Source organism: Anabrus simplex, chromosome 4 (genome assembly GCF_040414725.1).
Source record: "Anabrus simplex isolate iqAnaSimp1 chromosome 4, ASM4041472v1, whole genome shotgun sequence".
NCBI classification, from domain to species: Eukaryota; Metazoa; Arthropoda; class Insecta; order Orthoptera; family Tettigoniidae; genus Anabrus; species Anabrus simplex.
The window spans coordinates 86,667,558-87,820,990 of record NC_090268.1 but is presented as its reverse complement, the minus strand read 5'-3'; the positions used below and the strand labels follow the sequence as shown (position 1 = coordinate 87,820,990).

The window sequence follows — 1,153,433 nt, the reverse complement described above, 5'->3', positions numbered from 1 at the left end:
GAATGACTATGCCCTCTCGCCACTGAGACGGAAAATCACCCTCTATGCAGATTCGGTTGAACAAGCGAAGGAGATAAAATAAACTATCATCACTAAGGTGTTTCAACATCTGGTTATGGATGCTGTCCGGTCCAGGAGACGTGTCCTTGCAAAGCGCTAAAGCGCTGCGGAGTTCCCACTCCGTAAAGGGCACGTTGTAGTCCTCTGAAACTTGGGTGGCAAAACAAAGGTGATAAAGTTCTGTCTCCCGCTTCAGAGCGAGGAAATCAGGATGGTAATTCCCGGAGCCAGATACATCCGCGAAATGACTAGGTAGATGGTCAGCAATCGCGAGAGGGTCAGTGGCGACACTGCCTGCAATGGAAATTGCCGGTACAGCAGATGATTCTTGGATACCCGAAATCCCTCGAAGCTTAGTCCACACTTGGGATGATGGAGTATGTGACGTCATAGACGACACATATCTCTCCCATGAAGCCTTCTTACTTTGTCGAATAAGAACTCGCGCCTTAGCGCGGAGTTTCTTAAATGATACCAAGTTGGCCACAGTAGGCCGTCTACGGTAATGGTTATGAGCGCGACGGCGTTCTTTGATGGCTGCTGCTATTTCATCGTTCCACCAAGGATCGAGTTTTCGGTGAGGAGTCCCAGAGAAAATAGGAACGGACTCCTCAGCAGCAGCAAGAATAACTTGGGTGACGTAAGTTATTTCCTCGCCAACGCTCCGCCTGCTATCGTCATTAAAGACAAAGTAAGGATGATGGGAAAATGGTCAATGTCACAGAGATCATCGTGTGTATGCCACCGAAACATTGGAACCAACGTTCGGCGAGAATATGTGCCGTAACGCACACTAAAGTGAGTTGGTTCCCCCGTGTTCAAAATACATAAATCCAGCTCTGTTACTAATGTTACCAGCTCTCTCCCCCTGGGGCAAGGCGTCTAGGAGCCCCATATAGGGTGACGGGCGTTAAAATTTCCCAATAAGAGGAAGGGAGGTGGAAGCTGATCTATAAGATCAGTGACATCAGTTATGTTAAGAGATTGACCTGGTGGAAAATAAACATTACACACTGTTGTTATGACAGGCAGCGGAACGCGAACAGCTACAGCCTCGAGAGGAGTTCTTAATGGAACCTCTTCGCTGTAGGTATCAGAACGTACAAAAATTCGAACACCACCGGAAGCCCGGTGAGCATAGTACCGTTCTGTCGAGTATAGTCTGAAATTTCTCAAGACCGTATGATGACCAGGTCTGAAGTTGGTCTCCTGAATACAGACTATACTCGCTGCGTACTCACTAATTAGCTGACGTAACTCAGCAAGATGCCTGGCATAACCGTTACAATTCCACTGTAACAGTGCCATAGTGTGGACTATAAAAGGAGTGTTAGGTTATGAGCGACAAAAAGCTCGTAAGCTAAAACACTATCTAGTAGATGTAGAGGACAGCGCGACATCCATCCCGTCATCAAAAGATGGCAGGGGTGCCGCCCAGAACTTCGACGCTTTTCTGGGGCGAGTTGGTCCCCTACGAGGAGAGCGCGCAGGTTTGGGAGCAGGAGTGCCTCCTGGCGCAGACTCATACCCCCCAGATGGGGGCATGACTTCTCCTTCGCAGGGGAAGTCCGAGAGCGCTCAGCACGGGCGCTCTTCATCGCCTCCTTTTTTCTCTAGTTTAGACGGGCTGGGAGATGGTTTCCCAGCCCTGCTCGACGATGCCGCCTCCGCCGGCTGGGGCACGGCTTTCGCCGACCTCCTAGGAGGGGGGGGAGACTTACTCTTCCCCCCTTGCTGTGCCGGCTGGGAACTGCCAGCCTGCACAGACCTTTGGTTGGTGGAAGGAGGGGTGGCCCCCCCTTCGAGCTTTGACTATTTGCGACGTTGCTGGGAGCAGCAACAGTCGCCTTGGGCGCAGCGGTCTGGACAGGTGTCGAGGTTGTAAATGACGAACCTGGAAGACTCTGAGCTATCAAGCTATAGTCGAGTGTACGGGCAGGTGTATTCGTAGAATTAAATTTACGGCGCGCTTCCTGGTAGGAAAGACCATCCAGGGTCTTGATCTCCTGGATCTTCTTCTCACTCAGGTATGTCGGACAATTCCGATCCCGAGGAGAATGAAAACCGGAGCAGTTAGTGCACTTGTATGGAGTTGTGCACTCCTCCGCGCCGTGAGCTACTCGTCCACATGTACCACATACAGCCTGATTCGAACAGCGAGATACCATATGTCCGAATCGCTGGCATTGATAGCATCGCATAGGAGGCGGGATGTACGGCCTCACATCGCAACGATAAGTTGTTACCTTGACTTTCTCTGGTAACACTGACAACTTGAAAGAGACAATGAAGGCACCAGTGGCAACGTCTTCACATTTGACCTTGCGCGTAATGCGCCGGACGTGTGTCACGCCACGGTTCTTCATGTCTTCCATCAACTCGTCGTCAGTGTTCAAAATAAGTTCGCGGTGAAAGATGACTCCGCGGACCAGGTTCAAGGACTTATGCTCCTCCACTTTGACGGGGATTTCGCCAAAGTGCTCGCACTTAAGCAACTGATCAGCTTGCAGTGCTGTACGAGTCTTTAGAAGCAAACTACCGTTGCGCATTATCTTAAGTTCCTCCAGTTCGCCGTAGACGCCTTAGATGTGCCTACTAAAAAGGATCGACTTCACCAGCTTAAAATCGTGCCCATCGGTTCTGGTAGCGACCAGAAACCTAGGGAAGCTCGATCCCATTCCTTCACGCTGCGCATGTTCCCAGGGAGTTTAACCTCTCAGGGAAGCAAATGTTAAAGACTTAGGTGGGGGACCACCTTGAGAGAGCCGACTTCGTTTGGAAGCCATGCCCGAAAGCTTCCTCCCCGAATGCCACCCACTCCGATGAGGGGTCTCTGTAGCCGAACCAAGCAGCCAAGGCAATACCCACCTGGTCGTAGCAGGTACTGCCCGGGGTCCGATGTTGGACGATGCCTAATACGGGATGACTGAGGCAATGAGCACTTGGGCTCCCTTCCTCCAGTCACCCACAATAGCATGTACCCCATAGCGTGTACAGAGCACCAGAAATAAGAAAAATAAATAAAAATAATTAATAATAATATGTCCTTCTGGCATTCGGCTGTGCGGGGACCTGCGTTTTCAGGCGGATATTACTGCCCGGGTACATGACACTCCCACCCGCCGCGTCCTGGGTGGTTGCTGGCACGGGCTTTTGAGCGTAGTCTCACACATAGGAGCTCCATCGCCGAGCAGCACGCACATCAAAATTTTGAATGGTCTACATCTGACCCTCGGAAAAATAATAAAAAGTAACGAGGGGACCATGGCCACATGGCCCTTTAAGTCGCCTTCTACGACAGGCAGGGATTACCTATGGTTGTATTCAGCCTCTCCCATCCGCAGGAGGTCCATCACATTACACCAAACCGCAATCCATGTCCGCGCCCAGGTCGCCCCTTGTAGTCGCCTCTTACGACAGCCAGGGGATACGCGGGTGTATTCTACATGTGCGTCCCCCACCCGCATGGGTAGTGTGTTTGGTCCGTGAGAGGTATTTTATTTCCCTCAAGTCCGCCGGCAAGCCGGTTAGGATCCCCCTATCCGCCACCTGGGACGCGCCACGTGGGAGTATCACCTCTCCCTGTGCTACGCCATCGTAGTAGGTTCGTGGTGTTATTAATTTGGTTGACTTTCCGCGTAACATCACTTCTTTGGATAACTTAAGGTAGCACTTCACATGTATATTTCACGAAAATATAAAATGGCACTTCTCAAACAAAACGTTATTTGAATTACTTACATATGATATACTTATCTTTTCCTCCTGTTTCCCTCGTCGCTATTACATGTCCAACTGGCTAGGACATGCTGTATTTGCGTTCACGACATCGTATCAGCCTCTGGGGAATATCTGAGAAGGTCTTTGGTCTTCTACGGTCATCAGGGAATTGATTTGTCGGCTCGTGTCCCTATAATGCAGGTAGTCTCGGCCTCAGCCTACTTAGCACATGACGTAGCTGGTTTCTTGCGCAGTTGAAACAGAAATACACATTGATGTGGTCATTTTAGTTATCTTATGATTACAAGGCCTGCTATGATCTAATAATATGCTGCGACTAATGCTTCTTATAATGGTATGTTATCAGAATTCTATATGTAATCAGTATGGCCATTAAAGCTTCAATCGGAATGTTATTTAATTTCCTATAGCTTGCTCTACAAGTTATTATTCCTCTCTAGTTTCTTGAATTCTGTCGCTGGGCACGTCGCCTTGTCGGTATATCGTGACGTAGTAATTACGTAATATGCTGACCCAACTGTACTGCTCTATTTTATGAAGCTGTCTAAATTCTGTAGCGCCGATGTCTTGCAGGGTTCTTGCCGACAACTACTCTTATTTTATCTTTTAATTTAAATCTTCTTTTACACGTTCAGCCTCCTTCTTGAATTAATTTGCTGGAGCAATCTGCTTGTAGCTCCTTTCCGAATCGAATAATTTTTCCAATAACAAATTTTTAACAATAATCCGTCTTATTTCTTTTTCACCGCGTTCTATATTTCATTTCCTAACTTGTACCTGGTGAAAGCATCATTTTTTGATTTTTATAAATATGTTAACGTGTTATTTCCGACGTTCTCGCGGCATAGCGACAATTTTTTCTCCAAAAAACTTCACTGCTAATAGTGAAATGGCACAATATATATAAAAGCTAACGTGTGTGTTTCACAAAACTTAAGCTCTTAAACCAGAGGGCGTGAAAAGGTGGGATTTGTACCAAAATCTTCCAAATTGCATCAATAGTATAGGGAAAATATTGCATTTCTTGAAAAGTCGACGGAAATATATTTATTTGATGTAATTCTCTTAATTACAAAGCCGCACCAAGATTTGGATCGACCTTGTTGGATAGAATGTCGCTAAGCGCCAGCAACTTTCTCCGTAAAATATTAGTCGGGTAGGAAATGCAGTATATAGGAGGATGGGAACACGCCGCCATGTTTTATGAAGTACTTTTCTTGCTAGGAGGTTCATGTAACTAGGGAACTCATTGCCTGTTATTTGGAAATAGCAATTCAACATGCCCTGTTCGAGATGTACTTTCATGTAACTAGGCTGCTCATTGCCAAGGAATCTGTTCACTTTGGCACCAGGTGGAGAAACAAAGAATGTCACATGTCCACTAGCGTTGCAAGGAACGTTATACATCATGCAAATAAATCGCCAATTATGTAAGCAAATATAAATAATTTGATCAAATTAATAGAGATGGATTCTATCAAATAGAACAAACATAGAGTAATTGTTTGTTTTGTAAGTGATATTATGTAAATGAAATAAGAAACATGTAAATAAAAAACAACCTAAACTAATGAAGGAAACTATTAACAATAATTACACAAATTCGAATTAATTAAAAACACCTTTTATTTATTGAGGCGTAGCAGCACACGCTGGGTATCAATTAGTAATTAATATGTATTCCGTTTTGAAATGTGCATGTGTGGAAACGAAAAGCAATCGGTGAATTATTTATTATTTAAATGTGTTAAATACATAGAGAAAGACAAATCTTTAGGAATGTTTTGATAAATAAATATGAAAAATGGGCATTCGATAAATTGAAACTTATGCACAATTTTATTATTCACCGGAATTAATATTATATTTCCATGCAATTAATTTAGACGATCTCTAGAGTTATAAAGCAGAATATCAAATATTTGTGTAAATAATATAAATCAAAATATTTTATAGCTTTAAATAGGTTCCAGGAGTAATACAATAGAATGCTATCTTAAATAGTATAAAATTAAACATTATTAAATACAAGACTGGCAATGGCTACCAGCCAGGGACGTAGACTGCCAGCGAAAAGTAAAAATAATTCTACATCTAGCCTAATGTCAGTCTGCACGGAAATGATCCGGGCGATTTTGTAGAATCGGTCGAAATAGTTTGTTTCTTTACAATGAGTTCGTAGAGGAATTGCCACTTGGTTGCATCTAGCAGTAATGTAATGTATTGTATGAGTGTAATACAGCACAGATGTAAAGACATTTTTGCCCTTGCCGTCACTCGGAACACCGCGACACATTTCTGAGGAAACACCTGGAACAAATTAAATAATTACAGCAATTATACCCAATTATCCTATTTTACTTACAAACCCCCTGTGGGTGGGGGCAATAGAATAACACACATTGTATCCGCTGCTTGTCGTAAGTGACGACTAAAGGGGCTCTAGGGAATCTGAACTTTGGAGTGTGGATTGGCGACCACGGGGCACTTAGCTCAGTCCTGGCATTGTTTCCACTTACTTGTGCCAGGCACCTCACTTTCATCTTTCCTGTCAGATCTCCCTTGCTCAACTCTTGTTCTTTTCCGACCCTGACGGTCTTAGAGCACTCGAGGTCAAGGGGGTCTTTCATTTTCACGCCCTTTGTGGCCTTTGTCTTTCATTGGCCGATACCTTCATTTTTCGAAGTGTTCGATCCTTTCCATTTTTTTCTTTCTGATTATTCTTACATATAGAGGATGGTTGCCTAGATGTACTTCCTCTTAAAACAATAATTACCAAATAAACCACACCAAACCCCTTGGCACTACAGCCCTGAAGGGCCTTGGACTACCAAGCGACCGCTGCTCAGCCCGAAGGCCTGCAGATTACGAGGTGTCGTGTGGTCAACACGACGGTTATTCTCGGCCGTTATTCTTGGCTTTCTAGACCAGGACCGCTATCTCACCATCAGTTAGCTCCTCAATTCTAATCACTTAGCCGAGTGGACCTTGAACCAGCCGTCAGGTCCAAGTAAAAATCCCTGCCCTGGCCGGGAATCGAACTCGGGGCATCCGGGTAAGAGGCAGGCACGCTACACCACGGGGCCGACGCAATAATCACCACCACCACTTTTACTTACAAAATGATACTTTCTTGCTGTAGAAAATAATGCACGTGAATTAGTATTATGCACAAACTTGGCACAGCATTTAACAGCTGCCACACATTTATTCGACAACAGTGTCAATAAGAATTTGGTGTAGTGAAAATCAGTCGTCTTAGTTTCGAACGAGCTCCCTTCCTTGAAGTTAATTATGGCTTATCAGTTTTAGGTTTGATATTTTTAAGCAATATTTGAGCAATTTTTGATTTAAGTTTGTTCGTAAATTATAAATTTCTGAGCTGTAATCGAATGAATTGTAATTACCGAGACTTCGGAGTCGGTTACTGAGTATAGTTCTTCTGTAGTTACTGAAAAATGAAACCAATTAAAGTAATTACAGTTAAGTACGAACATCTAAATAGTGTATGGTTGGCAGTCCAGCAGTTTAGCCATTAAACTACCAAGGTAGTCAAGTAAAACATATTAAAATTTATTTAGTAATAATCATAAATATATAGATTAATCCCTTTGTTCATTCAACTTGACAATACATGGCGTTAATTTAACCTGATGTAATTGAATTTAGATTAAGCTATTCATAGGTTTTACGTTTAATTTATAGGGGAGGGCGAATTTGTATTTTGGCATGTGGTATCATGACGTTCGTTGCATCCCGGCCCCCAGCCATAGATTAATAATTAATATGTGTGTAATTTGTGGATATTTAAGTGTAGCAATTTGTATATAAAGCATGTAGTTTAACTTTCATTGTAATGGAACATGCTATAATTAGGCCTAATGTAATTTTAAAATGCCCCAGCATTCCAATCCCCAGTTCCTCAATTTACTAACATATATTTGACAGCTGATTGGACTCGCGATATCTTATTCACAAGTGGGAAGCAGCAGACATGAAACTAGTGAGGATGATTGCTGATACCAACATATGGCAGGAGTGTACTCGAAATGAGGATATGAAGGCTATGTTAGGATTTAGTTCGATGTATGTAGCTGAATGTACAAACTTGCTTCGGTGGTGGTGTCATGTCAGACGAATGGAGTAAGATAGAGTAATGCCAAATTCCTTTAACATTGTCACCGTATATATGAAGAACGATCGATACTCTAGGTAAGTTATAACTCACACTAAAAAGAGGTATGTATGCCAGGCCTATTGTGAACACTAGTTGCAGAGGAATGTTTTATGGTCCGAACTCTGTGCTAACGATGTCATCACTGATTCATTGCTTCTGCTATCCGAGTATATACAAGGCCGGGTGGAGGAATGGTGTGATAAAACGAATGAGTCTGAAGTACGCTTAGAATTGTATGTGATGATGCAGGATTTAGAATTGCTTGTTGTACTCTTGTTTTTGTAGTAGTTGTTCTTGTTGTTGGGTAATTGTGTTTTAAATTTACTTTATTATTGCATTACTGTAAATGACCATTGTCACCGGGATACTTCCCAATTGTGATGTATTTGTTAATAATAATAATAATAATAATAATAATAATAATAATAATAATAATAATAATAATTAAACTACTGAAAATGTGCCGGCTCCAGGAAATTGCCCCGTCATCCGGATTCACCAAATTTAACGGAAATCCTTCACCGAAAGTTGATAACTTGACAATGGAGAGGAAGAGAGTAGAGTGAAACTAAGGTGATTATAGTTAGACTTTGTCTTTCAAGATTAAATTATAAGAAGTTTGGAACTAAAGGAGGCCACAAGGATAGTGTGGAGGTGTTCCATTTATTCACAAAGGCTTCGAAACTTAACGCTGAATGGCATAACAGTTTATAATGAAGATGAATGTATATACCGCAGTTTCTTTTCTATGTAGCCCATTTTAGCTTGCATGAATACTTGTCCCTACCTACTGTATTTAAAAAGGCTTTTCTAGTTGACTGTCTAACGAGAAAATTAAGATCCAACCCTGTAGCTAGTCTCAGATTTCTCTTAACTTCAGCGATGACATAATGCCTGGTAGCTTGATACTTTGGGCAAAATAAGGATTTCTTCGAACTAATAAAGAGTTGGCAAATGTCCACTTTGTCCGTGCAGGGCGTGGGACATCGCCACCAAGTATAGGCTAGCTGGAATAACTGGACAATAACTGGTATGTCTTAATCACCATCCTCTATATCGGTTCTTTGAACAATACATGTTAAATTCCGTCCAGTTAAATCAGAACACACACGTAGTACTTTCTGACTGAGAAATAATTTATTACCCAAAATTTGCCACTTATTTTGCCGCAACTACCAGGGAAACCTATTATATAGAGAGAAACTAAGCATGTCCTTAATGCCAATGGCTGTAAGTTCCGTGGAAATTGAAAATATTGAAGAAATAAAAAGGACTGAGGAACGAAACATTCCCTTAATCCCTAGAAAATGAGATTTTAGAGGCTTAGGAGGGCCAAGTAAATCAGAAAGAAAATAAACAGAGAACACAGCGCTTGTTTCATTGTCATCGGGGAAGGAGAGAAAGCACCAAATTCTAGCACTTAACAACTTTTCAACTTCGCTAGCCACGAGATCCTGTGGGTGCAGTCTTATTTATTTATTTATTTATTTATTTATTTATTTATTTATTTATTTATTTATTTATTTATTTATTTATTTATTTATTTATTTATTTATTTATTTCTAACTAAACACATCTTCCCTGCATTCCAGGTTATCATGAAGGTCCATAAGGATAAATACCTTCACGATTTATTATTACTGGTAAGTCGTCCGGCTCCATGGCTAAATTGTTAGCGTACTAACATTTGGTCACAGAGGTCCCGGGTTCGATTCGTGGCAGGGTCAGGAATTTTAACCATCATTGGTTCATTTCTCTGGCACGGGCACTGGGTGTATGTGTTGTCTTCATCACTATTGCATCCTCATCACGAAGCGCAGCCTACGGGAGTCAAATCGCAAGACCTGCACCTGGGAAGCCGAACACGTTCTCGGACATTCCAGGCACAAAAAGCCATACGTCATTTCATTTTTTACTGGTAAGTTACATAAAAATTTTAACTGGAAATTGCCATACAAAGGATTTTGTATTATGTGAACTGAACCTTTTGAAACGTCTCTCTATATTTAGGCCTGTACTAGATTTCATTTGAGTAGCACCAAATTCCTTTAATATCGATACTCCAGTATGCATGGCCTATCGAGTTTAATAACGCAGTAAGATACACAGGGAACTGTACGCTGACGATGTAATCATTTCTCCTACTATTGGAGAATATATATAGGGCGAGTGGATCCATGGTGTGAACAAATGGATCGGTCTGAAGTACGCTTAAATCTAGCGAAAATACCTTAGAAAAGTATCCTATAATCCGGCTTCAAAAATGTAATGGAAATACTTCACTGAAGGCTGATAACCACCAATACGGAGGATTTTCTGTCCAGGAAGAGGAATGCGTAAATATGTATCTACGGTTGAGGATCAGCTCAACATGGGTTTTCTACAAGAAATGTAGAAAACTACGTCTTGGTTGGCTTACACAAGTACGCAAGGACTTAGCAGAAGTGGGTGTCAAGGAGGAAGAGATACAGGGCAGAACAGCATGTACGAAAAAAATTTCGGGAGTGAGGAATGCACCCAAAAAGCCATTGGCAAAGCCACGGAACATCTTGGCGGAAGAACGAGAAGAGAGGAGCCGAAGACATAACAATATCTGGCGAGAGTAAAAAGGGAAGGGTGTTAGGCTACCTGACATAACGGCAAGTAAATTTTGAAAACGTGACCCACAGATGGCCGTGTCGATATATGAATGAACGAATAATAATAATAATAATAATAATAATAATAATAATAATAATAATAATAATAATAATAATATCAAACCTGAGCCGTATTAACTGCCGTGCGTGATATTGAAACAAAATCATAAATGTTTTCCCCTCTTTTCATAATTGAAATTACAATAACAATTATTATTATGGCTATTAGTGATCATGACGATGATGATGCTTGTTATTTAAACGGGCCTAACATCATGGTCATCGGTCACTGTTGGTACGAAATGTACTGACAACTTAAAAGTCCAAAATTCGTCCACCGACCAGAATTCAATACGTGATGATGAAGAATGAATGGATGATTATGATTTTAAAATAATAAACGGATACACCTCACAATATTGAAAGTTTAAAATAATTCCAAAATCAATCCAGTGACTAGAATTCAAAAAGACGGCGATGAACAATGATTATGAACTGAAAACCATCAGTGAATCCGACCCGCAGTGCCCCACCTTCCGAGAAACTGTCTTAAAGCAATAGTATATACTGACCAAAGGGCTGCTTCCAAAGCACAATCCTGAATCGATGATACTTGTTGTCTCAATAGGGTCCAAAATCCAGGTCAACGGCCCATCATAATGGTACTTATTGCTATTGAAGTAGAACCAATGGTATTTCCCATGTAACGGTACTAGTCACAAATAACATGAACTCACGGTGTTCCACATATTGTGATACAACTCACAGGTAATGTACTGCGCACAGGTAACGCAGACCTATGGTGTTTCACACATAATGGCGTCATTCGTAGGCAATGCAGACCCAAGACCCTCACATACGTGTACTAACCACAGGGACCGGAACAATCCTGTGGTGTTATTCACATAGTGGGTACTAATCACAGGAAATGCCAACCAACCGCGTCGCTCATATAGTGGTACTAATCACGGGTAATGTAAACGCATAGTAATCCACCCATTGTTGCTACTAATCACAAACCTTACACAGTGGTACTACCCGCACGTAAAGGAGACCCATGGTGTTCCTCTCGTTATGGTACTAATCACAAGTACTCACGATTCTAATTCAATCATATCTTGGCCGCCCTTTTTTGTCGCCTTTTACGAGAGACAGGGGATACCGTGGGTGTACTTTCATCTGCGTCTGCTACCCACAGGGGGTTTTAGAGAGAGAAAAGAGAGGGAAGGATCCGACCCTACGAAAAATGAAGAACCAGGCAAAGAAAGGTAAGGTCTACGAAGGGCGTGAAAATGATAGATTTCCTAGAATTTGAATGCTCTAATACATTTGGGGTTGGAAAAGAACAAGATATGACCAAAGGAGGTCGGACAGGATAAACGCGAGGAGGCTGCCACAAGTAAGTGGAAGCAACGACAGGTTTCAACTAAGGGCCCCGTAGTCGCTAAAGCACGATCCCAATTTAAGAGCCCCTGAGGCCCCTTGGAGTCGCAGGGTTTACCGTGCGTGAATTCTTCTTCTGCATCCTCCACACACAGGGGAAAAATGTAATCGTTTTCCCCTCTTTTCATAATTGAAACGAGAATTTTTATTTTTGTTATTATTGCAGCCGTACCGATGATGATGATGCTTGTTGTTTAAAGGGGCCTAACATCGAGGTCATCGGCCCCTAATGGTACGAAATGAAATAACAAAAAATGCAAATTCATCCAGTGACCAAAATAAAATAAAAATGTCATGAAGAATGAATGGATGGACATGAACCCAACAAAAAAAAAAAAAAAACAGTAGATCAGACACAAAAAAAGATCGTGAATAATAGTATTACTGACCAAGGGACGACTTATAAAGCACAATGATGCTTGATGTCTACAGGCGTGCAAAATCCACGAATAAGGCCCCACACAATGGTACATATCGCGAGTAAAGTAGAACCATGGTATTTGTCATGTTGGGGTACTAATCAAAAGTAGCGAAGACTCACGGTGTTCCACAAAAGATGGTACTACTCACAAGTATTGTACTTCGTACAGGTAACGCAGACCTATGGTGTTTCTCACACAATGGCGCCACTTATAGCCAACGCAAACCGATGAGTTTCCTCACCTAAGTGTACTAGGCACGGGTGCCGGTCCCACGGGTCCCGTGGTGTTCCTCACATAGTGGGTACTAATCACAGGCAACGCAGACCCACGGTGTCGCTCACATGGGTACGACGCACGGGTACTGGAAACCCACAGGGGAACCACTCTCTGCTGTTCCTAATCACAAACCTATTTCGTAGCGAATATAGTGGTACAACTCGCAAGTACAGGCAACCCATTGTGTTCCCCGTGCGATGGTACGAATCAAAAGTAGTTTCATGGTTCCAATTCAATCATCCCTTGGTCGCCCCTTTTAGTCGCCTCTCACGACAGGCAGGGGATACCGTGGGTGTATTATTCATCTGCGTCCCCTACCCTCAGGGGGTAAAGAGAGAGAGAAAAGACGAAGAAAGAAGGGATCCGTCACTTCGAAAGATGAAGTAACGGACGAAAAAAGGCAAGGGCCACGAAGGGCGTGAAAATGAAAGACTCCCTAGGCCTCGAATGCTCTAATACCGTCGGGGTCGGAAAAGAACAAGAGTTGACCAAAGGAGGTCGGACAGGATAGACGAAAGTGAGGAGCCTGGCACAAGTAAGTGGAAGCAATGCCAAGACTGAGCTAAGGGCCCCGTGGTCGCCAATCCACACTCCCAAGTTGAGAGCCCCTTTGGGCCCCTGTTAGTCGCCTCTTACGACAGGCAGGGGATTCATTCTACATGTGCGTCCCCCACCCGCAGAGGGTACAGCAGTACCAATAAACAAATAATATTATATTTAGCACGTAAGATCAAAACACAAACGTAAATACCGTACAATTTGCTTTACTTCGCGCTGACACAGTTCTTATGGTGACGATGGGATAGGAAAGAGCTAGGAGCGGGACGGAAGTGACCGTGGCCTTAATTAAGGTACAGCCGCTGCATTTGCCCGGAGTAAAAATGGGAAACCATCTTCAGGGTTGCCGACTGCGGCGTTCGAATCAAAATAAATAAATTATAATTACTTCAGTATGACTATTTAACGGACTAATATCCACAGGCTGATGCAGTGTCAGTCTCCACTCACTACCATCTTACAACTCGCGTGGCTGACGTTCAAGCTCAGAGCACGGAGAGCCTGTCACCTCAGTGCGGGAGTGGTGGTGGTGGTGATTATTAATTTAAGAGGAAGTGCAACTTGGCAACCATCCTCTATAGCTATAACACTAATCAAGGAGAAAAACATGGAAGGGTTTCGACACTTCGAGAAATGAAGATATCGGCCATAGAAAGACCAGGGCCACGAAGGGCGTGAAATGAAAGACTCCCTAGACCTCTGGAACCTACTGTAGTATCGTTGGGGTCGGAAAAGGAAAAGAGTTGACGTGGGAGGTCGGATAGGATAGATGAAAGTGAGGAGCCAAGCACAACTAAGTAGAAGCAATGTAGGACTCAGGTAAGCGTCCCGGAACCCATGTTGAGAGACCCTGGCGCCTCATTTAGTCGCCTCTTGCGACAAGCAGGAGGCACCGTGGGTGTTATTCTACCGCCATCAACCACAAGGGTAGGCCTCAAAGAAAGTAGCCCGCAGTAATCACGTGGAAGCTACACAAGACAGTATCAAGATCAAATGTCCCTACAGATGTGAGTTTTGCGGGGCAGATATACATTGAGATTTAGAAAGGCGTGATTAGTTACGAGAATGGATGTTAACATCCCGTGAAGGAATAATTAGCACAACTGGAAATAAGGAATATAAATTTGAAGTCGGTTATAATCAGCTTGGCGATTTATCTTCTAAGGATTGAACGGGTAGTTACGTATTCAACTGAAAATTAAATCCTGGAAACATGTTGAATAGCACAGCCATCATTAATCACTCCTTTGTAATTCAGTTTGAATGTGGTTGTAAGTCTAACAGACGACATTACCTAGAATCAATCCTGTCTTCTGTGTCAATGACGCAACGACTTGATAAATGTGGGTAGCGAATGAGGAAGAGAACGACTGAATGAGCAAGCCGATGAGATCCTGGGGTAGATCTATGTGCTGCCAATAACATTACCAGTGTGAAATCTATTTCCTGTTCTACGCTTGCTAATATTCGTTGTTTGCCTATGTACATTTCTGAGTCTGGTCGAGTTGTTCATGATGCTTGTTGTTTAAAGCTAGGTCATCGACCCCTAATGGTATGAAATGATAAGAAATCTATTGACTATTTAAAAGTCCAAAATTCATCTGTTGACCAGAATTCAAAATGTGGTGATGAAGAGTGAATGGAATAATATAAATTTAAAATAATCAGCGGATCCAACTCAGAACACTGAAAGTTAAAAATTATTAAAAAGTCGACTGACTGACAAGAATTAAAAAGGACGATGATGAACAACGATTATGAACTTAAAACAATCAGTGGATCCGACACGTAATGCCCCACCTTCTCAGAAACTGCCTTGAAACAATAGTATGATGATGATGATGATGCTTGTTGTTTAAAGGGGCCTAACATCGAGGTCATCGGCCCCTAATGGTACGAAATGAAATAACAAAACATGCAAATTCATCCACTGACCAAAATAAAATAAAAACTGTCATGAAGAATGAATGGATGGACATGAACCCTATAAAAAACAAAAAAACATTGAATCAGACACAAAAAAAAGATCGTGAATAATAGTATTACTGACCAAGGGACCACTTAGAAAGCACAATGATGCTTGATGTCTAAAGGGGTGCAAAATCCACGACTAAGGCCCCACAGAATGGTACATGTCGCGAGTAAAGTAGAACCATGGTATTTTTCGTGATGGGTTACTAATCAAACGTAGCGAAAACTCACGGTGTTCCACACAAGATGGTACTACTCACAAGTGTTGTACTTCGTACAGGTAACGCAGACCTATGGTGTTTCTCACACAATGGCGCCACTCAGAGCCAGCGCAAACCGATGAGTTTCCTCACCTAGGTGTACTAGTCTCGCGTGCCGGTCCAACGGGTCCCGTGGTGTTCCTCACGTAGTGGGTACTAATCACAGGCAACGCAGACCCAAGGTGTCGCTCATACAGTGGTACAGCTCACAGGCAACGCCCAGACCCGCGGTGTTGCTCACATGGGTACGACGCACGGGTACTGGAAAACCCCTGGCCAGGCTCTATGCTGCTACTAATCTCAAACCTATTTCGTACTTAATATAGTGGTAGTACTCGCAAATACAGGCAACCTATGGTGTTCCCCGCGTGATGGTACGAATCAAAAGTAGTGTCATGGTTCTAATTCAATCATCCCTTGGTCGCCCCTTTTAGTCGCCTCTCACGACAGGCAGGGGATACCGTGGGTGTATTATTCGCCTGCGTCCCCCACCCACAGGGGGTAATGAGAGAGAGAAAAGAAGAAGAAGGGATCCGTCTCTTCGAATGATGAACTAACGGACGAAGAAAGGCAAGGCCCACGAAGGGCGTGAAAATGAAAGACTCCCTAGGCGTCGAATGCTCTAAAACCGTCGGGGTCGGAAAAGAACAATAGTTGACCAAGGGAGGTCGGACAGGATGGACGAAAGTGAGGAGCCTGGCACAAGTAACTGGAAGCAATGCCAAGGCTCAGCTAAGGGCCTCGTCGTCGACAATCCACACTCCCAAGTTGGGAGCCCTTTGGGCCCCTTTTAGTCGCCTCTTACGACAGGCAGGGGATGCCGTGGGTGTATTCTTCATCTGCACCCCCACCCACAGGGGGTGAAACAATAGTACATACTGACCAAGGGGGTGTTACCAAATCACAATCCTGAATCGATGATGCTTGTTGTCTAAAGGGGTACAAAATCAAGGTCAATGGCCCCTCATAATCGCACTTATCGCTAGTGAAGTAAAGTACTAAGGTTGCGGTACTAATCAAAAGTAGCCTAAACTTACGATGTTCCACACATTATATTCATAAGTATTGTACAGTCCCTCCCATGGAGAAGTTTATTTCTTATACTGACGCTCTCTAGCCGGCATTAATCCACTTGCAGATTTAGCGACACTGCCTCGCAAAGCCCATCTGAAGTCGCCCACGAAGCCATCTGATTGGTTAAATTCAGTAGCTGATAAAATTAAATTGGCACGAGATATTAATTTTTTTAAATAATTTATCAGTATGACCAACCCTCTAACCCACATATACCCGGTTCATGTTGTTTCTGACCACTCTCTACAATGCATTCCCAAGGGATTCAATTGCACATTTCCTCCCAATGAGTGACTGAGTTATCGCATGGAAGCATTTTTGTTATAAATTTGTCTTCAACTCATTTCTGTATGTTTATTGCGTTTTTATAGATTTCCAGCAATGACATATGCCAGAACGTGCAGGTAAACCCATTCATCATGTTCCTTTATTTCTGCTTAAAGTACAACTATTCCAAATCGTCGGTGGGATTCGAAGTGTTCTGTATCTCAATCCTCCTCGCCGGCTGGGTTAGAGTTGAACAGGAGCTCCTCATATCCCATATCCACAGCGTTTTATTAGTTTCCCGCCTGTGTTTCAAGAAACCATACCCTATTTACAAGGTACCTTGAAGGAAAGGGAAATATTCTACGATATGACAGTACTGCTCATTGAGATAAAAAATGTTCATATGAATACCGGGTCAGTACGGACAGTTGTTGAGATAACCCTGTTGAATGTAATTGATAACTTGGGAAAATATGTTCACTGTTTTCATTGCATTTATGTTTCTCATTTTTTCCATGACAGTAATAACAAGATCACGATTTACGACCTTTTTTTTATGTCACATCATTTTGTGATCCAGCGACACTGATTTCACAGTAACTTCCCAAAGATCCCACCACTGACCTCAATGTATTTTTCACCTCGTTGAAGAATATGACGTGCTGTCTTTCGAAGATCACTGTGATGTTCCCGTACGCCAGTAAGACCATCCATTATGCGAGAGAGCAGTTCGTCTCGTGTATTAACTTTTCTTCTGTAGACTTCACTATTCACCAACCCCAGAAACAATACCCTTAGGGGTTGAGTTCGGGAGACCTGGGTGGTCAGGAATGGCCCAGCCGGTCATACAAAGACAAATACAACAATAGATTTGATATAACAGGTTATCAATATTTACAAATAGGGCTATCTTAACAACAATCTCATATTGACACAAAGTTCTTATGAACTTTCTTTTTCACAATCACATCCTATAATAATGCCCTTTTCTCCATACCTCCGTTGCTCCTTTTATCGCTCTCAGGTTATTTAGAAGTGGAATGGTCTGCCACTCCATCCCCCAATGGGAAATAACCAGATGTCTCAGCTGAGTGCGAATATCACTTGCTGGAATCTTGTAAGGTAACGGGTGCAGTGTAACTGCCTCCTTGGTAGCCTTATCTGCTAATTAATTGCCGTCTACACCCATGTGGCTTGGGAGCCACAGAAACTTGATTCTGGTGTCGGCATCCACACACCTGGACCCGCTGCACCAGAGGATGCCGAGGGAAACAGGTATCAATAGACTGTAGCGAGCTCAGGAGTCAGTACACAGAAGAATGTGTCGGCGCTCATGGGACAGTGCGTACCGCAGAGCTTCACAGATAGCATAGAGCTCTGCTGTGTACACACTATAGGTTTCCGTAAGAACAAAAAGAAACCTACCATTGTCGACAACGAACGCACAGCCCACCTTCGTATCTGTCCTTGAACCATTGGTGTAAACGACTACTGAACCTGGATATCAGCATACAATGGACAGGAAGAGCCTCCGATAAATCGAATGGTCCGTGTTTTCCTTCGGGCCAGTGTGCAGATCCAGCATTATTTCAGGTCGTCGTACTACCCACGGAGGTACCCCATTTGGTTGTCTGACAAGGCAAGGAACCGAAGGTACGTGAAATAATCTGCAACTGCTATCCAGGCGTATTCCAACCGGCCGCAGCAAGAATAACTTAGGTCATGTAAGTTATTTCCTTGTCGACGGTCCGCCAGATATCGTCGTTAAGGACAGCTAGTGGTGTGTACTTTGGCCAATCAACATGTTTAACAATCCATCGAGGGGGAGCCTCGACGGAGTTCTGTTTCAACAAAGTACGAATGATGGGAAAATGGTCACTGTCACAGAAATCACCGTGTGTATTCCACCGAAACAGCGGACCCAAGGTTCGGCTGCATAGACTTATGTCTATGCGAGAATATGTGCCGTAACGTACACGAAAGTGAGTTGGTTCCCCTGTGTTCAAAATACATAAATCCAGCTCTCTTCCCCGGGAGCAAGGCGTCTCAGAGCCCCATATGGGGTGATGGGCGTTAAAAGTACTCAACAAGAGGAAGGGAGGTGGAAGCTGATCTATAAGATCAGTGACATCATTTAAGAGGCTGGCCTGGAGGGAAAAAAACATTACACACTGTTGCTATGACGGGCAGTGGAACGCGAACTGCCACAGCCTCCAGTGGTGTTCCTAGTGGAATCTCTTTGCTGTGGGTATCAGAACGGACAAAAATACCAACGCCACCGGTAGCACGGTTAGCATAATATCGTTCTGTCGAGTATAGTCGAAAATTTCTCAAGACCGTATGATGACCTGGTCGGAAATATGTTTCCTGAATACAGACTATACTCGCCGAATACTCGTTAATAAGCTTGCGTAGCTCAGCAGGATGCCTATCATATCCATTACAATTCCACCTTAACAGTGCCATAATGTGGGTGTGGACTTCTGAGGTTGTTAGAAGCAGCGTAATGCTACCTAACTTACACTGACATCCTCATCCGAAGATGGAGATAAATGCTCCATGTCCATCACCTCGTCACCAGACGAGGTGATGTATGCGTTGAATTTCTTCGACGTAGTCCGGGGGCGGAGTTTCTTCCTACGAGGGGAGCGCGCAGGTTTTTCAGGAGGAAAACCCGCTGGCGCAGAATCAGACCCTTCTGGTGGAGGGCGTGAGGCCCCATCTGTAGGAAAAGTGGCCCCATTTGTAGGAGAAGTGGAAGAACTCCTGGTAAGGGCGCACTTCTTCCCCGACATCAATTTTGTTTAGACGGGTTGGGAGGTGATTTCCCGGCCATGGTCGACGATGCCGCCTCCGCTGGCTCAGGCGCGGCTTTTACCGAACTTATAAGGGGAGGAGACGTTGCATTTTTCTCCTGCTCTGCCGGCGTAGGTTTCTTAGCCGGCACAGGCTTATTGATGGTCGAAGGCTGGGATTGACCCGCCTTCGAGCTCGTTCTCTTTGCGGCGTTGCCCAAAGGAGCAACCGTCGCCTTGGGCGCAGCGATCTTCTGGAAAGGTGTTCCAGTTGAAAATGAGGAACCTGGGAGAGACTGTGCTACAATGCTGAAGTCTAGTGTCTTGGCAGGTGCATTCAGAGAATTAAATTTACAGCGCGCTAACTTTTAGGACAGACCATCCAGGGTCATGATCTCCTGGATTTTCTTCTCACTCAGATAGGTCGGAAGGTCCGACGTAGAGGAGAATGAAGACCAGAGCAGTAAGTGCATTTGTACGGAGTTGTGCACTCCTCCGCGCCGTGAGCTACTCTTCCACATGTACCACAAACAGACTGATTCGAACAACGAGTTACCATGTGTCGGAATCTCTGGCATTGATAGTATTGCTTAGGAGGCGGGATGTACGGTCTCACATCGCAACGATAGGTTGTTACCTTGTTTTTCTCTGGCAACACTGACCCGTGGCAACGTTTTCACCGTTGACTTTTCGTGTGATACGCCGGACGTGGGTCACGTCACGGTGCTGCATGTCATCCATCAATTCATCACCAGTGTTCAGAACGAGATTACGGTGCAAAATAACTCCACGAACCAAATTCAAGTTTTTGTGCTCTTCCACTTTGACGGTGATGTCGCCAATGTGGTCGCACTTAAGCAACCGATCTGCTTAGAGCGCAAACCACCATTGCGCATTTTCTTAAGATCCTCAAGTTCACCGTTTACACCTTCAATGTGTCGACTGAAAAGAATCGATTACACCAATTTGAAATCGTGCCCATCGGTTCTGGTAGCAACTAGGAACCTAAGAAAGCTGGAACGCAGACTAATACGCTGCGCACGTTCCCAAGGGGTTGCCGCCTTTGGAAATTCAAAAGTTAAAGTCTTGGGTAGCAAACAAACCGAGGAGGCAGGCGGAAGTGGTTTCGACGCCATGCCCGAAATCATGCACCCCCAATGCCTCCCACTCCATTCAGGGGTCTCTGTAGCCGAACCAAGAAGCCAAGGCAATACACACCTGGTCGTAGCAGGTACTGCCCGGGGTCCGATGTTGGACGATGCCTAATACGGGATGACTGAGGCAATGAGTGCTAGGACTCCCTTCCCTCAGTCACCCGCAATAGCATATAATCCAAGCGTGTACAGAGCACTAAATATAAATAAATATAAATAAAAATAATTAATAAGAATGTGTCCTTCTGGCATTCGGCTGTGCAGGGACCTGTGTTGTCAGGCGGATACTACTGCCCAGGTACATGACACTCCCACCCACCGCTTCCTGGGTGTTTACCGACACGGGCTTTCGAGCGTTGTCGCGCACAGAGGATGTCCATCTCCGAGCAGCACGCACATCAAAATTTTGAAATGGTCTACAACTGACCTTCGGGAAACAATAAAAAATAAACAGGGGACAATTGCCACATGACAGTTTTAGTCGCCTTCTACGACAGGCAGGGATTACCTGTGGATGTATGCAGCCTCTCCCACCCGTAGGGGGTCCGACACATTATAACCAACAGCAATTCATGTCCGCGCCTAGGTCTCCCCACTTTGTCACCTCTTACGAGAGGCAGGGGATACCGCAAGTGCATTCTACATGTGCATTCCCTACCCGCAAGGAGTGTTGTTTAAAGAAGCCCAATAGCTGGGTTATCGGCCCCTAATTGTACGAAATGAAATGACCAACAAAAAGGTCAAAATCACTCACTGACCAAAAATTTAAAAAAAATTAAAAATGTCATGAAGAATGAATGGATGGACATGAACCAAAAAAAAAGCAGTGCATCCGCCTCAACATAAAATAATAGTGTTACTGACCAAGGGACCACGTATAAAGCAACATCCTGAATCGAGGATGCTTGATGTCCAAAGGGGTCCGCAATCCACGTCAAAGGCCCCTCAGTATTGTACTTATCGCTAGTAAAGCAGAACCATGGTATTTGTCATGTAGGGGTACTACCAAAGGCAGCGAAGGCTCACGGTGTTCCACACATTATGGTACTATTCACAGTATTGAACGTCGTGCAGGTAACGCAGACCTATGGTGTTTCTCACACAATGGCGCCACTCATAGCCAACGCAAACCGATGAGTTTCCTCACCTTGGTGTACTAGTCACGGGTGCCGGTATTCCCGTGGTGTTCCTCACATAGTGGGTACTAATAACAGGCAACGAAAACCCACGGTGTCGCTCATATAGTGGTACAACTCACAGGCAACGCCCAGACCCGCGGTGTTGCTCACATGGGAACGACTCATGGGTATTAGAAACCCACAGACCAGCCTCTTTACTGGTACTAATCACAAACCTATTTCGTACCTAACATAGTGGTACTACTCGCAAGTAAAAGTGACCGATGGTGTTTCCCGCGTGATGGTACTAATCAAGAGTAGTTTCATGGTTCTAAGACAATCATCCCTTGGTCGCCCCTTTTAGTCGCCTCTCACGACAGGCAGGGGATACCGTAGGTGTATTTTCAGTCCGCGTCCCCCAGCCACAGGGGGTAGAGAGAGAAAAATTAGAAAGAAGGGATCCGTCACTTCGAAAAATGAAGTAACGGATGAAGAAAGACAAGGGCCACGAAGGGCGTGAAAATGAAAGACTCCCTAGGCCTCGAATGCTCTAATACCGTCGTCGTCGGTAAAGAACAACAGTTGACCAAGGAAGGTCGGACAGGATAGACAAAAGTGAGGAGCCTGGCGCTAGTAAGTGGAAGTAATGCCAAGACTCAGCTAATGGCCCCGTGGTCGCCAATCCACACTCCCAAGTTGAGAGCCCCTTGGGCCCCTTTTAGTCGCCTCTTACGTCAGGCAGAGGATATCGCGTGTGTATTCTACATGTGCGTCCCCCACCCGCTGGGGGTAGTGTGTTTGATCCCCGAGAGGTGTTTTATTTCCCTCAAGTCCGCCGGCAAGCTGGTTAGGACCCCCCTATCCGCCACCTGGGACCCGCCACGTGGGAGTATCACCTCTCCCCCTGCTACGCCAGCGTAGTAGCTTCGTGGGATCCAAAACAATCAGTGGATCAAATTCGCAATGCCTTATTTCCTGGGATGATGCTTGCTGTGCTAAGGGGTCCAAAATCCAGGTCACCAGCCTCACATAATAGTAATAATCAGAGGTAAAACAAAACCATGATATTTCTCCAACAGTAGTATTAATCACATATAACGAAGTATTATAATGTTCCTCGCATGATAGTTCTAATCACAGCTAATGTAAACCGATGGTATGTCACACATAATGACACTACTCACTGGCAACCCAGGCCCATGGTGTTCCTCACATACGGATACTACTCACAAGCAACGCAGACCGATAAGATTCTTCACTTAGGGCACGGACGCCGTCTAGATGCGTGTTTTCGTCATATAGTGGTACTAATCACAGGCCGCGTGTACTCATGATGTTGCTCGCACAGTGGTACTAATCATAGGCAATGTAGACCCACGGTGTGTCACACATTATATCACCACCCTGTAACTGTTCGTCCCTAAGCTTCTCACTAGAGGAGACGAAAGTTAATACCTGGGACACATGAATATCAAATAAACTATATGTGGCTTGCCCGCAAATTGCCACGCAAATAGAAACAATTAACATTCCATGGTTTCCCATTTCTCTATGTGATGTATGGGCACCAGCGTTACAGTTTAAAAAAAACTGTAAAGCAAAATTTATATTTACTAGCATAGAGACTTATACTTAAATCACAGGGGTAGGATTTTAAATAATTAACCATTAAGTATCGTTTGTGAAAGAAAATTAACGCAATATAAAATACAAATTAATTTATTATACAAAAAAAATGAGATGAACCGGAAAAGTTCCTTAAAGCGTGCAGGGATTTAGAATTTACGTTACTCAAATAACTATTGCTTGCTTTATCTAATTGAAGCTCGCCAATTGCAGTTTCCGTTGAAGTCATCTGGTTTCCGTGGTTACTCGTTCTCTTCTTCTCGATGTAGAATTGACTCCATGGACATCCTTCCTTCTCTGATGTGGTACGGGCTATCTGGAGTAGCATTCCCTAATTGCCTAGTCTTTAAATTAGACATTGGCCCTATACTTGTAAAATCTGATCAGCGTTGATCGTATGAGGAGAAAATTCAGAGATATGAATTTTTCCATGTTAGTAGAAATCTCAGTCCAACTGAGCTATACTATTTATACGGTACAGACTTGTACCAAATTCCATAGACTTGAACTAAACATAGTTCTTCGTCCAGAATATTCACTGAATATAACACAAGCCGTAAGCTTGTTTCGTCTCACGTAGATCCGATAACATTACCGCAGCTGAGTAAAGTGTTGAAGCGACAACACACTGTCTCCAAAATCAATAAACAAGTTGACGTTCTCGTAGCGATGTGAGTGAGTATCGTCACTCCGTAAGTCCGTAACTCCGTCAATCGAGGAATGCTCCGCGCTACATAATATATCACCGGGCTCTCCCCACTCTTGATAATAGCTCAATACCAATTCTCTATATAACGAAGCCTCTGATTCTTAGATCGCATTATCATCTCCCTCTTCTTTCTTCCTGACAAGACCAGTAGGCGTGGCGATGATGTAGTCTGCTGGTATGCAAGCCTCGCGCGCGGGTCGCTGTTTACTGCCTTGGCTCGTGAGTTTAACCCAATGACTCTTGTAATTTTCCCCCGCTATAAGAATAACCTTTTCCGTATACACAAGTATGAGCTGAAATGACAACAACTATGTCTCAACATATTGACCATATTTACAGTACAAAATGAATTCCTATCCTACCTAATATAATAATTTAAATAATAAATGATGTTATAACTATATAATATGATTCCATGTTTACAAATGATTGACGTTGAATAAATATGGTATTACGAATAATTGCCGATGGCGGATAAACTTGATATCGAGTGATATCGCGTAAAATGATAGTATATTAAATTAGTCTGGCTGGAGAAGCCTGGACGGTTACAACCCACAGGCAATGCAGACCCATAGTGCTTTTCATATAATGGTACTGCTCCCATAATAATTTTCACCCAATGATACAAATCACTGGGGCCAAGATTTGATGACCTACAAATGTTTAGAAAATTATCTATAAAATGACGGCAATAATCTAGTAAAATTATCCGAAAACTTTTAAAAATGACATGAATTTTAAATGAAATTTTAAAATCAGTTTACCAAATGAGTTAGTATAGCCTGTATTTATGTTATAGACATTATAATAAGCCTTGGTCCTTATGCATGTCAGAAATACAAGGTCAAGTTCTTTACGTTTCGCAGAGAACTTTGCCCAGCGTCTTCAGAAGGAAATCTCGTCTATTCACGAGCAAGACTTCTCCAATTGAGGTGTCTCTCCTGGAATGTGGACATTTCCAAGAAGTAAGTGGTGGAGAAAATTTCTCTAGTGCCCAGATTGGCAAAGCGTTGTGAAGATTCTGAAGTCTCAGTATTCATCCTCATTTAAAGTTGCGATATTTCCAATACCACACGCGTGAATGTTTCAAAATCCTCAAGCATGTAGGAAATTACTCAGAAATACAGAATAGTCTAATAAATACCAAAAAAAAAAACAAATAATGACGTATAATTTTAGAAAATAATCTCGAAATTCAAAATAGAAAAAATTACAAAAGTGACGTAATAAATTAGCATTTGTACAATGTGGGAACTATGATCAGGATTTCTGTACACGTTAGCAATATCTGTTGTGAACCAATTAAAAGACATGCCATCGAAATCCTAGGCCTGCTAATCACAGACCCAGCTGGAAGCAGTAGCAGTACATGTTCCTCAGGTAGTGGTGATTATTGCTCTAAGAGATGACACAACCAGGCACATGAAATAGTACTAATCGCGGTCATGGTACTAATGACAGATTGTTTCATGGTTCTTAAGGTGTCATCCCTTGGTCACCCCTTTTTATTCGCCTCTTACAACAGGTAGGGTGGTATCGGTGCCGTGGGTGCATTCTTCGTCTGCGTCCCCCACCCTCAGGGGGTAAAAAAAGAACGAATCGACACTTCGAAGAATGAATCACCGGACAAGGGAAGACACGAACCACGAAGGGCATGTGAAAGAAACATTTCCTAGGCCCCAAATGCTTTAATACCGTCGGGGTCGTAAACGAACAATAGTTGACCAAGGGAGATCGGGCAGGATAGATTAAAATGAGTGGCCTGGCACAAGTAAGTTGAAGCAATGCCAGGACTCAGCTAATGCCCGGTGGTTGCCAACCCACGCTCCAAAGATGTGAGCCCATGGGGCCGCTTTTAGTTGCCTCTTACGACAGGCAGAGGATATCGTGGATGCATTATTCCTCTGCGTCTCTCACGCACTGGAGGTGGTTATTTACAAACGTATCATTTTGTAATTCTATTATCACAGATGAAATCGTTGAAAAGGAATGGGTACCGACACAATACAGTTTCAATGGTACTATTTCAATGGTTATGCAATACAACTTTTGCTGACGAAGGATTACGGTAATATATTCTGTTACGCATTGTGAGCACTACAGTTTCCGGCAGTGCTTGTAGCGAGAGATTCAATTTTCCGCATGAAAAATACATGGAGATATCTACTTATTACCGCAATATATGCTTGGTGGTGGGCAGTTTGCCCGCTAGAGAAGTTCGTTCTGATTTTAGACAGTCGACTCTCTGAATATGTAACTATTTACATTGCGATATTTATTCGTACCTGTGGTCACAAATATTCATGCACGAAGTCCGACGTATGCCGCAAGAGATATTCACGTGTTATTTGAGTTGCCTGATATTCGTGTTTGCCAGTCGAGATTCGATTAAAATGACAACCGCAAAACATTTCCTGACAATACAGCATATCTTCCAGTAAAAGTAGCTTCGAACCAATGGTGTAGTCACACTGAAACAATGAATCACGTGAGTTGGCAATAGTTGTCTTAACAAGCCAAATTTGGAGGTCATCGGAAGCAAATAACATGAAACGAAACACTTCTGCCTGTCCTTGTCTTAACAAGCCAACTTTCGAGGTCATCGGAAGCAAATAACATGAAACGAAACACTTCTGCCTGTCCTCCAACTTCTTCTTTTCCTTCTTCTTCTCCTCATGTTGATGATGATGATGCTTGTTGTTTAGTGGGGCCTAACATCTAGGTCATCGCCCCCTAATGGTACGAAATGAGACGAAATGCAATGACAAGTTAAAAGTACAAAATTCATCCACTGACCAAAATTTAAAACATGTTGATGAAGAATGAATGAATGAATGAATGAATGAATATGAATTTAAAACAATCAGTGGATCCGACCCGCAATGCCTCACCTGACCAGAAACAATATTACGGACCAAGGGACTGTTTCCAAAGCAAAATCCTGAATCGATTATGCTTGTTGTCTAAAGGAGTTCAATATCCATTTCAACGGTCCCTCATAAAGACACATATCACTAATAAAGGAGAACCATGGTATTTGACAGGTTGCGACACTAATCACAGGTAGCTTAAACTCACGTTATTCCAAACATTATGGTACAACTGACAAGTATTGTACGTCGCTACAGGTAATGCAGACCTCTGGCGTTTCGCACATAATGGCGAATCTTATAGGCAAAGCAAACCCATAGTGTTCCTCACCTAGGTGTACTGATCACGGGCGCCGTTATTCCCGTGGTGTTTCGCATATAGTGGGTACTAATCATAGGCAACGAAAACCCACGGTGTCGCTGCTGTTGTGTTACTAACCACAGGCAACTTGCAGACCCGTGGTCTTTCTCACTTAATTGTACTAAACATGGGCAACGTAAGACCGTGGTGTTCCGCATTTAGTGGTACTAATCACAGGTACTGGAAACCCACAGTGAACCCCGCTCTACTGCTACAAATCACAAAACTATTGAGTACCTAACAGAGTGGTAATACACGCAAGTAAAGGCGATCCACGGTGTTACGCGCATGATGGTACTAATCACAAGTAGTTTCATGGTTCACCGGGCGAGTTGGCCGTGCGCGTAGAGGCGCGCGGCTGTGAGCTTGCATCCGGGAGATAGTAGGTTCGAATCCCACTATCGGCAGCCCTGAAGATGGTCTTTCGTGGTTTCCCATTTTCACACCAGGCAAATGCTGGGGCTGTACATTAATTAAGGCCACGGCCGCTTCCTTCCAACTCCTAGGCCTTTCCCATCCCATCGTCGCCATAAGACCTATCTGTGTCGGTGCGACGTAAAGCCCCTAGCAAAAAAAAAAAAGTTTCATGGTTCTGATGCAATCATCCCCTAGTCGCCTCTTTTAGTCTCCTCTTACAACAGGCAGGGTATACCATTGGTGTATTCTTCGTATGCGTCCCCCACCCACCGGGGGAGACAAAGAGAACAAAGAAGAAAAATGCAGGGATCCGTCACTTCGAAAAATGAAGTAAAGGACGAAGGCAAGGGCCACGAAGGGCGTGAAAATGAAAGAATCCCGAGGCCTGGAATGCTCTAATACCGTCGGGGTCGGAAAAGAACAAGAGTTGACGAAGGAAGGCGGACACGATAGATGAAAGTGAGGAGCCTGGCACAAGTAAGTGGAAGCAATGCCAGAGCTCAGCTAAGGGCCCCGTGGTCGCCAACCAATGCCCCCCCAAGTTGAAATCCCCTAGGGCCGCACTTAGTCTCCTCTTACGACAGGCAGGGGATACCGTGTGTGTATTCTTCATCTGCGTCCCCCACCCAGAGGGGCTCTTCTCCTTATGTAACATTCTCTTCGGAGGTGAGCTGATATCAGAGCGATCTGGCGTTTGTTTTCAGCAGCTCGGAATGAGGTAGAAGTGCTGATTCCATACCAGTCACGCAGTTTTTTTAACGAGGATGCTCGTTTACATCTGTGGCCTTTTCTTCATATATGATAGTTTGAAATAGTTGTTAATTGTTGTTCTGTGAAATGAAATGAAATGAAATGTCGTATGGCTTTTAGTGCCGGGATATCCCAGGACGGATTCGGCTCGCCAGGTGCAGGTCTTTCTACCTGACTCCCGTAGGCGACCTGCGCGTCATGATTAGGATGAAATGATGATGAAGACAACACATACACCCAGCCCCCGCGCCATAGGAATTTATCAATTAAGGTCAAAATCCCCGACCCGGCCGGGAATCGAACCCGGGACCCTCTAAACGGAAGGTCAGTACGCTGACCGTTCAGCCAACGAGTCGGACTCTTGTTCTGTATCTGAATACCTTTTTTGTGGTTCTCGAGAGTCCATTCGTCGTGAGGTGCCTGAGATGTACAGAAATGAGAAATGGTACCTTCTCCATCACAAAGCATCTCGGAGTTTCTCACCAAGTATGGAACTTCTGTGTGGAACATCCCGGCATTTCACTCGATTTACCTCCTTGCAACTTTTAATTTTCTCTGAGAAAGAAGCAACATCTGAAAAGATATCATTTTTCATCAACATATAAGGTTAACTCATCGTAGGATGTATTGCGAGAGATTGCAAAAGGAGGCTTCTAGAAATTTTAATGACACCAACAAAAGTACTTTGTCACCGAAGGTTATTATCTTGAAAGTTTTCATGCACCAATGGCTTAAAGCATTCGTGTGAAGGAGCTATACACCTAATCCTCGTACTTTTGAATCCTGTTTCGTAAAAGTGAATGTGAAACTGTCTACATGAATCATATTCAATTCAATTTTCAATAAAAAATTGGAAATTCCGTAACCTTGACTGACTAAAATAGAGTACAGTAAGGATACTTTAGGGGGAGTGTAATCCGATTGCAAATTAAAATGTTTTGAATAAAATAATTTGCTATATTTTAATTAATTATCGCTTTTCACGAAAACCATACAGATAAAATAGTTTCCTTATAAAAACCGTAACCCAATTCTTTAGTCAAAAAGAATGCATCCTGTAACTACAAGAAGTGGATCCTTCATCAGAACCAGAGACAGTAATGAAAATTACACGCCATACTTTTAAGAGAGAACATCACATCTAATTACTTTGTACAATGACTCTCTCTGACTGCGACTGTAAACCCTTGTTGTTTTAGAACTTTCCTTAATGAGAATCAGATAACACAGCTAGGTCAGTCGCTTGTTTAACGGCCACTGTTCCACTACCATTACACTGTGGAAATCACCATCCGAGTCTTACAAGAAACATTCACGAAGTGTCTGACTGAAAATGGTTTAAAATCGAATACGACGGAAAGTTCAACTGTAATCAAAGCTTATTGTACGAATTTTAGTAGTGAGAAAAGAGGAGAGCTGGGACAGGGGCTAATGCGCAAGATGGCTGCTATACATGGGCTCTTATGGGACTAACTCCCGGGGAGCTGGTCTAGGGCTAATGCGCAAGATGGCGGCCGCGCGTAACTACGTTTGATACTCTGATGCAATAGCTGTACGAGTGCTTTTGCTTATTTTAGGCGTTGGCTTACTTAGCGACTGCTGCTCAGCCCGATTGCTTGCAGATGATGGGATGATTTGTGGTTAGCGCCGTTGAGAATTAAACGTTTTCTCGGTTTTTTTTTTACAGTGTGAGGGTTACAAGCTAACTAGGATGTCAGAAGGTAGAAACCGCTATTAACACCACTGCGAGGGTTGTAATCTCGTCTTACCGAGGTGTAGCCAGTACTCTACTCCTTCTGTGAAGGCACTAACATCAACTAGTTAAGCTTGGAGGTATGCAGGTGTCAGGTTTACAAGCCAACCAGGATGTTAGAAGGTAGAAACCGCCATTAACACCACTGCGAGGGTTGTAATCTCGTCTTACCGAGGTGTAGCCAGTACTCTACTCCCTCTGTGAGGGCACTAACATCAACTAGTCAAGCTTGGAGGTATGCAGGTGTCAGGTTTACAAGCCAACCAGGATGTTAGAAGGTCGAAACCGCCATTAACACCACTGCGAGGGTTGTAATCTCGTCTTACCGAGGTGTAGCCAGTACTCTACTCCCTCTGTGAGGGCACTAACATCAACTAGTCAAGCTTGGAGGTATGCAGGTGTCAGGTTTACAAGCCAACCAGGATGTTAGAAGGTCGAAACCGCCATTAACACCACTGCGAGGGTTGTAATCTCGTCTTACCGAGGTGTAGCCAGTACTCTACTCCCTCTGTGAGGGCTCTAACATCAACTAGTCAAAACTTGGACGTATGCAGGTATTAGGGATTGATCCTTATAGAGTGTTCAGAACAGTGAGTGTTAGGGTCAAGGTGTTTGGAACATAGAACAGGGTGCCTCTCCTCTTTTATCCGGGCTGGAGACTGGCACTAGGCATTGTCCTAGAGGCAGAGTTAACACCTCTCTACTACAGGTGGTTTTGGTGTTATGGTAGAACTAATAAAGTACTAGAAAAACATGTTTGTGGCATACAGAGAATATATGGTTATACTAGAGGCTTGACACTTACTGGTATACGGAGGGAGTTCCGTTGCAATGTCCATAGGCATACGTAGCAATACCATCAGCACCAATTACCCTTTTATCATCATGAGGTGAGAGAGCAATCTTATTTAGTTCGACTGATGACACTTGATGATGCTTCGATGTGATTATATTCATAGGAGTCCTCTTCAATTGCTTGTTAATTAAACAATTCTTGTAGTCTTCGAACGTGATGCACTTAGTAACAACATTCTTCTTAATTCCCTTAATTTTTTTGTGTTCGGATCCATCAATGTCCAAAGCATACATTTTCGCTCGAAGTCCTATAAACCGCCTAATAGTACGAGCACAAGCCTCATCTTTAAATTTGCCTAGAACTTTTTTGTTTTTAGTGGAGTGGCATGGATGGTTGGTTGGGTAATCAGATGTATCAAGATGCTCTATAAACTGCAATTTGTCTTGATATATGTCTACAGTTTTTACTAAATAGATGAAGGAATCAGTATCCATGTACATAAGTTTTAAATTTTTTAAGCCGTAGTGAGGAAGCAAAACATCATAATGATAAGAATACATAAGAGTTTTGGAAATGTCTAGTACAGACAAACCGACATAAATAGGTTTGTTGAAGATAATTCTTTGTTTTGCCATGTGAACTGCTACTAGGTTAGGACTATATATTGTACGGTCAACAAATGTTGGTTTAGCTACAAGTTTCTCTAGCAACTTACTATCGGTTACTAGTCGAATATCAATCCTTTTACGTAAATTTTCCATTGTTTTTCCAAATATTGCATTATTAAACAGCTTATAGAGATCCTTCTCAAAATCGTTATTAGCTTGCTTTCTTAGTTCATTGTTAAATTCTATATAACTCTTTAGCCAGCACGACTGACGAAATCTCAACACTCGGTGAATTTTAATTAGCTGCAATCCATGATTTAGCGCTTGTTTAAGTGCTATGTAGTGAACTACGTAGTGACGTCTGTTTCCAAGATGAGGAATTAACTTCTTAGCCGACACCTGAGTTGGTTTCGTACATTCAGGCAGGAACGGTAAATCGTTGTGGAGTTTGTGAAGCTCGGGTGGATAATCAACATCTACTTCCAAAAAAACCCCGAAGGGGTCGTCTTCTTTTAGGTTTGACAGATCAATCATGTTTGGAGAGACCCATTCAAATCCTCCATAGGGAAGAGGGTGACACATAGCCCAGCCGTATTGGTTGTTGGCGTCTTCATACGTGATGAACTGTGATGGCTTCTCCGGATCGAACTCGGGCATATACTTGTTATTTGCTTCACCATAGCGATGTGATACCTGGCATATTCCTCCTCGTATTCCTGCTTCTACCATTAGAAACTGATCGTAATCTTGAAGTAATTCCAACTCAATCTTGGTGTAAAGTAGCATAGCATCCCATGTAAGTCCTGGTGCGGTGAAGTAATGTGCAGGATCTACTTTGTGTGTTTCTATGGTTGTATTTCTAAAAGTTTCAAAGACGTCTGCTAGTAGGAGCGTATCAGTTACTAGATATAGATCACTATATTCGCCTAAATTTTTAATATTAAAATGGTTCCATATGTTCCTGGCGTGCTGATAATCTTCTTCGCTGATGTTTTCTTGGTTGAGCTTACTAAAGAATGCTTCTTTAGGAGGTAGAGATGTTTCGCTTAATTTTTCCCATGAGTCTACGTAATCATAGGGAAAGATTCCTTTTCGGCTCATTAGTTCTAAATTTTCTTTCCCAAAGTACTTGTTTATTTCTGGGAACGAAGTAAGGTTTTGTGCCAGTTTTTCTAAACTGCTTGCCATGAATCGGAATGTGTCTACAAATCTTAGTTTTACGTCCCCAACGTACTTGGTGAAAGAGATATAATTCTCTTCTGAATTAGGGATAACTTCAACTTTTTCTGGTGTAAATCCTAGCTCGTTTACAATGAAATGTGCATCGTATCCGCTCAAATTATGGATAAATACCGGGATGTAGTTACATGTTTTGTATTGTAAATTACAGCTATTATGCGCGCATCCTCGATATTCTGCTGTGATGTGACAGTGATCACGCACTTTCCAGTCTTTTTCGGTGAATTCTTTATGGCACAGATAGCATACATCTGATAACTGAAATTCTTTTTCTTGTTCTTCTGTCAAGGCTTTTGGATTATTTAGGCTGTATATACGGCTGACTTCATTAGCTATAGATGTTACATATTCTATGAACTTCTTTGCTGCGTCAGGACCACGATACACGAAGGGTTCCTTTGGAAGTTTGGTTTCTACGTGTTCGACAGATGATGAAGGCTTGATATATACAGCAAAACTCAGTGGCTCATGGGTCTGGTACACAGTAGTATAACTCATCTCGCAGTTAGGTTGACATGTAGCATGTGGAAGTAGTATAGATTCAAAGTCCGCATAAATAACGTAGGGTAATCTCAGTAGTTTCTGTACATTTATAAATTTTACAATGGATTTTTTCTGCGTAGGCATTTGAATCCTAGCAATATCATGGTGCAGGCATAATCTTCTATGGTCCTCCAACTTTTCTAGTCCACTCTTCCCATACCGATTATCAAAATGTGTAAAACAACGCTTACAGGTATATATTTTGCCATTATATTTGGTTACTTGGTAATGCACAAGCTTATCAAAGTCCTTTATGAACACATAGTGACTACGTCCAGAGTCGTTACTTAACAGAAGTAAATCACGGTGGTCGGGTAGTTCTTTGTCAGCAACTTTCAGTGGAAACAGTTTGTTATCTTCTTCTAATCCAAACACATTGATAGATATACTGTTTTTCTTTTCAAATTTTGATATGTCCGAGAGAGGTGTAGGAAACGCAATACCCGAAAAATCATATTTGTTCTTCAGATCTTTATACTTGCTTATACGTTCAGGGTGCTTCCCTTTAATGAATTTTGCAAGAATAGCGTAGAGGAAGCATCTTTCGTCTTTAAAATTCTGAGGATTAACACAGGCTTTTTTAGCTTCAATACAAGCAGGGAGTGGAATGTAGGTGCTACCACGTAAGGGGTTGTACTTGTTGATCCTCAACCGAATACCATCAACTGCTAGTAAGGCCCAATTACTTCCTTTCAGCTGCGATTCTTCCATTTCTGTAGTTAATTTTTGGAATTGGTCCTCAACAAAGGTATTTAAATCTGTTTCCATGAACACAGCACTGTTGCGGGTTTTGAAGGCTCGATCTACAGTTTCTTCGGCAGTGTTTATAAACTGACACTCTACCATTAAGTTGACTTTCAAAGATCTGTGGATAGCAAGTTCTTTGCGTATAGCTTGAATAATTTGCTGTTTGCTTTCTTTTAGATATGTATTTAAATCAATGCATGTATCACATCTTATAAAGTATGACTTTAATCTACCATTGAACGAGGTCTCGTACGCGATTACACCGTTATTGTCAGGTGTTGCAGACAATAATTGCGATTTAGTAGGCTCAGCTTTAAGCCTTTTGGCTTGTGAAGCCATACCACAAACATCTTCATGACGTTGCCCATTGTAGGTATTGTTGAAGCCGCATCCACATTTTTTACATTGATAGTAAGAGCCACATGATACTTCGTGACGTTTCCGGTCGTAGTTACGAAGAAATGATTTCCTACACTCTTTGCAAACGTAACTTGGGATAGATTGCTCCATCATAGACAGTTGTTTTTCTAGATTAAATCCTGTGAAAGGAGAGATGGATAGAATTACCTAAACAATTCATCACAAGCTTTCATTGATGTTCCTTAAGATAAATACTTACTGGTTGAAAAATGACAATTTATCACCCAAGCTGATACGATCAAGCTGAAATGGGTCGCCCGCTATAAGGAAACCGGATCGCTAAGCAACTATAAGTGTTAAGACCTATGTATTATCAGCAAAAATACCTACTTATATAAGAGAGAGAACTACCCTCAATGACTAAGCGATGGAGACCTGAACTGTGAACAAGCGTTGAACAAGTGTCCTGAGCAGAGTTACCTAGCAGTATGGTGGTTGGTTCTTTTTTACGTCTCTTCTCCTATCACAGTTAGCACAGGCCAGAATAAAGTGAAGCTTCTACGGACGTCCCAGTCTCATCCATGGCTGTGACAATATAGAAGCTGCTGAGGTATGGGTGCTGCTGAGTAATGACATTCAGAGCACGACCTGTGCATCAGAGTGTTATGAAACGTCTTGCTCATAGGGTCAGTCGTGCTGCAATAGCACTTTCTGGCCCAGGAGGGGAAAGCAATAGCAAACTATCTCACTCCTCCACTTGCCTAGTACGCCTCATTTTGGTCGCTATTTTTTCCCTATTTCCTTACAAGTGCATAGCCTTTGGTGGTGCTATTTGAGGATCCAACCATCGTCTGGGCTGATGACCTGACAGACAGACAATTACGTTTTGAGATGATGTCTAAAGGTGGGTTGAAAGTATAAGGGGCTGATGACTGTAATGTTGGTATAGAAGCACAAAGAACTGATAACCGTAACCGGGTGTATTGGGAGTATATAGAGATGAAGACCGTAATGATAGTACAGAAATATAACGTGCTGATAACCGTAACAGAAATCAGGTTATATGAACATTTATTACTACGAATATAAATTTTGAGATGATATCTAAAGGTGGGTTGGAAGTATAAGGGGCTGATGACTGTAATGATATGATAGAAGCACCAGAGGCTGATAACCTTAACAGAAATCACGTTATATGAACATTTATTACTACGAATATAAGTTTTGAGATGATATCCAGAGGTGTGTTTAAGAGCAAGAGGATCGATGACTAATAACTTTACAGAGATTAGCGTTTGCAAGTAGAAGCTGCAGCAAGCTCTCGAGGTCTCAAGTTTAAATTTTAGAACAAAATGTAGCTATCCTGAGTGCGGTTTCTCGGTTTTTTTTTATATACACTTCTTTTAGGCAAATGCAGGGCTGGTACTGCGTTTTAAGACCTGGCGCGCTTTTAGAGGTGTCCTGGAAGTAGATTGCTGTAGCTTCCCTACTTCTACTCCAAGCAAATGCTGGGATATTTCCTAGCTACTATTTCAAATACACAGACTAGTACAGACAATGTCTGACTCATTAGCTGAATAGTCAGCGTTGAAGCCTTCGGTTCAGAGGGTCCCGGGTTCGATTCCTGGCCGCTTTCGAGGATTTTAATCGCGTCTGATTAATTCTTCTCACCCGGGGACTGGGTGTTTGTGTTTCTCCCAACACTTTCCTATTCATATTCAGCCAACACACTACACTACTAACCATCACAGAAACACGCAATAGTAATTACATCCCTACATATAGGGTTGGTGTCAAGAAGGGCATCTGGCCGTAAAAACAGGGCCAAATCCACATGTGCAACGCAGTTCACACCCGCGACCCCACAGATGTAGGAAAAGCGGTAGAAGCAGAATAAGAAGAAGTACGGACACTGCATTCACGCAGGTTATTACCTAAATTCTACACGCAACTGAGTGCACGAGACTACATGACGCCAATTTCGCAATGTTTATAATAAATTAACAACAACTTTAAAGAACTATTGTTAATTAGAGAGAGAATATGAAGCGTATTGTTAATAATACACGTAGGCCTACCTGTTCTCTCTCTGTACTAGTTTTCTGTATTAACGAGAAAGTGCATTTCTCAGACGAGGTCATTTATGCGGTGGGAGATTGCCTAACGGTTTTTAGTTACAAGTAGCATCAGCTTCGAGATTTGTCGGCGTTTAAACTTACGTTTTTTAATAATAATGCTGGGTTGAGTAGTTCAGACAGTAGATCGTAAGATGAGAGTTTCTATCTCAGCTCAAATACACCAGTCCGTCGGATGGAGACGTAAAGCTTTGAGCAGACCCGTTGGTGCTATTTGACAGGAGTAGGCTATGTGCTGGCACCAGGTTTCACTCTCCCCCTACCTCATTACCATAATCGTCCTATATTTAGACACGCAGGTTGCTCATGGGCGTCAAACATGTCCTCGGACAGCCCTGCACTAAAAGACATACGATAATTGAATAATTAAAAAAAGTAGTACTAATAATTTTATTGTTTTTTACGTCCTACTAACAACTCTTCTGACGGTTTTCGGAGACAGTGAGGTGCCAGAATTTTGTTCTACAGGAATTCTCTTACGTGTCTCTAAATCTACTGACATGAGGCTGACGTATTTGAACACCTTATAATACTATTAGACTAAGCGAGGATCGAACTTGCCAAGTTGGAGTCAGAAGGCCAGCACCTCAACCGTCTGAGCTACTCAGCCAGTGATAATAATAATAATAATAATAATAATAATAATAATAATAATAATAATAATAATAATAATAATACTGTAATAATAATGTATGTTGGGTATTCAGCCCGAAGGCTGGTTGAATCCTCAATAGCTCCGCTATTAGCTGTCATAGATAGCCTAGGCATCACTGAAGAGGCGTACTAGGGAAATGAAGAGTGAGGTCGTTTCCTGTTGCTTTCCTCACCGAGCTAGAAGTTACATATCAGTCTGCCAAGCCCACTGAAATGCATGCACCAACCGACCCTATGAGCAACATTTTCACACCATTCGTAACAGGAACTGGCTGCATAAGGAGTGGCATTGCTAGCTTCGCTCATACCTCAGTCACTTTCATATTGTCAAAGTCAAGGATGAGACTGAGACAAGTCAATGAAAGTAACAAATTTATTCTAGCCCACACCAGAAGACATAGTGCACTATGTTAGCATGCTTTTGAAAATTATTCTATGTCTCCAGTAATGTATGTAGAGGACAGGTTGTACTTCCTCTTAAAAACAATCACTACTACCAGGAAGCAGTCACCGTGTTAGCATGCATTATAAATAAGCTGATACTACTTACCCTTTAGAGTCCTCCTTGTTGACCAGGCGAGTCCAGTGAAGAGACTGACATTAGTACCGGCTAGTGCTCATCCTTTTATAGTCTACAGGCCTCGCAAAAAAGGTGGTCCTCCAAGGTTACATCCAACACGACGAGCTACCGGTGAACTGCTCTTTTTATGCTAGAAGTTTGCCGCCAAGATGTAATGTTGGCCGTGAGGTTTGAACTACTTCCTATTCTATGCACGTGAACAAGTACTGGCAGGCTACAGGCGCAGCGGGGATGAGACCAATTTCAAGGTTTGTAGCAGTAGCCTAGAGCAGTTATGTAACCAGCTGCAGGTCCTCTTATTAGCTAGGAGGCTGAATGATCTTCAAATTAGTCTCATTCCCCCGCTGCACTTGCAGCCTGCTAGTACTTGTTCACAAACTAGATACCTGCGTATCTTTCCTCTTCATGAGGTTTCTTAACAGGTGCCAAGATTTTAGCAACTTTGTTACATCTAAACTTCTACAGACCACCCTCAAAACCTCCCTCTATATACTTTATCCCTACTACACTACGACAAGATCCTCACCCAGCCCATAAGAATCCTCTGTGGTGTCACAGAACTTAAAACAAGGATCCGCTGTGGTGTCACAGAACTTAAAACAAGGACTCGCTGTGGTGTCACAGAACTTAAAACAAGGGCCCGCTGTGGTGTCACAGAACTTAAAACAAGGACCCGCTGTGGTGTCACAGAACTTAAAACAAGGACCCGCTGTGGTGTCACAGAACTTAAAACAAGGGCCCGCTGTGGTGTCACAGTACTTAAAACAAGGACCCAATGTGGTGTTACAGAAGTTACGAGAAGCCAGTAAGGAGTTATAGGTAGTTATTGAGTGTCTCATGTTTCTATATAAAGACACAGCATAATCCTGGGAGTATTAGTGTGTGAAGTGTGCTGCAAGCAGAAGGAAATAAGCCTATATAGAGAGAATAACGTGAATAAAGTGTGTATTTAAATCCTGTTGTTCAACTCGCTTCCTTTTTCTTTCTTCACAACGTTTTAGTTCAACAGCGCTATGAAACAAATATATAAAACACTACCTTCATCGAGAAAATGCTACGCTTGCTCGCGTGAACGTGACAAGATAATGCATTCACGAAGAAATATTCCCCTACTCCGACAACGATCTAAACCCACTACTAAGTCTTATGTCAGTAAGCAGCAATCTTACCAAGAGAAAAAAGAAGGAGAAGAAGACATCTTTCCACCAGCAAACTCTAGAGACAAATTCATACATGCAGCCCCCTCACCGCAAAAGATGTTTAAATCTATGCCTAACCCTGCTACATCATCATTTATTACCAATCAAACGTCTTATTTTCAAAACCTCCTAAATAATTGTGAAGAGGAAAACGAAGAGAATACGAAGGACGTATTTAAAAACAATGTAAATAATAAAGAGGAGGAAGGAAAAGGAAACATATATTTATCAGAAAAGCCAAGGGTTTCAGCTATGAACACTGCTAGAAAAACGCTACACCAGCTATCACCTTCTTTGTTGTTTTCTGGTAGCCCTGTAGAAGAACAAAAATTTCACCGCTTAGAAGATGTAGGAAGACAGAGAAGACAGAGGTGCTGTGAGTGTTACAAAAATATTAAACGTGAATACGGCAGGCAATGTGCTATAATCAAAACTCCGCGCTCTAAACTCAAATGCCTCGCTTGTAATAAAATCTACTGCTTGAATTGTTTCTTTAATGTGCACAGAAATCAAACTGTGTAGGTAACAGAAATTCTTGATCCCCAGCCTTATTTACGAACATATAAGGGAGTCGGAGTTGATTAAACCTTCAGCAGGATGTTAACCTTGATTACTGACTCCTATCTCCGAAAGTTTAGACTATATAAGAGTTTATAGTGTCTGTATACAAGCAAACATAAAACAAATATTTGTATTCTGTGTGTAGACATATATTTGAATGCCTTGTGTATAAATTAATAAAAACTTTTTATACAAGCATAATTGAGTTTGTTAATTGCATTTCTACCCCACTCTTAATTCAATGAACTATGTCTATTCATCTTAGTCTATCTTCAGTAGCTGAAAAAATCGCAACTAATAAATAGTTCTTTTCTAGCTCTTATAGTCTGGTGCAGCATGTAAGGTAAGTAATAGAAAACAATGCTAGAGACAATTACACGTCCTGGAGATTACCACGCATGCTCAGAAGGCTCGAGCCCTATAAAAGCAATGCAATCCGAGTAATTGAAGACAACGTCAGACCCAGTTAGACGTCCCTGTGATCTGCACGTATGCGCAGCTATGCTTCAAGTGCTCACTCGTCCCAGGAAGTATTACAGAGGCAATAATAATAATAATAATAATAATAATAATAATAATAATAATAATAATAATAATAATAATAATAATAATAATAATAATAATAATCACTCAGTCATTACGCTGCTATGTTAGCGGATTCCAATCTGTATAAGCTCGCTGTCGTTTAAGAGTGTTTAATTGCAAAAAATCCCTGTTTTGCTGCTATCCAGAGCGATATAAAATACGTATATAAAAACAAAATTCTGAAACAGCGCCTGTAGGTAGAGCTCTGTAGCTATTATAAACTTCCTAGCAGTTATTTGCAGACACCATAAACAACTTTAAACTTATCACTTATTTTATTCACCTCTAAATACTGCACAGGAGCTGCCTGGCCGAGGCGGTAAAGGCGTGCTTGGTTCGCCCGGAAGGACGTGGGTTCGAATCCCCCGTCAGGAAGTCGTAAAATTTAAGGAACGAGATTTCCACTTCCGGAGGTGCACATGGCCCTGAGGTTCACTCAGCCTACACCAAACAAATGAGTACCAGGTTAATTCCTGGGAGCAAAGGCGGCCGGGCGTAGAGCTGACCACTCTACCCCACCGAGTGCCGAGATTACGGATAGTAGAAGCCTTTACCTTCTACCCCTCCAAGACCTTCATGGCCTGTACGGAGATGAAATACTGCACAATATCACGCACGCTTGAAGAAATAGTTTGAACTTTAAACATTGTAAAATTTTCACATATTGATCTTGTGTGATTACAATTTTACTAGAAAAATGTATTATATCGATATATCCTTTGTAAGCAGCAATCTAATATGCTATGCACAACATGTTATATTTTAAAAAAACGTCTTAACTTCAGAGAACCGTTACTACAGAGATTAATCAAATCTTTTTAAAATGCAGGTTAGTAAAGCATTAAATTAGTTACAAGGCTTACCTTCTGCTTCACTGCACACTGGCAATGCAAGTAAGTTCATGCTTATATACTGCATTTTTCAAGGTTCAACTTGACCGTTAGCGAAGAGTAGAGAAATATACTCAAATGATGCAAGGTTACACGTAGTTGGCGCTAAAACCCCACTGTATAGCAACATGTTATGCAATATATCGCTTAGCGGCTCGGATGTGCTTCTACACTAATTTCTCTTGTTGCTACTTTTTCTACAAAGAGCTTCAAAAGTTCTTTGATAGAGATAAAATAAAGAATTTAAAAGGGAGAAGGGCTAAATGAAGGTAGATGTAGGCTATCCTCTCACTGAAATCCTTCTTACGTTCTTCTGTCCAGGTTTTATGCGATCTAGCTTTTAGTTCCGCGAAACAATTATTATTAATCAGTGTTCTGAAGGCAGATCGGTTCTTCACAGTTTCCTGGTTGATGTTGATGTCCTGAAGATCTGATTCTATTTCATTTAGCTAGTTGTTCTTGACTTTCAGTGTGAGAGCAAGATTTAGAATTCTTTTTGGTCAGTCTACCATTGTACATTCTGAGAATGTGACCGTAGAATTTCATTTTCATCCAAACTCCCTCTGTGCAGACTGGGCCGAAAATTTCTGTAAAATTTTCTTGCTTTTCTACATCTTTTATGAGTGATCTACCGCCAATAATCAAGGTTTACGATACGTATAATGCTTCAGGTTTTATTACTGTATTATAATGTCTTAGTGTCCGGATCCATGGCTAAATAGTTAGCGTGCTGACCTTTAGTCCAGAGGGTCCCGGGTTCGATTCCTGGCCGGGTCGGGGATTTTAACTTTAATTAGCTCGGGGTCTGGGTGTATGTGCCGTTTTAGACATTAGAATTCATCATAAGTAGGGCCCCATCCTCATAGACGCGCAGGTCGCCTATACGGCGTCAACTCGGAAGACCTGCACCAGGCCTCTTCGGAGGCTACACACTATTCATGTCTTAGTTTTTTTTCCGAGATAATGATTTTTTAGTTATATGTGTTCTAAGTGATTCGATATGCTTTCTGTAATTTAGTAATTCTCTCATTATTATTATTATTATTATTATTATTATTATCATCATCATCATCATCATCTCAGCTGTTACATCACGCCCTGTATTGCCAATAAATTAAAAAAACCAGTGAAAGAAATATTATTTCAAAGTCGCTTCCTGCTATAATAAAACATATAACTACGAATACCACTCGAGCCTGTCAACATTGCTTATATCCGGCTCCGTAGCTGAGTAGCTAACGCACTCCCTTCGGTTCAGAGGGTCCCGGGTTCGATTCCTGGCCGCTTTCGAGGATTTTAATAGTTCATTTCTAAGGCTCGGAAACTAGGTGTTGTGGCGTCCTCAATACACATTCCCGCATTATCACTACAATACAGTAGGCCTACTCCACTACACTAACACGCAGCTTCACAAAGTAAAAGCAGGTATCTCTCAGATAAAGATCTGCCTGTATAAGCTGAAACAAACTTGAGATAGCCACACACATTATTATTAACCTTGCTTATAATAAAATATTTACACAAGCTGTAATGTTTTTGAGTACAACAGAGAAACAGTTACGTACAGACACCGTTACATACTTTCGCTTGCCAAGCAAAAGTGAAAGTATCTCGACAGAACGTGACCTTCTTCAGTAGAGCGCTTGCAATTACATTGAAACCAGTAGGTTACTAAACGCAAGTTCACGGCTTCACGTTCCAGTGCAGATAGTTGCGGCGAAAACTTGAATATAAATAGGCCTATCAGTAGATATCCCCGTTCAGGGCAAGAAATAAAGAATTCACTACCTGCTGCCTCTAAACTAATTCTAAATTATTCAAACCCGTAGTACACCCACTTTATATATACCCTTAAAATTTTACAAGTACAGTGAAAAACTAAAATAGCTTACAATAATGCAAAAATAACTCTCTGTAAAAGTACAAACCTATAGTTTCTACTCGTTGTTATTATTGAAATACACCTCTTACAAACATCTCCTGAGGCTACAAGCTCTAGAGCTAATTGAGGGCGCCAAGTCACGTTCGCTGACTAGCAGCACAAACTAATTCTTGTTAACTTAAAAAAGGAGGTAGAGATATCTATTGCAAATTACCCTCATTCGAAAGCCCCGAGTTCAAAGCCCCTAGCCCAAAATCTGAAATTAAGTAAACACCAGGGCAATATTTAGCATAGTTATGCCTTTCAGCATTCATGCCTCTAAAATCCCCTGCAGCTAACCCCATAACTTCAAATTTGAGTTTACCCACATCCCTCTAAAATCTATGCTCTTTGGCATTCAAGCAATCTGCAGCAATTTTCCTCGAAAAAAAAAAAAAAAAACCAAGAGTCTAGCCTATGCCTGAGCCATAAAAAGTGCCATGCCTAAAAAAATCCAATTAGAGTTTTTTAACCCACCTGTTCCAAAATAGTCAATGTAGTTATACCCTTTAGCATTCAACCCCCTCCTTAAAAACCTACAGCCAGCTACAACTAAACCATAAGCAATGCCCACGCCCTCACAGAAAGTCGTAGGTTACCCTTTACAACCCTCGCTGTAGTGTTAATAGCGGTTTCTACCTTCTGACATCCTAGTTAGCTTGTAACCCTCACACTGTAAAAAAAAAAACCGAGAAAACGTTTAATTCTCAACGGCGCTAACCACAAATCATCCCATCATCTGCAAGCAATCGGGCTGAGCAGCAGTCGCTAAGTAAGCCAACGCCTAAAATAAGCAAAAGCACTCGTACAGCTATTGCATCAGAGTATCAAACGTAGTTACGCGCGGCCGCCATCTTGCGCATTAGCCCTAGACCAGCTCCCCGGGAGTTAGTCCCATAAGAGCCCATGTATAGCAGCCATCTTGCGCATTAGCCCCTGTCCCAGCTCTCCTCTTTTCTCACTACTAATTTTACATTCTCATAGCGGTGATTATATATGTTTATTACCCTAGACAGAAGTTGTTATAACAGTAAATACAGGACACTCAGCTATAAGTAACTCATCAGTTAAGCACAAATTAATGTAAGCGACAATTATCACATAGGATGAATGATGTTTGTTGCTTAAAGGGCCCTAACATCTAGGTCATCGGCCCCTTATGATACGAGGTGCAACGAAATGAAACTATAAATAAAACTTAAAAATGCACCCACTGACTAGAATTAAAAACGAATAATGATGAAAAAATTACAATGAATCCAAAACAATCAGTGGATCCGATCCTCAATGCCTTATTTTCTGGGATGATATTTGTAGTCCAAAGGAGTCCAAAATTCATGTTACCAGCCCCTCATAATAGTACTAATCACTCGTTAAACAAAACCATGGTGCTTCTCCTATAGTTTAGTTTAGTAATGTTTTATTTTACCTGGCAAGATTAAGGCCTTCAGGTCTTCTCTTCCATCTAACCAGGAACTGAAATACGCATATATTACATTGTATTACTTACAGTAACTAGATCTAATACAAATTAAATTAATAATAATACAAGGATGGTGAGATTACATTAAGTTGAAATAAATCAGATATCATAAAAGGATAAATTCTTACAACTAATATCCTGCATGTAAAAAAAGAGGCAATACATAAATTTGATTTTAAAAACAAGTCGGATAAGAATTTTAGACTCTCTACCAGGACATCCATAACAATAGAATGGTTGCAAGTAGCAGCATCAAGTTTACAGATGATCCTTACTGGTGCATTAAATGTCTCCAAAGTGCTTCCTTGAAAGTGCGAATAGAGCACTAGTAGTACTAATAGTAGTACTAATCACACGTAACGAAGAATCATGGTGTTCATCGCATGGTGATAATAATCACGGGTAATACACACCCAGGCTATGTCACATATAACTGCACTACTCACTAGCAACACAGACCCAGGATGTTCCTCACATAAGGACACTACTCAGAAGTCACTTAGACCCATGTTGTTCCTTACACAGAAGTAGTAATCAAGGGCGCTGGCTAGATCCCTAATGGTCCTTATAGAGTGGTATTCATCAAATGTACGTATACTCATGACGTTGGTCACATAGTGGTACTAATCATAGGCAATGTAGACCCACGGTGTTTCACATCATGGCACCAAGCACAGGCAACACATACCCCTGGTGTTCTTCATATAATAGTATTACTCCCATAGTAAACCACCCCCGATGCTACTAATCACAGACCCCGCTGGAGGCAGTAGCGGTACGAGTTGCTCAGGTGGTAGTGATTTTTATTCTAAAAGAGAGCACAACCAGGCACATACAGCAGTACTGATCACAATTAAAGTCGACCCATGGCGTTCATCGCGTAATTGTACGAATCACAGATTGTCTTGTGGTTCCAAATGTATCATTCCTTGGTTGCCCCATTCATTCGCCTCTTACGACAGGCAGAGGATAACATGGGTGTATTCTTCATCTGCGTCCCATGCCAACAACGAGTAAGATGATGATGATGATGAAGATCCTTGTTGTTTAGAGGGGCCTAACATCAAGGTCATCGGCCCCTAATGGTACGAAACGAGACGAAATGCAATGACAATTTTGAGGTACAAAATTCATCCACTGACCAGAATTCGAAACGTGATGATGAATGAAGGAATGAATATGAATTTAAAACAATCAGTGGATCCGACCCGCAATGCCTCACCTGACCAGAAACAATATTACGGACCAAGGGACTGTCTCCAAAGCACAATCCTGAATCGATGATGTTTGTTGCCTAAGGAGTTCAATATCCATTTCAACGGTTCCTCATAAAGACACATATCACTAGTAAAGGAGAACCATGGTATTTGACAGGTTGCGACACTAATCACAGGTAGCTTAAAATCACGTTGTTCCAAACATTATGGTCCTACTCACATGTATTGTACGTCGTACAGGTAACGCAGACCTCGGGTGTTTCTCACATAATGGCGAATCTCATAGGCAACGCAAACACATAGTGTTCCTCACCTAGGTGTACTTTGTACTAATCACGGGCGCCGGTATTCCCGTGGTGTTCCATATAGTGGGTACTAATCATAGGCAACGCAGACCCACGGTGTCGCTTATATTGCGTTACTAACCACAGGCAACGCCCAGACCCGTGGTGTTTCTCGCTTAATGGTACTAATCACAGGTAATGGAAACCCACAGTGAACCCCGCTCTACTGCTACGAATCACAAAACTATTGAGTACCTAAAAGTGTGGTACTAATCGCATGGAAAGGCGACCCATGGTGTTCCCCGCATGATGGTACTAATCGCAAGTAGTTTCATGGTTATGATGCAATCATCCCTTGGTCACCCCTTTTAGTCTCCTCTTACGACAGGCAGGGTATACCGTGGGTGTATTCTTCATCTGTGTCCCCCACACACAGGGGGTCAAGTGGTAAGAAAGAAAGAGGATCCGACATTTCGAAACATTAAGTACCGTACAAAGAAAGACAAGGGTCATGAAAGGCGTGAAAATTGAAGACTCCCTAGGATTCGAATGCTCTAATACCGTCGGGGTCGGAAATGAACAAGAGTTGATCAATGGAGATCGGACAGAAAACATCAGAGTGAGGACCCTGCCACAAGTGAAAGCAATGCCAGGACTCGGGTAAGGACCCCCTGGTCGCCAACCAACGCTCCCAAGTTGTGAGTCCCTGGGGCTCCTTTTAGTCTCCTCTTACGACAGGCATGAGTACCGTGGGTGTATTCCTCATCCGTGTCCGCCAGCCACAGAGGGTGAGTGAAAATGGAAGTGTCAGCACGGGTAGCTTGAACTTACGTTACAGCCATGTAGTTGATTATTTATATTTGTTTACAAAGGACGAGATCAATACCCACCAGGCAATACGGAAATATTACTTGTTAGAGTTAGTGGAGTAGCTTCTTTGCTGGGAGACCGCGTTTCGATTCTCTGCCTTTTTTATTTTTATTTTATTTTGCTATTTGCTTTACGTCGCACCGATACAGATATGTCCAAGGGCGACAATGGGATGGGATAGGAAAGGCCTAGGAATTGGAAGGAAGCGGCCGTGGCCTTAATTAAGGTACAGCCCCGGCATTTGCCTGGTGTGAAAATGGGAAACCACGGAAAACTATCTTCAGGGCTGCTGACAGTGGGGCTCGAACCCACTATCTCCCGATTACTGGATACTGGCCGCACTTAAGCGACTGCAGCTATCGAGCTCGGTGAATCGTTTCTCTATTATGCCTGGAGTTTCAGATTAGTTTGAGAGAATGCAGTTTGTAGGATATGTGGGGTAAGATTCATATTCCTGCCTTCTTACGGACGGTTTCATGCAGATCGCCACACCAACTCTGGGTGAATCGCGGGGTATACTTACACTAGAAGTCACGGCTGCTTCCATTTCCAGTCTGTACCTAGACACATGTCCAGTTACCGGTAAAGACTCGTCGCTAACACAGGTTATATATTGCTTTAAGGTACATTGTAAGAACAAGACTGATGATCATTGGGTCCCAAACTGCGGAAATTAATCAACAAGACTCATGTTTTCTCATGATTTTTATCAAAACAACTTTATCTATTCGCAAAACGCCAATGAGTATACAACCCGTGAAACAACAATGTATTTAGGATTGCATATTATGTTATGCTGATGATCAAGGAAAACACCACTCAGGAAATCATCACGTTTAGACATGGCTCGATAGCAATCATTTTGGCGGGCCATCGCTCTACCTGGGATGAATTAGAAATGATTTATTTTCCGTGATTCAAATTTGTCCCCCACGAGATATAGAGGTGTATTTGTCCGTCATTCCCGTTATTTTGATAGCCTTATGATTGAGAGATAACCTGCTCTTACCCGAAGATTCCGATTTGATTCCCATTCAAATTTACTGTTATAACTTTTGTTTAATTAGTGTATAGTTTACGAATTCAACATGTGTTGCCTTGATCGTAACATAATATGGCAAATATGTGTAATAATCGTTAATGAACAAAAATATGTACAAAAATCAGGAGGCTAAGCACATGGTTGTCAGTAGAACACCGGTACAGCCAGGATTTCTTATGACTGATAACCAGGATATTGATGTCATTTCCTTTTCTCCTAACGTTAAAAGGAACTGGGACCACTCAGTCGAGATTAAGTGCAGAATTGAAAGAGCTATAGGAACGTTTATAAGGATATCTTCTTGACTTGCCTAGCCTAGACTTAAAAAAGAGGATCGTGAAATGCTACGTATTCTCCACTTCCTCATACAGCTTTGAAGCCTGGACGATATCATCAACAATGGAGAGAGGAGTTCAAGCTTTCAAGTCGGTTGTATTTTGGAGAATGAATGTACTGGAGAGGAAGTCCTCTAAATAATGGATTGTGATATAGAACGCATAGAAGTGATGAATAATAGAAGGAATACTTCGGTCACATAATGAGCAGTGAGTGTAAGTACCTCCTTCTTCCAGAAATCACACGCGAGAAGGTAGTTCAGTGAAAGGGAGATGCCTGAATAATAATTTCTAGGATCACCAATCTAAGGAGGTGGTTGACTCTCAGCTGCAATAAACTCTTCCGCTGAAAGTCACATATCCTAGATCAGTGGCGTTCAAACTGTGTTACGCGTACCACTTGGGTCACACTTGGTCGTCTCCAGGGTGTTACGATCTCCGCTAATACTACGTATATTTCCTACCTTCGCCCGCAGTTTTTCTCCGATCATGCCGCCGCTGCTTCACTCATTCTTCTGCTTTGCTCACCGGTCGTCTGCCTACTCTGTTCATCACGTGACTCTGACGTCATCTTCTTCTCCACGCACCGCCTTCTCCGCCTCTGTGTGTGCTTGTGCTTACCTCAGTTGGACACATGATTATGCCGTTTCTGGAAAATGCTGGCTTTCAACTTCTCTATTCTTCTCGACGTTTCTGTACTGCTATATAATCTCACTCCACCGCTCTAAAAATTGAGTCTGCCCTCGTTTCGGAGTGGTGGAGCACTCAAACAACTGTGCTACGTTCTATATTGTCATTACCATATGGACTGTTATTTCTTCAGCTTATCTGGTGAGCAAGATTTATCATAATGTTATTTTGACATTAAATTCTTCATTGGGCTATCTGCCCCAGTTGATCTTTACTTTCGCCAGCTTATTACGGCATCAAAAACTATAAATGCAAGACTTTTTCTACTAATACTTTTCAACCATGAACTGTACTATGCACAATGGAATTTTGAATATCACACTATCTGCTTCCTTGGACTAATGCTACTTTTTGCAATAATAATAATAATAATAATAATAATAATAATAATAATAATAATAATAATAATAATAATAATAATAATAATAATAACACATTCTGCAGCGTAGCTACACCCGGCGAAGAGAATCCCTTCCCCAGTTCGATCCCCACTTCCTTTCCCCTTTCCCTTCTTTTCGCATCTCCTTTCAGGTTGCTTCCTTTATTTCGACTTTTATTACTCTTCATTGTACGCTTAATACTTATACGGTTTTTGATGTATTTCTAAATATCTATATTGTAAAAGGGGCACATTTTCCTTGTCTTCCGAAGCTTCTTCTATATATTTCACTGTCTAGCAAACTCTTATCTGCGATTTACCAAACTTGTTGAGAAATATTTACTATTTTATTATTTGTTAAATATATATCTAATTTATTTTGTTAAGTTTGAGACCTCCAGAGACAAAGCAGGTCAGACAGCTAACCTGGAAGCTCCCAAGATTATAGGGGGTAGACAATTGCCTGCTATGAGGCAACCTCGCCCAAGAGAGCCGGTTAGGTCCATGTCTGGGACTCCCCTGCTGGTGCCGGTCGTTTCCCAAGGGAACACTGTCAACGCTAATATACCCTTGCCAGATCGCTCGGTCTGGTCTGTTTTACCACATCGAGGGTTAAATCCAAATGATCTTCCAATATCAGAGTTCACCAGAGAACAATTAACAATCATTGTGGATAATTTAATTTGTTCATTGATTGATTTCCCATTATCTTTTCAATCATGCCAATCTCATCAACTTCAGGATGATTTTTGCATTCAGACGAAAGCTTTGCTTTCTGACCCTTCCTATCGCGGTCCTTTTGTGTTTTCCAAAGGTTTACTTCTTTTTAAACCCACCCCCAAATCTTCTGCCAGAGTCGTTGTCCCTTCTACTCTTCAACTCATGATACTGTCTTATTATCAGTCTTCTCCTGTGGGAGGGCATTTTGACTTTGCCAAAACTTATGCTCGCATTGCTTCTCTTTATTTCTGGCCTAACATGCGTAAAAATATTCGTCAGTATGTTTCTACTTGCCAAACTTGTCAGTTAGCTAAACCTCTTAATTCTAGATCTGCCGGCCTACATTCCGCTCTTCCTCCCACCTTTCCAGCTCAAATTTTTTTTATTGATCTGGTTGGACCTCTTGTTCTTTCATCACATGGCAACACCTATGTTTTCACCTTATTGGATGGTTTTTCTAAATATTTGGTACTTCGCCCTTTACGCAAAATTTCTTCTTCCATTATTATAAATCTTCTCTCCGACGTCATATTTCCCCTTATTGGCTTGCCTTCTAATTTAGTTTCCGATAATGTCTCTATTTTTACTTCTAAAGCTTTCTTTCATATGTGTTTCGAACTGGGGATTAAGAAGATAAATACCTCTCCATACTATCCCCAGGCTAACAACGTCGAACATCACCGAAACCTTAAAATCGCTCTCTCTATTTTTCACATCTCCTACCATAACGATTGGGATCTAAATCCTTCTGCTTTAGTCCTTGCTTTCAATTCGAGCATAAATTCTTCTACCCAACAAACCCCTGCTAAACTGTTTTTGGGCCGCGATCTTCATACTCCTTTATCACTTACATGGGATCTTCACACCCTTTTAGATTCTGACGATTCTAAATCTATTCTATCTCTTTGGACCGAAGCTCTTTCTACCTTCGTGCTGCTCAACTCCTTTCCAAGAAAACACATGATTCCTGTCAAGGGGTACGCAAATTTACCGTAGTAGGTAGCGGGCCTGCCTCTTACCTGGACTCCTCGGGTTCGATTCCCGGCCAGGTGAGGGATTTTTACCTTAATCCGAGGGTTGGTTTGAGGTCAACCCAGCCTACGTTGTTAGAATTGAGGAGATATCTGGCGGTGAGATAGCGGCAGATGATGATAATGCTTGTTGTTTAAATGGGCCTAACAGCGAGGTCATCGGCCCCTAATGGTACGAAATGAGATGAAATGGAATGACAAATTAAAAGCCCAAAATTCTCCACTGACCAGAATTCAAAACATGAGGACGAAGAATGAATGGATGGATATGAAGTTAAAACAATCAGTGGATCCGACCCGCAATGCTCCATATTACCAGAGACTAGCGTCAAGGAATGGTGTGACTGACCAAGGGACTGCTTCTAAAGCACAATACTGAATCGACGATGCTTGTAGTCTAAACGGGTCCAAAATCCAGATCATAGGCCCCTCATATCGGTACTTATTGCTAGAAAAATAGAACTACTGTATTTGTCATGTTGCGGTACTAATCAAAAGTAGCGTAGACTCGCAGTATTCCACACATTATGGTACTACGCACAGGTAATGAAATTCGCAAATGTAATATAGACCTATGGTGTTTCCCACATCGTGTCGCTATTTACAGACAACGCAAACCTATGTTATTCTTCACGTAAGTGGACTAACCATATCGACTCGCATCATCCTGTGAAGTTCCTCACATAGTGGGTACTAATCATAGGCAAGCAGAACTATGGTGTGGCTCATATAGTGGTACGAATCACAGGTACTGTAAAATGCATCCTGAGCCACACACTGTCGCTACAACAGTAATCACAAACATATTGTGTACCTAACATAGTGCTACTACGTGCACGTTCCTCGCGCGATGGTGCAAATCACAAATAGTCTCATGGTTCTAATTCAATCATTCCTTGGTCTCCTCCTTTAGTCACCTCTTACGACAGGCATGGGATACCGTGGGTGTATACTTCATCCGCGTCCCCCACCCACAGTGGGTCGAAGAGAGAAGAAAGGAAGGCATCAGGCACTTCGAAAATTGAAGTACCGGACAAAGAAAGACAAGGGCCAGGAAGGGCGTGATAATGAAATACTCCCTAGTCCTCGAATGCTCTAAACCCGTACGGGTCGGAGAAGAGCAAGAGTTGACCAAGGGGGATCGGACAGGATAGTTGGAAATGAGGAACCTGGCACAAGTAAGTGGAAGCAATACCAAGACTCAGTTAATGGCCCCGCAGTCGCCAACTCACGCGCCCCTGGGGCCCATTTTGATGATGATGATGATGATGATGATGATGATGATGATGATGATGATGATGATGATGATGCTTGTTGTTTAAAGGGGCCTAACATCGAGGTCATAGGCCCCTAATGGTACGAAATGAAATGACAAAAAATTCAAATTCATCCACTGACTAAAATAAAATAAAAAATTTCATAAAGAAAGAATGGATGGACATGAACCCTACAAAAACAAAAACAAACAAACAAGCAAACAAACAAACAAACAAACAAAAACAGTGGATCAGACTCAAAAAGAAGGTAGTTAATTAGAGTATTACTGACCAAGGGACCATTTCTAAAGCACAATGATGCTTAATGTCTGAAGGGGTGCTAAATTCACGTCTAAGGCCCTACAGACTGGTACATGTCGCGAGTAAAGTAGAACCATGGTATTTGTCATTTTGGGGTACTGATCAAAAGTAGCAAAGACTCACGGTGGTTCACACAAGATGGTACTACTCACAAGTATTGCAATTCGTACAGGGAACGCAGACCTATGGTGTTTCTCACACAATGGCGCCACTCATAGCCAACGCAAACCTGTAAGGCTCCTCACCTAGGTGTACTAGTCACGGGCGCCGGTATTCCCGTGGTGTGCCTCACATAGTGGGTACAAATCACAGGCAACGCTGACCCACGGTGCCGCTCATATAGCAGTACAACTCACAGGCTACGCCCAGATCCGCGGTGTTGCTCACATGTGTACAACGCACGGGTACTGGAATCCACCAGGCCAGGCTTTTTACTGCAACTAATCACAAACCTATTTCGTACCAATTTAGTGATACTACTCGCAAGTACATGCAACCCATGGTGCTCCCCACATGATGGTACGAATCAAGAGTAGTTTCATGGTTCTAATTCAACCATACCTTGGACGCCCCTTGTAGACGCCTTTTACGACAGGCAGGGGATACCGCGGGTGTATTCTACATGTGCGTCCCCCACCCACAGGGGGTAGTGTGTTTGGTCCGCGACAGGTATTTTATTTCCCTCAAGTCCGCCGGCAAGCCGGTTAGGACCCCCCTATCCGCCACCTGGGACGCGCCACGAGGGAGTATCACCTCTCCCCTGCTACGCCAGCGTAGTAGGTTCGTGGGGGGCCCATTTTAGTCGCCTCTTACGACGCGTAGGAGATACCGTGTGTATATCCTTCGTCTGCGTCCCTCACCCATAGGAGGTTGGGAATGATGCGACCGTGACCTTAATTATGATTGATTCTCAGAATATATACCTCGTGCGAAATGATATACCATGGATAACCACTTTCAGGCCTTCCAGCTTTGGGATGCGATCTTGCCATACCCCAAAGGCAAGCTCATAGCTACGTGTAGCGAAATTCACAGGCGATTCTCTCGGTGTAAGTGAATGGCTTCTATCGTTAACTTGGTGTAGGAAAACAAGGTACAGCATCCTCCTCCTTTGCCATCTACATTTAGCAGAAAAATCATGACAACAGCGAGTCGATTCCATTCATGTTGGTGAAAGAGGAGTTAAATTGTCATACACTCTTTCTAAACACATCTGTTTCACTTCCTAGTTTTATGTATCCTTCTCTTGGAGTAAGCTCTACAAACCTGCACTCGAAAATCATAAGTATTATGAAGCTAGCGAACCACACATCCGTAGTCGTGAAAATAAATGCAAAATATCAAAGGAATTGTTTATCTCGTGTTCCCGTTCTGTTACAGTTTGGTTTTCATTCCTCTTGGTACTTTATATTTAGCTCCTTTTTCCCTCTTTACTTTGAGGTGAAAGGGTAAACTCTCTGAGGATTTCTTTTATGTATTAACACATCTGAATCCTATTGATGAATCTGAAGTCACTGAATCTCCTTCAGTAGAATTTCACATTTCCTCAAACAGCGTGATAATTCTAAATGTTGGTTAAATTGTAGATAACTAGCTAATACCACATTGCCAACGTCCAGTGTGTGCCTCAAACAACCTCCTAAGCTACGTGATTAAATTCAGTGCAATAAATCATTCACATCTGTCTGCTAGGCATTTAAATGCCTCCCGTATCTGCTAGATTTAAAGGGATTGGTCTCTCATCATCATCAATCACCACTGATCTGCGTTTCCGACAATCACCCAGATGGCATATTCCACATCAGTTATTTATCCAAAATTTTCTTAAATAATTTCAAAAAATTTGGAAATTTATTGAACACCTCCCTTTGTAAATTATTCCAATTCATAAATCCACTTCCTCTAAACGAACTTTTGCCCCTAATTGTCCTCTTAAATTCTACCATTTTTCTTCGTTTTTCCTAATTTTAAAAGTACCACTCAAACTTATTCGTCTATTAATGACATTCCACGCCATTTCCCCACTTTGTCGAGCAGCTCGTCTCCTTTCTCAAAAGTCTTTCCAGCACAAACTTCGCAACATTTTGGTAACGCTACTCTCTCGCCGGAAATCACCCACGAAAGTCGGGCTAGAAGAGGGAAGGGAGCGACCGTAGCCTTAACTAAGGTACAGCCCCTGGTGTGGAAATTGGAAACCACGGAAAACCACATTCAGGACTGCCGACAATGAGGATCAAACCCTCTATATCCCGAATGGAAGATAACAGCTGCGCTCCCCTAACCACATGGCCAACTCGCTCTGTCAAATTTCCTAAGATAATTTCTGTGCCTGGTATGAACATTTGCAATAACTCTTGAGAATTCTCAAGAGGCATTTACAGAGACAATGGAATATTTCTAATAAAGCTTCTTCTGAGAGTTCTTTTTCAATGTGTCCTGAATAAAAATAATTAGTTCAAGGGAATATTTCACAATATCAGTAACGCTATATTGAACAGGAGGAATTAACTCTACACTTTATACCCTATGTACTGCTTCGTCCACCCCTCGTAGGGACTTTTAAAGTATCCAGTACCGGAGCAGTTTTTGCAACTATGTTAACTTGGTCATGCGGAATACGGTGATCTCTCAGGCTTCGTCTCCTCTGCAGTCGGAGCTGTGTTCGGAGCGCTGTTCAAAGTGTCCGTACTTTTGTTGGCAAACAAATGGCCAAATACGAGTAGAATAAATATGATAAACGAAACATTTTTTCAGCGCAGTTTCATTATTTATACTGACTGTTAATTTTACCGAATATTAACAGAAGAAAAGGATAAACCTATGTAATGTATTGAACCATTGAAAACAGATGGTAAGGTGACTACTTGACAGAAAGATAATGTCGTTCGTTTCGTTTCCTGCAATTGAAATATGTCTGACATCTATTAAAAAAAGGAGGAATATTACTTTGGATAAAACATCAAGGTCATCGACCCCTAATGGTACGAAATGAAATAACAAAAAGTTCAAATTCATCCACTGACCAAAATAAAATAAAAAATGTCATGAAGAATAAATAGATGGACATGAACCCAACAAAAACCAAAGAAAACAAACAAAAAACAGTGGATCAGACTCAACAAAAGATCGTAAATAATAGTATCACTGACCAAGGGACCACTTATAAAGCACAATGATGCTTGATGTCTAAAAGGGTGCTAAATCCACGTCTAAGGCCCCGCAGAATGGTACACGTCGCGAGTGAAGTACAACCATGGTATTTGTCCTGTTGGAGTACTAATCAGAAGTAGCGAAGACTCACGGTGTTCCACACAAGATGGTACTTCTCACAAATATTGTACTTCGTACAGGGAACGCAGACCTACGGTGTTTCTCACACAATGGCGCCACTCATAGCCAACGCAAACCGATAAGGTTCCTCACCTGGGTGTACTAACCACAGGGACTCGCACTATCCCGTGGTGTTCCTCACATAGTCGGCACCAATCACAGGCAACGCAGACCCACGGTGTCGCTCATATAGCGGTACAACACACAGGCTACGCCCAGACCCGCGGTGTTGCTCACAGGGGTACGACGCACGGGTACTGGAAACCCCCAAACCAGCCTCTTTACTACTACTAATCATAAACCTATTTCGTACCTAATTTAGTGGTACTACTCGCAAGTACAGGCAACCAATGGTGTTCCCCGCGTGATGGTGAGCATCAAAAGTAGTTTCAATGTCCTAATTCAATCATCCATTGGTCGCGCCTTTTAGTCGCCTCTCAAGACAAGGAGGGGATACCGCGGGTGTATTTTCCATCTGCGTCACCCACCCACAGGGGGTTTATAGAGAGAAAAAAAGAAGAAGAAGGGATCCGTCACTTCGAAAAATGAAGTAACGGATAAAGAAAGGCAAGGGCTGCGAAGGGCGTGAAAATGAAAGACTCCCTAGTCCTCGAATGCTCTAATACCGTCGGGGTCGGAAAAGAACAAGAGTTGACCAACGGAGGTCGGACAGGATAGACGAAAGTGAGGAGCCTGGCACAAGTAAGTGGAAGCAATGCCAAGACTCAGCTAAGGGACCCGTGGTCGCCAATCCACACTCCCAATTTGAGAGCCCCTTGGGCCACTTTTAGTCGCCTCTTACGTCAGGCAGGGGATACCGCGGGTGTATTCTACATGTGCGTCCCCCACCCGCAGGGGGTAGTGTGTTTGGTCCGCGAGAAGTATTTTATTTCCCTCAAGTCCGCCGGCAAGCCGGTTAGGACCCCCTTATCCGCCACCTGGGAGTGCCACGTGGGGGTATCACCTCTCCCCCTGCTACGCCAGCGTAGTAGGATCGTGGACCAGAGCAGGCAGCCTTGAGAGAAAAATTCTGCTGCCGCAAACAAATTTTAGTACTGACATCTTTTATAGAATTTGAATTCTACAGTAGAAGGGACTACAAATATCTCTATCTTTTTTTACTCCAGTGCTATCTATGCCTTTGCTGGCGGGACTTTGTGTTTTTCAGAGCACTGCTTCTTCTGTATAGGCTAGAGCAATTTTGTTACTTTCATTGATCTGTCTCTGTCTTATCCTTGGCTTTGATAATATGAAAGTGACTGAGGTATGAGCTATGCTAGTAATGCCATTTCTTATGCAGCCAGTCCCTGTTATGAATGGTGTGAAAATGTTGCTCATAGAGTTGGTTGGTGCATGCATCTCAGTGGGCTTGACAGACTGATATGTAATAGCAACTTCTGGCTGGGTGAGGAAAGCAGAGGGAAACTACCTCACTCCTTATTTCCCTAGTACGCCTCTTCATTGATGCCTGGGCCATCTATGACAGCTGATGGTGGAGCTGTTGAGGATCCAACCAGCCTTAGGGCTAAGGACCAAACATACATACATGACACTGTATGGTTAGATAGATTAATGCTAAAGTTGAAATGGGTATCATTACCCAGTAAAAGGTTCAGTGCCCTGCTATCCACCATGTTGAGAAATCGAATCCTTACAATCTGTGTTGATGATGATGCTTGTTGTTTAATGACCTAACATCTAAGGTTATCGGCCCACAATCTGTGTGGGTGACAAGGTGAGCGAGTCATTTAGTACGTTTACATGGGTATTGAGATCGATTTGAGTATACTTACCGTATTGAATCCGCCAGGCAACATCGCCATATACGAACGATGCAGAATTGTAGTAAACTCGATATCACCTACATTCTTTGATCGATATAACTAATCGTGATGTGATCGATTGTATTGTTTATATTTTCATACGTACTGAAGTTGTGAAGTATAAAATTAAGGTCAATTATTACGAATGGACGTAATAAAAGTTCTGTGGATTTCAGCAATTGCACATTCAGATTTGTGCATACCTACGGTCAACTCTGAAAGCTAAAACACGTAGATAGAAATGCTGTTGGGTTAAGGAGAAAAGTCATGAGTGGTGGGAACGCGATGTGAAAAACAAATTCACTGAACAGGACTGGCCAGAAAATTTTAGGATGAGTTATGGAACATTTCAGTATATATACAGTATGTCAACGTCTTCAACCATATATTAAACCCAGTGAATTTTGTGTAACACATTTTAGTTGAAAAGAAAGTTGCCATTGCCTTATACAAACTAACATCGTGTGCAGAATATCGCATGGTTGCAAACCAGTTTGGGACACAAGTCAGTTGTACACAAATGTGTGTACGACGTATGTGAAGCATTATACATTGAATTTAAAAACGCCAAATGCAGTACAAGCCCAGGAGATAACTTTGAGTTTTGAAAGCATGTGTGGTATTCCAAATGTAGTTGGTGCAATAGGTGGAACGCACATTCCAATTTGACCCCCAACAGAAGGTTATCGTGATTTTGTTAATCGCAAGGGCTGGCCGTCTTAAAATGCGATGACAGTTGTTGATCATTTATACAGGTAAATATATTTACTGGCTTATTATATTTATTATTTCGACAGAACAAACGTGGAGTGTGTGCGCAGTCGTTTTCAACACGATGTCAGTACTATCCGCTTTTACATGAAACTCAATTCGAACCGAGTACGATACGATTTCAGATTTTACCGTATCGACCTTGAGACTCAATCCGAACTGAGTCCCCGTTTACATGGCGTTCTAAATACGGTAAGTGTACAGAGATAGATATGAATCCAGCATGTAAACGTACTAATACACCGTCAAGAACGGAATCCCACAAGGATCTGTCCCATTCAATGTGTACGCAAGTGATATTCCAGAAAACTGTGTACCGAAAATTTTGCTATGCTGATGACACTGCCACAGCTCTACAAGCCAAATGCCTAGAAGATGGAGAACGAACCTCGACACAGGATCAGAACGAACTTGATTGTTATTTTAGACTGGGAAAACTTTGCCCAAACCCATCAAAAGCAGATTTACCTGTTTCCCACCTCAGAAACCAGCAAGTAAGACAATAGATAGATTTTATTTCTTTGACTACAGATTAAAACTTAAATCACACCCCAAACATCTCACGAAGGTTATTTAATATCGAACATTTCTTATGACGGATTGTGATGATGATGATGATGATGCTTGTTGCTTAAAGGGGCCTAACATCGAGGTCATCGGCCCCTAATGGTACGAAATGAAATGACAAATAAAGAGTTCAAAATCATCCACTGACCAAAATAAAAAAAAGAAAATGTCATGAAGAATGAATGGATGGACATGAACAAAAAAAAAAAAAAAAAAAAAAACAGTGGATCCAACTCAAAAAATATCATGAATAATAGTATTACTGACTGTACCGGGCGGTACAACTCTACGACGCAAGTTCAAATCTTGCGCCAATTGAAACTCCTCTACAGGAGAAACCCTGAACTGTAACAACTGAATCAACTCTCCTGTTTATCAGAAGATTTCACTGGGTGTTTTTGATTTGCTTTTGTTGATCAAGAAGTGTGGACATACTCTAACAGATGTCTCTACAAAAAAAATATGATAATGCACTCTGGTGCGAAGGAATTAACTTTCTCGGAGAAATTTTGTATTCACAAGTTTTGTCTTTACTAAATTTTGTTTTCATTTGTGTGTTGGCTTGTGTTAAGCTTTCTTTCCGCCTGTTTTGAATTTAACCAATCCTATATTTCTGTAATTAATTTCCCACCAATAAGGCGTTTCCTCATCGATTTGTGTGTAACTTTTGCTGTTAACCAACAAACGTTTGTGGGCGGGTCTTAATCATTCATGAAAGGTCTCGAATTTTCCGCGAGGGTATAAAAACTGCTGATTTTCTTGTCTCCGCGCCACTTCAATAACACATAGCTTAGCGTGTGAATATGTAGCAGGGAGCAGGAAGCGCCTCTTTCTTCGGGCAACAGATCTTCAACAAGTTAATGGCCATTTAACATCTTTTCTTGCTAGCTCAGCAGTTTAACTCGCGGGGAAGGTTCGAAACATTTAATATCTAACCAACCCTTTTTAAATGTAAATCCCATTTCTGTTTATGTAAAAACTACAAATTTCTTTAACTGTAAATTGGGGATAGAGAGTGCTTTACCCTCTCGAGCTCCCCTTCATTTTTAAGTTGAGGTGACATTTTCAAAACTGAGTTTCTACTCTTCCTTAAAGTGTTAAAGTTTTCCCTATACGAGTCACCTCCCTAGCTTGGGATTAGCCCCTGTGTAATTGGCCTAGCGCCACTTAGGTATTTTACAAGCGTTCATGTAGGAGTGCAAGTCTTGCCTCCTTGTTTTTGGGCCATTTATAATTAATCATATATATTTCTTGTAAGGCCCTGTAGGTTGGGTACAAGATACCCCTGCTTCCTTGTAAGTGTGCCTTGAGGGAAGTCAGAAGTAAGGTTTGTTGTGGCCTTTGATAGGCTTGTAAAATTGAGAGCGGGTCTTCCTTGTATTTTGATGTGTGCCTCTAGGAGGTCTGACAGTGCTAGGTAGGAGCAAATGCTCCATGTATTAGGGGATTTCTGCCCTTATGTAAAATTATCACTTCCAAATTTGAGCTAGGAGCTCAGGATATGTAAAGTGAAGGGCTCGAAGCCCAAGAACTGTAAGTTTTACTAGAATTGTATTTACTTAACTTGTTTCTCGGCTACTTGGTACTTGTTATTCTGTTACTTGTTGATTTTGAAAAGAAAATATAACCTTGTTAAAGTTTTAAAAACAATTTTTGGATTTGTAGTTAGACCCATTCCAACCCGCACCTTCTTTCACCAAACACGGTAACACTGACCAAGGGAACACTTATAATGCACAATCCTGAATCGAGGATGCTTGATGTCTAAAGGGGTCAAATCCAGGTCAAAGGCACCTGAGAATGGTACTTATCGCTTGTAAAGTAGAACCATGGTATTTGTCATGTTGGGGTACTAATCAAAAGTAGCGAAGACTCACGGTGTTCCACACATGATGGCACTACTCACAAGTATTGTACGTCGTACAGGTAACGCAGACCTATGGTGTTTCTCACACAATGGCGCCACTCATAGCCAACGCAAACCGATGGTGTTCCTCACCTAGGTGTTCTAGTCACGGGCGCCGGTATTCCCGTGGTGTTCCTCACATAGTGGGTACTAATCACAGGCAACGCAGACCCACGGTGTCGCTCATATAGTGGTATAACTCACAGGCAACGCCCAGACTCGCGGTGTTGCTCACATGGGTACGACTCACGGGTACTGGAAACCCACAGGGGAACCACTCTCTGCTGCTACTAATCACAAACCTATTTCGTACCTAATATAGTGGTACTACTCGCAAGTAAAGGCGACCCATGGTGTTCCCCGCGTGATGGTACTAATCAAAAGTAGTTTCATGGTTCTAAGACAATCATCCCTTGGTTACCCCTTTTAGTCGCCTCTCACGACAGGCAGGGGATACCGTGGGTGTATTTTTCGTCTGCGTCCCCCACACACAGGGGGGTAGAGGGAGAGAAAAAATAAGAAAGAAGGGATCCGTCACTTCGGAAAATGAAATAACGGACGAAGAAAGGCAAGGGCCACGAAGGGCGTGAAAATAAAAGACTCATTAGGCATCGAATGTTCTAATACCGTCGGGGTCAGAAAAGAACAAGAGTTGACCAAGGGAGGTCGGACAGGATAGACGAAAGTAAGGAGCTTGGCACAAGCAACGCCAAGGCTCAGCTAAGGGTCCCGTGGTCACCAATCCACACGCCCAAGTTGAGATCTCCTTGGGGCCCTTTTAGTCACCTCTTACAACAGGCAGGGGATACCGCGGGTGTATTCTACATGTGCGTCCCCCACCCGAAGGGGGTAGTGTGTTTGGTCCGCGAGAGGTATTTTATTTCCCTCAAGTCTGCCGGCAAGCCGATTAGGACCCCCCTATCCGCCACCTGGGACGCGCCACGTGGGAGTCTCACCTCCCCCCCTGCTACGCCAGCGTAGTAGGTTCGTGGTGACTGATTGTGGGTATCATAATATTCTTTGAACACTGGAAAATGAAGTGAAGTTCTAAATTCTCGAAAAATGCGGTTAATATTTTATTAAATCAGACATATTCAAGGACAGGATATTTTAAGGAAGATTTGTTTGCTATTTGTTTTACGACGCTCGGACACAGACTGGCCTTATGACAACAATGGAATACGAACAGGTTTGTAATTGGAAGGAAGCGACCGCTGCCTTAATTAAGGTATATCTCCAGATTTTTTATTGTACGAAATTGGGAAAACAATGGAAAATGATATTGTAGGCTGCCCACGGTGTGGTTCAAACCCTCTGGCTCCTGAATGCAAGCCGACCGTTACCGGACCCAAACCGCGCACACCAATTGGCCTAGTTCTTAATAGAGATTTTGGCAGTCTGTTCGATGGCAATCCTGCAAACGCATCTTATTCCGAATGAACAGAACTTGGCAGGAGGATAATGGATCCCGCACATAAAAGAGAGGAGTAAGTCTTAACTACTGAATGAAGAGGTATATGACTCATTCATCTTATCATCCTTACTATACCGAGCGATTTGGCCGTGAGGTTAAGGGCGCGCAGCTGTGAGTTGCATTTGGGAGGTAGTAGGTTCATACCTCACAGTTGGCAGCCCTGAAGATGGTTCTCCGTGTTTTCCCATTTTCATACCAGGAAATTACTGGGGCTGTACCTTAATTAAGGCCACGGTTACTCCCTTCCCACGCCTAGCCCTTTCGTATTCCATCGTCGCCGTAAGACCTATCGGTGCGACGTAAAGCAACTTGTAAAAACATCCTTACACATGTTTTTAAAACCATCAACCGTTTGTTGCGACAGGGATTGGATGTAATGAAATATTTCCTATATTTCATCATGATCTTAAAAATGTCCTCCTCGTTGGCTGAATTATCAGCGTAATGGCCTTCCGTTGAGAGGGTCTCGGGTTCGATTCCCGGCCGGGTCGGGGAATTTTACCTTCATTGGTTAATTCCAATGGCTCGAGGGCTGGGTGTTTATGGTGTCCCCAACATCCTTGCAACTCACACACCACACATAACACTATCCTCAATCACAATAACACGCAGTTGCCTACACATGGAAGATGCCGCCCACCCTCATCGGAGGGTCTGCCTCACAAGGGCTGCACTCGGCTAGAAATAGCCACACGAAATTATTATCTTAGAAATTGGAATCGAATATGATTGGCATAAACTATGTTATTCTGAGCTCATCTAGAAATGAAAACGTACTTTTATCCGTAATAATCCAATTTATGTAAATATTTGATATCCATTGTAACAGCCGTTGTCCGAATGATTGGCTGAATGGTCAGCGTTGAGGCCTTCGGTTTAGAGGGTTCGGGTTCGATTCCCGGCCGGGTCGGGGATTTTAATCTCATCTGATTGATTCTTCTGGCCCGGGGACTGGGTATTTGTGTTTGTCCTAACACTTTCCTCTTCATATTCAGACATCAGTCTACACTACCATCCACCACAGAAACACGCAATAGTGATTACATCCCTCCATATGGAGTTGACGTCAGGAAGGGCATCCGGCCATAAAACAGGGCCAAATCTACATGTGCGACACAGTTTGCACCCGCAATCCCACAGGTGTGGGAAAAACTGTAGAAAAATAAGAAAATCCATTTTAATAGCTGTTGTATTTCCCAGGGGGGTCGTCCTTACCCATTCCAAAGAAATGTTATATGATATTATCCTTCATTTAGACTATGAGGCGGATCATTCTGATGTATGTTGTTTACTTTCAGGTTTGCAGCCACCTGCTGATGGTGTTCGTGGTAAGTTTGATGTTTCTCATAAGTCCGTCCTTGACGACATGAATTATATTGTTATCTGTAGTCTTACTAAGGACTTCCAGGAAAATGTAACTTTAGGTATCGGATGTGTGTGTGTATGCATTTCTTTGCACATCTTCCTATATAGGGTGTTTTTAAACTTTCTTCGTTTTTCACGTTACATAACGCGATTTGACACAAGCTCTGAGTACACATCTATACGTTCATATACCAGCATATGAAGCCCACATCGAACAAAGACAGCAAAAGCTTTCAGCAATAGATCCAGACTTCTATGAAACTCCAGCAATGAACACAGATGTATGGAAAGAGTCCAACTTTGAACTTCGACATGTCTTCACGCGGACTGCAGCGCATGGCTTTCAGCACAGAATTTGTCACCAACGAGGTTACCATCATGCTTCAACCCAGTGTTCCTGTACGCACTGCGGCTTGTATTGCCCTCAGTACCACTTGATCGATTGTAAGGAGAGGATAAATTCCTTGAATTTCTATGCAAACGATGATAACTTTCAAGGGACCTTATAACCATTATTTGTTAAAAGTACACAGTGTGTTTAATAAATCTGTATAAAATATACCGGTACGTGATAAACAAAAACCCTCCAATTACAGATTTTATTAGGCACAGCTATGGAGAAAAATCAAAGGCCTATCGGACGCGTCTGAAAATGAAGGTGGCTGAATGTCGTGGGACGAGTTCAGCGACCGGGCAAGTCGGCCGTGCCGTTAGGGGAGCGCAGCTGTCAGCTTGCATCCGGGAGAGAGAGGGTTTTCAATGGTTTCCCATTTTTACACCACGCAAATGCTAGTGTTGTTCCTTAATGAAGACTACGGCCACTCCCGTCCCACTCCTAGGCCTTTCCTCTCCCATCGTCGACATAAAACCTATCTGTATCGGTGCAACGTAAAGCAAATTGTTAAAAAGAAAAGAAAAACTGAGTTCCGCGCAACTGGAATTCCAGCTGAGCACATTTACTGCCCCAGTGGTGAAAAGATGAAAACCCTAACTCTGTCCTTCAAGTTGACAATAACTATTCTACATCAGCACAACCCCTTTCATGTTTTATTATTTTTTTCAGTGGAGAAATATTTCGTTAGTTAGCAAAATTTTCTTGTACCTGCCAAAGTCCTCAGGTGAAATGGAGCAAGTCTGTTAATAGTAACCATGTTGTTGCGTTGAAGTTCAACTAAGTGCTGCTTTTTTGTTGTTTTTGTTGTTTTTTACGACGCGCCAACACAGGTAGGTTTTATGGCGACGATGAGACGGGAAACGGATAGAAGTGCGAAGGAATCGACCGTGACCTTGATTAAGGTACTGCGTGGTGTGAAAATGGGAAATCACCGAGACCATCTTCAGGCCTGCCGACAGTGGGGCTCGAACCCATTATCTCCCGAATGCAATATGACAGCTACGTGACCAAAACCGTGCAGCCACTCACTCGGTAGAACTTTTCTATTATTTTCGAAGACGCCGAGGTGTTCGGAATATTGATCCTGTCAGAGTTATTCTACGTGTCAATAAATCTACAGACATAAGGATGGCGTGTTTGAACACGTTCAAGTATCACCAGATTGAGACAGAATCGAAGTCGTCAACATTGACTCTGTCACACCAGTCACACAGGCGGTCGGTTTGTTCTATTGAACACTTTTATTTGCTGTGCCTACGCGACACGTAATTTAAAGGCCATCTCTCCTTGAGGCTTAGAGTAATTTTGCTATAATGCTAGATTTATGCTACGCTTTTAGAGAATCGTACTCATTGAAGAAATGTATTGCGTTTCCCAAGCGAACTCAAAAGTAGAACATGAGTTAATAAAAGTATATTAACAATACCAATCTTCGTACAGAACAATTACTGTTAAATACACGAGCCGCCAATGCATAGAAAACGGAAGATTAAGTACGACCAACATGATGCGTCGCACTCCTTTACCTGTCTTGGAAAACGTGTACCCGTACCGTAATTGGATTAGTTTCATAGTTCAACACGTGGCGCTGTCCGCCAAGGATTGTGCAGTAAAAACAAATACTCCTCCGTGGAAAAGGTTTTGGTATTGATTGTCGATTTTCTACATTTTATATGAAGAGCGGCTGTCGACACAATGCTGGAAAAAAATTTCAGGGACGTACCGAAGTCAGACTTGAAGAAATGCCACATCAACACCACTAACTGGGAAACAATAGCAGCTAACCGCCTGGTATGGCGTCGTCTTACTCACGAAGGTTGTAAGAACTTCGAACAACAACGCTGGAGATTTGAAACTGAGAAGAGATTTGCTCCGAAAGAGTGGGCGTCCCTCAGGATTAATAACCGTCAACAACTGGATCTCAAAGCTGGCAATGTTTGCCACCACGTGGAAGAATTTGAGGCTCGAATTTTGGCCTCCACAGTCACCTAAGAACTCGCAGACTCAACAGCAACATCTGGGGAAGATAATCATACTCGTCAGCAAGTGATAGCCTATCAATCAATCAATCAATCAATCAATCAATCAATCAATCAATCAATCAATCAATCAATCAATCAATAGAGCTTAATATTTAAAATATGCTAATTTAAATGATATTTGCCAAAATAATGGCATGTCAGTTTGCTAACAGATCGGGACTATGGTAGTCTGGCTGACGTTCCTTAACTGTGAGTGATAATGCCAATCACTTCTGTTATCTATATTAGGTATTTAGATAAATAGCAGAATTTTCTGCAAGAATTTTTTTCATTACGGTGGACTTCTGATGTTATAACAGCCTTAATCTTGAGGTTGAACGTCACTTTTCAATTAGAGTTTTAAATTACGGAATCTAAGTTCTGAAGTTCATTAAACGTTTCCAGATTTCTTTTTATATTCGTTCTACAGAACTCGGATAAAATAATGTTGTTTACACTTAGTGACGTTTCGCCTTAAATCTGAGACTGTAGTTAGAGCAGATCTCTCTGTTCGTAGAGCCTGTGTTGCTCAGATGGCAGTGCGCCGGTCTCTCACCGCTGGGTTCCGTTGTTCAAATTCCGCTCAGTCCATGTGTGATTTATCCTAGAAAAAGCGGAGGCAGGACAGAATTTTCTCCGAGTACTCCGGTATTCCCTGTCATATTTCATTCCAGCAACAGTCTCCAATATCATTTCATTTCATCTATAATTCATGAATCATTGCCGCAGAGGAGTGTGACAGGCTTTGGCAGCCGGCACAATTCCTATCATCGCCGCTAGAAGGGGGCTTCATTCATTCCATTCCTGACCCGGTCTAATGACTAGAAAAAGGATGTAAATTTCCATTTCGTTTTTCTCTGTTCGTCGTACAGCGTTGGCCACCGGGTCGCGAGATCGTGGGTTCAAACGCGGGAGATGTAGTCTGATTTTTGAAGGGAGGATGCGATACCGGCATGTGAAATATCTCTGGTGATACGTTTATTGTTCAGCTGAAAAAGATAATTATAACAGCCACAGATCGCCCAAGAATGTTCTGATTTATTTTGCCATTCGTTAGAGTAAACACGAGCAACTAAATTGACGCACAGGCAGTGGAGGCATCAAATAAATATGCCTGCACAACTATTAATAGTAGTTATAGTATACATTAATGAAAATGAATTGTAATTCTTTTTCTCAAACTCTAAGGACTCTCCTGCTAAGTGGTTTGTATGCAATATATTTTGACGCCATTAACGTTTCAGTCACAATTTCGTATATTGATCAAAAGTGATCTGACAAATTTCTCAACAAAAATCCTCACTAGTCACTCCTGACTGAATGTGTCACAGATTGAACACTGTGGGAATCTAGCAAACCCAAGGACAATGTAGGAACATGTGGTATGCAACACATTTTGGCTTGGAGGATTCGGCACTGTATTTTCTACAAAACGTTTAGGAATAGGTAAAAACAGTGCCAGACATAGGTTTAGACAAGTGTAGAATTCCTGTCTCAATTTCAAACAGAACTCATTAAAGAGAAACTTTCGGAGTTCTCGGAAATACAACTCAAACATTCCATACAGTTAACTTTTCCTTCTAGCACCCACATTATGAAACCACACTGGCAGGCTTCCTGACTGTCAATGGGGATGCTGAAAATTATACAAAACAACTATTGAAGTTATTATAACTTAACTAGCTGATCTACCCGTGCTTCGCTACGGAATTCTCAGAAAGACTGTTTTTGTGGTTGTTCCAACTGAAGTCAACATACAGTAGATCATCATAATGGTGTCAGTATGAATGTAGCGAATGAAAGCAATGCTGTCATATGAAATACTCGATCAAATGAAAAACAGCCCTTTTTGTCTCTTTTAACGAACAGTACTACGTTGCCGATCTAACAATCCAACAGTCTAACACTGCTGGAATGACCAGGCCGCAGACAGCCGCGAACAATCCTCTACCATTATTTCGTTAAGTGTGCACACTGTTCATTCCTATCAGCGCCTCAGAGTAGAGATTGAATAACTGTAATGCTATAATGAACCAGTGTGTTATGTACCAGTAGTATCAGAAAATTTGTGAACCAGAGGAATGGTATGCTAAAAAAGAGAGAGATCTAAGTCCTCAGCTAATTCCCGTCAATATTCAGGCATGCTGTTATATTCGGTACGCATCATTAATCCCATCTATCGGAGATGAGTGGCAGCAGAAGATGCAAAGTATATCACAACAAACAATGATCAATGTGATGTTATTGTTTATCAACTTTGTGAGCTTTCAGTACTGTAGACATTCCCATTAAGTTTCCTTCCGACCGTGTGGTATTAGGGCATCTTATAAAATTATTTAGAGCGTAGACTGTAGTTCCTTATTCCCCAACTTTACATATCGACTTTCATTAAAAACTGTCTACCCATTTTCTCGTGACTCGGCGCTGATATGGACTTAGCAACAATAATCCAAAATCATGAATATCTCTCTTATCATAGCCGGTACGGTAAAAATATATAAGATATAAATGATCTGAAATTTAATACTATATAACTTTAGTTGTGTAGTATTTATCGATAGGACTACTAATAACATAAATATTTGAGAATTCCATTTTAAGTTTTCCCCTAAACTACAATTTTACTCAACGTGAATAAAATTATTTATAGCCTAAATTGTAGCGACTTATTTCCCGACTTTACATACCGATTTTCATTGAATTCTCTTCAGCCATTTTCTCGTGATACGCGTATACACATACATACAGAGAGACAGAAATTACGGAAAATTAGAAGTGCATTACTTGTTAGTGGATATGCCCGATACAGAAATAGGCCTACCATTATTTTTAAATTCTATGCAATGCAGAGACAAAACTCTTATTATATATATATATATATATATAGATAGATAGATAGATAGATATTATAAAGTTATGTTAATATATGAATATTTTGATGTACCAGTTACTGTTAGCATTTCAGCGACAGTTGTAGTTGTCACTGAAACTTGGGTTATCATTTTGTATTTCCGTTATGAGGCGAGAGTTTACCCTAGCTGCTTTATTCTTGGCGGCCTGTGCCCTAGCGGCTTTATAGAGAAGCTCTCTAGCTCTATAATGTGTTTCACAAGCAATGTTCTCATAACGGGATAAGGACCTTAGTGTCAGTCTATTGTAGTTAGCCGCGGATCAAGGATCCTCAGTCCGTTCCGAATCTACTATATCCTGAATGCAAGCTCACAGCAATGTGACTCCAATCCTGCTGATTGATTGATGTTTGTTGTTTAAAGGGGCCAAACAACGAGGTCATCGGCTCCTAATGGTACGAAATGAGACGAAATGAAATGACAACATAAAATTCCAAAATCCTCCACTGACCAGAATTCAAAGCATGAGGACGAAGAAAGAATGGCTGGAGATGAATTTACAACGATCAGTGGATCCGACCCACAGTGCCTCACAAGCACAGAAGCTGACACAAATCAAATCCTTTTACCGACCAAGGAACTGCTTCTATAGAACGATGCTGAATCGATTGTGCGAATAGTCGAAACGGGTCCAAAATTCAAGTCATTAGCCCCTCATAACAGTATTCATCCCTAAGAAAGTAGAACCATGCTATGTGTAATGTTGCGGTACTAATCAAAAGTAGCGGAGACTCGCGGTATTCCACACATTATGGTACTATTCACAGGTAGTGTAGTGCGCACATGTAACACAGACCTATGGTGTTTCGCACATTGCGGCGCTATTTGCAGGCAACGCAAACCTATAAAGGCAAAGCAAACCTATGGCATTTCTCACATAAGTGGACTAACCACAGGGACCCGTACTATCCCGTGGAATTCCTCACATAGTGGGAACTGAGCATAGGAAAGGCAGAACCATAGTGTCGCTAATCCCATGGTGTCGCTCATATAGGGGTACGAATCACAGGTACTGCAGGACCCCCATCCTGATTCACACCCGGTCGCTACTAATCACAAACCTATTGCGTACCTAACATAGTGGTACTACGCGCAAGTAAGTGCAACCCATGATGTTCCCTGTGTGATGGTACTAATTACAAGTAGTTTCATGGTTCTAATTGGATCATCTCTTGGTCGCCCCTTTTAGTCGCCTCTTACGACGGACAGGGGATACCATGGATGAATTATTCGTCTGCCTCCCCAACCCACAGGGGGGGAGGGTTGTTTGGTCCGCGAGAGGTATTTTATTTCCCTCAAGTCCGCTGGCAAGCCGGTTAGGACCCCCCTATCCGCCACCTGGGACGCGCCACGTGGGAGTATCACCTCTCCCACTGCTACGCCTGCGTAGCAGGTTCGTGGACTCCAATCCTGTAGCCAGTTCGCTCTGTACACACACGATTACCGTATTCCGTGTTACCTAATATTCCTTCCACTAAATTGCTAAAGGCACATCTCTTTAACTATATTTAAATTTTAAAATCAAGCTAGTAACTTCACGTGTTTGTTAGAATCGTGATCGTACCCATGGGATCTTCAGTTTTATATGGAATATGAATCACAGTGGCATCACGTTTTCTTTCCAAAATTCCACATGCACTAGCCGGGGTTTGAATCGTGGCCATCATCGTAAAGTGTCAGTGATGACGCCATTCGGCAATCATATCCTTCTGGTTAACTGTTTAACTAGCAGTTCCATCGGCTCCACTCTCACTGAAGTCACGATAAATAATCGGATTTGAACACTGTTCATTACAGCAGTGAACAGTCCAATACTAACTTCAGCCTTTACAGTGGTTGGCTTGTCATTTCTCGTAGTGAGGGAGAATTATTTGTGTTTCTAAAAGCTTATGCACTGTGTTCTTTTTAAGATCACAGGCATATATTTCTTCAGCTTATTCCACATGTTTTTCTTCCATAATTTCTCCCAGGAAAAGTATAACGATTGTTGGACTTGCATCTCTGATGGATACCAATAACTATTTTCACCCTCAATCAAACAGCTGTAGCACGACCGACATGCGAGCACTCCGGGCCGTATGCTCCTTTAACACATCTTGCTCCTGAATTTCTCCCCAAATTGGCTCAGCACGTAATGTGGATTTTCCACACTTTTATGGTCGGACGCCCTTCCTTGACGCCAACGCCATGGGGGAGAGGAGTGCGTGTTTCGGTGGTGTGTTGTATGTTTATGAAGAGAAGTGTGTTGGTACATGCACAAATACCAAGCCCTCAAGACAGAAGAATCAACAAGACTCGATCAAAATCCCGGAAATGGTCGGAAATTGACACCGGGGACCCTTGGAATATAGGTCAGCATGATAAAAATTTATCCAACAATTTTGTAGGGAAGGTAATTTGAAATCCTGCATTATAATCCGTATTTCATACAACAAACATTCTTGTATACATAGAATAAGCCGGAGTAGCTCAGGCGGTTGAGACGCTGGCCTTCTGATCACAACTTGGTGTTCGATCCTGGCTCAATCCGGTGTGGTATTTGAAGGTGCTCAGATACGTCAACCCCGTGTCAGTAGATTTATTGGCATGTAAAACAACTCCCGAAGGTCGAAATTCTGGCATCTCGGCGTCTCTCATAAGCGTAAAAGTATTTAGCAGGACATGAACCAATATTATTATTATTATTATTATTATTATTATTATTATTATTATTATTATTATATTAAAACACAAGTAAGCATTTCTAGCGAAAAACTGCCTGAGTTTGGAAGAAAATGCACATCAACTACTTATAGAAAATTGCATTCTTATAGGAATGGACGTGCTCCATTCTTGAGAGGACTGACTGACCAGGCAACGTATTCTCTTTTATGGGTCATGGGCGCATAATTCTTCGAGCTCAACTTTTGCTAAACTAATTACACACCCGATAACATACCATATGGTTGTAACAAAGTACCGCCAAACTTTCACGACATATATCTCATACGTAGAAGAAGGAAAACATGTTATATGGAGTCTGGGAACGCGTTGATGACGACGATGATGATGATGATGATGTTTGTTAATTAAAGGGACTAACATCTAGGTCATCGGCCCCTAACGGTACGAAATGAGACGAAGTGCAATGACAATTTAAAAGTCCAGAATTCATCCACTGACTAGAATTTAAAACGTGATGATGAAGAATGAAATGATATTGAAAGTTAAAAGTAATTTCAAAATCGATCCATTGGCTAGAATTCAAAAAGATGACGATGAACAATGATTATGAACTTAAATCAGTCAGTAGACCAGACTCCATACCTGCCAACTTTACAAAACAAAAAATCAGGAGACTTTGATATGAAAATCAGGAGAAATCAGGAGATACAATTGGTCAAAACTGCTTATTCTACATGTCTTGCGCAATACAGAAGTACTATTGTATATGTTATAATACATATTGTCTCAAAACCTGACTGTTGCTCTACGAAGCTACAAGTCTAAAAATTGCGTATTTCTATTCCCTCATAGGAAGTATGTGAGTGAGATGATCGGTCTCTGATAAATCTTCCGAATATGGTATGAACTCATGCTCCACACGTTTGAATCAGTCATGCAGCTAGATTGCTTTACTTAGCAAATGCATAGATTAATACATTGTTATCACGCGCCCGCGCAATTATGTGAAGCGCAATGCTATTTTTATCAAGTATTAAATTAAAATTCACCAGAATTATCTCCGAATGGCTCCTTAAATCTCTAGAAAATACACTAGGCGCTATCTCGGAAATTCTGTCACTAAATAATAAAAAAGACTTCGAACCTACGGAATAGTTTCTAGAATCGACTAGACTGATGTGAACGAACACGAACATTGAACGCGAGAACGAGAGATTGACAATCAATACACGCGTCGCGATATAAAGGTTTCAATAAACGGTGAAAATTCGCGCGCATTTCTCGTATTAATAATGATTGATGCTTGTTTTTTAAAGGGGCCTAACATCTAGGTCATCGGCCCCTAATGGTGCGAATCGAAACGAAATAAAATGACAAATTAAGAACCCAAAGTCCTCCACTGACCACAATTCAAAACTAGAGACGAAGAATGAATGGATGAATGGATATGAATTTAAAGCGATTAGTGGAACCAACCCACAGTGCCTCACATGCACAGAAGCTGGCACAAAACAATCGTATTACCGACCAAGGGACTGCTTCTATAGTACGATCGAGATCGATTGTGCGTATAGTACAAACGGGTCCAAAATCCAGGTCATCAGCCCCTCATAATGGTATTTATCGCTCGGAAAGTAGAATCATGCAATATGTAATGTTGCGGTACTAACCAAAAGTAGCGGAGATTCACGGTATGCCAAAAATTATGGTATTATTAACAGGTAGTGTAATGCGCACATGTAACACGGACCTATGGTGTTTCGCACATTGCGGCGCCATTTGCAGGCAACGCACACCTATGGCGTTCCTCACATAAGTGGACTAACCACAGGGACCCGTACTATCCAGTGGAATTCCTCACATAGGGGGAACTGGGCATAGTTAAGGCAGAACCATGGTATCGCTAATCCCATAGTGTCGCTCATATAGGGGTACGAATCACAGGTACTGCAGGACCCCCATCCTGATTCACACACTGTCGCTACTAATCACAAACCTATTGCGTACCTAACATAGTGGTACTACGCGAAAGTAAATGCAACTCACGGTGTTCCCAGCGTGATGGTACTAATTAGAAGTAGTTTCATGGTTCTAATTGGATCATCCCTCGGTCGCCCCTTTTAGTCGCCTCTTACGACAGGCAGGGGATACCATGGGTGACTTCTTCGTCTGCCTCCCCCACCCACAAGGGGTGTGTGTTTGGTCCGCGAGAGGTATTTTATTTCCCTCAAGTCCGCCGGCAAGCCGGTTAGAACCCCCTTATCCGCCACCTGGGACGCGCCACGTGGGAGTATCACCTCTCCCCCCTGCTACGCCTGCGTAGTAGGTTCGTGGTATCACACTACTGTGAGTGATCATTGTCACCAGGTTATTACCCAGTTGCGATGTTTGGGTGTTATTAATAATAATAATAATAATAATAATAATAATAATAATAATAATAATATGCGGGTAATAATTGTTGAACATACAAATTGAACGTGATAATTTTCATATTTGAGCCCGTATTGTCATTAAGTTTTAACTTGTGAAATCATTACAACAATAATATTCCACCTTCATAATGTTCATGTTCGTCTTATTTTTAAGACTAAATACTTGACAAGACGCCTACACGGCGCGCCTTATATGCATAGACTTTTTATCTAATGGTTTTTCGCATCCTAAACATATCTGTAACGCTTTTCCTTTGTGACTGAAGATGTCTCTAAAGCGGAGCGATGCATGTATCACCAAGCTCGATAGTTGCATTCGCTTAAGTGCGGCCAGTATCCAGTAATCGGGAGATAGTGGGTTCGAGCCCCACTGTCGCCAGCCCTGAAGATGGTCTTCCGTGGTTTCCCATTTTTCACACCAGGCAAATGCCGGGGCTGTACATTAATTTAGGCCACGGCCGCTTCCTTCCAATTCCTAGGCTTTTCATATCCCATGTGTCGGTGCGACGTAAGGCAAAAAAAGAAACCCAGATGCATGTATCATTAATATATGTTAATGTAGCCTTATCAATAGAGACGATTTATAGTATTGTAAAGGTGGAATATTTGTTGTAATGATTCCACAAGGTAACTACATATAAAGCTCTACAGAAAATCCACGATAACATACATCTAATTACACTTAGGCAACACAGTATTTTTACATTACTGTTTGCAGTAACACAAGTCAAATTTAAAACATACTTTAAAAATTAATTGGTTAAACCATATCAAAATAATTTATTCCCCTCAAATAACAAATGTACATACATACATACATACATACATACATACATACATACATACATACATACATACATACATACATACATACATACATACATTATAGAACGTCATGCCTTTAAGCATTCAGTATGCAGGTCTCTGTGAATTTACTAAATGTCGCCACAATCCTCTATTTGCAATTAGTACTGTGGTCTCATTTAGTTACATACCTCTTATCATAAAATCTTAAGGCCGCAACCGCTACCTTCCGAGTCCTAGCCCTTTCCCGTCCTTCCGTCACCGAAAATCTTTAAACCACTAGGAAAATGTACTGGAGGTGTAAGGGAGTACTTCATCGAGCACCAGTGAAGCTACTGTTCCTTCTGTACTAAAAATGAAAGAGTTATCTTCATCATAACTTTTTTCGTTTCTGCTTCCATGTGATATATATCTATTAGTAGAATGTAACGATTACAATTTTATTTCAAGAAGGAAATTATTATTATTATTATTATTATTATTATTATTATTATTATTATTAATGAAAATGGAAACTTATAACCTGTTTTCCAGTCAGTGACTGGGTCAGGGATGGAACGAAAGAAGCCCCCAACTTGCGGCGAGGATAGGAAATGTGCCGGCAGCCGAAGCCCATCGCACTCCTCTGGGGCAATGATTTATGACTGACAAATGAAATGAAATGATATTGGAGAGTGTTGCTGGACTGAAAGATGACAGGGTAAACCGGAACACCTGGTGAAAAACCTGTCCCGCCTCCGCATTGTCCAGCACAAATCTCAAATGGGGTGACGGGGATTTGAACCATGGAAAACCTCGTCGAGTATGGCTGAGGTGGGAATCGAACCCGGGCCTCCAGGAATGGCAGCTAATCACACTAACCACTACACCACAGAGTCGGATTTCACACGTAGTTAACAGGCAATACACCCCCTACTTCTAACTTCCAATCGCCGCTACTGCGTCAGCGTGCCGAAATCCGTGACAGTAATGAAGGGGGGCATTAAACCAATAACATTATTATTACTGTAATTTGGCAGTGAAATGACGAGGTAAAATTTAAATATTTTGTTTGGAGATAAATCTAATCCTTTGTTATTTGTTATGTTTCATCATGCAATTTCTGAACTGTCATTGTGCCATTGTCATTTGAAGTTATAATAAAATATGGATGGTGTCGTTCCAAACTAGGCGTTTGTAAACAAACGAATGAACGTGTGTTTTACAACTATATTCTATCGTCCAGATCTAAATTCAACCTCACCCAATGAAAACATCTGTCACGGTTCGTCCCGCCACACTTGTTTGTCGCAAATATTGAACCATCCATGAACTGAATGTGGTCATTAAGGTCGTCACTGGAATTTGTGTACAAATTAATATTCAAATGAGTCGAACAGTTTACTTGTAACAAGCTTTTCCTGTCATGTTTCGCAATCAACATAGCTCAATCAAATAGACAGTAGTTGCCATTCGACTGCGATTGTTCTGGGTATTAAACCATGAAGGTAGCCGCCACTTCCATGTGTGCCTTTCCGGGCCGACCTCCTCATCACGCATACTATTAGCTATGCGTCCGTGGCTCCCAAGCCACATGCATGTAAGTGGAAACGAGTAATCTGAAATGAAATGGTGTCGGAGGACATGCTCGGCTCGCTAGATGCAAGTCTTTTGATTTTTGACGCCCGTAGGCGTCCTGCGCGTCATGATGAGTATGAAATGGTGATGAAGAAGGCACACACACCCAGCCCCCGCGCCAAGGAAATTTAAGGTTAAAATTCCCGAGAGTAATCTGATAAGGCTGCCAAAGAAGCTCCTACTTTGCCTCCGTTGCTTTACAAGATTCCAGGCAGTGATATTCGCTCTCAGCTTAGACATTTTTTTTATATCCTATTGGACGATGGAGTGGCAGGTCATCCCTGTAGCAAATAAGCTAAGAGAGATCAAAGTAACTACGAAGGTATAGAAGACTTCCCTTCTTACTTCTCGGAGGGAAACCGTGGTATTATGCCGTCTTCAGAATGGGCACGGCATAGTAACCGGTGTGCACTCCTTACAGAGTGCGTGGACCTGGTCGATCTGCGCCGTAGCCTGATACTCCAGAGTATCATCTCCCTAATCTTGCGAGAGGACCAGCAGTCAGCAGACCGCATCATCCATTTTATGAGGGACAGCGTCCTTTTATTTCGTGTATAAAGGCGCCTTTTCTATTACTGTTTATTCTTTCGTTAACTATGCTTTTATTCTATTGACTCTATTTTAGTCCGCTTCTGTGGTGTAGTGGTTAGCGTGATTAGCTGCCACCCCCGGAGGTCCGGGTTCGATTCCCGGCTCTGCCACGAAAATTTGAAAATTGGTACGAGGGCTGGAACGGGGTCCACTCAGCCTCGGGAGGTCAACTGAGTAGCGGTGGGTTCGATTCCCACCTCAGCCATCCTCGAAGCGGTTTTCCGTGGTTTCCCACTTATCCTCCAGGCGAATGCCGCTTCCTTCCCTCTTCCTTGTCTATCCCTTCCAATCTTCCCATCCCTCCACAAGGCCCCTGTTCAGCATAGCATGTGAGGCCGCCTGGGCGAGGTACTGGTCATTCTCCCCAGTTGTATCCCCCGACCAAGAGTCTGAAGCTGCAGGACACTGTCCTTGAGGCGGTAGAGGTGGGATCCCTCGCTGAGTCCGAGGGAAAAGCCGAACCTGGAGGGTAAACAGATGATGATGATGATGATGATGATGACTCTATTTTAGTTTGTGTATGTGTATTTTAATGTGTTATTTTAACTTCTGAATGATATACAGTGTGATTGAACAGCCCGTTCCAATATCGGTTGCTGCAGCCAACTAACGTCACCATGGTTATAGGGGTGCTGTTCCCCTGCAGGCGTACTCTTTGGTACTAATGTTCAGTAGGCACATTTTGCACACGATTCTGAACCCTAGCGAAATGTTATATCATCTGTTCGCAAAACATGGCACCCTCACATCATGTAGCAACGCTTCGTTAACATGTCACTTATGTCGTGCCTCGTGATCGGGTGTAACGAAGAGGAGAATCAATGCATAAAACTAGGTAGCAGTGCAGTAATAAATGCCTTAAACACCGAACCGGATGGCGTATGCGCTCTGGTGTTGTCGTACTACCAACATGTTTCTGGCAGTGTAGCGTAGCGGGTGTGGTTAGACGTTCGCCTAGCCATCGACGGAATGTGCCAGCGGCGGTTCGAATCCTGTATCGTTCGAATATTTTTGCATCGGTATGATGTTTGAATACGTAAACGCAGGCCCAGGTTTGCCTCATTCAAACAGTAGAATGACGCTTTTATTCATCTTGTACCCTGCGCTTACTCCGCTGGTTAGGGCCTGAATGTGCTGTAAAATCTGCTGTCATTCGGTATGTTTTCCACAGAGGAATACGTTGACATGCTCCTCATTTATGGGGAAGAAGAAAAAACGCGTGCGAGGCACTATGTCTGTACCAGGAACGGTATCCCGACAGACAACACCCGGCTGCTACGACATTCCACCGTGTTGAAAGACGCCTAAGGACAACAGGCCCGTTATATCGGGTGAAATAGAAGAGGCCGTTCTGGAGGAAGCTCATAATAATCCACACATCAATACAAGGGCGATTACACGACAGGTAAACACCAGCCAGCCGCCCGTCTGGAGAACACTGCATGAACATAAATTTCACCCATACCATGCTGTGCTACACTAAGAGCTCCATGAGCGCAATTTCGAAGCTCGAATGGAGTTCTGTCGTTGGATATTAGGCAGGCTGGACAATGATGCACCATTCGTATCGCATATATTGTTCTTGGACGAATCGCTCTTCCACAATAACGGGAAAGTCAATCGCCACAACATGCACTATTGGAGTCCGGACAAACCTCACTGGTTGCGACAGGCGGCCCAATACGTACGATGGGGGAGTGAATGTTTGGTGTAGAATCTTGGGGGATCGCCTAATTGAACCTTATTTCTTTGAGGGCATTGTACGGCCCCACGCTACCTGCATTTTCTGCGTCAGGAACTCCCACTGCTGCTGGAGGATGTGCCCTTGCACGGTCGTTTGACGATGTGGTTGCAACAGGATGGAGCTCCACCACATTCGACTTCGCCCGTTCGTAACGATCTGAACGAGGAACTGCTAGGGAAATGGATAGAACGAGGAGGCCCTGTTTCTAGGCCCCGCAGATCACCGGATTTAATGCCGTTAGACTTCTTCTTGTGGGGACATTTGAAGCACGTCATTTACACTCAAGCGCCGGAAAATCCCGACCAGCTCCGGCAGCTCATCACGGACGCCTGCCGAGCAATTACACCCAGAATGCTTCGGCGCATTTCGCACGATATAAATTAATTTTTTTTTCTAGATAGAAAGGCACTTTGAAATTTATGGGGATTTATGTTGGTACAACCGAGAGCGCAGAACCCGCTATAACATATTGAGAACCATTATTGTGCCAGTGTACGTCTCTGAATGTGAAGATATTACGCCTGCTATGGCAAATCGAGGTTGGTAAGTAATATCTTCGTTACGGTATTTCTCTTAATTCTACACTTATAAGTTTTAGTTTGTAGTTTATAGTCTTGACTTTACGTATTAAAACAAGTACAGTTTAATAATATTTGGTACCTTGGGATTAATTGACTTATATAGGTGTCCTGTTAAAAGGACAGTGGGCACTGGAGGGGCCAGTATCTTTTATTTTACAAAACACAATAAAAATTAATTACTTTGGTCTTCAGTCATCTGTAATTAGTGTAATCGGAAGATGACATAACCTCAATATTGAAAACATGCTGATATTGTTAGTGGTGATATTTTCATATCGCCACCTGAAAATCTTCCGTTAAGCGATGAAGGCAGTGGTGATGAGAAAGAGGGCCCTGTTATCGTTAACAATTTAACGGGGTACCAACTACGGTATCCAGCAGAAATTGGAGCAACGAGGATTTCGCCGGATTTTTGGACTGGAGAAAGTTGAAATTTGCACTGGTAGCGACGCTGGGTGTGTACTTCAAGACTGTGTTAGTCCAGGTCCATCAGGTTCAAAAAGTCTCAAACTAAATTATATTCCTCAGTATCGGTAAGTGATAATGTTACCGGTTGAGAGGTGAATAAATTCAGTGGATGTAAGGTGAAGGACAGGGAAAAAGACAGAGATTGGTCAAAACCCGATTTATGTTCTTCAGAATGGAGATGGCGCGACGAACTGGAAACTACAATATCTCCGAAATTATAGACACATTATGTAAATTACATGTTATTGTACCCGTTAGAGGAGAGATCCTCACTTGGACTATGTGTAAGTAGGGTAGCATCCTGCTTCATGAATTTACCGAGCTCAGAACATTTTAAGATAGCCTCGAACCTATAGGAGTAACGGAGTCCCACTCCCATTTGACAGTCGAGGGCTCCTTGGAAACAACTTGGCGAACGAAATGGAATTTGATGGGAAGTTATCATTATTAATGAGTCTTATGGAAGAAAGAATTGGCTGAGTCAGCAAATAGGATGCATCTAGATGTGCTAGGAGTAAGTGATATTCGGGTAAGGAGAGTTAACGAGGAAGAGATAGGAGATTATAAAGTGTACTTGACGGGTGTTTAAAAGGGATGCGCAGAGTTGGGGTAGGGCTGTTTATGAGGAATAAAATTGCACGCAACATACTTTATGTTAGGCACGTAAACAGCGAATGATGTGGATAGATTTGGCAGTTGGAGGGACTAGGACGAGGATTGTCCCAGAGTGTCAACCGTGTGAGGGTGCAGATGAGGATAAAATTGACAAGTTTTATGAATCAATGAGTGACGTCGTAGTCAGGGTCAACAGCAAGGATAGGATAGTGCTAATGGGCGATTTAAATGCGAGAGTTGCAAATAGAATTGAAGGATACGAAAGCGTGATCGGTAAATTTGGGGAAGATATGGAAGCTAATAGGAATGGGAATAGTCTGCTGGACTTCTGTGCTAGTTACGAATACATTATTTAAGCATACGGCTATCAGATCAATAAAAGACTATATCTTAACCGACTTCGAATTCAGGAAATCTATTAGGAATGCACAGGTTTTCCTTGGATTTTTTGATGAAGCAGAACACTATCTGATCTGCAGTGAAATAAGTATCTCTAGGCCTGGGATAGAGAAAGTAAAATCTGTCTGCAAACGAATAAAGGTAGGAAATCTCCCGGACGAGGAAATTAGACAGAAGTACGTGGATATAATGAGTGAGAAGTTCCGAACAGTGGACAGTAAGCAAGTTCAGGATACAGAAAGAGAATGGGTGGTATAGAGGGATGCTGCAGTAACAACAGCCAAGAAATTCCTAAAAAACTGTGTATAAAGATGGGAAAATCGAACATTCTGGTGGAACGATGAAGTGAGAACAGCTTGTAAACTTAAAAAATGGCTGTCAGAATGGTTCCAAACAAGGGCTGATGCAGGCAGGGAAATGTACATAGATGAAAAAACAGATCGAAACAAATCGTTTCTAAATCCAAAACGAAGTCGTGGGAAGGTTTTTGTAATAACCCGGAAAGGCCACGTTGAGCAGCAAGGAAACCTTTCTGGACAGTAATAAAGAATCTTAGGAAGGGAAGGAAAAAGGAAATGAACAGTATTTAGAGTAATTCTGGTGAACTCATAATAGATCCCAGTGAATCACTGGACAGGTCGTGGGAATATTTTGAAAATGTTCTCAACGTAAAAGGAAATCTTCACGGTGGTGTCGCGAACAACGGAGCTCATAGGGAGGAGGAAAATGATGTTGGTGAAATTACGCTCGAGGAAGTGGAAAGGATGGTAAATACTCTCCATTTTCATATAGCAGCAGGAATATATGAAACTAGACCTGAAATGGTGAAGTATAGTGCGAATGCAGGGATGATATGGCTTCATAGAGTAGTAAGATTAGCATGGAGTGTTGGTAAGGTACTTTCAGATTGGACAAAAGCAGTAATTGCACCTATCTACAAGCAAGGGAACAGGAAGAATTGCAACAACTGTCGAGGTATCGCATTGATTAGTATACCAGGCAAAGTATTCACTGGCATCTTGGAAGGGAGTGTGTGATCAGTGGTTGCGAGGAAGTTGCATGAAAACCAGTGTGGTTTCAGACCATAGAGGGTCTTTCAGGATCCGATTTTCAGTATGCGCCTGATAAATGAAAAATGCTACGAGAGTAATGGACAGTTGTGTTTATGTTTCCTAGATCTAGAGAAAGCATATGACAGGGTACCGAGGGAGAAGTTGTTCACCATACCGGGGGCTATGGGATCAAAGGTAGATTATTAAAATCCATCAGAGGTATTCATGTTGACAATTTGGCTGCAGTGAGAATTGATTGTAGAATTAGTTCTTGGTTCAGGATGCTTACAGCGGCTAGACAGGGCTGTAATCTTTCACCTTTGTTGTTCGTAGTTTACATGGATCATCTGCTGAAAGGTATAAAGTGGGAGGGAGGGATTCAGTTAGGTGGAAATGTAGTAAGCAGTCTGGCCTATGCTGACAACTTGGTCTTAGTGGCAGATTGTGCCGAAAGCCTGCAGTCTAATATCGTGGAACTTGAAAATAGGTGCAATGTGTATGGTATGAAAATTAGCATTTCGAAGACTAAATTGATGTCAGTAGGTAAGGAATTCAAGAGAATTGAATATCAGACTGGTGATACGAAGGTAGAACAGGTACATGATCTCACGTATTTAGGATGTGTGTTCTCCAATGATGGTAATATAGTAAGCGAGATTGAATCAACGTACAGTAGAGCTAATGCAGTGAGTTCGCAGCTGCGATCAACAGTATTCTGTAAGAAGTAAGTCAGCTCCCGTGCAAAACTATCTTTTCATCGGTCTGTTTTCAGACCAAATTTGATTTACGGGAATGAAAGCTGGGTGGGCGCAGGATATCTTATTCATAAGTGAGAAGTAACAGACATGAAAGTAGCAAGAATGATTGCTGGTACGAACAGGTGGGAACAATGGCAGGATGGTATTCGGAATGAGGTGATAAAGGATAAATTAGGAATGACCTCGATGAATGAAGCTGTACGCATTAACCTGCTTTGGTGGTGGTGTCATGTGAGGCGAATGGAGGCAGATAGGTTTACCTACGAATAAAATGGACTTTGTTATGGAGGGTAAAAGAAGTAGAGTGAGACCAAGACGACGATGGTTAGACTCAGATGGGAGAATGGTAAACCACGGAAAAGCATCTTCAGGGCTGCCGGCGGGTGGATTCGAACCTCACCATCTCCCGAGTGCAAGCTCACAGCACCTCGACCCTAACCGCATGGCCATCTAGCACGGTTCCTGTGTTTCATTCGTGGTTGGTAGTGAAATGTGTTTTTAGAATATGAAAAGAAGTGCGTTGGGGGGCAAACAAACTCCGAAGCCCCGAGATAGACGAATTACCCAGACTCGATTCAAATCCGTGACCTGGCCGGGAATCGAACCTGGGACCCTCCGAATTGAAGGCTTCAATGCGGTCCATTCAGTCACGGAGTCAGATCTAACAAACTGACATCCATTTATAAAATGTCGTTTTGACATAACACATTTGGATATCACCTTTCTTGCGTTAATTATTGTCGATTTATTTTAGGACACAATCCCTTCATGGTCGTTCGATAAATTGATAGATATGGCGAGTTGGCCGTGCGGTTAAGGGCGCGCAGCTGTGAGCGGCCATGGCCTTAATTAAGGTACAGCCCTAGCAATTGCCTAGTGTGAAAATGGAAAAAACGGAAAAACCATCTTTAGGGCTGTCGGCAGTGTGGTTCGAACCCACTATCCCCCGAATGCAAGCTCACAGCTGCGCGCCCCTAAACGCACGGCCAGCTCGTTCGTTCGATAGATTTACCGGTAAGTATAAGAACTTTTGCAGGACATAATTATGGTACGTCCATAGCTTTGAATGCCGTCAAAATAGTTAGTGGAACGTAAGACCAATGGCGTTATTGTTAAGTAAGTCAGTCAGTTCATTTGTTTAGTATTGTAATGGTCATACCAGGAGTATGCATAATTATTTTACGGTTTCACTAAGAGATGGCGTCAGCGAACAGTACACAGTAAATGAATTTGACATTAACCTACCAACACACACAAGCTGAGTCCGCCAGCCACTAGCGTCTGCGTTGTATCAATCAGCGATCATGTTGACGTTTGTGCATGAAAAAGATCATTTGCGGCACGCATTGCTTTTCATATTTAATCAAAAGGAAAAGCCTACGAGAAGTCATCATTTGTTGGTACAAATATGTTTTGAACACGGTCCATCGATTAGAACATGTGAGACACGGTTTCGACAAACCTCTTCGGCAAGAAGACCGTGCTATGTGTATTATAAATTCTGGAAGCCCGGAGAAACCATTAGTGCACAAAGATATCGCCAACAAATGATTAATTTAAATCACGCATTGATCGAAGTTCGAGCGGAATGGGCCTGAAGACATGGCAAAGTGATTTTGTTACACGACAATGCCCCGTCTCAAAGAAACCTGTGAAAGGCACCTTGATATCACTTAATGGGACATCCTTCCACACCCGCCGTTTTCTCCCGACCTTTGCGCCGTCTGACTATCACATCTTTAAACCAATGGGGCACTCGCTCGCAGAGTAGCACCTCAGTAATTTCGAGGAAGTTGGAAAATGGCTCGACGAATGGTTTGGCGTAAAAGATAAGCGTAGCAGAGAGAGAGGTGATACTCCCACGTGGCGCGTCCCAGGTGGCGGATAGGGCGGACCTGAGGGAAATAAAATACCTCTCGCGGACCAAACACACAACCCTCTGCGGGTGGGGGATGCAGACGAAGAATACACTCACGGTATCCCCTGCCTGTCGAAAGAGGCGACTCAAAGGGGCGACCAACGGATGATCAAATTAGAATCATGAAACTACTTGTGATTAGTACCACCACGCGGGGAACGCCATGGAACGCTTTTACTTGCGCGTGGTACCAATACGTTGGGTACCAAATAGGTCTGTGATTAGTAGCAAACGAGGGCTCGACGGCTTTTACAGTACCTGCGATTAGTAGCACTATATGAGCAACACCATGGGATAGTACGAGTCCCTGTGATTAGTACCCTTATGCGATGAACACCATAGGTTTGAGTTGCCTGTAAATGGCGCCGCAATGTGCGAAACACAGTAGGCCTATAATACATGTGCGAATTTCATTACCTGTGAGTAGTACCATAATGTGTGGAATACCGCGAGTCTACGCTACTATTGATCAGTACCGCAACATGATAAATACCATGGTTCTACTTTCCTAGCGATAAGTACCAGTGTGAGGGACCGCTAAATTGGATTTTGGACCCATTTTGACTACAAGTATCATCGATTCAGAGAAGAAGTCTCTTGGTCTGTAATACTATTGTTCTACGCCAGCTTCTGTGCATGTGAGGCACTGTGGGTCTGTTCCACTGATCGTTTTAAATTCATATCCATCCATCCATTCATTCCTCGTCCTCACGTTTTGAATTGTGGTCAGTGGATGTTTTTGGGCTTTTAATTTGTCAATTCATTTCGTCTCATTTCGTACCATTAGGGGCCGGTGACCTCGATGTTAGGCCCCTTTATACAACAATCATCATCATCATCATCATCATCATCATCAAAAGACAAGCAGTTTTTCTGGCATGTTATTCACAGCTTACCTAAAAGATGGGCGAAGTGTGTAGAAGCCGTTGGCCAATATTGTTAATGAACAAAAAAAAATATTTCGCTTGAAAATTACGTGTTTTCTTTACCACAAAAATGCGACAGTAACTTATGCATGCACCTGGTGTCGGAACTTTCTATTTATTAAGGACTTTTTTAACGTAGGCCTATTTTAATGAACTTGATGATGATGATGATGATGATGATGCTTGTTGTTTAAAGGGGCCTAACATCGAGGTCATCGGCCCCTAATGGTACGAAATGAGATGAAATGGAATGACAAATTAAAAGCCCAAAATTTTCCACTGACCAGAATTCAAAACTTAAGGACGAAGAATGAATGTATGGATATGAATTTAAAACAATCAGTGGATGCCACCCGCAATATCATACATTCATGGAAACTGACGGAAAAGCAATAGGATTACTGACCAAGGGACTGCTGCTAGAGCATAATACTGAATCGAGGATGCTTGCAGTCTGAAGGGGGTCCAAAATCCAAGTTATCGGACCCTCATAACGGTACTTATCGCTAGGAAAGTAGAACCATGGCATTTGTCATGCTGCGGTACTAATCAAAAGTAGCAGAGACTCGCGGTATTCCAGACATTATGGTAGTACTCACAGTAATGAAATTCGACATATAATACAGACCTATGGTTTTTCTCACATTGCGGCGCCATTTACAGGCAACGCAACCCTATGGTGTTCATCATATAAGAGTGCTAACCTCCGGGACCTTTCGCTATCCCGTGGTGTTCCTCATATAGTGGGTACTAATCATAGGCAAGGCAGAACCATGGTAGCTATCATCTGATGGTCCTGCTCATATGGTGGTACTAATCACAGGTACTGCAAAAGCCGAACGCACGGTGCTGCTGTGTGCTACTATCCACAAGCCTATTTGGTACCTAACATAGTGGTACTACGCGCAAGTAAAAGCGACCCATGATGTTCTCCCCGTGGTGGTACTAGTCACAAGTAGTTTCATGGTTGCAAGACAATCTTCCCTTGGTCGCCCTTTTTAGTCGCCTCTTACGACAGGCAGGGGATATCGCGGGTGTATTCTTTCTCTGCGTCCCCCACTCACAGGGGGTTGTGTGTTTGGTCCGCGAGTGGTATTTTATTTCCCTCAAGTCCGCCGGCAAGCCGATTAGGACCCACGTACCCGCCAACTGGGACGCGCCACGTTGGAGTATCACCTCTCCCCCTGCTACGCCAGCGCAGTAGGTTCGTGGAATATAGTAGTATTACGCGCAAGTAAAAGCGAACCTTGGTGTTCTCCGCGTGGTGGTACTAATCACCAGTAGTTTCATAGTTGTAATACAATCATCCCTTGGTCGCCCCTTTTAGTCGCCTCTCCCGACAGGCAGGGGATACCGTGGGTGTATTATTCGTCTGCCTACCCCACCCACAGGGGGTGTGTGTTTGGTCCGCGAGAGGTAACTTATTTTATTTCCCTCAAGTCCGCTGGCAAGCCGGTTAGGACCCCCCTATCCGCTACCTGGTACGCGCCACGTGGTAGTATCACCTCTCCCCCTGCTACGCCTGCGTAGCAGGTTCGTGGTAATAAAATTGGACGGGATAGTAACTACCCTCACTTGCCACCGATCTCAGCTGTAATCCAGCCCATTTCGTTGGAAAAAGAAGACTGATATCTAAGGTCAGAATACCACAACAATTGAGAAACGAATGCATGACTATGAAACTGGGAATATTGATTGATTGATTGATTGATTGATTGATTGATTGATTGATTGATTGATTGATTGATTGATTGATTGATTGATTGATTGATTGATTGATTGATTGATTGATTGATTGATTGATTGATTGATTGATTGATGTTGTTCAAAGGGGCCTAAATTCCAAAATCATCCATTGACCAGAATTCAAAGTATGAGGACGAAGAATGGATGGACGGATATGAACTTAAAACGATCAGTGTGTCCGACCCACAGTGCCTCACATGCACAGAAGCTGGCACAAAACAATCGTATTACCGACCAATGGACTGCTTCTATAGCACGGTGCTGAATCGATAATGAGTATAGTTGAAACGGGTCCAAAATCAAGGTCGTCAGCCCCTCATAATGGTATTTATCGCTAGGAGAGTAGAACCATGCTATGTGTAATGTTGCGGTACTAATCAAAAGTAGTGGAGACTCGCGGTATTCCACACATTATGGTACTATTCACAAGTAGTGCAATGCGCACATGTAACACAGACCTATGGTGGTACGCCTATTGCGGCGCTGTTTACAGGCAACGCAAACCTATAAATGCAACGCAAATCTATGGCGTTCCTTACATAAGTGGTTGATGATGATCCTTGTTGTTTTAAGGGGCCTAACATCTAGGTCATCGGCTCCTCATAGTACGAAATGATACAAAATGCAATGACAAAATAAAAATCCAAAATCCTCCTCTGACCAGAATTAAAAGAGTGAGGACGAAGAATGAACGGATGGATATGTTGAAACAATCAGTGGAGCCGACCCGCAATGCCGCGGTCTCAGGAATAGACGGAAAATAATTGTAATAATCAATCAAGCAATCAAGCAAGCAAGCAAGCAAGGGACTACTTCTTCAGCTCAATACTGAATCGATGATGCTTGCAAGCTAAAGGGGTCCAAAGTATAGGTCATTGGCCCCTCATAATGGTACTTATCGCTTTGAAAGTAGAAGCATGGTATTTGACATGGCGCAGTACTAATCAAAAGTATCGTAGACTCGCGGTATTCCACACATTATGGTACTACTCACAGGTAATGAAATTCGCACATGTATTACAGGCCTACTGTGTTTCGCACATTGCGGCGCCATTTACAGGCAACTCAAACCTATGGTGTTCATCACCTAAGCGTACTAACCACAGGGATTCGTACTATCCCGTGGTGTTCGTGATATAGTGGGTACTAATCATAGGCAAGCCAGAACCCTGGTGTCGCTCATATTGTGCTACTAATAACAGGTACCGTAAAAGCCTGACCGCACGGTGCTCCTGATTGCTACTAATCACAAACCTATTTGGTACCTAATATAGTGGTACTACGCGCAAGTAATATTGACCCATGGTGTTCCCCGCGTGGTGGTTCTAATCACAAGTAGTTTCATGGTTCTAATCCAATCACCTCTTGGTCGCCCCTTTTAGTCGCCTCTTACGACAGGCAGGGGATACCGTGGGTGTATTCTTCGTCTGCGTCCCCCACCCACAGGGGGTTATGTGTTTGGTCCGCGAGAGGTATTTTTTCCCTCAAGTCCGCCGGCAAGCCGGTTAGGACCCCACACCTGGGACGTGCCACGTGGGAGTATCACCTCTCCCCTTGCTACGCCTGCGTAATAGGTTCGTGGTCACATAAGTGGACTAACCACAGGGACCCACACTATCCTGTGGAATTCCTCACAGAGTGGGAACTGAGTAGGCCTATAGGTAAGGCAGAACCATGGTGTCGCTCATCCCATGGTGTCGCTCATATAGGGGTACGAATCACAGGTACTGTAGGACCCACATCCTGATTCACAAACTGTCGCTACTAATCACAAACCTATTGCTTACCTAACATAGTGGTACTACGTTCAAGCAAATGCAACCTGTGGTGTTCCCTGCGTGATGGTACTAATTACAAGTAACAGGTTCGTGGAAACTGGGAATATAACTGATTTTTGCAATAAAGTCACTTAGGTAAATCGAAAGGTGTTCATTAATTCCGTGAGTTTAAAATTTAAACGCGCATCTGGCGTAGTGTTGCTATTTGCGTATAGTATCGTATAATTAATATATCCAGTAGCTGTATTTCAATTGCGGCCAATAAATCAGGCAACAATTGTGAATTGCATTAGTTAATTACGTCTCAATTCGCTGATTAATGTAAAACTAGTTACGATATTTTCATTTTCCTAATCAATGTGGAGCCAAATCATCTTGTTATGATTTTACTCGATTACGTAATTAAAATGTAGTTATGTGCCAACATAGAAATTACATGAGTGGATGCTGGGGTTATCTCATTACGCCATATTTGAAAAATGTTTGATGACTAGGCAATTATTTTATACAGGCCAGTTTCTCCCCAAACAACGATGTCACAAATCGGCAACATATTTAAATGTTCGCTTTCCTAAGGACAGAGACTTCCCGAGCTCTCACCGGAGAGATGGCGTGGTATAAGCTAGAGCGGAGCTTTTAAAAGTAGACTAGATTATCATATGAAGATGAAGTTCGATTTCAAGAGGAAAAATTGGGGGAATACTCATTTAAAGGACGACTAGTAAGGGATTGGAACGTATTATCAAGGGAATGTTCGATAAATGTTGAAGTCCTTTGAAAACCTTTAAGAAAAAGCTAGGTGAAATAATTGGTAGGGAATCTGCCACCTGGATGATAGCCCGAAATGCAGATTGTACCGGCTGGTACACCTCTACGCCGCACATTTGAATTTTCCGCTTTAAACTACTCCTCTACAGGAGAAACTATGAACGTAAAACTGGATCTACTTTAACTATTGCTCTGAAGATGTCACTGTGTTAATTTCGACATATTTTTGTTTACTATTTATCAAGAAGTTTGGACATTGTCTCATAGATGTCTCTCCCAGAAAACTATGATCATGCACCCTGGTACGAAGTGAGGGAACTTTCTTGAAGATATTTTGTACTCATAAGTTATCATACTTTTATTTTTCCATTTCTGTTCATGTCTATTTTGCTGTGTATGTATTTTCAATTTTATCAGAGAAATTGTATATTTTGTATAAACTACAACCCTAACATACCTTATGGTAAAATAAGTTTCACAGCACTTTGGGGATTAACAAAAAAGTTTTCTTATTACTAAATTTCGTTCTTTCATCTGTGGGTTGGCAATATTAATCTCTTCTTTCCGCCAGTTTTGAAGTTAGCCAATCAATTACTTATGTAATTAATTTTTGACCAATCGTGTCTTTCTTCTTCGATTTTGTGTGTAACTGTGTACTGTAGCCAATAAACGCCTGTGGGTGTGTCTTAATTATTCTTGAAAGGTCTCGAATCTTCCCCGAGGGTATAAAAACTGCTGATTTTCTTGTCTCTCGGCCACATCATCTACATCTAACTTAGTGTAGGAACGTTTAGCAGGAGGCGGGAAACGCCTCTTTCTTCAGGCAGCAGTTCTTCAGTAAGTAATAGCCGCTTAACATCTTTATTTCTTTCTAGCTCAGCAGTTTAAACCGCGGGGAAGGTTCGAAACCTTTACCATGTAACCTATCTGTTTATGTAAAAACTTAATTTATCTTTAACTGTAAATCGGGGATAGAGAGTGCTTTACCCTCTCGAGCTCCCCTTCATTTCGATTTGAGTTGACGACGTTTTCGTAACCGATTTTCTACTCTTCCTTCATGCGTTAAATTTATTATGTATACGAGGCACCTCCATAGTTTGGGAATAGCCCCTGTTTCATCGGCCTAGTGCCTCTTAGGTTTTAAGAAGCTTCATGTAGGAGTGCAAGCTCACGCCTCCATTCATTTTGCATTTTGGGCCATTTACTTAACCCATTATTTTTCTAGTAAGGCCCATTAGGCTGGGTACAAGATACCCCCGTTTCATTTTGTAAGTTGTGCCTTGATGGCAATTTAGTGTAAAGCCGGGTATTGCTTTTAATAGGCTTGGAAAACTGAGAGCGGGTCAGCTCATTTAAGTTTTTGGATATGTGCCTCTAGAAGGCCTGACATTGCTAGGTGGGAGCAAGTGCTCCATATTATTAGGGGTTTTCTGCCCTTTGGTAAATACTGTATGTGGTTGTGAGCGGAGAGCTCAGAAATTGTTAAAAGTGGGGCTTGAAGCCTAGATGGTTAAATTTTCTCTAAATCTTGGCTTTCCTGATCTTCTACCTGATTGTTGGTTATTTGACTTGTTGTTATCTGTTAAATTTTTGAAATTTTATGTGAAATTGTTAAATTTTGCTATTTTCGATAATATAAACTTTAATGCAATTTTAATTCATATCTCGGCCTTGTAGTTAGACCCATTCACCCCGGCACCTTCTTTCACCTCTGGTAATGCACCAAACCACGGTAACACAGATCATTGATTGATTGATTGATTGATTGATTGATTGATTGATTGATTGATTGATTGAGGTCGGGGCATCGTTCCATTTTTATGGTGAAACGCGACATTTCCACAATCGTACTGTGCCACGAAAATGGATAGGACGCGTGGGAGATGATGATCTTAAGCTACTCCCTTGGCCAGCCAGATTACCCGATATCACAGCGTGACTTCATCTTGTGGGGCTTCGTGAAGGACCATAATAACGTTAGTGGAGGTGGTTATTGTTTTAAGAGGAATTACAATTGGGAAACCATCTTCTGTTGACAATAATCGGAGAGAAAGTCGGAAAATGACAAATGACATGACATGACAAATACCATGGTTCTACTTTACTCGCGACATGTACCATTCTGTGGGGCCTTAGACGTGAATGTTGCACCCCTTTAGATATCAAGCATCATTGTGTTTTATAAGTCGTCCCTTAGTCAGTACTACTATTATTTACGATCTTTTTTTAATCTGATCCACTGTCTTTTGTTCCTTTGGTTTTTTGTTTTTGGTTGTGTTCATGTCCATCCATTCATTCTTCATGACATTTTTCATTTTATTTTGGTCAGTGGATGAATTTGTTTGGGCCCTTTAAACAACAAGCATCATCATCATCATCATCATCATCATCATCATCATCATCATCATCATCATCAATATTTTCTTATTGTATAAATTAACTTTTGTTGGATATACACGTATAATTTTTGCTTGCAATAGAATAGAAAATACTGTATCTTCTAAGTGAGACACACGTGGAACGATACCCTGTAACTATCACAAATCTTAACATGAAATTATTCACAATGTCAAAATACTACTGAAAACAATCTTATCTAAATAGTAGGCAAAAATATACAATTATGAGATAAAACTAGCAGTTTAAATAACAATAGCCATGTGTTCCAGTGCGCAATATTCAGCTTTACTACATCAAATACAGAAAAATAGCAGTAACGTATAACGAGAAAAATCACAATTAAACAAATTTCAGACGGTTTTTTATCCCCTTCTTAATCGCAGGCTCTACGACTGCTATAGACAATGTCTTCCAATTTTTAGGACCACAATTTATGAATGTATATTTGTCATTTTTTATGTGTATCATTTTATCTTATATTAATCATCAGTCCTACTTGAGTAGTAAGGCCTTTGATCCCTCCGTTAAACTGCCCTCATGCTGACTCCGACATATACGATTGGTGAATAGTATGGCATCGATCTGAATTGCTTCTAATCATAGCAAATTTTCATCCTCATTCACTGTTTTTGTTACGTTACTTTTAGCCACTTTTCACTGTACCTTCGCCAGTTTACAAATTTCATTTCTTTTTGCAATGAATGTTTGCAATGCAGATGTTTAATATTCCAGGACTGATCTCGTGAGTGATTACCCGATTCCTTATTCTTTGTACTACTGTCCTTAGTACCCTCATGGCAAAATGTAATGATCGCTGCAAGCAATTGCCACAAACCGAAATTAAGGAAAACCTGTCTTAACGCAGGTATTTTGTGATTCCAAGAAGAGCGACTGTAGTCATCATTGAACAAAACCATTCGTGATTATTCTGTAGTTAAAGGTATTTCTCCATTAAATACGAGGTTTGGATCATATGTCTCGGCCACTATTTTTTCTCACATTTGCACGGTGGATACTAGCATATCCTGGAAAGCATGACATTCATCTTACAGCAACACAGCACGAGATGGCTGTGCGTTGGAAAGTTACAATGCACTGGGCGATTAGACTGAAATAGTGCAGAATGGATGTGACGAGGCAAGAACTGCGTGTTTACAGCAAATTGGCCATTCCCCAGGGTCACAATACCAAAGAATATAATAGAAAGCTTGTGGAAGCTATCGAAGCTCCCAGCATTTCAACACGGAGGGGAAATAAGTAATGACGTGCACGGTTCGGAAGATATTTCAGTGTCCGGATTTAGGTGATGATGATGATGATGATGAAGATGATGATGATGATGATGATGATGATGATGATGATGATGTTTTTTGTTTAAAAGGGCCTAACATCTAGCTCATCGGCCCCTAATGGCACGAAATGGGACGAAATATAATGACGATTAAAAAGTTCAAATCATCCACTGACCAGAATAAAAAACGTGGTGATGAAGAATGACTGAAGGATATGAATTAAAAACAATCAGTGGATCCGGCCAGCAATGCCCCACCTTCCCAGAAACTATCACAAATAATAGTATTACCGACCAAAGGACTGCCTCTAAAGCACAATCCTGATTCGAGGATGCTCGCTGTCTAAAGGGGTACAAAAGCCGGGTCAACGGCCCCACTTAACGGTACTTATCTCTAGTAAAGTAGAACCATGGTATTCTCACGTATTTTTTTCAATCACTACTGATCTGCATTTAGGGCAGTCGCCCAGGTGGCAGATTCCCTATCTGTTGTTTTCCTAGCCTTTCCTTAAATGATTGCAAAGAAATTGGAAATTTATTGAACATCTCCCTTGGTAAGTGATTCCAATAATTCCTTCCTATAAACGAATATTTGCCCCAATTTGTCCTCTTGAATTCCAACTTTATCTTCATATTGTGATCTTTCCTACTTTTAAAGACACCATCCGAACTTACTCGTCTACCGATGTCCTCCACCGCCATCTCTCCACTGACAGCTCGGAACATACCACTTAGTCGAGCAGCTCGTCTCATTTCTCCCAAGTCTTCCCAGCCCAAACTTTGCAACATTCTTGTAACGCTACTCTATTGTCGTAAATCGCCCATAACAAGTCGAGCTGCTTTTCTTTGGATTTTTTCCAGTTCCTGAATCAAGTAATCCTGGTAAGGGTCCCATACACTGGAACCATACTCAAGTTGAGATCTCACCAGAGACAAATATGCTCTCTCCTTTACATCCTTACTACAACCCCTAAATACTCTCATAACTATGTGCAGAGATCTGTACCCTTTTTTTACAATCATATTTATGTGATTTCCGCAATGAAGGTTTTTCCTTATATTTATACCTAGGTATTTACAATGATCCGCAAAGGGAACTTTCACCCCATCAACGCAGTAATTAAAACTTAGAGGACTTTTCCTATTTGTGAAACTCACAACCTGACTTTTATCCCCGTTTATCATCATACCATTGCCTACTGTCCATCTCACAACATTATCGAGGTCATTCTGCAGTTGCTCACAATCTTGTAACTTATTTATTACTCTGTACAGAATAACATCATCTGCAAAAAGCCTTATCTCTGATTCCACTTCTTTACACGTATCATTGATACATATAAGAAAACATAAAGGTCCAATAATACTGCCTTGAGGAATTCCCCACTTAATTTTTACAGGGACAGATAAAGCTTCACCTACTCTAAATCTCTGAGTTCTATTTTCTAGAAACAGAGCCACCCGTTCAGTCACTCTTTTGTCAAGTCCAATTGCACTCATTTTTGCCAGTAATCTCCCATGATCTACCCTATCAAATGCCTTAGATAAGTCAATCGCAATACAGTCCAATTGACCTCCTGAATCCAGGATATCTGCTATATCTTGCTGGAATCCTACAAATTGGGCTTCAGTGGAATAACCTTTCCTAAACCCAAACTGCCTTCTGTCAAACCATTTATTAATTTTGCAAACATGTCTTATATAATCAGAAAGAATGTTTTCCCAAAGCTTACATACAATGCATGTCAAACTGACTGGCCTGTAATTTTCGGCTTTATGCCTATCACCCTTTCCTTTATATACAGGGGCTACTATAGCAACTCTCCATTCATTTGGTAAAGTTCCTTCATGCAAACAAAAATCAAACAAGTACTTCAGATATGGTGCTATATCCAACCCCATTGTCTTTAGTATATCCCCCGAAACCTTATCAATTCCAGCTGCTTTTCTACTTTTCAACTTTTGTATCTTACTGTAAATGTCATTGCTGTCATAGGTAAATTGTAATACTGCTTTAGTATTAGTCACCTCCTGTATCTGGGCATTATCCTTGTAACCAACAATCTTTACATACTGCTGACTGAATACTTCTGCCTTTTGAAGATCCTCGCATACACACTCCCCTTGTTCATTAATTATTCCTGGAATGTCCTTCTTGGAACCTGTTTCCGCCTTAAAGTACCCATACATACTCTTCCATTTATCACTAATTAGTATGGCCACCAATTATGCTTGCCATCATGTTAACATTTAATTTTTTTTGCTAGGGGCTTTACGTCGCACCGACACAGATAGGTCTTATGGCGACGATGGGATAGGAAAGGCCTAGGAGTTGGAAGGAAGTGGCCGTGGCCTTAATTAAGGTACAGCCCCAGCATTTGCCTGGTGTGAAAATGGGAAACCACGGAAAACCATCTTCAGGGCTGCCAATAGTGGGGTTCGAACCTACTATCTCCCGGATGCAAGCTCACAGCCGCGCGCCTCTACGCGCACATGTTAACCTTAGCTGACTTCTTTGCTAGATTCAATTTTCTAGTAAGTTCCTTCAACTTCTCCTTACTTCCACAGACATTACTAACTCTATTTCTTTCCAACCTGCACCTCCTTCTTAGTCTCTTTACTTCCCTGTTATAGTATAGTGGATCTTTACTACTCCTTACCACCTTTAAAGACAAACCTATTTTCACATTCCTCAACAATTGCTTTAAAACCATCCCAGGGTCTGATTACATTTTTATATACCGTTTTCCACCGATCATATTTGCTTATTAAAAACAACCTCATGCCTGTTTTATCAGCCATATGGTACTGCCTAACAGTCCTAATTTTAATCTCTTCCTTTCTTTCACATTTACCACAAAAACAGCTTCGTGATCACTAATACTATCTATTACTTCGGTTTCTCTATAGAGCTCATCTGGTTTAACCAGCACCACATCCAGAATATTCTTCCCTCTAGTTGGTTCCATCACTTTCTGAATCAGGTGCCCTTTCCATATTAACTTATTTGCCATTTGTTGGTCATGCTTCCTGTCGTTCGCATTACCTTCCCAATTGACATTTGGTAAATTGACATCACCCGCTATGATCACGTTCCTTTCCTTATCGTTTCCAACATAGCTGATTATCTTATCAAATAATTCTGAATCAGCATTTGCGCTATCCTTTCCTGGTCTGTACACTCCAAAGGCATCTAGTTGCCTATTATCTTTAGAAATGAACCTTGCCCCTAGAATTTCGTGCTTGTCATCTTTAACTTTTTCGTAGCTTACAAATTCTTCTTTCACGAGAATGAATACTCCCCCTCCTACCTTTCCTATCCTATCTCTACGATACACCCTCCAGTTCCGTGAGAAATATTCTGCATCCATTATACTGTATCATTTCTCAGCCATGATTCTCAACTCCTATTACAATATCTGGTAAGTATATATCTATTAAATTACTTAATTCTATTCCTTTCTTTACAATACTTGTACAGTTCAGCACTAACAGTTTTATGTCATCCCTACTTGATTTCCAATTCCGTGTTCCCTTAACAGCGATACTAATCACAAGTAAGCCCGTGGTGCTACGCATATAGTAGTACTAAACACGGGTACTGTAAACCCAGTGTGATCCACCCACTGTTGTTGCTAATCACAAACTTTTTTGTTGCTATTTGCTTTACGTCGCACCGACACAGATAGGTCTTATGGCGACGATGGGAAAGGAAAGGCTTAGGAATGGGAAGGAAGCGGCCCTGGCCTCAATTAAGGTACAGCCCCAGCATTTGCCTAGTTTGAAAATAGGAAACCACGGAAAACCATCTTCAGGGCTGCCAACAGTGGGGTTCGAACCCACTATCTTTCGGATGCAAGCTCACAGCTGCGCGCTCCTAACCGCACGGCCAACTCTCCCGGTCACAAACAATTTGTGTACCTCAAATATGGTACTACTCGTAAGTAAAGGTGACTCATAGTGTTCCTCGCGTGTTAGTACTAATTAAAAGACGTAATCTCATGTTTCTAATTCAACCATCCCCTGGTCGCCCATTTTAGTCGCCTCTTACGACAGGCAGGGTATACCGTGACTGTATCCATCGTCAGCGCCCCCGACCCACAGGGGGCTGTGATGATGATGATGGTGATTTTGTCCCTTTACGTGGCCTAACAGCTAGGTCATTGGCCCCTAATGGCACGAGATGCAACGAAACGATATGATAATTAAAATTGTAAGTGATTATTTAATGACTAGTGTTTGAAATAAATTATGATGAAAAATGATTATGAGATTAAAATAAACAGTGGATCTAATACGCAATGCCTTATTTTCTAATAAAATTATAGAAAATACAGATTGCCTTGAAGTACAGACGTATACAACTATGTGATGAAAAGTATCCGGACACCTGGCTCAACATGACGTACAACTTCGTGGTGCCCTCCGTCGGTAATGCTGGAATTCAATATGGTGTTGGCCCACCCTTAGCCTTGATGACAGCTTCTACTCTCGCAGGCATACGTTCAATCAGGTGCTGGAAGTTGGCTTACGGAATGGCAGCCCATTCTTCACGGAGCGCTACACTGAGGAGACGTGGCGGTGTCGGTCGGTGAGGCCTGGCACGAAGTCGTCGTTCGAAAACATTCCAGAGGTTTTCTATAGAATTCAGGTCGGGACTCTGTGCAGGCCAGTCCATTAGAGGGATGTTATTGTCGTGTAACCACTCCGCCACAGGCCGTGCATTATGAACAGGTGCTCGATCGTCTTGAAAGATGCAATCGCTCTTCAACAGTGGTAAGCAAGAAGGTGCTTTAAACATCAATGTAGGCATGTGCTGTGATAGTGCCACGCAAAACAACAAGGGCTGCAAGCCCCCTCCATGAACAGCACGACCACACCATAACACCACCGCCTCCGAAATTTACTGTTGGCACTACGCACGCTGACAGATGACGTTCACCGGGCAGTCGCCATACCCACACCCTGCCATCGGATCGCCACATTGTGTACCGTGATTCGTCACTCCACACAACGTTTTTCCCACTGTTCAATCGTTTAATGTTTACGCTCCTTACACAAGCGAGGCGTCGTTTGGCATTGACCTGCGTGATGTGTGGCTTATGGGTAGCCGCTCGACCATGAAATCCAAGTTTTCTCACCTCCCGCCGAACTGTCATAGCACTTGGAGTGCATCCTGATGCAGTTAGAAATTCCTGTATGATGGACTGGATAGATGCCTGCCTATTACACTTGACGATCCTCTTCAACTGTCGGCGGTCGCTGGCAGTCAAGAGACGAGGTCGGCCTGTACGCTTTCGTGCTGTACGTGTCCCTTCACGTTTCCACTTCACTATCACATCAGAAACAATGGACCTAGGGATATTTAGGAGTGTGGTAATCTCGCGTACAGACTTCTGAGACGAGTGGCACCCAATCACCTGACCACGTTCGAAGTACGTGAGTTCCGCGGAGCGCCCCATTCTGCTCTCTCACGATGTCGAAAACTATTGAGGAAAACAAATGAAGTGTGCTTTTTACAACAAATGATATTTTAAGATTTTATATACAAAACTGGTATTTTCCAAGAACATCAACAGGAGAAATATGGACAATTTGACTGTTTTACGTGTATGACTTACAATTTTAACAAAATTTGAAGATCTTATTTTAAATTGTCAAAAATTTTAATGTGTCTTTCCAATTTTAATATTTATAACTGATTTATTAATTTTAATTTGTTATTAGCTGATGATGTCCCTTAGGGGACGAAACATGTCCTAGATATTAATAAATTATATATTCTATTGAATAGACGGACCTCTCAATTATAATATTTAAGTTTATCTTGAATATTAATTGACTGATTTTAGTCAATACAGGATTAGTATTACTTGAAATGAAGCTGATAAAGCTGATCACTTGTAATGTAGATGCTAGCCAAGCATACGAATACGCTCACATATATCAGAATTTAAAGATCAAGATTGGAAAAATTGGTAAAGACATAACCTTTTTAAAACAATGCCTAACTCACAATCTCACCCCCAAACTTTTTGAGACATAGGAAGATGAAATTCAAAAAACCTGAAAGAATTCTCAAAACTCAAAAGAAAACTAATGAAATTTGGATTAAATGTGAAATCAAATTTCTCTATAAGAAAAAAGCTCATTTAAACTCAAAGCTTTATGAGGCACACCTCAAAGCCTCATTATTATTGGGCCCGATTGAATGGGATTCTTACCAAAAACATTTAAATATTAAACTCAACCTTATTTTGAATTTAAAACAAAGTAATTTGTATAAGAAATTAAGAGCATTATTTAAACAATGTGAAGGCTCTCCCGATATTTCCCCTAAACCAAGGGAGGACATAATAATAGAAACACAATTCCATCCACCCATCAAGAATTTATCTGATATATCCTTCAGTACAACAGAAGAAGCTATCCTTAGTAACGGACCTAAATATAATTGGCCCCACTCTAATAAATTAAAAGATAAGATAGATACAGTTGCAGAAATAGAACACTCAATACAAAAATTACCCTTAGATCAACAAGAAGAAACACGATATGAAATCAAAAAGAAACTAAAGGATATTTTAGTCAATCCTGATAGCAAAATTGTACCTAAACATACTAATAATAGACAATTGAAAGAACTTAAACAAAAGATTCAAGATAATAATCTTATAATTATAAAAGCCGATAAAGGTAATGTTACAGTCATTATGGACAAAACTCAATATGTTGAAAAAACTGAACTATTCTTCACAGAAAGCAATATTACAATAGTTAAGAAAGATCCCACTAATGGACTCCAAAAAAAGTTAAAACAAATTTTGAAAAATAACATTTGTCTGATGAATGAACAAGAATCTAAGAAACTGCTTAATATGAATCCGAGACTTCCCACTGCTAGAGCGATGCCAAAAATACATAAACCTGGGGCACCCATCAGACCTATTATTAATTACAGGACTAGCCCAACATATAAAATTTCACAATATGCACATAAATTTCTTCAAACACATTTCAAATTTCACAACAATAAATCCTTAAAGAACTCTATCGAATTCTGTAACGCTACCAAAAATTTAGAATTAAATTCTAATCACACAATACACTCGTATGATATTAAAAATATGTATCCTATTATTCCAATAAAAGAAACCATCAACATTATTAAAGAGAATTTGATCCAATTTAGCCACTTGAGCCAACAAGAAATAAGTGAATTTTTAATAGTCCTAGATTTTGTCTTAAACAATAACTATTTTATGTTTAACAACAAACTCTACCAACAAAAAGGTCTTGGATGGGCGCCCCAGCATCAGGCATCCTAGCCGAAATTTATATTTATCACATGGAAAAAACTAAAATTATCAACAAACTTGATGGTTTGTAGCATTGGTCTAGATTTGTAGATGACACCTTTGTAATACTAGATGAAAGAATTACTAATGGCCAGACTTTTTTAAACCAACTTAACTCCCTGGATCCATATATCAAATTCACACTTGACTCTGAAGTAAATAACCCTTTAAATTATTTAGACTTGAAAGTTACTAGAAATAGTCAAATCCTTTCCTTTAACATCTTCAGAAAACCAACACAGAGTGTCAACATGATCAAAAATGATTCTTTACACCCGGGATCTCATAAAAGAGCCGGCTTGTTTAGCATGATTTACAGAGCTTTTAATAAACCGCTTTCAACCCATGATTTAAAACAAGAAATTAATACTATATACCATTTAGCATACAAGAATGGCTATAATAAAGAGTTTGTAAACAGGATTATAAATAAAGTAAAAAAGTAAGCCTAAGACAACGTTAATACAAGAACAAAAAAAAGAGAATAAGAAATTTTCCGTATTTACATATAATAGCAGTAAAATATATAGTATTACGAATCTATTCAAAAAACGTAATTTAAGAATCGCTTTTAGGACTAACAACACAAACTCGAAATTGTTTTATAACACTCATATCGTTAATAATAATAATAATAATAATAATAATAATAATAATAATAATAATAATAATAAATTCAGGTGTTTATAAACTGAAATGTGCTAGTTGTTTAAAAAGTTACATGGGACAAACAAGTAGGAACTTCATTATAAGATATCAGGAACACACCAGAGCCAAGAAATACAACAGATACTCAACCATGAGCGAACACATGACCGACTCCAATCACATGTTTACAAACAGATAATGACCTCAAAATACTGAAAACCGTAAAGAAAGGCCATTTATTAAACATATATGAGGAAATCTACATTTATCTGGACCAGAGAAACAATCCAACAAATAATATCAATGAGCTTTCTGAGAAGTATAACATTTTATATGCAGAACTATTAAAAGCGAAAGTTAGGAAGAAACGCCAGACTCTAACACGTCACACGCTCGGTGACACTCAGGTTATTCGACTTAGGACACACTCCCCGCTCAGCGTAGCAACTACCAGTACTTGTTTTAAAGCAGATGCACACTTACCTCGGTAGAAGTGAGTCCTTCTCCGCACATCGGGGCCAATAATAAGGAGTAAGTAATACGATTTTATTACATTACATTGTTTTTATTTCATCTTCCATTTCACGTTACTTACACTTATATTATTTTCTCATTTTATTTCAGATAAAGTTATATATCCATTACCACACAGAACTTTACCATCACGACCCCGATCTGACTTTAAATTCTGAAGCACTTAAATTTTAGTATATCATCTAAGGAATGCTTATTAAGTTTTAACAAATCTTCCACCAAGGAATACAAATCAAGTGTGCTTTTTACAACAAATGATATTTTAAGATTTTATAAGCAAAACTGGTATTTTCCAAGAACATCAACAAGAGAAATATGGACAATTTGTCTGTTTTACCTGTCTTATGACTTACAATTTTAACAAAATTTGAAGATCTTATTTTAAATTGTCAAAACTTTTAATGTGTCTTTCCAATTTAAATATTTATTACTGATATATTAATGTTAATTTGTTATTAGCTGATGATGTCCCTTAGGGGACAAACATGTCCTAGATATTAGTAAATTATATATTGTATTGAATAGGCGGACCGCTCAATTATAATATTTACGTTTATCTCGAATATTCATTGATTGATTATAGTCAATACGGGATTAGTATTACTTGAAATGAAGCTGTTAAAGCTGATCACTTGTAAGAGCGTAGTTAAGAACCAAAATACACTAATACAAAATACATTCTTACACACAATAAACAATCCCACAATCCCCCATTCAACGGATGACGAGGTCTGCTGACCGCTCGTCACCTCGTAGGATGAGGGAAATGGCATTCGGGAGTTGCAGACTACGGCGCATTCGTTCATGTCCGAGCACACCGTAAGGATGTGTACCACGGTTAGATGACCGTCGCAAGACACACCGGGAGGGGGGTTGGCGGCGTTCACCCTTCAGTAGGTAGAAGTAAGTTACCACACCATGGCCAATTCGAAGACGACATAATACCAATGCTTCTCTCCGAGAAGCCCGAAGCGAAGTCTTCCATACCTCCGTAGTTTTATTTACCGCTCTCAGCTTATTTGGGAGAGTGGTGGCCTGCCACTCCATCTCCCAATGGAACATACAAAGACGTCCGTGCTGAATGTCACTGGCAGGAATCATGTAAGGCAACGAGGGCAAGGTAACAGTGTCATTGGCAGCCTTGTCTGCTAACTCATTTCCGTCTACATCCAAGTGGCCATATTTTGTGAGATATAATGCACAACATAATCGTCTACATATAGTGACGGTATTACTTCTCAATCAGCAGCAGCGACAATACTACTTTTGCCAATCGCGAACTGAGAGACAATAAGAACTCATCGCTGTGATACTCCATTTTCCTGAACGTAGTATTGCGAATATGCCCTTCCTACTCGGACACGGAATACGCGCAGGCACAAAAAATTCGCAATAAATTCCGGCAGGTTATCTCGGAAATTTCATTGATGCATGACTGAAAGGATGCCGTATCGCCATGTGGTATCATAGGCCTTTTCTAAGTCAAAGAAAACAATCACCTAATGCTGTCCCGGATAGAACTCTCCAGGCTTACCAAGCGTCAGTGGTCGAGCGAGTGGCTCGAAAACAACATTGGCATTCGGAAAAAAGTCCTCTTTTCTCCAGGCACCACAAAATTTGGTGCTTCACCATCCACTCATAAAGCTTACACAAGAAGTTTGTAAGACAAATAGGTCTGTAACTTCCTGTATATTTAGATTTTTGTCAGATTTGAGGACAGGATTGACTATGCCCTCTCGCCAATGTGATGGGAACTCACCCTCTACCCAGATTCGGTTGAACACAAGAAGCAAATATAAAAGACTATCCTCACTAAGGTGCTTTAACATCTGGTTGTGGACATTATCTGGTCCGGGGGACGTGTCCTTCCAAAGCGTCATGACGCTGCGGATTTCCCACTCCGTAAAGGGCGCGTTATAGTTCTCTGAAGCTTGAGTGGCAAAACTGAGTTGATGATGTTCTGCCTCCCGCTTCAGAGCGAGGACATGACGATGGTAATTCCCGAAATCAGACATGTCCGCGAAATGACTGCCTAGGTGATTAGCAATAGAAGGTAAATCTGTGACGACACTAACTGTAATGGAAATTCCCGGTACTATAGATGGTCCTTTATACCCGAAATACGTCGATGTTTAGTCCACACTTGAGATGTCGGTATGCGTGACGTCATTGACGACACACCTCTCTCCTACGAAGCTTTCTTACTCTTATTTTGTCGAATAAGAACTCGCGCCTTAGCGCGGAATTTTTTAAATGTTACCAAGTTGGCCAAAGTAGGCTGGCTACGATACGTTCATGAGCGCGACGGCGTTCATTTATAGCTGCTGCCATTCCTTCGTTCAACCAAGGAACGAGTTTTCGGCGAGGAGTCCCTAGAAAGAATGGAATGGACTCATCATCAGCAGCAAGAATAACTTGTGTTATGTAAGTTATATCACCGTTTACTCTCCGGCCAATTGCGTCGGTAAAGTAGCGGGTGTTGTGATCTTTGGTCAATCAGCGCGTTTAAGTATCCATCGAGGAGGAGCGTCGATAGACGTTTGTTTATACGGAGCAAGAATAATACGGAAATGGTCACTGTCACAGTTATCAGAGTGTGCATTCCACCGAAGCAAAGGAACCAGCCCTCGGTCTATGCGAGAGTATGTGCCGTAACGTGCGCTGAAATGATTTGGTTCACCTGTATACAAAATACATAAATCCATCTCTCGTAGTAATATTTAGAACTCCCCTTCCCTGGGGCAAGGCGTTTCAGTGCCCCATGTAGGGTGACGGGCGTTGAAATCTCCCAATAAGAGGAATGGAGATCAGCTACATCATTCATATTAAGGGGCTGTCTTGGTGGAAAATTAACATTACGCAGTTGCTATGACCGGCAGCGGTACCCGCACCGCAACTGCTTCCAGTGGGGTTCTTAGAGGAACCTCTTCGCTCTAAGTATCGAAAGGAACAAAAATACCAACGCCACCGGACGCCCGGTGAGCATAAGATCGTTCTTTCGAGTATAGTCTGAAATTTGTGTAGACCGAATAATGATCTGGTCAAATTTGTTTTCCTGAATACAGACTATACTCGCCTCGTATCACTAATGAGTTGGTGCAGCTCAGCAAGATGCCTGTCATAACCGTTACAATTCCACTGTAACAGTGCCATAGTGTGGACTAAAAGAGAGAGAGTTAGGTTATGATCGACAAGATGTTCTTAGACCTGAACATCCGTAGATGTAGATGACAGATCGACGTCCATCACGTCATCAATAGACGATGGAACTGATGCTAGAACTTCGACGTATTCTGCTGGTGGGATTTCGTTCTACGAGGGGAGGGCACAGGTTTAGGAGCAGGCATACATGCTGGCACTGATTCATACCCTCCAAATGGAGGGAATGGTATCCCCTTCGCAGGGAAATTACGGGAGTGCCTGGTAAGGGCTCTCCGCTTCTCCGCCTACTTTTTTCTGCTTAGACAGGCTGGGATATATTTTCCCAGCCCTGGACGAGAATGCGGCTCCGCCGGCGTGGGAGCCGGTTTCGCCGACCCCTTTGTGGGGGAGACTTAGCCGTCCAACCTGCTGCGCTGGCTTAGATGTCTCAGCCAGCACAGGATTCTCTGTGGTCGAAGGAGGGGTGGTCTCTCCCTTCGAGTTTTTACTCTTTGCGACTTTGCTCTCAGGAGCAAAAGCCACCTTGGGCGCAGCGTTCGAAACAGGTTTAGAAGATATAAACGACGAACCTGGAAGACAGTGCTATCTCCTTGTAGTCTAACGTCTTGACAGGTGCATTCATAGATTTGAACGTACGGCACGCTTCCCGGTAGGAAAGACCATCCAGGATTTTGATCTCATGGATCTTATTCTCGAAGAGTTATACCGGACAGTTCCGAACTCGGGGCGAATGAAGGCCAAGGCAGTTGGTGCACCTGTAAGGAGTCTTGCACTCTTCCGTGCCACATGTACCACATACCGACCGATTCGAGCAACGAGATATCAAGTGCCGGAGCCTCTGGCATTGATAGCAGCGCATGGGAGGCGGAATGTACGGCCTAACATCGCAGCGATATGTTGTTACCTTGACTTTTCCGATAACACTGATTATTTGAAGGAGACAATGAACGCACCCATGGCAACGTCTTCGCCGTTGACCTTGCACCTAATGCGCCGAACGTGTGTCACGCCACGGTGCTTCGTGTCTTCTATCAACTCATCGTCATTGTTAAAGATGAGATCGCGGCGGAAGATAACTCCACGAACCAGATTCAAGGTATTGTGCTCCTCCACATTGACGGGAATATCGCCAAAGTGGTCACACTTGAGCAACCGATCAGCTTGCACGGCAGTGTGCGTCTTTATCAATAAACTACCGTTGCATATTTTCTTCAGATCTTTCAGTTCGTCGTAGAAGACAGATTCTATGTGCCTACTGTACAAAATCGACTTTACCAGCTTTAAGTCACTCCCATCATTTCTGGTAGCAACCAGGAACCTAGAGAAGCTGGACCCCATTCCTTCACGCTGCGCTTTTTCCCAGCGGGTTGAACCCCTCAAGAATAAAAAAATAAAGACTTCAGTGGGGTACCACCTTGGGCAGGTTGAAGACGTCTCGAAGCCATGCCCAAAATCAGCCTGCCCGAATGCCTACCCCTCCGATCAAGGGTCTCTGTAAGCGAACCAAGCAGCCAAGGTAATACCCACCTGGTCATAGAAGGTATTGCCCGGGGTCCGATGTTGGACGGTGCCCAATACGGAATGCTTGAGGCAATGAGCATTGGGACTCCCTTCCTCCAATCACCCACAATGGCATGTACCCCATAGCCTGTACAGAGTAATAAATATAGAGAAAAATGAATAGTATGTCCTTCTGGCATTCGGCTGTGCGGAAACCTGTGTTGTCAGGCGGATACTACTGCACGGATATATTTCGCTCCCACCCGCAGGTTTCCTGGGCGGTCACGAGCGGGTTTTTGGGCGTATTCGCACACGTAAGAGGCCCATCTCCGAACAGCACGTACATCAAGAATTTTGAATCGGTCTACAACTAACCCTAAAAAAGTTAAAAATGAAGAAGGGACCGATGGCCATATGACTATTTTAGTCGCCTTCTACGACAGGCAGTGACTACCTGTGAATGTATTCAGCCCCTCCTGTCCACAGGGAATCCAACACATGCTACCAAGCCGCAATCCATGTCCGCGCCTTTCTCGCCCCTTTTAGTCGCCTCTTATGACAGGCAGGGGTACCGGTTCTGTATTCTACATTTGCGTACCCCACCCGCAAGGGGTAGGTGGTTGTGTGTTTGGTCTGCGAGAGCTATTCTATTTCGCTCAAGTCCGCTACAATTCACAGGGATCCGAACTATCCCGTAGTGTTTCTCACTTATTGGGTATCACGGGCAACGGAGACACACTGTGTCGCTCACATAGTAATACTAATTACAGGCGACGCCCAGACGCGTGGTCTTTCTCACATAATGGTACTAATCACAGGCAATGTACGCCCATGGTGTTCCGCATATAGTAATAATAAACACGGCTACTGTAAACCCATTATGATCCAACCACTTGTGTCTACTAATCACAAAACTTTTGTGTACCTCACATATGGTACTACTCGCAAATAAAGGCGACTCATGGTGTTCCTCATGTGATGGCACTAATTACAAATAATCTCATGTTTCTAATTAAATGATCCCTTGGTCACCCCTTTTAGTCGCCTCTTATGACAGGCAGGATATACCGTGAGTGTATTCTTCGCCTGTGTTCCCCACCCACAGCGGGTTGTGTTTTTCGTCCGCGAGAGCTATTTTATTTCGCTCAAGTCCGCCGACAAGCCGGTTAGTACCCCCTATCCGGCACCTGGGACGCGACACGTGCGAATATCTCCTCTCCCCCTGCTGCGCCAGCGTAGTAGGATCGTGGTAATGTAGTTTTTTGCACATTGTGCGCGTTAAATAAATTATACTGTATATTAACGTATAGGTCAATCCCTCACCTTTATCTACCGGGAACAGTTATACAACTAACAGTGACATGTTTCAAGTAATCGAAGCTAATACAGAATGCGCGGGAACATTTTAATAAAGCGTGGAATCCCTGCTTAGCTCTTAAGGTTTACTTCAGATCATCGTGCCAAAGTATTTCTTTACCCTGTGTTTTCTTCGTATGGCACAGGCAAGAAGTGCCTGCGTGGATGATATTGTGCTGATAAAATAACTGTACAGACTCCCTTGTGGGAATGTAAAATATCTTGAGAGAGAGTCAGCTTTCAGTATTTACCATAAATGAATATGAACTATCCACCGAAGAAAGAGCACAGAGCACGGAAAAAAGAGCTCCTTTGAAAGCGAAGTGAACTGTTGCAGTCAGTTGAGAACAATATTGAATAGAAAAATTCTCTGTGAGAGGAAATTAAACATACACCAGTGATGAAGTGCAATAATGTTGAAATATAATCTAAAGGCTTTAAAAGTCGTATGAATATGAACTATAGAAACCAGCTGCGTATCAGACCACCGTCGTGAAGGTAAAGATATTAGATTTATGGAATAAAAAAAGAAATGGCGTGTGGCTTATAGTGCCGGGAGTGTCCGAGGACAAGTTCACCTCGCCAGATGCAGGTCTTTCTATTTGACGCCTGTAGGCGACCTGTGTGTCGTGATGAGGATGAAATGATGATGAAGACGACACATGCACCCAGTCCCCGTGTCAGCGAAATTAACCAATTTTGGTTAAAATTTCTGACCCTGCCGGGAATCGAACCCGGGTCCCCTGTCACAAAAGGCCAGCACGTTAACCATTTAGGCATAGAGCCGGACAGATTTATGGAATGATGATGATTATCGTGGCAAAGGGAATTGAAGAAGAAGAAGAATGTATGGAGAAAAGTTCTGCTTCAGAAAGCGATGTGAAGGAGAAAATTCTAAGGCGTATATAAAAAATGTAGATTAGAAGAATCAACGACAATCACAATGTCAGTTTAATAGCTATTGCTATAAGGTCTAGAGCACCAGCAGTGCCCCGACGTCTGGCTTTCCTGGAAATGAAAAGGCAGACATCATTGCACAAGCAGTCTCCTCATCCAACATAGAAATCACCTACCATAAATCACCTCCAAGCTATGCAAAAGTCCACATCAGGACATTGGAATAACCTCTGGACATCAAGTACAAGAGGGTCTGTCACAAGATAATTATTTTCTCCCGACATATATAGCCGACTCCAGTGCAAAACATTAGAACCCGAATCCATTCCTTCTCAGTTTCTCTCCGGCCATGGGAAGATTAAGAGCTACTTTGAACGCTTCAAAATTAACACTGCAGGTGATTTACTTGAGATTTTGTGGATCTTCACAAATGGTGCACCATTTACTGTTCGACTGTGCCATGCTTCGGAGGACAAGTTTCGAACTGAACTGTCACCTAAAGAATTGTAATGTGGAAACTTCAAAGCCATTCTACCACCTGTTTAGGAAATCCTGCTGCTACAAACAGTCCCTGGAGTTTGTTTACCACATCTTCAATAATTTAGTTTCCTAATTTTGTGTCAAGGACCAATAATTTAAAAACTGATCAGAACTATAACCCTAATGTACTCCTGTAGATCTACAATAGGGTTCAAACTGATGATGTTTGGCGATGTTTGTTATTTAAAGGGAACTGACAACTGGGTCATCGACCCCCAAAGGTACGAGGTGAACGAAATGAAAATTAAAGCTTCAAAACGTATCCACTGACTAGAATCTAAAACGAATGGTGAAAAATGATCGGGAGGGAAAAAACAATCAGTGGATCCAACTCACAATGCCTTAAGTACTGCGATGATACTTATCAAAAGGAGTCCAAAATCAAGGTCAGCCGCCCCTAATAATGGTACTAATCACCAGTAAGCAGAACCATTGTGTCTCTCGTATAGTAATTCTAATCACAGGTAACATAGGGTCATGGTGTTTCTCGCATGATAGTACTAATCACAGGTAATGGTAGACCCTTGGTAGTCACACACCATGGCACCACTCAGCGGTAACACAAATATATGCTGTTTCACATATAAGGGTACTACTCACAAGCAACAAAGACCCATGGTTTCGCTCACATAGTGGTACTAATCATAGGCAATGTAGACCCACGGTGTATCACACATTATGGCAATGCCAACAGGCAACACAGGCCCATGGTGTTCCTGACATAGTCGTACGACTCTCAGGCAACGCAGACACGTGTGTTTACTCACATAATGGCACTATTCACAGCCAGCGTAGACCCATGATATTTATAATAATGTGGTATTACTAATAGGTAACGCATGCCCATTTTGAACAAGTGGAACGGACCAGTGGATTATACACGATAACACAACGCCCATATCCGTAGTGTTACTCATATAATAGTACTGCTCCTATATAACGTAGACACACGGTTTTCCTCGCAAGGTGGTACTAGTCACAAGTAACGTCGACCCATGGTTTTCCGCACGTAGTTGTACTTGTCCCGGGGGTACAACTCCCCCGGCCAGTAAAACTGCGCGCCTTCTATAAGGCCATCTACGTAAACGAACTTGAATTGGTGTAGTAAAAGATACTTTGGTCTTCAACTGTTAGATGTCTCCATCATCGGTTTAATTGCTCACTCTAGCGGGATGAACTCTAATTATTTCACAAAAGAATGTTTATTTTTCAGTTGGCAAACCTTAGGTCCTGAGGATTGTTTTGTTTATGTATCAAAGTTGTCAACACTTCAGCTGGTTCCATTTTCAATAGTAATCAACCAATCAGAAACTTGTAAATATCTTCTCTAGGCAATTATGATTTCGGGTGTGTACTGGAATCCAGCCTATCAGGAAAGAGTTCTAGGGGCTTCCCCCTAAAAGTACTAAAATGCTGGGCGCTTTAGGGCCATATGATCTGAATTGTTCCAGTGTGAGGAGGGTGAATCGACGTGAACCCGGAGGCAGGGGCGCGGACTGTGTCAGGAAGGCCCAGCGAGGCCCAGCGACTCAGGATAATGACAGAATTTCCTTAATCATGTGATAACTCCTGAGGATGGTTTGAAGGGTGGTTTCAACCTCTTTTATTTAATGTAAATTCCTAATTTGATGGTTTAAATGAAGAATTTTCGGCCAGTCTGAGGACTCTGTTTTATTCCCTACTGGGAAATATGTAATGTAATGGAATAAAGAGTGACTACCCTCTGATGATTCCCATTCAACTTGAAATGGAGTGACTAAATTTTGTAAACCTCTACATTGCTTAATACTTATTTGGCATTAACGTTTCTCATTTAGTTACCCCCGGTGTAATATAGGACTAGCCCCCGTATTTTTGGGCCATAAGCCCATTCAGGATTTTAACTATTTCTAGAAGGAGTGCATGTGTTTCGCCTCCTTGCATTTTGCTTATGACCGGTTATAACCAACATTTTTCTTTTGTCATTAAGGCCACTTAGTATGGGCAACCACGCTCCTGTTTAACCAGTAAGTGTTTCTGGTGCTAGTTCCCCTTGGTAACAGTAAATTATATAACTGTTGAGCAATGGATAAGCTAACATCGGGGCAAATGTACGTAAATACTGTAATGGAAGACAACCGATAGGTTGTCATGTGGAACTTATGTGCGCCATATGAAATTGATGCCTCTGCGAGGCTGGAATATATTTGGAGCGCAGACTCCCCTGTATTGTAAATGATAGGAGAAAATCGTGCTCTTGTAAATTTTGTACCTGCCAAAGGCAATTCAGCTCTTTTCTGTGTAAATTAATATTTGTAAATCTTCAAGTTCTTGTTCCTGATATTCGGTCTTCTAAGTCCACCATATTGTTAGAGTTGACGAGCCCATTATATGGTCGTTATTCATTCAGACTTCCTATTTGTACAATCTTCAACTCAAAAGAATATGGGAGGAATTAAAATTCTAAAATTTGTTGTGTTAAGTTCTGCTCTAGTTAATTCCTTGTCCAGCCATTCAACCCAGTCGTTTCTTATCCCTCTATGATTCATGGAAATCCCTGAACAGCACTAATCACACGTAGTCTCATGGTTCTAATATCATCCCTTGGTTGCCGCTTTTAGTCGCCTCTTACGGCAGGCAACGGATACCGAGGGTGTATTCTTCTTCTGCGTCCACCATCCACCGGTGTTTTTATAAGGTAAGATTTCATATAAAATTGTATACACGCTTAAAGCACGGCGGCCGCGCGCGACGAAAATTCGGCTGAGGCAGCTGCCATATCGCAGAGTACAAACCCCGCGCGTTCGTTCCCAATTTGTATGAGATACCCTGAATAGTATACGGAAATGTATGGAATTGTTATGAATTTCAAAGACCAACATTGTGTTTGTCAATGCCGCTCTCCTAGAATAATATGTGTTCAGCTCATAAGTATTAATTTTATAGTTTATGAAGAATAACTTCGTATAGATAAATAAACATCAATTTATCAAACAGTGTATCATTAAAATCACATTCCCTCGTAGAATAAGGTAAGTGTGTTCATTTCATATAATATATTATTTATATTGCACACAAAGAATAACTATGATTGGATAGAGTATACTTCAATTTAACATGTAAACTACGTTACAACTTCTTTTTATTGCAAACGGTATTCTTTGTCTTACGTCAATCGCAGTGGCAGAAATAAATTTAAATAAATATGCGTTTATCCTTTAGGGCACCTTTCATCATGCACATACGTTTTCCTTTACGACTTTCGCCGCCACAGATAGGTCTTAGGGCGACGATGAGATGGGAAAGGCCCGGGAGTTGGAAGGAATCGCCCGTGGCCTTAATTGAGGTACAGCCCCAGCATTTGCCTGGAGTGAAAATGGGAAACGACGCATAACCATCTTCAGGACTGCCGACCATGGGGCTCGAACCCACTATCTCTCGGAAGCAAGCTCACAGCTGCGTGACCCTAACCGCACGGCCAACTCGCCCGGTGTACACATAAGAAAGACATTCTTCATAAAGATGTACGGATAGTTAAGTGAGGCATGGTGATTTTCCTTCACATCGACTGTGCGCAACCAGTCAAAATATCAGCCATCAGCAGATCTGTAGAGTATTTCGAGACAATCTCTGTACAGGCAGTGCTTGGACATGCTTCATTAACTGTGTTAGCTCTCATGACACCTAGTTCATTGTCTCAGAGTCATTAATTTCTATTACATAAAACATACTAAACAATACCAACGTAGTGTCTGTCCACACAATCGCTCTTTGTTTGGATTATGAAAGAGTTGATAGCATACACGACACAACGACGATATTAATTATTTCTGGAAATTGTCTGTCGCTCTGTTTGAATTGAATGAACAAAACAATTTCTAACCAGATTTTAATGAAACTTCCTAGTGTTAAAGTAGAGATATCCAAACGTTCTCTGAACTTACCTTTTTCTCAAAACATTACCTGGATGCTCAGGATATTAGTTTTAAATATCGGGAATACCAACTCTCAGCCAGTAGAGGGAAAGACGAGCGAACGAAGGTAACAGCAACTTACCCACGAGTTCGTCGATGATAAGCGCAGACCTTCTCTGATAATATCTTTAATAGGATCATTGGAATTTAATTTCCGTACACCCGTACCCACATACGTCTAAAAACGCATATAATTTGAAATTTTAGTTTTTGTGGTGTATCACTTCGAGGCGCCAGTTATGATGTTCCATACTAAAGTGTGAATATTCTCCTTTCCTGAATAGCTATTTCAACTTTGAACTGACAGTTGACAGTCCTTCGCCGATCCTGGTTTTAGGTGCTTATTCTCTGTATTTTGACTTGGTTTATATGACATGTTTGTAATATAGTTCGTAAAACGATCTGCTCTCTACGCCTCCGAGTGTCTGGGGATGACCAAGAAAGACCCTCTCAGGAAACTAAAACTCATAGAAAGGAAGTTCCTGAGGAAAATAACTTACTGGGACCTGTAAGCGAAGAGGGAGGCACACACATAATTAGGCACAGCGATGAGCCAGCCAAACATCAGAAAGACATCGTTACTTGTATAAGAAAACGGCGCCTGATCTTCCAAGGTCTCCTAACACGCAAGAACTCCTGCAGACTTACCAACAGGATGTTCGCAGTGGCAGGTAGAGGGAAGGCATCCAGGAACATGTGGATCTCTTCGGCGAAGTCAGATTTGGAACAAATGGGGATCCCGCATGAGTCCATATATGACCGCCCACTGTTTCGGCAAGCCAATCAGCGGGGAACTTTTCCAACGTCACTTACGAGTAGGAGGAACACAAGAACCAGAAGACATATCTGGACGGAAGAAATAAAGTTGGCTTACAGCCAGAAAATGAAGGAATACTGGAAGAGGAGAAATCAGAAGTCCCAAGTGACGAGAAGATACGAGCCCCGTGGTCTTCAGAAGACCCAACCGAAAAAAATAAGAAGGATAGAAAAGTTCGTATCACACAATTGAAAATCCATTTTCGACGATAAAACGTCTAAATTAGCTTTCGTTTTCGTTTGGCTATTGGTAGCCTGGTGCACCTCTTAGCCTATTAGGCAGACACTCCGACGAGAGTGGACGACATCTGCTGTGTATAGAAAACTGCATTGGGCTCCCTGAACTGAAAGCCACTACGCTAACCATTCAACTAAGGAGCCAGACCTCACTTCAATGGTCCGTTTCCACAGAAAATTGGCGTTACGAAAATCGGGCTGTTTATGAAAGGCTGTTTCTGGCAAACTTTAAGTGATATATTCCACTGGATAATCTAAGGCCTCAGCTAAGTCCCATAGTACATTTAGCGCAATGATGGATTCTCTCCCCGCGCGGGCCTCTTGGTTTTAGTGCTCAATTACGCACTCTTCGTGCACTTCGAAGCAGCGGGAGTGTCCCTATCCTGTACCCACCCGTACTTGTTACAAAACTTGTGAGTTGTTGATTCGCAGATGAAAAAATGAAATTCCACAGCCTGTCTCACGTCATTTGACCGGGTCAGGAATTGAATGAATGAAGCCCCTTCTAGCCGCGAGGATGGGAATTGTGTCCGCTGCCGAAGCCTCTCGCACTTCTCTGGGGCAATTATTAATGAACTAGCAAATGTACCCGTGCTTCGCTACCGTATTCTACATTGTATACGGATTTCTCCGTAAATTACTGAAAATGCAGTGAGTAAGACTATATTAAATTGCACCTACAAACGGACTTCACCATCAGATGACTCGTACAGTGTTCTACATGGTTGGTCCTGTGACATTTTCCCGTATCTCCTATATTTATGGGTCAGATTAAGTTATTCATTGAATGGGGTGAACTTTTGTACAATTTTCACATACTACTTCATTTTTTTGATACTCATGTGACCCTGGAATCATAAAGTTTGCGAACAGATGGCCACTGGTCATGTCAATGTACCTGCCCAATGTCCTGATTGCATCATTCCTATAAGTGTAACAAGCAATAACATACACGTGTAAAACGTACAACATTAAATTGAACTCAAGAAATGCAGTACTATTTAACGAATAAGGGATAGAGATATGACAAAATGTCATAGGCACAAAATTGCAGATCTCTCCAAATTGAAACGCGATCTTTTGTGATACGACTTACGGCTTAGCCACCAATTATTCCGAAAGGAAGGTCTGCACCGTCGTTAAAATTGCATCCATATTTCGATATTTTCCGGGGCCGAAAGTTATACATTTGCATGGCCTGGAAGATGTATTTCCTCCAAGATAAGATTGGCCAGGTTTCGGGATTAGCACTCGCATACATACGGAGTAATTAAGGAAGAAAGTAATACAGTTGGGAAAGTTGAAATTAACAGAAAATAGGATTATAACCGAGGACAGCAGATGAGTACAAATATGTAAATTCTAAGTGAATGTATTGGAAAATCAAATGCCCCTCAATAAATTATGCTGGTATGAGTTATGGATATAAGCGGTAACAGAGGAGAAATTTAGGCGCAGGGTTCCTTAGGTAAACAGATAAGAAGATGACTATTGGTGTTATTACTTGAGCTGTTCGGAGAGGGTTATAGAATTTGATGATGCTGATGTTGTAACCGTCCAGGCTTCTCCAGCCATATTAAATTAGTGTACAAGCCTTTTACGCGATATCACTCGATATCAAGATTATCCGCCATCGGAAATTATTCATAATGAGATATTAATTTAACTCCATGTGTAAATAAGGCTTTTGGAATCATATTGTATATATTAGAACATCATTTTTTAAATTATTATATTATGTAGGATAGGAATTCATTATGTACTGTATATATGGTAAATGTTGAGACAGACTTGGTGTCATTTCATCTCATACTTGTGTACACGGAAAAGTATTCTTGAAGCGGAAAAGTTGGGTGACTCACGGGTTTAACTCAAGAGCAAAGGTAGTATACAGCCACCCGCGCGCGAGGCTAACAAGCTAGGCATCTATATCATCGCCACGCCTACTGGTTACTTGTGAAGAATGAAGAGAGGGCGATGATAATGCGATCTACGAATCAGATGTTTCGTTGTACTGAGATTTGGTATTGAGCTGCTACCAAGAGTTGGAGAGCCCGGGGATGTATTATCTAGCGCGGAGCAACCCTCGACACACTACCGGAACCACAACTACTTTATTTGTTTTTGAGACAGTGAGTGGTCGCTTCGAGATATGGTTATTTTTCGTACAGTGAGTTGTCGCTTCGACACAGTACTTAGCTGCTGTGATGCTGTCGGATCAGGGTGAGACGAAACAAGCTTACGGCTTGTGATATATTCAGTAATTATTCGGGACGAAGGACTACGTTTAGTTCAAGTCCACGGAATTTGGTACAAGTCTGTATTGTATCAGTAGAATAGCTAAGTTGGATTGAGATTTCTGATAACATGGAAAAATTCATATCTCTGAATTTTCTCCTCCTACGATCAACGCTGATCAATTTTCACAAGTACAGGGCCAATATCTAATATAAAGACTAGGCAATTAGGGAGTGCTGGTCCAGATAGCCCAAACCATATCACAGAAGGAAGGAAGGATGTCCATGGAGTCAATTCTACAACGAGAAGAGCGGAACGAGAAACCACGGAATCCAGATGACCTCAACGGAAGCTGTAATTGGTGCGCCTCAATTAGATAAAGCAAGAAACAGTTAATTTCAGTAACGTAAATTCTAAAATCCCTCCATGCTTTAAGGAACTTTTCATTTTCATCTCATTTTTGTATAATTTTATATTGCGTTAAATTTCTTTCTCAAGCGATACTTAATTGTTAATTATTTAAAATCCTACCCCTGTGATTTAAGTATAAGTCTCTATGCTAGTAAATATAAGTTTTGGTTTACAGTTTTGTTTCAAACTGTAACACTGACGCCCAAACATTACATAGAGAAATGGGAAACCATGGAATGATAATTGATTCTATTTGCGTGGCAATTTGCGGGCAAGCCACATATAGTTTATATTTATATTCATGTGTTCCCAGGTATTAACTTTCGTCTCCCCAAGTGTTAAGATGAGGAGAGCGAACAGTTACAATGTTTGTTGTTTAAAGGGGCCTAACATCGAGGTCATCTGACCCTAATGGTACGAAATGAAATGGCAACAAAAAATTCAAAATCATCCACTGACCAAAATAAGAAAATGTCATGATGAATGAATGGATGGACATGAACCCAAAAACAAAACAAAAAAACAAAAACAGTGGATCTGACTCAAAAAGGATCGTAAATAATAGTATTACTGACCAAGTGACCACTTATAAAGCATAATCCTGAATCGAGGATGCTTGATATCTAAAGGGGTCCAAAATCGAAATCAAAGGCCCCTAAGAATGGTACATGTCGCGAGTAGAGTAAAACCATGGTATTTGTCATGTTGGGGTACTAATCAAAAGTAGCGAAGACTCACGGTGTTCCACATAAGATGGTACTACTCACAAGTATTGTACTTGGTATAGGTAACGCTAACCTATGGTGTTTCTCACACAATGGCTTCACTCATAGCCAAAGCAAACCGATGAGGTTCCTCACCTAGGTGCACTAGACACGGGTGCCGGTATTCCCGTGGTGTTCCTCACATAGTGGGTACTAATCACAGGCAACGCCCAGACCCGCGGTGTTGCTCACATGAGTACGACGCATGGGTACTGGAAACCCACAGGAGAACGTAATCTTTGCTGCAACTAATCACAAACCTATTTCGCACCAAATATAGTGGTACTACTCGATGATGATGATGATGCTTGTTGTTTAAAGGGCCTAACATCGAGGTCATCGGCCCCTAATATTACGAAATGAAATGACGAAAGGAAGTTAAAAAAATCCACTGACCAAAATAAATTAAAATGTTATGAATAATGAATGGATGGACATGGACCCAAACCAACAAAAACAAACAAGAAACAAACAAACAAAAAAACAGTGGATCCGACACAAAAACGGTCGTAAATAATAGTATTACTGATCAAGGGACCACTTATTAAGCACAGTCCTGAATCGATTATGCTTGATGTCTAAAGGGGTCCAAAAACCAGGTCTAAGGTCCCTCTGTATGGTACATGTCGCGAGTAAAGTAGAACCATGATATTTGTCAAGCTGCGGTACTAATCAAAGGTAGCGTAAACTCACGGTGTTCCAAACATTAAGGTAGTACTCACAAGTATTGTTCCTCGTACAGGTAACGCAGACCTATGGTGTTTCGCACGAAAAGACGCCACTCATAGCCAACGCAAACCGATGAGGTTCCTCTCCTAGGTGTACAAATCACGGGCGCCGGTATTCCCGTGGTGTTCCTCACATACTGGGTACTAATCACAGGCAGCGCAGACCCACGGTGTCGCTCATATAGTGGTACAACTCACAGGCAACGCCCAGACCCGTGGTGTTGCTTACATGGGTACGACTCACGGGTACTGGAAACCCACACTGAACCCCGCTTGAGTGCTACGAATCACAAAACTATTGAGTACCTAACAGGATGGTACTACTCGCAAGTAGATACGTGTTGCCCTCGTGATGGTACGAAACAAAAGTAGTTTCATAGTTCTAATTCAATCATCCCTTGGTCGCCCCTTTTAGTCGCCTCTCGCGACAGGCAGGGGATACCGTGGGTGTATTATTCGGCTGCGTCCCCCACCCACAGGGGGTAAAGAGAGATAAAAAATAAGAAAGGAGAGAAAAGTCACTTCGAAGGATGAAAAAACGGACGAAGAAAGGCAAGGGCCATGAAGGGCTAGAAATTGAAAGACGCCCTAGGCCTCAAATCCTCTCATACAGTCGGGGTAGGAAAAGAACAAGAGTTGACCAAGGGAGGTCAGACAGAATAGACGAAAGTGAGGAGCCTGGCACAAGTAAGTGGAAGCAATGCCAAGGCACGGCTAAGGGCACGGTGGTCGCCAATCCACACTCCCAAGTTGAGAGCCTCTTACGACAGGCAAGGGATACCGCCGGTGTATTCTACATGTGCGTCCCGCACCCGCAGGATGTAGTGTGTTTGGCCCGCGAGGAGTATTTTATTTCCCTAAAGTCTGCCGGCAAGCCGGTTAGGACCCTCCTATCCGCCACCTGGGTCGCGCCACGTGGGAGTATCACCTCTCCCCCTGATACGCCAGCGTATTAGGTTCGTGGAGGACGGGTATAACCTCCAACGATATTCCGCCAATATCCCGCAGAATGTCCAATTGACCCCTCTCTTGCCTTCTACTCAAGGAACAACCACGAATTTGAGTGTTCAAAAATTTTAATATGGTACGCATATCGAAACCTTCGTCGGGATGAGTATAATCTCAATATGAAGTATGCTGAGATCTACCCAGCCGTTTCGCCGTGATGGTGGAACAGACAGACAGACAAACAGACAAACAAACGGATGCGAAAAATAAAAACCACCGAGTCGGTCTTGAGTTGACCTAAAACGGATAAATATCTGGAAAATTGGAGAAAACAAACGAAATTACAGACAGCGGGCCCCCTACAACTTTATTTATATAGATGATTAGTTAAATGATATGATATTGGAGAGTGTTGCTGGAATGAAAGATGACAGAGAAAACCGGAGTACCCGGAGAAAAATCTGTCCCGCCTCCGCTGTGTCCAGCACAAGTCGCACATGGAATGACCGGAATTTGAACCGCGGAACCCAATGGTGAGAGGCCCGGCGCACTGCCGCCTGATCCACGGAGGCTCGATGATTCGCAGATCGTTGAATTAAATTAAAGCCGCAAATAATTTCTGCGCCGTGCATTTTATTTTGAAACTTAGTGGTCTACCACCTCTAGCGGCGTATAGTAACATTCCATCCTAAAACATAGGCAATATCACATTAACTAATTGTGTGCTTCAATTCCTAAACAAGAATAAAATATTAGTTCGCCATCATCTAGCCAATCCCTATGTTACGGATCTATTCTCAGTGTTTTTCTTTGGTGATAGCATGTATCATTTACAGGTAGCCTCAAGCGTTTACAATAATTTACTAAACAATTCCAGTTACAATCAGTTCTACACACAATCAATTAACTCTAGGAATGCCAATCTATTTTTTTCAATTTATACCAACCACCGGGTGGGTGGGGGGGTAGGGGGGCGTTATTTTGTGACCACCACTTAATGTCCAGTTTCTGGGAATCTGTGATGTTTATGTTGGAGATATTTATACAAACATCACTTAACAACTTATTTTACTTGACAGAGCTTATTTCAACTTGGTCATGTAATCACGCGTCAACCTTTCAACGCCTTGACTACATCTGCTTGAGGTAAGGTAAGGGGTATACTGCCCGAAGGCAGGTCCGAACCTCCGCAGAGGTGTTCCTGAGCCGGAGTTTACTTGCGGTAGGGTAGCCAGTTCCTTTCCGCTCCTCCATTCCCTTACCCTCCACCAGCAGCGCGTGGCAACCCATCCAACTCCTGACCACGCCCAATGTTGCTTTACTTCGGAGATGTCACGGAATCCGGTGTTTCAACACGGCTACGGCCGTCGGCACTCATCTGCTTGAAAATATTGTTAAAATGTAAATAATTATTTTCACTGTTCTACTTTCAGTCTAGTGTCACTCGAGATGGATCTGTAGAATGAACTTTACCATTTTCATCACATACCTAAGCTGAGATATGTCACTGTCTGAAGAACGGTCATTCTCATCTGAATTTGTATCTCCACTTTCCGAGTAGGAACTATCAGTTTCTGTCATCATTCACGCAATTAATATCCTCAGTCCTGTCTTCATATTCACTTAGATAAATATCGCTGTATTTATCTTCACACCAATTAGCTAGCTCGGGGAGTAATTTAGTATACGTCAGTTGCAAATGTCTAATTGATAATGTTCTTGGGGTAAACACAGCAGTATGTGCTTTATATCCAGTTTATATTGCCTATTAGCAGACAAATATTCCTTTGCTAGCATGATGTAGTGTTTATAGTGCACTATGTCTTCTGGTGTGAGCTAGAACAAATTTGTTACCTTTATTGACCTGCCTCAGTCTCATCCTTGGCTTTGACAATACGAACGTAACCGGGATATGAGCGACGCTAGTGATGATGATGATCATGAAGATAATTGTTGTTTAAAGAGACCTAAAATCTAGGTCATTGGCCCCTAATGGTACGAAAGGAAACGAAATTTAGTAACAAATTAAAATTCCAAAATCCTCCACTGAACTGAATTCAAAACGTGAGGACAAAGAATAAATGGATGGATATGAATTTAAAACAATCAGTGGATCCGACCCGCAATTCCTCACATTCAGTGAAACTGACGTAAAACAACTGACCAAGGGACTGTTTCTATAGCATAATACTGAATCAATTATGCTTGTATCCAAGTCATCGGCCCACCATAATGGTACTTTTCGCTAGGAAAGTAGAACCATGGTATTTGTCATGTTGCGGTACTAATCAAAAGTAGCGTAGACTCGCGGCATTCCACACATGGTACTACTCACAGGTAAAGGAAGTCGCACATGTAATAGAGACCTATGGTGTTTAGCACTTTGCAGTGGCATTTACAGGCAATGCAAACCTATGGTGTCCATCACATACGTGTACTAACCACAGGGACTCACACTAGCCCGTGGTGTTCCTCATACAATGGGTACTAATCATAGGCAAGGCAGAACCGTGGTGTCGCTCACCCATGGTGTCGCTCCTAAAGTGGTACAAATCACAGGTACTTAGTTGCCTCTTACGACAGGCAGGGGATACCGTGGGTGTATTCTTCGTCTGCGTCCCCCAGCCACAGAGAGTTGTGAGCTTGGTCCGCTTGAGGTATTTTATTTCCTTCAAGTCCGCCGGCAAGCCGGATAGGACCCACCTATCCGACATCTGGGACGTGCCACGTGGGAGTATCACCTCTCCTCTTGCTTCGCCAGCGTAGTAGGTTCGTGGTATGACAGCTTTTGGCGGAGTTGTGGAGTATCAAATCAGCCTTCGGGATGAATACCCAACATACAACATACAGCAGACAACACGGGGTTCAACAATAAAGAAACGATTTAGTTTGTACTCTGTGTAACTAACAATCCTGTAAGTAAAGAAAAGGCCTGCCAATCTTATAAATAACTCTGTCCGCTGTCTGTAATTCCTTTTGTTTTGCCAAATTTTCAAATATTTATCCGTTTTAGGTCAACTCAAGACCGAATCGGTGGTTTTTACTTTTCGTGTCTGTTTGTTTGTCTGTTTGTCTGTTCCACCATCACGTCGAAATGACTGGATAGATCTCAACCAAACTTTATATTTAGAGGATACTCATCCCGGGGAAGGTTTCGATATGCATATCATTTTAAAATCTTTGAAAAGACAGGGATTTTATAGGAAAACCACAACGGTTTTCCTCCATTTTCTCTTATACTATTGATTTTCTGTACACTCTGTGGACCGTATGTGAAAGGTCTCCTCATTATAAACAACTTTCGTTATGTTCATAATTTACCTTACTCTTCAAATGACGGAGAAATTTACTATTTTCTGACGATACCATGCTCTGCATTGAGTGACCGAGAGACCGAAAACGAATATATGGGTTACAATGGCAACGTCTCTGACTGCTAGCCAGCAGGGAAGTAACGTATTGCCATTTTTCTCATCATTCCTTTAAATTCGAGGTTGTTCCCCTTGAGTAAAAAGCAAGAGAGTCGTCAATCGGCCATTCTGCGGGATATTGGCGGAATATCATTGGAGGTTATAACCGTCCTCGAATAGCTTAAGTAATAACACAAATATTCATCTTCTTATCTGATTACCTAAGAATCCCTACGCCTAAATTTCTCTCCGATTACCGCTTTCTTATATCCATAACTTACACCGGCATAAATTTATTTAGGAGCATTTGATTTTCCAATACATTCACTTGGTATTTACATGTTTGTCGTCATCCGGATGTCCTCAGTTATAATCCATTTTCTATTAACTTCAACTTACTAAACTGTATTATTTTCTTCCTTAATTACCACTTATGTATGCGAGTGCTAATCCCGAATGCTGGACACTCTTTTCTTCGAGGAAATATTCGAAGCTATGCAAATGTATAACTTTTGGCCCAGGAAAAATCCGAAATATGGATGCAATTTTAACGACAGTGCAGACCTTCGTTTCGGGGTAATTGGTGGCTAATCAGTAAGTCGTATCACAAGTCAGAAAGCAAATGGCGTTTTATTTTGGAGAGATCTACAACTTTTGTCCTATGACTTTTCATCGTATTTCTATCCCTAATACGTTATATAAAATTGTATTTCTCGATTTCAAGTTGATTTTGTACTTTTACACGTATATGTTATCATTTGGCACACTTATAGGAAAGGTAGAATCATGACATTCGGCACGCACATTGACATGATCATTGGTCGTCCTATGACTTTTCGTCGTATTTCTATCCCTAATACGTTATATACAATTGTATTTCTCGATTTCAAGTTGATTTTGTACTTTTACACGTATATTTTATCATTTGGCACACTTATAGGAAAGGTAGAATCATGACATTCGGCACGCACATTGACATGATCATTGGCCATGTTATAGCCAAATTTTATGATTCTAGCTGTCACATGAGTATCAAAAATATAAAGTAGTATGTGAAAACGGTACAAAACTTCACCCCATTCAATGACTCTAACTCAATCTAACCCATAAATATAGAAGATACGAGAAGATGTCATAGGACCAACCATGTAGAGCACCGAAAGGGGCGTCTGATGGTGAAGTCCGTTTGTAGATACGTCGTACAGTTTCAAAGCAGTAACTATCGAAATAAAGGTCTGCATTTCTAGAGAGTGTCTGTACATTGATATTTTGGCGAAATTTCCGTACAGTTATCCGTTTCAGGTGTAATAATGACCATCTGCATATATTCAGTTTTGGTGCCTGTCTGTTTGTTTGTTTGTCTGTTTGTCTATAATTTGGAAACTACCGGATATATTTCCACCAAACTTGATATTTAGAATCCACCTGTCCTTTGGTAGGTATTAGGGCAAATATTGTTCCTAAATCCCTGAATTGACTGGGGGATGATACGAAACCGTGATTTTGCATTCCCTCAAAATATACACAACCAAACTTAATGTAAATTTACCTGCCTTAATGGAAATTAATTTCTAAGCCTTTTTCCTCATGTGCATCATTTCAGTACGAGGATTAATAAGGGAGTTATCATTTACGGACCGTTTCCCGGTACAAGTACCACCGGACTTACCTCAATAGCGGGTGCGTGTAAAGCGTATTTTTTACAACTTGAAAACTACTGAAGATATTTGAGTCAAACTTTCCATTAACATCCACCTGTCAAACGGTAGGTGTTAATCGTCAATAACATTTCATGTTCCCGGAATGGACTGGCGGTTTTTGTAGGGAACCGAAATGGTGATTTTACTCTTACACAATATATACAGTACAAGACCAACCTGGCTGGAAATCGACCAAACTTGAAGGAAATCCATTTCTAAAAATATTTCATGAGCATTTTTTCGACAGGAGGATTAATAAGGGAGATATCATAAACGGTCCGTTTTTCAGGTTAAGCCAAGCGGATATAGCCCAAAAGGTGTTGTATGTGGAGCAGGTTCTTTATCTATCTATGTAAATAAAATCGTAACGACTATTTTGGTGAAATTTTCGTACAGCTACACGTTTAAGGGGTAATAATGACCATCTGCCTATTTTTCGGTTTAGTTTCTTAAAAGTCCTAATTTTTACACTCCTTACCGAAAACCCAGATTGCGGCATAATCTGCCAGTCGAAGAAGGATATTGAAATTTCGCAAAATTATACGTTTTAGCCTGTAACGGACGGAAAACTTCCAAGATTTTTAAATTTTTCCCTTTTTATCCCGAAGAATATCGAAATATGGAGGCAATTTTAATGATGGTGCAGACCTTCGGGAAGTATTATCACATAACGGATGGCTCAATCCCCGTTCAATTTGGAGTGATCTACAACCTTGGTCTTACGACTTTTGGTCGTATTTCTATCCCTTTTACGTTCGATTTTTCTCTATTTCTCGATGTTAATTAAATTTGGACTTTTCACATACATAATTCATACCTTCCATCACTTATAGGAAAGATAGAATCATCAAACTCTACACGAAAATTGGTCCACCCAGTAGCCATATATGAGCCAAATGCTATGTATGTAGCCACGAACCTGCTACGCAGGCGTAGCAGGGGGAGAGGTGATACTCCCACGTGGCGCGTCCCAGGTGGCGGATAGGGGGGTCCTAACCGGCTTGCCGGCGGACTTGAGGGAAATAAAATACCTCTCGCGGACCAAACACACACCCCCTGTGGGTGGGGGAGGCTGACGAATAATACACCCACGGTATCCCCTGCCTGTCGTGCGAGGCGACTAAAAGGGGCGACCAAGGGATGAATGAATTAGAACCATGAAACGACTCTTGATTCGTACCATCATGCGGGGAACACCATGGGTTGCATGTACTTGCGAGTAGTATCACCAACATGGTACGAAGTATGTTTGTGATTCGTTGCAGTAAAAAGCCTGGCCTGGTGGATTCCAGTACCCGTGCGTTGTACCCATGTGGGCAACACCGCGGGTCTGGGCGTAGCCTGTGAGTTGTACCACTATATGAGCGGCATCGTGGGTCTGCGTTGCCTGTGATTAGTACTCACTATGTGCGGAACACCACGGGGCCCTTGGGACCGGCACCCGTGACTAGTACCCTAGGTGAGGAAACTCATCGGTTTGCGTTGGCTGTGGGTGGCGCCATTGTGTGCGAAACACCATAGGTCTGCGTTACCTGTACGAAGTACAATCCTTGTGAGTAGTACCATCTTTTGTGGAACACCGTGAGTCCTCGCTACTTCTGATTAATACCCCAACGTGACACATACCCTGGTTCTATTTTACTCGCGACATGTACCATTCTGTGGGGCCTTAGACATGGATTTTGCACCCCCTTTAGACCCCAAGCATCATTGTGCTTTATGAGTGGTTCCTTGGTCGGTAATAATGTTATTTTCTTTCGCTGTTGAATCCGATCCACTGGTTTTTGTTTTTGTTTGTTTGTTTTGTGTTTTGTTGGGTTCCTGTCCATCCATTCATTCTTCATGACATTTTTTATTTTTATTTTGAACAGTGGATGCCTTTGTAATTTTTGTTCTTTCATTTCGTACCATTAGGGGCCGATGACCTTCGATGTTAGGCCCCTTAAAACAACAAGCATCATCATCATCAACTATGTATGTAGCTGTCACTTAATTATCCGAAAAGCAATGCAATATGAGATAATCTATCACAAATTTTACCCTACTCCACGTTTATATCTCAATCTGACCCATGAATAGATGAGATATCATAAGACCAGCAATTTAGACTGCTAAATCCGGCGTCTTATGGTACAATCCTTTCTCGATATGATGTACCGTTTAGCAGCAGTTAATCTGTAAATGAAGGTCTGCAATATTGTAAACAAGCACATACTTTCGTATGTCGAACTATATATATTCACTGATGTCGAATTTGTAGCGATCGAGAAAGGGTGTGTCTGCTATTGTAATCAGTACTTCCCACACCGACTTTGACTGGCAGTAGGAATGGGGTCCTTCTCCTATTCCTGTGTAACTGGCATTAATAAGGCAGGCCTACCATTGTAATGAATAATTCACTTCTCGATTTGACTTGCAGAAGGCAAGGGAGCATGCAGTTTTGTTCAAAACTCCCCTTACCCGATTGTGTTTGGCTGTAGGCAAGCGTTCCCGCAGTTATAAACAGATGTACCCATCTAAAATGTGACTGGCATTAGGCATACTGGCCTGCTATTTTGATGGAAACTCACCAGCTTGGTGTGACTGGCAGTAAGCTGGCTGGCAGTTGGAAAAGGGGCCTGTCATTATAATGATAACTGCACAACTCAGTTTTGACTGGTTGTAGGGAAGTTTTCTGCCATTATAATAAAAACTCCTCAATTTTTAATATGTCTGGAAGTAGGAAAGTGGGCTGCCATTGTAACGGAAACTCCCCATATCGATTGTGACCGCGCAAATGTAAACTTCGCAACTCGATTGCGAATGGCAGTAGGCAAGTGAGCCTGCCGTTATCATCACAAATCCGTAACAAGCACTTTACATTGGAAACAACGTATAGGGACCTCTCCATGCTGTTTCTCGGATATCGCTAAGAGACATGCTATTTTAAAACTATCTTATTTACTGCATGTACAGTATTTACTTCAATATTCGTATACAATGCAGAATACCGTAGCGAAGCACGGGTACATTTGCTAGTACAAAATAAGACATTTGCTACGTCAAATATCGTCAAATGCCTAGTCGTATTTGAATGCCTCTGTAATGCCTTCACACGGAAACAATTAGCTCACCGACAACACAGTTTGGCGTCATTGTTAGTAACAATAAATACATCTTAAAGCCCTTTAGTTCAAATGTTAAAAGAATATAGGGGAAGAAATAGCAGGTTATGGGTACGAAGTATCACCCCCAACCATTCCTAGGGTTAACACTTGTTCGAAGCAGTGAGCAAAAGCTGCTACGTACTGTATATGTATTTCCTTCGCTAATCTGTGCAAAATTGTAATCATCTAATGACATAATCCTACTGCCTATGATCAGAGGATCTCTGAACTATTTTTGTACAAAGCTATACCATCCCTTTAGGCAACAACGTTGAGTACTGAGATATGAAAAGTTAAACCGTATATCAAACATCAAAGGACAGAGGGAACGATATGGAGAGTTGCGAACATTTGACAAGTACTCGTATATGCCAGCACCGCACCAGGGTAATCTGTAGTATTTGCACAAACTGAGATGGTATTTACTACAAAAAATAAAACGATAGAAATAAGTCTGGGAGTATAAGGCAAGCGAAAGAGTAACTTCTACAATGACTTGTTTCTAAAGGGTGCATAACAAACCTTATTTGCATCTAATAATTATGACATATTAGAACACTGGACGAGGTAACTAAACATCATTCAGTCAGTCACTATTGATCTGCATTCAAGGCAGGTGGCAGATTTCGTGTCTGTTGTTTTCCTAGCCTTTTCTTAAATGACTGCAAAGAAATTGGTGTATAGAAACGTACACTATATATACTGGACAACACGCACTGTATCAGAAAGTCAGTATACTGACAATAGTTTGAGAAAATCTATACAAGTAATGCCACGATGTATTCGTTTAACTGTTAAACATACTGGGTCACCATTTTATTCGGACCCACTCACAGCTGCACCGTGGCCTCCGGCACGCACCTGTTACCCTGCCCGCTTCCAGTCCCTTCGGCGCGCACACAGTGCCATGCATCACCATGAAGCAAGACAGTACACAAGGCCGCCTTAGAAACATTTTACCCAGTATGTCCTAGTAGAACTTTGAAGTACCTTCTAAAATTTAGCCATATATAAAATCGCTGAAAGTATATAGGCTGAATAGTAAAGTTGAGTCCTGGTGGTACTCTGCAGTGGCACTGGAAACACTTCGATAGCGTGATTCATAAATATGACAGTAGAAAATAGCACTAACATCACATGTGTTACTCAAACATGTACCTGCTTTCCAGGCATCTTTTGTTTTATTTTGACTGACAATAGCCTCAAAATCATAACTGCCTTTGCCACTGATATCTTCATACGGAGAATGTTCAGATGAATTTAAACCAGTTGCTACGTAGTATCTATTTTCACGGAGCAAGTGGCTGAGAGGTTTGGGTCACTTGATGATGATGATGATGATGATGATGCTTGTTGTTTAAAGGGTCCTAACATCCAGGTCATCGGCCCTTTATGGTACGAAATGAGACGAAATCAAATAACAAAAGTACAAAATCATCCACTGACCAGAATTAAAAAACGTGACGATGAAGAATGCATGGATGAAAACGAATTGAAGATAATCAGTGGATCCGACCTGCAATGCCTCGCATTCCCAGAAAATATCGCAAAGCAATAGTATAACTGACCAAGGGACAGATTCTAAAGCACAATCCTGAATCGATGATATCTGTTGTCTAGATGATGATGATGATGATGATGATGCTTGTTGTTTAGAGGGGCCTAACATCTAGGTTATCGGCCCCTATGGTACGAAATGAGACGAAATGCGATTATAATTAATAAAATAATAATAAAATCATCCACTGACCAGAATTCATAACGTGAGAACGAAGAATGAATGGATGGACATGAATTTAAAACAATCTGTGGATGCGACCCGCAATGCTCTACGTTCACACAAAATGAAGTAAAAGAATTGGATTACTGACCAAGGGACTGCTGCCAAAGCATAAAATTGAAATGGTGATGCTTGCAGTCTAAAGAGGGTCCAAAATCCAAGTTATCGGCCCCTCATAACGGTATTGATCGCTAGGAACGTAGAACCATGGTATTTGCCCTGTTGCGGTACTAATCAAAAGTAGCAGAGACTTGCGGTATTCCATACATTATTGTACTACTCAGAGGTTATGAAATTCGACATATAATACAGGCCTATGTTTTTCTCATTTTGTGGCGCCATTTACAGGCAACGCAAACCTATGGTGTTCATCACATAAGAGTACTAAGCACAGGGACCTTCCCCTATCCCTTGGTATTCCTCATATACTGGGTACTAATCACAGGCAAGGCAGAACCATGGTAGCTATCATCACATGGTCCCGCTCATATGGTGGTACTAATCACAGGTACTGCAAAAGGCGACCACACGGCGCTACTGTGTGCTACTAATCACACACCTACTTGGTACCTAATATAGTGGTACCACGCGCAAGTAAAAGCGAACCATGATGCTCTCCGCGTGGTGGTACTATCACAAGCAGTCTCATGGTTCCAAGACAATCATCCCTTAATCGCCCCTTTCAGTCGCCTCTTACGATAGGTAGGGGATACCGTTTGTGTATTCTTCGTCGGTGTCCCCCACCCACAGGGGGTAAAATATCTGTTGTCTAAAGCGGTACAAAATCCAGGTCATCGTCCCCTCAGTATGGTACTTACCGCTAATAAATTAGAACCATGGTATTTGTTATGTTGCGGTACTACTCAAAAGTAGCGTGAACTCACGGTGTTGCACACATTATGGTACTATTCACAGGTAATGTAATACGCGCATGTACCGCAGACCTATGGTGTTTCTCACTACGCGGCGCCACTTACAGGCAACGCAAAAACCTATGGTGTTCCTCACATAGGTGTACTAACCACAGGGACTCGTACTATCCCATGATGTTCCTCACATAGTGGGTACTCTCATAGGCAAGGCGGAACCATGGTGTCGCTCAGATGGTGGTACTAATCACTGGCAACGCCCAGACCCGTGGTGTTTCTCACATAATGGTACTAAGTACAGGAAACGTAAGCCCACGATGTTCCGCATGTAGTGGTACTAATCGCGGGTACTGCAAATCCCACCCTGATTCACACTCTGTTGCTACTAATCACATACCTATTGTGTACCTAACATAGTGGTACTACTCGCAAGTAAAGGCGACCCAGGTTTTTCCCACGAAATGGTACAAATTGCAAGTAGTGATGGTTCTAATTCGATCATCACTTGGTCACCCCCTTTAGTCGCCTCTTACGACAGGCAGGGCATACCGAGGGTGTATTCTTCATCTGTGTCCACCACCAGGGGGATTGTGTTTTTTCCCAGCGAGAGCTATTTTATTTCGCTCAAGTACGCTGGCAAGTCGGTTAGGACCCACCTATCGAACACCTTCGATACGCCACGTCGTAGTATCAGCTCTCCCCCCTTCTACGCCAGCGTAGTAGTTTCGTGGGTTTGGGTAACATAGCTGTCAGCATGCTTTCGGGAAATAGTGGGTTTGAATCCCACTGGCGACAGCACTGAATATGGTTTTCCGTGGTTTCCCATTTTCACACCTTAATTAAGTCCACTCTCTCATCCTTCCCACTTCTAGCCCTTTCGTATCCCATAAGACCTATCTATGTCGGTGCGACGTGAAACAGTATGTGCAAAAAGAACATACTTCCTTCTATTCCTTCAAATATAACTGGTAATTCTAAGTACCTCCAGAACTGATTGATGATTGATGCTTGTTGTTTAAAGGGGCCTAACATCTAGGTCATCGGCCCCTAAACCTCCAGAACACCGGGCGAGTTGGCCGTGCGCGTAGAGGCGCGCGGCTGTGAGCTTGCATTCGGGAGATATTAGGTTCGAATCCCACTATGGGCAGCCCTGAAGATGGTTTTCCGTGGTTTCCCATTTTCACACCAGGCAAATGCTGGGGTTGTACCTTAATTAAGGCCACGGCCGCTTCCTTCAAACTCCTAGGCCTTTCCTATCTGTGTCGGTGCGACGTAAAGCCCCTAGCAAAAAAAACCCTCCAGAACTACTGGCGTTTAAGCTTTATGTTCTGATGATGATGATGATGACGATGCTTGTTGTTTAAAGGGGCCTAACATCGAGGTCATCAGCCCCTAATGGCACGAAATGAAATAACGAAAAGTTCAAATTCATCCACTGACCAAAATAAAATTTTAAAAATGTCATGAAGAATGAATGGATGGACATTAACCAAAAAAGAACAACAAAAAACAAAGGAAAAACAGTGGATATGACGCAAAAAAGATCGGAAATAATAATATTATAGACCAAGGGACCACTTAGAAAGCACAATGATGCTTGATGACTAAAGGGGTGCAAAATCCACGTCTAAGGCCGCACAGAATGGTACATGTCGCGAGTAAAGTAGAACCATGGTATTTGCTTTGTTGGGGTACTAATCAAAAGTAGCGAAGACTCACGGTGTTCCACACAAGATGGTACTACTCACAAGTATTGTGCGTCGTACAAGTAACCCAGACCTATGGTGTTCCTAACACAATGGCGCCACTCATAGCCAACGCAAACCGATGAGGTTCCTCACCGAGTGTACTAACCACAGGGACTCACACTATCCCGTGGTGTTCCTCAACATAGTGGGGACCAATCGCAGGCAACGCTGACCCACGGCGCTGCTCAGAGCCAACGCAGGCTGAGAAGGCTCCTCACCAAGTGTACTAACCACACTATCCCGTGGTGTTCCTCAGCATAGTGCGACCAGTCACAGGCAACGCTAACCCACGTTGCTGCTCATATAGCGGTACAACTCACAGGCTACGCCCAGATCCGCGGTTTTGTTCACACGGGCACGACACACGGGTACTGGAATCCACCCGGCCAGGCTCTTTACTGCTACCAATCACAAACCTACTTCGTACCTAAGTTAGTGGTACTACTCGCAAGTACAGGCAACCCATGGTGTTCCCCGTATGATGGTACCAATCAGAATTAGTTTCATGGTTCTAAGTCAATCATCCCTTGGTCGCCCCTTTTTAGTCGCTCCTCACGACAGGCAGAGGATACCGTGGGTGTATTATTCGTCCGGGCTAGAAGACAAGCAGGAATTGTGAGAGCCACAGTTCATTATGGGTACCTCGAATGAACCCGTGAAACGAGTACAGGTACGCAGAACACTTACTTTAAAACAGGAGGTGGACGCACAGACCGGCAGCACGGCACAGTATAGGCTGGGAAGTGGGTGCCGCAGGTCAAGTGTCGCGGTAGCTCACATGGCAAGCGGGTAGGGAGATATGTGTTAGTGGATAGTGCTTGCGGTAGGAGGTTTGAATCCCACATAACAATTTTTTTCAGAAGCCACTTACCTGGGATGTGGTAAGGTTGCACACTTTATAGTTTCCAAGGACTGATTTGTTTATTAGACCCTGTGAAAGACCGTATGTATTGTTGCATTCGGTATGGTGCTGGGTTGAACGAGGATGAAGATATTATGGTCTCTGGCCAGTTAGCTACGTCGTACATGTTCCAAGCTTCGTAGACCATAGGTAGGGCAAAGTATATCCCATTAGAGCGATAACAACATGCGATGGCAAGTAGGTAACGGTAGCTACGTGAACTTCCCTCCCTCGAAGTAATTCACAACACAAAGTTTATTCACTGCCCCGAGATGTATTCTAGCGACAAATATGTGTATATGTTACTTATTTATGGAGAATCTAGGCAGAATAAATACCTGGCACAACGCCTACACCAAGAACGCTATCCAGATAGACGACAACCGACGGGCATGTCATTTCGGAGTGTGGAAAGATGCGTGCGGGATACTGCATCCCTGGTAACGACACGGCCTCTTCGAGATCATCCCGTGATATCTGCTGACAATGAAGAGTTCGTGTTATTACGCTATCCGGCGTAACCCGCATACTAACACTCGGACCATTGCACAGGAGACGAACATCAGCCGAGCGTCTGTTATGCGTATATTGCATACCCACCGCTGTCACCCGTGCCATCTGCACTTACACCAGGATCTCCACGGTCATGATTTCAATGGCCGGGTAACGTTCTCTCAATGGATCCACCAGCATGCGGCACTGATCCTGATTTTCTAGTTACCCCCTTATTTACTGATGAAGCACGATTCCACAACAATGGAACCGTTAATCGCCATAATATGCATTACTGGACTGTGAAATCAAATAATCCTCATTGGTTGCGACAGACAGATATTCAGGTACAGTGGGGGCGTGAATGTATGCTGTAGAACCATGGCATCACCTCATCGGTCCCCATTTCTTTGAAGGTCAACTGACAAGCCATCGCTACCTGCGGTTCCTCCAAGATGAACTGCCACCGTTTTCGGAACATATGCCACTCGCTGCCCGCTGCAGGATGTGGTTTCAATATAACAGAGCACCACCACACACGGAGGTGGTCGTACGGAAACATCTCCATACGACGTATCCTGATAAATGGATAGGGAAGTAGGACCTGTCCCCTGGCCCGCTTCATCGCCCGATCTTACGCCCCTGGATTTTTTCTGTGGGGCCATGTGAAACAACTGGAGTATGCACAGTAGCCGGCCAGTCTTTGTCACCTTACACAGCTCGTCATCGAGGCATGATGATCCGTTTCGCCAGAGATGTTGCAATGGGCCACATATCGCGCGCAGCTCTGTATCGACCACGGAGGTCGTCAGCCCGAACAGGTGCTGCGTTAAACGATAATCCTGCTACATGTTTCCTAGCATCTATCAACCAAGCTCCATACCTACGGACATTTTTGGGGCCAAATAAACAAATTAGTCTGTGAAAAATACCGGCATTAAGTATACAACCTTACCACATTCCAGGCAACTGGCTTTAAACAATATTGCATTGGACTTGAACCTTCTAACCCTCGAGCACTCTCAACTATCACACATCACACCGCGCGCTAGCCATGTGAGCTACTGCGACACTTGACCTACGGCATCCACTTCCCAGCCTATACTGGCTCCAGGCCATCATCTCCACATACTCGTCCAACCCAGCACCATACCAAATGCGTAATCTACAAGATGTTCGAAAGAATGATAACCGTGTCCGGGAAGCAATAGAAAGAGTCAATTCCAGTTGAACAAGGAGGTTTCAGAATGAATCGCAGTTGTTGTGAACAGGTGTAAACACTGACAACACAGACTAAAGCAGAATTACAGAAAAGACTGAAGACTACTGCAGCTTTTGTCAACCTTACATCAGCCTATGACACGGTCTGCAGAGAGGGACTGTTGCTCAAGTTTGCTCAAGTCATCCCCTGACAAAAGCTAGCATGCTTAACAACATGTTATCCAGCCGTCGACTTGCTGTGTTTCTGAACGATAAAGAAGCAGGTCTCTAAATAATGGTTTACCTCAAGAGTCAGTATTATCTCCCATTCTATTCAATATTTACATCCATGACCTGACAAGAACAACTTCAAGGAAGATATAGTTTGCAGACGATCTAGCTTTAATAACCCAGAGTACGGATTTGGCACAGTGTGAGGATGTACTTACAGAGTACCTAGTACCATGCGTGACTATTTTCAGAAATGGAGACTCCAGATAAATCCCAGTAAAACGGAAGTAACAGCATTCCACTTCCTTAACATGGAAGCTAATTGGAAGCTGCATATGGTTTCTAATGGAACAGAAGTCTCCAACAACTTCTTCCTTAATATATCTGGGTATCACACTGGATCGATCCTTATCGTTAAAACAGCATTGCCTGAATCTGTCATAGAAGCTGAGTATAAGAGTAAATCTGCTGCATAAACTATCGGGCAGCGATTGGGATGCAGATGCAAACACTGTTCGCACTGCTTCACTTTCCCCAGCATACTCGGCTGGTGTGTACTATGCTCCTGTGTGGTAAAACAGCGTACATTCGAGCAAGATTGACGTACAGCTCAATGAAACCATGAGATGTGTTACTAGTACAGTGAGGTCCACTCCTACTCAGAGGCTGCCCATTTTATCAAACATTGATCCTACAGATCTGAGGAGAAAAGCAGCGAAAGTACAGTTGCTCCAGAAGACCGTAGCACTTAGCACACAGGAACTCACTTTTGTTCAGTGCCTTACAAGATCCACCTGTGATGATGTTAAAATCCCGGAATCCACTCTGGACTAATCTACACTCCAATGAAAAATTCAGTTAACAGCAGATTGGGTACAGCTATGAAAACAATGTCCACCCACCAACGCTTTTCGGATTAAAGACCCAACGAAGAAAGTGACAGGTATCTGTCTTCTCCGACATAAGTGGTCAAAACTCAACCGCTTCAGAACAGGCTAGGGCAGGTGCCGATATAGGATGAAAACGTGGGGATATTGTGGAAGTGCTGTGTGTGGGTGTGTGTGTGTGGTGCTCAAAAGCAGGCATTGCTTCATTTTGTTGAGAGCTGCCCACTGCCAGCCTTTAAGGACGGTTTACGGGCTCTGCATGAATTGACCCCAAGTGCAGTGGACTGGTTGTCGACGCTGGACATTCTAGTTTAATTATTTCTATATTTTAATTTATATGTTCAATGTATACTTTCACACATTATGCTTTTAAATTGCATACGATAATAATAATAATAATAATAATAATAATAATAATAATAATAATAATAATAATAATAATAATAATGTCCGCCTCTGTGGTGTAGTGGTTAGCGTGATTAGCTGCCACCCCCGGAGGTCCGGGTTCGATTCCCGGCTCTGCCACGAAATTTGAAAAGTGGTACGAGGGCTGGAGCGGGGTCCACTCAGCCTCGGGAGGTCAACTGAGTAGAGGTGGGTTCGATTCCCACCTCAGCCATCCTCGAAGTGGTTTTCCGTGGTTTCCCACTTCACCTCTAGGCGAATGCCGGGATGGTACCTAACTTAAGGCCACGGCCGCTTCCTTTCCTAATCCTTGCCTGTCCCTTCCAATCTTCCCATCCCCCTACAAGGCCCCTGTTCACCATAGCAGGTGAGGCCGCCTGGGCGAGGTACTGGTCATACTCCCCAGTTGTATCCCCCGACCAAGAGTCTGAAGCTCCAGGACACTGTCCTTGAGGCGGTAGAGGTGGAATCCCTCGCTGAGTCCGAGGGAAAAACCGAACCTGGAGGGTAAACAGATGATGATGATGATGATGATGATAATAATAATAATAATAATAATAATAATAATAATAATAATAATAATAATAATAAACCCAATGCAACGATGCAACGACAAATAAACAAATCAGTCCTTTGAAGCTATCAAGTATGCAACCTTACATCATCCCAGGCAACTCACAGTTAAAAAAATTCGTATGTGGGATTCGAACCTCCTACCTGGAGCACTGTCCACTCTCATATATCTACACGCCCACCTTCCATGTGAGCTACTGTAACACTTAACCTATAGCGCCCACTTCCCAGCCTATACAGTACCGTGCTTCCGGTCTCTGCGTCCACCTCATCTTTTAAAGTACGTGTTCTGCATATGTGTTCATTCGAGGTACCCATAATGAATTAGTAGTGGCGCTCACAATTCCTGCTTGTCTTCTAGCCCACAAACACATATCACGTTATAATACCCCGATGGGACCGATGTCTTTCAGAAATGTGAAGGATGCATAAAAGTGGATCGCAAGAGGCTGGTGAACCATCCGGTATACTTACCGTTAGAGGTGTGTAGACACCATAGCGCTGGCTCAACGATAGAATTAGGACGCCGTCTGTACATAGCAATGTCATAGGTTAGGCATTTTCGCGAATCGAATTGAACGATGTTAGTGTCTGTAGTCTTGGATACAGGTACGGAAGATATTAGCAGGTTCTATTTAGGCCATGTTTCGGCATAATCGTTACTAGCTGTAATGTGCTCCATAACAGCGTTGCATCAGTAATGGCATAAATGTAAGGGTTGTCTCACGTGGAAACCTGGCTAATAAAAACTGACCCCTACTATTTAGCCGCGTACGTTCTAGTTCGATTAACTTTCGTTTCCATTTGTTACTTTTTCTTTACTCATCATCATTATCATCATCATCTGTTTATCCTCCAGGTTCGGTTTTTCCTTCAGACTTAGCGAGGGATCCCACCTCTACCGCCTCAAGGGCACTGTCCTGGAGCTTCAGACTCTTGGTTGGGGGATACAACTGGGGAGTATGACCAGTACCTCGCCCAGGCGGCCTCACCTGCTGTGCTGAACAGGGGCCTTGTGGAGGGATGGGAAGATTGGAAGGGATAGGCAAGGAAGAGGGAAGGAAGCGGCCGTGGCCTTAAGTTAGGTACCATCCCGGCATTCGCCTGGAGGAGAAGTGGGAAACCACGGAAAACCACTTCCAGGATGGCTGAGGTGGGAATCGAACCCACCTCTACTCAGTTGACCTCCCGAGGCTGAGTGGACCCCGTTCCAGCCCTCGTACCACTTTTCAAATTTCGTGGCAGAGCCGGGAATCTAACCCGGACCTCCGGGGGTGGCAGCTAATCACGCTAACCACTACACCACACTTTTTCTTTACTTCGAGATTTATTGTTCGAGTGTACGGTATGTTATGATAGTGCAGTGCGTTCACACTTAGTTAATTTTTTTGTAAGATTTACACTACAAATGCAGTTTCGATTCGTCAGCTGTTATTATATTTAATTTTTTTTACGTTATTCATATTATTTAGGTGAGACTTTGATCTACCGATCACCTGTAGGTTGTATTAAGGGTACAAGTGTAGGTAGACATATTTGTGTTTGTAGTTATGTAGAATTGGAAAGGTTTCATGTTGTTTGTTTTATATTGTGGACTTGTACTTTAGCATACCCTGAAAGTTTGTTTAGTAAGGAAATTTTTCGAGTGATTTATCACCTTTATTTTCAGGGTTTGGCGTTTCTTCTAAATTAATTTTTCCCCTGCATTTCGCAGTTCTGTTCCTTCAGAACGATGTAACATAAGATCCCCTCGGATCAAGTGTTGTTGGTTCATTCTGAAAATATGTTTAGGGTGATGCATATCTCAGCATCGGGATTCCTCTATAACTTAAGGGTGTCACGAGATGACACTACCTGATGGAATTGTAGAATTGTATTTTAGATTGTGACAGTTGCTGTTAACTTGTAATAAACACCATGATTTCAAGTAATATTTCACAATCTATACAGCAGCTGATAGTCAATTTGGTTCGATTAAGGATCCATTCGGGGAATGTTCCAATATCCGAGAGGATAATCGACTGGTGGATAAAGTTAATTGAATGTAAATCTGGAATTCTACTTGTTGAAGGTCAGATTTTCCACGGATCGTGTGGGTTAACTGTCAGTTATCGCTTGGGTTAATGTTGCCCGATTTTCGGGTTTTCCATTCTTTTCCTGGTTTTCCTGTCGACAAATCTTATATTGCGTTTTCACACTTTGAAAGCCCTAGACATTGTGACTGTGTTACATCATATAGTGACAAATTTAACTGATATTTCTGGGTTCTTCAATAAATATAATTATCGTGATTTCATTGAATAAAATGTCAGTAAGCACATTTTTGCTCCTCATTTGAAGTTATGCTCTCCTCTGACCCCTGTCAATCGGACAATGAAGTGATTGAAAAGAACCCGAAGCGACTCCAAGATCTAAGAATCGATATTGTTCTATCAAAGTAGCCGAGGCAGACGACCGACGATGGAACGGTAAGTTCAAGGGTTCAACATATCAGTGACTGCAAATAACGGTGACTTGGTGGTGACCGCAAATCTCTCCCGCCTCGACCGATCCAACCCGGGTACAAACACAATCTCAGTGACCGTAAATATCCGTGATTGTATGGTGACCGCAAATGTTCGGACACCTTCCGAAATTGCTGGATTAAAATAGTAAAAAATAGGTGGTGGGGGAAACCTTCAGGAATACTCTTTAATGAGAACGGCCCCTTCCTGTGGGTGATTGTCCATGGTGAACAGCTTTACTGGACTAAGGGACTGGGAGCAATTTTCACACATTTTAAGCTAGTGACACTCGCGGCGATTGACAGGATACCGGCACGCGAGCTGTCCACTGAAGTAAAAGGAAAGGCAATGCATCCTTGTGTTGAGAGCCAAGATATAAAATAATTTTGAGAGGATTTGTATAGAATTGACTGAATATTGCATTCCGTGTTTGAACAGATAAGATTTTTCTTTTCAGCAGGACTATACCTGATCCGTTGCAAGAGCTAGATATTATATAACCACAAGCTGGAAAAAATAAGCTGCACTGTTAATATCGTGAGTATAGCCACCAGAAATATATATTTATGTTGAATACATATGATAGGAACGTGACATTTGTTTTTACAGATTCCACTCATATGTGGACAAACTGTCGATCCGCACGACACTACTCCGATAAGGTATATATTTCCATTCTCCTCCCATCTACCGGACCGTTTCTCAATTACAGCATGCGGACGGGTTCGCAATTATCATGTATTTTGTTTTGATGAGAAATGTTTCCTTTGATTAGAGGTTTTTACTCGTTTGACTTCGATTCGTTACCCCCTGTTTCCATTGCCGTGTAATACCAGTCTAGTGTAAAAATATTGGGTCACACGAGAGTTGGAGTCTGACGTTTACCGCGAACAGCGAGGAAATCCTGACTAACGCTGCTCGAAAATTGTCTGTTTCCATGGTAACGAAACAAACATTGCCAGAGTTTAACGATGCTATCACTTGACCAGCTCTCGGTCGCTTTTGTGGTATCATTTGTAGTGATACTGTGCTAGTATCAATGCTTTACATATTTGTTTTCCAAATACAGTCTTCTTTCTGTTGTGAGTTCCTCTTTGTTACTTGAACACTGGCTAGTTTACAATTTTTCAAGTTTCATTTTTGAAGTGCACTGTTATCAATTGGCGTTAAGTAATACCACTGCCTTCATGATGTGCACGGCGTACCCTAGCTCGGATGACGTCACGCAAAGAGGCGAACAGTTCTCTCAGTTTCCGCGCAATGCAAGTACATGGTAAGTCTGTGCCTTGTAGTTAAGGAATATTCATTGATGATTGATGATTGTTGTTGAAAGGGCCTAACATCTAGGTCATCGGCCCCTAAGGGTACAAAATGAGACGAAATGAAATGACAAATTAAAAACCCAAAATCCCTCACTGACCACAATTCAAAACGTGAGGGCGAAGAATGAATGGATGGATGGATATGAATGTAAAACCATCAGTGGAACCGACCCACAGTGCCTCACATGCACAGAAGCTGGCGTAAAACAATAGTATTACTGACCAACGGACTGCTTCTATAGCACGATGCTGAATCGATAATGCTTGTAGTCGAAAGGAGTCCAAAATCCAAGTTATCAGCCCCCCATAATGATACTTATCGCTAGAAAAGTAGAACCATGATATTTGTCATGTAACGGTACTAATCAAGAGTAGCGTAGACTCGCGGTATTCCACATATTATGGTACTACTCACAGGTAATGAAATTCGTACATGTATTACAGACCTACTGTGTTTCGCACATTGCAGTGCCATTGACAGGCAACGCAAACCTATGGTGTTCATCACCTAAGTGTACTAACCACAGGGACTCGTACTATCCCATGGTGTTCCTCATATAGTGGGTACTAATCATAGGCAGGCCAGAACCATGGGTTCCGTCATCCCATGGTGTCGCTCATACAGTGCTACTAATCGCAGGTACTGTAAAAGCCGCACGCTCTCGTTTGCTACTAATCACAAACCTATTTGGTACCCAACATAGTGGTACTGCGCGCAAGTAAAAGCGACCCATGGTGCTCCCCGCGTGGTGGTACTATTCGCAAGTAGTTTCATGGTTCTAATTTGATCATCCCTTGGTCGCCCCTTTTAGTCCCCTCTTACGATAGGCAGGGGATACCGTGGGTGTATTCTTCGTCTGCGTCCTCCACCCAAGTGAGATCATTAACACCTGTAATTGTTTGATATCTCAAGTTAAGTCTTTGCAATTTTAGGAGAAGACGACTTGAAATTGATCAAAGTGGGCAAATCATTCCCCGATTACTCGTCCATGTACCCAACCAATTATAATTATTGTGTATTAATAAAAACATGGAGACAAAGAACGCACACAAATAAAAAATAAGGCTTTGCCATAAAATCTCTAAATGATCATAAATACAGTGCAGATTTTCTTGGTTTCTTTTCTTCGAACACCGGGCTGAGTGGCTCAGGCGGTTGAGGGGTAGGCTTTCTGACCCCAACTTGACAGGTTCCATCCTGGTTCAGCCCGGTCTTATTTGAATGTGCTCAAATACATCAGCCTCGTGTCGGGAGATTTACTGGCACGTAAAAAAAAACTGAGGGACAACATTACGACACCTCGGCGTCTCCTGAAACCGTAAAAAGTAGTTGGTGGGACGTAAAGCAAGTAACATAAATTGTTATTATTTTCGCCCGTTCCCCTGCCTCGGTGGAATGCATACGATGGTACTTAGCCGAAGCAACTCCAGACCCATGGTGTTCCTCACTTAATGGTACTAATCGAAAAGTAATCTCACGATTTCAGTTCCATCATGCCTTGCTTGCCCCTTTTAGTGGCCTCTTATGACAGGGGATTAATTGGACTGGAGAGGGTTCCTTCTTCTCTGCACAAAAAACGTAGAACTGTGAAGCCGAACCTACCAAACCATTCGTCCAGGAAAACTGGGTTATGGATCTGGTTGTTGATACTCGTGCACGTCAAGAATCGCAAAGGGGACTTCTATAAACTACCGATAAAGAACGACACTCGGATTGGAAGCCAGAGCATAAATTAGACGGTCTTGTGTCTTGGATAAACTGGAGACTGGGTAAAGGTATGAGATGAGTTTCATGTGTGACACATGTGACCTAAAGCCCAGTTTCCACATTGGCGAATGGTTTAAGAACTGCGATACATTGGTAAGTAAAGTAAACTCGTCTCTTCATCCTGAGGTGGTGCAGCTCTTTTCAGGCACATTCCAGATGAAGGTGAGTTTCATGTACCAATTTAACATAACATCCCTCCAGCCATTGTTAAATATTTGGAAGTACAGGGAATCGAACCCAGACCTCCGAGGACTGAACACATTGATCAAATATAACGTGTAAGTACTGAGAAACAGTCTGTGTAATATAAAGTATTTTAAATGTGCAGATAAAATATTCTTGTAGAATAATGGTAGTAATATAGGACGTAATTTTCTCCAAAATAAATCAGACTAGAATTGAAGTGGACACGTTTAAACATTGCACATGTGTAGGCTGGAATTGGAATAATGGCCGCTTTACTAGTAAGTTAGTGTGAATATCTCGCGGCTATCACACACACCTCAAAATTCAATGAAATGTATGGAAGATCCCTCGTGCAAGAGAATGAATAGAAATACTGATTCAATAAATCGTAACAGTAAAGTACACTCACTGACCAAAATATTAAGCACCTGGAAATGGTCCGATGTTGACATGATTCTGTACACGTGAATTTCAATCATCTGTGACAGGTATAACGGCCACCAGAGTGCGTTAGATTTGTAACCAAATGACCGTCTTATTAGGCCTGATGGGGTATATAAGGGTGTGCGCAGAGTCAGATGGTTAGTGAGGAATGTGAAGGACCACGGAGAATACCGCGTGCTCGAGTGAGACAACGTTACCAGCACTTGACAGATTTTGAAACGGGCTTCAAATGGGCCTCATTGTGGGTGCATGTGGCCAGCTAGCCTAATCGTGTAATTTCCAGGTAGGTAGGACATTCCGATGTGATATTGGCCCGATGATGGACCGAATGAAACGTGAGGAAAACCACGCGCGTCGTCGAGTTTCTGGTCGACTAAGTCTGACCACTTCAAGGGAGGATCGCTCTATTGTGCGCCAAGCACATCGTAACCCCTTTGTATCTGCGCCTGCCATTCAAGTGCAAATAATGGACTCGCTACAGCACCCTGTGCCATCCCGCACGATTGGTCGGAGACTAGTACTTGCCGGACAACTGAATCGCCATCCTACAAATAAGCTGCCGTTATCACCACAACATACACAGCTATACAGCTGCGTTTGGAGAGGTGTCGTACCCAGGAAACATGGATTGCTGAGGAATGGCGTCGTGTCTTGTTCAGTGATGAATCTCACTTCTGCGAGTATGGGGTGCCAAGACAAGAGGACACATTCTGCCGATGTTTTGGAGAGACGTACCGGTGTTACACCTGCCGTCATGGTATTGAGAAGCATCGAGTAAGACTTCTAGTCAATTCCGGTGGTCATTCAGGGAACACGGATGGCTCAACGGTACGTCATGCAGATGACGATGATGCTAGTTGTTTAAACGGGCCTAACATCTAGGTCATCGCTCACTAATGGTACGAAAAGAGACGAAATGGAATGACAAATTAAAAGTCCAAAATCCTCCACTGACCAGAATTCAAAGCATGAGGACGAAGAATGAATAGGTGGATATGAATTTAAAACAATCAGTGGATCCGACCCGCAATGTCTCATTCACAGAAACTGACGTGAAACAATAGTATTAATGACCGAAGAAATGCGTCTATAGCAGAATATGGAATCGATGATGCTTGTAGTCGAAAGGAGTCCAATGTCAAAAACATCGGCCCTTCATAATGGTACTTATCGCTAGAAAAGTAGAACCATGGTATTTGTCATGGTGCAGTACTAATCAAGAGTAGCGTAGAATCGCGGTATTCCACATATTATGGTACTACTCACAGGCAATGAAATTCGCACATGGAATACAGACCTACGGTGGTTCGCACACTGCGGCGCTATTTACAGGCAACACAGACCTATACAGTCAACAAAAACCTATGACGTTCCTCACAAAAGTGGACTAACCACAGGGAGGAGCACTATCCCGGGGTGTTCCTCACATAGTGGGTACTAAGCATAGGCAAGGCAGAACCATAGTGGCGCTCATCCCATGGTGTTGCTCATAAAGGGGTACGAACCACAGGTGCTGTAGAAGCCGCCACCGTACTCTATTGCTGCTAATCACAAACCTGTTTGGTACCTAACATAGTGGTACTACGCGCAAGTGAAAGGGACCCATGGTGTATCCCGCGTGGTGGTACTAATCACAAGTAGTCTCATGGTTCTAATTCGATGATCCCTTGGTCGCCCCTTTTAGTCGCCACTTACGACAGGCAGGGGATACCGTGGGTGTATTCACAGGGGTTGCGTGTTTGGTCCGCGAGAGGTATTTTATTTCCCTCAAGTCCGTCGGTAAGCCGGTTAGGACCCGTATCACCTCTCTCACCTGCTACGCCAGCATAGTAGGTTTGTGGCAACGGCACGTCAGGGACATTCTGCGACCTAATGTGTTACCTCTCATGAGAAAGTATCCTGGTACAATCTTTGAACAGGGCACATATCTCTATGAACTACCTGCATGAAGTTGAAGTTCCTCTTGGCCACCAAGAGCGCTGACCTTCCCCCTATAGAAGTCGGACGTCACCTCCTTCCCAGTGCCAATATTCAAGACTGGGGTGGGTGAACTTGCCTCAGGGAAGGATAACCCACCTGCATGAAAACCTTCCCTACCGAATCACTGCACGCATCCAGACCATCAGTGTGCTTATACTGCCAACGTCGTTGTACGTTTCACTTGATTTTGTAACCAAACCAGACCTCTTGGCGCAACAGGCCCAAAGGGCCATCCACTAACAAGGGACAGCTGCTCAGCCGAAGGCCTGCAGATTATGTGGTCAGCACGACGAATCCCTACGGCCGTTATTGTTGGCTTTTGTTGTGTGTCCTTCGCGATCTCAGCTCTGCGCCTGATAGCACCGCAACCCGCCGCAGACTGGATCTTTCCAGACTCTACGAGGTACTGCAGTGCGCTAGCTTGTGATGTCAGCCAGCGCTATAAAAGGAGCAGCATTCCGCTACTTCCCAGGACTCCCCAGTGTCCAACGCCAGATTACACTGCAAGTCGAGCACGGAGGTTATCCCTCTTAAACAGGTGGACTGAATTAAGGTTGTGAGGTTTCACCTCTAGACACATCCTCACCTCCCGCTTCCTGTAGCCACGTCAGTCTTCTACTCATCCCACAGTCCTCACTTATGCTCCGACATCAACATTAGTATTCTACTAATTGTGAATATTTACGTCAGTTCCTGACAAGCCTACGGCAATTACTAGCATTCCGTTATTACGAACTTTCATGGCAAGTTACGCTAGTAATTCTACAAGGCAGATAGTTTTCGACTATCTAGAACTCTCCTTTATTTGACAGACTATCTCCTCAAGATAGATTCGTGTGTATGTAGAACTCTAATGTGTATAAGTGTATATTTCAACAGACCCTCAGTGTACTGTTATATCATCATTAATTGCGTGTAAGTTCATCCAGCTTAAAGAGAAGTTTAGTTATATTTATGTACATATTGCATAAAAAAACTTATTGAAGCAATAAATTTATGTTGCTTTTCTGTATACCGAATCCTTGTATACACCAGCTTTCTAGACCGGAGATTTTGCAGTCACTGATATAAAATCTACTCTATCAACATGTGAATATTTATTTCATTTCTTGCACTCTCTGTAGGTGCTGAACTATTTTTGTCAGTGAGTCCCTGCTTGAAGGTTTCATTTTAATTTTTATTCATTTTTCCCAATAGCTCTATAAAAATATACTTTATTTTATTACATGCACGTTTCATTTAATAATTACTAAACAAGAGAGTGCAGGATTGTTCCCACTCATTGTGAATTCCATTCAATATTTCATTTTTATTCTGCTTTAATTGTATCGGGGCTGACAGTTCTGTTCGCTTTTATAAAGTATTTATACAATTGTGATATTGCACGACAAGTTTCATTTAACATATTCATACCAAGATAAATGAATCTTTTGTTAAACTGATGACCTCAAACAGCTACACGTTTCGTTCTGATGCGAACAATAGAGCCCCCACACATGGTTCATTACAGTGTACTAAAATCAAAACACCTACGTTTCCTCCGTAACTTTTATTTCCGTACGGTGGGTGCATTCGGCATTATGAAGAAATGATTGATGTTGCAGTGCGATTTAGCCATATTTATACATTTCAGGACAACTAGATGTATCAGTTATTTACCGAAATATCCATTTTTCAATACATGGGTCCAACCGGATACAGAGTATGTAATCGAATAAAGGAAAAAGGCCACGAATCATATGCTTGATGCTCATGATGATGCTTGTTCTTTAAAGGGCCTAACATCTAGATCATCGGACCCTAACAGTACGCCACGAACCTACTACGCAGGCGTAGCAGGGGGAGAGGTGATACTCCCACGTGGCGCGTCCCAGGTGGCGGATAGGGGGGTCCTAACCGGCTTGCCGACGGACTTGAGGGAAATAAAATACCTCTCGCGGACCAAACACACATCCCCCCCTGTGGGTTGGGGACGCAGACGAAGAATACACCCACGGTATCCCCTGCCTGTCGTAAGAGGCGACTAAAAGGGGCGACCAAGGGATGATTGGATAAGAACCATGAAACTACTTGTAATTAATACCATCACGCAGGGAACACTATGGGTTGAATTTACTTGCGCGTAGTACCACTCTGTTAGGTACGCAATAGGTTTGTGATTAGTAGCGACAGTTTGTGAATCAGGATGGGGGTCCTACAGTACCTGTGATTCGTAGCACTATATGAGCGACACCAAGGTTCTGGCTTGCCTATGATTAGTACACACTATACACGGAACACCACGGGATAGTACGAGTCCCTGTGGTTAGTAAACTTAAATGATGAAAACCATAGGTTTGCGTTGCCTGTAACTGGCGCCGCCATGTGCGAAACACCATAGGTCGGTATTCATGTGTGAATTTCATTACCTGTGAGTAGTACCATAATGTGTGGAATACCGCGAGTCTATGATACTTTTGATTAGTACCGCACCATAAAAATTCCATAGTTCTACTTTCCAAGCGATAAGTACCATTATGAGATGCTGATGACCTATATTTTAGACCCCTTTAGCTTGCAAGCATCATCGATTCAGTATTGAGATATAGAAGCAGTCCCTTGGTCAGTATTACTATTGTTTTCCGCCTGTTTCTGAGACTGAGGCATTGCGGGTCGACTCCACTGATTGCTTTAAATTCATATTCATCCGTACATTTTTCGTCCTCACGCTTTGAATTCTGGTCAGTGGAGAATTTTTTATTTTGTCACTGCATTTTGTCTCAATTCGTACCATCAGGGGCCGATGGCCTAGATGTTAGGGCCCCTTAAAACAACAAGCATCATCATCATCAACCTAATAGTACGAAATGAGACGAAATATATTGACAATTTAAAATTACAAAATTCATCACCGACTAGAATTCAACATTTTATGATGAAGGATGAATGGATGGATATAAATTTAGAGTAATCAGCGGATCCAACTCTCAATATAGAAAGTTGAAAATTATTCCAAAATCAATTCACTGACTAGAATTCAAAAGGACGACGATGAATAATGTTTATGAACTTACAACCATCAGTGGATCTGACCTGCAATGCACGTTATTGCAAGAAATTTATAAGAAGGGGCTGCTTCCAAAGCACTTTCCTGAATCGACGATGCTTGTGTTCCAAAGGGGTCCAAAATCTAGGTCAATTACCCCGCATAATGGTACTTATCACTAGTAAAGTAGAAGCATGAAACTTTTCATGTAATGGTACTAATCACAAGTAACGTAGATTCACGGTGTTCCTCATATTATGGCCCTAATCAGAGGTAATACACTGCGCACAGGAAACGCAGACCTTTGGTGTTCCTCACATAGGTGTACTAACTGCTAGGACCCGTTCTATCCCGTGGTGTTCCTCAGACAGTAAGTGCTAAACACAAGCAATGCAAATCACGGTGTCGTTCATATGGTGGTACTATTCACAGGCAACGAACAAACCTATGGTGTTTCTCACATAATGGTACTTGTAACGCGAGGGTACACCCACCCCGTTCATTTAAATCAAGCGCCTTGTGAAATGATATCTTACACTGAAAACTTGAACAACTAGAGCAGGAAGTTTGGACTTGGTCAACAGATGTAGCTACTAATGTAATAAAGTAATTTTGTATTCCTAGCTTTAGTACACTGAATTGATTATCTTTTGTTTTTGGGATGTTAAAGTGATGATGATGATGCTTGTTGTTTAAAGGGGCCTAACATCGAGGTCATCGGCCCCTAATGGTACGAAATGAAATAACAATATATTCAAATTCATCCACTGACCGAAATAAAATAAAAAATGTCATGAAGAATGAATGGATGGACATGAAGCCAACAAAAAACAAACAAACAAACAAAAAACAGTGGATCAGACTCAAAAAATATCTTAAATAATAGTATTACTGACCAAGGGACCACTTATAAAGCACAATGCTGCTTGATGTCTAAAGGGGTGCAAAATCCATGTCTAAGGCCCCACAGAATGGTACATGTCGCAAGTAAAGTAGAACCATGGTATATGTCATGTTGGGGTGCTAATCAAAAGTAGCGAAGACTCACGGTGCTCCACACAAGATGGTACTACTCACAGCCAACGCAAATCGATGAGGCTCCACACCTACGTGTACTAATCACGGGCGCCGGTATTTCCGTGGTGTTCCTCACATGGTGGGTACCAATCACAGGGAACGCCCAGAACCGCGGTATTGCTCACATGGGTACGACGCACGGGTACTGGAAACCTCCAGGCCAGCCTCTTTACTGCTACTAATCACAAACCTATTTCGTACCTAATTTAGTGCAACTACTCGCAAGTACAGGCATCCTATGGTGTTCCCCGCATGATGGTACGAATCAAAAGTAGTTTCATGGTTCTAATTCAATCATCCCTTGGTCGCCCCTTTTAGTCGCCTCTCACGACAGGCAGGGGATACCGTGTGTGTATTTTTCGTCTGCGTCCCCACCTACAGGGGGTAAAGATAGAGAAGAGAGAGGAAAGAAAGGATCCGTCACCCGCAGGGGGTAGTGTGTTTGGTCCGCGAGAGGTATTTTATTTTCCTCAAGTCCGCCGGCAAGCCGGTTAGGACCCCCCTATCCGCCACCTGGGATGCGCCATGGTGTTCCTCGCGTTATGGTACTAATCACAAGTAGTTCCGTGGTTCCATTTCAATAACCTCCTGGTCGCCTTTTTTAGTCGGCTCTTACGGCAGGTAGGTTATACCGTGTGTTTATTCTCCATCTGTGTCTCCCACCCACTCCGGTGAATCCTATGCTGAAATAATATCAACCATGAAAATAGCAGCAAAACTCCACGCTGGCTTTTAAAACTCCACTAACATCGCAGAATTTATCAAGAGAATATAAAATATGACGAAGTACTCTAAAACGCCATTTACTCGCAATAAAATATAAACTACTCGTTAACAGTACAGCACCAATAATGCATTAAGTAAATTTTCATTCAGTTAAGAAAGGAGATTATCTGAAATAGCTGGAATATTTAGGATTAATTTGAAAAATTGTTATGCAGTAACACAATAAAATTTATCCTTTATTTATTGATTAAGAAATAAACCATAAATGAAGTAATAATACTTTATTTCGCTTAGAACTCAAAATTGAAAGGTTTGTATGAAGTTTCAGACGCATAGCAGATTCTGGCATACCTTCCATCTGCTGCTATCGTAACTGACGTAATTACTCTTCTCAAAAATTACTTTCGAATCAGGCGACGTCTCAAGATTGTTTTTTTATTTTATTTTTGCTTTACGTCGCACCGACACAGATAGGTCTTATGGTGACGATGGGATAGGAAAGGCTAGGAGTGGGAAAGAAGTGGCCGTGGTCTTAATTAAGGTACAGCCCCAGCATTTGCCTGATGTGAAAATGGGAAACCACGGAAAAACATTTTCAGGGCTCCCGACAGTGGGGTTCGAACCTACTGATGATGATGCTTGTTGTTTTAAGGGGCCTAACATCGAAGGTCATCGGCACCTAATGGAACGAAATGAATGACATGAGACATGGAGTTAAAATTTTAAAAAGTATCCACTGACTAGAGTTAAAAAAGAATGGTGATGAAGAAAAATGAGGGTGAGATTAAAACATTCAGTGGATCTAATACGCAATGCCTTATGTTCTATTAAAATAAGAGAAAATACAGGAAAACGAATAAATAAGGCATTGCCCAGCAGTACAGATATTAACACATAATTTACGTTAGACGTTAAAATAACACATTAAAATGCGCAACACAAACTAAAATGAAGTCAATGAGATAAAAGCGCAACTGACATAAACAACACTAGGACAAAGGACATCATCACACACGATAAAACAGACCGCTATCCCTCACAAAGCGGATGACGAGGTCTGCTGACTGCTCGTCATCGCGCAAGATAAGGGAGATTGTACTCGGAAGGTTAAGACTACGACGCAGATCGACCAGGTCCACACACTCCGTAAGGATGTGTACCACGGTAAGATGGTCGCCGCAATACACACCGGAGGGGGTTCTCCTTTCAGTAGATGGGAGTGCGTCAAGATACCGTGGCCGATCCGAAGGCGACATAATACCACGGCTTCCCTCCGCGAAGCCCGAAGGGAAGTCCTCCATACCTTCGTTGTTCCTTTTATCGCTCGCAGCTTATTGGGAAGTGGGATGGCCTGCCACTCCATCTCCCAATGAGACATAACCAGATGTCTCAGCTGAGAGCGAATATCACTTGCTGGAACCTTGAAAGGCAACGGGGGCAGTGTAACTGCCTCCTTGGCAGCCTGATCTGCTAACTCGTTTCCCTCTATGCCCATGTGGCTGGGGAGCCACACAAACGTAATTCTGGTGCCGGCATCCGAATACCCAGCCAGCAGGTCCTGGATCCGCTGCACCAGAGGGTGCCGAGGGAAACAGGTATCAATAGACTGGGGCGAGCTCAAGGAGTCAGTACACACGAGAAAGTGTCGGCGTTCATTGTACAGTGCGTACCGCAGAGCTCCACATAGAGCATAAAGCTCCGCGATGTACACACTACAGGTTTCCGGGAGAGCAAAAAGAAACCGATCATTTCCGACAACGAACGTACAGCCCACCTTCGTATCTGTCCTTGAACCATCCGTGTAAACGACGACTGAACCTGGATAGCGGCCAACAACGGACAGGTAGAGCCTCCGATAAATCGAAGTGTCCGTGTCTCCTTTCGGGCCAGTGTGCAAATCCAGGATGATTTCAGGTCGTCGTACAACCCACGGAGGTACCCCACTTGGTTGTCTGACAAGGCAAGGAACCGAAGGTACGTTAAACAACCTGTAACAGCTCTCCAAGCGTATGCCAACCGGCCGCGTTGCCCGAGGACAAGCAGCGTATAGAAAACGGTTGCCATTGTTGAATACGCAAGGATAGCTGGGATGAAGTGGCATCTGTCGCAAATTAGCAGCATACAAAAGAAGCATTTGCTGGCGCCGCAGGTGTACAGGCGGCACACCGGACTCAGCGATCAGGCTAGCTATGGGGCTTGTACGAAAAGCTCCCGTCGCCAACCTAACCCCACTGTGGTGGATTCTGTTGAGCGTCGCAAGAACGCTTGGTCTTGCTGAGCCATATGCTGCATTGCCGTAGTCTAGTCGAGATAAAATATGTGCCCTATAGAATCGCAGGAGCACCACGCGGTCAGCTCCCCAATTAGTGCTGCTAAGAAACATCAAGAGGTTAAGCCTCTTGGTGCATTGCACTTTTAACTGCCGCACGTGTGGCTCCCACGATAATTTACTGTCAAAAAGGAGCCCAAGAAATCGGTAAGTGTCAACAACTGGAAGAACGACATTGCCTAAATAAAGGTCAGGATGGGGGTGAAGAGTACGTTGACGACAGAAGTGGACAACAGAGGTCTTTGCGGCAGAAAACCGAAAGCCATGTTCTAAGGTCCACTGCTCCACCCTCCTGATAGCTTACTGTAACTGTCGCTCTGCGACTGCCATACTGCACGAGCTATAGTGCAGAGCAAAATCGTCCACATATAGGGACGGTATTACTGCTGGACCAGCAGCAGCAACAATACCGTTTATGGCAATCGCGAACAGAGTGACACTTAGAACCGATCCCTGTGGGACTCCATTTTCTTGAACGTAGTATTGCGAATAGGTCCTCCCTACTCGGACACGGAATAGACGGAGGGACAAAAAATTCACAATAAATACCGGCAAGTTACCTCGGAATATCCATTGATGCAGGACTGAAAGGATGCCATATCGCCAGGTGGTGTCGTTGGGCTTCTCTAAGTCAAAGAAAACAGCTACCAAGTGCTGTTTGCGGAGAAACGCATCCTGGATAGAACTCTCCAGGCGTACCAAGTGGTCACTAGTCGAGCGAGCGGCTCGAAAACCACATTGGTACTCGGACAAGAGTCCTTGTTTCTCCAGACACCACACGAGTCGGCGATTTACCATCCTCTCAAATAGCTTACACAGGCAGTTTGTAAGACAAATTAGTCTGTAACTTGCTGCATACTTAGGATCCTTGTCAGGCTTGAGGACAGGAATGACTATGCCCTCTCGCCACTGAGACGGAAAATCACCCTCTATCCAGATTCGGTTGAACACACGAAGGAGATATAGGAGACTATCATCACTAAGGTGTTTCAACATCTGGTTATGGATGTTGTCCGGTCCAGGAGACGTGTCCTTGCAAAGCGCTTAGGCGCTACGGAGTTCCTACGCCGTAAAGGGCACGTTGTAGTCATCTGAAGCTTGGGTGGCAATACTAAGGTGATGACGTTCTGCCTCCCGCTTCAGAACGAGGAATTCAGGACGGTAATTCCCGGAGCCTCAGACATCCGCGAAATGACTAGCGAGATGGTTAGCAATCGCAAGAGGGTCAGTGGCGACACTGCCTGCAATGGAAATTCCCGGTACAGCAGATGATCCGTGAATAGCCGAAATCCGTCGAAGCTTCCTCCACACTTGGGATGATGGAGTATGTGACGTCATGGACGACACATATCTCTCCCATGAAGCCTTCTTACTTTGTCGAATAAGAACTCGCGCCTTAGCGCGGAGTTTCTTAAATGTTACCAAGTTGGCCACAGTAGGCTGTCTACGGTAACGTTTATGAGCGCGACGGCGTTCTGTGATGGCTGCTGCTATTTCATCGTTCCAACAGGGAACGAGTTTTCGGCGAGGAGTCCCCGAGAAGAACGGAATGGACTCCAGAGCAGCAGCAAGAATAACTTGGGTCACATAAGTTATTTCCTCACCGACAGTCCGCCTGATATCGTCATTAAAGACAGCTAGTGATGAGTACTTTGCCCAATCAGCACGTTTAAGAATCCATCGAGGGGGAGCCTCGACGGATTTATGCTTCAACAAAGTAAGGATAATGGGAAAATGGTCACTGTCACAGAGATCATCGTGTGTATTCCACCGAAACAGTGGAACCAACGTTCGGCTGCATAGACTTAGGTCGATGCGAGAATACGTGCCATAACGTACATTAAAGTGAGTTGGTTCCCCTGTGTTCAAAATACATAAATCCAGCTCTGTTGCTAATGTTTCCAGCTCTCTTCCCCGGGGGCAAGGCGCCTCGGAGCCCCACATGGGGTGATGGGCGTTAAAATGACCCAATAAAAGGAAGGGAGGTGGAAGCTGATCTATGAGATCAACGACATCAGTTATATTAAGATGCTGGCCTGGTGGAAAATAAACATTACACACTGTTGCTATGACAGGCAGTGAAACGCGAACAGCTACAGCCTCGAGCGGGGTTCTTAATGGAACCTCTTCGCTGTAGGTATCAGAACGTACAAAAATGCCAACGCCACCGGAAACCCGGTGAGCATAGTATCGTTCTGTAGAGTATAGCCTAAAATTTCTCAAGACCGTACGATGACCAGGTCTGAAGTTGGTCTCCTGAATACAGACTATACTCGCTGCATACTCACTAATGAGCTGACGTAACTCAGCAAGATGCCTGTCATAACCATTACAATTCCACTGTAACAGTGCCATAGTGTGGACGATATAAGTAGTGTTAGGTTATGAGAGATAAAATGCTCACAAACCTTACGACTATCAACATCTACATCCGTAGATGTAGTGGACAGCGCGACATCCATCTCGTCGTCAACAGACGGCGGGGATGCCGCCCAGAACTTCGACGTTTTTCGGGGGCGAAGTGGTCCCCTACGAGGAGAGCGCGCAGGTTTGGGAGCAGGAGTACCTCCCGGCGCAGACTCATACCCCTCAGGTGGGGAGCATGACATCTCCTTCGCAGGGGAATTCCGAGAGCGCTCAGGACGGGCACTCTTCTTACCCTTCTTTTTTCTAGTTTAGACGGGCTGGGAGATGGTTTCCCAGCCCTGGTCGACGATGCCGCCTCCGCCGGCTGGGGTACGACTTTCGTCGACCTCCTAGTGGGGGCGGGGGAGACTTAGTCTTTCCCCTGTGCTGTGCCGGCTGGGAACTGCCAGCCTGCACAGACTTCTGGTTGGTCGAAGGTGGGGTGGTCCCCCCTTCGAGCTTTTACTCTTTGCGACGTGGCTGGGAGCAGCAACAGTCGCATTGGGCGCAGCGATCAGCACAGGTGACGATGTTGAAAATGACGAACCTGGAAGACTCTGAGCTATCATGCTGTAGTCGAGTGTACGGGCAGGTGTATTCGTGGAATTATACTTACGGCGCGCTTCCTGGTAGGAAAGACCATCCAGGGTCTTGATCTCCTGGATCTTCTTCTCATTCAGGTATGTCGGACAGTTCCGATCCCGAGGAGAATGAAAACCGGAGCAGTTAGTGCACTTGTACGGAGTTGTGCACTCCTCCGCGCCGTGATCTACTCGTCCACATGTACCACATAAAGCCTGATTCGAACAGCGAGAGACCATATGTCCGAATCGCTGGCATTGATAGCATCGCATAGGAGGCGGGATGTACGGCCTCACATCGCAAGGATAAGTTGTTACCTTGACTTTCGCTGGTAACACTGACAACTTAAAAGAGACAATGAAGGCACCAGTGGCAACGTCTTCACCGTTGACCTTGCGCGTAATGCGCCGGACGTGTGTCACGCCACGGTTCTTCATGTCTTCCATCAACTCGTCGTCAGTGTTCAAAAGAAGGTCGCGGTGAAAGATGACTCCGCGAACCAGGTTCAAGGGCTTATGCTCCTCCAATTTGACGGGGATTTCGCCAAAGTGCTCGCACTTAAGCAACTGATCAGCTTGCAGTGCTGTACGAGTCTTTAGAAGCAAACTACCGTTGCGCATTTTTTTAAGTTCCTCCAGTTCGCCGTACACGCCTTCGATGTGCCTATTAAACAGGATCGACTTCAGAAGCTTAAAATCGTGCCCATCGGTTCTGGTAGCGACCAGAAACCTAGGGAAGCTGGATCCCATTCCTTCACGCTGCGCATGTTCCCAGGGAGTTGAACCTCTCAGGGAAGCAAAAGTTAAAGACTTATGTGGGGGACCGCCTTGAGAGAGCCAACTTCGTTTGGAAGCCATGCCCGATAGCTTCCTCCCCGAATGCCACACACTCCGATCAGGGGTCTCTGTAGCCGAACCAAGCAGCCAAGGCAATACCCACCTGGTCATAGCAGGTACTGCCCGGGGTCCGATGTTGGACGATGCCTAATACGGGATGACTGAGGCAATGAGCACTAAGACTCCCTTCCTCCAGTCACACGCAATAGCATGTACCCCATAGCGTGTACAGAGCACTAAATATAGACAAAATAAATAAAAATAATTAATAATAATATGTCCTTCAGGCATTCGGCTGTGCGGGGACCTGCGTTGTCAGGCGGATACTACTGCCCGGGTACATGACACTCCCACCCGCCGCGTCCTGAGTGGTTGCTGGCACGGGCTTTCGAGCGTAGTCGCACACATAGGAGCTCCATCGCCGAGCAGCACGCACATCAAAATTTTGAAATGGTCTACATCTGACCCTCGGAAAAATAATAATAAAAGAAAAAGGGGACCATGGCCACATGACCCTTTAAGTCGCCTTCTACGACAGGCAGGGATTACCTGTGAATGTACTCGACCCCTCCCATCCACAGGAGGTCCAACACATTATACCAAACCGCAATCCATGTCCGCGCCTAGGTCGCCCCTTTTAGTCGACTCATACGACAGGCAGGGGATACCGCGGGTGTATTCTACATGTGCGTCTCCCACCCGCAGGTGGTAGTGTGTTTGGTCCACGAGAGGTATTTTATTTCCCTCAAGTCCACCGGCAAGCCGGTTAGGACCCCGCTATCCGCCACCTGAGACGCGCCACGTGGGAGTATCACCTCTCCCCCTGCTACGCCTTCGTAGCAGGTTCGTGGGTTCGAACCTACTATCTCCCGAATACTGGATACTGGCCGCACTTAAGCGACTGCAGCTATCGAGCTCGGTCATGATTGTTATTTGAAGAGTTTCTTTTGTATTTCCGTCCACCTTAGCTTTACATTTCTTTGGCCTATATTATTTTTGTAATAATATTTATTCCATCTATGTGTTTTGCACAATGTTAGATTTATCGACGACGATGGAAAGCAAAGGTTAGGACAGGAAAGAAAGCAGCCATGGCCATATTTAAGCTGCAGCCACCCAGTATTTTCCGGGAGTGATAAAGATAAAGCACGGAATATCATAGTCAGGACTCCTGTTGTTGGGGACCGAACTAACCATCTTCTGAGTGTGGCTTACAACTAAACGGTCCATAATACACAGCCACATTTCTTGCTATATACAACAATTATAATAATACTGTGCGAAGCTGGTCATGATCGTTAAGACGTCAAGCCTAAACGGTCTGACACCGTGGTTAGCCGGTTCGAGTCCCGTTCCTCGAGAAACATTTCACCATGAGAATGTTGGCCGGCAGGGTAGCACATATAGTGCTATAGGCGAGGTGGTGATATACAATATCTAACCACTAGATTGCGTGCCAAAAGCCTGGATACAATTCCAAACCTCTCCACTGTATTGATGATGGTGATGCTTGTTGTTTAAAGGGGCCTAACATCCAGGTCACCGGCTCCTAATGGTACGAAATGAGAACAAATGTAGTGACAATTTAAAAATCCATAATCCTCCACTGACCAGAATACGAAAACGCGAGGACGAAGAATGAATGGATGGATATGAAGTTAAAACAATCTGTGGATCCGACCCGCAATGCCTCGAATTCACAGAGACCAGCGTTAAACAATAGTGTTATTAACCAAGGGACTGCTTCTAAAGCACAGTACTGAAGCGATGATGCTTGTAGTCAAAACGGGTTCAAAATCCAGGTCATCGGCCCCACAGTATCAAACTTATCGCTAGGAAAGAAGAACCATGGCATTTTTCACGTTGTGGTACTAATAAAAAGTAGCGTAGACTCGCGGTATTCCACGCGTTATGGTACTACTCACAGATAATGTAATGCGCACATGTAACACAGACCTATGGTGTTTCGCACATTGCGGCGCCATTTACAGGCAACGCAAACCTATGGCATTCCTCACATACGTGGACTAACCACACGGACTCACACTATCCCGTGGTATTCCTCACCTAGTGGGTACTAAGCATAGGCACGGATGAACCGTAGTGTCGCTCACCCATGGTGTCGCTCATATAGGTGTACGAATCATAAAATGTATCCTGAGCACACACTGTCGCTACTAATCACAAACCTATTTGGTACCTGACATAGGGGTACTACGCGCAAGTAAAGGCTACACATGGTGTTCCCTGCGTGATGGTAGTAATTACAAGTCGTCTTATGGTTCTAATTTGATCATCCCTTTATGATAATGATAATGATGATACTTGTTGTTTTAGGGGCCCTAACATCTAGGTCATCGGCCTCTGACTGTACGAAATGAAATGACAAATTAAAAGTTTTAAATCGTCCACTGACCAAAAGAAAAAATGGCATGAAGAATGGATGGATATGAATTTAAAACAATCAGTGTATCCTAGCCAAAAACTACCATAAAAATAGTATAACTGACCAAGAGACCACTTCTAAAGCACAATCCTGAATCGAGGATGCTGGTTGTATATAGGATCCAAAATACAGGTCAACGGCCCCGCATAATGGTACTTATCGCTAGTAAAGGACAACCATGGTATTTGTCGTTTTGGGGTACTAATCAAAAGTAGCGTAGACTCGCGGTGCTCCACACATGATGGTATTACTCACAAGTATTGTACGTCGTACAGGTAACGCAGACCTGTGGTGTTTCTCACATAATGGCGCCACACATAGGCAACGCAAACCGATGGTGTTTCTCACCTAGGTGTACTAATCACGGGCGACGGTATTCCCGTGGTGTTCCTCACATAGTGGGTACTAATCACAGGCAACGCCCAGACCCGTGGTGTTGCTCACAAGGGTACGACTCACGGGTACTGGAAACCCACAGTGAGCCACTCTCTGCTGCTACTAATCATAAACCTATTTCGTACCTAATATAGTGGCAAGGCACTCTTGCATATTTCATTGCTGCGCAATAACTATAATATGTCTCTTAATCGACCTATGTTATCACAGGGCTTGAACAAATGTGTATCCCATAAGGTTAGTGATCTCTGCACACAATTTTTCTCAGCTCTTTCCACTCTTGCCTTATCTTTGCTGTTCTAGTCCATTGTTTTCCTCCCCATCTCGCAAACCAGTCTGCCCATCTAGTTCTTTGCCTTCCCACGTTCCGTCTTCCTTCTCTGGGATCCCACATTGTCATTTTGTAAGTCCATCGATTTTGCTCCATTCTCGCTACGTGTCCTCCCCATTTCCACTTTAGCTGGTCGGCTGTCGTCAGAGCGTCTTTCATGCCGGTTCTCCTTCGTATATCTTCATTCCGTATTCTATCTGTCAATGAGACCTGGAGTATTTTTCTTTCCATTTTTCCCTGGCATATCTGAATCATTTTCTTTTGTTTTAGTTTTAATGCCCAGGTTTGGCATCCATAGAGTAGTACTGGTATCATACATATTTGTAGGACTTCATATTTATGGGTGAGTTTCTGAGTCATGTCTGTCAGTATGAACTTTGTAGAGACCAGAACCTCTTCCATGCTTGTCCTATTCGCTGTTTGACCTCTTTTTCTGAACAGTTTGAGAATGATATGTTCTGGCCAAGGTATACACATTCCTCTACGTATTCCAGTATTTCTCCATTTACGCTAACTGGAGTTTCCAATGCATTGGTCATCAACTTTGTTTTTCTTCGGTTCATTGTCAGCCCCGCTTCTTTCCTGGTGTTTTCTAATTCTATTATAATTTGCTCTAGCTACGTTGCCGACTCTGCCACCAATACGATGTCGTCTGCAAACCGTAAGTGCATTAGTCTTTCTCCATCTATTTTGATGCCGTATTTGTTTTCCCAATATAGTTTTATGAACTGATTTTCCAGTAAGCATGTGAATAATTTTGGTGAGAGAGGGTCATTTTGCTTAACTCCTTTTTCTATCTTGATGTTCGTTCCTTCTCTTTCTGTTTTTATTCTGGCCTCGCTGCCTTCGTAGAGTTTATCCAGGAGTATGAAGTATTTGTTCTAAATACCTTGTTTGCTCAGTGCTTCTAAAATGTATTCCCGTTCCACGGAGTCTAATACTTTATTGTAGTCCACAAAAGCTATATAGACATCCATATTGAATTCTTGTGTTTTCTCGATCAGTTGATTCACTGCTTGTAGGTGGTCTGATGTACTGTAATTTGTTCTAAATCCTGCTCGTGTCCCTGGTTGTTTCCGTCTAGTGTCTTCGTCATTCTCTTAGTTAGGATCTTCATGAAGAGTTTGTAAAAATTTACAATTAGATTGATAGGTCTGTAGTTATTTATATCGCTTTTAGCTCGTTTTTTGTGCAGAAGTATGGTGATGCTTTGTTTCAACTTCCTTGGTATGTCTTCTGATTCGAGTATCCTGTTAAATAGCGTAGTGATGAGTGGGGTTATGTAGATTCCATCTTCCTCAGGGGAATTTGCATTTTTTGCTTCCTTTATGGCTGCTCTTACTTCACTGGGTAGAATGTCCTCGTTTGGCGTCTTGTGACACTGTGTGCCATTTTGGGAGTTACTTGTATATAATTTTCTGTAGAATTCTGTCGCTTGTGTCACTATCTGTTCCCTCGTGGCTTGTCTTTTACTATTACTGTCTTTCACTCGCAGTATCCAATGTTTGTCCGGAATTAGTTCCTTCCGAATCTTCTATAATCTATCAGCTTCATTGTCCGTATTGATGAATTAAGAATGCAAGTATGAAGAATGAGATTTCCACCTAATCAATACTTTATTACAAAATGTTTGAAGTTGTCTACATTGAAACAGTACCGGTTTCGACCTGTAAAAAGGTCATCATCAGCTGTTGGTGAACCTGCTTAACAGCGATAGTACGTAAAACATTACTAAAACTAATTTAACAAGAATGCCTTATTCTAATATAATATTACTTAAGGTATATACATATGGTACAATATGGGGCTTAGACTCATTGGAGTTCCATTCAAAAATCTGTGCTGTTGCCAACATTATGTCAAACAATATACATATGTACATATGGTGCAATGGGCTTGGCTTGCTGGAGTCCCTTGAATGCCACACACTCCAAAACTTGTATAACAGAGGTTGTAATAAAGTATTGATTAGGTGGAAATCTCATTCTTCATACTTGCATTCCGAATCTTCTTTATTGATTTTGTATTTTCCATTTTTTCTTTGACTACTTCCGTATTGTGGTCTCTGATGTCTTTTCGGATTTCCTTTTTTCGTTTGTTTATTGATTTTTGTATATTCCAGCTTTGTGCGTTCATTTTCTTTTGCTTGTGATTTCAGACGTTCTCATTCTTCGATCAGTCTTTTAGTGCTATCTTTTAGTTTTATTCTATTTCTTTTTCTGTTTCCCGGTGTAGAGGATTGCTTGACTGAGAGGGATAGGCTGTTTACGAGCTCTGTATAATATTTTTATGCCTTCAGGTCTGTTTGTTGACTGAGCCCTTGGAGGTTGTGTTGTAGTGCTTTTGTGTATTCTGTTCGATCTGTATTTTCGGAGTTTGTGGTCATCGTCTTGAAGTAGTGCCCCTTTTCCTTCTATATTCTCATTTTCATTCGGACCATTCTGTGGTTTATATCGAATTTTAGACCATTGATTACTTGGATGTCATTTACCACTTCTAGGCTATCAGCTAGGATGCAGTCTATTTCATTTTTGGTTTCTCCATTCGGAGCGATCCAGGTCCATTTAAGGAGCGATCCACATCCATTTACTTTCCGGGTGTTTTTTGAAGAAGGTGTTGACAATTTTTAATGTTTGCCCCAGTGCAAAACTGCATGAGTCTGTCTCCCCTTTCATTTCTTGTTCCTTATCCATATAGTCCCATGGGTTCTTCATCTTCATATTCCTTTTTCCCTACTTTGCTGTTGAAGTCACCAATTACGAATGTTCTGTGTGCTTTGTAGTCGGTTAGCGTGTCTTCTAGGAGCGAGTAGAATTCTTCGATCTCTTCTTCTGTCCTTGTTTCCGTGGGTGCGTATACCTGCATTATTGTGATTTTGATGGTTTTTTAATTTTTAGGGATAATACCATGATCCTCTCTGAGATTCCTCTTATTTCCTGAATATTCTGTTTTAAATGGCTTTAATTAAGAAACCTACGCGTTTTTGTCCTCTTGTTTCCCCTATGTAGCTAAAAATGTTGCCATTTTCCTTTTCTATTCTATAATATTCGCCGTGTTGTCTGACTTCGCTGAGGCCTAGTACATCGAATTTTATGTTCTTGAGCGCATTTTTGAGTTCCAGTTCCTTGTCTTCCGTTCTTAGGGTTCTAACGTTCAATTCGTCGTGGTTGCGTGTTGACTGTTTGTGCTCTGAGGTTTGCCATTTTTCTATCCTCCGTTTTTTTTAATACTCATGTCATTCTAGTGTATCCATTGGCCATTCAGCATTATTTTCTGGTAACCCGCTCTCCCATCATTGTTACCCTTGTCCCTTTCTTCCTTAGCTTTCTGTCTGAGTGATGCTTGGATTGCTCTCTCATTTCTGGTGAGGTCATCGTCATGTAGATACCTTGTCCCCTTAGTCTGTGTTCGTTTCTGACAATTTTCAATTTGTCAGAGAAGTGTTCAAAACTGACTTTCACAATCACTCTATTGTTTTTGTCCTTGCCTACGTAGGTTGTATTACTTGCTGTCACTCCTGCTTCTACTCTGTCTATTATTTAATTGATTTTGTCCTTCAGTTCATCTTTCCTGTCTTCTTCATAAGATAGGTATTTGCTATTGATCACTGTATTGTTTCTCTTTTTTCTTTTGCCCTCTGTTCTCATTCTTCTAGGATATTTATTCTTTCGGTTAGTTTGTTTATATTTTCTTGTGTTCTCTTGTTTGCATTGGTGATTTTCTGTTCTAAAGCATCGTTTACTTTTGTCATAGTATTCGTCTCTTTTTCCGATTTCGTTCTTTATGCGTAAAATTTTTCTCTTGTTTCTTGTACAATATGCGGTAATACGTTATCACGAAACAAACTAGAGATTAACCAACATAATAATGCTCTTCAGGACCTGCTCACCTGATGAGTTAAACTGAGCACTATCCCTGCATTGCAGAAGGCCATAACCTTTAGGGTATTCACACGGCTAATTTATTTATCTATATATTTATTTATTTATTTATTTATTTATTTATTTAATTAATTATTTATTTATTTATAGTGGTAATACTCGCAAGTACAGGCAACCCATGGTGTTCCACGCGTGATGATACTAATCAAAAGATGATGATGGTGATAATGCTTATAGTTTAAATGGGCCTAACATCGAGATCATCGGCCCATAATAGTACGAAATGGAATGACAAAGTTAAAGTTCAAAATCATCCACGGACCAAAATAAAAAATGTCTTGAAGGATGAATGGATGGACATGAATTTAAAACAATCAGTGGATCCGACTCAAAAACTATCATAAAAATAGTATTACTGACCAAGGGACCACTTCCAAAGCACAATCCTGAATCGAGGATGCTTGATGTATAAAGGGGTCCACAATTCAGGTCAAAGGGCCCTCAGAACGGTACTTATCGCTAGTAAAGTAGAACCATGGTATTTGTCATGTTGCGGTACTAATCAAAAGGAGCGAAGTCTCACGGTGTTCCACACACGATGGTACTACTCACAAGTATTGTACGTCGTACAGGTAACGCTGACTTATGGCATTTCTCACACAATGGCGCCACTCATAGCCAACCCAAACCGATGAGGTTCCTCACCTAGGTGTACTAATCACGCCTGGACACCCTTCCAGCCAGCGACTAATCTTGAAACTACCCTAGCAGAATTTTGGGCCGAGTTCGACCCTGATAGTCAAGACGAGGACCAGCAGATGCCTCCTGATATCACACCATTGAGCTCCATGTATCCAGTTCAGGAGCTCCGTCAGAGGTCGGCGCCGTGGGATATTCTCTTAGACCACGGTTCCGGTCCAGGCTCCCGTTCGGGCAGCCCCGAGCGGTCGGGATCGCCGCAGCGCGAAGACGGTGCCAGTAGCACCCCCGACGACCAAGACGATGAAGACGACTTCGTAGATTACGGCAGTTATATGCGGCCAATGCCTAGGACAACGCACGTCCACGATCCGTTGCAGCCCACAATTCTCCCACCTCGGCCAGTGCCCACGGAGTATATTTCCGTAGCGGTTCCGGCAGCGCACCCTATACCCTACCTTCCGACTCCCTTGGGCAATTATGCAACCCGGATTATGAAGGAAGGGGTTCATCTTCCTAGACCGGAACATGCCCCCACAGTGTTCCGTAAGACAAGACCATCGCCGTTGATGACTACCGTTATCCAGGATCTCCTCCAGCACCGTATCATCACAGAAGCTGAACCGACGTCCGCATTTCCACTCTTCCTGGTGCCGAAGGATGATGGCTCCGCGCGACTCATCTACGACTTAAGTCCCTGGACGGCTTACATCAAGAAACCTTCCTTTAGCCTTCAAGGCCCAGCTCAAGCGTTGCAGAAGATTCCAGCTGAAGCGGCAGCCATGAAAATAGACCTCCGCAGCGGGTTCTATCATATCCCCTTCAAGCCAGGAACTCAACATCCGTGGGGCATTCGTTATCAAGGGAAAAGCTACACCTGGACACGTCTTCCCATGGGCCACGCCTTGGCCCCTTCCATCATGCAAAGGTGGGGCCAGGCGATTGCAGAACTCCTCGAAAGTGAATTCCCAGTGCGAGTGATTGTGTATCTCGATGAGTGGCTCATCTATAGTACTCAGTGGACCCCCACCATGCCTGAGGAGATAGAGCTATACCTCACCGTGGTCATTGGAGTGACGATCAATAGACGTAAGTCTATCCTGGAGCCCCAATCGCTTTTAACTTATCTTGGGGTCACCATTGATATCCCAGGGCAGCAACTGTCGTTGCACCACTCCACACAGGAGCGTACGCAGAAACTCATCCAACCCATTCCGTCTGCAGACGAAACTGGCCGCCAACAAATTGCGGGATACCTGTCCTGGCTCGCCTACGTGATGGGGTGGCCATATTTCATCACCAAACATGCTCTATCAAGAGAACCCTTTTGGATCCGGCGCTTGCTGACTCCGGAGTTTGTGGCCACCCCACACTAGACAGGGCTACACCATTGGCCGTTGCCAGTCTACTCCGACGCTACCCCACATTGTCATTTTGTAAGTCCATCGAGCTTGCTCCATTCTCGCTACATGTCCTCCCCATTTCCACTTTAGCTGGTCGGCTGTCGTCAGAGCGTCTTTCATGCCGGTTCTTCTTCGTATATCTTCGTTCCGTATTCTATCTGTCAATGAGACCCGGAGCGTTTTTCTTTCCATTTTGCCCAGGTTTGGCATCCATGTAGTAGTACTGATATCATACATTTTTCTAGGACTTCAGATTTATGGGTTAGTTCTGAGTCTTGTCTGTCAGTATGAACTTTATAGAGACCAGAACCTCTTCCATGCTTGTCCTATTCGCCGTTTGACCTCTGTTTCTGAACAGTTTGAGAATAATATGTTCTGGCCAAGGTATACACATTCATCTACGTATTCCAGTATTTCTCCATTTACGCTAACTAGAGTTTCCAATGCATTGGTCATCAACTTTGTTTTTCTTGGGTTCATTGTCAGGCCCGCTTCTTTCCTGGTGTTGTCTAATTCTATTATAATTTGCTCTAGCTCCGTTACCGACTCTACCACCAATACGATGTCGTCTGCAAACAGTAAGTGCGTTAATCTTGCTCCATCTGTTTTGATGCCGTATTTGTTTTCCCAATGTAGTTTTATGAACTGATTTTCCAGTAAGCACGTGAATAATTTTGGTGAGAGAGGGTCACTTTGTTTAACTCCTTTTTCTATATTGATGCACGTTCCTTCTCTTTCTGTTTTTATTCTGGCCTCGCTGCCTTCGTAGAGTTTATCCAGGAGTCTGAAGTATTTGTTCTGGATACCTTGTTTGCTCAGAGCTTCTAAAATGTATTCCCGTTCCACGGAGTCGAATACTTTATTGTAGTCCACAAAAGCTATATAGACATCCATATTGAATTCTTGTGTTTTCTCGATCAGTTGATTCACTGCTTGTAGGTGGTCTGATGTACTGTAATTTGTTCTAAATCTTGCTCGTGTCCCTGGTTAATTCCGTCTAGTGTCTTCGTCATTCTCTTAGTTAGGATCTTCATGAAGAGTTTGTAAAAATTTACAATTAGGTTGATAGGTCTGTAGTTATTTATATCGCCTTTAGCTCGTTTTTTGTGCAGAAGTATGGTGATGCTTTGTTTCAAATTCCTTGGTGTATCTTCATATTCGAGTATCCTGTTAAATAGCGTAGTGATGAGTGGGGTTATGTAGATTCCATCTTCCTCGGGGGAATTTGCATTTTTCGCTTCCCTTATGGCTGCTCTTACTTCACTGGGTAGAATGTCCTCGTTTGGCGTCTTGTGACACTGTGTGCCATTTTGGGAGTTACTTGTATATAATTTTCTGTAGAATTCGGTCGCTTGTGTCACTACCTGTTCCCTCGTGGCTTGTCTTTTACTGTCTTTCACTCGCAGTATCCAATGTTTGTCCGGAATTAGTTCCTTCCGAATCTTCTTTATTGATTTTGTATTTTCCATTTTTTCTTTGACTACTTCCGTGTTGTGGTCTCTGATGTTTTCTCGGATTTCCCTTTTCGTTTGTTTATTGATTTTCGTATATTCCAGCTTTGTGCGTTCATTTTCGTTTGCTTGTGATTTCAGACGTTCTCATTCTTCGATCAGTCTTTTAGTGCTATCCTTTAGTTTTATTCTATTTCTTCTTCTGTTTCCCGGTGTAGAGGATTGCTTGACTGAGAGGGATAGGCAGTTTACTAGCTCTGTATAATATTTTTGTGCCTTCAGGTCTGTTTGTTGACTGAGCCCTTGGAGGTTGTGTTGTAGTGCTTTTGTGTATTCTGTTCGATCTGTACTTTCGGAGTTTGGGGTCATCGTCTTGAAGTAGTGCCCCTTTTCCTTCTATATTCTCATTTTCAGTCGGACCATTCTGTGGTCTATATCGAATTTTAGACCATTGATTACTTGGATGTCTTTTACCACTTCTAGGCTATCAGCAAGGATGCAGTCTATTTCATTTTTGGTTTCTCCATTCGGAGCGATCCACGTCCATTTAAGGAGCGATCCACATCCATTTACTTTCCGGGTGTTTTTTGAAGAAGGTGTTTACAATTTTTAATGTTTGCCCCAGTGCAAAACTGCATGAGTCTGTCTCCCCTTTCATTTCTTGTTCCTTATCCATATAGTCCCATGGGTTCTTCATCTTCATATTCCTTTTTCCATACTTTGCTGTTGAAGTCACCAATTACGAATGTTCTGTGTGCTTTGTAGTCGGTTAGCGTGTCTTCTAGGAGCGAGTAGAATTCTTCGATCTCTTCTTCTATCCTTGTTTCTGTGGGTGCGTATACCTGCATTATTGTGATTTTGATGGTTTTTTTAATTTTTAGGGATAATACCATGATACTCTCTGAGATTCCTCTTATTTCCTGAATATTCTGTTTTAAATGGCTTTAATTAAGAAACCTACGCGTTTTTGTCCTCTTGTTTCCCCTATGTAGCTAAAAATGTTGCCATTTTCCTTTTCTATTCTATAATATTCGCCGTGTTGTCTGACTTCGCTGAGGCCTAGTACATCGAATTTTATGTTCTTGAGCGCATTTTTGAGTTCCAGTTCCTTGTCTTCCGTTCTTAGGGTTCTAACGTTCAATTCGTCGTGGTTGCGTGTTGACTGTTTGTGCTCTGAGGTTTGCCATTTTTCTATCCTCCGTTTTTTTTAATACTCATGTCATTCTAGTGTATCCATTGGCCATTCAGCATTATTTTCTGGTAACCCGCTCTCCCATCATTGTTACCCTTGTCCCTTTCTTCCTTAGCTTTCTGTCTGAGTGATGCTTGGATTGCTCTCTCATTTCTGGTGAGGTCATCGTCATGTAGATACCTTGTCCCCTTAGTCTGTGTTCGTTTCTGACAATTTTCAATTTGTCAGAGAAGTGTTCAAAACTGACTTTCACAATCCCTCTATTGTTTTTGTCCTTGCATACGTAGGTTGTATTACTTGCTGTCACTCCTGCTTCTACTCTGTCTATTATTTAATTGATTTTGTCCTTCAGTTCATCTTTCCTGTCTTCTTCATAAGATAGGTATTTGCTTTTGATCACTGTATTGTTTCTCTTTTTTCTTTTGCCCTCTGTTCTCGTTCTTCTAGGATATTTATTCTTTCGGTTAGTTTGTTTATATTTTCTTGTGTTTTCTTGTTTGCATTGGTGATTTTCTGTTCTAAGGCATCGTTTACTTTTATCATAGTATTCGTCTCTTTTTCCGATTTCGTTCTTTATGCGTAAAATTTTCTCTTGTTTCTTGTACAATATGCGGTAATACGTTATCGTGAAACAACTAGAGATTAACCAACATAATAATGCTCTTCAGGACCTGCTCACCTGATGAGTTAAACTGAGCACTGTCCCTGCATTGCAGGAGGCCATCACCTTTAGGGGATTCACACGGCTAATTTATTTATTTATTTATTTATTTATTTATTTATAGTGGTAATACTCGCAAGTACAGGCAACCCATGGTGTTCCACGCGTGATGATACTAATCAAAAGATGATGATGGTGATAATGCTTATAGTTTAAAGGGGCCTAACATCGAGATCATCGGCCCATAATAGTACGAAATGGAATGACAAAGTTAAAGTTCAAAATCATCCACGGACCAAAATAAAAAATGTCTTGAAGGATGAATGGATGGACATGAATTTAAAACAATCAGTGGATCCGACTCAAAAACTATCATAAAAATAGTATTACTGACCAAGGGACCACTTCCAAAGCACAATCCTGAATCGAGGATGCTTGATGTATAAAGGGGTCCACAATTCAGGTCAAAGGGCCCTCAGAACGGTACTTATCGCTAGTAAAATAGAACCATGGTATTTGTCATGTTGCGGTACTAATCCAAAGGAGCGAAGTCTCACGGTGTTCCACACATGATGGTACTACTCACAAGTATTGTACGTCGTACAGGTAACGCTGACTTATGGCATTTCTCACACAATGGCGCCACTCATAGCCAACCCAAACCGATGAGGTTCCTCACCTAGGTGTACTAATCACGCCTGGACACCCTTCCAGCCAGCGACTAATCTTGAAACTACCCTAGCAGAATTTTGGGCCGAGTTCAACCCTGATAGTCAAGACGAGGACCAGCAGATGCCTCCTGATATCACACCATTGAGCTCCATGTATCCAGTTCAGGAGCTCCGTCAGAGGTCGGCGCCGTGGGATATTCTCTCAGACCACGGTTCCGGTCCAGGCTCCCGTTCGGGCAGCCCCGAGCGGTCGGGATCGCCGCAGCGCGAAGACGGTGCCAGTAGCACCCCCGACGACCAAGACGAAGATGAAGACGACTTCGTAGATTACGGCCGTTATATACGGCCAATGCCTAGGACAACGCACGTCCACGATCCGTTGCAGCCCACAATTCTCCCACCTCGGCCAGTGCCCACGGAGTATATTTCCGTAGCGGTTCCGGCAGCGCACCCTATACCCTACATTCCGACTCCCTTGGGCAATTATGCAACCCGGATTATGAAGGAAGGGGTTCATCTTCCTAGACCGGAACATGCCCCCACAGTGTTCCGTAAGACAAGACCATCGCCGTTGATGACTACCATTATCCAGGATGTCCTCCAGCACCGTATCATCACAGAAGCTGAACCGACGTCCGCATTTCCACTCTTCCTGGTGCCGAAGGATGATGGCTCCGCGCGACTCATCTACGACTTAAGTCCCTGGACGGCTTACATCAAGAAACCTTCCTTTAGCTTTCAAGGCCCAGCTCAAGCGTTGCAGAAGATTCCAGCCGAAGCGGCAGCCATGAAAATAGACCTCCGCAGCGGGTTCTATCATATCCCCATCAAGCCAGGAACTCAACATCCGTGGGGCATTCGTTATCAAGGGAAAAGCTACACCTGGACACGTCTTCTCATGGGCCACGCCTTGGCCCCTTCCATCATGCAAAGGTGGGGCCGGGCGATTGCAGAACTCCTCGAAAGTGAATTCCCAGTGCGAGTGATTGTGTATCTCGATGAGTGGCTCATCTATAGTACTCAGTGGACCCCCACCATGCCTGAGGAGATAGAGCTATACCTCACCGTGGTCATTGGAGTGACGATCAATAGACGTAAGTCTATCCTGGAGCTCCAATCGGTTTTAACTTATCTTGGGGTCACCATTGAAATCCCAGGGCAGCAACTGTCGTTGCACCACTCTACACAGGAGCGTACGCAGAAACTCATCCAACTCATCCCGTCTGCAGACGAAACTGGCCGCCAACAAATTGCGGGATACCTGGCCTGGCTCGCCTACGTGATGGGGTGGCCATATTTCATCACCAAACATGCTCTATCAGGAGAACCCTTTTGGATCCGGCGCTTGCTGACTCCGGAGTTTGTGGCCACCCCACGCCAGACAGGGCTACACCATTGGCCGTTGCCAGTCTACTCCGACGCTATCCCATGGTCCATCGCAGCAGTGGCACCGGATTACAACCAAGGATGGGCTCAAGCCTTCAGACACCCGGCTCGAATCCATGCGGCAGAGACAGCAGCGGCCATCACGGCCGCCCTGTGGGCCCTAAGGGACCTTCCACCGGGCCACGGTCAGATAACTGTGTTTACGGACAACTCCATTGCTCTGTGGTCATTACGTACGGGCAGAGGCCCGGTGTTACATAATACCTTGTACATTCTTGTATTGTTTATAGCATTAATAAAGGAAGCTACAGAGAGGGGTGTATCCCTCTCGTGGTGCCCCATATCCTCCGCGGCCAACCCGGCTGACGTTCCTTCTCGGGAAGTGCTGAATTATCTCCACAAGCACCCGGACCTTATATAAAGGCGGGGCGTCCCGAGGAGGACCGTCAGTCTGAATAGTGCTGCGGAGGCGATGAGACATCACAACCATATTCCCGTATTCCCGTGGTGTTCCTCACATAGTGGGTAATAATCACAGGCAACGCTGACCCACGGTGTCGCTCATATAGTGGTACTAATCACAGGCAACGTCCAGACCCGTGGTGTTGCTCACAAGGGTACGACTCACGGGTACTGAAATGATGATGATGCTTGTTGTTTAAAGGGGCCTAACATCGAGGTCATCGGCCCCTAATGGTGCGAAATGAAACGACAAAGTAAAAGTTCAAAATTATCCACTGACCAAAATAAAAAATGTCATGAAGAATGAATGAACGAATGAATGAATGAACATGAATTTAAAACAATCAGTGGATCCGACTCAAAAAACAATCATTATTACTGACCAAGGGACCACTTCCAAAGCAAATCGAGGATGCTTGGTGTCTAAATGGGTCCAAACTACAAGTCAAAGGCCCCTCAGAATGATACTTATCGCTAGTAATGTAGAACAATGGTACCTGTCCTGTTGCGGTACTAATCAATGGTAGCAGAGACTTGCGGTATTCCACACATCATTGTACTACTCAAAGCTTATGAAATTCGACATTAATACAGACCTATGTTATTCTCACTCTGCGGCGCCATTCACAGGCAACGCAAACCTATGATGTTCATCACATAAGAGTACTAACCACAGGGACCTCTCCCTATCCCGTGGTGTTCCTCATATAGTGGGTACTAATCACAGGTAAGGCAGGTCCATGGTAGCTATCATCCCATGGTCCCGCTCATATGGTGGTACTAAACACAGATACTGCAAAAGCCGACCGCGCGGTGCTCCTGTGTGCTACTAATCACAAACCTATTTCGTACCTAAGATAGTGGTACTACGCACAAGTAAAATCGACCCTTGGTGTTCTCCGCGTGGTGGCACTAATCACAGGTAGTTGCATGGTTCGAATACAACCATCCCTTGGTCGCCCCTTTTAGTCGGCTCTCACGACAGGCAGGGGATACCGTGGGTGTATTATTCGTCTGCCTCCCCCACCCACAGGGGGTGTGTGTTTGGTCCGCGAGAGGTATTTTATTTCCCTCAAGTCCGCCGGCAAGCCGGTTAGGACTCCCCTATCCGCCACCTGGGACGCGCCACGTGGGAGTATCACCTCTCCCCCTGCTATGCCTGCGTAGCAGGTTCGTGGACGGGTACTGAAAATGTCCAGTCCACACCCACTGCTGCTACTAAGCACAAACCTGTTTCGTACCTAATATAGTGGTACTACTCGCAAGTAAAGGCGACCCATGGTGTTCCCCGCGTGATGGTACTAATCAAAAGTAGTTTCGTGGTTCTAAGACAATCATCCCTTGGTCGCCCCTTTTAGTCGCCTCCCACGACAGGCAAGGGATACAATGGGTGTATTTTCCTTCTGTGTCCCCAACCCATAGGCGGTAGAGAGAGAGAAAAAAGATGATGACGATAATGATGATTGCTGTTTAAAGGGGCCGAACGTCGAAGGTCATCGTCGGGCCTCCGGGGGTGGCAGATAAGCACACTAACCACTACACCACAAACGTGGTCTGTTCCCACTCAAATACCAGTGCTGTTCATTCCTTCGCTCTGTATTTTTCCTAAGCCTACATTGATTATGTTCCTAATTTAAAGCGAATCAATAGCGAACGCACTACAAGCACAACGCATTTACCAAGAGAGATTTCCACACAGTTGTTAACCAGCCGCAGTTACTGTTAATACTGTGGAACGCCGTTTGCGTACAATAGGGTCACTCTTCCGACTGCCTCCAGTTAGAGAGGCTTCTTGAGCTAATGCAGAGGTTGTGTGAACCATGTCCGACCTCACACAGGCCGGAGTGTACGATATGTGCCAACAGAGAGTTGAGGGCCGATTATAGATAGTGAAATTTGTTGTTCGGGTAGAACTTGTGTTCATCTGTGCTTTGCATTTAATCTCCTTAAGGAATACTTACAATTTTGCTGCGTTGATACTTGATTCTGGCATGGATATGTCCAACGATACGAGGATATTAACACAATTGTTTCAATTTACAGCCTGCTTGAATTCTCGTCCGTTATCAAGAATCAGTGATGATCCATCAGATTCTTCCTACCTTACTCCATGTTATTGTTTAAATGGTGAACCAAATACCGCTTTAACAGACCATGACCTCACTCACCATCTCGCCAATAGACTTCCAAAATGGCAACACTTACAAAAGATGACACAACACTTTTGGCAGGAATGGCAAAAGGAATATCTTCATACTGTTCAACAACGATATAAGTGGACTGATGAGCAATGCAATCCGGCCCAGAGGACGAAAATGAACATGAATGTTATTTACTAGTAGTCATTATTACAAAATACAGTCGCTTAATACATACTGACCGGGCGAGTTGGCCGTGCGTGTAGAGGCGCGCGGCTGTGAGCTTGCATCCGGGAGATAGTAGGTTCGAATCCCACTATCGGCAGCCCTGAAAATGGTTTTCCGTGGTTTCCCATTTTCATACCAGGCAAATGCTGGGGCTGTACCTTAATTAAGGCCACGGCCGCTTCCTTCCAACTCCTAGGCCTTTCCTATCCCATCGTCGCCATAAGACCTATCTCTGTCGGTGCGACGTAAAGCCCATAGCAAAAAAAATACATACTGACAACTACATAAAGAAAACTGATTGATGATGGTGATGATGATGATAATGATGATGGTGATGTTTGTTGTTTAAAGATGCCTAAGAGCCAAATCATCTGCCTCTAACGGTACTAGGTGCAACGAAATGAAAATTAAAACTTCAAAATATGTCTACTGACTAGAAACTAAAAGGAATGATGTTGAAGAAAAGATCGTGAAACGGAAAACATCGGTGGATCCAATAATTATTCACAATGCCGTAAGTACTGGGTTGATGCGAATCTAAAGGGGTCCAAAATCCAGGTCACCGGTCCCTCATAATGGCACCAATCACTGGTAAAGCACAACCATATTGTTCCTCCTATAGTGGTACTAATCACTGGTAACGTAGACTCGTGGTGTATTTCGCATGCTGGTACTAATCACAGGTAATGTAGGCCGATGGAATGTCACACACAATGGCACCACTCAGAGGTAACACAAACCCATGGTGTTTCGCACGCAAGAGTACTACTCACAAGTAACACAGACCCATGGTGTTCCTCACATAGTGAGACTAATCACGGGCACCGGTATTCCCGTGGTGTTCCTCACTTAGTGGAATTAATCACAGGCCATGTATACTCATGGTGTTACTCACAAAGTGGTACTAATAATAGACAATGTAGACCCACGGAGTATCACGCATTATGGTACACCCACAGGCAACACAAACCCATGATGTTATTCATATAATGGTATTACTGCCAGGCAACGCAGATCCACAGTTTTCATCACAAAGTGGTACTTATCACGGGCACCAGCCAAACCCTTGGTTTTTCGCACATATTTGTGTCAATCATAGGCAACGTAGACCCGCGATGTTTCTCAAAAGGTAGTACTAGTCATAGATAACGCCGACCCATTCTGAACACAGTGGAACCGACTTATGGAATACACATGATGATACTTACCACAAGCAACGTCCAGACCCGTAGTGTTCCTCACAAAATGGTACTGGTCATATGTAAGGAAGATCCATGGTCTTCCTTGCAAGGTGGTACTAATCGCAAGAAACGTCAACCCATGGTATTTCTCACGTATATGAACCGATATATAGTAGTTTCATGGTTCAAAAATCACCATCCCTTGGTCGCCCCTTTTATTCGGGTCTTACGACCGGCGGGCGACACCGTGGGTGTATTCTTCGTCTGCGTTCCCCACCCACAGGGGGTAAATCAGAGGAAAATTCTTGTGTAGCCTACATAGTAGATAGATAGATACTTTATTATTTTTCTCTAGATCTACAGTGATAATACCCATTTGATCCTTTAAATGAGAAAAATAACATGTTCAGCCCATGCCAAAATTCACTCTTTCAAACTACAGAAAAAAGAAAAGAAAAAGAAAACACGCAGAGAACAAAAATGAGCAAACAAAACAATATTAATAAGAAAGAAAAAACAATCAAACGTACTCCATGGACATGCCATGAAATTCCTCAGATACTCCGGAAACGTAACCCCCAAAGTGGGGGTCACCACGGTAGTCATCCTCGGCCCTTTCATGCCACGTCCATCGTCTTTGCTGAATATTCCTGTTGTCTTCCCAGAATGTGAAGTTTAAATAAACATAATTAAAGGACATAATAAAGTTGAAATAAAATCAGCAGTATTAAGAATGTCAAAGACCTTCATGCCTCTCTTAACTAGACATGCAAACTCTTGCACATTCCATTCCTCCTACCTTATTTTACTTGACCCACTCTAGGTTGCTGAGTCCAGACTTACGTTACATTCTGCCATTGCGTATTCATGCTCACGTATGCTCACGTTGCAAGTTTATCTTTGTCAGCCATGCTTAATCGATTTAAATACCAAGCCATACTCCACCTGAAATTTGTCATCACGTCCACCAAACCAAAGTTTACAAACAAACACCAATTCTCAATTCTCATCCCTCTCAACACTTAAATTCAATATAGCAATAATTAAACGTCCACCATCCATTTGTCATCACGTCCACCAAACCATAGTTTACAAACAAACACCAATTCTCTATTCACATCCCTCTCAACACTTAAACAAACACCACTTCTCAGTTCTCGTCCCTCTCAACACTTAAAATCTGCCATTGAAAAGTACCACCACTTCTCCATACTCATCCTATTACCCATCATAACAAACCATAAACACACTTAATTACCTACCGAAAACTCCATCTTCCACCAAACCAAAATTTACAAATAGCCAAATTACATTATTACATCTTCATACTTTTCCAACACCACATTTCAACATCTACAAATACCACCCACTCATATACCATCACATTAAATACAACTTACTCATGAGTGCACCACCACTTCTCCATACCTTTCCAACACCACATTTCAACATATACCACCTCTACTTCCAACACCACATTTCAGCCCTAGCACACACTCGTCTACCATCAAATAAATCTCCATCTACAAATACCACACACTCATTCACCATCACAACCTTCAAAATATCACTTCATCTTCACCTACAAATACCAAACACTCATTCCTCAACACTACATTCTTGCATCTAACAATCTTTATTTTCACTACTCCCTATACTATTGTTCTTTTTACTTCTAGTGACTACACCCTTCTCATTTCTCCCTGAATCCCACATGTCTGTCAGTTTTCTATACCTTCCTGTTTCTCTTCCACCTCTTTTGGCCGCCACTTCATCACCATCTTCACTCTGTTGTGTTCTTTTGCCACCACCTTCAGCTCCCATCATCTCCGTTAATCTTCTGCCCTTGCCTCTTTCCCAGCTCCTATTGAGACATCCTCCGGTTGCCTCTGACGTCACCTTTTTACCCGTCACTTCCCTTACTTCACTGCTTTCACTCCCCTGCCTTTCTTCTTCACTGCTTATGGTCACCCTTTCACATGTCGCCTCTTCCTGAATTTCTTCACTGTTAATGATTACATTTTCACTTGGCGCCTCTCTCTGACCCTCTTCACACATTACACTGTTACTGTTATCTCTCCTCACTTCCCCACCTCTCGTTGCACTGCTCATTTTTTCTTCGTATTTTTTAATCTTCATTTCTAAGTCCAGCAGTCTATTCACAGACCAGTTCCTCTTCCAATTTCTGCCTGATACCACTAGCTCTTGTCCTTTAATAGTAGCTCTCAGTCCTTGATTTATCGCACGTATCTTGTGTTTTCTGAGTATTTTCTCATTCCTAATAGCCTCCCATCCCACGTCTCTCTTGATCCATATTTTTTCTCTGTGCATGTTACTCGCATTGCCTATCACAGCATCAGCCATCAACGTAGAAAACAGTTCTACTTTGATAGGCCTGTTGCCCCTAGTTCTTCCCACTCTCTGTACGTCATCTACGTCCACTTCGCTAAAGTTAAGTTTCAATTTCCCCTGTAATAAGTCGACTACTTTGTAAATTGTACGTACTTTGTCTTCTCTCACCTCCTCAGGCACCCCATAAATAAATAAGCACTTCTTCCTGCGATTCCATGTATTGGCATTCACTTCCGCTTTCAATTTCAACGTCTCCTCTTCCAGTCGTCCTATTCTTTCTCTTAACATTGCCACTTCCTCGTCGTTCTTTCTCACTTGTGATGTTATATCGTCCGTCATTTCTCGCAGCCATAACTTCATTTTTCCAAACTCCCTGGTTTGTTCTTGGATCATATTCTTAATTTGCTCGAAGGGGCACACTTCTACCACCGTCTCTTTTACCCATTTTTTGAATTCTTCTATGTCTTCCCATCCCTCATTTCCACTAGATGTCGGGCCTGGGTTCGGCTCTACACCTCCAATCAGTAGCAACATTATAACCACCGCCGCTGTTAACACTACTTCTCCTTTGATTACCAAATCCACTTTACACCCACCTGATTTTACTTCTTCTTTCTTGATTCTCCTCTGCCATCCTCCAATAGCCGCCCTGTATTGATCTACTCCAATCATTGTTGTCAAACTCCTCACAAGCTTCCTGCACTCAGCACTCAACCTTACTCCCACTCCCGAGCTCTCTACTCATGCGTCCGCTCTCCTTCGTGGCTTAAGCTGAACTGCCTACATAGTAACTTAATAGGTACATTCATAAGTATTTTGACTTGTGACTACTTAAAGAGTAATATTTTAAACGAACCAGGTTTGTTGTGCATTTGCGGTAGTGTAGCAAAAAAACGTGCCTTCATCATTACATTTTGCCTCTTGTGTTTTATTTGTGAGAGGACAGGTTGAAAACTCAAATTAATGTTTCATCATCTTGATTACGGGAGAACTCACACTAATCTCTGAATTTGTAATTGAGATAGGCACGTACATATTTTCTACTATGCAGATGTTACAGTAATATTTGTTTAATATGAGCTTTTTTTTCTTTTTTTCAAACATTTTGTTTAGTTAAGAAACTCCTCGTCCGCGCCTGTGATGTTGTGGTTAGTGTAATTAGCTGCCTCTCCCGGAGTCCCGCGTTCGATCCCCGATTCTTCCAAGAAATTTTAAAAGTGGTACGAGGACTGGAACTGGGGCTATTCAGCTTCAAGAGGTCAAGTGAGTAGAGGGAGGTTCAATTCCCACCTCAGCCATCCTCCAAGGAATTACCGTGGTTTCCCACTTCTACTCCAGGCATATGGCGGGATGGTACCTAACATAACGCTACGGCTGCTTCTTTCTTCCTAATGGATCCCTTCAACTCTTCCCATCCTCCCACAAGGCTCTTTTTCAGCATAGCAGTTGCATCCACGACCCAAAGTCTCTTATGTTTACGGTTTACAGTTACTGCCAACTTTTCCTTCCGCAAGGTTATCACACATAGTCCATACACGTTTTACACACACCTTCTTTGTGCACTCCAGGCACATCATCTTTATACACATTTGACAGATGTACACTGTCTTTCTCCTCTGCCACCGGTCACAAATGTTTTTCAAGCTTTCCATCTTTCGGCATGGCGAGATTGCTAAGAATTCCTGAACTCTTCTTATGCACCCCCCAGACTTCTTGGCTAACTCTGGGTGTTTCACCCTGCACTGTATGTGTATTCTCACAAGCTGTGCTGAAAAGGTCGTCATAAAATCTACGCTTTAAATTACAGTATTTCCTTTATCGGAGCTGAACAGAATGAAGGCATTTATAAAACGTATACCCAGAATTCGAAAGGAAAACGCCATTGACCTCCTCCTACTCGCACTTCTGCGACATATCAAGTGAGTCTGCACCCCCTTCATGCCAGTGTAGTAGGATATCATCGATGGTTTGTCACTTTCATCATGTATAGACTTATCATGATTCATTGATGAAATTAAAATTCCTTGCATTTTTGTAGCATAGAATACGATTAATGCGCCTTCCATGAAACCGAAAAACAAGGTACGTTCTTTTCACGATTTATTGGGCAAAAACTCATTAGGTTTTTCAAGATTATTTCAAGATCCCTACGTATGTTAACCCTCTGCCTTTCAGTGTCATCAATTCAATTTAACTGAATCAATTGTCAGCTGTGAAGTTTCTATTTCTTCCTTGTATAGGAGGTGAAAGATACAGCACTGCTTGCGTTGGCTTTCCTAGCTTTTTTACTTCGGGTGAGAGTGTAGTTTTATCCAAACCATTCCAAACATAAATGTACTCATTGATAAAATAGTTGTTGCAAACATCGGTAAGGCACATAACTTTCAGTCCGTGCTTATTTGGCTTGCTGGCATGTAAACCTTGAACCTGCAGTGGCCACGAAAAGCCACAAGCATCTCATATACACAGTCACCAGTCCCAGTGGTATAAACATTCTGAGAGTTTTGAACAAACTAATGGAACTCCTGAGTAGCTCCTTTCGCACGGTTCGATCACGAGGGTTGTCATAGCGTAGAAAAGAAAGCAGTATAGTACAATTCATACCAAACAGAGATGTCACATCCTGTACAATCAGTGTTGCCATCTTAGCGGATTTTCCGCTAAATTTGGCGGAATTAGAAGACTGTCGGCGGATAAATACATAATTTAGCGGACAGCGGATTTTTTAGCAGAATTCTAGATTTGTTATAGCGGAATTTAGTGTTTTATTCATTTTACGTTTTTTTAAATTTATACTGCAGCCTGTCTCCGAGCTATTCCGTATTTCGTGTCAGGAGCTAGCAGTCACATGAGGAAAACATGTTATTTGGATTTGATATTATGAGATCATGGTATCATCAATTTATAATGCGTGTGGAAAGGGTTCTTATCTCTTCGTTGACGAATGACGACAGATAATGCAACTGTGAGAGAGCAGCATTTATATTTATGCTATGAAAGAAGACCGTTAAATGAACTGGCCTGTTCTGTGTGTGGCCCTTGAGGTAGGGGATTCACCTAGTTTGCACCCGGCAGTAAAACGCCTACAAGTTTTAGCTCGCCTGCTCGCAGGCAGGGGGTTAATCCCAGTGAAACTCACAGATCAGGTGAGTGCAGACATTTACTTATTATTATTATTATTATTATTATTATTATTATTATTATTATTATTATTATTATTATTATTATTATTATTATTATTATTATTATTATTATTATTATTATTATTATTGCTCATTTTTATTACTCATTATTTGAGATCGAATTTCTTGGCGGAATTTTAGCGGATTTTTAGTAGTATTTAGCGGATCTTGAAAATATAAGTTGGCAACACTGTGTACAATCAATAGCAAATAGAGATCGGATATCCCCATGATAAGATTAGAATATTGCAGAATATAGAAGCAAACCTATGAAAGCTTTTATCTCAATTAAACTAACATCAGCCGTATCACAAAGTAATGGTGATGATGATCATAATATTGATGATGGTTATGCTTCTTGTTTAAAATAGCGTAACATGTAGGTAATCGTCCCCTAATGGTACAAGGGGGAAAGAAATGTAATGATGATTAAAATTTAAAACTGTATTCACTGACTAAAATTGAAACCAAATCATGATGTAAAATGACGATGAATTTAAAATAATCAGTAAATCTAAATTGGAATGCCTTATTTTCCTACTAATTATAGAGAAAGTAGATTAAGGCAGAATAAGGCATTGCCTTATATCATTCAAGTCGAAAGTAAAAGTTAAAAACATATTAAAATACAAAAAAAATATAACACAGAGTCAACATAATAAAACGAGGTTAACAATAAAACAAATTGAAACCAGGCAGAAAATCCACTTTCATACACCCACGAACCCTCAATCCGCCACCTGGCACACACCACGTGGGAGTATCACCCCTATCACCTACGCCTGCGTTTTCCAGTACCCGAAATTAGTACAAATGTATGCGGAACACCACGGGCTTACGTTGACTGTGATTGGTACCATTGTGAGAAACACCACGGGTCGGGGCGTTGCTTTTGATTAGTGCCCACTATGTGAGGAACACCACGGGATATTACGAGTCCCTGTGATTAGTACACCAATTTAGGAACGCCATGGGATTGCGATGCCTATGAGTGCCGCCATTATGGGAGAAACACCATCGGTCTGCGTTACCTGTGCACATTACCTGTGAGTAGTAACACAGTGTGTGGAAGACCGTAAGTCTACGTTACTCATGATTAGGACCGCTAGATGAGAAATACCACGGTTCTCATTTTCCTAGCGATAAGTACCATCATGAGGGACCTTAACCTAACCTAAGGCCACGGCTGCTTCTTTCTTCCCATCCTCCCACAACACCCTTTTTCAGCATAGCAGTTGCATCCCCGACCCAAAGTCTCTTATGTTTACGGTTTACAGTTACTGCCAACTTTTCGCAAAATTGGAAGTTAAAAAAAAAGATAATTGTTCGTGGAGTCGACCTCTGCAGATCTTTTGCCACTACTTTACCATATGATAGGAGCCTGCGTGTAAGTGTAATTGCGGAAGTGTAGAGAGATGAATGTGAGGAAAGGAACGTTAAGGACGACACAAACACCCTGTCCCCAGGCAAGGGATATTGATCATTTACAATTAAAAACCCCTGACCCGGCCGGGAATCGAAGCGGGGGCGGCCGGGTGACAGACGGACGCGTTGCCCCCTACAGCGTGGGGCCGGACAAAAACTGAAAATTAAAAATCATTCCAAATTTAACCCACTGTCTAGAATTGAAGAAGGCGAAGATGGATAATGATTATGAACATAAAACAAACAGTGGATTCGACCCGCAATACCCCACCTTCCCAGAAACTATGAATAGCATGCTGGCCTTAATTTAAGAGGTTCCGGGTTCGATTCTCGGCCTGTGTTGATAATTTTAACTTTCATTAGTTAATTCATCTGGTTCTAGGACTGGGTGTATGTGCCGTTTCCAGCTTTATAATTTACCTTATCTGGGGCCCCATCCTCACCAACGCTCAGTCATCTATACAGCGCTAACTCGGAAGGACTGCACCAAGCATTTCTGGAGGCCACACGTCATTAATTACCACTCGATTGTGGTTTCTTTGACCTCAGATTTTGTGCCGCTACTTTACATTTCAGAGAGAATAACATTTGAAGCAGGGCAAAGTCAATAGTTCAGAAAACCATCGATAATTTAAGTGGAGTTCCGGCTTGGCGGATTGAAAATGCAACATTGAATACGCTGAGCTTTAGTCAAGCCAAGAGTTGAACGTGTTCTGCTGCTACTCTAAACTTCGACTTAAATACAGTTGAGAAACTTGCTTCGCCTTGCTGACGTCACCAAAGTAATTAAGCACTTGGACGGTCGAAGTACTTGCCGATAATTGCCTAACTTTCTATGGCGTTACAAATGTATCCATGCATGTGGGGCAGCTCTGACAGCAAACTTCTATCAAATAAATGTTAAATCAATTATATTTTAGCTACGCTGTGGATCTTATAACGTGCTGGCCTTCAGATCCAAAGTTTGGTAAGATATTCTATTTTTAAATATGCTTTACGCCACGCCGACACATATAGAGCTTATGGTGACGATGGAACAAGAAAGGCTAGGAGTGGGAAGGAAACAATCGTGGCCTTGATTAAGTTACGGCCTGGAGTGAAAATGGGAAACAACGGAAAACTGCTTTCATGGCTGCCGTCAGTGGGGTTCGAACCTACTATCTCCCGAGTACAAGCTGACGTGACGCAAACCGTGCACTCACTCGCTCGGTATCGGTAGGATACTACAGTAGGATCATTGAAGAGCGGATTGAAGTCAATTCGGTAACCCATGTCGTGCGAGTTGGGCAAGTAAATCATCTCTGACGACAAATTTGGTGGTAACCGGATAAAATTGCTAAAGATTCGCCCAACAGTTCCTCTGTCATCTCGCCGAATCAAAAGGAAAATCGAAATTAACCTGAAGACTGCCTAAATGGAGTCCAATCAGGCAGTCTACACACAGTAGCCAACAACATTCTATTATTTATGTACCGGGTGGTACACCTCCACGCCGCTAATTCAAACTTTGCGCCAGTTGAAACTCCTCTTCTGGAGGAAGTCTGAACTTTATCTACTGTGTTAATTCTCAAGTTTCTCAGAAGATGTCCCAACTTGTAAATTTTGAAGTTTCTGAACTGGGTCGTTTTCGATGTATTTTTGTTTTGCCTGTAGTAAGAAGTGTGGACATTCTCTTCCAGATGGCACTACTGAAGGACTACAATTATGCACCCTAGTGCGAAGTGAAATAACTGTGTTTTTTGGAGAAATTTTGAATTCATAAGTTTGTTCTTTGTTAAATTTATTTCAGTTATTGTTTAAGTTGCCAATATTAACCCTTTCTTTCCGCCAGTTTTGAATTTGACCAATAAGGAATTTCTGTAATTAATTTTCCACCAATAATGTGTTTCTTCTTCATCTAGTGTAGGGGTTTTCGTTGTTAGCCAATAAAATTCTTGTGGGAGGGTGTTCTCATTCCTGAAACGCCTCGAACCTTCCACGAGGGTATATAAACTGCTGATTTTCGGGTCTCCGCGCCACGTCAGTAACATCTATCAGTGTGTAAAGTACGTAGCAGGGGGCGGGAAGCGCCTCTTTCTTCGGGCAGCAGTTCAACCACCAGGTAATGGCCGTTTAATAACTTCTTTTCTTGCTAGCTCAGCAGTTTAACTCTCGGGGCAGGTCCGAAGCCTTTTTTACCATGTAACTTTCCCTAAAATGTAAAGACACTTGGTACCAGTTCTATCTTTTTAAACTACATATTGGGATAGAGAGTGCTTAACCCTCTCGAGCTCCCACCCATATTGCGTTGAGGTGAACTTATTTTCACAACCGTTTCTTCCTTAACGTAATGTAAATTGTCTCCTTCTATAAGTCACCTCTTTAGTATGGGATTAGCCCTTGCATTTGAGGCCTAGCGCCAAGTAGGTTTTAAATAAAGTGTAGTAGGAGTGCAAGAACGCCTCCTCTCAAGTTGGTATTTTTAGAGGCCATGTAATTGACCTGTTTCTTTACTTAATAGGCCTCAGTAGGTTGGGTACTTTTACCCCTGTTTTCATGTACTTGGAGGACAGCTTGAAAGTGGAGTTTGGTGTGGCCTTTGATAGGCTTGAACTTAAGAGCCGGTTGCTCTTTCTTAAAATTTGTTTCTGCGTGCCTCGAGGAGGCTTTACTGTGTAATTGGGAGCAAGAGCTCCAGGGCATGATTGGGGTCTTCTGCCCCGTTGTTGAATCTTGTATATAGTAAAGTTGAGCTAATTGCTCAAGAATTACGTGTCTGGCTCTCGGAGCCCAAATCCTGTAACACTGTAATTGTACATTTTTGCTTGGTTGCTTTGCTACTCTGTACCTGCCACTCTTGTTATTTCTTGATTTTGCAAAGAAAATATAACCTTGTTAAATTAACTTTAATTTCGTATTTTGAGACCTGTTCACCCCAGCACCTTCTTTCACCTCTGCACATCCACAATACTCCGTGACAATTGATATTTAATTTATTTCTATCATATTTAAAACGTAATATTCAATATCCAATTTAACATACTTAAAATAACAATATCAGAGCTTGAGTCCATCAAAATTTGCCAGTTCACGGACTACGTAGTGCATAACAACAGCGAACTTTGGAAACATAATGCTTGTTATTTCAAAGAAGAATTCACAACTACCGCTCAACAGTTGTACAATGTGAATATTTGGATAAAATAATGGGGGTTGTCGTATATCCTACTCCAAAACTTTGCATACATCCCATAACAAAACCGTTGTTCGGTAAGACGATACTTGAGAGTTCTTTACATTCAAACTTATTACTGCGTGAAATTTCTTGTTCTAATGAGATATCAAGATTTGAAATTCTAAGAAATAATGTCTACATTCCCTATTAATTACGAACTGTTTGCGAAAGCTTTCATCTTGTGTACGTACTCATTGTAAGCCTAATTATCCAATTACAAACACAAGTTCTTCGGTATAAAAAGTCAAGATAATAACCTACGAATAACGAAGCAGTTATATCAAATTAAATGGGCGTTTTATAGACGAGTGACGTTCTGATTGGTTTTTCACCAAATGGGCCGTGGTTCGTATCTTGGTCATTGCATATGTTTTATTTCAAATTAAATTCAAGTGTCTAGAGACATTATTATCATTATTGTACCGGGCGGTACACCCCTACGCCGCAGTTTTAAATCTTGGTGGACAGAGGTGAAAGAGAAACTCAGAACTTTAAAATCTGGATCAACTCATAAGTTTCTCAGAAGATGTCAATACCGAAAATTTTGTTATTATGAAGTTCTCAATACTGTGTGGATTTCAACTTGTTTTGTTTTCCATTGATCAAGAAGTGTGGATGTCTCTACTAAAAACCTGTGATCATGCACCCTGGTGCGAAGTGAAGGAACGTTTTAGAAGAAATTTTGTATTCATAAGTTTCCTTATTACTAAATTTCGTTCTTTCATTTGTGGGTTGGCAATATTTATATTTTCTTTCCGCTAGTTTCGAATTGAGCCAATCCAGAATTTCTGTAATTAATTTTTGACCAATCGTGTCTTTCTTCTTCGATGTTGATGTGTAACTTTAGCTAGCCAATTAAAAGCCTGTGGGTGTGGCTGTTTTATTCATGAAAGGTCTCGAATTTTCCTCGAAGGTATAAAAACTGCTGAGATTCTTGTCTCTCGGCCACAACATCAACAGTTAACTTAGTGTCTGGACGTGTAGCAGGAGGCGGGAAGCGCCTCGTTCTTCAGGCAGCAGTCTTCAGTCAGGTAATGGCCGCTTAACATCTTTATTTCTTGCTAGCTCAGCAGTTTAACCCGCGGGTTACCTTACCAAGTAACCTATCTCTTAAACATGTAGAATTCTGTAAAAACTTCATATATCTCTAACTGTAAATCGGGGATAGAGAGTGCTTTACCCTCTCGAGCTCCCCTTCATTTTAGATCTGAGGTGACTACGTTTTCGTAACCGTTTTTCTAGTCTTCCTTAATGTGTTAAATTTATTCTGTATACGAATCAGCTCCATACTTTGGGAATAGCCCCTGTTTCATCGGCTTAGTGCCTCGTAGGTTTTAAGAAGTTTCATGTAGGAGTGCAAATTCTCGCCTCCATTCATTTTGCATCCTGGGCCATTAACATAACCCGTTATTTTTCTACTAAGGCCAAGTAGGTTGGGTACAAGATACCCCTGTTTCTTTGTAAGTGTGCCTTGAGGGCAGTTAATGGTAAAGTCTGTTATGGCCTTTGATAGGCTCAGGACATTGAGAGCGGGTCAGCTCTTTTATTTGTGGTGAAAGTGCCTCAGAGGCGCTTGATATTCAAAGTTTCGAGCAAGTGCTCCATGTTATTAGGGGTTTTCTGCCCTTTGGTAAATATGTGGTTGTGAGCTGAGAGCTCAGAAATTGTAAAAATTAGGGCTTGAGGCCCAGATTGTTAAATTGTCTCTAAATCTTGGCTTTCTTGGTCTTGTACCTGATTTGACTTGTTGTTATTTGTTGAAATTTTATGTGAAAATTGTTAAGTTTTGCTATTTTCGAAAATATAACCTTTAATGCAATTTTAATTCATATCTCGGCTTTGTGGATAGACCCATTCCAGCTCGCACCTTCTTTCACCCCTGCATTCCACGGGTATCCCCGTAACAATTATGATTATTCTTACGGAGATACCGTGGTTGACAGAGGGGAAAGAAGGAGCGGGCATGAATGGGTCGATCTAAGACAATCAAAAGATTAATTAAAAACTTCAAAATTATAGTTATATTTCTTTTCTCGGTTAACTTTTGGTTCAAAGTCAAACTTTATAGATCAGGTACAAAAGTTCATAAAATAGGCTAAAATGTCAGAATGTCGAATAACAATTAATTAAATATAACAACTTTGAGCTCGAAGCTCCCTAATTATACATTCTCCATGAGCGTTGCTGCTCCTTTCAATAAACAGTCAAGGAGGAGAATCTCCCAATTTCTTTTGCAAAGTATTCGAAGTATACAATAGTTCAAGAGCGCCTTTTGCTTCACAAAATTATCTGGGAGTCTAGGAGACTATTCTCCGAACTTTACATCATTACAGCCTTCTAAAGGCATCCTTCAATATTTAGATTAACACCAAGAGCGTCTTCGCTGTATAAAATATTTTCAACAAAATGTCCAGGCCTATCAAAGGCACAACCTACATTTTACAATTCCAACAGTACTTACTGTCTTAGGTGCTCAACAGTCTAACATATTTACACAGGATGAAATAGAATTTCACAGGGGTATCGAATACTCAATCTACTGGGCCTTTGTGAAAAAAAAAAGATTAAAGTTACTGGCCCAAAAAAAAAAAAAGTGAAAGGGAGGTGGGCTCTTGCACTCCTTGAAATTTGAAATTGAAAGATTAAAACCCTATCTGGGCTTCTGGCTCGAAGTTACAGAGGCTAAGCCTATAATACTGAGGTGAATAGATGGAGATGATTTAAGTTACCAAAGCTACAAAGAGAAAACGGTTACAAAGTCATAGTCACCTCAAAGTCAAGTTGATAGGGAACGCAAGAGGGTGTCACACTCTCTCTATTCCCGAATTTCGGCTAAGTTTCTTAGGCTTGTTTGAAATTTACATAATACGATTGAAATTTACATCTTATGAAAATTGAAATTACATAATTAAGTTTTGGAAACTTCCTCTCGAGCTAGCTGTCAAAGACTGGTAATTAAGCCAGAACTGCCATTAAATTGATCGAGTGAACATCTCGACGACGAAAGCGGCAATCCACGCCTCCCCTCACAACCACACACTAGACTGGAGCGATAAATAACCCATCCTGGTCGAAAAATGTGCCAGCTTTTATACCCGAGGGAAAGGATCCAGAAAACTCCGGGTTAAGGCCCGACACACCCCGAATTTCCATTGGGTAATTACATAGGTACAAGATGTATGTTATTGATGGAAAAATACATATACAAAATTTCCTATTGGTCAATATTCGAAGTGTTGTAAACTTTAACATACCAAAAACAAGGAATGAACGATTCACCGTAGTAAACCTTAAAATAACAAATTACTTTGCAATCTTAATAGTTCCTCTTCACACTAGAGGGCATAATATAAGTTTTTAGTAGAGACATCTGTTGACAAAAGTTCAAATTCCTAGCACAAGTTGTTGCAAGTTTTATATTGAAGATGGCATTCTCCGAGGCAGTTCGTTTATATGAACGGAGAGGGGTGGTGTACCTTCCGGTACAATTATTATTATTATTATTATTATTATTATTATTATTATTATTATTATTATTATTATTATTATTATTATTATTATTATTATTATTATTACTTCAAGGTACCTACAGGTTCGTATTTCTCAGTCCTATATTGATGAAACGTGTATAATTTCTTTACACATTCACCAAGAACAGAGGTGCTACGTTGTTTGTAAATATAAATTAATTTATTCATTATTTGATTCATATTATTGATTTTCAATCCCATTAACATCTTTTACAATGTTCAGTTCCCTTAGATTCCAATAAATCTAACGACACAACATGGTACATTTAAAAACTTCAAATACCATTGCACTGAGCAGGAGTCGAACCTATCACTTTGAGCTCAGGAAACCAGAGCTCAACTTCCTGAGTCTCTCAGTCTGGTGGTCACAAAGGTTTTAAAATACCGGGCTACCTCGGCGTCGTCAACGTGATATCGTCGGGTCCGAGTTGAAGCAAGATTTGAACAAGGGGCCTGGAATAGTAAAGTAAAAAAAAAAAAATAGAACATATTGAAAAATGGTAGCGAAGTGCCACAAAATGTTATAATAATAATAATAATAATAATAATAATAATAATAATAATAATAATAATAATAATAATAATAATTGGTAGAAAACTTAAGAGAGAGAGATTTGTTAAACAAATAATAAACCGTCCACCTTCAACGATGAGGGCGACCATTCAGATTCAGAATGCGATCAGGTTACAATTTCAACAGAATTTACAAACATCAAATAGTTGAAATATATAATTTATTGTTAATGCTTTTGTTATTTGCTTGGTAAAAGTAAGTAGAACCAATGCCAGATCAGTGGTCGCCACATCATGCGGTCAAGTTGAAAGCCTGAAGGAGGCGATGGATGAGGGAATATAACTCCAGTACTGTACTTAGAGGAATGATATAACACCCCCTCTCCTGGCACTACAGCCCTTGAAGGACCTTGGCCTACCAAGCGACCGCTGTTCAGCCCGAAGGCCTGCAGATTACGAGGTGTCGTGCGGTCAGCACGACGAATCCTTTCGGCCGTTATTCTTGGCTTTCTAGACCGGGGCCGCTATCTCACCGTCAGACAACTCCTCAATTCTAATCACGTAGGCGGAGTGGACCTCGAACCAGCCATCAGGTCCAGGTAAAAATCCCTGACCTGGCCGGGAATCGAACCCGTGGCCTCCGGGTAAGAGGCAGGCACGCTACCCCTACACCACGGGGCCGGCAAAAGAATGCTATAAACAAAATTCAAATCCGTACATATCTGACTGGAAGTGAACGAACCCTTCGAAAACGAAATGATACTGAAGGAAGGATGGTATATACACTGTAGAGTTTCAAAATAGTTTGTCAGTTCTATGATAGAAACCGTTCCAAAAGTTACGACACAAAATAAATGATGGATAAATAGAAGTCAAACACGTGTCTCGGTCAATCGAGTGGTCATCTTTAGGTTGAGTATGGATTGAATCGCAGCCGCGCACTCACACCTTCACTCAGCTCATAAATGTCGAGTGACGTAGGACGTGACAAATGGGAACCAATATTTCTCACAAGAAAAGATTAATTGAATAGATAGACTTCCGTGCGTTGCTCCTGTGAAATTAGTTTCGTGAACTATATTACTTACAGGTCATATACGTCAGATTTTCTTTGATGGATAGCGGAATAACGTGAAAATTCGAAACGTGGATACAGGGGATTTTCTCTGCACTGGATCAGAACCGCACCCAGGGTGGCGAGTTAGAGAGGTTCAAAATACCCGAAATAAAACATGATTGGAAAAATTTAAACGACACATACGGGTTACAAAAATTCAACCCATTAAATCAAAACTTGTTATGAAATCAAGAATTTGAAAAACAAAAAAATTGAATATGACCTATAAAAATCTTTAAATGTTTCTCTATGAATGAATATACCGGTAGATAACAAATGTTCTGACGAAATCAGTCAACATTTAAATTTTAGTGAAATTTACTTGTTTTGAATAAATGTTGGTATCTCATTCAATGATTTACACTCCATACAAATGTATTCTTTTCCAAAATATTTGTCTTGGGCATTTTGTTAGCTTCGTGTAAATACAGGGAAATGAAAACATAATGTATATTGTCTTGAGTGTTTAAATACCTCTCTATTTGAATGGCCTAGAAACTTATGATAGTCTTCACTTTTTGATATATTTCTTATCAGTTCAAGGGGACAATTAAATCCTGTTTTATAGATGCTGGGTGTCCTACCTGGTGGTGGGGGTGGTGATAATTTTGTTTCAAGAGGAAGTACAAATTGGTGACAATGATCTTCCTAAGGCCACCCTTATGTAGGGTATTTATTTCCTATTGCGTCTTCCTGTGGTGGTTAGTAGTGTGATATGTTGTGTGTAGGGGAAGGTGTAAGGCGATTACAAACACCAGGCCTCCGAGTTGGAAGAATTAACCAAACGCGGTTAATATCGTCGTCCCGTCTTTGAAATCGACCCAGGACTCTACGCCAATATGCTGACAATTTATCTTGGTAGCCGAACTTGCAGATATACGTAAGAGCCTGAAATAAACATTCTTTGGAGAATTTTCGATTAAACTTATAACAAATAATTCAAATAGGAGAGTGATATTTTATTAACAAAATACCCTTTGTCTCAAATTTTCTATTGTCCTACTAGATTTCGTCCAGAATAACTTTCGTCCAATCATGCTTATAAGTACATGTACCGGGCGGTACACCTCCACGCCGCTTGTTCAAATATTGCGCCAATTGAAACTCCTCTACAGGAAAAAGCCTGAACCTTGAAAAACTGTATTAACTCAACAGTTTCTCCGAAGATGGCTCTGTGTGAATTTTGATGTGTTTTTGTTTATCATTGATCAAGAAGTGTGTACGTTCTCTACCAGATGTCTCTACAAAGAAAAACTATGATCATGCACTCTGGTGCAAAGGAATGAACCTTCTTGAAGAAATTTTGTATTCAAAAGTTGTTGTCTTTACTAAATTTTGTTCTTTTATTTTTGGGTTGGCAATATTAATCCTTCCTTCCGCCAGGTTTGAAATTAGCCAATCCCGAATTTCTTTAATTAATTCTCAGCCAATCATGTATGTCTTCTTCGATATGGATATGTAGCTCTAAGCTATCTAATAAAGTTGAGGGGGTGTGTCTACTCATTCTTGAAAGGTCTCGAATTTTCCACGAGGGTATAAAAACTGCTGATTTTCTTGTCTCCGGGCCACTAGTATAACATCTAACTCAGTGTGTGGATATGTAGCAGGGGGCGGGAAGCGCCTCTTTCTTCAAGCAGCAGCTCTTCAACAAGGTAATGGCCTTTTAACATCTTTATTTCTTGCTAGCTCAGCAGTTTAACTCTCGGGGAGGGTGCAAAACCTTTAATATGTAACCTACCACTTTAAAATGTGAATTCCTCTTCCGTTTATATGAAAACTACAAATCTCCTTCACTGTAAAGCGGGGATAGAGAGTGCTTTACCCTCTCGAACTCCCCTTCATTTTGAAATTGAGGTGACTACGTTTTCATAACCGTTTCTTCTCTTCCTTAATGTATTAAAGTTTTCTCACACGGGTCACCTCCCTAGCTTGGGATTAGCCCCTGTGTATCAGCCTAGAGCCACTTAGGTTTTATAAGGTGTATTTTGGAGTGCAAGTTCACTCCTCCAGTTCTTTCTGTACTTTGGGCCAGTAACTCATCCTGATGTTTTGTTTTCTTCATGCAAAGGCCCTGTAGGTTGGGTATTAGATACCCCTGTTTCACTGTATGTGTGCCTTGAGGGCAGTTAGAAGTAAAGTTTCTTGTGGCCTTGGATAGGCTTATAAAATTGAGAGCAGGTCCGCTCTTTCTGGTATTACGGAAAGTGCCTCTAGGAGGCTTAACATTGTAATTAGGAGCAAATGCTCCTTGGCATGACGGGGTTTTCTGCCCCTTTGTTCAATTTTGTACCTTGGTAAAGTTGGGCTAATAGCTCAAGGATTGTGACGGCGGGGCTCGAAGCCCAAAACCTTGTAAAAAAACCCCTGAACGGGTAAAATTATTTTGTACCTGTCTTTCGTTGTTATTTCACCTAGTGGAAATTCTTAAATGTTCTAATCCGTTATTTGTTGAGTCTGAAAAGAAAATATAACCTTTGTTAAAGTTTTAAAATTAACTTTAATTTTGTAGTTGAGACCTATTCCAGCCCGCACCTTCTTACACCTCTGCTGTTCCACAGATACCTCGGAACAGTACAAATTAATTATTCTTAAACAGTTTGTGATGGTCACTGAACAATTCACAATTTCGAATTTTCCTTCGAATAATTGTATTTTGTAAAACCCTTACACATGTAGGCCGATGAACAAAAGATCAATGACTGACTCGGATGCAAGGAAAGAAATGTTCGCAAAGGGAACATCTAGCCTAAAGAAAACCCATCAAGTGTAGTATAGATTCAGACCTACAGAACTCGGAGAAAAAACCCAATGATGTAGGCCACCCTCTTCCTAGTATACATGCTTTAGTTACTTTTGTCCTAAAGGGTCACCTTTGCAGTAAATAAATTCAGAAATGGACAGAAGTTAATTAAAAATCGTATTCGGACATCACAAATCATATCATCGTAGCCTGCCGTTAATGACTGTCAGTCAGCATGTTTGTAGTTTTATTTTGATCGTGTTCACGCGAGTTACTTATTCTAACTTTACAACTCACCCGCCAGTTTTATGGAAATGTACTAGAAACTGTATAAATTGCTATAACAAAAAAGTTACCATTATTTAAAATTTGCGTGAAGTGTTACGGTTTACTGGAGTGTGAAGGTGAATTAATTTGGAACTGATCCTACGCAACAAAATACATATGTAAGCAGATGTAATAAAATAATTAAATTTGTTGAATAATCATATTTATACATTTATTTGTCCACACGATTGATGAAATAATAACGTTTTTCTTACCTGTCGAGTTGGCCGTGAGGTTAGGGGCACGCAGATGTGAGCTTGCATCCGGGATATTGTGGATTCGAACCCTACTGCTGGCAGCTCTGAAGATGCTGCTGCTGCTGCTGCTGCTGCTGATGATGATGATGATGATGCTTGTTGTTTAAAGGGGCCTAACATCGAGGTCCTCGGTCGCTAATGGTACGAAATGAAATAACAAAAATTCAAATTCATCCACTGACCAAAATAAAATAAAAAAATGCCATGAAAAATAAATGGATGGACATGAACCCAACAAAAACATGATGATGATGATGATGATGATGATGATGATGATGATGATGATGATGATGATGATGATGATTGTAGTTAAAGGGGCCTAACATCGAGGTCATCGGCCGCTTATGGTACAAAATAAATACTAACAAAAATTCGAAAATATCCACTGACCAAAATAAGAAAATGTCATGAAGGATGAATGGATGGACATGAACAAAAAAAACCAGTGGATCCGACGCAAAAAAAAAAGATCATAAATAATATTATTATTGACTAAGGGACCATTTATAAAGCACTATCCTGAATCGAGGATGTTTGATGTCTAAAGGAGTCCAAAATCCATGTCTAAGGCCCCACAGAACTGTACATGTCGCGAGTAAAGTAGAACCATGGTATTTGTCATGTTGGGGCACCAATCAAAAGTAGCAAAGACTCACGGTGTTCCACACAAGATGGTACTACTCACAAGAATTTGACGTCGTACAGGTAACGCTGGCCTATGGTGTTTCTCACACAATGGCGCCACTCATAGCCAACGCAAACCGATGAGGTTCCTCACCTACGTGTACTAACTACACTATCCACTATTTTCACAACAGGCAAATGTTCGGGCTGTTTCCTAATTAACGCCACGGCCGCTTCCTTCCCATTGCCAGCCCTCCCAGCCCTTCCCTATACAATCGTCACCTTAAGACCTATCTGTGTCGATGCGACGTAAAACAAATTGTAAACGAACAAACAAACAAACAAACAAACATTTTTCTTACCGATTTATCTTTCATACGAACAGAAAGTATAATATTTCCCATTTAAAAGAGTGGGCCCTACCTATTAGAGAATATATTCATACTAAAATCTCAAAATTGGTATAGAGAAATCATTGCTTACAACATTTTGTCAAACGAATATGATGATGATGATGATGATGATGATGATGATGCTTGTTGTTTAAAGGGGCCTAACATCGAGGTCATCGGCCCCTAATGGTACGAAATGAGACGAAATGGCAAGGCAAATTAAAAGTCCAAAATTATCCACTGACCAGGATTCAAAACATGAGGACGAAAAATGAATGGATGGATATGAATATAAAACAATCAGTGGGTGCCACCCGCAATGCCTTACATTCATGGAAACTAACGGAAAAACAATAGGATTACTGACCAAGGGACTGCTGCTATAACATAATACTGAATCAAGGATGCTTGCAGTCTAAAGGGGGTCCAAAATCCAAGTTATCGGCCCCTCATAACGGTACTTATCGCTAGGAAAGTAGAACCATGGTATTTGTCATTTTGCGGTACTAATCCAAAGTAGCAGAAACTCACGGTATTCCACACATTATGGTACTACTCACAGGTTATGAAATTCGCCATATAATACAGACCTATGGTTTTTCTCACATTACGGCGCCATTTATAGGCAACGCAACCCTATGGTGTTCATCACATAAGAGTACTAACCACAGGGACCTTCCCCTATCCCGTGGTGTTCCTCATATAGTGGGCACTAATCATAGGCAAGGCGGCACCATGGTAGCTATCATCCCATGGTCCCGCTCATATGGTGGTACTAATCACAGGTACTGCAAAAGCCGACCGCACGGTGCTCCTGTGTGCTGCTAACCACAAACCTATTTCGTACCTAATATAGGGGTACTACGCGCAAGTAAAGGCGACCTTAGGTGTTCTCCGCGTGGTGGTTCTAATCACAAGTAGTCTCATGGTTCTAATACAATCATCCATTGGTCGCCCCTTTTAGTTGCCTCGCACGACAGGCAGGGTATACCGTGGGAGTATTATTCGTCTGCCTCCCCCACCCACGCGGGGGTTGTGTTTGGTCCGCGAGAGGTATTTTATTTCCCTCAAGTCCCCCGGCAAGCCGGTTAGGATCCCCCTATCCGCCACCTGGGATGCGCCACGTGGGAGTATCACCTCTCCCCCTGCTACGCCTGTTTAGCAGGTTCGTGGGTTAAACGAATAAATTGGTACTTACGAAAAATGGCTCTCATGCACACATGTTTTGAAAAAGTAATTCGTTACAGACATACTTGAGAAACGAAGTGAAAATATTAATATAAATCAGTCAAAATATGTAAACTGGACCCCCACTTCAAAATATTACTCAAATGCAAGAAAAAGTAATAACATTAAATTAAATCTATTTTGGATATAGGTAACTATGCATATTCAATATATTATCCAAAATATATTTGTATGCAGTATTTAAAAATTGGATAAGTTCATGTTGTAAATTAAATTCACGCATAATATATAAAACATAAAGAACTAATACATATGACAAACGGGTGGCATTAAAAAAAAAGATACAAACATATATTGTAGATACGGACATGCACTGGTCGCTTTCGAGAGAGTATGAATGTTAATAAATAAGAAAGTTATTGGCTTTACCTCCTACTAAGTCCTTTTTCGGTTATCGGAGACGCCGTGTTGCCTGAATTTTGATGATGATGATGATGATGATGATGATGATGATGATGCTTGTTGTTTAAAGGGGCCTAACATCTATGGTATCGGCCCTTAGTGGTACGAAATGAGACGAAATGAAGTGACAATTTACAAAATACAACCAATGACCAAAATTCAAAACGTGATGATAAAGAATGAATGGATGAGTATGAATTTAAACCAATCAGCGGATCCGACCTGCAATGTCTTCCCAGAAACTATATGGCAGACCAAGAGACTGCTTATAGAGCACAATCCTGAATCGATGGTGCTTGCTCTCTAAAAGGGATTCAATATCCAGGTCAACGGTCCCTCATAATGGCACTTATCGCTAGTAAAGCAGAAGCGTGGTATTTATCAAGTTGCGGTACTAATCAAAGGTAGCGTAAACTCACGGGGTTCCAAACATTATGGTACTACTCACAAGTATTGTACGTCGTACAGGTAACGCAGACCTGTGGTTTTTCTTACATAATGGTGCCACTCGTGGGCAACGGAAACCCATGGTGCACCTCACATAGGTGTACTAATCACAGGGACTCGTACTTTTCCGTAGTGTTCCTCACATAGTGGGTAAAAATCACAGGCAACGCCCAGACACGTGGTGTTTCTCACTTAATGGTACAAATCACAGGCAACGAAAGACCGTGATGTTCCGCGTATAGTGGTACTAATCACAGGTACTGGAAACCCACAATGAACCTCTCTCGGCTGCTAATAATCACAAACCTATTGTGTACCTAATGTAGTTGTACTACTCGGAAGTAAAGGCGACCCATAGCTTTCCCCACGTGATGGTACTGATCACAAGTAGTTTCATGGTCTAATTCAATCATCCCTTGGTTGCCCATTTTAGTCGCCTGTTACGACAGGCAGGGGATACCGTGGAATATTCTTCATCCGCTTCTCCCAACCACACGGGAGTAAGCCTGAATTTTGTTAAGTAGGAGTTCTTTTACGTAACCAGTAAATCTACCAACAGGTGGCTTACGTATTTGAGCAACTTCAAATACCACTGGACTGAGCCAGGATCGAACCTGCCAAGTTGGGTTCAAAAGACCAGCGCCTGAACCGTCTGAGCCACTCAGCCCGGCTATATATGAATGTTAAGTGTAGTTGCTACAGCTGGTATTATCGATTGACCGTTACTAATGCTGATCCACATTAAAATAAGTTGTTGTCACTATCTTGATTACTCAGCCATATCAGTCAAGGTGTTCGATTCTCTGTCTTATATCCTCAGGGACACTGGCTCGATTCCAAATATGGTGGGGTGATTTTATTGTAAACAGTTCATTTTCTTAGCTCGGGGATGTTTGGTTTGGGATGTCCACAATATTCCTGCATCACCGTTGTCTTGCACACTGATAAGCTATTTGCTATTCACGACAAATGTCACCCAAAACCTTACAACGGCTTCAATCAGACAGTGATATTATTCTTTCTATAGGTATATACAGTTTCCGCATTTTGTTTTTAGACCGAAGCAATGCGGAAGTAAATACAACTCATGGACCTACTCATTCCCAAAGGAAATTAAGTAGAGTAGACATTTCTTGTAACTTGGGAGTGTAATTGAAGTGTTTCTGGTAAAAGTAACCAGTGTCAAAAATATATACTTTCTATGAGAAATAATAAACTATCTAAATGTCATTCTGTGCTGCAGTAAACAGGCCTAAGAAGAAGAAGAAGAAGATTTTTTTTTACTCACACTAATTCTGACAGTCTTCGGAGCCGCTAAGGTGGCGGGATTTTGTCCCACAGGAGTTCTTTTACGTGCAAGTGAATGCACCAATATGAGGCAGAAGTATTTGCGCACCTTCAAATACCACCGGACTGAGCCAATATCGAAGCTGAAAAGGTGGGATCTGAAGATTTACGATGAAACCAGGCAAAATTTGTATACATTTGTTCACAAGAAAGAAACAGTTTGTTGAAATTTTTGATGTTCAAAAGTTAAAAATTGAAAAATATCCTGACATTGGATGCTTTTGCCTGAAATAGTCATAAAAAGAAGATATTCTTTATATTGAGCTGTTAATGCAGCTGAAAGATTCCTTACACATGTATGGTGGAGTGATTTTATTGTAAACAGTTAGTTTTCTTAGCCAGTGGAAATATTATCACAGATTATTGAACACAATTTTATGATAGTATATGTGCTATCGATTTTTTGTAGTTTTTCCTACTTGTTTTACATCACATGGTATTGAAGACGGATTAAGGAAACAACACAGTAAATAACAGTAGAAAGTTTCCACACGGTGCATCGATCACTATTTTCATCTACAACAATATCAAAATCAGCAGTAAACGCTGCGCATTCATCCAATTGTGTGTAGAAAAGCCTATTTTCTGGATTCTCTAGGAATGCAACTTTTGGTGAAGAGGAATGGGACTCCCATGCAACGATGTTAGTGGCCATGCTACACAGCAATTAGGGCCCCTCTCAACTTTCAATATAATGCAACAGTAACAGCAGATAGGCTGAACAAATGATGGCGGAATATGTTATGGCTTCCAAGAAAAGACAAACTAAGCCATTTAACTATGGTCATTTTTTCTGCAAACCCAGTCTACATTGGTCGTATTTACAGCAGTACCAATATTCCATGGCCGTTTAATCGGTGACTATAACTGATTTAGAAAAATATGATGATGATGATGATGATAATGATGATGATGATGATGATGATGATGCTTGTATTTAAAGGGGTCTAACAACTCAGTCATCGGCTCCAAATGGCACGAAATGATGATGATGATGATGATGATGATGATAATGCGTGTTTGAAGGGGCCTAATATCGAAGGTCATCGGCCCCTAAAGGTACGAGATGGACGAAATGATTTGAAAAAATAAATTTTGAAAAGTAACCACTGACTAGAGTTTAAAATAAATGGTGATGAGAAATGATTTTGAGATTAAAACAATCAGTGGATCTAATTCGCGTTGCCTTACTTTCTAGTAAAATTATAGAAAATAGAGGTGAAAATGGAATAAAACATGGCCTGGAAGTACAGATATATAATTCATGTTAGAAGTTAAAATAACACGTTAAAATACGCAAACACGAACTAAAATAGAGTCAATGGGATAAAAGCGCAGTTAACAAAATACGCTAAGACAAAGGACAATATTACACACGATAATAAATACTGGTATCCCTCATAAAACGGATGACGAGGTCTGCTGACTGCTCGTCATCTTGCAGGATGAGGGGAATGGTATTCGGTAGTGTTAGCCCACGGCGCAGGTCTACACACTCCGTAAGGATGTGTACCATGGGATCGCCGCAAATACACACCAGAGGGGCTCTCCTTTCAATAAATGGGAGTGCGTTAATATAGCGTGGCCGATCCGAAGACGACATAATACCACTGCTTCCCTCCGAGAAGCCACAAGGGAAGTCCTCCATATATTCCATGTATCTTTGATCGCTCTCAGCTTATTTGGAAGTGGTGTGGCCTGCCACTCCATGTCCCAATGGAACATAAACAAATGTTGTCTCAGCTGATTAGTTGATTGATGTTTGTTGTTTAAAGGGGTCTAACATCGAGGTCATCGTCCCCTAATGGTACGAAATAAGACGAAATGAGAAGACAACCTAAAAGTCCAATATCCTTCACTGACCAGTATTCGAAGCGTGAGGACGAAGAATTAATGGATGGATGAATATTAATTTAAAACGATCAGTGGATCCGACCCACAGTGCCTCACATGCACAGAAGCTGGCACAAAACAAATACTATTACGGAAAAGGACTGCTTCTATAGAACAGTGCTGAATCGATTATGCTTGTTGTCAAAACGGCTCCAAAATCCAGATCATCGGCCCCTCAAAATGGTATTTATCACTAGAAAAGTAGAACCATGGTATATGTCATGTTGCGGTACTAATCAAGAGTAGCGTAGACTCGCGGTCTTCCACACATTACGGTACTACTCACAGGTAATGAAATTCGCACATGCATTACAAACCTAGGGCATTTCGCACATTGCGGTGCCATTGACAGGTAACGCAAACCTATGATGTTCATCACCTAAGTTTATTAGCTACAGGGACTTGTACTAACCCGTGGTGTTCCTCATATAGTGGGTACTAATCATAGGCAAGCTGGAACCATGGGCTCCTTCATCCCATTGTGTCGGTTATATAGTGCTACTAATCACAAACCTATTTGTTACCCAACATAGTGGTACTACGCACAAGTAAAAGCGACAAATGGTGTTTCCCGCGAGGTGGTAATAACCACAAGTAGTTTCATGGTTCTAATTTGATCCTCCCGTGTCGCCCCTTTTAGCCGCCTCTCACGACAGGCAGGGGATACGGTGGGTGTATTCTTCGTTTGCATCCCCCACCCAAAGGGGGTGCACAGAGAGAAAAAGGAGAAGAAGAATGGATCCGTCACTTCGAAAAAGGAAGTAACTTAAGGGACGAAGAAATGCAAGGGCCGCGAAGGGCGTGAAAATGAAAGACTCGATAGGCCTCGAATGCTGTAATACCGTCGGGGTCGCAAAACGATTATGATAATGATGATGATGATGATGATGATGATGATTGTTGTTTAAAGGGGCCTAGCATCAAGGTCATCGGCCCCTATGGTACGAAATGAGACGAAATTAAATGACAAATGAAAAGTCTAAAATTCTCCACTGACCAGAATTCAAAGCGAGAGAACGAAGAATGAATGGATGGACATGAATTTAAAACAATCAGTGGATGCGACCCACAATGCTTTACATTCCCACAAACAACGTAAAAGTATAGGATTACGGACCAAGGGACTGCTGCTATAGTATAACACTGAAACGATAACGCTTGCAGTCTAAAACGGGTCCAAAATCAAAGTTATCGGCCCCTCATAACGGTACTGATCGCTAGGGAAGTAGAACCATGGTATTTGTCATGTTGCGGTACCAATCAAAAGTAGCAGAGACTTGCGGTATTCCACACATTATTGTACTACTCAGAGGTTATGAAATTCGACATATAATACAGGCCTATGTTTTTCTCACTTTTGCGGCGCCATTTACAGGCAACGCAAACCTATGGTGTTCATCACATAAGAGTACTATTCACAGGGACCTTCCACTATCGCATGGTGTTCCTCATATAGTGGGTACTAATCATAGGCAAGGCAGAACCATGGTAGCTATCATCCCATGGTCCTGCTCATATAGTGGTACTAATCACAAAACTATTTGGTACCTAATATAGTGGTACTACGCGCAAGTAAAAGCGACCCATGATGTTCTCCACGTGGTGATACTAATCACAAATAGTTTCATGGTTCCAGGACAATCATCCCTCTGTCGCCTCTTACGACAGGCAGGGGATACCGTGGGTGTATTCTTCGCCGGCGTCCCCCCCACAGGGGGTTGTCTCAACTGAGAGCTAAACTTGTAAGACTGTCGTGACACAGGCTTTGCCACGACGAGAAATGATGAATAATCAGATTGACTTCCTCCGAGCGGTAATGAGGGGTTGTTCAATGGGTCTGGGAGATTTGCTACGTGTGAAGAGACGAAGTCCTCTGTTTCCCAAAACCTTTCTTTAATAGTAGACTGATAAGTATGTATAATTATATACAGTATTTACAATCTCTCTTCCAACTTCAAATATCGCTAACATAGAAGACTTGGCGTGGTCGAAGTACTGAAGTGAATACTGTAAGTCCACACTTGGACCTTATTATTATTATCGGAGACCTGACTGACAGGGCTTCCGCCCACACTCCTAGTAGACTTGTTCCAAAAAAGCCTCGACCAGGGTGTGTACCCCTGTTTTATACCTTCACTAACTTTCGCCTCCCTTCGAGAAGGCCATCGAAGTTCTCATCCTATGGAGACTGTCCTCAGACACACAAAAACGGAATTGCCTCCTTCCGTTCACTCTCTACCCACCTTTTCTGAAGACATACTACGCACCTTTAGCAGGGTGCAACATGTGATTCACCTACTTCGACCAAGCCTTACTTCTAATTACACAACTTGTTGCTTACAGCTTTTGGTGTGCCTTCAAACTCTTAAATCTTATATGATTCTTAATTTACTTATATCCTTCTCCCAGCATTATAATTATGATTCCTTGGCCTTACTGCCATTACATAATCATTACTATTAGCTTATAATTTCCCCCATAATATCAATGTATGTCTCAGCGACACCATTCCTCCTACGTTCCCGGTCAAGGGTTCGATCCTCGGAAGAATGAGTCCTGAGCTCCAACTGGAGTCGACACGACAAGACAAAGGGGGCAGTGTAACTGCCTCCATGGAAGCCTTATCGGCTAACTCGTTTCCCTCTACACCCACGTGGCTTGAGAGCCATATAAATATGGTGCTGGTGCCGGCATCCGAACACCCGACCAGCAGGTCCTGGATCCGCTTCATCAGGGGGTGCTGAGGGAAAGAGGTATCAATAGACTGTAATGAGCTCAAGGAGTCAGTACACAGAAGAAAGTGTCGGCGCTAATCGGACAATGCATACCGCAGAGCAAAACGAAACCTATCATTGTTGACAACGAGCGTACAGCTCACCTTCACGTCTGTTCTTGAACCATCCGTGTAAACGACTGAACCTGGATACCGGCCAACAACGGACAGAAAGAGCCTCGGATAAATCGAAGGGTCCGTGTTCTCCTTCGGGCCAGTGTGCACATCCAGGGTTATATCAGGTCGTCGTATTATCCTGGAGGTACCCCAATTGGATGCCTGACAAGGCAACGAACCAAAGGTACATCAAAAAATCTTTGACTGCTATCGAAACGTATTCCAACCGATAGTGTGGTTCGAGGTCAAGCAGCATATTGCCGATGGTGTCCATGGTTGAGTACGCAAGGATATCTTGGGTGAAGTGGCATCTCCCGCAAAATTGCGGCATACGGCAGAAACATTTGCTGGCGCCACAAGTGTAGAAGCGGCACACCAGATTCATCGAGCAGGCTGGCAATGGGGCTTGTTCGAAAATTTCCCGTCCCCAACTGAACTCCGTTTTGGTGCATGCTGTTCAGTTTCGCAAGGACGCCTTGCCTTGCTGAGCCATATGCTGCACTGCCGTAGTCTAACCTGGATAAAATATATGCCCGTTAAAATCGTAGGAGCACCGTGCGGTCAGCCACCCAATTAGTGCTGCTATGAAAATTCAAGGTATTCATTTTCTTTGTGCATTGCACTTTTAACTGCCGCACGAGTGGCTCTCACGAAAATTTGCTATCGAAAAGGAGCCCAAGAAATCTGTAAGTGTCAACTACGGGAAGAGAGACATTTCCTGAATAATGCTCAGCGTGCGAGTGAAGAGTGCAACAGTGCATAACAGAGACCTTAGGGGTTGAGAGCCATGTTCAACTCTCCTAATAGTTTGCTGTAATTGTAATTTTGCGACTGCCATATTATGTGAGCTATAATGAAGAGTAAAATCATCCACCAGCAGTGACAATACCGTTTATGGCAATCGCGAACAGAGTGATATAAATCGATCCCCGTGGTACTCCTTTTCCTTGAACGTAAATATCCCCTCCTTCCTCGGACACGGATTAGACGGAGGGACAAAATATTAGCAATAAATACCGGCAAGTTACCTCGGAATCTCCATTGATGCAGGACTGAAAGGATCGACAGATGGCGGTACTTACGCCAGGAATTTCGACGTTTTCCGGGGGCGGGATGCCCCCTACGAGGGGAGCGCGCAGGTTTTGGAGCAGGCGTACCTGCTGGCGTAGACATACCCTCCAGATGTAGGGCATGATTTCCTCTTCGCAGGAGAAATGCGGGAGGAACGGTAAGGGCGCTCAACTTCTCCGCCTTCTTTTCGTGTTTAGACAGTCTGGGAGATAATTTTTCAGCCCTGGTAGACGATGCTGCCACCGCGGGCTTGGGAACGGCTTGCGCCGACCTCTTAGGGGTGGGACTTGGACATCCCTCTGCTGTGCCGGCTTAGGACTGCCAGCCGGGACGGACTTCCTGTTGGTCCAAGGTTGGGTGGTTCCCCCCCCCCCCCTTGAGCTTTTTCTCTTCGCTTTGGGCGCAATGATCTTCACGGGTAATGACGTCGTGGTTGAAGAACCTGGGAGACTCTGAACTATCATGCCATAGTCTAGTGTACTGGCTGTTTTATTCGTGGAATTAAACTTACTTCCTGGTTGGAAAGGCCATCCAGTGTTGATCTCCTAGATCTTTTTCTCACTCAGATATGTCGGACAGATCTGATCTCGAGGTGTTTGAAGACCAGAGTAGTTAGTGCACCTGTACGGAGTTGTGCACTCCTCCGCGACGTGAACAACTCTCCCATATGTACCACACACATACTGATTCGAACAACGACATACCATATGTCCGACTCTTTGGCATTGATAGCAACGCGTAGGAGACCCGATATACGGGCTCAAATAGCAGCGATAAATTTTACCTTGACTTTGTCTGGTAATATTGACAACTTGACCCACTCCTTAATACGATATAAACAACATATCAGAATACAAACTGATATATAGAACTTTCCAATGGACACTTTGCTTGTCAATATCAACTTGCAGTGACAACTAATCCATTGGTTATATTGGGCAATATATTAAAAATCTTCATTTGTTAAGTCCAAGTTGCAGCCCCATTAGAATAATTTTACTTTTTAATGTGCACTTATTCATATGGAACACTCTGACTAAATGTTTGTTCACTTCTTTTAATATGTCAAACATCGCCATAAAGCCTTATAAAATGAATCCGACTGTTCAACAGATAGAAGCAACATAGATCAAAGCTGACAATTGTTTTTTGCTACAAGTAGAATTAATTTCTTTTAACTAGTCATTCTTTTAATTAGCAATACTAAGGTGTACGCCCTACATAAAAGCAACCATTTTTATCTCACTGACAATAAGTTTGTATATATAAATATAATTTTAGCTTTATCATGTACATTTCTAGACCTATTATTGTGATATTACTATGGCAGTCATGATTAATATATTTTGTCTTTGTGTAATTGTTCTTGGCTGATGATGACATGGAATCTTGTCGAAACCGGTACCAGATGTACAAAAAACGTGATGATTTAACAAAAATGTAACATTTTCACGTAATATACAGTATTGAAAAGGTGGACATTATCTTTTTCTTTCTTTATAATAAAATTCTTAACGTTAAATAATATATCCAACCAGGCAAAGAGTAAAGCTCATTATTATATGAGCCTAAGAATTAAAATAGGAAAATTAATCAAAGACATAGACTTTATTAAGAAATGCATTGCCCACAATCTGACTCCAAATTTTCTAAAGAACAACAACAATAGACACGTCTTACCACGTCAATATAAAGTCCACTATAAAACTAACAAATTATGGCTTAAAAATGAACTGTAATTTCTACATAAGAAAAAAATCACTCTTAAACAACCGATTAGATGAAACTCACCTCGAAGTTGCCACGTTGTTATCAGACTCAAAATGGAATATTTTCCAAGAGAAAGTCTACAGTAAACTATCCACTTTACTTGCTCAAAAACAGCCTACATTAAACAATGAGTTTCAAACCCTTCTTAACAAATCTTCCACAACCAACAAAATACCCAATAACTCGATCAGCTCGAATACCGCTAGTCACTCCCTAAACGAGTTTCATCCCCCATTCATCAACCTATCTAACGCAACATTTGATGACGAAGAGATCGCTATTTTGTCAAAGGGCCCTAAGCATAACTGGCCTAATTATAATCTTTCAAATGTTGCTAAAAACTAATAATAGAAACAGAAACAGCAATTAAAAAGATGCCTTCTGACATACAGGATGAGCTCAGATACGAAGCTAATAAGCAATTAAAGAAAACCTTCATATCACCTACCTCGAACATAACCAAATCACATCTCGAAGATAGAAAAAAGATCATTCAACTCAAAAATAAAATAAAAAAACCCACACCATCGTCACGAAGGCAGATAAAGGAAATACCACTGTAATAATGTATCAAACAGAATACATATAACAATTTTTTTCACACACAGTACCTTTACAATAATCAACAAAGATCCAACCCAAGCTATCCAACGGCAGCTTAAGCAGACACTTAAAAATACATCCTTTCTCTTAACTGAAAGCGAAGAAAGTAAACTTATTAAAATGAACCCAGGACTACCCACCGTCAAAGCACAACCTAAAATACATAAAACTGATGTCCCAGTACGCCCTATTGTAAACTATAGACCTAGTCCTTTATGTAAACTAGTACAATTCACTCAACAATTCCTTTAAAAACATTACACTTTTCATTCAATGAAATCTATAAAGAGCACATTACAAGTTATTAAACAGCTTGATGATTTTACACTTCAATCATATCACTCTTTACACTCGTTTGATATCACTAACATGTACACAAGTATTAAACCAGAAAAACGTTTGCAAATTATCCCTCGAAACTTACACATTCATAGTCAACTTAGTCAAATTGAAATCTCTGATTTTATGTCTATATTGAAGCTTTTAATCAATAATAACTACTTCACATTTGACAAAATAATATACAAGCAGAACGGACTAGCTATGGGTTCACCAGTGTCCGGAATCTTAGCAGAGATATACTTAAGACTTTTTAGAACACACAAAAATAGACAATAATGCAACATTTAACAATATACATCTCTGGTCCAGGTATGTGGATGATGTATTCATTATTATGGACCAACGTACTATAGACGCAGCTACTACTCTAACACACCTAAACACTATCGACGCAGATATTAAACTTACGCTAGAATCCTAAGTCAATAATGCCATCAATTTCCTAGATCTCACTATCACCAGGCTACCTTCTTCTTTTAAATATTAAATTTATGGAAAACCCACACATACTGCAACAACAATAAAACAGGACTCTATTCATCCCCTTAATCATAAACGGGCCACCTACAACAGCGTAGTACACCGAGCATTTAATATTCGTATGTCGAAATCAGACCTTAATAAAGAATTAAACACTATACGCAATATTGCATTTCATAATGGCTGCAATAAGAATTTTATTGAAAGTATAATTAGTAAGTTCAGACATCGCTCAAAATCTAACCTACTTAAAGAAACAACTAAATCAAAAACTTTTTCAACTTTTACATTCAATTGTAACATCCATAAAATTGCAAACATTTTCAAGAAACAGAATATCAACATTTCTTTCGGAACTAATAATAGAAACCTAGACATTTTATATAACTCTAACTTAATTAACACGTCCAACCCTTTTGATAAGTCAGGTGTCTATAGATTTCATTTTAACGACTGTCAAAGTACGTATTTCGGACAGACCGGTAGATCATTCAAAATCAGATACAGATATAAAATTTATAATAAACCCACACATACTGCAACTACAATAAAGCAGGACTCTATTCATCCCTTTATTCATAAACGCAATCAAATACAGAATATTTTCCGCAGAAGGTCAACATATAAACGACTATAAACACAAATTGTATGGCCTAGACCACGATATAGATATCATTGAAATAATAAATAAAGGCCCTGTACTTGATTTAACTGAACAATTTTATATTTCACTTGATCAGTACCATAATCCAAACTTTAATCTCAATGACCTTTCTGAAAAACCCACGATTTTGTTTGATACGTTTATTAAAATATTGAATAATCTTAAAATACCCAAAAAACAATCAATCTTCAAAACTATACATAACACACTTACATATTACCCCTACCGCCGTCCACGCCCACCTGATCATAGCCCCGTCTCTACCGCGCTTCCCCTTCCTCTCATTTAGAAACTCCACCCCTCCCCATCCCCTCCGAAGGTCCGTCCCTCGACATTTAGTCTGTCAGTTCCTCCCCGTTACATCTGCTATCAACTTGGCACCTGAGGTGAGTCTTCTATTCCTTTTCCTTTTATAATATATTTTTTCCAGGTTTACGTAATTCTAAATTGCGTCTCATTTCTTATAGGTTCCGTCTTGGTTCAGGACCTTTCTAGATCAACCTATGAATTTACAACTCGCATCATAAGAGCCTCTCTTCAAGTACCAATTCAACAAGAACTTCGGCTACTTTATTATGTTCAACCCACTCCTTAATACGATATAAACAAACATATCAGAGTACAAACTGATATATAGAACTTTCCAATGGACACTTTGCTTGTTAATATCACCTTGCAGTGACAACTAATCCATTGGTTATATTCGACAATATATTAAAATTCTTCATTTGTTAAGTCCAAGTTGCAGCCCCATTAGAATAATTTTACTTTTTAATGTGCACTTATTCATATGGAACACTCTGACTAAATGTTTGTTCACTTCTTTTAATATGTCAAACATCGCCATAAAGCCTTATAAAATGATTCCGACAGTTCAACAGATAGAAGCAACATAGATCAAAGCTGACAATTGTTTTTTGCTGCAAGTAGAATTAATTTCTTTTAACTAGTCATTCTTTTAATTAGTAATACTGAGGTGTACACCCTATAGAGAAACAACCATTTTTATCTCACTGACAATCAGCTTGTATATATAAATATCATTTTAGCTTTATCATGTATATTTCTCGAACTATTATTGTGATATTACTATGGGAGTCATGATTAATATATTTTGTCTTTGTGTAATTATTCTTGGCTGATGATGACATGGAATCTTGTCGAAACCGGTCCAGATGTACAAAAAATGTGATGATTTAACAAAAATATAAAATTTTCACGTAATATATAGTATTGAAATGGGGGACATTATCTTTTTCTTTCTTTATTGTGAACTTGAAAGAGATAATGAAGGAATTAGTCGCAAAGTCTTCACCATTGACCGTGCGCGTAATGCGCCGGAAGTGTGTCACGCCACGGTTCTTCATGTCTTCCATCAATTCTTCGTCAGTGTTCAAAGTTAGGTCGCGGTGAAAGATGACTCCGCGAAACAGATTCAAGGATTTGTGCTCCTCCGCTTTGACGATGAGTTCGCCAAAGTGGTCACAGTTAAGCAACTGATCGGCTTGCAGTGGTGTAAGAGTCTTCAAAAGCAAACTACCGTTGCGTGCTTTCTTGAAATCTTCAAGTTCGCCGAAGATGCCATCTATGTGGCTACTAAAAAGGATAGAATTTACCAGCTTAAAATCGTGCCCTTGGGTTCTGGTAACAACCAGAAAGCTAGCTGAACTTGATCCCATTCCTTAACGCTGCGCATACTCCCAGGGAGCATCATCCTCTCCGATCAGTGGTCTCTGTAGCCGAACCAAGCAGCTAAGGCAATACTTTTTTTCTTTTTTTTTTTTTTTTTTGCTAGTTGCTTTACGTCGCACCGACACAGGTCTTATGGCGACGATGGGACAGGGAGGGGCTAGGAATGGGAAGGAAGCGGCCGTGGCCTTAATTAAGGTACAGCCCCAGCATTTGCCTGGTGTGAAAATGGGAAACCACGGAAAACCATTTTCAGGGCTGCCGACAGTGGGGTTCGAACCTACTATCTCCCGAATACTGGATACTGGCCGCACTTAAGCGACTGCAGCTATCGAGCTCGGTAAAGGCAATACCCACCTGGTCATAGCCGTTACTGACGGGGTCCGATGTTGGACGATGCCTAATACGGGATGACTCAGGCAATGATTGATGATTGATGTTTGTTGTTTAAAGGGGCCTAACATCGAGGTCATCGGCTCCTAATGGTACGAAATGAGACGAAATGAAATGACAACTTAAAATTCCGAAATCCTCCACTGACCAGAATTCAAAGCATGAGGACGAAGAATGAATGGATGGACGGAGATGAATTTAAAACGATCAGTGGATCCGACCCACAGTGCCTCACATACACAAAAGCTGGCACAAAACAATCGTATTACCGACCAAGGGACTGCTTCTATAGCACGATGCTGAATCGATTGCGTGTATAGTCGAAACGGGTCCAAAATCCAGGTCATCAGCCCCTCATAATGGTATTTATCGCTAGGAAAGTAGAACCATGCTATGCGTAATGTTGCGGTACTAATCAAAATTAGCGGAGACTCGCGGTATTCCACACATTATGGTACTATTCACAGGTAGTGTAATGCGCACATGTAACACAGGCCTATGGTGTTTCGCACACTGCGGCGCTATTTACAGGCAACGCAACCCTATAAATGCAACGCAACACTAAAAAGGCAACGCAAACCTATGGCGTTCGTCACATAAGTGGACTAACCACAGGGACCCGTACCATCCCGTGGAATTTCTCACATAGTGGGAACTGAGCATAAGTAAGGTAGAAGTATGGTGTCGCTAATCCCATGGTTCGCTATTATAGGGGTACGAATCACAGGTACTGTACGACCCACATCCTGATTCACACACTGTCGCTAATAATCACAAACCTATTGCGTACCTAACATAGTGGTACTACGCGCAAGTAAATGCAACCCATGGTGTTCCCTGCGTGATGGTACTAATTACAAGTAGTTTCATGGTTCTAATTATATCATCCCTTGGTCGCCCTTTTTAGTCGCCTCTTACAACAGGCAGGGGATACCATGGGTGAATTCTTCGCCTGCCTCCCCCACCCATAGGGGGTGTGTGTTTGGTCCGCGAGAGGTATTTTATTTCCCTCAAGTCCGCTGGCAAGCCGGTTAGGACCCCCCTCTCCGCCACCTGGGACGCGCCACGTGGGAGTATCACCTCTTCCACTGCTACGGCTGCGTAGCAGGTTCGTAGACTGAGGCAATGAGCACTAAGGCTCCCTTCCTCCAGTCACGCACATTAGCATGTAACCCATAGCGTTTACAGAACACTAAATATAGAGAAAAAACTATTAACAATCACGTGTCCTGTTGGCATTCGGCTGTGCCGGGACCTGTGTTGTCAGGTGGATACCACTGCAAGGTTACATGACGCCCCCACCCGCTGATCCCTTCGTGGTCAAAAATTCGGGCTTTCGGGCGTAATCCCATACCTAAGAGGCCCATTCCCGAGCAGCACGCACATCAAAAATTTGGAATTGGTCTACAACAGATCCTCAAAAATCAAAAAAATTAAAGAGGGGACCATGGCCACATGACATTTTCAGTCGCCTTCTACGACTGGCAGGGATTATCTGTGAATATATTCAGACCCTCCCATTCACAGGAGGTCCAACACATATCACACTGAAATACATGCCCGCGCCTAGGTCGCTACTTTTTGTCGCCTCGTACGACGGGCGATGTGTACAGCGGGTGTTTTCTACATAAGCGTCACCAATCCGCAGGGAGTGGGCACGAAATGAGACGAAATGTACGTCGGAAATCATCCACTGATCAGAATTCAAGACGTGATGATGAAGAATGAAGGGATGAATACGGATTTATGAATATGAATTTGAAACAATCAGTGGTTCCGACCCGCAAACCCCACATTCCAAGAAACCACCTTAAAACAATGGGACTGCTTCTAAAGCATAATCCTTAATTGATGATGCTTTTTGTCCAAAAGGCACTAGAACAACTGCCCCTTACAATGGTACTTATGGCTAGTAAAGTAGAACAATGGTATTTGTCATGTTGCGTTACTTTTTAATTAATTTCGTGTGGCTATTTCTAGCCGGGTGCAGCCCTTGTAAGGCAGACCCTCCGATGAGGGTTGGCGGCATCTGCCATGTGTAGGTAACTGCGTGTTAGCGTGGTGGAGGATAGTGTTATGTGTGGTGTGTGAGTTGCAGGGATGTTGAGGACAGCACAAATACCCAGCCCCCGAGCCATTGGAATTAACCAATTAAGGTTAAAATCCACGACCCTGCCGGGAATCGAACCCGGGACCCTATGAACCGAAGGCCAGTACGCTGACCATTCAGCCAGCGAGTCGGACGTTGCGGTACTAATCACGTCTGAAAATATCTGCACACTTACTCGCTGCACCGTACTCTGACATGCACCAACACACCTCTGCGTATTTGGACTGCTGCCTGCGCCACAGTGCGACGACCGCAGGTTAAATGCACCACATGGTCATACCCCGAGGTGATTTAAAACCGCAAACCGCCCACCATAGCGTTGTTTCACCATGTATCAGCATTATCCTTAATTTCTGAGTATGAGTGTGTATCTTCCTTCCTGGTTAATCATTTTCAGTTGCCATTTGATTCGTCGCAACTCTTCCTCAAGTCCCTGGATTATAGCCTTGAGTACTTCTACGTAACCAGAATTCACCACAACCTTTTCTATTACTGTTCTTAGCTCCTCTTTAATGCACTCTGTAATCTCTTCCTTTTAATTGTTCTGCTCAAGAATTAGCTCTCATTTGTTACCCGTGACCGACTTCTCTGATTATCATTTCCATGTCTTCCCAGCCCATTGCTCCCACAGATCCAGGTTTCACATCTACATCTATTATGACAAGTAGTAGTGCCAATACTGTTGTCACCATCAAAATTACGTACAGTCCAGATTGTTGCAGGTGAAGCTTCCCGCTAGCCGTGCGCAGACACTTAAAACGTCAGTACCATCGACCTACGGCCGCCCGATCCCGGTGAACACCGATCCCCTTTCTACTCATTTGGCACTCACAACACAATCGAAATTCTCGCTGCGCTTGCTCGATTAGAACTGCTTTCCTGCAGAATATGAAGGCTGCGCCATGGAGAAAACAATGACCGTGACAACTGGTATTTAAACAAAACTAAATTCAGCAATCACTAGTTAACACTGTGTCCGCCTCTGTGGTGTAGTGGTTAGCGTGATTAGCTGCCACCCCCGGAGGCCCGCCTTCGATTCCCGGCTCTGCCACGAAATTTGAAAAGTGGTACGAGGGCTGGAACGGGGTCCACTCAGCCTCGGGAGGTCAACTGAGTAGAGGTGGGTTCGATTCCCATCTCAGCCATCCTGGAAGTGGTTTTCCGTGGTTTCCCACTTCTCCTCCAGGCGAATGCCGGGATGGTACCTAACTTAAGGCCACGGCCGCTTCCTTCCCTCTTCCTTGCCTATCCCTTCCAATCTTCCCATCCCTCCACAAGGCCTCTGTTCAGCATAGCAGGTGAGGCCGCCTGGGCGAGGTGCTGGTCATACTCCCCAGTTGTATCCCCCGACCAAGAGTCTGAAGCTTCAGGACACTGCCCTTGAGGCGGTAGAGGTGGGATCCCTCGCTAAGTCCGAGGGAAAAACCGAACCTGGAGGGTAAACAGATGATGATGATGATGATGATGACTAGTTAACACTGAGCTTTAGGTACTTTTTAAAATCCGAGCATTGATGGATAATATTATCATGCACAGAAGTCGTGTCTCAGTCTTCCGACAGAGCCCTTCCGCACGGTTGTTACAGCGCATATCATTAAAGGCTTTCACAATCCTAATTATTTGCAGAAGTTCTCGAGGAAATAATTGGTTTGGTCTTTTGGCACCAAATATCCAACCAAACATTGTTATGGTTTTGAGATGGTATTTCTGCTTATAATACTCTATCTATGGGATACACGTTTTTTCAAATACTTTCAGAATTAAGAGACGCCACACTGTCTCACCTATGCCATCATTATTTACCGTCTTGGGACGAAAATTATTAAATCCAAACCGGTTTGGCAAAAAATGCAATGTGTATCGATCATTACCTAATTTTTATTTTAAGCGATGGCTACAAGTCGAAAGAAGCAGCAAGGGCTTCAGGAAATGGTGAAAGCGAAAAACTGCTGAGCGTGTTCCAACGTGCTTGTATTACGCCCGCAGTAATCACAATTTCTGTGTTTATTTCTTTATCTCTGCCCCTTCCTACAACTATTTTCCAAAGATTAACGCACTGACTTACAAATTCTATACCCCCTATTTTGCGACTGAGTTGGCTGTCCCTCATTTCAAGTAGTTCCTCTGCAGTTCTCATCATGCTACCAACGCAGCATAATCTGTGGACGATATTTACTTCGTTTTGTGATATACCCTTCTGAAGGAATCTCCAAACTCATATAATCAACAGTCATAAACAATGAAATTTACTGTCGTAGTTAAAATACAGTACGTCATAATCTTAAGAATAAAATAATTTTCTTTGCAATACATTCAAGAGCATTAAAACTGGAAAAAGCTGTAGTACTATAAATACAATCAAGTCCATCACGTAATACTTAAACATATTAAGAGAAGATTTGATGTTCTTTCACATAAATATGAAATATTAATGCTTCAGAAGAGAGATAAAATATGCGTCGTACATAACTTGTCCATTTATAATTTATACTTACTTAATGGCCCAATGCCCTAAAAACGTCAGGAAAATTTATTGCTTCTTGCGAAAATAAAATTACACTTCGCATGCATCCTTTAATACGAGCCAATTTCAGACCTTCTCTTCACTTGACATTCCTTATAGGGTCATTAATATATATAAAGAGATCTAAGCAATAATAAAATATGTTCAACACATATGGAAGATACTTACCGTACTTCGCTTTGCGATAGTCGTTTGCATTTGCAGAAGTTGCCGGGCTGAGTGGCTCAGACGGTTGAGGCACTGACCTTCTGACCCCAACATGGCAGGTTCGATTCTGGCTCAGTCCGGTGGTATTTGTAGTGCTCAATTACACCAGCCTCGTGTCGGTATATTTACTGAAAAGAACTTCTGTGGGACTAAATTCCGGCACCTCGGCGTCTCCAAAAACCATAAAAGTAGTTTGTGGGACGTAAAGCAAATAACATTATTATCTGCAAAATATTTGTAGGACTGAAACACACTTTATCGTAACTGCACCATTATGTTATTTATGCCTTATGGCGACGATGGAATAGGAAAGGCCCAGAAGTGGGAAGGAATTGGCCATGCCCTTAATTAATGTACGGCCCCTGCATTTGCCTGGTGTGAAAATGAAAAACCACCGAAAATAATCTTCAGGACTGCCAACAGTGGGGCTCAAACCCACTATTTCCCGGATGCAAGCTCATAGCTATGCGCCCCTAACCGCACAGCCAACTAGCCCGGTGTATGTACCGTTATTCCGGAGATGTATGATGTAGTGTATCCGCAACAAAAATGAAAAGATTGAAAGCATTATTGCGAAACAATGATAATGCTTGTTGTTTAGAGGGGCCTAACATCCAGGTCATCGGCCCCTGTGGTACGAAATGAGACGAAATGCGATTAGTTTAAAAAGGATAAAGAAATAATCATCTCACTGACCAGAATTCAAAACGTGATGATGAGGAATGAACTGATGAATATGAATTTAAAACAATCAGTGGAAAAGACGCGCAATGCCTCACATTCCCAGAAACAATATTACTGACCAAAGGACTGCTTCCAAAGCCCAATCCTGAATCGATGATGCTTGTCTAAATGGGCCAATATCTATGTCAACGATCCCGCATAATGGCACTTCATGGTATTTCTCAAGTTGCGGTACTAATCAAAGGTAGCGTAAACTCATGGTGTTCCAAACATTATGGTACCACTCACAAGCATTGAACCTCATACAGATAACACAGACCTATGGTGTTTCTCACACAATGGCGCCACTCACAGCCAACGCAAACAGATGAGGTTCCTCACTCGGTGTACTAATCACGGGCGCCGGTATTCCCGTGGTGTTCCTCACATAGTGGGTACCAATCACTGGCAACGCAGACCCACGGTGTCGCTCATACAGTCGTACAACTCACAGGCTACGCCCAGACCCGTGGTGTTGCTCACATGATACGACGCACGGGTACTGGAAACCCACAGGCCACACACACTGCTGCTACAAATCACAAACCTATTGCGTTCCTAATATAATGGCACTACTCGTAAGTAAAGGCAACCCATGGTGTTCCCCGAGTGATGGTACGAATCAAAAGTAGTTTCATGGTTCTAATTCAATCATCCCTTGGTCACCCCTTTTAGTCGCCTCTCACGACAGCCAGTGGATACCGTGGGTGTACTTTTTGTCGGCGTCCCCCACCCACAGGGGGTAGAGAGAGAGGAAAAGAAGAAGAAAGAAGGGATCCGCGACTTCGAAAAATGAAGTAACGGACGAAGGAAGGCAAGGGCCACGAAGGGCGTGAAAATTAGACTCCATAGGCCTCGAATGCTCTAATACCGTCGAGGTCGGAAAAGAACAAGAGTTGACCAAGGAAGGTAGGATAGGACAGACGAAAGTGAGGAGCCTGGCACAAGTAAATGGAAGCAATGCCAAGACTCAGCTAAGGGCCCCGTGGTCGCCTATCCACACTCCCAAGTTGAGAGCCCCTTGGGCCCCTTTTAGTCGCCTCTTACGACTGGCAGGGGACAGCGCGGGTGTGTTCTGCATGTGCGTCCCCAACCCGCAGGTGGTGCGAAACAATGACACGGTTGATATGTGACATAAGATATTTATGAAACTTCTTTGACATCAGTTTTCGAATGGTTCATGCACTCGGTTCATACAGTATCTGGGCAAATTACGAGACTCAACTAAAAAGTCTTCCACCTTCTTCAGAATGTCCGGCTATAATTATTAAACGGTACTTAGGGTGATGATTCTCGTTGTTTGAAGAAGCCTAACATCTAGGTCATGGGCCCCAGATGGTATTAGGTGAGACGAAATTGAATAAAATTTAGAAAGCTAAAAGTAATTCACTGACTAGGATCCTAAAAACGATCATGAAGAGAATGACTATGAATTTAGAATAGTCAACGGATCTAACTCGCAATGCCTATTTTCCTGTAACATGATCCAAAAATATATTAAAATAAAACTAGAAGACATAAGCTGCTACGCAGCATTCGTTATGAATGGGTCAGATGACTCCTTCTGGTATGTCTGTCGTAGCCATATACTTTTGCCCGCCCTATTCAATGGTCTTATGAACATTTAATAAGAAGCGCGCTCGTAGTCAGAATTAATCCATTCTGACGTCATCATGTTGTCTGTTTGGTAAAAATCTACGCTTATATACGCTTCTTTTTTAATCCGTCAGTTCTTGATGTTGGTATTGTTTCGTAGAAGGCAATGATATTTTTTAATAGCTGTTCTTCTAACTTATAAAGGACGGTTGTCTTGAGAGCTCATATGTTAGTCTCGAAGGAGCATTCTTTGCCAGGGAGAGATTTTTTTTTTCAAGATGCATGGCCTTCACTCTTTCTAGTGTAGCTAGTTTATCCTTCGACAGGTGTTCCCAGATAATGTCTAAGGCGTATGTCATGATGGGGTCTGTCTGTACTGTAGAGATTTTCTCTCTTAGGAGCATGCAAGTTATTAGGAAAGCTCAATCATCTCTTGAATATACTGTATTTGGGAGGTGGAAAAGGTTAGAAATTCAAAGAATATCTAGCAGGGAATACAATTCTTCCGTGATCAGTGAAATTGTATACTCTCTGACTTGACAGGTAGGAATCAAATGCGTCTGCATGCAATAACATTACTAAGGATGAACATCACATACATCAAAATATTAATGAAAGTGTTAGTCGCTTAACAACCTGCTATGTGCATGTATTATTTATTTATTTATTTATTTATTTATTTATTTATTTATTTATTTATTTATTTATTTATTTATTTATTTATTTATTTATTTATTTATTTATTTATTTATTTATTTATTTATTTATTTATTTATTAATGCCTTTTTTCAGTGGCGAAGTTAGGGCTCGAGGCCCTCTCTTCCACTTAACCACATACTAATCAAAATCATAAATAAAATTATGAGATATTTAAAATATTTAAAACCAAACAAAAAATTAATAGAATTGAGAACAAATTAAAATACATTACTAACTTAATAATAAAACTAATTAATAGTAAGAACTCTTAATAATGACTAATCCTCAGGCGCGCACACATTCATAATTCAGCCATTCAGTTAGCTGTCCTCAGCCGGTAGTCTCGGCAGGTGACCTTAAACTTTTGTAAAGGGCTAGTTTCTCTGACCTGAGCTGGCAGGGAATTCCATAATCTGGCGCCGGTCACTACAAACTATCTATTAATTTTATTTGTGCGGTGCACTGGAATAGAAAGTGAGGATCTGGAACGTGTATTTAAGTTGTGAAATGATGATAGAAAGGTGAATTTAGAAGAAATATACAGTGGCTGACTTTCCGCTAGTCCTCTAAACACCATCGTCAAAAATGTGTAGCTGCCGACGTTTATCAGGCTTCAGCCATGAGAGAACCTTATATTGTGGGGTAATATGAACATCGCACCTGATATTGTAAATAAATCGCAGGCAGGAATTCAGTGCTCACTGAAGTTTAAGTGTTTCTTCTCTTGTCATATCAACTAGAACAACGTCACAATAATCAAGAATAGGGAGAACCAGTGTCTGTATTAGTTTGGCCTTAAGCTCAAACGGAAATACATCCCTTTGCCGTTAAAGAGGGTGAAGCGCTCCAAAAATATTTTTACAGATGATTTTCGTGTGATCAGACCAATCAAGTGTTTCATTCATAATTACGCCGATATTTTTAACTGTTTTACTGTAGGGAATAACGTTACCATTCAGTAGGATAGGTGGGATTGCAATATTGTTTGAGCAGTTCAGTAATTTTCGTGTTCCAATCATGATTACCTGAGATTTTGTGGAGTTTAGTATAAGAGAATTTCGTTGTGCGTATATACTCAATCGTCGGAGGTCATTGTTAATATCTTGTATTGTTTCATCTAAGTCTGAAGTCTTGCAGTGTCGATAAATCTGAAGATCGTCAGCATAGAGGTGGTGTGTGTTATTTTCTGTCACATATGATATGATATTACGGGTTAGGGTAAGACTTCGCCTGCAATTATTGGAGTGATCATTTGATGATTTGATTTTATGATTACTCGAAGTTAGCTTACATTAGGGACCTATCCATGTCTTATTACTAACAGGCAGGTGATTCCGGGGAGAATAAAATAAAGCAGATCAGTCCAGTAGAACGGAATATCGGATTTTTAAAAGGTCTTTTTAGTAAACGTTTTAACTGAATACGGCATTCCCTTTAAAGTGAAATATTATTTATTTAAAATAAATGTTAAAAAATATATTACAAATACGAAATGTTGGATAAAAGCATACCTAACAGAATAAAAACGTAGTTAACCATGATACAAAATATGAAAAGCAAATATCAGTTAAATTTTAAACACCTCATATAACGGACGGCAAGATCAACGGACTGCTATAGAGCGTTCCATCCTTAAATTGCAGTACAGCGATAATGGTATAATTCCGTCTCTTTCCTTCTCGCATGTTTTGCGGGTAGCGCTGTCCTACTCTAATGCAGCGGGTTTGCCAAATATCCGTAAATCAGAATGTTATCGGTTAAAATGGGTAAATATCGTGTTATGTACAGAATTTCAAGGCGCATTCGATGCCGTTAACAAAAAAAAATGTAAAAAAATAATTTAGTGTGAAAATGGTAATATAATGGAAAGTTTCGCCAAATGCAAAATCTTCATTGCATAGAACTTATCATGTCATAACTCCTACTTTATATCCATTACTTTCCTAATTTTTTCACTGCTGGTAAAGAAACATTTCAGCTCGATATAGATAAGTTTATTTTTAAATTTAAATGATAACAACATGCAGTATATCCGTTTATTTTCAGTCATGTTCAGGGAATTTTAGGTACAGGCACGAAAAAGTCAGTCGCTGGCCAGCGTCTTTCCTATTGAATTTGCATGGGGGGTCAAAGCGAGGCAAATGGTCTTCATATATGGAAGTTATTTTCAAAACAATCCCGAAGTTCTTATCTTGCTTAGTTCTTAATTTGTGACAGGAAGAATATCTCCTTGAATTTTGGTTTCGCGCGTAACTTGGCTGGCTGGCTGAAGTACCGGTAGTGATCTCCCAAACATGCGCTTTTAACATTTCCAGACAGTCGCATGCAGTGCAGTGCTCATTTCGTCAGTAGTATGTATAATAGTGATTAAATACATATCAGTGACGTATGTACAATTCTTGAGGGCAAGTGTATTTCGTTTGTGTGGTTCGTGAGTTCGTGCTCGTGCGTGGGGATCTAATTTCGAAGAAAAAGTGCAGAAGGATCATGGCGTGGTTAAAGCAAAGCAAACGGTCGTCGGATATGGAAGTAATTATTAAATCATACCTCAAAGTCCTTATCCCGTTAACTCTTAATTTATGACAGGGAGAACGTCTTGTTTGTTTACGTTTCACGAGTGACTCGGCTGGCTGAGCTTTTAAATATACTGACAGCTGTGTGCAGTGGTGTTCATTTAATCAGTATTATAAGATTGATTAAATAAAGATCAGTGATATATATATATAATATTTAATGGCGTGTGGCCTCCGAAGAGGACGAGTGCAGATCTTTCGAGTTGACGCCGCATAGGCGACCTGCGCGTCTATAAGAATCGGGCCCTACCTGTGATGAATTCTAATGCTGAAGACGGCACACACCCCAGCCCCCGAGCCATTGGAATCAACCAATGAAGGTTAAAATCCCCGACCCGGCCGGGAATCGAACCCGGGGCCCTCTGGACCAAATGCCAGTACGCTAACCATTTAGCCATGGAGCCGGACAAGATCAGTGATAAATCTATAGTTCTTGAGGACAAGTGGATTGTGTTTGTTGTGTTTGTGTAGTCTGTGTAGTTGTCAGTTCGTGCTCGTGCGGGGGGTTCTTAGTTCGAAGAAAAAGTGCAGAAGGATGTACAATGGATCGTCAAATTAAAAAGAAACGTTCCGTAGGTAAACTCAGGGGAAAAGAACGCAATATTTTAATGTGTGTCCTGGATTATTTTTAAAGTCTATGAATATGAGCAGCGCAGTCAGTGAAACTGCTTAAGCTACAGGTTGTTCCGAAAGAACAATCTATGCTATAAGGAAGGAACACACACATGGTCCTTTGCGAACTCCCGCGAAAAAAAGCAAAAAACAGAAGGATGGCAGAAAAAGGAAAATTAAATATGATGAAATTGTGCGAAGTGGAGTGCGTCGAGTGGTTCACTCTCTTTTATTTGCTAACATACCACCGACATTGAACGTGATTTTGAGTCGGGTAAATGGAAGAGATTCTTTGCCACGATTTTCCAAAACTACGTTGTATCGCTTCTTACATGATATAGGCTTCCGTTATTTAAGACGGGGTAATAAAGCAGCTTTCATTGAAACCGATGAAATTATTAATTGGAGGCACAGATATCTCAGGGAGATAAAACGTTTGAGGGACAAAATAAAGCTATAATTTACACAGATGAATCGTGGGTAAATATTGGACAGACAGTGACAAAAGAATGGAAGGATACGACAGTGAAAAGTGCACGGCAGGACGGCACTGAAGGGGTGAGTTCGGGACTTAGGCCACCGAAAAGCCGAGGACCGTGATTCGCCGTAGTCCACGCGGGAAATGAACATGGTTTTGTTCCAAATGCTGAACTAACATTTTTATGCCATGAAAACATAAGACAATCGGGCAAATTACGTGAAGGAAGTAAAGAAAAATGAAGAGAGATTTGTGGAAAGCAGATGAATTACAGGACGATGTCGACGATGAAAAGTTTTTAATACGACTTTCTTCATCGTCCGGATCATCCTCAAGGTCATCTCCCGAACCCGGTTCATCCAAAGCGGGAAGATAAGGCCTTGCAGAAATGATAGAAGGTGTACGTCCAATGTCTGAGAGCAACGCCAATGATTAAGGTGTGTTGTATTTATTTTACCATCCTACAAATATTAATTCATGAATGAATGAACTTAAAATTACAAACGAAAAATGTGGAATTGTGACGTCCTGTTTGAGTCACACTCGAGCGTGATCTTCACGAGTCGATTTCGCAACAGCGCGCTCCATCTATGCTGTACTGCAATTTAAGGTTGGAACGCTCTATAGTCATCTAGTAGGATGAGGGAGATGGTACTAAGAAGATTTAGAGTACAGCGCAGATCGGCGAGGTCCACGCACTCCGCCAGGATGTGTATTACGGTCAGATGACCGTCGCAAGTATACGCCTCGGTGAGGGCTTCTCCCTTCAGTTAGAATGAATGCGTTGCTATACCATGGTCGATCTTAATACGACATAAGAACACTGCCTGCCACTCCATATTCCAATAGGACGTCACCAAATGTCTCAGATGAGAACAAATATCACCTTGCATGGCAATGGGAGGTCCCCAACATTTGCCTGGTGTGAAAGTAGAAAGTCCCGGAAACCACTTTCAGGGTTGTTGACAGCGAAATTTGCACCCACTACATCCCGAATGTCAGTTGACCGCTACGTGACACAAACCACACAGCTATTTACAATTTAAACCTGTGCTTGTGATTTCTGTTTTTTTCATTTCAATTTAACCGTAATTTAATGCCAAAAAATGCAATGTAATGTAATGCTTAAATTTCAATCGTAATTTATTTTAGGTTTAATTTCGATAATGTATTGGAAAATAGTGCTCCTTTGTGTTATCTGATGATGATGATGCTTGTTGTTTAAAGGGCCCTAACAAGAAGGTCATCGCTCCTAATAGTACGAAATGAAATGAAAACAATAAGTTCAAAAACTCCCCTGAGCAAAATAAAAAAATTTCATGAAAAAAGAATGGATGGACATGAACCCCCAAAAAAGAAACAAGCAAAAAAACAGTGGATCCGACTCAACAAAAAAGGTCATAAATAATAGTATTACTGACAAGGGACCACTTATAAAGCACAGTCCTTAATCGAGGATGCTTGATGTCTAAAGGGGTCCAAAATCCACGTCTAAGGCCCCTCAGAATTGTACATGTCGCTAGTAATGTAGAACCATGGCATTTATCATGTTGGGGTACTAATCAAAAGTAGCGAAGACTCACGATGTTCCACACAATATGGTACTACTCACAAGTATTGTACTTCGTACAGGTAACGCAAACCTGTGGTGTTTCTCACACAATGGCGCCACTCATAACCAAAGCAAACCGATGAGGTTTCTCACCTAGGTGTACTAACTACAGGGACTCGTACTATCCCGTAGTGTTCCTCACGTAGTGGGTACTAATCACAGACAACGCAGACCCACGGTGTAGCTCATATAGTGGTACAACTCACAGGCAACGCCCAGACCCGCGGTGTTGCTCACATGCGTACGACGCACGAGTACTGGAAACCCACAGGAGAACCCCCTCTTCCTGCTACAAATCACAAACCTATTTCGTACCTAATATAGTAGTACTAATCGCAAGTATAGGCAACCCATGGTGTTCCCCACGTGATGGTACGAATCAAAAGTGATTTCATGGTTCTAATTCAATCATCCCTTGGTCGCCACTTTCAGCCGCCTTTCACGACTAGCAGGGGATACCGTGGGTGTATTTTTTGTCTGTGTCCCCCACCCAGAGGGGGTAAGGAGAGAGATAAAGGAAGAAAGAAGGGATCCGTCACTTCGAAAGATGAAGTAACGGACGAAGAAAAGCAAAGGCCACGAAGGGTGTGAAAATGAAAAACTCCCTAGGCCTCGAATGCTCTGATACCGTCGGGTCGGAAAAGAACAAAAGTTGACCAAGGGAAGTCGGACAAATTAGTCGAAACTGAGGAACCTGGCACAAGTAAGTGGAAGCAATGCCAAGACTCAGCTAAGGGCCCCTTGGTCGCCAATCCACACTCCCAAGTTGAGAGCCCCGTTGGGCCCCTTTTAGTCGCCTCTTACGACAGGCAGGGGATACCGCGGGTGTATTCTACATGTGCATCCCCCACCCAAGGGGGTTTTGTGTTATCTAGTTGTGTAATATTTCCCATACACTAAATTAGTTATTATAAAATGAGTAAAATTTTCGAACATTCTGTTAGTGATAGGTTACTGTACACTGCAACAATGTGGAAGGATCATGAAAAGGGAATCGAATTAGTTCTACATATTGATATACTGATAGAGCCTCCGTCGCTCAGGCGGCACCCCGCCGGCCTCTCACCGCTGAGTTCCGTGGTTCATATCCCGCTCATTATATGTGAGGTATGTGCTGGACAAAGCTGAGTGGGTGCAGGTTTCTACCCGGGTACTCTGGTTTTTCCTGCCATTTTTCATTCAAGCAACACTATCCGATATCATTTCATCTGTCAGGCATTAATCATTGCCCCAGAGGAGTGCGACTGGCTTCGGCAACCGGAAAAATTCCTATTCTCACCACTAAATGCTTCATTCATTCCATTCCTGACCGGGTCGAATGACTGGAAACAGGCTGTGGATTTTTCATTGATATACTGATACACAAATAGTTACACTTTTAGATAAACACACATTAAAAAGTAGTAATTTGCGAATCTTCTACGAGATACAATGAGAGCAGCTGTACGTAATGGCAATGGATCAAGGAGGCCTTGAATATCTACTTGGGGAATTGTCTACCAAGCAGCTGGTATGAGATTCTACAAAGTCTAGTTCTCGACCGACACTATCCCATACATGACCATTAGACCACATGTCTGGCGTACGGCAGAGTGTGGAAGAAGCCATATCTGCTGTGCTTTGAACAAATCTTGAATATTTCCGACAACATAACCTCGGACGTTGTCATGCTGGAGTATAGCGCCAAGAGTGCGCTGAATGATTGCATGACTTATCCCTCTACAACTTCCCCCATGAACCGGCAGCTGGTGAGATTATCCTCAAAATTTAGCAGCCGAAATCGTGAACGGTACCCAATGGCGCCTCACGCCTCACCATGGCTAATGTATCACCGGACAATGCCTACTATATGATATCCTTGACCATGATATCGTCTAAAGAGCAATCAATCAATCAATCAATCAATCAATCAATCAATCAATCAATCAATCAATCAATCAATCAATCAATCAATCAATCAATCAATCAATCAATCAATCAATCAATCACTAGTGATGTGCATTTAGGGCAGTCGCTCAGGTAGAAGATTCCCTATCTGTTGTTTTCCTAGCCTTTTCTTAAATGATTGCAGAGAAATTGGAAATTTATTGAACATCTTCCTTGGTATGTTATTCCAATCCCTAACTCCCCTTCCTATAAACGAATATTTGCCCCAAATTGTACTTGAATTCCAATTTTATCCTCATATTGCGATCTTTCCTACTTTTAAAGTCACCACTCAAGCTTATTCGTCTACTGATGTCATTCCACGCCATCTATCCACTGATAGCTCGGAACATACTACTTATTCGAGCAGCTCGTCTCCTTTCTCCCAAGTCTTCCCAGCGCAAACTTTGCAACATTTTTGTAACGCTACTCTTTTGTCGGATATCACCCAGAACAAATCGAGCTGCTTTTCTTTGGATTTTTTTCCAGTTCTTGAACCAAGTAATCCTGGTGAGGGTCCCATACAATGGAACCATACTCTAGTTGGGATCTCACCAGAGATTTATATGCCCTCTCCTTTACAGCCTTACTAAAGCCCCTAAATACCCTCATAACCATGTGCAGAGATCTGTACCCTTTATTTACAATCATATTTATGTGATTTCCCCAATGAAGATCTTTTCTTATATTAACACCTAGGTACTTACAATGATAGCCAAAGGGAACTTTCACCCCATCAACGCAGTAATTAACACTGAGAGGATTTTTCCTTTTTGTGAAACTCACAACCTGACTATTAACCCCGTTTATCATCATTACCATTGCCTACTGTCCATCTCACAACATTATCGAGGTCATTTTGCAGTTGCTCACAATCTTGTAACTTATTTGTTACTCTGTACAGAATAACATCATATGCGAAAAGCCTTTTCTCTGATTCTAATGCGTCTAATGCGTACACGACCAGCATGAAGTCCAAGGTAAAGCGCAACTCGTCCAAAAACACAGCATTGAGCCTATCTATTCACCACCGTGTGTGTTCACGTTCCTATTGAATCCAGAGACGTCAATGGTTCGGGACCAGAGGAATTCACTGTAAAATAGGCGTGCATCAAAGTCCTGTCCAAATTAGACGTTGTCGTTCAGTCGAAGTACACAACGGCAAACGCGTTACATTGCTCCACGCATTGTGCTAATATTTGTGATGAAGCTTTATGATCCACAACAATTTAGACGAGATAACTGTCATATCGCAGTGACATCACAGTTCGGGATCAAATGCCTTATATCTCATGCGTCTGCTTCCGTACTCCACCGCTGTTCTCAGTTAACAGTGATGATGACGATGATTCTTGTCGATTAAAGGGGCGTAGCATCTAGTCATGAGCCCCTAATGGTACGAAATCAGACGAAATATAATGCCAAATTTAAAATCCAGTATTCACCCACTGACCAGAAATCAAAACTTGATGCTAAATATCAAATGGATGAATATGAATATCATATTATCTGCGGACACAACTCACATTATTAAAAGTTAGAAATAATTCCAAAATCAATCCACTGACTAGAATTCAAAAGGATAACAATGAGTAATGATTATCAACTTAATACAATCAGTGGGTTCAACCCGCAATGGCTCACCTTCCCAGAAACTAACTTAATACAATGGTGTATACTGACGAAGGGGCTGCTTCCAAAGCACAATGCTGATGATGATGATGCTTGTTGTTTTAAGGGGCCTAACATCGAAGGTCATCGGCCCCTAATGGAACGAGATGGACTACAGGATACATGACAGTTAAAATTTTAAAACGTATCGACTGACTAGAGTTTAAAAAATGGTGATGGAAAATGGTTATGAAATTAAAACAATCAGTGGATCTCATTCGCAATGTCTCATTTTGTAATAACATAAGAGAAAATACAGGAGACAAAAGAATAAGGCATTGCCCGGTAGTACAAATATGTACATAATGTACGTTAGACGTTAAAATAACACATTAAAATGCGCAACACAAACTAAAATCAAGTCAATAGGATAAAAGCGCAATTGACACAAATACAATAGCACAAAACACAACATTACACACGATAAAACAGACCAGTATCCCTCATAAAGCGGATGACGAGGTCTGCTGACTGCTCGTTATCACGCAGGATAAGGGAGATGGTACTCGGCAGATTAAGACTACGGCGCAGATCGACCAGGTCCACACACTCCGTAAGCATGTGTACCACGCGGTCAGCTAGCCAATTAGTGCTGCTAAGAAACCTCAAGGGGTTAAGCCTCTTGGTGCATTGCACTTTAAGCTCCCGCACGTGTGGCTCTCACGATAATTTACTGTCAAAAAGGAGCCCAAGAAATCGGTAAGTGTCAACAACTGGCAGAACGACATTTCCTAAATAAAGCTCAGGATGTGGGTGAAGAGTACGCTGACGACAAAAGTGGACAACGGTGGTCTTTGCGGCAGAAAACCGAAAGCCATGTTCTAAAGTCCACTTCTCCACCCTCCTAATAGCTTGCTGTAATTGTCGCTCTGCGACTGCCATACCGCGGAGCAAAATCGTCCACATATAGCAACCGTATTACTGCTGGACCAGCAGCAGCGACAATACCGTTTATGGCAATCGCGAACAGAGTGACACTAAGGACCGATCCCTTTGGGACTCTGTTTTCCCGAACGTGATATTGCGAATATGTCCTCCCTACTCGGACACGGAATAGACGGAGGGACCAAACATTCGCAATAAATACCGGCAAGTTACCTCAGAATCTCCATTGATGCAGGACTGAAAGGACACCATATCGCCGTGTGGTGTCGTAGGCCTTCTCTCAGTCGAAGAAAACAGCTACCAAGTGCTGTTTACGGAGAAACGCATCCTGGATAGAGCTCTCCAGGCGGACCAAGTGGTCAGTGGTGGATCGAGCGGCTCGAAAACCACACTGGTATTCGGACAAGAGTCCTTGTTTCTCCAGAAACCACACGAGCCGGCCATTTAACATCCTCTCAAATAGTTTATACAGGCAGTTGGTGAGACAAAGCGGCCTGTAACTTCCTGCATACTTAGAATCTTTGTCAGGCTTGAGGACAGGAATAACTATGCCCTCTCGCTACTGAGACAAAAAATCACCCTCCATTCAGATACGGTTGAACACACGAAGGAGATAGAGTAGACTATCATCACTAAGGTGTTTCAACATCTGGTTATGGATGTTGTCCGGTCCAGGAGATGTGTCCTTGCAAAGCGCTAGGGCGCTGCGGAGTTCCCACTCCGTAAAGGGCACGTTGTAGTCCTCTGAAGCTTGAGAGGCAAAACTAAGGTGATGACGTTCTGCCTCCCGCTTGACAGCGAGGAAATCAGGATGGTAATTCCCGGAGCCAGATACATCCGCGAAATGACTAGCTAGATGGTCAGCAATCAGAAGGGATTCAGTGACGATATTGCCTGCAATGGAAATTTCCGGTACCGAAGATGATCCATGGATACCCGAAATACGCCGAAGTTTAGTCCACACTTGAGATGATGGAGTCTGTTACGTCATAGACGACACATATCTCTCCCATGAAGCCTTCTTACTTTGGCGAACAAGAACCCGCACCTTAGCGCGGAATTTCTTAAATGTTACCAAGTTGGCCGCAGTAGGCTGTCTACGGTAACGTTTATGAGCAGGACGGCGCTCTTTGATAGCTGCTGCTATTTCTTCGTACCACCAAGGAACGAGTTTTTGGCGAGGAGACCCGAGAAGAACGGAATAGACTCCTCAGCAGCATCAAGAATAACTTGGGTGATGTAAGTTATTTCCTCGCCGACGGTCCGCCTGATACAGTCGTTAAGGACAGCTAATGATGTGTACTTTGGCCAATCAGCATGTTGAAAAATCCATCGAGGGGGAGTTTCGACGGATTTTTGGTTCAACAAAGTAAGAACTATGGGAAAATGGTCACTGTCACAAAGATCGTCGTGTGTGTTCCACCGAAACAGCGGAACCAACGTTCGGCTGCATAGACTTCCGTCTATGCGAGAATATGTGCCGTAACGTACACTGAAGTGTGTTGGTTCCCCTGTGTTCAAAATACATAAATCCAGGTCTGTTACCAACGTTTCCAGCTCTCTTCCCCGGGGGCAAGGAGTCTCAGAGCTCCACATGGGATGATGGGCGTTAAAATCGCCCAACAAGAGGAAGGGAGGTGGAAGCTGATCTAGAAGATCAGTGACATCATTAATGTTAAGAGGTAGCCCTGGCGGAAAGTAGACATTATACACTGTTGTTATGACAGGCAGCGGAACGCGAACAGCTACAGCCTCCAGCGGGGTTCGTAGTGGAACCTCCTCGCTGTAAGTATCAGAACGGACAAAAATGCCAAAGCCACCGGAAGCCCGGTGAGCATAATGTCGTTCTGTCGAGTATAGTCGAAAATTTCGCATTATCGTATGATGATCTGGTCGGAAATTTGTTTCCTGAATACAGACTATACTCGCCGAATACTCGCTAATGAGCTGGCGCAGCTCAGCAAGATGCCTATCATAACCGTTACAATTCCATTGTAACAGTGCCATATTGTAAGTGTAGACTACTGTGGTTTAGGTTAGGAGCAGCGTAATGCGGCCTAACCTAACCTACACTCACATCCCCATCCGAAGATGGAGATTCGTGCTCCATGTGCAGCGCCTCGTCACTAGACGAGGTGATGCAGGCCTTCAACTTCTTCGGGTGCGGGGTTTCTGCCCACGAGGGGAGCGCGCAGGTTTCCCCGAAGGAAGACCTGCTGACGCAGAATCAGGCCCTTCAGGTGGAGGGCGTGAGGCCTCATTGGTAGGAGATTTGGAAGAGTGCTTGTTAAGGGCGCTCTTCTTCCCCGCCGTCGATTCTTGTTTAGACGGGCTGGGAGGGGATTTCCCAGCCCTGGTCGACGATGCCGCCTCCGCCGGCTTAGGCGCGGCTTTCGCCGACCTTGTAGGGGAAGGAGACGTTGTCATCTTCCCCTTTTGTGCCGGCGTAGGTTTCTTAGCTGGCACAGGCAGATTGGTGGTCGAAGGCCGGGATGAACTAGCCTTCGAGCTTGTTCTCTTTGCAGCGTTGCTCGCAGGAGCAACCGCCGCCTCGGTCGCAGCGATCTTCTAGGCAGGTGTTGCAGATGAAAATGAGGAACCTGGCAGGGACTGAGCTATCAAGGTGAAGTATAATGTCTCGGCCGGTGCATTCAGTGAATTAAACTTACGGCGCGCTTCCTGGTAGGAAAGTCCATCCAGGGTCTTGATCTCCTGGATCTTCTTCTCACTCGGATAGGTCGGACAGTTCCGATCTCGAGGAGAATGAAGACCATAGCAGTTAGTGCACTTGTACGGAGATGTGCACTCCTCCGCGCCGTGAGCTACTTTCCCACATGTACCACACACTGACGGATTCGAACAACGAGATACCATGAGTCCGAATCTCTGGCATTGATAGCACCGCATAGGAGGCGGGATTTACGACCTCACATCGCAACGATAGGTTGTCACCTTGACGTTGTCTGGCAACACTGACAATTTGAAGGAGACTATAAACGCACCCGTGGCAACGTCTTCACCGTTGACTTTGCGTGTGATACGCCGGACGTGGGTCACGCTACGGTGCTTCATGTCTTCCACCAATTCATCGTCAGTGTTCAGGACGAGATCACGGTGAAAAATAACTCCACGAGCCAGATTCAAGGTTTTGTGCTCTTCCACTTTGACGGGGATGACGCCAAAGTGGTCGCACTTAAGCAACCGATCTGCTTGGAGCACAGTGCTCGTATTTAAAAGCAAACCACCATTGCGCATATTCTTCAGGTCCTCCAGTTCACCGTGGACACCTTCAATGTGGCGACTAAATACAATCGATTTCACCAGCTTGAAGTCGTGCCTATCGGTCCTGGTAGCAACCAGGAACCTAGGGAAGCTGGAACCCAAACTAAGTCGATGCGCTTGTTCCCAAGGAGTTGCCCCCCTTAGGGAATCGAAAGTTAAAGACTTGGGTAGCGAACTACCCGAGGTGGCAGGCGGAAGTTGTTTTGACGCCATACCCGAAATCGTCCTTACCGAATGCCACCCACTCCGATCAGGGGTCTCTGTAGCCGAACCAAGCAGTGAAAGGCAATGCCCACCAGGTACTGCCCGGGGTCCGATGTTGGACGATGCCTAATACGGGATGACTGAGGCAATGAGCACTAGGACTCCCTTTCTCCAGTCACCCGCAATAGCATGTACCCCATAGCGGGTACAGAGCACTAACAATAGGAAAAAATAAATAAAAATAATTCATAAGAATATGTCCTTCTGGCATTCGGCTGTGTGGGAACCTGCGTTGTCAGGCGGATACTACTGCCGGGATACATGACACTCCCACCCGCCGCGTCCTGGGTGGTTGCTGGCGCGGACTTTCGAGCGTAGTCGCACACATAGGAGCTCCATCGCCGAGCAGCACGCACATCAAAATTTGGAATGGTCTACATCTGACCCTCGGAAAAATAATAAAAAATAAAGAGGGGACCATGGCCACATGACCCTTTAAGTCGCCTTCTACGACGGGCAGGGATTACCTATGAATGTATTCAGCCTCTCCCATCCACAGGAGGTCCAACACAGTATACCAAACCGCAATCCATGTCCGCGCCTAGGTCGCCCCTTTTTGTCGCCTGTTAGGACAGGCAGGGGATACCGCGGGTGTATTCTACATGTGCGTCCCCCACCCGCAGGGGGTAGTGTGTTTGGTCCGCGAGAGGTATTTTATTTCCCTCAAGTCCACCGGCGAGCCGGTTAGAACACCCCTATCCGCCACCTGGGACGCGCCACGTGGGAGTACCACCTCTCCCCCTGCTACGACAGCGTAGTAGGTTCGTGGAAGCACAATACTGAATCGATGACGCTTGTTGCCTAACGAAGTCCAAAATCCAGGTGAATGGCCCTCTTATTGGTACCTATTTGCTAGTAAAGTAGAATCATCGCATTTCTAGCGGTACTAATAACAAGTAGCGGTGTAACACACATTGTGGTACTACTTACGGGTAATGTACCACACACAGTCAACGCAGGCCTATGGTGTTTCTCATATAATGGCGCAACTCATAGGCAACGCGAACCCATGGTGTTCCTCACATAGTGGTCCTAATCTCAGAAACCCGTACTATCACGTGGTGTTCCTCACATAGTGGTTACTAATCACAGGCAACGCAGACCCACGGTGTCGCTCATATAGTTGTACTAATCACAGACCAGACCACGGGTGTTCCTCGAAACGCGGACCCATGATGTCCCCAAGCAGACGCTGAATCTCCCCAGTGAGGAAAGCCATTTTTTATCTCCTTTGGGTGTTCCAACCGAACTGGGAGCCTCCGTCATAGTGGCTGATACTACACACGGGTACTGTAAACCCACGGTGTTCCAGCCACAGACCCTAGGTATTCCTCACACAGGGGTACTATTCGCTAGAAAAGTCGACTCATGATGTTCCTCGCGTGATGGTACTAATCACAGGTAATCTCATGGCTCAAAATTAAGCATCCCTTGGTCGCCCCTTTTAGTTGCCTCTTACAATAGGCAGGTAATACAGTAGATGTATTCATCGTATGCGTACCCCACCCACACGGGGAAGAGAGAGAAAGGAAGAAAAGAAGGGATCTATTCCTTCGAAAAATGAAGTTAACGGATGAAGAAAGGCAAGGCCTACGAAGGGCGTGAAAATGACTCCCTAGGCCTCGAATTCTCTAATATCATCGGGGTAGGAAAAGAACAAGAGTTGACCAAGGGAGGTCGGACAGGATAGATGAAAGAGGAGCCTGGCACAAATAAGTGGATGGAATGCAAGGACTCTGTTAAGGGCCCCGTGGTCGCTAGCCTACGCTCCCAAGTTGAGAGCCTCTTCCGACAGGCAGGGGATACCGTGAGTGTATTCTTCATCTGCGTCTCCCACCCACAGAGGGTAAAACAGAATGTTAATGAAAATGAGCAGATTAAACTTTTCTTTTTTTCTGAAGTGTTCACTGAAATCAGAAGCTACGATAAATTTGATTAGGCCCTGAGACGAAACCGCGCGCCCCTAGTGGTGGGCGTACCACACCTTGAAATCCACAGCTCTAGCCAACAACACATGGGGCCGCCAAATACGTGGTGTCCAAGCTCAATGTTACTTAACTTCGGAGATCTTACGGGATCTGGAATTTCAACATGTGCTCGCCATTGGCTGATTCCTTTTATATTAAGAAATATTCATTTTCATGTCATCGGAAAAAGGCTAACGAATTACTGAACATTTCCGGTAGTACCACAGAAGAGTAAAATGGAAATTGCTTATAAAGTTGTAATTTGTTCACACTAATGCATTTCACTCTAAACATCTGAATTTGCAGACCGCATATAAATTAGGGACCTCTGTGTGCTAGATCGTAATGAGAACCCATAAAACAGTAGACTAATGGTTTGTTTCGCGTCTAAAACCTGCCGCGCACCTTGAGCAAGCAAACATATCCAAACAAACACAGCTAATGGGTAGATCAATTCAGGACGACTGTTTTATCATGTATCCAGTAAGAAGGATCTGCTTCTCTGACATGGATTAAGTACAAAAGAGTTCCCCGAGGAAGCCTCCCGTCATCAGCCACGTTGTCATTTTTAAACAGATATTTATTACCGTCTACATGGGAAGCAAAATTGTATCTATACTGCGCTGTTAGTAAATACGAAGTAGGGAGGTTAAATAACGCCTGATACTACGAGCTCTCGTCAGAAAGTAATTTTTCGTCATTTCTGAAGTGGAAAAATTTCTCTTGCTAGTGGCTTTACGTCGCACCGACACAGATAGATCTAATGGCGACGATGGGACAGGAATGAGATAGAACTTGGAAGGAAGCGGCCGTGGCCTTAATTAAAGTACAGCCCCAGCATTTTCCTGGTGTGAAAATGGGAAACCACAGATAGCCATCTTCAGGGCTGCCGACAGTGGGATTCGAACCCACTAGCTCCCGGATGCAAACTCACAGCGGCGCGCCCCTAACCGCATGGCCAACTCGCCCGGTGGGATAACATTTCTTAGCAGACAAAGTACGGGTCCACATACTACACACAATTTCCTCAACTGTGCCGAAAGTTGAAGGACTAAAGAACCCGAAGATTTCAAAATGTGATTCATGGGGAGTTCTATTAAACTAAGCAAAACACATTTCGAAAATCACTTGCAGCCTAAATGCAGTTTCAGAAAAACAGCCTAAAACGGCTTGTTTTCTTTTTTATTCAAATCCTAGTCAGATTAACATATTTACATAATTTTTTCTGTAATTTACTCCTTAGTTCAATACGCTCCGGCGTTTTGTGATTGCTCAAGAAATGTCCTCACCGAATGTAGTTATAAGGGCTCAAGCGAAACTCTGCATTGACTCACATTAGTGCTCGTATTGGTAAGTAATAATAAAACTAAGTAATATTATTTAAATCATTTAAAACAAAAATAAATCCCCCTGTTAAAACATTAATCTTCGAGTGACATTTTAGGAATACACAATTCCTATGGAAACATTCTACGATCACTTACGCACCCTATTATATAAGGACAAAATTATTATGTTACAACAGCATGAAATAAATGTATACAACGATAAAAATGGTGCAGAAGTCTTAGAAAGTCCTAAAAATGTTTAGACATGAAAATGCCGTTAAATATTTGAATTGCACATTGAACAAAATAAAAGGCAATCTATACGTCAGAAAAGCATGTAAAGGAAGCGCAAAAGTCATCAAGAAAACGAGGCATACACAGAAAACATAAACGAATTCATAAGCAACAGTGCTACTTACGAGCTACAACACGACTCAACAAATAAATTTCCAAACGAGATAAGATAAAAGAAAAAGAAGGAATCTTCATCACAAATCCGTAATGCCCAACATTAAGGGCCTTCACCAAAACACACAAAACTCATGTCCCTTCAGACCAATAAATTTCAAATATGCACCAAGTTATAGCGTAAGAAATCTGGTCAACCAATTGCAAAACGAAACGAATCTCACACAGGGGAGACAGGTCGATTAAGAACATCACAGAACCAAACACAGCACTAAATAAAAGAGAGCACAATAAATATGTGCTTTGTCAACACCATCGTTTATACTGATGTACCATAGAAGAATCATTTAAATTTTTAGAAAACCATCTAAACGTCAACATTCCACTACATGGAACAAACGAAATAATTAACCTCTTCTTAACAACATTAACCAAAACAAAACGACAAAAATCTATTGGTAAAATGAAGAATTAAACATGGGCTCACCATAATCAGATCTAATAACGAATATTTTCCTACATAACTTTAAAAAAAGTAATTTATTAACCAACCAAGATTCTAAATGAATCTTCCACTAGAGCAGATTTCAATATGGCGTAATATGTTTATATGATAATGAATCTACAAACACACAGCAATTATTGAACACATTGTACTATTCTAACAAGTCAGTGAAATTCACAATGGAACCAGAAGAAACAAGAAAATCAAATTTTTAGTCATTGTAGTCAATAATAATAGTGAAATCCTGTCATACAAAATATAGAAAAAACCCACTCAGATTCACACACATTAGACAACAAATCCCACAACCCATACACACAAATAAGCAGGACTGAACACAGTCATACACAGAGTAACGTACACGTCAATGAACACAACAGATTTCAATGATGATAAACAACTAATAAAAATCGTGAAGGAAAACAAACACCCTCCTGATAAAGTAGCTATATTGATAATAAATAAAGAAAAATCAACAGAGACAACACACATTAAAGTGAAAAATATGTTGTTCTCAACTATATAAGCACGAACATGTCCAAGAAAGTAATATTTTGAAAAATAGATTGAACAACACGCTGCAAATACACATCAGCAAATGCAACCTAAAAAAGGCATATTCCACAAATCAGGAGTGTATGAACTCAAGATCAAGTAAGATCAAATAGAAGGCAAATCGTCATACATGGAAAGTTCACTGTGTAAATGACACAAGAGAGGTTAGTTTTAGTGAAGATAGAGCCATTCATGAGAGAGCTTCGCTGCTATCGAAGTGTAGTCGGAACCCTTGACAATGCCGAACGCAGTCTTCGGTGAAACGTCGGGACATTCACTCGCTCCTGGACCGCGGCCTACAAGCCCGGAAAACGCTGACATGATTTGTAACGCCGGCCGTGAAAGCCTCAACTGCTACATGGTAAGCTTAGGTCCGGTAATGTGATAATTGACATTAACATCTTCCCAGAGACCTTTGTAAATATGCTAGTTGTAAATAACATGGTGCTTGTGTTTCTTTATCAGTGTGTGAACAAGTAGGTAAAGGTCGAGGGTGGGCATATTTATTAGTTATTGTTTGTTCTTCTTGCGAGAAAGAAAGTTCTTTTCAATTCAAAAGCAACTGATAATGAGTGTGATGCAAAAATACGGTTTGTTTATGCTATGTGATGCATACGCAAGGGGTACTCTGCAGTCAAAACTGCGTGTTCTCTAATCAACTCACCATAAGTCAATGTAAAATTCAACAAAGTTTGTGGAGGTATCATATCATGTGGGAACATTCTATCCGAAGAGAACATATTATATGCTGTCAATGAAGCAATATAGTGTGATAACGGGGACACAAACAGAGCAGTTGCTGTGGACGGAACTTGGCAAAAGCGAGATCATACTGCCCTTCATGGTGTTGTGGCGGTTACTCCTGTAGACACTGAAAAAGTATTGAATGTTGAAAATGATCTAAATATTGCCATGCGTGATAGAATAGGCCTACAAGGGAACATTAAATTTGTGCTATAAATTTTAGTCAACCAATGGTACTTTGCAACTTGAAGGCGCAGAGCGAATATTTCTTTTTTTTTGCTTGTTGTTTAAAGGGGCCTAACATCGAGGTCATCGGCCCCTAATGGTACGAAATGAAATAACAAAAAATTCAAATTCATCCACAGACCAAAATAAAATAAAAATGTCATGAAGAATGAATGGATGGACATGAACCCTACAAAAAAACAAAAACAAAAACAAACAAACAAACAAACAAACAAACAAACAAACAAACAAACAAACAAACAAACAAACAAAAACAGTGGATCAGACTCAAAAAGAAGGTAGTTAAGTAGAGTATTACTGACCAAGGGACCATTTATAAAGCACAATTATGCTTGATGTCTAAATGGGTGCTAAATTCACGTCTAAGGCCCCACAGAATGGTGCATGTCGCGAGTAAAGTAGAACCATGGTATTTGTCATTTTGGGGTACTGATGAAAAGTAGCGAAGACTCACGGTGGTCCACACAAGATGGTACTACTCACAAGTATTGCAATTCGTACAGGGAACGCAGACCTATGGTGTTTCTCACACAATGGCGCCACTCATAGCCAACGCAAACCGGTACTAGACACGGGCGCCGGTATTCCTATGGTGTTTCTCACATAGATGTAATAATCACAGGGACTCGTACTATCCCGTGGTGGTCCTCACATAATGGGTACTAATCATAATCAACGCAGACCCACGGTGTCACTCGTATAGTGGTAATAATCACAGGCAACGCCCAGACCCGTGGTGTTTCTCACATAACGGTACTAATCACGGGTACTGTAATATCAATCCTGATTCATACACTGTTGCTACTAATCACAAACGTAATATGTACCTAACATAGTGATACTACTCGCAAGTAAAGGCGATCCATGGTGTTCCCTGCATGACGATACTAATTACAAGTAGTCTCATGGTCCTAATTAAATCAGCCATTTGTCGCCTCTTACGACAGGCAGGGGATACCGTAGGTGTATTCTTCGTCTGCAACCCTCACACACAGGGGGGTTGTGTGTTACGTCCGCGAGAGCGATTTTATTTCCCTCAAGTCCGCCGGCTAGCCGGTTAGGACCCCCCCTATCCGCCAACTGGGATGCGCCACGTGGTAGTATCACCTCTTCTCCTGCCACGCCAGCGTAGTAGGTTCATGGCCCTAATTAAGAGATATAAGAATGGACTTAATTCCTAAAAATAAAAAACACACATTTTAATGTAGACAAACACACTGTATCTCCTAAAATGTATTTGGTTTCGCAAATAATCCTTCGTATTATTATTATCATAAAAAAATATGTACAAAATAGTAAGATCGAACTGGCTTATCGACTGAGAAAGGACACTTATAACAAAAAATGCCTGTCACGCAACCTGAAACCGAAGCACTACACATCAGTCAAACGACCAAAAGCCATGGAGTGTCTTTCATTGAACTGAAGAGATCTGATGGAGAATATGGATGTCAGAAAGAGGGAATTCTCAGAAAGATCCGAGGTCCGGTCAAGAAAGATGAGATATTCGGGTGGCACAATTCCGAGCTCTACGAACATATAGATAGGCTCTCTGATTGTGCTAGGAAAATGAGAGTACCTTCTATGGGCATATAGTAAGACTGCCTCTCGCAAAACTGACCAATCGCCTGTTCATACCACTTGGCTGACAGAATCTGAGAAGGACATTAAAGAACTGGGAAAATGAGATATTCATGAATAAATGGTCTGCTCGACATACACTGAAGATTTCCATGGATTTCAGGAGAAACCCCGTCAGGAAGGTACCCCCTAGACAGAAGAAAACCTGGCGAGTTGGCCGTGCGGTTAGGGGCGCGCAGCTGTGAGCTCGCATCCGGGAGGTAGTGGGTTCGAACTCCACTGTCGGCAGTCCTGAAGATAGTTTTCCGTGGTTTCCCATTTTCACACCAGATAAATGCTGGGGCTTTACATTAATTAAGGCCACGGCCGCTTCATTCCCATTCCTAGGCCTTTCCTGTCCCATCGTCGCCATAAGACCTACCTGTGTCGGTGCGACTTAAAGCAAATAGAAAAAAAAAGACAGTAGAAAGAAAGGAGTTACAGCGGTAGAAATTGCGAAAATTCAGGGCAAGGGTAAAAGCGCAACGGTCGAACAAGCGTGGTCCAAAGTAGGTCCATTCGAACCAATAATAATAATAATAATAATAATAATAATAATAATAATAATAATAATAATAATAATAATTGTTACCATGTTTTGGTGGATCAGCAGAGGTGGAAGAAGGTGCGGGCTGGAATGGGTCTAACTACAAGGCCGAAAGATTAATTAAAATTGAAATAAAGGTTATATTTTCAATAGACAATAAAATTTAACAAATTTTTACATAGAATTTGAAAACTTAACGATTATAACAAGTCAACAGCTATCCAATAATCAGGTACAAGACCAGAAAAGCAAGGATTTAGAGACATATTAATGATCTGCGCTTCAAACCCCATCTTTTACAATCTCTCAGCTCTCAGCTCACAACCACAAATTACCAAAGGGCAGAGAACCCCTCATTCAGTGGAGCACTTGCTCCCATCTAGTAATGTCATGCCTCCTAGAGGCACCTTTCAGAACACCATAAAGAGCTGACCGCTCTGAATATTTCATGCCTATTAAAGGCCACAACAACTTTCGCATTGCCTGCCTCTCAAGGCACACTTACAAATGAACAGGGGTACCTTGTACCCATTCTAGTGGACCTTAAAGTTAAGGTTAATTTAAACGGCCCCAAATACAAAAGGAAAGGAGGCGAGAACTTGCACTCCTACCAGAAACTAGTTAAAACCTAAGTGGTGCTAGGCCAATTACACAGGGGATATTCCCATACTATAGGGGTGACTCGTACAAGAAAAATTTAAGACATTACAGAAAGGAGGAAAACAGTTACAAACGTAGTCACACTTGTCAAGATGGCGGACGGTTGCAGGCGTGTTGTAAGTGTGTTCCTGATAATAAGCGTGTTTCTTGTGGTCCAAGTGCTTTTATCGCGGTTACGTGTGAATGAAATTGAACCGACTAGCGTATACTTTGATGTTAAGTGCGGTGTAACTTACATTTTCAGACAGGACGGTTACATTGAAAAGATTTCGGACCTTCCCCGGTGGTTAAACTGCTGAGCTAGCAAAATAAAGATGTTAAACGGCCATTATCTTGTAGAAGAGCTGCTGGCGGATGAAAGAGGCGCTTCCCGCCTCCTGCTATTCTTCCATACACTAAGCTAGATGTTGTACGAGTGGCGGGGAGCCAGGAAAATCAGCAGTTTTTATACTCTCGGGGAAGATTCGAGACCTTTCATGAATGATTAAGACACACCCACAGTCGTTTATTGGGTAGCTTACAGTTACACATCAACATTGGTAAAGAAAGACGCCATTGGCTGAAAATTAATTACAGAAATTTACGATTGGCTAATTTCAAAACTGGCGGAAAGAAAGATTAATATTGCCAACCCACAAATGAAAGAACAACATTTAGTAAAGAACAAACTTGTGAATACAACATATCGTCAAGAAAAGTTCCATCACTTCGCACCAGGGTGCATGATCATAGTATTGGGTAGAGACATCTGTGAGAGAATATCCACACTTCTTGACAATTGCAAACAAAAACAATTCGAAATTAACTCAGTGACATCTTCTGATAAACGGTTGAATTAATTCAGTTTTAAAGTCCAGAGCTTCAGCTGTAGAGGAGTACTTTAAGGCGGAAAATTCAAATGTGTGGCGTATAGGTGTACCAACCGGTACAATAATAATAATAATAATAATAATAATAATAATAATAATAATAATAATAATAATAATAATAATAATAATAATAAATTTTATGTAGTGTAAATTATTTCCAAACTTATGAGCCTGGCTGTATATAAACTGATCTGTAACTTAAAACGTTGTTATTCCGTACTCTAGAGCGGTACGGCGGGCCTCTTTGAGGGTAACACCTCCCTCAGGCCAGGGGGATCTGGAGCGGTGAAGGTGGTGTGTGGAGAAGGTGAGGAGGTTGGCAGCCGTAGCCTATACTAGGAACTGTTCCGGCGTTCGCCTCAGTGAAGGATAATGAAAAACTACTGAAAACAATTCTGAGAACAGCCGATGGTGGGGACCAGCCCCTATGGTGTTTCTCACATAATGACGCCACTCATAGGCAACGCAAACCCATGGCGCTCCTCACATAGCGGAACTAATAACAGGGACCTGTACTATACCTTGGTGTTCCTCATATAGTGTGTACTAAGCACAGGTAACGCCCATACCAGTGGTGTTCTTCGAAACGCAGACGCATGATGTCGAGAACCAGATGCTGAAGTATCCGAACGATGACAGCCCCTTTTTATCTGCTTGGGGTGTTCCAACCTAACCTGGACAGAGGGGAGCCTCTGGATAGTTGCGGATACTGTACACGGGTACTGTAAACCCATAGCGATCCACACACAGACCCATGGTATTCGTCTGATAGAGGTACTAATCGCAAGAAAAGTCGACTCAAGGTTTAATTTTCACGACCTCTTGATGATGATGATGATGATGAAGATGCTTGTTGTTTAAGCGGGCCTAACATCGAGGTCATCGGCCCCTAATGGTACGAAATGAAATAACAAAAAATTCAGATTCATCCACTGACCAAAATGAAATAAAAAATGTCATGAAGAATGAATGGATGGATATGAACCCTACAAAAAAACAGAAACAAACAAACCAACAAACAAAAACAGTGGATTAGACACAAAAAAGATCGTGAATAATAGTATTACTGACCAAGGGACCACTTATAAAGCACAATGATGCTTGATGTCAATAGGGGTGCAAAATCCACGACTAAGGCCCCACAGAATGGTACATGTCGCGAGTAAAGTAGAACCATGGTATTTGTCATTTTGGGGTTCTAAACAAAAGTAGCGAGGACTCACGGTGTTCCACACAAGATGGTACTACTCAAAAGTATTGTACTTCGTACAGGTAACGCAGACCTATGGTGTTTCGCACACAATGGCGCCACTTACAGCCAACGCAAACCGATGAGTTTCCTCACCTAGGTGTACTAGTCACGGGTGCCGGTCCCAAGGGCCCCGTGGTGTTCCGCACATAGTGAGTACTAATCACAGGCAACGCAGACCCACAGTGTCGCTCATATAGTGGTACAACTCACAGGCTACGCCCAGAACCGCGGTGTTGCCCACATGGGTACAACGCACGGGTACTGGAATCCACCAGGCCAGGCTTTTTACAGCAACTAATCACAATCCTATTTCGTACCAAGTTAGTGATACTACTCGCAAGTACATGCAACCCATGGTGTTCCCCGCATGATGGTACGAATCAAGAGTAGTTTCATGGTTCTAATTCAATCATCCCTTGGTCGCCCCTTGTAGTCGCCTCTTACGACAGGCAGGGGATACCGCGGGTGTATTCTACACGTGCGTCCCCCACCCGCAGGGGGTAGTGTGTTTGGTCCGCGAGAGGTATTTTATTTCCCTCAAGTCCGCCGGCAAGCCTGTTAGGACCCCCCTATCCGCCACCTGGGACTTGCCACGTGGGAGTATCACCTCTCCCCCTGCTACGCCTACGCAGCAGGTTCGTGGTCACGACCTTTTGGTTGCCCCTTTTAGTCGCCTCTCACGAAAGGCAAGGGATACCGTAGGTACATTCTTCGTCTGCGTTCCCCATCCACGGGGCGTTGTGTGTTTTGTCAGCGAGAGCTATCCGCCACCTGGGACGCGTCACGTGGGAGTATCACCTCTCCCGCTGCTGCGAAAGTGTAGTAGGTTCGTGGTACAAAAGTAATACCAGAATTGTAAGTTATAAAAATCGAGAAGGGAGAAGAATATGGCAGTAGCAACCGCTCTCTGAGAAATAGCACCGTATTGATTACAGTGTTCAGACTTATTGTTTTATAATAACAGTGCCATTTTGGTGACGCAATGTCGTGATAAAACGTGAAATTCTTCACACAAACAAACAAATATTACACAACAATATTAAAAACAATACCTTCCTAGTTATGTTTTAAAATATCCTCTTATGTAAACAATGCATTTTCTCCTGAATTTTCCTGCTCATTGATCCAATTAACTGTGAGCTAAGTAATAAATACTCTCAATATCATACTTCAGGGACACCCTGCGGTAGCATTATTTCTGTCACTTTGCTGTCCTGGAATTTTTTCCACGCAACTGATCATGTGGTTAGAAATACACCTGCAAATGTGCTTTTAAAATTATGAACCGGACGTCACAGAGAGGCAGAAACATGAAGTCGGCTGCATAAAGCTGAGAGAACTCTCTTTTTCACTTTTTAGCGAAAGATTAAGTGACTTCCTTACTACCCTATACTCCTTATTGACTCTGTTATATGTTTTCATTAACTAAAGGAAGGAACGTTTCCAATCCGTAAATCAGGATCGGCTTCGCCATTTGTTCAAAATGTTTCCTGTCTCAGATAACATCCGGTTCTCTCGAGCTTCTTCATTGTGTTACTTATCTCGTCTTTTAAAAGCTTCCCCGTGCAATCCATCAAGTATTACATTTTAATGGGCAGAGTAATTTAGGCTCTCCATAAATATCAACCTTACTTTGCTCATTTACAAGTGAGATGACTTCCGTCTCGTTACCTTCCACATGAATATTTTTTCCCATTTCGTTTGAAAGGTTGCATTATCCCTGTGATTAATTCATATAACGAGCTAGAGAACCATTTTGAGAAACCTCTTTCAATACAATCTAATAATACGGGTAAGGAGCTTAAAATATATATTCCTCCAGTTATCTACCTTAATAAGAAACATCAAGGATAATAAACTTCATGTTATTGGTCCATATTGAACTGAGATTACATATAAATTATAAACATTTCATCTATTCAATACATAGTTTTATTTACACTGCGTGTATTTACATTACATGGGTTGCTTGGGCCTATTTTCAACCCTACTTAGAGTCATCATAAGCCATATTAAAACAATACACAAATATTTGACGAATTCCTAAAACAAGTTTCTGATGACAGTAGAAACACTATGAAACAAATATACAATTAACACTATAATGTGTGGTTGAATTAGGCTAAGTGCTATGGTGCTAAAAATGTCGTATATGAAAGTGAAGTCACACGTAATATGTCACTTTTCCGTATTGAAAATCTATTATAAGGAGAATAATAAAACTTTGATTTCCACCTATTCAATACATTAAAAGCAATACAAAATTAGGATCTCATCCTTATTTTATTGCTTGATTGTTAAAACATAGGACATATTTCGTTCATTTTTTGAACATCTTCATCCATAAATATTTTTACAAGGTTCCACTGTTCAAGCAGAACGACAGGCAGTCGTCAAACAGCTGAGAGCGCTAGCGTAAATGCAGGCAGGGGTATAAGGGATATGTCAACAGGCTTACTTACATAGCTTGGAAGAAATTACGACTCATATATCACCAAGGCTTGAGTGTCCCCATCTGACTTAGACCCTGCTTACGTTCATAAAATTGTCATACACTGGTTAAGACTACAGGAAATTTGTGAATTCAACAAATTCTGATGTTAAATATTTTTAAGTGTTACAAAATTCATAACCTATAATCAATATGGCGCATCAGTTTTGAGAGTGTATTGGGATTTCATTTCCATGTCGTATAACAAGTGAAAAAGTTTACGCCAGGTTTTAACAAAATGTTTTTATGTTCAAACAACGAATAATTTTAAGACATTCAGCAGTTTAATAGATTGTAAATATAATTCTACAGAGACAAACTAATGGCATTGTATTTTCGGTATTAGAATAAGTTTTTAATTTTCAAACTCAACAAATTGTCATATCATTCTTAATTATACGACGTAATATATAAACGAATCATATTTAAGAGGGTTTTTTTAAGTTTATAATGGATACGTTTGTTAACGGCAAACCATAAGTGTAAGTTCTGAACAATGTTACCAATCAACCTTCTAAAAGTATGTATGGCTGAACATGTTCAAAAAATGAACGAAACATATCCTATGTTTTAACAATCAAGCAATAAAGTAACTATAACATCCTAATTTTGTATTGCTTTCAATGTATTGAATAGGTAGAAATCAACGTTTTATTATTCTCCTTTTTGAAGAACTCTAGGTCATGTACACGTTAATATTCGAGTTCGGAAGAGCACACACCCTAACACTGTAAATTCAGATGGGGAGTTTGTAGAACATAGAAGGATCCGGCAATTTTATAGTTCCAATTCTCATAAGCTATTAGCAGCTGGAGGGATACATATGATGCTAATTTAATTAACCCTTTTTTAATGAATTATGCATTTTTTGTTTTTGAACATACTATTTACTACGATTTACTGATAAGTAGATTTAGATATACAAACATGTAAGAAACCTCAAATATGCACAATATTGTTAATTTGGGCCATAATGTAACTTGGAACTTGAAAGTTCCGATAGGATTGACAGGATTATTTTTCAAACTGCATATCAATAACAAACTACTCAACAACGATGGTAGCCAAAAGGAATTGTAAGCCTAAATATAAGTAAATTACATCTGACCGTATTGTGTAGCTCCACGGCTAGATGGTTAGCATGCTGCCCGCTGTTCCCAGGGGTCCCACGTTTAATTCCCGACAAGGTCAGGGATCTTAACCTCCACTTCCTCTGGCTTGGGGGCTGGGTGTTTGTATTACCTTCATCACTAGAATTCCTCTTAGGTAGGGCCCTATCCTCGCGGGTGCGGAGGTCGCTTCTACTACATCAACTCGAATACACAATAGTATGAAAATGGTTAACGATGATGATGTCTGTTGTTTAAAAAGGGGCCTAATACCTAGGTCGTCGGACCCTAAGTATGAAAATTGAACCTCAATTCACTTGACAGGTGCACAGCAAGAGAACTGACTTCAGCAAGTGCAGTGGTGATACGTGTGTAGAAATGCCATTCAATTCTACAGCAGAAACACTTCCAAAGAAAGAAACAAAAACAGCTCGGCCAGGTATGATATAAAATAACTTTATTTTCACCTGTCAACTGCTCCACCCAATATTAATGATTACTCAGTACAAAACATGGAACAATACTTGTCAATATCTGGTGAAAATACTTTACGAACGAACGCACTTTGAACTTTATAAATAATAACTCAAAATGTATCTACTGTGAGAATTTCATTCACTGTGCTGTTTTTTATGACAATGTCCCATCAGGGTAGCTACGAACGGGCTGCGAGTGTATGCAGCTTGTGTGTTACAATTTGTCACGACAGCATTCGCTTGTTACAGTAATAAACGTAGAGCACACCTTAAAACGGCAGAATGGTGCACGCAATCAGTGTTTGAAATAATAATGCATATAACTTAGATTTAAGGCCTGGCACAACTGAAATTAAAATAAAACTGAACAAAATTACTTGAATTCGTCAAAATCCATAGACATACCTCGAAAATCATCAGATTCAAAGAACGAAAATGGTAATCAAAATAAGTTGGCAGAAACTGAACAAGATTTTAAGAAAAACAATACGCGGAACTTAAATATAACCTTCATGAAAGAACTATTAAATTACCAAGCATCTAGTCTTTACTTCAAACGTCCCGCTGGCTCACTGGAAAAAAATGAGGAAAATTGTAAACTTCTAGCCAATTATTTCAAGGATTGGAAATGTGGATACATTCACACACTTCACAAACATATATTATAATTTTGGTTGGATTTGTCTCCTCTCAATCACCTATAAAATCATATCTAAAGTACTACTTAACAGATTAGAAAAACAGACAGACTACTTAATTGGAGATTAACAGGCGGATCCTAAAATGAAAATTATGTAGCTAACAAATTCTAAACATAAGAACCACTATACAATTTCACAAAACCAAACGAAGAGTAATTGCCTATGTTGACTTCAAATAGATATTTGACTCCATAGAGAGACACACTGTTCAACACACAAGAGGAACTCTAGGTCGGCAGGAAATTAAGAGAACTGATAACACTATCCAAACAACACAAAATCACAACATTCATATAGCCTATACATTTCTTAAAGAAATTTCTGAACAGTTCGAAATGAGATGTATTATCCCCACCTTTACTCAGTATGTTTTGTAAAAAGTGACTCGTGAAAGGAAAGAAGAAATAGATGAAGTACGACCAAACGTTTTAAAAACAAACTTTACCTTGATTGCTTAGCTTTCGTAGATGGCCTTATAATCCTTTCTTAACAACAGACAAGATACAATCCACTCCTCAGGAAAACTCCATGAAAAGACCGGCAAAACCAGGACACAAAATATAATTTGGAAAACTCGGAAAAATCTTACAAGTTGATAAATCCAAGTATCTTATTACTATTATATATTATATATTATATATATTATATATTATTCATTCAGTAGGGTTAAATCAGGAAGCAAAAGAAGAAAGAGCTGTTAATCTCCAAATGATTACAAACGAAATCTATATCAAAAATGCAAAATTACGGCACTACAACACAGTTATCAAACCAGAGGCATTTTACGCATCCGAAGCCCTGATAATTCAAGGTAGGTCACAAATAATAAACATTAAAAACACAAGAGAGGAGAATTCTCCAAAAATTCCTACGACAAAAATGTGAAAATGGCATTTATGACAAATAAACCACAGAAAATGTATCAAATCACAGAAAAAATTCAAGGCACAATTACAATAACGCCACCTACACAGAATGGAAAACAACAGACTGACGACAACGACAATGACGACAACGACGATGCTTGCTTGCTTGTTTTTCTTTAAGGCGCTTAATATCTAAGGTCATCGGCCCTTAATGGAACGAGTTGGGCGATACGATATGATATGATAAGTGAAGTTTTAAAATGTATTCACTGACTAGAGTTCAAAAAAATGGTGATTAAGAAACATGATTATGAGATTAAAACAATCAATGGATCTAATTCGCAATGAATTTTTTCTAATAATGTAATAGAAAATACAGGTAACAAAGGAATAAGGCATTGCCTCGAAGTACAGATGTATACGTATAATTCAAGTAAGAAGTTAAAGTAACACATTAAAATACGCAACACAAACTAAAATGAAGTCAATGGGATAAAAGCGCAATTGACACAAATACACTTGGACAAAGGACTTCACTGCACACGATAAAAAAGACCACTATCCCTCATAAAGCTGATACCGAGGTCTGCTGACTGCTCGCCATCTCGCAGGATGAGGAATATAGTACTAGGGAGGTTAAGCCTACGGCGCAGATCGACCAGGTCCACACACTCCGTAAGGATGTGTACCACGGTAAGATGATTGCCGTAAGTGCACACCAGAGGAGGCTCCACATTCAGTAAATAGGGGTGCGTTATTACACCGTGGCCGATCCGAATACGACAAAATACCACTTCTTCCCTCCGAGAAGCCCGAAGAGAGGTCCTCCATACCTTCGTTGTACCTCTTATCGCGATCAGCTTATTTGGAAGTGGTGTGGCCTGCCACACCATCTTCCAATGGTACATAACCGAATGTCCCAGCTAAGAGCGAATATCACTTGCTGGAACCTTGTACGGCAATGGGGGCAGTGTAACTGCCTTCATGGCAGATTTATCTGCTAACTCGTTTCCTTCTACACCCATGTGGCTTGGAACCCACATAAACGTTATTCTGGTGACGGCATCCCAACACCCGGCCAGCAGGTCCTGAATTCGCTGCACGGGAGAGTACCGAGGAAAACAGGCATCGATAGACTGTAACGAGCTCAAGGAGTCAGTACACAGCAGAAAGTGTCGGCGTCCATTGGACAGTGTGTACCGCAGAGCTTCACAGATACCATAGAGCTCTGCTATGTACACACTAAAGGTCTCCGGGAGAGCTGATGGTGATGATGATGCTTGATGTTTATAGGGGCCTAACATCGAGGTCATCGGCCCCTAACGGTACGAAATGAAATGGCAACAAAGAATTCAAAATCATCCGCTGACCAAAATAAGACAATGTAATGAAGAATGAATGGATGGACATGAACCAAAAAAACAATAAACAAACAAGAAACAGTGGATCCGACGCAAAAGAAAGATCATAAATAATACTATTACTGACCAAGGGACCGCTTATAAAGCATAATCATGAATCAAGGATGCTTGACGTCTCAAGGTGTCCAAAATCCATGTCTAAGGACCCACAGATTGGTACATGTCTCGAGTAAAGTAGAACCATGGTATTTGTCATTTTGGGGTACTAATCAAAAGTAGCGAAGACTCACAGTGTTCCACACAAGATGGTACTACTCACAGGTAACGCAGACCTATGGTGTTTCTCACACAATGGTGCCACTCATAGCCAACGCAAACCGATGAGTTTCCTCACCTAGGTGTACAAGTCATGGGTACCGGTCTTACGGGTCCCGTGGTGTTCCTCACATAGTGGGTACTAATCACAGGCAACGCAGACCCACGGTGTCGCTCATATAGTGGTACAACTCACAGGCAACGCCCAGATCCGCGGTGTTGCTCACATGGGTACGACGCACGGATTCTGGAAACCCTCAGGAGAACCTACTCTTTACTGCTACTAATCACAAACCCATTTCGTACCTAATATGGTGGTACTACTCGCAAGTACAGGCAACCCATGGTGTTCCCCGCATGATGGTACGAATAAAAAGTAGTTTCATGGTTCTAATTCAATCATCCCTTGGTCGCCCCTTTTAGTCGCCTCTCACGACAGGCAGGGGATACCGTGGGTGCATTATTCGTCTGCTTCCCCCACCCACAGGGGGTAAAGAGATAGAGAAAAGAAGAAGAGAGAAGGGATCCGTCACTTCGAAAGATGAAGTAACGGACGAAGAAAGGCAAGCGCCACGAAGGGCGTGAAAATGAAAGACTCCCTAGGCCTCGAATGTTCTAATACCGTCGGGGTCGGAAAAGAACAAGAGTTGATCAAGGGAGGTCGGACAGGATTGACGAAAGTGAGGAGCCTGGCACAAGTAAGTGGAAGCAATGCCAAGACTCAGCTAAGGGCCCCGTGGTCACCAATCCACACTCCCAAGTTGAGAGCACCTTGGGCCCCTTTTAGTCGCCTCTTACGACAGATAGGGGTTACCGTGAGTGTATTCTTCATCTGCGTCCCCCACCCACAAGGGGTAGTGTGTTTGGTCGGCGAGAAGTGTTTTATTTCCCTTAAGTCCGCCGGCAAGCCGGTTAGAAACCCCCTATCCGCCACCTGGGACGGGCCACGTGAGAGTATCACCTCTCCCCCTGCTACCCTGCTACGACAGCGCAGTAGGTTCGTGGTTAGCTAAAGATACTCTTCAAGTACCAGCAGACCACTGGCATGCAGGGGAGGTGTTAATACGATATAGGGACGATTCCTTGCAGAACACCCCAATCAGGGCACATAATGAGTCACGCCCGGAGAATTTACAATGCTTTCTAACTGGAGAGACTATTGAACTAACGGCGTCTCCGAATCGATGATCAGACTACAGTAGGTAGGTTTCAGCTGTAGCCCATGTTCGAAGTGATCTAAGCGGGATGAGACATCAGAATAGTTCACTTCAAAGTTGCCCAGATTTGGCTATTTTGACTCCTGTGCAACCGCTGTAAGATAGTTGTAATTGAGAGGATAGCAGTCTTCATGATACCCGTATTTTTACTATACATCAACCTCTCATTCTTAACATACCCAATCACAAGTCCTTAGCATATGGCAATTCCTTCACAGTTACTGCAATTCGTGAATGGAACAACCTGCCTCAGACGTTAGAGTTCTATCAGTGACCATGAAATTCAAAAGTACATGCGCAAAATATCTGATACAAAGGCACACATAGTAAGGCAACAAGACATAATCACTTTCGTACCTCCGTACTTCCCCGTTTTCTTTTCTTTTAAATCCTCTTCCACCCGTCTGCTTTATCATTACCTTGTACTTTTGTCAATTTGGGTGGAAACTCACAGGACAAGAATTATATTTCACAAATAACTCTATCTTGTTTAGTAATTCTCTTTTTGTTTTTAAAACTTTAGTGTTGATGTACAACTTAAAAAAACTGTACTCGTTTTCATTAATATCGTGTTATTTCACCTCGACTTTTGTAATTTAATGTACAAGTAGTTACTGTTAGCTATAGTCCAAAAGTTACGCATAGTTCAAGTGTACCATAGATTATTTTTTATAACATGAAATTAGTTAGTTATTAACTTAATACTGATACAGGTTAAGTGTAAGACAGCGACAATTTGCGATGAGAGGTATGCGTAGTGTATGTATATACAGTGACATGTTTAGATCATTGAGCATATGAATGTTAAAGCAACCAGCTCTAGGACTACGACGTGGAAGAGAACCATAGAAATTGAATCAAATCATTGTAACGGACAGTGGAAGGGCCATTTCCAGCACAAATCAACCAGTATCAAGATACATTGAATTAGTGGCTGCTTAAATCATGTAGGCCTACAACACTTACACCATCAGATGTATAAACATATGAGTACAACTGAATTTTACTATCAATGTTTACACCATTCATGCACAGAAGATTCTACCAAGCCATGATTTGTCTGAGAATAAAACAAGTGAGGGCTCAGACACTCACATTACAGCGGAAATACCAATAAGGACTAAATGTACGGGCCCTAGGCAGTCAATTCAATAGTGGGGAAAAACTATCAGTTCGTAATCTAATCCGAGTATGTCGTAGGGGACGTTAGAAATTCTATTTATCAGCTTACCAACTCTGATGGAAGAACGATCCAAACCCATTCACAGATTAAAAAGCGATTTTAATATCATTTAAAAGCTTTTACGTAGACGAATACAGTGCACCTATTGATCACGAAGACCAGTTCTTTGACGGCATACAAGGGCGAGTAAATCATCGCAATGAATACAGCATTGCGTTTACGGAAGATGTAGTGAACCAAACAATTGTCGACATTTCGTCAAATAAAGATCCGGGATGGATTGGTTAGGAGAAAAATTCCATGTTCAAATGTGACCACTATTCACGAATGTATATAAAACCACTCCAAACAGCACACTTGAACCTGAAAAGTATCTCTGTCAGATGAAGGAAAGTCTAAAAGTACTCCTTCTCAAACTGTCACACCTCAAGGCAGCAGCTGACGTTTGAATTATAATTGTAATTTACCTACTGCCTGAATCGTAGACTCAGTGCTTCCTCTGGCCCCGTTGAATAAGCTGGTAAGTCGCATTACTAGCAAATTTGAGATATCTAATATACACCAGTTTTTTTCTCCTATATATCCTCCAATTATTTACATAAACAGGTACCAAAGTACTGACACTTCTCCTTGTTGCATACAGAGAATGTGTGTAAGAAAATATCTACATTTTGGAATATGTCATTATATGGTTAATCATATAAGTTAATTTTATGCTTTATCAGATTCACCGGGGGCAGAGTAATATCTTATAGATGACGTGACATCCACACATTGATCGGGTGGAGTTGAAGGACGCAGTCATCCTGCGTGAATGTAGAACCTTTAAGAGAGTATTACACAGCGTAATAAATCAACCCGACGTGTTCAGTGCGTCTGCGTGGCTCATCCGTCCAACAATCAGTTTGAGGACATCTGAACTGAACAGTGCAGTAGTGTCGCTCTAAGAATGTTATTTATACAGTGTGCTACGACGACGACGACGATGATGATGATGATGATGATGATGATGATGATGCTTGTTGTTTGAAGGGGCCTAACATCGTGGTCATCGGCCCCTAATGGTAAGAAAAGGTACGAAATTAGATGACAAATTAAAAGTTCAAAACCATCCACTGACCAAAATAAAACATGTCATGAAGAATGAATGGATGGATATGAATTTAAAATATCAGTGGATCCGACTCAAAAAACTATCATAAATAATATTATTACTGACCAAGGGACCACTTCAAAAACACATCTCTGAATCGAGGATGCTTGATATCTAAAGGGGTCCAAAATCCAGGTGTTGTGTTGCACACATGATGATACTACTCACAAGTATTGTACGCCGTACAGGTAACGCAGACCTATGGTGTTCTCACACAATGGTGCAAGTCATAGCCAATGCAAAACGATGGGGTTCCTCACATACGTGTACTAGTCACGGGCGCCGGTATTCTCGTGGTTTCCCTCACATAGTGGGCACTAATCACAGGCAACGCAGACCCACGGTGTCCCTCATATAGTGGTACTAATCACAGGCAACGCCCAGACCCGCGGTGTTGCTCACATGGGTGCGATTCACGGGTACTGGAAACCCACAGTGATCCTCTCTCTGCTGCTACTAAGCACAAACCTATTGTGTACCTAACATAGTGATAATACGCAAGTAAAGGCGACCCATGGTGTTCCCCGCGTGATGGAACTGATCAAAAGTAGTGACATGGTTCTCATACAAACATCCCTTGCTCGCCCCTTTTAGTCGCCTCTCACGGCAGGCAGGGCTACCGTGGGTGAATTTTTCGTCTGCGTCCCCCCCCCCCACACAGGGGGTAGGGAGAGAGAAAAAAGAAGAAGAAAGAAAGGATCCGTCACTTCGAAAAATGAAGAAACGGACGAAGAAAGGCAAGGGCCACGAAGGGCGTGAAAATGAAAGGCTTTCTAGGCCTCGAATAATCTAATACCGTCGGTGTCGGAAAAGAACAAGAGTTGGCCAAGTAAGGCCGAACACCATAGACGAAAGTGAGGAGCCTGGCACAAGTAAGTGGAAGCAGTACCAGGACCCAGCTAAGGGCCCCGTGGTCGCCAACCCACACTCCCAAGTTGAGATCCCTTTGGGCCCCTGTTAGTCGCCTCATACGACAGGAAGGGAATACCGCGTGTGTATTCTACACGTGCGTCCCCCACCCGCAGGGGGTAGTGTGTTTTGTCCGCGAGAGGTATTTTATTTCCCTCAAGTCCGCCGGCAAGAGGGTTAGGACCCCCCCCCCTATCCCCCACCTGGGACGCGCCACGTGGGAGTATCACCTTTCCCCCTGCTACGCCAGCGTAGAAATTGCGGTACTAATCAAAGGTAGCGTAAACTCACGGTGTTCCAAACATTATCGAACTACTCACAAGTATTGTACGTCGTCCAGGCAACACAGACCTATGGTGTTTCTCACATAATGGCACCACTTTTAGGCAACGCAAACCCATGGTGCGTCTCACATGTCACATATGTACTAATCACAGGGACTCGTACTATCCCGTAGTGTTCCTCACATAGTGGGTACAAATCTCAGGCAACGCAGACCAACAGTGTCGCTCATATAGTGGCATTAATCACAGGCAACACCCAGACCAGTGTTGTTTCTCACGTAATGGTAATAATCACAAGCAAAATAAACCCATGGTGTTCCGCATACGGTGGTACTAATCATGGGTACTGTAAACCCATAGTGACCCACCCACGATACTACTAATCACAAACATATGGAATGACCAACCTAGTGGTACTAATAGCAAGTGAAGTCGACTCAGGGTGTTCCTCGAGTATTTGTACTAATCACAAGTAGTCTAATGGTTCCATTTTCATCATCCATTGTTCACCCCTTTCATTCGCCTCTTACGATAGGCAAGGGATACCGCGGGTGTATTTTCGTCTGCGTCCCCCACACACAGGAGGTTCCGAAAGGTGAAAGGGATCCGATAATTTTAAAAATGAAGTGACAGACAAAGAAAGGCAAGAGCCACGACGGGCGTGAAAATGAAATTTTCCCTAGGTCTCCAGTGCTCTAATACCGTCGGGGTCGGAAAAGAACAAGAGGTGACCAAGGGAGGTCGAAAAGGTTAGATGGAAGTGAATGGCCTGGCACAAGCAAGTGGAAGCAATGTCAGGACTTAGCTAAGGGCTCCTTGGTCACCAACCCACGCTCCCAAGCTGAGAACCCCTTGGATCTCCTTTAGTCACCTCGTCTATGAAATGACTCTTCGGAACAGGTAAGGCATATGTTGTAGGTTGGGACTCTATGCAAGGCTGCAGATTTTCTGCCTAATAACTTGAGATTAATAGTCATGTAAACTTCCAGTCGAGCTTTGTCACATAAGTTCATTAGAGAATCAGAATGCTCTCTGTAGGCTTAAGCCATTCCTGCCCAATGCATGCATTCGAGGGCATAACAATCGTTTGAGTGAATAGAGAATAGAGTTAGTTCCTCATAATGCCAGATCTACATCCATATGAGATGAATGGAGATTAGTAATTAATTTCAACGATCTTAGCAATAATGACAGCGCCAAAGCAGGAGTATAAATTGCATACATGCAACAGGTAGGCAGATAGTAGAATGTACATTGACGAACATAATTTGCCCTCTCGTCGAGCCTCAGTTACCAGAGTCGATTAAGTCAACCATTCAGTGGAATGTGGTATTGTATTTAATGTACCGCCTCATGTCTTGCTCATTCTGCTGCAAGATTAATTAATGCAAAGTCAAATGGGAGTTGGCTCCTCAAGACGTGGAACTGGAAATTTCGGGCTGAGGGAACGCGAAGAACATACTTTCTCAGTCGGAAAATCATACTTGATAGGCGAGATGTAAATTTCATGGAAGAATTAACGTGCTCTCGACTTGAATTATTGACCGAGCGAGATGGCCGTGCTGTTAGGAGCGCGGAGATGTGAGTTTGCTTTCGGGAGATAGTGGGTTACAACTCCACTGTCAGCATTCCTGAAGATGGTTTCCCGCGGTTTCCCATTTTCACAATGTTGGATCTGTACCTTAATAATTATTAAGGCCGTGGACGCTTCCTTCCCACCCCTAAGCCTCTCCTACCCGATCGTCACCATACGACCTATCTGTCTTAGTGTGACGTCTTTACCAATGTTAAACAATCTTCTAGTATTACTTATTCACTTTGAACGGTAGTGATTTGAAATATATAGCGCTTCTTTATGATGATGATGATGATGATGATGATGATTGTTACCGTGTTTTTGTGGTAGTTATGCGTGAAAGAAGGTGCGGGTGTGAACGGGTCTCAAGCTACGAAATTATAGTGCATGTAAAATTAACAAGGTTATATTTTCTTTTCCAAATTAAGCAATAACAATCATGGCAGGTACAGAGTAGCAAGGCAATAAAAATACAATTACAATATTTACAGGATTTGGGCTTCGAGCCCCAGCCTCACACTTCTTGAGCAATTAGCCCAGTTTTACCCCAAAACACAAGTTTCAACAGAGAGGCAGAAAACCCCATTCATGCCTAGGAGCACTTGCTCCAAAATACACAGAAAGGCCTCCTTGAGGCGCGCAGAAAACAAACTTTTCGGAAAAATAGCAACTTGCTCTCAAAATTCAGGCCTGTCAAAGGCCACACCTAATTCCACCTTCAAGCTGTCCTCCAAGGACATATACACAGGGGTAAAATACCCAACCTACTGAGGTCTATTAAATGAGAAGAAGGTTAATTACATGACTTCTAAAATAACAATTTGAGAGGAGGCGATCTGCACTCCTAATGCATTTGTTTTTAAAACCTAATCTGGCTCTAGGCCACTAATGCAAGGGCTAATCCCATACTACAGAGGTGACTTTAGAAAAGAACAATTTGCTTTACGTTAACGAAGAATAGGTTGAGAAAAATAAGTTCACCTCAAAACATTATGATTGGGAGCTCGAGAGGGTTAAGCACTCTCTATCCCGATATGCAGTTTAAAGATAGAATAGATACATTTTAAGGAAGGTTACATTATGGAAAAACTTCGGACCCGCCCCGAGAGTTAAACTGCTGAGCTAGCAAAGAAAGAAGTTATTAATCGGCCATTACCTTGTTGTTGACCGCTGCCGACGAAAGAGGCGCTTCCCCCCCCCCCCTGCTATGTACTTTACACACTGAAGGATGGAACAGAAGTGGCGCAGAGACCCTCAAATCAGCAGTTTATATACTCTCGCGGAAAGTTCGAGGCGTTTCAGGAAGGAAAACACCCGCCCACAATCTTTTTATTGGTGGATAACGAAAACCCCTACACAAGATGAAGAAGAAACACATTATTGGTGGAAAATTAATTTAAGAAATTCGGGATTGGCTAAATTCAAAACAAGGGGAAAGAAAGGGTTAATATTGCCTACTTAAACAATGACTGAAATAAATTTAGCAAAGAACAAACTTTTGAAATTAAATTTTCTCCAAAAAAAACAGTTCTTTCACTCCGCACTAGGGTGTACTATTGTTGATCTTCAGTAGTGTCCTCTAGAAGAGAAAGTTCACACTTCTTACTACAAGCAAAACAAAAATACGTCGAAAATGACACAGTTCAAAAACTCCAAAATTTCCAGGTAGTGACATCTTCTGAGAAAGTAGAAAATTAATACCGTAGATAAAGTTCAGACTTCCTCCAGCAGAGGAGTTTCAACTGGCGCACATTTTAAATTAGCGGCGTGGAGGTGTACCGCCCGGTACAGACCTCGCCCCCCAAAAGTTCCTCCAGGGGTGACACATGCAATTTGTTTGGAAACAAGGTCCAAGTTTTGATGTTGATATGGAGATTAATTGCAGAAGTATTTATAGGATTTTCTTAATGTGGTTTGATTCAGTTTCAAAATTTTTGTTGTGACTGGCGAAGTAAAGTCTTTATGTTTGTAGAAGTTGAATTCAGAAGGAAAACTTTAGTTTTAAAGTTGAGGAAAAACTTTTCTAAGTCCACCAGATATTGTTGTTGAAATCTCAGGTATAGTAATTGCTGATAGTAACTGTCCATGTAGTTGATGTTGATTAAGTTGGATGGCCAGACCGGCCGTTGCAGCTTGCGTCCAAAGGTGGCCGCTCGGACCCCACAAGTACCCTGAGATACCGCTCGCCCGCACTATGAGGGGAGCAGTAGTGTTGAAGCACGCCGCGCCCGCGGTGAACGTATACAGGCTGCGGGCAAGTAGTAGGTCGTGCGCCGCACATCAGCCTTGGCCGGGAGGAGAGCTCCGGCTCGCCGTGCACATGTCGTCCTCGCTGGGGTCGAGGGGGCCCTTCCACTATCCCAGTCGCGGCACGGCGCCGCGCGGCTGCGGGGGCACTGAAACATTAAAACTAGGCGGCAGAATTTGTTGGACCATCATCTTTTTGAGGGCACAGGCTTGTGGAGAGGTTGAGGGGCCAGCGGCGTGCAGATATCCATGGCATTAATTAAGCCACTGTGTAGAGTGGAGCAGGAGACGGGAGCGTGGTAATGGCCGTGGCAAGGACAGGATGGCAGTTTAACGGTTCGGGGCAGGTTTCACAAAAATGCTTACATATAAAACAAAATACTATAGAAGGGGCAGAAAGCCTTAAAAGTGAAACTCAAAAAAAATATAACCTTCATATTCCTTTCAAGATAATAAGAGGCAAGTTAGCACAGAAATTATACAGGTTTCACCTGCGACAAGTGAACCCTAAATATCCTCTCGGTGGCTGGATTGCTTAATAACAACGTAACCGGCGTAAGGAAATCGAGAATGACACACGGCCCATGGAATCTGGGGGCAAACTTGCCCGCGGGAACACAATTCTTGACCATTACTTGGTCACCTACCTTCAAAGGGGTGGGTCTCCGTCCACGATCATACCTTTCCCTAACCTTTTCATGAGACACTTTAAGATTGGCTTTAGCCTTCTTCCAAAGATCTTTAATGTTGTCCGGATCTATTGTCTCAGGTAGAATGTCACTCAGGGACCAGAGGTTAGAGAGCGGCGTGTTGGGAACAAACTTGAACATCAAAGAGGCTGGAGTAAATTTATGTGATTCATGAACCGCCGAATTCAAAGCAAAAGCTAACCAATGCAGGGACGTGTCCCACCTGGAATGATCTTCATGATGATAGGCAATAAGCGCGGACCTGAGATTACGGTTAACCCGTTCAGCCAGCGATGGTTGAGGGTAATGAGCAGAAGTAGTTACATGAGAGATGGACAAGTCAAAACAGAATTTACGAAAAAGATTTGATGTGAACGCCTTAGCATTATCAGACACAATATATTGGCACGGACCAAAAGAGGCAAAAATAGAGTTTAAGCAAGTAATGGTGGACTGAGCGGTAGCCAGCTTAGTCTGAAATAACCAGGAAAATCTTGTGAAACCATCTACGCATACAAAAATGAACTTGTTGGCATTTCCCTTCGACTGGGGGAAGGGTCCTACATAATCAATATACAGGCGTTCCATGGGGCGCGACGCTTGATGCGAAGACAGAAGGCCTACCTTGGTGGACATGGTTGGTTTACTGAGCAAACAGGATTTACAAGCTTTTACTAGTTCACGGATTTCACCGTCCATACCCTTCCAGATGAACCTTTCACGAATCTTTTCACGAGTTTTAAAGATACCAAGATGCCCTTCTAATGGGGTCTCATGATAATACTTGAAGATCATAGGTACAAGAACAGCTGGAACGACAACTTTCATCATCTTATCATGCCTCGATGGGCAACATAAAACACCATTCCTCAGAACATAAGGGACAACATGTTCCCCAGAAGTAAGGGTTTCCATTATCGGAGCCAGCGTCGGATCTTCACGTTGGTATTTCTCGATATCCCTAAAGAGCATGGGAGCATCTGTTAAGATGGCATTAACATCAGATAGCATGGACTCGGGAGGAGATGAACTATCGACCGGTTCATGGTTCTCAACGTCGTTGGAAAACATACGGCTGAGTCCATCAGCAACAACATTTTCGGTACCTCTGATATGCCGGACATCGAATTGGAAGGCAGAAATACGGATGGCCCAACGGGTTATACGACCAGTACGACGCGGCCTACCTAAGACCCAGCTTAAGGCTTGATTATCTGTCTCCAGGTCGAATTTGACATGTTCCAGATAGAGACGGAACTTCTCTAAGGCAAATAAGACTGCCATCCCTTCGAGCTCATAGATAGAATACTTGGCTTCTTGAGCCGATAGAGTCCTAGATGCATAGGCGATGGGTCGCCTCCCTAGTTCAGTCTCTTGAAGAAGGACTGCAGCTACTGCTGACGACGACGCGTCGGTTTGGACGATGAATTTCTTCGAGAAATCAGGCATAGCAAGTACAGGGGCGTTACAGAGAGATAATTTAAGATCTTCAAAAGCGGCTTGTTGAGAAGGTCCCCACTCGAATTTGATGCCTTTCCTACGAAGAAGGTTTAAGGGCGCCGCTCTATTAGCGAAGTTAGGAATAAACTTCCTGAAGAAATTGACCATACCAATGAATCTGGCGATACCTTTAACGTCCTTGGGAGGTTTAAAATCACGGATGGCCTGTGTTCTAGAATGATCGACGGCAACACCATCAGGTGACACAATATGCCCTAGGAATGACATCGAGGGCTTAGCAAATGCCACCTTGGACAACTTGACAGTTAACCCAGCCTTACGAAGGCGATTGAGAACTTCTCGCTGATGATCTAGATGTTCTTCAAAGGTCTCCGAAAATACGACGACATCATCCAAGTAGTGATAGAAGTACTCAAATTTGATGTCAGAGAAGACCCTATCTAGCAGCCTAGTGAGCACAGCTGCTCCCGTGGGGAGCCCGAAAGGCACCGGTTGTATTCGTATAAGTTCCAGTCTGTGGCAAACGCTGTAAGATGTTTAGACTCTTCGGCAAGGGGAATTTGATTATAGGCCTGATTCAAGTCCAAGATAGTAAAGAACTTGGCCTTACGAAACCATGAAAAACAAGAATGAAGGTCAGAAAGGGGCACAGATTGCAACACCACCTTCCGATTGAGAGCCCTATAATCAATGACAGGCCTGAAGCCTCCTTGGGGTTTCGGGACTAGAAAAATAGGCGAAGAATACGCCGACTTAGAGGGTCTAATAATACCATCCTTCAACATTTGATCGATGATTTCTTTCAATGCCTTCATTTTAGGCGGAGATAGCCTATATGGTGGAAAACGGACAGGAATCGAATCCGTGACCTCAATTTTGTATTCAATAAGGTCAGTAACACCAAGAGTATCAGAGAACACCTCTGGAAATGACTGACATAATTTACGAATACTATCAGCCTGCTCCTCAGGTAGATGTCTAAGGTCTAACAACATCTCATCCTGGGTAGGCGAAATAGATGAACATGATACAGAATTACACTTTAACAAGGGAATTTTACAATTGGACGCAAATTTGAATGTGCACGACCTACTCTGGAGATCGAGCTCAAGACCAGTGTAAGAAATGAAGTCAGCTCCCAATATAATGGGGCAAGACAAGTGCTTAGCCACAAACAATTTGATTTTCCATGTAAATTTAGAAATACGAATTTTGACATTTACAGAACCTAGGATTTCCAATGGAGATGAATTAGCCGAAACATATTTAACAGGAGATGAGACATAGTCAGGTAGTTTACAAACAGATTTCAATTTTGAATACCATTGGTCCGAAATAATTGAACAAACACTGCCTGAATCTAATAGAGCTGTTATAGGCTCCTTATTTAACTCAATCTTAAGAAAAGGAACAGGTGCGGGGGTATCCGCCGTAATCCTAAGACATTCTTTGGGGCATTCGAAGGATGAATTTGAAGATAGAACATTCCCTGAATTTTCGACCTGTTTACCAGGGGCTGCGCCTCGGGAAGAGGGATTAGTCGACTCAGCCGAAGCCACTAGTCATTTTTTATTATTGGCATAGGTGGAGTTTGCACCAGAAGTTGAGCAGGAGGGGGTGCTATTTGAATTTGGGCAATTTTTGGCGATATGTGAGAAAGCCCCACATTTAAAACAGCCTTGTGATGAACCAGCCCCATTCCTTGTCCCACTCGACTTGATCAGTGGACACTTATTGCGCAGATGGTCGGGCGACCCGCAAGCATAACATTTACGGGGTGTGACTGGTCGGCGAGGTGGAGGCCGAAGATTACCAAAAGAGGGAGGGGGTTCTTTCGCGACACGCAAAGAGTCGGCGTATCTAACTCCTTCCGCTGAGATGGCCAATGCTTCAAGTTCAGAGAAGGTTTGCGGGCACGCCGCGAAACACAAATATGACCTATAGGATGGTGAAATTCCTTCCACAATAGCTTGTACAATCTGATCCTCAGGGAAGTGAAGAGCAAACACCCTAGTATAGAACTTAATATCTTGGATGAAATCTGCCAAGTTTTCATCCAAGCGCTGTACCCGATAATAGTACTTCTGAATAAGGGAGGACCTTGCCCTGGCCGGGATGAAGTTAGCTAGCAAGTGGGCGTGGAAGTCTTCAATCGATGATTGCTCGGCAATGGCTCTAACTATTTTGTCTGAGAGAATACCTATTGCATAGGGATAGATAATTTGCAAAATTTGACATGGAGAAAGAGAAAACACAAGAGCATGATCCTGAAATTCAACTAAAAATCTTAAAAATGAAATTACGTCACTGGTGGTATTAACGGAAAACTTAGAAGTACCTCTGAGCAACATTGCCAATGGATGAGGCAAGCTGCTAAACCCGGGCGACATAGTAGGTACAGGTTTCAATGGCAAGGAAGTTAATTCAGAACGTATATTATTCAACGATGCACGGCGTTCAGACTCGTTGTCCAATGGGGCAGAGATAGTTTGAGCGGCAACGGTTATCCTATTGGCTTCTCCCTTAGGAGGCTCTTACTCGCTACCTACATTCATCGTGGTGGGTTGATCAATTTTGGGAGGAACTTCCCCAGTTAACAATTGAGTGACCTTGCTAGATAATTCAGAAATACTTTCAAGCAACGTACTAGCTTCCTTCCTCTGAACGTCATTCAACTTCAGAGACAACAGATCGTTAACTCTATTTGAAAAATGATATAGCCTGGCTTGCACACGCTTAATTTGATTAGGAGAAGGATCATTTTCGTCAAAAAAACTAACTACCGATGCTAGCCCAGTAGTATTCTCGGTGATCGTGGAAAGAGAGTCGTCAATTTCTTTCTCTCCCAAATTGGGGATGGAAATGGGCAAATCAAGGGACTCTCTAAGCTTGTTGGTGTCTATCGCAACCGTGCCTCCAGATTGCACATTTCTGATAGTTAACTCATAGATCAACTCCTCCTTGCGCAAATAGTTAAGATGGAGAACATCGCGAGGGCCGGGCATGATGACAGAACAATTTTGAAAAAATCAGAAAATTCCAGCAACTGAGAAAATTGTTAGAGTTTGAATCCAAGCAATGTTTAGCCGTCAAAAGGGGCTAAATTGAGACCCATTCAACCACGCTCTGCTACCACTTGTTACCGTATTTTTGTGGTAGTTATGCGTGAAAGAAGGTGCGGGTGTGAACGGGTCTCAAGCTACGAAATTATAGTGCATGTAAAATTAACAAGGTTATATTTTCTTTTCCAAATTAAGCAATAACAATCATGGCAGGTACAGAGTAGCAAGGCAATAAAAATACAATTACAATATTTACAGGATTTGGGCTTCGAGCTCCAGCCTCACACTTCTTGAGCAATTAGCCCAGTTTTACCCCAAAACACAAGTTTCAACAGAGAGGCAGAAAACCCCATTCATGCCTAGGAGCACTTTCTCCAAAATACACAGAAAGGCCTCCTTGAGGCGCGCAGAAAACAAACTTTTCGGAAAAATAGCAACTTGCTCTCAAAATTCAGGCCTGTCAAAGGCCACACCTAATTCCACCTTCAAGCTGTCCTCTAAGGACATATACACAGGGGTAAAATACCCAACCTACTGAGGTCTATTAAATGAGAAGAAGGTTAATTACATGACCTCTAAAATAACAATTTGAGAGGAGGCGATCTGCACTCCTAATGCATTTGTTTTTAAAACCTAATCTGGCTCTAGGCCACTAATGCAAGGGCTAATCCCATACTACAGAGGTGACTTTAGAAAAGAACAATTTGCTTTACGTTAACGAAGAATAGGTTGAGAAAAATAAGTTCACCTCAAAACATTATGATTGGGAGCTCGAGAGGGTTAAGCACTCTCTATCCCGATATGCAGTTTAAAGATAGAATAGATACATTTTAAGGAAGGTTACATTATGGAAAAACTTCGGACCCGCCCCGAGAGTTAAACTGCTGAGCTAGCAAAGAAAGAAGTTATTAATCGGCCATTACCTTGTTGTTGACCGCTGCCGACGAAAGAGGCGCTTCCCCCCCCCCCCCTGCTATGTACTTTACACACTGAAAGATGGAACAGAAGTGGCGCAGAGACCCTCAAATCAGCAGTTTATATACTCTCGCGGAAAGTTCGAGGCGTTTCAGGAAGGAAAACACCCGCCCACAATCTCTTTATTGGTGGATAACGAAAACCCCTACACAAGATGAAGAAGAAACACATTATTGGTGGAAAATTAATTTAAGAAATTCGGGATTGGCTAAATTCAAAACAAGGGGAAAGAAAGGGTTAATATTGCCTACTTAAACAATGACTGAAATAAATTTAGCAAAGAACAAACTTTTGAAATTAAATTTTCTCCAAAAAACAGTTCTTTCACTCCGCACTAGGGTGCACTATTGTTGATCTTCAGTAGTGTCCTCTAGAAGAGAAAGTTCACACTTCTTACTACAAGCAAAACAAAAATACGTCGAAAATGACACAGTTCAAAAACTCCAAAATTTCCAGGTAGTGACATATTCTGAGAAAGTAGAAAATTAATACCGTAGATAAAGTTCAGACTTCCTCCAGCAGAGGAGTTTCAACTGGCGCACATTTTAAATTAGCGGCGTGGAGGTGTACCGCCCGGTACAATGATGATGATGTATTGTTTAACAGGGCCTAGGTCATCGGTCCCTAATGGTACGAAATGAGAAGAAACGTAATGATAAATAAACTTACGAATTTCAACCACTGACCAGAATTTAAACTTGATGATGAAGAATTAATCGATGAATATAGACGTAAAATAATCAGCGGATCCAACTCACAATATTGAAAGATAAAAATTATTCCACTGACTTAAAATTAAAGACCACGACGATGAACAATGATTGTGAATTTAAAACCATCTGTGGATCTGACCCGCAATGGCCCACCTTCCCAGAAACTAACTTAAAACAATGGTATGTACTGAAAAAGGGGCTGCTTTCAAAGCAGAATCCTAAATCGATGTTGATTATTGTGTAAAGGGGTCCAAAATCCAGGTCAACGGCCCTTCATTATGGTATTTACCGCTAATAAAGTAGAACTATGGTAATCCTCACGTAGCGGTACTCATCACAAGTAGCGTATACTCACGGTGTTCAACACATTGTGGTATTACTCAGAGGTAATATACCACTCATACGTAACGCTGACCTGTGGTCATCCTCACATAGTGGGCACTAATCACAAACCTATTGTGCTCCTCACATAAAGGTACTACTCGCAAGTAAATTCGACCCATAATGTTTCTCGCGTGATGGTACTAATCAAAAGTAGTCATTTGGTTCTAATTCAATCATACCTCGGTCGCCCCTTTTAGTCACCTCATGCGACGAGCAAGGGATATCGTGTGTGAAATATTCGCCTGTGTCCCCCACCCACAGGGTGTTCTTCTTTACGTATGGGGTATCCAATCGGAAGCAACATTTAAACTTGACATATTTAACAATTAACATCACACATTTGGCGGAAGTGACAAAATGACCGCTCATGTTAATTTCCTATTGGCAGTTAGGTCACAGGGTAGCCAGTGTGTGGTGTTCGCATTAAACAGTTTCACCGTCATTAGTTGTTAAAGAACCCATGCTGTTCCTTACATAATGGTACTAAACACAGGGACTCGTAGTATCGCGTGGTGTTCCTTACGTAGACGGTACTAATCACAGGCAAAGCAGAACCACGGTGTAGCTCATATAGCGGTACTAATCATACTCAACGCCCAGACCCGGGGTGATTTTCACGTAATGGTACGAAATTCCCTTCTGTAGGATTTGACTAATGATAAATATTCAGGGCCACAAGAGGATGCGGCTAAAATAAATGTTTCATCTTGTGTCAGCAAGTATAAAATTAGAATTATATTTTAAAATTTCCTTCATGTGTAATAGAAAAGGCTGATTATTATTTGTACTGACTCTTTAGAATGAAATTTCAGCTCTTTCGTGATTAGAATGTCATCCGCCTTCTTCGGAGGGTATTGGTATTGTGGCTAATATATTCCTGCTGATGATGAATATTTATTCTAATATTTGTTATTACACATGTGTTATTCATGAGTATCAATCCTTGTTGTAATAGTTCAAATATGGCTGCGCGTAGAAAAATCTTAGAATTCGATTTCTGCTGAAGGAATCTCCCTCTGGATACGGAGTCCAGGAAAGCCAAAAATACCTTTGATGATGATGATTATGCTGATGATGATGCTTGTTGTTTAAAGGGGCCTAACATCGAGGTCATCGGCCCTAATGGTACGAAATGAAATAACAACAAAACATTGAAAAGCATCCACTGACCAAGAAATAAAAAAATTAAAAAGTCATGAAGAATGAATGGATGGACATGAACACAACAAAAACAAAAAACAAACAAACAAAATAGTGGATCAGTTCAAAAAAGATTGTATTTTATTTCCCTCAAGTCCGCCGGCTAGCCGGTTAGGACCCCCCTATCCGCCACCTGGGACGCGCCACGTGGGAGTAATCACCTCTCCCCCTGCTACGCCTACGTAGCAGGTTCGTGGAAAAATACCTTTAAAGATTAGTGACCAAGGGACCATTTATGAAGCACAATGATGCTAATGGCACTTATCGGTAGTAAAGGAGAACCATGATATTTCTCAAGCTGCGGTACTAATCAAAGGTAGCGTAAACTCACGGTGTTCCAAACATTAAGGTACTACTCACAAGTATTGTACGTTGTAAAGGTAACGCAGACCTATGGTGTTTCCCACACAATAGTGCCACTCATAGCCAACGCAAACCGATAAGGTTCCTCACCTAAGTGTACTAATCACGGGCGCCGGTATTCCCGTGGTGTTCCTACAGAGTGGGTACTAATCACTGGCAACGCAGACCTATGCTCGTATAGTGGTACAACTCACAGGCTACGCCCAGACCCGTGGTGTCGCTCACACGGGTACAACTCACAGGCAACACCCAGACCCGCCGTGTTGCACACATGGGCACGGCTCACGGGTACTGGAAACCCACACTGAACCCCACTCGAGTGCTACGAATCACAAAACTATGGAGTACCTAACAGAGTGGTACTACTCGCAAGTAAAAGCGACCGATGGTGTTCCGCGCGTGATGGTACTAATCAAAAGTAGTTTCATGGTTCTAATATAATCATTCCTCGGTCGCCCCTTTTAGTCGCCTCTCACGACAGGCAGGGGATACCGTGGGTGTATTATTCGTCAGCCTCCCCCACCCACAGGGGTGTGTGTGTTTGGTCCGCGAGAGGTATTTTATTTCCTTCAAGTCCGCCGGCAAGCCGGTTAGGACCCCCCTATTCGCCACCTGGGACGCGCCACGTGGGAGTATCACCTCTCCCCCTGCTACGCCTGCGTGGAAAAATACCTTTAAAGATGTATCGATTCAGTTGCATTCTACTAAATTTGAAAGACTTTCCTTGCTTCCTAAATCCGTCTCTAGCATGAGAGTGTTCATATATATTTTTTATTCTGCATTGGCTTAGAACAAACCTTTCCGTTGTCTCAGTGAAAGTGATGGAACAATGAGTGATGGTGGTGGTGGTGGTGGTGATTATTGTTTTAAGTGGAAGTACAACTAGGCAAACATCCTCTATATAACACTAATCAGAGAGAAAAAGTGAAAGGGACCGACCCTTCGAAAAATGAAGATATTGGCCAAGGAAGACAAGGGCCACGAAGGGCGTGAAAATGAAGGACTCCTTTGACCTCGCAAACCTAATAGCATCGGGGTAGGAAAAGAACAAGAGTTGACCAAGGGAGATCGGATAGGATAGATGAAGGTGAGGAGCCTGGCACTAGTAAGTGGAAGCAATGCCAGGACTCAGCTAAAGTCCCCGTGGTCGCCAACCCACGCTCCAATGTTCAGAGCCCCTGGGACCTCTTTTAGTCGCCTCTTACGACAGACAGGGGATACCGTGGGTGTTATTCTACCGCCCCCACCCACAGGGCGGCAATGAGTGATGCTAGTAACAATCTCGATTACGATAATTATGATGTTGATGATCATGATGTTTATTTTGAAAGAGGCCTAACAACTAGGTCATCGGCCCCTAATGATACGAGGTGCAACGAAATGACAGACACTTAAAAGAATCAAAGACGAATGATGACGAAGAAAGGGCCATGAATCCAAAACAGTCAGTGGATCCAATTCTTGTTTCCTAAGGGGTCCAAAATCCAGGTCACCGGCCCGTTATAATAGTAATCACTGGTAAAGCAAAATCATGGTTTTCCTCCTACAGTGGTACTAACCACAGGTAATGTAATGTCGTGTGGCTATTTCTAGCCGAGTGCTGCCCTTGTAAGGAAGACCCGCGGATGAGAGTGGGCGGCATCTGCCATGTGTAGGTAACTTTGTGTTATTGTGGTGAAGGATAGTGTTATGTGTGGTGTGTGAATTGCAGGGTTGTGACAGCACAAGAACCCAGACCCTGAGCCTCTAGATTTAACCAATGAAGGTTAAAATCCCCGACCCAGCCGGGAATCGAACCCGGGACCCTCTGAACTGAAGGCCAGTATTCTAACCATTCAGCCAACGAGTCGGACACTAACCACAGGTAATGTAGACGCACGGTGTATCACTAATTATGGCAACACCCACGGGTAACACAAACTCATGGTGTTCCCCATACAAAGGTACTGCTCTCAAGCAACGCACACCCATGGTTTCCTTCACATATTGGCACTAATAAGGGGCGACAGCCAAACTCGTGGTGTTTCACACATAGTACTAATAACAGGCAACGTAGAATCATGGTGTTTTCCAAGTGATACTACTCATAGGTAATGCAGGCCCATTCTGAATACAATGGAACCGACCGGTGGAATGCACACAATGACAATTATCACAAGCAATGCCCAGACTCGTAGTGTTTCTCGCATAATGGTACTGCCCCTATATATCGTAGGCCTGTGGTTTTCCTCGCAAGGTTGTATTAGTCATAAGTAACGTCGATCCATTATGGTCCGCACGTGTTGGTACTAATGACAAGTAGTCTCATGGTTTCACACCTTTGTCGTCCCTTTTAGTTGCATTTTACGACAGGCAGCGGACTGTGTGTGTATTCTTCGTCTGCGTTCCCCACCTACGTGGGGTAGAGGGCAGAGGGAAAAAGAAATATGTTGGAATCCGAAGTACCGGACACAGAACGACAATGGCCACGAAGGGCGTGAAAATGAAAGACCTCCTGGGCCTCAAATTCTCGAGTACTATCTGGGTCGGAAAAGAACAAGAGTTGACCAAGGGAGGTCGGACAGGATAGACCAAGTGAGGAGCCTGGCGTTAGTAAGCGGAAGCAATGCACGAACTCAGTTAAAAGCCCCGTTATCACCAACCTACCCTCCCAAGTTTAGAGCCCCGGGGGCCCCTTTTAGTTGCCCCTTACGACAGGCAGCGGATATCGTACGTGTGTTCTTCGTCTGTGCACAGTCTTCAGATATTTCCGCTCTCCGCGTAGTGAGAATAAACCATGCTACAATATTTACCCGTACAACGAGAAGTAAATATTTGTTATATTCTATTCCGGTCTGGCGATCTTTTGATAAAATACACCGAGTTAAAAATGCGAGGTCCAAGCATAAAACAAATACTGAGTGTACGATTGTATTTTAATAGTTAGAAATATAATTTACCTTGATGTTGTTTTACAGTCACTTCGTTACATTCCGTCAAAACAGTTTGAGTGGCACAAACAATTTGGAGCCACCACAGTTTACATCATTCCGCGCCCTGGCAGGTTTATTTTATCGCTAATCAAAATACTTAAATGATTAAATGTTCGTAATAGGGTCATGGTTTTATAAACGGCTCTCTGGAGAAATATTGCGGGTCGGAATTGTAGGAAGAAGTACCCTCTCTGTTATATGGAGGCATTGGCATGCGTGTAAATATAACAACAGTCGATAGAAAGTGCTAATAATAATTGTTCCGAGGTATCTGTGGAACAGCAGAGGTGAAAGAAGGTGCGGGGGTGAACGGGTCTCAAACTACGAAATTAAAGTTAATTTAAAATTTAACAAGGTTATATTTTCTTTTCAAAATTAAGAAATAACAAGAATGGCAGGTACAGAGTAGCAAGGCAACAAAAGTACAATTACAGTATTTGCAGGATTTGGGCTTCGAGCCCCGAACTCACAATTTTTGAGCAATTAGCCCAGTTTTACCCCAACACAAGTTTCAACAGAGGGGCAGAAAACCCCATTCATACCCAGGAGCACTTGCTCCAAATTACACAGTAAAGCCTCCTTGAGGCGCGCAGAAAACAAAATTTTCAAGAAAGAGCAACTCGCTCTCAAAATTTAAGCCTATCAAAGGCCACACCAAATTCCACCTTCAAGCTGTCCTCTAAGGACATAAACACAGGGGTAAAATACCCAACCTACTGAGGCCTATTAAGTGAGAAAAGGTTAATTACAAGGCCTCTAACATACCAATTTGAGAGGAGGCGATCTGCACTCCTAATGCATTTGTTTAAAACCTATTTGGCACTAGGCCGTTAATGCAAGGGCTAATCCCATACTAAAGAGGTGACTTTAGAAAGAAACAATTTACATGACGTTAAGGAAGAAACGGTTGTGAAAAATAAGTTCACCTCAAAGGAATATGAGTGGGAGCTCGAGAGGGTTAAGCACTCTCTATCCCAATATGTAGTTAAAACAGAAAGAATTGACACCGAGTGTCTTTAGATTATTAAAGGAAAGTTACATGGAAAAGGCTTCGGACCTGCCCCGAGAGTTAAATTGCTGAGCTAGCAAGAAAAGAAGTTACTAAAAGGCCATTACCTTATGGATGAACTGCTGCCCGAAGAAAGAGGCGCTTCCCTCCCCCTGCTACGTACTTTACACACCAAAAGATGTTACTGGAGTGGCGCAGAGACCCGAAAATCAGCAGTTTATATACTCTCGTGGAAAGTTCGAGGCGTTGCAGGAATGAAAACACCCGCCCACAATCATTTTATTGGATAACCAAGAAAATCCCTACACAATATGAAGAAGAAACACATAATTGGTGGAAAATTTATTCAAGAAATTCGGGATTGGCTAAATTCAAAAGAAGGGGAAAGAAAGGGTTAATATTGCCAACCTAAACAATGACTGAAAGAAATTTAACAAAGAACAAACTTATGAATTCAAAATTTCTCCAAAAACATAGTTCTTTCACTTCGCACTAGGGTGCACCATTGTAGTTCTTCAGTAGTGTACTCTAGAAGAGAATGTTCACACTTCTTACTACAGGAAAAACAAAAATACGTCGAAAACGACCCAGTTCAGAAACTTCAAAATTTCCAAGTAGTGACATCTTCTGAGAAACTTGAAAATTAATACAGTAGATAAAGTTCAGACTTCCTCCAGCAGAGGAGTTTGAAGTGGCGCAAAGTTTGAATTAGGGGCGTGGAGGTGTACCGCCCGGTACAATAATAATAATTGTTACGGAGTTATCCGTGGTAGTTAGAGGTGAAAGAAGGTGCGGGCTGGAATAGGTCTCAACTACACAATTAAAGTTAATTTAAAACTTTAACAAAGGTTATATTTTCTTTTCAAAATCAACAATTAACAGAGTATAACAGGTACCAAGTAGGAGATCAACAAATTAACAAATTACAGTTCGTTACAAGATTTGGGCTTCGAGCCCCAAGTTTAATTCCTGAGCTCTAAGCTCACAACCACAATTGCTGAAGGGCAGAAAACCCCTAAGTACGAGGAGCACTTGCTCCTAATTACAATGTTAAGAAAAAGAGAAGACCCGCTCTCAATTTTACAAGCCTATAAGAGGCTACAACAAACTTCATTTCTATCCGCCCTTAAGGCACACAAGGAAACATGGGTAACTAATACCCTATCTACTGGGCCTTCGCAGGAAGGAAAACAAAACGGGTTAAGTAAATGGCCCAAAATACAAAATGAATGGAGGCGATAACTTGCACTCCTACACCAAGTTTTTGTCTTAAACCTATGTGGCGCTAGGCCGATCATACAGGGGCTAATCCCAAGCTAGGGAGGTGACACGTATGAGAAAACTTTACTACATTAAAGAAGAGAAGAACGGTTATGAAAACGTAGTCACCTACTTTTCAAAAATGAAGGGGAGTTCGAGAGGGTGAAGCACTCTCTATCCCCGCGTTACAGTAATTTATAGATTTATAATTTATAGATTTTACATAGACAGAAAATAATTTACATTTTAAAAAGGTAGGTTACATACTAAAGGTCTCGAACCCTCCCCGAGAGTTAAACTGCTGAGCTAGCAAGAAATGAAGATGTTAACCGGCCATTACCTTGTAGAAGAACAGCTGCTTTAGTAAAAACAAAACTTAGGAATACAATATTTCTTCCGGAGAATACATTTCTTTACACCAGAGTGCGTTATCATAGTTTTTGGTAGTGGCATCTGTTAGAGAATGTCCCAACTTCTTAATACGGAGCAAACAAACACAAATCGAAATAGACACAGTTCAGAACACTTCAAAATTACCAAAGTGGCATCTTCCGAGAAACCGTTGAGTTAATTCAATTTGTTAAAGTTCAGGCTTTCTCCTGTAGAGGAGTTTCAACTGGCGCAATATTTGAATTAGCGGCGTGGAGGTGTACCGCACGGTACAATAATAATAATAATAATAATAATAATAATAATAATAATAATAATATTAATAATAATAATAATAATAATAATAATAATAATAATAATAATAATAATAATAATAATACTGGTTTTACATCCTACTAACTACCTTTACGGTTTTTGGAGATGCCGACGTGCCGGAATTTAGTCCCGTAGGAGTTCTTTAACGTGCTAATAAATCTACCAACACGAGGCTGATGTATTTCAGCACCTTCAAATACCACCGGACTGAACGAGAATCGAACTTGCCAAGTTAGGGTCTGAAGGCCAGCGCCTCAACCTTCTGAGCCAAAGAGCCCAGCGAGAGAATGTGAAAGTGCCACTTAATAAACGATCCAACAATAATATTTAAGCGATAGCTCATAAGACAACCAAAATTATAAACCTTGCTTGAAATATCTGAAAGGAAAATAAAAAGATATGTGTTAAGAATTCATGGGATGGTTGTTTTGCGCTCACGCTACAGTTACAAATTTATCTACTGAAAGGAAGTAGTCTCGAACGGTTACATTGGAAAGTAAAATAAAGAACTTCCTTCGCAGCATAGCTGCCTTTTGATATTGAGCACAATTTACAGTGTGACTGCTTACCTTGAATTAATTTAGGGCTGTACGTCATGGTATCCCGTCGGGTACAGGTAGCTATCCTTGAAGATTTTTTCCATAAATTGAAGTTTTAGTTAAAAAAATATACGTACATACAACTGTATGTGTATTTCCAGTTCAAGGAATATCAGTAGACTGTGGTAAATAATTATAGGCGTATACATTTAAAATGACATCCAGTCTCTCTGTGACATGAGCCAAATTAAAAGGAAAACGATTATTTCCATGATATTTCGAAAAATGGTGCACTATTTGTTCCACGAAGTTCATTTCCATACCATTTTACAGAAGAAAATATTCCAGGTCACAAGAGGACACGTTAAAATAAGTGTTTCGTCTGCACTTCTGTATTTTTTAAAACTTGTTGTGTCATCCCTGTCCATAATAAGAACAAATAGGAATGTTTAAATTTCCATTCAACATGTATCTTGGAAACGGCTGAATATTATTAATAGAAAACTGTTATTTGATGTCGGAGTGAAAGACACTACAATCTTGACTATAAATCATTTTATACACGATGAATGAAGTAATAGGGGAAGGTATAAATTATTAATTCTCAAATGCCTCCGCTAATACTGGTCCTATGGATATATGCCACATAGCAACCGTTGAGGAGTGTGCTAATTACACTTCAGAAAAATTGTTAGTATTTCGTCCATATGGATTGCAGTAGTTGATTGCTATCTAATATCATGAGTAATCCAGACCAAAAGAAGTAATTCTCTAAGTAGTACCATACCCGATCACGGGTATGTTCCTTTTGCCTTTTCTAATAAGTTTCCTTGCGTTTTTCTACAACTTTCTCAGGGTGAAAATAACGCCTTTCGTACAGACACTCCTCGGTTGTAGAAAATAACATTTCCGATTTTATGCTCAGTAAAAAATTGATTCTACGACGATTAATAATGGAAATATTTACGGTTTTATATTATCTGTTTCCTGACGTTGTTAATGATAATCTCACCGAAGAATGGTTTTTTTAAACAAAGAAAAAAGAAATCGTAAATGCTAGTTGGAGAAAACAGTGGAAATCCGGAGGGGTGTTTCCATGGTTTCTCGGGAAATAAGAAAGGAAATCAGAAGTTACAATGTTTATTAAATAAATAATGTAGAAATAACAAGAAAATTTAGGAAAATTCTAACAATGATTAATATATTATATTTCAGCACTTGGCCTTGAGCTAAAAGTTGCCACAGGCTGTGCGAACGAGAACAAATAGGTAAGACTGTGTCTTACGATAGCTGTGAAATGAGATTACAATCTCCAAATAATTAATTTACGTTGAAGGCTGGTTAAAAAACCAGACCGAATGAGTGGAATAATTATAAATACTTGAAAAGTAAAGCTATAAAAACAACAAGGTTAAAGATAGGAATTTTGAAAAAATTTACGGTGTAGCACAACCGTATTGAAATTGAGTCTTAACACACAAGTCTCCACCGGGGAGTAATAAGTTCAAGAAAAGAGGACCTTTTGTCCAGTATCTTCATTATTCGTTTAAGAACTGTAGTAAATGAGTTTGCAGACGAACCAGCCGACATCTGGGTAGAACATGTCCATAGACACAGATTAGGTAAAACCAGTAAAAAAAATTATTCAATAGATACTGCTGCGAAGACCAAGCCTAAGCTGGTGTTGTTATCATGTTCAAATGGAAAGTACGAGGCCGACAAGGCCACGTCGGTGCAGCTGGCTGGCTAACATGCTTAAAGCAAACCAGACCTGAGCGATGAAGGCGAGGTAAACAACCTCGAGTTGACTGTAGCAAAGATGCACGCTGAAGAGAAGTTGCTTTTACATATGCGTGCAGCGAATATGTTTCTCAAGAAGGTACAGCATAGTAACTGCTGCGGAACACCAGGCGGCGATTCCGGCCAAATCCGGAATGATAAGGCGAAGCATACAGTTACGTTACGTTTACTCGTTTTCATTCCCCACCCTGAAGGGGTGGGGCGGGCCACCTAGAGGGTGACGCCCTCACTCTGGCCAAGAGTTGCGGGCGGGTTGAGGAGGTTTGATGGATGAGGGAGGTGGGTAGGAGGATGTGAGAAATAGAGGGGATGGTAGTGGGTTGGGCTTTTTTTACTGAGCTTTATTGAATGTGCTTTTCCAAATGTTACAGTGAGGAATTTATAAACATAAACAATATTTTTCATTATTAGATAGTTTTAAAGAGTTTAAGGGGTGTTTTTCTTTACTTTTTGTTGTCTATTTTTTTCTTTTTGTTTCCGCTATTTTTTTTTCATCCTTCGCCTGATGCTGTACAAAAATTTTATGCTATAAATACATCTAAGAAGAAGGACGTTTGCAATACAAGAATTTGGTGGTTCTAATAGCATGCCGGTCTGAAGTGATTCTGGATCTTGGGCATTACATTGCGTCATTAAGTTATGATGCTATTATCCATTTCTTGATGCTGAGAGGAGGTTGAGGGGATTTATACGAGAGTTTCTAAGGGTGTGAAGTTAAAATGAGTAAGCCTGAATGGATAGTGAGAAAATGGAGATTGAGGGTCTGATTAGCAGCAGCCTGAAGGTGTGTGAGAACCAGGTGTCTATTGTATGGATGGATATTTAACAGGGAGATTGTAACAAATCTGACAAGATCTTCAATTGTAGGGTGGGGGAAAAGTGAACGGGTGGGCGTGGTTGGTGGGTCAATAGTGCGAATCGGGGCTATGAATTCTGGGTGATGTGAGGAAGGTGTCGGACGTCCTCGACAGCGGCGAGAATAGACTGGATGGTTGCCCCCGCAAGTGTTACAGCGGGCGGGGTGTAGGGTGTTGGGGCACTTGGTAGTGACGTGATGCTGAGTGCAATGACCACAGATTGGATGATTTGCTTTGCACTGGGCCGTTCTGTGATTGTTATAGAGGAGGCATCTTTCACATCTGATTGACTGTGGAGGTGGAGCACGAGAAGGTTCGACTTTGTGATGGTGGCGATGTATCGATACACCACTGGCAAGCAGTCTGTCCACATCAGCTGGTGTTGGCAGAAGAATCCGCACCAGGAATGTTGGACCCTTCGCATTCCGGATACGAAAGGCTTTCCGAGCAGGCACTCCCTCCGCACTGAGCTCGGCGAGAATCGTCTCTTCTGAAAGTGAAGGATCCACACCACGGATGACACAACTTAGTAGATTATAACGTGATGGTGGAAGTGGTGGTGGAGTGTGTGGTGGTGAGAGGGGTTGAAGAGGGATAGTTGATCCGAACGGAATTTCAAATTGCCCACTACAACGTGCATAAGGTAGAAGCCATAACGTTTTAGCCCCATCAAGATGCTAGCACGATGCTCTATTTTTTTAAAGATGGCAGCTGTCAGCTGTCAAAAAAAGCACGTCGAATTTCAAATTTCGCGCGCCTACATGCATAAGGTGGTAGCTATAAGTTTTAGTGCCGAAACGATGGCAGCACTGATGTTAGCGACACTGTCTTGTTTAAATATGGCAGCTGTCAGCTGTCAAAAAAGCTTGCGGCTTTGTTTACAAACAAGAGCACGTGGCTTTATTTACAAAGGCACGTTGAATTCAAATTTCGCTCGCTGCTGTGTCAGTAGAGGCGTGACCCGCTCCGCGGCCACTGATTGGCTCGGTGCTGGGAGCCCCACTGCCCTACTACTCACGTATACCTATGGTACTGTTGACATGGTGGTACTAAACTCGAGCACTAGCCAAACTCGTGATATTTCTCCCATAGTGGCACTAATCACAGGCAATGCAGACGCATGGTGTTACTCATAATGTGGTACTACTCACAGATAACACACGCCCATTCTGAATACAGTGGAACTGACCATAGGAATACACATGATGACACCGCAAGCAACGTTGAGACCCGTAGTGTTTCTCTCCTAATGGTACTGCTCCTATGTAACGTAGACCCGTGGTTTTCCCCTCAAGGTGGTACTAGTCTCAAGTAAGTCAACCCATGATGTTCTGCACTTAATGGTACTAATCACAAGTAGTCTCATGGTTCTGGGGTAGTGATCTCTTGGTTGCCTCTTACGGCAGCCAGGGGATACCGTGGATGTATTATTCGTCTGCGTCCCCCATCCACAGGTGGTTTTATTATCCCTTCATCGAAGTTGATGGATTTTCTGTGGACGAACGGGAACGGTTTGACGGTGACCGCGTTCTCGTTTACCAAAACGCGCCTGGCTGAATGGTCGACAACTCTGGCGAGACTCATCTTGTACTGTAGAACCGTAATGCTTGTTGTAAACTAGCGCTTAGTTTCCTGCTTTCATCCTTACTTTTTCACTTTCCTTCATCGTTCCGGTAACAACACCGAGAAGCTCACGATTTTATAATTTTACATTTTATCGTGGCCCTTCCTTCTCTTCCCCTCAGCCTTTATAACGTTAAAAAATTTTCTTCCTTCACACATTTGCTAAGGAGTTCAGTATTAATTTCCTTTTTCTTACAGCTAGCGATTTTTCCCTCTTTGGTATTGCTGTGGTACATACAAGAAATACACTTTCTTTTAAGAGCGTTGACGATGTATTTTCCGTGCATTTCAGAATATACCACCCGTAGAATACGACAGCCTACAGGAAATGTACGCGTACGCGAGTTGCCAGTTTACTTTTAAAGATTACCTCGAAAGATTCTCCAGTTCTAATTAGGAACCGTAATGCACCTGCATAGTAAAGTCATCTCCATACAGGCCACGGAGGAGCGGAAGGTTAAGACTTCCACCTTCCTTAACCTCGACAAATTTTGGGATTGAGTGGTTAGCTCTACGTCCAGCCGCCTTTGGACCCAAGATTTAAACTGCTAGGACCTACTCATTTTTGGTGTAGGCTGAGCAAACCTCAGGGCAATGTAAACTTCTGAAGGAGTAAATCTAGTTTCTTAATATTTCGGTCATGACTCCCCTTACGATATTTGACCATAAAATCTAATTTTCAAATTTAACCTTAAAAGTCACCAATTCATTGTTTTTTTCAAATCCTGTTATCAGTTTTTCTCTAACGCCATTCTTGAAAGTTCTAAATGCCGGATGTAAAGTGTAGCGGCACGGCGCAGCCCCTTTCTCTCACGTTGTCAGGACATATTGGCCCCAAAGTTCTTTCCAACTACCATTTCAATAATCCCGCTGGAATGTATTTACCTTGTAGCAGGCCTACGCTTTGCGTAAGAAGAGAAGGAAGTCCGAGGGAGTAACTTATAGTCCAGAACACTTTTAACGCAAGTATGTTTCTTAAAACTTCCAATTGCGTTTTTCCTAGCTTAAAATATTATCAGCTTAAGGCCATGTATAAAAGGCTCCTTGCTCCAGGGTTCTTATGAAATTCACATGAAATTTTCAAATCCAGTTTAAATATGGACAGGAATTAAAAGATTTCTGCTTTTTATTATCAGTTGAAAATAACGCCAATGAACAATCGTCTTCTTTTTCCACCGCTGTGGGGTCGCGGGTGCAAACTATGTCGCACATGTGGATTTATCTCTGTTTTACGGCCGGATACACTTCCTGACGCCAACCCTATGTGCAGGGGTGTAATCACTATTGCGTGTTTCTGTGGTGGTTGGTAGTGTAGTGCGTTGTCTGAATATGAAGATGAAGGTGTTGGGAAAAACAAGCACAAACACCCAGTCCCCAAGCCAGAAGAATTAATCACACGCGATTAAAATCCCCAACCTGGCAGGGAATCGAACCCAGAGTCCTCTGAACCGAAGGCCTCAATGTTGACCATTCAGCCAGTGAGTCGGACGACACCAATGAACAATAAACAGTTGAAGAACTTATACCTCCAATAGTTTATACCTGACTGTAAATCCCAGACTTAGCATTAAGTATAGGGGTAATTTTGACAAGTCCGTCAAATTTTAACCCCAAAATAATGAAAACTGCAGTATGAAAAATCATTATTTATTAATAACTTTGCAACACATTAACTAAATCAACTTCAAATACTATGCGTGGTGCTTTGTTATATTAATATATGCTTGTGTTTTAAATTTAGCTGTGATACGTGGTTAATTGTATAAGCTCAAATTTTCAATCATGACTCCCCTTAAATGACTTGCGACGGGGACTCGAATCCACGACCTTCCGGGTGAATTGAGCACGCCTTTACTGCCTCGTGCAGACATCCCCTAGTAATTATCACTAAACAGTTGGTAAGAATGGAAAGATTTGTACATACGCCAAGTTTTTGCACCATCATAAATGATATTTCTTGAGACATTTCTTATCATTGGACGGTACGTCTCATAGTATTACCAGCAGGTGTAAGCGATAGTCGTAACTAGAATATATAATTTTCCGCTATATCTGGTGAGAAAGCACGGTAACACGAATAACTATAATACATGTCGGCCTCTGAGAATGACGTGTGTGTGTTTTACCGATGGTACATGCCATCAAAACGGGTTGATGTTACGAGTGACTGGTAAACCTTTATTTCCGCATTGACACAACAATCAACCCTGCTATCATCTACCTGAATATTTGAGCTCCGCTCTCTAAACACTTCATTACAATTATACATTACCATTGTCATATAGAATGATAACAGTCTCATTACGTCTAACTGTTTGCACCTCTCGACGTGTCAATGTTTGCTGCAAGCAATTCAAGTTCGTTCACAAATTAATTAGAAGAGACACCACACTGTAACACTTCCTCTCTCTGTGTCCACGCTGCTATTGTCGCTGCTTTTGCTTTAGTACACTTGACCCTGTTTGAGATTGAATACTGAGTATACAAGGAGGAATAATAACAATAATAATAATTGTACCGGGAGGTACACCTCAACGCCGCGCATTCAAAATCAGCGCCTTAAGAAATTCCCTATCGATCAAAAACGTGAAACTAAATACACAACAAGTTGGAACTTCAATCAGAAGATGTCTCCACTGAAATATTAAGTAATGTTGTTGTTGTGAAGTTTCCTGAACTGACTGAATTTCTCCTTGTTTTGTTTTGATATACATCAAGAAGTTTGGGCATTTTTCTACAGATGACGCTACTAACAATTATGATAATGCGCTCTGGTGCAAAGTGAAAGAACTTATAATTTAAAGACGTTTAGTATTTCTAGGTTGTCCATAACTGATCTCTGTTCTTTTATTTGTGGTTTGGCAATGCTTCCTTTTCTTTCTGCCAGTTTTGAATCGGACCAATCATAAATTTTAGTAATTAATTTTCAACCAATCCCGCATTTCTTGTTCACTTTGTATTAACCAATAAAAATTAAAAGTGTGTGTCCTGATTAGCCTAAAATGACCTCGAAACTTCCCTGAGGGTTTATAAACTGCGGCTTTTCACGTTTCCTGGCCAATTGATCATCGTCAATCTGTGTGTGTGTTAAGGCAGGAGGCGGGGCCGCCTCTTTCTTCCGTCAGCAAAACATCTGCAAGGTAATGGCCACATAATTCAATCTCTCTTGCGGTAGCCGCAAATTATTCCGAGGGGAAGGTCCGAAACTTCACTATGTAACCTTTTCTAAAATGTAACTTTTCTTTCGGCTAATGTATAGATTTCATAAAATCTTTAATTGTAAATTGGGGATAGAGAGTGAGATACCCTCTCGAGCTCCCCTTCATCTTAGTTTGAAGTGTCCGCGATTTAGCAACTTCTTTTTCCTGTAATGTATTACCGTTATTTCCATGCGAGCCACCTCAGGTAGTTTTGGATTAGCCCCTGTTTCATTGGCCTAGAGCCCTGTAGGTTTTTAATATTTCATTATCTGGAGTGCAGTGTACGCCTCCATTCAGAATGTGTTCGGGCCGTTTATTTAACCTGTTCTTTGTCGCAAAGACCCTGTAGGTTGGGTACTAGATACCCCTGTATACAATTATTTTATTTGTAAGTGGTGCCTTAAGAGGTCAGAGATTGCAAGTTTTGATGTTGCCTTGAGTAGGCTGGAATAACCTTAGAGCTTGTAAGCTCTTTTCAAAGTTTTGTAACAGTAAAGTGTGCATTATATATATATGTTGTAATTTAGGGAGCAGTTGTTCTTGAATTAGGGGATTTCTGCCCTTAACTAAATAATACCACTTCCATTTGTAAAATTGTAAAACTAGGGGCTTGCAGGCCAGAATCTCTAAAAATCGCTAATCTTGGACATTCCTTATCTTGTTTCAAGATTGCTCTTGTACCTGACATATTGTTATTTGTTGAGTTGTTGTTTTTTTGAAGAAATATAATCTTCCGCTCAAGTTTTAAATTAATTTTGATATTTTAGATAGATTCTTTCACCCCAGCAACTTCTTTTCTGCTCCACGGATAACCCCGTATCAATAATAATAATAATAATAATAATAATAATAATAATAATAATAATAATAATAATACTTGTACCATCAGTAAGGTCTCTCCCTAGTGGTAGGCAACACTTTAAACCCCTGAGGGCGTTAAAATCTAGCAGATGAGTACTTGATTGTGAAGTTTATTTATAGATGTCTCTACTTTCCGTTTTGGACTGCCACTAGGGGCTTGGAATATGCATATAGTACTCGTCATGCAAGGCTATACACTAAAATACAAACATCGCCAACCTATTCTATCTTTCTTTAAAGGATCATTACTACTGCCAACTTGATTAGTTACATACTGAAATCAAGAGAAATAACCATGAACGAACTAACCTCAATGTATCAATAATGGAAATTCCATTACCGAAGTAAATGACGTTAGATTATCAATCAAGATAGTCATAATTAAGTCGGTTTTCAAGCTTAACGAGGAATTAATGAAATAAACACTCTTTCTCACCCTCACTCAATTTAATCCTACATATTTCTGCCTTTATTTCGATATACGCATTACTATAACCGTACTCTCCGGTGTTTGCCTTGTTTAGATAATTTAGTTCCTGTCTTGAAATGTCTTATAATTTGTTGGGCTGAAGAGAAACCACGCTGTAATAATGCACACTAGCAAATATATTACATGTGCATATGCCGTAAGTCAATAAGAATGACTGCAAACTGTACCAAAACCGTGACAAGACAAGGTTGGATTAAGTTAGTTTGATAACTGAACTTCCTTCCATTTGAACTGAAATGATCTGTGATGTTCCTTTCCTTTTCGGAAGAGTTTTTGAAGATTTTCTCGCTATACGTAAATATTGGACGAAATACGTCCGTAATGATTCAAACCAACTACGATATTGAATGCATTATTCCAACATGCCACAATTCTACTTACCTGGTATTATCCAAACAGATTGTCCGACTCGTTAGCTGAACGGTCAGCGTACTGGCCTTCGGTTCAGAGGTTCCCGGGTTGGGGATTTTAACCTTAATTGGTTAATTCCAATGTCACGGAGGCTGGGTGTATGTGCTGCCTTCATCATTATTTCATCCTCATCACGACGCGCATGTCGCCTACAGGGGTCAAATAGAAAGACTTGCACCTGGCGAGCCGAACCCGTCCTGGGATATCCCGGCACAAAAAAAAAGCCAAACGACATTTCATTTCATCCAAACAGATTTACCAACCGCAAAGGAAAAGAAAATACACAAATATAACACTAGTGATTTTAACAATACGGCAGTTGCAATACGTAATTCTCGCAAATCACGAAATAAAACATGACCATATCTCAACGTGCCCGATTAACAGTAATTGTAAGATGTCGTATGGGCAAGTAGGGTCCCTGAACTCTAAAACCCAACAATTAGTGTACAGGTTTCCGTGCTAGGAAGTATAATTTACTTGATTATTCTAACTGTTCACGATTTGGCGAAAGAATGCTTAAGTCTTCTGTTTCTTTCATACCGTGACTTCAAATTAAATCAACGTATCATAATCCACATTGCGCCTATAAATAGAGATGATCTTGAATTAATCATCTGTCTGGATGGGATTGTGAATCAGTGCTACGAGCTGTGAGATTCTCCTCACAAGAGGTTACCGCCGAGCTGGGGCAGTTTGAATGTAGGTAACTGCATTTTGTTCTATCATATGAACTTAACGAACGTACAGTGTGGCGGCGGGAAGAAATCAGCGTTACCTTCTAACACGTAATAGTTAGCCTACATAAAACTCGGTTCAAGCCTATCTTTATTCACTCAAAGTAGATTTGTAAACTACTTCGGACGTAGTGTAACCACCCAAGTGGGTGTCATTTCATGTCTTATGGATGTACAAGTATGGGCCATCTTTACCATTGTGACTAAATATTTACCATTTTCTAAATTTTTCTCCTTGCATTTCCGTTAGAAGGATTCTTTTACGTCTTAATGCTGATGCTTGCTGTTTAAAGGGGCCTAACATCTAGGTAATCGTCCCCTAATGATACGAACTGGAAGAAAATTTAATGGAAATTTAAAAGTTAAAAAGTATCCATTGACCAGAATAAAAACGTGATGATGCAAAATTAATGGAAAGATATGAATTTAAAACAATAAGTGGATCCGACCCAGTAACTATCATAAAAATAATATTTTTCGTTATTTGCTTTACGTCCCGCTAATTACTTTTTAAGGTCTTCGGAGACGCCGAGGTGCCGGAATTTAGTCCCGCAGGAGTTCTTATACGTGCCAGTAAATCTACCCCTTGTAGTCGCCTCTTACGGCACCGCGGGTGTATTCTACATGTGCGTCCCCCACCCGCAGGGGTTAGTCTGTTTGGTCCGCGAGAGGTATTTTATTTCCCTCAAGTCCACCGGCAAGCCGGTTAGGACCCCCCTATCCGCCACCTGGGATGCGCCACGTGGGAGTATCACCTCTCCCCCTGCTGCGCCAGCGTAGTAGGTTCGTGGAGGTACTGTAGGACCCACGTCCTGATTCACACACTGTCGCTACTAATCATAAACCTGTTACGTACTAACATAGTGGTACTACGCGCAAGTAAATGCAACCCATGGTGTTCCCTGCGTGATGGTACTAATTACAAGTAGTTTCATGGTTCTAATTGGATAATCCCTTGGTCGCCCCTTTTAGTCGCCTCTTACGGCAGGCAGGGGATACTGGGTGAATTCTTAGTCTGCCTCCTCCACCCACAGGGGGTGTGCGTTTGGTCCGCTAGAGGTATTTTATTTCCGTCAAGTCCGCCGGCAAGCCGGTTAGGACCCCGCTATCCGCCACCTGGGACGCGCAGGTTCGTGGCAGAGGCAAGAAATTAAAGCAATAAACGGAAGTAGAAGTGAAATATAGTAAATTTTATTGCAAATCCCAGAAAACACCTTAGGGTGTGAAATAATGGGATACACTCCACCTACTGTTGAAATATTAACAACCACACTTAGAGGTGTTCGAAGACGATTGTAACCTCCAACGGAATTCCGCAAATATACCGCAGAATTGCGCCATGACGTCTACGTCGCTTTCTACCCATCCAACAAACAACCCCGATTTTACAGGAATAATTATGAAAACGGCAATACCTTACTTCCCTGCTGGCAAGCAGCTAGAGACGTTGCCATGGTAAAAGGCAGGTTCGATGTCGGTCTGCGCGGATGACCGACTCTCAACGCAGAGCATGAACACCCAGAAAATTGTCTTCGTTATTTGAAGAATAAGCGAAATTGATGATGATGATGCTTGTTGTTTAAAGGTGCCTAACATCGAGGTCATCGGCCCCTAATGGTACGAAATGAAACGACAAAGTAAAAGTTCAAAATTATCCACTGACCAAAATAAAAAATGCCATGAAGAATGAATGAACGAATGAATGAATGAATGAACATGAATTTGAAACAATCAGTGGATCCTACTCAAAAAACTATCGTAGTTAATAGTATTACTGACCAAGGGACCACTTCCAAAGCAAATCGAGGATGCTTGGTGTCTAAACGGGTCCAAAATACAAGTCAAAGGCCCCTCAGAATGATACTTATCGCTAGTAATGTAGAACAATATGTGCCATTTCACTGCTCTATAGTTGCTGTATTAGGAACAAAAATGGCGCTCCGGCTATTAACGGATCAGAATAAAAGCAATTAACAGCGGTACGAGCTAAAGAGACAATAAATTCAACCGGCAATCACGGAAAGAACCACTTTTAGAAGGCGGTGCGAAAGAATGACGAGAGCGGATTATTTAAATCGATTATTAAAAAAAAAAGTCTTCCATTAGAAAAAAATATCAATTGAGCACTGCATCGTAGAAAGACGGAATCGCGTAAAGAAACCAACTATTTAATCGGAGTCTTTAATCAACTGTTGGAGATAAGATCAAATCTACGATAACCCGCAAGACATCAGCTGTGATTGACATATACGTGAGATTAAAGACCAGCTGATAAGAAACGTCAAGTTGGAGTTGTACTACGTCACGGTTGGGCTCGGAACATTTTATTTGCCCGATACTGCATAACGTCAAGAGAGTTGAATTAAAGGGAAAATAGAGTGCAATTCTAAAAGCACGTAAATTTCACAGTTTCGGCGAGCAAGGCAGTTTGAAATAAGACGATATTTAGAGTCTTATAGGCAAATTAGACGGACCAGAAAACAAATATATTGACCACATTAGCATTACTAAGCAGATTACCATGTATAAATCAACTAATGCCTTGTGTTATTCTGTCCTTGACGCAATGGAGACCATCATGATGTTCTAAGAAGCTGAGGCAAAGACTACTCTGGCTATGGTGACGCTTGACGAGATGGATGATCCAGGAGGACAGTAATCAGCTGTGATGACGAGATGAACCTTATTACTTAAGCCAAACCATGGAGCGAGGTCTACCATCCCATGACGATCAACAGCGAGATGGAAGTTAAAAAAATCCAATAAGCAAAGATAAGTCCCCATTTGAGTCGTATCGTAAGTAGAAAACCTTATTCTTTTGGTTAATATATAGTGTGCGTAGTTAATATACGAGTGTGCTCACAAGGAAATAGGTATTCATCCAAAGTTACCGTAAATTCCAAACATAGGCGTTAAAATACCAGTGAATGCCGTTCGTAAGTTTGTCAATATGATAGTGGAGAAGTGATTGATATTTTTCATAATTTGTTGTCAGTGAAGTGTTAGAGTATTAAGAGGAAGCTAATATTTATATGCGTGATGGTTTTAACAAATAGCAAGCGTAAAGATCGTATTTAGGGAGTGTTACAATGAAATATAGTGGCACAATTTTAAGGTTACGATGTGCTGTTTCTTTGATACTATGACAGTAATGATAATGATTTATATGTGTGTAGGTTATGGCACATATGTTGCGTATTTTGATGAAACGAGTGCTTCGATTGTAAATGCTACGCGATAATGGAAGTGTTAGATGGTGAATGTAGTTAGCATATGAGTTGCTAGTGTATTTTGATGGTGATAGTTACTGTTATTTAGGAAGTTGGTCATAGTATTTCTTCGAGAGATGGTAGTATGTGTAGGTTGCACATGCTAAGGTATAGGTATTGAAACGTACTGTTTCTGATTGCTATTTTATTCCCTAATATATATATATGATACAGATTAGGATACGATCTTAATGCCATCACTATAGAATTAATTGAGTAAGTAGGATCTTCAGAAGAGCCGAGAGGTCACTTACGTCAATATTTAGGCCTTCACTGACATATCTACGACTGTTTTCATATATTCTCACTTACGGCAATTCAACTTATGATTTTATGGGAGCAATATAAGACATCACTGGTAACTTAGACTTTCATATGTGGATTTTAGATGAGGATAGAGTCTTCCTATGTGTCAATTTTTCCACCCATGGTATTATTCGTTAGAATATTAATTGTAATACACTTGGTAATGTTATGTTAAGTCATATACGCACTTTAACTGAATTTTAACCATGAATTAAAATAATAATTGAATGATTTAGCCATATAAGCCTTACGATGGAATTAATTTGAGAATGCTTACGACTTAAAGTGGACTTAGATTTGCTTATATGGAGGCCAACTAGCACGAAATATGAAACGTTGAATAATTTGGAACCTCAAATAGAGAAAATCCCTAATGATCAGACATTAATCTTTTCACACGATTTTTCTACTGTGCGTGGACATTGATGTGATGTGTTTCAACCGAGTGATATGCATTTCTGTAATTGCATGTGAATTTAGGTTCAGACGAGTGAATTTTGATAATTTTGAGAAGCAACTTAGCTTAATATTGAGAGATTCCAAATCTTAATTAATTAATTAATTAATTGATTGAATAATTATTAATCATTTTCTTTGCGTTTTCCGCATTTTTAATTGCAATTTGAACATTGTATATAGTAGGGATATAGCTTATTTTACTTGAATCTTTTGGATGCATCCAATCATTACAATCATTCTAATTATTACAATTATTACAATTATCCAAGTTTCACAATTATGTTGAATAATTTTACTTGATTATATAATTTATTTATTTTTCTTTTCATTTGAATCCCTTGGATATTACTTAGTTATAATACAAGTCTTTGACAGGCCAGGACTAGGATACAGATGAATGAGGCCTAATTTCATTTATTTGTTTGAGATTTTCCTAAACCTATTTTCTTCAAGGCAACGTCATTACAGTATTTAGATGCTGATTGTATAGGAAACCAGCCATAATGTAAATGATTTTTCGAGATAATCTACGTTTATTTCAACTCATACTTAGACAAATTTATGAATAAAAACTGAGTAGTGGAAACATTAAATTCTTTCAATGTCTACTTAGAATAAGTACTAGATATAAGCCTATAATGACTAATTTGATTGCGATTATGATGATGATATGTACTGAATTCTTGACAAGCCACGAGAATCTGAATTTTACGATAAATTCTGGTATCATACATGTACGGTAACCGACTAATAGCGAGTTGAAGACGTTCATCTACGTAGGTTGGGGATTTACCGTAGGCCATTCGGTGTTCTTTCTCACGCGGAACTCACAACCCAGGAATATTTGGCAGATGAAATTATTATTAAGAGCTAGTCTGGATACTCGTGTATCCCACCTGGACGCGGGTTGGTGCAAATGGCATCTGTCCTGTTGCGGTACTAATCAATGGTAGCAGAGACTTGCGGTATTCCACACATTATTGTACTACTCAAAGCTTATGAAATTCGACATTAATACAGACCTATGTTTTTCTCACTCTGCGGCGCCATTCACAGGCAACGCAAACCTATGATGTTCATCACATAAGAGTACTAACCACAGGGACCTCTCCCTATCCCGTGGTGTTCCTCATATAGTGGGTACTAATCACAGGTAAGGCAGGTCCATGGTAGCTATCATCCCATGGTCCCGCTCATATGGTGGTACTAATCACAGGTACTGCAAAAGCCGACCGCGCGTTGCTCCTGTGTGCTACTAATCACAAACCTATTTCGTACCTAATATAGTGGTACTACGCATAAGTAAAAGCGACCCTTGGTGTTCTCCGCGTGGTGGTACTAATCACATGTAGTTGCATGGTTCGAATACAACCATCCCTTGGTCGCCCCTTTTAGTCGGCTCTCACGACAGGCAGGGGATACCGTGGGTGTATTATTCGTCTGCCTCCCCCACCCACAGGGGGTGTGTGTTTGGTCCGCGAGAGGTATTTTATTTCCCTCAAGTTCGCCGGCAAGCCGGTTAGGACCCCCCTATCCGCAACCTGGGACGCGCCACGTGGGAGTATCACCTCTCCCCCTGCTACGCCTGCGTAGCAGGTTCGTGGATAAGCGAAATTATATACTTTACAAATGTTGTTTAAAATGGAAAGAAGTTTCACATTCGGTCTCCAGATTTTGCCAAAAATCAATGGTATAAGAGAACATTTTAGAAACATGTTTTGGTTTTCCTATATACCCCAGTCTGTTTGGCGATTTCTAAATTATATGCATATCTAAACCTGACCCTGGATGAGTAAGTAAACTGTAAATTTGAAGCCGGGCAGACGGACAGACAGACCAACAGACACGAAAGCTATAAACCACTAATACGGTCTTGAGTTGACCTAAAATGGATAAATATCCGAAAAATTGACCAAATAAACGAAATTACAGGCAGCGGACCTCCTACAACTTTATTTACATAGACTTGAAATAAGTAGGCCTACTTTTTGGGAATCTGTCCCACTGTATTCAGGAAATTGAGTAGCAAATGAAATTCGGGACCGTGGCTTAGGGAAATTCGATACAGGCAAATGGTATTCGAGAAAAGGTAGCTTCGATGAACGTCTATTCGGGATTGCGGATTCAGTAAATATAGGTGGGTTCGGCTAAAATCCTGTCATATAATATGTTGGAGTTTGGACGGAGGTGCTGTGACTATGACATGAAAATTAGTATTTCAAAGACAGAATTGATAGCAGCATGAAAGAAACCTTAGAGAACTGAATGTCATGTAGGAAATACGAAACTGGAACAGGTAGATCATTTAGGATGTGTAATCTGCCAATATAGTAGCATACTAAGCAAAATGGAGCCAAAATGAAGCAAATGTAATACAGTGAGCTCGCAGCTGCTGCGATCAACGCCATTCTGTAAGAAAGAAGAACTCCCGGACGAAACTGATGATGATGGTGATTTTTAATGTTTAAATGGGCCTAACAGCTAGGTCCGTAACAGTACCAGGTGCAACGAAATGGAACGATCATTAAAACTTCAAAATGTATCCATTCATAAGAACCTAAAACGAATGGTGATGAAAAATGTCCATGAATCCAAAAAAGTCATGGGATCCAATTCACAATTCCTTAATTTCAGACATGATGCTTGTTGTCCAAAGCGGTTCACAATCCAGGTCAACAGCTCCTCATAACAGTACTAATCACAAGCAACGCAGACCCACGGTGTTCCTCACATAGTGAGACTAATCGCGGGCGCTGGACTAAACTGTCTACACATCGGTCTGTTTTCGGATCGGTTTAGCTGTATAGGAATGGAAGTTGGTCGGACTCAAAATATCGTATTAGTAAGTTGGAACTAACGGATATGTAAGTAGCGAGTCAGATGCTGGTACAAACGAGGGGGTGGGGGGCACTGACAGAAGTGTACCTGAAATGAGGAGATAAATGAGGGATGAACTCGAAGCATGGAGCTGTAAACCAACGTCGGTAGCGGAATCATGCGAGGCGAACTGCGGAATAATGTATTCGGCCATAGAAGGTGAGAAATAAAGGGAGATCAACGTGTGGATGGTTAGACTCATTTTTCAATGATTTTATGAAAAAGGGTTGAAAATAAGCGAGGCTATATACGCGAAATGATGTATATAAAGTCGATTACTGTAATTTAAACAAACATTCGTGTAATTTGGTTCGAATTTTTGCTTATAACACGGTGAAATATTTTAAGCCTAGGATTGCAAATTGTTGGGTAAGGTACTTTTTTTTTTATGTTTTCACTTTAAGTGGCTATTTCGTTAATCGAAGAATGTTTCTGAAGAGGGTATCTACAGCAACACAAACTACTGTCATCATGTTTAATATTCATTACACACTATGTGAGTGCTTTGTATTACTCTGTTAACTATCAGGTTTACGTGCCGCATCTCGTGTAAAGGAGTTCTACGCTGCAATTTAAGTGTCAAGCTAGGACCAAGTAGAAACGAGCTCTGAAGAGAAAAATATGAGAGAGGAAATGTGAGCAAGAATTAACTTTCAACACATTTTGTGAAAGAAGGTGAAATTAGTTTTCTGTGTTTGCGGAAGTCCTTGTCACACTGAGTCAGGTTAAGCTAAGTCTCGACATGAAGTAGAAAGCCGGGTGGTTGGGATGTCATCTAATTATCTCCCAGCTCTGCTTCTTCCGAGGTGCTCAAAGAGACATATCTTGTAAGGGTCAAATTTAAATACGCTACATCAGCAGCATTAAAAAGCTTAATCTATATAACCTAAAACACATTATTCACAACACGTGTGACCATGATTCCTCATAACACGGTAAATATGTATACCACATTCATATCAACCTCCAAGCTGTACGTGAACCATAATCCCTTTTGAAGTGGGGCGTATTAGTCGAGTGACATAGTCACTGGCTGATTATAAAATCTGCGGCTCGTATCCAGGTTCGATTCCCCGGTAGGGTCTGGCATTTTAACCATTGTTAGTTAATTCCGTTGGCACGAGGGTCGTCTTCATCATTATTTCAGCCTCGTCAGGGCCTACGGGCATTGAATCAAAAGACCTGCATCTGGTGAGCCGAACTTGTCCTCAGACTCTTGCGGCACTAAAAGTCGTACACCACTTTATTTCAATACTTACAAGGCTAAATCTTTACACGTTAACACTTATTTCTAGAGTTCTACCAAGCAATTTTATCACGAAACCTTCAGATCACTGGATCTCACAAACGTTTTAAAGTGCCGGATTTCTCGGCGAAACCCAGAGGAAAGGTGAAAAACCTGAAAAGTCAATTTCCGTTAAAGGTATTTTATCAAAGCCCGACGCAGAATACAACATATTTTGTGTACAGGGGGTACCGTGTCTCTCTTTATGTATTCATGAGCTGTTCTATACTATGTTCTTCTGCGCTGAAGACTGAACTTGGAGGTATTGTAATAGATTTTGCCATCCAAATACATAGGTATAATGTTGTATACAAGGAACTTGGTATACAGTGACACAACACACAGCTTAATTTTTCAATGATTTCTTACAATTATATAAGAAATAAAACTGAATTCTTCTTGAAACTTGCTTGAATGCACGCAGTTAATGTTGAAATTAAATCTTAAATTGAATGTCTGTTGCATATGTACAATTATACAATACGAGAGTTCCATATACACTTAGTTCTATCTTGAGGAGATAGTCTGTTTCACTAATAAATTGTCCTGATAGTCGAAAACAATCTTCTGTGATTTTACAAGCGTAACTTGTAGAGAGATGCAGAATGCTGGTACTAGGTTTATACTTGCAAGGAACTTGCATTAATTTATTGAAATAGCAGAATGCTAAAGCGGACGTCGGAGCACTGGTGAGGACTAAAGGGAGTAGCAGAATGCTATACTCGGGGCTCGACGTGGCTACGGGGATCAGGATAATGAGGCAATGTTCATAGGTGAAACCTCACGGCCAGCAATTTGTCCACCTGTTCAAAACACGTTTTCATGAGGAATGCCTCCGTGTTTGACTTGCGGTGTGGTCTGGTCGTCGAACATTGGGGTAGTCCTGGAGAGGCTCGGAACGAAGCTCCTTATATATCGCTAGCTGACGTCATGGGTGAGCGTGCCAGGCGCAGCAAAGACACCTCGTAGCTGCTAGAAACTTCGGGGCTGCGGCAGGTTGCGGAGCTTGTAGGCGCAGAGCTTGCGACGCGGAGGAGACACACAACACATAAGATATCTATTGAAGGTAAAACCTAAATAATCCTAAAAGAAAGTTTGTATTTTATGTTTGTAAACTTGATAGCATGTTGTTTTTATCACTTTTTAGTTTCGAAGTTGCACATAAATTCCTCTACCACCTCCTCTAATTCCGTCAGCCTATCTTACGTTAGAAAGTAATACTGTGACCAGTCTCGGTCTCATACTTGGTTAATGGAAGCCTCCCAATCCGATCCTTGGAACATCTAGATCTCTCCAGCTCTCTCTATATAAATGAAGCATTTTCACCCTCAGTTCACACCATTGCGGCTGTTATTGTGTGCGCGTCGTGAAAGAGAGAGATTTCACCTCGGGAAATCGCTGGAGGCAGGGATTACGGCCTGGAGGAATTTTAAACAAATAAAGTATGGCGGAATAAAACTATATAATTGCACTTAACTGCGTGTGAAATTTTGGGAAGATTCTCTCACTTTTTATTTAAAATGTAACCGTTAGGAATTTCTTTTGCATCGAAATGTAGGGTGGTCTCTGTATTTAAATTATTAATTCTCTCATCGGAAATTGGTTGAATGTAAGAGAGAATGAGTGGTTACCCTCGTTATTCTCCCCTTTAAATTAAATTGGGTGACTAATTTTTTGTAACTCTAAAATTGAATTTGCGATTTTCGGATTTAAATATTTCACCCACTTGGTTACCTTATAGTATGGGGTTAGCCTCTGCCGGCCATCAGCTCACATAGGGTTTGAACCTTTTCAATCTGGAGTGCTTAGTGTCCACCTCGTTTCAAATTAGTTAACAGCCTATCGTAAAGATTCCCCTTTCCGAATTTGTTCTGCGTGTATAAGTTTCTCGAGGGGTAACTTTAGAAAGTACGTTAGATCTGTTAATTTGTTTTCAATAATGTAAATTGAAGTACTATATAAATTGACCATCATGGAGGCTTATCTTGTTTAGTGAAATGGATTGTGACCCATATTCGGAAGTGTAATAATGGGGACATGGCATCTTTCTAAAAGTTTAAGGCTATCCTCTATTTGAATTGATAATTAAGCAACTGGAACTTATCATGGTCATGTTCATATAAAGGGGAGCTCAATCCCGTAATAATTGTACCAGTTAGGAGCCAATAGGCATGTGTTGTACCGGTGTCAGGGATTTTGAGCTCTTATTTCGTTCTATGGATCTGACGAGCTCGTGTGTGGTTGCACTTTTGTAAAGATCTATCGAGCACGCCTGCTCTTCTAAAATTTATTAGCTTGTGGTTCTGAAAATAAAATGGTAGAAAACAAAGAAATAAAATTTATCGCATTTTGCTACTTTGACTTCTTTGAATAGTGTCTTTCTGCCCATTCAACCCAGGCGCTAACTATTCCTCTGTGAACCACAGAACCAGAAAACGTAAATTGGCTGAAATTGATCGTATACTTTTATGAAAAGCATCTCGAAACGATAAAGGATATTGGAAGAAAGCTCGTAAAAGCTCTTCTTCCGTTGTCAATCGCAGCTCAATCGCATTACGAGCGCCATGTCATGTGACGTAAATCAGAAATTTATAACGTGACATCACGTGAGTGCGACGAAGCGTTAAGTATTGGCGTCCTTATTCTATCAAAATGTTTGCTCTGTGTGGTGTGTCGGAGGACGAGATTTGCATGCGTTTCAATTCAAATGGCTATCAGGTATGTCATGGGCCTGGAGTACCCCCAAAGAGCCAAGAAAGCTAATGGCTGCACTAAAATGGGGCGCAATAGGCAAGATGAGGTGAGAAGTACCTGGCCACTGCTTTCCCCAGTGGGTCAGTGCTACAGCAGCATGATCGGCTCTATGTTCAACACATTTGATAACGTCCAGAATGTGATATAACTTGACATCACTGACAGCTCACATCTCAGCAACTGCCGTACTATCACAGCTATATATTTGACCGATGTCGTTCATGACGTTTGTCGGTTAAAGGGGCCTAACCTCTAGGTCATCAGTCCCTAATGGTACGAGATGCAACGACTTTAATATTAAAATTTCAAAATGTATCCATTTTTTTTTTGCTAGGGGCTCTCCGTCGCACCGACACAGATAGGTCTTATGGCGACGATGGGATAGGAATGGCCTAGGAGTTGGAAAGAAGCGGCCGTGGCCTTAATTAAGGTACAGCCCCAGCATTTGCCTGGTGTGAAAATGGGAAACCACGGAAAACCATCTTCAGGGCTGCCGACAGTGGGATTCGAACCCACTATCTCCCGGATACAAGCTCACAGCCGTGCGCCTCTACGCGCACGGCCAACTCGCCCGGTAAAATGTATCCACAGACTGGAATCTGAAAGGAATGTTTAAGAAATGATCGTGAAACAAAAAACAATCACTGGATCCAGTTCACACTGCACTTCTTACTGGGATGGTGCTTATAATCTAAAGGGGTCCAAAATCAAGGTCATCGTCACGTCATAGTGCTACTAATCACTATTAAAGCCGAACCATGGTCTTCCTCCTATAGTGCTACTAATCATAGGTAATGCAGACACATGGTACGTAACATATAATGTCACCACTCACAGGTAACACAGATTATGATGATGATGATGATGATGATGATGATGATGATGATGATGATGATGATGATGACGAAGTTTGTTGATTAAAAGGGACCTAACATGGTTTAATCTCATGGTGAAATTTTCAGCATCCCTTGGTCGCCCCTTTTAGTTAGCTTTTACGACAGGCGGAGAATACAGTGGGTGTATTTTTCGTGTTCATCCCCGACACGTACGGGGTTATAATAAAAGAATATTACACATATTGCAGCAAGAAATATTTACAGGAACAAAGTAAAGCAAGGTCACCTCCGTACAAGCCATGAAGGCCCTTGGAGGAGTGGAGGGTAAAGGCTTCCACCTGTGTTAACCTCGCCTAGTGATGGAGTAGAGTGGTTAGCTCCACGCCCGACCGCCTTTGCCCGCAGGAATTAACCTGGTACTAATTTTTGGTGTAGAGTGAACCTCAGGGCCATATGCACTTCCGGAAGTGGAAATCTCGTTTCTTAAATTTTACGACTTCCTTCCGTTCGAACCGAGCACGCCTTTACCGCCTCGGCCAGGTAGCCCCTAATATTTACAAGAACCGAATATAATTTTCTAATATCCCACAAATACGAGGATTGCGGCATAAGTCATTGCATCTACTATTTAAAATGATTTGAAATAGTAAATATTCGAATATTTGAATTAAACAAATATCACATTAAGCAGAATGATTAGCACTGTAATAAATGTAATAAACTGAAAATGTCACAATTTGTCGATTTGCCGATTTGGAACTTTACTTTCCTTAAGGGTTGCCGGCCGGTAGAATTCGCACCCACCAATCTCCCGAATGCAAGCTCATAGTTACACGACCCAAACCGTACAGCCACCTCATTTGGTTTCAAACAAATAAATTGCCAGGAATTTCCCTAGAGCCCAGTCTGTTTTTCTTATGAAACGGACGTTTTTGCCTTCTTTTGAAATCAAAGACCGCCAGTCGTATGTAAAACAGGAGGGCCGTGACTATAATGAAGTGACGATATCGACTCTAAAGTAAAACTCCGGACAGAGCTGGATGGCTCAGAAGGTAGAGCATTGCTCTTCCGAGCCGAAGCTCTTAAGTCTGGTGGTATTTAAAGGTGATCAAATATATCAACCACCTATTGATTTTTTCCTCCCAATGGGCTTACTTGGAATCAAGCGGGTATTTAGGGATTGCAGTAAGGATGTAAAGGAGAGGGTTTATAACTCATTGGTGAGACACAAATTAGAGTAAGTTTCCAGAGTACGGGACTCCCACGAGACTACTTGATACGAGAACTGGAAAGGATCCAAAGGAATGTTGGTTTTTTTTTTTTTTTTTTTTTTTTTTGCTTTACGCCGCACCGACACAGATATGTCTTATGGCGACGGCGGGATAGGAAAGGCCTAGGAATGGGAAGAAAGCGGCCGTGGCCTTAATTAAGGTACAGCCCGGCATTTGCCTGGTGTGAAAATGGGAAAGCACGGAAAACCATCTTCAGGGCTGCCGACAGTGGGGCCCGAACCCACTATCTCCCGATTACTGGATACTGGCCGCACTTAAACGACTGCAGCTATCGAGCTCGGTGATCCAAAGGAATGCAGCGCGAGTTGTTCTGGGTGATTTTCGACAAAATAGTAGTGTTACGAAAATTTTTCAAGCTTTGGGCTGGGAAGGAGACAAGCTGCACGCCTAAGCGGGATGTTACAAGCTGTCATTGGATGACAATGATCATGATGATGATGATGATGATGATGATGATTGTACCGGAAGTACACACGCCCCACGCATTTAAATTAAACGCCTTGGAGAATGTCATCTAAAATATAAAACTTGCAAACAACTAGTAAAAGTAGTTTGAACATTTCTCAACAGATGTCGCTAATTTAAACTTATAAATATTGTATGCTAAGGTTTGCTAAACTGAACTGTTTATACCTTGCTTTCGGTGTGTTATAGTTTACAACAATTCTATCTCTTCCCGCCAACTTAAAATGTTGGCCAATGAAAAATATTGTACATTTATTATTCTACCAATAAAAATTTTGTGGTATATATTTCATTATCCGATGAGAACTGGGGGTGTGTCAAGGCCTTAGCCAAGAGATATCTGGAACTTTCCCCGCAGCTATAAAAGCTGGCACATTTTCGGACCAGGTTGTCTTAGTGATCGCTCCACTCTAGAGTGTGCTCATAAAGGAGGCGGTAGAGCCTCGTCCATCTTAGGGAGGTCTACCAGCTCAAGGTAATGGCAGATTCAGTATAACCATGTGAGAGTCTTTGAAAACTAGCTCGAGGGGAAGATTTCCAGTCTTAGTAATGTAAATGTTCTTTTCTCCAGTGTAAATTTCAAAATTTAAATGTAGATTTCAAACTAGTAGAAAGAACTTAACCGAAATCAGGGAATAGAGAGTGAGGTACCCTCTCGAATTCCCTTTCAACTGGCTTTTGATGTGACTATGATTTTGTAACGTTGTCTATGTTGTAATTTCCGTAACTTAAATATTCTCTCCATCTAGTCACCTCAGTTGTGTAGGCATAGCCTCTGTTACGTCGGGCCACAAGCCCAACTAGGGTTTTATGCATTCGATGTAAATTTCTAGGAGTACAAGAGATCGCCTCCTTTCCATTTTGGTTTATGGGCCAGTGTGTTAACCTTTTGCTTTTACCAAAGGCCTTGTAGATTGGGTACGTGCTACCCCTGTAAATATCAATGTCATTTCTTTTCATGTTAAGGATACCAGACTGTTGAGCAATTATGACAGTGAGATATTGTTAAATGTAGGTTTTGCCGTTGATAGGCCCGAAGAGAGTGAATTTTCGGAAATAGATTCCTGGAGGTAAATTTATAAAGCAAAGGCGCTCTTATTATTAATGTAAAATTTGGATGGTGCATTTGGAAGGCTGAAATATTATAATGTTCGGAGAGATATCTCCTAGATAATTTTGTGGAGCGAAGGTGATCTTGTAAAAAATATTATTGAATGGAGCTCATGACTCATTGGCAAGGTTGGAGCTTCAAGGTCGTATCGTTAATTATTGTTCTTTAATATTGTTCTATGAATTCATGATATTACTTCTCGAGATCATTGTTGTACCTGAGATTTTTTACTCGCTGAACACCTGAAAAGAGGAAAAAAAAAAGGGGGAAAGAAATAAAACTGCCAAATTTAAAGTTTTAAATCAATCTTCGAATTTTCGTGTATCCAGCCATTTTATTCCCACACCTTGTTTCACCTCTGCAAACCACGGTATCGCCGTAACAGTGATTATGTTCGTTGTTTAAAGCGGCCCAGCATTTAGGTCATCGGTTCCTGATGGTACAAGTTGGAATGAAATGAAAGGAAAATTAGAATTTCAAAATATGATGATGATGACGTTTGTTGAATAAAGCGACACAACAGCCCGCTTCGGTGGAATACACATGATGGTACTAACCAGAGGGAGCGCCCATGCCCATGTTTTCCTCACGTAATGGCAATAATCAGAAGTAGTGTCAAGGTTCTAATTTCATCATTCCTTGGTCGCTCCTTTTACTCGCCTCCTACGACACACAGCGAGTACTGTGGGAGTATTCTTCATCTGCATCCCTCACTCCAAGCTGGTGGTACCAGTGGAGAAGTGGCATGGATTTGCACTGATGGTTATGATGATGCTTGTTGTTTAAAGGGGCCTAACATCTAGGTCATCGGAATCTAATGGTACGAAATGTGTCGAAATGCAATGACAAATCAAAAGTACAAATTCCTCCACTGAAGAGAATTCAAAATGTGAGAACGAAGAACGAATGGATGGAGATGAATTTAATACAATCAGTAATGGCAATAATCAGAAGTAGTGTCAAGGTTCTAATTTCATCATTCCTTGGTCGCTCCTTTTACTCGCCTCCTACGACACACAGCGAGTACTGTGGGAGTATTCTTCATCTGCATCCCTCACTCCAAGCTGGTGGTACCAGTGGAGAAGTGGCATTCTTACATTCACAGGAACTGACGTAAAACAATAGTATTACTGACCAAGGGACAACTTCTATAGCACAATACTGAATCGATGAGCCTTATAGTCTAAAGGGGTCAAGAATCCAAGTCATCAGCCCCCTCATAATGGTACTTATCGCTAGTAAAGTAGAACCATGGTATTTGGCATGTTGCGGTACTAATAAAAATTAGCGTAGACTCGCGGCATTCCACACATTACGGTACTACTCACAGGTAATGAAATTCTCACATGTAACAGAGACCTATGGTGTTACGCACATTGCGGCGCCATTTACAAGCAAATCAAGCCTATGGTGTTCATCACATAGGTGTACTAACTACAGGGACTCGTACTATTCCATGGTGTTCCCCATATAGCAGGTACTTATCATAGGCAAGCCATAACCATGGTTTCGCTCATATAGTGGTACTACGAGCATGTAAAAGAGATCCATGATTTTACCCATGTGGTGGTACTAATTCCAAGTAGTCTCATGGTTCGCCCCTTCTGATCGTCTCTAAGGACACGTAGGGGTCACCGTGGGTGTATTCTTCTTCTGCGTCCCCCACTCACAGGGTGTCACGTAGATACTGAGTTTAAGTTCACGCTTTATTCAATCACCTGTCAATGTTCAACACTTGAAACACTCTAAGACTTATAGCACCATTAATACCAATGAAAACTCTCGAAATATTTCAATCACTTGAAAAAATACAAGCACTATTCAGAACGACCCACTCGCCTTGAAATATGATGACTCGGAAAACAGACAAGTCTTAAAACAGGCATCCTAAATAACCAATCACGTGTAAATTCCAATATCGGTGAAGCACAAGTTGTATTTTATCACTCACGAACTGAAGAAAATTTATAAATTCTACTTTCAAGACCGAATAACTGAAACAGGTGATGAGCGAATGATACGCGAGTTCGAGCAGGTTCGAGCCGACCCGATACGCTACGTAGGCTCGATACGGTATTGAACCTGTTCGAACTCTCAGGTGACTCTACTAGTGTCGTGCAAAACGCGCTCCATGCTCGGTTCATATTTGGCGAGCATGGCTATGACCGAGCCTCGCTTCTCACAGGCGAGGCGAGCTATGTTCGTTCGAATTTCCCCCTTCATACTCGCTCCTTCACGCGCTGGTGGACGTGCTCGCTTCCCCTTGTTCTTGTTTAGCCGTACTCTGCTGCTTGTCTCGCGCACCTTTATCTATGGAAACATTCGCTTTTGCCTCAATGGTGGACTTATGACTAAGCATGTAACTGTCAATAGATAAACTCGTATTTTTAGACTGTGATTCTACATTATACTGAACTCGGGCGGCCTCGTATATATAGGTAAGCAATACTGGAGAATACTGTAGTAAATATCTCTCCTGTCGGATAAATAGTTAACGAATTTCACGTGCTGCCAGGTGTATTCCTCCTGGCTAGCATACTTTACTGCTTTTATACGGAAACTAAATACACATTATTAATGCATAAGCTATATATTTCACTACTAAATATACCAAAAACATTTTATATCAACTGTTCAAGTTAAGTCATTATAACATATAAAGTTAAATATAAACCTCAGTAATTTAAAAAGTCCTCTTTGTTCAAGGTTTTCTATGACTACTGCACAAACTCTAGCTCCGAACTAGGAATAGCTTGTGAACTCTGATTTTTATTTTACGGATTTCCTGAAAGTAAAAGCAAGGTTCAACATAATATTAATGTAAAGACTATATGCATATTACTTAAGTGACAGAAAATGAAGAAATCAATCATTGGCAAATACCTCACTGTCTGATTCACTGAATGAGCAGTGCTGCCGCAGTTTATAAGACCACAAGAGTACTAAGTGAATTGTTGGTGCTGTGTCATGTTCCAGACCATCGGTTGCTTCTTTGAATACCGAGATCGATAGCTGCAGTCGCATAAGTGCGGCCAGTATCCAGTAATCGGGATATACTGGGTTCGAGCCCCAATGTCGGCAGCCCTGAAGATGGTTTTCCGTGGTTTCCCATTTTCACACCAGGCAAATGCCGGGCTGTACCTTAATTAAGGGCACGGCCGCTTCCTTCCAATCCCTAGGCCTTTCCTCTCCCAACGTCGCCGTAAGACATATCTGTGCCGGTGCGACGTAAAGCAAATAGCTTCTTTGAATGGTTCGAGAAAAGCTACCATCTCTTCTGAAACCTCATAACTGAAGGCATCTAACTTTTGGAAGGCATTATGATTTCGCAACAGCGCAACAATTTGATCATACTGCTTAAAAACAGACTGTAACATCGTCTAGAGACTATTCCACCTCGTCATTACTTCTTGCTGTACCGTTGTTTGAAGCTGGGCAGCAAGACCAATTTTTCTTTTCAGACATATAACTACTGCCTTTGCGGCATTTATTCTGTTTGCAGATACTGGAGCATCTTCCACAAGAAATCTCGTTTCATCGAATACGTGCGCAAGTGCAGTCAGCAGCACAAGGCAGACGTCTATGTTCTTCGAAAGCATTCTTTATATTTGAACCCTAACCCAAAAATCATGTCTTCATAATCACATTGAGGAATGATTAACTCGGACATTCTTTCGTGTACTTCCTCAATTATACTTGTACGTGTTTTCTTTGTATTTGGAAATTTTGTAGTAAAATGTATATTACTGATCATCTTCCACTGTCTGTTTATATGCTGCGTAGTCAGCGTCAGATAATGGGTTTGGTTGTATTGGTCAGTCCACACATTAACAGTAGCCGAGCAACATTTGCCATGCATGTCAGAAATAATCAGTGGCATTATTTCGCTTCGTATTTCATCTGCCTCTGCTTGGACGTTTCTACTGATGGTGGAAGAATGCGGTAACACATCAGCAATATCTACTTTTCCAAAATTAGCACCGATATTAATCAGTTCTTGCCCTAATTCTTTAAAGCCTTCTCCGGCAACAGTGTTAAACTGTCGGAAATCTTTGGCACACATGAAAACACACGCGTTAATTATGGTTTTCTTTGTAATGCCGGGCAATATTTGTCGAGAAAAGCCAGCATTAAATTTGCAAACGTGTTTTTTAAAATGCGTTGTACCTGACTTATATGTTAACAGTGCATTGCACATTTCACTGGAAACATACCCTGTCTACTGACTATCTGGAGTGACCACAAGCAGGAACTTCTTCCAAACATCAGAAATGAGCACGTCTCTCTTGATTAGTTTATATTCACTGCTTTGAATTTTAGCCATAACGCTGTCCGTCCATTCGCGTGGCATGGTGAACTTCAGCTCAAAACTAACGGGTAACTCAACCATTCCTTCAGTCTAAGAGGGGCTGAGAACAAAAACCAGGTAAGTGACGGAAACATAGTTTTGAGGAAATTGTAGTTAAAGTTGTACATGGCATAAAATATTACACAATAGTTTGGTTGAGTTCCTTTATTTTTATATCAATTAACTATATCATAAGCATTAATACTGAGGTGAAATTAAGTTCCAGCATTCATTACAGACTTGGTAACAATTATCCAAAAATACTTAACTGTTATTGAATAAATTTTTATTTAATGCAAAAACAGGGCAAGTGACTTTAACATAGTAACAATGGCATTAGTACTTTCATGATAATGAGAGTCACTGGAAAGTTAACTGTTTTCTTCATTGTTTGAAACTTCTTCAGGGACCACGTCCGGAATTTTAGTGAGGGAACATCCCCTTTGTCGAGTTTCTGGAACACTATGATGAGGCAGACTGTTAAAGAAAGTACGATGAACATGAAGTATCTGCGGTTTAAGTTCCTGGAGGTTCTTGCATTTTGCAGCCCTTATAGGTACATCTCCTAGATAGAGCTTTGAGAGTATTACTTCTGATGATCTGCCGACCCCACATTTTACTATCTTCTCGGTACCTTTAAAGTTACACGGGAGCATATAAAAGCCGACTGAAACTTTGCGAAAATGCTTTCCCCACTTTCCTTATTGATATTTTCTGTGCATTTAAAGCGACATGACCTATGATTGCCAACATCCTTCAAGACTTTGGCCTTTTTCACAATACCTCTATGACCGACATACTCCTTCCCAGAATTCCGTAAAAGTTTCTTCTCCATTGACTTCCTTGGTGTTCTCTGTCGCTTACGCCCCCTAGGTAGGACAGTAGGAAAGTCTGTAGGTCCAGTGTCATTGCCTTCCAGTGGTGATGAAGACTCTCGAGGATGGTCGTCTCCATTTCCCGTTATTTGGTTCTGGCATACCAACTGAAACAATGATAATACTTATTATTATTATTATTATTATTATTATTATTATTATTATTATTATTATTATTATTATTATTATTATTGTACATTTTACAGTTCACTTGGTCAACTTTGTAGGCTTTTGTAAGAGAAATATTTTTATGTTCATGTTCACAGCAAATTTTATCACTACGAGTACATACCCTTGCTTTTCATTCCATTTGCTGATATTGTGTCATGACCTTTAGAATGAAGGTCAAATGATGCAGAGCCGTCCACAGTGTCCCGTAAGAGTTCTAATTTTTCTGTTTTCTTTAGGTTCGGTTTACGTATTTTCAGTTCGGTGTCTTCACTTTCTGTGCTTGATGAATTATTTCCTGGATCATAATCTGTATCCCAGTCATCCGCATACGTTTCTGATTCGGAGTAACACTCTGAAAGTTATGTAAAAATGAAAGCTAAAATACTGTATATTCCATTTACAATGGGTCAAAAATGAATTTGAGATAGCTTGGATAATCCATTAGAAAGCATTCTTTCCTTTTTGAAGTGTTAAAATTATTCAATTACAATTCAAATAGAAGCATAACTATCATTCAAACTAGAGTAATATTATTGCTTCTAAACAAACAAGAAATTCATCCACATAAAGCACAAAACATATATACCAATTATATATTAACATACCTTTAAATCAGGATAACAACCTTCCTTTTTCTTTATTTTCCATTCTCTGTAGAATCACAACCTTACGATGTAACAAACAAACAATGCCCATGAGATCACTTACCTGGTTTTTGCTCTAAACAGGAAAAACATTTTACAAAGAGAACAAGTGAATGGTGCCTAGATAGCAGCACTGAACAGTGTGATCACTTACCTGCTTTTTATCCTAAGATATATCGTATTGGACTACCACAACCTGCACTTAACTCATTTTTTCATAAAATGTCACTTACCTGCTGTTTGTTCTCAGCTCCTCTTTTATACCTCCGAATTCCTGTGTTTTGCTCTATGTAAACAAGGGATTCCCTATATCTGGAAAAATCACATTGCTTGCAACGCCAGTAGAGCAAGCAAGGCCATCCTCTCTAGTCAGCAAGCTTCGCTTCGAGCATGGCGTGTCGAACGAATCGGAGCATACTCGGACATTTTAGATTACACGCTCCTCTCATGCGTGATACTGGTTGCATATGCAGCAAGGCACATGATGTTCTGGCTTGGTTACCCGTCTCAAGTTCGAACAATGCACGACACTAGACTCTACAGAGTCTATGCGGAGCGTGGACGGACCATTCGTCGTATTAGACTACTACTAGGTACGCTCAGTAAATTGATGTGTGTGTGGTGGTAAACACAACGTTCTCTGTGAACGGAAAGATCATTTGTTGAATAGTCTTTCTGGTAGTATGAGCAACAGATAGGTAAAGGCAATTTTATGGTAAGCTATTTATTTCGTTAATATTTAACATTGCATTTCAATTTTGGACGCCCTTCAGAAATGCGTTTCTGTATAACTTTGTCATGTTTCGCAGGCTTAATGTTGTTGATCATTACTTTCAAGTACCGATAGTTAACATGTTTTTCGTATGCTACGGGTTATTATTTTCTCATTAACAATTATAATAGACGAACTTGTTATTAATTCAGACAGAGTAGACAAGGACCGGTAGAAAAAGGTCATGGACTTGGGACTACTTTGAAGAGCTTCCAAACAAACGGGTAAGATGCATACGATGTGATAAAATACCTAAAAAACGGTTGAAAAATACATCGTCGATGATAAGACACTCAAAAATTCATAATGTTCGTCCTTCGTCGAATGACACCATTCCAAATGAGGTGGAGAAACCTACACTTAAACGACGTCAAGGTATAAGGTAAAATATCTTTAATAGGATCCTTTTTGTTTTTCAATAATAGCGCAGTGGAAGGCCGCTCGCATTATACTGGTGAAAGGCTCAGAATGTCCGCCTGGACAGGGTCTACAAAGTTACTCTACTGGTGAGGTGTACAATTTATACCTACTTTACATGGATAAGCATTACATTATGAAACAATCAATGTATTCGTTGATTGGCAATTTGTCCGCCTCCGTGGTGTAGTGGTTAGTGCGATTAGCTGCCACCCCCGGAGGCCCGGATTCGATTCCCGGCTCTGCAACGAAATTTGACAAGTAGTACGAGGGCTGGAACGGGGTCCACTCAGCCTCTGGAGGTCAACTGAGTAAAGGTGGGTTCGATTTCCACCTAAGTCATCCTCGAAGTGGTTATCCGTGGTTTCCCACTTCTCCTCCAGGCTGCTGCCAGGATGGTACCTAACTGAAGGGTAAACGAACTAAGAACGAAGGAAATAATAATAATAATAATAATAATAATAATAATAATAATAATAATAATAATAATAATAATAATAATAATAATTCGTAGCTCAAGTCTATTCAGTGCGGCCAGTATCCAGTACTCGGGAGAGAGTGGGTTCGAACCCCTCTGTCGGCAGCACTGTTCCATCTTCACACCAGATAAATGATGATGATGATGCTTGTTGTTTAAAGAGGCCTAACATCGAGGTCATCGGCCCCTAATGGTACGAAATGAGACGAAATGGAATGACAAATTAAAAGTCCTAAATCCTCCACTGACCAGAATTCAAAAACTGAGGACGAAGAATGAACGGATGGATATGAATTTCAAACAATCAGTGGATCCGACCCGCAATGCCACAAATTCCCTAAAACTAGCGTTAAACAATAGTATTACTGACCAAGGGACTGCTTCTAAAGCACAATTCTGAGCCAGTGAGGCTTGTAGTCAAAACTGGTCCAAAATCCAGACCATCGGCCTCTCCTAATGGTACTTATCGCTAGGAAAGTAGAACCACGCTATTTGTCACGTTGCGGTAATAATCAAAAGTAGCGTAAACTCGTGGTATTCCACACATTATGGTACCATTCACAGGTAGTGTAATGCGCACATGAAACACAGACCTACGGTGATTCGCACATTGCGGCGCTATATTCAGGTAACGCAAACATATGGCGTTCCTCACATAAGTGTACTAACTACAGGGGCTCTTACTATGCCGTGGAATTCCACACATAGTGGGAACTGAGCATAGGTAAGGAAGAACCACGGTGTCGCTAATCGCATGGTGTTGCTCATATAGGGGTACGAATCACAGGTACTAATGACCCACCTCCTGATTCATACACTGTCGCTACTAATCACAAACCTATTGCGTACCTAACAGAGTGGTACTACACGCAAGTAAATGCGACCAATGGTGTTGCCTGCGTGATGGTACTAATTACAAGTAGTCTCGTGGTTCTAATTGGATGATCCCTTGGTCGCCCCTTTTAGTCGCCTCTTACGACTGGCAGGGGATACCGTGGGTGTATTCTTCGTCAGCATCCCCCACCCAAAGGGGTTGTGTGTTTGGCCCGCGAGAGGTATTTTATTTCGCTCAAGTCCGCTGGCAAGCCGGTTAAGACCCCGATATCCGCCACCTGAGACGCGTCAGCAAGGAAGCGGCCGTGGCCTTAATGAAGGTAAAACCACAGGAAAAACCTCCTCAGGGCTGCCGACAGATGGGATCGAGGCCAGTATCTCCCGAATGCAAGCTCACAGCTGCGCGTCCCTAACCGCACGGCCAACTCGCTCAGTACTTTCTTTAAAGTGTAATATAAGAACGTCTGTGGAAATTTCTTGTAACATAAGGGGTTGTATCTTCACGTCATATCAAAGAGCGCTCCTCCATAAACTCAAGGTACTTTGCTCCGTATTTTTTGTTCGTTTTCTGAGAAGACACTGCAGAAAGTACTCCACAGTAAAGTCAAGGAATTCATATAGCGCTAGAAAGCTCTAGGAAAGTATTGCTTGCTTCATCGTTTGAGAGCACCGAATACATCAAAAAGACGTCTGGCTACTTCATAAACGTAATAAAACAGCTGATATGTGGTAATATCATCGAAAGTAGTCGAGGAGAAGATTACTAATATTACAACACAGAGCTTTGGTGTTATGTCTCAGCCAGAAAAGTGCGTTACAGAGTGGATAGCTGCTCTCGTAGAATTCCTGGTATACCAGGCGGCTCGCGAGCGCCGTGTTTTCTACTTACAGTTGTCCCGCATGCACTGTTGTCGCAAGGGATGCCTGGTCACTGGTTTTTGAAGGAGTGCTATAACGTGCTGTATTATGGATGTTCTGAAACAAATAGCAGTCATGTTACTGCACATGTTCCATAACAGAGTGCATTTGTAAATACCCCAAAGCTGTAGAAAACAAAATTTAATAACTCATTAATTTATACACGTGTAGACATTGCACGCTTTTAAATATTAGTTTGTATGAAACAAAAACGAATACTGTTCGGCGAAATACGTGTGTGGAAGTCAGACGTCTGTTTGAAGCTACGGCTGCATTCTCACCAGATTCTGATGATGATGATGATGCTTTTCGTTTTAAGGGGCCTAACATCGATGTCATCGGTCCCTAATGTTACGAAATGAAATAACAAAAAGTTCATATTCATCCACTGACCAAAATAAAATAAAAAATGTCCTGAAGAATGAATGGATGGATATGAACCCAACAAAAAAAGCAAACAAACAAAAAACCGTGGATCAGACTCAAAAAAGATCGCAAATAATAGTATTAGTGAAAAAGGAACCAATGATGCTTGATGTCGAAACGGGTGCCATATCCACGTCTAGGGACCACCAGAATGGTACATGTCGCGAGTAAAGTAGAACCATGGTATTTGTCGTGTTGGGGTACTAATCAAAAGTAGCGAAGACTCACGATGTTCCACACAAGATGGTACTACTCACAAGTATTGTACTTCGTACAAGTAACGCAGGCCTATGGTGATACTCATACAATGGCGCCACTCAAAGCCAACGCAAACCGATGAGGTTCATCAACTAGGTGTACTAACCACAGGGACTCGCACTATCCCGTGGTGTTCCTCACATAGTGGGCACTAATCACAGGCAACGCAGACCCATGGTGTCGCTCATATAGTGGTACAACACACAGGCAACGCCCAGACCCGCGGTGTTGCTCACTTGGGTACGACGCACGGGTACTGGAAAACCCCAGGCCAGGCTCTTGGCTGCTACTAATCACAAACCTATTTCGTACCTAATATAGTGGTACTACTCGCAAGTACAGGGAACCCATGCTGTTCCCCGCGTGATGCTACGAATCAAAAGTAGTTTCATGGTTCTAATTCAATCATCCCTTGGTCGCCCCTTTTAGTCGCCTCTCACGACAGGCAGGGGATACCGTGGGTGCATTATTCGTCTGCGTCCCCCACCCACAGGGGGTAAAGAGAGAGAGAGAAAAAAGAAGAAAGAAGTGATCCGTCACTTCGAAATATGAAGTAAGGAAAAAAGTCAAGGGCCGCGAAGGGCGTGAAAATGAAAGACTCCCCAGGACTCGAATGCTCTAATACCGTCGGGATCGGAAAAGAACAAGAGTTGACCAAGGGAGGTCGGACAGGATAGACGAAAGTGAGGAGCCTGGCACAAGTAAGTGGAAGCAATGCCAGGCCTCGGCTAAGGGCCCCGTGGTCGCCTATCCACACTCCCAAGTTGAGAGCCCCTTGGGCCCCTTTTAGTCGGCTCTTTCGACAGGCAGGGGTACCGTGGGTGTATTCTTCATCTGCGTCCTCCAGCCACAGGGGGTAGTGTGTTTGGTCCGCGAGAGGTATTTTATTTCTCTCAAGTCAGCCGGCAAGCCTGTTAGGACCCCCTATCCGCCACCTGGGACGCGCCACGTGGGATTAACACCTCTCCCCCTGCTACGCCAGCGTAGTAGGTTCGTAGAACTCAGATAATTAGACTAAGTGAAGCTTTATCTGACCCTGTAATAATTAAGAGGGGAATTACTCAAGGTAGTTTGATTAGACCTTTATGTTTTCTTATATATATAAATGATAGGAGTAAAGAAGTGGAATCAGAGGTAAGGCTTTTAGTGGATGATGATATTCTCTATAGAGTAATAAATAAGTTACAAGATTGTGAGCAACTGCAACGTGACCTCGATAATGTTGTGAGATGGACAGCAGGCAGTGGTATGTTGATAAACGGGTTAAAAGTCAGGTTGTGAGTTTCACGAATAGGAAAAGTCCTCTCAGTTTTAATTACTGCGTTGATGGGGTGAATGTTCCTTTTGGGGGATCATTGTAAGTACCTAGGAGTTAAAATAAGGAAAGATTTTCATTGGGGTAACCACATAAATATGATTGTAACTAAAGGGTACAGGTCTCTGCACATGGTTATGAGGGTATTTAGGGGTTGTAGTAAGGATGTAATGGAGAGGGCATACAAGTCTCTGGTAAGACCCCAGCTAGAGTATGGTTCCAGTGTATGGGACCCTCACCAGGATTACCTGATCCAAGAGCTGCACAAAATCCAAAGAAAGCAGCTCGATTTGTTCTGGGTGATTTCCGACGAAAGAGTAGCGTTACAAGAATGTTGCAAAGCTTGGGCTGGGAAGTCTTGGGAGAAAGGAGACAAGGTGCTCGACTAAGTGGTATGTTCCGAGCTGTCAGTGGAGAGATGGTGTGGAATGACATCGGTAGACGAAAAAGTTTGAGTGGTGTATTTAAAGTTAGGAGAGATCACAATATGAAGATAAAGTTGGAATTCAAGAGGGCAAATTAGGGAAAATAGTCGCTTGTAGGGAGGAGAGTTAGGGTTTGGAGTAATTTACCAAGGGAGATGTTCAATAAATTTCTAATTTCTTTGCAATCATTTAAGGAAAGGCTAGGAAAACAACAGAAAGGGAATCTTTCACCTGGGCGACTGCCTTAAATGCAGAGCAGTAGTGATTGTTTGAATCACAGGTAATGCAGATCCATTCTATATCACACATAATGGCACCACTGGCAGGCAACACAGACTCATTGTGTTCCTTACGTAGTGGAGTTAATCACAGGCCACGTATACAATTGGTGGGGCTGCCCTAGTGGTACTAGTCATAGGCAATGCAAACCCACGGCATATTGCACATTATAGTACTACTCTCATGCAACGCAGGCTCATCGTGTTCTTCATATAAGGGTAACTCCTATGTAAAGTAGATCCATGATGTTCCTCAAGTAATGGTACTAATCACAAGTAGACTCATGATTCTATTTTATAATTTTGATTTTCAGAATTTGTTTTAACTCACACCGACACAGATAGGCCTGATGGCGACGATGGGATACGAAAGACCTGGGAATGGGAAAGAAGCAGTTGTGGCCTTAATTGAGGTACACCATCGGCATTTGACTGGTGCGAAATGGGGAAACGACGGTAAACCCCATTCAGGACTGCTGATAAAGGAGTGCAAAATCCATGTCTAGGGCCCCACAGAACGGTACATGTTGCGAGTAAAGTAGAACCATGGTATTTGTCATGTTGGGGTACTAATCAAATGTAGCGAAGACTCACGGTGTTCCACACAAGCATTCTACATCGTACAGGTAACGCAGACCTATGGTGTTTCTCACACAATGGTGCCACTCATAGGCAACGCAAACCGATGAGGTTCCTCACCTAGGTGTACTAATCACAGGCGCCGGTATTCCCGTGGTGTTCCTCACATAGTGGGTACCAATCACAGGCAACGCTGATCCACGGTGCCACTCATATAGCGGTACAACTCACAGGCTACGCCCAGGCCCGCGGTGTTGCTCACATGGGTACGACGCACGGGTACTGGAAATCCCCAGGCCAGCCTCTTTACTGCAACTAATCACAAACCAATTTCGTACCAATTTAGTGATACTACTCGCAAGTACATGCAATCCATGATGTTCCCCGCGTGATGGTACGAATCAAAAGTAGTTTTATGGTTCTAATTCAATCATCACTTGGTCGCCCCTTTTAGTCGCCTCTCATGACAGGCAGGGGATACCGTGGGTGTATTCTTCATCTGCGTCCCCCACCCACAGGGGGTGGTGTGAAATTGGGAAACCACTGAAAACCATCTTTAGGGCTGCCGACAGTGGGGTTCGAACCCACTATCTCCCGAATACTGGATACTGGCCGCACTTAAGCGACTGCAGCTATCGAACTCGGTAAATGGTATATTCCCTCGGCTCAGGGACTAGGTATTTGTGCTTTCCCCACCATTCCTCACTCACACACAACATTACCCTCGACTGCAATAACACGCTGTTCCCTAGAAACGGCAGATACCAACCACCCTCGCCGGTGGGTCTGACTTACAAGGGTTGCAAAGTCTAGAAGTAACCACATGAAATTATTATACTCCAGAAACAGTGTGTTAGGATATTTCAGTATTGAATATAAGCACTCGTTTCAGAGATATGGACACTTTCTTTCTTATTTAAATCTGGTTTCTATGGTTTTGAATAACAACTACAAGGCATTTCACTCGTTGGTACCCGGGAAACACCAAAATTACTTCTTCAAAAATTTTGAATCGAAATAACCTTCATTTTGTAGAGTTAGCGTACTGAAGATGTGAAAAATAAACGTAATAACAATTTTTCAATAATTATTTATTTTATGAATGTGATATTTGTTGATTAAATGGGCCTAGCAGCTAGGTCATCGGCACCTATTGGTACGGGGTGTGACGAAATGCAAATTTAAAACGAATGCTGATGAGAAAATGACCGTGAAACAAAAACAATAAGTGGATCCAATTAGATGATGATGATGATGATGATGATGCTTGTTGTTTTAAGGGGCCCAACATCGAAGGTCATCGGCCCGTAATGGAACGAGATGAACGACATGAGATATGCAGTTAAAATGAAAAACGTATCCACTGTCTAGAGTTAAAAAATGGTGATGAAGAAAAATGAGGGTGAGATTAAAACAATCAGTGGATCTAATACGCAATGCCTTATTTTCTAACGAAATAAGAGAAAATACAGGAAACAAACGAATAAGGCATTGCCTGGTAGTACAGATATATACACATAATTTACGGAAGACGTTAAAATAACACATTAAAATACGCAACACAAACTAAATGAAGTCAATGGGATAAAAGCGCAATTGACATAAACAACACTAGGACAAAGGACATCATCACACACGATAAAACAGACCGCTATCCCTCACAAAGCGGATGACGAGGTCTGCTGACTGCTCGTCATCTCCCAAGATAAGGGCAATTGTACACGGAAGGTTAAGACTACGGCGCAGATCGACCAGGTCCACACACTCCGTAAGGATGTGTACCACGCCGCAGGTACACACCGGAGGGGGTTCTCCTTTCAAAAGAAGCGAGTGAGTCAAGATAACGTGGCCGATCAGTAGACGACATAACACGACGGCTTCCCTTCGCGAAGCCCGAAGGGAAGTTCTCATAGCTTCGTTGTTCCTTTTATTGCACTCAGCTTATTGGGAGGTGGAATGGCCTGCCACTCCAATGGGACATAACCAGATGTCTCAGCTGAGAGCGAATATCACTTGCTGGAACCTTGAAAGGCAAAGGGGGCAGTGTAACTGCCTCCTTGGCAGCCTGATCTGCTAACTCGTTTCCCTCTACGCCCATGTGGCTGGGGAGCCACACAAACGTGATTCTGGTGCCGGCATCAGAACACCCGGCCAGCAGGTCCTGGATCCGCTGCACCAGAGGGTGCCGAGGGAAACAGGTAGCAATAGACAGAAGCGAGCTCAAGGAGTCAGTACACACAAGAAAGTGTCGGCGCTCATTGTACAGTGCGTACCGCAGAGCTGCACAGATAGCATAGAGCTCTGCCATGTACACACTACAGGTTTCCGAGAGAGCAAAAAGAAACCTATCATTGTCGACAACGAACGCACAGCCCACCTTCGCATCTGTCCTTGAAGCATCTGTGTAGACGACGACTGAACCTGGAGAGCGGCCAACAACGGACAGGAAGAGCCTCCGATTAATCGAAGGGTCCGTGTTTTCCTTTGGTCCAGTGTGCAGATCCAGGATTATTTCAGGTCGTCGTACTACCCACGGAGGTACTCCATTTGGTTGTCTGACAAGGCAAGGAACCGAAGGTACGTCAAACAATCTGTAACTGCTATCCAAGCGTATTCCAACCGGCCGCGTTGCTCGAGGGCAAGCGGCGTAAAGCAAACGGTTGCCATTGTTGAAAACGCAAGGATAGCTTGGATGAGGTGGTATCTGTCGCAAATTATCAGCATAGGAAAGAAGCATTTGCAGGCGCCTCAGATGTAAAGGGGGCACACCAGGCTCAGCGAGCAGGCTAGCGATGGGGCTAGTACGAAAAGCTCCCGTCGCCAACCTAACCCCGCTGTGGTGGATGCTGTTGAACTTTGAAATAACACTTGGTTTTGCCGAGTCATATGCTGCACTGCAGTAGTCTAACTGGGATAAAATATGTGCCCTATAAAATCGTAGAAGCACCGAGCGATCCGCTCCCATATGAGTGCTGCTAACAAACTTCAAGAGATTAAGCCTGTTGGTGCATTGCACTTTTAGCTGCCGCGCATGTGGCTCCCACGATAACTTACTATCGAAAAGGAGCCCAAGAAATCGGTAAGTGTCAACAACTGAAGGAACGATTTTTCCTAAATAAAGCTCTGGATGAGGGTGAAGAGTACGTTGACGACAAAAGTGGACAACAGAGGTCTTTGCGGCAGAAAACTGAAAGCCATGTTCTAAGGTCCACTGCTCAACCCTCCTAACAGCTTGCTGTAATTGTCGCTCTGCGACTGCCATATTACTTGAGCTATAATGCAGAGCAAAATCGTCCACATATAGCGACGGTATATCTTCTGAACCAGCAGCAGCAACAATACCGTTTATGGCAATCGCAAACAGAGTGACACTAAGGACCGATCCCTGTGGTACTCCATTTTTCTTGAACATGGTATTGCGAATATGTCCACTCCACTCGTACACGGAATAGACGGAGGGACAAGAAATTCGCAATAAACGCCGGCAAGTTATTTCGGAATCTCCATTGATGCAGGACTGAAAGGATACCATATCGCCATGTGGTGTCATAGGCCTTCTCTAGGTCAAAGAAAACAGCTACCAAGCGCTGTTTGCGGAGAAACGGATTCTGGATAGAGCTCTCCAGGCGTACCATGTGGTCAGTGGTGGATCGAGCGGCTCGAAATCCACATTGGTACTCGGACAAGAGTCCTTGTTTCTCCAGACACCACACGAGTCGGCGATTTACCATCCTCTCAAACAGCTTATACAGGCGGTTTGTAAGGCAAATCGGTCTGTAACTTCCTGCATACTTAAGATCTTTGTCAGGCTTGAGGACAGGAAAAACTATGCCCTCTCGCCACTGAGACGGAAAATCACCCTCCATCCAGATTCGGTTGAACATATGAAGGAGACATAGTAGACTATCATCACTAAGGTGTTTCAACATCTGTTTATGGATGTTGTCGGGTCCAGGAGACGTGTCCTTGCAAAGCGCTAGGGCGCTGCGGAGTTCCCACTCCGTAAAGGGCACGTTGTAGTCCTCTGAAGCTTGAGAGGCAAAACTAAGGTGAGAACGTTCCGCCTCCCGCTTCAGAGCGAGGAAATCAGGATGGTAATTCCCGGAGACAGATACATCCGCGAAATGACTAGCGAGATGGTCAGCAATCAGGAGGGGTTCAGTGACGATATTGCCTGCAATAGAAATTCCCGGTACAGAAGATGATCCTTGGATACCCGATTTCCGTCGAAGCATAGTACACACTTGGGATGATGGAGTTTGTGACGTCATAGACGACACACATCTTTCCCGTGAAGCCTTCTTACTTTGGCGAATAAGAACTCGCGCCTTAGCGCGGAGTTTCTTGAATGTTACCAAGTTGGCCACAGTAGGCTGTCTACGGTAACGTTTGTGAGCGCGACGGCGTTCTTTGATAGCTGCTGCTATTTCTTCGTTCCACCAAGGAACGAGCTTTCGGCGAGGAGTCCCCGGGTAGAACGGAATGGACTCCTCACCAGCAGCAAGAATAACTTGGGTGACGTAAGTTATTTTTTTTTTTTTTGCTAGGGGCTTTACGTCGCACCGACACATATAGGTCTTATGGCGACGATGGGATAGGAAAGGCCTAGGAGTTGGAAGGAAGCGGCCGTGGCCTTAATTAAGGTACAGCCCCAGCATTTGCCTGGTGTGAAAATGGGAAACCACGGAAAACCATTTTCAGGGCTGCCGATAGTGGGATTCGAACCTACTATCTCCCGGATGCAAGCTCACAGCCGCGCGCCTCTACGCGCACGGCCAACTCGCCCGGTGACGTAAGTTATTTCCTCGCGACGGTCCGCCTGATATCGTCATTAAAGACAGCTAGTGATGTGTACTTTGGCCAATCAGCATGTTTAAAAATCCATCGAGGGGGAGCCTCGACGGATTTTTGGTTCATCAAAGTAAGAATGATGGGAAAATGGTCACTGTCACAAAGATCATCGTGTGTGTTCCACCGAAACAGTGCAACCAACGTTCGGCTGCATAGACTTACGTCTATGAGAGAATAAGTGCCGTAACGTACACTGAAGTGTGGTGGTTCCCCTGTGTTCAAAATACGTAAATCCAGCTCTGTTACTAATGTTTCCAGCTCTCTTCCCCGGGGGCAAGGCGTCTCAGTGCCCCAGATGGGTTGATGGGCGTAGATATCTCCCACCAAGAGGAAGGGAGGTGGAAGCTTATCTACAAGATCAGTGACATCATTGTTGTTAAGAGTCCCACCTGGTGGAAAGCAAACATTACACACTGTAGTTATGACAGGCAGCGGAACGCGAACAGCTACAGCCTCCAGCGGGGTTCTCGCTGTAGGTATCAGAACGGACAAAAATGCCAACGCCACCGGAAGCCCGGTGAGCATAATGTCGTTATGTCGAGTATAGTCGAAAATTTCTCAGTACCGAATAACGATCTGGTCGGAATTTTTTTTTCCTGAATACGGACTATACTCGCCGAATACTCGCTAATGAGCTGGAGCAACTCAGCAAGGTGCCCATCATTACCGTTACAATTTCATTGTAACAGTGCCATACTGTAAGTGTGGACTACTGTGGTTTAGGTTAGGAGCAGCGTAATGCCACCAAACCTAACCTACACTCACATCCCCATCCGAATATGGAGATTCATGCTGCACGTGCATCTCCCCGTCAGTAGACGATGTCAAGCATGACTTCAATTTCTTCTACTGATTTTGGGGGTGGAGTTTACACTTACGAGGGGAGCGCGCAGGTCTTCTAGAAGGATGATCCGCTGGCGTAGAATCAGGCCCTCCGGGGGGAGTGCGTGAAGCCCCATTCGTAGGAGAAGTGGAAGAACGCCTGCTAAGGTCGCTTTTCTTCCCCACCGTCGATTCTTGTTTAGACGGGCTGAGAGGTGGTTTTCCAGATCTGGTCGACGATGCCGCCTCCGCCGGCTTAGGCGCGGCTTTCGCCGACCTCGTGGGGGAAGGAGACGTTGTCTTCTTCTCCTTCTGTGCCGGCGTAGGTTTCCTAGCCGGCACAGGTATATTGGTGGTCGAAGGCCGGGATGCATCCGCCCTCGAGCTCGTTCGTTTTGCAGCGGTTCTCCCAGGAGCAACAGCCGTCTTGGGCGCAGCGATCTTCTGAGAAGGTGTTCCTGTTGAAAATGAGGAACCTGGCAGGGACTGAGCTATCAAGCTGAAGTCAAGTGTCTTGGCCGGTGCATTCAGAGAATGAAACTTACGTCGCGCTTCCTGGTAGGAAAGGTCATCCAGGGTCTTGATCTCCTGGATCTTCTTCTCGCTCAGATAGGTCGGACAGGTCCGATCCCGAGGAGAATGTAGACCAGAGCAGTTAGTGCACTTGTACGGAGGTGTGTATTCCTCCGCGCCGTGAGCTACTTTCCCACATGTACCACACACTGACTGATTCGAACAACGAGATACCATGTGTCCGAATCTCTGGCATTGATAGCATCGCATAGGAGGCCGGATGTACGGCCTCACATCGCAACGATAGGTTGTTACCTCGACATTCTCGGGCAACATTAACAATTTGAAGGAGACTATGAACGTACCCGTGGCAACGTCTTTACTGTTGACTTTGCGTGTGATACGCCGGACGTGGGTCACGCCACGGTGCTTCATGTCTTCCATCAATTCATCGTCAGTATTCAGGACGAGATCACGGTGTAAAATAACGCCACGAACCAGATTCAATGTATTGTGCTCTTCCACTTTGACGGGGATGTCGCCAAAATGGTCGCACTTATGCAATTGATCGGCCTGGAGCGCAGTGCTCGTCTTCATAAGCAAACCGCCAATGCGCATTTTCTTCAGGTCCTCAAGTTCACCATATGCACCTTCGATGTACCGACTGAATAGGATCGATTTAACAAGCTTGAAATCCTTCCCATCGGTTCTGGTAGAAACCAGGAACCTAGGGAAGTTGGAACCCAAACTTAGTCGCTGCGCCTGTTCCCAAGTGGTTGCCCCCCTTTGAGAATTCGAAGTTAAAGACTTGGGTAGCGAACTACCCGAGGTGGCAGGCGGAAGTTGTTTCGACGCCATGCCCGAAATCATCCTCCCCGAATGCCACCCACTGCGATCAGGGGTCTCTGTAGCCGAACCAAGCAGTCAAGGCAATACCCACCTGGTCGTAGCAGGTACTGCCCGGGGTCCGATGTTGGACGATGCCTAATACGGGATGACTGAGGCAATGAGCACTAGGTCTCCCTTCCTCCAGTCACCCGCAATAGCATGTACCCCATAGCGTGTACAGAGCACTAAATATTGATTGATGATTGTTGTTTAAAGGGGCCTAACATCTAGGTCATCGGCCCCTAATGGTACGAAGTGAGACGAAATGGAATGACATATTAAAAATCTAAAATTCTCCACTGACCAGAATTCAAAACCGTGAGAACGAAGAATGAATGGATGGACATGAATTTAAAACAATCAGTGGTTGCGACCCGCAATGTCTCACATTCACATAAACAGACGTGACAATATCGTATTACTGACCAAGGGACTACTGCTATAGCATAACACGGAATCGTATATGCGTGCAGTCAAAAGGGGGTCCTAAATCGCATTTATCCGCCCCTCATAACGGTACTGATCGCTATCAAAATAGAACCACGGTATTTGTTCTGTTGCGGTACTAATCAAAAGTAGCAGAGACTTGCGGCATTCCACACATTATTGTACTACTCAGAGCTTATGAAATTCGACATAATACAGACCTATGCTTTTCTCACTTTGCGGCGCCATTTACAGGCAACGCAAACCTATGGTGTTCATCACATAGGAGTACTAACCACAGGGACCTCTCCCTATCCCGTGGTGTTCCTCATATCGTGGGTACTAATCATAGGCAAGGCAGAACCATGGTAGCTATCATCCCATGGTCCTGCTCATATGGTGGTACTAATCACAGGTACTGCAAAAGCCGACCGCGCGGTGCTCCTGTGTGCTACTGATCACAAACCAATTTCGTACCTAATGTAGTGGTACTACGCACAAGTAAAAGCAACCCTTGGTGTTCTCCGCGTGGTGGTGCTAATCACAAGTAATTTCATGGTTCTAATACAATCAACCCTTGGTCGCCCCTTTTAGTCGCCTCTCACGACAGGCAGGGGATACCGTGGGTGTATTATTCGTCAGCCTCCCCCACCCACAGGGGGTGTGTGTTTGGTCCGCGAGAGGTATTTTATTTCCCTCAAGTCCGCCGGCAAGCCGGTTAGGACCCCCCTATCCGCCACCTGGGACGCGCCATGTGGGAGTATCACCTCTCCCCCTGCTACGCCTGCGTAGCAGGTTCGTGGAGCACTAAATATAAGTAACAATAAATAAAAATAATGAATAAGAATATGTCCTTCTGGCATTCGGCTGTGCGGGGACCTATGTTGTCAGGCGGATACTACTACCCGGGTACATGACACTCCCACCCGCCGCTTCCTGGGTTTCGAGCGTAGTCGCACACTTAGGAGCTCCATCGCCGAGCAGCATGCACATCAAAATTATGTTGACCCTCGTAAAAACAATAAAAAGTAAAGAGGGGACCATGGCCACATGGCCATTTTAGTCGCCTCGTACGACAGGCAGGGATTACCTGTGAATGTATTCAACCCCTCCCATCCACAGGAGGTCCAACACATTATACCAAACCGCAATCCGTGCCCGCGCCTATGTCGCCCCTTTTAGTCGCCTCTTACGACAGGCAGGCTATACCGCGGGTGTATTCTATATGTTCATCCCCCACCTGCTGGGGTAGTGTGTTTTGTCCGCGAGAAGTATTTTATTTCCCTCAAGTCCGCCGGCAAGCCGGTTAGGACCCCCCTATCCGCCTCCTGGGAAGCGCCATGTGGGTGTTTCACCTCTCCTCCTGCTACGCCAGCGTAGTAGGTTCGTGGATTACGTATTTAATTATATATTTTATGAATATTACATATTTAATTATATATTTTATGCATATTACATATTTAATTACATATTTTGCAAATATTACGTATTTAAATACGTATTTTATTAATATTCCATATTTTATTACATATGTTATGAATATTACGTATTTAATTATATATTTTATGAATAATACGTATTTAATTACATATTGTATGCATATTACATAGATTTAATTACATATTTTTCAAATATTACGTATTTAATTACGTATTTTATTAATATTCCATATTTTATTACATATGTTATGAATATTTCGTATTTAATTTCATTTGTTATGAATATTACGTATTTAATTACGTATTTTATTAATATTACATATTTGATTACATAAGTTATGAATATTACATATTCATTTACATATGTCATGGCTATTACGTTTTTAATTACATATTTTATAAATATTACGTATTTAATTACATACTTTATGCATACTATACCTTTACTGGCGGGACCTGGAGTTTATAGTGCCCTATGTCTTCTGGTGTAGGCTGGAGTAATTTTGTTACTTTCATTGATCTGTGTCAGTCTTATCCTTCACAATATGAGAGTGACTGAGGTATGAGCAATGTTAGTAATGCCATTCCTTATGCAGCCAGTCCCCGCTATGAATGATTTGATAATTTTGCTCATAGGGTCGGTTGATGCATGCATTTCAGTAAACTTGGCAGACTGATATGTAATAGCAACACCTGGCTCGGTGAGGAAAGCAACAGGAAACTATCTCACTCCTCATTTCCCTAGTACGGCACTTCAGTGATTCCTAGGCCATCTATGGCAGCTGATGTCGGAGCCGTTCTGGAGCAAACCAGTCTTAGGGCTGAGGACTGAACATACATGTTATGAATATTACGTATTTAATTAAAAGCGGTTGGAAAAGAAGAAGACATGAGAATCAGTTCTTCTTTTCCTACATGTGGATTTGGCCCTGTTTTACGGCCCGATGCCCTTCCTGACGCTAACCCTATTTGGATGGAGGTAATCACTATTGCGTGTTTCTGTGGTGGTTGGTAGTGTAGTGTGGTGTGTGAATATTGTTGGGACGGACAAGAAACTCCCTGTACCCTAGCCGGAATAATTAATCAGAAGGGATTAAAATCCTCGACCCGGCCGAGAATCGAACCCGACGCACTCTAAATCGAAGGGCAGTACGCTGACAATTCAGCCAACGAGGTTACGTATTTAATTATATACATTATTAATATTACGTAATTACATATTTTGTAAATATTACAGTAAGTAGGCTATTTAATGACGTGTTTTATTAAATGTACCTATTCAATTACATAATTCATTAATATTACGTATTTAATTACATATTTTATTAAAATTACGTATGTAATTACATATTTTATGAATATTACGTATTTAATTAAATGTTTGTCTGATATTGACTATATTTCTATGCACAAATTTCGCACTTCGATATTGCATAACAATCCGACCTTTAAATATCACTCAGCTATCATCCTCCTCACATCACCTGTACTTTCTCTTCTGGTTTAATGTCCACTGAATTCGCCAGGAAACATGGCGGAGCAGAGCCAATATCCTTTATGTGGACACAATCGGCTATATAGTCATGTCATGATGACATTCGTGACGAAATAATTACGGAGAACGGAGGAGATCGCTCCAGTACTTAGTTATCCTTAATAGCAGGCCCCGGGCTACATCTCCCCCACCCCGAGACTGATCTGGAGCTTGAGAACTGTCCGTCACATGTGTACGGTTAACTCGGGGAGATTAATGGCAGTGCTCTTGTTGCGATCAAGCTCAAGCCAATGGCATTACTGCAAAGCCTTCAATTTCACCGTACAAGCTCTAGATTCGATCACTGTTCATATCTGATCCTTACGAAGTTCAATTAACCACCCAGCCCAGAGTTTTTCCCTGCAGGAAATACAGAACAAGGAAGACCTACTAATACGTGGATAAAGATATCAGCTGATATCAAGTTATTACCGCATGTTGACGTTAGGACATACAAACTTAACTAAGGATGAAAGAATCCCACCTTCCAATGCTTGATGTTTTTGTAGCTAGTTCATGAAAAATGCAAACAAAACCCCGCTTAAAGTCTAACTGCTTAACGAAAGGATTAGTACATGTTTCGTTACTAAGATACGGAACATCTTCAGTTAAAATATGTAAGTATGAAAATCGACACATTTTGTTACAACACTTATGGTGATAAGAATGGAAATGTTTTTATGTTGTGCTAAAACGCATAAAATATGTCGATGTTCAAGTCTATGACTGAGACGTGTTTGTACAAAGTGGTCTTCACTTCTTCCAAAATATTGGAATTGCCACTGCTGTAGCTTGACAAACTTTACATACTACAAACCTAACGTTAGTGGACTTAAAATTTATTTATTTCACTTTATTCGAGGTCCGGGGAAACTCCTTGAGAAACCAAAGTTGACAGCGATAGCCTAATTTACGTACAAACTCATTAACTCAATGTATTTGTAACACAAAATTATTATTATTATTATTATTATTATTATTATTATTATTATTATTATTATTATTATTATTGATGATGATGATGCTTGGAGTTTAAAAGGGCCTAACATGGAGGTCATCGGCCCCTAATGGCACGAAATGAAATGGCAACAAAAAATCAAAATCATCCACTGACCAAAATTAAAAAAAAAGGCATGAAGAATGAATGGATGGACATGAAACCAAAAGGAAACCGGAACACAATAAATACACAAACAAAAAACAGTGGATCCAACGCAAAAAGGATCAGAAAAAATAATATTACTGACCAAGGGACCACATATAAAGCATAATCCTGAATCGAGGATGCTTGATGTCTAAAGGGGTCCAATATCCATGCCTAAGGCCCCACAGAATGGCACATGTCACGACTAAAGTAGAACCATGCTATTTGTCATTTTGGGGTACTAATCAAAAGTAGCGAAGACTCACGGTGTTCCACACAAGGTGGTACTACTCACAAGTATTGTACTTCGTACAGGTAACGCAGACCTATGTTGTTCCTAACACAATGGCACCACTCATAGCCAACGCAAACTGATAAGGTTCCTCACCGAGTGTACTAACCACAGGGACTTGCACTATCCCGTGGTGTTCCTCAACATAGTGGGGACCAATCACAGGCAACGCTGACCCACGGCGCCGCTCAGAGCCAACGCAAACCGAGAAGGCTCCCCACTGAGTGTACTAACCACAGGGACTCGCACTATCCCGTGGTGTTCCTCAACATGATGATGATGATGCTTGTTGTTTTAAGGGGCCTAACATCGAAGGTCATCGGCCCCTAATGGTACGAAAACCGGGCGAGTTGGCCGTGCGCGTAGAGGCGCGCGGCTGTGAGCTTGCATCCGGGAGATAGTAGGTTCGAATCCCACTATCGGCAGCCCTGAAAATGGTTTTCCGTGGTTTCCCATTTTCACACCAGGCAAATGCTGGGGCTGTACCTTACTTAAGGCCACGGCCGCTTCCTTCCAACTCCTTGGCCTTTCCCATCCCATCGTCGCCATAAGACCTATCTGTGTCGGTGCGACGTAAAGCCCCTAGCAAAAAAAAAACATGGTACGAAATGAAAGAACAAAAATTACAAAGGCATCCACTGACCAAAATAAAAATAAAAAACTGTCATGAAGAATGAATGGATGGACAGGAATCCAAGAAAACACAAAACAAACAAACAAAAACAAAAACCAGTGGATCGGATTCAATAGAGAACGAAAAGAACATTATTACCGACCAAGGAACCACTTATAAAGCACAAAGATACTTGGTGTCTAAAGGGGGTGCAAAATCCATGTCTAAGGCCCCACAGAATGGTACATGTCGCGAGTAAAATAGAACCATGGTATATGTCACGTTGGGGTATTAATCAGAAGTAGCGAGGACTCACGGTGTTCCACAAAAGATGGTACTACTCACAAGTATTGTACTTCGTACAGGTAACGCAGACCTATGGTGTTTCGCACACAATGGCGCCACCCACAGCCAACGTAAACCGATGAGTTTCCTCACCTAGGGTACTGATGATGATGATGATGATGATGCTTGTTGTTTTAAGGGGCCTAACAGCGAAGGTCATCGGCCCCTAATGGTACGAAATGAAAGAACAAAAATTACAAAGGCATCCACTGACCAAAATAAAAATAAAATATGTCATGAATGAATGGATGGACAGGAACCCAACAAAACACAAAACAAACAAAAACAAAAACCAGTGGATCGGATTCAATAGAGAACGAAAATAACAGCATTACCGACCAAGGAACCACTTATAAAGCACAATGATGCTTGGTGTCTAAAGGGGGTGCAAAATCCACGTCTAAGGCCCCACAGAATGGTACATGTCGCGAGTAAAATAGAACCATGGTAAGTGTCATGTTGGGGTATTAATCAGAAGTAGCGAAGACTCACGGTGTTCCACAAAAGATGGTACTACTCACAAGTATTGTACTTCGTACAGGTAACGCAGACCTATGGTGTTTCACACACAATGGCGTCACTTACAGCCAACGCAAACCGATGAGTTTCCGCACCTAGGGTACTAGTCACGGGTGCCGGTCCCAAGGGCCCCGTGGTGTTCCGCACATAGTGAGTACTAATCACAGGCAACGCAGACCCACGGTGTCGCTCATATAGTGGTACAACTCACAGGCTACGCCCAGACCCGCGGTGTTGCCCACATGGGTACAACGCACGGGTACTGGAATCCACCAGGCCAGGCTTTTTACTGCAACGAATCACAAACATATTTCGTACCATATTAGTGATACTACTCGCAAGTACATGCAACCCATGGTGTTCCCCGCATGATGGTACGAATCAAGAGTCGTTTCATGGTTCTAATTCATTCATCCCTTGGTCGCCCCTTTTAGTCGCCTCGCACGACAGGCAGGGGATACCGTGGGTGTATTATTCGTCAGCCTCCCCCACCCACAGGGGGTGTGTGTTTGGTCCGCGAGAGGTATTTTATTTCCCTCAAGTCCGCCGGCAAGCCGGTTAGGACCCCCCTATCCGCCACCTGGGACGCGCCACGTGGGAGTATCACCTCTCCCCCTGCTACGCCTGCGTAGCAGGTTCGTGGACCTAGGGTACTAGTCACGGGTGCCGGTCCCAAGGGCCCCGTGGTGTTCCGCACATAGTGAGTACTAATCACAGGCAACGCAGACCCACGATGTCGCTCATATAGTGGCACAACTCACAGGCTACGCCCAGACCCGCGGTGTTGCCCACATGGGTACAACGCACGGGTACTGGAATCCACCAGGCCAGGCTTTTTTACTGCAACGAATCACAAACATACTTCGTACCATGTTGGTGATACTACTCGCAAGTACATGCAACCCATGGTGTTCCCCGCATGATGGTACGAATGAAGAGTAGTTTCATGGTTCTAATTCATTCATCCCTTGGTCGCCCCTTTTAGTCGCCTCGCACGACAGGCAGGGGATACCGTGGGTGTATTATTCGTCAGCCTCCCCCTTCCACAGGGGGGGTGTGTTTGGTCCGCGAGAGGTATTTTATTTCCCTCAAGTCCGCCGGCAAGCCGGTTAGGACCCCCCTATCCGCCACCTGGGACGCGCCACGTGGGAGTATCACCTCTCCCCCTGCTACGCCTGCGTAGCAGGTTCGTGGGGTGTTCCTCAACATAGTGGGGACCAATCACAGGCAACGCTGACCCACGGCGACGCTCATAGCCAACGCAAACTGATAAGGTTCCTCACCGAGTGTACTAACCACAGGGACTTGCACTATCCCGTGGTGTTCCTCAACATAGTGGGGACCAATCACAGGCAATGCTGACCCACGGCGCCGCTCAGAGCCAACGCAAACTGATAAGGTTCCTCACCGAGTGTACTACCCACAGGGACTTGCACTATCCCGTGGTGTTCCTCAACATAGTGGGGACCAATCATAGGCAACGCTGACCCACAGCGCCGCTCAGAGCCAACGCAAACCGAGAAGGCTCCCCACCGAGTGTACTAACCACAGGGACGCGCCATATCCCGTGGTGTTCCTCAACATAGTGGGGACCAATCACAGGCAACGCTGACCCACGGCGCCGCTCATAGCCAACGCAAAACTGATAAGGTTCCTCACCGAGTGTACTAACCACAGGGACTTGCACTATCCCGTGGTGTTCCTCAACATAGTGGGTACCAATCACAAGCAACGCTGACCCACGGTGTCGCTCATACAGTGGTACAATGCACAGGGAACGCCCAGACCCGCAGTGTTGCTCACATGGGTACGACACACGGGTACTGGAAAACCCCCGACCAGGCCATTGATGCTACTAATCACAAACATATTTCGTACTAACATAGTGGTACTACTCGCAAGTATAGGCAACCCATGGTCTTCCCCACGTGATGGTACGAATCAAAAGTAGTTTCATGGTTCTAATGCAACCATCCCTTGGTCGCCCCTTTTAGTCGCCTCTCACGACAAGCAGGGGATACCGTGGGTGTATTATTCGTCCGGGTCCTCCACCCACAGGGGGTAGAGAGAGAGAGAGAAAAGAAAGGAGAAAAATGAAGGGATCCGTCACTTCGAAAAATGAAGTAACGGACGAAGAAAGGCAAGGGCTACGAAGGGCGTGAAAATGAAAAACTCCCGAGGCCTCGAATGCTCTAATACCGTCGGGGTCAGAAAACAACAAGAGTTGACCAAGGGAGGTCGGAAAGGATAGACGAAAGTGAGGAGCCCGGCACAAGTAAGTGGAAGCAATGCCAGGACTCAGCTAAGGGCCCCGTGGTCGCCAATCCACACTCCCAAGTTGAGAGCCCCTTGGGCCCCTGTTAGTCGCCTCTTACGACAGGCAGTGGATACCGCGGGTGTATTCTACATGTGCGTACCCCACCCGTAGGGGGTATTATTATTATTATTATTATTATTATTATTATTATTATTATTATTATTGACGCTTTTCGGACCACTGTGCAAAAATTCTTCGAACTTTTTATTGAAGATCCTTAATTCCGTATCGTTAATTACTTCTTTCTTGATCCCGCGCTTCGCAAACACCGGTCAGATCCTCCTCTACTGCAGTTGCCCATGGAGTGGTACACTTCGAATTCATGAAAAAAATCAGTGTGATTAAAATTAAGTAAATACCACCTTCAAACGAGAACTGTTGAAGGGAGAACTAATGATAGGGAGAAATATCTTAGGACCCATTAAAAAGGAAGGAACATGGAAGCTCAGACAAATGAAGAAATGCATAACAAGGCGGGCAACGTAACGGACGTCTTCAGGAAAAGGAGGCTGAGTTCCTTCGGTCATGTTTTCCGCATGTCTGACAGCAGACTGACGAAGCAGATTCTAACGCAAGTTTGGAATCTCAAAGGTGACCCCAGATGGTACGAAGGAGTTGATGATGATTTGATACTGAGCGGGATAATGGAAAAAGATATCCTGGACAGACGCATCATTAGACAAAAAATCCAGCATTGGAGGATACCTGAAGATGAGGTCAAACAAGCGAAACGACTTCCCTGGTCAAAGAACAGGAAAAAAGCTCCATTAAGAGTGTTACCGTGTTTTTGCGGTAGGTAGAGGTGAAAGAAGGTGCGGGCTTGAACGGGTCTCAAACTACGGAATCAAAGTTAATGTAAAATTTAACAAGGTTATATTTTCTTTTCAAAATTAAGAAATAACAAGTACGGCAGGTACAGAGTAGCAAGGCAACAAAAGGTGCAATTACAGTATTTACAGTATTTGGGCTTCGAGCCCCGAATTCACACTTCTAGGGCAATTAGCCCAACTTTACTCCAAAATAAGTTTTACCAGAGGGGCAGAAAACCCCATTCATGTTCAAGAGCACTTGCTCCAAATTACACAGAAAAGCCTCCTCGAGGCATACAACACTTAATTTTCAAGAAAGAGCCACACGCTCTCAAAATTTAAGCCTCTCAAAGGCCACACCAAACTCCACCTTCAAGTTGTCCTCTCAGGACATAGACACAGGGGTAACATACCCAACCTACTGAGGTCTATTAAATGAAAAAGTGTAATTACATGACCTCTAAAATAACAATTTGAGAGGAGGCGATCTGCACTCCTAATGTATTTGTTTTAAAACCTAATTTGGCTCTAGGCCACTGATGCAAGGGCTAATCCCATACTACAGAGGTGACTTTAGAAAAGAACAATTTACATTACATTAAGGAAGAATCGGTTGTGAGAAATAAGTTCACCTCAAAGCAATATGAGTGGGAGCTCGAGAGGGTTAAGCATTCTCTATCCCGAAATGCAGTTTAAAGATAGAATAGATACCAAGGGTTTTTACATTTTAAGGAAGGTTACATTATGGAAAAACTTCGGACCCGCCCCGAGAGTTAAACTGCTGAGCTAGCAAAGAAAGAAGTTATTAATCGGCCATTACCTTGTTGTTGACCGCTGCCGAAGAAAGAGGCGCTTCCCGCCCCCTGCTATGTACTTTACACACTGAAAGATGGAACAGAAGTGGCGCAGAGACCCAAAAATCAGCAGTTTATATACTCTCGCGGAAAGTTCGAGGCGTTTTAGGGAAGAAAACACCCGCCCACAATCACTTTATTGCTTAGGGATAAGCAGCATATTCAAATTGGGGGAAAATACATCAGATTGGTCAGAAATTAATTAAAGAAATTCGGGATTGGCTAAATACCAAACAAGGGGAAAGAGAGGGGTATACAGCCAACTTAAACAATAACAGAAAGAAATTTAACAAGAAACAAACTTTTGAAATAAAAATTTCTCCAGAAAACAGTTCTTTCACATCGCACTAGGGTACACCATTGTAGTTTTTCAGTAGTGTCCTCTAGAAGAGAAAGTTCACACTTCTTACTACCGGTAAAACAAAAATACATCAAAAGTGGCACAGTTCAAAAACTCCAAACTTTCCACGTAGTGACTTCTTCTGAGAAACTTGAAAATTAATACCGTCAATAAAGTTCAGACTTCCTCCAGCAGAGGAGTTTCAACTGGCGCACATTTTAAATTAGCGGCGTGGAGGTGTACCGCCCGGTACAGACCTCCCCCCCCCAAAAGTTCCTCCAAGGGGTAACACAGAAGAACATAAAATTTTGTTTGAAAATAAGGTTCAAGTTCTGATGTTGATATGGAGATTAATTGCAGAAGTGGTTACATGAGAGATGGACAAGTCAAAACAGAATTTACGAAAAAGATTTGATGTAAACGCCTTAGCATTATCAGACACAATGAATTGGCACGGACCAAAAGAAGCAAAAATAGAATTTAGGCAAGTAATGGTGGACTGAGCGGTAGCCAGCTTAGTCGGAAATAACCAGGAAAATCTTGTAAAACCATCTACGCATACGAAGATGAACTTGTTGGCATTTCCCTTTGACTGGGGGAAGGGTCCTACATAATCAATATACAGGCGTTCCATGGGGCGCGACGCTTGATGCGAAGACAAAAGGCCTACCTTGGTGGACATAGTTGGTTTACTAAGCAAACAAGGTTTACAAGCTTTTACTAGTTCACGGATGTCACCGTCCATACCCTTCCAGATGAACATTTCACGAACCTTCTCACGAGTTTTAAAGATGCCTAGGTGCACTCATAGTGGGGTTTCATGATAATACTTGAAGATCATAGGTACAAGGACCGCTGGAACGACAACCTTCATCATCTTATCATGCCTTGATGGGCAACATAAAACACCATTCCTCAGAACATAAGGGACGACATGATCCCCAGAGGAAAGGGTTTCCATTATCGGAGCCAGCGTCGGATCTTCACGTTGGTATTTCTCGATATCCCTAAAGAGCATGGGAGCATCTGTTAAGATGGCATTAACATCAGATAGTATGGACTCGGGAGGTGATGAACTGTCGACCGGTTCGTGGGTCTCGACGTCGTTGGAAAACATACGGCTGAGTCCATCAGCAACAACATTTTCGGTACCTCTGATATGCCTGATATCGAATTTTAAGGCAGAAATTCGGATGGCCCAACGGGCTATACGACCAGTACGACGCGGCCTACCTAAGACCCAGCTTAAGGCTTGATTATCTGTCTCCAGGTCGAATTTGACATGTTCCAGATAGAGACGGAACTTCTCTAAGGCAAATAAGACTGCCAACCCTTCGAGCTCATAGATAGAATACTTGACTTCTTGAGCCGACAAGGTCCTAGATGCATAGGCGACGGGTCGCCTCCCTAGTTCAGTCTCTTGAAGAAGGACTGCAGCTACTGCTGACGATGACGCGTCGGTTTGGACGATGAATTTCTTTGAGAAATCAGGCATAGCAAGAACAGGGGCATTACAGAGAGCTAATTTAAGATCTTCAAAAGCGGCTTGTTGAGAAGGTCCCCACTCGAATTTGATGCCTTTCCTACGAAGAAGGTTCAAGTGCGCCGCTCTATTAGCGAAGTTAGGAATGAACTTCCTGAAGAAATTCACCATACCAATGAACCTGGCGATACCTTTGATGTCCTTGGGAGGTTTAAAATCACGGATGGCCTGTGTTCTAGAATGATCGACTGCAACACCATCAGGTGACACAATATGCCCTAGGAATGACATAGAGGGCTTAGCAAAGGCAACCTTGGACAACTTGACAGTTAACCCAGCCTTACGAAGGCGATTGAGAACTTCTTGCAAATGATCTAGATGTTCTTCAAAGGTCTCCGAAAATACGACGACATCATCCAAGTAGTGATACAAGTACTCAAATTTGATGTCGGAGAAGACCCTATCTAGCAGCCTAGTGAGTACAGCTGCTCCCGTGGGGAGCCCGAAAGGCACGCGGTTGTATTCGTATAAATTCCAGTCCGTGGCAAACGCTGTAAGATGTTTAGACTCTTCCGCTAGGGGAATTTGATTATAGGCCTGATTCAAGTCCAAGATAGTAAAGAACTTGGCGTTACGAAACCATGAAAAACAAGAATGAAGGTCAGGAAGGGGCACAGATTGTAACACCACCTTCCGATTGAGAGCCCTATAATCAATGACAGGCCTGAAGCCCCCTTGGGGTTTCGGGACTAGAAAAATAGGTGACGAATACGCCGACTTAGAGGGCCTAATAATACCATCCTTCAACATCTGATCGATGATTTCCTTCAGAGCCTTCATTTTAGGTGGAGATTGCCTATAAGGTGGAAAACGGACAGGAATTGAATCCGTGACCTCAATTTTGTATTCAATAAGGTCAGTAACACCAAGAGTATCAGAGAACACCTCTGGAAATGACTGACATAATTTACGAATACTATCAGCCTGCTCCTCAGGTAGATGTCTAAGGTCTAACAACATCTCATCCTGGGTAGGCGAAATAGGTGAACATGATACAGAATTACACTTTAACAAGGGAATTTTACAATTGGACGCAAATTTGAATGTGCACGACTTACTCTGAAGATCGAGCACAAGACCAGTGTGAGAAATGAAGTCCGCTCCCAGTATGATGGGGCAAGACAAGTGCTTAGCCACAAACAGTTTGATTTTCCATGTAAATTTAAAAATACGAATTTTGACCTGTACAGAACCTAGAATTTCTAATGGAGATGAATTAGCCGAAACATATTGAACAGTAGATGAGCCATAGTCAGGTAATTTACAAACAGACTTCAATTTTGAATACCATTGGTCCGAAATAATTGAACAAACACTGCCTGAATCTAACAGAGCGGTTATAGGCTCGTTATTTAACTCAATCTTAAGAAAAGGAACGGGTGCGGGGGTATCCGCCGCAATCCTAAGACACTCTTTGGGGCATTCAAAAGATGGATTTGCAAATTGAACGTTCCCTGAATTTACGACCTTTTTGCCAGGGGCTGAGCCTTGGGAAGCAGAATTAGTCGACTCAGCCGAAGCCGCTAGTCACATTTTATTATTGGCATTGGTGGAATTTGCACCAGAAGTTGAGCAGGAGGGGGTGCTATTTGAGTTTGGGCAATTCTTGGCGATATGTGAGAAAGCCCCACATTTAAAACAGCCTTGTGATGAACCAGCTCCATTATTTGTCCTACTAGACTTGATCAGTGGACACTTATTGCGAAGATGGTCAGGCGACCCGCAAGCATAACATTTACGAGGTGTGACTGATCGGCGAGGTGGAGGCCGAGTATTACTAAAAGAAGGCGGGGGTTCTTTCGCGACACGCAAGGAATCGGCGTATCTCACTCCTTCCGCTGAGACGGCCAACGCTTCAAGTTCAGAGAAAGTTTGCGGGCACGCCGCGAAACACAAATATGACCTATAGGGTGGTGAAATTCCTTCTACAATAGCCTGTACAATCTGATCTTCAGGAAAATGAAGAGCGAACACCCTAGTATAAAACTTAATGTCTTGTATGAAATCAGCCAAATTTTCATCCAATCTCTGTACTCGATAATAGTACTTCTGAATCAGAGATGACCTCGCGCGGGCGGGAATAAAATTTGCAAGTAAGTGTGCATGAAAATCTTCAATAGATGACTGTTCGGCTATGGCTCTTACTAGTTTGTCAGAGAGAATACCAATTGCATAAGGATAGACGATTTGCAAAATTTGACACGGAGAAAGAGAAAAAACAAGGGCATGACCTGAAATTCAACTAAGAACCTTAAGAAGGAAATAATTTCACTGGTGGTGTTGACAGAAAACTTCGAGATACCTCTGAGCAACATTGCCAATGGATGAGGCAAACTGCTGAACCCAGGTGACATAGTCGGTAAAGGTTTAAGTGGCAAAGAAGTTAATTCAGAACGTACATTATTCAATGAGTTACGGCGTTCAGACTCGTTGTCCAATGGGGCAGAGATAGTTTGAGCAGCAACGGTTATCCTATTGACTTCTCCCTTAGGAGGCTCTTCCTCGCTACCTGCATTCATCGGGGTAGGTTGATCGATTTTGGGAGGAACTTCCCCCGTTAACAATTGGGTAACCTTACTGGATAATTCAGAAATATTTTCAAGCAACATACTAGCTTCCTTCCTCTGAACGTCATTCAATTTTAGAGACAACAGATCGTTAACTCTATTCGAAAAATGATATAGCCTGGCTTGCACACGCTTAATTTGATTAGGAGAAGGATCATTTTCATCAAAAAAACTAACTACCGATGCTAGCCCAGTAGTATTCTCGGTGATCGTGGAAAGAGAGTCGTCAATTTTACTCTCCCAAAGTGGGGATGGAAATGGGCAAATCAAGGGACTCTCTAAGCTTGTTGGTGTCTATCGCAACCGTGCCTCCAGATTGCACATTTCTGATAGTTAATTCATAGATTAACTCCTCCTTCCGCAAATAGTTAAGATGGAGAACATCGCGAGGGCCGGGCATGATGCCAGAACAATTTTGAAAAAAAAAATCAGAAAATTCCTGCAACTGAGAAAATTGTTAGAGTTCGGAACACAACAATGTTTAGCCGTCAAAAGGGGCTAAATTGAGACCCATTCAACCACGCTCTGCTACCACTTGTTACCGTGTTTTTGCGGTAGGTAGAGGTGAAAGAAGGTGCGGGCTTGAACGGGTCTCAAACTACGGAATCCAAGTTAATGTAAAATTTAACAAGGTTATATTTTCTTTTCAAAATTAAGAAATAACAAGTACGGCAGGTACAGAGTAGCAAGGCAACAAAAGGTGCAATTACAGTATTTACAGTATTTGGGCTTCGAGCCCCGAATTCACACTTCTAGGGCAATTAGCCCAACTTTACTCCAAAATAAGTTTTACCAGAGGGGCAGAAAACCCCATTCATGTTCAAGAACACTTGCTCCAAATTACACAGAAAAGCCTCCTCGAGGCATACAACACTTAATTTTCAAGAAAGAGCCACATGCTCTCAAACTTTAAGCCTCTCAAAGGCCACACCAAACTCCACCTTCAAGTTGTCCTCTCAGGACATAGACACAGGGGTAACATACCCAGCCTACTGAGGTCTATTAAATGAAAAAGTGTAATTACATGACCTCTAAAATAACAATTTGAGAGGAGGCGATCTGCACTCCTAATGTATTTGTTTTAAAACCTAATTTGGCTCTAGGCCACTGATGCAAGGGCTAATCCCATACTACAGAGGTGACTTTAGAAAAGAACAATTTACATTACATTAAGGAAGAATCGGTTGTGAGAAATAAGTTCACCTCAAAGCAATATGAGTGGGAGCTCGAGAGGGTTAAGCACTCTCTATCCCGAAATGCAGTTTAAAGATAGAATAGATACCAAGGGTTTTTACATTTTAAGGAAGGTTACATTATGGAAAAACTTCGGACCCGCCCCGAGAGTTAAACTGCTGAGCTAGCAAAGAAAGAAGTTATTAATCGGCCATTACCTTGTTGTTGACCGCTGCCGAAGAAAGAGGCGCTTCCCGCCCCCTGCTATGTACTTTACACACTGAAAGTTGGAACAGAAGTGGCGCAGAGACCCAAAAATCAGCAGTTTATATACTCTCGCGGAAAGTTCGAGGCGTTTTAGGGAAGAAAACACCCGCCCACAATCACTGTATTGGTTAGGGATAAGCAGCATATTCAAGTTGGAGGAAAATACATCAGATTGGTCAGAAATTAATTAAAGAAATTCGGGATTGGCTAAATACCAAACAAGGGGAATGAGAGGGGTATACAGCCAACTTAAACAATAACAGAAAGAAATTTAACAAGAAACAAACTTTTGAAATAAAAATTTCTCCAGAAAACAGTTCTTTCACATCGCACTAGGGTACACCATTGTAGTTTTTCAGTAGTGTCCTCTAGAAGAGAAAGTTCACACTTCTTACTACCGGTAAAACAAAAATACATCAAAAGTGGCACAGTTCAAAAATTCCAAACTTTCCACGTAGTGACATCTTCTGAGAAACTTGAAAATTAATACCGTCAATAAAGTTCAGACTTCCTCTAGCAGAGGAGTTTCAACTGGCGCACATTTTAAATTAGCGGCGTGGAGGTGTACCGCCCGGTACAAAGAGAATGAAGGACATTTGAACAAGGATACGTAAACATGATTAGAAACCTAAATGGACATTGTCCAATGAGGCTTAACGATATTTAAAAATTACGAGACTGAACAAAACCGAGCTTTCCAACAACTTACATTGGCCTTCATCAGGGCATGTGAAGTCCTGCTTCTGATGATGATGCTTGTTGTTCAAAGGGGGTCAACATCAAGGTCACCCGCTCCCAATGGTACGTAAGGAGACGAAAAGTAATCTATATACACTGACTGACAGAGCAAATGCAACACCAAGAAGGAGTGGTCAGAACTTTGTGCCAATTGCAGGGTAGACTGACGTCACTGAGGTATGCTCATGATGTGAAATGCGCCGCTGTGCTGCGCACGTAGCGAACGATAAATGGGACACGGCGTTGGCGAATGGCCCACTTCGTACCGTGATTTCTCAGCCGACAGTCATTGTAGAACGTGTTGTCGTGTGCCACAGGACACGTGTATAGCTAAGAATGCCAGGCCGCCGTCAACGGAGGCATTTCCAGCAGACAGACGACTTTACGAGGGGTATGGTGATCGGGCTGAGAAGGGCAGGCTAGTCGCTTCGTCAAATCGCAGCCGATACCCATAGGGATGTGTCCACGGTGCAGCGCCTGTGGCGAAGATGGTTGGCGCAGGGACATGTGGCATGTGCGAGGGGTCCAGGCGCAGCCCGAGTGACGTCAGCACGCGAGGATCGGCGCATCCGTCGCCAAGCGGTGGCAGCCCCGCACGCCACGTCAACCGCCATTCTTCAGCATGTGCAAGACACCCTGGCTGTTCCAATATCGACCAGAACAATTTCCCGTCGATTGGTTGAAGGAGGCCTGCACTCCCGGCGTCCGCTCAGAAGACTACCATTGACTCCACAGCATAGACGTGCACGCCTGGCATGGTGCCGGGCTAGAGCGACTTGGATGAGGGAATGGCGGAACGTCGTGTTCTCCGATGAGTCACGCTTCTGTTCTGTCAGTGATAGTCACCGCAGACGAGTGTGGCGTCGGCGTGGAGAAAAGTCAAATCCGGCAGTAACTGTGGAGCGCCCTACCGCTAGACAACGCGGCATCATGGTTTGGGGCGCTATTGCGTATGATTCCACGTCACCTCTAGTGAGTATTCAAGGCACGTTAAATGCCCACCGCTACGTGCAGCATGTGCTGCGGCCGGTGGCACTCCCGTACCTTCAGGGGCTGCCCAATGCTCTGTTTCAGCAGGATAATGCCCGCCCACACACTGCTCGCATCTCCCAACAGGCTCTACGAGGTGTACAGATGCTTCCTTGGCCAGCGTACTCTCCGGATCTCTCACCAATCGAACACGTGTGGGATCTCATTGGACGCCGTTTGCAAACTCTGCCCCAGCCTCGTACGGACGACCAACTGTGGCAAATGGTTGACAGAGAATGGAGAACCATCCCTCAGGACACCATCCGCACTCTTATTGACTCTGTACCTCGACGTGTTTCTGCGTGCATCGCCGCTCGCGGTGGTCCTACATCCTACTGAGTCGATGCCGTGCGCATTGTGTAACCTGCATATCGGTTTGAAATAAACATCAATTATTCGTCCGTGCCGTCTCTGTTTTTTCCCCAACTTTCATCCCTTTCGAACCACTCCTTCTTGGTGTTGCATTTGCTCTGTCAGTCAGTGTAATAGTATTACTGACCAAGGGACCACTTGTAAAGCACAATGATCTAAAGGGGTGCAAAATCCATATCCATGTCTAAGGCCCCACAGAATGGTACATGTCGCGAGTAAAGTACTACTCACAAGTATTGCACTTCGTACAGGAAACGCAGACCTATGGTGTTTCTCACACAATATCACCATTCATAGCCAACGCAAACCGATAAGGTTCCTCACCTAGGTGTACTAACCACAGGGAATCGCATTATCCCGTGGTGTTCCTCACTTAGTGGGTACTAATCACAGGCGACGCAGACCCACGATGCCGCTCCTATAGCGGTACAACTCACAGGCTACGCCCAGACCCGCGGTGTTGTTCATATGGGTACGACTCACGGGTACTGGAAAACCACAGGAGAACCAACTCATTACTGCTACTAATCACAAACCTGTTTCGTACCTAATTTAGTGGTACTACTCGCAAGTACAGCAACACATGGTTTTCTCCGCATGATGGTACGAATCAAAAGTAGTTTCATGGTTCTAATTCAATCATCCCTTAGTCGCCCCTTTTAGTCGCCTCTTACGACAGGCAGGGGATACCGCGGGTGTATTCTACATGTGTGTCCCCCAACCGCAGGGGGCTGTGTATTTGGTCCGCGAGAGGTATTTTTTTTCCCTCAAGTCCGCCGGCAAGCCGGTTGGTACCCCCCTATCCACCACCTGGGACGCGTCACGTGGGAGTATCACCTGTCTCCCTGCTACGCCAGCGTAGTAGGTACGTGGCTTTCTGACTTTAAACTTTGGTAAACAACTACAAATCAGGAGGTCGTCGGCTCAAATGCGGTAACAAGAATGATCAAAGTTCAGGTACAAAGGAAGTAGTAGAATGAGCTTGTAGCTCCAAAGTTACATTACTCAAAAAAGCACCATTGCTCTTTTCAAATAATACTCTAGGAGACTGTGCTCCAAAACTTATTACAATCTAGCGTCTCCTAGGCATAATTATATCCCGCTTGACAGTCTGATTTACACTTGACAATGAATAGTTAATATTTAACAGAGGCAATAAGAGCCCATTCTACATGGCCTTAGTGATCAAAAAGAAAAGTTTCAAGAAATCGGCCATAAACTAAGTGTTAGGAGGCGAACAATAATTGCACTCCTTTGGATATACACCCTGAAACACTTAAAATCCTGTTGGAGCTTATGGCCCTGATTTATAGAGGCTATGCCTATACTAGAGAGGGTGACTAGATGCAAAAAAATATTAAGTTCCAAAATAAGAGATACATTTTAAAGTTGTACACAATCATAGTCACCCGTAATACCAAGTTGATTGGGAATGAAGAGAGGGCGAATACTCTCTATTCCCTGAACTAAACGAAAGTCCTAGACTTGTTTGAGAATTTACATTTAAGAGAAGTTGCAGAACTTTACATTAAGAAAGAATTTAGAAATCTACCCCTGTGTCAGCTTTCTGAAACTATCACATAATTAAAATATGTCTGCCGTTACATTGAGCTGACGGGCCTTCCGATGACGGGCAGGCTTGCCCCCAGCCTCCGCTACGTATGCACTCTAAATCTCTTGATTGGAGCGATGGAAAAGGCAACATGGCCCAAAAGATCCCAGCTTTTATAGCGGAGAGGAAGGTTGCAGAACACTGTAGGTCGAAGCCCTGATTGGCTGATTTAATAAATATCCAAAATTTCTGATTAGTTGACAATTTCATGAAGAATGAAGGATAGCAGTGCTAGTAACCTAAGAACACGAAAACAATTTACCAACATTTCGGTTATGTAAACCTAGAAACTACAAACTTCTTTGAAAATTAATTGTCCATTATGCCACCAGAGGTGGCACATAAATCGACTGTAGAGTCATCTGAAGATAAGGTTCGAAACTACTTCTGGTACACGTTCAAGGTTCACATTACAGATGGCCTTCTAAAAGGCGCTCAGTTTAAATGTACGTGGTAGGTGTACCTCCGGTACAATTATTATAATTATCAGTATCATCATTATTAATATACTGAAGCAAAATTTCAAACAAAATGCGTATAAAGAACTCAGTGTAGATAAATTTCTTGACAGCACTTATAATGTCCAACGAACTCATATTTCTTGCAACAAAGGCCAAATTATTGTAATACGAGACTGTACCGTAGATATATTAAATGAAATTTATTTACGCCTGCGCTGATCGTTAACTCTCTTAAGACGAGCGTTAATTTTAGAGGGTAGTATATACTACTTTGAAAGCAGGAGAAAAGTATTATATATGTATTTTCTTCACTAGCATTGCAGAGTTTCTCTGTTGAATTCAGTTTTAATATAGTTAGTACAGTAAATGAATGAAGTCAAGTCTTGTCGGCGGAGATCCGTCTGCATGCCTTCAGGGTTTCAGACAGAAAGTTTAGTATAATGAGAAACTTCTCAGCCCAGTTTAGATGCCCCCTACCATCCATGATCTAACAACTTCCACATTATGATGCCATTCTTGGATCCTGTCCTGTTTCAGGTGAGGGCTCTCCATTATGCTTGTGTTATACAGCTCTCCTTCGTCTATCTTCTTCTTCTTATTATTATTATTCATATTGTCGGGCTGAGTGGCTCAGGCGGTTCAAGCACAGGCTTTCTAAACTTAAGCTGGCATGTTCAATCCTGGCTCATCCGGTGGTATTTGAAGGTTCTCTAATAGACGTCAGCCCCGTGTCGGTATATTTCCTAGCACGTAAAATAATTCCTGCGGGACAAAATTGTGGCTCCCCGGGGTTATTGTTACGTAAAAACTATAACATTATTACTATTATTATTACTAGCCTTTTATCAAATACTTGTGACCGGCACAATATGAACGTTACGGCTGGATGCTCCTCCTGTCGTCAACTCCATATGGAGGGATATATTCAAAATTGCATATATATTTTTTTTTGCTAGGGGCTTTACGTCGCACCGACACAGATAGGTCTTATGGCGACGATGGGATAGGAAAGGCCTAGGAGTGGGAAGGAAGAGCCTATGGCCTTAATTAAGATACAGACCCGGCATTTAACTGGTATGAAAATGGGAAAACATGGAAATCCATCTTCAGGGCTGCTGGCAGTGGGGTTCGAAACCACTATCTTACGAATGCAAGCACACATCTGAGAGCCACTAACCGCACGTCCATATCGCTTGGTTCCATCTGAATCAGTGTCCCTGTGACCTAAGACGTTTTTAGTATTTGTTACTTATTGAACCTTGACTTTCTTGAAGAAATGTCATCATCAACGCAAGAAGTCTTTCTCCTTTCCTTTTCCCTAAGGATGGAAATTTACAGTCATCGCCTGAATTTTAATGAGAGATTGTTTTACCTGGTAAATTATAGGTTTCGCAAAGTTATGTACAAATACTGATCACGGAACTAATATTACAAAAATGCATACTTACAAAAGTCATTCTTGTCACATGTTATTTTCGGCTCTCTTTCAGTTAGGCGTCATTATTTTATAATTGTCCGACTCGTTGGCTGAACGGTCAGCCTACTGGCCTTCGGTTCAGAGGGTCCGGGTTTGATTCCCGGCCGGGTCGGGGATTTTAACTTTAATTGGTTTATTCCTACGGCACGGGGTCTGGGTGTATGTGTTGTATTCATCATTTCATCCTCATCACGACGCGCAGGTCGCCTACGGGCGTCGAATAGAAAGACCTGCACCTGGCGAGTCGAACCCGTCTTGGGGTATCCCGGCACTAAAAGCCATACGACATTTCATTTCATTATATAATTTAAAAATAACTTTTTGTTTCCAAATTTTTTTTTTCATTGTTCGTTTTTCGATTCGTTTTGGCCCCGTATGCTTTCATTTTCGGGCTGTGAGCCTACGTCCTTCCATTCGTCCACTTACGACTGGTGGTCCCTGTACACCTTTTGATGATGATGATGATGATGATTATGATGCTTGTTGTTTAAAGGGGCCTAACATCGAGGTCATCGGTCCCTAATGGTACGAAAGGGAATTACAACAAAAACTTCAAAATCGTCCACTGACCAAAATAAAGAAAATGTCATGAAGAATGAATGGATGGACATGAAACCAAAAACAAAGAAAATAAAACAGTGGATCCAACTCAAAAAAGATCATATATAGTAGTATTACTGACCAAGGGACCACTTATAAAGCGAAATTTTGAATCGAGTATGCTTGATGTCTAAAGGGGTTCAAAATCCAGGTCTAAGGCCATTCAAAATGGTACTTATCGCTAGTAAAGTAGAACCATGGTATTTGCCATGTTGGAGTACTAATCAAAAGTAGCGAAGACTCACGGTGTTCCACACAAGACGGTACTACTCACAAGTATTGTACTTCGTATAGGTAATGCAAACCTGTGGTGTTTCTCACACAATGGCGCCTCTCATAGCCAACGCAAACCGATGACGTTCCTCACCTATATGTACTAACCACACATCCCGTGGTATACTAGTCACGGGTGCCGGTCCCACGGGCCCCGTGGTGTTCCTCACATAGTGGGTACTAATCACAGGCAACGCAGACCCACGGTGACGCTCATATAGTGGTACAACTGACAGGCAACGCCCAGACCCGTGGTGTTTCTCACAATGGTACTAATCACGGGTACTGGAAACCCATAGGGGAACCACTCCCTGCTGTTACTAATCACAAACCTATTGTGTACCAAATATAGTGGTACTACTCGCAAGTAAAGGCGACAAATGGTGTTTCCCGCGTGATGGTACGAATCAAAAGTAGTTTCATGGTTCTAAGACAATGATCCCTTGGTCGCCACTTTTAGTCGCCTCTCACGACAGGCAGGGGATACCGTGGGTGTACTTTTCGTCTGCGTCCCCCATCCACAGGGGGGAGAGAGAGAGAAAAAAATAGGAAGAATGAAGGGATCCGTCACTTCGAAAAACGAAGTAACGGACGAAGAAAGTCAAGGGGCACGAAGGGCGTGAAAATGAAAGACGCCCTACACCTCGAATGCTCTAATACCGTCGGGGTCGGAAAAGAACAAGAGTTGACCAAGGGAGGTCGGACAGGATAGACGAAAGTGAGGAGCTTGGCACAAGTAAGTGGAAGGATTGCCAAGACTCAACTAAGGGCCCCGTGGTCGCCAATCCACATTTCCAAGTTGAGAGCTCCATGGGCCCCATTTAGTCACCTCTTACGACATGCATGCGATACAGTGGCTATATTCTACATGTGTGTCCCCCACCGGCAGGGGGAGACGTAGAGTACGGAGGGTCTTACTACTCAGTTTTAGTGCTTCAGTGTTATGTTCTTAATTATTATTTAGACCTTTTTTATACATTTATGTTCAGCGATCAACATAACTGGATATCTTGGGAGCATAAGCACGATAGCTCAAACATCAGCATTTTCAGTACCAAATTACTTTCTACAACCATTATGCATGCTCTTGCGAAATCCACATTCCCGTTGAATGAAGAGCCTTTTTGTTTCTAGTCTGGAATATTCCTTTGTTGGGATGAGATGGGATTGGTGTGGGGGAAGGGAATCACCGAAGCAAGTGAGTGTTCATTTTTCAGACTCGTTATTGAAGAGCCTTGGTAGAAACGTAAGCTCTTTAGTTACATTTTACACATTGAATTCAAGTGTCAGACAGGCAAATATTATGTTAAAGTTGTCAAATAGAGGAAATTTATTCCTAAATTCGTGGTGTCCACAATATCAGCGGATTACATAATTTCTGTTTATCTTAATAATGAAGAATACAGACTTCATCCATTATTAATGTACTGTATTATTAATAATTACATATATTAATGGTAAAGGGGAAAATTTAAATATTTACAGTTCCAAGTAAGTAAATATTTTCTTTCAATTTCTGAGGTCTATGGTTCATTTTCCGGATCTCAAAAATTTTGGTTCTCCATTTACCAGGTCATTTATGTCCTGTACATGCTTATTGGTCTAATACTTAGTACCTTCCATTTATCGTAAGAGGTCAGTGAAAAGTAAAAGTGCCTGAGTGCCAACACACAATCCACCTTTAAGAGTGTCGGGCAGACTTCATCTTAAAACATTTGGAATTACGAATGAAAGTAAAGTCACTCCCCGTGGGTGGAGGACGCATTTCATGTCCTTCATGGCTCGTGTCTTTCTTTGTACGGTACTTCACTTTTGGAAACGTCGGATCTCATACTTTTTCCCTTTATGAACCCCTGTCGGTGGAGGATGCAGACGAAGGATCAACTCACGGTATCCCTTGAATGTCGTAAAAGGCCATTAAAAGAGGCGACCAAAGGATGGTGTCTTTAGAACCATGAGACTATTTGTGATTAGTACCATTACGTGCGGAACACCATGGGTCGACATTACTTGTGACTAGTACCACTTTGCTAAGAAAATCATGGGTCTACTAGGAGCAGTACCAATATGCGAGGAACACTACGGATCTGGGTGTCGCTTGTGATAAGTGTCATCGTGTGTATTCCATCGAGGCGTGCCGCTCGAATGTGTTAGTTCTACTGTGTTCAGAATGGGTCTGGGTTACCGAAGAATAGTACCAATATATGAGAAACACCATGGGTGTACGTTGCCTGTTATTAGTACTTCTATGTGAGAAACACCATGGGTTTGACTGGCGCACGGGATTCATACAACCGTGTGAGGAAAACCACTGGTCGCCTGAGAGTAGTATCATTATATGAGGAACACCATGGGATTATGTTGGCTGTGGGCGTTACTATAATGTGTGATACACCGTGCGTCTACATTGCCTATGATTAGCATAACTGATGATGATGACCATGATGATGATGATGATGATGCTTGTTGTTTAAAGGAGCCTAACATCGAGGTCATCGGCCCCTAATGGAACGCAATGAGATGAAATGAAATGACAAATTAAAATTCCAAAATCCTTCACTGATCAGAATTCAAAGCATAAGGACGAAGAATGAATGGATGGACGGATATGAATTAAAAACGATCAGTGGATCCGACCCACAGTGCCTCACATGCACAGAAGCTGGCACAAAACAATAGTATTACTGACCAACGGACTGCTTCTATAGCATGATGCGGAATCGATTATTTGTATAGTCGAAGAGGGTCTAAAATCAAGGTCATCAACCCCTCATAATGGTATTTATCCCTAGGAAAGTAGAACCATGCTATGTGCAATGTTGCGGTACTAGTCAAAAGTAGCGGAGACTCGCGGTAATCCATACATTATGTACTATTCACAGGTAGTGTAATGCGCACATATAGTGTCTCGCACACTGTGGCGCCACAAACAGGCAACGCAAACCTAAGGCGCTCCTCACATAAGTGGACTAACTACAGGGACTCGTACTATCCCGTGGAAATACTCACATAGTGGGAACGGAGCATAGGTAAGGCAGAACCATGGTGTCGCTCATCCCATGGTGTTGCTCATATAGGGGTACGAATCACAGGTACTATACGACCCTCCTCCTGATTCACACACTGTCACTGCTTATCACAAACCTATTGCGTACCTAACATAGTGGTACTACGCACAAGTTAATGCGACCCATGTTGTTCCCTGCCTGATGGTACTAATTACAAGTAGTCTCATGATCTAAATGGATCATCCCTTGGTCGCCCCTTTTAGTCGCCTCGCACGACAGGCAGGGGATACTGTGGGTGTATTCTTCGTCTGCATCCCCCACCCACAGGGGTTGTGTGTTTGGTCCGCAAGAAGTATTTTATTTCCCTCAAGTCCGCCGGCAAGCCGTTAGGACCCCTCTCTCCGCCACCTGGGACGCGCCACATGGGAGTATCTCTCCCTGTTATGCCAGCGTAGCAGTTTCGTGGGATTAGCATCACTATGTGAGCGACACCATGAGTCTGGGTGACCTGTGATTAGTTCCACCAAGTCAGGAACATCACGGGAATACCGGCACAAGTGAGAAGCCCCACTTCGTGAGGAGCATCATGGGTCTGTGTTGCTTGTGAATTGTGTCCTTATGTGCGAAACACCGTGGGTTTTTGTTAACTGGGAGTGGTTCCATTGTGTGTGACATACCATGGGTCTACATTACCTGTGATTTGTAAAACCATGCGAGAAACACTACGAGTCTAGGCTATCTGTGCTTAGTTCAGCATGGTTCTGATTTACCAGTGATTGGTACCATTAACAGAGGCCGGTGACCTGAATTTTGGACCACTTTAGTTAATACATATCATCCCAGTAATTAAACATTATGAATTGGATCCATTGATTGATTGTTTTCGTTTCACAATCGTTTTTTCAACAACATTCATTTCAGATTCTAGTCAGAGGATACATTTTTAAGTTTAAAATTTAATTTTGTTGCACCTCGTACCATTAGGAGCCGATGACCTAGCTGTTAGATCCATTTAAACACCACACACCGTCATCATAATAATCATCATCATCCAAAGTAAAGTCATCTGTATACGGGTGTGTACTTTTCTACATTTAGCGGAATAATGTCACTCTGACAAACAGGTGACGTAATATTTCCACAAATATGCAAAGAGAGAAACAGACTAAAATTACTTCCAAGGGTAACTGTTCATTATGCACCTCGTCCGTGAACAAACCGAAGAAAAATACGAGAGTTAGAAATTCAAAATTTTCAGTGTGAAGATGTGCGCTTAGTCTGCTTCATATATTTATTCAGGCATGGAGTTTTCTGGCAGTTGAGGTGCATAATTGATCAAATAATATTGCAATTTTTATAATATACAAGTTCATATTGAGTAATGTCAAGGATATAGTTTGATTAATTTTACTCTCTTTTCGCTTTTTTTTTTATTTTTAAGAAGCAATTTTATGGGCTTATCCAGAAGTCATTTATTTGGCAGATTTTGAAGTATAATAGGAGAACTGAGCAATGTTGGTCGTGATTCATAAGTAGCATATTAAAAGCATTGGAGAATTCTTGCAAATTAATATATGTGGCAAGGAAATGTAAAGTTATATTCGGCTTCTTAAGTTTGATTTACCTATTTTGAAATGTATACTGGTAAAAAATTGCCGCAGTATCTTACGCTATTCAAAATTTTGCGCAGGAGCCCTTGTTGATAAATACTTTGTGAGCGTTTAATGATATACAGTTAAATGATTTTAGTTGTCCGATTCGTTGGCTGAATGGACAGCGTTGAGGCTTTTGGTTCAGAGTGTGCCGAGTTCAATTCGTGGCCGGGTTGGAGATTTTAGTTGCGTCTCATTAATTTTTCTGAATCGGGGCTGCGAATTTGTGTTTGTCCCAACAATCTCCTTTTCATATTCAGACAACACTCCCCACTACCAATCACCATAGGAACAAGCAATAGTTGTTTCATCCCTGCACATGGAGTTGGTGTAGGAAGGGCATCCGACCATAAAACATGACCAAATCCACATGCGCGACAGAGTTCACATTCGCGATCCTGCAGGTGTGAGAAATGATATAGAATAAGAAGAAAAGTATTAAATTCTTCATACATATTATTCATACGTATTACGGTGAAAAGGAAAAAGATTCATTTGAGGAGAAATTAAGTCTCAAACATTTGGCAACTGGAACTCTCATCCAACCATCACATGCCCCTACGCTGTTGCAGTACTAGAAATAACGTATAGCAAGCAGCAGGTATGTTTATAAACCGATTCTTGTTAGTACAAAGGAAGCTGAGAAGAGGAATGATGCAGATCATGACCCACTGCATGTGTGAGAAAAACTTTATGTCTGCATGCTGGAGGAGTTTGTATATGAATTGACTTTACGGGACAGAAAATGACACTCACTGAGCAGCCAGCAGGAGAAGGAAAAATAATCACCGTCAACTCTGAGATGCTATTTATACAAAATGTTATGACGTTCACACTTAAAGACTTCCTGGAGTCATGTAATGGACACAGCTAAAACCTTGGCTTAGTCAAACAGTTCTTGAGAGAACACGGCCCGGAAGGCAGCCGGCGAGCCGAGCTTTATCATCAGGACCTCATTTAAATGATGACGATAATGATGACGATGTTTATTGTTTAAAGGGGCCTAACATCTAGGTTATCGTCCCTTAATGATGCAAGTTGCAAGAAAATTAAACGATAAGGCTTCAAAATGTATCCACTAACTACGAAAACGAAAGATGATAAAAAAATGACCGTGAATCCTAAACAATCAGTGGATCCAATTCACAAAGCCTTTCCGAGATGATGTTTATTGTCAAAAGGAGTCCAAAATCCAGGTCACCAGCCCCTCATAATGGTACTAATAACTGGTAAAATAGAGTCGTGGTGTCACCGTAGTGTGGTAATAATCACAGGTAACGTAGAGCCATAGTGTATCTCATATAGTGATACTAATCGCTGGTAATGTAGACCCATGGTGTTCCTCCCATAATGGTACTACTCACAAGAAAAGCAGACCGATGGCGTTCCTCACATAGTTTTACTAATTACAGGCAACGCATAAACCAATGGTGTTCATCATGTAGTGGTATTAATCACAGGTATCGTAGACCCATAGCGTTCCTCATATGGTGGTACTAATCACAGGTAATGTAAACACATGGTGCTTCTCCCCGAATGATACTAATCACAGACTGATGGTGTTCCTCACATAGTTGTAGAAGTAAAGTCGACCCATGCCTTTCCGAGATGATGTTTATTGTCCAAAGGGGTCCAAAATCCAGGTTCCTCGCGGAATTGTACGGCTACTGATCACAGGTAATCTCACTGTTCGTCATCCCTTTTTCGCCCCCTTTAGTCACTTCTTACTACACGCAGGGGATACCGTGAGTGTATTCGTCGTCTTCGTCCCCCACCCACAGTGGGTCATTTCTACGAATGGGTGACATAAAATCCATGCAAATTAAAACCCGGCTATTGCAATGGAAATCTAAGAACGTCTTTCAGCAGATATGAAATGATTTAATCAGTGCACTAATTAAATTAAAATTGAACAACGAAACTTTCCAATATTAATAAAAGGCTTCCTTCTTGCTTTCAGAACACTATTTATTACCCTTTCAAAAGTGCCAGCTCTTCTTAGGAGCGATAACGAACAGCGCCGGAGTAACTCATTTCTTATTAAATCACGTCAGCGGTAGTCTGATAAAATCCTCTAGTCTTATTACTCATAGATTAAAAGCAAAATACCAAATTTGCACAATAATGATTTCATTGCCTGACCTAGATAAAAGTTTCTACGTGTTGCTATTTTATGTCCTGATATCTTATGTGATTAAAGTGGGTGTACCAGAACACTGATGGCAATTTCATAACGCAAATGTAGTAATACTGACTATCAAACATTGCTGCGTTACTGCCAAATGCGTTACATTTGATTTTAGTCGTTTATTTATCCGAGACTAGAAAAGATGAAGCATCGTAGACATATTATGTTTACATAAAGCCTCTTCAGTTGTCAAAGCTTAAGAGACGCAGGGCTGTCGGAATATTGTACCACAGACATCCTTTAACATTCCGGAAACAAACGACTCGGAGTTGTCTTATAGGAAATGTTGAAATTTATTTACCGTAACTACACGTGGGATTTGTATACTTGGCGAAATAGTCAGCGCACTGACCATTGGTTCAGCAGGCTACGGGTTTGATTCCTTCGGGATCAGCTAGCGCATAAGCCTCTACACCGAGGTCAAGGTCTTGGTGCCCCTAGAACAGGGCCTCTCAGGGTACATGCGCCCGGTGCATGCACTGTGCACGGTGCAAAAGACGACTTCGCTTGGCTGGCCAGAGTGCAGATCCCCACTTCTCGATTTGGTACAAAAGCGCTGTCTCTCTCTTTCCCCACGCCTGTCCCGCTCGTTCCCCCTGTCTCCCTCTTCCTCACGTGCTCCGTAGCGCTCCAAATCCGAGCTGAGTTGATCCGAGTTGAGCCGAGCTTAGCCGAATGGCCCAGAGACGAAGCGTTGGTCTGAGCCGAGCCGAGCGGGACCGATGCACTGTGCACAGGAAGTCTGCGACGCTGTTTGCACGCGTGATATTTTGGGCGTTTGAGAGGCCCTGCACTAGAGGGACAAGTTCACATGTTAACATTGCTCGCCGTGCGATCCTAGACGCCCACTACAGGGTCTCTCATACAAGCTAAGACCCACGCACGGTGTTTGTATTCTGCGCTACAGCAGCTGCCACAGCCGGACTTATGTCGCGCGCGGCCGCCCTGCTTTACGCGTGTATACAATCTTATATAAAATCTTACATTATAAAAAGATGCTGGAATTGTCGTCCTTCCTGGGTTATACAGGCATTGTGTCTGGTAATCACATTCTGGCTGATGCTAGCGAATTCTGCCAATCTAATGTTTCTGATGTCATTTGTAATATTTCCTTTCAGTTCGTCCAATATGTGAGGATTTGTTCGATGCACTTTTCTTTCAGTTTACCCCACAAGTAAAAATCACACACTGTTAGATAAGGAGAACAGTGGGGGGGGGGGGGGGATAGACCAGCACTGATCACTTTGTCTGCAAACTCTTCCGAGATTGTAGATGAAGATGTTGATGATGGTTGTTGTTTAAAGGGGCATAAAAAACCAGGTCATCGTTAAAGCCCTGCACGGATGCGGATATCCGCGAAGTTAGTGTCTTGGGGGATACAAACTGTATGGCAGTGCGGATAATTTTGCTGATGATTTCTAAATAATGACGTTTATTGTTTCCATTCAGGTATACTCTTGTTTTTCCTTGTGGTTAGGCGACCCTTGCCACTGGTATGGGAGCATAGTGATATATATAACGAACCCTGAAACCACAAAGCCGTAAGTCTAACGTAAGCCTAACTGGCTCCTGCCCGCAATTAATGGAAGGAAGGAACAAAGGTCATGATGATGATGATGATGATGCTTGTTGTTTAGAGGGGCCTAACATCTAGGTCATCGGCCCCTATGGTACGAAATGTGACGAAATGGAATTACAATTTAAAAGTACAAAATTCATCCACTGACCCGAATTCAAAACATGATGACGAGGAATGAATTGATGAATATGAATTTAAAACAATCAGTGAATAAGACGCGCAATGCCTAAGATTCCCAAAAACAATATTACTGACCAAGGGACTGCTTCCAAAGCCCAATCCTGAATCGATGATACTTGTGTGAATGGGTCAATATCTATGTCAACGATCCCGCATAATGGCACTTACCGCTAGTAAAGGAGAACCATGGTATTTCTCAAGCTGCGGTACCGGTCAAAGGTAGCGTAAACTCACGGTGTTCCACATATGATGGTACTACTCACAGGTATTGTTCCTCGTACAGGTAATGCAGACCTATGGTGTTTCTCACAAAATGGCGCCACTCATAGCTAACGCAAACCGATGAGGTTCCTCACCTAGGTGTACTAATCACGGGCGCCGGTATTCCCGTAGTGTTCCTCACATAGTGGGTACTAATCACTAGGAACGCAGACCCAAGGTGTCGCTCATATAGTGGTACAACTCACAGCCAACGCCCAGACCCGTGGTGTTGCTCACATGTGTACGACTCACGGGTACTGGAAACCCACACTGAACCCCGCTTGAGTGCTACGAATCACAAAACTACTCGGTACCTAACAGAATGGTACTACTCGCAAGTAAAGGCGGCTCATGGTGTTCTCCGCGTGATGGTACGAATCAAAAATAGTTTCATGGTTCTAATTCGATCATCCCTTGGTCGTCCCTTTTAGTCGCCTATTACGACAGGCGGGGGATACCCACAGGGGGTAAAGAGGGAGGAAAAAAGAAGAAGGGATCCGTCACTTCAAAAAATGAAGTAACGGACGAAGAAAGGCAAGGTCCACGATGGGCGTGAAAATGAAAGACTTCCTAGGCCTCGAATGCTCTAATACCGTCGGGGTCGGAAGAGAACAAGAGTTGACCAAAGGAGGTCGGATAGAATAGACGAAAGTGAGGAGCCTGGCGCAAGTAAGTGGAAGCAATGCTAAGACTCAGCTAATGGGCCCGTGTTCGCCAATCCACACGCGCAAGTGGAGAGCCCCTTGGACCCCTTTTTGTCGCCTCTTACGACAGGCAGGGGATTCCGCGGGTGTATTCTACATGTGCGTCCCCCACCCGCAGGGGTCCGCGAGAGGTATTTTATTTCCCTCAAGTCCGCCGGCAAGCCGGTCAGGACCCCGCTATCTGCCACCTGAGACGCGCCACGTGAGAGTATCACCTCTACCCCTGCTACGCCAGCGTAGTAGGTTCGTGGCGTAGGTGTACTTATCACGGGCGTCGATATTCGCGTGGTGTTCCCCATATAGCGGTTACTAATCACAAGCAACGGAGATCCACGGTGTCGCTAATATCTTGGTACTGATCACAGGCAACGCCCAAACCCGTGGGGTTTCTCACAATGGTTCTAATCACAGGCACTGGATAACCCATACAGACTCACCTTCTCTTGCTACTAATCACAAACCTATTGTGTACCTAACATAGTGGTACTACTCGCATGTAAAGGCAACCCATGGTGCTCCCCGCGTGATGGTACTAATCACAAGTAGTTTCACGGTTCTAATACGATCATCCCTTGGGCTCCCCTTTTAGTTGCCTTTTACGACAGGCTGGGGATACCGTGGGTGTATTCTGCGTCTGCGTCGCCCATCCTCACGGGGTTGACAGAGAGAAAAATGAAAAAGTAAAGATCCGTCACTTCGAAAAATGAAGTAACGGACGAAGAAAAACAAGGGCCACGAAGGGCGTGAAAATGAAACACTCCCTAGGCCTCGAATGCTATAATACCGTCGGGGTCGGAAAAGTACAAGAGTTGACCAAGGGAAGTCGAACAAGATAGAGGGAAGTGAAGAGCATGGCACAAGTAAGTGGAAGCAATGCCAGGACTCAGCTAAAGGCCCCGCGTTCGCCAACCCACGCTCCCAAGTTGAGAGTTTCTGGGGCCCCTTTTAGTCGCCTCCTACGATAGGCAGTGGATGCCATGGGTATATTCTTCATCTGCGTCCCCCACCAACAGGAGGTGTATACACTTCCAAGACTGTACGAAGGGAATCTTCTTCTTTATGAGCAGGGATTGAATCTTGTCGAAACCACAACAGTTGACCAAGGGAAGTCGGACAAGATATTGGAAAGTGAGGAATCTTCTTCTGTATGAACAGGGATTGAATCTTTTTCGTTTTCCGGTAACTGATGGAAATGTGATCTTGGTACCTCTCTGCATTTACTGTCGTCTCCAAGAAAATAGGCCCAATTATTTGTCTTGCACTAACAGAACATCAAAAACCGATCTTCCTGCCATAATGCGGGACTTCATAAACACCATTAGGATTTTCTGCACACCAATACCGAGTTGTGACTTTTCACTCGACCATTAAGACGGTACCAGATACGTTTACATACGAATAAACGGTGTTGCAACGATAACTGTCTCATCCTGTTAACAGCTGAGATTCAGACTGGCGAAGTCTCCCTCTTTTGCATTTGACAGATGGATAAGAACTGCGCCGCTCATTTTGGACTACACACCGTCTTACGTCCGGATGCCATTACTGACGCCAAAGCTTTTTTCCAGCAACGTATTCCCTATTGCATGTTTCTTTTGTGTTTAGAAATGTGCTGTGTTGTGCGTATATGTATTGGGACAAAGACACACACACCCAGTCACCGGGTCGGAGGAATCCGTGACACCTCCGAGAATCAAATCAAGGGTCCTCTGAATCGAAGGCATCAACGGTGACAATTCAGCCAATATATACAGTCATGATAATTGTCATACGTAAATATATAATTGATTAGATAATAAAATATGGAGATGGTCGTGTTCGGCGTGGAGACTCCCTAAGCCCCTATACCGTCAGGGTTGGAAGAGAACAAGTGTTGATCAAGAGAGATCGCTTAGGGAAGGTATAACTGAGGAGCCTGAGACAAGTAAGTGAATTGGGATAAGTGGCTCAGGCGATTGAGGCGCTGGCCTTTTCACCCCTTTTCGATCCTGGCTCAGTGTGGTGGTATTTGAAGGTGCTTTTACGTCAGTCTCGCGTCGGAAGATTTACTGGCGCATAAGAGCACTGCTGTGGGACTAAATTCCGGCACGAAGACGTGTCTGAAAACCGTAACAGTAGTTAGTACGACGTAAAACCAGTAATATTTTTATTACAACGAGTTACATGATGATCAGACTCGGCTGGGGATTCCGTAGTTTCAAACTAATGGTCTCATTATGTGATATCCTGAAGTTCCCCTTCTAGCCACCTCTCGACAGACACCGTGGGCAAATTCTACCTCCCTAATTCACAGAGAGAACTATGGCATTCACAGAATGAGAAACAAAATGTTCCAACCTACTATTATTCTAGATAATTATATCGAATTTATTGGCTTAACTATGCTGCGCATTAACAACATGTTTTAGAACAATGTTCACACATTTCAATCTCACGTGTTAATGTTCTCACATTAAGCCGGCCTTTGGCTGGTTTAATTCGCAGAACAAAAAGCGAGAATTTGCTTAACTCCCACCGAAACCGTCATCTGCAAACTCTCAATCTGCGGCCGGAACTCTGCTGCAGTTGCCACACGTCGTATCAAACGCGCACATATCTGGCAAGTTATTAATTGCCGTGTCAACCATCGTGACATGTGAGCACCAGTTTCAGATGTGTTTTCAATCTGCTGCTTGTTTAAATGTGACCTTTAACAGCTCAGACTTGATACGTGCTCAACGTTTTTTGATTGAAGTGTTAAGGCCGACGCACATCAAATTTAGTCTATAAATACAAACGGCTGCCACTGTGGTTCTTCGTAGATACGGGGAATCGGATTCAGTTAGAATTGATTCATTTGAAACGATTCACCAAAACGATTTGTTCATTTGAATCGTTCACGTGATTCGTTTATTCGATTACCACGTGACTGAGAAACGAAAGTGAAACTATAGAATCAGGTAACAATTGATTAATTTGTGATCATTCAATAGAATGATTCGTTCATTTCAATCGTTCACTTGATTCGTCCACTGGATTACCACGTGACTGAGCGCCGAAAGCGAAACCATGGAATCAGATGAACCAGTTCTTAGTGCTCTTTATAACTGCTACTACTTTACACGTCACCAGAAATGAAATGTTGAACGTAATTGTTAGCATTATTAACTAAGTAATATCTTTTGTAAAGGTCACAGTCGTAAAATGCTACAGCGCTATCCAACTAAACATTTCCGAACTTAGGTGGGTAGGTAACCCCCGGTGCTTAACTGTGATTCTGAGAAAGTAACGTATGATCTTCAATGTTGCTGTTCGAATCGATGATGATGCCGATGATGATGATTATTATTATTTTTTAAAGGGGCCTAACAGCTTAGGTCACATGCCCCTAATGGTACAAGGTGTAACGAAATGAAACGATATATAAAACATCAAAATGTATCCACTGACCGATATCAAAAACGAATGGCGATGAAAAAATAACCATAAACCAAAACCAAACCAAACCAAACCCCATGGCACTACAGCCCTAGAAGGGCCTTGGCCTACCAAGCGACCGCTGCTCAGCCCGAAGGCCTGCAGATTACGAGGTGTCGTGTGGTCAGCACGACGAATCCTCTCGGCCGTTATTCTTGGCTTTCTAGACCGGGGCCGCCATCTCACCGTCAGATAGCTCCTCAATTCTAATCACGCAGGCTGAGTGGACCTCGAACCAGCCCTCAGGTCCAGGTAAAAATCCCTGACCTGGCCGGGAATCGAACCCGGGGCCCCCGGGTAAGAGGCAGGCACGCTACCCCTACACCACGGGGCCAAAAATAACCATAATCCAAAATAATCAGTGGATCACATTCGCAATGCCTCATATTCTGAGATTACGATTGTTGTCCAAAGGGGTCCAAACTCCAGTTCATCGGCCCCTCATAATAATACTAATCGGTGCTAAAGCAGAACAATGGTGTTTCTCCTATAATGGTACTAACAATAGGTTATCATAGACTCATGGTGTGCCCCGCAGGGTGGTATTAATCACAGGTAATATGGACCCATGGTATGTCACACATAATGGCACCACTCACAGGTAACACAGTCCAATGGTGTTCCTCATATACGGATACTACTCACAAGCAACGCAGAGCCATGGTGTTCCTCACCTAGTGGGACTAATCACAGGCAACGCAGACCCATAGTGGTCCATACATAGTGCTACTAATCACGGGTTATGCACAATCTCCCGGTGTTCCTCACAGACTGGTACCAATCACAGGCAACGGAGACCCATGTTACTCCTCATATAGTGGTACCATCCCGTAAGTAACGCAGACCCATTCTGAATACAGGGATCAAACACAATTCAGCGCGGCGCACGGCAGATCCTCTCGCACGGACACCAGTCCGTGATGCGCGCGCCCGCTCCCCCGTCTCGATGGAATGCGCACGGTGGTATTAATCACAGGCAACGAACGCCCAGGCTCATGGTGTTCCTCACTTAATGATACAAATCACAAGTAATCTCATGGTTCCAATCTCATCATCATCACTTGGTTGCCCCTTTTAGTCGCCTCTTACGACAGGAAGAATATACCGTTGGTGTATTCTCCGTCTGCATCCCCCACCCACAGGGGATTGTTAAAATCGATACGACAATCGAATATGAGACTTACAGTTCCATATATTATTACCACTCTAAAAGTCACCTTAATATACTGCAGCTCCTTAAAGAAACCGTAGAGAGATGATGATGATGATGATGATGCTTATTGTTTAAAGGGGTCTAACATCGAGGTCATCGGCCCCTAATTCTACGAAATGAAATGACAAACAAAAAGGTCAAAATCATCCACTGATCAAAATAATAAATGTCATGAAAAATGAATGGATCGACATGAACCCCCCCCCAAAAAAATAGGACAAAAAATCAGTTGATCCGACTCGAAAAAAGACCACAAATCATAGTATTACTGACCAAGGGACCACTTATAAAGCACAATCCTGAATCGAGGATGCTTGATGTCTAAAGGGATCCAAAATCCAGGTCAAAGGCCCCTCAGAATGGTACTTATCGCTAGTAAAGTAGAACCATGGTATTTGTCATGTTGGGGTACTAATCAAAAGTAGCGAAGGCTCACGGTGTTCCACACATGATGGTACTACTCACAAGTATTGTACGTCGTACAGGTAACGGAGACCTATGGTGCTTCTCTCACAATGGCGCCACTCACAGCCAACGCAAACCGATGATGGTCCTCACCTAAGTGTACTAGTCACGGGTGCCGGTATTCCCGTGGTGTTCCTCACATAGTGGGTACGAATCACAGGCAACGCAGACCCACAGTGTCAGTCATATAGTGGTACAACTCACAGGCAACGCCCAGACCCGCGGTGTTGCTCACATGGGTACGACGCACGGGTACTGGAAACCCCCAGGCCAACCTCATGACTACTACTAAACACAAACCCATTTCGTACCGAACATAGTGGTACAACTCGCAAGTACAAGCAACCCATGGTGTTCCCGCGTGATGGTACGAATCAAAAGTAGTTTCATTGTTCTAATTCAATCATCCCTTGGTCGCCCCTTTTATTCGCCTCTCACGACAGGCAGGGGATACCGTGGGTGTATTTTTTCGTTTGCGTCCCCCACCCAAAAGGGGGTAGAGAGGAGAAAAAGTAAGAAGAAAGAAGGGATACGTCACTTCGAAAACTGAAGTAACGGACGAAGAAAGGCAAGGGCCACGTAGGGCGTGAAAATGAAAGACTCCCTAGGCCTCAAATGCTCTAATACCGTTGGGGTCGCAAAGGAACAGGAGATGACCAAGGGAGATCGGACAGAAGTAAGTGGAAGCAATGCTGAGACTCAGCTAAGCCGTAGTCGCCAATCCACACTCCCAAGTTGAGAGCCCCTTCGGCCCCTTGTAGTCGCCTCTTACGACAGGCAGGGGACACCGCGGGTGTATTCTGCATGTGCGTCCCCCACCCGCAGGGTGTTGTGTGTTTGGTCCGCGGGAGGTATTTTATTTCCCTCAAGTCCGCCGGCAAGCCGGTTAGGACCCACTATCCGCCACCTGGGACGCGCCACGTAGGAGTATCACCTCTCCCCCTGGGTACGCCAGCGTAGTAGGTTCGTGGAAACCGTAGACACTAGGAACGTAAACGCTAAAGGGGGTAACATGGGAACAATTTACAGAAATGCTCGAAAAATACTACCAATTGATGTTATATGTCACATAGAAAATAAGTAGTGTTCGTATCACATTGTCAAGAATATATCACTTGGAGGAGTTATGTCTTGCTCTATTCATTCCCTTCGTTCTCATGATGAAGATTATGAGTGATATACCAGAACGTACGCCTATACGCTACAAAGAACTCATGGTTTGCTATTTCACCTCCACTCGCATACACATTTCATGCCAAGTTAAAAATAACTTTTTTCGTTTCTTCATGGCATATGGGTGCAGAACGGGAAGGTTTCGATGTTCACACTTAAGAATTTCACGGATGTTCACGTACGAGAACGAGAACCTTGAAGTAAAATTATTCTAACACTTAATTTATTTATCGCAGCCAATTGCCATATACAATGGTAACATGGTAGATTGGCGTAGAGCCGGGCTGAGTGGCTCAGACGGTTAAGGCGCTGGCCTTCTAACCCCAACTTGGCAGGTTCGATCCTGGGCTCACTCTGGTGGTATTTGAAGGTGGTCAAATACGACAGCCCCGTGTCGATAGATTTACTGGCACGTAAAAGAACTCCTGCGGGACTAAATTCCGGCACCTCAGCGTCTCCGAAGACCTTAAAAAGTAGTTAGTGGGACGTAAAGCAAATAAAGTTATTATTATTATTAGATTGGCGTAGATAAATTATTTGAATGATGTAATGTTTATCGAACAGACTATTAACTACCGGGAATGGTTATAATCGCTTGGATGCTGAGTTTACTGTGCATTACTATCACAACGGATGCTGTTAAGGAATCATCGACCTTACGTCGTTTTCACGCGTTTGTTGGTATGCATAAAACAAAATTAGCAGGCACAGGAGAATCACGCGGTTTATTAAATGGAAAGAAATTGCACTGAACTATCTGTTGTAATTAAATTTGTGTGTGTTATTCACAGGATTTTACACAATTTCTCACAGGGCAGCCACTTTTGCTTCCTACAGACGGCTTCGTACCGTATTCGTTAACGCCTCTGGGTCAGTGTTGCCAACTTATATTTTGAAGATCCGCTAAATACTAGTAAAAATCCGCTAAAATTCCGCTTGGCAATCCGATCTATAATAATGACGAATAATAACAATAATAACAATATATAATAAAAAATTAATAATAGTATATATATTTTATTTGCTTTACGTCGCACCGACACATATGTCTTATGGCGATGATGGGATAGGAAAGGCCTAGGAATTGGAAGGAAGCGGCCGTAGCCTTCATTAAGGTACAGCCCCGGCATTTGCCTGGTGTGAAAATGGGAAACCACGGAAAACGATCTTCAGGGCTGCCGACAGTGGGGCTCGAACCCACTATCTCCCGATTACTGGATACTGGCCGCACTTAAGCGACTGCAGCTATCGAGTAATAATAATAATAATAATAATAATAATAATAATAATAATAATAATAATAATAATAATAATAATAATAATAATAAACTGAATGTCTGCACTCACCTGATCTGTGAGTTTCACTGGAATTAACCCCCTGCCTGCGAGCCGGCGAGCTAAAACTTGTAGGCGTTTCACTGCCGGGTGCAAACTAAGTGAATCTCCTACCTCAAATGCCACACACGAAACAGCTCAGTTCATTAAACGGTCTTCCTTCATATCATAAATATAAATGCTAGTCTCTAACACAGTTTCATTATCAGTCGTCATTTTTCAACTAAGAGGTAAGTAACCCTTCCCCACGCATTACAAATGTATGATACCATGATATCATAACATCAAATTCAAATAACATGTTTTCCTCATGTTACTGCTAGCTCCTGACACGAAATACGCAGACAGACTGGAGTACAAATTTTAAAAAACGTAAAATGGATAAAACACTAAATTCCGCTATAATAAATCTAGAATTCCGCCAAAAAATCCGCTGTCCGCTAAATTATATATTTCTCCGCCGACAGTCTTCTAATTCCACCAAATTTAGCGGAAAATCCGCTAAGTTGGCAACACTGCTCTGGGTCAATAATTAAGGCAGGGTAAAGATTAGAAGTATAGGTGTGTACGAAGTAACATTGGATTTTAAATTTTCATGAAAAGTCTGTAGGGGATTTGCAAATGAACAATACTTTTGTGAGAAGGAGCATTAAGTTAAATATGTGAAACCCCTTTTTAAATCTTGGACATAAAAATACTGTTGTTTCGAATATAACTAGTAAATATATATATTGTCCTCCTTTGGATTGAGTCACGTATACCGCTGTGGTTTAAAGCGCCATCAATGTGATAAACTTGCCAAGCAGACAGGCAACTCCTTCATAAAAGATGAGACACAATAGTAAATGTTTTCACATAAATCCATTCCTTTCCAATTCAATAATTTATTGACAGCCTTGTCTCTAACAATAAAATTATGGTAAAATACGGCAACATCCGCAGTCGGCAGTGGATCGGAGAATGTAAGATAAACATATCTTCATAAAGAAAACTATTGTGTCGAGGAAACAAGAGCACGTTTCTCACTATCTTAGACATAACCTCAGATACGAGAAGACTTGAACAATAAAACAAAGTCTAAGGGCAACATGTTTTGATCGAATGCTAGAGAAGTACAAATAACACAGGACTGAAAAATATCACATATATCATTTAGTGACGTCAGAAATACTATAGGCCTACTTAGAAGCTCTGAGTTTTCCAGTCGAAAACATCCAAGATTGATTGAAGGTTGGAATATATTAACTAAGAAAAGGAAATGGCTTCCACTTTACCGAATTAATACACAGTTGTCGAATAATAATGTATCGATGTCAACCTTCGAAGCGTTCTGAATACCTAGTTGTCACTTAGTTTCACCATGATTTATCTAATTCAATCAATATGATATTATAGTTTGTTTACTGTCGTAGTTATTGGACATAATAATGATTCCTTATGTATGAACTGAGGGCCCACTACTTAATGGAATGGATTCTGAAGAAAAGCAACTATGTGTTTTCTGCATTATTATGATGAACTACTAACACAAAAATATAGCAAATACAAGAAAAGGTAGGCTAAGAAGAAATCGAATGACAAAAGTGAAATGTATTTTTTTCAAGAATTTTCCTGTTAGAATTAAATGCTTTTCTATTTTTTATTTCAGCCAATGTCCATACTATGTGAACGCAGCAGGTGTTCTCTTATGCGTCACCTGGGATATCCAAGTGACATTCCAGACGGAGGAACCTTGCTCTAGTAATAAAGCTCGTGGCTGATTTACGATGTATGATTACAACATGATATACTGCATGGGAGTTGGCTCTTAGAGACGCAACCGTTGAAGTTATAAATCTCACTGTCTATCCCTAGACAAGCATTTTGAGCACAGTACCTTTCGATAAGAGGGAAATAATCTAAACCATGGAATGAATTTAAAATCTGTGCATATATAATAAGAAAGAATTTCGTCTGTTCATTGCTCAGAATTTAAAAAGAATGGGATTTCTGTATCGATCGTGTCTACAGTAACAAGGAAATGCACGTTTTAATTTTCCGTCACTTTTGTCTGTCTATCTGTCTGTCTGTACGGACATCACGAGAAAATGGCTAAAGAGAATTGGATGAAAATCGGTATGTAAAGTCGGGGAATGATGGAGTACAATCTAGGTTATAAACAATGTTATTACCGAGCTCGATAGCTGCAGTCGCTTAAGTGCGGCCAGTATCCAGTATTCGGGAGATAGTAGGTTCGAACCCCACTGTCGGCAGCCCTGAAAATGGTTTTCCGTGGTTTCCCATTTTCACACCAGGCAAATGCTGGGGCTGTACCTTAATTAAGGCCACGGCCGCTTCCTTCCCACTCCTAGCCCTTTCCTGTTCCATCGTCGCCGTAAGACGTATCTGTGTCGGTGCGACGTAAAACAACTAGCAAAAAAAGTGTTATTAACGATGAGCGAAATGGTAGTTTAGGGGAAGTGGCCCAATTAAAAAAAAATACCTAATTTATTGGACCTTCCGAAAAGTAATACATACCGTAACAAAATTTATAGAGAATACAAGTTCCAATCATTTATGTCTTATACAGTTTTACCGCGTCGACTATGATAATAGAATTATGAATTTAGACATTTTTACTGTCCATATGAACACCTAGCATCATTAACAGGGAACTGTTGTTTAATCGTGTTAATTGGTGATGGTTTCTCTAATGATTATCTTACAGTGTAAAAGAGCGTGGCCATAGGTCAGTATCGACAAGGAAACAATGTGAAGATGATTATACAAAATATCGAATGCTCATAAAACTGATCAACAATAACACTATATTCACCACTTTTGTAATGTGAATTTTCTTTTCTGCTGCCACTCATCTCCTATAGATGGGATTAATGCTGCGTACCGAGTAAAACGCTTGTCCGAATATTGGACAGTAGCTGTTGCACATTATATATGATCGTACCGCCAACGACGGTAATGCAGCTAATAATAATAATAATAATAATAATAATAATAATAATAATACTTGTTATAATAATACTTGTTACGGAGCTACCCGTGGACCAGCAGAGGTGAAAGAAGGTGCCGGGATGAATGGGTCTAACTACAAAGTCAAAGTTAATTTAAAATTTTAACACAGGTTATATTTTCGAAAAACAACAAAACTTTAACAACTTTTCACTTAGTGAGATAACAATGACATAGCAATTTAGAAACAAGACTTAGAAAGATCCAAGATTCCAGAATTTTAACAACCTTGGGCTACAAGCCCCTAGTATTACAATTTTTGAGTTCCCAGCTCAATTTTTACAGACGAGCCCAAATTGTTCAAAGGGCAGAAAGCCCCTAATACCTGGAGCACTTGCTCCCAACTTCAAATATCAAGCCTCCCAGAGGAACTTTTACAACACTTGAAAAGAGCTGACACGCTCTCAGTTTTTCAAGCCAATTCAAGGCAATATCAGAAAACTTACAATTACTTGCCATCAAGGCACAACTTACAAAAAATGAAACAGGGGTATCTTGTACCCAACCTACTGGGCCTTCATGGAACACTAATAAAGGTTAAGTAAATGGCCCTACACACAAATAGAATGGAGGCGAGTACTTGCTCTCCTAGGACAGATTTCTTAAAACTTAAGGGGCACTAGGCCGATGACACAGGGGCAATTCCCAAACAACTGAGGTGACTCGTATAAGAAAAAAGACACATCCACAGATTTTTATTGGTTACATTCAAAAGTTACACCGTACCAAATTCGAAGAAGAAATACGGGATTGGTTGGAAATTAATTACAAAAATTTGGGATTGGCTGGATTCAAAACTGGCGGAAAGAAAAGATAAATTGTGCCAACCCAAAAATAAATGAGCATCATTTAATAAAAAACAAATGAATACAAAACTTCTTCAAAAAAGTTCTTTCACTTCGCACCAGGGTACAGGATCATAGTTTTCTGGCAGTGCCATCTATGAGAGAATGTCCAAACTTCTCGATGAACGGAAAACAAAACAAGTTGAAATTCACACAGTACTGGAAACTTCACAGTAACAAAATTACGTCAAATTACAGTAGTGACATCTTCTGAGTAAAGGTTTAAGCAGGTCTAGCTTTCAAGTTCCCTGCTTCTCCTGTAGAGGAGTTCTTTTAGGCACAATATTAAAATGTGCGGCGTAGAGGTATACTTCCCGGAACAACAACAACAACAATAATAATAATAATAATAATAATAATAATAATAATAATAATAATAATAATAATAATAATTGTACCGGGAGGGACACCCCAACGCCACGCATTTAAATCTTGCGCCGAAAAAAATAAATAAAAGAACTCCTCTACTGGAGAAACCGTGAAATTGAAACTGGACCTACTTATAAATTTACTCAGAAGATGTCACTACTGTAATTTGACGTAATTTTGTTATTGTGAAGTTTCCAGTACTGTGTGAATTTCTACTTGCTTTGTTTACCCTTCATCAAGAAGTTTGGACATTCTTCCATAGATGTCACTGCTGAAAAACTATGATCATGCAGCCTGGTGCAAAGTGAAAGAACCTTTGATTTGACGAAGTTTTGTATTCATAAGTTTTTGTTTACTAAGTTATGTTCATTCATTTTTGGGTTGGCAATATTTCTCTTTTCTTTCCGCCAGTTTTGTATTTAGCCAATCACGAATTTCTGTAATTAATTTTCCGCCTATCACAGGCTTTTTCCTTTATTCTGAGTGTCACTTTTGAAGTTAACCAATAAAATCCTGTGGGTGTGTCTTGATTATTCGTGAAAGGTCTCGAACTTTCCCCGAGGGTTTATAAACTGCGGATTTTCACGTATCTTGGCCATTGATCGTCATCTGAACTAGTGTGTGTGTCAAGCAGGAGGCGGAAGGCGCCTCCTTCATCAGGCAGCAGTACAGCGACAAGGTAATGGCCAATTAACATCTTTATTTCTTGCTAGCTCTGCAGTTTAACCCGAGGGAGACGTCCGAAACTTTAAATATCTAACCTAATTTTCTGAAATGTAACTTCTGCCGGCTTATGTAATGATGCTTGTTGTTTTAAGGGGCCTAACAGCGAAGGTCATCGGCCCCTAATGGTACGAAATGAAAGAACAAAAATTCCAAAGCCATCCACTGACCAAAAGAAAAAGAAAAAATGTCATGAAGAATGAATGGATGGACAGGAACCCAACAAAAACACAAAACAAACAAAAACAAAAACCAGTGGATCGGATTCAATAGAGAACGAAAATAACAGTATTACCGACCAAGGTACCACTTATAAAGCACAATGATGCTTGGTGTCTAAAGGGGGTGCAAAATCCACGTCTAAGGCCCCACAGAATGGTACATGTCGCGAGTAAAATAGAACCATGGTATGTGTCATGTTGGGGTATTAATCAGAAGTAGCGAAGACTCACGGTGTTCCACAAAAGATGGTACTACTCACAAGTATTGTACTTCGTACAGGTAACGCAGACCTATGGTGTTTCGCACACAATGGCGTCACTTACAGCCAACGCAAACCGATGAGTTTCCGCACCTAGGGTACTAGTCACGGGTGCCGGTCCCAAGGGCCCCGTGGTGTTCCGCACATAGTGAGTACTAATCACAGGCAACGCAGACCCACGGTGTCGCTCATATAGTGGTACAACTCACAGGCTACGCCCAGACCCGCGGTGTTGCCCACATGGGTACAACGCACGGGTACTGGAATCCACCAGGCCAGGCTTTTTACTGCAACGAATCACAAACATATTTCGTACCATATTAGTGATACTACTCGCAAGTACGTGCAACCCATGGTGTTCCCCGCATGATGGTACGAATCAAGAGTAGTTTCATGGTTCTAATTCATTCATCCCTTGGTCGCCCCTTTTAGTCGCCTCGCACGACAGGCAGGGGATACCGTGGGTGTATTATTCGTCAGCCTCCCCCACCCACAGGGGGTGTGTGTTTGGTCCGCGAGAGGTATTTTATTTCCCTCAAGTCCGTCGGCAAGCCGGTTAGGACCCCCCTATCCGCCACCTGGGACGCGCCACGTGGGAGTATCACCTCTCCCCCTGCTACGCCTGCGTAGCAGGTTCGTGGCGGCTTATGTAATAACTTCATAAAATCTTTAACTGTGAATCGGGGATAGAGAGTGATATACCCTCTCGAGCTCCCCTTCATATTGGTTTGAGGTGACTACGTTTTGTAACTGGTTTTTTCCTGTCCGTAAAGTCTTAATTTATTCTTATACGAGTCACCTCCATAGTTTGGGAATAGCCCCGGTTTCATCGGCCTAGTGCCCTTTAGGTTTTATGAATTCATATCTAGGAGGGCAAGCATTCGCCTCCTTTTATTTTGTGTTCGGGCCATTTATCTAACCGCTATTTCTTTTTACACGAAGGTCCTATAGGTTGGGTAAGAGATACCCCTGTTTCAATTTGTAAGCTGGGCCATGGAAGGCCAAAAGATGTAAGATATTTGTGGTGTTGCCTTGAGTAGTCTTGAAAACTGAGAGCCTGTTAGCTCTTTTTCAAAGTAAGATTACTGAATGCCTTTTGAAGGCTGGATATTATATGTTGGGAGCAAGCGCTCCAAGTATAGAGGGATTTCTGCCCTTGTGTAAATTTGTGCTCTTTTGTAAATTTGAGCTACGAGCTCAGGATCTGTAAAGTGAGGGCTTGCAGCCCAAGATCTGTTTATGCCACGAATCTTGTCTTTCCTAGACTTGTTTATTGCTACTGGTACCTGTTACATTGTCATTTGTTGATTTTTGTAATTCTAAAGAAATATAACCTTTGTTAAAGTTTTAAATCAATTCGTGACATTGACATTCACCCCGGCACCTTCTTTCACCTCTGCTGGTCCACGGGTAACCCCGTAACAATAATAATAATAATAATAATAATAATAATAATAATAATAATAATAATAATAATTTAAAAAAATAATAACCATGTTGCAATCTCCAGGAAAAACAGCCCTGAGATTATGAATGTGAAGGTAAAGAAAGGCATCAATGTGGCCTCAGATCATTATATGTCTCTTATCAAATTCAAACCATTCCCGTAAACACAAGGAAGACAACCAAACAGGTCACACGCTTCGACAATGATAAACTTCGGCAAAGGGTCGAGGAGTTCCAGGAGAAGGCTAGACCAAATGACTGTGACTTTAAAAACGCCAAAATTCTCCTTGTTGAGGCCGCCAAAGACGTTGCAGAAATCAAGAGAAGCAAAAAGCATGCCTGGTGGAATGGTACCTGCGAATCAGTCCTCCAAGAAAGACTCAATGCATGGAAACAGTACTACTCTACGAAATCAGAAAATGATTGGGAAATCTACAAAACCCAACGTGCCCAAGTAGCTAGGGTGTTCAGAACTGAGAAACGTAAATACGAAAAATCTCTCATTGAAAAGATAGAACAAAACTTTAGGAAGAATGAAAGAAGAGAGTACTACAGGGCCTTCAAACGCAAACTCACTGGCTATAAACCACCATCTCTATACTTTGAGCGAAAGTACGGCATACTGGCGACGTCAAATGAAGAAAATTGCAGCATTCTGGCAGATTACTTCAAGAATTTACTTAATTGCTCTAAACCGCAAAGCGCCATTGAGACCAAGGAACCCTTACTCAGGTACCCAGATTCCAGACCACCCGACAGAGATGAAATCAAGCGCCACATTGCCCGTCTCAAAAATAACAAAGCGCCGGGTGAAGACTCAGTAGTAGCAGAACTATGGAAATATGCCCCAGAGGAATCACTTGATATCTTGCAAAAGCAAATAGAAGAAATTTGGAACAAGGAGACCCTACCCGAAGATTGGAAAATAGCTTTGATCCATCCACTACACAAAAAAAGGCAGCATGAAGAACATCAACAACTACAAAGGAATATCTTTGCTACCCGTGACTTACAAAATTCTATCACTTGCCATCCTGGAGCGTTTGGAAGCACAAGTCGAACATCAAATAGGTGAATACCAAGGAGGGTTCAGAAAAGGTCGCTCAACAGCTGAACAGATCCAAAATCCCAAAACGATCATCAGATATTGTACACTAAGGTCCAAGCTGTATGTGTCTGTCTTTGTGGACCTTAAGAAAGCGTACGACTCCATTGACCGGGAAGTCCTGCTAAACATCTTAAATGAATTTGGAGTTGATTTGAAACTGCTGGCATTAATTAGAGCCACCCTGACCGATACAAAATCCAAGGTGAAGTTCCACGGATGTCTCTCGCATTCCTTTGACATCAAAACAGGAGTCCGACAAGGTGATGGGCTATCCACGATACTCTTCAACTGTGTTCTTGAAAAGATCTTCAGAACCTGGCGGGTGAGATTACAGGAAACCAACTACAGTCCATTGAGAATAGGAACCAAATCCAAGGGGATCACAACAGACTGCTTAGCATTTGCCGATGATATTGCTGTTCTCTCAAACGACATAGAAACCGCTAGAGCTCAAGTTGAAATTTTAAAGGAAATTGCCGAACAAACTGGTTTGCAGATATCGTTTGAGAAAACAGAAGTAATGACTAACATCAAAGAGGCTCCACCAAAACTCCATACAAAATACGGGGACATCACCCGAGTAGACAAATTCAAATACCTGGGTGAGATCATCATGAAAAATGGACTGGACAAAGAAGCACTTCAGGAGCGAGTACGCAAACTGGAAATAGCCTACCAAACATCCCGCACAATCTACAACAAGAAATGCCTTTCCCAAAACACCAAGATACGTCACTATGAAACAGTTCTGAAGCCAGTAGTTCTATATGCAGCCGAAACCCTGTCTCTAAATGCCAACAAAGGACTCCTTGAAGAACTGGAGAAAAGATAACGCAAAATTGTGGGAGGAATCTTGGGATCAAAGTACAAAAATGGAATCTATCAAAAGAGATCCAACAAAGAAGTCTACAGCAAAATAGAGAAAATTACCGACACAATCAGAAAAAGACGGGCACGATTTTACGGTCATCTGAAAAGAATGGACGGAAGAAAGTTAACTAATGGAATCTTCCACATTTTTTATTCAAACCCCAAAACCACAATTCCCTGGTTTAGAAAGACCAAAGAAGACCTGCAAATGCTACATATCTCAGCTGAAGACGCCCTTAACAGAGATCTCTTCCGCAAGAAAATATTGATGAACGGGCTAAACCGAGACGAGCAACCGAAGAGAAGACACGGTGCCCCTTGGACAGAGGAGCGTAAGCAAGCCCACTCACAAAGAATGAGGGAAATTTGGGCTCTAAAGAAGGCCAAGTTCAGTGTCAAATGCAACAAGACTTAACGTGGTCCTTGATGGCCCCAGCGAATTATATATATAATAATAATAATAATACTCGGTGCGACGTAAAGCCCCTAGCAAAAAAAATAATATTACCAGGGTACACTACCCCGGCTAGTTAAACTGGACGCCTTTCCTAATGCCATACATGTAAACAAATTCGAACTTTTGGACCACAAGAAACTTTGGTTTTCAACAGTTAGATGTCTCTACCATCGGTTTAATGCTCCCTCTAGCGGGCTAAACACTAATTATTTCATAAAGAAATATTTTCGATGCGGACAAACCTGGTTCTGAGGATATTTTCTTTTAATATTCCGAAGTTATCAACACTTCACTTAGTTCATCCTCCATTGCAATCAGCCAATCAAAAACTTGGAAATAGTTTCTCTAGCCAATTAAAACCGGGTGGGTGGGGGGTATTGGAATGCATCCTATCAGTAAAGAGTTCTGGATTTTTTCCCTTAAAGTACTATAAGTGCAGGGCGCTTTAGGGCCGAACTGCCTGAATTGCTCCAGTGATTGTGAGTTTGGCGTGTCCGAAGTGAGGCAGGGGCGCAGCCTGCGTTAGGAAGGCCGAGCGACTGAAGGTGACGGCAGAATTTTCATAGACATGTGATAGCTCCTGCGGATAGTTTGTGGGGACGGTTTCAACCTCTTTTATTGAATGTCAGTTTCTGAATCTGGTGGTATAAATATAGAATTTCGTCAACTCTGAGAATTCTGTTCTATTCCCTACTGGGAAATAGGTAATGTAAGGGAACAAAGATTGATTACCCCCTGTCGGTTCCCATTCAACCTTGCATGGGGTGACTAAAGTTTTAAAAACCTCTCAATTTCTTAAATTTTTGTTGGCATTAATGTTCCTCATTTAGTCACCCCGGTGTACTATAAGAGTAGCCTATTTATCTTTGGGCCATAAGCCTACTTAGAGTTTTTTTTTTTTTTTTTTTTGCTAGTTGCTTTACGTCGCACCGACACAGATAGGTCTTATGGCGACGATGGGACAGGGAAGGACTAGGAGTGGGAAGGAAGCGTCCGTGGCCTTAATTAAGGTACAGCCCCAGCATTTGCCTGGTGTGAAAATGGGGAAACCACGGAAAACCATTTTCAGGGCTGCCGACAGTGCACTTAGAGTTTTAACTATTTCTAAAAGTAGGGCAAGTGTTTCACCTCCTAGGCTTTTGATTATGGCCGGTAATGTGCAACATTTTCTTTTTACACTAAGGCCAATTAGTATGGGCAATTATGCCCCAGTACTTTTATTTCTGTGTGTAAAGTTTTTCTGGTGTTAGTTCCCTTTTCCCTTTTGGAATAGTGAACCCTATAACTGTTGAGCAATAGATAAGCCCTCATCGGGTCAACTGTGTGCAAATACTTTAACTGAGGACAACCGATAGGCTGTCAGGTGGAACTTAACTGCGCCAAAAGAAATTGATGCCTCTGCGAAGCACAAACTGTAGAACAGAGACTCCCGTATAGTGTAAATGTTCGGAGCAAATAGTGCGCTTGTTAATTTCTGTACCTGTCAAGAGCAATAACGCTCTCCTCTATGTAAAACAACCAAGCTGTTAATTATCGAAAGTGTTGTACATAATTTTCGGACTTCTAAGTCCCTGTTATTGTTGGAGCTGACGAGCTCAATAACCCTGGGCTGGTAGGGTGAAATCGGTGTTACGCAACTGGTAGGGTGGGGTCAAATTCACCGGTATACGAAATAAAGGAGAAACAGTATCTGAAATTATTAAAATACGCCACTAGAATTTAATGGTAGTGAGCTATTAGATAATGAAAACAAAAATTAAAAGTATAAATTAAGCACCATTAAGCACAATTGTAAACTATTACAATCATAAATGAATATGCATATCCACAAACATTCAAAAGTGTTTGGTGTGTTGTATATTCAATATATATCTAAAATTTGCATTTTGAATCAGCTTTCCATGCCGACATGAAGCACACGTGAGAGATTCTGTCATTTTTGAGAGACTTCTCTCCTCGTTCACTCCAAACAAACTGAACAAACACGCTTCGTACATTAGGAAGAGAGTGGTTTCCCACACAACTCACAGCTTGACCCAACTTTCCTATCACGTCCACGAGGACATGATGCACACCTCTTGCGTTTTCCTGGATTCGTCGAAAATTCATCTTCTCTTTGTTGTGCAGGCATACTACTCGTTTTTAGAATTATCTGCTCGAGGCCGCGGGGCATTTCCTTGATCATTTCCGTCGGAGAAGCTCAGGTTGGATAAGTGTCTTTCCCATGGCTATGATAAATTCACGCCTTGTAATAGGTTGAGAGTCGTTTCTAACTTGTTAGAAGGATGTGACCATTTACGGCAGCGATGTCCAAAATGGCAAAAAATTTGACCATTGGCCGTCGTCTTGTTCTCCGTCCTGTGGAATAGGTCGACACTTTCTGATCAAGTGAACCTACTCTACCTTTAGTCATGTTATAAAATAGGACAATTTCCGGCTTTCCACTCTCACTGTTTGTGGATTCGGCGTGATGCATGGTCGACAGCAAAATGGCACATTTCTTCTCCTTTCGTACGTAATAGGCAAGTGTAGTTTGTTGGTTGAAACCAAATATGATGATGATGATGATGATGATGATGATGATGATAATGATGATGATGATGCTTGTTGTCTAAAGGGGCCTAACATCGAGGTCATCGGACCCTAATGATACGAAATTAAATAACAAAAGTTCAAAATCATCAACTGACCAAAATAAAATAAAAAATGTCATGAACAATGAATGGATGGACATGAACCCAACAAAAAACAAAAAATTAACAAGCAAACAAGCAAAAACCAATGGATCAGACTCAGAAAATGATCGTAAATAATATTACTGAGAAAGGGACAACTTATAAAGCACAATGATGCTTGATGTCTAAAAGGGTACAAAATCCACGTCTAAGACCCCGCAGAATGGTACATGTCGCGAGTAAAGTAGAACCATGGTATTTGTCCTGCTGGAGTACTAATTAAAAGTAACGAAGACTCACGGTGTTCCACACAAGATGGTACTACTCGCAAGTATTTGCACTTCGTACAGGGAACGCAGACCTATGGTGTCGCTCATAGCCAACCCAAACCGATAAGGTTCCTCACCTAGGTGTTTTTTTTTTTTGCTAGGGGCTTTACGTCGCGCCGACACAGATAGGTCTTATGGCGACGATGGGATAGGAAAGGCCTAGGTGTACTAACCGCACTATCCCGTGGTGTTCCTCACATAGTGGGTACTAATCACAGGCAACGCAGACCCACGGTGTCGCTCATATAGCGGTACAACTCGCAAGCTACGCTCAGACCCGCGGTGTTGCTCACATGGGTACGACGTACGGGTACTGGAAACCCCTAGGCCAGCCTCTTTACTGCTACTAATCACAAACCTATTTCGTACCTAATGTAGTGGTACTACTCGCAAGTACAGGCAACCCATGGTGTTACCTGCATGATGGTACAAATCAAAAGTAGTTTCATGGTTCTAAATCAATCATCCCTTGGTCGCACCTTTTACTCGCCTCTCACGACAGGCAGGGATACCGTGGGTGTATTATTCGTCTGCGTCCCCCAACCACAGTGGGTAAATGAAACCAAAAAGTGAGGAGCCAACTTTCTTTTTGTTATAAGGAAGAAATTAAGGTGGTATCTGTCTCTTATTTCTCCTCAATGTTCCGACGTAAGTTAGGACTCTGTTCTTCAGCAGTACGGAGGAGAACCAGTTATCAGCCGTTATGTTTCTATTTGTCTTTTCTATTGGCTTCATGAGTCGTAACACATGTTGTGTAGGCATAGAAAAATCTTTCCACTGCAGACTTACACCTTCCTTTCCCACGTACAGATGAGCATTGACTAAATAATGTATTTTTGCATCTGCCAGAATCATTATTATTTATTCGGTTTGGATGGAAGGTACATTTTAAACGAACAACTTCCTCGAAATCGCGCCAACATTTCATCAGTTGTTAGGTATTCACTTGGGCTATAATTGTTTTGACAATTGAACACAAACATTCCGAATATTTCAGACACAGCCGCAAGTTTGTCAGTTTTCTTTCTTTGTTCCCTCGTATCTTTACAATCAAACCTAAGACAAGAAAGCACCGGGGAGTTGGCCGTGCGCGTAGAGGCGCGCGGCAGTGAGCTTGCATCCGGGAGATAGTAGGTTCGAATCCCACTATCGGCAGCCCTGAAGATGGTTTTCCGTGGTTTCCCATTTTCACACCAGGCAAATGCTGGGGCTGTACCTTAATTAAGGCCACGGCCGCTTCCTTCCAACTCCTAGGCCTTTCCTATCCCATCGTCGCCATAAGACCTATCTGTGTCGGTGCGACGTAAAGCCCCTAGCAAAAAAAAAAGACAAGAAAGCAGAAATTACAACCGCTTTAGAGTCATTGAGGATGATGATGATGATGATGATGATGATGAGATGATGATGATGATGATGATTATTGTTATTTAGAGGGGCCTAACATTTAGGTCATCGGCCCCTATGGTACGAAATGAGACGAAATGGGATTAAAATTTAAAAGTATAAAATTCATCCACTGACCCGAATTCAAAACGTGATGATGATGAAAGAATTGATGAATATGAATTTAAAACAAGCAGTGGACAAGACGCGCAATGCCTCACGTTCCCAGAAAAAAATGTTACTGACCAAGGAACTGCTTCCAAAGCCCAATCCTGAATCCATGATGCTTGTCTGAATGGGTCAATATCTATGTCAACGATCCCGCATAATGGCACTTCTCGGTAGTAAAAGAGGACCATAATATTTCTCAAGCTGCGGTACTAATCAAAGGTAGCGTAAACTCACGGTGTTCCAAACGTTAAGGTACTACTCACAAGTATTGTACGTCGCAAAGGTAACGCGGACCTATGGTGTTTCTCAGACAATGGCGCCACTCATAGCCAACGCAAACCTATAAGCTTCCTCAACTAGGTGTACTAATCACGGGTGCGGGCACATCCCGTGGTGTTCCTCACATAGTGGGTACTAACCACTGGCAACGCAGACCCACGGTGTCACTCATATAGTGGTACAACTCACAGACAACGCCCAGACCCGTGGTGTTGCTCACATGGGTACGACTCACGGGTACTGGAAACCCACACTGAACCCCGCTTGAGTGCTACGAATCACAAAACTATTCAGTACCTAACAGAGTGCTACTACTCGCAAGTAAAAACCACCCGTGGTGTTCCGCGCGTGATGGTACTTATCAAAAGTAGTTTCATAGTTCTAATACAATCAGCCCTTGGTCGCCCCTTTTAGTCGACTCTCACGACAGGCAGGAGATACCGTGGGTGTATTATTCGTCTGCCTCCCCCACCCGCAGGGGATGTGTGTTTGGTCCGCGAGAGGTATTTTATTTCCCTAAAGTCCGCCGGCAAGCCGGTTAGGACCCCCCTATCCTCCACCTGGGACGCGCCACGTGGGAGTATCACCTCTCCCCCTGCTACGCCTGCGTATTTGGTTCGTGGCTTTAGAGTCATTGTTGCTGGAAATATGTCTCTACTAGTGCCATCACGCGCGTATAATCCTTCCAAATCCTCATGTCCACTTTTGAAAACCCCATCTAAATACAAAAGGCCAAGGAATGCCCTAATCTCCTGATTATTTGTTTCTTTCTCAGATGATGCTTTTTGCAGGCAAGAGTGGTCATTCATTCTCCTTTCTATTTCTTGGTTTGTGCAATGTACAATGGAATTTACCATGTCATCCGTGAAAATACAGTTCCAAGCAGTTTCTGGGTACATTGTAGCACATTCCATTGCTGGACCTCAAAGTCCAGGTAGATGCGTAACTATATTGTGTTTCGCTGTGCGCCTCCGATTAACTGGACTGGTACTCCACTTATATCCATCTCTACCGAGAAAAAATAATGATTCACAATTATTTTCTCCCTTTTCATCATCCGAGGTAACACTTTGTTCGCTTTCAGTATCATGTTCACTTTCAACTGCTAACTCTTCATCTTATTCATTTCCTGCTTCGTTCACTTCGCAGAGAATTTTGATCTCATCATCTTCTGTTAATCCTCCTGCCATTTTTTAAATTTACATCAAGCGGAAACGTAAGTATAAAACACCTCATTTCATACAATTACTAATGAAAAAATTGTACGTAAACATAAATATACTTCTATTTAAAGTAGGCTGGGGTCAGAATGAACTTATGCATACTACTACTTAATAGAAATTTAAAAAATCAAACTTTACAGCAATAAAATGAAACGTACACTTCATCAAACGTTTAATAGAGGACTGGAGATAGAGTTCACGGAGCGTCAAGTATCTGACTGTTTTCAACAATGAAACCCCATGATTTTAAAAATGTAACGGTAATTTTGACCACACCCTACCAGTTGAATACTAATGTTATTCGCTTTACGTCCTACTAACTACTTTTTCGGTCTTCGGAGACGCAACGTGACGGAATTTAGTCCCGTGATAGTTCTTTTACGTGCCAGTAAATCTACCGACACGAGGCTGACGTATTTGAGCACCTTCAAATACCACCGGACTGAGCCAGGATCGAACCTGCCACCTTGGGGTCAGAAGGCCAGCGCCTTAACCGTCTGAGCCACTCAGCCCGGCCCCTACCAGTTGAGGGTTAATATTGTTGTTATTCATTCGGATTTTCTATTTCTCAATTTTAAACTAGGAAGAAAAGGAATGAAATAACATTTCAAAATTTGTTGTGTTAAGTTCAGCTCTACAGGTAGTTAATTCCTTATCTAGCCATTCAACCCTCACTCTCCTTATCCCTCTGCGAGCTTCGGTATCCCCGGAATAATTCTAATTGTACCGGGCCGTACACCTCAACGCCGCTAATTCAAATATTGCGCCAGTTGAAACTCCTCTACAGGAGTAAGCCTGAACTTTAACAAACTGTATTAACTCACCAGTTTCTCCGAAGATGGCTCTGTGTGAATTTTGATGTGTTTGGTGGGTAACTGATCAAGAAGTGTGGACGTTCTCTACCAGATGTCTCTACTAAAAACTATGATTACGCACTCTGGTGCGAAGGAATGAACTTTTTTGAAGAAATTTCGAATTCATAAGTTTGGTTTTTACTATATTTTGTTCTGTGGTTTGTGGGTTGGCAATATAAATCCTTTCTTTCCGCCTGTTTTGAATTTAGCCAATCCCAAATTTCTTTAATTTATTTCCAACCAATCATGTATGTCTTCTCCGACATAGATATGTTGCTCTAAGCTATCTAATAAAGGTGAGGGGGTGTGTCTACTCATTCTTGAAAGGTCTAGAATGTTCCACGAGGGTATATAAACTGCTGATTTTCTTGTCTCGGGGCCACTTCAGTAACATCTCTCTTAGCGTGTGAATATGTAGCAGGGGGCGGGAAACGCCCCTTTCTCCAAGCAGCAGTTCATCTACAAGGTAATGGCCTGTTAACATCTTCTTGCTAGCTCAGCAGTTTAACTCTCGGGGAAGGTTCGAAACCTTTAGTATGTAACCTACCTTTTAAAATGTAAATTCTCTTCCGTCTAGGTAAAACATATAAATTTCTTCTGCTGTAAAGCTTTACCCTCTCGAACTCCCCTTCCTTTGGAAATTGTGGTGACTACGTTCTCATAAACTTTTTTTTTCTCTCCCTTAAAATATTAAAGTTTTCTCATACGTGTCACCTCCCTAGCTTGGGATTAGCCCCTGTATGATCGGCCTAGTGCCTCTTAGGTTTTAATAACTTTGTGTAGGAGTGCATGTTTTCGCCTCCTTTCAATTTGGTATTTTGGGCCATTTAATTAACCCAGTGTTTTGTTTTCTTTATGTGATGGCCCTGTAGGTTGGGTACAAGATACCCCTGTTTCACTGTATGTGTGCCTTGAGGGCAGTTAGGAGTGAAGTTTGTTGTGGCCTTTGATAGGCTTGTAAAATTGAGAGCGGGACTGCTCTTTCCTAATTTGATCTCTGCGTGCCTCTAGGAGGCTTAACATTGTAAGTAGGGGTAAGTGCTCCTTGGTATGAAGGGGTTTTCTGCCCTTCGGTAATTGGTGGTTGTGAGCTGAGGGCTCAAGGAATGTAAAACGGGGCTTGAAGCCCAAAACTTGTAACGACTGTAATCTATAATTTCTTAATTTGTTGATTTGCTACTTGGTACCTGTTACACTTTTGTTATTTGTTGTCATTTGTTGATTTTGAAAAGAAAATATAACCTTTGTTAAAGTTTTAAATTAACTTTAATTTGGTAGTTGAGACCTATTCCAGCTCGCACCTTCTTTCACCTCTGCTGTTCCACAGATACCTCGGAACAATAATAATAAAACCTAATTATCTAATATCCATGTCTTTGTTATGTTGCCCATTAAGCTTCCTATCTCTGAGACACGAGTACAAGGGAAGATCGGTCGATTCTTTGAGCACTGTTACGATTAGGAACATTATTGTGGCATATTGTTTGTGAGAGCGGCGCCATAGTTGATCCCGTTATTGCTTTCATGTAAGTTAGTTCCTGGGACTATTTCTATTCTATCCTAGTCCCCTTCTCCGAAACTATATACAGCATGGTCGGAAACAATCTGAACCGGGTATATGAACGTTAGACGATTGGTCATACCGGCAATTAATTGAAAAATTAGATATCTCCCGCCTTTGTCATATTATCAGCTGCTGAAGTTCTATCAGATCGCTTCGCGGGTGATTTCAGATGTTCAATGCGAGGCGGTGTTGCTAAATCTGCACGTGGCTATAACCGGCTTGAGAGCGCCAATAGAAGAAATAAACTTCTCCAGAGGAGGGACTTGAACAAGAACGTCCATGCTGATTGGCTCGGCCCATAGCAAGGATCCAACGGTGTCATTGGCTGAAACCTATTTGTTTTTGATGCTTATATCTCAAGCTCGACCAAGCCACATCCAGATTTGGCAACACGGCCTCGTACAGAACATGCGAAGCGATCCGATTGGCTAACTTCAGCAGCTGATAAAATGACTTCGGGGAGAGATAATGACGTAATTTTTTTCAAGTTACTTATCAGTATGACCAACGGTGTAACGCTAATATACTCGGTTTATGTTGTTTCCGACCGTCCTGTATGTATGTATGTATATATGTATGTATGTATGTATGTATGTATGTATGTATGTATGTATGTATGTATGCAAAGCAACTGGGGCTGCAAAATGAGATCTGAGTGCTTTAATTGAACTGCCTGAGCTTCTTTCGTTAACACGTTCGTGACAGAGTACAATGTTACATCTCCTCCTTCCGCCCTCAAGAGGAGTTATTCCGTCGTTCATACTGTGTTATACATAATAGCGCAGACGGCGTATTTTCGGTGATATACCGCCAAATTTTTTCACACACTGTTCGTTGAACATGGCGGCCCACAGAAAATCCGGGCATGTATAAGAAAACGAATAAGCGCAAGGTATTGTAATTTCCTCGCATTTAATAGTTTATCAGAATTCGCATGCCACGTAGAAACAAACCCTGTGGACACCCACAACAAACATTACAGCTAGAGCTTCAACTGCTTTTGAGGAAAGTGTACCTACGAGGAACCTATACAATACCTGACAGCTGACACTCATTCCTCTTTTCAGCGTTGACACACACGCGATCTGCCTCATGCAACTGTCACGCTGTTTTCACAGAATGGAACTATATACAATGTCTCTAAAATATAGCTCATAAGGCTATTCTAAGAGTGAAGAAAATGGTTTTCGAGCACTCAATTTATGTTTTATTAATGAAACAATACCCATTAACACAAAGGAAATAAAAGGAGAGACGACTGAAATTTCAATGGCTTCTTCTGCTCTGTCCTAGTGGAAATGATGATGATGATGATGATGATGATGATGATACTTGTTGTTTAAAGGGGCCTAACATCGAGGTCATCGGCCCCTAATGGTAAGAAATGAAATGACAAAAAAAATTCAAAATCATCCACTGACCAAAATAAAAAAAATCGTGAAGAAGGAATGGATGGACATGAACCAAAAACAAAAACAAAAAACAACTACAAAAAACGAGCAAAGAAAAAAAGAGTGTATCCAACTCAAAAAAGAGATCATATATAATTCATTACTGACCAAGGGACCACTCATGAAGCACAATCCTGAATCGTGGATGCTTCATGTATAAAGGGGTCCAAAATTCAGGTCTAAGGCCCCTCAGAATGGTACATGTCGCGAGTAAAGTAGAACCACGGTATTTGTCATGTTGGGGTACTAATCAAAAGTAGCGAAGACTCACGGTGTTCCACACAAGATGGTACTACTCACAAGTATTGTGCTTCGTACAGGTAACGCAAACCTATGGTGTTTCTCACACAATGGCGCTACTCATACCCAACGCAAACCGAGGAGTTTCTTCACCTAGGTGTACTAATCACGGGTGCCGGTATTCCAGTGGTGTTCCTCACAAAGTGGGTACTAATCACAGGCAACGCCCAGACCCGCGGTGTTGCTCACGTCGGTACGACGCACGGGTACTAGAAAACCCGCAGGCCAAGCTCATGACTGCTACTAATCACAAACCCATTTCGTACCGAATATAGTGGTACAACTCGCAAGTACAGGCAACCCATGGTGTTCCCCGCGTGATGGTACGAATCAAAAGTTCTAATGGTTCTAATTCATCATCCCTTGGTCACCCCTTTTAGTCGCCTCTCACGACAGGCAGGGGATACCATGGGTGTATTTTTCGTCTGCGTCCCCCACCCACAGGGGGTAAAGAGAGAGGGAAAAGGAGAAAGCAGGGATCCTTCACTTCGAAAGATGAAGTAACGGACGAAGAAAGGCAAGGGCCACGAAGGGCGTGAAATGATAGACTCCCTAAGCCTCGAATGCTCTAATACCGTCGGGGTCGGAAAAGAACAAGAGTTGAGCAAGGGAGGTCGGACAGGTTAGACGAAAGTGAGGAGCCTGGCACAAGTAAGTGGAAGCAATGCCGAGACTCAGCTAAGGGCCCCGTGGTCGCCAATCCACACTCCCAAGTTGAGAGCCCCTTGGGCCCCTGTTAGTCGCCTCTCACGACAGGCAGGGGATACCGCGGGTGTAGTCTACATATGCGTCCCCCACTCGCAGGGGGTAGTGTGTTTGGTCCGCGAGAGGTATTTTATTTCCCTCAAGTCCGCCGGCAAGCCGGTTAGTACCACCCTATCCGCCACCTGGGACGCGCCACGAGGGAGTATCACCTCTCCCCTGCTACGCCAGCGTAGTAGGTTCGTGGTAATTAAGGTGATGCTGTAAAATAGAGTTAGTTTGTACATTTTTAAATACTCTTAAAATATTTTATTCAGGATAAACCCGTAGACACGTTTGATTCAATTATGTGCTGTACATGCACAAAAACGGTATTCTCTATATCTGGAAATTTCGATAACTCGAAATAAAATTTAGCTCCCGATGTGTTTCGCGATATCGAGCTTCCAATCTATGTTGAAGTGTAAGACCCGGCGGGAAGCTTCCCCTCTGATAACCCTTTCCATCATAAAGTAACAATATGTTCACGAGCAAAATTGGAGATGACCCTTCTGGGCATGTTGACTCACTGAACGAAGTACACAAACTCTTAATGCCGTTCAATATTGTAGAAGCAGCGCGCTCTATTGGCACGTACCGAGGCCACAAACCTTACTTCGACTCTCAACGGGCATGTGACAATATGTATCGTTCTACAGAACTGTGACACTCAGAATATTTATCGATCAATAAAACACACAGCAGACAAGATACGCGGGTGATGCCAAACGTTTTATGAGTGATCAGAAGAATTCCGGGTGGAAACGAAAACAGGTAACGTTTGGGCGTGTATTTCGACCAACTCTGAGGATGTAGAAACAAGTGACGCAACGTCACATGTGTTCGTCTTCCGGCAGGTATGGCTTGTGACGTTGGCAGTCATAGGTCACTCCCAACACAAATTTCTCGGGAACTGTTTAAGATTCTTCTAAGTTTAAACATTTTGGCTATGTTGGCTTCTCCTAATCTAGGAAAACAATTAATTAACTGCAATTTAATTGTGAAGAATTGTACACGATGTAATTCCCCCCCCCCCAATTCTTATGACATTTAAATGTTTGATTAGGGCTGAAAATAACTCCACTGGAACGTTTTTTCAAATGTCCCTGTGCCTCTGATGATCATAATTATTTAGTGCCAGGTTATTTTTACTTTATTTATTGAGGCTAAAATATAATAATAATAATAATAATAATAATAATAATAATAATAATAATAATAATAATAATAATAATAATAATAATAATATTTTTTTTTCCTTTCTTAATCTGTTTGCCCTCTAGGGTTGGATTTTCCCTCGGACTAAGCGGAGGATCCTCCCTCTAAGCCCTCAAGGGCAGTGTCCTGGAGATTGAGACATTGGGTCGAGGGATACAACTGGGGAGAATGACCAGTACCTAGCCCAGGCGGCCTCACCTGCTATGCTGAACAGGGGCCTTCTAGTGGGATGGGAAGTTTGGAAGGGATCAAGAGGGAAGGAAGCTGAGTGGACCTCGTTCCATCCATCATACCACTTTTCAAATTTCGTGGCAAAGCCGGGAATCGAATCCGGGTATCCGGGGGTGGCAGCTAATCACACTAACCACTACACCACAGAGGCGGACAAAATAATAATATACCCAATGGGGATAAACTCAGCAGTTATTTAAAATTCAACGGCTTTATAATGGTTAAAAAATGGTCATAATAGGAAGGAATATTTTTATGCCACATGACAGTTCGTGAAAAGAAGAGAAAAGACTAACGTACTTAGCAAGTTTTTCCCTGTGAATAACTTCTGGACCTGTAATGTACCAACGGCAATATAGAATGGCACACTGCACCTCGACCCATTCGAAAGCTGATCATGATCAGTCTCGCCTGAATACGGATATCTCAAGTAACTCGGTGTTTCCAAACTGCTACATCAATAGAGTTGCATTGTTTCTGTCTTTTATTTTATATATCATTTTATTTCTCTCACATTTTCCATAGTTATATTAAGAAAAAGCATGGTATGATATTTCAGTAAAATAGTTGGTTTTAAAATGAAACACGAATCGTCATACTAAGTTCATGGTGATAGTTATCTTACTTCATCTTAATTTATTTCATCTAAATTTGATATCCGTCCATATTTTAGTGCAAATTATATCAATTCTTCTTTCGACAATGCTTGCAAAGTTATTAATGTAGAATAATTTAATAGGGCCTCTATTGACGAAAATAAAGGTAATTCTTTCTTACTGTACCGGGAGGTACACCTCATCTCCGCTCATTCAAAAGAAGCGCCTTAATGAACTCTATCTGTCCAACAAAATGTGAAAGTGCTACTACATGAAGTTGGGACTTCAATCAGAAGATGTCTCTACTGAAGTATTGAGTAATTGTGTTATTGTGAAGTTGTCTAAACTGACTGGGTTTAGTTGCTTTGTGTTTGTTTACTTCAAGAAATTTGAACATTTCTCCATAGATGTCACAACCAAAAACTGTGGTCATGCACTCTGGTGCAAGGTAAAAAAGTTGTTATTAAAAGGAATTTTGGGTTCATGGGTTTTCTCTAGTAAATTAACTTTCATTTGGTTTTATGTATATATTTCAAAGTTTGTAACACTTCTTTCTCATTCCGCCAGTTTTGAATCTGTAATTATTTTTCAGCCTATCACAGGCTTCTTTTTGGTTCTTTGGGTATAACTTTTGAATCTGCCAATAAAATTGAGAGGGTGTGTCCGGATTAGTCCAGAATCCTCTCGAACCTTCCCTTCGGGTATATAAACTGCGACTGCTCTGGCTACCTTGTCTCATTGATCGTCATGTTTCTGAGTGTGTGTGTGTTAAGACAGGAGGCTGGGCGCCTTATTCCTCAGCAAGCAGAACATCAGCCAGGTAATGGCCACCAATATTCTATCTTTCTAGCTGTCTCCCCGCAGACGTATCCGAGGGGAAGGTCCGAATTTCTAACTATGTAACCGTTTGATGTAAGCTTCTTCCTTTTTATTTGTAAAATTTCATAAAGTCTTTGACTGTAAGTCTGGGAGAGAGAGTGCGTTACCCTCTCGAGTTCCCTTTCATCGTGGTTTGAGATGACAACGATTTCATAACAGTTTTCTTTCATGTAATGTATTAAATTAACTTTCATTTGAGTCTTCTTGGTAGCTTGGGATTAGCCCCTGTATCATCGGGCTGAGAGCCCTGTTAGGATTTTAATTCTTCATTATCTCGGAGTGCAAGCATACGCCTCCATTCATTTTGTATTCGGGCCATCAATTTAATCTGTTATTCTTTTTCCACAAAGACCCAGTAGGTTGGGTACTAGATACCCCTGTGTACTGACTTTTGTTAAGTGTAAATTGCGCCTAGAGACGCCAGAGATTGTAAGGTTTTGTAATGTTGCCTTAAACGGGCTGGAAGAAATTTGGTCCATGTTAGAGAGCATGTAGGCTCTCTCCTAAATTTCTGTTATGTTGAGGAGTGCCTCTAGAAGGCTGTAATTTGTGGGAGCAAAGTGCTCTTAAATTTGGGGGATTTCTATCCTTGTCTAAATAATACCACTTTGAAATTATAACTGTGTGAACTAAGGGCTTGAAGCCCAAAATTGTTAAAGTTCTGAATCTTGGATTTTCCAATGTTTGAAAATGCCATTGTACCTGTAACGTCATTATTTTACTGAGTGGAAAATTTGTTAGGTTTGCGATTTAAAGAAAAATATAACCTTCGTTAAAGTTTTAATTCAATTTCTGGTATTGTAGTTAGACCCATTCAACGCCCGCACCTTCTTTCAGCTCTCTGCGATCCACCAAAACACGGTAACACTTACAATGATCGTAAGGTCATGGTCGATGTTACGGAAATATTGTGGAACAGAGAGGTGTAAGAAGGTGCCAGTGTGAATCGGCAGACAAGGGAAATGACCAGAGCATAACTTAAAGCACTAAATCTTGTAATTTTATTTCTTTCCTTCCTTTTTAATTCTAAAATTCTTTGATCGAAGATTTGGAACAAACAACAACACATGAGTTCGTTAACTCGGATAACAACAGCGAATTATAAGTTTAAAAATCAGGTACAACCACAAGATAATATGTATGGCACGGGCATTATAGTTATGAACAGGTACACTATTATACGAGCATGTTTGTTCCACTAATTTACTTCCCAGAAGACTGAGCTCCAAAAGTTACAACAGTCTAGCCTCTCAGAGGCACAAACTTCGTATAAAAGTATGCCTGATAAACTTCAAACACTGAGTTTACAGTCACTTCTGCTGAACAGTCCTTTACACACTCGTCTATCAAAAATTCAAATTTAAACTGGGGCAACGAGTGCCCGTCCTCCCGAAGGTATCACCACCTTGACGAAGGCAAAATATATTTTGCCGGGTGTTTATTGGAGGCTTGCGTGGTCAAATGATCCTTAGAGCTATACCGGCGGGAGCATCTGCTCCTGGTAGGGCCACCCAAGCCGGTCAGGTCTAAGGTGATGATCCAGACTAAGAGTGATACCCTGGTCCTCCAGGTTGGGGGTTGAGCGTAGGGTTAACTCCCCTACCTCGTAAAAAACCAACTGTTACGGATACCTTAAGAATGAATAATGCAGGACTGGAAAACTTGGTGACGAACCGGAGAGAAAAACGGCTAAAGAGAAGGAAATGGAAGGAGGAGAAGAGGAAGACCCAGGAAAAGATGGATTGATGATGTTGAGGATGACCTTAGAAAGTTAGGAGTTAAACGTTGGAGAAGAAAAGCTGAGGACCGAGATGAATGGAGGTAGGTGATAAAGGAGGCCAAGGACCTACAAGGACTGTAGCGCCGACCAGTAAGTAAGTAAGTAACGAGTGCCCGTACAGAATGACCTTCACGTTTAACATGATCGGCCAAGAACAAAGGCTAGGAGGCGAAACATTTGCACTCCCTTTAGAAAACTCCAAATCCCGGTCGAAACTATCTTTAATCCGCGAGTGAAATCTACGTACAATCACGATATCTTATTCGTAAGTTAGACGTAACAAGTATGGAAGTAGCGAACATAACCGCTGGTAAAAAGAGTTGGGAACAATGGCAGGAAGATACTCAGAATGAGGAGATAAAGGCTAAGTTGGGAATGAATTCGACTGGTGAAGCTGTACGCATAAAACGGATTTGGTAGTGTGGGGGGGGGGGAGTGAATGGAGGAAGACATTTAACCTAGGAGAATAGTGAACTCGGTTATGGATAGCAAGAGAAGTAGAGGGAGACGAAGACGACGATGGTTAGAATCAGTTTCCAATGTATTTAAGAATAGGAGACATTGAACTGAACGAGGCCACTGAGATGGTTAAAAACAGAGAATTGTGGCAGCTTTTAGTAAATTCACAGAGGCTTGCATACTGAACTCTGAAAATTATAACAGTCTGTAATGAAGATAAATCTATAATGATTATGGTTTTACCGGGCTTAACATCGAGTTCATCAGTCACTGATATTAAAATGTCCACTAATGTATGTAAGGACCAGCACTTCTTCTCTTCCGAGGCCTAGGAATCTAATTTTCACGCCCATCGCAGCTCTTCCCTTTCTTTTGCCGATACTTCCATTCTTCGAAGTGTCAGACTTTTTCCACTTCCGCTGTGATGGAGGATTTTCCAGTTGTACTTGTTCTTAATCAAAAAACCACACCACAACCTCCGGCCTGATGAAAAATCCTTGTGTATTAGAGTGTCATATGATCAACGCAGGGACATTATGATGTTTGTTGTTTAAATGGGACTAACTGCTAGGTAATCGGCCCCTAATTGATGATGATGATGATGATGATGCTTGTTGTCTTAAGGGGCCTAACATCGAAGGTCATCGGCCCCTAATGGAACGAAATGAAGGACATGAGATATGAAGTTAAAATTTTAAAAAGTATCCACTGACTAGAGTTAAAAAAGAATGGTAATGAAGAAAAATGAGGGTGAGATTAAAACAGTCAGTGGATCTAATACGCAATGCCTTATGTTCTATTAAAATAAGAGAAAGTACAGGAAATCGAAGGAATAAGGCATCGCCCAGTAATACAGATATTAACACATAATGTACGTTAGACGTTAAAATAACACATTAAAATGCGCAACTCAAACTAAAATGGAGTCAATGAGATAAAAGCGCAACTGACATAAACAACACTAGGACAAAGGACATCATCACACACGATAAAACAGACCGCTATCCCTCATAAAGCGGATGACGAGGTCTGCTGACTGCTCGTCATCGCGCAAGATAAGGGAGATAGTACTCGGAAGGTTAATACTACGGCGGAGATCGACCAGGTCCACGCACTCCGTAAGGATGTGTACCACGGTAAGATGGTCGCCGCAGGTACACACCGGAGGGGGTTCTCCTTTCAGTAGATGGGAGTGCGTCAAGATACCGTGGCCGATCCGAAGGCGACATAATACCACGGCTTCCCTCCGCGAAGCCCGAAGGGAAGTCCTCCATACCTTCGTTGTTCCTTTTATCGCTCGCAGCTTATTGGGAAGTGGGATGGCCTGCCACTCCATCTCCCAATGAGACATAACCAGATGTCTCAGCTGAGAGCGAATATCACTTGCTGGAACCTTGAAAGGCAACGGGGGCAGTGTAACTGCCTCCTTGGCAGCCTGATCCGCTAACTCGTTTCCCTCTATGCCCATGTGGCTGGGGAGCCACACGAACGTAATTCTGGTGCCGGCATCCGAACACCCGGCCAGCAGGTCCTGGATCCGCTGCACCAGAGGGTATCGAGGGAAACAGTTATCAATAGCCTGAAGCGAACTCAAGGAGTCAGTACACACGAGAAAGTGTCGGCGTACATTGTCTAGTGCGTACCGCAGAGCCTCACAGATAGCATAGAGCTCTGCCGTGTACACACTACAGGTGTCCGGGAGAGCAAAAAGAAACCGATCATTGTCGACAACGAACGCACAGCCCACCTTCGTATCTGTCCTTGAACCATCCGTGTAAACGACGACCGAACCTGGATAGCGGCCAAGAACGGACAGGTAGATCCTCCGATAAATCGAAGGGTCCGTGTCTCCTTTCGGGCCAGTGTGCAAATCCAGGATGATTTCAGGTCGTCGTACAACCCACGGAGGTACCCCACTTGGTTGTCTGACAAGGCAAGGAATCGAAGGTACGTCAAACAATTCATAACTGCTATCCAAGCATATCCCAACCGGCCGCGTCGCACGAGGATGAGCAACGTACAACAAACGGTTGCCATTGTTGAATACGCAGGGATAGCTCGGATGAAGTGGCATCTGTCGCAAATTTGCAGCATACGTAAGTAGTAGTTGCTGGCGCCTCAGGTGTAAAGGCGGCACACCAGACTCAGCGAGCAGGCTAGCGAAGGGGCTAGTACGAAAAGCTCCCGTCGCCAACCTAACCCCGCTATGGTGGATACTGTTCAGCTTCGCAAGAACGCTTGGCCTTGCGGAGCCATATGCTGCACTGCCGTAGTCTAACCGAGATAAAATGTGTGCCCGATAGAATCGCAGGAGCACCACGCGGTCAGCTCCCCAATTAGTGCTGCTAAGAAACTTCAAGAGGTTAAGCCTCTTGGTGCATTGCACTTTTAGCTCCCGCACGTGTGGCTCCCACGATAATTTACTGTCAAAAAGGAGCCCAAGAAATCGGTAGGTGTCAACAACTGGAAGAACGACATTACCTAGATAAAGCTCAGGATGAGGGTGAAGTGTACGTTGACGACAAAAGTGGGCAACGGAGGTCTTTGCGGCAGAAAACCGAAAGCCATGTTCTAAGGTCCACTTCTCCACCCTCCTAATAGCTTGCTGTAACTGTCGCTCTGCGACTGCCATACTGCACGAGCTATAGTGCAGAGCAAAATCATCCACATATAGGGACGGTATTACGGCTGGACCAGCAGCAGCGACAATACCGTTTATGGCAATCGCGAACAGAGTGACACTAAGGACCGATCCCTGTGGGACTCCATTTTCTTGAACGTGGTATTGCGAATATGTCCTACCTACTCGGACACGGAATAGACGGAGGGACAAAAAATTCGCAATAAATACCGGCAAGTTACCTCGGAATCTCCATTGATGCAGGACTGAAAGGATGCCATAACGCCAGGTGGTGTCGTAGGCCTTCTCCAAGTCAAAGAAGACAGCTACCTAGTGCTGTTTGCGGAGAAACGCATCCTGGATAGAGCTCTCCAGGCGTACCAAGTGGTCTGTGGTGGATCGAGCGGCTCGAAATCCACATTGGTACTCGGACAAGAGTCCTTGTTTCTCCAGACACCACACGAGTCTGCGATTTACCATCCTCTCAAATAGCTTACACAGGCAATTTGTAAGACAAATCGGTCTGTAACTTCCTGCATACTTAGGATCTTTGTCAGGCTTGAGGACAGGGATGACTATGCCCTCTCGCCACTGAGACGGAAAATCACCCTCTGTCCAGATTCGGTTGAACACACGAAGGAGATATAGTAAACTATCATCACTAAGGTGTTTCAACATCTGGTTATGGATGTTGTCCGGTCCAGGAGACGTGTCCTTGCAAAGCGCTAAGGCGCTGCGGAGTTCCCACTCCGTAAAGGGCACGTTGTAGTCCTCTGAAGCTTGGGTGGCAAAACTAAGGTGATGACGTTCTGCCTCCCGCTTCAGAGGGAGGAAATCAGGATTGTAATTCCCGGAGCCAGAGACATCCGCGAAATGACTAGCGAGATGGTTAGCAATCGCGAGGGGATCAGTGGCGACACTGCCTGCAATGTAAATTCCCGGTACAGCAGATGATCCTTGAATACCCGAAATTCGTCGAAGTTTCGTCCACACTTGAGATGATGGAGTATGTGACGTCATGGACGACACATATCTCTCCCATGAAGCCTTCTTACTTTGTCGAATAAGAACTCGCGCCTTAGCGCGGAGTTTCTTAAATGTTACCAAGTTGGCCACAGTAGGCTGTCTACGGTAACGCTTATGAGCGCGACGGCGTTCTTTGATGGCTGCTGCTATTTCATCGTTCCACCAAGGAACGAGTTTTCGGCGAGGAGTCCCCGAGAAAAACGGAATGGACTCCTCAGCAGCAGCAAGAATAACTTGGGTGATGTAAGTTATTTCCTCGCCGACGGTCCGCCTGACATCATCGCTAAAGACAGCTAGTGATGTTTACTTTGGCCAATCAGCATGTTTAAGAATCCATCGAGGGGGAGCCTCGACGGGTTTATGATTCAACAAAGTAAGAACGATGGGAAAATGGTCACTGTCACAGAGATCATCGTGTGCATTCCACCGAAACAGTGGTACCAACGTTCGGCTGCATAGACTAACGTCTATGCGTGAATATGTGCCGTAACGTACACTAAAGTGAGTTGGTTCCCCTGTGTTCAAAATACATAAATCCAGATCTGATAGGAGTGTTTCCAGCTCTCTTCCTCGGGGGCAAGGCGTCTCAGAGCCCCATATGGGGTGATGGGCGTTAAAATCGCCCAATAAGAGGAAGGGTGGTGGAAGCTGATCTATAAGATCAGCGACATCATTGATGTTCAGATGCTGGCCTGGTGGAAGATAAACATTACACACTGTTGCTATGACAGGCAGCGAGACGCGAACAGCTACAGCCTCAAGAGGGGTTCTTAATGGAACCTCTTCGCTGTAGCTATCAGAACGAAACAAAAATGCCAACGCCTCCGGAAGCCCGGTGAGCATAATATCGTTCTGTCGAGTATAGTTTGAAATTCCTCAAGACGGTGTGATGACCAGGTCGGAAATTGGTCTCCTGAATACAGACTATACTCGCTGCGTACTCACTAATAAGCTGACGTAACTCAGCAAGATGCCTGTCATAACCGTTACAATTCCACTGTAACAGTGCCATAGTGTGGACTATAAAAGGAGTGTTAGGTTATGAGCGACAAAATGCTCGTAAGCCTAAACACTATCTAGTTCTACATCCGTAGATGTAGAGGACAGCGCGACATCCATCCCGTCATCAAAAGATGGCAGGGGTGCCGCCCAGAACTTCGACGCTTTTCGGGCGCGAGGGGGTCCCCTACGAGGAGAGCGCGCAGGTTTGGGAGCAGGAGTGCCTCCCGGCGCAGACTCATATCCCCCAGATGGAGGGCATGACTTCTCCTTCGCAGGGGAAGTCCGAGAGCACTCAGGACGGGCGCTCTTCTTCCCCTTTTTCTTTTCAAGTTTAGACGGGCTGGGAGATGGTTTCCCAGCCCTGGTCAACGAAGCCGCCTCCGCCGGCTGGGGCACGACTTTCGTCGACCTCCTAGGGGGGGGGAGACTTAGTCCTCCCCCCTTGCTGTGCCGGCTGGGAACTGCCAGACTTCTGGTTGGTCGAAGGTGGGGTGGTCCCCCCCTTCGAGCTTTGACTATTTGCGACGTTGCTGGGAGCAGCAACAGTCGCCTTGGGCGCAGCGGTCTGGACAGGTGTCTTGGTCGTAAATGACGAACCTGGAAGACTCTGAGCTATCAAGCTATAGTCGAGTGTACGGGCAGGTGTATTCATAGAATGAAACTTACGGCGCGCTTCCTGGTAGGAAAGACCATCCAGGGTCTTGATCTCCTGCATCTTCTTCTCACTCAGGTATGTCGGACAATTCCGATCCCGAGGAGAATGAAAACCGGAGCAGTTAGTGCACTTGTATGGAGTTGTGCACTCCTCCGCGCCGTGAGCTACTCGTCCACATGTACCACATACAGCCTGATTCGAACAGCGAGATACCATATGTCCGAATCGCTGGCATTGATAGCATCGCATAGGAGGCGGGATGTACGGCCTCACATCGCAACGATAAGTTGTTACCTTGACTTTCTCTGGTAACACTGACAACTTGAAAGAGACAATGAAGGCACCAGTGGCAACGTCTTCACCGTTGACCTTGCGCGTAATGCGCCGGACGTGTGTCACGCCACGGTTCTTCATGTCTTCCATCAACTCGTCGTCAGTGTTCAAAATAAGGTCGCGGTGAAAGATGACTCCGCGAACCAGGTTCAAGGACTTATGCTCCTCCACTTTGACGGGGATTTCGCCAAAGTGCTCGCACTTAAGCAACTGATCAGCTTGCAGTGCTGTACGAGTCTTCATAAGCAAACTACCGTTGCGCATTTTCTTAAGTTCCTCCAGTTCGCCATAGACGCCTTCGATGTGCCGACTAAAAAGGATCGACTTCACCAGCTTAAAATCGTTCCCATCGGTTCTGGTAGCGACCAGAAACCTAGGGAAGCTGGATCCCATTCCTTCACGCTGCGCATGTTCCCAGGGAGTTGAACCTCTCAGGGAAGCAAAAGTTAAAGACTTAGGTGGGGACCACCTAGAGAGAGCAGACTTCGTTTGGAAGCCATGCCCGATAGCATCCTCCCCGAATGCCACCCACTCCGATCAGGGGTCTCTGTAGCCGAACCAAGCAGCCAAGGCAATACCCACCTGGTCATAGCAGGTACTGCCCGGGGTCCGATGTTTTACGATGCCTAATACGGGATGACTGAGGCAATGAGTACTAAGACTCCCTTCCTCCAGTCACCCGCAATAGCATGTACCCCATAGCGTTTACAGAGCACTAAATATAGAGAAAAAAATAAAAATAATTAATAATAATATGTCCTTCTGGCATTCGGCTGTGCGGGGACCTGTGTTGTCAGGCGGATACCACTGCCAAGGTACATGGCGCTCCCACCACGCAATGGTCCTGGGTGGACAGTTGCGGGCTTTTGGGCGTAATCGCACACGTAAGAGCCCCATCTCCGGGCAGCACGCACATCAAAATTTCGAATGGTCTACATCTGACCCTCGGAAAAATAATAATAAAATAAAGAGGGGACCATGGCCACATGACCCTTTAAGTCGCCTTCTACGACAGGCAGGGATTACCTGTGAATGTACTCGACCCCTCCCATTCACAGGAGGTCCAACACGTTATACCAAACCGCAATCCATGTCCGCGCCTAGGTCGCCCCTTTTAGTCGACTCATACGACAGGCAGGGGGTACGGCGGGTGTATTCTACATGTGCGTCCCCCACCCGCAGGGGGTAGTGTGTTTGGTCCGCGAGAGGTATTTTATTTCCCTCAAGTCCGCCGGCAAGCCGGTTAGGACCCCCCTATCCGCCACCTGGGACGCGCCACGTGGGAGTATCACCTCTCCCCCTGCTACGCCTTCGTAGTAGGTTCGTGGCGGCCCCTAATTGTACGAGGTGGAACGAAATGGAACAATAATTAAAACTTCAAAATATATCCACTGACAAAAATTTAAAACGAATGATGAAAAAAATGGCCATGCTTGCACAACAATCAGTGGATCCAATTCATAAAGCCTCATCTGTCTGTCTGTTAGGTCATCAGCCCAGAGGCTGGTTGGATCCTCAGATAGCACCACCAAAGGTTATGCGGTTATGAGGAAACCCCAAAAACCAATGGCAGCACCAAAATGAGGCGTACTAGGCAAGATGAGGAGTGAGGTAGTTTGCCAATGCTTTCCTCACTGGGTCAGAAATTACTATTGCAGCACGACTGACCCTATGAGCAGCACCTTTCATAACACTCAGATGCACTAGTCATGCTCTGAATGTCATTACTCAGCACTACCCATACCCCAGCAACTTCCATATTGTCACAGCCATGGATGTTGACTGGGACTTCGGTGGAAGCTACACTTTACTCTGGCCTGTGCCAAGAGATGGATGCAAAAGTACTGTATCCATCAAGAAATGACAGCAGGCAGAAAAGCCTCATATTATGAGATTATGCTTATTGTCCAAAGCAGTCAATAATTAGGGTCGCCGACCCAACCATCCATAGGTAACACATACCTATGATGTTCCTCACATAAACGCCCTACGCACAATCACAGACCCACAGTAGTACTAATCACAGGTACCGCAGATAACGTAGACTCATAGTGTTCTTCACAAGTTGGTTCTAATCACAGGTAATGTTGACCCATCGTATGGCACAACTCGCAGGCAACACCGATCCGTGATATTTGTCACATAAGGATACTACTCATCAGCAAGGCAGACCCCTGGTGTTACTCACTTAGACTAATCACGGACGCCGATATTCCCGTGGTGTTCCTTACGTAGTGGAACTCGTCACAGGTCACGTATATGCATTGTGTTGCTCACACAGTCGTACTAATCACTGGCAATGTAGACCCAAGGTGTACCACACATTACGGTACTACCCACAGATAAGTCAGACCTATGGTGTTCCCCACAGGCAATGCAGATCCATAGTGGTACTAATCCCGGGCAATGCACAAACCCGTGGTGTTCCTCACATAGTGGTACCAATCACAGGCAACGAAGACCCAAGGTAGTAGTACTACTGATAGGTAACGCAGACCCATTCTGAACACGGGGGAACAAACGCAATTCAGCGCGGCGAACGGCAGCTACTCCCGCACGGACGCCAGTCCGTATTGCCGTACGCCCGCTGCTCCGCTTCGGTTGAATGCACACGATGGTACTGATCACAGGCACCGCCCATACTCATGGTGTTCCTCACATAATGGTACTAATCATAAGAAATCTTATGGCTCCAGTTCTATCATCCCTTGATCGCCCCTATTGGCCGCCTTTTACGACAGGCAGGAGGTACCGTGGGTGTATTCTTCGTCTGCGTCCCTCACCCACAGGGGGTAAAAAAGGATCCCGCAGTTCGAGAAATTAAATACAGGACAAAGAAAGACAAGAGTCACGAAGGCCTGGAAATGAAGGACTCCCTATGCCTCAAATACTCTAATACCTTCGGGGTCGGAAGAAAACAACACTTGACTAACGGGGGTAGGAGAGGATACATGAAGGTGAGGAGCCTGGCACAAGTAAGTGGAAGCAATGCCAGGACTCTGCTACGGGTCCCGTGGTTGCCAACCCAAGCCCCCAACTTGAGAGCCCCAGCGGTCCCTTTTAGTCACCTCTTACGACAGATAGGGGATACCATGGTTGTATTATTCATCTGCGTCCCCCACCCACAGGCGGTGGAAAATGAAGCAGAGTATTCGACATAACATATATAAAGGAGTGTCCAGCTCCATGACTAAGTGGTTAGCGTGCTGGCCTTTGGTCACCGGAGACCCGGGTTCGATTCCCGGCGGTGTCTGGAATTTTAACCATAATTGGTTAATTTCGCTGACACGGGGGCGGGTGTATGTGTCGTCTTCATCATCATTACCGTACATCCTCATCACGACGCGCAGGTCGCCTACGAGAGTCAAATCAAAAGAACTGCATCTGGCGAGCCGAACTTGTCCTCGGACACTCCCGGCACTAAAAGCCATATGCCATTCCGTTCCACATAAATGAGTGCCGTACGTAGGTCGCACTAACATAATCCATAGCACAGTATAGCCTATAGTGAACAATAGCAACTCTTGAAGGGTACTGTGATATTCCAGCAACATTATTATGAACGTTCCATCTCGTACAGTGTTCACTTTGAACTCTAAGACGTAGTTTTCTAGTCAACAAGTCGACCTCTACACAGATGAGTTTGTGTAGTAGTTAGTTTTTCTGTTTCCCTTGACAGCTTTATTTCTTTCCTTGTGACACTTGAGGCTCATTAACTCAGTAGAGTGACAAGTTCGCTAAATATTTTGTTTGTTTTCCAGAGTCTCGTGCACCTGAGACAGGCCTCTCCCGTCTGCTGACGCGCCAACGCCGCATGAAGTCATGCCTTACATATACATCATGTTATGGTAAGTTATTACAGCATTTTCAATTATGTTATTTTTCGTTGTTTAATTACTTCATGTTTACTCTTCATCTTTTAACGTACTGTTTCTAGGCAATGTAATTACTGCGTATTGCCTTACATCATGCACAACCGTTGCTAGACTATTCTACCTTCGCGTCAGTGGTCTGATATGTGTCCCTTCCCTAACCCTAACAATGCATTGAACATCTTTTTACGAGGATGTCAAACAATCAGTGCCGAGGAAACCTAAATGACAACAATTTATATCGTACAATTAGACTGTATTTTCTTCACAAGAAAACCAAATGTTCAAAGTATTGTTCAGTCAAAGAAATCGAAATAAAGTAAGACCACAAAATATACAAGGGAAGTGTAATTATGGAGTTTTATTTATTTATTTATTTATTTATTTATTTATTTATTTATTTATTTATTCATTTATTCATTCATTCCTTGTTTCTTAATCTGTTTACCCTCCACGGACGGAGGGACTCAGCAAGGGATCGCACCTCTACCACCTTACGGGCAGGGTCCTGGAGTGTGAGAATTTGTGTCGGGGGATAAAACTGAGAAAGATGATGATGATTATGATGATGCTTGTTGTTTAAAGGGGCCTAACATCGAGGTCATCGACCCCTAATGCTACGAAATGAAATAATATAAAAAATCAAATTAATCCACTGACCAAAATAGAATGTCATGAAGAATGAATGGATGGACATCAACCCTACAAAAAAACAAAAACAAACAAACAAAAACAGTAGATCAGACTCAAAAAGAAGGTAGTTAATTGGAGTATTACTGACCAAGGGACCATTTATAAAGCACAATGATGCTTGATGGCTGAAGGGGTGCTAAATTTACGTCTAAGACCCCACAGAATGGTACATGTCGCGAGTAAAGTACTGCGAGTGGGGTACTGATCAAAAGTAGCTAAGACTCAAGGTGGTCCACACAAGATGGTACTACTCACAAGTATTGCACTTCGTACAGGGAACGCAGACCTATGGTGTTGCTCACACAATGGCGCCACTCATAGCCAACGCAAACCGGTAAGGTTCCTCACCTATGTGTACTAGTCGCGGGCGCCGGTATTCCCGTGGTGTTCCTCACATAGTGGGTACCAATCACAGGCAACGCTGACCCACGATGCCGCTCATATAGCGGTACAACTCACAGGCTACTCCCCGACCCGCGGTGTTGCTCACATGGGTACAACGCACGGGTACTGGAATCTACCAGGCCAGGCTTTTTACTGCAACTAATCACAAACCTATTTCGTACCAATTTAGTGATACTACTCGCAAGTACATGCAACCCATGGTGTTCCCCGCATGATGGTACGAATCAAGAGTAGTTTCATGGTTCTAATTCAATCATCCCTCCTTGGTCGCCCCTTGTAGTCGCCTCTTACGACAGGCAGGGGATACCGCGGGTGTATTCTACATGTGCGTCCCCCACCCGCAGGGGGTAACTGAGAAAGAGGACCAGTACCTCGGCCAGGTGGTCTCACCTGCTATGCTGAACAGGGGCCTTCTGGACGGATGGGAAGATTGGAAGGGACAGGCAAGGAAGAGGGAAGGAAGCGGCCGTGGCCTTAAGTTAGGTATCATACCCGCATTTGCCTGGAGGAGAAGTGGGAAACCATGGAAAACCACAACAGGATGGCTGGGGTGTTAACTGAACCCACCTCCAGCACTCGTACCACTTTTCAAATTTCTTGGCAGAGCTGCGAATCGAACCCGGGCCTCCGGGGGTGGTAGCTAGTCGCGATAACCACTACACCACAGAGGCGGACAATTTGTGTATTTGTATATTTATTTATTTGATTATATTTTGTCCAAGTTCTATTTATTAATCTATATTTACCAGCGTTTTCTATTGCCTGACTCTGAAAAGTAAAATCTCATTTGTATGTGATTTCTGACGTTTAAAAATATAATTATTTCCTTATTAAGAGGATTACTACTAAATTTCAGATATATTCCTGTTAATCCACATTTAATACAGTATAACTTTCTTTTAACGGAACCTTTATGAATCGAAAAAATATCGACGTTCGAAAATTTTCCCCGTCCCGTGAATTACGGTTTTTTATTCATGTAAGCTTGCCTGTATTTATAGGAACCTATCTGCAAAGTAGAACCATGATATTTGTCATGTTGGGGTAATAATCAAAAGTAGCGAAGAATCATGGTGTTCCATACAAGATGGTACTACTCACAAGAATTGCACTTCGTACAGGGAACGCAGACCTATGGTGTTTCTCACACAATGGCGCCACTCATAGCCAACGCAAACCGATGAGGTTCCTCACCTAGGTGTACTAACCACAGGGACTCGTACTATCCCGTGGTGTTCCTCACATAGTGTGTACTAATCACAGGCAACGCAGACCCACGGTGTCGCTCACATAGGTACGACGCACGGGTACTGGAAACCCACAAGAGAACCCCCTCTTCTGCTACTAATCACAAACCTATTTCGTACCTAATATAGTGGTACTACTCGCAAGTACAGGCAACCCATGGTGTTTCCCGCGTGATGGTACGAATCAAAAGTAGTTTCATGGTTCTACTTCAATCATCCCTTGATCGCCCCTTTTAGTCGCCTCGCACGACAGGCAGGGGACACCGTGGGTGGATTATTCGTCTGCGTCACACACCCACAGGGGGCAAAGGGAGAGAAAAAGTGAGAAGAAAGAAGGGATCCGTCACTTCGAAAAATGAAGTAACGGATGAAGAAAGGCAAGGGCCACGAATGGCGTGAAAATGGAAGACTCCTTTTTTTTTTTTGCTAGTTGCTTTACGTTGCACCGACATAGATAGGTCTTATGGCGACGATGGGACAGGAAAGGGCTAGGAGTGGGAAGAAAGCGGCCGTGGCCTTAATTAAGGTACAGTCCCAGCATTTGCCTGGTGTGAAAATGGGAAACCACGGAAGAAAGACTCCTTAGGCCTTGAATCCTCGAATACCGTCTGGGTCAGAAAGGAACAAGAGTTGACCAAGGGAGGTCGGACAGGATAGACGAAAGTGAGAAGCGTGTGGCGCAAGTAAGTGGAAGCAATGCCAAGACTCAGCTAAGTGCCCCGTGGTCGCCAATCCACACTCCCAAGTTGAGAGCACCTTGGGCCCCTGTTAGTCGCCTCATACGACAGGCATGGGATACCGCGTGTGTATTCTGCATGACCGTCCCCCACCCGCTGGGGGCCGAATGGATCTAAGATGCTCGAGATAGATTTTGGCCAGGAAATGTCTGGCTCTGCGCTCGATGCTGTATTTTGGATCGCAGAAGCAGTAAAAGGAGTGTTCACAAAGACAAAGTTTGTCTTACAGCCTGACGAAGAACCATAATAAACGAAAAAAATTATCTGCTGTAACAAATTCTCGAACAGCATAATTATGGTAATATCAGTGTCGAAGATTACGTGACAATTGATCTAGAAGTTGAGACAGAGGAAGCGTTTGAGAATATCGAATAGTTCGTCACCCATCACGTCCAAGAAAAGAAAATACCGTCAGAAATTTATGCCGATGATGACGAGAAGGAAGACAATGGAGAAGATTGTTTATGTTACGTGAAATCCTACAGACATGCCCTATCAGCTGTAAAGAACATTCCGTCATTTTCGATAGCGATAACCGATGAGTCACTGTGTGAATTTCGACGTGTTTTTGGTTACTATTTATCAAGAAGTTTGGACATTCTCTCATAGATATCACTGCGTAAGAACTGTGATCATACACCCTGGTGCGAAGTGAAGGAACCTTCTTGAAGAAATTTTGTACTCATAAGTTTTGTCATTGCTAAATTTCGTTCTTTTATTTGTGGGTTGGCAAGATTAATCTTTCTTTCCGCCAGTTTTGAACTTAGCCAATCCAGAATTTCTGTAATTAATTTCCCACCAATCACAGGTTTCTTCTTCGATTTTGTGTTTAACTGTGTACTGTAGCCAATAAAAGCCTGTGGGTGTGTCTTAATTATTCATGAAAGGTCCCGAACCTTCCCCGATGGTATAAAAACTGCTGATTTTCTTGCCTCTCGGCCACTTCATCAACATCTAACTTAGTGTATGGACGTGTAGCAGGAGGCGGGAAGCGCCTCTTTCTTTAGGCAGCAGTTCTTCAGTAAGGTAATGGCCACTTAACATCTTTATTTCTTGCTAGCTCAGCAGTTTAACCCGCGGGATAGGTCCGAAACCTTTACCATGTAACCTATCTCTATAAACATGTAAATTTCATCCAGTTTATGTAAAAACTTCATATATCTTTAACTGTAAATCGGGGATAGAGAGTGCTTTACCCTCTCGAGCTCCACTTTGAAACTTTTCTGAATCGCTGACTAATTTTACAAATATTATAAAACTGCTTTTAACTTGAAAATTATGAAAATTAATATTCATTGAATAAAACACACACTCGTCGGACCTTGTACTCACACTTACTTGTTACCTGCTTACTTACACATACGTTATTTGAAGGGCGCCAGCTACCACTCAGTGCAGCAATAATAGAATGAGACTCTTGACTATCTCTAGGGTGTGGGGTAATAAGCTTACTTTTGACAACATACCATATAAGTTCTGGGAAAAGGAGATTGGCGTTCGGTTTCCCCATTAATTTTGAGGTTAAGATATTTTACTGTCAATGAAATAAAATTATGAATTCGTTTGATAGAACAATATATATTCTTTTAAAAATATATCAAAAAATAGTGAGTCTTGTTGCGATAAAACAGATGAGAATATGAAATTATGACATTGCAACTGAAAGAAACTAGGCATGAATTTGAATTCTTCTTGACCGGACATTTAACAATTTATACGAAATATTTCCCTCACTGATTCACTTGACTGTACCTTCAACACTTTTAGTGTAATTACGACGTATTCCCTTGATCTGGTGTTTACTGTAGATGTGTCACGCCTAACTTGGTGATACATCCTTGTGACTGCTTCTTCTCCATATCATCTGACTTCTTTGTAAGTCAATATGGTATCACCTCTTGGCAGGTCCAGGGTTGCCCTCGCTGACTCCATGGTAAGCCCTTGCGTCCGTGTCTTCAACTAAGTGACCGACCAACCTTTGGCCTCACTCTCTCAATGACCAATAATTAATGGCTCACTGAGTCTTCTCCATCTCTCGTTCACACTCGTTGACTGACCGACTGAGGCCTCTTCATCTAGTAGACTACTTCACTGTTCAGCTTCCGTTTAACTAATGACTTATGACCGACTGAGGCCTCTCCTTCCCGTAGACTTGTTCACTGTACTGCTTCCGTTTAAATAATGACTGACGCTACAATATGCAACCACCTTTTATAGATGTTGGTTGACACAGCTACGTAATCTCCAGAAATAACAATGACATACTCCCACAACGCCTCAAACCGTTGCATGTAATGGTGAAATCCCCTGGGGCGGCCGACTCTCTGAGCGCATTGCCAAAAGCTCACGATGACGTAGCCATGACGTGGCGATGACTGGCAGAATCGCCAGTAGTGCAAAATATAACAACGTCATATCCAACATCTGATATATAACAATTCTCACTGTACATGTATTTAGTGTTATTTTCCACACACGTATATATGCATACATCTAAGTACAATCCTGCAAGCGACAAGCATTGCAAATTGAATTGAACAAGAATTATAACAAAATAATAGTAATCTCACAGATAAAATAATAATACGGACATAATAATAATAATAATAATAATAATAATAATAATAATAATAATAATAATAATAATAATAATAATAATAATATACATATTATCTTGTAACGGGATTTGAACCGTTACACCTTCATTTTGATTTGAAGTGACTACGTTTTCGTAACCGATTTTCTACACTTCCTTAATGTGTTCAGTATACGAGACACCTCCATAGGTTGGGAATAGCCCCTGTTTCTTCGGCCTAGTGCCTTTTAGGTTTTAAAATGTGTATTTAGGAGTGCAAGTACTCGCCTCCATTCCTTTGGTAATGCGGGCCATTCACTTAATCTGTTCTTTTTCTGCTAAGGCCCAGTAGATTGGGTACAAGATACCCCCGTTTCAGTGGTGTAATTTGTGCCTTGATGGCAAGTGATTGTAAAGTATGGTATGGCCTTGAAGAGGCTTGAAAAACTGAGAGCGTGTCAGCTCTTTTCTAGTGTTGGAAAAGTGCCTCTAGGAGGCTTGATATTGTAATTATGAGCAAGTGCTCCTTGAATGAAGGGGTTTTCTGTCCTTGAAGGTCGTGTGCTTGGTATATTTGAGCTATGAGCTCAAGGGAATTGTAAAGCGAGAGGCGTTAGGCCAAGAATTGTTCTGTATCTTTGCTTTTCCAGGTCTTGTACCTGACTGTCGGTTATTTGTTGATTTGTTGTTATTTGTTAAATTTTGAAATTCTACGTGAAAATTGTTAAGTTTTGCTATTTTCGAAAATATAACCTTTAATGAAATTTTAATTCATATCTCGGCTTTGTAGTTAGACCCATTCACCCCGGCACCTTCTTTCACCTCTGCTGTTCCACAGAAATCTCGGAACAGTAATAATGTAAGCGGAACACACAAGGCGTCACAGGTTAGTTAATGTTTCGCGGAGCCGTGTAGCCGATGGACGGTGTTACGAGGTAGAGGATGGTGTAATAATTCAATTGCAGGTAGTGATGGACCGGAGAGCTTAGAGTTAAGCATCTAGGCTGATCCACCCATTACAATGTAAAAAGATAACTGAAAAAGGTCCATCTGTACATAAATTAAATAAGAATTACAAAAGTATTAAAAATTAAAATAAAATGACCAGGTACTGCTGTAGCAAGAATTGGATCACCAATAATACTGTGTTGAATTTTCTGGTACTTCTAGAGAACACCTTGTCACTATTATCGTAGAATAAGGTGTAGGTATGTAATTTACCATAGATCACGAACCAGCAGCACAGTTTGCTAGACGTACTTATTTTCGAAAGATCTCGATTCTGGCCGTGCTCTGTGACATTCGAAGATGTTCAAGCGTAGCAAATCTGAGATTTTAGCTTCGTGTTCGTTGACGAACTTCTGAGAGACAACGACGAGCCACCTTCGTGATCCTAAAGAACCTTAAGATTATTATATGAAGGAACTTTAAACAAATAGCACGTGATTACAATAACAGTTCGATTAATTAACTATCATGGATCCATGTGTGCATTTGACATAAATTTTGTAGAATTAAATGCGTCTATTATATATTGATGGATATTACACAGAACATCTACGCTCCTAATTACGGAAGAGTCTGATGATGATGATGATGATGATGTTGATGATGATGATGATGATGATGGAACTAGAATATAACTGTCAGGAAGACACGGTATCTTAGCGAAGGTTTTGTAAATAAGAGCTCCCTGAAAACGGAGTGTAGCGGAGCTGTCGACGATAATCACAACGAAACATTCTAATTAGCATGATAAAATAACACTAAAGCAATATTTATACAATTGTACGTTTCACAATCGCCCGCAGACCCCGATGTGGTAAAAAGAGACTCGAGCGGAAGGTCTCCTATGACGTACGCAACGATCTCCTACTTTGAATTAATTCATGCTATTCCTAATGATTCTTTCGATTCTAGCCGACATTCTCTCCATGGCCACAAGTGTAGATAGTTATGACTGCCCGAACGGGAATCGAATTCATGATCTTGCAGGTGAATCGAGCGTACCTTATTTGCCACATCTAGACAGTATCGTATTACCCCAATACGCTTTGGGTTATTAATGGGGTGTATGTGACTGCTGATACCTTCAGAACGTGTTAACAATAGAACATACAGCACAAAGCGTGAGGTTCTATCAATCTCGCGGATTAAGTGTCTGGTATGAATTCCACGTAACCAGTAACAGACTGCTTTACGAGTCTCTGTTCATCACTTGAGTGTTTAGTTACCTAGTAAATCAGTATTATAGCGAGGTATATTTGGTATTGATGATGATAGCTCATGTATTGCGATGCGAGCGGGGTTTATATGATGAGGAGTGAGCTAGGAATAACGATCACCGAAGACATATATTGAGCAAATGCCAGGTAACATTTCAGTCCGATTAACTTGTAAGGCTTTGTATAATGCCAGACAGAATATAAGAGATGATGATGGTACTTGCTGTTTAAAGGGGACTAACATCTAGGTCATCTGTACCTAAGGGTACGAACGGAGAAGGGATGTGACAATTTAAAAGTCCAAAATTCATTTACTGACCAGAATTCAAAACGTGATGATGAAGAATGAATGGATGAATATGAATTTAAAATAATCAGCGGATCCAACTCAAATAATGAAAGTTAAAAATAATTCCAAAATCGATCCACTAACTAGAATTAAAAAAAAAAAATACGACGATGAACAATGATGATGAACATAGAACAATCAGTGGATCCGACCCGCAAAGGCCCACCTTCCCAGGAACTATCTTCAAACAATAGTATTATTGACGAAGGGACTGAGTCCAAAGCACAATCCTGAATCGATGATTGTCTAAAGGGGTTCAAATCCCAGGTCAACGGCCCCTCATAATGGTACTTATCGCTAGTAAAGTAGAACCATGGTATTTTTCAAGTTGCTGTACTAAGCAAGAGACATTTGAAACTTGCTGTTTTGGTCTACTTAATATTGCTACAGCACTGTATACTAATGAAATAATATATAGCCTAGTGAATTCTCCTGATATTCCATAAATAAAACACAAAGCTTGGAACAATTATATCAAGCCTTTTCCCTTCATGTTCGTAGGAACTTTCAGACAGACCCCAAGTGAGTTGGCTACGTGGTTCAGGCCACGTAGCTGTGAGCTTGCATTCAGGAGAGATAGTCGATTCGAACCTCGCCGTCGATAGTCCTCAATATAGTTTTCCGCGGTTTCCCATTTTCACAACAACAAATGCTAAAGCTGATCCTTAATTAAGGCCATGACTGAGTCCTTCCCAGTCCTAGCCCTTTACCGCCTAGCAGAGTCAATGCGACAGATAGACAAAGAAAAATTGAACTGAATCTACTGAAGTGAACAGAAGATATGTTTATTTTATTTGCACCGATAGAAATATTCAACGAGGATCGAATCAAATTTACATTTCAAAAGAAGCACGCCTATGTGGTTTTCATTTGGTATTCTTTTACACAGAGGCAAATTCCAATTCACTCTCACATATAGTCTAAATAATAAAACTTCGGCAATTTTCATGAACTATAAGAATAAAAATTAATTGAATTGTTAACGAATGTGCGGCTCATTAAATACGCCATCACGCGAGGGCTGCAGGAACACTGGAAAATGATGGATAATGGCACTCTGGTGAACTCTGTTGAAGTCCTCAACGGCAGTGAAGACAGAAAGAAGAGTTCTTGAAACGGTAGAAGTGCCAGAAGAGGAAACCCAGCTTTCCGGAGTAAATCGGATGAGCAACTACTGCCTTGTGGTTAAGGGGATGGATCCCGAAAGGCTAAGGGAGAGTAGCTCTTCAGAAAACTCCCGCATGCCTGGAAACTGAAAGGGACAGCCCCACAAAGGTAGGGTGCTTGGGCAGATAACTCATGCTAACACGAATAAAACTCATCAAAGAAACTGTCATCCCTATGCTCCTCAACAGTAGTTTGAAGAATTAAATCTAGTAAGTTATGAACTGTAAGGCAATGTCTCAGACACAGAGAAACTAAATAGAGATCAGGTTCGATAAATTACAGATAGAAGGCATTTCTCGTGTTGGTCACTTTAACAACAGCACTTGTAAGGTCGGTGGTGTGTGCTGTTAATTGCAAGTAACGTCGACCCATGGTGTTCCTCACGTGATGGTAATAATCACAGGTAATGTCATGGTTCCAAAAACATCATCCCTTGGTCGCCCCATTTAGTTGCATCTTAGGACAGGCATGGGAAAATGTGGGTGTATTCTCCGTCTGCGTTCCCCACCCTGGAGTAGATAATTTCTTACGCAGCCCGTTTCTGTAATGAATAATGTAGAACTGTGACTCAAAGAGCTAGGTGGTGTGTATACGTTGATGAGCTTGGCAGTCCGATGTGTATTATATATATAATTTGCTTTGCGTCGCACCGAGACATATAGATTTTATGGTGACGATGGGTCAGGAAACAGCTAGGAGTGGGAAGGAAGCGAACATGACCTTAATTAAGGTACAGCACAGCACGTTACTGGTGTGAAAATGGGAAACAACGGAATTCAGTCTTCAGGGCTACGGACAGTCTGCTTCGAACTAAGTATCTTCGGAATATAAGCTCACAGCTACGTCCCCAAATCGCTCAGCTACTCGCTCGGTGATATGTAATAAAATAGCCCCTTCTGACTCATTAAGGAAAGCAACGGTGAACTGTCTCACTCTCTACTTCTCCAGTATACTTCTTCAGTGACTCCTATGCTGTCCATGGTGAAGTAGTTTGGGATCAAGTGAAACTTCGGGTTGAGGACACAACATACATTCATAACAACACTATATTGGTACGTGCCAGCCCTGTGGTAGCCCCTTTTGGTAATTCCAGGAAGGGGCTAGTGACTCACACGACCTGAGATCTCCCAGCGGGCCTTTCCGTACATTGTTCTCGTCGGCCGGCTTACCTGTAAGTTTCATGGAGATTTAACGGGAATGTTCTGCCTCTAGTGACCTCGCAAAAATTCTGTATGAAATCATCCGAGATATAAAATGGGAAGCTAGCCGCGGACAGTCAGTCAGTGCTGGACACGGAGTCAGTGTTGGACTCCATGTGTGACTCGGTGTGTTGGGGTTAGGTGGCTGGGCTGAGGGCTACAGAGGTGTTGGCTGTCGACATTGTCCCACCGAGTTCTGAACGAAGAGCTGTTGTTGTGGTGTCGAAGAGACCAGTGAGTAGGTGGAGACGAAAGGACGGATGACTGTATTGTGTGTTCGTGTATTTCAGTGAACTGAAACTCAGCGAGGGAAGCAGCTATCGCGAGTGTGAATGTAAATGGACCTGTGTACATGTTCGCTGTTGTGAGTACCGTCCTGCTGTTGAATATTGTGGAGCTGATGTTCACTGCATATGACCCTGTGAATTACTGGATTATCTGTGGAGTCGAACCAACGAACAGTCATCGTGTGTTGTGTAGCCAGTAGCACTGTGTTCAAATCCAGCGGTGTACACACAACTGCTGAATGAGTTCACTGGACTTGGGGAAGTGAAAGTAAGGATTATCCGTCCCCAGGTAACAACGGGCCGGACCGTCTGCGTTGCCGTAAGGAAGAAGGACTTGTGAATAGACTTGTAAATACTAAGTGTGGCCACTCACAGCTGATTAGATTTGTGTGTATTTAAATATGTGTGTGTGCATTTATTAGGTCATCCTGAAATAAGTTAGGGTAATGAAACAGATAGAGTTTTATTCGTAACAATATGCATACATGGATATTGCAACACAGAAATGTTATATACGGTAAATCTTGCTTGAAGTTGAAGTGGCAATTACTATATAATATTATTCAGAATATCTATGTATTCTTTGAACATTGGAAGTAATTATATTTGTTATTTTCTTCTCTGCTTATTAAAATACACGTTTTCCCACTCCTGTGCCATGTAAGAGCCCTTGCATACGATATGCGCACCGTGTATCTTTAATAAAGATGGTGTATTTTAGACAAGCTAAAGTCAATTATCGTATTAAATAGATACGTGGAGAAGATTAGATTTGAAATTTTGAAGCGGAAGTCAAGCCATTACGTCTAATGGAATTGTTTGTCTGAGTGCAAGGGCTACGTGCCTTGAATATATAGCCGCGGACGAGAAGCGGCGTTCTTTCAGTATGCAAGTCGTGTTCTGTTGTTCAACGTAATCCACAACACGGAAGCACAAAACAATACCCAGCTTTCAGAGCTTACTTAGTTAATGCTTAAAAATTAGCATTCTAATTAAATCAAATTATCATTCAATAAAAAAGCGATATTATATACTAATTTCCGCGGTATTTTGTATAATTGCGGCTGTACGGCAGTTGATGATACCAGCAATAAAAATAAAATCATCTTCTTCCTGCGTAATTAATCCTAAGATTGGTTCACCTTCTTTCTACTGTATTTGTACCGCCCATCATTATTTCATCAATCACCTCCTAAGCATACTTTCAGTAGTAAATGAGAAATAAAATGAAAATAAAATAAAAATGAAACTAACGCTTAAAAAATACCAACGGTATCAAATTATGTGCAAGATAAAGTGACATACTGAAATGAGAAACTCTTGGCCTTTTGATCAACATCTAAGTAAGTGTGTGTTTGAAGCAGGAGGCGGGAGGCGCCTCTTTCATCAGACAGCAGTTCTTTAGCAAGGAAATGGCCGTTTAACATCTTTATTTCTTATGATTCCAGAAAAAATAGTATAAATCTTATAAAATATATTAATAAATTTATTGGATTCCAAGTGAATCCTGTTACATTAATTGTCTTAAGTATTACCATCTCCAGCCTGTTCCCAGTCATTCGATCGGATCAGAAATGGAATGAATGAAGCACCCATCCAACGGCGAGGATTGGACTTGTGCCGGCTGCCAAAGCCTGCCGCACTCCTCTAGGGGCAATGATTAATGCATGACAGATGAAATTAACTGATATTCAAGAGTGTTGCTGGAATTAAATATGACAGGGAAAAGCGGAGTACCTGGAGACAAACCTGTCCCGCCTCCACTTTGTCCAGCACAAATCCCACCAAGAGTGACCGGGATATGAACCACGGAATACAATGGTGAGAGGTCGGTGCGCTGCTGCCTGAGCCACGGTGGCTCTTCCTTAGTATTATACTAATCTCAATTACAATTAGTTAGAACTGCAATGTAATATTAGTTATATTACTCCTAATGATAATTTTTCTATTAACGTTACTTGTGTGTTACTAACATTAATTCTTAAGACTATTCCAGCTACACATTGTTCTTATGAGTTGTATTTTTAACGTCTATGTAATAAATTGTCGTGAATATTGTAAATGAGACTCATGATCTGTTATGTTCAAAATAAATAAATAAAATACACCTTCAATAGTAACTTTCTATTCTATCTATCTTCTTTCTTTCTATTCTATTAGAACGGCCCACGATCACTTCTGTATATAATTGTTTGTTAGTCCTTAAACCAAATAATTAGAATAGGCAAGTACGGTGGTCAATTATTGGAAAAAAACTGAATGAATAATTACGTTAATTCTGTGTAAAGGAAATCAGTATATCCAGCGCGATTCCCTTCTTGAGGATTTCATCCACAGTATTTAATGTGTCAGTGAAGAAGGCTTCGTTTTCAATATATAATCTTCCACGAAAACCAAAGTAATGTTTGTAGACCTGTTATGGTGGACAAAATAGAGATGTGAATGGAAAGTGTAATTAGATTTTCTGATGAAGATAAAGAGCACAGTTCTCTGTGAAACGCAAAGAATTTCACCTTGTTTTATTGACATGGCAAAAGCTCTAAATCTTATTATCATGTTTTAAGTACCTTTCGTTTTTTACGTCGCAACTACACGGGTAGGTCTTGTAGCGACGATAGGGTAGGAGTGGGAAGGAAGTGACAGTGGACTTAACTAAGGTACACCCCCGGTATTTCCTGGTGTGAAAATGAGAAATGTAATCCGATGGGGGTACACATACATACAAATAATAATAATAATAATAATAATAATAATAATAATAATAATAATAATTGTTACGATGTTTCTGTGGAACAGCAGAGGTGAAAGAAGGTGCTGGGATGAATAGGTCTCAACTTACGAAATTAAAGTTAATTTAAAATTTAACAAAGGTTATATTTTCTTTTCAAGATCAAGAAATAACAAGTATAACAGGTACTCAGCAGCATATCAACTAATTAAGAATGTACAATTGCAATTTGTTAATTGATTTGGGCTTCGAACCCCCAGACACGCAATCCTTGAGCAATGAGCCCAACTTTACCTATGTACAAAGTTCAACAAAGGGGCAGAAAACCCCAATCATGCCAAGGAGCACTAGCTCCCAATTACCCAGTTAAACCTGCTCGAGGCACACAGAAACCAAATTTAATAAAGAGCAACCCGCTCTCAAAGTTCAAGCCTATTCAAAGGCCACACCAAACTCCACCTTCAAGCTGCCCCCCCCCCCCAGGCACACAAGAACAGGGGTAAAAATACCCAACCTACTGAGGCCTATTCAGTAAAGAAACAGGACAATTACATGGCCCCAAAATACCAACTTGAGTGGAGGCGTAACTTGCACTCCTAATACACTTTTTTAAAACCTATTTGGCAATAGGCTGCTTATGCAAGGGCTAATCCCATACTACGGAGGTGACACGATAGGAAAACTTTATTACATTACGAAGAGAAGGGAAACTGTTATGAAAACGTAGTCACCTCAAAACAATATGAGTGGGAGCTCGAGAGGGCTGGCACACTCTATCCCAATTTGTAGTTAATGATGATGATGATGCTTGTTGTTTTAAGGGGCCTAACATCGAAGGTCATCGGCCCTTATGGTACGGAATGAAAGAACAAAAATGTCAAATTCATCCACTGACCAAAAAAAATGTCATGGAGAATGAATGGATGGACATGAACCAAAAAAAGGAAACAAACAACCAAAATACAGTGGATCAGACTCAAACAAAGACCAGACATAATTGATTACTGACCAAGGGACCACTCATAAAGCACGATGATGCTTGATGTCGAAAGGGGTGCAAAATCCATGTCTAAGGCCCCACAGAATGGTACATGTCGCGAGTAAAGTAGAACCACGGTATTTGTCATGTTGGGGTACTAATCAATAGTAGCGAAACTCACGGTGTTCCCCACAAGACGGTACTACTCACAAGTATTGTACTTCGTACAGGTAACGCAGACCTATGGTGTTTCTCACACAATGGCGCCACTCATAGCCAACGCAAACCAATGAGTTTCCTCACCTAGGTTTACTAGGCACGGATGCCGGTCCCACGGGCTCCGTGGTGTTCCTCACAGAGTGAATACTAATCAAAGGCAACGCAGACCCAGGGTGTCGCTCATATAGTGGTACAACTCACAGGCTTCGCCCAGACCCGCGGTGGTGCTCACATGGGTACGACGCACGGGTACTGGAAACCCCCAGGCCAAGCTCATAACTACTACTAAACACAAACCCATTTCGTACCGAACATAGTGGTACAACTCGCAAGTACAGGCAACCCATGGTGTTCCCCGCGTGATGGTACGAATCAAAAGTAGTTTCATGGTTCTAATTCAATCATCCCTTGGTCGCCCCTTTTAGTCGCCTTTCACGACAGCCAGGGGATACCGTGGGTGTATTATTCGTCAGCCTCCTCCACCCACAGGGGGTGTGTGTTTGGTCCGCGAGAGGTATTTTATTTCCCTCAAGTCCGCTGGCAAGCCGGTTAGGATCCCCTATCCGCCACCTTGGACGCGCCACGTGAAACTCCGCGCCACGTGGGAGTATCACCTCTCCACCTGCTACGCATGCGTGGAATTTGTAGTTAAAGAGACAGAATTTATACCAAGTGTCTTTTACATTTTAAAGGAAAGTTACATGATAAAAGTTTCGAACCTGCCCCGAGGGTTAAACTGCTGAGCTAGCGAGAAAAGAAGTTATTAAAAGGCCATAACCTTATGGATGAACTGCTGCCCGAAGAAAGAGGCGCTTCCCGCCCCCTGCTACATAATCACACTAGGATAGATGTTACTGAAGTGGCCCGGAGACCAGAAAATCAGCAGTTTATATACCCTCGTGGAACATTTGAGACCTTTCAAGAATGAGAACCCACACCCCCCTCAATTTTATTGGGTAGCATAAAGCAACATCTCCATATCGGAGAAGACATACGTTATTGGTCAAAAATTAATTAGAGAAATTCGGGATTGGCTAAATTCAAAACAAGCGGAAAGAGAAGGGTTATACTGCCAACCCAAAAAATAACTGAAAGGAATTTAACAAAGAACAAACTTATGACTACCAAATTTCTTCAAAAAAGTTCCTTCACTTCGCACTAGGGTGCACAATTGTAGTTCTTAAGTAGTGCCATCTAGAAGAGAATGTTCACACTTCTTACTACAGAGAAAACAAAAACGAATCGAAACTGACATAGTTCAGAACACTTCAAAATTTACAGTAGGGACATCTTCTGAGAAATCTTAATGTGGTTGTTAAAGTTCAGGGTTCCCCCAGTAGAGGAGTTTCAACAGGCGCAAAGCATGGTGCCAATATATCGACAACACAGAGAAGTTTTCGGATTAGTAGGTTATAGTATTCACGCCATCCAGTGATACCAGATTGAAAATAGAGGCCGTGATGGTAATGGTGATTTGCCAGTACCAAGATAATTGCATTCACGACGAACTAACAAATTGCGCAGTGGAAACCGTGCATATGAGCATTAGAAAAACCGGGAGTGTTAAGTGAAATTAAAAACATGATGGGTGAAGAATAGAAAAGAAAGCATAATAGACTTTGTGGACAGATGTATTGAAACAAACAAACCAAACCTCTTACACATTTTCACAGAAATAAGAAGAATATATAAATGTGGTACTTTCCCAAGCAGTAATTTTAAAATACGGAATTTTATACAAAATAAAAGCTACCAAAAAGAGAACTAATGAGGAAGAATAAAGCCGGAAAGGAAAGAGCAAGGAAAAAGGAACAATACGCCTCTTTGTGGAGATGCCAACAGTAACAAGAAATATAAAAAAAGATTTACACAATTACAAGGTCAGGATACAACAGCAAAAATCTTCGAAGTAAAGTTCCAATATATATATCAGAACCGCATCAGTTACCATCAGTTACCAGTCAGTCACAGCACGAATTATTATGCAGGCCGTAATTACAATATTGTTCGATAAAGCTGTTCCAAGACAGTTACACTCAAAGCTAAACAATTGAAAACATGATAGGCGAAGCACTGTTTACGCATGAGCGAGTGTAGGACTCGCAGAGTTCCAAATACCGCACACGCACAGCTCGAAAGAGAGTTGCAACTAAGTTGATGATGATGATGCTTGTTGTTTAAAGGGCCCTAACATCGAGGTCATCGGCCCCTAATGGTACGAAATGAAATAACAAAAAGTTGATATTCGTAGTACTGGCACAGAAAAGACACTCAGGTGCACAAGTCCCTAAGGACGGAGACGACGTTTGATGTTCCACCCTCCACACAGGCAAAAGTCCATGCCAAATAATCCGAAGAAAGGCCAGGTTTTTATACGGTAGAGTAGAGGGGAAATAATGAGGAGAAATACGTCTGAAAGATTCCAGATGTTACGGGAGCATGCGCAACAAACCAAGCGGTGTCATATGACGTCGGCAGGCAAGAAGGTAGTCAGTTGATAGCAGATAGTAGAGATGGATAGAGCTGAAGTTCGTGCAAAGTATGTGATGTCCAAATAAATATTCACTGAAGTATGTAAGTCCCAGTTACAGAGTGAAATACGGTGTATTATCAACATGAGGGTGAGTGCATATTAGTAAAGGAAAGATAAAGGTTATGTGCATGGCGAATTTCGTTGCAGTAGATGCCGGTGAAGTGACGATTCGTTACAGAAAACACGGAAAACCATCTTCAGGGCTGTCAAGAGTGGGATTTGAACACACTATCTCCCGAATCCAAGCTGATAGTTACGTGAGTCAAACCGTACAGCCACATGCTTGGTAGCGAGTTAAAAAGAGATCATAGCAATGGTACTGTAAGCTTTCGAAATAAAGTAAGAATGTATGATAAAGGCGATCATGTTTGTTGTTTAAGGGGCCTGACAGCTAGGTCATCGGAGCTAATGGTACGACGTGTAACAAAATGCAAGTTAAAACTTCGATATGCATCCTCTGAATAGAATTGAAAACGAATGGTGATGAGAAAGTGGTCGTGAAACGAAAACAATCAGTGGATCCAATTCCCAACACCTTAATTAATGGGATGATGCTTGTATCGGAGGTACTTCCTCTCCGTGCATTTAAAGTGAGTGTCTTGAAGAATGTCATCTGCAACGTGTACTTCAAACTGTGTATTGGAAGAAGTTTTAACTTTTATCGTCAGATGTCTCTACTGTCGACTTATGTGCCCCCCACCCCCTCGTGGAAGGACGGAAAATAATTTTCAAGATAATTATAGTATTCATAACTTTTCTAAACTGAATTGTTTGTAGACTTTTGTGGTGTTCTCTCTCTTCTCGCCTGCTTGAAATGTTAGCCAATCAAGAAATGATGATATTTATTTCATTAACAAATAGGATTCGTGGGTGTGTACAGGGCATCCGCTAGGAGAATTCTGGAACATTCCTGTCCGCTATAAAAGCTGGGACTTTTGTGCTATGTTGTCTTTCGATCGCTCCAGTCAAGAAGTGTAGAGTGTGTTCATAGAGGAGTCATGGGGCTAGTCATGCCTATCTCAGGAAGGCCCACCAGCTCACGGTAATCGCAGACATCCTTTAATCACGTAATAGCCTCAGAAAGCTAACTTGAGGGGAAGGTTTCAAAATATTTTATAACATGATTTTCAATCTTTCAACGTAAATTTTCAAAAAGTCTAAGAACCTTATTCTAACTTAGGGAATAAGGTGTGTAAACCCTCTCTCAATTCCCATTCAACTAGGTACTGGGATGACTATGATTTCGTAAACTTTTATTTCGTAATTTAAAACGTTCTCTCCATCTAGTCACCTCCATATCATAGGCTTACCCTCTGCAAATTCGCTCCATAAGCCCACATAGTGTTTTAAGAATTTTCAAGTGAACTTCAACGGAGAGCAATAATTGTTCGCCTGCTAACATTTTGGTTTACGGCCGTTATATTAAATCTTTCCTTTTTCACTAAGGCCAGGTATTTGGCACTTATTGCCTCTGTTAATGTTAAACTATACTTATATAAATGTAACTTAGACTGTCGAGCGAATGAGACTGTGGAAACTGGTTCTATTTGGCATAATGTAAAAGAAACTCTGCCTTGGATAGGCTTGAATTTGTAAATTTTGGACAGCAGTCTCCTAGGTAGTTGTGTGGAGCAAAGACGCTCTTTCGAATGTGGTATATTTTGGAGCCCCATCTCTTTACCTGCGATTGATTGGACCAGTAGTGCTCTTGGTAATAGTGTAACGTTTGAGCTACCTAACTCATCTCTTTAAAAATCATTATTTTTATTGTATCTAGGTTTCAAATAACTTTGTTATAAGAGCTAAGAGCTCCCCTTCTGTCTATCCAACTGTTATATGTTATTGTTTAACAAGGTTTAAAATTTGAAAAGAAAAAGGAAAGAAATAACATTTTCCGATTTTAGAGCTTTAAATTAAAATCTGATCTATTCTCTGTCCACCCATTCCTGCCCGCACCTCATATACCTCTGTGCTCCTCGGTATTTCCGTATCAATGCTTATTATGTATACGGGTGCAAAATCCAGGTCACTGGCCCTCATAATAGCACTAATCACTAGTAAAACAGAGCCATGGTGTTCCTCATATTGTAGCACTAATCACAGGTAACGTAGACTCACTATTTTCTCGAATGGTGGTACTAATCACAGGTAATGTAAACCCATAGTATGTCACACATAATGGTACCACTCGCAGGTTGCACAAACCCATGGCGTTTCGTATATAAGGGCACCACTTATAAGCAATGCAGACCCTTGGTGCTCCTCGCCTAGGTGTACTAATCTTGGGCGCCCGTATTCCCGTGGTGTTGCTGACTTAGTGGAACTAATCAAAGGCCACGTATACTCACGGGGCGGCTCAGAGTGGTACTACTCACAGGTAACGTAGAGACCATACTGAACACAGTGAAACGAACCAGTGGAATATACATGACGACCACTTTCACAAGCAATATTCGGACCCATAATGTTCCGCACGAAATGGTACTGCTCCTATATAAGTTACACCCTCGCAAGGTGGTACTAGTCGCAAGTAATGTCCACCCATGATGCTCCGACGAAATGGTACTAATCACAAGTAATCTAATGTCATCATCCCTTGATCGTCCCTTTTAGTACTCCCTCGCAACAGCCAGGGATATCGTGGGTGTGTTCTTCATCTGTATAGCCCGCCTACAGAAGGTAGTAAGAAAGTAGGAAAGACCTTTTGTTAAATAAACACATCAGTATACAATTCAAGGAGAAATTTCTGAAACTGGGCGTCTTGAAATGTACTGTAGGTGTTAAATTTTAACTTCGGGAAAACGGGGGGAAAATGCTTGAGGAAAGGGAAATGTCGTTATGGAAAAGGTTCACCTGAACCAACTTGTACCGACGAGTGGCCGAGCTGTTAGGAGCGCGCAGCTGTGAGTTTGCATCCGAGAGATAGTGGTTTCGAACCCCACTGTCGACAGACCTGAAGATGGTATTCCGTGGTTTCCCATTTTCCTAAAAGGCAAATGCAAAGCCACAGCCACTTCCTTCCCACTCCTAGGCATTTCCTACCCCATCGTCCCCATACGACCTATTTGTGTCGGTGATACATAAAGCAAGTCCAAAAAAAGAACCAACTGGGCACAAGGAAAAAGTAATAAGAGCGAGCTACAATACGTAGTAGAAAATAGGGAAGTACTTATGAGTATACGGGAATAAAATGGAATTCAATTGGGCAACTTCTCAGGCACGATGTTCTCCTCAAGAATAGATGATGATGATGCTTGTTGTTTAAAGGGGCCTAACATCTAGGTCATCGGACCATAATGGTACGAAATGAGTCGAAATATAATGACAATTTAAAAGTTAAAAATCATCCACTGAGCGGAAAAAAACCGTGATGCTGAAGAATGAATGGAAGGATATGATTTTAAAACATTCAGTGAAACTGACCCGCAATGCCCCACTTTCCCAGAAACTGTCATAAACAATAGTATTACTAATTAAGGGACTTCTATTAAAACAAAAATCTGGATCGAGGGTACTTGTTGTGTAAAGGAGTTCAAAATCCAGGTCAACGGCCTAACATAGTGGTACTACTCGCGAGATCGGTGTTGGGAAAGAACAATATTTGACTAAGGGAGGTTAGACCGGATACATGAAAGTGAGGCACCTGGCACATGTAAATGGAGGCAATGCTAGGACTCAGCCAGAGGTCCCGTGGTCGCGAAACCAGGCTCCCAATTTGAGATCCCCTGGGTCCCCTTTTGGTCGCCTCCTTACGACAGGCAGAGGATACCGTGGGCACATTCTTAGTCTGCCTCCCCAACCGACAGAGTGGTCATCAGGAATAGAGGATGGTTACCTAGTTGCACTTTCTCTTTACACACACTGTAGAATACCGTTGAGAGCAAGTTCTTGTTGAACAAATCAAGAACGTGACCGAAGACGTCCTAACTGGATCAGCGAAATGGAGTTTTGTTCTTAGGAGGACTGTCGAGCATACAGAATACTTCAGTGTCTACAGCGTCAACGTCTACCTTGAGGGAAAGATGATGATGAATGTGATGCGTGATGTTTAAAGGGCTTAACATCTAGATAATATGCCCCTAACGATACAAAATGGAAAGAAATCTATAATTTTTTTGTAAAACCAGAGTATCAGTCTCTCCGTTCTTAATGCAAATCCATACCATTCCATCAATCAGCACCAAATGCTGTGTACTTACATTTGAGGACATTGCGGGTAGCTCTGTCTACAGGAAATGTTAGCAGTTCTCTCCATTTCCTAGATTTAGGCCCTTTGGTATATCAACCTGGTCATATATAGGCGAATTATCGAATCTATCACACAAGGACGAGCTAAAGCTCATTTTAAGCCTCAAGACGCGGTGTAGAAAACTTGGCAAGTCTCTAAGGGGCCAGAAACTATGTTTTATGGCCCTAAAACCAACCGTTATGGAGATATTGGCAGCACACTACCTCTCGTTCTATGTATACCAACAGTATTTGCCTTGTGTGAAAATGGGAAACCACGGAAAACCATCTTCAAGACTGCCGACAGTGGGATTCGAACCCACTATCTCCCGAATACCAGCTCACATTTACTTTTCTTTAACTGCACGGCCAATTCGCTCTGTAAAGCCAATTGTAAATATTTAGATAGATAGACTGGATAGATTATATCTGCTGCAGGTTTTTCTGTCAAATGCTGCAGTTATTTTTCTGAACATACACCATGAAAATAAAATCATGCCTGTAATCACATATTAATCCCAATAAATCCATATTATATACCAATAGAAAGCTAAAATACTGATCTAAATGAAGATAATACAAATAACGAAAAATATTGCCACGATTTCTAACTATCGTAAAATGCAATTAAATTTTTTTTTGACAAAGGAAACTGTTGAAATATTTTGCTCAAATAAAGGAATTTGTGATAGATAATTTATTTCTGAAACATGATATTCTGCAACGAACAAGTATTTTCTTACGTATTCCTCTGCAATTATCCACTTTTCATTTCGTTTGCAAAATAAAACTCAAATTTTCATCGAAACAAATTTTGAGTTCTTTTCACGAATTTCTAACCTACAGCTTATCTTAGTTTTCTTAGGCCAATTTCTTCTTTCCTGTGCTGTGACCAAATTCCTTATAACAATCTGCAAAAATATCAACAGTTCACACTTATCCCTTCGCTTGTTTCTTCAAATATTGACGTACTGCCAATAACAACATAACCTGCACCGACTTGAACATAATTCCGGTCATCGGAAATTCCCATTACTTCCGAGGCACCTTGTACTTCGCTGTCACTTTCACTATTTTCAGGAATAATTTTCTCGTCGGAATTAAAACAATAACCACTGTCACCATCAGTGTTGTCAATAAGATCTTCGAAAATCTAGCGCTTGATTTCAGAATCGTCAACAAAGCGGGCTGCCATCTTGATTCTAAGAACATGTGAAAGTACTTTCACTTCTACAGCTAAATAAACTTGTCCAGACCGATGTTTGTGTTTCAAAGACTTTCAAAATTGAAGATAAAAGTATAAGTATTCATCTGGTATCTATATTATTGCCATCTGGTGACCAATTATAAACCTACGGCGGAAGAACGACACCATCTCTCAGAAAGACGATCGCACTTGACAAAACAGAAAGACGGTCCGCAGTTCTAGTTCTAGGGTTAAACGTGCATGGGCACAGGGACCGATAATTTGTGGTTCGAAATTAAGATTCGGGTCGCATATGAATTAACCATTCTGCATAGTAAGTACAAAAGGGATATTAAGAACAAAGCAAACGTAGCCAAGCGTACACCTATGTGAGCACAGTCCGTGCTCTACCAATTCAGGTACGGTAGTCCTCCTTTTTCTGTTGCCAACGCACTGAAGAGTCGCCCGCTGTGGGCTATTGGAATGCAATATTTAGCTTTCGCGACCCAATATTAGGTTTCTCATCACGGAAGCTCTGTAAATTGCGACAATGATTAGCGTATTTCGCCGCACACAGATTGTAAAAATCCAATGACTATTTGTTACAAGAATCGTATAAACGTAGTGTGTGATTAGCAGAGTAATGGATGGCTGATCAAAGAGTGAAATGAGTACGCAACTGTATAATTACTCATTGTGCCCTTTCCTTTTCTGCTCTCTCCCACTGTTTTTAGTACGAGAGGCATGTATACCCTGTTCAGACCAGAGTACGATGCGAAAATGTGAGCTAAATTGTGGTAAAATCCTCGAAACGATATACTTATTCCGTTTCGTGATTCAATATTCACCGCATTCTGTTATCCATCGATCGATCTGAATATTACAGCCATCGTCCTGTTGTGAATTCCCGAGCTTTTTCAACATCCAGGTATGTAGCTTTATTTCTTATGATGATGGTGATGATGATGATTGTTGTTTAAAGGGGCCTAACACAGGGGTCATCGGCCCCTAATGATACAAAATGAGACGAAATGGAATGAAAAATTAAAAGTCCAAAATCCTCCACTGACCAGAATTCAAAACGTGAGGACGAAGAATGAATGAATGGATATGAATTTAAAACAATCAGTGGATGCGACCCGCAATGCCTTACATTCACAGAAATTGACGTAAAACAATAGTATTACTGACCAAGGGACTGCTGCTATAGCGTAACACTGAATCGATGATGCTTGCAGTCTAAAGGGGGTCCAAAATCCAAGTTATCGGCCCTTCATAACAGTACTTATACCTAGGAAAGTAAAACCATGGTATTTGTCATATTGCGGTAATAATCAAAAGCAGCAGAGACTCGCGGTATTCCACACATTATGGTACTACTCACAGGTAATGAAATTCGCCCATGTAACACAGTCCTACGGGGTTTCGCACATTACGGCGCTATTTTCAGGCAATGCGAACCTATAGTGTTCATCACCTAAGTGTACTAACCACAGGGACTCGCGCCATCCCTTGGTGTTCCTCATATAGTGGGTACTAATCACAGGCAAGCGAGAACCATGGGGTCGCTCATTCCATGGTATCGCTCATATAGTACTACCAATCACAGTACTGTAAAAGCCGGCAACGTACTCTTTTGCTACTAATCACGAACCTATTTCGTGCCTAACATGGTGGTACAACGCGCAACTAAATGCTACCCATGGTGTTCCCCGCGTGGTGGTACTAATCACAAGTAGTTCCATGGTTCTAATACAATCATCCCTTAATCGCCCCTTTTAGTCGCCTCTTACGACAGGCAGGGGATATCGTGGGTGTATTCTTCGCCTGAGCCCCCAGCCAGAGGGGAGTGTGTGTTTGGTCCGCGAGAGGTATTTTATTTCCCTCAAGTCCACCGGCAAGCCGGTTAGGACCCCCTTATCCGCCACTTGGGACGCACCACGTGGGAGTATCACCTCTCCCCCTGCTACGCCAGCGTATTAGGTTCGTGGGGGAAAGGACTTTCAGTAAGAAAAGCTCCGTGAAATAGTAAACTAAGGGAAGCACAAATGTGAAGAATAAAAGTTATATTTTAATTAAGTGGGAGGAAAATAGAAATCGAGGAGTGAAAATAAAGTGGGAGTAAGTTTCCACAGAAGTAAACATTGCAGTATGTGAGGGATTGGAATTTGTTTGAGCAAAGAAACTGTGAGTGAGTGGTCCATTATTACAAGAAAAAGCGCGAGAAATCGCAGATAACTTGAAAGTCGACGTTAATTGAATAAAGAATGTGTCTGCCACGCTGGGTTATTATTCCCTTTCCGCGAATATCACAGAAAAAAGTACTAAATTTGTACATCTAGTTGAATGATTGCTTCCCGAAACTGTAATTAATGTAAAGACAATAAAACCACTTGTAATATCTCCCAGGAGAATATTTAGTTATACATTGTTAACTATTGTACCGGGCGGTACACCTCCACGCCGCGAATTCAAATATTGCGCCAGTTGGAATCCCTCTACTGGAGGAAGCCTGAACTTTAACAATCTGTATTAAATCAAAAGTTTCTCGGAAGATGTGTCTACTGTAAATTTTGAAGTGTTCTGAACTATGTCTATTTCGATTCGTATTTGTTTGCTCTGTAGCAAGAAGTGTGGACATTCTCTTCTAGATGGCACTACTTAAGAACTATAATTGTGCACCCTAGTGCGAAGTCAAGGAACTGTTTTTTTGAAGAAGTTTTGTGTTCAGAAGTTTTGACTTTACTAAATTTGGTTCTGTGGTTTGTGGGTTGGCAACATTAATCATTTCTACCCGCTTGTTTTGAATTTAGCCAATCCCGAATTTCTCTAATTAATTTTTGACCAATAACGTATGTCTTCTCCGATATGGATATGTTGCTTTTAGCTATCAAATACAGTTGTGGGGGGTATGTGTACTCATTCTTGAAAGGTCTCGAATGTTCCACGAGGGTATATAAACTGCTGATTTTCTTGTCTCCGGGCCACTTCAGTAACATCTTTCGCAGTGTGTGAACATATATAGCAGGGGGCGGGAAGCGCCTCTTTCTTCGGGCAGCAGTTCATCACAAGGTAATGGCCGTTTAATAACTTTATTTCTTGCTAGCTCAGCAGTTTAACCCTCGGGGCAGGTTCGAAATTTTTCTCATGTAACCTATCTTTAAAATGTAATAGACATTTGGTAAAATTCAGTCTCTTTAACTAAAAATTGGGATAGAGAGTGCCTAACTACGTTTTCATAACCGTTTTTCTTCTCTTCGTAATGTAATATTCTTATCGGGTCACCTCCTTAGTATGGGATTAGCCCTTGCGTAAGCGGCCTAGTGCCAAGTAGGTTTCAAAAGTGTATTAGGAGTGCAAGCTTCGCCTCCATTCTATTTTGTATTATGGGCCAGTAACTTAACCTGATGTTTTATTTTCCTCATGTAAAGGCCCTGTAGGTTGGGTATCAAATACCCCTGTTTCACTGTATGTGTGCCTTAAGGGCAGTTAGGAATGAAGGTTGTTGTAGCCTTTGATAGGCTTGTAAATTTGAGAGCGGGTCTGCTCTTTTCTTCTTAACTTGGTAATTAGGAGCAAGTGCTCCTCATACTTAGGTTTTTTCTGCCCTTTAGCTATTGTGGTGATGAGCTGAGAGCTCAGAAATTAATCTTGGGGCTCTGTAAATTCTTAAATTGTTAACCTGCTACTTGGTCCCTGTTACATCTTTGTTATTTGTTGTTATTTGTTGATTTTGAAAAGAAAATATAAACTTTGTTAAAGTTTTAAATTAACTTTAATTTCGTAAGTTGAGACCTATTCCCGCCCGCACCTTCTTTCACCTCTAACTACCACGGATAACTCCGTAACAACTATAATGATGTGTGTTTATATTTAAGGTGGATATTTCTGCCGTAAAGTGCCCCATTCATGTCTACAACCTAGTTTTAGCGGATACCTATGACAACGGACATTTTTACGTGGAACCGATGGTGTCCGCAGAAGAGATGTTCGATTATAGTAGAACGTAAACATTTATTAAAAATAAAACTTCTAAATATGATATGTAATACAGTAGGTGACTGAATCTCACCTTTCCCCCATTGTTATAATAATAGTAATACTGAGCGAGCTGGCTGCGACCACGGAGATACATATGAATGTACGGTTGGGACTTTTATTTTGATTCTCATATTCTACTTTCCAGGAAAAGTTTCGTATATGATCGTATACTTGCTTCTGAATTACAATGGACGCTTTCTCTGCTTTAATTATTGAGTTTTTGGTTAGAAAAACTAAAATTGGACTATATCCTAGCTAGAATTAATCCCGAGTTCCAATCTACGTAAGTAGGATTCGCAAAGTGGTAATTCTCGTCCCAGTAGTTCCGATCCTCATAAAGTAGCACGCGAGTTACGATTAATACGTTCAAAAACCTCCGGAATTATTTCCTGAATTGCGTTTGAATTATTACTGAATGGTTTGGTAGGTATATTCTATGAATGGAATGCACTAGGAGTTCACTGACTGACATTGTACTTCGTTTTCCCTTTCTCTACCAGTTAACAATGTATTTCAGTCTGCGGGTTCCACTCTATATAAGTTCTGTTTGGGCCGCATGCTACTACTGCATATCAGCAATAGAGTTGAATGTACGTTTGTACTAACAGTTAATTTAAACTTTACAACGATGTGCATGTCATTAAACGATATTTCACCGTGAGCATTGCCTATGGCCTTTTCAATAATGTTATCTCACAGTAGCAACTGTCAAAGCTTCACCCACATTTTTATTCATATTTTATCACAGTATGTATGTGTTTGAAGCTGAGCCAACCATCGGTCGCCGTGTGTATATGTTGTGTGTTCTGGGCTCGTATTCATAGAACACACCATTAATTTCTACATCTGTAAATAGACTCATTACTCATGTTCTTAAACGGTTTCTAAAGATAACACATTTTAGAATTCATTTAAAAAATGCTAAATGGACATAGGTAACGAACAATTTGGTTTACGTAAGGGCTTGTTCTGCCTGACGACAATTTTACAAAATTGTAGAGACCAGTCTAATGGTGTATGCATCTTCTTAATTGATCATGCCCGAACATTCGATAGTGTCAAACATTCCGAACTCCTGCGAATTCTGAACACAATAGGAATAGATTTTGAAGATCTCCCATTTGTCAATAAGCTGTATCAAAGTCAAGAAGCTTGCGTAAGAAATGGAAACACCGAGACTCACGCTACTAGGATCAAACATGGCTGTACAATCTGTACTCTGAGCAGTACTTCTGAGCTCCTCTCCAAGAAGCGGAATATGATGATGATGATGATGATAATGATGTTTGTTGTTTAAAGGGGCCTAACTTCGAGGTCATCGGCCCCTAATGGTACGAAATGAAATGATAACAAAAAGTTCAAATTCATCCACTGACCTAAATAAAATAAAAAATGTCATGAAGAAGGAATGGATGGACATGAACCCATAAAAAACAAAAAACAAACAAAAACAGTGGATCAGACTCAGAAAAGATCTAAATAATAGTATTACTGACCAAGGGACCACTTATAAAGCACAATGATGCTTGATGTCTAAAGGGGTGCAAAATCCATGTCTAAGACCCCATGTCGCGAGTAAAGTAGAACCATGGTATTTGTCATGTTGGGGTACTAATCAAAAGTAGCGAAGACTCACAGTGCCCCTCACAAGATGGTACTACTCACAAGTATTGTACTTCGTACAGGGAATGCAGACCTATGGTGTTTCTCACACAATGGCGCCACTCACAGCCAACGCAAACCGATGAGGCTCCTCACCCAGGTGTACTAATCACGGGCGCCGGTATTCCCGTGGTGTTGCTCACATGGGTACGACGCACGGGTACTGGAAAACCCCAGACCAGCCTCTTTACTGCTACTAATCACAAACCTATTTCGTACCTAATTTAGTGGTACTCCTAGCAAGTACAGGCAACCCATGGTGTTCCCCGCATGATGATACGAATCAAAAGTAGTTTCACGGTTCAAATTCAATCATCCCTTGGTCGCCCCTCTTTGTCGCCTCTCACGACAGGCAGGGGATACCGTGGGTGTATTATTCGTCTGTGTCCCCCACCCACAGGGGGTAAAGAGAGAGAAAAAAGAAGACAGAAGGGATCCGTCACTTCGAAAAATGAAGTAACGGACGAAGAAAGGCAAGGGCCACGAAGGGCGTGAAAATGAAAGACTCCCTAGGCCTCGAATGCTCTAATACCGTGGGGGTCGGAAAAGAACAAGAGTTGACCAAGGGAGGTCAGACAGGATAGACGAAAGTGAGGAGCCTGGCACAAGTAAGTGGAAGCCATTCCAAGACTAGCTTAGGACCCCGTGGTCGCCAATCCACACTTTCAAGTTGTGAGCCCCTTGGGCCTTTTTTAGTCGCCTCTTACGACAGGCAGGGGATATCGCGGGTGTATTCTACATGGGCGTCCCCCACCCACATGTCAATGAATCTCAAAGTGATCAGAGGTAGGAGGCCCATAATACACGTCCACAAAAGAGAGCAAAAATGAAATTTTACACTCGAAGGTCTGAGAACAAATTGAGAATGAAGACTGAAACCCAAGCACTCCAAAGTTTAAGTTCAACTCTTAACTGGACATAAGGCCCGATGACACGGTGGCTAAGCCATGCTAAAAGATAAAAAGCTGAAGAAAATTACAAGGCCGAAAGATTACAATAAATTTAAAAACTTACTCACTTAAATTGAAATTAGAAATAGATGATAAATACTCGTACTTCCTTATATTTTGTCAATTCCCCATGAAGGGATGTGTATTCGAGTCCGAAAAGTGGCCAGAGAAACATATATTAAATTTAAATAAAAGAGAAAGCCTTATATATATATTAAATAAAATCGAACGACCGAACAGTTAGATGCCAACGTGGAACGCTGGAATCTTCCCTGTCTTTTCGCACGCAGAGATTCCACATTATTAACCTTCTGGCAAACATTGTTAAAGCTACCGTATCATGCCAGTCTGCCAACCCCCACTCCCAGCGTCCCCTCCTAAGAAATCTTGCATTCACGTAACAGACACAATAATGTACTCAAATAAGACCCTTGTCAGGAAACCTTCACCTCTCTTATAGAAGACTGGCAGAGAGTTCCTGAAGGACCTCAGTAAAATCCATTTTGATAGGCTGATAAGGTGTTGACATCAAGTCATATCATTGGTGGATAAGTTGTTCACAGTGATAAAAACTCCAAAAAGCCAAATAAACAACTGAATATGGATTAAGTACTCAACTTCAAAATACAAACATTCTCGGCGGTAGTTAGAGTTTCTAGACACTAGATAGCACTAGAACATTGATGCTAAGGACATTTGGCACCAAACGATAAAACTTCTGCAATATAAGGAAGTTCAGTAGGTTGAGAATAGCTGTCCCCAGAACAGGTTATCGGCGACAGTTTCATAATGTTATTTACTTTCCAACCCACTAACTACTTTTACGGTTTTCGAAAACGCTGTGGTGCCTGAAATTTGTCCTGCAGGATTTCTTTCACGTGCCGGCAAATCTACCGACAGGAGGCTAATATATTTCAATACCTTCAAATATCACCGGACTCAACCTCACCGTTTGAGCCACTCAGCCCGGCAGGCGGTGGTTTATAATGATGATGCTTGGTGTTTAAAGGGGCCTAACATCGAGATCATCGGCCCCTAATGGTACGAAATGAAATGACAACAAAAAATTCAAAATCATCCACTGACCAAAAGAAAAAAAATCGTCATGAAGAAGGAATGGACGGACATGAACCAAAAAAACAATAAACAAACAAAAAACAGTGGATCCGACGCAAAAGAGATCATAAATAATACTATTACTGACCAAGGGACCACTTATAAAGCATAACCATGAATCAAGGATGCTTGACGTCTCAAGGTGTCCAAAATCCATGTCTAAGGACCCACAGATTGGTACATGTCTCGAGTAAAGTAAAACCATGGTATTTGTCATGTTGGGGTACTAATCAAAAGTAGCGAAGACTCACGGTGTTCCACACAAAATGGTACTAATCACAAGTATTGTACTTCGTTCAGGTAACGCAGACCTATGGTGTTTCTCACACATTGGCGCCACTCATAGCCAACGCAAACCGATGAGTTTCCTCACCTAGGTGTATTAGGCACGGGTGCCGGTCCCACGGTCCCGTGGTGTTCCTCACGTAGTGGGTACTAATCACAGGCAACGCAGACCCACGGTGCCGCTCATATATTGGTACAACTCACAGGCAACGCCCAGACCCGTGGTATTTCTCACAATGGTACTAATCACGGGTTCTGGAAACCCACAGTGGAACCACTCTCTGCTGCTACTAATCACAAACCTATTGTGTACCAAATATGGTGGTACTACTCGTAAGTAAAGGCGACCCATGGTGTTCCCCGCGTGATGGTACTAATCAATAGTAGTTTCATGGTTCTAATACCAGCATCCCTTGGGCGCCCCTTTTAGTCGCCTCTTACGACGGGCAGGGGATACAGCGGGTGTATTCTACATGTGCGTCCCCCACCCGCAAGGGGTAGTGTGTTTGATCCGCGAGAGGTATTTTATTTCCTTCAAGTCCGCCGGCAAGCCAGTTAGGACCCCTATCCGCCACCTGGGACGCGCCACGTGGGATTATCACCTCTCCCCCTGCTACGCCAGCGTAGTAGGTTCGTGGGGCGTTGGTTTAAGGAGACGTGAGGGCTTAACTTATGTCACTATAATTGTACCGGGGGGTACACCTCAACGCCGCGCATTCAAAACTAGCGCCTAAACGAACCCCTCTATTGGTAAATCAGGGAAGCTGAAACTACACCAACTTGGAACATTAATCAGAAGATGTCACCACTAAAATATTAGGTAATTTTGTTATTATGCAGTTGCATAGCCTGAGTGAATTTCTCCTTGTTTTGTTTGCCGTTCATCAAGAAGTTAGGACTTTTTTTTTCACAGATGACACTACAAAAACTATGATCATGCACCCTCGTGCGAAGTGAAAAAACTTATGATTTATAGAAGTTTTGTATTTCTAAGTTTTTGGTAACTGATTGATGCTTATTTATTTTTGGGTTGGCAATTCTTCCTTTTATTTCAGCCAGTTTTGAATCTAGCCAATCCCTAATTTATTTAATTAATTTCCAACCAATCCCGTAGTTCTTCTTCACCTTGTGTTTAACCAATAAAACCAAGAGGGCGTGTCCTGATTCATCTTGAGTGATCTCGAACCTTCCCTGAGGGTTTTTGAACTGCGGCTTTTCTCGCCTCTTGGCCAACTGATCGCCAACTTACTAAGTGTGTGTGTCAAAGCAGGAGGCGGGCGGCCTCTTTCATCGGTCAGCAGTACATCTACAAGGTAATGTTCACATAACATCTTTCTTTCTTGCTAACTCCGCAGTTTAACCCGAGGGAAAGTTCCGAATCTTTAACTGTGTAACCTACTTTTCTAAAAATGTAACTTTCTCCGGCTAATGTAAAAACTGCATAAAATCTTTAACTGTAAATCGAGGATAGAGTGTGAATTACCCTCTCGAGCTCCCCTTCATCTTGGTTTGAAGTGACTACGTTTTTCTCTAACTGTTTTTCCTACTGTGATGTGTTAATGCAATTTCTATACGAGGAACCTCAGTAGTTTGGGAATAGCCCCTGTTTCATCGGCCTAGAGCCCTTTAGTTTTTGGTGTTCATATCTAGGAGCTCAAGTATACGCCTCCATTCCTTTTTGTGATCGTGCCATTAATTAAACGTGTTATTCTCATTCCATGAAGGCCCAGTAGGTTGGGTATTTAATACCCCTAAGTAAGTTCAATTTTGTAAATGGTGGTTTGAGAGACCAGAGAGTGATGTAATGTTGCCTTGAGTAGGCAGTGAGAACTGAGAGCTCTTTGTCAAATTTTGTGATTGTAACGAGTGCCTCTGGAAGGCTAGGTATTGTATTTTGGGTGCAAGTGCTCGATGAATTAGGGGATTTCTGCCCCTCATTATATAGTTCCTCTTCCTTTTGTAAAATTGTTAACTAAGGGCTTAACGCCCAAAGCGTTAATGTTCTGAATCTTGGATTTTTTCTCTATTTGTTTCATGATTGCTACTTGTACCAGTAATCTTGGCATGAAAAAATTGTTAAGTTTGAAGTTCTAAAAATATAACCTTCAGTTTAAGTTTTAAATTCAATTCTTGACATTGGAGTTAGACCCATTCACCCCGGCACCTTCTTTCACCTCTGCGTTCCACGGGAAATACCGTAACAATAATAATAATAACATAATCACACACGACACCATTTTCGCCATCTGACGATACAGAAAAGTCGCCGAAATATTTTGTGATATACACTAGTGTCGAAAAGTTAAGCATGATCACAAAAGGACGCCATAATGCCTGATAGGATTGTCAGACGGATTGCTGAACAAAAGAAAGCTGACTCACACACCATATGTCACACAACGTGTCCAAAAAAACAGTGTCAGAAAGGTTCTGATAGCTAAGGTACTTTGACAACAACTAACAAAACTAAGCAATGCCTTCCACAACAAAAAATGCTGTTAATAGGGTGTATGGTTACCCCTAACGGCCATACATGCTTCGCAGCGACGTGGTATGCTGTCTATCAGATAGTCCAAGAGCTCTTGTTGCAGTCGATTCCATTCCTCCGAAAGGGCAATGTGAAGGTCTTGGGGGGTCCTTGGTGGAGGCTGACGGGATGCAATACGCCTCCCCAGTGCATCCCAGGCATGTTCTGTAGGATACAGATCCGCAGACCTCGCTGGCCAGTCCATGCGATGAATGTTTTCCCCAACCTGGAATTCATCCACCAGGTAGCGCGGTGCGGTCTGTCATTATCGTCCATTAAGAGGAAGCCTGGACCAACCGCACTTCTGAAGAGTCAAACATGTGGTTTCAGTAGGCCTACCTCATCCCTGTATCTTCGCGTGTTAACAGTGTTCCTCGGACCACCCATGATGATGTGCTGGCCCGTACCGCCATTCAACATGATGCGTTCCCACACAATGACGCCGCCACCACCATACTGGTCCCGTTCCACGATGTTCCTGAGGTCATATCGGCTACCCGGTTCTCTCCAGATTCATGTGCGACGGGAATCGTTCTGCGAACTGAAGCGGGATTTATCTGATGATGATGCTTGTTGTTTAAAGAGGCCTAACATCGAGGTCATCGGCCCCTAATGGTACGAATGAAATAACAAAAAAATCCACTGACTAAAATAAAATTAAAAAATGTCATGATGAATGAATGGATGGACATGAACCCCACAAAAAACAGTGGATCAGACTCAAAAAGAAGGTAGTTAATTAAAGTATTACTGACCAAGGGACCATTTATAAAGCACAATGATGCTTGATGTCTGAAGGGGTGCTAAATTCACGTCTAAGGCACCACAGAATGGTACATGTCGCGAGTAAAGTAGAATCGTGGTATTTGTCATGTTGGGGTACTAATCAAAAGTAGCAAAGACTCACGGTGTTCCACACAAGATGGTACTACTCACAAGTATTGTACTTCGTACAGGGAACGCAGACCTATGGTGTTTCTCACACAATGGCGCCACTCACAGCCAACGCAAACCGATGAGGCTCCTCACCTAGGTGTACTAATCACGGGCGCCGGTATTCCTGTGGTGTTCCTCACATAGTGGGTACCAATCACAGGCAACGCTGACCCACGGTGCCGCTCATATAGTGGTACAACTCACAGGCTACGCCCAGACCCGCGGTGTTGCTCACATGGGTACAATGCACGGGTACTGGCCTACGACTAACATCTCCTGTGTCTCGAAATCGTCTCCAAAGCCTAGAAATGACACTTTGTGGCACATTCAAGGATACGGAGAATTCGGTCTGTGTCAGGCCTGCTTCTAGGCGGCCGAGTATTCCACACTGCAAAACGGGGTCCAAATGGCGTCGCTGTGCCATTATGTTGTCTCGTTCACCACGAGGCTACACTCCGTACACTATAACAGGGAAACACGACTGACGGAATATGGGGCGCAGGCACTGGCAGTGTTTACCTTGCGGTTCCGCCGCTAGTCAAAGCAGGGAACATTGCTTTCCTATACAGAGCGAACACGTAAGGTTGGTAGGTGCATATGCCGTGCTATTTGCGGCCTATTTCCTGTTGCCCTGCTTACTCGTATCTTATGCTGAACTTTTGGACACTAGTGTAAATCATTTAAGACAACTAGTGATTGGTGAAAATTTCTACCGTTTCATAAAGAATAATACTAAAGTATTAACGCTCCTTCAACTGCTATAGAAATGAAGACACGCAAGGGGGAAATAATTTTTTCCCAGAGGATTTCTTGATGATGATGGTGATGATGATGATGATGATGATGATGATGATGATGATGATGATTGTGGTTTAAAGGGTATTCCTCGCATGGTGGTATTAATCACAAGTAATGTAGACTCAGGGTATGTCACACAAAACGTTACTACTCACAGACAACACAAACCCATGGCGTTCCTCACATAGAGGTACTAACCTCGGGCTTCGGCTAAATCCGTGGCGATACTGATATAGTGATACTAATTACAGGCTACGTATGCTCATGGCATTGCTCGTATAGTGGTAGTAATCGTAGGTAATGAAGACCGAAGGTGTACCACGCATTATGGCACCACCAACAGGCAACAGAGAACTATGGGGTTCTTCATATAATGGTACTACTCAGTAGTAAGGGTGATCCTCCCCCGATGATACCAATCACAGACTCAGAAATAGCGGTACGAGTTCCTCCGGTAGTAGTGATTATTGCTCTAGGAAGGAGCACAACCAGACACATGTACTAGTGCTAATCGCAGGTAAAGTCGACCCAGGGTGTTCATCTCGTAACGCTACATACAATGAAAGATTGTCTCATGGTTCCTAAAGTATCATCCCTTTGCCGCCCCTTTTTCTTCCCGTCTTGCGACAGGCATGGGACACCATGGGTGCATTCTACGTCTGCGTCCCCCGCCCACAGGGTATGGATTTCTTTACCCAACTTAAAGTCAGAGACAGAGAAACAGAGAGTTGTACCCTCAAATGCCATTGGCCATTGTATGGATCAAACCTTATAACAAGCGAACGGAAGATAAACGCGTGGTGGCACTCAAGTGAGCAGGGGAAAATAAATGTGGGGAACCAGGATGTATCATCATTACGACCCTCAACGATACCTACCTAGTGGCAGACTTTGCTTTAATACGAGGTTAAATAGGTAACACATGTAATCAAATACAAACAATCAGAAGTATCGCAAAATATTTGCAAGAGAAATCAATCTAAAATACGATGATGATTATAATTATGATGATGATGAGATGATGATGATTGTGACCGTGGTTTGGTGGATCAGCAGAGGTGAAGGAAGGTGCCGGGATGAATGGGTCCAACTACCAAAAACAAAGTTAATTTAAAACTGTAACAAAGTTATATTTCTTCTCTTCTTTTATTTGAACAACAAGAAACAATGCAATTGGTACAAGTAGCAAAACTTAACTATAGGAAAGATAACATTGGTGGTATAAACAGAACTTGGGCTTCAAGCCCTCCGTTTACATTTTCTGCGCTCTCACCTCACAAACACATATTTACCAAAGGGCAGAATACCCCTAATACCTGGAGCACTTGCTCCCAACTTTGAACCTCAAGCCTCCCAGAGGCACTATTACACACTGGAAAAGAGCTAACACGCTCTCAGTTTTTCACGCCTATTCAAGGCAATATCGGCTTTACCACTGATTGCCATTAAGGCACGACTTACAACAATGACACGGGGGTATCTTGTACCCAATCTACTGGGCCTTAGCAGGAAAAAAACAGGTTAAGTAAATGGCCCGGAATACCAAAAAGAATGGAGGCGTATACTTGCACTCCTAAATACACGTTTTAAAACCTAAAAGGCACTAGGCCGATGAAACAGGGGCTATTTCTAAACTATGGAGGTGACTCGTATAAGGAAGAAATTTAAAACATTGAGGAAGAGAAGAAAATCAGTTACCAAAACGTAGTCACCTCAAACCAATATGAAGGGGAACTCGAGAGGGTAAATCACTCTCTATCTATGCCTGAAGAAAAACGCACCTCCCGCCTCCTGCTACACGTTCATACACAGGGTTAGATGTTAAACAAGTGGCTGAGAGACAAGAAAATCCTCAGTTTTTATACCCTCAGGGAAGGTTTGAGACCTTTCATGAATGATCAAGACACACCCACGGAGTTTTATTGGTTAACATCAAAAGGTACATACAAAATCGAAGAAGAAATACGGGATTGGCTGAAAATTAATTACATAAATTATTGATTGGTTAACTTCGAAACTGGCGGAAGGAAAAGATAAATTTTGCCAACCCAAGAATGAATGAACAAAATTTAGTAAAGAGAAAACTTATAAATAAAAAATTTCTTCAAATAAAGTTCCTTCACTTCGCACCAGGGTGCATGATCATAGTTTTTTAGTAGAGACATCTATGAGAGAATGTGCACACTTCTTGGTAAATAGTAAACAAAAACATGTCGAAATTCACACAGTGACATCTTCAGAGGAAAAATTTAAGTTGGTCTAGTTCCAAGTTCAGTGTTTCTCCAGTAGAGGAGTTCTAATTGGCGCAAGATTTGATGATGATTCTTGTTGGTTAAAGGGGCCTAACATCGAGGTCATCGGCCCCTAATAGTACGAAATGAAATTACAACAAAAAATCAAAATCATCCACTGACCAAAAGAAAAAGAATCGTCATGAAGAAGGAATGAATGGACATGAAGCAAAAAAAACAACAACAAAAAACGAGCAAACAAAAAAAAAATAGTTGATTCAACTCAAAAAAGGATCATATATAATTTATTACTGACCAAGAGACCACCTGTCCCCCTGCTACGCTAGCGTAGCAGGTTCGTGGAAAGTTGAAAACTAGAAAAGCAGCTGGAATTGATACGATTTCTGGGGATATACCAAAGGCAATGGGTTGGGACATAGTACCATATCTGAAATACTTATTTGATTATTGTTTGGTTGAAGTAGCTATACCAAATGAATGGAGAATTACTATAGAAGCCCCTGTGTATAAAGGAAAGGGTGATCGACATAGAGCTCACAATTACAGTCCAGTCAGTTTGACATGCATTGCATGTAAGCTTTGGGAAAGCATTCTTTCTGATTCTATTAGGCATGCTTGCGAAATTAATAACTGGTTTAACAGAAGGCAGTTTGGGTTTAGGAAAGGTTATTCCACTGAAGCTCAGCTTGTAGGATTTCAGCAAGATAAAGCAGAACCTGGATTCAGGAGGCCAAATGGACTGTATTGCGATTGACCTATCTAAGGCATTTGATAGGGTAGATCATGGAAGACTACTGGCAAAAATGAGTGCTATTGGACTAGAAAAAAGAGTGACTGAATGGGTGACTATATTTCTAGAAAATAGAACTCAGAGAATTAGAGTAGGCGAAGCTTTATCTGACTCTTTAATAATTAAGAGGGGAATTCCTCAAGGCAGTATTATTAGACCTTTATGTTTTCTTATATCAATGATATGTGTAAAGAAGTGGAATCAGAGATAAGGCTGTTTGTAGATGATGTTATTTTGTACAGAGTTATAAATAAGTTACAAGATTGTGAGCGGTTGCAGGGTGACCTCGATAGTGTTGTGAGATAGACGGTGGGCAATGGTATGATGATAAGCGGGTTTAAAAGCCAGGTTGTGAGGTTCACAAATAGGATACGTCCTCTCAGTTTTAATTACTGTGTTAGTAATAATAATGTTATTTGTTTTACGTCCCACTAACTACTTTTACGGTCTTCGGAGACGCCGAGGTGCCGGAATTGAGTCCCGCAGGAGTTCTTTTACGTGCCAGTAAATCTACCGACACGAGGCTGTCGTATTTGAGCACCTTCAAATACCACCGGACTGAGCCAAGATCGAACCTGTCAAGTTGGGGTTAGAAGGCCAGCGCCTTAACCGTCTGAGCCACTCAGCCCGGCAATTACTGTGTTGATGGGGTGATAGTTCCTTTTGGGGATCATTGTAAGTACCTAGGTGTTAATATAAGAAAAAAAACCTTCATTGTTGTAATCACATAAATATGGTTGTTAATAAAGGGTACAGATCTCTGCACATGGTTATGAGGGTATTTAGGGGCTGTAGTAAGGATGTAAAGGTGAGGGCATATAAGTCTCTGGTAAGACCCCAACTAGAGTATGGTTCTAGTGTATGGGACCCTCACCAGGATTACTTGATTCAAGAACTGGAAAAAATCCAAAGAAAAGCAGCTCGATTTGTTCTGGGTGATTTCCGACAAAAGAGTAGCGTTTCGAAAATGTTATAAAGTTTGGGCTGGGAAGACTTGGGAGAAAGGAGACGAGCTGCTCGATTAAGCGGTATGATCCGTGCTGTAAGTGGAGAGATGGCGTGGGAGGACATCAGTAGACGAATAAGTTTGAATGGTGTCTTTAAAAGTAGGAAAGATCACAATATGAAGATAAAGTTGGAATTCAAGAGGACAAACTGGGGCAAATATTCGTTTATAGGAAGGGGAGTTATGGGTTGGAATACCTTACCAAGGGAAATGTTCAATAATTTTCCAATTTCTTTGCGATCATTTAAGAAAAGGCTAGGAAAACAACAGATCGGGAATCTGCCACCTGGGCGGCTGCCGTAAATGCAGATCAGTATTGATTGATTGATTGATTGATTGATTGATTGATTGATTGATTGATTGATTGTTTGATTGATTGATTGATTGATTGATTGATTGATTGATTGATTGATTGATTGATTGATTGATTGATTGATTGATTGATTGATTGATTGATTGATTGATTGATTGATTTGAAGTTGCCCGCCATTATAATAAAAATTCCTTAACTGTAATCTGCATGGAAGTCGCTTGTTACCGTGCAGTAGGTAATGATCCTGCAATTATAATGTAAACTTCCCAACTCGATTCTGAATGGCAATAGGCAAGTGAGCCTGCCGTTATCATCACAAATCCATAACAAACATTTTACATTGGAAACAACGTATGTGGTCCTTCCCATGCTGTTTCTCGGATAACGTTAAGAGACATGCAATTTTAAAACAATCTTATTTACCGCATGTACAGTATTTACTTCCGTATTCGAATACAATGTAGAATACCGTAGCGAAGCACGGGTACATCTGCTAGTACCATATATTGATGAAAGGGCTGCTTCCAAAGTACAATCCTAAATCGATGATGACTCTTGTCTAGAGGGGTCAAAAATCCAGGTGAAGGGCCCCTCATAATGGTACTTATCGCCAGTAATAACCATGGTATTTCTCATGTAGCGGTACTAATAACAAGTAACGTAGGCTCGCGGTGTTCCTCACTTATGGTACTACTCATAAGTAATGTACGCCGCACAGGCAACGCAGACTTATGGTGTTTCTCACATAATGGCACCACTCATACGCAACGTAAATCCGTAGTGTTCCTTACACAGATCGACTAATCACAGGGACTAGTTCCATGCAGTGGTGTTCCTCACACCGTGGGTACTAATCACACCCACAGTGTCGCTCATATAGTGGTACCAATTACAGGCAACGCCTAGACCTGTGGTGTTTCTCGCATAGTGGTACTAACCACGGGTACTGTAAAACCCAGACTGATTCACCTCCTGTTGCTACTAATAACAAACCTATTGTGTACCTAACATAGTGGTACTACTCGCAAGTAAAAGCGACCCACAGTTTTCTTCACGTGATTGTACCAATTACAAGTAGTCTCATGGTTCTATTTCGATCATCCCTTGCTCACCCCTTTTTGTCGCCTCTTACGACAGGCAGGGTATACCGTTGGTATATATTTCGTCTGCGTTTCCCTCCCACTTAGGGTAATTGTCGCTCTGCGACTTCCATTTTTTGAACTGTAATGCAGAGCATATTCGTCCACATTTGTATCGATAGTACTATAGCTAAAACAGTACCAGCAGCAGCAGCATCAATAATAGGCCTACCGTCTACAGCAACCGGGAATAAAATTACACTTGAGAAACTATCCCTGTGCGTCTCCGTTTTCCTGAACATTATATTGTGAACATGTCGTCCCTATTCAAACAATAGAAGGAGGGAGAAAAAATTCGCAATTAAAACAGGCAGGTTTCCTCAGAATTTCAAGCGATGCAGGGCTGAAAGGATTTCATACCGCCATATGGTCTTATAAGTCTTTCCCAAATCGAAGGAAACTGTCATTGGGTGCTGTTTTCGGATCAAGACGTCCTGGATAACCTTTCAGACGTTCAAAGTGGCCATTGGTGGAGTGAGGAGCACCATAATCACACTGGTACTCGGTCGAAAGCCCTTTTTTCTGCAAGCATCACTCAAGTCGTCGATTTTACATCGCCTCGAACGGTTTACACAGACATTTGGTGAGACGAATATATATATATATATATCTTCTTGCCTTTCCAGGGTTATTGTCAGGCTTGATCAGAGGAATTACTCTCCCCTCTGGTCAATGTGAGGAAAACTCACTCTCCGTCAAGATTTGGTTGAACACCCCAAGACGATATTTTAGGCTAATTTCGCTGAGATATTTCAACATTAGTTTATGGACATTACCTGGCTCCGGAACCATGTCCTTGCAAAGTGCTAAGACGCTGCGCAGTTCCCACTCCGTGAAGGGCAAATTCTAATCCTCTGAAGCTTGAGTGGCAAAACTCAGATGATGGCGTTCTGCCTCCCGCTTCAGAGCGAGGAAATCACTGCGGTAATTCCCGGAATGAGAAACTTCTCCGAAATGACTTGGTAGATGAATAGTAACCGTGGATGGATCAGTAACGGTACTGTGTGAAATAGAATTACTGGTACTAAGGATGGGCCTTGTATTCCTGAAATGCGTCGAAGTTTATTCCACACTTGAAATGGTGGTGTATGTGAGGTCATGGACGACACAAATCATTCCCATTAAACTTTCTCTCTCTGGGATACTTCGCACTTTAGCGTGGAATTGCTTAAATAGTACAAAGTTGGCCACAGTAGGCTGACTACGGTAGCGTTTATGAACGTGACGTCCTTCTTTTATAGCTGCTGGAATTTCTTCCTTCCACTAAGGAACTAGTTTTCGTCGAGGGGTTCCAGAAAACGATGGAATGACCTCCTTAGCAGCAGTAAGAATAACTTGAATGATACGAGTTACATCGGCGTCTATAAATGTTTAGAATACGATCTTCACATATCATATGTTCCGCTCCAGAAATCTTATTAATGAGCTCTGTGCCTGTTGGTGTTATCCCGTGAATTGCCGTTAAACGAAAGAAGTCCAATACTAGGAAATTTAAGCGGTGGACTCAGTTTGCACAGTTATATACAGTACATAAAACATATAATTATTTGGGATTCGTTAGATGTTCTTGATTTGGTCATAAAGTTTACCTTGACAAAATGTCGTTAAACTCTGAAGCTTTTATTAGCGATTATTGCGGCTCGCTTTTATGAATTTAAGTTGTGATTCAATGCTTCGTACATTACTTTTAACAGGACCTGAATTTATTAAAACCTTCGTATAAACTTAAATGGATCGCTTTTACAGCCCACTAGACCGTGAACAATTCCTGCACTTGGCTGCTATTTGAAAGCTTTTATGACACTAAAAGCGTCGTTGTTCACAAAGTATAGATGCATTAATAATGGGGGGTGGGGTGTATTGAGGAGTTAGAAAACCGTTCGTTCCACTGTGGGGAAAGCCTATTCTTTCCATTCCATTTAATTTTAACTAAACAGTTTGTTTTCAAAACAACTGAGCTTAGTTACATCCGAGCGAACTTAACTGTTACACCAGATTGATAAGAATTTGTCACTACTAGAATACTGATGATTGTAATCGTTTGAAAGCTATTAATGTCTTCAATATGAGACTTTGATCCACCATTATCGGTTCATCACTCCAGCAAGGTGAGTGCAGTTACACACGAGTACCTTCGAGTTGATTCCGCCCGTCCACGGTTTTCGGTACATTATGGAATGACACTTCACACATCGCTTTTCCAATATACTTTTTAAATATTTGATTCTCCCTAACATAGGAGGTCTTCCTCCTGATATTTTTTCCTTTGGCAGTTTTTAAAATATAGTCTTATGATAATATTTAGAGCCTTACTATTCACGTTACCACCTCTTCAATTATAGTGTTTTAATTATGCTTCTTTCCAATTCAAGTTGCTGGCTCTTACCTTCATTCGTTTTATGTTTTACCCCTAATGGTGGGGGCGGTAGAACAACAACCACGATAACTCCTGCCTGTCGTAAGAGGTAACTTAAAGGGGCCCCGGGGGTCTTAACTTGGAGACGTTTGTTAGCGACCACTGGGCTCTTAGCTGAGTCCTAGAATTACTTCCACTTGTGTCAGGGTCCTCACGTTCATCTATCCTATACAACATCCGCTGGTGAATTCTTATTATTTTCCAAGTCCGACGGCATTATAGCATTCGAAGCCTAGGGAATCTTTCATTTTCACGCCCTTTGTGGCCCTTGCCTCTCTTTGCCCGATACCAACATTTTCGATGTCGGACCCCTTCAATGATTTCACTCTGATTAATAGTTAATAGACGGTGGTTTCCTAGTTATACTCCCTCTAAAAACAATAATCGTCACCACCACCGCCATCACTCTTCATCCCTTTATTGACTTTTGCAGACAAGAACGGACGAACTTCATTTCGGTTGCCTGGAGACGATTGTTGGCTGGTGCAGTTATAGTTACTGCTTCCAGTTCGTAATTCAAGACTCGTACACTATGTGTTCTTTGCACGGTTGTCTTGAATGACAGTGAAAATTTGACGAACGGAGTGGTAGAATTAGGAAGCTGCTTTTTTTTCTTCTTGGAGATCTAATCTCATTGTACTGATCGAGAAAAATCGAATACTTATTTGATTACTGATCATTATTATACATCAGCAATGGATATTCTCCATCGGATAATCGATTTTTACGAAAAGAATCGTGAGGAAGAATTTAATTTCGCGTATTTACAGAGACACTGATGAGAGAAGATATTTCAAAATTCACACTCATTATCATTTCCATGTTGTTCACACACGAACATTAAGTTGTATAGGAGACGAATATATATGTCTGTCCGTTGTTCGCCTGGAAGTTGGTTGGATACTTACAGCATCACCGACGTTCATGGAGTTATATGGATACCTCATAAGCCGACGGGTCCTGGTCTAAATAGGCGTACCTACAAAGCGATAAGTAAGGGAGATTTCTACTGATTTCCTCGTTGAGTGTTAGTCGTGCTGATCATTTATTGTTGGTGGTGATGTTCGTGTTTAAAGGGGCCTAATAGCTACGTAATTTCAATAAAGTTCAAAACGTATCCACTGACTAAAACATAAAACTAATTCACAAAGACTTATTTTCTGAGATGGTGGTTGTTGCCCGAAGGAGTCCAAAATCCAGGTCACTAGCCCATCAGAATAGTACCAATCGCCGGTAAAGCAGAACCATGGTGTTCCTCCTAGAGTGGTGCTAATCACAGATAAGGTGCAATCATTGTGTTTCTCGCATGATGGTACGAATCACAGGTAATGAAGACCCATGGTATGTCGCACACAGCAGCACCACTCACGGGTAACACGAAACCATGGTGCTTCGCACTACTCACAAGCAACGCAGACCCACGATGCCCCTCACATAGTCGGACTAATCACGGTCGCCAATATTTCAGTGGTGTTCCTCACTTAGTGGAACTAATCACAGGCCACGTATACTCATAGTGTTGCTCACATAGTGGTACTAATCATAGGCAATGTAGCCCACGGTGTATCACACATTATGGTAATGCCCCCCGGAACACAAACGCATGGTGTTCCTCACATAATGGTACTACACTCAAGCAACGAAGACCCATGGTTTTCTACACACAGCGGTACTAATCACGGGCAAGGAGACCCATGGTGTTCAGCATGACGTAGTACTATACTTAGGTAACGCAAGCCCATTCTAAACACGGTGGAGAAAATCAATTACTCTCTTACTGTGTCATTCAGGGTGGTGGAAAAGTTAAAGTCTAGGACTGGCAGAGGATGAATGACGCTGTAGTCTTTGGATAAAATACGAGAAGTTGCACAACACGTTCTTCATGTGGGTGTTTCAAGATAGTGAATTTCAACCAAGATAAAATCAGTTCATTAAAAGTAACAGATCACTGTGACTGGCTTCCAAACGTGAAGAAACTCCTTAGATCATCTTAAAATCTGTAGCCGATAAAGGGACATTGAAATATGACCGTATTATCTAAATTGGGTAAAGGTAAGTCGCATTAGAACACTTATCTAATTCTACACAACTTCTATGTATTTCCAAAAAATTAATTCAAGTATTTGTGATGGCGTAATACAATTTATTTCTACTCCTTGGTGATCGAATGTGACGTACTGCTGGTCGAATACAATTTATTCAGCATCGCAGGGCTGTTCCCTTGCACAAGTTCCTCAACAGATTTATCGAATGCGTCTCATATTGATAGACAGGATAAAATAAGTTATGCATTCTTCATAGTGAGTGACGGATTGGCTACGTGCTTACATTAACAACTGATGAATCACTGCCAGGCAAGAAGGGTGCGTTGTACGTGCCGTGCAGGTGAAGGCTTGCATTTGGGAAGTGGTGGGTTTGAACCGCACAATGACAACCTTGAAGATCGTTTTCCGGTGTTTCTTAATTTCATACCGAGTAAATTCTGGGACTGTACTTTAATTTGAGCTATGGATGCTTCCTTTATAGCCTTAACCCTTTCTTATCCCATTTTCACTGAAGACCTATTTCAGAACTGCGACGTTAAACCTCTAACAAAAACCCCTGTGGGTGGAGGACGCATATGAAGAATACATCAACAGTCTCGCCTGTCCGTCGTAAGAGACGACTAAAAGGGGCGACCAAGGGATGATGACATTAGAACCATGAGATTATTTATGATTAGTACAATTACATGCGGAGCACCATGGGTCGACGTTACTTGCGACTTAAACAACCTTGCGAGGGTGTACTATATATAGATTAATACCATTCAGTGCAGAACATGATGTGTCTGAGTGTGAAAGAAGTCATGTGCATTCCACTGGTGCGTTCCACTGTGTTCAGTATGGTCTGTTTTACCTATGTGTAGTACCATTTTATATATTACACCATATGTCTACATTGCTTGCGGTTAGTACTACTCAGTGAGAAACACCACGGGAATAGTGGCGCCCGTGATTAGTACCACTATTTGAGGATAACCATTGGTCTGCGTTGCCAAACTAGGGACGTGACTCGTATTAGAAAATTTTAATATATTAAGAGAAGAAAATCGGTTATGAAAACGTAGTCACCTCAACTCAAAATGAAGGGGAGCTCGAGAGGGTAAAGCACTCTCTATCCCCGATTTACAGTTAAAGTAATAAGAAATTTTTACACAAGCCGGCATTAAGTTACATTTAGAGAGTTAGGTTACGATTGAAAAGGTTTCGGACCTTCCCCGAGGGCTAAACTTCTGAGCTAGCAAGAAATAAAAATGATAAAAGGGCCTTTGTTGAAGAGCTGCTGCCCGAAGGAAGAGGCGCTACCCGCCCTCTGCTATACTTCCATACACTAAGCTAGATGTTGTTGAAGTGGCCGAGAGACAGGAAAATCAGCAGTTTTTATACTCTCGGGGAAGATTCGAGACCTTTCATGAATAATTAAGACACACCCACAGGCGTTTATTGGCTATCAAAAATTGGGGAAGAAAGACACAATTGGCTGAAAATTAATGACATAAATTATTGATTGGCTAACTTCAAAACTGGCGAAAAGAAAATATTTATATTGCCAACCTACAAATGAAAGAACGAAATTTAGTTATAGGAAAACTTATGAGTATAAAATATCTTCAAGAAAAGTTACATCACTTCGCACCAGGGTGCATGATCATAGTTTTTGGTAGAGACATCTGTGAGAGAAAGTCCACACTTCTTGATAATTAGTAAACAAAAACAATTCGAAATTAACACAGAGACATCTTCTGGTAAACGGTTGAATTAATTCAGTTTTAACGTTCAGAGTTTCAGCTGTAGAGGAGTACTTTAAGGTGGAAAATTAAAATGTGCGGCATATAGGTGTACCAACCGGTACAATTATTATTATTATTATTATTATTATTATTATTATTATTATTATTATTATTATTATTATTATTATTATTATTATTATTATTATTGTTGTCTTCCGCCAATAAATCCTCCTCTACCGGAGAAACTGTGAACTTTTAGAACTGTATTAATTCATGAGTTTTCTCAGAAGATGTCTCTACTATAAATTTTGGGATTACAAAGTTGTCTATACTGTGTGGATTTCAACGTGTTTTGTTTTCCATGGATCAAGAAGTGTGGACATTCGCTAACAGATGTCTCTACCCAAAACACTATGATCATGCACCCTGGTGCGAAGTGAAGGAACTTTGGTTGAAGAAATTTTGTATTTATAAATCTTGGTCTTTACTAAATTTTGTTCTTTCATTTGTGGGTTGGCAATATTAAGCTTTCTTTCCGCCTGTTTTGAACTTAGCCAATCAGTAATTTCTGTAATTAATTTTCCACCTATCACAGGTTTCTTCTTCGAATTTCCATGTGTAACTCTTAGCTACCCAATAAAGTTGAGTGGGTGTGTCTTTTTATTCATGAAAGATCTCGAACCGTCCACGAGGGTTTAAAAACTGCTGATTTTCCGAGCTCCCCGCCACTTCAACAACATCTAGCTTAGTGTATGGAAGTACAGCAGGGGTCGAGTAGCGCCTCTTCCTTCGAGCAGCAGCACTTCAGCAAAGGTAATGCCCTTTTAACATTTTTATTTCTTTCTTGCTCAGCAGTTTAACCCCCGCGGAAGGTTCGAGACCTTTTCAAAGTATCCTACCTGTTCAAAAATGTAACTTAGTGCCGGCTTATGTAAACATTTTCTTATTACCGTAACTGTAAATCGGGGATAGAGAGTGCCTTACCCTCTCGAGCTCGCCTTCAATTTTGGATTTGAGGTGACCACGTTTTCATAACCGATTTTCTTCTCTTCATTAGTGTGTTAAATTACTTTTCTTATACGAGTCACCTCCATAGTATGGGAATAGCCACTGTGTATCGGCTTAGCTCCACTTAGATTTTAACAAGCTTTCATGTAGGAGTGCAAGTACTCGCCTCCATTGAGCTTTGTATTTTGGGCCATTAACTTAACCCGTTTTGTTTTCCTTCCTGCGAAGGCCCAGTAGATTGGGTACGAGGTACCCCCGTTCCATTTAAGTTGTGCTGGATGGCAGTTTAGTGTAATAATCTGTTATTGCCTTTAATAGGCTTGCAAGATTGAGAGCGGATCAGCTCTTTCTGGTATTTTGAAAGGTGCCTCTAGGAGGCGTGATATTACGAGGTGGGAGCAAGTGCTCCATGTAATTAGTAATTAGGGGTTTTCTGGCTTTTGGTAATTTGTGGTTGTGAGCGGAGAGCTCAGAATTTGTTAAACTTTGTGGCTCGTAGCCCAGAATTTGTAAAGACTCCTTAACTTGTACTTTCGTTTGTAAAATTACACTGTACCTGATTTTTTGTATTATTTCACCTAGTGAAAATTGTTAAACATTGTTGTCTATTGAAAATATAAACTTTATTTAAATTTTAAATTCATCTTTCGGACTTGTAGTTAGACCCATTCCACCCCGCACCTTCTTTCACCTCTGCTGATCCACTAAAACACGGTAACAATTATTATTATTATTATTATTATTATTATTATTATTATTATTATTATTATTATTATTATTATTGATGATTGATGTTTGTTGCTCAAAGGGGCCTAACATCGAGGTCATCGACCCCTAATTGTACGAAATGAGACGAAATGAAATGACAACTTAAAATTCCAAAATCCTCCCCTGACCATAATTCAAAGCACGAGGACCAAGAATGAATTAATGGACGGATATGAATTTAAAATGATCAATGGATCCGACCCACAGTGCCTCACATACACAAAAGCTGGCATAAAACAATCGTATTACCGACCAAGCGATTGCTTCTATAGCGCGATGCGTAATCGATTATGTGTATAGTCGAAACGGGTTCAAAATAAAGGTTGTCAGCCCCTCATAATGGTATTTATCGCCAGGCAAGTAGAACCATGCTATGTGTAATGTTGCGGTACTAATCAAAAGTAGCGGAGACTCGCGGTATTCCACACATTATGGTACTATTCACAGGTAGTGTAATGCGCACATGTAACACAGACGTATGGTGCTTCGCATATTGCGGCGCTATTTGCAGGCAACGCAAACCTATAAAAGCAACGTAAACCTATGGCGTTCCTCACATAAGTGGACTAACCACAGGGACCCGTACTATCACGTGGAAATCCTCACATTGTGGGAATTGAGCATAGGTAAGGCAGAACCATGGCGTCGCTCATATAGGAGTACGAATCACAGGTATTGTAGGACCCCCATCCTGATTCACAAACTGTCGCTACTAATCACAAACCTATTGGGTACCTAACATAGTGGTACAACGCGCAAGTAAATGCAACCCTTGGTGTTTCCTGCGTGATGGTACTAATTACAAGTAGTTTCATGGTGCTAATTGGATCATCCCTTGGTCCCCCGTTTTAGGCGCCTCTTACGACAGGCAGGGGATACCGTGCGTGAATTCTTCGTCTGCCTCCCCCACCCACATGGGGTGTGTGTTTGGTCCGCGAGAGGTATTTTATTTCCCTCGAGTCCGCCGGCAAGCCGGTTAAAACCCCCTATCCGCCACCTGGGAGAATCACCTCTCCCACTGCTACGCCTGCGTGGCAGGTTCGTGGAGACTCCATAATGAACCGGACTGAACCAAAGTTAGACATAGACAGAATGAAGAGATATCAAACTAAACGTGTACTGAGTGCATTCTCGAGCAGGGGTTTTCCAGGGAGCTGTCACAATTGATGATGATGATGATGATGCTTGTTGTTTAAAGGGGCCTAACATCGAAGCTCATCGCCCCTAATGGAACGAGATGGACGACATGATATATGACAGTAAAAATTTTAAAACGTAGCCACTGATTAGAGTTTTAAAAAATGGCGATGAAAAATGAGTATGAGATTAAAACAATCAGTGGATCTAATTCGCAATGCCTTATTTTGGAATAAAATAAGAAGCATTACAGGAGACAATGGAATAAGGCATTGCCTCTAGTACAGATATATATACATACTTTACATTAGACGTTAAAAGAACAAATTAAAATATGCAACACAAACTAAAATGAAGTCAATAGGATAAGAGCGTAATGGACACAAAAACACAAGCACAAAGGACATCATTACATACGATGAAACAGACCACTATCCCTCATAAAGCGGATGACGAGGTCTGCTGACTGCTCGTCATCACGCAGGATAAGGGAGATGGTACTCGGAAGGTTAAGACTACGGCGAAGATCAACCAGGTCCGTACACTCCGTAAGGATGTGTACCAAGGTAAGATGGTCGCCGCAGGTACACACCGGAGGAGGTTCTCCTTTCAAAAGATGCGAGTGAGTCACGATACCATGGCCGATCCGAAGACGACATAATACCACGGCATCCCGCCGCGAAGCCCGAAGGGAAGTCTTCCATACCTTCGTTGTTCCTTTTATCGCTCTCAACTTATTGGGAAGTGGAATGGCCTGCCACTCCATCTCCCAACGGGATATAACGAGATGTCGCAGCTGAGAGCTAATATCACTTGCTGGAACCTTGAAAGGCAACGGGGCAGTGTAATTGCCTCTTGGCAGCCTGATCTGCTAACTCGTTTCCCTCTATGCCCATGTGGCTTGGGAGCCACAGAAACGTGATTCTGGTGCCGGCATCCGAACACCCGGCCAGCAGGTCCTGGATCCGCTGCACCAGAGGGTGTCGAGGGAAACAGGTATCAATAAACTGAAGCGAACTCAAGGAGTCAGCACACACAAAACGTGTCGGCGCTCATTATATAGTGCGTACCGCAGAGCTCTGCAGATAGCATAGAACTCTGCTGTGTACACACTACAGGTTTCCGGGAGAGCAAAAAGAAACCGATCATTGTCGACAACGAACGCACAGCCCACCTTCCGATCTGTCCTTTCACCATCCGTGTAGACGATGACTGAACTTGGATAGCGGCCAACAACGGTCAGGAAGAGCCTCCGATAAATCGAAGGGCCCGTGTTCTCCTTCGGGCCAGTGTGTAGGTCCAGGATTATTTCAGGACGTCGTACTACCCACGGAGGTGCTCCACTCGGTTGTCTAACAAGGCAAGGAACCGAAGGTACGTTAAATAAACTGTAAATGCTATCCAAGCGTATTACAACCGGCCGCGTTGCTCGAGGACAAGCAGCGTACAACAAACGGTTGCCATTGTTGAATACGCAAGGATAGCTGGGATGGAGTGGCATCTGTCGCAAATTAGCAGCATACGAAAGACGCATTTGCTGGCGCCTGAGGTGTAAAGGCGGCACACCAGACTCAGCGAGCAGGCTAGCGATGGGGCTTGTACGAAAAGCTCCCGTCGCCAACCTAACTCCGCTGTGGTGGATACTGTTCAGCTTCGCAAGAACGCTTGGTCTTGTGGAGCCATATGCTGCACTGCCGTAGTCTAACCTAGATAAAACGTGTGCCCTGTAGAATCGTAGGAGTACGGTACGGCCAGCTCCCCAATTAGTGCTGCAAAGGAATTTCAAGAGATTTAGCCTCTTGGTGCATTGCACTTTTAGTTCCCGCAAGTGTGGCTCCCACGATAATTTACTGTCGAAAAGGAGCCCAAGAAATCGGTGTCAACCACGGGAAGAACGACATTTCCTAGAGAAAGTTCAGGATGGGGTGTAGAGTACGTTGACGACAAAAGTAGACAACAGAGGTCTCTGCAGTAGAAAACCGAAAGCCATGTTCAAAAGTCTACTGCTCCACCTTCCTGATAGCTTGCTGTAATTGTCGCTCTGCGACTGCCATACTGTGCGAGCTATAGTGCAGAACAAAATCGTCCACATATAGCGACGGTACTACAGCTGGACCAGCAGCAGCGACAATACCGTTTATGGCAATCGCGAACAGAGTGACACTAAGAACCGATCCCTGTGGGACTCCATTTTCTTGAACGTGGTATTGCGAATATGTCCTCCCTACTCGGACACGGAATAGACGGAGGGACAAAAAATGCGCAATGAAAATCGGCAAGTTACCTCGGAATTTCCATTGATGAAGGACTGAAAGGATACCATATCGCCATGTGGTGTCGTAGGCCTTCTCTAAGTTAAAGAAAACAGCTACCAGATGCTGTTTGCGGAGAAACGCATCCTTGATAGAGCTCTCCAGGCGTACCAAGTGGTCAGTGGTGGATCGAGCGGCTCGGAAACCACACTGGTACTCGGACAAGAGTCCTTGTTTCTCCAGACACCACACAAGGCGGCGATTTACCATCCTCTCAAACAGCTTACACAGGCAGCTGGTAAGACAAATAGGTCTATAACTTCCTGCATATTTGGGATTTTGGCAGGCTTGAGGACAGGAATGACGATGCCCTCTCGCCACTGAGACGGATAGTCACCCTCCATCCAGATTCGGTTGAACACACGAAGGAGATATAGAAGACTGTCCTCACTAAGGTGTTTCAACATCTGGTAATGGATATTGTCTGGTCCTGGAGACGTGTACTTGCAAAGCGCTAATGCGCTACGGAGTTCCCACTCCGTAAAGGGCACGTTATAGTCCTCTGAAGCATGAGTGGCAAAACTGAGATGACGACGTTCTGCCTCCCGCTTCAGAGATAGGAAGTCACGATGGTAATTTCCGGAGCCAGACACATCCGCGAAATGGCGAGCAAGATGGTTAGCAATCGAGAGTGGTTCAGTGACGATATTGCCTGCAATAGAAATTCCCGGTACCGAAGATGATCCATGGATACGCGAAATACGCCGAAGTTTAGTCCACACTTGAGATGATGGAGTGTGTGACGTCATAGACGACACATATCTCTCCCATGAAGCCTTCTTAATTTGGCGAAAAAGAGCCCGCGCCTTAGCACGGAATTTCTTAAATATTACCAAGTTGGCCGCATTAGGCTGTCTACGGTAACGTTTATGAGCACGACGGCGTTCTTTGATAGGTGTTGCTATTTCTTCGTTCCACCAAGGAACGAGTTTTCGGCGAGGAGTACCCGAGAAGAACTTAATAGACTCCTCAGCAGCAACACGAATAACTTGGGTGATGTAAGTTATTTCCTCCCCGACTGTCCGCCTGATACAGTCGTTAAGGACAGCTAGTGATGTGTACTTTCGCCAATCAGCATGTTTAAAAATCCATCGATGGGGAGCCTCGACGGATTTTTGATTCATCAAAGTAAGAATGATGGGAAAATGGTCACTGTCACAAAGATCGTCGTGTGTGTTCCACCGATAAAGCGGAACCAACGTTCGGCTGCATAGACTTACGTCTATGCGAGAATATGTGCCGTAACGTACACTGAAGTGTGTTGGTTCCCCTGTGCTCAAAAAACCTAAATCCTGAAAATGGTTTTCCGTGGTTTCCCATTTTCACACCAGGCAAATGCTGGGGATGTACCTTAATTCAGGCCACGGCCGCTTCCTTCCAACTCCTAGGCCTTTCCTATCCCATCGTCGCCATAAGACCTATCTGTGTCAGTGCGACGTAAAGCCCATAGCACAAAAAATACATAAATCCAGGTCTGTTACCAATGTTTCCAGCTCTCTTCCCCGGGGGCAAGGCGTCTCAGAGCCCCAGATGGGGTGGTGGGCGTTAAAATCGCCCAACAAGAGGAAGGGAGGTGGAAGCTGATCTAGAAGATCAATGACATCATTAATGTTAAGAGGTAGCCCTGGCGGAAAATGGACATTACACACTGTTGTTATGACCGGCAACGGAACGCGAACAGCTACAGTCTCCAGCGGGGATCTTAGTGGAACCTCCTCGCTGTAGGTATCAGAAAGGACAAAAGTGCCAACGCCACCGGAAGCCCGGTGAGCATAATGTCGTTCTGTCGAGTACAGTCGAAAATTTCGGATGACCGTATGATGATCTGGTCGGAAATTTGTTTCCTGAATACAGACTATACTCGCCGAATACTCGCTAATGACCTGGCGCAGCTCAGCAAGATGCCAATCATAACCGTTACAATTCCATTGTAACTGTGCCATATTGTAAGTGTGGACTTCGGAGGTTTAGGATAGGAGTAGCGTAATGCCGCCTGACCTAACCTAACCTACACTCACATCCCCATCCGAAGATGGAGATTCGTGCTCCATGTGCAGCGCCTCGTCACCAGACGAGGTGATGCAGGCCTTCAATTTCTTCGACTTAGTCCGGGTGCGGAGTTTCTGCCCACGAGGGGAACGCGCAGGTTTCCCCGAAGGAAGACCTGCTGACGCAGAATCAGGCCCTCCAGGTAGAGGGCGTGAGGCCGCATTGGTAGGAGATTTGGAAAAGCGCCTGGTAAGGGCGCTCTTCTTCCCCGCCGTTGATTCTTGTTTAGACGGTCTGGGAGGGGATTTCCCAGCCCTGATCGACGATGACGCCTCCGTCGGCTTAGGCGCGGCTTTCGCCGACCTTGTAGGGGAAGGAGACGTTGCCTTCTTCCCCTTCTGTGCCGGCATAGGTTTCTTAGCCAGCAGAGGCTGATTGGTGGTCGAAAGCCGGGATGGACCAGCCTTCGACCATGTTCTCTTTGCGGCGTTGCTCGCAGGAGCAACAGCCGCCTTGGGCGCAGCGATCTTCTGGCAAGGTGTTCCAGATGAAAATGAGGAACCTGGCAGGGACTGAGCTATCAAGCTGAAGTCTAGTGTCTTGGCCGGCGCATTCAGAGAATTAAACTTACGTCGCGCTTCCTGGTAGGAAAGACCATCCAGTGTCTTGATCTCCTGGATCTTCTTCTCACTCAGATAGGTCGGAGAGTTACGATCCCGAGGAGAATGAAGACCAGAGCAGTTAGTGCACTTGTACGGAACTGTGCACTCCTCCGCGCCGTGAGCTACATTCCCACATGTAAAACACACTGACTGATTCCAACAACGAGATACCATGTGTCCGAATCTCTGGCATTGAAAACACCGCATAGGAGGCGGGATGTCCGGCCTCACATCACAACGATAGGTTGTCACCTTGACTTTCTCTGGCATCACTGACAATTTGAAGGAGACTATAAACGCACCCGTGGCAACGTCTTCACCGTTGACTTTGCGTGTGATACGCCGGACGTGGGTCACGCCACGGTGCTTCATGCCTTCTATCAATTCATTGTCAGTGTTCAGGACGAGATCACGGTGGAAAATAACTCCACGAACCAGATTCAAGGTTTTGTGCTCTTCCACTTTGACGGGGATGTCGCCAAAGTGGTCGCACTTAAGCAACCGATCTGCTCGGAGCGCAGTGCTCGTCTTTAAAGGCAAACCACCATTGCGCATTTTTTTCAGGTCCTCCAGTTCACCGTAGACACCTTCAATGTGGCGACTAAACAGAATCGATTTCACCAGCTTGAAGTCGTGCCTATCGGTCCTGGTAGCAACCAGGAACCTAGGGAAGGTGGAACCCAGACTAAGTCGCTGCGCTTGTTCCCAAGGGGTTGCCCCCCTTAGGGAATCGAAAGTTAAAGACTTGGGTAGCGAATTACCCGAGGTGGCAGGCGGAAGTTATTTCGACGCCATGCCCGAAATCATCCTCCCCGAATGCCACCAACTCCGATCAGGGGTCTCTGTAGCCGAACCAAGCAGTCAAGGCAATACCCACCTGGTCGTAGCAGGTATTGCCCGGGGTCCGATGTTGGACGATGCCTACTACGGGATGACTGAGGCAATGAGCACTAAGACTCCCTTCCTCCAGTCACCCGCAATAGCATGTACCCCATAGCGTGTACAGAGCACTAAATATAGAGAAAAAAGTACACATAATTAATAATAATATGTCCTGGCATTCGCCTGTGCGGGGACCTGAGTTGTCAGGCGGATACTACTGCCCGGGTACATGACACTCCCACCCGCCGCGTCCTGGGTGGTTGCTGGCACGGGCTTTTGAGCGTAGTAGCACGCATATGAGCTCCATCGCCGAGCAGCATGCACATCAATAATTTAGAATGGTCTACATCCAACCCTCAAGAAACAATAATAAAATAAAGAGGGGAGCATGGCCACATGACCCTTTAAGTCGCCTTCTACGACAGGCAGGGACTACCTATGGATGTATTCAGCCTCTCCCATCCACAGTAGGTCTATCATATTATACCAAACCGCAATCCATGTCCGCGCCAAGGTCGCCCCTTTTTGCCGCCTCTTACGACAGGCAGGGGATACCGCGTGTGTATTCTACATGTGCGTCCTCCACCCGCACGGGGTAGTGTGTTTGGTCCACGATAGGTATTTTATTTCCCTCAAGTCCGCCGGAAAGTCGGTTAGGACCCCCCTATCCGCCACCTGGGACGCGCCACGTCGGAGTATCACCTCTCCCCCTGCTACGCCATCGTAGTAGGTTCGTGGCTGTCACAATTAGTCAACATTCCGTCGCTGACAGAAAACTCAGGACTATGGGAATTTATAGCTCGTCGCAAGTGGGAATCGTCACAGACGGGTAAACACATGTGAACCATTTCCAAATACAGTCCAGGATTATGATCCGTATACAAGCAGACGATTGAACCTTAGGTCTTCAGTAGGAGGAAGCGCTGTCTCTGAAGCTCCGGGATGGCTGGTGATTCTTATGCTTAATTCTAAATACAGATGTTTAGTAGAGAAATGGTAACAGAACATTTCTAGTATCACTTGCAGCAGCATTCAATATGTCTACGAAAGGATTTTTGGGCTATAATCTTCAAATGTATAGAACGTGAACCGTTGTTATGCTTCTTGTTTGTTACGACTCTTATCTCAGGAGAGTGCATTTGTGAAATTCAGTCTATTAATCTGCGGACATACCCAATATGAGATCATTACACTATACTGTTTTATATTGCGCTCACTTTTACCTCTTGAGTGTTAAACACGAGACTGAAGTAAGTTCTGAAACATTATTTTAACAATATAAACAATTTAATCCTCACAAAGAAAAAACAAAAAAAAAACCAACAGTTGCGGTTGGGTCACTTCGCGAGATTACAGCAAAATGAATAATGGTTTTATCTGAGTTCTAGTTCGCGTTCGTAATGTTGGGGCAGCTGACAAGCCGGATTAATTTTGTCACAAGGTAAGATTGAAGTTTATATTTTTAATACTAAAATGTTGGTACATTTCTCCATGTTTACCACATTAAACATTCACATGAAATAAGTTTAATGGAATCTCTCCCAACGGCTCAGAGCTTATAAGGTGTAGATAGCGTCAATCGGACCACAAAATGAGTCCATTTGAGATTCCCCTTGCTGTTGGTTAAGAACGGTCTTCAAATAGAAGCTCAGTCAGTAATTTAACAAGGATGTTAAAAAATTTAGAAATAAGTTTCAATGACCGTAATAAATATAGGCTGACACTACACATTTTCCAGTTGTATTTCCGAAAATAACCCAGGAATCATTAACTTTACTTAACATTAATAAGTTAATTTATTTCGGAAATCGTCAATTTAATTTCAGCTTTACATTCCATCCCGATGACAGCGAATATGAGAGCCGTTCGCTCTGTGCCGGAAAGGTCTGAGGACAGCAAACTCTGTCGGCATTGCCACACGGAGGACGAAACCCTTGCCCATGTTCTGGATGCCTGTCCTTACGGGGAGAGATTGAGAAATCCCCACCATCACCCCATACGGCACTTGACCGCGAAGTCGCTGAGAAATCACGGTTTCACAGTGCACGAAAGGGTTTCTGACCTACATACAAATGGGAGTAATAGGCATATAGACATAATTGCCTTTCAAACAGCTAGCAAGCAAGGATTGATCTTAGATCCCACAGTATGCTTCGATTCGTACATTGGCCAGCCTGAAGAGGTGGACGCCGAGAAGTCGATGTAACTGCCAACTGCAAATTATTATTGTTACGGAGTTATCCGTGGAAAGCAGAGGTGAAAGAAGGTGCGGGCTGGAATAGGTCTCAACTACAAAATTAAAGTTAATTTAAAATTTAACAAAGGTTATATTTTCTTTTCCAAAATCACTCAATAACAAAGTATAATAGGTACCAAGTAGCCGAACAACAAATTAAGAAATTACAAATTACAGTTCGTTACAGGATTTGGGCTTCGAGCCCCGTTTTACATTCCTGAGCCCTCAGCTCACAACCACAAATTACCAAAGGGCAGAAAAACTCCTTCATACCAAGGAGCACTTGTCCCTAATTAGAATGTCAAGCCTCCTAGAGGCACGCAGAGATCAAATTAGGAAAGAGCAGTCCCGCTCTCAATTTTACAAGCCTATCAAAGGCGACAACAAACATCACTCCTAACTGCCCTCAAGGCACACATTCAGTGAAACAGGGGTATCTTGTACCCAACATACAGGGCCTTCACATGAAGAAAACAAAACTTTGGATTAATTAAATGGCCCAAAAAACCAAATTGACTGGAGGCGTAGCTTGCACTCCTACATGAAACTTCTTAAACCCTAGGTGGCACTCGGCCAGTTATACAGGGGCTAATCCCATACTAGGGAGGTGACTCGTAGAAGAATAATTTATTACATTAAGAAGAGAAGAAAATCGGTTATGAAAACGCAGTCACCTCAAAACAACATGAGTGGGAGCTCGAGAGGGTTAAGCACTCTCTATCCCAAATTGCGGTTAATATAGTAAGGTTTACATTTAAAAGGATTCGAACCTTCCCCACGGGTTAAAACTGCTGAGCTAGCAAGAAATAAAGTTCTTAAACGGCCATTACCTTGTTGATGAACAGCTGCCCGAAGAAAGAGGCGCTTCCCGCCCCCTGCTACATAATCACACACTAAGCAAGTTGTCGATGAAGTGGCGACGAGCCATGAACCTCAGCATTTTATACGCTCGGGGAAAGTTCGAGTCCTTTCGTGAATAAAACAGTCCCGCCCACTACCTTTTATTGGTCGGCTAAAGATTACATGTCAAAACTAAAGAAGAAATCTAGTATTGGTGGAAAATTAATTTAGAAAATTCAGGATTGGCTGAATTCAAAACTGGCGGAAACAGAGATCAATATTGCCAACCCAAAACATGAAAGAAAGATATTTAACAAAGAACAAACTTATGGATACAAAATGTCTTCAAAAACAGTTCGTTCACTTCGCACCAGGGTGCACAGTTATAGTTTTTATGTAGTGACATCTAGAAGAGAATGTCCACACTTCTTGCTACAAAGCAAACAGACACAAATCGAAATAGACACAGATCAGAACACTTCAAAATTTACAGTAGTGACATCTTCCAAGAAACCTTTGATTTAATACAGATTTTAAAGTTCAAAGTTTCTCCTGTAGGGGATACTTTTTAGGCGCACAATTAAATTTGCGTGGTCGGGGTGTACCACCCGGTACAATTATGAAAGCAGATATCACCTGAACAACATCTATGTCCATGGTCCCATGATCGCTGCTCGAGGCACAATCCCTAAATTTCTTGTACAGCTGTAAATTCTAGGACCTAGGAAAGGTTTCCATTTCCCTCCCCTTCGGACCAACTAGAAGGTAACGCCCTCCCTCTGGGAGTTTCTTGGTCTCAACCGGACACGACTTCACGACATCGCTATCGCGCAATACGAGGTTCAATAACAAACTCCGAAATATTCTAGCCTACATAGCATTTGACGAACTGTACATCATGCTATATTCCAAATTTATTTCTGAGCCTTGTGATTGTTGTTATTTCTGTCTGGCACATTCTGGCAAATTCACAAATGATTTGGAAGGCATAATATTTTATGCCTGATATACATTCTCTTTGTGGCAGCCTCCATATGAGCGAAGTTTTATTCATTAATTTCAGAAAATAGCAATTTTATTTTATTCGCGACATTTATTTAAGAAAATATCAGTTTTACTCCAGACTAGCCGATATACCCGCGATTCGCAAGGGAATTTATTGTACATTGTATACAGAATTCTAGGTTAGGTAGTGTACACACTGTGAGTAAGATGGTATTAAATTGCGTAGCTCTTATCGTTACCCCAGAAACGCGACGGGGAGGTCACCATACGTACATTCTCATGTAAGGAATGGGTTAGGGGGTTTTCATTGTAATGGTAGGCCCTCTTGCCTACCATCAGGCACAATCAGGGGCCGATGACCTCGATGTTAGGCCTCTTTAAGCAACAAGCATCATCATCATCATCATCATCAGACACAATCAAGTTAGGGAATTTTCATTATAATAGCAGACACTCACTCACCACCTGCCTTTTTACATCCACAACAAGACTGTCTTAGTGGTTTTCCCAACTAAAATCAACGTAGGTCATTACAATGACGTCAGTAGGAACGTCGCACTTAAAAGCAATGTCATCAAATGAAGTAATCGATCAAATAAAAAAGAATACACATTTCCTCACTTTTGACTGATGATGAATGATTGACTTTTGTTGTTTAAATGGGCCTAACATCGAGGTGATCGGCCCCTAATGTTACGAAATGAAATGACAACTTAACATTCCAAAATCCTCCACTGACCAGAATTCAAAGCATGAGGACAAAGAATGAATGGATGGACGGATATGAATTTAAAACGATCAGTGGATCCGTCCCACAGTGCCTCACAGGCACAGAAGCTGGCACAAAACAATCGTATTACCGACCAAGGGACTGCTTCTATAGCACGGTGCTGAGTCGAATATGCCTATAGTCGAAACGGCTCCAAAATCCAGGTCGTCAGCCCCTCATAATGGTATTTATCGCTAGGAAAGTAGAACCATGCTATGTGTAATGCTGCGGTACTAATCAAAAGTAGCGGAGACTCGCGGTATTCCACACATTATATTACTATTCACAGGTAGTGTAATGCACATTTGTAACACAGACCTATAGTGTTTCGCACATTGCAGCACTGTTTGCAGGCAACGCAAACCTATAAATGCAACGCAAACCCATGGCGTTCCTCAGATAAATGGACTAACCACAGGAACCCGTACTATCCCGTGGAATTCCTCACATAGTGGGAACTGAGCATAGGTAAGGCAGGACCATGGTTTCACTCATCCCATGGTGTCACTCATATAGGGGTACGAATCACAGGTACTGTACGACCCCCATCCTGATTCACACACTGTCGCTACTAATCACAAACCTATTGCGTACCTAACAGAGTGTTACTACGCGCAAGTAAATGCAACCCATGGTGTTCCCTGCGTGATGGTACTAATTGCAAGTAGTTTCATGGTTCTAATTGGATCATCCCTTGGTCACCCCTTTTAGCCGCCTCTTACAACAGGCAGGGGATACCGTGGGTGAATTCTTCGTCTGCCTCCCCCACCCACAGGGAGTAGTGTGTTTTGTCCGCGAGAGGTATTTTACTTCCCTTAAGTCCGCCGGCAAGCCGGTTAGGACCTCTCTATCCGCCACCTGGGACGCGCCACGTGGGAGTATCTCCTCTCCCCCTGCTACCCCTGCGTAGCAGGTTCGTGGTTTCCTCACTTTTAACGAACAATACTACGCTGCCGATCTAACAGTCCGAAGTTCCAGACCTGGAATGACGAATACTAGAGAGACAGATAGACTTATGAGCATAACAAAATCACCTGCTACTTTCTAGCCACTGGAGTAGAAATACATTCATGTTGTATTGGACATGAACTTGAAGTGAAATATACGCAAATTATGTAAATGGTTGAAAACACTCCTTAATGCCTGTTAAACTACTGAAGATGTAAATTAGGTTCATAAACAGTTCGCTGTTATATGACAAAAGATCAGGCACTGATTCTGAGTGAAGGAGATGTTTATACCTGCAACCAAAAAATAGTGAAATAAATTGTAATTCCTTTCTCAGATAGAACTACATCTGCATGATTGTTATTATTATTTTGTATAGCATAAGGATATATTTACAATAAATATTCAATAAATCATTAAAGTAATATACATCCTTTATTGAAACACAAAGGAAAAAGGATCACCCGAATGGACATTAACTGTATTCACTGAAAGATTTTGTTCTTTTGTGCCACATTGTTAAATGATATTTGGTACACCTTTAAAACATTGTACACATACACATTTGTAACTGGGAAAACGCAACAACAACTACTACTACAAAATGTTCTTATCCCTCCCCGGAAGGTGGCTCTGGCGTATTCCCTTAAGTTTGCATACTGCTCATTGAAATCAGTGCGCCAGAGTAGGGATCGAATTGCTGGAGATGAACCACTGTTTTACGTAGCAGTAGTATCAGAGAATTTATGATGATGATGATGGTGATGGTTATTTATAGGGGCCTAACATTTAGATCATCGGCCCCTAATGATACGAAATGAAATATTAAAAGTTCATAATCACCCACTGACCAAAATAAAAAATGTCATGAAGAATGAATGGATGGGTATGAATTTAAAACAATCAGTGGATCCGACCCAACAACTATCATAAAAATAGTAATACTGACCAAAGGGACCACTTCTAAAGCATAATCCTGAATCGAGGATGCTTGTTTGCTAAAGGGGACCAAAATCCACTGTCAACGGACCCTCATAATGGTACTTATCGCTAGTAAAGTAGACCCATGGTATTTGTCTTGTTGGGGTACTAATCAAAGGTAGCGTAGACTCACGGTGTTCCACACATGATGGTACTACTTACATGTATTGGACGTCGTGCAGCTAACGCAGACCTATGGTGTTTCTCACATAATAGCGCCACTCATAGGCAACGCAAACCGATGGTGTTCCTCACCCAGGTGTACTAATCACGGGCGCTGGCATTCCCGTGGTGTTCCTCACACAGTGGGTACTAATCACAGGCAACGAATATCCACGGCGTCGCTCATATAGTGGTACTAATCGCAGGCAACGCATAGACCCGTTGCGTTACTCACAATGATACTAACCACGGGTTCTGGAAACCTACAGTGAACCCCTCTCTGCTGCTAATAATCACAAACCTCTGGTGTACCCAATATAGTTTTACTACACTCAAGTAAAGGCGACCCATGGTGTTCACCGCGTGATGGTACTAATCAAAAGTAGTTTCATGGTTCTAATACAGACATCCCTTTGTTGCCCCTTTTAGTCGCCTTTCACGACAGGCAGGGGATACGGTGGGTGTATCTTTCGTCTGCATTCCCCACTCACAGGGGGTAGACAGAGACAAAAGAAGAAAAGAGAAGGGATCCGTCACTTCGAAAAGTGAAGTAACGGACGAAGAAAGGCAAGGGCCACGAAGGGCGTGAAAATGAAAGACTCCCTAGGCCTCGAAAGCTCTAATACCGTCCGGGTCGGAGGGGAACAAGGTTGTGAGGAGCCTGGCACAAGTAAGTGTAAGCAATGCCAGAACTCAGCTCAAGGCCCCGTGGTCGCCACCCCACGCTCCTACGTTGATAGCCCCTTGGGCCTCTTTTAATCACCTCTTACGACAGGCAGGGAATACCGTGGGTGTGTTCTTCATCTGCGCCCCCCCCCCCCACCCATACGGAGTAGAAAATTTATGAACCAGAACAAAGGCATACTAAAGAAGTAAGTTATCTAACTCCACGTCTATTTTCCGCCAATATTCTGGCAGGCCGTTATACTCGGTAAGCAGCAGTAATCCCATCTAACGGAGGTGGGTGGCAGCATAAGATATAAAGTTCACAAAAAACAAGGGTCAATGTAATGTTATTGTTGATCAATTTTATGAACTTTCGATATTGTAGGCCTTCAAATTTACTTTTCTTCCGATTCTGAAGTACCATTCTTACCATAGTCGGTACGATATTTTTTTTTTTTTTTTTGCTAGTTGCTTTACGTCGCACCGACACAGGTAGGTCTTATGGCGACGATGGGACAGGGAATGGCTAGTAGTGGGAGGAAAGCGGCCGTGGCCTTAATTAAGGTACAGCCCCAGCATTTACCTGGTGTGAAAATGGGAAACCACGGAAAACCATTTTCAGGGCTGCCGACAGTGGGGTTCGAACCTACTATCTCCCGAATACTGGATACCGGCCGCACATAAGCGACTGCAGCTATCGAGCTCGGTACGGTAAAAAATAAATAAAACATAAATGGTCGGGAATTGTATTCTCTATAAATTTTGTTATGTAGTACTTTTCGATAGGAACAATAACATAGGTATTTAAAAATTCAATTTTAGGCGCCTTCCCCTAAACTACAATTTTATCCAGGGTGAATAAAATTATTTATAGCCTAGACTGTAGTTTCTTCTTTCCCTGCTCTACATACAGATTTTTTAAAAAAAATATGTTTACCTATTTGCCCGTGGCTCGGTGCTGATATGGACTTAGAAACAAGAACTGAAGTGCATGAATATCTCTGTTATCACAGCCGGTAGGTTAAAATGTATAAGACAAAAAAGATCGGAAATTTCATTCTATATAACATTAGTTGGTGGAAAGTATTTGTCGATAGGACCGATGATGACGATGATGCTTGTTGTTAAAAGGGGCCTAACATCGAGGCCATCGGTCCCTAATGGTACGAAATGAAATGAAAAACAAAAAGGTCAAAATCATCCACTGTCCAAAATAAAAAATATCATGAAGAATGAATGGATGGACATGAAACTCCCTACAAAGAAACAGTGGATCCGACCCAAAAAGTACCATAAATAATATTATTACTGACTAAGGGACCACTTATAAAGCACAATCCTGAATCGAGGATGCTTGATGTCTAAAGGGGTCCAAAACTCAGGTCAAAGGCCCCTCACAATGGTACTTATCGCTAGTAAAGTAGCACCATGGTATTTGTCATGTTAGGGTACTAATTTTTTTTTAATTTCGTGTGGCTATTTCTAGCCGGGTGCAGCCCTTGTAAGGCAGACCCTCCGATGAGGGTGGGCGACATCTGCCAGGTGTAGGTAACTGCGTGTTATTGTGGTGGAGGATAGTGTTATGTGTGGTATGTGAGTTGCAGGGATGTGGGGGACAGCACAAACACCCAGCCCCCGGGCCATTGGAATTAACCAATGAAGGTTAAAATCCCCGACCCGGCCGGGAATCGAACCCGGGACCCTCTGAACCGAAGGCCAGTACGCTGACCATTCAGCCAACGAGTCGGACAGGGTACTAATCAGTAATCAAAAGTAGTGAAGACTCACGGTGTTCCACACAAGATGGTACTACTCACAAGTATAGTACGTCGTACAGGTAACGCAGACCTATGGTGTTTCTCACACAGTGGCGCCACTCATACCCAACCCAAACCGATGATTTTCCTCACCTAGGTGTACTAGTCACGGGTGCCGGTATTCCCGTGGTGTTCCTCACATAGTGGGTACTAATCACAGGCAACGCAGACCCACGGTGTCGCTCATATAGTGGTACAACACACAGGCAACGCCCAGACCCGCGGTGTTGCTCACATGGGTACGACTCACGGGTGCTGGAAACCCACAGGAGAAACAACTCATTGCTGCTAGTAATCACAAACCTGTTTCATTCCTAATATAGTGGTACTACTCGCAAATATAGGCAACCCATGGTGTTCCCCGCGTGATGGTACGAATCAAAAGTAGTTTCATGGTTCTAATTCATCATCCCTTTGTCGCCCCTTTTAGACGCCTCTCACGACATGCAGGGGATACCGTGTGTGTATTTTTCGTCTGCGTAAATATTAATATTTTAAACGAATGAAAGGGAACGAGAAATAACGAATATTTAATTTAAGATGGCTACACCGTCAAATATAAACACAACAGTTTCCGGTTGTCCTTTGCGGTCGTAACTTTCATGACGTGAAGAGCAGTTTGGAGCTGTGTAGTTGTGTACTGGCGTTGTGACAAGAGCTGTTTCACGGATTTGAGTATAACGTAGGCAACGGTACTGGTGATTATCCAGATGATCAGGTAATGTGGTTTAAGCTAGCCGTGGTAATCATGCCTATAGTTAAAGGTAAATGTGCACTGAATGCCAAATTTCAGTTTTTCTACCCGTTTATAGTACCAGATAAACCGAAAAGCGACGTTTGCTGCACTAAATGTTTAGCTTTGTTTTCAATAGCAGACGGCGGGAAAAGCGAGATTGTACGACATTTGGATACTAAGAAGCACAAACTCGCTGACTATGCTGCTGCATCCAGCTCATTTCTCACTACTTTCTTTCAAAGAGCTGAACTGGGGTCAGCCGAAGAGAAATTGGCAGCTTCTGAAGGCAGTTTAGCATTCCATACTGTTAAAGATAACCAAACATTTCGCTCGGCAGACTGCACATCTGAACTGCTTCAGAAGTGTTTCGAACCAAAGTATTCGTGTGCTACGACAAAGTGTGAAGCTATTGTCACCAACGTGATTAGTCCATTTGCGATATCTGAAGTGAGAAAGGACTTGGAAATTGTGAACTATATTTCGGTCAACACAGACTCTTCAAATCGTAAATCTACCAAACTCCTCCCCCCCTTCTTGTTCTCTATTTTATTTACAACAATGGAGTACAGGTAAAACTGTTAGATTTTGAAGAACAGTTAGGGGAAACTGCTGACATTATTTCGTCATTATTTGTCCTGAAAACGCTAAATGATTTTCATCTCGAAAGTAAAGTGGTTTGACCTTGTGCAAACAATACTAAAACTCACTTTGGTGGCTCATCTCGGAAAAGTTCAAAAAATCTTTATTCCATCGTTCAGAAGTCTCTTGAGAAATCGATTGTTGGTTTTGGTTGCAGTGCTCACATTATCAACAATGCAATACAAACTACTGTGGACTGTCTTCCAGTTTGTGTTCAAAGTGTAGTGCAGAAAATCTACTCATATTTTCACATTTACACTGTACGTGAGGCCTCCATGATTGTGTTTTGTGATTTTGTCGAAACCGAGTATTCCAAAGTTCTTGGTTTCAGTAGAACAAGGTGGCTTTCCTTGCTACCTTCCACTGAACGACTACTGAAGTTACATCCAGCCCTGAAATCATATTTTGAATCACAAAGCAGGTGTCCAACTGTAATCAAACAGTTCTTTGATGATCTCTTGTCTGATGTGTGGTTGAATTTTATGCATACTCCAGCTGTAATTTTTCACAGTGTTATTCAGTTATTAGAGGGGTAACATGTTGTTACGTTGGAAGCTAGTAAAGTATTTGAGGATCTCAGGACAAAGCTCTCAAATAGGCTAGACTGTGTGTTTGTACCCTCACTTATTTAATCTAAACTGAAGAACCTTGAAAATGATGGCTTAGTTAATGTTTCACATTTCAAGAAAAATGTTGAAACATTGTACTCCACTTACTTGGAATACTTACACCAGTTGACTTCTCATTTCTCTGAACGCAGTGTGCTAATTTGGGCAGACCGTAATTCTGTGTTCGAATGGAGTGATGTACAAAGGTCATTAGATTTTGTACTTACGTACACTGGGAAATATATGTGATGCAATGCTTTTCGATGAAATTGTTAATGTCAGGGAACATGTCACAGTTACTAAAGCAAAGTAAGGGAATTCGGCTCGTACACCAACTCATTTGAGGTGGGTGGAAATATTCAATAATTTTGAGGATAGGAATACTGTCTTCAGGAATATAGGTAAAAAATGAAATGGCGTATGGATTTTAGTGCCGGGAGTGTCCGAGGACAAGTTCGGCTCGCCATATGCAGGTCTGTTGATTTGACGCCCGTTGGTGGCCTGCGCGTCATGATGAGAATGAAGTGATGATGAAGACGACATATACACCCAGCCCCCGTGCCAGCGAAATTAACCAATCATGCTTAAAATTCCTGAGCCTGCCGGGAATCGAGCCCGGGACCCGTGTGATCAAAGGCCAGCACGCTAACCATTTAGCCATGGAGCCGGACAAGAATATAGGTGATATTACAGAATTTGTGTTAAGCTTGCCTGGTACAAAGGCTCCTACAGAACGGGTATTTTCATTAATGAACAATCTTTGGACAAATGAAAAATCCAGGCGAAAGCCTAGAAATTTAAAACACATGGTAATAACGAGGTGCAACTTGGATTATAACTGCGTAGAGTTTTATGACATACTGCGTGGAAACTTAAAGTTGTTGAAGAAAATTAATTTAAGTGAAAAGTACGAGAGCATGTCACAGTGACTTCTCACAGCAACGTGTTAATTTAACACTGTGTGTTGCAATGGAAACAAATGTAATAGCATAATAGGTTAGCAGGTTAAAAAAAATTGGTAATATTTTTTATTGGAACACATTAATTCCTTTTTATATCATCTGAAAATGGGAGTGTTTTTAAGTTTTATCAAGCTGTAGTGGGTAATAATATATGATTCGGTATGTATTTTACGCTTGGTATCGCTTAAAAGGAACGAGAAAAATCGGTGATCAAGTTCGCTGCTGGATCATATTTACGATCAGGTCCTGCTTTTTGTCTCGGAATATCTGGTCACCCTACTCGGTGGGATAAACACGATGGTACCAAACACTGGCAACCCATGGTGTTTGTTCTTACATTATGGTACTAATTGCAAGTAACGTCGAGCCATGGTGTTCCTCACTTAATGGTATTAATCACAAGTAATCTCATGGTACCAATTCCATAATCCCTTGGTCGCCCCTTTTAGTCGCCTCTTACGACATTCAGGAGATAACGTGGGTGTATTATTCCCCTGCGTCTCCCACCCACAGTGGGTCTTCCTTTCGCATAAAATGTGAGCAAATTTTGACGGTGCCAAACATGGTTTTTTATTGTGCTTGCGGAGGTTCTTGGCTATTCTGTCTGTGGTATTTTGAATAAAAGTTTCAATATCACAAGGCCCTCTCCGTGCATGCACGATATTTTTGAGGAATTCAGCTTGAATATTCAACTTTACATGCATTGTATAATCCCCAAGCCCATGCTGCCTGGCAGTTCATTTACATAATCCGCCACGTTCACGGTTACTGTATGATTTTATCAAAAATATGTGACTGAAAACCTCTAGGGAGCTTATTTGTAGTACGACTTACGGCACTTCCTTATCGGTTTCAATTGAACTTAATTATAGAAATACTACCGTCTGTAAGGAGAAAAACTGCTCACGAGCTGTGAGGGGAAATGGTCAAGAAGAGTAAATATAGAAGGAACTCCTGGGTGGTTTTGTCCAATATTCATCATGTTTAATGGCGTTTGGGCTCCGAAGTGTCCTGGAGCAGGGCTTTCAAGTTAACGCTATATAATTCATTACGTTGAAATGTAATTAAATATAACAAGAAACAAAACAAGCATAACAAGTACGGGACAGTGGAGCTCGATATTCGCTGTGCATCGGCCCGAGGGAGGGATGGGAATAGTTACCTGCGTAAAGTAATGAAGTCTTACACGCTCGCTGACCACAGAACTAATGAATATGTTGCCTTAAGTGAAGTTGATTAATGAATTCGCTTGGCTTCAGGACCTGTAGGCAGATAAATTTGATATTCATGTATCACACAGCACCTCTAGGTGTACTTCCAACTTGCGATGAAGTTGAATAATTTTGCAGGTCTGGAGCACTTACTGGCATATTGCTAATACGTGTCATAGCATACCATAGACAGAACTGTTTGAGAAGCTCACTTATTTCAAACTAACATTTCCCCAATTGCATCACAACATGTCGAATTGGATACGACCTAGTTCAATCAATTCTTCCACTTATTTCAGATCCTACTTAAATTCTTTCTATGGTTAATATATTTTCCACAGCACAAAATATAACTCATCTAAAATAGTACAAATACAAAGGTTTCCAAAGTTATCAGATTACAGGAATGAGAATCTTTGACTGGTCATCAGTTTATGAGTAGCTACAACATCACACATTATTTGATTATGATGATGATATATGTTTCTTACAGGGAACAGCTAGGACATCCGCTCCTAATGAAACGAAATGAAACGAAATGAAACGATAATTAAAGCTCCAAAATATATCAACTAACATCTAAAACGAATAATATTGAAATAAATGACCTTGAATCCAAAACAATCAGTCGATCCCATTCGCAATGCCCTATTTTCTGGGATGAAGCTTGTTTTCAAATAAAAACTAGTATGTTTTTATTGCTTACCCACCTATTAAATACAATAAAGTCTTAAAAATTAGGACCTTGTCCTTATCAAATTTTCAACATAACATATTGCTAAATTAGATGCTACATGTTTCACCTCACATTGTAGGCATCATTAGCCACAGTTTCACCTTAAGTGTAAATCAGGTACCTGATCGGAACTGACTTATGAAATACTGTTGATTTATAACTATGTTTTTAAATGGATGGGAGGCCATAATGCAACAATTAAAATATAAGATCACCAAAAATACACAAGAAAGTTGTCCCCATCCGACCAATAATCAACAGCAGAAACAGTCCCACTTATAAAACCTCCCAGTCCCTTCAAATTTCTTAAAAAGTCATTTTAAACTACACTGTTGTATACAAGGAACTTGGTATACAGGGCACAACATGGAGGTTTATTGCTTCAACACATTTATACAATATGTAGATGAAATAGAACGAAACTTTTCTCGAAGCTTGTTGAGTTGCACACGTTTAATGTTAATATAAGGTAGTAGGATGAGGGCCTGAATAATATTTACAAATTGAGATTCCTATATACCCTTCTTGACCATTGCGACTTACTAGTCCCGCCCTTATAAAAGTGCATTCACATTTTATGCGCAGAGTTTGGATGGCACTTGACTATTGGGACTTGCCCACTACTGAGCAGGAAGCAATATACTTGTAGTGTTATTACTGGTCAACAGATGGCAGGTAAACGGTTATATCTTAGCTGTGGTATCTAGGCAACCGTAGAGAAGAGTGTAATCAGTTTTCAAATTATTTATTGCCTTGTGTGACAGTATAAATAAACTTATGAGATTATATTTATGAAGCATGCATATTTTAGAATATATTTCTATTACTGCACAAGGATTCTAATATGTAATATCGGAAACATTCACATATTTCTAAAAGGGACTTGCAAGTCCCGATGGGCAGCTAGTGACACTCGTGTCGTGAGAGTTTTGTTCCATGCCTTAGTGTTGTTGGAGGGCGGTAAGAATTATACACGTTGTGTTAGTTAGAATTCCAGTGAAATGTTGAAAATGTTTAGGCCTAAGACAAAAAAATTATGTGAAGATGAACTTATTTCTGTCTTATGTGAAGATATTCCAGTGGATGAAGGAAATTTAACCGATTTGGAAGACAGTGACAAAGAAGAAACAGCTGATAATTTTACCAGTGTATTTGATGCAGAATTGGAAGCTGCTGACTGTAAGTATCTATTAATTTTCCCATCAATGGCCTAACACTAACACAAATACAAATAATACAAATTCAAATAAATAAAAATATAAAAAAACCAAACCAAACCCCATGGCTCTACAGCCCTTGAAGGACCTTGGCCTACCAAGCGACCGCTGCTCAGCCCGTAGGCCTGCAGATTACGAGGTGTCGTGTGGTCAGCACGACGAATCCTCTCGGCCATTATTCTTGGCTTTCTAAACCGGGGCCGCTATCTCACCGTCAGATAGCTCCTCAATTCTAATCACGTAGGCTGAGTGGACCTCGAACCAGCCCTCAGGTCCAGGTAAAAATCCCTGACCTGGCCGGGAATCGAACCCGGGACCTCCGGGTAAGAGGCAGGCACGCTACCCCTACACCACGGGGCCGGCATAAATAAAAATATACAATGATATTTGAATGGTATTTTGCTCAAATATAATTTTCATTACTTTTATGGGGTTATGTTAGTCACTGACAACGTTACAGAACAGATACTAGGATTGATTGATTGATTGATTGATTGATTCATTGATTCATTGATTGATTGATTGATTGATTGATTGATTGATTGATTGATTGATTGATTGATTGATTGATTGATTGATTGATTGATTGATTGATTTTCCCTATTAGTTATGTCAACAGACAAATACACAGTGATGTCTGAATAGTTCTATTCCTGAGTAGGACTACAGTACTCTTCATTTGTGGTGTTAGGCCTAATAATTATAAGATAGCAACTAGAATGGTTTGGAGGCTGTTATAAATAGCATATTTGTCTCATTTTTTAGGTGTTAATCCTGAAAATGGTGATAACTATGATGAACTGTGCAAGGTTTTTGAAGCAAATGCTGAAGATGGTCCATCAATTGAAAGTAAGACTGCAAGAAATAAAGCTAAACTTCCTGAGCCCAACAGAGGATGGAGAAGAAAGCCCCCTTTGACGGTGATACCTGTATATGAACATCTGTTGTGCAAAGAACAAGAAACGATGGCAATAAAATAGAGGTAAAGTGCCCCATTGTAGTAAAAGACTACAATGCAGATATGGGGGGTGCTGACAAAGCTGATCATCTGCGTGCCCTATACTGTGTTGATAGAAAGTCAAGAAAGCGGTGGCAAAGGTGGTTTTGGGGAATATTTGACATAATTCTTGTCAATGCCTTCATCATACACAACCAGCTGTACCCAAAGATAACAGTCCTGCAATTCAGAAGAGCTGTTGCCCAAGGACTGGTGACAAAAAATAATGTAGGAAGGAAGAGATGCAGCCAAAGACCCATGCCAACTAATGCACCCCAACCTAAAAGATGGAAAAGTGCCTATTCAGTATCCAATGATGTAAGGCTGAATTTTCACTGAATAGAGGAAGATGTGAAGTGTACAGCCTACAGAAAGTTGAGCCTAGGCCTTACTCAATTTGTAAGATTTGTAAAGTTCATTTGTGCTGCAATGACAGGTAAAACTGCTTTGCCCTGTACCATGAAGCAGAAATAAGTTAAGAGTGACAGTGCATACTTGAATTTTTCAGTTGTAAATGTGTCCTGTACCTTGATGTCATAAGTTAGAATGCAAAATTTTTACAGGAAGCCTATTTCAAATTTTGTATTTTCAGTTGTAAATATTAGTTAAATAGTTACTTTATACTTATTTAATAATTCATCAAAAATCATGTGCTTCCTATTTAAATAATAATTGTAAATAATTAATGTACATCTTGTCTCAACATATACATCTATGTTGTGGTCAATACTGGGTTTTGTGGCTGTTTACTGCCCAACGGGACTTCTGAGTCCCATTCTTTTTTTATCATGTATTTATCCTTTTTTGTAAAATGCTATGTAGTATGTTTTATTCAGAGTGTATTAACCTTGAATTTAACAATATTCAACAAAAAATATTTTTATACATATAGTGGTCAAGAAAGGGATATACAATCAATCTTGTCTTGATGAGACAGTCTGTTCAAATGAGAGAATGTTCTTGATAGTCGAAAACTATCGGTCATGTATAATAACAAGTGGAACTTGTAGAGAGAGTTCGTATTAGCAGAATGCTAAGGAGGCGTGTAACTTGCAAGGAACTTGCGTCTAGTGTTCATTTATAGTAGAATGCTATGATTGGAGTCGGAGTACTGTAGAGGACTTGAGTGAGTAGCAGAATGCTTGGATGGGTGGTCGACGTGGCTACGGGATGCAGAATGAATGAAGCAATGTCCAGAGGTGAAACCTCATGGTCAGGAATCAGTCCACCTATTCAGAACACATTTTTAAGAGGATACCTCCGTGTCTGACTTGCGGTGTAGTCTGGTCGTTGGACACTGTAGGAGTCCTGGAGAGGCGAGAAACGTTGCTCCTTTTATAGCGCTGGCTGACGTCACCTGGCGATCACGTCAGCGCACTGCAGTCTGCCTTGTGGTCTCTGGAAATATCCATGTGTCGGGCGGGCTGCGGAGATTGTAGGCGCGGAGGACACACACAACATACACAGTGTAAATCCCATCAAACATTCAATAGAACTTTGCGAAACCTTTAACAAATTCAATTTACAAAGAAAACATGTTGAATGATCTTTTGGTATCACTAATATATACCCGAATATTCCTGTAAATAAAACCATTAATAACATAAAAACTACCTCTCTACACACAGTGCCTTACGCAAAATTAAAATGGATGAATTCATAAGTTACAAAGTTTTGTTTTACACAATAAATACTTTACTTTTTATAACAGAATATATTAAAAAAGGAGGTTTAGCTATGGGCGACCCAATATCTGCAATTTTAGCTGATATTTTCATGGACAAACTAGAATAAAAAAGATAGTACCAAAACAACGGACTCAGTTTTTTGCTCCCTTATGTTGACAATACATTTGCAATTATTGATAAACAAGTTAATAATAGTGATAACATACTAACGTTCCTAAATAGTTTAAAGAAACGTATAATGTTCACAAAAGAAAATGAACACAACAATTCAATAAATGTTCTAGACATCAAAATCACCAAGGGTTTAGACAAATTTAATTTTCAAATTTACCTAAAGCCTTACTTTACTCCAATAACTATAAAAAACGAATCATTACACCCTAATTACCATAAACAAGCCACATTTTACAGTTTAGTATACAGGGCATGAAAAATATCTCTTTCAACAAATAACTTTTAAGAAAAGTATTAGATTTCCTAAAAGAAATAGCCAGATTCAACGAGTTCAATCCCGACATGATCAATATAATCATTAATAAAGTAAAACTAAAATTAGGCACAAATTTTTCTCCAATAAAACCCAAAAAAAGTACGCAAAGTTCACTTTTACCAACACAAGTATCCATCAAATTACCAATCCTTTTAAAAACATGAGATAAAAATCGCTTACACCACGCAGAAAACTAATCGAAATTTCTTATTTAATCATTACTCATCAATTTAACCAATAATCAGTATTCAGGCTCAGGTATATACACACTCAAATGCTCAGTACGCAATCTTTCTCATGTTGGTCAAACTGGCCGCAGTTTTTTAAATAGATACAAAGATAATTTCAATGCCCAAAACACGATAAGTTCTCTGCGATGAGTGACCACATGAAAGATACAGGTCAACAATTTACTACAATAGAGCGGGATTTTAAATCTTATAAAGAATTGAAAAAGTAAGCTCATGACGGAATATGAGAACTTCTACATCTATCTGGATCAACAGTTTGATGATGATGATGCTTGTTGCTTAAAGGGGCCTAACATCGAGGTCATCACCCCTAATGTTACGAAAGGAGACGAAATTAAATGAAAACTTAGAATTCCAAAATCCTCTACTGACCAGAATTCAAAGCATGAGGACGAAGAATGAATGGATGGACGGATATGAATTCAAAACGATCAGTGGATCCGACCCACAGTGCCTCACTTGCAGAGAGGCTTTCACAAAACAATAGTATTACTGACCAAGGGACTGCCTCTATATCACGACGCTGAATCGATTACGCGTATAGTAGGAACGGGCCCAAAATCCAGGTCATCAGCCCCTCATAATGGTATTTATCGCTAGGAAAGTAGAACCATGCTATGTGTAATGTTTCGGTACTAATCAAAAGTGGGGGAGACTTCATGTATTCCATACATTATGGTACTATTCACACGTAGTGTAATGCGCACATGTAACACAGACCTATAGTGTCTCGCACACTGCGGCGCCACAAACAGGCAACGAAAACCTATAAAGGCAACGCAAATCTACGGCGTTCCTGACATAAGTGGACTAATCACAGGGACTCGTACCCTCCCGTGGAATTCCTCACATAGTGGGAAATGAGCATAGGTAAGGCAGAATCATGGTGTCGCTAATCCCATGGTGTCGCTCTTATAGGGGTACGAATCACAGGTACTGCACGACCCCATCCTGATTCACACACTGTCGCTACTAATCACAAACCTATTGCATACCCAACATATGGTACTACGGGCAAGTTAATGAAACTCATGGTGTTCCCTGCGTGATGGAACTAATGACAAGTAGTTTCATAGTTCTAATTCGATCATCCCTAGGTCGCCCCTTTTAGTCGCCTCTTAAGACAGGCAGGGGATACCATGGGTGAATTCTTCGTCTGCCTCCCCCACCCACAGGGGGCGTGTGTTTGGTCCGCGAGAGGTATTTTATTTCCAAGTCCGCCGGCAAGCCGGTTAGAACCCCACTATCCGCCACCAGGGACGCGCCACGTGGGAGTATCACCTCTCCCCCTGCTACGCCAGCGTAGTAGCTTCGTGGCATCAGTGAAAAATGTACCAGTGAAATTAGATAGAGAAAAGGTGTGGGCAACAACAGAAGTTCCCCAGAACGCTTAGATAAGATCATTACAATCCCTGTCAGGCAGGGGTAAACTGCAGTGGACGTCATGGAAGTCCCCCAACCGATTGAGAGAAGGTATTGAAAGAATGAAGGAAAATCGGGCAAAAGGGTGTTACATACAGCCAAATCAAACGACGTTGTAGGAATGCAAAGGGTCATAGACTTCGGGACACCAGTGTCAGTGCGGATTTTGTCCCGAATCATGCACTGGAGAAGAGTTAATAATTTCTTGAAATAATCGTTGATCAGTTTGTTCTTTACTGGAATGATTGTATAGACAGAACTCTTTCTCCTGCTTGTATAAAAATTGCAGGTTTATTTTCTTGTTTAATTCCTCTGTCTGTTCAATATTCGTGTGAAGTCTCTGTAAGCTACTTTTTGTATTTGCCAGAATGAATCTGTAACGCTTCTGACACGAGTAAACAAATCACTCCTTCCAGCTCGAGTTTAACTGTGTATCGAGGCCTTGGATGTGCTCTTGTCAATCATGAATGAATGTTCTAACATGCATTTTACCATGGGAACAGGAGATCTGGATTATCTTTGTTTCCTGCGAGGGTGACATCTAGAGTAAAACCACATGCCAGCCTGAAGATTCTGAACTACCAGATGGGATTTCTCGCATCCGTCATTTCCTATTTACGGCAGGAGAAGAGCTCCAATGGCTGCCACTGTCGCTCTATCTCTTTATCCTCTTCAGAGAAAATGCCGTCAGAGAAATGAAAGATCATACGAAAGGAGTGAATTTTAATGGTATTCAGGAGACGGATCCGCTTTGCACATTATATTGCTCTTATGGCTAAATCTGAAAAAGATATGTAAGATCCTAAAAACAAGTTGGCCGTGCGGCCAGGGTTACGCGGCTGTGAGCTTGCATCCGGGAGATTGTGGGTTCGAATCCCACTGTCGGTAGCGCTGAAGTTGGTTTTCCGCGGTTTCCCATTTTCACACCAGGCATATGCTGGGGCTGTACCTTAATTAAGGCTACGGCCACGTCATTCTAACTCCTAGGTCTTTCCTATCACATCGTCGCCATAAGATCTGTGTCGGTGCGACGTAAAGCAACTAGCAAAAAAAAAGTAACATTCAACAAATGTAAACTAAAAATAAATATAAAGGAAACAAAATTCATGATAGTAGACAAAAAGAAGCGTACAGGTGGAAAACACTTAAGATTAAATAATACACCGATAGAACAAGTCACATCCCTTTCAGAAATTAAGAAAATAACAGTGGTAGCAAAACAAGACTTTCAAGATAAGAAAAAAACTATTGCTAAACAACCATCTCAGCTTGGAGACCAGAAAGTCATTTCTGAAAACCTTTTCTTGGAGTGTGCTACAGTGTGGGTGCGAAACTCTGACATTAGGGAAACAGGAAGAAACTAAACTTGCAATTGGCTTTACGTCGCACCAACACAGATAGGTCGTATGGCGACGAAGGGATATGAAAGGCCTAGGATTGGGAAGTAAGCGGCCGTGGCCTTAATTAAGGTAAAGCCCTAGCGTTTGTCTGGTGTGAAAATGGGAAACCACGGAAAACTATCTTCAGGGCTGCCGACAGTGGGGTTCGAACCCACTATCTCCCGGATGCAAGCTCACAGACGCGCGCCCTTAACCGCATGGCCAACTCGCCCGGTATAAATCAAAACTTGAGGCTGATGAAATGTGGTTTTGGAGAAGAATTCCAGACACAAGTTGGATGGATAAAAAAACAAATGACTTTGTTTCGAAGAACGTAAACTACGATCGATGTTTATTAAATACGATAATGAATAGGAAAACAAAGTTCCTTGGGCACGTACTTAGACATGACTCTCTTCTGCAAACCATCACTGAAGGTAAAGTACTGGGAAAGAGACCAGGGGACGACCAAGGATGTCATAACATCATGAACTCCGTTGGTAAACTGGCATGTGGTCCTTACAGTAACATGAAGAACCTAGCAGAAAATCGTCAGATACGGCTACAGCGACAAGGCATTGCCTTTAGTAGATGATGATGATGATGATGATGATGATGATGATGATGATGATGATGATGATGATGATGATGATGATGATGATGATGATGATGGCTCCAATATTTAAGTATGTTACATTCTATTAGTGTCATTAGCCAGTGACAAATTAACGCCGGTAGCGAGTGTCCCCACGTTAGCTAGTACACTCACCTATGGCACCTTTGTGGATGGAGTATATAATTAATTTCCGTTATTGTCTACTTATAATAAGAGTGTAACCATCACCCTCCCAATTATGGGGCCGCAAATCGGAAGCTGGAACGGAAATCACGAGATTCACTGAGTTTGTCGTTACACTCACACACTGGTGTAAGGCTCCTGACTCAACTATTCTATCCTAACTTCCTTAGCCAAATCTTGTTTTCTTTAGACCTCAGCTATACGAAGTATGGAAGGCCCGAGGACTTTTTAAGTTTGCGCCTTTTATGGCCTTGGGAATATTGGAGTGACATGTAGTCAGTGGGATATCATCCTCAGTCCCCTTATTTAGTTTTTGATGAGCGGGTCTGTTACTTCGCGTATCAGATGGCTCTCAAATTGATCCTATAAGACAGAGCGGACACGTTAACACGTTATTGCCTCTATTAGTAGAAGCATTGTATTGGCTGGAAATAGTGATGATGATGATGCTTGTTGTTTAAAGGGGCCTAACATCGAGGTCATCGGCCCCTAATGGTACGAAATGAAATTAAAAAAGTACAAATTAATCCACTGACCAAAATAAAATAAAAATGTCATGAAGAATGAATGGATGGACATGAACCCAACAAAAAAAACCAATAAAACAGTGGATCAGACTCAAAAAGGATCGTAAATAATAGTATTACTGACCAAGGGACCACGTATAAAGCACAGTGATGCTTGATGTCTAAAGGGATGCGAAATCCATGTCTAAGGCCCCGCAGAATGGTACATGTCGCAAGTAAAGTTGAACCATGGTATTTGTTATGCTGGGGTACTAATCAAAAGTAGCGAACACTCACGGTGTCCCACACAAGATGGTACTACTCACAAGTATTGCACTTCGTACAGGGCACGCAGATCTATGGTGTTTCTCACACAATGGCGCTACTCACTGCCAACGCGAAGCGATGAGGCTCCTCATCTAGGTGTACTACTCACGGGTGCCGATATTCCCATGGTGTTCCTCATATAGTGGGCACCAATCACAGGCAACCGACTGTGTCGCTCATATAGCGGTACAACACACAGGCTACGCCCAGACCCACGGTGTTGCTCACATGGGTACGACGCACGGGTATTGGAAACCCCGAGGCCAGCCTCATAACTGCTACGACTCACAAACCTATTTCGTACCTAATGTAGTGGTACCACCCGCAAGTACAGGCAATCCATGCTGTTCCCCGCATGATGGTAGCCTACGAATCAAAAGTAGTTTCATGGTTCTAATTCGATCATCCATTCGTCACCCCTTTTAGTCGCCTCTTACGACAGGCAGGGGATACCGCGGATGTATTCTACATGTGCGTCCCCCACCCGCAGTGGGTAGTGTGTTTGGTCCGCGAGAGGTATTTTATTTCCCTCAAGTCCGCCGGCAAGCCGGTTAGGACACCCCTATCCGCCACCTGGGACGCGCCACGTGGGAGTATCACCTCTCCCCCTGCTACACCAGCGTAGTAGGTTTTCATGGGCTGGAAATCGTGGCCAGGGTCTCTGGGTAAGATCGAAGTACGCCGTGCATACATCACTTCAATCATGTATTATTATTATTATTATTATTATTATTATTATTATTATTATTATTATTATTATTATTATTACGGAGTTTTGTGGATGTGCAGAGGTGAAAGAAGGTGCTGGGATGAACAGGTCTCAATCTACGAAATTAAAGTTAATTTAAAATTTAACAAGGTTATATTTTCTTTTCAAGATTAAGAAATAACAAATATAACAGGTACTCAGTAGCCGAAACACAAATCGAGAATGTACAATTACAGAGTTACAGAATTTTGGCTCCGAGAGCCAGACACACAATTCTTGAGCTATAAGCCCAACCTTACGATATACAGGATTCAACAAAGGGGCAGAAGACCCCAATCATGCCCAGGAGCACTTGCTCCCAATTACACAGTAAAGCCTCCTCGAGGCACGCAGAAACAGATTTTAAGAAAGAGCAACCCGCTCTTAAGTTCAAGCCTATCAAAAGCCACACCAAACTCCACGTTCAAGCTGTCATATACACAGGGGTAAAAATACCCAACCTACTGAGGCCTATCCAGTGAAGAAACAGAAATATTACATGGCCTCCACAATACTAACTTGAGAGGAGGCGAAACTGCACTCCAAATACGCCTTATTAAAACCTACTTGGCACTAGGCCTCTAATGCAAGGGCTAATCCCATACTAAAGAGGTGACTTATAGAAGGAGACAATTTACATTACGTTAAGGAAGAAACGGTTGTGAAAATAAGTTTACCTCAAAGCAATATGAGTGGGAGCTCGAGAGGGTTAAGCACTCTCTATCCCAATTTGTAATTTAAAAAGATAGAATTGATACCAAGTGTCTTTACATTTTAGAGGAAAGTTACATGGTCAAAGGCTTCGGACCTGCCCCGAGAGTTAAACTGCTGAGCTAGCAAGAAAAGAAGTTATTAAAAGATGGTTGAACTGCTGCCCGAAGAAAGAGGCGCTTCCCGCCCCCTGCTACATAATTTACACAATTATAGATGTTACAGAAGTGGCCCGGAGACCCGAAAATCAGCAGTTTATATACCCTCGTGGAAAGTTCGAGGCGTTTCAGGAATGAGAACACCCGCCCACAAGCCTTTTATTGGATAATGGCAAAAACTACTACACTAGACGAAGAAGAAACACCTTATTGGTGGAAAATTAATTAGAGAAATTCCTTATTGGTCAAATTCAAAACTGGCGGAAAGAAAGGGTTGATATTGCCAACTTAAACAATGACTGAAAGAAAATTTAACAAAGAACAAACTTATGAACCCAAAATTTCTCCAGAAACACAGTTCTTTCACTTCACACTAGGGTGCATAATTGTAGTCCTTCAGTAGTGCCATATAGAAGAGAATGTTCGCACTTCTTGCTACAGATAAAACAAAAACGAATCGAAACTGACATAGTTCAGAACACTTCAAAATTTATAGCAATGACATCTTCTGAGAAATCGTTGAATTAGTATGGAAGTTAAAGTTCAGGCTTCCTCCAGTAGAGGAGTTTTAACTGGCGCAAGGTTTGAATTAGCGGCGTGGAGGTGTACCACTCGGTACAATTATTATTATTATTATTATTATTATTATTATTATTATTATTATTATTATTATTATTATTATTATTATTATTATTATTATTATTATTATTATTATTATTATACCGTGAGTACACCTTCTTTGGGTAGTTAAACCGCGCGTCTTCTATAAGGCCATCCATGTAATCTAACTTGAACTGATGTAGTACTACATAGTTAGGTTTTCAGCTGTGAGATGTCTCTACCATCGGTCTAAGTTCCCCCTCTGGTGGGACCAACGATAATTAATTCTTAAGGAAAAATGTATTTTACTATCGGCTAACCTTAGTTTTGAATATTGTTTTGTTCTGCTGGTTCCTTCTCCAATATCAAACAACCTATCAGAATTTTGTAAACATTTCCTCTAGCTAATTATAATCGGGGTTGTGTACAGGAATCCAGCCTATCGGTAATACGCCCATCCCGCGCCCAGGATAGCTGACGTAAAGATATCTCGATCAGACGTTTTTGTACGTGCGTTACTACGCCTTTCATCGTTTTCGTAAAGATTTTTTTTTATCGTGGGATTCAAACAACGCTGATACGCTATGTAAATCTATCCATCATCGGAATTGATGAACGTCGCCATCTGACGTATGATGAAATTGCAAGAAAATGGATAATTGAATAGCTTAAATCTAAGTTGATCTTTATCAATATGGAGAACATCAATAACACATCATATTAACTTTAATTAATCTCATTTATTTACGAAAGTGCCAACGGCCATAGCCGTGTTGAAACACCGGATCCCGTTAGATGTCCGACGTTAAGCAACATTGGGCGTGGTCAGGAGTTGGATGGGTTGCCACGCGCTGTTGGTGGGGGGTATGGGAATGGAGGAGCGGAAAGGAACTGCCCACCCTACCGCACGTAAAGTCCGGCTCAGGAACACATCTGCGGAGGTTCGGACCTGCCTTCGGGCAGAATAACCCTTACCTATTTACGAAAGTAAGAATTAAGTGAATGAGAAAGTCAAAATCTGAGAATTAAGTTTAAAATGTAATTAATATTCTTGTCATGTGTAATAATCATCTGTGCTCATATAATCGGCATCAGTTTTGCTATTTCGCTTCTTGCCTCCCCCGTCTTTTACTATTTTTAAAATACATCGCAACTGAAATGGGTTATTAATAATATCAAATTAAATATCCATTAAATATTCTATAAAAATTGCACCTTTACGTGGGAAATTGTTGCTTGTATCGATCTGAAGGATCATTTAGTACATTATCATATCGTTCGTTGTTCATGAATCACCTAAATCACAACATGTTTCCTTATCTTACATTAGTTTTCATTAACTTTGCTTAGGGTAGGTTTTGTTAACACAAGATTGACATTTTATTTCGTAGCATTTCAATACAAGCTTCTGGAAAAGGTATTTTTCTCACATACCAGCACAAATATGCTTCCATTAAAGTTAAAATTGGTATGTTTACCATCATCATACTTTACATCAATTCCTTTTAACGTAAATAATCACTGGGTGTGTATAACAGGATGATAAGTTTCTCAAATGTGACCAAATATATTAATAAATGACCTAATGTGCGAGTTATTCTAATTATCTTGCCTATGGAAATCATTTTTTAAGACACTATATAGTACCTACTCTCAATTATATTTATTAAATATTATTATAATTATTAACCATGTTAATCTCATGTTTGTGGGTGGTTCATGTTTGTGGGTTACTGTAGTCACGTCCTAGTTCGTGAACCATGGGCAACGGCTGAGTGGCCTAGTAAGTGGTCCTGAGAGTCGGGATACCAGTTGCTATGGAATGGGAGTGGGCATCTCGGACATATTCTGAGTCCTGGCCCTCCTTGTGCTCAGGCGGCTAGGACTATACAATCCACCGGTGGTCCATAACCCGTTAGAGGAGAGATCCTCACTTGGACTATGTGCAAGTAGGGCAGCATCCTGCTTCATGAATCGACCGAGCTCAGAACATTTTAAGCAAGCCTCGGACCTATGGGAGTAACGGAGTCCCACTCCCATTTGACAGGCGAGGGACTCCTTGGAAACAACTTTGCGAACGAAATGGAATTCGATGGGGAGCTATCAATATTAATGGGGCTTATGGAAGAAAGAAAGTAGAACTGGCTGAGTCAGCAAAGAGGATGCAGCTGGATGTGCTGGGAGTAAGTGATATTCGGGTAAGGGGAGATAACGAGGAAGAGATAGGAGATTATAAAGTGTACTTGACGGGTGTTAGAAAGGGAAGGGCAGAGTCTGGGGTAGGGCTCTTTATCAGGAATAACATTGCACGGAACATAGTTTCTGTTAGGCACGTAAATGAGCGAATGATGTGGGTAGATTTGTCAGTTGGAGGAATTAGGACTAGAATTGTGTCCGTGTATTCACCATGTGAGGGTGCAGATGAGGATGAAGTGGACAAGTTTTATGAAGCATTGAGTGACATCGTAGTCAGGGTAAACAGCAAGGATAGAATAGTGCTAATGGGCGATTTCAATGCGAGAGTTGGGAATAGAACTGAAGGATACGAAAGGGTGATTGGTAAATGTGGGGAAGATATGGAAGCTAATGGGAATGGGAAGCGTTTGCTGGACTTCTGTGCTAGTATGGGTTTAGCTGTTACGAATACATTCTTCAAGCATAAGGCTATTCACCGCTACACATGGGAGGCTAGGGGTACCAGATCCATAATAGACTATATCTTAACAGACTTCGAATTCAGGAAATCTGTTAGGAATGTACGAGTTTTCCGGGGATTTTTCGATGATACAGACCACTATCTGATCTGTAGTGAACTAAGTATCTCTAGGCCTAAGGTAGAGAAAGTGAAATCTGTCTGCAAACGAATAAGGGTAGAAAATCTCCAGGACGAGGAAATTAGACGGAAGTACGTGGATATGATTAGTGAGAAGTTTCGAACAGTAGACAGTAAGCAGGTTCAGGATATAGAAAGTGAATGGGTGGCATACAGGGATGCTGTAGTAGAAACAGCCAGGGAATGCCTTGGAACAACTGTGTGTAAAGATGGGAAAAGGCGAACATCTTGGTGGAATGATGAAGTGAGAGCAGCTTGTAAACGTAAAAAGAAGGCTTATAAGAAATGGCTCCAAACAAGGGCCGAGGCAGATAGGGAGTTGTATGTAGATGAAAGAAACAGAGCGAAACAAATAATTGTTGAATCCAAAAAGAAGTCATGGGAAGATTTTGGTAACAACCTGGAAAGGCTAGGTCAAGCAGCAGGGAAACCTTTCTGGACAGTCATAAAGAATCTTAGGAAGGGAGGGAAAAAGGAAATGAACAGTGTTTTGAGTAATTCAGGTGAACTCATAATAGATCCCAGGGAATCACTGGAGAGGTGGAAGGAATATTTTGAACATCTTCTCAATGTAAAAGGAAATCATCCTGGTAGTGTTGTGAACAGCGAAGCTCAAGGGGAGGAGGAAAATGATGTTGGTGAAATTATGCTTGAGGAAGTGGAAAGGATGGTAAATAAACTTCATTGTCATAAGGCAGCAGGAATAGATGAAATTAGACCTGAAATGGTGAAGTATAGTGGGAAGGCAGGGATGAAATGGCTTCATAGAGTAGTAAAATTAGCGTGGAGTGTTGGTAAGGTACCTTCAGATTGGGCAAAAGCAGTAATTGCACCGATTTATAAGCAAGGGAATAGGAAGGATTGCAACAACTATCGAGGTATCTCACTGATTAGTATACCAGGCAAAGTATTCACTGGCATCTTGGAAGGGAGGGTGCGATCAGTCGTTGAAAGGAAGTTGGATGAAAACCAGTGTGGTTTCAGACCACAGAGAGGCTGTCAGGATCAGATTTTCAGTATGCGCCAGGTAATTGAAAAATGCTACGAGAAGAATAGGCAGTTGTGCTTATGTTTCGTAGATCTAGAGAAAGCATATGACAGGGTACCGAGGGAAAAGATGTTCGCCATACTGGGGGACTATGGAATTAAAGGCAGATTATTAAAAGCAATCAAAGGCATTTATGTTGACAATTGGGCTTCAGTGAGAATTGATGGCAGAATGAGTTCTTGGTTCAGGGTACTTACAGGGGTTAGACAAGGCTGTAATCTTTCACCTTTGCTGTTTGTAGTTTACATGGATCATCTGCTGAAAGGTATAAAATGGCAGGGAGGGATTCAATTAGGTGGAAATGTAGTAAGCAGTCTGGCCTATGCTGACGACTTGGTCTTAATGGCAGATTGTGCCGAAAGCCTACAGTCTAATATCGTGGAACTTGAAAATAGGTGCAATGAGTTTGGTATGAAAATTAGCCTCTCGAAGACTAAATTGATGTCAGTAGGTAAGAAATTCAACAGAATTGAATGTCAGATTGGTGATACAAAGCTAGAACAGGTCGATAATTTCAAGTATTTAGGTTGTGTGTTCTCCCAGGATGGTAATATAGCAAGTGAGATTGAATCAAGGTGCCGTAAAGCTAATGCAGTGAGCTCGCAGTTGCGATCGTCTGTATTCTGTAAGAAGGAAGTCAGCTCCCAGACGAAACTATCTTTACATCGGTCTGTTTTCAGACCAACTTTGCTTTACGGGAGCGAAAGCTGGGTGGACTCAGGATATCTTATTCATAAGTTAGAAGTAACAGACATGAAAGTAGCAAGAATGATTGCTGGTACAAACAGGTGGGAACAATGGCAGGAGGGTACTCGGAATGAGGAGATAAAGGCTAATTTAGGATTGAACTCGATGGATGAAGCTGTACGCATAAACCGGCTTCGGTGGTGGGGTCATGTGAGGCGAATGGAGGAGGATAGGTTACCTAGGAGAATAATGGACTCTGCTATGGAGGGTAAGAGAAGTAGAGGTAGACCAAGGCGACGATGGTTAGACTCGGTTTCTAATGATTTAAAGATAAGAGGTATAGAACTAAATGAGGCCACAACACTAGTTGCAAATCGAGGATTGTGGCGACGTTTAGTAAATTCACAGAGGCTTGCAGACTGAACGCTGAAAGGCATAACAGTCTATAATGATAATGTATGTATGTATGTATGTATGTATGTAATCTCCGTTATGTCATCATTATTGGGGAAAAATTTGATTTTAAAATAACTACGAACTGACCCAATACCAGTTCTACAATCAGAGACGGAAGGCAGTGAGGCGGGTGTTGGAAAACAAGTCCGAGGTGTGTAAAATCGACCTTGGAAACATCCATAGCTCCTTTTCCGATACATTTTACCATGAAAATTTACACTAAAGGGAAACTTGCCCTTCAAAAATCACTGAAGTGGAGCGTGTGGAAATTAATGAAACGTTCGTGCCCACCGTGTCGACTGCTGCCGTCCATCATATCGCAGGCTATCATCGCGAAAATAGTACCCAGAATGCTAAAAACTGGTGAAATTCCCGAATGTCTGCGGAAAGCACGAACAATTTTGCTATATAAGAAAGACGATCCGAAGGCCGTGACGAAATGGCGACCCATCACTATCTGCTCAGTCATTAGGAGAGTAATAGAAAGAGTACTTCACATTCGCCTACGTGAGTACATCCACTATAATGAACACCAGCGAGGATTCTGTTCTACTCTAGGCACCATTATAAATACTTCCATTTTCGGCGCATTATTGATGATGATGATTATTGTTGTTTAAAGGCGCCTAACATCGAGGTCATTGGCCCCTAATGGTATGAAATGAAATAACAAAAATTTCAAATTCATCCAATGACCAAAATAATTTTTTTTAAATGTCATGAAGAATGAATGGATGGACATGAACGCAACAAAAAAAACAAAAAAACGAACAAACAAACAAACAAACAAACAAAATACAGTGGATCAGACTCAAAAAAGGTCGGAATAATAGTAGTACTGACCAAGGGACCACCCATAAAGCGCAATGATGCTTGATGTCTAAAGGGGTGCAATATCTATGCCTAAGGCCCCACAGAATGGTACATGTCACTAGTAAAGTAGAACCATGGTATTTGTCATGTTGGGGTACTAATCAAAAGTAGCGAAGAATCACGGTGTTCCACACAAGATGGTTCTACTCACAAGTATTGTACTTCGTACAGGGAACGCAGACCTATGGTGTTTCTCACACAATGGCGCCACTCATAGCCAACGCAAACCGATGAGGTTCCTCACGGAGGTGTACTAACCACACTATCCCGTGATGTTCCTCACATAGTGGGTACTAATTACAGGCAACGCAGACCCACGGTGTCGCTCATGTAGTGGTACAACTCACAGGCAACGCCCAGACCCGCGGTGTTCCACACATGGGTACGACGCGCGGGTACTGGAAACCCCGAGGCCAAGCTCATGACTGCTACTGATCACAAACCCATTTCGTACCGAATATAGTGGTACAACTCACAAGTATAGACTGCTGTAATGAAAGACCTTCACAATAAGTCAACTTCTAACATCGTCGCCACTGCTTAAGGAAGACCAAAATCTCATAGTACTGAATTCCTCAGTCTGTCCCACCCTAATATACCATTTCCTGGCATGCAGTTGCAAGAAAATCGCACAGAAATGTTTATCCGATAGTGATAAAATGATTAAAAGTGCAACAAAGGAGATGTTGCAGTTGCCGACTGATACCCCAGATGGCATGCTGTACACCGAAAAGAAATACAAAGGACTCGCTCTTTTAAAAACCTCGTGGGAAGTTTACCTACAATGCATTAATGCCTGCAATATCTTAAAGAAGACATAACATCCACTTGGTGTCGCTTCGAGTGGTTCTCACGCGGACAGTCGGGAATATATAGAACGCCTAAAACTAACAAACGCTGATACCCAGAATGTAACCGCCAAGAACGGCCTGGACGATACTAAGTAGATCCATCAAGAGCGACGAGAACGTGAATTCACCTCCTGGTGTTCACTACCGTAAAAAAGTCTCGGAGTACAATTTTACAAAGAGTATATAACAGCAAACTCTTGGGTGCGAGATCATACCGGACTGTCTTGTAACGAGTGGAGAGAGGCTATAAAGATGATTGCTAATGTTTCTGCGGTGCGCTCGGTGCCAGGCAGATCCCTGGACAATAACCTGTGTCGGCATTGCCACGGAGAGAAATAAACTCTTGGTCATGTCCTGTGATTCTGCACCTGCGGGGTGCTTCTAAGGAACACGCGGCACCATCAGATCAGATCCTTCATTGCCGAAGAACTGATAAAGAAGGGATAAATGTACATGAGGAGGTACACGGACTGGCCATAAATGGTAGTTCGCAGAGAATTGACATCATAGCCTTTATAGACAACAGCTCTCAAGGATTCATATTAGATCCGACTGTCAGGCTCGAGCACCATAGCGGTCAGCCAGAGGAGGTTAATCTAGAAAATAACTAATACAACCCCACTCTCCATTACTACAAATCTAAATACCACCTTCAGGAAACCGAAATACTAGGGTTAATGGTCGGAACTCGCGGTACCATACCAGGTCACTTCGTCGCCACATGGAAGCGCTTCCAATTCCCAATGAAGTTCATCCCCGAAATCGTGACCCTCGTCCTCCGAGGCTCCATCAAGATCCTGAGACACTACCTCTACAGCTAATTTTGAATTTTCTTTAATTAATAGATATGTACAGAAAATTTAATATATATTTTACCTTGTTCTTAGCGGCAGTCTGTAAATACAGGAGGTCTTTCCAAAATAAATGGAAATTATATAGGCTATAAGTTAAAATATCCAAGTGCATAGCCAATCACTTATAATAATTCCTTTGATGATGATGATGCTTGTTCTTTAAAGGGGCCTAACATCGAGGCCATCGGCCCTTAATGTTACGAAATGAAATGACAACAAAAATTTCAATGATGATGATGATGCTTGTTGTTTAAAGGGGCCTAACATCGAGGTCATCGGCCCCTAATGGTAAGAAATGAAATAACAAAATGTTCAAATTAATCCACTGACCAAAATAAAAAAATGTCATGAAGAATGAATGGATGGACATGAACCCTACAAAAAACAACCAAACGAAAACAGTGGATCAAACTCAAAAAAGATTGTAAATAATAGTATTACTGACCAAGGGACCACTAATAAAGAACAATAATGCTTGATGTCTACAGGGGAGCAAAATCCACGACTAAGGCCCCACAGAATGGTACATGTCGCGAGTAAAGTAGAACCATGGTATTTGTCATGTTGGGGTACTAATCAAAAGTAGCGAAGACTCACGGTATTCCACACAAGATGGTACTACTCACAAGTATTGTACTTCCTATAGGTAACGCAAACCTATGGTGTTTCTCACACAATGGCGCCACTCATAGCCAACGCAAACCGATGAGGTTCCTCACGGAGGTGTACTAACCACATTATCCCGTGGTGTTCCTCACATAGTGGGTACTAATTACAGGCAACGCAGACCCACGGTGTCGCTCATATAGTGGTACAACTCACAGGCAACGCCCAGACCCGCGGTGTTCCACACATGGGTACGACGCGCGGGTACTGGAAACCCCGAGGCCAAGCTCATGACTGCTACTGATCACAAACCAATTTCTTACCGAATATAGTGGTACAACTCGCAAGTATAGGCAACCCATGGTGTTCCCCGCGTGATGGTACGAATCAAAAGTAGTTTCATGTTTCTAATTCCATCATCCCTTGGTCGCCCCTTTTAGTCACCTCTTACGACAGGCAGGGGATACCGTGGGTGTATCATTCGTCTGCGTCCCCCACCCACAGGGGCTAAAGAGAGAGAGAAAAGAAGAAGAAAGGAAGGATCCGTCACTTCGAAAGATGAAGTAATGGACGAAGAAAGGCAAGGGCCACGAAGGGCGTGAAATGAAAGACTCCCTAGGCCTCGAATGCTCTAATACCGTCGGGGTCGGAAAAGAACAAGAGTTGACCAAGGGAGGTAGGACAGGATAGACGAAAGTGAGGAGCCTGGCGCAAGTAAGTGGAAGCAATGTCAAGACTCAGCTAAGGGCCCCGTGTTCGCCAATCCACACTACCAAGTTGAGTGCCCCTGGGGCCCCTGTTAGTCGCCTCTTAGGAAAGGCAGGGGATACCGCGGATGTATTCTACATGTGCGTCCCCCACCCGCAGGCGGTAATAATTCCTTTGTGATGATCTCGACCTACTATGACATTCCATAACTATATGTAGGTATAACCACGTCACCATTAATCTAGGATATGGATTCTCAGACAATATGCTGATACTATATACTAAAGACATATGACCCTGCTGTGCGTCAATATTCCTTTCCTTGCTCTTCAAATAAATCATTTATATCTCATATCTAGTCGTAGTATTACATTTTCGTTCAAAAATTCTTCATTCACAATATATAATATTGTTATGTCTTCATTTTTACTCATTCTATCTTATCATCATCATCATCATCATCTGTTTACCCTCCAGGGTCGGCTTTTCCCTCGGACACAGCGAGGGATTCCACCTCTACCGCCTCAAGGGCAGTGTCCTGGAGCTTCAGACTCTTGGTCGGGGATACAACTGGGGAGAATGACCAGTACCTCGCCCAGGCGGCCTCACCTGCTATGCTGAACAGGGGCCTTGTGGAGGGATGGGAAGATTGGAAGGGATATGCAAGGAAGAGGGAAGGAAGCGGCCGTGGCCTTATGTTAGGTACCATCCCGGCATTCGCCTGGAGGAGAAGTGGGAAACCACGGAAAACCACTTCCAGGATGGCTGAGGTGGGAATCGAACCCACCTCTACTCAGTTGACCTCCCGAGGCTGAGTGGACCCCGTTCCAGCCCTCATACCACTTTTCAAATTTCGTGGCAGAGCCGGGAATCGAACCCGGGCCTCCGGGGGTGGCAGCTAATCACGCTAACCACTACACCACAGAGGCGGACTCATTCTATCTTATACAACTTCATATTCCTTAATTTATTTGAACTATATACCTTATCTGACGCTCAAATAATCATATATCTCCACGTTTAATGCATATCCTAATTTATTACGGTAACATATAACTTCTACACATCGAAATATCACTTGGCATTGCGTATCGAAGATCCTAAAATTATCCCTCCTTATAACATTTCGCATATGGCACAGTATAACATGGCTAATTTGGGTTCTTTGTTTTCATTAGAACACTACTAACAATTTATTACACTTCTTAGCATGGTTTTTTGTCTTATATTTGGCGAAGACTAACTATCATTGGCATGAACAATCGCTCGCTAGAATATAATGTAATTTAAGTCATTCTGAAGACTCTAAACACATACCAATCCATGTACTTTAAATACAGACATCCTAATCATAAATTCTGGAAACGTATCACTCTTTTCCTCGTCCGTAGTTGAAAATTTCAAACTACAGTACCAACTGCACGAACTTGCTCATTGGATAGAATGATAAGAACGTTTTTTCTCATAGGGAGGAGAAATACGGTATTGATATTCAATCACCAAGGGGAGTGCATTTACAAAGGAAAGCACTGCTTCATAACATGGTAAATGCATTTCGTTGTATTTATTTATTTACTTGTTTGTTTGTTTGTTTGTTTGTTTGTTCGCAATACTTGACAGTCCTGAGAATGCCTCCGTGGCTCAGGCGGCAGCGCGCCGACCTCTCACCGCTGGATACCGTGGTTCAAATCCCGGTCATTCCATGTGAGATTTGTGCTGGACAAAGCGGAGGCGGGACAGGTTTTTCTCCGGGTACTCCGGTTTTCCCTGTCATCTTTCATTCCAGCAACACTCTCCATTCACATTTCATTTCATCTATCAGTCATTTATCATTGCCCCAGAGGAGTGCGACAGCTTCGGCAGCCGGCACATTTCCTATCCTCGCTGCTAGATAGGGGCTCCATTCATTCCATCCCTGACCCGGTCAAATGACTGGAAACAGGCTGTTGATTTTCATTTCACTTGACAGTCCTGAGAATCTCAATCGCAATATGACTTAATTATTTCCAATCCAAACTGAACCGGGCGAGTTGGCCGTGCGCGTAGAGGCACGCGGCTGTGAGCTTGCATCCGGGAGATAGTAGGTTCGAATCCCACTATCGGCAGCCCTGAAAATGGATTTCCGTGGTTTCCCATTTTCACACCAGGCAAATGCTGGGGCTGTACCTTAATTAAGGCCACGACCGCTTCCTTCCAACTCCTAGGCCTTTCCTATCCCATCGTCGCCATAAGACCTATCTGTGTCGGTGCGACGTAAAGCCCCTAGTAAAAAAAGAATCCAAACTGACGACGGGGTAGAAATATTTTCTTATCTTCTACGTCATTCAATAAATCACCTTCTGTTGCAAGATATTTCAGGGTATCCAAAATTCATGTAGGACTTGGATTGTCCAATCCAGTGGCTTCTCGTTCTTGCCAAAACTGCATCAGAAAGTTTATATGAGCCTTTAGTTACACAACAACTAAGTTTATAAGAATTTCAGTTCAAAGTTATTCACTTCCTATCCCCCTAAGGAGTTCCAATACAGGCACATCACAATATTCCTCGTCTGTAGAAACAGGCGATTAGTAGAGAGGAACCTCGTTTCTCCTTGTGATATATGCCTGCCAGAGACGTATACCACTTGAATTATTCATCAAAGAGAGTGAATTCTGATATTCGAACGGATGACGTTCGTAGCTATTGGAATAACCAAATCCCGGGGGAATATTACTCACATATGAAGGGGGTAACAGAGCGACTAAGAGACGAAAAGAAGATACGAAAATAACTCTGCCATCCAAACACACAACGAATATTCCTGAATGTATTTTTGATATCTATGAGACAAGGCTCCCTTCCACAGCAAGTGACACGCGGGCTATTCTGGATGCTGGGCTAAGTGCATCAGATGGTATAACGCTGAATTTTGGAGACAGAGATGATAGGTGTGATCCACAACAAGACATGTGGTATTTGCATGTGCTTGAAAACGTCAACTTAATGCAGATAGATTTAATAATAATAATGAAATGGGCTTTACGTCCCATTAAACTACTTTTACGGTTTTCACAGAAGCCGAAATGCCGGAATTTGGTCCCGAACGATTTCTTTTACGTGCCAGCAAATCTACCGACATGAGGCTGACACATCTGAGCGCGTCCAAGTACCCCCGGTATGAGTCAGGATAGAACCTGCCAAGTTGGTGTCAGAAGGCCAGCGCCACAGCCGTCTGAGCCACTCAGCCCAGCGAATTCAAGTTTATGATGATGATGCTTGTCGTTTAAAGGGGCCTAACATCGAGGTCATCGGCCCCTAATGGTACGAAATGAAATGACAACAAAAGTTCAAAAAATCCACTGACCAAAAAAAAAAGTCATGAAGTATGAATGGATGGATATGACCCAAAAAAACAATCAAGAAACAAACAAACAAACAAAAACAGTAGATCCGACTCAAAAAAGGCTCATAAATAATAGTATTACTGACCAAGGGACCACTTATAAAGCACAGTCCTAAATCGATTATGCTTGATGTCTAAAGGAGTCCAAAAACCATGTCTAAGGCCCCTCAATATGGTACATGTCGCGAGTAAAGTAGAACCATGATATTTCTCAAGTTGCGGTACTAATCAAAGGTAGCGTAAACTCACGGTGTTCCACACAAGATGGTACTACTCACAAGTATTGTACGTCGTAAAGGTAACGCAGACCTATGGTGTTTCTCACACGATGGCGCCACACATAGCCAACGCAAACCGATGAGGTTCCTCACCTAGGTGTACTAAGCACGAAGCGCCACGTGGGAGTATCACCTCTCCCCCTGCTACGCCAGCGCAGTAGGTTCGTGGAATTCAAGTTCAAAAAGACGAAGATAAACAATGATTATGACCTTAAAAATCAATCAGTGGATCTGACATGCAATGCCCCATCTTCCCAAAAAATAACTTTAAAAAATGGTAAAAATTTAACAGGATACTGCTTCCAAAGCACAGTCCTAAACCGATGATGCTTGTTACTAAAAAGTGTCCAAAACCAAGGTGACCGGCACCTCATAATGGCACTAATCACAAGTGATGCAGACCTATGATGTTCCTCACATTATGACACCACTCATGGGTAATGCCGCCCCATGATGTTCTTCGCACAGCGGTACTGATCACAGGAGCAGCCCAGAACCGTGGTGTTCCTCACATAGTGGTTTTAATCACAGGTAACGTAAACTCATGGTGTCCCACATGTAGTGATACTAATCATGTGCACTGTAAACCCACAATTATCCACCCCCGATTTTACTAATCATAGACCCATGGTATTCCTCACAAAGTGTAAGTAATCGCAAGTAAAATCGACCCGTGGTGATCCTGGCGTGATGGTACTAATCACAGGTAATCTCATTGGTTCCGATCCATCATCCCTTCGCCGCCCCTGTTAGTTGCCTTTTACAACAGGCGGGGGGTACCATGGTTGCATTCTTCATCCGCGTCCCATACCCACAGGAGGTGACCTTGATTTTATTAGGTTTGTGAGGCCTAAGAATCGATCCATACTTTTTGAACATGTAAATGTAAATGTGTGAGACAGTTTAGAATAATTGATCAGATGTCGGTCGATTGGATCGAATCCATATTCATTTGCGGAGGAGACCGGGGAACGTGCTGGCCAATAAATATGTCGAATATTTTGCAGAGCAAGCTCAGTAGATCGGAACGGTTGGTTTAGATTTTCCTTATGAAATAATAGTAGCAGGGGAAAGTATTGATCATTCCTAAACGTACTTTGTGCTGATCAATGGTCCTTTTACAAATCCACAAAACAAGTGAGACTTGCAAGCTAGTGCACAGCACTCCATGAACTGTGTTTCGTGGTAAAGATATGCCTCCAAGTATTCCTGTTGCAAGTAAATGATATAAAATGTTATGTGTTATCATCTCTAGCGGCACATTTTATCATATCAATGTTGTGCAAGGCTTGATGTCTTTCAAGTTTACTGATGATGATGATTAAGATGATGATGATGTTTGTTGCTCAAAAGGGGCGTGATAGCTAAGTCATCGGCCCCTAATGGTACGAGGTGAACGAAATGAAAATTAAAACTTCAAAATATAACTAGAAGCTTAAACGAATGGCGATGGAAAAATGACCGAGAAACTAAAACAGTCAGTGGATTCCAATTCACGATGCCTTAATTACTGCGATAATACTTATTATCTAAAAGAGTCCAAAATCCAGGTCACCGGCTCCTCATAATGGTACTAATAATTGTTAAAGCAGAACCATTGTGTTCCTCCTATAGTCGTTCTAATCACAGGTAACGATGATGATGATGATGATGATGATGATGATGATGATGATGATGCTTGTTGTTTAAAGGGGCCTAACATCGAGGTCATCGGCCCCTAATGGTACGAAATGAAATGGCAACAAAAAGTTCAAAATCATCCACTGACCAAAATAAGAAAATGTCATAAAGAATGAATGGATGGACATGAACCCAAAAACAAAACAAAAACACAAAACAAATAAACAAAAAACAGTGGATCCGACTGATTCAAAAAAGATCATAAATAATAGTATTACTGACCATAGGAATTACTTATAAAGGATAATCCTGAATCGAGGATGCTTGATGTCTAAAGGGGTCGAAAATCCAGGTCCAAGGCTCCTCAGAATGGTACATGTCGCTAGTAAAGTAGAACCATGGAATTTGTGATGTTGAGGTACTAATCACAAGTAGCGAAAACTCACGGTGTTCCACACAAGATGGTACTATTCACAAGTATTGTACGTCGTTCAGGTAACGCAGACCTATGGTGTTTCTCACACAATGGCGCCACTCATACCCAACGCAAACCGATGAGGTTCCTCACCTAGGTGTACTACTCACGGGTGCCGGTATTCCCGTGGTGTTCCTCACATAGTGGGTTCTAATCACAGGCAACGCAGACCCACGGTGTCGCTCATATAGTAGTGCAATTCACAGGCAACGCCAAGACGCGCGGTGTTGCTCACATGGGTACGACGCGTGGGTACTGGAAACCCACAGGGGGACCTACTCTTTTGCTGCTACTAATCACAAACCTATTTCGTACAAAATATAGTGGTACTACTCGCAAGTACAGGCAACCCATGGTGTTCCCCGCGTGATGGTACGAATCAAAGGTAGTTTCATGGTTCCAATTCAATCATCCCTTGGTCGCCCCTTTTAGTCACCTCTCACGACAGTCAGGGGATACCGTGGGTGTATTTTTGTCTGCGTCCCCCACCCACAGGGGGTAGAGAGAAAAAAAGAACAAAGGAGGGATCCGTCACTTCGAAAAATGAAGTAACGGACGAAGAAAGGTAAGGGCCACGAAGGGCGTGAAAATGAAAGACTCCCTAGGCCTTGAATGCTATAATACCGTCGTGGTCGGAAAAGAACAAGAGTTGACCAAGGGAGGTCGGACAGGATAGACGAAAGTGAGGAGCCTGCCACAAGTAAGTGGAAGCAATGCCAAGAATCAGGTAAGGGCCCCTGGTCGCCAGTCCACACTCACAAGTTGAGAGCCCTTTGGGCCCCTTTTAGTCGCATCTTACGACAGGCAGGGGATACCGTGGATGTATTATTCATCTGCGTCCCCCACCCACAGGGGGTCGTGTGTTTGGTCCGCGAGAGGTATTTTATTTCCCTCAAGTCCGCCGGCAAGCCGGTTAGGACCCCCTATCCGTCACCTGGGACGCGCCACGTGGGAGTTTCACCTCTCCCCCTGCTACGCCAGTGTACTGGGTTCGTGGAACTCAACAATCATTGAAATTATCTTGCAGATTTCGCAAATAACACGATATCGTCCTTCAATTTGAGATTGGACAACTTTCTTCCGTTAATGTAGATTCCCCGACCTTTTTCCTATTTATTTAATCCTGAATACCATCTCTGGGTTTCATGTGAAGAGTTCACCATCTCTGGGTTTCACGTGAAGAGTTTCGAGGAAACCTCCTTGTCAGACTCCATTTGAACTGTATTCTTCAGCGTGACAGCAAATCTATTCTTTCAATGTTCTCAGCTTTAGATTTGTATGGTCTCTTGACATATGTCGGCTGTCACTTAATATAAAGTCTACTTCATTTTTGGTATTGCAATCAGGAGATCGCCAAGTCCATCTTGCTGATGGATGCTTTCAATGAAATTAGTTTAGAACGCATACATTATGTTCTTCAACAAACTGGATGAATCGTTTCCCCCTGCAGTTCCTAGTTTGTATGCCATACAGATCTACAAGTACCTCCTCCTCGTTTTTACATATGAACTCCCTTTGATATCCGTATCTAAATATCGATGATGAAGATGATGCTTGTTGTTTAAAGGGGCCTAACATCGAGGTCATCGGCCCCTAATGCTACGAAATGAGACGAAATGGAATGACAAATTAAAAGCCCAAACGTGCGGACGAAAAATGAACGGATATGAAGTTAAAACAATCAGTGGAGACGACCCGCAATGCATCAGTCTCAGAAACTGACGGAAAACAATAGTAATACTGACCAAGGGACTGCTTCAATACCTCAATACTAAATCGATGATGCTTGCAAGCTAAAGTGGTCCAAAATATAGGTCATCGCACTCTCATAACGGTACTTATCGCTAGGAAAGTAGAACCATGGTATTTGTCATGTTGGGTACTAATCACAGGTTATGAAATTCGACATGTAATACAGACCTATGGTTTTTCTCACATTGCGGCGCCATTTACAGGCAACGCAACCCTATGGTGTTCATCACATAGTACTAACCACAGGTACCTTACCCTATCCCGTGGTGTTTCTCATATAGTGGGTACTAATCATAGGCAAGGCAGAACCATGATTGCTATCATCCCATAGTCCCGCTCATATGGCGGTACTAATCACAGGTACTGCAAAAGCCGACCGCACGGTCCTCCTGTGTGTTACTAATCACAAACTTATTTCGTACCTAATATAGTGGTACTACGCGCAAGTAAAAGCGACCCTTGTTATCCTCCGCGTGGTGGTACTAATCACAAGTAGTTTCATAGTTCTAATACAATCATCCCTTGGTCGCCGCTTTTAGTCGCCTCTCACGACATGCAGGGGATACCGTAGGTGTATTATCCGTCTGCCTCCCCCACCCACAGGGGGTGTGTGTTTGGTCCGCGAGAGGTATTTTAATTCCCTCAAGTCCGTCGGCAAGCCGGTCAGGACTCCCCCTATCCGCCACCTGGGTCGCGCCACGTGGTAGTATCACCTCTCCCCCTGCTACGCCTGCGTAGCAGTTTCGTGGTATCTGGATATCGTTCAATCAAATTCTTCATAGGAACTTCTATATTTTCTTCTGGTCTAACTTCAGTTGGTGAGTATACTTGCATAGTTTTATCTGATACTGTGTTGATTTTTATTCTAAGTACCGTACTGTAACCATTTCACATATTCCAACGAATTCTTGAATACAGTGTTTAAGGTCTTTATGTATTAAGACCTTGTGTCCCTTTGTCTACGGAAAATGCTATAAGATCTTACTACACGTATTTTCCACTATAGTTTCTCTCATTCTATTTATCTCAGTTAACCTCAGATAAGGTAGATAAAATGAACTAAATATTGAGGTGTCGCGACCTACCTGTCCAGTGAGACGATCTCGTAGGTTGGTCACCAGGCACTTGGAAGTTGAAGTATTACCTGACCTGCCGAGCGGAATGTAGGGAGGTAATTGTAGGTATGACTCGTCCCGCAACTCCCGAAATAAAAGAAGAAGTTATTTCCCTGTCCTTTATTACTGAGGACACTAAAAACTACTATGTACAGTATATTTACAAGTCTGAATGTAATGATCTAAAGAGAGAGAGAGAGAGCTTGTTCCACGCGCCTACTGTTCTACTACGCGTCTATCTGAATCTTGCCCTACGGCACTTGGGCTATGCTCGAACTGAATCTCGTTCTGACAAGTACGAACTACTGGCTGGAAGAAGGCCCCGCGCCATCTTGGTCAGGGGTTATATCTCCGCTTCTGAACTCAAAGTTCTATCCCTACCTCCTACCAAGGGGTTGGGTCTTACAGGCATTGCCAAACTGATCATCTTGTCAATGGCTCCCTCAAATGGCTATTCTCAATAGTTGTCACAGTAAGTGCTGCTACCTAGGCACTACTGTCTTCTGTCTCACTTTGTCCTCATCCTTCCTTGTTTTCCTAAGTGCATCTGTAATGGCCTTGACTGGCTGTGTACTCGGCTTTGTTCCTTTGTCGGTTATCGGGCGGGCCGCCTGGCCCGCTGGCATACTAGCTCTGTTTGTCGATACACAGTAAATACTTTGTTGTGATCAACAAGTCCCCGCTCTTAGTCAACACTGTGTTGTAAGCGCACTTCGCAAGCCCTCTCCACTACATGTAACTTCTTGAAATGTTTCCCTTTTCTTACAGTAACTAAATCTGCTTATAATTATTATTCAATTACCTTAATGCTACAAGGTGTCTCCTGTCTTTGATCATCATTCTAACACTAATTAATCTCCTCTGACACCTTGAGCTCAAGACTCGGTTGCGAACCCCGGCTGCCTTCCACCTGACAGTCCGCCGGTTCGAGTCCCTGGGAGGTCGGTACACGACAGAGGACACGGAAAACCATGAAGATTATTGGCAGATAAATCATAAGCCCATTACAAATATAACTACAATACGCAGCAAGCCATTATCATAACCTGTATATCCGCTTTTATCCGTTGAAAAACCTAAAAGTTATGGAAGTCATCGTACAACAGAGTGATCAAAATGCATTTTCATCCTCAAAATTATATATTTACTGTTATCGTAATTTAAGTTTTCTGCAATCACACTACTACTATCATTACAAATAATTGCATTATTCGTTAGCTAAGTAATGTTTTTATGAACGGAAGTGTACCTTCATTTTCTAAATGTCCTGTCAGCAGTTTCTTCTAGGCTGAATCTGCAAAGTGAATTACAACATTACGCGCGTAGCAAATACATGACGAGCGCTCTCCTTAAAAGCCCAAGTCGTATTGAAGGGTCTGAAAAGTGGAAATCCTTGCTCTTCGCGACATGACTCGGGTATTCAAGAGCCGAAGGAAAGAATAGAAAAAAAAATATATTCCATCGATTACTCCGTGAAATGAAACATCTAGAGAGGCTAGACCTTGACGTTGACAAGCACGTCCAATGTAACGTCGCAAAATAGTAATAATAATAATAATAATAATAATAATAATAATAATAATCATCCAAAATCAGACTCAAAAAGACTCACTCTGCCTCGTTCTGATGGTGGTCGTGGACTAATAGACCTTGAGAAATTACACAATGAACAAATTACATCACTAAAGTGCTACTTCAAACATAAATCAGAAACCTCGGCCCTACATAGTGCAATGGTTGTGGCAGATAACGGTTTTACACCCCTCAATATGAACACCCCGGCTTCACTTACAATGTCATTCTCCACAAATGAGGAAAAGATCGTTCTATAGAAAAAGAAACCTCTTCATGGACGGTATCCAAATGAGTTCAGCCATATATCGACAAACAAGCGTCGCATGAGTGGCTGACACATTCGGATATATACCCAGAAACAGAGGGCTTCATGTTCGCCATACAAGATCAAGTCATTGCCACAAGGAACTACAGAAAGCATATACTACATGATCCGTCTGTCTATTCAGATCTGTGTCGACGATGTAATACATCTCCAGAAACCATCCAGCACATAACCTCAGGTTGTCAATTAATGGCAAACACAGACTACAAGTACAGACATGACCAAATTGCAAAAATCATTTACCAGAAATTAGCCCGACAAAGTAACCTAATGCATTGTACCACAGCATATTGGAAGTACAAACCCCAATCAGTCTTGGAAAGTGAAAATTACATTATTTACTGGGACAGAAGTATCATCACTGATAAAACTATTACCTGCAATAGACCAGATATAACTTTTGTAGATAAAAACATGAAAATCTGCTTCATAATTGACATAGCATGCCCTAATACTCACAACCTTCAATCAACACATACAGAGAAGATTTCAAAATACACAGATCTGGCCAAAGAGATAAAAACCATGTGGAAACTCAACAAAGTTATCATACTTCCAGTAGTGATTGGATGTAATGGTATTATACCAAAGACACTACACAGAAGCATTGAAGCCCTTAATCTCCACCCTCTCACTTACAGAGAATTACAAAAAGCAGCAATCCTGGCCACTTGCCATATAGTAAGAAAGTTTATTGGCATGAACCATCCACCATACACAGAGGACTAATGAAAATCGTCCACTAAAAATTTTGGCCGTTTGTATGTAGTAAATATCTCATAAATATCTGTCAAGTCTATTTGTCAGCAATGTTAAGTATATACCGATATGTATGAAGCATATGTGCGTATGTACCAAATAGAATTTCTTCCATGTACATTGTACCAAAGAAGCTCATAAACCCAATTATAAAATTGTGAATTATATAACAATAATAATAATAATAATAATAATAATAATAATAATAATAATAAATGATGATGATGATGCTTGTTGTTTTAAGGGGCCTAACAGCGAAGGTCATCGGCCCCTAATGGTACGAAATGAAAGAACAAAAATTACAAAGGCATCCACTGACCAAAATAAAAATAAAAAATGTCATGAAGAATGAATGGATGGACAGGAACCCAACAAAACACAAAACAAACAAAAACAAAAACCAGTGGATCGGATTCAATAGAGAACGAAAATAACAGTATTTCCGACCAAGGTACCACTTATAAAGCACAATGATGCTTGGTGTCTAAAGGGGGTGCAAAATCCACGTCTAAGGCCCCACAGAATGGTACATGTCGCGAGTAAAATAGAACCATGGTATGTGTCATGTTGGGGTATTAATCAGAAGTAGCGAAGACTCACGGTGTTCCACAAAAGATAGTACTACTCACAAGTATTGTACTTCGTACAGGTAACGGAGACCTATGGTGTTTCGCACACAATGGCGCCACCCACAGCCAACGCAAACCGATGAGTTTCCTCACCTAGGGTACTAGTCACGGGTGCCGGTCCCAAGGGCCCCGTGGTGTTCCGCACATAGTGAGTACTAATCACAGGCAACGCAGACCCACGGTGTCGCTCATATAGTGGTACAACTCACAGGTTAGCCCAGACCCGCGGTGTTGCCCACATGGGTACAACGCACGGGTACCGGAATCCACCAGGCCAGGCTTTTTACTGCAACGAATCACAAACATATTTAGTACCATATTAGTGATACTACTCGCAAGTACATGCAACCCATGGTGTTCCCCGCATGATGGTACGAATCAAAAGTAGTTGCATGGTTCTAATTCATTCATCCCTTGGTCGCCCCTTTTAGTCGCCTCGCACGACAGGCAGGGGATACCGTGGGTGTATTATTCGTCAGCCTCCCCCACCCACAGGGGGTGTGTGTTTGGTCCGCGAGAGGTATTTTATTTCCCTCAAGTCCGCCGGCAAGCCGGTTAGGACCCCCCTATCCGCCACCTGGGACGCGCCACGCGGGAGTATCACCTCTCCCCCTGCTACGCCTGCGTAGCAGGTTCGTGGAATAATAATAAATGTACCGCGAGGTACACCTCAACGCCGCTCATTCTAAATTAGCGCCTAAATGAACTCCTCTATCGAACTAAAATGGACACTACTACAACAGGAACTTAGAACTTTAATCAGAAGATGTCTCCACTGAAATGTTAAGTAATTTTGTTATTGTGCAGTTTCCTAAACTGACTGAATTTCTCCTTGTTTTGTTTTTATATACATCAAGAAGTTTGGACATTTTTCCACAGATGACACTACCAAAAAACTATACTCATGCACTCTGGTGCAAGGTGTAAGAACTTATTACTTAAAGAAGTCTTGTATTCCTAGGTTTAAATAACTGATCTATGTTCATTTATTTTTGGGTTGGCAACGCTCCTTTTTTCTTTCCGCCAGTTTTGAATCTCCCAATCAAAAATTTCTGCAATTAATTTTCAACCGATCACAGGCTTCTTGTTCGATTCTGAGTGTAACTTTGAGATTAACCAATTAAACTGAGAGGGTGTGGCTGGTTTAGTCTTGAATGATCTGGAACTTTCCCTGCGGGTTTATAAACTGCGGCTTTTCACGTTTCTTGGCCAATTGATCGTCGTCTATCTGAGTGTGTGTGTGTGTTTAAGGAGGAGGCGAGCGGCCTCTGTCGTCGGCAGCAGAACATCTACAAGGTAATGGCCACATAAATTACATCTTTCTTGTTGTAGCTACCTCCGCAGCTTAATCCGCGGGGAAAGGTCCGAATCTTTAACTATGTAATCCACTTTTCTAAAATGTAACCTTTATTTCGACTAATATAAAAAACTTCATAAATTCTTTAACTGTAAACCGGGGATAGGGAGTGAAGTGCTTTCTTGAACTCCCCTTCATCTTGGTTTGAGGTGACTACGTTTTGTAACTGTTTTTCTTCCTTTCCGTAATGCATTAATTGAACCTTTATTCGTGTCACCTCAGTAGCTTGGGATTAGCCCCTGTACCTCTGGGCTAAGAGCCCCTTAGGATTTTATTCTTCATTATCTAGGAGTGCAAGTGTACGCCTCCATTCAGTTTGTGTTTCTGGCCATTTACTTAACCTGTTCTTTTACACAAAGGCCCTATAGGTTGGGTACTAGATACCCCTGTTTCAAATTATAGTTGGGGCATGGAAGGCCAGAGAGTATAAAATTTTGATGATTGCTTTGAGTGGGCCATAAGAAACTGAGAGTCTGTTGGCTCTTTTTCAAAGTTTTGTAATTGTGAAGGGTGCCTCTGGAAGGCTTGACATTGTAACTGAGGAAGCAAGTGCTCTTGAATTAAGGGGATTTCTGCCCTTGGATAAATGATTCCTTAGTTTGAATTAAAGTTGTGATAAACTGAATCCAGGTATCCCTGACATTGTAAAATAGGGGCTTGAAACCCAAAATTGTTATAAAGTTCTGAATCTTGGATTTTCCTAGTCTTGTTTCAAGATTGCTTTTGTGCCTGATATATTGTTATATTCACTCAGTGAAAAATATTGTTAAGTTTGTTTTGGGAAAAGAAATATAACATTTTAAAGTTTTAACTCAACTTTTATATTGTAGATAGACCCATTCACCCCGGCACCTTCTTTAACCTCGTTCTGCTCCACGGGTAACCCCTTAATAATAATAATAATAATAATAATAATAATAATAATAATAATAATAATAATAATAATAATAATAATAATAATAATAATTTCGTGTGGCTATTTCTATCAGAGTGCAGCCCTTGTAAGGCAGACTCTCCGATGAGGATGGGCTATATCTTCCATGTGTATGTAAGTGCGTGTTATTGCAGTGGAGGATAGTGTGAGAGTTGCAGGGAAGTTGGGGATAGCACAAACAGCCAGCCCCCGAGCCACTGGAATTAACTAATGAAGGTTAAAATCCCCGGCCCGCTCGGGAATCGAACCCGGGACCCTGTGAACTGAAGGCCAGTATGCTGACCATTCAGCCAACGAGTCGGACGCGAACTGATTGAGGTGGCTGTTTACAACAGAGGTGCTGGTGGTGGTGATTACTGTTTCGATGATGATGTTCGTGTTTTAAAGTGGCCTAGACCGTAGACCCTCCTAACCACAAAACTGTTGTGTTCCTCAAACAAAGGCACTACTGATTGGTAACGTAGATCCATGGTGTATCTCACATGGTGGTACTAACTGCAAGTAACCATGAAACTACTTGTGCTTAGTACCATTACGTGAGGAACGCCATGAGTCGACGTTATTTGCAGTCAGTACCAGCAAGTGAGGAACACCATGGATCTACCTTACCAATGAGCAGTGCTTTTGTGTGAGGTATACCACCGTTTTGTGGTTAGGAGGGTCTACGGTCGTGTGTATTCCACCGAAGCGGGGGCTGGGCAGTCGGCTGCGCGAACTAATGTCCATGTGTCGTAACGCTGCGGTGGTTTGTGTCGGTTCTCCTGGGTTCAGAATGGATCTGCACTGCCTATGAGTAGTACCACATTATGAGAAATACCATGGGTGTATGTTGCCTGTAATCAATTTCACTGCGTGAGGAAAACCACGGATTTGGATGGCGCCAGTGGTAAGTACCACTATGTGCGAAAACCTTGAGTAAGCGTTACCTGAGAGTAGTTCCATTATGTGACGAACATGGCTTTGTATTACCTGTCGTTATTACCATAATGTGCCATACACCGTGGGTCTACATTGCCTATGATTAGTAGCACTATATGAGCAACAACATGAGTACACGGTGATTGTAATTAGTCTCACTTTGTGAGGGACGCCACGTGAATACCGGCGCCCATGATTAGCCCCACTAAGTGCGGAGCACCATGGGTCTGCGTTGCTTGTGAGTAGTACGCTTATGCTTATGCTGATGATGATGATTATGATGATGATGATGCTTGTTGTTTAAAGGGGCCTAACATCGAGATCATCCGCCCCTAATGGTACGAAATGAAATTAAAAAAATTCAGATTCATCCACTAACCAAAATGAAATAAAAATGTCATGAAGAATGAATGGATGGACATGAACCCTACAAAAAAAAAAACAGTGGATCAGACACAAAAAAGATCGTGAATAATACTATTACTGACCAAGGGACCACTTATAAAGCACAATGATGCTTGATGTCAATAGGGGTGCAAAATCCACGACTAAGGCCTCACAGAATGGTACATGTCGCGAGTAAAGTAGAACCATGGTATTTGTCATTTTGGGGTACTAATCAAAGGTAGCGTAGACTCACGGTGTTCCACACAAGACGGTACTACTCACAAGTATTGTACTTCGTACAGGTAACGCAGACCTATGGTGTTTGTCACACAATGGCGCCACTCATAGCCAACGCAAACCAATGAGTTTACTCACCTAGGTGTACTAGGCACGGATGCCGGTCCCACGGGCCCCGTGGTGTTCCTCACACAGTGGATACTAATCAAAGGCAACGCACACCCACGGTGTCGCTCATATAGTGGTACAACTCACAGGCTACGACCAGACCCGCGGTGGTGCTCACATGGGTACGACGCACGGGTACTGGAAACCCCCAGGCCACGCTCATGACTACTACTAAACACAAACCAATTTCGTACCGAACATAGTGGTACAACTCGCAAGTACAGGCAACCCATGGTGTTCCCCGCGTGATGGTACGAATCAAAAGTAGTTGCATGGTTCTAATTCAATCATCCCTTGGTCGCCCCTTCTAGTCGCCTCTCACGACAGGCAGGGGATACCGTGGGTGTATTATTCGTCAGCCTCCCCCACCTGCAGGGGGTGTGTGTTTGGTCCGCGAGAGGTATTTTATTTCCCTCAAGTCCGCCGGCAAGCCGGTTAGGACCCCCCTATCCGCCACCTGGGACGCGCCACGTGGGAGTATCACCTCTCCCCCTGCTACAACTGCGTAGCAGGTTCGTGGTCTCCTGGGTCCAGAATGGATCTGCACTGCCTATCAGTAGTACCACATTATGAGAAATACCATGGGTGTATGTTGCCTGTAATCAATTTCACTGCGTGAGGAAAACCATGGATTTGGATGGCGCCCGTGGTAAGTACCACTATGTGCGAATACCTTGAGTGTGCGTTACCTGAGAGTAGTTCCATCATGTGACAAATATCATGGGTATGTATTACCTATTGTTGTTACCATAATGTGCCATACACCGTGGGTCTACATTGCCTGTGATTAGTAGCACTATATGAGCAACACCATGAGTACACGGTACCTGTAATTAGTCTCACTTTGTGAGGGACACCACGTGAATACCGGCGCCAATGATCAGCTCCACTATGTGCGGAGCACCATGGGTCTGCGTTGCTTGTGAGTAGTACGCTTATGCGCGAAACACCATGGGTTTGTGTTACCTTTGAGTGATGCCATTGTGTGCGACATACGATAGGTCTACATTTCCTGTGATTAGTACCACCACTAGAAAAACACCATGAGTCTACGTTACCTGTGATTAGTACCACTATAGAAGGAACACCATGGTTCTACCTCGCAGTGATTAGTACCAATATGAGGGGCCGACCACCTGGGTTTTGAACCCGTTTGGATAATAATGCATCATCCCAGTAATTCAGGCTTGTGAATTTGATCCACGGATTGGTTTTTTTTTTCACTATAATTTTTTCGTCATTCTTTTTAGATTCTAGCCAGTGGATAAATTTTGAAGTTTTAACTTTCGTTTCGTTCACCTCTTACCATTAGTAGGTCTATCATTACGTGAGGAACACCATGGGTCGACGTTACTTGCAGTTAGTACCACCATGTGAGATACACCATGGATGTACGTTACCAATGAGTAGTGTCATTGTTTGAGGAACACAACAGTTTTGTGTTTAGTCACACAGCAACTTCCTTTTAAGTCCCTTTGGTATGTGATAGTGCTCTAATTGCCCCCAACACTTCTTACGGATTACCACAGGGCACCTTGGGCACCAGTGTGATCTTCCCCTCATTTTTGATGGACCACATACCGCAAACTTTCGCTCTTGACATGCAGGCAATTTCCCATAGCAATGGCTACTATCTCCAGACGGTCCAGATGATGGCTTCAGAGGAATATTAGGCCTAGCTGAGGTTGGTTTCTTTGCCAGTGTCTCCACTACTTCAACAATGTAGTTAGTCGCCCCTTTTAGTCGCCTCTTACAACAGGCAGGCGATAGCGCGGGTGTATTCTTCGTCTGCGTTCCCCATCCACGGGGGCTTGTGTGTTTCGTCCGGGAGAGCTATTTTATTTCGCTCAACTCCGCCGGCAAGCCGGTTAGGACCCCCATATTTGCCACCAGATACGCGCCATGTGGAAGTATCACCTCTCTCCCTGCTACGCCAGCGTAGTAGTTTCGTGGGACTAATGTTTCAAGAGGAATTTCAACTAGGCAACCATCCTTTATATAACATTAATCAGAGATTAAAAAATGGATGGGATCCGACAGTTCGAAAAATGAAGGTACCGGTCAGAGGAAGATAAAGGCCACGAAGGGCATGAAAATGAAAGAAAGGCCTCGAATGCTCTAATACCATCGGGGCCGGAAAAGAATAAGAGCTGACCAAGGGAGATCAGTCAGGATAGATGAGAGTGAGGAGCCTGGCATAAGTAAGTGGAAACAATGCCGGGACTCAGCTAAGGGCCCCGTGTTCGCCAACCCACGCTACCAAGTTGAGGGCCCCTGGGCCCCTTTCAGTCGCCTCTTACGACAGGCAGGAAATACCATGTGTGTATTCTTCATATGCGTCCCCCGCCCATGTGGATCAATTGCTTAGTGTGAAAATGGGAAACCAGGGATATCTATCTTCAGAGTTGCCGATAGCTCGGAGTGGGGGACGAACCCGAATTCAAACTCGCAATTACGCGACCGAAGCATCGTAGCCAGGTCACTTGGTCGGAAGAATGTTATTTTGATCATGGGAACTAGACAATAATCCCGAGATATGGAATACAGAACCATCCTAACATATTCATAAGTGTAAAATATCACCAAGTGCACTAATTATCCTGGGCTGGTGTGCACTATTCCTCGCTATGTGCTTCCTTCCCCACAAGTATCACACGTAGACTGATTCGAGCAACGAGATAACATGTATCCGAAACTTTGGCATTGATAGCACCATATGGGAGGCGGGATTTTCGTCCTCACATCGCAACGATAGGTTGTTACCTTGACTTCCTCTGGTAACACTGAAAACTTGAAGAAGACATTGAAAACACCGGTGATAAAGTCCTTACCGTCGACTTTGCGCGTAATGCGCCGTATGATGTGTGACGCTCATCAACCCATCGTCAGTGTTCAAGACGACGTCGCGGTGGAATATAACTCCGTGCTCTTCTACATTGCCGGGATTTCGCCCAAGTGGCCACATTTGAGCAACTGATCAGCCTGCACTGCAGTGCACGACTTTAACAACAACCTACTGTTGCACCAGCTTGAAGTGATGTCCTTCGGTTCTTGCAGCAACCACACATCTAGGGAAGCTGGATTTCATACCATCACGCTTCGTTTGTTCCCAGTGGATTGCCGGTCTGAGGGAATCAAAGGTTCAACAGTTGGATGATGGACCACCCTGGACAAGCTTTAGACATTTCTGGGCCATGTCCAAAAGCATCCTTACGGAATGCTACGCACTCCAATTAGGGGCATCTGTGACCAAATCAAGCAGCTAAGAAAGATGCCTACTACGGGCTGACTGTGGCAATCGGCTGTGCGGGGACCTGTGTTGTCAGGCGGATACTACTGCAGGGTACATAGCGCCTCAATCCGACAGGTTGTGGATTGACGTCAGAAAAGTTGGATGGCGCAGCCATGCGGTAGAATATTGAAGCTGCAACATAGTGACTGGTGAGGTTTATTTACATGGCGAAGCATTGACGTCGTGATGGAAACAGAAATAAAATTGTCAAATTTGAGGAGGTACTGCTCTGTATACGGTTGCAAATCGTATAAAACGGATGCGAAATCTGTTCACTACTTTCCTGTACATAAAGTTCAGAGAGAAAGATGGGTTTCCACGCTGTCAATTGGAAAACGCGTTACGCGATACATGACAGTGTGCAGTCTGCATTCTCGTGAAGACAACCTCTTTCCACAGCGTAGGTACCGGTACTGTTTATTGTACTCATTGATAGTTATTGTCTCTAATTTGTATTCACAAAGATTTAGCTACATCAAAAATACTGATAAACTTGTAGCCTAATACTTCTGTGCCGCACATAGAATGTAATCCGCTCTTTGTAAACTTCTTCATTTGTGTAACAGCAGACAGTAAATTAACTATCTACATGTGAGTAATATCTTTAACTGGTAGTAATTAAGCACTGCATATAAATTGCCTATAAAATACTTCTATCAATGAAAGAAAATATGTAGTATTTTGCCATCATAATTTAATTTAACTTTTTTCCTATTTGTTTTACGTCACACCGACACAGATAGGTCTTATGGCGACGATGGGACAGGAAAGGTCTAGAAATGGGAAGGAAGCGGCCGTGGCCTTAATTAAGGTACAGCCCCAGCATTTGCCTGGTGTGAAAATGGGAAACCACGGAAAATCATCTTCAGGGCTGCCGACAGTGGGGTTCGAACCCACTATCTCCTGGATGCGAGTTCACAGCTGTACGCTCCTAATCGCACGGCCAACTCGCCCGGTCATCTTAAATTAGAAACCATAACCTAATTATTTGGTAGAATTGGACAAACCAAGTATTCTTCAACCCCAAACAGCTGTGACTGTAGAGGTTATAGTACTCTTAAATTATAATTTTCCAACTTTGCTCTGCATATTCTGTAGGTAGTTATAATTTTTATACTTATTATTGTCGGTTCTAAGTTCTAAATTTTGTGCTGATGGTAAAAATGGAAGAACATTAAGTTTATGTGGGCTGTTCCAACACAAGCCTGTATAAAGCCTAGGATTTATTTGCTTTACAACATTTACTTAGTAGATTTTTTTTTCTTCCCCAAGATTACATTTTACAAAACAGGTAACTCCCCCGTCACCTCGCTAAGGCTTTGGCATGGGCCAAATCAACAAGAAATTACTCCATAACCTCTAATGTGGAAAATTACAGTAGCTTAACTGTTATAGTGAATTAGCGTGTCAACGGTAACATTTCTCTGACAAACCCGTTTTACATATACAGTTGCACTTCACATTTTCACCCCCTTGTTCAAGACAACATTAACTTTGTGCGGTTTTGAATCGATATGGGACGATTGTAAACACAACGCTACAACACCAGTTTCATCTTCTGTTTCAAACTTTTCACCTACACATACCAAGTAATTACGCTAGAATATTTCTTCCCCTTCCACTAATAGACGCGTGAAATCTCCGACAACTCTCAACAGTTGCGCATACGACACCAAAGACATTTTTAACACTTAATAAATCCTACAGACGCACACCCGATCACTGTCGTGTTTACTGTTATTCTAGCTCGTTGTTCCCGTCACTATCTCGCCGCCATATTGGAAACAGCTGACCGTAAGCTCCTCCCCCGTTTCGGACGTCAATACTGTTAGGGACTCTGAGCGTAGTGGCAGGTGTAAGAGGCCTTCCCCCAAACAGCACGCATATAAATTTTGATCGATTTACAACTAAACTTCGAGAGGGGACCGATGGGAACATGACCATTTTTAGATAGGCAGAAGATACCGTTAGTGTAGTCTTCGTCTGCGTTCTTCAACCACAAAGCGTAATACGTGTACTGTACACATAAACGTGTCTACATCTTTATTAAGAAGCAGTTCGTGTAGAAATGAGTCACTTTTCTTTTAAACGAGCATGGAACTAATAAGTTATTCCTTTTGCATCTATACGATCTTACTCAGTTTATCTGTAATGTTTTGACACCAGAAACAATTAAATATTTGGCTTCATATTTAGAAAATTGCAAATTCCAAGGCTATTTCCTAGGTTTTCTTGTTGCCATCAAAATTGGTTGGAATTTCCTCCTGTTGTCTCATTTTTAAAAAGTTACTAATTCTCTGCATCAGATTTTCTGCCATTTTTGCATGTACATGGTTGGTAGGGTGAGGGATTAACGAGATTTACGATATGAAGGTAACCCAACCGCGGTCAGATATGGGATGTTTCGTCATGTCAGAGTTTGATCGAGCTGTCAGCTACACATGACGCGAGAGTGAGTTGTTACATACGGTATATGTAACAACTCGAAATCCATGACTTGCATGAGATGACTGGAATTATTAACAGTCATCGGGAGATAAAAATATACGCGTTGCTTTCTTGGAGAAATAGAAAATAAAACAAAAACAAGATAAAGTAATAGAAATAGTAATAAAATAATAGATTCCTCATGGCCAAGAGGATGATGTTTCCTGCTTAAAGTCGCCCTACACCTAGTCTTCGGCCACTGATGGTACGAGAAAAAAGAGCAAACTTGAACTCTAATTAAAATTTACCCAATGACTAGGATTTCAAAGAAAGTGACGATAAACAAAAAAATAATCAATATATCTGGTCCGCAGCGCCTATACTGCTATGAAATGTAATAAAAATAGATTGAAATGTAATCAAATTTAATAAGACATTGCTTTTGAAGTGAAATCGTTTAGTTTATTACGCCTAAATCTAAGCCATATTAGAACATCAATTTCTTTTTACAAGTTGCTTTATGTCGCACGGACACAGATAGGCCTTACGGAGATTATGATGTGATGATGATGACTATGCTTGTTGTTTAAAGGGGCCTAACATCGAGGTCATCGGCCCCTAATGGTACGAAATGAAATAACAAAAAATTAAAATTCGTCCACTGACCAAAATAAAATAAAATACAAAATGTCATGAAGAATGAATGGATGGACATGAACCCTACAAAAAGCAAAAACAAACAAACAAACAAAAAAAGTGGATCAGATTCAAAAAGAAGGTAGTTAATTAGAGTATTACTGGCCAAGAGACCATTTATAAAGCACAATGATGCTTGATGTCTGAAGGGGTGCTAAATTCACGTCTAAGGCCCCACAGAATGGTACATGTCGCGAGTAAAGTAGAACCATGGTATTTGTAATTTTGGGGTACTGATCAAAAGTAGCGAAGACTCACGGTGGTCCACACAAGATGGTACTACTCACAAGTATCGCAATTCGTACAGGGAACGCAGACCTATGGTGTTTCTCACACAATGGCGCCACTCATAGCCAACGCAAACTGGTAAGGTTCCTCACCTAGGTGTACTAGTCACGGGCGCCGGTATTCCCGTGGTGTTTATCACATAGTGGGTACCAATCACAGGCAACGTTGACCCACGGTGCCGCTCATATAGCGGTACAACTCACAGGCTACGCCCAGACCCGCGGTGTTGTTCACATGGGTACAACGCACGGGTACTGGAATCCACCAGGCCAAGCTTTATACTGCAACTAATCACAAACCTATTTCGTACCAATTTAGTGATACTACTCGCAAGTACATGCAGCCCATGGTGTTCCCCGCATGATGGTACGAATCAAGAGTAGGTTCATGGTACTAATTCAATCATCCCTTGGTCGCCCCTTGTATCAATCAATCAATCAATACTGATCTGCATTTAGGGCAGTCGCCCAGGTGGCAGATTCCCTATCTGTTGCTTTCCTAGCCTTTTCCGAAATGATTTCAAAGAAATTGGAAATTTATTGAACATCTCCCTTGGTAAGTTATTCCAATCCCTAACTCCCCTTCCTATAAATGAATATTTGCCCCAGTTTGTCCTCTTGAATTCCAACTTTATCTTCATATTGTGATCTTTCCTACTTTTATAGACGCCATTCAAACCTATTCGTCTACTAATGTCATTCCACGCCATCTCTCCGCTGACAGCTCGGAACATACCACTTAGTCGCGCAGCTCTTCTTCTTTCTCTCAATTCTTCCCAACCCAAACATTGCAACATTTTTGTAACGCTACTCTCTTGTCGGAAATCACCCAGAACAAATCGAGCTGCTTTTCTTTGGATTTTTTCCAGTTCTTGAATCAGGTAATCCTGGTGAGGGTCCCATACACTGGAACCATACTCTAGTTGGGGTCTTACCAGAGACTTATATGCACTCTCCTTTACATCCTTCCTACAACCCCTAAACACCCTCATAACCATGTGCAGAGATCGGTACCCTTTATTTACAATCCCATTTATGTGATTACCCCAGTGAAGATCTTTCCTTATATTAACACCTAGATACTTACAATGATCCCCAAAAGGAACTTTCATCCCATCAACGCAGTAATTAAAACTGAGAGGACTTTTCCTATTTGTGAAACTCACGACCTGACTTTTAGCCCCGTTTATCAACATACCATTGCCTGCTGTCCATCTCACAATATTTTCGAGGTCACGTTGCAGTTGCTCACAATCTTGTAACTTATTTATCACTCTATAGAGAATAACATCATCCGCAAAAAGCCTTACCTCCGATTCCACTCCTTTACTCATATCATTTATATATATAAGAAAACATAAAGGTCCGATAACACTGCCCTGAGGAACTCCCCTCTCAACTATTACAGGGTCAGACAAAGCTTCACCTACTCTAACTCTCTGAGATCTATTTTCTAGAAATATAGCAACCCATTCAGTCACTCTTTTGTCTAGTCCAATTGCACTCATTTTTGCCAGTAGTCTCCCATGATCCACCCTATCAAATGCTTTAGACATGTCAATCGCGATACAGTCCATTTGACCTCCAGAATCCAAGATATCTGCTATATCTTGCTGGAATCCTACAAGTTGAGCTTCAGTGGAATAACCTTTCCTAAAACCGAATTGCCTTCTATCGAACCAGTTATTAATTTCACAAACATGTCTAATATAATCAGAAAGAATGCCTTCCCAAAGCTTACATACAATGCATGTCAAACTTACTGGCCTGTAATTTTCAGCTTTATGTCTATCACCCTTTCCTTTATACACAGGGGCTACTATAGCAACTCTCCATTCATCTGGTATAGCTCCTTCGGCCAAACAATAATCAAATAAGTACTTCAGATATGGTACTATATCCCAACCCATTGTCTTTAGTAATCGCCCCTTACGACAGGCAGGGGATACACCTGGTGTATTCTACATGTGCGTCCCCCACCCGCATGGGGTAGTGTGTTTGGTCCGCGAGAGGTATTTTATTTCCCTCAAGTCCGCCGGCAAGCCGGTTATGAGCCCCCCCCTATCCGCCACCTGGGACGCGTCACGTGGGAGTATCACCTCTCCCCCTGTTACGCCAGCGTAGTGGGTTCATGGTAGGCCAAAATTGTCATTCTAGATCAGGTCATACTACTACTACTACTACTACTGCTACTAAGTGAGCCTCTGCCTTAATTTGGCACACTGTTCATTCAAAACAGCGTGTCAGAGTAGCGATCGTATAGCTGGAATACTACGATTAACCAGTATGTTACGTACCAGCAGTATCAGAAAATGTATGAACCAGAGGAATGGCATGCCAAAGAAGAAAGGTTTCTAACTCCCCAGCCATTTCCCGCCAATATTCAGTTAGGCTGTTATACAGTACTTTGTACACAGGAGTAATCCCATCTATCGGAGTTGAGCTGAAGTATAAGAGACAAAGAACTTCACATCGAACAATGGTCAATGTAATGTTATTGTTGCTCAATGTTTTGCGCTGTCGATATTGTAGGCCTTCATATTTAGTTTTCTTCCAACTCCGAAATACCTCTCTTATCATAGTTACTACGGTAAAACTAAATAAAACACAAATGATCGGAAATTGTATTCTCTATACCTTCTGTTCTGTAGTAATTTTCGGTAGGACCAATAACATAGGTATTTAAAAATTAAATTTTGGGTGCCTTCCCCTAAACTACAATTTCATCCAGGGTGAATAAAATTGTTTATAGCCTAAACTGTAGTTTCTTATTCTCCAACTCTATAGGCCTATACCGATTTTCATTAAATTATCTCCAGCTGTTTTCTCGTGATGCGTGTACAGACAGACAGACAGACAGACAGACAGAAATTACGGAAATGTAAAAAGAGCATTTCCTTGTTACAGTGGACATGAACGATACAGAAATGCCATTCTTTTCAAATTCTGAGCAATGTACAGACAAAACTCTTATTATATGTATAGATACGATACATCCACATTATTTTCCTAAAAGGAAACTAAATGATTTGAAACCCTTGAAAATCTCAACATGGGAGCATCGGGTCGTATCAGACTGGTACTTCATATTCTAGCAGCGCAAGTTATCTGCACACAGCACTCCCTTTTGCGATTCTCTCAGAGGTGGAATGCAGTGCATGAAGTGAAGTTTCCCAATTTTTAATTCTTCTCCATTAAATGCCGGTCGACCTCCCTCATTCACATTTTTCTTGAAAACGCACTAGTCACCTTTTCACGCCAGTCGTCATTATGCGAACTTTGATGTATTGGAAACAACGTGTACAGAGGGTAATCCAACTGGAAGCCACATCGCTCCACTTTTCCCTAGAATACCCAATGGAGGAGCATCTGTGGTTCTAACGAGCTTTGGAGCTGAGAACTCGCCATCAACTCGTATCAGCAATGCACTGCAGAAATTTTTATGTTGATGTCATTTTCCCAAGAGCATCTATTTCGTTACAGTACAAATGGGATGGATTACTTTGTCCTACTACCCTTCACCTTATGAATTAACGAGGTACTGATTTCTGTTATAGAATGTGAGATAAGGATGTCTAGGTACCTCTTCAGGCGTAAAGTCATACTTGAACATTTCTTCACTTCTTGAAGAGCGCGTCCTGTCAGATGAAAAGAAGGTATACCGTAAAATGCTCAGTTACGCAACCTCTGTTACAACCAGTGGAGAGGCATTTATTCTAATTCCTTTTCACCATCAATCGACCGCTGTTGTAAACCCAGCATAATTATACCATCGTACACTTCCCTTCTCCGTCTCACTTCCTCAGAGTTTCAACGTAACTTACTTGAGTCTATTATACTTTCTCTATATCAAGGAAACTTCTCGCAAAGTTTGAAACTTCCACGTGTGCAACTGACATGATGACGATGAGCCGAACTAAAGCTATCAAACTTGTCCCTGCATGGCATGCTGAGTTTGTCATTTTACATTAAGTGTGTATCCACTAATGACTGACGCGAAGGAATACGCTTTCGGTGAACTTCCTTACGACGATAAGGTTACTACTACTAATCAAGCACCAGATTTTGATGACCTTATAAATGCTCAAAAATAATTATTAAAGAAAGAAAACAAAATTGAAGAAGATATTTTCCTGAGAACTGTATTTGCATACAAATTTTAAATAATCTAAAATGATGATTATACTTTTTTTAGAAGGGGCCATACTATAGGTCATCGGCCACTAACGGAAAGAAGTGAAACGAAATGTAGGAAAAATTTAAAATTTAAACCAAAATTTTAAAATGTAACCATTTTAAATAAATGACGGTGAAAAATGAATACAAATTTGAAATCATCAGTGGATCTAATTCGCAATCTATATAGTATATAAATGAAATAACTTGTCCTGACCGGTTCATCATCGCCGAGCCAAACCTGCTGGACAAAAAAAAAATTATAATTTTGGGGATACATTGATATTACAATGTAGGTACTCACTAAGGGAGGATTTTTTGATATTCTGTCGCTAACGGGGTGAAAAGAGCGGACGGAAATTTTAAAATGCGTGTATCTATATCTCGAAAACTGAACTGTTCAATGACATGAAAATTGGAACTTGGAATCTCATTTAAAAATAAAGAAACACGTATCTTTTGTTTTCGGAAAATCCTGTTAAGAGGGGCGGGGTGAGAAAAGGTGAAAAAGGGGTTGATTATCTTTTATGCAGAAACTTATATCTCAAAAACTGAAGATGCTACAGTCATGAAAACTGGTATCTGGAATCTCCTTTAAAAATAAGGAAATATGTATGTTTTTGTTTCTGGAAAAACTACTTATGGGGTGGTGAACAGGAGTGAAAAATGGCGTGAATTCTTAAAATGAGTATATCTCAAAAACGTAACATGTTACAGACGTGAAAACTGGTATTTGAAATCTCGTATAAAAGTAAAGGAACACGCATAATTTATTCTTCTGAAAATCCGGTTAAAGAGGGTAAATTTTGAAAATGAACAAATATACAGTATCTATCAAAACTTAACACATTACAGATGTGAAAATGATATTTTGAATCTGTTTTAAAAATAAAAATAACACGTATTTGAATGCTTTCGGAAATAAAATCAGTTGAGGGGAGGGTGTAAAAAGGACTGAAAAAGGGATTGAATTCATTTTACGTGTACGCCTGTATCTCAAAAACCTGAATGAAAATTGGTATTTGGAATCTCCGTTAAAAGTTAAGAAACACGTATATTTTAGATTATTCAAAATCTACTTAAGGGATGGTGAGCAGGAGTGACAAAGGGGGTGATTTTTTTTAAATGAGTATAACTCAAAACGTAACATACTACAAACTTGAAAATTGGTATTTGTAATCTCCTGTAATAGTAAATGAACACGCGTAATTTGTTTTCTGAAAATCCAATTAAGGGCAGGTGTTAAAGGGGTAAAATTTTGAAACGAGCATACATACAGTACCGTGCGGTCTGCCCAAGGAATCGGTCGAAGTGACAACTGCAGGAAGAGAAACTCAGCCTAAATAACGCTCAGGAGGTGTGCGCTTCTGGCAGAGCTGCGCAACAGAGGTCTTTGCAGTTGAAATCCGACAGAAATATTCTAAGGTTGCCGTAAAGGTTGCTCTACGACTGCCATGCTTTGTGAGCTACAATGAAAAGCAAAATCGTCCATATATAGCGAAGGTACTACTACCAAACCAGCAGCAGCGACAATGCCGCTTATGGGAATCACGAATAGAGTGTCCCCCGTGGGGCACCATATTCCTAAAAAAAGGTATTGATGGTGATGATGCTTATGGTTTAAAGGGGCCTAACATCGAGGCCATCAGCCCCTAATGGTACGAAATGATATAACAAAAAGTTCATCCACTGACCAAAATAAAATAAAAAATGTCATGAATAATGAATTGATGGACATGACCCAACAAAAAACAAAAACAAACAAACAAACAAACAAACAAACAAACAAACAAAACACAGTTGATCAGACTCAAGAAAAGATCGTAAATAATAGTATTACTGACCAAGGGACCACAATGATGATTGATGTTTAAAGGGGTGCAAAATCCGTGTCTAAGGCCCCACAGAAAGGTATATGTCGTGATTAAAGGAGAACCATGGTATTTGTCATGTTGGGGTATTAATCCAAAGTAGCGAACACTCACTGTGTTCCACACAAGATGGTACTACTCACAAGTATTGTACTTCGTACAGGGACGCACACCTATGGTGTTTCTCACGCAATGGTGCCACTCACAGCCAACGCAAACCGATGAGACTCCTCACCTAGGTGTACTAATCACGGGCGCCGGTATTCCCGTGGTGTTCCTCACATAGTGGGCACCAATCACAGGCAGCGCAGACCGACGGTGTCGCTCATATAGTGGTACAACTTACAGGCTACGCCCAGACCCGCGGTGTTGCTCACATGGTTACGACGCACGGTTACTGGAATCCCCCAGGCCAGCCTCTTTACTGCTACAAATCGCAAACCTATTTCGTACCTAATTTAGTGCTACTACTCGCAAGTACAGGCAACCCATGGTGTTCCCCGCATGATGGTACGAATCAAAAGTAGTTTCATGGTTCTAATTCAATCATCCCTTGCTCGCCCCTTTTAGTCGCCTCTCAAGACAGGCAGGAGATATCACGGGTGTATTCTACATATGCGTCCCCCACACGCAGGGGGTAGTGTGTTTGGTCCGCGAGAGGTATTTTATTTCCCTCAAGTCCGCCGGCAAGCCGGTTTGGACACCCCTCTCCGCCACCTGGGCCGCGCCACGTGGGAGTATCACCTCTCCCCCTGCTCCACACATTATGGTACTATTCACAGGTAGTGTAATGCGCACATGTAACACAGACCTATGGTGTTTCGCACATTGCGGCGCTATTTGCAGGCAACGCAAACCTATGGCGTTCCTCACATAAGTGGACTAACCACAGCGACCCGTACTATCCCGTGGAATTCTCACATAGTGGGAACTGAGCATAGGTAAGGCAGAACCATGGTGTCGCTCATCCCATGGCGTCGCTCATATAGGGGTACGAATCACAGGTACTGTAGGACCCACATCCTGATTCACACACTGTCACTACTAATTACAAACCTATTGCGTACCTGACATAGTGCTACTACGCGCAAGTAAATGCAACCCATGGTGATTCCTGCGTGGTGGTACTAATTACAAGTAGTTTCATGCTTCTAATTGGATCAACCGTTGGTCGCCCCTTTTAGTCGCCTCTTACGACAGGCAGGGGATACCGTGGGTGAATTCTTCGTCTGCCTCCCACACCCACAGGGTGTGTGTGTTTGGTCCGCGAGAGGTATTTTATTTCCCTCATGTCCTCCGGCAGGACGGTTAGGACCCCCCTATTCGCCACCTGGAACGTGCCACGTGGGAGTATCACCTCTCCCCCTGCTACGCCTGCTTAGCAGGTTCGTGGTGAGCTATTTCGATGATGATGATGATGATGATGATGTTCGTTGTTTAAAGGGACCTAACAACTAGGTCATCGACCCTTATGGTTTTATTTTCACATCCATTATGAGCTCATCCATTATATTCCTTGGCATGTATTCGTGGTGTACCTGGAATTTTAACATGCACTGTCACAATTCACGTATATGGAGTTCAATTGATATATTTTCTATCATACACGCCTACGTGGATAAAATATGGTTCTTTTTTATTTTAAACTATGTGATATAATAGATTTAGTTTCATACAAAGTACATTTCCCTTGAATTGTTAGTATAGAACAGGATAATCTGTTTGTTTGTTTGTTTGTTCTTTCCTCATTCTTGAAAAAATTAACATTATCTGGCCTCTGTAATAGACCACTAACTATTACTCCACTGTTGGGAGACAGTTGAAATCTACGTAACATATTATCCGCCCTACTGTTGGTCGCTAATCGTAACATAAATAATATGTACAATTTAATTGTTCAAAATATTAATTTCTGTACCATAATTGAGTGTTAAAGTCACTTGGCGAATTCCAATGAATTAAAATTCAAAATGAGTGAATAAATAAATACATAAATGGCAACACTGTAAATAATAATAATAATAATAATAATAATAATAATAATAATAATAATAATATTAATAATAATAATTAATTTATTCAATTAGTTTTAAAGTCCATGTTACATCCAATGATTCTACGCATTTGTATATACACTTCTTGCACACCATTTACGGTACCAGGACCGCCTCCATCTGGTCCATCATTGTTTGCAAGTCCTCCGTCCACAACTCGTTATCCAAGTTGCCTCGTCTGAAGTCGATTAGCACACTCTCACATGTTCTTTTAGTACAATGGTCTTTAGGTAGGCCTGTAGCTGTTTGCTCACTTCCAATTTGTCCATGTGCTTCTTGAACAAGTTGGTAACTAGCCCGTCCCATGTTATTACCACAGGGACCATCGTCACCTTGGCCCCATTGTACATAAGTGAGAGTTCGTTGGCTAGCATCTCGTACTTTCTTCCTTTAGTGGTTTCAGTCTGCTTTAGGATATTTTTGTTTGTGATTCCAACTGCAATTAATAGGATTTCGTTCTTTACAAGGTCATGTATCATCAGATCCGGTTTATTGTGTTCAATGCGAAGCTCAGTCTGTATGATGACGTCTGACTTTATTCTAATTCGCTGATTGGATATGACATTTTCAACTTTATAGTTCTTTATTTTCTTAGAGCTATTCAACCCATACTTCTTGGTGAACATGAAATGCAAGCATCTGACAACATCATTGTGGCGTTTCTTGTAGTCCAAATTAAGCATTCGTCCACATTGTGTTGCCAGGTGATCTAGTGTCTTATTGCCCTGGTTGCAGTGTGGGCACCTCTGGATTATACTCCCATGACTAAAGAAGATGTTTCTGTCTTGTATCTTACAAAACATTCCTTCTTCCTGTGGAGATATATTCCCCCTCATTAGCCATAACGATGACTGTTTTACGTCAACAAATTTCTCCTGTTGTTCACGGAACAATGTGGAATGCATTGACTTAGCCATGATTCGATCCATTCGCATCTGGTTTTGTTTCTGCTTAACTACTTTTACCGTGACATCGTTTCCTTCCTCAGTTAGGTACTTCCGTTTCAAATGTTCTTCAATCAGTCCAAGATGGGTTGCATTTCTTCTTTCACTTTCTGCGATAAACTTCGTTCTTGTGTTTGTTGCCAAATATTTACATAGTTCTAGTAAAATCAATTCGGCCTTCTCAGAAATATTTTGTAGTCCTCTTCCTAACTCATGTCTTTTCAGGTACAGTCGTTCCATATTACCTGCTGTTCTGACGATATTATGCTCTCTCAAGATTCCTCTCACCTTCAGATCAATGTTGTTAAATTCTTCGTGCTCGTACGGGATCAGGCCAATATAATAGTTAATAGTTGATAACGCATACTCATTTATTGCTGCAAACAGGTTTCTCGCGTTCAACTTTGTTTGGCATACATTTGTTACCCGTGATTCGATCTTGTTGGCTATGATAACTTTATTCTCGGGTTTAATTACATTTCTCGAGTCTTCTAATATTCCTAGGTATTTGTATCCTTCCACGTCATTTACCTTCTCTCCAAAGATATGGTTCGAATTGATATTGTTCGCTGACTTTTGCTGATTGATTGTAAAACCCATGTTGTTGAGACATTGATTCGTCCACTGGCTCAGCTCGTTCAATGTCTGCACATCTTTTTCGAACAATTTAATGTCATCGATGAAAATGAGGTGGTTGCACTCAATTCTTCCATGTTCATCTGCTTGGATCTTCTCGCAGTTCTTATTTAAAATTCTGCTTAACGATTCCATAGCAATTACGAACAACTTGGGTGATAGAGCATCTCCTTGTAATATTCTTCTATTTATTTTCACGTCACCGACCACTTTATTTCCACATATTAATGTTGTTCTCTGTTTGTCAAGTGTTCTATTGACAAATTTAATGATGTTTTCTGGCATATGTATCTTCCGTAGGCATTCAATTAAGTATTCATGTGACAACGAATCATATGCTTTCTGAATGTCCACCCAAGCAGTACACAATTTATTATTATACTTTTCGTTTATGGTTTTGCTTATAAGTGCTTGTTCCTTAGCGCCTTGACATCGGTTACGTGTTCCCATTTGATTACTTGAGATAATATTGTTCACGTCACAGAAATCATTGACTATTACCGTGAACACTTTGCTGATTAATTTGAATAAATTTGAAAGGCATGTAATTGGCCTCAGGAGCTGCGGTATGTTTGCATTCGGGACTTTTGGAATCAAATATGTTATCCCAGCATAAAGCTCTTCATTGATCAAGTCTGGGTTCTGGATTATTTCGTGGATTAGTTGTTCTAACCTCTCATGTAGTGCACACATCCTCTTAATAAAGTAATTATATACAAAATCAGGTCCTGTTGCTTTCCAGTTCGCAAGGTACTTTATACACCTGGATATGACCTCTTTTATCTTATCTCTATCCATATCTACCTCCACATCCGCTGGACTTAGTTCTTGGATCAGTTGTTCATAATCTTGTCTTTCATCATATTGCCAAATTGCAGTCCAAAAGCGTTTGGTTTCTTCAAGATTAATATCTTCACTTACTGTAAATCTGTCGCCTTCAAGGTCACGATAGAAGGTCTTCCTATTAAACTCAAACTTTCGGTTTGTGTTCCTAGATGCTATACGATTTTCAGCTATCACTATCTTCTTCTTGTAAATAGCTATTTTCTCAAGAATCGTATCACGCATCTTCTGAATATCACTACTCTTGTTTGAATGAATTCGATTTTCTCTACACATTCTAATCAACTCTTTACTTGCTCTTTCATTTGGGCGGTGGGCATCAATTATTTCCAATTTTCTATTCAATTTGTTGATCTTGGCTTCGATAGAGCTTTTCCAGACAGATGCCTTCTTTTCTTTAGCTGTCACCATCTCATACGTCTGTTGGCATGCATACAACACATCATTCATTTCGGCGATCGTGGTTATTTGCTGTTCTACTCGTTCCGATTTTATGATTACATTCATCATTTCGAATATTTCTTGATTTATTTCCTGGCTAAATATTTTCTTAGTTCTTGTTTTTGCCTCTTTCTTCTTACAGTATACATCAATATTTGTCAATAACGTTCGTTTCACTTTGAGGAACAAGTCTGTGTTCTTCATCATAGATGGCATTTGTATTGCATTATTTTCTTAGAGGTTATCCGTTTCACATGCATTAATATTCTGACTCTTGTGTCTGAATCGATTGTATAAATTCCTGACATCAATTTGACGAGCTCCTTGGTCAAAGCGTTGTTTACCGGGAAGTATACCTCAACGCCGCGCATTCAAATCTAGCGCCTACATGAACTCCTCTATTGATAAATCAGTGAAACTGAAACTACACCAACTTGGAACTTTAATCAGAAGAGATAACAACTAAAATATTGAGTATTTTTTTTTATTGTACTGTTTCCTAACCTGAGTGAATTTCTACTCGTTTTGTTAGACATTCATCAAGAAGTTTGGACATTCTTCCACAGAGGACACCACTAAAAACTATGTTCATGCACCCTGGTGCGAGGTATAAGAAGTTATAATACAAGGAAGTTTTGTATTCATAAGTTTATATTTTCTGATTGATGTTCATTTATTTTTGGGTTGGCAATATTTCCTTTTTACTTCCTTCTTACTTGAATCTAGACAATCCCAAATTTCTGTAATTAATTTTCAATATATCACAGTCTTCTTCTTTTTCTTCTTTTTCTTCTTCTTCTTCGATTTTGAGTGTAGCTTTTAAATTGACCAATAAAATTGTGAGGGTGTGGCTGTTCGTGAAAGATCTCGAACCTTCCCTGAGGGGTTATAAACTGCGGCATTTCACGTCTCTTGGCCACTTGATCGTCATCTTATTGAGTGTGTGTGTCAAAGTAGGAGGCGGGCGGCCTCTTTCACCAGTGAGCAGCATATCGACAAAGTAATGGCCACATAACACCTTTCTTTCTTTCTTTCTTGCTAACTCCTCAGTTTAACCCGAGGGAAAGGTCAGAATCGTTAACTAGGTAACCTACATTTCTAACAATGTAACTTTCTGCCGGCTAATGTAAAAACCTTATAAAATCTTTAACTGTAAATCGGGGATAGAGAGGGATGTACCCTCTCGAGCTCCCTTTCATTTGGTTTGAGGTGACTACGTTCCATATCTGGTTTTCATTCTGTAACGTGGTAATGTAATTTCTATACGAGTCACCTCAGTAGTTTGGGAATAGCCCCTGTCTCATCGGCCTAGTGCCCTTTAGGTTTTAAGTGTTCACATCTAGGAGTGCAAGTTTTCGCCTCCGTTCATGTGTTCGGGCCATTTATTTAACCGTTGTTCTTTTTCCATGCAGGCCTAGAATGTTGGGTATTAAATACCCCTGTATAATCTTTTTCCAATTGTAAGTTGTGCCTTGAGAGGTCAGAAATTGTAAGTTGATGTTACCTTGATTAGGCTTGGAGAACTGAAAGTCTGTTTGCTCTTTCTCAAAGTTTTTGTAAGATTAATGAATGCCTCTTGAAGGCTAGATGTTGTAATTTTGGGAGCAAGTGCTCTGTGAATTCAGGGATTTCTGCCCCTCACTAAATAATACCTTTTCGTTTCTAAATAGTAAAACTAGGTGCTTGAAGCCCAGAATTGGTAAAAATCACTGATCTTGGACTTTCCTACTGTGGTTTCAAGTTTGCTCTTGTACCTGATATGTTGTTAAGTTTGTTTTTGGAAAAGAAATATAACCTTTTAAAGTTTTAATACAATTTTGATATTGTATATAGACCTATTCACCCCGGCACCCTCTTTAACCTCTTTCTGCTCCACGGGTAACCCCGTAACAACAATAATAATAATTGTTACCATGTTTTATGTGGAGCAGAGGAGTGAAAAAGGTGCGGGCATGGATGGGTGGATATTCGAAAGTAGAAAGATTGATTTAAAACTTTCAAATGGGCAGATTCTTTCCTTTCTTAACTCTTTTTTGTTACTTTATACCTTGCCAAGCCGATAACAAGCAGGAACAAAATTTTAACTCGTAAGCTTGAATAACACTTTTAGAGAGGTCTAGCATAATCAAATAACAATAATTTAACAATGTGAGCTTGAACATCCCTAATTACCAATGTTAACTCAGCACTACTGATCAATTCCATCAAAAGTCAAGGAGAGAGATCTCCAAATTTTTTACATCAGTGGAGGAGCTTCTTTGCTCTACAAATTTATATTTTAGCTGACTATTTCCGAAATTTACAAGTTTCAGGTGTTTCAAAGGCACAACCTACATATTACACAAAATTAAACAGTATTCACCGTCTTAACTGTTCAACAGTCTGATAGCCTCAAAATGAAATAAATAAATTAACGGGGGCAACCAGTACCCATTCTACGTGACCTTATTCAAAAACAAAAGGTTAAAGTTACTGGCCGAAAAGAGAAAAAAGTTAGGAGGCGAACTCTTGATGATGATGATGTTTGTTGTTTTAAGGGGCCTAACATCGCAGGTAATCGGCCTCTAATGGGATAAAAATCAAATGACAAACAAAAAGGTCAAAAACATCCACTAACCAAAATAAAAAAAGTCATAAAGAATGAATGGATGGCCATGAACCCAAAAAAACAGTGGATTCGACTCAAGAAAGAACACAAATAATAGAATTAATGACCAAGGGACCACTTATAAAGCACAATTGTGAATCGAGGATGCTTGATATCTAAAGGGGTCCAAAATCCAGGTCTAAGGGCCCTCAGAATGGTACTTAACGCTAGTAAAGTAGAACCATGGTATTTGTCATGTTGGGGTACTAATCAAAAGTAGCCAAGACTCACGGTGTTCCACACATGATGGTACTACTCACAAGTATTGTACGTCGTACAGGTAACGCGGACCAATGGTGTTTCTCACGCAATGGCGCCAATCATAACCAACGCAAACCGATGAGTTTCCTCACCTAGGTGTACTAGTCTCGGGTCTCGGTATTCCCGTGCTGATCCTCACATAGTGGGTACTAATCACAGGCAACGCAGGCCCACGGCGTCGCTCATATAGCGGTACAACTCACAGGCAACGCACAGACCCGCGGTATTGCTCACATGGATACGATTCACGGGTACTGGAAACCCACAGGAGAACCAACCCATTGCTGCTACTTGATGATGATGATGAGGATGATGATTGTTGTTTAGAGGGGACTAACATCGAGGTCATCGGCCCCTAATAGTACGAAAAAAATGAAAGGCATCCATTGACCAAAAGAAAAAAAAAGAAAAGAAAAAATGTCATGAAGAATGAATGGATGGACATGAACACGACAAAAACAAAACAAAAAAAACAAACAAAACATTGGATGAGACACAAAAAAGATTGAAAATAATAGTATTAGTGACCAAGGGACCACTTATAAAGCACAATGATGCTAATGGCACTTATCGGTAGTAAAGAAGAACCATGATATTTCTCAAGCTGCGGCACTAAACAAGGTAGCGTAAATTCACGGTGTTCCAAACATTAAGGTATTGCTCACAAGTATTGTACTTCCTAAAGGTAACGCAGACCTATGGTGTTTCTCACACAATGGCGCCACTCATACCCAACGCAAACCGATGAGTTTCCTCACCAAGGTGTACTAGTCTCGGGTCTCGGTATTCCCGTGGTGATCCTCACATAGTGGGTACTAATCACTGGCAACGCAAACCTACGGTGTCGCTCGTATAGTGGTACAACTCAAAGGCTACGCCCAGACGCGTGGTGCTGCACACACGGGCACGACTCACGGGTACTGGAAACCCACACTGAACCCCACTCGAGTGCTACGAATCACAAAACTATAGAGTATCTAACAGAGTGGTACTACTCGCAAGTAAAAGCGACCGATGGTGTTCAGCGCGTGATGGTACTAATCAAAAGTAGTTTCATGGTTCTAATACAATAATTCCTTGGTCGTCCCTTTTAGTCGCCTCTCTCGACAGGCAGGGGATACCGTGGGTGTATTATTCTTCAGCCTCCCCCACCCACAGGGGGTGTGTGTTTGGTCAGCGAGAGGTATTTTATTCCCCTCAAGTCCGCCGGCAAGCCGGTTAGGACCCCCCATATCCGCCACCTGGGACGCGCCACGTGGGAGTATCACCTCTCCCCCTACTACGCCAGCGTAGTAGGTTCGTAGGTACGAATCAAAGGTAGTTTCATGATTCTAATTCAATCATCCCATGATCGCCCCATTTACTCGCTCTCACGACAGACAGGGGATACCGTGGGTGTATTTTTCGTCTGCATCCCCCACCCACAGGCGATAGAGAGAGAGAAAAAGGAGAGGAAAGAAGGGATCCGTCACTACGAAAAATGAAGTAACGGACGATGAAAGGCACGGGCCACGAAGGGCGTGAAAAAGAAAGACTCACTTGGCCTCGAATGCTCTAATACCGTCGGGTCCGAAAAGAAGAAGAGTTTACCAAGGGAGGTAGGACAGGATAGACGAAAGTGAGGAGCCTGGCACAAGTAATAGGAAGCAATGCCAGGACACAGCTAAGGGTCCCTTGGACGCCAATCCACACTCCCAATTTGAGAACTCCTTCGGCCCCTTGTAGTCGCCTCCTTTCGACAGGCAGGAGATACCGCAGGTGTATTCTACATGTGCGTTCCCCACCCGCAGGAGGTAGTGTGTTTGGTCCGCGAGAGGTATTCTTTCCCTCAAGTCCGCCGGCAAGCCCGTTACGACACCCCTCTCCGCCACCAGGGAGTATCACCAGTGTAGTAGATTCGTGATGATGATGATGATGATGATGATGATGCGTGTTGTTTTAAGGGGCCAAACATCGACGGTCATCGGCCCCTAATGGAACGTGATGGACGACATGATACATGATATTTAAAATTTTAAAATGTATCCACTGATAAGAGTTAGAAAATATGGTGATGAGAAAATGAGTATGAGATTAAAATACCAGTGGATCTAATTCGCAACGCCTTATTGTCCAATAAAATAAGAGAAAATCAAGGAGAAAAGGAGTAAGGCATTGCCTGGTAATGCAGATATATAATTTACATTAGACGTTAAAGTAACACATTAAAATACGCAACACAAAATAAAATGAAGTCAATGGGATAAAGGCGCAATTGGAACAAATACACGAGGACAAAGGACATCACTAGACACGTTAAAACAGACCACTAACCCTCATAAAGCGGATGACAAGGTCAGCTGACTGCTCGTCATCTGGCAAGAGAAGGGAGATGGTAACCGGAAGGTTAAGACTACGGTGAAGATCGACCAGGTCCACACACTCCGTAAGGATGTGTACCACGGTAAGATGGTCGCCGCAGGTACACACCGGAGGGGGTTCTCCTTTCAGAAGATGCGAGTGAGTTACGATACCTTGGCCGATCCGAAGACGACATAATACCACGCCTTCCCTCCGCGAAACCCGAAGGGAAGACCTCCATACCTTCGTTGTTCCTTTTATCGCTCTCAGCTTATTGGGAAGTGGAATGGCCTGCCACTCCATCTCCCAAGCAGACACGACAAGATGTCTCAGCTGAGAGCGAATATCACTTGCTGGAACCTTGAAAGGCAAAGGGGGCAGTGTAACTGCCTCCTTGGCAGCCTGATCTGCTAACTCGTTTCCCTCGATGCCCATGTGGCTTGGGAGCCACAGAAACGTAATTCTGGTGCCGGCATCCGAACACCCGTCCAGCAGGTCCTGGATCCGCTGCACCAGAGGGTGCCGATGGAAACAGTTATCAATAGACTGGAGTGAACTCAAGGAGTCAGTACACACAAGAAAGTATCGGCGTTCATTGTACAGTGCGTACCGCAAAGCTCTACAGATAGCACAGAGCTCTGCTGTGTACACACTACAGGTTTCCGGAAGAGCAAAAGAAACCTATCATTGTCGACAACGAACGCAAGCCTACCTTCGTGTCTGTTCTTGAACCATCCGTGTAGACGACGACTGAGCCTGGATAACGGCCAACGACGGACAGGAAGAGCCTCCGATAAATCGAAGTGTCTTTGTTCTCCTTCGGGCCAGTGTGTAGGTCCAGGATTATTTCAGGTCGCCGTACTACCCACGGAGGTACTCCACTTGGTTGTCTGACAAGGCAAGGAACCGAAGGTACTTCAAACAATCTGTAACTGCTATCCAAGCGTATTCCAACCGGCCGCGTTGCTCGAGGGCAAGCGGCGTATGGCAAACGGTTGCCATAGTTGAAAACACAAGGATAGGTGGGATGAAGTAGCATGTGTCGAAAATTAGCAGCATACGTAAGAAGCATTTGCTGGCGCGTCAGATGTATAGGCGGCACACCAGACTCAGCGAGCAGGCTGGCAATGGGGCTTGTACGAAAAGCTCCCGTCTCCAACCGAACTCCGCTGTGGTGGATGCTGTTCAGCTTGGAAAGTACACTTGGACTTGCTGAGCCATATGCTGCACTGTCGTAGTCTAACCGGATAAAATATGAGCCCTATAGAATCGTAGGGGCACCGTGCCGTCAGACCCCTAAGAAGTGCTGCTAAGAAACTTCATGAGATTAAGCTTCTTAGTGCATTGCACTTTTAACTGCCGCACGTGTGGCTCCCACGATAATTTACTGTCAAAGAGGAGCCCAACAAATCGGTAGGTATCAACACAACAACTGGAAGAACGACATTGTCTAAATAAAGCTCAGGATGCGTGTGAAGAGTTCGTTGACGACAAAAGTGGACAACAGAGGTCTTTGCGGCAGAAAACCGAAAGCCATGTTCTAAGGTCCACTGCTCCACCCTCCGAATAGCTTGCTGTAATTGTCGCTCTGCGACTGCCATACTGCACGAGCTATAGTGCAGAGCAAAATCGTTCACATATAGGGACGGTGTTACTGCTGGACCAGCAGCAGCAACAATACCGTTTATGGCAATCGCGAACAGAGTGACACTAAGGACCGACCGCTGTGGGACTCCATTTTCTTGAACGTGGTATTGCGAATATGTCCTCGCTATTCGGACACGGAATAGACGGAGGGACAAAAAATTCGCAATAAATATCGACAAGTTACCTCGAAATCTCCACTGATGCAGGACTGAAAGGGTACCATATCGCCATGTGGTGTCAAAGAAAACAGCTACCAAGTGCTGTTTACGGAGAAACGCATCCTGGATAGAACTCTCCAGGCGCACCAGGTGGTCAGTAGTCGAGCGAGTGGCTCGAAAACCACATTGGTACTCGGAAAAAAGTCCTTGTTTCTCCAGACACCACACAAGTCGGCGATTGACCATCCTCTCAAAAAGCTTACATAGACAGTTTGTAAGACAAATTGGTCTGTAAATTCCTGCATATTTAGGATCTTTGGCAGGCTTTAGGGCAGGAATGACAATGCCCTCTCGCCACTGAGACGGAAAATCACCCTCTATCCAGATTCGGTTGAACACACGAAGGAGATAGTAAACTATCATCACTAAGGTGTTTCAACATCTGGTTATGGATGTTGTCCGGTCCAGGAGACGTGTCCTTGCAAAGCGCTAAGCAGCTGCGGAGTTCTCACTCCGTAAAGGCCACGTTATAGTCCTCTGAACCTTGAGTGGCAAAACTAAGAATACGACGTTCTGCCTCCCGCTTCAGAGCGAGGAAGTCAGGATGATAATTCCCGGAGACAGATACATCCGCGAATGACTAGCTAGATGGTTCGCTATCGCGAGAGGGTCGGTGGCGACACTGCCTGCAATGGAGTTTCCCGGTACAGGAGATGATCCTGGGATACCCGAAATTCGTCGAAGCTTAGTCCATACTTGAGATGATGTAGTATGTGACGTCATAGACGACACATATCTCTCCCATGAAGCCTTCTTACTTTGACGAATAAGAACTCGCGCCTTAGCGCGGAGTTTCTTAAAGGTTACCATGTTTTCGGCAGTAGGCTGTCTACGGTAACGTTTCTGAGCGCGACGGCGTTCTCTGATAGCTGCTGCTATTTCTTCGTAACACCAAGGAACGAGTTTACGGCGAGGATTCCCCGAGAAGAACGGAATGGATTCCTCAGCAGCAGCAAGAATAACGTGGGTGATATAAGTTAGTTCTTCTTCGACGGTCCGCCGGATATAGTCGTTAAAGACAGCTAGTGATGTGTTTGGCCAATCGGCATGTTTAAGAATCCATCGAGGAAGAGCCTCAACGGATTTTTGGTTCAGCAAAGTAAGAATTATGGGAAAATGGTCACTGTCAAAAAGATCGTCGTGTGTGTTCCACCGAAATTGCGGAACCAACGTTCGGCTGCATAGACTTACGTCTATGCGAGAATATGTGCCGTAACCTACACTGAAGTGTGTTGGTTCCCCTGTGTTCAAAATACATAAGTCCAGTTCCGTTACTAATGTTTCCAGCTCTCTTCCCCGGGGGCAAGGCGACTCAAAGCCCCAAATGGGATGATGGGCGTTAAAGTCTCCCAACAAGAGGAAGGGAGGTGGAAGCTGATCGATAAGATCAGTGACATCATTGTTGTTGAGAAACTGGCCGGGTGGAAGATAAACATTACACACTGTTGCTATGACAGGCAGCGGAACGCGAACAGCTACGGCCTCCAGCGGGGTTCTTATTGGAACCTCCTCGCTGTAGGTATCAGAACGGACAAAAATGCCAACGCCACCGGAAGCCCGGTGAGCATAATGTCGTTCTGTCGAGAATAGTCGAAAATTTCTCAATACCGAATGATGATCTGGTCGGAAATTTGTTTCTTGAATACAGACTATACTCGTCGAATACTCATTAATGAGCTGGCGGAGCTCAGCTTGGTGCCCATCTATCAACTCATCGTCAATGTTCAGGACGAGATCACGGTGGAAAATAACTCCACGAACCAGATTCAATGTTTTGTTCTCTTACACTTTGACGGGGTTGTCGCCAAAATGGTCGCACTTAAGCTATTGATTGGCCTGGAGCGCAGTGCTCGTCTTCAGAAGCAAACAACCATTGCGCATTTTCTTCAGGTCCGCAAGTTCACCATATACACGTTCGATGTACCTACTGAATAGGATGGATTTAACCAGCTTGAAGTCCTGCCCATCGGTTCTGGTAGCAACCAGGAACCTAGGGAAGCTGGATCCCAAACTTAATCGCTGCGCCTGTTCCCAAGGTGTTGCCCCCCTTAGAGAATCCAAAGTTAAAGACTACCCGAGGTGGCAGGCGGAAGTTGTTTCGACGCCATACCCGGAATCATCCTACCCGAATACCACCCACTCCGATCAGGGGTCTCTGTAGCCGAACCAAGCAGCCAAGGCAATACCCACCTGGTCGTAGCAGGTACTGCCCGGGGTCCGATGTTGGACGATGCCTAATACGGGATGACTGAGGCAATGAGCACTAGGACTCCCTTCCTCCAGTCACCCGCAATAGCATGTACCCCATAACGTGTACAGAGCACTAAAATAAGAAAAATAAATAAAAATAATTAATAATAATATGTCCTTCTGGCATTCGGCTGTGCGGGGACCTGCGTTGTCAGGCGGATACTACTGCCCAGGTAGATGACACTCCCACCCGCTGCGTCCTGGGTGGTTGCTCGCACGGATTTTTGAGCGTAGTCGCACACATAGGAGCTCCATCGCCGAGCAGCAAGCACATTAATACACTGACTGACAGAGCAAATGCAACACCAAGAAGGAGTGGTTCGAAAGAGATGAACGTTGGGGAAAAAACAGAGACGGCACGGACGAATAATTGATGTTTATTTCAAACCGATATGCAGGTTACACAATGCGCACGGCATCGACTCAGTAGGATGTAGGACCACCGCGAGCGGCGATGCACGCAGAAACACGTCGAGGTACAGAGTCAATAAGAGTGCGGATGGTGTCCTGAGGGATGGTTCTCCATTCTCTGTCAACCATTTGCCACAGTTGGTCGTCCGTACGAGGCTGGGGCAGAGTTTGCAAACGGCGTCCAATGAGATCCCACACGTGTTCGATTGGTGAGAGATCCGGAGAGTACGCTGGCCACGGAAGCATCTGTACACCTCGTAGAGCCTGTTGGGAGATGCGAGCAGCGTGTGGGCGGGCATTATCCTGCTGAAACAGAGCATTGGGCAGCCCCTGAAGGTACGGGAGTGCCACCGGCCGCAGCACATGCTGCACGTAGCGGTGGGCATTTAACGTGCCTTGAATACGCACTAGAGGTGACGTGGAATCATACGAAATAGCGCCCCAAACCATGATGCCGCGTTGTCTAGCGGTAGGGCACTCCACATTTACTGCCGGATTTGACCTTTCTCCACGCCGACGCCACACTCGTCTGCGGTGACTATCACTGACGGAACAGAAGCGTGACTCAGAGAACACGACGTTCCGCCATTCCCTCATCCAAGTCGCTCTAGCCCGGCACCATGCCAGGCGTGCACGTCTATGCTGTGGAGTCAATGGTAGTCTTCTGAGCGGACGCCGGGAGTGCAGGCCTCCTTCAACCAATCGACGGGAAATTATTCTGGTCGATATTGGAACAGCCAGGGTGTCTTGCACATGCTGAAGAATGGCGGTTGACGTGGCGTGCGGGGCTGCCACCGCTTGGCGGCGGATGCGCCGATCCTCGCGTGCCGACGTCACTCGGGCTGCGCCTGGACCCCTCGCACATGCCACATGTCCCTGCGCCAACCATCTTCGCCACAGGCGCTGCACCGTGGACACATCCCTATGGGTATCGGCTGCGATTTAACGAAGTGACCAACCTTCCCTTCTCCGCCCGATCACCATACCCCTCGTAAAGTCGTCTGTCTGCTGGAAATGCTTCCGTTGACGGCGGCCTGTTATTCTTAGCTATACACGTGTCCTGTGGCACACGACAACACGTTCTACAATGACTGTCGGCTGAGAAATCACGGTACGAAGTGGGCCATTCGCCAACGCCGTGTCCCATTTATCGTTCGCTACGTGCGCAGCACAGCGGCGCTTTTCACATCATGAGCATACCTCAGTGACGTCAGTCTACCCTGCTATTGGCATAAAGTTCTGACCACTCCTTCTTGGTGTTGCATTTGCTCTGTCAGTCAATGTATTTTGAATGGTCTACATCTGACCCTCGGAAAAATAATGAAAAATAAAGAGGGGACCATGGCCACATGACCCTTTAAGTCGCCTTCTACGACAGGCAGGGATTACCTATGTGTGTATTCAGCCTCTCCCATCCACAGGAGGTCCATCACATTATACCAAACCGCAATCCATGTCCGCGCCAAGGTCGCCCCTTTTTGTCGCCTCTTACGACAGGCAGGGGATACCGCGGGTGTATTCAGCATGTGCGTCCCCCACCCGCAGGGGGTAGTGTGTTTGGTCCGCGAGAGGTATTTTATTTCCCTCAAGTCCGCCGGCAAGCCGGTTAGGATCCCCCTATGCGCCACCCGGGACGCGCCACGTGGGAGTATCACCTCTCCCCTTGCTACGCCATCGTAGTAGCTTCATGGAGTAGATTCGTGGGCGAACTCTTGCACTCGTTAGGAATTTACCAGAACAACTTTAAAACCCTATGTGGGATCAAGGCACGACGTTACAGAGTCAAAGCCTATACAATGGAGGTGACCAGATGGAGAAAAAAATATTTAAGTTACAGAAATTACAAGATAGATTTTAAAGGTTACAAGATCACTTGTTTAAAACTTACAACTAACGTTTGAGATTTACCTTTGCGTAAGAATGTTACATTACTAAAGATTAGAAACCTTCCTCTCGAGGTAGCTTTTAAGATTATTACATTGTTAATCAGAATCTGCCATTACCTTGAACTGGTGAACCTTCTTAAGATGGACGAGATAGCCCCTGCCTCCGTTACAAACACACTCTACACTGGAGCGATCAGTAAGACAACATGGCTCACCAGCCATCGGCTTTTATTGCGGAGAGGGTAGTTCCAGAAAAATCTCGGCCAAGTTCCTGACACACCCACTATTCTTATTGGTTAATTTCATATCAGAAACTTTTTGATTGCTAGATAAATAAATGTACAAAAATTCTCATTGGCCAACGCCTTAAGTTGGCGGGAAGAGACAGACGTGTTGATAACATTTGAACATAAAAAAAACAAGCACTAAACATTCCAGTTCTGGGAAACTTAACACACAAAATTTATCTTGAATTTTTATCGTTCATCTTCACCCCAGAGGGCGCGATATAATTTGATAGTAGCGACGTCTGTTGAGAAATGTTCACACTATTCCCAAAATGAGTTTCGCCGTTTTGACTTTAGATGGCATTCTACAAGGCGCTTTTTTTAAACGCACGGGGCAGATGTACCACCGAATAATAATAATAAGAAGAAGAAGAAGAAGAAGAAGAAGAAGAAGAAGAATTTCCACTCGGGTCGTGTTCATAGAGCTGACAAACTGTTATTCTGCTAATTGGTCCTTACCTAACCCCCTGGAAAGGAATAAGCGGGTTGAAACTGCACATAGGTTTTCCAATAACTTCTCCACTAATTGAAAATGAGCAATCTATATTCATATCTAACCATTATCTGTACATAAGCACTTCCTCACCACACAATACATATCAGAAAGCAACACACTCAATAAAACTTTACAAGAGCTGGAAGCCTCCCTATACATTCAGCAATCCTACAATAAAAAGAAAAGCAGTGGGATAGCAACAGCGAGGACTCCACTCCCAATTGTAGTGATCCCTGAGAACAATAGTTACAAGAAATACGTTTCAATAAACGCACTTCACTGTCTCTGTGCATCAGCACATATTGCCAGCTATCACCATTAACACATGGTAGGGGTATATCACTTTGATATTGCACCTGTTTCTCACTGATACAAACTTTCGGTTTTAGAGACACTTTCGCTTGCACAAACACACGTTGTTATTCTGTGCCTTATAACCGGGCCATAGATTAACGAAAGTTGCCATAAAATATGAATACCAAGACGTGTACCTTAGCACAAGGGTTGTATAAGTATTAACAAGTAAATGACACTGATCGTTTCATGCATAATCAAACGTGCACTTGTTAATGTTCACCATCATGCTCCAGAGTCATCGTAGTTGTGTTCCTCGATCGCGTTCTCCAAAAGTAGCTCAGATTTCTCCTCCCCACCTCCTTCACGACATCCAACTTCCTGCCGGCCCGTCTGTCCAGTCGTGAGCGAGAGATATCCAGTGCCATGTTAACATTTGTAACACGTGTCCATAACTCGACCATGCCCGCCGAGGCCTAGACTCTCCGTATGACTCACAAAAGTTTCCCTCTGATATTTTCCAAACCTGTAAATAGTTGTGTGTTTCCAGAACTGCCTGTTCAAAACAAAGTACTAATAACCAACACTGTGACCTTCCACCTTCAAATATTCATATCTTAATACACCAATATAATAATAATAATATGCAGTCATAAATCCAGCGTCGGGAGGAGATATGTGGCATCCATTAAAATATTATTAGAAAGCTTATATTCCGAAGTAATTCATTAAAAATCGCGCTGCAAGTATATAGGGCTTACAATAACATAATTGTAAATTTATATCCTTGCTCCACAATTCTCAACACATTTTCGTAATGGAAGTAGAGGTTGTTGTCCATCGACTTGGTCCTAATATTAACATGTTTTCAATCTTCATAAACCCAGCAATAAAAAGGTCTCCGTATGCAAGTTATTTCAAACATTACAAGAAACTCTTTTAATCCTGGCTAGTGAAGGAAGAAACACGCTTCACAATATTGTATCTCAGTTTAAAACTCCTTGATTGCTTTTTACGCGTACGCTTTTTTTATTCAGCTGCAGAAATAGACTTCAGTTTTACACGTTTGCGAAAGCAGTTGTCAACATGTTGTTCCTTAAAAGTAAATAAGAGAAATACATTGTATACATGTGCTTTCTAGTCTATTTGCATTTGTTTTGTGAACAAAGAAATGTGGTAAAACAATCTACCTCTTGCTGTGAAGTAGATGACTCTTACGCTGAGAGAGAACACACCAAAAAGGCCATTATAAGGAATGCTTTGATGTTCACGACGGGCCACGCTTTAAAATACTCGAGACTTTAGAATGTTGTCGCAATGAACATTGCAATTAAACGCAGCGATCATGAATCACCCTAACAAAAGGAAGTTATTGCATAAATAGTACAGTATATGCCAGCTACAATCAGTAACTTCTGTAATCAATAATTGCCTAAAATAATAGCGGGATTCTCTATTGATTTATTTATTTTAATTTTCTATTTTTTCAGTTTCAGTTGCTTTATTTTCGTGTTTTTCTTTGTACGGGGAATTTCAAAGTCAAATAAAAATATATAAATGATTAAATATACAATGTGGTCCAGCAGCCTCTTAAAACTCATGATGATATGCTACACACCTGTATATCAGCTATGTAAAACGCGCCAAACTTGCACAGGAAAAGCGACTGTGCATTCGTCGTACCAAGAGGGAAGGACCATTCCATAAACATGTCCTTTATTGCGTCCTGTTACAATATATGCACCGCTCATTGCGAGTTGATAGGTTGTGTGAAGTCATCTATTGTGGTGGAACATTAATGAATGCTGGAACACATGAACTAGACTTATGAAATGGAAATTAAATGTAAAAGTGAAAGTAGAGTGAGTTAGCGGAGCATCTCCTACGGAACAGGAGTGTGTCGTTGTCGTGGAGGAATCTGTAAGATCTTGGAGTTCTCAAAATGGAGCCGTAGTTCGATTCCTACATATTTTTGTAGTAATTTACAGCTCCATTATACCTATGTACGGCAGAACGTCTGTTTCGATAAAACAACATAATATTACGTTAAGCATTTATTCTGCTTGAGATCTACACCAAAAATACACACAAAACTTAGTGGATGTCAAAAGAATTGCTTTTAATGATCTACGCTGGTGAAATATTGTAATGATGAATATGTTTATATATTAATCACTTAAATAGATATATGACAGAAGTTCTTACAGTCGCAACAACCAAATCCCTAGCTCTTCTGTAAGAGGAAAAATACGATCTGCAGTAAGCTCCGGAGCCTTGAACGACACTTGAGCACTTGGAGGGCTACATTCTGTGAGAGATGCTCCTAAACGTCCGGTCATAATGAAGGGATTGTTTCAGACACAGTCCGTATATTGGCAAAACAGACTATCATAAGCCACTCATTCATTATGCGAGTAGTAAATAACAATGAAGTTCATCAGCACAATTTTTAATTAGGTCAGAAGCTTCACAATATGACATCAATGCTTCGCGAATACTGTTTAATAGATATTGTTTTTAACTGTTACTCTCTTCAGACAGCTGAAACTGATGACGATGATGATGATCATGCTTGTTGTTTTAAGGGGCCTAACATCGAAGGTCATCGGCCCCTAATGGTTCGAAATGAGACGAAATGAAGTGAACAAATTAAAAGTCCAAAAGCCTCCACTGACCAGAATTCAAAACATGAGGGCGAATAATGTATGGATGGAGGTGAATTTAAAGCAAGGGAGAACTATGGTGTCGCTCATCCCATGGTGTTGCTCATATAGGGGTACGAATCACAGGTACTGTAGAAGCCGCCAACGTACTGTATTGCTACTAATCACAAACCTATATGGTACCTAACATAGTGGTACTACGCACAAGTAAAAGCGACTCATGGTGTTCCCCGCGTGGTGGTACAAAGCACTAGTAGTCTCATAGTTCTTATTTGATCACCCCTTGGTCGCCCCTTTTAGTCGCCTCTTACGACAGGCAGGGGATACCGTGGGTGTATTCTTCGTCTGCGTCCCCCCCACAGGCGGTAGTGTGTTTGGTCCACGAGAGGTATTTTATTTCTCTCAAGTCCGCCGGCAAGCCGGTTAAGACCCCCCTATCCGCCACCTGGGACGCGCCACGTGGGAGTATCACCTCTTCCCCTGTTACGGCAGCTAAAACTACTACTGCTAAAACTAATGTACAATAAACAAATATAAAAACTGCCTGAAATATAGAATATATGGTAACAGTATTTACACCTGAAAAAGGAACAACTTAATTAAAATGGAATGAACAACATCAGATTCTATCAATTCACGGTCATATATTTAAAAATAACATATTTACATTTATTTCTGGTTAATACCTAGAAAGTTGAAATCAGAACCTTATCTTATTGATGCTCTCCTTTGTAAAGGTCAGATGACCGCCCCAAATACACATCGGCGGGTCTTTACCCTTCAGTAAGCAGGAGTGCGTTGTTATACGATGGCAGATCCGAAGACGACTTAATATCAGAGCTTCTCTCCGAGAAATCCGAAGGAAAGTCTTTCATACATTCGTAGTTCCTTTAATCGTTCTCAGCTTATTTGAAAGAGGGGAACGTAAGACTCCATCTCCCAATGGGGCATTACTAGATGTCTCAGCTCAGAATGAATATCACTGGCTAGAACCTTGTGAGGCAACGGGGGCAATGGGAATGACTCAAACCCTATAAGCTAACTACTTCCCCGCTACACCCAGGTGGCTTGGGTGACGAAGAATGACAATTCGAGTACTAACTCTCCACAACCTGGCCAGCAGGTCCTGGATCCGCTGCACCAGAGGGTAAAGTGGGAAACATGTGTCAACACACCGTAACGAACTCAAGGAGTCAGTGCACAGCAGAAAGTGCCGACGTCCACTGGACAGCGTGAACCGCAGAGCTTCAAGGAAAGCACAGTGCTCTGCTGTGCACAAGCTGCAGGTTTCAGTCAGAGTACCTAGAAGAAGCCTCTTATTATCAGTAATGAACGCACTACCTCCTGACTTCCAACCATCCGTGTAAATAATCACTGAGATTTGATACCAGCTAACAGCGAACTGATGATGATGATGCTTATTGTTTAAAGGGGCCTAACATCGAGGTCATCGGTCCCTAATGGTACGAAATGAAATGACAACAAAAAATTCAAAATCAAACTGACCAAAAGAAAAAAATCGCCATGAAGAAGGAATGGATGGATATGTAGCAAAAAAAAAAAACGAGCAAACAAAAAAAAAGTGGATTCAACTCGTTTATCACTGACCAAGGGACCACTCATAAAGCAGAATCGTGAATCGAGGATGCTTGATGTCGAAAGGGGTGCAAAATCACGTCAAAGGCCCCACAGAATGGTACATGTCGCGAGTAAAGTAAACCATGCTATTTGTCATATTGGGGTACTAATCAAAAGTAGCGAAGACTCACAGTGTTCCACACAATATGGTACTAATCACAAGTATTGTACTTCGTACAGGTAACGCAGACTATGGTGTTTCTCAAACAATGGCGCCACTCATAGCCAACGCAAACCGATGAGTTTCCTCACCTAGGTGTACTAGTCACGGGTGCCGGTCCCACGGGCCCCTTGGTGTTCCTCACATAGGGAGTACTAATCACAGGCAACGCAGACCCACCACGGTGTCGCTCATATAGTGGTACAACTCACAGGCTGCCCCAGACTCGCGGTGTTGCTCACATGGGTACGACGCACGGGTACTGGAAAACCAAAGGGGAACCACTCTCTGCTGCTAATAATCACAAAACTATTGTGTACCAAATATCGTGGTACTACTCGTAAGTAAAGGCGACCCATGGTGTTCCCCGCGTGATGGTACTAATCAGTAATAGTTTCATGGTTCTAATACCAGCATCCCTTGGTCGCCGCTCACGGCAGGCAAGGGATACTGTGGGTGTATTATTCGTCTGCGTCCCCCACCCACAGGGGGTAAAGAGAGAGAGAAAAGAAGAAGAATGAAGGGATCCGTCACTTCGAAAGATGAAGTAACGGACGAAGAAAGGCAAGGGCCACGAAGGGCGTGAAAATGAAAGACTCCTTAGGTCTCGAATGCTCTAATACCGTCGGGGTCGGAAAAGAACAAGAATTGACCAAGGGAGATCGGAGAGGATAGACGAAAGTGAGGATCCTGGCACAAGTAAGTGGAAGCAATGTTAAGACTCAGCTAAGGGCCCTGTGGTCGCCAATCCACACTCCCAAGTTGAGAGCCCCTTGGGCCCCTTTTGGTCGCCTCTTACGACAGGCAGGGGATACCGCGGGTGTATTCTGCATGAGCGTCCCCCACCCGCAGGGGGTAACTACGAACTGAAAAGGCGTCCGACCAAGGGAGGGGACCGTTTCCACTTTCGAGCTGGTGTGCAGATCCAGGTTTATTTCAGGTCGTTGTTTTAACCACGGAGGTATCTTACTTAGTCGCCGAACAATACGAGGAACCGAAGGTACATCCAACAACCTGTAACGACCATCCACGTACATACCTACCAAGAGGCTGCATTGTTCGTGGAGAAGCAGCATACAACCGACGGTTTCCGTTGTGGAATACGTGGCTTGGTTGACGTGGTATCTGACACATTCGCAGCATACGTCAACAGCGTTCAGTGGCTTCTCAGGTATAAATGTGGCACACCATATACAGCGAGCAGGTTAGCAATAAGGCTTATACGGAAAGCTCTACTTGCCAAGCTAACTCTCCAGAGGTTGATGCTACTCAGTTTTACAAGAACACTTTGCCTTGCTGATCCATATGCTGCATTACCGTAGCGTAATCTGGTTGAAATATATGCCGCAAGAGCACCGTGTGGTCTACACTCAACGTAGTGCCGCTAAGCATCTTCAACATATTCAGTTTCTTAGCGCAGTTGATTTTTATTGATGCACTAGTGGCTCGCATTGAAATTTAGAAATCAATACATGTCAGCTGCAGGTAGGAAGACCTCCCCTAAATAAAGCTCAGGATGTGGATGAAGAGTGTGCTTCCGGCAGGAGTGAACAACAGAGGACCGGGCATTTTGGCCGTGCGGTTAGGGACGCGCAGCTGTGAGCTCGCATCCGGGATATAGTGGGTTCGAACCCCACTGTCGGCAGCCCTGAAGATGTTTTCCCAGGTTTCCCATTTTCACACCATGCACACGCTGGGGATGTACTTTAAATACCGCCACGGCCGCTTCCTTCCCATTCCAAAGCTTTTCCTCTCCCATCGTCACCATAAGACCTATCTGTGTCGGTGCGACGTAAAGCAAGTAGCAAAAAAAAAAAAAAAAAAAAATCCGTAGGATACCTCGGAATTTCCCGTAATAGAGGGCTGATATGATACCATATCACCACGTGGTGTCATAGACCTTTCCTAAATCGAAGAGAACATGCACTAAATGCTGTTTTAAGAGAAAGACGTCCTGAATAGAAAGTTCAAGTGTACCATATGGTCAGTTGTGGAGGAAGCATCTCCAAAACCACTCTGGTACTCGGGAAAAGACCTCTTTTCTCCAACCACCACCCGAGTCGTCGATTCACCATCCTCTCAAATAGTTTACACAGACAGATGTTAAGACAAATATTTCTTTAACTTCCTCCACATTCAGATATTTACGATCCTTGTCAAGCTTGAGGAGAGGAATTACCATCCCCACTCGCCACTGGGACAGTAACTAACCCTCTAAGCATATTCGGTTCAACAAGCCTAGAAGATATAATAGGCTATCCTCTCTGAGGTGTTTAAACACCTGATGGTCTGGGTCAGTGGCCCGCAATGATACAAGGTGGAACGAAACGAAATGAAAATATTTTTTTCTAAATGTATCGACTGACTAGACTTTCAAACAAATGATGATTAAAAATTATTATGAATTTAAAATAATCAGTGGATCTAATTCGCAATGCCTTATTTTATGATAGCATCATAGGAAAGTAGACTGAGGTGGAATGAGATATTGCCTTAAAGTGAAATAAGGTATATCATTCAAGCTACAAGTTAAAAAGCACATTAAAATGCACATCACTTACTAAGAGTCAAAAGTCAACAGTTGAATTGAAAGCAGGTAAAAATCGCTTCTATACTCAATTAAAACAGGTCACTATCCCTTATAAAAGGGGTGACGAGATCTGCTGACTGCTCGTCATCTCGTAGGATGAGGGAGATGGTATTCGTAAATTTTAGATTACGGCGCAGATCGACCAGGTCCACGCACTCCTCAAGGACGTGCACCACGTTAAGATGACCGATGCAAGTACATAGACCGGGGGGAGCTTCTCACTTAAGTAAACAGGAGTGCGTTGCTATACCGTGGCCGATCCCAAAACAACATAATAACACTCTTCCATACATTCGTAGAACCTTTAATCGCTCTCAGCTTATTTGGGAGACGGGTTTCAACACCAGGTTATCTGGTCCGGGAACCGTGTCGTACTAAAGCGCCAAGTTTCTCCGGATTTCCCGCTCCGTACCTGGCACGTTCGAAACTCTGAAGCCTAATTGTCAAAGCATACATGAAGATAATGTGTATCCCGCTTCAGAACAAGGAAATCAGCACGGGAATTCCCGGGACCAGGCATAGGCGTTTGATCTACACGCGAAGTGCGTCGAGTATTTGCAGATTCTACTGGAGATACTGTCATCAGTAGCTGTTGGGGTTCAAGTAAGCGCACCGCATGCAATGATTTGAAAATTTTGCTTTTTTTTACAGCTTTTAACGTGGTAGCAACATTGAGACTGTGCATTTTGTAACATGATATAAGAACATTAAATTCCAAAGGGAACCTTCCGATACTGAATGCGATTTCTTGCTTTAGTTTAGTGACAAAACTTCCTGTCATAGCAATGTTCCGCTTTTAACTATAGCTCATTCCGTGTTAATGAAACAGTACTGCTCTTACGAACCTACAAGGAGTGAACACACCCCCTCTTACGACACCCATAATTCCTCGTGATTAAAGAAGATTGTACTGTACTTTGCAATGTATTATGAAGCATAAACAAAAAAGGATGAGGTATTGTTTCACGTGAGTTATTAAAGTAAGAACATGACATTTCCTTTTTCATAAATACATTTGTAGGGAGGAAGCACAGTGGCGCTAACAGCAATCGCTTCGCTGCCTTCCTTCATTTTCCTTCTGAGTTGCTCTGGTAGCCCCGTGTAGTCCCTCACTTTGTGAAGCGCGGACAGCTCACTTCTATAGTGAAGTCATCTATAGTATTTATTTGTAGTGTGTGTGTTTTTAGGCTTTAAATGAGTGCGTAATTGTCTTGTGTTGAGTGAGAGTTATGCGATAAGCCTACCTGTGTGATTTCTTTCTTTAACATTAATACTGTGATCCTTTGTAGAGTCATCTAGAGTACGTTTTGTTGCGTCGGTTTTCTAGCTTTTATTGCGTAGAGAAATTTGCAATTGAGTGCATCTTTCACCCATCGAGGTCATAAATATTATTTGTCTTTTCTCCACCAAATTGCCTTACACTTCAATGCTGAGGTTTATTATGTGCCAAAAATAGCCCCTGAAATCCCCCCGTCCCCCTTACTTCATAAACAAATGTGTAGCTTATTTTCTTCCGCTTTTTGTCTTGAACTTAAATACTGAATTTCAAAAATTTACGTGCCGCCGTTTCCCCGTGATGTTGAGCAGAGCCGTTCGATATGGCAACGCTGTTGTCATAAGAACAATACTGTTTTCTTAATATGGAATGAGCAGTGCTACACACTGCTCTAGAAAACAAAAAATGGTATACGTAAGTGATTTCTGTTGTATTCAGAATTTTCCCATTGAAGTTCAAGCGAAAGTTTCTCGGACATCCTTAGGTTATACATATAGGCATCGTTCTTCGTACATACGATCCTTTCTGTTAGGTCGCTTGTGTTCATCCAGAGCAATGATCATTTCCGAAACTATTTGACCATCCTCAGGAAGAAGGTAAGTTGTACTCGTCGTCTAGCTACTGCGAATTGAAGGTAAAATGCTGCAGCTTGCTTTGAGTGACACGGGCGAAAAATATCTTTAACTATGCTCTAAAAGGTCAGCAGGTCCAACTTACTAATTAGTGCCAGTGATTCCGCTCACGCGTATACTCTCCGTTACTCTCAGACCTGCATTTCGGAAAGGTCAAAGATCGTTATTTCTATTATACACCAGTAAACTCCAAGCATTCTTCCTACCGTTTCACTCAGCCTCCATGTCTAGAACTCGTTCAGTAAATCCGGAAAAATTCAGTTTCCTAAAATAGTAAATTTGGGAATTTGTCTACTCGTTCCTACTTCAGAACCTACATACATTCATACATCATTATAGACTGTTATACCTTTCAGCGTTCAGTCTGCAAGCCTCTGAGAATTTACTAAACTTTGCCACAATCCTCGATTTGCAACTAGTGTTGTGGCCGCATTTAATTCTATACCTCTTATCTTTAAATCATTAGAAACCGAGTCTAACCATCGTTGTCTTGGTCTCCCTCTAGTTCTCTTACCCTCTATAGCAGAGTCCCTTGTTCTCCTAGGTAACCTATCCTCCTCCATTCGCCTCACATGACCCCACCACCAAAGCCGGTTTATGCGTACAGCTTCATCCATCGAGTTCATTCCTAAATTAGGTTTTATCTCCTCATTCCGAGTACCCTCCTGCCATTGTTCCCACTTGCTTGTGCCAGCAATCATTCTTGCTACTTTCATGTCTGTTACTTGTAACTTATGAATAAGATATCCTGAGTCCACCCAGCTTTCGCTCCCGTAAGGCAAAGTTGGTCTGTTTTCAGGCCGATGTAAAGATAGTTTCGTCTGGGAGCAGACCTACTTCTTACAGAATACTGCTGATCGCAACTGCGAGCTCACTGCATTAGCTTTACTACACCTTGATTCAATCTCACTTACTATATTACCATCCTGGGAGAACACACAACCTAAATACTTGAAATTATCGACCTGTTCTAGCTTTGTATCACCAATCCGACATTCAATTCTGTTGAATTTCTTACCTACTGACATCAATTTAGTCTTCGAGAGGCTAATTTTCATACCATACTCATTGCACCTATTTTCAAGTTCCAAGATATTAGACTGCAGGCTTTCGGCACAGTCTGCCACTAAGACCAAGTCGTCAGCATAGGCCATGATGATGATGATGATGCTTGTTGTTTTAAGGGGCCTATCATCGAAGGTCATCGGCCCCTAATGGTACGAAATGAAAGAACAAAAATTGCAAAGGCATCCACTGACCAAATAAAAATAAAATATGGCATGAAGAATGAATGGATGGACAGGAACTCAACAAAACACAAAACAAACAAACAAAAACCAGTGGATCCGACTCAATACAGATCGAAAATAACATTATTACCCACCAAGGAACCACTTACAAAGCATAATGATGCTTGGTGTCTAAAGGGGGTGCAAAATCCACGTTTAAGGCCCCACAGAATGGTACATGTCGCGAGTAAAATAGAACCATGGTATGTGTCATGTTGGGGTATTAATCAGAAGTAGCGAAGACTCACGGTGTTCCACAAAAGATGGTACTACTCACAAGTATTGCAATACGTACAAGTAACGCAGACCTATGGTGTGTCTCACACAATGGCCCAACTCAGAGTCAACGCAAACCGAGAAGGTTCCCCACCTAGGTGTACTAAACACGGGCGCCGGTATTCCCATGGTGTTCCTCACATAGTGGGTACTAATCACAGGCAACGCAGACCCACGGTGCTGCTCATATAGTGGTACAACTTACAGGCTACGCCCAGACCCGCGGTGTTGCACACATGGGTACGACGCACGGGTACTGGAATCCACCAGGCCAGGCTTTAACTGCTACTAATCACAAACCTCTTTCGTACCGAATTTAGTGGTAGTACTCGCAAGTACAGGCAACCTTTGGTGTTCCCCGCGTGATGGTACGATTCAAAATTAGTTTCATGGTTCTAATTCAGTCAGCCCTTGGTCGCCCCTTTCAGTCGCCTCGTACGACAGGCAGGGGATACCGCGGGTGTATTCTACATGTGCGTTCCCCACCCGCAGGGGGTAGTGTGTTTGGTCCGCGAGAGGTATTTTATTTCCCTCAAGTCCGCCGGCAAGCCGGTTAGGACCCCCCTATCCGCCACCTGGGACGCGCCACGTGGGAGTATCACCTCTCCCCCTGCTACGCCAGCGTAGCAGGTTCGTGGCAGCATAGGCCAAACTGCTTACTACATTTCTACCTAACTGAACCTAACATCTATTTATTTTCTACAGATTTTAATATAAATGCATTGAACCATCGTGGGAGACTGTTAACTTCTAGACGGTGCGTCCCCAGGTGGCGAATAGGGGCTCACAGACATGTGGGATGGTTCAAATACCTCGGAATAGAAATCCGCGGACCTACAGGCACCCTATTTCCTCGGGGCTTGAAAATACTGGGGCACCGTCTCTCCAAGGGCTATAAATATGAAGGCTCCATACTCAGGGTTAAGAGTGAAGTCAACAACGTTATCTACAGTGGAGAAGATCTAAGAAGTGGAACTCTGAGTTTATATCGACTGAAACCCCAGTCAAAAATCTCATCCAAGTAAATCAACATGACGATGATGATGGTAGTTGTATAAAGGGCTTGACATCGAGGTCATCGGCCCCTATGGTATGAAATGAAAGGAAATGGAATTTAAAAGTAAAACATTCATCCACTGACCAGAATTCAAAACGTGATGATGAGGAATGAATTGATGAACATGAATTTAATCAGTAGATAAGACGCGTAATGTTTCACAATTGCAGAAACAATATTACTAACCAAGGAACTGCTTCCAAAGACCAATCATGAAACGATTATCCTTGTCTAAAGGGGTTCAATATCCATGTCAACGGTCGCTCATAGTGGCACTTATCGCTAGTAAAGCAGAACCATAGTGTCTCTCAAGTTGCGGTATTAATCAAAGGTAGCGTAAACTCACGGTGTTCCAAACATTATGGTACTACTCACAAATATTGTACGTCGTTCAGGTAACGCAGACCTCTGGTGTTTCCCACACAATGGCGCCACTCATAGCCAACGCAAACCCACAATGTTCCCCACCTAGGTGTACTAGTCACGGGCGCCGGTATTTCCGTAGTGTTCCTCACATAGTGGGTACTAAACATAGACAACGAAGACCCACGGGGTCGCTCATATAGTGTTACGAACCAGAAGCAACGCCCAGACCCGTGCTGTGTCTCACATAATGGTACTAATCACAGGCAACGCCCAAACCCGTGGTGTTCCGCATTTAGTGGTACGAATCACAGGTACTGGAAACCCACAGTGAACCCCACTGGACTGCTACGAATCACAAAACTAATGAGTACCCAACCTAGTGGTACTGCTCGCAAGTAAAGGCGACCTATGGTGTTCCCCGCGTGATGGTACTAATCAAAAGTAGTTTCATGGTTCTAATACAATCATCCCGTGGTCGCCCCTTTCAGTCGCCTTCACGACAGGCAGGGGATACCGTGGGTGTATTATTCGTCTGCGTCCCCCACCCACAGGGGGTAGAGAGAGTGAAAAAAGAAGAAAAACGAAGGGATCCGTCACTTCGAAAACTGAAGTAACGGACGAAGAAAGACAAGGGCCCCGAAAGGCGTGTAAATGTAAGACTCCCTACGCCTCGAATGCTGTAATAACGTCGGGGTCGGAAAAGAACAAGAGTTGACCAAGGGAGGTCGGTCAAGATGGATAAAAGTGTGGAGTCTGGCACAAGTAAGTGGCAGAAATGCTAGGAATCAGCTAAGGGCCCCGTGGTCGCCAACCCACTCTCCCAAGTCGAGAGCCCATGGGGCCCCTTTTAGTCGCCTCTTAAGACAGACAGGAGATTCCGTGGGTGTATTCTTCATCTGCGTCCCCCACCCACAGGGGTAAATCAACATGAAGAAAGCAACTTCTAAACTTAATTACCTCAGGGTGTCAAATCCCTCGGTGGAAAAACAGCATGTGGTCTATTCAGATTCTGAGGAGACCACAGAAGTATGCAAGGAGCTAAGTCGGAGTACCTCAAATCCCCGTAAGAACAAAATTAAACCCAAATTACGAATGTGGCTAATGACATTTAAGGTCAATTCCCTTTGAAAGCTGGGAAATTGAAAAATATATTTAATACATCTAGAGAACGAAACATTCAATTTATTGGAGTTCAAGAATCATGATATACAGATGAATGTTCCTTTGATTCAGGAAACTACAAGATATTCAAATGAAAACTGGGCGAACGAGTTATGGTGAATTGCCCAGAATCTGGAACTGGATTTATAGTCGATAAATCAATACTGGACTCAGTTGTGACATTTAAGTCCTATTCAGGGCGTCTTTCCGCCCTAACTATAACATCGGGATATAAAATATATACTATAATTAATGGGCATGCACCAACTAATATACTAACAAAGAAAAGGATGCTGAAGTAGAAAAATTTTCAAACCAGTTAGATCATATTTTACAAACATTTCCAACACATGATAAAATACTCATGGGGGATTTCAATGCCCTAATCGTTAAAGAAAAGAAATATAGATAATGAGTTGATAAATGGTCTCGTCATAAACAGACTAGTATTCATATCGAACAACACACTGGGATATGCATAAGTCATGATTTATTTTTTAAATGAAGTTTCTTCAACACAAATCCCTCCAAAACTAAAACTTCGGTCTCATCCAGCCCTTTGCTAGGTGAATATAAACTGGAACACGTTCTAATCTCCCGCATGAATTCAACAGAAATCATGAAACTCAAAGTCCTAGACTTGGACTCTGATCATTATCCTACTAAATTCTGAATCGACATTGTACCGGTTGGTACACCTATACGCCGCATATTTGAATTTTCCGCCTTAAAGTACTCCTCTACAGCTAAAACTCTGAACTTGAAAACTGAATTAATTCAACTGTTTATCAGAAGATGTCACTGTGTTAATTTCGAATTGTTTTTGTTTACTAATTATCAAGAAGTGTGAACATTCTCTCACAGATGTCTCTACCAAAAAACTATGATCATGCAGCCTGGTGCGAAGTGAAGGAACTTTTTGAAGAAATTTTGTATTCAAAACTTTGCTAAATTTAGTTTTCTCATTTGTGGGTTGGCAATATTAATCTTTCTTTCCGCCAGTTTTGAACTTAGCCAATCCCGAATTTCTTTAATTAATTTTGGACCAATCGTGTTCTTCTTCTTCTTCTTCTTCTTCACATTTGATGTGTAAATTTTAGCCGACCAATAAACGACTGTGAGTGTGTCTTAATCATTCATGAAAGGTCTCGAATCTTCCCCGAGAGTATAAAAACTGCTGATTTTCGTGGCTCTCCGCCACTCGTACAACATCTAGCTTAGTGTATGGAAGAATAGCAGGAGGTGGGAAGTGCCTCTTTCATCAGTCAGCAGCCCTTCAAAAAGGTAATGGCCATTTAACATCTTTAATTTCTTGCTAGCTCAGCAGTTTAATCCTCGGGGAAGGTCCTAAACCGTTTTGATGAAACCTATACCATTTCGATATAAAATTTTCATGTTACTTTAGCTGTAAATCGGGGATAGAAAGTGCCTTACCCTCTCGAGCTCCCCTGCATTTTGATCTGAGGTGACTGCGTTTTCATAACCGATTTTCTTCTCTTTCCTAATGTATTAACATTTTCTTATACGAGTCACCTCCCTAGTGTGGGAATAGCCCCTGTTAAATTGGCTTAGCGCCACTTAGGTTTTAACTAGTTTCATGTAGGAGTGCAAGTTCTCGCCTCCATTCCTTTTGTATTTAGGGCCGTTAAAAATTAACCTTTTTTTAAAAATTTAAGGTCCAGTAGAATGAGTACAAGGTACCCCTGTTCATTTGTAAGTGTGCCTTGAGAGGCAGGCAATGCGAAAGTTGTTGTGGCCTTTAATAGGCTTCAAAGATTGAGAGCGGTCAGCTCTTTATGGTGTTTTGAAAGGTGCCTCTAGGAGGCTCGACATTACTAGATGTGAGAGGGGTTTTCTGCCCTTTGGTAATTTGTGGTTGTGAGCTGAGAGCTCAGAGATTGTAAAAGGTGGAGCTTGAAGCCCAGATCATTAATTTGTCTCTAAATCCTTGTTTTTCTGGTCTTGTACCTGATTATTGGATAGCTGTTTACTTGTTGTACTCGTTAAGTTTTCAAATTCTATGTAAAAATTTGTTAAATTTTGCTGTCTATTGAAAATATAACCATTATTTACATTTTTAATTCATCTTTCGGACTTGTAGTTAGACCCATCAACGAAAATATGACAAGGATCACATGAGGCGTCTAATATCAAAACCGGCCAAGTCATAAAATTTACGAAAATGATGATGATGATGATGATGATGATGATGATGCTTGTCGTTATAAGGGGACTAACATCTAGGTCATCGGCCCCTGATGGTACAAAATGAAATGGCAAAACAAAAGTTTAAAATCATTCACTGACCAAAAGAAAAATAGGCCTGAAGAATGAATGAAAGGACATGAACCCAAAACAATCAGTGGATCCTACCCAAAACCTACCAGAAGGAAACAACGTTACCGACCAAGGGACCATTTCTAAAGTACAATCCTGATGGTGATGATGATGGTTGTTTCTAAAGGAGTCCAAAATCCAGGTCAACGGCCCCTCATAACGGTACATATCACTAGTAAAGTAGAACCATGGTATCTGTCATGTTGGGGTACTAATCAAAAGTAGCGCAAACTCACGGTGTTCCAAACATTATGGTACTACTCACAAGTACTGTACCTCGTACAGGTAACGCAGACCTATGGTCTTTCTCACACAATCGCGGCACTCACAGCCAACGCAAACCCATGAGGTTCTTCACCTAGGTGTAGTAACCACGGGCGCCAGTATTCCCGTGATGTTACTCACATAGTGGGCACCAATCACAGGCAACGCAAGCCCACGGTGTCGCTCATATAGTGGTACAACTCACAGGCTACGCCCAGACCCGTAGTGTTGCTCACATGGGTACGACTCACGGGTACTGGATACCCTGAGGCCAAGCTCATGACTGCTACTGATCACAAACCAATTTCGTACCGAATATAGTGATACAACTCGCAAGTATAGGCAACCCATGGTGTTCCCCGCGTGATGGTACGAATCAAAATTAGTTTCATGGTTCTAATTCAATCATCCCTTAGTAGCCTCTTACGACAGGTTGGGATACCGCGGGTGTATTCTACATGTGCATCCCCCACCCGCAGGGTTTTTTAAGAAAATGAGTAAAGGTTATGATCTTCATATATCATCATGAGACCCCATTAAGTGTGCATTTAGGCATCTTTATAACCAAAGAGATAATCAGGGAAATGTTTATTTGGAAGAGTATGGACTAGGGCTATTGACATCTCATCAGGCATCTCGCCCCATGGAGAGTTTGTACATAAAGTACATCGGGACCTTCCCTCAATCGAAGGGGAACGCGATTAAGTTCATCCTTGTAGGTGTAGACTTCTTCACTAGATTTTCATGATTATTTCCGACTAAGCTATGAACGATATATAGCTATAATTGTAAACTTTTAAACATCTTCTGATTGTCCTATATCGACCCATTCATGCCCGCAATCCCGATTTATTGCAGTGTGGAAAGTGTTATGTTATGTAGAACGTACTAAGGAGAAGATACCAGAAGACATTGTAACTGGTGTCTGGAAAATAACTTTCCCAATGAGATTTACTTGCCGGATGATATGGAACCATCTATCCTCAGGCGTAAAGTGCCTGTTCAGAATGGCAATTAATGCCCAATCGACCAAATGCAGTCACTCTACCCTGTTTTTTAATAAGCTGCGACCAGAAAGTCTCACCACTTGCCACACAACCGAGTACTCTATCTACTGTCTACCACAATCGAGAGCACCTGTGTCTCTGGATAGAGAATTAAAATCAACTTTGAATGAATTCCAGCTGCGTATGACACGTGATAACTATTGAGTTGCCTTAGAACTTAGCTGTCGAGATCCAGATCATAATTCTCAAACTTTCTGTTACGGAGATCTCCGAGGTAGTTACAGGTGAAAGAAGGTGCGGGCTGGAATAGGTCTCAACTACAAAATTAAAGTTAATTTAAAACTTTAACAAAGGTTATATTTTCTTTTAAAAATCAACCAATAACAGAGCATAACAGGTACAAAGTAGCAGATCAACAAATTAAGAAATTACAAATTACAGTTCGTTACAAGATTTGGGCTTCGAGCCCCACAATCACAATCATTGAGCTATTAGCCCAACTTTACCAAGGTACAAAATTGAACAAAGGGGCAGAAAACCCCATCATGCCAAGGAGCACTTGATTCAAATTACAATGTTAAGACTCCTAGAGGCACACAGAAAATTAATTTAGGAAAGAGCAGACCCGCTCTCAAAGTTCAAGCCTATCAAAGGCCACAACGAATTTCATTTCTGTTTGCCCTCAAGGCACACAAAGAAACAGAGGTATTTAATACCCAACCTACAGGCCCTTCGCAATGAAAATAAAACATCAGGATAAGTTACTGGCCCAAAGTACAGAGAGGACTGGAGGCGTGAACTTGCACTCCAAATACACTTTTTAAAACCTAAGTGGCTCTAGGCCGATGCACAGGCGCTAATCCCAAGCTAGGGAAGTGACCCGTATGAAAAACTTTAATACATTAAAGAAGAGAAGAACGGTTATGAAAACGTAGTCACCTCCATTTCAAAATGAAAGGGAGCTCGAGAGAGTAAAGCACTCACTATCCCCGACTGAAAGTTCAATAAAACAGAAGTTTAGCAAGAAAAAGGGTTTACATGTTTAGTTGTTTATATATTAAAGGTTTCGAACCCTTCCCGAGAGTTACACTGCTGAGCTAGCAAGAAATAAAGATGTTAAAAGGCCATTACCTTGTAGAAGAGCTGCTGCTTGAAGAAAGAGGCACTTCCCGCCCCCTGCTACATATCCACACACAGAGTGAGATGTTATACGAGTGGCCCCGAGACAAGAAAATCAGCAGTTTTTATACCCTCGTGGAGAATTCGAGACCTTTCAAGAATGAGTAGACACACCCCTTCAATTTTATTGGGTCGCTAAAAGTTACACATCAACATCGAAGAAGAAAGACACTATTGGTCAAAAATTAATTAAAGAAATTCTGGTTTGGCTGAGCTCAACAGAAAGATTAATATTGCCAACCCCAAAAATAAAAGAACAAAATTTAGTAAAGACAAAACTTAAGAATACAAAATGTCTTCAAGAGAGATCATTCCATTGCGCCAGAGTGTATCACCATAGTTTTTTGGTAGAGACACCTGTTAGAGAATGTTCACACTTCTTGATCAATGAAAAACAAAAGCAAATCAAAAACACTCAGTGACCTTTTCTGATAACTAGTAGAATTAGTTCAGTGGTTAAAGTTCCGGGTTCCTCCAGTAAAGAAGTTTAAATTGGCGCAAGATTTGAACTTGCGTCGTAGAGGTGTACCTCCCGGTACACTTTCCATCGATAATTTCTTATAAAACCGAGATTCATCTTGGACGTTGTGTAGTTTGAACCGACTGCCACTTTCTGACGAAAAGAAATAACCACGCAGCTACTCTTATACCTACCTTCTTAAGATCATTTTTAAACACTAGAAGTAACATGATAACAGATTAAAATCTTTATTTGAAATGTGTAGAAATGAATGCTGGGCTGAGTAACTCAGTTAGTAGAGCGCTGGCCTTGAAACTCCAAGTAGGCAGGTTCGATCCTGGCTCAGCCCGGTGGTAGTTGAAGGTGCTCAGGTACTCCAGCCTCGTGTCAGAAGATTTGCCGACTCGTAAAGTAACTCCTGGAACGAAAAAATTATTATTATTATTATTATTATTATTATTATTATTATTATTATTATTATTATTATTATTATTATTATTATTATTTGTAGAGAAGTTAAACATAATCGGAAAAGGGTTCCGTTTAGGTCATTTAAAACACACCAAATTAGGGAGGTTGGTATTTCTGACAACGTAAAACCTGGTTTACTTCTCAGTTAAAATTCACGGGTACGCCTGCAGACTACATATAATATTAGGGTTACGGTTTGACTGTAACGCTGAGGTTGAGATTTACATTTTGTACAGAATCCCGACTACTGGACATGCACAAAAATGAACGACACTTGCATTTCAAACTGTTTACAGGACGATAAGAGCCACATAATCTTGTGGAGGAAAGGATTAATTAGAATTTAATAAGTAATTATTGAGCTATACATTCATAAATATTACCTGAAAGTTAACGTTCGAACAATATCGGAAATTCAACGAGCTCTTTCCTATTTGTTCTCGCATTCAAAGAGCAGTATGTGACTGATGGAGGTCTTTTATTGATGTAAAAGCGCGATATTTCAACACACATAGAGGATATATAGACGAGTTATTTGACAGAAACAGTTTTCCTCCCCTGAAATGGTGGGGAACATATTTACGGCCAACACATGCTACTTCCACTTCGTGGAAGATACGAGGCAAATGTATCGTATTAAATAAATTGTATACACGTATCTGGAGTAAATGGGTCACTACTAAAGTGTGCAATACTGTTTTGATGACAGTTGTAATTGGGGAAAGGAAATTCAAAGTAAAAGAGAAAATCATTCAGAGATAACTTAAAAATGATCTCGAAAAATTAAAAATATATAAATTTCTACGGATTTTACGAGATTTCGGCGTTTTTAGGTGTCAGTTTCTAAGGCTCATAATATATCATTTATTTCAGGTGAGATCAATAAATCTCAAGGCAGAAATTATTATGTATTTATTCTTTCAATGTAAATAAGGTTTAAACAACGATAATACGAAATATATTACTGGAAAATGGAACAGCCTACAAAATGTAAATGAATATGTCCAACAAAACAATTTATTCACACTAGTGATTATGAATGATAAGCTTACCTACTCTGCAATATAAACAATGTTAATATGTTATGACCGAGGACGATAAGGAATTTTAAGTTAAAATAAAGAACTTAGTAAAATCATAATGTGAAAATTAACACAACAAAAGATTACGTAACGTATAAATTGAGTAGGTCTACGTAAAAGGGATACATAGACGTATGGGTTCGTTTTACGCGGAATACATATTGTTCGCCAGTTTCTCCGGTTAATATTAGTGAAAGATTCAGTGGGATAATTTGAAAACTGATATTGCTACACCTGTTTAAAGTTAGCCGTACAACTTTACCCAGTTCGTGTTCACAGCTTCTAACGGTGTGATAGGAACTTTGGAGTCATCAGACAATATATTAACCAGAATGAAGTGATTGGATCTGCCAAGCCTTATTTTACTGCCGTAGTATTGGGCCTCAAACACCCTTCTCCATTTTTGAAGTTGCAATGGATGTGGACCTAGTAACAGACTGCGTTGCGTTTTCATTTCCATTATATTTCGACAAGCCAGTATCCAGAAATGATGTCCAATTCACAATAATGATCATAAACACAATGACAGGTGGTCCTGTTTCGTATTCACACAGCTTCACTGCAACTTTCGAACTTTTTTGCATTTGGAAATGTTCTTACAGACAAGAAAAATCATAGGAAAGACTGCTTTCCAGGATATGAACTAAAATAAAATGAAGGATATGAAAAGCCTGAATTTTTTTTCTGAAGACAATGTTTCATTTATTGAGGGGATGATAAAGCAAGACTGAACGATAAATGAATTAGGGTCTCTTGGTTATTATTCTCTGGCAATGTTAATAAACCTAGACTGAACAGAAAATGTTATTCCCTGGCAATACTGATCTATTGTATCCACTTAATTTTTTTCACAAACTCAATCATTGGTATTAATATTGGATATCATATAATTTAAAACACTGTATTTAAGTCTTGTTTATTGAATGTTACCGTCGAAAACGCTGTCTGCATAAAAAGGGTTCGTAATATTAACTCAAAAGTTCTTGATTATTTATTTCATGAGCCATTTAAATCACATTTTACATGAGCTATTCGTATCTGAATTAAATATTCTAAATAAAAATTAACATTACAGTATGGAAATGAAATACTAAATCAAAACAAAGACAAATATTTAATTTCCTTTTTCCCCAAAATATGTTTTTCGCTTACGTGCACTTTTCATGTCGACCACCTCAATTACGCAGTGAAATAATATTACTGTTAATTTACTATAAAGTCACAATCCCTACGAAGATCACAGTCACTGCTTAACTGATGATGATGATGATGCTTGTTGTTTAGAGGGGCCAAACATCTAGGTCATCGGCCCGTATGGTACGAAATGAGACGAAATGCGATTACAATTTACGAGTACAAAATTCATCCACTGACCAGAATTCAAAACGTGATTATGAGGAATGAACTCATGAATATGAATTTAAAACAATCAGTGGATAAGACGCGCAATGTCTCACATTCCCAGAAACAATATTACTGACCAAGGGACTGCTTCCAAAGCCCAACCTTGAATCAATTATGCTTGTCTAAATAGGTCAATATCTATGACAACGATCCCGCATAATGGCACTTATCACTAGTTAAGGAAAACCATGATATTTCTCAAGTTGCGGTACTAATCAAGGTAGGGTAAACTCACGGTGTTCCAAACATTATGGTACTACTCACAAGTATTGTACGTCGTGCAAGTAACGCAGACCTATGGTGTTTCTCACACAATGGCGCCACGCATAGCCAACGCAAACCGGTGAGGTTCCTCATCTAGGTGTACTAATCACGGGCACCGGTATTCCCGTGGAGTTCCTCACATAGTGGGTACTTATCACAGGCAACGCAGACCCACGGTGTCGCACATACAGTGGTGATGATGGTTGTTGTTTAAAGGGGCCTAACATAGAGGTCATCGGCCCCTAATGGTACAACATAAAATAACATGATGATGATGATGCTTGTTGTTTTAAGGGGCCTAAATCGAAGGTCATCGGCCCCTAATGGTACGAAATGAAAGAACAAAAATTGCAAAGGCATCCACTGACCAAAATAAAAATAAAATATGGCATGAAGAATGAATGGATGGACAGGAACTTAACAAAACACAAAAAAACAAACAAAAACCAGTGGATCGGACTCAATACAGATCGAAAATAACATTATTGCCGACCAAGGAACCACTTATAAAGCACAATGATGCTTGGTGTCGAAAGGGGGTGCAAAATCCACGTCTAAGGCCCCACAGAATGGTACATGTCGCTAGTAAAATAGAACCATGGTATGTGTCATGTTGGGGTATTAATCAGAAGTAGCGAAGACTCACGGCGTTCCACAAAAATGGTACTACTCACAAGTATTGCAATACGTACAAGTAACGCAGACCTATGGTGTGTCTCACACAATGGCCCAACTCAGAGTCAACGCAAACCGAGAAGGTTCCCCACCTAGGTGTACTAAACACGGGCGCCGGTATTCCCGTGGTGTTCCTCAGATAGTGAGTACTAATCACAGGCAACGCAGACCCACGGTGTTGCTCATATAGTGGTACAACTCACAGGCTACGCCCAGACCCGCGGTGTTACACACATGGGTACGACGTACGGGTACTGAAATCCACCAGGCCAGGCTTTTACTGCTACTAATCACAAACCTATTTCGTACCGAATTTAGTGGTAGTACTCGCAAGTACAGGCAACCTATGGTGTTCCCCGCGTGATGGTACGATTCAAAATTAGTTTCATGGTTCTAATTCAGTCAGCCCTTGGTCGCCCCTTTTAGTCGCCTCTTACGACAGGCAGGGGATACCGCGGGTGTATTATACATGTGCGTCCCCCACCCGCAGGGGGTAGTGTGTTTGGTCCGCGAGAGGTATTTTATTTCCCTCAAGTCCGCCGGCAAGCCGGTTAGGACCCCCCTATCCGCCACCTGGGACGCGCCACGTGGGAGTATCACCTCTCCCCCTGCTACGCCTGGGTAGCAGGTTCGTGGACATAAAATAACAAAAAGTACAAATTCATGCACTGACCAAAATGAAATAAAAAATGTCATGAAGAATTAATGGATGGAATGAACCCAACAAAAACAAAAAAACAAACTAAAACAGTGGATCCCCACTAATAAAGCACAATGATGCTTGATGTCTAAAGGGGTGCAAAATCCATGTCTAAGGCCCCACAGAATGGTACATGTCGCGAGTAAAGTAGAAGCACGGTATTTGTCGTGTTGGGGGTACTAACCAAAAGTAGCGAAAGCTCACGGGTGTTCCACACAACATGGTACTACTCACAAGTATTGTACCTCGTACAGGGAACGCAGACCTATGGTTTTTTCTCACACAATGGTGCCACTCACAGCCAACGCAAACCGATGAGGCTCCTCACCTAGGTATACTAATCACGGGCGCCGGTATTCCCGTTGTGTTCCTCACATAGTGGGCACCTCGGGTGGAGGACGCACATTTAGAATACACTAGCGGTACCCCCCTGCCTGTCGTAAGAGGCGACTAAAAGGGGCGCAAGGAACTTTCAACTTTGGAGTGTGGATTTGCGACAACGGGGCCCTTACCTGTGTCCAGGCATTGCTTCCACTTACTTGTGCCAGGCTACGCAGATCGACGGTGTCGCTCATATAGCGGTACAACTCACAGGCAACGCCCAGACCCGCGTTGTTGCTCACATGGGTAAGACGCACGGGTATTGGAAACCGCCAGGCCAGCCTCTTTACTGCTACGAATCACAAACCTATTTCGTACCTAATTTAGTGGTACTACTCGCAAGTACAGGCAACCTGTGGTGTTCCCCGCGTGATGGTACGAATCAAAAGTAACTTCATGGTTCTAATTCAATCATCCCTTGGTCGCCCCTTTTAGTCGCCTCTCACGACAGGCAGGGAATACCGTGGGTGTATTCTTCATCTGCGTCCCCCACCCACAGGGTAGTGTGTTTGGTCCGCGAGAGGTATTTTATTTCCTTCAAGTCCGCCGGCAAGCCGGTTAAGAACCCCAATCCGCCACCTGGGACGCGCCACGTGGGAGTATCACCTCTCCCCCTGCTACGCCAGCGTAGTAGGTTCGTGGATACACTGGTATAACTCACAGCCTAGGCCCAGACCCGTGGTGTTGCTGACATGGGTACGACTCACGGGTCCTGGAAACCCACAGTGATCCACCCCCCTGTTGCTACTAAGGACAAACCTATTCTATACCTAATATAATGGTACTACTCGCAAGCAAAGGCGGTGTCCTGTAGATTTACTGCAGTACGCCAAGGAGGGTGTCTGGATTTCAGTCATTTAACTGGAGAAGCTGCTATGTCAGATTGAGTAGGGAGGTGAGGATTGTTTTCTATTTTCTTCCATAAATTACGCAGTGACCCCCTGCGAGTGGAGGACGCACATTTAGAATACACTCGCGGTACCCCCCCCCCCTGCCTGTCGTAAGAGGAGACTAAAAGGGGCGCAAGGAACTTTCAACTTTGGAGTGTGGATTTGCGAAAACGGGGCCCTTACCTGTGTCCAGGCATTGCTTCCACTTACTTGTGCCAGGCTGCTCACTTTCGTCTATCGTGTCCGACCTCCCTTGGTCAACTTTTATTCTTTTCCGACCCCGACGGTATTAGAGCATTCGAAGCCTACGGAGTCGCCCATTTTCACGCCCTTCGTGGCCTTTCCCTTTCTTCGTCCGAAAATTCATTTTTAGAAGGAAAGACCAATGGCAATAGGAATCATCGTTACCACATCATCACAACATTGAGAACCCCTGCAAGTGCCCGGATGGATTTTCCCTTTCCAGACGGCAGTGGACGACGCTAAACCGAATTAGGACCGGCCAAGGTTGACGTGGAGACATTCTCTTCAAATGGGAATGGAAGACATCACCGCAATGTGACTGCGGAGAAGAAGAGCCGACCGGGGAACACATTGCATTTGAGTGCCCTTTGCATGCTTATAGAGGCTCTATAGAAGACTTACACTGTGTCTCAAGCGAAGCTCTTTTCTGGCTCTCAACTTTTGATATGGAAATTTAGTTACGAAGTTGAGATGGTAGTTGTACATGTTGTATATAATACTGTATTCATCATACGATAAATAAATAAATAAATAAATAAATAAATAAATAAATAAATAAATAAATAAATAAATAAATAAATAATAAAGTCACATCCATTAATAATAAAAATTACTGACGTAATTCAGAAAACATTATTTTTAGCTACATAATTTCGAAATTTTGGGACTTTTTTAATATTGCTCTTTTAATGGTATTACTACTTATATCCAATACGAACATATGCGAAATATTATAATGAAGAACTAACGCGGTATCCGTCGCATTTCGAGGTCGGGAAAACACTGCTGTTGTCATCGTCGAGAGCGCCGCACAACATCTACTTCAAAGGCGCAATATTAGCTCCAGAGGAAGTAAATGGAGTACCAAACTATCTTGCAATACCAGTACATATAATTCCTTTGTAGACTACTGAAGCTCTCGTGAATAAGAACAGCAAAGTCCTCCGACTCCATTCGTTCACGGGCTACAATGCCATGTATCATGAACAATCTGCTACGATCTGATGACAAGAATGCTAATAAAAAATCAAGCTTAAAGTTTTACGTGACTGATGATCTCTCGATTATACCCGTGAGGCCTCCAGTTTTAAGTGTAACCCGAACCACAGCGATGAGAATTTCATTTCAGATATCCCACATGCAATGGGCAGGATTCGAACGGTTGATACTTCGATATGTAGCCAGTGAAAATGCCACTCGATTCACGCTCCAGACAAGAATGAGCACAGTTCGTATAACAAAGACCAAGCCAATAATAATGAGTAACTAGTGGGCAGAATTACAAAATTGTGGAGGTGACAGAGCTCTCATATGACGGGAGGTATCATAATCCCCACGCACATAAAATGACACATGATTATCAGTGACTCTATCGATTACAACGACCACTAGTACGGTTATTAGGTGTTTACATGAGCAGAAGTGGCTCTTCAATGTTAGCTATGGGGCCATTCACATTATGACTTATTACAATGTGGTGCATGTTAGGGTAATGTACAGGAAGTTCGTACCACACACTACATGAAGCATTTTCCTGTATAACATTCGTGTACAGACTCCTACAACTGAATTGATTTCTCAATTATTACGAATGGTATGTCCGAATCGATTCCCGGATTTTAATGGACACATCGAAAATCATTCCATGCGTGGAGCCAATATATTTTTATAAATTTAGTCTCGTTTTTTGTACAATTTCAGCAATAATATCATCTTATGAACATAAGTGGCAACAGAAAAACAAAGATCACCTCAACAATATTACAAACACATGGCTCAGGGAGGCCTGTAGATTACGAGATGCCATATGGCCGGCGCCGGTGCGTGCACTAGATTATACCAGGAGGCCTATTAGCGTCGGTAGAAATGCAAATAATTATAGTCAACCATTCAAGCAGGAGAGTACCGGTGCACGAAGTGTTTTCTATATAGAAGGAGCAATATCTAAGAGACTGCACCCATTTCCGGAAAAAAAATTTAAAATGTAAAAATATAACTATCGTATAATTGAATTTTAAATCAGATTATAATAATAATAATAATAATAATAATAATAATAATAATAATAATAATAATAATAATAATTGTACCGGGCGTACACCTCCGCGCCGCTAATTCAAACATTGCGCCAGTTGAAACTCCTCTACTGGAGGAAGCCTGAACTTTAACCCCCATGTTAATTCTAAAGTTTCTCAGAAGATGTCGCTATTGTAAATTTTGAAGAGTTATGAACTGTGTCTTTTTCGATTTATATTTGTTTTCTCTGTAGTGAGAAGTGTGAACATTCTCTTCTAGATGGCACTACTAAAGAACTGCAATTGTGCACCCTAGTGCGAAGTGAAGGAACTGTGTTTTGAGAAATTTTGTGTTCATAAGTTTGTTCTTTGTTAAATTTCTTTCAGTCATTTTTTAGGTTGGCAGTATAACCCTTCTCTTTCCGCTTGTTTTGAATTTTGCCAATCCCGAATTTCTCTAATTAATTTTTGACCAATAACGTACGTCTTCTCCGATATGGATATGTTGATTGATCCTAGCCAATAAAGTTGAGGGGGGTGTGGGTTCTCATTCTTGAAAGGTCCCGAATGTTCCACGAGGGTATTTAAATTGCTGATTTTCTGGTCTCCGGGCCACTTCAGTAACATCTTTCCTAGTGTGATTATGTAGCAGGGGGCGGGAAGCGCCTCTTTCTTCAGGCGGCAGTTCATCCATCAGGTAATGGCCTTTTAATAACTTCTTTGATTGCTAGCTCAGCAGTTAAACCATCGGGGCAGGTTCGAAACTTTTATCATGTAACCTTCCTTTAAAATGTAAAAGATACTTGGTATAAATTCTGTCTCTTTAACTACAAATCGGGATAGAGAGTGCCTAACCCTCTCGAGCTTCCTCTCATATTGTTTTTGAGGTGACTACGTTTCCATAACCGTTTTTCTTCGCTTCATAATGTAATAAATTTTCCTATCGTGTCACCTCCGTAGTATGGGATTAGCCCTTGCATAAGCGGCCTAAGAGCCAAATAGGTTTTAAAAAGGTGTATTAGGAGTGCAAGTTACGCCTCCTCTCAAGTTGGTATTTTGGGGCCATGTTATTGTCCTGTTTCTTTAGTGAATAGGCCTCAGTAGGTTGGGTAATTTTACCCCTGTTCTTGTGTGCCTGGAGGGCAGCTTGAAGGTGGAGTTTGGTGTGGCTTTTGAATTGGCTTGAACTTTGAGAGCGGGTTCGCTCTTTCTAAAAATTGTATTTTCTGTGTGCCTCAAGCAGGTTTAACTGGGTAATTGGGAGCAAATGCTCCTTGGCATGATTGGGGTTTTCTGCCCCTTTGTTGAACCTCGTGTATAGGTAAAGTTGGGCTCATTGCTTAGGGATTGTGAATCTGGGGCTCGAAGCCCAAAATCCATTAATAAACTGTAATTGTACTTTCTTAACTTGTTGATATACAACTGAGTTCCTGTTATACTTATTATTTCTTAACCTTGAAAAGAAAATATAACCTTTGTTAAATTTTAAATTAACTTTAATTTCGTAAGTTGAGACCTGTTCATCCCAGCACCTTCTTTCACCTCCAACTACCACGGATAACTCCGTAATAATAATAATAATAATAATAATAATAATAATAATAATAATAATAATAATAATTGTACCGGGTGGTACACCTCCACGCGGCTAATTCAAACTTTGCGCCAGTTGAAACTCCTCTACTGGAGGAAGTCTGAACTTTATCTACTGTGTTAATTTTCAAGTTTCTCAGAAGATGTCACTACTTGTAAATTTTGAAGTTTCTGAACTGGGTCGTTTTCGATGTATTTTTGTTTTGCCTGTAGTAAGAAGTGTGGACATTCTCTTCCAGATGGCACTACTGAAGAACTACAATTATGCACCCTAGTGCGAAGTGAAAGAACTGTGTTTTTTGGAGAAATTTGGAATTCATAAGTTCGTTCTTTGTTAAATTTCTTTCAGTTATTGTTTAAGTTGGCAATATTAACTCTTTCTTTCCGCCAGCTTTGAATTCGACCAATGAGTAATTTCTGTAATTAATTTTCCACCAATAATGTGTTTCTTCTTCATCTAGTGTAGGTGTTTTCGTTGTTAGCCAATAAAGTTCTTGTGGGAGGGTGTTCTCATTCCTGAAACGCCTCGAACTTTCCACGAGGGTATATAAACTGCTGATTTTCGGGTCTCCGCGCCACTTCAGTAACATCTATCAGTGTGTAAAGTACGTAGCAGGGGGCGGGAGCGCCTCTTTCTTCGGGCAGCAGTTCAGCCACCAGGTAATAGCCGTTTAATAACTTCTTTTCTTGCTAGCTCAGCAGTTTAACTCTCGGGGCAGGTCCGAAACCTTTCTACCATGTAACTTTTCCCCTAAAATGTAAAGACACCTAGTATCAATTCTATCTTTTAAACTACATATTGGGATAGAGAGTGCTTAACCCTCTCGAGCTCCCACTCATATTGCGTTGAGGTGAACTTATTTTCTCAACCGTTTCTTCCTTAATGTAATGTAAATTGTCTTCTTCTATAAGTCACCTCTCTAGTATGGGATTAGCCCTTGCAGTAACGGCCTAGTGCCAAGTAGGTTTTATATAAAGTGTATTAGGAGTGCAAAAACGCCTTCTCTCAAGTTGGTATTTTAGAGGCCATGTAATTGACCTGTTTCTTTACTTAATAGGCCTCAGTAGGTTGGGTATTTTTACCCCTGTTTTCATGTCCTTGGAGGACAACTTGAAAGTGGAGTTTGGTGTGGCCTTTGATAGGCTCGAACTTAAGAGCAGGTCGCTCTTTCTTAAATTTTGTTTTCTGCGTGCCTCGAGGAGGCTTTACGGTGTAATTGGGAGCAAGTGCTCCTGGGCATGATTGGGGTCTCCTGCCCCTTTGTTGAATTGTGTATATCGTAAAGTTGGGCTTATAGCTCAAGAAGTGTGTGTCTGGCTCTCGGAGCCCAAATCCTGTAATCACTGTAATTGTACATTATCGATTTGTGTTCCGGCTACTGGGTACCTGTTCTATTTGTTATTTCTTAATCTTGAAAAGAAAATATAACCTTGTTAAATTTTATCTTAACTTTAATTTCGTATTCTGAGACCTGTTCACCCCCGCACCTTCTTTCACCTCTGCTAATCCACCAAACCATGGTAACAATAATAATAATACCTTTTAGAAGGCCATTTATTATATAAACAGTGAAACTTATTTCAGAAGTAGTTTCGAACATTATCTTCAGATGTCTCTACTGTCGATTTATGAACAATAAAATCTTCAAAGAAATCTTTAGTTTCTAAGTTTGCAGAACCGTAATATTCTTTTCTGTGTCTTTAGGTTACTAGCACTGCTATCCCTTCCTTCTTCATGTGAATTTTCCATCAATCATAAAATTTGAATACAAACCAAGTTGTGTACAGGGCTTCAGCCCAGGGAGTTTATTTTTGCTGGTTGCTTTACGTCGCATTGACACAGATACGTTATGGCGACGATGGGGCACGAAAGAGCTAGGAGTGGGAAGGAAGCGGCCTGGTGTGAAAGTGGGAAACAACGGAAAACCATCCTCAGGGCTGCCGACTGCGGGTTTCGAACCCACTATCTCTCTAATACTGGATACTGGCCGCACTTAAGCGAATGCAGCTATCGAGCTCGGTCCAGAGAGTTATGGAACCTTCCTCTCCGCTATAAGTTCAAGGTAATGGCGGACATCGTTCAATCATGTAATAGTCTCAGAAAGATAACTTGAGGGGAACGTTTCAAAAATATTTCTTAATGTAAAACTCAATCTTTCAATTTAAACATTTAAAGATGTCTAAAGACTTTATTCTAACTTAGGGAATAAAGAGGGCGAACCCTCTTTTAATTCGCATAGGACGACTATGATTTCGTACACTTAAAAATTTAGCTTTTACTTTTGGAATTTAAATATTTCTCTCCATCTAGTCACCTCTTTGGTATAGGCTTAGCCTTTGTAATTTCGGGCCATAAGCCCATATATAATTTTTAAGATTTTTGTAATGTATTTCACTGGAGTGCAAGTGTTCGCCTCCTAACATTTTGGCTTACGGCCGATAATTTTAAACTTTTCTTTCGATCACTAAAGCCATCTAGAATGGGCACTTATTGTCTCTGTTGAAGTTTAACTTCCTATTTAAATGTAACTTAGGCAGTCGAGCGAGTGAGACAGTGGAAACTGTTTATATTCAATCTAATGTAAACATTTAGATTGCAACACGGAGAGGCTTGATGGTAATAAGTTTTGGGGTGTAGTCTCCTAGAGAGTTAATAAAGGGGAACAAAGACGCTCTTTTGAAATGTGTAACATGGGAGGTTCAAGCTCATTCTGTACCTGATTGTTTTAGGGTTTTCTAATAATGTTACTAGAGCTGACAAGCTAACGTTTAATGATGATGATGCATGTTGCTTTAAGGGGCCTAACATCGAAGGTCATCGGCCCCTAATGGAACGAAATGAATGACATGAGACATGAAGTTAAAATTTTAAAAAGTATCCACTGACTAGAGTTAAAAAAGAATGGTGATGAAGAAAAATAGGGTGAGATTAAAACATTCAGTGGATCTAATACGCAATGCCTTATATTCTATTAAAATAAGAGAAAATACAGGAAAACGAAGGAATAAGGCATTGCCCAGTAGTACAGATATTACACATAATTTACGTGAGACGTTAAAATAACACATTAAAATGCGCAACACAAACTAAAATGAAGTCAATGAGATAAACGCGCAACTGACATAAACAACACTAGGACAAAGGACATCATCACACACGATAAAACAGACCGCTATCCCTCATAAAGCGGATGACGAAGTCTGCTGACTGCTCGTCATCTCGCAAGATTAGGGAGATTGTACTCGAGAGGTTAAGACCACGGCGAAGATCGACCAGGTCCACACACTCCCTAAGGATGTATACCACGATAAGATGGCCGCCGCAGGTACACACCGGACGGTTTCTCCTTTCAAAAGATGCGAGTGAATCACGATACCGTGTCCGATCCGAAGAGGACATAATACCACGGCTTCCCTCCGCGATGCCCGAAGGGAAGTCCTCCATACCTTCGTTGTTCCTTTTATCGCTCTCAGCTTATTGGGAAGTGGAATGGCCTGCCACTCCATCATCCAGTGGGACATAACCAGATGTCTCCGCTGAGAGCCAATATCACTTGCTGGAAACTTGAAAGGCAACGGGGGCAGTGTAATTGCCTCCTTGGCAGCCTGATATGCTAACTCGTTTCCCTCGATGCCCATGTAGCTTTCGAGTCACAAAAACGTGATTCTGGTGCCGGCATCCGAACACCCGTCCAGCAGGTCCTGGAACCGCTGCACCAGGGGGTGCCCAGGGAAACAGGTATCAATAGACAGGAGCGAGCTCAAGGAGTCAGTACACATAAGAACGTGTCGGCGCCCATTGTACAGTGCGTACCGCAGAGCTGCACAGATAGCATAGAGCTCTGCTGTGTACGCACTACAGGTTTCCGAGAGAGCACAAAGAAACCTATCATTGTCGACAACGTACGCACAGCCCACCTTAGTACCTGTCCTTATACCATCCGTGTAAACGACGGCTGAACCTGGATAGCGGCCAACAGCGGACAGGAAGAGCCTCCGATGAATCGAAGAGTCCGTGTTTTACTTCGCGCCAGTGTGCAGATCCAGGATTATTTCAGGTCGTCGTACGACCCACGGAGGTATCCCCACTTGGTTGTCTGACAAGGCAATGAACGGAAGGTACATCAAGCAATCTGTAACTGCTATCCAAGGTATTCATACCGGCCGCGTTGCTCGAGGACAAGCAGCGTAAAGCAAACGGTTGCCATTGTTGAACACGCAAGGATAGCTTGGATGAAGTGGCATCTGTCGCAAATTTGCAGCATACGAAAAAAGCATTTGATGATGATGATGATGATGACGATGATGCTTGTTGTTTTAAGGGGACTAACATCGAGGTCATCGGCCCCTAATGGTATGAAATGAAATGAAAACAGAAAATTCAAAATCATCCACTGAACAAAATAAAAAAAATCGTCATAAAGAAGGAATGGATGGACATGAACCAAAAAACAAAACAACAAGAAGGAAACGAGAAAACCAAAAAGCAGTGGATCCAACTCAAAAAAGATCATAAATAATTTATTACTGACCAAGGGACCACTCATGAAGCACAATCCTGAATCGAGGACGCTTGATGTCTAAAGGGATCCAAAATTCAGGTCTATGGCCCCTCAGAATGGTACATGTCGAGAGTAAAGTAGAACCATGGTATTTGTCATGTTGTAGCGAAGACTCACAGTGTTCCACACAAGATGGTACTACTCACAAGTATTGTACTTCGTATAGGTAACGCAAACCTATGGTGTTTCTCACACAATGGCACCACTCATAGCCAACGCAAAACGATGAAGTTCCTCACCTAGGTGTACTAACTGCACTATCCCGTGGTGTTCCTCACATAGTGGGTACTAATCACAGGCAACACAGACCCGCGGTGTCGCTCACATGGGTACGACAGGCGGGTACTGGAAACCACCAGGCCAAGCACACTGCTATTAATCACAAACCCATTACGCACCGAATACAGTGGTACAACTCGCAATTACAGGCAATCCATGGTGTTCCCCGCGTGATTGTACGAATCAAAAGTAGTTTCAAGTTTCTAATTCCTTCATCCCTTGCTCGTTCCTATTAGTCGCCTCTCACGACAGGTAGGGGATACAGCGGGTGTATTCTACATGTGCGTTCCCCATCCGCAAAGGGTAGTGTGCTTGGTCCGCGAGAGGTGATGATGATGATGCTTGTTGTTTAAAGGGGCCTAACATCGAGGTCATCGGCACCTAATGGTACGAAATGAAAGAACAAAACTTTCAAATTCATCCACTGACAAAAATAAAAAAAATGTTATGAAGAATGAAGGGATGGACATGAACCCAACAAAAAAAAACAAAAAAAACAAATTACAGTGGATCAGACTCAAACAAAGATCATAAATAATTGATTACTTACCAAGGAACCATTCAGAAAGCACAGTGATGCTTGATGTTAATAGAGGTGCAAAATCCATGTCTAAGGCCCCACAGAATGGTACATGTCGCGAGTAAAGTAGAACTACGGTATTTGTCATGTTGGGGTACTAATCAAAAGTAGCGAAACTCACGGTGTTCCACGCAAGATGGTACTACTCACAAGTATTGTACTTCGTACAGGTAACGCAGACCTATGGTGTTTCTCACACAATGGCGCCACTCATACCCAACGCAAACCAATGGGCTATCTTACCTAGGTGTACTAGGCACGGGTGCCGGTCCCACGGGCCCCGTGGTGTTCCTCACATAGTGAATACTAATTAAAGGCAACGCAGACCCACGGTGTCGCTAATATAGTGGTACAACTCACAGGCTACGCCCAGACCCGTGGTGTTGCTCACATGGGTACGACGCACGGGTTCTGGAAACCCACACGGGAACCAACTCTCTGCTGCTACTAATCACAAACCCATTTCGTACCGAATATAGTGGTACAGCTCGCAAGTACATGGTGTTCCCCGCGTGATGACACGAATCAAAAGCAGATTCATGGTTCCAATTTAAGCATCCCTTGGTCACCCCTTTTAGTTGCCTCTCACGACAGGCAGGGGATACCGTGGGTGTATTATTCGTCTGGTTCCCCCACCCACAAGGGGTGTGTGTTTGGCCCGCAAGAGGTACTTTATTTCCCTCAAGTCCGCCGGCAAGCCGGATAGGACCTCCCTATCCGCCACAGGGGACGCGCCACGTGGGAGTATCACCTCTCCCCCTGCTATGCCAGCGTAGTAGGTTCGTGGAGGAAAGCAATTGCTGGCTCCTGAGGTGTAAAGGCGGCACACCAGACTCAGCAAGCAGGCTGGCGATTGGGCTTGTACGAAAAGCACCCGTCGCAAACCTAACCCCGCCGTGGTGGATGCTGTTCAGCTTCGCAAGAACACTTGGTCTTGCTGAGCCATATGCTACACTGCCGTAGTCTAGGCGAGATAAAATATGTGCCCTGTACAATCGTAGGAGCACATCACCGTCAGCTCCCCAAGTGGTGCTGCTAAGGAACTTCAAGAGATTAAGCCTCTTGGTGTATTGCACTTTGAGCTCCCGCACATGTAGGCCTCCCGATAATTTATTGTTAAAAAGGAGCCCAATAAATCAGTAAGTGTCGACAACTGGAAGAACGACCTTTCCTAAATAAATCTCACGATGTGGGTGAAGAGTACCTTGACGACAAAAGTGGGCAGAAGACCGAAAGCCATTCCTAAGGTGCACTGCTCCACCCTCCTAATAGCTTGCTGTAACTGTCGCTCCGCGACTGTCATACTGCACGAGCTGTAGTGCAGAGCAAACCCGTCCACACATGGCCAGCAGCAGCAACAATACCGTTTATGGCAATCGCGAAGAGAGTGACCTTGAGGACGGATCCCTGTGGAACTCCATTTTCCTGAACGTGATATTGCGAATATGTCCTCCCTACTCGGACAAGGAGTAGACGAAGGGACAAAAAATTAGCAATAAATACCGGCATGTTACCCCAGAATCTCCACTGATGCTGGACTGAAAGGATACCACATCGCCATGTGGTGTGGTAGGCCTTGTCTAAGTCAAAGAAAACAGCTACCAAATGCCATTTGCGGAGAAACGCATCCTGGATAGAGCTCTCAAGGCGTACCAAGTGGTCTGTGGTGGATCGAGCGGCACGAAAACCATATTGGTACTCAGAAAAGATTCCTTGTTTCTCCAGACACCACACGAGTCGGCGATTTACCATCCTCTCAAATAGCTTACACAGGCAGTTTGTAAGACAAATCGGTCTGTAACTTCCTGCATACTTAGGATCTTTGTCAGGCTTGAAGACAGGAATGACTATGCCCTCTCGCCACTGAGACAGAAAATCACCCTCTATATAGATTCGGTTGAACACACGAAGGAGATATAGAATACTATCATCACTAAGGGGTTTCAACATCTGGTTATGGATGTTGTCCGGTCCAGGAGACGTGTCCTTGCAAAGCGCTAAGGCGCTGCAGAGTTCCAACTCCGTACAGGGCACGTTGTAGTCCTCTGAAGCTTGAGAGGCAAAACTAAGGTCATTACATTCTGCCTCCCGCTTCAGAGCGATGAAATCCGAATGGTAATTCCCGGAGCCAGATACATCCGCGAAATGACTAACTAGATGGTTAGCTATCGTGAGAGGGTCAGTTACGACACTGCCTGCAAAGGAAATTTCCGGTACAGGAGTTAATCCTTGGATACCCGAAATCGGTCGAAGCTTAGTCCACACTTGGTATGATGGAGTATGTGACGTCATAGACGACACTCGTCTCTCCCATGAAGCCTTCTTACTTTGGCGAATAAGAACTCGTGCCTTTGATGGCTGCTGCTATTTCATCGTTCCATCAAGGAACGAGTTTTCAGCGTTGAGTCCCCGAGTAGATCGGAATAGACTACTCATTAGCAGCAACAATAACGTGGGTGATGTTTCTTCCTCGTCGACGGTCCGCCTGATATCGTCCTTAAGGACAGCTAGTGGTGTGTACTTTGGCCGATCAACATGTTTAAAAATCCACCGAAGAGCAGCCCCGACGGATTTTCTTTCTTCAAAGTAGGAATGATGGATAAATGGTCACTGTCACAAAGATCGTCGTGTGTGATCCACCCAAAACAGCGGTACCAACGTTCGGCTGCATAGACTTACGTCTATGCGATAATATGTGCCGTAACGTACAATGGAATGTGTTGGTTCTCCTGTGTTCAAAATACATATTTCCAGCTCTGTTACTGTTGTTCCCAGCTCACTTCCCCGAGTGCACGGCGTCTCCGAGCCCCAGATGGGGTGATGGGCGTTAAAATAATCCAACAATGGGAAGGGAGGTGGAAGCTGTTCTATAAGATCAGTGACATCATTGATTTTAAGAGGCAGGCCTGGTGGAAAATAAACATTACACACTGTTGTTATGACAGGCAGCGGAACGCGAACAGCTAAAGCCTCCAGCGGGGTTCTTATTGGAACCTCATCGCTGTAGGTATCAGAATGGACAAAAATGCCAACGGCACCGGAAGCCCTGTGAGCATAGTTCCGTTCTGTCGAGTATAGTCGAAAATTTCTCAATACCGTACGATGACCTGGTCGGAAATTATTTTCCTGAATACAGATTATACTCGCCGAATACTCGCTAATGAGCTGGTTCAGCTCAGCAAGATGCCTATCATAGCTTTACAATTCCATTGTAACTGTGCCATATTGTAAGTGTGGACTTCTGAGGTTTAGGATAGGATCAGCGTAATGCTACCTAACCTACACACACATCCCCATACGAAGATTGAGATTCATGCTCCATGTACATCTCCTCCTCACTCGACGAGGTGATGCAGGCCTTGATTTTCTTCGACGTAGTACGGGGGCGGGGTTTCCTCCTACGAGGGGAACGCGCAGGTTTCCCAGAAGGAAGACCCGCTAGCGCAGAGTCAGGCTCTCCAGGTGGAGGGCGTGAGGCCCCATTTGTAGGAGATGTGGAAGAACGCCTGTTAAGGGCGCTCTCCTTCCACGCCGACGATTCTTGTTTAGACGGGCTGGGAGATGGTTTCCCAGCCCTGGTCGACGATGCCGCCTCCGCCGGCTTAGGCGCGGCTTTCGCCGACCTCGTAGGGGAAGCAGACTTTGTCTTCTTCCCTTTCTGTGCCGGCGTAGGTTTCTTAGCCGGCACAGGCTTACTAGTGGTCGAAGGCCGTGGTGGACCCTCCTTCCAGCTTGTTCCCTTTGCGGTGTTGCTCGCAAGAGCAACCGCCGCCTTGGGCGCAGCCATCTTCGGGAAAGGTGTTCCATTTGAAAATGAGGAACCTGTCAGGGACTGTGCTATCATGCTGAAGTGTAGTGTCTTGGCCGGTGCATTCATAGAATTAAACTTACGGTGCGCTTCCTGGTAGGAAGGACATTCCAGGATTTCTTGATCTCCTGGATCTTCGTCTCACTCAGAGAGATCGGACAGTTCCGATCCCGAGGAGAATGAAGACAGGAACAGTCAGTACACTCGTACGGAGGTGTGCACTCCTTCGCGCCGTGAGCTACTTTCCCACATGTACTTCACATTGACTGATTCGAACAACGAGATACCATGTATCCGAATCTCTGGCATTGATAGCACCGCATACGAGGCGGGATGTACCACCTCACATCGCAACGATAGGTTGTTACCCTGACTTTCTCTGGCAACACTGACAATTCGAAGGAGACTATGAACGCACCCGTGGCAACGTCTTCACCGTTAACTTTGCGTGTGATATGCCGGGCGTAGGACACGCCAGGGTGCTTCACGTCTTCCATCAATTCATCGTCAGTGTCCAGGACGAGATCACGGTGGAAAATAACTCCACGGACCAGATTTAAGGATTTGTGCTCTTCCAGTTTGACGGGGATGTCGCCAAACTGGTCGCACTTTAGCAACCGATCTGCTTGGAGCGCAGTGTTCGTCTTTAAAAGCTAACCACCATGGCTCATATTCCTGTTGATGATGATGATGATGATTGTTGTTTAAAGGGGCCCAACGTCAAGGTCATCGGCCCCTAACGGTACAAAATGACACGAAATGGAATGACAAATTAAGAGTCTATTATTCTCCACTGATCAAAATTCAAAGTGTGAGAGCGAAGATTGAATGGATGGATATGAATTTAAAACAATCAGTGGATGCGATCCGCTTTGCTTTACATTCGCACAAACTGACGAAAAAGAATAGGATTACTGACCAAGGGACTGCTGCTATAGCATAACACGGAAACGATGATGCTTGCAGTCTAAAAGGGGTCCAAAATCCAAGATATCGGTCCCTCATAACGGCACTGATCGCTAAGAAAGTAGAACCATGGTATTTGTCCTGTTGCGGTACTAATCAAAAGTAGCAGAGAATTGCCGTATACCATACATTATTGTACTACTCAGAGGTTATGAAATTCGACATATAATACAGACCTATGTTTTTCTCACTTTGCGGCTCCATTTACAGGTAACGCAAGACTATGGTGTTCATCACATAATAGTACTAACCACAGGGACCTTCCACTATCCCGTGGTGTTCCTCATATAGTGGGTACTCATCATAGGCAAGACAGAACCATGGTGGCTATTATCCTATGAACCTGCTCATATGGCGGTACAGGTACTGAAAAAACCGACTGCACGGTGCTCCTGTGTGCTACTAATCACAAACCTATTTCGTACCTAATATAGTGGTACTACGCGCAAGTAAAAGCGACCCATTATGTTCTCCGCGTGGTGGTACTAATCACAAATAGTTTCATGGTTTCAAGACAATCATCCGTTGGTCGCCCCTATTAGTCGCCTCTTACGACAGGCAGGGGATACCGTGGGTGTATTCGTCGGCGTCCCCCACCCACAGGTGATTGTGTGTTTGGTCCGCTAGAGGTAATTTATTTCCCTCAAGTCCGCTGGCAAGTCGGTTAGGACAACCCTATCCGCCACCTGGGACGCGCCACGTGGGAGTGTCACCTCTCCCCCTGCTACGCCAGCGTAGCAGGGTCGTGGCGCATATTCCTCAGGTCCTCATGTTCATCATATACACCTTCGATGTACCGACTGAAAAGGACCGATTTAACCAGCTTGAAATCCAGCCCATCGGTTCTGGTAGCAAGCAGGAACCCAGGGAAGCTGGAACCCAGACTAATTCGCTGTGCTTGTTCCCAAGGGGTTGCTCCTCGTAGGGAATCATAGTTAAAGACTAGGGTAGCGAACTTCCCGAGGCGATTGATTGATTGATTGATTGATTGATTGATTGATTGATTGATTGATTGATTGATTGATTGATTGATTGATTGATTGATTGATTGATTGATTGATTGATTTTTGTTGTTTAAAGGGGCCTAACATCGAGGTCATCGGCCCCTAATGGTACGTAATGAGACGAAATGAAATGACAACGTAAAATTCCAAAATTCTCCACTGACCAGAACTCAAAGTATGAGGGCGAAGAATGAATGCGTGGACGGAGATGAATTTAAAACGATTAGTGGATCCGACCCACAGTACCTGACATGCACAGATCCTGGCAAAAACCAATCGTATTACCGACCAAGGGATTGCTTCTATAGTACGATGCTGAATCGATTATGCGTATAGTTGAAACGGGTCCAAGATCCAGATCATCAGCCCCTCATAATTGTATTATTCGCTAGGAAAGTGGAACCATGCTATGTGTAATTTTGCGGTACTAATCAAAAGTAGCGGAGGCTCGCGGTATTCCACACATTATGGTACTATTCATACGTAGAGTAATGCGCACATGTAAAAAAGACCTACGGTGTTTCGCACATTGCGGCGCTATTTGCAGGCAACGCAAAACTATGGCGTTCCTCACGTAAGTGGACTAACCGCAGGGACCCGTACTATCCCGTGGTATTCCTCACATAGTGGGAACTGAGCATAGGTAAGGCAGCACCATGGTGTCGCTCATATAGGGGTACGAATCACACGTGCTGTAGGACCCACAACTTGATTCACACAGTCGCTACCAATCACAAACGTATTGCGTACCTAACATAGCGGCACTACGCGCAAGTAAATGCAACCCACGGTGTTACCTGCGTGATGGTACTAATTAAAAGTAGTTTCATGGTTCTAATTGGATCATCCCTTTGGTCACCCCTCTTAGTCGCCTCTTACGACAGGCAGGGGATACCGTGGGTGTATTCTTCGTCTGAGTCCCCCACCCACAGCGGGGTGTGTGTTTGGTCCGCGGGAGGTATTTTATTTCCCTCAAGTCCGCCGGCACGCCGGTTAGGACCCCCCTATCCGCCACCTGAGACGCGCCACGTGGGAGTTTCACCCCTCACCCTGACATGCCTGGGTAGCAGGTTCGTGGGTCGCCTTTTTTTTCGCCTCATACGACAGGCAGGGGATACCGGGTGTGTATTCTATTAGTGCGTCCCCCACCCGCAGGGGGTAGTGTGTTTGTTGCGCGAGAGTTATTTTATTTCCCGCAAGTCCGCCGGCAAGCCGTTTAAGACCCCCGATAGCTATGTCGTGAAGTCATGTCCTGTTGAGACCGAGACGATACCCTGCCTGTCGTAAGAGGCGACTGAAAGGGTCCCCACGGGCTCTCAACGTGGAGCATGGGTAGGCGACAACGGGGCCCTTAATTGAATCCTGGCATTGTTTCCACTTACTTGTGCCAGGCTCCTCACTGTCGTCTATCCTATCCGACCTCCCTCTGTCAACTCTCGTTCTTTTCCGATCTGGAGGGTATTAGGTTCTTGAGGCCTAGGGAGTCTTTCATTTTCACGTCACCGAGCTCGATAGCTGCAGTCGCTTAAATGTGGCCAGTATCCAGTAACCGGGAGATAGTGGGTTCGAACCCGACTGTCGGTTTTCCTCTTTCAAGCAAGGCAAATGCTGGGGCGGTACCCTAATTAAGGCCACGGCCGCTTCCTTCCCATTCCCAGGCCTTTCCCATCCCATCGTCGCCATAAGACCTATCTGTGTCGGTGCGACGTAAAGCAAATAGCAAAGAAAAACATTTTCATGTCTTTTGTGGCCTTGTCTTCCTTTGGCCGATACCTTCATTTTTCGAAGTGTCGGATGCCTTCCATTTATTCTCTCTGATTAGCGTTATATAGAGGATGGTTGCCTAGTTGTACTTCCTCTTAAAACAAGAATCACCACCACAACCTGATGATGATGATCATGATGCTTGTCATCTCGGTCATCAGCACCTAAGTACGAGAATGAGGAAGTCCGGCACTTCTATGATTATTGCCAAAGGAACAGGGCTGTGGTGTTTTGAAAAGGGTTAAGGGCGAAGAACTCTATAGACCTCACATACCTTAGATTGCTGAAAGGTCGAATATTGAAGGTCAAAGCAAGGAGCTTATTACTCGGAATGAAAACAATGCCAACCTCGGATCAGCACTTTTTCGACCCCAAGCATTGCTCATGAGGGTCACAAATATTAGCCACCTTTAACGATATGCAAGACATAATATAAATGTACTCTATCCTCCCTGTATGGGGACCTTAAAAGTACAAGCTTACCTGAGATTTTCCTATTCTCCATTTTGAAACTCTCTTTCGAATTTCCTCTGTCAGAACTTACCATATCCAAACTCTTGCCGAAATATGTTTAAAAAAAGTGGCTTTACTTCACAATATTTTTTCACGGTCATTACAATGATTGTGTTTCCGACAGGACATATCATTCATCATTAGTCGTATGATCCTTCACTCCCATTCCCAAGTAATTATTACGACGTTTATAGAGGCATTGTGCGGAGAGAGGAAGCATTCAGCACCAAACATATTGGGGTCCCCTTCATTCACACTGCATTCACGTTCAATGCATTCAATCTAATTCACCGGCGAGGTATTATTCTCCCCCTACGCTTCCTAAAATATACGGCCAGGCTGATTTATATTAATCTGGAACCCCGAGTTAATTACCAGCTTACCAGGCACACAATTAACTACCTGCGACGGATCCTCAGATGGTAGGCCAGCGATTAAACCCCAGCTCAATGTCCTCGTACGTATGGCCGTACCTCTGTAATTGCAATCAAAGAGCTGAAGGATTTTGTGATGGCAGATAACGAGCAGTACGATTGTTAGTTCGTCAAACGCCCTGAACACAGCGCACGACATCCTCAGGTAAATGGCGATCATCATGAAGATTACGAGAGGATATCACATTCATTACTAGTGCAGTGTACGTTCCAATAGCTTTGTTTCAAAGGACAACTTTTGAAAGTAGTTATCAAGGCGAGGCTTGCGTGTAATTGCTGGCTTATTACTTCGAGCTGATTATTGTTCTTGTTTGGGTCGTAAATTAGTGGAATGGTTTGACACAGATTTTTCATATCACCCTTTCCTGTATTAACCGTTTCATTTTTACGTAACTACTCCGTCCTACAAAAGATGATGATGATGATGATGAAGATGATGATGATGATGGTTATCAAAATGAAATAATATATTAAAATTTGAAATGTACTGGCTGACCAGCATTTAATGATGATGATGACGCTTGTTGTTTAGAGAGACATAACATATAGGTCTTGAGGCACTAATGGTACGAAATTAAACGAAATGAAATGACAAATTAAAAACACAACATCCTCAATTGAGTACAATTCAAAACGTGAGGGGACGGACGGATGGACGGACGGACGGACGAATGGATGGATGGATGGATGGATGGATGGATGGATGGATGGATGGATGGATGGATGGATGGATGGATGGATGGATGGATGGATGTGAATTTAAAACAATCAGTGGAACCGGCCCGCAGTGCCTCACATGCACACAAGCTGCCGTAAAACAATAGTAATACTGACCAAGAGACTGCTTCTATAGCACGATACTGAATCGATGATGCTTGTAGTCGAAAGGAGTCCAAAATCCAAGTCATCGGCCCCTCATAATGATACTTATCGCTAGAAAAGTAGAACCTTGGTATTTGTCATGCTGCGGTACTAATCAAGGGTAGCGTAGACTCGCGGTATTCCATACATTATGGTACTACTCATAGGTAATGAAGTTCGCACATGTATTACAGGCCTACTGTGTTTGGCACATTGCGGCGCCATTGACAGGCAACGCAAACCTATGGTTTTCATCACCTAAGTGTACTAACCACAGGGATTTGTACTATCTCGTGGTGTTCCCCATATAGTGGGTACTAATAATAGGCAAGCCAGAACCATGGGTTTCCTCATCCTACGGTGTCGCTCATATAGTGCTACTAATCAAAAGCACTGTAAAAGCTGTCGCGCTCTAGTTTGTCACTTATCACAAACCTATTTGGTACCTAGTCTAGTCCAAGACCCATGGTGTTCCCCACGTGGTGGTACTAATCACAAGGAGTTTCACGGTTCTAATATTATCATCCCCTGCACGCCACTTTTAGTCACCTCTTACGACAGGCAGAGGATACCGTGGGTGTATTCGTCTACGTCCCCCACCCACAGGGCGTTGTGTGTTTGGTCCGCTAGAGGTACTTTGTTTCCCTGAAGTCCGACGGCAAACCGGTTAGGACTCCCCTATCCGCCACTTGGGACGTGCCACGTGAGAGTATTACCTCTCCCCTGCTACGCCAGCGTAGTGGGTTCGTGGCAAATTATGAAATGCAGAATTCACAGTAATCGACTCTCGATCTGACTCTCTTGCTACTAACAGTTACTGCATATGATACTTGTAACAGTAATTTCCACATAAAACACACAAACGTACACACACACTCAAGATTTGACTCATGAAATTTCTTATTAGTACGCGATTTATAATGAAAGCCATGAATAGCGAGTCTTGTCAAAACAGATCTTGATGGTTTGATTATCGTTCTTCTATCTTCTGACAATATTTTCGTCAGTAGCGTTGAAGGCTTGGGGTATTTCTCCACGTTTTTGTTTTCTTCTCCGGAATACTTTAGTTGCTAGATTAGTAGCAGGTATTGGCAGATTGATGATGATGATGCTTGTTGTTTAAAGGGGCCTAACATCGAGGTCATCGGCCCCTAATGGTACGAAATGAAATGACAACAAAAAATTCAAAAAAAAATATCCACTGACCAAAGTAAATAAAATTGTCATGAAAAATGAATGGATGGACATGAACCCAAAAAAACAAACAAGAAACAAACAAACAAAAGAACAGTGGATCCGACTCAAAAACGGTCATAAATAATAGTATTACTGACCAAGGGACCACTTATAAAGCACAGTCCTGAATCGATTATGCTTGATGTCTAAAGGGGTCCAAAAACCAGGTCTACGGGCCCTCAGTATGGTACAAATCGCGAGTACAGTAGAACCATGATATTTCTCGAGCTGCGGTACTAATCAAAGGTAGCGTAAACTCACGGTGTTCCAAGCATTAAGGTACTACTCACAAGTATTGTACGTCGTAAAGGTAACGCAGACCTATGGTGTTTCTCACACAATGGCGCCACTCAGAGCCAACGCAAACCGATGAGGTTCCTCACCTAGGTGTACTAAGCACGGACGCCGGCATTCCCGTGGTGTTCCTCACATAGTGGGTACTAATCACTGGCAACGCAGACCCACGGTGTCGCTCATATAGTGGTACAACTCACAGGCTACGCCCAGACTCGTTTTGTCGCTCACACGGGTACAACTCACAGGCAGCGCCCAGACCTGTGGTGTTGCACATACGGGCACGACTCACGGGTACTGGAAACCCACACTGAACCCCCCTCGAGTGCTACGAATCACAAAAATATGGAGTACCTAACAGAGTGGTACTACTCCGAAGTAAAAGCGACCGATGGTGTTCCACGCGTGATGGTACTAATCAAAAGGAGTTTCATGGTTCTAATCCAAGCATCCCTTGGTCGCCCCTTTTAGTCGCCTCTCACGACAGGCAGGGGATACCGTGGGTGTATTATTCGTCTGCCTCCCCCACCCACAGGGGGTGTGTGTTTGGTCCGCGAGAGGTATTTTATTTCCCTCAAGTCCGCCGGCAAGCCGGTTAGGACCCCCCCTATCCGCCACCTGGGACGCGCCACGTGGGAGTATCACCTCTCCCCCTGCTACGTCAGCGTAGTAGGTTCGCGGGGCAAAATACAGGGCAGATAGGGGCGGAGTTGCATAAACGGAATAGCCGCGTTACTGCGATATTCTCCAACCCCCTCGAAAAGTGTGGCGTTTCAATATCAACTCCCTCCAACATGGATATATCGAATTCTAAGACCATAGACAAAATTGGAGAAGGGGGCCTACGAAGGGAACTTGGAATAGGTCTTTATAGTTGCCACCCGTGAGCAATCTGCAAGTCTGAGAAAAGTAAATTCGTATTCACGGTCCGAGGTGTTGCAGACCTTTTTAGGCATACTTCCGAAGGAAGTGAGTACCATGTACTTTGTTTACCACGTACCAGCCGTTTTGCCAAATTTAACTTTGCGGCCCCGAGGATGGTAGCTAATATTGATAACTTTTTCACTATGAAGGTGTGCAAACGATTGGTAAGAAGCAAACTGATGATACAACCCTGCTGACAGAAACAGAGAAAGATGTAGATCTTTTAATATCCCACCTCGAAGATGAAAGTCAAGAAGGACCTTTATCACAATATTACAAAGACCAAAGGAATGACTACGGATGTATGTGTTACAGTTTGTCTAAATCAAAATGGGGAGAAGAGAGAAAGAGTGTGCAGTATTTAATCTTCTTGAGAGCCAAAATCAGAGTGCAGATTAGTGTCCTGAAATTGAAAGACGGATTTCGCTTGGACAAATCGCCATGATAACTACGTCCCCGATCTGGAAGAGCAGAGATATCAGTTTGCCTACCAAGTACGGCTCCGTGGCTAAATGGTTAGCGTGCTGGCCTTTGACCACAGGGGTCCCGGGTTCGATTCCCGGCAGGGTCGGGAATTTTAACCATCAATGGTTAATTTCGCTGGCACGGGGGCTGGGTGTATGTCTCGTCTTCATCATCATTTCATCCTCATCACGACGCACAGGTCGCCTACGGCAGTCAAATCGAAAGACCTGCATCTGGCGAGCCGAACATGTCCTCGGACACCCCCGGCACTAAAAGCCATACGCCATTTCATTTCCCACTGTTAATGTATGGATGAGAGAGCTGGACGCTAAGACAGGCAGACAAGAGGAAGATCGACGCTTTTGAGCTGTGGTATCGGCGAAGAATCTTACGAATACTATAGACTGCAAAAATCACCAATAGGGCAGTTTTAGAGCGCATCAAGCCCCGTGTGTCACTGGTTGGAATGATTATGAAACTGTAACGGGCATACCTTGGCCACGTTATGCGATCAGATGCATTGGAAAAAGTAATCATGTTAGAAATGATCAGCGGTACAAGAAGACCAAGTCGCCAGAGTACTCGCTGGTCAGACACCATTAAAACAGAAATCATCCTCACCCTGGAGCAGCTTAAAGGGGCAGTGTGGAACAGGAAAACCTGGAGATCGCTAAATCATAGAATCGCCAGTGGTCGAATTCGACTGAACACACATTATCATCATCATCATCATCATCATCATCATCATCATCAAAGTCGCAATAACTATTTATCTATATTGTAACCGTACAACAGGGTTACAGATTTCATTCAGCATTTATTGTTAGTATTATCATAAATTGCCACAATTCATTAGATTTTTAATTCTGATTTGCATCATTTAGACTGTAATATAATTAGGTATGACGCATATTATGTCATTTAATCATAGGATAAGGGAATTTTGTTTGCAATTATTCTGTACATAAATAAGTGAGATGTGTTGATTTGAAATGGTGACTTGTAACTATGGGTGGGGGAGCAGGCATGATATTTTGCAACTGAGGTTATGTTTAACCGAGGATGTATTAGGCAAGTATATTTTCCGCTGACACATGTAGGTAGTCTTAGTTTGGACGCGTGAGGAAGCTATTAGGACACATGACTACTTACGTATAGTGTAGGGCCACGTGGTTTCGATCGAATGTCTTTATTCGCTAGCTATCATGTGTCGGTGTAGAAGAAATGACGGAGTGGAAGGGATCTGAGTGGTCATTCCGAGTTTATATAAGTTGATGTAAGTGGTCTAAGAGGTAGTCTAAGAATCGTCGAACAGGTCTAAGAGCGGTGGTCTGATCCTATTAGAGCTTTGTACTGGGTTGAATGTGAAGTAGCAGCATCTAATTGCGGGTTAGAACTTGGCAATGCAAGGAGGTTTCTCACCTAGGTGTACTAATCACGGGCGCCGGCATTCCCGTGGTGTTCCTCACATAGTGGGTACTAATCACTGGCAACGCAGACCCACGGTGTCGCTCATATAGTGGTACAACTCACAGGCAACACTCAGACCCGTGGGGTTGCTCACATGAGTACGACTCACGGGTACTGGAAAGCCACATTGAACCCCGCTTGAGTGCTACGAATCACAAAACTATTCAGTACCTAACAGAGTGGTACTACTTGCAAGTAAAAGCGACCCATGGTGTCCCCGCATGGTGGTACGAATCAAGAGTAGTTTCATAGTTCTAATGCAATCATCCCTTGGTCGCCCCTCGTAGTCGCCTCTTACGACAGACAGGGGATACCGCGGGTGTATTCTACATGTGCGTCCCCCACCCGCAGGGGGTAGTGTGTTTGGTCCGCTAGAGGTAATTTATTTCCCTCAAGTCCACCGGCAAGCCGGTTAGGACACCCCTATCCGCCACCTGGGACGCGCCACGTGGGAGTATCACCTCTCCCCCTGCTACGCCTGCGCAGCAGGTTCGTGGTTATTATTATTATTATTATTATTATTATTATTATTATTATTATTATTATTATTATTATTATTATTATTATTATTATTATTATTATTATTCATCCACTGACCAAAATGAAATAAAAAATATCATGAAGAATATGGATGGATGGACATGAACCCTACGAAAAAACAAAAACAAACAAACAAACAAAAACGGTGGATCAGACAAAAAAAAAGATCGTGAATAATAGTATTACTGACCAAGGGACCCCTTATAAAGCACAATGATGCTTGATGTCAATAGGGGTGCAAAATCCACGAATAAGGCCCCACAGTATGGTACATGTCGCGAGTAAAGTAGAACCATGGTATTTGTCATTTTGGGGTACTAAAAAAAAGTAGCGAAGACTCACGGTGTTCCACACAAGATGGTACTAATCACAAGTATTGTACTTCGTACAGGTAACGCAGACCTATGGTGTTTCGCACACAATGGCGCCAATTACAGCCAACGCAAACCGATGAGTTTCCTCACCTAGGTGTAATAGTGCCGGTCCCAAGCGCCCCGTGGTGTTCCTCACATAGTGAGTACTAATCACAGGCAACGCAGACTCACGTTGTCGCTCATATAGCGGGTACAACTCACAGGCTACGCCCAGACCCGCGGTGTTGCCCACATGGGCACAACGCACGGGTACTGGAATCCACCAGGCCAGGCTTTTTACTGCAACTAATCACAAACCTCTTTCGTACCAAGTTAGTGATACTACTCGGAAGTACATGCAACCCATGGTGTTCCCCGCATGATGGTACGAATCAAGAGTAGTTTCATGGTTCTAATTAAATCATCCCTTGGTCGCCCCTTGTATTCGCCTCTTACGACAGGCAGGGGATACCGCGGGTGCATTCTACATGTGCGTCCCCCACCCGCAGGGGGTAGTGTGTTTGGTCCGCGAGAGGTATTTTATTTCCCTCAAGTCCGCCGGCAAGCCGGTTAGGACCCCCCTTTCCGCCACCAGGGACGCGCCACGTGGGAGTATCACCTCTCCCCCTGCTACGCCTGCGCAGCAGGTTCGTGGTTATTATTATTATTATTATTATTATTATTATTATTATTATTATTATTATTATTATATTAAAATTGTATGCTCAGAATAATAAATACTTCAGATTAAACTGAATTTAAAGATTATTGGCTATGTTATATGTAACTCCGTCCACTTTTTTCAGGTGAGGAAGGAAAATCACACGGAGTAGATGCATGTACCACCTAATCACCTACTGCAGTGTTGACACGTAGGTAAGTGCAACAATCTTTGAAATCAAATAAATACATGTTTCGTAATTTTATGTAATTTTTATGGTTTTACTTCAAATAACTCATTTTTAATAACGTAATATGATGCTTACTACGTACCGTGAACTCTCTATTCCCTAGTACCTTTATTTTAAAGAAATGTGCATTGTCTGCTTTTATAACCATTACTTCTAGATGTTCTGAGTACAAATTATATTAGTAAAGTAGCCTTTAAATTATCTATTAAGGCTGTACTGGAGTTTGTTCCGAAGTTGGTTCTCTCTCATTTCCTACGAGATATTCGAGTTGGTTCCGAAACTGTTGAACGGCCAGTACAGGAATTGGTTCTCCAGTTAACACTTTTCTTCATGCATTTAACGACTGAGGAATGACTATTGTTAATGCAGTAGTTATGGTTACACGTTGTTGTTGTTGTTTGTTGTTTTAAGGGGCCTAACATCGAAGGTCATCGTCCCCTAATGGAATGAGATGAACGATATGAGATATGAAGTTAAAATTTTTAAAAAAGTATCCCCTGACTAGAGTTAAAAAAATGGTGATGAAGAAAAATGAGGCTGAGATTAAGACAATCAGTGGATCTAATACGCAATGCCTTATTTTCTAATAAAACAAGAGAAAATACAGGAAAACAAAGGAATAAGGCATTGCCTGGTAGTACAGGTATATACACATAATTTACGTTAGACGTTAAAAGAACACATTAAAATGCGCAACACAAACTAAAATTAAGTCAATAGGATAAAAGCGCAACTGACATAAACAACACTAGGACAAAGGACATCATCCCACACGATAAAACAGACCGCTATCCCTCATAAAGCGGACGACGAGGTCTGCTGACTGCTCGTCATCACGCAAGATAAGGGAGATAGTACTCGGAAGATTAAGACTACGGCGCAGATCGACCAGCTCCACGCACTCCGTAAGGATGTGCACCACGGTAAGATGGTCGCTGCAGGTACACACCGGAGGGGGTTCTCCTTTCAAAAGATGCGAGTGAGTCAAGATACCGTGGCCGATCCGAAGACGACATATTACCACGGCTTCCCTCCGCGAAGCCCGAAGGGAAGTCCTCCATACCTTCGTTGTTCCTTTTATCGCTCTCAGCTTATTGGCAAGTGGAATGGCCTGCCACTCCATCTCCCATTGGGACATAACCAGATGTCTCAGCTGAGAGCGAATATCACGTGCTGGAACCTTGAAAAGCAACGGGGGCAGTGTAACTGCCTCCTTAGGAGCCTGATCTGCTAACTCGTATCCCTCTATGCCCATGTGGCTTGGGAGGCACAGAAACGTGATTCTGGTGCCGGCAACCCAACACCCGGCCAGCAGATCCTGGATCCGCTGCACCAGTGTGTGCCGAGGGAAACAGGTATCAATAGACCGGAATGAAATCAAGGAGTCAGTACACACAAGAAAGTGTCGGCGTTCATTGTACAGGGCGTACCGCTGAGCCTCACAGATAGCATAGAGCTCTGCTGTGTACACACTACAGGTTGCCGGGAGAGCATAAAGGAACCTACCATTGTCGACAAGGAACGCACGGCCCACCCCACTTGGTTGTCTGTCAAGGCAAGGAACCGAAGGTACGTCAAACAATCGTAACTGCTATCCAAACGTATCGCAACCGGCCGCGTCGCTCGAGGACAAGCAGCGTACAGTAAACGGTTGCCATTGTTGAACACGCAAGGATAGCTTGGATGAAGTGGCATCTGTCGCAAATTTGCAGCATACGTAAGTAGGAGTTGCTGACGGCACACCAGACTCAGCGAGCAGGCTGGCAATGGCCCTTGTACGAACAGCTCCCGTCGCCAACCTAACCCCGCCGTTTTGGATGCTGTTTAGCTTCGGAAGAACGCTTGGTCCTGCTGAGCCATATTATGTACTGCCGTAGTCTGGGCGAGATAAAATATGTGCCGTATAGAATCGCAGGAGCACCGTGCGGTCAGCCCCCCAAGAAGTGCTGCTAAGAAACTTCATGACCGAGCTCGATAGCTGCAGTCGCTTAAGTGCGGCTAGTATCCAGTATTCTGGAAATAGTAGGTTCGAACCCCACTGTCGGCAGCCCTGAAAATGCTTTTCCGTGGTTTCCCATTTTCACACCAGGCAAATCCTGGGGCTGTACCTTAATTAAGGCCACGGCCGCTTCCTTCCCACTCCTAGCCCTTTCCTGTCCCATCGTCGCCGTAAGACCTATCTGTGTCGGTGCGACGTAAAACAACTAGCAAAAAAAAAAAAGAAACTTCATGATATTAGGCTTCTTAGTGCATTGCACTTTTAACTGCCACACATGTGGCTCTCAAAGTATAAAATTACGTTTAAGACGAGAATGCTAAAAGATTAACATAGAACTGTTTTATGAATGAATATTTAGTTCTACTGTCTTCTTTCAAACTTTCAGTTCATTGCCGCAGACATTCTTCGTTTGCAATATCATCAGGTCTGTTCGTTTCTAGAAAAACTCGCAACAGATACATTATAAACATTTAAGCTCTAAGTCTTTAAGCTGTTTCAATCATGAAATTACCAGCGTTTCGCCCAAATATATCATAGGGCTTATCAGTTGGAATGTTACACCTTTCCAAGACGCTTGCAGGTAGTGCGCCGTTGAGACACGACTGCAAGCCTCTAATGTAGGACAATGCAGTGGCCGTGCACTAGGGGAAGCATGTGCCTCCACTTGTATAAATGCCTGCCTTTGGCCTATATCGAAAAATAAGCTTCCCAGAAGGAAATCCATTATAGCATACAATTGAACACACTATCTGTTGTAGGATCTTCAGGCAATATATGTTGATTATCATAAATTCTCGATATAACTATCATTCCATACGTAGAACTTGCTGGAACCATATACAGTACGGTTCTTACGGCATACCGGCACAGATAGGCCATATGATGGGATAGGAAACGGCTAGGCGTTGCAAGGAAGCAGCCGTAGCCTTAATTAAGGTACAGCCCCAGCATCTCTCGGTCAAATGGTTAACCATGGAAAACAATCCTCAGGGCGGCTGACAGTAGGGTTTAAACCCACTATATCCCGAATGCAAGCTAACAGCTCGGCACTGATTCTACTAGCTGGCAATCAGTTCTGTCTGAAATTGTTTATATTCTGCCAAAACAGTCACATGATGCCATGTTCATCATCGTTCTGCGTAAACCTTGGTTTTCGTTGGGTGTTGGAGAGAAGTCGAGAGAAGCATGAACTTAGCTTTCTGCAGAATGCTATTCCAGGTTTCAGTAGTTTTCAGGGAGCACTAAACTTGGAAGTGAACGTATTTGAAAATTATTGTTAGCAGTAGTACTTTTTTACACTGACATGATTTTTATGGTTCTTGTTATAATTGTTACTGACTACGGAGTCTAGACAGAATAAAACTTCTGTCTGACACGAATGAAGGAAAACTCCTAGTTCTCCAACAAGGAAGTCCGTGTTTCATACGATAGGTAGCTTATACCATGGACTTATTCCGAGGGACTGAAATCTTTTTCGAAATGGCTTTACGTCGCACCGACACAGATAGGTCTTATGGCGACGATGAGATAGGGGAGGGCCAGGAGTGGAAAAGACGCGGCCGTGGCCTTAAATACGGTACAGCCCCAGCATTTGCCTGATGTGTGAATGGGAAACCACGAAAAACCATCTTGTAGGATTGGTATTCGCTGTAATTAGATCGTTGTCGCATCTAATTATTACATCCATAAGCTATCGTGTAAAATTCGAAAATCTATCGTCAAAAGGAAGGATAAATTCAGTAGATCACGTCACATCGAAGGTATTCAAAGTAACAACTAGTATGAAAGGGAGACAATACCACAAGTATTACATGTATGGCTTCACATAGTGTGTCTAGACTGCTGAGTGATAGCGTGCGCGCTCCTGAGCCCTAAGGTACTTTTTAAACCATGTCAAGACGGTAAACAGATATCTCTTATAAACCCAGACCAAGACAAGGTGTTTGTACTCCGCGCTACAGGAGCTGCCTCAGCCCAACTTACGTCGCGCGCGGCCACCCTGCTGTAAGAGTGTATAATATCTTATATGAATTATTACCTTATAAAAGATGCTGGAAGTGTCAACCGTCATAATGAGAGACTTCATAAACATCATTAAGATTTTCTGCACACCAATAGCGAGAATTATGACTGTTCGCACGACAATTAAGATGAAGCCAGGCCTCAACCGAAAAGAACACAAACTCTGGGTGTCACTCTTGTGGTGATGATGATTATGCTTGTTGTTTAAAGGGGCCTAACATCGAGGTCGTCGGCCCTTAATGGTACGAAATGAAATGACAAAAACAAATTAATCCACTGACAAAAATAAAATAAAAAATGTCATGAAGAATGAATTGATGGACATGAACCCAACAAAAACAAAAACAGTGGATCAGACACAAAAAAGGGCGTAAATAAAGGTATTACTGACCAAGGGACCACTCATAAAGCACAATGATTCTTGATGCCTAAAGGGGTTCAAAATCCATGTCTAAGGCCCCACAGAATGGTACATGTCGCGAGTAAAGTAGAACCGTGGTATTTGTCATGCTGGGGTACTAATCAAAAGTAGCGAAGACTCACGGTGTTCCACACAAGACGGTACTACTCACAAGTATTGTACATCGTACAGGTAACGCAGACCTATGGTGTTTCTCACACAATGGCGCCACTCATAGCCAACGCAAACCAATGAGTTTCCTCACCTAGGTGTACTAGGTACTGATGCCGGTCCCACGGGCTCCGTGGTGTTCCTCACAGAGTGGATACTAATCAACAGCAACGCCGACCCACGGTGTCGCTCATATAGTGGTACAACGCCCAGACCCATAGTGTTGCTCACATGGGTACGACGCACGGGTACTGGAAATCCACACTGAACTCCGCTTGAGTGCTACGAATCACAAAACTATTCAGTACCTAACAGAGTGGTTAATACTCGCAAGTAAAAGCGACCCATGATGTTCCCCGCGTGATGGTACTAATCAAAAGTAGTTTCATAGTTCTAATACAATCAGCCCTTGGTCGCCCCTTTTAGTCGACTCTCACGACAGGCAGGGGATACCGTGCGTGTATTATTCGTCTGCCTCCCCCACCCACAGGGGGTGTGTTTGGTCCGCCACCTGGGACGCGCCACGTGGGAGTATCACCTCTCACCCTACGCCTGCGTAGCAGGTTCGTGGCCTTTACGATTTGTTGTGTAAGAGCTTTGTAGCTCTGTGTGCAGAGGAAAGCGAAACCCTTACTTGTTGCGCTTATTTTCTGAGTGATTTATTCGTCGACCGTTCAAGATTCACACCAATGCCATCTAGCTTCCCCCCTATTTCTTAAAAAATATTTACTTTACGTCGCACAGACACAGATAGGGCGTATGGCGACGATGAGGTAGGAAAGGACTAGGAATGGGAAGGAAGCGGTCGTGGCCTTAAATACGGTACAGCCACAGCATATGCCTGGTGTGAAAATGGGTAACCACAGCTTTCCCTCTGTTAAAACTGATCGTGTGCGTGCCTGTTTTTTTATTGAGCAATTAGCCAGCAGTTTCAAATTTAGTTACAATTACGTGAAACTGTGCTCATGAAGTTTGCACTTCTCCTGGGTAACATAGATCCATTGCGTTCTTCACATTGTGGTACTAATCGCAATTAACGCTGATCCACGGTGTTTCTCACGTATTGATTCTAATTACAAGTAGTCCCATGGTTCTAATTTCATGATCACTTGGTCTCGGGTCACTCCTTTTTGTCGCTTCTTAAGACTGGCAGGGAATACCGTGGGTGTATTCTTATTGTGCGTCCCCCACTTACAAGGGTGGGAAGTTTTGTAAATGAAAAAATAAATATACAAAGAATGTCCGCAGCCTTCACCCCACGAAAATACTATAACGCCTTGTGTAACGTACGCTGTGGGACTTGGATAGTTTCGATACAACTTCTGCATATAGAACACCGACACTGTCCAACCCAGAGGGAAAGCATATTTTAAAGAGAATAGATCGTGAAATTTCAATGAAACTTGCTGTTTTTACTTAATGCCACGTAGTCTCTACTTTGACGTTGCGGATCATGGATAACCGGAAGCGGAGTACGAAATACAGGATATTTGTTACACTTATACCATCAAAACCGTCAAACTTATGAATTTTTCAAACCCGTGTTATCACTTCAGGTAGGATAATCGCAACTCATTAGAGCTTTACAGGTACGAAAATTAACACGCCATTATTTCATGTTTTATAGAGTATCGGAGATGAAATTAACGAGAATGTACACAGTTTGTATAGTGTAGCTCACGGTCATCTAATTCAACATCCATCTCCCGTTGTTCCATATTCATAATTACAATACATGTTTATAAATATTAAAACATTTTATCATCAGGTAACAAAACGAGATATAAAATATCTTCAGTGGTAATTATTATTGCTTTAGCTTGATTTAAAGCAGATTTATCTCCATGTATATAGACACAGATGATCATTATTAAAACAGACATATTGTAATTGGGAATGTCCGAACAGCAATACTTGTTTACAATAACACAGCAATAAAATCAAATTAAAAATTCATTACAAAAAAAAACAGAATATTACATAAAACAATAGCTAAACAAGAAGTAGCATGACAAAAAAAAACAAGAGAACAACAGAAATTCAAAGAACCTACGTGAAAATATAGGATAACTTACCAATAAAGGATATAATTATACGCAAAGTAATAGATTGGATTTACATTAGACTTACGAAACATAACATAAAATCATGAACATCATTTTCATTAAAATCCATCCGTTAATATTTTGACGGTAATATTCTAGTTAAATTGTACGTGAGTTTCTTAGCAATGAAGTTTCATATATATGTAATGAAGTATTATAACTGTATTCTGTACATACTGACCGAATTAGTGTGTGGTCGTTTTGCAATTATTTCATTAGACCACGCTAGTGGTAATTTAAAATTTACATGTGCGTTCCCCACCCGCAGCGGGTATAAATGGGTGTGGTAGTAGATCCGTCAGACATATACCACTTTCTACAAACCTGGAATTGGTCGTCTCGTCTCCCACGGGGATGAATGAATTAACGCTTTTGGTAAATACTTTCGAATAAATCCCTTCCATGGCCACGTAGTAGTGGGTGCACGGTTTTCATTTGACTGCCCCTAGTACATTAATTTGAGCGGTACAATTACTTGCCATTAGCGTGACGCTATATTTAAAATACCATCACATATAAATGTATACGAATTGTTTATCAGGATATTAAAATATTTTCTTGAATCATATGCAGCCTTTGGGAAAAAGTGCTACAATTATCAGTTTCCCGATTTACAATAATTGTATTTATATTCACCAGAGTTTCAAAATGTATTTAATATGTGTTGGGTAATCATTCCAATGCTGCTTTGGTTCTCAATAGCTCCGCTATCAGCTGTCACCGATGCCCTAAGCGTCAATGATGAGCCATTCTAGGGAAATGAGGTATGAATTACTTTGCCCCTTGCTTTCTTCAACAAGCCAGAAGTTGTTATTACATATCATTCTGCCACGCCCACTTAAATGAACTCATCAACGGACCTTATGAGCGGTATTTTTACACCATTCCTAACATGGACTGGTTTCATAAGGAATGGTATTACTAGTATCGCTCATACCTCAGTTATTTTCACGTTGTCAAAACCAAGGATGTAACTGATACAGATCGATGAAAGTAATAAATTAGATCTAGCCCATTATAGAAGGCAATGTGACTGTAAACAATTCGTCTCGCCAGCAAAGGTATACATATTGAATACAAAAGCAAGAAAAGGGGTTTTACATGTTGATTTTTGTACCGGGCGGAACACCTCTACGCCGCACATTTAAATCTTGGGCCAATTAGAACTCCTCTACAGGAGAAACAAGAACTTGGAACTAGATCTACTTAAACTTTTCCTCAGAAGATGTCACTACTGAAATTTGACGTTTCATGTACTGTGTGAAATTTTACGTGTTTTGTTTACCATTGATCAATAAGAGTGGACATTCTCTCATAGATGTCACTGCCAAAAATACTATGATTATGCACCCTGGTGCGAAGTGAAAGAACCTTTTATGAATAAGTTTTGTATGCCTAAATTTGTTCCTCACTAAATTATGTTCATTCAGTTTGGGATTGGCAATAGTAATGTTTTCTTTCCGCCGGTTTTGAATTCAGCCAATCCCCAATTTCTGTAATTAATTTTCAGCCTATCACAGGCTGCTTCTTCGATTTTGTGTGTAAACTTTTCATCTACCAATAAAGTAAGAGGGTGTGGATTGATTATTCATGATGATGATGATGATGATGATGATGATGCTTGTTGTTTAAAGGGGCCTAACATCCAGGTCATCGGCCCCTAATGGTACGAAATGAAATAACAAAAAATTCAAATTCATCCACTGACCAAAATAAAATAAAAAATATCATGAAGAATGAATGGATGGACATGAACCCTACAAAAAACAAAAACAAACAAACAAACAAAAACAGTGGATCAGACTCAAAAAAGAAGGTAGTTAATTAGAGTATTACTGACCAAGGGACCATTTATATAGCACAATGATGCTTGATGTCTGAAGGGGTGCTAAATTCACGTCTAAGGCCCCACAGAATGGTACATGTCGCGAGTAAAGTAGAACCATGGTATTTGTCTTTTTGGGGTACAGATCAAAAGTAGCAAAGACTCACGGTGGTCCACACAAGATGGTACTACTCACAAGTATTGCAATTTGTACAGGAAACGCAGAACTATGGTGTTGCTCACACAATGGCGCCACTCATAGCCAACGCAAACCGGTAAGGTTCCTCACCTAGGTGTACTAGTCACGTGCGCCGGTATTCCCGTGGTGTTCCTCACATAGTGGGTACCAATCACAGGCAACGCTGACCCACGGTGCCGCTCACATAGCGGTACAACTCACAGGCTACGCCCAGACCCGCAGTGTTGCTCACATGGGTACAACGCACGGGTACTGGAATCCACCAGGCCAGGCTTTTTACTGCAACTAATCACAAACCTATTTCGTACCAATTTAGTGATATTACTCGTAAGTACATGCAACCCATGCTGTTTCCCGCATGATGGTACGAATCAAGAGTAGTTCCATGGTTCTAATTCAATCATCCCTTGGTCGTCCCTTGTAGTCGCGTCTTACGACAGGCAGGGGATACTGCGGGTGTATTCTACATGTGCGTCCCCCACCCGCAGGGGGTAGTGAGTTTGGTCCGCGAGAGGTATTTTATTTCCCTCAAGTCCGGACTGACTGAAAGATTTGGTAAGAAGGAGTTGCTGACAGAGTTCTACATCAGAGAGCTCCTAGGTTTGGTCATAAAAAATGCCACCATTGTGAAAGGTAAGGAAAATACTTTACAATTGTACGATAAACTTGAGTGTTACTTAAGAGCGCTGGAATCCATTGAAGTAACTTTTGACAAGCATGCGGCAATTTTGTTTCCACTTGGTGAATCGAGCGTTCCAGGGGAGCTTTTGAGAATCTGGATGAGGAGTAGTTCAAGTGTGACTCAGGCAAGTGATTACAGTGAAAAATTGAAGATATTGCAAGAATTTCTAAAGGCTGAGGTGGAAGGAGAGGAGAGGATAATGTTAGCTAAAACTGGGTTTAAATTGATTTATAGATCAGGTAAAACCTGCAATGAAAGAAAAGAAACAGAGGATGAAAGTGTACCTACTGCATATAATCTGTTGACTGGTGAAAAACAGAATACACGATGAAATGTTTGTGTATTTTGAGAGAAGTTTCATGAGAGTAAGGAGTGTTTTAAAGCCCAAAGGATGTCTATTACAGAAAAGACAGACATGTTAAAATCTAAACGGGCTTGTTTCACATGTTTAAAACCCGGACACAGGTCTGTAAGGTGTAAATCCTCACTAAAATGTTTGATCTGTGGGAAAAAACATTATCCGATAATGTGTTCTGATCTGCCTAGAAATAACGAGAAACCAATATTGTCAGAAGATAATAGGAGTGAAAACACGAGTGTCGTTGGAGCAAACCACTGTTGTCCTCCAGATGTCCTGCTGCAGACTCTAATGGTAGTTATCACAGCTAAGGGTGGTCAATGTGTGGTAAGGGCGTTAATAGATACTGGATCCCAGCGTTCCGATATTCTAAAAGAGACTGCTCTAGAAATGGCTTGTTCTTGTGTTGGATCAGAGAATCTCATACAAGTTCTGTTTGGGGGAATCTCGTCACAAGAGATATCGAGTATCACTTCAGAGTATGACAGGAAATTATTCATGTGAGATTGAAGCCTTAGATCAAGTTTCTATATGTGGTTCAATTCCTCGCATTAATCAAAGTGCTTGCCTGCAAGAATTAAAAGAGAAAGGCATTGTAGTCTCTGACACTGGAGCTGGTCATCCTACTATTGAAATTTTAATTGGAGCTGATTATGCAGGAAGCTTATTCACGGGAAATATGGTGTGGCTTAGTGGCACAAGAAACTCGTCTTGGTTGGGTGATAATGGGATCAACACAAATTACAGGGCATGGTAACACGGCTTACCTGGTAACATCCTTACTAACACATAGTGAAGATCTGGCAAGACTCTGGAGGTTAGATGTGCTCGGGATTACAGATCCAGCAGACAAGAAAAACTGACAGGAGGTGGAGTTAGCAGTTCTGAATAATTTCAAGAGAACAGTCGCTGTTAACAAAGGTGGTAGATAAGAAGTCTGCCTACCCTGGTGTGAAAGAAGAGATGATCTTGAAAATAACAGAATGGTGGCAGAGAAAAGACTTGCATCGATGACTTCAAAACTTGTCTCCGAGAACAAATACGAAGAATATGTTTCAGTACTACGACTAGCTACAAGGAAATATAATTGAAGAAGTTGATGATGACATTGGAAACAAGCAGGGATACTTGATGCCTCATCGTGGAGTTTTCAAGAGTGATTCAACTACGACGTGCCGACCCGTGTTTGATGCTTCCAGTAAACAAGGAGGAAAGCTTTCCCTAAATGACTGTTTGGAGAAAGGCCCCAACTTGCTGGAACTCCTACCAACCATCCTGCGATTTCGAGAAAGGGAAATAGGAGTAGTGTCAGATATAAAGAAGGCATTTCTGCAAATCTCTGTGAGCGATGATGATGATGATGCTTGTTGTTTAAAGGGGCCTAACATCGAAGGTCATCGGCCCCTAATGGTACGAAATGAAAGAACAAAAATTGCAAAGGCATCCACTGACCAAAATAAAAATAAAATATGGCATGAAGAATGAATGGATGGACAGGAACTCAACAAAACACAAAACAAACAAACAAAAACCAGTGGATCGGACTCAATACAGATCGAAAATAACATTATTACTGACCAAGGAACCCTTATAAAGCACAAAGATGCCTGGTGCCTAAAGGGGATGCAAAAGCCACGTATAAGGCCCCACAGAATGGTACATGTCGCGAGTAAAATAGAACCATGGTATGTGTCATGTTGGAGTATTAATCAGAAGTAGCGAAGACTCACGGTGTTCCACAAAAGATGGTACTACTCACAAGTATTGGAATACGTACAAGTAACGCAGACCTATGGTGTGTCTCACACAATGGCGCAACTCAGAGTCAACGCAAACCGAGAAGGTTCCCCACCTAGGTGTACTAAACACGGGCGCCGGTATTCCCGTGGTGTTCCTCACATAGTGGGTACTAATCACAGGCAACGCAGACCCACGGTGCTGCTCATATAGTGGTACAACTCACAGGCTACGCCCAGACCCGCGGTGTTGCACACATGGGTACGACGCACGGGTACTGGAAACCACCAGGCCAGGCTTTTACTGCTACTAATCACAAACCTATTTCGTACCGAATTTAGTGGTACTACTCGCAAGTACAGGCAACCTATGGTGTTCCCCGCGTGATGGTACGATTCAAAATTAGTTTCATGGTTCTAATTCAGTCAGCCCTTGGTCGCCCCTTTTAGTCACCTCTTACGACAGGCAGAGGATACCGCGGGTGTATTCTACATGTGCGTCCCCCACCCGCAGGGGGTAGTGTGTTTGGTCCGCGAGAGGTATTTTATTTCCCTCAAGTCCGCCGGCAAGCCGGTTAGGACCCCCCTATCCGCCACCTGGGACGCGCCACGTGGGAGTATCACCTCTCCCCCTGCTACGCCTGCGTAGCAGGTTCGTGGTCTCTGTGAACGAAGTGGACCGTAATTATCTGAAATTCCTTTGGTGGGATGATTATGCGACCAGGAAGATTAAGATTTTTCGCCAATGTCGAGTTGTATTTGGTGTATATTGCAGCTCGTTCATTCTAGGAGCTGTTACAGAGCATCATCTTGATAAGTGTCCTGCTAGGTACCGTGAAACTGCAGAAAAACACAAGCATTCATTTTATGTGGACAACTGTGTTGCTTCAGTCAGTTCGGAAGAAGAATTAAACTGTTTTATTCAGGAGGCTTCTCTTTTGATGGCCACGGCAAAGTTTGAGTTAAGAGGTTGGGCGAGTACTGCACTAAATGAAAGCGATGCGATTCAAGAAACCATACCGGTACTCGGATTACTATGGAACGGAACAACTGATAGCCTGTCTTGTGTAGGGAAAATACAAAATATAGAGCCACTTGTAACAAGAAGAAAGATTTTGTCTGTCTGTCTGTCAGGCAGTATTTGATCCTGTAGGGTATACATGTCCTGTCACTGTTGTACCAAAAAAACTATTGCAGGAAAGTTGGAAAGAGAAGACAAGCTGGGATGCGGAGGTCTCGGAAGATCTGAAAAGAAACTTCGAAAGGTGGTTGGAAGAATTACATTGTTTGGCTGATGTTGAAATTCCTAGACGATTTACTTCAAGCAGCGATCGAACATCATACACTTTACATATCTTCTGTGATGCTAGTGCTTCAGCCTATGATGCTGTTGTATTTTCAAGAAGTGAAAGTAACTGTAGGATGACAGTGCAGTTGTTACTAGCGAAGTCACGAGTTGCACCGGTGAAAAAAGTAACTATGCCTAGACTAGAATTGTTACCTTGCTGCATTGGTGTCCGACTGCTAGTCACTGTCAAGAACAGTTTAGGTCTCATGGAGACTCCTCAATATTGTTGGACTGATTCGACTATTGTATTGAGTTGGATTAGGAGGGATGGAAGATGGGGAACCTTCGTAGAGAACAAAATAAAGGAGATACTAAACTTCACACAAAGGGATGAGTGGAACTACGTTCCTGGGAAACAAAATCCTGCTGACTTGCCGTCGCGAGGTGTTCGGTAAAAGAGCTCTTAGAATCTGCTGGTGGGAGGGACCAGCATGGCTAAGGCTACCTGAGGAGGAATGGACTAGTAATATGGCTGTGGACATAGAGTCCCCTTGTCAGGAAGAGGAGAAATGGGTAGTGATGACAGTTGCTAGTACTCCTCATGGTTTCCGGAGTACTTTTCGATGTATACCAAGATAGTGAGGATGGTGGTATGGATATTCAGATTTGTGAAGAATAGTGCAAAACAAACAAATGAAAGATATAAAGGGAAGTTAACAGTGCAAGAGATAGAAAGGGCTGAAAAGAAGCTTATACAACTGGTACAAGAGGAAACGTTCACCAAAGAAAGGGTTTCTAGTTTGAAATCTCTATGTGTCTTAGGATGCGGAAGGAGAGTAAAATATCCGGAGAAACTGAACCTTTGAGCATAATTGATTGTTGCTTCGTGCAACAACCAAGGGGGGGAGGATGTGGGAAACCAGTAATATGTGCTCTTTGTGTTGTTTACTTCCTTGAACTTGGTTACGTACTCTTTGGAAATGGAGAACTCTGGGAGTGTGTGAAAAAAAAATGTTGTGATTATTTGTGGTTTGTAGATGTCTGGAGAATAAAATCTCGTGTGAAAGCATGTTCTGTGTTTTGAACTGTGTTTACATGTATATATGACGTCCTGTAGTTATTAATGTTGGTGCAAGGAACTGTGACACGGGTAGTGGGCGAGTGTCTAACCCAACAAAAATCAATTTACAGAAAGAAACAACGAAATCAGTAACATATGCAACTAACTTATTCAAAAAGAAAAACACTAAAATCGCCTTTAGAACCAACAACAGAAATATTGATACATTCCATAATTCTTACTGTGTCAACCTTCCCAACCCTTTAGATAAGTCAGATGATGATGATGCTTGTTGTTTAAAGGGGCATAACATCGAGGTCATCGGCCCCTAAGGGTACGAAATGAAATAACAAAAAATCAAATTCATCCACTGACCGAAATGAAATAAAAATGTCGTGAAGAAGGAATGGATGGACATGAACCAAGAAACCAAAAACAACAAAAAACGAGCACACAAGAAAACAGTGGATCCAACTCAAAAAAGATCATAATTAATGTATGACTGACCAAGGGACCACTCATAAAGCACAATCCTGAATCGAGGATGCTTGATATCGATAGGGGTCCAAAATCCAGATCTAAGGCCCCTCAGACGGGTACATGTCGCGAGTAAAGTAGAACCATGGTATTTGTCATGTTGGGGTACTAATCAAAAGTAGCGAAGGCTCACGGTGTTCCACACATGATGGTACTACTCACAAGTATTGTACGCCGTACAGGTAACGCAGACCTATGGTGTTCTCACACAATGGCGCCACTCATAGCCAACGCAAACCGATGGGGTTCCTCACCAAGGTGTACTAATCACGGGCGCCGGTATTCCCGTGGTGCTCCTCACAGAGTGAGTACTAATCACAGGCAACGCAGACCCACGGTGTCGCTCATATAGTGGTACTAAGCACAGGCAACGCCCAGACCCGTGGTGTTGCTCACATGGGTGCGACTCACGGGTACTGGAAACCCACCGTTACCCTCTCGCTGCTGCTACTAAGCACAAACCTATTGTGTACCTAACATAATGGTACCACTCGCAAGTAAATGCGACCCATGGTTTTCCCCGCGTGATGGTACTAATCAAAAGTAGTTTCATGGTTCTAATTCCGTCATCCCTTGGTCGCCCCTTTTAGTCGCCTCTCAAGACAGGCAGGGGATACCGCGGGTGTATTCTACATGTGCGTCCCCCACCCGCAGGGGGTAGTGTATTTGGTCCGCGAGAGGTATTTTATTTCCCTCAAGTCCGCCGGCAAGCCGGTTAGGACCCTCCTATCCGCCACCTGGGACGCGCCACGTGGAAGTATCACCTCTCCCCCTGCTACGCCAGCGTAGCAGGTTCGTGGATGATGGCATAAAAAATGCCGAAACCGGTACCTAAAAATTGACAATAAAATGTGACATTTTAATCATATCATATTGTAAGTAGTATTGAACAGGTGGAAAATCCAACCCTTTATCTTTGAATGGAGAGAAGAAAGGTAAATGAAGTGTCTCTTATGTTGAGTACACCTACCATCGTCTGCTAGAAGAGACCAATATTTGCCGGGTAGAAAATACGAAAGTGAACAGCTTACCAACTACAGATTCACCATGCTGCGTTGGGTCCTTGGGAAGGGAGGATTAGACCATTACTGCGGCAAAATATTCCTCGAATGGACGAGGAAGTGAGTGATCGTTTAAGCGTTCAACATGTAATTGGAATTTTAGCTGTGTAATAAAACGGATTAGCGGTCGACTTAATTAAGCTGTGCTGACACCACATGGATTTAACTCAGTGGGTGGGGAAAGTCAATATGTCCCCCTTTCTAATTGGGAGTGTGAAGTATACCAAGCCGGTATGATGGTCTTTAATTAGCATTCTGTCGCCATAAACAGTGTACCCCGTAATCTCAGTCAAGGTATGACACAAAATGAAATTGTACATTCTACTATCGCATGAATGATTAATGGAACATCATTGTTGAATGATGCAAATTTGGATGCAATGCCCGAATTTGTAGCTATACTTATGACAATAGGGTTGGTTATGAAAATGGGATATCGATAGCAATAAATAGCTTTTACATCTCTCTAGGCAGCAAATTTCGCCCACGGACTCATTTTACTGGAGTACTTCCGGGTATTGTTCGTTGTTGTCAGACGTCCTAGCATAGGACTCGTAAATGAACCTCGTATAAAACAGCAATTGTGTTATATCACCATAGTAAACGGAAACAGTTTCAATCTATTTCGGAATTCACAGTAAACGAGTTAGAGCTTTCCTATCACTATTTTGAGCAGAATTTGTCAAGCAGCTATGGTAAACGTACAGTATTAACCATCAAAAGTAAGACCCTCGTATATGAGGCATTTCTTTATGCTCCTACCATAGTCCTGGGAGACTTTCAAGCATGTCTCTTCACAGTCTTTCAAATGCCATCAGGGAGTATCAGTTGTAGTAGTAAATTCATAACAGCCAGCTGTTCAGAAATAATTCGAGGTAGATTCTGGCAAGTAGTTAGAGGAATAGCCTATGTTAACGTAAGTCTCTTGTCAGTGCAATTATCTGAATATGAGACAACAAAACTGGATTACAACTGCTACTTAGGTTATATCCTAAGGGTGAATATTCAATCCTGTCACTGAGGTTTTCGCTTCTATTACTAATTATTTAGCATTATACTAGAAAAAAACTACGTCGTTGTTAGCCTGCCTTACCCTATTACAAGTAAACAATTATTGATAATACAATAGGGTCATTATAGCAATAATCTCTATTAATAAAAAGAATAATATGCCGGCACGAAGGTTGAAATTCTGAGAACAACTTGTAAGAATGGTTGACAAACGACTGAACAGAAACAACTTCAGATACATCACGGGATTAAAGATCACCTCCAAGTGGGTGCGAAAGAAGTTGGAATTACATTAGAAATGTTCCACAGTAGAAGAGTGTCCATAAGAAGATAATGATGATGTTGGTTGCTTATAGGGGCCTAACAGCTATGTCATCGGCACCTAATGGTACGAAATGTAATGACTAATTAAAAATCCATAATCCTCCACTGACCAGAATTCAAAGCGTGTGAACGATGAATGAAGGGATCGATATGAATTTAAAACAATCAGAGGACCCAACCCGCAATGCCTCACATTAAGAGAAAGGGACGTAAAACAATAGTATTACTGACCAAGGGACTACTTCTGTAGCACAATACTGAATCGATGATACTTGTAGTCGAAAGGGGTCGAAAATTCAAGTTATCGGCCCCTTATAATGGTATTTATCGCTAGGAAAGTAGAACCATGGTATTTGTCACGTTGCAGTACTAATCAAAAGTAGCAGAGACTCGCGGTATTCCACACATTATGGTACTACTCACAGGTAATGAAATTCACACATGTATTACAGACCTACTGTGTTTTGCACATTGCGGCGCCATTTACAGGCTAGGCAAACGTATGGTGTTAATCACTTAAGTGTACTAACCACAGGGATTCGTACTATCCCATGGTGTTCCTCATATACTGGGTACTAATCATAGGCAAGGCAGAACCATCGTGTCGCTCATATAGTGGTACTAATCACAGGTAATGTAAAAGCTGACAGCGCACTCTGTTGCTACTAATCACAATCTTATTTTGTCCGTAACATAGAGGTACTATGCGCACGTAAAAGCGACCCACGGTGTTCCCGCGTGGTGGTACTAATTACAAGTAGTCTCATGGTTCTAATTCTATCATCCCTAGGTCACCTCTTACGACAAGCAGGGGATACCGTGGGTGAATTCTTCGTCAGCCTCCCCCACCCACAGGAGGGGTGTGTTTTTTCTGCGAGAGGTATTTTATTTCCCTCAAGTCCGCCGGCAAGCCGGTTAGGACCCCCTATCCGCCACCTGGGAAGCGCCACGTGGGAGTATCACCTCTCCCCCTGCTACGACAGCGTAGCAGCTTCGTGGTGTGGTGTTCCTCACACAGTGGAGCTAATCACAGGCCAGGTATACTCATGGTGTTGTTCACACCGTGCTACTGATCATAGGAAACGTAAACCCACGTTGTATCACATATTATGGTAACACCCATAGGCAACACGGACTTAAGGCGTTCCTAAAATAATGGTACTATGCTCAGATAACCCAGACCTGTGGTGTTCCTCACATAGTGGTACTACTCCCAAGCAGCGCAGACGTATGGTTTTACTCACATAGTGGTACCAATGACGGGCGCCAGTAAATCCCATGGTGTTTTTCACATAGTGGTACTAATCACAGGTAACGTATATCAATGGTGTCTGTCATAAAGTGGTTCTACTCATAGGTAACACAGACCGATCCTGAACACAGTGGAACCGACCGGTGGAACGCACACGGTGGCACTCATCATAAATAACGCCTAGACCCGTAGCGTTCCTCGCATAATGGTACTGCTTATATGTAACGTAGACCCATGGCTTTCCTAGCAACGTGGTACTAGTTGCAAGTAACGTCGACCCATGGTGTTCCCCACGTAATGGTAGTAATCACAAATAGTGTCATGGTTCTAATATCATCATCCTTTGGTCTCCCCATTTAGTCGGCTCTTACAACAACAGGGAGGAGATACCGTTATTACGATCGCCGAATCTACTCTACATATTCCTACCTTGTTTACTGCTGCTCGCTTCTACTTCCTTCTCGCCGCACCATGCACCTCGCTCACCTGTCGTCTACTTGACTGATTACGTCATCTTCGCTGCACTTCGCTCTGCCTGTGCGCTGTGTAACCACGTGACATTATGTTTCTAGAACTCACTGGCTTGTAGCCTGCGCTCTTTTTCTGGAATCTTCCTTTCTACTATATATTGCTCACTCCGCCTTTCCACCGTTGAGTCGGGCTTCGTGGCGGAGCGGTGGACCACACACTAAAACTGTGCTTATTTTAATCATGTCAATTTCATCTGGACTCTACCTACAGCGACTCGGTGAGCATTTGGACTCTAAACTTTCATTCGGACTATTGCCTGCTGTAATACTTTCTTCTGTCGAGTGGTTATGCTTCCCTTTAAAAACTCATAACTTTGACTGCTTCTATTCACGCACTGCGCTACGGACGATTGTAAATTATATTCAGATGTCATCCTAGATCTATGCTATTACTAAACTTCAGCAATACCCGGTGAAGAAAATCCTTTCCCCGTCCTAATACTCATCCTACTTCCCTTCCGCCTCCCTTTCATGCTTTTTCTCTTTCAGGGTTCATTTTCGATGTATATTGTACACTTCCAATTTATTCAACAGGCTTTCCTTTTATGTACCATTGGATAATTATTTGTAAATGTGGCACACCGTTTGGATTTTTCTTCCACTTGCAATTATTTATCTTGTTGTTAAATTATGGTTGTTAAATATATATTCTATTTCGCATTGCTATTTTGGTGATCTTCTATTGGCCTAGTTTCTTCCTTACTGCGCGATTTTCCTTGATTTACACTACTCCTCATTATCATTTATTATTATTATTATTATTATTATTATTATTATTATTATTATTATTATTATTATTATTATTATACTACGCTGAGCTCTCTACTGTATCGCCATATATCTTTGCATATTCCTCTGCGTACTTCTGATTATTTATCGTTACTTGTACTTTTGTCTAAACACGCTACCACCCCGACTGTCATGGTAGCGCTATATTATAGTATGATAGCAGAGGTCCTCCCACACTACACCGTGAGTGTATTCTTCGTCTGCTTCCCCAACCCAAAGGGGTTCGGTGGAATCCACACGATGGCACTAATCACAGGCAACGCCCAGACCAATTTTTTTCCTTACGTAATCGTACTGATTGCAAATAACCTCGAACCATGGTGTTCCTCAATGATACTAAGCACGAGTAATCTCATGGTTCCAATACCATCATCCCTTCGTTGCCCCTTCTAGTAGCCTCTTACAACAGTCAGGAGATAGCTTGGGTGTACTTTGTCCGCGTCGCCTACCCACAGGGTTTTTTTTAAATATTGCTACTGCGTTGTTTAATAATACAATATATAGCCTAGAAAACAAATGGACCAAACCTGAACTCAAATGCCGAATTTAGAGAAATTCTATTAAGTTATTTTCCCCCCGATGTCGTAACAGACTGGCAGAACGCTAAACTTGAACTTAACCCACTTTCGACTTTGTATGGCCGATCCAAGATAAAAACTAAGCATGAGGCAGGAATTTTAAGTTATACACAGTAGTTTACAATACAACAAAAGGAAGAATAATAAGATAAGGAATTGAATTACCGGCGAACGAGGTGAAAACGATAGCGTCGGTTCCAAAGTTACTGCAGAGAAGAGAAAGAAGCTCGTGAGGGAGTACCAAGATTATTTGCATAGTTAAGAGGGACTTTTCTTCTGTAGCGTCTCTCAAGGCAGGCACTTGGGGTCCACATGTTCACTCTCAGAGGGAAACAGGAAAATGAGAAGCGCTCTAGTTATTTCGTTTTACGGACTTCAGACTTGGCGGCTTGCAGTTCCGATTACTTAATTTCAAGATGTTTATTTTCGAATATTTAAACACTGGGAAGTTGATCTACATCCAAAGACACGTACCCGAGGGTTTGTGTCATTGGCTCTTAACTATCAAGAGAATGGCCGATCAAATGTAACAGCCTGTATCTCTGTCGAAACTTTAGTTGAGCGTATCTATAACACTGTGATGGGTTTTGTACAGAAAGAAAAGAAAAGCATGTGTTGTATTTGGACATATAACTAAATTGTAAAAGGTTGTTATTATTACTGTTAGGTGATATTATGGAACATTTCCGTCAAGACGCGAACTTTCAGAACAGGGGATGTCAGCCTCTGTCGATTCTAGAAGCATGTTTATACTAATTTTGGAAGATGGAAAGTTCGCTATTACGGTTAGGCGATGTTCCGGAATACTGTGAAAACATCGCGACTTGGTAAGGGGTATTGATAGGTGGATCTGGGTGGCGAGACGTAAGCTTTTGTGGCCTGATTGGTTACCTGGTGATGGGACCGGAGCCAGCCTCGACCTTGTTAAGTGAGCGGGGCAAGATTTCGTGGCCTTTTCGTTTCTCGTCAGTCCAGCGATCAGACGCACTTCGGCGATTCTCCCTCCCAGGATTGCCTGCAGTAGGGTAAGCACTGTTGGTCTCTTTTTCACCTTAATTTAAATTAGGTCTAAATGTTTGGTTTTCTTCTTGCATTGTAGTTTACCCCTACTCCCCCAGACTCGCTACTCAATTATTAAGATGCCTGAGCTTTTCAACTGGGCCTGCCTGTTTGATTTTGGAGGCATTACCCTTTCTTTTGGTTTTGTAAACAGTGTAATTAATAGATTAATTTTATTTCCCTCGGGGCTTGTCTCCTGTAACTTCGCGTCACTTGATGCACGTTAGTTTTTCCTCTGCCTCACATCAGAAGTGTTTTGGGTGCGGGAGTAAGTAGAACTAGCCCCTGCGTCAAGTTTAAGTATTGCTGATTTCCATCTTGTTTCCATTATACATCGCGATTATTTGAAAGCGTCGTTAAATTTCACTTAATGTTGCATTTTTAATATCACGTGCTTCTTATTACCTTTAATCGTTGTATTCTGCAAGTTGCATTGTATTAAAGTATGTCTGTACCTTAGCCTCTTTGACTTAAAGGAATACTCCTTGGTAAATTACATTTAATTTTGTTGATGTTGAGATATGAAAAAATATTTTGGATGGATTAATTTTATTCTGAACCGTTTATTTTGGAAAATAATATCGCAGATCAAGTGATCACCGTTGATTTATCCATAAACCCCAAACCTACGTATTCCGATGGCTCTGGTAGGGTTCCCATGCCTGTTTCACATCCTTTATTATAGTTGTCACGTTGCCCAACTTGATATTCACTTGTTTATGTTTGATGCAGTTTATCTGATGTTTTGGTTTGTGCTGAAGGTGTTAAAATGCCGTTTAATTTATGTTTCCCTTTTTTCTTTACTATGTGTCGTGTAGCCAGTTACCGGTTATATATTGGTAGCAGAGCGTGGTTATCTTAAGGAGAAGATTCAATAAAAATATAAATGTCACAATACCAAAGGTCTCTTCAGCAAATTGAGGTATTTTAACGGTTACATATAAACACAACATAAATGTTAAAAAGGGTGATAAGCATAACAAATTGGAATCTTCACCAACAAAATTTAAGCGTCCGAAAATATGTTTACAATCTTCCAAAATTGCTTCAAGCTTTTAATTCTGTCCACTGAAAAGTAAATATCACTCATTGCTTCCAAAATCTGTCAGTAATTCAGAGCCCATTCACTTTCTTGTCAGAAAGCGTCCACTGCCACCTTCATGGGAAAGTTTGGAATAAGTTGATCTCTCGTCCGTTTTCACTCTAGTCATAGAATCGAAGTCGCCCAACTTGACCAATGGTTATTGCTGATGATGTGGCTGCCGACACGGCCGTTCGCCAAGAGACTCGATACAAGTTCAGTCCAAACCTGGTCAGCAGGAAAATTGCAGCACAGCCCATCCATATGTTGAACCAACAGGTAACAGACAGAGAACAGAGGCGCAGTCTAGCAAGACAGCCGCCACCTGGACATTTGGCCACTGGATTGCGGTGAAGGATAGTAGCGCCCAGTCATACAGTGTGCCCCTCAACTAGGCACGTCAGGTTGCCGTCAGGTGGTAACAGTTATCGCAGCCACTGCAACATACACCAACACGAAGCAGATATAAGAATATTTGAGGCAAAGCCACCCTGCCAGACTAGAAGATCTTGAAGAGCGTGGATATTAATAATTTTCTTGTTTAATCTGCTGACTATCTTGGTGTCACCTAACCGGTGGTTCAAGAAACTTCGTGTAGAGACTCCCGTACTAGATGTCATAGATTTTGTAGAGAAAGAAAATAGCGCGTTGTAATTGGACCCTTTTGTACACAGAGAAAAGAAAAAACATAATGTAAAGGGTTGTTATCATTATCGTTAGGTGATATTCTGGAACATTTCCGTCATGACGCGGACTATCTGAACAGTGGATGTCAGCCCCTGTCGATTCTAGAAGCATGTTTTCACAATATTCCAGAACATCACATAACCGTAATCGCGAACTTTCCATCTTTCAAATTTAGTAAAACAAATGCTCTTAGAATCGACAGGGGCTGACATCCCCTGTTCCGGAAAGCCGCGTCATGACGGAAATGTTCCAGAATATCACCTAACAATAATCATAACAACCCTTTACAATTTAGTAATAAGTCCAAATACAACGCATGATTTTCTTTTCTTTCTATACAAAACGATCCAAGTACCACAGTTTTTTCCTTTCTCTACAGAAACTATCACAAACACCATTGGCCAGGTGGTCACGGTCCCTGATATAGGCATGGGTTGTTTCGGGTTCGAGTTGTGCCGGTCCCTTATTTTTAAAACATATTATTCCTCCTTTTTCTTTTTCATAATCACACGCGCTAACCCTAACATATGAACTATACGTGAATGCCTGAAATCGGGGGAGGGGGATATCGCCCACGATTACTTTTTAAAATGAATACATCTTGAAAAAAATGACATTATGTTACTACTACGTAGAAAACAAACGAAAGAATACTGATGAAAAAAACAAGGGAGGACAAATTTTGGGCATGAGAAAGGGGATCCCAAAACAGTCAATAATTAGACCAAGTGTTCTCTTGCTACAAAAATTACAAAAGACGAACGTATAAGAAAATTAGAAGGAAACATTTACCACCGAAATATGGATACGCCGACACTCAATAGGGTTGATGTTGATGATGCTTGTTGTTTAAAAGGGCCTAACATCTGGGTCATCGGCCCCTAACTGTACGAAATGAGACGAAATGTAATTACAATTTAAAAGTAGAAAATCCTCCACTGACCAGAATTCAAAACGTGAGGTCGAAGAATGAATGGATGGATATGAACTTGAAACAATCAGTGGATCCGACCGGCAATGCCGTATATTCCCAGAAACTGACGTAAAACAATAGTATTACTTACCAAGGGACAGCTTCTATAGCACAATACTGATGCTTATAGTCTAAGGGGGTCCAAAATCCAGGTCATAGGCCCCTCATAATGGTACTTATCGCTAGAAAATTAGAACCACGCTATTTGTCATATTGCGGTATTAATCAAAACTAGCGTAGACTGGCGGTATTCCACACAGTATGGCACTACTCACAGGCAATGTAACACAGACCTATGGTATATCTCACATTGCGGCGTCATTTACAGACAACGCACACCTGATGATGATGATGGTGATGATGATTGTTCTTGTTGTTTAAAGGGGCCTAACATCTAGGACATCGGCCCCTAATTATACGAAATGAAACGAAATGTAATGACAATTTAAAAGTCAAAAATCCTCCACTGACCGGAATTCGAAACGTGAGGTCGAAGAATGAATGGATGGATATGAATTTACAACAATCAGTGGATCCGACCCGCAATGCCTCACTTTCGCAGAAACTGACGTAAAATAATAGTATTACCGACCCAGGGACTGCGTCTATAGCACAATACTGAATCGAAGACACTTGTAGGCTAAAGAGGTCCAAAATCCAAGTAATCTGCCCCTCATAATGGTACTTATCGATAGGAAAGTAGAATCATGTTGTGGTATTAATACAAAGTAGCGTAGTCTCGCGATATTCCACACAAGATGGTACTACTCACAGGTAATGAAATTCGCACATATAATAGAGACCTATGGTGTTCATCACATAAGTGTACTAACCACAGGGAGTCGCGCTATCCCGTGGTTTTCCTCATACAGTGGATAGTAATCATAGGCAAGCCAGAATGATGGTGTCACTCACCCAAGTGTCCCTCCTCAACTGGTACTAATCAAAGGTACTGTAAAAGCCGGCAACGCACTCTGTTATTACTAAATACAAAACGGTTTTTACCTAACATAGTGGTATTACGCACAAGTAAAAGCGACCCATGATTTTCTCTGCGTGGTGGTATTCATCACAAGTAGTTTCATGGTTCTAACACAATCATCCCTTGGTTACCCCTTTTAGTCGCGTCTTACGATAGGCAGGGGACACCGTGGGTGTATCATTCGTCTGCGTCCCCCACCCACAAGGAGTTGTGTGTTTGGTCCGCGGGAGGCAATTTATTTCCCTCAAGTCCGCTGACAAGCCTGTTAGGACCCCCTTATCCGCCACCTGGGAGTTTCACCTCTTTCTCTGCTATGCCAGTGTAGTAGGTTCGTGGCAACGCACACCTATGGTGTTCCTCATATAAGAGTAATAATCACAGGAACTCGTACTATCCGGTGGTGTTCCTCACATAGTGGGTAATCCTACTAATCATAGGCATGGCAGACACATGGTGCGGCTCATATAATGGTGTTAATCACAGGTACTGTAAAACCCACCCTGATTCATACACTGTCGCTACCAATCACAACCCTTTGTACCGAACATAGTGGTACTACGCGCAAGTAAACGTGACCCATGATGTTCCCAGCGTGGTGTTGGTAATTACAAGTAGTCTCATGGTTATAATTTGTTCATCTCTTGGTCACACCTTTTAGTCACCTTTTACGACAGGCAGGGGACACCATGGGTGTATTCTTCGTCTGCGTCCCCCACCCACAGGGGGTCAGTACAGGATCAGATAACACTTCACATTCTTTAGTAATGTGAGTTCTGTTTTTCTAAAAATGTAGCCGCTCATACAGTCACTCTTTCATCCATTCCAACGGCCCCCACTTCCGTCAGTAATCTCCAATGATATCGCCCCACCACCTCATGGAGCAAAAGCCCCGAAGGGTATTGGCCTACCGATCGGCCGTTGCTCAGCTCGAGGGTCTGCAGAATACCAGGCGTCGTTTGGTCGACACAACGAATTCCTTCTGCCGTTATTCTTGGTTTTCTAGACCAGGGCCTCCATTTTACCGACAGATAGATTCTCAATTGTGGTCACGCAGGCTGAGTGGACACAGAACCAGCCATTAGGTTCAGATAAAAATCCCTGTCCCGGCCGGGAATCGAACCCGGGTCCTTAGGTATACGCTACCCGTATGATCTTCCCCATCATAAGGACTGATGGCCACATGACTCCTTTAGTCTACTTCTGTAAGAGGCAGGGGTAACCTGTAGATATATTTAGACCCTCCCATCCACAGGGCCGAAACGATTCACATGGACCTAGCCACAAGTAAGTTTCTGTCCAAGATAAACCTTTTAACTCGCCTCGTACGACAAATGATGATGATGATAATGATTATTGTTGTATAAAGGGGCCTAACATCTAGGTCATAGGTTCCTGATGTTACGAGATGAAAAGTAATTAGGAATATTCTAAATTTAACCACTAACTAGGATTTAAAAGATGATAATGATAATGAAGAATATTGTTATTAATTTAAAATAACTAGTGGAGCTAATTAGCAGTGCCTTACGCTCCTATAAAAGTATTTAAATAGTTTCAAATCTCTTAGGATAGACAGGGAACATAGTGCGTATATTCTATAACCCGTTCACGGTGTATCTGCAGCCATTTCAATTACGACACACACCATCTCATCTTCTGTCATCTTCATGCTGTACATTCCAGTCATTTTCACAAAACGAACTCCCAAACAGAACAATAAGATAGTTACGTTCTGAAACAACAAGTTTTGTTCTTCATAATATTCAACGCGGTAGCTAAGGTATACGAACATATATTGCACCGTAAGATTTATAACCATGTTAAGATTGCTCTGTCTGAATTTCAACATGGATTTGTACCTAACAGATCAGTTATCACCAATCTTCTGGGCTATACTCAAAATTTGTATGATACAATTAATACCAACGGAAAGACAGATATTGTTTATATGGATTTCGAAAAAGCATTCGATAAAGTCGACCATAGAATGTTAATTACAAAAATGTATAAATTTGGTTTTTCTAATCAGTTGTTGCAATTAACGTGTTCATATTTAAAAAATCGACAGAAGTTTGTTTATTTTAACAATGGAATTTCAGATAATTTTATCAGTCCTCCTGGTGTTCCACAAGGTTCAAATCTTGGACCTCTCTTGTTTTTAATTCTAATTAATGATCTACCAGACAATAGTTGCCACTCTAACTGTTTACATTTTGCAGATGATTTGAAACTTTTCAAATATATTAGCGACCACGAAGACCAGGACGAGTTGCAAAAGGACATTAATAATATCATTTCTTGGTGTGATATTAAAAATTTGCCTTTGAATGTTAGTAGATGTACATGACGTTTACAAGGAAGAAGGAATATGATGTCTCAGCCTATCATATAAGGGGGGGGGGAATCGGATATAGTTTTAACGTTTAAGGACCTTGGTATAATTTTTGACAATGAACTAATGTTCAAAGATCATATTAATACAATAAAAAAGAATGCTAACCGAATGCTAGGATTTCTGATAAGAATTTCGAGACCATTTACTCAGCAGTCTGTACTGAATAAATTATACATTACCATAGTACGAAGCATACTGGAATATTCTGTAATAATTTGGTGCCCGTCTACAAAGCAACTAGTGAATGCTATTGAAATTGTACAAAACAAGTTCCTACGTTATCTTTATTTCAAAACTTTTAATACTTTTTGCCCTTTCGACACATCAACCCAGCTATTAAGGAATTTATTTCATTTTCCTTCATTGAAAATCATGAAGTCCCTAATTTCTATACACATATTAAAAAAATTTGTAATAGGACGATTTAATCCTATGGATATGTTAAAACGCATTTCTTTCCATGTTCCGCAGACAAGATTACGTCAGCATCAATTATTTTAGTTCAAAAGTCAAAAACTTTGCATCAGTCAAATTCACCTTTTGTAAAAATGACAACGCTATATAACACTGTAACCAAAGAAATCGATATATTCACCGAATCGGATAATGAATTCAATAAGAAACTAGAAGCCTGTCTTTACAATTTGTAAATTTTTAATAATTCCTTCTTTTTGGTACTCAGGAAATTTCCTAGTGTACTCATTCGTGTTTTAAGTTTCTTTGTTTTTGTATTGTTTTGCTTTGTATTACCGTGTGATATCTTAGTGAATTTTCCATTTATTCTAAATTGTAAATGTATCAGAAATAATGTTAATTTTGTTCTTTTTTAACTTTGTTTTTGTTAAAGTTTAACTTCGTATATACAGATCGTTACTGAATGTCAAGAAGGTACTTAATTTGGTGTAAAACCTGTGTACATACACATAAATAAATAAATAAATAAATAAATAAATAAATAAATAAATAAATAATTTAGAGGAAAACTCCCACATAATTTTTAAATGCGCTGAATCAGAGATATATTCGGATAATAAATTAGTCATCCCAAAGTCTAGGTGCAGGTGGTGAAGGGACACATTTCCTGTGCTATGATCAGGTCTTCGAGCATATTACAAATGCTGAGGGAGAATTATGAACTTACAACATAACTTCATTAATGGACATGATAATTTTTACAGGGATACCGTGGTGGACAGAGGTGAAACAACGGGTCGAGAGAAGACTATCAGAGGATTAATTTAAAATTTAAAATTATAGCTATATTTTATTTCTCAGCTATCCTTTGCCTTCTTTTCAAAATCAAATTTTACAATTCAGGTACCGAAGTTCATAAGATTGGGTAATAAATTTAGAAAATCGAGGAGCAATTCTTTAAAAAATTTGAGCTTGAAATTCCCTAATTATACATCCTCCATGTGCGCTGCAATTCCTTCCAAACCAAGTGATGATGATGATGATGATGCTTGTTGTTTAAAGGGGCCTAACACCGAGGTCATCGGCCCCTAATGGTACGAAATGGAATGACAACAAAAAATTCAAAATCATCCACTGACCAAAATAAAAAAATCATCATGAAGAAGGAATGGATGGACATGAACCAGAAAATAAAAAACAACAACAACAAAACGAACAAACAAAAAAGGAGTAGATATCAAACTCAAAAAAAAAGATCATAGATAATTCATTACTGACCAAGGGACCACTCATGAAGCACAATCCTGCATCGAGGATGCTTGATGTCTAAAGGGATCTAAAATCCAGGTCTAAGGCCCCTCAGAATGGTACATGTCGCGAGTAAAGTAGAACCAAGGTATTTGTCATGTTGGGGTACTAATCAAAAGTAGCGAAGACTCACGGTGTTCCACACAGGATGGTACTACTCACAAGTATTGCACATCGTACAGGGAACGCATATCTATGGTGTTTCGCACACAATGGCGCCACTCATAGCCAACGCAAACCGATGAGTTTCCCCACCTAGGTATACTAGTCACTGGCGCCGGTATTCTTTGGTCGTCCCTTTTAGTCGCCACTCACGACAGGCAGGGGATACCGTGGGTGTATTATTCGTCTGCGTCCCCCACTCAAGGGGGGTAAAGAGAGAGATAAAAGGACAACGAAGGGATCCGTCACTTCGAAAAACGAATTAACGGACGAAAAAATGCAAGGGCCTCGAAGGGCGTGAAAATGAAAGACTCCCTAGGCCTCGAATGCTCTAATACCGTCGGGGTCAGAAAATAACAAGAGTTGACCAAGGGAGGTCGGACAGGATGGACGAAAGTTAGGAGCCTGGCACAAGTAAGTGGAAGCAATTCCATGACTCGGCTAAGGGCCCCGTGGTCACCATTCTACACTCCCAAGATGAGAGCACCTTGGGCCCTTTGTAGTCGCCTCTTACGACAGGCGGGGGTGCCGCGTGTGTATTCTACATGTGCGTCCCCCACCCGCAGGGGGTAGTGTGTTTGGTCCGCGAGAGGTATTTTATTTCCCTCAAGTCCGCCGGCAAGATGGTTAGAACCACCTAATCCCCCCACCTGGGACGCGCCACGTGGGAGTATCACCTTTCCCCCTGCTACGCCAGCGTAGTAGGTTCGTGGACTTACGTCTATGCGAGAATATGTGCCGTAAGGTACGCTGAAGTGTGTTGGTTCTCCTATGTTCAAAATAAAGAAATCCAGCTCTGTTACTGATGTTTTCAGCTCTCTTCCCCGGGGCAAGGCGTCTCAGAGCCCCAGATGGGAAGGGATGTGGAAGCTGATCTAGAAGGTCAGTGACATCATTGATGTTAAGAGGTTGGCCTGGTGGAAAATAAACATTACCCACTGTTGTTATGACAGGCAGCGGAACGCGAACGGCTACAGCCTCCTTATTGGAACCTCCTCGTTGTAGGTATCAGAACGGACAAAAATACCAACGCCACCGGAAGTCCGGTGAGCATAATGTCGTTCTGTCGAGTATAGTCGAGAATTTCTCAATACCGTATGATGACCTGGTCGGAAATTTGTTTCCTGAATACAAACTATACTCGCTGAATACTCGCTAATGAGTTGGCGCAGCTCAGCAAGATGCCCATCATAATCGTTACAATTTTATTGTAACAGTGCCATATTATAATTGTGGACTTCTGAGGTTTAGGTTACGAGCAGCGTAATGCTACCTAACCTAACCTACACTCACATCCCCATTCGAAGATGGAGATCCGTGCTCCATGTGCATCTCCCCGTCATTAGACGAGGTGATGCATGTCTTCAATTTCTTCGACGTAGTCCGGGGTGGGGTTTCCTCCTGGGAGGGGAGCGCTCAGGTCTTCCAGAAGGAAGACCCGCTGGCGCAGAATCAGGCCCATCAAATGGAGGGCGTGAGGCCCCATTTGTAGGAGATGTGGAGGAACGCCTGTTAAGGGCGCTCTTCTTCCCCGCCGTCGATTCTTGTTTAGACGGGCTAGGAGGTGATTTCCCAGCCCTGGTCGACGATGCCGCCTCCACCGGCTTAGGTTTGTTAGCCGGCACAGGCTTTTTGGTGGTCGAAGGCCGGGATGGACCCGTTTTCGAGCTCGTTCTCTTTGAGGCGTTGCTCACAGGAGCAACTGCCGCCTTGGGCGCAGCAATCTTTTGAGAAAGTGTTGTAATGGAAATTGACGAACCTGGCAGAGACTGTGCTATCATGCTGAAGTCTAGCGTCTTGGCCGGTGTATTCAGAGAATTGAATTTACGGCGCTTCCTGGTAGGAAAGACCATCCAGGGTCTTGATTTCCTGGATCTTCTTCTCACTCAGGTCGGGCAGTTCCGATCCCGAGGAGAATGAAGACCAGAGCAGTTAGTGCACTTGTAAGGAAGTGTGCACTCCTCCGCGCCGTGAGCTACTTTCCCATATGTACCACACACAGACTGATTCGAGCAACGAGATACCATGTGTCCGAATCTCTAGAATTGATAGCACCGCATAGGAGGCGGGATGTACGGCCTCACATCGCAACGATGGGTTGTTACCTTGACTTTCTCTGGTAACACTGACAATTTGAAGGAGACTATAAACGAACCCGTGGCAACGTCTTCACCGTTAACTTTGCGTGTGATACGCCGGACGTGGGTCACGCCACGGTGCTTCATGTCTTCCATCAATTCATCGTCAGTGTTCGGGACGAGATCACGGAGAAAATAACTCCGCGAACCAGATTCAAGGTTTTGTGCTCTTGCACTTTGACGGGAATGTCGCCAAAATGGTCGCTCTTAAGCAACCGATCGACTTGGAGCGCAGTGCTCGTCTTTAGGAGCAAACCACCATTGCGCATTTTCTTCAGGTCCTCAAGTTCACCGTAGACACCTTCAATGTGTCGACTAAACAGAATCGATTTCACGAGCTTGAAGTTGTGCCCATCGGTTCTGTTAGCAACCAGGAACCTAGGAAAGCTGGAACCCAGACTAATACGCTGCGCCTTTTCCCAAGGGGTTGAACCCTCTAGGGAATCAAATGTTAAAGACCTGGGTAGCGAACTACCCGAGGTGGCACGCGGAAGTGGTTTCGATGCCATGCCCGAAATCATCCTCCCCGAATGCCACCCACTCCGATCAGGGGTCTCTGTAGCCGAACCAAGCAGCCAAGGCAATACTCACCTGGTCATAGCCGATAATGCCCGGGGTCCGATGTTGGACGATGCCTAATACGGGATGACTGAGGCAATGAACACTAGGACTCCCTTCCTCCAGTCAGCCGCAATTTCATGTACCCCATGGCGTGTACAGAGGAATAAAAATAAGTAAAAAATAAAAATAATTAATAAGAATATGTCTTTCTGGCATTCGGCTGTGCGGGGACCTGTGTTGTCAGGCGGATACCACTGCGCGGGTACATGACACTCCCACCCGCCACGTCCTGGGTCGTTGCTGGCACGGGCTTTCGAGCGTAGTCCCACACGTAAGAGCTCCATCGCCGATCAGCACGCACATCAAAATTTTGAAATGCTCTACAACTGACCCTCGGAAAAACAATAAAAAGTAAAGAGGGGGCCATGGCCACATGACCCTTTTATTCGCCTTCTACGGCAGGCAGGGATTACCTGTGGATGTATTCAGCCTCTCCCATCCACGGGAGCTCCGACACATATACCAAACTAGGGGCCGATGACCTTCGATGTTAGGCCCCTTAAAACAACTAGCATCAATTATATACCAAACCGCAATCCATGTCCGCGCCTAGGTCACCCCTTGTTTTATTTCTCTCAAGTCCGCCGGCAAGCCGTTTAGGACTCCCCTATCCGCCACCTGGAATGCGCCACGTGGGTGTATCACCTCTCCCCCTGCTACGCCAGCGTAGTAGGTTCTTGGCGATAGAAGGAAGTAATGCAATGGAAGGAAGGACGGAAGGAAGAAACTTACGAATTTGTAACGAAACGAAATGAAATGGGGACGGTAAAGAACGGCAAGAGACCTTTCTACTAAAATCTTGAATGGCTGCCAACGAGGCATTGTTTAATTGATAGCTAGTGGCCTTGTTAATATTATTAGGATTATGAAGATTTGCACTGCTTCCCGTATGATCCTAAATCTAGACCTGTTGCGTTTTGTGTGGGGGAGAGCTCGAAAAACTTGGAACACACCATGACCCGATTATACGGAGATGACTTGTGTGGATTGTATAGAAGGATATATTTTTGATGTTCCATGACGCGAATTCCAATGATCGGAATGTTTGCCGCAAGTACAGAGAAAGGAAGTTTTATTCCCAACCCCTCTTCTTCCGTGGGATGTAATAGTAGGGATAATTTGTCACTGGTTTTATCTAAATTGTGAACGATTTTTGTGACTGTGCCAAGCAATCTTTTAAGACTGTGCTTGTAGATAAAGGACTTCGGTCTGTACATTAACACGGGCTATGAAAGCATCAATAGAAACATTAATAAACCATTAAATATTGTGTGTGTGAAATAAAAATTATATACATTATATTCGAAGAACAAAACCGAGAGAAATTTTCTTTTCCTCCACTTCACCACCCACCTCAACACAAAATAGCCTAGTAGACCTAACAACTTCCCATATGAATAGAGAATAGTAGAGCCGATCATCACCTTCCTAGTAACTGTACATAAGCTCAAGCAATTCAGAATGTCACTTGCATACAGTCTGTTGCCTAACATGAAGCGAAACTTGGATGTATTAGTGCAGCCTCACGGATTACATTCAACAGAGAATTGCTTTGCATTTACAAGGCGGTAAACGTTATTGAATATCTAGTATCAGAGGCGAGATCGTACCATCACGCCGTGTTAATAGCATACGTCAAATGCATGGCGATATTAACACCGGCCATGTATTAAGCTGCATACCAATGAATGTTAATTATGGTATTGTTTGTCAGTTACAACATATACCTAATACGTACAGCAGATCAAAAACTGTAATGAGCGGATGGTGTTATGTACGTTCCTCGTTGATACGTTTTTTTTCTCAGAAACGGCTGACCCTATAGGTATAATGTTTATTGCCGCACTCACAGCGTTTGTATCTATATGGGATGTGCATTACATTTCGAAAATAATTGAAATTGTCTGATCAAATACAAAATGCGAGTAAGATACAGCACCATGCGTTCATTATCTTTGAACGGCTTTGTATATTACTGTTCCAGTAACGGATGCGAAGATTTTTCTGTAGCAAGAAGGCTAAAAGCAGGACCTCCAGTCCTAATATAAGACTTCCATAGGAAATATCAGAGACCTAACAAACGTTAACTCGCATTTGAAGGCATGATATTAGTCTACCACACAATCCAAAACCCAATGCTCCTACAAGGGGGGCATAATGGGAAAAGTTCACGACACTCGCTTGCGTATTTTCCCTCCATGAATAATGTTCTAAAGCCTGTTCTGACCCTAATCGCCGGACCTCCAGTTCACGGGCCTGTCCAAGTTCCTTCCTCTACTGTATAACGATTGTAATCATTGAAAAACTTCAATCTTTTATTATCGTCCATTTTAAGGTCATGGCCTTTATATTTCTTCTTATATTAAGAAATCCCAATATTCAGGGTGAGTATTCAAGTTCATTAATTTTCAATTTTTCCAGTAGCACATTTTCTCCGATGTGAGGAACTGAGTAGAAAATAAGAGTGGCATCCAATTTGCAATTATGCAAAACAATATTATATTTGGACAGGAAATCCTTGTTCCTGGATGATAAGAAGATAAAAGTTTCAACTACCTTGGCACTCAACATACACTGACTGACAGAGCAAATGCAACACCAAGAAGGAGTGGTTCGAAAGGGATGAAAGTTGGGGGAAAAACAGAGACGGCACGGACGAATAATTGATGTTTATTTCAAACCGATATGCAGGTTACACAATGCGCACGGCATCGACTCAGTAGGATGTAGGACCACCGTGAGCGGCGATGCACGCAGAAACACGTCGAGGTACAGAGTCAATAAGAGTGCGGATGGTGTCCTGAGGGATGGTTCTCCATTCTCTGTCAACCATTTGCCACAGTTGGTCGTCCGTACGAGGCTGGGGCAGAGTTTGCAAACGGCGTCCAATGAGATCCACACGTGTTCGATTGGTGAGAGATCCGGAGAGTACGCTGGCCACGGAAGCATCTGTAAACCTCGTAGAGCCTGTTGGGAGATGCGAGCAGTGTGTGGGCGGGCATTATCCTGCTGAAACAGAGCATTGGGCAGCCCCTGAAGGTACGGGAGTGCCACCGGCCGCAGCACATGCTGCACGTAGCGGTGGGCATTTAACGTGCCTTGAATACGCACTAGAGGTGACGTGGAATCATACGCAATAGCGCCCCAAACCATGATGCCGCGTTGTCTAGCGGTAGGGCGCTCCACAGTTACTGCCGGATTTGACCTTTCTCCACGCCGACGCCACACTCGTCTGCGGTGACTATCACTGACAGAACAGAAACGTGACTCATCGGAGAACACGACGTTCCGCCATTCCCTCATCCAAGTCGCTCTAGCCCGGCACCATGCCAGGCGTGCACGTCTATGCTGTGGAGTCAATGGTAGTCTTCTGAGCGGACGCCGGGAGTGCAGGCCTCCTTCAACCAATCGACGGGAAATTGTTCTGGTCGATATTGGAACAGCCAGGGTGTCTTGCACATGCTGAAGAATGGCGGTTGACGTGGCGTGCGGGGCTGCCACCGCTTGGCGGCGGATGCGCCGATCCTCGCGTGCTGACGTCACTCGGGCTGCGCCAGGACCCCTCGCACGTGCCACATGTCCCTGCGCCAACCATCTTCGCCACAGGCGCTGCACCGTGGACACATCCCTATGGGTATCGGCTGCGATTTGACGAAGCGACCAACCTGCCTTTCTCAGCCCGATCACCATACCCCTCGTAAAGCCGTCTGTCTGCTGGAAATGCCTCCGTTGACGGCGGCCTGGCATTCTTAGCTATACACGTGTCCTGTGGCACACGACAACACGTTCTACAATGACTGTCGGCTGAGAAATCACGGTACGAAGTGGGCCATTCGCCAACGCCGTGTCCCATTTATCGTTCGCTACGTGCGCAGCACAGCGGCATATTTCACATCATGAGCATACCTCAGTGACGTCAGTCTACCCTGCAATTGGCATAAAGTTCTGACCACTCCTTCTTGGTGTTGCATTTGCTCTGTCAGTCAGTGTATTACAATCGTCTGGTACTCTTTCTGGCCACATCGCCGATTAGAAATTAACAAAGGATATCTTCTCTGACCTGTATTGTGCCAAAGTTACGAACGGTCGAAGCTTTTACCTTCAGTTACTGTATGTCCGTGTGGCTTGTTACAGACGTGTATTTGTGTTGTTTATTTATTACTATTGATATTATTAGAAACCCAACGTGGTGATTGGAAGACACAATTGGTGAGAATGATAAGGAGTAACAATAGTTCTATAAAGATGATGATGTGATGATGATGATGCTTGTTGTTTTAAGGGACCTAACATCTAGGTCATCGGCCCCTGATGGTACAAAATAAGACGAAATGCAATGAAAAAATAAAATCCAAAATCCTCCACTGACCATAATTCAAAGCGTGAGGACGAAGAATGAAACGGATGGATATTAAAACAATCAGTGGAGCCGACCCGCAATGTCTTAGTCTCAGAAACTGACGGAAAATAATAGTAATACTGACCAAGGGACTGCTTCTACAGCTCAACACTGAATCTGTGGTGCTTGCAAGCTAAAGGGGTCCAAAATATAGGTTATCGGCTTCTCATAATGGTACTTATCGCTTGGAAAGTGGAACCATGGTATATGTCATGGTGCGGTACCAATCAAAATTATCGTAGACTCGCGGTATTCCACCCATTATGGTACTACTCACAGGTTATAAAATTCGCACATGTAATACAGACCTATGGTGTTCCGCACATAGCGGCGCCATTTACAGGCAACGCAAACCTATGGTTTTCATCACATAAGTGTACTAACCACAGGGACTCGTACTATCCCGTGGTGTTCCTTATATAGTGGGTACTAATCATAGGCAAGCCAGAACCCATATGTCGCTCATATTGTGCTACTAATCACAGGTACCGTAAAAGCTTGCCCGCGCGGTGCTCCTGCGTGCTACTAATCGCAAACCTATTTGGTACCTAACATAATGGTACTACGCGCAAGTAATAACGACCCATGGTGTTCCCCGCGTGGTGGTACTAATCACAAATAGATTCATGGTTCTAATCCAATCATCCCTTGGTCGCCCATTTTAGTCGCCTCTTACGACAGGCAGAGGATACTGTGGGTGTATTCTTCGTCTGCGTCCCCCACCCACAGGGGGTTGTGTGTTTGGTCCGCGAGAGGTACTTCATTTCCCTCAAGTCCGCCGGCAAGCCGGTTAGGACCCCCCTATCCGCCACCTGGGACGCGCCACGTTGGAGTATCACCTCTCTCCCTGCTACGCCAGCGTGGTAGGTTCGAGATTCTATAAAGAAACATGCAAAGAGGAGACAACAGAAACGTATCTAACGATAGGATCTCGAGTCGTGATAACGAAGAGAATAATATAAGAGAGAGGTAAAGTAGAGTGTTTCATCATCAAGATCATTAGCGTAACATCGAAGGGCAACTGTCAGACTCGTTGTTGTGTAAGCTATTTCGGACATAAAATGCCGTTAAATGTTCATGTCTATTACTTATTTTGTTTCCCAGGGAATAATTACAGAATGTGAAATACAGCGGCATATCTTCTTTATTTATCAAACTACAGTAGCTGTAGTACCCGGCGTTGACCGGATAGTTTCTGAATATTTACTTTTTAAGTTTTGCATTACCAGTTAGTTATGTGTGAAGTGAATTTTTATAGAATTCCTTTTTGAGTTGCAGATGGATATGTTACGATCTATTATGTAGTTCTAGAACGATTTAGATGTTTGATTTCAAGTTTTATATTACTTAATTTTCCAGTAAAACTTCGTCCTTATGGAAGCTCGATTCGACTGGGAAGTATTTGATTCTGTCAAAAATAATTAAGTGATAACTACAGTATATGTATTTAGCCGTCGCACTATAGATACGAAGTACAGGATTTGAACTGTCAATGAGACTGTCTCCCTCACGCTCCCCACCCCTAAGAGATAAAAAGTCTGGATTGTCACCATTCATCTCAGTGACCCCAAAATATCTCATTTCTCCCTCACCCTCACCCCAAAGGGGGCTGAACATGAACTTAAAAGAAATTGGAGTGTCACTATTCATTTCAGCGACCACGTAAACTATGGATTCGATAATATTGATGATGATGATGATGCTAGTTGCTTAAAGGGGCCTAACATCAAGGTCATCGGCCCCTAATGGTATGAAATGAAATAACAAAAAGTTCAAAATCATCAATTGACCAAAAGAAGAAAAATGTCATGAAGAATGAATGGATTGACATGAACCCAAAAAAGCAAGAAACACGCAAACAAAAAACAGTGGATTCGACTCAAAAAAAAGATCATGAATAATAGTATTACTGATCAAGGGACCACTTATAAAGCACAATCCTGAATCGAGGATGCTTGATGTCTAAAGTGGTCCAAAATCCAGGTCAAGGGCCCCTCAGAATTGTACTTGTCGCGAGTAAAGTAGAACCATGGTATTTGTCATGTTGGGGTACTAATCAAAAGTAGCAAAGACTCACGGTCTTCCCCACAAGATGGTACTACTCACAAGTATTGTACTTCGTACAGGTAACCCAGACCTGTGGTGTTTCTCACACAATGGCGCCACTCATAGCCAACGCAAACCGATGAGGTTCCTCACCTAGGTGTACTAATCACAGATGCCGGTATTCCCGCCGTGTTCTTCATATAGTGGGTACTAATCGCAAGCAACGCAGACCCACGGTGTCGCTCATATAGTGGTACAACTCACAGGCAACGCCCAAACCCGCGGTGTTGCTCAGATGGGTACGACTCACGGGTACTGGAAAACCAAGACTGATTCACCCCCTGTTGCTACTAAACACAAACCAATTTCGGACGTAATATAGTGGTAAACTCGTAAGTAAAGGCGACTCATGGATTCCCACGTGATTATAATAATCAAAAGTAGTTTCATGGTTCTAAGAAGATCATCCCTTGGTCGCCCCTTTTATTCGCATCTCACGACAGGCAGGGGATACCGTGGGAGTATTTTCTTTCTGCGTCCCCCACCCACAGGTGGTAGTGTGTTTGGTCCGCGAGAGGTATTTTTTTTCCCTCAAGTCCGCCGGCAAGCCGGTTAGGACTCCGCTATCCGAAACCTGAGACGCGCCACATGGGAGTATCACCTCTCCCCCTGCTACACCAGCGTAGTAGGTTCGTGGGATTCGATTATATTCTAGGTTAATTTTATACCACACCCCTCGCTCCTGCCCATAAAGGTGATAGGAGTGTCTTACCCCCACGCGGTTTGTCTCCTGATACCAATTAATAAGAGTACCAAGTTTAGTGAAATTGCTCCAGCGGGTTAGGAGGAGATATGTAATTTACACACACACACACACATACATACACTCGCGCACACACATACATCAATTTTTATATATAGTAAGAAGGTGAAAATAAGATTTATTTATATATAGTTTTTTGATTATTTTTGTTTCTCACCCCCTCCGTCCCCCACTTGGACTTGTAAAATATCCGGAGTATTGCTATTCATCTCAGAGACCCTGAAATCTATGGATTCGAAACTGTTTTAATTACACTGACTGACAGAGCAAATGCAACACCAAGAAGGAGTGGTTCGAGAGGGATGAAAGTTGGGGAAAAAACAGAGACGGCACGGACGAATATTTGGTGTTTATTTCAAACCTATATGCAGGTTACACAATGCGCACGGCATCGACTCAGTAGGATGTAGGACCACCGCGAGCGGCGATGCACGCAGAAACACGTCGAGGTACAGAGTCAATAAGAGTGCGGATGGTGTCCTGAGGGATGGTTCTCCATTCTCTGTCAACCATTTGCCACAGTTGGTCGTCCGTACGAGGCTGGGGCAGAGTTTGCAAACGGCGTCCAATGAGATCCCACACGTGTTCGATTGGTGAGAGATCCGGAGAGTACGCTGGCCACGGAAGCATCTGTAAACCTCGTAGAGCCTGTTGGGAGATGCGAGCAGTGTGTGGGCGGGCATTATCCTGCTGAAACAGAGCATTGGGTAGCCCCTGAAGGTACGGGAGTGCCACCGGCCGCAGCACATCCTGCACGTAGCGGTGGGCATTTAACGTGCCTTGAATACGCACTAGAGGTGACGTGGAAACATACGCAATAGCGCCCCAAACCATGATGCCGCGTTGTCTAGCGGTAGGGCGCTCCACAGTTACTGCCGGATTTGACCTTCCTCCACGCCGACTCCACACTCGTCTGCGGTGACTATCACTGACAGAACAGAAGCGTGACTCATCGGAGAACACGACGTTCCGCCATTCCCTCATCCAAGTCGCTCTAGCCCGGCACCATGTCAGGCGTGCACGTCTATGCTGTGGAGTCAATGGTAGTCTTCTGAGCGGACGCCGGGAGTGCAGGCCTTCTTCAACCAATCGACGGGAAATTGTTCTGGTCGATATTGGAACAGCCAGGGTGTCTTGCACATGCTGAAGAATGGCGGTTGACGTGGCGTGCGGGGCTGCCACCGCTTGGCGGCGGGTGCGCCGATCCTCGCGTGCTGACGTCACTCGGGCTGCGCCTGGACCCCTCGCACGTGCCACATGTCCCTGCGCCAACCATCTTCGCCACAGGCGCTGCACCGTGGACACATCCCTATGGGTATCGGCTGCGATTTGACGAAGCGACCAACCTGCCCTTCTCAGCCCGATCACCATACCCCTCGTAAAGTCGTCTGTCTGCTGGAAATGCCTCCGTTGACGGCGGCCTGGCATTCTTAGCTATACACGTGTCCTGTGGCACACGACAACACGTTCTACAATGACTGTCGGCTGAGAAATCACGGTACGAAGTGGGCCATTCGCCAACGCCGTGTCCCATTTATCGTTCGCTACGTGCGCAGCACAGCGGCATATTTCACATCATGAGCATACCTCAGTGACGTCAGTCTACCCTGCAATTGGCATAAAGTTCTGACCACTCCTTCTTGGTGTTGCATTTGCTCTGTCAGTCAGTGTATTTCTATATCTCACCCCCATTCGCTCCCACGTAAAAAGGGCTGAACATGTACTTTAATAAAAAATTCTGGAGCGGGCCTATTACTTTTCAACTCAGCGACCCCAGCGACACCGTTTAATGGCTGACGGACGTACGTGAGATCAGCTCCTCAGTCAAAGTGAATTAGCAGGTGATATTTCCTAGTGATATATATCAAACGTTGTGTTAACGTGTGCAAACATAGTCTGAACTTGTTTTCAGTGAAAGTGTCTCCCTGTCGTGGCCATATTTTGTTTTATCATTTCATTCAATATTTCATTGTGAAACAAGATGACCAGGACCAACAAGCGCAACAGCAAGGAAGCGAGCGGTAGTGCCAACCTCGTGAAAGAGACCGTCACGAGGATCCTGAATGAGACTCTCAGCTCGGGTAAGTTTCTGGACAGAATTATAGAGGCGATATCGGAGCGAGTGACCACACTTGTCGTAAAGGAACTGGATAAATCTCTCCAATTCAACGCTGAACTCGTAGCGGATTTAAAGAACAAACTTGAGTGTCGGGAAAAGGAAATCCAGGCACTTAGGGAAGAATTCGAAGCTAGAAACGACTCTCTCGAACAATATAGTACGAGAAATAATCTTAGAATCTTTGGAGTGCAGGAGAGCTCACAAGGGATACTGACGAACTTGCCGCAAACGTATTCAGAGATATAGACGTGAATATAAATATCAATGATATTGATAGAAGTCACCGTGTTGGGCCTAAATCTGTAGGGAAAACTCGGCCTATCATTGTAAAGTTTACTTCCTATCGTACACGACAAGAAGTATTCCGTAACAAAAGGAGGCTAAATGGCACTGATGTTACCATCCGCGAAGATCTCACGTCCACTAGACTCTCCATACTGAAGGCCGCCATTCACCGTTTCCATGTAAGCAACTGTTGGACTGCAGACGGTGATATCATCATTAAGAAACCCGATGGGGGCAAAGTGCGCATTAACCGACTGTGTGACTTACCGGAGGAAAGAAATAGCAACTAAGCGGACAATTCACTTGACTGTTCTGATCTCTATTTACTATATTTCATTTTATATAAATTACCACCTTTGTGTAATTTAATTAGATTAGCTCACTGTAGTTAGTTTATTCATTCACTTAATTATTAATTTTTCATAAGGTGGCTACGAGAACTAATGGATCACTCTCCTCTGACAGTACGGAACATTCCTTCTCAGACACAATCCCTTTCAAGGCCTCACTCACCCCTCCACTCTCCACAAACAGAACACGACCTTGTGACAACTGTCCACTTACCCCTCCTGGAATTACACCCCTTCCTTTTCTCTCAACTAGAGACCTGCTCCTAGCTAAAGTTTCCTCTTTCACTAAAGGTCTCCATATAGCTCATCTAAATGTACATTCATTGTCTGCCCATTTCCACGAACTTAAGGAACTTGTCCCGGACGTATTTGATGTTTGTCTTCTCACTGAAACCTGGCTTCATGATCTGATCCCTTCGAAGACTTTCAACATACCTGTCTACTGTTTACTTCGAAACGACAGAGCAGGAAAGAGGGGAGGAGGTGTGGCAGCGATAGTCAAAACCAGTTTAAAGTCTAGGATAATTGCATGTTCAGATAGCGAAAACAATAGACGACCCGAGTTCCTGCTCGTGGAAATGATCGTAGCCCATCAGAAATGTGCTGTCTGTGTGGTTTACAAGCCACCTGCTATTGGACATTTGGAGGACGTAGAGAATGCATTGTTACGCGTACTCCCGCAATATGAACATGTAATTGTCATGGGCGACTTTAACACAGACACCGGAAACAACAATGCCGAATGTCGGCAGCTCATAAACATGACTACGTCTTGCGATATGAGTATTTTGCAAACACTCCCTACTCACCACACCGCCACGTCACACACGACAATCGACTTAATGATTGTCAAGAATACAAAGTACTACAACACGGATATCTGTACCAGGAATTTCAGCTCATGACCTAACACACTTGTCCTACTCCTTAAAGACCCGAAATACAAAACCAAGGACTATTACATTCAGAGATCTCTCTAAAATTGACTACAGTATGTTTACTGAAGACGCAGTAAATGTTCCATGGCACCATATACTGACAGTTGACGACGTTTACATTAAAGTAAATATATTTAACGATTATCTGACAGCGCTCTATGATCGACACGCCCCGCCGAAAACAGTACGGGTAACACGAGCCACAGCACCGTGGTTAAACCTGCAGCTAAAAGAGTTAATGGCAAGACGAGATGCCGCACACAGAGAGTTTAAGCGACAACCGACACAAGACAATTTTGGCGCATTTAAACAGCTACGAAATAAAACATCACAGGCAGTACGCAACGCTGGAATTAGACATGCACATACCCTGTTAAAACAAAATACTAAACCTGGTATGGCTTGGAAAGAACTAAGACACTTGGGAATAGGTAAACAAAGAGACGATCATCTTATTGATATATCCCTGGACTCCCTCAATACATATTTTACCACTCCCAGACATACCATTGACAGAGAAATGAAACATAGAACACTATACAGCAATTACAACTCCCCTGCACCCGACAGAGAAAAATTCTACTTTTCACATGTGACACCTTCGCAAGTTAAACAAGCCATATTTCGAATAAAATCGAAGTCCAAAGGGATAGACAACATAGAAATAGAACTTATTAAGACAATAATTGGCATAATTTTACCTACTATAGCTCACATATTTAACCATTCACTAATGACTGGCGCGTATCCCTCCTTATGGAAAGCTGCCGTTGTCGTCCCGCTCGCTAAAAAATCACCGCCTGAAGACGTAACCGACTATAGACCTGTGAGCATATTATCGGTCCTTTCAAAAGCTCTAGAATTCATTGTACACCAACAAGTCTCCAACTACTTGCAAACACACGATATTCTTGACGAACACCAGTCTGGTTTTCGACGTTACCACAGCACTAGTACTGCACTACTTAAGGTTACCGACGACATTCGCAATGCGATGGACAAAAGACAAGTTACCATCCTAGCTCTTCTTGACTTCTCTAAAGCTTTCGACTCGGTTGACATAGACATACTACTTTCCAAATTATTTATACTCCAGTTCTCGACAAACAGTCTTCAGTGGATGAATTCATACCACCGTGGTCGTCTGCAGTGTGTAAGAAATAACAGTAATGAATATTCTTCCTGGCGATCCATAGAAGTTGGTGTTCCACAGGGGTCTGTCCTAGGACCGCTTCTATTTCCTGTCTATATCAATGATATTACGTCGTCGCTAAACAGCTGTAGACATCACATGTACGCTGACGATATACAATTATATTTGCACTGTGAACCGGAAAGACTAACCGAAGAAATTACAAATTTCAATAGAGACTTACAAGAAATCTGTAACTAGACTGACATGCATGGACTTAGATTAAATAACGTAAAATCTCAAGCTATATTAATTTCACATCCTCGACTTTGTTCAAAAACCATAAGCAACCTCACTTTACCAAAACTCTACCTACAAAATTCACCCATTGATTTCAGTGAATCTGTCAAAGATCTCGGTGTTATTATAGACGAACATCTTTCCTGGAAGCAGCAGGTTACCAGCATCTCCAGGAAAGTATTTGCGACACTTAACTCACTTAGAAGATTCCGCAACATATTTTCTTGAGTATTAAAAGAACGCCTCATTTGCACTCTTGTATTACCTCATTTCGACTACTGTGGCACCGTGTACAACGACCTGACTGCTACTCTTAACGACAAACTACAACGCGTGCAAAACGCCTGTATTCGCTACATATGTAACCTACGTTACTTTGACCATGTTACACCTGCCTACGATGAACTCGGTTGGCTAAAACTCAAACAGCGCCGTAATCTTCATGCTTTATGCCTTCTTCATCGAATACTCTCCTCATGCTCACCTCCCTACTTGTACAGTAAATTTCATCACCTCTCATCCAATCACAGTTTCGGAACACGGTCAAGATCTGATACACTCTTATCTATTCCACCTCACCGCACCATACGATACACAAACTCATTTGTTATGTCTTCGGCACGACAGTGGAATACACTACCCGTCTCTGTTAGAGGAGCCTCACCTGCTTGTTTTAGGCAACTTTGTCACCGGTACCTAGTAAGTAATAGATGAAGTCCTATATTGTTATTTGTATGTTATGAAAATTTTGCAGATTTAGCCTTCCTCAAATTATAGACTTTATATAATCTCACTGTTATTATCAAGGTTAATTGAAATTAGGTAATCATGTCATAATTGTGTAAATAATAATCATCATCTTCATCATCATCATCATCATCATCATCATCATCATTTTCCTATTTTTAATTTTTTGCTTTTCATAATATTGCATTGTATAGTAGTTGCAAGATGTTTCACTTGTAGGCCTGAGTCTATTTATTTTAATTTGCAAATGTAGATACTGTATTTTCTGGTTAGATGGAAGAGAGGGCCTAATGGCCTTAATCTTGCCAGACAAAATAAATCCATTGTATTGTATTGTATTGTAACTATGAATTCGACACTATTCTCGATTATTTTTTACCAACCCCCCTGACCCTCTCCCTTATGGGCGCTAGGCATGGCTTACCCCCACAGTGCTCGTCTCCCGATAGTAAGTAATACGTGTACCAAGTTTGGTTGAAATTGCTCCAGTGGTTTAGGAGGAGAGGTTTCATTTACACATACACACATACATCCATTTTTATATATACAGTAATAAGACTTTTATACTTCACCCCCTTCCTATCCCCGCCTTAAGGAGTCCTATGAGTGCCTTACACAACAGTATATTTTTTGCAGATAGTAAGTCTTGTGTGTACCAATTTTGGTTGGCAGCTTTGCCCAAACGTTCATGCTTAATCTCGCTGCTCTAGAATCCTGGAGCTGACGTTGCCATGGTTACGGCAGTTCATATCTTTTATCCGATTCCTAGAGCAGGGGTAGTGTGGTGCCAATATCTCCGTAACGGTTGGTTTTCGGGCCCATAGGGCTTAACGAGTTTTGTTCTTTGCGTCAAGAGGATAAAATTGAGCTTTGTCTCGTCCTAATACGACAAATTCGATATTTTGCTTATATGAGCCTATTATTTTTATATCTCCCCTTTCCCCGTGCCCCCCCCCCACCTCGAATTATTTTGAAAATAAAATACAGCCCATGTTACTCACTTGCAATGTAGCTTTCTATAGGTGAAGACATTTTTTAATATCGGTTCAGTAGTTTTTGAGTCTACCCGTTACAAACATACACATTTTTAGTCTTTATAATATTAGTATAGATAAAACATCGGGAAATGAAGAGGTTTACCAAACCTATCATTAATAAGAAAAATACGGAAGAGTTCTTTTCTCAGATGAACACGTTGGCTGCCACCTGGCGCATATGCATCATTGTATATGGTCCGGTTTTGTTTGTCTTTACTGGTCGACACTGTGACTGGTCTCTGTTCTCGTCTAACGGCACTCAGATTGAGGTTCGAGTTATTGGTTCGTGACCTGTTGCTTTCAAACTTGGTGTAATAATGGATGAAAGTGGCAACGACAATTCTATTGATCCTTTAAATTCCAACACAAAAAATAAGTGCAAAAGGCAAATCGATGAGAAAGCGATTAAAATTTTGCCAGGAAAAGGGGAAAAGTACTGACTCCATTTATTATTGGCCTCAGTTTCCGAAAAATCATGCACGTTGCTCAGAACCACGCTTTAAAATTCACCGCTAGTGCTATACATGATGCGAATGATCACAATAATATTTACTACAGTACTGCATCAAAAACAGTTACTTAAGGATATTCTCGTTATGAACGATTGTTACGTAACAATATAAGGGCATTCGTTACACTGCTATGTAAATATGCTATATCGTTGATGATGATGATGATGCTTGTTGTTTAAAGGGGCCTAACAACGAGGTCATCGGCCCCTAATGGTACGAAATGAAATAACAAAAAATTCAAATTCATCCACTGACCAAAATAAAATTTTAAAAATGTAATGAAGAATGAATGGATGGACATGAACCCTACAAAAAAACGAAAACAAACAAACAAACAAACAAACAGTGGATCAGACTCAAAAAGAAGGCAGTTAATTCGAGTATTACAGTCCAAAGGACCATTTATAAAGCACAATGATGCGTGATGTCTGAACGGGTGCTAAATTCACGTCTAAGGCCCCACAGAATGGTACATGTCCTGTGTAAAGTAGAACCATGGTATTTGTAATTTTGGGGTACTGATCAAAAGTAGCGAAGACTCATGGTGGTCCACACAAGATGGTACTACTCATAAGTATTGGAATTCATACAGGGAACGCAGACCTATGGTGCTTCTCACACAATGGCGCCACTCATAGCCAACGCAAACCGGCAAGGTTCCTCACCTAGGTGTACTAGTCACGGGCGCAGGTATTCCCGTGGTGTTCCTCACATAGTGGGTACCAATCACAGGCAACGCAAACTCATGGTGCCACTCATATAGCGGTACAACTCACAAGCCACGCCCAGACCCGCGGTGTTGCTCACATGGGTACAACGCACGGGTACTGGAATCCACCAGGCCAGGCTTTTTACTGCAACTAATCACTAACCTATTTCGTACCAATTTAGTGATACTACTTGCAAGTACATGCAACCCATGGTGTTCCCCGCATGATGGTACGAATCAAGAGTAGTTTCATGGTTCTAATTCAATCATCCCTTGGTCGCCCCTTGCAGTCGCCTCTTACGACAGGCAGGGGATACCGCGGGTGTATTCTACATGTGCGTCCCCCACCCGCAGGGGGTAAATATGCTATATCAACACGCACATTGACGACCTACATATGCATCTACCGGCACCTGGGATGTTATATCGTTCATCTGTGCCGAAGACGCACATGTGCGATATGGACGATTTTTAAGTGTAAGCTGTGTGCAAAATCTTTACTTGTAATATTAAAACTACCATCTACTATCTTCTGACTAATAGAAAGAAAGGACAAACATATCGGCTCCTGGGGCAGTTCATAGGTTTAATTAAGACGGCAATACACATGTTACGAGCAGACAGCAGACCAAGTCATCCGTTTTATGAGTGGTTTGTTTTATCGCATATAAAAGTAGTGTTACGTATTGATCCTTGTATTGTAGTTCACTACGTTCTATTACTTTGACTCTGTTTCGGTCTGTATTTGTATATTTAATATGTTTCTTTAAATAGTAATTTGCAAAATATATTATTGCATTTTGAGATAATGTCTTATTCTACCATAATCTAACATTCATTATTTTACAGAAAATAAAGCATTGCTGCTGCTGCTGATGATGATGATGCTTGTTGTTTAAAGGGGCCTAACATCGAGGTCATCGGCCCCAAATGGTACGAAATGAAATAGCAAAACGTTCAAATTAATTCACTGACAAATATAAAATAAAACATGTCATGAAGAATGAATGGAAATGGACCCAACAAAAACAAAAAACAAACAAACAAACAAAACAGTTGATCAGACTCCAAAAAGGTCGTAAATAATAGTATTACTGACCAAGGGACCACGTATAAAGCACAATGATGCTTGATGTCTAAAGGGGTGCAAAATCCATGTCTAAGGCCCCACAGAATGGTACATGTCGCGAGTAAAGTAGAACCATGGTATTTGTCATGTTTGGGGTACTAATCAAAAGTAGCGAAGACTCACGGTGTTCCACACAAGATGGTACTACTCACAAGTATTGTACTTCGTACAGGTAACGCACACCTACGGTGTTTCTCACACAATGGCGCCACTCAGAGCCAACGCAAACCGATGAGGTTCCTCACCTAGGTGTGCTAGTCACGGGTGCCGGTCCCACGGGCCCCGTGGTGTTCCTCACATAGTGGGTACTAGTCACAGACAACGCAGACCCGCGGTGTTGCTCACATGGGTACGACGCACGGGTACTGGAAAACCCCCAGGCCAGGCTCTATACTGCTACTAATCACAACCTATTTCGTACCTAATATAGTGGTACTATTTGCAAGTACAGGCAACCTATGGTGTTCCCCGCGTGATGGTACGAATCAAAAGTAGTTTCATGGTCCTAATTCAATCATCGCTTGGTCGCCCCTTTTAGTCGCCTCTCACGACAGGCAGGGGATACCGCGGGTGTATTATACATGTTCGTCACCCACCCGCAGGGGGTAGTGTGTTTGGTCCGCGAGAGGTATTTTATTTCCCTCAAAATAAGGCATTGTGAATTAGATTCACTGATTATTTTAAATTCACAATCATTGTTCATGATGATGATTATTGTACCGGGAGGTAGGCCTACACCTCAACTGCGCACATTCAAAAGAAGCGCCTTAATGTACTCCTCTATTGACCAAAAGGTGAAACTGATACTATATAAAGTTGGAACTTTAATCAGAAGATGTTACCACTACAGTATTCAGTCATTGTGTTATTCTGAAGTTGCCTAAACTGACGGGTTTTATTTGCAGTGTGTTTGTTTACATCAAGAAGTTTGGACATTTTTCCACAGATCTCACTACCCAAAAATTATGGTTATGCACTCTGGTGCAAGGTAAAGGAAGTTGTTATTGAAAGAAATTTTGTGTTCATGGGTTTTCCTTAGTATATTAACTATAATTTGTTTCTCTGATATATTCCAAGGTTTGCAAGACTTATTTCTCATTCTGCCAGTTTTGAAGTTAGCCAATTAAAATTTTCTGTAATTATGTTTCAGCCTATCACAGGCTTCTTTGATTCTTTGGGTGTAACCTGTGTGTCTGCCAATAAAATTGAGAGGGTGTGCCCGAACTAGTCCAGAATCCTCTGGAACCTTCCTTCCGGGTATATAAACTGCGGCCTTTCTGGCTACCTTGTCGCATTGATCGTCGTCTTTCTGAGTGTGTGTGTTAAAGCACGAGGCGGGACGCCTCATTCTTCGGCAGGCAGAACATCAGCCAGGTAATGACCACCATACTTACTTTTCTGTAGCTACCTCCGCAGACTTATCCGAGGGGAAGATCCGAATTTTTGAACGATGTAACAAAACCTTTCCTAAATGTACATTTTCGTTCGACTAATGTAAAATTTCATAAAGTCATTTACTGTAAATCGGAGATAGAGAGTGACTTACCCTCTCGAGCTCCCCTTCATATTGGTTTCAGCTGACTACGTTTTGTAACTGGTTTTCTTCCTTTCCGTAAAGTCTTAATTTATTCTTATACTAGTCACCTCCATAGTTTGGGAATAGCCCCTGTTTCATCGGCCTAGTGCTTTAGGTTTTATGAATTCATATCTAAGGGAGCAAGCATTCGCCTCCTTTCATTTTGTGTTCGGACCATTTATCTAACTGTTATTTCTTTTTACAAGAAGGCCCTATAGGTTGGGCACGAGATACCCCTGCTTCAATTTGTAAGCTGGGCCATGGAAGGCCAAAAGATGTAAGATATTTTTGGTGTTGCCTGGAGTGGGCTTGAAAACTGAGAGCCCGTTAGCTCTTTTTCAAAGTAAGATTACTGAAAGCCTGTTGAAGGCTGGATATTGTGTGTTGGGAGCAAGCGCTCAATGTATTGAGGGATTTCTGCCCTTGTGTAAATTTGTGCTCTTTGTCAATTTGAGCTGGGAACTCAAAAATTGTAAAACTAGGGGCTTGTAGCCCAAGAGAGTTAAAGTTCTGTAATTTTGGATTTTCTATTTTCGTAATTGTTATCTCAATAAGTGAGAATTTGTTAACTTGTTGCTTTTCAAAAATATTCAACCCGGCACCTTCTTTCACCTCTGCTGGTCCACGGGTAGCCCTGTTACACTCCCTTTCGATGTACCGCCCCACATCGCAAAGAAAAGTTGTTACCTTGAATTTTCCGGTAACTCTGACAACTTGAAAGACACAATGAAGACACCAGTAGCAACGTCTTCACCGTTGACTTTGCGCGTAATGGGCGAACGTGTGTCATGCCACGGTTCTTCATGTCTTCTATGAACTCATCGTCAGTGTTCGAAATTAGATCGGTGTGGAAGATGACTCCGTGAACCAAATTCAAGGATTTATGCTCCTCCACTTTCACGGGGATATCGCGGAAACAGCTGATCGGCTTGCAGTGCTGTACGAGTCTGATGATGATGATGATGCTTGTTGTTTAAAGGGACCTTACATCAAGGTTCAAAATAATCCACTGACAAAAAAATATCATGAAGGATGAATGGATGAACATGAACCCTACAAAAAACAAAAAACAAACAGACAAAAACAGTGGATCCGACTCAAAAAAGATCGTAAATAATAGTATTACTGACCAAGGGACCACTTATAAAGCACAATGATGCTTGATGTTTACAAGGGTGCAACATCCACGACTATGGCCCTACAGAATGGTACATGTCGCGAGTAAAGTAGAACCATGGTATTTGCCATGTTGGGGTACTAATCAAAAGTAGCGAAGACTCACGATGTTCCACACAAAATGGTACTACTCACAAGTGTTGTACACCGTACAGGTAACGCAGACCTATGGTGTTTCTCACACAATGGCACCACTCATAGTCAACGCAAACCGATGATGTTCCTCACCTAGGTGTGCTAGTCACGGGTGCCGGTCCCATGGGTACCGTGGTGTTCCTCACATAGTGGGTACTAATCACAGGCAAAGCAGACCCACCGTGTCCCTCATATATATTGGTACAACTCACAGGCAACGCCCAGACCCACGGTGTTGCTCACATGGGTACGACGCACGGGTACTGGAAACCCCCAGGCCAGGCTTTATACTGCTACTAATCACAAACCTATTTCATACCGAATATAGTGGTACTACTCGAAAGTACAGGCAACCTATGGTGTTCCCCTCGTGATGGTACGAATCAGAAGTAGTTTTATGGTTCTAATTCAATCCCTTGGTCGTCCCTTTTAGTCTCCTCTCACGACAGGCAGGGGATACCGTGGGTGTATTATTAATCTGCGTCCCCCACCCACAGGGGGTAAAGAGAGAGAGAAAAGAAGAAAGAAGGGATCCGTCACTTCGAAAGATGAAGTAACGGACGAAGAAAGGCAAGGGCCACGAAGGGCGTGAAAACGAAAGGCTCCCTAGGCCTCGAATGCTCTAATACCGTCGAGGTCGGAAAAGAACAAGAGTTGACCAAGGCGGGTCGGACAGGATAGACGAAAGTGAGGAGCCTGGCACAAGTGGAAGCAATGCCAAGACTCAGCTAAGGGCTCCGTGGTCGCCAATACACACTGCCAAGTTGATGATGATGATGATGCTTGTTGTTTAAAGGGGCCTAACATCGAGGTCATCGGCCCCTAATGGTACGAATTGAAACGACGAAGTAAAAGTTCAAAATCATCCACTGACCAAAATAAAAAATGTCATGAAGAATGAATGAATGAACATGAATTGAAAACAATCAGTGGATCTGTCTCAAAAAAATGTCATATTTAATAGTAGTACAGACCAAGGGACCACTTCCAAAGCACAATCCTGAATCGTGAATGCTTGGTGTCGAAATGGGTCCAAAATACAGATCAAAGGCCCCTCAGAACGATACTTATCTCTTGTAATGTAGAACCATGGTATACGTCCTGTTGCGGTACTAATCAAAAGTAGCAGAGACTTGCGGTATTCCACACATTATTGTACTACTCAGAGGTTATGAAATTCGACGTATAATACAGTCCTATGTTTTTCTCACTTTGCGGCGCCATTTACAGGCAACGCAAACCTATGGTGTTCATCACATGAGAGTACTAACCACAGGGACCTCTCCCTATCCCGTGGTGTTCCTCATATAGTGGGTACTAATCATAGGCAAGGCAGAACCATGGTAGCTATCATCCCATGGTTCTGCTCATATGGTGGTACTAATCACAGGTACTGCAAAAGCCGACCGCGCGGTGCTCCTGTGTGCTACTAATCATAAACCTATTTCGTACCTAATATGGTGGTACTACGCACTAGTTAAAGCGACCCTTGGTGTTCTCCGCGTGGTGGTACTAAGCACATGTAGTTTCATGGTTCGAATGCAATCATCCCTTGGTCGCCCCTTTTAGTCGGCTCTCACGACAGGCAGGGGATACCGTGGGTGTATTATTCGTCTGCCTCCCCCACCCACAGGGGGTGTGTGTTTGGTCCGCGAGAGGTATTTTATTTCCCTCAAGTCCGCCGGCAAGCCGGTTAGGACCCCCCTATCCGCCACCTGGGACGCGCCACGTGGGAGTATCACCTCTCCCCCTGCTACGCCTGCGTAGCAGTTTCGTGGCACTGCCAAGTTGAGAGAGACCCTTGGACCCCTTTTAGTTGCCTCTTACGACAGGCAGAGGATACCGTGCGTGTATTCTTCATCTGGTCCCCCGTTTACCTCATGGGACAATTATTATTATTATTATTAATGTTACGGAGATTTCCGTGGTAGTTAGAGGTGAAAGAAGGTGCGGGTGTGAACAGGTCTCAAGCTACGACATTAGAGTTCATGTAAAATTTAACAAGGTTATATTTTCTTTATAAAATCAAAAAAAATAACAAGCATGGCAGGTACAGAGTAGCAAGGCCACAATTCGAGAATGTACAATTACAGAGTTACCGGATGGGCTCCGAGAGCCAAACCCACAATACTTGAACAATTAGCCCAATTTTACAATATACAGGAATTCAACAAAGGGGCAGAAGACCCCAATCATGCCCAGGAGCACTTGCTCCAAAATTACACAGTAAAGCCTGCTCGAGGCACACAGAAATCAAATTTCGAAAGAGCAATACGCTCTCAATGTTCTGGCCTATAAAAGACCACACCAAACTTGACTTTCAAGCTGTCCTCTAAGGACATAAACACAGGGGTAAGATACCCAACCTACTGAGGCCTATTAAATGAGAAAAGATTAATTACATTGCCTCTAAACTACCAATTTGAGAGGAGGCGAACTGCACTCCTAATGCATTTGTTTAAAAACCTAACCTGGCTCTAGGCCACTAATGCAAGGGCTAATCCCATACTACAGAGGTGACTTTAGAAAAGAACAATTTACATTACATTAAGGAAGAATCGGTTGTGAGAAATAAGTTCACCTCAACACAATATGAGTGGGAGCTCGAGAGGGTTAAGCACTCTCTATCCCAATATATAGCTTAAAGGATAGAATAAATACAAGGTATCTTTACATTTTAGGGAAAGTTACATGGTGGAAACGCTTCGGACCCGCCCCGAGAGTTAAACTGCTGAGCTAGCAAGAAAAGAAGTTATTAAAAGGCCATTACCTTGGTGTAGAACTGCTCCCCGAAGAAAGAGGCGCTTCCCGCCCCCTGCTATGTACTTTACACACAGAAAGATGGAACAGAAGTGGCCCAGAGACCCCAAAATCAGCAGTTTATATACTCTCGCGGAAAGTTCGAGGCGTTTCAGGGAAGAAAACACCCGCCCACAATCACTTTATTGGCTAGGGTACAGCAACATATCCCCTTTGGAGAAGATACACCTGATTGGTTAGAAATTAATTTTAAAAATTCGGGATTGGCTAAATACAAAACAAGGGGAAAGAAAGGGGTATACAGCCAACTTAAACAATAACAGAAAGAAATTTAACAAGAAACAAACTTTTGAAATATAACTTTCTCCAAAAAACCGTTCTTTCACTTCGCACTAGGGTGCACTATTGTTGATCTTCAGTAGTGTCCTCTAGAAGAGAAAGTTCACACTTCTTACAATAGGGAAACAAAAATGCGTCGAAAACGACCCAGTTCAGAAACTACAACATTTCCCAGTAGTGACATCTTCTGAGAAACTTGAAAATGAATACCGTAGATAAAGTTCAGACTTCCTCCAGCAGAGGAGTTTCAATTGGCGCAAATTTTAAATAAGCGGCGTGGAGGTGTACCGCCCGGTACAATTAATATTATTATTATTATTATTATTATTATTATTATTATTATTATTATTATTATTATTATTATTATTATAAGCAAGGATTTCTTCTCTCTTTACAGAATTATATGTTTTTTGTAGTGGTTTAACGTCGCACTAACACATCGAATGTTTTCCGAAGGATGGTATAGTACTAAGATTGGGATGGCAGCGACAGCGGCCTTTATAAGGTACAGCCCCAGCATTTGCCTGGTATGAAATGGGAAACCACGGAAAACAAACCTCAAGGCTGCCAATGATGGTATTCGAACCCACCATCCCCCGCATGTAAGCCAACATCTACACGACCCAACCACACAGCCAGCACGCACGGATACATTTCATTCCTTGCGTTTTTCTTGTCATCGAGACATAGTTTTACTGCTGTCAGGCCACAGACCAATTGAGCGTTCCTCCAGGTATGACAGTTCACCACCGCATCTGTCCCGACATAGGGTATAAACGGTAGTGGTTTTGTGACTATGCCATTACCTCGTCTAATTCTTCTCACGACAGCCGTGTGGAAATGGGAGAGAACTCCTCGAGCCACACAGACGAGTACCGTCGCTTGCGGTTTATTGAGGTGTACGAGGGGCGGATTACACTTGTTTGCACGACTCTCTAATGAAGCTCTGCGTCTTGCCACCCCCATCTCCACACTGAATGCTAATGACTGCGGTTGCTCAGCAAGCACATCGATTACTTAAGCCAGGTCTGAGCTTCGGTTTCACTGCCTTTTGTTCTATTGCTGGGTTTAATTCAAACTAGAACTCCAATAGTAGTGGCGATGGCAGTAGTAGTAGTAAATAAAGGTAAATATTTCCGAAACTCTCACCAGCGCAGGAACCACTGTTTAATATTCATTTGTCACTGGGAACGTAACTATGATCTTGGCGACTGGTACCAACTGATATGACGTAAAAGTTCCTATTACCAACTTACGCAATGAAAGGAGGGCATTAATTGAGCGTACTGTTTAATTTATTCGTGGTTAGTGGTTATTGTCAAATATGGACGTTGTTCTGTGCGGAGGTTGTTATGATGATGATGATGCTTGTTGTTTAAAGGGGCCTGACATCGAGGTCATCGGCTCCTAACTGTACAAAATGAAATGAAAAACAAAAAGTTCAAAATCATCCACTGACCAAAATAAAGAATGTCATGAAGAATGAATGGATGGACATGAACCAAAAACAAAACAATGGATCCGACTCAAAAAAATCATAACTAATAGTATTACTGACCAAGGGACCACTTATCAAGCACAATCCTGAATCGAGGATGCTCGATGTCTAAAGAGGTCAAATATCCAGGTCAACAGCCCCTCATAATGGTACATGTCGCTAGTAAAGTAGAAGCATAGTATTCGTCATGTTGGGGTACTAGTCAAAAGTAGCGAAGACTCACTGTGTTCTATACATGATGGTACTACTCACAAGTATTGTACGTCGTACAGGTAACGCAGACCTGTGGTGTTTCTCACATAACGGCGCCACTCATAGCCAACGCAAACCGATGAGGTTCCTCACCTAGGTCTACTAGTGAGTGGTAACTTCGAAAAATGAAGTAACGGACAAAGAAAGGCAAAGGCCACGAAGGGCGTGAAAATGAATGACTCCCTAGGTCTCGAATGCTCTAATACCGTTGGGGTCGGAAAATAAATAGAGTTGACCGACGGAGGTCAGACAGAATAGACGAAAGTGAGGAGCCTGGCATAAGTAAGTGGAAGCAATACCAGGACTCATCTAAGGGCTCCGTGGTCGCCCATCCACACTTCCAAGTTGAGAGCCCCTTGGGCCCTTTTTAGTCGCCTCTTACGACAGGCAGGGGATACCGCGTATGTATTCTACATGTACGTCTCTCAAGCGCAGGGGGTAGTGTGTTTGGCCCACGAGAGGTATTTTATTTCCTACAGTCCGCCTTCAAGCCGGTTAGACCCCCCTGTTCGCCACCTGGGACGCGCCACGTGGGAGTATCACCTCTCCCCCTGCTCCGCCACCGTAGTAGGTTCGTGGTTGCAATATATCCGACAAACTTACTACAACACTTTTTCGTTACCAAACCATTGGTCTGGATACATTAGGTTTGAGTGAAAACAAAACCATTGGACTATAATGAAGCAGATGTGGTCCGGAGGTGTGAATCCCAAGGTTAGAGCTGCGAAGCGGCTTTAGGCCTCTTGACGTCAGCGCAATCTATGCCTCACAGTGTCAAGATTTATTACTGCAAGTTTCGTCTCTCTCGACCAAACGTTACGGTTAGACGTAGCCCATTTACAAATTTTATTGCTCCTCCTGTACAGATATAATTCTATTTTCATAATTTCTGACGCGTGACAACTGCGCAATCTATGCTTTACAGTGTCGAGATTCGAAATTACATTATGACAGTGTGGACGTTCTCTACCAGATGTCTCTACAAAAACTATGATGATGCACTCTGGTGCAAAGGAATGAACCTTCTTGAAGAAATTTTGTATTCAAAAGTTGTTGCCTTTACTAAATTTTTGTTCTTTTATTTTTGGGTTGGCAATATTAACCCTTCCTTCCGCCAGGTTTGAACTTAGCCAATTCCGAATTTCTTTAATTAAATCTCAGCCAATCATGTATGTCTTCTTCGATATGGAAATGTAGCTCTAAGCTATCCAATAAAGTTGAGGGGGTGTGTCTACTCATTCTTGAAAGGTCTCGAATTTTCCACGACGGTTAAAAACTGCTGATTTTCTTGTCTCCGGGCCACTAGTACAACATCTAACCCAGTGTGTGGATATGTATCAGGGGGCGGGAAGCGCCGCGTTCTTCAGGCACCAGTTCTTCATCAAGGTAATGGCCTTTTAACATCTTTATCTCTTGCTAGCTCAGCAGTTTAACTCTCGGGGAAGGTTCGAAAACTTTAATATGTAACCTACCACTTTAAAATGTAAATTCCTTTTCAGTCTATGTAAAAACTACAAAACTCTTTTACTGTAAAGCGGGGATAGGGAGTGCTTTACCCTCTCGAGCTCCCCTTCATCTTGAAATTGAGGTGAGTACGTTTTCATAACCGTTTCTACGCTTCCTTAATGTGTTAAGTTTCCTCATACGAGTCACCTCCATAGATTGGGATTAGCCCCTGTATTATCGGCCTAGTGCCTCTTAGGTTTGAATAACTTTTGTGTAGGAGTGCATGTATTCGCCTCCATTCAATTTTGTATATTGGGCCATTTAATTAACCCGATGTTTTGTTTTCTTCATGTGAAGGCCCTGTAGGTTGGGTATTAAATGCCCCTGCTTCTTTGTGTGCCTTGAGGGCAGTTAGCAGTAAGGGTTGTTGTGGCCTTCGATAGGCTTTTAAAAATCGAGAGCAGGTCAGCTCCTTCTTGTATTTTGGAAGGTGCCTCTAGGATGCCTGACATTATTAAGCGGGAGCAAGAGCTCGATGTAATGAAGGGGTTTTCTGCCCTTTGTTAAATTGTGGGTGTGAGCTGAGAGCTCAGATTTTGGGGCTTGTAGCCCAGAATTTGTAAAGTTGCTGTGTACCTGATTTAAATGTTGTTATTTGTTGTACGCTCAAAATTCTATGTTACCATTGTTAAGTTTTGAAAATATAACCTTGTTGAAATTTTAATTCATCTTTCGAACTTTGGTAGTTGAGACCTATTCCAGCCCGCACCTTCTTTCACCTCTAACTACCACGGATATCTCCGTAACACTTATAATTCTTTTTCCATGAAAGCCCAGTAGAGTGGGTAATAGATAACCCTGTGTAAAACTACTTCCATTGAAAATCGTGCCTTGAGAAGCAAGAGATTGTACGTTTTTGATGTAATGTTGCATTGAGGAGGCTGTAAGAAATCGAGAGCATGTAAGCTCTTTTCTAAGTTTTTTGTAATAGTGAGGGGTGCCTCTGGAAGGCTATAGATTGTAACTTTGGAGCACGTGCTCTTGAATTTGGGAGATCTCTGATGATGGTAATGATGATGATGATGATGATGATGATGATAATGCTTGTTGTTTAAAGGGGCCTAACATCGAGGTCATCGGCCCCTAATGTTACGAAATGAAATGTCAACAAAAAGTTCAAAATCATCCACTGACCAAAATAAAATATGTCATGGAGAATGAATGGATAGACATAAACCCCCCCAAAAAAACAATCAGTGGATTCGGCTCAAAAAAAGATCATAAATACGAGTATTACTGACCAAGGGAGCACTTATAAAGCACAATCCTGAATCGAGGACGCTTGATGTCTAAAGGGGTCCAAAATCCAGGTTTAAGGCCCCTCAGAATGGTACTTACCGCTAGTAAAGTAGAACCATGGTATTTGTCATGTTGGGATACTAATCAAAAGTAACGAAGACTCATGGTGGTCCACATGTGAACGAACTACTCACAAGTATTGTACGTCGTACAGGTAACGCAGACCTATGGTGTTTCTTACACAATGGCGCCATTCATATCCAACGCAAACCGATGAGGTTCCTCACCTAGGTGTACTAACAACAGGGACTCGTACTATCCCGTGGTGTTCCTCACATAGTGGGTACTAATCAAAGGCAACGCAGACCCACGGTGACACTCATATAGTGGTACACCTCGCAGGCAACGCCCACACCAGCGGTGTTGCTCACATGGGTACGACTCACGGCTACTGGAAAACTCACACTGATTCACCCCCCTGTTGCTACTAAACACAAACCTATTTCGTACGTAATACAGTGGTACAATTCGCAAGTAAGGGCGACTCATGGTGTACCCCCTCGTGATGGTAATAATCAAAAGTAGTTTCATGGTTCTAATGCAATCATCCCTTGGTCGCCCCTTTTAGTCGCCTCTCACGACAGGCAGGGGATAGCGTGGGTGGATTATTCGTTTGCATCCCCCACCCACAGGGGGTAGACAGAGAGAAAAAAGAAGGGATCCCTGACTTCGAAAAATGAAGTAACGGACGAAGAAAGGCAAGGGCCACGAAGGGCGTGAAAATGAAAGACTCCCTAGGCCTCGAATGCTCTAATACCGTCGCTATCGAAAAAGAACAAGAATTGACCAAAGGAGGTCGGACAGGATAGACGAAAATGAGGAGCCTGGCACAAGTAAGTAGAAGCAATGCCAAGACTCAGCTAAGGGCCCCGTGGTCGTCAATCCGCACTTCCAAGTTGAGAGCACATTGGGCCCCTGTTAGTCGCCTCGTACGATACGCAGGTTATACGGCGGGTGTGTTTTACATGTGTGTCCCCCACCCTAAGGGGTGATAAATTATCATTAATTAATTTTGACGAAGCTTTTATAGCCTCACATATTGTAACGGTTTTTAAGAGTTTTTAAGCTCTATGTATGTAGCCTTTATGCCTTTGGTAGCAAGATATAGTGTTTACAGTGCACTATGTCTTCTGGTATGGGCTATATCAAATTTGTTACTTTCATTGACCTGTCCCAGCCTTGGCTTTGACAATATGAAAGTGACTGAGGTATGAGTGATGTTAGTAATGCCATTCCTTACGCAGCCAGTCCCTGTTATGAATGGTGTGTTAATATCGCTCATAGGGTCGGTTGGTGCTGCATTTCAGTGGGCTTGGCAGACCGATATGTAATAGCAATGGCTGGCTCAGTGAGGAAAGCAACGGGACACTACTTCACTCCTCATTTCCCTAGTAAGCCTCTTCAGTGATGCCTAGGCTGTTTATGACAGATTGGCGGAACTGCAGAGGATCAAACCAGCCTTCGGGCTGAATACCCAACATACATACATGTAGCCTTTTGATGTGTTTTTTGTTTGGGATGTCTTTTTATGCTTTAAATATTCTGTATGCTTTTATTAACTTGCCGATTTTAAGTGACCCTACGCAAGGGTCGAAACCGGTCCCATATACATGAAATGTCGTAATTTCTAGTTATTCCACTTAATTTTGTATTGTAAATTGGATAAGTCCTCTCCTATTCTCCTAATCATTACTTTTGTGTCTATAGATAAACAGACGTTACTTAAAGAAATGCCTTCTTAATTGCTTACAGTATCTTAATATTCAGAGCCTGTCTGTAATTTCAGTGCTACTTTACTACCATAGTGATACGGGATTGAACTTATCCACTTGGGCGCACTCTACTTCCACAGACAATGAGGCCGGCTGTGCGAATGCTGTCTGCTATACGGGGTGTTTCCATGATGGTAATACACACTTTCGGGGGTGGTGGAGAAAGGTAGATGAATGAATTTGAGATAGGGAACATCGGTACTGGTATGCCTTAGTCACAGCTGATAGGCCAATGTCGTATTTGTCAACACACATGGGTCCAACATGATGCGGCACCAGCCCGCTTTTAACATGGAACTCGTGAACGCTTTAATCAGACGCTCTCGGAAAAGTGGGTAGGAAGAGGAGAACCTCTTCCGCCTGACTGATCCCACTTGGTTTCTTCTTGTGGAGTTACGGGAAGAGCCTTGTCTGCCAGGCGCTTGCAGGGACTGAAAAAATGCTCTTCACAAGAATCCTCACTAATAGTGATATTGCTAGAAAAACGTCAGAGTTGTTCGACGCGATACGCCGTAACATACTGCGACGTTGTCAACCTGGGGGACGCTATTTTGAGCAGCTGTTGTACATGTCTTCGTAGTGTGTGCATGCAGTGCAGGCAAATCAAGGTATTACATCACAATGTTTTATACCCAGCGATGGCTGAACAAAGTTGCTTAGAAACCGAGCATGATGGCGATCACCTGAAATTAGCAAACTTTGATGGATGGCCATGACAGAAAGAGAGGACATTAGTTTTGATCATTTTATTTTCCCACAGGGAAAACTGGCACCATTTTTTGCATACACAATAACACATTTAGGGATGTGCGTTCTTTATCAATCATCCCGTATCTTCGGGATAGTTTCTACTCGGTAGGGGTTGGAGGTATTCCCTGTGTATACTCCTGATTAGACGATCTCCCGAATCCAGTCTGGAAATACTGCCGTCTGAACGGTGGTAAATTACCTGGAACAATTAGGAAGATTTGTAAAATTTGTAAGGCTGATAATAATAATAATAATAATAATAATAATAATAATAATAATAATAATAATACAGAAACAGCTTAAATGAATATACAGTAGTTGTATCATGCGTTATACTAACACAGATACAAACATTATCCCTTAAAAAGGAAAGACCTGCAGAATAGTGGATCATTGCAAATATTATCACTCATCATGATATTTGTTTAAAGGGGCCTAACAGCTTGGTCATTGGCCCCTAATGGTACGAGAAGTAACGAAATGGAAATTAAAACTGACTAGAATCTCAGACGAATGGTGATGAGGAAATGATCGTTAAACAAGAACAATCAGTGGATCCAATTCACAATGTCTTAATTAGTGGGATGACGCTACTTATCTAAATGGGTCAACAATCCAGGTCACCGGCCCCTCACAATGGTACTAATCACTAGTAAAACAAAACCATGGAGTTCCTCCAATAGTGGTACTAATCCCAGGTATCGTAGACTCATGGCGTTTCTCGCATGGCGGTACTAATCACAGGCAATGTACACCTACGATGCATCGCACATTATGGTAACGTCCACAGGCAACACAATCCCATGGTATTTCTCACAAAATACTACTACTCTCTGGCAACGCAGACCAATGGTTTTCCTCAATCAGTGGTAGAAATCACGGGCGCCACTATTCCCGTGGTATTCCTTACATAGTAGTACTAATAACCGCAAGCAACGGAGACCCAAAGTGTTGCACATAAAGTGGTACTATTCATAGGTAACGCAGACCATACCGAAATCAGTGAAACGGACCGGTGGAATACACATTATGACACCTTTCAGAAGCAACACTCAGACCCATAATGTTTCCCTCAGATTGGTTCGGCTCCTATATAACTTAGACCCTCGCAAGGTGGTACTAGTTGCAAGAGACGTCGACCCATGGTGTTCCGCACGTAATGGTACTAAACACAAGTAATCTCATGGTTCTAATGTCATAATTCCTTGGTCGCCCCTTACGACATGCAGGGGATACTGTGGGTGTAGTCTACGTCTGCATCCCCCGCCCAGAGTGCGCAGTGAGAGAGGGACAAAGGAAAAAAAGAAGGCATCCGACACTTCGAAAAATAAAGTAACGGACGTAGAAAAGCAAGGGCTACGAAGGGCGTGAAAATGAAAGACTCCCCAGGCCTCATATGCTCTAATAATTTTGGGGTCGGAAAATAACAACAGTTCACCAAGCGAGTTCGGACAGGATAGATGAAAGTGAGGAGCCTGGCAGAAGTAAAAGAAAGCAATACCAGGACTCAGCTAAGGATCCCGTGGTCACCAACCCACGCTCCCAAGTTGAGAGCCCCTGGCACCCCTTTTACTCTCCTCTTACGACAGGCAGTGAATACCGTGTGTTTATTCCTCATTTGCGTCCCCCATCAACAGGGGGTTGTTATCACGAATATTTCATACTTGCAGGGAGCCTATAACAGCATTTCGATAACATCATCATCTTGAAGTGACTAATAAATTAGGTCAATGCATGATCAAACAGTTTTCCTCTGTGAGACTGAGGATTTCTAGGTTCGGAGACATAGATCTAATTTCCAAAATCAGTTCCTCAGTTGGTCATATGTGACCCCAGTGCACAGAGTACGATTATCTCACTGCTTTAGATAATACACCCATTTATATAGCCTACCCATGCAACTTAGGAGTTGGTGAGAGCATCTATGAGAAGAAACTCATGATGATTACAAGTCCTACCCACTAATATGCAAATCGATTTATCTGAAGACTATCTGATAAACAGTGTCCGAAAATCTACTCGAATGTGGTTTCTGAAGGAGTTTCAGCAGAAGACATTAGAGTGACAAGTACAACGACTGTGCGGGGACCTACGTTGTCAGGCGGATACTACAGCCGACGACATTGCGTTATCACCCGACGAGCAGATGATGATAACGTCTGGGCTTTCGAGCATTCTGTAGTAGCACACGTAAGACGCGCCCTACCCAAGCAGCACCAACATTAAATTTTGATTCGGTCTACCGAACCTCATTACAGAAAAAGAAAATTGAGGGGACCGATGGCCACATGACCATATTATTCGCCTTCTAAGACAGGCAGCTATAACCTGTGGATGTATTCAGACCCTCCAATCTACAGGGCCGCCCCTTTTAGTGGCTTCTTACGACAGGCAGGGGACACCGAGCGTATATTCTTCGTCTGCGTCACCCATCCACAGGGGATTCGAAATATATAAAATCCCTGGAAAGTACGGCGTGAAAATGAAGGTGGTTCATTCAGACTCTTAAGATGTAATTTATTTGTGAAGGATGTTGCGTTTTTAGACACTCGAGATTTCTAACCAACCATAAGTTGCGATATTCTAAAAACTATACCCCGTAGAACATGATCCGTAAATCTCACCAGTATAAAAAAATCTGTTCGTGGATGGAAAGTAGATTGATCTTTACGTACCTTGCATTATGTCATGATAGTACTGGTAGGCCACTAGATCAACATTTCCGTAGGACTGTAATTGGGATGGCGACAGCAACTGAAACAAATGGGGATATTGTGTGTTCTTCATAGAAGTCGGAAATCTAGTATTAAGTAAACTTACACATTGTGAGGCGTACTCCTTACTGCTACAGCCCAGGTAGTGCCTGGGCCTACAGAAAAATTCCAACCCAGTCAACGCATTCTATAGCTCTTGCCTGCCGTCTCTCATGCCTATATTTTTCAGATCTCGTTCTATATCACGCTGCCACCTTACACTCAGTTTTACCCTCGAATAGCTTATTTCTGATTTTTGCCTTTGAAGACATTCTTTCCTCTGGCATCCTACCTACATGACCACGCCATTTCAGTCTGCTACTCATAACCTTTGAGACAACGTCTGGTTTCCTTAACCTGATCATTCAGCTCTGCTTTAGTCCTAATTCTGCAGTATTCACCAACTTTAACCGAAGCAAAGTATTTTCCCAGCAAATTCCTCTCCCATATCCCAAGAAGTTCTTCAACCATACTGGTCATAGTCCAAGATATAGCAATATAGAGTAGGTTATCGCTGATCTCACTGCTGTACAACAGCCAGTTTCTAATTCCTATTGGAACGATGTGATTTGAACACCTTCCGTAAAGCAAGGTAAATACAGTGTTCAAGACAGCATTTTCTAATGTTACGCGCCAAGCCTTTGGTAACCCCTTTCTGTACGTCTTGGAAGGGACTAGTGAACCAGCCGATCGAGAGAGCATGGCTGGCATTGCAATGTATTTCTCCCGTCGGCTAGCTCACCTGTGAATCCTTTAGAGATTCCACTAGAATGTTCTGCCTTTAGCCACATGGCTCAAATCACCTGAGCTGTAAAAAGAGGGAGGCTAGCCGCGGACAGTCAGTCACTGTGGGGCTCCGTGGTGGGATCAGAGTGTTGGCCGTCGGTAGAGTTCCACCGAGGCCAGAACGTGAAGCTGCGGTTGTGTAAGTCGGAGTATCATGAGAATAGGTGTACTGCAGACGACGTGCGGAACTAAAGACTGTGTGCAACCTGAGAGTAATGGGTTTGAATTTCTGTGGACTGAGGGTCTGACTCAATGGCTGAATGGTTAGTGTTGAAGCCTTCGGTACAAAGCGTCCTGGGATCGATTCCCGGCCTGGTCAGGGATTTTAATCTCGAGTAATTCATTCTTCTGGCTCGGGGACTCTCCTCTGCATATTCAGACAATACACAACACTACCAACCAACCACTACAGAAAAACGCAATAGTGATTACATCCCTCCAAGAGAGGTTGGCTTCAGGTAGGGCATCCGGCCGTAAAATAAAGCCATATCCACATGTGCGACACAGTTCGCACCGGCGACCCCACAGGCGTGGGAAAAGCGGTAGGAAAATAAGAAGATTTCTGTCGACTGAGGATCGTCGCGAGTCAGCGAGGGAAGCCGCTATCGTGAGTGCGATGATGATGATGCTTGTTGTTTAAAGGGGCCTAACATCGAGGTCATCGGCCCCTAAAGGTACGAAATGAAATGACAAATTAAAAGTTTTAAATCATCCACTGACAATAAAAATTGTTATGAAGAATTATTGGGTGGATATGAATTTAAAACAATCAGTGGATCCGACTATCTATCATAAATAATAGTATTATTGACAAAGGGACAACTTCTAAAGCGCAATTCTGAATCGAGGGTACTTAACGTCTAAAGGGGTCCAAAATCCATTTAAAAGGCACCTCAGAATAGTACTTATCGCCAATAAATAAATGGTATTTGTCATGTTGGGGTACTAATCAAAAGTAGCGAAGACTCACGGCGTTCCAGACATGATGGTACTACTCACAAGTATTGTACGTTGCACAGGTAACGCAGACCTATGGTGTTTCTCACACAATGACGCCACTCATAGCCAACGCAAACCGATGATGTTCCTCACCTAGGTGTACTAACCACAGGGACTCGTACTATCCCGTGGTGTTCCTCACATAGTGGGTACTAATCACAGGCAACGCAGACCCACGGTGTCGCTCATATAGAGGTACAACTCACAGGCAACGCCCAGACCCACGGTGTTGCTCACATGGGTACGACGCGCGGGTACTGGAAACCCCCCGGCCAGGCTGCTACTAATCACAAACCTATTTCGTACCGAATATAGTGGTACAACTCGCAAGTACAGGCAACCCGTGGTGTTCCCCGCGTGATGGTGCGAATCAAAAGTGGTTTCATGGTTCTAATTCAATCATCCCTTGGTCGCCCCTTTTAGTCGTCTCTCACGACAGACAGGGGTACCGTGGGTGTATTCTTCATCTGCGTCCCCACCCACAGGGGGAAGTTAAAGAATGGTGACGAAAAATGAGTATGAGGTTAAAACAATCTGTGGGTCAAATTCGCAATGCCTAATTTTCTAAGAAAATAAGAGAAAATACAGGAAACAAAGGAATAAGGCATTGCCTGGAAGTATATATATATTTATATATATATTGTTACCGTGATTTGGTGGATCGGCAGAGATGAAAGAAGGTGCCGGGATGAATGGGTCTAACTACCAAATCAAAGTTAATTTTAAAACTTTAACAACGGTTATATTTTCTGAGATCCAACAATTAATAACAACTAAATATCTAACAAATTTTGATTAGGTGAAGAAACAAGACTAGGAAGGATACAATATTTCAGAATTTAAACACCCTTGGGCTACAAGTCCCTAGTTTTTACAAGTTTGAGGTCCTAGCTCCGCATTACCAAATACAAATTTGTTCAAAGGGCAGAAATCCCCCAAAACATGGAGCACCAGCTCCGTCATTTACAATATCAAGCCGCCTGGAGGCACTTTTACAACACATAAAAGAGCTGACCTGCTCTCAGATTTTCAAGCCTATTAAAGGCCATACCAGACTTCACAATTAATTGCCATCAAGACAACTTACAAACATGACACGGGGGTTTGTACCCAATCTACTGGGCCTTAGCAGAAAAAGAACAGGTTAAGAAACTGGCCCGAAAAACCAAAAGGAATGGAGGCGAGTATTTGCGCTCCTACACATGCATTCTTAAAACCTAAAAGGCACTAGGCAGATGACACAGGGGCTATTCCCAACCTAAGGAGATGACCAGTATAGGAAGGAAATTTAAACATTACGGAAGAGAAAATTTCAGTTACCAAAACGTAGTCACCTCAAACCAAAATGAAGGGGAGCTCGAGAGGGTAAATCACTCTCTATCCCCGAATTACAGTTACAAATTTAATTAAGTTTTTACATAAGCCGGCAGAAAATTACATGTTTAGGAAAATAGGTTGCATATTAAAAGTTTCGGACCTTTCCCGCGTTTTAAACTGCTGAGCTAGCAAGAAATAAGATGTTAAACGGCCATTACCTTACTGAAGAGCTGCTGGCTGATAAAAGAGGCACCACCTGCCTCCTGCTTTACATCCACACAGTTAATTAGCTGTTGATCAAATGGCTGAGAGATAAGAAAATCAACAGTTTATAAACCCTCGGGGAAAGTTCGAGACCTTTCATGAGTAATGAAGCCACACCCTCACTCTTTTATTGGGTCGCTTAAAGTTACACATCAAATCGAAGAAGAAACCTGTGATTGCTAGGAAATTACTTGCAGAAATTCTTGATTGATTAAAATCAAAACAGGCGGAAAGAAAGTTAAATATTGCCAACCCACAACTGAATGAACGAAATTTAGTAAAGAACAACTTATGAATACAAAATTTCTTCAAATAAAGTTCCTTCACTTCGCACCAGGGTGCATGATCATAGTTTAGTAGAGACATCTATGAGAGAGTGTCCACACTTCTTGAGGAACAGAAAACAAAACAAGTTGATATTCACACAGTGCTGGCAACTTCATAATCACAAAATTAAGGTAGTGACATCTTCTGAGAAAATTTATAATCGGTGCAGTTTGAAGTTCTGAGTTTCTCCTGTAGAGGAGGTTTTAATGGCGCAAAATTTAAAAGTGCGGCGTAGGGGTGTACTTCCCGGTGCGTATATAATTCACGTTAGGCGTTAAAATAACACATTAAAATACGCAACAATAACTAAAATGAAGTCAATGGGATAAAAACGCCCTTAACACAAATAAACTACGAAAAAGGCCATCATTACACACGATAAGAAAGACCACTATCCCTCACAAAGCGGATGACGAGGTCTGCTGACTGCTCGTCATCTCTTAGGACAAGGGAGATTGTACTCGTGAGGTTAAGACTGCGGAGCATATCGACCAGGTCCACACATGCCGTAAGGATGTGTACCCCGGTAAGATGATCGCCGCAAGTACACCCCGAATGGGATTCTCCGCTCGATAGATGGGAGTCACTCACGAAACCGTGGCAGATCCGAAGACGACATAATACCACTGCTTCCCTCCTCGAGGACCGCAGGGAAGTCCTCCATACCTTCGTTGTACCTTTTATCGCTCTCAGCTTATTTGGAACTAGAATGGCCTGCCACTCCATCTCCCAATGGGACATAACCGGATGTCTCAGCTGAGTGCGAGTATCACTTGCTGGAACCTTGTAAGGCAACAGGGCGGTGTAACTGCCTCGTTGGCAGTCTCATCTGCTTATTCATTTCCGTGTACACCCATGCGGCTTGGGAGCCATATAAACGTGATCCTTGTGCCAGCATCTGAACACGCGGGTAGCAGATCCTGGAACCGCTACACCAGTGATGTGAACTTTGACCAGTTAGCATGTTCAATAATCCATCGAGGGGGAGCCTCGACGGATTTTTGTTTCAACAAAGTAAGGATGATGGGAAAATGGTCATTGTCACAGAGATCATCGTATGTAATCCACCGAAACAGCATAGACTTACGTCTATGCTAGAATATGTTCCGTAGCGTACACTAAAATGGGTTAGTTCCCCTGTTTTCAAAATACATAAATCCAGCTCCGTTACTAATCTTGCCAGCGCTCGTCCCAGGGGGCAAGGCGTCTCAGAGCCCAATAAGGGGTTATAAGCGTTAAGATCACCGAACAAGACGAAGGGAGGTGGAAGCTGATCAATAAGATCAGTGACATCACTTATGTTAAAAGGTTGGGCTGGTGGAAAATAAACGTTACACACTTTTTTTATGACAGGCAGCGGTGCCCGCACCGCAATTGCTTCCATTGGGATCCTTAGAGAGATGATGACGATAATGCTTGTTGTTTGGAGGGGTCTAACATCGAGGTCATCGGTCTCTAATGGTACGAAATGAAATGACAAACAAAAGATCAAAATCATCAACTGAAGGAAAAAATAAAAGAATGTCATGAAGAATGAATGGATGGACATGAACACAAGAAGAGCACTGGATCCGACTCAAAAAAGATCATAAATAATAGTATTACCGACCAAGGAACCACTTATAAAGCACAATCCGGAATCGAGGATGCTTGATGTAGAAAGGGGTCCACAATCCAGGTCAAAGACCCCTGAGAATTGTACTTATCGCTAGTAAAGTAGAACCATGGTATTTGTCATGTTGGAGTACTAATCAGAAGTAGCGAAGACTCACGGTGTTCCACACATGATGGTACTACTCACAAGTATTGTACGTCGTACAGGTAACGCAGACCTATGGTGTTTCTCACACAATGGCGCCACTCATAGCCAACGCAAACCGATGAGGTTCCTCACCTAGGTGTACTAACCACAGGGACTCGCACTATCCCGTAGTGTTCCTCACATAGTGGGTACTAATCACAGGCAACCCAGACCCATGGTGCCGCTCATACAGCGGTACAACTCACAGGCTACGCCCAGACCAGCGGTGTTGCTCATTTCGTTACGACGCACGGGTACTGGAAACCCCCAGGCAAGCCTCTTTACTGCTACTAATCGCAAACGTATTTCGTACCTAATTTAGTGGTACTACTCGCAAGTACAGGCAACCCATGGTGTTCCTCGCATGATGGTACGAATCAAAGGTAGTTTCATGGTTCTAATTAGTGATGATGATGCTTCTTGTTGTTTTAAGGGGCCTAACATCTAGGTCATCGGCCCCTGATGGTACGAAATGAGACGAAGTGCAATGACAAAATAAAAATCCAAAATCCTCCACTCACCAGAATTCAAAGCCTGAGGACGAAAAATGAACGGGTGGATATGAAGTGAAAACAATCAGTGGAGCCGAACCGCAATGCCTCAGTCTCAGAAACTGACGGAAAACAATAGTAATACTGACAAAGGGACTGTTTCTATAGCTCAATACTGAATCGATGATGCTTCCAAGCTATAGGGGTCCAAAATATAGGTCATCGCACTCTCATAATGGTACTTATCGCTTGGAAAGTAGAACCATGCTATTTGACATGGTGCGGTACTAATCAAAAGTATCGTAGACTCACGGTATTCCACACATTATGGTACTACTCACAGGTAAAGAAATTCGCACATGTAATGCAGACCATTGGTGTTTCACACATAGCGGCGCCATTTACAGGAAACCCAAACCTATGGTTTTCATCACGTAAGTGTACTAACCACAGGGACTCGTACTATCCCGTGGTGTTCCTTATATAGTGGGTAGTAATCATAGGCAAGCCAGAACCCTGGTGTCACTCATATTGTGCTACTAATCACAGGTACCGTAAAAGCCGACCGCATGTTGATCCTGTGTGCTACTAATCACAGAACTATTTGGTACCTAACATAGTGGTACAACGCGCAAGTTATAGCGACTCATGGTGTTCCCCGCGTGGTGGTACTAATCACAATTAGTTTCATGGTTCTAATCCAATCATCCCTTGGTCGCCCCTTTTAGTCGCCTCTTACGACAGGCAGGGGATACCGTGGGTGTATTCTTCGTCTGCGTCCCCCACCCACAGGGGTTTGTTTGTGTGTTTGGTCCGCGAGAGGTATTTTATTTCCCTCAAGTCCGCCAGCAAGCCGCTTAGGACCCCCCTATCCGCCACCTGGGACGCGCCACGTGTGAGTATCACCTCTCCTCCTGCTACGCCAGCGTAGTAGATTCGTGGCGAAACAATCAGTGGATCCGACCCGCAATGACTCACATTCACAGAAACCGACATAAAACAATAGAATTAATCCCCAAGGGACTGCGTCTATAGCATGATACTGAACTGATCTAAGTCATCGGCCTCTCATAATGGTACTTATCACTACGAAAGTAGATCCGTGGTATTTGTCATTTTTGCGGTAATAATCAAAAGTAGGGAAGACTCGCGGCTTTCAACACAGTATGGTATTACTCACTGGTAATGAAATTCCCACATGGAATACTGACGTATGGTTTTCTCACATTGCGGCGCAAATATATGGTGTTCATCACATACATGTACTGAACACAGGGATCCGCACTATCCCGTGGTCTTCCTCATATAGGGTGTACTAATCATAGGCAAGCCCGAACTATGGTGTCGCTCACCCATGGTGTCACTACTAATGTGGTACTAATCACAGGTACTGTAAACACCGGCAACGCACTCTGTTGCTACTAAACACAAACCTATTTGCCACCTAACATATTGGTACTATGCGCGAGTAAAAGCGACCTATGGTGTTCCTCGCGTGGTGCTACTAATCACAAGTAGTTTCATGGGTTCTAATTTGAGCATCCCTTGCTTGTCACTTTCAGTCGCCTCTGACGACAAGCAGGGGATACCGTGGGTGAATTCTTCATCCGAGTCTCCCACCCACAGGGGTTGTGTGTTTGGTCCGCGAGAGGTATTTTATTTCCCTGAAGTCCGCCGGCAAGCCGGTTAGGACCCCTATCCACCACCGGGGCGCGCCACGTGGGAGTATCACCTCTCCCCCTGCTACGCCAGCGTAGTAGGTTCGTGGCCTTCCTACATTGAAGGCTCTATGACCATGGTGATGTATGTTGCTTACAGGGGCGTAACATCTATGTTATCGTTTCCCGATGGTTCGAGGAGGAAGGAAAGGACCTAATTAAAATTTGAAAATATATCCACTGGCTAGAATTTAAAACGAAGTATAATGAAAAGTAGGAAATTATCTTATTTATGTGTTTACCTTCCAGGGTCGGTTTTTCGCTCGGACTCAGCGAGGGATGCAACCTCCACCGTTTTAAGGGCAGTGTCCTGGAGCTTCAGACTCTGGGTCGGAGGATACAACTGAGGAGGTTGACCAGTACCTCGCCCAGAAGGCCTCACCTGGTATGCTGAACAGGGACCTTGCGGGGGGAAGGGAAGACTGGAAGGGAATGACAAGGAAGGGGCATTTGACTGGCGTGAAAGTGGGAAACTTCGGAAAACCACTTCCAAAGTGGTTGAGGTGGGAATCGAACCCATCTCTACTCAGTGACCTCCCGAGGCTGAGTGGGTCCCGTTCCAGCCCTTGTACCACTTTTCAAAATTCGTGACAGAGCCATGAATCGAACCCGGGCCTCCTGGGGTGGCAGCTAATCACATTAACCACTATAACAAAGAGGCGGACAGAAAATTAACAATTTCACATAAATTATGAAACTAGAAATATTTAAAAATTGTAATGAATAAATAGGTACTGTGCCAATACTTAAAGTCATAGCACCTACGATGCATGAAATAATTTTGTAATGGTAGATGGTACAGTTTTGGTGTACTGAGCAGATAATATTGAGACAATTCCCTTGTGCTGATGAGATCTACACCAAAAAGTGATTACGTGCAGTTTAACCACTAGGGTGAAACAGAATATAAACAACCCAATAATACCGCTTGAGTCGGAAATGAACAAGAGTTGACGAAGAGAGGTCGTGCAGGAAAGATGAAGGTGAGGAGCCTGACACAAGTGTGATCAATGCCAGACTCAGCTAGGGGCACCGTAATCATCAACCCACGCTTTCGACTTGAGAGCTCCTGGTCCTCCTTTTAGTCACCCCTTACGCAGGCAGGGGATACCGAGGACGTTATTCTACCGCCTCCATCCACAGAGGGAGCGAATTTCTTTACGTTAAATTTTCCTTTGCCTGCAGTTGTCATTTTCAAGAGAATTGTAAGACAGAAAGTTTTAAAATTGAGTGCTGTGTTCTTTTACGACGTGAAAAGAAGAGTAAACAAAACAATGTGACTATGACAACGAAACGGGTTACTCTAAAGGAAAAATTAATTAATGTTGTTTTTACGTCCCACCAACTACCTCGACGATTTTTGGAGACGCGGAGGTGCCAGAATTTGTCCTGCAGCCCTTCTTTTACGTTCCAGTAAATTTACCGTCACGAGGCTGACACATTTCATCGCCTTCAAATACCGCCGGACTGAGCCAGGATCGAACCTGCCAAGTTGCAATAAAAAAACAGCGCCTCAACCATCTGAAAAACTCAGTCTGACGGCAAAAAATTGACGTACAAATAACTTGTTTTTTAATAAATTGTTTTAAATTGTTTCCATCGGCCTCCATATGTTGAAGCTTTCAGTATTTTAATTTAACCTAAAATGAATTGTATAGAACCTTTCCACGAGTCCGTAATGTTCGACAGCCTGTCAGTCCACATTTGGTCGAGTAGTCATTTATAGTTGAAATTAATTCGTAAAACTTACTTTGTATGGTATATACAGCAAAGCGGATGGGAATATTTAATTTAAAAGCATGGAAATAATTTTCTATTGTTTGCAACCCAACACCAGACGAAAGCTGGAAATAACACTTTTTATACGTGACGAATATTTCATTAGCACTCGTATATATTTGTAAAGATATTTGTACTAACACCTGTTTTATCAGTCGAAACTTCACAGTCAATCTGCACACTGGCTGGATGAACAACATGGGACACGAAAAACGACACAATCTTCTAACATAGCACACAGCTCGTTAATATCCATGAGAGAGACCCCTGTTCTATAGTAAAACAGAGCTCCCCAAATCCGATTAGTTAAACAGGTGAAGTGTGATGCCCTATCTCTAGAAACTTCTTTATTGTCTTATCACTCAACCTCAATAGGAACTCTCATTTCCTCGCAGAACTGAGTCAAAGAAACTGCGTGTCAACTTCAGCCCGAATGTCTTCATCCGTTTCACAAAGCATTGGGGCACGAACGCGTCCTACAGATGCCCCACTATGTCGTCACTAGGGTTTTGTTGTCCAGTGTGCTATTTCCTGTATAAAACTACGCCGTTGGAATCTTTTACATTTGAACTTTATCAGGTTCTATGCCGGTGTTTCTTTCACAAACATAGTCGGAAACTTCGCATAACACTCACCAAATAAATAATTTGTCATATTTTCAACGGAGCGATGTATGATACTAAACTTGCTCACGAAGCGAGAATGCCACTCTGATTGCACCTGCACTCTAACGGCAGCTGGGAAAACTAAAGCGTTGTGAATTGTGTTTGAAAGCGAGGTTGGAGAGCTCGTTTCGAATTCGTCATATTTATACAGACCACTGGGTGTTGGCACCGAGGGCAAATCAAGTTACTTCTTCTGAGGGGGAACATGTAACCAATTTCTCGTCTGTCTACATGCTTTGGGCACTGACATTTCGGAATTAAACATGTTGTCGCTTACATAAAAGAAAACCGTGCTGAACTCAAGTAACTTTTATCAGGCAAATATTGAATGTATCTTTATAAGGTTCACATTTCTTGAAACTGTGGGTCTTCAGTCAAAGAATAAAAGATGTAATTAAGAAAGGGCATTGAATTAGAGACGTAGTTAGCATGCATGAGAAGACACGCTTGATGATCCCTGTCCATGAAGCATGACTAAGGCACAGTGATGACCCTATTGTGCCTAGTTAGTTGCAGAAAATTGTGTTAGAAGATCTTTTAAGGTAGCTCCATTAATTGGTATACAGATAAGATAGTGTTCTCACCGTTGGACACCGTGGTTCAAATTTCGGTCACTCCATGTGAGATTTGTGCTGGACAAAGCGGAGGCGGGGCAGGTTTTTCTCCGGGTACTTCGGTTTTCCCTGTCGTCTTTCAATCCAGCAACATCCTCCACTATCATTTCATTTCATCTGTCAGTCATTGATGATGATGATGATGATGCCTGTCGTTTAAAGAGGCCTAACATCTAGGTCATCGGCCCCTAATGGTACGGAATGTCTTGACAAATTAAAAGTTCAAGATCATCCACTGACCAAATTTTTTAAAAATGTTATGAAAAAGGAATGGATGGATACGAATTTAAAACAATCAGTGGATCCGACCCAAAAACTGTCATAAAAAGATAGTAGTCTACTAATGACCAAGGGATCACTTCAAAGGCACAATCCTGAATCGAGGATAATTGTTGTCGAAAGGGGTCCAAAATCTAGGCAACGGCCCCTCATAATGGAACTTAGCGCTAGTAAAGTAGATCCATGGTATTTGTCATGTTGGGGTACTAATCAAAAGTAGCGTAGACTCACTTTGTTCCACACATAATGGTACTACTCACAAGTATTGGACGTCGCACAAGTAACGCAGACCTATGGTGTTTATAACGTAAAGGCGCCACTCATAGGCAACGCAAACCGATGGTGTTCCTCACCTACGTAAACTAATCACGGACGCTGGTATTCCCGTGGTGTTCCTCATAATGGGTACTAATCACAGCCAACCCAGACCCACGGTGTCGCTCATATAGTTGTACTAAGCACAGGCAACGCCCAGACCCGTGGTGTTTCTCACAATGATACTAACCCCGGGTACTGGAAACCCACAGTGAAACACATTCTGCTACTAATAACCGCAAACCTCTGGTGTGCCTAATATAGCGGCACTACTCGCAAATAAAGGCGACCCATGGTGTTCCCCGCGAGATGGTACTAATCGAGAGTACCGAGCTCGACAGCTGCAGTCGCTTAAGTGCGGCCAGTATCCAGTATTCGGGAGATAGTGCGTTCGAACCCCACTGTCGGCAGCCCTGAAGATGGTTTTGCGTGATTTCCCATTTTCATACTAGGCAAATGCTGGGGCTGTGCCTTAATAAGGCCACCGCCGCTTCCTTCCCAGTCCTAGCACTTTCCTGTTCCATCAACGCTGTAAGACCTATATGTGTTGGTGCGACGTAAAGCCAATAGCAAAAAAAAAAAAAAAAAAAAAAAAAAAAAAAAACTAATCAACTATTTTCATGTTTCTAATGCGATCATCCCTTGGTCGCCCCTTTCAGTCGCCTCTCACGACACGCAGGAGTTACCGTGGGTGTATTTTTCGTTTGCATCCTCCACCCAGAGGGGGTAGACAGAGGGAAAAAAGAAGAAAAAGAAAGGGAAACGTCACTTCGAAAAATGAAGTAACGGACGAAAAAAAGCAATTGCCACGAAGGGCGTGAAAAATGAAAGACTACCTAAGCCTCGAACGCTCTAATACCGTCGGGGTCGGAAAAGAACAGGAGTTGACCAAGGGAGGTCGGACAGGATAGACGAATGTGAGGATCTGGCACAAGTAAGTGGAAGCAATGCCAGGACTCAGCTAAGGGCCCCGTGGTCGCCAACCCATACTCCCGAGTTGAGAGCCCCTTGGGCCCCTTTTATTCGCCTCTTACGACAGGATGGGGATACCGTGGGTGTATTCTACGTCTGAGTCCCCCACCCACAGAGGGGGGGGGTGTTTGGTCCGCGAGAGGTATTTTGTTTTTCTCAAGTCCGCCGGCAACCCGGTTAGGACCCACTATCCGCCACATGGGACGCGCCACATGGTAGTACCACCTTTCCCCCTCCTACGCCAGCGTAGTAGATTCGTGGCTGTCAGTCATTAATAATTGCCCCAGGGGAGTGCGACAGGCCTCGGCAGCCGGTACAATTCCTATCCTCCCCGCGAGTTGGGGGCTTCATTCATCCCATCCCTTACCCGGTCATTGGCTGGAAAACAGGTTGTAGATTTTCATAAGATAGTGTATGAATATGCATTTCGTTCCTTAATTTAGTCAGTATAGTGTTTATTATAATGAATCCCCTTTCACGCTCCAATGAACACACATGCAATATTCATTCAATATCCAATAATAATGTTATTTGCTTTACGTCCCTCCAACTACTTTTACGGTTTTCGGAGGCGCCGCAGGAGTTAATTTACGTGCTAGTTAATCCACCAACACGAGGCTGATGTATTTGATCACCTTCAAATACCACCGGGCTTAGCCTGGATCGAATCTGCCAAGTTGAGGTCAGAAGGCCAGTGCCTCAACCGTCTGAGACCCTCAGTCCGGTTGAACTGTTTTAATTCAGTTGAATGGCTCGTTTAATTGGTTATCTAGGTACTACTGATAGGACAAGGGAGGAAAATATTTTCCCTGGTGGAGTAAAATATCGTTACTATATTTTCGACCAGGGAAACATTTTTACCTGCCAACTGAGGCTCAGAAATCATCCCGGGTGTCTAATTATGGCACAGCCAAGTCCTGGATTTGGATTGAAGTATTTTCCGGATGAGTTAGCGAGACATAAGAGTCCCAGACCAGTAGACTCTTCTTAACTCGCAGGAATTCAGCTCCATGGATGAATGGTTAGCGTGCTGGCCTTTGGTCGCAGGGGTTCCGAGTTCGATCACTGGAAGAGTCGGAAATTATAACTGTTACGGGGGCTTCCCGTGGAGCAGAAAGAGGTTAAGGAAGGCGCGGGCTTGAATGGGTCTAACTACAATATCAAGAATTGAATTAAAACTTTAACAAAGGTAATATTTCTTTAGAATTTCAAAAATGAACAAATAACAACATGACAGGTACAATTAGCAATCTTGAAACAAGACTAGGAAAATTCCAAAATCCTAAACCTTAACAATTTTGGGCTTCAAGCCCCTAGTTTTACAATTTCTCAGCTACCAGGTCAAGATTACAATTCAAAATGAGGAATAATTTAGTCAAGGGCAGAAATCCCCTAATTCAAGAGCGCTTGCTTCCTGAATTACATTGTCTAGCCTTCCAGAGGCACACTTCACTATTACAAAACTTCGAAAAGAGCAAACGAGCTCTTAGTTTCTTCCAGCCTATTCAAGGCAACATCAAAATCTTACAATCTCTGGCTTCTCAAGGCCTAACTTACAAATTGAAACCGGGGTATCTAGTACCCAACCTACAGGGCCTTTGCAAAAAAGAGCAGGTTAAATAAACGGCCCGAACACAAACTGAAAGAAGGCGTACACTGCGCTCCCAGATAATGAAAACTTAAAAACCTACAGGGCTCTCGGCCGATGAAACTACTGAGGTGGCTCGCATGGAAATAACTTTAATACATTACGGGAAGAAAACAGTTATGAAAACGTAGTCACCTCAAACCAGGATGAAGGGGAGCTCGAGAGGGTAACTCACTCTCTATTCCCGATTTACAGTTAAAACTTTATGAAATTTTTACATTAGCCGAAAGTAGATTTACATTTTAGAAAAGTTTGTTATATAATTAAAGAGTCGGACCTTCCCCTCGTTTAAAGCTGCAGAGGTAGCTACAGAAAAGAGATTTTATGTGGCCATCAACTTGTAGATGTTCTGCCGGCCGAAGAAAGAGGCGCCTCGCCTGCTGCCCTAACACACATACTTAGAAAGACGGCGATCAGTTGACAAGGTAGCCAAAAACAGCCGCAATTTATATACCCTCAGGGAAGGTTCGAGAGGATACTGGACTAATCCGGATACATCCTCTCAATTTTATTGGTTGAACTCAAAAGTTACACTCAAAACCGAACAAGAAGCCTGTGATAGGCCGAAAATTAATTACATAAATTTTTCATTGGCCAGATTCGAAACTGGCGGACTGAGACAGAAGTGTTGCAAACCTAGGATTCCATGAAAAGCAAATGAAGGTGTGGGAAACCTCTGAACACAAAATTCCTTTCAATAACAACTTCCTTTACCTTGCACTAGAGTGCATGATCATAGTTTTTTGGTAGTGACATCTGTGGATGATGATGATGATAATTGTTGTTTAAAGGGGCCTAACATCGAGGTCAACGGCCCCTAATGGTACGAAATGAAATAACAAAAAGTACAAATTCATCTACTGACCAAAATAAAATACAAAAACGTCATGAAGAATGAATGGAAGGACATGAACCTAACAAAAATCAAAAACAAACAAAAACAGTACATCAGACTAAAAAAAGCTCGTAAATATTAGTATTACTGACCAAGGGACCACTTATGAAGCACAATGATGCTTGATGTCTAAAGGGGTGAAAAATCCATGTCTAAAGCCCCACAAAATGGTACATGTCGCGAGTAAAGTAGAACCATGATACCGGTATTTGTCATGTTGGGGTACTAATCAAAAGTAGCGAAGACTCACGGTGTTCCACACAAGATGGTACTACTCACAAGTTTTGTACTTCGTACAGGAAACGCAGACCTATGGTGTTTCTCACACAACGGCTCCACTCATAGCCAACGCAAACTGATGAGGCCCCTCACCTAGGTGTACTAATCACGGGCAACAATCACAGGCAACGCAGACCGACAGTGCCGCTCATATAGCGGTACAACTCACAGGCTACGCCCAGACCCGCGGTGTTGCTCACATGGGTCCAACGCACGGGTACTGGAAACCCCCAGGCCAGCCTCTTTACTGCTACGAATCACAAACCTATTTCGTACCTAATTTAGTGGTACTACTCGCAAGTACACACAACCCGTGGTGTTCCCCGCGTGATGGTACGAATCAAAAGTAGTTTCATGGTTCTAATTCAATCATACCTTGATCGCCCCTTTTAGTCACCTCTTACGACAGGCAGGGGATACCGCGAGTATGTTCTACATGTGCGTCCCCCACCCGCAGGGGGTAGTGTGTTTGGTCCGCGAGAGGTACTTTATTTTCCTCAAGTCCGCCGGCAAGCCGGTTAGGACATTTGTGGAAAATGTTCAAACTTCTTGATGTATAGCAAAACGAAACAAGGAGAAATTCAATCAATTTAGGAAACTTTACAATAACACAATTACTTAATATTTTAGTAGTGACATCTTCTGATTACAGTTCCAACTTCATGTAGTATCAGTTTCACCTTTTGATCGATAGAGGAGTTCATTAAGGCGCTTATTTTGAATGCGCGGCGTTGAGGTGAACCTCCCGGTACAATAACAATCATTGGTTAATTACGGGTACTGGGTGTAGGTGTCATCTTCTTCATCATTTCATCATCATCATCACGACACATAGGTCGCCTACAGCCGTCAAATCAGAAGACCTGCACATGGCGAGCCGAACATTATCTTCGGGCACTCTCGGCACTAGAAACCATACGCCATTTCAACTCGCAGAAAGTTTGTAACGTAATACAAATACGCATAATTTTGTGTTAGCATAACGAGAACACCAGAATTTATCTAAAGAGAATGTGGAACGTTTTTAGACTAATTAGAGAATAATTAAAAATTAAATAAGTACATAAAAGAGCAAAAATACACAGTTCAAAAAAGTTAGGGGAACATGTATTTTAACGTCTGGTATGTGAACGTTAATTTGGTAGATGGGGTTTCAATGGTCGTACAGCATACCCTGAGACCTTAGCTACTCAGGGTGCGTCAAATCGAAGTAATATTCCATCTGTGGGCGTAGCCATGTATTAAACTGTCAGGTGACCACTCAAAACAAAGTGAATAGCGGTGCGTCCGTGTGTCGTTTAGAGGTACACAGACTACTGCGGTCATTTGAGCACATTGTACGTAAACCAACACATTCCATGAGACGACTTAAAAAGGTTCAAGTGGCAAGGGCCGTCACTTTGATCCAGGAAGGATGGGCTTTTCATCGTGTTGCTCTGGATCACAATGTCTCTCCGTCAGTTATTCACCGCTTGTGGAATCGCTACAATGAGACAGGCCAGTTCACAAAGAGGGTTGGACAAGGTCGTAGACGCATGACAACTCCACAGGATGGTCGATATCTGACCGTCTCTGCGTTCCGGCGTCGTTCAGAAACTACCAGAGAACTGCAACAAGACCTCAGGAGGGTCACTCGAGTCATGGTGCCTGACCAGACAGTAAGGAACGGGTTAAGATAACTGTCCATACGCTGCTTGATGATGATGCTTGTTGTTTTAAGGGGCCTAACATCGAAGGTCATCGGCCCCTAATGGAACGAAATGAATGACATGAGACATGAAGTTAAAATTTTAAAAAGTATCCACTGACTAGAGTTAAAAAAGAATGGTGATGAAGAAAAATGAGGGTGAGATTAAAACAGTCAGTGGATCTAATACGCAATGCCTTATGTTCTATTAAAATAAGAGAAAGGACAGGAAATTGAAGGAATAAAGCATTGCCCAGTAATACAGATATTAACACATAATTTACGTTAGACGTTCAAATAACACATTAAAATGCGCAACACAAAATAAAATGAAGTCAATGAAATAAAAGCGCAACTGACATAAACAACACTAGGACAAAGGACATCATCACACACGATAAAACAGACCGCTATCCCTCATAAGGCGGATGACGAGGTCTGCTGACTGCTCGTCATCGCGCAAGATAAGGGAGATAGTACTCGGAAGGTTAATACTACGGCGCAGATCGACCAGGTCCACGCACTCCGTAAGGATGTGTACCACGGTAAGATGGTCGCCGCAGGTACACACCGGAGGGGGTTCTCCTTTCAGTAGATGGGAGTGCGTCAAGATACCGTGGCCGATCCGAAGGCGACATAATACCACGGCTTCCCTCCGCGAAGCCCGAAGGGAAGTCCTCCATACCTTCGTTGTTCCTTTTATCGCTCTCAGCTTATTGGGAAGTGGGATGGCCTGCCACTCCATCTCCCAATGAGACATAACCAGATGTCTCAGCTGAGAGCGAATATCACTTGCTGGAACCTTGAAAGGCAACGGGGGCAGTGCAACTGCCTCCTTGGCAGCCTCATCTGCTAACTCGTTTCCCTCTATGCCCATGTGGCTGGGGAGCCACACAAACGTAATTCTGGTGCCGGCATCCGAACACCCGGCCAGCAGGTCCTGGATCCGCTGCACCAGAGGGTGTCGAGGGAAACAGGTATCAATAGACTGAAGCGAACTCAAGGAGTCAGTACACACAAGAAAGTGTCGGCGCTCATTGTCTAGTGCGTACCGCAGAGCCTCACAGATAGCATAAGAGCTCTGCCGTGTACACACTAGAGGTGTCCGGGAGAGCAAAAAGAAACCGATCATTGTCGACAACGAACGCACAGCCCACCTTCGTATCTGTCCTTGAACCATCCGTGTAAACGACGACTGAACCTGGATAGCGGCCAACAACGGACAGGTAGATCCTCCGATAAATCGAAGGGTCCGTGTCTCCTTTCGGGCCAGTGTGCAAATCCAGGAGGATTTCAGGTCGTCGTACAACCCACGGAGGTAGCCCACTTGGTTGTCTGACAAGGCAAGGAATCGAAGGTACATCAAACAATTCATAACTGCTATCCAAGCGTATCCCAACCGGCCGCGTCGCACGAGGATGAGCAGCGTACAACAAACGGTTGCCATTGTTGAACACGCAAGGATAGCTCGGATGAAGTGGCATCTGTCGCAAATTTGCAGCATACCTAAGTAGTAGTTGCTGGCGCCTCAGGTGTAAAGGCGGCACACCAGACTCAGCGAGCAGGCTAGCGATGGGGCTAGTACGAAAAGCTCCCGTCGCCAACCTAACCCCGCTGTGGTGGATACTGTTCAGCTTCGCAAGAACGCTTGGTCTTGCGGAGCCATATGCTGCACTGCCGTAGTCTAACCGGGATAAAATGTGTGCCCGATAGAATCGCAGTAGCACCACGCGGTCAGCCCCCCAATTAGTGCTGCTAAGAAACTTCAAGAGGTTAAGCCTCTTGGTGCATTGCACTTTTAGCTCCCGCACGTGTGGCTCCCACGATAATTTACTGTCAAAAAGGAGCCCAAGAAATCGGTAGGTGTCAACAACTGGAAGAACGACATTTCCTAGATAAAGCTCAGGATGAGGGTGAAGAGTACGTTGACGACAAAAGTGGACAACGGAGGTCTTTGCGGCAGAAAACCGAAAGCCATGTTCTAAGGTCCACTTCTCCACCCTCCTAATAGCTTGCTGTAACTGTCGCTCTGCGACTGCCATACTGCACGAGCTATAGTGCAGAGCAAAATCATCCACATATAGGGACGGTATTACGGCTGGACCAGCAGCAGCGACAATACCGTTTATGGCAATCGCGAACAGAGTGACACTAAGAACCGATCCCTGTGGGACTCCGTTTTCTTGAACGTGGTATTGCGAATATGTCCTCCCTACTCGGACACGGAATAGACGGAGGGACAAAAAATTCGCAATAAATACCGGCAAGTTACCTCGGAATCTCCATTGATGCAAGACTGAAAGGATGCCATATCGCCAGGTGGTGTCGTAGGCCTTCTCCAAGTCAAAGAAGACAGCTACCAAGTGCTGTTTGCGGAGAAACGCATCCTGGATAGAGCTCTCCAGGCGTACCAAGTGGTCTGTAGTGGATCAAGCGGCTCGAAATCCACATTGGTACTCGGACAAGAGTCCTTGTTTCTCCAGACACCACACGAGGCGCCGATTAACCATCCTCTCAAACAGCTTACACAGGCAATTTGTAAGACAAATCGGTCTGTAACTTCCTGCATACTTAGGATCTTTGTCAGGCTTGAGGACAGGGATGACTATGCCCTCTCTCCACTGAGACGGAAAATCACCCTCTGTCCAGATTCGGTTGAACACACGAAGGAGATATAGTAAACTATCATCACTAAGGTGTTTCAACATCTGGTTATGGATGTTGTCCGGTCCAGGAGACGTGTCCTTGCAAAGCGCTAAGGCGCTGCGGAGTTCCCACTCCGTAAAGAGCACGTTGTACTCCTCTGAATCATGGGTGGCAAAACTAAGGTGATGACGTTCTGCCTCCCGCTTCAGAGGGAGGAAATCAGGATTGTAATTCCCGGAGCCAGAGACATCCGCGAAATGACTAGCGAGATGATTAGCAATCGCGAGGGGATCAGTGGCGACACTGCCTGCAATGGAAATTCCCGGTACAGCAGATGATCCTTGAATACCCGAAATTCGTCGAAGTTTCGTCCACACTTGAGATGATGGAGTATGTGACGTCTTGGACGACACATATCTCTCCCATGAAGCCTTCTTACTTTGTCGAATAAGAACTCGCGCCTTAGCGCGGAGTTTCTTAAATGTTACCAAGTTGGCCACAGTAGGCTGTCGACGGTAACGTTTATGAGCGCGACGGCGTTCTTTGATGGCTGCTGCTATTTCATCGCTCCACCAAGGAACGAGTTTTCGGCGAGGAGCCCCCGAGAAAAACGGAATGGACTCCTCAGCAGCAGCAAGAATAACTTGGGTGACGTAAGTTATTTCCTCGCCGACGGTCCGCCTGACATCATCGGTAAAGACAGCTAGTGATGTGTACTTTGGCCAATCAGCATGTTTAAGAATCCATCGAGGGGGAGCCTCGACGGGTTTATGTTTCAACAAAGTAAGAATGATGGGAAAATGGTCACTGTCACAGAGATCATCGTGTGCATTCCACCGAAACAGTGGAACCAACGTACGGCTGCATAGACTAACGTCTATGCGAGAGTATGTGCCGTAACGTACACTAAAGTGAGTTGGTTCCCCTGTGTTCAAAATACATAAATCCAGATCTGTTAGAAGTGTTCCCAGCTCTCTTCCTCGGGGGCAAGGTGTTTCAGAGCCCCATATGGGGTGATGGGCGTTAAAATCGCCCAATAAGAGGAAGGGTGGTGGAAGCTGATCTATAAGATCAGCGACATCATTGATGTTCAGATGCTGGCCAGGTGGAAGATAAACATTACACACTGTTGCTATGACAGGCAGCGAGACGCGAACAGCTACAGCCTCAAGAGGGGTTCTTAATGGAACCTCTTCGCTGTAGCTATCAGAACTTACAAAAATGCCAACGCCTCCGGAAGCCCGGTGAGCATAGTATCGTTCTGTCGAGTATAGTTTGAAATGCCTCAAGACCGTATGATGACCAGGTCTGAAATTGCTCTCCTGAAGACAGACTATACTCGCTGCGTACTCACTAATAAGCTGACGTAACTCAGCAAGATGCCTGTCATAACCGTTACAATTCCACTGTAACAGTGCCATAGTGTGGACTATAAAAGGAGTGTTAGGTTATGAGCGAAAAAATGCTCGTAAGCCTAAACACTATCTAGTTCTACATCCGTAGATGTAGAGGACAGTGCGACATCCATTCCGTCATCGAAAGATGGCAGGGGTGTCGCCCAGAACTTCGACGCTTTTCGGGCGCGAGGGGGTCCCCTACGAGGAGAGCGCGCCGGTTTTGGAGCAGGAGTGCCTCCTGGCGCAGACTCATATCCCCCAGATGGGGGGCATGACTTCTCCTTCGCAGGGGAAGTCCGAGAGCGCTCAGGACGGGCGCTCTTCTTCCCCTTCTTTTTTTCGAGTTTAGACGGGCTGGGAGATGGTTTCCCAGCCCTGGTCGACGATGCCGCCTCCGCCGGCTGGGGCACGACTTTCGTCGACCTCCTAGGGGGGGGGGAGACTTAGTCTTCCCCCCTTGCTGTGCCGGCTGGGAACTGCCAGCCGGCACAGACTTCTGGTTGGTCGAAGGTGGGGTGGTCCCCCACTTCGAGCTTTGACTATTCGCGACGTTGCTGGGAGCAGCAACAGTCGCCTTGGGCGCAGCGGTCTGGACAGGTGTCTTGGTCGTAAATGACGAACCTGGAAGACTCTGAGCTATCAAGCTATAGTCGAGTGTACGGGCAGGTGTATTCATAGAATGAAACTTACGGCGCGCTTCCTGGTAGGAAAGACCATCCAGGGTCTTGATCTCCTGGATCTTCTTCTCACTCAGGTATGTCGGACAATTCCGATCCCGAGGAGAATGAAAACCGGAGCAGTTAGTGCACTTGTATGGAGTTGTGCACTCCTCCGCGCCGTGAGCTACTCGTCCACATGTACCACATACAGCCTGATTCGAACAGCGAGATACCATATGTCCGAATCGCTGGCATTGATAGCATCGCATAGGAGGCGGGATGTACGGCCTCACATCGCAACGATAAGTTGTTACCTTGACTTTCTCTGGTAACACTGACAACTTGAAAGAGACAATGAAGGCACCAGTGGCAACGTCTTCACCGTTGACCTTGCGCGTAATGCGCCGGACGTGTGTCACGCCACGGTTCTTCATGTCTTCCATCAACTCGTCGTCAGTGTTTAAAATAAGGTCGCGGTGAAAGATGACTCCGCGAACCAGGTTCAAGGACTTATGCTCCTCCACTTTGACGGGGATTTCGCCAAAGTGCTCGCACTTAAGCAACTGATCAGCTTGCAGTGCTGTACGAGTCTTTAGAAGCAAACTACCGTTGCGCATTTTCTTAAGTTCCTCCAGTTCGCCATAGACGCCTTCGATGTGTCTACTAAACAGGATCGACTTCACCAGCTTAAAATCCTGCCCATCGGTTCTGGTAGCGACCAGAAACCTAGGGAAGCTGGATCCCATTCCTTCACGCTGCGCATGTTCCCAGGGAGTTGAACCTCTCAGGGAAGCAAAAGTTAAAGACTTGGGTGGGCGACCACCTTGTGAGAGCCGACTTCGTTTGGAAGCCATGCCCGATAGCATCCTCCCCGAATGCCACCCACTCCGATCAGGGGTCTCTGTAGCCGAACCAAGCAGCCAAGGCAATACCCACCTGGTCGTAGCAGGTATTGCCCGGGGTCCGATGTTGAACGATGCCTAATACGGGATGACTGAGGCAATGAGAACTAAGACTCCCTTCCTCCGGTCACCCGCAATAGCATGTACCCCATAGCGTGTACAGAGCACTAACAATAGAAAAAATAAATAAAAATAATTAATAATAATATGTCCTTCTGGCATTCGGCTGTGCGGGGACCTGCGTTGTCAGGCGGATACCACTGCCCGGGTACATGATACTCCCACCCGCCGCGTCCTGGGTGGTTGCTGGCACGGGCTTTCGAGCATAGTCGCACACATAGGAGCTCCATCGCCGGGCAGCACGCACATCAAATTTTGAATTGTCTACATCTGACCCTCGGAAAAATAATAAAAAATAAAGAGGGGACCATGGCCACATGACCCTTTAAGTCGCCTTCTACGACAGGCAGGGATTACCTATGGATGTATTCAGCCTCTCCCATCCACAGGAGGTCCATCACATTATTCCAAACCGCAATCCATGTCCACGCCAAGGTCGCCCCTTTTTGTCGCCTCTTACGACAGGCAGGGGATACCGCGGGTGTATTCTACATGTGCGTCCCCCACCCGCAGGGGGTAGTGTGTTTGGTCCGCGAGAGGTATTTTATTTCCCTCAAGTCCGCCGGCAAGCCGGTTAGGACCCCCCTATCCGCCACCTGGGACGCGCCACGTGGGAGTATCACCTCTCCCCCTACTACGCCACCTTAGTAGGTTCGTGGACTGTCCATACGACCCAGACGTCCTGTTTGAGTGCCATGTTTAATGCAGCAACATCGTCAACTGGCAATTTCGCCAATGGAGACCTGTGTTGTTCACAGACTAGTCCATATTTCCCCTGACACAGCCTGATGGACGTCAACGTGTACGAAGACGTCGTGGTGAGCAGTACGTGCAAAATATTGTCCGGGAAGGTGACCGAATTGGACAAGGTTCTGTGATGGTGTGGGGTGGCATCAGTATTGATGACCGTAAGGATCTTGTCGTCGTCTGTGGCACTCTCACCGCGGCGGGGTACATCGAGCAGATACTGCTACAGCATGTGTTGGTTACTGCATACGATGTTGATTATGATGATGATGATGATGCTTGTTGTTTTAAGGGGCCAAACATCGAGGTCATCGGCCCCTAATGGTACGAAATGAAATAACAAAAAGTTCAAAAATCTACTGTCATGAAAAATGAATGGATGGACATGAACCCAAAAAATAACAAAAAACAAACAAGAAACAAAACAAAAAACAGTGGATCCGACTCAAAAACGGTCATAAATAATAGTACAGTATTACTGACCAAGGGACCACTTATAAAGCATAGTCCTGAAACGATTATGCTTGATGTCTGAAGGGGTCCAAAAACCAGGTCTACGGCCCCTCAGTATGGTACAAGTCGCGAGAAGTAGAACCATGATATTTCTCGAGCTGCGGTACTAATCAAAGGTAGCGTAAACTCACGGTGTTCCAAGCAGTAAGGTACTACTCACAAGTATTGTACGTCGTAAAGGTAACGCAGACCTATGGTGTTTCTCACACAATGGCGCCACTCATAGCCAACGCAAACCGATGAGGTTCCTCACCAAGGTGTACTAAGCACGGGCGCCGGCATTCCCGTGGTGTTCCTCACATAGTGGGTACTAATCACTGGCAACGCAGACCCACGGTGTCGCTCATATAGTGGTACAACTCACAGGCTACGCGCAGACGCGTGGTGTCGCTCACACGGGTACAACTCACAGGCAACGCCCAGACCTGTGGTGCTGCACACACGGGCACGACTCACGGGTACTGGAAACCCACACTGAACCCCCCTCGAGTGCTACGAATCACAAAAATATGGAGTACCTAACAGAGTGGTTCTGCTCGCAAGTAAAAGCGACCGATGGTGTTCCGCGCGTGATGGTACTAATCAAAAGTAGTTTCATGGTACTAATCCAAGCATCCCTTGGTCGCCCCTTTTAGTGGCCTCTCACGACAGGCAGGGGATACCGTGGGTGTATTATTCGTCAGCCTCCCCCACCCACAGGGGGTGTGTGTTTGGTCCGCGAGAGGTATTTTATTTCCCTCAAGTCCGCCGGCAAGCCGGTTAGGACCCCCCTATCCGCCACCTGGGACGCGCCACGTGGGAGTATCACCTCTCCCCCTGCTACGCTTGCGTAGCAGGTTCGTGGCATACGATGTTGGCTCTGAATTCGTACTCAACCACGACAATGCCAGGGCTCATGTAGCGCGCATCACCAGAGTTGTCTTTTGAGAACTGGTCATTCAAGAAATGGAGTGGCCAGCAGTGAGTCCCGACCGTAATCTCATCGAGCATGTGTGGGGTAGGCTTGACAGCCGTGGGCGTCCTGTTCCACCACAAACTCTCCAAGACCTCAAATAGGCTCTCATTGAAAAATGGGACCTGATACCGCAACATGACCTCCGTCGACTTATGCGGAGGGTGCCACGTAGTTGCCAAGCTGTAATACATGATCGTGGAGGACATACACCATACTGAAGCTCTCAAACTGTGATAAAAATCCACCCTGGAAGACTGTCATCACTTTGATTTCACTGCTATTTGGGCATTTCCATTTTTGTTCTGAAAATGCACGTGAATCCATCGATGTTCTTTTGTATACTTCAACGGTAAAGATTGAAGGTTTAGTTGGTTATGTACCTGGGTATGAAGTATTGTTTGGTAGAGTGCCGGATACGTTGAAAAACATTTTCCCCTATTTTTTTCTAATTGTGAACATAAATCAAATAAATAGAGTGGCTATTAAAAAGTATAGAGAAAACTATACTTTTAGCGCCTAAGTACACTGCTCTGCATTTTTTATTTTAAACTCTTACACCGAGTGAGTGGCTGCAGGGTTTTTGGTCAAGTATTATATTGGTCACGTCTTGTTTTCACTCGGTAGATAGTGAGTTCAAGTCCCACTGTCGGCAGCCCTGACGATGGCTTTCTATGGTGTCCCAATTCCACACCAGGCAAATGCTGGGGACATGCCTTATTTAAGGCGACGTTCGCCTCCTTCCCGATCCTAGCCCTTTCCTATCCCATCGTCGCCATAAGATCTATCTGCTCGGTGACATTTAGCCCCCTGCTAGGGACAACGAATGGCAGCAGTGAAACATCACTTTCTGATGGTTCTGATGAAAGGTAGCCGTGGTTCACTGAGGTTGTAGCCTGTATCGCGCTTGAAATTATCTGGGTGTTTACGTATTTCAACCGCCTTCCTGATGATTCTGAGGCGTTGTGTCCCTATTACATCGTAGGGCACCGTTTTAAGTTATAATTTGCTTAGTCTTAGCAATCATTGATGTGTCATGTTTTTTATCCTGTTTTCTCCTGATGGAGAACGTTAAGATACAATTCGATATGAGCGTTGAGTGTGTTTATATAATTTATTGAACGGCATAATCCCAAAAACATTACATCATTAATAATAATAATAATGAAGACTAAACTTCTTCTACCGCAGACTACCAATATGTCGGCTGTCGACTTCATCAGATTAATACAGTTGCGTCCTATTGATTGTGTGGCCTGTGGTCGAATAAATTATTGAAGATGTTTCAGTGCGGCTTTCTGATCAATGCATATACAAACAAGGCAAGCAAATGCGATAATACTAAAACTATAATATTGTGGCGGTAGATATCTGTGGAGTGGGCGATGATCCTAAAATTATTTTTATCATATCGGTAACTGGTGTCATGAGCTCAATAGTCATCATCATGACCATATTCTCTCTCTAATGTTACCAGAATAATATGATTGAATTCCTTTTTTTTTTTCGCTAGTGGCTTAACGTCGAACAAACGCACGAAGATTTTCGGCAACGAAAGGTGATGATGATCGTTGTTTAAATGGGACCAACAGCTAGGTCATCGGACCCTAATGGTACAAGATGCAAATAAATGACACGGTAGTTAAAACATCAAAATATATCCACTGACTAGAATCTAAAACGAATGATAATTGTTACCGTGATTTGGTAAGAAAGAAGGTGAAAGAAGGTGCCGGGGTGAATAGGTCTAACTACAGAGTCAAAGTTAATTTAAAAGTTTAACAAAGGTTTTTTTTTTCTTGTAAAAATTTCAACAAGTAACAAAATCACAGGTACTAGTAGCAAGATTCAAATCTAGTTAAGACAAGATAGTTGGTATAAACAGAACTTGTGCTTAAAGTCCTCACTTAACATTTCCTGAGCTTCTACCTTATTTCTACGAAGATCACCATATTATGCAAGGGCAGAACACCCCTCAATACATGGAGCACTAGCTCCGTGAATTACAAAGTCAAGCCTCCTAGAGGCACTTTTACAATACTAGAAAAGAGCAAACCCGCTCTCAGTTTTCCAAGCCTAGTCAAGGCAACATCAAAAATGTCTTACACTTTCTGGCCTTCCATGGCCCAGCTTACAAATTGAAACAGGGGTATCTCGTACCCAACCTACAGGGCCTTCGAGTAAAAGAAATAACCGTTAAATAAATGGCCCAAACAAAAGGAAGGAGGCGGATACTTGCACTCCTCCATGTAGCTTCTTAAAACCTGACAGGCACAAGGCCGATGAAACAGGGGCTAATGCCAACCTATGGAGGTGACTCGTACAAGAATAATGTAAGACATAATGGAAAGGAAGAAAATCAGTCATCAAATCGTCGTCACCTCAAACCAATATGAAGGGGAGCCCGAATTAGTTACAGATTTTATGAAGTTTTTACATCAAACGGCAGAAAATTACATGTTGGAAAGATAGGTTACATTGTAAAGGATTCGGACCTTTCCCGCGGATTAAATTGCTGAGATAGCAAGAAATAAAGATGTTAAGCGGCCATTACCTTACTGAAGACCTGATGCCTGACGAAAGAGGCACCTCCCAACTCCTGCTACACGCCCATACACTAGGTTAGATGTTCAAGTGGCCACGAGACGCGAAAATCAGCAGTTTATAAACCCTCGGGGAAAGTTCGAGACCTTTCATGAATAATCAAGCCACACCCTCGTACTTTATTGGTCAATCTTGAAGGTACGCTCCAAGTCGAAGAAGAAATACATGATTGGTGGGAAATTAATTACATAAATTCGGGATTGGTTAAATTCAAAACTGGCCGAAATAAGAGATAAACATTGCCAACCCACAAACGAATGAACAAAATTGAGTAAAGAAAAAATGTATTAGTACAAGTTCCTTCACTTCGCACCAGGGTGCATGATCATAGTTTTTTTAGCAGAGACATCTATGAGATAATGTTCACACTTCTTGCAAAACGGGAAACAAAACAAGTAGAAATGTACACAGTTCAGGAAACTTCACCAGAACAAAAAATTTTAGTGGCGCCATCTTCAGGAAAATTTATAAGTTAGTCCAGTTTTAAGTTCAGAGTTTCTCCTGTAGAGGAGGTTTTATTGGCGCAAGATTTAAACGTGCGGCGTAGAGGTGTACCTCCTGGTACAATGATGAAAGGTGATAGTGAAACAAAAACAATCAGTGGATCCAGTTCACGAAGCATTAATTACTGGGATGATACTTATTATCTAAAGGGGTCCAAAATCTATATCGTCGGCCTCTCATAATGGTACTAATTACTGGTAAAGCAGAACCATGGTTTTCTTCCTATAGCGGTAGTATTCACAGGTAACGCAGACTCATGATATTTCTCGCGTAGTGGTGCAAATCACAGGTGATGTAGGTCCAGGGTATGTCGCACACACTGGCACCATTCACAGGTAATACCAGCCTATGGTGTTTTGAATGTAAGGGTACTACTCACAAGTAACGCAACCCCATCGTATTACGCACATAATAGGACTAATCACGGGCACTTTTATCGCCGTGGTATTCTTCACTTGGTGGAATTAACCACAGGTTCACGTATACTAATGGTATTCCTCACATAATGGTACACTCTCAGGCAAAGCAGAACCACAGTTTTCTTCACATAGTGGAACGAATCACAGGCGCTAGCCAAACCTGTGGTGCTTCTCGCATAGTGGTACTAATCACAGGCAAAGTTGAGCGAGGGTGTTTGTCTTAAAGTGGTACTATTCATAGGTAACGAAGATATATTCTGATGATGATGATGATGATGATGATGCTTGTTGTTTAAAGAGGCATAACATCGAGGTCATAGGCCGCTAATGGTGCGAAATGAAATGAGAACGAAAAGTTCAAAATCATCCACTGACCAAAATAAATAAAAAATGCCATGAAGGATGAATGGATGGACATGAACCCAAAAAACAAAAGACATACAAACAAAACAACATTGGATCCAACTCAAAAAAGGTCATAAATAATAGTATTACTGACCAAGGGGCCACTTATAAAGCACAATCCTGAATCGAGGATGCTTGATGTCTAAAGGGGTCTAAAATCCAGGTTTAAGGCCCCTCAGAATGGGAAATGTCGCTAGTAAAGTAGAACTATGGTATTTGTCATGCTGGGGTACTAATCAAAAGTAGCGAAGACTCACGGTGTTCCACACAAAATGGTACTACTTACAAGTATTGTACGTCGTATAGGTAACGCAGACCTATGGTGTTTCTCACACAATGGCGTCGCACATAGCCAAAGCAAACCGATGATGTTCCTCACCTAGGTGTACTAGTCACGGGTACCGTAATTTCCGTGGCGTTCCTCACATAGTGGGTACTAATCACAGGCAACGCAGACCCACGGTGTCGTTCTTATAGTGGTACAACTCACAGGCAATGCCCAGACCCGCGGTGTTGCTCACGTGGGTACGACGCACGGGTACTGGAAACCCCCCAAGCCAGCCTCTTTACTGCTACTAATCACAAACCTATTTCATACCTAATTTAGTGGTACTACTCGCAAGTACAGGCAACCCATGGTGTTCCCCACGTGATGGTACGAATCAAAAGTAGTTTCATGGTTCTAATTCAATCATCCATTGGTCGCCCCTTTTAGTCGCCTTTCACGACAGGCAGGGTATATCGTGGGTGTATTTTTCGTCTGCGTCGCCCACCCACAGGGGGTAAAGAGAAAGAAAAAAGAAGAAGAAAGGAGGGATCCGTCACTTCGAAAAATGAAGTAACGGACGATGAAAGGCAACGGGCCACGAAAGGCGTGAAAATGAAAGACTCCGTAGGCCTCGAATGCTCTAATACCGCCGGGGTCGGAAAAGAACAAGAGTTGACCAAGGGAGGTCGGATGGTATAGACGAAAGTGAGGAGACTTTCACAAATATGTGCAAGCAATGCCAAGACTCAGCTAAGGGCCCCCTGGTCACCAATCCACACTCCCAAGTTGAGAGCCCTTTGGGCCCCTGTTAGTCGCCTCTTACGGCAGGCAGGGGATACCGCAGGTGTATTCTACATGTGCTTCCCCCACCCGCAGGGGGTTGTGTGTTTGGTCCGCGAGAGGTATTTTATTTCCCTCAAGTCCACCGGCAAGCCGGTTAGGACCATCCTATCCGCCACCTGGGCCGCGCCACGTGGGAGTATCACGAAGTAGGTTCGTGGGTGCCATTTACCAGCTGTATCAGAGAATCAGGGGAATGGCATGCTAAAGAAGAAAGTTTTCTAACTCTCCAGCTATTTCCCGCCAATATTCAGTCAGACTGTTATATCGGTACGTAGCAGTAATCGCATCTATCGGAGTTGAAAGGCAGCATAAGAGACAAAGAACATCAGAACAATGGTCAATGTAATGTTATTGTTGATCAATGTTTATACGCTTTCGTTATTGTAGGCCTACACATTTAGTTTTCTTCCGACTGTGAAATACCACTCTTATCATAGTCGGTACGGTAAAACCGAATAAAATATAAATGATCGGAAATTGTATTCTCTATAACTTTTGTTATGTAATACTTTTCGGTAGGACCAATAACATATTGTAGTTATTTAAATATTACATTTTAGGCGCCTTCCCCTAAACAACAGTTTCATCGACGGTGAATAAATTTGTTTATAGCTTAGACTGTTGTTTCTTTTTCCCCGAATCTATATACCGATTTTCGTTAAATAACACATTTTCTCGTGGCTCGGCGTTGATACGGACTTAGCAAAAAATTCATGAATATCTGTGTTATCATAGGCGGTAGGCTACGATAAAAATGTATAAGACATAAATGGTCGCAAATTAAATTCTATAAAACTTTGCTCATGTAGTATTTATCGATACGACCACTAATAAAATAAATATTTGAGAATTACTTTTTGACCTTCTTCTAAACTACCATTTTACTCCACGTGAGTAAAATGATTTATAGCCTAGATTGCAGCGGCTCATTCTCCGACTAAGCATTCCAATTTTCATTTAATATATGACGACTAATAACGTAAATATTTAAGAATAAAATTTTGGCTTTCCCCAAAACTACCACTTCACTCAGCACGAATAATATTATTTATAGCCTAGATTGTAGCAACTCATTCCCCGACTTCACACACAAATTTTCATTAAGATAGGATCACTAACAAAAAAATATTTGAAAATTACACTTTAGGCCCTCCCCTAAACTACCATTTTTATAAGCGTGAATAAAAATTATTTATAGCCTAGATTCTAGCGACTTATTTCCCACGTTTACATAACGATTTTCATTAAATTATATCCAGCTGTTTTCTCGTGATGTGTGTACAGACAGACAGACAGACAGACAGACAGACAGACAGACAGACAGACAGACAGACAGACAGACAGACAGACAGACAGACAGACAGACAGACAGACATTACGAAAATGTAAAATGTGCATATCCTTGTCACTGTGGACATGACCGATACAGAAATACCATTCTTTTCAAATTCTGAACAATGTACAGACAAAACTCTTATTTTATATATATAGATGTAGTGAGATTTCTGCTGTAAAAACTTCCTCCCTGATAAAAATTCCCGTAGTCCATTTCCTGGTGGCCATTACCAACCCACCGTCTCATTCATCCACGCATTGCTGTCACTCACTCACAATGAACGCCGTCCTCCACTCTGCCTTCTACAAAGAAATATTGTACTCACAAACTCCAGCAAAACAACAATGTCGCCAGGATAATTATTGTTTCAGTGCCTCTCAGACGTCGGCAGCCGTGTCTCAACATCTGGCAAGCGATACCGGAGTAGGGTATGGGCCCACTTCACTCTAGTGTAGCCTCGTTAGTAGTATAATAGGCGGGTTCTGCGGCCACCTCCACCTCAGGCTCCCAGTGGCCACCTCCACCTCCACCTCAGCCAGAGGCCTCCCAGATGCCTCCTCCACCTCCACCTCAGCCAGAGGCCTCCCAGAGGTCTCCTCCACCTCCCGCGGGAAATTTGAATTTGTAAACAAAGCCACGTGCTTTTTGACAGCTGTCATCGACAACAACGCATCGCTAACCTCAGTACTGCCATCTTGACGGGCCTAAACCTCAGTAGTGCCAACTTAACCTAACTAGCGCGAGGTAAACAAAGCCACGTGCTTTTTGACAGCCACGTGCTTTTTGACAGATTTGTAAACAAAGCCACGTGCTTTTTGACAGCTCTCATCAACAACAACGCATCGCAAACCTCAGTACTACCATCTTGACGGACCTAAACCTCAGTAGTGCCAACTTAACCTAACTAGCATGAGGTAAACAAAGCCACGTGCTTTTTGACAGCCACGTGCTTTTTGACAGATTTGTAAACAAAGCCACGTGCTTTTTGACAGACAACAACGCATCGCTAACCTCAGTACTACCATCTTGACGGGCCTAAACCTCAGTAGTACCAACTTAACCTAACTAGCGCGAGATAAACAAAGCCACGTGCTTTTTGACAGCCACGTGCTTTTTTGACAGCTGTCATCCGCCATCTTTAAACTACAGAGCACCGTGCTGCCCTCTTTCGTCACCTGTCATCGGCAGTGCTGCCATCTTGACGGACCTAAACCTTAGTGCTACCAACTTAACCTCACTAGCTCGAGATAAACAAATCCACGTGCTTTTTGACAGCTACGTGCTTTTTTGATAGCTGTCATCAGCCATCTTTAATCTATAGAGTACAGTGCTGCCCTCTTTAGCTACTTACCTTTGAAATGTGGTGGCGGATAATTTGAAAAATGCTTTTCGACAAGCAGCCATCTTTAATCCAGAGAGAACAGTGCTGCCCTCTATGTGGTGGCGGCAAATTGAAAAATTCCACATGCTCTTGTTTGAAAACAAACTCACGTGCTTTTTTGACAGCTGTCATCTGCCATCTTTAATCTATAGAGCACAGTGCTGCCCTCTTTAGTTTGAAATGTGGTGGTGGTAAATTCCACGTGCTCTTGTTTGGAAACAAAGCCACGTGCAGCTGTCATCCGCCATCTTTAATCAACAGAGCACTGTGCTACTATCATGCGGGCAATTTCATCACCTGTCATCCGCCATCTTTAATCCACAGAACACCGTGCTGCCCTCTTTATGGCTTCTACCTTAAGCACGTAGTAGCGGACAATTTGAAAAGTTCTGTTAGCTATCATCCGCCATCTTTAATCAAGAGAGCACCGTGCTGCCATCTTTAGCTAGATACCTTTGAAATGTGGTGGCGGCAAATTGAAAAATTCCACGTGCTCTTGTTTGGAAACAAACTCACGTGCTTTTTCGACAGCTACCATCCGCCATCTTTAATCAACAGAGCATAGTGCTGCCCTCTTTAGTTTGAAATGTGATGGCGGCAAATTCCACGTGCTCTTGTTTGGTAAACATAGCCATGTGCTTTTTTGACAGCTGTCATCCGCCATCTTTAATACAGAGAGCACCGTGCTGCCCTCTTTATCGTAGTAGATGTAAATTCGTCACCTGTCATCCGCAGTGCTGCCATCTTTAGCTAGATACCTTTGAAATGTGGTGCCGGATAATTTAAAAAGAAAAATTCTACAGCAGCCCTCTCTCGACGCTAATTGCATAAGATGGCGGCTATACATGACTCCTTAAGGGTGCTTACGCAAGATGGCTGCTATACACAGGTTCTTATGAGACGCCCTTGGGATGCTTGCGCAAGATGGCAGTTATACATGGCTCCTTATGAGATACCCTAGGGATGCTTGCGCAAGATAGCGGCTGATCTTATGGGACGGCTTAAGGGTCCTTGGACAAGATGGCTTGAGACGCCCTAAGGATGCTTGCGCAAGATGGCGGACACAAGATGGCAGCTATACATAACTCCTTATGAGACGCTTTAAGGGTGCTTGCGCAAGATAGTTGCTACTCTTAGCTTAGAGGCTAACGTGTCATGCTAGTTCGATTCATTAAATTTGGGGCTTAAATGCAAAATGTTAAATATATCGAAAACGGTGCACCGTAGAGCAAAACGGACAAAATTTTTCCGCCTAATACGTAGGTTCGTAGTATCAGGAACAAGAAAAAACATAGTCTAATGATGAGATCAACGGTTCGATTCCTACTTAAGCCCTTTGGCATTCGCAGCTATCTATTTCCACAAGATGGTGGCTGCTCTTATGAGAAACAAGATGCCTTGAGACGTCCTAGGGATGCTTACGCAAGATGGCAGACACAAAATGGTGACTATACATAGCTCCTTATGAGACGGCCTAGGGCTGCTCGCACAAGATGGCGGCTACTCTTATGAAGAAAGCTAGCTTAGAGGCTACTGCGCAAGATAACAGCTGCTGTTATGCATGTGGTGGAGGGCAATTTGAAATTCTATGTGCTTAATCAACAGAGCACCCTGCTGCCCTCTTTAGCTGAAATGTGGTGGTGGATAATTTGAAAAATTCTTTTGACAGCTATCATCTTTAAAAACAATGGCGACTATACATAGGCTGTTAAGGCCTTATCATTCTCCTCCTCCTCCTCCTCCTCCTCCTCCTCCTCCTCCTCCTCCCCCTCCTCCTCCCCCTTCTCTACCTCCTCCTCAGCCTCTTATGTCAAGGCATAGCTTTATATCGAACAAGTTTAAACCTGCATCGCGAAGGCAAGCGTGTGCAGCGATAACATTATTGTGCATGTTTAGACTTTCGAAACATAAGACGAGTAGAATCAAACGCTGTACTCGATACGACATGTGATCAGAACATTGATTGATGCGTTCAGAAAACAAAATAAGTGATCAAGACTAGAATCGAACGATGTACTCAATACATCATGTGTTTAGAATATGTCAGGGGATACGCTTGTTCTAAGAAGATCAGATTGAAACATAACAAGACTAGAATAGAACACTGTAATCGATGTTGTTAACTTCAACATGTGATCAGAACATTGATTGATGTGTTCAGAACACAAAATAAGTGATCATGACTAGAATCGAACACTGTACTCGATACAACATGTGATCAGAACATTGATCGACGTGTTCAGAACACGAAATAAGTGATCAAGACTAGAATCGAACACTGTACTCGATACAACATGTGATCAGAACATTGATCGACGTGTTCAGAGCAAAAGTACAATTTTGATGATTTGCTTAGTGTAAAATCAAAAACTATGGAAACACACTGTGCACATATCGCGTAGCTAACTCGCTCAGTAAGCAATATCGCAAAACTACAACTTCAATGATTTGCATAGTGAAAACATCAAAAACACACTGTACCCATACTGCGCAGCTAACTCGCTCGGTAAACGATATAGCCAAAGTATAACTTCAAATTATTTACCTTCCATCATTCGTCTTGTGTGTAAAAATCAGTCGAACAAGTTATCGCATAAACATGGCTGAAAAAAAATCGTGATAGGGTATGGAACCCAGGGGTTACATCTTATCAGAAGGGCAAAAAGGATGAAAGGACTCTTCCTCCTCCTTACCGCACATTCCTTGAAGGGCTAATTGGCTGAAGGGCTAATGGGCAAAAGGGCTAAAGGGCTAAAGGGCTAATGGGCTAAAGGGCTAATGGGCTAAAGGGCTAAAGGAGCAACAACCTCGTCGATCGCTATCAACAAGAACGCTTGTACTTTGTTAAGTGTAGAAAATTAATCTTTATTTGTAAATGGTTTCATGTTCAGAACAAGGAATGGAAAATCCCCGAGGTGCGATGAGTTACGTTTTTCGAACTAGTGTTTGGAACACTGAACTTTTCAAGATGATAGCAGAGAGTTTAGCAATGTTCTGTTGTTGGATTTTAAATTCCGCGCTACAACATGCATAAGGTGGTAGCCTTGAGGTTTACCGCCGTAAAGATGGCAAGAGTGAGGTTAACAATGTTCTGTTGTTGGATTTTAAATTCCGCGCTATAACATGCATAAGGTGGCAGCCTTGAGGTTTACCGCCGTAAAGATGGCAGCAGTGAGGTTAGCGACGCTCTATTGTCCTTCAAAGTGAGGTTAGGGTTCGTCAAGAAGACAGCTGTCAAGAAAGCACGTGGCTATGTTTACCAAACAAGAGCACGTGGTCGTGACGTCACGGTCACGTAGTATGTTGCCTCAGCATGTAAAGTTCAATGTCTACACCTACGTAGTTAACACTCTGCTATGTTCACAAGATTTTTTACACATAACTATTATTTATGCTTTAAGTTCATGCACATAGGCTATGCTAAGATAGCAGTACAAACACATGCGAACTTTGTACATTCTAATGGAATAAGTTTAGTACTGTGTGCGTCATGGATACATGATGTGTGCACGCATTTAATCTTGACTATACGTAATGCTGCTGCTTTGTTTACAAGATTTTTATACATTGCTATTCTTTATGCTTTAAGTTCATGCACGCACAAGCGATACTCGTACGCTCTAGCAGGAGAAGTTTAGTATGATATTCGATACATTATCGATAGGTGATGTGTACACGCTTTAGAACATAGCTCATCTTTATGCTTTAAGTTCGTGCACATGGGTTAGGGATACACAAAAGCGATTGCTACATGCTCTAGCGGAAGAAGTCTAGTACGATAGTCGATGCATGTAAAATCGATAGGTTATGCTAAGATAGCAGCACACTTACATGATTTTAGCACAATCTAGTGGAAAAAGTTTAGCATGATAGTCGTTTCGTGCAAAATCATTAGGTAATGTGTAAACGCTTTGAAACAAGGCTATTCTTTGTACTTTAAGTTCATGCGTACAGGTTATGCTAAGATAGCAGCACAATCTAGCGGAAGAAGTTTAGTACGATATTTGATGCATGCAAAATCGATAGGTGACGTGTACACGCTTTGAAGCATGGCTATTCTTTGTACTTTAAGTTCATGGGTATAAGTTATGCTAAGATACCAGCACAATCTAGCGGAAGAAGTTTAGTACGAGATTCGATGCATGCAAAATCGATAGGTGTTGTGTACACACTTTGAAACATAGCTATTCTTTGTACTTTAAGTTCATGTGTATGAGTTATGCTAAGATAGCAGCACAACCTAGCGGAAGAAGTTTTGTACGAGAGTCGATACATGCAAAGTCGATAGGTAATGTGTACACGCTTTGAAACATAGCTATTCTTTGTACCTTAAAGTCATGCGTGTAGGTTATGCTAAGATAGCAGCACAATCTAGCGGAAGAAGTTTAGTACGATATTCGATACATACATTATCGATAGCTAATGTGTACTCGCTTTGAAACAAGGCTATTCTTTGTACTTTAAGTTCATGCGTCTTAGTTATGCTTGCGATAGTCGATGCATGTAAAATCGATAGGTTATGCTAAGATAGCAGCACGCTTACACGATTTTAGCACAATCTAGTGGAAGAAGTTTAGTACGAGAGTCGATGCTTGCAAAATCATTAGGTAATGTGTACACGCTTTGAAACAAAGCTATTCTTTGTACTTTAAGTTCATGCGTCTTAGTTATGCTAAGATAGCAGCACAATCTACCTGAAGAAGTTTTGTACGAGAGTCGATACATGCAAAATCGATAGTTGATGCGTACACGCTTTGAAACATGACTATTCATTGTACTTTAAGTTCATGGGTATAGGTTATGCTAAGATAGCAGCACAATCTAGCGGAAGAAATTTAGTACGAGATTCGATGAATGCAAAATCAATAAGTAATGTGCACACGCTTTGAAACATGGCTATTCTTCGTACTTTAAGTTCATGTGTATAAGTTATGCTAAGATAGCAGCACAACCTAGCGGAAGAAGTTTAGTACGATATTTGTTGCATGCAAAGTCGATAGGTAATGTGTACACGCTTTGAAACATGGCTATTCTTTATACCTTGAGGTCATGCGTATAGGTTACGCTAAGATAGCAGCACAATCTAGCGGAAGAAGTTTAGTACGAGAGTCGATGCTTGCAAAATCGATAGGTAATGAGTACACGTTTTGAGATATAGCTATTCTTTGTTCTTTAAGTTCATGCGTCTTAGTTATGCTGAGATAGCAGCACAATCTACCTGCAGAAGTTTAGTATGAGAGTCGATACATGCAAATTCGATAGTTGATGTGTACACGCTTTGAAACATGACTATTCATTGTACTTTAAGTTCATGGGTATAGGTTATGCTAAGATAGCAGCACAATCTAGCGGAAGAAATTTAGTACGATATTTGATGCATGCAAAATCAATAAGTAATGTGAACACGCTTTGAAACATGACTATTCTTTGTACTTTAAGTTTATGTGTATAAGTTATGCTAAGATAGCAGCACAACCTAGCGGAAGAAGTTTAGTACGATATTTGTTGCATGCAAAGTCGATAGGTAATGTGTACACGCTTTGAAACATGGCTATTCTTTGTACCTTAAGGTCACGCGTATAGGTTATGCTAAGATAGCACCACAATCTAGCGGAAGAAGTTTAATACGAGAGTCGATGTGTGCAAAATCGATAGGTGATGTGTACACGCTTTGAAACATGGCTATGCATTGTACTTTAATTTTATGGGTATAGGTTATGCTAAGATAGCAGCACGATCTAGCGGATGAAGTTTAGTTCGATGGTCGATGCATGTAAAATCGATAGGTCATGTGTACACGCTTTGAAACATAGCAATTCATACTGCTGCTCTGTTCCCAAGACTTTTAAGCATAGCTAACCCTAATACTGCTCTTAACGACGTCGAGCTAAGGATTGATTACGTGACCGTGCGAACCCTAACCTCACTTTGAAGGACAATAGAGCGTCGCTAACCTCACTGCTGCCATCTTTACGGCGGTAAACCTCAAGGCTGCCACCTTATGCATGTTATAGCGCGGAATTTAAAATCCAACAACAGAACATTGTTAACCTCACTCTTGCCATCTTTACGGCGGTAAACCTCAAGGCTACCACCTTATGCATGTTGTAGCGCGGAATTTAAAATCCAACAACAGAACATTGCTAAACTCTCTGCTATCATCTTGAAAAGTTCAGTGTTCCAAACACTAGTTCGAAAAACGTAACTCATCGCACCTCGGGGATTTTCCATTCCTTGTTCTGAACATGAAACCATTTACAAATAAAGATTAATTTTCTACACTTAACAAAGTACAAGCGTTCTTGTTGATAGCGATCGACGAGGTTGTTGCTCCTTTAGCCCATTAGCCCATTAGCCCTTTAGCCCATTAGCCCTTTAGCCCTTTAGCCCTTTTGCCCATTAGCCCTTCAGCCAATTAGCCCTTCAAGGAATGTGCGGTAAGGAGGAGGAAGAGTCCTTTCATCCTTTTTGCCCTTCTGATAAGATGTAACCCCTGGGTTCCATACCCTATCACGATTTCTTTCAGCCATGTTTATGCGATAACTTGTTCGACTGATTTTTACACACAAGACGAATGATGGAAGGTAAATAATTTGAAGTTATACTTTGGCTATATCGTTTACCGAGCGAGTTAGCTGCGCAGTATGGGTACAGTGTGTTTTTGATGTTTTCACTATGCAAATCATTGAAGTTGTAGTTTTGCGATATTGCTTACTGAGCGAGTTAGCTACGCGATATGTGCACAGTGTGTTTCCATAGTTTTTGATTTTACACTAAGCAAATCATCAAAATTGTACTTTTGCTCTGAACACGTCGATCAATGTTCTGATCACATGTTGTATCGAGTACAGTGTTCGATTCTAGTCTTGATCACTTATTTCGTGTTCTGAACACGTCGATCAATGTTCTGATCACATGTTGTATCGAGTACAGTGTTCGATTCTAGTCATGATCACTTATTTTGTGTTCTGAACACATCAATCAATGTTCTGATCACATGTTGAAGTTAACAACATCGATTACAGTGTTCTATTCTAGTCTTGTTATGTTTCAATCTGATCTTCTTAGAACAAGCGTATCCCCTGACATATTCTAAACACATGATGTATTGAGTACATCGTTCGATTCTAGTCTTGATCACTTATTTTGTTTTCTGAACGCATCAATCAATGTTCTGATCACATGTCGTATCGAGTACAGCGTTTGATTCTACTCTTCTTATGTTTCGAAAGTCTAAACATGCACAATAATGTTATCGCTGCACACGCTTGCCTTCGCGATGCAGGTTTAAACTTGTTCGATATAAAGCTATGCCTTGACATAAGAGGCTGAGGAGGAGGTAGAGAAGGGGGAGGAGGAGGGGGAGGAGGAGGAGGAGGAGGAGGAGGAGGAGGAGGAGGAGGAGAATGATAAGGCCTTAACAGCCTATGTATAGTCGCCATTGTTTTTAAAGATGATAGCTGTCAAAAGAATTTTTCAAATTATCCACCACCACATTTCAGCTAAAGAGGGCAGCAGGGTGCTCTGTTGATTAAGCACATAGAATTTCAAATTGCCCTCCACCACATGCATAACAGCAGCTGTTATCTTGCGCAGTAGCCTCTAAGCTAGCTTTCTTCATAAGAGTAGCCGCCATCTTGTGCGAGCAGCCCTAGGCCGTCTCATAAGGAGCTATGTATAGTCACCATTTTGTGTCTGCCATCTTGCGTAAGCATCCCTAGGACGTCTCAAGGCATCTTGTTTCTCATAAGAGCAGCCACCATCTTGTGGAAATAGATAGCTGCGAATGCCAAAGGGCTTAAGTAGGAATCGAACCGTTGATCTCATCATTAGACTATGTTTTTTCTTGTTCCTGATACTACGAACCTACGTATTAGGCGGAAAATTTTGTCCGTTTTGCTCTACGGTGCACCGTTTTCGATATATTTAACATTTTGCATTTAAGCCCCAAATTTAATGAATCGAACTAGCATGACACGTTAGCCTCTAAGCTAAGAGTAGCAACTATCTTGCGCAAGCACCCTTAAAGCGTCTCATAAGGAGTTATGTATAGCTGCCATCTTGTGTCCGCCATCTTGCGCAAGCATCCTTAGGGCGTCTCAAGCCATCTTGTCCAAGGACCCTTAAGCCGTCCCATAAGATCAGCCGCTATCTTGCGCAAGCATCCCTAGGGTATCTCATAAGGAGCCATGTATAACTGCCATCTTGCGCAAGCATCCCAAGGGCGTCTCATAAGAACCTGTGTATAGCAGCCATCTTGCGTAAGCACCCTTAAGGAGTCATGTATAGCCGCCATCTTATGCAATTAGCGTCGAGAGAGGGCTGCTGTAGAATTTTTCTTTTTAAATTATCCGGCACCACATTTCAAAGGTATCTAGCTAAAGATGGCAGCACTGCGGATGACAGGTGACGAATTTACATCTACTACGATAAAGAGGGCAGCACGGTGCTCTCTGTATTAAAGATGGCGGATGACAGCTGTCAAAAAAGCACATGGCTATGTTTACCAAACAAAGCACGTGGAATTTGCCGCCATCACATTTCAAACTAAAGAGGGCAGCACTATGCTCTGTTGATTAAAGATGGCGGATGGTAGCTGTCGAAAAAGCACGTGAGTTTGTTTCCAAACAAGAGCACGTGGAATTTTTCAATTTGCCGCCACCACATTTCAAAGGTATCTAGCTAAAGATGGCAGCACGGTGCTCTCTTGATTAAAGATGGCGGATGATAGCTAACAGAACTTTTCAAATTGTCCGCTACTACGTGCTTAAGGTAGTAGCCATAAAGAGGGCAGCACGGTGTTCTGTGGATTAAAGATGGCGGATGACAGGTGATGAAATTGCCCGCATGATAGTAGCACAGTGCTCTGTTGATTAAAGATGGCGGATGACAGCTGCACGTGGCTTTGTTTCCAAACAAGAGCACGTGGAATTTACCACCACCACATTTCAAACTAAAGAGGGCAGCACTGTGCTCTATAGATTAAAGATGGCAGATGACAGCTGTCAAAAAAGCACGTGAGTTTGTTTTCAAACAAGAGCATGTGGAATTTTTCAATTTGCCGCCACCACATAGAGGGCAGCACTGTTCTCTCTGGATTAAAGATGGCTGCTTGTCGAAAAGCATTTTTCAAATTATCCGCCACCACATTTCAAAGGTAAGTAGCTAAAGAGGGCAGCACTGTACTCTATAGATTAAAGATGGCTGATGACAGCTATCAAAAAAGCACGTAGCTGTCAAAAAGCACGTGGATTTGTTTATCTCGAGCTAGTGAGGTTAAGTTGGTAGCACTAAGGTTTAGGTCCGTCAAGATGGCAGCACTGCCGATGACAGGTGACGAAAGAGGGCAGCACGGTGCTCTGTAGTTTAAAGATGGCGGATGACAGCTGTCAAAAAAGCACGTGGCTGTCAAAAAGCACGTGGCTTTGTTTATCTCGCGCTAGTTAGGTTAAGTTGGTACTACTGAGGTTTAGGCCCGTCAAGATGGTAGTACTGAGGTTAGCGATGCGTTGTTGTCTGTCAAAAAGCACGTGGCTTTGTTTACAAATCTGTCAAAAAGCACGTGGCTGTCAAAAAGCACGTGGCTTTGTTTACCTCATGCTAGTTAGGTTAAGTTGGCACTACTGAGGTTTAGGTCCGTCAAGATGGTAGTACTGAGGTTTGCGATGCGTTGTTGTTGATGAGAGCTGTCAAAAAGCACGTGGCTTTGTTTACAAATCTGTCAAAAAGCACGTGGCTGTCAAAAAGCACGTGGCTTTGTTTACCTCGCGCTAGTTAGGTTAAGTTGGCACTACTGAGGTTTAGGCCCGTCAAGATGGCAGTACTGAGGTTAGCGATGCGTTGTTGTCGATGACAGCTGTCAAAAAGCACGTGGCTTTGTTTACAAATTCAAATTTCCTGCGGGAGGTGGAGGAGACCTCTGGGAGGCCTCTGGCTGAGGTGGAGGTGGAGGAGGCATCTGGGAGGCCTCTGGCTGAGGTGGAGGTGGAGGTGGCCACTGGGAGCCTGAGGTGGAGGTGGCCGCAGAACCCGCCTATTATACTACTCTCGTTCTGAACTGCGCGCAGGAGCTTCATCTTTCCGGCAAGGGCTGACGTGCTGTAATACTCCTGGCAACAATTCGGGGGCCTGCAGATCTACATCTGATCTGCAGCAACCATCATCACGACTACCCCTCTCATATTAGCGGAAGAGGTGTATCTGAGGGTACTTGGGGGGTCCGGGGGACCTCACCTGGGTATCGGCAACGGCGGCCGGTCTTACCGTCAAACTTCATCGGCATATCATAGACTTTCACGATCACAAGAAGACTTCTGATCTTGTTTTCCAAATGAATTTTCAGAAAAAATGCACTTTCAGCAAGATATTTCTCATGTATAAAATTTCAATGTGAAAATTTTCTTCTTTCATATTTCTTCTGTGTCAACAAGGACCTTTGGGGGAGGGGGAGACCTGTACCGGGAGGTGCACCTCAACCCCGCACATTTAAAAGAAGCGCCTTAAGGAACTCTATCAAACGAAACGTTAAACAACTAATGCATGAAGTTGGGACATTGGCCAGAAAATGTCACCATTGAATTATTGGAGTTGCCTAAACTGACTGGATTTATTTGCTTTTTGTTTGTTTACTTCAAGAAGTTTGAACCTTCTTCCATACATGCCCTTACAAAAACTGTAGTCATGCACTCTAGTGCACGGTGGAACAACTAGTAATTTAAAGACGTTTTGTGTTATTATGTTCTCCACAACTAAATTAAATTTCATTTATTTTATTATTTTAATGTTTACAACCCTTCCTTCTCATTCCGCCAGCTTTTGAATCTGGCCAATCACAAATTTACTGTAATTATTTTTCAGCCAATAATAGGCCTCTTGTATCTTCTGAATTCGCCAATAAAATTGGAACTCGAATTGGGTTTCCTATTATAGCAGTGGAGGATAGAATGAATGTGAAGGTTATCAACATGATAAAAGAAGACTACCAGGCACAATTAGACATGAAACGCAATCGTGAAATCGTGAAGCTTGTCAAAATCATGGCCCTCAGATTAAAAATCTAGAGGAACAGATTATGGTGAAGAGGCGGAACTTTGCCAGAAACCAGCTGTTCCTAGGAGACAGCTGGTTATTCTCCTCAGGCAGCGGAGCGCAATTGGCAAATGGTGAAGAAGTACATTCACACCGTACATAGATATGAGATAATGTTGGCAGAGGAACAGCGTAAATTGGAAAGGCATATAAAAGAAAAAAACGTTGGTCCGTTCCATAGACCGGTTAGTGCATGCAATTGACCAGAACATTGCTAGTGGTCCAAGTGAAATATTCTTAAGGGACTTACGGGAACAGGATAAAAACATACGTACTAAATCGAACCAAAAACAGGCTAACAAGTGGTAGCAGAGCGTGCTTGAATGGGTGTAGCTAAAGCCCTTTTCGACGGCTAAAAGTAGGATTTTGTTTCCAACTCTAAGAATTTTCTCAGTCGCTGGGAATTATTCTGAATTTTTAACTTTTCTGTCAACATGCCTGGTCCTCGCGAAGTCTTCGCTCCCGGATACTTGCGCAAGGAGGAATTGATCTATGAGTTTTTCATTAGAAAGTTCCAGATTGGAAGAATGGTTGTTGCAGATATCGGCAAGTTCAAAGTGTTATTGGAATTTCCTATTTCTATAACAGTCTTTGTGGAGAAAGGAATGGATGAGGCCCAATCCACCATCACTGACAATACCACCGAGCTAGCACCTGTAATGAGTTTGTTTTGAAGTGAGCGATCCATCAGCCAACCAGTAAAAGACTGCAGGCTAGACTATTTCATTTCTATAATAGGGCTCGGGACCTATTGTCTCTCAAATTGAAAGAGGATCATGCTAAGGAGGTTAGTAATCTGGTTGAACATCTCTCAGATATCTCTAATAAAGTTAGTTAGTTAATAATAACAATAATGTTATTTGCTTTAGGTCCCACCAACTACTTTTACGGTTTTCGGAGACGCCGAGGTGCCTGAATTTCGTCCCACAGGAGATCTTTTACGTGCCAGTAAATCTACAGACACGAGACTGACGTATTTGAGCACCTTCAAATACCACCTGACTCAGCCAGGATCGAACCTGCCAAGTTGGGGTCAGAGGGCCAGCGCCTCAACCGTCTGAGCCACTCAGCCCAGCAGTTACGTCAGTTGCTGACTGAGGCAGCTGCTCCCAAAACCGAACAAGTCCCTTTAATGAACTTTGCTACTGAGGAGGGTTTTGTAAAGCTGTAGAAAGTAGGAAATGTTTGGCAACTCAACAAATTTCTGCCCCATTGGAAACTGAGTCTGGTCCTCCTAGACAAATTCCACATTTCTTTTTAAATAATGCTGTGTTAGAGATCTTTCAACCTTGTATGCCGTCTCTAATTATGTCACCCGGTTTCAGTAGTTTGCCTCATCCATTGGCTATGGTGCTGAAGGGCACTTCTAAATTCTCAGTGAACTCAACTAACGAATTAATTTCTTTCCTAAGGTACTTAGTTGAATTTCAAGATCACGCCCTAGTGTTTTCCCTCTCTCATTCTCAAATACTTCAAATTATGTATCCTCATTCCGTAGGTGTCCTATCGGACAAAATAGTTAAGGCCATAGCCGATCAATCATCCACAGAAGACTGCCACACCCACCCCTTGGCAAACATTATTCCGGCTAGAGCAATGCCATTTTTGATACAAAAGGTTTATTTGAGAATGTAGCGATTGGACGAGAATCTTGCTGATTTTATCCAAGATAAATTCTACACCAGGGTGTTCGCCCTTCATTTTTCTGAAGATCAAATAGTGCAAATTATTGTCGAAGGTATCTCTCCGCCCTATAGGTCTTACCTATCTTTTGCATCTCGTCCTCAAACTTTTTATGAATTTGAGAATATGCCAGTATCAGGAGAAGGAGTAAGGAATGCCTACACCTTACGAGTCGCGAAGGAGCCCCATCCATCTTCTAGCAATTCTCAGCCTCCACCTCGCCGAACTTTCACCACCCGCAAATGTTATGCTTGTGGTTTAACGGAACATCTTAGAAATAAATGCCCACTGATAAAATCTAATGAGACTAAGAACGGAGTTGGCACATCTCAAGATTGTTTTAAATGCGGCTCATTTGCTCACCTCGCCGAGAATAGCACTAATGTCAATAGCATCCCCTCTAGCTCAACTTCTCGTGCAACCTCCGCGAACTCTGACAATAGGAAATGACTAGTGTCATCGACTGAGTCAGTATGTTCACCTTCCTGAGGCTCAGCCCCTGTTGAAACCATTAAAAGATCTGGTAAGAGTGAAGTTACTTCTAATGTATCATTTGAAGGCCCCAAAAAATGCCTCAGAATTGCGGCAGAGACCCCCGCATGTGGGCCATTTTTAAAAATTGAAGTGAGCTGTGAACATGTCACTGCTATGTTTGACTCAAGGAATGTGATTTCCATTATTTCGGCTGAATGGTATTCTAAATTCAAAGTAGTTTGTAAGTTTCCGGACTATAGTTCATCTTCTCTTAAATGTGTTTCGCCTAACTCTTCTCCATTAGAAATTTTAGGTTTCATACTTGCTAAAATTCATATTTCGAACTTTAGTTGGAAAATTAAGATATTTGTTGCTAAACACCTGTCTTGCCCTGTAATATTGGGGGCGGATTTCATGTTTTATACTGGTCTGGTGCTCAATATTCAGAGCAAGTCTTGCACCTTCAAATTTGCTAGTAACTATACCATTCCTCTTTTAAAATGCAATTCTGCAATATGTTCATCTGCTACGCTTACCCAGGATGTGAAGTTGTTAGATCTTAGACATCTACTTGAGGATCAGGCTGAAAGTATTCGTAAGCTGTATCAGTCCTTTCCTCATGTATTTTCTGATACTCTCGGCGTTACTGACCTTATCGAATATAAGATTGAGTTTACGGATTCAAATCCAGTGAGGTTCCGCTTTATAGACTCTCGCCACCGAAAATGAAGGCTCATTAGGAAATCATCGATCAGATGTTAAAGGATGGAATAATTTGACCTTCTGAGTCGGCGTATTCGTCGCCTATTTTTCTTGAGCCGAAACCGCAAGGTGGCTTCAGGCCTGTAATTGACTGCAGGGTTTGAACCATAAAGTGGTGTTACAATCTGTGCACCTTCCTGATATTCACTCTTATTTTTAATGGTTTCGGAAAGCCAAGTTCTTTACCATCCTTGATCTGAATCAGCCGTACAACCAGATACCTCTAGCGGAAGAATCGAAACATCTAACGGCTTTTGCCACGGATTGGAACTTGCATGAGTACAACCGGGTGGCTTTCGGGCTCCGAACGGGGGCAGCTGATCTTACGAGACTGCTAGATATGGTCTTCTCGGACATCAAATTTGAATTCATGTATCATTATCTAGATGATGTAGTTTTATTCTCAGAGACCTTCGAAGAACACCTGGATCATCTAAAGTAAGTAATCTATCGTCTTAGTAAGGCTGGGTTGACTGTGAAGTCATCGAAGTACTAATCACAAGTAGTTTCATGGTTCCAAGACAATCATCCCTTGGTCGCCCCTTACGACAAGCAGGGGATACCGTAGGTGTATTCTTCGTCTGCGCCCCCCACCCTCAGGGGGTGTTTCTAATGTTTCCAGCTCTCTTCCCCGGGGGCAAGGAGTCTCAGAGCCCCATATGGGGTGATGGGCGTTAGAATCGCCCAATAATAGGCAGGGAGGTGGAAGCTGATCCATAAGATCAGTTACATCATTTATGTTAAGAGCCTATCCCGGTGGAAAATAAACATTACACACTGTTGCTATGACAGGCAGGGGTTCTTAATGGAACCTCTTCGCTGTAGGTATCGGAACGTACAAAAATGCCAACGCCACCGGAAGCCCGGTGAGCATATTTCCGTTCTGTCGAATATAGTCTGACATTTCTCAGGACCGTAAGATAACCAGGTCTGAAGTTTGTCTCCTGAATACAGACTATACTCGCTGCGTACTCACTAATAATCTGTCGTAGCTCAGCAAGATGTCACTGTAGCAGGTCCATAGTGTGTACTATGAAAGGACTGTTAGGTTATGAGCGACAAAATGCTCACAGGCCTAAAGACAATCAACATCTACATCCGTACATGTAGATGACTACGCGACATCCATTCCGTCATGAACAGACGGCGGAGATGCCTCCAAGAACTCGACGCTTTCGGGGGCGGCCAGGTCCCCTACGAGGAGAGCGCGCAGGTTTTGGAGCAGGAGTACCTCCTGGCGCAGTCATACCCTCCAGATGGGGGGCATGATTTCTCCTTCGCAAGGGAAGTGCGAGAGCGCTCTTCTTCGCCGCCTTCTTTTCTTGTTTCGACGGGCTGGGAGTTGGTTTCCCAGCCCTGGTCGACGATGCCGCCTCTGCCGGCTGGGGCACGGCTTTCGCCGACCTCTTAAGGAGGGGGACTTAGCCATCCCCCCTTGCTGTGTTGGCTGGGAACCGCCAGCCGGCAGAGACTTCTGGTTGGTCGAAAGTGGGATTTTCCCCCCTTCGAGGTTTTACTCTTTGCGACGTTGATCTGAGGAGCAACAGTCGGCTTGGGCGCAGCAATCGTCACGGGTAACTATGTCGTGAAAGACGAACCTGGAAGACTCTCAGCTATCAAGCTATAGTCGAGTGTACGGGCAGGTGTATTCGTGGAATTAAACTTACGGCGCGCTTCCTGGTAGGAAAGACCATCCTGGGTCTTGATCTCCTGGATCTTCTTCTCACTCAGATACGTCGGACTTGTACGGAGTTGTGCACTTCTCCCTGCCGTGAGCTACTCGTCCACATGTACCACATACAGACGGATTCGAACAGCGTGATGCCATATGTCCGAATCGCTGGCATCGATAGCATCGCATAGGAGGCGGTATTTACGGCCTCACATCGCAACGGTGAGTTGTTACCTTGAATTTCTCTGGTAACACTGACAACTTGAAAGAGACAATGAAGGCACCAGTGGCAACGTCTTCACCGTTGACCTTGCGCGTAATGCGCCGGACGTGTGTCACGCCACGGTTCTTCATGTCTTCCATCAACTCGTCGTCAGTGTTCAAAATAAGGTCGCGGTGAAAGGTGACTCCGCGAACCAGATTCAAGTATTTGTGCTCCTCCACTTTGAGGGGATTTCGCCAAAGTGGTCGCACTTAAGCAACTGATCATCTTGCAGTGCTGTGCGTGTCTTCAAAAGTGAACTGCCGTTGCGCATTTTGTTGAGATCCTTAAGTTCGCCGTAGACGCTTTCAATGTGTCTACTAAAAAGTATCGATTTCACTAGCTTAAAATTGTGCCCATCGGTTCTGGTAGCAACCAGAAACGTAGAGAAGCTGGATCCCATTCCTTCACGCTGCGCATGTTCCCAGGAAGTTGAACCTCTCAGGGAAGTATAAGTTAAAGACTTCAGTGGGGGACCACCTTGGGATGGGCAACTTCGTTTCGAAGCCATGCCCGAAACTATCCTCCCCGAATGCCTTCCATTCCGATCAGGGGTCTCTGTAGCCGAACCAAGCAGCCAAGGCAATACCCACCTGATCATAGCAGGTACTGCCCAGGGTCCGATGTTGGACGATGCCTCATATGAGATGACTGAGGCAATGAGCACTAGGACTCCCCTCCACCAGTTACCCGCAATAGAATGTACCCCATAGCGTGTACAGAGCTCTAAATGTAGAGAAACAATAATAAATAATTAATAATATTTTCTCCTTCTTGCATTCGGCTGTGCGGGGACCTGTGTTGTCAGGCGGATACTACTGCCCGGGTACATTGCGCTCCCACCCGCAAGATTCCTGGGGTAACCGCACACGTAAAGGCCGATTTCCGAGCGGCACGCACATCAAAATTTTAGAAATCTTCTACAGCTGACCCTCGGAAGAATAATAAAAAATAAAGAGTGGACCATGGCAACATGACCTTTTAAGTCGCATTCTACGACAGAAAGGGATTGCCTGTGATTGTATTCAGCCCTTCCCATCCACAGGATGTCCAGCACATTATACCGAACCGCAATCCATGTCCGCGCCTAGGTCCATCGTTTAGTCGCCTCTTACGGCAGGCAGGGGATACTGTGTTTGTATTCCACATGCGCGTCCTCCACCCGCAGGGGATCTGGAAAATCTTGAAAATAAACATATTTCCGTTGACTTTTCAAGAAATGCAAGATTTTTGCTGCACTCTTGAGATGATTTGGAAGATTGAATTAATATATATGTACAATATTTTTCACCAAAACTGAGATAATGAACAGAAATGTAAAACCACATTTCATCCCTTTCACCCCTTTAAAATCGGAATTTTATAAATTTCTTTTAAAGTAATATTTATGCTATAATAAGAAATATTGAATGAACATAAGTACAATATTTTTCACGAAAACGGAGATTATCAGCAAGAATATAAAGTCATATTCCACCCCTTTTTCCCCCTTTTATATTGGAACTTTTAAAGATCCTTCCGTAGTGCGCATCTACGCAATGGTAGAAACATGTCCTCAAATTTTCATGCAATTATCTCCAGTAGGGTTTGCTGTGCGTCGATTATCAGTCAGTCAGTCAGTCAGTCAGTCAGTCAGTCAGTCAGTCAGTCAGCTAGTCAGTCAGTCAGTCAGTCAGTCAGTCAGTCAGGGCATCTTGTTTTATATATACAGATTAATAACATATAAAAAGGTACATTAATTAATAATAGCTTATTGGTATGCCAGCCCCGGTTAATGTTAATAATGTATATGCTTGAGAGAGAACAAAGAGGATCTTAAAAATGTGTCTAGCTTACTTCATTTCGACTTTATATTTAATTGGAAGTTTGTATTTCTGGCACACAAAGTGTACTTCCATTCTTGGACGGTTACAAAATTGTGGTACGCTAATTTCAATGTTAATTTCATGTTACCATCAAAATAATATGACTACTGTAGCCTAATACTCACGAAGAAGGATACAATGGTGTAGGCAGCAATAAAGGATACTGTTTTCATTGCGCACAACGTGAGTAAAACAGACTATTCCCTTTGGCGCTTTGGAGATGCGTATTATGTTCAACATTCCAATTAAAAAGCGATTATATGGTATAAATCCGTAACTCATCACGTAAAGTTTCATGCACTGCAGACAGTAACACATTCCCTGTAGAACAATTATACTCAGTAATTTATAATGAAGGACAGCGTGTAACAGATCTCGCGATAACAATATAACAGCGTCGTTAAAGAGATATCTTCTTCTCGTACGAGTCTCCAAAATAGTTTCAAGAGAGATAAAAAGTAAAATGGACTTTTCTTACAAGTAGAACAACTTATGGAAGTCGAATTGAGTGGTTGATACTGTGAGGTAGTTCTTTCTGAGCCCAAGTTACTGGGTTTGATCACGGGTCATTTCAGTGATACTGAAGATCTCAAATACGTCAGCTTCGTATAGGTAGATTTACCGGCAGGTAAATGAACCCAACTTCTCTTCTTCTTCTACCACTTTTCCCCACATCTGTGGGATCGTTGGTGCGAACCGCGTTTCACATGTGGATTTGACCCTGTTTTAAGGCCGGACGCCCTTCGTAACGCCAACGCTATGGAGGGATGTAATCACTAATACGTGTTTCTGTGGTGGTTGTTTGTGTGTTGTGTTGTGTTGTGTTGTCTGAATTTGAAGAAGAGTGTGTTGGAACAGTCAACCTTTGTGGTGTAGTGGTTAGTGTGATTAGCTGCAACCCCCAGAGGCCCGATTCCTGGTTTCGATTCCCGGCTCTGACACCAAATTTGAAAAATGGTACGACGGCTGGAACGTGGTCCACTCAGCCTCGGGAGGTCAACTAAGTAGAGGTGGGTTCGATTCCCACCTCAGCCATCCTGGAAGTGGTTTTCCGTGGTTTCCCACTTCTCCTCCAGGAAAATGCCGGGATGGTACCTTACTTAAGGCCACGGCCGCTTCCTTCCCTCTTCCTTGTCTATCCCCATCAAGGCTCCAGAGCACTGCCCTTGAGGCGGTAGAGGTGGGATCCCTCACTGAGTCCGAGGGAAAAAACCAATCCTGGAGGGTAAATGGATTAAGAAGAAGAAGAGTGTTGGGACAAACACACACTCTCAGTATCCGATCCATAAGAATCAGACGCGATTAAAATTCCGACCCAACCGAGAATTGAACCCGGGACACCCTGATCCGAAGGCCTCAACAGAGTGATGCTAATCAACTACACTCGTCAAGAAAAGTTAAGCATATACCAAATTCTGTTGTGTTGAGGTGGAACAAATATTTTATGTGGTACTCAGAATAATAAATACAACGAAAAACGTGCACTTGTCGGTAACTTTGGGTCCAGTATGAAAATAAATAATTAAAAAATCAGTATGTTGAGTGACTAAACCAAACAATTTAATTAACCTCCTCAGTTAGAGCACAAACAAAATACAGTTTCCAATAATGTCACATGAATCCATAAGGATGGTAAGGATGGTCTTCCATAGAACCTGAGGCTCTCCTGGATGCGAACGGCCCGTGCTCAGCACCAGGAGATTGAGCATTTCTTCAGGCAAACGGTCCCACTCCACGACGGCAGCATAGTTTAGGGCCTAAATTGTTAGCGGTGGATGGTGGGTTTTTATTAATATTAATGGCGTTCGGCCTCTGAGGACTATGCGGCCAGTATTTACGTAGTGAGAAAGTATACAGTAATAGACCTTTGTGGTTGAAATAGAGTTATAACTTAATACTACAGTCCGATAAATGTTGAGAAATTACGGCGCATAATTGTGGAGTTACGTTTCATACGAGGATGACAACTGAGTTTGGCAGTGGGGTATTTAAATTCACTAGAGAAGGGTACAGATGGTTCTGCTGTTGGGAGTACGTCTTATATGACAGTAAGATGCGGGTCAAGTCGGCTATATCTACAGGGTATTCTGGGCAGTGAGGGGTGTCCAATTTCTTGATCCTGTGGAGATGACTCAACAGCCATGACCAAGAAGCATTCTTATTAAAAATATAAGGCGTCTTCGTACTAACTTCACATCACCTCCTTGAACCAGACTTCCGTTGGAATACAGGGCTTAATGCTTTCCTCTTGCAAGCTGTGACGTTTTCCAGTACTCAGACCATATAAAGGCGGGTACTCACTAGGAGACTGCAACATGCAACGCAACGGTTGCTGCAACCATATTCTTCTAATGAGTACGCCTTGAGCTTCGTTGCTGCAACCGTTCGCAGGGAGGCGCGCTGTGCTCCATCTGGTTGTCGTTATTCCGGCGAACACAAAGCGGCGCGCAGTGTGTTCGTTGACGTGTTCCAGGCACATTTCGTAGTCAGGACGCGCAGAGGTCATGGAGTGGACTGAGGAATCCTCTCTAAATTTAATAGAATTATATCGATATTCTACATTATTATGGGACCCTTCAGTGAACTGCCAAATGATATCAATAGCAATGACGACTCATACAAAAAATAATGTTTAATGAAATGAAATACAATTAAATGAACCTTACCTCTATGTGATCTTTTAATTCGCTGATGATTACTTGACACACTTGTGGTACAAGTTTACTTATGACTACCGAGCGAGTTGCCCGTGGGGTTAGGGGCGCGCAGCTGTGTACTTGCATCCGGGAGATAGTGGGTTCGAACACCATTGCCGACAGCCCCGAAGATGGTTTTCCGTGCTTTACCATTTTCACACCAGGAAAATGCTGGGGCCATACCTCAATTAAGGCCACGGCCGCTTCCTTCCTAGTCCTAGCCCTTTCCTATCCCATCGTCGCCATACTGTGTCGGTACGACGTAAAGAAAATTAAAAAAAATACTTATGACTTGCTAGGATATTCTGAAGAGATACTGCAAGCTGGTAAAGCTGTCACCAGTGGCTAAAAATCTCAAAGTAAGTGCCAATTTATCTTGAACAGATATAGCTTTTCTAAATTTCGTGTCCCTTGTTTTTATTTTCGGTTCAACCAAATTTAATAAATACTTGAAATCGGTCGGTGACATACGAGTGAAATTATTAAAATATGCACTTATTTCTTGCGATTTCAAATCCAGAAGCAAATTGGAATTAGCTTTACCTTTGTAAAAGTCACCTTGCCACCAACGACGGGGATATTTATAGTCCTCAATTAGGTAATGCAGCAGAATATACACAGCACTTACGACGAGTATACTGGACGACATGGTTACATGTGTCACAACGAACGCTGCGGAACTACTGGTGTTCGCATTGAGGTTTGAAGAATTAATGTAGGCCCCCGTTGCTTGATTGTGGGCAGGAAAAAAATTGTGGTAGGTGTTTGTAGAGGCGGTTATTACATGTTGTGGCTTCTTTCGCTACCTGGTCTACTGTCTCGTTCATAGTTCTACCAGCGTGACCATCAATCTATAGGAGATGTATCTCCTGAGCAGCTTTCTGGGCGGTACAGATTAACTCCAAATGTCTAATACACACTGGTGTGTTGATAAGTCCCAACGCGAATGCTGTAGCTTTTGAAGAGGCACATTGTGTGTCAGAAAGTATTAGAATCTTACGTTATTGACGAATACCATAGCTAATGGCTGAACAGATAGCTAAAATTTCTGCTGTAATGATAGACGTCTCTTGAGGTAAGGAATACTTTCTTGACACCTGAGATTCAGCTCAGAATAATGCATAAACTACGCTTATTGATGTACTGGATCCGTCAGTAGAGATATGAATAAAATTGGGCCAAGTTGATGGTTGCAAAATGCAAGGTCCATGCACACTCTGTGCTCTAAACCCATCTTCTACAGTTTCCAAAAATCAAATTACTATGGATCGGAGAAAGATCTGCGGTCGTTATGTTCCCCTGAATGTAAATAGTTGTGTACAGCGGTCGAAGATGATGATGATGCTTGTTGTTCAGAGGGGCCTAACATCTAGTTCATCGGCCCCTATGATACGAAATGAAACGAAATGCGATTACAAATTAAAAACAATAAAACATTTATCCACTGACCACAATCCAAAACGAGATGATGAGGAATGAACTGATGATATGAATTTAAAACAATCAGTGGATAAGGCGCGCAATGCCTCACATTCCTAGAACAATATTACTGACCAAGGGACTGCTTCCAAAGCCCAAACCTGAATCGATGATGCTTGTCTAAATGGGTCAATATCTATGTCAACGATCCCGCATAATGACACTTATCGCTAGTAAAGGAGAACCCTGGTATCTCTCAAGTTGCGGTACTAATCATAGGTAGCGTAAACTCACGGTGTTCCAAACGTTATGGTACTACTCACAAGTATTGTACGTCGTATAGGTAACGCTGACCTATGGTGTTCCTCACACAATGGCGCAACTCATACTGAACGCAAACCGATGGTGTTTGCAACCTTACCAATTAGTAAACCAAACATTCAAAAGAAAAGCACAAACATCAAGAAGAAAACAAGCACAATACTTACCGAAAGGCAGTAGCATAAAATATGAAGCGTGGAGGGCAAAAGCGAGAATAAAAAAAGGCCAGGGTCTTACATAACTTTGACAGGTTGCCAGGTAAATATTGCTAGCTACTAAATGACACACCAGATAAATTTAAAATGAAGAAAATTTACTAAGCAAATTTAATTTGAAAATGGTATAAAATAAGAACAATAAAAATATATATATATTTCTTTTTCTAAAATTTAAAAATGCAATCAAACTAGATGAGAAAAACAGTATTTTAAAATAAAGTTGAAATTAAGGAGAAATGAAGCTCACATTAACATAGGCTTCCGCCGAAATTAAGGTTTGAAAATTCATTAATAACTCATTACCTTACATGCAGAAAATAATATTATTTAAAAATTGGTTGCAACCGATATGCGGGCCCGCGATATAAAATCACTTTAAAATTGAAATTTGCTACACTACTAAAATACTAAATTACAAGACGCACACAAGGACACACGAAAAAGAAGAGAAATTAGTGGCTCCAACCGCGAATAAACATTACTCCAAAGAAACGAGCTAGATGAAAACACAATAAAATAATAGCGCACAGCAACCCCAACAAAATGAAGTATATTAAAGGAAATTTACAATTAACGGTGCGCTCATAAAAATAATTAAAGAACACTGAAGCACCCAACAGGAGCTACTCGTTACCGACGCGAAGCCAAGATCCCATAATAATCATCAAAGCCACCCAAAATATTAACGTATCTTCAGATTAGATAAGAAGGGGTGACATGACGTAATAAAGACAAAAGCAAGGAACACAAACAATGGGAGAAAAGATAATAAAACAACGAAAGAAAACTCCCATTATTAAACTTAATTTTGACCAGCAAATTTCAATTTTAAGATTTTAAGTTATTAAAATAATAATAATAATTATTATTATTTATCCAAGAGGTGATAGTACCAGTTTACATTAGCTTTACTTCACCGATACACCTGCTGTTTACATACTTTAGAACCGAGGGGGCCGTGGAATGCGCTACGATGCGAATATGAGGTGTCATTAATTAAGGCCCATAACAATGCAATAATAATCACGTACAGATAATCAGCCACGAAGGCAATCGGACAAAAATCAGACAGCAAATACCACAGACCAGGAAAAAATTAAGGGAGAAAACACGCACCGAAATGAATTACAAAAGAATAAAAGTAATAATAATAATAAGAAGAAGATTCATCATCATAATGAACATCAAGAAAACAGTTGGCAATAATGCACACCGACAAAAACGTAAGATAAAATCACTTACACAAAATACCACCTCATAGATGCATAACTAGCGATCCCGAGCTCCCTACATTACATTAAATTTTCTTTTTCCAACGGATTCATTTCAAATATATATCAAATTTTGCTTACAAGGTTACACTATACCAAAATTGGCGTTTATAATGTTGCTCATGTCCACGATCAAATTACTCACACTAGTGCCTGAACGAACGGGTCCCTTCAATAAATTATAATTTTCAGTACTTACTTGGAGTTAAGATATCCAAACTTACAAGACACTTATAACTTTTTCATACCGATAACGGTTAACTCACTGCACCAAGTTTACACGTTACATTAAGAAAATATTAAGGTTGGAGCACACTGGATAACTTTCAAAGAATAACAGGGCCTAGCCCTAACATTATGGTTTAGCCGCCGGAGTCCGGCTCCATTGTAATTGCTTTCCCTCCTTGCCAAGCCGTCCGCTTGGGAGCTTCACACAACACAGCCATCTTGGAGAGTCGCGGCAAGCAGACTACTGCAGACTACTGAGCTCACACCGAGCTAGGCGAGTAGCCAGTCCCATAATTCAACGCGTGCACCGCGAAGGTGCGCAGAAGTTACAAATGATAATTCGGCGCAAATGCCTGACAATAATGGATAGATAACTTGAATTAAATTGGTCTGGTAACTTCCACAGTTAGGAAACAGTTCCAACAATGGCCGATAATACAGATAACGGCTGGATACACAAGTCGACATGACAGATGAATAAATAAATACTCTTAGATTCAGTTATGTCCAGTAAATATTAGTTCCCATTTTTACATTACAGTGTTCCTCACCTAGGTGTACTAATCACGGGCGCCGTTATTCCCGTGGTGTTCCTCACATACTGTAATTAGTACTAATTACAGGCAACGCAGACTCACGGTGTCGCTCATATAGTGGTCAAACTCACAGGCAACGCCCAGACCCGTGGTGTTGCTCTCATGGGTACGACTCACGGGTACTGGAAACCCACAGTCCACACACACTGCTGCTACTAATCACAAACCTATTGTGTACCTAATATAGTGGTACTGCTCGCAAGTAAAGGCGACCCTTGGTGTTCCCCGCGTGGTGGTACTAATCAAAAGTAGTTTCATGGTTCTAAGACAATCATCCCTTTGTCGCCCCTTTTAGTCGCCTCTCACGACATGCAGGGGATACCGTGGGTGTATTTTTCGTCTGCGTCTCCCACCCACAGGGAGTGGTCGAAGATGATACCAGCACAGAAGAGTGCTGAACTTCCAAGCTGCTGGTTGTGATGTTGGTGGTGGTGATTATTGTTTTAAGAAGAAGTGCAGTGAGCAACCACCCTCTGTCAATAATAATCAGAAGGAAAATCGAAGAGGTCTGCCTCTTCGTTAAATTAATGCAGTGGCAGATGAAAGACAAGGGCCACGAAGGGCGTGAAACTGAAATACACCCTAGGTCTTGCAAAACTAACACCGTCGGGGTCAGAAAGATTTTTCCATATGCGGTGGGATAGAATGGATGAAAGTGAATAGCCTAACATCGGCCCCTAGTGGAACGAGATGGACGACACGATATATGACAGTTAAAATTTTTAAAACGTATCCACTGACTAGAGTTAAAAAATGGTGATGAAAAATGAGTATGAGATTAAAACAATCAGTCGATCTACAGTAATTCGCAATGCCTTATTTCCTAATATAATAAGAGAAAATAAAGGAGACAAAGGAATAAGGCATTGCCTGGTAGTACAAATGTATATGCATAATTTATGTTAGACGTTAAAATAACACATTAAAATTGTTATAAAGTTTTTGAATCTAGTCACGCATTTGTTTTTGCGGTATTGAGATATGTTTAAAAACCACAAATCCTTCTCTTTCAAGCAGTAGATTTTGGTTTGGTATTGCTATCATATTTCCAGTTTGTACTTGTGATGATTTTTGTATATTCATATGTTTTTATGTAACGCCTCAAGGGAAACTTAAATTGAAATGTTATTAATAAAAAATGGAAAAAATGTGCATTTTGGCGTAGAATGAATAAAATTCGCTAGTCCAAGTGAACGGGTACTTCGATGTTACCACTAGTCATTCCTTGGCACTCCCTGCTTCCCTCATATTTGTATCTTGTTTTCGAAATTCAGGACCTATCAATTCTAACACAGTATACAATGTTTGAAAAACCATCCTCAAATAATTAAAGAAATCTTCTGGAGCAATAACCGCAAACTCCATTTAAAGCGAAACATAAGAGTAAATTACTATCTTTGTTAACCACCAACTTTTATACATGTTTTTCCTTCGGTTTTTCGTCTAACAAACACCAGAAATATCCTCATATTGTCTGCTGGAGGATCGGTCGCCATGTTCTTTCCACCAAAACTAGTAACAAATCTCTGCGTGTATAACGCCACTGAGACGAGAGACTTGTATCAAGCTGAGACTTGTATCTAGTTCCGCTTCACGAGACAGTCTCTTGATACTTATATCAGCGTGTATGACCCGACCCGCTTAACACATCACTCAGTGCATTCTGCTCTGAAGTTCCCAGACATACAATTCGTTTGGGATGTTCTACATTCTCTTTCATTTCCCCCGCCTTTCATCTCAACAAACTTTCTCTCTCAGAGGAAAAAAATGCATAACGATTGTTGGATTTGAACCTATGACGGATGAAATAGCGATTGCAAACCTAAACCACCCCACTGTACCACGCTCAACACGCCAAAGCTACAGGCCACATGTACGAAATACATCCATGTATAGGCAATAAACTCCAGCGAAATCGTTAAGCCACTTTGCACACATTGCCAACAAATTACTGCTTTTTATGGCCGGCGCAGCCATCAGCAATCAACTTGACTGAAGTGAAGCCTTGTAAATCATTAGATCATAACTCATTGACAACAGCTGATGCTATTTTGTTTGATGATGATGATGCTTGTTGTTTTAAGGGGCCTAACTTCGAAGGTCATCGGCCTCTAATGGAACGAGATGGACAACATTATATATGATATTCAAAATTTTAAAGTGTATCCACTGACAAGAGTTAAAAAAAATGGTGATGAGAAAATGAGTATGGGATTAAAACAGCAGTGGATCTAATTCGCAATGCCTCCTTTTCTAATAAAATAAGAGAAAATATAGGAGACAAAGCAATAAGGCATTGCCTGGTAGTACAAATGGATATACATCATTTACGTTAGACCTTAAAATAACACATTAAAATTCGGAACACAAACTAAAATGAAGTCAATAGGATAAAAGCGCAATTGACACAAGTAAACTAGCACAAAACCCATTACACACGATAAAACAGACCACTATCCCTCATAACCTCCTCTGCGAACCATGTGACCTTGCCGCGGTGGGGAGGCTTGCGTGTCCCAATGATGCAGATAGCCGAGCCGCAGGTGCAACCATATCGGATGGGTATCTGTTGAGAGACCAGACTAACGAATGGTTCATCGAAAGGGCGGTAGCAGCCTTTCGGTAGTTGCAAGGGCGGCAGTCTGGATGATTGACTGATACGGCCTTGTAATAATACTCAACATGGCTTAGCTGTGTTGATACTGCTACACGGCTGAAAGCAACGGGAAACTACAGCCGTAACTAACTCCCGAGGACATGCAGCTCTCTCTGTATGAATGATGTACTGATGATGGCTTCCTTCAGGGTAAAATATTCCGGTGGTAAACTAGTCCCCCATTCGGATCTCCGGGTGGGGACTACACGAGAGGGGGCGATCATCAGGAAGATGGATACTGACATTCTGCGAGTCGGAGCGTGGAATGTTAGAAGTTTGAATCGTTGTGGTAGGTTAGAGAATCTGAAAAGGGAGATGGATAGGCTAAAGTTAGATGTAGTTGGCACAAGTGAAGTACGTTGGCAGGAAGAACAAGATTTTTGGTCAGGCGACTACCGAATTATCAACACAAAATCAAACAGAGGAAATGCAGGAGTTGGTTTAATAATGAATAAGAAAATAGGGCAGCGGGTAAGCTACTACGACCAGCATAGTGAAAGAATTATTGTCGTCAAGATAGACACCAAACCAATGCCCACCACAATAGTGCAGGTCTATATGCCTACTAGTTCAGCGGATGATGAAGAAATCGAAAGAATATATGAGGAGATAGAAGATTTAATACAATATGTAAAAGGTGAAGAGAATCTAATTGTGATGGGAGACTGGAATGCAGTGGTAGGCCAAGGAAGAGAAGGTAGTACAGTAGGAGAATTTGGATTGGGACGACGGAACGAAAGAGGAAGTCGTCTGGTTGAATTCTGCACTGATCATAATTTAGTCCTTGCCAATACTTGGTTCAAACACCACAAACGACGGCTGTATACGTGGACGAGACCTGGAGACACTGGAAGGTATCAAATAGACTTCATTATGATTAGGCAGAGATTCAGAAACCAGGTGTTGGATTGCAAAACTTTCCCAGGAGCAGACGTGGACTCTGACCACAACTTGTTGGTCATGAAATGCCATCTGAAATTGAAGAAATTGAAGAAAGGAAAGAATGCAAAAAGATGGGATCTAGACAAGTTGAAAGAAAAGAATGTGAGGGATTGTTTCAAGGAACATGTTGCACAAGGACTAAATGAAAAGGCTGAAGGAAACACTATAGAGGAAGAGTGGAGAGTCATGAAAAATGAAGTCAGTAGGGCTGCTGAAGAAATGTTAGGAAGGAAGAAAAGATCAACTAAGAATCAGTGGATAACTCAGGAGATACTAGACCTGATTGATGAACGACGAAAATACAAGAATGCTAGAAATGAAGAGGGCAGAAAAGAATACAGGCGATTAAAGAATGAAGTGGATAGAAAGTGAAAGGCAGCTAAGGAAGAATGGCTGAAGGAGAAATGCAAGGATGTCGAAGGCTGTATGGTCCTGGGAAAGGTAGATGCTGCATACAGGAAAATCAAGGAAACCTTTGGAGAAAGGAAATCTAGGTGTATGAATATTAAGAGCTCAGATGGAAAACCACTTCTAGGGAAAGAAGACAAAGCAGAAAGATGGCAGGAGCATATCCAACAGTTGTATCAAGGTAAAGATGTAGATAATTTGGTTCTGGAACATAAAGAGGCTGTTGATGTTGATGAAAAGGGAGACCCAATTTTGAGGTCAGAGTTTGACAGAGCTGTGAGTGACCTCAATAGGAACAAGGCACCTGGAATTGATGACATTCCCTCTGAATTACTGACTGCCTTAGGAGAAACCAACATGGCAAGGTTATTTCATTTAGTCTGCAAGATGTATGAGACAGGAGAAGTCCCATCCGATTTTCAGCAGAATGTGGTTATACCTATTCCCAAGAAAGCCGGTGCTGACAGGTGTGAAAACAACCGCACCATTAGTTTAGTATCTCATGCCTGCAAACAATTTTAACACGTATTATTTACAGAAGAATGGAAAAACAAGTTGAAGCTGAGTTGGGTGAAGATCAATTTGGCTTCAGAAGAAATGTAGGAACACGTGAAGCTATCCTGACTTTACGTCTGATCTTAGAGGATCGAATCAAGAAGGACAAGCCCACGTACATGGCATTCGTAGATCTAGAAAAGGCATTCGATAATGTTGATTGGACCAAGCTATTTATGATTCTGAAGATGATAGGGATGAGATACCGAGAATGAAGAATTATCTACAATCTGTATAAAAATCAGTCTGCAGTGATAAGAATCGAAGGCTTTGAAAAAGAAGCAGCAATCCAGAAAGGAGTGAGGCAAGGCTGCAGTTTGTCCCCTCTCCTTTTCAATGTTTACATAGAACAGGCAGTAAAGGAAATCAAAGAGAAATTTGGAAAGGGAATCACAGTCCAAGGAGAGGAAATCAAAACCTTGAGATTTGCCGATGATATTGTTATTTTATCTGAGACTGCAGAAGATCTCGAGAAGTTGCTGAATGGTATGGATGAAGTCTTGGGTAAGGAGTACAAGATGAAAATAAATAAGTCCAAAACAAAAGTAATGGAGTGCAGTCGAACGAAGGCAGGTGATGCAGGAAATATTAGATTAGGAAATCAAGTCTTAAAGGAAGTAGATGAATATTGTTACTTTGGTAGTAAAATAACTAACGATGGCAGAAGTAAGGAGGACATAAAATGCAGACTAGCACAAGCAAGGAAGAGCTTTCTTAAGAAAAGAAATTTGCTCACTTCAAACATTGATATCGGAATTAGAAAGATGTTTTTGAAGACTTTCGTGTGGAGCGTGGCATTGTATGGAAGTGAAACATGGACGATAACTGGCTCAGAAAGAAAGAGAATAGAAGCTTTTGAAATGTGGTGTTACAGAAGAATGCTGAAGGTGAGATGGATAGATCGAATCACGAATGAAGAGATACTGAATCGAATTGGTGAGAGGAGATCGATTTGGCTAAATTTGACGAGAAGAAGAGATAGAATGATAGGACACATCTTAAGACACCCAGGACTTGTTCAGTTGGTTTTTGAAGGAAGTGTAGGGGGTAAGAACGGTAGGGGTAGACCAAGATATGAATATGACAAGCAGATTAGAGCAGATGTAGGATGCAATAGTTACGTAGAAATGAAAAGGTTAGCACAGGATAGGGTGGCATGGAGAGCTGCATCAAACCAGTCTATGGACTGATGACTCAAACACACACCCTCATAAAGCGGATGACGAGGTCTTCTGACTGCTCGTCATCACGCAGGATAAGGGAGATAGTACTCGGAAGGTTAAGACTACGGCGAAGATCGACCAGGTCTACACACTCCATAAGGATGCGTACCACGGTAAGATGATCGCCGCAAGTACACACCGAAGGGGATTCTCCTTTCAATTGATGGGAGTGAGTCAGGATACCGTGGCCGATCCGAAGACGACCTATTACCACAGCTTCCCTCCGCGAAGCCCGAACGGAAGTCTGCCATACCTTCGTTGTACCTTTTTTAGCTCTCAGCTTGTTTTCAAGAGGAGTGGCCTGCCACTCCATCTCCCAATGGGATATAACCAGATGTCTCAGCTGAGAGCGAATATCACTTGCTGGAACCTTGAAAGGCAACGGGGGCAGTGTAAATGCCCCTTGGCAGCCTTATCTGCAAATTCGTTCCCCTCTATGCCCATGTGGCTTGGGAGCCACATAAAAGTGATTCTGGTGCCGGAATGCTAACACCCCGCCAGCAGGTCCAGGACCCGCTGCACCAGAGGGTGTCGAGGGAAACAAGTATCAATAGACTGTAGCGAGCTCAAGGAGTCAGTACACAGAAGAAATTGTTGGCGTCTATTGGACAGTGCGTACCGCAGAGCTTCACAGATTGCATAGAGCTCTGCTGTGTACAAACTACAGGTTTCCGGGGGAGCAAAAAGAAACCTCACATTGGCGACAACGAACACACAACCCACCTTCGTATCTGTTCTTGAACCATCCGTGCAGACGACGACTGAACCAGGATAGCGGCCAAAAACGGACAGGAAGAATCTCCGATAAATCGAAGGGTCCGTGTTTTCTTTCGGGCCAGTGTGAAAATCCAGGATTATTTCAGGTCGTCGTACTACCCACGGAGGTACCCCACTTGGTTGTCTGACAAGGCAAGGAACCGAAGGTACGTCAAACAATCTGTAACTGCTATCCAAGCGTATCCCAACCGGCCGCGTCGCTCGAGGGCAAGCAGCGTACAGCAAACGGTTGCCATTGTTGAACCCGCAAGGATAGCTTGGATGAAGTGGCATCAGTCGCAAATTTTCAGCATACGTGAGTAAGAGTTGCAGGCGCCTCAGGTGTAAAGGCGGCACACCACACTCAGCGAGGAGGCTGGCAACGGTGCTTGTGCAAAAAGCTCCCGTCGCCAACCTAACCCCGCCATGGTGGATGCTGTTTAGATTCGTAAGAACGCTTGGTTTTGCTGAGCCATATGCTGCACTGCCGTAGTCTAGCCGTGATAAAATATGTGCCCTATAGAATCGTAGGAGCACCTTGCGGTCAGCCCCCCGAGAAGCGATGCTAAGAAACTTCATTATATTAAGCTCCTTAGTGCAATGCGCTTTTAACTGCCGCATGTGTGGCTCCCACGATAATTTACTGTCAAAAATGAGCCCAAGAAATCGGCACGTTTCAACAACTGGAAGAAGGACATTTCCTAAATAAAGCTCAGGATGGGGGTGAAGAGTACGTTGACGACAAAAGTGGACAACACAGATCTTTGCGGCAGAAAACCGAAATCCATTTTCTAAGGCTCACTGCTCCACCCTCCTAATAGCTTGCTGTAACTGTCGCTCTGCGACTGCCATACTGCACGAGCTATAGTGCAGAGCAAAATCGTCCACATTTAGGGACGGTATTATTGCTGGGTCAGCAGCAGCAACAATACCGTTTATGGGAATCGCGAACAGAGTGACACTAAGGACCGATCCCTGTGGGACTCCATTTTCTTGAACGTGGCATTGCGAATACATCCTCCCTAATTGGACACGGAATAAACTGACGGACAAAAAATTCGCAATAAATACCGGCAAGTTACCTCGGAATCTCCATTGATGCAGGACTGAAAGGATGCCATATCGCCATGTGGTGTCGTAGGCCTTCTCCAAGTCAAAGAAAACAGCTACCAAGTGCTGTTTGCGGAGAAACGCATCCTGGATAGAGCTCTCCAGGCATACCAAGTGGTCAGTAGTCGAGCGAGCGGCTCGAAAACCAGACTGGTACTCGGACAAGAGTCCTTGTTTCTCCAGACACCACACGAGTCGGCGATTTACCATCCTCTCAAATAGCTTACACAGGCAGTTTGTAAGACAAATCGGTCTGTAACTTCCTGCATACTTAGGATTTTTGTCAGGCTTGAGGACAGGAATCACTATGCCCTCTCACCACTGAGACGGAAAATCGCTCTCTATCCAGATTCGGTTGAACACACGAAGGAGATATAGTAGACTATCATCACTAAGGTGTTTCAACATCTGGTTATGGATGTTGTCTGGTCCAGAAGACGTGTCCTTGTAAAGCGCTAAGGCGTTGCGGAGTTCCCTCTTCGTAAAGGGCACGTTGCAGTCCTCTGAAGTTTGGGTGGCAAAACTAAGGTGATGACGTTCTGCCTCCCGCTTCGGAGGGAGGAAATCAGGATAGTAATTCTTGGAGCCAGAGACATCCGCGAAATTACTAGCGAGATGGTTAGCAATCGCAAGAGGGTCAGTGGCAACACTGCCTGCCTGCAATGGAAATTCCCGGTACAGCAGATGATCCTTGGATACCCGAAATTCGTCGAACCTTCGTCCACACTTGAGATGATGGAGTATGTTACATCATAGACGACACATATCTCTCCCATGAAGCCTTCTTACTTTGGCGAATAAGAACTCGCGCCTGAGCGCGGAGTTTCTTAAATGTTACCAAGTTGGCCACAGTAGGCTATCTACGGTAACACTTATGAGCTCGACGGCGTTCTTTGATGGCTGCTGCTATTTCATCGCTCCACCAATTAACGAGTTTTCGGTGAGGAATCCCCGAGAAAAACGGAATGGACTCCTTAACAGCAGCAAGAATAACTTGGGTGACGTAAGTTATTTCCTTGCCGACGATCCGCTTGATATCGTCATTAAAGACATCTAGTGATGTGTACTTTGGCCAGTCAGCAAAACTGACACATGATCAGGGCGCAGTTTGCTTTGAGATGTGCCTATTACAAGAGACAGTTTGTAACAGTAAACTTGTCTGGAGTAATAAGCCGACTGATCACTTAATTTTGGCAAAACGCGTTTCTTTTGGCAATCATAGGACATTAAAAAACAGTCCTCCTCTTTTTTCCTTAAGATGTCGAAAAAAATTCTCTGGTCGCCATGTCAGTTTGATGTCACTTGTAGCAATATCATTGGCTGAAACGTTCATGTCCGTTTTTGACATAAACTACGTTTGAAGGTGTCCGATTATGAAAGAATCTTCATATTTCTATGTTAAAAATTACGTACAAATATTCGTTTATGAAAGACACCGACCTTTAATTCAGAGAGAGCATTGAGAATGCTATAGGGATCAATCCTTAACTCAATTTTGATATAGGTAGCGCATGTCCATGTCTGATATTAGGCACCTCAAATAATTCCTCTTTACATCCCAATTCTCAAAAACAGGCGTCATTCTATAATTTAACACACAGAGCTTTGAAAATCCCACTCTCTCCTCACAACTTAAAAATTGAATTAAAATATATGAGGAACTTGGCTAAACTCAATGGGTTCAAAGTTGAAATGCTTAACCGATTAATTAATAAAGTTAAATATAAACTATCCACGAATCTCATTCCGGATAAACCGAAAAAACTAGTTACTCCACGTTTCCGTACAGAGCGTGAACACACTGAAGATACATGACACTAATATTGCTTTCAGAACAGTAAATACAAATTAAGTATATTTTTTAATCATAATAAAGTCAATTACAAAAACAGCCGTTTTCCGAGATCTGGTATTTACAGACTAACTTGCGCTCAGGGTGGATTTAGTTATGTTGGTCAAACTGGGCGCAGCTTCTATACGAGATATATGGAGCATTACAATTCCTTCGAACATAATAAATACTCAACGATGAGCTCACACATGAGTGAAACAGGACACCAGATTATATCAATTGATAAGGATCTCACTATTCTAAGATGTATAGGCAAAGGAAAACTTATTAATGAATTAAAAAGTCTTTACATCTTTGTAGACCAAACCTATAACAAAGACCATAATCTTAATGATGCTACGGAGGCAAAAAATCCTTTATATGAGCTAACTCCAAAGTTATTAGGCATTGTGAATTCAAAACATAATACAATCCCATAGACTTTTAGAACGTTTTGTTCTAAAGCTCCCACCACCTCACCAAATGTTAGGCCCGCCCATCTTGCTCTTAACAGCCCTCCAACAACACCACCCGCGCGCACGGATCCGCACATCCATACGCCACCCCCCCCCCCCCCCCAGTATCCATCACTGCCTCAGCCACACCGTTAAAATACTAGAAGTAGAAAGCTCAGTCAAGCTAGCGTTGCTGGAACAGCCCGTCGTATTTAACACGCACCGAACGAGTAAGTAGGGTATGAAGTATGTTATCAGAGAGCTAACTCTAATCCTGTATGCATGCTGTTTTAATGTGAAAACATCTCACAGGTTTGTATGAACAAAAAAACTCTTTAAGAAAGATGTCATACTCTCCAATGTTGACTTTGAATATTATAATATGCCTATAAAATGCGCACTAAGATTGATGAGAGATGTTTGTTGTTTAAAGGGGCCTAACATCGAGGTCATCGACCCCTAACGGTACGAAATGAGACGAAATGAAATGACAAATTAAAAGTCCAAAATCCTCCACTGAGCAGAATTTAAAGCGTAAGTACCGAAGAATGAATGGATGGATGGATATGAATTTAAAACGATCAGTGGATCCGACCCACAAGCACAGAAGCTGGCGCAAAACAATAGTATTACAATACTATTACTGGCAAATGGACTGCTTCCATAGCACGATGCTGAATCGATTATAGTCGAAACGGGTCTACAAACCAGGTCATCGTTCCCTCATAATGGTATTTATCGCTAGAAAAATAGAACCATTGTATTTGTCATGTTGCGGTACTAATCAAGAATAGCGTAGACTCGCGGTATTCCACACATTATGGTACTACTCACAGGTAATGAAATTCGCACATGTATTAGAGACCTAGGGTGTTTCGCACATTGCGGCGCCATTGACAGGCAACGCAAACTTATGGTGTTCATCACCTAAGTGTACTAACCACAGGGACTCGTACTATCCCGCGGTGATCCTCATATAGTGGGTACTGAGCATAGGCAAGCCAGAACCATGGGTTCCATCATCCCATGGTGTCGCACATATAGTGCTACTAATCACAGGTACTGTAAAAGCCGTCGCGCTCTCGTTTGCTACTAATCAAAAACCTATTTGGTACCTAACATAGTGGTACTACGCGCAAGGAAGAGCGACCCATGGTGTTCCCCGCGTGGTGGTACTAATCACAAGGAGTTTCATGGTTCTAGTGTAATTATCCTTTGGTCACCCCTTTTAGTCGCCTCTGACGACAGGCAGGGGATACTGTGGATGTATTCTTCGTCTGCGTCCCCCACCCACAGGGGTTTCTGTGTTTGTTCCGCGAGCGTAGCAGGTTCGTGGTGCGCACTAAGAAACCTAGACATGATTTGTTCTATAAAAACATCATCAGATTACATCAAATCACTTTAAATCAAGTGCATATACGAGGATGGACGGAAACAAAGTGAAGCGGGTGGATGAGCGTTAAACGGTTGGTCATGCTGATAAATAATTTGAAAGAAATAATTCGATATCTCGCACCGTTGTCTTATTATCAGCTGCTGAAGCTAGCCAATCAGATCGCTTCGTGGGTGAATTCAAATGGGCTTTACGAGGCGCTGTTGCTAAATCTGGATGTCACGACCGGCATGAGCGCACCAGTCGAAGCATGGAACTTCGCCAGAGGAGGGTTTGAATACAGACCTCCGAGCTGACAACATCACGCTACGATGACACAGGCTGAAACTAACGGTGTGTTTGTGTTTGATGTTAATTTTTCGGCTTCTCACGGCGTTCAGTCACAAGCAGATTTAGCAGCAGTGCAGCGCGAAGCGATCTGATTGGCTAACATCAGCAGCTGATAAAATGATGACGGTGCAAGATATCAAAATATTAACAAACAAACATGACCAACCCTTAACGCTCATATACCCTGTTCACGTTGTTTCCGGCCATCCTGTTTGAACACGCATGCATATAAATGGTGTCCCGACATAAGCAATCAACACTCGAATACTGAAAAGGAAGGGAGGAGTGAAGGTGAAGTGTTGAAGGCCACTCCAGTGCCGAAAATGTGGGCAAGGAAGTGAACGGTAAGTGCTGAAGGCACAGTGTGTGTATTGTTACACATCCGCCACTGTGCCCATTTCAATCACAACAGTCTTGAAGCGAGCTGTCAACCTTCAGCAATGCGTTAAGCGAGGAACTGGGGGGAATCCGTCCTTGTTTATATCGGGACACCATTTCTGATGACGATGATGATGCTTGTTGTATAAAGGAGCTTAACATCTAGGTCATCGGCCCGTAATAATACGAAATGAGACGAAATGCAATGACAATTTAAAAGTCGAAAATTCATCCACTGACCAGAATTCAAAACGTGATGATGAAAAAGGAATGCACGAGTATGAATTTAAAATAATCAGTACATACAAATCACGATGAAATGAAAAGCTACAACGCGTTTTCCAGTCAATGACCGGGTTAAGGATGTAATGAATGAATCATACATAGGCTATTAGTACGATGGGGTCACCACTCCAAAAGTGATGTTTAGTAACGACTGATAAATGCGATGAAATGAGAATGGAGAGTGTTGTTGGAATGAAAGATGACAGGGAAAACTGGAGTACCCGGAGAAAAACCTGTCCCACCCCCGCTTTGTCCGGCACAAATCTCATATGGTGTGACCAGGATTTCAACCACGGTATCTAGCGGTAAGCCATCGACGCGCTGCCGTCTGAACCACGGAGGCTCCAAATCACAATATTGAAAGTTAAAAATATTTTCAAAACCAATCGACTGACTAGAATTCAAAAAGACGTCGATGAACAATGATTATGAACTTAAAACAATCAGTGGATCCGACCTGCAATGCCCCGCCTTCCCATAAACTAACTTAAAACAATATTATTACTGACCAAAGCACGATACTGAATCAATGATGCTTGTTATCTAAAGGGGTCCAAAATCCAGGTCAACGGCCCCACATCATGGCACTTACAGCTAGTAAAGTAGAACCATGGTATTGGTTGCTTGTTGTTTAAAGGGGCCTAACATCGAAGGTCATCGGCCCGAACCATGGTATTTATCATTTAGCGGTATTAATCACAAGTAACGTAGACTCGCACTGTTCCACACATTGTGGTAATACGCACAGGTAACGCAGAACAATGGGCACGTTTTCTGTGCATGCTTGTAGAATATTGTGTATGTTGCGTAAACTTGTCAATGATTGTGAACTTGTGATGCAAAGAACAAGTGAACAATTATGAATGAATGCAGTGGTCACCTAAGTAACTTAGAGCAAGCCCCCACCCCCCTCAAACCAATTCATAGTAAACACGGCCGAAGTAAGGGAACCGCCTTTCGTCCAAATGGAGTAGCTAGAGGTAACGGAGGATTACCATTACTGTAGCCAATGGGGAAAAAACCAAACTATTGATACTGTTACCGAGTTTTTGTGGTAGTTAAGCATGAAAGAAGGTGCTGGGTGGTGAATAGGTCTCAAGCTACTAAAGAGAAATTAAATTTTAAAATTTAACAAGGTTATATTTTCTTTTCAAAATTAGGTAACAACAAATAGAACAGGTACTTAGTAGCCGAAATACAACTTGAAATGTACAATTACAGGGATTAAAGAATTTGGGCTTCGAGCCCTGAAAACACAATTCTTGAGCAACTAGTTCAACTTTACGATATACCAATTTCAACAAAAGGGGCAGAAGACCCCACTCAAACCCTGGAGCCCTTGCTCCAAATTACACAGCAAAGCCTCCTCGAGGCATACAACTCTCAGTTTTAGAAAAGAGCCACTCGCTCTTAAAGTTAAGCCTCTCCCAGGCCACACCAAACTCAACTTTCAAGTTGTCCTCAAAGGACATATACACAGGGGTAAAATACCCAACCTACTGAGGTCTATTAGGTGAGAAAAGATTAATACATGACCTCTAAAATACAACTTGAGAGGAGGCGAACTTGCACTCCTAATACACTTTGCTTTTAAAACCTAATCTGGCTCTGGGCCACTAACGCAAGGGCTAATCCCATACTACAGAGGTGACTTAGAGAAGAACACTTTACATTACATAAACGAAGAAAAGTTTGAGAAAATAAGTTCACCTCAAAACAAATGTGAGTGGGAGCTCGAGAGGGTTAGCACTCTCTATCCCAATATGTAGCTTTACAAGAAAAAGAAGAAAAGAGTAGTTACATTTTAGGAAAAGGTTACATGATGGAAAACGCTTCGAACCCGCCGCGAGAGTTAAACTGCCGACCTAGCAAGAAAAGAAGATATTAATAGGCCATTACCTGGTAGTAGATCGCTGCCGGGGAAAGAGGCGCTTCCCGCCTCCTGCTATGTACTTAATACACTGAAAGATGGAACAGAAGTGGCCCGCAGACCCCAAAATCAGCAGTTTATATCCTCTCGCGGAAGATTCTAGGCGTTAGGGGAAATAAAACACCCTCCCACAAAATCTTTATTGGTTCGGGAAAAGAAACCCCTACATAGAGGAAAAAGAAACACATTATTGGTGGAAAATTAATTAAAGAAATTCGGGATTGGCTAGATCCAAACTAAGGGGAAAAAGAGGGGTATACAGCCAACTTAAACAATAACAGAAAGAAATTTAACAAGAAACAAACTTTTGAAATAAAAATTTCTCCAACAAAATAGTTCTTTAACTCCGCACTAGGTCGCACTGTTGTTGATCTTCAGTAGTGTCCTCTAGAAGAGAAAGTTCACACTTCTTACTTCAAGCGAAACAAAAACACATCAAAAGTGACACAGTTCAAAAACTCAAAATTTTCCACGTGGTGACATCTTCTGAGAAAGTAGAGAATTAATAGAATAGATAAAGTTCAACCTTCCTCCAGAAGAGGAGTTTCAACTGGCGCAACTTTTAAATAAACAGAGTAGAGGTGTACCGCCCGGTACAGACCTCCCCCCCCAAAAGTTCCTCCAAGGGGTAACACAGAAGAACATAAGCTTTGTTTCCAAAATAAGGTCCAAGTTTTGATGTTGATATTAAGATTAATTGCGGAAGCATTTATAAGATTTTAGTAATTTGGTTGGTTGCAATTTCAAAATTTTGTTGTTGCCGGTGCAGTAAAGTTTTTCTGTTGTAGTAGTTGAATTTCTGAAGATAAACCTTTAATGCTTAAAAGTTAAGAAAAGTTTTGCAATGTCCACCAAATATTGTTGTTAAATTCCCAAATGTAATTATTGCTTATGGTGACTGTCCATGTAGTTGATGTAGATTGAGTCGGATGGCCAGACCGGCCGTTGCAGCTTGCGTCCAACGGAGGCCGCTCGGACCCCTCAAGTACCCTGAGATACCGCTCGCCCGCACTATGAGGGGAGCAGAGGTGTTGAAGTACGCCGCGCCCGCGGTGAACAGATACAGGCTGCGGGCATGTAGCAGGACGTGCGCCGCACATCAGCCTTGGCCGGGGGGAGAGCTCCGGCTCGCCGTGCACATGTCGTCCTCGCTGGAGAGGAGGGGGCCCATCCCCCTCCCCAGTCGCTGCACGGCGCTGCGCGGCTGCGGGGGCGCTGAAACATTAAAGCTAGGCGGCAGAATTGTGTTGGACTATCATTTTCTTTGAGGGTACGGGCTTGTGGAGAGGTTGAGGGGCCAGCGGCGTGTAGATATCCATGGCATTTACTATTATGAAGCCACAGTGTAAGGTGGAGCAGGAGACGGGAGCGTGGTAATGGCCGTGGCAAGAACAGGATGGCAGTTTAACGGGTCGGGGCAGGTTTTACATAAGGCTTACATCTAAAACCAAAATATTACAGAAGGGGCAGAATGCCTTAAAAGTGAAACTCAAAAAGAATATAACCTTCATATCCTTTCCAAAATAATATGGAGCAAGTTAACACAGAAATTACACCGGTTTCACCTGGGACAGGTGAACTCTAAATATCCTCTCTGTGGCTGGATTACTTAGCAATAAGGTAACCGGCGTAAGAAAATCGAGAATGATACAAGGCCCATGAAATCTGGGGGCAAGCTTGCCCGCGGGAACAAAATTTTTGACCATAACCTGGTCACCTACCTTCAAGGTGGTGGGTCTCCGTCCACGATCATACCTTTCCCTAACCTTTTCATGAGACACTTTAAGATTGGCTTTAGCCTTCTTCCAAAGATCTTTAATGTTATCCGGATCTATTGTCTCGGGTAGAATGTCATTCAAAGACCAGAGGTTAGAGAGCGGCGAGTTGGGAACGAACTTAAACATCAAAGAAGCTGGAGTAAATTTGTGAGATTCATGAACCGCCGAATTCAAAGCAAAAGCTAACCAATGCAGGGACGTGTCCCACCTAGAATGATCTTCATGATGATAGGCAATAAGTGCGGACCTGAGATTACGGTTAACCCGTTCAGCCAGAGATGGTTGAGGGTAATAAGCAGATGTAGTTACATGAGAGATGGACAAGTCAAAACAGAATTTACGAAACAGATTTGATGTAAAAGCTTTAGCATTATCAGATACAATGTATTGGCACGGACCAAAAGAAGCAAAAATGGAATTTAGGCAAGTAATTGTGGACTGAGCGGTAGCCAGCTTAGTCGGAAATAACCAGGAAAATCTTGTAAAACCATCTACACACACAAAGATGAACTTGTTGGCATTACCCTTTGACTGGGGGAAGGGTCCCACATAATCGATATACAGGCGTTCCATGGGGCGCGACGCTTGATGAGAAGACAAAAGGCCTACTTTAGTGGACATGGTGGGTTTACTGATCAAACAAGATTTACAAGCTTTTACAAGTTCTCGAATTTCACCGTCCATACCTTTCCATATGAACATTTCACGAATCTTTTCACGAGTTTTAAAGATTCCAAGATGCCCCCCCAATGGGGTCTCATGATAGTATTTGAAGATCATAGGTACAAGAACCGCTGGAACAACAACTTTCATCAACTTATCATGCCTCGAAGGGCAACATAGAACACCATTCCTTAGAACATAAGGGACAGCATGTTCCCCAGAAGAAAGGGTTTCCATTATCGGAGCCAGCGTCGGATCTTCACGTTGGTATTTCTCAATATCCCTAAAAAGCATGGGAGCATCTGTTAAGATGGCATTAACACCAGATAGTATGGACTCGGAAGGTGATGAACTGTCGACCGGTTCGTGGGTCTCTACGTCGTTATGAAACATACGGCTGAGTCCATCGGCAACAACATTTTCAGTACCTCTGATATGTCGTACATCAAATTGGAAGGCAGAAATACGGATGGCCCAACGGGCTATACGACCAGTACGACGCGGCCTACCTAAGACCCAGCTTAAGGCTTGATTATCTGTCTCCAGGTCGAATTTGACATGTTCCAGATAGAGACGGAACTTTTCTAAGGCGAATAAGACTGCCAACCCTTCGAGCTCATAGATGGAATACTTGGCTTCTTGAACCGATAGAGTCCTAGATGCATAGGCGATGGGACGCCTCCCTAGTTCAGTCTCTTGAAGAAGGACTGCAGCTACAGCTGACGACGACGCGTCCGTTTGGACGATGAATTTCTTTGAGAAATCAGGCATAGCAAGTACAGGGGCATTACAGAGAGCTAATTTAAGATCTTCAAAAGCGGCTTGTTGAGAAGGTCCCCACTCGAATTTGATGCCTTTCCTACGAAGAAGGTTTAAGGGCGCCGCTCTATTAGCAAAGTTAGGAATGAACTTCCTGAAGAAATTCACCATACCAATGAACCTGGCGATACCTTTGATGTCCTTGGGAGGTTTAAAATCACGGATGGCCTGTGTTCTAGAATGATCGACAGATACCCCATCGGGTGACACAATATGCCCTAGGAATGACATTGAGGGCTTAGCAAAGGCAACCTTGGACAACTTAACAGTTAACCCAGCCTTACGAAGGCGATCGAGAACTTCTCGCAGATGATCTAGATGTTCTTCAAAAGTCTCGGAAAATACGACGACATCATCCAAGTAGTGATATAAGTACTCAAATTTGATGTCGGAAAAGACCCTATCTAGTAGCCTAGTGAGCACAGCTGCCCCCGTGGGGAGTCCGAAAGGCACGCGGTTGTATTCGTATAAGTTCCAGTCCGTGGCAAACGCTGTAAGATGTTTAGACTCTTCGGCAAGGGGAATTTGATTATAGGCCTGATTCAAGTCCAAGATGGTGAAGAACTTGGCCTTACGAAACCATGAAAAGCAAGAATGAAGGTCGGGAAGGGGCACAGATTGCAACACCACCTTCCGATTGAGAGCCCTGTAATCAATGACAGGCCTGAAGCCTCCTTGGGGTTTCGGGACTAGAAAAATAGGCGAAGAATACGCTGACTTAGAGGGCCTAATAATACCATCCTTCAACATCTGATCGATGATTTCTTTCAGAGCCTTCATTTTAGGTGGAGATAGCCTATACGGTGGAAAACGGACAGGAATCGAGTCCGTGACCTCAATTTTGTATTCCATAAGGTCAGTAACACCAAGAGTATCAGAGAACACCTCGGGAAACGACTGACACAGTTTGCGAATACTATCAGCCTGCTCCTCAGGTAGATGTCTAAGGTCTAACAACATCTCATCCTGGGTAGGCGAAATAGATGAACATGATACAGAATTACACTTTAAGAGTGGGATTTTATAACTAGAAGCAAATTTGAATGTGCACGACCTAGACCGAAGATCGAGCACAAGACCAGTGTGAGAAATAAAGTCAGCTCCCAATATAATGGGGCAAGACAATTGCTTGGCCACAAACAATTTAACTTTCCATGTAAACTTAAAAACACGAATTTTGACCAGTAAGGAACCTAGAATTTCTAATGGAGATGAATTAGCCGAAACGTATTGAACAGGAGAAGAGACATAGTCAGGGAGTTTACAAACAGATTTCAATTTAGAATACCAATCAGCCGAAATAATGGAACAAACACTGCCTGAATCTAAGAGAGCTGTTACAGGCTCGTTATTTAACTCAATCTTAAGAAAAGGAACAGGTGCGGGGGTATCCGCCGCAATCCTAAGACACTCTTTAGGGCATTCAAAAGATGAATTTGAAGGCTGGTCGTTCTCTGCATTTACAACCTGTTTACTAGGGGCTGAGTCTCGGGAATATGGATAAGTCGGCTCAGCCGACGCCACTAGTCACTTTTTATTATTGGCATAGCTGGAATTTGCACCAGAAGTTGAGCAGGAGGGGGTGCTATTTGAGTTTGGGCAATTCTTGGCGATATGTGAGAAGGCCCCACACTTAAAACAGCCTTGTGATGACCCTGCTCCATTCCTTGTCCCACTTGACTTGATCAGAGGACACTTATTCCGCAGATGGTCAGGCGACCCACAAGCATAACATTTACGGGGATTGACTGGTCGGCGAGGTGGAGGCCGAGTGTTACTGAAGGAAGGCGGGGGTTCTTTCGCCACACGCAAGGAATCGGCATACCTAACTCCTTCCGCAGAGACGGCTAATGCTTCCAGTTCAGAGAAGGTTTGCGGGCACGCCGCGAAACACAAATATGACCTGTAGGGTGGTGAAATCCCTTCAACAATAGCTTGCACGATCTGATCCTCAGGGAAGTGGAGAGCAAACACCCTAGTATAAAACTTAATATCTTGGATGAAGTCTGCCAGGTTTTCATCCAAGCGCTGTACCCGATAATAGTATTTCTGAATAAGGGAGGACCTGGCCCTAGCCGGGATGAAGTTAGCTAGCAAATGGGCATGGAAATCCTCAATAGAAGATTGCTCGGCAATGGCTCTAACTATCTTGTCAGATAGAACACCAATAGCATAAGGATAGATAATTTGCAAAATTTGACATGGGGAAAGAGAAAACACAAGGGCATGATCCTGAAATTCCACTAGAAATCTTAAAAATGAAATTACGTCACTGGTGGTGTTGACGGAAAACTTAGAGATACCTCTAAGCAACATTGCCAATGGATGAGGCAAGCTGCTGAACCCAGGTGTCATAGTCGTTAAAGGTTTCAAGGGCAAAGAAGTTAATTCAGAGCGGATGTTACTCAATGACGCCCGGCGTTCAGATTCGTTGTTCGATGGGGCAGAGATAGTTTGAGCAGCAACGGTTATCCTATTGACTTCTCCCTGAGGAGGCTCTTCCTCGTTACCTACATTCACCGTGGCGGGTTGATCAGTTTTGGGAGGAGCTTCGCCGGTTAGCAATTGAGTGACCTTATTAGACAATTCAGAAATAGTTTCAAGGAGCGTATTAGCTTGCTTCCTCTGAACGTCATTCACCTTTAGAGACAATAGATCATTAACTCTATTTGCAAAGTGATACAGCCTGCCTTGCACACGCTTAATTTGATTAGGAGATGGATCGTTTTCATCAAAAAAGCTGACTACCGATGCTAGCCCAGTAATATTCTCGACAATCGTGGAAAGAGAGTCATCAATTTCTTTCTCTCCCAAATTGGGGATGGAAATGGGCAAATCAAGGGACTCTCTAAGCTTGTTAGTATCTATTGCAACCGTGCCTCCAGATTGAACGTTTCTGATAGTTAACTCATATATCAACTCCTCTTTGCGCAAGTAGTTAAGGAGGAGAACATCGCGAGGGCCGGGCATGATGACAGAACAATTTTGAAAAACTCAACAAATTCCAGCAACTGAGAAAATTGTTAGAGTTCGAATCAAAGCAATGTTTAGCCGTCAAAAGGGGCTAAATTGAGACCCATTCAACCACGCTCTGCTACCACTTGTTACCGAGTTTTTGTGGTAGTTAAGCATGAAAGAAGGTGCTGGGTGGTGAATAGGTCTCAAGCTACTAAAGAGAAATTAAATTTTAAAATTTAACAAGGTTATATTTTCTTTTCAAAATTAGGTAACAACAAATAGAACAGGTACTTAGTAGCCGAAATACAACTTGAAATGTACAATTACAGGGATTAAAGAATTTGGGCTTCGAGCCCTGAAAACACAATTCTTGAGCAACTAGTTCAACTTTACGATATACCAATTTCAACAAAAGGGGCAGAAGACCCCACTCAAACCCTGGAGCCCTTGCTCCAAATTACACAGCAAAGCCTCCTCGAGGCATACAACTCTCAGTTTTAGAAAAGAGCCACTCGCTCTTAAAGTTAAGCCTCTCCCAGGCCACACCAAACTCAACTTTCAAGTTGTCCTCAAAGGACATATACACAGGGGTAAAATACCCAACCTACTGAGGTCTATTAGGTGAGAAAAGATTAATACATGACCTCTAAAATACAACTTGAGAGGAGGCGAACTTGCACTCCTAATACACTTTGCTTTTAAAACCTAATCTGGCTCTGGGCCACTAACGCAAGGGCTAATCCCATACTACAGAGGTGACTTAGAGAAGAACACTTTACATTACATAAACGAAGAAAAGTTTGAGAAAATAAGTTCACCTCAAAACAAATGTGAGTGGGAGCTCGAGAGGGTTAGCACTCTCTATCCCAATATGTAGCTTTACAAGAAAAAGAAGAAAAGAGTAGTTACATTTTAGGAAAAGGTTACATGATGGAAAACGCTTCGAACCCGCCGCGAGAGTTAAACTGCCGACCTAGCAAGAAAAGAAGATATTAATAGGCCATTACCTGGTAGTAGATCGCTGCCGGGGAAAGAGGCGCTTCCCGCCTCCTGCTATGTACTTAATACACTGAAAGATGGAACAGAAGTGGCCCGGAGACCCCAAAATCAGCAGTTTATATCCTCTCGCGGAAGATTCTAGGCGTTAGGGGAAATAAAACACCCTCCCACAAAATCTTTATTGGTTCGGGAAAAGAAACCCCTACATAGAGGAAAAAGAAACACATTATTGGTGGAAAATTAATTAAAGAAATTCGGGATTGGCTAGATCCAAACTAAGGGGAAAAAGAGGGGTATACAGCCAACTTAAACAATAACAGAAAGAAATTTAACAAGAAACAAACTTTTGAAATAAAAATTTCTCCAACAAAATAGTTCTTTAACTCCGCACTAGGTCGCACTATTGTTGATCTTCAGTAGTGTCCTCTAGAAGAGAAAGTTCACACTTCTTACTTCAAGCGAAACAAAAACACATCAAAAGTGACACAGTTCAAAAACTCAAAATTTTCCACGTGGTGACATCTTCTGAGAAAGTAGAGAATTAATAGAATAGATAAAGTTCAACCTTCCTCCAGAAGAGGAGTTTCAACTGGCGCAACTTTTAAATAAACAGAGTAGAGGTGTACCGCCCGGTACAGATACAATGAAACTTGATCAAAATTGGTTCATTACTAAATCTGCAAGAGAACTGCAGTAATTTGAAAAGAAAATGAAATGGCGTATTGCTTTTAGTGCCGGGAGTGTCCGAGGAAAAGTTCGACTCGCCAGATACAGGTCTTTTGATTTGAGGCCCGTAGGCGACCTGCGCGTCTTGATTAGGATGAAATGATGATGAAGACGACACATACACCCAGCCGCCGTGCCAGTGAAATTAACCAATTACGGTTAAAATTCCCGACCCTGCCGGGAATCGAACCCGGGATCCCTTCGACCAAAGGCCAGCACGCTAACCACTTAGCCATGGAGCCGGACAGTAACTGAATATGTACGGTAATAATGATATGAAAAAGTAAGCGTGATTACAATATACTGTAACTGAAATCAGCATGGTACCAATGCAGCTGCTGTTAATAAAGACAGGCAAACTAAAGTATTAGCACTGGCCCAAAAAAAGTACCTCCGATACTGAGAAGTGCATTATAACGTACGCTGATAAGAAATGACAGAAACGGAGCGAGTTGGCCGTGGGTATAGGGGCACGCGGCTTTGAACTTGGATTCGGAAGGTAGTGGGTTCAAAACCCACTGTCGGCAGCCTTGAAGATGGTTTCCGATGTTTCCCATTTTCACACCAGGCAAATGCTGCGGCTGTAAGCATACCTTAATTAAGGCTACGGCCTTCGCACTCCTAGCCATTGCCTATCTCTCGTGCCGTAAAACCTATCTGTGTCGGAGCGACGTAAAACCAATTGTTAGAACAAACAAATATATGAAAAAATGGTGGTGACGAGGACGAGGTTTATGTGGCCAGTAAGTGCCGTACATTTCGATGGAAATTTCAAAAAATAGTACCATTTGTTAGTGTAAAATAGAGTTCTAAGTAGGCAGTGGCCTTAATGGTTCCAACCGAGGTCTGAATCTCGGTAGCCTATGCCTTACACTTATTATTAATATTGTACCGGTTGGTACACCTATACGCCGCACATTTGAATTTTCCGCCTTAAATTACTTTCTACCGGAGAAACTCTGAATTTTAACAACTGAATTAATCCAACAGTTCCTCAGAAGATGCCACAGTGTGTATTTCGATTTGTTTTTGTTTTTTTGGGTTGATCAAGAAGTGTGGACCTTCTCTGACAGATGTCTCTACTAGAAAACTATGATCATGCACCCTGGTGCGAAGGGAAGGAACTTTTTGAAGAAATTTTGTATTCGAAAGTTTGTCTTTACTAAATTTTGTTCTTTCATTTTTGGGTTGGCAATATTAATCTTTCTTTCCGCCAGTTTTGAACTCAGCCAAACCCGAATTTCTTTAATTAATTTTTGACCAATAGTGTCCTTCTCCTTCGATGTTGATGTGTAACTTTTAGCTACCCAATAAAGTTGAGTGGGTGTGTCTTAATTATTCATGAAAGGTCTCGAAGCTTCCACGAAGGTTTAAAAACTGCTGATTTTTTCGGCTCTTCGCCACTTCAGCAACATCTAGCGTAGTGTATGGAAGTATAGCAGGGGGCGGGTTGCGCCTCTTCCTTCGAGCAGCAGCTCTTCAGCAAAGGTAATGGCCTCTTAACATCTTTATTTATTTCTTGGGCGGCAGTTTAACCCCCGGGGAAGGTTCGAAACCTTTTCAAGTATCCCACCTGTTTAAAATGTAACTTAGTGCCGGCTTATGTAAACATTTTCTTATTACTTTTAATGTAAATCGGGGATAGAGAGTGCTTTACCCTCCGGAGATCCCCTTCATTTCGACTTGAGGTGACTATGTTTTCGTAACTGATTTTCTAATCTTTCCTAATGTGTTAAAATTTCCTTATACAAGTCACCTATATAGTGTGGGAATAGCCCCTGCGTATCGGCCTAGCGCCACTTAGGTTTTAAAATGTGTATTTAGGAGTGCTAATTCACGCCTCCGTTCCTTTTGCGCTTTGGGCCGTTTTTCTTAACCTAGTATTTGTCCACTAAGGCCCGGTAGAATGGGTAAAAGATACCCCTGTTTCTTTGTAAGTGTGCCTTGAGGGCAGTTTGTAGTAAAGTACGTTTATGGACTTTTGATAGGCTTGAAAGATTGAGAGCGGTCAGCTCTTTCTGGTATTTTGAAAGGTGCCTCTAGGAGGCTTGACATTACGAGATGGGAGCAAATGCTCCATGTAATTAGGGGTTTTCTGCCCTTTGGTAATTTGTGGTTGTGAGCTGAGAGCTCAAAAATTGTTAAACTTGGGGGCTCGTAGCCCAGAATTGTAAAAACCCCTTAACTTGTGCTTTCGTTTGTAAAGTTGCATTGTACCTGATTTTTCTTTGTTATTTCACCTAGTGAAAATTGTTAAATCTTGTTATCAGTTGAAAATATAACCTTTATTTAAATTTTAAATTCATCTTTCGGACTTGTAGTTAGACCCATTCCAGCCCGCACCTTCTTTCACCTCTGTTGATCCACCAAAACACGGTAACAAATATTATTATTATTATTATTATTATTATTATTATTATTATATCTGTCTTAATTTCTCTCTTTCTTTCTTAATCTGTTTATCCTCCCGGTTGCTTTTTTCCTCGGACTTAGCGAGGGATCCCATCTCTACCGCCTCAAAGGCAATGTACTGGAGCATGAGACTTTTGGGTCGGGGTTACAACTCTGGAGAAGGACCAGTACCTCTCCCAGGCCACCTTACCTTCTATGCTGAGCAGGGGTCTGGTAAGGAATGGAAATATTCCATCCATCCATTTTCTAAAGGCAAGGAAGACGGAAGGAAGCGGCCTTGGCCTTAGGTTAGGCACCATCTCGGGATTTGCCTGGAGGAGAATAGGGAAAACCATTTCGAGGATGGGTAAGGTGGGAATAGAATCCCTCTTTACTTAATTGACCTCCCGATATTGAGTGGAGCCCATTCCATCCCTCGTACCCTTTTCAAATTTCGTGGCAGATTCGGGAATCGAACACAGGCCTCTAGAGTTTGCAGATACTCACACTACACCACAGAGCTATTCATTACACCACAAAGGCGGGAATTATTATTTCTGTAATGGTATAATAAAGAAATCACGTGTCTTACCGCGATATTGCGATCCTAATCAAAGGAACTCCAATTTTATGATATACATGAACAACTTCTACGCGTTGTACAGCATCTGTTAGTTGTTCCAATTCTAGAAAACCTTACAGTACATTTTAGGATGATGGCACCATAAGAGAAAAGAGCCTTATTCACACTACCTCATGAAATTTACGAATATAAGTATGTAATGGAACTTCAAATGCGTAGTGAATAGGTGATTTTAATGCAGTCATCGTCATCATATACGGGGTGCAGAAAATACTTTGAAAATTAAAAGGGCGTTAGATGGTGCATGATGATGATGATGATGCTTGTTGCTTAAAGGGGTCTAACATCTAGGTCATCGGCCCCCAATGGCACGAAATGAAACGAAATGGAAGGACAATTAAAAATCCATAATTCTCCACTGACCAGATTTCAAAACATGAGGACGAAGAATGAATGGATGGACATGAAGTTAAAACAATCGGTGGAACCGACACGCAATGCCCCACATTCCCAGAAACCAGCGTTAAACAATAGTATTGCTGATCAAGGGACTGCTTCTAAAGCACAATACTGAATCGATGATGCTTGTACCATAAACGGGTCCAAAATCCAGGTCATCGACCCCCCACCTCATCATAATGGTACTTATCGCTAGGAAAGTAGAAGCGTGATATATCTCATGTAAGCATAATTAACGTAGACTGACGGAGTTAAACACATTCTGATACTACTCACAGTTACTGTAATACGCATAGATAACGCAGACCAATGACGTTTCTCACACTATGGTGCCACTCATATAGTGGTACTAATCACAGGCAAAGCCCAGATCCGAGGTTTTTCTCACAATGGTACTAATCACAGGCAGCGTAATCCTGTGGTGTTTCGCATATAGTGATACTATTCACGGGTTATGTAAAACCCATACTGGTTCACCCTGTGTTGCCACTAATCCCAAACCTATTGTGTACCTAACATAGTGGTACTACTCGGAAGTAAAGGCGATCCATAGTGTTGCTTAAGTGGCGGTACTAATTACAAGTAGTCTCATGGTTCTAATTTGACCATCCTTGGTCGCCCCTTTTAGTCGCCTCTTATGACAGGCAGAGGATTCCGTGGGTGTATTCTTCATCTGCGACACCCCACCTGCAGAGATTTGTGTGTTAGGTCCGCGAGAGGTATTTTATTTCCTTCAAGTCCGCCGGCAAGCCGGTTAGGACCCCCTATCCGCCACATGGGACGTGCCACGTGGGAGTATCACGTCTCCGCCTGCTACGCCTGCGTAGCAGGTTCGTGGTTGGTACAAATAGAAGTATTTTGAAGATAGGAACCACAAGCCTGCGGTGATTAATTTCGACGCAACCGGTGATTAGAAATTCAATTCGGCTGCCAACCTCCCAGGCATTCGAGCGTGTGACACACTGCTCGCTTTTGATTTACATTTTGGTTACATACAATGAGAACGGACAGACGTACAGTACCTCAAAGATGATGTCCAAAATGTTTCCCTGCAAACTGGTGGCATAATTCTCACCTACAGAACAAAGATTCGATGATGACGATGATGATGATGCTTGTTGTTTAAAGGGGCCTAACATCGAAGGTCATCGGCCCCAAATGGAACGAGATAAACGACATAAGAGATGAATTTAAAATTTTAAAAAACATATCCACTGACTAGAGTTTTAAAAAAATGGTGAAGGAGAAAAATCAGGGTGAGATTAAAACAATCAGTGGATCTAATACGCAATGCCTTATGTTCTAATAAAATAAGAGAATATATAGGAAAACTAAGGAATAAGGCATTGCCTGGTAGTGCATAATTTACGAGAAACGTTAAAATAACACATTAAAATACGCAACATAAACTAAAATGAAGTCAATGGGATAAAAGCGCAAGTGACACAAAACACACTAGGACAAAGGAAGCATCACACACGATAAAACAGTCCACTATCCCTCATAAAGCGGACGACGAGGTCTGCTGACTGCTCATCATCACGCAAGATAAGGGAGATAGTACTCGGAAGGTTAAGACTACGGCGCAGACCGACCATGTCCACACACTCCGTAAGGATGTGCACCACGGTAAGATGGTCGCCGCAGGTACACACCGGAGGGGGTTCTCCTTTCAAAAGATGCGAGTGAGTCAAAATACCGTGGCCGATCCGAAGACGACATAATACCACGGCTTCCCTCCGCGAATCCCGAAGGGAAGTCCTCCATACCTTCGTTGTTACTTTTATCGCTCTCAGCTTATTGGCAAGTGGAATGGCCTGCCACTCCATCTCCCAATGAGACATAACAAGATGTCTCAGCTGGGAGCGAACATCACTTACTGGAACCTTGAAAGGCAACGGGGGCAGTGTAATTGCCTCCTTGGCAGCCTGATCTACAAACTCGTTTCCCTCTATGCCCATGTGGCTTGGGAGCCACAGAAACGTGATTCTGGTGCCAGCATCCCAACACCCGGCCAGCAGGTCCTGGATTCGCTGCACCAGAGGATGCCGAAGGAAACAGGTATCTATAGACTGGAGCGAACTCAAGGAGTCAGTACACAGAAGATAGTGTCGGCGCTCATTGCACAGTGAGTACCGCAGAGCCTCACAGATAGCATAGAGCTCTCCTGTGTACACACTACAGGTTGCCGGAAGAGCAAAAAGGAACCTATCATTGTCAACAACGAACGCACAGCCCACCTTCGTATCTGTCCTTGAACCATCCGTGTAGACGACGACTGAACCTGGATAGCGGCCAACAACGGACCGGAAGAGCCTCCGATAAATCGAAGGGTCCGTGTTTTCCTTTGGGCCAGTGTGCAGATCTAGGATTATTTCAGGTCGTCGTACGACCCACGGAAGTACCCCACTTGGTTGTCTGACAAGGCAAGGAACCGAACGTACGTCAAACAATTCGTAACTCCTATCCAAGCGTATCCCAACCGGCCGCGTCGCTCGAGGACGAGCAGCGTACAGCAAACGGTTGCCATTGTTGAACACGCAAGGATAGCTTGGATGAAATGGCATCTGTCGCAAATTTGCAGCATACGAAAAAAGCATCTGCTGGCGCCTTAGGTGTAAAGGCGGCACACCAGACTCAGCGAGTAGGCTGGCAATGGGGCTTGTACGATAAGCTGCCGTCGCCAACCTAACCCCGCTGTGATGGATGCTGATAAGCTATGCAAGAATGCTTGGTCTTGCTGCGCCATATGCTGCACTGGCGTAGTCTAGCCGAGATAAAATATGTGCCCTATAGAATCGTAGGAGCACCGTGCGGTCAGTCCCCCAAGAAGTGCTGCTAAGAAACTCCATGATGTTAAGCTTCGTAGTGCATTGCACTCGTAACTGCCGCACGTGTGGCTCCCACGATAATTTACTGTCAAAAAGGAGCCCAAGAAATCGGTAAGTGTCAACAACTGGCAGAACGACATTTCCTAAGTAAAGCTCAGGATGTGGGTGAAGAGTGCGTTGACGACAGAAATGGACAACAGAGGTCTTGGCGGCAGAAAACCGAAAGCCATGACCTAAAGTCCACTGCTCCACCCTCCTAATAGCTTGCTGTAATTGTCGCTCTGCGATTGCCATACTGCACGAGCTATAGTGCAGAAAAAAATCGTCCACATATAGCGACGGTATTACTTCTGGACCAACAGCAGCGACAATACCGTTTATGGCAATCGCGAACAGAGTGACACTAAGGACCGATCCCTGTGGGACTCCATTTTCTTGAACGGGGTATTGCGAATATGTCCTCCCTACTCGGACACGGAATAGACGGAGGGACAAAAAATTCGCAATAAATACCGGCAAGTTACCTCCGAATCTCCATTGACGCAGGACAGAAAGGATGCCATATCGCCATGTGGTGTCGTAGGCCTTCTCCAAGTCAAGGAAAACAGCTACCAGGTGCTGTTTGAGGAGAAAGGTATCCTGAATAGAGCTCTCCAGGCGTACCAAGTGGTCAGTGGTGGATCGAGCGGCTCGAAAACCACATTGGTACTCGGAGAAGAGTCCTTGTTTCTCCAGACACCATACGAGTCGGCGATTTATCATCCTCTCAAAGAGCTTACACAGGCAGTTTGTAAGACAAATCGGTCTGTAACTTCCTGCATACTTAGGATCTTTGTCAGGCTTGAGGACAGGAATGACTATGCCCTCTCACCACTAAGACGGAAAATCGCTCTCTATCCAGATTCGGTTGAACACACGAAGGAGATATAGTAGACTATCATCACTAAGGTGCTTCAACATCTGGTTATGGATGTTGTCCGGTCCAGGAGACGCGTCCTTGCAAAGCGCTAAGTAGCTGCGGAGTTCCCACTCCGTAAAGGGTACGTTGTAATCCTCTGAAGCTTGGGTGGCAAAACTAAGGTGATGACGTTCTGCCTCCCGCTTCAGAGCGAGGAAACCAGGATGGTAATTCACGGAGCCGGAGACATCCGCGAAATGACTCGCTAGATGGTTAGCAATCGCGAGAGGGTCAGTGGCGACACTGCCTGCAATGGAAATACCCGGTACAGGAGATGATCCTTGGATACCCGAAATTCGTCGGAGCTTAGTCCACACTTGTGATGATGGAGTATGTGACGTCATAGACGACACATATCTCTCCCATGAAGCCTTCTTACTTTGTCGAATAAGAACTCGCGCCTTAGCGCGCAGTTTCTTAAATGTTAGCAAGTTGGCCACAGTAGGCTCTCTACGGTAGCGCTTATAAGCGCGACTGCGTTCTTGGATGGCAGTTGCTATTTCTTCGTTCCACCAAGGAACGAGTTTTCGGTGAGGATTCCCGGAGAAGAGCGGAATGGACTCCTCAGCAGCCGCAAGAATAACTTGGGTGACGTAAGTTATCTCCTCGCCGACGGTCCGCCTGATATCGTCAGTAAAGACAGCTAGTGATATGTACTTTGTCCAATCAGCATGTTTAAGAATCCATCGAGGAGGGGGGGGGGCCTCGACGGATTTATGTTTCAACAAAGTAAGGATGATGGGAAAATGGTCACTGTCACAGAGATTATCGTGTGTATTCCACCGAAACAGTGGAACCAACGTTCGGCTGCATAGAGTTACGTCAATGCGAGAATATGTGCCGTAACGTACACTAAAGTGAGTTGGTTCCCCTGTGTTCAAAAGACATAAATCCAGCTCTGTCACTAATGTTCCCAGCTCTCGTCCCCGGGGGCAAGGCGTCTCAGAGCCCCATATGGGATGATGGGCGTTAAAATCGCCCAATAAGAGGAAGGGAGGTGGAAGCTGATCTATGAGATCAGCGACATCGTTTATGTTAAGATGCTGCCCTGGTGGAAAATAAACATTACACACTGTTGGTATGACAGGCAGCGAGACGCGAACAGCTACAGCCTCAAGAGGGGTTCTTAATGGAACCTCTTCGGTGCAGCTATCGGAAAGTACAAAAATGCCAACGCCACCGGAAGCCCGGTGAGCATAGTATCGTTCTGTCGAGTATAGTTTGAAATTCTTCAAGACCCTATGATGACCGGGTCTGAAATTGGTCTCCTGAATAGAGACTATACTCGCTGCGTACTCACTAATAAGCTGACGTAACTCAGCAAGATACCTATCTTAACCGTTACAATTCCACTGTAACAGTGCCATAGTGTGGACTATAAAAGATATGAGCAACAAAATGCTCGCAACCTAAACACTATCTACATCTACATCCGTACATGTAGAGGACAGCGCGACATCCATCCCGTCATCAACAGACGGCGGGGATGCCAAACAGAACCTCGACTTTTTTCGGGGGCTAAGAGGTCCTCTACGAGGAGAGCGCGCCGGATTGTGAGCAGGAGTACCTCCCGGCGCGGACTCATACACCTCAGGAGGTGGGCATGACTTCTCCTTCGCAGGGGAAGTCCGAGAGCGCTCAGCATGGACGCTCTTCTTCCCCTTCTTCTTTTCGAATTTAGACGGGCTGGGAGATGGTTTCCCAGCCCTGGTCGACGATGCCGCCTCCGCCGGCTGGGGCACGACTTTCGTCTACCTCCTATGAGGGGGGAGACTTAGTCTTTCCCCCTTGCTGTGCCGGCTGGGAACTACCAGCCTGCACAGACTTCTGGTTGGTCGAAGGTGGGGTGGTCCCCCCCTCGAGCTTTGACTCTTAGCGACGTTGCAGGGAGCAGCAACAGTCGCCTTGGGCGCAGCGGTCTGGACAGGTATCGAGGTTGTAAATGACGAACTTGGAAGACCCTGAGCTATCAAGCTATAGTCGAGTGTACGGGCAGGTGTATTTGTAGTATTAAACTTACGGCGCGCTTCCTGGTAGGAAAGACCATCCAGGGTCTTGATCTCCTGGATCTTCTTCTCACTCATGTATGTCGGACAATTCCGATCCCGAGGAGAATGGAAACCGGAGCAGTTAATGCACTTGTATGGAGTTGTGCACTCCTTCGCGCCGTGAGCTACTCGTCCACATGTACCACATACAGCCTGATTCGAACAGCGAGATACCATATGTCCGAATCGCTGGCATTGATAGCATCGCATAGGAGGCGGGATGTACGGCCTCACATCGCAACGATAAGTTGTTACCTTGACTTTCTCTGGTAACACTGACAACTTGAAAGAGACAATGAAGGCACCACTGGCAACGTCTTCACCGTTGACCTTGCGCGTAATGCGCCGGACGTGTGTCACGCCACGGTTCTTCATATCTTCCATCAACTCGTCGTCAGTGTTCAAAATAAGGTCGCGGTGAAAGATGACTCCGCGAACCAGGTTCAAGGACTTATGCTCCTCTACTTTGACGGGGATTTCGCCAAAGTGCTCGCACTTAAGCAACTGATCAGCTTGCAGTGCTGTACGAGTCTTTAGAAGCAAACTTCCGTTGCGCATTTTCTTTAGTTCCTCCAGTTCGCCATAGCCTTCACCGGCTTAAAATCGTGCCCATCGGTTCTGGTAGCGACCAGAAACCTAGGGAAGCTGGATCCCATTCCTTCACGCTGCGCATGTTCCCAGGGAGTTGAACCTCTCAGGGAAGCAAAAGTTAAAGACTTAGGTGGGGGGACCAACTTGAGAGAGCCGACTTCGTTTGGAAGCCATGCCCGATAGCTTCCTCCCCGAATGCCACCCACTCCGATCAGGGGTCTCTGTAGCCGAACCAAGCAGCCAAGGCAATACCCACCTGGTCGTAGCAGGTACTGCCCGGGTTCCGATGTTGGACGATGCCTAATACGGGATGACTGAGGCAATGAGCACTAGGGCTCCCTTCCTCCAGTCACCCGCAATAGCATGTACCCCATAGCGTGTACAGAGCACTAAATATAGAGAAAAAATTAAAAATAATTAATAATAATATGTCCTTCTGGCATTCGGCTGTGCGGGGACCTGTGTTGTCAGGCGGATACTACTGCCAAGGTACATGGCGCTCCCACCACGCAATGGTCCTGGGTGGACAGTTGCGGGCTTTTAGGCGTAATCGCACACGTAAGAGGCCCATCTCCGATCAGCACGCACATCAAAATTTTGAAATGGTCTACATCTGACCCTCGGAAAAATAATAAAAGAATAAAGAGGGGACCATGGCCACATGACCCTTTAAGTCGCCTTCTACGACAGGCAGGGATTACCTGTGAATGTACTCAACCCCTCCCAATCACAGTAGGTCCAACACATTATACCAAACCGCAATCCATGTCCGCAGTCGCCCCTTTTAGTCGACTCATGCGACAGGCAGGGGGTACCGCGGGAGTATTCTACATGTGCGTCCCCCACCCGCAGGGGGTAGTGTGTTTGGTCCGCGAGAGGTATTTTATTTCCCTCAAGTCCGCCGGAAGCCGGTTAGAACCCCCATATCCGCCACATGGGGCGCGCCACGTGGGAGTATCTCCTCTCCCCCTGCTACGCCTTCGTTGCAGGTTCGTGGTGATTGTTGTTTAGAGGTGGCCTAACATCTAGGTCATCGGCCCCTATGGTACGAAATGAGACGAAATGGGATTACAATTTAAAAGTATACAATTCATCCACTGACCCGAATTCGAAACGTGATGACGAGGAATGAATTGATGAATATGACTTTAAAACAAGTAGCGGATAAGACGAGCAATGCCTCACATTCCAGAATAAACTTACCAAGGGACTGCTTCCATAGCCCAATCCTGAATCGATGATGCTTGTCTGAATGGGTCAATATCTATGACAACGATCCCGCATAATGGCACTTATCGGTAGTAAAGGATAACCCTGATATTGCTCAAGCTGCGGTACTAATGAAAGGTAGCGTAAACTCAGGTGTTCCAAACATTAAGGTACTACTCACATTGTACGTCGTAAAGGTAACGCAGGCCTATGGTGTTTCTCACACCATGGCGCCACTCATAGCCAACGCAAACCGATGAGATTCCTCACCTAGGTGTACTAATCACGGGCGCCGGCATTCCCGTCGTGTTCCTCACATTGTGGGTACTAATCACTGGCAACGCAGACCCACGGTGTCGCTCATATAGTGGTCCAACTCACAGGCAACATGGGTACGACTCACATGTACTCGAAACCCCACACTTGAGTGCTACGAATCACAAAACTATGCAGTACCTAACAGAGTGGTATTACTCGCAAGTAAAAGCGACCCATGGTGTTCAAAGGTACTTTCATAGTTCTACTACAATCAGCCCTTGGTCGCCCCATTTAGTCGACTCTCACGACAGGCAGAAGCACTGCCTTCGTCATGTCCAGGCCGTACTGTAACGAGCGCGGGAAAGCAATCAGCTGATCGTTAGGGGGGGAGTTTAGCACATAAGTTAGTAGAGTTAAACATAGATTTTCGCAGTTTTATTGAAACTTCTAACTATGGCTGCATGTTCACTCAGATATATGTGAGAATGAGTCGTCATTGACTGCATTATTAAGTGTAAAGTCGTTAATTAGTGAAGTAAACTTAGTGTGAGCGTGTATTTATGTGAAGCTATAGGTTAAGAAGATCGTTCTTCGGTGTTTTAATTTTGTAGTTTATTTGTATAAAGTTATATTTATAGTGTAAAATTAATTGAGTTTGTGCATTCTGTGTTTTATTATTAACCACGAATTGTATATACTTGAATTAAGATGATCAGTGAGGGAAATCACCATGCCTAAGAGTTGCTGTGTGCCTGGCTGCAAAGCCAATTATAAACAAGGAGAGTACATTCCGGTATTTGTGTTTCCTTCTGATGAAGAACGAGTTAAGTTATGGAAGAAGGCTATTCTCAGGGAGAATTTAATAGTTAAGCAAAACACAGTTGTGTGTATCAAGCACTTTCCTGAAAATCACATCCTGAGAGAAATAAGAGTGTCACGTCCAGATGGTGAGTTAATTTTTTTTATTATGTCATAAACATGGGTAACATTAGGTAGGTCCTGTATTTGTATGTAATCAGACCTGTGGCTTATCTGAATTCGGTGTATTTGAAAATGCAAGTCTTATTTATGAGTATCACCGAGTTCGATAGCTGCAGTCGCTTAAGTGCGGCCAGTATCCAGTATTCGGGAGACAGTGGGTTCGAAGCCCTGTGTCGGCAGCCCTGAAGATGGTTTTCCATGGTTTCCCATTTTCACGCCAGACAAATGCTGGAGCTGTACCTTAATTAAGGCCACGGCCGCTTCCTTCCCATTTCTAGACCTTTACTGTCCTATCGCCGCCGTAAGACCTATCTGTGTCGGCGCGACGAAAAGCAAAAAAAGAAAAAAAGTATCAACAGCATTGTGATTTATGTAAATCTTATCTTCTGACAGATTTAGATCTTATATATGAATTATCTCCAGAAGTAAGATATCTGAATTTCCTAAATCGAGGGGACTTAAAGTATCCATCAGACATATCAATAGAACTTGGTATTGAGGTGTACAAAGTATTTTATGTGTTAGTGTTAGATACATATAAGATGGTATTTCTAAATTCAGACGATCCTAAGTGCGTCACAAAATCCTTGGCTTTAGAGTCAATGCAGTTGGCACATTCTCTAGTCATTTGTGACTGCGGGAAGAAATTGGAAGACCTGGCTGGACAGTGTATATATATTTGGGTGAATATGTTTTTAAATAACTTTTCCAAAATTCACACCGACTTGTGTATTCAACAATGTGCTTCAAAGAGAGCAGACCTACTCCATACCGGTGTAACTTCCTGTAAGAGGTCCAGGAAAGCTGCAGTGTTCATGAAGTGGAAACAGTGAGGTACAGAAATAATTTATATTTGTAATAAATAGTAATGGTAATTGGCTGCATGTTTTCTGTCAGTGTATATGATGTGAATGTTCCAGTTGACCAGAAAATGGATAAAATCGCAAGAATATGTCTCAAAGTGTTAGGCTGTACTCACACAAACGAACGTATATACGCGAGAAATAGAACGTTACGGAGAAGAATATGCATTGTATGTCAGAATTAACAAATATTTGAGGAAATGTTTTGGTTTTATAAGGTGTTAACAGTTCTTTAAGTAATTTTTTTTTTTTTTGCTAGGGGCTTTACGTCGCACCGACACAGATAGGTCTTATGGCGACGATGGGATAGGAAAGGTCTAGGAGTTGGAAGGAAGCGGCCGTGGCCTTAATTAAGGTACAGCCCCAGCATTTGCCTGGTGTGAAAATGGGAAACCACGGAAAACCATCTTCAGGGCTGCCGATAGTGGGATTCGAACCTACTATCTCCCGGATGCAAGCTCACAGCCGCACGCCTCTACGCGCACGGCCAACTCGCCCGGTGTTTAAGTAATTTAAACGAGTGTGTTATTCAAGCGGAGCGTATGCGTATCGCCTTCAAGTCCCCCCAAAGCGTGACGTCATCAGAGGTACAGTACGGCCTGGACATTACGAAGGCAGTGGCAGAGGATACCGTGGGTGTATTATTCGTCTGCCTCCCCCACCCACAGGGGGCGTGTGTTTGGTCCGTGAGAGGTATTTCATTTCCCTCAAGTCCACCGGCATGAAAAATGATTCGCGTATTCCTTGGAAAATTCCCGGGCCTCTCTGACACGACGTGCAGGAGCTGTGACGGACAGACGGAAGGATACAAGAAAGAGTAAAGGAAGGCCACGCGGACAGAACCTCGGGGAAATGAGTGTGGCTCGTTAAAGCTTGAGCGACTGAAAGGTGATGATGATGATGATGATGTTTGTTGTTTGTTGTGTAAAGGTGCCTAACAGCTAGGTCATTGGTACCTAATGGTATGAGGTACACGAAATGAAAATTAAAACTTCAAAATGTATCTACTAACTAGAATCTACAACGTATGGTGGTGAAAAAACGATAGAAAAACAAAAACAATCAGTGGATCCAAGTCAGTCATAATTACTGGGAGGAAATGAAATGGCGTATGGTTTGAAGTGCCGTGAGTGTACGACGACATGTTCGGCTCGCCAGGTGTGGGTCTTTCAATTTGACTTCCGTAGGCGACCTGCGCGTCATGATGAGGATGAAATGATGATGAATACAACACATACACCCAGCCCCGGTGCCAGAGAAATTAACCAATGATTAAAATGGTTAAAATTGCCGACACAGCCGGGATTCGAACCCGGGACCCCTGTGTCCAAAGGCCAGCACGCTAACCATTTAGTCATGGAACCGGATTACTGGGATGATACGTATTATCTAAAGGGGTCGAAAGCTGCCTCTGTGGATCAGCGGTAGAGTGTCGGCCTCCGGATCCCAAGATAGCGGGTTCAAACCCGGCAGAGGTAGTCGGATTTTTGAAGGGCGGAAAAAAGTCCATTGGACATTCCATGTCGTACGATGTCGGCATGTAAAAGATCTCTGGTGACACATTTGGTGTTTACCCGACAAAATTCATTAAATCTCAGCCATAGACGCCCAAGAGAGTTTCGGTTTACTCGGTCTGCCATCTAGTGGTGGCCTAGAGTAAAACGGAACGTCGAAATTGACAAGCAGACAGCCAGGTGGCGTCAAATTGAAATGTCTGCACACGGTAGCTGAGGCCATACGATCATATATAAGGGGTCGAAAATCCGTATCACCGGCGAATCATAATGGTACTACTCTCTGTTAAAGCAGAACCATGCTATGCCTTCCTAAAGTGGTACTAAGCACAGGTAACGTACATTAGACTCGTGGTATTCCTCGCATGATGGTACAAGGCACAGGTACTGTAGATCCATATTATGTAATCCCCCTATGGGGGGGGGTCGGTTAAATAACACCCACGGGATCCCCTGCCTGTCGTAAGAGGCGACTAGTTGGGCCCTAGGGGCTCTAAACTTTGGAGCGTGGGTTGGCGACCACGGGGCCCTTAACTGAGTCCTGGTAATGCTTCCACTTACTTGCATCAGGCTCCTCACTTTCATCTGCCCTATCCGACCTCCTTGGTCAACTCTTGTTCTTTTCCGATCCCAACGCTATTAGGTTTCCGAGGGCTAGTGAGTCATTTTCACGTCCTTCGAGGGCCTTGTCTTTCTTTGGCCGATACCTTCATTTTTGAAGAGCCGGATCCCTTCCATTTTTTCTCTCTGATGGTTGCATAGCTGTACTTCCTTTTAAAACAATTATCACCACCACCACCACCACCACCACCACCACCACCACCACCATGGTATGTCATACACAATGGCACTATTCACAGGTAATACAAACCCATAGTGTTTCGCACATAAGGGTACTACTCGTAGGAAACGTAGACGCGAGATGTTCATTACATGTGGGACCAATCATGGGCGCAGGTATTACCGTGGTGTTCCTCACTTGGTGGAACCAATCACAGGCCACGTATAATCATAGTGATGCTCACGTAATGGTACTAATCATAGGCAATGTAGACTCACGGTGTATGCCATATTGTGGAAATGCCCACAGGCAGCACAAACCCATGGTGTTCCTCACTTAACGGTACCACTACTCTCCGGCAACGCAGACCCATGGTTTGACTCACATAGTGGTACTACTCACGGGCGCCAGCCAAACCCGTGGTGTTTCTGACATAGTGGCACAAAACACAGGCAAAGTCGACTGATGGTGTTTCTCATAAAGTGGTACTACTCATAAGTACTCATTCTGAACACAGTGGAACCGGCCGGTGGAATGTACACGATGATGCTTATTACAAGCAACACCAAGACCTATAATAATCCTCGAATAATGGTACTGTTTCCATGTAACGTAGACCCATGGTGTTCTGCACACAATGGTACTAATCTCAAGCAATCTCATGGTTTTAATATCATCACCCCTTGATCGCACCTTTTAGTCGCCTCTTATGACAGTTAGGAGATAACATGGCTGCAGTCCTCGTCTGCGTACCCCACCCACAGTGGTTCGTTCAGTCCTCAGTCCGAATGCTGGTTGAATCCACAACAGCTCCACCATTAGCCTTTATAGATGGCCTATGCATCGCTGAAAAGCCTAGCAGGGAAATGAGGAGTGAAGTAATTTCCCGCTGCTTTCCTCACTGAACCAAAAGTTGCTATTACATATCAGCCTGCCAAGCCCACCGAAATGAGTACACCAACCGACCCTATGAGCAATAGTTGCACTGGCTGCATAAGGAATGACATTACTAGCATCGCTCATACCTCGTCTTCTTTCATATAGTCGAAGCCAAGGATGAGATTGCGACAGATGAATCAAAGCAACAAAATTACTCTAACGCATACCAGAAGACACTGCACTGTAAACTCTAGGTCTCTCCAGTGAAAGCATTCTATTCCTATATGTACTTCATAAAATGGCATGCATTCACTTAGAGGATCAGCAACCTATACGCAGATATTAATATTGAGTGAACAAACTGGAACAACAACAGCAGCAATCATGTGATCTATGAATAGCGTAGCACATTTTACAAAATAAGGGAGTACAAGAATCATATGGTATGCAAATTGTAGGAAGATTTAGGAGAAGGAATTTTGAAGTACAATAATCAATAACACGCTGTAACTTTTATTTCTATGTTTGGGTAGAGGTAGACGTCAGATTTGGAATTAGTAATTTTATACAGCATTGCATTGAAATATTACAGATTCAGTGCTCCTGAACTTAGTAGTACTGATGATTTTCTTCAGTGATGTGTTGGACTAAATCTAGTCTCCCAGTCCTGGTGTTCGACATTTGTTCTCTCTGAAAACAGTGGAAAGCGGACGATAAGCATTATTATTTCAACGAAACTATATTATGTGTGGAAGTAATAACTGTCATCATTTCCATATAGAAATCAAATAAGATTACGGTAATTATTTCAGACTGTATGATGATTCTATTCCTATTTTAGAAAATACTAAAACTAAAAATATTAGTGGGCAAATGTAGAAGAGTTCTAGTCCAAAAGAACCGAACAAATTCATTTGACGTCGAACGTGTTTAGCCAGCTGGTGAAAATGAAATGGCGTATGGCTCTTAGTGCCGGGAGTGTACGAGTACAAATTCGGCTCGCCAGATGCAGGTCCATTGATTTGACTCCCGTAGGCGGCCTGCACGTCATGATGAGGATATGATGATGATAATGCTTGCTGTTTAAAGGGGCCTAACATCGAGGTCATCGGCCCCTAAGGGTACGAAATGAAATGACAACAAAAAATTCAAATTCATCCACTGACCAAAATAAAAAAAAATCGTCATCAAGAAGGAATGGATGGACATGAACCAAAAAACAAAAAACGAGCAAAGAAAGGAGTAGATCTAACTCAAGATAAGATCATAGATAATTCATTACTGACCAAGGGACCACTCATGAAGCACAATCCTGAATCGAGGATGCTTGATGTCTAAAGGGGTCCAAAATCCACGTCTAAGGCCCCTCAGAATGGTAAATGTCGCGAGTAAAGTAGAACCATGGTATTTGTCATGTTGGGCTACTAATCAAAAGCAGCGAAGACTCACGGTGTTCCACACAAGATGGTACTACTCACAAGTATTGTACTTCGTATAGATAACGCAAACCTTTGGTGTTTCTCAAACAATGGCGTCACTCATAGTGAACGCAAAACAATGAGGTTCCTAACCTAGGTCACACTATTCCGTGGTGTCGCTCATATAGTGATACAACTCACAGGCAACGTCCAGACCCGCGGTGTTACTCACATGGTACTGGAAACCCCAGGCCAAGCTCATGACTGCTACTAATCACAAACCCATTTCGTACCGAATATAGTGGTACAACTCGCAAGTACAGGCAACCCATGTTGTTCCCCGCGTGATGGTACGAATCGGTTTTTTTTGCTAGGGGCTTTACGTCGAACCGACACAGATAGGTCTTATGGTGACGATGGGATAGGAAAGACCTAGGAGTTGGAAGGAAGAGGCCGTGGCCTTAATTAAAGTACAGCCCCAGCATTTGCCTGGTGTGAAAATGGGAAACCATGGAAAACCATCTTCAGGGCTGCCGATAGTGGGATTCGAACCTACTATAACCCGGATGCAACCTCACAGCCGGGTACGAATCAAAAGTAGTTTCATGGTTCTAATTCAATCATACCTTGGTCGCCCCTTTTAGTCGCCTCTCGTGACAGCCAGGGGATACCGTGGGTGTATTATTCGTCTGCGTCCTCCACCCACAGGGGGTAAAGAGATTGAGAAAAGAAGAAGAAAGAAGGGATCCGTCACTTCGAAAGATGAAGTAACGGACGAAGAAAGGCAAGGGCCACGAAGGGCGTGAAATGAAAGACTCCCTAGGCCTCGAATGTTCTAATACCGTCGGGGTCGGAAAAGAAAAAGAGTTGACTAAGAGAGGTCGGACAGGATAGACGAAAGTGAGGAGCTTGGCACAAGTAAGTGGAAGCAATGCCAGGACTCGGCTAAGGGCCCCGTGGTCGCCAATCGACACTCCCAAGTTGAGAGCCCCTTGGGCCCCTTTTAGTCGCCTCTTACGACAGGCAGGGGATACAGTGGGTGTATTCTTCATCTGCGTCCCCCACCTACGGGGGTTATTATTATTATTATTATTATTATTATTATTATTATTATTATTATTATTATTATTATTATTATTATTATTATTATTATTGCACCGGGAGGTACACCTCTAAACCGCACATTTAAATCTTGCGCCTAAAAGAACTCCTCTACTGGAGAAATCGTGCACTTGAAACTAGTCCTACTTCAACGTTTACTATGAAGATGTAATTTCCTTATTGTGAAGTTTCATGTGCTGTATGAAATTCTACGTGACTTGTTTACCAGTCATCAAGAAGTCTGGACCCTTTTCAACAGATGCCACTGCTAATAAACTATGATCATGCAGCCTGATGCGAAGTAGAAGAACATTTTTTGAAGAAGTTTTGTATTCATAAGATTGTTTTTACAAAATGTTGTTCATTCATTTGGAGTCGGCAATATTGATCTTTTCTTTCCGCCAGTTTTGATGATGTTGCTTGTTGTTTAAAGTGGCCTAACATCGAGGTCATCGGCCCCTAATGGTACGAAATGAAATGAAAACAAAAAGTTCAAGGAATCCACTGACCAAAATAAATAAAAATGTCATCAAAAATGAATGGATGGACATGAACCCTTCAAAAAACAAGAAACAAACAAACAAACAAAAACAGTGGATACGACTCAAAAACGGTCATAAATAATAGTAATACTGACCAAGGGACCACGTATAAAGCACAGTCCTGAATCGATTATGCTTGATGTCTAAAGGGGTCCAAAAACCAGGTCTAAGGCCCCTGAGTATGGTACATGTCGCGAGTAAAGTAGAACCATGATATTTCTCAAGCTGCGGTACTAATCAAAGGTAGCGTAAACTCACGGTGTTCCAAACATTAAGGTACTACTCACAAGTATTGTACGTCGTAAAGGTAACGCAGACCTATGGTGTTCCTCACACAATGGCGCCACTCATAGCCAACGCAAACCGATAAGGTTCCTCACCTAGGTGTACTAAGCACGGGCGCCGGCATTCCCGTGGTGTTCCTCACAAAGTGGGTACTAATCACTGGCAACGCAGACCCACGGTGTCGCTCATATAGTGGTACAATACACAGGCAATCCCCAGACCCGTGGTACTGGAAAACCACACTGAACCCCGCTTGAGTGCGACGAATCACAAAACTATTCAGTACCTAACAGAGTGGTACTACTCGCAAGTAAAAGCGACCCATGGTGTTCCGCGCGTGATGGTTCTAATCAAAATTAGTTTCATGGTTCTAATTCAATCATCCCTTGGTCGCCCCTTTTAGTCGCCTCTTACGACAGGCAGGGGATACCGCACGTGTGTTCTACACGTGCGTCCTCCACCCACAGGGGGTAGTGTGTTTGGTCCGCGAGAGGTATTTTATTTCCCTCAAGTCCGCCGGCAAGCCTGTTAGGAACCCCTATCCGCCACCTGGGACGAGCCACGTGGGAGTATCACCTCTCCCCCTGCTACGCCAGCGTAGTAGGTTCTTGACGCCAGTTTTGAATTTAGCCAATCATGAATTTCTGTAATTAATTTTCAGCCTATCACAGGCTTCTTCCTCGATTCTGAGTGTCACTTTCGATGTCAACCAATAAAAGTGGGAGGGTGTGGCTGGTTTATTCATGAAAGGTCTCGAACTTTCCCCGAGGGTTTATAAACTGCGGATTTTCACGTCTCTTGGCCATTTGATGAACATCTAACTCTGTGTGTGTGTGTGTGTGTGTGTGTGTGTGTGTGTGTGTGTGTGTGTGTGTGTGTGTGTGTGTGTGTGTGTGTGTGAGGCGGGAGGCGCCTCTTTCATCAGCCAGCAGTTCTTCGGCAAGGTAATGGCGTATTAAAATCTTTATTTCTTGTTAGCTCTGCGGTTTAACCCGAGGGGGAGGTCCGAAACTTTAACTATGAAACCTACCTTTCTGAAAATGTAATTTCTGCCGGCTTATGTAAAAACTTCATAATATCTTTAACTGAAAATCGGGGATAGAGAGTGACGTACCCTCTCGAGCTCCCCTTCATATTGGTTTGAGGTGACTACGTTTTGTAACTGGTTTTCTTCCTTTCCGTAAAGTTTTAAATTATTCTTATACGAGTGACCTCCATAGTTTGGGAACAACCCCTGTTTCATCGGCCTAGTGCCCCTTAGGTTTTTAGAAATCATATCTAGGGGCGCAAGTACTCGCCTCCGTTCAATTTGTGTTTCGGGCCATTTACTTAACCTGTTCTTTCCTACTAAGGCCCATAGGTTGGGTACTAGATACCCCTGTTTCAAATCTTGTAAGTTGTGCCTTGATGGCAAGTAATTGTAATTTGCTGGTATGGCCTTGAGTAGGTTGTGAACTGAGAGCACGGTAGCTCTTTTTGAAGTGTTGTAAAAGTGCCTCTGGGAGGCCTGAGATTGTCATTGTTGGAGCCAGTGCTCGGTGTACTTGGGGTTTTCTGCCCTTTGAACAACTTTGTGTTCTTTTGAAAATTGGAGCTGAGTGCTCAAGAATTGTAAAACTAGGGGCTGGTAGCCCATTTGTGGTAATGTTCCGAAATTTTGGATTTTTGGTGAGTGTTGTACCTGAACTGTCATTGTTATCTCACTAAGTGAGGTGTTAGTTAACTTGTTGCTTTTCGAAAATATAACCTTCCATTTTAGTTTAAATTCTTTCTTGACATAGTACTTAGACCCATTCACCCCCGGCACCTTCCTTCACCTCTGCTGGTCCACGGGTAACCCCGTAACAATTATAATTATTGTTATTATTATTATTTTACGATCATGGTTATTATTATTTTATGATTATGGTTATTATTATTCCATCATATGTACAGACTATATGATTGCGCTTTTTGTGAGGTTAGTTCATGAAACATGTGCTATACCGGTACATAAATATTCATACGAGTTCAGTTACTATAAATAGCTGTAAATTAATATTATAATTTTTCTTACCTGTATAATTTTAATCCATAATTGTGAAACACACTGTAACTTCCAGAATGGCAATAGGCACTAGAACGATTGAGAACATTCTGTACATTATAATCTATGTATTAGACACACAAGAATTTTCACGAAGGTATTGCTTCTAGCGTATCTTTCTGGAAGCCAGGCCAGGACATATATAAGGGGACGATCTTGACGGTAAAGGTTAGTTATTTTGAGAGAGTTATTGGTTGGAGTAGAATGATTGGTAAACGAGTTGTTGTTCAGTAGAGTTATGGTGTAGCAAGATTGTACTTGTGACATGCTTTTAAGCAGTCAACTGTTTCAAATGTGTTTCAAGGTTGTCATCTCGATGTGCAGCGATTGGCAGTTGTTTTTAAATGGCGCTTTTGATGTGAGTGTTTTGTTGTGACAGCAATGATGAAGGTTTTGGCTGTGATTAATTTGTAAATAGATGCAAATAAAATAATTGTACCAACTGACAGCATCTCGTGTGCGCCTTTGTGGACACATATCCCATGTTGACGAACACTGTCCGCTTGAGGCAACATGTCTCACTGATTGCTACTGCCTTATGCTCACGTAGAGGCAATTCACGTGCGGTTGATCATGGAACTCATTCGCTGCGCCATCTGTACAGGCTTAACGACCCATGTGTGCGTGGCCACTAGTATGACTTAAACATTGATGAAGGCTGCATTCTAAGCAAACATCTTCAAAATATTTACTCCTATCTTAATTAGTGTACTAGAAAATAAATCACAAAATTTCGGTCAATGTTTCTCAGCAGTCGATAGGTTCCGGATACCCCTTTTGTTCCATGGCTAAATGGTTAGCGTGTTGGCTTATAGTCACAGGGGTCCGGGTTCGATTCCTGGCAGGGTCAGGAATTTGAACCATCATTGGTTAATTTCGCTGGCACGGGGGCTGGGTGTATGTGTTGTCTTCATCATCATTTCATCCTCATCACGACGCGCAGGTCGCCTACGGGAGTCAAATCGAAAGGCCTGCATCTGGCGAGCCGAACATGTCCTCGGACACTCCCGGCACTAAAAGCCATACGCCATTTTTTAACTCCTTTTGTTAATCAGAACATCACCACTACTGTTATTACCCCAGGTTGACTTCCCCTCCACTGCTGTGCAATGCAGGTCAGTATGTCTCGAGGTCAGTGATCTGCGACCTGCAGACGATCTCTGAGTATAGGCGGAATGGCTTCATCAAATCATGATATGAATTATGTTATTTTAATTTATGGTGAGGCAAGATGTAATAGAGCAAGGGACGGAAGAATGTAACAGGAATGTTATCCCAACCGAAGACACCTAAGTGATCGCTGAGCTGAATGGCTCAGACGGTTGAGACACTGGCCTTCTGAACCGAACTTGGCAGGTTCGATCCTGGCTCTGTCCGGTGGTATTTGATGGTGCCCAAATACGTCAGCCTCGTGTCGGTAGGTTTGCTTGCACATAAAGGAACGCCTGCTAGACTGAATTCCGAAACCTTGGCGTCTCCAAAACCCTAAAAAATTAGTTAGTGGGACGTAAAGACGATAACATGATTACCTAAGTGATCGTGATCGGGGTTTCGTCGCTATTCTTCGTGCTCTTCCATACCGGGACTGATTGTCGAAAATATTTTATCCTAAAAATCAATCAATCAATCAATCAATCAATCAATCAATCAATCAATCAATCAATCAATCAATCAATCAATCAACCAATCAATCAATCAAATCAACCGATGATGGTGATGATGATGATGATGATGCCTGTTGTTTTAAGGGGCCTAACATCGAAGGTCAACGGCCCCTAATGGAACGAGATGGACGACATAATATATGATATTTAAAATTATAAAACGTATCCACTGAGAAGAGTTTAAAAATGGTGGTGAAAAAATGAGTATGAGATTAAAACAATCAGTGGATCTAATTCGCAATGCCTTAATTTCTATTAAATTACCGGGAGGTACACCTCCACGCCATGCACTTAAAATTAGCGCCTTAATGAACTCCTCTATCGAACAAAAGTGGAAACTACTACAACAGGAACATGGAACTTTAATTAGAAGATGTCCCCACCAAAATTTTAAGTAATTTTGTTATTGTGAAGTTTCCTAAACTGACCAAATCTCTCCTTGTTTTGTTTTCCATTCATCAAGAAGTTTGGATATTTTTCTACAGATGACACTACTAAAAATTATGACCATGGACTCTGGTGCAAAGTGAAAGAACTTATAATTTAAAGTTGTATTTCTAGGTTGTCCATAACTGATCTATGTTCATTTATTTTTGGGTTGGCAATTCTTCCTTTTCTTTCCGCCAGTTTTGAATCCAGCCAATCACTAATTTTTGTAATTAATTTTCAACCAATCCCACAATTCTTGTTCACTTTGTGTTTACCGAATACAAATTAAGAGGGCGTGTCCTGTTTAATCTTGAATGATCTCGAACCTTTCCTGAGGATTTATGAAATGCGACCTTTCAAGTTTCCTGGCCAATTGATCGTCGCCTATCTGAGTGTGAGTGTTTAAGCAGGAGGCGGGCGGCCTCTTTCGTCGGTAGCTAAAACATCTATAAGGTAGTGGCCACGTAAAATCATCTTTTCTTGCTATCTCCGCAGTTTAATCCGAGGGAAAAGTCCGACTCTTTAATTATGTAACCATACTTTTCTAAAATGTAACTTTCTTTCGGCTAATGTAAAAACTTCGTAAAATCTTTTAACTGTAAATCGGAGATAGAGAGTGATTTACACTCCCGAGCTCCCCTTTATCTTAGTTTGAGGTGACTATGTTTCGTAACTGGCCTTCTTCCTTTTGGTTATGCATTAATTCAATCTTTATTCGTGTCACCTCAGTAGCTTGGGATTAGCCCCTGTATCTCGGGGCCAAGAGCCCCGTTAGGATTTTACTCTTTATTATCTAGGAGTGCAAGTGCAAGTGTACGCCTCCTTTCATTTTGTGTTAGGGCCAGTTATCTAACCTGTTCTGTTTCCATGAAGGCCCAGTAGGTTGCATTATGAATACCCCTGTAAAAGTAAGGTCAATTGTGGCTAGAGAGGCTAGAGAGTGTAAGAGCTGTGTGTAATGTTGCCTTAAGCGGGCAGTTAAACTGGATGTATGTTTGGAAAGCCTGTTAGCTCTTTTTTCCAAATTTTGATTATTGTAAAGTGCGCCTCTGGGAGGCTAGATATTGTGATTTAAAGAGCAAGTGCTCTTGAATTAGAGGATTTCTGCCCTTAACTAAATAATACTTCTTCCATTTGTAAAATTGTAAAACTAGGGGTTTGCAGCCCAGAATTTGTAAAAAATCACTAATCTTGGACTTTCCTAGTCTTGTTTCAAGGTTACTTTTGTACCTGATATATTATTTGTTGAGTTGTTGTTTTTTGAAGAATATAACCGTCAGTTCAAGTTTTAATTTTTTTTTGATATTTTAGATAGTCCCATTCACCCCAGCACCTTCTTTAACCTCTTTCTGCTCCACGGGTAACCCCGTAACAATTAAGATAAGAGAAAATACAGGAAGAAAAAGAATAAGGCATTTCCTGGTAGTGCACATATATATACATAATTTACATTAGACGTTAAAATAACACATTAACATAAGCAACACAAACTAAAATGAAGTCAATGGGATAAAAGCGCAATTAACACAAATACACTGGGAAGAAAGGACATCATTGGTCACGATAAAACAGACCACTAGCCCTCATAAAGCGGATGACGACGTCTGCTGACTGCTCCTTATCTCGCAAGATAAGGGAGTTGGTACTCGGGAGGTTAAGACTACAGCGAAGATCGACCAGGTCCATACACTCCGTAAGGATGTGTACCACGGTAAGATGGTCGGCGCAGGTACACACCGGAGGTGGTTCTTCTTTCAAAAGATGTGAATGAGTCAGGATACCATGGCCAATCCGAAGACGACATAATACCACAGCTTCCCTCCGCGCAGAACGAAGGGAAGTCCTCCATACCTTCGTTGTTCCTTTTATCGCTCTCAGCTTATTGGGAAGTGGAGTGGCAGGCCACTCCATCTCACAAAGGGACATAACCAGATGTCTCAGCTGAGTGCGAAATCAAATCACCCAATTACTTTCACGTTTACTAGGTAGGCTACACACTACTACCGGTCCAAATATCCCAATTCCGAACTTGAGTTTGCAACAACAACAACAATAGCAAACTGTTTACGTAGTGATTTTACAAAACGAGCTCCGCTATGCCTTTATTATCAGCTTACTCCTCCCGTCCTCTCCTCTCCCAACAGGCGAAGACATGTTTAGTTTTCGTAGTAACTACCGGCTCACCGAACTTGCATCACCCGAACCCTCTTCAGCTACATAGGACTTAGTTTGCCTCTGCTACCTCAATACTGAAGAAAACTTTGACCTTTCAACATAAAAATCGACAGCCTGCTTCCAGTCATTCGACCGGGTCAGGAATGGAATGAATGAAACCCCATCTAGCGGCGAGGATAGGAATTGTGCCGGCTGCCGAAGTCTGTCGCACTCCTCTGGGACAATGATTAATGACTGACAGATGAAATGAAATACTATTGGAGAGTGTTGCTAGAATTAAAGGTTACAGGGAAAACCGGAGTACCCGGAGAAAAAACTGCCCCGCCTCCGTTTTGTCCAGCAGTAATCCCGCATGAAGCGACCGGGATATGAACCACGGAACCCAGCGGTAAGAGACCGGTGCGCTCCCTCCTGAGCCACGGAGGCTTTCTGACTTTGCAACATTTTATGTTAAATTTAGATACGGCTGGCAAATTCCTCGCTTAGGTTGCTTAGAGTAGCCTTTTCTGTCGCATATTAGACTTACGAACGGTATCTTATTTCAATTAAATCCTTCACAATAAGATTTTTATCAGGTTTCCACTTCAGTGCATTTTGAGGTAATTATTATTTGCTTCGAAAAGTGGACGCTGCAGCCTAATGTTCACCGTGGTGAAAAATACTGTCTATTATAATCTTGTTTTCATAAAAACGATAGTCCAATCTGTGCAGTAAAAACCTTATTTAACCGTCCCTCGTTGATCCGGATCTCCAAGTAATACGGATCAAATTTGTAGACTTAAAAAAAAATATTTTCGCATTGGATAACATATTTTTTCCATGATAGCAAGAACGTTACTAAAAGTACGGCAAATATTAGCTTTTTAGATTGATTCAGTGTTCGTACAGTTCCTGTATAGAAGGTGCAATAAATTATGGTAATATTGTACTGTAAATTATTTCTTGTTGAGTTTAAGAAAGATTTTCCAGAGTGTCACAGGGCGCTGACGTGATATGACGGCGGCTACGGCTGTATGAGGGAAAATAAATTGTAGCGGCTTGCACATCTATAGACAAGCGCCTAGTGACAGGATCGTATTATGAACCAAACACGAAACACGCATGCGCGCTTCCATGCTGTACCACTAGCTGAACGACACCGCGCCAAATACTCTGACCGCGCTAATGTAACTGTTGGAGTTAACAAGTGCTATTATCGTAAGGTGGCTATCGTTATTCGGTGGTTTCATTTCGTTTTGATCTTTCCTTTTTCTTTTCCTTCGTTGTTGTTGTTCTGTTCATTTCTTTTCTATCGTTGTTATTGTTCTGTTTTCTTCATTTCGTGTGGTTTTGTGGAAAAGCAGATAGGCAATACGCCTACTCTATAAGTTCAGTATGTTTACTTGCTCTAAGTGTGGTAGTGTGTACGAAGCAAGAACTACTTTGCGGAGGCATGTAAAACAGAAACATTCTCTGAAACTGGAAGAGATAGCGCGAAACTCACGGAAACCACAGGGCAGTGGGATTCATACGTGTAACGTATGTAATAAAACTTTTGTTCAGCAATCGTGTCTGAAGCGGCATCAGCGTAACCAGCACTCTGACACTGTTGGTGGCGAAAGTGAGAGGGGAAGGTGTACTATGTGTGATTATACTTCACCAGTAAGAAATGATATTCTTGATCATTTCCAATCGTCCCATGATATTCAAATTCACCGTGAGAGGAAAGAATTTAATACATATTCTGATTTTGTGGCTTGGAAAGAAGAAAATGAAAGAGGGACCAGTTCTTCTTACGTCAGGAATGGGGGGGGGGGTAAAAAGATGCCGAGATGGAATGAAAATAATTAACTTCTGTTGTAACCGCTCCGGTTATTATACCTACAAAGGGACTGGGCAGAGGCACTTGAAAACCCGAGGAACTTCAAAACTTAATGGCTTTTTTCCGGCCGGAATGAAGGTACAGTTGTTCACGGATGGAAAGTGTCACGTTAGTTTTACATCTACACACATTGGACATAAGTGTGAGCTGGGTCATTTGCGTATTCAACAGAAAGACAGAGAAATGTTAGCTTCTAAACTTGCTGCCAACATACCGTCGCACGCTGTGCTTGATCAAATACGGTGTTCTATCAGCGAGGAAAAATTGGATCGAGTGCATCTTCTAACTCAGAAAGATATGCAGAACATTAGTCGGTCTTACAATTTATCCTCCGATATAATGAAGCATCAAGAGGACGGAACTAGCGTAAGCGCCTGGGTGAATGAAATGAAGGAAAGTGAAAATCCTTGTGTACTGTTATACAAAGAACAAGGGAAGGAGCATCCAGAGCTCAGAACCGAAGACTTCGCGCTTGTGATCATGAATAACGCACAACGTGAAATTTCACAGAAGTACGGTTCAGAGTGTATATGTATGGACAGTACCCATGGGATGAACAGTTACGGGTTTGAACTGGTCACTTTATTAGTTTTAGATGATATAAGGCAGGGCTTTCCGTGCGCGTTTTTCATTTCAAACAGAACAGATGAAGCGGCGTTATCTCTCTTCTTGAAAACCATCCGAGAGGTAACTGGTGATATCATTCCGAAAGTATTTATGTCAGACATGTCAGACGCATTTTATAACGCGTGGACGAATGTTATGGCTCTCCCTGAAAGAAGGATATTTTGTGCGTGGCACGTCGACAGAGCTTGGAGGCAAAATTTAACAAAAATAAAGACAAAATCTAAGCAGGAAGAAATATATAAGCTTGTCATGACTATACTGGAGGAACGAGATCCAGAGTCTTTCTCACTTCTGTTAGAGTCGGGGGTGAAAAAGATGTGTGAAGACAGTGATACATCTGACTACGGAAAGTATTTTCTTCAGCATTATGTGCCGTGTAAAGAAATGTGAGCGTACTGTTATAGACTGCATTGCGGCTTAAACACCAATATGCATATTGAGAGAATGCATAGAACGATTAAACACATTTATCTAAAAGGAAAGAATGTAAAACGCTTAGACAAGTCAATTCACGCAATTATGAGTTTTGTGCGAGATAAACTCATTGACAGATTAACTGCCATACACAAAGGCAAAATAACTTCGAAAATTGCTGACTTGAGAAAGCGTCACAGGACAAGTTTACAGTTGGAGGCTGACACCATCACTCAGCAAGATGGGCATTGGCAAATCATTTCCTGCTCGCAAGTGAAGGAACTGTACGAGATCAGGCAGGTACACTCTCAGTGTGATTGCAAAATTATGTGTGTAGAGTGCAACGCTTGCATTCACATATTTGCATGCAGTTATCATGACTCTGTTATTAAATGGAACATGTGCAAACATATTCATTTGCTGTGTCGTACTTTTAAGCCTTGTACACGACTTTCAACTTCAGTGAGTGGCCCGTCCCCTTCTCTAGTTATTGACTGCAATGAGAACACAGCAGAAACGGAAGTAATTACAGCTGAGCTATGCAAACGAAAAGAGGTCATAAATGCAGATTTGGCAACAAAGAAATCGTCCTTGATATCGAAAGTGACAGAAATTATTGATTCCATTGAGACGGAAGAAGAACTGAATGCACTAGCAAAACACATTGCTCCTTTGCCTGCTGTTCTAAACGCACTTCGACAAACCAAGGACCCAAGCATGAAATTAGTGCCGTCCGACAATATCTCTCCACTAAACAAAAACATACCACGGCAGCGACTGTTTTCTACTAGAAAACAGAAGAAAATTTCCAAGACCACATTAACAAAACCAACACCAGCTGAGACCCAGAAAATTGCAGCGAGCATTATTATTCAGAATAGGCCTAAGTTGAACCGTGATGAATGCTGGAAGACGCATGCAAGTTATGGTGGTGCCCAAGATTCATGTGTATGTCCTTAGTTAACGTTGTATTTGTAAGAATATATAACATACACATACGTAGATAAATGTGCGCGTAAACTGTAATGTTCACTTTCTTTAAGACATTGTGTGTGTGTCGACTTCAAAGTTCATAAATTCTCGTGATGCTGTCTTGTAAATAAACTCCCCTACTTTGTGAATGATTGTGTGAGTGTCCTTAATTAACTTCGTATTTTTAAAGAATTTATAACATATCATTTTGTAGATAAATGTGCGCGTAAAATATATCATGTTCGCTTTCTCTAAGAAATCGTGTGTTCGTTTTCGAAGTTCGCAAGTGCTTATGTTGCTGTCTTCTGAGTAAACTCCCAGTCGAATATAACTTCATGCAAAACTTGTGGCCATTCAACAGCTTGAAAACACTGTAAGTACCTGTACTGCTTTTTATTGTTGTTTCGCTTCTGCTGTCATAATGCGTGCCTGTGGCATGCTGTTTCTCGCTACTCGCTTGCTGTCCCCTATTTTATGTGTAATTTTATGTTAATGCCTAAGGTGTATGTGTGTGTGTCCTTAATTAGCTTTGTATTTTTAAAGAATGTATAAAATACCATTTTGCAGATAAATGTGCGCGTAAAATATCATGTTCACTTTCTTTAAGAAATCGTGAGTGTTCGTTTTTAAAATTCACAATTGCTTGTGTTGCATGCTATCTTCTGAATAAACTCCCCGTCGACTATAACTTGTGTGCTAAACTTGTGCTCATTCACCAGCTTGAAAACACTAAATACCTGTACTGTATTATACGGAATATTACGGACGTGGGTTATTCCTTAGACTGTATTGCTTTTCATTTCTGTTTCCTTTCTGCTGTCGTAATGCGCGCCTTTAGCATGGCGGTTATCGCTGCTCGCCTGCTGTGTTACGCATGCGCACATTGGAAGCGGTTCATAGTACGAGCCTGTCTTTATAACAGATTTCACCGAGAGAACCAGTCGTGATGTAAACATAAGCACGTGCTTGGGTTAACGTTTATTGGTTAGTGCTGCCGTGGGACACCTACGCGGAGACATGAAACTAGTTCGTTAGCCACATCATGGCTAATGCGATCCTAGATGCAAAATGTCCGAAATATAATTCCTCAAATAATTTAAGTCACAGAAATATACAAAAAAACTATTTGTATTCAATGTTATTTAAAATAAACAAGCATTTCAAATTTAAGAGCACGAGGGACGCATTCGCTCATGCTTGACCCGCCATTTTGTTAAGCTATGAGCTTGGGAAGCAAGCAGTACAGTGCGTGAGTAAGTGAGTGAGTGAGTGAGACATTGCTTGTTCTTGTGCAATGTGGATCACCGAGTTGAGTTCGTTAAGCATCGCAAAGGGAAATCTTTGAAAAGTGGCGAGAAGGCAATTGCATTGAATGTGTTTCATAAATTTTGTAAGAAATATCCGACTTTAAAGGATTTGCGAAGCTGACATCTGATTTTACTTGTGTTTCGGAGTGGAGCATTAATACCGCACGCAGCGAACGCCTGCACCAAGGATTGGTAAGAACACCTGGGAAATCGAAGAAGCGCTTACTTGGAGGGCGTTCGTCCTTTATCATATTCTGATTAGGTAAAGTACCGATACTGTACATTTTATTGTTTTAATATTGCCTCTTCTAAGTTCCTCGCTAGAATTTTACTTGATTAGAATATTAATTTGTGAAGTTTTACTTATATGCGCTGTTATGATTGATTTATTACGTCTTCACGTTTCGGCCATAAATTCAAATCTATCTTTCTTTTCTGATATGTTAAATATCGAGATGCCATTTTATCATTCATTGTTGTTTATTTTTCGCGGACAGTGAGTATAATTTGTGCCGTAATCCGCAACACAATTGCCTGTCAACTATTGTACTTGTTGACGTCAGTGGTATCCGGCAGCAGTCTATGTAAAGCTAATCCTGATGTAATAGCCGTAGTCAAGCGAAGTAACGACAGTTTCAAGACTGCCCACGTGGTTCCTGCCATGTGTCCGGAACTAGCCCAGTGATTCTCCAATCAGCGTTTAGACCGCGGATGGATACATACGGATACACTTTTTTCTTTGTTTACATCATGTTCGGTTCTCTCGGTGACGGGAGAATAGGCGCTTGTCTTCTTCTTCTTCTTCTTCTTTGTTTGTTCTTGGACTCTGCGCATAGGCGCTTATCATCTATAGCAGACAGTGAGAAAGAAGTTGATGTGGACGCGATCACACCGCAAGCAGCGGACGACACATGCAGCTGACAAAAAACCATGGCGAATTTGGAGCGTCAGCCCGAAACCACTCCAGCTGAACTACGGTATTAATTAATTAATTAATTAATTTAATTTAATTTCGCACAATGTGCATAATTAGAGGACATACTCTTCAGCATTTTCACAGAATGTTGTCAGAGATATTTCTCTGCGCTTACATGTCATTACGTGATATCTGTCACACGGGTTATCACAAAGTTTGTACACGCATAGTTCATCCGGTTGGTGGTAGATGTCTCTCGTGCAGATACCGTGGTGAAAACCATGAACAGCAAAACGCGTCATGAAGTGTCTCAATGCGTAATTGGCTTTTATACATTCTCTGTTGACCATAGCATCTGTAGCGTAAAATTCAGGAAATATTTCTTCTCATTTTCCTTGCAGTTCACGGAGTAGACTCTGGTATGCTTCTGTTGATGGCAGGCATAGGTCGTATCTTAAATCCTCAATGTAGAAGGATTCTCTGCAAGAACATATGCCAGACGTGAGGGTGTATACTTTGAAATACACAAGGCCTTTTTCAGTAATCTTGCTTTTAATTTTTCGATTTCCTTCAGATTCCTCTTTCTTAATTGGTCCCAAATTAAAGTCAAACCATATGTCACTATTGGAGTGAATTTTAACTTGAAAATTTTTAACGCGGTATTTAATGATAACTTTCGTAAATTCGGTATACTGTTCATAGTTGATAAAGCGGCGACAACTCACTACCCAACATGGATACTGTATACATTTCCGTGAGTCTGTAATGTGATTCCCAAATATTTGTAATGTGATACGATCGATAGTGTGTCTCTTTTATAAATTATAACATCGCTAGCTGCCGGTTTGACTCCTTTCCTGAAAGTCATTGACACAGTTTTATTTTCATTTAATTGAAGTTCGTTCTCGGTTGCTCATACTGTAAATTTGTTGAAAGCCTCCTGGAGATTCGCTAACTCAGTGGATACAAGCACCATGTCGTCCGCGTATGCGTACAATTTGACCTTTTCTGTTCTAATGCTCTCAATTATGTCCGCAGTTACTATGTTAAATAGGAGCGGACTAAGCGGATCACCTTGCAAAACTCCGTTTGTTTGTTCTATCGGATCTGATACATCAACATTGTCATCTATTTGTAATACATTTTTGTTCAGAATGTTCCTTAAAATCCTCGTGATGTAATTTTTTCCATTGAGTTCTTCCAGTTTATCGATTGCTATATTTCTATTCACGAGGTCGAAGGCCTTAGTGTAGTCTATAAAGACAGTATTATTGATAAAGCGTTTGAGTGACCATGCTTCATTCAAACGCCACACGTGTTCGAAACAGAAGACAGTGGAGCAATATTCTCTGTTAAGAAATTATGCGATTGTATGCTATCAAGATTTATACTTTTTAATACCTTGTAAACAATACTATGTTCATATTTTGATACAAAACATAGTTTTTTATCGTCATATATATGCTGCACCGATCTGGATAGAATTCCTGGAAAAGAAATGCAATCTGATTAAATACGTGAGAGTGCAAAGACTTATTCTATCGAGAATAGCAAGATCGTACCGTACTGTATCTCATGAGGCACTGTGCATCATCACAGGAATTACTCCAATAGATATCAAGGCTAGAGAGGTTATTACTCTAAACAATATCAAATCAGGCAAAACAACTATGAATTATGTCATTGATCGCCCAGAAAAACTCTACCCAGCCAAGTTTCCTTGTACCGAAGACCCAAGAATAGCATTAAATGAATATATCCCACGGAAAATTTACACAGATGGAAGCAAAAGTGAAGTAAGAGTGGGAGCTGGCATAGCTATATACAGATCTCATGTATTAATTGATCAATTGAAATTTAAATTGCAAGGCAACTGTTCGAATAATCAGGCGGAGCAATTAGCCATACTAAAATCTCTGGAATTCTTAGTAACTGCTAACATAGGATGATGAAGATAAGAAAGCAATTATTTACACAGATAGCAAGATAGGAATTGACTCCATTCCGGACTTCAGAAATCATAACCTACTGATTGTGAATATAAGAAAGACTACAGCTGTTCTAAAAAGAAATAATTGGAGAGTAAAATTTGAATGGGTTAAGGCACATATAGGAGTTGAAGGCAATGAACTGGCTGATAAAATTTCAAAGGAAGCTGCAAAATTAAGTGAAATCTGTTTAGAAAGAATACCCATCTCTACATTAAGGAAAAATCTCAGAGAAGAATCTATTCATGAATGGCAGAAAAAATGGGAACAAACTTCAAAAGGCACACTTACAAAGGAATTCTTTCCAACAGTTGCAGGCAGATTAAAATCCAAAATCAACTTAGCACCAAATATGACTACAATACTGACTGGATATGGAAATATTGCTTCGTACTTACGCAGACTTAAAATTATGCGTAACCCCGAGTGTTCCGGTAACAGCAGCCCTCAGAAAATAGATCATATAATTTTCGAGTGCAGTGAAGTGAAACATATTAGGCGGTTCTTGATAAATAGTGTTAATAGAGGTAATAATTGACCAAATGCAGAAATCTGTGCTATTAAAAAAAAAGTATTTAAAGGAATTTTCCAAATTTGTTAATGCTCTGGACTTTCAAGCTCTCAAGAAAAAGGAAGACTGATATTGATTGATATTGATAAGATTAACAGTCATCTAGAAATTTAATTATTCAAATGTAATTTATGTTTGTGCATTTGTAAGGAAATGTATTGTAAGTGCATGTAGTACTACTCATGTAGTGGAACATGCAGTAAGTATGTACAGTACTAAAAAAAATAGGTAAGACTGCTTATTTAAGAAATTTATGTTGTTTATTACCCGCATAACCGGGATTTTTTTTATTGTCCGGAGTGCCTTTGGTCCAAGTTAGTCCTGATAAACGAGTTTTTACAGGTACTACATTCCGAATATTACGACACCTTCGCAGTCCGAAGAATTGAACAACACAAGGCAGACGGGAATTTTACTGCGCAGTGTGAGAGACCGATTCAAGAATACCGGAATGAATTCTGATTTCCACCGTGTCCCCTTTCTATATAGCTCCACAGGAACATTCATAGTTAATCAATTTCCTTGTAACCTTTATACCGCACGCAGACATTCCGGGTACAGAATTGTACGCTTGCTGTACTTGCCACAGTAGGTCATCTAAGGGTTGTTTTCCGTGGTTTCCCATTTCCACATATCACATACTGAGGACTGTACTTCAGTGAAGGAAAAGGTCGCTTCCTTCCCAGTCTTCGTACTTTCCTAACCCATCGTTGCCGGAAACTTCTGAGAATTAGTGTAATATTAAACGCTCGAGGAAAATACAGGCAATTCCGTTGGACAACAGCCTTCACGGCAGGCCTAGATAAAAAAGGGGCTACTAAAGTTCAGTGTAAGTAGCCTCGGTGGCTCAGTTCGGTCACTCCATGTGAGATTTGTGCTGGACAAAGCAGAGGCAGGATAGGTTTTTCTCCGGGTACTACCGTTTTCTCTGTCTTCATTCCAAAAACACTCTCCATTAACATTTCATCTGTCAGTCATTTATCACCGCCCCAGAGAAATGCGACAGGCTTCGGCAGCCGGCACATTTCCTATCCTCACCGTTGGATAGGGGATTCATTCATTCCATTCCTGAGCCGGTCAAATGACTGGAAACAGGCTGTGAATTTTCACTACAGTTCAGTGTATAGGGTTAGATAACTTTTGCTGAGTTAAGAAAACCTGATATTTTATCAGTTATTATAATGTTTTAGCGTTAGTAATGTTTTATTTTACCTGGCAATAATAAGGACTGCAGGCTTTCTCTTTCAACTAACCAGGCACAAAAATACATATATTACATTGTATTAATTTACGCTAACTAGACTAAATACAGATTAAATTACATTAATAATAATACAAAAATGATGAGTGATGGAATATAATTATGTTGAAATTAATTAAATATAGTAAAAGGAAAAATTCTTAAAACGAATGCTTGTAAAGGAAGAGGCAGTAAATAAAATTTAATAAAATTTGAAAAATAACATGATTAAGAATGTTTAACTAATCTTCTACCAGAGCATCCATGACAATAGAATGGTTGTGAGTAGCAGCATCAAGTTTACATAGGTTCCTTATTGGTGCATAAAATGTCACCAAAGTGCTTCTTTGAAAGTGCTAATAGCACTAAACCCTCTGATACTTTCGGGAAGGAGGTTCCACTCACGGCAGGCAATCACCTCTGAAGTCTGTTGGAAAATTAAACCCCACGAATAAGCAGAACTACCGTTACTGATGATGATGATGATGCTTGTTGTTTAGAGGGGCGTAACATCTAGGTCATCGGCCCCTATGGTACGAAATGAGACAAAATGGGATTACAATTTAAAAGTACAAAATTCATCCACTGACCCGAATTCAAAACGTGATGATGAGGAAAGATTTGATGAATATGAATTTAAAACAAGTAGTGGATAAGACGCGCAATGCCTCACATTCCCAGAAAAAAATGTTACTGACCAAGGGACTGCTTCCAAAGCCCAATCATGAATCGATGATGCTTGTCTGAATGGGTCAATATCTATGTCAACGATCTCGCATAATGGCACTTATCGGTAGTAAAGGATAACAATGATATTTCTCAAGCTGCGGTACTAATCAAAGGTAGCGTAAACTCACGGTGTTCCAAACTTTAAGGTACTACTCACAAGTATTGTACGTCGTAAAGGTAACGCAGACCTATGGTATTTCTCACACAATGGCGCCACTCATAGCCAACGCAAACCGATGAGGTTCCTCACCTAGGTGTACTAATCACGGGCGCCGGCATTCCCGTGGTGTTCCTCACATAGTGAGTACTAATCACAGGCAACGCAGACTCACGGTGCTGCTCATATAGCGGTAGAACTCACAGACTACGCCCAGACCCACGGTGTTGCTCACATGGGTACGACGCACCGGTACTCAAAACCCCCAGGCCAGCCTCTTTACTGCTGCTAATCACAAACCTATTTGGTACCAATTTAGTTGTACTACTCGCAAATACAGGCAATCCATGGTGTTCCTCGCATGATGGTACGAATCAAAAGTAGTTTCATGGTTCTAATTCAATCATCACTTGGTCGCCACTTTTAGTCGCCTCTTACGACAGGCAGGGGATACCGCGGGTGTATTCTACATGTGCGTCCCCCACCCGCAGCAGGTAGTGTGTTTGGTCCGCGAGAGGTATTTTATTTCTCTCAAGTCCGCCGGCAAGCTGGTTAGGACCCCCCCCCCCCTATCCGCCATCTGGGACGCGCCACGTTGGAATATCACCTCTCCCCCTGCTACGCCAGCGTAGTAGATTCGTGGTATGTGTGGTGAGCGGAGACACACTGTTGTATGGGACAATGTTAACGGTGTTAAAAAAGAAACTTTCATTTTCAGCAAACAATTTATCTTCTCTAGTCCCTCTTTTCCTTTTTCTTTACAATTACACCAGTAATGTCTGAAACAATGATAGCACTCATTTAATTACAATCAGAAATACTCGCAGGCATTCTACTTTTTGTACAAGTCAAAACAGAAGAAAATCACACATGCATGTGAAATCAAACAGAAATAATCTAAGCTGTTACTCGATGCGGCTTAGGAAAATATTCCTTCGACAAATTCTCGTAGAACTTGAGCAAAGCTTTTGTACTGAAAAATGGATATTTTTGATGATCGCGTGATTATTGTACCACTTGTTAAGCATTTGGCTTGTATTGTCATGACTGGGAAAAAATGGGAAAACTGCCAGTTCGATTGAAATGGGCTTTCGGAAGTATTTGCTTTCCTCGAACCGGGTTGTTCCATTATAATGTTTTCTTGCAGTGATCTGTTACACTGGTAGACAAGCCGTCTATCACTGAACGCTTCGTCGCTCTCAGCACACTAACCCATCCGAGTCAAGCCGAGACATAATTTGTAGGTAAGAAAACTAGCTGTTCATGAATAATATCCGTGTATACTGTCTTTGTACAATTTTATTTATTGAGAACTAGTATCTAAACGAATCTTCATTTTATTTTAATAATACAATTACACGGATCCCCTGCTCCTCGGTTTGCACCCGTGAGATTTTGGGCCTTTGAGAGGCCCTGTGCTAGATGGCGCTGAATCTTAGGCCTCCCGATGCAAGTATCAATCCTAACTCACGGCATTTCGATCATTTCATGAAAGATAGAGTTTAATGTGGTATGCTGGTACGTTCCGTTCCAGTGAGTTTCCCGTTATTAAAGTAGAGTTGTGTTATAAGATTAAAAAAGAAAACCGTTTCGGACTCATGTCCATGTAACATATGATCTTCTGTGTGTGAGCAATGTGTCCTAAAATTTCGTCTTTACCTTAATGTTACACTCCGGATACAGCAAACAACGTGGAAGATTGAAATGTAACTTATTACCCAATCGATTAAAAACGAAAGTTTTTAATGTTTATTGCTTACCAGTCACGTCACTTTCTCCCCAAATACACTGGCGGTTGCTGGACTATGTACTGAGTTGGTTGCTCATCATGATGATGATGGTGATGACTTCCTAACCCAACATCGACGTAAAATCGTCTGTCCGGTAGACGAAGACCTGAAACAATTTGGATTTGAGTAACATTAAAACCAGAATAATAATAATAATAATAATAATAATAATAATAATAATAATAATAATAATAATAATTGTACCGGGAGGTACACCTCTACGCCGCACATTTAAATCTTGCGCCTAAAAGAACTCCTCTACAGGAGAAACACTGACCTTGAAACTAGATCTATTTAAACCTTACTCAGAAGATATCACTACCGTAATTTTGTTGTTGTGAATTTTCCAGTACTGTGTGAACTTCAACTTGTTTTTGTTTTCCGTTCATCAAGAAGTTTGGACACTCTGTCATAGATGTCACGGCTAGGAAACTATAATCATGCATCCTGGTGTGAAGTGAAAGAATTTTTTGAAGAAGTTTTTTATTCATAAGTTATTTTTTTTACTAAATTATGTTCTTTCATTTTTGGGTTGGCAATATTGATCTTTCTTTCCGCCAATTTTCAATTTAGCCAATCACGAATTTCTGTAATTAATTTTCAGCCTATCACGGGCTTCTTCTTCGATTTTGTGTGTAACTTTTATATCCACCAATAAAACCCTGTGGGTGTGTCTTGATTATTCATGAAAGGTCTCGAACCTTCCCCGAGGGTTTATAAACTGCGGATTTTCACGTCTCTTGGCCATTTGATCAACATCTAACTAAGTGTGTGTGTGTCAAGCAGGAGGCGGGAGGCGCCTCTTTCATCAGGTAGTAGTTCTTCAGCAAGGTAATGGCCAGTTAATATCTTTATTTCTTGCTAGCTCCGCAGTTTAACCTGAGGGGAAGGTCCGAATCTTTAACCATGTAACCTACTTTTCTACAAATGTAACTTTCTGCCAGCTTATGTAAACACTTCATAAAATCTTTAACCGCTAATCGGGGATAGAGAGTGATGCACCCTCTCGAGCTCTCCTTCATTTTGGTTTGAGGTGACTACGTTTTGTAACTGGTTTTCTTCCTTTCCGTAATGTCTTAAATTTCTTTGTTATACGAGTCACCTCCATAGTTTGGGAATAGCCCCTGTTTCATCGGCCTAGTGCCTTTTAGGTTTTAAGAGTGCATATTTAGGAGTGCAAATTCACGCCTCCATTCAATTTGTGTTTTGGGCCATTTACTTAACGTGTTCCTCTCCGCTACGGCCCAATAGGTTGGGTACTAGATAACCCTGTTTCAATTTGGAAGTTGTGCCTTGATGGCAAATGATTGTAATTTTCTGATATCGCTTTGAATAGGCTGGGAAAACGGAGAGCACGTTAGCTCTTCTTTTTACTACTGCTAAAGTGCCTTTAGAAGGCTTGATATTGTAAATTACGGAGCAAGTGCTCCAGGTAGTAGGGGATTTCTGCCCTTTTGTAAATTTATGCTCTTTGGTCAAGTTGGAGCTGGAAGCTCAGAAATTGTAATACTAGGGGCTTATAGTCCAAGTGTGTTTAAGTGTTGAAATCTTGAAGTTTTTTTCCTAAGTCTTGTTTCTAAATTGCTATGTCATCGTTATCTCACTAAGTGAAAAGTTATTAAAATTTTGTTGTTGATTGTTGAAATTCAAAAAATATAACCTTTGTTAAAGTTTTAAATTAACTTTGATTTTGTAGTAAGACCCATGCACCCCGGCACCCTCTTTCACCTCTGCTGGTCCACGGGTAACCCCGTAATAATAATAATAATAATAATAATAATAATAATAATAATAATAATAATAATAATAATAATAATTGTACCGGGTGGTACACCTCCACGTCGCTAATTCGAACTTTGCGCCAATTGAAACTCCTCTACTGGAGGAAGCCGGAACTTTATCTACTGTGTTAATTTTCAAGTTTCTCAGAAGATGTCACTACTTGGAAATTTTGAAGTTTCTGAACTGGGTCGTTTTCGATGTATTTTTGTTTTGCCTGTAGTAAGAAGTGTGGACATTCTCTTCTAGATGGCACTACTGAAGAAATACAATTATGCACCCTGGTGCGAAGTGAAAGAACTATGTTTTTGAAGAAATTTGATGTTCATAAGTTTGTTCTTTGTTAAATTTCTTTCAGTCATTGTTTAAGTTGACAATATTAACCCTTTCTTTCCCCTTGTTTTGAATTTACCAATCCCGAATTTCTCGAATTAATTTTCCACCAATAATGTGTTTCTTCTTCATCTTGTGTAGGGGTTTTCTTGGCTAGCCAATAAAATTCTTGTGGGAGGGTGTTCTCATTCTTGAAACGCCTCGAACTTTCCGCGAGAGTATATAAACTGCTGATTTTCGGATCTCCGCGCCACTTCAGTAACATCTATCAGTGCATAAAGTACGTAGCAGGGGGCGGGAAGCGCCTCTTTCTTCGGGCAGCAGTTCAACCACAAGGTAATGGCCGTTTAATAACTTCTTTTCTTGTTAGCTCAGCAGTTTAACTCTCGGGGCAGGTCCAAAGCTTTCCCACCATGTAACTTTTCCCCTAAAATGTAAAGACACTTAGTATCTATTCTATCTTTTAAACTACATATTGGGATAGAGAGTGCTTAACCCTCTCGAGCTCCCACTCATATTGCATTGAGGTGAACTTATTTTTCACAACCGTTTCTTCCTTAACGTAATGTAAATTGTTTCCTTCTAAAAGTCACCTCTTTAGTATGGGATTAGCCCTTGCAGTAACGGCCTAGTGCCAAGTAGGTTTTATATAAAGTGTGTTAGGAATGCAAGAACGCCTCCTCTCAAGTTGGTATTTTAGAGGCCACGTAATTAACCTTTCCTTACTTAATAGGCCTCAGTAGGTTGGGTATTTTACCCCTGTTTTCATGTCCTTGGAGGACAACTTGAAAGTGGAGTTTGGTGTGGCCTTGGATAAGCTCGTACTTAAGAGCAGATTGTTCTTTCAAAAAATTTTGTTTCCTGCGCGCCTCGAGGAGGCTTTACTGTGTAATTGGGAGCAAGTGCTCCTGGGCATGATAGGGGTCTTCTGCCCCTTTGTTGAATTGTGTATATCGTAAAGTTGGGCTAATTGCTCAAGAATTGTGAGTCCGGGGCTCGAAGCCCAAATCCTGTGAATACTGTAATTGTACATTTGTTACCTTGCTACTCTGTACCTGCCATTCTTGTTATTTCTTGATTTTGCTAAGAAAATATAACCTTGTTAAATTTTATCTTAACTTTAATTTCGTAATTTGAGACCTGTTCACCCCCGCACCTTCTTTCACCTCTGCTGTTCCACAGATACCTCGGAACAATAATAATACCAAACCAAAGAGTAATACCGCAAATCAATGAGAGCATTTCAATTAAGACTAAGTCGCACCAGGATTTCCCTATCGGTGAAACGACAGCAGTCTGCTGAGTTCAATGCACGGTAGACAGTGGGTTCGAGCCTCAATGTCGGCAACCGTGTTTTCCGCGATTTACCATTTTCACGACAGGCAAACTCTAATTATGGCCATTGGCGCTTCATTCAGAGTCCTAGCTCAGTCTTATACCATTATTACAATAAGATCTGATGATGATGATGATGATGATGATGATGATACTTGTTGTTTCAAGGGGCCTAACATCTAGGTCATCTGCCCCTAATGGTACGAAATGAAATGACAAATTAAAAGTTCAAAATCATCCAAGAAACAAAATAAAAATTGTCATGAAGAATGAATGGATGGGTATGAATTTAAAACAATCAGTGGATCCGACCCAAAAACCATCATAAAAATAGTATTACTGACCATGGGACCACTTCTAAAGCATAATACTGATGATTATGGTGATGCTTGTTGTCTAAAGGGGTCCAAAATCCAAGTCAATGGCACATCATTATGGTACAGGTCGCTAGTAAAGTAGAACCATGGTATTTGTCATGTTGGGGTAGTAATCAAAAGTAGCGTAGACTCACGGTGTTCCACACAAGATGGTACTACTCACAAGTATTGTACGTCGTACAGGTAACGCAGACCTGTGGTATTTCTCACATAATAGCACCACTCATAGGCAACGCAAACCGATGGTGTTCCTCACCTACGTGTACTAATCACGGGCGCCGGTATTCCCGTGGTGTTCCTCATGTAGTGTGTACTAATCGCAGGCAACGCAGACCCACGGTGTCGCTCATATAGTGGTACAACTCAGAGGCATCGCCCAGACCCGTGGTTTTTGCCACAATGGTACTAATCACGGGTACTGGAAATTTATAGTGAACCCCTCTCTGCTGCTACTAATCACAAACCTGTTGTGTACCTAATATATTGGTACTACTCGAAAGTAAAGGCGACCCATGGTGTTCCCCGCGTGATGGTACAAATCAAAAGTAGTTTCATGGTTCTAATACAACCATCCCTTGGTCGCCCTAGTCACCTCTCACGACAGGCAGGGGATATCGTGGGTGTATTCTTTGTCTGCATGCCCCATCCACACGGGGCAGACAGAGAGAAAAAGAAGAATAAAGAAGAGATCCGTCACTTCGAAAAATGACGTAACGGACGAAGAAAGGCAAGGGCCACGAAGGGCTCGAAAATGAAGGACTCCCTAGGCCTCGAATGCTCTAATACCCTATTGGTCGGAAAAGAACAGAGTTGACCAGAGGAGGTCGGACATGATAGGCGAAAGTTAGGAGCCTGGCACAAGCAATGCCAGGACTCAGCTAAGGGCCCCGCGGTCACCAACCCATACTCCCAATTTGAGAGCCCCTTGGGCCCCTTTTAATCGCATCTTACGGCAGGCAGGGGATACCGTGGGTGTATTCCTCATCTGCGTCCCCCACCCACAGTGGGTACCAATAAGATCTGTCTTTGTCGGGCGATGTAAAACAAATACCAGTGCCCTGCGGAGTAAGGGGTCAGTAATCCCCTGGAAGACTTCTGGCAAAATTGCGGCACAATTAAGATCCGTTCGTCCCCAGTTCTTATTGACTGAGGGAGTTGCGTTGGATCTACCCTCGTTTCCCACACACGTTCAATATGTCTTATATCCGGGGACCTGGTCGCCACTATAAAAGCATAATGTTTTGGAGCACTTCCCAGGAGCGTGTGGGTGTGCACTGTTCCACAGAAACATCCCATTTACAACGGTGGCCATCAGAGTAACCATCATTGGATTTATAACCCTGTCCACGTACTGATGATGATCATGCTTGTAGTTTAAAGGGGCCAAACAGCTAGGTCAGTGGCCCTTAATGGTACGATATGAGACGAAATAAAATGGTAATTAAAAGTCCAAAACTTATCCACTGACCAAAATTCAAAATGTGATATTGAAGAGTGAATCGTTAAGTATAAAATAATCAGCGGATCCAGCTCACAATATTGAAAGTTAAAAATAATTCCAAAAATATCCACTGACTAGAATTCAATAAAGAAAGGTCAACAATGATCATAAACTTAAAACAATCAGTGGATTCGACACGCAATGCTCTACCTTCCCATAATCTATATAAATAAAATCGTAACGACTGTGTGTCTGTACATTGATTATTTTGGCGAAATTTCTGTACAGTTATCCTTTTCAGGTGTAATAATGACCATCTGCATCATTTTTAGCTTTGGTGTCTGTTTGTCTGTTTGTTTGTATGTTTGTCTGTTTGTCTGTCCTTCTATAACTTGAAAACTACTGGATATATTTCCACCAAACTTCATATTTAGAATCTACCTGTCCTTGGGTAGGTTTTAGCGCAAATATCGTTTCTAAATTCCTGAACTGAGTGGGGATTTTTACGAAACCGAAACCGTGATTTTGCACTCCCTCAAAGTATACACAACCGAACTTGGAAATCTACCTGCCTTAATGGAAATTAATTTATAAACCTTTTTCTCATGTGCTTCATTTCAATACCAGGATTAATAACGGAGATATCATTAACGGACCGTTTTTCGGTACAAGTCCCAGCGGACTTAACGCAAGAGCGGGTGCGTGTAAAGCGTATACCTTACAACTTGAAAACTACTGAAGATATTTGAACCAAACTTTATATATAGCATCCATCTGTCCAAGGGTAGGTTTCCTTGGTGTCTGTTAGTTAGTTACTTCGTTACTTTGTTTGTTTGTTTGTTTGTTTGTTTGTTTCTTTCTTTCTTTGTCTGTTGGTCTGTTTGTCTTTCTATAACTTGAACACTACTGGATATATTTCCACCAAACTTCATATTTAGAATCCACCTGTCCTTGGGTAGGTTTTAGGGCAAATATTGTTTCCAAATCCCTGAACTAATTGGGGGTTTATACGAAACCGAAACCGTGATTTTGCACTCCCTCAAAATATACATAACGAAACTTAATGGAAATCTACCTGCCTTAATGGAAATTAATTTCTAAACCTTTTTCTCATGTGCTTCATTTCAATACCGGGATTAATAACGGAGATATCATTAACGGACCGTTTTTCGGTACAAGTCCCAGCGGACTTAACGCAAGAGCGGGTGCGCGTGAAGCGTATTTCTTACAACTTGAAAACTACTGAGATATTTGAACCAAACTTTATATTTAGCATCCACCACTCCAAGGGTAGGTTTGAAGCTTTATACCATTTAAAATTCTCGGAATGGACTGGGGTTTTATAGGGGACCGAAATGGTGATTTTTACTTTCCCACAATATATAAAGTACAAGACCAACCTGACTGGAAATCGATCAAACTGTTTAGAAATCCAATTCTAATTTCTTTTTCTCATATGCATTTTTCAACTGGGGGATTAATAAGGGAGATAACATGAAAGTTCGGTTTTCAGGCTAAGTCTAGCGGACATAGCCCAAAAGGTGTTATACGTGGAGCAGATTCCTCATCTATCTACATAAATATTATCGTAACGACCGTGTGTCTGTGCATTGACTATTTTGGCGAAATTTTCGTACAGCTTTCCGTTTAAGGGGTAATAATGACCACCTGAATATTTTTAGCTATAGTTTTCTGTATGTCATATATTTTACTCCCCCTCCCCCCTCGCCCAAAGTCAAGATTGCCTCACAATCTGCCACACGAGCTGAAAAATTGAAATTAAGCGAATTTATACGTTTTAGCCGGTAACCTACGGAAAACTTCCAAGATCTTTAAATATTTCACTTTTTATGCCGAATAATATCGAAATATAGGCAATTTAATGACGGTGCAGACCATCGTTTCGAGGTATTTCGCGGCTAAACGGTAAGTCCTATCACAAAACGGATGGCACGATCTCCGTTCAATTTCGAGTGATCTGCAACTTTGGTCCTGTCATATTTTGTCGTCCCTCTCTCTCTCTCCCTTATACGGTAGATTTGGCTATATATTTCGATGGTTCGTAAATTTTGTGCTTTTTACACGTGTATTACTTAGTTTGACACACTTATAGAAAAGGTAGAGTCATCGAATTTGGCACGCACATTGACACGACCAATGGCTATATGCGAACCCAATTTCATGATTCTAGCTTTCACATAAGTATGTGAAAAATAATGTAAAATGATGAAAATGTACCCAAATTTCACCCCATTCAAATATCGTAACTCAATCGAACCCATAAATATGTGGGATACGAGAAAATGTTTTTTAACACGAAACATGTAGAGCGATAAAAGGGACGTCTGAGGGTGCAAACCCTTTGTTGGTATGATGTACCGTTTAGGAGCAGTAAATCTCGAAATGAAGGTTTGCACTTTCAAACGTGCCCATGCGTATCTGTCATCTAAATATTTATAATCGCAACGACCGTCTGTCTATACATTGGCTATTTTGGCGGATTTTCCGTACAGTTATCCGTTACAGTTGTAATAATGACCATCTGCACATTTCTTAACTTTGGTGTCTGTTTGTCGGTTTGATTGTATGAGTTTTTATAACTTGAAAACTACTGAATATATTTCTACCAAACTTAATATTTAGAATCCACCTGTCCTTGTGTAGGTATTAGGGCCAATATTATTTCTCAATACCTAAATTTACTGGGGGTTTATCTGAAACCGGAACCATGATTTTGTACTTCCTCAAAATATGCACATCCGAAATTAATCGAAATCTACAATCCTTAATGGAAACCCATTTCTAAAACTTTTGTTCTCATGTGAATTTTTCGACAGGAGGATTAATAAGTGAGATATTATGAACGGTTGGTTTTGCAGGTGAAGTCCAGCGGACGTAGCCAAAATGTATTGTACGTGGAGCAGATTCCTTATCTATCTATATAAATAAAATCGTAACGACTGTGTGTGCCTGTACATTGACATTGGTGAAATTTTCGTACAGATACCCGTTTGAGGGGTAATAATGATCGTCTGCATATTTTTTGGTTTAATTTCCTGAAAGTCATAATTTTTACCACCTCACCCAAAATCCAGATTGCAGCATAATCTGCCAGACAAGCAAGAAAATTGAAATTTGGCAAAATTTTAAGTTTCAGCCTGTAACGAACGAAAAACTTCACAGATCTTTAATTTTTTCATTTTTTATCCCCGAAGAATATCGAAATATGGAAGCAATTTTAATGATGGTGCAGACCTTCGTTTCGAGGTATTTCGTGGGATAAACGGGAAGTCCTGTCACATAACAGATGGCACAATCTTCGTTGAATTAGGAGTGATCTTCAACCTTGGTCTTATGACTTTTTGTCGTATCTGCATCGCTTATACGTTAGATTCGTCTCTATTTCTCGATTTTAAGTAAATTTGGACTCTTTACCTGTATAATTCATACTTTCAATCACTTACAGTAAGGATAGTATGATCAAACTCTACACGAACATTGGCCCACCCAGTACCCATATGTGAGCCAAATGCTATGTCACATAATTATCCGAAAAGTAATGCAATGTAAGATAATCTTACACAAATTTCAACCTATTCAACGTTTCTGACTCAATCTGACCCATGAATAGATGAGATGCGAAAAAATATCATAGGACCAGCCATTTAGATCGCTAAATACTGCGCCTTGCGGTACACACCTTTGTCAATATGACGTACCGTTTAGCAGCAGTTAATCTGTAAATGAAGGTCTGTAATAATGTAAACATGCGTATACTTTCGTATGTCCTTCTATATATATTCATTGATGTTGATTTGTAGTGGCCGTGAAAGGGTGCGTCTGCTATTGTAATCAGTACTCCCTACACCGACTTTGACTGCTGGCAGTAGGAATGGGGTCCTTCTCCAACTCCTGTGTAACTGGCATTAGTAAGGAGGGCCTACCATTTTAATGAATAATTCACTTCTCGATTTGTATTGCAGAAGGCAAGGGATCATACAGTTTTGTTCGAAAGTCCCCTACCCTTTTGTGTTGGCCCTAGGCCAGGTTGCCCGCCATTATAAACAAATGTTCCAATCTAAAATTTGACTATCATTAGGCATAGTGGCCTGCTATTTTCATCTAAACTCACTAATTCTGTGTGACTGGCAGTAAGCTGGCTGGCAGCAGTAAAAAGGGCCTGTCATTATAATGATAACTGCACAACTCAGTTTTGACTGGTGGTAGGGAAGTTGCTATTATAATAAAATCTCCTCAACTGTAATCTGTCTGAAAGTAGGAAACGGGTCTGCCATTGTACCTAAAACTTCCCAAATCGATTGTGACCGCGCAGTAGGCAATGGGGCCTGCAATTATAATGTAAACTTGCCAACTCGATTGTGAATGGCAGTAGGCAAGTGAGCCTGCCGTTATCATCACAACTCCGCAACCCTCACTTTACATTGGAAACAACGTATGGGGACCTCCCCATGCTATTTCTCGGATAAGGCTAAGAGACATGCAATTTTAAAACAATCTCATTTACTGCACGCACAGTACTTACGTCGATATCCGTATACAATGTAGAATACCGTAGCGAAGCACGGGTACATTTGCTAGTCTATCTTAAAGCAATAGTATATACTGAACAAGGGGCTGATTCCAAAGCACAATCCTGAATCGATGATGCTTGTTGTCTAAAGGGGTCCAAAATCCAGGTGAACGGCCCCTCATAATGGTACTTATCGCTAGTAAAGTAGAACCGTGGTATTTCTCATGTATGGGTACTAATCGTTTTTAACGTAGACTGACGGTGTTTAAAGAAATGTGGTACTACTCACAGTAAACGCAGACGAATGGTGTTTCCCACATTACTGCGCTACTCACAGGCAACGCAGATCCACGGTGTCACTCATATAGTGGTACCAATCACAGGTACGGTAAGCCCGTGGTGTTCCGCATATAGTGGTACTAATCACGGGCAATGTAAAACCCACACTGATTCACCATCTGTTGCCACTAATCGCAAACGTATTGTGTACCTAACATATTGGTACTACTCGCAAGTAAAGGCGATCCATGGTGTTCCTCGCATGGGGGTACTAATTACAAGTAGTCTTATGGTTGTAATTCTATCATCCCTTGATCGCCCCTTTTAGTCGCCTCCTACGACAGACAGGGGATACCGTTGGTGTATTCTTCATCTGCGTCCCCCACCCATAGGGGTTGTGTGTTTTGTCTACGAGAGCTATTTTATTTCGCTGAAGTCCGCCGACAAGCCGGTTAGGATCCCCCTATCCGCCACCTGGGACGGGCCTCGTGGGGTAATACCTCACCCCCCCCCCCCTGCTACGCCAGCGTAGTAGGTTCGTGTAGATACATTACTGAAGGCGACAATGTGCCGTTTGTCGGCCCAGTGTTACTGTTGCCGACACGAGGATAGTCTCACACGTCTATGTTCTGGTCTCCGTGGAACAATTGCCTCGCGAACACGAGATCATAAGGCAACTACAAACAAACGATGACCATTTGTTTGTCATGTAACAAGTGGTGCTACAGTAGTTCGAATTTCGATGGTGTTGCTTGGAAGTCTGTCCCGAATATTAAAATTATATGACCATCCTCCCTCGATTTGGTCATGTCCCAGGTCTCCGACCATGAATGACGAATTCCGTCGTAGTGTGCAATTTCAGTTTTCAGAAATGTATTTTAGAACTCCCAGGCAAGTTGTTACATTTGAACTTGCAAGCTTAGCGATACACTGGAAATGGAATCAGATGTAATTGCAAACAATTATAACACGAGAGAGGAACAAATATAAACGGGATTTTTTATTTAAATTCATTTATTGAAAAATACAAGGCAAATACAATTTATTTTTCCATATAGTTTACTTCTTAGGAAATGCATTTATCCCAGCGTATAGGCAGCTTTTTGATGCCCTCGTCTAAAAAATAACTGGGTCGTGTCACCAGCCAGTTGCGAACGAATTCTTCCACACTCTCGTCATCTTCAAATAGTTGCCCTCCTAGACTATATTTAAGCAGTCCGAACAACTCGAGGGCCGATAACCTCCGATGTGAGGCCTCTTAAAACAACAAGCAAGCAACAACTCGAAATCGCAGGGCAGTAAGTCCGGGCTGTAGTGAGGATGATCAAGAGTAGTCCAGTGCAATTCCTGTAGCTTGGAAACAGTTTCGGTCAAGAGGCAAGGGACTCGTCTGGAAGAAACTCTACGGAACTGTAGGTCGTTTGTGATGATTGTTTGACAGCTCCCATAACTGATTCCGACTTGTTCCGCAATTTCTGATGCTCTCGCCCTTCGATCGTCGTCAATAATGTCTTTAACCGCACGAATGTTTTCGTCTGTAATGCTGGTCGAAGGGCGGCGATCGTATTGCTGATTTTCTACACGTTCTCGCCCTTCCTTGAACGTTTTACGCCAGGCAAACACACGCGTCCTTAGCAATGATCACCGAACTGTGCAGTCAACCTCTGGCATATTTCCGCCGCTGTAACTCCTCCACGAGCAAGAAGTTTTATAATTATGTGTTGCGCGGTGGAGGGGTGCACCTGTTGCTCCGACACCGTGAGCGTTACTGACGAAACGGCGGAAAATATCTATCAGCACGCTCTCCCCAGTCCTAAGAGTCCCGCCTAAGCATAGCAGAAGCGCGGGGCCAGTCCTACCAACTGTTGATGTTCTGGAACAAAAATCCAGTTTATATTTGGTCGACCTTTGTATTTTCAGGTTTTTCTTTTTTGCTATTTAATATTTATGATTTACACGTTAATTTTAAGTGGGCGACTAATTTACTATAGTTTTACTCTTACGTCCCGGAGGCGTGTTATCTGTCCGTCCTAACTCGTGGCTTTCCACTGTCATAGCCGAGGTTTTATAGATGATACAGTGTTTGAAATTTTACCTGTAAAATCAGGTAGTGTTATGAAGGGTATTTTCATTTAAACCCCCGGTCGAAACCTAATATGGGCCGATGACCTTCGATGTTAGGCCCCTTAAAACAACAAGCAAGAAACCTAATATGCGCTAGCATAGCTCTTGCGATCCCAGAAATGTTACGGATAAACAGGAAACTTTTAGTTCTATAATGATGATCTGATGTGGACCAGAAGTACCTTGCAACCCTGGTTATCGCTAACCGCACTGACACTGGACATGCATATTAATTTTGTCTTACCGTGCGGTGGTTCCTCTTGGTAATAATTGTATAGCTCTGGATCAAAACCGTGGTAGTACAGTGACTGGGACGATGGCAGCAACTAAAAATAAAAAGGAAAATCATACTTCAATGAAGTTGAGAATGAAATATTTGCTGATGGTGGTGGTGATTATTGTTTAATGACAAATTACAACTAGGCAACCATCCTCAATGAAGTATTTGCACAGTCTTATGATGTAAAAAATGAAATCCACCTGAATGATGCACCCTTATAATGATTATGACGGCTCTCTCCATGGAAACAATAAATTGGGTGGTTACCATTTACTGGAAGTTATAACAGGCGATGTGAAAAATTAAGGTACTTTATACCCCAGAAATTCTTCAGATTTTTCTTAAGTTCTTCTGACATACCACATTTTATTTCGTTCCTGTGGTCATTTTCATGCAAAATATACCAGTATGGTAACTTTTCCAGACGTTTGCATTGAATTGAAGAATGTTATTGTATACACTAGGATAGTGGACGTGGCGTGGTATATGAACACAACTATGCCTTGTACATCGCATGAAGTTCGTAGTTTCACTTATTTACGATTTGGTCGATGCATGAAAATAATGCTATTAATTGTACTAATTACATATTTTTTGTTTCTGGAGATGTCAAGGTGCCACAATATTTTCTGTAAGAGTACTCTTATATAGGCCTACCAGGAAATCTTCTGACAGGAGGTTGATGTGTTTGAACACCTTCAAATACGACCGGGCTGAGCCTCGATCGAACCTGCCAAGTTGCGCTACCGTGTGAGCTTCTCAGCTATCCTGAACTCATATTTCATAACATAATCGAATGACTCAACGTTTTCCAGAAGTCTCAAGATATACTGTAGCTATTCTTGAGGACGAACCGAAATTGTCACGTAGATAGACAGATTTAGAATATTAAACACCAACAGGCTATTCCCAATCGCGGATGGCGTACTACACCTATAGTCTATTTCTTACAACTAAGTTATTATTTACATAAAATTACATATTATTTACAAATAAGAAAAAATCTAATGTTCAAATATTAACATCTTACAATACTACACAGTGATGTATTATTTTGCCATATGTAATACTGCCTTTCTAAAGTGACTTCATATCAGAACAGAAGCAGTCCACAGATTCCCCATCACTGTTCAGTGTCCGCAATGATTGTATTAACCACTAACTACTGTGGTGTTCAATTGTACACTTTATCTCATGAAAGGTAACTCTGTGTCTTGTGTTTCGTGCCGGAACATGAAGTGATATTAGCTGCAGGAGCTGCGGACAATCTATTCTATTTGTTATGCATTTAATTGTAACGCTGCGTTAGCACATTTGCGACGCAACAGTAAATTCTCCATTTGCAACTGTTGGCAAAACTGTTCATATATTGAAGACGTCACCTTAATTCCACTTCATAAATTTTACCTGCACTCTCTCTAGTGAGACAAATATTGTTGGGATGGTATCCAGATCTTGATACCATATTATAACCCTGATCTAATATAGGAAATATATAGAGTTTTCAGAGTTCGAACAGAAAAAACATCCCTACAATTTCTCTCAAGAAAACCCAGAAACCTAAGAGATTACCTCGTTATTTAATCAATATGGTCCTGGAAGGAGAGTCCATTTGTATTGCTTAATAGGATACCTAAATCATTGATCATATCCCCACGGTTTAAATATGCGCCATTGAAAGCATAATTGTATTCGGCAGGGGATTTCTTCCGAGTGAAGCTGATTACATTGCACTTCGGAACATTGATTTGCAACATCCACTACTCACACCACTCACTCACTCACTCACTCACTCACACGAAGGGCATCTAATTCCAAAAGTTTACAGTCATTTTCAGACTCTATTGCCTTAAATGTTTCTAAATCATCTGCGAATAACAGACACTTGCTCGACTGAAAGGTAGAAGGCAAATCATTAATCACCAAAATGAATAGAAGGGACCCTAGAATTGAACCTTGTGGGACACCTGATGTTGGGTGGTACGGAAAAGATAGAAATCCTTCATATTTTACAAGACAAGTTCTACCGGACAGATACGATTTCATCCATTGTAGGATCCATCCATGCATCTCATACGCAGATAATTCAAGAATCAGGGCACTGTGTTGTACTGTGTCAAAAGCTTTCGAGTGAGCAGTATATATGGAGTCTATCCCTGAGCCATTGTCCAAAAATTGGGAGATGTAGTTACAATATAAGCAGAGTTTTGACACTGTGGAACGCTTATGATGCTGAGGATGATGATGATGCTTGTTTTTTAAAGGGGCCTAACATCTAGGTCATCGGCCCCTAATTGTACGAAATGAAATGGAAACAAAAAGTTCAAAATCATCCACTGACAAAAATTAAAAAAATGTCATGATGAATGAATGGATGGACATGAACCCAAACAAAAAACAAAGAAAACAAAAAACAAGCAAAGAAAAACAGTGGATCCGACACAAAAATATCATTAAAATAGCATCACTGACCAAGGGACCACATATGAAGCATAATCCCGAATCGAGGATGCTTGATGTCTAAAGGGGTCCAAAATCCAGGTCTAAGGCCCCCCAGAATGGTATATGTCACGAGTAAAGTAGAACCATGGTAATTTTCACGTCAGGGTACTAATCAAAAGTAGCGACGACCCACGGTGTTCAACACAAGATGGTACTAAACACAAGTATTGTACTCCGTACAGGTAACGTAGACCTATGGTGTTTCTCACACAATGGCGCCACTCATAGCCAACGCAAACCGATGAGGTTCCTCACCTAGGTGTACTAGTCCCGGGTGCCGGTATTCCCGCTGTGTTCCTCACATAGTGGGTACTAATCACAGGCAACGCAGACCCACGGTGTCGCTCATATAGTGGTACAACTCACAGGCAACGCCCAGACCCGCGGTGTTGCTCACATGGGTACGACTCATGGGTACTGGAAACCCACAGGAGAACCTAATCGTTGCTGCTACCAATCACAAACCTATTTCGTACCTAATATAGTGGTTCTACTCGCAAGCACAGGCAACCCATGGTGTTCCCCGCGTGATGGTACGAATCAAGAGTAGTGTCTTGGTTCTAATTCAATCATCCCTTGGTCGCCCCTTTTAATCGCCTTCCACGACAGGCATGGGATACCGTGGGTGTATTCTTCGTCTGCGTCCCCCACCCACAGGGGGTAATGAGAGAGAAATAGGAGAAGAAAGAAGGGATCCGTCACTTCGAAAGATGAAGTAACGGACGAAGAAAGGCAAGGGCCACGAAGGGCGTTAAAATGAAAGACTCCCTAGGCCTCGAATGCTCTAATATCGTCGGGGTCGGAAAAGAACAAGAGTTGACTAAGGGAGGTCGGATAGGAAGGATTAAAGTGAGGAGCCTAACACAAGTAAATGGAAGCAATACCAATCCACACTCCCAATTTGAGAGCCCCTTGGGCCCCTTTTAGTCGCCTCTTATGACAGGCAGGGGATACCACGGGTGTATTGTGCATGTGCGTCCCCCAGCAGCGTGGGGTAGTGTGTTTGATCCGCGAGAGGTATTTCATTTCCCTGATTCCGCCGGCAAGCCGGTAGGACCCCCCTATCCGCCACCTGGGACGCGCCACGTGGGAGTATCACCTCTCCCCCTGCTACGCCAGCGTAGTAGGCTCGTGGGGTACGAAATGAGACGAAATGGTATTTTTTTGCTAGGGGCTTTACGTCGCACCGACACAGATAGGTCTTATCGCGACGATGGGATGGGAAAGGCCTAGGAGTTGGAAAGAAGCGGCCGTTGCCTTAATTAAGGTACAGCCCCAGCATTTTCCTGGTGTGAAATTGGGAAACAACGGAAAACCATCTTCAGGGCTGCCGATAGTGGGTTTCGAACCTGCTATCCCCGGATGCAAGCTCGCAGCCGCGTGCCTCTACGCGCACGGCCAACTCGCCCGGTGAGACGAAATGGAATGACAAATTAAAAGTCAAATTTGTCCACTGACGAGAATTCAACGCGTGAGAACGATGAATGAATGGATGGACATGAATTTAAAACAATCAGTGGATGTGACCCGCAATGCCTTACTTTCAGAGAAACTAAAGGAAAAGTTGGATTACTGACCAAGGGATTGCTGCTATAGCATATCACTGAAACTATGATGCTTGCAGTCTAAAGAGGTACCAAACTCCAAGTTATCGTCCCCTCATAACGGTACTTATCGCTAGGAAAGTAGAACCATGGTATTTGTCCTGTTGCGGTTCTAATCAAAAGGAGCAGAGACTCGCGGTATTCCACACCTTATGGTTCTACTCACAGGTTATGAAATTCGACATATAATACAAACCTATGGTTTTTCTCACATTGTGGCGCCATTTACAGGCAACGCAACCCTATGGTGTTCATCACATGAGAGTACTAAACGCAGGTATCTGCACTATCCCGTGGTGTTCCTCGTATAGTGGGTACTAATCATAGGCAAGGCAGATCCATGGTAGCTATCTTCCCTTAGTCATATGGTGGTACAAATCACATGTACTGCAAAAGCCGACCGCACGGTGCTCCTGTGTGCTACTCATCACAAACCTATTTGGTACCCAATATAGTAGTACTACACGCAAGTAAAAGCGACCCATGGTGTTCTCCACATGGTGGTACTAATCACAAGTAGTTTCACGGTTCTAAGACAATCATACTTTGTTCGCCCCTTTTAGTCACCTCTTACGACAGGCAGGGGATACCTTGGGTGTATTCTTCGTCTGCGTCTCCCACCCACAGGGGTTTGTGATTTTCGTCCGCGAGAGGTATTTTATTTCCCTCAAGTCCGCCGGCAAGCCGGTTGGGACCCCCTTTCCGCTACCTGGGACGCGCCACGTGGGAGTATCACCTCTCCCCCTGCTACGCCAGCGTAGTAGGTTCGTGGTCGGATGAATGCATCAGGTTCTCTCATGCCAATAATGCTCCCTCTTTCAAACCTACTCATTTGACGGCACGGTTCTCGCATACGTCTGCGAGGCATCCTGCACGTCTGCTAGTCACAGTGATACATTACTTTCGGTTTATAGCGGCAACGAGAGCCGAAGGCACATTTTACCCGTCGGTGGTGGTGCGCTAGGATATCGGTGTGGACGTTGATCCTGAGGGGCGACATGCTTCAAATGCTTATCATTTCTTCAGAACATACCAATGCACATGTCCTGTGAATGTGCACTTCCTATCTCTGGTATTTCAAGGTGTTCTGGTTTTTATGAACATGAGTGTATAATGAATATGGATCCGTAAATGCGTACTTTGTTGACCTCCACATTCACCTGATCTAAACACGTTGGACATCTTTGTGTGGGTCTAAGCACAGTATTTGGTGTACGCGACTGTTGTGAGGGATGAAGCAATACTTCAAACGATGGAACTGTCAGGTCCTCTCGAACAGTAAGTACAACACAAGACATACTCGAATGTGTTCGTATCTCCATGCCACGTCGAATATAAGCCTGTAGTATGGCAGGAGGTGGGCTTTATGAACAAATATTTTAAGGAAATGACCGTAGTTCATCAGTACATGCAAGATAGTGCACAAAACTTGAGATTCTAGCCCACGACAGAGTCTGATTCTAGCCCACGACAGAGTCTGATATCTCGAAAAGTACGCGTTTCCACACCCGTGTTTATATGGAATTTTTTCCCTCGCTATATTTGAGGGATTCTACGAACAGTAGGGTACGTCCGAAAAATAAAAACGGTTTTCACGCATGGCTTAGAAGTACCATTCTCTGCTCTCCCGTATTTTTATGTGCATGCAATATTACTTTTCCAAATTTTCTTTCTCTACAAAAATTAGAAGTAAAATTCTGGAAAGTCCTCATACTTATGTATATAAAATGTACATCACGTTGTATTACGCTTGTTCCAGGGTCCTGATGATAGATCACTACAACACACCTCCTGACTACTAGACAACACAGATTGACTCACCCCTATGACGCAGTGTAGCAATCTGGTGAGTAAATAAGTAACTGGTTTACATGCACTTGAAAACGATTTCCCATTTTTTTAGTTGATAGAATATGAGTGTCGTAAGCAAGTACAGTATCGTAAAATTCTACTTTCTACGTAATGTCGAAGATCATCAACATATGAAATTCGACAGGGTACGAAACAAATTCTACTATGACTGTATATATGTAAAGCCCGGAAACATAGTGTTAGCATCAGGAAGGCCACCTGGCAGTAAAACTTCACCAAATCTGTATCACGTGCCGGCCCTCCAAAATTTGTGTTAAGGACAGGAATTATTATTATCATTACCGAGGGAGTTGGCCGTGTGTTTAGAGTAGTGCAGATGTGAGCTTCCATTCGGGAGATAGTGCCCTACTGTCGGTAGCCCGGAAGATAGTTTTCCATGGTTTCCCATTTCCACACAAGGCAAATGCTGGGACTGTACCTTAATTAAGGCCATGGCCGTTTCTCTCACACTCCTAGCCCTTTCCTGTTCCATCGTCGCCATAAGACCTATTTGTGTCTGTGCGGCGTAAAGAAGAATTGTATATATACTGCCTGACAAAAATTGAAGCACCCTAAAGGTGACGAGGAAACGAAATGAAACTTCACTTGTTTATAGGGTATGTGATGTTATTTAAGTGTTTAAAAAATCGAGTCAAATTCACAAAACTTGACATCACGAGCTCAGTTATTGTTACTTTGCGGCCGCTCTGGCCTGGATGCATGTACTGATTTGGTTGGGAAGGGTATCGTAAAGCGGTTGTGTATCCTCTCTTGAGGCATAGTAGCCTACAACTGTTGTAACTTGTCCTGCATACCCTGGATAAAACCATCGCGATCCCGCGCGTGTTCAATCAGGGCCGGATCAGAGTATCTTGCTGGCCACGGAAGTACCTGAAGATCACGCAGACAGTCCGTGTGTGGACGAGCATTGTCCTGTTATAAATTGGCACCGCTATACTGTCGCATGAGAGATAACGCATGATGACGCAGGGTGTTCGTGATATACCGTTGTGCCGTTAGAGTTCCTGAAGTCATTGCCGACGGCTCCCCACACCATGATGCCAGCAGTAACAAGGCTGTGTCTCTCCAAAGCATTGGAAGAATGGGACCTGTCCCCAGGTCGTTCCATACTCGCAGAAGATGGTCATCCGGAATAATGCAGAAATGCCATTCATCAGCAGTCCATGCTTCGAGGTCACGGCACCATTCCAAATGCAGCCATTTTGGTGATGGTGTTAATGGCAGCCAACGCATGGGACGGTAATTTCCTGGTCCCATTGCTGCTAGTCTCCGACCAATGGTGCAGCATGAGACACAATATTGTAGGGAGTTCTCTGATGACAGTCGCAGAGGATGACGACGATGATATTTGTTCTTTAAAGGGGCCTAACAACTAGGTCACCCGCCCCTAATGGTGCAGGGTCCAGCGAAATGAAAAAAAATGTGTCCACTGACTAGAATCTAAAACGAATGGTGATGAAAACGACAGTGAAACTAAAAAGATCAGTTGATCCAATTTACAATGTCTAAATTACCGGGATGATGCTCATCATCTATAAGGATCCAAAATCCGGGTCACCGGCGCCTCATAATGGTACAAATCACCAGCAATGCGGAACCATGGTGCTCCTCCCATAGTGATAATAATCACAGGTAACATAGACTGGTGGTTTTTCTCGCATGGTGGTTCCATTTACAGGTAACGTAGATCCATGGTATGTCACAGACAATGGCACCACTCACAGGTAACATAAACCCATGGATTTTCGCACAGGAGGGCACTACTCACAAGAAACGCAGACCCATGGTGTTCCTCACATAGTGGAACTAATCACGGGTGCCAGCATTCCTGTGGTGTTCCTCACATAGTGGAATTAATCACAGGTCAAATATACTCGTGGCGTTGTTCACATAGTGGTTTTAATCATAGGCACTGCAGACCCGAGGTGTATGACACATTATGGTAACGCCCACAGGTAACAAATCCCATCGTGTTCCTCACATAACGGTACTACTACTAGGAACGTTGATCCATGGTGTTCCTCAAATGTTGGCACTGATCACAAGTAGTCTCATGGTTAAAAAAATCATCAGCCCTTTGTTCGCCCCACTTAGTCGCTTCTTACGACAAGCAGGGGGTACCGTGGGTGTACTCTTCGTCTGAGTACCCCACCCACAGGGCGTGTGTCGATCTAGAAATCGGATCTCACTCATGTCTCTACAAGCTAGATACTATGTAGGCCTATGCTTCCGTTTCATGGCCTGTCCTGTACAGATTTACCTCCGACTGGTGGGTTTAATGTGGCGGGTTCTTCGATCTTAGCGAGCGACTGAGTTTACATAAAGAACATCCATGAGCCAGTAAAGGGTATGATCTAGGGTACAATATAATAACTGTAATACCAATGATAATAATAATAATAATAATAATAATAATAATAATAATAATAATAATAATAATAATAATAATAATAATGCAATAATGATAATAATAATAGATTGGATTAAGACAGTAAGAAATTTAAATTCGAATAATCTACAAATTAGAAATTATCAACTTCAAGAGTTTGCATGAAAAACAAAAGCAGTGCAGCGGTTGGTTAGTGAAAATAAAAACCCGCTAGAGAAATATTACAGCCTTACTGAGATGCAAAAATCACTATATCTTCTTCATATCTTGTTTTACATACTTCAATATATATTCTAATAGGAAATTCATCTAGAATAATAAATATATTTATTACTCACTAGCAATTGTACCCGTGCTTTGCTACGGTATTCTGCATTGTATACGAATATTGAAGTAAATACTGTACATGCAGTAAATAAGATAGTTTAAAAATAGCATGTCTCTTAGCGTTATCCGAGAAACAGCATGGAGATGTCCCCATACGTTGTTTCCAATGTAAAATGCTTGTTACGGATTTGTGATGATAACGACAGGCTCACTTGCCTACTGCCATTCACAATCGAGTTGGGAAGTTTACATTAAAATTGCAGGCCCCATTGCCTACTGCGCGGTCACAACCGATATGGGGAGTTTCCGTTACAATGGCAGCCCTACTTTCCTACTTCCATACATATTAAAAATTGAGGAGTTTTTATTATAATGGCAGGAAACTTCCCTACAGCCAGTCAAAATTGAGTTGTGCAGTTATCATTATAATGACAGGCCCCTTTTCCAACTGCCAGCCAGTTTACTGCCAGTCACACCAAGTTGGTGAGTTTCCATCAAAATAGCAGGCCAGTATGCCTAATGCCAGTCACATTTTAGATGGGTACATCTATTTATAACTGCGGGAACGCTTACCTACAGCCAAACAAAATCGGGTAAGGGGAGTTTTGAACAAAACTGCATGCTCCCTTGCCTTCTGCAAGTCAAATCGAGAAGTGAATTATTCATTAAAATGGTAGGCCTGCCTTATTAATGCCAGTTACACAGGAATTGGAGAAGGACCCCATTCCTACTGCCAGTCAAAGTCGGTGTGGGGAGTACTGATTACAATAGCAGACACCCTTCCTCGATCGCTACAAAATCGACATCAGTGAATATATATATTTCGACATACGAAAGTAGGATGTGCTCGTTTACAATATTGCAGACCTTCATTTACAGATTAACTGCTGCTAAACAGTACATCATATCGAGAAAGTATTGTACCATAAGACGCCGGATTTAGCGGCCTAAATGCCGCAATCTGGATTTTCGGTGAGGAGTGTAAAAATTAGGACTTTCAAGAAACTAAACCAAAAAAATATGCAGATGGACATTATTACCCCTTAAACTTGTAGCTGTACGAAAATTTTGCCAAAATAGTCAATGTACAGGCACACAGTCGTTACGATTTTATTTACATAGATAGATAAGGAACCCTGATCCACGTACAACACCTTTTGGGCTATATCCGCTGGACATAACCTGAAAAACGGACCGTTTATAATATGTCCCTTATTAATTCTCCTGTCGAAAAAATGCACATGAAAAAGGTTTTAGAGATGGAATTCCATCAGGTTTGGTCGATTTCCAGTCAGGTTGGTCTTGTACTGTATATATTGTGTAACAGTAAAATCACCATTTCGGTTCTCTATAAACCGCCAGTCCATACCGGGAACATGAAATGTTATTGACGATTAACACCTACCGTTGGACAGGTGGATGTTAATGTAAAGTTTGACTGAAATATCTTCAGTAGTTTTCAAGTTGTAAAAAAATACGCTTTACACGCACCCGCTCTTGAGATAAGTCCGGTGGGACTTGTACCGGAAAACGGTCCGTTAATGATATCTCCCTTATTAATCCTCGTATTGAAATGATGCACATGAGAAAACAGGCTTAGAAATGAATTTCCATTAAGGCAGGTAAATTTACATTAAGTTAGGTTGTGTATATTTTGTGGGAATGCAAAATCACGGTTTCGGATTCGTATAATCCCCCAGTCAATTCAGGGATTTAGAAACAATATTTGCCCTAAAACCTACCAAAGGACAGGTGGATTCTAAATATCAAGTTTGGTGGAAATATATCCGGTAGTTTCCAAGTTATAGACAAACAGACAAACAAACAAACAAACAAACAATCAGACACCAAAACTGAATATATGCAGATGGTCATTGTTACCCCTGAAAGGGATAACTGTACGGAAATTTCGCCAAAATTGTCAATGTACAGACACACTCTAGAAGTGCAGACCTTTATTTCCATAGTTACTGCTTTGAAACTGTACGACGTATCTACAAACGGACTTCACCATCAGACGCCCCTTTCACTGCTCTACATGGTTGGTCCTATGACATCTTCTCGTATCTTCTATATTTATGGGTTAGATTGAGTTAGAGTCATTGAATGGGGTGAAATTTTGTACAGCTTTCACAGCCAGAATCATAAAATTTGGCTATAACATGGCCAATAGTCATGTCAATGTGCGTGCCGAATGTCATGATTCTACCTTTCCTATAAGGGTGACAAATTATGACATATACGTGTAAAAGTACAAAATCAACTTGAAATCGAGAAATACAGCTGTATTTAACGTATTAGGGATAGAAATACGACGAAAAGTCATAGGACAAAAGTTGTAGATCTGATGATGATGATGATGACATGATAATTGTTTAAAGGGGCCTAACATCTAGGTCATCGGCCCCTAATGGTACGAAATGAGACGAAATGGAATGACATATTAAAAGTCTAAAATTCTCCACTGACCAGAATTCAAAAATGTGACAACGAAGAATGAATGGATGGACATGAATTTAAAAAAAATCAGTGGTTGCGATCCGCAATGTCGCACAGTCACATAAACGGACGTGACAATATCGTATTACTGACCAAGGGACTACTGCTATAGCATAACACTGAATCGATTATGCGGTCCTAAATCGAAGTTATCGGCCCCTCATAACGGTACTGATCGCTATCAAAATAGAACCATGGGAGCTGTCCTGTTACGGTACTAATCAAAAGTAGCAGAGACTTGCGGCATTCCACACGTTATTGTACTACTCAGAGCTTATGAAATTCGACATTTAATACAGACCTATGTTTTCCCACTTTGCGGCGCCATTTACAGGCAACGCAAACCTACGGTGTTCATCACAGAAGAGTACTAACCACAGGGACCTCTCCCTATCCCGCGGTGTTCCTCATATAGTGGGTACTAATCATACGCAAGGCAGAACCATGGTAGCTATCATCCCATGGTCCTGCTCATATGGTGGTACTAATCACAGGTACTGCAAAAGCCGACCGCGCGGTGCTCCTGTGTGCTACTAATCACAAACCAATTTCGTACCCAATGTAGTGGTACTACGCACAAGTAAAAGCAACCCTTGGTGTTCCCCGCGTGATGGCACGAATCAAAAGCAGTTTCATGGTTCCAATTTAAACATCCCTTGGTCGCCCCTTTTAGTCGCCTATCACGACAGGCAGGGGATACCGTGGGTGTATTATTCGTCTGCCTCCCCCACCCACAGGGGGTGTGTGTTTGGTCCGCGAGAGGTATTTTATTTCCCTCAAGTCCGCCGGCAAGCCGGTTAGGACCCCCCTATCCGCCACCTGGGACGCGCCACGTGGGAGTATCACCTCTCCCCCTGCTACACCTGCGTAGCAGGTTCGTGGAGTTGTAGATCTCTCCAAAATGAAACGCCATTTGCTTTCTGACTTGTGATACGACTTACTGATTAGCCACCAATTACCCCGAAACGAAGGTCTGCACCGTCGTTAAAATTGCATCCATATTTCGGAATTTTCCTGCACCAAAAGTTATACATTTAGCTTAGAATATTTCCTCATAGAAAAGAGTGTCCAGCATTCGGGATTAGCACTCACATACATACGTGGTAATTAAGGAAGAAAATAATACAGTTTAGTAAGTTGAAATTAACAGAAAATGGATTATAATTGAGGACATCCGGATGACGGCAAATATGTAAATAAGAAGTGAATGTATTGGAAAATCAAATGCTCCTCAATAAATTATGCCGGTTTGAGTTATGAATATAAGAAAGCGGTAATCGGAGATATATTTAGCCGTAGTGATTCTTAGTTAATCAGATAAGAAGATGAATATTTGTGTTATTACTTAAGCTATTCGAGGACGGTTTCAACCTCCATTGACATTCCGCCAATATCCCGCAGAATGGCCGATTGACGACTCTCTTGTTTCTACCCAAGGAACAACCACGAATTTAAAGGAATGATGAGGAAAATGGCAATATATTACTTCCCTGCTGGCAAGCAGTCAGAGACGTTGCCATGGTAACCCATATATTCGTTGTCGGTCTGTCGGTCACTCAATGCAGAGCATGGTATCGACAGAAAATAGTAAATTTCTCTGTCATTTGAAGAGTAAGGTAAATTATGAACATAACAAAAGTTGTTTATAATGAAGAGACCTTTCACATACGGTCCACACAGTTTACAGAAAATCAATAGTATCAGAGAAAATGGAGGAAAACCGTTGTGGTTTTCCTATAAAACCCCCGTCTTTTCAAAGATTTTAAAATGATATGCATATCGAAACCTTCCACGGGATGAGTATACTCTAAATATGAAGTTTGGTTGAGATATATCCACCGTTCCGACGTGATGGTGGAACAAACAAACAGACAGACACGAAAAGTAAAAACCACCGATTTGGTCTTGAGTTGACCTAAAACGGATAAATATTTGAAAATTTGGCAAACCAAAGGAATTGCAGACAGCGGACCCCCTACAACTTTATTTATAAGATTCCGTAACATTGAATACATGAAAATTTAAGAAAAGAACTATTCCAAAATATTGTAATGATTACTAAGTAATAAGTCTTATCGTGGTCTCTAATTGCCTTAAACGTTTAACAATAATAATGTAAAAATCCACAGCCTGTTTCCAGTCATTCGACTGGGTCAGGAATGGAATGAATGAAGTCCCTATCTAGCGGCGAGGATAGGAATTGTGGCGACTGCCGAAGGCTGTCGCACTCCTCTCGAGCAATGATTAATGACTGACAGATGAAATGAAATGGTATTGGAGAGTGTTGCTTGAATGAAATATGACAGGAAAAAGTGGAGTACCCGGAGAAAAACCTGTCCTGCTTCCGCTTTGTCCAGCACAAATCTCACATGGAGTGACCGGGATTTGAACCACGGAACCCAGCGGTGAGGCGCTGGCGCGCTACCGCCTGAGCCACGGAAGCTCGTTTAACAATAATAGTGTTATATATTTAGAACTCCTAAACTGGCTTAGATTTCAAGGGGCTCTTGTTTATCGGAATTTTATACCACAGCAGTTCGTTAACGTACCAGAAGCCAACCATATACATCTGTCGCATTTGTACACCCTCAAATGACACCAAACACGCCGGAATCAGGGCAACTACTAACCGACTATGCAACTGAAAACGATATCTTTTGTTGAAATTTAATTAGTTTGTTGTTCTTCCAAAGAAGCGAGAGGAAAACGGAAATGAAGGAAACCTTATTTTAGAAGCCGATGAGACCAAAATTATAAGTGAACATCAAGCATGAGGCTCTACTACTTACGGAGAGAGATACGATGATGCAAACTGCAGCAAGTGCTAATGGCTTCATTTTGCAGCACGTGAGTGCAAATGGCTATTGACTTCCGAACTCTCTCTTTATATGTCTCGTACAACGCTCCAGGTGAAGATGGATCAAAATGGAAGAAATTATTACTCAACCCTTAAAATTTTATGCATGAAGACAATAACACATTATGCTGATTAATAATTACATGCAATGATTTGTAGTGCTCGATGACTTATGACAAGTGTCGTGAGTGAAATATGACTGCATCGTTAAAAGAGTACATTCATTCAATTCGTGCTTTCAGATAGCTATTATGAATGTCGAAATGTCCATTCCATATAGTTATTACATCGTGTTCTTCGTATTCTTCCTGGTATATCTACTTATTGAAAAATAGATTTTAATGTTATATATCGTACAGATACAAGTTGAATTCCTCCCTTAAAGTCTTACATTCCCATTTTAAAGACAGGGGAAGACATGGATGGAAGAAGGGCGTAACTCAAAAAACACTCTTTTGAGATAAATGAGTTTAAAGAATTACAACATCAAACACTTTTCTCAGAAATACAAAATTGTGGTATATTATACTTAACTACATTCTTGATTATTTCATAATATGTACATCAAAAATATTTATACATTTTTTGGTTTGTTGTCAATTTTGTATTTTGGAGTTACGCCCTTATTCCATTTTCAAGAAATATTTTCATTGAATTAATGTTTTTTACATTGTTGGAAGCATGTAGACAAGTTTTACAGGTTAGAACATTTGACAGGGCACAACATATTATTAGGGGAGTCACTATATCGAGAATTTCCTACTCCCACAGATTCAGCTCTCCGGAAAATATTTTCAAACCATGCACGTGCACCTGCGCGTACAAAGCTTACTAAATCTTTAACAACTTTTAATTTTCTGGGTTCAATACCTACACGAGGGACTGGAAAGCTATCCAAATTATCTTACAGACCATATATCCTTCAATAACTGAAACTTGTCATGAAACGTAATATTATAATTCTGGCTTCCTGATACAGCTCCTTCAGGAGAGTGACATAATATGACATACTTTGGAATTGAAAACTGAAGTCCTTTTGTTTGTGGTGTTGCAAATGACAGTGGGCTGAGAACGGCAGATCATTCTGATAGTAAGGATTTAGTATCCGAATCATCTGAGGTTTCATTTGGTAAATATTCACTGTCATCTGCTGAAATATCAGATGTTTCTCCTCCTGACATTACTCCTGCGCCAGCTGTTTCGAGTCTGATGAGTGATAATTGCTGGATCGCCCTAAGTCAGCATTGGAGCGTATTTTAATTCGGACATGAGTAATATTTGGAAGAACGGCGCAACTCAATATAGCACATCACACGCCATCTATTGACACTACCGATAAGCCATTTAGGTAGTATCTAGAAGAGCCTCCAAGGAACGTATATACGCAATTTACCGAATAACGCCACAACCTGACTTAAGCCCTTCTTTCATCCATGTCTTCAGTTGTAATTCGAGAATGTAATAAAATTGTACTTGTAGGCCTACAAGGTGCTTTATGTCGCACCGACACAGTTAGGTCTTACGACGACGATGGGATAGGAAAGGGCTAGGAGTTGGAATGAATTGGCCGTAGCATTAACTAAGGTACAACTCCTGCATTTTCCTGGTGTGAAAGTGGGAAGGCACGGAAAATCATATTCAGACTGCCGACAGTGGGATTCGAACCTATTATCTCCCGAATGAACGCTCAGAGCTGCGCGCTCCTAACCGCACAGCCAATTCACTCGGTGATTTTTACTTCAGTAGTTTGGCCATATCGAAATGATAAATATAGACTTCATCAACTTATCTTACAAAGTAAAACTGCAGGTAGGAGAAGTAGGGAATGAAGGACAATATTTTGCCTACGGAATCAACGAGAACGGTATGGGATCAGTGCCCCCACTGTTTTCTGAGTTGCTGAGAGCAAGAAACAAATCACCCCGATAACAGATGACACCCCATGAGGATATTGTAAAAGAAGAAGTAGAAAAAGAAGTACCGCTTCACTCGGCAGTAAATGTTATTTCTTTGACAAAGTCCAAGCCTGACAAAACAACCGTTGAAACCGTTTATAATGATGTTATAAACACAGAATAGTGATATTATATTGCTCTTTGTAATTAACATTTCATTACATAGATACTATATCTCAGTCAGTAACAGGAATATTCTGTTGTGTATTGATAAGTTACAAATATATTGTAATGATAGATTGGTATTTGAAAATAACATAAAAATATTATTCTTTATCCTTTATTTTCCTCCAGATCTACAGCATTTTCTACCTTAGTGATTTAATAATGGAGAAAAATAATAGTGCCCAACCTAGGCAAGCTCTTTCCAACTTAAACTCTCCTAAATAAAACAGCAATGATATAATAATAATAATAATAAGAATAATAATAATAATAATACAAAACAATATAATAATTCGAGTCAAATGGCTCACGGGCGACTACTTTCCCGAGACTCCAAAGCCCTGGTGAAACGTGAACTGGATAAAAATCCTATAATAAGGTAAAATGAAACAACGGCAAATCGGCACGTGGAGGTTAAAGACCTCGCACATTCCTTAACTTAAGCCACCCACTCTCATTGACCTACTGAAGTTCGCTGATACAGACAAAACATTACACCTCCTGTCGCGTCAGTGTGCCATAATCTCCTCGCGTTGCAATTTCTGCATGAACTACTTCCTTGTTCCTTGTAATAACAACTTCACCCACTCATTAATCGTAATTTACCTACAGTAAAGCTGCAAAAATCATCTTCTCATTCATACATATATCAACTATAATCGCATAAGCCACTCACCACATTAAATTATGCTATCGCATTTTACCATCATCCGCCAAGCTTATCACCTCACCATTTTTACAGTCACTCCTTACTTTTTTACAATATAGCCACCATATATCCATTTCAGCCTTCCAATACAATTATAACTCCATTTTACATTTTTCGTAATTTGCATCGTCTTACCTTTCACACATTTGCCAACCATAGTCTTATATTAATTACTTGCTTCATCTCATTTAAATTTCAAGCCAGCCTCCACACAAACGTATGCCATCACGTCTTATCATATCGACAATATACTGTACACACTATACATCCCTATCTCACTTTTACTCTCTTTCACACACACTTTTTATTATAAACATAATCACTCTTAGCGACTTTCACATAGTGATATCATAGAATATACCAGCCCTTTCCACGTATTAGCTTCCTTCCTTCCTTCCTTCCTTCCTTCCTTCCTTCCTTCCTTCCTTCCTTCCTTCCTTCCTTCCTTCCTTCAATACAATTATATACATCAACCACTTTTAACGATTTCCTTTCCATAAAGAAGCACCAATAATCTTCCAATCATAATCACATATTAATTTCTACCTTCCAAGTAAATTACTACTGTATATGCCATCAACCCCACCTCTTGTCTACTATCTCTCTAACCATCAGTTCGATATTCATTTCAAATAAATCAACTAATAGCTTGCTTACTCGTGCACATTCTATCAAATACCATTTCAAGTTCACTAAAGATTTCGAGTGCAATAATAGCAACAAAAGAACACACTTCGACACCTACCAGTTTCACTACATAATCACTTTTTTCTCAACTACAAATATCAAACACACTCCATCATCTACCAACTTCAACTTACCATTCATATCTTCATCCAGTTCGCTAAATTACTTACTAACTTTATTTAACATTTTACTTCTAGTTACTATGCCTTCGTCACTTTTTTGTTTCCTCCCACACAAATCCTTTAAACTCCTGCTTCTCCATTTATACAGAGCATTACCTTTATTAGCTTTCTCCCTCTGAAATTCACATTCACTTTGCATTCGTCTTTACCAGCCCTCCACGCCGAACTTCTCCCTTAATTACCTACCTACTTACCTGGTTCACGTTTTCATTTCCTCCCTGTCATCCACTGAACTTATATCTTCACTATGCATGTCCACTCCGTCACTTTGTTCTGAAGATGACGATGATGTTTGTTGTTAAAAAGGGGTCTAACATCGAGGTCATCGGCCCCTAATGGTACGAAATATAATGACAAATTAAAAGGTCAACATCATCCACTGACTAAAATATAAAATGTCATGAATAATTAATGGAGGGAAATGGGTGTAAAACAATCAGTGGATCCAACCCAGAAACGAAAATTAAAATAGTATTACTGACAAGGGACCACTTCTAATGCACAATCCTGAATCGAGGAGGCTTGTTGGATAAAGGGGTCCAAAATCTAGGTCAACGGCCCCTCATAATAGTACTGATCGCTAGTAAAGTAGAACCATGGTATTTGTCATGTTGGGGTACTAATCAAAAGTAGCGTAGACTCACGGTACTGCACACATGATGGTACAACTCACAAGTATTGTACGTAGCACGGGTAACGCAGAAGTATGGTGTTTCCTCACATAATGGCGCCACACACAGGCAACGCAAACCGATGGTGTTCCTAACCTACATGTACTTATCACGGACGCCGGAATTCCCGTGGTGTTCCTCATATAGTGGGTACTAATCACAGGCAACGCAGACCTACGGTGTTGCTCATATAGTGGTACTAATCACAAGCAACGCCCAGACCCGTGGTGTTACACACAATTATACTAATCATGGGTACTGGAAACACACAGCACTCTCTGTTATTCCTAACCACAAACCTCGGGTGTACCTAATGTAGTGGTACTACTCGCAAGTAAAGGCGTCCCATGGTGTTCCCCGCGTGATAGTACTAATCAAAAGTAGTTTTATGGTTCTAATACAATCATCCCTTCGTCGCCCATCACGACAGGCAGGGGATACCGTGGGTGTATTTTTCGTTTGCATTTTCGACCCACAAGGGAGCAGACAGAGAAAAAAAGAAGAAAAAAGAAGGGATCCGTCACTTCGAAAAATGAAGTAACGGACGAAGAAAGGCAAGGGCCACGAAGGGTGTGAAAATGAAAGACTCCCTAGGCCTCGAATGTTCTAATACCATCGTGGTCGGAAGAGAAGAAGAGTTGACCAAGGGAGGTCGGAGAGGATAGACGAAAGCGAGGAGCCTGGCACAAGTAAGTGGAAGCAATGCCAAGACTCGGCTAAGGGCCCCGTGGTCACCATTCTACACTCCCAATTCCTTGGGCCCTTTCTTGTCGCCTCTTACGACATGCAGGGGATACCGTGGGTGTATTCTTTATCTGCGTCCCCCACTCACAGGGGGTTTACTTTGTTATCTTGCCAGCCTTTCCTCCGAACTCGACGCCCTACAAGGTCACACTGCCTCCCTTTGTTCTTCCCTTTCCACCATGTCTGTCTTCTCCGACACTACTTCCCGCACTCGATGCTCCTCTCCTTCTACAATGCACATCTTGTCCGGTCCTATTCATTTCATCCTGTTTTAAACACTCGTCCAAGAACTGAAGTTTCGTCACTGTCCTATGTCGAGTCAATTTCCCATTGGGCACCAACTGTATCTGTCCCCTAATATGCGCCCTCAACCCTTGCAGTCTTGCTCTCACCATATGTTTCTTAAAAGTTATTAAATTTTCATTCCCGTCCCTCTCCAAGTCCCTCTTATTCCACACTTTTTCTTTCTGTACATTTCCAGTGTTTCTGGTTACTATGTCCGCCATCAGTGAGGATATCAGCCTCACCTCTATAGGTCTGCGCCCCCTCAACTTGCCTATCCTCTCCACTTCATCTATAACGACCTCACTAAAGTTAGATTGATTGATTGATTGATTGATTGATTGATTGATTGATTGATTGATTGATTGATTGATTGATTGATTGATTGATGTTTGTTGTTTAAAGCGGCCTAACATCGAGGTCATCGGCCCCTAATGGTACGAAATGAGACGAAATGAAATGACAACATAAAATTCCAAAATCCTCCACTGACCAGAATTCAAAGCATGAGGACGAAGAATGAATGGATGGACGGATATGAATTTAAAACGATCAGTGGAAATTACCCACAGTGCCTCACATGCACAGAAGCTGGCACAAAACAATAGTATTACTGACCAAGGGACTGCTTCTATAGCACGATGCTGAATCGATTGTGCGTATTTTAAAAAACGGGTCCAAAATCCAGGTCATCAGCCCCTCATAATGGTATTTATTGCTAGGAAAGTAGAACCATCCTATGTGTAATGTTGCGCTACTAATCAAATTAGCAGAGACCCGTGGTATTCTACAGATTATGGTACTATTCACAGGTAGTGTAATGCGCACATGTAACACAGACCTATAGTGTCTCGCACACTGCGGCACCACTTACAGGGAACGCAAACCTATAAAGGCAACGTAAACCCATGGCGTTCCGCAAATAAGTGGACTAAGCACAGGGACTAGTACTACCCCATAGAATTCCTTACATAGTGGGAACTGAGCATAGGTAAGGCAGAACCATGGTGTCGCTCATATAGGGGTACGAATCACAGGTACTGTAGGACTCTCCTCCTGATTTACACTGTCGCTACTAATCGCAAACCTATTGCGTACCTAACATAGTGGTACTACGCGCAAGTAAATGCAACCCATGGTGTTCCCTGCGTGATGGTACTAATTACAAGTAGTTTTATGGTTCTAATTGGATCATCCCTTGGTCGCCCCTTTTAGTCGCCTCTACGACAGGCAGGGGATACCGTGGGTGAATTCTTCGTCTGCCTCCCCCACCCACAGGGGGTGTGTGTTTGGTCCGCGAGAGGTATTGTATTTCCCTCAAGTCCGCCGGCAAGCCGGTTAGGACCCCCCTATCCGCCACCTGGGACGCGCCACGTGGGAGTTATAACCTCTTCCCCTTCTACGCCAGCGTAGTAGGTTCGTGGCACTAAAGTTACCATTACGTCTACGTCTACCATATTATACATAAATCCACTTTAACTTCTGTCTTCTTTTCCTGTAGACAGTAAATAAATATGACTTTCCTGACAATGGGCTGCTATTTCTTTCTTCAAATTCTTCACCTCCTCTTCCATATTTTTTATTTTCTCCCGTAGCAATACCACTTCACTTTCCATTTTTTCCCTTTCTTTCTCTCCTTTCACGTTTTCCTGAATCCACAGCGTCGTCTTTTCGTGTTCCTTGTGTTGCTCTTGTATCATTTGCTTTAACTGTTCAAACGGGCAGAGTTCCTCCAATACCTCCTTAACCACTTTCCTTATTATGTCCTCCCAATTCATATTGCTACTGCTCTGCGGGCGTGGATGTACTTCCACACCCCCAATAACCAGCAGCACCTCTACCATCGCTGCCACCAACCTCATCTCAGCCTTCAATCCCATCTCAAATCGTCCTTCCTTACTTCTGGTTGTTTCCTTCTTCAATCTTCCCTGCCATCTATCTATAACGGCCCTATATTGATCTACGCCGATCATCTTCCTTGTCTAACTCTATCCGACCCGTCCGCTCCCCACTCTTACTCCACCCACCCTGCACATTCCGCACAGCACGTCCGTTCAGTACGCTTCCTTAGGCTAGACGGTGTTATAAGAATATACACTTGAGTCAGTATCATAAATCCTCTGTCGCGAATACAGCGTGCCAAACGTACGTTACTTAGTTTTTGAAATATTTGTTAAAAGTTGTTTTACGTCTCGCGGACACAGATATGACATATGGTGACGATTGAATAGGAAATGGCCTTTGCCTGCTGTGAACATGGGAAACAACGGAAGAAGCTTCAGGGCTGCCGGCAGTGGGGTTAGAACCCAGCATCTCTAGAATGCAAGCTAACAACAGCGCACCCCTAAGCGCAAGGCCAAATCGCTCGGTCGTTATTATTCTTATTATTTAGCGTATGACATTTCTTACTCATCACAATGACAAAATCTAATGCTCGGTCGCTACTTTCACGTCATTCAAATTGGGGTGAGAGGTTTCAAGCGAAGAATCGTTGTGACGCTTGTCACGTAATCTATAACTGTGAGGTTTTTTAGTCTGACGAAACTAATGCCGTTTAAACAAAATTACCTGAAAGCCAATGACGACATCGGCGTATGACGTAACGAAACGTTAACGAAAAGAAAGTCCCTTGGCACGACGCTACAGACGACGCAATGCAGTCCTAGCTGGACCAGTGAGTAGGGAGGAAGCGTAGCAGTACATCGTTATCCCGACAAGAGCTAAGCTTTGATTGTTACACGGAGGACAAATGGGGGCTTCTGAGGCCCATTCCTAAAAATATGTACGAAATTTCGATTGTAAGGGCATAAATCACGAAACAGCATTTAAAGAATAATTTTAAGGATATTTTTAATATAAAATTGAAATTAATTTCACCCAGGTATTTATTTATTTATTTATTTATTTATTTATTTATTTATTTATTTATTTATTTATTTATTTATTTATTTATTCATTTATTTATCGTATGGCAAGTAAACTCACTATATTTTAATGTCCAAAGTTGTTATCCGTTCTAGAGCCTCTGTATTGGGCTCTAGAAAATCAAACCAATCGCCAGGGTAGGCACTTCTGCTGCACTCCTTTACAATGTGTTCAATGGTTTGAAAAGGAGCACCACAGTCACAAACACAAATCAATCACCAAAATCTTTCTTGACGGTCAGCATTATTTCTAGGCACATATTTCAAGCAGATTACATTTTTATTTATTGTATCACAGAGTTATCTATCAAAGAATGTCCCTCATAATCATAATCATCCTTATCATTAGTAACATTTGGCCCCAAAATTAAATTTACAGATGTATTAATCAGATACGCAAATCACACACGAATTTCTTGGTCCGAAGTATCAACAATATTTTGCTCCACATCATCCTCCTCTTCCAACATTCTGCTCATTTCTTCAATGAATTTATTTCGACTTATTTCGACAATAAGAAAGCGGACACTTTTAGCTGTAACATTACAAGCACACACTAACTGCTAGTCTAACAATAACGAATCTTGTTACTTCAGTAACCTGGTTGTTGTCACTCTTGATTTTATTACCATTGTTGTCATATTTGTGCATTATTGGAACCTAGTTGGGCAAGGCTTATGTAAAAACGATGGTATTTATTTGTAGGCAAATTGGTCTCCACCTGGACTAAGGGATCTTTCAAGCCCATAGCGGTTTTGTATCACCATTTTAAAGTAAGAAAAAATCGTCAAAATTATTTGCTTTAGTTTATTATGGCAGTTAACTTGTGACTGAAATAACAATATAATTTCTTTATAACCATTGCAAGTAGCGACTATATGTTTCCTGTTTTCTAATTTCATTTAAACTGCATTGCCCTTCAGTGGCATGACCTATTGTTCCCTGACAGTAACACGTCTATAAATATCGCTTTAGTTACACCACACGTCTCGAAGACGTGCCACTCAGAGTCTATTATTTCAAGTTACGTTTCTGTAGTCGTTCTGCTATACAATTAGTTCGCACCAATTGCAAGTTTTATTGAATTCGATCATCTTAATTTACAAGGAAATAGGACGACTGAAAAGTACAAGCATTTTTTCACCTAGCATATCTATATTACCATTTGATATTGAATAATTTAAAAACTTTCGTTGTAAGAAGTGACTATAATAAAAAGTCTGAATTTGATATAGGAAAACGAGAAAAAACACAAAACATGGAAATAGTGTGTCCAGGGTACAATCAAATTTGAGTCCTTTAAACATGAATATCCATAGACAAATACTCAAAAAGGAATCAGGATTCGAACACTGTCAGTACACACACGAATAAAACAGAGAATTTCAAAAACTGATGCATAAGAGCAGAAAATAAGCCAAACACAAGTTTCTAATAATTAGGCATGTTCCACTGTGCTCAACCACGCTGAACATCTACTAATCTCGCCGGCCTTCAAAATTTGGGAACATTTTATTCTGATGCTCGCCACAAATCGCAAGTTCCCTACTCGCGCATCTTCCTTTTGTCATCCTATTTATCTTCCAAGGACAGATGCTGCAGTACTTCCTCTTTTCACAGGCCTTGGTGAACGAATTCTGACCTGCCTGATTTTCTCTGATTAGGGATTGGTTTTTCCAATCTTGTTGCCAACCAAGGAGCAAGAAGGTGTTCAGAAAGCCTAACCATAAACTGAAATCAGGACATAGGTTCCCCGTTTCCCCCTCCTTTAAAAAAATTATGGAAGTACACAACATATCTATCCATTTGTGTATGTTATATTCAGCATGTTATAAAATATACACATGGGCCAACGCTTTGTTCTGTGCCCGGTGTTCGCCAGCTGACACATTTGATAGAAGGAATCTACAGGGATCGATGATGATGCTTGTTGTTCAAAGGGGCCTAGCATCAAGGTCATCGGCCCCTAATGGTACTAAATGAAATGACAAATTAAAAATTAAAAATCATTCACTGACCATAAAAAATGTCATAAGGAATGAATGGATGGATATGAATTTAAAACATCAGTGGATCCGACTCAGAAATAGACCAAAGGTCCACTTCTAAAGCACAATCCTGAATCGAGGATGCTTGTTGTCTAAAGGGGTACAAAATTCAGGTCAAAGGCCCCTCATAATGGTACTTATCGCTAGTAAAGTAGAACCATGGTATTTGTCATGTTGGGGTACTAATCAAAAGTAGCAAAGACTCACTGTGTTCCACACATGATGGTGCTACTCACAAGTATTATACGTTGTACAGGTAACGCAAACTTATGGTGTTTCTCACACAATGACGCCACTCATAGCCAACACAAACCGATGGGTTTCTTCACCTTGATGTACTTTTTTGTTTAAAGGGGCCTAACATTGAGATCATCGGACCCTAATGGTACGAAATGAAATAACAAATAGTTCAAATTCATCCACTGACCAAAATAAAATAAAAATGTCATGAAGAATGAATGGATCGACATGAGCCAAAAAAATCCCAAACAAAAACAGTCGATCAGACTCAAAAAATAAGATTGTAAATAATAGTATTACAGACGAAGGTACCACTTATATAGCACAATGATGCTTGATGTCTAAAAGGGTGGAAAATCCACGTCTAAGGCCCCACAGAATGGTACATGTCGCGAGTAAAGCAGAACCATGTTATTTGTCATGTTGGGGTACTAATGAAGAGTAGGGAAAATTCATGGTGTTCCACACATGACGGCACTTCTCACAAGTATTGTACGTCGTACAGGTAACGAAGACCTATGGTGTTTCTCACACAATGGCGCCACTCATAGCCAACGCAAACCGATGAGTTTCCTCACCTAGGTGTACTAGTCACGGGTGCCGGTATTCCCGTGGTGTTCATCACACAGTGAGTACTAATCACAGGCAACGCAGACCCACGGGGGCGCTCATATAGCGGTACAACTCACAGGCTACGCCAAGACCCGCGGTGTTGCTCACATAGGTACGACGCACGGGTACTGGAAACCCTCAGGCCAGCCTCTTTACTGCTACTAATCATAAACCTATTTCGTACCTAATTTTGTGGTACTACACGCAAGTACAGGCAACCCATGGTGTTCCCTGCATGATGGTACGAATCAAAAGTAGTTTCGTGGTTCTAATTCGATCATCCCTTGGTTGACCCTTTTAGTCGCCTCTCACAACAGGCAGGGGATACCGTGGGTGTATTCTACATGTGCGCCCTCCACCCGCAGGGGGCAGTGTGTTTGGTCCGCGAGAGGTATTTTATTTCCCTCAAGTCCGCCAAAGGTATTTTATTTCCCCCAAGTCCGCCGGCAAGCCGGTTAGGACCTCCCTATCCGCCACCTGGGACGCGCCACGTGGGAGTATCACCTCTCCCCCCTGCTACGCCAGCGCAGTAGGTTCGTGGAATGAATTGTTCACTTCTCAATTTAGCCTGCAGAAAGCAAGGGAGCATGCAGTTTTGTTTAAAACTCCCCTACCCAATTGTTTTTGGCTGTAGGCCTGGGTGCCTGCCATTATAAACAAATGTACCCATCTAAAATGTGACTGGCATTAGGCTTAGTGGCCTGCTATTTTGATGAAAACTCACCAACTTCGTGTGACTGGCAGTAAGCTGGCTGGCAGGAGGGAAATGGGCCTGACATTATAATGATAACTGCACAACTCAATTTCGACTGATAGCAGGGTAGTTGCCTGCCATTATAATAGAAACTCCTCAACTGTTATCTGTCCTGAAGTAGGAAGGAGGACTATTGTAACGAAAACTCCCCAAATCGATTGTGACCGCGCAGTAGGCAATGGGGCCTGCAATTATAATGTAAACTCCTTAATTCGATTTTGAATGGCAGTAGGCAAGTGAGCCTGCCGTTACCATCACAAATACGCAACAAACACTTTACAATGGAAACAACGTATGGGGACCTCCCCATGCTGTATCTCGGATAACGCTAAGAGACATGCAATTTTAAACAATCTTATTTACTGCATGTGCAGTATTTACTTCGATATTCGAATACAATCTAGAATACCGTAGCGAAGCACGGGTACATTTGCTAGTCATTAATAATTGCCCCAGAGGAGGGCGACAAGTTTTTTTTTTTTTTGTTAGTGGCTTTACGTAGCGCTGACACAGATAGGTCTTTTGGCGACGATGGGATAGGAAAGGCCTAGGAGATGGAAGGAAGCGGCCGTGGCCTTAAGGTACAGCCCCAGCATTTGCCTGGTGTGAACATGGAAAACCGCTGAAAACCATCTTCAGGGCTGGCTACAGTGGGATTCGAACCCACTATCTCCCGGATGCAAGCTCATAGCCGCGCGCCCCTAACCGCACGGCCAACTCGCCCTGTGCGTCAGGCTTCAGCAGGCGGCACAATTCCTATCCTGGACGCTAGATGGGGGCTTCATTCATTCCATTCCTGACCCGGTCGAATTATTGTACAGGAACAAAATATTTACAATGAAAAAATTATAAACCTTGGAAACGGACATCAATACCAAATAATTATATGTGTAAATTAAATGAGAACACAGGTCTGCTCCATTATTCCTTTATCTCGATGACCTTACCTTGTAAATTACGTGCCTACATCTTATTAGGAATAATGTTGCTCGTAAGTTCGTGTTTGTAAGGCAGGCCCTCCGATGAGGGTAGGCGGCATCTGCCATGTGCAGGCAACTGCGTGTTATTGTGGTGGAGGATAGTGTTATGTGTGGTGTGTGAGTTTCAGGGATGGGAACAGCACAAAAACACAGCCCCTAAGCCAGTGGAATTAGCCAATGAAGGTTAAAATCTCCCACCCGGCCGGGAATCGAACCTAAGGCCAGTACGCTGACCATTCAGCCAAGGAATCGCACTTATTAGGAATGATACTATAGAAGTACAATGCCCCTGCATGATGATCGCTTTCATTACCTCTCATACTTGGTTGTGCAACTCTAATTACGGTAATTATCTAGTATAATGTGCTCTTATTAGCTGATGACTTACACATGTAACACGCAGCACGTATCGAAGATCTTGCATAAATGACTGGCATGTCGTATAATTAAGCTGGATAGTTAATCACGCTGAATGCATACCTGAAGATTCCCATTGTTCTCAATGAGAACGCATGTAAACACAACGAATTACCCACACGGAACATACACGCAGGATAATTATCATCATCAAATGACTATATTTCGATGGCTCATCTGTAAATGCCATTATTCTCATCCCATAACCTTCCTTAAAGTATCTCGAAAATTTACATCCCTTGACAAAATCATAACATCAGGGATGCATTAAAAATGTCTCAATAAATCATATAATTTCAATGGCTCATTCACTGAAGATTTGTGCGTATCTTTCAGACGCATGAAATTATTTTCGGCTAATTCAACAACAATATAACATGCGAAATATCCTAGCCTTCCTACAGTAGGCTTATATCATCACAGAATTCTGGCTACCCAATTTCACATGCACACTTATCTATCCACCGTAACTTTAACAAATATATTCATTTTTAATGGCTCTACCAGGCTCAATATGTATACCTGGCAACGTGTGAAGATCACAGTTTATACCAGACAACAGACATTAAGTGAAATCATACATTTAGTTAGGAACCATTTTACGCATAAAATAATGATCACCATTATCAGCTATTCGAGGCTGATGATACACCCAAATTTTTAACACATTTTAGCATCATTTTCTTTTGAGGACTTTCTTCAACCATTCCCACATTAATATCAAGATTGGAGAACATTAATTTTAAGACACTTTATTTGCTAACCCTTCCCTTAGTAAGGTAATGATGATGATGCTTGTTGTTTAAAGGGGCCTAACATCGAAGGTCATCGGCCCGTAATGGAACGAGATAAACGACATGAGAGATGATGTTGAAATTTTAAAAACATATCCACTGACTAGATTTTTAAAAAAATGATGGAGAAAAATGAGGGTGAGATTAAAACAATCAGTGGATCTAATAAGCAATGCCTTATTTTCTAATAAAATAAGAGAATCTACAGGAAAACAAAAGAATAAGGCGTTGCCTGGTAGTACATAATTTACGAGAGACGTAAAAATAACACATTAATATGCGCAAAACAAACTAAAATTAAGTCAATAGGATAAAAGCGAAAGTGACACAAAACACACTAGGACAAAGGACAGCATCACACACGATGATGATGATGATGATGCTTGTTGTTTTAAGGGGCCTAACATCGAAGGTCATCGGTCCCTAATGGTACGAAATGAAAGAACAAAAATTACAAAGGCATCCACTGACCAAAATAAAAATAAAAAAATGTCATGAAGAATGAATGGATGGACAGGAACCCAAGAAAACACAAAACAAACAAAAACAAAAACCAGTGGATCGGATTCAATAGAGAACGAAAATAACATTATTACCGACCAAGGAACCACTTAGAAAGCACAAAGATGCTTGGTGTCTAAAGGGGGTGCAAAATCCATGTCTAAGGCCCCACAGAATGGTACATGTCGCGAGTAAAATAGAACCATGGTATGTGTCATGTTGGGGTATTAATCAGAAGTAGCGAAGACTCACGGTGTTCCACAAAAGATGGTACTACTCACAAGTATTGCAATACGTACAAGTAACGCAGACCTATGGTGTGTCTCACACAACGGCCCAACTCAGAGTCAACGCAAACCGAGAAGGTTCCCCACCTAGGTGTACTAAACACGGGCGCCGGTATTCCCGTGGTGTTCCTCACATAGTGGGTACTATTCACAGGCAACGCAGACCCATGGTGCTGCACATATAGTGGTACAACTCATAGGCTACGCCCAGACCCGCGGTGGTGCACACATGGGTACGACGCACGGGTACTGGAATCCACCAGGCCAGGCTTTTTACTGCAACGAATCACAAACATATTTCGTACCATGTTAGTGATACTACTCGCAAGTATATGCAACCCATGGTGTTCCCCGCATGATGGTACGAATCAAGAGTAGTTGCATGGTTCTAATTCATTCAGCCCTTGGTCGCCCCTTTTAGTCGCCTCGCACGACAGGCAGGGGATACCGTGGGTGTATTATTCGTCAGCCTCCCCCACCCACAGGGGGGGTGTGTTTGGTCCGCGAGAGGTATTTTATTTCCCTCAAGTCCGCCGGCAAGCCGGTTAGGACCCCCCCTATCCGCCACCTGGGACGCGCCACGTGGGAGTATCACCTCTCCCCCTGCTACGCTTGCGTAGCAGGTTCGTGGTTAGTAAGGTAAAGGATGATCCTAGGGTTCTCTCAAGTCATGCCGACCTGTAGTGGGGGAAAAACGTATCCAAACACCAAACAGGGGTTGTGCTGGATTAACGAACGTTGGCAAGCGTGTTTATACATCTGAAAGATGACGCTGATTCAATCATCCCGCAAATAGCATTAGCATGGCGCTAGTAGCGGCTCCATGACCTTGCACAAAGTTTGCTTTCAATACGGGCTTTACTGTGCGAGAGCGTTAGTTACATGTGGGATTGGGCGGATTCACTGTGAGTGGGTCAAGAACGCTTTGACGACGACGAAGGGGCCAGTATCAACAGCTCACTGTGGTTGCACGAGGCCGTATAATAGGGCTACGCGGAGGTGGATTTTCCTTCCGCGCTATTGCAGAAGTACTTGGCAGGAATGTCTCCACTGTGCATGCGTGCTGGCAGCAGTGGTCCCGAGAAGGTACTCTCGCAAGAAGGCCGGGCTCCGGACGTCCCCGTGGAAGCACCGAGAGGGAGAACCGCCGTACCAATATTCGGCGTATGGTTGCGGCGCAGCGGACTACATCTGCAGAAGTAATTCAAGCGGCAGTTGGCACAACAGTAACGCAACGAACTGTTCGAAATCGATTACTTGAAGGACAGCTCCGAGCCAGACGCCCTGCGGCGTGCATTCCATTTACTTCTAAACCACCGCCGTCTGCGACTTCAGTGTTGTCATGCGAGAGCTCATTGGAGGATTGAGTGCAGGTCCCTTGTGTTTTCCGACGAAATCCGGTTCTGCCTTGGTGCCATTGATGCCATGTGTTGGGTATAAGGAGGCCATGTGATCGTCTTCATTCCACCTGTCTGCGGCGTTGACACACTGCACCTACACCGAGAGTTCTGGTCAGGGGTGCAATTTCCTATAAACAGCAGAAGCACTCTCGTGGTTATCCCGTGCCCTCTGACTGCAGATGTGTACGTCCGTCTGGTGATTCGACCTGTTGTGCTGTCAATCATGAACAGCATTCCCGGGGATGTTTTCCAACAGGATAATGCACGACCTCATGCCGCTTTTGTAACCCAACCTGCCGTACAGAGTACCGACATATTGTCTTGGCCTGTTAGATCCTCCGATCTGTTTCCAATCGAACACGTATGGGACATCATTGGACGACAACTCCAGCGTCATCCACAACCGGCATTAACCATCCTTGTAATGAGAGACCAAGTGAAACAAGCACGGAACTCCATCCCACAAACTGACATCCGGCACCTGTACAATGCAATGCACGCACGCTTGCATTCCTGCATTCAACAGTCAGGCGATTAAACCGGTTATTAGTGGACCAGCATGGTGCATTTGCGATGGCTTTTCTAGCACGGATATTAACCTGTATTCTTGTAACTTGAATCAATTAAAAACGTTACCTCTACAGATATATTGCCAGAATGTCCGCATTCTACATTCGACATTTCATGGCGTTTGGTTACATCTTCCACCAATGTATTTTAATAAAATAATTCATATAAACTGAAAAGAAAACATAAAATACTACATAAAAGATAAATTGGCGTGTGGAAATCCAGAGTGTGCACTTAGCTTGATGTTAAGAGCTTACTCCCGATCCTCATGGCTGGATTAAGGTCCCCAGTACATCGTCAAGACGCCGAAAAGTTCTCTTCATCTTCTAATTATATATAGTGTAACTGGTTTCTGTCTCACGATAATAATACCGGTACATATCTTCCAACATCAATCGGATTCCCTGCAACTTACAAATGTAAATTAGGCGAACGCCACATACCTCGCAGCCGCACAAAACATATTCTATACCACACTCGCCTTATAAGTCTGCTAATATCAGTAGACGCGTACTTCAGAAATTACACATAGTAAGTAAATTTTCAACACATATATTTTAAAGATTTAACTAAAAATTCTTGAGGTGTATTCACAATTTTTGAACTTCACGGGCCATTAAACGGTTTGGTTCAATACACAAGTCCTGTGGTGAACCACACGCTAACAACATGGTAATCTGGCGATCCGCGTCTTCGATTTAGCAGAGCACCTTCTCCGTACAAGATTCACAGATGATCTGATCCGATTTCCTCTTGCAGTGTAGGCGGGCTTGGAATTGTATACATTCTGATCTGTTAATGATCCTTTCTTCTTCTTCTTTCGAATAACCCGTTTGGGGGTGCGATAAATCAACTTTGGATATTTTTCATTCTATTCGGTTTCCTTTTCTTCCAAATTTTATTCATATTTCGAGTGTGACGTTCTTTCTGTTCTTGAGTCCACTTTCTTCTAGTTGTTAGTTTCCTCCACTCTTGAAATCCTGCTTCTTTGCTTACTTGTCTAAAAAGTTTTCTGTCTTCTATTGTTTCTATTTTAATTCCAGCGTTTTACATATCTTTTTCAATTTCAACAAACCCTGTGGATTTGGATTTGTAACTGTTCAATAAATTGAAGATCTATTTACTTAGTCTGTTGCTTTCCATTCTACAAATGTGTCCAAAAAACCATAGTCTTCTCTTCCTCATTACATCAGTTACTTTTTCTGTTTTCATTTATAGCTCTCGTTTGGCCTTAACCTATGTTCTGCGTTCTTATTTATTTTAGCTCCTAAAATTTTTCCCAAAATTTTTCCTTCAACTTTCTCTACTTTTTCCAGAGCCCCAGTTCTACTTTGTTTAAGTGTCTCAGTTTCATGCAGAGTTTCGGATCTCACCACTGTTTGGTAGTGTCTTAAATTCGTGTTCCAGGATGAGAATTTTTTGTTGTGTACATTTTTTGTCATATGAAACCGCCTTTCCATTTTGTGTACGCTAGTTTCTATGGCTGTCTTTTCTTTTGTGTCGCTCGTTATCAATTCACCTATGCATTTAAAACAACTTGATTTACAGATTTTCTTGTTAAGAATTTTGATATGTTCGGGGGCGTCACAGATGTTCGTCATGAAATTCGTTTCCTCAAATGAAATTTGTAATCCTACTTTTGATGCTAGTTTTAATGATCCTCTGTATTATAGATAGATATCTAACAACATTCAAATATGACAAAAGTAGACGTCGTAGACTTCTCCCATTTAAATTACGGAACATAATATGAGTCAATTTCATTCTTAACAACTTGAAGTGTAGCTTCAAAATAAACTTTCAAACGTGTCCGGCGTCCTTTCAATTCAATTTTACCATGTTTTGCATGCATGCAACAAGCTTCAGTTATCCGTTGCTGGTGGTAATGACTCTCAATTTAGACTTCCAATTAATTTGTATCGAATCGGAACATTTCCTTTACTATCGACTATTTATTATTCATGGAACTATTTTCTCCCTTTCCATGACATCACCTGGCCGTACATAGAACTTCTATTAATTTGGGTTACGTCACTCACAGACATCTCAGTTGAAATGTCATAATTTGGCTCAGGATTTATAGGCTGTAAAAACGGTTAAAATAGGCAAGTACATAGGCAGAAAAATAGTGAAAATAGGCACGGAAATGTACACAATTTTGTAGAATATGCAACCAAATAGGCATGAAAATTTTACTTATCGTTTAATAGTACATTCAGTGACTATGGAAGGAATTTACAACTAAAAACGTTTTAATATTTTCAGATAACAAACGGGTTCTATCGTCATGAAGAAACTTTGTAACTTTGTGATTGATTGATGATTGATGATTGTTGTTTAAAGGGGCCTAACATCTAGGTCATCGGCCCCTAATGGTACGAAATGAGACGAAATGGAATGACATATTAAAAGTCTAAAATTCTCCACTGACCAGAATTCAAAAGCGTGAGAACGAAGAATGAATGAATGGACATGAATTTAAAACAATCAGTGGTCGCGACCCGCAATGTCGCACAGTCACATAAACGAATGTGACAAAAGAGTATTACTGACCAAGGGACTACTGCTATAGCATAACACAATCGATTATGCGTGCAGTCAACAGGGCGTCCTAAATCGAAGTTATCGGCCCCTCATAACGGTACTGATCGCTAGCGAAGTAGAACCATGGTATTTGTTCTATTGCGGTACCAATCAAAAGTAGCAGAGACTTGCGGTATTACACACACTATTGTACTACTCAGAGCTTATGAAACCCGACATAGAATACAGACCTATGTTTTTCTCACTTTGCGGCGCCATTTACAGGCAACGCAAACCTATGGTGTTCATCACATAAGAGTACTAACCACAGGGACCTCTCCCCAACCCGTGGTGTTCCTCATAGAGTGGGTACGAATCATAGGCAAGGCAGAACCATGGTAGCTATCATCCCATGGTCCTGCTCATATGGTGGTACTAATCACAGGTACTGCAAAAGCCGACCGCGCGGTGCTCCTGTGTGCTATTAATCACAAACCAATTTCGTACCCAATGCAGTGGTACTACGCACAAGTAAAAGCAACCCTTGGTGTTCTCCGCGTGGTGGTACTAATCACAAGTAGTTTCATAATTCTAATACAATCAACCCTTGGTAGCCCCTTTTAGTCGCCTCTCACGACAGGCAGGGGATACCGCGGGTGTATTATTCGTCTGCCTCCCCCACCCACAGGGGTTGTGTGTTTGGTCCGCGAGAGGTATTTTATTTCCTTCAAGTCCGCCGGCAAGCCGGTTAGGACCCCCTATCCGCCACCTGGGACGCGCCACGTGGGAGTATAACCTCTCCCCCTGCTACGCCTGCGTAGCAGGTTCGTGGTGTAACTTTGTGTATTGTGAGAAGGATCTCTTAACATCACCGAGCGAGTTGGTCGTGTGGTTAGTGTCAAACAGCTGTGAGCTTGCATTGGGGAGATTGTGGGTTCGAACCTCACCGTCAGCAAACCTGAAGATGGTTTTCCGAGGTTTTCCATTTTCACAGCTGGCAAATGTTGAGGCTGTACATTAATTAAAGCCACGGCCGCTTTCTTCCCACTAATAGAACTTTTCCCCTCATATCCTCGCCGTATTTGTGTCGGTGCGACGCAACACATTGTCTGGTTTTAGATTTACTGCTGTATTTATATCACGTCGTAGAACATTTACTTTCACTATCTTTCTCAAACCTGGATTTCTTTGAAGGACGCTATTTCCCTTACAGTAGGTGCCTTCCCAGATGTTTGCACAAGGCTTCCCCTAACTTCTACCCAGGGTGCGAAATCAGAAAGATATGATGAGGGGAAGAACAATCATACGGTTTAACTACCATTGTTTATTTCAGGAAGTACCCCGGCGGAGGAAAGGGTATATAATTCCCCAGTAAGTAAATTACCCACATTCCCCTCATCCTTTTATTTGATTTCTGTTGTTATAAGAGGAATGATAAATATTGCAATGTTATTCCGTTTGTACACCTGCCGAATATACACACTTTCCAAGAAATTCGATGCTTGTTGTTTAAAGGGGCCTAACATCGAGGTCATCGTCGCCTAATATTACGAAATGAAATAACAAAAAGTTCAAAATATCCACTGACCAAAATAAAAAATGTCATGAAGGATGAATAACAAAAAACCAAAAATAAACATGTGGATCCGACTCAAAACGGTCATAAATAGTAGCATTACTGACCAAGGGACCACCTATAAAGACAATCCTGAATCGAGCATGCTTGATGTCTAAAGGAGTCCAAAATCCAGGTGAAGGCACCACAGAATGGTACTTATCGCTAGTAAAGTAGAACCATGGTATTTGTAATGTTGGGGTATTAATCAAAAGTAGCGAAGACTCACGGTGATCAACACATGATGGCACTACTCACAAGTATTGTACGTCGTACAGGTAACGCAGACCTATGGTGATTTTCACACAATGGCGCCACTCATAGCCAACGCAAACCGATAAGGTTCCTCACCTAACCACTAACCACAGTGACTCGTACTATCCCGTGGTGTTCCTCGCATATTGGGTACCAATCACAGGCAACGCAGACTCACGGCGTCGCTCATATAGTAGTACAACTCAGTAGTATAATAGGCGGGTTCTGCGGCCGCCTCCGCCTCAGGGCTCCCAGAGGCCCCCTCCGCATCCGCCTCCCGAGGGGCCTTCCCAGAGGCCTCCTCCGCCTCCCGCGGGAAATTTGAATTGGTAAACAAAACCACGTGCTTTTTGACAGCTATCATCGACAACAACGCATCGCTAACCTCAGTACTGCTATCTTGACGGGCCTAAACCTCAGTGGTACCAACTTAACCTAACTAGCGCGAGATTTGAATAAGTAAACAAATCCACGTGTTTTTTGACAGCCACGTGCTTTTTGACAGACAACAACGCATCGCTAACCTCAGTATTGCCATCTTGACGGGCCTAAACCTCAGTAGTACCAACTTAACCTCACTAGCGCGAGATAAACAAATCCACGTGCATTTTTGACAGCTGCCATCCGCCATATTTAATCCATAGAGCACAGTGCTGCCTTCTTTAGCTACTTACCTTTGAAATGTGGTGGCGGATAATTTGAAAAATGCTTTTTTTTTACAGCAGCCATCTTTAATCCAGAGAGCACCGTGCTGCCCTCTTCAGCTAGATACCTGTGGGGGCAGGCAATTCCACGTAACAGCAGCCATCTTTAATCAAGAGAGCACCGTGCGGCCCTCTTTGTGGTGGTGGCAAATTCCACGTGCTCTTGTTTGGAAACAAACTCACGTGCTTCTTTGACAGCTGTCATCCGCCATCCTTAATCAAGAGAGCACCGTGCTGCCATCTTTAGCTAGATACCTTTGAAATGTGGTGGCGGCAATTTGAAAAATTCTATGTGCCCTTGTTTTGTAAACAAAGCCACGTGCATTTTTGACAGCTGTCATCCACCATCTTTCATCAATAGAGCACTGTGCTGCTATCATGCGGGCAATTTCGTCAGCTGTCATCCGCCATCTTTAATCCACAGAGCACCGTGCTGCCCTCTTTATGACATGTAGTAGCGGGCAATTTGAAAAGTTCTGTTAGCTGTCATCCGCCATCCTTAATCAAGAGAGCACCGTGCTGCTATCCTTAGCTAGATACCTTTGAAATGTGGTGGCGGCAATTTGAAAAATTATATATGCTCTTGTTTAGTAAACAAAGCCACGTGCTTTTTTGACAGCTGTCATCCACCATCTTTAATCAATAGAGCACTGTGCTGCTATCATGCGGGCAATTTTGTCAGCTGTCATCCGCCATCTTTAATCCACAGAGCACCGTGCTGCCCTCTTTATGACATGTAGTAGCGGGCAATTTGAAAAGTTCTGTTAGCAGTCATCCGGCATCTTTAATCGAGAGAGCACCGTGCTGCCATCTTTAGCTAGATACCTTTGAAATATGGTGGCGGCAAACTGAAAATTTCCACGTGCTCTTGTTTAGTAAACAAACTCACGCGCATTTTTGTCAGCTGTCATCCGCCATCTTACATTGCAAACCTCAGTGCTACACTCTTTAGGTACATACCTTTGAAATATGGTGGCGGATAATTTAAAAAGAAAAATTCTACAACAGCCATCTCTCGACGCTAATTGCACAAGATGGTGGCTATACATGACTCCATAAAGGTGCTTATGCAAGATGGCCGCTATACATAGGTTCATTTGAGACCCCCTTGGGATGCTTGCGCAAGATGGCGGTTATACAAGGCTCCTTATGAGACTCCCTAGGGATGCTTGCGCAAGATGGCGGTTGCTCTTATGAGGCGGCTTAAGGGTCCTTGCACAAGATGGCTAGAGACGCCCTAATGATGCTTGCGCAAGATGGCGGACGCAAGATGGCGGCTATACACGACTCCTTATGAGACGCCTTAAGGGTGCTTGCGCAAGATGGCTGCTGCTCTGATGAAGAAAGCTAGCTTAGAGGCTAACAGGTCGTGCTAGTTCGATTCATTACATTTGGGGCTTAAATGCAAAATGTTAAATATCTCGAAAACGGTGCATCGTAGAGCAAAACGGGTAAAATTTTTCTGCCAAATACCTCGGTTCGCAGTATGAGGAACATGATAGCATAAGAAAAACATAGTCTAATGATGAGATCAACGGTTCGGTTCCCACTTAGGCCCTTTGGCATTCGCTCTGTTTTAGCTTAAGCGCTTACTTAATAATACCTATACGACGTAATTCATGCTCTATTTCGAAAATATCTTCTTTGTACTGTGTGTAACCAGCACCATGATAGGCTCTTAGCAGTTGCAAACGTTTTACGAGTACGTTGGGTTCTTTACAGTATCTTATATCTACATAGGTTAACAGAGGCTTGTTGTGAACTTTGAGTCTATATGCAGACAGTTGATGTGTAGAGACTTGTTTTGATGTAATACGTGCTTCAGCAGTAGCGTTTCTAGGTACAATCTTAACTTCTTTCGATAGCGATGAAGCGTTGAAATTTCCTTCTGCTTTACCTTGCATCTCTTCTTGAGATGTTTGCACTGCGACAGAACGTGTAGTAGGCTTAGGAAATGAAGTAAAATCATCAAGCTGTAATGGCAATGAAACATTAAGATTTTCTTCTTCTTCTACTTTCCCTTTACTACTGTTTCGATCAACATCATTATCCTTATTATCATAATCATGATCTTGCCTCTCTTTATCTTGAAGTTTGTGCTTAATAACAGAACTTGCAGCAGGTCTAGACAACAAGCGAGAATTAAAAATCTCTCGCAGAGGTGTGCTTTTTACATAAATCAGTGTTCGCTGGAATATGGTTGAGCTCTTTGTATTTTGTTCCCGATGAAGCTACATCACACGCGGCTCCATGACGTTGAGCGTTGTATGCGTTCTTGAACTCTCTTCTACAATGTTTGCATTGAAAAATTGTCCTACATGATATCTCATGGCGTCTCCTGTGATAGCTTCGGGAAAATGCTTTTCCACACTCTTCGCAAATATACCTAGAAATAGGTTTTTCCATGACGGACTTTTATCTTCTGCTAACAGATTATTCTTTAAATCTACTTGACATTTGTTACTCTCTACTTCGATGATGCGAACAGCTTAGCGATTAACAGTAAACTAACACAAAAGCGTAGTAAAGGGAAAGTAGAAGGGAAGTAGAAGAAGAAGAAAATCTTAATGTTTCATTGCCATTACAGCTTGATGATTTTACTTCATTTCCTAAGCCTACTACACGTTCTGTCGCAGTGCAAACATCTCAAGAAGAGATGCAAGGTAAAGCAGAAGGAAATTTCAACGCTTCATCGCTATCGAAAGAAGTTAAGATTGTACCTAGAAACGCTACTGCTGAAGCACGTATTACATCAAAACAAGTCCCTACACATCAACTGTCTGCATATAGACTCAAAGTTCACAACAAGCCTCTGTTAACCTATGTAGATATAAGATACTGTAAAGAACCCAACGTACTCGTAAAACGTTTGCAACTGCTAAGAGCCTATCATGGTGCTGGTTACACACAGTACAAAGAAGATATTTTCGAAATAGAGCATGAATTACGTCGTATAGGTATTATTAAGTAAGCGCTTACCCTCACCTAAGTCATCCATCTGTAGTATATAGTCGATCGAGTAGCTATATTCGTATAGATTATTTCCCAACATTCTTCCTTCCTTAGGGTGTTAACTCCGCCTCTAGTTGTAGAGCCGGTCTCAAGCCCGGATAAAGAGAGGAGAGGCACCCTAGCCCTTTAGCCCTTTAGCCCTTTAGCCCATTAGCCCTTTAGCCCATTAGCACTTTAGCCTATTAGCCCTACAAGGAATGTGCGGTAACCTAATCTTCTTAGAACAAAGGTATCCCCTGATATGTTCTAAACACATGTTGTATAGAGTACAGTGTTCGGTTCTACTTATTTAGTGTTCTAAACACTTCAATAAATGTTCCGATCACATGATAAAGTTAACGGCATAGAGTGGAGTGTTCGATTCTATTCTTGTTATGTTTCTTTAGTGATTTGCAAGTCTAAACATGCATAATGACGTCATCACTGCAGCACGTGCTTACTCTAGCTATCCCGATGCAGGTTTAAACTTGTTCGATAGAGCTATGCCTTGACATAAGAGGAGGCCTTAACAGCTTATGTATAGCCGCTATTGTTTAAAGATAGCTGCTGTTAAGAGAAAAGCACGTAGAATTTTTCAAATTACCCGCCACCACATTTCAAAGGTATGAGGTTTAGTGCTGTAAAGATACCTGCACGATGCAAAGCTAGCTTTCTTCATCAGAGCAGCCACTATCTTGTGTGAGCACCTCTAGGCCGTATCATAAGGAGCTGTGTATAGTCACCGTCTTGTCGCTGCTACCTTGCGCAAGCACCCCTCGGGAGTCTCATAAGAGCAGCAGCCACCTTGTGCAAGCGCTCTTAAGCTGTCTCATAAGAAGCTATGTATAGCCGTCATCTTGTACAATTAGATAGCTGCCAATGCCAAAGGGCCTAAGTAGGGATATAACCGTCGATCTCATCATTAGACTATGTTTTTCTTATGCTATCATGTTCCTGATACTGCAAACCTAGGTATCAGGTGGAAAAAGTTTATCCGTTTTGCTCTACGATGTACCGTTTTCGAGATATTTAACATTTTGCATTTAAGCCCCAAATTTAATGAACCGAACCTGCACGGCATGTTATACTCTCTACCATAGCTAGACCTGATCATGTTACGAAGACTTGCTTCAATACAAGCTAAAACAGAGCGAATGCCAAAGGGCCTAAGTGGGAACCGAACCGTTGATCTCATCATTAGACTATGTTTTTCTTATGCTATCATGTTCCTCATACTGCGAACCGAGGTATTTGGCAGAAAAATTTTACCCGTTTTGCTCTACGATGCACCGTTTTCGAGATATTTAACATTTTGCATTTAAGCCCCAAATTTAATGAATCGAACTAGCACGACCTGTTAGCCTCTAAGCTAGCTTTCTTCATCAGAGCAGCAGCCATCTTGCGCAAGCACCCTTAAGGCGTCTCATAAGGAGTCGTGTATAGCCGCCATCTTGCGTCCGCCATCTTGCGCAAGCATCATTAGGGCGTCTCTAGCCATCTTGTGCAAGGACCCTTAAGCCGCCTCATAAGAGCAACCGCCATCTTGCGCAAGCATCCCTAGGGAGTCTCATAAGGAGCCTTGTATAACCGCCATCTTGCGCAAGCATCCCAAGGGGGTCTCAAAAGAACCTATGTATAGCGGCCATCTTGCATAAGCACCTTTATGGAGTCATGTATAGCCACCATCTTGTGCAATTAGCGTCGAGAGATGGCTGCTGTAGAATTTTCCTTTTTAAATTATCCGCCACCATATTTCAAAGGTATGTACCTAAAGAGTGTAGCACTGAGGTTTGCAATGTAAGATGGCGGATGACAGCTGACAAAAAAGCGCGTGAGTTTGTTTACTAAACAAGAGCACGTGGAAATTTTCAATTTGCCGCCACCATATTTCAAAGGTATCTAGCTAAAGATGGCAGCACGGTGCTCTTTCGATTAAAGATGCCGGATGACTGCTAACAGAACTTTTCAAATTGCCCGCTACTACATGTCATAAAGAGGGCAGCACGGTGCTCTGTGGATTAAAGATGGCGGATGACAGCTGACGAAATTGCCCGCATGATAGCAGCACAGTGCTCTATTGATTAAAGATGGTGGATGACACCTGTCGAAAAAGCACGTGGCTTTGTTTACTAAACAAGAGCACATATAATTTTTCAAATTGCCGCCACCACATTTCAAAGGTATCTAGCTAAGGATAGCAGCACGGTGCTCTCTTGATTAAAGATGGCGGATGACAGCTAACAGAACTTTTCAAATTGCCCGCTACTACATGTCATAAGAGGGCAGCACGGTGCTCTGTGGATTAAAGATGGCGGATGACAGCTGACGAAATTGCCCGCATGATAGCAGCACAGTGCTCTATTGATGAAAGATGGTGGATGACAGCTGTCAAAAAAGCACGTGGCTTTGTTTACAAAACAAGGGCACATAGAATTTTTCAAATTGCCGCCACCACATTTCAAAGGTATCTAGCTAAAGATGGCAGCACGGTGCTCTCTTGATTAAGGATGGCGGATGACAGCTAACAGACCTTTTCAAATTGCCAGCTACTACATGTCATAAAGTGGGCAAAACGGTGCTCTGTAGATTAAAGATGGCGGATGAGAGCTGACGAAATTGCCCGCATGATAGCAGCACAGTGCTCTATTGATTAAAGATGGTGGATGACAGCTGTCAAAAAGCACGTGGGTTTGTTTCCAAACAAGAGCTGATAGAATTTTTCAAATTGCCGCCACCACATTTCAAAGGTAACTAGCTAAAGAGTGCAGCACTGAGGTTTGTGATGCAAGATGGCGGATGACAGCTGTCAGAAAAAAGCACGTGAGATTGTTTCCAAACAACAGCACGTGGAATTTGCCACCACCACAAAGAGGGCAGCACGGTGCTCTCTTGATTAAAGATGGCTGCTGTCACGTGGAATTGCCTGCCACCACAGGTATCTAGCTGAAGAGGGCAGCACGGTGCTCTCTGGATTAAAGATGACTGCTGTAAAAAAAAAAAAAAAGCATTTTTCAAATTATCCGCCACCACATTTCAAAGGTAAGTAGCTAAAGAGGGCAGCACTGTGCTTTATGGATTAAATATGGCGGATGGCAGCTGTCAAAAGAGCACGTGGATATTTTTATCTCGCGCCAGTGAGGTTAAGTTGGTTGCACTAAGGTTTAGGCCCGCCAAGATGGTAGCACTGCCGATGATAGGTGACGAATTTGCAGCTACTGCGATAAAGAGGGCAGCACGGTGCTCTGTAGTTTAAAGATGGCGGATGACATCTGTCAAAAAACACGTGGATTTGTTTATCTCGCGCTAGTGAGGTTAAGTTGGTACTACTGAGGTTTAGGCCCGTCAAGATGGCAGTACTGAAGTTAGCGATGCGTTGTTGTCTGTCAAAAAGCACGTGGCTGTCAAAAACACGTGGATTTGTTTACGTATTCAAATCTCGCGCTAGTTAGGTTAAGTTGGTACCACTGAGGTTTAGGCCCGTCAAGATGGCAGTACTGAGGTTAGCGATGCGTTGTTGCCGATGATAGCTGTCAAAAAGCACGTGGCTTTGTTTACCAATTCAAATTTCCCGCGGGAGGCGAGGAGGCCTCTGGGAAGGCCCCTCGGGAGGCGGAGGCGGAGGAGGCCTCTGGGAGGGCCACCCGTGAGGCGGAGGCGGAGGGGGCCTCTGGGAGTCCTGAGGCGGAGGCGGCCGCAGAACCCGCCTATTATACTACTCAACTCACAGGCAACGCCCAGACACGCGGTGTTGCTCACATGGGTACGACTCACGGGTACTGGAAACCCACCGGAGAACCAACTCACTGCTTATACTAATCATAAACCTATTTCGTACCTAATATAGTGGTACTACTCGCAAGTAAAGGTTACCCATAGTGTTCCCCGCGTGATGGTAATAATCAAAAGTAGTTTCATGGTTCGATGACAATCATCCCTTGGTCGCCCCTTTTAATCGCCTCGCACGACGGGTAGGCGATACCGTGGGTGTATTATTCGTCTGCATCCCTCACCCACAGGGGTAGATAGAGAGAAAAAAGAAAAATGAAGTAACGGACGAAGAAAGGCAAGTGCCACGAAGGGCGTGAAATTGAAAGTCTCCCTAGGCCTCGAATGCTCTAATACCGTCGGGGTCGGAAAAGAACAAGAGTTGATCAAGGGAGGTCGGACAGGATAGACGAACGTGAGGAGCCTGGCACAAGTAAGTGGAAGCAATGCCGGGACTCAGCTAAGGGCCTCGTGGTCGCCAATCCACACTCCCAAGTTGAAAGCCCCTTGGGCACCTTTTATTCGCTTCTTACGACAGGCAGGGGATACCACGTGTGTATTCTACATGTGCGTCCCACACCCGCAGGGGGTAGTTTGTTTGGTCCGCGAGAGGTATTTTATTTTCCTCAAGTCCGCAGGCAAGCAGGTTTGGACCCCCCTATCCGCCACCTGGAACGCGCCACGTGGGAGTATCACCTCTCCCCCTGCTACGCTAGCGTAGTAGGTTCGTGGGGTATTAATTACAAGTAGCCTCATGGTGCTAATTCGATCATACCTTGATCGCCACTTTCAGTCGCCTCTTACGACGGGCACGGGATACCGTGTGTGTATTCTTCGCCCACAGGGGGGGTGAATGATATTTCTGCAGGCATTACCTTACACACATCTTCAAAGTAGACCGTAACAAGACCTCAAGACAAAGCTTCCAACCATCCGTTTCGAGAGGGAGGTAAAGGATATGGGTGTTTACAACATAGTTCGATAGTTATTGGTTCTCGCATATCATCTTCCTAGGTGTTGGTAGAAGGGTGGAGGGCTTCGAGGAAAAATTGTTCCTTGTTTGTTCCGATGGAAATTCCCCAAGCGCTATTTCTGGAGACATTCGAGAATTCTCTTTATTGTCAGTCTGGTAGACAGATGTTGAGGAACAAGGAAATAATTCTTCCGACTACACCAGATAGAATATAATGGTCGAAATTCGTCTCCTTTAAAAGACTGTCAAAAGGCATTTAATAGGAAATGATACTCCAAAAAGGCTCGAACCCCTGAAATAGGCATTTATAGACACAATAAAACCAGAAAATTCTTGCTAAAAAGAGCCTAAGACATATTTATACCTTAAAAGCCAAACTTACATATCTCTGCAAAGGAATAAAATAGACAAATTTTCATCCCTCGGCCGAGCACTTGTGTACTGGATCTCTTATCTACGACTATGATTACATTTAAAGGATGTTGAACGGAAAAACACCACCTTGGTATTCTACAAGTGTTCTCTAATATCACTTACAGTAAATACTAGCGGAAACATTATCAACAGGAAACGAAAGCGTACGCTTTCCACCTCTGAAATAAGCCTCTGAATACCTTATGGTATGCTGAAGTCATCTTACGGGGCGTTCAATATACATATATAATGCATCACATATTTTTCTGTCAGTTTCGGTTTAAAAAAAAATGGAATTTCGTTTGGGACATCTCTATAAATAAAGGAGTACGGGTCCGCTGTCTGTAATTTCGTTTTATGTTGCTGCATTTTCACATATTTTTTCCGATATAGACCAACTCAAGACCGTATCAGTGGTTTTTAGCTTTACTGTCTGTTTGTCCTTCTGTTCCACCATCACGGAAAAACGTCTCGATACATCTAGACCAAACTTCATATATAGAGTATACTCATCCACGGCAAGGTTTATATGTGCATATGATTTGAAAATCACTGAACGGAATGGGGGTTTATAGGGAAAACACAACCGTTTTATTCCATTGTTTCATATACTATTGATTTTCTGTAAAATCCATGGAGTAGGTATTTGTGGAACGCCCCTTCATTTTAAACAACTTATGTTATGAGCATAATTTCGCTTACCCTTCAAATGACGGAGACAATTCCTACTTTCTGCGGGTTTCATGCTATGCACTGAGTGGCCGACAGACCGACCGACCACGAACCTACCGGTTACCATGGCAACGTCTCTGGCTGCTTGCCAGCAGGGAAGTAACATAAGCTAATGTCATTTTCTGTGAACTAGTGGTTGTTCCTTGCGTACACGGTGAGAGAGACGTCATGCTGCCATTCTGCAGGAAATTTGCGGAATCCTTGGACAACTGCCCACCCCACATCCCACCTCCGGTTACAGGAATGTCGCTCCCATCTCTGTTTACTGTTCCAAACCAAACTCCATGGCGCAACAGCCCCGAAGGGCGATGATCGGTCAAATGCATCCCATATCCAGGCACTTTGATGTCGCTGCATATGAAGAAGTTTGCGATTAAAGAAAATCGAAGTTTCCGTAGGAATATCTGCTCCAGGGAAGTATTTTTAGCATGATCTGAGCCATACATTGAATGCATCCTGTTAGGCCATTGTTACAGAATTTTTGCACTGTTTTCTGTGCAAGAAGTAAAGCAGTAATATTCGTAATTGGGCCCACGAGAGTTGGACTCTGACGTTTAGCGCCACCGGCGAGATGAAATGAAATTGCGTATGGCTTTTAGTGCCGGGATGTGTCCGCGGACTTCAGCTCGCCTAGTGCAGGTCTTTTGACTTGACTCCCATAGGCGACCTGCGCGTCGTGATGGGGATGAAATGATGATGAAGACGATACACACACCCAGCCCCCGTGCCAGGGGAGTTAACCATTTATGGTTAAAATTCCCAACCCTGCCGGGAATCGAACCCGGGCCCCTGTGACCAAAGGTCAGCACGCTAACCACTTAGCCATGGAGCCGGACCACCGGCGAGATAAATTTGACTAACGCTGCACGAATTACCTTTTTAACTCCCTCTGGTTTAAGAGCTTCAGTTATGTGAAACATACACAGTAGCGTATTTTATATGGATAGAAAATCTCAGTTAAAGATAAAAAACTCTCTAAAATCATTTATGATGACCAAGCATATTTTCCAGGAATCTTAAAATTAGATCTTGAAATTCTTGAGGGGTTTCCCGCATTTATGAAGTAAAGTCTTTAATTTTTCAAGCCAGTACGACGACCTTTCTCCTCCGATGAGCAAGGGAGTCCTTGAAATCGTAAATAAAGATACCGCCGGTGTCTTCTCAACTGTCGATATTGGCGATTGATAATAATGAAGAGCACTTAACTATTCTGAAGAGGATTGACGTCTTAGCTTGGGAGACATTCCAAACATATCACTTGTCAGGCATTAGAACAGACGTTACCGAGCTCGATAGCTGCAGTCGCTTAAGTGCGGCCAGTATCCAGTATTCGGGAGATAGTAGGTTCGAACCCCACTGTCGGTAGCCCTGAAAATGTTTTTCCGTGGTTTCCCATTTTCACACCAGGCAAATGCTGGGGCTGTGCCTTAATTAAGGCCACGGCCGCTTACTTCCCACTCCTAGTCCTTTCCTGTCCCATCGTCGCCGTAAGACCTATCTGTGTCGGTGCGACGTAAAACAACTAGAAAGAAAAGAACAGACGTTATCACGGCTCTAGGGAGCCGATGTTACTTGCTCCGCTCGGGACGACTGTCAGTCACGTGACAAGAGAGCAGCGGACAGGCGGGTTGCATATCGTGGCGGTACTGCGTTTGTTGCTCTGAAATGTTACCATATGAACAACAGCAATGAAATACATACCGGTACATAAAGAAATCACCTCTGAGGAATTATCGAACATTATAATATAAATAGATTTGAGTAGGGGAATATGTAATGTACGTACTTCCTCAAATGTGTTATTTTGAAGTTTTTCTAGTAACGCTATGCTTTTCCGGCCTTCATATTTATCATAGGCCTACTTGTTGGAATGAAATAAAGAACAACGGCGCTGCAGTTTAAATTTGTTAATGTGATTCAATATTTGATTACATATTAAACACGTTGTGTGTTATTTTCTTGAAGTATCAAATAATCTTTCTCCCAAGAAGGTTTGAAACTTGTTGGCGTCGATGGCCTACGCTGTGCTGAACTCTCTTCCATAGTAATTGCAACATTTGTCGACTAGGTTTGAACGTCGTGTGGTGTGAGGATTAAGGCCGGAACGCAGTACTCTCACCTCACGAGTTCACGCTTATCGTGTCGCAATCTGATCTGTCCAGAAAGATGCGAGATACCTTTGCGCCACTGACCTTCAGTGCGTACTACCTCATGCACTTCTCCTACTTCTTCCCCTACTTGCTGACTAAGCTGCTCTCGTTCTTCAGGAGCGGGGAGCAAACAGGCTCCCAAGGCATTTCGCTCTCGATTGACGATGCCTGTTTTAGAACATTCTCTTGAACCATGTAAGTGGACATTTCAAGCTTGAACCCGTTTGTGAAACCGAAGTGCAAAATGAAAATGACAACTTGTTTCGTTGTCCATGTCAGTGCAGATGAAGTTGACGAAATAACTTGCAACGATATTGTGAAAATGGTGGCAAAGGGAGAGGTAATAGATCAAGGAGAGGAGGAGACTTCCTTAGATTAAAGCAAGAATGTCATGCCACATTCTCGGAAGGGTTCAGGACGATCGAGACAGCTCTGCAGTACGTTAGTGAGCGGGAGGATGATGATGATGATAATGATGATGATTGTTGTTTAAAGGGGCCTAACATCGAGGTCATCGGCCCCTAACGGTACGAAATGAGACGAAATGGGATTACAAATTAAAAGTCTAAAATTCTCCACTGACCAGAATTCAAAGCGTGAGAACGAAGAATGAATGGATGGAGATGAATTTAAAACAATCAGTCGATGCGACCCGCAATGCCTTACATTCACACAAACTGACGCAAAACAATTGGATTACTGACCAAGGGACTGCTGCTATAGCATAACACTGCAACGATCATGCTTACAGTCTAAAGGGAGTCCAAAATCCAAGTTATCAGAACCTCATAACGGTACTTATCGCTATGAAAGTAGAACCATGGTATATGTCATGTTGCGGTACTAGTCAAAGTATCAGAGACTCGCGGTATTCCACACATTATTGTACTACTCACAGGTTATGAAATTCGACATATAATACAGACCTATGTTTTTCTCACTTTGCGACGCCATTTACAGGCAATGCAACCCTATGGTGTTCATCACATAAGAGTACTAACCACAGGGACCTTCCACTATCCCGTGGTGTTCCCCATATAGTGGGTACTAACCATAGGCAAGGCAGAGCCATGGTAGCTACTATCCTATGGTCATGCTCATATGGTGGTACTAATCACAGGTACTGCAAAAGCCGACCGTACGGTGCTCCTGTGTGCTACTAATCACAAACCTATTTGGTACCTAATATAGTGGTACTACGCCCAAGTAAAGGCGACCCATAATTGTGGTATTAATCACAAGTAGTTTAATGGTTCCAAGACAATCATCCGTTGGTCGCCCCTTTTAGTCGCCTCTTACGACAGGCAGGCGATACCGTGGGTGTATTCTTCGTATTTTATTTCCCTCAAGTCCGCCGGCAGGCCGGTTAGGACCCCACTATCCGCCACCTGGGACGCGCTACGTGGGAGTATCACCTGTCCCCCTGCTACGCCAGTGTAGCAGGTTCGTGGGTGAGCGGGAGGAAGCGAAGCCAGCTGACAAGTGACTGAGTCGCGTAAGACAGCCAAAAGGGAGAAGTAGTAATCTTCTAACATGTGCTAAATGTCATCTTCCGTGAACGCATAAGGGATTACAATAACTCATTTTCATTAGATAAAGATTTGGTTATCCTGCACGTAGCCAAGAAAGGAATGTTATAAAACATTCTGGAAAGCATTCACATAAACCACGATCAAAAATCGAAACCCATTCACAATCTCAACGAAATTCAGGAAAAGCCTAACATTCTTGTTGATAGAATAATTGAGAGAGATCTCAATCATCAGCAACGTGCAGTACGTGTGTGACTCCTCGTCCTACAACTCATTGATCCTCCCCTCATCCGCCGCTTCCTCTAGTGAACATAATCACCGAGAAGTCCGCAGTCAGTGCTAAGATCAACATTAACCCGATCTGAATAACTTATGTGCGGGGCTGGAGGGGAGAGAGGGAGTAAATTGATTGTTTCATAAATTTTCTTCAATTTTTCCTCGGTCTCACACTTAGTGTTTTTTTTATCCACATTTTCGATACGTGATCAGCATTTTTATTCTTCATTAAAGAAATACGGAGCTTAAAATTTGATTCTGTCCCGGCATTGACGGTCGATAATATTTGACAGATCCGACTGAAATCATTCCACCTGATTTCAACGATACTCCTCCAGCCAACCACTTGTTGTTAAACTCTGGACTTATTTCTACTCAAATCAGCATTAATTTTAATCACAGCAAGAATGAAGAATTAAATATGTCTTATTTCTTGGTCATCAAGCTGAAGATGGCCTTAACAGAGGTCGAAATATGACCTTGGATAATTTTAGACAGGCCATTTCATTTAAGTGGTAACATTTTACCGTATTAAGTAGTTAGACAGTATATGTAGATTCTATCTTTTTAAAGGGGAGACCTACACATATGAACATAGAAAAAGTGGGGGGTGTACTAAACATTTGTTTTCGCAGCGATGGAAGTGAATACCAAAAGCTAACTTACTGTGACAAACACATTACACCTTAATAATATACCTAGATGTTTAGGAAACATATAAACCTATGCCATATACGTAATTAACTATTCAATATGGCAGTGTACCATGGCCACTACTTTGCTGTTTCCCTGATTATTTTTCTATTGTTCTTTTTTTATGATTAGTAATGGTATAGCTACAATCTATACTAGAATCAGTGAAGTTCATCAGGAATTTCTTCATGAAGGTATTTTCAAGTAATCAATTTTTTCATAAATTTTCATTAGAAAATATTTTTTCTAAACTTAACCAGTGCAGCTAGATCAATAATGCTAGCAAATCTTCTTCTTCTCTACGAAATATAAATGCATGCAAAATTTTATCTTAATATCTTAAAGACTTTCAGAGTTATCGGGGAAACGGTTCTGAAAAACAAAGTTACGGGAAACGAAAAACAAACCTACCAATAAAGGGCTTGCTTCGGTGACAGGACTTCACCTGTTTGTTCATAACTCCGAAAATACTGGAAATATTAACAAACGTTTTACACTGTTATAAAGGCAAAATTTCAGTTCTAAATTAAAAATAATAAATTGAAAAATGGCATTTTTGATCGGTCAAAGGTATTGGTCTACCATATAGGAACAGTCATCCATCAAGGATACTAAGAACTGTAAGTTTTGACACTTAGCTTGGCCTACCTTCTACATTTGTACAAAAATTTTGTCATTGAGCAGTAGAACAGGTTAAAACATTATAATATTTTGTTTGTTTTAAACTTGTATATATTCACACTGTACAGTGCACATGATCTTATGTTTCTGAAATTATGTATTTGATTTGAAATGTGCGAAATATTCTTATTCCTGGACTTTTCTGTAATAAGTGTTTAAGACATTGTTTACAGCACATAACAAACACTTATGAAATCCGTAGTAGGAGGTCATAAAATATGGTAAAGGGCAGGTTTTGGTATAAAAAGTGTGTTTTAATGGTATACATGGAGCAGAAAGTGGGTATTTATATAACTCTATCCTATCCGGCCTGCCTTTCCACCACATGAAGTTGGATTGTCGGGAATCTACGGTATTCTTCGTCAGGTAAAGTCGGATTCATGAGTTGCTTTATGTACATTATATAGGCTAGTATTCTCACCTAAATAACCATTTTAACATTTTACAGTACAAACTACAAATGAGTGGTTCAGCCCGGTGTTCAATTCACTGGTATTTAAATTGATATTGCGTATTTTGGCACGTAGGGATTCAAGCTTGCTTTCTGAAACAGAGTTAGACTACATAAAATACAATGAAGCTTACATGTATGGAATATTATTATGCGATCCACTATTATCATGTATGCTGTATAATTCCTTTATAATAGCAAACAACACATCATCAAGGATTGTCATGTTTCAAACATTATAATCTCCTGATTAGACAATTAAATACCGTACTTTATCTCTGATTATCCATGAGTAGGTCTATAGAAATATTAAAAATTGGCGATGTGGATTTTAGATATAGGCTATTCAATGAAAATCTAGGTGGTTTCAAGAGAAATATGGATCACTATTACAGAACGTACTGCCACCCTACGGGTGCTGTATAGCAACATAAGAAATGAACCAGAATTATCAACGTTTATGACAGATATGATTGAAAGTTATGTCCAGTCATCAATAGTAAAGGAACAGGCTCATATACGTTCTTTAAAGTAGTTGTCTTCCCTTCTGTTATGCTAAATGAAGCGCTAAGCTATTAACTTACCGTTATTACACATCAAATTAAACTTGATTAATGAAGAAATTTGACAGTTAAGAACTATTGAAGATAATGAAATAATTGCTGTTGAAGATTACATTATGGAACTTAACCAGAATACAACAGATTAATACAGATGTTAACGGCGATGTGAATAGGTGTCTTGCCACCGCTTCGAATATTCGCGTTTTAAAATGTGTACATGTGGTATTGCTGTTGTTTGAAAGTCAGCATGTATAACTGTAAGTTATTTGTCTTAATGCGGGATGGCTTTTTTTTTCATGTACTGGCATTACATTTTGGGTAATCGTCAAAAAATTATATCATAACGTGGTCATAATGTAATTGTTTACATTCATTCCCACTGATGCAAAATGCTGAGGTTTTATATGTACCGTATTATACTTTACTCCTTGTGCATCAAAAACAACATCGACTATCTTCAAGCTGACACGAACTTTAACTGAGTGAGTGTTATTCTCTCAGCACATATCGATATGGATTCTTACACCTAAGGCCTCAAAAAGTCTGTTAATTTACAGTTATATCGTAACATTCCTTACACAGTTCTTTAAAGGGGAGCTGGTGATCATTTAACTGCGAAAATGATGATGATGATGATTATGATGCTTGTTGTTTAAAGGAGCCTAACATCTAGGTCATCGGCCCCTAATGGTACAAAATGAAATGACGAATTAAAAGTTCAAAATCAGCCACTGACCAAAATAAAAAATATCATGAAGAATGAATGCATGGATGGATATGAATTTAAAACAATCAATGGATCCGACACAGAAACTATGATAAAATAGTATTACTGACCAAGGGATCACTTCTGAAGCACAATCCTGAATCGAGGATGCTTGCTGTCTGAAGGGGTCCAAAATCCAGGTCAACGGCCTCTCATAATAGTACTTGTCGCTAGTAAATTATAACCATGGTTTTTGTCATGTTGGGGTACTAATCAAAAGTAGCGTAGACTCACGGTGTTCCACACCTGATGGTACAACTCACAAGTATTGTACGTCGTACAGGTAACGCAGACCTATGGTGTTTCTCACATAATGGCGCCATTCATGGGCAACGCAAACCGATGGTGTTCCTCACCTACGTGTACTAATCACGGGTGCCAGTATTCCCGTGGTGTTCCTCATATAGTGGGTACTAATCACAGGCAACGCAGACCCATGGTGTTGCACATATAGTGTACTAATCACAGGCAATGCCCAGACCCGTGGTGTTTCTCACAGTGGTACTAATCACGGGTGCTGGAAACCCACAGTGAACCACTCTCTGCTGCTACTAATCACAAACCTATTGTGTACCATAATGTATTGGTAATGTGATGTTTGGAACATCACAGCATGTGATAAATTATTGAACTCTCTAATTAATTGGTAAGATGTATATATTTAATCACTGATAGGTCATTTTAATATATTTTTTTTGCTAGGGGCTTTACGTCGCACCGACACAGATAGGTCTTATGGCGACGAGGGTCATTTTTAAATTAATATGTATATATATATAGGGTTTTAATCGTCCATTTCACATCATCATTTCATTTCTTTGTATCGCGGCTATAACGTATTCTGAACGAACCACATATTGGGTAAAGTATTTCAACATTATTCATATTAATAGCTTGCAGTAAATTTTCCAATTGCCGTTGTGAGGGGACCAGAGTCAGCAGGCTCATTTCAGCCCATTTTCAGGAAAAGTACGTCATCAAGGTTACGAGAGACTTTATCATCTCCACCGTAAGAAGAGACAGTTGAAACATTATGAACGCCCACTTTTCGAACTTCGCTACCTGACGCTTTATTTCAGCGGGAAACTTCAGCCTATGTGAATGAACATAATGAAGCAACGTGATGGATTCACAGCAATACATAGGAGAAGGGATGAGACCTCGAATCTTACTGGACCATGTGATATGGCTGATGGAAAGAGACTTTTGAACCTATATACGTCGAAGAAAAGAGCTGGAGAGGACATTCTTATTCTCACTCTTAGACACTGAGACACTCTTGGAAGACACTCTTACTACGACTCTACGTCTGCACATCGGAGAAGATTTTAACTTACTTCACTTCGCATCTGAGTAGTACCGTAGGATACTACTCAAAAGTTACTCTCATTGGGACTTGTTATCTCAATGACGAGAGGTATAGTCAACGGGAGACCGTTTTTGACTAGTACAGGTAAGGAGAGCTTTTATTATGAATTTGGCTACGCTACTGTTCCGTAATACGGAAGAATACAAGTGTATTCTCTCCATGAACAAAACCTATGGTGGTTTTGCATTTAAAATTAGGACTCATTACGACTTTATGTAAGGAGTACAGTAGGAAAGTGTTAAAGGCAGGAAAAGCAGAAGTAGGACTGGAATCCAACAACAGATGACACAGCCGGTACGAGAGATCCACCCATCATCAGCTTCAAGATAACAGAGTCTACATATGGTAAGCTAAAGGCATAAGTTACTGCAAGTCTTCGCGCAACAGTTCATTTTCTTAGAGTTAATTTCATTAATTTTTTCTTTCGTTTCCGTAAGTTCAGATTTCGTTAATACGCCGTTTTTCATCGTAATAAATATAGCTGTTTTAATTTGTATTTTATGAAATGATTATTAATGATCCTTAAATTCCAAGTTAGTGTACTTAATGGTTAGTGTCCCGTCACCCTAACCCTGGGAGTTTTTTGAGTCTCATTACGTATTATTATTATTATTATTATTATTATTATTATTATTATTATTATTATTATTAATAATAATAATCAACTATCGTTTTCAAGCCATACGCTTGAAGGCTGGCGCCCATGGGATATTGTTTATTGAGAAAAAATGAAATATCATTTATTTATATTACTATTAAAGTGACCCACCACGTTATAATACTGTCACACATATGTGGGCTGAGTGGGTACGTCACATTAATACTCGCAAGTAAAGGCGACCCATGGTGTTCCCCGCGTGATGGTACTAATCAAAAGTAGTTTCATGGTTCTAGTAAAATCATCCCTTGGTTGCCCCTTTTAGTCGCCTCTCACGACAGGCTGGGGATACCGTGGGTGTATTCTTCGTCTGCATCCCCCACCCACAGGGGGTAGAGAGAGAGCAAAAAGAATAAAAAGGAATGGATCCGTCACTTCCAAAAATGAAGTAACGGACGAAGAAAGGCAAGGGCCACGAAAGGCGTGAGAATGAAAAACTCCCTAGGCCCGAAAGTTCTAATGCCGTTGGGGTCGGAAAAGAACAAGAGTTGACCAAGGGAGGTCGGACAGGATAGACGAAAGTGAGGAGCCTGGCACAAGTAAGTGGAAGCAATGCCAAGACTCAGCTAAGGGCCCCGTGGTCGCCAATCCACACTCCCAAGTTGAGAGCCCCTTGAATCCCTGTTAGTCGCCTCTTACGACAGGCAGGGGATACCGCGGGTGTATTCTTAATGGGCGTCCCCCACCCGCAGGGCGTGACTATGAATGAGGTGTATAAACATTGCTATCTACCGGTATCGATAATGAACGTGAGGGAATTAAGAAATCAAATGAAACTGCGTACAATAAGCTGGGTAAGTCACTGAATCTAGCTCATGAAGAACTTGATGAAAGTAAAAATTTATTAAAGGCTCAGGGTGAGAGTTGAAGAATTAAATTTTGAAAATGCTTTCATGAAAAGGGTATTTTCAGAAATGAAATATGTCTAAGTGGATATCGACCAGTATGAAATCGTTAACGTAAAATATAAACAATCCGTAACTCCTTCGAGAGTAGTCCATAGTTTTGAAAAAGAAAATTATTATGAGCGCTTATAAAATGTGAATTGGAGTGATTTAACAAAGTTTACTGGTCCCAACAAAGCCTTGAACTCATCTTATGATTTAGATTAAACCGTGTCTAAGAAAATGTGTTATAAATGGATAAGATATCCATGTCTGTTCAACAAAAATTGAGATTTAAGAACTCAAGGAATATCATAGAAAACATGCTAAGCACTCGTAAGTTCAGTTTACGTTTGTATCGCGATCTCCGTAGGAAGTCAAAATGTATGATAAGTTATATGTAAACTATTACACATGTAAAACTGAAGGTGTATGTATACAACAATCCTAAATACTTTGGGAATTTTATTAAAGTTGTACCGAGATGTACACCTCAACCTCGTGTATTTAAATGAAGCGCCTGGAAGACGTTATCTGACACGTGAAGATTACAACAGTTACTTCAAGAAGTTCAGACTTGATGATGATGCTTGTTGTTTTAAGGGGCCTAACATCGAAGGTCATCGGCCCTAAATGGAACGAGATAGACGACATGATATATGACAGTTAAAATTCTGAAACATATCCACTTACAAGAGTTAAAAAATGGTGACAAAGATGAGTAGTCTATGAGATCAAAACAATCAGTGGATCTAATTCACAAAGCCTTATATTGTAATAAAATAAGAGAAAATACAGCACACAAAGGAATAAGGCATTGCCTGTAAGTACATATATATATATACATACTTTACATTAGGCGTTAACACATTAAAACACGCAACACAAACTAAAATGAAGTCAATAGGATAAAAGCGTAGTTGACACAAAGACACGAGCACAAAGGACATCATTACATACGATAAAAAAGAACAATATCCCTCATAAAGCGGATGACGAGGTCTGCTGACTGCTCGTCATCTCGCAACATAAGGGATATGGTACCCGGGAGGTTAAGACTACGGCGAAGATCAACCAGATCCATACACTCCGTAAGGATGTGTGGCACGGTAAGATGGTCACCGCAGGTACACACCGGAGGGGGTTCTCCTTTCAAAAGATGCGAGTGAGTTACGATAGCATCGCCGATCCGAAGACGACATAATACAACGGCTTCCATCCGCGAAGCCTGAAGAGAAGTCTTCCATTCCTTCGTTGTTCATTTTATCGCTCTCAGCTTATTGGGAATTGGAATGGCCTGCCACTCCATCTCCCAATGGGACATAACCACATGTCTCAGCTGAGAGCGAATATCACTTGCGGGAAACTTGAAAGGCAACGGGGGCAGTGTAACTGCCTCCTTGGCAGCCTGATCTGCTAACTCGTTTTCCTCTGTGCCCATGTGGCTTGGGAGCCACAGAAACGTGATTCTTTTGTCGGCATCCGAACACCCGACCAGCAGGTCCTGGATCCGCTGCACCAGTGTGTGCCGAGGGAAACAGGTATCAATAGACAGGAGCGAACTCAAGGAGTCAATACACACAAGAACGTGTTGGTGTCGATTGGACAGTGCATCCCGGAGAGATGCACAGGTAGCATAGACCTCTGCTGTGTACACACTACAGGTTTCCGAGAGAGCAAAAAGAAACCTATCATTGTTGACAACGAACGCACAGCCCCCCTTCGTATCTGTCCTTGAACCATCCGCGTAGACGACGACTGAACCTGGATAGCGGCCAACTACGGACAGGAAGAGCCTCCGATAAATCGAAGGGTCCGTGTTTTCCTTCGGGCCAGTGTAAAGATCCAGGATTATTTCACGTCGTCGTACGACCCATGGATGTACCCCACTTGGTTGTCTGACAAGGCAAGGAACGGAAGGTACGTGAAACAATCTGTAACTGCTATCCAAGCGTATTCCAACAGGCCGCGTTGCTCGAGGACAAGCAACGTACATCAAACGGTTGCCATTGTTGAAACGCAAGGATAGCTTGGATGAAGTGGCATCTGTCGCAAATTAGAATCATAGGAAAGAAGCATTTGCTGGAGTCTCAGATGTAAAGGCAGCACGCCAGACTCAGCGAGCAGGCAAGCTATGGTGCTTGTTCGAAAGGCTGCCGTCTCCAAAGGAACCCCGCTGTGGTGGATGCTGTTCACCTTTGACAGGACACTTAATCTTGCTGAGCCATATGCTGCACTGCCGTAGTCTAAGCTGGAGAACGTGTGTGCCCTGTAACATCGTAGGAGAAACGCGCGTTTAGCTCTCCAAGTAGTGCTGCTAAGAAACTTCAAGATATTAAGCTTCTTGGTGCATTGCACTTTTAGCTGCCGCACGTGTGGCTCCCACGATAATTTACTGTCAAAAATGTAAGTGATGATGATGATGATGATGATGATGATGCTTACTGCTTTAAGGGGCCTAACATCGATGTCATCGGCCGCTAATGGTACGAAATGAAATCACAAAAAGTTCCAAATTCATCCGCTGACCAAAATAAAATAAAAAATGTCATGAATGAATGGATGGACATGCACCCAACAAAAAACAAAAAACCAAAGAACTAAACAAAAAAACAGTGGATCAGACTCAAAAAAAAAGATCGTAAATAATAGTATTACTCACCAAGGGGCAACTTATAAAGCACAATGATGCTTGATGTTTAAAGGGGTGCAATTCCACGTCTAAGGCCCCACAGTATGGTACATGTCGCGAGTAAAGTAGAACCATGGTATTTGTAATGTTGGGGTACTAATCAAAAGTAGTAATGACTCACGGTGTTCCACACAAGATGGTAATACTCACAAGTATTGCACTTCGTACAGGTAACGCAGACCCATGGTGTTCCTCACACAATGGCGCCACTCATAGCCAACGCAAACCGAGAAGTCTCCTCACATACACTGACTGACAGTGACAATGCAACACCAAGGAGGAGTGGTTCGAAAGGGATGAAAGTTGGGGAAAAAACAGAGACGGCACGGATGAATAATTGATGTTTATTTCAAACCGATATGTAGGTTACACAATGCGCACGGCATCGACTCAGTAGGATGTAGGACCACCGCGAGCGGCGATGCACGCAGAAACACGTCGAGGTACAGAGTCAATAAGAGTGCGGATGGTGTCCTGAGGGATGGTTCTCCATTCTCTGTCAACCATTTGCCACAGTTGGTCGTCCGTACGAGGCTGGGGCAGAGTTTGCAAACGGCGTCCAATGAGATCCCACACGTGTTCGATTGGTGAGAGATCCGGAGAGTACGCTGGCCACGGAAGCATCTGTACACCTCGTAGAGCCTGTTGGGAGATGCGAGCAGTGTGTGGGCGGGCATTATCCTGCTGAAACAGAGCATTGGGCAGCCCCTGAAGGTACGGGAGTGCCACCGGCCGCAGCACATGCTGCACGTAGCGGTGGGCATTTAACGTGCCTTGAATACGCACTAGAGGTGACGTGGAACCATACGCAATAGCGCCCCAAACCATGATGCCGGGTTGTCTAGCGGTAGGGCGCTCCACAGTTACTGCCGGACTTGACCTTTCTCCACGCCGACGCCACACTCGTCTGTGGTGACTATCACTGACAGAACAGAAGCGTGACTCATCGGAGAACACGACGTTCCGCCATTCCCTCATCCAAGTCGCTCTAGCCCGGCACCATGCCAGGCGTGCACGTCTATGCTGTGGAGTCAATGGTAGTCTTCTGAGCGGACGCCGGGAGTGCAGGCCTCCTTCAGCCAATCGACGGGAAATTGTTCTGGTCGATATTGGAACAGCCAGGGTGTCTTGCACATGCTGAAGAATGGCGGTTGACGTGGCGTTCGGGGCTGCCACCGCTTGGCGGCGGATGCGCCAATCCTCGCGTGCTGACGTCACTCGGGCTGCGCCTGGACCCCTCGCACGTGCCACATGTCCCTGCGCCAACCATCTTCGCCACAGGCGCTGCACCGTGGACACATCCCTATGGGTATCGGCTGCGATTTGACGAAGCGACCAACCTGCCCTTCTCAGCCCGATCACCATACCCCTCGTAAAGTCGTCTGTCTGCTGGAAATGCCTCCGTTGACGGCGGCCTGGCATTCTTAGCTATACAAGTGTCCTGTGGCACACGACAACACGTTCTACAATGACTGTCGGCTGAGAAATCACGGTACGAAGTGGGCCATTCGCCAACGCCGTGTCCCATTTATCGTTCGCTACGTGCGCAGCACAGCGGCGCATTTCACATCATGAGCATACCTCAGTGACGTCAGTCTACCCTGCTATTGGCATAAAGTTCTGACCACTCCTTCTTGGTGTTGCATTTGCTCTGTCAGTCAGTGTATATGTGCTAACCACACATTCCGTGGTGATCCTCATATAGTGGGTACCAATCATGGGCAACGCAGACCCACGGTGTAGCTCATATAGCGGTACAACTCACAGGCTACGCCCAGTCCCGCGGTGTTGCTCACTTGGGTACGACGCACGGGTACTGGAAACCCACAGGAGAACCCCCTCTTGCTGCTACTAATGATGATGATGATGCTTGTTGTTTAGAGGGGCCTAACATCGAGGTCATCGTCCCCTAATGGTACGAAATGAGATAACAACAAAAAAAGAAAACCATCCACTGACCAAAATAAAAAAAATAAAAGAAAATGTCATGAAGAATGAATAGATGGATATAAACACAAAAAAAAAGAAAAAACAGTGGATCAGACTCAAAAAGGATTGTAAATAATAGTATTAGTGACCAAGGGACCACTTATAAAGCACAATGATGCTAATGGCACTTATCGGTAGTAAAGGAGAACCATGATATTTCTCAAGCTGCGGTACTAATCAAAGGTAGCGTAAACTCACGGTGTTCCATACATTAAGGTACTACTCACAAGTATTGTACGTCGTAAAGGTAACGCAGACCTATGGTGTTTCTCACACAATGGCGCCACTCATAGCCAACGCAAACCGATAAGGTTCCTCACCTAGGTGTGCTAATCACGGGCGCCGGTATTCCCGTGGTGTTCCTACAGAGTGGGTACTAATCACTGGCAACGCAGACCTACGGTGTCGCTCGTATAGTGGTACAACTCACAGGTTACGCCCAGACGCGTGGTGTCGCTCAAACGGGTACAACTCACAGGCAACGCCCAGACCTGCGGTGATGCACACATGGGCACGACTCACGGGTACTGGAAACCCACACTGAACCCCACTCGAGTGCTACGAATCACAAAACTATAGAGTACCTAACAGAGTGGTACTACTCGCAAGTAATAGCGACCGATGGTGTTCCGCGCGTGATGGTACTAATCAAAAGTAGTTTCATGATTCTAATACAATCATTCCTTGGTCGCCCCTTTTAGTCGCCTCTCACGACAGGCAGGGGATACCGTGGGTGTATTATTCGTCAGCCTCCCCCACCCACAGGGTGTGTGTGTTTGGTCCGCGAGAGGTATTTTATTTCCCTGAAGTCCGCCGGCAAGCCGGTTAGAACCCCCCCATCCGCCACCTGGAACGCGCCACGTGGGAATATCACCTCTCTCCCTGCTACGCCAGCGTAGTAGGTTCGTAGCCTTTGGCCTTCGACCAGCTACATGATATAATTCCAAAACCGTCATTAGAAATTGCTGATTACTTTAAAGTAATCTAGGTACATTCGATGAAGACCAGCGAGGGGGAAGACTACAAGTTGTACCTACGAGGTATGCACCCCATTCATGGAATCAATGTAATGGATTCATTCTAAATGAACCAAAAATAAAAACATTACAAAGGGATGACATGGACGTTTCAAACTAATGGTTTGTGAAAATCAAGTCAATATTAAGGGTGAATTATTCTCGTTTTTCTGCTTCCCGGTAGTTTACAAGAACAACATTTCGAAGTAGCCAGCTGCATATCTTTTTTGGCTCAAAATCGGTTCTAAAAGTGGAACAGTTTTCATATATATTTTGTACAATAATTCGCTGTTGCATGAAATTCTTCCTGGACGGTGGACTACAAATGTCCTCTACGATGGTAAGAGCTATAACTTGGTAAGATACTAGTTTCCCAAACATGAAGTAACCAACCATGGTCTCTAAACTTGCTAAATCGCTTTCCTGACTTCTGACCAGAAAACCAGGTTTTCTACCCCACTGTGCGGCGTATTGTTCAGGTTCACGATAGGGAAACTTCAGGAAGAAGCTAGAAGATGAGTAACAATGGATCACGTGGTCGTAATGAGCTAGATGTGTGGTGGTAATTATTGTTTTAGGAGGAAGTAGAACTAGTCAACCATGTGCGGCTATATAAAGAAGCTCGCGATCTTGAGCGAGTTAAATCTTGAATACGTCAACAGACAATCGTGAGTTCGTGACAAGTCATTTGTTGGGAGGGAGTCCGTAGATCAGTTACAAGGAGTTCAACGAACCTTGCTAGTTGCGAAGTCTTCTGGAACGACACTGTACTGTGACAAGTAGCGTGAAGAACAGAAATTCATGTGTGTGTGTGCTAGTATTGTCCAGAAACACAGAATAGAGTGGAAAACTGAATCGTAAGTGAAATTCTGATTAACTGTAAAATATAGCTACTTCGATTGGGTAGCAAAAGATGCTACTTCTCTGGGAAGTAATTTTAACTTTAGGAACCCCCATAATACACCACATTATCAAAAATCTATTGTCTTGGCTGCCAGATAGGAGCATAATCGTAACGCTTAAATTGATACATCTTCCAGAATTTCACCTTTTGTACAAAGTCTTCAATCTGACTGCATGGCTTCAAAGGCTGACAGTACTCATAGTTCGGAGTTAGGCAATCTACGTCAAATCCAAGGACCGGTGATGGTAATGTTGATGATGCTTGCTGTTTAAAGGGGCCTAAAATCGAGGTCATCGACCCCTAATGGTACGAAATGAGACGAAATGGAATGACAAATAAAAAGTCCAAATTTCTGCACTGACCAGAATTCTAAACGTGAGGAGGAAGAATGAATGGATGGAGATGAATTTAAAACAATCGTTGGATGCGACCCGCAATGCCTTAAATTCACAGATTCTGACGTAAAACTATATGATTACTGACCAAGGGACTGCTGCTATAGCATTACATTGAATCGATGATGCTTGTAGTGTAATGGGGGTCCGAAATCCAAGTTATCGGACCTTCATAACGGTACTTACCGCTAGGAATGTAGAACAACGGCATTTGCCATGCTGCGGTACTAATAAAAAGTAGCAGAGGCTCGCGGTATTCCACACATTATGGTACTGCTCACAGGTTATGAAATTCGACATATACTACAGACCTATGGTTTTTCTCACATTGCGGCGCCATTTACAAGCAACGCAACCGTATGGTGTTCAGCAAATACGAGTACTAATCATAGGGACCTTCCCCTACCCCGTGGTGTTCTTCATATAGTGGGTACTGATCATAGGCAAGGCAGAACCATGGTAGCTATCATCCCATGGTCCCGCTCATATGGTGGTACTAATCGCAGGTACTGGAAAAGCCGACCGCACGGTGCTCCTGTTTGCTATTAATCACAAACCTATTTGGTACATACTATAGTGGTACTACGCGCAAGTAAAGGCGACCCATGATGTTCTCCGTGTGGTGGTACTAATCACAAGTAGTTTCATGGTTCACCAGACAATCATCCCTTGGTCGCCCCTTTTAGTCGTCTCTTACGACAGGCAGGGGATACCGTGGGTGTATTCTTCGTCCGAGTCCCCCACCCACAGGGGGTTGTGTGTTTGGTCCGCGAGAGGTATTTTATTTCCCTCAAGTCCACCGGCAAGCCGGTTAGGATCCCCTTATCTGCCACCTGGGACGCGTCACGTGGGATTATCACCTCCCCCCCTGCTACGCCTGCGTAGCAGGTTCGTGGAATCCACGGACCAGCTGGAAAGAAATTGAGCGGGCGAGTTGGCCGTGCAGTTACGGGCGCTCAGCTGTAAGTTTGCATCCGGGAGACACTGGGTTCGAACCTCACTGTCGGCACCCTTGAAGATGGTTTTCCGTGGTTTGCTATTTCCACACCAGGCACGTGCTGGGACTGTACCTTACTTAAGGCTCCAACCACTTCCTTCCCACTCCTAGGCCTTTCCTATCCCATCGTTGCCATAAGACCTATCTGCGAAATTTAAAAAAAAAAGGAATGAAAATTGTACATGTCTTAATGGACGGTTTTCATTGTTTAGTATTTTCTACCCCCGTTATGAGTGTATTCTACATAAACTAAATATGAAACATACAGTGTAGATATCAGATATTGCTGCAGTTGTAGAAAATTCTTTGTGAGACACGTCCAACCTCTAGAACATTATCTGTCAGGAATTAAGAGCATGTATATCTTCTTTTAGTCGATGGCTGACGTTAACTTTTCTCATTGATTTCCGATTATTATTAGCCGGTCACGACACGAATTTAGTCCCAACCAACCTCAGTTTTAAGCATACAATTATAATAAATACGAACCAGCAAACGAGCACGAAAACAAAGCAACACAATGCCGATTTCATCCTTGAAAGTATAAATCACGTAGTATCTATTCCCTCGGAGGTTTTATTGAAAAATAAAAGGCATCTTACTGCACAAACTGTTACAGCTTAAATTTAAAGATTCTGCACCATCGTAAAGGTAGTAATATTTCAAGTAACTTCGAATATGACCCATTTTATACTACCATGACAATAGCACCACAGGTTGCACCACGAAGGGAAATCATGTTAGGCTTATATTCAAAATGACTAGTGCACCAAGAGGACAAGAGCCTTGAAGAAGGCTATCTAGCACATAAAATTTACAACAGCTATTTCGAGACAATTCTGATGATGATGATGATGATGCTTGTGGTTTAAAGGGGCCTACATCGAGGTCAGTGGCCCCTAATAGTACGAAATGAAATAAGAAAAGTTCAAAGTCATCCACTGACTAAAATAAAATAAAAGTCATGAAGAATAAATGGATGGAAATGAACCCAACAAAAATAAGAATTGGATCAGACTCAAAAGAAGATCGTAAATAATAGTATTACTGACCAAGGGACCACTTATAAAGCACAATGATGCTTGATGTCTAAAGGGGTGCAAAATCCACATCTAAAGCGCTACAGAATGGTACATGTCGCGAGTAAAGTAGAACCATGGTATTTGTCATGTTAGAGTACTAATCAAAAGTAGCGAAGACTTACGGTGTTCCAAACAAGATGGTTCTACTCACAAGTATTGCACTTCGTACAGGGGACGAAGACCTATGGTGTTTCTCACACAATGGCGCCACTCATAGCCAATGCAAACCCATGAGGTTCCTCACCTAGGTGTACTAACCACAGGGACTCGCACTATCCCGTGGTGTTCCTCACATAGTCGGTACAAATCACAGGCAATGCCGACCCACGGTGCCGCTCATATAGCGGTACAACTCACAACCTACGCCCAGACCCGCGGTGTTGCTCACATGGGTACAACGCACGGGTACTAGAAACCCCCAGGCCAGGCTCTTTACTGCTACTAATCACAAACCTATTTCGTACCTAATATAGTGGTACTACTCGCAAGTACAGGCAACCCATGGTGTTCACCGCATGATGGTACGAATCAAAGGTAGTTTCATGGTTCTAATTCAATCATTTCATCGTCGCCCCTTTTAGTTGCCTCTCACGACAGGTAGGGGATACCGGGGGTGTATTTTTCGTCTGCGTCCCCCACCCACTGGGAGTAAAGAGAGAGAAAAAAGAAGATGTTGATTCTTTTTTTCTTAAGGGACGTAACATGTAGGTCATCGGCCCCTGATGGTACGAAATGAGACGAAATGTAATGACAAAATAAAATCCAAAATCCTCCACTGACCAGAATTCAAAGCAAGAGGACGAAAAATGAACGGATGGATATGAAGTGAAAACAATCAGTGGAGCCGACCCGCAATGCCCCAGTCTCAGAAACTGACGGAATGCAATAGTAATACTGACAAAGGGACTACTCCTATAGCTCAATACTGAATCGATGACGTTTGCAAGCTACAGGGTTCCAAAATATTGGTTATCAGCCTCTCATAATGGTACCTATTTCTTGGAAAGTAGAACCATGGTATTTGACATGGTGCGGTACTAATGAAAAGTATCGTAGACTCGCGGTATTCTACACATTATGGTACTACTCACAGGTAATGAAATTCGCACATATAATACAGACCTATGGTGTTTCACACATAGCGGCGCCATTTACAGGCAACGCAAACCTATGGTGTTCATCACATAAGTGTACTAACCACAGGGACTCGTACTATTCCGTGGTGTTCCTTATATAGTGGGTACTAATCATAGGCAAGCCAGAACCCTGGTGTCGCTCATATAGTGCTACCAACCACACGTACCTTAAAGTCTGACCGCACGGTGCTCCTGATTGCTACTAATCACAAACCTATTTGGCACCTAACATAGTGGTACTACGCGCAAGTAATAGCGACCCATGGTGTTCCCCGCGTGGTGATACTAATCACAATAGTTTCATGGTTCTAATCCCATCATCCCTTGGTCGCCCCTTTTAGTCGCCTCTTATGACAAGCAGGGGAAAACGAGGGTGTATTCTTCGTTTGCGTCTCCCACCCACAGGGGTTTGTGTGTTTGGTCCGCGAGAGTTATTTTATTTCCCACAAGTCCGCCGGCAAGCCGGCAGGACCCTCCTATCCGCCACCTGGGACGCACCACGTGGGAGTATCACCTCTTCCCCTTCTACGCCAGCGTAGTAGGTTCGTGGAGCAAAAAAGAAGAAAGAAGGGATCCGTCGCTTCGAAGAATGAAGTAACGGACGAAGAAAGGCAAGGGCCAAGAAGGGCGTGAAAATGAAATACTCCCTAGGCCTCGAATGCTCTAATACCGTCGGGGTCGAAAAAAAACAAGAGTTGACCAAGGGAGGTCGGACAGGATAGACGAAAGTGAGGAGCCTGTGACAAGTAAGTGGAAGCAAAGCCAGGACTCAGCTAAGGGCCCCGTGGTCGCCAACCCACACTCCCTAGTCGAGAGCCCATTGGGCCCCTTTTAGTCGCCTCTTACGACAGGCAGGGGATACCGTGGGTGTATTCTTCATCTGCGTCCCGCACCCACAGGGGGGTTTTGTGTTTGGTCCGCGAGAGTTATTTTATTTCCCACAAGTCCGCCGGCAAGCCGGCAGGACCCTCCTATCCGCCACCTGGGACGCACCACGTGGGAGTATCACCTCTCCCCCTGCTATGCCAGCGTAGTAGGTTCGTGGAAAGGCATTTCTGTTGACAATTGCGCTGCAGTGAGTATTGGTGTTAGATTGAGTTCTTGGTTCAAGATACTTACAGGGGTTAGAAAAGGCTGTAATCTTTCACCTTTGTTATTCATGGTTTACATGAATCATCTACTGAAAGGTATAAAGTGACAGGGAGGGATTCAGTTAGGTGAAATGTAGTAAGCATTCTGGCCTAGACTGATGACTTGGTCTCAATGGCAGATTGTGCCAAAAGCCTGCAATCTAGTATCTTTGAACTAGAAAGTAGGTGCGATGAGTTTGACATGTTATTTAGCCTTTCCAAGACTAAATTGACGTCAGTAGGTAAGATATCCAAGAGAATTTAATGTCAGATTGGGGATGCGAAACTGGAACCGGTAGATAATTTCAGGTACGGTATTTAGGATGTGTGTTCTTCCAAGATGGTGGTTTTATATGTGAGATAGAATCAAGGCGCAGTTAAGCGAATGCAGTTCACTAGCAGTTGCGATCAAGTGTTCTGTAAGAAGGAAGTCAGCTCCTGGACGAAACTATCTTTATATCGGTCTATTTTCAGACCAACTTCGCTGTACGGGAGAGAGAGTTGGGTGGATTCAGGATATCTTATTGATACGTTAGAAATAACAGACATGAACGTAGCGAGAATGATCGCCGGTTCAAACAAGTGGGAACAATGGCAAGAGGGTACTCGGAATGAGGAGATAAAGGATAAGTTAGGAATGAACTCGATGGATGAAGCTGTACGCATAAACCGCCTTCGGTGGTGAGGTCATGCGAGCCGAATGGAGGAGGATAGATTACTCAGGAGAATAATGGACTCGGCAATGGAGGGTAAGAGCGGTAGAGGGAGACCAATACGACACTAGTTAGACTCTAACGATCTAATGATAGTAGGTAGAGAAGTAAACGAGGACACAGAACTATATACAAAATAGAGTATTCTGGCGGCGTTTAGTAAATTCACAACGGCTTGCAGACTTAACACTGAAAAACGTAACAGTTCATAATGAAGATGTATGCATGTATGTATGCCATTACTAGAATTAGCAATATATATTCTGACGACAGTGAAAGTGATTTGCATCTTAAGTTATAGGAGGCGAGATTTGTGTTATATCTAGGATACAAACTAACGGAAGAAATATTAATTAATCAAGGTGTACGTCAGGGATGCAACCTCTCTCCAACACTATTGAGCATATATATAGATGATGATGATGATTATGCTTGTTGTTTTAAGGGGCCTAACATCTAGGTCATCGGCCCCTGCTGGTACGAAATGAGACGAAATGCAATGACATAATAAAAATTCAAAATCCTCCACTAACCAGAATTCAAAGCGTGAGGACGAAAAATGAACGTGGAGCGGACCCGCAATGTCTCAGTCTCAGAAACTGATGGAAAACAATAGTAATACTGACCAAAGGACTGCTTCTATAGCTCAATACTGAATCGATGATCCTTGCAAGTTAAAGGGGTCTAAAATATAGACCATCGGCCTCTCATAATGGTACTTATCGCTTGGAAAGTAGAAACATGGTATTTGACATGCTGCGGTACTAATCAAAAGTATCGTAGACTCGCGGTATTCCACACATTATGGTACTACTCACAGGTAATGCAATTCGCACGTGCATTACAGACCTATGGTGTTTCACACATAGCGGCGCCATTTACAGGCAACGCAAACCTATGGTGTTCATCACGTAAGTGTACTAACCATAGGGACTCGTACTATCCCGTGGTGTTCCTTATATAGTGGGTACTAATCATAGGCAAGCCACAACCCTGGTGTCGCTCATGTAGTGCTACTAATCACAGGTACCGTAAAAGCCTGACCGCACGGTGCTCCTGATTGCTACTAATCACAAACCTATTTGGTACCTAACATAGTGGTACTACGCGCAAGTAATAGCGACCTATGGCGTTTCCCGCGTGGTGGTACTAATCACAAGTAGTTTCATGATTCCAATCCAATCATCCCTTGGTCGCCCCTTTTAGTCGCCTCTTACGACAGGCAGGGGATACCGTGGGTGTATTCTTCATCTGCGTCCCGCACACACAGGGGGGTTTTGTGTTTGGTCCGCGAGAGTTATTTTATTTCCCACAAGTCCGCCGGCAAGCCGGCAGGACCCCCCTATCCGCCACCTGGGATGCGCCACGTGGGAGTATCGCCTCTCCCCCTGCTACGCCAGCGTAGTAAGTTCGTGGATATATAGATGAAGTAATCAAAAACTGGAAACGAATTGTGCACTATGGAATAAAACTGCACACAGACACATACATAAATACTATGCTCTTTGGAGATGATCAATTTATCCTGCAGGATAATGAAGATAAACTCCAGAAATCAGTACATCAGTTAAACACCATTTGTACAAGTTATAATCTTCGGCTATCCAGAACGAAAACAAAAGTTATTGTATGGCAAAGGAAGTATCCTATCAGAGCGAAGGTAGTAATTGGCAATCAACCTGTAGAACAAATCTCAAATTTTAAGTACCTTGGTTGTGAAATACCTTTCAATGTGATGACGAGATGAAGAAGCTTAATCGATTTCAACATATGTGTGGGACAATTCGCCTAATACTGAAAGGAAAAGTCAGAGAAAACACTCAAATTAAATTCTATAAGACTTTGGCTGTACCAACTTTGTTATATGGAAGTGAGACATGGGTGGATAAAGCAAGCTATAGAAATAAAATACAATCATCTGAAATAAGGTTCCTAAGATCAGTGAAAGGATACTCCCTAAAAGATAAAATATACGAAATGAAGAGAGAAGACAACAATTAAATACATTCTCAGTGAATGAAAGAATATTCCAAAACAGGATAAATTGGAAAAACCAGGTTCTGAGTATGGGTAACAAGAGAATACCAAAACTTGCCCTGGAATATCATCCTATGGGAAGATGAGACATTGGTCGTCCTATGAAAAGATGAAGATGATGATGATGATGCTTGTTGCTTTAAGGGGCCTAACATCGAAGGTCATCGGCCTCTAATGTAACGAGATGAACGACATGAGATACCTATGAAAATATGGAATGAAATCTGAGGTGGTGGTGGTGGTGATTATTGTTTTAAGAGGAAGTACAACTAGGCAACCATCCTCTATATAATACTAATCAGAGGAAAATTTGAAGGGATCCGATACTTCGATAAATGAAATATCGGCCAAAGGAAGACAAGGGCCACGAAGGGCGTGAGAATGAAAGACTCCCTAGCCCTCGCAAACCTAATAGCGTCGGGGTCGGAAAAGAACAAGAGTTGACCAAGGGAGGTCGGATAGGATAGATGAAAGTGAGGAGCCTGGCACAAGTAAGTAGAAGCAATGCCAGGACTCAGCTAAGGGCCCCGTGGTCGCAACCCACGCTCCAAAAATGCAGAGCCCCTGAGGCCCCTTTTAGTCGCCTCTTACGACAGGCAGGGGATACCGCCCCCACCCACAGGGGGGTGAAATCTGAGGTCGGAACAGGCTATTAGACTAATCTGTGAAGAGGAAGTAAAAAAGTTATTGGAGATCTTCGTACGTTATTAATGGCTTCCTCTCTCATGTCTCGTTCATTCTTTAGCTTTGTTGTTTATCTTATCATCTCTTTCATCTCAACCCTTTCTGAAACTCGATTTGTAGGTTTCTTGCATCGATATTTTCCACGAAAATTTTTGCCACGTGTTGGTGTTTAAAGGATGTTAACATTTTCACAATCTCGGTTGATCTGTTTGTGCCACTGCGGTGCTGTTTACCTATATTATTATTATTATTATTATTATTATTATTATTATTATTATCCTGGAATTTTTCCTTCACAGCATTACCTTGTATGATTGCTCTTGATTACTGGGGTGCTACTACGACCCTAAAATCCTCAATAAATTACTGTTAATTTATAATTAAGGATCTAGAAGTTAATTTCACTTCTGCGTCGTGTACGTGTCTGAATCATTGATATAATATCGAGGTACATTCACAAAGACTGGAGTTCCGTGAAGAGCAAGGTCTTGTAGATTTCATTCAATGCTTATCAATGTGCTGTATAACTTCACGGTATTTAACAGCGTATTTCAGGAGAACGTGAACTATTATCTGGATTTATATTCTATTGTTAGGTTTAAAGTAGCTTCCCCAACAAACCTATTTTTCCATTTCGCACACATAACACGGTCAAGTGTCTTTTTTATGCTCTTTCATGAACGTTAGCCATGGCAACTGTCTGCTGAGAGTAGATGTTCACGTGATCATCCGACATTAAAAAGTGAAATCTTCGATAAAATGTCCTCATCTTCCGAGCAATTAAATAGGAAAGGAGAATAGGACAATAAAAGTAATTGTCCTCTTCTTCATAATACGCGTAGAATTAGCCTGGCTGTCGTGAAGCTTGACCCACTGTAACTTCTTACACTCCCCGGTATTCCGTCAGCAATTGCCGTTACTATGACATGGATGACCTGGAGGAAACTTCACTCTGAACAATTGAATCACAGAAGATGTTTACCACCGTGGTCTTAAGAGCTTATAACTTAATTCTTCAAGCCGAAAAACCTCCTTACCAGCTGCCGCCGGCGATGCTCGGAGAGTCTGGGTTCAGTCCGGCTAAGGAAGCGAAATTTGTAGCTGAGGAATTAAGCTCACTTAATATCAGGATTTTTAAAATTATTATTGTACCGGGAGGTACACCCCAACGCCGCGCATTTAAATCTAGCGCCAAATAACTCCTCTAGCGGAGAAACCGTGAAACTGAAACTAGACCAACTTATAAATTTACTCAGAAGATGTCACTACAAAAATATGATATAATTTTGTTATTGGGAAGTTTCCTGCACTGACTGTATTTCTACTTGTTTTGTTTGCCATTCATCAAGAAGTTTCGACTTTCTTCCATAGATGTCACTACAAAAAAACCACAATCATGCACCCTGGTGTGAAGTGGAAGAACTTCCGATTTAACGAAGTTTTGCATTCATAAGTTTTTTAACTAATTGATGTTCATTTATTTTTGGGTTGGCAACATTTATCTCTTCCTTCCGCCAGTTTTGAATCCAGCCAATCCCAAATTTCTGTAATTAATTTTCCACCTATTACAGGCTTCTTCTCCGATTCTGAGCATCACTTTTGAACTCAATCAATAATATTCTGTGGGTGTGTCTTGATCTTTCATGAATGATCTCGAACTTTCACCGAGGGTTTATAAACTGCGGCTTTTCACGTCTCTTGGCTATTTGATCGTCATCTAACTAAGTGTGTGTATCAATCAGGAGGCGGGCGGCGCCTCTTTCATCAGGCAGCAGTACAGCGACAAGGTAATGGCCACATAACATCTTTATTTCTTGCTAGATCCGCAGTTTAACCTGAGGGAAAGGTCCGAATCATTAACTATGTAACCTAGTTTCCGTACAAATGTAACTTTCTGCCGGCTAATGTAAAAAGTTCATAAAATCTTTAACTGTAAATCGGGGATAGAGAGTGATGTACCCTCTCGAGCTCCCCTTCATATTGGTTTGAGGTGAGCACGTTTTGTAACTGGTTTTCTTCCTTTCCGTAATGTTCTAATCTATTCTTATACGAGTCACCTCCATATTTTTGGAATAGCCCCTGTTTCATTGGCCTAGTGCCCTTTAGGTTTTAAGTGTTCTTATCTGGGAGTGCAAGGCATCCGCCTATAACCATTTTGTGTTCGGGCCATGTATTTAGCCGTTTTTCCGTTTACATGAAGGCCCAGTAGGTTCGGTATTAAATACCCCTGTATTTGTAAGTTGATATTGCCTTGAGTAGGCTTGGCAAACTGATAGCCTGTTAGCTCTTTTTCAAAGTTTTGTAACATTAATGAATGCCTCTTAAAGGCTAGATGTTGTATTTTGGGAGCAAGTGCTCCGTGAGTTAGGGGATTTCTGCCCTTGGAACACATTTGTGCTCGTTTGTAAATTTGAGTTTGGAGCTTGAACATTGTAAAACTAGGGGCTTGAAGCCCAAGAGTTTTAAAGTTCTGAAATCTTGGATTTTTCTATTTAGTACCTGTGAAAATTTGTTAAGTGTGTTGTTTTTCAAAATTATAACCTTCAGTTTACGTTTTAAATTCAATTCTTGACTTTGTAGTTAGATCCATTCACCCTGGCACCTTCTTTCACCTCTTCATTCCGCGATTAACCCCGGAACAATTATTATTAAGAAACACATCGCAATTGCAAAATGATTATTTTCAGTGGTGTAATATTTAAATTTAAAACTTAATTACCCAACCACATGATGATGATGATGATGATGATGATGATGATGATGATATGATGTTTGTTGTTTAAAGGGGCCTAACATCTAGGTCATCGGCCCCTGAAAATGAAAAATGAAATGAACTGACAAATTAAAAGTTCAAAATCATCCACTGACTAAAATAAAAAATGTCATCATGAATGAATGGATCTATATGAATTTTAAACAATCATTGGATCTCACCCAAAAACTAACATAAAAATTATATTACTGAAAAGGGGACCACTTCTAAAGTACAATCCAGAATCGAGGATGCTTGTTGTCTAAAGGGGTCCAAAATCCAGGTCAACGGCCCCTCAAAATGGTACTTGTCGCTAGTAAAGTAGAGCCATGGTATTTTTCATATTGGGGTACTAATCAAGAGTAGCGTAGACTCACGGTGTTCCACACATGATGGTACAACTCACACGTATTGTACGTCGTACAGGTAACGCAGACCTATGGTGTTTCTCACATAATGGCGCCACTCACAGGCAACGCAAACCGATGGTGTACTAATCGCGGGCGCCATTATTCCCGTGGTGTTCCTCATATAGTGGGTACTAATCACTGGCAACGCAGACCCACGGTGTTGCTTATATAATGGTACTAATCACGGGTATTGGAAACCCACAGTGAACCACTCTCTGCTGCTACTAACCACAAACCTATGTTGTACCTAATATAGTGGTACTACTCGCAAGTAAAGGCAACCCATTTTGTTTCCCGTGTGATGGTACCAATCAAAAGTACCTGTAATTTCATGCTTCTATTACAATAATACCTTGGTTGTTCCTTTTAGTCGCCTCTCACGACAGGTAGGGGATACTATGGGTGTATTCTTCGTCTGCATCCCCCAGCCACAGGCGGTAGACAGAGAAAAAAATAAAAAAGAAGGGATCCGTCACTTTGAAGAATGAAGTAACGGACGAAGAAAGGCAAGGGCCACGAAGGGCATGAAAATGAAAGACTCCCTAGACCTCGAATGCTCTAATACAGTCGGGGTCGGAAAAGAACAAAAGTTGACCAAGGGAGGTCGGACAGGATAGATGAAAGTGAGTAGCCTGGCACAAGTATGTGGAAGCAATGCCAGGGGTCAGTTAAGGGCACCGTGGTCGCCAACTCATGTTCCCAAATTGGGAGCCCCTTGGGCCGCTTTTAGTAGCCTCTTACGACATGCAGGGGATACCGTGGGTGTATTCTTCATCTGCTTCCTCCACCCACAGGGAGTCCCTCTAGAGGGGGGCACATAAATCGACAGTAGAGACATCTAAATATTAGAGTTGTAAACTTCTTCCGATTCATATATTCGTATTGGAAAAACCGATGGCCTTCTAATAGGCGCTCAGTTCAAATGCATGGAGAAGTTGTATCTTCAATACAATAATAATAATAAAATAATAATAATTATTATTATTATTGTTGAGCCCGGGAAATCTCTGGGTTTGTATCCAGGAAATAGTCTGGGAAGTGATGGTAATATACAGTTCTTACGAGGGAACGGTACGAAGTCGGACGGCGAATTTCTATTTGATTTTTACATATTCGTGAAGGTCTTTTTAAGCTGAAACAGGTAGTGGAAGTCTAATTTTTCGCTCTTCTTTTTAAGGGGGCATTTGGGGGCTCAAAGTTGGCGGTGCGCGCCCTCAATTGTACAGTACATGCTGGCACACGTCAGCGCTCACGGCCAGCGGCCGCCCTGCCTCGCCTTCTCTCTCTCCACTCCTTCGGTTTTCCTCTGTCCCCCACCACATACGGCTGCCAACAGGTGTGTATATGAGACGGCGAGTCCTATTCTATTCCGTTAAGTTCTCCACGACTGGTGGCTATTCCACATACAGGGGATCGCATTGGATTCTTTACTTTGTTATGGCCGCTTGCAACATTATCGCAGCTCTTATTAATGCCTACGGTGTTAATATTCAGGAAGCTACAGAGCGTTCTGAGGAAGAGAAAATCATGTATATACAAATAAAGACAACGTTTGATGCAATTTTGGAAGGAAAATACGAATTTATTCAGGAGGAAGAAGCCGTTTACGTTGATTCAGAAGACGAAGATGGCGTTGAGGAGGGGACAACAACACCGAAAAAACGCAAACCCGGAGATGAGTTTAACGAAGATAACAAGTCGTGTGATGGCCGAGGAAGACCCTGTAAGTCAGTGGAAGATTATGATTCCGAATCATTTTTCTACATGTATAAAAAAAATAAAGGAACGAGGACCTATGTACGCCGTACGGAAGTATAAGAAGACTCGGAGACAAATTTATGGAATCGTCAACCACGTTTAACACAATGGGGAAATTAGGAAATATGCGATGGTTCGAGCTTATGTGAAAGAAGAGTTCACCAAGGCAAGGATGCGTTTATATGTCACAAAATCGGACATTGAGCGTTGGATTAGTGAGGGTAGAGAGTTGTATTGCCCCAAACACTCTCTCCAAAGCGACTCACACTTGACAAACCTTAAAAGGCGTTTGAAAATTCGGTTCCGAAAAGTAACCGAACTAGTCAGTAAAATGTTTAAAACAGACTAGGAAGTACGACACGAAGTGGCTAAAAAGTTTGTAACATTCATTAATGAAGTACAAGAAAAGAAAGAGATACCGGAGGCCAATATCTGGAATTCGGACCAGTCCCGATTTGAGTACGAAATGGCAACACACAGAAGTTATGTTTTTCGTGGTGTGAAAGACGTTCTTGCTACGCTTGTTTGCCGAAATAGTTTTACGCACTCCCACACAGTGAAATATCACATTTTTAAATCTGGAGAAATAGGACATTTATTCCTGATCGTTTTCCAAGAAATTAATGGAAAGTTTGGACCTAGAGTACAAGAAAATATCAAAGCTGTTGTATGTCCGGCGCTCCCTTCTCGCTCCGCCAGCCAGCTGCACGCGCGCCTGTGTATCATTCTGCTAGCTTCGACGCGCAGCTCTCAATGCGCGTGCCTGACCATCGAGTGTACTATAAATAGGAGCTCCCTGCCTGCTCACTTGCCCACTTGCCCCGGTGTCCAGCTCCAGAATACACCCTACGTCGAGCACGGAGGCTACTCCTCTTGAAAATGTGCTTCGACCAGGTGGACTGAATTTCTGGCAGTACGAGGTTTCACCTCTGGTCACCGCTCCCTTACCTGTTTCCGCTGCCTATGTTCCGTAATTCTTTTACAAGCCATTTTCATTCCCTAACTTATGCAAGCTCCCTTAGTTTCGCTAGGTGGAATTTCTTCAATCAATTGAACTTGCTTTTTAGGAATTCAGGCACTTCAACAAACAAGGACTCTCATGAACATTTATGTTAGTGTGCCAGATAGTTCTCGACTATCAACGTGTCAATTCACAAAGACTATCTTTTCAAGATAGAAGTGTATATAAAGACTGCAAACCTGTACATATTGTATAAAGACAGACTTTTCTCAAGATTCAATATTCCTTTTTGCTTCAAAATAAATTTCAGTTATTTGTGTAAATATTATAAAGTGAAGCAAATAAAGTTGTGTTCTGTAAACTTCAACCTTGGTTACAACACAACTCTATGGCGACGAGGTAAAAAAGCGACACTCCAATTCATCGGCCCCAGTCGCCACTCTATAGCGACGAGGTACACACGAAACCAACACTACAATTCAACGGGCCCCGTTGTCAACTCTACGGCGACGTGCTACGCAACAACGACACTCCAACCAGTTCTGACACACAGCTTACCCTACTCTTTCTTGCACGCATTTCGCTATGGCTACTGCGGAACAACTCGCTACGATCTTCCAAGCCTTACAGCAGCAACAACAACAGTTTATGCAACAACAGCAGGCAGCATTAATTCAGGCTCTTCAAGCTATTTCTGTCTCTACACAGCCATCAGCTATTCCTCCGTTCTCTGCTTTTGATCCAGCTCAGGAAGAATGGTCAGTTTATTTAGCCCGCTTGCAACAGCATTTCATCTGCCATTCTGTCACAGATGATCAACGCCGCCGTGCACTATTTCTTAGTTCGGTTGGCAATGCTACGTGTGAATTACTACGTAAATTAAGTCCAGAAGAACACCTATCTGAGGTACCCTTCACGCAGCTCTTGGCCCGTCTCACGGAACACTATGCCAAAGCTCCTCACATAGTGGCTGCTCGCTATAAATTTTTTCAGAGCAGAAAGCAACCTCATCAGACACATACTGAATGGATAACTGAATTGCGTGGTCTAGCTAAACCCTGCCAGTTCATCTGCTCCAAGGACGGTTGTGGTTCATCCTACACTGATTCTCTCATTCGGGACATGATAATTTTACATACTCCTGAAGACAAAATACGTTTTGACGCTGTCAAGCAGAGTAACCCTTCATTAGAAGACGTCCAGCGTATTGCTACGGTTTATGAGCTTACTACCAAGACTGCCGCAGCCATAGCTTCTCCACACGAAGTTGCACAAGTCTCGCCTCAGGCCCGCAAGTCCTCTGCTACAGTGAACCGTACGGATAAGGCGCTCTCCACCAAGCATTCTCGCCAGGTTCCCTCTCGTAATGCTACACGGAAGCCCAATTCTAAAAGCACCTCGAAACTCCTGCCTTCCTGCCGTGGTTGTTTCAAGCATCATGAACGTCGTGACTGTCGTTTTTTCAAAGCTACTTGTGAACGATGTAATAAATTTGGACACATTCAGACTGTCTGTCAAAGTTCGCCCCGCCCTGCTAAGACTACTGCAGCGCGCCGGAAGCATATACAGCCCCGCCAAGACATGGAAGTTGATCAGATCAATCTTATTCTTCCCACAAAGGATTCTCACAAAATCATCATTCCTCTCTCATTCTCTGATAGATCTGTCGATTTTCAATTAGACACTGGATCACCTGTCTCTATTATTAACCTGACTACCTACCACGACTTAGGTTCACCTTCATGCTCTCCAGCTGACATCCAGCTCGTGACATTTAACAAGAAGAAAATTGACATCAAAGGTCAAATTAAGCTTCAGGCTAGTTATAAAGGAATTCAGAAGGCCATTCCTCTTCTCGTAGTTAACAACTACACTGCATCAAACATTATGGGCATGGATCTATTTAACTTATTTGGTTTCCAGATACATGACAACATTAACGTCGTATCTACATTGCATCCTACTTCTGATATTACCGCTCTCCTAGCGCAGTTTCCTGAAGTCTTCGACTCTCAGCTCGGAACAGCAAAAGACTATACAGCTCACATACAGCTGAAATCCGGAGCTCAGCCTCGCTTCCTCAAAGCACGTCCAGTACCCCTAGCACTTCAAGACCAGGTCACGAAAGAATTAGAAAGATGGATACAAACTGGAATTGTAGTACCAGTTACTTCTAGTCAATGGGCTACTCCACTCGTGATAATCAAGAAACCTGATGGTAATGTTCGACTTTGTGGCGATTTTCGATCTACAGTCAACGCACAACTCGAAACCGATATCTTTCCTATTCCACGTCCAGAAGACTTATTCCGTCGTCTCTCTGGTGGACAATTCTTCTCTCGAGTTGATCTTAAAGAAGCATATCTCCAGCTACTTTTAGACGAAGAATCTAAGAAATTTCTCACACTCAACACTCCTCTCGGACTGCTCCAGCTCCAGCGGCTCCCATTCGGTGTTTCATCCTCAGCGGCTATTTTTCAGCGCTATTTGGCTCAACTCACCGCCTCAATTCCCGGTTGTGCTAACTACCTGGATGATATTATTGTTACTGGAAAAGATCATCAGGAACATCTAACCAATCTCCGCCTTCTTCTCCAGAAATTGAAAGACAATGGCCTACGAGCGAACCTCGCTAAATGTACCTTCTTTCAGCCTCAAGTTCACTACCTCGGACATATACTTGATAAGAATGGAATTCGTCCTAGTATGCAGAATGTCTCCGCGATAGTAAACATGCCAGCACCTCAGAACCTCAAGCAGCTTCAGTCCTTCATCGGCAAAGCGAACTATTATAATAAGTTCATTCCACGCTTCGCTACAGTGGCAGCTCCATTAAACGCTCTACGTAAAAAAGGTGTTAAGTTTCAGTGGACTCCGCAATGCCAACAGGCATGGAAAACAATCAACAACGCCTTAATTCAAGCTCTACAACTCACTCATTTTCAGCCCGACAAGATCATCACGCTAGCTACTGACGCTTCAGACTATGGTGTCGGTGCCGTTCTCTCCCAGAAGGATCGTCATGGACAAGAACGCCCCATCGCCTTCGCTTCGAAAACACTTAATGACCATCAACGTCGATACTCACAGATAGAGAAAGAAGCTTTAGCCATCATCTTTGGTATTCGCCGTTTCAATGAATATCTTTATGGCAACCATTTCCTGATCATTACAGATCATAAGCCTCTCGTACACTTATTCCATCCTGGTAATAAGATCCCAGAGAATTCCCTCAGAAAGCTTCAAAGATGGTCCATGTTCCTTTCTGATTATTCCTATCAGATTGTATATCGAACCACATCCCAGCATTGTAATGCTGATGCCCTCTCCCGCTTACCCGTTGGTCCTGATACTGCCTTCGATTCTCAAGAATCTGAATGTCTTCAATTAGACATAGAACTTGAAGATACTGTATCCAGTTTTCCTATTGATGCTACCTGCATAGCTAAAGCTACGGATAAGGACAGTACACTTGCTACTGTACGTACTTACATCCGCAACGGTTGGCCTCTTCAGAGCACACTTCCTGCCCACCTGGCACCTTATCATCGTATGCAGCATCGTCTCACGACTCGTGCCGGAGTTGTACTACTAGAAGCAGGCACCATCTTCCGAGTGGTTATCCCACTTAGCCTACAGAAACAAGTTCTCGAATTATTACACCAAAGCCATTGGGGTATCTCCAGAACAAAGCAACTCGCCCGTCAACACTGCTACTGGCCAGGTATTGATGCCGCCATCGAAAAGCTAATACGTCATTGTGAGCAATGTCAAACGAATCAGAACGCCCCGTCTTCTGATCTTGCTTCATGGCCTCCTGCTACTACTCCATGGGAACGAGTTCACATCGATTTCGCAGGTCCTTTCCTCAATTCCATGTGGTTAATAGTCATCGATTCACTGTCAAACTTTCCATATGTAGTGGATATGCATTCGACTACTACAACCGAAGCTACCATTCGTGCTCTCCAGAAAATCTTTACTACAGAAGGTTTACCGCAAGTACTCATTTCGGACAACGGACCTCAATTTACGGCTACTGCTTTTCAGAACTTTTGTACACATAATGGCATTCGTCATATCCTAGCACCACCTTTTCACCCTCAATCTAATGGTGAAGCTGAACGCTTCGTACAAACATTTAAAAGAAGTATGAAGAAAGCTGTCTCTTCAGGCTTAACTAAAGACCAAGCCTTGCTCCACCTCTTAAACAACTACAGAACTCTCCCCGGCGCTGATAATATCACTCCTGCACAGAAGCTCCATGGACGACCTCACAGAACTTTACTTTCTCTGTTACAGCCTCTTCCGGCCCAGCATAAGACCTCACCAACGAAGTTCTCCCTCAACGACAAGGTCTACACCAGGACATTCAAATCCAACCCACTCTGGATACCTGGAGTCATCTGCAGATCTTTGGGTCATCGTCTCTACGAGATACAGACTACGGAGAAACGTATCTGCCGCCATCAAGATCAGATACGTCTACGCTACCGCCCCTGTCCAGCTATTGATGCTATTGCTAAACCAGATAAATCTATTGCTGAACGCGCTTTAGATCATTTAATAACAATGGGTTCCTTTCAGGACGAGACAGCGCCACTCCGCCCAGTTCCAGCTCCGGACAATACAACAGAGACATCAGCAGCTCCGCCCCAGCATCGCAGTCGCCGCCAGTGCCGCCGCCGTTTCACGCCGTACCGGCGTATTTAGGAGGGGAGGGTGTTGTATGTCCGGCGCTCCCTTCTCGCTCCGCCAGCCAGCTGCACGCGCGCCTGTGTATCATTCTGCTAGCTTCGACGCGCAGCTCTCAATGCGCGTGCCTGACCATCGAGTGTACTATAAATAGGAGCTCCCTGCCTGCTCACTTGCCCGCTGGAACCTGTGCCGGAGACCCCGGCACCCGAGCCGGAGCTGCCACAGGAGGACCCGGAGATCGAGGTGGAGACGGAGCCTTACAGGGACGGGTGTGACCCCCCTAACGGCTTCTTCTTCTCCGAAGGCTACACCGACCCGGCGCACGAAGCGCTGCTCGTGTACTACAGGCCGGGGCGCCCTGTAACTTCTGAACGGGGCCTCGTCCTGGACAGAATGCGGCGCCCTCGCCGAGGAGGCAGGATCATCTCGACAACCATGGCCGTCGAGAGCTTCCTACCAGGAGGCCTCATCATCAGGCATCACGACCAGGAGCGGATGCGCGACGCAGAGAGGGAGCTTTCTTCTCTGTTCCAGGTCATCCGTCTACCAGGGAGGGACGGAGTGCCAGGGATGAACACCGGCGCAGTCAGGGCCGCGACGGAGACCAGGGAGACGCCGAGGAGGCTAAGGAATAGGGCGGTTAATACCGACCTAGTCCTGGCCACCCAGCCGGCGACCAGCGACGCGCGACGCCACCACGGAGGTGGGGCATGACGCCCCCTGGCGTCTCGACTGTGCGACTTCTGTGGAGGAGGACGCCCCCTGGCGTTCTGAGGTTGCTGTCCAGGCCCAGCCTGACAGCACGTCTGTCGAGCTGCAGACCTCGATGTGCGCCCCACAGGACAGGGAACGCAGTCAAGCGTTAGCAGCGACCGACGCCGCCGCCGCCAGCCAGGAGAAGGAAGAAGACGGCGACGCAGCGGAACCACCAGCTACCCTGGGGTCACCAGGCCGGGAGGAGGGCCACCAGGACGAGGCCTCTTCCCCCGCCGAGAAGCAACCCCCGGGAAGAAGAAGAAGAAGACGACGCCGCACCAGGAAGCAGAAGGCGTCGCTGGCTCACCAGGAGAGGACCGCCAAGCCGCAACCCAGGACTGCTCCCAGGACAGCAGTCAACCGAGGAGCCAATCAGGAGAGGACCTCAGCGGGTAGCGGCAGTCAGGTGAGAGTCAAACGTCCCCCTCAGCAGCTCTTGCAGTGTTTCCGCTGTCTGAGGTGGGGCCACCGTCAAGTTAGCTGTGGACTCCAAGTGAAGTGCAACCGCTGTGGTGGTGATCACCACTACACGGCCTGCGCAACACTTAAGGAGGCGCCGGTGTGCGCCAATTGCGCGGGGGGCCACCCGGCCTCCCACCGCAGTTGCCCAGTCTACAGGGCCATGGCGCGGGCAGAGAGGAGGGAGGCCCGGCGCCATGATCCACCCCATTCCAGGAGGCCCCCGCCTCGGCGGGCTTGGCCTCATTCTCCGGGATCGGAGACTGGGTACGAGGTACCCCAAGGAGGTGGAGTCGTGCGACAGGCCCTAGTGGTACTTGACGCATGGCTCCGCAGCCGGCAAGGACCGCGCTAGTCCCAGCAGTGCCCAGACGGACTGATCCCCAGGCGATGGAATGGCGAGGAATTGGTTTATGTTTTGTGCATGTTACCTGTTCCTAACTAACACAACCTCTGGTCTTTTTCCAGCCCACATCCTTGCATGTGCTATCACAAGATGTCAGGTTTTACATGTAGGCTCTTTCTTCTTTCTGCCTATGTGGTTTTTCCCTGACCCTTCAATACCATACCTTAACACTATCCAACCAACACAAACTTTGCCGTGGTAGCGAGTCTGACTCGGAAACCGGCAGATACTCCTTGTATCACTTCCCACTCTTCCCTGCTATCTCTTCTTCTTCTTAGAAATAATAGCATGTCGGAGGAAAAAAAAGCTCACTTGCCCACTTGCCCCGGTGTCCAGCTCCAGAATACACCCTACGTCGAGCACGGAGGCTACTCCTCTTGAAAATGTGCTTCGACCAGGTGGACTGAATTTCTGGCAGTACGAGGTTTCACCTCTGGTCACCGCTCCCTTACCTGTTTCCGCTGCCTATGTTCCGTAATTCTTTTACAAGCCATTTTCATTCCCTAACTTATGCAAGCTCCCTTAGTTTCGCTAGGTGGAATTTCTTCAATCAATTGAACTTGCTTTTTAGGAATTCAGGCACTTCAACAAACAAGGACTCTCATGAACATTTATGTTAGTGTGCCAGATAGTTCTCGACTATCAACGTGTCAATTCACAAAGACTATCTTTTCAAGATAGAAGTGTATATAAAGACTGCAAACCTGTACATATTGTATAAAGACAGACTTTTCTCAAGATTCAATATTCCTTTTTGCTTCAAAATAAATTTCAGTTATTTGTGTAAATATTATAAAGTGAAGCAAATAAAGTTGTGTTCTGTAAACTTCAACCTTGGTTACAACAAAAGCCTGCATGGATGTCTTTAAATATGTCGTAATTGATTGTTCATCTTCCGGTAAAATGAGGAAATGGCATGTACGTGACTGGTTTCAAAACGTTTTCCATCCGCAATTACAGGAAGACGGAAGAAATCTTCTTCTCATAGATTCATTCAGTGGCCAGAGCAAAAGTGCACGACTTGAATCCCTGACGAACAAACATGTACAAATTGAATACATACCGAAAGGAAGTACGTATCTTTGCCAGCCATGTGATCTTTAACTCTTCCGACAACTAAAATGATTAGTCCGTCGAATGGAAAACATTTGCCGTGTAAGGAATGTACACGGCCAGTCAAAATTAAAACCCAAAAACAGACTTTCCATTATAACTAGTCAAATACTAGCGCATAAACAATTACAAGCTAATTGTGTTGTACCAATGCTGAAATATGCTTGGAAAGCGGGTGGTTATTCCATTAATGACAATATACCACAATTTCATACTGTCTCACAAACGAATTTTCATGATTTAACTGATAAAAAGTGTGCTGGAAATGATTGTACCAATGTTTCGTTCATAAGGTGCGCACATTGCTGTCTTGTGTTTTGTTATTCACATTTTGTGTTAGATTTTCACTATCATGCCATGAACAATGGACCAATTCCAGGCTGTGTTAGAATAAAGTCATTTCTTGAACACTTTGAATGTCATGATGATGCAGGTGATATTTGATTATGTATTATTTGTATGTTAAGAAATGATTTGTAAACAATTGTTATTGTTTATTTATTCCATAATGAATTCATCTTTGTAAATAAAATGTTCCAACTAACGTCGGTCTTCACCCGCAATCCCCTGTACACAACTGTAGGCAGCCGTATGTTGTTGGGGGAGAGAGGAGAGCCGGTGGAGTGGAGAGGGAAGGCGAGGCAAGACAGCCGCTGGCTGTGAGCGCTGACGTGTGCCGGCATGTACTGTACAATTCACTGCGCGCACCGCCAACTTTGAGCTCCCAAATGGCCCCTTAAAAAGGACCAGCGAAAAATTAAGACTTCCACTACCTGTTTCAGCTTAAAAAGACCTTCACGAATATGTAAAAATCAAATCGAAATTCGCCGTCCGACTTCGTACCGTTCCCTCGTTAGGCTGAAAGCCTGTAAATTAGCCAAGCCTTCTGACACAGGCAGAATCCTATGTCTAGCGTCATATCGTCAACTCTCTTGCACGATAGAAAGGGTAATACCAAGGTCACGCTGTATTCAAAAACTTCTCTCTTTCCTTACGCGTAATTAGAGCTCCAGCCTCAGAATTCGCCCAGCGTCTTGCTTATCTCGGACAGGGCGTAAAATGTTATTTGCAACCAAATATATGGAAAATGGTGCATATATCTTACGAGGCTTCCCGACATGTCTAGTTACGCGGAATTCAACGGTTTCAATACGCCACATGGACATTAGTTCGCGCAACCGAACGCCTTCATCCCCCCGCCTCGGTGGAATACACACGATGGTACTAACTACAGACCCGTTGTGTTCCGCATATAAGGGTACTACTCCTCGGTAGTGCAGATCCATGGTTTTGCTCACATGATGGTATTAATCGCTAGTAACGTCGGCCCATGGTGTTCTTCACCTAATGGTATCACAAGTAGTCTCATGGTCCAAAATTCCTTGGTCGCCCATTTTTGTCGCTTCTTACGACAGGCAGGGAGTACCGTGGGTGTATTCTTCGTCTGCATCCCCCGCCTACAGCGGTATAGAAGTGCTTCCTTTTTATTGGCAAAATGTCCGACTCGTTGGCTGAACGGTCAGCGTACTGACCTTCGGTTCAGAGGGTCCCGGGTTCGATTCCGGGCCGGGTCGGTTATTTTAACCTTTATTGGTTAATTCCAATGGCGCGGGGCTGGGTGTATGTGTTGTCTCAATCATCATTTCATCCTCATCACGACGCGCAGGTCGCCCACGGGAATCAAATAGAAAGACCTGCACCTGGCGAGCTGAACCCGTCCTGGGTTATCTCGGCACTAAAAGCCACGCGACATTTCATTTCATTGGCAAAATATTGATAAAACTCCGTGCATCAGCTATCCGTGAAATCTGTATAATATTATGCTCCTTCTTCACGGCTGTCATTAAAATCAAGGACTTATAAATGTTTAGCTCGTCAATTTCTTTTGTCAGAAAAATTAGATCAGTCTATTAATAATTCCACTAAACTTAGAACCTGCCCCAATATTAATCTTTCAAGAACAATCCAGTCATTGTCTAATGTTACCTACATATCGTGTAACACCTTTTCTTGATAACGAAGAGACATCTCAGCGAGTGGTGGGTGCGGAAACCATTAGACGTCATTTCCCATCCTTACGTCACATCATAGATTGTTAAGCTGCGTTTACACTAAGCGCTTTCGCGAGGGAATTGCGCCTAGTGTAGACGCTCCCTCACCCCTGAGTAATTGCGGACTGAGGGCCCTCGCTGCGAGCCGGAGGTCAGTCGGTTTTTGTCCGCGCATCAAAGGCTTTCGCTCATCGAATTTCTCTCAGTGTAAACGTGGTCCCCGTAGTTGCGCGAGAGATGAATCAAGAACAGTGCTTGCAGCTCATCGAGCTCTACAAAAATAGAGATTTTATGTGGAATCCGAAAACAAAAACTATTTCAATCGCAATAAAAGAGAAGATGCGTGGAAGGAAATTAGTTCTCAACTAAACTTTCCTATCTCTACAGTGAAAGCAAAGATGAAAGCGCTACTGGGATCATATCGAAGTGAAAAATCGTAAGAAAATAAGAGCAGAGTCACTGGATCAGGTATTGGATTATAATGCAAAATTGTGTCATTTCATTAATTTTTTTGAACCTACCGGTACCTATTTGGAAGCATTCTTGGGTCGTTGTGAAGAACTTTCACTAGTGGGGAGACAACATCACGTTCGGAAGGCACAAGCCCTGAACATTTGGATTCGTCATATTTAGATGGGCTATTGCGCTTGTGACTAAGTTTACTTGGTTTGTGATATTTATTTTTCCATTATCTTATCTTTATTTTACATCTTCACCCATTTTTTGTATTGATCCACAACAATTAACAAATATAGCAAAAGCTATTTTTTAAATGTGTGCGGTTTGGATACGAAATTTATTTTTAAATTGAATTAATATTGTGTGATTTTTAATTATTAGCATTGCTATTTGTTCATTTGACTTTTTTAACTACATATATAATACCGAGTCGATTTACTGTTTTAAATGTGATTAGTTATTATCCTTACCTTCACATAATCCTGAAGTGTTTCAATCAACGCATCACAAACTTCTGATATTGTGCACTTCGATATTTTAAATAAATACTGCAAACTTGTGTACGAATCACCAGTTGCTAGAAAACGCAGTGTGGCAGCCAACCTTTCTCTCACTGTTACTGCTTCTCTGAATGTTGTGTTTTGTTTTTCAACTTTTTGACTGATCAGTGAAACGAGTTGTTCAAAATCTTGAGTACTCATGCGGACGAAGTTCATAACTGTATCATCAATGAGTTCCTGTACCATTTCTCTCATAAGGCTGTTTCCATATTGGCTTCTTCCAAGGAATAATTGTTTGCTCCACCATCGTCAAGGGCATCGACTTTTCTTCTTCTCTTTTTTGATCAAAAATGACATTGGTATGATTTAAAACGCGGCTGCAGCGGCTCGAGGGACAAAACAAGTTTTCATGTTGGCTGCAAAACCAGAACTGAAGCTTTCAGGCTTGTCGGAGGTGGCTCGCCCCACTCGCGCTATTTTTCGTTCTGAATTGCGCTCTGTTCTGGGTAGTGCGAAAATTCACTCGAAGCGAGTAAGTTTAGCCCGAGCGACTTTCGCGAGGGGGTTTCGCTAGTGTAAACGCAGCTTTGCAGTTATGCAACCCGCTCGTGAATCGAATTCCCAGAATGTGCGTGGTGTATGCACTTAGTGCGCTGACTCATGGCTTGTGCCGTCAGCCAGCCCGTATAAATAGCAGGCAGAATTCGACAGCAGCAGGAAGGACGAGTTCGACAGCCGTAGTGGAAGGACGTGTTCCTCCCGCTCGCTCTCTCTCTCCTTGCCAGGCGCTCTGTACTTTCCCAGTACTAGTCAGGCAGCTGTACTTGTTAGTACATCTTCGAAAGAGCATTGTCTGAGCTGAGCACTTCTCAGTGCTCGCTCTTTCTCTTTCAGAGTTTGTTACAGGAGGACCAGGATGGACAACCAGGCGGATACGATGACGACCCAGGAACGGGCGGTGGCGATCGGGCACTTGCTCCGAGATCTCTTCACCGGCATGACACCGACACCGGAGAGCAACACGGAGCCGCAGACGCTGGAACCTGTGCCGGAGACCCCGGCACCCGAGCCGGAGCTGCCACAGGAGGACCCGGAGATCGAGGTGGAGACGGAGCCTTACAGGGACGGGTGTGACCCCCCTAACGGCTTCTTCTTCTCCGAAGGCTACACCGACCCGGCGCACGAAGCGCTGCTCGTGTACTACAGGCCGGGGCGCCCTGTAACTTCTGAACGGGGCCTCGTCCTGGACAGAATGCGGCGCCCTCGCCGAGGAGGCAGGATCATCTCGACAACCATGGCCGTCGAGAGCTTCCTACCAGGAGGCCTCATCATCAGGCATCACGACCAGGAGCGGATGCGCGACGCAGAGAGGGAGCTTTCTTCTCTGTTCCAGGTCATCCGTCTACCAGGGAGGGACGGAGTGCCAGGGATGAACACCGGCGCAGTCAGGGCCGCGACGGAGACCAGCGAGACGCCGAGGAGGCTAAGGAATAGGGCGGTTAATACCGACCTAGTCCTGGCCACCCAGCCGGCGACCAGCGACGCCACCACGGAGGTGGGGCATGACGCCCCCTGGCGTCTCGACTGTGCGACTTCTGTGGAGGAGGACGCCCCCTGGCGTTCTGAGGTTGCTGTCCAGGCCCGGCCTGACAGCACGTCTGTCGAGCTGCAGACCTCGATGTGCGCCCCACAGGACAGGGAACGCAGTCAAGCGTTAGCAGCGACCGACGCCGCCGCCGCCAGCCAGGAGAAGGAAGAAGACGGCGACGCAGCGGAACCACCAGCTACCCTGGGGTCACCAGGCCGGGAGGAGGGCCACCAGGACGAGGCCTCTTCCCCCGCCGAGAAGCAACCCCCGGGAAGAAGAAGAAGAAGACGACGCCGCACCAGGAAGCAGAAGGCGTCGCTGGCTCACCAGGAGAGGACCGCCAAGCCGCAACCCAGGACTGCTCCCAGGACAGCAGTCAACCGAGGAGCCAATCAGGAGAGGACCTCAGCGGGTAGCGGCAGTCAGGTGAGAGTCAAACGTCCCCCTCAGCAGCTCTTGCAGTGTTTCCGCTGTCTGAGGTGGGGCCACCGTCAAGTTAGCTGTGGACTCCAAGTGAAGTGCAACCGCTGTGGTGGTGATCACCACTACACGGCCTGCGCAAAACTTAAGGAGGCGCCGGTGTGCGCCAATTGCGCGGGGGGCCACCCGGCCTCCCACCGCAGTTGCCCAGTCTACAGGGCCATGGCGCGGGCAGAGAGGAGGGAGGCCCGGCGCCATGACCCACCCCATTCCAGGAGGCCCCCGCCTCGGCGGGCTTGGCCTCATTCTCCGGGATCGGAGACTGGGTACGAGGTACCCCAAGGAGGTGGAGTCGTGCGACAGGCCCTAGTGGTACTTGACGCATGGCTCCGCAGCCGGCAAGGACCGCGCTAGTCCCAGCAGTGCCCAGACGGACTGATCCCCAGGCGATGGAATGGCGAGGAATTGGTTTATGTTTTGTGCATGTTACCTGTTCCTAACTAACACAACCTCTGGTCTTTTTCCAGCCCACATCCTTGCATGTGCTATCACAAGATGTCAGGTTTTACATGTAGGCTCTTTCTTCTTTCTGCCTATGTGGTTTTCCCTGACCCTTCAATACCATACCTTAACACTATCCAACCAACACAAACTTTGCCGTGGTAGCGAGTCTGACTCGGAAACCGGCAGATACTCCTTGTATCACTTCCCACTCTTCCCTGCTATCTCTTTCTTCTTCTTAGAAATAATAGCATGTCGGAGGCCATGTAGATTGAGTCGTTAATCACGCGGGGGGAGCGGGCTTCGGGGGCCCCCCCGAAGAAAAAAAAAAAAAAAAAAAAAAAAGACAGCAGCAGGCAGTCAGTTGTGTCCAGCGATCAGCTCTACACCGTAGGTCAGACACGGAGGAATCCTCTTAAAAATGTGGGATGAATAGGCGTACTGAATTCTGATTAGGCGGTCTCACCTGTGGACTCACTACCGCCTCCCTATTTCCGCCTTCCTGGTAGCTTCGCCCACACTTCTAGCATTCTGCTACACAGAAAATAATTGTATTACATTCCAGCAAGCATTTCAAGACCTTGGATAGCCATTAACTATCAGAGACTTTTATATGTGCGTGACACTCTTCGTTGTCAGTGCAGATCACTATGTATGTGAACTTGTATAAATTCCACATCATGCTTACTCATTATAACATTTATCGTGCTACAAATAAGAAGAAAGTCGACAGACAATTTTTTTCTATGTATTTTGTGAAAGATCTCACTAAAATAAACCTTTTAATTGTGTAATATATTGCCTGCTTCTTGTATACAACAATTAGGAATATCCCAGAACTCCCATGTTAGCCGGCCGAGGAGATTTCGGGAATCACTTCTTCATGGAATACAGTCCAATCAATGTGTTAATTTTCCTGGTAATGTCTCAAGCTTTCAGGTAAATGCTGGATAATTCGGAAGCAAGGCTTATTCCAGATTCAGACGTACTGAACTACTGGCCTACGTTTTAGAGGGCCCCGATGAGGTTAGGGATTGTATATCTGTCCGCTTAGTTACGCTAGCTCGGGGACCAGGTGTTTGTGTTCGTCTTAATACACTTCTCTTTTATCTGCAGTGAACACACCACACTAACAGCCACCAGAAGAACATGCATCCCTCCACATAATGTTGGTGTCAGTAAGTGCATTTGGCCGTAACACTGGACTAAACAGACATAAATTACCGACCCCAATATATTCGGAAGATAGCCAAGAAGAATAAGATATATTCGTATGCTAGTAAAATAATGAATAAACAACGTTCGAAATGTTTCATTTGGCTTTCAATTGATAAGACTTAAAATATATTTCCTTTATTATTACTCCATCGTTACGCACAACACAGTGCTACATCGATGAAAGGAACGCTTTTCTTCTATCCACAAATGAAAGTAGGAAAATTCAAAGGTATTAAATGTCAAGTCCTCAGGCCTGTGAGAGAGATATTGAAGGAAAGGGAAAACAATAAACTTATTTAAGCATACTACAGTCAGTAGTTCGTGGATGGCACGTATACTGCAAGTAAGACGGCGTACACTCATAGATTACAGTCAGTACGTTCTTGGACTGGCGCCTACTATGTAGGCAACATAGTTTACACCTGTGTACCACAGTTATTATAAAAGTTTTACATATTTCGCAGGATTATTAATTATTTTCTTAGTTGCTTTACGTTGCACCGACACAGATAGATCTTATGGTGACGATGGGATAGGGAGGGCAAGGGGAAGGAAGCGCCCGTGGCTTTAATTAAGATGAAATGGAAATGGCGCATGGCTTTTAGTGCCGGGAGTGTCCGAGGACAAGTTCGGTTCGCCAGATGCAGGTCTTTCATTTGACTCCCGTAGGCGACCTGCGTGCCGTGATGAGAATGGACTGATGATGAAGACGACACGTACACCCAGCCCCCATGCCAGCGAAATAACTAATTATTGTTAAAATTCCAGACCCTGTCGGGAATCAAACCCGGGACCCCTGTGACCAAAGGCCAGCACGCAAACCATTTAGCCATGGAACCGAACATTAAATAAGGTACAGCCCCAGCATTTGCATTGTGTGAATATGGGAAACCACTGAAAAAGAACTTCAGGGTTGCCAACAGTGGGGTTCGAACAAACTATCTCCCGGATGCTAGCTCACAGGTGCGTGCCCCTAACCCCACGGCCAACTCACCTGGTCAGGATAAAATTCAATGTCAGGATGAAAATCTTCAATTTCAACACAATTTAACTATGGTCTCCAATCACAGTGTCCATATTTCATTCAGTTACTCTGTAATTGTTAAATAAATTACGCTGAAATGTATTAGAAGTAAACTCTGCACCTCTAGCTATATGATACATGGGCTCCACTTTGACCGGAGTTATTAATTGTGGAAGATAAGTGGCGGCTGGAAGTACACTCCCTGATAACAGGGGACTGCCACCAGTTTGAGCTGGTAAATTGAGATAAATATCCTCTTTCGCTTACTCACTGCGGATTTTAACCTTCCCTGAGATGGAAAAGGAACGAAAAACTCAAATATAGGAAGAGTGAAACGTGTTGAAAGCCATATTTTTGTCCAGGTATCTACATACATCTTCATATTAGTGTGTTATGTCTGTCGGCGTTTAGAAGCGAACGTCTGTGCAAAATGCAAGCGCCACCACAATGCTCTCTTAGCAACTACTGTAACTCTGTTGCATCGTTTAGTTCCACAAATGTTTACCTTTAAATCTTTCAAATTTTTTGGTCTAGATATCGTCGCCTATAGTATGCTTCTCTCTCTTTTGTGTTTCTTACCTTACATGGCCGAGTTCATTATTCTCTTGGGCGAGTGATCCTCCATACGGCAAGTAATAACCGTAACGAAAGTCAAGCAGTCTAGATGATGACATCGTCACATGGCACTCCAATATCTGAAGGTCATCTGGTTGGGCAGTGGCCGTCTTGGCAGGAAAAGATCGATAATGAGACTTACGTACCCTGGGTTCGTCTTATAATTTGAACTGAGATAGGTAAGAAAGCTGAGTGGCAGTATTGCTGGCTTCTTACCAAGTAGCATCTGTTCGAATCCCGGCCATTGTAAATGGGGTTTCTAAAATGAAAAGCGGTTCGGATCCTGCGCAAAACTGGAGGACTTGTGGCTATAATCGTGATATTCAAAATTACGTTAAACTACAAGCTTGCTTGCTTGCTTGCTTGAATCCCCCTCTTCCAACACCTGGTTAGTTTTCAGCTCTTCTTTCTCGTCTGAGATTACTGATGCTTCAAAGGGAATATTCCTTTGAACAAGTGATTCCCGATAGCTCCTCGGCTGGGATATTCGAAATATTTTTACAAAATGAGATATTTTCGACGAACAATATATGCAGTGACGTAAATGGAAATGGCATCTAATGGTCTCTGCACCCACCACCAACTATCACTTAAGTTCTCCCTGAGAAGCCAATATCAACAAAAGATGGTACACGACATGTCAAATACTTAATGGGCGACGACGGGATTGTTCTCAAATGTATTGAGCTTTCTTGGTTTTTCGAGTACATACAGTATATAAATAGTTAAGGGTACACCTTGGTCCTCAATTACAAAATAGCGTATAAAACAAATGGTGACTGTACCAAGTGTGTTGTGAAGTTAAAAGAACTTTTTAACATTATTGTTCTTAATAAATTAAATATCAAGGAATCATTGCTTACTCGGGCGATTCGTCTAATACTGGAACACTATATACTATACTGGGAATGCTTTTTATCCGACAACTCCAAAATCAGAAGTTAACTCATTCTTCCTGATTCGTTATGCCCAAATAAGGAACACGTTTGAACCCACTAGCACTTGTTTGGTTATTCTCCTTCTCACCCCAATATCTCTTCATTCTATCGCTGTGTTCCCTTTTACGTTTTCCACTCCATCCTGTATTTAGTCGGGTAGGCTATACAGAAAATTAGTGCTTGTGAACTAAGGTTCTGAATTTTATTCTACCTTCAATGGCTTCTTCATTAATTCCAATTTCGTTTAGGTCTTCACTGATTTCTGTCAGCCATTTATTATGATTATTCATTGATAAGGCTAAGTTTAAAATTTTCTTTGTGAGCCTGTTATTATCCATTCTATATAAGTGATCATAAAATTGTAATCGCAGTTAATTGTATCTATGACTGTTTTCTGTAACTTGATAAATTTCATGTCCGGCTCCATGGCTAAATGGTTATCGTGCTGGCCTTTGGTCACAGGAGTCCCGGGTTCGGGACATTTAACCATGATAGGTTAATTTCGCTGTTACGGGGACTGGGTGTATGTGTCGTCTTCATCATCATGTCATCCTCATCACGACATGCAGGTCGCCTACGGGGGTTCAAATCGAAAGACCTGCGTCTGGCGAACCGAACTTGTCTTCTGACACTCCCGGCACTAAAAGCCATAGACCAGGCCTTTCCAACTCGAGCACTGTGCTGGGGCGCACCAGCGCTGCACTCAGCAGCACCGTTCCTCTCCTTCCCCAACTACCCCATGTGTACGTAAGAGACAGTACATTCATTCTCATTCTCTCTGTGTGTATGTGTCATTCTCAGTGGAATCTATTCGATAGAACAGACAGTGGAGCAGTTGGTTTCACCTTCGTTAAAAATGTCGTTTAATCCTTCATGGGTGGATTCATATTTTGTTCTCAATACCGAAGGGAAAGCTCAGTGTTTAATTTGTCATGTCATTTTAAGCGTACAGTCTTCAACCGTGCGACGACACTATCACAATAAACATGTTTCCACCTATGATGACATTGTTGGCGCAGCAAGAACCGAACAAATTGCTAAGTTAAAATCGGAATTGCTAAATTCTTCGGAGATACGTAATAACTCACTCATTACGAATTGTTTTACATGCAATTTAGGAGATTTGTTTTCGTTTTTGGTTTCGTATTATTAATAACTGTCCGCCTCTGTGGTGTAGTGGTTAGCGTGAATAGCTGCCACCCCCGGAGGTCCGGGTTCGATTCCCGGCTCTGCCACGAAATTTGAAAAGTGGTACGAGGGCTGGAACGGGGTCCACTCAGCCTCGGGAGGTCAACTGAGTAGAGGTGGGTTCGATTCCCACCTCAGCCATCCTGGAAGTGGTTTCCCGTGGTTTCCCACTTCTCCTCCAGGCAAATGCCGGGATGGTACCTAACTTAAGGCCACGACCGCTTCCTTCCCTCTTCCTTGCCTGTCCCATCCAATCGCCCCATCCCTCCACAAGGCCCCTGTTCAGCATAGCAGGTGAGGCCGCCTGGGCGAGGTACTGGTCATTCTCCCCAGTTGTATCCTCCGACCCAAAGTCTGAAACTCCAGGACACTGCCCTTGAGGCGGTAGAGGTGGGATCCCTCGCTTAGTCCGAGGAAAAAACCGACCCTTGAGGATAAACAGATTAAGAAGAAGATTATTAAGAACTGTTTAGAATTAGACTTTGATGTGCTGCTAAGAAAAAACACCCGGCGAGTTGGCGGCACGGTTAGGGGCGCTCAGCTGTAAGCTTGCATCCAGGAGATGTTGGGTTCAAACCCCACTGTCGGCAGCGCTGAAGATGGTTTTCCGTGGTTTCCCATTTTCAAACCAAGAAAATGCTGGGGCTGTTCCTTAATTAAGGCCACGGCCGCTTCCTTCCCATTCATAGCCTTTTCCTATCCCATCATCGCCATAAGACCTATTGCAAAAGAGAACCCGCAAAGATAATTATTTTATCTCCCTGTCCCACAGATACTTGAACTCAATACTTTAGAAGGCGCAGTTCGAGCACGTTATGGGCTATTGTTGCTCTGAAAATTGCAAAAACAAAAAAAAACAAAAAAAACAAAAAAAACAACAGATGTTTCAATTCTGAATTGAAATTAATGGAGAACTAGGACTTCTCTGTCTGATGCGGACTTAGAGGCTGTACTTACAATTTCTACTGTACCCATTATTGGTAATTTAGTTGCCGCAAAACGATGCCAGCAATCGACTTAAACGCTAAATATACATTAAGGAAAACGCAAAGTATGTACAGAATAAATTGTGTGTTTATGTGTTCACAGAACTGTCATAAATAATATTGTTTTCATAAGCTGCGCGCTGACCTGACGACCTATGGTTCTGCCTCTGTCACTTCCCCCTTCTTCCCCCACCACCTCAACGGTGCCATAGCACAGCACCGGGGCTGCTGACGGGGACGGCCGGGGCCGTGGGAGCACCTCAGTTGGAATCGCTTGCCATAGACAATTCATTTCATTCAATAGATTTCATGTGATTTCTTTTCCATCCAAATTCCATTTTTGCATTTTGTTCCTAAGATTTTCCTGAGAACTTTTCTTTCTTCATTTTCGATCGTCTTTGTTCGAGATCTGTCACCAATTTTAATAGTTTCAGACGCATAAAGTGCTTCTGCTTTAACTAATATGTTATAATGTCGTAATTTTGCCTTTTATCGTATCTGTTTCAGGTAATTTCATATGCTCTTTGAAGTTTTGCAATTCTTTCTTCGTTAGATTGCTGATTTTACCCTGCTGGTTCAATAGCTTCACCTAGATACTTTAAGCTATCTACTTGAGCGATATTTCCATATTTGCTCATTGATGGTTGACTGTTGAAACCTGATCTACCCCCTTCTATATATTTTGTCTTTTCATTAACTCATTATTGTTATATTTATTATTCGAATATGTTGAATGTTGAGTCGAAAAACGGAATTTAATTTAATTATATAATTTTTTGAGTGTTTCAGAAGAAGGATAGCCTGTAAATAGTTGTCAGTACAGTCTGCAATTCTAGGCTCTTGATTTGTTTCACTCCGTTATTTCTGAGACTCTTAGGAACGAAAGAAATAATTAATGTAAAGTTAAAGCAATCATCTAATTAGAGTATGTATTACAAATAATTTCAGTACGGTCCTTTGGCGTAGGATATGTGCCCAGAAGGGTTTTCACCTTCCCACTACATTATTATCGTCATCTCACACCCAGCACGTCACTCTCCCTAGTTGAACCGAGCATGTCCGAAAACATTCTCGGCATTAAAAGCCATGCGCTAAATGCAAAAATTTAAAAAAAGAAGAATCTGGAGCAATAGAAAGGAACGATAAATCTTGTTCGAAAGATGACTCACTAATTCGTTACTTAAACGATTCATTCTACTTCCAGTACCAACCTATTATTATGCTAACGCAGAATATCATATTTGCTATAATTTTGTGTACGCAGTCTTTTTCTCTACATCAACAATGTGAAAAAAATTATTTTGCAAGCTCGTATGAATTTTTAATAAAGCATGCAAATGATGAAACTTCGTTTAACATAATGTTCTTATTTCTAAGATTTCCTGTACCTATAAATGTTAGAAACATTTAAATCGCGTTAATGGCTGCATAAATAAAAAATTAAATGCTACCGATTCTGAACAGTAAAGAGTGTTGTACCTTGTTAATTTCCTTTTCAAACATGACATTGGTCTATCTGTGCGCTGAGATTGGGCGATCGTTGTAATAAAAATACAAGTGGCATACGTAAAGTATAACCATGGTGGAAAAATGAGGATGCTGTAACCACTTCGTTTTTCCTATTAAATGATTTAGGAAAAAGAGGAAATTATAAGGAAACTGGAAATCCTTAACCTTCGAATAATATACTACGGTTGCAAATCCGGGAGAGGAGTGTAGGAAACAGAGAATGAAAAATAAACGAATAAAATTGAATAAGAAAAGGAGAAACGAAAATGTCTAAAAATCCTTGAGGATATATCATCCGTACTCAGAATTCGTTTTATCGTTACCCAGGATGGTTCATAAGAAACCAGGTTTCGATTATCCTGGACCGATTACTCCCTGTTACGACAGAGAGAAGGCACCGAATTTGTATTAGTTCAATCTATAGAGAGGAAAATCAAATGGAGAAGAGTCACGTTTTGCGCGTGTAGGAAACTGTACAATTGTGGCCTGTTAATATAATGTTCGGCACGGTGTTTGTATTGCAGGAATGTTGATTATAGTGCGAATACCCACTCCCCGAGCTAAAATAATTAATCTGTTATCATTAAAATCCCTCAATCCGGCGGAGAAACTAAACCGTGTCCCCAAGAACCGAAGTCCTATTACGCTGACCACTCGGTCATAGTATGGACACGAGTTTTAATTAACACCACCTTAAATTGCTCCTTTCTGATATTTTTTAAAATACAAATGAACTATTCTGGCACAAAACTTCGAGACAACCACTTGGGCACCATTCTGTTGGATAGTTAATGTTCGAAGTCCTGTTACGCTTCATATTCTAGATTGAAATTAGCGACACTCTCTCCGACCTATTTGTTCGTTTTACGCGTAATACGTGAAGAAAAAGGAGAAGGAAGGAAATGCGCTGACAGTGGATCAGAGTATACCTTGGCAGGCCTCGTGCTGGGTCTGGTTTCAGACACAGGTGGCTTCTCACGCAAGATAGGGAAGGAACACATGGTCAGCAAGTTTAGGTGAAATATGGTATCAGTTCTCACGTGGTGAGGCTGGTGGCTGCGTCAAAGGGTTCGTGGGCTTGTGTTCCATACTGGGGTTGACGCAGCGACCAGTCTACTAAAATTTTAGGTGGTGGGTAGGAGTAGGTGATTAGGGTAGTTTGTAGCATCCTGCATGTGTGTTGGCGTACGTATGGGATGTTACTGAGTAGATGCAGAGATATAGTGGCAAATCTTTCTGTTCTGTCTTTATTACCTTTAAGCCGATGGTGTATACTAGGGTGGTTAATAAAGATATGTATGTGTATGTATGTATGTATGTATGTATGTATGTATGTATGTATGTATGTATGTATGTATGTATGTATGTATGTATGTATGTATGTATGTATGTTATACGCATAATTATCACCATTATCTGCCACCAGTTATCACGAAGCTGTTCTTCACAAAACCAGATCCACGAACATATGTAAATACATGCGACGCAGACATTATACTATTTCCTCTACCAACGAAAATTTAGTTTCTAATTCCTTCAGTTCTATGCAGAATTCCCACATCAAATTTCGACCAGAATTTGTGGTATCCCGCCATATTTAATTTTCGAAGAGGTCTTATCACAAAATTAAAGTAAAGCACACGTAACTCAGCGAGATCAAAGTCACAATATCAAAGAGAAAGATCCCTGTAGTATTCTTCTGCACTTGTTTATTTTTGTATTTCCCTTCACTCTCTCTCACTCCGAGCCACAGTATTTACCTTAATCAGAAACACTTGTAGCAAGAGCTCAAGGTTCGGCTTAGCACAGGGATATCCCACGATTACAAAAGGACGGTAAAAGAACGAACGAGAAAACATAATTGTTTGCCGTCATCAGTCAACACTCTCCCTTCATGTTTACCACAAATCTTTTTTTTTTTCCTTTTGCACTATAATTGGATTTTAGATTTCGCCGTAAGAGCATGCCGAATTGTTTTCATGATGATGTTGATAATAATGTTTGTTGTTTAAACAGGCCTAACAGCTAGGTCGTCGGCTCATAACGGTACGAGGTGAACTAAATGAATATTAAAACTTCAAAATGATGATGATGATGCTTGTAGTTTAAAGGGGCCTAACATCGAGGTCATCGGCCCCTAATGGTATGAAATGAAATGGCAACAAAAAATTCAAAATTATCCACTGACAAAAGTAAGAAAATCTCATGAAGAATGAATGGATGGACATGAACACACAAAAAAAAGAAAAACAATAAACAAAAAAACACAGTGGATCCGACGCAAAAACGATCATAAATAATAGTATTACTGACCACGGGGCCACTTATAACGCATAATCCTGAATCGAGGGTGCTTGATGTCTAAAGGGGTGCAAAATACATGTCTAAGTAGAACCATGGTATTTGTCATGTTGGGGTACTAATCAAAAGTAGCAAAGACTCACGGTGTTCCACACAAGATGGTACTACTCCCAAGTATTGTACTTCGTACAGGAAATGCAGACCTATGGTGTTTCTCACACAATGGCGCCACTCATAGCCAACGCATAGGTTCCTCACCTAGGTGTACTAGTTACGGGTGCCGGTATTCCCGTGGTGTTCCTCACATAGTGGGTACTAATCACAGGCAACGAAGACCCACGGTGTCGCTCATATAGTGGTACAACTCACAGGCAACGCCCAGACCCGTGGTGTTGCTCACATGGGTACGACTCACGGGCACTGGAAACCCACAGTCCACACCCACCCTGTTTCTACTCATCACAAACCTATTGTGTACCTAATGTAGTGGTACTACTCGCAAGTAAAGGCAACCCATGGTGTTTCCCGCGTGGTGGTACGAATCAAAAGTACTTTCATGGTTCTAATTTAATCATCCCTTTGTCGCCCCTTTTAGTCGCCTCTTACGACAGGCAGGGGATACCGTGGGTGTATTATTCGTCTGCGTCCCCCACCCACAGGGGGTAAAGAGTGAGAGAAAGGAAGAAGAAAGAAGGGATCCGTCACTTCGAAAGTTGAAGTAACGGACGAAGAAAGGCAAGGGCCACGAAGGGCGTTAAAATGAAAGACTCCCTAGGCCTCGAATGCTCTAATACCGTCGGGATCGGAAAAGGACAAGAGTTGACCAAGGGAGGTCGGGCAGGATAGACGAAAGTGAGGAGCCTTGCACAAGTAAATGGAAGCAATGCCAAGACTCAGCTAAGTGCCCCGCGGTCGCCAATCCACACTCCAAGTTGAGAGCCCCTTAGGCCCCTTTTAGTAGCCTCTTACGACAGGCAGGGAATACCGTGGATGTATTCTTAATCTGCGTCCCCCACCCACAGGTGATAGTGTGTTTGGTCCGCGAGAGATATTTTATTTCCCTCAAAACTTCAAAATGTATCCACTGACTAGAATCTAAAGCGAATGGTGATGAAAAATGATCGTGAAACAAAAACAATAAGTGGATCCAATTCACAATGCCTTAATTACTGGGATGATGCTTATTATCTAAAGGGGTCCTACATCCAGGTCACCGACCCCTCATAATAGTACTAATCACTGGTAAAGTGGAACCATGGTGTTCTTCCTATAGTGGTACTAATTACAGGTGACGTACACTTATGGTGTTTCTCGGATTGTGGTACTAATCGCAGGCAATGTAGACCCATGGTACGTCACACACAATCGTACGACTCACAGGTAACACATGATGATGGTGTTGATGCTTGTTGTTTTAAGGAGGTTAACATCTAGGTCATCGGCCCATGATGGTACGAAATGAGACGAAATGCAATGACAAAATAAAAATCCAAAATCCTCCACTGACCAGAATTCAAAGCGTGAGGACAAAAAATGAACAGATGGATATGAAGTTAAAACAATCAGTGGAGACGACCCGCAAAGCCTCAGTTTCAGAAACTGACGGAAAACAATAGTAATACTGACCAAGGGACTGCTTCTATAGCTCATACTGAATCGATCATGCTTGCAAGCTAAAGGGGTCTAAAATATAAGTCATCGGACTCTCATAAAGGTACTTATCGCTTGGAAAGTAGAACCATGGTATTTGACATGGTGCGGTACTAATCAAAAGTAACGTAGACTCGCGGTATTCCACACATTATGGTACTACTCACAGGTATTGAAATTCGCACATGTAATACAGACCTAAGTCGTTTCACTCATAGCGGCGCCATTTACAGGCAACGCAAACCTATGGTTTTCATCACATAAGTGTACTAACCACAGGGACTCGTACTATCCAGTGGTGTTCCTTATATAGTGGGTACTAATCATAGGCAAGCCAAAACCCTGGTGTCGCTCATATAGTACTACTAATCACAGGTACCGTAAAAGCCTGACCGCACGGTGCTTCTGATAGTTACTAATCGAAAACCTATTTGGTACCTAACATAGTGGTACTACGCGCAAGTAATAGCGACCCATGGTGTTCCCCGCGTGGTGGTACAAATTACAAGTAGTCTCATGGTTGTAATTTGATCATCCTTTGGTCGCCCTTTTTAGTCGTTTCTTATGACAGGCAGGGGATTCCGCGTGTGTAAAATGCGTCTACGCCCCCTACCAACAGGGGGTGGATCAGAAATTAAGGGTAATGATAGACTGTCTGGAGTTTGCTGATGGTATGGCACTAATTGCCAAAGGCATCTCTGTTGCACAGAACCAGATTGATATACTGGAAAAGCAAGCAGCAAAATAGGACTTAAAATGTCATATGTAAAAACTAAATTTATGACAGATTTCAAAACTGCTTCACCTGAACTTATCATTGATATGAATAAAATTGCAAGAGTAAAGGAATAGGTTAATGGATTACTGAAAATCGCAATGCAATTTAAATAAATAAATAAATAAATAAATAAATAAATAAATAGCTTCAAGAATTCTGAAAATGGAAATTGCTTTTCAGCACACAAAGAGTGTTTATAACATAAATAAAATACTTTTCCTGGAACAGTAAAATTCGTCATTACCTAACAGTGATCAAACTTGAAGCTCTTTATGCTTCAGAAGCACACAGTTTACATCACAAATATTTAAACGAACAATTAGGGATTATAGAAAGGAAAATCTTGAGAAATACCTTAGGCCCAACTCAGAAACACATTTCAAAATACCTAAACTTACTGATACAATGAGACTACGACAAATTAAATTTCTAATCCATTTGGAGAGAATGAATAACAACAGAATTAATTATCGAACACACGAAGTTTTGCAAATGGTATGAGCAAGTAGAGGAAGACTCTACTGAATTTGGATCACCAAATCAGCAGGACAGAAATGTAATCAGGGATATTCAGAAACAAGATTTTTCCATGTAGAAGTATACATACAGTGGCTCAAAGGATTGAGCGTACATCTGGAAGTAAACAGTACTATCAAAGGTAAGATCAAGCTTGACAATTGGCGTATTACTGACGTAACAGGAAATCGAGTAGTAAACTCTGCCGTACTACCGGTCTGAAAAGAAATTCCATTCCTCTGCATATAAACATCGCTGCCCCATACACCACAAAATTGAACGTACACGACAGATTGCTTTCCCAGTACATCCAGTTATGCAGAAGCAAGGAACGTGTTGCTAGTTGCTTTACGTCGCACCGACACAGATAGGTCTTGTGGCGACGATGGGACAGGTAAGGGCTAGGAGTGAGAAGGAAGCGGCCGTGTCCTTAATTAAGGTACAGCCCCAGCATTTGCCTGGTGTGAAAAATGGCAAACCACGGAAAACCACTTTCAGGGCTGCCGACAGTGGGGTTCGAACCTACTATCTCCCGAATACTGGATACTGGCCGCACTTAAGCGACTGCAACTATCGAGCTCGGTAGGAACGTGTTGGACGCAACGAATACTTCTCAATGTTCGTTTAGTCAACATCAGATGATAATGGATCGGAGAAAAAGAGACGACTGTACAGATGGCATCCAATAGTGAAATGGACGTAAGAGGTTAGATTTTTTAGCCGAAATTAAACATGCAACAGGAAGACAGCGATCAACAATCCAAGGTATTGTCGACAGATATAAAGGCGAAGGAAGCGCACACAATAAAGTAGAAAGAGGACTGAAACCAGTGCAGAGACAAACGTATCATCATCCGACAGCTCCGCAAAGACCCACATGCAAGTATCCCCAAACTGACGTTTGAGTCAGTGTCCGCGATTAAACGATCGGTGTCATGTGAAACCATTAGAAGGGCACTAAGATCAGCAAACTTCCATGCACGAGTGTCAAGGAAGAAGCCATGGATTAGTGAGATGAACCGGCGGAAAAGACTAAGGTTCGCTAAAGAATACAAGAATTGTTCAGATGTTTTCTGGAACTCTGTGCTTTTTAGCGATGAGAGTAAATTTAATATCTTCGAAACCGATGGCCGTCGGTACGTGTGGCGGCAACCTAATACAGCGTGTGAAGAAGACATGGTACGTCCGACGGTGAAACATGGTGGTGGTTTGGTAATGGTATGGGGCTCCATGACTGCCTCTGGAGTGGGTAATCTGCACGAACATGGACAAGTTTGTGTACACTGGGACTGGGTGCCCCCTGTTATTTCCATCAGGATAATGACCCCAGCTCACCACTCAAAATGTGCGGTTATGATTTCATATAACGTACCGAAAATACAGGAAACATCCACACAATCACCGGACCTCAATCCAATTGAGAATTTGTGATGGCACTTGGAGAAAAAAGTGCAGACACATAAAGCGACCAGCAAGGAACAACTAAAGAGGGTACTGTAGGAGGAAGGGAGCAACATTTCACCGTCGTTTACGGAGAAACTCGTGGACTTTGTGCCGAACAGACTGGAAGCAGTGCTGCGATCTAAAAGACGTGTAACCAGGTAATGAATATGTGAACATAGGCTGAAATTATATCATTATACACACTATTTTTTTGGTGTACGTTCAATTTTGTGACTGATAGAAAACATTTTCTTTTGTTTTTATTTAACCAGTGAGTATATGAGTTGAACAGTTATTATATTATATTATATTATATTATATTATATTATATTATATTATATTATATTATATTATATTATATTATATTATATTATAATTTTTCACAATACATAATGTGCAAGAAGTATACATTTTGCGTTAATATATCCCTACCCGATTCCTGTGTACTTTCAATTATGTGAGCCACTGTATACCTTACGGCAAGGCCCACTATCACACGCGTATTCACGCAAAAAAGAAACACCCACGGGCGTGCCCCGACAAAGCCACAACTATTTCGTGTGTTGTGTGTGTGCGATGAACCATTCTTTCCTCTTCTTTTTATTCTTCAGAGAAAGGGAGTAAAAGTTTGAATAATGTTTATTTTACCAGCGGCTTTTATGACTACGTTATGGTAATAATAAAGAAAAAATTCTAGGAATATGCACTGTAGCCTGTAGTCATTTCACATCAAAGTATCCTTCGGTAGTTGAGCTCAACCTCCAATTTCATTGATGTTGACAACCTGAAAGAATTTATTAATAGAGGAGATCACCCTGTCAGAAGCTACAGAAATAAGAGAAAATTGGATTGAGAAGCAGTATTAGACGTACAAAGAGGAAACAAGAGAAAGAAGTAGCTGCGCACTCAAGGAAACAGGCGATGCAATCAGCTGGTAGCCACAGTTGGACGATACCTTGACAACGCAAAGAGCTGCTTAAAGAAATGAGTTCCTTTCATTCAATCACAGAAGGCCTCCACTTCCGAACATTCACTCTGAAAGGTTTCTTTTCTAATTGGATGAATTTTTACCATTAAATCGGAATCCTACTACACTTACTTGTGTAAAGTTGGTTCTATTTTCTTCCGTTAGGCTTCAATCCCAGTTCCGCCCTGAATACTTCCAGTTTTATTTATCTTGGATATCTCTTACTCCTTTTCAACATAAGCTACTCTGTATACTATAGAGGTTAAGACACGGTAATATGAGAAACAAGAGTTGGGGAGAAAAGGCATAGGCACTGAAATACAGTATATACCATACGATGTTACAGAAAGGTACGATAAGTTTTATTAGAATATAATGGTACCGAGTCCAAATAATATGCATTAAAAACAAGTACACTTCAATTAATAATGATACTGTTACATTAGTTTAACCAGTATGTACTTACTAAGAAATTTAAATAACCCCGTAACTCATATTTTTCCCTGCACAAATACCAGTCGTAATCGCTCAATAGTTCAACGTGAGTGAGTCGCGACTGATCGGTTTGTATGAATGTGCGTTATTACTGACTCCATGAAATTTAGGCTTTATAAAGTGTCCTTGTTGTATGTAGTTTTGTGCAGTCCAGGTTGAGGTGCGAATATTGCCGTAAAAGTCACTAACACCACACGCTCCTGGTTAGGCTTCGTTTATACTGAGTCTCATTGTGTGTTACACAGAGATTAGACTAGAAACCTCTCTGTCTAGCCTTTATTGATCTTCCTCTTTCCTCTTCATTGAACCAAAATTTTCAAAGAAATCAACCCACATGCATACTGCCACATCACGTTCTAGAAAAGGATTACCCACGCGGTTGGCCAACAAATAATGCGACACCGTGGTCAAATTTCCCTCCGCTGGGCGTCAAAATATGATGATGATAATGATGCTTGTAGTTTAAAGGGACCTAACACCCAGGTCATCGGCGCCACATGGGGGAAATGAAATGGCAAAAAAAAGTTCAAAATCACCCACTGACCAAAAAAAAGCAAATATCATGAAGAATGAACGGATGGACATGAACCCCAAAAAACACAAAAAACAAACAAACAAAAAACAGTGGATCCGACACAAAAAAACATAAATAATAGTATTACTGCCCAAGGGACCACTTATAAAGCATCGAGGATGCTTGATGTCTAAAGGGGTCCATAATCCAAGTCTAAGGCCCCACAGAATGGTACATATCGCGAGTAAAGTAGAACCATGGTATTTGTCATTATGGGGTACTAAGCAAAAGTAGAAAAGACTCACGGTGTTCCATACAAGATGGCATTACTTGCAAGTATTGTACTTTGTACAGATAACGCAGACCTAGGGTGTTTCTCACACAATGGCGCCACTCATAGCCACCGCAAACCGATGAGGTTCCTTACCTAGGTGTACTAGTCACGGGTGCCGGTATTCCCGTGGTGTTCCTCACATAGTGGGTACTAATCATAGCCAACGCAGACCCACGGTGTTGCTCATATAGTGGTACAACTCACAGGCATCGCCCAGATCCGCGGTGTTGCTCGCATGGGTACGACACACGGGTACTGGAAATCCACTCAGCTAAGGGCCCCGTGGCTGCCAATCCACACTCCCAAGTTGATGACGAGGATGATGATGCTTGTTGTTTTAAGGGGCCTAACATCGAAGGTCATCGGCCCCTAATGGAACGAGATGGACGACATGATATATGACAGTTTAAATTTTAAAACGCATCCACAGACTAAGTTAAAAAAATGGTGATGAAAAATGGGTATGAGATTAAAACAATCAGTGGATCTAATGCGCAATGCCTTACCTTCTGATAAAATAAGAGAAAATACAGGAAAACGAAGGAATAAGGCATTGCCTGTTAGTAAGGATACATATACATTATTTACGTTAGACGTTAAAATAACACATTAAAATACGCAACACAAACTGAAATGAAGTCCATAGGATACAAGCGCAATTGACATAAATACACTAGCACAAAGGATATCATTACACACGATAAAACAGACTACTATCCCTCATAAAGCGGACGACGAGGTCTGCTGACTGCTTGTCATCTCGCAGGATGAGGGAGATGATACGCGGGAGTTTTATACTACGGCGCAGATCGACCAGCTCCACGCACTCCGTAAGGATATGTACCGCGTAAGATGATCGCCGCAAGTACATACCGGTGGGGGTTCTCCTTTCAGTAGATGGGAGTGCGTCAAGATACCGTGGCCGATCCGAAGGCGATATAATACCACTGCTTCCCTCCGAGAAGCCCGAAGGGAAGTCCTCCATACCTTCGTTGTTCCTTTTATCGCTCTCAGGTTATTGGGAAGTGAAATGACCTGCCACTCCCTCTCCCAATGAGACATAACTAGATGTCTCAGCTGAGAGCGAATATCACTTGTTGGAACCTTGAAAGGCAACGGGGTCAGTGTAACTGCCTCCTTTTCAGCCTGATCTGCTAATTCATTTCCCTCCACACCCATGTGGCCTGGGACCCATATAAAAGTGATTCTGGTGCCGGAATACGAACACCCGACCAGCAGGTCCTGGGCCCGCTGCACCAGAGGGAAGCAAGTATCGATAGACTGTAGCGAGCTCAAGGAGTCAGTAAACAGAAGAAATTGTCGGCGTCCATTGGACAGTGCGTACCGCAGAGCTTCACAGATAGCATAGACCTCTGCTGTGTACACACTACAGGTTTCCGGGAGAGCAAAAAGAAACCTCTCATTGTCGACAAAGAACGCACAGCCCATCTTCGTTTCTGTCCTTGAACCATCCGTGTAGATGACGACTGAACTTGGATAGCGGCCTACAACGGTCAGGAAGAGCCTCCGATAAATCGAAGGGTCCGTGTTTCCTTTCGGGCCAGTGTGCAAATCCAGGATTATTTCAGGGCGTCGTACTACCCACGGAGGTACCCCACTTGGTTGTCTGGCAAGGCAAGGAGCCGAAGGTACATCAAACAATTCGTAACTGCTATCCAACCGGCCGCGTCGCTCGAGGACAAGCAGCGTACAGCAAACGGTTGCCATTGTTGAACACGCAAGGATAGCGTGGATGAAGTGGCATCTGTGGCAAATTTGCAGCATACGTAAGTAGAAGTTGCTGGCGCCTCAAGTGTAAAGGCGTCACACGAGTCTCAGCGAGCAGGCTGGCAATGGGGATTGTACGAAAAGCTCTCGTCGCCAAACTAACCCAGCCGTGGTGGATGTTGTTAAGCTTCGCAGGAACGCTTGGCCTTGCTGAGCCATATGCTGCACTGCCGTAGTCTAGCCGAGATAAAATATGTGCCCTATAGAATCGTAGGAGCACCGTGCGGTCAGCCCCCCAAGAAGTGCTGCTAAAAAACTTCATAATATTCAGATTCTTAGGGCATTGCACTTTTAACTGCCGCACACGTGGCTCCCACGATAATTTGTTATCGAATAGGAGCCCAAGAAATCGGTAAGTGACAACTACAGTAATAGCTACGTTTCCTAAATATAGTTCAGGAAAAGGGTGAAGAGAACGTTCGTGACAAAAGTGGAAAACACAGGTCTTTGTATTGGAAAAACGAAAGCCATGTTCTAAGGACCACTGCTCCACCCACCTAATAGCTTGCTGTAATTGACTGCCATACTGCGTGAGCTATAATGCAGAGCAAAGTCGTCCACATACAGCGACGTTAATACTGTTGAACCAGCAGCAGCAACAATACCGTTTAAAACAATCGCGAACAGAGTGACACTAAGGACCGATCCCTGTGGGACTCCATTTTCTTGAACGTGGTATTGCGAATATGTCCTCCCTACTCGGGCACCAATAGACTAGGGGACAAAAAATTTACCTCGGAATCTCCATTGACGGAGGACTAAAAGGTTACCATATCGCCATGTGGTATCGTAAGCCTTCTCTAAGTCAAAGAAAACAGCTACCAAATGCTGTTCGCGGAGAAACGCATCCTGGATAGTGCTCTCCAGGCGTACCAAGTGGTCAGTGGTGGATCGAGCGGCTCGAAAAGCACACTGGTACTCGGACAAAAGTCCTTGTTTCTCCAGACACCACACAAGTCGGCGATTTACCATCCACTCAAATAGCTTACATAGGCAGCTTTAAAGACAAATAGGTCTGTAACTTCCCGCATACTTAGGATCTTTGTCAGGCTTAAAGACAGCAATGACGATGCCCTCTCGCCACTTAGGTGGAAAATCACCCTCCATCGAGATTCGGTTGAACGCACGAAGGAGATAAAAAAGACTGTCATCACTAAGGTGTTTCAACATCTGGTTATGGATGTGGTCCGGTCCAGGAGAAGTGTCCTTGCAAAGCGCTAATGCGCTCCGGAGTTCCCACTCCATAAAGGGCACGTTATTGTCCTCTGCAGCCTGAGTGGCAAAACTGAGGTGAAGTCGTTCTGCCTCCCGCTTCAGAGTGAGGAAATCACGGTGGTAATTCCACGGACCGGACACATCCGCGAAATGGCTAGCTAGATGATTAGCAATCGACAGTGGTTCAGTGACGATATTGCCTGCAATGGAAATTCCCGGTACAGAAGATGATCCTTGGATACCCGATATACGTCGAAGCTTAGTTTACACTTCAGATGGAATATGTGACATCATAGACGACACATATCACACCCATGAAGCCTTCTTACTTTGTCGAATAAGAACTCGCGCCTGAGCGCGGAGTTTCTTAAATGTTACCAAGTTGGCACAGTAGGCTGTCTACGGTAACGCTTATGAGCGCGACGGCGTTCTTTGATGGCTGCTGCTATTTCATCGTTCCACCAAGGAACGAGTTTTCGGCGAGGAGTCCCCGAGAAGAACGGAATGGACTCCTCAGCAGCAGCAAGAATAACTTCGGTGACGTAAGTTATTTCCTCGCCGTTATCGTCATTAAAGACAGCTAGTGATGTGTACTTTGGCCAATCAGCATGTTTAAGAGTCCTTCGAGCGGGAGCCTCGACGGCCTTATGTTTCGACAAAGGAAGGATGATGGGAAAATGGTCACTGTCACGGAGATCATCGTGTGTATTCCACCGAAACAATGGAACCAACGTTCGGCTGCATAGACTTACGTCTATGCGAGAATATGTGCCGTAACGTACATTAAAGTGAGTTGGTTCCCAGCTCTGCTACTAATGTTTCCAGCTCTCTTCCCCGTGGGCAAGGCATCTCAGAGCCCCATATGGGGCGATGGGCGTTAAAATCATCCAATAAGAGGAAGGGAGGTGGAAGCTGATCTCTAAGATCAGCGACATCATGTATGTTAAGATGCTGGCCTGGTGGAAAGTAAACATTACACACTGTTGCTATGACAGGCAGAGGAACACGAACAGGTACAGCCTCAAACGAGGTGCTTAATGGAAGCTCTTCGCTGTAGGTATCAGAACGTACAAAAATTCCAACGCCACCGAAAGCCCAGCGAGCATAATATCGTTCTGTCGAGTATAGTCTGAAATTTCTCAAGGCCGCATGATGACCAGGTCTGAAGTTGGTCTCCTGAATACAGACTATACTCGCTCCGTACTTACTAATGAGCTGACGTAACTCAGCTAGATGCCTGTCATAACCGTTATAATTCCAGTGTAACATTGCCATAGTGTGGACTATAAAAAGAGTGTTAGGTTATGAGCGACAAAATGTTCGCAAGCCTAAACACTATCAACATCTACATCCGTAGATACAGAGGACAGCTCGACATCCATCCCGTCATCAACAGACGGTGGGGATGCCGCCCAGAACTTCGACGTTTTTCGGGGGCGAGCAGGTCCCCTACGAGGAGAGCGCGCAGCTTTGGGCGAATGTGTACCTCCTGGCGCAGACTCATACACCCCCGATTGGGGGCATGACTTCTAACTCGCAGGGGAAGTGCGAGAGCGCTCATCAAGGGCGCTCTCTTCGCCGCATTTTTCTTTTCTGGTTTAGCCGCCTGGGGGACGGTTTCCGAGCCCTGGTCGACGATGCCGCCACAGCCGACTGAGGCACGTCTTTCGCCGACCTCTTAGGGACGGGAGACTTAGTCCTCCCCTCTTGCTGTGCCGGCTTGGAACTGCCAGCCGGCACAGACTTTTGTTTGGTCAAAGGTGGGGTGGTCGCCCCCTTCGAGCTTTTACTCTCTGCGACGTTGCTGGGAGCAGCAACTGTCGCCTTGGGCGCAGCGATCAGCACAGCTGACGATGTTGTAAATGACGATCCTGGAAGACTTTGAGCTATCATGCTATAGTCGAGTGTACGGGCTGGTGTATTCGTGGAATTAAACTTACGGCGCGCTTTCTGGTAGGAAAGACCTCCCAGGGTCTTGATCTCCTGGATCTTCTTCTCACTCAGATATGTCGGACAGATCCGATCCCGTGGAGAATGAAAACCGGAGCAGTTAGTGCACTTGTATGGAGTTGTGCACTCCTCCGCGCCATGAGCTACTCGTCCACATGTACCACATACAGCCTCATTCGAACAGCGAGAGACCATATGTCCGAATCGCTGACATTGATAGCATCGCATAGGAGGCGGGATGTACGCCCTCACATCGCAACGATAAGTTGTATTCTTGACTTTCTCCGGTAACACTGACAACTTGAAAGAGACAAGGAAGGCACCAATGGCATCGTCTTCACCGTTGACCTTGCGCGTAATGGGCCGGACGTCTCTCTCTCCACGGTTCTTCATGTCTTCCATCAACTCGTCGTCAGTGTTCAAAATAAGTTCGCGATGAAAGACGACTCCGCGAACCAGGTTCAAGGACTTATGCTCCTCCACCTTGACGGGGATTTCGCCAAAGTGGTCGCACTTAAGCAACTGATCAGCTTACAGTGCTGTACGAGTCTTTAGAAGCAAACTACCGTTGCCCATTTTCTTAAGGTTCCCAAGTTCGCCGAAGACGCCTTCGAAGTGTCTACTAAAAAGGATCGACTTCACTAACTTAAAATCATGCCCATCGGTTCTGGTAGCGACCAGAAATCTAGGGAAGCTGGATCCCATTCCTTCACGCTGCGCATGTTCCCAGGGAGTTGAAGCTCTCAGTGAAGCAAAAGTTAAAGACTTAGGTGGGGGACCACCTTGAGAGGGCAACTTCGTTTGGAAGCCATGCCCGAAAACTTCCTCCCCGAATGCCACCCACTCCGATCAGGGGTCTCTGTAGCCGAACCAAGCAGCCAAGGCAATACCCATCTGGTCAAAGCAGGTACTGCCCGGGGTCCGATGTTGGACGATGCCTAATACGGGATGAGTGAGGCAATGAGCAGTAACACTCCCTTCCTCCAGTCACTCGCAATACCATGTACCCCATAGCGTGTACAGAGTACTAAATATAGAGTAAAAATAAAATATAATTAGTATAAATATGTCCTTCTGGCATTCGGCTGTGCGGGGACCTGTGTTGTCAGGCGGATACTACTGCCAAGGTACATTGCACACCCACCCGGAAGAGTCCTGGTTGGTTAATTGGGGGCTTTTGGGCGTAATCGCACACGTTAAGAGGCCCATCTCCGTGCAGCACGCACTTCAAAATTTGGAAATGGTCTACATCTGACTCTGGAAAAAATAATATGATACTTGTTGTTTTAAGGGGCCTAACATCTAGGTCATCGGCCCCTGATGATACGAAATGAGACAAAATGGAATGACAAAATAAAAATTCAAAATCCTCTACTGACCAGAATTCAAAGCGTGAGGACGAACAATGAACGGATGGATATGAAGTTAAAAACAATCAGTGGAGCGGACCCGCAATGCCTCAGTCTCAGAAACTTACGGAAGACAATAGTAATACTGACCAAGGGACTGCTTCTATAGCTCAATACTGATTCGATGATCCTTGCAAGTTAAAGGGGTCCAAAATATAGACCATCGGCCTCTCATAATGGTACTTATCGCTTGGAAAGTAGAAGCATGGTATTTGACATGCTATCAAAAGTGTTGTAGACTCGCGGTATTCCACACATTATGGTACTACTCACAGGTAACGAAATTCGCACATAAAATACAGACCTATGGTGTTTCACACATAGCGGCGCCATTTACAGGCAACGCAAACCTATGGTGTTCATCACATAAGTGTACTAACCACAGGGACTCGTAATATCCCGTGGTTTTCCTTATATAGTGGGTACTAATCCTAGGCAAGCCATAACCCTGGTGTCGCTCATATAGTGCTCCTAATCACCGGTACCGTAAATGCCTGACCGCACCGCTCCTGATTGCTACTAATCACAAACCTATTTCATACCTAACATAGTGGTACTACGCGCAAGTAATAGCGACCCATGTTGTTCCCGGCGTGGTGGTACTAATCACAAACAGTTTCATGATTCCAATCCAATCATCCCTTGGTCGCCCCTTTTAGTCGCCTCTTACGACAGGATACCGTGGGTGTATTCTTCGTCTGCCTCCCCTACCCACAGGGGGTAGTGTGTTTAGTCCGCGAGAGGTATTTTATTTCCCTCAAGTCCGCCGGCAAGCCGGTTAGGACCCCCCCCCCTATCCGCCCCCTGGGACGCGCTACATGGGATTATCACCTCTCCTCCTGCTACGCCAGCGTAGTAGTTTCGTGGGTCAAAATATGCAACAACATTCATGGTTATGATAAGTGGTGACTCAGGGCGTCGTAATGTCACATAAATAATGATCATACGCAACCTATGATTCATATAATAGCATCCTAGCTATCATCGTACTTGTACCGGGTGGTACACCTCCACGCCGCTAATTCAAACCTTGCGCTAGTTGAAACTCCTCTACTGGAGGAAGCCTGAACTTTAACTACCAGGTTAATTCTCAAGTTCATCAGAAGATGTCACTACTTGTAATATTTGAAGTGTTCTGAACTATGTCAATTTCGATTCAATGTTGTTTTCTCTGTAGCAAGAAGTGAGAAACATTCTCTTCTAGATGACACTACTTACGAACTACAATTGTGCACCCTAGTGCGAAGTGAGGGAACCCTTTTTTGAAAAAATTCAGTATTTATAAGTTTGTTCCTTATTAAATTCCTTTCAGCTTTTGTTTAAGTTGGCAATGTTAACCCTTTCTTTCCGCCAGTTTTGAAACTGGCCAATCATAATTTTCTGTAATTAATTTTCCACCAATCCTGGTTTTCTTCTTCAGCTTGGACATGTACTCTTTTGGTCGTCCAATAAAAGGCTTGTGGGCGGGTGTTCTCATTCATGAAAGGTCTCGAATGTTCCGCGAGGGTATATAAACTGCTGATTTTCGGGTCTCCGCGCCACTTCAGTAACATCTATCATAGTGTAAATTATGTAGCAGGCGGCGGGAAGCGCCTCTTTCGTCGGGCAGCAATTCTTCAATAAGGTAAAGGCCTTTTAATAACTTATTTTCTTGCTAGCTCAGCAGTTTAACTCTCGGGGCAGGTTCGATACCTTTTACCATGTAACTTTCCTCTAAAATGTTAAAGACACTTGGTATAGATTATATCTCTTTAAACTACATATTGGGATAGAGAGTGCTTCACCCTCTCGAGCTCCACTCCTATTGCTTTGAGGTGAACTTATTTTCACAACCGTTTCTTCCCTTCTTAATGTAATATAAATTATTTTCTTATAAAAGTCACCTCTTTAGTATGGGATTAGCCCTTGCATATGCGGCCTAGTGCCAAATAGGTTTTAAAGAAATGTATTAGGAGTGCAGTTTCGCCTCCTCTCAACTTGGTATTTTGGAGGCCATTGTAATTGTCCTGTTTCTTTATTGAATAGGACTCAGTAGGTTGGGTATTTTTACCCCTGTTTTCATGTGCTTGGAGGTCAGCTTGAAAGTGGAGTTTGGTGTGGCCTTTGATAGGCTTGAACTTTAAGAGCGGGTTGCTCTTTCTTAAAATTTTGATTTCTGTGTGCCTCGAGCAGGCTTTACTGAGTAATCGGGAGCAAGAGCTCCTGGGAATGATTGGGGTTTTCTGCCCCTTTGTCAAACCTGGCTAAAGTTGGGCTAATTGCTCAAGAATTATGTGTCTAGCTCTCGGAGCCCAAATCCTGTAACACTGTAATTGTACATTCCCGATTTGTTACTAGGCTACTGAGTACCTGTTATATTTGTTATTTCTTGATCTTGAAAAGAAAATATAACCTTGTTAAATTTCAAATAACTGTAATTTCGTAAGTTGAGACCTGTTCATGCCAGCACCTTCTTTCACCTCTAACTACCACGGAAAACTCCGTAACAGTACTAATGGTAAATATATACATCTTAATTACAAATAAAGCTGAATTATCAAATAGGATGTCATAAATATCATAATTACCGGCAGGGTTGGCGTGTTATCATGTAAATATCATATCATAGCGCGGTATGGCTTAGCTCCGGCGAACATAAGATTCCTATCTACAAAAAGGGTAGATTCTCAAGACAGGTCACCACTAAATTCTTAATAATTGTACCTGTGACAGAAAGGCGGCTCGTGCAATGGCATAAATATAATAGTAATTAAGGGATATGAAAGGTGGTGATGATTATGATGATGCTTGTTGTTTAGAGGGCCTAACATCTAGGTCATCGGCCCATATGGTACGAAATGAGACGAAATGCGATTACAATTTAAAAGTACAAAATTCATCCACTTACCAGAATTCAAAACGTGATGATGAGGAAGGAATTTATGAATATGAATTTAAAACAATCAATGGATCAGACGCGCAATGACTCGCATTCCCAGAAACAATATTACTGACCAAGGGACTGCTTCCAAAGCCCAATCCTGAATCGATGATGCTTGTCTAACGGGGTCAATATCCATGTCAACGGTCCCGCATAATGGCACTTATCGCTAGTAAAGGAGAACCATGGTGTTTCTCAAGTTGCGGTACAAATCAAAGCGAGCGTAAACTAACGGTGTTCCAAATATTATGGTACTACTCACAACTATTGTACGTCGTACAGGGAACGCAAACGCCAATCATAGCGAACGCAAACCGATGAGGTTTCTCACCTAAGTGTACTATTCACAGGCGCCGGTATTCCCGTGGTCTTCCTCACATAGTGGGTACTAATCACAGGCAACGCAGACCGACGGTGTCGCTCATATGGTGGTACAACTCATAGGCAACGCCCAGACCCGTGGTGTTGCTCACATGGGTCCGACTCACGGGTACTGGAAACCCACAGTCCACACACACTGCTGCTACTAATCACAAACCTGTTGTGTACCTAATATAGTGGTACAACTCGCAAGTAAAGGCGACCCATGGTGTTCCCCGCGTGATGGTACTTATCAAAAATAGTTTCAAGGTTCTAAGAAAATCATCCCTTAGTCGCCCCTTTTAGTCGCCTCTCACGACAGGCAGGGGATACCGTGTGTGTATTTTTCGTCTGCGTCCCCCACCCACAGGGGATGGAGAGAGAGGAAAAAGAAGTAGGGATCCGTCACTTAGAAAAATGAAGTAACGGACGAAGAATGGCAAGGGCCACGAAGGCCGTGAAAATGAAAGACTCTCTAGGCCTCGAGTGCTCTAATACCGTAGGGATCGGAAAAGAAGAGGAATTGACCAAGGCAGGTCGGACAGGATAGACGAAAGTGTGGAGCCTAGACAAGTAAGTGGAAGCAATGCCAAGACTGAGCTAAGAGTCCCGTGGTCGCCAACACACACTCCCAAGTTGAGAGCCCCTTAGGCCCCTTTTAGTCGCCTCTTACGACAGGCAGGGTATACCGCGAGTGTATTCTACATGTGCGTTCCCCACCCGCAGGTGGTAGTGTGTTTGGTACGCGAGAGGTATTTTATTTCCCTCAAGTCCGCGGGCAAGCCGGTTAGGACCCCCCTATCGGCCACCTGGGACGCGCCACGTGGGAATATCACATCTCCCGCTGCTACGCCAGCGTAGTAGGTTCGCGGGGCAGGGGATACCGTGGGTGTATTCTTCATCTGCGGCCCCCGCCCACGGGGGTAGTGTGTTTGTTCCGCGAGAGGTATTTTATTTCCCTCAAGTCCGCCGTCAAGCCGTTTAGGACCCCCATCCGCCACCTGGGACGCGCCACGTGGGAGTATCACCTCTCCCCCCTTCTACGCCAGCGTAGTAGGTTCGTGGCCTAATGGGACGAGATGGGCGACTTATTACACCTGAAACGGAAAACTGTACGGAAATTTCGCCAGAATAATCAATGTACATACACACGGTCTTTACGATTTTATTTATATATAGATTTTCAGTGTCCATGTACATGCTATATAATGGTTAACCAATATTCACTACAAGGACAGCTTTATTATTCGCTTGCAAAACATCTCCCTTTGTGCACGGTGATGGTAAATGCTCACAAAGCAGAAGGTGTTCTTTATCCTGTAGTAGTCCCCAGTCACATGTCATGTCTCGCTGTACATAGCCCCACTTAACTAGGTCAGATTTGCACTTAGAAACACCTGTCCGCAGTCGGTTAATGTTCTTCCAGACAGGATACGGCAAGCGAAAACTAACATAATGTTCTGCCTTTAAACTCAGGAATGCATTACGTACTTGGTTTTGCCACATTTCACTCCTTCGTTTTTTCTGGCGTATCAAAAAGTGCTTAAAGATCTCTTCCTTGACCTGAGGAGGTGACGTGGATCTGTTGATTGCTTCCGACTTTCATCTTCCTCAGCTACTTTCCTTTTCATGTGAGGAGGAGCGATTCCTGCGATAGGATAGATATTTTCTGTTGGAGTTGGTCTCAGATAATAATAATAATAATAATGTTCTCGCAGCTGGCTGAATAACAAGGAAGTTTCAGGAAAGGACGCTCATATGCCGAACAAATCATGAATCTTCATCATCTTCTACCTAAAACAGAGAAGTAAGTAACTTCGTAGATTTCGGAAGGCTCGCCATTCAAATGACCGAGCCACTCTTATCGAAATACTGAAATAATATGGCCTAGATAATCAAACAAGAGCAATTATCCAACAGACACTTACTAACGCCGCCTTCAAAGTGAAATTCATTGGAGAAATTTCGGATGCCTTTGAAATCAGGACGGGAGTAACGCAAGGAGTTTGTCTCTCACCTTTACTTTTCAACTGCGTACTTGAGTAAGTCATCCGTAAGTGGAGAAAGAGAACGAGAAGCAAAGATGTTGTAAAGGGTATCAGACTTGGCTTTAGAAATGAACGTTGATTGCTTGGCCTTTGCAGCTGGCCTTGCAATTCTTTGCTAGACCTAGCCTCAGAACAAATCAATGGGCTGAAGATACAAGCGGCGAAGACAGGATTCCAGACCTCCTTCGATAAAACGGAATTTCTAACAAATATTAAGTCAGCACCGAGAGTGCTAGAGGTAGGAGGAGTGAAAATCAAACGAACAGGGAAATTCAAATACCTTGGAGAGAGGGTAGATTCCAGTATTTCTGAGAAAGGAGGCTTTACGTCATGGATCGGGAAAATGGAAACGGCATATCAACTAACCAAAAATGTCTATAGGAAGAAATCAGTATCCATTAACGCCAAGATACGACATTACTGCAAAGTAATACGACCGGCGGAATGCCTTACTCTGAATAGGAAAGGTCTGTTCGAGAAATTAGAAATAAAAGAAAGGCAGATCTTAAGGAAAATCCTGGGGCTAATCGAAGACAATTATGAATTTAGAAGACGACATGATCATGAACTCTACACACATGTGGAGAGGATCACCGACACTATTCGCAGGAGGAGAATTGTTTTCTATAGCCACAAGGCCCGTATGAATCCTACAAGTATGAGTACGAGAATCTTTAATTACTTTCTCAACAAACAAACCAAAATACGTGGCATGATTAATCGAGGTAGAGAAAGACTTGCAGGAAGTGGGGAAAACGCAGGAGGATATCCAGAAACGTACACTGACTGACAGAGCAAATGCAACACCAAGAAGGAGTGGTTCGCAAGGGATGAAAGTTGGGGAAAAAACAGAGACGGCACGGACGAATAATTGATGTTTATTTCAAACCGATATGCAGGTTACACAATGCGCACGGCATCGACCCAGTAGGATGTAGGACCACCGCGAGCGGCGATGCACGCAGAAACACGTCGAGGTACAGAGTCAATAAGAGTGCGGATGGTGTCCTGAGGGATGGTTCTCTATTCTCTGTCAACCATTTGCCACAGTTGGTCGTCCGTACGAGGCTGGGGCAGAGTTTGCAAACGGCGTCCAATGAGATCCCACACGTGTTCGATTGGTGAGAGATCCGGAGAGTACGCTGGCCACGGAAGCATCTGTACACCTCGTAGAGCCTGTTGGGAGATGCGAGCAGTGTGTGGGCGGGCATTATCCTGCTGAAACAGAGCATTGGGCAGCCCCTGAAGGTACGGGAGTGCCACCGGCCGCAGCACATGCTGCACGTAGCGGTGGGCATTTAACGTGCCTTGAATACGCACTAGAGGTGACGTGGAATCATACACAATAGCGCCCCAAACCATGATGCCGCGTTTTCTAGCGGTAGGGCGCTCCACAGTTACTGCCGGATTTGACCTTTCTCCACGCCGACGCCACACTCGTCTGCAGTGACTATCACTGACAGAACAGAAGCGTGACTCATCGGAGAACACGACGTCCCGCCATTCCCTCATCCAAGTCGCTCTAGCCCGGCACCATGCCAGGCGTGCACGTCTATGCTGTGGAGTCAATGGTAGTCTTCTGAGCGGACGCCGGGAGTGCAGGCCTCCTTCAACCAATCGACGGAAAATTGTTCTGGTCGATATTGGAACAGCCAGGGTGTCTTGCACATGCTGAAGAATGGCGGTTGACGTGGCGTGCGGGGCTGCCACCGCTTGGCGGCGGATGCGCCGATCCTCGCGTGCTGACGTCACTCGGGCTGCGCCTGGACCCCTCGCACGTGCCACATGTCCCTGCGCCAACCATCTTCGCCACAGGCGCTGCACCGTGGGCACATCCCTATGGGTATCGGCTGCGATTTGACTAAGCGACCAACCTGCCCTTCTCAGCCCGATCACCATACCCCTCGTAAAGTCGTCTGTCTGCTGGAAATGCCTCCGTTGACGGCGGCCTGGCATTCTTAGCTATACACGTGTCCTGTGGCACACGACAACACGTTCTACAATGACTGTCAGCTGAGAAATCACGGTACGAAGTGGGCCATTCGCCAACGCCGTGTCCCATTTATCGTTCGCTACGTGCGCAGCACAGCGGCGCATTTCACATCATGAGCATACCTCAGTGACGTCAGTCTACCCTGCAATTGGCATAAAGTTCTGACCACTCCTTCTTGGTGTTGCATTTGCTCTGTCAGTCAGTGTATTCTGCTCAAGAAGAAACTCTAAGAGCATTATGGTTTCCGAGAAAAGCCGAAACTAAAAACTGGAAAAAGATAGACTGAAGCGAGGAAGGAACAGCATAGGATTCGAATGCAGTAATACTGGGCGAAAGCTGAAGCCCAAGCGCAAGGAAGAAGAAAAGGACAGCTGAAATAATGTGGTCCGTAGATGGCCGAAACGGCAGCAAGAAGAAGGAGAAGAGTGTTAATGTTTGAGTCATCAGTCCAAAGAATTGTGTGATGCAGCCCTCCATGCCACCCTATCCTGTGCTAACCTTGTCATTTCTACGTGACTGCTTCATTCTACATCTGCTCTAATCTGCTTGTCATATTCATACCTTGGTCTACCCTAACGTTCTTACCTCCTACACTTCCATCAAAAACCAACTGCATAAATTCTGGGTGTCTTAAGATGTGTCGTATCATTCTATCTCTTCTTCTGCTCAAATTTTGAATAATATTAATACATTACTTGAACTATGAGAAAGAACATTCTATTCAAATTCTTGGGATTTTATATATCTCCCAGTAGGTTTTATGCAAGGCCATCTCAGCATATCGAACGCACACTATCCCCTTTTTTATACGAAGGCTGCCAGGTATCTAATTTAACGCACGAGGGGACAATTTTAATGAGAATTTCACAATGAAATTTTAACTATCTACCAAACGAATTTCCCAAATTACTTGGATTTCGAACTGAAGTGCATGAAACGGAGAAATGAAGTGAGATGTGATTTTGAACGCTTTAGGCCCCGTATTATTGGCTGCTATATGGTAGTACCTACGACAGTTCATGAATTTGTGATGTGCTGTATACTGACGTAGAATGGGGATGTTCGAATCATATTGTAACCTGACAAACCCCGGTCAGATATTATTATTATTATTGTCATTATTATTATTATTATTATTATTATTATTATTATTATTATTATTATTATTATTATTTATTCATGTGTATATTTCATTTATGTGTGTATTTAGCCGTCGCGGCTTAGTAACTCTTTTTGGAACTCTCGTTATTATGGATACTCTCTATATTTTATTTGGGACTAGTGTGTTTCGATCACTCAGTTTATCTCCCGGTTGTGTACGTGACGAGTCTCCGAGCGGGGGTTTACGTGTTGACGGAGCTGAGGTGGAAAATTCCAGGAACTGGGCTATTTTAAGATGCTGTTGTGTTGGCTTGGGCTAGTGTGGTGCAAGCACGCGTCGGCAGTTGGAAGTTGCAGCTTGCAGTGTGCAGAGGTGATACTGGTGGTAATCTGAGAGGTGTTTTGTACGAGTTGTGAGGAAGATGTCCCATGCCATGTTAGGAGTTCGAGATCTGCTGTTGAAGGAACCAGGGAGAAAGATGCTGGAGTGTAACAACATTCTATGGTTATGAATGTTAGCCATATATAATTCTACGGAGAGTCTACGTAAGGTAACGTGTTGGGCCTTTTCAAACTATACCAACGCCATCAGCAAAGTGGAGTCCATTCTTGAAAAATGAGTCATGACTGCGTGTGAATATTTTGCGTTGCGGAATAAACTGAGTACCAGTTATTGAGAGAGAGTTATTTCATAAATTAAGACATTTATTATTTATATCAATATTCTCTTTATTTTGTTATATATGTTCAAGGGTGTATCACGACGAGCTCTGCTCGGATTTCTAGGTAAATACAGGTTTAATTGACTAAGTAAATTGTATGAGATTAATGTATATTCTGTTTAATTTCTATGGGTGGGGGAAATTACCAGATGGACTCCTTTTCCAATATTAATTTTTTTAGGTATCAAGTGATTCAGATCTCCTTGTCACAAGGCAACGACCCTGAAGATGAGTTTCAACAGCCGGCAAAGTTTAAGAATTATTTATTTGTATATTTATGGCTCCCAAATTCCATTAGTCATTATTATTTATATTTATATTTAATAGAGAGATTTCAATATGTCACCTTTTTAGAGACATATTTCCACTGAAAGGGGATTTACATTACAGGTTAGTATTATGATATTTCATTACCTATTGAAAATCAATAAAATAGCATGTATTACCATAATAACAATAAGATAAACGGCAGAGACCAAAGAGATCAGAAGCAACTAAAAAAAAGAGGGAAAATGACGGAGATATGGGCTAGGGAGAACCCTCTTAAGAACGTGAAACCAATCCCTTGTTAGCTGAAAACCTTTTCGTTAACCTTTGTAGTTCATAGTTGGCCCATTCGAAGAAATAATAATAATAATAATAATAATAATAATAATAATAATAATAATAAGAAGAAGAAGAAGAAGAAGAAGAAGAAGAAGAAGAATAGTTCAGAGATTCCAATGGAAACCTAGCCCATAACAACAAGGAAAACTGCCGGATCCTTGCAAAATACTTCGAATCCCTTCTTAACTGCGAGGCCCCAATGTGCAGATTCACATTTGAAGATAAAACAACAGTTCACCGAGATTCAGCTCCACCTACGAAAGAGGAAATCGGACAGATTATCCAATCCTTGAAGAATAATAAAGCGCCGGGTGAAGATTCGATAATAGCTGAATTGTGGAAGTTTGCTAGTGACAATGCAGTGGAAAAATTAACGGATATCATACATGAAATCTGGAACACTGAAAGACTTCCAAGTGACTGGACATCTGCCCTAATCCACCCACTTCATAAGAAAGGCGACAAGTCGGATGTTACAGTAACAACTATCGCTACAAAATTCTCTCGAAAGCTCTTCAAATCAGGGCAGAAGAACAGCTAGATCCAGAGCTGCGTGATTACCAAGGAGGTTTCAGGAAAGGACGGTCATGTGTGGAGCAGATTATGAATCTGAAATCTGGCCTTTCATATCTTAAAGCAATCTCTTTGTAGTAACGTTCATCGACTTAAAGAAGGCCTATGATTCAATTGATAGAAATACCCTACTTCAGATCTTAAAGGAATTTAGCTTGGACGGTAAATCAAGACTAATCATCCAACAGACTCTCACCAACACCATCTCAAAAGTGAAGTTTAGAGGAGAGATTTTTTTTTTTTTTTTGCTAGGGGCTTTACGTCGCACCGACACAGATAGGTTTTATGGCGACGATGGGATAGGAAAGGCCTAGGAGTTGGAAGGAAGCGGCCGTGGCCTTAATTAAGGTACAGCCCCAGCATTTGCCTGGTGTGAAAATGGGAAAACACGGAAAACAATTTTCAGGGCTGCCGATAGTGGGATTCGAACCTACTATCTCCCGGATGCGAGCTCACAGCCGCGCGCCTCTACGCGCACGGCCAACTCGCCCGGTAGGAGATATTTCAGAGGCCTTTGAAATACGGACAGGAGTTAGGCAGGAGATGGCCTCTCGCTTCTGTTGTTCAACTGCGTTCTTGAGAAAGTGATCCGTGAATGGCGCAGAGAAATGAGTTATGAAGGAGTCGAAAGCGGAGTCAGACTAGGCCACAAGAACAAGAACATTTCAATTGACTGTCTAGCATTTGCAGATGATCTCGCGGTTTTCGCTGATTCCTTGGATGTGGCCACGAAGCAGATCAACCAGCTTCAAACACAAGCTGCAAAGGCGGGCCTCCAAATCTCCTTTGAGAAAACGAAATTCATTACAAACATCAAACTGGCGCCAAGTTAGCTAGAAGGGACTCATGGAAAAGTCAAGCGAGTTGAAAAATTAAAGTATCTTGGTGAATGGATAGAACCTAACTTGTCCGAAAAAAAAGCCTTTTCTTCACTCATGAATAAAATGGAAATGCTTACCATTTGACTAAAAATGTCTAGAACAAAAGATCTATATCTCTGAATGCAAAAATCAAACACTATTGCACTGTTATCCGGCCAGAGGCTCTATATGCTGCGGAATGTCTCGCCATGAACAAAAAAGGCATGATGGAGAAATTGGAGGCCAAGGAAAGAAAGATTTTGAGAAAAACCTTAGGTCCAGTCAAAGACAACGGCGAGTTTAGGAGACGGCACAACCAGGAGTTGTACTCGCATGTAGAGAAAATAACTGATGTGATGCGAAAAAGGAGGATTACTTTTTATGGACACATGGCCCGAATGAATTCAACACACTTAACCAACCGCATTTTCACTTTCCTCCAAGAGAAAAAGGCAAAGGGGGCATGGTTCAGTGAGGTTAAGAAAGATCTGCAGGAGATTGGGATCTCATTTGAAGATATCCAGGAGCGTGTACCACTTAAGAAAAAACTCCAAGAACATCAGAGTTTCCTACCAAAGCCGAAGAAGAAAACTGGAAAGGCATAGACGGAAGAACGAAAGGAACAACGCCGTATACGAATGAAGGAGTACTGAACCAAAATGAAAGCTCAAGGGAAACAGTTGAAATGACGTGGTCCTTAGTTGGCCGAAACGAAACAATAATAATAATAATAATAATAATAATAATAATAATAATAATAATAATAATAATAATCATAATTGTACCGGGAGGTACATCTCTACGCCGCGCATTCAAAATGAGCGCCTAAAATAACTCCTATCTACCAAAGGTGAAACCAATAATACCAACTAGTTAGAAATTTACTTTGAAGATGCCACCACTAAAATCTTATATAATTTTGTTATGGTGAAGTTTCCTGTACTGTGTGAATTTCTACTTGTTTTGTTTGCAATTCATCAAGAAGTTTGGACTTTCTTCAACAGATGTCACTACAAAAAACCTATGATCATGCACCCTGGTGCGAAGTGGAAGAACTTTTGATTTGAAGAAGTTTTGTATTCATAAGTTGTTTTTTTTTCTAACTAATTGATGTACGTTTATTTTGGGTTGGCAAATATTTATTTTTTTCTTTCCGCCAGTTTTGAATCTAGTCAATCCCAAATTTCTGTAATTAATTTTCAACCTATCACAGCCTTCTTCTTCGATTTAGAGTGTAATCTTTCAAACTGACCAATAAACTGAGAGGGTGTGGCTGGTTTATTCGTGAAAGGACTCGAACTTTCCCCGAGGGTTTATAAACTGCGGATTTTCTCGTCTCTTGGCCAATTGATCGTCATCTGGCCTAGTGTGTGTGTCAAGCAGTAGGTGGGAGGCGCCTATTTCATCAGGCAGCAGTACAGCGACAAGGTAATGGCCACATAACATCTTTATTTCTTGCTAGCTCCGCAGTTTAACCTGAGGGAAAGGTCCGAATCATTAACTATTTAACCTAGTTTTCCTACAAATGTAACTTTCTGCTGACTAATGTAAAAACTTCATAAAATCTTTAACTGTAAATCGGGTATAGAGAGTGATGTACCCTCTCGAGCTCCCCTTCATATTGGTTTGAGGTGATTACGTTTTGTAACTGGTTTTCTTCCTTTCCGAAACGTCTTAATTTATTCGTATATGAGTCACCTCCATAATTTTGGAATAGCACCGGTTTCATCGGCCTAGTGCCCTTTAGGTTTTAAGAATTCTTTTCTAGGATTGCAAGTACACGCCTCCATTTAATTTGTGTTTCGGGCCATTTACTTAACCTGATTCTTTCCTCAACGTCCCAATAGCTTGGGTACTAGATACCTCTGTTTCAAATTTCTAAATTGTGCCTTGATGGCGAGTGATTGTAATTTTCTGATACCGCCTTGAATAGGCTTAGAAAACTGAGAGCACGTCAGCTCTTTTCTAGTGTTGTAAAAGTGCCTCTGGGAGGCTTGATATTGTGAGTTGGGAGCAAGCGCTCCATGTATTGAGGAATATCTGCCCTTGAGTAAATTTGTGCTTTTTGTAAATTTGACCTAGGAGGTCAAGAACTGTAAAGTGAGGGGCTTGAAGCCCATTTTTTTTAAACAGTCACTAAATTTTGGATTTCTTGTCTTGTCTAGAATTCGTCAGTGTACCTGACATTTCATTGTTATGAAAGTTTTGTTATTTAAGAAAATATAACCTTCAGTTTAAGTTTTAAATTCTTTTTTTGACATTGTAGTTAGACCCATTCACCCCGGCACCTTCTTTCACCTCTGCGGTCCACAAATACCCCATAACAAGTGGTAGCGGAGCGTGGTTGAATGGGTCTCAATTAAGCCCCTTTTAATGGCTAAACATTGAATCCGCTTCGAACTCTAAGAATTCTCTCAGTCGCTGGAATTTTCTTTTTTCTCTTTTCTAAAATTTTAAATTTCTTTCATCATGTCTGGCCCTCGCGAAGTCCTCCATCCCGGCTACTTGCGCAAGGAGGAATTGATTTACGAATTGATTATTAGGAATGTTCAATCTGGAGGCACGGTTCCGGCAGATACAACCAAACGGAAAGAGTCATTAGAATTACCAATTAGTATCCCAACTTTGGGAGAGTAGGGTATTGATGAGGCTCTATCCACTATCACGGGCAACACTACCGAGTTAGCACCCGTAGTTAGTTTTTTGAAAGGAGTGATCCTTCTGCTAACCAACTTAAAAGAGTGCAGGCAAGATTGTTCCACTTCTATAACAGGGTGGGCGCTCTATTGTCCCTAAAATTAAAGGAAAATCATGCTAAGAAGGCGAGTAATTTAATTGATCATCTATCAAAAATGTCCAGTATAATTTAGTCAATTGTTGACTGGGGATGCTACTCCCAAAACCGACCAGGCCACGGCTGTAAACATCGTAAGTGAGGGAGAGTCTTCCAAAGGCGAAGAAAGCAGGAAATCTGTAGCAGCGCAACAAACACCCGCTTCCTTAGGAAATGAGCCTGATCGTCGTACCTCAATTCCACCTTTCTTTTTAAATAATGCTGTGTCTGAAGCTTCTTCACCCCGTAGGCAGTTACCTATTGTATCGCCCGGGTTCAGTAGTTTGCCTCATCCCTTGGCTATGTTGCTTAGGGGAATCTCTAAATTTTCTATTATTTCCACTAACGAGGTTATTTCATTTTTAAGGTTTTTAGTTGAATTCCAAGATCACGCTCTAGTGTTTTCTCTCCTTCTCAAATTCTCCAAATTATTTTCCCTTACTTCACAGATGTCCTCTCGGACAAAATAGTCAGAGCCATAGCTGAGCAATCTTCTATAGAAGACTTCTATGCACACATTCTGGCGAATTTCATTCCGGCTCGAGCAATGTCAGCTTTAAGTCAAAAGTACTATTACAGAGTACAGCGACTGGATGAAAATCTCGCCGACTTCATCCAGGATATTAAGTTCTACACAAGGTTATTTGCTCTTCATTTCCCAGAAGATCAAATTTTGCAGACTATTGCTGAAGAGATTTCCCCACCCTACAGGTTGTACTTGTGTTTTGCGTCGCGTCCTCAAAATTTTGCTGAATGAGAGGCTATGGCGGTCTCAGCCGAAGGAGTTAGGAATGCCAAAACCTTACGAGTCGCTAAGGAGCCTCACCTCCCTAAGAATTGCCCTAATGCCAAAAGCACCCCCTCCTGTTCAACTTCTGGTGCCACTTCCACCAACTCAAATAATAGGAAATGGCAAGTGTCTCCGGCTGAGTCAGTGTGTTCATCTTTTCAAGGCTCAGCCCCTATTAAACACTCCGAAAGCTCAGGCTCGGGACGAGGTACAAGTTGTTCTAACACCGCACTTGAGTGCCCTAAAGAATGCCTTAGGATTGCGGCGGAGACCTCCGCACTTGTACCTTTTCTCAAAGTGGAACTGAATAATGAACCCGTCACCACTCTGTTGGACTCAGGGAGTGTTTGTTCCATTATTTCGGCTGAATGGTATTCTAAATTAAAGTCTGTCTGTAAATTTTCTGACTATCGTTCATCTTTGGTTCAATGCATTTCGGCCAATTCCTCTCCCTTAAATATTTTAGGTTTCATCTTTGCCAAAATTCGGATTTCTAAATTTACTTGGAAAGGAAAACTGTTTGTGGCTAAGCACTTGTCTCGCCATATAATTTTAGGAGCAGACTTCATGTCTCATACCGGTCTAGTGCTCGACATTCAGAGCAAGTCGTGCACTTTCAAATTTGCTAATAACTGTAAAATTCCTTTGCTTAAGTGTAGTTCTGAACCATGTTTTTTTGTTTCGCCTACCCCGGATGAGATGTTGTTAGACCTTAGACATCTACCTGAGGAGCAGGCTGATAGTATTCGTCAATTGTGTCAGTCGTTTCCGGATGTATTTTCTGATACTCTTGGTGTTACTGACCTTATTGAATATAAGATTGAGGTTACTGATTTGATCCCGGTTAGATTTCCACCTTACAGGCTATCTCCTCCTAAAAAGAAGGCCCTCAAAGAGATCATCGATCAGATGTTAAAGGATGGTATTATTCGACCCTCTAAGTCGGCGTATTCATCGCCCATTTTTGTGGTTCCGAAACCCCAAGGTGGCTTTAGGCCTGTGATTCACTATAGGGCTTTAAATCGGAAGGTGGTGTTACAGTCTGTGCCTCTTCCCGACCTTCACTCTTCTTTTTCATGGTTTCGGAAAGGTAAGTTCTTCACCATCTTAGACCTTAATCAGGCGTACAATCAGATCCCTCTGGCCGAAGAATCAAAACATCTCACAGCTTTTGCCACAGATTGGAACTTATATGAGTACAACCGCGTGCGTTTCGGGCTCCCTAAGGGGGCAGCTCTGCTCACAAGACTGCTAGATAGGGTCTTCTCTGACATCAAATTCGAATACTTGTACCATTATCTTGATGATGTCGTCGTATATTCTGAGACGTTTGAAGAACACCTTGATCATCTAAAAGAGGTCCTTAATCGCTTTCGTAAGGCAGGGTTAAATGTGAAGTTATCTAATGTAGCTTTTGCTAAGCCTTCCAATTCATTCCTAGGGCGCATCGTGTCGCCCGATGGTGTTTCTATTGATCATTCTAGAACACAGGCCATCTTTGATTTCATACCTCCTGAGGACATCAAAGGTATTGCCAGATTCATAGGCATGGTGAATTTCTTCAGGAAATTTATTCCTAACTTCGCTAACAGAGCGGCGGCCTTGAACTTACTTCATAGGAAAGGCGTGAAATTCGTGTGGGGGCCGTCTCAACAAGCCGCTTTTGAAGATCTGAAATTAGATCTTTGTAATGCCCCGGTTCTTGCGAATGCTGATTTCTCGAAGAAATTCAACGCTCAAACCGACGTCTCGTCGTCAGCGGTGGCCGCTTTGCTTTTTCAAGAAACCGAACTCGGAAGGCGACCCATAATCTATGCATCCAGGACACTATCGGCTCAAGAATCCAAGTATTCCATCTATGAACATGAGGGTTTTGCAGTCATATTTGCATTAGAGAAGTACCGCCTCTATCTGGAACACGTCATGTTCGACCTGGAAACAGATAACCAGGCCTAAGTTGGGTCTTAGCTAGGCCACGTCGTACTGGCCTTATAGCCCCTTGGGCCATCAGGATTTCTGCCTTCCAGTTTGATGTTAGGCATACAAGAGGATCTGAAAATGTTGTGGCGTATGGATTAAGCTACATGTTTGCTCAGGATGTGGAGACATCCGAACACGAAGATAGTTCTTCTCTTCTCACGCCCATATATTCGGGCATTAATGCCATTCTAACCTGATGCCCATATGTTGTTCAGGTATATTGAAAAATATCAACGAGAAGATCCTGTGCTGGCTCCTATTATGGAAACCCTTTCTTCTGGGGAAAATGTCGTCCCTTATGTGCTGAGGAACGGAGTTTTATGTTGCCCGTCGAGGCATGATCAAAAGATGAAAGTTATGGTTCCAGCTGTCCTTGTACCTATGATCGATGATGATGATGCTTGTTGTTTAAAGGGGCCTAACATCGAGGTCATCGTCCCCTAATAGTACGAAATGAAATAACAAGAAGTTGAAATTCATCCACTGACCAAAATAAAATAACAAAATGGCATGAAGAATTTATGGATGGACATGAACCCAACAAAAACAAAAAGCAAACAAACAAAAAAACAGTGGATCAGACTTTAAAAAAATCGTAAATAATAGAATTACAGACCAAGGGACCACTCATAAAGCACAATGATGCTTGATGTCTAAAGGGGTGCAAAATCCATGTCTAACGCTCCACAAAATGGTACATGTCGCGAGTAAAGTACACATAACCATGGTATTTGTCATGTTGGGGTAATAATCAAAAGTAGCGAAACTCACGGTGTTCCACACAATATGGTACTACTCACAAGTATTGTACTTCGTACGTGTAACGCAGACCTATGGTGTTTCTCACAAAATGGCGCCACTCATAGCCAACGCAAACCGATGAGTTTCCTCACCTAGGTGTACTAGTCAAGGGTGCCGGTCCCACGGGCCCCGTGGTTTTCCTCACATAGTTGATACTAATCACAGGCAAAGCAGACCCACGGTGTCACTCATATAGTGGTACAACTCACAGGCAACGCCCTGACCCGCGGTGTTGCTCACATGGGTACGACGCGCGGGTACTGGAAACCCTCCGGCCAGGCTGCTACTAATCACAAACTCATTTCATACCGAATATAGTGGTACAGCTCGCAAGTTCAGGCAACCCATGGTGTTCCCCGCGTGATGGTACGAATCAAAAGTGGTTTCAAGGTTATAATTCAATCATCCCTTGGTCGCCCCTTTTAGTCGCCTCTCACGACAGGCAGGGGATACCGTGGGTGTATTATTCGTCTGCGTCCCCCACCCACAGGTGGTAAGGAGAGAGAGACATGATGAAGAAAGAAGGGATCTGTCACTTCGGAATATGAAGTAACGGACGAAGAAACGCAAGGGCCACGAAGGGCGTGAAATGAAAGACTCTCTAGGCCTCCAATGCTCTAATACCGTCGGGGTCGGAAAAGAACAAGAGTTGACCAAGGCTGATCAGACAGGATAGACGAATGTGAGGAGCCTGGCACAAGTAAGTGGAAGCAATGCCAATACTCAGCTAAGGGCCCCGTGGTCCCCAATCCACACTCCCGAGTTGAGAGCTACTTGCGCCCCTGTTAGTCGCCTCTTACGACAGGCAGGGGATACCGCATTTCTGCATGAGCGTCCCCCACCCGCAGGGGGGTGTACCTATGATCTTCAATTACTATCATGAGACCCCATTAGGGGGGCATTTAGGCATCTTCAAAACTCGAGAAATGATCCGAAAGATGTTTATTTGGAAAGGTATGGACGGTAAAATTCGAGAATTTGTAAAAGCTTGTAAATCTTGTTTTCTTAGTAAACCCACCTTGTCCACAGTTTATATAGATAACAAAATACAATAATTTGGGGCAGAAGGCCTCCCAAAAACTATAACCTTCAAACTGCAGCTAAACGTTGATGGCTAAGTTAACAATGACGGCGGACTTGAGGGAAATAAAATACCTCTCGCGGACCAAACACACTACCCCCTGCGAGTGCGGGACACACATGTAGAATACACCCGCGGTATCCCCTGCCTGTCGTAAGAGGCGACTAACAGGGGCCCAAGGGGCTCTCAACTTGGGAGTGTGGATTGGCGACCACGGGGCCCTTAGCTGAGTCCTGGCATTGCTTCCACTTACTTGTGCCGGGCTCCACACTTTCGTCTATGCTGTCCGACCTCCCTTGGTCAACTCTTGTTCTTTTCCGACCCCGACGGTATTAGAGCATTCGAGGCCTAGGGAGTTTTTCATTTTCACGCCCTTCGTGGCCCTTGCCTTTCTTCGTCCGTTACTTCATTTTCCGAAGTTACGGATCCCTTCTTTTTTCTCTCTCTTTTCTCCCCTGTGGGTGGGGGACGCAGACGAATAACACACCCACGGTATCCCCTGCCTGTCGTGCGAGGCGACTAAAAGGGGCGACCAAGGGAAGATTGAAATAGAACCATGAAACTACTTTTGATCCGTACCAACACGTGGGGAACACCATTGGTTGCCTTTACTTGCGAGTATTACCACTATATTCGGTAAACAATAGGTTTGTGATTAGTAGCAACAGAAGGGGTTCAGTGTGGTTTTCCAGTACCCGTGCGTCGTGCCCATGGGCGCAACACCGCGGGTCTGGGCGTAGCCTGTGAGTTGTACTGCTATATGAGCGGCACCGTTGGTCAGCGTTGCTTGTGATTACTACCCACCATGTTGAGGAACAGCACGGGATAGTGCGAGTCCCTGTGGTTAGTACTCTCGGTGAGGAGCCTTCTAGGTTTGCGTTGGCTATGAGCGGCGCCGTGGGTCAGCGTTGCCTGTGATTGGTCCCCACTATGTTGAGGAACACCACGGGATTGTGTGAGTCCCTGTGGTTAGTATACTCGGTGAGGAACTTTATCGGTTTGCGTTGGCTTTGAGTGGCGCCATTGTGTTAGGAACACCATCGGTCTGCGTAACTTGTACGATGTATAATACTTGTGTGTAGTACCATCTTGTGTGGAACACCGTGAGTCTTCGCTACTTTCGATTAGTACCCCAACGAGACAAATACCATGGTTTACTTTACTCGCGAAATGTACCATTCTGTGGGGCCTTAGACGTGAATTGAGCACCCCTTCAGACATCAAGCATCATTGTACTTTATCAATGGTCCCTTGGTCAGTAATACTCTAATTAACTACCTTCTTTGTGAGTCTGATCCACTGTTCTTTGATTTTTTTGTTTGTTTTTGTTTCTGTTGGGTTCATGTCCATCCATTAATTCTTCATGATATTTTTTATTTTATTTTGGTCAGTGGATGAATTTGAATTTTTGTTCTTTCATTTCGTACCATTAGGGGCCGATGACCTCGATGTTAGACCCCTTTAAATAACAAGCATCATCATCATCATTTCCTGCTGTTCATTCCTGAGTGGCCATTACCTAGCCCCCGTTTTCTGCTTATCCACACCTCAACTGGACATCGGCAGCGGCGGCAGGACTTGCCGTCAAAAATATTCACATGTATTTTACCTTCTATGACTACAAGGACACTCTAAAGCTGGAGTTTAACAAGTTTCTACCCATCAACATAATTTAAAAGAATTTATGAAGTTATTACATTAGCCGGCAGAAAGTTACATTTTTAGAAAAGAAGGTTACATAGTTAACGATTTCGGCCCTTTCCCTTGGGTTAAAATGCGGAGCTAGCAAGAACGAAAGATGTTATGTGACCATTTCCTGGTAGATGTACTGCTGCCTGCTGAAGGAGGCCGCCCGCCCCCTGCTTTGACACGCACACTTAGTAAGATGGAAATCAATTCGCCAAGAAACGTGATCAATTGGCCAAGAAACGTTAATATCCGCAGTTGATAAACCCTCGGGGAATAATCAAGACACACCCACGGCGTTTTATTGGCTAACATCACACGTTACACTCAAAATCGAAGAAGAAATACGTGATAGGATGAAAATTAATTACAGAAATTAGGGATTGGATGAATTCAAAATTGGTGGAAAGAAAAGATAAATATTGCCAACCCAAAGGTGAATGAACAAAATTTAGTAAAGAAAAAACCTATGAATACAACATTTCTTCAAAAAAGGTGCTTTCATTTCGCACCAGGGTGCATGATCAGAATTTTTGTAGTGACATCTATGAGAGAATGTCCACACTTCTTGATCAATGGAAAACAAAACAAGTTGAAATTCACACAGTACTTGCAAATTCATAATCACAAAATTACAGTAGTGACATCTTCTGAGGAAAAGTTTAGGTAGGTCTAGTTCCAAGTTCAGTGTTTCTCCTGTAGAGGAGTTCTAATTGGCGCAAGATTTAAATGTGCGGAGTAGAGGTGTAGGTACCTTCCGGTACAGTGACATCTATGGAAGAATGTCCAAACTTCTTGATGAAGGGCAAGCAAAACAAGTAGAATTATAGTCAGTTCATGAAACTTCAAAATAACAAAATTACGATAGTGACATCTTCTGAGTAAAAGTTTAAGTAGGTCTAGTTCCAAGTTCAAGGTTTCTCCAGTAGTCGAGTTCTTTTAGGCGCATAATTTAAAATCGCGGCGTTGGGGTGTACCTCCCGGTACAGATACCATGTAAACTGATACACTCAATATCACAGGAAAAATAAAAATAAACTTACAAAAAACTTCGGGAAGAGCAAGCTAGAGGGTTCGAATATAAGGTGCAGATGCAAAAGTAGTCAGGTATAAAATAAATTCTGATGATGATGCTTGTTGTTTAGAGGGGCCTAACATCTCGGTCATCGGCTCCTATGGTACGAAATGGGACGAAATGGGATTACAATTTAGAACTACGAAATTCATCCACTGACCCGAATTCAAAACGTGAGGATGAGGAATGAATTGATGAATATGAATTTAAAACAAGCAGTGGATAAGACGCGCAATGCCTCACTTTCCCAGAAAAGAATATTACTGACCAATGGACTGCTTCCAAAGCCCAATCCTGAATCGATGATGCTTGTCTGAATGGGTCAATATCTATGTCAACGATCCCGCATAATGGCACTTATCGGTAGTAAAGGAGAACCATGATATTTCTCAAGCTGCGGTACTAATCAAAGGTAGCGTAAACTCACGGTGTTCCAAACATTAAGGTACTAGTCACAAGTATTGTACGTCGTAAAGGCAAAACAGACCTATGGTGTTTCTCACACAATGGCGCCACCCATAGCCAACGCAAACCGATGAGGTTCCCCACATTGGTGTACTAATCACGGGCGCCGGCATTCCTGTGGTGTTCCTCACATAGTGGGTACTAATCACTGGCAACGCAGACCCACGGTGTCGCTCATATAGCGGTACAACTCACAGGCAACGCCCAGACCCGTGGTGTTGGTCACATGGGTACGACTCACGGGTATTGGATACCCACACTGAACCCCGCTTGAGTGCTACGAATCACAAAACTATTCAGTACCTAACAGAGTGGTACTACTCGCAAGTAAAAGCGACCCATGGTATTCCGCGCTTGATGGTACTAATCAAAAGTAGTTTCATAGTTCTATTACAATCAGCCCTTGGTCGCCCCTTTTAGTCGACCCTCACGACAGGCAGAGGATACCGTTGGTGTATTAGTCGTCTGCCTCCCCCACCCACAGGGTCCGCGAGAGGTATTTTATTTCCCTCAAGTCCGCCGGCAAGCCGGTTAGGACCACCTTATCCGCCACCTGGGACGCGCCACGTGGGAGTATCACCTCTCCCCTTGCTACGCCTGCGTAACAGGTTCGTGGGACATAAATTCTTACCCAGTGTGAAACTATATTCCAAATTTGACAGTTGTTTACTTGGTTACAAATGCGTGTGCGCAGAACTGTACAAGCGTTGACACTGGAGTAGTGCGGAGGCTTCACCGCAATTTATTTAGACATGATGACATGATTATTTATTATTTTTCTCTAGATCTACAGTAACAATTATTCATTTGATCCGTTAAATGAGAAAAATAACAATGTCCATTCTATGCAAAAATTCACTCTTTCAAACTCCACATACTGTACAGAAAAGGAAAAGAAATTTATTACACGCAATAGACAGAAATAAACAAACAAAATAATAATCATACTAAGAAGAAGTAGAAGAAGAAGAAGAGTCAAATGTACTCCTTGGACATGCCATGAAATTCCTCGGATACTCCGTAAACGTAACCCCGAAAGTGAGGGTCACCACGGCAGTCATCCCCGGCCCTTTCATGCCACGTCCAACGTCTCCCCTGAATATTTCTATTGTCTTTCCAGAATGTGCAGTTTAAATGAAATATAATTTAAAGATATAATAAAGTTGAAATAAAAGAAGCGGTATTAAGAATGTCAAAGACCTTCATGCCCCGCTTGATTAGACACGCAAACCCTTGCACATTCCATTCCTCTTACCTTTTTTACTTGACCCACTCGGGGTTGCTAAGTCCAGACTTACGTTACATCACCAGCCAGGTATGTGTACCTCATCATAATATCCTCGCTAGACTTACATTCTGCCGTTATATATTCTGCTCACGTTAGAACTTTAATTATTTGTTTAAAGGGGCCTAACACCTAGGTCATCGGCCCCAACTTTATCTTTGTACTACGTATCTGTTCCTGCACATCATATTCAACCATGCTTAATCAATTTAAATACCAAGCCATATTCCACATTAAATTTGCCATCACGTCCACCAAACCAAAATTTACAAACAAACACCACTTCTCAATTCTCATCCCTCTCAACACTTACATTCTGCCATTACATATACCACCACTTCTCCAACTCCACATTTCAGCAATAAATAAACACACTTCATTACCAACCGAAAACTCCATCCAACTCCGCAATAATTCATTTACACTTAACATTCCCAATCAACTCTAAATGCGCGGCGTTGGGGTGTACCTCCCGGTACAAATACCATGTAATCTGATACACTCAATATCACAAGAAAAATAAAAATAAAATTACAAAAACTTCTGTAAGAGCAAGCTAGAGGGTTAGAATATAAATGCAGAGGCAAAAGTAGTCAGGTATAAAAGAAATTCTTACCCAGTGTGAAACTATATTCCAAAGTTGACAGTTCTTTACTTGGTTACAAATGCGTATGCACAGAACTGTACAAGCGTTGACACTGATGTAGTGCGGAGGCTTCACCGCAATTTATTTAGCTTGTTCCATTTATAGCGCTTTGTAGATGGGCTAGAGAGCAGGTAAGTGCAGATGAAGTGGTAGTGAAGTGGTCTTAATTGGGACTTCTAACCACCACTTTGTACAGCTTCTTACAATAATTTGAACCCTCGCTCTGTCGATAAGAGAGTCGCAGTGGTACTGCTATATTGTATCTACATGATCAGGATTTCTCATCCTCCTTGATGCAAGGCCTGTAGTGTTAAGGTGCATTATGTGAACAAATAAATGTCGAGCAAGTGGCCGCGCAATTAGGTGCACGTATTGTACCTGTGAGCTTGCATTCGGGAGACAGTGGGGTCGAACCCCACTGTCGGCAGTCCTGAATATGGTTTTTCGTGGTTTTGCCATTTTTACTCCAGGCAAATGCTGGGGCTGTGCTTTAATAAAGGTCACGTCCTCTTCCTTCAAACTCCTATCCTTTTCTATCCCATCGTCGCCATGATACCTATCTGTGTCGGTGCGACTTTAAGCAAATTGTACAAATGAAAAGCTAACACTACAAGTTAAATGTAATGGAAATGAATAATTTAACAACATACCATCCTCTTGGTCTTATTCCATTTTAATCTCCTGAGGCCCAGAACATTTCTCTATTGATCAAATCTCATAAAAGTACAGTAGGTACTTCTCTAACAGTGACTTGACGGCAGACAGTGAAGTGAGAAGCACACCACAAAAGGTAAACGAATTTCCAAAAAATGTCAACACAAAAATATACTCAATTTTTATTAATTACATTTTTGTGTGATATTCCATGTATGATGATGATGCTGATGATGATGATGATGCTTGTTGTTTAAAGGGCCCTAACATCGAGGTCATCGGCCCCTAATGGTACGAAATGTAATGACGAATCAAAACTTCAAAATCATCCACTGACCAAAATAAAAAATGTTATGAAAAAGGAATGGATGGGTAGGAATTTTTAAAAATCAGTGGATGCGATCCAAAAACTATCATAAAAATAGTATTACTGATCAAGGGACCACTTCCAAAGCACAATCCAGAATCGGGGATACTTGTTGTCTAGAGCGGTCCAAAATCCAGGCAACGGCCCCTCATAATGGTACTTATCGCTAGTAAAGTAGAACCATGGTATTTGTCATGTTGGGGTACTAATCAAAAGTAGCGTAGACTCACGGTATTCCACACATGATGGTACTACTCACAAGTATTGTACGTCGTACAGGTAACGCAGACCAATAGCGTTTCTCACATAACGACGCCACTCCTAGGCAACGCCAACCGATGGTGTTCCTCAACTACGTGTACTAGTCACGGACGCCGGTATTCCCGTGTTGTTCCTCATATAGTGGGTACTAATCACAGGCAACGCGAACCCACGGCGTGGCTCATATAGTGGTACTAATCACAGGCAACGCCCAGACCCGTGGTGTTTCTCACAATGATACTGACCACGGGTACTGGAAACCCACAGTGAACCACTCTCTGCTACTACTAATCACAAACCTCTGGTGTACCTAATGTAGTGGTACTACTCGCAAGTAAAGGCGACCCATGGTGTTCCCCGTGTGATGGTACTAATCAAAAGTAGTTTCATGGTTCTAGTCGCCTCTCACGACAGGCAGGGGATACCGTGTTTATATTCTTCGTTTGCGTCCCCCACCCACAAGGATATCTGGAGGGATGTATTCATTACTTCGTTTTTCTGTGGTGGTTTGTAGTGTGGTGGTCTGTGTGTGGATGAAGAGAAGTGTAATAAGACGAACACAAACACCCAATCCCCAGTTCGAAGGAATTAACTTTTGCAGTTAAATTTCTCCACCCGTCCGGGAATCGTACACGGAAACCTTTGAATCGAAAGCCAGTACGCTGCCAATTCAGCCAAGGAGCCAGGTAAATGTTGCTGCTGTTGTTGTTGTTGTTTTATCTTATTCCAATCCATCAGATTTCTTGCGTTCCAGTATAGTTCAGTGAGATTTCCTGAAGTTCTGGCTGTAACATCAAGTTTGTTGCAATTTAACAGGTGTTCCTCATCCGCTTTGATTCCAGAGTCATGGCAAAGTGTGCATTTTTTGGATCTCAGGATGTTGATTCGTTTCAGATGAGCTGCAAGATAGTTATGGCCAATGTTAAGTCTGAAGAAGGCTACAGCTCCTCTTCTTGTTTTTATTTTACGCTTATCAATATACTTCCATAATTTGGTTTCTGCTCTTTTCTTTGCCCCTTCTTCATGCAAGTTTTAATAGTATTTTTCACAGTCCTTTCCACTGTCATAAAATTACTGACTGGTAGGTTGTTGTAGTGTGGTACCTTTTTTGGCTAATCTGTCTGCCTCTTCATTACCTGTTATTACGACATGCGAAGGAATCCGCTGAAATGAGATCTGTTAGCGGAGTCTTTGGAGGGTTTTTATCATACATAGAATTTATTTCGGTTCTTTATTTTGAGAATTATTATTTGACGTGACTGCTTGGGTGACTGCTTTTGAATCTGTAATGTACCCGATGCATTTACTGGACGTATTCCAAAATGGCGCCTACGGAAGGTAGAGACCAGCCAGGGCAAAGGAATGTGTAGCAGAATATCGATATTTATGTATGTTAGAAGGCCATGACTGATTTACACCTACCACTATGAAGGCAATGTACAACAGAGTAGAATCGACTGGATTGTTTTAAAAAAAATAAGAAGGATCGAACGGATTATTATAAAAACTTACTTAAAAAATTGACTTCGTAACGACAAGACGTGCTGAACATAGCTCTCAAGAATTAAGCAAGATTGATAGCTTCTAACGAGAATATTGAGTTGAGACGACGGTAATATTGAAGGAAACGAAGTGCTAAACCCTGAAATACAGTGAGGAGGATATAAACCCCGGAAATTCGGAAAAGTTCGTCTGGATACTTATACGCTAATCGTCTTGAAGCAAAAGGTTGACCGAGACGCGAGAGCTGGAGATTGAACTACAACAGGAGAAAATAATAGCAACGATATCGTAAATAAAGAGGCGATCATTGAAAAATTATACTTCACAAAGGAAAATAAGCTAACTTTGAATATACGATTAGACGAAGCAAATAATCTTCTACTGGCCTCAAGGAATAAGAAAATATTTATGCAGAGGAAGGCTAGCAAATATATATACAGTTATCAACGATAAATACTAAGACTTCACAGAACCATGATGAATACATATGTTTCAGAATTGATGTATATTATCTACAATATTCCTGAGGAAATGATGGCTTGCTAAATCGGCATAGACCAACCTGGAGAGAGATGTCATCCCGGCAGTTAAAACCACCCGACTCGAGAGGAGGAGGTCACTCAACCCGAGCTACCAGAGATGAAGGACCCGTCCAATTCTCGATCCAAGGCCTGTGACCAGACCGTGGAGCAGTTGAAGAAGAGCAACTAAGGCCTGAGATATTGAATGGCGAGCTAAGTAATAATAATAAGTAGTATAATTTCTTATGTAAAGTATTACCAGTATATGCAATAGAACTGAATAGCCCAAGCGTGAAATAATTGAGTGTGCAATTAATATAAGGAAGTGCAGTGTGAAATATTTAAGATGGTATTAACATATATTAAGTCAGTGTGAACTTAAGACGATATCTCGTGATATAATGGTTACGTATTTACTATATTATCTTAACCAGAGGAGTGAGAATATGATTTTAAAAGTGACAAAGTGTAACAGATATTTGCAAAGAATCCCTGGTAGCTAAAAAGATCCATGAATGATATAGTACCATCCGAACCCAGATTACGTCATAGAGGGACGCATGTTTTGAATTGTTTAATTTAAGTTACCATACTCTTTGCTGAATGATTATATTGGAAGAGTAGATACCGTATTTGGGGTTATGTGTTGAATAGTACGATAAGTCGTGTTGTAAGAAATGAATTCTGCGCTAAAAGAATGTCACGTCTCGTTATATTTAATGAATATTGGAGGTTAAACGCGTTAATTGTAGATGTTGAATAAGTTAAATATAGGTTGAAATGAAGGTTATAGATGAAATAATGGAAGTGCATGTGATGTTTTAAGTGAAATATTGCGCAGATCAATAAGAAATGAGACGTATATGATATAAATAATGTGCAATATAAGGGCACAAGTAAAGCAACTACGGAAAGGAAATATGCCCCAGGGAAGAACTATAGCAAGGTATGGATAGTAAAATTAAATATATTTACATGAAGTTTGAGAGCGGTTTGACAGTAGTACAAACTGGTGATGGGTAGATTTATGCATGATTATGTCGTATTCTGAGTGAATGTTGATTGCATGGAAGATGAAACTAGTATGTAACCAGTATGATAATATAATATTGAGATATCGTAACGAAGGCACTTGCATATAAATATATGATAAATGCTTATTGGCTGTGTGCATATTGAGCTAGAATACGTTACATAAGAAATTATCTAGCTAGAATAGGGAAATAATATGAGATTTACGTAGGATATCATCGATGTTTTTTATTTGAAATACTATAAGAGCGAATATTAAGCTAGGAGCCATATTTTAAATGGCAATCGGACCAAGAAACTTAGTACGTCATTCGATTTCTCATTTTCTTCACTTTATTCAACACCAACGAACTCAGATAATTTTTATTATAATTCAGATCACTGTTATTAGAACTCAGGACACTTTTATTGAAATTCAGATCATTCCTACAATAATATGAATACTATAATGGTAACATTTTTGATGATGGTGAATAGTTAACACCTCAAGTGATAGAATTATTTATTGAAATACTGAACTTTGACTGTGGTCAGAAGATTATGATATATTTGTGTACATAAATGACCAGATTTAAGTTTTGATAGGAAGATGAAACAGAATTTGAATTCATTTCAGGAATACTCAACCCAGAGTGTTGTGATATGCAAATTTAGATTAGAAATAAGCCAGCGCTGACTTAAAATAATTGATTCAGGAGTTAAAATACTTGTTTTATTAGGTTAATGATTGGAAGTTCACGAACTAATTTTGACATTTAACCATTTCTTTCGCGATTCTCAGTAATTTAATAAATATGTTTCTTGATTATGTTTTATATAATTGAATGAGTTCTCATTTGTAGTGATAGACTGTAGTTGTATTTAGTGAATAAGGTACCCGATAAGCAGATATGTCTTAGGAAATGTTGATTGAAGTATACGTATGCGGAATTCACAGTTGAGCGTTGAATTACGGAATTTTGAACTGCGTAGGGTGTCACTATTTCTCTTTGGACGCACGTTAAACGGAGTTATAGAAAAAATAACCATTTTTCTGGAAACATGGATACCCTGAGACGTTTATCTGACTAGTTGAGAAAATAACTGTGGTCACCCTGACCCGAAGGGTGCAGTAAGGATAACCAATCTTTGGTAATCATTGTTTTTGCTTAATAACTGTTGTAGTGCATGGAAAATTACTTTTATCTCTGCATCAAAATTTGTTTTGGCCTACTGGGAAGTGGAGTGAGAAGAGAGATGAATGTATTCCTGCCCCACTTCCGTTTTCCTTGTCTTGTGAGCCATCTGAATATATTTATAGCCATTGATTAGACGGATATCTTTCTTCGATTGTACAGAGGGCCAGATTGTTTCAATCATATGGTGAACAGTCTTTCTTGTACGCCTCTTTCAGCGGAGTAAGATCTGCGGTCACCTGCAGATATTAAATGGGGTTGACTGGCATACTGAGTGGTTCAAGTTTTAATTGCAGATTGCTCTTATTAATATATCTTTGGCGAGACTCAAAGGATCCTTTGGGGGTTTTAATATTGGGGCTAGCAACTGTTTTTTTGGCCCAGGTCATTTGGGGTAGTCTTTGCAAGCTGAGATATGCGTTGGCTGTTTGTTGTTTCATCACTTCTTCTATTGGTATGGTATGGGTATACAACTGTAAGGCGGTTACAGGCGTGGCTTTTATTGCGTCTGTTATGATCCGTAGCGCATTATTCTAACACCGCCATGCGAATGTTTAACAATACATATTGTAAAATTATTACTGAAAATGAAAACCTACAACCTGTTTTCCAGTCTTTGACCGGGTCAGGGATGTAATACATGTATCATATATAGGCTATTCGTACGATGGGGTCGCCACTCCCAAAGTGATTATTAATGACTCATAGATGCTATGAAATGATAATGGAGAGTGTTGCTGGCATGAAAGATGACAGGGAAAACCGGAGTACCCGGAGAAAAACCTGTCCCGCCTCCAGATGTCTCACATGAGAGCGAATATCACTTACTGGAATCTTATAAGGCAACGGGGCAGTTTTACTGCCTCCTTGGAAGACTTATCTGCTTACTCTATTCCCACTACACCCATGAGGCTCGGGAGCCACAGGAACGTGATTCTGGTGCCGGCATCCAAACAGCCGGCCAGCAGGTCCTGGATCCACTGTACCAGAGGGTGCCGAGAGAAACAGGTATTAATAGACTGTAGCAAGCTCAAAGATTCAGTACACAGAAGAAAGTGTCGGCGCTCATCGGACAGTGCGTACCGCAGAACTTCACGGATAGCACTACAAGTATCCGGGAGAGCAAAAAGAAACCTATCAGTATCGACAACGAACACACAGTCCGCATTCGTGTCCGTGCTCATGACATTCGTGTAAACGACGACTGAGCCTGGATACTGGCCAACAACGGACGGGAAGAGCCTCCGCTATATAGAATGGTCCCTGTTTACCTTCGGTCCATTGTGCAGATCCAGGATTATTTCAGGTCGTCGTACTACCCACGGAGGTGTCCCACTTGGTTGTATGAGAAGGCAAGGAACCGAAGGTACGTGAAACGATCTGAGACTGCTATCCAAAAGCATCCCAACCGGCCGCGTTGCTCGAGGACAAGCAGCGTACAGCTATCGGTTTCCATTGTTGAATACGCAAGGATAACTTGGATGAAGTGGCATCTGTCGCAAATTTGCAGCATACGTAAGTAGAAGTTGCTGGCGCCTCAGGTGTAAAGGCGGCACAGCAGACTCAGCGAGCAGGCTGCAATGGAATTTGTACAAAACGATCCCGTCGCCAACCTAACCCCACTGTGCTGTATGCTGTTCAGCTTAACAAGGACGCTTGGTCTTGTTGAGCAATATGCTGCACTGCCGTAGTCTAGCCGGGATAATATACACTGACTGACAGAGCAAATGCAACACCAAGAAGGAGTGGTTCGAAAGGGATGAAAGTTGGGGAAAAAACAGAGACGGCACGGACGAATAATTGATGTTTATTTCAAACCGATATGCAGGTTACACAATGCGCACGGCATCGACTCAGTAGGATGTAGGACCACTGCGAGCGGCGATGCACGCAGAAACACGTCGAGGTACAGAGTCAATAAGAGTGCGGATGGTGTCCTGAGGGATGGTTCTCCATTCTCTGTCAACCATTTGCCACAGTTGGTCGTCCGTACGAAGCTGGGGCAGAGTTTGCAAACGGCGTCCAATGAGATCCCACACGTGTTCGATTGGTGAGAGATCCGGAGAGTACGCTGGCCACGGAAGCATCTGTACACCTCGTAGAGCCTGTTGGGAGATGCGAGCAGTGTGTGGGCGGGCATTATCCTGCTGAAACAGAGCATTGGGCAGCCCCTGAAGGTACGGGAGTGCCACCGGCCGCAGCACATGCTGCACGTAGCGGTGGGCATTTAACGTGCCTTGAATACGCACTAGAGGTGACGTGGAATCATACGCAATAGCGCCCCAAACCATGATGCCGCGTTGTCTAGCGGTAGGGCGCTCCACAGTTACTGCCGGATTTGACCTTTCTCCACGCCGACGCCACACTCGTCTGCGGTGACTATCACTGACAGAACAGAAGCGTGACTCATCGGAGAACACGACGTTCCGCCATTCCCTCATCCAAGTCGCTCTAGCCCGGCACCATGCCAGGCGTGCACGTCTATGCTGTGGAGTCAATGGTAGTCTTCTGAGCGGACGCCGGGAGTGCAGGCCTCCTTCAACCAATCAACGGGAAATTGTTCTGGTCGATATTGGAACAGCCAGGGTGTCTTGCACATGCTGAAGAATGGCGGTTGACGTGGCGTGCGGGGCTGCCACCGCTTGGCGGCGGATGCGCCGATCCTCGCGTGCTGACGTCACTCGGGGTGCGCCTGGACCCCTCGCACGTGCCACATGTCCTTGCGCCAACCATCTTCGCCACAGGCGCTGCACCGTGGACACATCCCTATGGGTATCGGCTGCGATTTGACGAAGCGACCAACCTGCCCTTCTCAGCCCGATCACCATACCCCTCGTAAAGTCGTCTGTCTGCTGGAAATGCCTCCGTTGACGGCGGCCTGGCATTCTTAGCTATACACGTGTCCTGTGGCACACGACAACACGTTCTACAATGACTGTCGGCTGAGAAATCACGGTACGAAGTGGGCCATTCGCCAACGCCGTGTCCCATTTATCGTTCGCTACGTGCGCAGCACAGCGGCGTATTTCACATCATGAGCATACCTCAGCGACGTCAGTCTAGCCTGCAATTGGCATAAAGTTCTGACCACTCCTTCTTGGTGTTGCCTTTGCTCTGTCAGTCAGTGTATATGCCCTATAGAATCGTAGGAGCACCATGCGTTCAGCACCCAAATTGATGGTGAAGACGATGCTTGTTGTTTAAAGGGGACTAACATCGAGGTCATCGGCCCCTAATGGTACGAAATGAAATAACAAAAAATTCAAATTCATCCACTGACCAAAACAAAATTTAAAAAGTGTCATGAGGAATGAATGGATGGATATGAACCCTACAAAAAAACAAAAAAAAAACAAACAAACAAAAACAGTGGCTCAGACTCAAAAAGAAGGTAGTTAATTAGATTATTACTGACCAAGGGACCATTTATAAAGCACAATGATGCTTGATGTCTGAAGGGGTGCTAAATTCACGGCTAAGGACCCACAGAATGGTACATGTCGCGATTAAAGTAGAACCATGGTATTTGTCATTTTGGGTACTGATCAAAAGTAGCGAAGACTCACGGTGGTGCACACAAGATGGTACTACTCACAAGTATTGCAATTCGTAAAGGTAACGCAGACCTATGGTATTTCTAACACAATGGCGCCACTCATAGCCAACGCAAACCGGTAAGGTTCCTCACCTAGGTGTACTAGTCACGGGCGCCGGTATTCCCGTGGTGTTCTCACATAGTGGGTGAAAATCACAGGCAACGCTGACCCACGGTGCCACTCATATAGCGGTACAACACACAGGCTACGCCCAGACCCGCGGTGTTGGTCACATGGGTACAACGCACGGCTACTGGAATTACCAATCCAGGCTTTTTACTGCAACTAATCACACACCTCTTTCGTACCAATTTAGTGATACTACTCGCAAGTACATGCAACCCATGGTGTTCCCGCATGATGGTACGAATCAAGAGTAGTTTCATGGTTCTAATTCAATCATCCCTTGGTCGCCCCTTGTAGTCGCCTCTTACGTGAGGCAGGGGATACCGCGTGTGTATTCTACATGTGCATCCCCCACCCGCAGGGGTAGCAGGTTCGTGGAGCACCCAAATTAATGCTGCTAAGAAACTTCCAGATATTAAGCTCCTTGGTGCATTTAAATTTAACTGGCGCACGTGTGACTCTCACGATAATTTGCTATCGAAAAGGAGCCCGTGAAATCGGTAAGTGTCAACAAGAACGACTTTTCCTAAATAAAGTTCAGGTTGTGGGTGAAGAGTACGGAGCCGACAAAAGCGGACAACGGAGGACTTTGTGGTGGAAAACCGAAAGCCATATTCTGATGATGATGATGATGATGATGCTTATAATTTAAAGGGGCCTAACATCGAGGTCATCGGCCTCTAGTGGTACGAAATGTAATAAAACAAAAAATTCAAAATCATCCAATGACCAAAATAAGAACATGTCATGAAGAATGAATGGATGGACTTGAACCCAAAAAAAGAAAACACCAAAAAATCAATAAACAAACAAACAAAAACAGTGGATCCAACGCAATAAAACATCATAAATAACACTATTACTGACCAAGCATAATTCTGAATCGAGGATGCTTGAAGTCTCAAAGGGTCCAAAATACACGTCTAAGGCCCCATAGAATAGTACATGTCGCAAGTAAAATAGAACCATTGTATTTGTCATGTTTGGGTACTAATCAAAATTACCAAAGACTCACGGTGTTCCACACAAGATGGTACTACTCACAAGTATTGTACTTCGTATAGGTAACGTAAACCTATGGTTATTTTCACACAATGGCGCCACTCATAGCCAACGCAAACCGATCAGGTTCCTCACCTAGATGTACTAACCACAAAGATCTGCACTATCCCGTGGTGTTCCTCACATAGTGGGTACTAATCACAGGCAACACAGACCCACGGTGTCGCTCATGAAGTGGTACAACTCACAGGCAACGCCCAGACCCGCGGTGTTGCTCACATGGGTACTGCTGTAAGTGTCGCTCTGCGACTGCCACATTACACGAGCTATAGTGCTGCGCAAAGTCGTCCACATATAGCGACGGTATGACTGCTGAACCAGCAGCAGCAACAATACCGTTTATGTCAATGGCGAACAGCCTGACACTAAGGACCGATCCCTGTGGGATTCCATTTTCTTGAACGTTGTATTGCGAATATGTCCTCCCTACTCGGACACGGAATAGACGGTGGGACAAAAAATTCGCAACCAATACCTGCAAGTTACCTCAGAATCTCCATTGATGAAGGACTGAAAGGATACCATATCGCCACGTGTGTCGTAGTCCGTATCCTAGTCAAAGAAAACAGCTACCAAATACTGCTTGTGGAGAAAAGCATCCTGGAAATAGCTCTCCCGGCGGACCAAGTGTTCAATGGTCGAACAACGGCTCGAAAACGACATTGGTTCTGGGACAAGAGCCCTTGTTTCCCCAGACACCACACAAGTCGGCGTTTGACCATCCTCTCAAATAGCTTACACAGACAGTTTCTAAGACAAATCGGTCTGTACCTTCCTGCATACTTGGGATCTTTGTCAGGCTTGAGGACAGGAATTATGCCCCCTCGCCATTCAGACGGAAAATCACCCTCTATCCAGATTCGGTTGAAAACAGGAAAGAGATATAGTAGACTATCATCACTAAGGTGTTTCAATATTTGGTTATGGATGTTGTCCGGTCCAGGAGACATGTCCTTGCAAAGCGCTAAGGCGCCGCGGAGTTCCCACTCCGTAAAGGGCACGTTATAGTCCTCTGAAGCTTGGGTGGCAAAACTAAGGTGATGACGTTCTGCCTCCCGCTTCAGAGCGAGGAAATCCCGATCGTAATTCCCGGAGCAAGATACATCCGCGAAATAGCTAGATGGTTAGCAATCGAGAGTGTGTCAGTGACGACATTGCCTGCAATGGAGATTCCCGGTACAGAAGTTGAACCTTGGAAACCCGAAATACGTCCAAGCATAGTCCACACATGAGATGATGGAGTATGTGACGTCATAGACGACACATATCTCTCCCATGAAGCCTTCTTACTTTGTGGAAAAGGAACTCGCGCCTGAGCGCGGAGTTTCTTAAATGTTACCAAGTTGGCCACAGTAGGCTGTCTACGGTAACGTTTGTTAGCGCAACGGCGTTCTTTGATGGCTGCTGCTATTTCATCGTTCCACCAAGGAACGAGTTTTCTGCGAGGAGTCCCCGAGGAATAACGGAATGGACTCCTCAGCAGCAGCAGGAATAACCTGGGTGACGTAAGTTATTTCCTCGCCGACGCTCCGCCTGATATCTTCATTGAAGGTAGCTAGTGATGTGTACATTTGCCAGTCAGCATGTTTAAGAATCCATCGAGGGGGAGCATCGACGGATTTATGTTTTAACAAATTAAGAATGATGGGAAAATTGTCACTGTCACAAAGATCATAATGTGTATTCCATCGAAACAGCGAAATCAAATTTTGGCTGCATAGACTTAGGTCTATGAGAGAATATGTGCCGTAACGTACACTAAAGTGAACTGTTTTCCCTACTTTCAAAACACATAACTCCAGCTCTGTTACTAATGTTTCCAGCTCTCTTCCCCGGGGGTAAGGCGTCTCAGAGCCCCACATGGGGTGATAGGCGTTGAAATCTCCCTTTAAGAGGAAGAGAGGTGCAACCTGATCTATAAGATCTGTGACATCATTTATGTTAACAGGCTGGCCTGGTGGAAAATAAACATTACACACTGTTGATATGAAAGGCAGAGGTACCCGCAAAGCAATTGCTTCCTTTGATGAACCTCTTCACTATAAGTATCAGAACGGACAAGAATGCCCACGCCACTAGACGCCCGGTGGGCGTAATATCGTTCTGTCGAGTATAGTCTGAAATATCTCAAGACCGTATGATGACCAGGTCTGAAGTTGGTCTCCTGAATACAGACTATACTCGCTGCGTACTCACTAATGAACTGACGTAACTCAGCATGATGCTTGTCATAACCGTTAAAATTCCACTGTAACAGTGCCATAGTGTGGACTATAAAAGGAGTGTTAGGTTATGAGCGACAAAATGCTCGCAAGCCTAAACACTATCGACATCTACATCCATCCCGTGATCACCGTAATGCGCGTAATGCCACGGTTCTTCACGTCTTGCAGCAACTCGTCATCAATGTTCAAAATAAGGTCGCGGTGAAAGATGACTCCGCGAACCAGATTCAAGGACTTATGCTCCTCCAAACTGACGCGGATTTCGCCAGTGTGGTCACACTTAAGCAACTGATCAGCTTGCAGTACTGTACGAGTCTTCGTAAGCAAATTCTCGTTGAGCATTTTCTTACGTTCCACAAGTTCGCCGGAGGCGCCTTCAATGTGTCTACTAAAAAGATCGACTTTACCAGCTTAAAATCATGCCCATCGGTTCTGGTAGCAACCAGAAACCTAGGGCAGCTGGATCCCGTTCCTTTACGCTGCGCATGTTCCCAGGGAGTTGAACCTCTCAGGGAAGCAGAAGTTAAAGCCTTCGGTGGGGGAGCACCTTGAGAGGGGCGACTTCGTTTGGAAGCCATGCCCGAAAACTTTCTCCCTGAATGCCATCCACTCCGATCACGGGTCTCTGTAGCCGAACAAAGCAGCCAAGGCAATACGCACCTGGTCATAGCAGTTATTTCCCGGGGTCCGATGTTGGACGATGCCTAATACGGGATGACTGAGGCAATGAGCACTAGGACTCTCTTCCTCAGGTCACCCGCAATAGCATGTACCCCATAGCGTGCACAGAGCACTACATATGGCGCTCCCACCCACAATATTCCTGGGTGGGCAAATGCGGGGTCTTGGGAGTAATCGTACACGTAAGAGGCCCACCTCCGTGCAGCACGCACATCAAAATTTGGAAGTGATCTACATCTGACCCTGGCAAGAAAATAATAATAAAGAGGGAACCATGGCCTCATGGCCCTTTAAGTCGCCTTCTCCGACAAGCAGGGATTACCTGTGAATGAATTCAACCTCTCCTATCCACAGGAGGTCCAACACATTATACCGAACCGCATTCCATATCGCGTCTTGGTCGCCCCTTTTAGTCGACTCATACGACAGGGATGGGATACCGCGGGTGTATTCTACATGTGCGTCCCCCGCCCGCAGGTGCTAGTGTGTTTGGACCGCTAGAGTTATTTTTATTTTTATTTCCCTCAAGTCCGCCGACAAGTCGGTTAGTACCCCCTATCCGCCACGTGGGACGCGCCACGAGGGAGTATCACCTCTCCCCCTGCTACGCCAGCGTAGTAGGTTAGTGGAGGAAAAAACAAACAAACAAAAAAAAAACAGTGGATCCAACTCTAAAAAACATCATAAGTAATAGTATTACTGAACAAGGGAACACTTATAAAGCACAATCCTGAATGGAGGATGCTTGATGTCTAAACAGGTCCAAAATCCAGGTCTAATGCCCTTCAGAATGGTACATTTTGCAAGTAAAGTTGACCCATGGTATTTGTCATGTCGGGGTACCAATCAAATGGAGCGAAGTCTCACGGTGTTCCTCACAAGTTGGTACTACTCACTAGTATTGTACTTCGTACAGGAAACTGAGACCTATGGCGTTTCTCACACAATGGCGCCACTCATAGCCAACGCAAACCGATGAGGTTCCTCACCTAGGTTTACTAGTCACGGGTGCCGGTATTCCCGTCGTGTTCCTCATATAGTGGGTACTAATCACAGGCATCGCAGACCCACGGTGTGGCTCATATAGTGGTACAACTCACAGGCAATACCCAGATCCGCGGTGTTGCTCACATGGGTACGACGCACGGGTACTGCAAACCCCACAGGAGAACCTACTCTGTGCTGCTACTAATCACAAACCTATTTCGTACCGAGGATAATAGTACTACTCGCATGTAGATGCAACCCATGGTGTTCTCCGCGTGATGGTGCTGATCAAAAGTAGTTTTATGTTTCTAATTCAATCATCCCTTGGTCGCCCCTTTTAATCGCCTCTCACGATACGCAGGGGATACCGTGGGCGTATTATTCGTCTGCGTCCCTCAAGCACAGGGGGTAGTGTGTTTGGTCCGCGAGAGGTTATTTATTTCCCCCCAAGTCCGGCCAATCCGCTACCTGGGACGAGCCACGTATCACCTCTCCCCCTGCTACGCCAGGTTCGTGGGGTACGAAATGCGGCGAAATGAGATGACAAATTAAAAGTCCTTAATCCTGCACTGACCAGAATTCAAAGCGTGAGGACGAAGAATGAATGGATGAGATAGGTAATTTATCCATTTCTCATAAGCATGGTTACAGCTGTGTGGGGTTACGATTAACCGCTCTGCATGTGACCTCTGTAAAATGTGAAGTATATTTGATCGGAAGTTTGCCTTATGTTTATTTGTCATATTATGGACCGTCACACATGCAAAACCTATCAATTATTCCCCACTGTAATTCTAGAAGAGACATGACAAACGCCCAAGTGACAGGTAAGTTCCTTTCGTCTCACACGAGAAAGATCGTATTAAAATATCATTGTCACGAAAACTAATTTTCTCGGCACGCTCAAGCTCAAATATAATTACGTAGTATCTTCGAGTTGGAAACAGTTCGTAACTGGTTGCTATTAACTCACAAGGAGTTCTGAGATGTAGACAGGATGCAGTACATACAGTTTGACTCCAGTCCTGACTAAAAATTATTTTGTACACTTTTCCTCGATTATCCATGAAAATTAAATTTTATCCCTTGTCAACGAGAGGATTCGCAAGAAATAAAATTAATGGATTATGTAAGTAAATTTTGCCATTTTACTTTCAATGTAACCCGTCGCAACCAGGGATTACCTAATCGTTGGAAAGGAAAGGAAACAAGCTAGTACTGGAGAAGATTTTTGTGATAGACATGATGACGATGCTTGAGGGACCTAACATCTCGATCATCGGCCCCTAAGGGTGCGAAATGAGACGAAACGAAATGAAAAAGTCCTCCACTGACCAGAATTCGAAATGTGAGGACGAAGAATGAAATGAATTAAGAACAATCAGTGGAACCGACACACAGTGCCTCACATGCTCAGAAGCTGGCGTAAAATAATATTACTGAACAATCGACTGCTTCTATAGCACGATACTGAATCGATGATGATTGCAAACGAAAGGTGTCCAAAATCCAAGTCATCGGCACTCATAACGGTACTTATCTCTAGAAATGTAAAACCATGGTTTTTGTCATGGTGCGGTACTTAACAAAAGTAGAGTAGACTCGCGGTATTCCACACATTATGGTACTACTCACAGGTAATGAAATTCGCACATGAAATACAGACCTATGGTGTTTCACACATAAGTGTACTAACCACAGGGACTCGTACTATTCCATGGTGTTTCTTATATAGTGGGTACTAATCATAGGCAAGCCAGAACCCTGGTGTCGCTCATATAGTGCTACTAATCACAGAGACCGTAAACGCCTGACTGCACGGTGCTCCTGATAGCTACTAATCACAAACCTATTTGGTACCGAACATATTGGTACTACGCGCAAGTAACAGCGACCCATGGTGTTCCCCGCGTGGTGGTACTAATCACAAGTTGTTTCATGGTTCCAATCCAATCATCCCTTGGTCGCCCCTTTTAGTCGCCTCTTACGACATACAGGGGATACCATGGGTGTATTCTTCGTCTGCGTCCCCCACCCAGAGGGGGTTTTGTGTTTGGTCCCCGAGAGGTATTGTATTTCCCTCAAGTCCGCCGGCAAGCCGGTTAGGATCCCCCAATCCGCCACCTGGGACGCACCTCGTGAGAGTATCACCTCTCCCCCTGCTACACCAGCGTAGTAGGTTCGTGGTGGATCCGACGCAGAAACTATCATAAAATATAGTATTAGTGACAAAGGGACCACTTCTAAAGCACAATCCTCTATCGAGGATGCTTGTTGTCTAAAGGGGTTCAATATCCAGGTAAAAAGGCCCCTCAGAATGGTACTTATCGCTAGTAAAGTGGAATCATCGTGTGTGTCATGTTGGGGTACCAAAGAAAAAGTGATGATGACGATGATGATTATGGTTGTAGTTTGAAGGGGCCTAACATCGAGGTCATTCGCCCCTAATGGTACAAAATGAAATAGCAATAAATATTCAAAAACATCCACTGACCAAGATAACAAAATATCACTGAGAATGAATGGACGGATATGAACAAAAAAACAAAAACAAATGCTTGATGTCTAAAGGGGTCCAAAATCCATGTCTAAGGCCCCACAGAATGGTACATGTCGCGACCAAAGTAGAACCATGATATTTGTCATGTTGGGGTACTAATCAAAAGTAGCAAAGACTCACGGTGTTCCACACAAAATGGTACTACTCACAAGTATTGTACTTCGTACAGGTAACGCAGACCTATGTTGTTTCTCACAGAATGGCACCACTCATAGCCAACGCAAACCGATGATGTTCATCACCTAGGTGTACTAACCACGTTGACTCGCATTATCCCGTGGTGTCCCTCACATAGTGGGTACTGATCACAGGCAACCCAGACCCACGGTGTCGCTCATATAGTGGTACAACACACAGGTAATGCCCACACCCGCGGTGTTGCTCACTTGGGTACGACGGACGGGTACTGGAAAACCCCAGGCCAGGCTCTTGGCTGCTACTAATCACATACCTATTTCGTACCTAATATAGTGGTACTACTCACAAGTACAGGGAACCTATGGTGTTCCCCGCATGATGGTACGAAAAAAGTAGTTTCATGGTTCTAATTCAATCATCCCTTGGTCGCCCCTCTTATTCGCCACTCACGACAAGCAGGGGATACCGTGGGTGTATTATTCGTCTGCATCCCCCACCCACAGGGGGTAAAGAGAGAGAGAGAGAGAAGAAGAAATAAGGGATCCGTCACTTCGAAAGATGAAGTAACGGACGAAGAAAGGCAAGGGCCGCGAAGGGCGTGAAAATGACTCCCTAGGCCTCGAATGCTCTAATACCGTCGGGTTCGAAAAAGAACAAGAGCTTACCAAGGGAGGTCGGACAGGATAGACGAAAGTGAGGAGCCTTCCACAAGTGGAAGCAATGGCGAGACTCGGCTTAGGGCCCCATGGTCGCCAATCCACACTCCCATGTTGAGAGCCCCTTGGGCCCCTTTAGTCGCCTCTTACGACATTCAGGGGATACCTTGTGTGTATTCTTCATCTGCGTCCCCCACCCACAGTGTAATATCCCTTTTTAATTCGTCGCCAAATGCTCGCTAAAATGTTTCGTTCCCCGCTAGTACCGAAGCTACATCTTCTACATGAATATTATAATAACACCCTCCGAGAGATGGACGAATTCTTGGAATATATCATGCTTTTATTGCGATGAACTTCCATCGAACTTCATTATTACGAACTCCTATATTGCGCATGCATTCTTTCTCCTTTGAGAGCTCACATTTTATTCCCCAAATTATCATAACCTCAATACCGAATTCCCCCGAGCAACCCCCAATTTCTTCCTTCTCCTCATCTGCGATTATGAAGGTCAGATTACCTCTTCCAGAGTCTGGAATTTCACAAAATCCTCACTGTCGGCAGCCCTGAAGATGGTTTTTCGTGGTTTCCCATTGTCACATCAGGCAAATGCTGGGGCTGTACCTTCAATAAGGCCACGGCCGCTTCCTTCCCACTCCTAGGCCTTATCTATCCCATCGTCGCCCTAAGACCTATCAGTGTCGGTGCGACATGAAACAAATAGCCGAAATATTTGCGGTCAGACAGGTTAAACAACATTCCTTTAAGGAGGTAACCATTTATTTGTACAGATGCCCAAAGAGTATTACAAGCTCTAGGCTCTCGCACACCGTCCAAAAATTGGTAGTTATACTATATTAAATATCTTTATCAAATTCAACATTCTGAGTATTGTGATCACCGTCTCCAGTGTGCAGTGCCGTCCGAGTCGAAATCCACCCCACCAAACAGCAGCTCTATGAAGAGACTAGCTATCAAGCTACTCGTACAAAGAATCAAGGACATATCCAGAGTAATGTTTCCATAATACATTCATCGTCCGGCTCCATGGCTAAATGGTTAGCGTGCTGGCCTTTGGCCACAGGGGTCCCGGGTTCGATTCCCGGCAGGGTCGGGCATTTTAACCTTCATTGGTTAATTCCGCTGGCACAGGGGCTGGGTGTATGTGTCGTCTTCATCATCATTTCATCCTCATCACGACGCGCAGGTCGCCTACGGAGGTCAAATCAAAAGACCTGCATCTGGCAAGCCGAACACTTCCGGCACTAAAAGCCATACGTCATTTCAATATTCATCGTATTAGATTACGGAAGTTGATCGATATTTTAACTCTCTCGCCTCACAGGTTTGTTTTATTTATCAGGCTGCTGTGAGAGTTACGAAGAATTCGATCTTGGTTAAAAATCAGTTTCGGGAGTAAAAAGCTTTCTAGCTTCCAGCGTTAATTTTCAAAGTTTACATACGGTAGATGATTTACAAAAAAAATATTAATGGTATGAACGAGGTGGAAATATGGACATTTTTTCGGAGTATGTCAGTTACTTGATTGTAATACTGATCCCGTTAGGGCAGTCTGTTAGTTGTTGGCCTTCTGTTCACAAAGTAAGCCGATTCTACCATGGTGAAGGTAGATTAGCATTTAAAGGTGTTTAAACGCAAAAAATCCGGTACGTTTAAGAATTACTACTCAATAAAAATGAAAATCCACAGCCTGTTTCCTGCCCCCACATCTAGCGAAATAATTCTGAAATCTTAATGCCTCTTATAATTTCCAGTAATTCGAGGGAGATTAAAAATATAATAATAAAATTAGACTTGGTTTCACGGCACACTGACGACTTCATTCCGTTTTCGGAGACACCGTTGTAATTTGGTCCTAAAGTTTTCTAACATGCCGGTAAATCTACTTGTCCTAAGAAAGCCGGTAACCACTCAGCCCCGCACACGATATTCAAAGTCCATTCGTGACATAACTTACAGTATTTATGTACAAGGGATGTACATCGTCCAAAAAGCTGAGCGATAGATTAAATGCAGTGATTGATTGCTCCAGGGGTTGATGATGAATGGAAGAGAAAGGCCTGAATCTGTTTGTGCTGCTTATCTTTCCGTCAAATAGGAATACAAATGACCATGTTTGAGAGTAATTCCCGAACAAATTCTACGAATATTTGATGGGCATGATAAATCCCCTTAATATCCAAGAAACGTGGCGAGTTTTAAATATTTCGAAGTACGTTCCCTCTGTCGAGTGAAATATTCCTAAGCGTTTGTAACTACCATACTCGTAGCTTTTCTGTTATTTTGGTTTCAATATACCACGAACAAAATATGAAAATAGACACGCCTAACAGCACCGCTGCGTTTCACATCATAATGTTCAGAATGTTCATGACAAACCTGGAACCGAGAAAGTCGACTCCGATGGTCGGAGTTCCCATGAAGTCCTGCAGCTCCAAGCAAACATGACATTTAAATACAGGACGAAATGCGTACATTCATTTCAACTGTGGGAATGATTTTACTGTTTAAAAAGGAAGTAGAACTAAGCAACCTTCCTCTCAACACTAATAATAGGGAAAATGGTATAAAGACCCGACACTACGAAGAATGAAGGTATCGGGAAGAAAAAGGGAAGGGCCGCGATGGGCGTGAAAATAAAAGACTGTCTATACTGCGCAAACCGTCGGGGTCGGAAACTAACAAGAGTTGACGAAGGGAGGTCAGGGAGGAAAGACGAACCAGTGCCAGACTCAGGTACGGGAACCGTGGTCGCAACCCCACGCTTCCAAATCCAGAGCCTCTTGTCCTACTTGCAGGCGCCTCTTACGACAAGCAGGTGCGGTATTCAACCACCCTCACTCACCCACAGGGAATTCCACAGTAGGATTTCAACTGCGTTGTTCTATAAAATATGGTTGGTGAAAATCATGAAAATAAAGCTATAACTTCAACACAGCGAGTCAAGTCTAAAAATTTCGGCATGAAATGATTACAGGCCCTTAGTTGACCTCTATTTTTTGAGATCAAAGAAATGGAAAATTATTATAAATCTAACATGAATGAAATCATTGAAAACAAAGTGAGCCGATGGCCTAGATGTTAGGTCCATTATACACCTATCACCATCATCAAAAGTGAAGACTGTGTTGAACCAGTTATCATAAGAGTGCGTAAAGCTACGAAATCGCGCAATTCCGTAAACGCAAGATAACATTAACACAGTCGACACTGGAGTCAAAAGTGTCAGTTCCAGACACAAAAAATAGACTTTAAGTGATTTTTTCCCAACCAATCTCTAACGATCAGCTCACGCACAGCCATCACATTCACACCAACGCAGGGTCAGAGCCAGAATGCAGAATACGGTCTAGTCCAACCCTCCACGGAGCTCTTGCCAGTGTCACTCGCTCTCAGGCTGCACTGCCCAGAATCGCGCGCGTGTAGCGAGCGTGGGGACCCCGGTTACCATATTCTGCAGAGTTCTGTCTACTGGCCAAGCTATAGGCCTACTTGACTGACGAGTTGTATTCAATCTTTCTACGAGTGAAGGAACGCCAGTTCATTTTTAGACGAGTGGGGACTTTCAAATGTCCACACAAAACTTTGTGCTGGGTGGAATTTCAGCTGTGCGTGATTCCTTAGGTCACGAAATAAATCAAATGACATTTTGCAACCCAAGAGAGTGGACACTATGAGCTATGCATACATTTATGTAAACAGCTAATATCTGAAATTAGAAACTGCCTTACGAATTTTGTATTTTAAATAGAAACCTGTGCAAATGGTTGTTCGAAAGATGCAAACAGTAATCTAAAATAATGGCACAGGTATGCGTAGATTCTTTAGGGACGAAACCGACCATCTCCTCGGCTGTATGCTTATATGGATCATACATCGCAATTCTGACTTCGTGAGCAGATATGTTTATACTCCACTTTGTTCCTCTATGCTAACATGTGGATATGAGCGGTATAATATCCACGGTATCCCCTGCCTGGCGACTAAAAGGGGCGACCAAGTATTGATCAAATTAGAACCATGATACTACGGTTCTTGTATTTAGTACCACCACGCAGGGAACACCATGGGTCGCTTTTACTCGCGCGTAGAACCACTATGTGAGGAACACCACGGGATAGTGCGAGTCCCTGTCGTTGGTCCACTTATATGAAGAACACCATAGGCTTGGGTTGCCTGTAAATGGCGACACAATGTGCGAAACATCATAGGTCTTTGTTTCATGTGCGCTTTATATTACCTCTGAGTAGTACCACAATGTGTGGAATACCGCGAGTCTACGCTATTTTTGATTAGTACCCCAACATGAAAAATAGCATCGTTCTACTTTCCTAGCAATAAGTACCATTATGAGGGCCCGACGATCTGGATTTTGGACCCGTTTCGACTACAAGCATAATCGATTCAGTATTGTGCTTTAGAAGCAGTCCCTTGGTCAGTAATACTATTGTTTAACGCTAGTTTCTGCGAATGTGGGGCATTGCGGGTCGTATCCACTGATGGTTTTTACTTCATATCCATCCATTCAATGTTCATCCTCACGTTTTCAAATTCTGGATTTTTAATTGTCCTTACATTTCGTCTCACTTCGTGCCATTAGGGGCCGATGACCTAGATGTTAGGCCCTTTAAACAACAACAACCATCATCATCATCATCATCATCATCAGATTTACTGGCACGTAAAAGAACTCGTGCGCGACTAAATTCCGACACCTCCCAAAACCATAAAAGTAGTTGGTGGTACGTAAAACAATTTTATTATTAGCAGTAGTAGTAGCAAATTCTCCCAGCACTGGAAGACCTTTAAGCAAATAACACCGAGCTCGATGGCTGGAGTCGCTTAAGTGTGGCCAGTATCCAGTATTCGGCAGATAGTAGGTTCGAACCCCACTGTCGGCAGCCCTGAAAATGATTTTCCGTGGTTTCCCATTTTCACACCAGGCTGTACCTTAGTTAAGCCCACGGCGCTTCCTTCCCACTCCTAGCCGTTTCCTATCCCATCGTCGCCTTAAGACCTATCTGCGTCGGTGCGACGTAAAGCAACTCCCCCCCCCCCCCCCCAAAAAAATCCGTCTACTCTCCTAAAGGTCCTTCTTGTTTTTACAATAGGCTTTCATTCTTTCTGAGAAGGCTTGTTTACGTTCTGCCGACCATTTTGGTCGGTACTGTTTTTATAGTGGTTGCTGTGATGTATTTTCCCAATTGATTACTTTGTGTCCCACGCCCCCTGTTGCCTTACAGGTTTCCAGCAAGTGATATTCGCACTCAGTTGATTCATCTGGTTATGTCCCATTGGGATATGGAGTGGCAGGCCATTCCACTTCCAAATAAACTGAGAGCGATAAAAGGAACAACGAAGGTATGGAGGACTTCCCTTCGGGCTTCGCGGAGGGAAGCAGGGGTATTATGTCGTCTTCGGATCGGCCACGGTATCCTGATTCACTTCCATCTATTGAAAGGAGAACCCCCTCCGGTGTGTGATGATCATGATGATGCTCATTGTTTAAAGGGGCCTAACATCGAGGTCATCGGCCCCTAATGGTACGAAATGAAATGGCAAACAAAAAGTTCAAAATCATCCACTGACCAAAATAAAAAATGACATGAAGAATGAATGGATGGACATGAACCCGAAAAACAAAAAAAATGGATCTGACTCAAAAAAGATCATAAATAATAGTATTACAGACCAAGGGACCACTTATAAAGCACAATCCGGAGTCGAGGATGCTTGATGTCTAAAGGGGTCCAAAATCCAAGTCAAAGGCCCCGCAGAATGGTACTTATCGCTAGTAAATACGAACCATGGTATTTGTCATGTTGGGGTACTAATCAAAACGAACGAAGACTCATCGTATTCCACACATGATGGTACTACTCACAAGTATTGTACGTCGTACAAGTAATGCAAACCTATGGTGTTTCTCACACAATGGCGCCACTCATAGCCAACGCAAACCGATGAGGTTCTTCACCTAGGTGTACTAAACACGGATGCCGGTATTCCCGTGGTGTTCCTCACATAGTGGGTACTAAACACAGGCAACGCAGACTACGGTGTCGCTCATATAGTGGTACAGCTCACAGGCAACGCCCAGACCCGCGGTGTTGTTCACATGGGTACGACTCAAGGGTACTGGAAACCCACAGGGGAACCAACTCTCTGCTGCTACTAATCACAAACCTATTTCGTACCTAACATAGTGGTACTACTCGCAAGTAAAGGCGATCCATGGTGTTCCCCGCGTGATGGTACTAATCAAAAGTAGTTTCACGGTTCTAAGGCAATCATCCCTTGGTCGCCCCTTTTAGTCGCCTCTCACGACAGGCAGGGGATACCGTGGGTGTATTTTTCGTCTGCATCCCTCACCCACAGGGGTTAGAGAGAGAGAAAAAAAGAAGAAGAAAGAAGGGATCCGTCACTTCGATAAATGAAGTAATGGACGAAGAAAGGCAAGGGCCGCGAAGGGCATGAAAATGAAAGACTCCCTTGGCCTCGAATGCTCTAATACCGTCGGGGTCGGAATTTAACAAGAGTTAACCAAGGGAAGTCGGACAGGAGAGACGAAAGTGAGGAGCCTGGCACAAGTAAGTGGAAGCAATGCCAAGACTCTGCTAAGGGTCCCGTGGTCGCCAATCCACACTCCCAAGTTGTGAATTCCTTTGGGCCCCTTTTAGTTGCCTCTTGCGAGAGGCAGGGGATACCGTGGCTGTATCCTTCATCTGCGTCGCCCACCCAAATGGCGTAAACCCAGACCTGGTCGTCCAAGGTGCTGACAGTACGGGAGCGATGCATTATTGTGCATTGGGCACGAAAGGAACCATTCCCATGTGCTGCATCCATCGCTATAGAACTTTCCTCAACGTCGAACCAAACGGTGAGTGTGCAAACTATTCTGAATGTATTGCACAGTGGGAATCTGTGGAGTAGATGTCCACGAAAGAAGCCACTTATAAGTGAAAGAAATAGGCAGAAGCGCCTACAGTTCGCGAAATAGTATTGTGATAACACAATGGACTTTTAGAATACCGTTGTATTTTCTGATGAGTGGTGGTGGTGGTGATTATTGTTTTAAGAGGAAGTACAACTAGGCAACCATCCTCTATATAACACTAATCAGAAGGAAAAATAGAAGGGATCCGACACTTCGAAAAATGAAGATATCGGTCAAAGAAAGAAAAGGGCCACGAAGGGCGTGAAAAAGAAAGACTCCCTAGCCCTCGCAAACCTAATAGCGTCGGGGTCTGAAAAGAACAAGAGTTGACCAAGGGAGGTCGGATAGGATAGATGAAAGTGAGGAGCCTGGCACAAGTAAGTGGAAGCAATGCCAGGACCCAGCTGAGGACCCCGTGGTCGCCAACCCACGCTCCAAAGTTCAGAGCCCCTGGGGCCCCTTTTAGTCGCCTCTTACGACAGGCAGGGGATACCGTGGGTGTTATTCTACCGCCCCCACCCACAGGGGGTTTTTCTGATGAAGCGAAGATTACACAGTGTTAGGAACTGGTAGAAGCAGCAAAGTATAGCGGAAGCCAAACACCGAACTTGAACCTCTACACGTAATCCCCACGGTAAGACACGGAGGAGCGAGTGTGGCGGTTTGGGGCTGCATGGCTGCGAATGGAATGGGAAACCTTGCGTTTATTGGTGGTATTATGGATGCTACGAAGTACATACAGTAGATGTGTCGCGCCATAATTTAAAGAGCAGTGCACATAAGCTTCATCTGGAAGGAGTCTTTCACCTTTCACTTCGAACAGGACAATGATCCTAAGAATTGTGCCCATGATAACCACGAATGATTCTTGTACAATGCCCCAAGAAGACTTCTCATTCAACCGCAGAGTCCATATCTCAATCCCAAAGAAAACCTGTGTGATCATCTTTGCAAAGAAGTGCAAAAACGCCATCCCACTTGTAAAGAACATCTTATAGAGATACTCTCAGATGCATGATCGAACATATCTGAAGAGTACACCAAACGTTTAATTACCTCGATGCCAGGACGTGTGAAACAAGCATTAAATCCAAAAGGGATGCTTACAAAGAATTAAGACTGTGTTTGAACAAAGACTTCGGCAAATTTTGAATTATCTAATAGTGAATGAATACGTTTTTTGTGATAAAAGACGAGTTTATTTGTTATGTTGGGCGCTGTAATTTTCATAGCAATTGTACAGCGAGGTGTTATCTTCACTTTATACGTATTCCTCACTGGATGTGTTTAAATTAGTTCATGGTGCTTAATAAATAATGTATATCTTAAAATGTTTGTGTATAAATACTTTCTGTGGCCACTGTAGTAATAAGTGGAGCTTGCACAATCTCTGCCAAGGGCAAATTAAACCCTATCTGCTGGGGTAGAGTACGGTAGAATACTCACTTTTCAGGTGGTTAGTTAAGCGTGAAATAACATGCTTTTGCAGTATTTTGGGGGTGTATCTCCGGTGATACATTGTAATAGTGACACACTTTGTCGATCTGTATAGAGGAACGGTAGTTACTTTAAGAGGAAGTGCACTAGGCAACCCTCCTCTTAACACAAGTCAGAAAGAAAATGGAAGACGTCCGAAATTTCGAAGAATGAAGGTATCGGCAAAAATTTGGGGTTCAAGAGGACAAACTGGGGCAAATATTCGTTTTTAGGAAGGGGAGTTACGGATTGGAAGAACTTACCAAGGGATATGTTCAAGAAATTTTCAGTTTCATTGAAATCATTTAAGAAAAAACTAGGAAACAACAGATAGGGAATCTGTCACCTGGGCGACTACCCAAAATGCAGATCGGGATTGATTGATTGATTGATTGATTGATTGATTGATTGATTGATTGATTGATTGATTGATTGATTGATTGATTGATTGATTGATTGATTGAAAGGGAAGGACGTGAAAATGAAAGAAGCTGTAGGCCTCAAACACGTAACACCGTCAGGGTAGGAAATTAATAATAGCTGAATAGTATTAATAACAGAAAAGTTCTCTAACATCGAAATTGATACTAGGAAAAGACGGATTACATTTTTCGGTCACCTGACTAGATTACCAGTAAATCGATTGACAAAATGGATACCGGTAATGAATTACGTAACATCCCTTAAGAACTCCGTACCCTGCCTTAACTAACTTCGAAGGGAATTCATAAGCGCAAACATAAGTTTTCTTATTGTTTTCTATTGGCTTTATGTCGTACCGACACAGATGGGTCTTATGGCGACGATTGGATAGGAAAGGCCTAGGAGTTAGAAGGAAGCGGCCGTGGCCTTAATTAAGGTACTGCCCCAGCATTTGCCTGGTGTGAAAATGGGAAACAGCGGAAAACCATCTTCAGGGCTGCCGACAGTGGGATTCGACCCGACTATCTCCCGGATGCAAGCTCACAGCCGCGCGCCCCTAATCGCACGGCCAACTCGTCCGGTAAACATAAGTTTAACGAACGTTGAAGAGAGAGATCTCTAGGCATAAAGTAAACAATTGAGAAGCTACAGCAGAGCATCCACTAAAAAAACCGTACCGTCCAAAGTGGTCGCAGAACGTAAACAAGCCTTCTCAGAAAAAATGAAAGCCGATTGGAACTACAAGAAGAACCCACAGAAAAGAAGGCAGGGTTAATGGCTTTAGGTGAATTCGCTGCTACTACTGGTAATAATGAAGTTATTGTTTTACGTCCCACCAACTACTTGTACGGCTTTCTGAGATACCGAGGGGCCGGAATTTATTCCCGCAGGAGTTCTTTTACGAGCTATTAAATCTACCGACACGAGGGTTAGGTATTTGAGTATCTTCAAATTCCACCGGACTGAGTCAGGTTCGAACCTGCCAAGGTGGGGTCAGAAGGCATGCTCCTCAGCAGTCCATGCCGTTCAGCCCAGCAAAGAGTCGACCAAGGAAGATCAGATAGGAAAGATGAAGGCGACGAGCCTATCAAGTGAGTGGAAGAAATGCCATACTCAGGTAGGGGGCCTATGTTCACCAACCCATGCTCCCAAAATCAAGGTCCCTTGTTCCCCTTTTACGACAGGCAGGGGATACTGTGGATGTATTACACCTCCCGCACTCACATGTTGAGTATAGAGGAACAAAGTGGAATGTTAACATATCTGCTCACGAATTCAGAAATGCTATGTATGATCCATGTAAGCATACAGCCGAAGAGATGAACATTGTCGGTTTCGTCCCTAAAGAATCTACGCATATTGTGCTATTTTTTATTTCTGTTTATTTCTATTTAAAATACAAAATTTGTAAGCCAGTTTCTAATTTCAGATATTAGCTGTTTACATAAATGTATTCGTAGCTCATAGTGCCCACTCTCTTCGGTTGCAAAATGTCATTTAATTTATTTTGTCAGATAATGAGTCACACACAGCTGAACTTCCATCCTGCACGAAGTTTTGTGTTGACATTTGAAAGTCCCGAGTCGTCTAAAAATGAACTGGCATTCCTTCACTCGTAGGAATGACTGGAGTCGTGCAAGATTGAAGACAACTCGTCAGTCAAGTAGGCCTGCTAGGTTGGCCAGTAGACAGAAATCTAGTCAGTATATGGAAACCAGGCTCCATACGTTCGCTACACGCGCACGATTCTGGGCACTGTAATACAAAGCATTCTCTAGAGTGCAGCACTGTCCTTGAAATTTTAGTACGGAAATCCTGAGAGCGAGTCACGCTGGTAAGAGCTGCGTGGAGGGTTGGACTAGACCGTGTTCTGCATTCTGACTCTGACCCTGCATTGGTGTGGATGTGATGGCAGCACATGGGCTGATTGTTAGAGATTGGTTGGGAAATGAATCACTTAAAGTCAACTTTTTGTTTCTGGAACTGACACTTTTGACTCCAGTGTCGACTGTGTTCATGCTATCTTTATTTTTTATGATTGTGCTCGGTGTTTAAAGGGGCCTAAAACCCAGGCCATCGGCCCGCCGTATTTTTAATTACTTTATTTATGTTAGATAAATAACAATTTTCCATTTTCTTGACCTCAACAAATAGAGGTCAACTAAGGGCCTGTGGTCATTTCATGCCGACATTTTTAGACTTCGCTAGCTGTGTTCAAGTTACAGCATTATTTTCATGATTTTAATAAACCATATTTTATACAACAACGCAATGGAAATTCCACCGTGGAATTCCCTGTGGGGGAGGGCGGTTGAATACCGCACCTGCTTGTCGTAAGAAACGGCTGCAAGTGGGACCAGAGGCTCTGGATTTGGAAGCGTGGGGTTGCGACCACGTTCCCGAGTTAAGTTTTGTAGCTCAACAATATTTATATTTTTCTTGGTACTGAGCTATCAGGTTCCGATAGTTCAATATCGCGCTTAGCGTTATCTAATTCAGTTGAAATGAGAAGACACTTGTGTTAATTCTGTTTATTAACCACTCGGTAGTTGGCTCTTGAACGAATGAGAGCGGGCCTTCTTGGTCAGCCAGTTATATACCATAGGTTATCAGGTTAGAGTCCCGTATCAGTCCAGTGAGAGCGATCTTATATGTTTGCTAAAGTGGGGTGACGTGGGTGGTCACCCCTAAGAAGTAATGTTTTCCTCCCTTGTGTTTTGGCAGGTGACATTACAACACTCTTATAGTAAGCCATGAATTTCAAACCACACACAGTGTCTCAAAAGAGGGAGAGGGTTTGTTTGTCGAGAAACTCATGTTTCTCGGAGAGTGCAACCCTTGTTCTTTGAGAGGTGATCTCTAAGTGCAACATGTTGTATTTCATGTTTCCTGAGAGTGAAACCCGTGTTCTTGGGGAAATGCATTTTTTGTGATGTGACCAAGTGGGTTTAAAATATTGGCTTTTAAACTAACTTACAATATACTCTTAAAACCCCAAGTCCTGGACTGTGGAGACCATGGGCTTGGCTTCCGGTTTCGGGATACATAACTCCCGTACCTGAGTCTGGCATTGATTCCACTTGTGCCAGTCTCCATTTTATCTTTCCTCTCTGACCTCCCTTGGTCAACGCTTGTTCGTTTCCGAACCCGACATTTTGCAAGGTAGGCCCATAGGGAGTCTTATATTTTCACGCCCATCGACGCCCTTCCCTTTTTTTTGACGATAACTTCATTCTTCGATGTGCCGGGTCTTTACCATTTTCCCTATTATTAGTGTTGAGAGGAAGGCTGCTTAGTTCTACTTCCTTTTTAAACAGTAACATCATTCTCACAGATGAAATGAAATGTCGTATGGCTTTTACTGCCGAGACATCCCAGGACGGGTTCGGCTCGCCAAGTGCAGGTCTTTCTATTTGACTCCCGTAGGCGACCTGCGCGTCGTGATGAGGATGAAATGATGATGAAGACGACACATACACCCAGCCCCCGTGCCATAGGAAGTAACCAATTAAGGTTAAAATTCCCGACCCGGCCGGGAATCAACCCGGGACCCTCAGAACAGAAGGCCAGTACGCTGACCGTTCAGCCAACGAGCCGGACATTCTCACAGATGAAAAGAATGTACGCATTTCGTCCTGTATTTAAATGTCATGTAGCCCCCTGTGGGTGGGGGACACGGATGAAGAATACACCCACGGTATCCCCTGCCTGTCGTAAGAGGCGACTAAAAGGGACCCAAGGGGCTCTCAACTTGGGAGTGTGGGCTGGCGACCACGGGGCCCTTAGCTGAGTCCTGGTATTGCTTCCACTTACTTGTGCCACGCTCCCCACTTTCGTCTATCAGGTCCGACCTCCCATGGTGAATTCTTGTTCTTTTCCGAGCCCGACGGTATTAGAGTATTCGAGGCCTAGGGAGTCTTTCATTTTCATGCCCTTCGCGGCCCTTGTCTTTCTTTGTCCGTTACTTCATTTTTCGAAGTGACGGATCAGTACTTCTTTTTTTTCTCTTTATTTACCCCCTGTGGGAAGGGGGCGCAGACGAAGAATACACTCACGGTGTCTCCTGCCTGTCGTAAGAGGCGACTAAAAGGGGCCCAAGGGACTCTCAACTTGGGAGTGTGGATTCGCGACCACGGGGCCCTTAGATGAGCCTTGGCATTGCTTCCACTTACTTGTGCCAGGTTCCTCACATTCGTCTATCCTATCCGACCTCCCTTGGTCAACTCTTGTTCTTTTCCGACCCCGACGGTATTAGAATATTCGAGGCCTAGGGAGTCTTTCATTCTCATTTTCACGCCCTTCGTGGCCCTTGCCTTTCATCGTCCATTACTTCATTTTTCGAAGTGACGGCTCTCTTCTTTCCTTTTTCCCTCTCTTTCCCCCCTGCGGGTGGGGGACGCAGACGAATAATACACCCACGGTATCCCCTGCCTGTCGTGAGATGCGACTAAAAGGGGCGACCAAGTGATGATTGAATTAGAACCATGAAACTACTTTTGATTCGTACCATCATACGGGGAACACCATGGGTTGCCTGTACTTGCGAGTAGTACCACTAAATTAGGTACGAAATAGGTTTGTGATTAGTAGCAGTTAAGAGGCTGGCCTGGGGGTTTCCAGTACCCGTGCGTCGTACCCATATGAGCAACACCGCGGGTCTGGGCGTAGCCTGTGAGTTTTACCGCTATATGAGCGACAACGTCGGTCTGCGTTGCCATTGATTGGTGCCCACTATGAGAGGAACACCACGGGAATACCGGCGCCCGTGGTTAGTACACCTAGGTGAGGAGCCTCATCATTTTGCGTTGGCTGTGAGTGGCGCCATTGTGTGAGAAACACCATAGGCCTGCGTTACTTGTACGAAGTACAATACTTGTGAGTAGTACCATCTTGTGTGGAACACCGTGAGTATTCGCTACTTTTGATTAGTACCCCAACATGGCAAATACGATGGTTCTACTTTACTCACGACATGTACCATTCTGTGGGGCCTTAGACATGTATTTTGCACCCCTTTAAACATTACGCATCATTGTGCTTTATAAGTGGTCCCTTAGTCAGTAATGCTATTATTTACGATCTTTTTAGAGTCTGATCCACTATTTTTGTTTGTTTGTTTACCGTTTTTTTGTTTTTTGTTGGGTTCATGTCCATCCATTTATTCTTCATGACATTTTTTATTTTATTTTGGTCAGTGGATGAATTTGAACTTATTGTTATTTCATTTCGTACCATTAGGGGCCGAATGATCGACGTTAGGCCCTTTTAAATAACAAACATCAATGAATGAATGAATGAATGAATGAATGAATGAATGAATCAATCAATCAATCAATCAATCAATCAATCAATCAATCAATCAATCAATCAATCAATCAATCAATCAATCAATCAAGTTGGGGTCAGAAGGCCAGCGCCTTAACCGTCTCAGCCACTCGTTTCGGCACTAGAGGTTATTTTTAACCGTCAACGTTAACGAACATTTTTGGGTAACCACTCCAGTTATAACCGTTAATCAAAAATAACTACTAAGCCCATCCCTAGTATTGGCGACTGAAGCTCCAGCTAATCACTGCCTCTCCACCGCCTCTCCACCTTCGATCTACATATGCTTCCGAGAAGTACCAACCTAACGAACGTAATCACTTGGCGATAGAGGACATGACGTCATGAATTATGGAACGGCGGCCTGTTTCAATAGCATGGAAGCAGATTTCAATAAATTCACACAAGATAATAAGCAACTTACCTTATTGTGGGTACCGCTCTGCGATGTGGCGCAAAATTGTAGAAAGGGCTTTGGATGGGTTCCCACAATGCGTTCCGCGCCCTATAAATTCATCAATATTATGGGAAAGAAAAGGACTGCTCATGACCTAAAAACAACATGATATAAGTCACAATCTACACGCCACCAAACGAAAGGATCCGGGTATTATTGTACAATATTGGTATTTACACCTCGTCGCTGCAAGAGCGCTTAAATCGGCTCCAGTATACTTCAACCGCATTTGTGCAGGGCCCATCCTCGGGATTAGATACCCATCCTTATGACAAACGGTCCAGTGGTCGTAACGCAGAGAATCCAGAACACAATGAGCTGGCTATTAATCGGTATAAATTGTTGAGCCGGGAAGTACGAACTAGCTTATTATCGGAATCAGGGTACGTCAGTTCCTAGCGACAACGTGCAGAATTACGCCTAGCTTCAGTATGGTGTCATAGATTCAGAGTAGCTATTTTTTCGGTACAATATGATCTCTTCCATACTTCCTACGTGTAACCACAGACTCATCATCCTGCACGACAACATTGGACCCACCAAAACTGTACCTATCGACGTTCTGGATTATCTTCCATGAGGCGATATCGCGGAGGAAAGTGAAATACTGAACCACTGTACCCTTTCTAATACCGGATTGCACCGTAGTCACGTCGACAGTAGAGCCAGTAGCCCACACGTACATTGATAACAGAGTAATCCGCAACGGAACGTGTGTTTTTGCGAAGAATGTACCTTGAGCTAAAGACTTCTTGTTCGTACACTTCCTGCAACGAACGAAATGGCCGAGATGGGTAGTCACTTCACTCTTCTTCCAAGCACACGCGGTACCCTACAGAGAGGATATTTCCCATCACTTTGCTGTTCAAGAAACATACCGTAAATACGCAAATTATCGTGTACACAAACCTCGAAACGATGTGTCTAATCACATACCGTAACTTGCCGCAAGTATGTGAAAAGCTGGCATAATGTCCTTCTCGCCTGGATTTCCATTTTGGGACTGTCATAATTCGGGGAAATTTGACAGACAGCAAGTGCCTGAGCCCCCCTTTAACCCCTTCAACCCCTAACAGCACTGCTTACCTGTTGATTGGCGAAGAACGTACATCATATGATTGTTTCCCGAATAGTTTTACGCACTACTCACAACTTTTATGCGCCATGAGTATGTATTTGTTTCAATATTCCATTATGTGCCACGGATATGTACATATTTAGATGAACTCACGCACATCGGGATTGCAGGAGTTACGCCCCCATCCTTCCGCGCGGAAGGGTTGGCGGCCCTGTCTGGCGTCACATTGTCGCAGGTGTACCACATGAGTTGTCAATAGCGGAACAGGGGGGAGCGGTGTGACGTCATACTTATGATGACACGATCATTTTTGTTGTCCACGGCGAAATGATAATAATTACATTCGTCGCGTATGCGCAGTAAAAAATCGGACTTAGTTTTCGGATTGTAATTCCCTGTCTCTCACACACACCCTCTGACGTCACGTATGACGTCATCACTCCTCCGTCCCCAAATAAATATGGTCGACATGTGCTGCACCAGTTCTATATAGTGTCCTCTCCGGTGTTCTCCATGTCATTTAACCCACTGTGGTTGGTGGGCCCAATGTTGTCGTGCAGGATGATGAGTCTGTGGTTACACGTAGGAAGTATAGACCCACGGTATCCTCTGCCTGTCGTAAGGTGCAACTAAAAGGGGCGACCAAGGGATGATTGTGCTCGAACCATGAAACTACTTTTGATTAGTACCATCACGCGGGGAACACCATGGGTTGCCTGTACTTGCGAGTAGTACTACTACATTAGGTACGAAATAGGTTTGTGATTAGTAGCAGTACAGAGCCTGGCCTAGAGGTTTTCCAGTACCCGTGCGTCGTACCCATGTGAGCAACACCGCGGGTCTGGGCGTTGCCTGTGATGAGTACCACTATATGAGCGGCACCGTGGGTCTGCGTGTCCTGTGCTTAGTACCCACTATATGAGGAACACCACGGGATAGTACGATTACCTGTGGTTAGTACACTTAAGTGATAAATACCATAGGTTTGCGTTGCCTGTCAATGGCGCAGTGTGCGAAACAAATTAGGTCTGTAATACATGTGCGAATTTCCCTACCTGTGAGTAGTACCATAATGTGTGGAATACTGCGAGTCTACGCTACTCTTGATTAGTACCGACACATGACAAATACCATGGTTCTACTTTTCTAGCGATAAGAACCATTATGAGGGGCCGATGACCTTGATTTTGGACTGCTTTCGACTACATGCATCATCGATTCAGTATAGTGCTATAGAAGCAGTCCCTTGGTCAGTAATACTATTGTTTTACGCCAGCTTCTGTGCATGTGGGGCACTGTGGGTCGGTTCCACTGATTTGTTTTAAATTCATAACCATCCATCCATTCTTCGTCCTCACGTTTTGAATTGTGGTCAGTGGAGAATTTTGGGTTTTTAATTTGTCATTTCATTTCGTCTCATCTCGTGCCATTAGGGGCCGATGACCTAGATGTTAGGGCCCTTTAAACAACAAACTTCATCATCATCGTCTCCTCCATTGTATGTCCCAGGTGGCGGATAGGGGGGTCCTAACCGGCTTGCCGGCGGACTTGAGGGAAATAAAATACCTCTCGCTGACCAAACACACTACCCCCTGCGGGTGGGGGACGCACATGTAGAATACACCCGCGGTATCCCCTGCCTGTCGTAAGAGGCGACTCAAAGGGGCGACCAAGGGCTGACTGAATTAGAACCATGAAACTAATTTTGCATCGTACCATCACGCGGGGAACACCATAGGTTGCCTGTACTTGCGAGTAGTACCACTAAATTCGGTACGAAATAGGTTTGTGATTAGTAGCAGTAAAAGCCTGGCCTGGTGGATTCCAGTACCCGTGCGTCGTACCCATGTGTGCAACACCGCGGGTCTGGGCGTAGCCTGTGAGTTGTACCACTATATGAGCAGCACCGTGGGTCTGCGTTGCCTGTGATTAGTACCCACTGTGTGAGGAACACCACGGGAATACCGGCGCCCGTGTTTAGTACACCTAGGTGGGGAACCTTCTCGGTTTGCGTTGACTCTGAGTTGGGCCATTGTGTGAGACACACCATAGGTCTGCGTTACTTGTACGTATTGCAATACTTGTGAGTAGTATCATCTTTTGTGGAACACCGTGAGTCTTCGCTACTTCTGATTAATACCCCAACATGACACATACCGTGGTTCTATTTTACTCGCGACATGTACCATTCTGTGGGGCCTTCGACGTGAATTTTGCACCCCCTTTAGACACCAAGCATCATTGTGCTTTATAAGTGGTTCCTTGGTCGGTAATAATGTTATTTTCGATCTGTATTGAGTCCGATCCACTGGTTTTTGTTTGTTTGTTTTGTGTTTTGTTGAGTTCCTGTGCATCCATTCATTCTTCATGCCATATTTTATTTTTATTTTGGTCAGTGGATGCCTTTGCAATTTTTGTTCTTTCATTTCGTACCATTAGGGGCCGATGACCTCGATGTTAGGCCCCGTAAAACAACAAGCATCAATCATCAATCAATCATATCCATTATATAGATCCTCCAAATACTCTTTCCATCTCTTCATTACCTCCTCATCTTCTATTAACAGATTTACTTCCTTATCTTTTATTACACTGGATTTCATTTCAGCCTTGAAACGCGTTCTTTTTACTTGATCGTATGCTCTGTCAATATTTCCGATTTTCATATCGTGTTCTATGCATTTACAAATGTCATCCTTCCATCTTTCTTACATTTTATCATACCTTCTGGAGTATTTATCCGGTATTCTTTATTTCTTTCCTGAATGAGATTTAGTATTTCTCCAGTCATCCAGTTCTTCCTGGGTTCAAGCGTCTTTTTTCCCAGCACTTCATTTGCTGCCGTTGTAAGTGAAGCTTTGACAGCGTCCAAATCTCTTTCGTTGCAGTAGCTGTACATGATCGTGTCTGTCTTTTCTTCGAATGCTACTTGTGTTAATGGATCATTTAACTTTTCTAGATTCCATTTCTTGCTTCTTGGTTTCCTCAACTTCAGCCTAATTCGACATTTTTCCACTAGTGGGATATGGTCGCCAGCTATGTCTAAGCTATGGCATGACGTTAACTGATTTCTGTACCTTCTCTTAACTAGAATGTAGTCCGACTCGTTGTCTGAATGGTCAGCATATTGGCCTTCGGTTCAGAGGGTCCCGGGTTCGATTCCCGGCCGGGTCGGGGATTTTAACCTTCATTGGTTAATTCCAATGGCCCGGGGGCTGGGTGTTTGTGCTGTCCCCAAAATCCCTGCAACCCACACGTAACACTATCCTCCACCACAATAACACGCAGTTACCTACACATGGCAGATGCCACCCATCCTCATCGGAGGGTCTGCCTTACAAGGGCTGCACCCAGCTAGAAATAGCCACACGAAATTATATACTAGAATGTAGTCAATTTGGTATCTGTTATTATTTATGAAATCCTTCCATGTGTAACGTATTCTGTTAGGCATGTCAAATACAGTGTTGATTATGATCATGTCCTGTTCTTCACAGAAGTCCATCATATGTTCGCCTCTATCATTTGTTCGTCCTAGACCGAGTCTGCCAGCAAATTTTCTAGTAATATTGCTGCCAACCACAGCCTTGAAGTATCCCATTATGATTGTTATCTCTGTCATTGTTTAGTTTAATTATATTTTCTATTTTATTATACATTTCCTCAACTTCGTCGTCGTCATGTCCATTAGTAGGGAAGTATACCTGTATTAATACTACATCTGTAGATTTGGCAGTTATTTTCACCATCGTTAATCTATCATCGACATGTGTTCAGCACAATGTTTGCCCACATCTTTCCTAATATTACAGCTACTCCATTTTGTCCACCATTTTCATTTCCACTGTACACAATTCTGATTGGGTCACTGTGGAAATCACCTTTGCCAAGGAATCTAGTTTCGCATAATCCCAGGATGTCTTATTTTGTTTTCATCCATAATTCGTTTGAGTTGTTCTAGTCTTCCCGTTCTTAGCAATGTTCTTGTATTGCATGCCCCTATTTTAATCCCTTTTCCAAACTTCTGAGGTTTTCGCTTGCTGACGAACTGTAATAACTCAGTTACTTTGTCCGGCTCCATGGCTAAATGGTTAGCGTGCTGGCCTTTGGTCACCGGGGTCCCGAGTTCGATTGTATGGCAGGGTCGGGAATTTTAACCATCATTGGTTAATTTCGCTGGTACGGAGGCTGGGTGTATGTGTCGTCTTCATCATTTCATGCTCATCACGACGCGTAGGTCGTCTACGGGCATCAAATCAAAAGATCTGTACCTGGCGAACCGAACATGTACTCGGACACTCCCGACACTCCCGACACTAAAAGCCATACGCCATTTCATTTACCTCAGTTACTCCCCTGTCGGATCTTGGTGTCCGAGTACCATGATCAGTAGTATCTAAGTTACAGTTCGTACTATCCATGGTTGCTATACTAGGAAAAATAATGTGGTGGTTTCTCGTTGCCTTCCACATCGCAGTTTTACTGCCATTCAAGTCTTCCTGACCATGCCAGTAAATTTTCAGCGACAGTCCAGTAGACACCTTTAGTCCTGCAGTGTGCTGATACTGATAGCGCTGCTTCCACTACCAGGTAGAGATTCCTCCGCCTTTCCAGCCCTTGGGACATACCCTCATCCACCCTTCAAGCCGCTGGTCCTCTTCGCCTGTAACCCTAGGTAGGGGCCCTATAACAGGGTGCTACCATACGGAACCAGATGGACCCTGGTTTTTTAACGACGTTTATATTCCTCCTGCTCCTCTTTCCTCATAATTTGCGAGATGAGATGTTGGTTCTGTCAAAATAAAAAAATATAAGAATCCAATAAATATATTTACCCGTATATATGATCAACAACTGCCATCATATTATAAGACGGCCAGCCCTTGCGATTAACAAAATCATGATAACCTTCGGTTGGGGGGTAAAATTGGAATGTGTGTTCCATCTATTGCACCAATTTCATTTGGAATATCACACACACATACTTACAAAACCGAAAGTTATCTCCTAGGTTCTTACGTTTTTAAATGTGTCCCTGGTTTGCAAATATGCGATATTCTGCTCATGATGCTAGTTTTTATAAGGCAATGGTAAATTTCTTTTCAACATAAACGGGTTATCTTACACACAATTCATTGGATTTAAGGTATGGTTGATAGCGCTGATAGCACTGCTTCCACTACCTGGAATAGAGACTCCTCCGCCTCTCCAGCTGTTAGGACATATCCTCATCCACACTTCAAGCCGTTGGTCCTCCTCACATGTAGCCCTATAACATGGTGCTATCACTATCAGTATCACAATATGAAGGTAATGTTGGAATTCAAGACGACAAATTGGGGCAAATATTCATTTAGAGGAAGGGGAGTTACTTACCAAGGGAGATGTTCAATAAATTTCCAATGTCCGGGAAATCATTTAAGAAAAAGCGAGGAAAACAACAGATAGGGAATCTGCCACCTGGGCGACTGCCCTAAATGCAGATCAGTATTGATTAATTGACGTTGATATAACTTATATACTGAAATATTCCATAACTCATCCTAAAATATTTTAGCCAGTCCTGGTCTGTGAAGTTGTACTTCACAACGCGTTTCCAACTCTCATGACTCCTCTCTTTAACCCAACAGCGTTTCTTTCTACGTGTTTCAGTTTTCAGAGTTGATTGTAGATAAGCACAATTGTGAATATGCAACTGCTGAAATCCATTAAAGTTTTTTCTTTTTTTTTTTTTACATCCATTCGTAATATTTAACCATAATTATAATTCACAAAGGAGCCTCCGTGGCTCAGACGGCAGCGCGTCGGCCACTCACCGCTGGATACCGTGGTTCAAATCCCGGTGACTCCATGTGATATTTGTGCTGGACAAAGCGGAGGCGGGACAGGTTTTTCCCCGGTTACTCCGGTTTCCCCTGTCATCTTTCATTCCCGCAACACTCTCCATTATCATTTCATAGCATTAATCATTCATTAATAAATCACGTTGGGAGTGGCGACCCCATTGTAATAACTGCCTAAATATGTTTCATTCATTACATCCCTGACCCGTCAATGACTGGAAAACAGGTTGTAGGTTTTCATATACTTCACAACTTCAGTACGCATGAAGATGTAAACATTGCAATCGTTCACGTCGCGATTAGTAATATCGATCAAAGACTGTAGGTGATATCGATTTTACTACAGTTCTATACCGTTCGCATACATTGATGTTGCCTGGCGGATTCAACACGATACTCAAATACTGCATGTAAACGGGGATCGCATTCAGTACGGTAAGTGTACTCAAATCGATCTCAATCCCCATGTATACGTACTAATAGTTACGTGTCCTCATCCTGAGGTGGAGCAGCTTTTTTCAGGCACACCCCCATTGGAAGTGAGCTGCATATACCATTTCAACAACATCCAAGCCCTCCTGCAATTCTTAAATTCCTGGCAGTACCGGGAATCGAACCCGGGCCCCCGAGGACGGCAGCTAACAACGCTACCACGAACCTGCTGCGCAGGCGTAGCAGGGGGAGAGGTGATACTCCCACGTGGCGTGTCCTAGGTGGCGGATAGGGGACTCCTAACCGGCTTGTCGGCGGACTTGGGGGAAATAAAATACCTTTCGCGGACCAAACACTCTACCCCCTGCGTGTGGGGGACGCACATGTAGAATACACCCGCGGTATCCCCTGCCTGTCGTAAGAGGCGACTACAAGGGGCGATCAAGGGATGATTGAATTAGAACCATAAAACTACTCTTGATTCGTACCATCATGCGGGGAACACCATGGGTTGCATGTACTTGCGAGTAGTATCACTAACTTGGTACGAAATAGGTTTGTGATTAGTTGCAGTGAAAAGCCTGGCCTGGTGGATTCCAGTACCCGTGCGTTGTACCCATGTGGGCAACACCGCGGGTCTGGGCGTAGACTGTGAGTTGTACCACTATATGAGCGACACCGTGGGTCTGCGTTGCCTGTGATTAGTACTCACTATGTGAGGAACACCACGGGGCCCTTGGGACCGGCACCCGTGACTAGTACACCTAGGTGAGGAAACTCATTGGTTTGCGTTGGCTATGAGTGGCGCCATTGTGTGAGAAACACCATACGTGTGCGTTACCTGTACGAAGTACAATACTTGTGAGTAGTACCATATTGTGTGGAACACCGCGAGTCTTCGCTACTTTTTATTAGTACCTCAAAATGACAAATACCATGGTTCTATTTTACTCGCGACATGTACCATTCTGTGGGGCCTTAGTCGTCGATTTTGCACCCCTATTGACATCAAGCATCATTGTGCTTTATAAGTGATCCCTTGGTCAGTAATACTATTATTCACGATCTTTTTTGTGTCTGATCCACTGTATTTTTTTTGTAGGGTCATGTCCATCCATTCTTTCTTCATGACATTTTTTATTTCATTTTGGTCAGTGGGTGAATCTGAAATTTTTGTTCTTTCATTTCGTAGCATTAGGGGCCGATGACCTCGATGTTAGGCCCCTTTAAACAACAAGCATCATCATCATTCCATTGTCTCCTATACTTTCTCTTATTTTATTAGAAAGGAAGGTATTGCGAATTAGATTCACTGCTGTTTTAATCCCATACTCATTTTCTCAACACCATTTTTTTAAACTCTTGTCAGTGGATACATTTTAAAATTTTAAATATCATGTATCATGTCGTCCATCTCGTTACATTAGGGGCAGATGACCTTCGATGTTAGGCCCCTTAAAACAACAAGCATCATCATCATCATCATCATCATCTAACAACGCTAACCGTCACGCTACGGAGGCGGACATGTACTACAAGTGACGTACAGTTAGTAAAAACGTTTCCGTACATTGCCCTTCAATGCATATCCACAAAATTCCCTGAATACAAAACACATCAGAAACACAAGCATTGTGTATCTATAAAAGTTCAATAATTGGTAAACAGAAATTACTTATAACATCTTCAAATATAACGCATATTCTGAACGAAATAAAATAACAAACACATATTACAGATTATAAGGCAAAATAAGTCTCCGTACACTGAATTTTGCGTCCCTGAGCTTCACTTCAATTCTCATTCTTCACGGTTTTAGTGATCCGTCAGGCCTCCTATAAACTTGTTGATATCCCTCATTCTCTTGTGCATAGCTGGGACGAATTTTCGACTTCTTTCAGGATCGATTTTATTCCATTCTTCTCGCAATGCCAGTGCACATTCGTGAGTCCTGTTTTTTGCATTATGAAGAGAAAATCTGTAACGGATGTAAAAAGATTGACAGCCAACGTTGAGTTAGAAACTTAATGTACTAAAACGAAACACAAAACTCTGAATATTTGTAGGACGAGTAGCTAAAAATAATGTATCAAAGACTGCTCTTAAACTCTTTGCCGACAGTGTACTTCTAAGCGGTTGTTTCATTTATGAGCATCAACAATGTATTAACTTCACAATTTCATTGAGTTTCTTGATAAGTGACTTTCGTGAAAGTGGCAGCTGGGATGTAGGCAATTGGTGCAAATTGTTGATCGAAATAACGGTCTCTTCTACTTCTATCGGCATAAAAAGTATGACATTATCGATGAGTTTCCCGCGTTTGTCGTTTTAATATCCGCCGCGCTTGATTGGATTGAATTGGGGGCATAGTAGACGCTTGGTGCACGTTCGCGCGTCATTTGTCCAGGCTGCTTGCTATAGGCTCGCAGACTAGTCAAGCCTGAGAGTGCTATTCGGCTGGGCTATAACATCTCCAGCTGTACGGTAGCAAACTGTAGGCTCACTGACTGGACTGGCGATGTCCGCCAGAAGCCATTCAATTGAAGGAGGTAATACAGATGTGCCGGCGACGAAACTCAAAAATAACATGTGTTGAGCAGTGGTATAGGTTCTATGTTCGCATGTGTCGCTAACCCGTCGGTACCAATGTTGTTGGAACGACTGAGAAATTAATGTGAATCACTGTGGAATGTGGAACGGTAATAATAATAATTTCGTGTGGCTATTTCTAGCCGAGTGCAGCCCTTGTAAGGCAGGCCCTCCGATGAGGATGGGTGGCATCTGCCATGTGTAGGTAACTGCGTGTTATTGTGGTGGAGGATAGTGTTACGTGTGGGTTGCAGGGATTTTGGGGACAGCACAAACACCCAGCCCCCGGGCCATTGGAATTAACCAATGAAGGTTAAAATCCCCGACCCGACCGGGAATCGAACCCGGGACCCTCTGTACCAAAGGCTAGTACGCTGACCATTCAGCCAACGAGTCAGACATGTGGAACGGTAATAATGTATAACGGCTGCTTCAAGTATCGAAGGGAAGAACTTCCGCTTGTAACTTGCTTTCGCCACAGCGACCCTAGTTGTAAATATAGAATTGGTTTATCGTTTGAGTTTCATTCACTTAATGATATCACAATCAATACCATCGGATCCTCATTGTAGCTTTCATTGCAGGCTTTAAATTCTAACTGCATCATGCATTCAGTTCAGTGAATTATTTACAATCCATGAAGTGGGTTTGTAAAAGTGGCGGAATGATTGAATCTTTCAAAGCTGACACAATATTCAGTATAACACGCCCAAATAATAATGATCGGGCGAGTTGGCCGTGCGGTAAGGGTGCGCAGCTGTGAGATTGCATCCGGGAGATTGTGGGTTCGAACCCCACTGTCGGCAGCTCTGAGAGGGTTTTCCATTGTTACCCATTTTCACACCAGGCAAATGCTGGGGCTGTACCGTAAGGCCACTTCCTTCCTACTCCTAGTGCTTTCCGATCCCATCGTCGCCGTAAGACCTATCTGTGTCGGTGCAACTTAAAGCAAATTTGGAAAGAAAAAAACCCTCCCCCGATATAAGTGGACGATACCCTACTTTTGGCCCTTCCTTTCTCCTGATCGCAGACTTATCTCCTAATTTTGTGAACAGATTTACCATTCCTGTGTTTTCTGAAAATTCCGGGTTATTCTTTGTTCTTTAAGTAGCTTCGTTTTTGGCATACTTACAAGGATAAAAACTCCATTATGATCAAAGCTTCACGAAAACGAATTCTGACAGAGACCTTAAAACCCGCCCAACAAAGCTGGTGCTTTGAGCAAAAATCCAGTTCAGAAATTCATGAATAGGCCTAAGGGATTTACAATGAAGAGTTCTGTTTTGTAAAGCTCAGATACATGCTTTTAGTATGTATAAATAAATGCCATATATTAATATTCATTCATTAATAAGATAAATTACATAATTGAATAGTATAATATGTTAAATATTCTTCAATGTGTCGTAACAAATCGGGATATGCCGCAAAAAATCCCTTATTTATGTATTTATTTTCAAAATCTTCCTCCACTCGGAGGCTGCCTAAGACAAAGAATACACATACAATTTCATTCAAAAAATATTTTAAAAAATAAGTAATTAATGTCTCAGTCTGGCGAATACAAGTGGTGTCTGATTATCAAAAGAGAACTCCTGAGTGCGTCTGTATAAACATCTAATTAGCTACTGTTCTGAGAATACATGAATATCTAAGATTATTATTGGAGGCAGCTTCAAGTGGAGCAGGATGACGTTGGCCCTGTCTTACGGCTGAACGCCCTTACTGACGTCAATTCTGTATGAAAAGATGTAATCATTATTGCGTGTTTCTGTGGTGATTGGTAACGTATTGACTTGTCTGAATATGAAGAGGAAATTGTTGAGATAACACGAACACCCAGTCCCCGGGGCAGAAAAAATAATCAAACGCGATAAAAATTCTCGACCAGACCGGTAATCGAACTCGGGACTAGTGCTAGTAACGGAGCTGTTTTTCACGGAGCGAATGTTTGGCGGGTATTAATTCGGAGCTCCGATTTAATTACGAGTACTGTGCCACGCGGTAAATTCAAATTCTTAGTGATTCATTTACTACATGGTGGATTGGCTAGCATGCTCTAACAATGTTTCTTTAACAACATTTATTAAACACAATGTGTACGTGAGAGTTGTATATTACACAAAATTATCATATTTCGTAAAATGTAAGAGTTTGTCCTAGTTTGCAATAGAGTACCTGATGTTCACAGCATTGTTCACATACCGTAGAGGGCAGGAACATTGAGATACGCCTGGTGAAATCCTCGTTCGACGCAGAATCTGAAATAAATCCATGAGTTGCCCTTCTCATATACCTCCTGTGGGTGGGGGACGCAGATGAATGCACCTACGGTATCCTTGCCTGTCGTAAGAGGCGGCTAAAAGAGGCCGAAGGGGCTCTCAACTTGGATTGGCGACCACGGGGCCCTTAGCTGAGATCTGGCATTGCTTCCACTTACTTGTGCCAGGCCCCTCACTTTCATCTATCCTGTCCGACCTCCCTTAGTCACTTCTTGTTCTTTTCCGACCCCGACGGTATTAGAGCATTCGAGGCCTAGGGAGTCTTTCTTTTTCACGCCCTTCGTGGCCCTTGCCATTCTTCGTCCGTTACTTCATTTTTCGAAGTGACGGATCCCTTCTTATTTCTTCCTTTTTTCCTGTCTATCCCCTGTGGGTGGGGTATGCAGACGAATAATACACCCACGGTATTCCCTGCCTGTCGTGAGAGGCGACTAAAAGGGGAAACCAAGGGATGATTGTATTATAACCAGGAAACTACTTTTGATTAGCACCAGCACGCGGGGAACACCATGGGTTGCCTGTACTTGCGAGTAGTACCACTATATTAGGTACGAAATAGGTTTGTGATTAGTAGCAGCAGAGAGTGGGTCACTGTGGGTTTCCAGTACCCGTGAGTCGTATCCTTGTGAGAAATACCACGTGTCTGCGCGTTCCTTGTGGTTAGTTATACAATATAAGCGACCCCGTGGGTCTTCGTTGCGTATGATTAGTACCCACTATATGCGGAATACCACGGGAATACCGGCACCCGTGATTAGTATACCTAGGTGAGGATCACTATGGGTTAGCGTTGCCAATGAGATTCGCCATTATGTAAGAATCGCCAGAGGTCTGCCTTACCTGTACGACGTACAATACTTGTGAGTAGTACTATAATGTTTGGAACACCGTGAGTTTACGCTACCTTTGATTAGTACCGCAACATGAGAAATACCATAGTTCTCCTTTAGTAGCGATAAGTGCCGTTATGAGAGACTGTGGACATGGATATGCACTCCTTTAGATAACAAGCATCATCGATTTAGGATTGTGCTTTGGAAACAGACCTTTGGTCGGTAATATTGTTTCTGCTCAGGTGAGGCATTGCGGGTCGGATCCACTCATTGTTTTAAATTCATATTCATTCATTCATTCATTTTTCATCATCACGTTTTGAATTCTGGTCAGTGGATGAATTTTGTACTTTTAAATTGTCATTGCATTTCGTCTCATTTCGTACTGTAAGGGGCCGATGACCTAGATGTTAGGCCCCTCTAAACAAGCATCATCATCATCAGAAACGCCATAAGTCTACGTTACCTGTGATTAGTACCATTGTAGGATGAACACCGTGGTTCTCTTATACTAGTGATTAGTACCATTGTGAGGAGCCGGCGACCTGGATTTTTGAATTCTTATAGATAAGCATCATCCTGGCAATTAAGACATTATGAATTGGATCCACTGACTGTTTTTGTTTCATGATCATTTTCTCCTCACCGTTTATTTGAGATTCTAGTCAGTGAATACATTTCGAAGTTTTAATTTTCATTTCGTTACACCTCGTACCATTCTGGGCCGATGACCCAGATGTTAGACCCCTTAAAACAACAAGCATCATCATCAACTTGAAAAACTCACTGTATTCGAGGCGTGGTTCAGAACATCAGCTAATGAAGGCGTGTAACTTATTAGATGCTGGCAGCTAGTACCGAGTTTCTCGTAAGATAACAATGGCGATCTGCCAGTTTGCTATAAAATCCTTCGAAGCTTGTGCATAATTTTCTGCTGTTTAATTACCTTTAAATAAACAGCATTGAAAACAAGCAGATACTCAAGCGTTGCGTTGCATTTTATGAAATGGGCCGTAACGGCAAGATAAGAAACTTGCCTGATCGATGTCCCCGTATCAGTGGTCAATGAGACAGATTTAGCCCTCTATACATCAATTTCCAAGGCCTCCTGGACAGAGTAATGTCTTCCACAATATATCCTAAAATAATTCTATTATTAATATATGCTATATCTAATTTGTTCGAGGTAATATCAATCTTTCAGGAATTAGTTAACTTACGACCCCCTGAGGGTGGGGGCGCACTTGGAGAATACACCCGCGGTATATCCTGCCTGTCGCAAGAGGCGACTAAAAGGAGCGAACAAGGAATGATGACTTTATAACCATGAAACTACTTGTGCTTAGTACCATTACGTGAGGTGCACTATGGGTCTACATTACTTGCAGTTAGTACCACCATGTGAGGAACACCATGGGTCTACGTTACCAATGAGTAGGGCCTTTATGTAAGGAATACCACGGTTCTGTGGTTAGTAGGGTCTACGATCGTGTGTATTCCACCGAAGCGGGGGACCGGCCATTCGGCTGCGCGAACTAATGTCCATGTGCCATAACGCTGTGCTGGAGTGTGTCTGTTTTCTTGGCTTCGGAATAGATCTGCGCTACCTATAAGAAATACCAATTTACGAGAAATACCATTTTACCAGAAATACCATGGGTGTACGTTGCCTGTGATTAGTACCACTGTGTGAGAAAGAACACGGGTTTGGCTGGCGCCGGTAGTGTCATTATGTGCGAAAACCATGGGTTTGCGTTGCCTGAGAGTAGTTCAATTATGCGACGAATGCCATAGGTTTGTATCATTCTGTGTTTGTTACCATAATGTCTCACACACCGTGGGCCTAAATTGCCTTTGATTAGTAGCACCATGTGAGCAACACCATGAGTATATGTCACCTGTGATGAGGGACACCACGGGAAAACCGGCGCCCGTGATTAGTCCCACTGCGGAGCGCCATGGATATGCGTTGCTTTTCAGTAGTACCCTTTTGTGCGAAACACCATGGGTTTGTGTTTCTTTGAGTGGTGCCATTGTAATCGACATAAGATAGGTCTACATTTCATGTGATTAGTACCACCATTAGAGAAACACCCCGAGTCTACGTTACATGTGATTAGTACAACTATGGGAGAAACACCATAGTTCTAGCTCGGGATGATTAGAGCCTTTTTGAGCGGGTGGCGACCTGGGTTTTCGAAGCCATTCCCACGAACCTACTACGCTGGCGTAGCAGGGGGAGAGGTGAAACTCCCATTTGGCCCGTCCCAGGTGGCAATATAAATCTTTTCTTTCCGCCAGTTTTGAAATTAGACAATCGTAAATTTCTGTCATTAATTTTCAGCCAAGAGCGCATTTCTTTACCAATGTCGATGTATAACTGTAAGCTATCCAATAAACGACTGTGGGTGTGTCTTAATCATTCATGAAAGGTCTCGAATCTTCCCCGAGAGTATAAAAACTGCTGATTTTCCTGGCTCTCCGCCACTTCAACCACATCTAGCTTAGTGTATGGAAGTATAGCAGGGAGCGGTAGCGCCTCTTCCTTCGGGCAGCAGTTCTTCAACAAGGTAATGGCTGTTTAACATCTTTCTTTTTTCCTTGCTAGCTCAGCAGTTTAACCCGCGGGGTAGGTCCGAAACCTTTAATATGTAACCTATAACTAAAAACATGTAAATCTTTTTCCATCTTTGTAAAACTTCATATATCTTTAACTGTAAATCGGGGATAGAGAGTGAGTAGTATAATTGGACAGTTCGGCGGCCACCTCCACCTCAGGCTCCCAGTGGCCACCTCCACCTCCACCTCAGCCAGAGGCCTCCCAGATGCCTCCTCCACCTCCACCTCAGCCAGAGGCCTCCCAGAGGTCCCCTCCACCTCCCGCGGGAAATTTGAATTTGTAAACAAAGCCACGTGCTTTTTGACAGCTGTCATCGACAACAACGCATCGCTAACCTCAGTACTGCCATCTTGACGGGCCTAAACCTCAGTAGTGCCAACTTAACCTAACTAGCGCGAGGTAAACAAAGCCACGTGCTTTTTGACAGCCACGTGCTTTTTGACAGATTTGTAAACAAAGCTACGTGCTTTTTGACAGACAACAACGCATCGCTAACGTCAGTACTGCCATCTTGACGGGCCTAAACCTTAGTGCTACCAACTTAACCTCACTAGCTCGAGATAAACAAATCCACGTGCTTTTTGACAACCACGTGCTTTTTTGATAGCTGTCATCCGCCATCTTTAATCTATAGAGCACAGTGCTGCCCTCTTTAGCTACTTACCTTTGAAATGTGGTGGCGGATAATTTGAAAAATGCTTTTCGACAAGCAGCCATCTTTAATCCAGAGAGAACCGTGCTGCCCTCTAAGTGGTGGCGGCAAATTGAAAAATTCCACGTGCTCTTGTTTGAAAACAAACTCACGTGCTTTTTTTGACAGCTGTCATCTGCCATCTTTAATCTATAGAGCACAGTGCTCCCCTCTTTAGTTTGAAATGTGGTGGCGGTAAATTCCACGTGCTCTTGTTTGGAAACAAAGCCATGTGCTTTTTGACAGCTGTCATCCGCCATCTTTAATCAACAGAGCACCGTGCTACTATCATGCGGGCAATTTCATCACCTGTCATCCGCCATCTTTAATCCACAGAACACCGTGCTGCCCTCTTTATGACTACTACCTTAAGCATGTAGTAGCGGGCAATTTGAAAAGTTCTGTTAGCTATCATCCGCCATCTTTAATCAAGAGAGCACCGTGCTGCCATCTTTAGCTAGATACCTTTGAAATGTGGTGGCGGCAAATTGAAAAATTCCACGTGCTCTTGTTTGGAAACAAACTCACGTGCTTTTTCGACAGCTACCATCCGCCATCTTTAATCAACAGAGCATAGTGCTGCCCTCTTTAGTTTGAAATGTGATGGCGGCAAATTCCACGTGCTCTTGTTTGGTAAACATAGCCATGTGCTTTTTTGACAGCTGTCATCCGCCATCTTTAATACAGAGAGCACCGTGCTGCCCTCTTTATCGTAGTAGATGTAAATTCGTCACCTGTCATCCGCAGTGCTGCCATCTTTAGCTAGATACCTTTGAAATGTGGTGGCGGATAATTTAAAAAGAAAAATTCTACAGCAGCCCTCTCTCGACGCTAATTGCATAAGATGGCGGCTATACATGACTCCTTAAGGGTGCTTACGCAAGATGGTTGCTATACACAGGTTCTTATGAGACGCCCTTGGGATGCTTGCTCAAGATGGTAGTTATACATGGCTCCTTATGAGATGCCCTAGGGATGCTTGCTCAAGATAGCGGCTGCTCTTATGGGACGGCTTAAGTGTCCTTGCACAAGATGGCTTGAGACGCCCTAAGGATGCTTGCGCAAGATGGCGGACACAAGATGGCGGCTATACAAGTCTCCTTATGAGACGCCTTAAGGGTGCTTGCGCAAGATGGCTGCTGCTCTTAGCTTAGAGGCTAACGTGTCGTGATAGTTCGATTCATTAAATTTAGGGCTTAAATGTAAAATGTTAAATATCTCGAAAACGGTGCATCGTAGAGCAAAACGGACAACATTTTTCTACCCAATACCTAGGTTCGCAGTATGAGGAACAAGAAAATCATAGTCTAATGATGGGATCAACGGTTCGGTTCCTACTTAGGCCCTTTGGCATTTGCTCTGTTTTAGCTTGTATTGAAGCGAGTCTTCGTAACATGATCAGGTCTAGCTATGGTAGAGAGTATAACGTACCGTGCAGGTTCGATTCATTAAATTTGGAGGCTTAAATGCAAAATGTTAAATATCTCGAAAACGATGCATCGTAGAGCAAAACGGACAAAATTTTTCCGCCTAATACGTAGGTTCGTAGTATCAGGAACAAGAAAAAACATAGTCTAATGATGAGATCAACGGTTCGATTCCTACTTAAGCCCTTTGCCATTCGCAGCTATCTATTTCTACAAGATGGTGGCTGCTCTTATGAGAAACAAGATGCCTTGAGACGTCCTAGGGATGCTTACGCAAGATGGCAGACACAAAATGGTGACTATACATAGCTCCTTATGAGACGGCCTAGGGGTGCTAGCACAAGATGGCGGCTACTCTTATGAAGAAAGCTAGCTTAGAGGCTACTGCGCAAGATAACAGCTGCTGTTATGCATGTGGTGGAGGGCAATTTGAAATTCTATGTGCTTAATCAACAGAGCAACCTGCTGCCCTCTTTAGCTGAAATGTGGTGGTGGATAATTTGAAAAATTCTTTTGACAGCTATCATCTTTAAAAACAATGGCGACTATACATAGGCTGTTAAGGCCTTATCATTCTCCTCCTCCTCCTCCTCCTCCCCCTCCTCCTCCTTCTCTACCTCCTCCTCCGCCTCTTATGTCAAGGCATAGCTTTATATCGAACAAGTTTAAACCTGCATCGCGAAGGCAAGCGTGTGCAGCGATAACATTATTGTGCATGTTTAGACTTTCGAAACATAAGAAGAGTAGAATCAAACGCTGTACTCGATACGACATGTGATCAGAACATTGATTGATGCGTTCAGAAAACAAAATAAGTGATCAAGACTAGAATCGAACAATGTACTCAATACATCATGTGTTTAGAATATGTCAGGGGATACGCTTGTTCTAAGAAGATCAGATTGAAACATAACAAGACTAGAATAGAACACTGTAATCGATGTTGTTAACTTCAACATGTGATCAGAACATTGATTGATGTGTTCAGAACACAAAATAAGTGATCATGACTAGAATCGAACACCGTACTCCATACAACATGTGATCAGAACATTGATCGATGTGTTCAGAACACGAAATAAGTGATCAAGACTAGAATCGAACACTGTACTCAATACAACATGTGTTTAGAACATGTTAGGGGGTACCCTTGTTCTAAGAAGATCAGAATGAAACATAACAAGACTAGAATCGAACACTGTAATCGATGTTGTTAACCTCAACATATGATCAGAACATTGTTTGATGTGTTCAGAGCAAAAGTACAATTTTGATGATTTGCTTAGTGTAAAATCAAAAACTATGGAAACACACTGTGCACATATCGCGTAGCTAACTCGCTCAGTAAGCAATATTGCAAAACTACAACTTCAATGATTTGCATAGTGTAAAAATCAAAAACACACTGTACCCATACTGCACAGCTAACTCGCTCGGTAAACGATATAGCCAAAGTATAACTTCAAATTATTTACCTTCCATCATTCGTCTTGTGTGTAAAAATCAGTCGAACAAGTTATCGCATAAACATAGCTGAAAAAAAATCGTGATAGGGTATGGAACCCAGGGGTTACATCTTATCAGAAGGGCAAAAAGGATGAAAGGACTCTTCCTCCTCCTTACCGCACATTCCTTGTAGGGCTAATTGGCTGAAGGGCTAATGGGCAAAAGGGCTAAAGGGCTAATGGGCTAAAGGGCTAATGGGCTAAAGGGCTAAAGGAGCAACAACCTCGTCGGTCGCTATCAGCAAGAACGCTTGTACTTTGTTAAGTGTAGATTTTATTACGTAAGACGTAACCCCTAGGTTCCATTCCTTGTTCTGAACATGAAACCATTTACAAAAAAAGATTAATTTTCTACACTTAACAAAGTACAAAGTACCGATTTTCTTCTCTTTCCTAATGTATTAAAATTTTCTTATACGCGTCACCTCCCTAGAGTGGGAATAGCCCCTGTTGAATTTGCCTAGCGCCACTTAGGTTTTAACTAGTTTCATGTAGGAGTGTAAGTTCTCGCCTCCATTCCTTTTGTATTTAGGGCCGTTTAAATTAACCTTTTTTTAAATTGAAGGTCCAGTAGAATGGGTACAAGGTACCCCTGTTCATTTGTAAGTGTGCCTTGAGAGGCAGGCAATGCGAAAGTTGTTGTGGCCTTTAATAAGCTTCAAAGATTGAGAGTGGTCAGCTCTTTATGGTGTTTTGCAAGGTGCCTCTAGGAGGCTTGACTTTACTAGATGTGAGCAAGTGCTCCTTGTAATGAGGGGTTTCCTGCCCTTTGGTAATTTGTGGTTGTGAGCTAAGAGCTCAGAGATTGTAAAAGGTGGGGCTTGTAGCCTAGATCATTAATTAGTCTCTAAATCCTTGCTTTTCTGGTCTTGTACCTGATTATTGGATAGCTGTTGACTTGTTGTACTCGTTAAGTTTTCAAATTCTATGTAAAAATTTGTTAAATTTTGTTTTCTATTGAAAATATAAACTTTATTTAAATTTTTAATTCATCTTTCGGACTTGTAGTTAGACCCATTCCAGCCCCCACTTTCTTTCACATCTGCTGTTCCACAGATACCTTGGAACAGGAACATTTGATTCAATAAAGATATATTTAATAAGACAATCGTGACCACTACCTAGACCATGCCATAGGTAGTCACATATTATCCCCACCCTCCACCCCACATTTCATTTTTTTTTCTACAGTCTCAAATAATAACAAATAATAACCGAGGTTCAATATATTGTTTTTACGTTTGCCTTTGTTTTTCTAAAATTCAAACCAGGCTATTTTGCACAACTAGATTTTTAGGTGTGTGCAAGACAAGGCACATGCCCCCAGTTACAGGGCTGAATGGCCTGCACCATATTAGCTGCGTTACCTGTGGTACAAGCTACAATTTTATGCTGTATGCTCCAGCCCTCTGCAATGCACCACAGTTCATGGGCAATGTTTTCGGCCGTGTGCCGGCCACTGAATTGAAACAAGATAGCAAAGATGGTTTTAGACAGTATTTGGCGTCAGTGAAATTTGCAGTTGCACTGAAGAATCCTTTTTGTTTTATTGCTGTCTTCCTGCAGTTATCAAAGAGATGTTCGAAGCATTGTATGAAATTTATTTTTAAAGTGCTGCTGGTGATGGTTTTTCTTGTAAGAGGAAGTACAACTAGGTAATCAACCTTTCTAAACAAATTATTTGAAACAATGGAAATAAAACAAAATTATATATTAAAGAGAGGAATTCCGAAACAAAGTGCGTAATAAAACAAGGAAGTCTTGATAAAGCCAAAAAGAAAAACACTAACGAATCAAAAGGGAGTGTACGTACGCTGAGTATCAGAACACTTGCAATTTACATACCCTTAATAAATACACTGCCGCCATAAAGCGGATGATGAATTTAGCATTAGGCGCTTAATTGGCTAATGAGCGTTTGAGTGTTTCTTGCAGGCAGAGGATCCGTCTTACGCCAGAGGACCCCTGCGGGTGGGGAACGCACATGTAGGAAACAGGCGGTATCGCCTCACTGTCGTAAGGGGCGACCTAGTCGCGGACATAGATTATCATGTGTTGGGACTCCTGTTGGATAGAAACGGTTGACTACGAAACTGCCACGCTGGCGTATCGGGGGCGCACGTGACGCGTCCCAGGTGGCGGATAGGAGGGTCATAACCGGCTTGCCGGCGGACTTCAGGGAAATAAAATACCTCTCGCGGACCAAACACACACCCCCTATGGGTGGGGGACGCAGATGAAAAATCACCCACGGTATCCCCTGTATGTCGTAAGAGGCGACTAAAAGGGGCCTAAGGGGCTCTCACCTTGGGAGTGTGGATTGGCGACCACGGGGCCCTTAGCAGAGTCTTGGCATTGCTTCCACTTACTTGTGCCATGCTTCTCACTTCGTCTATCCTGTCCGACCTCCCTTGGTCAGATATTGTTCTTTTCCGACGCCGATGGTATTAGAGCATTCGAAGCCTAGGGAGTCTTTCATTTTCACGCCCTTCGTTACCCTTGCCTTCCTTCGTCCGTTACTTCTCTTTCGAAGTGACGGATCCCTTTTTTCTTCTTCTTTTCTCTCTCTCTTTACTCCCTGTGGCTGGGGGATGCAGACGAATAATACACCCACGGTATCCCCTGCCTGTTGTGTGAGGCGACTAAAAGGAGTGACCAAGGGATGATTGAATTAGAACCATGAAACTACTTTTGATTCGTACCATCACGCGGGGAACACCATGGGTTGCCTGTACTTGCGAGTAGTACCACTATATTAGGTACGAAGTAGGTTTGTGATTAGTAGCAGCAAAGAGGCTGGTCTGGGGGTTTCCAGTACCCGTGCGACGTACCCATGTGAGCAACACCGCGGGTCTGGGCATTGCCTGTGAGTTGTACCACTATATGAGCGACACCGTGGGTCTGGGTTGCCTGTCATTAGTACCCACTATGCGAGGAACACCACGGGAATACCGGCACTCGTGACTAGTACACCTAGGTGAGGAACCTCATCGGATTGCGTTGGCTATGAGTGGCGCCATTGTGTGAGAAACGCCATAGGTCTGCGTTACCTGTACGAAGTACAATACTTGTGAGTAGTACAATCTTGTGTGGAACACCGTGAGTATTTGCTACTTTTGATTAGTACCCCAACATGAAAAATACCATAGTTCTACTTTACTCGCGACATATACCATTCTGTGGGGCCTTAGACATGAATTTTGGACCCCTTTAGGCATCAAGCATTCTCGATTCAGGATTATGCTTTATAAGTTGTACCTTGGTCAGTAATACTGTTATTTATGATCTTTCTTACGTCGGATCCACTGTTTTTTGTTTGTTTGTTTCTTTATTTTTTTTTCTTTTTTTGGTTTCATGTCCATCCATTCATTCTTCATGCCATTTTCTTATTTTGGTCAGTGGATGATTTTAATTTTTTTGGTTGCCATTTCATTTCGTATCATTAGGGGCCGATGACCTCGATGTTAGGCCCCTTTAAACAACAAGCATCATCATCATCATCATCATCATCATCTATGCTATCTGTAAAGCTCTGCGGTACGCACAGTCCGATGAACGCCGACACGTTATTCTGTGTACTGACTCCTTGAGCTCGCTACAGTCTATTGATACCTGTTTCCCTCAGCACCCTCTGGTGTAGCGGATCTAGGACTTGCAGGCCGGGTGCTCGGATGCCCGCACCGGAATCACGTTTATGTGGCTCCCAAGCCACATGGGTGTAGTGCGAAACGACTTAGCCGATGAAGCTGCCAATTGGGCATTAAGACTGCCCCCGTTGCGTTACAAGGTTCTAGCAAGTGATATTCGCTCTTAGCAGAGACATCTTATTATGTTCCATTGGGAGATGGAAGCGCAGGATACCTCTCTTCCAAATAAGCTGAGAGCGATAAAAGGTACAACGAAGGTATGGAGGACTTCCCCTCGGGATTCTCGGAGGGAAGCAGTATTATTATATCCTCTTCGGATCGGCCACGGTATACTAACGCACTCCCATTTATTGAAAGAAATATTCGCTCCGGTGTGTACTTGCGGCGATCATCTTACCATGGTACACATCCTTACGGAGTGCATGGACATTGTCGATCTGCGCCGTAGGCTAAAACTCACGTGTACAATGTCCCTCATCCTGCGCGATTACGAGCAGTCCGCAGACCTTGGCGTCCGTTTTGTGAGGTGTAGTAGTCTTTTTTTTCTCGTGTGTAACATTGTTCTTGTCTTAGTGTACTTTTTGTCGACTGCGCCTTTATCCCATTGGCTCTATTTTAGTTCGTGTTGCGTATTTTAATGTGTTATTTTAACTCATAACTTGAATTCTATGTATACATATATCTGAATGTCCAGGTAATGTTTATTCCAGCATCACCTCTATTTTCTATTCTTTTATTAGAAAATAAGGCTTTTTCGAATTAGATACAATGGTTCTTTTAAGCCTTTAATCATTTTTCATCACCATTTATTTTAAACTCTAGTCAGTGGGTACATTTTAATATTTTTCTTATCTCATGTAGTCCATCTCGTACCATTAGGGGCCGATGACCTTCGATGTTAGGCCCCTTTAAACAATAAGCATCATCATCAATATACAGCTTTCACGTCGTCTGTAACGCCTGGGGCATGACAGACTGTGTTGCTCGTTCCGTATAAGTGTGTTTATGAAAAACTAATTTTGGCTGGCATTAAGAGAGAAAGGCCGTGGCCGGAATGTTAGATATTATTCCTCCATTTACATGGAGTGTTAGAGGAAATCTACAATCATGGCATTATACTCTGTTTTAATACTCTTATTATTGTTTAACGTGATTTATTGTTCTTATGTTGCAGGGAGCGGCTGTAGAGAACTTCTGATCATCACCCGCTGAATCAAGAACTCTTACGTGATTTCCAAAGGAATGGTCCTTTCAAAGGAGAGCTATATACCGACTGAAATATACAATGTACCGGCAATCCATCGGAGAAGGTGACTATAGTTTCGGTTGCGACTGAGAAGAATATTTTTGAAGACAATTTAGTGTCTGTTTGGATATTCATTCGATCGGAATAAAAATGTTATTGGTGTTCAGGTGTCTCAAACTGTCAAACGAATCCCACCAGTACATGTTATGAAGAATTTAGTTCCCAGTGGTCACTTGCGGGAATCTTTATTTATTCGTATTTCCTGGCTCTTAACTGACAGAGAAGTGATGGATCTCGGAGGAACTTCCACAGTGCATATAAGAATTCTATTTTCTTCCCAGACAAATTATTGATTTTTCGATAAATGAACCACTGCAGGTTGATTACTTGGACATTCAGCACATACGTTGACGTGGAATATGAATTGTAAGGAGTGACAAGTATAAATATAAGTTACTGAAATATGTCTTACCACTGGAAAAGATTAAATTTGTTAAGTGAACTAAAAACACCATCAAATGATCTGCAATGGTTAATACATATAAAGTGTTAAGATATGAGAAAGCTCTACATTTCACTGACAATTTTTCATGTAAGAGTGAGCAGTTTTCAAATTTAAAATAAATGAATATCTTTGACTTGAAGGAAGAGAGGTGTTGTTGCTTAAGTTATATTCTCGAATCAAGTGCAATATCGAGTATTAATTTTAATGTGGTACGATTATACTGACATCATGACGAATGAATTGTATGAGAAGTTCAACAAGAGTTACTTGTTGAATTACCTTAATATGACGGAAGAAGAACTGGATTTATTCATCAATAAATCATCTGAAGTGAACACGAGTCTCATTAACCCAGCAATAGCAGTTCCTGTTTGTGCCTACTGTGATGGAAACATGAAGTCACTTGCCATGGGATATCGCCGTATTCACGGCTACGTCAGTCTAGCTGTGTGCCTGTTCGGAACTGTGGCTAACTTGCTGAATGTAGCTGTGTTGACACGAAAGGACATGGCGTGTGCACCCATCAATCGTATACTGACAGGCTTGGCGGTGGCCGACATGTTGGTGATGGTGGAGTATGTTCCCTTCGCCTGCTACATGTATTTCATTCTTCCTCGCCGACTTGAATACACATACTCATCGGCTGCATTCCTACTTTTTCACATGCATTTCGCTCAGGTTCTGCACACCATCTCCATCTGCCTCACCCTCACCCTGGCCGTATGGAGATACATTGCTATAAGGTGAGTCAAACGAATGTCATTTTCTTTGTAATGGGCTTCGTTCAGAAGCCATAATTGTTGGTTTTTTAGTTAAACTTAATGTGCAATTACTTTATTTTCGTATACGTTGCCACGAACCTGCTATGCAGGCGTAGCAGGGGGAGAGGTGATACTCCCACGTGGCGCGTCCCAGGTGGCGGATAGGGGGGTCCTAACCGGCTTGCCGGCGGACTTGAGGGAAATAAAATACCTCTCGCGGACCAAACACACACCCCCTGTGGGTGGGGGAGGCAGACGAAGAATTCACCCACGGTATCCCCTGCCTGTCGTAAGAGGCGACTGAAAGGGCGACCAAGGGATGAATGAATTAGAAATATGAAACTACTCTTGATTCGTACCATCATGCGGGGAACACCATGGGTTGCATGTACTTGCGAGTAGTAACACTAACTTGGGACGAAATAGGTTTGTGATTCGTTGCAGTAAAAAGCCTGGCCGGGTGGATTCCAGTACCCGTGCGTTGTATCCATGTGGGCAGCACCGCAGGTCTGGGCGTAGCCTGTGAGTTGTACCACTATATGAGCGACACCGTGGGTCTGCGTTGCCTGTGATTAGCACTCACTATGTGAGGAACACCACGGGGCTCTTGGGACCGGCACCCGTGACTAGTACACCTAGGTGAGGAAACTCATCGGTTTGCGTTGGCTGTAAGTGGCGCCATTGTGTGCGAAACACCATAGGTCTGCGTTTTCTGTACGAAGTACAATACTTGTGAGTAGTACCATCTTTTGTGGAACACCGTGAGTCTTCGCTACTTCTGATTAATACCCCAACATGACACATACCATGGTTCTATTTTACTCGCGACATGTACCATTCTGTGGGGCCTTAGACTTGGATTTTGCACCCCCTTTAGACACCAAGCATCATTGTGCTTTATAAGTGGTTCCTTGGTCGGTAATAATGTTATTTTCGATCTCTATTGAGTCCGATCCACTGGTTTTTGTTTGTTTTTGTGTTTTGTTGGGTTCCCGTCCATCCATTTATTCTTCATGACATATTTTATTTTTATTTTGGTCAGTGGATGCCTTTGAAGTTTTTGTTCTTTCATTTCGTACCATTAGGGGCCGATGACCTTCGATGTTAGGCCCCTTAAAACAACAAGCATCATCATCATCATCGTATACGTTGCAGGTGACAATTGGTCCCACTTACACCTCAGTGTCACATTACCACTCCTTCCTAAACATGAAACAAGCCAATATAATCTATACACAGATAGAGTTTAGCGAAGTGTCAAGAGTTGCAACAAAAAACATGCCAAACGTTAATCAGAAGTTTACCTGGTACACGATTGTGTATAATTTATTAAATTAAAAATATTCCTTCTCTATTCGAAAGGCGCATGCTGAAAAATAACAATGTGATTACTTCCAACGGCCACACGTTTGTCGAAATGACGCGATGTGCTCTCCGGGAGGTGGATGAAGAGCTATGTGGACAGCTGGTTCCATAACTCACGAAGAGGAGTGTGCAGCTCTGGGATTGTCCTTGATGGAGGTTGGCGGACTGTCACCCGCCTCCTTGTTACATTTTGATTTCATGTCGTTTATGTCCCGTTCTGGATATGTTTTCCTTCAACACATGTATCTGCCTGGTTGACAAGATACGCACGTGCATAGTCGTCCAAGAAAACGAAGTCTACTCATACTACACCACCACCACCACCACCACCACCACCACCACCAGCACCAAATTAAACCTCTTTTTACGATGGTAATGTATTCAAATCGTTTTCCAGGTTTCCTCAGACGAATGTACAACAGGCGATGACGACGACGATGATGATGATGATGATGATGCTTGTTGTTTAAAGGGGCCTAACATCTATGTCATTGACCCCTGATGGTACGAGATGAGATGAAAACACCAAGATATATCCACTGACCAATATGTAAAAACAATGATGAAGAATGAAATAATTCACATGACTTTAAAATCAACGAATCTAATTCAAAATATTGAAAGTTACAATAATTTCAAAATCCATCACTGACGAATACAAAATGACGAAGATGAACAATTATAATTGTTGCGGGGATATCCGTGGAAAAGAAAGAGGTGAAAGAAGGTGCCGGGGTGAATGGGTCTATCTACAATATCAAAACTAATTTAAAACTTCAACGGAAGGTTATATTTCTTCAAAAAACAACCCCCAACAAATAACAACATGTTAGGTACAAAAGCAATCTTGAAACAAGACTAGGAAAATTCAAGATTAGTGATTTTTACAAATTCTGGGCTTCAATCCCCTAGTTTTACAATTTTACAAAAGGAAGAGGTATTATTTGGTGAGGGGCTGAAATCCCCTAATTCAAGAGCACTTGCTCCCTAAATCACAATATCTAGCCTCCCAGAGGCACACTTTACAGTTACAAAACTTTCAAAAAGAGCTAACAGGCTCTCAGTTTTCCAAGCCTACTCAAGGCAACATCAAAAATCTTACACTCTCTGGCCTTCCATGGCCCAACTTACAAAAACAGGGGTATCTCCTACCCAACCTACAGGGCCTTTGCGGAAAAGAACAGGTAAAGTAAACAGCCCGAAACACAAACTGAATGGAGGCGTGCCCTGCACACCAGATAATGAAATATAAAACCCTACAGGGCTCTCAGCCGATGAAACAGGAGCTATTCCCAAAATACTGAGGTGACTCGCACAGAAATTACTTTAACACATTACAGAAGGAAAAAGTTACAAAACATAGTCACCTCAAACCAAAATGAAGGGGAGCTCGAGAGGGTAATTCACTCTTTATCCCCAATTTACAATTAAAGATTTTATGAAGTCAAAAGAGAAGTTACATTTTAGAAAAGTAGGCTACATAGTAAATATTCGGACCTTCCCCTCGGAATAATTTGCGGAGGTAGCAAGAAAGAATGAAGTTATGTGGCCATTACCTTGTAGATGTTCTAGCTGCCGACGAAAAGGGCCGCCCGCCTCCTGCTTAAACACACACACACACTCAGAAAGACGACGATCAATTGGCCAAGAAACGTGAAAAGCCGCAGTTTATAAACCCACAGGGAAGGTTCGAGATCATTCAAGATTAATCAGGACACATCCTCTTAAATTTTATTTCCTGACACAAATTGAACAAGTAATGCGGGATTGGTTGAAAATTAATTACAAATTTTACTGATTGGCTAGATTCAAAACTGGCGGAAAGAAAAGGAAGTATAGCCAACCCAAAAATAAATTAACATAGATCAGTTATGAAAAACCTAGAAAACCAACCTACATTTAAGAAAATGTCACTGTCATAATTGCTCAACAGTCTGGTATCTTTAACAAAAAAAGAATGATATTGATTGTAACAGGGGTAGCACGTACCCATTCTGCATATGTAGATACATCAGCTGTAACCCTGCCTGTCGTAAGAAGCGACTAAAAGGGGGACCTGGGCGCGGACATGGATGGCTGGCGGTTTGCGGTTTGCTACAATGTGTTGGACCCTCTGTCAATGGAAGGGGCTAAGTACATTCACAGGTAATCCCTGCCTGTCGTAGAAGGTGACCAAAAGGGTCATGTGGCCATGGTCCTTTCTTTATATTCTTTGGTTTTTTCAGGGTTACTGTTGTGCGTACTGCTCGGAAATGGGTCTCTTACGTGTGGGTTTACGCCTGAAAGCCCGTGCAGTACTCACAGAGACAGCGGCGGGTGGGATCGTCATGTACCCTTACAGTAGTATCCGCCTGATAACACAGGTCAACGCACAGCCGAATGCCAGAAGGACATATTATTATCAACTAATTACTTTTTCTCTATATTTAGTGCTCTGAACACGTTATGGGGTACGTGATATTGTGGGTGACTGGAGGAAGGGAGTCCTAGTGATCATTGCTCGGGGCCGATGACTTACATGTTAGGCCCTTTCAAACAACAAGCATCAGCATCAGCATACGCTACTGTTAGCAATGCCACAAAGAGAACGAGCTCGAAGGCGGAGTCCATTCCAACCTTCGACCACCATTAACCCTGTGCCGGGTACGAAACCTACGCCGGCACAGCAGGAGAAGAAGACAACGTCTCCTTCCCTCACGAGGTCGGCGAAAGCCGCGCCTAAGCCGGCGAGGGCGGCATCGTCGACCAGGGCTGGGAAATCACCTCCCAGACCGTCTAATCAAGAATCGACGGTGGGGAGGAAAAGCGGCCTTATCAAGCGTTCTTGCACATCTCCCACAAACGGGGCCTCACGCCCACCACTCGGAGGGCTTGATTCTGCACTAGCGGGTCTTCCTCCTGGAAAACAGGCTCGCTCCACTCGTAGGAAGAAACCCCGACCCGGACTACGTCGAAGAAATTCAAACATGTATCACCTCGCCTGGTGACAAGGTGATGCACATGGAGCATTTTTCTCCATCATCGGATGGGGATGTAAGTGTAGGTTAGGTAGAATTACGCTGCTTCTACCCTAACCCTCAGAAATCCACACCCACACTATGGCACTGTTACAGTGGAATTGTAACGGTTATGACAAGCATCTTACTGAGCTACGTCAGCTCATTAGTAAGTAAGCACCCCTTGCGGGTGAGGGATGCACATGTAGAATACACACGCGATATCCCCTGCCTATCTTAGGAGGCGACTAACAGGGGCCCAACGGGCTCTGAACTTGGGAGTGTGGATTGGCGACCACGAGGCCCATAGCTGAATCTAGGAATTGCTTCCACTTACTTGTGCCAGGCTCCACATTTTCGTCTATTCTATCCGACCTACCTTGGTCAACTCTTGTTCTTTTCCGACCCCGATTGTATTAGAGCATTCGAGGCCTATGGAGTCTTTCATTATCACGCCCTCCGTTGCCCTTGCCTTGCTTCGTCCGTTACTTCATTTTTCGAAGTGACGGATCCCTTCTTTCTTCTTCATTTTTCTCTCTCTACCCCCTGTGGGTGGGGGACGGAGACGAAAAATACACCCACGGTATCCCCTGCCCGCCGTGAGAGGCATCTAAAAGGGGGCGACCAAGGAAGGATTGTCTTAGAAACATGAAACTACTTTTGATTAGTACCATCACGCGGGGAACACCATGGGTTGCCTATACTTGCGAGTCCACGAACCTACTACGCTGGCGTAGCAGGGGGAGAGGGGACACTCCCGCGTGGCGCGTCTCAGGTGGCGGATAGTGGGGTCCTAACCGGCTTGCCGGCGGACTTGAGGGAAATAAAATACCTCTCGCCGACCAAACACACTACCCCGTGCGGGTGGTTGACACACTTGTAGAACACACCCGCGGTATCCCCTGCCTGTCGTAAGAAGCGACTAAAAGGGGCGACCAAGGGATGATAAAATTGGAACCATGAAACTACTTTTGATTCGTACCATCATGCGGGGAACACCATGGGTTGCCTGTACCTGCGAGTAGTACCACTAAATTGGGTACGAAATAGGTTTGTGATTCGTAGCAGTAAAGAGCCTGGCCTGGGGGTTTCCGGTACCCGTGCGTCGTACCCATGTGAACAACACCGCGTATCTGGGCGTAGCCTGTGAGTTGTACTGCTATATGAGCGACACCGTCGGTCTACGTTGCCTGTGATTGGTGCCCACTATGTGAGGAACACAGGGAATTACCGGCGCCCGTGATTAATACACGTAGGTGAGGAAACTCATCGGTTTGCTTTGGCTCCAAGTGGCGTCATTGTATGAGGAACACCATAGGCCTGCGTTCCCTGTACGAAGTACAATACTTGCGAGTAGTACCATCTTCTGTGGAACACCGTGAGTCTTCGCTACTTTTGATTAGTTCCCCAACATGACAAATACCATGATTCTACTTTACTCGCGACATGTACCATTCTGTGGGGCCTTAGACATGGATTTTGCACCCCTTTAGACATCAAGCATCATTGTGCTTTATTAGTGGTCCCTTGGTCAGTAATACTATTATTTACGATCTTTTTTGAGTCTGATCCACTGTTTTAGTTTGTTTGTTCTTTGTTTTTTTTTTTTGGGTTCATGTCCATCTATTCATTCTTCACGACATTTTTATTTTATTTTGGTCAGTGGATGTATTTGTACTTTTTGTTATTTCATTTCGTACCATTAGGGGCCGATGACCTCGATGTTAGGCCCCTTTAAACAACAAGCATCTTCATCATCATCATTATCATCATCATCCTTTCATCGTTCGTTACTCCATTTTTCGAAGTGACAGATCCCTTTTTACTTCTCCTTTCTCTCTATCTGTCTCTCTCTCTCTACCCCCTGTGGGTGGGGGACGCAGACGAATAATACACCCACGGTTAGCCCTGCCCGTCGTGAGAGGCGACTAAAAGGGGCGACCAAGGGATGACCAGGTGGGTATTGCCTTGGCAGCTTGGTTCGGCTACAGATGCGAGTGGGTGGCATTCGGGGAGGAGGGTTTCGGGCATGGCTTCGAAATGAATTCGCCCATCCCATGGTGGTCCCCCACCGAATTCTTTAACTTTTGCTTCCCTGAGAGGCATTGGATCCAGCTTCCCTAGGTTTCTGGTTGCTGCCAGAAAAGTTCGGTATTATTTTAAGCTGGTGAAATCAATCCTTTTTAGTAGGCACATTGAAGGCGTCTACTGCGAACTTGAGGATCTGTAGTTTGCTTATGAAGACTCGCACTGCACTGCAAGCCGATCAGTTGCGTGCGACCACATTGACGAAATCCACGTCAAAGTGGAGGAGCACAAATCCTTGAATCCTTCCCCGCAAACATGTTTTGAACACTGACGACGAGTTGTTGGAAGACATGAAGAAACTTGGCAGAGATCTATGCTATATCTGAAGCTCTGTGGTACGCACTGTCCAATGAACGCCGACACTTTCTTCTGTGTACTCACTCCTTGGGCCCGCTACGATCTATTGATACTTGTTTCCCTCAACACTTTTTGGTGCAGCGGATCCAGGACCTGATGGAAGGATGTTCAGATGCCGGTACCAGAATCACCTTTATGTGGCTCCAAAGCCACATGGATGTAGAAGGAAATGAATTAGCAGATAAGGCTGCCAAGGAGGCAGTTACACTGCCCCCGTTGCCTTTCAAGGTTCTAGCAAGTGATATTCGCTCTCAGCTGAGGCATCTGGTTATGTCCCATTGGGAGGAGGAGTTGCAGGCCATTCCACTTCCCCCGGAACCTGCTATGCAGGCGTAGCAGGGAGAAAGGTGATACTCCCAACCGGCGCGTCTCAGGTGGCGGATAGGGGGGTCCTAACGGGCTTGCCGGTGGACTTGAGGGAAATAAAATACCTCACGCGGACCAAACATGCTACTCCCTGCGGGTGGGGAACGGACATGTAGAATACACCCACGGTATCCCAAGCCTGTCGTAAGAGGCGACTAATAGGGGCCCAAGGGGCTCTCAACTTACGAGTGTGAATTGGCGACCACGGGGCCCTTATCAGAGTCTTGGCATTGTTTCCACTTAATTGTGCCAGGCTCCTCACTTTCGTCTATCCTGTCCGACCTCCCTTGGTCAACTCTTGTTTTTTCCGACCCCGACGGTATTAGAGCATTGGAGGCCTAGGGAGTCTTTCATTTTCACGCCTTTCGTGGCCCTTGCCTTTCTTCATCCGTTCCTTCATCTCTCGTAGTGACGGATCCCTTCTTTCTACTTTTCTCTCTCTCTCTTTACCCCTTGTGGGGGGGGACGCAGACGAATAATACACCCACGGTATCCCCTGCCTGTCGTGAGAGGCGACTAAAAGGGGCCACCAAGGGATGATTGAATTCGAACCATGAAACTACTTTTGATTCGTACCATCACGCGGGGAACACCATGGGATGCCTGTATTTGCGAGTAGTACCACTATATTCGGTACGAAATAAGTTTCTGATTAGTAGCAGTAAAGAGGCTGGCCTGGGGGTTTCCAGTACCCGTGCGTCGTACCCATTTGAGCAACACCACAGGTCTGGGCGTTGCCTGTGTATTGTACCACTATATGAGCGACACCGTGGGTCTGCGTTGCCTGTGATTAATTCCCACTATGTGAGGAACACTACGGGATAGTACGAGTCCCTGTGGTTAGTACACCTTGGTAAGGAGCCTTACCGATTTGCGTTGGCCATGAGTGGTACCATTGTGTGAGAAACACCATAGGTCTGCGTCCTCTGTACGAAGTGCAATACTTGTGAATAATACCGTCATGTGTGGAACACCGTGAGTCTTCGCTACTTTTGATTAGTACCCCAACATGACAAATACCATGTTTCTACTTTACTCGCGACATGTACCGTTCTGAGGGGCCTTAGACCTCGATTTTGGACCCCTTTATACATCAGGCATCCTCGATTCAGGATTGTGCTTTATGAGTGATCCCTTTTTCAATAATAAATTATTTATGACCTTTTTTGAGTCGGTTCCACTATTTTTTGTTTGCTCGTGTTTTTGTTTTTTGTTTTTTGGTTCATGTCCGTCCATTCCTTCTTCATGATGATTTCTTTTTATTATGGTCGGTGGATGATTTTGAATTTTTTGTTGTTATTTCATTTCGTACCATTAGTGGCCGATGACCTCGATATTAGGCCCATTTAAACAACAAGCATCATCATCATCGTCATTCCACTTCCAAATAAGTTGAGAGCGATAAAAGGAAAAACGAGGGTATGGAAGCCCTCCCTTTGGGCTTCGCGGAGGTAAGCCGTGGTATTATGTCGTCTTCGGATCGGCCAGGGTATCGTGACTCACTCGCATCTTTTGAAAGGAGAACCCCCTCCGGTGTATACCTCCGGCGTTCATCTTACCGTGGTACACATCGTTACGGAGTGTATGAACCTGTACGATCCTCGCCGTAGTGTTAACCGCCCGAGTACCATCTCCCTTATCTTGCGAGATGACGAGCAGTCAGCAAACCTCGTCATCCGCTTTATTAGGGATAGTGGTCTATTTTGTCGTGTATAATGATGTCCTTTGTCCTAGTGTATGTGTGTCAATTGCGCTTTTATCCCATTGACTTCATTTTAGTTTGTGTTGCGTATTTCAATGTGTTATTTTAACATCTAACGTAGATTATGTATATATATCTGTACTACCAGGCAATGCCTTATTCCCTTTCCTGCCTCATTTTCTTTTATTTTATAAGAAAATAAGGCATTGCGAATTAGATCCACTGCTGATTTAATCTCATACTCATTTCTTCATCACCATTTTTTAACTCTAGTGAGTGGATGCATTTTAAATTTTTGCCTATCGTATACCTTGTCGTCCATCTCTTCTCATTAGGGGCAGATGACCTGTGGTTTTAGTCCCCTTAAACAACAAGCATCGTCGTCATCATCATCTAACCTGTTCATCTGGAGTTACTTTTAGCACTGATCCAACGCTTGAATTGCACATGTACTGGGGCGGGATTACATCGTGCACACTACTTCACAATTCAATCAATCAATCAATCAATCAATCAATCAATCAATCAATCAATCAATCAATCAATCAATCAATCAATCAATCAATCAATCAATACTGATCTGCATTTAGGGCAGTCGCCCAGGTGGCAGATTCCCTATCTGTTGCTTTCCTAGCCTTTTCCTAAATGATTTCACAGAAATTGGAAATTTATTGAACATCTCCCTTGGTAAGTTATTCCAATCCCTAACTCCCCTTCCTATAAATGAATATTTGCCCCAGTTTGTCCTCTTGAATTCCAACTTTATCTTCATATTGTGATCTTTCTTACTTTTATAAACGCCATTCAAACGTATTCGTCTACTAATGTCATTCCACGCCATCTCTCCGCTGACAGCTCGGAACATACCACTTAGTCGAGCAGCTCTTCTTCTTTCTCTCAGTTCTTCCCAACCCAAACATTGCAACATTTTTGTAACGCTACTCTTTTGTCGGAAATCACCCAGAACAAATCGAGCTGCTTTTCTTTGGATTTTTTCCACTTCTTGAATCAGGTAATCCTGGTGAGGGTCCCATACACTGGAACCATACACTAGTTGGGGTCTTACCAGAGACTTATATGCACTCTCCTTTACATCCTTACTACAACCCCTAAACACCCTCATGACCATGTGCAGAGATCTGTACCCTTTATTTACAATCCCATTTATGTGATTACCCCAATGAAGATCTTTCCTTATATTAACACCTAGATACTTACAATGATCCCCAAAAGGAACTTTCACCCCATCAACGCAGTAATTAAAACTGAGAGGACTTTTCCTATTTGTGAAACTCACAACCTGACTTTTAACCCCGTTTATCAACATATCATTGCCTGCTGTCCATCTCACAACATTTTCGAGGTCACGTTGCAGTTGCTCACAATCTTGTAACTTATTTATCACTCTATAGAGAATAACATCATCCGCAAAAAGCCTTACCTCCGATTCCACACCTTTACTCATATCATTTATATATATAAGAAAACATAAAGATCCCATATTACTCCCTTGAGGAATTCCCCTCTTAATTATTACAGGGTCAGATAAAGCTGCACCTACTCTAATTCTTTGAGATCTATTTTCTAGAAATATAGCAACCCATTCAGTCACTCTTTTGTCTAGTCCAATTGCACTCATTTTTGCCAGCAGTCTCCCATGATCCACCCTATCAAATGCTTTAGACAGGTCAATCGCGATACAGTCCATTTGACCTCCAGAATCCAAGATATCTTGCTGGAATCCTACAAGTTGAGCTTCAGTGGAATAACCTTTTCTAAAACCGAATTGCCTTCTATCGAACCAGTTATTAATTTCACAAACATGTCTAATATAATAAGAAAGAATGCCTTCCCAAAGCTTACATACAATGCATGTCAAACTTACTGGCCTGTAATTTTCAGCTTTATGTCTATCACCCTTTCCTTTATACACAGGGGCTACTATAGCAACTCTCCATTCATCTGGTATAGCTCCTCCGACCAAACAATAATCAAATAAGTACTTCAGATATGGTACTATATCCCAACCCATTGTCTTTAGTATATCCCCAGAAATCTGATCAATTCCAGCCGCTTTTCTAGCTTTCAACTTTTGTATCTTATTGTAAATGTCATTGTATTACTGTTAGTGGTTTTCCCTGGTTAGGAAAAGCTAGTATAGCCAGAATGTGTAACCATAGGATCATCTTGACCAGTTCCTCGTAAATAGAGTTGGGAGTTACCTCTGACGATTGAATGCGTAACGTCCCAAGTCACACCTCCTGGAAGACGAAAACATGTGCATTGCCTGGTTCTCCTTCCTCCTTAAGGTTCGCCAAAATCTACGTCTAAACGTTACCCGATTACCTTTCCACCCGCAATTTTTGTGATCACGAGTATACACCAGATGGGTTCTCTCTGGTAGGACACAATGGACCAGCGCTCGGACCGGGCACACAGAAAAACTCTGGTTAACAAACTAGTGTTCTTGGTCTGTAGAGTTCTTTCTAACACCGAGAAGCTGAGTAAAGCTGAGATATTCATAAGGAAGAATTTTAATTGGGACATTTTTCAAACAACGACTGCTACAAACAACTTTAAAGACGCATGTTCCCCTCGGGTGAATTATTTGCGTGCATGAATAATTAAGTACCCGTCTTGTCGGTACCAGAAGGGATAAATAGTTGATAAAGAAAATCAATGGCAATCTTCAATCTTGTAGACATCGAGGAAGCCTTGAGTGACATAGTTCGCTGCACCATGGTCAAAATTTCGGTCTCATATTTTCGGATTCCTCTCGTGGGTGTGGCTAGTTGTACGTAGTCGTCCACTAGCTCTGGAGGCTATTCCTCTACAATTTATCACATAATGGACAGTCTGTTGTTCAGTCCAGTTAGCTGTCAATATTTCATATCCAATGCATATGAAGCTTTAGAAGAGCCTGAATACGATTGTGAAATCTGAAAATTATGGATGTATTTCCATCTCAATCGTGAAAGAGCAATTTCTATGCCGGAAAACCTTTAATGAAACGTGTGTGCATGAATATTTAACATTCCTGTGGGCTAACGTTTATGTGAGCAGTTAAAATGTTTATATATTCTAATTAATTCCACAGTCATGATATGAATGACACACACACACACACACACACATACAGAGAGAGAGAGAGAGAGGGAGAGAGAGAGAGAGAGAGAATATAAACGATTTGAATTTATCATTTGCATGCCAATGAGACCGAATATCCCGTTTATGTTGCGTCTATACAAAGTAAGATACAGGTCTGAGAACAAGCTAACTAAATTATTATAATATAGAAATAATTCAGCTTATAAAACATTTTAAATTAGGATTTTTCTTGTACGTCGAGTTACGTTGAAACATGCATTCTACACTAAATTGTAAACTAAGGAAACACAAAAATTATTTTAAGACTAACAGAATTTGAAACAACATGCCGCCCTGAGTGGCTCAGGCAGTCGAGACGCTGGCCTTCTGACTCCAACTTGGCAAGTTCGATCCTGGCTCAGGCCGGTGGTATTTGAAGGTTTTCAAACACGTCAGCGTCCTGTCGGTAGAGTTACTGGGACGTAAAGGAACTCCTGCGGGGCTAAATTCCGGCACCCCGGCGTCTCTGAAGACCGTAATAGTTGTTAGTAGGACGTTATGCTAATTGCGTTTTTATGAACAGTATTACGGAGTTTCCGTGGAACAGAGAGGTGAATGACGGTGGTGGTTTGAATGGGTCTATCTTCGGCAGTCAAAGTTTAATTTAAAACTAAAAAAATTAAAGTTATATGTCCTTTCAGACATTAAATTTCAACAAAACAAGATTTCAGGTACAGAGATGGTTTGGTACGAAATAGAAAATGGGAAGAACCTAGAAAAGTTTCGTTACGATTTGAGCTCCCTATTTACAGGAGTCCCTACATCACTAATGTAGCGTTCAGAAAGATAGTCAAGGAGGCGATTCTCCCAATTTCCTTTACAGAATATTCAAAACACAATTTTCAAGAGCACTTTGCTCCAACCGTTACAAGTTACGGCCTTCCAAAGGCACCACTCAATATTTACACAAATATCTGTTACGTTACAAGAAATGAGCCTCTAAATTCTATAATTCAACCAAGGAGACAGCGCACCCAAACCCTTACAGCCTACACAAAGGCAACCTTTAAGTTGCGAGATTAGAGAGTCGTTGCTCAATAAAATTTAAACTTTCAGGCTTCTCTAGGCACAACCTACATTTAACAATACCATACCAGTTTTCGTTTACATGGAAAAATAATACAGAGGTATCGAGTACCCATTCTACTGTGCCTTTATGGAAAGCAGCAGGTTCAATTACTGGCCCCAAACTCAAAAATGTATAGAGGCGTACACTTGCGCTCCTAGCCCTACTTGGGCCAGTGGCCCGACGATGCAGAGGCTAATCCCAAACTACTGGGGTGACTAGATGGACAAGGTACGTTACAATTTAAAATAGTGAAAACAGTTAAAAAATCGTAGTCATCTCAAGACTAATTGGAGGGGAACTCGAGAGGGTAACGCACTCTCTATCCCCGGTTTTCAGTTTAAGTACTTTTGACTTACTTGGCTTTTACATGAGAACGAAGAAACTTTACATTTTAGGAAATTGACTGTTACATAGTTAGAGATTAGAAACCTCCCCCTCGAGTCAGCTTGCGGAGATAACTACTGAGATAGAAAAATGGTGCCCATTACCATAGCTTATGTTCTGCCTGCCGATGGATGGGGCCTCCGCCTCTTCTCTTAACACATACACTCAATAACACGACGATCAATAAGACAAGTTAAATCGACAAAGGCGTCAGCTTTTATACCAGAGAGGAAGGTTCGAGAAGGCTCTGGACTAAGACCATTCACACCCTCTCATTTTTATTGAACAGTCGAAAAGTTACAAGAAGCCTAGATTGTCAGAAAAATAAATACACAAAATTTTTGATTGGCTAGACTCCGAAGTTGGCGGGATAAGTAAGAAGTGTTGCAAACCTTGAAGTATCAAAAACAAAGATAGTCAGTTCAGTTCAGAAAACCTATAAGTACAAAATATCTTTAAATTTCTGGTTGTTCCTCTTTGCACCATATTGCATGACATCATTTTTTTTATATATATCTATGGAGAAAAATACCAACTTCTTGAAACAGCTCTTGCAGCCTTTATGTGTTAGATAGCGTTCTTCAAGGCGTGGGGTTGAGGTGTACCTCCTGGTAAATTATTATTACTTTTATTCTTATTCTTATTCTACTCCTTCTTCTTATTATTAGTATTAATCGGAAGATCTCACTCATAAATAACAGAGTATTGTGTTATTTTAAAGTTTCCTAAACTGAGTGGATTTATTTATATTTGTGTTGGTGTACAGCAGGAAGTTTGAACTTTTCTCCAGAGATGTCCTTACAAAACCTGTGGTCAGGCACTCTGGTGTAAGCTGGAAGAATTTGTGATTCAAAGAGGTTTTGTGTTTCTAGTTTTTCATAACTAAATCAACGTTCATGAATGTGTCCGGATTTAGTCCAGATTCTTCTAGAACCATCCCTTCGGGTATATAAGTTGCGGCTTTTTAAAGATACCTGGTCTTTATTGATCGTCAAAGTACTGAGTGTGTGTGTTAAGACAGGAGGCGGGGTGCCTCATCCTTCGGCAGGCAGTGCATCAGCCCAGGTAATGGCCACCAGTTTTCTATGTAGCTATCTCCGCAACTTGCCCAAGGGGAAGTTTCTACACTTTAACTATGTAACCGTTTGATTTCTAAAATGTAAACTTCTTCCTTTTCATGTATAATTTCACAAAGTCTTAAACTGTAAATCGGCGATAGAGAGTGCATTACCCTCTCGAGTTCCCCTTCATTTATATTGAGATGACTACGATTTTGTAACTGTTCCTTTTCCGGTAATGCATTAAACTAACCTTTCATTCTAGTCACCCCAGTAGCTTGAGATTAGCCTCTGTATCATCGGGCCGCGAGCCCAATTAGGGTTTTATTCTTGGTTTTCTAGGAGCGCAAGTGTACGCCTCCATACATTTTGTGTTTGGGCCAGTAATTTAACCTGTTCTTCTTTCCACGAACGCCCAGTAGTTTGGGTAATAGATACCCCTGTGTACAAAAAATGTAAATTGTAGGTTGGGCCTAGAGAGGCCAGAAGTTGTAAGATTTTTGGTGTAATGTTGCCTTGAGAAGGCTGTAAGAAATTGGGAGCACAGCCCTCTTGGTTGAAGTTGGAGAGCATGTAAGTAAGCTCTTTTCTGAGATTGCTAATATTACTGTAACATTGAGTGTTGGCTTTGGTAGGCCGTAAATTTGCAGCGGTTGGAGCAAAGTGCTCTGGAAATTTGTGTTTAATTAAACGCTACATCGGCGTCATTGTAAATTTGTAAATTTGGAGCTTGAAGCCTAAAACTGTTAAATTCCCTATTCTAGGGTTTTCTTTTTTTATATCAAAATTGTCATTGTACCTGACACACTGTTGTTAAGATTGATTTTCGGAAAAGAAATATAACCTCCATTTCAGAGTTTTGAAAGGATTTTGATATTGTAGATAGAACTTTCAATCCCACACCTTCTTTCACCCCTCTGTGATCCACGAAACCCAGGTAACAATTATTGTTCCGTATTATCTGTTGAACGCAGAGGTGAAGGAAGGTGCGGGCTGGAATGGGTCTATCTACGGTAGTCAAAGATGGATTTAACATTTTAAGATAAGAACAATGAAAAATAACTGCAGAATTACCTCTGCTTTCGTGTAAACAATAGCCCAGTTTCCAAGAATTGACCCAGCTAGCAAACAATAGCCCCTACCTGTTGGAAACATTCCACACACTACTATAGAATGGTTCTTCAGGAGTATATTCCAGTCTATCCTGAAAAATAATTTCTAGAGCTTATTCTGATTTTTATAAAACGAAATTCAAATGAAAATAACCAAAATATGCCATTATAATGATATTTTGTTCTAAATATGCCACAAAACTTAAGAAAACATAAATGTGCATTTATATGTCCAATAAAATCTATTTAATTTTTATTATCATGCTTGGAAACGTGTTGAAAATACAAGACTATAAGATGTTAAGGGAAAAAATGTGACTTGTCGTAGAAGTCTGCCCCCTAGTGATTAGTATCCGTCCGTCCGTCCATCCATCTCACGTTTTTGATTTGCGGTCAGTGGAGGCTTTTGTGTTTTTTAATTTGGCATTTTATTTCGTCTCATTTCGTACCATTAGGGGCCGATGACCTTTATGTTAGGCTCCTTTAAACAGCAAGCATCATATGCAATGTTTGATAATGGTTTTTTTATTTTTTTTGTCTCTAGCGCGGTAGGAAATGGAGCGTGATTTTTTACAGTCACCAAAGTATAAACATTCTTCGCTTGTCACCGTATTTTTTCATCTTTCCCCTGCCAGATAGCCCTCATACAGCTTTCTTGCGGTAGTGCGACGTTCCAAAATGTGACGAGGCAACAGCTTGTGACCTCGGCGCTTATGCCGCTTTTCTAATTGCAGGTCCTTGTTGATTATGCCGTTAACTGTTGAAACTGACGTTCCAACTTACGTGCGATAGTCCTTTATGGGGCAGGGCTACCACCTGAGACAAGGATCTTCAGAATACTTACCACTTCTGGTGTACGTCTAGTGGCTGCTCGTGGATTTGACAGTTTCTCCCCTCTGCAATTAACCCCTGTCGGCCTTTGCCTTTTGGTCAATATAGCACTGATCCCGTTCCTTGATATAAAAAAATCACTCTTCTTGCACGTTCCTAGGATTGCAAAATAGCTGTATTTAGCACCGGGAAATGTTGTTACGAGCCATCCCACTAAGGATCAATCTGCTTCGGCATCGTTGCAGCCAATGTCACAGAACTCTACACATACGTTCTCAGTATACTGATGTGAATCATCACCCCCCCCCCCCTTTGTTGTGCTGAAGTTGATAACAGCGCCGCCAGCGGCCTTCAATCTCGTCACGAGAGATCCCGAACGACTTTCTGTACTTTCTAATTTTCGGAATCATGTTGATCAGATTGAAAATAATGTTTCTACCTCTAGTGCTTGCTATACTGTAGTGCCGGTTACTCATTTTCGTAATAGTGGCCGATGACCTAGCTGTTATGCCCCTTTAAACGGCATCATCATGATTGTTTTCTTAAGAAAGTGGATTCATGTATTTTTATATATTGGGAGGATGTTATTGCTCACTTACAAATTCTGTTTTCTGTTCTCAGATACCCTGAACAAAATCGAGTCCTGTGTACACAGAGAAGATGTCACCTAGCCATCGCCATCAGCTATACACTTCCCATGGTTGTCTGCATACCGTCCTACCTAGTATTCAGCATTAAGGCAACAAGCATCATGGAAGATAACCAACCAGTTGTGCTTTACCATGTTGGACTCAGCAGCGTTGCCGAAGACGACGATGAACTTCTCCACAATATCAATTTCTGGGTGTACGCAGTGGTAGTCAAACTACTGCCTTGTGCCATCCTCACCGTCATCAGCTGCTGGCTTGTGAAGGCGCTGTATCGCGCAAATCAACGTAAACAGGCACTCAAAGGATATACCAATTGCGGCATTCAACCTCCTGAACGACGATCCATCTCGAAGTCGGAACGTCGCACCGACAGAACAACACGCATGCTGGTTGCAGTTCTTTTACTATTTCTTATTACAGAGTTCCCACAAGGTATCATGGGGCTCCTCAGTGGAGTTCTAGAAAAATGTTTCTTCAACAGTTGTTATCATTATTTTGGGGAAGTCATGGACATCCTTGCTTTGCTCAATGGAGCCATAAATTTTATTTTATATTGCTCAATGAGCCGACAGTTCCGCACAAATTTCGGTCATCTGTTTAAACCTAGAATGCTAGCTAAGTGGGGTCCTCCTTCACAGACTGATGTTCAAAGTACGTATGTCTGATGCCGGCCTCAAGAGTCCTTCATCTTGAGAAGTTTTCATTACTTCCGTGAAGGCAAAAATAGAACTGTGGAAAAGACTGTGTGACATACAATGAAGAAAGAAGTTTCAGACGAGCAAAACGACTTGTAGATATAAAATAACGAACGATAAAGTGGAGAAGTTACGCTTAAAACCACAATACAATGTCTACCGAACCCTTTGCGCTGTAATTCCTTAATAATACACCAAATATCAGAAACGTTTCCATATTCTAAATATGACAACCATCAGTCCGCTCTTATTCACGTATCAATTTGGGATGTCTGTTAAGAACTGTGTACTTACAGGAATGTTATTCTTGCTCAGTGTCTCTGTATTCAAAATTAATATTATCCTCCTTGCCCATGCTCAGCCAGTCTATTAAGAACTATATTGTAGTGTACTGTTGCTCAATGCTCTTGCGTTTGTTTACTTGAATTCACTGACTTAAGTACAATATGCTGAATATTGTATATATGTATTACAGTTTCGTATTACTATTTAATACATAACATATGTACCCAGAAATAATTCCCTCTCTCTATGTTTCATGTCTGTCCATCTCGTTCGATATCTTTGTCCTTGATGTTTCAAATTATAGTGTTAGACTGCACCATACATATAACATGTACGAGTGGTTATACAACTGGAGTCAATTTCCTTTTACAACTAAAATTCATATGTTAACAAAAAGCAGTGTGCTACCTACTTAGTTATTTCATTGTACATCTTGCTTATTAGCAAAATGTACAATGAACTCTGACCCTTTGTTATATTGTTCTTTTTAGGAAATGGCAGAATTCACTTACTTGAGCCCACAGTGAATTCCATTTCTTAAAAAAAGAGTATCATTGCAAATTTTCAAAAATACGTAATAGCTGCAAATGTTTGTACTTATAGCAAATAAAATTGTTATATTTCATCACACCGTATTTTGTATGAATTATTTCTGAAACCTAGCCTTTATTATGTCCCCTGAATATCAAGAGCATGCCTTAACCCTAATTTCTGAAGCTTCTAGATGCTGCTTTTCCTTCGAGTGAAGGTAATGGGAACTGGTTGAGATGGTCAAATATCAGGGTCATTCGTTCTTGACGTCATGAAATGAAACGGGGTGTTTGGAATAATTCACTGCCATTATCCAATAAAAATTAATGAAATAACGCCTCAATTTATTAACAATATATAACATCGATTCTCTGATAACTTTTAAAATAAGGCATTATTGACAATGAAACATTATCTTTTTATCCATCAAAAGCAAAATCTCTACATGAAATATAAATTATTAAAAACTTACATTCTTCAAAGTACCTTTTTTAATACTACAACTCAAAAGCTGTGAAAATTTTTCCACAAAATAAGAGAATAAAGGTTATAAGATAGCTGTGCCTTACATGCAACTAGAAAAATTAAGTCGACCAAAGGAGTTCTTGAGAGACAGTATATCTTTCGGAGGCCACACAACATCGGAGTACGTCTCACAGCCTAAATGAATAACAAATACAAAACAAGCAATTGATCCACTATTAGGAGAACCACGAAAGAAGACTAAAATCATGTTGGTAGCCATCAAGTGGCAACAAGTCAAAAATACATTATCTTGGAATCCGTTGGGGCATTACATAAACACTGCACTGTATATTTAAGTAAGTTTGAACAGACTCGACAATTTGCATCGTACTTAAACGTCCTGGTACCATATGAAAGAAAACTAAGATTAAATTCATTCCCTTTTAAATCTGGGATACAAAATCCACACTAATCTTTAGTAAGGACTTTCTGGTACCCACAAAAAGTCACTAAAGCTAATATGAGCCAGATTAAGGCATTTAGTAGGGTAGATCGTGGGAGACTACTGGCAACAATTAGTGCAACTGGACTTGACAAAAGAGTGACTGAATGGGGGCTATGTTTCTAGAAAATAGAACTCAGAGAATTATGGTAGGCGAAGCTTTACCTTTCCCTGTAATAATTAAGAGGGGAATTCCTCAAGGCAGTATTATTAGACCTTTATGTTTTCTTATATATATATAAATGATATGAGTAAAGAAGTGAAATCGGAGATACGGCTTTTTGCAGATGATGTTATTCCGTACAGATTAATCAATTACTTACAGGATTGTGAGCAACTGCAAAATGACCTCCATAATATTGTCAGATGGATAGTAGGTAATGGTATGATGAAAAACGGGGTTAAATGTCAGGTTGTGGGTTTCACAAATAGGAAAAGTCCTCGCAGTTTTAATTACTCCGTTGATGGGGTGAAAGTTCCTCTTGGGGATCATTGTAAGTACCAGGGTGTTAATATAAGGAAAGATCTTCTTTGGGGCAATCATATAAATAAGATTGTAAATAAAGGGTAAAAATATCTGCACATGGTTATGGGACTGTTTATGGGCTGTAGTCAGGATGTAAAGGAGAGGGCATAGAAGTCTCTGGTAAGACAACAACTGGAGTATGATTCCAATGTATGTGACCTTTACCAGCATTACTTGATTCAAGAACTGGAAAAAATCCTAATAAAAGCAGCTCGATTTGTTCTGGATTATTTCCGACAAAAAGGGTAGCGTTACAAAAATGTTGCAAAGTTTGGGCCAGGAAGACTTGGGAGAATGGAGACGAGCTGCTCGACTAAGTGTTATATTCCGAGCTGTCAGTTGAGAAATGGCGTTGAGTGACATCAGTAAACGAGTAAGTCTGAGTGCTGTCTTTTAAAGTAGGAAAGATCACAATATGAAGATAAAGTTGGAAATCAAGAGTACAATCTGGGGCAAATATTCGTTCATAGGAAGGGGAGTTAGAGTTTTAAATAATTTACCAAGGGAGATGTTCAATAAATTTCCTATTTCTTTGCAATAATTTAAGGAAGTAAGGTAAGGGTTATTCTGCCCGAAGCCAGGTACGAACCTCCGCAGAAGTGTTCCTGAGTCGGAGTTTACGTGCGGTAGGGTGGCCAGTTCCTTTCCGCTCCTCCATTCCCTTACCCCCACCAACAGCGCGTGGCATCTCATCCAACTCCTGACCACGCCCAATGTTGCTTAACTTCGGAGATCTCACGGGATCCGGTGTTTCAACACGGCTACGGCCGTTGGCAATTTAAGGAAAGGCTAGGAAAAACAACAGATAGGGAATCTGACACCTAGGCGATTGGCCTAAATGCAGATCAGTACTGATTGATTGATTGATTGATTGATTGATTGATTGATTGATTGATTGATCTCATAAGAAAAGACGAGGATTGAACCTCGAAACCCCTAAATTGCGTACGTGCTTCCCAATTAACAATATACAAACAAATGACAAACTCGAACAGAGACCATGAACCTGCTACGCAGGCGTAGCAGGGGAAGAGGTGATACTCCCACGTGTCGCGTCCCAGGTGGCGGATAGGGGGTCCTATGCGGCTTGCCGGCGGACTGATGTAAATCAAATAACTCTCGCGGACCCAACACACTACCCCCTTCGGTTGGGGGACGCACATGTAGAATACACCCGCGGTATCCCTTGCCTGTCGTAAGAGGCGACTACAAGGGGCGACCAAGGGATGATTGAATTAGAACCATGAAACTACTCTTGATTCGTACCATCATGCGGGGAACACCATGGGTTGCATGTACTTGCGAGTAGTATCACTAAATTGGTACGAAATAGGTTTGTGATTAGTTGTAGTAAAAAGCCTGGCCTGGTGGATTCCAGTACCCGTGCGTTGTACCCATGTGAGCAACACCGCGGGTCTGGGCGTAGCCTGTGAGTTATACCGCTATATGAGCGGCACCGTGGGTCAGCGTTGCCTTTGATTGGTACCCACTATGTGAGGAACACCACGGGAATACCGGCGCCCGTGACTAGTACACCTAGGTGAGGAATTTTACCGGTTTTTGTTGGCTATGAGTGGCGCCATTGTGTGAGAAACACCATAGGTCTGCGTTCCCTGTACGAAATGCAATACTTGTGAGTAGTACCATCTTGTGTGGACCACCGTGAGTCTTCGCTACTTTCGATCAGTACCCCAAAATGACAAATACCATGGTTCTACTTTACTCGCAACATGTACCATTCTGTAGGGCCTTAGACGTGTATTTAGCACCCCTTCAGACATCAAGCATCATTGTGCTTTATAAATGGTCCCTTGGTCAGTAATACTCTAATTAACTACATTCTTTTTGAGTCTGATCCACTGTTTAAGTTTTTTTTTTTTTGTGTTCGTGTCCATCCATGACCATTTTTTAAAATTTTATTTTGGTCAGTGGATGAATTTGAAATTTTTGTTCTTTCATTTCGTACCATTAGGGGCCGATGACCTCGATGTTAGGCCCCTTTAAACAACAAGCATCATCAGACTATGGGGAGAATATTGAATTGTTATAGCCTAGTTTAACTTTCTCCTAAAACATTAATCAATTCTACGGCGACGGCATCACGTCTGACACGAGCCGAGGACTTCCTTTCATGTTGCACAGACCTGCGTTGAGAGATCAGGGTCATGGAATTATATTGAAGGTATTGGTGAATGTTGGCCGGCCTGTTCAGGCTCACCACTCAATGTTCCGGACGATTTCTAAAAATTTATAGAATACGTCTTCGGCAGCTATTTTGCTCTGCTTGTTAAACATGTAAGTGGCGAGGTAGCCGGTGTATAGGCTTTACCTTCTGTTGTATTCTGGAACGGATGCTTTCAAAAGGCGCCAGGTGGATTCTATGGTGTTTGTGTGTGCTTCAGTTAGTTTGTAGACGAACTCTATTGAATGGCTCAGTGTTAGGTGCTCATAGCCATGTTTCTTCAGAGTGCTGTATGATTTCCAGCAGTCTGTGATGATTGTGGTCCCGGGTTTGATCCACTGTTTTATTGTGGATATGATGGATTGGGCCATTCTATCTTCAACGGTGGTGAAGAAACACCTTCTCGCACCCCTCTCTACTCTTCCGAAAACCCACTGGCGTTCCACGACGTGCCCCCTATAATATTTTCTTCGGACGAAATTTCTTTCATCGACCTCAGCAATTGTATTCGGGCCACCGATTGATTCCGCGGTCGTTTCGATGAATTTAATTAGCACTCGTTTCGATGTAGTTTATTAGCACTTCTCGGTAGAAATTAGTCCAGTCCGTGATGGTGGTTTTCGAGTAGCCGTATTAACGGATTATGTCGGCGGAGTGGCTATTATGGGCTATTTCGTATGTGAGCTGTAGGATTTCAGGTATTGTTAGGTTGCTTTTTGAAAAGCAAGAGTTGTGGCGTATTGTCTTCGTGGTTTTGCATCTTGATTCCCTTGATCCTCTAATACAGGCTCAACGTGCGCCGTCGCCGGTTTGTTTGGTGTCCTCCAAGGTCCTGGTGGACTGACGACACTTGGGGCACTTCAATGTATCCTGAATTAGTCTGGCTTCCCATAGGAATGCCATGACCGTATCTTTGTTGGAGACTAGTTGTTGCAGAAATCTCCTGTTCTGTACTTCCGGCTTCCCGAGTACGAGTTTGGAATAAGAGGAACGCGGAATGAATATACATTTTCGCAGTTCCTCTTGATACTTGTTTACTACTATCGCCAGTCCCGACATATCGTTCGAATTGAACCTGCACTACGTAGGCCTATACTGTACGGAATGACTGGAAGAAAGGTGGATAGATGGTCTCCTTTTATAGGAGGAACGTGTAGTGGTAATGAACCTCGTGATTTGAGTTTGATGTATTTTTCTTTCTATTGGAATTTAAGTTGGCAACAATTGAGAGAGAGAGAGAGAGAGAGAGAGAGAGAGAGAGAGAGAGAGAGAGAGAGAGAGAGAGGTAGGAGTGTGTCATTTTTTGGGGGTAAATGTGAATTACTTTGTGATGCTATCTGTTTTACTTCTGGTGTAGTACCTGCTTCTATAAGTATATATATCTTTCACCCCTTGCATTATCAAGTAACTTGTTAGCCGAGTGGGCAAGCTAATGGACTACGGGGTTGAAGATCATTGGTTCGAGGCGGCCTGACGCCAGGAATTTTTAAGATATAAGTAAAATTGGTATAATATGCAAATATGTAAGTGATATGAATAAATATAATATGTGGTACGTGGATACCGGTGAAGTAAGGCGGGAAGAGAACGAACGTGAAGAAACGGAGAGTGAAGGGGGAAAATTCTTCAGTAACTTTTGGTTTGACCGCACGCGTAAGCCCTTACTACCCAGAAGGTCCCGTAAATATGTCGGCATAGCTGTGCCGGCGAATTCTGGCCTTGTTCCCCCGTTTTTGTCTAGTTCGTGTCTTGTTAGAGAGATAAACGTTTTTCTGCTAACAGCTGGGAGTTTTCCTGACGTAATCGTACCATTAGGAGCTGATGACCTAGATGTTAGGCCTCTTAAAACTTCAAGCATCATCATTTTCCTTTTGATTAGTGTTAATGGATCATTGTTGTCCAGTTGTATTTACACTTAAAACAATGATCACCACCACCTGTTCTCTCTTATTTGTTGTCCGTCATTTCCACCAGAGTGCATGTTGCAATAACGTAAAACTAGGCTGTCAACGAAGGGAGTGAAACTGCTAGTACTGTATATGACAGCTCCATCGTGAAACTCTTGCATCAATCCACCCACCGACAATTGTAACTGCAGCTAATTTGGCATTATCAATGTGTGGTGGCAGTCTAACGTCGCTATAACTCGTATGAGTTTTGGGCGACGATAAAACGAGAAATATTTAGGGCAGGAAAAAATAGGCCAAGGTTTTACAGCCCCAGTATTATCTTACCACCACGGAAACATTTGGACCTACCGTACCATTGATTTTTAATTGAGTAATCTCGCATATACCATGCAAGGCGGACTACAATATTGAAACCGAGCGAATTGACTGCATGTCACACCACTGGTCGTACCCCCTGCGGCTCTCAACTTGGGAGTGTGTACTGACGACCACGGGGCCCTTAGCTGAGTCTTGGCATTGCTTCTACTTACATGTGCCAGGCTCCTCACTTTCGCATATCCTGTCCGACCTCTCTTGGTCAACTCTTGTTCTTTTTCGACCCCGACGGTATTAGAGCATTCGAGGCCTAGGGAGTCTTTCATTTTCACGCCCTTCGTGGCTCTTGCCTTTCTTCGTCCGGTACTTCATTTTTCGAAGGGACGGTTCCCTTCTTTTTCCTTCTCTTTTCTATTTGTCTACCCCCTGTGGGTGGGGGACACGGACGAAGAATACACCCACGGTATCCCCTGCCTGTCGTAAGGTGGTGATTATTGTTTTAAGAGGAAGTACAACTAGGCAACCATCCTCTATATAACACTAATCAGAGGGAAAAATGGAAGGGATGCGATACTTCGAAAAATGAAGATATCGGCCAAAGGAAGACTAGGGCCACGAAGGGCGTGAAAATGAAAGACTCCCTAGCCCTCGCAAGCCTAATAGCGTCGGGGTCGGAAAAGAACAAGAGTTGACCAAGGGAGGTCGGATAGAATAGATGAAAGTGAGGAGCCTGACACAAGTAAGTGGAAGCAATGCAAGGACTCAGCTGAGGGCCCCGTGGTCGCCACCCCACGCTCCAAAGTTCAGAGTCCCTGGGGCCCCTTTTAGTCGCCTCTTACGACAGGCAGGGGATACCGTGGGTGTTATTCTACCGCCCCCACCCACAGGGGGACTGCCTGTCGTAAGAGGAGACTAAAGGGGCGACCGAGGGATGATTGACTCAGAACCATGAAACTACTTGTGATTAGTACCATCACGCGGTGAAAAACATTGGTCGCCTTTACTTGCGAGTAGTGCCACTATGTTAGGTACTCAATAGTTTTGTGATTCGTAGCAGTCCAGCGGGGTTCACTGTGGGTTTCCAGTACCTGTGATTAGTACCACTAAATGCGCAACAACACGGGCTTACGTCCCGTGATTAGTACCATTATGTGAGACGCACCACAGGTCTGGGCGTTGCCTCTGGTTAGTAACACAATATGAGCGACTGGTGGTGGTGGTAATTATTGTTTTAAGAGGAAGTACAACTAGGCAACCATCCTCTATATAACAATAATCAGATGAAAAAATGGAAGGGATCCGACACTTCGAAAAATGAAGGTATCGGCCAAAGGAAGACAAGGGCCACGAAGGGCGTGAAAATGAAAGACTCCCTAGCCCTCGCAAACCTAATAGCGTCGGGGTCGGAAAAGAACAAGAGTTGACCAAGGGAGGTCGGATAGGATAGATGAAAGTGAGGAGCCTGGCACAAGTAAGTGGAAGCAATGCCGGGACTCAGCTGAGGGCCCCGTGGTCGCCAACCCACGCTCCAAAGTTCAGAGCCCCTGGGGCTATGAGCGACTCCGTGGGTCTTCGTTGCCTATGTTTAGTGCCCACTATGTGAGGAACACCACGGGAATACCGGCGCCCGTGATTAGTACACCTAGGTGGGGAACACTATTGGTTTGCGTTGCCTATGAGTGGAGACATTATGTGAGAAACACCAGAGGTCTGCGTTACCCGTACGACGTACAATACTTGTGAGTAGTACCATAATGTTTGGAACACCGTGAGTTTACCCTACCTTTGATTAGTACCGCAACTTGAGAAATACTATGGTTCTACTTTACTAGCGATATGTGCCATTATGAGGGACCCTTGACATGGATATTGAACACCTTTAGACAAGCATCATCGATTCAGGATTGTGCTTTGGAAGCAGTCCCTTGGTCAGTAATATTGTTTCTGGAATTGTGAGGCATTGCGGGTCAGATCCACTGATTGTTTTAGATTCATATTCAAGAATTCATTCTTTATCATCACGTTTTGAATTCTGGTCAGTGGATGAATTTTGTATTTTTAAATTGCATTTCATCTCATTTCATACCATAGGGGCCGATGACCTCGATGTTAGGCCCATTTAAACAACAAGCATCATCATCACCACTGGCCGCCTAGGAGAAAACATGCATTCGGGGGTTTGTGGTTTTGTAATCCCACCATCGGCAGCCTCAAAGATGGCTTTTATTGGTTTGCTATTTTCACACCACGCGAATGTGGGGCTTTACTTCAGCTATCACACGTATTCATATAGGCCTACCAGGGCGTGCCGCTGATACGGTCCCAACCCTTTCCCATCATTGAGTGAACGATATCCTTGGAAGTGCTAGTGCGACTTTAAACCACTAGCAAAATATAAAATTGTAAACAATCTTTGAATTCCAGACTTCTTACAATGAATTTAGGAAAGTAGGATTTGAGAAGAAAAAATTAACTTATATGTTGTTTAGAAAGCAAGTTTATTTCATTACATAAACTTCAAACTGATCCTTAAGAATCGTATAAATCGTACGTTGCTAGGAATAGCGCGTTGAGCTGAGTCAGTATCAACCACCCTATAATGAAGATGTTTTACCTAGAGAACCCTCCACGTTCCATGTCAGCCAGTTTGTATCTGTAACCTAGAACATAGACCATACGAAATTGATACTGTGATAGAGATATGCACTGCTGAGAAAACAGTTACGGACCCAAAAGGAGTGGTTGAAAGTGAATGAAACTTAATATGCTGAAAGACCATGTGCCTTTATGGAACTGATTACAATATGGGATGAAAGAATCAAGGCCGTTGGCGGTTACAGGTGGAAAGTTGGCGGCAGGTCAGTAGGGTGTTTCACCCCACACTGTCAGCAATGCATGCCTTTATGCGGTTCGAAATGGTGTCAGACAGGTTTTGGACATCTCCTGAGTCACGTTATTCCACAGTTGTTGCAGCTGTCCCTACAGATCCAGCAGGTTGGTACTGAGACAGAGTCCCTTTCCAATGTCATCCCACACGTGTTCAATGTTAGAGAGGTCCGGAGATCTTGCTGGCCACGGGAGGATCTCAACATTCCCTAGACAGTCTATAGACAGATGTGCTGTATGTGGACGTGCACTATCTTGTTGGAACACTGTCGCAGGGTGCTGTTCCATAAGGGGTAGGACGTGCGGACGCAGAATGTCTGCGATGTATCGCTGTGCCGTGAAAGTCTGCCGAAGCACTATTAGAGGTGGCCTCAATGCATATCCTAAGCCTCCCCACACTATCATGCCAGGAATTACACCTGTGTGTCTTTCTACAATATCGGCAGGATCTGTCCTCTGCCCTCGACGTCGCTAAACCCGCACACGATGGTCATTGGATGTTAAGGAGAAACGAAACTCATCACTGAACATGATGCGACTTCAGCCGTCTTCTGTTCATGCCTCCCGGGCAAGGCACCACTCCAAACTCAGGCGTTGGTGTTCTGGTGCCAATGGCAACCGACCCATATAGCGGCAGGACATTAATCCAGCGGATGCAAGTCGTCGAGTCACTGTGCGGGAACTCGCAGGATGTTGTAGAGTCTCCAGTACATGTTCGCGGATGGCGGGTGCCGAAGATACGAGATCCCGCAATGCTTGGCGTGGGTTTTCTTGGTGGACCTGAACCTGCACGACGTGACTGGGTACCCTCATGTACCCATTAAGTCCAACATACGGCCACTGTGATACCTGAATGGCCCACTTGCCTGGTAATTGCACGATAAGACCAACTAGCCACATGCAGTCCCACAATGCGGCCTCTGTCAAATGCTGTTGGATAGGCTGTCTAACGCGTCTGCGAGGTATCGCGAGTGCTTCGTACTGTACGTAGTCCCCTCTGCACGTCCTGCTGAACTGTCTGATTCACAGCAGTTGACTGGTAACAACTTACCAACGAATGAACTCTGTTGGGCGATCTACACAATGCAGATCCTTGAAAATCTAATCATTTACTCACACATTAGTGGTATGCACGTATACCGAATAGGGATATATTGGACAACTCTTTCTGGGTGCTTGCTTTTATGTAGGGCAGTATAGATTGAACAACAAGAACATTGAATACAAGAGTTATTCCTATACATCTTTTATCTTTACTCGAAGGTTCAAGAGATTTAATAATGAGGATATCAATGGTTTTAGCTACATTGCAAATTAGACTCCTATAATTGTCCTGTTGTGCTGCAGTTCTTTTCAGGCAGAACTTCGGATAGAGATGAGCTGTTTAAATAAAATGTTTGCTTTATTAGAATATTTGAACATCGAAAACATGAAGCTATAACAAGAAACACAAGAATAGTAGGAAGAGATGGGCATTTGAGGAATCAGAAAAAGTAAGGGCAGGACCATGAAAGAATATGAATTTTAAAGTCTTCCCGAACCGTGTAAACCACATACATCCTGAGTTTGGATCAGTGAATGTCGGATTGAAAATGTTTCGGAGATTTTGTGGAACGCAGAGGTGTAAGAAGGCGCGGGCGTGAATGAGTAGACAGAGAAAAGATGAGAACATTAAAAACATTAAATTTTGAAATTTTAGTTTCCTTTCTTTATCCTGATTTTATAAATTTGATAGATAATCTGAATAAGAAGCAACAATAACAATTCAGGGGATCGTCAGCTAGTATAAAAAGGTTGGATTATAAGTCCAAATCAGGTAATAGGGAAAATTATTGGCACAACAATTTACAAAAAATGAACGTTGTAGCTCTAAAGATACACTATTTCCAAGAGCAAAATTGTTCCACAAAATTACACTTTAGGAGACTGAGCTCCAAAATTTACGACAGTCTAGCCTATCAAAGAGTTTACTATCCAAATTTTAAAGTATACAAATTTCAAAGAAAGAGTTTACTGTAATTTGTGCTCGACAGTCTGATCCACACTTGTCTATAAATAACTAGAACTTAAACAGGGGCAATAACTGCCCATTCTAAATGGAATAAACGTACAAAAGAAAACGTTTAAGAAAATCGGCCATTAACAAAATACTAGGAGGCGAAACATTTGCACTCCTTTAGAAGCCACGAACCTACTATGCTGGCGTAGCAGGGGCAGAGGTGATACTCCCACGTGGCGCATCCCAGGTGGCGGATAGGGGGGTCCTAACCGGCTTGCCGGCGGACTTGAGGGAAATAAAATACATCACGCGGACCAAACACACAACCCCTGTGTATGGGGGACGCAGACGAAGAATTCACGTAGGTATCCCCTGCCTATCATAACAGGCGACTAAAATGGGCGATTGTATTAGAACCATGAAACTACTTGTGATTAGTACCACCACGCGGTGAACCCTATAGGTCGCTTTCACCTGCAGGTAGTACCACAATGTTACTGGTACATGTGACTGGTAGCACTATATGAGGAACATCACGGGATAGTACGAGTCCCCGTGGTTAGTATACTTATGTAATGAACACCATAGGGTTGCGTTGCCTGTAAACGGCGCCGCAACTTGCGAAACGCGTACGTCTGTAATATATGTACGAATTTCATTACCTGTGAGTGGTACCATAATGTGTGGTACACCGCGAGTCTACGTTATTCTTGATTAGTACCGCAACATGACAAATAGCATGGTTCTACTTTCCTAGCGATAAATACCAGTATGAGGGGCCGATGACCTTGATTTTGGACCCGTTTCGACTATAAGCATAATCGATTCAGCATTCGGGCTTTTGAAATCTTATTTGTGGTGGTTTTTGGACTTTTAAGTTGTCATTTCATTTCATCTCATTTTGTACCATTAGGGGCCGATGAGCTCGATGTTAGGCCCCTTTAAACAACAAAAATCAATCAATCAATCAATCAATCAATCAATCAATCAATCAATCAATCAATCAATCAATCAATCAATCAATCAATCAATCGTTACATTACCGGGCGAGTTGGCCGTGCGTTTAGAGGCGCGCGGCTACGAGCTTGCATGCGGAAGATAATGGGTTCGAATCCCACTGTCGGCAGCCCTGCAGGTGGATTTCCGTGGTTTGCCAATTTCACACCAGCAAATGCTGGGGCTGTACCTTAAATAAGGCCACGGCCGCTTCCTTCCAACTCCTAGGCCTTTCCTATCCCATCGTCGCCATAAGACCTATTTGTGTCCGTGGGACGTAAAGCCATTAGTTAAAAAAAATAAGCTGAGAGTGATAAAAGGAACTACAGTGATGAGGAAGGCTTCCCTTCGGGCTTCTCTGTGTGAAGCACTGATATTACGTCGTCTCCGGATCGGTCACGGTATAGCAGCGCACTACTCCTTACTGAAGGACGAAGTGCCCCCCACCCCCTCATCATCAACCCAACAAGGTGTGCACCTGCGGCGTTCACCTGACCATAATACACACCCTTATGGAATGCGTTGTCCTGGACGATCTGCGCCGTAGTCTTAAAAGTTTTGACTGCTTTCTCCGTAATTCTGCGAGTTGACGAACATTCAGTAGACTTCGCCATTCTTTTTATGAGGAATATTGGCATGTTTTATCGTGTTTAAAGTAACTTTCCTTTTTATTGAATTGTGCTTTATTGTTAGCTCTCTTTTGGTCTTTTTAGTCTGTCTTTGTGTATTCTGAATGTGTTTTTTAAACATATCATTTAATGAAATGTATTTCATGTATTTAATATATTTAAATACTTTTTAAAATTATTTACGAGAAATTAAGGTTAAGGCCGCTCCCTTCCCACTTCTAGCCCTTTCCTATCTCGTTGTTGCCGTAATTCTTATCTGTGTCGGTAAAGCAACTTATAAAAAAGAACTAAAAATCGTTTCCTACATCATCTTTTAAATTGTTGTCGGTGGGTACATTTTATTTATAATAATTTTTCGGTTTATCTTGTACTGTTAGGGACCGATGACATATATATTAGGCCCCTTTAAACAACAGCATCATCATGACCACCACTACCTTTTCCCCGCCAGGAATATTCGTTTGCCATTGAGGACGTACAGAAGCAAGCGAGCAGGCGACATTTCATCGTAGCTGCAGTCGCTTAAGTACGGCCAGTATCCAGTATTCGGGAGATAGTGGGTTCGAACCCCACTGTCGGCAGCCCTGAAGATGGTTTTCCGTGGTTTCCCTTTTTCACACCAAGCAAATACTGGGGCTGTTCCTTAAGTAGGACTATGTACGCTTTCTTCTCACTCCTAGCCCTTTCCTGTCCCATCGTCGCTTTAAGACCTGTCTGTGTTGCTGCGACGTAAAGCAACTTACCAAAAAAAAAATAGCATTTCATCGTGTATACACAGTTTTCCGCCTTCTCTTATTTGTGTCGGCCACGAACCTGCTACGCAGGCGTAGCAGGGGGAGAGGTGATACTCCCACGTGGCGCGTCCCAGGTGGCGGATAGGGGAGTCCTAACCAGCTTGCCGGCGGACTTGAGGGAAATAAAATACCTCTCGCGGACCAAACACACACCCCCTGTGGGTGGGGGAGGCAGACGAATAATACACCCACGGTATCCCCTGCCTGACGTGAGAGGCGACTAAAAGGGGCGACCAAGGGATGTTTAAATTGGAACCGTGAAACTACTTGTGATTAGTACCACCACGCGGAGAACACCAAGGGTTGCTTTTACTTGTGCGTAGTACCACTACATTAGGTACGAAATTGGTTTGTGATCAGTAGCACACAGGAGCACCGCGCGGTCGGCTTTTGCAGTACCTGTGATTAGTACCACCATATGAGCAGAACCATGGGATGATAGCTACCATGGTTCTGCCTTGCCTATGATTAGTACCCACTATATGAGGAACACCACGGGATAGGGAGAGGTCCCTGTGGTTAGTACTCTTATGTGATGAACACCATAGGTTTGCGTTGCCTGTAAATGGCGCCGCAAAGTGAGAAAAGCATAGGTCTGTATTATGTCGAATTTCATAACCTCTGAGTAGTACAATAATGTGTGGAATGCCGCAAATGTCTGCTACTTTTGATTAGTACCGCAACAGAACAAATACCATGGTTCTATTCTGATAGCGATCAGTACCGTTATGAGGGGCGGATAACTGCGATTTAGGACTCCCTTTTGACTGCACGCATAATCGATTCCGTGTTATGCTATAGCAGTAGTCCCTTGGTCAGTAATACGATATTGTCACGTCTGTTTATGTGAATGTGAGACATTGCGGGTCGCAACCACTGATTGTTTTAAATTCATGTCCATCCATTCATTCTTCGTTCTCACGTTTTTGAATTCTGGTCAGTGGAGAATTTTAGAATTTTAATATGTCATTCCATTTCGTCTCATTTCGTACCATTAGGGGCCGATGACCTAGATGTTAGGCCCCTTTAAACAACAATCATCAATCATCAATCATATTTGTGTCGGGCTTAGTGGCTCAGACGGATGAGGCGCGGGCTTTCTGACCCCAACTAAGCAATTTCAAATTTGGTTGAGTCCGATGATATTTGAAGGTACTCTAATACGTCAGCCTCGCGTTTGTAGATTTCCTGGCGCATAAAAGAATTCCTGCAGGAATAAATACCGGCACCCCGGTGTCTTCGATAACCGTAAAACTGAAGCAAGTAATATTTTTATTATTTGTTAGTTCTGTTTAAGAACTTACGTATAACAGAGTTCATTTCAGTGACCAGTGCTTTGTCACCTCGAAGAACTGCTTTGTCCTCCGTTGAGAAGAAACTTAATATTTGCGACGAAGTGGGAAGTATTGACTGTGTTAGAGCTTCAAATGAATACGATCTGTCAGACGTTTCTCGTTTTAGCGTTTCCGATAAGCCGGGAAAATCTCAATGAATATTTCGAAAGTACACCACTTCTAATGCAGATAGGCCAAAGAAAGAATGATAGAAATTTGAGTGGTATGATACTACGCAAAGAAGCACACTACTACAAATAATGTAATTACCATTATTATGAACATACCACCTGCCACCGCCTGTGTCGCAACAGAACAAACTCAAAACGTTACTCGCTATAAGCAAGAGATCAGGAAAGAAAAATGAGCCTGTAGATTTGCTGGTAGGGTCATAAATGTTCCTAAGTTATTTGCACCGTTCCATTAAGAGAACTTGTTAGTCTCAGCGAATTGGTGTAAATAGTTTTACGCAATAGCTAACTAAAATATATTATTAATTAGGAATTTAGTGTACCTTCATTTAATGATGATTCAGTACTCTCTTTCCTCAGATACAGCAACAACTCCTCCCTCATCGTTAAGGATACCACTGTCATGGGACTTAAGAGCGTTCACGATAACTGAGTTATCCCAGACAGGCATGTAAGAACTCTTTCCTCCAATCAGTTCATACGGACGAGAAGATGCACCTGAAACAGTTCCAATATATAATCTATATCTATGTATATAAAATAACATGTCCTGACTGACTGACTGACGGGTTCATCATCTCCGAGCCAATACTAGTGGACATAAAGAAATGAAATTTTGGGGATACGTTTATATTATAGTGCAGATGTTCACAGGGATGATTTTGGATATTCCGTCGATAAGGGAGTGAAAACAGGGGGGGGGGGGGAATTGTTTAAATGAGTACATATAAGTCTCAAAAACTTCAAAGTTTACAAACGTAAACATTGGTGTTTGGAATTCCCTTTAAAAGTAAAGAAACGACGTATTTTTGGTTTTAGGAAAATCCCACTAAGGGGGGTTAAAATGCAGTTGAGCACCTTTTATGAGGACACAGATATCTCAAAAACAGAAGATATTACAGACGTGAAAATTGGTATTTGGATTATTCTTTAAAAACAAAGGAATACGTACTTCTTGTTTTCGGAAAATCCACTCAAGGTGAGGGTGAAGGAAATGAAATATTAGTTGAATTATTTGCATGAGGTTACTTATGTATGAAGATTACTGCAAATGTTACAGACGTAACAATTGGAATTTGGAATCTCCTTTAAAATTAAAGAAACGCATATATTTTTGTTTTAGGAAAGTCCACTTCAGGGCGAAGGGGATGGACAGAAGTGAACAGGAAGTTGAATTCCTTTTGTGAGGATACTTATATCTCAAAAACTGAATATGTTAAAGATATGAAAAATGGTATTTGGAATAAAGACAAAAGTATTATTTGTTTACTGAAAATCCACTTATGGGGCTGAAAAGAAAAAAGAAGCGGGTGAATTTTTAAAACGAGTACCGCTATATCAACATTACATATAAAGAAACATGACATGGGACAGACATGAAACTTGGTATTTGGAAAGTCCTTCAAAAATACAGAAACTTGTACGTTTTGTCTTCGGAAAAGGCACTTAACGGGAGTGAAAAGACGAGAAAAAAGCTGAACTATTTTTATGAGGATACTTATATTAAAAAGCTGAAGATGTAACAGACGGGGAAATAGTTATTTGGAATCTTCTTTAAAACTAAAGAAATGTATATTTATTTATTTATTTATTTATTTATTTATTTATTTATTTATTTATTTATTTATTTATTTATTTATTTATTTATTTATTTATTTTTCGTCTTGACAGAAGATAGCTTATCACAAGTACAGTTCTATGTCGCATGGTCAAATTAGCCCCAACAGGCAATATCACAAACGTGGTGAAAAAAGAGTTTCTGCAGTAAATGGAACTAAATTATTCGGTGAGTTTTTATACTTCAGGGATTTTCAGATGACTTAGTACAGCAGCGAGGAACAATTATTTTTAACAAGTTATACGAAATCCATACCAGCGAAGCCAAGGGTAACTGCTGGTCTATATATGAAAAATAGACGTGTGGGTTGGTATATTTCACCTTGCAGCCAGAAATATCCATCGCAGACCACTGGTATTTATGTGCGGTAGTACTCTCACCCCCTGCAGGTGGGGACGCACATGTAGAATACACCCACGGTATCTCCAGCCGGTTGTAAGAGACGACTTAAAGGGGCGACGAAGGGATGTTCGAATTAGGACCATCAGGCTATTTGTATTTAGTACCACCATGCGGTGAACACCATGGGTCGCTTTTACTTGCGCGTAGTACCATTTTCTTGGGTACAAAATAGCTTTGTGATTAGTAGCAACAGCGTGCGTTGCCGGCTTTTACAGCCCATGTGATTAGTAAGAATATATGAGCGATACCATGGGTGAGCGACACCATGGTTCTTGGCTTGCCTATGATTAGTACCCAATATATGAGGAACACCAAGGGATAGTACATGTCCCTGTGGTTAGTACACTTATGTGATGAACACCAGAGGTTGCGTTGCCTGTAAATAGCGTCACAATGTGCGAAACGCCATAGGTCTGTATTAAATGTGCGAATTTCATTACCTGTGAGTAGTACCGTTTTATTTCTTTTTTGCTATTTGCTTTACGTCGCACGGGCACAGATATGTCTTATGGCGACTGTTACGGAGTTTTGTGCTTTTGCAGAGGTGAAAGAAGGTGCGGGCTGGAATAGGTCTCAACTACCGAAGCACGAAAGATGAATTAAAATTTTAACAAGGTTATATTTTCAAAACTTAACAATGGTAGCATAGAATTTTGAGAATACAACAAATAACAAGAAGTTAAATCAGGTACACAATTTAGAGAATATTTAACCGGTTCCCACTAGGGGAAATAACAAAGACAATCAGGTATACAGCCGCTGTACCAAAAACCAGTTAAGTGATTTTTACATATATTGGGCTACGGCCCGAATTCATTAACTCTTGAGCTCTCAGCTCACAATCACAAAAGCTACAGGGCAGAAAACCCCTAAGTACAAGGAGCACTTGCTCCTAATTACAATGTTAAAGAAAAGAGCAGAACCGCTCTCAGTATTACAAGCCTATCAAAGGCTACAACCTTCACTTCAGACTGCCCTCAAGGCACACTAAGAAACAGGGATATTTGATACCCAACCTACAGGGCCTTTACATGAGGAAAACAAAACATCAGGTTAAATTATTACTGGCCCATAATACAAGATTGAATGGAGGCGATAACTTGCACTCCTACACAAAGTTTTTGTCTAAAAACCTATGTGGCGCTAGGCCGATCAGGCAGGGGCTAATCCCAAGCTAGGGAGGTGACTAGTATGGAAAACATTAATATATTAAGGAAGAGAAGAAACGGTTACGAAAACGTAGTCACCTCAATTTCAAAAATGAAGGGGAGCTCGAAAGGGTGAAGCACACTCTATCCCCGCTTTCAAGTTCAAGAAAAATGAAGTTTACCAGGAAAAACTTTACATGTTGTATGGTTTACATATTAAAGGTTTCGAACCTTCCCCGAGAGTTAAACTGCTGAGCTAGCAAGAAATAAAGATGTTAAAAGGCCATTACCTTGATGAAGAACTGCTGCCTGAAGAACGAGGCGCTTCCCGCCCCCTGCTACATATCCACACACTTAGAAAGATGTAATACGAATGGCCCGGAGACAATAAAATCAGCAGTTTATATATCCTCGTGGAACATTCGAGACCGTTCAGAAATGACTAGACACACCCCTTTCGCTTTTATTGGATCGCTTAGAGCAACATACCTATGTCGAAGAAGATGTACATGATTGGTTGAAAATAAAGAAATTTGGGATTGGCTAAATTCAAAACAGGCGGAAAGAAAGGATTGATGTTGCCAACCCAAAAATAACAGAACAAAATAAAGTAAAAGCAAAACTTATGAATACTAAATTTCTTCAAGAAGGTTCATTCCTTCGCACCAGAGTGCGTAATCAGAGTTTTTAGTAGAGACATCTGGTAGAGAATGTCCACACTTCTTGATACATGAAAAACAGAAACACCTCGAAATTCACATAGAGCCATCTTCGGAGAACCGGTTGAGGTAATACAGTTTGTTAAAGTTCAGGCTTTCTCCTGTAGAGGAGTTTTCAACTGGCGCAATATTTAAATTCGCGGCGTGGAGGTGTACCGCCCGGTACAGCGACGATGAGTAGTACCATAATATGTGGAATACCGCGAGGCAACGCTACTTTTCATTAGTAACGCAACATTTCAAATAACATGGTTCTATTTTCCCAGCGATAAGTACCATTTTGACGGGCCGATGACTTGGATTTTCGACCCCTTTAGACTACAAGCGTCATCGATTCAGTATTGAGTTATAGAAGCAGTCCCTTGGTCAGTAATACTATTGTCTTATGTAATTTTCTGTGAATGTGAGGCACTGCGGGTCGGATCCATTGATGGTTCAATATCCATATCAATCCATCCCTTCATTCTTCGTCCTCAAGTTTTGAATTCTGGTCAGTGGAGGATTTTGGACTTTTATTTGTCCTTTCATTTCGTCTCATTTCGTACCATTAGGGGCCGATGACCCGGAGGTTAGGCCCCTTTAAATAACAAGCTTCATCGTCATCTCTATCCACCAGCTGTAGCTCTACAGAATCAGCTATATTCAAATGTGTGAGATTAGCATCATAATCAATGGCCCCTTTGTGTTTAATCATGAAGTACGATCCCAAAACAAGGTTGAAATTGCGACGGGATATCACTAAGAAAATGTGTTCAAATGGTCCGCCTTTAATGAGAAATTCCATAAAAGCACTAATATTCTTGTCAGGTACAATCCATTTAATTTTAGTTTGTGCCACAGGCAAAAGTAAAATGTCTACTTCGTTTTTCAATGACTCGATCAATTTATCAGAAATGAGTGATGCTTGAGCTCCTGAGTCAATAAGTGTAATAACATTTAAATTACCAATGCGCGCTGTGATAACACGTAACGAAAATACAACTACCACGCCTAGATTGTTGTACCAACTCATACAAAAGTTCTTTCTTTTTTGCTTGTTGCTTTACGTCGCACCGACACAGATAGGTCCCTGGTGTGAAAATAGGAAACCACGGAAAAGCATCTTCGGGGCTGCCGACAGTGGGGTTCGAACCCACCATCTCCCGGATGCGAGCTCACTGCGGCGCGCTCTTAAAAGCACGGCCACCTCGCCCGGTATACAAAAGTTATGTATCGTCGTTATGCCAATAAATGATCCACGAACCTACTACGCTGACTAAGCAGGGGGAGAGGTGATACTCCCGCGTGGCGCGTCCCAGGTGGCGGATAAGGGGGTCCTAATCGGCTTGCCGGCGGACTTGAGGGAAATAAAATACCTCTCGCGGACCAAACACACACCCCCTGTGGGTGGGGGAGGCAGACGAATAATACACCCACGGTATCCCCTGCCTGTCGTGAGAGGCGACTAAACGGGGCGACCAAGGAATGATTGTATTAGAACCCTGACACTACTTTTGATTAATATCATCACGCGCGGAACACCATCGGTCGCTTTTACTTGCGAGTAGTACCACTCTGTTAGGTACTCCATAGTTTTGTGATTCGTAGCACTCGAGGGGGGTTCAGTGTGGGTTTCCAGTACCCGTGAGTCGTGCCCATGTGTGCAACACCACAGGTCTGGGCGTTGCCTGTGAGTTGTACCCGTGTGAGCGACACCACGCGTTTGGGCGTAGCCCGTGAGTTGTACCACTGTACGAGCGACACCGTAGGTCTACGTTGCCAGTGATTAGTACCCACTCTGTAGGAACACCACGGGAATACCGGCGCCCGTGGTTAGTACACCTAAGTGAGGAACCTCATCGGTTTGCGTTGGCTATGAGTGGCGCCATTGTGTGAGAAACACCATAGGTCTGCGTTACCTTTACGACGTACAATACTTGTGAGTACTACCTTAATGATTGGAACACCGTGAGTTCACGCTACCTCTGATTAGTACCGCAGCTTGAGAAATATCATGGTTCTCCTTTACTACCGATAAGTGCCATTAGCATCATTGTGCTTTATAAGTGGTCCCTTGGCCACTAATACTATTATTTACAATCTTCTTTGAGTCTGATTCACTGTTTTTTGTTTTTTTTTTGTTGTGTTCATGTCCATCCATTCATTCTTCATGACCTTTTTTTTTTTTTTAAATTTATTTGTTTTGGTCATGGATGCTTTTCATTTTTGTTGTTATCTCATTTCGTACAATTAGGGGCCGATGACCTCGATGTTAGGCCCCTCTAAACAACAAGCATCATCATCAACGAAACTTGTTTCCCTCGACACCCTCTGGTTCAGCGGGTCCAAACCTGCTGGCCGAGTGTTCGGATGCCGACACCAGAATCACTTTTATGTGGCTCCCAAGCCACTTGGGTGTAGATGGAAATGAATTAGCAGATAAGGCTGCTAAGTAGGCTGTTACACTTCCCCCGTTGCCTTTCAAGGTTCCAGCCAGTGATATTTGCACTCAGCTGAGACATCTGGTTATGTCCCATTGGGAGATGGAGTGGCAGGCCATTCCACTTCCAAATAAGCTGAGAGCGATAAAAGGAACAATGAAGGTATGGAGGACTTCCCTTCGGGCTTCGCGGAGGGAAGCCGTGGTATTATGTCGTCGTCGGAACGGCCACGGTATCCTGACTCACTCATATTTTTGCAAGGAGAACCCCCTACGGTGTGTACCTGCGGCGACCATCTTACCGTGGTACACACCCTTACCGAGTGTATGGACCTGGTCGATCTTCGCCGTAGTCTTAACCTCTCGAGTATAATCTCCCTTATCGTGCGAGATGACGAGCAGTCAGCAGACCTCGTCATCCGCTTTATGAGGGATGGTGGTCTGTTTTATAGTGTATAATGATGTCCTTTGTCCTAGTGTATTTGTGTCAATTGCCCTAATTGACTTCATTTTAATTTGTGTTGCTTAATTTAATGTGTTATTTTAACATCTCACCTATATCTGTACTACCAGACAATGTCTGATTCCTTTGTCTCCTGTATTTTCTCGTATATTATTAGAAAATAAGGCATTGCGAATTAGATCCTCTGACTGTTTTAATGTCATATTCAATTTTTCATCACCATTTCTTAAACTCTAGTCAGTAGATACATTTAAAAATTTTACCTATCGTATATCACGTCGTCCATTTCGTCTCATTAGGGGCCGATAACCTGCGATGTTAGGCCCCTTAAAACAACAAGCAACGTCATCATCATCATCATCATCAACAACAACTTCAGAATATGCATGCGGTACAGCCTAATATAAGCCGAGCCCTTCATTTTAACATCCAATGAATATAATGTACTTACCATATAGACTAGACAGTCTATATCCTTCCAGCCAATCGTTAGGAAGTACGCCAGTGTCGGTAATGTCATCGGGCATAAATTGAGCGGTATCACCTTGGCTAGAAAAGCGTCGAGTCGCATATGCTGGATGAAACTCTGAAAGCAGTCATACAAGTTGTAAGCCAAATGTCATCGTGTTTGTCTGGTATAGGTTTCTATTGGCGGGGAGAAGCATGTACAAGTCCAATATATGCGGAGTGAAATCTTCCACAAGAAAAGAGGCGTTAAGGGAACGGCGGTCACAATAAGAGAGGATCTGACTGCAACAAGACTCGCAGTCCTTAAGGAGGCAATTTCGAGGTTCGGTGTACGCCAGGTATGGAGCATTGATGGAGTAATCAATATAAAAATAGGATCAAATAAGTTTAAAGTGTGCACTATGGAACAGTTAAATGAACTAAAGTGATATGCGGGAGAAATGATCACAACATTCTGTTACTTTCTATTCTAATTTAATTTTAGAGTTATCCTTGTAGTATATCATAATTTTTAACTTTAACTCTTTATTAGAACGTAATTAGTAATATAGTTTACTTTTGTTTGCCGTAGTGGTAGATTGGTGTTAGTAGCAGTAGATTGGGTTCAGTGCCTTATTTTTGTCGTGTTTATTTCCACTTACATTATTGACACATTGCCATTATCGTATTGATCGCTGTAAATTGTTATTTCCATTCCCATTCCCATTATTGTCATAATCATCTCCAACATAACGGTGAACAACGTAATTTACAGTCTCCCTGATAACGAACTTGAGACAAACGAACAGGCTCCCCTTTTCCTTGCAAACATTCCTCAAAACCTTTCACTTACTCCACCCTTCCCCCAATGTTGCTGGAACCAGCTGCGCAGGCAACAAACACCTATTGTCATCTGAGCTTTCTTGCCATTCCCAGTCGACAAGGGACATCATTAACCACCAGCTTTCTCCGTACAGGAATGCTTTAAAGATATGCCATATAAACGCTCAAAGCCTCCTTGCGGAGGCGCGAATGGACGAAATAAAAGCCCTCTTTATGCCTCCCAGTTTCCACGCAACATTAATCTCTGAATCTTGGTTAAAACCACATCACGCAATAGAAAGACTGCAGCTGGCGGGTTATTCATTTCTTAGATCCGACAGATTAAATAAGCCCTGCCGGGGTACCGCTGCGTATTTTATGACCAGCTTACGCCCTAAAATAATCTGTAGGTCTCCAGGTCCGTACGAGCGAACAACTGAGTTCATGTTCCTGGAAATAACTGTGAGTGAAGTAAAATGTCTTCTGGGTGTAGTATATAAACCACCGAAAGCGGGTTTTTTATGCGATCTAGAGACTCACATACAAGATTTAGTCACTGATTACTGAAATATAATTATAATGGGCGACTTCAACATAAACCTTCTTGAACCTAACTCTCCTCAGACAACCCAACTTTTAACTTCATTTAAAGCTTGCAATTTAACGTTTCTCCCTCTCAACGCTACACATCACACACCTTAATTGATCTCATTGCCACTAACCAACCTGAATTAGTTCTTCATCACGGTCAAATTAGTGTCCCAGGTATATTGCGACATGATGCTATATTTATGGCCTATTCTATTAAAAGTCCCAAGTTCAAATCGAAAATAATTTCATATAGAGATCTACGAAGAATTGATAAGATTAAACTTTTACAAGACGCAGTTGCAGTGCCATGGCATGACATATTTAAACTTAAAGACATAAATGACAAAGTGACTCTCTTCAATCAACATATGACTGAACTGTACGATAGACACGGCCCTGAAAAGAAGGCTCGAGTTACGCGGAAGCCAGCTCCCTGGCTCTCAGATGAGATTAGAGCACTAATGGCTGAACGCGATGCTGCTTATAGACGAGTTAAGAAACATTGCACTCCTGACAATCTACTGAACCATAAGAGACTGAGAAACGGTACGACCCAACAGATTAGAAATGCGAATCTACGACACGCTCACAGTTTAATTCAACCAAATGTTTCAACAGCTGTGTTGTGGAAATCTATAAAGGACGAGACGATGACGAAATAAATATACCCTTGGAAAAACTGAACGATCATTTTTCATCTAACTGCACATTAAATGCAGCCCTGAAACAGGAAGTTATAGACGGGAATTATGCAAAGACGCGAACAGATAGAGAAAACTTCTGCTTCCGTCCAGCAACCCACTCACAAGTCAGGTTTGCTATAAATCGGATAACATCAACGACAAAAGGAAATTACAGTATAGGAATAGAGATTATAAAAATTATTCTGGATGTGATATTACCTGCACTAATTAACATATTTAACTCTTCCCTTGTAGACAGCACATTTTCCGAAATATGGAAAGCGGGCATTATACGTCCTCTAAAAACAGTAGCTTCCTCTTCTGAACCATCTGTCTACAGAGCCATCTGCATACTTTCTGCTTTATCCAAAGCGCTAGAGTTCATCGCTCATAGACAAATAATAGACTACATGACGACTTACAACTTATTTGACTCACTACAATCTGGTTTTCGTCAAGCACACAGTACTACAACGGCACTACTGAAGGTCACAGAAGACAACCGAGTAGCTATGGACAACAAGGAAGTGACAGTTTTAATACTCCTAGATTTGAGCAAAGCTTTTGACTCTGTTGACATTGACATTTTGCTCTCGAAATTGTATTCCCTCCATTTCTCGGACAGCGCCCTCCTTTGGTTGCATTCTTACGTGCATGGCCGTCGGCAGTGTGTTACAGATAGAATAAACAAATCAACTTGGTGGTGTGCCCCAAGGGTCAGTGTTAGGACCCCTTCTTTTTTCTATTTACATTAATGATATCTCCCAAAACCTAACGCACTGAAAATACCATATTTATGCTGATGATGTACAAATGTACCCCCATACATCTCCAAATCTAATACTTTGGCCATAGACAAAATCAATCAGGATCTAACATCGTTTTCTTCTTGGTCTTTGAGATGTGGGCTTAGGTTAAACCCAGCAAAAACGCAAGCCATCATCCTTGGTTGCTCAAAACTACTCGCTAAGGTCAATTGACCAGAGATTCCATCTATAAGGTTGTGTAATACTAACATACCATTCATGTCATCAGTAAAAGTCCTAGGCATTACTTTCGATGATGACATGTCATGGAAAACGCATATCACGAACATCACCCAGAAAACATTCTCTGCATTGCACATGCTGCGCGGGTATAAATACTTATTTCCTGAAAAACTCAAAAAAATACTGGTAGAACGTCTGGTTTTCCCTCATTTCGTCTATTGTGACGCGATTTATAGAGACGCTCGAGGCAAGTTATTGAGCAGATTACAACGTGGTCAAAATGCTTGTGTGAGATACGTCTGTAACCTACGGTACTATGACCACCTAACTCCTTCATATAACCATCTATCTTGGTCCCGACTAGAAATCCGTCGCACTGTGCATTCCCTAAGCCATCTCCATAAAATCCTTCATTCTTCACAACCATTTTACCTTACTTCATATTTCAAATACTTATCCTCTTATCACAGTCTTAACACCAGATCCACTAATAATTCCATCCTTGCTTTACCTACCCATAGAACTGCCATCTATGATGAATCATTCACAGTAATTGCCTGCCGTGAGTGGAACCTCTTTCCCGAAAATATCAGGGCGTTGAGCGCTATTCGCACTTTCAAGGAAGCACTTTGGAGACATTTTATGCACCAGTAAGGATCATCTGTAAACTTGATGCTGCTACTTACAACCATTCTATTGTTGTGGATGTCCTGGTAGAGAGTCTAAAATTCTTATCCGATTTGTCTTTAAGGTCAAATTTTATGTACTGCCTTTCTTTTTCATGTAGGATATTAGTTTTTAGAATTTATACCTTTTTATATCTGATTTATTTCATCTTAATTTAATATTAATTTATAAATTTAATCTTAATTTATTTCATCTTAATGTAATCTCACCATTCTTGTATTATTATTAATTTAATTTTTATTAGATCTAGTTATTGTAAGTAATACAATGCAATATATGTATATTTCAGTTCCTGGTTTGATGGAAGAGAAGGCCTGAAGGCCCTAATCTTGCCAGGTAAAATAAAACATTACTAATATACTTGATATGTGTTGCTTTTAGGTCAACGTAGTTTAATTTGTTTCTATAATAATAATAATAATAATTTCGTGTGGCTATTTCCAGCTGGGTGCAACCCATTTACTGCAGAGGGTGGGTGGCATCTGCCGTGTGTAGCTAACTACGTGTTATTAGGTGGAGGGTAGTGTTATGTGTGATGCTAGGGACAGCACCATCCCTCAGTCCTTGAGCCAATGGAAATAATGTTAAGGTTAAAATCCCCGACCCTACCGGGAATCGAACCCGGGACCCCTATAACCAAAGGCCAGCACGCTAACCATTTAGCCATGGAGCCGAAATATTTTGTATTATAAACGTATTATGTAGATTCAAGATTTGTTAAAGTACATATCTCCAGACAAACCCCTGTGGATGGGAGACGCAGACGAATACGAAGAATATACGCACCGAATACACTACCTGTCGTGCGTAGCGAGTAAAAGGGGCAACCAAGGGATGATGAAATTAGAACCATGAGGTAACGTGTGAGTAGATACATATGGATGGTTCGGGAACCACCTCCACCTCCGGCTCTCGGGAGAGGCCTCCCCCTCATTGACCACTAGCAACGTCATTGCTATGCTGGCTAAGACTGCATGCTTAACCTCACATCCACTTTTTACGCATAAGAGAACAATTCTAACCTCATAGAGGGGCCTAACCCCAGTTTTACGGCCAGATACCCTTCCTGACGCCTAAGAGAGCGAGCTTAACGTCACAGACGCTATCTTGGAGGGGCTTAACCTTACTATTTACGCGCAAGACAGCAAGAATAACCTCAGAGCCGCTATCCTGTAGAGGCCTAACCTCAGTTTTACAGCCAGATGCGATTCCCGACACTATCTTGAGTAGTAGGGCAATGGGTATTCTCGAGACGTTATTTTGAGCAGTAGGGCAATGGAGATCAGCATAAGAGAGCACACCTAACTGCATAGAGGAGCCTAACCTCAGTTTTACGGCTAGATGCCCTTCCTGACGCCAATTGCACAAGATGGCGGCTATACACAGCTAGTTATCAGACTGCTTAAAGGTACTAGGGCTTGATATCTGCTGCTCTTAGGAGACGGCCATGGGTGATTGTACAACATAGCGGCTATACATAATATTTTATGGACGGCCTAGGGACGCTTGCGCAAGATGGCGGCTATCTAATTGCACAAGATGGCGACTATACATAGCTTCATATGAGACACCCTAGGGACGCTTGCGGAAGATGGTGGCTATCTAATTGCACAGGATGGCAACTATACATAGCTTCTTATGAGACGGCCTAGTCGCGCATGCGCAAGATGGCTATACATAGGCCCTTAACAGACTCCGTGGACGCACTAGGGGCACTTGCGCAAAATAGCTGCTATACATAGGCTCTTAAGACACGGCCTAGGGACGCTTGCGCAAGATGGAGGATATACATAGGCACTGATGAGCCGGCCATTGGCGATTGCACAGGATGGCGGCTATACACAGGCTTATATGGAGAAAGCTAGTTTAGAGGCTACTGCGCAAGATGACGGCTATAACAGACTCTTATGAGACGGCTATGGGCGATGCGCAATGTGGCCGCTAAACATAGACCCTTATGAAATGAGATGCCGGCCATGGGCGATTGCAGAAGATGACGGCCATACGTGGGCACTTATGAGACGGTATGGGCGATTGTGCAAGATGGCGGCTGTACATAGGCTCTTATGAGACGGCTATGGGCGATTGCACAAGATGGCGGCTATACATGGGCTCTTATGAGACGGCTTAAGGGCGCTTGCGCAAGGTGGTGGCTATACATAGTTGTTATGACTTCCTCATCCACTTCCTCCTCTGTCAAGACATAGTTTATGTCCCTATCAAACAAGTTTAAACATGCATTACTATAACGACGCGATCTTATGCTTAGGGCTAGAGTGAGCACATGCTATTATTCTGTTTTTAACCTACAGCGAAGACCTCATCATAGTTATACATGTTTAGCATTGTTCGTTTTCTCAAGCGTTCATAGATAGAATGAGTAGGTGTAAGGAGGCAAAGAAACGCAATAAGTACAACGTTTCGAATGCAATAAAATATTTATTTACAATGTACTACAACAGTTTTCGTTTCGCTGCTGACAAGGTTGCTATGCTTCTTAACAGCTTTCTGCGAAGAGGTAGCATGCTTCCGAAATTGTAATTGAAACATTGAATTTAAACACAACATTTAGAAATATATTACACCAAACATGTTATGCTTTACAAAGAAGATAATGCAGTTCTTACCTTTTTGTTATTCATGTGGTTTGTTCCTTTTCTAAATCATCGTCATCATGTACTAGAAAAAGTTCATTCATATACTGTGTACAGTATTCAGTCCTCGTATTTGTTCCATTCCAATCATAATCACTATTTTCCCCTGGATGCTTGTAATGACGTTGACAGGTTCTGCATAAAGCTACATCGACTGACGCCGTACTATGGAGAGGAAGGATGTCTCGAAAATGTTTTACGAAAGCAGCAGCGTACGTAGATAAAAATCCCGGTGGTAAACATTGAATCAGATGTTTCAACATCTGAGATAAGGTTCCATATTTTTTTAGAACATCTTAATAGCCTTACTTACTCCTTTGAGGTAAATAACAAGTTGCGTATGAGAATGCGAGGAGCATGTACATTGACAGTTTTGTTTGTTGTACTCTTTCTGTTCCATAGCATACGATGTCGGAGCACACATTAATGTTGATGATAAAGGACTATTCCGTAGGAGGAGGGATTGAGCTGACCTCAGTAACTGCGAGGAGGAGGAACGTAGCTGACCCGTGAGGCGGAGAAGTAACATGGCTCTCTCCGGTTGGAGGAAGGGTAGTAGTAGTAGTAGTAGTAGTATGAGGAGGAGGAGGAGGAGGAAGCGGATATCTTAACAGCTGATAAATTTAAAAAATAAGTGTCGGGAAGGGATTATATTACACAATCATACGCTTACGGCATAAATAATCTCCTCTTTCTTGAATCTCTCGTACATACACTGTGTATCCAGCATTTTGATAAGATCTTAGGAGTTGTATTCGATCAACCAGTAAGTTAACGTCTTTACAGTATCTTACATGTACATAGGGTAACAAAGTTTTGCTAATACGTGTAGAACCCCCTGCGAGTGGGGGACGCACATATAGAATACACTCGCGGTATCCCCTGCCTGTCGTAAGAGGCGACAAAAAGGGGCGACCTTGGCGCGGACATGGATTGCGGTTTGGTATAATGTCTTGGACCTCCTGTGCATGGGAGAAGCCGAACACATCCATAGGTATCCCTGCCCTCTTTATTTTTTTTTATTTTTCCGAGGGTCAGATGTAGACCATTCTAAATTTTGATGTGCGTGCTGCTCGGCGATGGAGCTCCTATGTGTGCGACTACGCTCAAAAGCCCGAGCCAGCAACCACCCAGGTCGCAGCGGGTGGGAGAGTCATGTACCCGGGCAGTAGTATCCGCCTGACAACGCAGGTCCCCGCACAGCCGAATGCCAGAAGGACATATTATTATTATTTTTTTTCCTATTGTTAGTGCTCTGTACACGCTATGGGGTACATGCTATTGCGGGTGACTGGAGGAAGGCAGTCTTAGTGCTCATTGCCTCAGTCATTCCGTATTAGGCATCGTCCAACATCGGACCCCGGGCAGTACCTGCTACGACCAGGTGGGTATTGCCTTGGCTGCTTGGTTCGGCTACAGAGACCCCTGATCGGAGTCGGTGGCATTCGTGGAGGATGATTTCGGGCATGGCGTCGAAACAACTTCCGCCTTCCACCTCGGGTAGTTCGCTACCCAAGTCTTTAACTTTGGATTCTCTAAGGGGGGCAAAGCCTTGGGAACAAGCGCAGCGACTTAGTCTGGGTTCCAGCTTCCCTAGGTTCCTGGTTGCTACCAGGACCGATGGGCACGACTTCAAGCTGGTGAAATCGATTCTGTTTAGTCGCCACATTGAAGGTGTCTACGGTGAACTGGAGGACCTAAAAAAATCCCCGTGAAAGTGGAAGAGCACAAAACCTTGAATCTGGTTCGTGGAGTTATATTCCACCGCGATCTCGTCCTGAACACTGACGATGAATTGATGGAAGACATGAAGCACCGTGGCGTGACCCACGTCCGGCGTACCACACGCAAAGTCAACGGTGAAGACGTTGCCACGGGTGCGTTTATAGTCTCCTTCAAATTGTCAGTCTTGCCAGAGAAAGTCAAGGTAACAACCTATCGTTGCGACGTGAGGCCGTACATCCCGCCTCCTATGCGGTGCTATCAATGCCAGAGATTCGGACACATGGTATCTCGTTGTTCGAATCAGTCAGTGTGTGGTACATGTGGGAAAGTAGCTCACGGCGCGGAGGAGTGCACACTTCAGTACAAGTGCACTAACTGCTCTGGTCTTCATTCTCCTCGGGATCGGAACTGTCCGACCTATCTGAGTGAGAAGAAGATCCAGGAGATCAAGACCCTGGATGGTCTTTCCTACCAGGAAGCGCGCCGTAAGTTCAATTCTCTGAGCGCACCGGCCAAGACACTAGACTTCAGCTTGAGAGCTCAGTCCCTGCCAGGTTCCTCATTTTCATCTGCAACACCTTCCCAGAAGATCGCTGCGCCAGAGGCGGCGGTTGCTCCTGCGAGCAACGCTGCAAAGAGAACAAGCTCGAAGGCTGGTCCATCCCGGCCTTCGACCACCCATCTGCCTGTGCCGGCTAAGAAACCTACGCCGGCACAGAAGAGGAAGAAGACAACGTCTCCTTGCCCTACCAGGTCGGCGAAAGCCGCGCCTAAGCCGGCGGAGGCGGCATCGTCGACCAGGGCTGGGAAATCCCCTCCAAGCCCGTCTAAACCAGAATCGACGGCGGGGAAGAAGAGCACCCTTATCAGGCGCTCTTCCAAATCTCCTACCAATGGGGCCTCACGCTCTCCACCTGGAGGGCCTGATTCTGCGTCAGCAGGTCTTCCTTCGGGGAAACCTGCGCGTTCCCCTCGTGGGCAGAAACCCCGCACCCGAACCACGTCGAAGAAATTGAAGGCCTGCATCACCTCGTCTAGTGACGAGGCGCTGCACATGGAGCACGAATCTCCATCTTTGGATGGGGATGTAAGTGTAGGTTAGGTTAGGTTAGGTTGCATTACGCTACTCCTATCCTAAACCTCCGAAGTCCACACTTACACAATGGCACTGGTACAATGGAATTGTAACGGTTATGATAGGCATCTTGCTGAGCTGCGCCAGCTCATTAGCGAGTATTCGGCGAGTATAGTCTGTATTGAGGAAACGAATTTCCGACCAGATCATCATACGGTCTTGAGGAATTTTCGACTATACTCGACAGAACGACATTATGCTCACCGGGTTCCGGTGGCGTTGGCATTTTTGTCCGTTCTGATACCTACAGCAAGGAGGTTCCAATAAGAACCCCGCTGGAGGCTGCAGCTGTTCGCGTTCCACTGCCTGTCATAACAACAGTGTGTAATGTTTCTTTTCCGCCAGGACTACCTCTTAACATTTATGATGTCACTGATCTTCTAGATCAGTTTCCACCTCCCTTCCTCTTGTTGGGCGATTTTAGCGCCCATCACCCCATATGGGGCTCTGAGACGCCTTGCCCCCGGGGAAGAAAGCTGGAAATATTGGTAACAGACCTGGATTTATGTATTCTGAACACAGGGGATCCAACACACTTCAGTGTGCGTTACGTTCTATGCAGCCGAACGTTGGTTCCGCGGTTTCGGTGGAACACACACTACGATCTTTGTGACAGTGACCATTTTCCCATCATTCTTACTTTGTTTAACCAAAAATCCGTCGAGGCTCCCCCTCGATGGATTTTTAAACATGCTGATTGGCCAAGGTACACGTCACTAGCTGATCTTAACGACCGTATCAGGCGGACCGTCGGCGAGGAAATAACTTACATCACCCAAGTTATTCTTTCTGCTGCTGAGGAGTGCATTCCGTTTTTCTCAGGGACTCCTCGCCGAAAACTCGTTCCTTGGTGGAACGATGAAATAGCAGCAGCTATCAAAGAACGCCGTCGTGCTCATAAACGTTATCGTAGACAGCCTACTGCAGCCAATTTGGTAACATTTAAGAAATTCCGCGCTAAGGCGCGAGTTCTTATTCGCCAAAGTAAGAAGGCTTCATGGGAGAGATATGTGTCGTCTATGACGCCACACACTCCATCATCTCAAGTGTGGACTAAACTTCGGCGTATTTCGGGTATCCATGGATCATCTTCAGTACCGGGAATTTCCATTGCAGGCAATATCGTCACTGAACCCCTCTCGATTGCTAACCATCTAGCTCGCCATTTCGCGGATGTGTCTGGCTCCGGGAATTACCACCCTGATTTCCTCGCTGTGAAGCGGGAGGCAGAACGTCATCACCTTAGTTTTGCCTCTCAAGCTTCAGAGGACTACAACGTGCCCTTTAGGGAGTGGGAACTCCACAGCGCCCTAGTGCTTTGCAAGGATACGTCTCCTGGACCAGACAACATCCATAACCAGATGTTGAAACACCTTAGTGATGATAGTCTACTCTATCTCCTTCGTGTGTTCAACCGTATCTGGATGGAGGGTGATTTTCCATCTCAGTGGCGAGAGGGCATAGTCATTCCTGTCCTCAAGCCTGACAAAGATCCTAAGTATGCAGGAAGTTACAGGCCGATTTGTCTTACCGACTGCCTGTGTAATCTATTTGAGAGGATGGTAAGTCGCCGCCTTGTGTGGTGTTTGGAGAAACAAGGACCATTCTCCGAGTACCAGTGTGGTTTCCGAGCCGCTCGATCCACCACAGACCACTTGGTACGCCTGGAGAGCTCTATCCAGGATGCGTTTCTCCGCAAACAGCATTTGGTAGCTGTTTTCTTTGACTTAGAGAAGGCCTACGACACCACATGGCGATATGGTATCCTTTCAGTCCTGTATCAATGGAGATTCCGAGGTAACTTGCCGGTATTTATTGCGAATTTTTTGTCCCTCCGTCTATTTCGTGTCCGAGTAGGGAGGACATATTCGCAATATCACGTTCAGGAAAATGGAGTTCCACAGGGATCGGTCCCTAGTGGCACTCTGTTCGCGATTGCCATAAACGGTATTGTCGCTGCTGCTGGTCCAGCAGTAATACCGTCGCTATATGTGGATGATTTTGCTCTGCATTATAGGTCATCCAGTATGGCAGTCGCAGAGCGACAATTACAGCAAGCTATACGGAGTGTGGAGCAGTGGATCTTAGAACATCGCTTTCGGTTTTCTGCCGCAAAGACCTCCGTTGTTCACTTTTTTCGTCACCGTACCCTTCACCCACATCCTGAGCTTTATTTAGGAAATGCCGTTCTTCCAGCTGTTGACACTTACCGATTTCTTGGGCTCCTTTTTGACAGCAAATTATCGTGGGAGCCACACGTACTGGAGCTAAAAGTGCAATGCACCAAGAGGCTTAACCTCTTGAAGTTTCTTAGCAGCACTAATTGGGGAGCTGACCGCGTGGTGCTCCTCCGATTTTACAGGGCACACATTTTATCCAGGTTAGACTACGGCAGTGCAGCATATGGCTCAGCAAGGCCAAGCGTGCTTGGGAAGCTGAACAGCATCCACCACAGCGGGGTTAGGTTGGCGACGGGAACTTTCCGTACAAGCCCCATTGCCAGTCTCCTCGCTGAGTCGGGTGTGCCGCCTTTACACCTGAGGCGCCAGCAACTCCTACTTACGTATGCTGCAAATTTGCGACAGATGCGACAGATGCGACTTCATCCAAGCTATCCTTGCGTGTTTCATGATGGCAACCGTTTGCTGTACGCTGCTTGTTCTCGAGCAACGCGGCCGGTTGGGATACGCTTGGATAGCAGTTACAGATTTTTCGACGTACCTTCGGTTCCTTGCCTTGTCAGACAACCAAGTGGGGTACCTCTGTGGGTAGTACGACGACCTGAAATAATCCTGGATCTGCACACTGGCCCGAAAGAAAACACGGACCCTTCGATTTATCGGAGGCTCTTCCTGTCCGTTGTTGGCCGCTATCCAGGTTCAGTCGTCGTCTACACGGATGGTTCGAGGACAGATACGACGGTGGGCTGTGCGTTCGTTGTCGACAATGATAGGTTCCTTTTTGCTCTCCCGGAAACCTGTAATGTGTACACAGCAGAGCTCTATGCTATCCGCGAAGCTCTGCGGTACGCACTGTACAATGAACGCCGACACATTTTCGTGTGTACTGACTCCTTGAGTTCGCTCCAGTCTATTGATACTTGTTTCCCTGGGCACCCTCTGGTGCAGCGGATCCAGGACCTGCTGGCCCGGTGTTCGGATGCCGGCACCAGAATCACGTTTCTGTGGCTCCCAAGCCACATGGGCATAGAGGGAAGTGAATTATCAGATAAGGCTGCCAAAGAGGCAGTTACACTGCCCCCGTTGCCTTTCAAGGTTCCAGCAAGTGGTATTCGCTCTCAGCTGAGACATCTGGTTACGTCCTATTGGGAGATGGATTGGCAGGCCATTCCACTTCCCAATAAGCTTAGAGCGATAAAAGGAACAACGAAGGTTTGGAGGACTTCCCTTCGGGCTTCGCGGAGGGAAGCCGTGATATTATGTCGTCTTCGGATCGGCCATGGTATCCTGACTCACTCGCATCTTTTGAAAGGGGAACCGCCTCCGATGTGTACCTGCGGCGAACACCTTACCGTGGTACACATCCTTACGGAGTGTGTGGACCTGGTCGATCTGCGCCGTAGTCTTAACCTTCCGAGTACACTCTCCCTTATCTTGCGAGATGACGAGCAGTCAGCAGACCTCGTCATCCGCTTTATGAGGGATAGTGGTTTGTTTTCTCGTGTGTGATGATGTCCTTTGTCCTAGTGTTTTTTGTGTCAATAGCGCTTTTATTCCATTGACTTCATTTTATTTTATGTTGCGCATTTTAGTGTGTTCTTTTAAAGTCTGATATAAAGTACGCATCTATATCTGTCCTAGCAAGCAATGCCTTATTCCTTTGTCTCCTGTATTTTCGCTTATTTTATTTCACAATACGGCATTGCGAATCAGATCCACTGATTGTTTTAATCTCATACTCATTTTCCATCACCATTTTTTAAACTCTAGTCAGTGGATACGTTTTAAAATTTTAGTTGTCATATATCCTGTCGTCCATATCGTTCCATTAGGGGCCGATGACCTTCGATGTTAGGCCCCTTAAAACAACAAGCATCATCATCATCAATACGTGTAGACAGTTGATGTGTAGAAAAGGGAAGAACTTGTTTTGATGTGGTTTGATTGACATGAAGCGGCTAAATCGTCATCTTTTTCTTTTACTGATGCATCTTGCTTCTCTTCTTGAGATGTTTGCACAGCTACAGAACATGTTCTGGGTAAGAAAATAAAGAAGAATGATAAAGCACCCATGGATAAGAAACGTTGTGTTCTTCTTTTTCCTCCTTATACATCTCCTCATTATATGGTGGTGTGAGGTTAATAAGAGAAGTTGTAGTAGGCTGTAACGATGTTATATCGTTTCGATCACGCTTCTTTATAATGCGCTTTCGACATTTAGTTAATATTTCTCTGCGTTCTACTGTTAAATTACTTAAACAAATGTGTTTAGAATTTTAATGTCGTGTGAGATTATCACGTCTGTTGAATATAGCAGTACATTGTTTCCATGCATATATTTCGAAGTTATGCTTTACAGTTTTATGTCGTTCAAGATTCTCAAGTCATGAAAAACACTACAAAGATCACACGAACATAATGGATGTTTTACAGGTAGATATGATGCATAGTTTTACACTGCACCCGGAAAATAACAACTGTCTATCTATCTGTAAAACTGCGTTTAATATAGAGGAGGTGGAGGAGTACGAACTATGCCCTGTCAGAGGAGGAGGAGGAGGAGGAGGAGGAGGAGGAGGAGGAGGAGGAGGAGGAGGAGGAGGAGGAGGAGGAGGAGGAAGCTGTTATCTTTACAGCTGTTTAAGGTACGCCCTGCTACACTCTGTTTTCGAAGCAAACGCTGGGATGTACCTTAACTATGACTATGACGCTACTACCTTCATTGTCTCAGAAGTTTTTAAAAACACGTGGATTTTATATTACGCGCTACTACATGCATAAGGTGACAACAGTGAGGGTTTTTTTCTAGGGGCTTTACGTCGCACCGACACAGATAGGTCTTATGGCGACGATGGGATAGTAAAGGCTTAGGAGTTGGAAGGAAGCGGCCGTGGCCTTTATTAAGGTACAGCCCCAGCATTTGCCTGGTGTGAAAATGGGAAGCGACGGAAAACCATTTTCAGGGCTGCCGATAGTGGGATTCGAACCTACTATCTCCCGGATGCAAGCTCACAGCCGCGCGTCTCTACGCGCACGGCCAACTCGCCCGGTACAGTGAGGTTTAGCGCCGTCGAGATGGCAGCAGTGAGGTTAGCGATGCTCTATTGCCGTTAAAGTTGAGGTTAGGGTTCGTCAAGATGACAGCTGTCAAAAAAGCACGTGGCTTTGTTTACAAACAAGAGCACGTGGTCGTAACGTCACGGTCACGTAGTATGCTGCGTCATTACGCGAAGTTCAAAATCTGCGCCTACGTGGTTAGAACTCGTCAAAAACACATAGATATTCGCACCTACGTCGTTAAGTTAGTGTACATAGGTCATGTTAGGATAGGAGCGCACACACTCACACATGCCATCGTTGTACACTCTAGCGGAAGAAGTTTAGTATGATAATCGAATCGATAGGGGATGAGTACACGCTCTAGCGGTTGAAAATTACAAAACTTACTGCTGCTATATTCACAAGATTTTTAAACATTACTATTCTTAGTGCCGCTCTTATCGACATAGAGCGCGGAATTTAACATCAGTGTGCTTTTAGACGAGTTCTACCCACGTGGGCGTGGATTTTGTACTTCGCGTTCTGACGCAGCATACGACGTGACCGTGACGTTACGACCACATGTTCTTGCTTGTAAACAATGATATGTGCTTTTTTGATAGCTATAATCTTGACAAACCCTAACCTCATTGTAGGGCAATAGAGCATCGCTAACCTCATTGCTGCTATCTTAAAGGTGCTAAATCTCATTGCTGCCACCTTATGCACGTCGTGGCGCGGAATTTTACGTCCACGTGCATTTTAAACTCTTGTCAAGATAACAGCAGCCATCTTTAACCACGAGGGCGCGGAATTTGTAATAGCAGAACATCGCTAACCTCACTCCTGCCATCTTGACGGCGCTAAATATGACTGTTGCCACCTTGTGCGTGTAGTAGCGAGTAATTTAAAATCCACGTGCTCTTTAACAAAGTTCTGTTACTGTGAAGGTAGTAGGGTCATAGTCATAGTTTAGGTACACCGCAGCGTTTGCTTCGAAAACGGAGTTTAGGAGGGCGTACCTTAAACAGCTGTAAACATAGCAACTTCCACCTCCTCCTCCCCTCCTCCTCTATATTGGACGCAGTTTTACAGATAGATAGGCAGTTATTTTCCAGTGTTGTTATTTTCCGGTTGCAGTGTAAAATATACATCATATCTACCTGTAAAACATCTATTATGTGTGGGTGATCTTTGTAGTGTGAGTTTTTCAATACTTGACAATCTTGAACGACATAAAACTGTAGAACATAATATATTCACGCGAACAATGTACTGCTATATTCAAGAGACGTGATAATCTTACACGACATGTAAATTCCAAGCACATTTGTTTAAGTAATTTACCAGCAGAACGCATAGAAACATTAACTAAATGTCGAAAGCGCGATATGAAGAAGCGTGATCAAAACGATAAAACATCGTCACAGCTTACTACAACTTCTGTTAATAACCTCATACCACCAGATAAAGAGGAGCTGCATAATGAAGAAAAAGAACAACACAACGTTTCTTTTCCATCGAAGCTTTTTCATTCGACTTTATTTTCTAACCCAGCAACATGTTCTGTAGCTGTGCAAACATCTCAAGAACAGAATCAAGATGCATCAGTAGAAGAAAAAGAAGAAGATTTAACCGCTTCACGTCAATAAAACCGGGTTAAGTTTTCATCTGCTGATAACATTGTAGAAGCACATACCGCATCAAAACAAGTTCTTCCCTTTTACATACATCAACTCTACACGTATTAGCAAAACTTTGTTACCCTATGCACATGTAAGATACTGTAAAGACGTTAACTTACTGGTTGAACGATTACAACTCCTAAGAGCTTATCAAGATGCTGGATACATAGTGTATGTACGAGAGATTCAAGAAATAAAGACGAATTACGCTGTAAGCGTATGATTGTCTAACATAATCCCTTCCCGACACTATTTTTAAATGTATCAGCTAATAAGATAACAAGCTTCCTCCTCCTCCTCCTCCTCCTGCGACCGAAGATAGCCTTGTTACTTCCCCTCCGTCTCACAGGTCAGCTACGTTCCTCCTCCTCGTCCTCCTCGCAGTTAATGAGGTCAGCTCAATCCCTCCTCCTACAGAATAGTCCTTTATCATCAACTTTAGTGTGTGCTCCGACATCGTACGCTATGGAACAGAAAGAGTACAACAAACAAAACTGTCAATGTGCATGCTGCTCGCATGCTAATACGCATCATCCTATTTATCTTACACGAGTAACTAAAGCTATTAAGATGTTCTATAAACATGGAAACTTATCTCAGATGCTGAGATATTTGATTCATTTTTTACCACCAGGATTTTTATCTACGTACGCTGCTCCTTTCCTAAATAATTTTCGAGACATCCTTCCTCTCTATAGTACGATGTCAATCGATGTAGCTTTATGCAGAACCTCTCAACGTCATTACATGCATCGAGGGGAAAATAGTGATGATGATTTGGATGGACCAAATCCGGGGATTGAACAATATACACAGTGTGCGGATGAACTTTTTCTAGCACATGATAACGATGATTCAGAAAAGGAACAAACCACATGAATAACAACAAGGTAAAAACTGCATTATCTTCTTTTAAAAGCATAACATACTTAGTAAAATATATTTCTAAATGTTTTCTTTAATTTGAAGGTTGCAGGAGGCATTAAAATTTCGGGAGCATGCTACCTCTTCGCAAAAAGCTGTTAAGAAACATACTAACCCTGTCAGCAACAAAACTAAAACTGTTGTAGTACATTGTAAATAAACATTATATTGCATTCAAAATGTTGTACTTATTGCATTCCTTTGCCTCCTAACACCTACTTATTCTATCTATTAAGGCTTGAGTAAACGAACAATGCTAAACATGTATAACTATGATGACGTCATCTCTGCAGGTTAAAATCAGAACAATAGCACGTGCTCACTCGAGCGCTAAGCATAAGTTCGCGTCATTATAGTAATGCATGTTTAAACTTGTTCGATAGAGACATAAGCCTATACCTTGACAGAGGATGAGGAGGTCATAACAGCCTATGTATAGCCGCCAAAGTGTGCCGTAGCCTCCAAGCTAGCTTTCTTCGTAAGAGCCTTTGTATAGCCGCCATCTTGTGCAGTAGGCCCCCTCAGCCACCTTTCTCCATAAGAGCAGCCGCCGTCTTGCGCAAGCGCCCTTAAGCCGTCTCATAAGAGCAGTCGCCAGCTTGCGCAGTAGCCTCTAAGCTAGATTTCTCCGTAAGAACCTGTGTATAGCCGCCATCTTGCGCCCTTGGCCGTTTCATAAGAGCCCACGTATAGCCGCCATCTTCTGCAATCGCCCATAGCCGTCCCATAAGAGCCTATGTATATCCGCTATCTTGCGCAATCGCTCATAGCATCCCATAACAGCCCATGCATACCCGCCATATTGTGCAATCGCCCATAGCCGTCTTATAATACTCTGTGTATAGCTGCCATCTTGTGCAATTGGCGTCAGGAAGCACATCTAGCCGTAAAACTGAGGTTAGGCTACTCCATGCGGTTAGGTGTGCTCTCTTATGCTAATCTCCTTGTCCTACTACTCAAAATAACGTCTTGAGAATACCCATTGTCCTACTACTCAATATGGTGTCGGAAAGGGCATCCGGCTATAAAACTGAGGTTAGGCCCCTCCATGAGGTTAGGCTTGTTCTCTTATGCTTAAAAGGTAAGGTTAAGAGCCTCCAAGAAAGCGGATGTGAGGTTAAGCATGCAGTCTCAGCCAGCAGAGCAATGACCTTGCCAGAGGTCAATGAGGTGGAGGTCTCTCCCGAGAGCCGGAGATGGAGGTGGTTCCCGAACCATCCAAAAGTATCTACTCGTGTGACTAGTAGAATTACGCGAGGAACACCATAGGTCTACATTTCTTGCGATTAGTACCACCATGTGAGGAAGTAGTACCCTTATGTGCGGAACACCACGGGTCTCGGCGTTACCTGGGGTTAATACCATCATGTTTATTCCGCCGAGAACGGGTGAGAGGCGGTACACGTTTGCGCGGACTAATGTCATTGCGAGAAAAGGTGCTGTATGCTGCACTGAGATGTGTCCGTTCGCCTGAGTTTAGTGAGTCTGCGTTACCTATGAGTAGTACCACTGTGTGAGGAACACGACGGTATCATTTAACTTCGTTCCATCTCGTACCATTAGAGGCAGATGACCTACATGTTAGACCCCTTTAAACAACAAGCATCATCATCAAATAATTTGTCCGGCTTAGTGGCTAAATGGTTAGCGTGCTAGCCTTTGTTCACTGCGGCCCCGGGTTCGTTTCCCAACAGGGTCGGTAATTATAACCGCCATTGGTTAATTTCCCTGGCACGGGGGCTGGGTGTATGTGTTGTCTTCATCATTTCATCCTCAACGCGAGAAGCAGGACGCCTACGGGAGTCATATCAAGGGACCTGCACATGGCGAGCCAAACCCTTCCTGGGATCTCGCGGCAGTAAAAGCCATACTCCATTTCATTTATCCAAATACTCTGAAGAACAAATTGTGTAGGCTACTTTCTTTAAAAACAAGGGATCTGTGAATACAGGTTTATCTCCCTCATCTTACGAAATGACGAGAGTCAGCAAACTTGGTATCCACTGTGGGTGGGGTACGAGGCCAAGAATACATCCATGGTATCCCTTGTCTGTCGTTAGAGGCGATTAAAAGGGGCGACCAAGGGGTGATTGGTTTAGAACCATGAAACTACTTGTGAATAGTACCATCACGCGGAGAAAGCCACCAGTAGCATTTACTTGCGAGTATTACCACTATGTCAGGTACATAATAGGTTTGTGATAAGTAGCAGCAAAAAGCGGTTCACCGTTTTTTTTCAGTACCTGAGATTAGTACTACTACATGTGGAACATCATGGGCTTACGTTGCCTATCATTTGTACCATTATGCAAGAAACATCACGGGTCTGGGCATTGCCTGTAATTAGTACCACTATACGAGCGACACAATTGATGTGGGTTGCCCGTGATTTGTACCCATTATGTGAGGAACACCACATGATACAACGAGTCCCTATGATTAGTACACCTATGTGATGTGCACCATGCCTTGCCTGCGAGTGGCGCCATTATGTGAGAAACACCATAGGTCTTCGTTACCTATACGACGTACAATACTTGTGAGTAGTACCATAATGTGTGGAACACCGTGAGCTTACGCTACCTTTGATTAGTACTACAACCTGAGAAATAGCATGGTTCTACTTTACTAGCGGTAAGTGCCATTATGAGGGACCGTTGACCTGGATATTGAACCCCGTTAGCCAACAAGCATCATCGAATCAGCATTGTGCTTTGGACAGTAATAATGTTTCTGGGCAGGTGAGGCATTGCCAGTCGGATCCACTGATTGTTTTAAATTCATATTCATATTCGTCATCACGTTTTGAATTCTGGTCAGTTGATGAATTTTTGTACTTTGAAAAACAAACATCATCATCATCAGCAGCAGCAAACCTCGTCATCCGTTTTCATGGGGGATTGTGGTTTGTTTTATCGTATATAAACGCATTTTTTTTATATTATTGCCTACCACTTTTTGTTAGATTGGCTCGGTTTTAGTCTGTGTTTCTATAATTTAATTTGTTTTTACAATATTAATTTTCATGTTATGTTATTGCATTTTAAAGCAATGTCTCATTCTACCATAATCTATCATTTACGGAATTAGATCAACATTAGACTTTTACAAGCAGCTCCTGTCATTTTAGTCCCATGAGTATATACACTTACGATAGAGACCGAACCGTCTATGCCCGTCAGGCCAATCGTCAGGAAATCCTCGAATTTCGTCATCGTCATAGGGGATAGGTTGAGCGAAATCACCTGGACTGGAAAAGAGTCGACCCATGTATGCTGGATGAAATTCTGAAAGCAGTCATAAGTTACAATTAAGCTATCAAACTTGGTGATACACACACGGCAAAAATATTTTGAATATATACGATACAACTCAATTATCAATTTTCCGAATATTGTATTGGATCACACTGACATACGCCCTGGAAATTAAAATTTTACGAACTCAAATGTTATTCCACCATCTAACGGATCCCTGAAGATGGGGGACGCAGTAGAATAATACACGCACGGTATCTACTGCCTGTCGTAAGAGGCGACTACAAGGGACCCAATGGGCTCTCAGCTTGGGAGCGTGGGGGTGATGACCACGGGGCCCTTAGCTGAGTCCCGACATTGCTTACACTTACTTGCGCCAGGCTCCTCACGTTCATCTATCCTGTCCGACAGTCCTTGGTCAACACTTGTTCTTTTCCGACCCCGACGGTATTAGAGCATTCGAGGCTTAAGGAGTCATTTTCACGCCCTTCGTGGCCCTAGCCTTACTTCGTCCATTACTTCATTTTTCGAAGTGACGGATACCTTCTTCTTTTTTCTCTCTCTTTACCCCCTGTGGGTGAGAGACGCAGGCGAATTATATACCCACGGTATCCCTGGCTGTGTGAGAGGCGACTAAAAGGGGCGACGAAGGGATGACTGTATTAGAACCATGAAGCTACTTTTGATTAGTACCATCAGGCGGGGAACACCTAGGGTCGCCTTTACTTGCGGGTAGTACTACCATATTAGGTACACAATTGGTTTGTGATTAGTAGCAGCAGCCACGAACCTGCTACGCTGCCGTAGCAGGGGAGAGGTGATACTCCCACGTGGCGTGTCCCAGGTGGCGGATAGGGGGTCCTAACCGGCTTACCGGTGGACTTCAGGGAAATAAAATACCTCTCGCGGACCTAACACACAACCCCCTGTGGGTGGAAGACGCCGACGAAGAATACACCCACGGTATCCCCTGCCTGTCGTAAGAGGCGACTAAAAGGGGCGACCAAGGGATGATTGTCATGGAACCATGAAACTACTTGTGATTAGTACCACCACGCGAAGAACATCGTGGGTCGCTTTTACTTGCGCGTAGTACCACTATATTAGGTACCAAATAGGTTTGTGATTAGTAGCACAGAGGAGCACCGTGCGGTCGGCTTTTGCAGTACCTGTGATTAGTACCACCATATGAGTAGGACCATGGGATGATAGCTACCATGGTTCTGCCTTGGATGTGATTAGTCCCCACTTTATGAGGAACACCACGGGATAGTGGAAGGTCCCAGTGGTTAGTCGTCTTATGTGATGAACACCATAGGTTTGCGTTGCCTGTAAATGGCGCTGCAAAGTGAGAAAAACATAGGTCAGAATTATATGTCGAATTTCATAACCTCTGAATAGTACAATAATGTGTGGAATACCGCAAGTCTCTGCTACCTTTGATTATTACCGCAACAGGACAAATACCATGGTTCTACTTTTCTAACGATCAGTACCGTTATGAGGGGCCGATAACCTGTATTTTGGACCCCCTTTATACTGCAAGCATCATCGTTTCAGTGTTACGCTATAGCAGCATTCCCTTGGTCAGTAATCCTTTTCTTTTACATCAGTTTGTGTGAATGTAAAGCATTGCGGGTCGCATCAACCGATTGTTTGAAATTCATGTCCATCCATCCATTTTGCGTTCTCATGCTTTGAATTCTGGTCAGTGGAGAATTTTAGACTTTTAATTTGTCATTCCATTTCGTCTCATTTCTTACCATTAGGGGCCGATGACCTCGATGTTAGGCCCCTTTAATCAACAATCATCATCATCATTAGTTGCAGCATAGTGTGGTTCACTGCGGGATTCCAGTATCCGTTATTAGTACCATTGTGGGATACACCACGGATCTGGGCGTTGCCTGTGATTAGTACCACTATATGAGGAACACGTACGTGAGGAACACCATCGGTTTGCGTTGCGTATGAGTGGCGCCATTATGTGAGAAACACCATAGGTCTGCGTTACTTGTACCACGAACAATAGTTGAGAGTAGTACCATCATGTGTGGAACACCGTGAGTCTACGCTATTTTTGGTTAGTACCCCAGCATGACAAATACCATGGTTCTACTTTACTAGCGATAAGTACCATTATGAGGGTCCGATGAACTGGATTTTCGACCCCTTTAGACAACAAGCATCCTCGATTCAGGATTGTGCTTTAGAAGTTGTCCCTTGGTCAGTAATATTATTTTTACGGTAGTTTTTGTGTCGGATCCACTGATTGTTTTAAATTCATATCCATCCATTCATTCTTCATGCCAATTTTTATTTTGGTCAGTGGATGATTTAAAACTTTTGTTTTGTCATTTCATTTCGTACCAGCACATGCCGATGACCTATATGTTAAGCTCCTTAAAACAGCAAGCACCATCATCATCATCATCATCGTCATCATCATCATCATCACACTTTCTCGGCTTACTCGCATTCCTTGTCACAATGTCCGCCATCTATGTAGATATTAATTTCACTCTGATGGGCCTCCTTTCCTTAAAGTTCCTCACACGGTGCACTAACTTCACTAAAGCTGATCTTTATCCTATTCTGAACCACTTCCACCTCTTTATACATTACTTCCACTTCAGTCTCTTTTCCCTCTTCTTGCACACCATATATGAAAATATTCTTCCTCACACTTTCTTGCTCACCCCTCTCTACTAATCTCTTCGTTTCTCTCAGTTCATGCTGCAAACTTCTTACCTTCTGCTTCAACAGATCCAGCTCATTTTTATTACATATTTATTACACCCCTCCTCCTCCATTATCTTCCTCACATCTTCCTTAATACTCAACTTATGTCTAAAACTCCTTAGATAACTCTCGAAACATGTCTCTCATTTGCTCCGTCTGACACGCCTCTCTTATCATCCCTCTTATCGCTTCGAACACTTCCCATCCAATGGAACCCACTGGACCTGGACCAGGATCAGCTTCCACTCCTCCTACTATCAAGAGCACCGCCACCACCGCTCCCGCCAGTAGAGTAGCCAACATCCCCATTTTTTCACCATTTAGCTTCACTCTTCTCTCCTTACTACTTTCCATTCCACAGTTCCAGCTCCCAATCGCTATCCTGTATTGTGCCTACGTTTTGCCCATTGCTCCGCGCTCAACTCAGCACATCCGCACTCCTTGCTGACTCGAAGACGACTTGAGCCGGGCAGTAGTATTCGCCTAACAAGACAGGTCCCCGCACAGCCGAATGCCAGGAGGACATATTATTATTATTTTTTAAATTTTTTTCTCTATATTTAGTGCTCTGTACACGCTATGGGGTACATGCTATTGCGGGTGCCTGGAGGAAGGGAGTCCTTGTCCTCATTGCCTCAGTCATCCCTTATTAGGCATCCTCAAACACCGGACCCCGGGCGATGCCTTATTCCATTGTTACGTATATTTTTCATAATTTTGGTGGAAAATAAGGTATTGCGAATTGGATCCAATGATTGATTTAATCTAATCATTTATCACAATTTATATTTAAACTTCTCGTCAGTGAATAAATTTTAATATTTTAATTATCATGTCGTTTGTTTCCATCTCGTGCCAATAGGCACCGATGACCTATCTGTTAGTTCCCTTTAAACATAAAGCATCATCATCATCACCAATACTAAGTCAGTCGAGAGAACCTTTGCATTTATATTGCAACAATATTGGCTTCTGATTGGGCAGGAGCTTACTTCCTATACTCTAACGCCATTACGCGTAAACCTATATCGTAACTTGAGAGTATGTATATGATACAGGCTTTTAGAAATATCAGCCTTCTTTTCAAAGTCCCAGGATTATGTACTTACGATGGTGACCATAGCGTCTATATCCTTCCAACCAATCGTTAGGAAATCCTCGAATTTCTTTGTCGTCGAAGGGGATGGGAACTGGGCTGGAAGCGCGTCCATTGATAGATGTATATGCTGACTGAAATTCTGTAAATAAACTATTAATTAATATTTAGCCAATAAACACGGTGACATATACACAGCAAGAATATTTGAAATAGCAAACATTCAATGGAATATTGAAGTTACCAACTGTATCAGAGGGACACCGACCAGGGATCATATACATTGACAGACACAAATGTTGTCATTCCCGTATATTCACCCAGCCTCCTTCGTCACTCTTCAGGTCGCTGCCACGCTGTGATATTCTTCCAACCACTAAATTGACGTAGCTCCTTTGGATGATGTACCTAGATGAAGAATACATCCAAAATATCCCATGTCGGTCGTAAGAGGCTCTCAGCATGGAATCCTGGCATTACTTCCTCTTACTTGCGTCAGGCTCTTCACTTTCATTTATCCTATCTGATCTCTCTTGGTGAACTCTTGTTCTTTTCCGACCCCGACGGTATTAGCGCATTCGAGGCCTAGGGAGTCTTTCATTTTCACGCCCTTCGTGGCCTTTGCCTTTCTTCGTCCGTTCCTTCATCCTTCGAAGTGACGGATCCCTTCTTTCTTGTTTTCTCTCTCTCTCTTTACCTCCTGTGGGTGGGGGACGCAGACGAATAATACACCCACGGTATCCCCTGCCTGTCGTGAGAGGCGACTAAAAGGGGCCACCAAGGGATGATTGAATTCGAACCATGAAACTAGTTTTGATTCGTACCATCACGCGGGGAACACAATGGGTTGCCTGTACTTGCGAGTAGTTCCACTAAATTGGGTACGAAATAGGTTTGTGATTAGTAGTAGTAAAGAGGCTGGCCTGTGAGTTTACAGTACCCGTGTGTCGTACCCATGTGAGCAACACCGCGGGTCTGGGCGTTGCCTGTGAGTTGTACCACTATATGAGCGACACCGTGGGTCTGCATTGTCTGTGATTAGTACCCACTATGTGAGGAACACCACGGGAATACCGGCACCCGTGACTAGTACACCTAGGTGAGGAACCTCGTCGGTTTGCGTTGGCTATGAGTGGCGCCATTGTGTGAGAAACACCATAGGTCTGCGTTACCTGTACGAAGTACAATACTTGTGAGTAGTACCATCTTGTGTGGAACACCGTGAGTCTTCGCTACTTTTGATTAGTACCCCAACATGACAAATACCATGGTTCTACTTTACTCGCGACATGTACTATTCTGTGGGGCCTTAGTCGTGGTTTTTGCACCCCTGTAGACATCAAGCATCATTGTGCTTTATAAGTGGTCCCTTGGTCAGTAATACTATTATTCACGATCTTTTTTTTTGTGTCTGATCCACTGTTTTTGTCTTTTTTTTTGTAGGGTTCATGTCCATCCCTTCATTCATCATGACATTTTTATTTTATTTTGGTCAGTGAATGAATTTGAATTTTTTGTTATTTCCTTTCGTACCATTAAGGGCCGATGACCTAGATGTTAGGCCCCTTTAAACAACAAGCATCATCAAAATCATCGAGTCTGTAATTTTCACGCCTTTCGTGGCTCTTGCCTTTCTTCGTCCGTTACTTCATTTTTGGAAGTGAGGGTTCCCTTCTTTTTTTCTTTTTTCCTTATGTATACCCTCTGTGGGTGGGAGATGCAGACGAAGAATACACCCACGGCGGCAAAGGGATGATCGAATTAGAACCATGGGACTACTTGTAATTAGTACCACTAGGCGGGGAACACCATGGGTCGCTTTTACTTGCGCGTAGTACCACTATGTTAGGTACAAAGTAGGTTTGTGATTAGTAGCAACAGAGTGATTATCACCACTATATGAGCGACACCATGGGTGGGCAACACCATGGGTGGGCAACACCATGGTTCCGGGTTGCCTATGAACCACTCTATGAGGAACACCACGGGATAGTACGAGTTCCTGTGGTCAGTACACTTCAGTGATGAACACCAAGTTGTACAAGTTGTAAATGGCGCCTCAATGTGCGAAACACCACAGGCCTGTATTAAATGTGCGAATTTCATTTCCTGTTAGTGGTACCATAATGTGTGGAATACAGCAAGCCGACGCTAATTTTAGTATGTGCCGCGATATAAAACATACCATGGTTCTTCTTTCCTAACGATAAGTACCATTATGAGGGGCGGCTGACTTGGATTTTGGACGCCTTCAGGCTGCAAGAATCATCGATTCCACGAACCTGCTACGGCTTGCCGGCGGACTTAAGGGAAATAAAATACCTCTCGCGGACCAAACACACCCCCCCTGTGGGTGGGGGAGGCAGATGAATAATACATCCACGGTATCCCCTGCCTGTCGTGAGAGGCGACTAAAAGGGGCGACCAAGGGTTGATTGTATTAGAACCATGAAACTACTTGTGGTTCGTACCAGCACGGGGAGAACACCAAGGGTCGCTTTTACTTGTGCGTAGCACCACTACATTAGGTACGAAATTGGTTTGTGATTAGTAGCACACAGGAGCACCGTGCGATCGGCTTTTGCAGTACCTGTGATTAGTACCACCATATGAGCAGGACCGTGGGATGACAGCTACCATGGTTCTGCCTTGCCTATGATTAGTACCCACTATATGAGGAACTCCACGGGATAGGGAGACGTCCCTGTGGTTAGTACTCTTATCTGATGAACCCCATAGGTTTGCGTTGCCTGTAAATGGCGCCGCAGAGTGAAAAAAACATATGTCTGTATTATATGTCGAATTTCATAAGCTCTGAGTAGTACAATAATGTGTGGAATACCGCAAGTCTCTGCTACTTTTGATTAGTACCGCAACAGAACAAATACCATGGTTCTACATTGCTAGCGATCAGTACCGTTATGAGGGGCCGATAACTTCGATTTAGGACCCCCTTTTGACTGCACGCATAATCGATTGCGTTATGCTATAGTAGTACTCCGTTGGTCAGTAATACTCTTTTGTCACGTCAGTTTATGTGAATGTGCGACATTGCGGGTCGCATCCACTGATTGTTTTAAATTCATGTCCATCCATTCATTCTTCGTTCTCACGCTTTTGAATTCTGGTCAGTGGAGAATTTTAGACTTTTACTATGTCATTGCATTTCGTCTTATTTCGTACAATTAGGGGCCGATGACCTCGATGTTAGACCCCTTCAAACAACAATCATCATCATCAGAATCATCGATTCGCTAATATGCTATAGAAGCAGTCACTTGGTCAGAATGTATGTATGTTCAGTCCGTCAGCGATGCCGCTGGTGGGATCCTTAACAGCTCTGCCGTCAGCTGTCATAGATGGCCTAGGCATCACTAAGGAGGCGTGCTAGGGAAATGAGGAGAGGGGTAGTTTCCCGTTGCTTTCCTTACCGAGCCAGAGTTGCTGTTACATATCACTCTGCCAAGCCCACTGAAATGCATGCACCAACCGACCCTATGAGCAACATTTTCACACCATTCATAGCAGGGACTGGCTGCATAAGGATTGGCATTCCTAGCATCGCTCATATCTCAGTTTCATATTGTCAAAGCCAAGGATAAGACAGAGACAGATCTATGAAAGTAACAAAATTGCTCTAGCCTATACCAGAAGACATAGTGCATTGTAAACACTAGGTCCTGCCAGCAAAGCCAACCATTGGTCAGTAATAATCTTGAATTACGTCAGTTTCTGTGAATGTGAGGCATTGAGGGTCGGATCCATTGATTTTTTTTAAATTCGTTTTCATCCATTCATTCTTCGTCCTCACATTTTGAATTATGATGAGTGGATGATTTTGGACTTTTAATTTTTCATTTCATTTCGTCTCATGTCGTACAATTAGGGGCCGATGACCTAGATGCTAGGTCCCTTTAAACACCAAGCATCATCATCACCATCATCATTACTTACGCGTAGTACCACTATGTTAGGTACCAGGTAGGTTTGTGATTAGTAGCAACAGAGTACTGTGCCGGCTTTTACAGTACCTGTGATTAGTACCACTATATGAGCGACACCATGGTGCTGGCTTGCCTATGATTACTATCCAACAATCACTACTGATCTGCATTTAGGGCAGTCGCCGAAGTGGCAGATTCCCTGTCTGTTGTTTTCCTAGCCTTTTCTAAAATGATTCCAAGGAAATTGGAAAATTATTGAACATATCACTTGGCAAGTTATTCCAATCCCCAACTCCCCTTCTTATAAACGAATATTTGCCCCAATTTGTCCCCTTGAATTCCAAATTTATCTTCATATTGTGATCTTTCCTACTCTTAAAGACACCATCCAAACTTATTCGTCTACTGATGTTCTCCCACGCCATTTCTCCACTGACATATTGGAACATACCACTTAGTCGAGCAGCTCGTTTCCTTTCTCCCAAGTCTTCCCAGCCCCAACTTTTCAACATATTTGTAACGCTACTCTTTTGTCGGAAATCGCCCAGAACAAATCAAGCTGCTTTTCTTTGGATTTTTTCCAGTCCCTGAATCAAGTAATGCCGGTAAGGGTACCATACACGGGAACCATACTCTAGTTGGGGTCTCACCAGAGACAAATATGCTCTTTCTTTTATATCCTTACTAGAACCTCTAAATACTTTCATAACCATGTGCAGAGATCTGTACATTTTATTTACAATTCCATTTATGTGATTTCCCCAATGAAGATATTTCCTTATAATTAATACGTAGATATTTACAATGATCTCCAAAGGGAACTTTCACCCCATCAACGCAGTAATTAAAACTGAGAGAACTTTTCCTATTTGTGAAACTCACAACCTGACTTTTAACCCCGTTTATCACCATACCATTTGTACCATTACGTTACATTAGCGGCCGTAAATGTCATCGAAACAGTGGACAAATATGGCGTACAATAGCTTCAGGCAATATGCAAATGCACAGAGTAGAGATATAGTAAATCGATATCGACCGGTCGCAAAGAAAAGAGTCTCAAGATTAAATAATGATGGACCATAAAAAAAAATTGAATGGAACGGATTCTTGACTACCTTGAGAAAAGTTACGAGTTGAAGAGGATCTGCACAACCTACTGAAGGAGAAGAAAAGGAATGGCGCAGCGTTGAATATTGAAGCAGTAATATCCAGACGTCGTTGAAGACTTTTTCTGCAAAATATCGGCAGGAAAAACGAAGATTTGAAGGAGAATATTTATTATTGCAACAGCCAAATTCAGAGGCAAAAAGAGACTACAGCCAAGTCGAACATTGCTGAAATCAATATTATACCGGCAAATTTATGATAAGGAAGGCATAATTTATTGTTTCCAAGTGGGAAACAATATCTGTTTAAGCTAAAGAATTCACAAAAAGTAGGCCAAGTTAAAGAAATCCACGAACCTGCTACGGAGGCGTAGCAGGGGGAGAGGTGATACTCCCACGTGGCGCGTCCCAGGTGGCGGATAGGGGGGTCCTAACCGGCTTGCCGGCGGACTTGAGGGAAATAAAATACCTCTCGCGGACCAAACACACTACCCCCTGCGGGTGGGGGACGCACATGTAGAATACACCCGCGGTACCCCCTGCCTGTCGTATAAGTCGAATAAAAGGGGCGACCTAGGCGCGGACATGGATTGCGGTTTGGTATAATGTGTTGGACCTCCTGTGGATGGGAGGGGTCGAGTACATTCACAGGTAATCCCTGCCTGTCGTAGAAGGCGACTTAAAGGGTCATGTGGCCATGGTCCCCTCTTTATTTTTTTATTATTTTTCCGAGGGTCAGATGTAGACCATTCCAAATTCTGATGTGCGTGCTGCCCGCAGATGGGCCTCTTACGTGTGCGATTACGCCCAAAAGCCCGCAAATGTCCACCCAGGACCATTGCGTGGTGGGAGCACCATGTACCTTGGCAGTGGTATCTGCCTGACAACACAGGTCCCCGCACAGCCGAATGCCAGAAGGACATATTATTATTAAATATTTTTATTTTTATTTTCTCTATATTTAGTGCTCTGTACACGCTATGGGGTACATGCTATTGCTCATCCTAGTGCTCATTGCCTCAGTCATCCCGTATTAGGCATCGTCCAACATCGGACCCCGGGCAGTACCTGCTACGACCAGGTGGGTATTGCCTTGGCAGCTTGGTTCGGCTACAGAGGCCCCTGATCGGAGTGGGTGGCATTCGGGGAGGATGCTATCGGGAATGGTGGTGGTGATTATTGTTTTAAGAGGAAGTACAACTAGGCAACCATCCTCTATATAACACTAATCAGACGGAAAATATAGAAGGGGTCCGACACTTCGAAAAATGAAGAGATCGGCCAAAGGATGACAAGGGCCACGAAGGGCGTGAAAATGAAAGACTCCCTAGCCCTCGCAAACCTAATAGCGTCGGGGTCGGAAAAGAACAAGTGTTGACCAAGGGAGGTCGGATAGGATAGATGAAAGTGAGGAGCCTGGCACAAGTAAGTGGAAGCAATGCCAGGACTCAGCTGAGGGCCCCGTGGTCGCCAACCCACGCTCCAAAGTTCAGAGCCCCTGAGGCCCCTTTTAGTCGCCTCTTACGACAGGCAGGGGATACCGTGGGTGTTATTCTACTGCCCCCACCCACAGGGGGTTATCGGGAATGGCTTCCAAACGAAGTCGTCCTTCTCAAGGTGGTCCCCCACCTAAGACTTTAACTTTTGCTTCCCTGAGAGGTTCAACTCCCTGGGAACATGCGCAGCGTGAAGGAATGGGATCCAGCTTCCCTAGGTTTCTGGTCGCTATCAGAACCGATGGGCATGATTTTAAGCTGGTGAAGTCGGTCCTTTTTAGTCGACACATCGAAGGCGTTTACGGTGAATTGAGGACCTTAAGAAAATGCGCAACGGTAGTTTGCTTATGAAGACTCGTACAGCACTGCAAGCTGATCAGCTGCTTAAGTGCGAGCACTTTGGCGAAATCCCCGTCATAGTAGAGGAGCATAAGTCCTTGAACCTGGTTCGCGGAGTCATTTTTCACCGCGACCTTATTTTGAACACTGACGACGAGTTGATGGAAGACATGAAGAACCGTGGCGTGACACACGTCCGGCGCATTACGCGCAAAGTCAACGGTGAAGACGTTGCCACTGGTGGCTTCATTGTCTCTTTCAAGTTGTCAGTGTTACCAGAGAAAGTCAAGGTAACAACTTATCGTTGCGATGTGAGGCCGTACATCCCGCCTCCTATGCGATGCTATCAATGCCAGCGATTCGGACATATGGTCTCTCGCTGTTCGAATCAGGCTGTATGTGGTACATGTGGACGAGTAGCTCACGGCGCGAAGGAGTGCACAACTCCGTACAAGTGCACTAACTGCTCCGGTTTTCATTCTCCTCGGGATCGGAACTGTCCGACATACCTGAGTGAGAAGAAGATCCAGGAGATCAAGACCCTGGATGGTCTTTCCTACCAGGAAGCGCGCCGTAAGTTTAATTCCACGAATACACCTGCCCGTACACTCGACTACAGCATGATAGCTCAGAGTCTTCCAGGTTCATCATTTTGAACATCGTCACCTGTGCTGATCGCTGCGCCCAAGGCGACTGTTGCTGCTCCCAGCGACGTCGCAAAGAGTAAAAGCTCGAAGGGGGGGACCACCCCACCTTCGACCAACCAGAAGTCTGTGCAGGCTGGCAGTTCCCAGCCGGCACAGCATGGGGGGAAGACTAAGTCTCCCCCCCCCTAGGAGGTCGACGAAAGTCGTGCCCCAGCCGGCGGAGACGGCATCGTCGACCAGGGCTGGGAAACCATCTCCCAGCCCGTCTAAACTAGAAAAGAAAAAGGGGAAGAAGAGCGTCCGTCCTGAGCGCTCTCGGACTTCCCGTGCGAAGGAGAAGTCGTGCCCCCCGTCTGGGGGGTATGAGTCTGCGCCGGGAGGTACTCCTGCTCCGAAACCTGCGCGCTCTCCTCGTAGGGGACCCCTTCGCCCCCGAAAAACGTCGAAGTTCTGGGCGGCATCCCTGCCGTCTGTTGACGACGAGATGGATGTCGCGCTGTCCACTACATCTACGGATGTAGATGTTGATAGTCTTTAGGTTTGTGAGCATTTTATTGCTCATAACCTAACACTACTTATATCGTCCACACTATGGCACTGTTACAGTGGAATTGTAGTGGTTATGACAGGCATCTTGCTGAGTTACGTCAGCTCATTAGTGAGTACGCAGCGAGTATAGTCTGTATTCAGGAGACCAACTTAAGACCAGGTATTCCTACGGTCTTGAGAAATTTTAAGCTATACGCTACAGAACGATACTATGCTCACCGGGCTTCCGGTGGCGATGGCATTTTTGTACGTTCTGATACCTACAGCGAAGAGGTTCCATTAAGAACCCCGCTCGAGGCTGTAGCTGTTCGCGTTTTACTGCCTGTCATAGCAACAGTGTGTAATGTTTATTTTCCACCAGGCCAGCATCTATATAACTGATGTCGTTGATCTCATAGATCAGCTTCCACCTCCCTTCCTTTTATTGGGCGATTTTAACGCCCATCACCCCATGTGGGGCTCTGAGGCGCCTTGCCCCCGGGGAAGAGAGCTGGAAATATTAGCAACAGAGCTGGATTTATGTATTTTGAACAGAGGGGAACCAACTCACTTTAGTGTACGTTATGTCACGTATTCTCGGATCGACCTAAGTCTATGCAGCCGAACGTTGGTTCCACTGTTTCGGTGGAATACACACGACGATCTCTGTGACAGTGACCATTTTCCTACTATCCTTACTTTGTTGAAGCATAAATCCGTCGAGGCTCCCCCTCGATGGATTCTTAAACGTGCTGGTTGGGCAAAGTTCTCATCACTAGCTGTTTTTAATGACGATATCAGGCGGACCGTCGGCGAGGAAGTAACTTACGTCACCCAAGTTATTCTTGCTGCTGCTGAGGAGTCCATTCCGTTTTCCTTGGGGGCTCCTCGCCGAAAACTCGTTCCTTGGTGGAACGATGAAATAGCAGCAGCCATCAAAGAACGCCGTCGCGCTCATAAACGTTACCGTCGACAGCCTACTGTGGCCAACTTGGTAACATTTAAGAAAGTCCGCGCTAAGGCGCGAGTTCTTATTCGACAAAGTAAGAAGGCTTCATGGGAGAGATATGTGTCGTCCATGACGTCACATACTCCATCATCTCAAGTGTGGACGAAACTTCGACGAATTTCGCGTATTCAAGGATCATCTGCTGTGCCGGGAATTTCCATTGCAGGCAGTGTCGCCACTGATCCCCTCGCGATTGCTAATCATCTCGCCAGTCATTTCGCGGATGTCTCTGGCTCCGGGAATTACAATCCTGATTTCCTCCCTCTGAAGCGGGAGGCAGAACGTCATCACCTTAGTTTTGCCACCCAAGATTCAGAGGACTACAACGTGCCCTTCACGGAGTGGGAACTCCGCAGAGCCTTAGCGCTTTGCAAGGACACGTCTCCTGGACCGGACAACATCCATAACCAGATGTTGAAACACGTTAGTGATGATAGTTTACTATATCTCCTTCGTGTGTTCAACCGAATCTGGATAGAGGGTGATTTTCCGTCTCAGTGGCGAGAGGGCATAGTCATTCCTGTCCTCAAGCCTGACAAAGATCCTAAGTATGCAGGAAGTTACAGACCGATTTGTCTTACAAATTGCCTGTGTAAGCTATTTGAGAGGATGGTAAATCGCAGACTCGTGTGGTGTCTGGAGAAACAAGGACTCTTGTCCGGGTACCAATGTGGATTTCGAGCCGCTCGATCCACCACAGACCACTTGGTACGCCTGGAGAGCTCTATCCAGGATGCGTTTCTCCGCAAACAGCACTTGGTAGCTGTCTTCTTTGACTTGGAGAAGGCCTACGACACCACATGGCGATATGGCATCCTTTCTGTCCTGCATCAATGGAGATTCCGAGGTAACTTGCCGGTATTTATTGCGAATTTTTTGTCCCTCCGTCTATTCCGTGTCCGAGTAGGGAGGACATATTCGCAATACCACGTTCAAGAAAATGGAGTCCCACAGGGATCGGTTCTTAGTGTGACTCTGTTCGCGATTGCCATAAACGGTATTGTCGCTGCTGCTGGTCCAGCCGTAATACCGTCCCTATATGTGGATGATTTTGCTCTGCACTATAGCTCGTGCAGTATGGCAGTCGCAGAGCGACAATTACAGCAAGCTATTAGGAGGGTGGAGAAGTGGACCTTAGAACATGGCTTTCGGTTTTCTGCCACAAAGACCTCCGTTGTCCACTTTTGTCGTCAACGTACTCTTCAACCTCAACCTGAGCTTTATCTAGGAAATGTCGTTCTTCCAGTTGTTGACACCTACCGATTTCTTGGGCTCCTTTTTGACAGTAAATTATCGTGGGAGCCACACGTGCGGGAGCTAAAAGTGCAATGCACCAAGAGGCTTAACCTCTTGAAGTTTCTTAGCAGCGCTAATTGGGGAGCTGACCGCGTGGTGCTCCTGCGATTCTATCGGGCACACATTTTATCCCGGTTAAACTACGGCAGTGCAGCATATGGCTCCGCAAGACCAAGCGTTCTTGCGAAGCTGAACAGTATCCACCACAGCGGGGTTAGGTTGGCGACGGGAGCTTTTCGTACTAGCCCCATCGCTAGCCTGCTCGCTGAGTCTGGTGTGCCGCCTTTACACCTGAGGCGCCAGCAACTACTACTTACGTATGCTACAAATTTGCGACAGATGCCACTTCATCCGAGCTATCCCTGCGTGTTCAACAATGGCAACCGTTTGTTGTACGCTGCTCATCCTCGTGCGACGCGGCCGGTTGGGATACGCTTGGATAGCAGTTATGAATTTTTTGACGTACCTTCGATTCCTTGCCTTGTTAGACAACCAAGTGTGGTACCTCCGTGGGTTGTACGCCGACCTGAAATCATCCTGGATTTGCACACTGGCCCGAAAGGAGACACGGACCCTTCGATTTATCGGAGGATCTACCTGTCCGTTCTTGGCCGCTATCCAGGTTCAGTCGTCGTTTACACGGATGGTTCAAGGACAGATACGAAGGTGGGCTGTGCGTTCGTTGTCGACAATGATCGGTTTCTTTTTGCTCTCCCGGACACCTGTAGTGTGTACACGGCAGAGCTCTATGCTATCTGTGAGGCTCTGCGGTACGCACTAGGCAATGAGCGCCGACACTTTCTTGTGTGTACTGACTCCTTGAGTTCGCTTCAGTCTATTGATACCTGTTTCCCTCGACACCCTCTGGTGCAGCGGATTAGGACCTGCTGGCCGCGTGTTCGGATGCCGGCACCAGAATTACGTTTGTGTGGCTCCCCAGCCACATGGGCATAGAGGGAAACGAGTTAGCAGATCAGGCTGCCAAGGAGGCAGTTACACTGCCCCCGTTGCCTTTCAAGGTTCCAGCAAGTGATATTCGCTCTCAGCTGAGACATCTGGTTATGTCTCATTGGGAGATGGAGTGGCAGGCCATCCCACTTCCCAATAAGCTGAGAGCGATAAAAGTAACAACGAAGGTATGGAGGACTTCCCTTCGGGCTTCACGGAGGGAAGCCGTGGTATTATGTCGCCTTCGGATCGGCCACGGTATCTTGACGCACTCCCATCTACTGAAAGGAGAACCCCCTCCGGTGTGTACCTGCGGCGACCATCTTACCGTGGTACACATCCTTACGGAGTGCGTGGACCTGATCGATCTGCGCCGTAGTATTAACCTTCCGAGTACTATCTCCCTTATCTTGCGGGATGACGAGCAGTCAGCAGACCTCGTCATCCACTTTATGAGGAATAGCGGTCTGTTTTATCGTGTGTGATGATGTCTTTGTCCTAGTGTTGTTTATGTCATTTGCGCTTTTATCTCATTGACTTTATTTTAGTTTGTGTTGCGCATTTTAAGGTGTTATTTGAACGTGTTATTTGAACGTCTAACGTAAATTCTGTGTTAATATCTGTATTACTGGGCAATGCCTTATTCCTTCGATTTCCTGTACTTTCTCTTATTTTAATAGAATATAAGGCATTGCGTATTAGTTCCACTGACTGTTTTAATCTCACCCTCATTTTTCTTCATCACCATTCCTTTTTAACTCTAGTCAGTGGATACTTTTTAAAATTTTAACTTCATGTCTCATGTCATTCATTTCGTTCCATTAGGGGCCGATGTCCTTCGATGTTAGGCCCCTTAAAACAACAAGCATCATCATCATCATCAAGTTAAGGAAATCATCAAATTAGCAAATATATTTACGACCAATACGAGAATCGCAGGGCAATTAATACGTATTGAGTAACCTACTATTCACCAGTGAAATATGCATTCTACCATGTATTTATTGTTTTATCATTTCATGAGAACTGGTGATAAGATGGAGTTAGCTTAAACAGATGGAATTGATCGCTCAAGATGAAATAGCTCAAGCCAAGATTCCCAGCCGGAGCCGCAGATGACGTAATCTTTGGACTGCAAGGGCTGCCTATTCCAAGATGTCCTAGACCAGAAGAAATCCAGCAGCAAAATCCCGTTACGAGTTAAGTATTATGAGTTGCATCGTATTGAATTTGAAATTAGTTGATGAAAAATATTTCATATGTGTGCAGGAGTGCTAGAAGTAAGAGATTTAGTGCCAATGAACGGATACTAGAATATAAATGCCAATTATTAACCGATGATATGTGCCAATTTCTGCAGTATATCTATGGTGCTTATGAGATGATTTTAGGTTAAAGGAAACAAGGTCAGATTGAGCAAATGTGCATGTGTAATGTTGATCTATACGAGCAGACCGTGAAACGTTAAACCAGTTGTGGTTGTAGAAAATGCATGCGAGATACGAGACGTAACCTAATATTTGCGGTCAATATGAGTTGCAGTCATGGCCAGTATGATAATTGTATTGTAAGGAAATGTTGAAATATTACGGAGTTGCAGTGTGTGAAAGAATATTCAGGCTATTAAGTATTTCTACCGTAACACAGAGGTTATTTAAGTGGAGTTAAATGGATATGTTTTTAAATATGGAGGTATATATAAAGGAAATGGAATATTAATGTGGCAAGATGTAGTTAGAATGAGGAGATATGTTTTCTGTTCGTTGCATGAGTAAGAGATAGTTGATTGAATTGCGAAGTCCTGTGTTACATATAATATTTATATTAGGATTAGCACTGCAAGTGAAGGATTCAGGCCATGTTAAGTTGAGTGTATGACTTGAGCCAAACATAATATGTGTCATAGTGACTTTCAAGTTGAAGGTATTGATAGGTTACTTGTTGGTTATACGTTACGTAATATAAATATAGAAGAATAAAATGGAGTCTCGCATATATAAATATTTGAAGTTCAGCGCGTCAACGCTAATATGAAGAACGGTTTTCTTTGACAAAATCTTGGCACAGCGAAGAGATATTTGAGAATAAGTAAATATATTGGCATATGATTAGGAATTCATGGCACGATTTTCGCAGGTTAGACTGATTTACTATTATATCTATGGCACTCTGTTGTAAGAATATTTGGTTTATTATGTACATATGATGGTGTACAGTTTTAATTTACTCAATTTAGGCTATGATACGAATGATAATAACTGCATGGGTGTTTTTGAACCCAGATTTAAACAACGTAATGCTTATCTCGTGACGTAATGAGTCAGAAGTGAGAATCCAAACATGTATCCAAACAAGTATCCAAATAAATTCAGACAAATAGACCGAAGAGAAAGATGAAAACCTAAATGATGCCCCAAAGACAATCCCAAACAGTAATAACAGGAAGATATTCCACTCTCCTTTGATGAATAAAGTTTTGGTCCCTATTTTTCCCCATGAATCAACTTGAATACTGAAAATATGATATATTATTGAAGGTTAACGTAAATGTAAACAAATATAATGGTAGTTTAAAGATTTTCAACTATGTTTATCTCAGAAGTCAAGAACTTAGGAATTATCTTTGTAATTTCGTACGATTTCCTTTTCTTTATTGCCGATAGATGTATTATTATTCCACTTTATAATATATTAGCATGCTAATAAACTAGATGTAGTATTAATATTGCGTTTCTATTCCTAAAGTAACTTATAGTACGTAGTAATAAAATAATTTATGGATCAATTGAACTTGTTTATGCCGTATACTAAGCGTTGATCAGGCAATTTCCTAAATGTATGGAGACTGAATGACTGGTTGAGCATATAGCTACTCTTCAACGGAATCTACGACTTATCTAGAGTATATGGGAATACAATGAAAGTAATTTACCCTGAGAAACGAATATGCACCATACTGTTATTGCTCGTATTCATACATGATATCCCAGTTTTCATGTAGATAATCCGTAAATGATATAATACAGAGTCTAGGTATGATTCTTGACCCGAGGTTGTGAATTTCGTAGCCGGAGCAATGTTTAAACAGGTGTATATTTAATTAATGCTCCAACGCGGCGCAATAGAGGAAGTCACCGCGGGAACATTAATAAACCAAACGGTGCATTAAATTGGTCGCCCATCGTGGCGCAACAACATAAGATAGAGATACCGGAAAAGGTCGTAAACCAAATTAAAAGGTGCACATTGCCTACTGTCCATCTCACAACATTATCGAGGTCATTTTGCAGTTGCTCACAATCTTGTAACTTATTTATTATTCTGTACAGAATAACATCAATTGCGAAGAGCCTTATCCCTGATTCAACTTCTTTGCACACATCATTGATATATATAAGAAAACATAAAAGTCCAATAATACTGCCTTGAGGAATTCCCCTCTTAATTTTTACAGGGACTGATAAAGCTTCACCTACTCTAATTCTCTGAGTTCTATTTTCTAGAAACAGAGCCACCCATTCAGTTACTATTTTATCAAGTCCAATTGCTCTCATTTTTGCCAGTAGTCTCCCATGATCTACCCAATCAAATGCCTTAGACAGGTCAATCGCGGTGCAGTTCAATTGACCTCCTGAATCCAGGATATCTGCTATATCTTGCTGGAATCATACAAGTTGGGCTTCAGTGGAATAACCTTTCCTAAACCCAAACTGCCTTCTATCAAACCAGTTATTAATGGTGCAAACATGTCTAATATAATCAGAAAGAATGCCTTCCCAAAGCTTACATACAATGCATGTCAAACTTACTGGCCTGTAATTTTCAGCTTTATGTCTATCACCCTTTCCTTTACATACAGGGGCTGCTATAGCAACTCTCCATTCATTTGGTAAAGTTCCTTCATGCAGACAATAATCAAATAAGTAATTCAGATATAGTACTATATCCCAACCAATTGTCTTTAGTATATGCCTAGAAATCTTATCAATTCAGCTGCTATCCTAGTTTTCAACTTTTGAATCTTACTTTAAATCTCATTGCTGTCATACGTAAATTTTAATATTTCTTTAGTATTAGTCACCTCCTCTATCTGGACATTATCCTTGTAACCAACAATCTTTACATACTGCTGGCTGAATACTTCTGCCTTTTGAAGATCCTTGCATACACCCTCCCCTTCTTCATTAATGATTCCTGGAATGTCCTTCTTGGAACCTGTTTCTGCCTTAAAGTACCTATACATACTTTTACATTTTTCACTAAAATTAGTATGGCCACCAATTATGCTTGCCATCATGTTATCCTTAGCTGACTTCTTCGCTAGATTCAATTTCCCAGTAAATTCCTTCAATTTCTCCTTACTTCCACAGCCATTTCTAACTCTATTTCTTTCCATCCTGCACCTCCTTCTTAGTCTCTTTACGTCCCTGTTATAATAAAGTGGATCTTTACCATTCCTTACCACCTTTAAAGGTACAAACCTATTTTCACATTCCTGAACAATTGCTTTAAACCCATCCCAGAGTCTGTTTACATTTTTATTTACCGTTTTCCACCGATCATAGTTACTTATTGAAAACTCCCTCATGCCTGTTTTATCAGCAGTATGGTACTGCCTAACAGTCGTAATTTTGATCCCTTCCTTTCTTTCACATTTATTTTTAATTACCACAAAAACAGCTTCGTGATCACCAATACCATCTATTACTTGGTTTCTCTATAGAGCTCATCTTGTTTTACCATTACCACATCCAGAATATTCTTCCTTCTAGTTGGTTCCATCACTTTCTGAATCATGTGGCCTTCCCATATTAACTTATTTGCCATTTGTTGGTCATGCTTCCTGTCGTTCGCATTACCTTCCCAATTGAAATTTGGTAAATTGAGATCACCCGCTACAATAACGTTCCATTCCTTATCGTTTCCCACATACTTGATTGCTTTATCGAATAATTATGAATCAGCATCTGCGCTACGCTTTCCTTGTCTGTACACTCCAAAGACATCAAGTTGCCTATTATCATTAGAGATGAGCCTTACCCCTAGAATTTCGTGTTTGTCATCTTTAACTTTTTCGTAGCTTACAAATTCTTCTCTCACGAGAATTAATACTCCCCCTCCTACCATTCCTATCCTATCTCTACGATATACCCTCCAGTTACGTGAGAAAATTTCTGCATCCATCATATCATTTCTCAGCCATGATTCAACTCCTATTACAATATCCACGAACCTGCTACGCTGGCGTAGCAGGGGAAGAGGTGATACTCCCACGTGGCGCGTCCCAGGTGGCGGATAGGTGTGTCCTAACCGGCTTGCCTACGGACTTGAGGGAAGTAAAATACCTCTCGCGGACCAAACACAACCACCTCCTGTGGGTGGGGGACTCACATGAAGAATACACCCACGGTATCCCCTGCCTGTCGTAAGAGGCGACTAAAAGGGGCCCAAGGGGCTTTCAACTTGGGAGTGTGGATTGGCGACCACGGGCCCCTTAGCCCAGTTCTGGGAATTGCTTCCACTTCTTTGTGCCAGGCTCCTCACTTTCGTCTATCCTGTCCAACCTCCTTTGGTCAACTCTTGTTCTTTTCCGACCCCGACGGTATCAGAGCATTCGAGGCCTAGGGAGTCTTCCATTTTCACGCCCTTCGCGGCCCTTGCCTTTCTTCGTCCGGTACTTCATCTTTCGAAGTAACGGATCCCTTCTTTCTTCTTCTTTTCTCTCTCCCTTTACCCCCTGTGGGTGGGGGGCAGACGTATAATCCACCCACGGTATCCCCTGCCTGTCGTGAGAGGCGACTAAAAGGGCCGACCAAGGGGTGATTGAATTAGAACCATGAAACTACTTTTGATTCGTACCCTCATGCGAGGAACACCATAGGTTGCCTGTACATGCGAGTAGTACCACTATATTAGGTACGAAATAGGTTTATGATTAGTAGCAGTATAGAGCCTGGCCTGGGGGTTTTCCAGTACCCGTGCGTCCTACCCATGTGAGCAACACCGCGGGTCTGGGCGTTGCCTGCGAGTTGTACCATTATATGAGCGACACCGTGGGTCTGCGTTGCTTGTGATTAGTACCCACTATGTGAGGAACACCACGGGGCTCGTAGGACCGGCACCCGTGACTAGTACACCAAGGTGAGGATACTCATCGGCTTGCGTTGGTTATAAGTGGCGCCATTGTGTGAGAAACACCATAGGTCTGCGTTACCTGTACGAAGTACAATACTTGTGCGTAGTACAATCTTGTGTGGAACACCGTGAGTCTTCGCTACTTTTGATTAGTACCCCAACATGACATATACCATGGTTATACTTTACTTGCGACATGTACCATTCTGTGGGGCCTTATTCGTGGATTTTGCACCCCTGTAGACATCAAGCATCATTGTGCTTTATGAGTGGTCCCTTGGTCAGTAATACTATTATTCACGATCATTTTTTGTGTCTGATCCACTGGTTTTTTTGTAGGGTTCATGTCCATCCATTCATTCTTCATGACTTATTTATTTTATTTTGGTGTGGATGAATATGAATTTTTTATTTCATTTCGTAGCATTAGGGGCCGATGACCTCGATGCCAAGCCCCTTTAAACAACAAGCATCATCATTATCATCTATTACAATATCTGGTAAGTATATATCTATTAAATTAATTATGTTCCTTTCTTTGCAATACTTCTACAGTTCAGCACTAACAGTTTTATGACATCCCTACTTGATTTACAGTTCCCTGTTCCCTTAACACCGCTCCCTTGGCCACCCTGTTTCCCGGAATGTACCACCCTATAACCCTTCTAAACAAATTTTCTACGTTATATGTACCACTGCGGTTTAAGTGAAGGCCATCTAAACGCAGATCCCTATCTCCTACTCACCCTTTAGGATCTAGAAAATTCACTCCCAGTTTCCCACATACCCACTCCATAGTCTCATTTAAATCCCCAGTCACCTTCCAGTGAGTATCCCTCCTACAGAGTATTCCACTGATAACAATCTCCGCTTCCTTAAACGTCACCCGTGCTGCATTTACCAGATCCCACACATCCCCAACTATGTTGGTACTTATACCTGCTTGTCTTATGTTGTTAGTACCAACGTGAAGCACTACCACCTTCTCCTTTCACTCCTCCTTCTCTTCTACTTTCCCCAACATCTGCCTTAACCTAATTCCTGGATAACACTCTACCCTGGTACCCTTTCCTCCACACACTTTCCCGACATGTCTAACGATAGAATCCCCCATGACCAGAGCCTCAACCCTACCCAACTCATTTGATCCCCTCCCCTCCTGGTCAGTCCTAGATTTCCTGACAGCTGCAGAAACTACTTCCTCCTCCCTTTTCTCCATCCCATAACCCGGTTCCACCTGTCTTTTCCTATCCACTACTCCACATTTCCCTTTCCTACCTATTCCCTTTCTCCTACTTCCACACTTGTCGGCAGCAGTTCCCTGATCTTCATCTTCTCTCGGTTGTTCTACCTGCAGTGACTCGTACCGATTTCTCACCGACACCTGTCCTGAATTTTGATCCTGAATGGAGCCCTTAGCCTGCGATCTCCTTCTCCTTAAAACATTAGACCACCTGTCTTCCACAATTGCCCCCTTTCCTTCCCATTCCTCTATTACACCTACTGTATCCTGTATATTGTTTGGAGGCCTACTTTCCTTCATGTCCTCTGAGAGAATCCTAATTATCTCCCTCAAGCTCTCCAACTCCTCCCTCATACTCCTTAATGCCTGGCCACACCCACCGTTTCTACACTCGCACTGCTTAGCCATTTTTACTTCATAATGAAAAGAAAAGAAAAAATAAGAACTTATGCTGTGAAAAATAAAAATGAAAGGAAAGAAATATTGTCTAGGTTAGTTCACAAATATCACACGACAATTTAAGTTAATTAATTTAGGCTACTACTCATCATCATCATCATCATCTGTTTACCCTCCAGGTTCGGTTTTTCCCTCGGACTGAGCGAGGGATCCCACCTCTACCGCCTCAAGGGCAGTGTCCTGGAGCTTCAAACTCTTGGTCGGGGGATACAACTGGGGAGTATGACCAGTACCTCGCCCAGGCGGCCTCACCTGCTATGCTGAACAGGGGCCTTGTGGAGGGATGGGAAGACTGGAAGGGATAGACAAGGAAGAGGGAAGGAAGCGGCCGTGGCCTTAAGTTAGGTACCATCCCATCATTCGCCTGGAGGAGAAGTGGGAAACCACGGAAAACCACTTCGAGGATGGCTGAGGTGGGAATCGAACCCACCTCTACTCAGTTGACCTCCCGAGGCTGAGTGGACCCCGTTCCAGCCCTCGTACCACTTTTCAAATTTCGTGGCAGAGCCGGGAATCGAACCCGGGCCTCCGGGGGTGGCAGCTAATCACGCTAACCACTACACCACAGAGGCGGACATAGGCTACTACTACACTACTTAATTGTTCTATTTTTTATTCCTACAACACGCTAACGCGATGAAAATCGCTGTTAATTACTGGAAAGAGGGAATAATACACAAGAAGTACAAAATTCTTAACTGCAGTTAAGTCTACCCAAATTACAACAACAGAATTTTAGTACGAGAATTACTACTGATACCACATAAACGGTAGTATACAACACAAATAATATTTCACAGTAATAGAATAAACACACTACTTTCTGATAACCTGCTATAATACACTACAATGATTTTTAAACTACGTTCAGACTAAGTACAAATACTACAATGCACTACAATAATTTTAAACTACGTTCAGACGTATTCTAATTACAACAGGTTATTACCAAGCAAAAACAGGGAAGAAAATTACCGTTAAAGATCGAAATTCGCAAAACTACTCAAAATTATAGAATAGGCAGTGTAATTTCTAATAAGTTACTACACTACACTACAATAATGTTAAAACTACGTTCAGACGTATCCTAATTTCTAACTAAGCACAAATATAAATGAAAATTCCAATTAGGCCTAAATTTAGATATTCGCAAGAACTACCGGTAAGTACTCAAAGATTACCAACAAAGTTAAACACGTATACAGGTTAATATTAGTACTACTTTGTCCCCCCACCGGGCGAGTTGGCCGTGCGCGTAGAGGCGCGCGGCTGTGAGCTTGCATCCGGGAGATAGTAGGTTCGAATCCCACTATCGGCAGCCCTGAAAATGGTTTTCCGTGGTTTCCCATTTTCACACCAGGCAAATGCTGGGGCTGTACCTTACTTAAGGCCACGGCCGCTTCCTTCCAACTCCTAGTCCTTTCCTATCCCATCGTCGCCATAAGACCTATCTGTGTCGGTGCGACGTAAAGCCCCTAGCAAAAAAAAAAAAAAAAAAAAAAAAAAACTTTGTCCCAAAAAAAATTAATAATGGTATGGCCTCAGCTACCGTGTGCAGACATTTCAATTCGACGCCATCTGGCTGTCTGCTCGTCAATTTCGACGTTCCGTTTTACTCTAGGCCCACTAGATGGCGGACCGAGTAAACTGAAATTCTCTTGGGCGTCTATGGCTGAGATTTAATGAATTTTATCGGGTAAACACCAAATGTGTCACCAGAGATCTTTTACATGCCGATATTGTACGACATGGAGTGTCGAATGGACGTTTTACCGCGCTTCAAAAATCCGACTACCTCCGCCGGGTTTGAACCCGCAACCTTGGTATCCAGAGGCCGACACTCTACCACTGATCAACAGAGGCAGCTTACTTTGTCGTACTATGCTGTAATAGAAATGAAACCTGCCGTTTGCACAAAAATATACAGGAATATAACAGGTAAAATACTATCTACACTACAATTCCCAACTGAAATGCGGTTATGTGATCTTTACAGATGGTGGATTACCATTATGTTCCCTACTCTGCGGGACGGAGAATAAAAGTGTCCTTAAATGCTGAAAAATATGAGGTTGTGTACAATAATTCATCAAAAGTATTTCTGTCTACTAAAATACCCCAGGGACTTGAATTGCAATTATTGGAATGTAGGAACTTGATTATTAGCTAACCGCTCATAAATACTGAAATGTCGAGGGTGTGAAATATAAATTACGGATACTTTAACTGCCTACTCAGAACTACAAATGATCGGAATACAAGAATCAGCTGATTTTTATTTATATTTCCTTGATACACTACACGCTTTGTCAACAACTGTAGCCAACAATGCCAATATTTCTATATACTACCCACTATGTGAGGAACACCACGGGATAGTGCGGGTCCCTGTGGTTAGTACACGTATGTGATGAACACCGTACGTTTGCGTTGCCTGTAAATGGCGCCGCACCGCCTGCGGGTGGGGGACGCACATGTAAAATACACCCGCGGTATCCCCTTGCTGCCGTAAGAGGCGACAAGGGGCCCAAGGGGCTCTCAACTTGGGAGTGTGGATTGACGACCACGGAGCCCTTAGCTGAGTCTTGGCATTGTTTCCACTTACTTGTGCCAGGCTCCTCACTTTCGTCTATCCTGTCCGACCTCCCTTGGTCAACTCTTGTTCTTTTCCGACCCCGACGGTATTAGAGTATTCGAGGCCTAGGGAGTCTTTCATGTTCACTCCCTTCGTAGCCCTTGCCTTTCTTCGTCCGTTACTTCATCTTTCGAAGTGACGGATCCCTCCTTTCATCTTCTTTTCTCTCTCTCTTTACCCCTGTTGGTGGGGGACGCAGACGAATAATACACCCACGGTATGCCCTGTCTCTCGTGAGAGGCGACTCATCAGGATTGTGCTTTAGAAGTTGTTCGTTGGTCGGTAATGCTGTTTCTTTATGGTAATTTTTGGGTAGGATCCACTGATTGTTTTGGGTTCATGTCCATCCATTCATTCTTTATGCCATTGGTCAGTGGATGATTTAATACTTTTGTTTTGTCCTTTCATTTCGCACCATCAGGGCCTATGACCTAGATATTAGGCCCCTTACGACAACAAGCATCATCATCATCATCAATGGCGCCGCAAAGTGCGAAACACCATAGGTATGAATTCCATGTGCGAATTTCATTACCTGTGAGTAATACTATACTGTGTGTAATGCCGCGATTCTACGCTACTTTTGATTACTACCGCAACATGACAAATACCATGGTTGTACTTTCCTAGCGATAAGTGTCGTTATGAGTGGCCGATTACTTGGATTTTGGACCCCTTTCGACTAAAAGCTTCGTCGATTCATTATTGTACTATAGACGCAGTCTCTTGGTCAGTAATACTATTGTTTCACACCAGTTTCTGTGAATGCGAGACATTTCGAACCATAAGGGGCCAATGACCTGGATGTTAGGCCTCTTCAAACAAGAAGCATCATCAACAACATATTTTTCTACCGCTTTTCCCACATCTGTGGGATCGCGGGTGCGACCCTTGGCGCACATGTGTATTTGGTCCTGTTCACACTAGATGCCTGGAATTAGATCCGTTGTTTATTTTGCATTCATAATCATTTCCCTCAACATTACCTTTTGCTTGATTCTTACTAATTCGTCAAATTTCAGAATTTTATATTTCATGAAGTTTCACCTCAGTCAAATAGGGACTGATAAAACTTGATTTTGGGCCCCTTAAAAGTACAAGCATCGTCATCACAAAGTTATAAACCAAATTTTGAACGCAGGTGCCACATACAAAGTTCACTATATTATAAGAAACGAGCTGAGCCCGAGTTCTCTGTACGTACCCATTAAATGGTGCGGATTTCCAGGAGGTAACGCAAAAGATTTCTGTAAAATAAATACGAAAAATATTAATATTTAGAATATTTATCTTAATAAATAACACCTTGTACAGAACTGTTGGGTTACGAAACATGCAAAGTAATATTTACTCCGAAATTTGCCTTCCATTATGTCCTCCTCCTTTATCCTGGCTTTCTTATTGTTTGAGCTTCCGATGTTCCTTTCATTCTACAAATCTAATTCCATGTATTAACAGACTTTACTTAAAACAGCTTTGGCAAATTCGTCCGTTCGTTCTACTGGCCCGATTTGCTTCCTTTTTGTTTTATTCCCTCCGGATTACGTGCCGGCGAATCATGATACACCACGAACCTGCTACGCAGGCGTAGCAGGGGGAGAGGTGATACTCCCACGTGGCGCGTCCCAGGTGGCGGATAGGGGGGTCCTAACCGGCTTGCCGGCGGACTTGAGGGAAATAAAATACCTCTCGCGGACCAAACACAACCACCTCCTGTGGGTGGGGGACTCACATGAAGAATACACCCACGGTATCCCCTGCCTGTCGTAAGAGGCGACTAAAAGGGGCGACCAAGGAATGATTGTATTAGAACCATGAAACTAATTTTGATTAGTACCATCACGCGCGGAACACCATCGGTCGCTTTTACTTGCGAGTAGTACCACTCTGTTAGGTACTCCGTATTTTTGTGATTCGTAGCACTCGAGTGGGGTTCAGTGTGGGTTACCAGTACCCGTGAGTCGTGCCCATGTGTGCAACACCGCAGGTCTGGGCGTTGCCTGTGAGTTGTACCACTATACGAGCGACACCGTAGGTCTGCGTTGCCAGTGATTAGTACCCACTCTTTAGGAACACCACGGGAATACCGGCGCCCGTGATTAGTACACCTAGGTAAGGAACCTCATCGGTTTGCGTTGGCTATGAGTGGCGCCACTGTGTGAGAAACACCATAGATCTGCGTTACCTTTACGACGTACAATACTTGTGAGCAGTACCTTAATGTTTGGAACACCGTGAGTTTACGCTACCTTTGATTAGTACCGCAGCTTGAGAAATATCATGCTTCTCCTTTACTACCGATAAGTACCATTAGCATCATTGTGCTTTATAAGTGGTCCCTTGGTCACTAATACTATTATTTACAATCCTTTTTGAGTCTGATCCACCGTTTTTTTGTTTTTGTTGTGTTCATGTCCATCCATTCATTCTTCATGACATTTTTAAAATTTTTACTTCATTTTTTGTTGTTATCTCATTTCGTACCATTAGGGGCCGATGACCTCGATGTTAAGCCCATCTAAACAAAAAGCATCATCATCATCATCATCAATCATGATACAATGGTAGGCGTCTTTAAGTTCAGCCAACATTGAGTAAGCACAAAATTAAATTATTCATAAAATTCTAGGCGAAGGCTTACCCTAAACTGTAGTACATTCTGTACTCCGCAGGTTGCAAAGCGACAAACACTTTCATCTTTAGCCATATCATTGCTTGCAACCATATTTTATTACTACCTGTCAAGCCAGAGAGTATGAATGCACTTCCTCCGATATCGGAAGAATACCATTCCCTGCCAGATACTCCTCGATTCTCCAACATTTTCCAGCTTCCAAATATATTCAACAGTTGTCCGTCTGTTACGTCATCAGCCCAGAGGCTGGTTGGATCCTCAAATAGCATCACCAAAGGCTATGCAGTTATAGGGAAACCACAAAAACCAATGGCAGTACCAAAATGAGGCGTACTAGGCAAGATGCGGAGTGAGGTAGTTTCCCATTGCTTTCCTCACTGGGCCAGACAGTGCTATTGTAGCACAACTAACCCTATGAGCAACACCTTTTCTGACACTCAGACACACTGGTTGTGCTCTGAATGTCATTAATCAGCACCACCCATACCCTAGCAGCTTCCATATTGTCACACTGGGACTTCAATGGAAGCTGCACTTTGCTCTGGCCTGTGCCAACATATGGATGCAAAAGTACTGTATCCATCAAGAAATTAGAGCAGGCAGATTCAACAGTTATCAGAGCGTTTCTAATTACGTAAATGCTTCAAAGGTCGGAAAATCTACATACAAACAGGACCCATCATGACATACTTCTCACCCTGTGTGGGTGGGGGACGCAGATGAAGAATACATCCACGGTATCCACTGCTGGTCGTAAGAGTCGACTAAAATGGGCTCAAGGGGCATTAAACTAGGGAGTGCGGGTTATGGACCACGGGGCCCTTAGCTGAGTCCTGGTATTGCATCCACTTACTTGTGCCAGGCTCCTCACTTTCGTCTATCCTTCCGACCCCCCTTGGTTAACTCTTGTTCTTTTCGACCCCGACAGTATTAGAGTATTCGAGGCCCAGAGAGTCTTTGATTTTCACGCACTTCGTGGCCCTTGCATTTCTTCGTCCGTTACTTCATTTTTCAAAGTGATGGATCACTACCATTTTTTCTATTTTTCCTTTATCTAAACCCTGTAGATGGGGGACGCAGACGAATAATACACCCACCGTATGATCTCCTTGTCGTGCGAGGCGACTAAGAGGGGCGACCAAGGAATGATTGAATTAGAACCATGAAACTACTCATGATTCGTACCATCATGCGGGGAACACCATGGGTTGCATGTACTTGCGAGTAGTACCACTATGTTAGGTACGAAAACGGTTTGTGATTAGTAGCACCCACAAGGCTGGTCTGTGGGTTTCCAGTACCCCTGCGTCGTACCCATATGAGCAACACCGCGGGTCTGGGCATTGCCTGTGAGTTGTATCACTATATGAGCGACACCGTGGGTCTGCGTTGCCTGTGATTAGTGCCCACTATGTGAGGAACACCACGGGAATACCGGCATCCGTGACTAGTACACCTAGGTGAAGAACCTCATCTGTTTTCGTTGGCTATGTGTGGCGCCATTGTGTGGCAAACACCATAGGTCTGCGTTACCTGAACGAAGTACAATACTTAAGTAGTACCATCTTATGTGGAACACCGTGAGTCTTCACTACTATTGATTATTACCCCAACATGTCAAATACCATGGTTCTACTTTATTCGCGATATGTACTATTCTGAGGGGCCTTTGACCTGGATTTTGCACCCCTTTAGACATCAAGCATCCTCGATTCAGGATGTGCTTTATAAGTGGTCCCTTGGTCAGTCATACTATTATTTATGATTTTTTTAAAGTCGAACCCACTGTTTTTGTTTTTGTTTTTAGGGTTCATGGCCATCCATTCATTCTTCATGATATATTTTTAATTTTGGTCAGTGGATGGTTTTGAATGTGTTGTTGTCATTTCATTTCGTATCATTAGGGGCCGATGACCTCGATGTTAGGCCCCTTTAGACAACAAGCATCATCATCATCATCACAGTTTTAAAACCTTCATAGCACCAAATTTATAGGTCACTCATTCCAGGGACAGATAGTGCTACCCAGTTTTTATGGGATTTACTGTTTAGGCAGAAAGTACTTAGAAGCGAAGGTATGAAGTCATGAAATTTAGCGGAATATTTCGATATTTTTCACAGGTAAAAAGTTAAAAGTGACACTATAACAACTATAATTTCGCCACATTTCAATTTTCTGGTGTAGCTGGAAATTGCGTCCACCATTTTGTTTGGCGGGGAGAGGTAAAATTTAAAAATTAAACTTATCTGAATTTTTAACTGGGTTACAGCCTAATAGTTATCAGATTACCGATAGGGTCAGGGTATGTGCACGCTAAATAGTGCAGACTTCCATTTGGAAATTTCTTGCTACCAAACGGTACGTCGTATCGAGAAACGGATTGCGGCATCAACGATGATGATGATGATGATGATTATTATTGTTTTAAGAGGAAGTACAACTAGGCAACCATCCTCTATATAACACTAATCAGAGGGAAAAAAATGGAAGGGGTCCGACACTTCGAAAAATGAAGATATCGGCCAAAGCAAGACAAGGGCCACGAAGGGCGTGAAAATGAAAGACTCCCTAGCCCTCGCAAACCTAATAGCGTCGGGGTCGGAAAAGAACAAGAGTTGACCAAGAGAGGTCGGATAGGATAGACGAAAGTGAGGAGCCTAGCACAAGTAAGTGGAAGCAATGCCAGGACTCAGCTAAGGGCCCAGTGGTCGCCAACCCACGCTCCAAAGTTCAGAGCCCCTGGGGCCCCTTTGAGTCGCCTCTTACGACAGGCAGGGGATACCGTGGGTGTTATTCTACCGCCCCCACCCACAGGGGGAGCGGCATCAACGACCCTTTAAGTCGCCTACATTATTGTCTTAAACATGCTGTTGTGCCTGCTCTATTTATAGCATAGGAAGAAGTGAACCTATCGATCCATGTCAAATTTTGTCCGCTTTTCACAAGTTAAAAAATTAATTTGCCATTTTAGCAGACAGCTACAGTCTTGGAAATTGGCAGGTGTATCGACCACGAAATTATGTGAATTTTTTGTTCTTTGCTGTTTTGTCGTATCACCATCGGCTACAACCTATACTGCTTTAGATGCTTAGATTAGGCTGAAATTTTCGTAGCGTTTCCACATACTCCTTCCTTTTTTCCGTACATTCAAGGCAGCTAGATAATGAAAGTAGGTTTAAGTATCGCCAATGGACGTGGCAATGCGCCTGTTGAATTTCATGAGTCTACCCGACTTATAAGCGTTTCCAGCAATGCAATAGTATATATAAAAAGGAACAAAATTGACCAAAAATCAGAAAATGAAACTCAATCGAAGGTAGAATGTGTTGAGATACGACAAAAAATCATAGGCCATGAACCTGCTACTCTGGCGTAGCAGGGGAAGAGGTGATACTCCCACGTCGCGCGTCCCAGGCGGCGGATAGGGAAGGTCCTAACCGGCTTGCCGGCGGACTTGAGGGAAATAAAATACCTCTCGCGGACCAAACACACTGCCCCCTGCGGGTGGGGAACGCACATGTAGAATACACTCGCGGTATCCCCGGCCTGTCGTATGAGCCGACTAAAAGGGCGTCCTAGGCGCGGACATGGGTTGTGATTTGGTATAATGTGTTGGACCTCCTGTGGATGGGAGGGGTTGAATACATTCACAGGTAATCCCTGCCCGTCGTAGAAGGCGACTTAACGGGTCATGTGGCCACGGTCCCCTCTTTATTATTTTTCCGAGGTTGAGATGTAGACCATTTCAAAACTGAAGATCTGCGTGGTGCTCGGGAATGGGCTTCTTACGTGTGCGATTACGCTCAAAAGCCCGTGCCAGCAACCACCCAGGAATCCCGCGGTTGGGAGCGTCATGTACCTGGGCAGTAGTATCCGCTTGAAAACACAGGTCCCCGCACAGCCGAATGCCAGAAGGACATATTATTATTAATTATTTTTATTGATTTTTCTCTATATTTAGTGCTCTGTACTGCTATGGGGTACAGGTTATTGCGAGTGACTGGAGGAAGATAGTCCTAATGCTCATTGCCTCAGTCATCCCGTATTAGACATCGTCCATCATCGTACCCCGGGCAGTACCTGCTATGACCAGCTGGGTATTGCCTTGGCTGCTTGGTTCAGCTACAGAGACCCTTATCGGAGTGGCTGGCATTCGCGGAGGATGATTTCAGGCATGGATTCGAAACGAAGTCGGCCTTCTCAAGGTGGACCCCCACCGTAAACTTTAACTTTTGCTTCCCTGAGAGGTTCAACTCCCTGGGAACATGCGCAGCGTGAAAGAATGGGATCCAGGTTCCCTAGGTTTCTGGTCGCTACCAGAAGCATTGGGCATGATTTTGAGCTGGTAAATTCGATCCTTTTTAGTAGACACATTGAAGGCGTCTACGGCGACCTTGAAGACCCTAAGGATATGCGCGACAATAGTTTGCTTTTGAAGACTCGTACAGCACTGCAAGCTGATCAGTTGCTTAAGTGCGACCACTTTGGCGAAATCCCCGTCAAAGTGGAGGAGCATAAGTCCTTGAATCTGGTTCGTGGAGTCACCTTTCAACGCGACCTTGTTTTGAACTCTGACGGCAAGTTGATGAAGGACACGAAGAAACGTGGCGTGACACACGTCCGGCGCATTACGCGCAATATCAACGGTGAAGACCTTACCACTGGTACCTTCATTGTTTCTTTCAAGTTGTCAGTGTTACGAGAGAAAGTCAAGGAAACAACATCGTTGCGATGTGAGGCCGTACATCCCGTCTCTTATTCGATGCTATAAATGCCAGAGATTCGGACATATGGTATCTCGTTCGAATTCGTCTGTATGTGGTACATGTCGACGAGAGTTTCATCGCGCGGAGGAGTGCACAACTCCGTACAAGTGCACTAACTGCTCCGGTTTTCATTCTCCTCGGGATCGGAACTGTCCGACATACCTGAATGAGAAGAAGATCCAGCAGATCAAGACCCTGTATGGTCTTTCCTACCAGGAAGCGCGCCGTAAGTTTAATTCTACGAATACACCTGCCCGTACACTCGATTATAGCATGATACCTCAGAGTCTTCCAGGTTCGTCGTTTACAACATCGTCACCTGTCCAGACCGTTGCTCCCAAGGCGACTGTTGCTGCTCCCAGCAACGTCGCAAAGAGTCAAAGCTCGAAGGGGGGGATCACCCCACCTTCGACCAACCAGAAGTCAGTGCCGGCTGGCAATTCCCAGCCGGCACAGCAAGATGGGAAGGCTAAGTCTCCCCTCCTTAAGAGGTCGGCGAAAACCGTGGCCCAACCGGCGGAAACGGCATCGTCGACCAGGGATGAGAGACCATCTCCCCGCCCGTCTAAACTCGAAAAGAAGAAGGAGGCGAAGAAAGGCGCCCTTGCTAAGCACTCTTGCACTTCCACTGCGAAGGAGAAGTCATGCCCGCCATCCGGGGGGTGTGAGTGCGCCAGGAGGTACTCCTGCCCACAAACCTGCGCGCTCTCCTCGTAGGGGACCTACTCGCCCCGAAAAGCGTCGACGTTCTGGGCAACATCCCCGCCGTCTGTTGATGAAGGGATGGATGTCGCGCTGTCCTCTACATCTACGGATGTAGATATTGATAATGTTTAGGCTTGCGAGCATTTTGTCGCTCAAAACCTAATACTCCTCATATCGTGCACACTATGGCACTGTTACAGTGGAATTGTAACGGTTATGACAGGCAGCTTGCTGAGTTACGTCAGCTCATTAGTGAGTACGCAACGAGTATAGTCTGTATTCAGGGGACAAACTTCAGACCTGGTCATCGTACGGTCTTGAGAAATTTCAGACTATACTCTACAGAACGATAATATGCTCAACGGGCTTCCGGTGGCGTTGGCATTTTTGTACGTGCTGATAACTACAACGAAGAGTTTCCATTAAGAACCCCGCTTGAGGCTGTAGCTATTCGCGTTCCGCTGCCTGTCATAGCAACAGTGTGTAATGTTTATTTTCCACCAGGCCAGCATCTTAACATATGTCGCTGATCTTGTAGATAGCTTCCACCTCCCTTCCTCTTACTGGCAGACTTAAACGCCCATCACCCCATATCGGGCTCTGAGACGCCTTGCCCCCGGGGAAGAGAACTGGAATGATTATTAACAGAGCTGGATTTATGTATTTTGAACACAGAGGAACCAACTCACTTTAGTATATGTGACGGCACATATTCTCGTATAGACGTAAGTCTGTGCAGTCGAACATTGGTTCCACTGTTTCGGTGGAATACACACGATGATCTCTGTGACAGTGACCATTTTCCCATTATCCTTACTTTGTTGAAACAAAAGTCCGTCGAAGATCACCTCGATCGATTTTAACATGCTGATTGGCCAAAGTACACATCATTAGCTGTCTTTGACTATGATATCAGGCGGACCGCCGGAGAGGAAATAACGTACATCACCCCAGTTATTATTGCTGCTTCTGAGGGTTCCATTCTGTTCTTCTCGGGAACTCCTCGCCGAAAACTCGTTCCTTGGTGGAAGGAAGAAATAGCAGCAGCTATCAAAGGACGCCGTTGCGCTCACAAACGTTACCGTATAGAGCCTACTGCGGCCAACTTGTTAAAATTTAAGAAACTCCGCTTTAAGAAACTAAGCTTCGACGGATTTTGGGCATCCAAGGATCAACTCCTGTATCGGGAATCTCCATTGCAGGCAGTGTCGCCACTGACCCTCTCACGATTGCAAACTATCTAGCTAGTCATTTCGCGGATGTATTTGGCTCCGGCAATTACCATCCTGATTTCCTCGCTCTGAAGCGGGAAGCAGAACGTCATCACCTTAGTTTTGCCACTCAAGATTGAGATGACTACAACGTGCCCTTTACGGAGTGGGAACTCCGCAGCGCCTTAGCGCTTTGCAAGGACACGTCTCCTGGACCCCACGAACCTGCTACGAAGGCGTAGCAGGGGGAGAGGTGATACTCCCACGTGGCGCGTCCCAGGTGGCGGATAGGGGGGTCCTAACCGGCTTGCCGGCGGACTTGAGGGAAATAAAATACCTCTCGCGGACCAAACACACTACCCCCTGCGGGTGGGGGACGCACATGTAGAATACACGCGCGGTAACCCCTGCCCGTCGTATGAGTCGACTTAAAGGGGCGACCTTGGCGCCGACATGGATTGCGGTTGGTATAATGTGATGGACCTCCTGTGGATGGGAGAGGCTGAATACATCCATAGGTAATCCCTGCCTGTCGTAGAAGGCGACTTAAAGGGTCATGTGGCCATGGTCCCCTCTTTATTTTTTATTATTTTTCCGAGGGTCAGATGTAGACCATTCAAAATTTGATGTGCGTGCTGCCCGGCGATGGAGCTCCTATGTGTGCGACTACGCTCGAAAGCCCGTGCCAGCAACCACCCAGGACGCGGCGGGTGGGAGTGTCATGTACCCGGACAGTGGTATCCGCCTGACAACGCAGGTCCCCGCACAGCCGAATGCCAGAAGGACATATTATTATTAATTATTTTTATTTATTTTTTCTATTGTTAGTGCTCTGTACACGCTATGGGGTACATGCTATTGCGGGTGACCGGAGGAAGGTAGTCCTAGTGCTCATTGCCTCAGTCATCCTGTATTAGGCATCGTTCAACATCGGACCCCGGGCAATACCTGCTACGACCAGGTGGGTATTGCCTTGGCTGCTTGGTTCGGCTACAGAGACCCCTGATCGGAGTGGGTGGCATTCGGGGAGGATGCTTTCGGGCATGGCTTCCAAACGAAGTCGGCTCTCACAAGGTGGTCGCCCACCTAAGTCTTTAACTTTTGCTTCCCTGAGAGGTTCAACTCCCTGGGGACATGCGCAGCGTGAAGGAATGGGATCCAGCTTCCCTAGGTTTCTGGTCGCTACCAGAACCGATGGGCAGGATTTTAAGCTGGTGAAGTCGATCCTGTTTAGTAGACACATCGAAGGCGTCTATGGCGAACTGGAGGAACTTAAGAAAATGCGCAACGGTAGTTTGCTTCTAAAGACTCGTACAGCACTGCAAGCTGATCAGTTGCTTAAGTGCGAGCACTTTGGCGAAATCCCCGTCAAAGTGGAGGAGCATAAGTCCTTGAACCTTGTTCGCGGAGTCATCTTTCACCGCGACCTTATTTTGAACACTGGCGACGAGTTGATGGAAGACATGAAGAACCGTGGCGTGACACACGTCCGGCGCATTACGCGCAAGGTCAACGGTGAAGACGTTGCCACTGGTGCCTTCATTGTCTCTTTCAAGTTGTCAGTGTTACCAGAGAAAGTCAAGGTCACAACTTATCGTTGCGATGTGAGGCCGTACATCCCGCCTCCTATGCGATGCTATCAATGCCAGCGATTCGGACATATGGTATCTCGCTGTTCGAATCAGGCTGTATGTGGTACATGTGGACGAGTAGCTCACGGCGCGGAGGAGTGCATAACTCCATACAAGTGCACTAACTGCTCCGGTTTTCATTCTCCTCGGGATCGGAATTGTCCGACATACCTGAGTGAGAAGAAGATCCAGGAGATCAAGACCCTGGATGGTCTTTCCTACCAGGAAGCGCGCCGTAAGTTTCATTCTATGAATACACCTGCCCGTACACTCGACTATAGCTTGATAGCTCAGAGCCTTCCAGGTACGTCATTTACGACCAAGACACCTGTCCAGACCGCTGCGCCCAAGGCGACTGTTGCTGCTCCCAGCAACGTCGCAAATAGTCAAAGCTCGAAGGGGGGGCCACCCCACCTGCGACCAACCAGAAGTCTGTGCCGGCTGGGAACTGCCAGCCGGCACAGCAAGGGGGGAAGACTAAGTCTCCCCCCCCTAGGAGGTCGACGAAAGTCGTGCCCCAGCCGGCGGAGGCGGCTTCGTTGACCAGGGCTGGGAAACCATCTCCCAGCCCGTCTAAACTTGAAAAGAAAAAGGGGAAGAAGAGCGCCCGTCCTGAGCGCTCTTGGACTTCCCCTGCGAAGGAGAAGTCATGCCCTCCATCTGGGGGATATGAGTCTGCGCCGGGAGGCACTCCTGCTCCCAAACCTGCGCGCTCTCCTCGTAGGGGACCCCGTCGCGCCCGAAAAGCGTCGAAGTTCTGGGCGGCACCCCTGCCATCTTTTGATGACGGGATGGATGTCGCGCTGTCCTCTACATCTACGGATGTAGAACTAGACAGTGTTTAGGCTAACGAGCATTTTGTTGCTCATAACCTAACACTCCTTTTATAGTCCACACTATGGCACTGTTACAGTGGAATTGTAACGGTTATGACAGGCATCTTGCTGAGTTACGTCAGCTTATTAGTGAGTACGCAGCGAGTATAGTCTGTATTCAGGAGACCAATTTCCGACCTGGTCATCACACGGTCTTGAGGAATTTCAAACTATACTCGACAGAACGATACTATGCTCACCGGGCTTCCGGAGGCGTTGGCATTTTTGTACGTTCTGATAGCTACAGCGAAGAGGTTCCTTTAAGAACCCCTCTTGAGGCTGTAGCTGTTCGCGTCTCGCTGCCTATCATAGCCACAGTGTGTCATGTTTATCTTCCACCAGGCCAGCATCTGAACATCACTGATGTCGCTGATCTTATAGATCAGCTTCCACCACCCTTCCTCTTATTGGGAGATTTTAACGCCCATCACCCCATATGGGGCTCTGAGATGTCTTGCCCCCGAGGAAGAGAGCTGGAAACACTCCTATCAGATCTGGATTTATGTATTTTGAACACAGGGGAACCAACTCACTTTAGTGTACGTTACGGCACATATTCTCGCATAGACGTTAGTCTCTGCAGCCGAACGTTGGTTCCACTGTTTCGGTGGAATGCACACGATGATCTCTGTGACAGTGACCATTTTCCCATCGTTCTTACTTTGTTGAATCATAAACCCGTCGAGGCTCCCCCTCGATGGATTCTTAAACATGCTGATTGGCCAAAGTACACATCACTAGCTGTCTTTAGCGAAGATGTCAGGCGGACCGTCGGCGAGGAAATAACTTACATCACCCAAGTTATTCTTGCTGCTGCTGAGGAGTCCATTCCGTTTTTCTCGGGGACTCCTCGCCGAAAACTCGTTCCTTGGTGGAACGATGAAATAGCAGCAGCCATCAAAGAACGCCGTCGCGCTCATAAGCGTTACCGTAGACAGCCTACTGTGGCCAACTTGGTAACATTTAAGAAATTCCGCGCTAAGGCGCGAGTTCTTATTCGACAAAGTAAGAAGGCTTCATGGGAGAGATATGTGTCGTCCATGACGTCACATACTCCATCATCTCAAGTGTGGACGAAACTTCGACGAATTTCGGGTATTCAAGGATCATTTGCTGTACCGGGTATTTCCATTGCAGGCAGTGTCGCCACTGATCCCCTCGCGATTGCTAATCATCTCGCTAGTCATTTCGCGGATGTCTCTGGCTCCGGGAATTACAATCCTGATTTCCTCCCTCTGAAGCGGGAGGCAGAACGTCATCACCTGAGTTTTGCCACCCAAGCTTCAGAGGACTACAACGTGCCCTTTACGGAGTTGGAACTCCGCAGCGCCTTAGCGCTTTGCAAGGACACGTCTCCTGGACCGGACAACATCCATAACCAGATGTTGAAACACCTTAGTGATGATAGTTTACTATATCTCCTTCGTGTGTTCAACTGAATCTGGACAGAGGGTGATTTTCCGTCTCAGTGGCGAGAGGCCATAGTCATCCCTGTCCTCAAGCCTGACAAAGATCCTAAGTATGCAGGAAGTTACAGACCGATTTGTCTTACAAATTGCCTGTGTAAGCTATTAGAGAGGATGGTAAATCGCAGACTCGTGTGGTGTCTGGAGAAACAAGGACTCTTGTCCGAGTACCAATGTGGATTTCGAGCCGCTCGATCCACCACAGACCACTTGGTACGTCTGGAGAGCTCTATCCAGGATGCGTTCCTCCGAAAACAGCACTTGGTAGCTGTCTTCTTTGACTTGGAGAAGGCCTACGACACCACCTGGCGATATGGCATCCTTTCAGTCCTGCATCAATGGAGATTCCGAGGTAACTTGCCGGTATTTATTGCGAAATTTTTGTCCCTCCGTCTATTCCGTGTCCGAGTAGGTAGGACATATTCGCAATACCACGTTCAAGAAAATGGAGTCCCACAGGGATCGGTTCTTAGTATCACTCTGTTCGCGATTGCCATAAACGGTATTGTCGCTGCTGCTGGTCCAGCCGTAATACCGTCCCTATATGTGGATGATTTTGCTCTGCACTATAGCTCGTGCAGTATGGCAGTCGCAGAGCGACAGTTACAGGAAGCTATTAGGAGGGTGGAGAAGTGGACCTTAGAATATGGCTTTCGGTTTTCTGCCGCAAAGACCTCCGTTGTCCACTTTTGTCGTCAACGTACACTTCACCCTCATCCTGAGCTTTATCTAGGTAATGTCGTTCTTCCAGTTGTTGACACCTACCGATTTCTTGGGCTCCTTTTTGACAGTAAATTATCGTGGGAGCCACACGTGCGGGAGCTAAAAGTGCAATGCACCAAGAGGCTTAACCTCTTGAAGTTTCTTAGCAGCACTAATTGGGGAGCTGACCGCGTGGTGCTCCTGCGATTCTATCGGGCACACATTTTATCTCGGTTAGACTACGGCAGTGCAGCATATGGCTCCGCAAGGCCAAGCGTTCTTGCGAAGCTGAACAGTATCCACCACAGCGGGGTTAGGTTGGCGACGGGAGCTTTTCGTACTAGCCCCATCGCTAGCCTGCTCGCTGAGTCTGGTGTGCCGCCTTTATACCTGAGGCGCCAGCAACTACTACTTACGTATGCTGCAAATTTGCGACAGATGCCACTTCATCCGAGCTATCCCTGCGTATTCAACAATGGCAACCGTTTGTTGTACGTTGCTCATCCTCGTGCGACGCGGCCGATTGGGATACGTTTGGATAGCAGTTATGAATTGTTTGACGTACCTTCGATTCCTTGCCTTGTCAGACAACCAAGTGGGGTACCTCCGTGGGTTGTACGACGACCTGAAATCATCCTGGATTTGCACACTGGCCCGAAAGGAGACACGGACCCTTCGATTTATCGGAGGATCTACCTGTCCGTTCTTGGCCGCTATCCAGGTTCGGTCGTCGTTTACACGGATGGTTCAAGGACAGATACGAAGGTGGGCTGTGCGTTCGTTGTCGACAATGATCGGTTTCTTTTTGCTCTCCCGGACACCTGTAGTGTGTACACTGCAGAGCTCTATGCTATCTGTGAGGCTCTGCGGTACGCACTAGACAATGTACGCCGACACTTTCTCGTGTGTACTGACTCCTTGAGTTCGCTTCAGAATATTGATACCTGTTTCCCTCGGCACCCTCTGGTGCAGCGGATCCAGGACCTGCTGGCCGGGTGTTCGGATGCCGGCACCAGAATTACGTTCGTGTGGCTCCCCAGCCACATGGGCATAGAGGGAAACGAGTTAGTAGATCAGGCTGCCAAGGAGGCAGTTACACTGCCCCCGTTGCCTTTCAAGGTTCCAGCAAGTGATATTCGCTCTCAGCTGAGACATCTGGTTATGTCTCATTGGGAGATGGAGTGGCAGGCCATCCCACTTCCCAATAAGCTGAGAGCGATAAAAGGAACAACGAAGGTATGGAGGACTTCCCTTCGGGCTTCGCGGAGGGAAGCCGTGGTATTATGTCGCCTTCGGATCGGCCACGGTATCTTGACGCACTCCCATCCCCTGAAAGGAGAACCCCCTCCGGTGTGTACCTGCGGCGACCATCTTACCGTGGTACACATCCTTACGGAGTGCGTGGACCTGGTCGATCTGCGCCGTAGTATTAACCTTCCGAGTACTATCTCCCTTATCTTGCGCGATGACGAGCAGTCAGCAGACCTCGTCATCCGCTTTATGAGGGATAGCGGTCTGTTTTATCGTGTGTGATCATGTCCTTTGTCCTAGTGTTGTTTATGTCAGTTGCGCTTTTATCTCATTGACTCTATTTTAGTTTGTGTTGCGCATTTTAATGTGTTATTTCAACGTCTAACGTACATGATGTGTTAATATCTGTATTACTGGGCGATGCCTTATTCCTTCGATTTCCTGTACTTTCTCTTATTTTATTAGAACATAAGGCATTGCGTATTAGACCCACTGACTGTTTTAATCTCACCCTCATTTTTCTTCATTACCATTCTTTTTTAACTCTAGTCAGTGGATACTTTTTAAAATTTTAACTTCATATCTCATGTGCTTCATTTCGTTCCATTAGGGGCCGATGACCTTCGAAGTTAGGCCCCTTAAAACAACAAGCAAGCAAGCGTCTCCTGGACCGGACAACATCCACAACCAGATGTTGAAACACCTTAGTGATGATAGTCTACTCTATCTCCTTCGTGTGTTCAACCGTATCTGGATGGAGGGTGATTTTCCGTCTCAGTGGCGGGAGGGCATAGTCATTCCTGTCCTCAAGCCTGACAAAGATCCTAAGTATGCAGGAAGTTACAGGCCGATTTGTCTTACCAACTGCCTGTGTAAGCTATTTGAGAGGATGGTAAATCGCCGACTCGTGTGGTATCTGGAGAAACAAGGACTCTTGTCCGAATACCAGTGTGGTTTTCGAGCTGCTCGATCCACCACTGACCACTTGGTCCGCCTGGAGAGCTCTATCCAGGATGAGTTTCTCCGTAAACAGCACTTGGTAGCTGTTTTCTTTGACTAAGGGAAGGACTACGACACCACATGGCGGTATGGTATCCTTTCCGTCCTGCATCAATGGAGATTCCGAGGTATCTTGCCGGTATTTATTGCGAATTTCTTGTCCCTCCGTCTATTCCGTGTCCGAGTAGGGAAGACATATTCGCAATATCACGTTCAAGAAAATGGAGTCCCACAGGGTTCGGTCCTAAGTGTCACTCTGTTCGCGATTGCCATAAACGGTATTGTCGCTGCTGCTGGTCCCGCAGTAATACCGTCGCTATATGTGGACGATTTTGCTCTGCACTATAGGTCGTGCGGTATGGCAGTCGCAGAGCGACAGTTACAGCAAGCTATTACGAGGGTGGAGAAGTGGACCTTAGAACATGGCTTTCGGTTTTCTGCCGCAAAGTCCTCCGTTGTCCACTGTTGTCGTCAACGTACTCTTCACCCACATCCTGAGCTTTATCTAGGAAATGTCATTCTTCCAGTTGTTGACACCTACCGATTTCTTCGGCTCCTTTTAGACAGTAAATTATCGTGGGAGCCACACGTGCGGGAGCTAAAAGTGCAATGCACCAAGAGGCTTAACCTCTTGAAGTTTCATAGCAGCACTAATTGGGGAGCTGACCGCGTGGTGCTCCTGCGGTTCTATCGGGCACACATTTATCCCGGTTAGACTACGGCAGTGCAGCATATGGCTCCGCAAGACCTAGCGTTCTTGCGAAGCTGAACAGTATCCACCACAGCGGGGTAAGGTTTGCGACGGGAGTTTTTCGTACAAGCCCCATCGCTAGCATGCTCGCTGAGTCTGGTGTGCCGCCTTATCGCCTGAGGCGCCAACAACTCCTACTTACGTATGCTGCAAATTTGCGACAGATGCCATTTCATCCGAGCTATCCCTGCGTGTTCAACAATGGCAACCGTTTATTGTACGCTGCTTATCCTCGTGCGACGCGGCCGGTTGGGATACGCTTGGATTGTTTGACGTACCTTCGATTCCTTGCCTTGTCAGATAACCAAGTGGGGTACCTCCGTGGGTTGTACGACGACCTGAAATCATCCTGGATTTGCACACTGGCCCGAAATGAGACACGGACCCTTCGATTTATCGGAGGATCTACCTGTCCGTTCTTGGCCGCTATCCAGGTTCATTCGTCGTTTACACGGATGGTTCAAGGACAGATACGAAGGTGGGCTGTGCGTTCGTTGTCGGAAATGATCGGTTTCTTTTTGCTCTCCCGGAAACCTGTAGTGTGTACACAGCAGAGTTTTATGCTATGTGTGGAGCACTGCGGTACGCACTGTACAATGAACGCCGACACTTTCTCGTGTGTACTGACTCCTTGAGCTCGCTCCAGTCTATTGATACCTGTTTCCCTCGGCACCCTCTGGTGCAGTGGATCCAGGACCTGCTGGCCGGCTGTTCGGATGCCGGCACCAGAATTACGTTTGTGTGGCTCCCCAGCCACAATGGCATAGAGGGAAACGAGTTAGCAGATCAGTCTGCCAAGGAGGCAGTTACACTGCCCCCGTTGCCTTTCAAGGTTCCAGCAAGTGATATTAGCTCTCAGCTGAGACATCTGGTTATGTCTCATTGGGAGATGGAGTGGCAGGCCAACCCACTTCCCAATAAGCTGAGAGCGGTAAAAAGAACAACGAAGGTATGGAGGACTTCGCTTCGCGGAGGGAAGCCGTGGTATTATGTAGCCTTCGGATCGGCCACGGTATCTTGACGCACTCCCATCTACTGAAAGGAGAACCCCCCTCCGGTGTGTACCTGCGGCGACCATCTTACCGTGGTACAAATCCTTACGGAGTGTGTGGACCTGGTCGATCTGCGCCGTAGTCTCAACCTTCCGAGTACAATCTCCCTTATCTTGCGAGATGACGAACAGTCAGCAGACCTCGTCATCCGCTTTATGTGGGATAGCGGTCCGTTTTATCGTGTGTGATGTTGTCCTTTGTCCTAGTGGTGTTTATGTCAGTTGCGCTTTTAACCTATTGACTTCATTTTAGTTTGTGTTGGGCATTTTAATGTGTTATTTTAACGTCTAACGTAAATTATATGTTAATATCTGTACTACTGGGCAATGCCTTACTCCTTCGTTTTCCCGTATTTTCTCTTATTTTATTAGAACATAAGGCATTGCTTATTAGATCCACTGAATGTTTTAATCTCACCCTCATTTTCTTCATCACCATTCTTTTTTAACTCTAGTCAGTGGATACTTCTTTTAAAATTTTAACTTCATGTCTCATGTCATTCATTTCGTTCCGTTAGGTGCCGATGACCTTCGATGTTAGGCCCCTTAAAACAACAAGCATCATCATCGTCACTTGGGAGCGTGGGTTGGCGACCACGGGGCCCTTAGCAGAGTGCTGGCATTGCTTCCACTTACTTGTGCAAGGCTCCTCACTTTTGTCTATCCTGTCCGACCCCCCTTGGTCAACTCTTGTTCTTTTCCTACCCCGACGGTATTAGAGCATTCGAGGCCTAGGGAGTTTTTCATTTTCACGCCCTTCGTGGCCCTTGCCTTTCATCGTCCGTTACTTCACTTTTCGAAGTGACGGATCCCTTCTTTCTTCTTCCCTTTTCTCTCTCTACCCCCTGTTGGTGGGGGACGCAGACGAAAAGTACACCTACGGAACCCCCTGCCTGTCGTGAGAGGCGACTAAAAGAGGCGACGAAGGGATGATTGAATTAGTACCACGAAACTACTTTGGATTAGTACCATCACGCGGGGAACACCACTGGTCGCCTTTACTTGCGAGTAGTACCACTCTATTAGGTACACAATAGGTTTGTGAATCGTAGCAGCAGTGAGTGTGGACTGTGGGTTTCCAGTACCCGTGAGTCGTAGCCATGTGAGCAACACCGCGGGTCTGGGGTTGCCTGTGAGTTGTACCACTATATGAGCTACACCGTGGGTCTGCGTTGCCCGTGATTAGTAGCCACTACGTGAGGAACGCCAAGGGAATACCGGCACCCGGGACTAGTACACCTAGGTGAGGAAACACATCGGTTTGCGTTGGTTATGAGTGGCGCAATTGTGAGAGAAACACCATAGGTCTGCGTTCCCTGTACTGCACCCTTCTAGAGCGAAGTACAATACTTGTGAGTAGTATGACCTTGTGTGGAACACCGTGAGTCTTTGCTACTTTTGATTAGCACCCCAACATGACAAATACCATCGTTTTACTTTACCAGCGACATGTACCACTATGAGGGGCCGTTGACCTGGTTTTTGGGCCCCTTTACAAAACAAGCGTCATCATCATCATCATCCGGATTTACTTTAGAATGGTCCCTTGGGGTCGGTAACGCTGTTTCTTTCTGGTAGTTTTTGGGTAGGATCCACTGATTGTTTTGGGTTCATGTCCAACCGTTTATTCTTCATGTTATATTCTTTTTGTTTCGGTCAGTGGATGATTTTAAACTTTTTAACTTGTCATTTCATTTCGTACCATCGGAGACCGATGACCTAGATGTTAGGCCCCTTAAAACGACAAGCATCATCATCATCATCATCAGGATTGTGCTTTATAAGTGTTCCCTTGGTCAGTAATACTATTGTTATGATGCTTTTGTGAGTCGGATCGACTGTTCTTCTTTTGGGTTCGTGTCCATCCTGTCATTCTTCATGAATTTTTTTTTATTTTCGTCAGTGGATGAGTTTGAACTTTTTGTTTGTCATTTCATTTCGTACCATTAGGGGCCGATGACTTCGATGTTAGGCCCCTTTAAACAGCAAACATCATCACCATCATCATCATCATCATCATTGTGTCAGGCTCCTCACTTTCATCTATCCTGACCGACCTCACTTGGTCAACTCTTGTTCTTTTCCGACCTCGACGGTATTAGATCATTCGAGGCCTAGAGAGTCTTTCATTTTTACGCCCTTCGTGGCTCTTGCCTTTCTTCGTCCGTTACTTCATTTTTCGAAGTGACGTATCCATTCGTTTTTCTTCTTTTTCTCTCTGTCTATCCCATATGAGTGGGGATGCAAACGAAAAATTCACCCACAGTATCCCCTCCATGTCGTGAGAGGCGACTAAAAGGGGGGACCAAGGGATGATGGTATTAGAACCATGAAACTACTCTCATTAGTACCATCTCGCGGGGAACACAATGCGTCCCCTTTACTTGCGGGTTGTACCACTATATTAGGTACACCAGGGTTTTGTGATTAGTAGCAACAGGGGTTCACTGTGGGTTTCCAGTTCCCGTGAGTCGTAGCCTTGTGAGCAACACTACGGGTCTGGGCGTTGCCTGTGGTTCGTACCACTATATGAGCGACACCGTGGGTCTGCGTTGCTTGTGATTAGTACCCACTATGTGAGGAACACCACGGGAATACCGGTGCCCGTGATTAGTACACCTAGGTGAGGAAACTCATCAGTTTGCGTTGGCTATGAGTGGCGCCATTGTGTGAGAAACACACGACCTGTACGACGTACAATCCTTGTGAGTAGTACCATCATGTGTGGAACACCATGAGTCTACGATACTTTTGATTAGTACTCCTACAAGACAAACACCATGGTTCTCCTTTACTCGCGATAAGTACCATCATGCGGGTCCGTTTGACCTGTATTTTGGACCCCTTTAGACAACAAGCATCCTCGATTAAGGATTGTTTTTTAGAAGTAGTCTCTTGCTTAGTAATACTATTGTTATGGTAGTTTCTGAGTAGGATCCACTGATTGTTTTTAATTCATATTGTGCCATTTCACTGTCATGAGAAGTTACGACCGTAAGTAGAACAAAGATTAAACCCATGTATCTTGGAATAATTAACGCCGAAAGATCTGAATCATACCGCATGTGAAGGCGAAAGTGCTCACATCAAGTGGGAGAGAAGAAGAAGTAAGATCCAGAAGGCAGTGAAAAGGATCGAACGGAAATATTGTTACTAACAATTATGAAAAAAAGAAAAACGAGATTGGATTGCTACCTAAAATATACGAGTTGAAGACGGAAGTAACTGCACCAGAATCGTAAGGACGTCACAACAAGAAATCAGCTCCGCGGGATAAAGAAGGAGTTTTTAGAAGCAACATCGCGGATTGAACGGGAGACTAATAATTTCATTCAGCGATCTCCAAGAGACGTGAAGAGAGGAAAATAACAGCAACAAGCTTACGTCACTGCAGTCCCTGCTGACGTACTTCACGATATTACCGAAGTGAAGAGTTACAAAGGGAATCCTACAATAACTCGAAATTGAGTGAAGAAGGAGAATTAATCATTTCAAATTATAAAATTTCATCACCCTAAGGAAAATATTCGACCAGTAAATCAACTCTTTCAGAGGGAACAATCTTCACATTAGACAGTTTCTCACAGTTATTCACAATGGAAATGCTAATTAATCTCATATGCCATTCTATTCCAACTAGACCACAGATGAACATGAAGCTCTAAGGAGATGATAAGCCAGACTGCCCAAATGGGTGCCACAGGATGACATTGCCGACCGAGATGACTGAGCCCAGAGGAGGAATATGCGAATATTTCCTGTACACCCAGAGAAATAAGTAGCGACGGTTCAATATGTCCTGTCAGCTGGACATATGAAAGCGACTGGAGCTGCTGAATTCAGATAAGTCTTACTTTTAAATCAGTGTAATAATGTTTGTATTCAACTGTAAATGTAGTATGATTTATTAATTTGTTCGGTGCGAAGTGATTAAACGACAAGAGTGGTGTGATAAATTAGAATAAAGGTGGATAGGTAATCTTCAGATGTGCATAACAAATCCTTAGATAGGTAGTCACTCAGCGATAAAAGCCTACGTTCGAAATGTGATCCATGTAGTGTGAAATTCTGAGTTAGTCAAAGTGACAGTAAGTTGTATGATACATAAAAGAGCGATATAGATATGTGTGTACATTGGTTATAGTCAATGAAGGTCAGGTTAGGAACCAACAGTAGGATATGCTTGATAGGTAGTTAGTAAGGAGACAGATTATGGTTTTGAAAGTATAATAGTAATATTTTAAGAGAAGTTGATACGTGATTGATGATTGAGAATAATGATGGTTATTGATTCTTCGCGAGGATGGACACGGTGACGTGGCTATGCACTTAACGGTTTTCATGAAGAGTTTTGCTAATTAGGAAATGAACGTGTAGCAATTTCATGTTCTTTTTATCTTACGAGCAAGCATGTAGAAATACAAATAAGATCTGAGTGACATCTGTTGGTTAGAACGCTCACTTGGTAGTGTCAACAAAATCTCAGTTAGGAGGACGAACTGAACACATGTGCTGTCACAAATGTTTTTTTCTTAATACCAATTTATTCTCAGACGAGAGGAACGTAGTAATTTCTTAGGCGTCATCCCATCACTGATGACTAAATGGAAATGTAGGAATGATATTTAACGGTCAAGTCTTCACACTATACTCCATTCTTGATAGCATATTTCAGACGAGACTAGTAGGGTAGTCATTAACAAGTATAATATCGCACCTATGTTTAGCTTAAAATGACGAGAGGATTTGGATCTTTAAATGGTATATGTGTCTTACTGGTTCTGATTGAACTTTTATGAGAACTACATTGATTTGAAAGGGGAACTTATCGGAATTCATGCAGAATAAAAAGGACATAGACAAAGAAGCATTAATATTCAACATTTAATTAAATTTTCAATGGTCATTATTCCATATCCAACATTGTGATTTAATTATGTATGGAAACATTAGGGAACTATCCTCCCAGATTAGCACCCATAGGTATTTATTAGTATGTTGAGAAGGATAGGATTATTCTATGGCAGTAAATGAATATGAGCTCCGAGGGAGAGCTAATAGTTAATTCAAACCTAATATGTAGTAGGGAAAAATTCCAATTCTTGAGATATGGTTATAAGTCTCAAAAATGCGTCCTGGATACCATGAGGAAGACACCCTCAGTCTATATTTTGCTTTTTGGAACTCATGTTGTAAATATTTCTTTCCTTTTCATTGCTAGGGTGCACCCAGACAAAATAATTTTTCTTTTTTGTTACCCAGACCAATATTTTTTTTTCTTGTTACCCAGATAAGTTATTAACTATACAGATAAGTTTTTCTTTAGTTATCTAAGCAAGTTTTCAATTACTTACACGAATTTTTAATTACCTATGTTAGGAAAGCTTTCACCAATTTAAATATTCAAACATACTCGACTTCGTTTCAATCCATTAATTGAACGCTTTATTCCAATTTAATTATTGCTTTAAGGACCTAAGAGGGAGAATTTGACATTTTCTTTTGGACTTATGGGTTTTAATTTGATAATTATGAGCTGGAGCATAATAGTATTCTACTTAATGATGGCCTATTCAGAACTTAATACCTTGCCATACATTGCATTCTGTCCCTGATTTTGTGGGCAAGCATGACCTGAGCACTTAACGTAATGGATTCCAGTAGATCTATTACAATTGATGACGAGATCAAACAGCTTTTACTTTAGAATGCATAGTGGGCGCTGGATGTGCCAAACACCGGTAGATTTTCCATGAACATTACTTACATATATTTTTGCACGATACCGCCCTTTTCTTCGATTCTTCTTTCCACCCAGAAACGTGGAAGTGCTGAATAAAGGAGTGATATAGAGCAATTAAAAGAAAAAAAGGAAATGAGTAATTAAAAATGGAATGGAGAAATAGGTAGACTTATGAGGTTAAGTCCATGTTCCCGCGAAATAGGCCAAGTGAACAGTCGACCATACAATTTCCTTTACCAGATTTTTCTTTTTGTGGAGGATAGTCCAATATTCGAATTCTGGATTGAAACATTGTTATAATAAACAAATATAGAAAATGTTAAACAGTTTTTTCAATGTGTTTGTAGTATAGAAACCTAGATTTAAGTAAATGAGAGCGATAACATCTTGATAGCATAAGAATTAGAATAAGCAACATATGAAAGTCGTTTCTATAGGTGATTTAAGTCTTATTTGGCTCCGCATGGTATATCTTTCTCTGATTCGGAACTCAACACCCAAAATTATTGAACTGTTTAGTTGGAAAGGTCATAATTAATCTAGCCTGGATATTATGCGTCCTTTCAGGGAGCCGGGAACGGCGCAATATCCATGCATTCAGTCTTCCTGCCATCTTTTATTTTGGTCACTGGATGATTTGAAACTTTTAATTTATCATTTCATTTCGTAACATCAAGGGCCGATGACCTAGATTTTAGCCCCTTAAAACAACAGCATCATCATCAGCATCATCATTAAAGATGGCAGGAACATACCCAACTGTTGTATCAAGGTAGGGATGTAGATAATTCGGTTCTGGAACAAGAAGAGGCTGTTGATGCTGATGAAATCTGAGACCCAGTTTTGAGATCAGAGTTTGACAGAGCTTTTAGCGACGTAATCAGGTACACGGCACTTAGAATTTATGGCATTACCCCCTGAATTACCGACTGCCTGAGGAGAAACCAGCTCGGCAAGGATATTCCATTTAGTGTGTAAAATTTATGACACAGGAGAAGTCCCATCCGATTTTCGGCAGAATGTTGTTATACCTATTCCCAAGAAATCCGGTGCTGACAGGTGTGAAAACTACCACATCATTAGTTTAGAATCTCAGGCATGCAAAATGTTAACACTTGTTATTCACAGAAGAATGGAAAAACAATTTGAAGCTGAGTTGGGAGAAGATCAATTTGCCTTCAGGAGAAATGTAAGAAAACGTGAAGCAATCCTGACTTTACGTCTGATCCTGGAGGATCGAATCAAGAAGGACAAGCCCACATACATGGCGTTCGTAGATCTAGAAAAGGCATTTGATAATGTTGATTGGACCAAGCTATTTAAGATTCTGAAGGTGATTGGGATCAGATACCGAGAACGAAGAATTATCTACAATCTGTATAAAAATCAGTCTGCAGTGATAAGAATCGAGGTCTTTGAGAAAGAAGCAGTAATTCAGAAAGGAGTGAGACAAGGCTGCAGTTTGTCCCCCCTCCTTTTCAGTGTTTACATAGAGCAGCTTGTAAAGGAAATCAAAGGGGAATTTGGAAAGGGAATCACAATCCGAGCAAAGGAAATCAAAACCTTGAGATTTGCCGATGATATTGTTTATTTGAGACTGCCGAAGATCTCGAGAAGCTGCTGAATGGTATGGACGAAGTCTTGGGTAAGGAGTACAAGATGAAAATATACAAGTCCAAAACAAAAGTAACGAAGTGCAGTCGAACGAAGGCAGGTGATGCTGCAGGAAATATTACATTAGGAAATGAAGTCTTAAAGGAATTAGATGAATATTGTTACTTGGGTAGTAAAATAAGTAACGATGGCAGAAATAAGGAGGACATAAAATGCAGACTAGCACAAGCAAGGAAGAGCTTTCTTAAGAAAAGAAATTTGCTCACTTCAAACATTGCTATAAGAATTAGAAATGTAGTGTTACAGAAGAATGCTGAAGGTGAGATGGATAGATGGAATCACGAAAGAAGAGAGACTGAATCGAATTGGTGAGAGGAGATCGATTTGGCTAAATTTGACGAGAAGAAGGGATAGAATGATAGGACACATCTTAAGACACACAGGACTTGTTCAGTTGGTTTTTGAAGGAAGTGTAAGTGGTAAGAGCGGTAGGGGTAGACCAAGGTATGAATATGACAAGCAGATTAGAGCAGCTGTAGGATGCATTAGTTACGTAAAAATGAAAAGTTTAGCACAGGATAGGGTGGCATGGAGAGCTGCATCAAACCAGTCCATGGACTGATGACGCAAACAACAACAACAACAACAACAACAACAACAACTGAAAATCTGATCCTGACAGCCTCTCTGTGGTCTGAAACCACACTGGTTTTCATGCAACTTCCTCTCAACCAGAGATCGCACCCTCCCTTCCAAGGTGCCAGTGAATATTTTGCCTGGTATGCTAATCAGTGAGATACCTCGATAGTTGTTGCAATCATTCCTGTTTCCTTGCTTATGGATAGGTGCAATTACTGGTTTTGTCCAATCTGAAGGTATCTTACCAACACTCCATGCTAATCTTCTTACTCTATGAAGCCGTTTCATCCCTGCCTTCCCACCATACTTCAACATTTCAGGTCTAACTTCTTTGCAAAACAAATAAACGATACCACACTAAATGGATATCTTATGGTTATCACAAACGCTCAACATTTAGCGAGATCCAAGTGTGGAAAGTTCAAATGATAGTGCAACATCATTAATATGTACAAAGATATCAAAAAGAACAAAGCCACTTTCGTCTAGTTGTTTTAAATTGATTACGTTCTTCCACTCACCACATTCTTCACGGAGAAAGCAACGAAGAGAACGTTAAGACAAAAAGTAGTAAAGCTATCCGTCATCTTAAAACTGTTCAATGGCTCTGCTCAATGTGAATTCTAAGGACAAGCAATTGTGTTGCCAGCAGAGTACAGTCATAAACCTTCATGCAACCAGCATTTTTAATGACATAACCATTAAATTCTAGTACAGAAAATGACCGGCATTTCAGTGGAACAAGGAAGCAATTATTTCGACTTAACAGTCCGTAATAAAATCACCTTGATTTGAACACTGTAACGAGATACTCACTCGCACTGACCTAGAATAGAAGACACTGGTATTACGCTGATCGAAGTTATGAGCATGGAGGAATAAACGCACATATGCCGGACTGAGTGGCTCGCCTTCTGAACCTGGTGGTACTCAAACACATCAACCTCGTGTCGGTAGATTTACTCGCACGGGCACAATTCCGGCACCTCGGCGTCTCCGAAAACCGTCGAAAGGTAGTTAGAGGGGCGTAAAAAGGAATAAAACTTTCAAAGCGCACATACAGTGGCTGTTTATTGTGATGAGCATTTATGCTTTAGTGTCATACATGGTGGTTATTTGCTTGTGCTGATGAGGAATAATATGCATAATGAAAATCCACAGCCTGTCTCCAGTCATTCGACCGGGTAAGGAATGGAATGAATGAAGCCCCCATAAAGCGGCGAGGATAGAAGGTGTGCCGGCTGCCGAAGCCTGTCGCACTCCTCTGGGGCAATGATTAATGAATGTGTTACGGAGTTATCCGTGGTAGTTAGAGGTGAAAGAAGGTGCTGGGATGAATAGGTCTCAATCTACGAAATTAAAGTTAATTTAAAATTTAACAAGGTTATATTTTCTTTTCAAGATCAAGAAATAACAAATATAACAGGTACTCAGTAGCCGAACAACAAATCGAGAATGTACAATTACAGTGTTACAGGATTTGGGCTCCGAGAGACAGACGCACAATTCTTGAGCAGTAAGCCCAACTTTACCCGTATACAAGATTCAACCAAGGGGAAGAAGACCCCAATCATGCTCAAGAGCACTTGCTCCCAATTACATAGCAAAAGCCTCCTCGAGGCACACAGAAACAAATTTCTTTGGAAGAGCAACCCGCTCTCCAAGTTCCAGCCTATCAAAGGCCACACCAAACTCCACCTTCAAGTTGTCCTCTAAGGACATAAACACAGGGGTAAAAATTCCCAACCTACTGAGGCCGATTTAGTAAATAAACAGGAAAATTACAAGGCCCCAAAATACAAACTTGAGTGGAGGCGAAACTTGCACTCCGAATATACTTTATTAAAACCTAATTTGGCCCTAAGCCGCTTATGCAAGGGCTAATCCCATACTAAAGAGGTGACTTATATAAGGAAACGATTTGCATTACATTAGAAGGGAAGAAACGGTTGTGAAAATAAGTTCACCTCAAAGCAATATGAATGGGAGCTCGAGAGGGTTAAGCACTCTCTATCCCCATATGTAGTTACAGAGGCAGAATTTAAATCAAGAGTCTTTTACATTTTAGAGGAAAGTTACATAGTAAAAGGTTTCGAACCCACCCCGAGAGTTAAACTGCTGAGCTAGCAAGAAAGAAATTATTAAAAGGCCATTACCTGATTGATGAACCGCTGCCCGAAGAAAGAGGCGCTACCCGCCCCCTGCTACATAATTTACACACTGATAGATGTTACTGAAATGGCGCAGAGACCCAAAAATCAGCAGTTTATATACCCTCGCGGAACATTCGAGACCTTTCAGGAATGATAACACCCGCGCACAATCATTTTATTGGACGGCCAAAAGATAACATGTAAAAATTGAAGAAGAAAACCAGGATTGGTGGAAAACTAATTACAAAAATTACTCATTGGTCGAATTCAAAACTGGTGGAAAGAGAAGGGTTATACAGCCAACCTAAACAATGACTGAAAGAAATTTAACAAAGAACAAACTTATGAACACAAAATTTCTCCAAAAACACAGTTCTTTCACTTCGCACTAGGGTGCATAATTGTAGTCCTTCAGTAGTGCCATCTAGAAGAGAATGTTCACACTTCTTACTACAGGCAAAACAAAAATACATCGAAAACGACACAGTTCAGAACACTTCAAATTTTACAGATAACGACATCTTCTGAGAAACTTGAGAATTAACACTGTAGTTAAAGTTCAGGCTTCCTCCGGTAGAGGAGTTTCAACTGGCGCAATGTTTGAATTAGCGGAGCGGAGGTGTACCGCCCGGTACAGAATGACAGATGGGATGAAATGATATTGAAGATTGTTGCTGGAATGAAAGATGACAGGGAAAACCGGAGTACCCGGAGAAAAACCTGTCCCGCCTCCACTTTGTCCAGCACAAATCTCACATAGAGTGACCGGGATTTGAATCACGGACACAGTTGAGAGAGGCCGGCGCGCTGCCGCCTGAGCCACGGAGGCTAGTGCAATAATATGGATAGTCAATTTATTATCATCATAGGAGAATGACGTAAAGTATTACTAAAAGCCAGACTAACTCCAAAGCACAACAGCCCTAAAGGACCTTCGTCTGCCAAGCAACCGCTATTCAGTAAGAAGGCCTGTGGATTATGAGGTGCTGCGTGGTCAGTGCGACAAATCATCTCGGCCATCATTTTTGGCTTTCATGATCACTTTCAGATAACTCCTCACTAGACTGAGTATACCTGGAACCAGTCCTCAGATCCAGGTATAAGTCCCTGACATGGCGGGAATTCGAACCCGGGTCCTCCGGGTACGACGCATGCACCGGCACCCCTCAACCGTGATGTGATGCCCGTACGTAGAGAAGGAAGGAAGCGTTAGGGATAAGTGGCTGGGCAAAGCATGGTGCAAAGGTTCAATTTTGAAAACTGGTATTTACAAAAAAAAATTACTTTTGTTTCCTGTATTGAAGAAAAGTATTTTTCAGGGAAAACAGCAAAAGAGATTTAACACTAGGACAAGCATACTAGCTTCATTCACAACCAGAGGAGGAAGGACTCCCGTTTCCATACAAGAATTAAGAATCGAAACTACACAAACAGGACACATAAAAATATAAATAATTATTTTAATTAGCAAGGCACTGGCTTTTCCAAACGAAGTCCTCCAGATGGGTATCTGGAACCTTACAATGCTAAAAAGAACCCACGAACCTACTACGCTGGCGCAGCAGGGGGAGAGGTGGTACTCCCACGTGGCGGATAGGGGGGTCCTAGCCGGTTTGCCGGCGGACTTGAGGGAAATAAAATACCTCTCGCGGACCAAACACACTACCCCCTGTAGGAGGGGGACACAGGCGAAGAATACACCCACGGTATCCTCTGCCAGTCGTAAGAGGCGACTAAAAGGGGCGACCACGTGATGATTGGATTAGAACCATGAAACTACTTGTGATTAGTACCACCACGCGGGGAATACCATGGGTCGCTATTACTTGCGCGTAGTACCACTATGTTAGGTACCAAATAGGTTAATAGGTTTGTGTTTAGTAGCACGCAGGAGCACCGCGCAGTCAGGCTTTTACGGTACCTGTGATTAGTAGCACTATATGAACGACACCAGGGTTCTGGCTTGCCTATGATTAGTACCAACTATATAAGGAACACCACGGGATAGTACGAGTCCCTGTGGTTAGTACACTTATGTGATGAAAACCATAGGTTTGCGTTCCCTGTAAATGGCGCCGCTATGTGCGGAACATCATAGGTCTGTATTACATGTGCGAATTTCATAACCTGTCAGTAGTACCATCATGTGTGAAATACCGCGATTCTACGATAATTTCGATTAGTACCGCACCATGACAAATACCATTATGGGAGGCCGATAACCTATATTTTGGACCCCTTTAGCGTGCAGGCATCACCGATTCAGTACTGAGCTATAGAAGGAGCCCCTTGGTCAGTATTACTATTGTTTTCCGTCAGTTTCTGAGACTGAGGCATTGCCGGTCGGCTCCACTGATTGTTTTTTAAATTCATATCCATCCGTTCTTTTTCGTCCTCACGCTTTGAATTCTGGTCAGTGGAGGATTTTGAATTTTATTTTTTCATTGCATTTCGTCTCATTTCGTACCATCAGGGGCCGATGACCTAGATGTTAGGCCCCTTAAAACAACAAGCATCGTCATCATCCTAAAAAAAATTAGAACCCAAAACGTATACAAAAACGTTACCAACCAGAAAATCGAGCCCTCATAATGAGAATAGTTACGTATCAGACGTATCTCGAACCCTGTACAGCCAGGCTGAGTGTCTCAGACGGTTGAACCGGTGGCCTTCTGACCCCAACTTGGCATGTTCAATCCTGGCTCAATCGGGTGGTATATGAAGGTGCTCACATACGTCAGCCTCGTGTCTGTAGATTTACTAGCACGTAAAACAACTCGTGGGAGTCTAAATTACGGCACCTCGGCGTCTCCGAAAACCGTAAAAGTAGTCAGTGACATATTCAATAACATTAGATTTATTAATCCTGTACAGCAATGTACAGATACAATGGACTTTATGTCCTCCAAGTCACATTAGAATTAATGAGTTTATATGAATTAAATCATGTCAAAACATCTTGTAATACTTAGCAGCACTAAACTTTATGCACTGACAAGCTTAAACGGCTAATACACTCGCTATCCTTATTTTATAGGGGGACCACAGCAAATAACGGGTCGGAATATCCATAACACAGGAGCTAATGCTCATACTACACGGCTAGTATAAGTTAACAATTGAAATTTTAGTAACCAGAAAACACAGTGAATAAGGGAAACGAGGGTTCAAACTCGTGCATTCTTCTATCATACCTAGTACCGAGGGCTTTTACATTAAGTCAGTAGACTGCCTAGAAAACCTACATTTTAGGTCCTAACATAAAGGAGGGCCACCTTACATCAAAATTTAGGGAACCATACACCCAGGGTATCCCCTGCCTGTCGTAAGAAGCGACTAAATGCTTGTGATTATTACCACCACGTGGGGAAATCCATGGGTCGCTTTTACTTGCGCGTAGTACCACTATTTTCGGCACCAAACAGGTTTGTGATTAGTAGCAATAGAGTACGGTGCCGACATCTACAATACTATGGTTCTGCCTTACCTATGCGTAGTACCCACTATGTGAGGAACAACACGGGATAGTGCGGGTCCCTGTGGTTAGTTCAATTATGCGCGGAACGCCATAGGTTTGAGTGGCCTGCATAGGTTTGCTTTGCCTGTAAATAGCGCCGCAGTGTGCGAAACACCATAGCTCTGTGTTACATGTGCGAATTTCATTACCTGTGAGTAGTACCGTAATGACCGTAATACCGCGAGCCTACGCTACTGTTGATTAGTATCGCAATATGACAAATAGCATGGTTCTACTTTACTCGCAACATGTACCATTCTGTGGGGCCTTAGACGTGAATTTTGCATCCCTTCAGACATCAAGCATCATTGTGCTTTATAAATGGTACCTTGGTCAGTAATACTCTAATTAACTAACCTTCTTTTTGAGTCTGATCCACTGTTTTTGTTTGTTTGTATGTGTTTGTATTTTGTACGGTTCATGTCCGTCCATTCATTCTTCATGACATTTCTTTATTTTATTTAAGTCAGTGGATGAATTTGAATTTTTTATTTCATTTCGTACCATTAGCGGCCGATGACCTCGACGTTAGGCCCCTTTAAACAACAAGTATCATCATCATCATCATCATCATCATCATCATCGATACCTACAGCGAAGAGATTCCACTAAGAACCCAGTCATAGCAACAGTGTGTAATGTTTATTTTCCACCAGGCCAGACTCTTAACATTAATGATGTCTGTGATATTATAGATCAGCTTCCTCCTCCATTCCTTTTTTCTTTTTTGGTGGGGGGGGGGGGGGGAGGGCGATTTTGTCGCTCATCACCCAATATGGGTATCTGAAATGTCTTGTCCCTGGGGTAGGGAGTTGGAAACATTAGTAACAGAGTAGGATTTATGTATGTATTATGAACACAGGGGAACAAACTCATTTCAGTGTACGTTACGGCACATACTCTCGCTGAGACTTAAGCCGAGCGTTGGTTCCGGTGTTTCGATCGAATACACACGATGATCTCTGTGACAGTGACCATTTTCTCATCACCCTTACATAGCTGAAAGAAAAATCCGTCGAGGCAACTCCAAGATGGATTCTTAAACATGCTGATTTGCCAAAGTTTACATCACTCGCTATCCTCAACGACGAGACCGAGCGGACTGTAGACGGCAATATAACTTATACAACACTAGTTATCCTTGCTGCTGCCGAGGAGTCCATTCCCTCCTTCTCAGGGAGTCCTCATCGAAAACTCGTTCCTTGGTGGAACGAAGAAATTGCAGCAGCTGTCAAAGAACGGCGGCGCGCTCATAAAAGTTATCGTAGGCAGCCTACTGTGGCAAACTTGGTAACATTTAAACAACTCCACGCTAAGGCGCGATTTCTCGTTCGCCAAAGTAAGAAAATTTCGTGGGAGAGATATATGCAGTCTATGACGTAACATACTCCATTATATCAAGTGTGGAATAAACTTCGAAGTACACCCTGCGGGTGGGGAACGCACATGTAGAAAACTCACGCGGTATCTCCTGTCTGTCGTAGAAGGCGACTGAGAGGGGCCTAAGGGGCTCTCAACTTGGGAGTGTAGATTGGCGACCACGGGACCCTTAGCTGAGTTTTGGCATTGCTCTACTCACTTATGCCAGACTCCTCACTTTCGTCTATCCTGTTCGACTTCCCTTGGTCAACTCGCGTTCTTTTCGAATCCCGGCGGTATTAGAGCATTCGAGGCCTACGGAGTCTTTCATTTTCACGCCCTTCGTGACCCTTGCCTTTCGTCGTCAGTTACTTAATTTTCCGAAGTGCCGGTTCCCTTCTTCTTCTTTTTTCTCTCTCTCTCTACCCTCTGTGGGTGGGGGACGCAGACGAAAGATACACCCACGGTACCCCCTGCCTGTCGTGAGAGGCGACTAAAATGGGCGACCAAGGGATGATTGAATTAGAACCATGAAACTACTTTTGATTGGTACCATCACCCGGGGAACACCATGGGTCGTCTTTACTTGCGAGTAGTACCACTATACTAGGTACGAAATAGGTTTGTGATTAGTATAAGCAGTGAGTTGGTTCGAATGTGGGTTTCCAGTATCCGTGAGTCGTACCCACGTGAACAACACAGCGGGTCTGGTCGTTGCCTGTGAGTTGTACCACTATATGAGCGACACTGTGCGTCTGCGTTGCCTGTGATTAGTACCCACTATGTGGAAGAACGCCAAGGAAATACCGACACCAGTGACTAGTACACATAGGTGAGAAACCTCATCGGTCCGCGTTGACTATGAGTGGTGCCATTGTGTGAGAAACACCACAGGTCTGCGTTACATGTACGATGTACAATACTTGTGAGTAGTACCATCATGTGTGGACCACCGTGAGTCTTTGCTACTTTTGATTAGTACCTCCAACATGACAAATACCATGGTTCAACTTTACTAGCGATTAAGTACCACTCTGAGGGGCCTTAGACCTTGATTTTGGACCCCTTTATACATCAGGCATCCTCGATTCAGGATTGTGCTTTATAAGTGGTCCCTTAGTCAGTAATACTCTTATTTATGATCTTTTCTTGAGTCTGACCCACTGTTTGTGTGTGTGTGTTTTTTTGCTTCTTTTGTTTTTTGTTTTTGTTTTATTTGGGTTCATATTCATCCATTCATTCTTCATGATATTTATATTTTATTCAGTGGATGATTTTGAACTTTTTGTGGACATTTCATTTCGTACCATTAGGGGCTGATGACTGGATATTAGGCCCCTTTAAACAACAACAAAAAACTTCGACGTATTTCGGGTATCCAAAGTTCATCTCCTGTACCGGGAATTTCCATTGCAGGCTGTATCGTCACTGAACCACTCTCCATTACTAACCATCTAGCTAGTCATTTCGCGGACGTGTCTGGCTCCGGGAATTACCATCGTGATTTCTCGCTACGAAACGGCAAAAAGCCATCACCTGTATTTTGACACTCATGTTTCAGAATACTGTAACGTGCCTTTTACGGAGTTAGAACTTCGAAGCCACGAACCTGCTACGCAGGCGTAGCAGGGGGAGAGGTGATACTCCAACATGGCGCGTCCCAGATGGCGGATAGGGGGGTCCTAACCGGCTTGCCGGCGGACTTGAGGGAAATACAATACCTCTCGCGGACCAAACACACTACCCCCTGCGGGTGGGGGACGCACATGTAGAATACACCCGCGGTATCCCCTGCCTGTCGTAAGAGGCGACTGAAAGGGGCGACCAAGGGCTGACTGAATTAGAACCATGAAACTAATTTTGAATCGTACCATCACGCGGGGAACACCATAGGTTGCCTGTACTTGCGAGTAGTACCACTAAATTCGGTACGAAATAGGTTTGTGATTAGTAGCAGTAAAAGCCTGGCCTGGTGGATTCCAGTACCCGTGCGTTGTACCCATGTGTGCAACACCGCGGGTCTGGGCGTAGCCTGTGAGTTGTACCACTATATGAGCAACACTGTGGGTCTGCGTTTCCTGTGATTAGTACTCACTATGTGAGGAACACCACGGGAATACCGGCGCCCGTGTTTAGTACACCTAGGTGGGGAACCTTCTCGGTTTGCGTTGACTCTGAGTTGGGCCATTGTGTGAGACACACCATAGGTCTGCGTTACTTGTACGTATTGCAATACTTGTGAGTAGTACCATCTTTTGTGGAACACCGTGAGTCTTCGCTACTTCTGATTAATACCCCAACATGACACATACCATGGTTCTATTTTACTCGCGACATGTATCATTCTGTGGGGCCTTAGACGTGGATTTTGCACCCCCTTAAGACACAAAGCATCATTGTGCTTTATAAGTGGTTCCTTGGTCGGTAATAATGTTATTTTCGATCTGTATTGAGTCCGATGCACTGGTTTTTGTTTGTTTGTTTTGTTTTTATTTTGTTGAGTTCCTGTCCATCCATTCATTCTTCATGCCATATTTTATTTTTATTTTGGTCAGTGGATGCCTTTGCTATTTTTGTTCTTTCATTTCATAACATTAGGGGCCGATGACCTTTTCTGTTAGGCCCCTTAAAACACCAAGCATCATCATCATCATCAAAACTTCGAAGCGCCTGAGCGCTTTGCAAGGACATGTCTCCTTGACCAGACAATATCCATACCCAGGTGTTGAAACACCTTAGTGAGGATAGTCTTCTATATCTCCTTCGTGTGTTCAGTCGAATCTGGATAGAGGGTGAGTTTCCGTCTCAGTGGCGAGAGGGCATCGCCATTCCTGTCCTCAAGCCTGACAAACATATTAAGTATGCAGGAATTTACAGACCTATTTTTCTAACAAACTGCATGTGTAAGCTATTTGAGAGGATGGTAAATCTCCGACTTGTGTGGTGTCTGGAGAAACAAGGACTCTGGTCCGAGTACCAGTGCGGTTTCCGAGCCACTCGCTGAACCACTGGCCACTTGGTACGCCAAGAGAGCTCTTTCCAAGATGCGTTTCTCCGCAAAATTATTTGGTAGCTGTTTCCTTTGACTTCGAAGAGGCATATGGCACCACATGGCAATATTGTATCCTTTCAGTCCTGCATCAGTGGAGATTCCGAGGTCACTTACCGGTATTTATTGCGAATTTCTTGTCCATCCGTCTATTCCGTGTCCGAGTAGGGAGAACATATTCATAATACCACGGTCAAGAAAGTGGAGTCCCACAGGGATCGGTTCTTAGTGTCACTGTGTTCGCGATTGCCATAAACGTTATTATCGCTGCTGCTGGTTCAGCAGTAATACCGTCGCTATTTGTTGTCCCCGACTAGGTATGCCAGAGAACAAGAGACACCCTAGGGGTGCTCAGTTCGACGGCCGCAGACTTAGAAAGAAATATGAAAGTGGCGGGATTGACATAAGGTTCAGAAAATAAGAATGTTCGAAATGTAAACATATTACACTTTTATTCAATGAAAAGAAAATATCAGCCATCCTGACATCTATGATAATGAAAATGATCGCTACTTTACGTTAATTATTATGGCTCTGGATGTGACAAAAAAAATTACAAACAAATAGGATGGTACACGTAACTTATTTTTCCCTATCATTCTAACAGAGTCTTTGAACATAGCATAACTTTCTTCGTTTTAAAGTACTCATTTTGGCAATTTAAAGTCGAATTAAATTTTAAAGAAAAATGAGGTCTTGCGTATCATTCCTCGAACAATCTGGAAAATGCATTAATTTTAATAAAGTGTATAATAAAGAAATATCCAAGATTAATTAATTAATTTTACTACCTTGACAAAATAAGATTGAAATTCAGTTCATAGAAATTTTTGTTAACACAAACAATGAAAATTTGAATTTACCTTTATTTTTTACAAGTTAAGACGTCGACTATATCTGTTCACGTCTTCCCACTTATCTCCTCGTGAGAACTAATAATAAACTTATAATCACTTGGTCATTAACTGAACAAGAATAGCATTATGACCCTACGGAAAATTAATAAATGGAGAAAAGTATATCCCAAACGTGGAACTCTCGTCCACAATCAATTAACACGATCAAAGCGTCACACATCAAGCACACCACAAATGCATAGGAAATAATTGTCTTACAACTAGTAAATCTCTACATCTACAACTAGCTACTGAAAATATCAAATAAGAAAATATCTACAATATTTACACATCATCATCGGTGTCAATCAATCTCGCCACTCTCCTATTAACACGTTCCATTATGTTCAAAGATAGTCACCACGTGAGTACAAAATAATACCTCGAAAAGTGAGCATGCCAGGTTTCGAACTGAATATCATTAATATACACTGACTGACAGTGACAATGCAACACCAAGGAGGAGTGGTTCGAAAGGGATGAAAGTTGGGGAAAAAAACAGAGACGGCACGGATGAATAATTGATGTTTATTTCAAACCGATATGCAGGTTACACAATGCGCACGGCATCGACTCAGTAGGATGTAGGACCACCGCGAGCGGCGATGCACGCAGAAACACGTCGAGGTACAGAGTCAATAAGAGTGCGGATGGTGTCCTGAGGGATGGTTCTCCATCCATTCTCTGTCAACCATTTGCCACAGTTGGTCGTCCGTACGAGGCTGGGGCAGAGTTTGCAAACGGCGTCCAATGAGATCCCACACGTGTTCGATTGGTGAGAGATCCGGAGAGTACGCTGGCCACGGAAGCATCTGTACACTTCGTAGAGCCTGTTGGGAGATGCGAGCAGTGTGTGGGCGGGCATTATCCTGCTGAAACAGAGCATTGGGCAGCCCCTGAAGGTACGGGAGTGCCACCGGTCGCAGCACATGCTGCACGTAGCGGTGGGCATTTAACGTGCCTTGAATACGCACTAGAGGTGACGTGGAATCATACGCAATAGCGCCCCAAACCATGATGCCGCGTTGTCTAGCGGTAGGGCGCTCCACAGTTACTGCCGGATTTGACCTTTCTCCACGCCGACGCCACACTCGTCTGCGGTGACTATCACTGACAGAACAGAAGCGTGACTCATCGGAGAACACGACGTTCCGCCATTCCCTCATCCAAGTCGCTTTAGCCCGGCACCATGCCAGGCGTGCACGTCTATGCTGTGGAGTCAATGGTAGTCTTCTGAGCGGACGCCGGGAGTGCAGGCCTCCTTCAACCAATCGACGGGAAATTGTTCTGGTCGATATTGGAACAGCCAGGGTATCTTGCACATGCTGAAGAATGGCGGTTGACGTGGCGTGCGGGGCTGCCACCGCTTGGCGGCGGATGCGCCGATCCTCGCGTGCTGACGTCACTCGGGCTGCGCCTGGACCCCTCGCACGTGCCACATGTCCCTGCGCCAACCATCTTCGCCACAGGCGCTGCACCGTGGACACATCCCTATGGATATCGGCTGCGATTTGACGAAGCGACCAACCTGCCCTTCTCAGCCCGATCACCATACCCCTCGTAAAGTCGTCTGTCTGCTGGAAATGCCTCCGTTGACGGCGGCCTGGCATTCCTAGCTATACACGTGTCCTGTGGCACACGACAACACGTTCTACAATGACTGTCAGCTGAGAAATCACGGTACGAAGTGGGCCATTCGCCAACGCCGTGTCCCATTTATCGTTCGCTACGTGCGCAGCACAGCGGCGCATTTCACATCATGAGCATACCTCAGTGACGTCAGTCTACCCTGCAATTGGCATAAAGTTCTGACCACTCCTTCTTGGTGTTGCATTTGCTCTGTCAGTCACTGTATTTAATTGAAGATCTGTTCTAAAAACCTAAGATCTTCCAGTAAATTTACACGTACCATATACTTGGAATTATTGACTTTCACGAACACTATTAGGATATTATCTCGAATTATGGAGTATATCGTTTAACATGGACTTATCCTTATCATCAGGAGACATCATCATCTTAACTACACCTCACAAAATCTCGAAGATTCCATATTTCCATTAAATCATGATCAATATCATGTATAACAATATTACTACATTAGCATGTGAAAAACTCAGTTTCACGAAGACTCATATCGTACGTACAAATTCCTCATACATAACACGTACAGCACAACATAACGACGACCCTAACTCATCGTAACCCATTATCACTCATGTGTAGTCATGAAAATTATAAGGACCTATCACGGTCCTAAAACACGTAATATCCTACTTAAATTAATTTTGTCCCGATGATTAACTAATCCATCAATTATCACATACAATTATGCACGTACTCTAAATGATTCATACACACGATTCGGAATTAATATCCAGATGACACGCTATCATAAATGTAAGGTACAAGTTAAAGTCCTATTTTCATGAAAATGTTGAAAATATCATTAAATATCACCTCAATAGATTCGTCAGACACAGATCAGCTCACTATCGTAATGAAATTCGTACAATAAGAAAAGATGGTTTCGATAACACATGGATAACTTCAACTGAACCATCATCGTCAAACTCGTCAACACGTGGTCATGAATTAAGCAAGTATGCAATTAAGCTACATGTCCTATCTCACATCTAAGAAATACCAGTGAAATGCCATGAAAATAAATCAGCCAGATATAGAACAAATCTAAAGAAAGATGAAAAGTAGAAATAAAGAGCTACATAGAACAGAGATAAATAAGATTTAGTCGACTTAACTTATTTAGATGTCTTCACATCTGGAAGTCTGGGTCCTCAATCATCCATTCTAAGGTGAAAGCCCCTGCATTTCAGCGCTGCTGACGATGGTCGATGGCTTAGAACTTCATTATGAAATACGTGGAGTCCATGGCACGAAATTCCATCTTCTTCGGGCGATGATAACGTAGAGGTCCTCTTCCACGTTCACTCGTGAGGTTGCTGAAACTTGTACAAAGGTGTTAAAATAAATCCTGAAAACACACGTAATTTAAGATGAGAATAACACGTAATTTATAAAATTTATCTGCTCTTTAGACGCCTGTTTACTGCACTAACTCAAGTCGTAGATTAACATGATTATAGGAAGCTTCGAACACAGGAATGAGTCCACTATCCCTGATGATATAATTCCACTGATGTTCTACGTTGAAATCCGCTAGCGACGTATCCGAAGTAACTGTAGATCGTAGACCAGGAACATGTCAGCATGTGAGAGCTTGTACTCATATGACTTGCCTTAAATATTGTGCGTGGCACTCGTGGTCGGAAGTGAAGTCAACTCAAATCCTGAATATTTCTCTGGTTTGATTACATAATTTTACCATCATTCTATCCGAAATACCGTCGAAATTAAATAAAAATTCAGTTTTTGATTTTTATAACTTACACACTAACCAATATTCAGCCAGCTGAGACCTGATTACGGTCACAATGTGGACGTTTCCCCTCTGCATCATGTTGTTGTTTGAGTCATCAGTCCATAGACTGGTTTGATGCAGCTCTCCATGCCACCCTATCCTGTTCTAACCTTTTCATTTCTACGTAGCTATTGCATCCTACATCTGCTCTAATCTGTTTGTCATATTCATACCTTGGTCTACCCCTACCGTTCTTGCCACCTACACTTCCTTCAAAAACCAACTGAACAAGTCCTGGGTGTCTTAAGATGTGTCCTATCATTCTATCTCTTCTTCTCGTCAAATTTAGCCAAATCGATCTCCTCTCACCAATTCGATTCAGTGTCTCTTCATTCGTGATTCGATCTATCCATCTCACCTTCAGCATTCTTCTCTAATACCACATTTCAAAAGCTTCTATTTTCTTTCTTTCTGAGCTAGTTATCGTCCATGTTTCACTTCCATACAATGCCACGCTCCACACAAAAGTCTTCAAAAACATCTTTCTAATTCCGATATCAATGTTTGAAGTGAGCAAATTTCTTTTCTTAAGAAAGCTCTTCCTTGCTTGTGCTAGTCTGCATTTTATGTCCTCCTTACTTCTGCCATCGTTGGTTATTTTACTACCCAAGTAACAATATTCATCTACTTCTTTTAAGACTTCGTTTCCTAATCTAATATTCCCTACATCACCTGCCTTCGTTCGACTGCACTCCATTACTTTTGTTTTGGACTTATTTATTTCCATCTTGTACTCCTTACCTAAGACTTCATCCATACCATTCAGCAACTTCTCGAGATCTTCTGCAGTCTCAGATAAAATAACAATATCATCGGCAAATCTCAAGGTTTTGATTTCCTCTCCTTGGACTGTGATTCCCTTTCCAAATTTCTCTTTGATTTCCTTTACTGCCTGTTCTATGTAAACATTGAAAAGGAGAGGGGACAAACTGCAGCCTTGCCTCACTCCTTTCTGGATTGCTGCTTCTTTTTCAAAGCCCTCGATTCTTATCACTGCAGACTGATTTTTATACAGGCTGTAGAGAATTCTTCGTTCTTGGTATCTGATCCCTATCATCTTCAGAATCATAAATAGCCTGGTCCAATCAACTTTATCGAATGCCTTTTCTAGATCTACGAATGCCATGTACGTGGGCTTGTCCTTCTTGATTCGATCCTCTAAGATCAGACGTAAAGTCAGGATTGCTTCACGTGTTCCTACATTTCTTCTGAAGCCAAATTGATCTTCCCCCAACTCAGCTTCAACTTGTTTTTCCATTCTTCTGTAAATAAAACGTGTTAAAATTTTGCAGGCATGAGATACTAAACTAATAGTGCGGTAGTTTTCACACCTGTCAGCACCGGCTTTCTTGGGAATAGGTATAACAACATTCTGCTGAAAATCGGATGGGACTTCTCCTGTCTCATACATCTTGCACACTAAATGAAATAACCTTACCATGCTGGTTTCTCCTAAGGCAGTCAGTAATTCAGCGGGAATATCATCAATTCCAGGTGCCTTGTTCCTATTTAGGTCACTCACAGCTCTGTCAAACTCTGACCTCAAAATTGGGTCTCCCATTTCATCAGCATCAACATCCTCTTCATGTTCCAAAACGAAATTATCTACATCGTTACCTTGATACAACTGTTGGATATGCTCCTGCCATCTTTCTGCTTTGCCTTCTTTCCCTAGAAGTGGCTTTCAATCTGAGCTCTTAATATTCATGCACCTAGATTTCCTTTCTCCAAAGGTTTCCTTGATTTTCCTGTATGCAGCATCTACCTTTCCCAGGACCATACAGCCTTCGACATCCTTGCACTTCTCCTTCAGCCATTCTTCCTTAGCTACCTTGCACTTTCTATCCACTTCATTCTTTAATCGCCTGTATTCTTTTCTGCCCTCTTCATTTCTAGCATTCTTGTATTTTCGTCGTTCATCAATCAGGTCTAGTATCTCCTGAGTTATCCACTGATTCTTAGTTGATCTTTTCTTCCTTCCTAACATTTCTTCAGCAGCCCTACTGACTTCATTTTTCATGACTCTCCACTCTTCCTCTACTGTGTTTCCTTCGGCCTTTTCATTTAGTCCTTGTGCAACATGTTCCTTGAAACAATCCATCACACTCTTTTCTTTCAACTTGTCTAGATCCCATCTTTTTGCATTCTTTCCTTTCTTAAATTTCTTCAATTTCAGATGGCATTTCATGACCAACAAGTTGTGGTCAGAGTCCACGTCTGCTCCTGGGAAAGTTTTGCAATCCAACACCTGGTTTCTGAATCTCTGCCTAATCATAATGAAGTCTATTTGATACCTTCCAGTGTCTCCAGGTCTCGTCCACGTATACAGCCGTCGTTTGTGGTGTTTGAACCAAGTATTGGCGAGGAGTAAATTATGGTCAGTGCAGAATTCAACCAGCCGACTTCCTCTTTCGTTCCTTTGTCCCAATCCAAATTCTCCTACTGTGCTACCTTCTCTTCCTTGGCCTACCACTGCGTTCCAGTCTCCCATCACAATTAGATTCTCGTCACCTTTGACATATTGTATTAAATCTTCTATCTCCTCATATATTCTTTCAATTTCTTCATCATCCGCTGAACTAGTAGGCATATAGACCTGCACTACTGTGGTGGGCATTGGTTTGGTGTCTATCTTGGCGACAATAATTCTTTCACTATGCTGGTCGTAGTAGCTTACCCGCTGCCCTATTTTCTTATTCATTATTAAACCAACTCCTGCATTACCCCTGTTTGATTTCGTGTTAATAATTCGGTAGTCGCCTGACCAAAAATCCTGTTCTTCCTGCCAACGTACTTCACTTATACCAACTACATCTAACTTTAGCCTATCCATCTCCCTTTTCAGATTCTCTAACCTACCACAACGATTCAAACTTCTAACATTCCACGCTCCGACTCGCAGAATGTCAGTATCCATCTTCCTGATGATCGTCCCCTCTCGTGTAGTCCCCACCCGGAGATCCGAATGGGGGACTAGTTTACCTCCGGAATATTTTACCCGGGAGGAAGCCATCATCAGTACATCATTCATACAGAGAGAGCTGCATGTCCTCGGGAGGTGGTTACGGCTGTAGTTTCCCGTTGCTTTCAGCCGTGTAGCAGTATCAACACAGCTAAGCCATGCTGAGTATTATTACAAGGCCGTATCAGTCAATCATCTAGACTGCCGCCCTTGCAACTACCGAAAGGCTGCATCATAGCTCGCGTAATATGGCAGTCGCAGAGCGACAATTACAGCAGCTATTAGAAGGGTGGAGCAGTGGACCTTTGCACATGGCTTTCGGTTTTCCACCACAAGGACCCTTGTACACCTTTGTCGTCAACGTACCCTTCACCCTCATCCTGAACTTTATTGAGGAAATGTTGCTATTCCCATAGTTGACATTTATCGATTTCTTGGGCTCTTAATTTTCGACACTAAATTATCGTGGACCCCGCTGCAGGTGGGGCACGCACATGTAGAATACACCCGCAGTATCCCCTGCCTGTCGTAAAAGGCGACTAAGAGGGGCCCAAGGGGCTCTCACCTTGGGAGTGTGAATTGGTGACCACGGGGCCCTTAGCTGAGTCCTGGCACTGCTTCCACTTACTTGTGCCAGGCTCTCACTTTCGTCTATCCTGTCAGACCTCCCTTGGTCAACTCTTGTTCTTTTCCGACCCCGACGGTATTAGAGTATTCGAGGCGTAGGGAGTCGTTCATCTTCACGCCCTTCGTGGCCCTTGCCTTTCTTCGTCGTTACTTCATTTTTCGAAGTGACGGATCCCTTCTTTTTTTCTTATTTTTTCTCTATCTCTACCCCCTGTGGGTGGAGGACGCAGACGAAGGATACACCCACGGTATCCCCTGCCTGTCGTGAGAGGTGACTAAATGTGGCGACCATGGGATGATCGTCTTAGAAGCATGAAACTACTATTGATTTCTACCATCACACGGGGAACACAATGTGTCGCCTTTACTTGCGAGTAGTACCACTAAATTGAGTACATCAGAGGTTTGTGATTAGTAGCAACAGAGAGTGGATCACTGTGGGATTCCAGTATCCGTGATTAATATCATTGTGAGTGTTACGGGGTTACCGGTGGAGCAGAAAAATGTTAAAGAAGGTGCCGGGGTGAGTGGGTCTATCTACAATATCAAAATCAATTCAAAACTTAAATTGAAGGTTATATTTTTAGAACTTCAAACTCAACAATAACATCAGGTACAGTGCCAATCTTGAAACCAGATTAGGAAAAATCCAAGATTCAGAACCTTAACAACTTTGGGCTTTAAGCCCCTAGTTTTACAGTTTTACAAAAGGAAGTGCTGTTACTTAGTTAAGAGCCGAATTCCTCTAATTCAAGAGGGCTTGCTCACAAAATACACTATCTAGCCTTCGAGAGGCACTCGTTAATCTTAAAAGAATTTGAATAAGAGCAAACAGGCTCTCGGTTCCTCACTGCCTACTCAAGGCAACATTACATCTATCTCTGGTCTCTCAAACCACCATTTACAAAATGAATATTCTTTTACAGGGGTATTAAATACACATTCTACTGGGCCTTCATGGAAAAAGAACAGGTTAGATAACTAGCCCTAACACAAAGTGAATGGAGGCACACTGCGCTCCAACATAATGAACACCTAAAAACCTTAAGGGCTCTAGGCCAATGAAACAGGGGCTATTCCCAAACTACTGAGGTGACTTGTATAGAAATTACTTTAACACATTACACAAGAAAAAACAGTTACAAAACGTAGTCACCTCAAACCAAATGAAGAGCAGCTCGAGAGGGTAACTCACTCTCTATCCCCGATTTAAAGTTAAGGCTTTATGAAATTGTTACATTAGCCGGAAGAAGATTTACATTTTAGAAAAGTTTGTTACATAACTAATTATTCGGACCTTTCCCTCGGATTAAACTGCGGAGTTAGCAAGAGAGAATGATTTTATGTGGCCATTACCTTGTAGATGTTCTAGCTGCCGGCGAAAGATGCCGCCCGCCTCCTGCTTAAACCACACACTCAGAAAAACGACGATCAATTGACCAAGAAACGAGAAAAGCCGCAGTTTATAAACCCACAGGAAAGATTCGAGATCCTTCCAAGACTAATCAGGACACACCCTCTTAATTCTTTATTGGGTAAACACCAAGTGAACACGAAGTGTGGGATTGGTTGAAAATTAATTACAAAAATTAGCGATTGGCTAGATTCAAAACTGGTAGAAAAAATGAAGTACTCCCAACCCAAAAATAAAGGAACATAGATCAGTCATGGACAACCTAGAAATACAAAACCTTTAAATTATAAGTTCTTTCACTTTACACCAGATCATGATCATAATTTTTAGTAGTGTCATCTGTAGAAAAATGTCCAAACTTCTTGATGAATGACAAACAAAACAAGGAGAAATTCAGTCAGTTTACGAAACTTCACAACAAAACAATTACTTGCTTCTTCAGTGGTGACATCTTCTGATTAAAGTTCTAAGTACCTGTTGTAGTAGTTTCCACTTTTGTTCGATAGAGGAGTTCATTAAGGTGCTTAATATGATTCCGCGGCGTTGAGGTGTACCTCCCAGTACAGTGAAAAACACCACGGGTCTGGGTTTTGCTAGTGATAACTACCACTATATGAGCGACGTCGTGACTCTGCGTTGCCTGTGATTAGTAACCACTGTGTGTGAACACCACGGGAATACCGTCGCCCGTGATTAGTACACCTAGGTGAGGAATACCATCTGTTTGCCTTGGATTTGAGTAGCGCCATTGTGTGAGAAACTCCATAGGTCTGCGTTACGTGTACGACGTACAATACTTGTGAGTAGTACCATCATGTGTGGAACACCGTGAGTCTTCGCTACTTTTGATTAGTACCCAAACGTGATAAATACCATGATTCTACTTTACCTGCGTCAAGTACCATTATGAGGGGCTTTTGATCTGGATTTTAAACCCCTTTAGCCAACAAATATCTTCGATTCAGGATAGTGATTCAGAAGCGGACCATTGGTCTGTAATACTATTTTAAATTATAGTTTTTGAGTCGGATCCACTGATTGTTTTAAATTCATATCCATCCATTCATTCTTCATGACATTTTTTTATTTTGGTCAGTGGATGATTTTGAACTTTTAATTTGTCATTACATTTCGTACTATTAGGGGCTAATGAATTCGATGTTAGGCCCCTTTAAACAACACGCATCATCATCATCATCATCATCTAATTATCGTGGGAGCCACACCTGCCGGATATAAATGTGCAAGAGGGTTAATCTCTTCAAGTTTCCTAGGAGCACTAATTTGGGAGCGGATTGCACGGTGCTAATACGATTTAATCGGGCACATGTTTTATCCAGATTAGACTACGGCAGTGCAGCATATGGCTCTGCAAGACCAAGTGTCCTTGCAAAACTGAACAGCATCCGCCACAGTAGGTATAGTTTGGCGACTGGAGCTTTGCGAACAAGCTCCTGCTCGCTGAATCTGGTGTGCCACCTTAAAAGCTAAGGCACCAGCTGCTCCTTCTGGCATATGCTGCAAATCTATGCCAGATGCCACTTTAGTCAAGCTATCATTGCATATTCAGGGGTGGAAAATGTTGGCTGTACGGTGCTTGTCCTCGAGTAACACGGCCAGTTGGAATACGCTTGGATAGCAATCAAAGACTCTTTCAGGTGCCTTCGATTCCTTGCCTTGTCAGACAACCCAGTGGGATAACTCCGTGGGTAGTACGACGACCTAAAATAATCCTGGATCTGCACACTGGCCCGAAGGAAAAAGACGAACCCTTCGATTTATCGGAGGTTCTTCCTGTCCGTACCCCCTGTGGGTGGGGGACGCAGGCGAAGAAGCACGGTATCCCCTACCTCTAGTAAGGGGCGACTAAAACGGGCCCCAAGGGCTCCTGACTTGGGAGCGTTGATTGGCGACCACGGGGCCCTTAGCTGAGTCGTGGCATTGCTTCCACTTACTTGTGCCTGGCCCCTCACTTTCATCTATCCTGTCCAACCTCGCTTAGACAACTCTGATTCTTCTCCGACCCTGACCGTATTACAGCATTCGAGGTCTAGGGAGTCTTTAATTTTCATGCCCTTTGTGGTTTTTGAAGTGACGGATCCCTTCTTATTTCTCCCTTTTTCTTTGTCTACTCCCTGTGGGTCGGGGATGTGAACGAAGAATATACACACGGTATCCCCTGCCTGTCGTGAGAGGCGACTGAAAGGGGCGACCATGAGATGATTATGTTAAGGACCATGAAAATACTTTTGATTTGTGCCATCATACGGGGAACACCATGGGTTGCCTGTACATGCGATTAGTACCAGTATACTAGGTACAAAATAGGTTTGTGATTAATGGCAGCAGAGCGTGGGTCACTGTGGGTTTCCAGTACCCGTGAGTCGTACCCTTGTGAGCAACACCACGGGTCTGGGCGTTGCCTGTGATTAGTGCCACAATATGAGCGGCACCGTGCATCTGCGTTGCCTGTGTACTATGTAAGGAACACCACGGGAATACCGGCGCCCGTGATAAGTACACCTAAGTGAGGAACAACATTGGTTTGCGTTGCCTATGTGTGGTGCCATTATGTGAGAAACATCTGTACGACGTCCGATACTTGTGAGTAGTACCATAATGTGTGGAACACCGTGAGTCTACGCTACTTTTGATTAGTATCCCAACAAGGCAAATATCATGGTTCTTCGTTACTAGCGATAAGTACTCTTAAGCGGGGCCGTTGACCTGTGTTTTGGGCCCCTTTAGACAACAAGCGTCCTCGATTCAGGATTGTGCTCTCTCTTGTGGTCTCTTGATCATTAATACTATTTTTATGGAAGTTTTTGGGTAGGATCCACTTATTGTTTTAAATTCATATCCATCCATTCATTTTTCATGCCATGTTTTATTTTGGTCAGTGGGTGATTTAAAACTTTTACTTTGTCATTTCATTTCGCACCATCAGGGGCTGATGACCTAAGTGTTAGGCCCCTTAAAACAACAAGCATCATCATCATCATCACTTCCTCTCGGTTGTTGGCCGGTATCCATTTTCAGTCGTCGTTTACACGGATGGTTCAAGGACAGGAACGAAAGTAGGCTGCGCAACCGTTGTCGTCAATTATAGGTTTCCTTTTGCTCTCCCAGAAACCAGTACTGTTTACACAGCGGAGCTCTATGCTATCTGTGAAGCTCTGCGGTACCCACGCTCCGAAGAGAGCCGACACATTCTTCAGTGTACTGACTCCTTGAGTTCGCTACAGTCTATTGATACTTGTTTCCCTTGACACCCTCTTGTGCAGCGGGTCAGTCAATACTGATTGCGTTTAGGGCAGTCGCTTAAGTGGCAGATTCCTTATCTGTTGTTTTCCTAGACTTTTCCTAAATGATTTCAAACAAATTGGAAATTTATTGAACATCTCCCTTGGTAAGTGATTCCAATCCCTAACTCCCCTTCCTATAAACGAACATTTGCCCCAGTTTGTCGTCTTGAATTCCAACTTTATCTTCATATTGTGATCTTTCCTACTTTTATAAACGCAACTCAAATTTTTCGTCTACTAGTGTCATTCCACGCCATCTCTCCGCTGACAGCTCGGAACACACCACTTTGTCCAGCAGCTCTTCTTCTTTCTCTCAATTCTTCCCAACCCAAACTTAGCAACATTTTTGTAACACTACTCTTTTGTCCTAAATCACTCAGAACAAATCGAGCTGCTGTTCTTTGGATTTTTTCCAGTTCTTGAATCACGTAATCCTGGTGTGGGTCCCATACACAGGAACCATACCCTATTTGGGGTCTTACAGAGACTTAAATGCCCTCTCCTTTACATCCTTACTACAACCCCTAAACACCCTCATAACCATGTGCAGAGATCTGTACCCTTTATTAACAATCCCATGTATATGATTACCCCAATGAAGATCTTTTCTTATATTAACACCTAGATACTTACAATGATCCCCAAAAGGAACATTCAACCCATCAACGCAGTAATTAAAACTGAGAGGACATTTCCTATTTGTGAAACTCACAACCTGACTTTTAACCCCGTTTATCAACATACCATTGCCTGCTGTCCATCTCACAACATTTTCGAGGTCACGTTGCAGTTGCTCACAATCTTGTATCTTATTTATTACTCTATAGAGAATAACATCATCCGCAAAAAGCCTTACCTCTGATTCCACTCCTTTAATCATATCATTTATATATGTAAGAAAAGATAAATGTCCGATAATACTGCCTTGAGGAATTCCCCTCTTAATTATTACAGTGTCAGATAAAGCTTCACCTACTTTAATTCTCTGAAATCTATTTTCTAGAAATATAGCAACCCATTCAGTCACTCTTTTGTCTAGTTCAATTGCACTCATTTTTGCCAGTAGTCTCCCAGGATCTACCCTATCAAATGCTTTAGACAGATCAATCGCGATACAGTTCATTTGTCCTCTTTAATCCAAGATATCTGCTATATCTTGCTGGAATCCTACAAGATGAGCTTCGGTGGAATAACCTTTTCTAAAACCGAACGGCCTTCTATCGAACCAGTTATTAATTTCACAAACATCTCTTATATAATCAGAAAGAATGCCTTCCCAAAGCTTACATACAATGCATATCAAACTTACTGACCTGTAATTTTCAGCTTTATGTCTATCATCCTTTTCTTTATACACAGGGGCTACTCCAGCAACTCTCCATTCATCTGGTATTACTCCTTCGACCAAACAATAATCAAATAAGTACTTCAGATATGGATTTATATCTCAACCCATTGTCTTTAGTATATCACTAGAAATCTTATCAGTTCCAGCCGCTTTTCTAGTTTTCAACTTTTGTATCTTATTGTAAATGTCATTGTTATCATATGTAAATTTTAATACTTCTTTAGCCTTGTCTCCTCCTCTATCTGGACATCATCCTTGTAATCGACAATCTTTACATACTACTGACTGAATATTTCTGCCTTTTGAAGATCCTCACATACACACTCCCCTTGTTCATTAATTATTCCTGGAATGTCCTTCTGGAACCTATTTCTGCCTTAAAATACCTATAAATACCCTTCAATTTTTCACTAAATTTTTTATGACTGCCAATTACGCTTGCCGTCATGTTATCCTTAGCTACCTTCTTTGCTAGATTGAGTTTTCTAATAAGTTCCTTCAATTTCCCCTTACTTCCACAGCCATTTCTAACTCTATTTCTTTCCAGTCTGCACCTCCTTCTTAGTCTCTTTATTTCTCTGTTATAATAAGGTGGGTCTTTACCATTCCTTACCACAGGTACAAACCTGTTTTCGCATTCCTCAACAATTGCTTTAAACCCATCCCAGAGTCTGTTTACATTTTTATTTACCGTTTTACACCGATAATATTAATTTTAAAAACTGCCTCATGCCTGCCTTATCAGCCATATGGTACTGCCTAATAGTCCTACTTTTAATAGCTTTCTTTCTATCACATTTATTTTTAACTAAGACAAAAACAGCTTCGTGATCACTAATACCATCTACTACTTCGGTTTCTCTATAGAGCTCATCTGGTTTCACCAGCACCGCGTCCAGGATATTTTCCCCTCTGGTTGGTTCCATCACTTTCTGAATCAGCTGTCCCTCCCATATTAACTTATTTGCCATTTGTTGGTCATGCTTCCTGTCGTTCGCATTTCCTTCCCAATTGACATCTGGTAAATTCAGATCTCCCGCTGCAATCACATTTCTGTCCATGTCGTTTCCTACATAGCTGATTATTTTATCAAATAATTCTGAATCCGTGTCAGTGCTACCCTTTCGCGGTGTGTACACTCCAAATACATCAAGTTGCCTATTATCTTAGAAATGAGTCTTACACCTAGAATTTCACGTGTCTCATCATTTTTTCGTAGCTTACAAATTCCTCTTTCACCAGAATGAATACTCCCCCTCCCACCATTCCTATCTCTACGATACACCCTTCAGTTCCCTGAGAAAATTTCTGCATCCATTAAATCATTTCTCAGCCATGATTCAACTCCTATTACAATATCTGGTAAATATATATATATATATATTAAATTACTTAATTCTATTCCTTTCCTTACAATACTTCTACAGTTCAGCACTAACAATTTTATGTCATCCCTACTTGATTTCCATTTCCCTGTTCCCTTATCACCGCTTCCTAGGCCACCGCGTTTCTCTGAATGTACCTCCCTATTACCCTTCCAATGACATTTCCTAACTTATACATACCACTGCGGTTTAAGTGAAGGCGATCTGAGCGCAGATCCCTATCTCCTACCCACCCATTAGGGTCTAGAAATTTCACTTCCTGTTTCCCACATACCCACTCCATAGTCTCATTTAAATCCACAATCACCCTGCAGTCAGTATCCCTCCTACACAGTATTCCACTAATAACAATCTCCGCTTTCTTAAACTTCACCCGTGCTGCATTTACCAGATCCCACACATGGTACCAACGTGAAACACTACCACCTTCTCCTTCCCCTCCTCCGTCTCTTCTACTTTCCTCAAGATCTGCCTTAACCTAATTCCTGGATAGCACTCTATCCTGGTTCCCTTTCCTCCACACACTTTCCCCACGTGTCTAACAGTGGAAACCCCCATGACCAGAGCCTCAACCCTACCCACCTCATTTGATCCCCTCCCCTCCTTGTCAACCCTATCTTTCATGATAGCTGCAGAAGCTACTTCCTCCTCCCTTTTCTCCTTCCCATGACCCTGTTCCACCTGTCTTTTTTCTATCCTCTACTCTACATTTCCCTTTCCTACCTTTTCCCTTCCTCCTACTTCCACACATCTCATTAACAGTTCCCTGTCCCTCATCTTCCCTCTGTTATTTTACCTGGAGTGACTCGAACCGATTTCGCACAGACACCTGTCCTGAATTCTGATCCTGAATAGAGCCCTTAGCCTGCAATCGCCTTCCCCTTAGAACATTAGACCACCTGTCTTCTACAAATCCCCCCTTTCCTTCCCCTCCCTCGTTTACACATGCGGTAACCTGTGTATTGTTTGAGGGAGTCCTATCTTCCTTCCTGTCTTCTGTGAGAATCCTAATTATTTCCCTCAAACTCTCCAACTCCTCCCTCATATCCCTCAATACCTCGCCACACCCACAGTTCGTACACTAGCGCTCTTTAGCCATTCTTTACGGGAAAAATGAAAATAAAAATAAAATAACTTATTTGCAAAAGATAAATGAACGGAGGGATATATTGTCCGGGATAGTACTCAAGGATCACACGACAATAAGGTAATTAATATACGACTACACTACAATACTACTTAGTCGTACTCTATTTCTTATCCTACAACCCCTAACAGGATAAAAACTGCTGTTAATTACTGAATATCGGAAGGAATACACAAGAACTACACAATTCCAAACTGCAATTAAACCTATCCTAATTACAACAACGGATACCTCTACTACACCAGTACCGGTACTACAAAAATATTTTACAATAATAAAATAAGCACAGTCAATTCTAATAGGATATTACTCGTATACTGCTGTAGTGTATACTACAGTAATTTGTGAACTACTTTTAGACGTATCCTAATTGCAATACCGGTACCGTATGCCACTACTAAGCACAAACAGGAATGAAATCTGCAAGAACTACTGTACTCAAAGATTATTATTATTAGTACTACGCTCTAATAGATACACACGAAAGATAACACACGAATATAGCAGGCATGATACGGCACTATCTAAATATACTGTATCTACACTAGAATGTATCTACACTACACTACATTTTTCAGCTGAAGTGTGGTTATATGAACTTTTACCGGTGGTGGATTAGTATTATTTTCCCTACTACGCGGGACGGAAAATAAAAGTGTCCTTAAATGCTGAGAATAAGAGGTTGCCTACTATAATTTCTGTTAAAACCACGCCGGGGCTAGAAGTGCAATATTATTGGGATATAGCAATTTGATTATTAACCTTTACTCGATGAACAAACGAAGGTGGAAAGTACAAAGTATGCAGGGAACAAAGACTACAAATTTGAGAATAATGAATCAGCTGACTTTGTATTTATTTACACAACTATCATATGCATGTAGCAACATTCGTCAACAATTAAAAAAACTGTTAAGTACCGTAATTATCCAGTGAAATTACCGTGAATTTCTCTCTAACTTCTCTTTAAATCGATGTTTACAGGCTTACCGTGTTATTTAATGTAATAAATTATTACATTCGTGATATTTAGAACGGATATCTGTACGAAATATTGGAAACGGAGCGGCGGAAATTACACTGAGTTTCAACTCCTTATGATAATCTGCCTTTGTAAGATTTATACCAACGAACCTACCGATATTTAAACACATATTTAAAAATAGATATTTAAAAACATATTTAAAAATATGTTTTTTAAAAGTTAATATTACTACCTAAAGTATTTCCTAAACCTAAATTCGAAAACTAAGTACACCTAGCTAGCCTACTTAACCTAGAAAACGTAATCTACTGAAAACCAAATGAATTACTTGTTATAAAATACAAATAAATAACACTACTCCCAATTTCAACCAACAAGCACTAAACACCAATATATAAATAGCACTAAATGGAACACACACACACACACACACACACACAAAATTTAAATAATTTCAATAAGTTTTAACTACTTTTTCACTAGAATTATGCAAGAGCTCTCTCAACAGCCAACCGTTCACAAGCGCATCCAACAATGCAACCCTAAGTACCTGCTGGCCGGGTGTTCGGATGCCGGCACCAGAATCACGTTTATGTGGCTCCCAGGTCACGTGGGTGTAAAGGGAAATGACTTAGCAGATCAGGCTGCCTAGCAGGCAGTTACACTGCCCCCGTTGCCTTTCAAGGTTCCAGCAAGTGATATTCCCACCCAGCTGAGACATCTGGTTATGTCCCATTGTGAGATGGAGTGGCAGGCCACTCCTCTTCCAAATAGGCTGAGAGCGATAAAAGGTACAACGAAGGTATGGAGGACTTCCCTTTTTTTATTAATTTTTTTTATTGACAATATCAAACTCTACTTACATACTAAACGAGATACACAAACTTCTTATTGTTTTTTTAAAACAAAAATATTAGAACAAACAGAACGTTGATAAGTTGCATCTAAACAAAGTAAAATTTAAGACAGGAGAACATCAAGTCGTTCACAACAGAAAAATTAAAAAAAACACAAAAAACAAAAACTTTTTTCCTTTTGCACACTAGGAGTAAACTTAATTATTTCTGTCATTCATTATCCAAATCCTTGAACAGTACACAGTTTTACCAGCACAAAACACTCTGCAGTTAAACATAAAATTGGCAGATATTACACAAGGGACATAACAGGAAGGCACTCAGAATTTAAAAAGATGTGTTCCAAAAGCTTCTTGCAGACACTTCTGTCTGACCATCTTCCATCGTTCTTTCCTGAGATGATCCAGAAATCCAGGTAAAGTCACACTTGTATGCTGAGCGTACGCCTTGATATTATAGTGAATGGCTCCGGCTGTTATCCATATGCAAGCGTTTCTACTCTCGTTCCGTGCGTGATGTAGTTCCAGATTCAGTATCTCTCTCACTCTGTCACTGGTTGTTGTTGTCCCTGATATCCTGTAGATAGCGTTTAGTGTCCATCTCCAAACTAGTGCCGCATTGCCGCATGTGGTAACACGATGCACGAGACTGTCCGTCTGATGACATACCAGGCATTTGTCATCAGATACTTGTCCATGCCGTTTCAATTTCTCACCCGTCGGGATGATTTCATTTGTGTATATGTAGAGCAAAACCCTCCATTCAATCGGGATCCATTTGTTCCAAATATTTTCCCAGATCTGCTTCCAGTCACGATGTGGGTATTTCTGTTGTACTAGTGGAATACATTTATATTGCTTCAATCTGAAGTTGTATATATTCTTAGCTTTATCGAACTTTCCAGCTGTAATTTCTGTTTCTGGAAGTTGCTGTAGGATGGAGAGAGCGTTCCGGAAGCAGCTTCTAAAGGGATCTTGTTGTTGCAGGTTTGTTGTTACACACAAATTGAGCACTGCACTGTCAAGTACATCTCCTCTTGAGTACAATGCTTTAATGATATGTGACAGAAAGGGTGCTGCGCATTTCTTTTCGACTGCTATGAGGCGCAAGCTACCATCCTGTTCAGTAAGATGAAGTTGATCTCTTCTTATTCTGTATCTGTATCCTTTCCATAGATAAAATCCAATTTGCCATTTCAACACGTTGGCAAATGACATGTGAGGCGGGAAGAATTTGGGCAAGGTACCAGAGCTTCGACAGCGCAAAGATATTTATTTGCCAAACTTTTTGGAAAATGTTGAGTTGCCTTGAAAGTTCCTCCTTTAGCTGAAAGCGTAGGGTGTTTAGAGCAGAAGTCCAATTAGACTCTATCGTCTCTGAAATATAGTTACTGAAAGTAATGCCCAATATCTTGCAGTGGTTAACAATTGAATCCGGGAGCTGGCAAATACTTGTGGATTTTCATTTGAACCTAATAGCAATAATGAGGATTTGCTATAATTCATTTGTGCCCCAGACACCGTACAGAAGGCCTCGAGAGTCTCTTGCGCATGATTAGCATCTTAGTCACTGGTCAACAGTAGGGTAATGTCATCCGCGTATGCGCGTACTGTGAAGCATACGTTGTTAATACTTAGTCCGGTTAAATAATTTTTCAAACTTTGAATCAGGGGTTCTATTGCTAAAACAAAAAGTGCCATTGATAATGGGCATCCTTGTCTAATTGATTTGTTTATCGAAAATTTTGCTGAGAGAAATCCATTTATCATAAATCGTGAGGATGCATTGTGGTATATGCGCTGTATTGTTTCTATGATACTGTTTGGAAATCGAAACTTTTGTAAAACTTTCCAAAGATAAGTGTGTGCTATCCTATCGAAGGCTTTGCTGAGGTCAATGCTAGCCAGAGCCCCTGAAGCATTGTCACACACTGAATGATATATGATGACATCACGTATTGCCAGTAGATTATGGAAGATGTTTTTTCCAAGTATAGTGCAAACCTGGCCATTAGTAATTAATGAAGGGAGGATAGTTCTGATTCTGTTCGCTAAAATCTTGGCCAGTAGTTTATAGTCGGTGTTTAATATTGTAATAGGTCTATAGTCACTGATATACGTGCAACTGGAGAGTTTGGGAATTAGGATGATAATTCCCTCTGCAAATGAATCACTTATGTTGTGACTGAAGGCATAATTAATAACTTGCGTCAGGTCTTTACCGATAATGTTCCAAAATTTCTTATACCATTCATACGGGATCCCATCATAGCCTGGCGTCTTATTTGATGCAGTATGGTCTAACGCGCGCTCCACTTCTTCTTCGGAAATATTAATAGTGAGATGTGCGATATCATCTCCTTCGAGATGACTCTGGAGATGATGAAGATATCTGTCAATATCGAACTCTGAGATGCTGTCTTCTGCAAAGATTTCACGGAAATATCTCTCACTTTCTGCAAGGAGCTGTTCCTTTGTAGTGAACATTGTCCCTTTACCATTATCCCATCGATTAATAAATTGCTTATTGGCTGATCGTCTAATCTTGGCAATGTGGTAGAGAGAGATTTTTCTCTCTTTCGATGAGGGAAGTGCCTTTTACGTGCTGATGTAGTTGTTCTAGGCTGCTTTCCTTAATACCTAAAATAATTCTCTTAATATAATATAATGCAGAAGAGACATTTTGGCCTTGCTGTTCCTTGTGATGCAGATCAAACATAACTCTGTCATAGAATTCAATTTTCCTACTCGTTTCCTGGTTGTGCTCATACGCTATTGTCCGTCCGAGAGCTCTAATGGCAGGTTTAAGTTTATATGTCCACCAGTCTATCACGCTACTATATCGATTTTGCGCTAATTTGCATTGGTGATAACACTCCGTGAAACGTTTGACATCCTCAGTATTATTGAAAACAGACCTATTCATCTTCCATATTCCTTTCCCCACGATGCATCTGTCACTCCTTGTTGTCTTCATCATAACTAGAACGCTATGGTGATCGCTAAAGGCGACGGGAATCACCTTACAGCTATCGAGGAGCTGTACTTGCGCCGTAGATACGTACATCCTATCTATCATGGATTTCGACTCCCCACGGCAAAATGTAAATTCGACATGTGAGCCGTGTAGCTGCTGCCACACATCCTTGAGCTGCATAGACTGTATTAGTGTCTGAAGGCCTGGACAAAAGTTAAAAGTACCTGTTTGGTCTCGTGGGTGAAGAGTGCAGTTGAAATCACCTACGAGAATTATTGGACCTGGTGTCACTAAATGGGGCACTATTTCATGTGTAAATAATAGGTTTCGGTCCTGTTTGTACTGTGACCCGGATGGGCTATATACGTTTATCAATCGTGTTTTATGATAGGTGGCAGACAGAAACCTTCCCATAGGGTCCATGATGACATCAGTGAGCTGAATTCCTTTCCTGTATACTATTGCAGTTCCTCGGAAGTTATCACTTACGTTCGTTATATAGTCATAGTTATATAAGAAATGGAAGTTTGTCTCATTAACTTCCTGGAGGAATAAGATATCAATACCATATTCCTTCACGAACCGACTAAGCAGAGCTGGAGTTGTAACATTCCTTGCTCCATTAATATTAAGGGTGGCGTAAGTTGTAAGAAGATTCACCATAACAAGACAGAGAGGGAAAGCAAAACGCCAAGAAGCTGTATTCATGTTTACGTAGACGGTTATTTATAGATACGACAGGTAGTGGCTGGTGCAGAGTCAGTTAGGTACAGACGATTTAGAATGAGACCCTTTCCGCTCGGCACTCTTCTTTCTTGTATGTAGACGTGGGTCCCTATAGCTTAAGGAAGTATGTGATGGTTGACTGTCCTTCAAGCTTTTGTCCGCCGTGGATGACGTACTGTGTGTTTTATTTACGTTTCTCATTCGAGGAGAAGACATCTTACTTTGCTTCTCTTCGCCAATACAAGCTTAAGTTTCCACACCTTCCTCTGCCATTTCTGTATCTAGTAAGTCCCGATCGGGCGTATTTGCACTGCCCATAATTTCGGTTTCCAACCTAGAAGGGAGAGATGCGTTGTTCGTGGTCTGGCTAAGATCCAGGATTACAGGGGTGCTTGAAGTATCTATCAGGTAATTCACAGACTCCTGGGCAGGCGTGGAGTTAACTGTGGCCAAGGATATGGAAGGCACGTCTTTAGTTGCATTAATTTGTTCGTGGATTTCAGGAGGTAGGGATTTGGAAATGCTATGTTCCAGCTCAGTCTTCATACGTTTATTCTGACTCTCCGTGAACGAAGGAAATTTATTCCTATCAATAGCCGGGTTGTGTGCTGTGTTTTCCTCATTGTGTATATCTGCCCACGGTGCTTGTTTACTGGCGTTGTTGTGTGTCTCGCTTAGTGAGGAGGAAACTGGTATAGTGGGGTCTAGTTCACTGACGGAGGAGTTTACAGGTGGCATTGTTTACATTTCTTCGCACTGCCAAGCGATTCTGGCGAAGCGGACAGTCTGGTTTCAAGTGACTGGGCGAATTACAAGCAAGGCATGTTCTAGTTTGGCCGTCATAAATACCCTGTGCACGAAAGCCTTCAATATACAAGAAGGAAGGTATTGGGTCTTTTAACTCCATTCTAATAGCACGTATACCGTTGCGTACTTTGAAGGGGTATTGCTGTGACCACTCCTCTTCCCTGTGTTCTACCACTTTCCCGTATTTACTTAACACTAATGAAATGGACTCTATAGGTACTTCCGGGGGAACATTTAGTATTCGAACATTCTTTTGTACCCTGTCGGCTGGCATCACAGTAACTTTTCCTATAGGACCATCACTTAACATTATTTTCTGAATCCCTGAATAGTGAAATATCAAACGTTCGTAAATCACTGTTGAAATTACCTTAATATATGCTGCTGTTTCCAGATTGTCCAGCTGGATCATGTCGATTTGATCTGAGGAGAGTTTCAGCAGTGACTGGATCCAATTATGTACGTGCCACGCCGAAGGCTTATTCTCACGTTCAAATATGCATTTCATAGTATTCCTCCTTACAAATTTTGTTGCCATGATATTACTTATCTTTTCACTGTTTCACTGAAAACACAATTAAACGAATTCACACAAGTAGAACTCAAAACAAACTCGTAGTTTTCTTAACAAGCACACTGTTGTGACACGAGCGACCAGCAGGAGAATGCAGAGCAGACAACCTTCTCTCACCGCTAACAGGGGCTAACTCCCTTCGGGCTTCTCGGAGGGAAGCAGTGATATTATGTCACCGTCGGTCAGCCAGGGTATAATAACGCACTCCTATTTACTGATCCCCTGCGGATGTGGGACGTACATGTAGAATACTCCCGCGGTATCCCCTGCCTGTCGTAAGAGGCGACTAAAAATGGGCCCAAGGGGCTCTCAACTTGCGTGGATTGGCGACTACGGGGCCCTTAGCTGAGTCCTGGCATTGCTTCCACTTATTTGTGCCAGGCTCCTAACTTTCATATATGCTGTCCGACCTCCCTTGTTCAACTCTTGTTCTTTTCCGACCCCGACGGTATTACAGCATACGAGGCCTAGGGAGTCTTTCATTTTCACGCCCTTCATGGCCCTTGCCCTTCTTTGTCCGTTACTTCTTTTCCCTTTTCTACCCCCTGTGGGTGGGGGACGCATGCGAAGAATACACCCACGGTATCTCCTGCCTGTCGTAAGAGGCGACTAAAAAAGGCGACCCGGGGATTGAATTAGAACCTGAAACTATTTTTGATTAGTACCAATACGCGGGGAACACCATGGGTTGCCTGTACTTGCAAGTAGTACCACTATATTAGGTACGAAATTGGTTTGTGATTAGTAGCAGCAGATAGTGTGTCACTGTGGGTTTCCAGTACCCGTGAGTCGTACCCTTGTGAGCAACACCACGGGTCTGGGCGTTGCCTGTGATTAGTACCACTATATGAGCGGCGCCGTGAGTCTGCGTTGCCTGCGCTTAGTACCCACTATGTGAGGAACACTAGGGGATTACCCTCACCCGTGATTAGTACACCTAGGTGAGGACCACCATCGGTTTGCGTTGCCTATGTGTGGCGCCATTATGTGAGAAACACCATAGGTCTGCGTTACCTGTACGACGTCCAATACTTGTGAGTAGTACTATCATATGTGGAGCACCGTGAGTCTACGCTACTTTTCATTAGTACCCCAACATGACAAATACCATGGTTCTACTTTACTAGCGATAAGTACCGTTGTGAGAGGCCGATAACTTGGATTTTGGACCCACTTCAGACTGCAATTCTCATCGATTCAGTGTTATGCTATAGCAGCAGTCCCTTGGTCAGTAACCCTATTGTTTTACGTCAGTTTCTGTGAATGTAAGGCATTGCGGGTCGCACCCCCTGATTGTTTTAAATTCATCTCTATCCGTTCATTCTTCGTCCTCACGTTTTGAATTGTGGTCAGTGGAGACTTTGGACTTTTAATTTTTCATTCCATTTCGTCTCATTTAATACCATTAGGGGCTGATCACCTCGATGTTAGGCCCCTTTAAACTACAAGCATCATAATTATCAATGTGATTTTTGTTGTGCCACTGTGATAAGAAAAACATATTTTGAGGTAAATTTCAAAATTTTTGAATGATGTTATCTACTGTATACACTGCTTTAAGTAGTTAGATTAAAATGCAAGGATTGACAAAAGCTGTATATTCATATATGTGTTGTAAAATTCGCTTTTCTGGTTGGCTTGACTACTACAATTGATTTTTTGACCTTATTCAAATCACTGTGTGTTGGGACGCAGATGGAGAAAACACCCATTGTATCCCCTGCCTGTCGTAAGAGCCAAATAAAAGGGGACCCTGGGACTTTCAACTTGGGAGCGTGGGTTGGCCCTTTGCTGGTCTTGGCGTTGCTTCTCCTTAGTTGTGCCAGGCTTCTCACTTTCATAGGTGGTGGTGGTGATTATTGTTTTAAGAGGAAGTACAACTGGGCAACCATCCTCTACATAACACTAATCAGAGGGGAAAAATGGAAGGGATCCGACACTTCGAAAAATGAAGATATCGGCCAAAGGAAGACAAGGGCCACGAAGGGCATGAAAATGAAAGACTCCCTAGCCCTCGCAAACCTAATAGCGTCGGGGTCGGAAAAGAACAAGAGTTGACCAAGGGAGGTCGGATAGGATAGATGAAAGTGAGGAGCCTGGCACAAGTAAGTGGAAGCAATGCCAGGACTCAGCTAAGGGCCCCGTGGTCGCCAACCCACGCTCCAAAGTTCAGAGCCCCTGGGGCATCTCACTTTCATATATCCTGTCCAAACTTTCTCGGTCAACTCTAGTACTTTTTGTGACCCCGACGGTGACCCCGACAGCATTCGAGGCCTAGAATAATTTTCACGCCCTTCATAGCCCTTGTTTTACTTTGTCTGGTACTTCATTTTTCGAAGTATCGGATCTCTTCTTTTACCTGTTTTTTCCTCTCTCTTTACCACTTGTTGGTGGGGTACACAGGCGTAGACTACGCCCACACTATCCCCTGCCTCTGACTAATAGGGGCGACACGTAGATGACATCAGAATCATTAGATTACTTGTGATTAGTACCATTACGTGCGGAACAACATGCGTCCGCGTTACTTGCGACTAGTACCACCTTGCGAGGAAAAACATGTGTCTGCGTTACCTAATAGCATAACGTGAGAAACACTACGCATCTGTGCGTTGCTTGTGATAAGTGTCATCGTGTGTAATCCACAGAGGCGGGCCTTTCGGTTGCATAGTCAACTATCTAGTGAGGGTAAGTGCCGAGCCTGTAGTGTAATTTGTTGGTTCCACTGTGTTCAGAATGGGTGTGCGTTACATAAGCTTAGTACCAATATATGAGGAATACCACGGGCCTACGTTGCGTGTGATTACTACTAATATATGAAAAATACCACAGTTTGTCTGATACCCGTGATTAGTACGATTATGTGAGGAAAACCATTCGTCTGTGTTGCCTGAGACTACTACCATTATATGATGGGCTTGTGTTGCCAGTGGGCATTACCATAATGTGTGATACACCGTGGGTGTACATTGCCTATTGTACCGGTTGGTACACTTATACGCCGCACATTTGAATGTTCCGCCTTAAAGTACTCCTCTACTGGAGAAACTCTGAACTTTAAAAACCGAATCAACTGAACTGTTTCTCAGAAGATGTCACTGTGTGTATTTCGATTTGTTTTGTTTTTCATTGATCAAGGAGTCTGGACATTCTCTTATAGGTGTCTCTACCAAAAGAAACTATGATCATGCACCCTGGTGCGAAGTGATGGAACCTTTCTTGAAGATATTTTATACTCGTAAGTTTTCCTATAACTAAATTTCGATCTTTCATTCGTAGGCTGGCAATATAAATCTTTCTTTCCGCCACTTTTGAACTTAGCCAATCCCGAATTTCTTTAATTAATTTTGGACCAATAGTGTCCTTCTTCCTCAATTTTTGATCTGCAACTTTTGGGGAACTAATAAACGCCTGTGGGTGTGTCTTAATTATTCATGAAAGGTCCCGAATCTTCCATGAGGGTTTAAAAACTGCTGATTTTCATGGCTCGTCGCCACTTCTACAACATCTTGCTTAGTGTATGGAAGTATGAATCTTTATTTCTTTCTTGGTCAGCAGTTTAACCCCCGGGGAAGGTTCGAAACCTTTTCAAAGTATCCTACCTGTTTAAAAATGTAACTTAGTGCCGGCTTATGTAACATTTTCTTATTACTTTAACTTTAAAGCGGGGATAGAGAGTGCCTTACCCTCTCGAGCTCCCCTTCAATTGGGATTTGAGGTGACTACGTTTTCATAACCGATTTTCTTCTCTTCATTAATGTGTTAAATTATTTTTCTTATGCGAGTCACCTCTGTAGTATGGGAATAGACCCTGTGTATCGGCTTAACGCCACTTAGGTTTTAACAAGCTTTCATGTAGGAGTGCAAGTACACGCCTCCATTCATCTTGATTCTTTTTGGGGGCCATTTAATTAATCTGTTCCTTTTCCACGAAGGCCCAGTAGATTGGGTACTAGATACCCCTGTTTCTTGATAGGTGTGCCTTGAGGGCAGTTGATAGTAATGTTGGTTGTGGCCTTTGATAGGCTTGAAAGATTGAGAGCGGTCAGCTCTTTCTGGTATTTTGAAAGGTGCCTCTAGGAGGTTCGATATTACTAGGCGGGAGCAAGTGCTCCATGTAATTAGGGGTTTTGTGCCCTTTGGTATTTTTTGGTTGTGAGCTGAGAGCTCAAGGATTGCCAAATTGGGGCTCGAAGCCCAGGAATTGTAAAGACACCTTAACTTGTCTTTTCGCTTGTAAAATTATTATTGTACCTGAATATTCATTGTTATTTCACTTGGTGAAAAATTGTTAAATCTTGTTATCTGTTGAAAATATAACCTTTATTTAAATTTTAAATTCATCTTTCGGAATTGTAGTTAGACCCATTCCAGCCCGCTCCTTCTTTCACCTCTGCTGATCCACCGAAACACTGTGACACCTATGATTAGTAATACTATGTGAGCGACCCCATGAGCATACCTGGCTTGCGATTATTTCCACTTTGTGAGGGACACCACGGGAATAACGGCGCCCGTGATTAGCCCTATTATTATTATTATTATTATTATTATTATTATTATTATTATTATTATTATTATTATTATTGTTCCATCCCAGAAATACCGTAAGTCTTCGCTACCTGTGCTTTGTACCACTGTAGGAGAAACAACATGATTATTGTTTACAGTGGTAAGTAGCATAATAGGGGCCCGGTGACCTGGATCTTGAAACCTGTTAGTTAATACGTATCTTCCCTGTAATTAAGACATTGTGAATTGGATTCACTGATTATTCTTGTTTCACGGTTATTGTTTCATCAACATTCGTTTTACGTTCTAGTCGTTAGATATATTTTGAAATTTTCATTTTCATTTCGTTGCACCTCTTACCATTAGGGGCCGAAGATCTAGCTCTCGGGCCATGAAGTTCAACAATCATCATCATTATAATCGTCACCATCATCATCATCATCTGAAATATTTCCTGCTTTTTATTTGTGTTTAAAGTGATCGCATATCTTACAATTTATTTTTTTCATTATACAGCCATATATTTTTCATTTTGTATGTGCAATACAACAGTGAGTTATTTTGTAGACATATTACAGTGATTAATCACGTCATTTTCTAACAGGAATACCCGGTCCAATAGTGCTAATACATAATATGTCAATGCTCATTTTTAATACTCCTTCACAGATTTCAGACGGAAGATATTTAAACCATGCTATAAAATAATAATGACGATCGTGACGTATTTTTACGGTTTAACTTAAACTATTTCTTATACAAAGCGCAGAGAATATAATAATTTGAACATAACGGAAAATATAATGGCATAACGATACTGATTATATGTTTGCATGCCTGAGGTGGTGGTGGTGATTATTGTTTTAAGAGGAAGTACAACTAGGCAACCATCCTCTATATAACACTAATCATAGAGAAAAAATGGAAGGGATCCGACACTTCGAAAAATGAAGATATCGGCCAAAGAAAGACAAGGGCCACGAAGAGCGTGAAAATGAAAGACTCCCTAGCCCTCGCAAACCTAATAGCATCGGGGTCGGAAAAGAACAAGAGTTGACCAAGAGAGGTCGGATAGGATAGATGAAAGTGAGGAGCCTGGCACAAGTAAGTGGAAGCAATGCCAGGACTCAGCTGAGGGCCCCGTGGTCGCCAACCCACGCTCCAAAGTTTAGAGCCCCTGGGGACCCTTTTAGTCGCCTCTTACGACAGGCAGGCGATACCGTGGGTGTTATTCTACCGCCCCCACCCACAGGGGGATTGCATGCCTGATAAGGGAGTAGTTCCCGGGTTAAATCCCCTTTTGGACTATCGATACTTTCCCGTAAGCATGGTAACAGATCGTTTCCATGAGAAGGATTACTGAAGACCAACTGCAATTATGTGAGCTGGAGGCATGTATACATATCCGATAAAATGGCCTCGAGATAATTAGGCTTTGTAAACAATATGATTGTTTCTGATGATTGACATGTGTTCAGGCGAAGTGATTTTAATATCTATTGGTTATTTCGTATGCTCAATAATGTTACAGTTCCTTCTATTAACAATGCAGTTCGTTTCTGCAGCGTTAATGATATACCTGATCAAATGACAGACCATTTTTAGAATGTATTTCTACCACTTGTTGAGGGTTTCCTGGTGCTACGGTTGTAGGGAGGGCTGAGCACTTCTGGGTGGGGGATGCAGATGTAGAATTCACTCCCGGCATGCCATGCCTGCCAAAAGAGAGGACTAAAAGGGGAGACCTAAGATCGGAAATGGATTGAGGTTTGATATAATTTGTTGGACCCCCTGCGGATGGGCGGGAGGGGGATTAGGTTCACAGAAACCAGCTGTAGGTAGGGGACGCAGATGAACAACATACCCACGGTATCCCCTGCCTGTCGTAAAATGCGACTAAAACGGGCCACAGGGGCACTCAACTAGGGGAGCGTGATTTAGGACCCAAATTGCCGTTAGTTGAGCACTGGCATTTCTTTCAATTACTTGTGCCAGACTCATCACTTTGATCTATCCTGTCCTACCTCCCTTGGTCAACTTTTGTTCTTTTCCGACTCCGAATGTATTATAGCATTCGAGGCCTAGAGTGCCTTTCATTTTTACATCCTTTGTCGCCCTCGCAATTCTTGGTCCGTTACTTCGTTCTTTGAACTGACGAATGCCTTCTTTTTTCTCTCTGTCTACTGCCTGTGGGTTGGGGACGCAGACGAATAATACACCCGGGATATCCACTGCCTGTTGTAAGATGTGACTTAAAGAGGCGACCAAGGGATGATGACATTAGAACCATGAAATTACTTGTCCACAAACCTACTACGCTGACGTAGCAGGGAGAGAGGTGATACGCTCACGTGTCGCGTCCCAGGTGGTGGATAGGGAGGTCCTAACCGGCTTACCGGCGGACTTGAAGGAAATTAAATACCTCCCGCGGACCAAACACACAAACTACCGTGGTAGGGGGACGCAGATGAAGTATACACGCACGGTATCCCCTGCCTGTCGTAAGATGCGACTAAAAGGGCGACCTAGGCGCGGACATGGCTTCCGGCTTGATATATTGTGTTGGACCTCCTGTGGACGGGAGGCGTTGAATACATTCGCAGGTAATATCAAATGCAAAGCGTTTCAGGCGCTTGCTCTATTAACCAGCATTTCGTCTTCGTCATTGCAAATTTCACTTCTGGCTCGTTCAACGCGATGTATCCTTTTCTCCTTCTTCTAAAACCACACCACTAGAAGTTGGATAGGTTTAGAAATAAATTTTCCACTAATTAATATTGGATTGAATACACTAACAGTCACTTTGGTTTACCAGCGAAGCCACGTGCTTGCGGGGAACTCTACCTTGCACTCGATGAAATAAGGTGAGAATTAAAATACTTCACCAATAATAAGATTATTAGTACCTGTTTAGGAGCAACACCATGGTTCCGGCTTGCCTATGATTAGTACTAACTATGTGAGGAGTACCACGGGAAGATGTCGGTCCCTGTGGTTAGTACACGTATGTGATGAACACCATAAGTTTGCTTTGCCTGTAAATGGCGCCACAATGTGCGAAACACCATAGGTCTGTATTCCATGTGCGAATTTCATTACCTGTGAGAGTGTACCATACTTTGTAGAATGCCGCGAGTCTACGTTACTTTTGATTAGTACCGCAACATGGCAAATACAATGGTTTTACTTTCCTAGCTATAAGTACCATTATGAGGGCCCGATGACTTTGATTTTGGACCCCTTTAAACTAAACGCATCATCGATTCAGTATTATGCTATAGACGCAGTCACTTGGTCGTTAATACCATAGTTTCACGTAAGTTTCTGTGACTGTAGGGCATTGCGGGTCGGATCCACTGATAGTTTTAAATTCATATCCATCCATTCATTCTTCGTCCTCACATTTTGAATTCTCATCAGTGGAAGATTTTGGATCTACAATTTGTCATTCCATTTCGTCTCATTCATTACCATTATGGGCCATTGACCTAGATGTTAAGCCCCTTAAACAACAAGCATCATCATCACCTTTTAAGATGGTTAAGAGTTTTGATTGGTCAGAGTCGGAGCCTCACTAGTTACACCAGCCGTCGCAATGGGCAGCACACCACAGACACCGTATGCAATTACTCGTAGTGAGCAGGCGAAATAGTACATGGCGTTCTCAAGGCATGAGGGCTTAGCGATCCAGACAAGAAAGTCCTCAAATTAAAATGTGGCGCCAAGTCACATAGGAAACAAGAAAACAAGTAGCGAGTAAATTAAAGGGACACAGATTTCAATGGCGAAACAGTCGAGCCTAAAACATAAATCGAGAGGGTATTAAAACCGTTAACTGGGTAACAGTATTCCCCCCGAAAGCACCACATAGTTACAGACACAGTCAGTAAAAAAGAGCAGTGGTCAAGAAACAAACTAATTTTTTGTTGATTTTCGCTCACAGAAGACAATGACCACTCTCACTAAGTTAGTCATCTCATACAGAACATTCAATATACTCCCATACTGGCACGAAAGTCTTTCACAATACAAAACCATGTCGAAATACAACTTCCTTATTAGACATAGTCCAAGTACATTGCATAGTCAATGTAATTCTAAAACTACCACACACCGAAAATATTTATTTTATTTTACACACTTGTGTTCCGTACATAACGCTTAACTAACTTTTTGTTCAAACGGCACACAGATACTCTACATATCTTCGAAGTATCACCCATATTTCAGATAACAAATTTACTTTTACCATTAAGATCTTGGTCTGATAGTGGTGGTGGTGATTATTGTTTTAAGAGGAAGTACAACTAGGCAACCATCCTCTATATAACACTAATCAGACGGAAAATTGGCAGGGGTCCGACACTTCGAAAAATGAGGATATCGGCGAAAGGAAGACAAGGGCCACGAAGGGCGTGAAAATGAAAGACTCCCTAGCCCTCGCAAACCTAATAGCGTCGGGGCCGGAAAAGAACAAGAGTTGACCAAGGGAGGTCGGATAGGATAGATGAAAGTGAGGAGCCTGGCACAAGGAAGTGGAAGCAATGCCAGGACTCAGCTGAGGGCCCCGTGGTCGCCAACCCACGCTCCAAAGTTCAGAGCCCCTGGGGCTCTTGGTCTGATTCGACCGAAAAAAATTTCAAGAATACAAGTTTAGTTTCAAAGAAGGCAAAGAAGCGCAACTTCTTGTTTCATCTTACATAGTCAAATTAGCTTCAATATAACGGAATGATCACAAAATGCAAGGGAGGACAAGGGGATGTAAAATTGTTCACTGAATTATTGCGGGATATCAACATCCTCAATTAGCCTTAAGGTAATTTTCAAAACCACAGTCAATCGATCTAAGGCCACAGTATTGTCCCCTCTTCCGGGGTCGCTCAGTCGGCGGAGCGAGAGTCACAACAGGTGGAACGTTCGCAGAGCCGTCTTTACTATTTCGGGACAGACCTTTTAAAATTTATATTTGCAGGGTTGTAGGTAATTCGATAGGTGACGTAGCATAATGAAAATCAGAACAAAACAGCAATGATGTTTATTAAAATTACAGTCTGGACATGCAAATAAAGAAAGGCACACAATTGGAATATAATATGAATGTTTCTGGTTTCGTTAAAATGAACATACACTGCTGTTTGTAGAAAGTGAAACACTCAGAAGCAATGGTCTGAAAGACGCCAAAATCAGAGGATGTGTAGAACAGTGGAATCATAATAAGTGATTTAAACTGCAGAGAGATGGAGTACACGTAGTGGTGGTGGTGATTATTGTTTTAAGAGGAAGTACAACTGGACAACCATCCTCTATATAACACTAATCAGAGAGAAAAAATGGAAGGGATCCGACACTTCGAAAGATGAAGATATCGGCCAAAGGAAGGCAAGGGCCACGAAGGGCGTGAAAATGAAAGACTCCCTAGCCCTCGCAAACCTAATAGCGTCGGGGTCTGAAAAGAACAAGAGTTGACCAAGGGAGGTCGGATAGGATAGATGAAAGTGAGGAGCCTGGCATAAGTAAGTGGAAGCAATGCAGGACTCAACTAAGGGCCCCGTAGTCGCCAGCCCACGCTCCAAGTTCAGAGCCCCTGGGGCTCCTTTTAGTCGCCTCTTACGACAGGCAGGGGATACCGTGGGTGTTATTCTACCGTCCCCACCCACAGGGGGACGTGCACGTAGGCCCAACAGTGACCTTCTGTGTGTGACCGGCCAGGGCAGGGTTATGCAACGCTCAGTCAGTGCGGAGCCGTCATACGAAGTGGAAACGTGTACCCCAGTGTCACTATGCCTCGCCGACATGACAGGAGGGAATATCAGCATGTGAGTGCGTTGGACGTGGCAGAATGATAGGACTTCGAGAGATGAGTCTGTCGTTCCGTGACATTGCGGCTCGTACAGGGAACGCTGCTTCAACATTGAGGCGTGGAGAGAAGAGGGTCGTACACAGCGCCGACAGGGTACTGGACGACACAATGTGACAACAGTGCGAGATGACCGCCATCTTGTCCTCTTGGCCGTAACGGACAGAACAGCTTCGTGCACGGTGTTGGCTCGAATTTGGAGCACTGCAACGGGTGTGAGGATGTCTGCATCGATGGTTCGACGCCTTCAGAGGGCCGGACTTGTGGCTCGCATGCCATTGCGTCGCCTTCCATTGACCAGCAACCACAAACGCCATAGACTACCAAGGGCACGTGAACACCGACACTGGCGTGCTGAGTGGCAAAATGTAGTGTTTTCGGACGAGTCCCGCTACAACTTATCCTATAGAGATGGTCGCATACGCGTTAGACGCCGCCGTGGTGAACGCCCTCGGACAGCCTGTATTGTAGAGCGGCATAGCGGACAAACGCCAAGTGTGATGGTTTGGCGCGCAATTGCCTATAACATACGATCTTGCCCCCTAGGTCCTGAGGGCAATCTGAACAGCTACCGCTACATCAGGGAGGTTTTACAGCCCGAGGCACTGCCCCTCCTGCAGGCCGTTCCAGAAGTTATATTCCAGCAGGACAATGCCCGGCCACATGTGGCGAGGAATGTGCAAGCCTTCTTCGAAGAACGACGGATACCACTGCTTCCCTGGCCTGCCCGTTCGCGGATATGTCGCCCACTGAACATGTCTGGGATATGGTCGGTCGGCACCTTGTTCGTTCAGGTCCACTTACAGCCACTGTTGATGATGTATGGACGCGCCTACAAATCGCGTAGCAGAGTATTCCCCAGCAGCATATTCAGGCGCTCTTTGATTCCATGCCACGACGTCTAGCGGCTCTAATTGCAGCGCGTGGAAGCACTACGCCCTACTGAATTGCATGTTCAGTTCTGTAATTGTAATTCTTTGTGTTTTTTCATGTTCCAAGTATGTGGAATAAATTGCATTGTGATCACATTTCTCAGTCTTGGTGTTTCACGTTCAACACAGAGCAGTGTACTTACAATGCATGCTATTCCTTTGCGTTCATTACAATCCAATGTTCCTTGAACTCCTTGTTTGTAATAATGCCTCTGTCAGACCAGGTCATCATACGGTCTTGAGAAATTTTCGACTATATTCGTCAGAACGACATTATGCTCACCGGGCTTCCGATGGCGTTGGTATTTTTGTTCGTTCTGATGCCTACAGAAAAAAGGTTCCATTAACAACCTCCCTGGAAGCTGTAACTGTTCGTGTTCCGCTGCCTGTCAGCAACAGTGTGTAATGTCTATTTTCCACCAGGCCAGTCTCTTGACATAAATGATGTCACTGATCTTGTAGATCAGCTTCCAGATCCCTTCCTCTTATTGGTGATTTTAACGCCCGTCATCCCATATGGGGCTCTGAGACGCCTTGCCCACGGGGAAGAGAGCTGGAAACAATAAGAGAGGTGGATTTATGTATTTTGAACACAGGCGCTCCAACTCACTTTAGTGTACGCTACGGCACATATTCTCGCATAGACGTAAGTCTATGTAGCCGAACATTGGTTCCGCTGTTTCGGTGGAATACACGACGATCTTTATGACAGTGACCACGTTCCCATCATTCTTACTTTGATGAAACAAAAATCCGTCGAGGCTCCTCCTCGATGGATTTTTAAACGTGCTGATTGCTCAAAGTACACATCACTAGCTGTCTTTAACGGCGATATCAGGCGGACCGTCGGCGAGGAAATAACTTACAACATCCAAGTTATTCTTACTGCTGCTGAGGAGTCAATTGCGTGCTTCTCGGTGACTCCTCGCCGGAAACTCGTTCCTTGGTGGAACGAAGACATAGCAGCAGCTATCAAAGAATGCCGTCCCACTCACAAACGTTTTCGTAGATAGCCTACTGCGACCAACTTCGTAACATTTAAGAAACTCCGCGCTAAGGCCCGAGTTCTTATTTGCCAAAGTAAGAAGGCTTCATAGGAGAGATATATGACGTCTATGACGTCACATACTCCATCATCTCAAGTTTGGACCAAGCTTCGACGGATTTCGGGTGTCCAAGGATCCTCTGCTGTACCGGGATTTTCCATTGCAGGCAGTATCGTCACTGACCCTCCTACGATTGCTAACCATCTAGCTAGTCATTTCGCTGATGTATCTGGCTCCGGGAATTAAAATCGTGCTTTCTTCGCTCCGAAGCGGGAGGCAGAACGTCATCACCTTAGTTTTGCCACCCAAGCTTCAGAGGACTACAACGTGCCCTTTACGGAGTGGGAACTCCGCAGCGCCTTAGCGCTTTACATGGACACGTCTCCTGGACCGGACAACGTCCATTACCAGATGTTGAAACACCTGAGGCTACTCTATCTCCTTCGTGTGTTCAACCGGATCTGGATAGAGTGTGATTTTCCTTCTCAGTGGCGAGTGGGCATAGCAATTCCTGTCCTCAAGCCTGACAAAGATCTTAAGTATGCAGGAAGTTACAGACCGATTTGTCTTACCAACTGCCTGTGTAAGCTATTTGAGAGGATGGTAAATCGCCGACTCGTGTGGTGTCGGGAGAAACAAGGATTCTTGTCCGAGTACCAATGTGGTTTTCGTGCCGCTCACTCGACTACTAAACACTTGATACGCCCGGAGAGCTCTAACCAGGATGCGTTTCTGCGCAAACAGGCATTTGGCAGCTGTTTTCTTTGACTTAGAAAAGGCCTACGACACCACATGGCATCTTTTCAGTCTGCATCAACGGAGATTCCGAGGTCACTTACCGGTACTTTTTCGAATTTTTGGTCACTTCGTCTATTCCGTGTCCCCACGAACCTGCTACGCAGGCGTAGCAGGGGGAGAGGTGATACTCCCACGTGGCGCGTCCCAGGTGGCGGATAGGGGGGTCCTAACCTGCTTGCCGGCGGACTTGAGGGAAATAAAATACCTCTCGCGGACCAAACACACACCCCCTGTGGGTGGGGGAGGCAGACTAATAATACACCCACGGTATCCCCTGCCTGTCGTGAGAGCCGACTAAAAGGGGCGACAAAGGGATGGTTGTATTCGAACCATGCAACTACATGTGATTAGTACCACCACGCGGAGAACACCAAGGGTCGCTTTTACTTGTGCGTAGTACCACTATATTAGGTACGAAATTGGTTTGTGATTAGTAGCACACAGGAGCACCGCGCGGTCGGCTTTTGCAGTACCTGTGATTAGTACCACCATATGAGCGGGACCATGGGATGATAGCTACCATGGACCTGCCTTACCTGTGATTAGTACCCACTATATGAGGAACACCAAGGGATAGGGAGAGGTCCCTGTGGTTAGTACTCTTATGTGATGAACATCATAGGTTTGCGTTGCCTGTGAATGGCGCCGCAGAGTGAGAAAAACATAGGTCTGTATTAATGTCGAATTTCATAAGCTTTGAGTAGTACAATAATGTGTGGAATACCGCAAGTCTCTGCTACCATTGATTAGTACCGCAACAGGACAGATACCATGGTTCTACATTACTAGCGATAAGTACCATTCTGAGGGGCCTTTGACTTGTATTTTGGACCCATTTAGACACCAAGCATCCTCGATTTGCCTTGGAAGTGGTCCCTTGGTCAGTAATACTATTAACTATGATAGTTTTTTGAGTCGGATCCACTGATTGTTTTAAATTCATGTTCATTCATTCATTCATTCATTCGTTCATTCATCCTTCATGGCATTTTTTATTTTGGTCAGTGGATAATTTTGAACTTTTACTTTGTCGTTTCATTTCGTACCATTAGGGGCCGATGACCTCGATGTTAGGCCCCTTTAAACAACAAGCATCATCATCATCATCATATTCCGTGTCCGAGTAGGGATGACATATTCGGAATAACACGTTCAGGAAAATGGAGTCTCACAGGGATCGGTCCTTAGTATCACTCTGTTCGCGATTGCCATAAACGGTATTGTTGCTGCTGCTAGTCCAGCAGTCACACCGTCGCTATATGTGGACGAGTTTGCTCTGCATGATAGCTCGCGTAATATGGCAGTCGCAGAGCGACAATTAAAGCAAGCTATTGGGATAGTGGAGCAGTGGACCTTCGAATATGGCTTTCTGTTTTCCAGGTGGTGGTGGTGATTATTGTTTTAAGAGGAAGTACAACTAGGCAACCATCCTCTGTATAACACTAATCAGGCGAAAAAATGGAAGGGATCCGACACTTCGAAAAATGAAGATATCGGCCAAAGCAAGACAAGGGCCACGAAAGGCGTGAAAATGAAGGACTCCCTAGCCCTCGCAAACCTAATAGCGTCGGGGTCGGAAAAGAACAAGAGTTGACCTAGGGAGGTCAGAAAGGATAGATGAAAGTGAGGAGCCTGACACAAGTAAGTGGAAGCAATGCCAGGACTCAGCTGAGGGCCCCGTGGTTGCCAACCCACGCTCCACAGTTCAGAGCCCCTGGGGCCTCTTTTAGTCGCCTCTTACGACAGGCAGAGGATACCGTGGGTGTTATTCTACTGCCCCCACCCACAGGGGGATTCTGTTTTCCACCGCAAAGACCTGTGTTGTCCACTTTTGTCACCAACTTTCTATTCACCCTCTTCCTGCACTTTATTTAGGAAATGTAGCTATTCCTGTAGTTGACACTTACCGATTTCTTGCGCTCCTCTTCGATATCAAATTATCGTGGGAGCCACATGTGCGGCAGTTATAAGTGCAATGCACTAAGAAGCTGAGTACCATGAAGTTTCTAAGCAGCACTAATTGGGGGGTTGACCGCACGGTGTTCCTACGATTCTATTGGGCACTCATTTTATCCAGTTAGACTACGGCAGTGCAGCATATGCCTCAGCAAGCCCAAGCGTCCTAGAGAAGCTGAATAGAATCCACCATGGCGGGGTAGGTTTTGGAACGGGAGGTTTCCGGACAAGCCCCGTGTCTAGCCTGCTCGCTGAATCTCGTGTGTCACTTTCATACTTGAGGCGCCAGCAGCTCCTTTTGTCGTATGCTACAAATTTGGGACAGATGCCACTCCACCGAAGCTATCCTTGCGTATTCAACAATGGACACCGTCTACGGTACGATGCTTGTCCTCGAGCATCGTGGCCGGTTAGCATACGCTTGGATAGCAGTTACAGATTGTTTCACGTAGCTTCGGTTCCTTGTCTTGTCAGACAAACAAGTGGGTTACCTCTGTGGGTAGTGCGACGTCCTGAAATAATCCTGGATCTGCATCATGGCCTGAAGGAAAACACGGACGTTCGATTTACCGGAGGCTCTTCCTGTCCGTTGTTGGCCGATATCCAGGTTCAGTCGTCGTCTGCAAGGATGGTTCAAGGACAGAAGTGAAAGTGGGCTGTGCTGTGATAGGTTCCTTTTTGCTCTCCCGGAAACTCTATGTTCTCTGTGAAGCTCTGCACTGTCCAATGAGCGCCGACAAGTTCCTCTGTGTACTGACTCCTTGAGTTCGCTAGTCTATTGGTACTTATTTCCCTCAACACCCACTGGTGCAGCGGGTCGAGGACCTGCTGGCCGGATGTCCGGATGCCGGGACAAGAATCATGTTTCTGGGGCTTCCAAGCCACATGGGTGTGGAGGGAAATGAGTTAGCAGATCAGGCTGCCAAGGAGGCAGTTACACTGCGCCCGTGGCCTTTCAAGATTCCAGCAAGTGATATTCGCGCTCAGCTGGTTATGTCGCATTGGGAGATGGAGTGGCAGGCCATTCCACTTCCAAATAAGCTGAGAGGGATTAAAAGGAACAACGAAGGTATGGAGGACTTCCTTTCCGGCTTCGCCGAGGGAAGCAGCGGTATTATGTCGTCTTCGGATCGGCCACGGTATTCTGACTCACTCCCATCTATTGAAAGGAGAACCCCCTTTGGTGTGTTCTTGCGGCGATCATCTTACCGTGGTACACATCTTTACGGAGTGTGTGGACCTGGTCGATCTGCGCCGTAGTCTTAACCTCCCGAGTACAATCTCCCTTATCTTGCGAGATGACGAGCAGTCAGCAGACGTTGTCATTCGCTTTATGAAGGATAGTGGTCTGTTTTATCGTGTGTAATCATGTCCTTTGTGCTAGTGTATTTGTGTCAATTGCGCTTTTATCATATTGACTTCATTTTAGTTTATGTTGCTCATTTTAATGTGTTATTTTAACGTCAAATGTAAATTATGTATATACATTTGTACTACCAGGCAATTTATTATTCCTTTGTCCCCTGTATTTTATCTTATTTTACTAGAAAATAAGGCATTGCGAGTTAGATCCACTGATTGTTTCCAAGCGATAAGTACCATTATGGGAGGCCGATAACCTATATTTTGGACCCCTTTAGCTTGCAAGCATCACCGATTCAGTATTGAGCTGTGGAAGCAGTCCGTTGGTCAGTATTACTATTGTTTTCCGTCAGTTTCTGAGATAGGCATTGCGGGTCGGCTCCACTGATTGTTTTAAATTCATATCCATCCGTTCATTTTTCGTCCTCACGCTTTGAATTCTGGTCAGTGGATGATTTTGGATTTTATTTTTTCATTGCATTTCGTCTCATTTCGTACCATCAGGGGCCGATGACCTAGATGTTAGCCCCCGTAAAACAACAAGCATCATCATCATCATCATCATCATCGAGGAACACCATCGGTTTGCGCTGGGTATGAGTGAGGCATAATGTGAGAAACACCATAGGTCTGCGTTACCTGTACGATGTACAATACTTGTAAGTAGTACCACCATGTGTGGAACACCGTGAGCCTACGCTACTTTTGATTATTTATTTATTTATTTATTTATTTATTTATTTATTTATTTATTTATTTATTCCTGACTTACATTTCTGGCGAAGTTAGGGCTCACGGCCCTCTCTTACACTTAACCACTGTAAACAGAATTTAAAAATTTAATCAAAAAGTAAGACATAGAAATTCTAAAAAGAAATTATACGGCCGTGCGTGTAGAGGCGCGCGGCTGTGAGCTTGCATCCGGGAGATAGTAGGTTCGAATCCCACTATCGGCACCTGAAAATGGTTTTCCGTGGTTTCCCATTTTCACATCAGGCAAATGCTGGGGCTGTACCTTAATTAAGGCCACGGCCGCTTCCTTCCAACTCCTAGGCCTTTCCTATCCCATCGTCGCCATAAGACCTATCTGTGTCGGTGCGACGTAAAGCCCCTAGCAAAAAAAAAAAAATAATACTACAGACAGATAATTCTTAGACTACCGGTAAGTTAGGCTTACATATCAGTACAGCAATTAATGTGACAATAATAATAATAATAATAATAATAATAATAATAATAATAATAATAATAATAATAATAATAATAATAATAATAATAATAATAGTAATAAATGAAGAAAACCCATTCACACAACATACACACAATGACTCACACAACTCAGTTTTATGTTATGCGGGCAGGTTTGAATTTATGACAGGAAGTAAAGTGCCGAATATCCATTGGGAGTGTATTCCAGAGTCTCGATGCGGTAACTAAAAAGGAATGATTGTAGGAATTCGTTCGACTTAGTGGAATTTCAAGTAAGGAACCAGAACAGGTACTAATTTCATGGAATGAGGAAAGGAAACGAAAATTAGAAGAGAGGTAAGTAGGAGTATTCGTCGAGAGCACTTGGTAAACAAGTGTCGTTAGGTGAAAATTCCTTCGTTCATTTATGGGTAGCCATTCCAATGTTTTGAAATATCGTATGCATGAGTTTTGTGCTCGCTGAAGTCTCAAAGCCTGTTCAGCATTTAGATTGACTAGTACCGTATCACAGTAGTCTAAAATTGGGAATAGTAGTGCTTGGATTAATTTTATTTCAAGTTTTTGAGGAAAAGAATTCTTGTGACGCTTCAGCGGATATAGAGCTGCATGAGCCTTTCTACATACATTTGTTACGTGTTCATTCCAGGTCAGATTCTCATTGATGGAGATTCCAAGATTAGTTACGTTTTTAAGGTACGGTACAGCATTGGCATTGATTATGACTGGAGTAGGATTGATATTGCTTATTACATGTAATAATTTAGAGTTGTTTTTAGCATAGGCGGTAAGCCTTTCAATATCCGAATTAATATGCTGAACTGTTTCATGTAAACTGTTTGTAGTGGTGTGTTTGTATATCTGCATATCATCAGCATATAAGTGGTAGTTGCAATACTGAAGTGTGGAAGATATGTCATTAATATGCAAGACGAACAGTAAGGGACCTAGAACAGACCCTTGAGAGACATCGGATGATTTTACAGCCCATTGGGATCTTTGATTGTTTACCACTACACACTAGCGACGACTAAAAAATTAAGGGCTATCGGGCCGATATGCATAGAGCGTAGCTTGGATAATAGTATGTCTATATTTACCGTGTCGAACGCACTACTAAAGTCAAGGAGTGTCAGTATCGTCAACTGCCGTTTGTCCATTGCTAGTCTTAAGTCATCTGTTACCCGAAGAAGTGCAGTCGTAGAACTGTGTCCCTTTCTGAAGCCAGATTGCAATGGGTCAAAAAGAGAATGTCTGGTTAAGAATTATACTAGCTGCTCGTGTACAACTCGTTCAAGAACTTTCGAGAGAGGGGGAAGAATCGAAATAGGCCGGTAATCAGATGGCGCATTTGCTGTGGTACCGGTATGCTTTAATATTGGGGTTACTAGAGCATCCTTCCATGCAGTTGGAAACGTCCCTGTGGTGAGACAGTGGTTTACAATGTGGGTAATAATTGGTAGGACCGCGCCAATAATGTTTTTTTATAAAGCCTATTGGGATGTTATCTGCTCCTTTAGCTTGTGACTTAACTGAATTCAAAATACGGTTTACACATTTACACTGACAGAGTGAAAAGAGAAATTATTTTCGTTTTCTGTAGGGTCACTGATTATTTTATTTACATTGATATGATTTTGAGGTTGAGATTCCTTTATTGGGTTAGTTACGAAGTGAGAGTTAAACGTATCGAGAGGTATAGTTGGCATATGTGGCTCTTTGCATTTTCCAACACCCATAGCTCGAAGTTCGTTTCAGGTTTCACGTGCATTTAAGTTCCGTGTTACATTTTTAATGTGATTACATTTGCTATTGCGAATGAATTGCTTTGTTCTGTTGCGTAAAGGACGATACTGTTCGAAATCTAGTTCATTGTTTGTTTCCTTGTATCGGCGGAACATTGCGTCACGGCGAACCATTGTTGCTTTTATATCGCTTGTTAACCAAAGCGCAGGCGAGCGAGTGACTCTAGCTTGCCTAACTGGAGCATGTTTGTCATAGAGTCCTATGAGTAGAGAGTTAAATCTTCTCACTTTCATGTCTGTGTCCTGCAACTGCTTTATATCTTCCCAAGGTAAACTGTACGCATCATTTTGTTGTTGTAGATCGATATTTTTCAGATCCCTATAACTAATGTATTTAGCTCTGTATTTTGGTAAACGTAGAGAGTAGCACAGGTAAATTAAGTCATGAGTTGAGATGCCAGGTACAGGAAATTGACCGTACTTAAGAACTTTATGCAGGTTATTTGTAACTAGGAGGTCAATTCCAGTATGGCTTGTATATTTAAGTGTATGAACATGATTAGTTGCATCAAGCGGTAAGATCTTCATGTCGACGGAGGTAAGTAGGTTGCTGATTCGTTCTGATTTGCCAGTCGGGGCTAAGATATTTGAGTTAGTCACCAAGAAGTAGTATATTCTCGTAAGTTGGTACTAGTTTGAGAAGGTCAGATTCAAGGTCAGAGATATTAGTAACATTCGGTGGTTTATAGACAACTCCTATCAATACTTTTTACGGTTAATTATGGTCTCAGCGAACATATTTTCTGTATGTGGAGTGATGCCAGATGATAATTTGATGATTATTCTACATTTAATACCATCTCTACAATATACTGCTACACCACCACCGCGTCTGGCAGTGCGATCATGCCGATAGAGAGTATATCCTTCTAGATTTACAAGGGTAGAGCTAATTTTATCGGATAACCAGGTTTCAGTAATACACATAATATGCATTTTACAGGTTGATATTATCGAACGCACTTCATCTATGTGACTGAGGAGTGAGAGAGAATAGACATGGCAACACTGTAGACTTCGCGAGAACTGAGAGAGGGATTGTTTCAATAGCAGTTCAGTAGGCTGAAGGTTGGGTGCAGTTGGTGAAAGTACACCAGGGTTATTTTCGTCTTGGAATACACTCGGATCAATGACATTCAGGAATGCCTCATCTATAGTCTTGACGTTCAACGCATACCCACGCGGTATCTTCTCATCTCAAAACTTGTCCGACTCGTTGGCCGAATGGTCAGCGTACTGGCCTTCGGTTCAGAAGGTCCCGGGTTCGATTCCCGGCCGGGTCAGGGATTTTAACCTTAATTGGTTAATTCCAATGGTCCGGGGGCTGGGTGTTTGTGCTGTCCCCAACATCCCTGCAACTCACACACCACACATAACACTATCCTCCACCACAATAATACGCAGTTACCTACAAATGGCAGATGCCGCCCACCCTCATCGGAGGGTCTGCCTTACAAGGGCTGCACTCGGCTAGAAATAGCCACACGAAATTAAAATCTCAAAACTTGGCCCACCCTGGTAATAATGAGGGTTGTCAGTCTGCCCGCCCTAGCGATAGTGGTGGTGATTATTGTTTTAAGAGGAAGTACAACTAGGCAACCATCCTCTATATAACACTAATCAGAGAGAAAATAATGGAAGGGGCCCGACACTTCGAAAAATGAAGATATCGGCCAAAGGAAGACAAGGGCCACGAAGGGCGTGAAAATGAAAGACTCCCTAGCCCTCGCAAACCTAATAGCGTCGGGGTCGGAAAAGAACAAGAGTTGACCAAGGGAGGTCGGATAGGATAGATGAAAGTGAGGAGCCTGGCACAAGTAAGTGGAAGCAATACCAGGACTCAGCTAAGGGCCCCGTGGTCGCCAACCCACGCTCCAAAGTTCAGAGCCCCTGGGGTCGCCCTAGTGATAATGAGGATTGTCAGTCGATTCCTTTCCTCTGGACACAAGGGGCACGTGTCGTTTAAAAGGTAAGTGAGCGCCGTCAAAAGCAAGGTTGTCATATTTTGCGTTGATTATTTAAACATGTTAACACTTAATTTATTCTAAAGTCAAAATATAAATATAAAAACTTGATCATGAACCACAGCGATACTGCATGAAGTGAAGTGAAAAGCAACACACTTCACGCATATTAATTAACGAAGCAAAGAAATAATCCAAAACTTCCAAGCAGCGAACAAGGCAAGTGTGAATTGTCTTAGCTGAAAAAAGAGACTGACGACTATTTAACAAGAGGTGCATTGGCAACAGAGCTGTGAGAATTTCTGAAGGAGAAAGAGAACTTCCGTTTTAAAGCTCACTGCCGTCATAAATCATCCCCTGCTAGGCCAGTGAGTGGCCAGGGAGATTAAACGTTTTTCGGACTGTTTGAATGCCGCTGGGTACGCGTTGCGCGTCTCAGCTATACCGTAACAGTGGTTTCAAGGACACCAGCTGCTGACATGTTTAAAGGTGATAGAGATGGGAATAACATACATTTTAAATCACATTTATAACTGTGATTGCTAGTTTTCAGTATATATTACTTTTACCTGTGATTTGCTAGGGGCTTTACGTCGCACCGACACAGATAGGTCTTATGGCGACAATAGGATGGGAAAGGCCTAGGAGTTGGAAGGAAGCGGCCGTGGCCTTAATTAAGGTACAGCCCCAGCATTTGCCTGGTGTGAAAATGGGAAACCACCTGTGATTTGATATCAGTTACTAACAGCACAGTGGGTGCCTTATTTCTTTTACTTTTCTAGGTGGTATATACAGAGTATCAGTAGTGGCATAAACAAAAACATATTTTCAGATTGTAATTTTAAGCTATATTTTCACATTGTAATTTTAAGCTATAGGTCTACTGAATAGGCTAAAACAAATTATGGTAATGATTGAAATTACTTATACGTATTACACAACATATACCGGTAATGCCTGTTGTACACGATCAACTTTTTCTTTCAGTTCAATTCGAGTATTTTACTTACTCGAATTGAACTGAAAGAAAAAGTTCACGATCAACTTTTTCTTTCAGTTCAATACTTCATAGGAAAAACTTTCAAATCTTGTTAAAATTTTTTGAGCATTGCTGTAAGTTTCACAAGATTTGGCAAGGATTGGTAGCATTTTGTTTTACAACGGAGAAAAGACAAGGTGAGGTGACAGGCGACCGTCTGGGTAGCAGGTATAAGGACTCCTTTCCTATTGGCTGCACGGTAGCAATCACAGGTGGTGGTGGTGGTGGTGATTATTGTTTTAAGAGGAAGTACAACTAGGCAACCATCCTCTATATAACACTAATCAGAGGGAAAAATGGAAGGGATCCGACACTTCGAAAAATGAAGATATCGGCCAAAGGAAGACAAGGGCCACGAAGGGCGTGAAAATGAAAGACTCCCTAGCCCTCGCAAACCTAATAGCGTTGGGGTCGGAAAAGAACAAGAGTTGACCAAGGGTGGTCGGATAGGATAGCTGAAAGTGAGGAGCCTGGCACAAGTAAGTGGAAGCAATGCCAGGACTCAGCTGAGGGCCCCGTGGTCGCCAACCCACGCTCCAAAGTTCAGAGCCACTGAGGCCACCAATCACAGGTAAGCGGAAAGGTCGACTGCATACCTTTGTGCACGGTTCTGTGACTCGATAAGGTGACAGACGGGCCTCTGTGTAGCAGATATAAGAACCCCTCTCCTATTGGCTGCGCGGTAGCAATCACAGCTAAGCGAGAAGTTCGATTGCAAAGTTACTCTTGTGCACGGCACTGTGACTCGATAAGGTGACAGACGGGCTTCTGTGTAGCAGGTATAAGAACTCCTCTCCTATTGACTGCACGGTACCAATCACAGCTAAGCGAGAAGATCGACTGCAATTGGTCGGCCGGTAGCAGTCCATCACGAGCGCTAGGAGCAGCGTCACACAATAATAGTTTTTAATGTAGTCACTCGAGTTCGTTGCTACGAGAATGTCCATAAATACTCCAAACCAGTTCATTTCAGTCGCCTAATTCGACACATTGTTAGTACAAATATGTTTTAAATCAGTCTAATGTATGTTCTACAGGGACTACAGTTATTCGTCGAACAGGACGGAAAAATTGTAAATCACAGATATTTTGCTGCATCAATCACATATTATGATTGCTACTCTTTGATATCTGTGAGTAAATAACAGTTCGTGATTGTGATGCACATCTCTAGTAGGTGACTCATTCCTGGAGCAAACACTGATAGCACACACACACTGACACACACACGCAGATAATTCAATAGACATAGCATGTGTTTGAACATTTCAATAGACAAATAAGTAATAATAATAATAATAATAATAATAATAATAATAATAATAATAACTAGCAAATATACCCGTGCTTCGCTACGGTATTCTACAGTGTATACAGATATCGAAGTAAATTACTGTACATGTAGTGATAAGATTTCTTTAAAAATTGCATGTCTCTTAGCGTTATCCAGAAACAGCAGGGGGAGGTTCCCATACTGTACCCGACGTAGTCAGTCTGCGAACACGAGACACCCCAGGGGTGCTCAGTTCGATGGCTGTAGGCTTATAAAATAAATGAATGTGGCAGGATTATCATAGGGTTCATCGAATAAGCACGTTCCAGGTATAGAACAAATATGACACTCTTATTTAAAATAAATGACATATTAACCATCCTGAAGTCTGTGATTATGACTATGATCACTACGTTATGTAATTTAATATGGCTCTTGATGTAACAAACCTAAGTACAAACAAATGGGATGGTACACGGCAGTTGTTTCCCAAATATTCTAACAGAGTATTTTACATTGTTAAAATTTTTTATCGTCTTTAAAGTCATTAAATTATCTATATAAAGTTGAATCAAAAATTGTCATTCAGAAAAATGAGGTCTGGGCCAAGCCTTCATCGACAATCTGGAAAAAATGTAGTAATTGTAAGAACGAGTATAATAAAGAAATATCCAAGATTCAATAAGTTAACAATTATAGCAAAAATAAAATTTACATTCGTTATCTTATCTTGTAAAATGAAAAGTTGAATTTGCCTTGGTTTTCTCTAAGTTAATCCGAGACGTCGGATATACCTGTTCACGTCGTCTCACATCTCTTTTCGTGAGAATTAATACTGAACTTTAAGCATCTGATCAATAATTAAACAAAATAAAACGCCTTCTGAGCTTACGAACATAAGTAAATGGGGAGATTATCATCCATGTGGAAATCCCGTCCACTATCCATCGATAATATCAAAGTGTCACACATTTTCAGATCAGAACACATAGAAAATAATTCTCTAACTACTAGCAAATTACTACATCTACAGCTAACTACGGAAATTATCAAGAAGACTGTGATTACCAAGAAGAAAATATCTACACTATTTACATGTCGACGAGTGTCGATCAACCATATTACTCTCCTGTTAACAGATTTATCACGTTCCAGCAAGAGTGAGTTACCTCGTGAGGGCGAAAAATTTTATCAACGAATGAACTTGCATAGTCACGAATCAAATATTATTTAGATATTTCATCGAAGACCTGTTCTTCAGACCTAAGGCCTTCACGAACATTCACCTGTACCTTCAACTTGAAATTATTGAATTACTTGAGAAAAGTTGGGATATTCCCACGAATTAAGAAGTACATCGATTAACATGGACTTTCATTTTCTTCATCTGAAGACACTAATATTAGACTACACTGCATTCATCTCGAATAATCCATTACATGTGAAAAGATCAGTTTCACGAAGATTCATATCATGCGCAATTATTCCATATACTCTACACGTACAGTGTACCACAATGACGACTCTAACTTGTCGCACCCTAATCTCAAATATGTGTAGCCACGAACTATCAGGACCTACCATCGTCCTACAAATACATAATATCCACTTAAATGTGTCTCGATGATTAATTACTCCAACTAATTATCACATGCCCCAATGCACATATTCTCATTAAATTCGTACATAGAATTCAGACTCAATATCCCGATGACACGTTATCTCAAACACGAGGTACAAGTAGAAGTTCCATTACAAGGAAAATATTGAAAATATTGACAAAATATCCTACCATTAAATCCATCGGACATAAATTAATTCATATTCGTGACGAAATTCACTCAATAAGCAAAGATGGCGTCGATAACACATGGATAACTCTATCAGAATCCTCACTGTCAAATTCATGGTCACATGGTCATTAAGCAATCGCATGTGTCAGTTTTACGACATATTCGAGCAAATATACAACCAAAAAATGTGTCAAAATAGCTACTAAGAAGAAAGAAAGAATAGAACAAAACTACATAGAACAGATATAAATGAGACGTAATCGACTTAAGGAGAAATCTTCACGTCTGGAAGTCTGGATTCTCAATCAGCCATGCTAGGATGAAAGAATCTGCATCCCGACGCCGCCGACGGTGGTCGAAGGTTTAGAACTTCATGGTGAAGCACTGGTAATCCATAATGCGAAGTTCCGTCCTCTTCTGGAAATGATCACGTCCAAGTCTTTCGCGTCCACTCGTGAGAAAGCTGAAACTTACACAAAGTGCTTTAGAATAAATTCCAAACACACACGTAACTGTATTTCGGAAATGACACGTACTTAAGGGATTAATATCTGCACATTCGACGTCTGATCACAGCACTGTTCTAAGTTGTATACAATTATCATAAGTGTAGAGCACAGGAGTGAAGCCACTGTTCATGACGACAGTCTTCACGATGTTCCACGTTGAAAATCTTGCTGTCAAGGGCTCTGAGCGACTGAAGGTGATAGTCCAGGAACACGTCCGTATGTGTGAGAGTGAGCACTCTTTATCACATGACTTAAATATCGTGTCTGGTGCACATGCACGGAAGTAAAGTCAATTTAGATACTAAATTCTTCTACCGTATGAATATACAACTTTATCACCATTTTAGCCACAAGGTCGTGTAAATTATTTCAAAAATTTTAGTTTTTAATTTATATCCTCTCAATGTGTTATTATTTATCCAGTTGATTTTAATTTAATCCTTGAGCCTTCCGTAATTATGTATGTCACGCCGCCAAAGATATTATAATATTTCATTCATATCGTTCCTCGCAATTACAAGTGACACGCGCTCGCATCTTTCTTTCTCTCGCCAACCTTCATTTTTTTATTTTTATTCTGTTAGCCGACCGGCCACCCTCTTCAAGTAAAAAAACTTGTTCTCGTCCTCGTCCAAGGTCGCGCACACCCCATCTCGCCGACAAGCGAACACAAGCCACACCAACACCTGTCCAGTCAGCTGTGGCCTCACGGTCACATCACATTGTTTGCAATGTAAAGTGCAAGTTGCGGAGTTGTGATGATAACGGTAGGCTCACTTGCCTACTGCCAATAACAATCGAGTAGGTAAATGTTCATTATAATGAGAGGCTCCATTACCTACTGCGCGGTTACAATCGATTTGGGGAGTTTTCGTTACAATGGCAGACGCCCTTTCCTACTTCCAGACAGATTACACTGGAGAAGTTCCTACTATAATAGCAGGCACCTTCCCTACTGCCAGTCAAAATTGAATTGCGCTTGTTATCATTATAAGTGGTGGTGGTGGTGGTGGTGATTATTGTTTTAAGAGGAAGTACAACTAGGCAACCATCCTCTATATAACACTAATCAGAGAGAAAAAATGGAAGGGATCCGACACTTCGAAAATTGAAGATATCGGCCAAAGAAAGACAAGGGCCACGAAGGGCGTGAAAATGAAAGACACCCTAGCCCTCGCAAATCTAATAGCGTCGGGGTCGGAAAAGAACAAGAGTTGACCAAGGGAGGTCAGATAGGATAGATGAAAGTGAGGAGCCTGGCACAAGTAAGTGGAAGCAATGCCAGGACTCAGCTCCAAAGTTCAGAGACCCTGGGGCCCCTTTTAGTCGCCTCTTACGACAGGCAGGGGATACGTGGGTGTTATTCTACCGCTCCCACCCACAGGGGGACTAGTTACAAGGGAGTTGGAGAAGGATCCCATTCCTAGTGCCAGTCACAGTCGATGTGGAGAGTAATAATTACATTAGCAGACGCCCTCCTGCTGAGAGTCACTATCGATGTAAAATATTGATTGTAATGGCAAACACACCCTTTCTACATAGCTACAAATCGACTTGAATGAATATATATATATATATATCGACATACGAAGTACATGCATGTTTACAATATTGCAAACCTTCATTACAGATTAACTGCTGCTAAACGATACATCATATCGTCAAACGGATTGTGCCATAAGATGCCTCATTTAGAGGTCTAAATGGCTAGTCTTAAGATATTTTCTCCTGTATAATCCATTGATGGGTAAAATTGAGTTAGAAACGTTGAATAGGGTGAAAGTTTGGTATGGTTGTCTCACAGTGCATTACTTTTGTGTATGAATCTGACAGGTACAAACATAGAATTTGACTCACGTATGGATACTGGCTGGGCCAATATTCGCGTAGAATTAGATGATTCTATCTTTCGTATAAGTGATTCTAACTACGAATTATACGTGCAAAAAGAGCAAAATGTAGTTATAATAGAGAAATTGAGATAAATCTAACATATGAGGAATAGAGATACGACGAAACGTCATAGAACCAAAGATGTAGATCACTCCAAATTGAACTGAGATTGGGCCACCCGTTTTCTGATACGACTGACCGTTTAGCCGCAAAATACCCCGAAACGAAGGTGTGCACCGTCATTAAAATTGCCTCCATATTTCGTTCTTCTTCGGGAATAAAAAGTGAAATATTTAAAGGTCTTGGAAGTTTTCCGTCGGTCACAGGATAAATCGTATACTTTTGTATAATTTCAATTTTCTGGCTCGTCTGGCAGATTGTGCCACAATCTTGATTTTGAGTGAGGGGGGGGGGGGGTAAAATCAGGACATTCAGGAAACTATAGCTAAAAAAATATGCAGATGGTCATTATTACACCTTAAACGGATAGCTGTACGAAAACTTCGCCATAATAGTCAATGCACAGATACACGCTCATTACGATTTTATTTATATAGATAGATAAGGAATCTGCTCCACGTCAAACAACTTTTGGGCTATGTACGCAGGACTTAGGCTGCAAAACCGACCGTTCGTGATATCTACCTTATTATTCCTCCTGTCGAAAAAATGCACATGAGAAAAATGGATTTCCATCAAGATTGGTCGATTTCCAGTCAGGCTGGTCTTGTATATATTGTGGGAGAGTAAAATCACTGTTTCGGTTCCCTATAAACCCCAAGTCCGTTCCGGGAATTTGACATGGTATGGATCTAAAAACTTACCTTTGGACAGGGGGATGCTAAATATGAAGTTTGGTTGAAATATCTCCAGTAGTTTTCAAGTTATAAGATATAGGCTTTGCACGCACCCGCTCTTGAGTTAAGTCCGGTGGAACTTGTGCCGAAAAATGGTCCGTTAATGACATCTCGTATCGAAATGATGCACATGAGAAAAAAAGGTTTAGAAATTGGTGTGTATTAAAGCAGGTAGATTTCTATTAAGTTTGGTTGTGTTTATTTTATGGGAGTGATAAATCACGGTTTCGGTTTCGGTATTAACCCCCAGTCAATTCAGGGCTTTAGAAACAACATTGGCCCTAAAACTTACCCAAGGACAGGTGGATTCTAAATATGAAGTTTGGTAGAAATATATCCAGTAGTTTTCAAGTTATAGACAATCAGACAAACTGCCAAACAAAGAGACAAACAGACACCAAAGCTAAAAATTATGCGGATGGTCATTATTACACGTGAAACGGATAACTGTACGGAAACTTTGCCAAAATAGTCAATGTACAGACACAGGTTCGTTACGATTTTATTTATATAGATGACAGGCATACTTTCTCTTATTGCCAGTCACAACGGACTTACGCAGGTTTCATTATTTTCATTATAATGGCCAGCCCACTTGCTTATCGGTAGCCACAGCCCTCTTTCCTGTATTCAGCCATAGTGTAGTTGGCGAGTCTTAATTATAAGGGTAGTCCGCTTGCCTACTGCAAGTCGGAATCGAGTTGAGGAGTTTTAATTATAAAGGCAGTTCCCCTTGCCTAATGCGAGTCACAATCGAGTTGAGGAGTTTTAATGATAGTGGCAGTCCCCCTTGCCTACTGCCAGTCACAATCAAAATGGGTAGTTTTCATCCTCATTGCTGGTAGACTTTATCAGTCCCAGTCACAGTCGAGTTCGCAGTTGATATTATAACGGCGGATATCCTTTCCTATTTCTAGTCACAGTCGAATTCGGAAGGTTTTTTTATAATAGCAGGCCCCCTTACCTACTGCAATTCACAATCGAGTTGGGGAGTTTTCATTTTAAGGGCAAGCCCACTTGCTTACGGCCATTCGCAGTCAATTTGGAAAATTCCCATTTTAACTTTAAGTCTTCTTCCATATACCCAATCAGTGTCGATTCTGACAGTTTTCATTATGATGGCATGCCCCCATTTCTACTTGCAGATAATCAATAGTGTGCGAGGAAAAATTAAGTAACGCTGATGACCTTCCCATAATTCGGAGTCCATTCAGTTTATGGGATCAATTTCATATAATATTTCATCAGTACACGTACTGAAGCGAAGGAAGAACCGAGTCATTGAAGAACTTCTTGATAAACAATATTTCGTGTTTTATTTTTTGGTGCACATATAAACAGGGACATGCTGCTGCTGACTCGGGAACATGCGACGTACAGTTGCCCGTGGGAGAAGCAGGGCGATCTGAGGTCAAGTCCAGCAATACTCAACGTCTGGCCTTGGGATTTATTAATAGTCATCGCAAAGCAGAGGCTGACTGGAAACTGCAGACGCTTGAACTGAAACGGGTAGTTGGTTGGGATTAATGGTATCCGCGGGATGAGAACTGACTGTCCTTCACCGCATCCAGGCATGATAGTTGCCTCTATCACGTGTTTGTGGAGGACGTTCACCTGAAGTCTTGTCCCATTGCACAAATTAGGTGGGCTGAGATTGCGCATGAGTATGATTGGTGCGCCGATCTTTAAGGTAATTTTGTGCGATGGAAGCCCCGGAGCCGTTACAGAATTCAGGAACTCAGGAGGATAGTGAACTGCGTCGTCAGAGTGGTGGTGGTGATTATTGTTTTAAGAGGAAGTACAACTAGGCAACCATCCTCTATAAAACACTAATCAGAGGGAAAAATGGAAGGGGTCCGACACTTCGAAAAATGAAGATATCGGCCAAAGGAAGACAAGGGCCACGAAGGGCGTGAAAATGAAATTCTCCCTAGCCCTCGCAACCCTAATAGCGTCGGGGTCGGAAAAGAACAAGAGTTGACCAAGAGAGGTCGGAAAGCATAGATGAAAGTGAGGAGCCTGGCACAAGTAAGTGGAAGCAATGCCAGGACTCAGCTGAGGTGGTGGTGGTGGTGATAATTGTTTTAAGAGGAAGTACAACTAGGCAACAATCCTCTATATAACACTAATCAGAGAGAAAAATGGAAGGGGTCCGACACTTCGAAAAATGAAGATATCAGCCAAAGGAAGACAAGGGCCACGAAGGGCGTGAAAATGAAAGACTCCCTAGCCCTCGCAAACCTAATAGCGTTGGGGTCGGAAAAGAACAAGAGTTGACCAAGGGAGGTCGGATAGGATAGATGAAAGTGAGGAGCCTGGCACAAGTAAGTGGAAGCAATGCCAGGACTCAGCTAAAGGCCCCGTGGTCGCCAATCCACGCTCCAAAGTTCAGAGCCCCTGGGGCCCCTTTTAGTCGCCTCTTCGAACAGGCAGGGGATACCGTGGGTGTTATTCTACCGCCCCCACCCACAGGGGGATGCATCGTCAGAGTTGATTACTTGATCGACAGACGTATAAACTATCTCTTCACCGTGGAACATTGTGAGGATAGTCGAATTAATGTACGCCGCTTCTTCATTAGTTGGAGTTAAGATCGCTCTGCAGCAGAGCCATGAGGTGGGTTTGCTCCTAATATTTTCTATGTCCGTGTACACCGACGAAATGAGAGCTTCAACGTTAGAAAGCGGCATACAAAATTCATCAGAAAGAGTAATGATCCCGTTACTATCTCCGAGTGAGCCGTTTCCAATCGACAACAAACTTTCAGTAAAGGTATGTATGTTTTCATCACCTCCTAGATGTACCCTCATATTCTGTGTCAGGGACAGTTTTTTGATATTTGGCCAAAGTGATGATCTTCTTAGTGAAGCGTTCACTTCATCTGCTCTGCTCCCTCTTGGAACAACCGGTAACGTTTGACGAAAATCCCCAGAAAAGAGGATAGGGACACCTCGAAAGAAGTTATCACTGTTTCGGATGTCCCGCAGCGTTCGGTCAACTGCTTCAATCGTCTTTCTGTGAGCTATAGTGCTTTCATCCCAAATTATAAGACTTCAGTCTTGCAGAACCTTGGACATATTACTTTGTTTTGTGATATTACATATTCGTGACTCTGTGCAGTCTAGATCTATAGGCACGTTAAACATCGAGTGAGCAGTTTTGCCACCGGGTAAAAGAGTGGCTGCGATCCCCGAAGAGGCTACTGCTACAGCAATCTTACTATCCTCTCTGATCTTAGACAACAGTAAGTTAATCAGGAATGTTTTCCCAGTTCCTCCCGAAGCGTCTAAGAAAAACATTCTACTTTCCTCATTTCTAACACAGTTTAATACTTCTCTATATACTACAGTCTGCTCTTCTGTAAGTTTTGGTTCATTTAGTAGAACAAAAGACCTTAACGCTTCTTTATCGTAATTTGTTTCTCTGAGATAGTGAGCATTTAACGTTTGTAAGATCTGAGGGGAAGGAAGGCCATAAATGTTCAAAGGTTGACCGCCAATCGATAGAACGTATTCCTCAAGGTCTTGAAGACATCTGTCTTCCACATGGGCGATCATTTTATCAGCAGAACTGTCGTTACAGTGAGAAAGTTGTCGTAAGAAATCTTCTGCTAGGCTCTCCTTATATTTATTCCACAGATTCAACGGATCAGAGAGACTGCAAAATACTAACAATATACCAAAAAGCCGGCGAAGTTTTTCTGGGATTTGTGAAACGATCGCTTCCCTCAGTGTTTCTTTTCATTGAGAGTCATCCAGGAGTAGTCCACGGGCTTTGCATGCACTCCGATATGTAGGATGAAGAATGCCATTGACGGTGCGAAGGTCAGTGAAGGAGGTTGGTCCCCTGACAGTGAACAGGAGCATGCGTAAATAGAAGCACTCGGAATTTTTAGGATGGACTGCATACACTCGGGTAATTACGTGCTGCTTTCTAACGCCCTGAAATGCCACCACAGGTACTCCTTTCTTTCTTCTTACAAAGGTACCCTGCTGTTTGTTATACGTGTAGTAAGAGGAATCATCTGTCTGACATAAATTGAAGAATGCCATTAAGGTGGTGTTACGTGGATTTTCTACTATGTCTTTAGCCGTTTCTGCAGTAAACACAATTCTTTGAAAATTTTCTAGATGAACATCTAAATGCATTACTGGGGGATACCTTTCATGGATAGGAAATGAAATAATTCGCCAAACTGCTTCTGAACTGGATATGTACCTTCCGCTCTGACACTGGCACACTTCATCATTTTTGTCTTGCAAACCTAAGACTGCTTGATCGCTTCCTTTGTTGATGTACTTACAGATGTAATTTATAGACTTAACACTGTTGCAGTATTCAACACTGATGTGTGTTTTGAATACCTTAGAAAAAACAGGAGAGTATGGCACTATCCATCTATTATCCACTTCCATATCCTGTCGATTTAGCGCAAGGCGTGCGGTGAAGCCACCCTTAGAAGGATTCCTGCGCTTGTAGGATGGATACCCATCGCTCCCTGTGACAGTTTCATTGACGAATTCTCGTGGGTATCGTTTTGAGCATCGTCCACCTTTCATACATGGTGAGCCTACGTTGAAAGATCCGCATGGCTCATGGACCATGTGACATTTGACTATGTTAAAAAGCTCTGGATCGTTATCTGGATCTGGAAGTTCAGCACTAATGACCTTATCAATCTCGACAGATCGTATCTTGTCCTCAAGCCATAATAATATGTGGGCGTGAGGCAAGCCACGCTTTTGCCATTCAACAGAGTACATAACACAAAGAGCTGGCCCACATATTTGTTCTTTGGTTAGTAAGTCCATGAGGCATTTTAATTTCATGTGAAATACACGTGTAATAATGTCGTGACGATCATTCGCTGACTGACCATTGTATAGGCCCTACGGCATTGCCAATTTCTTCCCATTTTGGATTGGTTGTAATTGTAATGAATAGATCTGGGCACGAGTATTTTCGCACGTAACAGAATGCATCCTGAGATCGCTCGTGCATATATCGGGGTCCTCCAGTGAAAGTGGACGGTAAAATGACTAACCGTCCCAAATCTGCTATGTTACCCTCGTCCTGCCTCAGGGCGTCCTTAAGGTGGATGTAGCTCTCAGCCCTTAGTTCCCTTTGGTGTGTTCTGATATAGACTAACATTTCAGTCCCTATCTTTGCATACATGTCTACCCAGAACTGATTGGACAGTTGACGGTAACAATGTAAGTAGTTTATCTCTCTTCGTCTTATCATAATACGATAAGAATAAAACTGGAGAGAAGATATTTTCTTGAGAGGGGTCTTTAGTTCTCCGGTTCGTGGGTCTACGTGGTGCAATAAGAAGTGGTAGCCTTCATCTCCACGAGGGAACATCAGGGGATATTGGAGAGCGTCGGATGATCGGAAGGGTTTCAGATATTCGTCTCAGGCCCTGGTCTCTTGTCCGAAGTACGATGTCTCGCTTATCACATTCCTGCCCAACCAATAAGACAGCTATCTCGTTTGTTGTTGGCTGATTATAACAGCCTCTGTGCTCACCAGCAGGAACTCGGTCGGCGTGGATCACAACCTTGTGGGTGTCACCGTCCGGCATTGTCTCTAGAGTTGTCTTCAGTTCCTTGACATACGGGTTCACATCATGTAACATGCTCTGCAAATCATTAACTAAATGGCTTTTTAAATTTGGTATTATTGCTGTTCTTTGATCTACCTGTGCCTTGTGGTCTGCAATGAAATAAATTTGAAGATATTTAGAATTTTCATTGTTTGCAGGGAGTAGTGAACCTATTAAGTGGTATACTTGTCCTTGAATTCTGAATGTTGGCATATAATTCCCTTCCACTACTTTTGCAGCTCCGAAGCTTGTCATTTGGAATGCGCTGTTGTAGGCTCGCACAAACTGAAGGAAGTGCCGAGAGTCAGTATGTGTCCCATTTAGCAGGGAAATAAGAAGTTGCGGTAGAGGAGTTAGATGATTTAATTCAATTCTTCCGGAAGAGCAGCACATTCCTTCTGACTCTTGCTTCCATTTGAGAGCGGTACAGAAAGGACACACTTTACTCAAAGTTCCTATATGGGCTCTTGAATGGTAGTCGATAAGAGGGTTATAAGCATATGCACTTCGCTGCTTTTCTTGCCAAGGAATCATATTATGACACCTAGATTCAACTGACGTTGAATATAATTCTCTAACATCGGCATGTCTTACTCTATCTTCATCTAACCGTCTGCGATACTCATCGGTGGTCTCTGATGTGCGTCTTTCTGCTGCACGTTGTCTTTTCTCTTTCTGCTGAGTATTTTGCATTTCATTTAACGACGCGTAGCTACTTCTTCGTTGTGTTAATGCCTGAGAATATTCCTCCGCAGTTAGGTTTTCGCGTATGAGGGAATGGTGCTCTCTGTCGTGTTCCATTCGAGCCCTCCGCTGATCCTCTGATTCTGTTTGTCGTACACGCACCTGTCTAAATTTTTGCGAGCTGAGTCTGGCCTCGCGCTCAGAAGCAGTCTCAGACGCCCTAGATGTGGACTGGCCTGCTCTCTGTGAGCTAAGCCTGGCCTCGCGCTCAGAAGCAGTCTCCGAATCACGGTCAGTGGTCTTCCTCAGTCTGTCTGCATTGAGTCTGGCCTCGCGGTCTGAAGCAGTCTGGGAAGCCCTCAGTATTTTCACTTTTTTAGCTTTTGATAAGGACCGTCCAATGTTAATTCGCTTCCTAGCAGGCATGGTGAAAAGAACAGTCACAAAAGTGTCAAAACCCAATCAGTAACTCTGTAATGGGCAGTAAAGTAGATGTGGTAGTGTATGTTTTTTGGTGGTGGCGGTGGTGCTGGTGATTATTGTTTTAAGAGGAAGTACAACAGGGGAACTATCCTCTATTAACACTAATCAGAAAAAAAACTGAAAGAGATCCGATACTTCGAAGAATGAAGTTATCGGCAAAATAAAGGGAAGGGCTCGAAAATAACAAAAGCAGAAACCCCTCCCCGAGCAGAAACTGGAAAGGCAGGGTAATAGTCAACGAAAGAGAGGTGGTTGTGATTATTGTTTCGAGAGGAAGTAAAAATACGCAACAATCTTTTGTTAACACTAATCAGAACGAAATAATTAGAGATGCGATACCTTCGAAGAATGAAGATATCGGAAAAAGGAAAGGAAAGGCCGCAAAATGCTTCGAAATAACAACCACAAACCCCGCCCAGAAAATAATTTCAGACACAAGGGTTCCTAATGAAGTTTCAGTAGCCGAAAATTTCGAAAGTGAAAATAAATTAACGTCCCGTCGCAACGCTTCTGAAACAGGAAACAATATTTCAGATATTTATAAACGCAACTACGCACATGTACACTCACATAGATATGTTACCAATCTCGATTAGAAAGTAACAATGTAATACAGAGAAGAGCTAAGCACCACCAGGGTGAATTCCATTAAGCAGTCAAGTTCCTTTTGCTCGGAGCAACGCTTAACGACACGGATGATATAGACAGCTAAAACATACTCGTTACAGCGCGCCTCGCTGAAGCTCACCGAAGTAACTGTTGCCTGTAACTGTCATGGCGGCAGACACTTCATAGGTTTGACATTTGTATCGTAACATTACGCTGTATTGTTGGTTCCATGAGACGATATGACTATTTTTCTTTGGCAAAATGGTTCATTTATTTAGAGAAAGATTCCTCTGGCTTTTAACAGCATACCTGAAGTTTAATTCTCCTATCATTTATTAAATTTGTGATTGTTTCAAAAGGAAGGACAACTCCTCAACAATCCTGCCTTATCACTAATCAGAACGAAATTGAAAGAGATCCGATACTTCGAAAAATGAAGATATCGGCAAAAGAAAGGGAAAGGCCGCAAAATGCTTCGAAATAACAACCACAAACCCTAAGTCGTCTTCTTATTTGTTTACCTAAGAGTCTCTGCGCCTAAATTCCTCCTCTGTTACCGCTTTCTTATATCCGTAACTCGTACCTTCACAATTTATGAAATTTGTTTCTTGCTGAAGTTCGTAAGGTGGTATGATTTTGTTGCTTATGGCTGTAATTTTTAATAGTATGTATGAAACAGGAAAAACATAACCCCATTTGTTGGGACTCAAGTCTCCTCGCCCTTGCTCTCGCTTGGTAAACTCTTGCTGTCATCCGACTCCAGTGTTATGTTTGTGATATCTAGGGAATTGGCTCAGTTTTAAGATTGAAACCGCCTGTGGGTGGGGGGGGGGGGGGTGGTAGAATACATTCACATTATCCCCTGTGTGTCGTAAGAGGTGACTGAAATCCCCCCAGGGGCATTTAACTTAGCAGGGTGGGGTCGCGACGACGAACCCATAGGTGAGTCTCGTAATTGCTTGCACTTACCTGTGCCACGCTCCTCACTTTTTCTATCCTATCCGACCTTCCCTGGTCAATTCTTGTTCTTTGCAGACCCCAACGGCATTAGAGGCCTCATTTCCACGCCCTTCGTGGTCCTTGTCTTCTTCGTCCGATAACTTAATTTCGGAAGTGTCGGATTCCTTCAATTTTTGCCACTGATTAGTGTTAATATAGGATGGTTGCCCAGTTGTACATCCTCTTCAAACAAAAAGCAGCACCAGCACCACTCTCTTCTCTCATCCGACTTCAGTGTTCTTATGTTTGCGAGATCTGGGGAGTTGGCCCAGTTTTACGATCGTATGCCGTTCCTGAGGCCAACCGAATGTGGAGGAATGTATTCAACAATTACGTCTTTCTGCGGTCAATCAATCAATCAATCAATCAATCAATCAATCAATCAATCAATCAATCAATCAATCAATCAATCAATCAATCAATCAATCAATCAATCAATCAATCAATAAATCAATCAATCAATCAATCAGTTTATCAATTATTTGCATTTAGGTCTGTCGTTCACGTGGCACATTCCCCATCAGTTGTTTACCTAGAATCAACTTAGACCTTTTCAAAGAAGTTGGGAATTTATGGAACGTTTTCATTGATAATTTATTCCAATACTCTACTCATGTCAGTGAACATTTATTCGAATGTGTCCTCGTGAATTCCAACTTCATGTTCGTATATTATGACGTTTTCCAGTTTTGAAAGGTATGCTCAAACTCTGGCATCCCACGTTTCCCTCCACTGAGAGCTCGAAACATACGACATAGCCGAGCATTTAGTCTCCTTACTCCCAAGTCTTCCCAGCCCATAGTTTGAAACATTTTCGTAACAATACTCCTTTGTCGGAAATAACCCAGAACGAATCTTGCTGCTTTCCTTTGCTTGTTTCGCAGTTTTCGTATCAAGTAGTTCTGGTGTGAGTCGCATTCATTGGAACCATACTCTAATAATTTTGCTCTTAGGAGACATTTACGCGCCCTCTCATTTATATCCTTACTACAATCCCTAAATACTCCCATAACCATGTAAAAAGATCTGTCCAGGTTTCGGGATTAGCACTCACATACATACGGAGTAATTAAGGAAGAAAGTAATACAGTTAAGAATGTGGAAATTAATAGAAAATAGGATTATAACTGAGGACAGCCGGGTAGGACAAATCTTCTTATAAATAAAGTTGTTCGTGTCTGTTTGTCTGTTTGTCTGTTCCACCATCACGTCGAAACGGCTGGATAGATCTCAACCAAATTTCATATTCACAGTATACTGACCCCGGGGAAGGTTTCGATATGCATATTATTTAAAAATCTTTGAAAAGACGGGGGTTTTATAGGAAAAACTGTTTTACTCCATTTTCTCTTATACTATTATAGGCAAAATATCGAATTTGTCGTATAAGGACGAGACAAAGCTCAATTTAATCCTCTTGACGCAAAGAACAAAACTCGGTAAGCCCTACGGACCCGAAAACCATGTTTTAAGGCCCTAAAACCAATCGATAAGAGATTTTGGCACCACACTACCTCTGCTCTAGGAATCGGATAAAGAAATGAACTGCCGTAACCATGGCAACGTCTGCTCCAGGATTCTAGAGCAGTGAGATTATGCATGTACGTTTGGACATAGCTGCCAACCAAAATTGGTACAAATAAGACTTAATATCTGGAAAAAATATACTGTTGTGTAGGGCACACATAGGACTCCTTTGGGCGGGGATGGAAATGGGGTGAAGTACGAGTGTAAAATTCTTACTATATATAGAAATGGAAGTGTGTGTGTAAATGACACATCTCCTCCTAAACCACTGGAGCAATTTCAACCAAACTTGGTACACGTATTACTTACTATCGGGAGACGATCACTGTGGGGGGTAAGCTATCCCTAGCGCCCTTAAGGGAGAGGGTCAGGTGGGGGGGGGTGTAGTTACAATAATAATCGAGAATAGTGTCGAATTCATAGTTTTCGGGGTCGCTGAGTTGAAAAGTAATACTCTTGAATTTTTTGAAGTCCAGCCCCCTTCTCCTCTGTTACCGCTTTCTTATATCCGTAACTCGTACCGTCACAATTTATTGAGGGACATTTCATTTTCCAGTGCATCCACTTGGTATTTATATATCTAAGGGCGCTAAGGATGGCTTACCCCCCACAGTGATCGTCTCCCGATAGTAAGTAATACGTGTACCAAGTTTGGTTGAAAATTGCTCCAGTGGTTTAGGAGGAGATGTGTCATTTACACACACACTTCCATTTCTATATATAGTAAGATTTTTACGCTCGTACTTCACCCCATTTCCATCCCCGCCCAAAGGAGTCCTATGTGTGCCCTACACAACAGTATATTTTTTCCAGATATTAAGTCTTATTTGTACCAATTTTGGTTGGCAGCTATGCCCAAACGTACATGCATAATCTCACTGCTCTAGAATCCTGGAGCAGACGTTGCCATGGTTACGGCAGTTCATTTCTTTATCCGATTCCTAGAGCAGGGGTAGTGTGGTGCCAATATCTCCGTAACGATTGGTTTTAGGGCCTTAAAACATGGTTTTCGGGCCCGTAGGGCTTACCGAGTTTTGTTCTTTGCGTCAAGAGGATTAAATTGAGCTTTGCCTCGTCCTTATACGACAAATTCGATATTTTGCCTATAATAGTATAAGAGAAAATGGAGGAAAACCGTTTTTCCTATAAAAGCCCCGTCTTTTCAAAGATTTTTAAATGATATGCATATCGAAACCTTCCCCAGGGTCAGTATACTGTAAATATGAAGTTTGGTTGAGATCTATCCAGACGTTTCGACGTGATGGTGGAACAGACAAACAGACAAGAACAACTTCATTTATAAGAAGATAATAATAATCATAATAATAATAATAATAATAATAATAATAATAATAATAATAATAATTGTACCGGGCGGTACACCTCTACTCTGTTTATTTAAAAGTTGCGCCAGTTGAAACTCCTCTTCTGGAGGAAGGTTGAACTTTATCTATTCTATTAATTCTCTACTTTCTCAGAAGATGTCACCACGTGGAAAATTTTGAGTTTTTGAACTGTGTCACTTTTGAGGTGTTTTTGTTTCGCTTGAAGTAAGAAGTGTGAACTTTCTCTTCTAGAGGACACTACTGAAGAATTACAATAGTGCAACCTAGTGCGAAATCAAAGAACTATTTTGTTGGAGAAATTTTTATTTCAAGAGTTTGTTCTTTGTTAAATTTCTTTCTGTCATGGTTTAAGTTGGCTGTATACCCCTCTTTTTCTCCTTATTTTGGATCTAGCCAATCCCGAATTTCTTTAATTAATTTTCCACCAATAATGTGTTTCTTCTTCCTATTTGTAGGGGTTTCTTTTCCCTAGCCAATAAAAACTTTGAGGGAGGGTGTTTTATTTCCCCTAACGCCTAGAATCTTCCGCGAGAGGATATAAACTGCTGATTTTGGGGTCTCCGGGCCACTTCTGTTCCATCTTTCAGTGTATTAAGTACATAGCAGGAGGCGGGAAGCGCCTCTTTCTTCTTCAGCCGTTCAACACCAGGTAATGGCCTATTAATAACTTCTTTTCTTGCTAGGTCGGCAGTTTAACACTCGCGGCGGGTTCGAAGCATTTCCATCATGTAACCTTTTCCTAAAATGTAATTACTCTTTTCATCTTTTTCTTGTAAAGCTACATATTGGGATAGAGAGTGCTAACCCTCTCGAGCTCCCACTCACATTTGTTTTGAGGTGAACTTATTTTCTCAAACTATTCTTCGTTTATGTAATGTAAAGTGTTCTTCTCTAAGTCACCTCTGTAGTATGGGATTAGCCCTTGCGTTAGCGGCCCAGAGCCAGATTAGGTTTTAAAAAAAACAAAGTGTATTAGGAGTGCAAGATCGCCTCCTCTCAAATCGTTATTTTAGAGGTCATGTAATCAACCTTCTTTTCATGGAATAGACCTCTGTAGGTTGGGTATTTTACCCCTGTGAATACGTCCTTAAAGGACAGCTTGAAGGTAGAGTTTGGTTTGGCCTTTGAGAGGCTTAAATTTTAAGAGCGGATCGCTCTTTTGAAAATGGAGTGTCATATGCCTCGTGGAGGCTTTTCTGTGTAATTCGGAGCCAGGGGCTCCTAGGGATGAATGGGGTTTTCTGCCCCTCTGTTAAAACTTGTGTTTGTGGTAAAACTGAGCTGATCGCAGAAGTCAGGGCGTGAAGCCCAAAACCTGTAAATATTGTATCTCCCCTTGTTTTGCTACATTGTACCTGCCATGTCTGTTATTGCTTTGTTTTTGAAAAGAAAATATAACCTAGTTAAATTTTAAATTACTTTTACATTAACTTTGATTCCGTAGTTTGAAACCCATTCACGCCCGCACCTTCTTACGCCTCTACCTACCGCTAAAACACGGTAACAAGTGGTAGCAGAGCGTGGTTGAATGGGTCTCAATTTAGCCCCTTTTGACGGCTAAACATTGCTTTGATTCGAACTCTGACAATTTTCTCAGTTGCTGGAATTTTTTGAGTTTTTCAAAATTGTTCTGTCATCATGCCCGGCCCTCGCGATGTTCTCCTCCTTAACTACTTGCGCAAAGAGGAGTTGATATACGAGTTAACTATCAGAAACGTTCAATCTGGAGGCACGGTTGCAATAGACACTAACAAGCTTAGAGAGTCCCTTGATTTGCCCATTTCCATCCCCAATTTGGGAGAGAAAGAAATTGATGACTCTCTTTCCACGATTGTCGAGAATATTACTGGGCTAGCATCGGTAGTCAGCTTTTTTGATGAAAACGATCCATCTCCTAATCAAATTAAGCGTGTGCAAGGCAGGCTGTATCACTTTGCAAATAGAGTTAATGATCTGTTGTCTTTAAAGGTGAATGACGTTCAGAGGAAGCA

At 42.9% G+C, this 1,153,433-nt stretch overlaps 1 protein-coding gene across 1 annotated transcript; it reads left to right on the top strand.

Moving 5' to 3' along the window:
- Positions 1 to 392,383: 392,383 nt before the first annotated feature.
- LOC136872432 (G-protein coupled receptor dmsr-1) lies at positions 392,384 to 983,965 on the top strand. The gene is made up of 5 exons (XM_067146247.2): positions 392,384 to 392,471; positions 577,786 to 577,855; positions 778,224 to 778,310; positions 963,903 to 965,222; positions 982,337 to 983,965. Exons 4-5 carry the CDS (start codon positions 964,684 to 964,686, stop codon positions 983,028 to 983,030), a joined length of 1,233 nt encoding a protein of 410 aa, XP_067002348.1. The 5' UTR covers positions 392,384 to 392,471; positions 577,786 to 577,855; positions 778,224 to 778,310; positions 963,903 to 964,683; the 3' UTR covers positions 983,031 to 983,965.
- Positions 983,966 to 1,153,433: the final 169,468 nt, after the last annotated feature.

Bases quoted from the DNA above. Each gene is read 5' to 3' on its own strand.
- LOC136872432 (XM_067146247.2), top strand. From the start codon at position 964,684: ATGTGGTACGATTATACTGACATCATGACGAATGAATTGTATGAGAAG. The intron at 965,223-982,336 runs GTGAGTCAAACG...TTCTGTTCTCAG, and splicing joins TGGAGATACATTGCTATAAG to ATACCCTGAACAAAATCGAG.